Consider the following 1153433-nt stretch of genomic DNA (forward strand, 5'->3'; position numbering starts at 1 on the left):
ACATGTTTGCAACATTCTGCTTCCAGGAACGTGTGCCCCCTTTTTCCCTATGACATTCAGATTAATTAGAAATGTTATAAGAGAAAAGGGGCTTATAAGCAATTTATCTACGAAGCTGGCAATTTGAATCATGATGGTCGTCAACAGACAAAAGCTTAGCGAAGATTAAGAGCTACCAATCTTTGCTGTAAGCAAACTGGATTGATTGAGCTAAATTTGTGCTATAGAAAGACTCCATCTTCAAGGGTCAAACGATACGTGATGGCAGACCTTTGTGCGTTTCAATCCCAGATGTACCCCAAAGACATAGGAACAGGCGAATGGAAAAGTCTGATTTTATAGCAAGCAGTTTACACAGGTGAGGGGCACTGAATTATCCCCCACTCTTTTCCTGAGAGCTTACGTCCTTCCCAGGTTCACTTCTGATATGGGGGAGAAGTTGTGGGTGCAGCTTCAGACCTATATGGATCAGATTGTTTTCCTAACTTCGGACATACCTGAAAGTAGAACAATATGTTTGGCATCAGCTTGGCTGCAGGAGTTGCCAGAATAAGGTGTGCAATGCAACATCCAACTGTCTTATGGACTCCATTCTGGATTTGTGTCGGGTTTACTACATAGCCTTTTTCTTCTCCATCTAGAAGAAGGAAAACCACAACCTGAGTCTTCTCCTGCACAGGAGACACCACTGCTCTTCCTGCTTCAAACTCCTCCTGGTTCTTGGAGACAGTGGGCCGGGGGATGGTGGGGAGTCTACTGACTCATTTGTTGACCAAACAGCACATCTGGGGCACCTTCATCTTGCTCTGCCCTGACTCTCCCTCCTCCCCTGGCTCCTGCCCTGTGAGTGGTGTCACACACACACACACACACACACACACCACAAATCACTAGTCCCCTGTTCTGCCACACACTCTTCAGAGCCCTACTGATCCCCGACGCCTTTCAATGAAACGATTAGATGTCCATCTTTGTGATTTTGCAGTCTTTTTTTAATGAGAAAGAGAAGAATTATGTACACTTCATATGAGGGGAGTGCAATTCAAAAGGCCAAAGTAAGTTAAGAAGTTCTAAGTGGATTTTGGATACTTGATTAAGTTAGATGAGAAGATGAGAGGGAAGAGTTATGAGAATCTTTTAAAACTCGTTAAATCTGAGTTTAAACTGAAGCAACCAGAAGGAATTTTCCATTTGGTTCTATGTCTAGTGTGACTGAATATAATTTGTTCTGCTGAACTCAACCTCTTCTCATGGTTAGTTCACATTTTCCTCTAGCTAATTGGGAAACCCAGCTCAATGAGCTGGAATTAAATCAGCTGAAGAAGAATCATCAGCTGCAACTGCCTAAGCATCTGTCTCTTTTCATATCTCATGCTGTATAAAAAGATAGATAGCATATCTAGGCCTACAGAAATGAATGGCACATTTCAGTCTTCACCTTGACCATATCTATATTTACTTTGAAGAAAACCTTATTGGTTTTGATGGGAAGCCTTTTCAATAACGGTTGCAAAGTGCCAGTCCAATATCCAGTGGTTTCACCACTTAAGTATTACTGTAATATTTTACTTGTGTTGCAGAAACATGGGGAAGACAAAGCAGCTTTATAGACAAAGGGGAAAGAGAAAAATGTTGGAGAAAGTGGGGAAATGTTTGCTGTCTTGTGTGTGACAGCTGTGATCTACCAAAGAGATTGGCCTTGAACGATCTTATATCCCCCACCCACCCTTTCTTCACAGAGCTCAAGTCACTCCTCATTTTTGTGTGGTAGGTTTGTGGCTGACATTCTCTAATTGTCTTTGCTCCTGTAGTTTTAATACCCACCAACAAGCTGAAATTGTGAAGTTTCCCCCAGAGAATATAACGTGTCAGGAAGGCAAGTTAGTAGAGGCTCAGCCAACTGACAATTGAAAAACGGCATTCTGTTTTTCTATGTTCTGGCTTCTGAGGGAACACCATAGACCCAGCAAGCCAGATAAGAATGCAAGTGTGTCTACCATAACTCTGCTTTTGTGTCTGTACAAGACCATGTTCAAAAGAGTTTGTTTTTGTTCACTCACAGAACAATCTTATGTCTACTCCACCATAAGTGGACAAGGTGCTTGTCAGGTTTGCGCAACCACCTCTGTGTTGGATCAGCTGAGCCAGAGGGGTGACCAATATCCAGTGCTTTTTTCCTAGGGGGTACTCAATGGTACAAAGTACCAGCATCTCTTTTTTGTTGTTAAAATGTGTGGCATTTACTGTAACAACTTCATGGTGAGTACCGACACCTGTTTTCCCAGGAAAAAAGCACTGCCAATATCTCTTTACAAGTGGAAGCAGTGCTGAGCCACATACAGGGTCATTAGAAATGGACAATTGCTGTTATCATTTATGACTCCTTATGATGAAAGATTTCCACAATGTGATGCTACGTCTGGTCAGTCAGATCTTCTACTTTGAGGCATCTGGTGATATGTGAGGAATGATTATTAATTGTTTTTGTTTTTTGTGATTCAGTAATTTTTGTGGGATGAAGTGGTTTAAAGACAATTTATGGGACTTCCGGAGGCGGCGCGACCGGTAATGGCTGCCTTCTCCGAGTAAGGAGAAGGGAGCTCCGCTGTAAACGGGTCGTCCGCTACGGCGAAGCGGAGACCCATTCAGGAAAACCACAGGTGGCAGAAGCCTGTGGTCTCGGGACCCGGCGGGCGCCAGAAGCAGCCCCCAAAACGTTGAAGGGACCCCGTAAGGGGCTCCGGATCGCGGAGGGGGTAGCGGCGCTGTGGGTCGTTGCGCAAACAGCGAAGTGAAGCCGCGTTGCTGTTGCCGGTCAGCGCTGTCCTTTCTTCCTGCAACTTTTCTGAATTTTGGAAACTACAACCCGTGAGTAAATTTGGACATTGAAAACTTTCTGAAACTTTTGTCAACTTTCTGAAACTTTTTGAGAACTTTCTGAAACTTTTAAAACTTTTTTAAAAAAGTTGAAATTTGGCTGAAAACGGAGTGAGGATAAGCAGGAAGCCCATCTCCCGCTATACTGAACTTTAAGCAAAGAGCAGGAGGAGTGGAGACAAAAAGTTATGCGTTAACTAAATGCTGGCACCCTGTTAAAGCAGTTTTCTGAGTGAAAGACTTTGAGCTATTGACTTTTGCTGGTCATATTGGGAGTGCATTGATACTCTTCTTCTGTGGAACCAGTGGATTACAAAATAAATAAGAATCTCTGGTGCTGGAGCTGCCTGGAAGAGCACCAGTTTGCAACTTTGGATACATTGAATTCAGGTTTTGAAACATTCTGAGTTGGAACTGGATACTTTGAAACTGTTGCAGTCAAGGCACTGTAAGAAACACTGTTTTGCTTTAAGTTTTACTCTGCTAAAAATAATACATTGTGGAGGCGATGGACATGGATTTAAATTTACAAGTTTAACTTGGATTTGATCTTTTCCCTGAAGACGTACTAAGCTCCCTCTAGAGGATTTTGGATTTACAGCAGTGACTTTGTCCTACTTTCCCTTTCCCGGCCTCTGTTTGACTATTGTATCTGGGACTCTGCTTTCTCATGGGAACAACTTGGATTGACCTTGGATTACAGATAACTTTGGAATGAGTGGCGCAAGGAGAAGAGGAAGGACTAAACAAACAACTCTAACTTTATCTGCAGCCTCACAGCGCAGATCTTCTGTGCCGGCCTTGCCTTCCACTTTGCCTCCAGACATAGAGGCGGCCTCCCTAATACAGGCAGGGGAGGGAGAGACAGAGGAGCTGCACCTGGGAGATATGGCTTCAGGGACAAGTAGCTCTGTCTTGGAGAAAATTTTGGAGAAACTGGAGGCTCTGGACAAGAAGGCTGATTTGCATACAGCTAAAATTGAACAGAACACAGAAAGCTTGAATAAGCTGACTGGACAAGTCGCACGGAATGCCCAGTCTATTGGAGAATTAAAGGAGGCTGTAGGTGAAAATCGTAAACTGGCTGAAGATACTAGTCAAAGACTGGAAGAACTTGAGAAAGAAGTAAGACCACTCAGCAAACAAGTTGGAGAACATCAGATTTACTTTTCGATGACAGAACTGCGAAACAGGGAGACCAACTTGAGGATACGGTCAATACCAGAGGTGGAAGAAGATAATTTTATTGAATTTCTAACTAAGGAATTTGCCAAGTTTTGGAAGTTAGAGGAAAAAGACTTCAAAATCGTATCTGCTTTCAGGCTTGGCAGAGTCAGAAGGACAGAGAAGCCCAGAGATTGTTTGATAACACTGAGATCAAAGGAGGAAAGGGACAAGATTTTGGGCCTGCACTACGAAAAGTCACTAGACATTTTGGGCAAGAGAATTGAAATCTACAAGGACATTCCTAAGCAGTTGCTGGACCTTAGATCTAACTACACGGAATTGGCAAGACTGTTGAGAAGCAACGCAATTATCTTCAGGTGGGAGTTCCCACAAGGATTATCCTTTACCTACAGAGGGAGAAAGATCAAAATCAAAACAGTGGAAGATAGAGACAAGTTTTTGGGAGCACACGGAGAAGACCTCCACAAAGGACTTGGATTGCCAGCGCCAGAACTTCCAGGGGAGCCCGCCCCCTCGGATCCTCAAGGACCGGAGAACAAGGTACCACCCCAGAAAGAATAACCAGACCTATCCAGGATGTCTCTGCAGCTTTTGAGCTGGAACATAAATGGCTGTAACAGTCCCGAAAAAAGGTCTAAAATTTTTCATATTTTAAAAAAGGAACAATTGGACATTATATGCTTACAAGAAACACATGTGATTAGGCTCCATAGAAAGGTGTTAATAAATAAAAGGCTTGGTCAAGAATTTATATCATCGGATACAGTTAAAAAGAGAGGTGTGGTGATCTATGCAAAAGAGAGCCTTTCACCAAAATTTCTCTTTAAAGATGAAAGTGGAAGAATCCTCGCAATAGAAGTACAGTATCAAGGAGAAAAAATTTTGATATTAGGAATTTATGCTCCAAATGAAGGAAAATCGGATTTTTATAAGAAGTTGCACGAGACCATGCTGGATTATCTGGATTACAACAACGTCATCATGATGGGGGACATGAACGGGGTAGTATCAACAAATATGGATAAGTCACAGAACCAGAACATTACTAAAGAGGGAAGACTACCTAAGACCTTTTTTGAAATGACTGACAATATGGACTGGGTTGACATCTGGAGAGTTAGAAACCCCTTGGGAAGAGAAGGAACATTCTTTTCTGAAGCTCAACTGACTTGGACACGAATCGACCAAATATGGATAACTAGAAGTCTGGCACCTAAGGTGAGGAAGGTGAAAATCTGCCCTAAAACATGCTCCGACCATAACGCCTTGAGAATGGATATGACATTGATCCCAACCGGCTCCTTTAGATGGAAGATGAATGATGGCCTGTTTAGAGACCAAAGAATTGTAAAGAAGGCCCAAAAAACTTTAAAGGACTATTTTGAGATTAACTTGAACACTACGGTGGAAAAAAGAACTATCTGGGATGCAAGTAAAGCTGTGATGAGAGGGTTCTTGATTCAACAGAATTCTTTAAAGAAAAGACTGCAAAATGAAAAGAAAGATAAAATTCTGGAAAGTATCAAAGAGTTGGAGAAGAAGTTAAGATCTAACCCGAAGTCCCAACCGATTCTGAGAGAAATTAAACTTTATCAGGCACAATATTCCAAACTGATAAATCAGGAAATAGAATGGAAGATTAAAACAATGAAACAAAAAACTTTTGAATCGGCAAATAAATGTGGGAAACTGCTAGCCTGGCAGCTGAAAAGGAGACAAAGATTAAATACAGTAACAAACTTAGAGGTTGAAGGAAGGAACATTCAGAACCCGGGAGAGATTAGAAAGTGCTTCCAGAGGTATTTTAAAAAGCTATACACTCAAGGGCCACAAGATGAAATAGAGATTACACAATTTTTGGAGAGAAATGGATTAGCAAAGCTGTCAGAAGAAAATAGAACAATTTTGAATGGCAAAATAACACGACAAGAGATTGAACAGGCCATCCAGAGTCTGAAACAGGGCAAATCACCAGGGCCAGATGGACTGACCTCTAACTACTATAAGACATTGAAGGATTATTTGATACAACCTTTGTTGGAGGTCAGTAATGAAATAATGGAGGGGAAGAAGGCGCCTGAATCGTGGAAAGAAGCATTTATCACATTGATTCCAAAGTCAGAAACTGAAAAGACACAACTCAAGAACTACCGTCCCATCTCCCTTTTAAATGTGGATTACAAAATATTTGCAGATGTTTTGGCACGAAGATTTAAGAAAGTTTTAAGTGAGATAATCCATAAAGACCAGGCAGGCTTTCTCCCGGGCAGACATATGTTTACTAACACAAGGAACATCATAGACATATTGGAACTTTTACAAACAAACATAAACACTAAAGCAGTTTTAATTTTTATAGACGCGGAGAAAGCCTTCGACAACATATCTTGGAAATTTATGAAGGGGAATTTAAAAGAAATGGGAGTGGGACGGGGGTTTGAGAACGGGATTGAGGCAATATATTCAGAACAAAAGGCTAAACTGATAGTTAACAATGTGGTTACAGAAGAGTTTAAAATTGAAAAAGGTACACGACAAGGCTGCCCGATTTCCCCATTACTGTTTATTTCGGTTCTGGAAGTGCTCCTGAATATGATTAGGGGGGACAGGTTGGTGGAAGGGATTCAGGTCGGAGCGAAACAATATAAACTTAAAGCTTTTGCAGATGACCTAGTTCTGACATTACAGGAGCCGGAGTCTAGTTTGAAAAGAGTACTACAACTGATTCAAAACTTTGGTCGAGTGGCAGGATTTAAGTTAAACAAGCAAAAAACTAAAGTTTTGGGGAAAAACTTGACAGATACTGAGTTGGAACAGCTTCAGAAAGAGACAGAACTAAATGTGGTTAAAAAAGTTAAATACCTAGGGGTAAACATAACAGCAAAAAATCTGAGTTTATTTAAAGATAATTATGAAAAATGTTGGTCAGAGATTAAGAGAGACTTGGATAGTTGGTCAAGACTAAAACTTTCTTTGTTGGGCCGAATAGCTGCCATCAAGATGAATGTATTGCCAAAAATGTTATTTTTGTTTCAGACACTGCAGATTGTAGACAAGACAGAGTGCTTCCGGAAGTGGCAGAAAGATATTTCTAAATTTGTCTGGCAGGGCAAAAAGCCCAGAATCAAATTTAAAATATTAACAGATGCGAAAGAAAGAGGGGGCTTTGCCCTGCCAGACTTAAAGTTGTATTATGAAGCTGCAGCTTTCTGCTGGTTAAAAGATTGGTTACTTCTTGAAGATACGGATGTCTTGGATTTGGAAGGTTTTAATAACGCGTTTGGATGGCATGCATATTTATGGTATGATAAAGCTAAGATAAATAAGGCCTTCAAGAACCATATTGTCAGAAAATCAGTTTTTAATGTCTGGACAAAATATAAAGACTTACTGGAGAATAAAACTCCGAGGTGGCTGTCACCCCTGGAGGCTAAGGCTCGGAAAAGAGCCAATATGGAGGCCAACTGGCCAAAATATTGGGAGATAATAGAAAAGGATGGTGACAACTGGAAATTGCAGAGTTTAGAAAAGATGAGAGACAAAGTGCGAGACTGGTTACAATATGCTCAGATTAAAGAAGTGTTTAAAAATGACAAAAAGCTAGGATTCCAAGTGGAAAAGTCAAAGTTAGAAACTGAACTGTTAGAACCTAAGACTAAGGTACTTTCAAGAATGTATAACTTGCTGCTGAAATGGAACACACATGACGAAATGGTAAAATCAACAATGATAAAATGGGCGCAGGACATTGGGTATAATATTATGTTTGAAGATTGGGAAAGGTTGTGGACCTCTGGGCTGAACTTCACTGCATGTAATGCGTTGAAGGAAAATGTGATGAAAATGATGTATAGATGGTACATGACCCCTGTTAAACTGGCTAAAATATACCATTCGTCTGATAGCAAATGTTGGAAATGTAAGGAAAATGAAGGAACATTTTTTCACCTCTGGTGGACCTGCCCTAGAGTGAAGGCCTTTTGGGAGAAGATATATAATGAATTAAAAAAGGTGTTTAAATACACCTTTACTAAGAAACCAGAGGCCTTTCTCCTGGGTATTGTGGGCCAGAGTGTGTTAAAAAAGGACAGAACATTCTTTATGTACGCAACAACAGCAGCAAGAATATTAATTGCCAAGAATTGGAAAACTCAGGAGCTACCCACTGTGGAAGAATGGCAGATGCAACTGATGGACTATATGCAATTAGCCGAGATGACCGGCAGAATTCGAGACCAGGGAGAAGAAAGGATGGAAGAAGACTGGAGGGAATTTAAGATTTATTTACAAAAATATTGTAATTTGGCTGAGTGTTGAATTGGATGCCAGTGCAGATAATTGTCTACCATTAAATTAGATTTAAGGCTGAATTATATGTCAAACCAAATCAAGATTATTAATTAAGATGAGTTAAATGATAATTTGTTTGAAATAAATTTAATAAAGATGTAAGTGTATGCGGGAGGTGTGGGGGAGTCCCATGTAATAATTGAGAGATGTTAAATGGACAATGATAAGTTGTGCTTATCTAATATATGCTTTATTTGAAAACTTCAATAAATATATATTAAAAAAAAAAAAAAAATAAAGACAATTTATGGACAATTTTTGTTACTGTTTTCATTTGAAATTCCAACATATTTTAAATGTTTCCTAAGTTGTTTTGCATCTTGCTTTGAAAAAGGCATTTAATAAATCAAAGAAATAGTGTCTCACTGCATTCAGTGAGGTGTACACCCAGGTAAGTGTATATAGGACTGCAGCTTCATTCACTCACACACACACACACACACACAGAGAGAGAGAGAGAGAGAGAGAGACCCTTTGAGAAACCCTATTAGAGAAACTGCTTTAATGCAAAAGTGTATTCCCTGAAATAATATGTAATGGCAGTTGTAATATATGGCATACCAAGTCTACCACCCATTCAGTTTGGAGACAGACATCACTGCTGGATCAGTGATAGTGAATAATATCCTCATTATTTATGTTCTCCTTCCAGGTAGCAGAGATCAATATCTGACAATCTTGAGCCTATTTCTCCTTTGCAAAGTACTTTGTAACCGATATTTGGACAGGTGTCATTTTGAGGGGAAATCCACTAACAAAAATAAATAACAATAACATCTCATGAAAATTTATGACTTCAGGAGAGGCACAAGCATGTTAAAGTCCTATAAACTTCCTGGACTCATTCAAAAGCCCCCAGTAGCACAAGAGGCCAGTGCTTCTGGCTGTTAACCAGAAGACTGGTGGTTCAAGTCCACCCAGGGATGGCTGTGAGAAGGATTCTTGCATTGCAGGGGGTTGGCCTAGATGACATCAAGGTACCTTCCAACTCTATGATTCTTCAAGTACCAAACTGAACAGAAAACTGACTAAAGATATTTTTTTACACTGTTTGTTTGCTTTGCATTTGTTTCCAGAAATGAAACATATTCAAAATGGCAACGAGAGAGAGAGAGAGAGAGAGAGAGAGAGAGAGAGAGAGAATGGCTTTGCAAAATTCTCAACCATATTTGCACATAGCAAAAATGGTAAGGGAGGACATTTTGCAAATATGTTCTGAGGAACTATTATACTAATATTTTGCTCCACAGTTTGCAGGGGGTAGGGAGTTAAAATAAATCTAACCTCAAGGTGGGAAATTTTGGAGAAATTCTCTGGGATACAGAGCTGGTAATTACCTTACTACCATAACAATGTGGCTGGTGAGTTGGTGTGTTTTCTTACATAGCAATTCATTCTGCCCTCCCTGGCAATTGCCCAGCTGCCTCCTTGCCTGCTTGCCTAGAGCGCCCCCTAGGACCTCACTTCAAGAGGCTGCAGTGCTCATGAAAGCAGTGCAATATGCTTGGGTAAGTTAAGAAAGCCACCTATTTTATTTTGAAAACAAAAAGCACCACTGCACCATGCTCAAGTGCTCTGTGGGCAGCTTCAGGAGGAGGAGAGTTAAACTAGAGAGAAAAGGATGGGACTGAGTGGTGCTAAACCGAACATAAGTTGGAAGTTTGGTTTGACCCCTAATGTTTCCAAACTTGGGTATAGTTTTTTTCAGAAATTCTATCCATCCTTATGCTCTCTAGTAGTGGCATTTCAATCTATGGGTGATTATCTTAACCTGTGTGGGGCATAATATGTTGCTGGCATTTGGATTTCTGCACAGGAGATGCCCTTTATGACATCGAGCTGGTTGACATGCTTTATTCATCCCCTCAGCCCTTTGCTTCTATGTAGCCTTGAGCCTTTGGAAATGTAATGACTGCAGTCTCAATCAGCACTGTGGTAACAGCATTAGTGAAATTATGAATCTGATGACTATCCCGCTGGCCATATTTTTGTAAAGAGCAGCATGGCATATGGGATTAACATGCAGGCTAAAGCAGCGCACGTTATTTGTCAGTGGAATTCTAGATCTGGTCATATTCCAGGAAGCAAATGTCAAATTATTCAACAAATATTGTTGTTGTTAGGCAAAAAGGGGAAATTTGGAAACCAATATAGGAATAGGTCATCTAATTCCCCTAGGTGCCTCTTTGAATATGCTCCTGAACTATTTTAGCGGTTATACTGAAACAAGTTGACTAAAGCACAGGCTAATTTATTTAACAAGATTTTTGGATGAAATGGCCATCTTAATAATTTATTAAACAAGCGACATTCATCCAGTTCTGCAGCTTGTGCCTGTTATTATGTCCTCCTCAGCTCTATGAGTGATATTTGAAAGTCTGAAGCAAATTTTGGCTCCTTTCCAAGGTATAGTTCAACTTCCATGCCAGCATAGATTAAAGACCCCAAAGATTTCGTGAGCATATGAACAATTGAACTGCCAAGCATAATTGTTTTCTGGAGTGTAGCTGGCTGCCATTTAGCACATGCCCTGGTAGAAAAGGTCATGCCCACCCCCACCCCCTGCCTCCCACCCCCACTTCTCTCTCTGAAAATGAATGAAAGAACTTTCCTAATGCCTTTCATTAAAACAAGCCACTTGGGTGGCAGTCATGCTAGAGTGCAACATTTGCAACATTCAAATGGACAGGGCTTTTTTGAAGTGGTCCACATTTCCAAGCAGCCTAACAGCTCCCTAACGTTGTCAGTGCCTTGTTACTCAATGGGAAAATGCAATCTTTGCTACAGCCTGAATATATAAAAGCACTCTGAAATCTTATCCTGCACATCCACCTTTTGGGGAAACTGGAGGATTATAGTGGACTTTTGCGCTTCGGCACTAGGGTGTCATGGAAGAATAAGGTAAAGGTAAAGGACCCGTGGAGAGTTAAGGTGACTATGGGGTTGTGGCGCTCATTTCGCTTTTGGGCTGAGGTAGCTGGCATTCGTCCACAGACAGCTTTCCGGCTCATGTGGCCAGCATGACTAAACCACTTCTGGCACAACGGGACACCGTGACAGAAACCAGAGCACACGGAAACACAGTCCATGAGGTATTTGGAGGAAATAGAAAATGATGGCCACCACAAAAATGGCATCCCTTTATTTTGACCTGGGAGTAAGCTTCAGTGGGCAGAGTGAGACTTCATTCTAAGTAAGAATGCATAGGAATATGTGGCTGGCACATGTGATGAGAAATGTCTCTTCATTGGGAGTCCCTCGAGTTTAACTTCTAAAGAAATCCATTCTGAATTAACATTATGTTTTACAAGGCAGGCCTGAGGCTTCCAAAACCTTGCTTCCCACCTGTTTCTTCCACGCCTTAGCAAGGAACCTCGTCACCAGTTGCAGGGCTTCGCAAACTGCAATGGAAAGCTCTGCCAACTCCAGCCTTCTTAAGTCACGTATTCAGCTATAAAGTCAGTTTGGGTAAGGGCACTGGGGAGTTCTTTTGCTACTGACAGGCCTTCCACAAGCATGATGGCTCAGTGAAAGGCAGAAGCACTAGGCTTTCTGCCATCCTCCACAAAATCAGCATCCCTAGGAGTAAAATACATTTTTTTAAAAAATACCATGTAAAAAAAATACTGAAATCCACCATTAGGAATGCAAATGTCTTTGCTCCATTAAGTACTCTGACTTTTGCCACAAGAGGCCAACCTGACATATAGGTGCTTTCCATATCATTCCACATGCAAATTTTACTTCACTGTGGCCGCATCTGAAACATGGAGCCCAAAGCTAATATACATAATGCTCCTTGCATAACTGATTTACAACATATGGTAAAGCTCTTGCCATTTTTGATTTAAAGCAAGACCAGTACCTTTTGAAGCATTTACTTCCTGAGCGAGCGTCATTGCAACACCCTCCATCTCCCAGTGATGAATGGCACCTCAGAAACAACCAGTGTGTATGTAGTCATAAAACACTTTTGACAAACCTCAATTTACAATAGCGCCATGATTTCACCAATGTGATCCCTGTGCTCTCCTACGCTGTTTTATTTAAAGTCTAACTGTAAGCCTTTGAGCCTGTATCTGTTCTATATATTCACCATACTGTTCTGTACATGCAAGCATATTAAAAATGTATAACTTTAAGCTTCCTTCAGTTGCTCTTCTATATTTTTGTTCCACTCCACTTGCTCTGACCTTTTCTCAGAGTCTTCAGAAATTCATTCCCACGCTATGCTTTTGACACTATGTGATGTTCCGTGCTTTCTTAAAACCAAGCAGTGATGAGAAGAAAGGCATGCTCAGTGTTCAGGAGAAATCTGTAATGATGTGAGCAAGTCAATTGCAACCTTATGAATTTTGATCAGTTGTTCTCAGCAGCCAGCCCAAAATGTTTATAGGAACACACAAATGTTTAACGGGATCATAAAGCCTCCTTTCAATTGTAACCTCATCCCATTATTGAGCAAATAAATTTGTATCTATTATCAATAATGAGAAGGCCAGGCAAAGTTTGCTGGTCACATTTCCGCAGAGTAAGAATGGCTTGGGTGGCTTTTCATAGGATCATAGAACTGTAGAGTTGGAAGGGACCCCAAGGACTGACTATTCCAATCCCTTGCAATGCAGGAATCTCACCTAAAGCATCCATGGCCGATGACCATCCAGCCTCTGTTTACAAATCTCCAATAAAGCAGCGTCCGTAACCTCCCAGGGAGACCATTCCACTGTTGATCAGCTCTTACCGCCGGGAAGTTTTTTTCCTGATGTTTAGTCAGAATCTCATTTCTTGAAGTTTGGAGCCATTGGTTCAAATCCTACTCTCCAGAGCAGGAAAAAAACAAGCAGATTTAAAGAGGACTGGACAAATTGTAAAGGCTATCGATGGCTGCTGGCCATGATGCTTATGTTCTGTCTTCACGGCCAGAGGAAGTAACGCTTCTGAACACTGGTTGCTGAAAACCACAGGAAGAGAGAGTGCTCCCGCTCTCAGGTCCCGCTTGCTGCTTTCCCACAGGCATCTGATTGGCCACTGTGAGGACAGGATGCAGGTCTAGATGGGCCATTGGTGTATCTAATGGCAAAATTCAAAAGCATCTGGTTCTGGCTTGCAAAATGCTACGGTTTCACTAGAAACCATATGTGTTATGGATAAAATTGTTGATGAAATGATCATGAATCTGCTGGTTTTTCATCCTTCCATTTATAATGGTAACAAGGTATTGGTCTGCCCAACAGCACTTGATTGCTTTATGGGTGAATGTGCTCCCAGTTTTTCTTTCAGCAACTTAAGTTTGGGTCTTCAAATGAAGGTGATTATCAGTTAGGTATCCCTGTTCATCTCTGATTCCAATCATTTTCAAATCTGTCAAATCTATACTACTTATTTCATTTCATTGTGAACACTTATCTGTAACCCGCTGCTTCCCATTTTTAGCTAGAGGGCTTGTTCTCTGATCACATGATGGCTAACAGTGCTATTCTAACACCTGATCAACCTAGGATGTGCCAGAGTATTCCCTCCATCCAGCTGTGTTCAGCAATGCAAACAAGTAAACAAGAGGGCTGATGGCGGAAATGATGTATGGCTTGCTGGAATCGTCAAAGGTTTGATAGATTGGTTACGGGTGTGAGGGTATTGGCGGCGAGTGATTGGCTCGTGTGGCGGTTAGGCATTGGCTCATTGATTTGAGGGGAAGGGGAGGTCAGGCATCGCCTGCCCCTCCATTGACCAAGGGTATTCTGTTAAAGGAATCCAGGGTCTTGATCCTGTCCGAAGTCTGCTTGGGGGCTAGGATCATGCCAGGCCTCTGGGACATCGAGGGGAGCTGCAGGCGGGTTCCCCCGATGTGGCTTCCTCTTTGGGTGGTGTACCCTTACTGACTTCATGAAAAGGGGGCAGGAGTCCAATATAGTCCACTGCCAATGACTAAGCCAATACCACTCACATTTCTGTAATCAATAAAGTTGTGGCCTAAAATTTTTGCCCAATAACCTTAAACCAAAATTCTGTGTCAGTGTAAATTTTATTCTAACAAGGGTCTGGTTGGGCGGCCTTGCTACGCAAGCAGTATCCCCACTGGTGGCAGCTAACATGCACCCCTGAAATGTAAATTTGAGGAGTTTATACTGGTGGTAACCTTTTGCATGACGTGCCCTGTCCTGTGGAACTCCTTGCCAACAGAGGTTTGGCAGGAGCCATCTGCTCATTTTTAGATCTCTTCTAAAAACTATTATTCAGACAAGCCTTTCAAACCTGAGATATTATGCCTACCATCTGCTAGCAATGTTGTTTTTAGTCTGTGTCTTGTGATATTTTATCTCAATGTACAGTTTATGGATGAATGAATGGGAAGAGGAAGAAGATTACGTCTTCAAATCTGGAAAAAGTAGTGAGCCACAAGCATTTCTAACCAGCTTGGACCTTGCTGGTGTTCTTGCTTGGTCAACCCCGTTCATGTACCCCAAAGAAACTTATCTCTGAATGCTTCAACATGCCCACACTCAACAAACATAAAATAATTGAACAAAATACCTAGTCTCTGGGAGTGACTGTAATATGGATGGTTTGTAATAAATAGATAAATGAGAGGGGAAATGATATTACACGGAAATGAGTTTGAAGCAAAACTGCAGTATGTTCATTGTAATTGTTTTTCTTTTCAATAATACATAATAATAATAATAATAATAATAATAATAATAATAATAATAATAAAATGGTACTGAACAAAACAAAAACTGCAAAATAAAACTGAGCAATTCACTGGCAACAAAGTAGCATCTCTCTGCACAGATCCAAAAACCTGACAGCTGCAACAAATCAACAGCATTTTTGCTCCACAAATAATTAACAATGCCACCAAAGAAATTAGTCAGTTTGTAGTATGACTCAAGTCCAATTCCTTATATGCAATGAGACTAACACTTCCCCCCCCCCCAAAAAAAAATTAAGACCAAGATTCATTATGATAAAATATTGTATTCCTATTGATGGTTGAGGAGAATTACCTTCAACAGCTAATCTATTATCAAACTAAAGGCACAGGTACTTGACAATTTAGTACCTATTAGGCGGAAATGTTTTGTATGTATTAAGCGCTATGCTTTGCTCAAATTGTACTTGTCTGTAGAAATAAAACAAGTGCACCAGAACTATCCCCATTGTTACTTAACAATGTTCACCCTCAATAGATAAAATATCAACCTACACACTATGCTACCACTCAGTTTCTGAGAATGGTATCCCCCCCTCCATTTTGTATTCCAGAAAACCAAACCATTTTAACAGTAGAGAATACTTTGTCATTGAAAACAAACTAGTTTTCAATGCCTTGAACCTGAAATGGTGTTGATCCAGTGATGTATTACTCAAAATATGTTGCTCACCGAGGGAATCAGCAGGGAACCTGTGGTTTTTTAAATTAGTTTTTTAAGCTTATATAGATTGACAGTGGCAAAGTTCTTTGGCCTTATCACTGGTGGCAGGCTCAGTGTACTCTGTTAACAAACAGTTATTTTCAGAGCAGATGGTGTTGTGGCAGACTGAGCCTGCGGCATCCAGTCACCTTCTCTTTTGTCCTACGTGCCATCCTTCAAATGCTTCATTGGTTGTGAAGGCATGCAGGTTTACAGGTTCTGTGTATGTTGTGTATATTTATTTTATTCAAATGTATAGCCCAGGTGTGAGGAACCTTTGCCCGCTCCAAAGTATCTGGACTACAATTCCCGTCATTGCTGGCCTAATCATTGTAGTTTGGCAACATCTGGAGGGCGAGAGGTTTCTCACCTGATCTAACCCATCCCATCCACAAGGCTTGGGGCAGGTAACATTGCATTGCAAACTAGGATAGAGTCAAATGTTCCCCACTAAACTTTTGTGGCAGGGGGGAAAAGAATCATGGGAAAGAGGAAGGTTTATGGGAACTTAATTTTTATGGGAACTCTGGAACGATATTTGCATCTCCAATCAGAAGCTACGTTGATACCATTTTTATTTGTTTCTTCTGCCTAGTATCAATGAAAATCCCTGTCACTGAAAACTAAATAAGGCAGGGATGGGAACCCATGGCTCTCCAAATGTTGTTGGACTGCAACTCCCATCATCCATGACCATTGGTAATTGTCATAGCCCCATCTGAGTCCCATTGCTGAGCAAGCAGGGGCTACTAATCCCTAGCCCCTAGTCCCCAAGGAACACTTGCCTGAGAACAGAATCCAGACAATCGCAGATCCAAGGCGAACAATGGAGAACACTAAGTTAGGGCCGGGAACCACAAGCATTGTTTCCAGCATCTGACTGCTGCTGAGAGCTCTGTTTAAGAAGGCTGGAGCCGGCTGGTTCTCATCATTTTCTTCTCTTCCTGTCCTTGATAGCTTCCTGTCCATGCAGCTGCATGTGGAGTCTTTCCATCTTCTACTCATTCAGGCTGCTGTTCAGCAGGTGAAGCTGACTCCTGGCCCATGACACCAATTCTGGCTAAAGCCAATGGAAATTAGAGTCTAACATGTGGAAGACCACAGGTTTTCCACCCCTTAAATGCAGTGATCAATGCCTATTCAAGAAACAATAAGCATGTTCTGTGTTAGAATACAGTGGTACCTCGGGTTACATACGCTTCAGGTTACAGATTCTGCTAACCCAGAAATAGTGCTTCAGGTTAAGAAGTTTGCTTCAGGATGAGAACAGAAATTGTGCTCCGGCGGTGTGGTGGCAGCAGGAGGCCCCATTAGCTAAAGTGGTGCTTCAGGTTAAGAACAGTTTCAGGTTAAGTACGGACCTCTGGAATGAATTAAGTACTTAACCCGAGGTACCACTGTAGTTTGCCATCAGTAATGTTATCACATAGTTAAATCTGACTGTATGTTATGGCATCACTGTTACTAGGAGAAAGGGGAAATTAAAGATAAAACAAAATAATGTTGAAACTGCACCTGATCAGTGACTGCAAAGAGGCCTCAAAATCAAGGATCGCTTGGTGGTTGGAAAATTAGTCTGAATATGTGCTGGGGAGAGTCTTCAAGATAAGAAGTCACCAAATGATGTTTCTACCCTGGAAAATTGCAGATAACTGTGTGTGGCAGAGGGGAACTTCCATTAAAAATTACCTCTCTATTTCAACTCACCCTTATTACAATTTAAATTACTATTCTTTTAAAACAAAATAAGATTTGAACTCTCTAGCTCTTTTAGCAAAAGGCAAACCATCTTTTGATTGTCCTAGACTGTGATCCTAAGAAACACTTGGATTCACTTCCATATTACTTGAAATCATTGGAACTTACTTCCATGCAAATATATTTGAAGAAATATTCTATGCAGTGTGAGACTGGGGATGTTACCAACACAGTCACAGACAGGATGGTTAAAGTGAGCATTTTCCCAAGCCTCTCATGACAAGCTTGTGAGGCAGAATGAGGTTGTAACGACAAGATATGGATGGAATAGATAATGTCACTTCAAACTGCAGGCGGGAGTATTAACGCTACCTTAGCTTTAAAAAATCTTTCTGCAAAGCAGCACACTGAGGAATGGGTTGTGATTTCCCCCTAACATGCTATGTTATCCCCTTTCAGGGTACAATAAGTTTTTTACATGGGGCACAATCAAAACTGAGTATCACCACTTATTGTTATCATTGTTGTTGTTGCTATTATTTCATCTGAAGGTTCCAGGTTAGGTTACAAAATCAAAACATAATTAGATGTGGTATCTGGCTGCTGCATGTGTACACAAGGATGTAAAGATTCCCATTTACGTGTATGAAAACCAGAGGAACCAGGCAACAGTAGAACTGCCATCTTGGTTGAAAGCACTGGATTGCAGGGAAGCGGCATCTCTGTGCTTATGAGAAATGCTCAGATGTGGCCTTTTTGGTGAGTCTCAAATTCTTCAAGCAACAGTCACAAGCTTTACCTACAGCCATCAATTGCATCTCTATGCTGTTCAAAGAAAGGGAACAGGTGGTATTTTAAACAGAGAAGTTTGAGTTGAGTTTAGAGATCAAGATACTATGGAGGGTTGAGGCAATATTTTAGATCAATGGAGTACAGCCCTTGAGGGCTTCATAAATGAAGCCACACATTTTGAAAATGGCCTGGTGCACGGTTGAAGTTCATCAGGAGGTGGATCACCTTAATCTTTCCTCACCACCTGCAATAAACTGAAATCCCAGAAAGAACGCTGTACTGCGAGTTCCTCTAAGACTGCCTCTTCTCGGAACAGATGATCTTTTATGTCCCTATAGGACAAGTGAAGTTTTTATCCATAAGAAGGCCTGGATGCAGTAGAATGAATGAAGCTCTATGAGTCACAAGGCATATAAAGCCTTGAGAATCTTGACTATGTGGTGATGGTAGCTTTATTGGGGTCAATATATCCCCCCCCCCAAATACAAGCAGGCTGATATTCTCATACATTGAACAGTTCATTAATCACTCTCAGCTACTTGTTGGCACCTGAAATCTTCAAGGACTCTATACAAATGACAGGTGTCTAGTATGACATCCCAAACTCCTTGATATGACACACATGGGAAATAAAATATAAGGCAGGACTTTTCTTGCAGAAAATGTTGACTTTAATATTGTGTTCAAGGCAGCAGAGTAATTGTGGCCAAGTTATCTGATCTATTCTGGCTGTCATCATGATAAGCAAAAAAATATAAAAAAGCTATTGGTGGCTAAATATAAAAAAGCTATTGGTGGCTAACTCAATTCATGTGAGTTAAAACTCTTTATAATGGCATGTACTTATTTTGTAAATATTTTGTATATTTAATTATTATATTATATGACTAATTAATGTATGACCATTGAAAAACGAAGAATGGAAGCTAATAATTTAAACATTAATTAAAAAATTTAATTTAGATAATGAACTGTTGTTGTGGTGTCAATACCATCATAAATTCACAAAATTTCATGGTATGTTTTGTATATTTATACAGGCCATGCTTGGGATGAACTACTTCAAAAATTTCTGAACTGCGCCTGAATGTATTTGACAAAAGTGCATGGTAAACTGAAGGTGAATTAAGTTCATTTTGGGGTAAAACTCTAAACAATTTCTCATTCATGTTCATGTTCATTCCCTCCCACACCCCAGTTTATTTTTTTAAAAAAAAACAGTAGCTCAATCAGACATCTATAAAGAAAGTTAGAAAGCAAACAGTGGAGGCTGCATTGTGAGGCTTACTAGGCAGATATGGAGCTGCTGCTGCTAAGTAATTGGCATTGTTCAGACAAAGTGACCATTTGGGGTAGGGGTGCACAGAAAGTAGTCTGGGATGTATATCTCTGGGTGATTTACAGTACATTTGCAAGGAGCTCTGACTTCCAGTTGTTGAACAGCAGCAATACTAAAATTGTTTTCCCTCCAATACACAATTTAAATTGGACCAGAAATGGACAGCTAACCTATGCCACCTGGCACAGAATTGGAGATCCTGAACATGACAGCAGAACCATAGACCTTCGCAGCCTCTAAAATGCAAATAAATAAATTCTGACTCAGTTAAATCTGAATTCAGGCCTGGTTTAGGGATTGAATTGGCCTTAGTTGCCCAGATGGATGGTCTTTATTGGATGAAGGACAGTGTGAGTGTGTTCCCATTATTCTTACTTAATCTGTCAGCAACTTTTGAGACCATTGACCATAGTATCCTTCTGAACTGATTTAGTGGGATGGGAATTGGAAACACTGTTTTGCAGTGGTTCCAATTCTACCACCAGGGTCAGTTTCAGTAAATAGCATTGGGCAATTGTTTTTCATCCCTCTGGCATTTGTGCTGCGAGCTGCAGCAAGATACCATTATGTCCCCATTCCTGTTTAACATCTACCACACATGAAACCATTGGTTCTGCCAGCTTCCTATACTTAGAATTGTGCTATATGCTTCTGCAGTGCAATGCAATCCGTGTCTACTGACAAGTAGGTCTTGTTGCAACTTACTCTCAAGGGTTTGTATAGGATTACAACTTGAGATACATCAAGGCAGAATTGCACTAGCAACAGTCCATTGTAGGCATCCATATGATAGGCCTTTTGATTGTCTATTTCCTTTTCTCTAGTCAACATAAACATAAACATGCAAATAAACTTGTTCATTAGTCTTTGGGACCTTGCTGTAGGTCCGATTATGTCACAGATTATGTGTTCAGCAGCCTATTCCCACAAAGTAGAAAGCATATGTTTCTTGGATATTTTTGTACACTGCTTTAAAAAAAAATAATCAAAATATTCATTTGGAGAAAGAGCATGTTGCTTATACTTTCTTTTCAAAATGCCAGTCTTATTGTTCATAAACAGAAAAATATGAGATGCTTGAAGAAAAGGTAATTTCTTGTCCTGTCAAACAAGGCAAAGAAAGGTTTCAGGCAAGGAAGAGTGAGTTGTCTGCTGTGTTGCCTCAACAAAAGTCATTATGGCTACCTTAATTTATGCAACCAAATCTCATTTTAATTACTCTGTATCAGTCAGACGTAATAGGTCCTTTACTCCTTTTCTCCCTCATATAGCCTTACGCATTGTATAGCACCTTCCAGCTGAGTTTTCCAATACTATCTGACATGTTATATCTTTTTACCAGCTTCAATACTGGAGGCACATAATGTGCAATTTACATGAAGACGGAACAAAATGCAGGGCATAATTCATCATAGGGAGCATCACACAGTAATTGCACAGCTGTCAAAGAAATTATCATGATGCTCTCATCAAATTCTTCACTTGCCTGTGAGACATACTCTCTTTTGGACTGAAACTTACGGATTTATATGCAAAGGCCATAACAATGGTGCTGTGTACACTATACATTTGAGGCAGTATTTTACCTCTTTAAGCAGTCAAGCATTCCCCCAAACAACCCCTGAAATTTCAGTTTGTTAAGAGTGCTGAGAGTTGTTAGGAGACCCATATCCCTTCCCCCACAGAACTATAGTTCTCAGAATTCCCTGGGAAGGGAATCAAAGACCTATAAGAGAGGTGCCTGCTTAAAATCATGGTCATGCCCCCATCAGCCCCATCTCCAGTTGCCTTTCATGAAGTATATCACCACTCCTGCATTTTCCAGCAGTTGACATTCTGAAGCATAACTGCCTCTGACCATGGAGGAAAAGCTTGGCCATCATAGCTAGTAGCCAGACAACAACAACAACAACAAAACTCCAACCCAGATCACCAAGTCGTTAAGGAAAGACCAAAAAAAGCACTGAAATCTTTAATGCCGCTCAGATTTTACATTGGAGCACAACCTGGAAGGAGTCAAACAGTGGTCTGGTATTAAGCCAGTTCCTGGTTGCAAAAGGAGGACAACCTTCCAGGGGCATCACCGGGACAAAAGTGAGGACCACCAAAGCGAAAACGGGGTAAAGGATAGACATGACTACTTTTGTACAGTAGCTTGCAATCCAGCCATGCTGGAGTGGCATTTGGCTCCTGGGCCTGAAGTTCTCCACCCTTGCTGATACAGCTCCATTCATTTGTAAACCCATGTTCACACCAACGTTTCTTTACATGGGCTGTGTTCTGCAGATAGCCAAAGCTTCTTGAATACCATGGGGGATGATTATGTGAATCAGACCTAAGTTTTGTGAAATTCAATCATGCACAAATTCATTATTTATCAGGTATTTTAGTGCCTTGCCAATGTGACCTTTGTAAGATAGTTGATATCTCACAATTTTTGATATTTTATCTATGTACTAGAAGAAAATAAATCCTCATAGATTGTATTTATTATGTCTGGTTTATTCAGGCTATGAGTCCTGTTGATACCAATTTCTAGTTGTGTCTGCTTTACTTTCCTGTACTCACTGCTGCAATTTTTACTGATGTGTGCAAACAAAGGAATAATTCACCGTGTTATTATTTTCCGTATTTGCTTATAGCATTAACAGCAGGCTGTAGACTGTACCATAAAATAGGGGAAAGGAGCAAATCAGGTAGTTGTGCTCCGCTTCTGGTCTCTGTACTACCAAACCAGTGTCTTTTCTTCTGGTTGCTTCCCAAAACATAATAATAATAATAATAATAATAATAATAATAATAATAATATTTTCTCCTCTACAGAGTTATCAACTGTCCTGTGGGGAATATGGTGGGAGAGAGCTGGAGAAGGGCAGATGAAGACCACCTCAAGGCCTCCTCCACCTGGACTGTTTCCCCACCCCAATGGGTGATCTCCTATTATTTGCCCTGGTGGAAGGATTTTGATTACTTTTAATATGCTGATATCATTTATTGAGTCTTAAAAATATGCAATTGAATGTTACTTGTAAACTGCCTTAGAAGCATTTGTATCCTGAAAAATGGTATGGAAATTGTAATAAATAAAATGAAGTGGGGGTGGCCACCTGAACTTTGCAAGCATCCTTTGTAATGTGTATAGTCTGCTGACATCTCTTCGATAAGAAATCACAGTGGAGACTAAGCCATAATGAAAGAAAAATGAAAGAAAATTACATCCTGTTAGGGGACTTGCTCCCACAGATTTTCCAATATACAGAAGGGTGCGTTTAAGAAACTGTTTATTGCTGATAATTTATTATTGTGATACAATGTTGCTAGGAAATTGATCAGCTATATATACTTTTTAATGTACTGAAGGATGGATAAAGAATTTTTAGCACTATTAAAATAAAGAATGTAGACAGTGATAATGGTGTCATTCATTTTGAAGCTAACAGTGTCATTTATGTTGAAGCTATGTGTGAAATCTAAGACAGATATTTATGGTTGTAGTGTGTGTTTTTAACCGGGCAGCGACTGATTTGATAGGGCTATCCATATGAATTGGTGCAGTTGGTCAAATGACCTTCGCAATCTATTGTGTGTAGGTGACGGATCTCAGGTTTTTACTGCAGACAACACCAGTGTCACATGAATGTCAGGACGCCATGGGCTCCTTCTGTTTGCACTTAATGTTTCCACACAAAAATGCGGAGCTGCATTTATGGCACCCTGAATTGTGGGACAGGGTGTCCACTGTCATACACAGGTCTGCTTGCAGGCTTTTGTTTGGCCATTGTGATAACTGGACTAGATGGGCCATTGACCTAATCCAGTAGGGCTCTTGTGAAATTGGCATATAAGAGGACTGGAACTAAGCCAGCCAGTAAACTTAAGTGGATGGGATAGAATGAGAAGGTGCTGGAGTTCTGGAGTGGGATTACAGTGTTTGCAGGGCAGCGGCTGAAGAAGGAGCCAAAAGGGGTTTCTTGTGTGTGATTCTTGTGGCTGATTAGCTGCTTTCCCTGGTCAAAGGTCAGAGGGGGCAGGGTTTCTGTTGAGGCAGGTGATTAGCTGTGGGAGGAGCTTATCAGTGTTTGCAGGGCAGCGGCTGAAGAAGGAGCCAAAAGGGGTTTCTTGTGTGTGTGATTCTTGTGGCTGATTAGCTGCTTTCCCTGGTCAAAGGTCAGAGGGGGCAGGGTTTCTGTTGAGGCAGGTGATTAGCTGTGGGAGGAGCTTATCAGTGTTTGCAGGGCAGCGGCTGAAGAAGGAGCCAAAAGGGGTTTCTTGTGTGTGTGATTCTTGTGGCTGATTAGCTGCTTTCCCTGGTCAAAGGTCAGAGGGGGCAGGGTTTCTGTTGAGGCAGGTGATTAGCTGTGGGAGGAGCTTATCAGTGTTTGCAGGGCAGCGGCTGAAGAAGGAGCCAAAAGGGGTTTCTTGTGTGTGTGATTCTTGTGGCTGATTAGCTGCTTTCCCTGGTCAAAGGTCAGAGGGGGCAGGGTTTCTGTTGAGGCAGGTGATTAGCTGTGGGAGGAGCTTATCAGTGTTTGCAGGGCAGCGCCTATCGGCGCGCGCAGTTTGAACCATCTTTTAGATTTAGGGGAGCTAGTCTCAAGCCCAACGACACATTCTCAAGATGGAGGGGGAGGGAACAGCTGCAGTCGCCTGCGGTTCCTGCGCAATGTTTGCCATCTTGCCAAAGGTTGCAGGCAGCTTTACGTGCAGCAATTGCATGTTGATTGCCCTCCTAAAAGACAAAGTCCAGCAACTGGAGGAACGTGTAGCTACGCTCCAAAGAATTAGAGAGCTGGAGCTCTTCTTGGAAGCAACAGAGCACACCGTCTCCACCAAGGAGGAGACAGGGGACTCCCCTGAGAAGGAGGCTAGTTCACCAACACAGGAGCCCGATATGTGGAGAAACGTGACTCAAAGAAGTAGGAGGCCCAGGGTTCGCTCTGATTGTCTAGAAATACACAATCGCTTTGAGGTCCTCTCCCCTAGCATGGAAGACGAAGAGCAGACTCCATTTGAGGATCTCTCCCTCATTACAGTCGATCACGTATATGAAGATGAGCAGCAAAGTCAGTCCTCAGGGAATGTGCAGGCGACCTTGGAACGGACCGCTCACGGAAGAACCCTAACCAAACCTAAGAGAAGGCGTGTAGTGGTGATAGGGGATTCCTTACTGAGGGGAACAGAAGCAGTGATCTGTGGGCCTGACAAGATGTCTCGGGAAGTGTGCTGTCTCCCCGGGGCTAAGATCCAAGATGTAACTGAACGACTGCAAGGAATCATAAAACCCACTGACAAATACCCCTTCCTCTTGGTTCATGTGGGAACCAATGACACTGCAAGCAATAGCCTCCAGAAGATCAAAAGAGACTACGAGGCTCTGGGCAGGAAATTGAAGCAATTAAATGCACAAATCGTCATCTCATCTGTCCTCCCAGTTGAACGACGTGGCCCAGGGAGAGAGAGGAAAATAGTGGAAGTAAACAGCTGGCTTCGCAAATGGTGTAAACAGGAACGGTTTGGATTCTTAGATCACGGACTGCGGTTTCTTGAGGATGGACTTCTGGCAAGCGATGGGCTGCACCTCACAACGGTTGGGAGGAATGTTTTTGCCAAAAAACTAAGAAACCTCATCAGGAGGGCTTTAAACTGACTAATGTGGGGGAGGGAGACAGTGCTCCTGAAGGTAGGAGTCTATTAATTGATGAAGATGATCATCCAAATGTCATAGACCAAATGGAGCAAACAGCAAGCAGACCTAGTGGTGGGAGGAAAAAATCCTTAAATAAGAGACACGGGGGAATGACTAATGGACTTCAATGTCTGTACACTAATGCACAAAGCATGGGAAATAAACAAGATGAGCTTGAGCTCTTGGTACAGCAAACTAAATATGACATAATAGGTATCACTGAAACCTGGTGGGATAAGTCCCACGATTGGAATGTAAAAATGGAGGGATACAATCTATTTCAGAGAAACAGACCAGACAAGAAAGGAGGAGGAGTGGCGTTATATGTCAGGGATGTGTATACCTGTGAAGAGATCCAAGATTTAGAACCTCAAAGCCAAAGTGAGAGCATTTGGGTCAAAATTAAGGGAGAGAAGAATAATAGTGACCTCATTGTGGGAGTTTACTATAGATCCCCAAGCCAAACGGAGGACATAGATGATGCCTTCCTGGAACAGATGGCCAAGCATGCAAAAGGAAGGGAGATAGTAGTAATGGGGGACTTCAATTACCCAGATATTTGTTGGATGTCAAACTCAGCCAAGAGCATAAGGTCAAACAGATTCCTCACTGGCCTTGCAGACAACTTCATTGTCCAGAAAGTGGGAGAAGCAACAAGAGGAACAGCCATTTTAGATCTGGTCCTAACCAATGTTGATGACCTGGTTAATGGGGTAGAAGTGGAAGGATCATTAGGCGCAAGTGATCATGCTCTTCTGAAGTTTACTATACAACGGAAAGGAGCAGCCAAGCACACTAGGACTCAATTTCTTGACTTTAAGAAAGCCGACTTCATAAAACTTAGGGAAGTGCTGGGTGAGATCCCATGGACAGTAATACTAAAAGGAAAGGGAGTTCATGATGGCTGGGAGTTTGTTAAGAGGGAGATAGTAAAAGCACAACTTCAGGCAATACCAATGAGACGGAAACATGGAAGGTGCCTAAAGAAGCCAGGGTGGCTATCTAAAGAACTTTTAACTGAGTTAAGATTAAAAAAGGATGTGTACAAAAAATGGAAAAGGGGGGAAACCACCAAAGAGGAATTCAAACAAATAGCCAGCACGTGTAGACACAAAGTCAGAAAAGCTAAAGCACAGAATGAACTCAGGCTTGCTAGAGAGGTTAAAAGCCACAAAAAAGGCTTCTATGGGTATGTTCGTAGCAAAAGGAAGAACAAAGAAACAGTGGGGTCACTCAGAGGAGAAGATGGTGAAATGCAAACAGGGGACACAGAAAGGGCTGAACTCCTCAATGCCTTCTTTGCCTCAGTCTTCTCCGATAAAGAAAACAATGCCCGACCTGAAGAATTTGGAGGAAATGATTCAGCAGAGGAAACACAGCCCAGAATAACTAAGGAGATAGTACAAGAATACTTGGCTAGTTTAGATGTATTCAAGTCTTCAGGGCCAGATGAACTGCATCCAAGAGTATTAAAAGAACTGGCAGATGTGATCTCAGAGCCACTGGCAGTCATCTTTGAGAATTCCTGGAGAACAGGCGAAGTCCCGGCAGACTGGAGGAGGGCAAATGTTGTCCCTATTTTCAAAAAGGGGAAAAGAGAGGACCCAAATAATTACCGCCCAGTCAGTCTAACATCAATACCAGGGAAGATTCTGGAGCAGATCATTAAGCAAACAATCTGTGAGCACCTAGAAAGGAATGCTGTGATCACCAATAGTCAGCATGGATTTCTGAAAAATAAGTCATGTCAGACTAACCTGATCTCGTTTTTTGACAGAATTACAAGCCTGGTAGATGAAGGGAACGCAGTGGATGTAGTCTACCTTGATTTCAGCAAGGCATTTGACAAGGTGCCCCATGATATTCTTGTAAAGAAGCTGGTAAAATGCGGTCTTGACTATGCTACCACTCAGTGGATTTGTAACTGGCTGACTGACCGGACCCAAAGGGTGCTCATCAATGGTTCCTCTTCATCCTGGAGAAGAGTGACTAGTGGGGTGCCACAGGGTTCTGTCTTGGGCCCGGTCTTATTCAACATCTTTATCAACGACTTGGATGATGGACTCAAGGGCATCCTGATCAAATTTGCAGATGACACCAAACTGGGAGGGGTGGCTAACACCCCAGAAGACAGGATCACACTTCAAAACGACCTTGACAGATTAGAGAACTGGGCCAAAACAAACAAGATGAATTTTAACAGGGAGAAATGTAAAGTATTGCACTTGGGCAAAAAAAATGAGAGGCACAAATACAAGATGGGTGACACCTGGCTTGAGAGCAGTACATGTGAAAAGGATCTAGGAGTCTTGGTTGACCACAAACTTAACATGAGCCAACAGTGTGACGCGGCAGCTAAAAAAGCCAATGCAATTCTGGGCTGCATCAATAGGAGTATAGCATCTAGATCAAGGGAAGTTATAGTGCCACTGTATTCTGCTCTGGTCAGACCTCACCTGGAGTACTGTGTCCAGTTCTGGGCACCACAGTTCAAGAAGGACACTGACAAACTAGAACGTGTACAGAGGAGGGCAACCAAAATGGTCAAAGGCCTGGAAACAATGCCTTATGAGGATCGGCTAAGGGAGCTGGGCATGTTTAGCCTGGAGAAGAGGAGGTTAAGGGGTGATATGATAGCCATGTTCAAATATATAAAAGGATGTCACATAGAGGAGGGAGAAAGGTTGTTTTCTGCTGCTCCAGAGAAGCGGACACGGAGCAATGGATACAAACTACAAGAAAGAAGATTCCACCTAAACATTAGGAAGAACTTCCTGACAGTAAGAGCTGTTCGACAGTGGAATTTGCTGCCAAGGAGTGTGGTGGAGTCTCCTTCTTTGGAGGTCTTTAAGCAGAGGCTTGACAACCATATGTCAGGAGTGCTCTGATGGTGTTTCCTGCTTGGCAGGGGGTTGGACTCGATGACCCTTGTGGTCTCTTCCAACTCTATGATTCTATGATTCTATGATTCTACTTGCTGGAGATCACTAGCAACCAAGAGTGGTATTGTGCTCATATCCCACTTGTGAGTTTCCCATAGGCACCTGGTTGGCTGCTATGAAAACAGAATGTTGGAACAGATGCATCTTTAGTCAGAACTGCTTTTGTGCTGTTGGCAATTATTGCTAACAGCAACTCGGAAGCATTTGGTTGTAACCCAGAGGTCTTCCAAGAGGCAAAAGAGAATATTAGTTTCACAGTCCAATAATCCAAAGCCATTTTCTGACATCCTTTAGGTGCCCAAAATTGAACTGTGACTCCATACCCTCCCTAGGTAATTGTAATATGTAATGGGAACAAATAGCTTTTGTAACATCCTCTGGTAGTCTTAGGAAAATGACCCTATTCAAAATGCATAGACATTGGAAGAACTACAAAAGGCTACAGTAACACTAACCTGTGTTTAATTGGAATGAACCCAGGGTTGGTGTGATGGGACCGGAGCTGTCCTATTGCATTCTTTCTTTGGTCTGTTCATGCTCAGACTCTGGTGGCACATGTTTATATCAAACAAGAGGGTACCAAGTCTAAACCATTCTCCGCCTCTCCTCTCCCTATGACCTCCCCATCTAGAGACTCCCCCAATCCTCTAGGTAAGTTTTGGGGAGTGTGGACATTAGGAAAGGAGAGTATCGGATGTTTCATTGAGCAAGCAGAAATATTTGCATTTATGGTATAAGTGAATCGGATGCAGCCCATACATGCACACATAGCTGAAGAATTTTTTTAATGCACCCATCTTCATGGAGGAAATACAGTGGTCCCTTGGGTTACATATGCTTCAGGTTACATACGCTTCAGGTTACAGACTTCACTAACCCATAAACAGTAACTCAGGTTAAGAACTTTGCTTCAGGATAAGAACAGAAATCATGCTCCGGCGGTGCGGTGGCAGCAGGAGGCCCCATTAGCTAAAGTGGTGCTTCAGGTTAAGAACAGTTTCAGGTTGAGAATGGAGCTCTGGAACGAATTAAGTACTTAACCCGAGGTACCACTGTATGTACAATATTTACTTGTAATCCAATATTCAGCAACCCTGTGACCAGCTGCTTCATTTTCAGTTATAACATTTTCCTCCTTAGCTATGAAGAGTTAGAAAGATATCTGCTTCTTACTGGAGACTCCAGGCATGACTTTAATACAAATAAATAATTACCGTATTTTTTGCTCTATAAGACTCACTTTTTCCCTCCTAAAAAGTAAGGGGAAATGTGTGTGCGTCTTATGGAGTGAATGCAGGCTGCGCAGCTATCCCAGAAGCCAGAACAGCAAGAGGAATCGCTGCTTTCGCTGCGCAGCGATCCCTCTTGCTGTTCTGGCTTCTGAGATTCAGAATATTTTTTTTCTTGTTTTCTTCCTCCAAAAACTAGGTGCGCCTTGTGGCCTGATGCGTCTTATAGAGCGAAAAATACGGTACTCCCTTTGTATATATTCTCAGGAAAACCAAAGGAAAGGACTGTGCCTATTCTGAGCACTGGAAAAATGACACATTAAAGCCTCTAGGAATAACGGCATACAGAATATATCACTTATATGGTGCTTTTTGTCTTCCAAGCACTTTCCTAACATTAGCTAATTAAGTGTAATGACCTCTAAATCTGGTTGCTACTAGCAAGCTACAGAGTGAAACAGCTGTGTGGCTGCAAGACAGAGCTATACATTATAGGAGTTCTGCCCCTGTTCCATTTCTCTGAACATGGCATATGCCACTTGCTGAACTGCTCAGGCTGAGTCATGTTTGCTTGAGAGACATGAACAATGACTTTGATTTTTAATGGGGCAAAATGCATAAATAATGCAAACAGCTATTGGTCCAAAGCAGACTGAGCAGAGGATGGCTAAGGAAAGCTTACGCTACATATTCAGCACCTGTTCTCATTGGGCGGCAATACAGGCCTATGTAACTTGTGATCCACAAAGCAAAACACAGCCTGCCAGTAATAGTATTGTGGTCTTCCAAGTACCTAAACCCTAAATCCCATTGTTGGAGACTTCAAATAACATGACAAGCCAGACTCTGGTTGTTTCATCCGTGGTGTAGGCAATGCTGGATTTAGGGTGTGCAGGCAGTCCCCCCCACAACAGGGTGCTGAGTTGAGGGGGCGCAAAATTGAGAAGATCCATAATTGAGAAGATTTGGGGACACCATATTTTGGCCTCACACAGGACGCCATATTATGAAAGATTACCAAAGGTTACCCCTGGTGTGGGAGCTGCAGGAGGGAGTGAGGAAGTGAGTGACTGCAGGAACATTTGAATTTCTCAACACTGAAGCATAGTTTGCCTTAAACTGTGGCTTAATGTGACATGTGAACTGGGCCAGGTTGTGCTGGCCTGAGCTAAAGCTCTTAGTGGAATGTCATTCACACAACACTGAAGACAATCCTTCTGAGAGCCAGTGTGGTGTAGTGGTTGAGAGCAGTAGTCTTGTAATCTGGGGAACTGGGTTCCCGCCTCCACTCCTCCACATGCAGCTGCTGGGTGACCTTGGGCCAGTCACACTTCTCTGAAGTCTCTCAGCCCCACTCACCTCACAGAGTGTTTGTTGTGGGGGAGGAAGGGAAAGAATAACGTTAGCCGCTTTGAGACTCTTCCCCACACCCAGTTTTCAGGGGCTTTCAATTTTCACTCCTCCCTCTGAGAATATTTGCAAAACAAATAACCCACAAAGTTTGGCCCAGGTCAAGTTGGAAGAGATGTGAAACTTAGGATGCTTCTCAACCAGATGGTCTGGAAGAAGTTTTAGTAGGAAGATGCAGCATGGGGCCTAATAATACAAAGCATGATATTATTCTTGTTGCTTATATAGTAGTTGTTTCATTTCTGTGTCGTTATGTCATTATTATAATGATTTCTTTATTCACATTCTTATAGTATTAGTTCCTCATTTATTCACTGTTCATCTTTGCTGCTGATTATTACATTTGTACTGCCTGGATGGCTCTGCCTTTATGCTTTTGTGCAGTAATTTGGGTTTACTGTATTAATTACCTATGGTTTCTGTATTGAGTCCTGTGTATCATTAAGCTATTTAATTCATTTCTTTTATACTCTTCAGTCTGTGGTCCTTGTCCCTGGTTCAGCATTACCCACTGGAATGCAAATTCAGACCCAGACTAGCAGACATCATGGGATAGGTTGTAGCTGTCTAGATGTTATGGGAGCCTTGAATCCCAAGGCTGCATGAGTTCTGTTGTACAAAGTGATGGGCTGACATTTTGCACTGACAGATCTGGATGGCTGTATGATGGGCTTACAGATTGACTAGTATAACGTTATTTAGTAGGTTTTTATTTGATCAATATGCTGTATTGTATTTGATTTCTACATCACTTTGAGATTCTTTTGATTATAAATCAATTAGGAACATTTCCAAATAAATAAATAACAGACAAGCAGACACACAGTAACAACCGTGCTGCATCTCTAAACATCTACTTCAGTCCCATCTCCAGGTCAGGCTTTGCCAGAGTTTGACCACAGCAAGTTAAATATGCACACACTGTTCTGATACAATGCAAGTCTCCTGCATATTCGGTTGTATTCCATGCTGCTGTTCCACTCACTCAACAGACTTCCACTTGCACAATAGAACTTCTCCTTCATTTCCTCTTTTCTCCTGTCCAGCATCCCACACATTCTCTGCTCAATGTGTTGGTGGAATTCTTGCCACTACGGGACAGTTGGGAGGTTTTGTGGATCAGATCTTTTTGGGGGTGGAGAACACAGAGAGAGAAGAGGAAGGGGGAGTCCCATTACACAAGCAGAACACCGATTATGCAGGGTTCCGTACAAACCATTGTTATTGGGTATTAATTCACAAGCCCCAAATTCCAAGTAGTAAATGAACCTTTCTATCTGTACATTCTTCCAGCTGTTTTGGCAAAGAGAATTCAAAGATCCTATTTATTTAGTCTTGGTGCGCAAATGCAGCTTTCCAGCACAAAATGAGGAACAAGAGAATTCACAGACTGAAAATAAAACAAAACCAAACAAAATGGCCATCCTAACCATGGTAAGCAAAGCGCCTGAGAAATATCAACAATAAGATGTAGACTTCAAGAAGCAAAATAGCAGTAACTGTTGTTCTACTCAGAAGCGCAGCACACACACACACACACACATCAAAGTCTTGCCACCCAAACCTTGAAAGGGAAGCAGGCAGTCAAATCTCCACAGGGATAAAGTTCCTATACTGGATGCTACTGAAGAGAAGACACTATATATCACAACTACCTATTAGGGTTGGGAGTAACAATTGGTTTATTTTGTTTCTTACTGTGAATCTACCCAATTAGGATTTCCCATAATGATACAGGAATTGAAACACAGCTTCTTCAGAATTTTCACATGTCTGAATTTTACAGAAACTCCAGATCTCCCCACCTCCACCCCCCGCCGTAGTCAGTACATGGCTGAGGAAGGACCTTCAGAGCCTGACACAGAAACATTCACACCATGAATTCAGTTTTATATGGAAACTTACATTTATTCAGCTACCATATCGGTCTATGCAAATAAAGGAAGTTTCAAGAAAGCTTGTTATTAGTTTCATCTTTGCTCTACTTTCAATGATACAACTAACCAGTCAAGAAATGCTGCTTTTAAATATAGATAGATACATATAGATATAGATGTTTTAATTAAGAAATGCTTTCAATTATTTATGACAATTTTAGAGTGGAAAATGTAAGTCACTTGTTAGCTTTTTATTATATGAAAATGAATCACTCATTTCTTGATTTATTCTCAAATAAAAGCAAACTTTTATTTGGGCTGCAGCTGAGCATGATTAGAAATTATTTATCTAAAAGTGATAGTCCAAATGAAGCTGAGATCACATGAAAACCCCCACACAAAATCCCATTTACTTCAAATAGAATAAAATATTGACACTTTAGGAAGTTTTACCATGAAGTTTTTCTCTCTCTCCATTGGCTGATTTAATCAAAATGTCCCTAAAGAACTTCTTGCTGGTCCTGCAGAATTTCTGCTGAATTTTTGCCCTTCAAAAAATAATGGAAACATCACAAAACAGTTATATCTATAGTTTACACAACTATAGTTTACACAACTTTCAAAATCTATCAAATGGGTGTGCATACCATACCATACCATTGCTTCATGCCTCCTTCTTCACATTCAAAGAACAGCTCAGAAGGATGCCAGACCAAGAGGTTGTAGGTAAGGAATTATTTTCCCAAGAGTCACTCTGGGACACTGTGGGAAATTTAAAAGAGTAGCTCAACCCAACTGCCCAGGGCTGCTTTGAACACTGACACAACACACAAGCAAGCCCACCAGTACTCACTGATAGGGGTAGGGGGGCCACTTATGCATTGCCAAGTGCATCATAAAAAAAGAGGGTAACAGAGGGGTGCATAATATTTGCTTATGTTAATTTACATTACAGATGCAAATGATTACCATAATTTAAATAGAAAAACAAGGAATCTCACCATTGGAAGGAGGACTATGAGTGGGTGACCTGTGTGCCTTCTTAGTCTGCTCTCCAGGTGCTAAGTGTCTATGGACAACTTCAAGGTTCCTGCTTTCCCTTCTTATGGTCTGGGCAGCCCTTCAAATAGAGTGTTGTCCTCTGTAAATTCAGTCACATGGCCTAGCTAGGGAGGTGAACCACCACTTTGCTAAGCCCCTCCATCCCACCTTGTTGCAGTGAAGTGGAATCACTTGCAAACACAGGCCTTTAATCACTCAGCATGTCTACTAAGGTGTGTTTAGTCGTTTAGTCGTATCCGACTCTTCGTGACCCCATGGACCAGAGCACGCCAGGCACTCCTGTCTTCCACTGCCTCCCGCAGTTTGGTCAGGCTCATGTTTGTAGCTTCAAGAACACTGTCCAACCATCTCGTCCTCGGTCGTCCCCTTCTCCATGTGCATCCTTTCTCCTTTCCCAACATTAGGGTCTTTTCCAGGGAGTCTTCTCTTCTCATGAGGTGGCCAAAGTATTGGAGCCTCAGCTTCACGATCTGTCCTTCCAGTGAGCACTCAGGGCTGATTTCCTTCAGAATGGATACGTTTGATCTTCTTGCAGTCCATGGGACTCTCAAGAGTCTCCTCCAGCACCATAATTCAAAAGCATCAATTCTTCGGCGATCAGCCTTCTTTATGGTCCAGCTCTCACTTCCATACATCACTACTGGGAAAACCATGGCTTTAACTATATGGACCTTTGTTGGCAAGGTGATGTCTCTGCTTTTTAAGATGCTGTCTAGGTTTGCCATCGCCTTTCTCCCAAGGAGCAGGTGTCTTTTAATTTCGTGACTGCTGTCACCATCTGCAGTGATCATGGAGCCCAAAAAAGTAAAATCTCTCACTGCCTCCATTTCTTCCCCTTCTATTTGCCAGGAGGTGATGGGACCAGTGGCCATGATCTTCGTTTTTTTGATGTTGAGCTTCAGACCATATTTTGTGCTCTCCTCTTTCACCCTCATTAAAAGGTTCTTTAATTCCTCCTCACTTTTTTTAAAATAATGTTTATTTTATAATTATAAAAAGAAAAACAATAAAGAAAGACAATACATGGATTCAACAAACAATACATCAACAATAAAAAGAATACAATACAACATAAAAAAAGAAACAAAAACACACATCCAAATTTTATGTCTATATCTTTCATTAGCTTATTTCCTCGACTTCCTCACACCTCCCTTTTTTGTATTCTAGTTCAAATTAACTGGTTCAACAAATCCTTTCCCTCTTCTTCAATTTTTGTTCTATAGTTTATCCTAACACAATTTAACTTTAAATTTTCCACTTTAACACATTAAGACTTATTATTCATATAATTCTTAATAACACTTCTGCTAAAACCATGTAGCTTCATTCCAATATTCTTCTAACATTCATTAATTTTGCAATATTTCTGTAAATATACTTTAAATTTTTTCCAATCTTCTTCCATCGACTCTTCTCCCTGGTCTCAGATTCTGCCGGTCATTTCCGCCATTTCCATGTAGTCCATCAGTTTCATCTGCCATTCTTCCCGGGTGGGTAGTTCTTGTGTCTTCCAATACTTTGCGATGAGTATTCTTGCTGCTGTTGTAGCATACATAAAAAAGGTTCTATCTTTCTTTAACACCAATTGGCCAACCATTCCCAGGAGAAAGGCCTCTGGTTTCTTCAGAAAGATATATTTAAATACCTTTTTCATTTCAGTATAAATCATTTCCCAGAAGGTCTTAATCCTTGGGCACGTCCACCAGAGATGAAAGAAGGTACCTTCCATTTCTTTACATTTCCAGCATTTATTATCGGGCAGATGGTAAATTTTTGCAAACTTGACTGGTGTTATGTACTACCTATAAATCATTTTCATTAAATTCTCCTTTAAGGCATTACATGCCGTAAATTTCATACCAGTGGTCCGTAACTGTTCCCAGTCAACCATCATAATGTTATGTCCAACATCTTGTTGTTAATCATAGCCGATTTCACCGTTTCATCTTGAGTATTCCATTTCAACAGCAAGTTATACATTAATTCCTCCTCACTTTCTGCCATCAAGGTTGTGTCATCTGCATATCTGAGGTTGTTGATATTTCTTCCTGCAATCTTAATACTGGTTTGGGATTCATCCAGTCCAGCCTTTCGCATGATGAATTCTGCATATAAGTTAAATAAGCAGGGAGACAATATACAGCCTTGCCGTACTCCTTTCCCAATTTTGAACCAATCAGTTAGGTAGCATATCCTTAAAGATATTACTAAGAAGAAGAAACGAAAATTTAAAAGCACTGCCTTTAAAGGAGCTGGGTAGCCATCTGCTTTTCCAGAACTCACCCAGATTTTTTCACAAACTGTAAATGCTGCAAATAGCTTTCATTTAAACGGCATGAAATCTGCTCAGACAAAATACAAGGTGACAGAACCTCATTTACATCATGACAAGTTGTACTATGATATTTATTCACAATTATTATGTGTTGATGAATATCTGTCATATAAGTACAAGTTTACCAAACATTAATTTCCCCCCAATTACCGGTGGGAAATCATGTATAAAATAAAATATAGTATGCTACAATGCTAACACCTTTGTTATTTTTCCCTTAGGCAAAATCTACACTGCTATTTCAATTTTAAACCATATAATTCACTATCTATTAAAACGGTAAGCATTGTAAAAACTTTGATCATTAAAGATTTATGAAGTAAGAGAACAAACAGCTCTAATGGGAGGTAGTTTTGATATGTGGGAGGCAAATGGGTGGCTGGGGGAATTTGTAGTGGAATCTGAGCTGCTCATGTCCACAACGCAATTGTTCCCTCAAGCAAATATGGAAGATTAGGAAAGCGTCATCTGGCAGCTACTGATGCCAGATATGAATTGAACCCTTAAGCCAGCATAAAAAACTTGTTCCCTCTCAACTGGTGATTTCAGGAGGCATTTGGTCAAAGATTCTGATGATTTACTGAAGGAAGGAAGACCATTACCTTCATAATATGGGATGATTGGATCCACTGACAACACTCATGTTCCCAATGCAGAAATATCATTCAGCCATAATTCATGCTGTTCAAAATTTGTTGAGTAGTAGCACAATTCCAAACCCACCACCTCAATTTCTGACCATTTCTCTGTGGTTGCTGACTTGCCTGTGTGCATCGGCCATATTTACGAGCCATGGAAGTGACGTCTGGCCACTCCAATATCTACCTCCGTATGAGTAGAGGCCTTCACACATACACAGACCTGTGTGGGAGAAACCACAAGGAGATCAGCACCAATGAGGCTAAAGGTACAAACCCTGTGCAGGGACTGATTCAAATGAAGAGTGCCCTGTATATTACCTACGGACCTCTATGCATTCATTCATACCTACATCTGAATTTATTTATTATTTAACAAAATGTATATACCACATGACTGTAGCAAAAGATCTAAATGGTTTTCAAAAATGATTAAAGTCATCAATAAAAACATTTAAAGACTTCAAGCGAAAATATCAAGGCATTGATGTATAAGAAAGCAGCTTGGACAAAGTTACTGTCCAAACATTGCACTTAATGTGATGAGAGTTGCTTGAAGGGTCCAGGCACAGGCGGAAGTATCATATTTGATAATCCTAACACAGCCACAACAGATATCCTATTTCAAATTGCTATCCCAGGCCTTCTTTTCCCTTACCTGAAAATGTAAACAGTATACATAAATCTCTCCCCCCATATGTATGCTATCAGGCAATCTCCAATCCTTCCCTTCACAATGCTGTTTCTTTTCCTGTCTGCCTAGTGACACTTGAAACTGTAATTATGTTTGGGAGGAAAAGTAGCAGAAGTAAATTATGCAGAGATATGCTTCATAAAGTGAGATGATAACAGCATTTTTGAGCAACAGAATGTTGACAAAAATGAGCATTCCATTTTATTAGCAACTGGGAGAATATATATATATATATATATATATATGCGCACGCAGGTGCTTTGCAGATGTTTCTCTCTAAAATGTAACAAGCTCATAAAATGCATTTATAAATAATGAGGTAAGGACCGGCTATTAGAAGAAAGAATTATGAAGATCATAAAGTGAAAAGCCACAGAAATACTTGTTGGCAGAGAGGGCTGTTTCCCGCCTTGGTAGGAAGAATCAAAAGCAAGTTTTATAATTAATCAAGCATATTATGGAATCTCACCCTATAAAATACTGTTCTCAACATGGCCAAGAAACAGAATTCAAGATGGGAAGTGGCATGCAGAGAACAGCAGCCTTGGGTCTCAGATGTCAGTTGGGAACACCAGGATCAGATAGAACATTTGGCCCCTTATCTTCTTAGTGTCTCAAAGAAATCCCTTTACTTTTCCCACATGTAAGTGCATGGTTCCCTTTCACTCCTGTGGGAGAAAGTGAAGCAGTGCACTTGATAGTGTTAAATTGAGGGCACCAGTCCCACAGTCATGGCATCATCTCATAATCATTGTCTCCCACAATGTACAATCCTAACCAACATAAGAAAAAAACAGCCCGCTAGCTATTATTTTATTTCACGGTTATAGCATATGCCTCACCCCCTGTGAATTTCACTTCCTGAGCATGATATTTCTTTCTTCTAATTGCCAGTACTAATTTCAACCAAGTGAGCACCCAGTCATAACCCTGTTGTAAAGCAACATATCATAAATCAACAACTCTGTTTACCTGAACAGCCATATTCTCACCCACATCTTCACATCTAATACGAGTGCATATTTGACAATTCTTCAACAGCACCATGTATGCAGAATTTGGATGTGTGCACAGAATCTGACATACTGAGAGCATAAAGCTTCTGATATTTAAGGCTTTAAGAATAGCCTTGATGATGTTCAACAGTGCTTGGTAAAATCTCAAAAACTGGAAGAGCTCTGGAGCATGCAATAGCTATTACATGGCTTTAAATACCCTTACAGGAAAATGTGGTTGGTATCCAAAACTCATGCTAATAGAACAGAGCTTTCTCCTCCTCTCCTCTCCCTTGCAACACACACCCAGCTCCTGAGGTTTAGGATATCCTTTAAGAGATTTAAGGGCAGCGGGGAGGCAAGGAAGCAAAGATGTCACTGCACTGATGCAGCTTTGGTTATAACCCTGTATAAATAAATCTCAGCCACCATGAGCCAAAAATGTCTTCCTACCTCTTCTGCCCCATTCTCTGCTTCTGAAAGTGGGGAGGCTGTTTCTGCATGTTTCAAAGGTGGGATGGAAAAATCTTTTAAAATCTCAGGAGGTTATTGGCCTGCTGCTGCTGCTGCTGCTGCTGCTGCTGTAGTAACTCAAAAAATGTATGCTGATTATACTTTGTAAGCCTCATGGAAATGTATCAGGACAGCTAAACCCAGCAGCTCAATAGAAGGTTTTCAGCACAGACACTCCAATTAATGAACCCTGTTCTCCCTTAGAGAAGATCAGTATTGGCACTCTATAGTTGTCACTGCCAATTGGAGGGGGCAAGGAAAAGGTTTTCTCACTCAGGCGTTTTGTTTCAAAATTGTGCCTTCGCTGCATCTTCCCACTTTGTACCAGCATTGCTTAATGGTGGTGGGGTGTTTTTTAGACCTGTTCTTTAACTGTATAGAATAGTTTTAATGTACATGGAATGATTGTTAGTTTGTTTCTGATTAAACTTTTTGTATGCTGCCCCTAGGGATGCAGGTGGCGCTGTGGGTTAAACCACAGAGCCTAGGACTTGCCGATCAGAAGGTTGGCAGTTTGAATCCCCGAAACGGGGTGAGCTCCCGTTGCTCGGTCCCTGCTCCTGCCAACCTAGCAGTTCGAAAGCACTTCAAAGTGCAAGTAGATAAATAGGTACCACTCTGGCGGGAAGGTAAACAGCATTTCCGTGTGCTGCTCTGGTTCACCAGAAGCGGCTTGGTTATGCTGGCCACAAGACCTGGAAGCTGTACGCCGGCTCCCTCGGCCAATAAAGTGAGATGAGCACCGCAACCCCAGATTCGGCCATGACTGGACCTAATGGTCAGGGGTCCCTTTACCTTTACCTTTACCTTTACTATGCTGCCCTTGGATTTTAACACAGTGTACAATCAATCACTACAAGGATAAAATAAAATTTATAAAATTAACAGAATGCATGCAGATAGAGCTCGTAAGGATCAGGGGCCATGGTTTTCCAGGGTTTCCAAATGTGAAAAGCCCTACACACATATCATTGTATGCAGGTTGAAGAACATTCTTGCACTGTACCCATCATGCATGGCCAACAGACACATGGAGGAAACACAGGGAGGGGGAAATGGAGAGATCTTCTGTATCTAGACCACAGCAGCAATTCTTTGAATTCCACTCTAAGAGAACACACATACATAAATTCCCTTGATTCACATCTTCACTCAGTGCCCAAGAACACTGTTATCATGAAGCTTAATGAAGGTTTAGAACCCTGTGGGGAGATGACAAATTGATGGGTCATTAGCTGCTTCATTTACTTTGAAATAGAACATGCAGGGAAGTGAAAAACACAAAGTATTTGTTTTTGGCTGAGATAGCTGCCAAGATGTGGGAAAGTCATTGATGCATACAGGTACCTCTGCTTTTCTTGTTTCTGAAGTGTTGGTTGTTGCCAAAGGCAACCTATATGTAAAAAGACTGCAATCCTAACCGTGTCTACTCAAAAGTAAATCCTAATTCAAACAGTGGAGTTAGGATTTCAGCCTTAATATGCTTCCCATAGTGGATTTTTTTGATCCAATGGAATGCATCCCTCCTGTATTGCTCTTTTCACATGAAGTGGTCTCTCTTGGTACCTGTGGATTTTATCAATGCTCCTTTGTTAAAGACCTAGACTCTGTGGAATGGGAAGAACCATCTAGATATGAAGGCTCATTCTGACCATTCTACAACTTCATTTTCAAAGTTAATTTAAATTTAAAATTCCTTTCTTTCCCTGTCCCTGAAGTTTTCTTGACTAAACCATCTGTCCCTGATTCATGAGTGAGGAAAACAAGAGAGCATTATTTCTTCCACTTTCGAACTCAGAACTCAAACTCTACACTTGATTATATTTGACCTTATGACATGTTTGTCTTGAACTGTGAAATCAAGTTAGCAAGAAAGATTGCAGTCCTAATCCCATTTACCTGGAAGTAAGCCTCACTGAATTCATTGAGAGTTACATCTGAGTAGGCATGATGAGGTTTGCATAATGGATTTCTGATTAGCCATTAGACACTTCGTTACCTTTGTCTTTAATGTGCCACATGGTTCTCTGTAGTTTTTGCCTTATAAGACTTACAAGGCCACTCTTCTGAAAATTCATTGACTTTGAAAGGGAACACATAGAGAAGGTAATTGATTTGTAAATATCTCTTGATGGCTAAGATATGCATGTCTATTGTGTGCTATGTAAAATGTATGTTGAAAGTGCATATATTTCCATATCAACAGATGACAAAATGGAACATAGACTTGTGCAAACTAAAATGATTGCAGCAGAATGTAAACTTAAAGATGAAAGTGCAAATGAACATTGGAGTAGATTGAGGCATGTCAATGTATCCGCCTGTCAAAAATTGCAGGACACTGAAAATTGTAAAGCAGACCTAGGGATGTGTTGAAAAAGCAAGCTGACCATGAAAGTTGTCTGTTTCTCTTTAAGCAAAATCCTCAACAAACAAATATACATCTTTCAATACTGAACTATAAGAAGAACTTATAGTTCAGTATTAGGAAGAACTTCCTGACAGTAAGAGCTGTTCGACAGTGGAATTTGCTGCCAAGGAGTGTGGTGGAGTCTCCTTCTTTGGAGGTCTTTAAGCAGAGGCTTGACAACCATATGTCGGGAGTGCTCTGATGATGTTTCCTGCTTGGCAGGGGGTTGGACTCGATGGCCCTTGTGGTCTCTTCCAACTCTATGATTCTATGATTCTAAGGCATACATGTCTTCATTTCCCCCCCCCCCATAACAGAGCCATACAGTACTAATTAAGGAATAAATACATGTCAAATCAATTAAAAGAATAGAAGAATAACTTACTCATCTTCAAAATTTGTAGCTAAAAATCTCCTCTACAAGCAATTATACTTCCCCTCAAAGTATATTTCTCAGTAAACAATTGTTATAAGTGTGCAAAGCTGTTTCAAGTAGATCCTGCTTTCTGAAAATTGTCCTTCATATAAACTTTCATTTATAAAAGAGGAAAAGCAAAACTAAGAAATAGGCAACTGAACCAAAACTTTAATTGAAATGTGCTGAATTGCTCTAATATATTGATACAGTTTTCATACTGACAATTGTGAAGGTGGAGTCACTTGGTCAAGCTGATATATAGAATAGCTAAAAGGAAATGTTTCTGCAGCCCAAATTAATTAATGGAACAGCATTCCTTGTTATGATATGTAGTGATGGCCACTACATCAGATGGCTTTTTCAAAAACAGCTACACAAATTCATGAACATTAAGTCTTTCAATGAATATGAACCATAACATTTTGAGAGACTCCCCTGTTTAGATTTAGAGGCAGAGCACCCGAGCTTGCTAGGAGCAATCAGCAGGCTATGGCAGGTAGGGAGGCTGAATGTGGCCCTCTAGATCTCTCTATCTGGCCTTTGGAACTCTCCCTAGGCTACACCCCTCCCCAGCTCTGCTTTGCACCCAGCATCTTTGCCTGGCCTCTTGCTCTGATAATGCCTCTTGCTTGTGGATGGGGATAATAGAGAGACATGTGTAAAGAAACAAGAGAGTGATACAAAGGTAAAATGATATTTGTTGCTCTACCTGCTTTTGCCTCTGGCCTCACCTGGTCCTTGCAAAGATGCCCAGAAGAAAATGTAGCCCTTGGGTGAAAAAGGTTCAATATCCCTGTGTATGGTTAGTACATCTTGCACAGCCAATGAGCTCCCTAGTTGCCTCTGGGTGGTCACTGAATGGAGCCAGAATGTTGAACTACGGAGTTCCTTGTTTTAATCCAGTAAGCCCATTCTTACACTGATATAATGATGCATCATAACAAATGTAATTTCTTCAGTTATGTTGCTGTTATGTGAAAAGGGAGTTTCAGCACTGATGAGAGACATTCATTTATTCACAGGGTGCTTCTAAATGTTGGATGTATATTAAGGCTCCCTTTTTTTTAAAAGCAGCCATAATTTCAAGGACAGGCACATTTTTATTACATCACCAGGTTAGTGGTTCCCATGTTTCTTTCTCCCTAACAGGTGATGTGATGCTTGTAAACAAAAGATGTCCCAGTGTAATCGGGAATACAGGATAAAATTTAATAAGCATACCATGTAATGTCATTCACCAGGGAAATCAACAATAAACACATTTGCTACCTTCTGGGGACTCATCAGCTGGAAATGACAATGAAGGAAAAACATCCCAGCTGATCCACAAAGAAAACAAATGTGGTTCTAGGATATGTTAAGTGTCTTATCCCCAGATACATTGAATGCCACTTAAAGGCACTAGTAAGGTCTCTGTCTTGGGACATTTAGATGACAAAAAAATGCAATGTATTAAAACTAAATCATTGCAGAACTGGAGGGAGCACCATATGTCAATAGATTTTGACACACTTAGCCAAGCATAAGAAAGCTATGGTAGACTAGGAATGCATTTTACAAATATGCAGTCCAATCCTATGCATGTAGATAGACAAGTAATTCACACAGGATTCAAAGGAGCTACCTCTCTGGTAAGACTGCATAGGACTGGGCTGTGAATAGGTGTTTTAGTGCTTAATACAAAAGAGAGATAGGATAGAAAGATAGCAGGTTATTATTTTTTTCAGGGGAAGAGCAGCAAGGCACTTCTACTTTTCAATGCTTCCTGTATCCAGTGAAGTTCTCATCAGAGCAACTCTGCCATCACCTGTGGTTCCTTTGGCCCTGAAAAGTCATTAGACACCACTGCAAGATGATGAGCCTGCAAATAATCACACACATTTTGTGCCTCCTTTGTTGTGTTACATCAGTGGACCATGAAGAGTCTGTGATAGAAAGGGCAGCTGTTACCCTGGTGCTGCTATCCTCACACTAGATCATGGCTGTAAGATCTGTTGGTCTGGGCTTCAGCCCACAGGATCATACAAGCCCAGTGCAGCTAAGCCAGAAAGAGGAGGAAGTGATGGCAAGAGAATAAAGACTGGCACAAGTGCTGAGGCAATCTGCTAGTACCACCATTTTGAGTAACACAGTGATAGAGCACAATTACATATTCAGTCCCTGCCACTAAACAAGGGTGGATATTAAGAGTTAGTATCTGTTATAACTTTGCATGTGTCAGTTTATTTCAACATTTGTAAGCAAAGCTGGCACAAATGTGTTTTGCCAAAGTACTTCAGGCTACAATACTTTGGATTTTCCCTTTGTCTTATAATAGCAGTGAAACGGAGAAATTATTTCTTTCTTACTCGGCTTTCTTGCCAATGTACAACAGATGTTGTTTCCACAAATTAGTTTATAATTTCTTTCATAATTCAGTCAGAACAACCCTTCAATTTATAGTCAAGAACTAGATTTAGTGCTGCATATAGTTCTCATAATTATGTAACAAAACTGCACTTTGTGAGATGAAACCATGGCCATCAATCACGCCATTTAGTGTATGCGCAACTTAATCTTCTGTTGCACCAGCTGCACATGGCTCAGCCAAATGCACAAAGGATTTGTTAGCTTTCCATAGGGTGAAGTGTAAATAATTAGTAAGGTAGATAATAAACAGCCAGAGAGTTAAAATAGGCTATTAGGTAGCTAAACAGAGTTGAATTGTCTCACATGCAGCAATTACAGACATTGTATACTGGGGTGTAGGAGGGAAGCGTCGCACACATATAGCAGTTTTTGTCACCTGCTATGCCAACATGTGAATAATGCATGTAAAAAGCTTTCCCTGGAAGGGACTGTAGTGCTCAAGTGGCGTATTAAAGCATACAAGTGATGTTACAGTCTACTAGGTTAGTTAGGACAACTAACGATTATTAAACTTTTAGGCTCCCAATAAAATATTACATGTAGAGATGTGTGTGAAACCCCTGTCAGGTACAATCCAAAACTGAAACCGGCTTCACTAACAAGCATCTGCTAGATGATTGCTTTGCTGGTTGTAGACTCTGAGATGTTCCCAAACAGCATCCCTTCATGTGGAAGCAGGTTGGAAATGGATGGTGTCAACTGCTCATCTTCACTTGGGTCCAGTCCAGGTGCCTGCAACATGGGTAAAAGCTGCCATTGATCAGCTTTGGCATGCCAGGTCTTGGCCAAAGCACTGAAGCTTCCTGCTGGCTTTGCTGCTGCTAACACATCTGTAGAGAAAGGAAGAGCTTACAGAAATAGTATTTTGCATTTGGTGTAGTTATTTAAAAATACTTTTTCCATCCTTAAGAAAATAAGAAGAACCTGGTTGGATCAGGTCAAATGCACATCTAGTCCAGCATCATGTTTTCACAGTGCCCAACCAGATCCCAGTGGGAAGGCTGCAAGCCCACATTGTATGCTTCATATATAACTAGCAGCTCTCTCCTATTGCACTGAGATGTTGCTGGGGCAACCCAGTCACATGGACTAGCATACAAGATATAAATTATTATTATGAGGTAGACTTCTTTTGTGATCACTCGTAGCTGAGTAAGATTGTCTTCCATAAACATGGTTTTAACACTGAGTCCGTAAGTGACTGTGGAGGCCAATTCTGGATCCACACGTCCTTCCGCAGTGGGGACATAGGTTTCTGGGTGGGAGTTCATCACAGTGATGATTTGCAAAGCGTGCCTTCCTCTTAGCACATTTCTCCCTTTCATCCTGAGTTTGAGTGTCTTCAAAGCCCATGACACCTTTAGTAAAGGCTATTCTCCGATTGGAGCATTCGCAGACTAGTGTTTCCCAGTTGTCGCCGTTCATACTACATTTTTTTTAGATTTTAGAGTCTTTAAAACTTTTTTGTTGACCACCAGCATTACGCTTTCCATTTTTAAGTTTGGAATAGAGTAGTTGCTTTAGAAGATGATAATCAGGCATCTCCACAACATGACCAGTCCAACGAAGTTGATGTTGAAGAATCATTGCTTTGACACTGATGTTGAAGAATCATTGCTTGAAGATGTTGAAGAATCATTGCTTCAACACTGGTGATCTTTGCTTCTTTCAGCACACAGGCATTATTATTATGAGACAGTAACATAACTGGAGAAAGAACATAACTGGCATAACTGGAGAAAGACTTTTCTCCTGCTCAGCTCACATGTGCTGTGAAAAGACCTTTAGAGGAGCTAGAGACAAGCTCATCAGAGTTTGCATATGATGGAAAGGCCCAAAGGTTCATGGTTCCCCTTCATGCCACAATGCTGCAAATTTCCTTATGCTACTGAATTATGCAGATGATCTTCTGCATCTAATCTAATAACCTTCAAAGGGGTTGACTCTTCAACCACATTTCATTTTACAGAAACAGGTTTGACATACATCTAATTCCCGTGGTACCACAGGGCTGTCTTGTGTTACCCACAATAAACCTTTAAAAATGGAAGAGAAAAGAGAACTGTCATTTTCGTGAGTTATAATCTGTAAGTAGGGAAAGCACATTTTTGAAGGAACATTAATTACTCCTATGCTTTGAGTCGTTTGTTAGTCAGACTACTGTCAGATATTTGCACAGAATAAGAATAATTTAATATTCTCTCATCAGATGGATCCTTTTCATACACAAGAATGAAGCAGAGCACTTTATTTTATTGAGCATTGCACACTGTAACTTCTTAGCAGGTGATATGGAAAAGCAAGTACCCAAAATGTTCACATGTGCCAGTGTATATTTGTTCCCCAACACCTGTAAAGTGACTTTCATCTGGGGAGCTAGTGAAACAATCTGAAGCCCAGAAAAATATAGGTATAGGTGTGTCTCTTTTTAAAGATATCTGAAGGCAGCCCTGTTTAGGGAAGTTTTTAATGTTTGATGTTTTATTGTGTTTTTAATATTCTGTTGGGAGCCGCCCAGAGTGGCTAGGGAGGCCCGGCCAGATGGGTGGGGTATAAATAATACACTATTCAACCAATAATACACTATTTTATCACCAAGCTTTTGTGGGCACTTAGAAGCACTCTCCAGGTGAGGGACATTCTGCCAACCTGCCTCACATTGGTGTCCAGCCAGAGGGGTGGGCAATGGTGGACTGCTATGGGGACCCTGTAACTTCACCCTGCCCATCACCGTCCAGCAGAAACAGGGTGAGCTTACTTAGGTCTTACTAAGAGATGCAACTCTTTGGCCATGGCAACACAGTTGTGAATCAAAGTGAACATTCACCAAGAGGATCATGGTAACACCTAGGTAACAACTAGTTTGCTCAGTAAGTTTTGCAATATCCTTTTTTGAACACCCAGGCCTTGCTCTGATTTTTTTGTATCTTGGGTAGCTACGGTCCATTAAAATACCATTTTTATTTTCAGAAAGCTGTGATACATTCCCACTGAGGAAATAAGTATGTCAGTAATAATGGAGTCTTTGTAAGAAGTAATGAAAAGCTACCCCAGGTAAAGCACAACTTGTGACCACGTTTCTTTCAGACTTTATTATACAGGGCTGAAAGGCTGTCGATTTCAATAGCCCAACTTTACTCTGCATTTAAATGAGTGAAAACAATGGCAAAGTATGAATATTTCAAGTGACTTTTTGCCTGGATTTCAGAAGACCCATTTAGTTCAGGTACCCAAATTCTGATTACAAATTTAATATTCATCAACCTATGTTTTATTTAAAAACTTTGAACAATAATAAAAGATTACCACCGAGACAAGGTCTTATCTGCCTGCTCAGGTTACCCTGTACTTACAATGAACTATACAGTATGCTTGATTAGCCTTAAACGGTCTCTGTGGTGATTTTCTCATTTAATGAACTGGTCGGATTTCATTATATAACAATTGTATGGAGGTTTCCACAGATAAGCTTTGGTCTTTAGGGTGTGGGGTACTGGCAGACTGCAGGATTTTAATTTTAATTTTTTTTAAGAACTTGCTAAGAAAGAAAATCTGCATACCTTCTTTTCTGCTAAATGAACCATAGACATTAATTTGAAACTTTCTATGATCTAGGGGGAAAGTAACGCTAGTAATGGGGAAGTATTATGTGATTATGATCCAGATTGCATGGCTAGATAAAGTCAGGGAGAAAATGCCACTCTCAGATCTCTAAGGGGAAGAGTTTTGAGTGTGTGCTTGAGACAGACATGCCTCTGGTGAAATCAATGAATGTGTGTGGCTTTTCAAGGACCCTGGGGAGTTTCTGTGTAGTGCTGAAGGGGAGATAATTTCCTGGTATGTTACGGCATATCCTTAGGCATAGGCTTAGAGATTTCCTCCCTCTGCAGGGCTAGTGAATCATTAAATGGCACCCCACCCCCCAAAATTGATAAGTTCTCCCTGGGGAATTTCCAAGTGGCTTGACTGTCATACCTGTCAAAACCATAATGTCTCTAGCCACAATGGCTATGTTCTACTTCCATTGACCATTTGCAATGATGGCAGGGACTGATCCAGCCATGATGACTGTGGCTGATGGGAGTTGGAGCCCAACAATATATGGAGGTATCCATGCTGGCCGTCCCTGTTATAAAGCAATGTACTGAAAGAACAGAATCCAGCATAGGGATTCTAGCAAATATGCTGGTACCATAATGATGTTCCCAGGCAGAACATTTTCTTCTGCTGTGTGCTTACTTCATGACAGAAATGTACCACATAAGGCCATTGCACTCCTATGATTTAGGATTGACAAAACAAGATCTCTTCCTGCACCCATAGGTAGCACCACATGGTCTTTTAGGTCCCTAGGAGCATCAAAGGTTCATACTATCACAAAGCACTTCATGGGTAGGGGAATACAGCCAAGCAGCTTTGATCCACACCCCAGAATCCTACATCAGCTGAAGTGATGCATAAGTCAATCCATTGGATTTAGGTGCAAAACCTCAATGATTACTGTGATATATGAAGTAAAAAAATACAACTAGGATTGATAAATATCACTACATTTCTGAGAGCACAATCAGCACTTCCTGCTTTGTTGATGCAATTTCTGTAAGCAACAACATGGTTGGGGACAGAGGGTGGCGCTAGGGAGGGAGATGTGGTTGCACCACTCCTTGGTGTGTGGCGTGCCGCAGGGCACAATCCTTTTTAATGCTTTTTAACATACTTATGCACCCCCTTGCCCAGAATGTCCAGAGCTTTGGGCTGGGTTGTCACCAATATGCTGATGACACTCAGCTGTATCTGCTGATGGATGGCCACACCGACTCGGCCCCGGACACACTGACCAGATGCTTGGAGGCTGTGGCTGGATGGTTTTGTGGGAGCCGAGTGAAACTAAATCCTTCAAAGTCAGAGGTCCTCTGGCTGGGTCAGGATGGCATGGGGATGAGGGACCAACTCCCTTCTCTTATGGGGGCCCAATTAGTGCCAGTGCCTTCTGTTAAGCATTTGGGTGTAATCCCTGACACCTCCCTTTCCATGGAGGTGCAGGTTACAGCAACAGCTAAGGCGACATTTTTCCATCTTCGCCACATTAAGCAGTTGGTCCCTTACCTTTCCCACCCAATCTGGCCACAGTGATCCATGTGACGGTCACCTCCAGGATTGACTACTGTAATTCGCTGTATGCGGGACTGCCCTTGAAACTGTCCCAGAAACTCCAGCGGGTGCAGAATGCTGCAGCGAGGCTCCTCACGGGGTCCCTGCCATGGGAGCATATTCACCCAGTGTTTTACCAGTTGCACTGGCTCCCAGTGGAGTATAGGGTCAGGTTCAAGGTGCCAGTTTTGACCTTTAAAGCCCTTTGTGGCTTAGGGCCCTCGTATTTACAGGACTGCCTCTCCTGGTATGCCCTGCAGAGGACGTTAAGGTCCATGAATAACCATAGTTTAGAGGTCCCGGGCCCTAAGGAAGTCAGACTGTCCTCCACCAGGGCCAAGGCCTTTTCAGTGATGGCTCCGACCTGGTGGAATGCTCTGTCCCATGAGACTAGGGCCCTACAGGATTTAACCTCCTTTCGCCAGGCCTGTAAGACAGAGCTATTCTGCCTGGCCTTTAATTTGAATTCAGCCTGATCTTTTATTTCCCTTCCCTTCCCTCCCCTCCCCCTTTCCTTTTATTAAGATTACCCACTCTGGGACCCCACAGCTAATTCTCCCCTGGCCTCCTTGCTGGCCCAAGTAGGACTAATTCAGCCAGCTAGCTCTGGTGACTATCTAATGTTTATTGGATGGATTTCCCCCAAATTGATTTTGATCTTTGAATTTTATTGTTATTCATGCTTTTATACTGTATTTTGTGCAGCTTCTATATTGTATTATAATTAAGTGTTTTAAATTTGTTGTTAGCTGCCCTGAGCCCGGTTTTCTGAACCAGGAAACAAGGGGTATAAATAAAAAAATATTATTATTGTATTTTATTATTATTATTATTATTATTATTATTATTATTATTATATAAACAACCATGGAAAACTAACCACATTTCAGAGAACTGGTTGTACTGTATACTTCTTTTTTTACAGCAACAACTATGCTGATTACTCTTAAAAGGCATTTGTTAAAAATGCCTGAATAAAAGGAAAGGTAACAATAAAACAGGTAATTATTCTATTCTAAACTACACAGCAGCAGAGCAAAAGAGAGTTTTACGCAGTTTCCTGAGAATACATTTTCAATAAAGTGGAAGAGCATTTGAAGAGCACCAACCCTAAATCTTAGGCATTGTGTTTGAAATTATTCTCTAGCTGGTAGAGTTTGTTCATGCGTGTGTTGCATCATGTACCGCATTCAAGAAAGAATAGGGATGTGATTTGTTTCAAGGAGGAAACAGAAGTTTCACATAAAAACAATGGTTCTCAAACCATTTCCTTTTATGAGTTGCACATTTTCAACGAACAGTCTATTCAATGGAGACAAGAGCAAAAAACTGCCATCTGTGTTTGTCATCTTCACAAACTGCAAGAAGTATATGCAAAGAGCTCTTTTATGTTACTAAAAAACATAAAAAGCAATTCGACATGGTAGATAATGGAAGCCACAATCCAGTAGGCAGGACCTATTGGGCTTAAATATGCATGGCTTGAACAGATCTAACCTCCCCCACCCAGAGTTCTATCCATTCAATAGTTGAGCCACACCTCCATGGTTGGTTTGTTTTCCAAACAAAGGACTTCTTCATCTACTTGGCTGCTAGTCTAATTGGGGCCAGCTAGTCTATACATTTAGGGGAAAATAGCAAGGGAGGCTACTTTACAAGCAAGAGGGGAGCCCCAGGTGAAAAAGCATCTTATCCCCAGTGCAAAACACTGTGGTCACAAGCAAGTTCAGCAGGAGGACAGGATAGACTACCTCCAGTTTTTTGACCTAATAAATCCCAAATTAAATTAACTCATTAAACAACAATAACACTTTTGCAGGCAGAGAGTCAGCAGGGATGTGGAAGCTATCCAGTATTTCGGTACAGATTATCATATATACAAGTATCTTTCTGTTGGATGGAAGCTATGAGTGCATGGTCTGACCCACAGAGAACAAACCTGCCCCTTTAAGACCAAGGCAACTGACCGGGAAAAACTGAGAGAAATGGAGAGGTTGATGGATAAGTCCTTCAGGGACATAATAGGGACTCCAATTCCCATCAGTTCCAGCCACTGTGGACAATGATCAGGAGTGATGCGTGTGTCAATCCACCAGCAAAACTTGGAGGATGCCAAGTTGGTTGCAATAATAATAATAATAATAATAATAATAATAATAATAATAATAATTTATTATTTATATCCTGTCCATCTGGCTGGGCTTCCCCAGCCACTCTGGGCGGCTTCCAAAAAAATTAAAATACTGTAATACATCAAACATTAAAAGCTTCCCTAAACAGGGCTGCCTTTAGATGTCTTCTAAAAGTCTGGTAGTTGTTGTTCTCTTTGACATCTTGGTGTCTTTGCTGCCTATCAGCTATGATGATGATCCTGTTATGCTCAGTTGAAATGCAGAAACAAAATAAAAAATAATAATTCCTTCCAGTAGCGCCTTAGAGACCAACTAAGTTTGTTATTGGTATGAGCTTTCGTGTGCATGCACACTTCTTCAGACCAACATGGCTACCTACCTGTAACTTGGAATGCAGTAGTTAACATAAAGTTACCATCAGAGATATTCTAACTTGTTTGGTTCCATCAGATTCTTGTTAGCTTAAAGCTTTCACAACGTACAAAGTTTTCATAACTGGAAATACCAACACCATGAAACACTTACACTTGTCAGTGTACTTCCTGCTGCTAACATGTCAGTGTGCTCTCCAACTTAAAGTATGTTTAGTCACACTAGACAAGGGATCGTATCTAACTCAAATACTTTCACTTAGTGGATAATTGAGAACTGTGCCGCTAAATGAGCACTTCTAATTACACAGTCACTAGGTTGGGGGAGTTTGCTGTCTAATTTTCAGTATGTCACATATTGTCCTTCATGAATTGAGTTGATGAATACACATAATTACAAAATTCTTCTTGCAAATTAATAGTGTTAGGGATGAAAACCTGGTAATCAGAGTCATAATAATATCTGGCATGATACTTTCCCCTCTTTGCCTTCTTAAAATGTATGTTGGGAAGCAGCTGGAGGAAGAAATCCCCCCAAACATGTATCCTTGCAAAATACAAATGGTAAGGACATCTCATTGTGCTTGGTTAAATAGGCATCTCAGAGCTCCTGCTATCCACTAGTTCCTTTCAAGTGTTCTAATGTATTCCGGTAAGGGGAGAAACTTGCAGCACAGCAGCCCCAACTAATAGGCTTTCATCTTTGAGAATCCCATACATACACTTGTTTTCTTTTTATTTTATTGATGACATTTGTATGCTGCACCATAATATAAAGTTCTCTGGACAGTTCACAATAAATAAGTAAAAACAACCACCTTGCAATATAAAGCATAGAACCTTTAAAATGGAGCAGGGGGAGGTCTTTAATATAATAAAACTAACCCTATGATTCTATGAAAACAACCCCCACCCCAAATTAAAGACCAAGGGCCAGGGTACCTAAGTACCTAAAAGATCTGGGTGAAAAGAAAGGTGTCAAAAAGTTCACAAAGACTGTTGTGTAAGAAGAGTTTGGATTTGATATCCCGCTTTATCACTACCCGAAAGAGTCTCAAAGCAGCTAACGTTCTCCTTTCCCTTCCTCCCCCACAACAAACACTCTGTGAGGTGAGTGAGGCAGAGAGACTTCAGAGAAGTGTGACTGGCCCAAGGTCACCCAGCAGCTGCAGGTGGAGGAGCAGGGAATCGAACCCAGTTCCCCAGATTACAAATCTACCGCTCTTAACCACTACACCACACTGGTAGTTAGGCCTGGACCTTGGGGCTGAAGCCTGGAGACCAATGCTCCCCCTCATGACCTATGATCATGTGAGATATTGGGTGCCCAAATGCCCCGTGTGACCATGTGGGCAGGCATGGACATGTTAGAGTTCATGCTGACAGCTGCAGGATCACTTCTATAACATGCATACAGTGGTACCTCTGATTATGTACTTAATTCGTTCCAGAGGTCTGTTCTTAACCTGAAATTGTTCTTAATCTGAAGCAGCACTTTAGCTAATGGGGCCTCCCGCTGCTGCTGTGCTGCCGCGGCACAATTTCTGTTCTCATCCTGAAGCAAAGTTCTTAACCCGAGGTACTATTTCTGGGTTAGCAGAGTCTGTAACCTGAATTGTATGCACCTGAAGCGCAGGTACCACTGTATAATGTTATATAGTCAGGGTGTGGCTTAGAGATTAGAGATGCTCATTTTATTAATTATCCTAGTAAACAACAAAATGGCATTTATTCCCAAGTAAGTGTGTATGCAGAGAGGGAGGGAGGAGGGAGGGAGATACACCAATACATACACCGTACCCTCCAACACTTTGAAGTCAAAATCTGGGGTGCCATTTGGGTTGTTGTGATCTCGCAGAATTTCCCGCCAGTTTCCCCTCAAAAAAGTGATTTTGGGGGGTACCACATGAGATCACAGCCCCGAAAAATGGCCGCCATTCTCACGGGATGAAAAATGGGATGTCCTAGTTTTCTGGGACTATTGCAGGGTTTGACATACATACATACACATATATACACACACAGAGTTTCACGAGTTCTTTATGTAGGTCTGCAGTAGGAATTCTCCTCTAGTCCAAATGTAGAGTTTTGAGGCGGAACTGTACATAAGGGAACAGTAGCCAAACAATTCACTGTGTTCCATACACAGTTATGTGGCTGTATTATTCCTTGAAGTCCAAATCAGGGAGAGAATATGCCTCTCACATCTCTAGCCTTGATATTCCAGAGAGCTCACTTAAAAGATGGTTGCTGTCATGCTCTGTTGATGCTAAATAAATGTTAGAAGTTGTACAGAAGGATGATTAGCTGTCATGGCACATGTCTTTCAACCCCAAACTTCACGTAAATATGGGTGCAGTTTCTCAAATACCTTTCATTTCTTTCTATGGTTGCATTTCATTTTTATTAAAGTGGGGAGGGGCTGAAGTTTAACAAAGTAGTCATGGATTATTAATCACATGTTTGGGAAACATCTTTCTATGAGCAGGGCACAATCCAGCTATGAGCTTAATGATATAAATGTAAAAAGTGATCACAATCATTTCCCTTTTCCATTCCAAAGAAAGGATTTCTTGTATCAGAGAACCTGATAGGCATCTACAATTCTCCTCTGGCTCAGAGGGGGAAGGTTTCAGTATCTCCTTTCCTCTGGCATTATCTGACTTCTGGAACTAATCCTCTTATTTGGTGCACAATCATATTTTAAATCAGCTTTAAAAAAATTATCAGGCTGCCTAAGGTTTAATTTGGCATATTTCCCCCCTGGGAAGCTGCTTTATTTCATTGAGATAAAGCATTGTCAAATTATAAGCTTTGTGCAGCTGTCATTCTTTGCCAAATATTTCGAAACATAAATGAACTCTGACAAGTCGTTTATCTGCAAATGTCATGTCAAACTGTAATGGTATTGCCAGAGGTTGAAATTTTAGAGGGAAACTGGACTTGGAATGCAAACTCAAAGTGTCTTTAATTTTATCCAACTAATAAAATGGCTCGACACAATGCTGGCTTACTACATAGCATTAAATCACAACATATGGCAATGTATATATTATACAAATTAAGAGCTGAGAATAGACAACTTTGGCAATGTCGTACATCCATGAAATTGTAAATATCTAAGGTTTGTCAATCTTGCTCAAAGGCTCAGTGCACATTTATTCATATCACAAAAACATATTTCAGCGGGAAATATTATGCAGCATGATTGACATTCTGTTTGAGGAAGCTGAAAATTGCTGCTATGTCAAGCAGTGTTTCTGGTTTGCAAACTAATTCCCAGATCCTGCCTGATGTTCTGGGACTTCAACAGACCTCCACGCAGGCATGGGTTTGTTTACATGTCCAGTGAGTGGCTAACCCCAGTAACTGCAGAATTTGGGGATGCGGGCAGAAATGTGGATATTTGATTGAAGAAAGAGGTCACAAAAGTGATTTAGTTGCAGAAGGCAATTTAGATTAACTATTGGGGGTAGGAGGAGAATTCATGAGAATTCAAGAAGCAAAGCTGGCAACCACATTATCTGACACCCAAATAGCATCTTCTCACTTAAACTATCACAGTGCTAGTAATGATGTGCATCACACAGCTAAAATGAACAAAAAGGTACAGCTTACTGGCTGTGTCCCATGTCCCAGTAAACCTCTGCCACTTGCTTTGTCAGGAAAGGCCATAACACATTTGTACTGGTCCATAAGCTGCTAGACAATACATGATGGGGAAGCAAGGGATCCTGCCCTTTCACCTGTTTTGTCCTGTACCAAACTCGTCCCTGGCAGGGCACCACACAACTGGTTATTGTGAGTAACACAGATAGTTGTGGAATTCAGGCACTGGGAATATCACCAGTGTAATTTGGTGGGCCACATCTTGTGACTTAGCTCTATCCCATAGCAGCAGAACAGCCCTGACAGTGTGTCCTATTAGAGATACATGAGGCTTGATGTAGCCTCCACCAGTATAAGTATAAAGTAATATATATTGGGAATGTCATTTCACATTTACACTAGTTCCCTTTCCAGCATTGCTCAGTATAGGAAAAGCAACCAAAATAAGGAGGGGACTGAAATACATTCCCTAGGAGAGAAGGCTACATTATTTGAGGATATTTAGTTTAGGGGAAATGTGGTGGTGGGATATCATTGATGCATATAAAATCATGCATGGTGTGGAAAGACTGGGGGGGGGGGGGGAGAGAGAGAGAGAGAGAGAGCTTTCTCTCATAATACTAGAACACATAGTTGTCCAGTGAAGCTGAACGGCAGAAGCATTGGAACAGGCATAAGAACTTAAGAAGAGCTTGATGGACCAGGCCAGTGGCCCATGTAGTCCAGCGTCTGTTTTCACAGTGGCCAACCAGATGCCTATGGAAAGCCAGCAAGCAGGACCCAAATGCAACAAGCACTCTCCCCTCCTGTGGCTTCCAGCAACTGGTATTCAGAAGCGTTACTGCCTCTGACCATGGAGGCAACAGAAAGTGCTTCCTAATGCAACAGATATATGGCATTCGCTGTCACATGATGTGGTGATGCCCTTGAACGTGGATGGGTTTAAAGGGAATTAGGCATATTCTCCATTAGAATTTGTCCATTAGTGGCTGCTAGGAGCGATGGTGATATGCAACTTTCAGGTTCCAAGAAGAGTATGCCACCAGATACTCTTCTTGGAACCTGCACACCAGATACAGTTGTTGGTGAACAACAATAGGAGAAGGCGATTGCTTTAGTGTCTGGGTTGTTGTAGACTTCCTGGAGGCATGGAGCTAGCCACTATGGGAAACAGATAGCCAGACTTAGACGCACCTTGAGGGTGACCCAACAGGGGCTCTTCTTACATATCTATCCCACCAATAATCAGTTGATTCAAAATTAATTCTGGTGTATTAAAAGGGAAATAATGGTCTAAGGTAAAGGTAAAGGGACCCCTGACCATTAAGTCCAGTCGTGACCAACTCTGGGGGTTGCGGTGCTCATCTTGCTTTATTGGCCGAGAGCCGGTGTACAGCTTCCGGGTCATGTGGCCAGCATGACTGAGCTGCTTCTGGCGAGCCAAAACAGCACACGGAAATGCTGTTTACCTTCCCGCTGGAGCGGTACCTATTTATCTACTTGCACTTTGACGTGCTTTCGAACTGCTAGGTTGGCAGGAGCAGGGACCGAGCAACGGGAGCTCACCCCGTCGCAGGGATTCGAACCACCCTTCTGGTCTAGTTGAGATTTATTAACCCTACATTCAGTGTTCAGAGCCCTTCAAAGATCTTCAGCATGCTGTTTCCAAAGCACTGCAGATATTAACCAACAGATACCAGGGACCGCTAACTGAAAAGTAACTCACTGCTGGATACAAAGTCACCTGGTGGCTAAGAAGTAACTGACCCTTAATGAGGCACATGCCCTGTTGAACCACTCTATTAAAACCTAAATGCTTCCATGACTGATTCCTGATAGCGCACTGATTCTGACTGAAAAGAAAATGTGGCTCTGTATTCATGCTCACGCATTAAAAACTTTGAGGAATACATTAGCACAATACAGGTTGTTTTCCCCAACGGAAAGTGTTATTCTTTTCTGTATTTTAACGACTCTTCCATACACCATATTAATTAATGGCATGGAGAAACTAGAAATTAGTTTAGCAGAAATGGCAAAAAGTCATAGGCACATCTGAAATCTGATTTAGTGATTTGACGCTACTTTTCACCTCCAGCTCCTTATTCAAAGCATGTAAATTAATTACATAATTGGGGCACATGACCAAAGAAGATGTGTTTTAAAAGAACTGCTACATTTTAAGGAAAACTCTAGGAAAATATATTTTGACACTGCTCTTAAAAACACAGCAATACAAGATACCATCTACATACCCACTACTGTAATATTGACTTCATCTTTCTGTAAGGCCTTGGGGTGAGTTTCCAATTATAGACATTCTTAAACTGCACTACAGCATTTCACCCTTTCAGTTTGCGAAGGCATACTCTGCTATTTGTAGCTCAACTGATATGTGCATAGAACTTGATAATATCCATTATACGCTTCCAGCATAAAAGGGTAGCTCACCCCTTTTTTTTTAGTGCTTCTGAAATGTACAAGTCAAGCACACCCACAATTATGCTGGAAGCATGTGATGAGCATCAACAAGCTTCATTGTACTGGGACATCCTAAAGCTATCAAACATTTTCACAGAAATGAAGGTTAACAGGTATACAAATGGGAAAGCAAACCTAAAAAATGAAAGTAAGTTCTGGGATGCGGGTGGCACTGTGGTCTAAACCACTGAGCCTTTGGGCTTGCCGATAAAAAGGTCAGCGGTTCAAATCCCCGCAAAGGGGTGAGCTCCCATTGCGCGGTCCCAGCTCCTGCCACCCTAGCAGTTCGAAAGCATGCCCAAAGTACAAGTACTGTGGTACCTCTTGCTGCAAACGGGATCCATTCCGAAGGCCCGTTCGCAACGTGAAAAGAGTGCAACCCGCAGCGGCGCGTCTGCGCACGCAAGGGTTGTGATTCAGCGCTTCTGCGCATGTGTGTGACATCATTTTGTGTTTCTGCACATGCGCAAGTGGGAAAACCTAGCAGTAGCCCTTTCCAGTACTTCTGGGTCACCATGGGACGTAACCTGAAAGAACGTAACATGAAGCAAAAGTAACATGAGGTATAACTGTAGATTAATAGGTACCGCTCCGGCAGGAAGCTAAACGGTGTTTCTGTGCGCTGCTCTGGTGTCAGTGTTCCATTGCGCCAGAAGTGGTTTAGTCATGCTGGCCACATGACCTGGAAAAAACTGTCTGTGGACAAATGCCGGCTCCCTCAGCCTGTAAAGCGAGATGAGCGCTGCAACCCCAGTCGTTCATGACTGGACTTAACTGTCAGGGGTCCTTTTACCTTTACCTTTTGAAGTTCTGTTTAAATTTGTTGTTGTTGCTTAGTCGTCTAGTTGTGTCTGACTCTTTGTGACCCCATGGACCAACCAGAGCATGCCAGGCACTCCTGTCTTCCACTGCCTCCCGCAGTTTGGTCAAACTCATGTTATGTTTAAATTAGGGGTGGGCAAATCTCTCAGTTTCAACACCTGATGGTTTCTCATTTTTTTCCAGTACTGAGTTCTGTTCTCCACATTTCTTCACCACTTTGCAGTTAAGAAACCCAGCAACTCATGAAAATTTCTCAATATTTTAGGGCAAATTTATCCTAACTTTTTGTATGTAATATTGTCTAATATAAACATTCTGGCAAGACATTTCCCCCGAATTGAATGCAATTTTCTCTGTTATTTTCACTAATATGTGGATTTTTCACCACACTTTGGCCTAGTTTATGTATTTTTGTACACCTTACTTAGTTGCATTGCAAAATTTGGCAAAGTGTGAATTTTGAAGGAAGGTTATGTTTTGGTTCATGTATTGTTTTGGAAACTACAAACTGGGTAAGTTCACTTTCAAATTGAATTGAATTGAATTTCTCCCTCATTCTTAGTTAAATGAATGAGAATTTTTTCAAAGTAAATTGTGAAATAAAGGAATCATAAGGAAACAACAGAAAAGCAATATGTTCCTTATATTGCCTAGATTGTGCCTAGATTGAATTCCTATGTGCGTTAAGGTGTCACTAGTCACGGACTTCCTCCACACTGCAAGGGAGGTCTTCGGCAAGGATACCAGATCCCTTACTGAGAAGAGCAGATCTATTCAGGGAGACCTATTTCCTTTCCCTCTCACATTAGAGGCCACAGCTGAGAGACTCCAGCGCAGGAGCAACCCTCTCAGGGGCAGATCTGCATCAATAGCCTCCCAGTAGCAGCATCTTTGCTGCTTACAGGGAAGGTGAGGGGCATGGCGATGACAAAATTGGCAATATGTGGGTGCACCCATGGAGTCATCCCACTGTTCTTGCCAGTGCACCCACAAAGTCCCGCTATCACTTCACCCCTCTCAGCAAGCTGCAGCAACATCACTGCTGAAAGGCTATTGATGCAGTTCCACTCCACCACATGAGCTGCTCCTGAGGACAACATGTATAACTGCAAACAACAAGCCTATACTTTCAGTTAGAGGAAGAAGACACAAATAGTGTCAATTCCCTGTTGTCCTCTTTCTGTTGTATCTGACAAGGCATCTCCAGGCAGCTATTCTTTGTTGTTTCAATACACCTGATTGCCACAGTCCTTAAAGAAGCAACCTGCATTCATTGCACTCCTTTCCGATAATTCTCTGGTGGCCCTGATAACAAACTGTTTTCCTACATTCTAGTTTTCCATTGATAAAAAACAGCCCAAGGTGGACTGGTTGGTGAAGTTGTAATGACAGCAATTTGTAACTGCTTCCTGCCATGAAAACACCTTATCATAATATTTTTGCTTGCATGTCATTCTCCAATAAAATAAAACACAATACAAGGTTGATGCATGGTATGAGGTGCGTTGTATTTAGGCAAAATTCAGCACTGAATGAGTTGAAGAAATAGGGACGCTGTGACTTGCTTTCAGTAATTGTGTAGGAGCCAACAGTCTATTCATTTAGGCTACACATTAGAACACCTGGCAACCCGAACCTCAATACTATGGAGACCTTGAGATTCCCTGTGTTTTACTAATGTATTGCAGTTGATCCTGATGACACTGACTGCTGCATGTCTCAACTGGTGAAGAGCCCAGAGCTGGGAAAGTAAAGTGATACAGTTTATCATGTAGAGATACTGCCTTAGTATTAAGAAGCTGGTAACCTGAAGACTTGATCTAAGGCCACATGATTCAGGCAGTTCCAAAATCCTAGAAGCTGTTGTATATGTTTTGTCTTAGAGGGTCTGAAAAATAAAGTTGTTTTGGGCTGTTCCTCATTCCTCTCTAGTTGGTTTTGGGACCCTGGGTTGGCTCAGGTGAAAGATGGTTTGTGAGCTATCTTAGGTGGATTCTCTGCTTTCTTCACCCAGGTGTTGGGTTAAATTAGAAATTCTAACCATTGTCCTCACTGCTGTTTGATTCTATAATGAAAAACCAGAACTAATCTGTTTGTTGTTTATTTGACTTGTTTTTGGAAGAAATGGGAGGGAATGCATTCCCTTTGTCTTGGCAACTGGGCCCATGTTCTTTATTTTGCCATGCTGGACTACAGCACTGAAACCACCATGGCAAAGCAAAGCTAGAACTGACACGTGTGTGCGTTTGAAGACATAATTGGAATGCATATAGTGTACGGGAGTGCTCACTGGATACAAGTGTCCCAGTGCTCCATCAGTGAGATATGTGCCCGAATGAACATCCAAAAGCTGGAGAACTTCATGCTGAGCGCAATGCCACTTCATTTGTCCTTACCGTTGGCACTATATTGCAAATCTTGATTTCCTCTGTGAGTTCATTAGGTTCACTAACACATGACCCCGATTGTCTGGGATCACATCATGAAGAATGTGGAGGAAAGCCCTGTTATAAATCACGTTGAAGGACCAGCAGACTGGTTGCCATCCCAGTCAAAAACAAAGAAAAAGATAAATAAAGAACTTATTCTCCCAATGCTAACACAAAAACTCTGCACATACACTGAGGAAAAGACTGGAAAATCACTACCCCCTTCTTTCTTCTCCTTCTCTCTCCCCCCACCAACCTTACAATGTTTATGATAGCAGTGTCTCACACTGAATGTCACTGAACTGTAGAAAAGACTCTATGACTTGAAAACAGAGACGTCGAATGTACCCTTGTTAACTATGAAAATCCTTTAATAAAAACAACTATAAAAAAGGAAAATAGGTTTCCAGTGACCTTTTAAAAAAAGAAGAAAAGGAGGAAAACATTTTTTCTGATGCCCCTGAAAGCACACTTTTGCTTCGAAAATGTTCAAGGACAAAAAAAAAAAAAAAAGATACAGCTCTTAAATGCAGTGTTCTTTCTAAGGCGCTTTGCTTACGTGAATATAGCCTTTCTCATTATATCATCTATCTATCATCTATCTATCTATCTATCATCTATCTATCATCTATCTATCATCTATCTATCACCATATACAGGCAGTTCCAACATCCACAGAAATTCTTGATTTCACCTTAGACTCTTTTTCTGAAGTTTTGTTGACTATAGTTAATTGGCTGTATCCTTTAAATTGGTAAACAAATCAAGCAGATCTTTAGTTGATTAATCAGCAGAGGCATTAATTTTATTCTTTGAGGAGTTGGAAATACAGCAATACTTTTTGGGATACTATTTTAGGTGTGTGTTTTTTCTATGATAAGGAATATGAAGGTGGGAGAAAGAATGAATTAATGCTACTTTTTATTATTAAATGTAAGTTATAAGAAAAAAATGGACTTACATATAGTGCCGGTCAGAAATATAAATTTTAGAATATCAGGCAATTTGTTAACCAGGCAAGTAATACACTAAGTCTAGTAGTAGTAGTAGTAGTCGTAGTAGTAAAGGTAAAGGTAAAGGTAAAGGTAAAGGGACCCCTGACCATTAGGTGCAGTCTCTGGGGTTGCGGCGCTCATCTCGCTTTATTGGCTGAGGGAGCCGGCATACAGCTTCCGGGTCATGTGGTCAGCATGACTAAGCCACCTCTGGCGAACCAGAGCAGCACACAGAAACGCCGTTTACCTTCCCGCCGGAGTGGTACCTATTTATTTATTTACTTGCACTTTGACGTGCTTTCAAACTGCTAGGTTGGCAGGAGCAGGGACCGAGCAACAGGAGCTCACTCCATTGTGGAGATTCGAACCACCGACCTTCAGATCGGCAAGTCCTAGTCTCTGTGGTTTAACCCACAGCACCACCTGCGTCAGTCGTAGTAGTAGTAGTATCTAAATTCCTATACCACCCTTCATCCAAAAATCACAGGGCGGTTTGCAATATGAAAACACAAAAATACATACCATAATAACAAACGAAAACAATCTGCCCCCCAAACTCATGTTTAAAAGGCCTGAAGATATGTAATGAAGGGACCAGTAGAGCCTCCCTGGGGAGAGCATTCCACAAGTGGGGAGCCACCATAGAAAAGGCCTGCTCCTTGCCACTTTGGGCTGCAATCCTGAATGCGCTTATTAGGGAGTGAACCCCACTGAGCTTAACTGGACTTATTTCTGAGAAATCAGTGCAAATTTATTTCATGGTTTGACCTCCCTATCCCTATAATTCTTAATCCACTCCTTCCATTTCCCTGTGTAAAGTAGCAGCATAAAGTTTCCGGAACTGCAAAATACACCAGTATTTTTAATTGGTGTTTTTCAGAATAGGGTTAGGAGTTTAAGAAGTGAGAGTTTCCGAAACTTTTCCTTCAAGATCTGAATATCCTGGTTTCTACAGGAAACAAAGCCTCCTATCTAGGCCAGCTTTCCTGCAAAAGATGTCCTTGTGAATCTCAGCATGCTATGAGCATCAGTAAAGTACAGGGAGACTTCTCACTCTGAGACACCAGCTGCTCTTGGCAATGTTTTTCGCTGTCATTATGCAAACAGAAGGACTATGAAGAAATCGAAAAATGAAGTAAGGGAAGACACAATCCTAAATTGGCTACCACTGCCTTGTATTGCTAGCGGGTATCTCATGCTTCCCTAGCAGCAATGTCCAGAGGAACCACCTTCTCAAGGTGATTGAGGGGGCCAATGTGATGTCGTGCCATCACGCGTGTGACGTCACAAGGAGCCAGGGGCTCAGCCCACTCAAAATATATATTGGGGGCCTGAAACTACCTCAGCCCCTAGAAACTGGCATGTATGGCAATGTCAGAAGTGAAACATAGCAGTAGATATGTCTTTAACATGAGCAGGATCTCTACAAAATACATCTGAAATGTGGACAATCTTTCTGCTTATCTGTTTCACTTGTATGAATACCGGGTTGGACCTAGAACCTGCCCTCAGAGAAAATGAAGCATTAGCTGGAAGTTCTTCCCTCAGTAACCAGCACTGTTGGACCAAGACACATATCCAACGCACAAATGTATTGCGTAATGTATTGTGTAACCATCCCCCAAAGTCAAGTATTTTTTTTTTTTCCTTTTAAAGGAATTCCACTCTCTGGGATTGGATTTCAAAGGGTATTGAATTTTGCAATAACCAGCAGAAGTAGGCTGTCCAAGAGAGTTAAATGTAAGATCAACTCACAGTCACTGATTGTAGTGTCTGATTTGTTTGACCTTGATTAGGCTTTGGGAAGATGTGAAAGGATTCTGGAACCCTGTAAGATCCTCACACCTCCTTCCCAAAGCCCAGTGCCTCAATTACCAGGCTTATTTAATTAGAGGCTACCGTCCACACACTTTCACCGTGCAGATACTTGTGTATAGGTAAAACCTCTTTCAATTATTTAGCAGAGTTCTCGTTCTCTCTCTCTCCCTCTCTCTCTCAGAAGCAGTAGACAATAACAGAAGTTGTTTTAAAAATGACTCACCAAACTCTGTGAAGTCTTGGCCAAGAGATTTTATTCCCCAACTGGGTACAAGCATTACAGTAGCAAAGGTATTTTCAACTGTTAAAATAAACAACAATTAACCGCACACTTTCAAAAAAAGTCTCTCTTATCTCCTGCAGGTTGTAAATTACAGGAACAGTCCTTCAGCAGATTTTACAGGCAGCAGTCTTCGGACAGACATCTGCCATCAGGATGAAGCCGAGTGATCTTCTTTTTATTGGCACTTCCAGCTGATGCTAATTAAGCTCAGAATGCCACTCCCATATATAAAGGAAGACTCTGGAACCTTCTAGAAACTTCTAGTTGTTTCTGATAGAATGATTCCCTTACAATTTACAATAAAACATAAAATACCATAACATCAATGCAAAATAAAAATGTCTGTTCCTTCAAGAGGGAACACAATGCAAGGTGTTCTGTACCATCTCCTCCCACAAGTGAACAAAATTGTTTTAATTTGAATGTACCCTAAAGAAAGAGAACTCTCCTTCCTCAGTGGGTCCTTTGCCCATCAACTATAATTGTATGGATGGCTGAGGACATTCTTAACTCTAATATCAACCTACAATCAGTGGTAGCTACACTTTGTCAATGACACTTTATGTAACAAAGCTCCTTTCTGGGTTAAAAATCTAATTACAGCTAATTAGACAAAAGCTGTAGCTTTCAATAACACTGAGCTAGTTAGACACACTAAACAGATGGTGTTTTACACTCTGAATAGGTCTTCTTCCATGGAGAACTGAAGGTGAAGAAATACCTGCATGATAAACATGCTTCACCAGCAGTTATTGCTATTAAACATTTATTTACCTCCAGTAGTGTTTCGATGTTTCATAGTACATAGAAGTAACCCAGATCATGTCCAGAGGTCTTATCTATCTATCTATCTATCTATCTATCTATCTATCTATCTATCATCTATCTCACTTTATCTACAAATAGCCCCAAAACACTTACATTCACTTCCCTTGGTAGCTTCCCATGTGGTTGGGAATGCCAACACTGGCTTAGCTTTAGGGCTTTTCACTACATTACATTTTTGATATATACACCTTGCAACGTATAGGACAGGCTTCCTCAACCTCGGCCCTCTAGATGTTTTGAGACAACAATTCCCATCATCCCAGACCACTGGTCATGCTAGCTAGGGATCATGGGAGTTGTAAGCAAAAAACATCTGGAGGGCCAAGTTTGAGGAAGCCTGGTTTAGGGTGAATGTGACAAAGATCAGAAAGATCACCTTTCATCAGAGGATGAGCATCTTTGGATCCAATCATATAGCTTTGTAAATGTTTTAAGCATATAAATACACATGGCCAATGAGTTAAACATTGACTGGGTAGTGTGTGAAATAGCGTTTAGTGATACAGTGCTGTGTTGTATGTCTCTCTGCCAATTTGGGGGCCCTAAAAGTTTGAGATGAGGAATAAGATTGCAGAATGGCAATGAACAACTGTAGACTTGGCAAGGATAGCCAAGGGAACTAAGGTAAGGCATTAAGTGAACTAACTTAAGATGAAGCTAAATAAGTGCATCAGAAGATGAGACTTTGAGGGGAGGAATGGTTTGACTGATAATGTTCCAGCAACAGGGATATTGACAAAGGGCTCACAGGAATAGGGGAGCAATAGTTGATGAACTTGTGTTAGGAGGAGACAAATTAACCAATTATAATCAATTATTTCACCTGTTTAATATTTTGTAAAGATCTAGTGGCCATTTCTAGTTACAACAGGGTGGGGAAATGGTTGAGAATGAAGGAAGAACAGTGATCTTACTGACACTTAGGGATATTCTAAGAAGTGTATTAATTAAATAGAATTGTCTCATGTAAATAAGACAATTTAAGCCATTATTTCTTCAGTTTCCCAACTGTCAACTTAACAAAGCTGACAAAACTGTCTCATTGATTTTTATTACTTTGGCATAATTTGTATATTTAATCCTGCTAAGTACCCCTAGAGAAAGATTATTGTTTTCTACTAATGTATTTTCTATAAATATTTTGATAAGGTTCTTATAGAAAGCTACATGATACATAAAACTTTAAACCATAATTAAGCATTCAAAAACAACATGAAGATAAATGATAGCAGCAATTAGTACAATATTATATGCAAGCCAAAAAGTGGGGAAAGGCATTTGTTAATGTTCCACTAAAATATTGTCTCACAGGGGGAAATAATTAGGGCAAATCAACTGTTGATAAACAACAGTTCCTTGCAGCCCAACCCACAATCCAGCTGAAACACTAGTAAGGTAGATTATTTATTTCAATTGCGTCAAAGGCACTAAATCAGCTTACGTTCACCAATTTTAATACAACTGGACTGTGGATTGGAAAAAGCATGACAAAAAGCACGGCACTCCTGTAACTTTCTAGGACTATTAAACAAGCAACTATGAAGTCATTTATTATGGGTTGCCAGGAATAAATCTCTTGAAAAGATCAGTTAAAAAAGTGTCACAAAACCCCTTTGTGACAATGAAAGATAACTGGAAACAAATTTCATAACTAATAATGAAATGTTACGCTTGTTTAGGTGAAGCAAGCCATCTTTCAGATAAGATAAATACAGGTGGTGGTGGTTTTTAAAAGAAGAGCTTGTACTGATTTTATTATGAGAAGGAAATTAATCTCTGGCCCTGCACAGCTTTGTTTATTCAAAATATTTATTGCCCACTCTTCATCGCAGAGTGAATTACATAAAGTACAACATAAATGATACAGCTTGGATGATGCCTACCAAATTTCTCAACACATCAAAACATTACTTGCTTATAGTCCTACAGGGTTTCTGTCCACTACAAAAGAGCTCCTACCTCCAACTTCAAGGGTAGCAGTAAGTCAACACTTGCCAAAGTGAAGATCATTTCATTAAGTACCTACACATTTTAATTATGACTTTCTTGAATTTTATGGGCTTGAGGGCCCTTAAGATGCCTATGCTCTATTCCAGGCATAGGCAAACTCCAGTCCTCCAGATGTTTGGGACTACAATTCCCACCATCCCTAGCTAACAGGACCAGTGGTCAGGGATGGTGGGAATTGTAGTCCCAAACATCTGGAGGGCTGGAGTTTGCCTATACCTGCCCTATTCAGACATTGTACTCATGAGTAACATGATGATTGGGAGAGCAAGGGTGAATGCATGAGCTCCACAGCAAGAACTGAATGCACTGCTGCTGTCCCAGTTATCTTCCACAAGCTGGAGCATGGCAGGATGCAGCAGGAAGCCTTTTCTCTTGATGTAGCCTACTCTCATGATGTAGAATTCAAAGTGAAGGAAATTCCCACCTCACACCTTTTAACCTTGACTTTTGAGATGTGTATATTTAGACTCCCCTTTATTTTTGTGATTGTACATTGTTTCAAACTGTTTTTAACATTGCGTTTTAATTGTTGCAAGCTGCCATGGGACCTGTAGGTGAAAGGTGGGCAAAAGATTAAACTGCTGATAATATTCTACTTACTCTTGAGTTTAACACCCGAGTAGGAATCAACTCTCAATCCTATTGTCAGCAAGCCCAGTCATATGGAGACCACAAGGCTCACAAAGGCTTCATTTATTTCACAAACATGCACGACACTCTTCTAACATGTGTTCAAAACAGCTTATAAGAACAGAGAGGAAAAATAAATTTTAAAAAGTGGGGGGGGGCACCAAGAGGAATCAGTGAATGAGATTGACAACCAGTTGATGAGACAGGATCAAATCAACAGCACAAAAGAGATTGGCATTGATTTAGGCTGGAACCAAGGCAGGATGAAACAGGGATATATCATAGAGGATGCAATGCAAGCATAAAAAGGTAAAGGTAAAGGACCCCTGACAGTTAAGTCCAGTCATGAACGACTCTGGGGTTGTGGTGCTCATCTCGCTTTACTGGCCAAGGGAGCTGGCGTTTGCCCACAGTCAGTTTTTCCAGGTCATGTGGCCAGCATGACTAAGCCACTTCTGGCAAAACCAGAGCAGTGCACGGAAACATCGTTTACCTTCCCGCCGGAGTGGTACTTATTTATCTACTTGCACTGGCGTGCTTTCGAACTGCTAGGTTGGCAGGAGCTGGCACCGAGCAACGGGAACTCACGCCCTCACGGGGATTCATACCACAACCTTCCAATCAGCAAGGCCTAGGCTCAGTGGTTTAGACCACAGCGCTACCTGCGTCCCAATGCAAGCATACTCAGATGCAAAACAAAAACAAAAACAAAAAACTGAACAAGAGGCAGATGGATGGGATGGTCTCAGAATGAAAGCAATTTCTACAAGGAATAGCCAATTTCATCAAGAATAACCTGCTGACCATTCTTCCCCAGTTTTTCTCTCTCTGTGGGTGCTTTTTGATGGAGACCATGGAAAACAAGACATGAATGGGATAATTTTATTCTAAGGGTGGCAGGGTGGTGTTCTTCATATGCTAACACAAATTAATTACGAGCAACTCCCATCATGAAAAGCATTATATCCAATTTCCTTGCTTCTTGAATCATGGCAGGGTGTTGGAAAATAGACCTAACAACATACTTTTCAGCAATATATTGCAGTATTCCCAGTTCACTCTAACATGTAGGTTAATTACAAAGATCCACACAGCATGCTACCATTATTTCATTAACAGCTCTTGGAATGAGTGACAGCTATTTTGAAGCAACTATTTATTATTATTCAGCAAAAGAGCTACACAACAAGAACAATTAACACTTCCACAGAGAAGTCTTATGCCAATAAAACAGAAGGCTGCATTATGCTGTGTACGAGTGCAACACTTTAAAAAAATCCATTTAAAAAACAAGTAAGCATAAAAAGTTAAAACCCCAGCTTATTTACTATTGCCTACAGCAACGTGCAGTTGACTGAGAAAGTGACAGCTGAGTCATTTCCAGATTGCCATTCAAAAGTCTCCCTTTAATGTTGGTAATATCGCTAGTCATTCAAGAGCACTGCTACAGATGTTAGCGACACCCTTTTCTGCATTGTTGCTCCATTTGAAATTTCTCTTCCTAACATTCTTCTTCAGTGTACAACCTATGCATGTGATGAACGACTTGTTTGTAACACTGTTGCTTTAGAAAATAGGTATTTCCATATTGTTCTTCCAGCTCAAGTCCCTTGGGCACATGAAAAAGTACGCCACACTCAACAAACCTTTGTTGTCCCTTGGATAACTTTTAGGTGAAATTGCTGCACTGTGATCAACCTAGACTTAAATGGCAGCCTGTTTAATGCCCTGAACAGGGGTAGCCAACATAGTGCCCTTCGGACGTTCTCAGACTCCCAGCTCCCATTATCCCCCTTCAACATGGCTAATGGACCATAGAGTTCATAATGATAGTTACATTTTTAGTAACAGGTCCAATATTGGCCAATATTCTGACAGGTCTTGAGGATGTCCTCATGATCTCTGAAAGAATAACATCTCTTCTATTAGTAGTAGTAGCAGCAGCAGCAGTAGTAGTATAGATTTCTTACCTGACCTTCACCATGAGGTCCCACAATGTGTTACGATTAAAAACTAAATTATCAAAATACAGATTAAAACAGTTGAGATAGTGTGGTGTGTGTGTGTGTGTGTGTGTGTGTGTGTAAGTGTAAGATTAAAGGCCAGAGTTGTATCTTCAGCATATGATTAAAACTACATAATAAAAGTGCCAGATGCACCTCTGTGGGGAGGGAATTCCATGACTTAGGTGCTGCCTCTCCTGGCCTTCCTTCCCCACCCCAAAGCTCTGTGGGTGGTGGAACTACCAAGAAGGCCCCCTCTGACACCTCTGAAAGTGTCTGTAAGGAAGAAGGTGGTATTTCAGATATCTTGGGCCCACGTCATTTAGGTCTTTAAACACTAACATGAACACCTTGAATTGTGTCATCACACACCCCTCCATTTCTCACCTCTCCATTTTTCCAGTCTCCAACTTGCCTCCTTCTTTATCAGTATGGAACAAAAACTATTTTAAAAATGCATGGAAAAATATGTTTTCCATGTGTCTTTCTCCTAATATACATGTTTTTGTACGCACTTTTGGCCAATATGTGCATTGCTGCATGCATTCCCCCCCCCCAATATAATGCATTTAATACATTATTTTCACAAACATATACCGTAAGCAGACTTTCATGTAATATATGCATTTTGCATGGATTTTGTGGTTGGAAACTTGTATTGCAAAATTCAGGGAAGTGCGAATTTTGAAGAACAGTTGCATTTAGGTTTGCATATTGATTCTGGAAGTGTGGTTTAGGTAAGTTCACATTGCAATATGAACTGATTTAGTTTGTTCCCCATACCTACTACATTGTGTAGACTGTCTTTTGCATGATGATCCTTCATTTGCACATTCAAATGCATCACAATTTGAAGATGATATTGTGGCTCTTCATCACTTACAAATAAGGTACCACCCTCCAGAATAAACATATGCAAATTTCAGTCTTAGTTATAAATGTGTTTGAGTAAGATGATTTAATAATTCACAATGTATATCAAGAATATTCTGAATGGCAGTAAATTCAGATTTATGAAATGAATGTTAAGTTACATACAAGGCTGTAACTGAGGGTTATATGAATCTTGAGCCCAGTTTGGTGGTGGTGTTTTTTGGTGTGCTTTTTTTGTTTACATGAAAAGAATGTAAAATCCATCAAAATAGTTCTGTCATGTTAATTTATTGCAAAGCATATGCTACAGGTCGCAGAAATAAAATTCATCACACCATTGATCAGAGCATGTTTCATAAACAAGTTTTATGGAGGCTTCATCAAAAAGCAATTCTATCCTATGATCATAATTACCTTAATTACTATGCCTCATTAATCTTTATTTATTCACTCAATGAATGCAGAGTATAGCCATTATATTAAAAAAATGACCAATTTTAAAATTTGCACCAGTTTTACTAATTGATTATATCAAATTTGAGAACATAATGCTCAATTCAAAAAATCAGGTTCCTTAATTTAATATTCTTTTTATGTGGGTACGTAAATGAATCACACAGAATATATTTTCAAATAAAAGGTGCCTCTCAATGTCCTTTTTATAAAACCTGAATTTTAAATGTGGATTTTTTTAAACGAATAAAGGCATGTGTGTGTTGGGTAGGTGGGGTTAATGCTAAATTGATATCCATACTTACAAAACCCCATTAGACAAATTCTGAGGACACATACCTGGCACCACATTGGGGGGGGGGGCAAAACTGCTTCAGCCCACTAGGAGCCAGCACCTATTATTCTGTAATATAAATTTGTGGTGCAACTGTGGTGGGAATACAATGGAGAGTTCTGGTCGCCTCATTTCAAGAAGGGTTTTGTAGAGCTGGAAAAGTTTCAGTAAAGGGAAATCAAAATAATCAAGTGGTTGGTGGAAAGGTTACAACACAGAGCGCTTTTTAGTTCAGTAGGTAAAAAAAAATTCTCAAAATGCTGGAACTTGTGGAAATCCGCTGAATCTGAATGTTGGAAGATTTGGGAAAGGTGAAGGTAGGTATTTCTTCATGGAGTGCATAGTTTAACTATGGAACTTGGTCCCGCAGAAGGCAATGACGGCCACCTTTAAACAAGGATGTTCAGGACTAGGCAAGAGAAAAATGTGCATTTCTCACATTAATCACTTTGGATGGGCCTTATTTGACAAATGGGGTGGGGAATGAGAGATGAGATGATCTAAAGCTATTGTTGGTCTTTCCTCAAAGCATTTTTCAATAGTAATATCTACTTGTTATCAACAGTTATAAATGAATTGTGTGGCATTCTAATAGTTAATAATTATTGCTATAATCCAGTTTTATTTCTTCTAATTTGCAAGTGTAGGAATGAGCATTTTCCAGAATCTCACCAAGGCTGGATTTAAACACATCAAAGAAGCATTTCAGTTAAATGCATTGTAAACTTTGGATGAGAAATTGGGTTGGTAAAAACATAACTCCACAGCGCCATCTTGTGTCACAGTGTTATAATCTATATACAATGTATATAAAGTGCTTTTTCTTTGCCAATGTAGCTGAGTCCCATGTATTGGAATAGTGGAACAATTACAGAACTGAACTACTCTATTCTGCTCATCCCTATTTTCAAGGTGTTAGTTCCTTCCCTGCCCAAGGTTGTCAGCATCTGTTGGGGGACAGAAAGCGACTTAAAATGGAAGATTACCTACAATTTTGTGCAAACTGCTAGAGGAAAAAAGGCAAAAGAAGGAAAGAAAGAAAGAAGGAGAGAAAGAAGGAAAGAAGGAAAGAAGGAAGGAAAGAAAGAAAGAAAGAAAGAAAGAAAGAAAGAAAGAAAGAAAGAAAGAAAGCTACCCTAGATCATTGCCATGGCCTCATATAAGGAAGTCCATGAGTTCTTATAATTCACAGCAGGCTGCTTTGAAGATGATTCAGTCTCTATTTCTGTTCCACAGTGATATAAAGAATGGTGAGGACACACACACGCACATACACCACCACCCCCAGTGATTTCATTTCATAGAAGCAGGAGAATACAACTTATAAGAAGAGTATGAATAACTTGCATGACCTCCCTACCAGTCTTTCAAGAGAGCAGATAAAAGCACCCACTATTCTCTACCCCTGCTGGGCACACAAATAAAAGCAGCTCCTAATTGGGTGGGGGGGTGCAGCATGCCGTGTAACAAGGGTATGTAGCTGTCTCTCTAGTGCCAATAATATGCTTGTGGGGGGCAGGGAGCCATTAGCAATGAATAAATAGACTCACAACTCCAGGCTGCAAGAGTCCTCAAGTCTGGTGCATATTTGAGATACCTGCAGTTTCTATACCGTCCTTCATCCAAGGATCACAGGGCAATTTACAATATAAAAACACAAGAATGCATAACATTGTAACAAACAAAAACACCCCCCACCCAGCTGAAAAGGCCATAGATTGTTTAACTAGCCAAAGGCCTGGGAAAAGAGGAATGCTTTTTCCTGGCACCTAAAGATATGTAATGAAGGCACCAGGCGAGTCTTCCTAGGGACAGCATTCCACAAGCAGGCAGCCACCACAGAAAAGGCCTATTCTCGTGTTGCCACCCACTGGACCTCCCATGGAGAAGGCACCTTAAGAAGGGCTTCAGATTATGATCGCAGGGTCTGGGTTGGCTCATATGGGCAGATGGGGTCCTTGAGGTATTGAGGTCCTGAGCCATTTAAGGCTTTATAGGTAAAAACCAGTACTTTGAATTGGGCCTAGAAACTATTTTTCAGCCAGTGCAGTCATGCTAGGATGTAGTATAGAGCCACAGTGCATTGATATTTGAAATATGAATCCACATACAAATATTAGAAATATGCATACACAAATGAATTCAAGCCCAGCCCTATCAGAAAATCAAAAATACTTATGGTGGGGTTGTTTTTTTCTTGCATACTTAAAACAAATAAGAAGTTGAAGGACGCCAAGATTGTTGTCTTTCCCTCCCTTCCAAACTCACACCGTTTTGTCCTTCCTGTCCACAGCTGAAACTTTCTTTGCTTGGCTGCTACCCTTTTCCATAAGCAAGTGTTCCCCTTCACCATATGATTTTTTGATAGAACCAAGTTAGCAGAGGAAAGGGAAATCTGGAGGCATAATCTATCTTAATTACTCTGAGAAGCACTTGCTAATTATTATATTGAAAGCTAGTGATTAAGGTGGGAAAAAAAAGCTGGCAGCAGATTGGTGAACTAGATTGACTGGCTAACTGACAAATTGTAGAGGATTGTCATAAATACAAACAGATTCTTCTACAACCTGCCAAACGGGATTCCCTTGAGCAGTAATGTAAATCAGAAGGGCTTTTTCCCACACACACAAATGGAAGTGTTAAGTACACAGCTATACATAAAAGAACTAAGTACTTCACATCACAAGAGTTGTCCAAAGAAATCCAGCTCTCATAAGTTTTGCTTATTATTGACGTGAATCACATCCTAGGCTGATGGGAAGATGCTTAAATTAAAGCAGAGAGACTTAATTATAGAACAATACATAAAGTGTTGCATAACACTGAAGAAGAGTGAACTGTATCTTTTTTGCTGTAGATTTTATACTCATAAATAAATATACCCAGAAGGCTCCAGAATTTGTGGGATTCTTGGAAAAAGGACATTCACTGAGGTCAAATCCCTGCAGGACATGAAAACTGAGAGTTCTCCTATACTGGATCAGATCTACCTAGGTCTTCTGAAGTGAGAATAGAGGTGTTGTTAGGGCAGTGCAGGACAGGCATGGCTAGGCTTCTGATCCTTCCAGTTGTGCCCCTTAGCATGGTATCCTAGGTAGTCCCTACCATCGCCTTGCCTTGCCTTGGTAGTGGTGGATGGGCAAATCAGCAACACACCCAAAAACTCAGTCCTGCTTGAAAGTTCTTCAGCTGGCACCTGCCATTTTAATTTCCCCACAGTGCAACTTTTGCACCCAGAGAGAATATGGAGGCCTTAAAATGTTGGGTCTTAGTCATGGCCACTTGGGCTTTAGTGCTGAGAGTAGCACCAGGACTATCTAGATGTAACTGACATTTGAGGTTGGCCAAGGCCAACTTCTCAACGGTGCTCACTGGGGCTGGAGGACCTGAATTTGCCACCTTCTGGTACCAGCTCCCATCTGAACAGCATTTCTCTACATATGGATCTCACTGGAAAAGGCCGATGTTTTGCTGCTCCCATTCTTTGTTAGCACGTGTTTCCCTACACTAGACATTGTGCAACTGCCGCCAGTTATTAATAGTTACATTTAAAAGCATGACAGCTAATACCAGTGGGGCAGCGAAGGTAAAAGGAACAGTAGTCATTAGGCTCAACCAGCTCTAAGCAATGGCAATGCTCATAGTGGATAACGGGTAATGTGTGATGTCAGGACAGATTTTTTATTTTGCTCTTGTGTTTTAAAACGATTGAAAGAATTTTACCTTCAGATGTCAGATCAAATTGTAAAATATGATTAAAAAAATTTAAACCCACAAATTGCTGTGGAAATATGGAGAAGCGAATTTTAGTCAAAATAAATGAAAAATTGGAGAAAAGCTAACAGTTTCATCCACACAGTATGCAAAGGATATTCTACATTGTGTAAGCAATGGATATATGAGACAAGCCATATATGATGTTTGCAGCCAAAGAGCAAAACTGTAGCAAAGGCATAATAACCTGCAACAGGCTTCCAGATGTTCAGGATTACTACTCCCACCAGCCTCAGCCAACACAGTCAAGGCTGCTCTACAATGTCAGAATGGAAGTGTGCATGTTATGGGAGTGCATTATGGGAGGCACCAAGAAAATAATAAAAGTTTCACCAAGAGTTGGTTTTATGATTGAAAATGACTCCCTGGCTGCAATGGCACCAACAACTTTGATGAATAGCATAAACTAGGAGTTTATTGTCCATTGGACAGCATGAAGAACAATGGCCTCCTTGGTGTCACTATATTCCGCAACTTAGCTTTTAGATGAAGGATATGTTCAGTCATATTCCAGGCAGACTTTCATCTGGTTCACAAATCCTGAATTAGGTGGACTGGAAAGGTTTGCTTTATTATGGTTAAAATCATCACAAAACTGTCATCCGCAGTGGAGGCCATCCAAATATATCTTGCTGCAAAGAGGTGACAGGAATCTAGCTCAGTGATTGCTGGCTGATATTTTTGGGTTGGAACTTTTTTGAAGGCTGCATCTGCTTTCTCTGTTGCTGCAGCTCCAAGAAGTGGAAGGAAGTGCTGGGTGGCTCATTCAGTTTGTAAACTTAGGGCTACAGTAGGATAAAATGATAAAAGTAATGGTGGTGCTCATGATTCTATGCTATAGCTCCAGGAAAGCAACTGCACCGAAAGTCATACTACTTTGTAGACTGATTCTACAATTCAGTTATGCCACACCATGTGGTTTATTTTAAATGTGCACCCATGCAGATACACACTAAAAGGTGCACACAATGATGTTGCCACTGGAAATCTGAAAACATCACTATTTCAACATTTTAAATGTCTCATTGTCTGGAAGCCTATGACATCAACCTCTGTCACTGATCAAGGTGCACAGACTATTCTCTGCTAATAAATAGTTTCTTGCACCTACTACATATGAAGGCCAAACCGTCCTTCATCTCATAGGAGCTGAGAGCAGTGCACAACAGCAAAGCAAAGCACATCATAGATACAATAAAACAGGGTAAACCTATAGCATCAAACCCCCCTCCCAAAAGCAAATCAGCAGGAGACATTGTTACCCAATGCTACTCTTGTTCACCCAGTGCCTGCATACAGAGATATGACTTGAGCCATCCATAAAATATCATATGAAGCTGTCTTCATTTATCTGCATGTTTGGGGAGACCAGGAGGAAGGGAGCTTGTCACAGCAGGAGGGGAAGACTCCCTGGCTTCTTCAGCAGCCTGCCTCCACTCTGCCTCTTGGCCCTGATCCTCACCAGTCTACACTTCTGCCTCTGATTCTGAACTGCTCTCTGTCACAGCCTCTTCCTGCTCACTAAACCCTGTTACCTCTTCAGCTTCCAACAACAACTCCTCCCAGTCTGCTCCCTCTTCTCCTTCTGAACACTCATTGCCCACAACCCTGGCTCTGAGCCTTTTTCCCCTGGGGCTTCCCCTGGCGGTTCCTTAGCTGGTGCCTCCCACCACTCCTCAGCATCCAGCCAGTTCATGACTACACCAAAGCATGTAATTCCCAAAGAATCATGAGAACTGCAGTTTACCCTTCACAGAATAACATTTCCCCACAACCTAACCATACTGAAGGCTTTGGGTGTGCTTTAACAGTATGATGTAACTTCAGCCTTGCTACTGTGAAAAATTTGAAATTAAATTATCAGTCAGTCAATAAGGCCTTTGCCCAATGATCTTACACACTGGAACAATGATGACACGTTATACTTTTGCATCTGTTTGTAGCGATTAGAGTCATGGAAGCACACAAGTTAAATCAAGATACAAAATATTTCATTGCAATAAATTATACTTGGCCATGATGCATTTATTCACTTTTAGCTCTGTTGTCAACAGTTAGAAACCAGATACATGCTGTGAGGATCCCAGGAGGTGTAAATTAACACAGTAGAATTCATGTCCTGTCATGTCTTATTGCTTAATTATCTGGATACAGTGAATAAGTCAAGTATACAAACAGAAGTGCATGACAATGGGCTAGACAAAGAACTAGTCTTTTATAATCTCTCCTCTATCCATCCCACTGTGTTCTGGAAACAATTCAAGGTACTCTTGGGTCACCTTTAAAGTCGCATGTGGCTTGGATTCAATGTTGCCCAGGCTCCCTAAATCTGGGATTCTGCTACTATGGAAAGTAAGGTGGTGAAGAAGGAAGAAAAAGTGGAGGTGGTGGGCCGAGGCCTCTAGAACGAGACCTGGCCACAGTTTCTGCCCAATAATTTTTGCTAAATAAATTTGGGGGGAAAAGAAGGAGGTGCTAATACATCAATTGTACCATCACTATTGATGGGGGGAATTTTTTTATTATTATTATTCGCAAGTCACTTTATACAAAAAAGTCTCAAAGCAACTTAAAAGCAAAATAATGCTTATGCTTAAAATACCATGCTCAACATTATTATTTTTGCACAACCCTCAGGAATAAAGCACATACAGTACATTGGAATTTGTCTATTGATATTGACTAAAAACTTGCACATGCTTTTGGATACTTAACAGAAGCTGATGTAGAGCTCTTTGTGACCAGGGGCTATTCTAGACATCCAGGGAGCCTCAGGATGCATATGCTACCCACTTTACTTTAGTGAAGGGCAGCACAGATCATAATTGTCCCTTCAAAGTAAATGTGGCCAATCTTATGGTGAAAGAGCCCTGCATGCAAACTGGGACTCCTGTCCCACAGTAAACTGGCTTGTCAGAGCATAAAGGTAAAGGTAAAGGGACCCCTGACCAGTAGCTCCAGTCGTGGCCGACTCTGGGGTTGCGGCGCTCATCTCACTTTACTGGCCGAGGGAGCTTTCAGGTCATGTGGCCAGCATGATTAAGCCACTTCTAGCGAACCAGAGCAGCGCACGGAAACGCTGTTTACCTTCCCGCCGGAGTGGTACCTATTTATCTACTTGCACTTTGATGTGCTTTCGAACTGCTAGGTTGGCAGGAGCAGGGACCCAGCAACGGGAGCTCATCCCGTTGCAGGGATTCGAACCGCTGACCTTCTGATTGGCAAGTCCTAGGCTCTGTGGTTTAACCCACAGTGCCACCCGTGTCCCCAGCAGATAGAGCATACAATCCCACAAAATTGTAGAATGCTTCTTTTATGAAATGTCTATAATGGCAATATCCTGAGATGAACTGCAAAGAATTAAATTAATTCCAAGTATGTATTTTCTGCTTCATTGTGAACTCAGACCGATGAGGCATGTGAAGCACTAAGGACTGTAACAGAGCACTTAATGCCTCAAAAAGAGGAAATGAGTCAGAACATTGCTTAGTAAATGATAGAATTAAAAGGAAGAAAATTAACAGTTAGAAAATGCTAAGGGCACAGTAAATTCCAAGTTCCCAGTATATGCAGTGAAATTGTTTCTGGGGACGAAACAATGGAAAACTAAAACCCAAATGTCCTGGCTAACAAGTAAGAACTTGGAAAGTGAACGAGACTTGGAAAGGAGGCCAAGATGCTGAAAGAAAAAGCAGGAGCAGAGAAACAGCAAAATGGAGAAAGGGTAGGCATCTCAGATCTTCATAATGAAGTTGATGGGTGTCAGCCAGCCAAGTATATTATAAATCCTGGTTAGGATGCAAAGGTTCAGAAAAAAGATGTTACTATGCAAGTGCTCACCACAGTAACAGTTTGCACTTTCTCATTCCCACAAGATGCAGTGCTGGTCATAAATACAGATGTCTTCAAAATATTAAGTTAATTAATAAAGGTATAGTTAGGTAAGGTAAAGGGACCCCTGACCATTAGGTCCAGTCATGACCGACTCTGGGGTTGCGGCGCTCATCTCGCTTTATTGGCCGAGGGAGCCGGCGTACAGCTTCCGGGTCATGTGGCCAGCATGACTAAGCCGCTTCTGGCGAACCTGAGCAGCACACAGAAACGCCGTTTACCTTCCCGACGGAGCAGTACCTATTTATCTACTTGCACTTTGACATGCTGTCAAACTGCTAGGTTGGCAGGAGCAGGGACAGAGCAACAGGAGCTCACCCCGTCACGGGGATTCAAACCACCAACCTTCTGATCAGCAAGTTCTAGGCTCTGTGGTTTAACCCACAGTGCCACCCGCATCCCAAAAGGTAAAGTTAGCAATGGCTTATAACCATGATGATTATTTACTGCCTCCCGGTGTTAGGAATCTTAGGTGGGGAAGCACTGTTTGCAGCCAGGTTCTGCTTGAGGATTTCCCACAGGCTTCTGGTTGACACTGTGAAAACAGTGTGCTAGACCAGATAAGCTTTTGGTTTGGTCAGCAGGGCTTTTCTCATGCTCTTCACTTAGATACAATTTCTTTGGTTCATTCTGTAACAACTTTGCTTTCCTTAACTAGATAAATGTTTCAAGGCTTCTGGAACATGGTGAGTCAAATCAAGACCTGCTTGCAAGCAGACATCATTTCATTATCTTTCATGTCTTAGGAACTTCTTTTAATTTTGGTTGAAAATTATTATTTGTGTTATCTGAGATAAGTGATAGGTCAAAAGGAGAACATGAGCCACAAAGGAATTTCAGTGAATGTAAATATGAGTTTTCACTTGGAATCTATCTTGAAAACGACTTTATTTTGAAGATTTCAAAACAGCAGTACATTAACCAGCATCGCACATAAGTTACCAGAGTCCAAATTCACAGTAAATATAGCACACAACGTATTGCAAATTTGTATAACCTCACCCAACCTATTTGAAACTTGCTTTACACAAAGCCTACCATTTTGTTAGTAATATAGGACTGAGTATAGAAGGCATATGGCCCCCTTTCAGAGTCAACATGTTCTAGAAATTGGAATAATATTTCCAGGAACCCTCTTTGAATTTAGGGTCCAAGCCACCATAATCTGTACAGATATTTTGTCCCATTCCCTTAGGTAGGGTGTGTATTGACATTGTGAAGTTGGTCGAAATGTTCACAAAAGTCCTATTAATTCACATCATGGACTTGGAATATTTTCTGGAGAATACATATTTCACTACTTTCACAGTAGAATTCTGAATCCCAGTTCATTACTAACCATTTCATCCTCTGCTCAAGCATACAAATGAGCCACAATTTTCCACCTACTGATGCCCTGCATGGTGTATTCCCCCCACATTGCACTATGTATTTCTAAAACGTCATATCTCTTTTATTCACATGCATAATAGTCTGTGTTCATAAGTAATACACTTTTTATATATGCCTGTATGAACTTGTGATACCAATTATATAGTCTGATGGTAGGAAAGTCTTCTGAACCTATGGAGAACACAAAGGGCATAATTAGTAATGTATTGTATATCCCCCCTCCCCCTGTTTCACGTATTCTGTACTGAAAGAGTGGCAAATGCAATGATCCATCAAAATTATTTAGATCAAACAACAGTTATTCTAACATCAGCATGATAACAGCTTTTTATGTCATTATAACGAAGGCCATTATGCCATCAAGCTTTTCAATTTTGGAGCCAGTGGCCATTTATCTGCATAACTGAAACCAATGGTGAGCAAATCTCTGCCAGTGTGTGATTTATAATGACTGCTGTTAAAGTCTTTTTTAATGATTTAGTCTAAAGTGTACTCACCCACTGAAAGACAATGCCATTTGTTCCTTTGTTTATTTCCTCTCCCCAGAATTTATTTTTTTAATGAAAAATAAAAGCGGGGAGAATATGCTCCTTTCCTCATGCAGTTTGATTTCAAACTATTTAGGCAAATGAAGCATTTCCTTTTATACTCTCTTTGACCACATCATGTTAACATATAAAGCCCTAAACAATCTGGCCCTTGTACAGAGCCCCATATAGACTTGCAAAACCACTTGGATCATTTGGAGAAACTCTACTTTTGCCTTCACACCTTACAGAATATCATAGGGTGTTGACCTGGAAATGGACATCTGAAGCAGCTACACCTGGATTGCAGAATGCACTTCCCTTGGCCACCTGTAAAACAAGATGCATCAGTTGCTTCAGGTGCCTCTTGAAGACTTACCTTGCCCTGTTTTATCTGTCCTGCATTTTCTGTTTTAGTCACTTATCTGCTTTTTTAAATATTGCTGTTTTATTGTGTTTTTGGTTGTTGTTTTTGTTCTTCTTTTAATGATACGTTGTTGTTGTTTTAAACTGGACAGAGCTTGGAGGTTTTTTGGAACGGTTTATAAATGTTTTAAATAAATGTACTTGTTTCACATCAGACCCCAATTGAGCCCTTCGGGAAAATCTCATTAAATCTATGGAGCTGTTGCAACCTATAGCTGTGCCTACTAATTCAGCAGTTGATCTTGTTTCCGTGTTTTCTAGTGGGTGAGAAAAAGGGAGTCCACGGTCACAGAAGCTGTTAATGGTTCTTTTGTCACTGACAGATTAGTTCCTGATAGGGATGGTGACGAAAGAGAAAGCTCTAGCAAGGCTCACATGCTCATGCAGAAACCAGTCTCCTGCCTTACATACAGGTGCTTGATAGCAGCGTTTGATACCAATCTCTTGATAACCTTTTCACTCCATCACTGTTCTTAATCTCTAAGTGAGCTCATAACTGCTAGCTCCCTGTCAATCCTTAATGTATTGCAACTGTCTTGCGTGTCCAATGTTGGCATCACACAACAAACCTAGAGAACACCTTTAAAAAATAAGAATATGAAGATTCTCTCCACTCTTGTCAGGGGTAGACAAAACACATTGTCAAAAGCAGAAAAAAGAGGAATAAATAAATATTTACCTGCATTCAAGAAACATGTATTTAAAACATGTTTTTAAAAACTAAGGCTTGCGACCAATAGTTTTATGACATTTCCACATAGCTTGTTTTAACTGCTGCCTGCAAGATGTCATAGTGTTGTTTCAAATTACTCTTATATATTTATTTCAAATTGTGAGTCATCCTGTGCTCCCTTTGGAGAGGAAGGGCAGACTATAAATTTGAAATAATGAATAAGTAAGCTAATAAATGTTTATGGGGAAGTAAAGGTCTTTGTTGTAGGACTCTTGGGATGGGGTATTGTATGGGATTTTGCTGCCCAGGGGTGGGGCAGTTGCTGCCACTATTGATATTAACTTTTAGTAAATTTATTTTAGCTCTTATGATTTATGTGGAAATTGTTCAATTTGGTTGTGTACTTTTTGATATTTTATTTATTATAGTCATACTTTCATGGTTGTAATTATGCATTTATTCATGTTGTAACTTGCCTGGAACCTGGTTTAAATTATGGTAAGGCAACATACAAATTAAATGATGTGTGTACAGTGGTACCTCAGGTTACATACGCTTCAGGTTACATACACTTCAGATTACAGACTCCACTAACCCAGAAATAGTGCTTCAGGTTAAGAACTTTGCTTCAGGATAAGAACAGAAATCGTGCTCCGGCAGCGCGGCGGCAGCGGGAGGCCCCATTAGCTAAAGTGGTGCTTCAGGTTAAGAACAGTTTCAGGTTAAGAACGGACCTCCAGAATGAATTAAGTATTTAACCTGAGGTACCACTGTATATAGGTATGTATTTACACCCTAGAAAAGAAAAATATACTCTTGAGTAACTGGGTCTAAAGAATTCAGGAAGCTACAACGACAGTTACGAGTTTAAATGTCTGTCTTTAAGCAGTGGGGATGGTGTAGGTACTTCAGGTTAGTCCATCAGAGAAACAACTAAAATGAAGAACAGTGGATGTTTAGTTGCCATGATATTCTTGAGCTGGAAATTGAGAATTTCAGTTTGGAAGGCTATAGACTGACAGCAGAGCTGAGCTCACAATTAAAAACTGTGAACATGGCCCACATCAGCAGGTGGTGTAGTTCACTCAACACAGGTTCAATATTTATGCAGCCAAGTAGTCTACTCAACAACCTGGCTGCAGCACTCTGGATGAGGTTTTCAAGCCAATTCCATGCAAACATGTATTCTGCCATTATGTGTGTGTTCACATGCACACATGCAAAAACTTGCACAATTTTGTAAATTTTCTTTGCTGCTTTTCTTCTATTTTTAATTCAGTGACGGATAATTTTATAGCTCTTTTCAGAACCCACCAGCAATGTGTCATGAGATTAGAGGTTCAGTCTCTGTTAACTGAACATTATCTGGCCATCTGTCTTGTTGGTTACATTTGGAACTTTTGTTGGCAACAGACTCAGCAAAAGCCATCTTTTTAAACAAAGGAGAGAAAGATTAACTAAATACACGTGCACAGAAAATGTGAAGCCAGAAAAGCAGGATGGATACCATGTTGCAGAAAAATTAATTGGATCGACACAAAAAGCATATTAGTAGGAATTAGCCACTACAACCCCCAGGCCAATTCTGCCTTTTGTGGGGTACTATCTTGCTACTTAGTTGACAACGCCAAGGCAAGATTCCTGAACTTGTCTTGATTTTATTGTTTTCCCTTTTTGTAAACCACTTTGTGGTGTTGTTGTTTTACAAGCAAGTGGTTGTAAAATTTATTTAATTTTATTAAATAAATAAATTACTCAAGTATATAATAATAATTTTATTATTTATACCCCGTCCATCTGGCTGGGTTTCCCCAGCCACTCTGGGCAGCTTCCAGAACATATAAAAACATAATAAAAAATCAAACATTTTAAAAGTTGTGCAGTTCTAAACGGAATGGTGGCAACAAAGCACTTCAGGGAGTCATCGTGGCCCATCCTGGTTCATTTAACCTCTGTTTTATCCTCAAAATGGTTCCCCAGTAAAACAAATTCCTAATTAGGGATCTACTTCGTTTTTACCTATTTTTTTTCTGGTACAGGTTAGTCACATTGCAAAGCCCATGAAGAAAGATGACTGTAATACATTGTTCATTAAAAAAACAGTAAAAGCTTTTGTAAAGCTCAAAATGTCTCAGGCCACATATTTCTGAAGCTACTGCATCCTCTCATGTGTACCATCACTGAGAGGAAAATGGTTTCCTGAAGGCAAAATCTGTGTGCTAAATGAGAACATCAGTGTTCACAAGGAAGCATTTTCTGTAGTAGATATTCCATTGTCTGAATACCTCTGCTTAGAAACCTCTTTAAGACTGGGCTTTGCTATATTACAATGTGTGTGTGTGTCTGTGTGTGTGTGTGTGTGTTAAGATTTACTTTTAGAAGCCAATGATAAATGGGAAAACTAAGGGTTTCGGAGTTCATTCTTTTCATTATTTGTATACTGTTTCTATTCTGAAATGATGTGGTTCTATTTGCTAATCTTGGTTTTTTGGTTTGCTTCTGTACATTGCCGTAGTCATATAATGCGGCCAATTTTTAAAGGAAAAATAAAAATAAGGTGCTATATCTTGCATGTCCTGAGAGGCTCAAAATACTGGAGGCTTAGGAGAAAGTGCTGCAAGACCACAAAACTGTAGTAATTCAAACTTACCATCCTGTGCTATAAGCTGAAATAAAACAGATGCTTATATGGCATGCTGTATTTTTTTTACTACAACGCCATATAGATGATAATGCATTGCTGAGTTCAATTATACTGTATTTCTGGCTGCAGGACCCATCTAGCCTTAGGACTGATCTATCAGAGTCTAATTTATAGCTGACAAGAAACCATCTCCCAGATCACTAATATGCGGAATCTGAGCATGGATTTGACAAGATATAGCAGGTCCCCATTTCCAGGTAAAAAATTATGTATACTATACATATGCAAATAGCATTTCCATGCCTCATAACTAAATGCTTCCACCTGCAGTCAACTTAAAAGAGTTTTCAGTTATGAACTAGCCAAGCAGGATCTTAAGCTACCTCAGTTCCTAATAGACATACAGGTAGGAGGAAAACATAAGCTAATGTCACATATAAATATAAGGAGGAACTTTGGTTGTAATAGGTATTCTGAACAGCAATGGCACATATCCAATTCATTCCCAAAATTGTGTACATTTAAAACAACAGCTCTAGCATTTTCTAATGAGGTGGTGTCTCAAAATCTTTGATCCCTGCACCTCAAATTGGAGAGCAATTATAACAATTTTAACAATAATTTCTTGTTTATACCCCGCCCAACCGACTGGGTTGCCCCAGCCACTCTAGGCAGCTTCCAACATAATAGAAAAACACAGTGAGACATCAAACATTAAAAACTTATCAATACATTCCTGCCTTCACGTGTCTTCAGAAAGTTGTGTGCTTGTTTATCCGTTTGACCTCTGACGGGAGGGTTTTGCACAGGGCGGAATTATATGTTCCTAATTTCTGTTCCTAACTGCAAGTAATTGGTTATCTGGCTGTATATAGTAGTCCAGTAAACAGATATTATTTTGCTCAAATGCCATCAGATATAAAAGTAACACTCTTCTCTTCATAGCACCAACGTTGTACCTCTCTAGCACTTTGAATGGCAAATTTTCCAAAGTGTTTCATGATGAACACTTACTAATGAGCCTTAGCAAAATAATAATTAAGCATGCCCTTTAGTATCCTATCACAATTATTTTAATGAAGATTGTTATTTGTTGAAGCAGATTAGATGGTGTGAGAGCTCTATCACACCTCACATGCCTTTACTCAACACATTCTGAAAGGCTGCATCCAGCTTCTTCTGCTACACATTTGGTTGCCTCAAATTCACTCATCTGCCATCCATCCATTTACTTTCATGCTGCTATATCTCAACTTCCGCTGGTGGGGAAGAAAATTTCCCCTTCCCCTCTGCCTCCTCTGTCACAGCACCAGAGCCAGGCAACAGACCTCCAACACTTCCTTTACAATTGCTTAATTGGAACTCAGCAAAGGTGGCAGGTGAGTTTGCTGAAAAGTTTGCTAAATCAGGCTCATGGCCCATGTGGCCCAGCATCCTATTCTCACAGTGCTCAACCAAATTCCTGTGTGAAGCCCGCAAGCGGGACATGAGCCCAAGAGCATTCTCTCCACTTGTGATTCCCAGCAACTGCTGCTTAGAAGCATACTGCTTCTCACAGTTGAGGTAGAACATGCCATTGTGGTTGGTAACCATTGATAGTCATGAATGTGTCTTTTAAGGCCAGGTTGGGGACCATCACTGACTTCTGTGGCAGCAAATGCCATAGTTCAACTGTGCTCTGCATTAAAAAGTCCTTCATTATGTCTGTCCTGAATCTTCCAACTTCCAACTTCATTGGATGTCCACAACTTCTAGCATTATGAGAGCTGGGGGGACTTTTCTCTACCCGCTTTCCTCATGCCATGCATAATTTTATAAACTTCTATCGCGTCACCTCTTTCTCACCTTTTCTCTACATTAAAAAGTCCCAGATGCTGTAACCTTTCCTCGTAGGGGAGTTGCTCCATCCCCTTGATCATTCTGGTTGCCCTTTCCTGGACCTTTGTCCAGATAGTACCTTGCATGCCATTTCTAGGCATTGGGATCATGAGCTTCATTTGGATTTAACTTTTAAAGGAACAGTGGCCTTTTGAATTCTTCAAATTCAGTGAACCGGAGCATCTATGGCATATATAGGTAAATGTTCAATGGATGAATATAATGAATTTGTATTCAAAAGACAGTGTGATCCCACTTCCCTGTAGCCTTATTAATACTAGTTTATATTTCAAATAAGAACTACATGGCAAGTTAAAGGTCAAAACAGCTTTCTTCACTTTTAAAACCTTAATCTTAATGTTTAACTGAAAGATGACTTTGCAATGACTTACAGAACCATTAACTTTATAATTGCAGCATCAATCATGATTGTTCAACATTTTGCAATACACAGCAGGAATATGGCTATAAGATGTCCTTTATAACCTGTATAAGGTTAATAACAACAGGTGCTACGCACAAACTACCACCCAAAAAACCAACTTAAAGGATTTTAACAGATGGAAGGATTGTTTTATTACCTTACAGAATAAGATATATATTTATTTAATGGGAAAGAGGCATTATAGCTTAATAGTACTTAAGTTGCAAATTCAAACCATTACTTACAGAGTTCTCCAAAGTAAATTTTTTGGATGGCAGCCTGATATTTTGTAAGTACACATTACATGCATATGCCAATAATCATCTTTTTGTAGCACTTTGTAGCCCCACTTATCTTACATTTCCCTTAACATATATTGGGTTGGGGAGTGATGTATGAAGTCCTGGGCAATAGATGTCCAGGGGGAGTTCAAATATTTTCTGAACAACAGTATGTTATTTCTGAATGGGCCAATCAAAACCTAATAATTGGCAAGCCCACAGGGAAAATTAAATTAGTGTGGAAGCAAATGCTTTGGAACAACTTTTATAATTTCCTTTGATGCTTAATGAAAACAATGATTGATTGATTTTTAACTGCCGAGGGGGATAATATACCTTGTCCCCATGATATTCTTGTAAGCAAGCTGGTAATACGTCAGCTAGACAATTCTACTGTTGGATAAACTTGTAGCTGATCACTATAACTGTGTTCCTTTTTCTCATGAAGGATGCTCATACTTAAACACACACTGTTTTCAAGGTACATGCTATCATAAACCTACAACCATGGAAACATGTTATTTGGGATCCTTAATTTAGAGCTATAAAGCACAGGGGATATGACACTGCACCTTCAGTAGTTAATCACCTGTGGGATTTAGCAAAAACCTGGAAACTACAACTAATCCAGAATGTGGAAACTAGACTGGTGACTGGGAGTGGGAGTGGCCACCAAGGCCTATAACACTGGTCCTGAAAGACCTACATTGGCTCCCAGTACATTTCCGGGCACAATTCAAAGTGTTGGTGCTGACCTCTAAAGCCCTAAACGGCCTCAGCCCAGTATACCTGAAGGAGCGTCTCCACCCCCATCGTTCAGCCCGGACACTGAGGTCCAGCTCCGAGGGCCTTCTGGTGGTTCCCTCACTGTGAGAAGTGAGGTTACAGGGAACCAGGCAAAGGGCCTTCTTGGTAGTGGCGCCTGCCCTGTGGAACGCCCTCCCATCAGATGTCAAGGAAATAAACAACTATCTTTTACAATTTCTTATGTTTTACAATTTCTTATGTGTTGTAAGCTGCCCAGAGTGGCTGGGGAAACACAGCCAGATGGGCAGAGTATAAATAATAAAATTATTATTATAAACCACTGAGCCCCAACTTGAGTTTGAATAAAATGGTTTACTTATGTACACAGAGAAAATGATTATCAGTAACATGGCTTTGCAGCTCAAGGCAACAAATACAATTTTTACAGAATGGCAAGAAGCTCCCCAACCCACATTGCCTGGATCAAAAGCTTATACTTCTTCCTATGATAGTTACAGAGAAGGATGTAAATGGTAATCTAATGGTTACTGCAAAAGGAGCAGCACTAGGGATTCAGGGAACTGCTCTGGAGACCTTGGTGTCCTGGGGGTGTTAAGTATAATTGTTTCATGTACATTGAAATGGAAATATATAATGTGCCTGTATTATACCGTGAAGCATGGTTGGAACTTTCCATGAAGCTGAAGAAGAGCCTAACAGGTTAATCATTAAGTGGGGCTGAATCTCTGTGCCTCAATCACAAGGTGTTTAGCACCATCATATTAAAAGGATTGTATTACTCGGCAACAAAAGAGTCCAGAATAATTGGATCATCAAGTCTACTCAGGATTTTTGTCCTAATAAGCTGGGGAAGCTCCTCAAGTGAAACATCAGAGGGGTTTCAGAAAGAAAACAGATAAAGTAGCTCCATGCAAAATCTAACAGTTGTCATACTTACCTAAATGAAAAAAGACGACTTTATTCATAAGTGCGACGCCAAATTTCATATAATGTGATCAAGTGTGTCTATGAAATGTTCACGTTATGGCCATGGTGGAAACTGGTTACTGTAACATAACGAAGCTTCCCATAGCCTTCTACACAACTAATTAAACTTGCTCACTCCTGTCTCTATTATGCTTTTATTGCCTTACTTCAGTTGGAGCCAGAGAGTGTTGGAAGACGAGAGAGAAAATGTGCAAAGAAAAATATTGTTTGGGGAGTAATGATATTTTGCTGATTTAGCTTTTGATGCTGCCCCATCAAAATGACTATATAGTGAATGCCTCCAGACTTCAGAAATGTGATCTATAAAAACTGCTGCTCCCAAGCGTATAGTAAAGAACATATTCCATTGCAGTATTTTATTTTTCATTTTGGGAAAAGAACCATTTCCCCGGTCCTCAAAACACTTAGTTATAGGGTTCCATTGACATGAATGGGACTTTGCCCTGGTAGTATACTCTGACAGTTATCTGAATAAGATGAGTGGGTTGTGTCTATTTTCTATTGTGTATTGAACAAGTCCATCATTTTGGATGATTTAGGACATAATATGGCACTATTCTTTTTCTTCCTTCAAAAGCTGTTCTCCATACTGAGATAAAATGGGGATAATTCATCATACTGCTGCTCAACAAGAATTATTAGATCCCATTCTGGATAATATCCTGCAGTTGAGAGCAGTTCCACCATTGAGGCAAATACAACCATCCCTCCCAACTCCTAGAGAGTAGCTGCAATCTAGTCTCAATCTTCCAGCATGTTTTTTACAGTCTATAACAGACATGTCAGGGGACAAAAAAAATTGCTCACAGATGTATCAGGTCAGATTTTTAACAGACATGCTAATCTGCACTTTCCTTTCTGCTATTGGACCTTACAGGTACTTGATGCCCACAATGGTAGGGATCTGGTAAACATTTAATGACCAGATCTGATACAGTGCCAAAATGAATTTGGCCAAGATGTTCATCAGATATAGAGATATTCAAGTGTTCCAGTAACCTGAGATGGATTTGCATATGGAGAGACAGCTGTGGATGTGCATTGGATAAAGTACAAAAGCTTGCACGGAAAGCCCCAAAGCTTTGCTCATTTTGTGCTGCTTTGTCAAATCACAATTTGTATGTAGCAGTCAATGGTGTGGTTAGATAATTTTAGACTCTGGGCATAATTGACTTATGCTCCATCATTGTTTGATGTATATTACGTTACTTACTTCAAAGTGTGGTGAGCCAACCCTGCCATGTTTGGAGGCATCTTGATCATTCTGGTGAGCGGAACCCTGGATTTCTGCTCCCATAGGAGCTAGAACTGCTCATGAGTTGAACAGCTCTGCACACAATGATGAAATCTCTCTCTCTCTGTGTGTGTGTGTGTGTGTCCACTGTTTTCCACCTGCAGTTTTTTCTAGGCATGTTAGATTTAAAAAATAATAATCTATTCTTTAAACTTTTATTCCTCCCTGGATTTTATTTTACGTCTCTGTAAAACTGTGGTGCACATAGACAGATAGATGGATAGATAGAACTGGAAAAAAATGAAGGCCACCCAGATGTTCAAACTAAATTCCTTCAAGCAGTAGAAATCTATAAGAGCTAGTGATGGGTAGCATATTTTGCTAGAGCTCAAATATTTCTTTTTCTTTTTTTTCAGGGCATACTCAAGGGCACGCAGTACCGGCACTTCTTTTCTGTCTTGTTAAAAAGTGTGGCACTTACTGTAACAACTTATTGGTGAGTACTGGCACCTATTTTTCTAGGAAAAAAACTTTAACCTGAATTTAGAAAGACTAAGCCCAGCTTCTTATCATTTCATATGCTTTCAACAAATCTGCTTATTCATGCTTCTACGTACATCATTATATAGACTCATAATATTTCAACATTATGTATAAAAACATCTGAAATCTTATATTTTTAACAAATTCTCTTTATTCTCATTATACGTTGCAGCTGAAAATGAAGCATTGCATATACAGCAATACAACAATAAGGTCTATGATTCAGTGCAATGCTGAACAATGCTAACATTCAAGACAGTAAACTGAAGGGAACTATTAACAATGGAGCATCTTAAAAAGCAGAGACATCACCTTGCCGAAAAAGGTCCGTATTGTTAAAGCTATGGTTTTCCCAGTAGTGATGTATGGAAGTGAGAGGTGAACCATCAAGAATGCTGGTCGCCAAAGAATTGATGCTTTTGAATTATGGTGCTGGAGGAGACTCTTGAGAGTCCCATGGACTGCAAGAAGATCAAACCTATCCATTCTGAAGGAAATCAGCCCTGAGTGCTCACTGGAAGGACAGATCGTGAAGCTGAGGCTCCAATACGTTGGCCACCTCTGATGCTGGGAAAGATTGAGCGCACAAGGAGAAGGGGACTACAGAAGATGAGATGGTTAGACAGTGTTCTCGAAGCTACCAACATGAGTTTGACCAAACTACGGGAGGCAGTGGAAGACAGGAGAGCCTGGCGTGCTCTGGTCCATGGGGTCACGAAGATTCGGACACGACTAAATGACTAAACAACAACAACAACAAAATTAACAATTGATGGATGTCTAGATGGATGAATAGAGATACAATCTGAACTAAATGAAAATCAAATTCGAACATATATTATCAGTGGAAAGCTGCTGGTGAAGGTTGGAAAGAAATTTTCCATTTTTAATATAAAGTAAGCAGATTCTAAACATTTAAGTATAAAATTATCTTAAATTTCATTCAGATTATTGTTATAATTAAGAACTTATGAAACTACATCAATCACATTGTATTTGCAGAACACTGCTTCTAGAGTTTTTATGTTTAACTATCTATTTCGATCCTAAGACTGCCTCTGAGCAAAGCATGGAAATATAGGCTGTTAGACCTTTAAAATATACCCTTCTAAGTCTCTTCCAAAGCAACCTACTTCCTTTGGTATAGAAAGAGACCATACATTTCTTTGTTAAGTTAAAAAGGATTTACTTAAAAACTCTTCAAAGTTCATATTCATGTCATTTTCCATACAGCAGCAAGAAAATAAAGACTATACAACTTAGTTTCAAAAAGTGGTAAAACATTTCTAAATTATTTGTATAGAAACACAAAGATGGCTTGCTAAAGCTATGTGGTCTATGCTAGAAGCATCCAGCATAGACATCCTAACTGGTCAGTTCACATGGTGCAAGAAGACAGAACAAAGTGTTTGGTAACCCTTCCTTCCAAGGTGAGAGGGTGTGACCTAGCTAAGCCTGGCAGAACAGCTTACTCTGTGGTCTTAACCCCTTCATGCATTATTTAAATTTCAGCATGTTGGTTATATGAGATTGGATATATCCCACATTTAATCAAAACTATGTTTTAATGGGTTCAGTGGCCAAGTCTGGGTTCCATGGCCAGTGTGGTGTAGTGGTTAAGAGTGGTAGATTCGTAATCTGGGGAACCGGGTTCGCTCCTCCGCTCCTCCACATGCAGCTGCTGGGTGACCTTGGGCTAGTCACACTTCTTTGAAGTCTCTCAGCCTCACTCATCTCACAGAGTGTTTGTTGTGGGGTAGGAAGGGAAAGGAGAATGTTAGCCACTTTGAGACTCCTTCGGGTAGTGATAAAGCTGGATATCAAATCCAAACTCTTCTTCTTCTCTTCTTCTTCTGCTGTGAGGTGGCTCAATGGATGGCAGTGATTCTTGTGTACTCAGGGGGCAAGGGGCAGATGATTTGCATTTGCAGCTTATGATTTTTCAGCTAGAATGATAAAGATGGACATCAGAACCGAGTTCACTATTGACATTCCAGGCTGTGGAACAAGCCCATACTGGAGTAACAAGCTAAATGTCATCATGGACCTAGCAACCATAACAAATTCACAAATGCAAGCCAAGTTAAGAAAAGCAATGGATCCCATCCTTACTTGTAAATGAATATTGTGCTTTCTTAAATGCATGGGTGCTGCTCTGTTCCTATGTAGTTCTTCAAAGGTTTTCTTTCATATAATATTTTCTCCCCATCCCCTTCCTGGTTTAATTTTCTTCGCAGACCTTGTAAGAACTTCAAGGTCAAACTTCACATGCAACAAGCAAGGCTCATTTTCTGCTATATAAAGGTACAAATCAATAGCATTCATCAAATGTGAACTTTGAGGGAAATACTTGTTCCAGCACTGAAGTAAATCACAAGTTTTAAGATCAAAGGGGAACCTTCCATTTATTTAGGTGTATCTATTGTTTTTTTCTTGATTTATACCTATCTAGAATGATTCTGCATGGAACTACAGGTCTTTACATGTGCCCCCCAAACTTGCCACTGTTTACATGCACACAAGGCTCTAGCGTTTCACTGTTTGCATCCCGATAGGCAAATAAAGAGGCAGGCACATAAGCTGGGGTTGACCTGGACCACTTTTATTTAAACCTCAAATTAAAATCAGCAGAGGGGGATGACTATGGGGTGGGAACAAACTTCACTGTATAACTATAGCTATCGGGAGATTTGTCATTGCCTAAGGAATCAGGGCCTGGCTTCCTAGCCTGTTCCAATTTCTGAGTCACACCCTGAAGGTGAGAAGAGATGCCTTATCTGGTCACCACCCCTGGGACCACAGAACCCCATGTGTATGAGGGGGTTTGGCCTCAGTGGAGGCCCCTATCTCACCCTCTGAACTGTGGAGTCTGAGACGTGAGCCTCAGGGCCGACCCATCACCTGAAAGGGGCCAAAAGGAAGTCACCAGGTTAAACCAAACTATTCATTTTCCCGCACCTAAACTGCCACTGTAAGGGGACAAATCTCTATTTAGTCCCCTTTCCCCACCCCAAGAGATGCTCTTGCAGGTCAGTAGGATGATGTCATTGCTGACATCTGTCAAATGGACTCCACCTGGCCTATACACTTCAACCCCATCCCCACCATACTTTCATGACAGATTACTTGACCTCATCAGCCCTGAACTGCAAGCCAAACTTCCCTGTTGACTTTGGGGCCTTGCCCTGTTTATTCCCCCAGGATCACAAGAGAACTGTGCCATTTCCATTGAGGGGAGAGTTGATTGCATACTTACATATTTATAAATTGCAAATATATGGTTGCTCATAATTTGTGTTGGTCTGCTTTCAACTAAAGGTGGGACAAAGGTGTGATCCATGCTGTTTCTATAAAATAAGTTTTTATTGGATCGTTTCAGTTTTAGTGCTTTACTCTGGGTGGGTGGGAGGTTAGTGAAATTGTTTTATTTGTTCACAAGAATAAGAATGCAAGAGTTACAAGGGTATATATGCCAATTCACCAATAAACCTTTCAGGAGGCTTTTGCACCATGAATGCAGTTGTAATTTTTAGTTTCTGACTCTTAATCCGTTGCATTTTGTCCAATTGTTGGGGAACAGCACTGAGAGGAGGCAATTGCCTTCAGATTCAATTTGCAAAATATAATGATAGCCTAGAATAGCCTTTCAGCACTTCTTATGTTCCACTGGGGCTGTAAATTAATAAGTACATGCAATGGGGTCTGACTCTGCCCCAGTTTCCAAAACAGAAAACAAAGGAGTCTTTGCTATGTACAGTAGCTGTTTGAAACACAAGTTTCTGTTTTGCACACTGAAGGAAGTGGACTTTACATTTTCTTTTCCAATCATGTGTTCACTTATTTCATAACCTACAGATACTTTGCTTAAACTAAGGTATTATTTACAGGAGATTGTGATCTCACATGCTTTACTTACACCCAGTGATTAAGATTTCCATTTGCAAATATTTGAGCACTCTTTGACCATAGGCAAGGTAAAAGAATAGATATAGGTAATGGAGCAAATCTAATGGAAGATGACTGATATAACCTGTTTTTTTCACAGTGCACTGCCTCCCATCAGCAGCATTAAAATGAATTTCAAGTAAAATAGCAATTAAAATGATATTTCCCACAAAAGTCTATGCTTATATTTGAATGAGGCTAAAGGGAATGAACTAATCATATCCATATTCAGGATGATTTCAGCAATCACTCACTATGTCCTGTAGCACTTGACAGTGGCGTAGCGTGGGTTGTCAGCACCCGGGCCAAGGCAAGTAATTTGCGCCCCCTAACCCGGGGCAAGGCAAGTAATTTGCACCCTCCCCGCTGCACTGTCCCTCCCCCAGATAGTCCCTTGCTCTCTCTCCACACCGCACCGCACGCCTGGCACCCTCCCCTCCACAGTGGGCGGCGGCTCGGATCGGATTCGCGCAGCCAGCACTGCAGTGAGAGAGAGTGAGTGAGCCAGGTAGGGGCAGAGAGCTGCGAGTGCGAGCGCGCCCCCCCAGATGTTGCGCCTGGTGCGGCCGGCCCCCCCTGCACCCCCCCACGCTACGCCACTGGCACTTGATGTCCACTATATTTTCTAAAATCATTACTTTCTAGATGGCCAATTTGAAGTAGGATTCCCCACCCTCCCCACCCTCCAAGAAGCCCTTGGAAAGATCTTAAAAGGAGCCAGTTTTAATTAGACTATTCTGTTAATCCTAGTAATACTGATTCAATCCTACTGATCCAGTATGACTGAGTCATCCAAACTCATTGTTTATTTACTTAATGTATTTCTATACCACCATATATTCACATTTTTTTAGGTGGCTGAAAGAAATAATTTGGAATTATTGGAATGGTGTGGAATCCAGCCATGAGGAAGTAGCACACAACAGTGTGTTAATGCTAACTGCCTCCTTTAACTTTACTTCCCTTCATTCATGAAGATCCCTATTAAGCACTGAACTAATCTCCGATCTTCCATCTCTGTGCCTTATCTATTCTTTGTTATTTTCAACTACCAGCCTTTTTTTTTTTTTTTTTCGGTCTTGCATTGCCCCTTGGGGATACCTTTCCATCTGCTTCCTGGTCTTCAGTCACCTGGTGTTTTTGTTTCTTTGTTTTACTCTCAGTCAAACTGACAATATTCTTTTTTATATATATAGAAGCTGAGCCACGATTCTTTAGCTCCCCAAAACATGCAATTCTGTGTCCCTGGAGCAGTTCAGCCAACCATTCTCAAAGGCTTCACTACTGCAAGCACAATATAAAATACTGTAGATGGTTTCTACACACTTGTCTCATTAGATCCGGGATGGCTAACCTGAAGGTCATAGGTTTCTGCTGCTACAGGTAGAACACCAACCAATTGATTAAAATTACAATAAGGGAGATTCTGACAATATCAGGAAAAACTTTCTGACAGTAAATGCTGTTTGGTGTGAAATGGACTCCCTTGGAAGGTGGTGGGCTGTCCTTTGATATTTTTAAGTAGATGTTGGATAGTCATCTGTCAAGGATTCTTTAGTTCTGATTCCTGTATTTCAGGAGATTGGACTGGGGGACTTTTGGAGTCCCTTCCAACTCTAGAATTCTATGATTATAAGGTCATGGCCATGAAAAATGCTGGCCGCTCCTGAGTTAAGCCTTTGAACAATAAAGGCATTCATATAACTCAATAACATTTCCATTTAAAGTTTTTAATGAACATACTTGGATTTCAAGAACCATCAAGGGATCACATCAGGGGGTGGCAAGGAAGGGATGAAATTCAGAAACGGTCTTAAAGCAGGCAGTCTTTTAATCATCTGTTTACAATATGACTGTACAGGTAATGAAAAGAAATGGTCTGGGACTTATTCTCATCCTTGAAAGATTTTTTTCTCCCCCTTTACACATCAAGTCTGAAGAAAATGCAACTTGGCTTGTTTTTATGTGGGGACTACTAGAGTACTCATTTTAATGCTTTCCCATTATTTACCATCTGTTCTTTGTTTAGCCAAATAGATTTTCTCCATAGTTCATTTGGACACTTGAGACCAATAAAGCATTCTTGTCACCATTAATGTCTCTGCTATAGAATTTTTTAAACAAAGTATTTTATTCACAATAAAATGTGTTTTCTCTAACATAATGTTTTTTTGAATAATGGTACCTGGTTTTATTTTCTTGGTGTTGTTGGTGTTGTTATGTTACAAAGGAGGAATCGCTCATGCTGCTCCTACATTTTCATGGCTGTAGATCATAACATAATTTGAAAATCATTCAAGCCCTGTGCCGACAGCGTAGAAATGAACTCATGGAAGGGAAGGCTGATGCACATTCATTCAAATGCCTATTGGACATCCGTACCATCCATTTTGCTCAGGGTACAAAATATACACATATGTGTATGAATAAAATCTTGAACACATAGGGCGGTACCTATCTAACTTGTTACGTCAGTGCAAGGATTTCTGCTTGCACAACAGGACGCCCACTCTTTCCCATTCATATAGCCTGCAGCCTCCCCACATTTTTTTCAGGACCCCCAGAACAGATTTAAGGGGCACTGGGAGGACGAGATGGGGGAATTACCAATGTGCAATCAGATGTCTTTGCACTGATGGAATGAGTTAGTCGGATTCCATCCATGGAGATCGGGGCAGTGTGTGCAATCCCAGGCTTCCCTCCATAAATGTGTTTCTATACTAGAAGACCATCTGTACAGGGCTTGTGTACCCAGCATAGCTTTCCAAAATTAAAGCTACTTTGCTTAGGCTAGAAGCCCAACTGTGAACTGCATTTTAAAATTTCTACCATTTTGTTCTCAAGCAAATCTATATGCTTTACAAAACATACTGATGAAATGAAGAGGGGTGACCTTGCTAAGTCTCTATTGACAAGGAGTTCCACAGGGCACAGCCTGGCACACTAAAGGTTCAGCTCCTGGTAAGGGTGAGTCAAAGCTTAGGGGCATGCTAGACAACCAAAAGTGACCAATCAGAAAACCTCAGCAATCAAGACAGATCCCAGCAGTGATTGTCCCAATCCAGTTTGGGAATCACAGCAGTGGGAATTTGCTTTTTTTAAAAAAAAAATGTGCAAAAACCTATTTAAAGTCATGTTTTGTTTAGTCCTCCTGATAGTGTTGCTATTTTTATCACTGAGATATAAGGAAATCCCACCTGCTTGGCAAGGCTTTAGTGCAGAATGTACGTATGTAGACTTATTATTATAATTAAAGCTTATCATTAATTAATTGGTTAAATTTAAATTAATGCATATTCTACCCTTCCAACCAAAGATACCTTGGATAGGAAACACATAAGCAATGAAACAATTTAAACATCTACAAATATAATAGCAATTCCAATACAGAGGCATGGGGGGGCGCTTTCTGATGCTGCAGGAATTTTGTATTACAGTGGTACCTCTGGATGCGAAGGGGATCCGTTCTGGAGCCCCATTAGCATCCAGAAGCGAATGCAACCCGCGTCGCGTGTCTGCATGCCGCAATTCGCCGCTTCCGCACATGCGCGTGACATCATTTTGACCGTCTGCGCATGCACAAGCAGCAAAACCCGGAAGTAACGTGCTCTGTTACTTCCGGGTCGCTACAGAGTGCAACCCAAAAATACTTATCCCAAAGCTACTTCAACCCGAGGTAGGACTGTATTTTCATTTATTGGGTTTTTTGCCTATGTTTTGGGTTTTCATTGTTACTTTTTAATCAGTGTCTTGAATTAGAGCAGCACAATCAGAAGGCTACTTCCCCAATACAGTCTCCCGGACAGCTGAAAACCAGAAGAAACTGGGAGGGGCTTTTTCTCATAGTATCTGCTCTGGTTTTCCCCTCCCATCAACCTGCTTCCATGCCACAACCCACACCATTCCAGAAGCCCTCCTTCCTTGAATTGGTTATTATTTTTATTCAATGATTGTCTTGGAATATATATGAACAGCCAGGGCCAAACACCTTGGCAGGTCCCCCCCCCCAAAAAAAAAACACCCAACAACCCCCTTCACTCGCTGTGGCACATCTCATTTGAATTCTGCTCCTGAGACCCTTTTCCACTGTAGCATTCATCAGCTCTAAAACTTAATTGATTTTCTAGAACTACTGGACATAGGCAATATGTTCAAGATTGTAAGCATTATAGTACAGTTGGGGGTGCAATTCATCATTCCTCATTTTCAGAGAGATACAAGTTCAATTACAGCCAAACGAACGGCTGTTCTGTGTGCGTGTTTGCCTGGCATTCTGAGCTGATGCAAAGTCCATCTGTGCAAGTTTGCCTTGACTATTGTCGTTTTAATTCATTTCCAGAAAATGTATTTAGAAAAGCAGATGAGAGCAATAGAACAAAAGATATGCAATGACAGTCAGTACCAGATTGGGGGGGTTATACCAAAACATGAGCTAGGATTTAGGTCACTGGTCAAGCCCTGGTGTAGATGTAAGTGAAATTAGAGTGGTCCTCTGTATCTATTTACATGTAGTCATATTATTATTATTATTATTATTATTATTATTATTATTATTATTTTAAAATACCTAATACTGTGTCAGCCTACTGCTCTTTCAATTTCCCTGAAAGCCAGGTCTAGCCATCTTGTATACAGTATGCAAGTAAATTAAACTAAATGGTAATTAATACCACAAAATAAATGGTCATCAGTGAAAATGCCATGGTTAGGGAAAGCCTCTGGAATGGATTCAATCATCATCAACATCATCATCGTCATACTTTCTGAGTGAAAATAAATTCACTTCCACTACAGATTGGAGTTATATTTCCTCAAGATTGGACATGTAGATATTTTATTTGTTTAGGACATCTTATTAGGGAGCAGGCCAGCAGCTATTTTCAAGGGTCTCAGTTCAGTTCAGAAGTTTATTCTTCTAGCCAAAGGCCATGACCCTTCTCTGCATGCTCCACTCTGCACAGTGTTTCCAAGCCTTTTGTGGAGACAATCACCAATGCAATAAACTCACTTCACACCCATGGTTCAGGAAATAAGGTTTATTGCTGGTTTACAACTTCATAGTTCTGCACATCCTTAGCCCATAAATCAGTCACTAGCATACTGCTAGGATGGTCCCACATCTGGAGATGGTTCTCCCCCTCCCAGCAGGAAGAAGAGCAGAGAGAAAATGAACAAACTCTGCTCTTTCTCTCAGTGAGGCCCAAAGACACACGGTGCATGAACATTATCTCATGCTTCTGACCTTGCAGCCACCTGCTTGTAGATTGCACTGTGCAGCTAAGGAATGACTATTAGTTTCAGTTTCACATATACCAAAACTATATCACTACCGATGTGAAATATTTTCAAGCTGAAATCTAGCACCCATTTCTAAATACTTTATTTCAGCTTGTTGCTTATGGGTATGTAACTGGGTGCAGAGGTGGATTTAAGGGAGTGTGACCGGCTTGCCCGCACCGGGCACTGAGCCGAGAGGGTGTCGCACAGGGCACCACTGAAATTTAAAACCCCAAGTCCGCCACTGCTAGGTGCATGCTTCCAATTTCACGCTGCTCATCAGCCCTGTCCCATTATATTGTGCTTGAATCTTCCCAGTTCCCAAGCACATTGTTGGGGCCAAGAGCTGTATTACATGCCTTTCACATTCATCTATAAAAATGGGCTTCGGAGGCTAGAAGATTCGTAGTCATTACTGTTGTCATCTTTGTGCTTATGAATAGTCTTTCAAAAAGATTCCCTTTTTTAAAGTGGGCTTTTAAAGGCATTATATACTGTCATTCAGGGTGGTAGAGAGAACAAAAAACTGTGAATGATCCATGTGATAATCAAAGGTTGCTAGTGACTGAAAGAATCCTCATCGATTTCTGTCATAGATCTTGCGGGTGTGTTGTGTTATGCTGACAGAATCAGCCTAACTCACTGCAGTCTGTAAATCCTCTTTTAATTACATGCAAACTATGGGTTTTGGTTTTTTTGTTTTTCATTTAGATCATTTCTATACCACTTTACACATCATAATTTATTTGGTTCTCACTACATCAGGTTTTTTCTGTTTGACATCTTTATCTGATATATCATGCCACAAGCTTATCCAGTCACAGGTCTAGCAATATCAGTCATCAAAACTGATCATATAGAGTCAGCCAAAGAATATATATGTCCAGGTCCTGCTCTCTCCTGGAATCCATAAAAGGGATCAAATGGTGGGGGGGGGGGTTATAAAAGAACAGGGAAATACTGTGGGAGGATAGAATAACAGGGTGCCGGTCTTAATTACTAGTTTGTACAGTTATATTGCCTTATCTTGAAAAGAATATAATAAATATATGCAATACAAAAAAACTGTACACTGATGAAAAAATAGCAAGTGCCTTACTATTTTTTGTGGAATAACTCTTCCCTTGGCAAAGACTGGTGTTTGAAATGCCTAGGGAATGAAATAAAGTGTTTGTCTATGCTATTGCAGTCTCTCTCTCTCTCTCTCTCTCTCTCTCTGTCTTTCTTTCTGTGTCTGTCTGTCTGTCTGTCTGTCTCTTACCAGAGTAAGCATTTTGCAGAATCAAAAACATTCAGTATTAGGGCAGAACTACACATTACAAAAAAGATGGGGCCACTGCCAAAATGAAAACAATCCATCTTCTTCCTCATTTCTTCTTTGCAATGTCTAGTTACATTTAGCACACATCCTGGTGTGCCCTCCTCTGCTCCAGATCCATGAATCCTGAGGAAGTTCTGTCGAAGAAAGTTCCTCTGGATCTCATATTACAAGGATATTCCTCTTAATGGTATCAGGAGGTAGGGGTAGGAATGTTGAACTAAATAAGTGCATGGGAACATAAGAGCCTGCTGGATCAGGCCAATGGCTCATCTAGTCCAGCATCCTTTTCTCACAGTGGCCACCAAGATGTCTGAGCAGGACCCGAGCACAAGAGCACTCTCCCCTCCAGGAGTTTCCAGGAACTGGTGTTACTGCCTCCAACCATAGCAGGTGAGTATAGCCATCAATGTTATGAGATCAGATGGGCCTCAAGATGGACTTGCAGTTTTCAGCAACCAACCAGTATCCTTTGTAGCATCAAGTTCTGTCTTTATACAAAGGCTGCTACTGTGTTACCTAACCGGATAGGAAGTTCTTCTGATATTTCTCTGGGTGGTATGAGATAAGCAGTTGTGTGTAATCCAGCCAAAAGAAACTTTTTTATTATTATTTTGAAAACTTGAAAACGAAATGACTGTAATTTAGAGGCCACTCTTAATAGAAGCAACTGGGTGTGATAACCTCCTGCCTTTGATAATGAGGGAGAAAGTGTTTATTTCATTATTTTTATTATACATTTTCTGGATGAATGGTTAACTAATGACTCATTGTGATTTTAATGCAGCCATTGCCACCAATTAATTCTGCTAGCATGTAATGAGGAGTGGCTCCTTCCTCCAAAAACTACACTCCGTTGACTCGTATAAAGTATTAGGCTTAACAGATCAAGATTTCGAAATGAAGGGACAAAGCAGATCAAGATTTTTTAAAAAACCAAGGGGCAGTGCAGAGATCTGGTGCCTGCTCTAGGGCATTCTATGAAGCAGCCATTCCATACTTTCATTATTTCATGTCATCTGAAATAAGGGGCAGCATCTGTTATATTTAATGGAGCTGTCAAGTTCTGGAAATAGGGACAACTTTAAAAAATAAGGGGCATACATAGCAGACATAAACTTTTGTGTGTTTGTGACAGGAGGAGGGGTACAACCTAAAGTTAGAAGTACTTTTTTGTAAGGAAATAATTTCCTTGTATTTACACAGGTTCTACAGACTCAGATTATTCAGTGGAAGTTACTTTATCCTGAGATAGTTGAGGTCTTGAGGTTTTGTGCTTGAGGAAGAAGAAGAGGAGGAGGAGGAGGAAGTTAGCTTACACTTGCCAGACTGTGGAGAAGGTAAGCAAGGCTTAAGGTCCACCTGCTGAATTTTCCTCTTCTACTATGCATCTATTAAAGTGCAATAATAATTTGCAAATTAGTTATTTTATAGAAAGTTCAGAAACAAAAACCAAACTCCAAGTAACAGATCATGCGTAAAATAGTCGGCCAGTAGTTGGTCATGTTCTGATTTTGTTAACTTGTGGCTAATCTGTGCCCCTGCAGACCTTGTTGAGCTACAAAACTCCCATCATCCCTCGCCATTGGCCATGCTAGCTAGGACTGATGTGAACTGGAGTCAATAGAAGTTGCCAAGGTTATGCTGATCAATGTTGTAGATTACAGAAAAAAACTTTCACCTTTAAAACCAGGAACTAGCAGACAGAAGGGGAGGAGTTGCTTGGCAATGGCTTTTCTGGGAAAGAGAAGCTGGAAATGGAGAGAGATGCCCTCAAATGGCAGCAATGCCCTCTATATAGCTCTCTATATTGGACAAACAGGCCAAAACCCTACGCCAAAGGATAAATGGACATAAATCTGACATCAGGAATCACAAGACAGAGAAGCCAGTTGGAGAACACTTCAGTCTCCCAGGACATTCAGTACAGGATCTCAAAGCAGCTGTCTTAATACAAAAGAATTTCAGAAACAGACTTGAAAGAGAAGTTGCTGAATTACAACTTGTCACTAAACTGAAAACTATGGAGAGACCTGGTCTTAATAGAGATATTGGATTACATATGCTAATCATCTGCATACTATCCCTTGCTTTTTCCTGTAGGACTAATTGCAGTCATTAACAGTCATCAACAGGTTTACCACACCCATTGAGTCAATCACCCATCTCCTACCACCCTCCTGAGAAAACCCCACCCCCACCCCCCACCCTCCCACTCTATTGTATATAAGAGTCTGGTGACTTCTGTTTCAGTGTATCTGAAGAAGTGTGCATGCACATGATTTTTTATATATATTTGGAAATGCAAAGAACTCCATGTGGGGTGCTGAAGGGCAGAAGACATGGGTGTAAGTTGGGGACAAGCTGGGGCAGAGGCACAGGGCACTTATAAAGCCTCTGAATGCAATGCTGAACTGTTGTAAAGGACATGCCCCTAATGAGATGTGGATACTGTAAACTCTGCACTCCCTCTATCTGCACCCAGGTTGTAAATATGGGTTAATAAACCATGTTTCTTGAAGACACAGCAGTCTCTGCCACATCTTGATTCCCAGCAGAAACATGACTCTGGGTGAGTGCCTGGAACCCCCTGGAATCTTGTTACCTCTTGGCAGAGATTAGGGGTAGCACACAACCTTTGTTACAATATTGTCCTTTAGGTGTAAGTATGGATGGGTGAAGTCCTCAGGTGGGATAGCAAACTCCAGTTATAGCCACAGAAGTATGATTTCATTTATAACAGGACTCAGTCCAAGAATTCATTTTGATAGCCTTTTGTAGAACTATACTGAACACATACAAGCTTCATTGATCGTGTGAAGCCATATTTTGTATTAGAGAAGAGGGAATCTTTATAACCTTGAACCCTGGAATGGTGCTGGTGATAGAGATATGGCACTGACATGTTTCTGCTCGGCCATTCAGTAGTAAAATGCCTATACTCTGTTGCAATGGAATGGGAATTGGGTAAGCAATATACAGGAACCTGAAAAATTAAAAATGTTCATGAACTTGAGACTCTTGATATGAAAAGCAATCATATTTTGCATTAGAGCACACAGGGGCAGGTCAACAAGATTTACTGCACATTCACATTGGAACTAGTGGAAATGGAAAAATCAATGATTTCCTCAAGCTGTTTGAGGATTATTATATTCCAAAGAAAATACCACACTTGAGTGGCAACACTCAGTCACATAAAAATGAAATATTGTTCAACTGCCACTTTCCCGAATAGCCTCGCTGTATGTTCTAAAATCTGGCTTTGATGTGTGAATAGGTAACCTAAGTGGTAACATAATTAAATGTAGATCTGTGAAATAAACTGATGATTACTACTAAGTAAATACTAACCAAATAATCTAAATGAATTTTAGCTATCACAATAATTATAACACTAAGGGTAGCACTGTGTACTGTGCTTTAATCAACTGAATGTAAAACTACATGGCGCCAATTGTTGGTTTTTAGGAATTCTTGTATTTTGATTTGAAAGGGGAAATGCTATAGGTAAGATGAAAGGAGAATTTCCTGAATACCTAGATTCCAAGTTTGGTCCAAGTACTCTTTGGTGACAGAGCCCCAGCAGAGATTTAAAATCACAAAACATGCAGCAAAGTAAAGCGTGGAAATATAGGCTGTTAGACCTTTAAAACATCCCCTTTTAAGTTTCTTCCAAAGTTCCCTCTTCCCTTATCACATATTTGGTAAGTTAAAAATGGTTTACTTCTAAGCTCTTCAGAGGTCAGATTCATGTGCTTTCGCAGCCAGCAGCAAGAAAAGACAGCAAAACGTAGGTTCATAAAAAGGGAAGATGTTTCTAAATTATTTGTATAGAAACACAAAGAGGCTTGCTAAAGTAACCATCCCAGACCTCCTTCCTGGGAGAATTCGCATGATGGAAAGAGAGTTTGGTAACCCTTCTCGCAAGGGGAGGAGAAGTGAACTAGCTAAGCCTGGCAGGACAGCTTATTCTATAGCCTTAACCTCTTCATAAGGGACACGGGTGGCACTGTGGGTTAAACCACAGAGCCTAGGACTTGCCAATCAGAAGGTTGGCAGTTCGAATTCCCGCGACGGGATGAGCTCCCGTTGCTCGGTCCCTGCTCCTGCCAACCTAGCAGCTTGAAAGCATGTCAAAGTGCATGTAGATAAATAGGTACCGCTTTGGCGGGAAGGTAAACGGCGTTTCCGGTTGCTGCTCTGGTTCGCCAGAAGCGGCTTAGTCATTCTGGCCACATGACCCGGAAGCTGTACACCAGCTCCCTCGGCCAGTAAAGCGAGATGAGCACTGCAACCCCAGAGTCAGCCACGACTGGACCTAATGGTCAGGGGTCCCTTTACCTTTAACCCCTTCATGCATTAATTAGAGTTAAGAATGTGGGGGTTTTTTAAAAAAAGTTATAATTTCTATACCACTTAATATACTAAAAATTATACCTAAGCCAATAAAGTGAGATGAGTGCCACAACCCCAGAGTTGGCCACGACTGGACCTAATGGTCAGGGGTCCCTTTACCTTTAACCCCTTCATGCATTAATTAGAGTTAAGAATGTGGGTTTTTTAAAAAAGTTACAATTTCTATACCACTTAATATACTAAAAATTATACCTAAGCGGTGTACAAAAAACTGAAACAGACAAATAAAATATTACAAAAAATACACAGTTGCATATAAAAATGTTGCATTAACACAAAGTTACTAATATATATAAATCAATATCAATTCATTTTTCTTCTGACATACCCTCTCAGCTTCTGGGTTCTCACCCAAGGTTCAAGAAACTCTCAGCTCACCCACAAAAGTCTCACGGTGTTCCTGGAAACAGCAGATATCACTTTAGTCTCTCACTCTAGATTTGCTTTCTTTCAGCACAAGGTGGATGGTACCTTCTGTGGCTACCCACAGCTGTGTCCCATTCAGCTGTACTCTCCACACCCAGTTCCAGGTACAGCAGGTTTGTTGAGTTTCCCAGGGTGTCCAAAGGGTGGAAAGAGAGTCCTCCCTACAGTTGAATCTCGGAAGTCGAACAGAATCCGTTTTGGAAGTCCGTTCGACTTCCAAAACATTTGGAAACCAAAGAGCAGCTTCTGATTGGCTGCAGGAAGCTCCTGTAGCCAATCACAAGCTGTGGAAGCCTGTCGGATGTTCAGCTTCCAAAAACAGTTCGCAAACCAGAAAAGTTACTTCTGGGTTAGCAGGGTTCGGGAGCCAAAACGTTTGAGAACTAAGCTGTTCGAAAACCGGGGTACGACTGTACAGGTTTCTGTGGCTTTCTGGCTAATGACCTGCATTTGGTAATACTACAGCAATAGCTGCCACACTTCCTGTTACTCCACCGGTCTGATCAAAATTCATTCCTCGACTTTCTTAGGCTAAAGTACTCTGTAAGCTTTCCAAACCACGACATGACACCAGCGCAGTCTAACCTTTTACCATCTGCATACGTGTGCCTGGCTCAGTAACAGAATCCTCTCTCAGTTTTTAACCCTGACTGGGCACTGGATGCCAATAATCAGAAGGGACTCAAGGCATCATGCCCACTGATCACCCTCCAAACCTACATTTGTGCCCTGTAAATGAACTTGCACATGCCAAGATTATTTCCGCACTCTGCTGCTTCCTTTGCACAATTTATTCTAGCTTAAACTGGATCTGGGTAAGTTTCTACATAAAAGGTTGTTGTTTTTTTGCTATAGCTAAAAGGGAGATTTATTATTATTATTATTATTTGCTACAGCTATGCTACATATTACAAACTTTTAATCATTTAGCTAATGCTCAACTTCTAGAAATCTTCCTCGTGACATACTTAAAGATTCATGAAAGTATGGGAATAAGAGAGAAGCTCCTGGGTACAGGCCTAAGCATTCGCTGCTAGGAAAAAGGAGAATAGGCTTGAACCAAGGACCTTATAAGCCTCTGGAAATAAAAGAGACCAAGGGGGGAAAACCCTGCTTTTCTTAGAAACTCCCATTTTCAACTCTATTTGTCACACTTCAAAGACACAATGAGTGGTTAAGACATGGAGGGGAAATAGCAACTTCTGTACTTCTTTGTAAAGCTGATTGAAAAAAAAAGGAAAAGTCTTAACAGGAATTTTCAGGAAAGCCAGAAAAGATGTGATTAAAATGGATTTATTAGTTCATGAACTTCATGGTTCACATAAGCATGTTGAAGATTCAAAGCCAAAGAGTTCAGAAGTTCTAATACTGCCATTTCTTTGATTTAAAGCTCTTTTGCGTTAAAGCCTTTTGCACAATTGCTTTCCAACTGTTCAGTCTGCCACTTGATTAGCCAGGACAGCGCTGCAGCGTTTCAGATTGCTCGCTCTTCTGCAATGCCATATCATCAGCCATCGCCGCTTTCCGCAGACAACTCTGAAGCACCGTAGGAGAGCCTGGCTTCATTTGGTGAGGCTGAGTTTGCTTTTCTTGCAAGACGTTCGCCCTCAGTCTACCACCCCTACTGATTTCTTTAAAAACTTGCAGCGTTGTGCTATTATACGTTCCTGCCATGCTTAAACAATGTGATTGGGCAATGAAGCAGGGCGGCGGGGGGGGGGGAGGCGAGCATGAATGAGGTGGAAATAGAATTAAACTAGGGAGAAAATATCCTTGTAGATCAGAGAGTTGAGAAGACACCTGAGGGGGTAGGCAAAAGACACAAGTGGCTACACACAACAACAGCAATTTGATGTACCATGCTGTTCATGCAAGAAATCTCACTGCATAATTACCCTTCCTAGAATATATTGTGCATGTACTGGAACAGTCACAAAACTGCTTCCCTGCATGTTGTATTTTGCACATATATTCAAAGACACATTCTCAAGTCACCAGCACTTACCATTCCTCACTGTGAGTTTACACATGCATGTTCATCAATCATTGCAGTCCAAATGACACAAGCAGTGCTTTTATATCACCCAGAATAGCATTAAATACAAAGGGCTGTAGTCAACTAACTTTTACTCAGAGTAGACCATTTACGGTAATGATGCCAAGTTAGCCAAGATCATGAGTTCCACCATGAGTTACTCTGAATAAAGGTTTGTATTCAGATGGACATGAACTGGACAGTTTTCATAATCACTGTATTCATTATATTGGAGTACACTCTCCTTTTTGGAAAAGTTTAAAAGATAAACCCTCACTCTGCATAAACATTGTTGTGTTCTCAGTAATGTCTAGATGGAAGCTACCAAATCAGATTGGCAAAGTAGCGTTGTGACATTATCACCTTCACTGTGCATCAACCTGACGGGCTGGCATTACTCTAAGTTAGAAAAAGAAACCTAATCAGAGAAAAATGGCACTGAAGTACTAGCAAGTAGCAGACTACAGTGGCAGTGACCAGCTTTGGAACAAAAATGGAGTGTGGAAATATTTTTGCAACACACACACACACACACACACACACATGGTGATCAGGATGGGAAGACAGACCAGGAATAGAACCAGGGTATTGATTGATTGATTGATTGATTGATTGATTGCATTTATATTCCACCTTTTCCTCCAAGGAACTCAAGGTGGCATGCATGGTTTGATTCCTCCTCATTTAATCCCCATCAACAACCCTGTGAGGTAGGATAGGCTGAGAGGCAGTGCTGGCCCAAGACCACCCAGTTCATGGTTTTATCACTTGGTTCATGGCCAAGTGGGGATTGGAATCCTGATCTCCCAGATCCAAAACTCTCAACCACTGTACCACACTCATGAATCCAGGAGCAAGACCTGAAATGGAAGATATGCTAGAGCTAAGGTAGACCTTGTTGCTCAAGCAAAGCACAGCTGCAAAAGGAAAATATACTCCAGAAGGAGCCAAGGACCAACCTTGATAGGTGAAGCCAGACCAGATCTCAATGGTCCTTCCCTGAGAAGCTGCAGTTATGCAGCTCACCATGTAGGATAGTAGTCCCCTTGGTCTTTTCCCTAGTAAACAATTTCACTGTTCACCACACACACATATATATATATTTTAAAAAGCTCATCTGGAATGTAGTTTATAAACATGTGAATGAGTGCCCAAAGACACCTACAAGCAAGCTTTAGCCCTCCTTGTGTTTTAGCTGTTTGTTTGTTTCAGTCTGCTGATTCTTTTCAGTTAAATAATAACTTGTCACAGGAGTTAAGGCTAAATCCTGCAGATTTCATGTTTTCTGTTTTTACCCATCACCCAGGCTGTCAAGAAAAGTGCCAGTCTCTGTCACTGGAAGAAGTGACATCTGAATCTGCTGTAGCCAATAGCCAGTGGCCAGAACAGAATCTAGATGAAACGTCTCAATGTTCACCTTTGAAATGTCAGTTGTTCTCCATTCACAGTGCTCAGACTGGCTTCGCAGTCAGGAAGAATTGTCAGCATCTCCAATGATGTGTGCTGAATAAATACTAAAATGACAGCCGCTTACACACTCGACTGCGATTACAGTCAAGCTAGGCTAAATGCTGCGGATTTGATATTAGTATAAAGGAGGTTCCCATATTGCCAGAATAGCCACTCTCTGGGAACAGGTGCTGGCAGAGTTCAGCGCAGTATACATTTTTCTCCACTGGAGGAATAAAGCAGTTTCAGATGCATAAAAAGTTCAGTTGATGAAAAGAAAGCGAATGTAATCCTAGGTTCTGAAGCACACTGCTATTTAGGGAAGTGTTCCCATTGATTTCTAAGTAGATGATTGATAGCTTTTGAAAATCAAAAGTTGATTTCTGTAGTAGAAGTCTAGCTCCTCCATTCTTTGCTAAACAATAGTCCTTTCACATTGTCATCAGTGAGCAGTTTATCAGATTATAAGTATCCAAAAGTATTGAGTAGGGAGAAGTAAGCAAAAGCAGTGTGTGTGCGTGTGTTTGCTTTTGCTTGCTTCTCCCTACTCAATACTTTTTGATACTTATAATCTGATAAACTGCTCACTGATGACTATATGGCCTGAGCAAAAGACATTTGAGGGTATAATTTCAACATTGATCTGAATGCTTAGGTCACCGAAAGGGGTAACTGAAAACTGAAAGGTAGGTTTCAGGCAAGCACAAAAGTAACCTTTTTTTGTGTGGGGTGGTGGCGGTGCTTAACTTTTTAATATTTTGTTCATTCTTCAACTTCTTGCCGCCACCTGTAGTAGCATCAACAGAGTGCCTTTCAGTAGATGACATCCAGGTGTAGGTCACCATTTTCCTCATCTTTCAATGTGCCATGGAATCAAATGCACGTGTTTGAACCTAGTTTGTAAAATACAGATTTAAAATCCCAAATGGCCTTTATAATTCTAATAAGGTGGCCAGTTGACCATTAACCTGGTAAGCCCTTTTCAAAAATCTCCAATGGACATCCTGTTTTCCACAGTTTCCATTGGGCTGGAACTCTCACCCAGTGGTACCTTGAGTTACAGATGCTTCAGGTTACAGACACTTCAGGTTACAGTCTCCACTAACCCAGAAACCTTGCTGCAGGATGAGAACAGAAATCGTGCTGGACGCCCCATTAGCTAAAGTGGTACCTCAGGTTAAGAACAGTTTCAGTTTAAGAACAGACCTCCAGATCGAATTAAGTTCTTAACCTGAGGTACCACTGTACATGACATTGTAAAATGCAAGCATTTGTGGAAGCAAGCCCTAGTACTAAAACTACTGTATACTGTAAAAGAAGAAATGTCTTGTGTTGTATTATTTCTTTTAGAAGGCATTTATTGCTTCTTAACTGGCCTAGAAATACTTGGGGCAATTTCCATGCCATTTTCACATTAATTAACCCATAAGTCTGTTGTGTTCTACTTCTGCATTAATCTGTGATGCTTTAAAAGCTGCATGAAAATTTGCACTAAATACATCTTTAAATGTGCATTTATAAACACATGCTATCCCCAAAATAAACATTTTAGGATATATTTCAATACTTTTGGTGTGTGCCAAGAATTGGAAGTGCAAAAGCCAGTAGATGACTAAGTTCTGATCTACAGGTTAGTCTAGGAGGCAAAGATCAGATTCCTTCATAATGAAATTCACAAAGATAAAATTCCTCAAGCATCCCTAATCTGCTCCTGCCAACCATGTCATTCCACCAAGGTAACTTGCTTCATTAATATCACAGAAAGCCTAATGAGTTACATCCAATTTTAAAATGACAGATGTGAGCAGGATATGGACCTGGGTCTTCTCCATAGGAGCAAGTAAGTGTCTAAGAACTGGCAGGAGTTCTCCCATAATCTACTTTTATCCTATAGACAACTGTAGTAAATCATTTCATAAAGGGGAATTGGGTTCGTATAAGCCCTTAATGTGATGAACAATGCCACAATCATTGTGCTGATAATTTCTTAGAGTGCTATTCAACCAAGACTCAACCTACTGAAATTAATGAGCACGACTATTATTATTATTATTATACTGCCCTATACCCGCAGGTCTCAGGGCAGTTCACAGGTCAAAACCAGAATATAAAACCACAAAGTACATAATCAAAATAAAAACAACAACAAATCAATAATACACCCCAACACATTTTAAAAGGGCATAGGAGGTCAATCAAATCAACCAAAGGCCTGGTTAAAGAGGAATGTTTTTGCCTGGCTCCTAAAGGTGTATAATGAAGGCGTCAGGCGAACCTTCCTGGGGAGAGCATACCACAGACAAGGAGTCACTGCAGAAAAGGCCCATTCTCACGTTGCAACCCTCCAGACCTCTCATGGAGGAGGCACATGAAGAAAGGCCTCAGAAGATGATCTCAGGGTCTGGGTAGGTTCACATGGAAAGAGGCAGTCCTTGAGGTATTGTGGTCATAATCCACTAGGTCCATTAATTTCAGCGGGCCTACTCTGACTAAAACTTAACTGAATGCTACCCTTAGGCTTCAATCCAAACCCTGTTTACCTAGGAATAAGTCCTGTTGAATTCAACAGGACTGAGATGTGAGTAGACATTACCAGGATTGTGCAGTTAAGCGAATAGCTATAGTGTCTACTCTTTTCAGCCTAGACCAACTGTACTGCATCCATTTTCAGCCTGCAGTGGTCTCCAGCCACTATTGCTGCAGCTACAAGAAGAATCTCAGTGCCAGCCCTGGAAATTTCATATACATGCCCAGAAAGGTAATGTACTGTAACACAGGAAGCACAATATCCTATGCAGATTTATTAAAAATAAATAAAAGCTTTACTTGTTTTAATAGAAATTATGTTGAGGTAAGTGTGAAAAGGATTGCAGCCTAAATCGGGTTTTTGTTTTTTAAAAAAACAGATTTTGGGAGCATATGTTATGCAGGTACTACTGCCTGTGGTGAATGTATCAAAAGCATACACAAAGAAACTGATAATATAATAAAGATAGCAAGTGTTACAGATTTAAGCTTTCCGTATTTAAGACCTCCCGAAGAGGACATTAGAATATGATCACCAGCTTTCTTTTTTTCAATTGCAATGGCCCCTTTGTTTAACTCTTCAGTAAGAACATGATTCCATTTCTTTTAATACATCTGCACTTCTTTTAATTCTGTAATTCTGATGTAGTACATCTGCGTATTCAGTGTGGAGACAGGCAATTTGGGAATAATGAACTCTTGCTTCACAGGGGGTCCTGCTTCATAAGGAAGTTTTATTTCTTGCCTTTGTGAAAGCATATATCTAATATAGCTTTATACCATTTGCCACAAAATATTAACTTCTCAAATTCAGTTCTGGAAGAGGAAGCAGTTTTACAATAACCAAGCCCAGGCTCAATCTCCTTTCTTTCCAGCATATGAGCAAATTGGTTTCTATTAGTAAAATTTGGTTTTAAAATGAATCTTTTACCCACGAACTGCTTGCTTTATGTACATCAGCACCCTAATGTAGTCTCGGATTAGTCACATGCAATCAAGGTAGTAATAACCCAATCCAGGCTTAATAGGTTGTCGGTGAGTTTTGTAAATGGTTTTAGGATTTACAATTCCACATCTTCCACCTCCAAGTGGCAAAACAATGACCCTTTCTCTCAAACTCAGAGGTGTTGCAGGTTTGGTTCCAGACCACTGCAATAAAATGAATATTGATGTAAAGCTAATCACACAGACTTTTTTGGTCTCCCAGTGCATATCAAAGTTATGTTTATGCTATGGTGTAGTCCAGGCATAGGCAAACTCCGACCCACCAGATGTTTGGGACTACAGTTCCCATCATCCTTAGCTAACAGGACCAGAGGTCAGGGATGATGGGAATTGTAGTCTCAAAACATCTGGAGGGGCGGAGTTTGCCTGTGCCTTGGGTAGTCTATGAAGCCAGGCTCCCTGGCTGCGGGGGCTTGGGAAGGAAGCCTGCTCCACTCCCATGGCTAGAAAAGGGGTGGCAGGCAGGGGTCTTTGTTGCCCTGGAAGCAGCTAGGCTGCCTTCAGCTTCACTCACATACTTGTAAGGAGCAATAAAGTGAGATATGCCTGTAGATCTTCAGCGCTACAAATATGTAAGGTGTTCTAATTATGATCTATGAAATATACTTTTTGTTTGATAGCTAAGGGGGCTGGAGGAAGGCAGGAGAAAGCAGCAGAAAGCAGAAAGCTTAAGATTCTTGTTCAAATGAATTTGAATTTGCCATTAGGTGAAATCCAGTGCATGTGGAATCTCCCAAAGAAATCTCATTAGCATTTTGACCAGACAACCCACTCACCCCACTTTGTGTGCCCCCGTTTTCAGTCAAGGGGCATCTAACTCATATTTCTGTTGCCTGACCTAACACGAACATTTTCGAACACATCCCCCCCCCCCCATCACCAATCCTGACCTCCATACAAGAGCTTTAAAGGGTGGCTTTTAAAAATAAGGCAACAAACACACACACACACACACACACACACACACTCCAATATAATTTTGGAATTCACTTCCTAAAACACTTCCTAGCAATACCAAGACCCTATTGATTAACAGTTGCCCCTATATGTTATATAAAGCATTCTCTGGCCCATGAAACAACCATCCTATTAAGCACAGAGCTCCCTGGAAGCTGTGCAGTTGGGTTTTTATATTGTGATCCCCAAATGAAGGGCAGCATAGAAATTTAATAAATTTTTAAAAATGCATTTTGAAAACTGGGGAAGAGCCAGAGCTCAGGAGCACAGCATAATCAATCCCTCACACTTGTCCATGGGACTAGAAATGTCTCCTTCCTGAAGCCAGTCAATGTAGATGACACTAAGCTAGATGAACCAATGATCTGGTTCGGTATAATGCAGCTTCCTGTGTCCTTTGGTTTTCCTCAGACTTCCTCTAATGCTTATCCTAGGCAGAAACCTGGTCCTGTTTTAAGGCGGAATTTCGCTATCAACTCTAGGTTTCAAGGTCAGAAGTAAAAGTTTTCTGCTGCAATGAATTCCCTGCACTCTTGCAAATAAGAAAAGCAGAGTCTGTGTGACTGTAATATAATTGTGGATGGGGAAAGTTCTGCTCTTTGAGATTTGGGAAATATGTATTTCACTCATTAATCATTACATGAACTATGTTAACATAAAAACTGATTCACCACTATTTTTGCATTGATTTGGGAGATGTAGAATAGATCTAAGTAGAGTTTCACTTTGAAAACTGTGGTGCTGCCCACACTGAGTGTTGAATAGCTAATTTGGCCTCTGGGGGAACTTGTTCGCTGCCGCGCCTACCCTCTGTGAAATGTTTTGAGACTTCACAAAAAATGATGCCATCTTAACAAAACAATTAGTCAACATAGTCAAATAAAAATAGAGAAACAGAGTACAGAAAAACAATGTTCAGTGTTTAAAGAATGTGTTACACAGTGAAGCAGAGACTGGGAAAAAGTTAGCTTCCCTAATTTTCACTTGAGAATATTCACACCACATGAACACTCAATGTTTTATGCACAAATGGATAAGCCGCAGAAACAGGAAAGCTAATCTCTTATCCCAGCTGTAGGCTCTGGCTCTACTCTGGACAAATTAAGAGACTATTCCCTCTATTTTCCAAGATCCTACATTTTCACACTGATCAGAAGGACATTCCTTTCATGGTTACATAGGAAACTGCCTTTTATACCAAGTCAGACCATTGATCCAACTAGCTCAGTATTGTCTTCACTGACTGGAAGCTCTCCAGGGTTTCAGACAGAAGATGTCAGGAGTTGAATCTGAGCCCTTCAGCATGCAGGCAAAGCAGATGGTCCATCAGTCCTTTCCCAGCCCCAACTGCGGGCATATTCAGTTTCTACTTGTAACAGGCTTCTCAAAATGTTCCTACTTGCCAACTACGGCAGTGATCTTAGCCAGTTTCCATACACAGCAGCTCCCACGATAGTGGAGGCTGAGCGTGCAACTAATTAAGGATAATCTGAGGGGAATTATCCTTGCAATCCCCCCCCCCCCAGGGTCGGGGGGATGAGCTCTCACTTGCAGATCCCTGCTTCTTGCTTCTAAGGAATATGGAACGCGAGGGCAGGGGACGCTGAGTGCATAGCACTGCACATATTGGTAACTCTCCAACGGAGTCACTATGAGCGGCAGTCCCTCTGGTTTTTAAGATAGATATGAATTTGGACTTAAGAAATAGACATGTTCTGGAAGGAGGAGACAAGATAACCTGCTAAATGAATCAGCCACTGAGTGCCAAGGTCTCGATCTGGAGAGGACTATCGTTGTAACCAGATTGGAAGGTAGGTGGAGGGACACCTTTGTTTCTTCTCTATATATACACTACATTGTATTATGATATGGCAACCCTTCACCAAAAAAGAAAAATAATTTCTAATGGAATATAATTATCAACAAAATGCAACTATTAATGGAATGCGAGAGGGAATCGACAAAAACTTCATAATTTTACAGATTAATTGAAAGAGCAGAACTGTGTGGAATATGGGATGTTTTATATACCCCCTTAATGAGGACCCTGACTTTGATTTATTATGGTTCAGGAGAGATACCAGCTCGTTAATGGACAGTAAGTGATCAAAGAGAAATGCTGGAAGTCTGCCAAGAGTGGAAGGTAGATGCTAAGATGGCGGAGAGTATTGTGCAGTAAGAATTAAGTTCTCAGAGTGGGGGGGGGATGTTGGAAATAATGGATTGGAGCAGGAAAGAAGAGAGAGATGTTAAAATATACTGCACACAGAAAATTACAAGATATAAACCCCTCTGGCAAATTAACAGATATGGAACAGTTAAATATGAACGAAAGTCATTCTGTCACTGGCTGCTAAAATGAAGGATTAACATCGGAACTGTATTATTTGGATTAAATAAGAATGGAATCAGGAAAAGGAATAACAACATCATCTCCCAAAATCAGAAAATGGGAAGTTACCCAAAAATATTTAATTCTGAATAGAATACAGTAATTGGCTTTTTTAATTGTATTATGATTTGGTATTGTATCAATGTGGCTCATATGTGGATTATTATTAATGAAAAATTAATGAAAAATATCATAAACAGAGATCTCTTGTAGGTTGCAGCATGTATGCATGAGATGGACGAAATCTTCCATGCTATCAGTGTCAGTCCTTCGAAATCACCCAGGGACCAGGTAAGAAGAGATGGTCCAATATGTGCATAGGCACACCATGTAACATCATGAGAACTGTGATTAGGGATGGGGTTTGTATCCAAATTAGTGCTAAGTTATGGTCCCATTAGCACAAGGATGTCTACTTGTACAACAGGACTTCACCCTCTGCTCCCCCATGCACCCACTGAATCTGTTCTAAGGGGTCCCCAAACCTCTGAAGCAAATGTAGAGAGGGTGTGAGGTTTCATTGTGCAAGCAGATACTGCCCAAGCTTTCCAAATTTCCCCAGTGAATTCAGTGAGCACTTGGCTTAACCCAAAGCTGGGGGCACATACAGGTATTTCAATGGGTCTATTCCGACTGTGACATTGGCTATCACCCTCAGTCTTTTGCACTGGTGAGCAATCTGTGTGTGTGCACATGTGTGTGTGTGTGTGTGTGCGTGCATGTGTGTGTGCGCGCTAGGCAACAGTGAAGTAAAACTGCCAATTGAAAAAATTAAGTATTAACCCTGACAACCCAATATGCTGTATAGAAATAATTTGTTTACACTGAGATCAAATTTATTTGTGGGCAACTTTAAAATACTCTGTAAATAAGTTGTTTTAGATGTTTAGTAGCCTGCCAAAAGGATTAGCGCTATCAGACTTTTCCATTTGGGCAAAAAGAATTGGCTCAGATTTCATGTTACATAATCACATAGCTAAAGATGTCATGAGAACCATGTAATATGACAGTTGCTACGTTACAGCCTAAAAATCCTTATTTTGTAAATAACTGCCCTAGCTGCATAGTAAATAACTGTATAAAACTTGTATAAATTGTCAGCTTGCAAGTTGCTGCTATTCTTACTGCAGTAAATCATATATGTTCTTTTTTTCAAACCTTTCCTTCTATAAATAATGTATATCTCTAGTACATAAATCCATAGGACTGCCTGTTTGTCATCCATGCATCAGCTCCTTTTGGAATTAGGCAAGCAGAAATGTCTAAATAACTAGTAACCATTTGCATAGATATAATTAATATAGGGGGAAATGACTTACAATGTGAATTACGTGTGAGAGTATTCAGACACATTCATTTTCAAGTACCAGCAAAACAGGAAACACAGAAGAGTGCAACATTATTTCCTCCCATAGGCTTCAGTTTTTCTTTCTTGACTGAAGATGTTCTTTAGCCATCTTTAGCCAGAATCATGTAGCGTTAGACTGGGGTCTGGGAGCTCCATTCAGCCACGTCACCAATTCTCCACCCAATCTAACTTACAGAGGAAATCCATGTACGCCACCTTAAGCTCCATAAAGGAAAGGTGGGATACAAATTCAATACTTGTCAGAGACGGGCAGTGTTCTGATGAGTGGGTGGTGGAGCCATAGACTGACCCAGGAGAGGGGGCCAGCTATTTATGAGGTTTGGTGCCACCAGGAGCCATGACATGGGGAAGAGGCAGGGTTGGAGCAATCAGAGATTGCTAGGATTGTGGTTGGGATGAAAATGGCTTTGGTCACCCTGCTTATGACTTAAGACAGGGAATGGTGTGATGATCCTACAAAGAAGAGCAGCAGCTTTCTAGGTTTCAGACAGGAGTCTCTATTAGCTTACCTGGAAATCTCAGGAGTTACTGTGACCTTCTACAGAAAAAGCATGTGGTCTACAGTGCTCTGTCTCTTGGTCCCAGCAAACCACCTTACTAATTAAGTAACGTTTGCAATTTAAGCCTCCTTTCAATGTTTTTCAGACCATAATTCTTCCACAAAGCACTGAGCCTCTGCAGTAATTTTAGTTTGGAGCAGTAGCATTCAACACACACATACAGTGACCTAGTTTCAAATCTGTACTAAAACTACATCCAAGCTGTGTATTGCCTGACTATATGATCCCTTAATACTGTCACATCTTTCCCCAAAATACATAAAAAGGGTTGCTAGAGAAACAGATGCTAAGCAAGACTACATCATAATGTCTGCTTTAGAAACACTAGCCATGAGGCAGATTCAGATTAATTATTAAGGTTGGAGTTCCTCGTGTTGAAATATACTTATATATTCCCTTACCTATAAAAACTAAAGTGCTAAAATTTTGTGTTGAGGGTTGCAAGTCCCATTATCATACTAAAACATTTGTCCTGAAGTCAAACATTTGCCAGTTCAGTTTCAGGAAATAACTAAAAATGGGAAGGAAAAAGAAATTTAGGGTGTGGGGAGAGGGTATATAAAAGGCCTCTATTGGTTTTTTTTTTTTTTTTTTTTTTTTAATTTAGGAAACCTTGGCATTAACAGATGAAAAATTCAGCATTACAAAGCAAAGACTGTCAGGTCCTTTTGAGTTCAAATAATTTCTTCATCTTAATTTGGTGTTAACAAATGCAATCAAAAGGAACTAGGAAATAGTGTCTCTTTGATAAAGTGAAAATTATTTGAGGAAAGAGGGGAATATACTCAGTCCTATATTCTCTGTGAATAGTATTTCCTTGGAATTTATTATAGTGGTACCTCAGGTTAAGAACTTAATTCGTTCTGGAGGTCCGTTCTTAACCTGAAACTGTTCTTAACCTGAGGTACCACTTTAGCTAATGGGGCCTCCCACTGCTGCCACCGTGCAATTTCTGTTCTCATCCCGAAGCAAAGTTCTTAACCCGAGGTACTATTTCTGGGTTAGTGGAGTCTGTAACCTGAAGTGTCTGTAACCTGAGGTACCACTGTATTTGGAAATTCCATGGGGCTTTTCAGTTGTATAGTGTCATTTTGCACCTTCAAAAATCCCAGAAAGCATAGAGATATGGTTGAAGGCCAGTGTGCTTCATGTTTAGAATGGCTTAGTTGGCTACTGGACCTGCACCAGTTTTCAGGTGGCACTTTGGATTCCTCTAAATACAACCATGGTGGTTCACCGAAAATGAAATGACCAATTGGCAAATGTGTCAGCAGCATGTTGAGGCAGCATAAAGCAGAATCAGGAATGGGGTGGAAGGGACAGGTGGTATGGGTGATGGTGCAGGGATGAGTAGAAGTTGTGATGAGCAGCACTGGAAAGAACATCACCTCCAGCCACCCAGTATCCCCTCAGCCCAATACTGAGAAGAGAAGTGCTAGGCCAGGTGGCTGCAGTTGCCACCTTCATTTCCTCAGGCTCTTTTCATGGATCCCAGCACAGTATCAGAGAACAACATTATCTGGAGGGTGAGCCCCTCAGAAACATTGATGGTACTGAAGATGACAGTGTCTGCAACCACTTGGTCTTTGTTCAATGTTGAGATCCAAATTATTTGCTCAATATAATGGCTGGACTGGCTCTGTCTGGGTGACTTGAAGAGTAAGAGGGAATACTAGTGAGGTCACAGATCTGGAAGAGGGCAAACTGTAGTTAGTAAGGAAAAGCAAGCACAATGGGGTCTTCTAGATGCTCAAACTCCCGAGCAGCTCTGAAGAAAAGCCTTTTTTGTATAGGAGTTAGGAGTATCACCTGATTTCTTCTGGCTAATTGGAATGAAGAAAACTTATTTGCTGCAACTTGTTTCATCTGTGTCTAGGGCTGGGTTGTGGTGCACAAGCTAAATCCCCACTGAACCCCCTGAAACTTTTAGGCTGCCAGTTTGTTCCCCAGCAGCACCCACAACACATTCAGATAAATTAAGGATGGGAAATGTATGGTCCTCCAGAAGTTGTTGGCTTGCAAGCTGGTGCTGATGGAAGTTGGAATGCAGTCACATTTAGAGGGTTGCAGGTTCCCCCTCTCTGAAATAAAGAAAATGATATTGCACTGAGTGTATATGAGTTTTGAAAAAGGAGGGGGGAAACAGACTCAAACAGCAGCTTGTGTAGTACACATTCACTTCTATCTCTACAAGAGCTATTTTTCCTATCTCAAAATGGGACCTCTGTTCATTTGCATGAAAACAATAGGCAAATGCAAATGTTATTTACAATAGAATAATTTTCTCATTCATTGCAATGAAAGATATCAAACCATCCTTAGAGCTTTTTGCGTTTTAGGAATTAAATCATTTTACTGAGAAGTTTATTTTCTTCAGATGGGAAAACATCATTATTTGCCAGTGTATATTACCATTTCTGCAATACTTAGGAACACAGTGATCCATCGGGGGGCAAATCAACCTTGGGCTATAGCTTGTCTATCAGACAAACTTGCCGACTGGTATATTTGAAGTTGAGCTGCTTTTTAGTTTATATATGCAAATAGGAAAATAAAAAACAGGGGAGTGGAGTTGAAGAGAGAGGCAAATACATATCAAACACTAGCAGAAAATATATTCCATTTGTTCTCTCTTCTATATATATGAGCCTCAACCCCTACATTTCAAATGTTCCAAATGATGTTCATACCTGAGTTCTAATCTGTATATTACAGCTATATACTTTCAACCAGAGTTTAGCACAGAGCAAACATTGGGCTTTCTACTATCAAACATGAGAAAGAGTTGGAGAGACTGACCAGGTTTGGAGGGATAGATATTTTTTCCCCGATGCCTCTACTTCCTTTTTCTGATTGGTCAAGAGGTCTGCAGTGGAGAGTGGTATAATATGTAAAATTTCAATCCATTTAACACAATGGGATTTACTTCTGGCATGCATGGTGTATCTTCCCTGACAGACTTGTATCCCTCATACTGCCAATGACTACCTCCTTACGCTAATTCAAACTGAGCTTCCATTTCTGCTACTATGGATTGAATTCCATATGTTTGTGATGTCCCAAAGTCCTCACACTATATTTGTTTGTCAATAATCTCAGGTATAGGAGCTCTGGTGCATCTTTAGAGATCTGTAATCTTTCTTAACTTTCCAATGAAATCCAGTGAAGAGAGCAGATCAACATGCATAAAAATATGCACACAAGATTTCTTTTGGAATGCCTGAAGCAGTGACCCATACCCAGATCCCCACAAACACCTGTACATCTATGAAACTTCGGACTGACACAACAGAGTTTCAGACCCTCCAAGTGTCCCTGTTTTCCAGGGATGTCCCTGATTTATAGAAGTCGTCCCAGTTTCTGATTTGATCTCAGAATGTCCCACTTTTCCTTAGGATGTTCCTATTTTCATTGGATAAATGTTGGAGGGTATGGAGTTATCCAGCCCCCGAGCTGTCTAAAGGCAATCCTGTATAGGAAAGTTTTTTTTTAAAAAAAAGTGGCTAATGTTTTATGTTTTTATATATGTTGGAAGCTGCTCAGAGTGGCTGGAGGCAGCCCAGTCAGATGTTTGGGGTATAAATAGTAAAATTATCATTATGGAATGAGACGTCCCTATTTTCATTGGAGAAATGTTGGAGGGTATGGAGTTTTCACTATGGACCTCTTCAAATGTGTAATCCTTTGAGTTATATCTCACAGGAGTCTTTAAAAAGTTTGTAAATGCTTTTTAAAGATTTAAATAAAACACTTTTAAAATGTGTATATTCTAGAGCAGACTGTAGCTGCCTCTTAGAAAAACCCTCAATGAAAAACATTTGTTTTTATTGTTAAAATTATATGTATTGCCTATATATGTGTGTGTTAATAAACTATTGTGTATATATTGCTCTCATTTCCAATAATTATATTATTTCACCCTAGAATCAAAAAGTGTGAGCTTTCAGATGTCTATAATTTGACTATATCTATCGTTTGGATATAATCTCTTTATAAATGACAGTTTAGTGTCCATCTTGAAAGTCAATAAGCTATAGCTGATCAAGGAAAAACGCTACTGAATGTTCAAAGAACAAAATGCAAAGGTACATCTGGGTACTTTAAATACTTGTTTAAAATTCCTATGGTTCTGTTGCTAGCCATGTATCTAAGTGGACTTTTGAAACAGAAGACACACTTGACAGTAGTAAGATTGATGCCTGCCAAGAGAGATAAAGCAAGCAAGTACAAACATTTTTCACCATGTTTTAACCATCTCTCTGACAATACAGTTTGATCAATGTGATGGTAAGAAAATTGCATGTACTTCTTCCTTACTACATCCTCCAACTGCCAAGATATTCTCATGGACAATTTTATTGGAGCATCTCTCTGTCACTTCCACCACAAGGAAATTGCAAAGCTCCAAGCACAGTCCCATTTTTGTGTCATGTTTGGATACAACTTGTTACAAGATCTGGTTCATCAATACTTCCTGACAGCACAATCCTCAGATATTTTCTCCTGAAAATTGTGTGCAGTCTTAATAGGCAAGATATATAGTTTTCAGATATTTTCAGCACATGTTGCTCTTTGTAGGTGTTTATCTTACGTAACTTATTTAACAACATTTATGCACTGCCTAGTTGTAAGAAAACCTCTAAGCATTTTCAAACAAAATAAAAATGATCAATAAAAACAGTTAAAACAAGTATTTAAAAACATTCAAAAGATGTTTGAAATCAGCAATAGCTAAAAAAAGTTACTTCTATATGTCTGGAGAGGCTTACCCAAAGAAAAATGTTTTAAGCAGGCACCAAGGAGAATGCAATGAAGTTGCTTGCCTGATGTCAATAGACAGGAAGCAGGTGCAGCTACACTAAAAATTTAATTTCTTACAAATAGAAAATGGGTATTATGTGGCACCTGTAACAATGCCACTTGCAAAGATTGAAGCAGTTGAGTGGGCATATATGGGGGTAAAGTGATCCCACAAATAAACTGGTCCCAAACAGTTAAGGGCTTTATATCCTATAGTAGCACCTTGGATTTGACTTGCTAGCAAATGGTCAACCATTGCAGATAGTGTCACGTTCCCATCAGCAGTGTTGGCTTCCACCAGTTTATCACTAGTGCCCCTACTGTTGTATACCTATACAGTCGTACCTTGGTTTTCGAACAGCTTAGTTCTTGAACGTTTTGGCTCCCGAATACTGCAAACCCAGAAGTGACTGTTCTGGTTTGCGAACTATTTTTGAAGCTGAACGTCTGATGGGGCTTCCACAGCTTCCGATTGGTTGCAGGAGCTTCCTGCAGCCAATCATAAGCCATGCTTTGGTTTCCGAACATTTTGGAAGTTGAAAGGATTTTCGGAATGGATTCCATTTGACTTCCAAGGTAGGACTGTACCTATTACTATAGTAAACAGTAGGATCCAGACTAACCATGAGTGGAGTTCTGTTCATGATCAGCCCCTGTGGTTGGAGGAAAGGATTTGATTTTCACTCGTTCCTCCTTTCCACTGTAGCAAATTTTGCCCCTCAGAAGCATGAGGATCCAGCATGAACTTCTTGATCCAACCCAAAATAATTATTAAATTATGGGAGAAATTAGCTCATACAACTCTAGCGGCCACATTCTGGATTAGTTGTGGTTTCCGCATTACCTTCAAAGGTAGTCCCACATAGAGCGCATTGCAGTAGTCCAAGCGGGAGATAACCAGAGCATATTAATCTATCTCAGTGCAATTCTACACATATCTATTCAGAAGTAAGTTCCATTGAACTGAATGGAGATTAGTCTCAGTTATGTGGGTATAGGACTGCAGCTTAAGTGTAGTGAAGCAGAAATAGTGTAAATCTCCAATACTTTAATTTTTCCCAAATAACTTTTTCTCGCTCAGCGTGTAACATTGCAATGCCAGCTTTTAATCAGGTTGCAAGATGCTATTAACTGATAGGTGGTGCAATGTGTCAGGGCATCTGGTTGTTAACCAGAAGTCTAGTGGTTCAAGCCACAAGGATGGTTGTGGGCAGGATTCATGCATTGCTGGGGTTACGACTAGATGACCCACTGGGTCCCTTCCAACTTACAATTCTGTGATTCTGTGACGTTTCTTTCTAGAATGTATATCACACCTACGCATTTCTGCAGACTCTTGCTACAGTTCCTTGTTAGAATAGAAACTATTGCAACAATTGAGAAGTAAACACGCACAAATAGTAACCACTGGTGCTTATATGGGATTAAATGATTGTGAGCACATTAAATGATTGCAAGCACATCATGCCTTATTCAGCTTCAGATGACTGGTCCATCTAGTCCAGTATTGTCACTACAGTAACTAACAGGAGTTGTCCAGGGGTTCGTTCTGTGAGCAAAGCAGATGCTGTACCACTGAGCTACAGCTATTTCCCTCAATTTATCTCAACGCATGGGCTTCTTCATATCCCGTATATCCCCCACCAGCCCTGCATAAACTTTGATTATCAAGTGTGTGCATGCACAGGGTAACTGGGGAAAACACAACATATTTCCAAAATCCTGGGGTCATCTCCTGCTCTTTGTAAGCTCAGAATTAGATACATATTTTTAAGCTTGCACTGTCCAGAACATTGCTCAGATATACTTAGTATGCTGATTCAGTGACCTATAATCAAGCCTCACCTGATGCTCAAAATGAAATCTAAAATGCTAATACATATTTTTGACACAAGTTACAGTACTTTCTCATTTGTTAGTTTGATTTTCAGAGTTGCCATGCTAAATACTTACTTCTGGGGCTCTGGAAGATCTATGTCTCAGGGTTGTTTTTGTTTATTCCTTCCCATCACCTTATTCACTGACTAATCAAATGCAGCTTTTTCATCTCAAACCTGGGAAACTCAATTTAGTAACTTTTTTTTTTTAATAACAGCATTCAAATTCTTAAGGCTTTGGTCTATAACTCACAATTATCTGCCTATTCAGATAGCATTAGCCAGCGTCACATTCAAAGTCATATGCATCATACATGATTGTCAATCTATCAAGCTGGGTCTTTGTATATATAACCTTAATTTTTGTTGACAGGAGTTAAATTTGGATTTAACTTCTAGCTGAAGTACATTTAAATGTAAATTTACTCTCCCCCCCCCAACAATAAATTTGCAGAGCTTAGCATTAGAAATGTGAATCTAATCAAGGTATTTGCACAAGCAATATCTTGTGCACAAGGTGCGGGGGGAATCAAGAAATTTAGCTGTTTCCACTGAGTGCAAATGTCTGAGTATTTGCTAACTATGTAGTAACAGTTGGCACATTCCAAAAATAAGATACCGTGTACGGAAAGTGGAGAAACAAAAGTAATGATATTGCAGAAATTCAGAGCTATCTGTTTCAGAATAAAAATTTTTGAGTTTATAGTACTTTGTTGCATTACAACTAGCACTGAAGTTCTCCTATAGCTTGGCATATGAAATCAGATTCTTTTGCATTCTACTTTTAACAGCAACAACAAAAACAATAATTATTATTTAATTATTTGTACCCCGCCCATCAGACTGGATTGCCCCAGCCACTCTGGCCAGCTTCCAACATATATAAAAAACATAATAAAACATTTAACATTAAAAAGCTTCCCTACATAAGGCTGTCTTCAGATGTCTTCTGAATGGGACAGGCTTCCAAAGCAACTACATTGTGGCCACATGGCAGAACCAGTGCTTGGAATCAACTAGTTCAGCTGAATGAAGTTCACTGAACTCATTAAAATTTATCTGATCCATCTCTTAAAAGTAATTCCCAAAATTGCTGAGTGAACTAAAGGTAAATTAAGCTCTTTTTGATGTGGAACTCTGAACAGTTTCTAGATCATCTTCACATTCATTTGGCCCATCCTTCTCCAGCAGGAGGCCTGGACTCCTAGCTTTCACATAAAAAGAAAAAGTAAGTCAAACAGACTCTACAAACAAATGTAGAAAGCAAAATGAGGAGGTAATATTATACAGTTTATTAGGCAGATATGGAGATGCGGCTGTTACTAAGAACAATGATCACTCCGGGAAAGGGGAAAGATGTGTGGGGCACTGACCCATAGCTGAAGTTTTCTGAGAGTCCCACTGGCCACCCTCCCCTCCTGGACCCCAACCAAATACAATGCATTTGCAAACAGGTGCTGCTGTTGCTGCACCAGCAGAGCCCAGCAATTCAAATGGAAACAAAAGTCATGGAGAATGCACTGGGGTAATGCAGCTGCCTGTTTGGATGCATTGGGACAGGGGCGGAGGAAGGGGGTGCAGTGGGGGCAGGCCGTCCTGGGTGTCACCATTGAGGGGGGAGACAAAATGCCGGGCAGCACTCACCACAGGGCCTGCAGCATGCCCAAGCCATGCGTCTCTCCTGGGAGTGAAGCAGTGGCTTGGGTGCCTGCGGACGGTCTGCCCATTGCCTCCCTCTCAGCTGTAGGGCGGTTGAGTGGGAGGAAGCAAGCAGACTCCTCGGAGGCCCACTGAGCGTCCTGCTCCTGCATGCCCTGCCCCACGGGTGGCTGGCCCCGCGCCCAGGTGCAGGGAATGCGCACCGCCCCAGGTGCCCAATCGGCTTGCTCCGCAGCTGCATTGGGGTAACATAGCCACTCGATTGGCTGCACTTGATATGAGGCTCCTAGATAGACACGTAGCAGCTGTTCATTGTGGAAATGAAAGTGGCACTTCAGAGTTCAGCTGAGAAAGTCTGATGGGATATGCTCTTCCTTACCCCATGACAGTTTCCTTTTCTCCCTTCCTTTCCAACTTGGATGGGATTTGTGTACACATTTGTGTTCTATCTCCCCCCCCCCACCCCCATGTCTTTAGGGGAAATGCTTTCATTCTTTCTTTTGGGAGCATTTAGACAACTTTTTCTTTTTTTCCTTTTCCTTTGCAGGTTGGAGAAGAGGTGGCAAAGAAGCCTATGCAAAAAAACTTTCAATCTCCTTGAGACTTTTATATTTCCTACCTTAGCCCCAAGGTCAAGAACATAGCTGGGATTTCCATTGCTTCAGCTGTACAGCATGAGCACATTTACTCAGTGAGCAAAGCTGATTGGGTTCTGCCATGGTGGTATTTACTTCCAAGTAAATGCGCCCTGATAGGATCATGGTAACTTCAAAGCCTGATCATTTCTGTTTTTCCTTGGGACTAATTCACAGAATCATAGAATTTTAGTCCAACCCCTTGCAATGCAGGTATCTCAACTAAAGCACCCCTGACAGATGGCCATCCAACCTCTGCTTAAAAACCTCCAAGGAAGGAGAGTCCACAACCTCCCAAGGGAGTCCGTTCCACTGCCGTGCAGCTCTTTACTGTCAGAAAGTTCGCCCTGATGTTTAGTCAGCATCTCCTTTCTTGTAACTTGAAGCCATTGGTTCGAGTCCTACCCTCCAGGGCAAGAGAATACAAGCTTGTTCCCTCTTCCATGTGACAGCCCCTGAGATATTTGTATATGGCTATCAGATCCCCTCTCCTCTTCCTGGGTTCAACCATGGAGCTTTACATGTATTGGTTACAGCGCTTAATAAACTGAAATGTAAGGAAGATGCAGTAAATAAACTGCTTGCCTATGCACAGATGCATGCTACTTCAATTATACTCCAGTTGATTGAGGCCAATTTAGCAATGATTAGCAATTTACTAGGTCAAGGACCTCACTCAAGTTGCTCCATGGTTATAAAATGGTCAGTGGTTCTTCATGGAAAAGAGGTTAATGTGCAATAAGAAAAGATAAAATGATGCCGACGTCTGATTAATAGCTTATTAATACCCAACAGCAGGCTGTTTGGAAATGGAAACTAAAGGTATAACTCTAATCCTGAAAAAACCTTTGTGTATAGTCGTACCTCGGAAGTCGTTCAGAAACCAAGGAAGCTCCTGCAGCCAATCAGAAGCCGCGGAAGTCACGTTGGACATTCGGGTTCCAAAAGAATGTTCACAAACCGGAACGCTCACTTTTGCAGTTTGCAGCGTTCAGGAGCCAAAACGTTTGATTCACAAGGCGTTCAGCTTCCAAGGTATGACTGTATTGGCAAATTACTAAAAACATGGTGTGGTATGAAGTTGTACAAAGGGACGTATCCAACACTGCAGCACTACTGGCACAAGAGACTTCCATGCATGGAACAGAACCTCCTCTTTTCCTCCTGTCCCCACAAGACCCCCTAACCCCCCAAAGCAGATTTGCAAAGGGAGAGGAGAGGAAACAGAAGTCCATTGGATAAACTCATACATTTTTGTAAGATTCAGACTCCCATGCCAGAGATGAAGGCATGTCCCAATCGTGAGCACGATCTCACCTTCTGAAGAAGTTTTTTTTCCAGAGTGCAGTGCCAGGTCAAGACATTTAGCTTATCTGAAGTGTAGCCCAAATGGTGCTCATCACTACAGGCAATGCTTTACTCTTCCCATTTTAAGAAGAGGGTTGTATTCCTTTTAATCAACAAAGAACATTATGGTACTGTCTTCTCCATTTTGTGTCATTACACAGTTATCATAACTCCCTGTACTGCTAACATCAACCACTGTTAGTGAAGCCCCGTTGTTCCCAGTAAGAATCCAGTGAACTGGCAAAAATCTCAAGGGGAAACTCACTGGCAGGACTGTCTTTACCCAGGGGTGCAAGGGTTGTGGTGCACCTGGGCGCTGAATTCTGGGGGGCGCCAAATGTATGCGTACTTCTCAAGTGGCAGCAGTGAAAAGCAATGGAGCAAAAGTCCTCGTCCCCCTTCTCCGTTGCTCTGTTACTCTGTAGAGTCAAGTATCCCCCCCCCCCAAATAAGCTCAACAACTTTGGGTTTTCCCCTCCCAAGAGTGGCTAAACTAAATTTGGGGGCGCTGGGTGGATCTTTGCACCCCAGTGGAACATATGCTAAAGACGGCTCTGCTCACTGGGTTGCCTGAGTTGGTAACAGTGTCTATAGGTGGTTATGGGTTATGCTACAAGATAAATGACCTATAATGGGGCTTCTCTAGAGGCAATTTCTGCAGGGATTATCATATATTTGCTTATTCAAAATATTTGGTGAGCCATGATTAAAACGGCTCCTCTTTTGCAGATGCACATAAGGAAAATGGCTAGCTATTTGTATAACAGAGAAGGCAAACTTTTTATAAATGGTAAAGGGGACTTAGGCTGTATGCACACCACACATTCAAAGCATATTGTTTCCCCCAAAGAATCCTGAGAACTGTAGTTTACGTTTCAAAGGGCTACAATTTCCAGAAGCCTTAACAAACTATACTTCCCAGGATTCTTTGAGATAAGTCATGTGCTTCAGATGCGCTGGGTGTGCGCAAACTCAGCTTCATAATGGGCAACGTGTTATTCCTATTGTAATAAGCCCCTGTACTTTGTTCATAATTCTTCAGCTGGAACAAAAGGACCATGAATGAGATTGAAGAACTGGCTCTAGATGTGGGAGAAGTCCTTGGGCAAGTCACCTTCAATGGGATCCTCTCCTTCCTGACATTGCTCCCTTATTCTTCCTCTGCCTTTGGACTAATCTGTACTACTGCCCAGAAAGAAAGGGCTGAGAAAGGGCAGTTGCTTCTCCTCACCTCATTGTTTGCTGGTTCTCTCTCTCCCTCAGCCAGAGTGACAGAGCAAGTGAATTGATGTCAATGGCAAGAGGCACAGCAAAGTTGCCATGAGTAATCCACCACTGAGTAATACACTGAGTTGTGTATAATTTATAATTTATAAAAAAATATATCTGCAAATTTTAGCATCCCCATAAAACTAGCTAATGATAGACAGAGAAATTGAGCAAGAGGCTTTTCCGTTTTTCAGGTGCTAGAAATGAACAGATGTCACACGGAAAACAAATATAGTAACATTGGGGAGTGAGGATGAGATGGAAAAAGAAAACAAGGAGTTGCTTGTCATCATTCCTAAGTAAATTATTTGAATAGAAAGGTATTTAAAAGGCACACACACGCATACATTGCAAAGTTGACCGCCTCCCCAATTGCTTTCATCAAGCTAATGAACTTTTATAATCCTCCAGAAGTTTTTTGTTTGCAGTCAAGACGAACAAAGAGTAGAAAGAAGAACAAATGGTACGAGAAAACAGGAATTTCCAGCGCAGGGTACTGCCAAATTTTAAAATATTTCCCAGCTCTCTGAGAATAAGATTAGTCCCTAAACTTATTGCATGTTGGTTGGCATCTGAGGTAGTTCATTTGTTTCTGCATAATTGAAATACCAATTAATCTTTGCAATATTAACAGTCTTTTAAAATATTTTAATCAGGCAAAATACCCTGCTGTGATGCAAACTGTGACATTTAATAAATAAAACTTTCCCCATTTGCTGCTTTTCCATCATGCGGAATTACTTCTGCCCACATACCTGTCCCCAGAGTGGCTTATGCTATGAAAGTGATGAAGCTTTTGTGTATTGTCGAGAAACTTTCCATTTAGAGCTGATTGGTTTGTTATATCACTCTCAAGATTGTCATCTGGAAATCCGAGAAACTCAAGGTGGCAGGGTTAAGCCCAGATCACTGGGCTTGTTCATCAAAGACAAGGATAGCTTGAGGTACTGGAGGATGCAGCACAGGTGCAGGTAAAACTATCAAATAGTTGACAAGGAGATGGCTGGTTTGATATGAGAGAAGAATAGGAAATATCCACTTTAAAATGAATACCGTCCATCGTTTTTCTATGAGACATGGTTCATTGGCAATTGCTGCCTTAACAACATATAAAGTCAACATTTTAACAAAGGAGAATGGCTTGAAAACTGTATTACAGAGTGACACAAACAATCTGTGAGAAATTCTAGCATTTCTATCTTTCCCCTGTCTCTCCCTTTGCAATACTGGTATTTACAAAACACTGATCTAATAATCTATTTCATGAAAATATCATCATTCTGCTCTATTATCATCTCTCTTTTTTTCAGTTACCTCACTGACAAACATGTTAGGTGTTTTGTTTCGTTTTAGTACTAATAGTACTATTTTCCAATTATGTAGCAGGAGAATACCCTAGACACATACTATCAAGATGCATTCCTGGGCACAATTACTAGGAAGTAAATCCTATTGAACTCAATGGGATCGACTTATGTGTAAACATGTTTAGGATTGCAATATTTTCTGTAATGAATCAATATTCTGCTGGATGGATTTTACTTACAAACTTCTTTAGATTTACATATTGCCCTTCATTATTTTTTTTAAGGATTTATACTGTATAACTAGTACATTTTTGCACAGTTCATTATATTAGTGTAGGATAAGCATGAAACATAACCAAATCTGATCTATATCTCAATATCACATCTAGGGGCATAGCAAGTGGGGGCGGGCCGCCCCAGGTGTCATCCCTGAGGGGGGTGACAAAATCTCCCCCAGCCCGATAGCTGCTGCGGCGGATGGCACCCCCGGCACGATCGCAGCTGCACTGGATCATGCCCCCGGATGCACCAGATCGCCCCGCCCCTGGGTGCACAGAATGTGTGCTGCCCCAGGTGCTAACCACTGATCACATCCACTCTGTAGAGGATGAAATGATTGTAGGCAATACAATATTTATGTAGCCTTCCCAGCCTCCATTCCTGCAACTGCCTAATCAACTGCATCTTCTGGGCAGTTCACAATTTAAAATCTATAAAATACAAATACAATCATCAACACCCAAACAATCCTGATATAAAAGCAACACCAGCACAAAATCAACAAAAAGTAGCACAAAGTGACACAATAGCACAACAGCAGAAAACAGCACTAAAAACCAGCAATGGGAAGACAAAATACTTTGTAAAGAGAAGAGAAATGTCGTCACATGGCACCAAAATTGCTCCTAATGTGTCTGCCACCACAGAGAATGTGCTCTCCCCATGCAATTATGCACCACACTCTGGTAGAGAAACCTGGCCTCCGATAAAGATTTTAAGGTCCACAAAGAGTGCTTCAAGTATCCCGGCCCATAGCCATAACGTTTGATATCACCACTTTGAACTGGACCCAGAAATTGCCTGGAAGCTTGTACAAATGATGAGACAATCGTGTAATGTGCTGATATTGGCCAGTCCCCAATAGCAGACTTACTGCCCTAATTTGGGCCAGCTGTAGTTTGCAGACCATCTTAAGAGTCAGTTCCATGTAAAATACATTGTGGTAATCCAACTGAGAGGTTGCCGGAGCATGAATAACAGCTGCAACGTTATCTCTGTCCAGATAGAGTTATTGCTGGGATATCAGCTGAAGCTGATGAAGCACCCTGCCCCCAGGCTGCCTGTGTCTACAGCAAGAAAGCCGGAATTAAGAGCACCCCCAAACTATGACCCTGCTCTTTCAGGGGGAGTGCAACACCATCCAAGACAAGTTGAATTCTACCTAAGAAGATGAAACCATGAATAGTGTCTCTGTCTCATCTAGATTAAATCAATTGGCTCTCATCCAGCTCATTACCACATTTAAGCACAGATTCAGAATCCAACTGCCTCATCCAGATTAGCCAAGATGGGGAAGGGCCTATCACGCAAGTGGTTAGTTGAACATGTGCAAGCACGCTGTCCCAATCTACCGGCCTCAATAATTGGGAGTAATCCAACAAAACAGAGCCAGATGGTGTACGCCTCCACTGGAACTACAGATGGTACAACATGGTCGCAAATTTTACTTACTATTTAAAGGAGTGTGTAGCTGACAGGATGGTAAGTCTATATTTAAATTGTTCTCATAGTGCTGGAGACCTAAAAGGAATGAAAGATTAGTTAAAGTTGCAATTCTATGCACACTTACGCCATAAGAAAACAGCAATGGAAAAGTACATACTTAACACACACAAAGGTACCAGGTTGAATTCGTTGCATCTTTAGGTACGGATGGGAAAGACTCTTGCATGGCCTCCAACATTCCTCAAATGAAAATAGGGACATTTCTCACTCCTCCCCCCCCAATGATCCTCCTTGATTCCCCCATTTATTTATCCCTGCCCCCACTTCACATTTCCTGTCAGAAGAAGGGTGGGTGCCACCAGCATTTCACCCATGAGGCACAGCACACACACCCTCCTTTGAAAACCCCCAAATCCCAATTTTATTTTATTTACATCTTTGGTAGATTTACAAAAAGAAACACACACCAATGAATAAATTTTAGAAGGGGGCAAGATTAGACGTGGATACACAAGCTATTTGTTTTTTTCCAGTCAAGACCCCTTGCACTCTGCTCTTCTCTGCTCCCCCTTACTTCCCTCCCAGGGCTCACCCTGCCATCTGCCTGCCCCTCAGAGCCGGTGTGTCACATGAGGTTGAGCCTCAAAGGTGGCAGTCTATACTCCGCCTCCTTGTTTCCAGCTGCTGCTACAAGCTGCCCAAGAGAGGAGGCCAGGAGAAGTGACCACAGAGAAGCCATAGAGAGACATCTGAATTTTCCCTTGCCAGCACTTGGGACAAGTACCACCTCATCATCCTCCCTGAGCTCAGCAGCAGCAGAACCAGCAGGAGAAAGATCAAATCACAAGCAAGGATGGCTTTCATAATTCCAGGACTGACCTTGGATAAACCCTGGAGAGACACTGCCACACAGTGTAGTTAATACTGAGCTAGACAGACCATGATCCGAGTCACTATACAGCAGTTTTCTGTGTTCTATATATCTGAATGAGGATGCACTTCAATCCACACTCTGTTTGGATAAAGAAGTTTAATGCCACTGCCACCCCCATTATTTAATTAATACTGGACAGCATACAAAATCATTTTTACCAGGGGGGCTATATACGATAACATTTCAAGAAGGACAGTATACCTTATCTATTTTTTTAAAATCTATGTTTTAAAAACTACCATGCAGGCATATTTATCTGAAAAGACATTTGCCCTTTGCTGAGATAAAAAAACCTATGAAGCCTGGTTGATAGGGATGAATTACCAGTATCTGTGGAAGGAGAACATTTTGACAAGACAACAAGAGGAGTACCCAAGTATCTCATTACACACTCCTCTGCTTTTGCTGTTATGATCAGGCAAAGAACATGAAATAACAGGAAATGATCCAACAACATTTTGGCAGTCAAAAACAGAGCAAACCTTCAATACAAAAGAATACATCAAGCATTATTCTGGCAATAGAACTTCTGTCAAGAATACATTCGGAGAGGCGTGGTTTGCCATCAAGCAAGATTGATGTGTAACTTTCTCTGGTTTCAACCCAACGGCCTAAAAGCTTTGAGAATAGGCATAAAAGCTTGCTCATTTTTCAATTCAATAGTGTGGGTTATAAAAAACAATTCACGGACAGGATGAACTCTCCAGTGACACAATCACACTCCAGAAACTTATAAATTCAAAAAAAGAAAAAAAAGAAAATCCAATTTGAATCTTGCACAGTTGAGCATCAAAAGAACTATGCACTCTGTGCAAGGCTTATTTGACAAAGGCAAGCCTATTCAGATAGACCACTCAAAAGTTATAAAGGTCTCATGGTTTTAGAAAACTCAGGTGTTATGTGTTGCCTGTTAACATTACTTGAATTGAACGTGCCCCTCATTTGCTGACAATGTTTGTGGGTTTGTGTGACTCTGTGAAGGTAAAGTGCAGCCAACTGCTGTTGGCTACCAGAAGTCCAACACCCTGCTGGGTTGGGACTCAGTTTCTCTCAGAAGGGGACTCAAACTCAGGTTTCCCCCCGATTGATGTTTGTTCTAATGTATCACTGAAAAGAAGGTTTTGCCTGGGAAAGGAGTGGGGACACAGGTAAGCAGCTCGAACCTATGCTTTCTAGGCACAACAAAAGCAGAAGTGTGGATAAGCCCTAACACTACAATCATGTTTCCTTCTCAACTTTCACAAATACATATATAGTCATGCAGACCTTCCAGAACAGAAACCTTTAACACAAATTTCCTGAAAGATCTCTTTCTTCCATTACTTGAATGTTAAGATCCTCTTCAACAGTTCTGGCTTCATGTGCCCCTGCCAAGTGAAGTGAAGTGGAGCCACTAGGGCCTTCGTGATACTGGCAGCCCAGCTATAGAATAGCACCCTCAGAGAGGATTGCCTGGTGCCATCTTGATCATCTGCTCTTTTCCTGGGTTTTCTTTAAACAACTTCTTTTTAAATAACCAAGCCAAACTCTGGCCTTGCAATGTTTTATCAACTGAGCTGCCAATACTTTGATAATTCCTCTGCTAGAAAGGAAAGTTTTATGCTGCATTATATTGTCCTTGTTTTTGTACTTCAGCTATTATTGTACTGTACATTTCACATTGTATCTTATTCTTTGTTCTGCCCAGGGATGATGAGCAGCCTATGCAAATTCAGTAAACAGCAACAACTTTTTCTCTGTATCCATTGGGTGCAGAGAGCTGCATTTTAGCAACACCAAATTAACTTTTTGTTCTAGTGAGCTACCCTGGCAAGGGGTGGTATTATACATTCATGAAATAAATAACAATGAGCATGCCAGATGGAGAACAAGCACATATTCCTTGCCTCTACATTTGCAGCATTTTGTAGTTCACCACTTTTTTTGAGCCCCTTCCTATTTTTGAGCAATTCCACAGCATGTTTCAGTATATGACTACAAAGCTGCAGAGCTGCTAACTGTAGAAGATTGATGCCGAACATAGCAGGGGATCTTGTAGAAACAGCCAAAATGTTCTTTATACTACTAAGACAACAGTAGTGGAAGTAACCTTACTTACACCTTATATTTGGTGGAACTCCTTGTGTTGACACTGCTCTTTGACATGAATACAATGGTAACACAACCACCTGCTGTTGTTGATGAAGATACATAGAGTTTGCAGATGATTTATGCATCACTTGCACATCAGTTTGCAATTAACCTATTGCATCAGTTAAGACAGTGCTACACTAAGGTCCTCACTCATTTTAGGAAATAATTTTTAAGAAATTATTTTGGCCTTGTCAAGGAGGGGGTCGGTTTCCAGAGTCCTCCCTCCAAGCTAGTAATTAATCAATCAATCAGGCACCACACCGAATGAGTTACCAGGTTTTATTGGCTTCTGCTCTGGCACCAGCCACAGAACATCAAACAGCAAGTCAAAAACACGGTGTGTTCTCTCCCTCCCTCGACAGGTTAACTCAAAGATTTATAGGGGCAGGGGAATGCTGGCAACCAGCCAGCCCCATCGCATGCTCCTACTTTGGGGACTAATTGTTACCACCTGCCTGAGGGGTTCCACCCAGCGAAACTTGCTCACAGGATCTCTACTTCATGACAGGCATAACACCCTTTTTCTGTACAATCCATAATTAGATTTTGGAGGTTTGTAACAGCAAAATTCTCTGAAAGCTGGATGCTGAAAAGCGCTCACATCAGCCCTACATCCATTTTGATATAAACAGTATCATCTTGCCATGTTGACTCATGAGGGTGCATGTTAAAGGGATCACGTTGCCGCCTAAAAATTGAGTAATAAATGTGTCACCTCCCCTTGAGTGATGATTTAGAAACTCCCACTTGACAGCGAGCAAAGACACATTGATAGAGAATTTAGAGATATTTTTATGATCTATTAAGAAAAGAAACAAACAGACTGACAATGCACAGGAGAAAAATATACCCTTTCATACCAGTGGGGAAGAATACATATATTTGGCATGAGGTGAATTGCTTGCTTGACAGTGATACAGAAGTATAACCTCAAACAGTTTGCAAGGCAAAGGAAGAAGTAGCTTTTTATGAAAGAAAAATTAGCAGGGTCACCAGTGAGATATTGAACTAGATTGCTTTTCAAGGCAATGGCAATCAATTTTTACAGGGATGCTTCCTTCTTAATTTTTCACCCTGTTCCTTCTTACATATGTATGTGACGCAAAGCTGTATGGTTGTATCTTCTCGATTCCATACGTCTATTGATTCCACTGTACAAGTTTATGCTAAGGGTTGCTGTGGCCTGACTGACACTTTTTTCTTTGCTTTCCATTAGTATGTATTTCAAAGGAGAAGTGAGTTTGCTTCAATTTTGTAAGTGTTATGTCCAACCACAGTCCTTGCTCAGAAACATCATTGTGAAATGCAAGTGCTCAACTCATGGAAGGTTGAAGAATCACAATGCTGTTTATTGTTGCATGCCAGTCTCCAGGCATTGCAAGATTCCAGTCTCTCCAAGCTTTGGTTTCCTTCAAAATGAAGGACAGCCCAGACTGTGGTGCCTTTGTGGTTTATTTACACACATATACAACCTAAGCTGATGATGGAGGGGTTCACAGCATTAACACTTCAAGAGGGCCTTGCTTCTCCCATAGCCACAGCCTTGCATTCCGGCAGAAATCAGGCATGGCCAGCCTGCAGCCTTGCTTCCAGCTATTGCCTTACAGACACCAACTCTCACTCCTGGCCTTTGTCTTTCTAACTACCGGTGAGTTAAGGGAGGAAAGCCAACCCATTTGGCTTCTGGCACCGAGCCACTTCCTTCGTTAATAACCCAGACTTAGGCTATTACTTCACCAGGAAGCTAGCCTGGCTATTCCAGAAATCGAATCTGTGCTGGATCCAGGAATTAGAAGTAGACTCAGGCATACAGCCTCTCCCCCCAAACCCCCCCCCCCATAACACTATATTTATGCTACCCATCAGTTTCTGCCCACAAATATATTGTAGCTACCCTAGAGAAGCCTTTGAAATGTGTGCTTCACCATGTGCTGGCTGGGGCTAATGAGAATTGTAGTCAAAGCCTCTAGAAGGCACCAGGATAGTGAAGGATGCTCTAGATCATGTCCACTGAGTGGGAGAGGTCATTACAGTTTCTCTTCAATCTCAGGTCGAAGCACTCATAAAGGGGTTCATGGAATGCAGCTTTGTCAGTTTTACAGTTTCCCTATTGAACTTAAAAAAGTTAAATTGAGACATAAGGAGAACAGGAAAGAGATGAATGAATATTGGGCTGATCAAGCTATGGGGATAATCCAATGGTAAATACCCCTGGAGGCACAATGACAATGGGAAAAAGCAGTAAAATTCTGGATGTCCGCAGAGACACTTTGATATTTCTTTTGAAGAGGATCAGAATATGAAAAATTCCTAGACCAACTCCAAAGGGAGTTGAAAGCTCCACGTGCTGTCCTTATTCAACAGAGAATTTATTCTCTTTCTGTACATGCATCAAAGTGTCTCGCAGACAATATTTTTTAACAGGAAAAAACGGGTCTCAATAGCTAGTACAAAATGTTTAACTCCCTAGCTACCAGTTTATACATGGGTTTTTTCTGATCATGGTCATAAAAACATTCAAGTAATTGTCTTTTATTTAAGAAATAGTTATTTAATTTTGTGACTTATGGAATCATTTCCTCTTCAAAGCGATTTGCCTATCTTGAGAGCCTAATTATAAAAAATAGTGATATAATCTGGATACTTTGCAGTTATGCTTTTCATTTTACATTTTGGCTGCATATGCTAAATTAAGGAATAGATTTTCCTCTGGTAATCTTTTTTTTATATTCAAATGCTACTTTGGTTTGCATGCATACAGCAGATCAAGCAGACATTTGGCTAGCTGGAGTAGAAGCCAAATGGGTTTTCCCTCTACGAGTGCCAACATTTAAAAATCTTCTTGCACTAGTCCTGCTGAAAAACAAACAAATGTGTGTGTCATTGAAAACCCATGTACCATCACCATCCAGTCAGAAAGTGTCTAAAATTTTCTAAGCATTGTACATCTCTCAAAAATTAATTTAATAATCTAATACAGGCAGCAACCATTTCACATGGGTGTTCCATTTTCAGCCCCTGCACACATTGGAAGATAGGAAAGACCACACCCAAATGTTTGCCTCTCCTAATATTCAAGAGGATTTCTGGCCCCACCCCCAAAATCACTGATATTCTGAAGGGATGAATGTTCAGTGTAGGCTTGGTCACATTCAGGTAGGTTACTGTTCCAATGATTTTTCATTACAGTTTATAAATTTTAGTTAACATGTCAGATATCACTCAGATTTAACTTTCTGAAATATGCGAGTTGACGAGGTTACTTCACAGGATTGTAGTTCATGCTGTTTAAGATGGTCTCATTTTCCCTTTTACCTGACCTATAATCTCTTCTAATGTACAGTCAGATCTGCCATTCAGTTTAGTTATAGAGTTTAAATGTACTATGATCTTAGGAATATTAGACTACTGATTATGACTGTGGCAATTTGAAGAACTTGACACATATTTTTATTGCATCAACACCGACTTGCAGTTCAGGAGCTTTTCTTTCTATATACAATTTATATGTCAAGGTCAAATTCAAAATATCAGCATTCAGGGAAGTCTGATGACATCCAAAAATTGGTGAGACAAAATTGACATGAAATGGAAAAGGGGCACTCAGCTCCAATTTGTAGCAAGGAAAGATCATCATAATATAGTAATAATAGTAATAGAACATTTAAGCAATACCTACCAGACTTGTCCTGTGGAGCCTCTCCTGGAAGCATTGAAATGGAGCAGTTCCTCCAACACCACCTTTGTGATATATAATACTGATATTTTGCTGTACTGCATCTGGTAGCAGCTTTTGCTTTATTCCTGGATTACTGAAGAGGTTTTATTTTAAAACACTTCTAAAGTATTCCTGCCTTCCTTTTTTGACAGCAAACCACAACTGCAGAGAACCTGTAAAGATCTAGGCTGGGACCAGGAATTATTAATATTACTTTGAGCCGATTAAGGGCACATGAGACCTAAGGATTTAGGCTAAAAAACAGCGCTTCACAGCCTGACTTTTCAGGAAGACTTGCTTAAAGCAAGGAGGGTAAGAAATTCAACAGGACTTTTAAAATCCCTGTGTACATAAAGTGGAACATGCCAGGTGCTAAAGTCTTCCATTGTGAATAACAGTGATCTTGCTACTCAGGAGTAAGCTCCCGTTGTTCGGTCCCAGCTCCTGCCCACCTAGCAGTTCAAAAGCACGTCAAAGTGCAAGTAGTTAAACAGGTACCGCTCCGGCGGGAAGGTAAACGGCGTTTCCGTGTGCTGCTCTAGCTTTGCCAGAAGTGCCTTAGTCATGCTGGCCACATGACCCGGAAGCTGTCTGTGGACGAACGCCGGCTCCCTCAGCCTGTAGAGCAAGATGAGCACCGCAACTCCAGAGTCATCCACAACTGGACCTACTGGTCAGTGGTACCTTTACCTTTTACTCATATTTAAAAAGCAGAGGTTATAAAGGGATGCACTACGGGCACCTAGTAACAGTGAGGAACACTTACCACCAGCTGGTGGGGAGTGGTGGTGTGGTCCAACATGGCTGCAGTTGCTTGGGGAGGCCACCCAGCTTTGGTGGGTCTGGGAGAGGACCTCACTTCCTCCTGCCATGGTCGTGCTGACTTCTGGGACCCAGCTGCAGTCAATCATGTGTGAGCTTGAGATGTGATTTCAGAAGCGGATAAGAGGAAGAACTTACTCCCTCTGGTCTGCTTTGTGGCTATAAAAGCCAGCTGCACCCACCTCAGTCATCACAGATTACCCTAATCTTCATGTTGTAGGGCTACCTGAGGGTAAGCAGGCAAGCCATGTGGAGGACCTTGCCTTGAAAGTTTTTGGTTGCTGCATTAGGAACCTGGGAGGAATTTGCCTTCAGATCAATTGTGCCTGTTTGGGGTTTTTGCCTACCTACCTCATAGCAATCATCACAGCTTGATGCTAGATAAGGCATTGGGCTGGAACCTTTGTCTAGTTGGATGGGAGGTCAGAGGAGGCAGGCTTCTCCAAGGGATCAGGGTCTCCCTTTTAAAGGGATCCAGGGAGAGATGCTTCACTCTGGAAGCCAAGATAGGGGCTGCTGGGCCATAGCACCTGCTAAAAAAATTGTGATTTTGGAGGGGTTGCCCCGATTTTATGTACATCATAGGGTGATCCTTAACCTTGGTTAACCATGCCAAAATTGTCAGCCAGCACACAGGTTGGTTGATTCAGGATAAACACCCAGTGCCTGTACCAAAGCCTGCTAACATCAATAAAGTTGTGGCCTGTTTAAATCCTGTGTTTAATGCAACTATACATGCCTTAGCCCCGAAGCCTACAACTCCACTGTCCCTGGGCCCACAATGGGGCTATAGCTGGGCTATATCTGTCTCTCTCTACCTTTTTCCAGCTTTCAGTTGACAACGCCATTCAGTGCATAATGTTAGTTCAGTGACTAGAACAAAATTGTCTGAAAGTTGCTGGTTATAATAGAACCACACAGATAAACTAGTTTGGAAAGGCACCTGTCACCAATACCAAGTAAATAATCAGAACCTGCAAATAGTAGTGCTTAGAACTTCTTTCTCATCTTCCCTGCCCCCTCTCCTTACTAGTTTATCTCTATCTTTGAGGCCATATATGCATAATATGCAGTGAAAGTTGGGAGATAAGTCGCCCCTGAAAAATTAATGCAATCTATAGTTAGTTGGAGATTTATTAAAGCTTTGCTTCAAGCAAGTCATTTTATTTCCAGGAACCCAATTTTAATGAAATGAAGGAGGTCGACGACTGGATCACTTTTATATTAATCTGCTTTCCCCCCACACAATTATACCTTGTTTCCCAAGTCCCATGAATATGGCATTTTTGACATTTTGGGAGGAAGATTTTTGACTTTCAACTGCTAAGGTCTGTGTTTATGAAAAAATAAGTGACCCATTTGACAAGGAGTACGGCTAATACTGTGCCATCGCACTTCCTGAAATATTAGAGCCATTTTTACAATCAGGGACACGTCTTCCAATCCCTTCAGTGTTACTTAATGGTGCATTTAAAATGATTGAAAGAGGACCCTGGGTGGATGATAGGAGCTGCACGTAACCTGAGACATATTTTGTTTTCCACGTAGGGTGATCTGCATCTACTCCTTCCTCACTGCAATTCTGCAGTTTTTGCAATGGCTCATTAACAGGTACCTAATGATAAACGGCGCTGTCAAATTACAAACATTAAAAACCTGAATGGTGTACCCTGTGTGCTTTTAACAGTATAACCCCGTTATAGTAGTTAACCATGGTATTTTGCAAAATGACCTCACTGAAATTAATTCTCTTTGTGTAATACCCAACATTAGTCATACGTGGAGGAGACCTACTGAAATCAAAGGACTTAAGTAGCCCACTGTTTTCAATGGGTTTACTCCGAGTATGATAGTTGGATATCACCTTTTTAAAGTGAAGCAGGCATAAAATTTGCAAATTTGCTTTATGAGTCTTCTGTTTCTGTTTTTCAGTTGAGGTGCACAGTCTCTTTCCTACCATGCAAACATGGCCATTATATTCATTAGTCCTATAAATATGTGCACAAAGGACTTAAACAGTCCTAGCAGCCTTTTGTAAAGATATATGGCATGAAATGTGAGTACTTAGGTGAATTTTCTGTGTCTAGAAACTACTACTCGATGTTGAAAGTAAAGTGCCCACCAGAGTGATGCAATATGGGGCCTGTTTAAAAATGTCAATCTTCAAAGTTTATTTTTAATTAGCTGTGAGTAATTCTAATATGAAGAAATTAAAAACTTCCTTCTGAGGAGCAGCTGGGCTATCTGTTGTTTACAGTGCACTGTGAAGCTGCCTGTTCCACAGCTTGCTTAGACTGAAACAGAAATGAGACTTGATGTGAATTAAACACTGTTGCTTGTGTAAATAATAAAGATGTGGTTGACAGTCAGAAACTAATTACTGTAGAGTCTAAGAATATGTAAGCTTACAGCTCCAGGTGGTGCTCTCAAAACCATTACTTAGTATTCACATATATGAGGGGGAGAATCGTTGGCATCACTAAAAGTCGCAGGAATAAGGTAAGAGGTGGCTTTAAAAAAATAAAATCCCCTACAACAATAACATGACAACATCCGCAAACATTTGAACAGCCCAAGGTTTCTTCATAAAAGCATTTGTCTCTCTTGTGCCTAAATTGTGACAGCATAGTGAAGAGTATCTTAGCCTCAAACTACTTCTTTTTCTTTTTATAGGACTTTATTATCATCCATTCTAGATATCAACTGGTCCAAATTAAGGACCCTTTTACACGAGCATTTTCTGCTGGTTAACAGAGGATACTCCATCATTGCTGATCAACAGTACAGTCCTATGCATGTCTACTCACAAATTCCACTAATGTGCATGAGACTTGTTCCCAGGTAACTGTGTTCAGGATTACAGCCACATGCTCCTGTGAGCTGTAATAGGAACCTCCAGAATATTTTTCAAAAATGTTTCAAAACTATGTGTGTATAAATTAAAATTGTTTTAAGGGCCACGAAATTCAAAAACCATAAGAGGCAAAAGGAGAGATTCCTGAGTGCAAATAATGTACCACATGCAGGACTTTCACAGTTCCAAGGCCTGTTCATTTCAAGGTACAGTGGTGCCCCGCAAGACGAATGCCTCGCAAGACGGAAAACCCGCTAGACGAAAGGGTTTTCTGTTTTGGAGGTGCTTCGCAGAACAAATTTCCTATGGGCTTGCTTCGCAAGACGAAAATGTCTTGCGAGTTCCTGCGATTTTTTTCGCTCCCCACCCCCTTTTTCTAAGGCACTAAGCTGCTAATAGCCTTTTAGCAGCTAATCCGCTAATCCCTTAAGCCTTTAATAGCCGCTAATAGCCGCTAAACCGCTAATAGCGCTAATCCGCTAATCCGCTGACGGGGTTGCTTCGCAAGACGAAAAAACCGCTAGACGAAGAGACTCGCGGAATGGATTCTTTTCATCTTGCGAGGCACCACTGTACATTATGGTGAGAAGCTTCCTAGTGTGTTGTACCTATAACAGCTGGGCCAGTTCCAACTAAGATGTGGCAAAATGGCTTCTTCATCATCATCATCTTCTTCATCTTCTTCTTCTTCTTCTTCTTCTTGCTTTGATAGATGATCAGGGCTACTCTTCACCCAAATGCCACGCACCAATGTTTTCACACACTGCCTGCCTTCCTACCACCCGCAGTAGTACTCTGCTTTGGGGTAGCTGGTTTGCTGGCTGGCTGGAGCAGATGAGCAAGAAGGCAAGGTGCCTTTCGGCGCTGAGGCTGAGTCCACACACATACCTATTAACCTTAGCTTCAAATAATTCCTGAAAGTGTCTTCACAGAGAGTATAAGCAACCTTAGCTATCAGATGCCATACTGAGGGTTTTGGGGCCAATGAAGACATTCAAGCGGGGGGGAGGGAGGCCAAACCTCCCCAGCCTGCACTTTCTCTTCTCGGGTGGAATCTGAGTAGCTGAGCTTCCTGCCACTCTCAGCACACTTACTTTCAGGAGGTGTTATGCATTTAATAATAATAATAATAATAATAATTTATTATTTGTACCCCGCCCATCTGGCTGGGCCTCCCCAGCCACTCTGGGCGGCTTCCATAGAAACAAAAATACAGTAAAATATCACAGATTAAAAACTTCCCTGAACAGGGCTGCCTTAAGATGTCTTCTAAATGTCAGGTAGTTGTTTATCTCTTTGACATCTGATGGGAGGGCATTCCACAGGGCGGGCGCCACTACCGAGAAGGCCCTCTGCCTGGTTCCCTGTAGCTTTGCTTCTCGCAATGAGGGAACTGCCAGAAGGCCCTCGGCGCTGGACCTCAGCGTCCGGGCAGAACGATGGGGGTGGAGACGCTCCTTAATGAAAATGGTGGTGTGTAACTTCAGCCTTGGCACAACACACCTTGTGGCTGCCTGTCCATGGTTTCTGCCACCTGTCTGGGGTTGTCTGGAGGCTCTTGAACTGTAAGGTGGTGGTGGTGGGGCTTGGATATAAGTTCCTAAATCTGGGGCAAGCTATGCCACTGGTGTTTGTTTCATTATGTGGCTCTGGGATTTTTTTTATTCATTTTTTGTGAATTTTTGCATGCTTTCAAATTGATTTTTGGGTCATATGCTTTTAAGTCACATAAACTGGCTATCAGTATTCACTCAAAGTAGTAAACTGAAGCAAGGGTTGTATGTAAATGAAAGATTTCTTTTTGAGGATTATACCTCATTGGTGTTATACAACTTGTTGAAGAAGTTATCATCTGTCATTTAACCAAAGATGAATAGGGCTGTTGTTATTTCGTTTGGTTGCTTGTTTCTGTGTTTGCTTTTAATGTTACCTGCAAATTATTCATATGTATTGGAGACGATGTAAGCATTTTGTTGAAACTGTTGCATTATAGTGAAAACCTTATTTACTTAAAAGCAATTATGTGAGCTTCATTCCATTGCACATAATAGGATTGTCTGCATCAGCATTAACCAATATAATGCCCTCAAGTTATTGGACTCCATTTCCTGTCATCCATGACCATTAGTCATGCTTTTCCAACAATATCCAGAGGACACCTTTCACCCATTCGAGTCAAAGCTTAGGCTGTAATCCTAAACCCACTTACTTAGGAGTAAGCACCATTAAATTTAATAGGACTTACTTAGAGCTGCTCTCTGTAAACGCTACACTGAGACAAGGTATCATCACCATACAGCTCTATTCCTCAGTAACATCTGAAGTTGGAGAGGCTTCTAAATTTTTTTTATCTTACTTGGTACCTGTCTTGGACTGGTATTGATATTGTGTATGTGCTATTGTTTTCAACTGTTTTAATATTTATAATTGCCTGGTTTTTGTTTTGTTTTTGTTTTTTAAAAATTGTATATATGCAATTGTTCTAACTGTTTTTAAATATGTAACTGTTTCATACAAGTTGTTATATTGAAAATCACTTCAGTGTGCACATCATGAATGAAATTAGGATTATTTCTTTATCTCCAGCCCATGTGGGTATAGGCAGTGCTGGTGGGAGGCAGAGGAGGACTGTTACTTGGACAAAAAGCAGAGAAACACTTTCATTGCACTTATGATATTGTACAGCAGCTTGGGTAAGGATTTTCCATTGCTAGAAATGCAGATTTTTTAAATGATAAATCAAAACTCACCAAAATCCAGTTCAGCTCTAGTGGAATATCACTTCTACAAGTCACACACAGAGACAGTTAAACATCTCTGCCTCATAGTTTTTGCAAACCTCAGAAGGAGGATAGAGCCAGAGGAAGAAGAAAAGGGGAAGCAACAGCATCATTGCAATCTTGCCACTTTCAGCGCAATGACCTTGTACACATTTATCAATCATTCTCTTACAAGTATATTTTAACATCTGGATCCTCTCTTTGAGATTATCTCAAATAACTTAGTCTAAATTTGGTGCTATTAGTGGGAAGCTCATAGCCCCTGAGAGGATAAAGATTACAGCATTTCTATTTTTTTCCCCCTCAAAGAGATTATCTTGAGATGGTTCACATCCATTGCAGGAAAAGCCATTTAGCCATCACAGAGGCAGATGCCCTTCGATAGCTTTGACAAGCAGGATGCATCGTCTCAGAAATACTCTGTAGGCCTGGAAGATGAATGAGTTTTCTAAAAGGTTTTTTTTTTAGATGAAAGTATCTGTGTCCCTGCTGCTGTGTTCTTAAAAGCTGCAGATTAGATGCTATGAAATGTATAGGCAATGCAAACTACAGCTAGGCTGCAATCCTATACTCACTTTGCTGGAGTAAAATCCATTGAAATCAGTAAGAGGAATTATGTGAACTGTGCTATTTGCTTATTCATTTGAACTGAATTGTATTTTGTGTGTGTGTTTTAACTACACTGGAAATAAACTTGGGGTAAATATTGTTTGGATAATGCCATATACTGTACAATACACCCTAGGTGGCACTGAACATAGTTCTATCCATGTGGAGCCAGGACTTTTCTGTGATGCTTCTGGTTTTGTTAAAGAATAAATTTATTGTGTAGCTTTTGGACTAGTGTATCTGAGGCATCTGATCAAGGTCTGTATTTTAAAATGAGCTTAAAGATATATTTGCAAATGTTTGTATGTTTCATGCCAGGCAGAAACTAGCTGGCTAAGTACTCTGGCAGTTGTTTATCTTCCTGCTCTCCTGAACAAGCCCCCCCCCCCTCCGATTTATAGCAGTAGCAGGAGACAAGTTTCTCAAAGTTGTAAAGGGGAATTACAGGCTGGGAGCAAATGTTACACTGACCCTACATATTACAGAATACAATCAAGCTGCAAAAAAACTAATTAAGAGTTGGTAAATAGTAAGATTTATTGTTTAACAGAAAATAATACCATGTGCCTCCCATCAGACTCTAGCCATATTTTCCTAAGGTTAAAGGGCAAGAGCCAATAGGAACAGCAGCTGGCTGGGAAAGGGGGGTGTAAACTGAAGAGGCTTCTTTTGAAGCTGTTTTTACTGAGTTCCTTTTTTTTCTTTGCAAAGGCCTTTTCTTCTAAAAAGCTATCTATGATATGTATGAGATTTATTGGCTTAATGTAATTATGCAAAGGATTTAGAAAGTAGAATCATAGAATCATAGAATCATAGAGTTGGAAGAGACCACAAGGGTCATCGAGTCCAACCCCCTGCCAAGCAGGAAACACCATCAGAGCACTCCTGACATATGGTTGTCAAGCCTCTGCTTAAAGACCTCCAAAGAAGGAGACTCCACCACACTCCTTGGCAGCAAATTCCACTGTCGAACAGCTCTTACTGTCAGGAAGTTCTTCCTAATGTTTAGGTGGAATCTTCTTTCTTGTAGTTTGTATCCATTGCTCCGTGTCCGCTTCTCTGGAGCAGCAGAAAACAACCTTTCTCCCTCCTCTATGTGACATCCTTTTATATATTTGAACATGGCTATCATATCACCCCTTAACCTCCTCTTCTCCAGGCTAAACATGCCCAGCTCCCTTAGCCGATCCTCATAAGGCATTGTTTCCAGGCCTTTGACCATTTTGGTTGCCCTCCTCTGTACACGTTCTAGTTTGTCAGTGTCCTTCTTGAACTGTGGTGCCCAGAACTGGACACAGTACTCCAGGTGAGGTCTGACCAGAGCAGAATACAGTGGCACTATAACTTCCCTTGATCTAGATGCTATACTCCTATTGATGCAGCCCAGAATTGCATTGGCTTTTTTAGCTGCCGCGTCACACTGTTGGCTCATGTTAAGTTTGTGGTCAACCAAGACTCCTAGATCCTTTTCACATGTACTGCTCTCAAGCCAGGTGTCACCCATCTTGTATTTGTGCCTCTCAATTTTTTTGCCCAAGTGCAATACTTTACATTTCTCCCTGTTAAAATTCATCTTGTTTGTTTTGGCCCAGTTCTCTAATCTGTCAAGGTCGTTTTGAAGTGTGATCCTGTCTTCTGGGGTGTTAGCCACCCCTCCCAGTTTGGTGTCATCTGCAAATTTGATCAGGATGCCCTTGAGTCCATCATCCAAGTCGTTGATAAAGATGTTGAATAAGACCGGGCCCAAGACAGAACCCTGTGGCACCCCACTAGTCACTCTTCTCCAGGATGAAGAGGAACCATTGATGAGCACCCTTTGGGTCCGGTCAGTCAGCCAGTTACAAATCCACTGAGTGGTAGCATAGTCAAGACCGCATTTTACCAGCTTCTTTACAAGAATATCATGGGGCACCTTGTCAAATGCCTTGCTGAAATCAAGGTAGACTACATCCACTGTGTTCCCTTCATCTACCAGGCTTGTAATTCTGTCAAAAAATGAGATCAGGTTAGTCTGACATGACTTATTTTTCAGAAATCCATGCTGACTATTGGTGATCACAGCATTCCTTTCTAGGTGCTCACAGATTGTTTGCTTAATGATCTGCTCCAGAATCTTCCCTGGTATTGATGTTAGACTGACTGGGCGGTAATTATTTGGGTCCTCTCTTTTCCCCTTTTTGAAAATAGGGACAACATTTGCCCTCCTCCAGTCTGCCGGGACTTCGCCTGTTCTCCAGGAATTCTCAAAGATGACTGCCAGTGGTTCTGAGATCACATCTGCCAGTTCTTTTAATACTCTTGGATGCAGTTCATCTGGCCCTGGAGACTTGAATACATCTAAACTAGCCAAGTATTCTTGTACTATCTCCTTAGTTATTCTGGGCTGTGTTTCCTCTGCTGAATCATTTCCTCCAAATTCTTCAGGTCGGGCATTGTTTTCTTTATCGGAGAAGACTGAGGCAAAGAAGGCATTGAGGAGTTCAGCCCTTTCTGTGTCCCCTGTTTGCATTTCACCATCTTCTCCTCTGAGTGACCCCACTGTTTCTTTGTTCTTCCTTTTGCTACGAACATACCCATAGAAGCCTTTTTTGTTGCTTTTAACCTCTCTAGCAAGCCTGAGTTCATTCTGTGCTTTAGCTTTTCTGACTTTGTGTCTACACGTGCTGGCTATTTGTTTGAATTCCTCTTTGGTGGTTTCCCCCCTTTTCCATTTTTTGTACACATCCTTTTTTAATCTTAACTCAGTTAAAAGTTCTTTAGATAGCCACCCTGGCTTCTTTAGGCACCTTCCATGTTTCCGTCTCATTGGTATTGCCTGAAGTTGTGCTTTTACTATCTCCCTCTTAACAAACTCCCAGCCATCATGAACTCCCTTTCCTTTTAGTATTACTGTCCATGGGATCTCACCCAGCACTTCCCTAAGTTTTATGAAGTCGGCTTTCTTAAAGTCAAGAAATTGAGTCCTAGTATGCTTGGCTGCTCCTTTCCGTTGTATAGTAAACTTCAGAAGAGCATGATCGCTTGCGCCTAATGATCCTTCCACTTCTACCCCATTAACCAGGTCATCGACATTGGTTAGGACCAGATCTAAAATGGCTGTTCCTCTTGTTGCTTCTCCCACTTTCTGGACAATGAAGTTGTCTGCAAGGCCAGTGAGGAATCTGTTTGACCTTATGCTCTTGGCTGAGTTTGACCTCCAACAAATATCTGGGTAATTGAAGTCCCCCATTACTACTATCTCCCTTCCTTTTGCATGCTTGGCCATCTGTTCCAGGAAGGCATCATCTATGTCCTCCGTTTGGCTTGGGGATCTATAGTAAACTCCCACAAGTAAGAAATGTTAGATTCTTATGTTAGATTCTTATTTCATTGATGGTGTGTGAGAATGTGAACCCAAGATCTCTGTTTAGATAGAATTTAATACCATGAGCCATTTGTTTTAGCCATTTGTTTTGGAATGCAGGGGCAACAGGGGCAAAAGGTGATCTGGTAATTAAGGTGCCTTGTCGAGGCAAATGTAAGATATATGGCTACTTGTCTGCCATTTATGGATAGAAGGAAATATAGCTCTTTGTCTCCCATAAAAGGTAATAGGAAATGGGTGTATCTTTTATGATTGGTTCTAGCAAACAGCCAATAGGAATTTCAACCAGGCTGATTGGACAGAGGCAGCCAAAGGAGGAGCAAGGGGGCTGGGCTGAGGAAATATAAGTGCTGGCCATCAGGGCTGGAGTGGGCAGAGCTTTGGTAACCATATACCACTGTGCCTATCATTTATTTGTCTGACAAATAAATTATTATTTTAATTTTTCCATTGCTGCGTTGAATATTTCATTCCAGCTAAGTGTTAACCACAAGCAGGGTGCTACATATCCAGTAAGGCTTCTACTGCAGATTATGTCTTAAGTAAATACATAAACATAGAAAGGCAGACATATATAGGATTGCACTTTAACATGTCTGCTCAGAAGCAAGTTCAAATGTGTTCATTGGGGCTTATTCTGATACATAATACCACAAAATTATTGGTTGAGCCTAGCCTAGTCATCTCCCAGCATAATAGGAATGAGAGTTATTTTATCCAAGTCTGCATTATAAATAGTGAAATTTGAACTGGAGAAGTTTGGTATATGAATTCACCCAGTTCAAAAGGCCTCAACTAATTGTTTGTGGAGCCCAGGTCAGTGATATTACAGAAGAATAGATTATTTCCCACTTAGTAGCCTCTGCATTCTTACTTAATGTGCTTTTATTATGGTATCTTTTCACCTTTTTTAATGTGCCTTCCTGACATTTGTAAGATTATTGGTTTGTAAATGAGCTACTTAACAATTTTTTTTACTTTATGGCTTAAGTTAATTGTTTCCCAGTTGACAGAAAGAAAATTAATTGGGATATGTGTGTGAAAATATGAGTGAGATTCACTCTCCTTCAAGTTTGGCTAAATCTCGTGACTTTTAGTCTCTGCCTTTTTCACCCCGTCCTTTTAAGCTGGCTATTTTTGTCGCTCACATGTTTGCAAGTCAGTGATAAACAAGATTAAACCTTTGACCACCTGCAGTATCTCTCCAAAAAATGGCATTGCTAAGAATAGATTCAGATGATAGTTGGTTTGCTGGCAAATATCATAGTGTTAACATTTTCTACTTATGATACTGAAATGAATGAAGAAGAGACAGCATATTTTGAACTTCTGAGCATCCACCTACAGTAGTTCATTTATTAACAGCATCTCTCACTACTCATTTCCAGCTTGTCAGCACCACTCTTGATGCATCATCCTTAGTGATCTGCCAATTAAGTCACTACTGAGGGGCGAATAGGATGGGGGAGCAGTGTCCCTGATCTGCCTTCAGGTGTACTTTTTTCACCTTCTCTGCTATGTTCTGATTTGGCGAGGGAGGAATGATTTGCCTCTAACTAGCTTTATCTTACTGCCTCAACTTGGAGTTTAGGGCAGACTGGTAATTTGGTGGTCAATAATGAGTCACTCTTCAGTGAAGGGCCTCTGACCAATCACCTCATTTGCAATCTAGCTCAGTGTATGGTTTGTCTGATGTTCTTGGGACCTGAAAGGACTCCCCTGCTGGACACTGGACAGCAGGGCAGGATGGGCAAACAGGGACCACCCCTCCTTCCCCAGTACATTTTCATGAAGTTAAAATAGGTGGTGGGGTTTGAGCCAGGTGGTGTTGCCCAAGATCCAACATAAGTATATATCTGCATGTGCTTCATTCTCTAGGCAGATTCCAAGCCTGCGTTTGCATGTGATCATTAAGCTTCTGTAATGAAACTGGGATCTTTACACAAAATATATGTCCTGAAAATTTTCAACTTGGAGTGTGCACAGGCAAGTTTGTTGGATGAACCCTGCTGTTATATATCAGCCCAGTCGCCCTCACTTGTGTGAGTATAAAAGGAGCAGGGTAAGAATCATGCTTCTTAAATGAAAAGTGGGACAACATGTGATTTGTTAACCAATTAACAATCTATTTGGGTGATAGGTATTTTTAGCTTTTCTAGCCACTGCTCAAAAATACTAGGGTTATCCTCTCCAAAACACACAAGGAGGGGTTGCAAAAGAGAAGGAGAGAAAATACAAACTGAAGTAAACGAATCAAAGTGTATTTAATCTTAATTAGCATGGTGGATTTTTGAAAGCAACTTTGAAGGGATCCTATTAAGAGACGAATTGGTGAGATTTAAGCACCATAGAACAGTGACTGTCGTTCCCAGATGTTTTATGCAGTTGTGAGTCTCAGGGGGTTCAATGGCATTTAAAGCACAATTGTGACCTATACATGTTTACTTGGAAGTAAGTTCCACTAAGTTCCTTTGACCATACCTTCAAGTAAATGCTCCTGAGAACACAGTGTAAGCCTAATTTATTTCAATGTAACTTAGACTGCAACATGAGAGTACATGCTTACATGAGAGTAAACCTCATTGAACTCAGTGGGGACTTGCACAGATTTACAGAGGACCGATTTGTAAGCATCCTTAACTTTCTCTAAAGTTTGTTCTTAGATTTTGGTGCCATACATGCGTATTCTACGTAAATTTGTAGTATAAAGATAATGCATGCTATTTATCAATTCCTAGCTGTTCCTAATTAAAACCGCTTTGTTTGGGATTTCAGGTACCTTTCCATAATTTATTGGGAGTTGCTTGCTAAGGTGGCTATATATAGACACCTGCCTGGTACTCCCCTGCCCTTGTGCACTTACCAATATTAAGGATTCAGGATGCTATGCAACTGACATTTTTTCATTAACTTTTCCTACCATGGAAAAGTGCTTTTTGGCACTTCCACCACATGAGAAAAAAGATACCATTTCCAACATCTTCCATCACCATTTTACTAATGCTCTGTAGCATCCAGTGATATTGCATGACCATTTCATCATCATCATCATCATCATCATCATCATAATTTATAATTCATACTAACTAAGGCAAAGAACCTTCATTAAACAGAAAAGAACAGACCTTTTCTCATAATTCATGCTTTATCATATATTGAGTTATTTCTTAAGGTTTGGCGATACAGTGGTACCTCGCAAGACGAATGCCTCGGAAGACAAAAAACTCGCAAGACGAAAGAGTTTTTCGTTTTCTGAGGTGCTTCACAAGACGGATTTCCCTATGGGCTTGCTTCGCAAGATGAAACGTCTTGTGCCTTTTTAAAAAAACAACCGCCAATGCATTCCTATGGGAAACCGTCAATACACAGCGGTGCTTCGCAAGACGAAAAAACTTGTAGAACGAAAAAAGTCGCAGAACGAATTAATTTCGTCTTGCGGGGCACCACTGTATTCCATATATCTTTGAAAAAAGCTTTCCCACCATAGACAATAGCTTTTCAGGGGCAATTTTTTCTCTGGCTGCATCATAAATTTTTGTTTTTCATTTCTTCCTTTTCAAAAACAGGTCCTTATCTGGAGATATTTAATATAAAGTGGATTAATTATTGATCTTTCCCTTGTCATAATCTGCTCCCTTTTTTGGTACAGAGATATTCCATTATTTTTCAATAGTCTAAAACCACCCAGGTTAAATTTCATCATCCATTGCAAAGGCTATAAGTGATGTATCAGGAGATACCTAGGTTGCCCTGCATCATTAACTATTTATATTTCCATTGGAAAGCCTGAAAATAAAATAAAAATGGACCAGCAAGTTTGCTTGTGGGCCTGGAATAGATTTGAGTTTTGTTGGAAAACTAGAATCAATTCTGAATGTCAGCTGCAGTGAAAATTGCGCAGTGAACACCATTAAGTGTTATATCATTTATATTTATCTGAGAATATCAATGTCACATCACGTTTTCCATTCTTATCTGAAGCAATTATTGTACCTTCAATGGAACAAAAACCTCATTCAAAAAAAGAAAGAAAGAAAGAAAAACAGAGAGAGGCAGAAGCACAATAAAGATTCTTTCATGCTTTTCATCCATTCAAAGTGAAATAATCTGCAAAGCTAACATATTTGACAGCATGCATTGCAAACAATGGTAAAGACTGCATTTGCATATTATGCAACAAGACACACAAGGGTCATTTGTAACTTTCCTTTTTAAACAGATTTAAGGTTTTTATTTTTATTTTTGGGTCCTGTGAAATTCCAAAATAACGTTTCAGACTCTCAGGGCAGGTGGGGTGGGGGGCGGAATGCTGAGAAGAATCAAAATGATGACTTAAAAGTTATTGTTTTCACCAGTAAGGACAAAAAACAACAACCCCACACCCCCGTTTTCCCCTGCAACCTTCTCTCTGGTAAAACAGTCTCATTCCACTTTTCTAACTCATCTCTAACCATAACTTGCATAATCTATGCTGCTTGCTTTCCTCTGTGATCTTAAATTGTTACATCTCACCATTGCTAACAGATGGAATGAAGTTGAAAGTAAGTTGAAAAAAGTCCTATTCTTTTCCCCATATATTTATTTTTACATTTCCTGAGTTTTTGAAGCATTTTCCTTCCACATAGCTCACACTCAAGCTTACCCATGAAACAAATTGCTAATAAATGTTAATTATCTATAGTCTTCCTCTGCAGTGATCTGGTATCTGTATTTGGGCATTTTAAATTTGGGCTTGTCTTTGTATGTACTGTGATTCTAATGGCAAATATCCTGCAGTCGATGACAGCAGACTACAAAATCTAGAACTACTGCTGAGCCTTCTGTTTAAATAAAACCCATCTTTAAAATAATCAGGTAGCAGCTTCTTATTTACAAAGGAGGAACAACTATAGGAATAATAAACAGACATCTACATTTTACCCAATTGCCACACTGCTAGGAAGATTATTCTTCATCTAAAGGTAATGATGGAAAACTAAGCTCTTTAATGTTACGGGTGGTGGAATGTCTACTATAGCTCTATATTTAAAGGAAAACATGCAGTTCTTACATAAGCATATATTTCTCAATTTCCTCACTACGCACATGTTTTGCACTTGAATGCTGCTCAGAAATACAACAGGGGAAAATAAGGTATTTATTCATGGATCCCTGAGTACAAAGGATGAAGCCCAGAGATTTTAGATGGTGAAGAAATTCATCTTTGTAAATTCCAATAGGAAATGACCTGATCTGAACCTCTCTTACTAATATATGGATTGGAACTTGACTATCCATTGGATATTGTACTTCGCTGGATGTGCATTGCAGTGTTTGGCTATTTAAATATATCAAAAATGCTATTTTTAGAGGAAAATATGCATGGAAATCTGTATTGAGAGATATATTTAAATTAGTTGTGTGCACTTGACTTGGATGAATACCAAATGCTGAGCAAAAATCGAGATATTTGGGGCTGTCGCAGGATGATGCAGGTGTCTGTCATGGCATCCCAAATTGAGAAGGGTAGTTCCTGAATTTTCAGGGTCACAACAAAGTTTAGGGGATCCAAGACAACTCAGACAGACTCTGACTGCCCAGTCAGGAAATAAATAATATTTTCCTCAGTTTCTTCTTTTGACACCCAATCACTGTGCATGTGGAAGGAATGTCTGTTGTCAACTGGGCAGAAAAATAAAACCAACCAATCTCACAAACTTGTTTTTTTATTCATTACTTCTGCAACATTTTAGGTTACTTGTCTAAGGGTCACATTTACAATCTATGCTGTTTTCATGCAAATTCTTCCCCAAACCACCACCCAAATCCCCTTTCAGTTTTCTGCTCCAAAGCTGAACAAAACAAAGAACTGCTGTACCTATCTTTCTGAAATTTGGCAAGCCTCTTACTTAGGAACATCTCTATGGTATTCTCATACATTTCCCCCACAAAACAATAGAAAAATAAATGAATCATTTTTATCCTTCCAGAACTGTAAAGGACCCCTGTTTCCAGGAAAATCACTGCCCTATCCTTCTGAATTTTGGCATTATTCCCTCAGAATGAGCTAGCCTTCCTGCAAATTCTTCTCAAAAAATAAAATGTTATAAACTACTCTTTTTTTCTATATTTCAAAATTTGAAAGCAGCCCACAGAAAAGAAACACCAAACCTGTTTGTCTGACACTTATCAGGGTTCATCCACTCAGGAGCAGGTGTCATGCTTGAATATTTCAGCCATATATGTCAAAAGGTAACAAAGTTGTAGCTGGTTTTTATTTTCCCATAATAATAAATGGGGAGACATGAAGGTTTGTTTTTCCCAAAGTGACGTTTTGATGCACACCTAAAGGTGAGGCTCCAAAGCAGGGCAACTTTCCAGATCACCAGTGATCTATTCAGCACACACCTCAAATTTAAATATGTGATATGAGATTTGTTCTCTTTAGTAGATTAATGTGGAGATAGAGCAGAACAGAAACTGGCATGGTACTGAAGTAGAGAAATTTGCTACTCTCTAACACAGATGACTGTATTTAACTGAAGCAGTACCTTCTGAAGCGGTTGAGTGTATGAGAAAGCTTTAGCCAGGGGGTGAGAAACTGGACCCAACTCAGCCCACTTAACATGGTTGATAGGTGGGAAGAACAGCACAAATCAACTCCTAGGGATCAGCTGATTGCCAGGGTTTGAAAAATGCCATACATGTGACTTTTGCAGGTGCCACCAATCAGTAAGATCCCGTTTTGCCCAGTAACATCTTTACCTTTACCTTTAACACATCTTTACCTGGGCTTGAGGTTTCTCAATCCTGCTTTTCTTCTGCAAATACGTGTGCCTAAGAGTTTTTTTAATGACTGAATTGGGGTGTACAGTATTAGTAACTAAAGTGTTTAGTTTCCAATGGTCAGTGATCTATAGGCTTTCTGTGTTGAATTTTGCCCCATATTTTCCCCAAATTGTTACCCAATAGCATGTTGTAAAATAAAACAAGCTGCCATTTCAATTGAACACTTGTACTAGAAAACTACAAGCCAATATTAGTATCAATTCTGAAGGTATCTTGAGGGGGGAAATGATAGAAGTTATTATGAAAAGCTAATCTGTAAGACAATAGTCCCTATTTTTCTTTTGACTTAACTGAGACATCTTAATGCTTTCCGTAAAGAAACCCAATGAATCTTTACAAATATATTCATTTCAAAAGACTTAATTATACTGAGCACATGAATAAAACTGGTAAATGAATTGTATTATTGGGTAAATGAATTATATTGAGTAAATGGATTATAATGAATAAATTATAAGTGGTTAAATGAATTACAAGCAAGCTCATAAAGTGGCTAAATTAAATAATTCCATTTCAGCCACTTTAAGTTTTCTTCTCATTTGCGTAAGACAGAAACTTAGTTTAAAAATAAGTATTGCCCATTCTGAATGTTGTAATTTATATCACCAAATCATAACACTTAAACCCTGTATTCATATAATTATTATAATTATAATTATTTTTAAATTTATATCCCATCCTTCTGGCTGGGTTTCCCCAGCGATTTTGGGAGGCTTACAACGTATATCAAAACACAAAGAAACACCAAACATTAATAAACAAAATATCCTATACAAGCAACAAACAAACCAATAAATCAATAGAAACCAATAACAACAATAACAAACTCTTCCCCATCTTTCTTTTTAAACACACAATCAAGACAGCACAACTCTAGTACAGGAATAAAAAGACAGATCACTTATCTCCACCCCCATTCCATCAAAAGTTTATTTTGATAACATCATCAGGGCACCTAACACAATGGTGCAGGTAGTAACACTCTGCCGCCGAGCACCAATTGAGAACCTTTGGAAGAACTTTCTGACTATAAGAGCTGTTTGTAGCCAAACAAACCCCTGTGTTGCAAAGAGAACGTCAGCAATGTCTAGGCAACACGATGACCATGTACATATGCAATAGACAATCTTTATAGAATTCCTTCAAACCATAACACGTACAAAATGAAATCTTTAGTCTCAAAGTCTCTGAAAATCTTTAATGAATCAAGGTACCAGACTTTGTACGATGAAAGACAAGCTGTAATCGGCAAATATGATGTCCAACACTGAACAGTGATTCCGGATATTGACTGCTGTTTTGTAGAATTCTTCATCAGCGTGGTGGGAGGATACAGAATTGCTTCATAAACTAAAGATTTTCAGAGACTTTGAGACTAAATATTTCATTTTGTACTTGTTATGGTTTGAAGGAATTCTATAAAGATTGTCTATTGCGTATGTACATGGTCATCGTATTGCCTAGACATTGCTGAAGGAAGAGCTGCTCAACAGTGGAATGGGCTCCCTCATAAGGTGAGGAACTCTCCTTCATTGGAGGTTGGATGGCCACCTGTCAGGGATGCTTTAGTAACAATTCCTGCCTTGCCAGAGGATTGACTAGATGACCCTTGGGCACTGGTGGAGGAAGGGCGTGCAAGGATGTGGCCCACCCAGGGTGTTATCCCTGAGGGGACGGCACCCCCATGGGCGGCCAGCCCCACCCTCAGGTGCACAGCATGTGTGCCGCTCCAGATGCCGGAACAGCTAGCTCCGCCTCTGCCCTTGGAGGTTCTTTCCAACTCTACAACTCTATGATTTTATGAGATTAAGCAGCCCCAGTTCCCCGGTCAGTAGGTGGTGTGGGCCAGTGATGGAGGCAATGTGTGGTTGTGTCAGCCAATGTGAAAACAGTGGTCAGTACAGACACAAGCCAAAGATGTCAGTGGCTCCTGTCAAGATCTGCTGACCAATCAGAAGCCATATTTCTGAACAGTGTCATCCCAGCTACCCGTTCCCTGTATTGCTGTCTCAAGACATCTACCTGGTAAGGAGCTCTCCCTTTTGGCTGACATTCATCAGGAGCAGCACAGAGCAGAGTTAATGCCTGTCACTGTTGCAATAGTTGCTGCTGCTGACTAACACCGATGGCATGCAGCTCCTCAAATTAAAATAACTCCAATAAACAATGACATATTTTGCAAACTTTCGGAGTAACATCCTGCCACAGCTTTAATTCCACACACCACACAAATACACGGTAGTACAAAGCACACCTATGAGGGATTTCTGCTGATTACGTTCTTTGTCACAGTCTGCTGTTCTGTTTGCTTTGAAGTTCATAGTCTGACAAGAATATTCGGATTTTATCTATTATAATTGGTGATGGGACTGTTTCAAAAGAACAAGCATGAGAATCATTTATTCAGGCGAAAAATAAATAGCTGTGGCTTTAACACCTGAAATTTGTACAGGAACTATTCCTTCAAAAATGTATTATGAAGTATATGATGCATCTAGGCTACTTTGGTGTAATTATAAATGTGTATAACAGCAGCAGCAACAACAACACAAATGGTTTACTGGTTCACCTGGGGGGGATTTAAAGGTACAAATACCTTTAAACTAACATAAGACCGGGGTGTCGGAACTTATCCCAGATATTTCTGGAATTGTTCTGTCATAGGTGAAATGACAACTATGTAAAATAACTTTTCAGAAGTTTGCTTCGAAAACACGTACTGCGTTGACTTTATTGACTTAGTTATTATATTCAGTTATTATTCCCAAGACAGTTTGAAGTACAGCACAATGAAGAAAAACAATGCAATTCATATTAATACAAGAAATAGAAGAGCACATTATAAAGAAAACCAGAAAATCTAAAAATAAAGCAGGACAGATAGATAGATAAATAGAGGATCGATAGATAGATAGATAGATAGATAGATAGATAGATAGATAGATGATAGATAAAAGGTAAAGGTAAAGGTATGCCTGACCATTAGGTCCAGTCATGGACGACTCTGGGTTTCGGCGCTCATCTTGCTTTATTGCCCGAGGGAGCCGGCGAACAGCTTCCGGATCATGTGGCCAGCATGACTAAGCCGCTTCTGGCAAACCAGAGCAGTGCATGGAAACATCGTTTACCTTCTCACCGGAGCAGTACCTATTTATCTACTTGCACTTCGACATGCTTTTGAACTGCTAGGTTGGCAGAAGCAGGGACTGAGCAACAGGAGCTCACCCCATCGTGGGGATTCGAACCGCCGACCTTCTGATCGGCAAGCCCTAGGCTCTGCGGTTTAGACCACAGTGCCACCCATGTCCCTTAGATATAGATAGATAGATTAGATAGATAGATAGATAGATGATAGATAGATAGATGATACACACACACACAGAGAGAGAGAGAGAGAGAGAGAGAGAGAGAGCTTTGATAAATATGAAAGTTTTTACCCAGTGCCTCAAATTTAACAAGGGATGTTACCTAAGACAGTGGTCCTGGGAAGATTTTTGCAGAGCCAGGGTCCACCTCCAAAAAAGGCCTGGCTCTAGTCAACACCCATCTAGTGTTGAGAGAACCTGGATCAGGTTCTCTTATGATTATTATCCCAAAAATTAGGCAGGGCCATGTGGGAGCAAGCAGTGCTTTAGATAACAATTTTTCTTGAAAACAAATTCACTAGCTCTTCTATGAATGTGAGGCTGCTCCAATTTGGCTTCAGTTTCAGGCAGACCCTTATGAGCAGTTTGTTTTATTCTTCTCTAAACCATTTAACTGGTGTTTAAGCTTATCTGTCAGTATTTTAAGAGATCCCTTTCCTATCTGTGTTGATTGATAGATAGATGGGGAGTCTTTGGAAGAGATGGTCCTTAGTCACAGATTGGCCTTTCAGTTTGCTACAATGCTATGATTCCATAACACCAACAGCTTAATGAAACGATCAAAAGGTGAGAGCAACTGTTTCCAAAAAGATGTTGAAAAGACCAAGCTGGTTTATAGAATCTTGTAAAAACCACCCTCTGACAAGAAATAGGAGCTCCGTGCTTTATGTAACAATCCTTGAGAGAGTAAGCTAAATCTATTTTGTCCATCAGAGAGCTGCCCTTTTTAACCATATTGTGGCATTTACTTCCAACCCAGAAAAATGCTTTTACAATGACCCTTTTGCTTTGTCTTCAATGAAAGTGCATGAAAGTTGTTCCCTGACTAAAACTAAATGCTTCTTCATAGTGGATCAAAAGGTGTTGCTTTGTGTATGCAGCTTCCTTTTGTTAGATTTCCTTTTATCCCTGCAACAATTGGATGTTAAAACACGTTTGCCCAAATTGCAATGCCAGTGCATATTCGAAACAGAAAACCACATTCTTATGAATATTTCTGGAGTGCTTTATTTCTTTAGAGTGTGTTGATTTAGATGCCTTTAACTTTTCATAATCCTATTTTAACACAACAAAATAATTGATCTTCTGTACTGTGTATGTGTCTCGTTTGCTACAATACTGCTTCTGCTGCTTCTTTTGTATTGCCACGGCTGTATAAAGGCTGGGAAACATATCGCTGACTAATCTATACCTGAAGAAGTGTCTCTACTCCCATCACTCAGCCCAGACACTGAAGTCCTCCTCCAGGGGTCTTCTGCTGGTTCCCTCACTGAGAGAAATGAAGTTACAGCGAACCAGGCAAAGGGCCTTCTCATTACATTGGTACCTCAGGTTAAGCATGTAATTCGCTCCAGAGGTCCGTTCTTAACCTGAAACTGTTCTTAACCTGAAGAACCACTTTAGCTAATGGGGCCTTCTGCTGCTGCCACGCCACCGGAGCATGATTTCTGTTCTCATCCTGAAGCAAAGTTCTTAACCCGAGGTACTATTTCTGGGTTAGCGGAGTCTGTAGCCTGAAGCGTATGTAACCTGAAGTGTATGTAACCCAAGGTACCACTGTAGTGGCGCCTGCCCTGTGGAGGAGATAAAGAATAACAGAAGTTTTAGAAGACATCTGAAGGCAGCCCTGTATTTTTAACATTCAATGTTTTATTTTGTAAGTCGCCCAGAGTGGCTGGGGAAACCCAGCCTGATAGGCAGGATATAAATAATGAAATTGTTGTTGTTGTTGTTAGTTTATTACAATATGTCTATATAAACAGGTTTGTGAGGTTCACCTAAAAATGATATGGATCTTAAAGAAAAGAATTAAATATTATTATCCTAAAGTCAACATTTCCTCCCAATGATGCTGGTTGTGGGAATTTTATGCCTCACCTTTACCACCTGAGTAACTGTACAATGTAAAATGTAGTCAACCACAGCTGATAACAGCTGGAAGCCTTGCTGACCTTCCATGTTTGATTTTGCCATGACATCTCTTCTGTCTTTTGCCTTTGAATGTGATCTGCAATGAAGCCATTACATTTAATTTCTCATAAGTGGATTTTTCCTACAGAAATATAACAATTTCTAACACATTCATATTGTGCATTTAGAGTCACTAATTTACATTTATAAAATGCATTGCTGGCATTGAGAGTTTTATCTATTGTCACATAAAGTCTGAAGGTCTTATCAATGGGGAGAAAACACCAAGAATAAATCAATGTACGTAAAAGAAGTAGTAGAAGAAGAACCCAACAAATTTCTTATTGACAGCTGCTGAAGAAAGCTTGCTGTTCAATTCAACTATATAATGGCTTTTAAATGAGGAGGAAAGTTACTGAAGCTTTTATTTTGCATTGAGCTGCTGAAGTAATGTTGAGCTTACTGCGAGCACTTATCAGAACCCTGAGAAATCTAACGTTTATGTTGTTGTTTTTAAAGTTTCCAAGTGAAGCTGCCACAAAATGTTGCAGTATGGAGCACTACGGTTCAGAATTCCAGCCACTCAGTTTCATTCCTTACCTTGTTCTGCCAGTTTTCTTCCTCTGACCTGCCTTGGTATTCCATCACCACTAAGAATGTTAATTCTTCATTGGTCTACACTGGGTTTTGTCCCCTTCTTCATGTTGGAAATCAAGCGTTTATCAGGAGAAACTGGCAACTCTCCCAGGCACCTGGCTTGGTCTCCTGTTGACCTCCCTGTCTGCTTTCCCGGCAAGATCCAGGCAGAGGTCGCGATAGGCGATCCTTCTCAGTGTGAGAAGAACACACCCCTCTTTCCTGCCCCCCCCCCGGCAGGGGAAAGAGATAGACAGAAAACGTATTTACATGCCTTTATTTCTGTCTTTGCAGCGTTACAAAAAACATGACTGCTCTCTTCAAACTCCAGCAGTCGAGAGAGCAAACACTTCCTGTACAGCTCATATTACACTCTGAGCTAATTCCGGTGCCCTCTGTTTCCCATGGACAGTCTCAACATCATGTGATGTTTTCAAGCAAGCAGCTCGCAGCAGCATTGCTTCTATATCGTAACACTTCAGAGGGGTTTTTTTTTTTTAATCCCTAAAACATTTACCTAAACATTTTTTTGGTTTGGTTTGGTTTTTGTAAATGATGCATATTTCCCAAGCATGCTGCTGTTCCTCTGATTTGCTTTGAAGGTGCTGTTTTAACTACAGTGGTACCTTGGTTCTCAAACGCCTTGGTACTCAATCAACTTGGAACCCAAACACTGCAAACCCGGAAGTGTTCTAGTTTGCAAACTTTTTTCGGAAGCCGAACATGCTCCGTTTTAAGGGCCACACTTCCATTTTGAGTGTTACGCTGAGGTCTGACTGTTTTTGCTATTTATTTTGCATTTTTGTTTTTGCAGCTTTTTTGTTTTGTTTTTGTGACTGTGTGGAACCCAGTTCAGCTACTGTTTGATTGATTGATTGATTGATTGTGGGACTGCAGTATGTACATTGTTTATTGCTTTCATTTTATGGAGCAATGGTCTTGTTAAATAGTAAAATTCATGTTAAATTGCTGTTTTAGAGGTTGTTTTTAAAAGTCTGGAACGGATTAATCCATTACTTTCTATGGGAAACTGAACCTTGGTTTAGGAACGGACTTCCAGAACAGATTAAGTGAAATATTTCTATATGCTACGGTGGCGGCCTGAACACTAGTAGCAAAGAACTGGAAAGGGGAAAATCTTCCGACTATAATGGATTGGCAGAATAAGTTACAAGAATATGTGGAAATGGCACAATTGACCAACAGCCTAAGGGGCAAGACAAGAATTTGCACAAAAATGGGATAAATACAAGAGATATGTACAAAAATATACCAGTGGTTTTTCGTCTATGGCTGCATTTGAATGACCTTGTACAAAGAAATATAGGAGAAATATAATTAACGGTACAAATTGTTGTAAGAATGTATTAGAGAATATATAAGGAATAGATTAATAATGATAGGTACATTCACTATTAGAATAAAAGCATGCAATGGGAATTGACAGGCAGTCCAAAGTTTTTATAATATTTTTTGTTAATAACTTTTGTTAATAATCTTTAATACCTGCATAAAAAGTAGTATAAACATAGCTGAAGCTTAAGGTTTATAACGATGTAAGAAAAGACAAGTATGTGTTTTTTGTGTGTCTGTGTGTATGTATATGATTGAAATCTCAATTTACTCTACAAGATGTACTATATATATGTAATGTATTGTAAGACTATTAATAAAGCTTGTCACATTGCAAATAAATAAATAATTTAAAAAAATACAAAACGTATTATGTTTGAGAGCCAAGGTGCCACTCTACATGCTTTGTTTGTTTGTTTGTTTGTTTGTTTGATTGATTGATTGATTGATTGATTTCTTACCATAAGAATACAGGAAGAGGCCAACCAGATGCCTGTTTGAAACCTGCAAGTGGGACACGAATGTAACAGCTCCCCTTGGTTTTCAGCAACTGGTATTCAGAAGCATTATTACCTCCAACCATGGAGAAAGGGCATAACCCTCATGAATAGTAGCCATAGATTCCTATATCCTCCATAAAAATCATCTCTCTCTCTCTCTCTCTCTTTCATTCATGGTGTGTACTTCCAAAAATGGAGGACGCAAGTTGTTTTCATAGCAAATGCAAAATTACCAAACATGCTCCTCAATCAACTTGTCTCAGCTTTGGCAGATTTCTTACCCAGGTACATCTCCCTTGTGTCCCAGATTTTTTAACTGATTTGCACCCCGCACCCCTACAAAACTAGGTCAGGGAACATGATTTCTATTTTCCCATTCCAAAATTGCAATGTCTGCCTTTGCAAAAGGATGCTGCTCTTATGTTTCTGAAATTTGGCAGGCTTCATCTCCTCAGAAGGAGTTAACATGCTTGCAGTTCACATCCAATTCTGACAGGAAATGAAAAAAGCTAGAGAGCGTATGTGTCTCTGTTTAAAATTTGCCTGGCTTAATGCACTCCTTTGCCCAAGAATCTCATCCACTTGTAAAAAAGGAAACAAAACGTTATAGTCCCTGTTATAGTCAGTGTAGTGGGGGTGCATGAAATAAAGCTTTCGATTTAACGAATCACCTTTAGATTCAAATTATGCAATGAATCAGAATGGTACAGATCAAATCCAAAGCAGACAGAGCTGCTTCTACATGCTACAAATGCAAAATGAATTTTGTGGACACATATGCCCTCTATGTCTGTCTATATCAATATATATGTTTTGTTTCCTATCCAGCCTGATGAAGAATTCTGGAGAACTTCCACAAGTGACATCTTGGTTTACCTAATAAAGGTATTGATCGAATATCGACTTTGGATTTTTTTGCTTGTAGTCCAACATGCTTGCTTTTGCTTTTTAGGTTACCAATGTGTCATGCGTGTTGCACAGTTGTTTCAAGAATGAGTAAAGGCAAGCAGCTGGCTATAAAGTCACCATAGTGTAAATTCTACAGCTATTAAGAGCGATTTATTATCTTGTACAAACTTTCCACATGCAGTAAATTTACTAAGACAGATGTTAAAACTAATGTAATGTCTGTTTGCGTCAAACTATGGTACAGTTGAGGGTGTTAAAGTAGCTGAGACATACAAAGAGACATCATGTTATTTAAAGTTCTTTAGAATATTTATTTGAAACAACTAAGAATTATATACGTCGTTTCCTGTTTCTTATAGTAAGCGTTATTTAGCTTCATTATATTTCCTGACGTATACAATTTAATGGAACTTCTGTGGGAGACTAATCTTGTGAAAGGACATCAGCAAAAAAAATTGAGACTGCAACTAATTCACAAAGGAGACTTCTTCCAGGCTAATAATTGCACCTGACTTTATGAGAAATGATGCTATTATCTCATTGCTTCTTAACAATAACAGAAATAGATATAGATGATATAGATATATTGGTAAATCCCAGCTTGCTGAGGTGGAACCTTGTTATGTGATGTAATATGATCAGGGCTGGCTCCAGGTTTCTGAGGTTTCTTGTCAGAGGATATCACTGGGGTCCCTTGTCTTTTTGATTTCCTTCTTAAACCACCTTCCTCCCTGCTCTTGGTCCATCCCTTTAAAGTAAGACCAACCTTAACCAATATGGCAATCCCCTAACATAAAACAAAAACAATACAACTTTTTTAATTTTAGAAGTAATTTTAGAAGTAATCAGTGACATTTCGTCATCTTTGAATGGATGCATCACTCTTCCCACACATCTAAAATTAACTTGGATCTCTCTACTATGATTTTCCACTACATTCCCTTTTTGGGAGGGAGCTAATATTATAATATTCTTTGGCAGGCAAAGTATGCTATTTACTTATTCAAATCTAATTTTTGTTTCATATTGGGGTATCTTCATATCTGATATTATAGCAACACTCATAAGAACATAAAGAAGAGCTCTGCTGGATCATTCAAAAAGTACATCTAGTTGAGTATCTTCTTTTCCCAGTGGCCAACCAAAAGCTTATAGGATGTCTGCAAGCAGGACCTGAGTTCTATAGTAACTCATCCCCACCCACTTTGTGATTCCCAGCAACTGGAATTCAGAAGTATACTGCCTCCCACAGTGGAGGCATTACATAACCATTATGGCTAGTAAAAGGTAAAGGACCCCTGGACGGTGAAGTCCAGACAAAGGCAACTATGGGGTTGCGGCACTCATCTCGCTTTCAGGCCAAGGGAGCCAGCATTTGTCCACAGACAGCTTTCCAGGTTATGTGGCCAGCATGACTAAACCACTTCTGGCACAATGGGACACCGTGACAGAAACCAGAGCGCATGGAAATGCTATTTACTTTCCCGCCACAGCGGTACCTATTTATATACTTGTACTGGCATGCTTTCAAACTGCTAGGTTGGCAGGAGCTGGGGCAGAACAACAGGAGCTCACCCCATCACGGGGATTTGAACAGCCGACCTTCTGATCAGCAAGCCCAAGAGGCTCAGTGGTTTAGACCGTGGCCAGTAGCTTTTGAAAGCCTTATTCATTTCTTAAAACTGAATTATATATAATTTCAAACAACAAATTCATATGTAAAATACAAATGCATACACTACATATAAAGATGAGTCAAATACTGCATGGGTTATTAAAAGATAACAATTCTATAACTAGAATTATTCCTTCTCCACCTGCCGCTAAGGTATGTGTACATGTAATGCAAAACTGGTAAACTTTACATTCAGTAAAATTTGTTGTTGTTTTATTATTTTTATTTGTAATCCACCATGGGAGCGCTTTGCTCTGAATTGTATCTTTTTTAAAATAATGAAAAGTAGGGAGAATACTACCTATGGCTCATTTTGTTTCATTAGTTCTTGGAAACTTTATTTAAAATTTAAAAAGACATTACCACAAGTGATTATTTTTCAAAAATTACCACATGGATGCTTTTGTGGAGATTCCAGCATTGCAGGGGGTTGGACTAGATGAGCCTTGGGTTCCATCTCTACAATTCTATGACTCTATTATAACAAGATAATAAGTCATGGTAGTGGTTTCTGTTTGCAAATTGCCTCTTAGATGTAGGAATACAATAATCAGCCATATATTTGCTTCCCAAAATTGTATTTCCTGCATTTAAAATTCTAACTACAATGTCACAAAGTTCTACTTTTAGAAAATGTGATCTGTCTGATCGGTTTTAAAATGAATCATAGAATGGTGGAGCTGGGAGTTCAAAAAGTCAGTTGTTACCGTTTCCACACAGAAGACCCTTTTGGTAAGTGGATATAAAGCTGCATCTACCATTTCTCTCCAGAGAACAAGGTGAAGTGACAAAGAAAGAGCTACTGTTACAAGGATAGCTCTGAATTTAGAATCTAATTTTAATAAAATGCATTATTCAGATTAATGAGGGTGTCAAAAACATTCATTAAATTACTGGTCTTGAATGTGAATAGGAGATGTTAACTAAGTGCACATTGTTCCAATGAATCTCAGAGATGAGATGTGCAGAAGAGTTAATCAGGAATGTAGGTGTCCTGCAATACAATGGTAACCTTTCCATTTTAAACTGACAAAGCAGAGAACCCATGTGCGGAAAATCTGCAGAAAAATGCAGTGAATACATAAACAAAATGTGTATGAAAGTTCTCATGAAGAAAAATTATCTGTCTCTACAAAAAAAGCCAAGAGGGATATTATACTAAAGGGTGTTATATTACAGCTATTTATCTCTCTGTTTTCTCTGCCAGATCTTTTAAATCCTGTATCAGTATGGGGTGGGGGTTGGCTGTTGTTTTTAAGAAAATATCACCTTGTCTACCTTGTATGGAGATGTAGCTGCTTCCACCAGGAAACAAAACAGGAAGTTTATTTGTGTTGCCAATGGAAGAAAGTAATAGCCTTCTCTCATTCACACAACATGCCCTGGAACATAAGATAAATACATAAGATAAATTGTAATGGTTCTAGGGGTTGCTCGTGCGTAAGCTTGTCCCAACGTCTGGCTGGGTTGCCTGAGTGAACCTTTCCTGTCCGGGCAGCCACTCGCCCGTGACCATCTCAATCGCTGGCAGAATCCATCAGTGGGCATTTCTTAAACTTCTTCCAGCAAAGAAGTTCTTTGACGCCAAGTCTTCTCCTACTCTCCCTGTACGGAAGCCTTCTGCGCAAGGAGGGCGTGGGCAGCAGAGGACCCCTTCTCTCCCCGCTGGTTCCCGGCAAGGAGTCATGGGATCGCCTCGCCGATTCCCCCATCTCCCCCCCTTCTCCACTGGAGCTACGCTGATTCTCTCCCCCAGAAGATGGGCTGCCCCTCCCACTCCCAGGACGCTCTCTGGGATCCCTTCGGAGCTTGCTCTCTCCCTCAGACACTGATGGCAGTTCCCTGACATAAATCAAATGCACTCAGCAGAGTTTAACATATCTAGATTAGACTGTTGTTACCTCCTCTGTGTGGGATTGGCTTTAAAAAGTACCTGGAAACGTCTTCTTAAAAAGTCCCCCCCACCCCGCTTTATTTTAACATAATGACCATTACTAACAACCCAAAAGTGCAGTAGCATAACATATACCAAGCAAGCAAGCAAGCAAACAAACAAAAATAATAAGAGGAAGAAATGGTAACACACCAATAGGAATCAACACATCCATATTTCCCAAGCTGGCATGGACAGCGAAAATTTGGCATTTAAGTCCAAAGCATAAGGGGAGAAAAATCTCACCCAATGAAATAAAAGCATTCTGATTCCTCCATGCTTTTACAGACATGCAATTAATGTGTTATTTTTTCCTCAATAGCCAAAATCCATAAGTTCTTATACCACAAAGACAAATAGAGTTTTTTCAAGGTTTTCCTTGCTGTGCTATTAAAAGCCTAGGAGCATATTAAAAGTTCTTTAGGGCAACAAGTTTTCATATTATCATGTTACGAAGAGGCCTGAAAGGCACTTTTAAAAAATATATTTCTTTTTATGAAAGATTTTCATTTGATTTTCAACAAAATATGAACAGAATGTTAAGTTTCCTCCAGTTCCGGCCTACTCCCCTCCAAACAGAAGGTTGTGCCAGATTTTACCATAAACCTGTTTAAGAAGTTGGTGGGTGCTAGTCTTCAGAGTGTTCATTTTATAAAGGGGTACCATATTTCTTGATATACTTGAGACCAGAATAATGAAACCCAAGGGCATTTCCACCACAAAGAAGGAATGTCCCTCAAAGCCCACAGCACCACCAGCTATCCTGTGTTGATTGCAATGCAAGATGAATCATCTGCACAAGTGTACAATACCATCTCTGCACACCTCTAAGGGTACATTCCCTCACATATGATAAAACAGATTTATAAGGCTGAGCTGCCACAGTTATTTCCATTCAGATTCCTCTATTTGAACATTTAAATTCTTACTCCAAGAAGATTTAAGGACCGCTAAAGGACCAGTGATAAGTTTCAAAAGCTCTGCAAGACTGATAGAGACCAACCTTTTGCCTCTGTGTCCTTGATTCAATGCAATAGATTGAAAATAGGTCAGAGATTGATTAGCTTGCGCTTTAAGTGACTGGTCTGCCAATATATGGTGAAGTTGATACTCCTGTAACCTGGAACATCATCGCATGCAAAATGCAGTGGCAAGGCTAAGGATAGGAGACTGTTTTATTCAGCCACGTGGAATAATGTTGCTCTAGTGTGTTTCCACTTTCACAGAAGGTCTACCTCCTTCACAAAACAAAAAGCAAAACAAAAAGCAAAATGCATGAAACTTTTTGTTTTCTCTTTAAAGGGGGCATCCTAAATATTCTAACTAGCTGAAATAGATAACCAAGGCTGCAATCCTCAAACACATACTTGAGAGTAAGCCTCACTAAAAGCAATGGAATTCACCATTGACTAGGAATGTATTTTCTACGAGTTTAAATTTCAAATGATATCAAGTGTCGTGTGTCAGATCCCAGACCAGAATAAATATCTGAATTTTGAAGTATTTCTTCCAATTTGTGCTTCAAATTTAGTGCACCGGGGCATTTTATTTTCTGTATTGCACAGCCCTTTGTTCAGAGGATAGAGTTGGAAATCAATTCTGAAAAATATAAATGCTTTCGTACTAATGAACAAATCTAATGGCAATCGTATGCATTGATTTGGGTTGGATCTGGTTTCAAAATGGACTGTGCACACGTTCTTTTTTTCACTTTAATATTTAACAGCAAAATAGACCACTGAAGAAAGGGGATTTATCCAATTATTATCAGCAAAGTAGCTTTAACTTCCTTCAGATATCCACTATTAAGATATAAAATGACACTTCCCGGACACATCACTAGCACAATAGGGCCTTTATTGATTTTCATATCATGTTTTTCAGTCTGAGATGACTCTCCTGAGGACTTTGCTTCCCAGCAGGAAAAAAATTGCCTTTTCTATGTTTGAATTCAGGTCTATTAATGCATCCCTAGCTGGAGACAGTGTCATTTTCATTTTGTTCTTTGTAGTCGATGTGTCTACACCTTGCTGGTTCAGTATCCTAATGGATGCTAGGGTTACAGGTCAAAGTATAGAAACAAAAAAATGAAAATGCTTCGTCTGAGAATCAATAAGAAGAACTCTTAACACTTGTTTGAAGGGCAAAATGTGCAACCAATGAGAGGCCATAAGAGCACTCAACTAAAACTATTTCGTATCACTACGTTGCACAATGAACATAGAAAAGAAAAATGAATGATTTTATTTGGCGTGCACAAGTGCTGTCAGGAAAGCCATGGATGAAAGAATCAATACTACTTTTGATATGTCTCATCATTAAACCCTCCAAGGCATAACAAAGAATCCCCTCTTTGCCATGTAATTTAAATGATAAACGACAATTTGAGAAGTCAAATGAATATTTTTCGAGAGATGCATTTAACAAAAGGGGGATAATTTGACATTGGTCTTCTACCTGGATTCACACAAGACTGAAAATTAAATCTGGGCAAAAAGCACTAGGCTATAGCAGTAATGGAGACAGGGAGACACAACGGTAAAAAATGCATATTGAAATAAATCTACATAAAAGCATCAGTACAACCACAGCTGTCACATTAAGCCAATAAAATATAATGAAATGGGGCAAATCATTTTACCTGAGTTATGCAATACATATACATTCCATGAAAGAATAATTGGTTCCAGAAAAGAATGCTATGCACAGACAAAAATACATGACATTATTTTCTTCATGTCCTACCTGCTGTATACCATTATTGGCTATAGCACTTTATAGACAATCTTATTTTATTGGAAACTGAAAGAGTAAAGAAAGGTAAAATGACGGTATCAAACACTTCAGTCTTTACTGGGCTACTTATCATCTTTGTAAATGCAGTCTACTACCACATTTATAAGTGCGTACAAAGCTTGCTTTCTGTACTGAATTGTGAAACAATTTCTTGCTCATTCATACAATATGGCAGCAATCCTATGCAGACTCCGTTTTTTAAAAATAGAAGTATTTACTTCCAAGGAAATATGGATAGTTTCAAGCTACAAGTGTTCAGAGATTTGGTGCTATAAAGAGTCTCTCACTGTCTCAATGCAAGATCTCACAAAAAAAGCACAAAAGCCAATGTATTATGGCAGTGCCACAAGCTGACTTGATACATGAGTACAGGAGTAGGGCACTGATTGCATGTGGGTTTTGCATTGGGTGCCAAATTTAAAAAGTGGGTGGTGGGCAACCCAGCTTCAGTGGGTGGCATGGCTTTGGCAAGCATCAGGCTGTGCTGCTTGGGGACCGGGCGCAGTATTGGCAGGCAACATTTTTTGTTTTGCCTCAAGTGACGAAACATCCTGGGCTGGCCCTGGCCACTGCAATTTATTTTTCACAAGAAAACAGGACTAATCTCTGTGTGGTGTTTTGTGGTGTAGTGGTTAAGAGCGGTAGATTCGTAATCTGGTGAACCGGGTTCACTTCCCCGCTCCTCCACATGCCACTGCTGGGTGACCTTGGGCTAGTCACACTTCTATGAAGTCTCTCAGCCCCACTCACCTCACAGAGTGTTTGTTGTGGGGGAGGAAGGGAAAGGAGATTGTTAGCGCTTTGAGATTCCTTAGGGTAGTGATAACGCAAGATATCAAATCCAAACTCCTCCTGCTGCTGCTCTTCTTCTTCTTCTTTTTCTTCTTCTTCTTCTTCTATCTCAACAGAATTCCAGAAATCATGGTGCTGTTTGTTCATTTAATCAAAGAAAAAATATCAAAAGTAGCTTGGCTTTTTGGCAAAGATGAAGTAAGTAGTTCACTGAAAGCACAAACTGTTGTAGTGAATGGGGAGAGGAGTACTAAAATGAGTCATTGCTAAAGCATTATTTTAAAGCTTAAAGTAAGAATTAACTAGCTTATGTCTTATTTTCCAGATCCACTGATGTATTAAGTTTTATAAAACCTTAGATTATGTCTGGTGCTTCTACACCACAAGCCCACATTGCATTGCTGCAGAATGATATTCATGTTAGGATAACTTGGCCCTCAATCATAAAGCTATGAATTTACAAGTAAATCCCACTGATTTCAATAATGTTTCCATTCAAGTGTTGATGTTAACCAGCTTTTAACCCAGGGATTTGAATGGCTGCCTCTTCATTCAATAGAAAAAAAGCATTGCTCCTCAGCGTGGAGTGATTGTTCCTAAACACACATAAGAAGTGTTAGTTGTTTCCTTTGCTGTCTTGAACACAGTGCTGCATCTTTTTCCTTGTTTTTAGCAAATTGACTGGGAGTCTTACACCAGTCATCGGTGAATTGATTTTGCATATCACCCAAATATCCATTTTCTTACAGATCTACAGCAAATACCTTGTTTGCAAAGGCTTCACCTTGACAGGAATGTCAAGGGCTTATAAATGTACAACTGATCATTATTGTTTTCTGTTCCCAGCTGTGGCAGCAATTGAACCACAGCTTTCACTTGTACTACCCTAAGTGGGTTGAGTGCGTTGACCCCTCGCTTCCATGCTTTAATGTTCTGTCAGCTCTGAATATGGCATTATGACTTTCGTTTTTCACAGAAATTAGGGAGGTGTCACGGCTCTTTCAAAATGTGTAGCCTCTTTGACACACGCTGCCATCTGCATGAACTGTAAAGCTCCATCTGGAATATAATAATAAATGAAGCTACCATTCCCGACAATGCAAAGGTTGGACGGATCCTTGGGGTTGAAATCTCAGCACCTAACAACATCACATCAGCAGCCTTATTTATTAAGCGGCGACAGATTTAGAAAAGCTTGACCTTCAAGAGTCAATGAGAGATGCAGCTGGCCTCGTTACTGTCTTAAACTTGATTGCCACTTGCTAAGATAGATTTAATGCACCAACCCCGTTCATCAGCGGAAATAGGAAATAGTCAACACTAGGCCTGAGCACACCAATGTTGGTGCAGTCTTGTGAGATGACGGCCTGTTTTCTTGGGGAATGTTTGAATTACCTGTTTCATCTTCCATCTGCCTACATTTTGTTTTTCATAGCATTTCATAAAGATTAAAGCAAAATACTAATTCACACACTTTTTTTATTACCAAAAAAACTACAGTTTTACTGCTGTGACCATTGGTCAGAATAAACCAAATATTTTTTCCTGGTATGAAGAATGAATAAAGTGGTACCTCAGCTTAAGAACTTAATTCCTTCTGGAGGTCTGTTCTTAACCTGAAACTGTTCTTAACCTGAAGCACCACTTTAGCTAATGGGGCCTCCCACTGCCGCCGCACGATTTGTTCTCATCCTGAAGCAAAGTTCTTAACCCGAGGTAATATTTCTGGGTTAGAGGAGTCTGTAACCTGAAGCATGTGTAACCTGAAACATATGTAACCCGAGGTACCACTGTATGATGGAATTTTGTGTAGTTCAATGGAGTCTGTTTCTAGGCAAGTATGTATAAAATGGCAGCTAAATATAAGTGAGGCATTGAAATATCTTTCGAGTGAGGAAAGGTTATAGATTAGAGCTTTTCAGGAAAGTATAGGAAAAGATACTTAATTTGGTCTGACTCAGCAGGAACCCCCCCCCCCCATTTATAGATTGTGGACCTATTTTGGACTTTTTATTTCACCTGTGTCCTGGTGTGGAAATAGGTAAGTTTTCTGCCTACTATGCTGCACAAGTCCAATCATTGTGGATAACCTGGTCTTGGTTGTCCATGCTGTGGTGACTTCCCCCCTAACTACTGCAATATGCTATATGTGGAATTGCCCTTGAAGACAGCCTAGTGACTGCAGCTAGTGCAGAATGCGGGTTCTAGGTTTATAATTGGGGCAGCCAGTTTATAATTTATTTAGGAGACCACTGTAAGAAGTTGAAAACATTAGCAGGATTTTAATCTCACTTGTGAAATAACAAAGACTACTGACAATATGGATAGACATAAAATATAGATTATGAAATAATACACAGTTGAAAATGTTGATAATAGGACCATAGAGGGGATGGAGGGAAGTCCCGAGATTCAGAGTACAGTAATCTCATTACATTTGGTATGGTTATAAATTCATATTTATAAAATCAAGTAAAAATGATGTTTTAAAAGTATATATAATTGGGGCAGCATGATAGGACCATGTGTCACTGATTCTTAGAGCACTGTACTAGCTGCCAATGAGATAAAGTTCAAGGTATTAGTATGAGCATACAAGCTTGGGACCCAAATATCTAGAAGACCACCTTCCCTAGTATCAACCATCTTCAGACTGCAGGACTGAAAGCTGAAGTGAAAGATGGTGACTAGACTGAGTGAGGCAACCCTATTGTTGATCATCATTATAATTTAGCCAATCACTGATAGGTTATTCTCAGGTAACCTAACCCCTATCTGTGTTGTATCTGAAATGAAAGAGGCTGCTGAGGTGTTAGACAGATACCTGAAAGTGGTGGTGGGCTGGATCAATGCTTTGATTATGAATCCTGAAAAGACCTTTGTTTTGTGCTCCAAATTCTAGCCCAGGAGATGGAAAGGCAGCCTGTTTTCGATGGAAGTTGCACCAGCCTGGAAGACAGAAGTCCATAGCTTGGGGGTTCTGTTGGCATTGATGCTGCAAAAGCACTAATCTTGTTCTAGGTTATATCTGAAATACTTTATGGGACTGAAGACTTTGTATCAAATGATATTACATATAAGTGATGAGAGGGCAGAACCTGGTCTATTCTGAAGCAACAGAACGAAGAAAGGCATATGATTACTGATGTTGTTGTTTTAAAAACGTATATTCATTTATAGGATAATGCCTTTTCTAGAGCAAAAATGTAATGTTTTCAGAATTACTGAGCATAAAGTCCAATTTAAAAACAATCCTGTTCAGTGATTTTTCACAACTGCTCAGCATTCATGACAATGGCATGTTCAATTTTTAATTGCTGTAAGAAGTTGGAGCTACTTATTACCAGTATCATAAGCCTTTACCTTTCATCAGAAAAAGCAGAGCTTATTGCAGTTGGAATTGATGCTGAGATGCAGCAGGTCTTATGCACAAGGTGTTGAGAAAGCAATGGAATTAGCTGCTGCTACCATTATAAAGAGAAGGAGAAGGAGAACCCGCTGTGCAAAACCAGCTAAAATTGAACCAAAATTATTTCGTTAAAAGATAATGCTGGAAAGCACACAAATAAAACAATAAAAATTAGTGGATGCAAAGGACCAGAGCTCCTTCTCAAGTTACATTTCTGCATTTCTTTTATTTCTTTTTTTCTTGTTGACAATACACAGGCACCTATTAGGGGAAATGCCACATGGAAAGCGTCTTCAGATAATCATGCAAACATCCCATTCCTTTCATGCATTGTTTTAACAGTGTTTGCATGCACATTTTGAGACAGCTGTGTTTCACATCAAACTGTCTGTCACAGAAAAGGGGAAACATGATTACATCTGTGCACATGTTCCTTCACATTAAGGATCTGTAAAAAAACAAAAAAAAACAAAAAAAACAGGACTTAGGTGTTCCACATTTTTTGTCTCCCCATTTCTCTGAGGTTGAAATCACATTTGTCAGCAATTCACCAGAGAAACACATATTCATACATATATATGTGCTAAGATGAAGCGCACATGGAGCAAACCCAAAGCATAGAGGTTAGTTGCATGCCCATTCTGAGACACAAACAACCAATAATTGCACTTCAACTGGAATGTTGATCAGGAGCCAAGGATTTAGTTGTACCCAACCTACCGTATAATACAGCTCTATTTTTTTTTTCTTATTTCATACTAGATACATCAGACAACGTAATAATACGGATGCCATTAAGCTAAGTCAATTAGAAATGTCATGCCACACACATTATTTCTGTGAATACTGGTAACAATACTTATTGAGGGATTATCATTCATTGTAATCAGTCACTGGATCATTTAATGAGCTTCTTGTCTTGCAAAGAAAAAAAATATTGCAGCATTTTATCATATTATAGAGTCACTTCTTTGTCAGTGACCCACTGTGTTCCCTGATCAGATCAGGGAACAATGTGTCCTTGGTGATACTTTCTATACAATAAGTCAAAAGAACAAAATCAGAATGGGATAAATTTTTGTTGGGACCTCCTGGCTTCATAACTTTCTTCCAGATTCTGGAAAGATCAGATCTGAAGCAAGTCAAGGTGTTGTTGACCATGAAGGAGCAAAAAGTCATTTCAGTTCTTTTCTCAACTAAACCTGCATGAATAGGTCGGGAGCGGGGGTGTTCAAGAATTGAGAGAAAATAAAAAGGATTCAAAAACAATTGCTGTTATTAAAAAACCTAATAGTGATAAATATAATATCATCGGAAGCAACCATCTTGCTTCGTTGCACTTTCGTCTTTTGCTAATCATATGCTACAACCCAAATCTAAAGAACCACCAAAAAGGGAGAGATAGAAGGGAATATTTTTGTAACAACTCAGCAGAAATTAATTGCTGTAGCAGCTTAAGAAGAACTAAAGCCCTCTTTTCTTCTGCTTTCAAGTTCAACCCTTTTTGCCTGAGGAAATCTCCTGGCTCACAGGTTTGATGTCAATCCTTGATTGTGTTTTGATGTTTCTGCAGATCTACGATTGAGTTCAATTCTCAGCAGCCAAAACAGACATTTGTCATCTCGTATGCATCAGATTTCCTGTGGCATACTGCCCACTTAATCATGCAGACAAGGGGAGCCCTGGCAAAGTGGGGGGGGGGCATTGCTGATAGCAAGCCACTGTGACCTAGCAAGCATGGTGTCACATGCAATTACTATTATTTATAAGGATCACTCAAGGCTTGCTGGTGTTGCTGCACACCAGTTTGACCGCACTGGAGTGTTTAAGTAAATATTTGCACGCAACAAGGAGCCGTGCGGAGTGTTTTGTCTATGGCCACAGCCCCCATGCCATGAAATATTCAGCACATGAAATGTCTCCAGTGATGCAGAGTGGTGGGTTTTCGCTCTGATTTGATTAGCAGTGATGATTCTTTCATGAGGTGTGACTGTCCTCCCAGATTAGCATCAGCCCAGTTTCTCTGCAGTAGTCACGGAAGGATGGAGCTGAGAGAAGAGCAGCCAATGACTGCTTTTTTAAACTTCTGACTTCTCACACTTCTTCCTTCTGATTTATAGGCTTTTTTCCTCTTACCCAAGATAGCCCAGATTCAGACAGAGATCAGAAAATTATAATCAACAGAGAAGTCTCTACGTAAACTCCAAATGTCTAGGAAAGTTGAATGGAAAGGTTCTACCCACCTCTCCCCAAAAAATAACATCTCGGCTATTAAAAATGAGATGTATGATTGATGTACATAGCCAAAGGCACATAAATGTAAATGTGCTTAGGAAAGAGTGCAGAATAGCTGACAAAATCTTTATGAAAGCAGAGTGACTGACTGCCAAAGGCTGAGCATCTTCCTTCTTCTTAAACAGAACATCTCACTGCAAGTGAGAACTAACACAACAGGTATCCTACTTTTCAATAGATATCATTGTGGTAGCAGAACAAGGTGTAGACCATCTTTCTCTTCTGTCAGGAAATGCTGAAAAAAGTGGACTACCTGCTTCTCTCTTTATAAATAGATCACAGCGGAACTGTTTGGTGCATGCTCAATTGTCTTCTAACCATTTAAACATCATTACACTATAACTGGCGTGCTCTGGTCCATGGGGTCACGAAGAGTCGGACATGACTAAACAACAACAACACTATAACTGGCATAGGACTTAAAAAAAAAAATCTCTGTGTTTAAGCCTTGGTTGTAAAATGCCTTATACTGACCTTAACAGGGGGACTGTTCTTGAAGGATAGTCCAAGAATACAGGGCTTCATGCTACATTGCATTTGGACTTCACTGAAGGCAAGGCCTGGTTGAAGGAGTTGAAGATGGCTTCAGGTCCTTTGGTGAAGATGAGCAAGACAAAAGGCTACTGGGTGTAGACCTAGGTTATTAAGGGCAAAAGGATTAAGTGTAATATGTAGCAGGGTCCTATTTATTTTTAATCGAAATTCTCAATGATTTAAATTCCTAAATATGGACCAACTTGACATTTTCTGAAGAATTACCAGTACTCCTCCTCATTCCAGGCTTAGTACATGGCAGATTCCTGTCAAAAAAAGAGAGGACACCTGTGAATTAGGCACTTCATTAACCACAAACTAACAGTGTTAACAACCTGATGCTATGCGTGTTCAGTCGGAAGTGAATCCTACTGAGTTCAATGGAGCTTACTTCCTATTAAATGTAAAGAAGATTGCAACCTTGTTAATTGAAATATATTCTTACACCGAAGTGTACTTTTCAACACACATATATAAAAGTTCACTGAATGCCATTTCATTACTAAGCAAAATGAAAGCCATAAACTGAACCTATACCTCTGGAATTTCAAAACAGCACGGGAAATTTTGGAAAAACTGAATTTTTTTCTCATATTTAAATTTTTGAACATTTTCAGAACTCAAATATAAACTTCAGCATAAGAACAGGATAGCACAGCTTCAAAATCTGACCAATTTAGAATGAAACATGTTTATTGGAACTAAAAGTTATTTTCATCAGAGTAGTGTGTATATATTACATCACACTGACTTTCATTTCATCTTAAAGCATTTTTTTAATCTGATGTTATTTTCACTATAATATCTGATTGTTTTTATTTCAAGTTTATTTTACTTTGTCATCATTTTCATCTCCTTTTTGATTCATTGTGTTACACCTTCCTTGGCTGTCTGAACTAATTGTAAAAATTGTTAACCTTTAAATTTAAATAAAAATAAACAAACACCTCTTAAATCTTCTTGGCTAACTTTTAAGCAATAATGCTAAGTTTGAACATGAACATGCCATACTTGATACCTATATACACTGGTCAGGCTGCATCTGGAGTACTGTATCCAATTATGGACATTATATGTTAAGAAGGATGTTGACACACTGGAGCCCAGTCAGAGAATTTCACTCAGAATGTTGAGGAGTCTCAAAACCAAGTTCTTTGAGCAACAGTTGAAAGTGCTTGTTTAACCCTGAGAAGAGAACTTAAGGGACACATGATGGCTATATCAAAGGGCTGTCAACTGTATTATGTCTTCTGCAAGATGGAGTAGCCTTAATATCATTACTATCAAGATTTTATATTTATTTATACCCCATCTTTTTCTCAAAACGGCTTACAGATAAAAACAACTGCTAAAAGCATATACAAATCAATGATTAAAATACATTAAACATTGTTAGAATTAAAACTCTCTCATTCATCTGCTTAAAACTTCTTCTTCTTTGGCGATCACTCGTAGCCGAATAAGATTGTCTTCCATAAACACAGTTTTAACAATGAGTCTGTAAAAAGGGAGGCAGATTATGTTTAGGGTGCCTTTTCTAGCCCCTCCCCCTTTTCAGGGCGAGCAGAGTGGATCCTAAAAAGGCTGCTCAGAACAGAGCCCTACTGTGAATACTGTGCGTTGATCAGCGTTTAAAACATACCAATAATTACAATAAAAACTGGATGGCACCAGCCCTTTAATTCCCATTCCGAAAAGCCTGTTGGAACAAGAAAGTCTTCACTTGCTGGGCGAAGAACAGCTTCTCCATGGAAGGAGTTCCAAATATGGGGGCAGACACCAAGAAGGCCCTTTCCCACATCACCAAGTGTGATTTAATCTTTGCTGCTACAGAGGATAAGACTAAAATTAGCATACAGACATTCTAGGGAATTTCAGGTAAACATTGGAAGAAACTTCCTAATTATAAGAATTGCTTGACAGCGCCTCCAGAAGTGGTGGTCTCTCCTTCATTGGAAGTATTTAAGTAGAGGCTGACCCCTTCCAAATAACAATTTTATTATTCTGTTTAAGCATAGGTTGGCATGCTGCAGTTGCATCCTGAACTGAATATCTCTCACCAAGCAGGGGGTTGGGCTTAATGATTTTCAAGCTCTCTTCCCAATCTAAAATTTGATTATTCTACAGCAGGTGTATTTTAAACCTGTGACCTTCCATATATTGTTGAACCACAGCTCCCCGCAGCCCAAGGTAATATGGCCAATGGTCTGAGATGATGGGAGTTGGAGTACAAAAAAACATAAGAAGAGCCACATGTGCCTCATAGCTGTTCTACAGTCCATAAATCCATAAATCTACAGGGCATAAATTGCCCTGAGCTGGGAATTTTTACTGAGACATAATGTAGTGTAAAATTGTCCTGTCATATCAAACAGATATAATCTAACCTAACATTTGCAGGGAAGCAGATTGAAATTAATATCAACAGGTTTGTTTATGTATTTACTTAAACTTCTTTCCCTAACCCAGGTCTCAGGGCAAATTGCAATATAAACTTCTTTCATTTTATCCTCACAACAGCCCTGTGAGATCAATAAGTCTGTAAGACAGTAACTTGCAGAAGCCCCCAAGTAAGCTTTATGGCTTAGCAGGGATTTTATCCAAAATCTTGTGATAATGCCACCAGACTTTATTTTTAATAAAGTATGCATAAAGGTGACGACTGTAGTCAAAACAAGCAATAGTCCAATATAGCCAACAGTATTATAGATTTGAAAATGGAAGTATTAACATTTAACTCATTTAATTAAACTCTACATGAAAAGAACCTGCAACTCCTGGTAATAAATCCCCCCCCCCAGCCAATGAAACTCTGGCCTGGTTCACACAACTTTCTTAGCCAAACCATGGCCTATCATATGGGCACAAGGATATGGGCTCCTGAAAAGGACATACATGCTTCACTCTTCCTTGATTTTGCTGCTGTGCCATACTGACTTATGCCATAGTTTCACTTAGCATGTTATCCAAAGCCAGGCTCATGGCTCAGCTCTCTCCAGACCAGCTTCATTTTATGGGTTACAGGTGGTGGTTTGCCCAGGAGAACTAAACTGGGTTCAGACAACGTGCTTATCTAAATTATGGCTTAGCTCACAGCAACACAGCAGTAAAAGACTAGAGAGAAGTGAAGTGTCTGTGATCTCCTCTCTTAGAGTCTGAGTGTTTGACTTAACGTGGCATGTGAACCAGGACACAGTTGATATTGAAGTGTACATTGAAATATTTAGCCAAAGTTAAGCACTTTTTAGTCCTTTTGATTTCAGCAGGAGCAAAAGTAATACACATTCTTAACTTTCCCTTTGTGATTGATGGTTCTTAAACATGCTTAAGTTTACCTGGATCACCCTTTGTATTTTTAATACTGAAATGCATTTAGGAAAATTATATGGCAGAAGTTATAATACTGCTCTAAATGTTGCCCTCAATTGCGTGCTGAGATCCCCCAAACACCCCTAGCCCAATAACTCACACATCACACATTAATTTTTGTTTAAGGTTTTTGGCATAATTTTGGCCACAACTTTATTCAACATACAAATTGTGAGTGGTTGCTTAGGCATTGGTTAAGACTAGCTGTCCCCCCCCCCCCGCCTTTGGGGACAGCACTGATTCCTGGATTCCAGCGGAAGACAGTGTGAAGGAACAAGATCAGGGATAACTGGAGCTGCGACACAGACCCTCAGCTTCTCCCCGCATGCTCCTAGGGGCATACGCGGCCCAAACCCGATTCCAGGGGTTTGGACGAAAGGATGGTAAGCCCCTGAATTCCTTTAACGGAATTCTCGTGCAGCAGCAGCTCTGGAGGGGCAGGCACAGCCAATCCATACCCCTCCACCAACCAATTTAAACCAATGCCTAACCGCCAACCTTACAAGTTGTGACGATTTGCTACACAGTAGGCGAAAACCAGATGGCACACACTAATCAGCCAAATGGAAAAATTCCTACCGGGCCCGCGCATCAAAGCGAATGACCCCTTGACAGGCATAGCAAGGTCAAGGCACAAGCCCAAACAAGGGAGGGCGGGCGGGTGATCCGATGCCCACAGCGAAAGAGAAAGCAGCTTGCTGTGGGCCTGACTTAAATATCCTCTGATCCCACCCCCAAATTGGCAACATACATATTGCCCCAGCAACAACACAACCAATCCATGCCAGGCCCCTTCCTACAATTCTGCCTGGCAGTTACAGGGTGCTTGCCTGGTCCCAGCCGCAACACATGCTCTCCCTTAGTGAGAACACGCTTTATCTTTCAGAAACAAAAATATATGAAACTGAGTCTGCAATCCTAGTATATTTTCATACATCCCACTGTACACAGTTGGACTTACTTCCAAATAACCATGCACAAGACTGCACTACCAAAACTTGCATTATTTTCTGTTTCTTTCTGCTCCTTTTGATGTGACAGCCATTTTGTATTATGCCACACAGCACCTGTACTGCTAGTTCTCCATTTCCACCGCAATCCTGACAGACTGTGCACTTTACTTTCCAAGGATCAGCTGCACCTAGTAATTTTCCATACAACAAAAGGCAATCCTTATTCACCAGGCCCTATAAATCCTTAGCTTTGGAGCCTTCTCATCAGTGTGAGCAACTAGTCTCTTCTGTGTGGGCATTGACGGTCTCGGTTTCTACTTCCTCTTTTTTTATCTCTGTTTTGCCAGGTTTTGAGTTTTGACTAGACACCTGCATCTGGTTTCTTTGATTGATACTTGGAAGTTGAACCCTATCTGTTTTGGCCGACTTGGACTGACAGCCAGCTCTTCCCCTTTCCTGGAGCCCGACTGTCTGGAGACTGCTGAGACCTGACAGAGTGCCGATACAAATTCAGCAAGGGAATTCCTTCCATTGAACAGAGTGGATCACCATCCACTGCTGTGCATAAATGTCTATGAAGGTAGCATAAAAGATCGGTACTCAAAATATAATAAACTATATCTGTTTTATGCACAACACATCAAATGCACATGATCAAAGCCTGTGTTCAATTATGCTCTGGTGTATGTGTGTATATTCTACTCTAACAGTGGATAAACCATTCTGGACTCTTGGATCATCTTTTGTTGTGGATTCCATTCAACAATTTTGGATATATAATATGCTGCTATATTTACAATTCCAGAAGAGAGAGAGTGCATAAAACATTGTTTTTGAGGGATTTCTACAACTAATTCATTGCCACAATAAGGGAAGAACATTTTTGGAAATGGGAGAAAACAAGTCATCTTTCATGTTAAGAGTTTGATAGAAATGCACCCATATTCTTTTTAAATAGATTTTGTCAAAACAAGACCAGTTAAACCACTAAGGTACACGTTATTAGAATGGATCCAATTACTAATCATGCCGAGAATATGTCTCAAGGGATAATATTCTGAGTGTTCAATGAACCATACAAAGGTTATAATGTGGGGTTTTGTTTTGTTTCTGTAAGTAATCCCATTAGTGTCAATGATTCTTCATAGGCACTTAAACATGCACTTAATTTTCAGGCAGAAACAGAATATTTAGTGTTGGATCATCTAGTTTAATTTGCATACAGGTTTGAAAAGTCTGAGGTTGCTCTAAAGTATTTTGCAAAATGTGCCAATGTGCTTGTGCTTTGAAATGCTTTTCAGGTGTCTTCGTTCATTAAGACAAAACATGCCTAATGATAAAATCCAGGATATTGGAACTTTAAAACAACACAGATACTGCTCTGTTCAGGGAAAGAGCTTCTGTTCACTGTTCACTGTTCACTAGGATAAAGCCTTTTGCAAGTGTCAGGAAGGATCCCTAGATCAGTAGCAGAATATCTGCTTTGCAGGCAAAAGAGCCTAGGTTCATTCCCCAACATTTTCTGGTAAGGTTGGAAACGTCTTTTGTCTGAAACTCAGTGGAGATGCCGCCAGTTAGTGTAGACAATATGCAGCTTGATGGACAAAATGGGTCTCACCTTCGGATAATGCTGCCTATTATGTAACCAATGCATGAAAGCTCCTTTAGATCAGAGAGTGAAAACTTAGGATCTATGACGTTTAGGAAAATGTTATAACATTAATTATTTAGTGCAGGGAAAAAACCAAATGGGAAACATACCGCTGACTAATCTATACCTGAATGTCTCCAGCTCCATCGTTCAACCCAGACCCTGAGGTCCAGCTCCAAGGACCTTCTAGAGGTTCCCTCACTGTGAGAAGTGAAGCTACAGGAAATCAGGCAGAGGGTCTCCTTAGCACTGTGCCCTCACTGCCCTCACCTCCTATCAGATGTCAAGGAAACAAACAACTATTTGACTTTTAGAAGACAACTGAACACAGCCCTGTATTGGGAAGTTTTTAATGTTTAATGTTTTTATATGAGTTGAAAGCTGTTCAGAATAGCTGGGGCAACCCAGCCAGATGGGTGGGGTAATAGTAGTAGTAGCAGTAGTAGTAATAGTAATAGAAGAAGGAGGAATCATAGAATCATAGAGTTGGAAGAGACCACAAGGGCCATCGAGTCCAACCCCCTGCCAAGCAGGAAACACCATCAGAGCACTCCTGACATATGGTTGTCAAGCCTCTGCTTAAAGACCTCCAAAGAAGGAGACTCCACCACACTCCTTGGCAGCAAATTCCACTGTCGAACAGCTCTTACTGTCAGGAAGTTCTTCCTAATGTTTAGGTGGAATCTTCTTTCTTGTAGTTTGGATCCATTGCTCCGTGTCCGCTTCTCTGGAGCAGCAGAAAACAACCTTTCTCCCTCCTCTATGTGACATCCTTTTATATATTTGAACATGGCTATCATATCACCCCTTAACCTCCTCTTCTCCAGGCTAAACATGCCCAGCTCCCTTAGCCGTTCCTCATAAGGCATCGTTTCCAAGCCTTTGACCATTTTGGTTGCCCTCCTCTGGACACGTTCCAGTTTGTCAGTGTCCTTCTTGAACTGTGGTGCCCAGAACTGGACACAGTACTCCAGGTGAGGTCTGACCAGAGCAGAATACAGTGGCACTATTACTTCCCTTGATCTAGATGCTATACTCCTATTGATGCAGCCCCAGGAGGAGGAGGAGGAGGAGATGAAGAAGAAGAAGAAGAAGAAGAAGAAGAAGAAGAAGAAGAAGAAGAAGAAGATCATCATCTTAGATTCGATAACAAGGCAACTTTTCAAACATTGTTCCAAAGGATTTCTTAAATTCTTCCTTTTAAGAAGACTTAACAGAAATATGACTTATAAAGTGCCTTTTAAAGTTGTTAAATTGGTTTCCAATTAGGTGAATGTTGAAAACACATAAATGGGTAAAAGCAGACACATAACAGTGAAAATTATGCAGAGAGAGCTGGAGGAGTGAAAAGTGTCTGAGATGTTTAAAACATTACAGAGACATTGTGATATCTGGTTTTCAAAACGATAGTACATTAAAAAGAAGTTGGTTATATTCTTGAAGGGGCTGTTTTCTGTATCTCCATTCCATAGTTTTGCTCTAAGTATTATTATTTTTTGTGGGATGGGAGATTCTTAGAAAACTTTAACAAAAACCAACCTAAAGCGGACTTTCATTCAGTGCTGATTTCATACCCAGTTATACCTAATTACTGTAAATAATAATATTCAGCCTGTAAATCCTTACAAAGTTTTCAAGCATAATAACCAAGAATACCACTGATATTAAAGAACAGTTGAAGTACAGAATTAAGGGCATGGATAAATTGGCTCTTAAGAATGTACGAGTTGGCTAATAGAAAAACAAGGATGGATCATATGATGTCACACCAGACCAGCAATGGGCACACTCCAGTCCACAAGCCTGATTAGGCCCTCCAAGCCTCTCCTTTTGGCCAGTGGAGCCATTTTTAGATACCTGTCAACTGACGTCATATGACATCAATTGCTTTTTCTTCACAGGGTACTTTGTGTGACCTTGCATGTATTTCCTAGGTATTTGTGCCTTAGAATCATAGAATTGTAGAGTTGGAAGGAACTGTGAGGATCATCTAGTCCAACCCCCTGCAATGGAGTATAGCGGTACCTTGGTTTTCGAACCCAATCCATTCCGGGAGACCATTTGAATTCTGAAACATTAGAAAACTGAGGGGCAAAGGGCGGTCTGCAAATTCAATAGAGAAAATGGGGGGGGGGACTCAGCGGAAGCCGTTCGACTTCTGAGCACATTCAAAAATGGAAGCATCTATTTCTGGGTTTTCGGCATTCAAAAACCAAAACGTTAGACTCTGAGACGTTCAAAAACTGGGGTACCACTGTAATATGCAGCTGTCCTGTACAGGGATTGAACCTGCAACCTTGGCTTCATCAGCACCATGCTCTAACGGACAGAGCTACCCAAGCTGGACTGTGTGATCCATGCCCAAAACAATTTAGTCCAAAGACCCAAAGCATATTTGAGTATGATGCCCTTAGGAGGTGGTTTTTCTTTAGGCAGCACTGAGGAGCAGTTGAAGTTGTGACCAGATAATGCTAGGGAGGAAATATAAAATAGACAAATGATGAAATATTCATCAAGGAGTTGTGGCAAACAGAAACTCACAAAAGGATAGAACAACTTGGGCCTAAATAACATTGTGAGGAAGTTTCCATTCCAAATTTTACCCAACCCCTTAGTGGAAAATACTTGGGAATATATATATATATATATATATATATATATATATATAAAATCAGGCTGCACACAATTTACATATTTCCATGGCAGTTAACAGTAATTTTTCCCTCATCAGTATTCAGCAGTGGCCCATTGCAAGAAAGAGAAAAAAAACCAAAAACCATAGAAACATGAGAAGGAATGGAGATAAAAGGAAACCGCTGAACAGGAAAAATATGTCACATCTTAATTGAGCTGAGAATAAGGCAAAAAAAAAAAAATATTATATGGCCTGCAGCTATGGAAACGTATTTCCAACAAACTAGTGCATGTGAAGTAAGCAGAGAGTTGCCCTCCCCAACATGTGTTCAGTTTTAGAGATTCTACCAAAGTAAGTCATTAAACAGCAGAGTACACACAGCAGAATACATACTATATGCCAAATTGAGCTGAGCTGAATAATTTGCACCAACTCTCCCTTGGTTTCTTTCTGGCTTGCAAAAGAAGAAGAAAAAGCCTACATTCTGCTCATTGAAAAAATCCATCCCAGTTCGCAGCAGGCTATACTTAAAGAAGTTTTTTGAACATGCTTAGGCCTGTTTGATACGGCAGTTGGGCTGTGAGTAAAACCCTTCTCTATCAGAACCATCAAGGACTGCAAGATGAGACCAGCAGTCTCATTCTATCCCTATGTGGTACTAGAAGGAGAAGGGGATTTACTGCCCTCGCTTTTCAGTGACGGTTGGAGATCCCAAAGCTAGCCCCATGCAAGTGCTGAGTGGACAATCACCCTTGGAGTCGTAAGCAGTCTGTGTTCTTATCAGGGCGACCCCATCAGCCAACACTTGCCCCCCTTCAATTGCCTTGTGCCCTCCATGACCAAACCATGCCTTCAAATGGTTTTGCTTAGTTAGCTAGGTAATTCACCACTGCATAAATTTACTGTGTGACAGCCCATTCGCACGTAGCTTGAGGATCTCAGCAGGGTGCCTGCCCAAGCAATCAAGCCCAATGTCTCTGATATTACTCCATACTATGCCTTTAATTGTGAGGTCCTAGAAAGGCACTAGGAAGAACTTTGTCCACCTGGTATGAAATTTTCAAACAGATCTGGATCCTATTGCTGTCTGCTAGTCAAGATAACTAAATACTATCTTCAGATAGTATACCATTCCTCTGAATACCACTTTTGAAGAATAGTAAAGGTAAAGTGATGGTCCAGTTAGAGCTGGACCATAAAGAAGGCTGATCGCCGAAGAATTGATGCTTTTGAAATATCATGCTGGAGGAGACTCTTGAGAGTCCCATGGACCGCAAGAAGATCCTGAAGCTGAGGCTCCAATACTTTGGCCACCTCATGAGAAGAGAAGACTCCCTGGAAAAGACCTTGATGTTGGGAAAGATGGAGGGCACAAGGTGAAGGGGACGACAGAGGACAAGATGGTTGGATAGTGTCTTCGAAGCTACCAGCATGAGTTTGACCAAACTACGGGAGGCAGTGGAAGACAGAAGTGCCTGGCGTGCTCTGGTCCATGGGGTCACGAAGAGTCGGACACGACTAAACGACTAAACAACAACAAATGTAAAGGGACCCCTGACCATTAGGTCCAGTCGTGACTGACTCTGGGGTTGCGGTGCTCATCTCACTTTATTGGCCGAGGGAGCCAGCGTACAGCTTCCAGGTCATGTGGCCAGCATGACTAAGCCGATTCTGGCAAACCAGAGCAACACACAGAAATGCCATTTACCTATTTATCTACTTGCACTTTGACGTGCTTTCGAACTGCTAGGTTGGCAGGAGCAGGGACCGAGCAACGGAAGCTCACCCCGTCGTGGGGATTCGAACCACCGACCTTCTGATCAGCAAGTCCTAAGCTCTGTGGTTTAACCCACAGTGCCACCAAGTGGGGTATTATCGGCCCTGCTCATGGTCTTCCCATAGGCATCTGGTAAACCATTATGGGAAATAGAGTGTTGTTTGGTCTCTGATCCAGAAAAGCTCTTCCTATGTTAACTTCTCAAAAAGTGGTATGTCCTGGGTTATTTTGGGAAACATTCCAACCAGTCAGATGTACATAGTTCTCCTGTCCAGATTCTGGTTGAGCAATGAGTTCTACTATATCATGGACATATTTGGTCCCCACCCTCTCAGTTTTTCTTCCTCTGCAGAGATTTCCAGGCTTTAGGAGTCATGCAGAACAGGTTTGGACATGCAAGAGTTCAGTGGGTAGTAGAATTATAGGTTTGATTTTTAATACTAGTTTTGTTTTCTCCAAAGAAATTCTAAGTATTATAGAAAACATGAGCTGAGAACTTGACCATTCCCTTAAAAGACTGTCATTCTTTAAGGTAGGACTGCCATACATCCAGATTTTCCTGGACATTACAGGGATTTCAAAGGCAGAATAAAAAAAAAAAGCTCAACAACTTTCGAGGTGTCCAGGTTTTTACTTTTTGAAATATGGCAACCCTATTTAAGGAATATATCCAAGTTCTCTCCACAATGTTAAACATCTCTTTAATACTTGGCAAAATGCCCCCTGCTTTTTAATGTATGCCTTAGCAGTGAGCAAAACAAACAATACAAGGAAGGTGGCTGAATTAATAATTCATATTTGCAAAACCTCTTTTTGGCACATCAAACCATAGGGGGAAAGGTACAGGTGAATCCCAGAGGATATCCATACCCACAGTTTTGAAAGCTTCAAAAAGATACAATGACTTTAGATAAGCTCTTCAGCTTGTGATTTGATAAACATCTTTTCTTTCTCAAAGCAACTGTGTTAGACATATGGATTTTACAAAAGCTCTCACAGCAGCCTACACAATACTTGCTAGCACTCCAACTCATAAAATGTCACCTCTGTCCAGAAAATACCACTTGTTCACAACACTAATCAGATAGCATTTCTCTCTCACCCACCTCACCAGTTTATTTATTATCTGTAGAGTTATGACTCCTGCAACTGCCAGCAATACTGTGAGCTGACATAAACAGAAAAGATACTGTTTTTTAAAAAAATAAAATAAAATCATGGTACATTTATACAGAAGAACTAAAACAAATTTTCTGATAGGCATTCACACCAACATTTTTCATTTTCAATTGAATTTCAATTTCAATTTTTGGGAATTTGGAAATCTCATTTTTATATCTTGTGAATTTCCACATTCGTGTTTGACTTATAACTTCACTGTTATTGAGGAGTACATGCACATATGTAACACACTATGTAACACAGAAACACTGAGGCAGAAAAGCAAATGGTTCCCCCTCGCCACCAATCCCATCGTCAATGTAAAATTAGTTTGGCCCCGAGGCAGAAAATCCCACCAAGCACAAATTGTAGAAGTAGAAAATACCAGGAGAAATTAAAAAACTAAACACAAGCTTTCCTTTCATGGCACCCCAAATTAACTGCCTGACACCTCACTCTGTCTAATCCTAGGCAGTAATAGTCTGGGAGAAGTGAAGGAGACATGTAGGAGAATAAATAATTTGTTTTGTGGGTGCTAGTTGAAAGAGAATTTCACACCAAGAGTTGGTGGTACCACTGAGCAGATCAGTGGTGCACTGAACATAGAATGCCCTTCTAGTGAGGCTCACCTGACGCACTTTCTATAATCGTTCAGGCACTATGAGATGACTTGTTGTTCTTCCAGTCCTGTTAATTACAGTGGTGTGTCTATTTTTACTGGTACTGTTAGGTTTTTGCAGCAAATTATTATCAAATTATTATTCTTGGTTTTAATGTTGATTTTAGATTTTTAGCAGCTGCGTCCATACTGGGTTTTTTGTTTTGTTTTGTTTCTGTTTTGTGTGATTTGTAATTGGTTTAGCTGTTTAAACCTTGTGATTATATTTTGTAATTTGAAGTAGTCTATAAACTGCCTAGCGTGCTCTGGTCCATGGGGTCACGAAGAGTCGGACAAACTAAACAACTAAAAAACAACAACAACATAAACTGCCCAGAGAACTAAATGCAATAAATAAAAAACTGCTATTCTTTAATCTCTTTACAATTATAATTTGATCACCAAATCATTGCCCCATTGTTCTGCTCTCCAGAAAGCAATTTGAAAGATATTTCTGCAACACACCATGCTGTTCAAATCGAGCTCTATCTGCCATTCTGGTAAATTCCCAGTAGGGACTAACGATAAAATAGTTGTAACCATAATCTTAGCACATACTGACCATGGTTCAGTAAGAGCTAATTTGCAGCTGCTCTTTTCCTATTTAATCATCATATGCATGACAGTGGTTTACTGTATTTCCATATTCTTCACATAAAATATCTGAACTTCAAGTCTCAGGGATAAAAGGTTAATGTATCACCAGTGAGCCTTCCAGTCCCCATATGGCTCAACAAATGGTGCCTTTTTATCCTGAAGTTTCTAATTTGACAAGAGACAGGTAGCTAATTTTGCATACAACTGCTCCAGCAGCTAAACATTTAAATGATAAGAATGAAAACCCTTAATCCATTCAGTATTCTCAAATTTGATTCCACTTGTATAGCTATTCTCTCTTTCTAATAGAGGTGCCAATGGATATCTGAAGTGTTCAAAACAGTGTTCAAGAAAAATGAGGAGCACTAAGTGTTGCATCTTGCATTAAAAAAATAATAATGCTCCTTCACCTTGTCTTTGGCATTTGAAATAGGCCAGATATTCTTTCTAAATTAGTGATTCCTTGTAAGCTCATGAGGAACAACCATCTAAATATGAGGGTCAGTGCCCAAAGATTTTTGGGAAATTACCAACACAATTCCTTTCTCTTGAATTTGTCTCTATCATAGGACAAACACCATCGTTTCAATAATAATCTTGAGATTTAATAACATGCTGCTTAAGAATCCTTTGGAAGCTTTTGATTATTATTTTTTACCACTAGTATTATGTTATACAGTGGTGCCCCGCAAGACGAATGCCTCGCAAGATGGAAAACCCGCTAGACGAAAGGGTTTTTCGTTCTGGAGGTGCTTCGCAGAACGAATTTCCTATGGGCTTGCTTCGCAAGACGAAAATGTCTTGCGAGTTCCTGCGATTTTTTTTCGCTCCCCACCCCCTTTTTCTAAGGCACTAAGCTGCTAATAGCCTTTTAGCAGCTAATCCGCTAATCCCTTAAGCCTTTAGTAGCCGCTAATAGCCGCTAAACCGCTAATAGCGCTAATCCGCTAATGGGGTTGCTTCGCAAGACGAAAAAACCGCTAGACGAAGAGACTCGCGGAACGGATTCTTTTCGTCTTGCGAGGCACTTATATCATATTCTCATAAACCTTCCATTAAAATGTTTAAACTGTTTTTATAAATGCAGTCAAAATAAAAATGAAAAAATACAAAAATTGTCCAGTCCAATAGACCAACTAAGTTTGTTCTGGTATAAGCTTTCGTGTGCATGCACGCTTCTTCAGATACCAATTTACTCATGCAGTTCTACTGGAATCACAATTAGACGAAAAAGCAGGTGAACTTCCTTTGTGGGAGATTTTATGTCTCCTGGTAAGCTGAGCAAACTTCCTCTTATCTGTGCTTTTGATGAAGTGGGCTATTTTAGGCAAGGCTGTGTCTCTACTTAGTGTGGCTTACGGCATGTGCCTATCCTTTCCCCCCAATGTTTTTTAATGTGGGTCTGAATGGCAAGATCTAGGCTTTATGTACAAAATATGTGTTCCTCCTGGTGTTATTCACAGCCTGGGGTGGGGTGGGGGGTTCTTTCTTTCATTTTTCATTTTCTTTTTTGAGGGAAGGTTCTTTATATACTCACACAGCACATAGTTAAACTATTGAACTCTCTCCCACAAGAGACAGTGATGGCCACCAGCTTGGATAACTTTAAAAGAGGATTGGAGAAATTCATGGAAGGCAAGGTTACCAGTGGCTACTAGTTATGCTCTGCCTACATGGTCAGAGGCAGGCAATGCTTCTGAATACCAGCTGCTGGAAACGGCAGGAGGAGACAGTGCTCTTGTGCCTGGGTCCTTCTTGAGGGTTTCCCACAGGCATCTGGTGGGCCACTGTGGGAACAAGATGCTGGACTAGATGGGCCATTAGCCTGATTCAGCAGACTCTTATTATATTTCTTATGTTCTTGTGTATGCTTATGTAATATAAATGTTGGTTTATGTCGTTTTGGTTTTAATGCACTGTTTCTGAATGAAAATAAAATCTATTTTTAATTTTAAAAAAGGTTCAGATGTGTGCAGCATTACTATATAATGATCTTAATATAAAGCAAGATTGATCAGTCTACTGAGTGGGTTGGGGATTTCCATGAGTTTCTTCATCTCCTTTAGGGTCCCTGTAACTACTGTTTAAAGACTTTCAGACAGAAGATCAAAACTGATCTGTGGCCCATTCCCTAGACCAGCGGTGGCCAACTCCCAAGAGACTATGATCTACTCACAGAGTTAAAAACTGGCAGTGATCTACCCCCTTTTGGGGGGTTCAGGTCAAAGTTGTTGAGTTTTCAGCGAGGAGGTAAAATGTTGAGCTTTTTTTTTAGGGGAGCCACAGTTGTTCAGCTTCTTTGGGGGGAGCCAGTGATCTACCGCAGACATCCAGTGATCTACCTGTTGGACATGCCTGCCCTACACAATTGTTGTTGCAGTATGGTTTAGCAATATATCAGGACCTATCTCACCTAATAATATGTTTAAGACTGGGGTAAAATGGTTTATTTCATTTCCCCCCCTCAAGAGGTATTAACTGCAATCCAAAGAGGTGTTAAATATGCTAAAGCCAAGATTGGATTGTGGCCAATCTTTTTTATTACAACTCTGTTTTACTCTGCACTAATATGAAGGGATTCAATGACTTCCTCTCTTGCATAAAACACTTTATCATTTTGTCACCAAAGAGTACCTTAATCATGTGAGTACTTTATTTGCTTGTATTAATAATATCTGTTGACAATTTATCATCTAAATTAAAAGAATTTTTAAATTATTTTTTCCTGGGATATGCCAGATTGCTTTTGCATAATAGTTTTTTTTAATGGAACATGACATTAATCAATATAAGTTTCAGTAATTGTCTTTATCATAGCAGTGATAATAAAACTGATGCATTGTTTTCTGTCCCTTCACAGGATACAATACCTGTGCTCACAGCAGGATAGAGAGGTTTTTGCTCTGCTGTGCATATTGGCTTGTAATAAGTGCACCAATCATTTGACAATGTTATGATTGACAGGAGCAAGTGGGAGGAGTCCACTTGGACAATTGTTATTGCACTGTATTGTATCGAGTATGTTTCATACTGCATTGCACTTACTGTAGTGAAACCAGTGACACAGAATTGCTGAGCTGGGATGGTGACATCTGCTAGTCAATAAAGTTCTCACTTAGCTTCCTGATTCTCATAGCTCCCAGTTTTTCAGAGAGAATAGGACATCGTTAGTCTGGTTGGGATTAAATGCTCACCCTTGTTTTACTGTCAACAATCACTGTGTATGATCGGGTGGGAACTAAGAAATCATCTTCTTAAATCATTTAAAGATGACCTGATTATTGACCATTCATTCTGATTTGTTTGCAGAGAGGTTATCTTATGCTTCCCAGTGCATTTTCCAATCACTAATTTCAAAAAATCCAATTTTGGAGCGAAGGTGGTTTGTTACACAAGAGCACGAAATCCACTTTCATTGTGCAACCTGAGTGCAATTGAATCCTACTGGAAAACAGCAACAGCCTAGAAGCACCAGAAGATGGGCAGGGCAGCTAACACACAAGACACCTAGAAGCCAGATGGCCTAAGGAAGAGTACTAGCTAGGCAACCTATATTCAAATAGGAGCGAAGGAAAATAAGTGCAGAGATAAATGGTGATAAAGATCAGGGAATTATCTTATTCGTGCAGGCTCCTAGTTTAGATACTATTGTTCTTTTTTTGTGCATATCTTTAAGTCACCCAACCCCAAAGTGAGATGGGGTTCTGCTTGTGAAGGCACTTCAGGAAAGAGGAAGAGCTGCTCAATAACTTTATTCTGAATGCATAAACATTTCCCTCACCATCTGTTCAATTTAACTGTAAAGCGTGTGCACCTAGGAGCTCTGGGCACCCATGAGGATTAGAATGCAGCACCTTTATGTCTTGTAGAAGAGGGATGGGGAACTCCCACCTGCCCTAGCCAATGGAGCCAGTGGTCAGGGATTATGGGAGTTGCAGTCCAATAACTTGTGGAGGGCAACAGCTGGTTGTCAGCCAATTAATTCATTTAATTACCCTTTGGCAGAAGCAGGTGGGGGGGACTTACCTGACCACTCATCAGCAGAGTCACTGCAAATTACCAGAAGGGAAAGTAGGAGGGGCAAGGTGTGGGACTGCTGCATGGGCTCCACTGGTGTGATTGCATAATGCCAGTCTTCCTGCCGCTTTGCCCATTGCACTCTCCCTCCCAGAAACAGCAGTGACTCTGCTGCCAGGAGGTCGGGTAATAGCTGCTGCCGCACCCCGTCATCAGCTACCAGTGCCTGGTTACCTTCTACAAGGCCAGTTCCTAGACTGTGAACACCAATAGCAATGAAGGCATTGTTTTCCCTTTGATATTATCTATCTGTCTAGTCCTTAATTTCATTTAAAGAAGAAGAAGAATAAATATTTTTCTGTATGCATTGAAGCACGGCAATTTAAAGTCCAGGCTAAAACTTCATCCTCAGCTCACCCTGTCATGTGAGGAGTGGAAAGGTCTGAAAACAGCAAGTGATTTCACATAACAACACTATGCGCACTGCCATGCAAAGTGAGCTAAGGACACAGCTTGGGGAAAGGAGAGAGAGAGAGAGAGAGAGAGAGAGAGAGCGAGAGAGCGAGTGCACATAAGGTGGGGTTCTCCTGCATCTTCATCAGTTATGGACTCAAGAGTGGGAGATGCCCTGAAATTCTTGCTGAAATCATGAATAAAGTTGACAGACTTGTCTTTAACAAGGGCACAAGTAAGGGAAAACATGACTTGGATAATACATAACTCAGATAATGTTTGATGGAGCCTTTTATCTTTATTAGGTTACTGCATATAGAGTACTTCATTAGGGACTGGTGATGGTTACTGTATGATGACTGTTGTAAGAGCAAATATGAGAAAGAAAAGAAAAAATGGGGTTCCTCCAGTAATCCCCACTAGGACTTGGGGCAAAATAGCCTTCCCCTTAAAGTATGCAGAGAATGTGTTTTAATGTTTCTTTATTGCACAGTCCAAATGTTTCACATTCTTTTTTCTTCCACAGACAATTCAGGATCAGAAAGAAATGTAGAAGCAAAGAATGAATCTAGTTGAAGAGAGAAAATAAAATTGTGGCAGGTAATTAGGAAGGGAATATGTTTAAAAGGCCAGTTTTCAAAATGAAAATTAGAATCTGTTTACTGTTTCATAGAAATAGTGGTTGTCCAAGCAACAGAATTGTACATGGAGTTTGAGATTAAACTGTCAGTCATCCAGAGATTATGATTTTTTTTACAATAAAAATGTACACATAAGCAAATCCCCATTAAGTGTATTCAATCTATGCCTAGCAAGGATAATCCCCAAATTATATAGTACTGCAAGACTATTTTCCTTAAATATCAGGCAGAAAATGTTTTGTACAATGCCAAATAAATGTGGTAGTTGTGGCAGTAGTCGATGTAGGCATTACTGTTGCTATTTCAATTTTTCATTAACAACTCTTTATTTAAGATAGGGGTGACTTTTAAACTTTGGGGCCAACTGGCAGGGACAGATCCTGAGAAGTCAGACATTGGTTCAGTTGAAATCCCCAAAACATCAAAGCTCTCACTACTCCAAACCACCTCACCTTCAAATGCCCCCATATTTCTACCCATTCAAATGTATACCCAAATTGTGGGATTCAGAACTGTCTGGTAATGTTTTGCAATGCACAATTGATGTATTAGATATGCTCAGTTCTTCCTGTTTTCATCTCTGACCATTTATTTTATTTATTTCAACAGTATCTCTTCTAAGTGGTGTCTGCATTTTTTAAACAGTGTACAGAGTGCTTTAAATGCAAATTTTATCCAAGTTTCCGTTCTTTTCCCACCTTTCTGTACTAAGAATACACATAGACATTGATAAAGCTTTTCATGGAAGAAAAAAGAAACTTTGTGAAATTGTACAATTGGCTATCTCAAAATTACTTATGTGTGGTGCTTGACCAATGTGCATCAGTAAAATACTGCACAAGACGAATCTTGCAGTGATCATCACACGAAGGTTGCTTTTCCCCCAGCATGTTCATGTACATCATAAAGTGGCTGCAAATTATATAAATAAAATGGAACCTGCAGCAATTTGTGAATCACTAGAATTAATTTTAGAAATTGTTCAAGTTCCAGGGTAGCCAATCCAGAAGGTGTCCTCCAGATGATATGGAACTATCTGTTCAATTTCATTTATTTAAATATTTCTGAACTGCACTCTCATGTAAAAATATCACAAGGCAGATATATAACTCCCATCATCTCTGACTATCGACCACAGTGCCTGAGTTTTGTTGGGAAATGTAGGCTCTGGGGGATTGAGTGGATGAGACCAACAGTGGGTCCAACAGTCAAGAAGGTGGTTTCTGCACTTGCTTGTAGAAGAGAAGGGCAGATGGGGCTCATCAACCTGGAACTGTAGCCCATCTCAAAGTAGGAAATCTCTGATCCTAACCCTCTGTTGCCTTGTGGAATATATTCAAAAGAAGAAAAGGCTAAGGAGTAAACCCTGCACAGATCTGGACTGGAGTCCCTAAAACAGTTGGGTGGCACTTTGTATGCCTCCTTCCGGCAACACCTGCAGCCAAGCTGGTGCCAAATGTATTGCTCTGCTTTCCTTTGGACCACATCAGTGAGGCAGAGAAGGCACCTCAGGACCTCCTTACAAACTGTCCAGGCTTGCGTCCTGAGAAGGTCACTTTGGTGCTGCTAACACAGCCATTTGACTTCACCCCCAAGAGGCACACTCCATTTTCTCTCCAGAAAAACCGCTGCCAACTTCCAACTATTCCAACAACAAATAGAGAGCAGCATATCATAGAATCATAGAATCATAGAAATGAAAGATATCCTTAAGGGTCATCTACTGAACCCCCTGCAATACAGGAATCTCAACTAAAGCATCCATGACAGACACTGGCGGACAAAGGGGGATGGGGGGAGCGGTCCGCCCTGGGTGCCATCCCTGGCGGGGTGCCAGCACACCACACCCTCTCAGGACACGTGCCAGCCACACCCCCGCCTGTTCTCTGCTGCCAGTGCCAGAGCGTGTAGCTCCGCCACTGATGACAGGCCTTACAAGGGAGTTTAACTGCTGAGCAACTCATATCATCAGAAAGTTCTTCCTGATGTTTACTCAGAATCTCCTTAAACAGGAATTCAGAGTGACGCCCGGGAACAATACAGGAACAGAACATGGCAATCCACTCAACCCTGGCTCAGCAGTCTCACTTTACATCAAGCGTCTGAGAAGCTCAGATGCAGCATAAAATAATTCTCAGTTTTAGAGAGCCATTTAAAGTGGCCTACCCAGCCCCAGCAAGACTAGAACAAGCAGCTAGAGCACCCAGAAGACTTGGAAGAGAACTTACTATCATGGCCACACCCAAGCATTTACCCTTTGCTGATGCCTGGGTGCCAAGTAACACAACCACCTACAAACCATCTCACCTAGTGAGAACTCCCAGCCCCTCAAGGTTTCTTAATTGTATTTTAAATGTGATTGGCCCCACTGGAGTGTAGCAAGACCAGAACTAGTTCAGTAGGCTATTTATTTTTCACCGTGTTAATTTAGATTTTGTATATGATTGTATCCGTTTCAAACTGCCTTGCTGTTTCTCTCCTATATGGATCTCTTTGATGTTTCATAAATGTTTATGGTGTATTTTATACAGCCCACCAGCAGCCTATAAACCAAACTCAATTTGGTTTGTTGCCAGCACTGTCAGTTGGGGGAAAAACCTACTTCAAGAGAGGGAATCTGTGCCAGGTGAGCTGATTGTGCAGGTATCAATACAGCAAAAGGTTCTTTTGTAAGTTGCCTTAGTCCCTTCCATTCAGTTCTCTCTAAACAAGGAAGACTTTTTTCTGCCATTGTGTCTGACTGCTGCTTCTCACACCCTAACCTTGCTCCTTGCTTCCATTAATCTGGCGTAAAACAAATGGTGCCAAAGTTCTGAGAATTACTGTGAATATTTGACAGCCATTAGGATTCCTTACTTTGAGGCTGATGCGAGCTGTTCCTTTTATTTCTTCCTTTCCGGACAGATTAATGGTTACTGGAAGTGAAGACCATGGCACATGTCCAATGGGAACTATCTGAATCAGGGTGGGCAAAGGCAATTTTCTACTACATTGCCAGGTCAGAGGATACAGCTTCATTCAGTGATTGCTGAATTATTGATGGACTGCTGAAAACACATTTCTGACTCGGATGTTTTGTAGCCTCAGCAGGCAGTACATATTAGTCACTTCTTCTGGGCACAACTCCAGTATATACCCAACTATGTTTGAAGACAGTATGCAACCACCATCTTATAGAGTGCATTTTTAGAAGGTATTCCCCATAAGATATGGTGCCATTCTCTATGTTCACAGAAGAGTTTTTTAATGGGTGCCAGAATTACATAAGCTAGTGGTTTTCAACCTTTTTGAATCCACAGCTCCCTTGACCAACTACCATCTTTCTGCGGCACCCCTGTGGGGTTTCTAGATATGACTGAAGAATATCTCCGCAGCATTAACCTGGGGTAGCCAATGTGGTGCCCTCGTGATGTTGCTGGACTACAAATCTCATAATCCCTTGCCACTGCCCATGCTCACTGGGGCTGGGATGGATGAATCAGTAAATTTTGGTTCCTCTCAGTTTCTTCTTTTTCAAATCATAAGTTCAGTCCTCCGCATAAGTCTGCGATTATTATTATTTTTTTAAGTTCACGTGAAAATTCATCAGCGTTTTAGTACAATATATACATTTTTGCAATCAATTTTCTGCAGCATACATTTTATTGTTTTCACTAATCAATTGTATTTTTATGCACAATTTGTTTATTTGCTTATTTGTAGCATTGTGCCACTAAAAGCTCTAAAAGTGGCTTACAAACACCAGTATTAAGAGAGTCACTGCCCTCTGGTTCTTCCCTGTGGAGAAATAACAGACAAGTTAAGAACTACGTAAAACTTACATGATAAAAAGTACAGTAAATGAATTTTGGTACACATTTCTTGGGTAGAGAACTGAACTGCAAAAATAAGAGAAGAGGAAGCTTCAAGGGGTCATTCCATTTTGGTTCCTGTGTTGTTTAGGTAAAGGAAAATTAGTTAGATCCACTTTTAAAGGTGAACTAAATTTATATTGTATCTGCTAAAAACCTTGCCCCCTTGAATCTAATGGAACTGATTTCCAGTTAAGTATGTATGGCCCCGGTAGGGAACCTGTGCTCCCCCCCCCCCCACATGCTGTTGGACTGCAACTCCTATCATCGCCAGCTAACATGACCAATGGTCAGGGATTATGAGAGTTGTAGTCTGGAGGGCCACAGTCCATCACTCCTTGTGTATAGGATTCTACATTTTATGTTTACTCAGAAGTATGTTCCACTGAGTTTGATGGGAATGATTCTCATGTAGGTTTGCATAGGGTTGCAGGCTAAAGTTATCTTTAATTTGAAAACGAATTGCATGCTTCAGGTTTTCAGAAGAATTAGAAGTGTGGCAAGAGAAGAGTTTATATGGTTAATACTGAAGTCTTCCATTCTGCGATTTCACATAAAGATTTCATTTGTTCCTCCTTGACTGGAATATCTTGCATAAAATTTTCATGCTATTCATCTGTGCCTGTAAACCAACCATTGATCAAAATCGTTTGTCCCTGCTTGTGGAGATGAAGACATACAAAGGCCTTCCAAAATCCTTTCTTTTAGTGTAATTAATATAGAAATCATGCTTGCTAGAATCCACATGTTCCATGTGCTGAAAATCTCTTGAAAGCAGAGGATTCTATCTGGAGCTCTTTTCTATCAGATGGTAATAATGATGCTGCCATTCAATGAATGCCTTGCAAAGGTGATCCTATCCTCAAGTTACATCTATTGTGTGAGATTGGATTGCTCCAGAAAACCCTTTCACCAGGTAAAGCACAAAATGACAGTGGCAGAGAATGAAGCATTACTCTGGGGTATCAATATCCTTGTTGTGATGGGAGGTTAAAGCAGCTATAACCCTTATGCCAGCAAGACTCTGACAGCTTGAGGTGGAAAAGTGAAGCAATTTAGTGATAAAGCAGAATGAAAGTAGCATTTAGTTGCTCACTCACAGGTCTGGAGCATCTCCAACCAAACCTCTGCAAGAAAATCGTGGAGGGGAAATAAATTCTTCAAAATTTTCAGGAAGTGATTGTCACCTAACTTATTTAATCTTATGAGAGTTTTGTTTCCACCTTTCATTTTTCTTATATTTTATTTTGTTTTATTTTTTTTAAAAAAAGCCTTGTATTCTTTCTCTGCAGCTTCCCACTAGCTACCCTTCCTGAAATGCATTGGGAGTAACCCTGTGCCACATCATTCCTAATGCATTGTGAAAACTGTGGCCAACAGAACATGGCACGGCACTCTTCTCAACTTCCTGCCAGCTACACTTCTCAACAGGAGCCAGCAAGGTAAATGGCAACACCTTCCCAATTTCAGCAATTTCCCATTTCCTCAACCCCAAGGAAGCAGCAGGAAAAAAATGCTTCCATTTTTCTAGGGGAGTAATTTTTTAAATTTTTTAAATTTTGGAAAATGGGGAACAGGGAGAGATTTCAGCTCAGTATTAGTTTTATCTATATGCAAATGTTTTTCCTTTAATCATGACTGGGAAATATTTTTGAAACAATGATGTTATATCTTGAAATGCATTGTTGTATTTTGGCATATATTTTTAATCCATTGTTGTTTGCTGATATTGGTTAAGCCACACACAATTTAATATGTGGGAGGCAGCATATAAATTAAACTCCAACTCCAATTGTTTGACTGTGCTCCGCTTGGTCCTGCTATTGAGGTGATCTGGGAAAGTGTAAGTTGCTTTTTACAATGGCTATATCTGACAATACTGACATATAATTTTACTCATCATTTTATTCTCTTTGATATGGCTAAGGAACAAGGCCTATTAAAAAGGAGAGTAAAAGTTTCCACCTTCGGGAAAACGTATCCAAACTTACTTTTTAGAAACAAGTTTTCCCTTAACTTTAATAAATTATGAATTTCCATGGCAACTTAAAGAGTCCACAAGATGGATTTACCATATTTTAAATAACTTATCTGCTGGTTTCTGATCTGCAGATTAATCCACTCCCCTGGCCAAATATTCTATAAACTCCTGTTCCCAGTGGAAAAGCAGAAGGACCTCTTTGTGGCTGTGAGAAAATCTGTGCACTTTATTCCATTCAGATTAAGATGCCTAGCATAGCTCTTGCTGCATCACTGAGAGCACAGGTCTTTGTTTGCTTGCAGCAGAGCAGAATTCCGAACTGTGTGCAGGCTGCATCATTAATGATGGCTTGATAAGCAGAAAAAATGCAATAGATGTGTGTGAGTGTATGTGTGTAGCACCATGAGCTTATTTCTGTCAGAAGAAAATGTATAAATTAAAAATGGACAGAAAGATCAGCAATTTGGAAGTCAAATTGATTTTATTCATAATCATTCATCATTTATTTATTGAGAGAAGTTTGAAACAAATTTCTGCTTGGTACATTATTCTCATCCTATACTGTACCAGAGAGGTGAGGTGAGCTGATATTAATCTTCCAGCTGAGAGGAATCTTATTACATGTCCAACTGTGAGAGTTCCTTTTGCAGACAACAGCAAAAAGCTTCTGCCCAGAGAACATCAAGGGTTTTTATTTTCTTTAACAGAGGCTGATTTGAGAAGATGAGCGTCTATATTTCTTTCACAGGACAACTTAAAGTGTGATGTAGTGGGTAGTTTGTATCCAAATCCTTCCTTTTTTGCGAAACTCTTTGTAACGTTCAAGCTATCAGGAGAGAGATTATAATGTCTACTCGGGGGGGGTGGGGAGTCAGTTTGACAAAAAAAATATGGTATGAAAACAGAATAGATGTATCAATCTGCTTTCACTTCAGTTTGCATGTGAATGGGAGGCTGTTTCTCCCAGGGTCAGTTCACACATAACATAATCGCAAACACAGGTTTGTCACTGTGCATACACTCACAGAGAGAGCCACAGCAAATTCTGGCTTCCTGATAAATGTGCATAAGAATATAATGTAAAATAAATATGTAAAAGTCCTGCTGAATCCAACCAAAGGCACCTCTTTTTTCCACCCTATTCATCTAGTTGTCAGTTTTTTCCCCTCTGAGTCAGTCAATGCGTATTCTGTACCATTATGTCACTCTGGGTCACTCCTTTAGGATTTTTATTATTATTATTATCTGAAAATCTTAGTGTTACACCCAGTCCAGTGATACTTCCCTCTTGTGTGTGCATGAGGTGCCATTTGGTTACAGTTTTGCTAGCATGAGAAGACCTGAATTGCGAATCAAGGTTAATAAAGAAACAACTCTATTCAGTTGTTTCTCCTTTGCAGGGTGGGGGATTGGAAAAAATAAACGAATAAAGTTTTTTATTAAAAAAATAAAATAATAATGCTTTAGCTTTCTCTCATATGTTGAGTACATTTGCAAGCACAAGCTTGTCACTGTATGGACATACATGCAAAAACACCATCCATTTATACCCAGGAAGTGAAATGAGTAAAGCAGTCCTCATTAAAATGGAAGAACCAATTACATGTTTAGGGAGCATACATGCTGCTATGTATTTTTGGATCTAATCAGATTTCATCTTCGTGGTGAATAAATGAAATTTCAACTTATGCATTGTCGTCATGATAACAGGCACTCTTTTTCCGTTTTGCGTTTGTATTCTTGGGTAGGAATTATTTAGAGCCAGCGAACTAGCTGTGAGTTCAGAACAAGGTTCAAAAAACAGAATTAATCCTTACAAGTCAATGTAAGCAAAGTTCATGTTTAGGAGTCAAAGCAGAAAGTTCTGCTCAAGTGCACTTCAAGATGATGACAAACAGAATGAAACTCAAGCAGCCAAAAGGCATCATTTATCAATATGGTGTGCTCATTAATCCAAGCATCTGTCTTTCGCTCCAGTCAAGGGCTAGGAAACATCCCAATTCAGCTTCAGAACACTGAATTGCTGTGCTGAATCATACAACCAACTCATTCTCTTTGAGAAACCTGCTTCATTAGGAAGATTTCTGCAAATAATGACTTAGGGTTGTATCAAGTGGGGACCGTTCTCTGACCAAAATTTGTTTGGTCCAGCAGATGCTTCTGCTAGTGAAATGGAGAGGAAATTATTTTGCAGCATCTCTGTCAACTCCTTTACTGTTTTGAAAGGACACCTAACATTTTGTAGCAGATTTAGGGGGTGTGGGAAGGCTGCAGTGGTGAGAGGGAAAGAGCAATAAATGGCTGACCCTCTCCCTTCTGCTGACAGATGCCGCCATCAAATCAAAGTGCATTCCATCCATAGAGAGGCATCACTGAATACAATGCTTAATAAAAGATAACACCCAATGAATGCTGACTATTCACAGGTGTAAAGCATATCATAAGGCAGTGAACAAGGGTGATAACTACACCCTGCAGCAAGTAGGCCAAATCCTCAAAGAGAATTAGCTGGAAAGTAACAGCAGGGTATCACTATCACCACAGTGTGATTTATTAGTGACTTATAAGCACAGAGCATCTTAGGGCACTGCCAATTCTCTTTCTATCAGAAACCCCTTTCCACTTGGATTACAATTCAGAAGAATAAATCAGCAGAGCTGCTAAGCAACAACTCTTAAAGTCACAGATGCCTTCAACTTCACAAACCAAACGCTGTATCTTACAGCACCCTAACCACATTTATCAGAAGGAGGTCTCACTATGTTCAGTGGGGCTTGCACCCAAGTGAGCATACACAGAACTGCATCTTAAACAGGAAGATAGTTATCCAGGGAAATGGTGAATTGCTTCATTATCTTGATAATTACCTAGGAATACAAAGCATTAGAGCAAATTGCTAATAAACTGAATTCTATGAATACACTAACAGGTGCAGCCGTAGAATAAAGAACTACCAAACCAATGCAAGTAGGAACAAAGGGGAAAGTAATTTGTCCTACAATACTTTCTCAGACTAGTTTCCTCTCAGGTCACCTTTAGTGTCGGAGGATCCAGCCCATCTCCTGCAACTAAAAGGTTAGGTCAGAACACAGAGGCAGAGCTTTGGTAATGCAAAGAGGATTTGTGCCTTTAAATGGTGCATGGCAAAAGCAGGGAAGTCCAGGCCCAGGAGCACATGACAGAGAGCCAGTGCTTTACCATGGCCACATCCACTGTTTTCCTACAGGTCAGGCCACATATTGTTGAGGGAGGCTACTAGTCTATTTCTCTGCCAAATCTTCCATTCAACTTCGGTGCCTGCCAGTCATTGGATGTGAACACATGTGACCTTCCATATTTATGTATATTGCCCACAGTATGACCAATAAAGAGCCCAGTAACATAAACTACAGAAAGCTTTTGCTTTCTGCACTTATTACGAGCTTATCCATTTAATTTAAACTGACTTCTCTCACAACTCAGTTACAAATCCATTCCTTGTTAGTGGCACAATAAAGGTATGCTTCGACTACAAGAAGCTGCACTCTTCCACTGTCTCGTAAACGGAAATAATATTTCATCCATTGTTCTTGGAATAATGTAATAGCAAGAAAAAGTGAATATGAGACCTGATACAAAATAACATCTGCCAACAGAAGCGATATTGTCCTTCTAGAAGAACACATTCACACAAGTCCTCCAGCACAAAATGCAATACAAGTACTTCAACTCTGGAGGAGTCAGAGCTATTTTGTCATAATTAGATGAATCTCCGTGACTCACAGATAACCATTACCAATAAAGCAGAGTAGATTGTTAGATTCTGCAAATTGCTGCAATCCACTGGGAATGTTGTCTGTTGACCATCACCTGTACTTAATATATAGGAAACTATTGATTGGAGCTCTTATTACTTTTCTGTATGCCCACCTAGCCACACAGAAGGAACTGTAAGTTCCTGAGAAAGCAACAGCTTTCCTTTCACGAACAAGTGGCTTTTTAACATGATATGAGGATTTTTAATGGTATGAAAGATGCAAGGCATGGCATCACAAATGCGGTTCCACATAAAATATGTCAATTTCAAAGACTGCTTTATAAATCTTTTCCTGAAAACTTAGCACAAGGAGATCAAGAGGCACAAGGTTAAAGTTAATCGTTGCTTTTCAACACAGCACATAATCTATCCATGGACAGTGATAGATTCATTAGATATTCTGGCAATCTCTGATTTCTAAATGCAATGGCACCAGTAAGTCTGGAGTGATTATAGAAACTTTTTAGTGCATGAACAAAAGGAGTTCTCAGTGGCATTCTCCACACAGACAGACAGGCAGGCAGAAAGACAGACAGATAACACACACACACACACACACACACACACACACACTTCTCATGTAAGATTCTGCAGCTTCAAGTCTTCTAAAAGTGATAGCAATGATATTATTCCTTCCACTGGCATATCCATTAAGACACTCTGAACAAGCGATAGAGCTCCTCTCCTTCCCATACTTCTGACACCAGGATTGTTTCCCCCTGTCCCCAAATGACACAAGATACACACCTTGGGATCAGGAGTGGTTTTCCTGGTGGGACAAAGACAATGCAATAGCCTCCCAGAAGCAGGGTCAGGGCTGCTTACTGGAACAGGGAAACAAGCACATGTTGGAGCTGTGTGAGCACACTGGCGTGAGTGCCTAACTGGTTCCACACAACCCCAACCTTGCCACCACCATGTCCCTCCCTCTGCTGCCAGGAGCCTGTTGCTCTAAATCAACCCTTTGGCAACAGCCACTCCTGGTTGGAATAAGGGTTAATTTAATTCATTAAGGTCATTACTATTTATATCATTTATATCTACATTCCTGAGAGTAAACAGCCCCATAGAATTTAGTTGGACTTATTTCTGAATATACAGGTATAGGATTCTGCTGTGGAACTACTTACTGTGTGTTGTACCCTCTGATGCCTGAGTTTCTCACATCTTCTTGAGCAAGAGGATGGCGGGGTGGCATCTCTATGAACCGTCCTTCTTCCTATGGGGGGCACAATCCCCACCTTCCCCTCTGAGTGCATGGAGACTGTCTCACTCTCACATGCCTCCTACTCCCCGGAAGGATCTTGCATGAGTAGTGGGAAGATGGAACATGCTTGCTGTGGGGAGGGCATGGGTGGGGAATCCGGGGGTACTTGCCTCTCCCCCTCCCTATTACTACTCTCCGATTCTCCCCCCCCCAATAGAGGCCCCCACAACCTGCTGGGCCTCTCTTTAGGATCACCTTATTCCCATTCTGTGTTCCCTCATGCCACCGCCTCCTCCTGGCTCTGCCAGCCACTGACATCACCTTTCTAATTCCACCTTCAAGCTGGAAACTTTGACCATGCCTTTAGATGCTCACCCAACAAGGCCTGTGCTTTTGAATTTTCCTGTCTACACTGCACTTGCTTGCCATGGCCCAAGTATAACGTGAAAAAACAATTCCTAACACCCAGTTATCCATCAGGGCACACATGCAACAATAATTTAGGGAGCCAATAAAACCTACTTGGTCCATAAAGCAACAAGTGAACCTTGTGAGAAGCAGGTGAATACATGACTCATTTGTAAAGTGGGTTTGGTGTTTTTTGTTTGTTTTCTCCATGTTTATCAGCCTCTCTCTCATGCATGGGACCTCAGAGCCATAAGCAATGGCTTCTTTTTCCCAGTGACTGTCGGTTCAGATTCTCTCAGTGGGTTACTTCTCTGCAATATGTTACAGGATCACTTCTGATAATTAGTTGTGCCTGTTTTAAGGAAATTGCCTGAAACAACTCAGACTTATTGAAATTCAAAAAGAATGACAAATATTTTATTCAAGCGGTGTCACACACTGTGTGTATATGTATCATATAGAGCTCTTAATTAAAAACCGCCTACATTTGTATAAAATCTAACCATCTACAAAAAGGAAATGGCCTACATTTGTCAATCAAACAAATGAAATGTTTGCATAATCTAGATTTGTATTTTAATGTGTAACCTTTCAAAGAACCACATTCAAGCAAAAAGCTCACTCCTTTTTAAAAAACAAAACAAAACATGTATATTAGGCAGTTAAAGAAACTGGATGTTCTATTTTCCTAGGACCAGCTCTGCACTCCTCTAAGGTGTGTGGCTGGTGAAGAGTAAAGGCTTGTTGAGCTGCAGGAAATGTGGCCATCCTAATTCTTACCACAGGTTCCCCAGCCCTGCACTAGATTCTCAATCAAGCTGTGAAGCTGAAGAGGGGGAGATTCAGAGCAAACAGAATAAAGCATTCCTCCACACAGTGCATAGTCTGAAACTGTGTCTGGGTGGAAATCGGCAAAATGCCTGGTAAATTCTGGATGCTTGGCTACCCATGTTGGGGAACAGTGATATTGCATGCGCTACCTGGAAAAAGCAAAAAGAGCAGGGAAGACCAGGTTCATACACCAGTAAATCATTTTGAATTCTCCAGTCATAGATATGTTCCTGACTGCCAACTGCATGATGGGGTGGGAGAGAAGTCTTTCTTTCCTAATCAGAGATTGGCTCATTCATATGACGATCTACAGGGCTTGCAATCTACTGCATGTATAGTTTGTCCAGTTTTCTGAGCTCCCTGGTTCAAGACTGGCTCAAGTGAGTCAAGGGAGATGCTGGACTAGATGGGTCAACGGCCTGATCCAGCAGGCTCTTCTTATGTTCTTAACTTTCCACCCTGCTGCTACCTGCTGCTGCTGCTTGGTGGCTTGGTTTGTATTACACTGGAATGGTGGCCAGAATTGCAAGTGGATTCCTGGGTTTCAAGTGGAAAATGTCAAAAACATTCCATTTTCAGAATTTTCTAGCAAGGAGTCAAAGTTCAATTTTGTATTTGTGGAAACTTGCCAGTCATGTTAGTAGTAAAGTGTGTGAAACTCAATCATACACAAGAGATTTAAATTCCATCCTATTCCCTGTATTCAGAGTGAGTTGCATATATTGAATTGTGTGCTACCCCCCCCCCCCCAAGCACTGGAAATTGATGGTTCTCCGTAGTTTGATCTTCCTGGAGAATTAATTTCTCCAAAATACAGGATTAGCATTTCAGCTTCCTTGATCATTCACTCTATTTAACACAGCTTGTTTACTTTCACCCTTTCCTAACAGCAAAATACGTTGCTTAAAAAAGGGGAAAAGGCTAAAGCTAAGACTATGACATGCCTCTTAAAACACGTTAAGTGAAGAAACTTAATAGACTGCATCAGCAGTGGCTATGAAGTGAAAAATTGTTCACCTGGGAATTAATTTTTAGATGTTGACTGATGCTGGTTGTGGGTTTGGTTTATAGAGAGGAGACACAGGTGAACTCCAGAGAACAGCAGGTCAAGCTTTAAAAAAGATTGGGTTGACTGACATATTTAAGAAGTGCACTCATAGCCAGCTATAAATATGTTTGGTATTTGCTGAGGTCACGGATTTTAGAGTTAGGGTGCCATATTAGCATCTAAAGTTTACTGTAGCTCAGAAGGGACTCTTGTTTTAAAGGGCATATTATCATTTCTCCCAGAAGTAAATGCAATTGTGGATTCCTAAGTAATTTTCATTAACATAACCAGACCTTCAATAACCTTATTTAAAAGAGGGAAACCATCTGTGGCATTTGGAAAGATGCTCATATTTTGCTGTTTAAACAACTTCTGTGTGTCTGTTCCACGTGAAGTCTGTATGGAATTGTGAAAAGGCATTGACTTTGATTCAGAATGAATAAACAGGAAACTGCTTTAAGAAAAATACAAAACTAATAAATTGAATTTGAAAACAGCAGCAAAGCAAACTTCATATGCAGTAATAAATTATCTGTCTTTAAGGACAGGCATTACTGCATTGTTTGTAAATTATTCACTCTTCAAAATATTTACAGCAAACTAGTCTAAAATCCCAGAGGCTGGGGCTGCGTGGTCTAAATTTGATCAACAAAACAGTTTAAACTAAGGAAGCAGTCTTGGGCACAAGAAGCTGACATGAAGCACATTGGTGTAGATTAAGCTGGTGTACAGTTACACCAAATCCAAACCGTATTCATCAGTGGGGTGATGTTGCTGGTCTACTGAGGACTGGCAGTATGGAATACTTTAAAACAGTACTGCGTTGCCAGGTCATGTGACCATGCTGAACAGCCAAAGCCCCCTTCTCTAGTCTCACCCCCATACCTAGGTTATCTTTATGATGCATGAAATTTTCATACAGATTTCCTGGGCAGGGTGGAGGGGGAGAGAGACATGTGGGGAGAGATTAAATGAATCCTTAAAGGCTCCCTCTCCACAAAAAATTAATGACATTCAAACCAAACCTTTCCAGTATATACTGAAAGTAATGAGAATAATACAATAGAGCTGAACTTTTTGACCTTCCTCACCATTTTCTAAATATGTGTTTCCCTAGAGACATACAAGCCATACAAGAAACCCTCAATAAGTTGCAGTCTTATTTATCCAGACATTTGGGACAATTGTTAGAAAGCCATTAGTTATACTGTAAACAAAGAAAAAAGCTTATTGAAGACTATTACATGCAAAGGCAATTTCAATTAAAGGAATGTGCAACCGATCAATAGCAACTATGCTTTAAACTGTTTCACTCACAAGACCGATTTGTGTTTTCAAGGTCTTTAAGGCCTCTTTCCCACATCACAAATAGTTTAACCTCTAGCTGGAAGCAAAGCTAATGTTCAGGAGTCAGAATCTCCTTATCCATTGATAAACATAGACCTTTGGTCTATATTGGCCATTGGCAGCACTTCTTAAAAAGTTGCCAGGACCTAACAATGTAAAAGATTTATTACCGCTAAGAGCAAATGTTTCTAGATATTCTGTAATGAGTCTAGCCCATCTTCATTTTGAGCCAGGGTTGCTGCTGCATATTTTGGGTGTGCAAAGAGGATAGGAAGTTGATTTACAGGTCAGCCTTTTTGTCAGCCTGGGGCAGTATTGCCTACTGTGACTGGGAGCAGCTCTCGGGGGAGTCTAAAGGAGACATGTTTCATATCACTTGTTATGGGAACCTTTAAGTGCAGGTGGTAGGCTTTGAACCTGGGATCTTCAGCATGCAAAGCATGAGATGTACCATGGAGCTAGGGCCCCTAATTCAAGAAATCCTACAAGAGAAGTCAACATTATTGTTGCAAATTGAAAGCTCAGCGTAAAAGAGAGCCACTTGCGTGGTGAGTTCCCCCCCCCCCCCGGGAAATAAAGACACAAGACACCAGAGTTTAAGGTTAATGGGTCAAATTAGGCCACAACTTTATTGATTACAGGAATTGAGGGGTATGGGCTTAGGCATTGGCCCTATCAGCTAACCGGCTTCAGCCCGCTTGCATGAAGACCGGCAAGGGTTAACCACCAGTAGGGGGAGTCCTGCTGATGCACGTCAACTAGAAGCTCCCCCGGGGTCATCTCTCGGGGGCGTGCCGTTGGGCCACACCTCCATAGGCTTAGGACGAGCCCACACCCCCCCCCCGAATCCTTTACCGGACTACCCTTCGATTTGGGGGGAAGGTGATGGCGCTTCCTTCCCCCCTTTTAATCTGCATAACAATACCCTTACCAATGCCTAACCGCCACACGAGCCAAGCTCACCACCAGTACCCTCAAACCTGTAACCAATCCCTAATCCCTGACACAATATCATTCAGAGAGCCACTTGCTAGCTTGTTCATAGTAGAGTCAAAACGTATGTAAAATAATGAAAGTTTACTACCCCTCTTCTCCCCCACGCTCTCTCCTCACTTCTCTTCTCCCTCAATCTTATACTTTCTATAACATTACCGTTTCACATCGTATTTAACTGATCTGTAGAAAGGATTCTATGAACTGAAAACAGAGACTCTTTATGTACTTTTGGAACCCAATAAAATCTTTAATAAAAACAATTTTTTAGAAAGATATAAACTAGGGTTTTCCCAGCTCACAACTCATCTCTTAACAGACTACTTTGTTCTTTCATGATGGGCAGATGGAAGAGATATAAACTGAAAGTAAAATATGTATGTCACTTTTTTCTTCATCTGGAAATATTATTTATGTGCCCACACAAAGTTCTTTTAATTTGCTGACAATACGTGTGGCAGCTGCTAAAATGCTATGGCATTATTGTGCTGTAGTATTTTTAGCAATAATTACAAGATGGGATTTAAAAAACCAAAAACAGAATAATAAAATGGTGTGCAACACAAATGCTGAGTTGTGATAGATTCATCTTACCTAATATGCCACTGCCCATTTTGAACCCTGCCCTTCTTTAAAAATGGAAGATTCATGTTAAAGGCATCTACACCTGTAAAATAAAGGAGCCCAGTTTTTAATTAGACTCTGCATGTATTTTGACAATAAACAAAGGCCAGAAAACCAGATAATGTTGTTTCCAAATACATGGAACCCTATAAACTGTTAGTTAGCAACATCCATTCTATTGGAAGTTTCTACTTGAATCCAGCCCATTTGAAGCTTAATGGCATTTTCTGTGGCAGAGATAGTACATTGCTAGACCAGAGTAAAATATATTAGAAGATTCTAAACTGTAGGCATTAGTGAAAACAGACGTTAAAATCCAGGAGGGGGTATCATTTCCTAAATGAGGATAAGAGCTAATCAATCCATGTCCTTCTAAAATCTCATTACAAAGTCTTTTTAAGTGCTTTATGGATAAGAGGTTCTTATAATGCCCAAGCTGTTTAGCAATTGGAAACATACCTCAGGTGATAGTTTTACTAATGGCTTTAGCTGCACACAGTCCAATTGTGGCCATAAAGTTCCGAAACAGCTAAATAACTGTTTATTCAAGGGTAGAAAAGATGGGAAACATCCACAGAATGTGAACCTTTCATACTTTTGCTTATCAGAGGCCCAATGCCCCAGTGACACAATTGCCTACGAAACGACACAGATTTCTAAAATTAATTATCGCCAACACAATAGTAAATCCTAATTCAGTTTCTTGAATGTTGCAAAGAGTTGCATTTTTTCCTTCTTTGTCTTTAGAATTTTTAACAGTTATTTTCTCATCAGGCAGATTTGATATGAGGGGCCTAGGAATACGTTCAGAAACACAGGATAAATGTTGCATTCCTCTGTACCAAAGATAGATACTGGAGAGAGAGAGAGAGAGAGAGAGAGAGAGAGAGAGAGAGAGAGAGAGAGAATTTTTCAGGAGGGATTCAAGTGCATATACCAGAAATGTAGATTTCTGCTATGCACTCTTCTAAACATTCTTTAGTCCAATGCACACATATCCATTATGGTTCCCTCTAGATACCGTAAGAATACAGTTCCCATCATCCCTTATCATTGGTGATGCCTGCTGAGGCTGATGGGAATTGTAGTCCAACAACATCTGGAGGGCTACTGCTGCCTTACTGCAACAGATCCATTTGTTTTATTTTAGTTAGGAAAGCACTTTGGAAATTAACTGAAAATTGTAGGATGAATGAATTATCAACAGGAAGATTGTATAAGCAGCTAGACCAGCTAATTGAAGGCTCATTGTCTCATGAGCTCCCTGCAAAGAAATCAGAACAAATACTCAATGAAGCTCTTCCAAACTCACCTTGGGTTAACTAAGAAATTATCTGAGGGGGACACTGGAATGCCACTTTATCAGGCGCTGCAGGGTGCAAGCTAATGCAAGGGCTCAGAAAAATGCCTCCATCCAGACTTTGTAGTCCCCAACAGCATGTGAGCAACCCCAGAAGATCGTTCAACACAGACTCTTCTCTTCACTTTACATGCTTTCAAAATTGGGAGCAGGCAAAGCAGCAGGGATGTGGAAGGGAAACAAGGAAGTTCTATCCCCCTTCCCTTCTCTATCCCCAATATATGCTGGGTAACAACAACACCAGGGTGCAAAAACCAAGGGAAATAACATTTCTCCTTGTCTTTGGGCTATTCTGCCCCTGCAAGCTGCTAATCAGGGTGTCAGGGTGATGGAGACGAAGGAAGGAAAAGGAAAACATTGAACATTCTCAGACAAACTTTTTCTCCACATTCTCAGGCGTTGTGGCAAAAAAAATCAGAAAGGTGAGAGAAGGTGTGGAATAATCTCATTCCTTTGTTGCAGCATTCTCAGGGAGGGGTGGATTAATTTAGCAGAGAGACACATAGGCTTCTCACCCTTTCAAAGCAAAACAAAAAAACCCATTTTCTCCATGTGTTAAACAGTTTTTGCTTCCACTTTTGCACAGTGGCAGCTATACTTAACTGTCTGTCCAGGGTCACCTCAGCCCACAATGCATCTGAAGAAAAAAATGTATCTGAGGAGAAACAGAAGGGCACAGGATAAGCCTGAAACTGCATGCTGGGTGGCAAAGGATCACTGCTATTCTGGGAAAGTAGGAGCAAAATCTGTTTTTATTTTTTTAAAAAAAACACAGGAGAAAAGCTTGCCAAAGGTAGAGAAGATTCCCCCTATTTGCTAATGTCCAATGCCACCAGAAATGAAAGTTATTTGAACAATTTCTCCAGGCCACCCACAAGTGTGCAAAAAGTAGTTTTCCACATTCTTGGCCTGAGAACGGGGTTTAGGAAGCGGAGAAGCACTTTGTGATCAGCCCAATAAGAAACCTCTGTCCTCCCCACTCACCCACAGTGTCACTCTTGCTGCTTTTGCCACCACTTAAAAGTAGTTGAATGGGAAGGGTGTGTGGTTTGGAGGTTGGAGTTCACAGTAGGGTTTGGGGAGACTATGAAGGCTGTAGGGTTTGGGCAGGGAAAAGCCAGAAATTCTTGTCTAGTTCAGATTTTAATAAACTTGGAAAACTCACCTCTCTTTTGCGAAAGACTCTTAGGAACTTTCGTTGCTGGTGGCACCTATGTTACGGAATGCACTCACTGCTGAAATTCAAGATGCTCTCCCTGTCATGGCATTCTGCCAGTTGCTGTAACCATACAAATCATGCTGCACACATAACCCAGCTCTCACCTCTTCATTAAACAAAGCTGGATTGGAAGGCAAATGATTGCATGGGGGCCATAATAAACCAGAACTGAAATTAAGATAAAGGCATAAAATGAAAACGTTGAAGTCATTTCAAAGTGATACTTGTGTTCGGTGGTGCCTGGTACCTGAATGCACTTCTTTAAAAATCGTTATAGTTTCAGTTATTTCAATGAGCAAAGAAGAAAGCTGTGAACTGAATTAACAGGAGGGATGGAGAGGTGACATGTGTTTTTTTTGACATGTATAAATTAGTACATCTAATTTTTTAACCAAGAAAAGAATATTGGGGGAAGGTTACATTAAGATAACCGCAGGGTATCTTAAATGCACCAAAAATATTAAAAGAACTATTGTTTGACTGAGGTGCGTTGGCTTTAATAATGGGTCTGGGGCTGTAATTAATTTTTTACCATCTTGAGTAATTCCTATTTTAATATTTGAATTGCACAGAACAGCCATCAGAAGTAAGCCAACTTTTTTTATAAAAAAAAAGAAGGAGAAATGCTAAATTAATTGCAATGCACTTAAGTACAAAGGGGGGGGGGACTCTGAGAAAGTAAAGAAAAAAATCCTTCAAGATTCATTAAGTTTATTTAGCCTTTAGTCTTCCAGAAACAGGCACTTCTAAACTCGAGATATTGCATTTGCAAACCTGGAAGCGTAAAAGAAAAGAAAATGAGGACTTGGTAGGAACCATTATGCTGTCCTAGCCCCAAGTGCTGATTCTTCTAGCATGCTGGTTTTAGTACTAATCAGCGTGTGGTTCACTACAATACATCTAGCTTGTTCCTTACCAGAATGCTGGCATGTCAGTTTGTAGGTGGCTCAAGGTTTAAGCCAAGCAAGATGCCCTCCAGGCAAGGCTGCCTTCCAGTCCTGTGAATCTGTTTCAAAGCGTCTTAGAATGTAGTAGAAGAGACTGCTGAACCAGTTAGGCAAGTTTCTCCATAACACAATGTCCCTAACTGCTCTTATCAGCATTGAAAAACCATAGAGACAAATGGGTGGGCCTTTTCCCACTTCACCTTGATGGATGCCATATAATCCTAGAGCGAAGGACAACTGGCCAAGGAGACAATGGATGTGAGAGTTGTGAGAAAGCATTGGGCTGATGTTGGAAGCTGGAGAAAGATGTGTCTTGCTCTGTGCTAGATTTGGGGCTTCTCTGGAAACTGAATAAAGAAGCAAGATCTGTTAGAGTGCTAACGCTGTGAGTCCTCACATCCTATGCTCAGGTTATATAGGTGTGTGAATAAAACCATATATCCTAAATGCACCACAATATCTGCTGACCATTTGAAAGAAAGTGAACTCTGTACAGGCACCATTCAAACCTCTTGCCACACAGAGATTGGAGCTGCCTACAACAAAATGTATATAGGCAAATTGGAATGGGTTTAAAGAATGTAACAAAGATGGCCAGGGATGAAGTCCACGCCCTTCAACAGTTCTCTGATGAAAATAGGGATGTCCTATTCCATCAACATCATAAAAACAATATTTTTACTATTTATACCCCACCTATGTGACTGGGTTGCCCCAACCACTCTGGGTGGCTTCCAACATATATAAAAACATAAATAAATAAATGCACATTAAAAAAGCTTCCCTATACACGGTGGTCTTCAGATGGCTCGGGGGTCGGATAACTCCATACATTGCAACAGTTCTCTGATGCAAATAGGAACATCCTCCCATACTCGCCAACATTTCTCCAATGAAAACAGAGACATCCTAAGGAAAAGTGGGACATTCTGGGAACAAATCAGAAAAGAAACTGGGGCAGCTTCTGTAAATCCAGGGCTGTCCCTGTAAAACAGGGACACCTAGAGGGTCTGAAAATCCTGTGATGAAGAGTTTAAAGAAGTGGGCATGTTTACTCCTTAAAAGACTTAGCAGGGACATCATAGCAGTTTTTAAACACTAGAATGGCTGCCACAATAGAAAATGGCACAGACTATGTGTACAGATCATTGGCTTAACACAGCAGGGCTCCCCCCACACACAAACTGCATTTCAAATCACATTTACACACAGTTGTACACATCATTGTAGATGGGTGTGTTTCAAAGTCTCCACTGTTTGTACACTCCAATGAGTACAGAGTATGTACATCTTCATATGATTTATGTTCTCAAATTGAATTGAACCTGGTTTTGAGGAGAAGTGAATCAACGTGCGGTATTTCTCAAGAAACTACTGGATAGATGCGGCTTGTGGCTAATGTTGTGTGCATCACAAATCAACAGTGCAAGTCCAATGGATGCTGAGTAAATGGCAATGCATAGACAGCCTTGTTCTCAGTTATTCCAGAGGGCATAACCTAATCTAACTGGCTCAAGTAACAGAAGGCTAGATTTTGGTTGAATATTAAGAGGAATGTCTTGTGGGTACAAAAGCTCTGGATTTCCTGCATCAAGCAAGGGGTTGGAATAGAAAGTCTACTGCATTTGCATACACAGGTAGGCTCTTTATATTCTGTTATAGATAGGATTAAAGTGTTAAGCAGAGACTCTAAGCATGCCTATATGATGTATATTCAGTTATAATAAATGGCATGCACTTCAGATTACATGGTGTTTAAGCTTGACAAGGGACCTATGAAGGAGTCTCTTTAGGAAGATAAATTTGATATACACCTGAAAGTGATGTATTAGGATTAAGAGATCAATGCAATTGTCCTGCATAATAGAAGTATCTAAAAAATCTAGAAGTATCTAATGATCTCATAATTTTCAGTGCTAAGGGTCAATGAATATGGAACATATACATTCTAAATAGTATCACCATGTTATATTGCTTTTATTATTTTTAAATGATCACAGCTCATCTAAAAACATTGCATATGAACCGTTACCAATATTCTGATTATGCCTTTTTGTTTTTGCTTGCACAAGAGCTGTAAACTTTCTCAAAATTTTAAAGGCATAGACAAATTCAAATTTCTTTCGAATTTTAGGTGAGAAATGCAAATTACATATTAAAAAACTGAGTTATTTGTCCTTGACTAGAATTGGGGGAAACTGATTCCTTGGAGTATCTAACAATTACACTGGAGAAAAAATAATGTCTCTGAGTCTATAGTTAAATATTATTTTCTTGTCCAATCCCAGTGTTTTATGACCTGTTACAATCAGACTCATATTTTGCATTCAAAAACAAAACTCCATGGCATAAGATCAAGTAACAACCCAATCCTTTACATATATTTACTCACTCTGAAGTAAGCCCACCTAATTTAATAAGATTTACTCCTAGGTTAAGTGTATACTGTATAGGAATGCAACCTAGAGCTTCTCCAAAACAATTCAGTGAACTTCAAAGTAGAAATTCACAATATTTGAAAGAACTATCACTAGGCTTCAGCACAATCCATCAATAAGGAGCTTTCTTCCTTATCTCCCTTCAAACAAATCATCAGAACTGTCAAGTGCCAACCATATAATCAGTAGGTAGTCATGCAAAGTTATGTGCATAATTTTGGGGCATTTAAAAAAAGGGGGGGTGAGAATGGCTGCAATCCTACAAAGTTATGTGCCAGTAGGATAGGGCCCCATGAATGCTGCTAGAAATGTCTTTGAAATTTCTATTACAGCTGTTTGCATGGCTGAACAAGCAATCTGGTCATAAACCAAAAAGTTGCTTGCCTGCAGCCAGGCTAAGAGTTGCTTGAGAAACATCAAAGACACATAGTTTATCCTGAATACCCACATAAGTTTATTTTATCCCAGCCGATGCATAAAGATAACGCATATGAAACTAGCTATACTGTAAGCCAATAACATGAGTTTACTATTTGTTTATTGCAAAACTATTAAACTTTCATTGTCTAATCTGTGTCTGGGAGGGGGGGGAATTCATTATGGTCAATTCTGAAATTAAATTGCTGTTTCCTATAACTGTCAATTTCAAATAAGGAGCTCAGTTTATTTAACTGCCTATCATTAAGAGTTATGAAGGGCAATAGTAGCAACATATTACTCTAAATTATTTTAATATTCAGCAGAACAGTCTTTCATGGGATAATCACTTTTCAACCATTTCTCAATGGCACCATTTTCCTTCAAAGGGGTGGGGAAAGGAAGATGGAGAGGAAATGTAAAAGTAAATATACTTTCTCCTCTAGATCTTAATGCCCCTATCTTGTTCCCGGTTTCAGTACATGCAGAAGATATTGGCTTTTTAATGGAATATTTCATAGCACATGATAAGTTTTATAAGATGCACTGTGGTCCTTTATTCTATTTAATATTTTAGTTAATGAAAAGTTAATAAAACGACATGTGTTGTAGTATATTTATGCAATTTCTATTGGCTTACGGAATCATTCCAGTTAAGGACCTTCCCAGTCCTGGGTAACATGGTACAGTACAATTCCAAGTCTCATATGTTGTTGCCTGCAGACTTATTAAACTTTAAACAAGGTTCATTAAGGTTTCAGGGAAGACTGGTAGCTGTGGGGCCCTGCACTATAAAATGATATTTGGCAGGCCACCAGCTAGAAAGGGAGTGCGAGAATAAAATGTACCACTTCACAGAAACACACACTAACAGCCTTTCCCCAGACCAGCATTATGTCTAAAAGACAAACACTAAATGTTGCTCGGAAGTATGTATCTGTGTTTCCTTGAGAATTCTCATAGCCTGGAAACAATCTGTTCATAGCCTGGAAATCATAGATTTCTCTATGAATTTTCTGTTACTGGAATTAATTGTGTGTGAATTCACACTTACTGCTTTGTGCAGCATGTGGAATTTGTCCAAAATGTAAATAAGTGTGTCTGAGATTCCAACTCTGAGGAACTTTGGGAGTATGGTGAGGAGCACAGGTAAAGGATTCAATGCCTCTTCATACAAGTGAAACCGTTTTTCAAAATACTTTCCTCACTTATTCTCTTTTAACTTTACTGAAGTTAATTGCAGGATGGCAGAATGAACTAGAATATCTGTGACTTTGAGGGCATGTTTCTTTCAAGGCTTTAGTGCTAAATTCAAAGCACTAAGAACAGCTGACATTAAATTCTCTTCATTACATGCTTCCTTTGAATGTATGGCTTATGAGATAAACTAGAAACTCTGAAAGAAAAGGTTTAAAAGGAGCAGCTGCTTTCAGCTCTGTCTAAATAACCATTATGGCTTAGGCTAGTTTCTCTCCACAGTAGCTAATCTGCCCTTTGAGTTACTGTTCTAAATACCCTAGATGTATATTGTCTAGATGTGGGGGGGGGGCAGAGAGAGAAACTATTTTATATATATTTAGGCAGTATGTTAACAGTATTTTGTCTTCATCTTAGAAATATGTTTGTAGCAAATAGCATATATCGAGTTTTCACCCCCAAAACTTGTCTCCAATTATCCCTGCCAGCTCACGAAACATTACCACTGAGGCAAGAATTCACACTAAAATATTAGTACTAAATATAAATTAAGTACAAACATGAATCATACATAACATAAACAGCTTAAAATGCATTAACTAGGGAGAACGAAGTGAAGGCACAGATTAATTTCCAAGGGAGGTTTTGCTCTCTCTTTTTTAATGTTTTTAGACTGGGCTATCTACAAAACACCTTACTTCCCTGTTTCCTTGGATTTATTTTAATTTTATTCTGATTTAGTACATAAATATTCCCAAATGTTTGTGTCATCTATAGGGCTTGTAGGCAGTCTCTTATTTAGGCACTGAAAAGAGCCAGCCCTCTTGAGCTTTAATATGGTTGCCACATCACATACCTTCAGACCACAATATAGCTCATTTTAGAAATGTCTAGAACAATAAAGTATAGAGAAAGTCTACTCATGTTGGGAATGGTGGAATCCACAGCAGAGGAAACACATTATTTCCTAAACCCTACAAGGTGTGTTCCTCACCGGACAGATATTTTATTTTATTTTCTCCTTGAACAGTCTGAACTATTTATTTATTATCCTCCCTTTATCCATAATAGAGAAAAAATAATTTATCCAGGATGACAAAATTTCGCAAGTGGATTTTTGTGTTTTGGGGGTTTTTTTTTGCTGGGCGTGGGTGATGCCGGGTGGGATGGGAGAATTTTGGTCTCAAAGGTCCCAGGCTTTCCCCATCCATACCACACATACCCCTTTCACCTCCTACCACTATTGATGCATAAACAGCAGGACAGCAATACTAGTGGAGCTCTTCACTACAACAACTTGTGTGCCTCCAGTGGCAAACCTCCATCTTCTAGCTGCCGAGAGACAGCTCTGCAGCATCTTACATGCCTTCTGTTGCCCTTCCCAGAAACTTAGGATTTCTTCCTAAGAAGGTTGGACAAGAAGAAAAAAGTCCATCATCCATATTCATAAGCTCCTGCTCATGGATATTCCCTACAAAATCTATGTCTATTATGTTTTCATTACTGATACAGTAATGAGTAAATTCAACTTTAGAACTCTCAGCTCACTGCTAAACACAACTCCTTCAAGACGTTCAGTCGTGTCCGACTCTTTGTGACCCCATGGACCAGAGCACACCAGGCACTCCTGTCTTCCACTGCCACCCGCAGTTTGGTCAGACTCATGTTTGTAGCTTCGAGAACACTGCCCAACCATCTCGTCCTCTGTCATCCTCTTCTCCTTGTGCCCTCCATCTTTCCCAACATCAGGGTCTTTTCCAGGGAGTCTTCTCTTCTCATGAGGTGGCCAAAGTATTGGAGCCTCCGCTTCACCATCTGCCCTTCAGTGAGCACTCAGGGCTGATTTCCTTAAGAATGGAGAGGTTTGATCTTCTTGCAGTCCATGGGACTCTCAAGAGTCTCCTCCAACACCATAATTCAAAAGCATCAATTCTTCGGCAATCAGCCTTCTTTATGGTCCAGCTTTCACTTCCATGTATGTAGAGTAGACATACCATATTGGTTCCTACAGGTTTGTTCCAGCTGTGTGGACTAGTAAGAGACCAGTGAATGAAAAAGCAACCATGCTGCTTGTGAATCATGGCAAAAGCTGGGTGGTATTGCTGATTAGCAGCACTATTTCTCCTTAATGCAACCCTGAGCAGGCAAAACAGTGTAGCGTGTGAGCTTTTAGGCCATTTAAAAGACAAGGAAGACAGAGAATACTCTATCCCTGTTTGTCAAGGACAGGATGTAATGTTCCTTTTTGATACCGTGAATCTGTTCCATGCTTGTGCTGTCATACTGATATACATTCAGGCAAGAAAAAGGGAATGTTAACAGTGCAGTTATTATGGCATGTGTTATTTATACACAAACCAAAACTAATCATTTCACAGTGAAAAGTGGTCTGCCCCACTTTTCCTGCTATATACTGTATATATATAAAGCAAGTCAGTGGGACGCGAGTGGCACTGTGGGTAAAACCTCAGCGCCTAGGACTTGCCGATCACATGGTTGGCGGTTCGAATCCCCGCGGCGGGGTGTGCTCCCGTCGTTCGGTCCCAGCGCCTGCCAACCTAGCAGTTCGAAAGCACCCCCGGGTGCAAGTAGATAAATAGGGACCGCTTACCAGCGGGAAGGTAAACGGCGTTCCGTGTGCTGTGCTGGCTCTCCAGATGCAGCTTGTCACGCTGGCCACGTGACCCAGAAGTGTCTGCGGACAGCACTGGCTCCCGGCCTATAGAGTGAGATGAGCGCACAACCCTAGAGTCTGGCAAGACTGGCCCGTACGGGCAGGGGTACCTTTACCTTTTATAAAGCAAGTCAGACTCATTCGGAAGGCCAAAATATGCCAGCATGACACTGCAATCCCCAAAGCATCTGCTCAGCAATCTCTACTTTACCATGCATGCTTGACTTTGTACTTTGTTGTTATATGCGCCGCACAAGCCAGATCACTGAACTGCCTCCCTCGTTCACCTCTAACTAGGAGCCAGCAGGCAGGAAGATCGAGTGCCTCTTCTGATATGAAGATCTGGCAGTCGGCACATCAAGCCGTGCCTCAAATCAAACAACGGCTGTCAAGAACAGCGGGCAGGGCGCACAACAGCCGCCCAGCGTACTGAGCTTTCATGCTCACTTTGATCATCTGAAATGAATAGTTGTGGTCTGGTAGCAGGAGGGGCGGTGGGTGCAATTTAAACAGCTCTGTTTGAATGCCTTTGTATTCCCAGCTTCGTTTCTGTCATAGGCAGGCAAGGGAAGGGGAGATGAGCCAGCGGGCAGTGAAAGGGTTAACAGTCTCAGTGCATCATAGGGCAGCTGGTTTAAATCTGACGTATTGTGTTCATGCCAGTCTCGGTCCTAGGTAATTTATAATAGCCTAAAGTTCCAGTATAAAAAGCACATAGCTGCAGGGAGACTTGTCAGCTTCTCTTACGCAGCCTGTCATTTCCTTGGAAACATAATAATTAAGATGTCTTGTATAACTGCTTCTGCCAGAAATATTTTTAGATTTCAAGCCATTTCAAGAAACTCTAAATTCAAGGAGAAAATTATTAAATGCTGCATGACAAACTTAAGAAAGGGATTCTTTACTAGTTGATTCTGCCAGAAGGAAGAGATACTCTTGACTCTTGACAATAACAGTAAACATGGCTTGCCTTGGCATGGGGGGAAGGAAGGGAGATAAGGAGGGAAAGACATATTAATCTGATAAAGGAAGAAAAGGGACAATTGAAAAAGAAGTGAACTGTAAAGTATTAATATCAAACTGCTTTATTTTATGCCATTTTTATGTGCTGTCGTTCCAGTAGCACCGGCATCATGACAGGCATGCCCTTGTTTTTACATTGGACTAACTGCAGAATTTATCGGAGGTGAAAGACAGTGTTTGAAGTGGCACTCTTTCCTCAGCGTTCCCAGACCTGCCTAATTCCTTTTTGGTTCAGAACTTTGGACACCGGCACCATCAACAGTGCCAGCCCAAGACATATGCTCCACTTGAGGTGTCCCATTCTGCCTAATGGTAGGGATAGCTCTTGCCACATGATAATCCCCATGTCACAGGTTTAGCTGTGTTGAGGTGAGGATCAGAGGGTGGATTTCTCTGAAACCATGTCCACTACTCAAATACTTATTCCAGCCCATAGGGATATAAGAAAAATACATCACCACCACTGACATCTCAGCCCTCATCTAGTGGGTTACCAAGCTACAGTGGTACCTCAGGTTACATACACTTCAGGTTACATACGCTTCAGGTTACAGACTCTGCTCACCCAGAAATAGTGCTTCAGGTTAAGAACTTTGCTTCAGGATAAGAACAGAAATCGTGTTCCGCTGATGCGGTGGCAGCAGGATGCCCCATTAGCTAAAGTGGTGCTTCAGGTTAAGAACAATTTCAGGTTAAAAATGGACCTCCAGAACGAATTAAGTACTTAACCCGAGGTACCACTGTAATTACTTCCATCCGAGGATCCTGGTCTCCCTGCCACTGTTACCTTCCTAGACAACCTAATTTAAATTGTATATCTTTATTACTTACTTAGCAGGAAAAAGTAGCTGCACAAATATAAGATGGGGGGCACCTGGTTTGCCAGTACTACATGTAAAAAGGATCTAGGGGTCTTAGTGGACCAAAAGCTTAACATGAGTTGACAGCAGCAGCAAAAAGGCTACTGCTATTCCAGGTTGCATCAACAGAAGTATAGTGTCCTGATCAAAGGAACTCTATTCTTCCTTGGTCAGAGGCTGGATGGCCATCTGCTTTAGTTGCAGGGGTTGGACTAGATGACCCTCAGGGTCACTTCCAATTCTACAAATCTATGTTTCTGTGAATAATAAACAGAGCTTATGATGGTGATTTAGAAAATCCTGGTAGGTATCAGGGACCTGACTGAAGTGGGTGATGGCCTGCCACTTTGAGACTGCTTTTTGAGCCGATTGGGAGGCTGAGTTCTGAGAATCCACCTTCCTCTTCCAAAGCATCATTCATCCCATTTGTGGCATTTCAGTCAGAAAGTATTAAAACAAGGCTTGAAGGTGACATTGCTTTGAAAGTTGGGCTAGATTTCAATTTGACCAGCTTGATCAGCAGTTGCAGTTGTTGTTGGCTTAAAAGGATTTCATCTTCCTGTCATGTAGAAAATCCTGAACTGTTGACCCTTAAATAATGAGTGTGGCGAATGTGAGCAAGAGCAAAGAGTATCGCTGAATCAGTTGCTAAATCAACAGACGGGAAATCAGCAAGATCACCAGTCTGGGCCGATATGGTCTTAAGGCAGACTTCTGTTCTCATGAGAGCCAATGTCTCCCAACTGTTCCTTGCTCTGACATGCTGAGAGTCTGCTGAGCCTATTGCAGACTATACTGACATGCCAGAACTCATGGGACGCTGCTTCTAATAGCTCAAGGCATTTTAATTTTTCAACTAATATCACCACTTCTCAACTCTCTTCCATTAGCAACAACAATTACTTCTGTTCTGTCCTTGTCTTTCATGTGGCCGCTTGAAACTTTAGAGGATGCAGGAAGATGTCTTGCACTGAGCCAGACCATTATTAGTCCGTCTAGCTCAGTTCTGTTTACAATGAATACAGCACTTCAGGATTTGAGGCAGGTTTCTCTCCCAGCCCTGCCTGGAGGTGTCAGAAACTGAACCTGGGACCTTGTCTATGCAAAACAGATGCTCCACCACTGAGTGAATGCCGTTCCTCTGGGAGCCAAGAAGTAGCAGAAGCACAGAACAAGTAGCTATATCATTGTTATTTCTGGTCTAGTCATGAGATGCAGTGCTAGCACACAGCTTTCCCACACTTATGACCAAAAGACCTAGAATGTGTGACTCCGTCCTATGCATACAGCAATTTCCCCCCTTTGTCTTGGCTTATTCCCTTTTGGAGGGAGAATGAACCTTTGCATAGCTAAAGAGCTTAGTCAAGCATATGTAATTTGTTGTCTTTGGAGCTAGTGGTCCGAGATGTCATTTTGAAGCAGTAGCTTATTATGGGTGAGGTGTCCCAGTGGCGTAAAGCCTGTTGCAACTAGTGGATCCCCCTTTTAAAAACAAACCTACCAACCACATCAAGCTCTGTTATTTTGTAGTTGAAAGTCCTGAGTCTGCAGAAGAGGTTTGCCAGAAAAAGGAAAAGGAAAGTCAAACCAGTTTCTCTTGTTAAGTAGATTTTCTGTTTCATTGGGGAAATGGACTTTTGCATAACTGGCCAAAAATAGGTGATTTGCTGCCATAGTAGCTAATGGTCAAAGATGCCTTTGGAAGCAGTAGTGTCTGCATAATATACACTGCATTGTTGAAATATGAATAAAAAAATCCCTTTGCTAAAATATCTGGTGTTATAACCATCCATTATTGAAGAAGCTAGACTCGCACAATTATTCTTCAGTGCCTTTGTAGTTCTGTAGCTGCCGTAATCCTGGAAAATGGTGTTTACAAATATTTCATAAATTACATAGGTTTGAGAGTTCCTTCATTGCTGTGCCCTTATGACTGTATACCTTTTACCGTCTTATGCTGCAAATATTAATGTTGTATCACCTAATAAGAATATGCAAGTTACAAAATAAAGTACTGTTACAGAACCTTTATCCGTTGTTTGTTTATGCAATATTTTTGCATCAACACAACTTTCAAACCTGGAAAGCTACTTTACATATAATATAACTTTGCAAAAGAAAGTTCACATGAACAAGAATAGCATCTCAGAGGTCTCTCAGAATACATTTAACAGCTGTGCTCAAATAAGAATGCCTTTAATTAGAACAGCATTATGATCACACAGATTTATAGACTCATTGCCAAAGCCTTCAGCATTGAAATGATACCTAACAAAAATCTCTTGGTGTACAGTAAAGGATTTACTAGAATCAGCACACCTTAAAAAAAAAAAAAAGAGTGGTTGACTGCATTAATTCTTCTGCATATCAATATCACAGGCATATGGGATAGTAAAATATATACTATTATACTTTTTGTATCCTGCTACTGGTGAAAACGTGTCCTCCCTAAAAGAGGGCACGTGTTGCCGTGAGACCTGAAGACTCACCTCCTGGTTGTGGGTGGGTGTATTGGAAGGCCCGGACACCCAATTGGTAGGTCCCTCGTTGCTGGGTTTAATATGGCCAATGGGGAGCTGTCTGAATGGACCAAAGGACCTATATATACCCATGCATGTGACCCAGAGCTTCCTTTTTCGGCTTATGCTCCAGAACACCCGCCCACCTCTCCCTATATTTAGGACATTTTGCGATTGACCTTGCTATGCCGTCATGTGTCATATGTCGTTGGGACAGGGGCATGGCAGGAATTTTCCCCACTTGGCTGATTGGCTGCTGCCATTTGAGTTTTGCCTGCCACGTAGCAAATCATCACAACTCGTGAGGTTGCGGATAGGCACTGGTTCAGGTGACAGGGATGGGAGAACGGTCTCGCCATCCCTATGTGAAGGGTATTCCATTAAAGGAATCCAGGGACTCAGTTGGTTTGGTGCCTGTGCCTGAGTCCAGGGGAGCATTTGGGGAGTGGACATAGTCTGTTCCCGGACTTTCCACCTATTCCTGGTGTTCACCCTTGGCTGACATATGATAGAGCTATGGGTCAGCGCTACCTGCAAGTGTGCAGGGAGCTAGTCGAACCAGAGCCTATGCAGCCACTCACTTTCTGTAATCAATAAAGTTGTGGCCTAAATTCTGCCAAAAACCAAAACTAAAATTTGAGTCAAATGTGTGTTTATTTAGGGGGGAGGTCTCTGGGTCTGAACACGCAAATGAGTGGCATCTGTAAGTCAAACAAATATGTGCTCTTTTTTGTCTATATTTTTCCAACAGTGTTCTATTTAAAGTCCATAGGAATTTGTAATTTTATTTAATCGTATTTTTATTATTGTGTTTATGCTGCAAGCCACTCAGTTGCAGCAGCAAGAAAGTAGGTTATTTATATATTGTTTGTTTCTTTCTACTAAGCCTAGGTGCGTCTTTCAAATATTATAGCATTCTTAAATAGTGCTGACACATAGAAGAATCAATTGAATTTGCATTGTGGGTCATAACACTGAATGGGCCAAAGTGTCACTCTTAGAGATGCTTGACAAATTCAATTTTGTGAACTCCAAAATGATCTGTACCTCCAGGAATAACATGTGTATTAGGTAGGATATAGTTATCTACTCACTTTCACAATGTTCACATATATATATAAAAAAACATTTATTGGTGTTAGAGAGAGAGAGAGACATGTTTGAGACAGAATATATGTATTTTGAGATAAAATGTGCATTACAACTCTATGACACTTTAAAAATATCCCACTATTCTGAATTAAGCTTATTGAGTACTGTGTGAGAGAGCACATGGGTTAATCAATTAAATTGTATTATGTTTTAAATGGTCTGTTCATCTACTTGTGCTATTTTAACCCGATTCTTAGCTGTTGTGAGTTGCCTTTGGCAAGAATGGCAGGATATACAACTTTCAAATAAATAATTATTCCTGAGTAAATTTAGGAAAGGACCACAGCTTTGATCATTTCAGTTCTTCCTCTGTAAAGTCAAAAGAAAGGATAATTGTAGTTACACTTCTAAAAAGGAAAGAGAGAATGAAGAACAAGAATGAAGGAGCTGAACTATGGGCAACAAATTTTTCCCATGTCTGATCTGAAGCATTTGTATCTAGTTAAAGCCAACACCCCTAAACTCATTATAATTGCCACCAAGGTAGAAGACAGAAAGTAGCTTCCCTTGCTGCTCTCTTCTGCATGCGACCCACCTTACCTCCAAATGCTGGATTACAGTGTTATAACCATAAGATCAGTGAGGATGTCAGGCACCAAGGGCCGATCCCTATTTGAGTTTCCCTCAAACCGCAAGAAGTGATTTAGGATAACCCTGTTTACACAAGCTCCCCTGTGTGTCTCCTTCCCACAAACCAGCACTGAACCTACCAATGGTGGTGCCAAATTTATAGGGCAAAAGACCATGGCCAACTGAAACCAGTTCTTGAACCCACTGATTTAGCAGTGCAGAAGAGCTTAGAAAGACCCCTTCCTGAAGCTGATTTTAAAACCCTTAAGCAAATGACTTATCTCTAGTACCAAAATTCAGGTACTGTAGGTGACTTAGCTCTTAGCGCAACAGGGTGAACGGCTTGCTTAAAGAGGTGACGCTACTCTTACACTGCCGCACAAATGACCAACGTGCCCAAGAAACAGAAGCCAGCCCAATATCAATTTAGTGCCTCATCTCATTAAGGATGGTAGAGAAATTCTTTCTCTGGTTCATGTGGTGGGCTGGAAAACGTTCAGACTAGCAAATTTTAGGCCTAAATGGAAGAGCATAACCGTCTTCCTGTTTATAGCACAGACCACTAATTTCACTGTAAAAGTTCCTTCTATTGAGCATTTCCCCCAATTTCCTTTGACAAAGCTTACACAGAGGTTAGCTTATATGTGGCCTTTACTAAGTATTCATTCTGATTTTTCTATAGGATAGTTATATAACAATGAGCATTCATTCTCCATTTATCCTGATTTGCTTGCAGAGCATTTATATGCCTTCCCATTAATCATTCGTTTATCCTACACTTTTCAATGTGTTTCCCCATTACTTTGTAGACCACAAGAAGTCTGATTCCTTTTTTTGAAGTGTATTTGTTTTCCTAAGAGGACAAAGGCCTTTAAATTTCAGAATCCTAAATTTGCAGCATGTGTTTACATTCTTCCCAGAAATTAGTGACAGTCTGGAGTCAACAGAACTGCTACTCTGAAACAGAATCCATGCAAAGCAGGATAACTTGAAGAGAAAAGGGAGAATATGAATTTGATGTGTTGGGGGGGGGGGAATTCTTGATTCGCTTTTAGCAGCTTTTCGTCAGTTTCACACTGTTCCCTATGTCGTTTGGAGCCATTTTCCCTACCTGCAGGACTCTCTCAGTGATAGTCTTCATTACTTAAACGTAACAAAGGAGTAATGATTTGTCTGTCTCCTGCAGATGGATTTTGTCAGCATGTGTGCTTTTTCACAGCTAAAAATGGAATTACTGAAAAGGCAGGTGCTAAATACACATGTTGTTTTTACATAATAGATCATTGCCTCACCTCTCCTGCCTGCCACCTCCACTCCCCGCCCTGCTTCAATGTTTAGGAAAGTTTGGGAAGGAAAAAATGGTAATTATTGCTAAGTCCAAGAAAAGAGCTGGAATTAGCCTAGCTGCTCAGAACTAATTGAAGTTCAAGTTGGTAATTACTGACTCTGTCAAATAGATTTATTCTGATTATTGTGCTGTATTAGGACTGTCATTCTAAAAAAATGTTAACAATATTTAAATTAACCTGTCTCTAGTAATTCACATAAGTTACACAATTACACAGATTGTAATTAGAAAAGCTTAGGCACCAAGTCTAAATAGTGCTAGCATTGTGAAAATATACACCTTGTCCAATATATGATTTTAATTGTATAGCTAATGAATAATGGGTACTTTTATTTCTTTTCTTAACAAAGCTCACTAATTCCTTCATCATTTTCAGAGTTCTGACATTATAAACAAGCAACATTTAGCGTCCAGTCCCATGAGCCATTGCAATTGAAATAACGTATGTAAACATGTGTACTCGTTCAACTAATTCACGCAGAACTGATGGCAAAATTGCAGCTATCACCCTGTTCCAAAGCCCCTTGAACATGCCCTGGTAGCTCCAACAAATTATACTTACTCATACACACTGGATGGATGGATCCAATCAAAATGTATATCCTGAAGACACTAGTCATATTTGGGCATTCAGTCTTCTCACAAGTGAAAAATACAAGAGAAACGGTGGGTGGGTGCTGCCAAGCCCTGCCCCATCCAACACATTATGTGTACGTACTTTTAACACACCTTCCACATACCTGAGGGTGAAGATTTGAAGTGGTTTCTTGATTTAACCCCCTGCTTGTGCAGGGTTCTAAATCTTCACCTTCAAGCTTGTGGAGGCCCTAAATAGAGCCTAGGACTTGCTGATCAGAAGGTTGGCGGTTCGAATCCCTGCGACGGGGTGAGCTCCCGTTGCTTGGTCCCTGCTCCTGCCAACCTAGCAGTTCGAAAGCACGTCAAAGTGCAAGTAGATAAATACCAGTAGGTACCATTCCGGTGGGAAGGTAAATGGGTGTTTCCGTGCGCTGCTCTGATTCGCCAGAAGCAGCTTAGTCATGCTGGCCACATGACCCGGAAACTGTACGCCGGCTCCCTCGGCTAATAAAGCAAGATGAGCACTGCAACCCCAGAGTCAGTCACGACTGGACCTAATGGTCAGGGTCCCTTTACCTTTACCTAACACACTGGAGGGGAGCAAGACTTGGAAGCACTTCCCCACTTCTTGTGAACTTGCTTATGTATAAAGGAGACTGAACACCTGAAGAGTACTACAGGGAGAGATGTCTAATCATTTGCAATAAATGTGTATGTTCCTCTTAGTGGGGAAACTTTCTAAGTGAATTGGATATTCTGTAACCAGAAGGAATTCCTGGACTGGGGCATCACTGCATCATCTGAATGCAAGGAATGTTCTACAACCGCAACAACGGTAGCGTCACTCAGCCACTGACATTCTTTCATTCCCACAGGAAGTTTTTAATAAAAGCCTATTGCTGCTGTACTCTTCTGAAGCCAGAGATCATGCCCTCCAGACCTGCATGATCTGGCCTTATTTAGAGGGAAAACATTGCCAACATTTTTATTTATCCATGTTATAAACAAAATCATATAATATCCATATGACCATCCAGAATCTGGCAATGATCACATCATAAGCACATGAGGAGAGTTTTCAGGATTAGACCAATGGTTCACCTGGTCCAGCATCCTATTTTCACAGTGGGAAGCCAGATGCCTGCAGGAAGCTCATGAGCAGAACCTGAGTGCCAGAGCACCCTCCTCTTTCCGGCAACTGGCATTCAAAAGAATCCTGCTTCTGACCATGGACCGTCATCAAATATCATAATCTACTGCACACACCCAAAGCAGCATTCACTATCAGAAATATAAAATCAGCTCAACAATGGAAAAGCCTATAGGCCAAATGCATTACTGGTGTAGTGCCAGTGGAATAAAATTTCCACAAGACTCAATGGATATAAATGAATTATGAATAATTTAGCCTCCCTTTCTTATCTCTGGGAGACTTTAAGTTGCATATAGAATCTCGGAACTCCCTTCAGTCATTCTATCTAATGGAAGGGATAATTGGAAGTATATCCCTCCTTGGCCGGCACCTTTATGTTGTATTTAGATGGAACAGATGGAACTGTAGCCCTATGTGAACTCAGTGAAATATTCCGACACATGGAGGACAATTAAGTAAGTATTTATGGTTAACATGTGTTTTACTCAATTGTAATAAAGCAGATATGAAGAGAAAATAAGAATATCAGTGGCTGTGGCTAGCTAAAATATTGAAAGCTGGCATTATTTTGCATGGTATGGTAGAGCTTATGCATATAAACTCTTCCAGAGTGGTTTGGGGCAACCCAGTCAGATGGGCGGGGTACAAATAATAAAATTATATTATTAAATTATTATATACCAAAAATCCCTAAAGCAATGAACAAAACACCCAAAAACCTTCTGAAAGGTTGGAAGAAATGGAGGACTCATCCAGACTTTTGTTTGTGTCGCATTTCTAGGCACAGCTTCATTCTTTAAAGACCTATGTATGAGCACTTTCTTTCCCCCAGTGCTTTCCCTCTGAAAAACCTCATTTTTACTGCTGAATCGGAGCGAACAGCAATCTGTGGAAAACCAGAATTGCCATTTTTGTTCTGATTCAGTGTTAAAGCATGGGTTTTCCTGGGGAACGTGGTGGTGCAAAAACAAAAACAATAAAATGCTTGGAAATGGAGTTTTAAAGCACAGCCCTGTGCCTAGAAAGCATGGGCAAAAGTTAAATGTTGAAATATGCTTTGCATTTGAATAATTCTGTTCTCAAACATCCAGAAAGGAAGAACCCCTTTGCCTATGTTCTCCCAGCCATGTGGGGCTAATTTTAACAATGGTGTTTAAATAAACTGATCATATTGGCATGACCCTACCGATCAGGTCTTTCCCACAGAATCATCACTAGGCTATACGTCCAGCTCCATGAGAAAGAATTAAACTTTCTCCATATAGTGCAGGAGCTATCCACAAATAAGCACTGTGGCTGACTGTTAGATTAGCTAATGAATATGAGAGAGAAGATGCTCGTTTCAATGGGACATGCTCCCAGATAAGCTGGGACAGGGAGCTGTGGCCTTTGAGGGGCCACTGATCTCATTATCCCTAGACAGCAAGTCGAGTCAGGAAAATGTAAGAAATCTAATAGTAATAGTAATAATGCACTATATTGTATTTATAGTATAGCTTCCTTTAAATCAGTGCAATGCATATGAGCACAATTCCACTGTAATATTTAAAAGCACATACTAGAGCAAAACTCAATGGAAAGCCTTAGGTCATGCCTACCAGAGTTCCAGTGCAATCTGTTTAGCTAGTGATATATGTGAGAAATGGGAATCAATCTCTTGTGCACAAGGATCAATAGATTTCATAAGAAGGCTTGTGTTTTCAATTTAGGCCCTTTCCCCAATATCATCAAGAGGAATTGGTTGGTGGGCACTGCGCTGCTGGAGCATTTCAATCCAGTCCTTGAGCTTCTGAAACCAGAGTGGACCAGTTCATTTGTATTTAATCTCACGCCTTGCTGAAATCATTGTTATTCAGCTGAAATAAATATTGGCAGAATATGGCCCCAGAAGGTTGACACTCCAATCTAGACACCTTAATTGGAAGAAAGTCCTCGTATGTCAGACAGAAGTTACTTTCAACAAAGACCACAATAATACTGTAGGGGAACCGGTGTAGCACAGTGACTGCCATTTGGACTTGGAAGCAACAAATCAGTGTTTAAATCCATGTTTCGTCATGGAGCTCATTGGCCCTGCCTCTCAGTAGTTGTGGCTGTGGGCCAGAAACATATCATTTCATGAACGCCTTAGAGGAACGATGGAACAACAGTGCAACATATAATCAATAAGGAACATGGTCCAAACCAGTTTAAGCACTTCTAAGGTGGAATCTACACACATATAAAAACCATTCTGAAAATGCTTTTTTTTAAAAAGCGTTTTTAAAAATACATTGAATTTTCCATAAGGCTCACCATCGTCATCTAGGGTCACATTGTATATTGCACTTAAACACACTTAAAACATTTTATTTGCAGCTGTACTGTATAGCTGAGTCCTAAGTCCCATTGCTTCAGCGGGAAAGATAAACAAGGGTTTAAACCTCCCACACTAAAATATCAAAGGGACTTGAATGCACTACTGTTTGATTCATTATGCCTAATAATAGAAAAATAGAGAGCCAGAACAATCATAACCAGGGACTGGAAGGTGCAGAGGAGCACGTGCACCACCACATTCAGGGCAGTGTTCCATTATTGGCATCCTGTTTCTAGAACTCTCTCTGAAGTGACATCTGCATTTCTGTCACAAAAGGTATATTTAGTATCAAGTTAAAAGTGCTTTTATTTGTCCAAGTCTTTGGGCTTTATCTGATTTGGAATCCTGGAGTCGCTGTGGTTGTTTGATTATTGCTTCTGAACATTGTAAGTTATCTTAATTTTGTATGGTTTCAGTTTTGTATTTAGTGTATTACAATACATCATATTCTGTTAGCCAATTTGTGGTGTTGTCTGGAAAAAGGGCAGGATACAAAAAGGGATGTGATAGATAGATAAATAAATAAATATTAATTGAGGAGGGGGTGATCAAGTCTGAAATATCAATTCATAAAACAAGCTTCAAATCAAATTCTAGTACATGTCAAAAAGAATTTACTGCAGAAAATCTGCAAGTTTCTTGTCTCATGGTCTTCTGGCGACTAGAGTGTGCATTTCTACCTGAGCTATTAAAATTGCAATGAATAGAGGCATTCAAGGAAAAATAAGCTGCAAGACTAACAAACTGCCAGCATGTCATTAAAGGACGAAGGATGAATTTATGTTAAGCCATTGCAACAAAGAGCTTCTAATTATTTAAGGGAAAAGTCAATTGAGTCAGATGACTAGAGCTTTCATTGTAGTCATGATGAGCAGAACAGACTTGAATTACAGTTTAGGGGATAATATCTTGAAGTCAGAATGCCTCATGATTTTGATTAGTCTGCTGAGAACAGCCTTATTATTATTATTTCTTTATATTAATAATTAGAAGATGCTTACGTTTGCCTTTTTTAAAATATCTGAAGCAAGCTATTCAATGTTCCTCAAAAATTAATAAAAAATGCCATTTGTATAGTGCAGGAGTCAGGAACCTTCAGCCCATAGACATAATTTGCCCAGCAGGATTCCCATTTGGCTCACTGAGTCTTTTTGCTCAAGCCATGCCAATCACCTGACATCATATATGGGCCAAAAGGGGTGATCTGTGGTGCTTCAGAAGCCTCACACATAGTGCTTTATATTGCTTTAGAAGTTGAAAACACATCACATACATTCACTTGTAATCTTTGCAACAACTGTATATGATCATTTGGTTTTATTCTTTGCTGTAAACCCATGGTTATAGGTCAGCATATAAATATGTTAATAATAATAATAATAATAATAATAATAATAATAATAATAGTGGTGGTGCACATACATTGTTGTTGTTTAGTCGTTCAGTCGTGTCCGACTCTTCGTGACCCCATGGACCAGAGCACGCCAGGCACTTCTGTCTTCCACTGCCACCCGCAGTTTGGTCAGATTCATGTTTGTAGCTTCAAGAACACTGTCTAACCATCTCGTCCTCTGTCGTCCCCTTCTCCTTGTGCCCTCCATCTTTCCCAACATCAGGGTCTTTTCCAGTGAGTCTTCTCTTCTCATGAGGTGGCCAAAGTATTGGAGCCTCAGCTTCACGATCTGTCCTTCCAGTGAGCACTCAGGGCTGATTTCCTTAAGAATGGATGCGTTTGATCTTCTTGCAGTCCATGGGACTCTCAAGAGTCTCCTCCAGCACCATAATTCAAAAGCGTCAATTCTTCGGCGATCAGCCTTCTTTATGGTCCAGCTCTCACTTCCATACATCACTACTGGGAAAGGTGCACATACATACCCCCCAAAAAATCTGGATGGGTTTCCCCAGCCACTCTGGGTGGCTTACAGCATATATAAAACATAGTAAAACATCAAACATTAAAAACTTCCCAATACAGTGGTACCTCGGGTTAAGAACTTAATTTGTTCTGGAGGTCCATTCTTAACCTGAAACTATTCTTAACCTGAAGCACCACTTTAGCTAATGGGGCCTCCCGCTGCTGCCGCGCCGCCGGAGCATGATTTCTGTTCTCATCCTGAAGCAAAGTTCTTAACCCAAGGTACTATTTCTGGGTTAGCGAAGTCTGTAATGTGAAGCGTCTGTAACCTGAAGCGTCTGTAACCCAAGGTACCACTGTACAGGGCTGCCTTCCAATGTCTTCTAAAGTTATGTGATTCTTTATCATCTTACACCTAAAGGGAGAGTGTTCCACATTACATAGTGTTTTTCAGAGTGACATGCCCAATACTATTTTGGTGGCAATTCTATATGCAATTCTAAACACTTTTGAACTCAATGGGTCTTACTTTTTAGTAGACATGCATAGGATTGTGGTCAAATTCCTATGCATACAGGATTATAACATCCTATACATATTTACCTGGATGTTTGTTTCATTGGATTTGCTTCCGAGTAGTCATGTTTATGATTTTGCTGCTTTGAATTAATGGCAGAGGATATGAAGGAGAGATTCCTGATATATAGCTCTGATTCTTAGGTGACAATCCAAACCCCTGTCCTGCAGCATTAGGTTTTAATGGACCAGGGTGGCCACCTTTGCATCCACAATTCTGCCACTCACACCAACCTAGTGAGAAGGAGTGGAGCGGAGACAAAAAACAAGACAACTTCAATATACCACTTCCCAGCCTGGTGCACCCAGATCAGACCCAGATCAATGCAGTTCACATGACAACAACAGGGCCAGTTCAGCTTCCAGTGGCTCCTATACCAGCCCTGCTCTGCTCCCTCTCCAGCCGCAAATTGCCCCGTTTTGATTGCTTCTGCTGCCATCAGTGAGGATACAACCATCAGTAGTTTTCAGATGCTAACCACTTATGCACCACCTTGGGGGCAATCTGTGGTGGACCAGGCTAGAGTCAACAGTAGGCAGAGTTGGAGCCAAAAGTGGTTGGCACCAAAAGTGTTGGAGGTCAAACTAATGGGATCTACCCTCTCATCTCTCTCCCTCCCTCCTCCCCTTCCCTCTGTCTTTCTGCCACCTCCTTTCCCCTCATTTCCGCCTACATGAAATTAGGCCAAGCACCACATGGTAATGGATCGAGGGCAGTTTGTCCTAGAATAAATATTCCCCATATTTTACAAATAACTATTAAAATAGTATGTGCATAATATAATATTAATAGAGAGTGATGCACCACAATTTGGAGACAATTGAGCATGATTAAGCAAGTGCCATTAAAATCAATAGAGCCCAAGCAGACGGTAAAGCACTCAAGTTGTATTGATTTTAATGGGATTTCAGAAAGCTTTTGCTACAAGATTGCATGCCATAGTAAAATATCCCATTATAGCTATGTCCCTTTAAATTACTCTGGTTTTACGGCAGCCTGAATTACCATCTCATATATTCTTACTGGGCTGGCTGTCCTTCATATTCTGTATTTGTGGTCCTCAATCATTCTTTGGAAGGGGAGCTCCTAGGAACAGGCAAGGAGGATTGAAAGTCTTGGAGTTGGATACATTTTTTATTACTTTGAATTTTCAGTAGTCAGAAAAGAAAACCCTTCATCAATCACCCTGATAGAAGCCCACAGGGCAAACAATCATTCTATTCAGAACAGGATCCGATGAGTTCAGATCCTTATTTATGTTCTCTCAGTGCCCAGACATTACACTTCCTTGGCTGTTATCTGAACATTACTATTTATTATTAGTCCGCAACAGAGATTCTATTGTAATGAACTGTAAGATACACTGACCTAATTCATGTTTGCCAGTCATATCAGATTTATTGCAACTGGTCTTGAGAGGAGTAGTGTAATTTACCAAAATCTCACTCTGTGGGAGGTCAACAACATCTCTGTGTGTGCGCTTGTGTGGGAGGGGGATCAGGTCTAACAAAGATGGAATATTTTAAAATCAAAAAGTCAACTAGCGCAAAATCCAATTTAACAAACAGGTTTCTGGTTGCATTGTGTTTTTCTCCTTATGGAGCATTCAGAATAGTGGTTCCTCCTACCATCCACAATCTGAAAAGATACAGCCCAGATGTTATGAAACTGTAGTCTGTTGATCACTGATGGTCCACAAAGCCCATGAAGATGATCTGGGTAACAGCTGTGCAACCTTCCAGAATATCTGTACTTAGCCCTGCACTTTATTTTTACTTTTTTATGACAACAGAGATGGAAGCCATTGTGACCAGAACCAGAATGAATGAACAGGCTGGTAAAACCCTGGTTTGGGGTCTCTGCTTTTCATAATATGGTGCTGGTGCATTCTACTAATTTCCCCCCTGGGTATTCTAGGGGGCCTTCTTAGCAGCCTGGCCTAGGACTGTGATTTTCATAATACAGTGCTGGGTTTGACAGTGATGCCAGCATGGAATTTTAAAAATTATTATTAAATGGTCCACAAAGGCCCCCGGCACTTTTCATGCGGTCCATGACAGCAAACCACTGATACAGTCAGTTCACAGAACTTTTCTACCTCATTACCACCTTATTCTACTACATGTGTAAACTTGACTGGCAGCTCACCGCAGAAGGCTCCCTAATGAATATATATAAACATATTGCATACGTCTAATAATTTCAGTAATTTGGAACCCTCCTAAAAAGCCATCCCCTTGCCACAAATGTTTTTAACATAAAAAGAATTCACAGTTTGAAATGGTTTTAAATTTGTAAAATGATAAGGCTTGCTGTGACATAAGCTGGGTTACACAGTGAGCACTATCAAGAGCATAACAGATTTGTCAAAGTCACTGCAGCGCACAGTCACAATTAAAAAGCCCAAAACATTATATGCATTCAGTTATATGCCTCTGGAAACTGCTCTGGTGGTCCTTTGGATACATACTCTGCTATTCAGTGTGTGTAAGCATGGGTTGGAGCAGCACCAATAACTGTTATTCAGACCCTAGTACCTGCCATGCAATCTTCTGATAATGAAACAAGGTGTGTGGGAGGAGTATACTGACCAGATTCCTAAGAGTGTGCAAGAATTTCAGTTTAGCTTTTTTCATTGTCCCATCTGTTTTGTAGTTAAAACCTTTAGTTTGTTGTGAGTTGAATGAATGAATGAGAACTTGTTGATTTGCACACCCATATTCATTTCCAGGCATAGGCAAACTTGGCCCTCCAGATGTTTTTGGGACTACAATTCCCATCATCACTGACCACTGGTCCTGTTAGCTAGGGATGATGGGAGTTATAGTCCCAAAACATCTGGAGGGCCAAGTTTGCCTATGATTGTTCATTTCTTTTTCTTTCTTTCAAATAATTTGCATTGATTTTCTTTTTCTCATAACAAATATCCAATATCAATTGCATTCATTTTCCAATTTCCCCCCTCTCTATTGACTTCCCTCAGCTTCCATTTCTGGTTTATTACGTCAAATGATACGTTCTCCTGTTTATATATAGTACTATGTTGTCACATTGTTAAATTTCTTGTTCTCTGTAAATAAAGTTATAAATATTTATTTAAATCCTGCCAGTGAGTCCATTTCCCCCCCTGCAAATATGTTGTAAAAGGTTCCCATTCCTTTTCAAAATCACTATTGTTCTTTTCACGCAGTTTATCCATTAACTTTGCCAACTCTGCATAGTTCATCAAATTTTCTTGCCATTGTTCTTTCAATGGTATTTCTCCAGTCTTCCAGTTTTGTGCTATTAATATTTTTGCTGCAGTTGTAGCATAGATGAATAATGTCCGTCTTTCTTTCAGCAGCCTATGACTGTTCATTTCATTACTTTCATTTGTTTTCATTCTCCTTTCCTTTCATTTCTTTTTCCATGTTGATTGTGCTCTTTGCTACAGCTGCACACAACCCTGATTTCAGAGCTGCTCCTGGCAACCACCATTTTATTTGCCTAGGAAAACCCCAGGACTTGCAACACTCTAGTACAATTGGAGCAGGGGGGTAACAACAAGTACAATAAGAGTTGGCCCATACTGGTGGTCACTATCTTTTCCAGAACCACATTGGGTGCATTCTGGGGGAAACAAATGGCAGCCATCAGGAGTAGCCATTGAAATTAGCTCAATTGCTATTACCAGAGAAAATGGTAAGCCTCCTCACAAATGTGACTAACAAAAATAAAATAAAATATCCATTTGCACACAGCCATACCCATTCATTCCTCATGGAACTCATTTTGCAGAGAATGAAATCTGAATGGACTCTGCCACATTCAGTCCAGATTTTCATTTATTCTGAAATGAATGCATACCTCTAGAAATGGACATACTGCAAAAACTAGGAATTGGACAGCTGATGTGAATATTTTACTTTTTAAAAAAGGGCAAAACAGAAGAGTTGTTGAATTGTGAGAGAAAGGGGTAGGGGTCTAAAAGATAACTAAAAGGGATGTCACAAAAGGCCACCAAAGATAAAACAGGCAGTCATTCAAGCCCAGAATAGGGTGTGTTTGTTTTTTCTGAGTTCAGTTCTGAAATTTGAAAATCTATTATGTTCCTAGTGACATCAAGAGTACAAAGTAGACTGGAAGCCTCTCCTCCATTCTGCAAGTCTATCAAATTCTCTGCATGGCCACAAATTCCATCCTACTTATGAGTCTTTAAGGTCTATCTCACTGTCCTTTCTGCTCACTCCAAGTGTACCTGTGGAATCAGTGCCAACAGCTACCATTTGGCCTTGCAGATAAGCTTCCATTCTTCCCTGGTACCTAGAACAATGAAGAAGAAGAAGAAGAAGAAGAAGAAGAAGAAGAAGAAGAAGAGGAGGAGGAGGAGGAGGAGGAGGAGTTTGGATTTGATATCCCGCCTTTCACTCCCTTTAAGGAGCCTCAAAGCGGCTAACATTCTCCTTTCCCTTCCTCCCCCTCAACAAAGACTCTGTGAGGTGAGTGGGGCTGAGAGACTTCAAAGAAGTGTGACTGGCCCAAGGTCACCCAGCAGCTGCATGTGGAGGAGCAGAGACGCGAACCCGGTTCCCCAGATTACGAGACTACTGCTCTTAACCACTACACCACACTGGCTCTCAGTGTGGTAGCTGAAATGGTAGTTTTCCAGTTGCCAGAGACCTTTTCCATTCTAAGCTAGAGACGAGCTTATAGGGAAATGGCACTTGAGCAGTTAAGAATTATGGGCTGGAAAAATTCATATAGGTAAATATGAATGCCATTAGCAAAAACAGAGGTTGTTTTCAAGAAGTCCTAGAAATCATTATTGCATGTGGGAGGCCTCATCTCTTTAAAGAGTCTTACTAATAATAGCAGAGGCACTTCACTGTACAAAAGAGTATACAACTTAAGCAGAAAGAAACAGAGAGGTTTGTCCTTTTTGACAGGACTTTTTCACAGCAGTGAGACATTCAACTAAACATTTACAAGTTAACTCCCTCACACATAGACAGCCTCTCAGAGCTTGCGCTACCTCACAAAAGATAATGCTACCTTCACTGGTTGCTTTGCAACATCTCAAATCACACACACACACCCCAGTTAGTTAACGTACTAAGAACAGAATTGACCTTTAAGATACACACTGAATGATTTCTGCTGATGCATTTCCAACATATTTAACCCCTAAAGACTTATAATAATTAATTAATCCAGAGCCTGGGAAACAATGAGGAACCATATATCTGTAGCATCTCAATAAAATGTGACCTTTTAGCACGCCTAATTTGTAATATGCTTCTCAATCTATAGTAGGTTTGCAGCCACAATAACCTCGGGGCATAGGGCATTTCCATAGCCATTTGACAAACTGAGAGATGCCACTAATCAAGAGTGGCTCGTCCACCATGAATTTCTGGTAGAGGCAGGACTTGGACCTCCATCTCCCAGATCCAGTCCAGGCTCCAGATCCAGGTTCCCAACCCTGGATAACACTGACTCCCCTAACTTCTTAATTATAAAGCAAAATAGATGCAGAGATTAATAGAACAGGGCCAGTTGCCAAACAGCGGGTTCCACATCATTTGTTTCATCTGGGCATATCCATCTTTCATGTAACTGTTACTCCATTGATTTCAGCAGTACTTGCAGTTTAATCTTAAAAACAGAAATTGAAGTGTTATTGACAGAAATCAAGTGAGCATTTCATCATTGTGTTCCTCAATCCTGAATATCAGGAGGAATTATTAGAGAGGGAGGAAAAGGCTAATCCATAAATTTCTCATTACCCAACAGAGAAAAAAAACATTTGCTTGAATAATTGAGTATGTTTAGCATCATAGCTAGCAGTTAATCATGTTTACTCACTTTTATTTTTACTATGCTAAGAGACTCTGCTCACACTTGTATAGGATTTTACAGGGCATTTTGCAGATAATTGTTCTCTGTATGGAACCAAAATGTTTAAAACACCACAGTCAAACATACAGAATTATAAACTAACAGGAATTCTGTGGTTTAGAATGATGAGAAGAAGAAAAACAGAGCTGGAGGTGATATATAGGAACAGAGAAATCTGCCTTGCATGGGATCAGATTATTTGTCCATATAACTCAATGATGTCTAGTCCGTCAGCAACTCTTCAGGGTCTATTTACCTCACATGTCACCTGATGGTTGTTGTTTTAACTGAAGATGCAAGGGATTGAACTGGAGACATTCTGCTTGCAAAGTTATGTGTTCCCTCCCCAGTGTTGTGGGGGAAAGGGAACATCAGAAACAATGTATGCAAGCCATTCCCAATGAAGAATGCACACAGCGGCTTGAATTAATTTCCTGCTGCTCCCAGAACGACGAGAAAAACACAATTTTCTTGAATGTATCGAATGAGCACAAGTTGGAGGGGAGGGAGAATTAAAATATTGAAAAATTGGACTTGATTGCTTGGAAGCAATAGATCACATTTGAACTCGGCATGCCTTTGCTCTGAGATGGAATTATTTCCACTAAGATATTGACCTTTTTTTTTCTTTTCCAAAGGAAAGATTTACAATGTTGCCCTTGATTTAGCGAAATAAATCCTGTTGACCCCATAATGAATGGAATGAATGCCCTTCCACATGTTTCAGCTTCTAGACTGAGTCGCCTATTTTGCAGCCACAGTTAGGCGTAATTTCCCAAGCACCACCAGAATCTGCCATAGATGATTCAAGAGGCTGGATCACACTATCCAGCAGTCTGTCTCCCCACCACCACCACCACCAAGGGAGTGTGCAAGGCTCCTGCCTAGAGGGAGTGAATGGTAAGAGTTCATAGGGAGGCAACATTTTATAAACTGGAGCCTCCATCTGACTGCTGAATATGAATCTGCTACACAACCACGATGGCTCAGAAAGGGCTGTTATGAGCATGCATATACTCCAGGTTTGGCAATGTCTTGTGCAGGGGTGGCAGGAACCGTTTTTAGCCCAAGGTCCACATTTTCCCATAAGCAGTCAAAAAGTGTGTGGGGCCAGAGGCAAAGCAGTTGGAGTCACCAGTGAGACTCTGACCTTGGTCTTGGCTACATTCTAGCCATGCAAAAGCCAGGTGTTTTTTCCTCATGCACCTCTCTGTCCTGGCAGTTCCAGGAAACATTCCAGTTAGGCCAAAAAACTTGATAAGGGTGCTGAAGAGGGTCGGTGAGTGGTGTGGCCTGGGTAGGATCTTGAGAGCCATCTAGAGAGGCCTGAAAAGCTGCCCTTGGTCCCTAGGTCTGAGGTTACACTATAGCTCAGGAGCTTAGCACTTGACTAGCATGCAAAAGGTCTCAGATTCATTCTGTCTCAGGTAGCTTGGAGCAGCCATCTTTAATTTCCACAGTGCCACTGATGTACCATCACCTCAAGGGATTGAGTAAAAATGTAAATAGTGGCTCTATGCCACTCAGGGGAGTGCGGCGGATAAGACAGGTGTTAGCAGTTGGCCCTGTTGAGGCCTAGGCAGCTGTCCAAAGATGCCATCTGCTAGCACCTAAATTGCAGATTAAGGTTACTGTGCGTACTTTTTATTTTTTTAAAAAAATTGACTTCACAACTCCATTCACATTCATAATCACAAATAAAAGAAATAATACAAGATTCTTTGCTTCTCAAGACTTCCCTCCTCCCCTCCATGGATTCTTTAAGTAACGTTTTTAAACTGCATATTATGTCCATCTAATTTACAATCCTCCATTGTATCCAAAGTCTGTGTAACATTGCAAGAGTTATTTAAAACCTCCCAAAGAGCTCAGGTGTTTACAGTGGTCTTTCAAATATAATGTAAATTTGTCCCATTCTTTATTGAAGTTTTGATCCTTCTGGTTTCTGATTTTCCCAGTTAGTCTTGCCATCTCTGCATAGTCCAATAATTTCATCTGCTAGTCCACCCTGGTAGGTATCTTATCCAGCTTTCCAACTCTGGGCAAGAAGCATCCTTGCAGCTGTTGTAACATACATAATCAGTTTCTTCAGTTCCTTCGGTAGACTATGCATACTTTTTCAGTGTTCATACAAATGTTCATACCTCTGCTTGAGCACCATCCAGCCATAAACTTAATGACAGCTCCATGTTATCCCAAAACACTATCTTGTGGAAGCTGGTGGCTAGCATGAGCCAGATCATACAGGAGCAAATCATTCATATTTATTCTATTCTCAAGGGAATCTACAGTAAATATAACATAGTTTGGCCACCAACTGTTTGCATATTAACATGTAGTTTGAAATGACATGTGTGGTTTTCAAATTTAAAAAAAAAAAACCTAAAATAAGCTTTCGCAACAAAAAATCTCCAGCTTCATATTCCAACTTCCAGTTCACCTGCCACAAAATGTAATATACATTTAATTTCCCTACTTTGAAATAAGCATAGTTTCTTGTTACCTTTTCCAGCAGCAGGAAATGTGGACATAGCAAGAACCATGCATCTTTCATTGGTGAGGATAATATGTGGATACATCTCCTGTTCTTAAGCCATCAGATTCTTCTAGGCTGCAGTAGCCCCTGGAATAAATTAGCCAGTGGGTTAATGTATTTTAAATGTTAATGGTTTGGTGCTGTAATGGTGTCGCTGGCCTCGTCAAAACAATCTTAGAAACTTCTCATTCTGCAGGAGCTTCATTTTAGACACTTTTCATTTCAGAGCTTTTAAAGACACAGGGCTGCACTATGTATTATATGCTCTGCCGTATTAGATTTGGATCTCCTTTCTAGTAGCACAAGTTTGTCTAAAGCAGAATTACACATTTTATGCCCCAAGACATTTTTCTGCACGAGTTAAATGACAAAATGGAACACACACCCCTTCCATCTATGAAATCTAACTAGACAGGCAGTTGTTGGCGCTCTTCAGCACATTCAAAGCATAACCAGTGTACCTTTAAAGCAAATTATTTCCTCCAAAGAATCATGGGAACTGTAATTTGCCCCGACAGATCTAGTTTCCAACACCCTTAACATTGGATGTACTCTAAAGTGTATGGTGTGGATCTGCCCCTAGTTTAGGAGGTGGTACAGGACAGACTGTGTGGCACGCAGACCTCTTCCTCAAATAGAAAGAAACACCTAGAGCATGCCTCCTCAACCTCGACTCTCCAGGTGTTTTGAGACTACAATTCCCATCATCCCTGACCACTAGTGTAGTGGTGTAGTGGTTAAGAGCAGTAGTCACGTAATCTGGGTAACCGGGTTCGCGTCTCCGCTCCTCCACATGCAGCTGCTGGGTGACCTTGGGCCAGTCACAGTCTCTCAGCCCCACTCACCTCACAGAGTGTTTGTTGTGGGGGAGGAAGGGAAAGGAGAATGTTAGCCGCTTTGAGACTCCTTAAAGGGAGTGAAAGGCGGGATATCAAATCCAAACTCTTCTTCTTCTTCTTCTTCTAGTCCTGCTAGCTAGGGATCATTGGAGTTGTAGGCCAAACACATCTGGAGGGCCAAGGCTGAGGAAGCCTGACCTAGAAGGTCAGCAGCAGGGAGCTGCCACTGCTGGTTTTCCCAGCATCTGCCACCTGAGGCAGCTGCCACACTCTTCTTAACAGCAGAGCTGGCCCTGACAAGTGATGTTCCGCATAAAACATAAATTGTGGGTGATATAGTAGCACCTTTGAACACCTACGCATATTGCCTATGGGAACCCTAGCTGGACTATGTGAGCACATGGATATTAAAATGAGCAAGCCATCCATTTTCAGTGGCGCTGCTAGGTACAAACTCAGGGATATAGGCTCAGAGCCCTGCAGCACCCCACAAGCAAGATTATAAATAAATAAATAAAGATTATAAATAAAAAACCTTTCACAAAGCAGGTGCACTACTATGGAGCAGAAGCCAAACCACCTTCATTTTCCCAAGGTGATGGCAATCTGAAAAATGAAAATGCTGCACCAACGATCCAAAACTTCACTTCAGGGTGTATTTTTTTTTTTGGGGGGGGGGGGAGACATTGAAATGATGACAACCACTGCAACCTGCTAAGGCCAGAAGGCAATGGGTGGGAGTCATTTTTTCACTCTTTAGTTCTTTTTACAGATGTTTCTGGGCATGCTGCAGCAAAACAACCCATACCAATATCTCAAATTACCACCAATATAAATACAGCATGCATATATAAAAGCAAAAATTGAAGCAGTTCAGTGCCATAACAAATTTATAATAATGAATCAACTTATAACATTTTGATAATATAGTACCACCAGTGTTTACTAACAGCATAGCAATAAATCTAACAAACTGCAGGAACAGAACAACACGTTAACATTGACAGAAGAAATTGTTAGGCATTCAGATATAAAAAGAAGCCACAACAAATGCTCCTAAAAACACCTTGGTATACTATTTTTGCAAATATCTCTTGAATATATCAAAGAGCAAGCTGCTAAACTATACTGAGAATATTCCTACACAATAAAATAAAGACAAGATATACGAGGAAAAAGACATTCAAAATATCCTTTATTTCCTAAATTTATTTCATTTTTTCCCCTCAAGCCATGTGGACTAGAAACTTGCTTTCTTTTAAAAGGCAGTATGAGAAAATTAGGAATCTTGAATCTTTGCTAGAGCTTCTTGGATTGTGTGTTTGAGGCCACATACTAACAATGTATAGTTGCAGCCTCAACAGCTAACAAATGCCAAATGTGTCAGTGAGAACTCCCTTGGTTGATTGGCCTTTCTGATGGGGCAGCTGGGACAGAGAACAGGGGACCGAGCAATGGGAGCTCACCACCGTGGGGATTCAAACCGCCGACCTTCTGATTGACAAGCCCTAGGCTCTGTGGTTTAACCCACAGTGTCACCCGCTAGCCAGTTTTAAATGGGGCCATTCCTCAACTTCCTGTTCTATTTTCGGTGTATTGGTAAAATTACATTTTAGATTTTCCTTCTCATACCAACCAGAGTCAGATATACTTATATGTTTGGCATGACTGTGCGCACTTTCATTTCAGCCCCAGTCAAATGATTGTGGATCTGGAGTGTTAAGAGCTTTAATGCTGAATAAATTCCACACAGTTTCAAGTCAAATCCAAGTAAAGGTTAGATTTTGATCACCAGCAATTACTGGCAAGATGGAATTGCCTAACATTCATTCATTTCCATGTGTTAATAAAAAAAGTATAATAAATCTTTTGGAGTTTGTTGTGAATTTCCTTATCAAGACAATATCAGTAACATTCGGGATGCTTCACAATAAGAATATATGTCGCCATATAGCAGCAGCAAATCGGCACTTTGCTCAAGATTTGATCTTAGTCTACAGTTCAGCTTCTGTCTCAGTGTTGGCTTCCAAAAAAGGTAGAAAGTGGGTTTCAGGGTTTGTTCATCATAAGCTGATGCAGTATTTTGGTCAAGAACCTTGGTCACGGACTCACTCGTTGGCTTTAGACAAGCTGTTCTTGTCTGCCTTAACAAACCTGTCAGTGTCCCTATCTGTCATAAAAATAATATCTGCTTACCTTGCAGGGATGTTGTAAATATTTACCAGAATGATGTAAGCTAAAAACTTTCAACACGTGGGAACAACAAAGTATATAGTTAAATTTGTGGTGGGAGGGAGAACAAGTGGCCTAAGCTAATATAAGGCAGCATTGCATTGCATGGCAATGTATGTTTATAGTCAAAAAGCACATAACTGTCAGCTTTGTATAGTTTCCATAGCACTGCTGTGGCTTTTGTGGTGTTGTTTTAACTGTGCTGAATTTTTATACTATTTTTACTGTTTTAGTTCATTATTGTTTTGAGGGCTCATTTGGTTGGAAAAATAGCCTGTACCTTAAAATAAATAAAATTAATAAAGCCAGCCAGTGGGTAAGAAATCTGCAGCAATCCCCAGTGATATTAGGTAAATGTTTTATTAAAGTTGGAGCATACAACAAACTATGATTTAGCATTACATGCATAAGTCTACACAAGCTTCTGCCCTCATCCTCCAGTGTGGACCTAAGAAGACATTTTGGTACCTGAGGCAAAGCCCAAAAGCCCCATGAGCAGTGCCAACTAGAAGTGGATGTGCCAGGCTTCACCTTGCAAGGCCAGCTCTAGAAGACTGGAAGTTTTCACTTCTGCTTTTCAATTTATCAGATGTTATCTGCCACCAGCCAACGTGGTGTAGTGGTTAAGAGCAGTAGACTTGTAATCTGGTGAACCAGGTTCGCATCCCCACTCCTCCACATGCAGGTGCTGAGTGACCTTGGGCTAGTCACACTTCTTTGACGTCTCCCAACCTCACTCACCTCACAGAGTATTTGTTGTGGGGAAGGACGGGAAAGGAGATTGTTAGCTGCTTTGAGACTCCTTAAGGGGGGTGAAAGGTGGGATATCAAGTCCAAACTCTTCTTCTTACATCCAAACTCAGATGAACTCTGGCTAGTTTAAACTATGGTTTGGTCTAACAAGCCAGGATCAAACCATAGTTTGTGAGTCTGATTTATTAAAGTAAACAGAGTCCCCTTAGTTTCAATGTAGCAAGGAACTCAGATTAAACTGGAAATGGATGATTCCAGTCTCCTCCTTGTGAGCACGCTAGAGAAGAGAGGGGGAACCCACAAGCCTAAGACTTATGCATATGAAAGACCGGTGTTATATCCAAAACTTGGCCAATGTGTTGTAGCCAGGAAAGCAATCTGGATAAGGAATGGAAGAATACCTGAACAGAAGTCTTCAGTGAGGAAGAGTTGTTAGATAGCGGGGTAGCCATTTGCTGTTCATAGGAAAAACAAGTGTCTCAGACAACACAAGTAGGTTCTCGGGCATTAAACTGCTAAGTGGTGTTTCATTGATTCCCAGTGTCACCTGGCAAACTGCTCAGTTAGCAGGGCTCAGTTTGCACATGGGAGACAATATGCTTAATATGCCTGCAGCACCCAGAGCCAACAAGCTAGGCTCAGTGAAGCACAAGAACAGCAGGGGACTGGCTTCATGTATCTGCAGCTCCATCTTCTGGCAGCTGCCTCAGTTAGGTGGGAAGTGGACATGCTTGTTTTTGCTGGTTTGAGACCAATGGCCCCTTGCAGTCAGCGATTATCTAAGATAAAAAATCAATCAGGTGTTGAGTTGGATTTGCTCCTTTCTGCATATTATTATACTTTAGGTTCTTTTCATATCTGTTTTTAGAGTTTTAAGTTATTCTTCATTTTTTGGTTTTTGAAAAAGCAACTAATGAATACAGTGGTACCTCGGGTTAAGTACTTAATTCGTTCCGGAGGTCCGTTCTTAACCTGAAACTGTTCTTAACCTGAAGCACCACTTTAGCCAGTGGGGTCTCCCGCTGCTGCCGCACTGCCGGAGCACAATTTCTGTTCTCATCCTGACCTCTTAACCTGAGATAATATTTCTGGGTTAGAGGAGTATGTAACCTGAAGCGTATGTAACCCAAGGTACCACTGTATAATAGTGAGAATAATATTTGCAGCAATAACAATATTGCACCTGATATCTGGAAACGCTTAAGGCTTTCAAAGGACACATATCCCCAAGATTCCCATCCCCACTGACTTCACTTCCAACCTCTGCATTTGAGACTTAAGGGAGATTCTTCACACATTCAGCAGCTTGCGTTTAGCAACCTTCCCACAGCCCTCCACACCCTCTGCATTTTATTCCCCCACACTTCTTTTTTCAACATCTGACTAAGGCTACTGTGTTAGTGTGGAACTACATATTACAAAATACAGCAAGCTTGTATTGAATATGTCCCTGCCTTCATAATTTTTGGTTCAGCTTGCCCCAGGTCCAGAGTCATCATTATCCACCCCTGCTCTCCATGCCATTCACTGGTGTTGGCAGGGGTGAGCAATCTCACATTTTAATGAAGTCAAGATACAGAATGGTTTTGAACAGGATGTTATGGAGAGAGGCTCCCGCAATATGGGGATAACCTTCTCTTCTTTTGCTGTCATCTCTATACTGTTTGTAATGTGTCATTCTTCCACCCTGAATTGCTCATCCCACCAGTCTGTTTAAGACTGTTGCTGCTGTTCTGTGGGTCACATTTCAGTGGCTTTAATCACAGTTAGTGCAGAAGACCCCAAAGTTTGTAAAACAAGCACAGGTACTTTTCATAAATATAGAAATACCATGTCCCAAAGATGTAATTTTCTCCCAGCCTGGACTTCCTGTTTGGCTTAAGCTACAGGGTAGTATGCTGAAAAGAAAACAAGTCTTTAGAGATCACAAACAACCAATTTCACAGTACAAGCAGACATAAATAGAGCTGAATTCCCTTTCCTACTACACTATTCATCTTTGAGCTTCATTGAGTTCAAAGAAAAGCATTTTTCAGAGTTTAAGCAATTACGTTTATTTTTCTCTCTCCTTCCCTAGAAAGGAAATTATCGCAAAAGCATGGGATTAGGAACCACCATGATGTTGGAGGTACCTTCTGTGTATGAAATTTCAATTTAGAAAAGCATGTAAAACCCTAAAGGCATTTAAGACTTAATATACTAAAACCATTTTGTTTTCACAGTATATTTATTTTTGTATCGTCATTGACCCAGGCTAGTTACTGAATTAAAATGGCCAAGCATTTGAGACATGCAGCAACGTCTGCTGCAGCCCGTCATGCTGATGATTTACTGGGCAAATTAGTCAACTTTAAAGGGATGTGTGCTTACAAAAAGAATCCCAAAAGGCAGGGAGAAACTAGTACATGGACATGCTCAAAATTCAGATTAGAAAACTGACATGCCAATCTGACTGGGAGCTTTGAAATGGAAAGGAACCGCAAGGAGGCTCTGAAGTAATAGCATAATAATTTCCCTGTGGCAGATATGCCCTATTAGCTAGGCTGAGTTGGAAGGTTTCTGGCTCTCACTGTAACAATATAAAGAACACCCTGAAAACAGACCCATCAGGATTCCCTGCCCTCCTACCTTCCAGCTAATAATCCACATGCCCTCAAAGTGGCCCTGCTTTCCTGAAACCCAGATACAGTAACTATCCTCTCTTCTCTACCAGTTCTGGTCTCCTAGAGTGGATTAGCTGATAGGTGTTATCTAGCTCCAAACACATACCCTTCGGCTAACTCTGCATTCACATTATTCACGGTAGAGGCATTCACTGCATATTTTTAACTGAAAAAAATACCTTTACTGCAATGACAAAATAAGCAAAACTTATGACTGTGAAAGGTAAAAGGAAGATAAATTAAATGATACAGAATCAGCAATCAGATTTAGCAGGAATGCTTTCACCCTCATGCCTCAAATATATGGCTCGATTTACAAGTGGACCAAGATTTATTTATTTTGGAGGACCCCTGTTGTCAAGAATAGCACTCGTTACTGTAGCAGCAAGTGCTATTGTTAAATGTGTGTTTGTTTCAGTCTCACTGTTTTTGTAAGTTACAGTGATCTTTTGAAGATGCATGACATGGAGCCAAAGGATGCCATAGGATCTGTTAATAATGTGTACCCGACTAGGCCTGCAGAACCAGCAACTGCCATGAGCACACGGCAGAGCAGCCATGATGCACCAAAATGGATAAGTGTGTCATTTGTAGGTTGTTTGGAATTTTTCATTAACTATTGTTGCCTTCTATGGGAGACCTTGTATGGGTTTAGAAGGTAGAAAACAGCCATGAAGTCAAAATAAAAGTGAAACCTTCACATTGTTTTGGCAACTAGTGCTGTAGTGTGTCCAAGTGCCCTGAATGTACAACTGCTGATAAAACAGAGGTCCCAGTTACAGATTCTTTCTCCCAGATCAGTTACAGTAATTCATAGATTATGTCTTATTTGGGTTTGCTCATGTAAAGTAAAGGCATAGATGAAAATATCCGGCTACCTGAGGCAGTTTCTGATCAATTTAAAATGTGTGTAGAGAGCCATTTTGTGACAGCTGTTAGTTCATTTTGAAGTTTTCTGGGGGAAGGGGTGTCTTTTATGTTTCTTATTCTTTTATTGCTGCCTACAATGCTTTACAGGGCACTGGGATCTGGTCTACTGCCTTCAATTGACAACTATGAACTTTAGACACTAAAAAAACCTAATAAATTATTTGACTCAATTTGTTTATAATCCTGAATCTGTGGTTTCACTGGTTATGCTTACATACATGCTTTCTGTAAAACTGGCACATCTGGGGGTTACAGAAGCCATCCCGGCTTCTGATTGGATCTTGAGATGTCCTATTTCGACTCCCACAAGAGCACGGCCCCAAAAGACTCACATTTTGGGGGACCATGCTCTCATGAGAGTCACATGACTCGTTCAGGAGCAGCGTCCCAAAAGACACATGTCCCGATTTTCCTCTGTGGCATGTTGGAGAGTATGTGCTTACTCTTTGTTCCAATGGATTGCTACTGAGCAAATCTGAACCTTGATTTAAAGAGCCACATAGTGTTGGTGCTTTGGCCATGGTGGTATGTTCTAGCTTTGATCAGATCCCTGAATTAACAGGCTCTACCTACCTTCACTGCTATAATTTAAATGGAACCAGCTTGGAGTACAGCCAACTCTACTGGTTCCTGTTCAAGAGAAATTGCTTCCACGATTTGACATTTATTATTGTTTACCAACTCAAGAGTCTCTGCATAGATGCCTCATGGCTTCCACTACTAGTGTCAAGGAGAGACATCAGCAAGAGCAGAATACATGGGCCATATCCAACTATAGTGGTAGAAATTAATGGACAATTAATTTCAATCCATCCATTTCAGTAGGTCTGCTCTGAGTAACCTAGCTGGATACAACCTCAAATGTTCCATGAATATCTGGTAACAAAATCCAATTGGGGATCCTTGCAGAATTCTTTTGTCTATCTCTAAAATGCCTTGAGAAAATATCTCTTTTCAAAATCCTTAGAAACATGAAGAAATGTATAGAATTAGAGTTCAGGTTTTTTAAAAAATGTTCTAGTTCAATAAACCATTAGAATCTGGCACTTCTCTCTGTTTTCAATTTAATCATATGTGCTGCTTTAAATGTACAGGAACCTGTACAAATTATTGTCTCTTAATTTATTTCCTACAATGCAATATTGACTGACACTCCCAAGCACTTTGATCCTAAGCACACTTTCTTGGAAGCCAGATATGGATATTGAAGGCACACTTTCTTGGAAGCAAGATAGGAGTGTTCTTAATGTGAAGGCATAATTATATTCCACAGCAGAAATTGATACTTTGCTTTCCAGGCTTAGGCTGTGTAGCTAAATGTCAGTAGTCTGCAATAAATCTGTTTACTGTTTAGAATCAATGGCAATAAGAATAAATCTATAAAACAGAGGTGGGGAAACAGATCCATCCAGCTGGATGGTTCCTGAATCCCCCATCTCCCAGTGAACCACATTAAGAGTTATGTGGGGCCCCACTCATCCATTTTCCTTTGTGCAAAGCAAAATCTAGACCACGAGAGGTATTTCTGGGCAAAAGTTGTCATTAGACCTGAGTCAGGGCCTGGGAAATATGGACTTTCAATGTTCTTATATAAACCCACAACTTACACACATTTACCGGTAACTTGTGCATATTCAGCTTTACATGTGTGGCAAAATAAAAATAAATAAAAGGGAGCAGAAAGGTTGCAGGGTTCCAGCAAAAATTATTTTGGCAATCCCACCCACCAGTGAACCCAATGTGTTTTGACTATACATGATTTAGGCCAGGCTTCCCCAACCTCGGCCCTCCAGATGTTTTGAGACTACAGTTCCCATCATCCCTGACCATTGGTCCTGCTAGCTAGGGATCATGGGAGTTGTAGGCCAAAAACATCTGGAGGGTCTAGGTTGAAGAAGCCTGATTTAGGCTTTAGGAGCAAACCCCAGAACATAACCCCTGCATAAGTTGCAGGCTTACTGTGTTAGATATGTGGCTGCTAGACTTCTTTTCAGAGTATTGTCTGTTCAGATCTGTACATGTCTGAGTAGCAAATCTTTTGCAAAAGCAACCTATCCCATGACATGCAATGATGTGTGACCTTGAAAATGACCTTCAAAAGCACTTTTTTAAGTGTTGCAGCCAGCCACATCTTCTTTGCTACCCAATCTGTAATTGATTTGTCATGGGTTCCAGTTTTCAACACACTGACACCAGCAAATTTATTATTATTATTATTATTATTATTATTATTATTATTATTATTAGTTTGCAGAGCACTTTCTGGATATCAGTTAGCTTACCAATACTGATGGGCAAGATCCACTTGGCTCAGATTGTGCCATTCCAAGAGGCACTGAATAAACTCTTCCCCTTCTCCAAAGACTCTAAATTAGCTCCTAAATCTCAGCATGTAGGGAAGGGTGTTCAGATGATTCTTTGAACCGTTTCTGGAATCCTGTGTGCTATCCAGGAATCTATCCTCAAATCTAGATAACCACTGCACATTTCATCATTCCAAATTTCCCTATCCTTTCTAATAATTTATTTGCCTGTAAAATAAGCCCAAAGATGTGGAAACAAACTGTAAAAACTACCAATAGCTAGTTTCTCTTTCCTCAACATTCCTTGGATAGATGTGTTTCATCTCCTGAACAAGCATTTCTATATTTGCCTCAACATTTCAGTTCTGGTGAAATTTAGTTGCACCTCCAAATAAAATATTGAAATTCCTATTGTCAGGGGTTCAGGAGCAGAGTCACAGGAGAGGGAAGAAACGGAGAGCGAGGGGGAGGAGTCGGAAGGAAATGTCAGCGGCGACAGTAGTCCGAGGTCTCTGAGTCTCTCCAGTGACTCGGAGGATTCACAGAAAGGGGCCCCCATGGTCAGGGAAAGGGGAGTGCCCAGGGGGACACCTCGGGAAGAAGGGACCAGAGGGGACTCAGAGAGTAGCAGCTGGAAATCCGGACCAGCGTCCCCCCCAGAGTGCAGTAAGGGGGAGGAGTCCAAGGCAGCGGGATCAGGGAGCGCGCAGGCAGAGGGAGAACGTGAGGCAGGACTGACCACACCCTCGTCAGGGAGCGAGGAAACGGTCATCCGGAAAGTAAAACGCGCGCGCGCGCCAAGTTCAAATGTACAGGAGGGCGGCAAGGTGGGCAGCCCGGGTAGGGAGCCAGGTCCTAAAGCCCGCCGAAGAGAGGGGGAGGAGTCAGAGGGGTCAAGCTCTGCGTCGGAAGAGTCCAGGAGGAATGAGACCCCGGGGGGTAGTAAGACCCAGAGGAAGAGAGAGAGAAGGAAGAGGTGGAGTAAGATTAGAGTCTTAAGCTGGTGCACAGGGGGTGGAGATCCAGACAGAGCTTCGCCGGTCTAAAGTCCAGACGTAGGGCTGGGACGCTGAGACTTGTAAATGGAGACTATTCTTCAATAAAGACTTTGACACTGTACGATCGGCTAGCGTTGGTCCTTGGTGAGCTGGGACCCGGAGCCAGCTCTGACACCTATGCATTCTAAGCTCTGTTAATATAATTGTGTTACCTTTTTTTAACAGACTGTCCAAGCCATTCACCAGTTGAGCTTTTCCCATTTCTACAAAAGGGGGGAGTACTATTATTGTATTGTACCAGTTGAAATGTTGGACCTGTAATTGACTTACCTCAAAATTGCCCACATTTTAAACTGCTGTTCACTGCCTTTTGGGGTATCCTCACTGCCTTAAGGTTTCCATTCCTTGTTTTTACCTGCAAAGAAAACATCACAAAGAACTGTTTTGTGGGAAGTATTGATTGTACAGAAGCAAAGTCAGAGAAGAAGCTTTCCCTTCGGTTTCTGGCACAAGAGATGTAGGTAAAGCTGCAGGGCTTACTTTAGGCAGGAATAACCAAATCATCAGACCATTTCCAAAAATAAAAAGAAAATCAATTTTCTTTTGGCTAAATTATCCCCAGGCAAAAATCTACCCTGGTGTATATCAACTGTGGTAGGATTTACACGCTCAGTAATCTGAGTATAACCCACCTTGTTATTTCTGTCTCTTTTGTTATATTACATCTGAATCTTAGGACATGGTGTCAAGGGATAGGAATATGTTCTGTTTGTTGGCAGTTTTATTTAAAGAAGGACTTTTTTTTTTAAGCTATCTCTGTGCTGGTCATCACAAGAGTTCTGCTGACACAGATTGACCTGAGAAACATTTCTTTCCTTGTCATGCAATGCCTTAAGGAAAACGATTATGAAAGCACAACACTAAAACGCAAAGGAAAGGATGGAAAACAACAGGATCTTTTTATTTAAGAAATGCCTCTTAATCATGTAATCACTCCTCATTTTTCAGTTCCTCAGTACAAAGTATTTCTGCTAGAATGATCTCACCAAAAGCCATTTCCATACCACTAGAGAAATAGAACCGATTTACTTGCAAGAGCTATGACATAAACCTATGGGTATTGCTGCAGAACTAGATCTTGCGAAATTCAATGGCATATTTCTTTTTCCAAGTAAGAGTACACCAAATTGTATACTTAGAGACAGAAAATGCCTCATGGTGCAGTAGGTGGTGCATCTGATTCATTTGAGAGAATAACCCTGATGTAAATTCCTGGTTATCTGTGAAATTCACTTGGTGGTAATAATAATAATAATAATGATGATGATGATGATGATGATGATGATGTATTACTTATACCCCACCCATCTGATTGTGTTGCCACAGTGACTCTGGCCAGCTTCCAACAGAATATTAAAAACGAAGCATCAAACTTATAAAATTTCCCAATACAGGGCTGCCTTCAAGATGTCTCTGAAAGTCGTATAGTAGGTGGTCTTGGGCAGGTCATTATTTCTTGAGCTTACCTGCCCCAAGGCTACTAACCCTGTTGACTATGTTGTACCTCCCCTGTCAGAGGTAGTATGCTTCTGAATTCCAGTTACCGGAAATGGCAGCAGGGGAGATTGTTCTTGTGCTCAGGTCCTCCTTCATGCTTCCCACAAGCACTGTGGTCTAAACCACTCAACCTCTTGGGCTTGCCAATCAGAAGGGATGAGCTCCCATTGGTCCGTCCCAGCTCCTGCCAACATAGCAGTTTGAAAGCACTCCAGTGCAAGTATGAATGAATGTATCTTTATTTGCGTCAGCCATCGGCTATAGCAATAAATCAACAATACAATATACAAAGAATAGAAATAAAAAGTCAATTATATAAAATACATCTTAGGGTTTTGAATCAATAGTCAAATAGTGGGTCTTATTCTAATTGTCCCAGCTAAAAACCTTCCAACCTTTGCTGTCACCTGCTCATCATGATCTGCCAAGAGAAAGGACACAGTGGCAGTGGTTGGGCAACCCGGAATGGATAATAAAAGAGGGGTGATAACCTCATTCCTCAAGTATTTATAAAGAGTGCAAGCCAGAAGGGCATGCAATGCCGATTCGGTACTGCCATCTCCACAGAAACATAAGCGTTTTTCATGTGGAATCGTCCCTCAAGTACAGCTGAAGGCAATACATTAAATCTTGTGAGAGTGCAAGTAGATAAATAGGTACCACTGTGGAGGGAAGCTAAATGATGTCTCTGTGTGCTCTGGCTTACATCACAGTGTTGTGTTGTTCCAGAAGCGGTTTAGTCATGGTGGCCATATGACCTGGAAAGCTGTCTGTGGACAAATGCCGGGTCCCTCATCCTGAAATAAAGATGTGGGCCGCATCAGAGTCACCTGATGTTAGCAAACCACTCCTCTGATGCTACATATGTGACTAGTGTAATTCACATGCTGTCTGAGTAGAGTCTGAGAAGAGGAAGGACAATCTTATTTCTTCCACTGTGGGTACTTTTGCTTTTATATCTGTCTGCCGTTCTCTCAGAGCTGAAGAGAACAGACACCATTATGCTTTGTCTGTGTATAGTGTGTAAATAAATACGTAGTTTAGACCAACGATGTATTACGATTCTTGCTGTGTTAAGCCAGAAGATTAGTGTGCATAAATCTTTTGATTTATGTCGCTGGAGTGCCCTGGAGAAGAGGGAAATGCCTTCTCCAGAGCTGCGCTCACGGGAGGACGTTCGGAGTTCCGGGGGCTTGCAGGTGGCCCCAGAGTATAACCCAACACCTTTGACTAGACTCAACCGTCCAGAGGTCCTTTACATTTTTACCTTTAGTTGGTCATTATGAGAATAGGATGTTGGACCAGATGGACCCCTGGCCTGATCCAGCCAGGCACTTTCCCGTCCTGCAGTTTCCAGAAACTGATATTCAGAAGCATACTGCCTCCAACCATGGAGGCAGAACATGGTTTTTACTTTTATGAAATTGTCTAAACATCTTTTCAAGCCATCCAAGTTGGTGGCCATTCCTGCCTTTTGTAAGAGCAAATTCCATAGTTTAACTGTGCTCTTTGTGAATAAGTCCTTTCTTTTAGCTATCCTGAATCCCCCAACACTCAGCCTCAAAAGGCACCCGTGATTATGCCATGCAGAATTTTATGAACTTCTATTGTGACTTCTCTTACTTGCCTTTTCTCTAAACAAAAAAAGGTCCCAAGTGGTGTTGCTCACTTTGGCTTGAACTTTTTTGAGCCTGTTTCCAACTGTACAATATCCTTTCTGAGGCGAGGTGCTCAGAATTGAATAAACTTCTTGTTTACAAGCTATTAGCTTTGTCGCCTTCTTTCAAAATTATTGGCTTATTTGGGGTTTGATCACTTACTGACAGTTCATTGACAACATGCATCATTTTTGAACATGCACTCAAAATTCAGTAGCCTTGTCAGCTCTGTTGCATATACAAAGCTTTTAGGTATACATAGAACTCTGTGGAAGCAGAGGTTGTCTACTTTGCTTAAATTCCACCCAAAGTTCCAAGCATGCTTTTGAAATGGAAGGTGACCCTTTGCTCAACATCAAAGTAAAACGGTCAGATAAATTTGTGAGATGTGGAGAAAGCACTGAAATAGTAATGCCTATTAGCAGTGCTGTAATACCAAATAGGCAAAGTACCACTGGCCTGTAGACCCCACGTATTTTAGGGGCCCTGTGACAATATTGATTTGATCTTGAAAGACAATTACAAAAACGTGTTAGGAGATAATTTATGAGAGGTCCCCCAATATTTTGACTGCCTAGGGTTTAATCCGGCACTGTCTATTAGAATGCTTTGTGCCGCAGACTAGTAGGGGCAAGTATGGTAACAATTGGGTGAGACACAGTACTCACCGTAAGTTGACAAAATTCACCCACCTCCCAAAGAGCACAGCTGATACAGTAGAAGGAAGCCAGAAGGCATAGGGTATACAAATGAAATCACCCAGACCAAATGTAAAACAACATTTGGCAGATTACTTCTTTCTACAGTAATTGCTTACTCCCTTTCCGTCCTTGAAAACAATGCAATTTACTTATTTTTTATATTTTTTAAAAAATAGCTAGCATTTCCAATAAATTCACAGAGATCGGTTAATTGACTTTGAGACTTCTGGGGAAATCATAACACGGAGACAGCTCATATTTAAGGGAGACTTTAATCCAGTGAGATATTTACCTTTGACATCAGGATTCAGAATCTCCAGGAATTTGATAAGATTATACTGTGTTACTTACCATCTTGTGTCACTGGGTCATCTACACAGGACTTTAGAGCAGCAGTGAGATAATGCTAATGAGGTCTGCTGTCCCTTAGCGGTGCTTATCCAGAGTTATCTGAGTCTGTATTATTAGCAACACTGCTGCACAATTTCTCCATTGAGAATCTACTGTAGCAAAATGTAAGCGGGTTATGCAGCTGCAGTATGGAATCCATGACCTGAACCCAGCCCCCATACTGTCTGATCTTTTAATTAAAGAAGATTACCATAAGGCTTCCCACATTCCTCCTCAATCACACACCAAATCCCCCGAAATCCAAGCTTTTCTTTTTCAGGACCATTTAGAGCCAGCACAGCTTTGATTCACCATAGTGTCATTAGAGAACTCACTGTCAATCAGCCATTGTTGTCCCTTGCCCTATGAATGGCAGAAGAGTCATGATTAAAACTTCAGGCTCCCAACTTTTTTATTTCATTTTTGAGTCACTTCCTTTGAAAATGTCATGTGTACATGTGTTGCTGGAACAAATGTAGAAAATTGGATTGCTGTAAAAATGCCAGCAGGGCACACGGATGTCAAGAAGAATGACTCCAACAACAGCAGATATAATAATTATGTCAACTTTATCTTTGCTATAAAAGAGGAATTAAAAACAACAACACTGCTCCACCATTTAAGATGCAAAAGCCCCCCAGGCAAATATTAGAGTCAGAATACAGCCAATAAATGAAATTTTGGAATACTAATTAAATACACATGCATTTTTAAAAGAAGGTCATATGCAGAATATATCATTTATACATATATATATTGGAAGCAACAAAAAAGTGAAGTTGGCATGCTTTGGTTATCTAAAAAAAATCCTTAAATAGCTGGGTCTAATATGATTTTATTAATTGGTCAAAATATTAATAAAACAGTATTTATATTTATTTAAAGCTGGTGCTTCAGATTTTTTTAAAAAAGTAATTTATATACCACTCTTTATCTCAAGATTACAGGGCGCCCCCCCCCAAAAAAAAATACATAACACAATAACAATCGCCTCGCACACTAGTTATAATTAAGAATTCAGTCTGGCTATGACATTATTATTTTTTATTTATTTATAATAGGATTTCTAACAATGGAGCAGGCTATAAAATGCAACCACAATACATACATTACAATATATAAAAAAATCGGGTAGCATAATGAAATTGTAATGTGACATAACAACGTTATGGGTGGCATCTAATGGTGGCATTTCACTTGAACACCAGACTTCTGCTTGCTGAGTGGGGGCTTCCCATTCCTCTCCCCCTTGCAGTCAGTCATTGTGCATCTACAAAACCTGCTCTGGAGGGTTGGGGAGAAGATTTGAGGTGTGTGCAAAGGCTTCAAGGAGAATAGAGGAAGGGGAAGTCCCATCATGCCCACCAGCCTGGTGTTGGCTATCACCCTAAGACACACCCAAGCAACTAAAACTGCAGGGTAGGCTATTTATTGTCCTCCAGAGCACACCCTTGTGTCACCATAAACACTGTCATCTCAATGCAAAAGACTCAAGATGGCATCCTGTGAGCCGAGGACCAAGGAGAAGGGCAGCAGTTACCCTGAACCTTGTAGACTATTGTGGTTTTGCTTCTAGTCCATGGAAAGAGGAAACAGTATAGCATTAGAGAATATTGCAAGAGGGAAGACTTGACTTTGTGCCTCACCCAAACCCAACAACTACTCTCACACTATTTCCAGCCTTTCTGGCCCTCAGTTTGGCTAACATCAATTTAGCTCTAATAGGTTCTCATGGTCTGGTCCATTATATCTCTCAGAAAAGTAGATTTTCTAAATTTTTAGGCAGCTCAGAATCACAAATACATGCATATCTTTCCTCAGTAGAGATATAAAGGTTTTGTGCCCTTCAGTTTATATCACCAGGATTCCTGTTTCTGAGAAGTGCTTCCAAACACTCCATTAACAGGCAATTCTCAAGTAGGACTCATGCTATCACAGCCTTCATGATTGACTGGGTCTTCATTTTGGGAAGGATTTACACATCCACATGTGACAACAATTTGTGGAACTGTTTTGCCCTGGTCACATTTTTTATATGAACTTTGTAAAAGCTAAACATTACAATATCCATGCAAATCAGACACCTAGGATAGCAAAACAGATCTGATAACATCATCTTCAGGCAGATAGATGACTTTTTTATTCTTAATCCCTAGCAATACTGTTGAGAATCTAAGAAAGTTGGACACCAGTATCATATTAATGCTATCGGGACTTGTATATACAAATCCCTTATGGAGTTGAGTGAATCTGATCCTTAATATTCATAGCCTGAATTTTTCTGAGATTCATGTATAACCTGCCTCCAACTGCAAGTATAATTCTATAACTAAATACTATAAAAGGCTCCATGAATATATGTATTCCTAGTGATGCAGTAAACAGCAATAGAACCTTATCTATTATAACTAAAATTGATTTAAGAAGCACAGATCATATGAAGATAAGAGTGTGCCAACAGATTGCAAGGATAAGAGAGAGAGCATAGTTATATTTCATCTAGGTTTTAAAAGGACCATGTTAGATGAGGAAGGAAAGGCTCATAAAGTACTACAATGTTATGATAAGTGGAGGAAATGGCAACGGGGAAAAAACACATTATCAAATGATGTCAAATCAAAAGATGAAAAGGTATCCTGCGGAACCACATATTGATTGGTACTTCAGCGAGCATCATTCAGCATATCAGTAAATGACCTAAGGGAGAATCAAATCTTTCCAGCATCACAGCCGACTTAGTACCACCACCAGGCTTAACACAGTTTATTACATTATCTGAGGCGTCCTTTTAATTTGCTAGAACAAATTCAAAAGCAGCACATTCAGGATGCCATTGTTCTGCAATTTTATTTTTTATTTTTTGCCCCAAAGCAATTTTTAATTCTGGAATGGATCAATATTTTTAGCATGAAGGAAAATAGAGGGAAAAATTCATATACTTGTGTCAGTATAAATATTTTTGGCTGCTTCTTTTCCCCCCTTCATGGAACACATTTATGGCAGTAATGTTAAAAGGAAGTAGAAAGCTGTGTTTGGCTTTACTGCACTTCTTTGCTGCAGAAGAATTCCTTTTAGGGTATTTCACGGCAGCTCTTTAAAAATAAATCCATGCAGCACATGCCACCAATTAACTCAAGCTCAGAGAGGGAAAACTCAGGCCCAGGAATCAAATGTAGCTCTCCTGTAAGGGCTCTGAGATCTTTGAGGGAGGACCTTTTCTCAGTCCCACCCTACTCATACGCACACTTGGCGGGGACGAAGGAGAGGGCTTGTTTGGTGGCTTCGCCCAGACTGTATCATTATAATATAACAAACTGTATGTTTTAATAAAACACACACACACAAACATTCTCTCTCTCTCTCTCTCTCTCTCTCTGAACATATATAAATGAATCATTTTTAAATGATTTTTCTCTATGTTTTTATAGCTGTTTCTAATTTATCTGGAAGCCACCTTGAGTCTCTGCCAGGGAAAAAGGCAGGATATTATTATTATTATTATTATTATTATTATTATTATTATTATTACATGCTTCTGCCTGGCTGATGTGTCCTTTGATAATACCAATTGTTTGCTTCGACTGGTTCTCTCTCTCTTTCTCTCTCTCTCTCTCTCTCTCTCTCTCTCCGTGTGCTTGTGTGTACAAAGCTCTGGCTGCTGCCTGGATGGAATGTGGGTAAGAGTCATGTATGCAGCTCCACCTATTCTGCCTCTGGCCACATCCACTATTAACATGCAGCCACCAGAAGGTTGCTCACAAGGGAACATGGTTCTTATCCTGATAACGGCTCCCCTCTCTGTCCTCAACACGTGCTCTCTCTGTCTCACATAATACATGCATGATCAATGAGCAGAAGGGGAGCTAAACAGCACTGTCTGGTCCCACTCCTGACACTTCTATGTTCATCATTAGTGAGAAAAGGGACCTACATGTCCACAACTCTTCCGTATGATTAGAAACTTTATTCACACCAATGGAGTAGTCCTCATTTTCAGGAATTCCCTTGAGACTCGTCTTAAATTCCCTGAAAAGAGTTGACCATGTCTTCAAATTGTAACCACCTCTCTGAAAAATATTATAAACTTCAAACCAACATAAAATAACACCTGTACATATTTCTCTGAAAACTGGTAGACTTCATAGAAGTTGAAGACAGTGGCGGAGGAAGCGGGCGTGGGGGACGGAAGGCACCATGTGAGGGGCTCACCCCGCTGCCCCCGCATATGGAGAATCCCACCGCCGCCGCCACAAGCAGAGAATCCTGCAGCCATCCATACGGCGCTTGAGTGGCGCCAGCGGCAAACCACCCGGCAGGACCTGTGCCGCCGTGTGGTTTGCCTCACCCCCCCCAACACCCCGCACTGGGTGCCAGTTAGCCTTCCTTTACACCTGCCTGAAGAGGCTACTTTGTCTGTGAATTCCACCCATTTTTGACAAATGGTTAAAAAATTAGCTCTAACTTTTTAACCATTTGTCAGAAAAAGGTGGAATTTGTAGACAAACTAGCCTCTTCAGGGAACATGAGGCTTCAGTCCAAGATAAAGCAGATCATGCCTGAGGCAACCTGAAGCAACCCACTTTCTGCAGTACTGAAGTGGGATTTAAACCCCATCTTGTCTTGGGTCTACATACCTATGTAAAGAAGTCACCAGTGCTGCCTTCATTATGTAGGTGTCACCAACCTACAAATATTTGAGGCAAGGCTGCTGTAATTAAAATCAGTGGTGACTCCATGTGCAAATGAGTCTTATGTCAGCACTGTGAACAGACAGGCAGCCAACCAACTGGTAAGCAGATGGGCAGGCAGGTGCCACCAGAGGTCTCCTGAGGGCAGCTTGCCTATGACTACAAAAAGTGGGGAGTAGCCTTGCTGTAAGTGGTTGGTGATGATAAAAGGAAGTATCTTAGATGCTAGAGCACCATTCTAGCATCTACCTAATACATTACAAATGTAATTTAATATAAAGATTAAAAAGCATTGTGCATGCCAAGTTATAAGAGAATAAAGCTTTCAAGGTCATGTTTATAATAGCAAAAGGCAGAAACAAAATTATACCTGTACCAAAGTCAATAAAACTAGAATTTAACTCAGTCTTTATAATATAAAAAATCCTTACTGCACAGTGTAAGAAATGCTTGTTTTATGAGAAACAGAAAACAATTTCTATTACCTTTTAATGAAAAAACAAAGTCAATAATAATTGACTTTTTCTTCTAATTCTTGATCTCCTACTATTGGTTTAGGAAATACTCATTCTACTTGTTTGCTTTAGGCTAACCTTGTCACTGCTGAAACTGATCACAGTAGATGCTGAACGAAAAAGAGTTCTTTTTATAGCATTTCAGTTCATGGGGTAGATTTGTAAACATGGTACAGCAAGCCGCAAAATAAATAAGCTAAATTAAGTTTACAGACCACAGAACCAAAAAATTTAATGTCAAATGAAGAGTACTTGACTACCATTGGAGGAAATCTTGTGTATCCCATTTCATAAAATACTTAGCCTTCTTATATATTGTCTTCCTTATGCCAGTTGCACATATACTGTTCAAAAATCCCAGGTTAAACACTACACAATTTCTTTCATTTCTTACAAACATATAAAACTCACAGGGACCCATGCCTCTTCCTTGGAGAGGGTCTCCCTAGGACCTTGGTAGGATAGGATCCTGACAGATAAACTCCAGTCAGGGTTTATGAGATTTGGAGGCTAGTCTCAAATCTTCCATTCTTGGGCAAGGTGATTGAGCGAGTGGTTGCTGAACAACTCCAGGCACGCCTGGAAGAAGCAGACAATTTGGATCCCTTCCCATTGGGATTTAGGCCTTTCCCCCATGCTTTTCAACATCTACATGCTAGGAGAGATCATCAGGGGGTTTGGGCTGGGTGTTCATCAGTATGCGGATGACACCCAACTCTACCTCTCTTTCAAATCAGAACCAGTGAAGGTGGTGAAGGTCCTGTGTGAGTGTCTGGAGGTGGTTGGAGGATGGATGGTGGCTAACAGACTGAGGTTGAATCCTGACAAGACAGTACTGTTTTCGGGGGACAGGAGGCAGGCAGGTGTGGAGGACTCCCTGGTCCTGTATGGGGTAACTGTGCCCCCCTGAAGGACCAGGTGCACAGCCTGGGAGTCCTTTTGGACTCACAGCTGTCCATGGAGGCACAGGTCAAATCTGTGTCCAGGGCAGCTGTCTATCAGCTCCATCTGGTACGCAGGCTGAGATCCTACCTGCCCGCAGACTGTCTCGCCAGAGTGGTGCATGCTCTAGTTATCTCTTGCTTGGACTACTGTAATGTGCTCTACGTTCGGCTACCTTTGAAAGTGACCCAGAAACTACAACTAATCCAGAATGTGGCAGCTAGACTGGTGACTGGGAGCGGCCGCCGAGACCACATAACAACAGTCTTGAAAGATCTACATTGGCTCCCACTACGTTTCTGAGCACTATTCAAAGTGTTGGTGCTGACCTTTAAAGCCCTAAACGGCCTTGATCCAGTATACCTGAAGGAGTGTCTCCACCCCCATTGTTCTGCCCGGACACTGAGGTCCAGTGCCAAGGGCCTTCTGGTGGTTCTCTCACTGTGAGAAGCCAAGTTACAGGGAACGAGGCAGAGGGCCTTCTTGGTAGTGGCAGCCACCAGATGTCAAAGAGAACAACAACTACCTGACTTTCAGAAGACATCTGAAGGCAGCCCTGTTTAGGGAAGCTTTTAATGTTTAATGGTCTATTGTATTTTAATATTCTGTTGGAAGCCGCCCAGAATGGCTGTGGAAACCTAGTCAGATGGGTGGGGTATAAATAATAATAATAATAATAATAATAATAATAATTAATAATAATAATAATAATAATAATAATAATAATAATAATAATTGCTACTACTACTACTATTACTATTACTATTACTATTACTATTACTATTACTATTATTATTATTATTGAATCTCAATAATTCTACTTCTCCATTCCCCCAGATGACAAGTCACTTTAAGATGAGGACATAGCCCATTGTTCAAAATGTTCCAGGTCAAATTCCTTTCACTATTGTCTCAGAACCAGGGGGTACTACTCATGGGCAGAACAAGAATTTTTGTTAGGGGGAGCAGGCCTTTTGTTGGGGGGGGGCAGAACATCAGTTTGCTATGTATTTTAGTGCTGGGGGGCAGCTGCCCCTCCCTGCCCCATCTTGGCCACATCCATGATAGTGCTGCTTGCAGTTTGGAACAGTGGAACACCACCAGCACAAGACATTTTCCTGCTTGCAGTGAAGGGCATGATGGTGCCCTCTTGTTCCACATACAAAATCTGACTGGTTTGTTACAACATTAGTGATTGTGCAACATCTACTGGCTTAGAGGACTCAAGGTGAATGGTGAGGGAGCTCCTGCAGACTCCTGATGTCTACCACCTCTGTCTAAGGCTAGGGTTGGTCCTGCAATGGAATAAGTGAAAGCTATTATAGATTATGCATATGCATTATAGACCATTTTAAGGAAATATACACATTTAAGTGAAAATGTGCATTTTTTGTGAACTAAAACTTCTATAGCTAGTGGTTCAAATTGGTCTCAATCACCAGGAGTAAATCTTAACTGCTTGCTTTCTAATATATGTTGGAGTCTGACACATGACACAGGTTCTGCCTGACTTCTGGGTTCAGAAATATATATATATATAGAGAGAGAGAGAGAGAGAGAGAGAGAGAGAGAGAGAGAATATATGCATTGCAAAATAAAGCACTTTTGATAGGAAAAGGCAATAAGAAAGATAATTGTGATGCAAAATTTCAAGGATTAGAACAGAAATGGGGTTAAAACTACTCCATGAATAGCCAGCTGTTCTTCCAATTTGCTCACAAGGATCAGTGAATTTCCAGGTGATCGATGCAAGGAGTTTAATGAGCCTTATTTCTAACTGATGCATCTGTATGCGGAAGGGTAAAAGAAAGAAGACGATGGAGAAATGGGCAGTGTACGTGATTAAAAGTTGTTCTACTCTTAAAAATAGCACCTTTTCATGTGACATTTACATTAGCAAATAACAAAATGCATATTATTCTCATCCATTAACAGCACAACTACCAGGTAAAGAATATAGGATTGCAGCCTTATACTCCTAGTGAATGCATTATCAGTTTTCTTGCTATCCTTATACAATTACATTCAATGTTTCTCTGCTACTTATAGGACTGCAAGTAGCATTACAACGTATGGCTACACTTCAGGTGAGCGTGCAAGGCAGCAACATTAATTTGATTAAGTAATATTAACACATCCCTTCATTGCATCCCACATGGCTTTTTAAATTTCCTTTCCCTTCCAACACTTCTCAGACCAAAGAGCCTATTTTCTTTTTAATCTCAAATGGGTTGTGTGTTAAGAAAGAGTTTAGGGGCTGAGTGTAAAGATACAGAAACTTTCAGAGTCATTTCCACTCTGCTAAATATACACCTCTGGATTATGTCGTGTTTGGGCTGGGATGTCCTTTATGTTTGGGATGTTGTTTCACTTTTTTACCTCAAAATAAAATGATACAAATTCCTATAATTAAGAAAGTGATAATGGCATTGTGCCATATAACTTATTTTATTGCATCTTTTTGGTCCTGTCCGGTAGCTATGGAGTCGTGGTATCAGAGATCAGCATTCACAGCACACAGATCAATTGCTTAATCTTTATGTCAGACATATGATCTCTGCCCTTTGTATAATAAGGTTCACGTTTCAAAAGTTTTCATGGCAGGAGATAATGGATAACATTAATCCAGATCTGAAATGCAATGCTTAAAGAGTTTCAGCTTCAGTTTTAAATTCTTCATGATACTTCCACTAGGATAGAAGTTGAGAGGACATCCCGTGGATAAGTGCAAATTTATTGGTAAAACCCAGAAATCTGAGACGGAATAGGGAAATCTTGCTTACAGAAGCAATCTTATGTGAAAGGGTCATTTAGATGCTCTGGAAAAATAAAAGCAACTTTGAGTGTAATTGTAACCCACTTTCAGATTATATTACCTCTTCCTAGACCTTTTCTTTTGGATGAAATGTGCGTTGTTGTAGGCACTGTACTTCCATTTCTTTATTATCATTGTTCATAAAGGTGGCAGTGTGTGTTATGAAAGCCTAGTCAAATAGCTGGTATTTTTATCAATATGTATTAGCATTTCTATGATAAACCTTCACATTGCAGAATAATTGACACTTGGATTGTAAATAAAATCCATTGATGCTAATATTTTGTTGGGGTGGTGGGATTAACTGGAATTTTTTTCTTCTTATCCTGAAGAGTCTTTCTAGCTTCTACTCATAACAGGAAACAATAGCTAACTCATCAGTTTCATTAAATATTCTGAAAACACCCCAGAACCTTAAACTGACTCCGTATTGAAGTAGGACATGCCCTCTATACTTCATATAAATATTATTCATCATAAAGAAAAGTGGGAGTGTTGACATAGTGAATCATATACAGGAAAGCAATCTTCACATATTCCTCTTTTCCCCTGCAGCTTCCATGTCACCTGATGTACAGCTCAGCTCTGAAGAGCAGCTTTTCAGGAGACATAAGTGGCTGAACTTGCAAAAATCACCTCCCTGCCTCCTTCTTCCATCTTGAGCAGAACTCCACACAACTTGGAATCCAGACCACTGACTTCAGTAAGACATTCTAAGGCAGCAGTTTGAGCATCTCTGTTTTCAGCACTGAAGAGGTGCCTGAGGATGGTTCTGTTAGCATTATCTTTATGACCCTTAGTGTGACTTGTGAATGTATGATGTCTTCTCTGTTTGCCCCTTACACTTTCTTCCCATACTTCGGGTTGTTTGCCACTGACTCCCCAGCTGGGATGCAAACTTTCATTACAGATATCTTTCTTAGATTTTTGAGGCTGTTCACATTGCACCAGGAGTCTTAGGCCTGATTCACACATGCATGTATATATGATACACTTTTTAAAATCCTTTTATGGGTACAGACTAAATTAATTGTGACATAGTCTTGTTTCAAGGAAGTAATCTACATAATGCCAGAACACTTGTTTTCCATGTTCTGTCATGTTAGGACAGTTAGGTGCTCATTTGGGGCATCTTTTGAAGCATATACCTAAATTAACTGACAGCTTCCCCACCCCCATATTGCCATTTATGTAAATAATGGTAGGAGAACAGTTCTACTTCCTGTTAAAATGAAATAGTGTAGATACCCTGTGCTTTGCCGCATGACCAAAATAAAAACCACATGACCAGACATGATGTCACCCGCTGTCAAAACTAATGCTGTGGGGTTGTTCACATGACCAAAACAAAGACCACATGACTGGACGTGACATGCTTTGCACATGACCAGAAGTGATGCCATGTTCAGCCACGTGGTCATATTTAAGTCATGTTGCCAAGCACACGTTGGCCCTATTATCTCATTTTAACAGGTGGCAGTCTGTACTACTCATAGTTTTTAGTGTCCTTTTCAGGAAAATGAAATCAATCACTGAATATCTCAGTGTTGTTTGACATTAAACTATATGAGGCATTATTTCTGATTGCCTTCCTCCAGTAGAAGTCCCTTCCTCTTTTATGAGGAAACTCAGCAGAAGTTTATGAGAGATCAGCCCAAATTCAATACAGACTGCCCATGTCACCAAATGCGCTCCCAAATCTGTCATTATCCATTGCCCTCCCACACCTTTTGCACCTTAGAAAAACTAATGACACTTATGAGTTAATGACCAGTGAAACAGCTGAGAAGGCTGACATTTAAAGCATCATTTGCCCCTGAATTACAAACCATCAAAATATCACAGGCAATTGACACCTGCAAGTATGTTGTGGATTTTTGTAAACTCAGGCCAGCACAAAGGAGCCTAATATCTCTCGCAGTCATCAGATGACAGATACGCATGCATAAACTCACCCTTAGTGCAATAAACCTGGTTGGTTGGTTGGTTGGTTGGTTGGTTGGCCGGCTGCTGCTCCAGGGATATCTATTTAATTATTTGTATAGCACATTTTAGTCCCACATCTCCTTTAAGGAATTTAGGGTACCTCACATCATTTCTCCCTCTCCCACTGTCATTCCCACAACTCTGTGAGGTGGTGTGTGACTAGGCCAAGCTCAACCAACAAGGTGCATTTATTTATTTACCATATATTAGTATCACACTTACTATCAGAAAGATTTTAAGCAGTTTACAATGATACGTGCTTCGGGATATGTGTCTGTATACACTAAGAACACACTAAGTACAATAAAGCCATGTCTGTCAAATGACTCACATAATGAAATACATAAACAACATCCCCATACATCAACATAATATAAAAACAAATAACATCAGAGAGCACTACAAGGCAGTATAATATAAAAATTTCAATCCACACAACTTATGTGCAATCACACCCCATCCATTTCACACAACCATCACAACTATTCACCACTGCAAACATTACTTCTATCAACCACTTATACATAAACCACTCACATGGGACAATACTACAACCCACATACAAAGGGACTGCTGAGCAAGAATCTGATCCCAGCTCTGTCTGGCCATACTCCAAACCAATCCATTACACTGCATTGGCTGCCACACTGGCTTTGCTCTGGACTTGCAGCATGACTCTTGGATATATCTCTTCCTTTTGTTTGATTGATGTTGAAACCTCATTTGAAGAAACAATGGACCATTCTGAGTGATAATATATATGCTGTGCAGAGAAAAGAATGCACACCAGATGCCCATTTCAGATTCTTCTTGAAGACCCATTGGCTGCCATCATGTGAATGCATGAACGTATAAAGATGCCATATCATGAGTCCGATCATCTAGGTCAATGTCATCTGCTCTGGTCATATTGTTCAGGTGCCTGATTATTGTCTTCCAAAGCAACTTCCCAACTTAAGAATGGAAAGCAAAATACCGATGGAAAACAAAAGAGGTTCAAAGATACTCTCAAGGCAAATCTATAAAAAATGTGGCACTGATAACTGGGAAACACTGGCCTGTGAGTGGTCCAATTGGAGAACAGCCTTTGCCAATGGTGTCATGGACTCTGAAGAAGCACGAACTCAGGGCAAAAAGGAGAAATGAGCTAAGGAAGGCATGTTTGGCAAACCCACACCGTGATCAACTACCACCTGGAAACCTATGTCCCCACTGTGGAAGGACATGTGGATCCAGAATTGACCTCCACAGTCACTTACAGATTCACTGTTAAGACCATATTCATGGAAGACAATCTTATTCAGCTACAAGTGATCACTAAAGAAAGAACTCCAAATGACAGCAGCTCTCCACGGTCTCACCTGCTACATAATCTTTTGCACTAGGGATCCTCAGGACTAACCCTAAGACCATCTGAATGCAATGCATGAGCTCTACCACAGACCTTTACTTTGTCCCATGCTTCCTCGCAGAGACTAGAATGCCCAGACAGGAGCCAGTGTTGTATCACTTAGCTTAAGCATCTGGAGGCAGAGCCTTTCAGATTTCCCTATCAGTCCCAGGCTACACCAATCTATTATTTTGAAAAAAGTATTAAGCATTTTGATCACATCCAAAGAGATAACATGTTTGATTTTCTGAATTTCAGTGTTTCTATTGTTTATTATTTCTCACTTTTTATTACTATTTGTTATAAAGGGGATGAAGCATTTCAATAAACTGTAGATAAAAAGCATCTTTATTAAGATGGGAGGGGGAACCTTGTGGCAACTATCCTCAAGGAAAAAAATCCTCTTTAAAATATGATCTGCAGAAGAAATCAAAAGCAAACAGGCGGGGAGGGGAGAAAAATAAGAGAAAAATGGCAGTCATAAAAATGAAGAGAAAAACATAAAGCTGTTAGTATAAAGGATTCCACATTGGGGAAAATAATAAAAAGCTACTTAAGCAACAAAAAAGGAAACAGAGAAATCATTAGAAGAAATAGAAAATGCTTAAGAAGCAGAATGTCATAACTGCACGGTGCACAGTTCTTGCTGCATTAGCATGCTGCTGTCATCAGAACAACTGTGGTAGTATAATTTTTGAATTTTCGGTGATATGAACAGATTTTATCAGTGCCATGTTATAGCTTTGGTTTGTATTATTATATAAAGTCCTATCAGGGGCTCCTGTCTACACCACTGAAACCAAGCATTATTGAATATAATTTGTCTGTTGCTGTCTAATGGAGGCAGGCTTTTAACACCTATTCATGGTGTCACAGGTGCTAGGAAACAATCCTTTGTTAGGCTGTTGCCTCACAAGGGGAGCTATCAGGACAAAGTTACCTTGATAACTGGGAATAATTCTCCATTGTTTACAATGTCATACTCATCAGACTTTGGAATGCGACCCCATCAAGCTAATGCAGGGGTGGGGGAACTTTGGACCTCCAGATATTGCTGTCATCCCTGACCACTGGCCATGCTTGCTGATGGGAGTTGTGAGTTCAGGAGGGCCAAAGGTTCCCCACACCTGAGATAATGCAAGGGGAGCAAACATGAGATGGGAAAAGAGGGGACGATGGGTGCTATTGCCTTCCACAAATTGGAACACATCTGTCTGTAGCAGGGAGTCTGTTCTATCCATGTGGCCCCATCGTGTAAGGTAGAACCATGGTTTTCCAGGACTCTGCATTGTGCATGGAGCCTACAGAAGTAAAGCAAGGAGCCCACTAGAGATGCTCACCCTCCAACTTACAGAGGGCAACAGCAGGTGGAGTTAGCACGTTGTCCGTCCCAAGTTTCAATTCAACTTAGAATATGTATTCCTGAATAGGGGTAGAGAAACAACTCACTGCATTGCCCTTTTGTGTTAAGTATATAGCAATCCCCTTTGGGAGGATAACTCATCAATTACATGGCCATGAGCTGGTTTACAAGAAGAAAAGGCTGAGATTCTGAGAGAATCAGGGAAGGATCAAGGAGCAGAAGAGCTGGCATTTCTTTGGCCTTTTAAGAAGGATAAGGTAACATTGGCTGGATAATTGTAAAACTGATGGAGAGAAAACTGAGGGGGAAATCATGAAGCCTATGATGAAAAAACATTTTCCAATTTCTAACTAGCTCTAATTCAGGGAAGCTGAGATCAATAGTAATCAAGTCACTTTACCCTTGTAAAATAGACCATTACCTTGACTTTCCAGGATTGCTATTAAGAACTATCATCTCTCTTAAAGACAATATCTGACATCAATAGGTGGTCATGGTTGTACTGGAACACAATACTTGTCCTTACAGCCTGAGACTATGCATGTTTGCTCGGAAGTAAATCCAACTGAATTCAATGGTATTATCCAGGATACTCAAATAGTTGAAAAATGGAGGCCAACCTAAACACGGGGGGAAAGTGACAAAATGTTTACTGCTGACTTACAACTCAGTTTGCAAAGGGTGAATTCGGAAACACCGAATACAAGTAATTGCATTTACTGTTTAATCTAAACCTATGGAATTGCTAGACTTAGTTATTAACTGGTGATACATCAGTCAAGGATCTTTGCTTTTTATCTTGTCAGGAAATAACCCTGCAGGAAAGTCAAGCTGGTAGGTGTGAAGTCAATCACAGCTTAGCTATGTATTATTTGGAGTTGGCTGGCTTTATTGAATATGTGAATTCACTGAAAGACAATCGAAAAATGAAATTATTACATTGAATATTTAAGTTAAAAATGCAAACTGGCAATCACTGATAATCATTAACTCATAAGTAGCCAAGTAAGCCTAAAGGAAAAAAATAGCTCAAGAAGAAATAGATTGTGAAGTACAGCCATGGGACATAATATCCTGCCCCCGCAAAAAACCTAGGTGTGCTTTTGTTTTACTGAATAACTGTGGGTCTAAATCCTGTTGATATAAATAAGATGTGATTGTGCCCCTTTAACTTCTTTATGCCCTTAGTTTGAGTGAGGACTCACTAATGTGGGGTTGGATCCAAAGTAAGCTACCCAAACCAATTTTAGTTCCACTAAAATCAGTGGTAACACGGTTTCATAATTAACCTCAGTTCCATTGATTTCAGTTGAACCTAAATTTGACTAACTGTGCAGTGCAATGCTATACATGTCCAATTGGAAATTACTCCCATTGACTGATGCTTACACCCAGGTAGGCGCATACAAGACTGAAATGTTAATCTAAATCCAACGCAGAAAAATAAAATGAATGGATTACTTTTAAAAGATAGAAATAAACTTCACGGTATAGAAAGTTTTTTCCCCAAACACAGCTATTTAATAGTGCCTTGGGAAAGTAAGGTTTTGTCATTCTGTTTTTCAACATTTATTTATTTTTTTGCTACCCTAACCCTTTGTATCCAAAAAAGTTTGAAAAGATAAAACTTACTTTAAAAAGAAGACTTCTACCTATGATCACGAGATCAAGTTTTTAAGCGACAGCATGACATTTTAAAAAGGAGGTATACTGAGATTCTCTAATTTCTGTCAGACCTTTAATGTGTTTTGCATGATAATGGTACCACAGAATTACTTGGCTCAGGGCCCAGAGTAATTATGTTTCCTGTACTGCTGTCTTAGCTTACTGCCAAAAGTGGCAAAGTAGGCATTTTCCCTCAGACAACACTGTTAATGAAAACTGTCAAAGTCCTTTCAACCCTCCTTATTTTGTTATACTTAAGTTGTCATCGTACTTGGTAGATTTCTTCAACTCTTTTTCTGGGAGGGGAGGCATCCCTTGATTGTACATTCATTCTTTCACAGGAACACAATGAAGCGTTTCAACTGAGTAGATTGTTTTGGTTTAAAAATAATCCATTCTCTAACTTTTAAAGGAGGGGAAATCCATCCGTTCTCCTCAGTTTGGCAAAGATACAGGCCTGCATACTTTCCTGCACCATGTGAACTTCAGCACAGCAATAATGAATAGAGAGCTTCTTCCTGTTTCTCTGGTCAGCCATAGAATTAGTTCAAAATCAACCTCAAACTGGTGCCAAGTTGTTTAACAGCACATTCATACTAAACATATTTTTGCAGTGCTAACCACCACCTCCTTTCCAAAAGATGGCTTTTTTCTTTTCTTTTTAACTTTACTGGATTTAATAAAAAAATTAAGGCACATGTTCCTATTTATTCTTCCAGTTAGGTCAAGTGCAGAAAAATTTTGTAGTCTCCCTTTACTTATGTGTTGCTTTGTCTAATATTTATCTGATCTATGGTTTGTGGTGCTGTAGCTAGTGTCCGAGGATTCGTCAACACCATACCAGGGACCATCTCTGCCAGCTCAGCCAGGGATAAGGTTAGGCAATGGGGTGGATGGCACACCAGCAAGATCTGTGTTTCTGCCTCCCAACACCAGGTACAAACCTTTGCATCCAAGACCCAGATGGACTGGCTTCCAGGTAAGAATGATAGAACTTTTATGGATCATTGCAATACCCCTTCCTTGTTCTGCTGACTTTGACTAGTGCTGCACTGAATATCCATGTAGGCACAGCTGGCTAAGATCAGGGTCTGCCAGCTCACCCACACAGGTCTCAGTAACACACCCCAGATCACCAGCCCCATCCTGAATCAAATCATAGATGGGATGGGGTTTTTTGTGGACCAATCTGGCATTAAGCAACATCATCACCAGATGGCAGGGCAGGTCAGCAACATGGCTACCAAGATCTCTGTTGAGAGAAGACTGAGCGGGGGTGACATATGTCGTGTCTACCTCCCCATTCTCTTCTATGATGATACTGCACATCCTCCACTCCCAGGACCCTGGTAATAGCACTGAAACTCCTCCACCTCCTCCGTCCTACCCTGGTACATGATGCCATTCTTGATTTTCCCTCTCAGCCCCAATATCACATCAGCACCCACCAATCATCCAGTTTCCCAGGCTGGCTCAGTTGGCTAGAGCATGGTGCTGATAAAGCGTGTTCTCACTAAGGGAGAGCACGTGTTGCGGCTGGGACCAGACAAGCACCCTTTAATTGCCAGGCAGAATTGAAGGAGGGAGCCTGGCGTGGATTGGTGGTGATGTTGCTGGGGCAAATAGCATGTTGCCAATTTGGGGGTGGGATCAGAGCTTATTTAAGTCTGGCCCACAGCTAGCTGCTTTCTCTTTCGCTGTGGGCATCGGATCGCCCGCCCGCCCTCCCTTGTTTGGGCTTGCGCTTTGACCTTGCTTTGCCTGTCTAGGGGTCGCTCGCTTTCATGCGAGGGCCTGGTAGGAATTTTTCCATTTGGCTGATTAGTGTGTGCCATCTGGTTTTCGCCTACTGCTTAGCAAATCGTCACAACTTGTAAGGTTGGCGGTTAGGCATTGGTTTAAATTGGTTGGTGGAGGGGTATGGATTGGCTGTGCCTGCCCCTCCAATGCTGCTGCTGCATGGGAATTCCGGTAAAGGAATTCAGGGGCTTACCATCCTTTCGTCCAAACCCCTGGAATCGGGCTTGGGCCGCGTATTGCCCCTAGGAGCATGCGGGGAGAAGCTGAGGGTCTGTGGCGCAGCTCCAGTCATCCCTGATCTTGTTCCTCCACACTGTCTTCCGCTGGAATCCGGAATTCAGTGCTGTCCCCCAAGGCGGGGGGGACAGCTAGTCTTAACCAATGCCTAAGCAACCACTCACAATTTGTATATTGAATAAAGTTGTGGCCAAAATTATGCCAAAAACCTTAAACAAAAATTAACGTGTGATGTGTGAGTTATTGGGCTTGGGGTGTTTGGGGGATCTCAGCACGCAACACCAAGGTTAGGCTCATACATACCCTCCTCCTGGTTATTCCTGCCTCTCGCACAGGAACCAACCCACATAGAATATAAATTTCTGGCTGAGGAAGAAAGGCTTACCCCGTTCTCCTAGTTCTGGCCCTGCCATCAGCATCCAGCAAAGTAGGGCAATTTCTATGGCCTCACCAAGCGGTTCATTTAAAATGGCTGAACCAATTAGCTGCAGCTGCCTTTTCCCTCAATGCCTCTGGGCCCATATATTGTTGGGGGGAAGAGACGGGACCAGAAGAATAGAGGATAAGAAAGATGGCAGTGTCTGCCTTGCTCAAAGCTCTGAGGGAGCTGTGGGTAGCTGGAGCTGCACTGCTTTTAGCAGCACCACATGTCACATTTGAGGCCTGCCTCCTATGTCCCAGTAATGTTAGCTGAAGCGAGCACCTAATTCAGAGTCCCTTCAAACCTGGCAGCATCCCTACCCACGGCACATGTCACACTCTTAACCACTCCTTCATAGCAGCAAGCAAATCCCAAAGAAAGCATACCTAGGAGAAAATACTGTGTCTCTACTGAAGTGCTCCAGGAGCAAATCCACAGGAAGTTTTGCCAGTTGGATTCTGGCCAATTTGTGCTTCTGTATATATGAGGTGGCCCGTGCTTAATGCTTGAGTGCTGACAGTTGGTTTGATTATAGGCAGATTTGGTGCCAGAAACACAGACCTCGTTCTGTCAGCAATAGAGCTGTATCGTCAAGCAGTCTCTTCCAGTGTGAATTAGTATTTTAAGGAAAGACTGGCCTTCGAAAGCACTAATAGACTCAACAGTTTAATACAGCCTGCTTTGCATTTTTTACTTTTAGATTGTGTGCTAAAGGAATATACCTCCATTTTCTTCTCTTCTTGGTTAGGGGTTGTTGTTATTGTTTAGATAGTATGTATTTTTGAGTTTTTAAATTGTGAACCACCCTGTGATCCTCGGATTAAGGGTAGTATAGAAATTTAATAAATAAGAATAATAATACTTTTGTGTATCTTAGTAGGTGATAATTCTATTTACCCAATGTAAGCATCACGCTCCTCTATGTAGTATAAAATCATTATTGTCACTATTTGTTTAATATTACTGATGGTGCAAGCACACGACTCAATTAGTCAGCTTGTTTGTAAATTAGGAAAGTCAGGAACTTTCACACTGGCCAGTTACACAGGGGGGAAAAAGATCTGTGCCAAAGCAATTCTCATGAAAAAAAAACCAAGATGTTACAGAATGAAATACCAAGTCTTCCACCCCTCCATTACATGAGCCTTCCAAAAGTCTTCTCATCCAGTATATTCACAAGATTTCAAACTTCTGGCTTACCTGATCCTCTTTCCAAAGTCAAACAGATACAATGGGGCAGGGGTCCTCCACATGTTTGTTTGTTTTTACTCTAACTCCCATCAGTCTCAGCTAGAATGGCCAGTGGTCAGGGATGATGGGACATAGTCCAACAACATCTGGAGGGTCTCAAGTACCTATTCAAGCATTTGGAATACACAATTGTTCTGTAATTAAAATACATAGTAAAACAACTATAGTAGGTTTGCCATACATGAACGCATTGTGTATGGCAATCCATGTTGGCAGTGTCGTTTTGGCTGATTTTCCTTTAAAAAAAAGCTCAGCAAAAAGCTCCGAATTTTCACTTTTTGAAATATGGCAACCCTAAACTACAGTAAAACATCTGTGACTAATATATATATTAAGCAAGCCCATTAATACAGCGTAACAGTTAAAACAACAATCAAAGTTGGAGATCCAGGTTTAGATTTTGGAAATGCTTGTTTAAACATTCAAGAGCTCACAGAATGCCAATGCTGATGGCGCCTCCTCCCCTATTTCAGCAGATACAGTGGATATATCTAAAGATTCTTTTGGTGTGGTGTTTTAATAATTCACTGGAGTGCACATCCATGAAACACTACACAATTTTTAAAATGTGATAATTAGAATCACATCTAAATCTCCTTCTTCTTCTTTAGTGCATTGATGTGTTATACAACATTAATATAGAAGGAAGAAGGAAATATGCATATTACCTGAAGGAACTAAACATTGTGGCAAACTGTGCATGCGACAATTCTGAACTTAGTTTTAGAAATGGGATGTGAGACAAAGCAAACTCATAGACTGCACATGCTCACACTCAACAATACTGGATGTCCAAACTGCACATCTATTGCACTACCAATTGTTCCCTAGCTATACTTCTTGTGTCTTAAGCTTTGAGTAAAGAGATATTCCACTTGCCCAGGTGGTCCATTTGTTTTTCCTGGAAGAGCTGTCATTTGGTTCCTTCTCCCTGGAGCTGCTATTTATTAGCAGTGACTCCACCTGGTTGCAGCAGAAGAGATGGGATAGTGCAGGGCTCACTCTGTTGTCTTGCAGAGAGACCAGCTGCCATTTGGCTGCTCTTCTCCCTGAACCATTTCCATTCAAGCTGGCCATTATAAGAGGAAATAAGTTTGCTTGCCTAAGTTTGCTTATTTCTCTTTCCATCCCCAATTCTTTTTTTCTGCACGTTGTATCTATTAGATTGTAAGTCTGCAGGCAAGATCTGTCTCATTTTGCAATCTTTTCCAGTGAGCGGTATTTTTTCTGGTAATTTATATAAATAGATAAATAAGTAATATATTATTCTGATTATTTAGAAGATTTCCCCATAGGTTCCCCTCACCTCACCTTTCAAACAACAGCTGGCAATGGGGGATGGCATCCTGCCTTTAATTGCCTCTTGCTTTCTCTTCTGCTTTCTCTCAATTTAAGAAAGTGGGAAGGAAAAGTGAGTATGTGGGAGGTTGTCAGAAGCGAAAGAGACAAGGAGAAGCAGGTGGCTCTTCTCCTACAATTACCTTCCTAGCAACTCCCAACCTGCCCCCTATTATGCAGTCTCTACTATATGAAGCATGTTTGTACATTTAAACTTAATTATCAAGGAACTTTCTGCAGAGTGTGGCAAATGTTATTTGCTAATTAAGGATGTATTTATGCACACACTTTGCCCTTATGCCCATGGAGTGAAGGAACAAAACAGCAAATGGATTTAACCACTGGCCACAAGTTTACTATAACTTACAACAATCTGCAATAGGCATTTATTCCCCCCCAAAAAATTAACTTGACCCAGATACTGCAGGTTTCCCAATTTTTAATGCAGGTGTGAGGAACCTTTGGCCATCCAGGTGTTTCTGAACCACATCTCCCATCATCCCCAGCAAGCATGACCAATGGCTAGTGATGATGGGAGTTGAAGTTGAGCAATATCTGGAGGGCCAGGGTTCCCCACCCCTGCTTTAAGGGGGAAATTGAGTGAGCAACCTATATTTTTCTGGGGCATGTCAACTCTGGTTCCAATGTCCATATCGGTCTGATAACTGATCAATGCTTTTCCTTACCTGTTTACCTTCAATGAGGTGGCTTAGGGACAAAGTTGTCCTGGGCTGAACATTGTGGGAGTAGCTTTTTCCCTCATGGGGTGATATTTGTTGGTTGGGAAGTCCGCATGAAGGCCATTCATCCAAATTGTCTCAATGCCAGAGAATACTCAATATAAAAAGAAGGCTCATGTCATGTTTTTCTGCTATGCTACCAGCTAGTCTTCACAACTGAACAGATGAACAAACTAACTAATATAAACTGAAGAAAGCCTCAGTCAGTCAAACTTCCCCTCACTCTCCTATTCCCTGCTTCCCCCCCCCCTTGTTCTGCTCCTGTTCCAAGTGGAGGAGGCAGGAGAGCTTCTGATTTATGGATGAGTGTAGAGCAGTGATTTATGAGTGTAGACTGCTAACTTGCAGCAGTCAGATAGGGACAAGGATGGTGACTTGGGAGCTACTGCCATAAGGACCATAGCTAAGTGGTAGGGCATTGCAGGATGTCCAGGTTCAATCCTTGCAATCTTCAGGTTGTGCTGGGAGTGCCCCCTGCCTGAAACCCTGGGAAGCCAATACTAGTCAGTGTAAGCGATAGTGAGCTACATGGAAAAGTGGTCTGACTTAGTATAAGGCAGCTTCCTATGCTTCTTTGTGGTTAGACCCAGGGTAGACTCCAAGTCCCAAGAACTATCTCTCTGGTGTTTCTCTTATACAGTGGTACTTCAGGTTACATACGCTTCAGGTTACAGACTCCGCTAACCCAGAAATAGTGCTTAATGGTTAAGAACTTTGCTTCAGGATGAGAACAGAAATCGTGCTCCAGCGGTGCGGCGGCAGCGGGATGCCCCATTAGTTAAAGTGGTGCTTCAGGTTAAGAACAGTTTCAGGTTAAGAATGAACCTCCGGAACAAATTAAGTACTTAACCTGAGGTACCACTGTACTTGATCCTCTTGGTTTCTGATCTTCCTTGTCAGTTTCACCATTTCAGCATATTCCATCAATTTCATCTGCCATTCTTCCTTTGTTGGTAATTCTTCTTCTTTCTATTTTTGGGCTAGTAGCATTCACCTCTCTGGTGTTTCAGTCACTTTCCCCTCCTTGCTTCCCATTGCTTCTCCCACCACCACCACCCTTCCAGGTAAACAAAGGGAAGGGTGCCCAAAGGTGTACGCACACACACATTGCAAATAACAATAATGAAAACATGGTAAATTCAAATAATGAGAGTGTGTGTGTGCGTGTGTGCGTAAGCAGTAAAATAATAATATTGTCAGCAAACCATGGCATCACCATGACAATTTGAAACTGTCTCTGAAAGCATTTCCCCATGAATTCCTTCAGCCGACAGTGCAAAAAGACACCCTCCAAGTTGCATATGAGGGCAATCTGGCTGCAACATCTGTCACCCCATTGATCACGAGGGTTCATTTAGCTGATCTGGATGGCTAGCTGAGTGTCCTCCCTCACTGCTTCATGTACATGCCTGCCAAAGCTGCATGCTCAGTGGAAGAAAACAATCTTCCCTAATAGAAGGGGATGTGATGGTCAAGGATATATTATAGCTGAACTCCCCAGCTAAAACCTCCAAACATCCTGCAAGAAAATGCTGGTTTCAAGCTGCTCTTTCCAGAAGCGGACCTTTCAAATCTATTTGAATAAATCCTCATGTTTTCATAGGCTGTGGCACCTACCCTAATGTGATTTTTCTCATCTTGCTGGCACTTCCCTTTCTTGGCACATGAGACATGAATGTGCCTGTTGTTTAACAACCTTTGCCATGCCAAGCCAAAAAAACCTGTCTGATGCCCAGTCAAATATCTGTCCATAGCCCCAAGTGTCCAGCTGCATCATTATCATGCATTCAAGTACTTTTATCTAAGGATTCAAGCATAAAAATCCTTTCAGCTCCCACAAGCAAGTATGTTTCCAACAGAATCAATGGATGTATTCTTTCTTCCCCATAACTAGGTCAAGTCTCCCCTGTATATGTCTCTGTCAATACATCCGTTGATTCACTATATACAGCTCAGGGTCCTTAAATTGTTCCCTATATTGCCTTCCCAGGACCAGACTATATCTGCTTTCACTGCTCTTATTTTCACTGCTGAGAGCATCTGTGACTCCATTCTGCTTTCCAGGTTTCTGATGAATTATGAATGCATATTCAGACAGTTTGTAGATCCATCTCCACGGGTCACCTTCTGGATTGTGTTTTGTCAGTAGCCACAGCTATTTTTGAGTATTGAAAGTCCCTACCGTTGATGAGGAATGAAGGCTGGGGCAGTGTGAACAGTGGCTTCCTATGGCACCAGGCAAGTTTGTGGCTGAGGTGAGATCTGAACCAGGAATGGCATTCTAGCCCGTGGCTCACACTTTTACCCATCATGTTGCGTCGAACCAGCAATCTGATGGAAGAATTTGTTGCTGTTCCTTGCCACCAGTGACGTGAAAGAGGGCTGTGAGGGGTTTGGGCAGCTACTTCTATCACCTGTGGATTTTGTGTAGCGAGGGAACATTTAGCCTGATGGCTACAAACATCTTTGCGCTGGTAACAAGAGCTATCTGATGGCATCTGTGCATCACCATCTCTCTAGAGGGAATGAGATATGGTGGGTTGCATGGGAACTGTGAGATGTCATTATTTCTTCAGACATCTGGAGGAAAGGAGCAAGGCTTTGTTTACTAGAGCAACCAAATGCCCCTTCACACAAAGAACATTTGTCAGACTGTCTCAAGGAGAGAAAGCACTGCTGTGCTCATATTCAATCAGACTGGTATCATGAGAGCCACGGGAGGTACAGTAGCTAGAGGCTGAGCATCTGTCTCATCTACAGCCAGAGTGCTAATTTTTGCTTTCTTAAAAAACAAAAACAAAAAAAAACCTGGAGGAAATGTGTATTAATTTGGAAACAATTTTCAGAATACTACTTTCTTCCTCTCAACAGTGCGGTAATTACTGCCCTTATTCTGCAGTGCCCAAGAACACATTCCTCAGTCATCTACGTAAGTCATAATTATTTATCCCCCTCACAGAAAACAAACAAATTTTCAAACTATTCACAATCACTCTTTCCTCTTATGACAAATTCTCTGGGTGATGTTCCCCAGATGTTCCTCAGAATGTGGCTACCCCCCCCCAACCCAAAAAATGGCATGTGAAATGAAAATAATGTTTTGTTGTTGTCACCATCACCATCAGGTTATGTATTTCCATAGGATGTGCATTTGTGTCAGAACACATGAAAAAGTGAGCAAAATGAGGCCATTCAGTTCAACTTCCACTCATTCCAAAGCAAATGCACAAAATAATGACCAGGTGCTTTCCATCTATTAGAAGTTACCACATAAAAAAACTCCAAAACATCTAAAAGCACATGAAACGCCACCAGGGTGCTAAAAACCCACAACAAACTTCCAATATCAGCATAAATAATACCCATTAAGCTTCTCTCTCAAAGGCTTTGTGAAGTTAAATGATCTTGGCCACCCTCTGAAATACCCTGAAAGAACTAGCCTAATTGGCTCCCTAAACTGGGAGTTCCATAATGAGAAAGATATGGCCCTTGCAGCTACACACCTAACTTGAGATAACTGAGACACTTAAGAAGAGGAGTGCCTGACCAAGCTGTATGCTGACAAAGCTATGTGGGAAAGTTCATACTGAAGAAGTCATTCTTTTAGATGCCTTGGAATCAGACTTTTATGGGCAGTGCATTCTGGTACATCACCGAGAATAATTGGTGGATAGAAGCTTTACTGGCCTTGAACCACTGTGTAATTGTCAACAGATTAAAATTGAGATTAGATTCAGATGGCTGGAGACCATGATAGTGATATGTCCTTAAAAGCTTTTCAGATGTCAATCTGTACTGCATGAAAAGGCAGCTCTCCACAGTCTCTTACGTTGTTAACCCCATGTTATCACTATTACAAATCCTGGAGAATCTGAGTGGCCATGTAGACTTGCCAATGCAGTGGTAACGTTGCATTAAGTCAAGCGGTCAGAGGCTACAGATGCATTTTTATTTAAGGGCCGCGGAGAAAAGTCTTGTCTTTAACCACAATGCAGAAACCTTGTAAGGAAAATGTTTGTTGTTATTGTTACAAAGTGTCTTGCATAAGAAGAAAGCGGTATAATGATTGGGTTGTGTAGCTAATTAGAATTATGCTGTTTAACGTCTACACAAAACCACTGAGTTGGGTTATCTGGAGTTTTGGAGTACGTACATTGTCAGCAATATGCTGAAGGCACACAGCTCTACTGTAGGTGTAGCGGTGGATGTACTAGACCAGTGTTTCCCAAACTTGGGTCTCCAGCTGTTTTTAGACTACAACTCCCATCATCCCTTAGCTAGCAGGACCCGTGGTCAGGGATGATGGGAATTGTAGTCCAAAAACAGCTGGAGACCCACATTTGGGAAACACTGTACTAGAATGTTGTGTACCATGACAGGCAGAGACATTCCAAAATTTCAGCCAGGGATCTTTCCCATCCCTACCTGAAGATGCCACAGATTAAACCTGGAACCTTCTGCACACGAGGCAGAAGCTGTACCACTGAACCGCATCCCTTGATGTTAGAGCAGTGCCCTCCCATTGTGTTCCCACTGACTTTCAAGCTAAAATAAGCAACAAAATGGTGTTGGGTTAATGTTAGCAAACAAAGGTTTTTGCTGTAAATGAACACCTTTAAACCCCCTACCAAAATGCAAACTATATCGTTAGTGTTCACATCTGAATATATTTAAGCGACATTTCTGCATGTGTTACAAAGTCACACAGCAATCTGCATTTTCATTGAATTGTAAATATTTGCGGACCTCAAACAGAAAGCTTTGTTGCTCTCAGATTCGTATTGTTTTAAAACTTGCTACTGCAATGCATTAGAGAGACAATAATCCAGGACAGCGAGCACCAATTTCAAAGAGTTTAATCTAACAGCTTGGTTCTAAAATGATTATGATAATGATTTCATATTGTATATTTTTCTTTAAAAAAAATGTGTACTGTATAAAGCATGGCTCTGTATAAGAACATAAAAAGAAACTTACTGGAGCAGACCAAGAGTCCGCAACCTATTTGCAACACCGGGCAAGCAGATGCTTTAGGGAAACCCACAAGCGGGGCACAAAGACCTGATTAGCATTAGAAACAGGCCGATCCATTTTACATTTTGCAGGGATTAAAAGCAAATCTAGCTCGGTGTTCAGTTTATTACAGTCAGAAAACAAGCTGCTGCTGTGCTGGGTCAACTGTTGTATTGCAACATAAGCCAGCTGTATATCTTCTTCCTGAAGGTTACCCAATGCTCCTTGTTTTAACCATATGCACGCAGACACTATTTGGAGAGAGTTATTGGCGGCATTAATTATTTATACAATGTCACCATTGTACAACAACACAAGCATTACAAAAAAAGACAGCTCCCTGCCCCATGGAGTTTGCAATCTAAATATTGACAGCCGCAGAAACAACAGAGGGAGACGGCAAAGGAAAGGAAAGGGCAAGGACGACTGGCAATGCCTTGCCAGGAGGGCAAAGGAAAAAAGAGATGAAGTCCCACAAGGGGGTGATCTGCATTAGGGTAGGCTGGTTTTTTACTGTTATCATCGCTTCTTGCCTCCTTGAGATGCACATGATGCTTACTGCCAATTGTGCTGATGCCGCTACTTCTGACCATCAGTTTAGCTTTATGCCAACTCAGTTTTTTAATGTGGCAGCACCTAAACGTTGGAACTCCCTGCCTATTGAAATCAGGCAGGTGTTATCACTGCACTCTTTTTGGCACCTGCTGAAAACACTTTTGTTTAGACAATGATACTCAACATTTTTTATATTTTGGTGCTCAAAAATAAAAGCTGGCCTATCCCATTCACTCCCTTCTAATAACATTACACTTCTCCTGTTTCCAGCCTTTATATCTTGAAGTTCATTTTTCAGATCTAGGTGAGAGCCACTTAGCTTTATGACCAGGCTGATTTCTTTCTGATTTGTGCAATGCGAGTTTCTGGTCTCTTGTATCTGCTTCCCAACATGCTTCCAGTTAGTCTGAAATACTGGAATAAGAAACGAGTAGAGATGTTAATATACAGTCCTTCATTTACTCTGAAACCTAAATGTTTATAGGTATATAAATCTGAAGTGTCATGCTGGATGCTTCATGAATTGTAAATGTAGACACGGCAGCTAAGGGGACATGGTGCCTTGTTTTATAGAGCCGGCAGTGACTAACAAGATGTTAGGTATAAACCTGATTAGGGTATTTTACAATAAAGCAGTATTGTATTTTAAAATGAGACTATGTCCCCCACATTCAAAATCCCTGTCTTAAATAACACCCAATAAAGAACTGAAAGGAAGGACAGAACCTAACTGAACACAAAGCTTCTAAATCCAATTGGCCTATGTGTTTACGTTCTCCTATCTATCAAGTAGTAACTATAAAAAGGCAAGCTAGACATAGTACAGTGTTTATTCATTTTTTTAAAAAAGTGTACGTTTTAAAACAGCACAATCCAAAGCAAGGATCACCTACCTCGGGCATGGACAAACTCGGCCCTCCAGATATTTTGGGACTACAACTCCCATCATCCCTGACCACTGGTCCTGTTAGCTAGGGATGATGGGAGTTGTAGTCCCAAAACATCTGGCGGGCCGAGTTTGCCTATGCCTGACCTACCTCCACCAGAACCTGCTCATATGTCAAGATCATCATCAGAGGCAAGGATGTAGCTAAGTAATTACCGTATTTTTAGCTCTATAACACGCACCCGACCATAACACGCACGTAGTTTTTAGAGGAGGAAAATCCGTAGGCATGCCACCCGTAGCATTTCCTCCATAACATGCACAGACATTTCCCCTTACTTTCTAGGAGGAAAAAAGTGAGTGTTATGGTGCAAAAAATACGGTAAAAGATCCAGCCCTGTGGGCCCACATGTCACAAATGTGCATACACTGTGCATAGGCAAACTTATATGTACTGTTCGTTTCCATCACTCTCACAGCCTGGATGGCCCGTCCCATTTCACTACCTGAGGCAAAATGGGAATGTGCCACTTCCTGTTCCTCCTGCTGCCAGATAAAAATGATTTTTAGAAAGAGAGAAGAATAGGGATTCTGATTAGAGATTCTTCCGAGAACAAATGTGGATTACTGCGATAGATCTAACACACGATGATGGGCTTGAGATAATAGGGCTATGGCCTAAAAGGAAAGTGGATCACTTGAATGACACAAACTATTACAAATTGATTGGGGGAGACCCTCTATTTAGAATATGCATCTTTTTTAAAAAAAAGAAGAAGACGTATATATATATGAAGCTTCTGTTTCCCCTCAAATGAAGATTTGGAGGGAAAACATCAATATTCCTAATTATTCTTTCATCAGACATTGACAGAGCAGCATCAAGGCTTAGGGCCAAACTACACATAACACCACAATTCACAATTACATGAATAGTTTTTTCCTTCTTTTTTACCATGGGGGGCGGATCAGGACTCTGGCATTTGGTGAGGGGGCTTTAATACTTTGCTTGGTGCTACAGTTCTAATCCACATCAAGGCTTCCAATTCTTACAATACAAAGAAGCTCCCATTGAAGCAAATGGGATTTTCCCTCCCAATACAAAACTCAGGAGCTGACCACTGACTGTGGCTACAGCAGGGGAGAAAGAAGAAGAAGAAGAGTTTGGATTTGATATCCTGCTTTATCACTACCCTAAGGAGTCTCAAAGCGGCTCACAATCTCCTTTCCCTTCCTTCCCCACAACAAACACTCTGTGAGGTGAGTGAGGCTGAGAGACTTCAAAGAAGTGTAACTAGCCCAAGGTCACCCAGCAGCTGCATGTGGAGGAGCGGAGATGCAAACCCAGTTCACGAGATTACGAGTCTACCGCTCTTACCCACTACACCACACTAACTCAAAGTGTAAAAGGTCCCCTAACTCAGACATGAGGAGGGACGCGGGTGGCGCTGTGGGTAAAAGCCTCAGCGCCTAGGGCTTGCCGATCGAAAGGTCGGCAGTTCAAATCCCCGCGGCGGGGTGCGCTCCCGCTGTTCGGTCCCAGCGCCTGCCAACCTAGCAGTTCGAAAGCACTCCCGGGTGCAAGTAGATAAATAGGGACCGCTTACTAGCGGGAAGGTAAACGGTGTTTCCCTGTGCGGCTCTGGCTCGCCAGAGCAGCTTCGCCACGCTGGCTCCGTGACCCGGAACGGTCTCCGGACAGCGCTGGCCCCCCCGGCCTCTTGAGTGAGATGGGCACACAACCCTAGAGTCTGTCAAGACTGGCCCGTACGGGCAGGGGTACCTTTACCTTTACCTTTAACTCAGACATGAGGGTCCCAGTCCCAATTGCTTTCCAATGCCTACAGTCTACTTTAAAGGCTATTTATCCAATTGCTAATTGTGTGAATGGCACCCCCTCTAGTTTGGCCTTTGCTCCTACCTTTCATCAGCTTCAGGAGATTAGGCAGGAAAACTTCTGTCCGTTACATCCACGATTTCTTGGCAACAGTTGTGCAAAAAAGTACTTTTCTCTAATTGAGCACATTGAAATCTCATTGAAAGACAATTTATTTTAGTTGACAGCTTCGCTCTGAAAACTCCCTTGAACTTGCAATAATTCAGGTACTAAATCAAGCAAGGGTTCTACTTGGAAGGAGAACCATGAAAAACAGGGGTACAGAACATGTGACAATGCGGCAAAGTTGCATCTACAGGAGTCCTTGCAGCTGAATTAAAACTGGAACACTGAACTGGAAATTGAGGCAGAAATATGCAGCTGTCCCTTATGGGGATTGAACCTGCGACCTTGGCATTATCAGCACCACAGTCTACCAACTGAGCTATAGCCCTGCACTTTAATCCCTGCTGAGACTTTGAAATCGAGGCTGATTAAGTTGCAGTAGCAGTAACTAGCTCAGGTACTGGAATTTTATGGTAAACTGCTTTGGGAGTGGATCTTAGCTAAAAAGTGTGGTACAAATAAAATGAAATCATTTCCTTGTGGCTTCTGGATGCCAGGTGAAAGAAGTACTGTATCTTCCATCTCTAAATTGTGATGAACAGAGTGGCTGGGGAAACTCACCTAGATGGACAGGGTATAAATAATAATTATTGCATGACGAGTCGGCGACAGCCTCAGCCCCCAGGAATCATAAGGAAGGAATAAAGACTCTGAAAATGTTATATAGAATTAAAATTATGCCACAACTTTATTAAACTTCCGAATGTAGGAAGATCTTGGCTTAGGCCTTGGCTGTGTATCCCTCCCAGCCCCGCAGCAGGAGGGAACTTGGGCTCATCAGGGTAAATGGGATATGGGGGTGCTCTGCGAGACATAAGTGTAGCGGGCAGCCAATCCCATATCCCCGCACACAGGTTAGTTCACTGACAACTTTTCAGTGTATGGCCAGTGACACCCATATATATATAAAACCTCTTTAAGAGGGGACCCTGGAATTGCCGCTGCAGGGCGGTGAGTCACCACTTCACGCGCCCCCCCCCCCCAATATATAGGGAAGAAAAGACTAAAGGATTCCACCCAAGGCCATAACCACCAAAGTTGTGACAAATTGCTACGGGGAAGACAAAACCTGCCAATGCAGGAAAATTTCTTCCCGGTCCTTCAATAGCAACCAGTCAAAGACTGTAGCAGCGCCCGTTAAACAGGAAGAAAAAGTTAACCTGCAAACAAGAAACATTAAACAAAGGGAGGGTAGGGAGGGTGAATCTCCAGAGCCGACTGTCTGGCTATTGTCAGCTCCACCCCCTATTTATAAATGGGGCTGGCCCCACCTCCCAGCAAGAAATTTGATTACTGAGGCTGGGCGCGAACCTCCAAAAATTAACACTGAGAGGCAAGCCAGCCCCTGTTTGCCAGTAAGCTCCCTTACTGGTTCTAAAATTCTTAATGGTAAATTGAGCTAACATTCATTTTTCCATCTCTATGTTTAATTGCTTCAGCTTACCTCTTCTTCATCTTCTTCTTTTTAAATAAATTCTTTGGAGACAAATTGTGTCACTATGGTACAGCACCGCATTCAAGCTAGCTCTATAAAAACAGCCTCAAAAAATACCATTTTTGTCTGAGACAAGATGATTTTTCTCCTGTCAGTCACAGACCTTGAGAGGAGCTGTAAAAATAACCACAGTGGCTTTTAGCCAATAGACTTCTTTGACAGCATCACAAAAATGCTTCCAGCTCAGTAGTTTCATATCTACTGATACAAACACTTGTGCTGGCCCAAATGCTGAAATCTGGATTAGTGGTCCTCTATCATTTGGCCTCACAGAATTGTTTGGTGTCTGACAGAGCCTGACTAGAGTGAGACGTGAGGGAAGGAAGGAAGGAATATCTCTAAATGTATGTGATACATTAAGAAGTGTTGGTTTTTCTTCCAGGATTAGAAGTGAAACAGTGGAGCTGGACTCTCCTTGCCTCCTTGTACAGAGAGAAATATCCTTAAGGGGCCTCAAGAGTGCATGGCCCCCTTACTACATCCCTGGGAGGAATGGGCAACAGTCATGGGAATGGCACTAACAATCAGGGTTTTTCCAGACAACCTGCTCATCATGCATTGCTCCTGATTGGCTGGCACAGAGCTGACACGATGGTTAGATCATGCCCAGCCTTTACTTAGCATCCATTTTTAGTTTTTTATGGGGCGGCTATATGACAATGAATATTCATCCTGCATCCAACCTGATTTGCTTGCAGGCTGTTTACACATCTCTGCATTAATCATGCATTAATATCACATTTTTCAATCCATTCCCCCGTCACTTAACAAATCACAAAAAGTCTGTTGTTTTTGGAGTGGATGCATTGTGCTAGGGCTACAGTGCTTTAAGCCACTTTAAACATACAGACTTAACGCATGCAACTCTCAGTGGTCTTTCCTACCCTCACCAATTCACCTAGCAGCCAAGATCAGGTGGGTTTTCAGAAAGAGAATCTATGCCAGAATGGCATGCCATAGGGCTCTAGGTGAATGGTGGAGTCAAACACCCAAAGTCATTACACTAGGGTTTCTAGGAAAATCTTTATATGACAGCATCAAAATTATATTACTTATCACTGCCTATACATAGATTAGAATACATGACGGGATAAAGTTAGCCATCAAATACCAACAATAAACTGTTGGGTGTACTGGTAGCTGAATGGATTGGTGTCATGCAAAACAGCACTTCTACCTGCTGGAGATACTTGCCTGAGTGCTACCAGTATCCTCATGTCCTGATCCTGTCATCGATATAACAAAGAGAGAAAAAGAATTATCCAGCAGTTCCTTTCAAGGGTTGCATTTACAGTGCTTATCCCATAAGCATTAGTGGTATTATGCAGACTTAAGTGATATTTCCCAACTAAAACAGATTGGCTAATCATATTGGATGGGATGCCACTGTCCTGCCTTTCCACTGCAACTCTTCAGATGCTCACACACATAAAAAAACACACACACACAGCTGTTCTTGAAGTTCAGGCAACTCTCTAAAGCAGAATTTAACATGGCATGGAGGCTGCCAGGAAACGCAGTTAGCAAAATCTGAAATAGTTCTGGGTTGACATTTTTCAATTGGCACAGAGAAGAGTGTTAATGCAGGAAACAACCCACCCACGTATATTCAAATACTTGAAATGTAAATAGCTATCTTAGTAAAAATAGCTTCCTACTTCCAAAATTACATTTTCTATTTATGGTCAATGAAAATTATTGTACCATGCAATTATGAGTTAGTGTGGGTGCATAACTCCTATGCTCATTTCCCCTAATGGCTTAACATTTCAATATTCTAGGGGAAAGAAATTGTGTGAGTACTTTCATGATAGTCACTGCCTACTAAACTGGAATAAAAATTCTGTAAATTTCCTAAAATCTTTATTACGTTCCAAGTGAACCTTGCAAATATGATTTTAATGGACAAATCTCAGCAACCTAATCCTTAGATATCTGTTGCATCCTCTGTGAGCCAAACTAAAGAGTATCTTAAATATGTCTTTGCATTTGTGTGTATGTGGTTTTTGAATGAAAAGCAGCTAGGGGGTGGGGCTACAATCTGGATAGTTTCTCCTGGTCCCATTGTCATGATGAAAATACCCCTTTAGAGGGACTATTTGCCCCAGCTACTTTTGGTGTCAGTTAGTGGAGAATCTTAGTCAGGACCACAGGGCAGGGGAATTACCGGTAAACTCCCCTCCATCTACTCAATGCTCCTGATCTAGATCAGGATCCCAAACCAATTTCATTTTAAACACAAACATGGGTGTACAAGGAGACATTTAATGAACCCCACTTACAGATTCAAAATAGAAAAGTTATATAGCCAGAATGCTCTATAAACATTTTGTAAAGTTATAATAGTACTCATTTGATGGTAATTTGAACACTCATATTTACAGATAGCAGTATCCTTACACTAGAGGAAGCTACGACAAATGCTACACTGTTAGCAAAAGGGTGTGGAGTGGGGTATACCACAAAGGCCTATGATCTCCCAGGACTCATTTTCTCCCCTTTGAGTTGGTGTTATCTTGTGGTAACAGAAGACATAGCATAAAACATTCCCAATAAAGTCAGTGGACAACCCTAGAACATAGATTTTCCAATTCTTAAGCCCTCCAGTCCCATAGCTAGTCATAGGTAAAAGCCCTACCAAGATAACACAGATAAACAGAGTCAGCCCTACCATTAGGCAGGGAGGCAGTTGCCTCAGAATGCAGATGCTGTGGTGGGGATAAGAAGTGATGGAGAGGTGTTGGAAAACAGAGCTGTGGGTGCCAAGCAGCCTACCATCCAGTGCACTTCCTAAAAAAGCCCGCTGTTCATAGGTGCAGTGCATGGCACCATCCTCCTGGTAGCATTCAACTGTCAATCTAGTTTGCTTCTGTATGTGGAATAAGGGGAGGGCATCCTCTTGTCCTTTGCCTCAGGCAACCAAATGTCTTTAGCTGCCCCTTCAAATAAAATATATCAAGATGTGCAACCTGAATTTTCATCCTTATGTCTTTAGTACTATAGGCACACAAAGGAGAACTTGGGAAGAGATAACTTTGCACAAACTGAACACTATGCACAGAAACTGAACATCCACCATGGGGGGGGGGGCAGCACAGTGTTCCAGTAGCTTAGTATTCCCATTGCAGTTTCCCAAACTTGTCATTTCGATTTTATAAGCAGGATTGTACTTCTAGTACCTTAAGCTTTTGTATTGTTGTTGTTGCCATCAGTTTAGAGTTGGGAATGCCACTTATAACTCATTATTATTTGGCAAAAAATATGTTGTTTATCTAACAAGTAAATAATATGTAACATTAAAACAGGCCACCATCAAAATGGCATATTGTCTTCCTCCCTCCCATCTGAATTCACAATTTATAATGCTAGCCAGGAAACCTACAGTGGTCATACCAATTGCAATTTTTTTCTGCATATTATTTGCAGGTGGATCTCTTACTTCAAACATAGAAGGTTTGGGGGCAGGGAAAGGAGGAGTTCCTTCAAAATTATGGAATTTGTGGCCTTATCTCACACTATAGGTCTACATTCTGGATCGTATGCAATGCTGCAGTTTCACTCATGCAACAGATTTTTGCTTTTCCCACAGAACCTCCTTCTCTTCTCTTTCCTGCAGCCACCCCATGAGGGATGTTAGCATCCAAAACACATATTAAAGGGTTAATTGAAGAGCTGTAGAACTCTAGAATGTCATACACTCTGTGGCAGTTATTTCAGTTGGTACAGTTATGGCAGTTAGTAGGACAGTTTTAACAGAGCAACAGGTATGTTGTGTTGTGCTGCTGCCTCAATGTCAGTCTGTAAATATTAGTCAGCCTTCGATACAAATCTATGTAAGATGTTTTAGCAACTTAAGAAACATCCACCTGCATTGTATATTTTAATCTGCAAGTACAAATACACTAAGTAAAAGTTACATGTTACTTAAACTTTAACAGAGAGTGTCTTGCGCAGGTGTGGGGGGGGGTTTTGGGGGGGGAGAACTAATTAAAGGCTGATTCCACATACAGTTGTACCTCAGAAGTCGAACGGAATCCATTCCAGAAGTCCATTCAACTTCCAAAACGTTCGGAAACCAAGGTGCGGCTTCCGATTGGCTGCAGGAAACTCCTGCAGCCAATTGGAAGCCGCAGAAGCCGAGTCGGATTTTTGGGTTCCAAAGAACACAAACCGGAACACTTACTTCTGGGTTTGCGGCATTTGGGAGCCAAAAATGTTCAACTCGCAAGGCTTTCAGGATCCAAGGTACAACTGTACTCTGCAAATAGGAATGAGAGTCTAATTCCCACACACCCATGCACCCACAAAATCTGGTTCAGAAGGCTGGGGGACTCTCTGGAACATTGGGGGGGTTGGTGTGGGTGCTGGAAGAGGAGATGATGGGGAGGTTCTGTTGTGCAACCAGAGCAGCCCTTCCAAGGGGAGTTCTGCTGTGTAAGTGGAACACAGCTTGTGCAGCAATGGATGCAACCCTCTATTTCTACAAATAGCCTGCAACATTTTGTTGGAGGTTCTATCTCCTCCCATCCTTACACAAGTGATACTGTTCAGGGTTTCTGCCAGCCAGCCAGCCATGCTATTCCTCAGGATGCTACAAGCTGCAAGGAGCTCACAAGCATTCTCATTTCCCTGTTTTCCATTTCTAAGCAGACTTGTTCTGTGTTTGTCCAGGGGGCACAGCTAGAAACAAAGGGTGGAAATTGTAGGGTAGCCAACTTCAGATGAACACAAGGAGACTAGTGCAAGACAGTAAAATGACTGCTTTTCTAATATTGCAGAACATGGTCAGATCCCCAAACACAAGAAACTCCTGCAGATCTCTTATAACTATGCTAGATCATTCCAATGTTCTGTGAGAGAACTGTATAGATGCAGTTCTGAGGTGATGTGGTGAAATCCCAAGTCAGTTTTACCAGCTGAGTTCTCCCTCAAAAACATGTCTAAATCCTATCTATAGAGAAATTAGTCAATAAATTACAAGGACTACACATCAATTAGCTCAATCTTCACCAAGCACATCATTTCGTTACTAAAACATCAGTAAAGGGATCTGTACACAGAGACTTAACTAGTTTTGAGTACTTACTTTTAGAGCACAGTACAAAAGGATTAGTTTCAAAGATTTAATCTTTATTGAATGATAAAACAACAAACTCCCTTCATTAAAGGGAGTATGGGGAAAGACATAGAACAAGTAGTTTCAGATAATGAGGCATGATCAAATATCTGGAATAGACAGCTAGTAAAATCCACTTCTGTGATGGCCAGAGAATGTTCTTTGAAATGGATTCATCACCCTTGAATTTAGCACACTGGCCCTAAAGGATACAATTCTTGGAAGGGATGCGAGACTCAAGGGTCTTATGTACACTCCTAGTTGGAGAAGGCTAGACTATTAATATAGTTCTGGCTTAGATCTTTTATATGGTTTGGGGTAGTATTCCTAATGTATCAACTCCACTTCAGGAATAAAACTACGGTACTCAGAACTTCAAAACCAGGACAAGAAGAATTTTAGAACCATCTCTGTGAGCCAGTGTCTGTATCTGGATGGAGAGGTGTACTCAAAACTTCTGCAAATGCATGACCCCTCAGGCTTTGAGTGAGTGAGTACCTGATGTGTCCAAAGATATGCATGTTTGAGAAATTCAAGAGTTGTGATTCCTATGTACAATGAGCTGATCTTCTCAGACTGATGTGCGGATCAGAACTTAACAATCCACCACATGTATTTTGCCACATGTTGTGGTACACTTCTCAACATTTTAAATGTATCAGCATATACATATAAACATGGGACGCGGGTGGCACTGTGGGTTAAACCACAGAGCCTAGGACTTGCCGATCAGAAGGTTGGCGGTTCGAATCCCCGTTCGACTGGCCACTGACCTAATCCAGCAGGTTCTTCTTGTGTCCTTATATCCTTAATAACAATTCATTTCTCTGACAGCTGGTCCATATGAAGGGGAAGGCCATAGCTCAGTGAGAGAACATTTTTACATGCAGAAGGTCCCAGGTTCCATCCCTGAAGGAGCGTCTAAACCCCCATCATTCTGCCCGGACACTGAGGTCAAGTGCCAGGGGCCTTCTGGCAGTTCCCTCACTAGAAGAAGCAAAGTTACAGGGAACCAGGCAGAGGGCCCTCTCAGTAGTGGCACCCGCCCTGTCGAACACCCTCCCAACAGATGTCAAAGGAAAAAACAACTACCAGACTTTTAGAAGGCATCTAAAGGCAGCTTTTAATATATGAAGGACTATTGTATTTTAATATTTTGTTGGAAGCCGCCCAGAGTGGCTGGAGAAACCCAGCCTGATCAGTGGGGTATAAATATCATCATCATCATCATCATCATTATCATCCCTGGCACAAGGCCATTCATAGGGGATAGTGGGAATTCTAGTCCAGTAATGTGGAGGGCTAGAAGTTCCCCACCCTGGTATACTGCTTCAGAATGAAAGCACAGAAACAATGATTCAGTAATAACACAAAGTAAAAGAAAGTGACTGTTCTGTTAAACCAGTAATCAAGAATCTGTAAGGAATGGCTTTATCAAGCAAATTTATTGCAAGCAATGAAAAAAAATGTGCAATCATACATGAAGCCTGTCTTTAAAATAACACTTTAACACTAATATTAATTGTACAGATTTCCTATATAATTTTATTCTTGAAGGATGTGCAGGGGGAGACAGGAGCATCATTCACAGCCATGAACCTAAAGACATATTTTGTAGGTATCACTGCAGGAGTCTCACTGCCAACATAAACATCAATGAATGGCAATTTTGTCACGGACCTCTTTGGGTAAAGGATCAGAATGCAGCTAATTAAAGCTGACAGCATCTATCAAGGCTTCTGAGCTACTGCAAGGCTCCTTGGGAAATACCTGATTACTTGTGTGAAAAGGGAATTGAAAGATATTTTTCATCTCCTAATATATCATGAGGATTTCTTTCATCATGGTATCATGATCTTCGGTCTCATCCACAAGGTGCTGTAATTTAAAGAATGCCCCATCCTTGACTCCCAGAGAAGAAAAAGAACGGCATTATCAGGACTGCTTAAGCAGGTGCTGGCAAGGCAGTAAACAGTCTGAAGGCATTGGTATTTGACCGATTCTCCTCTGCTGAGAGAGCACTCAAATATTCTTGCACCGTTCACTTGCAATCCAGACCCTGAAAAGGGAGAGAGACCCTTCAGCTGATACTACAAGTGGTGCTCAGGGGAGACCTCAACTGTAGCTGCTTCAATAAATGGCATATGCTGTACAAATGATCACTCTCTTCTCTTTCTCTTCCTGCCAGTCCTACATGGTTACTTTCAGTGTCCCTTAGTCAGCTGCTAGAAGAAGTTGAGGGCCCAGGAGCTGACACTGCAAAGCCTGAGGGAACTTCATTGCTATACAGCAAGGAGACAGAAAGAGAGAGAGATTTGAAGAATATATATAGCTGCCAGGTATGTGCCCCCATGCCTGTGGTTCAACTAGTGCAGGAAAAATGGGATATAGGCATAATTGGCTCTCCTACATCCTTTGGAACGGCTGTTGCTACCTGGTAACATCTTCCTCCCTTCCAGCAAGGCAAACACCATCAGCCCCATGTGTACTATACAAGCTTCTTCTTTTTTATGCTTTCATGCTGAAATGGAAAAATGACAAGAGGAAAAAATATATAAAACCTGTTGTCATTTCATAAACAATTAAGATTTGAAGATATAAAATATAATGAGAATAACAAAGCTGCAATCCAGAGTGCCGTTATATGTCTTACCATGTTCAAGATTATAGCCTAGAGGTGAGATTTATTTTGCTGATGGCATGCATTAAACTACATTACTGTAGCGGTGCCCTATTAACATATATTACAGTATCTATTTTCTAAAGACACAACTCTTCTTCTACTTTGATTTTATTTATCAGGATTTTAGCATAACCATTCCTGGAAATTAAGAAACAATATTTCGTACAGCTATACACCTCTCTGGGAGTAATGGACCCTTTTCAGTGTTGCTAGAGCTAATCAGTGAATTGGTGTTTTTCACTTGCACTTTAGCAAGACTCAGGAGCACACTTCCAGACTGTGACCATTTTGTGACATGTTTAAAAATTTGAGTCATGTGATTGAGGTGGATTTGGTGCTCTTGTAAAACAAATCCATGTCCCGTGCCCCCCCCCAAAAAAATATTTTTTGTGGCAAAGAAAGTGATATGGAAATGCAGCAGAAAATGTGAAATCATCATTGTTTCATATGATGCCATACCATTTTCCCACAAACAAATTAGAATGAATACTCAGTGAGAGACCAACATTTTATAACCTCCCCACAAACTTTGTGTAAACAAATCAAGATGAATGCTGAAAAAACAAGTAATTTGGAAACAACTTGAAACTGAGGAGAGGATTCAATAGCATTTGCACCTCTGCAATTCCATTAAAACTTGTGGGACTGTGCCATCACAATGATCAGTGCTGAGTAAGGAAACAACCAATTCCTTTCACATAAAAAGTTAAACTATCAGATTATGCAATGGAAACTCTCCTGGGTCTTTGATGATTTTACTGTGGGTTTGAAGTCTTGGTGCCCCAAAGCATGTAGGCAAACTCTTCTAAAATTAGATAATTGTTCATTGATATGCCAGTCATTTTGCTGCCTGTTCAATATAAGCTTCCTATGAATATACATTACAGACATATTTTTTTTTAGAAATATAGGCTTGTTACCTAAAAATGAACATTATTGTCAGAATTCTCATGTTGTTGATTTCTTGCAGCACCTCAAGACACTATAAGTAGTCCATAACACAGCAATCAATTTCCCTTTTAACAAAGGTATCAAGATCAATATCCATTACTTGATGCTTCAGCTGTAGTTGCAGTCTCTCCCAACAGTGCCCTCATAGTTCCCAAAAACACTTATCACTGTCCTCAGTCCTATTGGCATATTTTTTAATTTGATACTTTTGATATTTTACAAGCCAGTGCAATTACAATATCAGATAGCCTTTGCCCATAGATTGAACCATAATAGCAAATTATATTTTACAATCCTAAGGAAGCTGCTGATGAAATGTACCTGTGCCCCTTGAACCTGAATTCATGGAGAAAGCAAAAGTTCACCTTTCATTCAGATTGTAAATTTCTGTCAGTGAAAAGCCTTATGCCCTATAAAGTTGAGCTCCCTCCCACATACAAAATGCCTCGCTCCCACATACAAAACAAAAAATGCTCTCCTACTTAGAATCAGTAAATTTGGAGGACAGCATTTCAGCATTGTTTGGGGGGGATGTTGAAGCAATTTGTAAGTTTTGTGGGTTTCTTTTTCTTCGATTTTAAAATATATGTTGTCTACTCACTACCAGAATGATGAAGGCTGGCTCTACTATTAGGCAGAGTGAAGTGATTGCCTCAGGCAGCAGCTGCAGAGGAACAGCAGAGCCCCTTCAACACTTCCTCCTGACCCTTTGCCTGTACCATTTCCTTGGAGGACACAGCTGTGTGTTGTCAGACTCGGGTGTTGTGGAGGACACCATCCCATCGCCAATATACAACTGCCAGTCCAGTCAACTTCCGCACGTGGAATGGAGGGGGTGCCATCTTGTCCTCCACCTCAGGCCTCACAGAGCTACCATTCACAGAGTGGTCTGACAGTCCATCCCTCTTCCCAGGGAACTCTGGTAACTGTACCTCTGTGGAAGGAATAGGGGTCTCCTAGCAACACTCAGCACCCTTAACAAACTACACTTACCAGAATTCTTTGGGGGAAGCCATGGCTGTTTAAAATGGGCCTTATTAAATAAACATGCAAGAAGGGAGAGGAGGGATGCACATGGTAGCTCTGTATGTGTCTGTCTGTCCATTTGATTGGCACAAGGCATGCAAGCTCCACCCCCCAGTCATTCTCAGACTCCTTATTGGTGAGCAATGCAGCCGAGCAATGCAGTTGAGGAGCCTCCCTGGCTGGCGGGGAGGGAAAGGAGCTGCTTCCTTTGAAATCCTGGAAATATACGGGATATCAACAATCCAGGATAGCAGCGGGAAACGGCACTAGAAAAAGGGAGTTTCCCGCCAAATAAAGGAAGGTTGACAGCTATGTTGATATGCTTTATCAATTAATTTACATGAAAGCATTCTCTTGAGTGATGCATATAGTAAAACATACTATTTATAAATTTATATAAAATCTAAACAGGCAAAGAAATATGTGTTGTCATCTGAGACATGAATATTCCAAATGGACTTTCCTGCCAGTTAAAATGGTGTTAGGAAGGCATGCCCTGCATTGCCCCCTGTAAGCTTCTCCTTTACAATCTTCCAGTGGCTGGGTGCATGGCAGCAGCTTGATACGTACACAATACAGACATAACACCTGGGCACAAAATCTATTTATTCCCTGGTGCTCTCTGGGGATGATACACTGAATGAAGAAAAATAACACCACAGAAGCTTCAATGTGTTTAAGCCTCTGGCTGACACAATGTAATAGAGGAACGAAGGCTTGAGTTGAGGACACTTCATTGATCAAGGACTAACTCTGGCAGCCCACTGTAGGCAGTCACCCAGAAAAAATTCCTAAAACACAAGAAAGATGGTGACATTAAACAGGTTGTACTTGTTAACATGCAAAAGAAACTGAAACTCAGAGGTGGACAAGGCAATCAGGACATTAAAATGGAGTAGAATATATAGGGAAAAGTTAGAGCTGAGAGGCTAAGGAAAACTGAACTGTTTCCAGTAAGAAGGGCTTTTAAAACATCTTATCGTTTTTCATTGTTTCCCAGCGCCATCCCTCTGGAAGGTTGTGGATTGATTCCTTTAAACAAAGCCAGTCTGTATTTGTAATACAAGCAGCATAGTTCCTTCCCTGATCAACCCTTTCTCATTAAACTCAGAAGCGTTAACATCAAACTGAACATGTATATAGTCTATATTAAAATTTTGCTTTGAACATCTAAACCTGAACTGACAATATCTGAGCGGAAATATCATACTTGCAGCATTTTAAAAGTTAGTGTACAGGTAAAGGTATCATCTCATTAGCTTTCATCTTATTATTCATTTATTTAGAGGATTTGCACTCACACTTGAGCATAAAAATTCCCAGAGCATCTTACATAAAATCAATTAAAACAAGACTTTCTCTGCTTGCAGCTACATAATCTTCATTATTACACTTTTTATTCTGCTGTTTTTCTAAGGGGCTCGAACTGGTGTTCACAACTGATTGGCACTGACAGCTTTCAAAGGGGCTACTCATGCACGCATCAGCTGATTGGTGCCAAGAGGAGACAGTGTGAAATTGTTAACTGATGTCATAATGACATTATGTGAATGCCAGGTAAGTGGTCCTGCCCATGTGACAATGTTGACCCAATGGTGGTAGGGAAGCTAAGGGTTTGGTCTCACTCTTGTTGTTAAACATCCTTTCCATTGGGTGATGTCTGGGGCTACTGGGCCTGGCCTGCTCCTAGGCAGCTACTGTGATTCGTCTTGTCAGTACTAAATTTGGCTCCATAACAGCTGGCTCTGCAGGGGGCTGCCCCAGGAGGCCAGGGAGCATGTCCACCCATGGAGCAAGCACACATGGAAGGGTTGTCTCTTCCTTGTTAGCAAGAGGGGGGGTGAAATGGTGGACATTAAACAAAAGTGATGGGTTCCACAAAACAAAATACCTGAATGGTCAAAGCCCAGGTTAAATTATTACTCTTGTTGTTGCTGTTTGTTTATTACATTTCTATTCTGCCCTTCAACTGAAAATCACAGAGTGGTTCACAATATAAAAATACAAAATGAAAATTCAGAATACATAATAAAGCAAAACAAATCAATAACCCCCTCCCACAGAAACATTTAAAAGGCCATAGAACAGGCATAGGCAAACTCCGGCCCTCCAGATGTTTTGAGACTACCATTCCCATCATCCCTGACCACTGGTTAGCTAGGGATGATGGGAATTGTAGTTACAAAACATCTGGAGGGCCGGAGTTTGCCTATGCCTGCCATAGAATGTTAATCAACCCAATGCCTGGTTGAAGAGAAACATTTTCACCTGGTGCCTAAAGATATGTAATGAAAATGCCAGGCAAGTTCCCTTTGGGAGAACATTCCACAAGCGAGGAGCCAACACAGAGAAGGCCACTTCTTTTGTTGCCACCCTCTGGACTTCTTGTGGAGGAGGCACCCAAAGAAAGGCCTCAGATGATTATTGCAGGGTGTGGGTTGGTGTGTCTTCTGATAACCATCAGAGAGAGAATGGGATCGTAAAGGATGAGACTGGACCAGACAGAAAAGGGAAGAAAAGGATGGAAACTAGGGAGCTATCTTCCCTCCCCCACAAAGAGAAAGAGGTAATGGAGTTGGGACAATGGAGATCTCTACCTCTCCTCTCAGAATTGGGCCCCTTCCAACCAAGATCAGCGCCCCCTCAAAATCTCACTGAAAGGGGTTTTGCTCCTATATCTGAGAGACTTGCAGTGCTGCTTCTCATACACTTCTTTCATTTTTAGAAGTCCACATTTTTAGAACTCACAGATTTAAATAAAAAAACTCTTATTTTCAATTCACCACATACTAAGCTGCTTTATGAAAAGGTGAACTCTGTCCATGACTAAACAACCCAATATTTTAATCATACTCAAAAAACTTAAAATATTCTATTGCTGAGAAGAGGGTGATTTTTAAAATAATTTTATTTATTGGGAAGTTCAAATATTCTATATAGAGCTATTAACGGGTACATAGCAAATACCCCATCTGACAATGCAGAATTATTGTTAGGTAGGTTATTAATTTCTTCACCGGAAGGCAGAAATGATGAACACGTTTATTCTCTTCCTTTATATAAAAAAAAACTAACAAAAATGATGCTCTCAGCTCACTAAAACATTCATAGCAATGAACAAATGAATCGATAGCAAATATTAAAAGTTTTATTCCTATGAATTTGTTATAGCAATTTATTGAATGTTTGACAGCTCCATAGTTGAAGTCACACATATTTTATTTAAATAATAAATAATGGCTGTCAGTGCATCTTGTGTAAGGAAAGAGAGAGTAGCTTGAGAAATGTTATACCTTTCCTTTTCCTTCACCTCTACTTGAAAATCTAACCCACCAAACCAATAACACAAAGGGAGCACTGGAAATTAACCTTTGTTTCCAATACATTAATTGCTGCATTAAGGCAACTCTCCAATCCTAAACACATTTACTTGTAAGTGAGGTCCATTGATTTCAGCAAAATTTACTTCTGAGTATAAGTAATTTAAGTATTCCAACTTGACTAGCGTATGAATAAATCAGGAAACCTGCTGAGCAAATTTCTGAGCAAAAGCGCTAAAGGCAACACAAGTGGGAGGAACAATAGATGAAAGTGTTCTTGACAGAATGAGTATTATACAGAACAGAAAAAGGGAAGTGAATTAAATTGTGCTGGGCACATTCCAACCAACCAAGGTTAAGCACTGCTAACAATGGGTTAAGTCCCATTGATTTTAGTGGAAGAGAGTTAAGTGTGTGCCACACGCAAAAGCTCCATAAGCCTCATTGCCACCACGAGCCAAAAATGAAGACTTGAGATAGGAACTGGGTGTAGAATAGAGGGGTGATCATTCAGTAGCAGGGAACATGTTTTGCTTGCCAAAGACCCCAGATTCAATCTCTCTAGTTGAAAGGATCACAAAGCAGACACACAGGTCTGTACTGTACTGCCACACAGGTCAGAGCCACAGCATAGATGTAATGCACATGTAAAGCATGACACTTCCCCACAAAGAATCAAGGGAACTGCAGTTTAAGGGTGCTGGGAGTTGTAGCTCTGTGAGGGGTAAACTAGAGTTTTCTTTGGGGGAAATTGTGCTTGAAATGTGCACTGAATGTGCTTTAAATGTATGGTGTGGATCTGCTTGCACAGTGGACAGTATTATAGTCTAACTTATAGTCTTATAGTCTAACTTGATACAAGGCAATCATCCAAACATCTCTTGAGTTTACCACAAATAACCAAGACATCATTGGGACAAAGTTTTCTTTTTCTTTTTGAGCAGGAGACCTAGCAGGAGACCTGCAAAAGAACTCGAGTTCACACTGTATCTGGAAAAGGCTGCTGTCGGAAATGCTGGAGAACTTCTGCTTTGACAGCACTGAGCTAGATGAATCAATGGCATGAGTTGGTAGGAGGATTATTAATTTACATATCTAATCTACAATGATTCTTAGATGAAGCCAAGCTGCCCAACACACTGCTGATATGCTTGTTACCAATTTATTTATTGTTTTTACTGGGTGTGGTTGACCAGAAGCAGATCCTGGAAGACATCCTGACTTTTATTTCCAGTCATGAAGCTTTAAAGATCAGACATTGGTGAACATTCTTCCTGTGCTGTACATGATAGGGTCATACAAATGTGCCATTTATTTTCTCTCATTGGTTTTCTATGAATAGCTACTTAACATGTAATGAAAAAAATGTGGAAACTTGAATTTGTCATACTACAAATAAGAAATAGCTGGAGAAAAGCTGGTCTGCCATTTGCTTATTGCATGTACTTAATTACTTTAGTGTGAGGTTGGGAGTTGTATACAAGGAACCTGCTGAGTACACACTCTTAAATATCATATTTTGAAGTCCTGCATTGAGTATTTTAAAAACTCTAGTCGCTTATTGAAATGTAGGCTAATTTTATGCATGCATTTGGGGAATGATAAATGATAATGACTTTTGTCCTCCTGCTTCTCATCACTGACATCTGCATCTGGGAAATACCATGCAACAAATAAAAAGCAGAATATATCCAGTCAAAACTAGGAGAAACTGTAGCTTTTCACTCCGATAGATTGACATACTTTCATCACTGTACATAGAGTGTTCTACTGTATATATTAACTTTAATGAGTTTGAAGCAGTTTTTTCAAACACTGCAAATTTGCATTTTATTAAACAATCCTAAATGAAAATGAAATAGTATAAATACAATATGGAAATAGAGCTTCATTGTGTAATGTGTACTTATAAAGTACATGTGGAAAAACCCACATTATTAATAGTAAGATTATGAAAGATAGCCTTCTCCTCTCTATAAATATTTGAAGGCATAGGAATCGCTAACCACATGGATGTCCTAGCATTAATCTCAGGTGCAATCAGATATAACTACATTGTCTCAGCAGTGGTAAGGGGAATGTTACTCTCATTGTGCCAGCAAAATGATTGCCTATCTAGGGGTGTGTGAAAGAACCATAAGAGTCTTGAATGGTGACCCAAGGTGATAGGCTTTGGGGGGATTTGAGGCTCTCTACAATGTGAACATGAGTTGAAGCTGAGGCCCTATAATCTTTATTTCAGCAAAATTCATTCCCACAGAAGGCGTAGACCTGCCTGCAAATTTCATCCAATTTTGCCCTTTTTAAAAAGTTATAAGCATTGCCTTTTTATAAACAAACAAACCTTTTAAGGATGTCCAGCACAGAAGACGCTACTCTGAAGGGACTAGTACACCAGCACATTCACACACTTCTGTCAAAAGAGGTGGCGGGGGGGCGGGAGTTATAGCTATTTATAAGTTTTCCTATAGTGAATGTGGAGTGGGTAAACAAAGGTGATGTGATGGACAGGCAACCCATGGAACACCTGAGGCTGAGGCTGTCTGATTGACAAGTGGCAAATCTTGTGCCTGTGGTACACCCCTTGTCTATGTATCATCTCAGTGGCCTGATGCAGCTGCAATATTGCCAGTCTCTCCACAAATTACTAGGTTGGCAGCATGCTACAAGCTTCTGTGTTGTTTCTCCCTCCCTCATATAAATTCATTTTTCAGCTTGAGAGATCAATTCCCTTTTGGGGCAAACTTTAGAGTTCCATATAGCCATGTTGGGTGTGGCCAGAGGAAATTTTACCTTTGTACAGTAGACTCTCTATCCTCCACTCAGGCAAGCAAAAAAACATTATCAGAGTTCATGGACACATTCCAGCCAGGCAAAACACTGGAGGAGGTGTGGAGCAAGGCCACTGGGGAGAGAAGCTGTAGCTGGTGGTTGTGGCCTTCTGAAAGTCCTAAGGGTCCACCACTGATTTATGGTGCAGTGATACTTTTGTATCATTCACTCCTAACCATGGAGTGACAACTTTAAAAAAAAGGAGGGTCAGATTTAGAAACCCACTTGAATAGTCTACTTTCAAACTCTAGAAATCTAGTGAGGGGTATTTTCCCAGCCCCCTGATCAGGAGTGTTCTGTCGGCACTAAATCACTGTATGAACGCCTGTGCTTTCAACTAGATAGACTCAGGTTCTGATATCTCATACTAGCTCCTTCAAATCCTGAGAAAATGCATTTTGTTAAAGCAGAAAAAGCTAAGCAACAAACACGTTGGTTTTTGACGAGCTGCTAGATTAGCCTGTCTGTTAGGATTAGTATATTTCTAGTTGAGTGTCATCTTTCTTCAACGCTAAAAAAAAGCATTACATTAAATTTATTTTTTTTAAATAAAGAAAAAGACAGGTTTGAAGATTGAAAACATAATGGATATTCTTTATAGTTCTCAGAATGTTCTTATTCACTATTTTTTTATTTTTAAGAGTATTCTTATTCATTATTTTAAAGACAGTCTTGTCATTAAAACAGTACTAACTATCAAGCAATATTTTCAGAAGCAGTTGGGGTGGGGGAATTTCCTAGGCCTTGTTACTGGGGAGAATGATAACCTAGTTCTCCCCCTTTCTTGTCCAGTGCCTTGGGACAAGCACAATAGATTCTGAACAATGTTAGTGGAACGATGTGGCTCCCTACTGGAGCTTGTTTTATTACTGTATGAAGTGTGATTGTCTGTAGGCTTCAGTAAAACCTCAAGGAAGTGGTTCTGTACAATAATCCTATTCACAGACACTCCATTCTTCTCTTTCATTTGCATCTGAATGTTCTGATCTTTATACTTTGCCATGCATCAGTATTCAGTGGATTAGATCATTTTGCCTATAGAAGAGTAACCTCAGTACAAGGTGGGGGGGGGATATTATTTTAAAAAAAGAAAGCCAACCACCTTGTTTCAAATTTAAAGGAATTACATTTTTTGCTCACAATCTCTTCTCTAGTCTTTGGAGCCACATCTTCAGTTATTTGTTCATTATATGTGAGATTCCCATTCATAGATTTTAGGATACATGACTGATTTCCTCAACCCTTTGGTTTTGTTCTGTTACACTCAACTGACAATGTGGGGAATCTCATGGGACAGGCAGGAGCCTCCCAATTGGGCCACCATCTGCACTCTGAAGTTGACTCCAAAGCCTACGAAGCCCACACAGGTCTGTTGCTGCTATACTGACTTCATGCATTTGGACTAAGGGGATTCAGAATAATGAAATACTGTTCTTAATCCCAAAATGTATTAAGTCCCAGACAAAACAAGTCCACTTTCAACATTCTGATAGAATTGACTAGCTAAAGGCAAATATATATACAGTGGTACCTCGGGTTACATACACTTCAGGTTACATATGCTTCAGGTTACAGACTCCGCTAACCCAGAAATAGTACCTCGGGTTAAGAAGTACTTCAGGATGAGAACAAATCGTGCGGCAGCAGTGCGGCAGCAGCGGGAAGCCCCATTAGCTAAAGTGGTGCTTCAGGTTAAGAACAGTTTCAGGTTAAGAACGGACCTCCAGAACGAATTAAGTACTTAACCTGAGGTACCACTGTACACCATGGACATCAACAGAGCTTCATTCACTTAATTGCACCTTCTATATTTTTATTCCATTAAAGTTGCTTAAATTTGTTATTTTATTTACAGTGTTCAGCACAATTCAACGTTTGTACCATCAATTATATAGTAAAAAAAAGGACTTACATCTCTTCTTAAATAGCTCGAATTGTCAAGCTCGTTCTCTTTGCCTGCTTTCAAAATTCCCCAGGTGATGTATGACTTGATAAGAGCAATGTACAAGAGCTTGTAGGATGCAAGCAATCCAGCTTCATATTTAGCTTCTATATTAAATAATGGAGCACTGATTGGTCCCTGGAGTAATTTACACCCATGGATTAAGTGTCAAGATTGAAAAATTGGACTTTAAATCATCTCACAGCTATAGTGAGAAGGTTTAAGCTATAGCTCAGTCACTGCTCTCTTGAACACTATATTTAGTCACTCTGCATGGATTCAATAAACTCAGCCTGGGAATTGATGTGTAAATGATCTTTTTTTTCTCTCATGGGAGTCATACCAAAATGTAACAACTTTAATATAAAAGAGTCCTGGAACTCTATTTCTTAAGGGAGATATTTGAGCGCCTCCTAGACTTAAAGGTGTACTATTAAATAGAACATTACATTGGCTTTTCTGATGGAAGCTGGTATAGTATAAATATTATTTGTGGCAAATTCCTTTACTGGGCAAAGGAATAAATTGTTTTAAAGAGTCTTTGTACCATCTGGATGAAGTTACTCCTAGTCTATAACTAACCCCACCATCTTATACTGAAGAATCATTCATTTGCTGAATGCCAAGGCAATCATATTCTTACTGCTCAAGACAGATTCATAGTCACTCATAAAACAGAAATGCATTAGCCGTAGGAGACTGGCTAGGGAAGCAGTTGAACCTCTGGACAACAAGATAGTCAAGGGTGTACTGAAGAAAGGAAGGGATATTGCAGATAAGATGAATGAATTCTTTCATCTGTCTTCACAGCAGAAGACATAGGACAGATCCCTGAGCCTGTACTAACTTTTTTGGGAAGAGAGTCCGAGGTAAATAATGGTAAAACGAGATTAAGTTCCAGGCCTTACTGTCAAATTAAAAACTGACAAATCATCAGTTACAGATGGCATCTGCCTGCAATACTCCTCCATACAAAAAAGTCATGCATCGAGAAACTATATGTCATAGAGAAGAGACCTACCCTAGCCTTCTCCTTGAAGCACTCATTTTCAAAGTGTAATGGAATTTTGAGAGGGATTATTATTTTGAGGAAGGGACACAGGTGGCGCTGTGGGTAAAAGCCTCAGCGCCTAGGGCTTGCCGATCGAAAGGTCGCGGTTCGAATCCCCGCGGCGGGGTGTGCTCCTGTTGTTTGGTCCCAGCACCTGCCAACCTAGCAGTTCGAAAGCACTCCCGGGTGCAAGTAGATAAATAGGGACCGCTTACTAGCGGGAAGGTAAACGGCGTTTCCGTGTGCGGCTCTGGCTCGCCAGAGCAGCGATGTCACGCTGGCCACGTGACCCGGAAGTGTCTCCGGACAGCGCTGGCCCCCGGCCTCTTGAGTGAGATGGGCGCACAACCCTAGAGTCTGTCAAGACTGGCCCGTACGGGCAGGGGTACCTTTACCTTTACCTTATTATTTTGAGGCCTCACCTTCAATGAGCACCCTATCTCATGTGAGCCACTGCATGCAATCTGAAATACAAAAAACTAGACAGATGTTTGCAATCGAATGAGCACAAGGCCACTATTACTGAAGATAATAAAAAAGTTCAAGTAAATTTCAAGCAATAAGTGTATCTCTAAGCAACAAGTGGTAATATCCATTCTGAAGCTTTCAAAATGCTCTACAAGGCCAGCTTTACAAGAAAGCATTTTAAAATATATTTCTCTTATTTAGAGAATAAATATTTCCTGGTTAGGTTTTAAATCAAGGTCTTTGCAGAATGGGGTGGGTACATTTCCAGGTCAGAGAAGAATGAATTTATAAGCAACCTTGGTGCAAATACATTGTTGTTCAGTTCAACACAGAGCATACAATTTTGTTAAGTTATAATACTAGACTCACATTAAAATATACACATATCCCTTTAAAAGGTTTGAGGTATAGCTATGAATATTATATTGTTGCATGCCACCCCAATCTCTGAGCAGTGCGAGATTCCAACAGTTCCAGGCCCTTACCTGGGGTCCATATTTCCTTTTGGAAATATGGAACAGCAGAGACTGTGGTGTCTTTATGATATTTGGTTTATTTACACACACACACACACACACACACACACACACACACACATATATGCTCCGCCACTTCCACCACAGCTGAAACACTCAACTCTCGCCAAAACTTGGTGATAGGGTGGCATTCCGCAAAGCCTTCGGGCTCATCTTCTTTGCCCCAGGGGCGAGTAAGACACATGGCAATGCCATATGCCGGAATGCCTCCCTCTTGCCAAAATTCAGCGAAAGGGGTTATTCTTTTAGTGGTGGAAGCAGTGAAGCAAGCGGAGCACCAACTCTTGCGCTTCCGCCACCTGAGGTGGCTGGCTAAGATGTGACATTAAGGGCAAAATAAACCCATTTTAGGGTGATGGTCATGTTTCTTTAATTGATCAGTTTGTTTGAAATTTTTTCTCAACAAACACATTTTAAAAATGCTGGGGAGAGGTGTTTTTTCAACCAATTCAGCTATATTCTCCTTATAGCTAATTCTATATTCATTCCCAATAATATATGAGATGGGGGAAAAAATATGTAACCATCCAATTTGTTTAGGGCTTGTTACTTCTGTAGATAGTTGGATATAATTCAGTATGTTCACTGAATTTAGTTCCCATACATTCTCACAGCTACATATTTTAATTCAGCATCATCTTTCCAGACTGCATTATCTCCTTTGGAAGCCATTTCACACAGGTAGTTATTGTTTTGTGAATGGAAACATAATATATTCAAATTGCAAATGGTAAGAACAATCACACTAAGAGCTCTCATATTAAACGGAACAGAAGTGCTCTTTTCTCTCCAGAACTTGCTAACAATTTTTCCCTCATGTATCCAATTCCACCATCTTCATCATCTTCTATTACTCTTTCCATATTTTATTCCTTTTTTAAAAAAAAAAAAAAAAAGCTTCTGTGTGGGCTTTTTTGTTTCTTATGGCTCTAATCCCAGCTGAGGGAGAACAGTAATTTCAGTATAATAATGACAGAATATTCATAGTTTCAGAAATCAGAAGGCATTCAAGAGAAGGATTTGTCTTAATTTAGCCACTGTTGAAATGATACATGAAGGAATTCAAAGAGTGAATATTTTCCCCAAAAAAGTAGCATTCAGCCACTTTGAAGGCTGAAAATTGATCCCCATGTCCTCTCTCACACAGTTTTATCAGCAACCCTGTAGTGGAAATCCATTTGGATTTGATACCTTCCATTTAAACTGATTCTAAACCTCACTGTTGGCAGTAAGCAATTAGTTGTTCAAACAGGATGCTGGACTAGAAGGGCCTTTGATCCTATACACCAGGACCTCAGTGTTGGCTTCAGCCAGAATAAGTTTATCTGCTACTCGACATTTGGCTGGCAACCCTCTCACCATTCATTCATTCATTCATTTACAGTTGATTAGTTATTTAGTTAGTTACTCAGAGTGGTTTACAATTTTCAAATACTACAAAATACAGAACAAAGAGGAGTATCTTTGCAGGTTCATTAAGTAATATGGTATAGTTAAGTCGTACAATATTATTTTTGTTTTGTATTGTGTCAAACCTCTGGCGCTCTTTTTGGAAAAAGGATGGAATAAGTGGAAATGGAAGCATTATTTTTTTTTAATCCAGGATAGAAAACTACAGAAAATACAACAGGAAATGGGAATGGGAACAAAAGATACAGAAATTGGTACAAATTCATGAATACATAAGAAAAGAATTATGGAATATTATTTTAATATATAATCACAGTGGAGAGACACTTGTGTGGACAAATAGGGAAATATTTTTTATTATTTATTATGGAGGAATGATTGTTGAAGTTATTAGAGACAAGGTATGCTTGATAAGAGAAAAGCTATTGATGACAATTATTAATAACAATAATTACAGAACCCCTTTTGGACTTTTTGTGTAAAAGGGAAAATGAATTAATCTGAAACTTTTGAGGTAGAAGACTGGGGAAATGTTGCCTAACAGAAAGTAAAGTAAACCAGTTGGATATCATCCTAAAGTAATATTTCATTGACTTCTTTGTTTATGGAATGAACAAATAGAAAATCAGAAGTCCTTTTATTTTTTCTCTTTTCTTCTATTTTTTGGTTTTCATTTGCTGTTTCCTCTTTCTTTTAATGTTTTTTGTTTTTATTTAGATTAGTTTCTTTTATCTTACTGCATTATGAAAAAGCTTTAATAAAATCTTATTTTAAAAAACAACAATGATTGACATGCAAATGATACCTATCCAAGCTATATTTCCAGAGAATTATTCTAAACAACCTTTATCCCAATACACCTAAGATCCATCAAGTGATTCATGTATGTATTAGACATTGTAAATGTGAACTTGGAATATTGGAATATACATCCCCATCAACATTCTAGTGCAACTAGTCATGCCTTTTTCAAGTGTGCCCAGAGCAAATCGACATATATCTATGACAAAAAATGGAATCCCAGGATACCTATTAATATTCATCTCAATAACTTAATAATCCAAAATCAAATAAACTCACACACAAATATGCAAGTACTAAATAATTTGATATTCACAGTAGACCAAAGACAAGCTCTTGAAAGCAAAATCTTGCTTAATCTAAAGCACAAATATAAATATGAGACTAAATTTGAAAGATGCTCCAGCTTCATAAATGCCTCCCTGTATCAGCATGAAAGATTAAACTGATCTCACTGAAATTGGCACCACATTATTTTGTTGTGCCCTTTATTTTTGTGCTTTCGGGATTTATTAATACAGAACTCCACACTGTGCCTGCAGGTGAGTTTTGTTATTCGTGACTGTCAATTTCATAAAAAGCAGACAAGGGAGGAAATTAGACTTTTGAGTTCTGAACAGTGACAGCTATTGGCTGTGTCCCTTTAAGATACAAAAGCAGCTGCACATAGCAGTCATCTCTGAGCCAAGTTACAGCTAGTTCACACGCACACATTTTTCGCATCGTGCTGCAAGATTCAGACAGTTGTATTGCCACAGAGATCTGTGCAGAACCTGTTCCTGTGAGTGCTGTTTATTGTGTACTACCATTAGATACCAGGTATGTCTGGAAAAAGAATGGATTCTGTGCTGATCTGTAACACAGATCCAACCCTACGTCAATCTGGGAAAAGGGTAGTGTGAACTGAGCTTTACACTCAGTTACACTAAACCAGATTCAGATATTTATTATTATTATTACAGTCATGCCTCGGGTTACAGACGCTTCAGGTTGCGTGCTTTCAGGTTGCGCACCACGCTGAACCTGGAAGTACCAGAATGGGTTACTTCCAGGTTTCGGCACTCACGCATGTGCAGAAGTGCTAAATTGTGCTTTGTGCATGCGCAGAAACGCCAAATCGTGACCCATGTGTGTGCAGACACGGCACTGCGGGTTGCGAACACAGCGGGTCGTGAACGTGCCTTCCTCATGGATCATGTTCACAACCCGAGCGTCCACTGTATTATTATTTATTTATTTATTTATTTATTTAAATTTATATACCGCCCTTTATTGAAAGATCTCAGAGTAGTGTACAACATTAGAAACACATTATAAAACATAAACAGTTCTCTTTCCCACACTTTTACCAGCCACAGATTATTTAATAGCCATAGGCCTGGTTAAAGAGGAATGTTTTTGCCTGGCATCTGCTTGTGTGAATCCTGCATTCATACTAAGCACCCACATCATGTGATGTTATCTGCATGGAGGAGGAGCTTTCACTGGCCTGAACTAATGATGGTGCCAGGCGAGCCTCGCTGGGGAGAGCATTCCACAACCAGGGAGCTACCACAGAAAGAGACCATTCTCTTGTTGCCACCCTCTGAACCTCTCTGAGAGAAGCGACATAGGAGGAGGTGCAGGGTCCTGGTCAGTTTGTACGGGAAGAGACGATTCTTAAGGTATTGAGGTCCTGAACCATGTTAGGCTTTATCAGTCAACACCAGCATATGAATGTCAGAGTTGTGCAATTCCTTTCCCTCAAAAAAATTGCTTGTGTCAATCCTGCATTCATACTAAGCACCCACATCACCTGATGTTATCTACATGGAGGAGGAGCTTTCACTGGCCTGAACTAAACTTGTCATTTAGTGACATCATTTGCACAGTCTTTCAAGAAGCTACCTACATCATTAAAGGTATATCACCAGACTTCGGGTTAGTATTATGCTAAGCAGTGGAGGGAAAGCTGTTCATAGGTTGTAAGCATGGTCTATGCATATTTCCTGGTTTCAGATACAATCCCTAGAATCTCCGGATAAGTAAGAGATGGGGTTCCTATCCCTTAACACCTTTTAAATCTTTAAGCAAAAGCTAAACATCCTGCAAGTTTCACCTTGTTTACTACCTTTGCTCTATTGCACGGAAATATTCCTGAGCTGCAGAATTTATTCTTTCCCTGTTGATTTTTTTAAAATAAATTCACATCCACCTCTGGCTATAACATTAAAAAGTCATGAGAAAGAAGTTTCAGCTATTTATAGTCCAAGGCAAAAGTACATCGCATTGGTGTCAGAATCTGGTGCATTCATCCAACGTTTCACATACCAAGCAAGATGGAATTAAAGTGATCAAGATCCAAGGAGTTATTAAGGCTGCTGACATTCTCTGTTCCAAAGACTGCTTTTCACTTCAGTTCCATTTCCCAAAATTTAACTTCACTTGAGATTGAGCTGAAAATACATGGAATTATTTCCATCTTAGTAAGTGTACACTCACCCATTCTTACCGCAGCTGATTACTGAAAGGAGAGGAGCTGGTGGGTAACCTAAAAAGTAGAATCCACTCTTCTTCACACATTCACTCGGGAAAAGCACTGCTATAGTGTTGTACAGTTACCTGACAGTTCCACATACTATAGATAGCCTATAGTTTGAACCAGCCTTGCCAAATGAATATCCCATCAGGTGGAGGCCTGCTGTAAACTATCTTCTCCCACTTTGTTTTTTCCCCAGGCTTGTTTGTGATGGACCATTGACCAGTGGCTTTGCTCACACTGCAGGCAATAAACAGGGTGGTGCAGGGAGGCTTGTATTACCCCTCTACTGCAGCAGCAGCAGCACACAGTGAATGTATGAACCAGGGCTGTGTTATCTATCTTTCTATATTTATATTCTACCCCATCATGAAATATTAGGACAGTTAGCAGCAGATTATGCTTCAGTCTGTCAGTATAAGCTATGTACTTTATCAGAGAATTAGAACAGCTGGGTGAAAGCAAATCTTAAAATCTCTCCCCCTGCCCCCCACTTTGTTCCATTGCAATACGTAAGGACATACTTACGTGGCAGTTTTCTGTGCTGTGAATGCTGCACTGGAATGCTAATCTGATGTAAGGTATTTCCATAAAGGTACCTTCCCCACGACTTGGAAATTAGGAAGCAGAAATAATACACACAGCACCCTAACAAGGCAAAAGGATCCCTGCTGGAGCAAGTCCTACCTAGTCCAGCATCTTGCTGTCAGAGTTGTCCGCCAGATGCCTATGGGAATCCTGAAAGCAGAACCTGAGTGCAAAAGCTGTGTACTCCCAGCTGGAAAGCTGTTATCCCTAGAAACTGGTAAGCAGAGGCCTTCTACCTCCAGCAATGGAGGTAGGGCATAGCCATCATCTCTATCCTTCATGGATTTATCTAATCTGATTTTAAAGCCATCCAAATCGGTGGCCATCACTGCCTCTTTTGGGACCAAATTGCAGTTTATCTATGTGAAGAAGTACTTTCTTTTGTCTGGTCTGAATCTTCCAAGGTTCAGGTTCATTGGGTGGTCCCAGCTTCAAGTATTATGAGTGATGAAGAAAACCCAGGGTGATCCCCATTAGTAGTGTAGACTGCACAAGCAAAAGAGGAGTGATGCTACCCACAGACCCATGCATCTCCATTAGTGCATCAAATTCAAACCACCTACAAAGTCACACAGGAAGCCATCTGAAATACTATTTTTGATGGCCATATGCATTGTGTCAAGAGCCCCTTTCTTCTCAGTGTCTGTGCCCATCTGAGTTGAACATGATCACCATCAACATACAGGATATGACACAACCTCTGGAGTATTCGTTCCGCCTAGCACCAGAATCTCGCAGATTAAAAAAGCACGGCTCATTAAACAGGTGGGGAGGAGTATATTGCCTTAGAAATATTACAGTCTGTCAGGACTGCCTCATCCCAGAACAGAAACTTATCTGTAAAACCTGCACACAATTACATTTTAATGATTTTTATCTTGGCTCATTAGGAGAGCAGTCACCACTGAGACTTTAAAAATAATCATGCAGATGGACCAGTGATACAGCTACAGCACATCTTTGGAGGAGAAAAGCATTTGCTGGCTGGAATAGAACTACAGACCCAGAACTGTTAACTGAAACAAGAAGAAAAATAGAAGTTTGTGTCAGGTCCGCTAGCCAGGCAGGCAGTCCTTTGCTGTTCAATCTGCGCTGAGCAACAAGCCGAGCCAGAATGAGGAACCAGGACCATAATTAGATGTTATCTCATTGGCTATTTAGGTCACCTGATTCTGCTGGGCTGAAGGCTCCAGCACTGAGTAATAGCCTCCCCCTTTGTTTTTAACATCTAAGTGTGAAATCCAATGCTGCTGTTCTGCGCATGGAATGGCTTTTGATACATCAGAGGTATCCAATATCACTAAGTTAAGAGAAGACAATTTTTGCTCATTCCCCTTTCTTTTTGCAGCACCCTGCACTCCCCTCCACGGATTTCCCCAACCATCTGGGACAGACTGGGGGAGTGTAAGGATGCAGCAGTTTCCTTTCACTTATATTTATGGACTAGTAGATCAAAAGCTGCACTGAAAGCAGAATGGCAGTGCTGTCATTTTCCCCAAATATTTTTTGGTGGCGGTTGTAAATTATGCATCAACCTCTGAATGGATCTTAAAATTTCTAATGCATGATAAGCATATGAACAATTTTTTTATTTGTTCTATCTGTTTTATTTGTCTATTTAGGACATCTATATACTGCCCTTCATAATATATATCCCACACTAGTTGGAATGTATGGACACGCAGCTGCTTTCTGCACACACACGCACGACACACCAGAAAAGAAATCAGTTTGTTAAAGTGATGGATACATTTAATATGAAGGGAGCTCCATTTTGTCGCTCCTCTGGAAAATTAAAATCTACTTTTATTTCCTGGGCACTGTGTGAAAATATCCAACAAATGTCTATGTTCATTGAGCACAATACACAGCAAACTTGGCACACCTGTGCCTTACGGCAATCAAAGAGGGTTTAAGGCCACAAGCATCCCTTCTTTTCAGCATGACACACAGGCACACCTATAGCTCGGTCTGGATTGCGCCCAATATGTCTGATTACTTACACCAGCTTGCATAGAATTTGTCAGTACATTATAATTTACAATTTCATAAGTAAATAAATTATTAATGGCATAATGTTCAACAACTGTAAATAATTTACAGCCTGGAAATGGTGCAATAGGCATGCTCTTAGAGGAAAGCATAAACTACTGCAGTGTATCTTGAATACTTAATCAGAGTGTACTTAACAAATCAAAGTCCATTATTAAACTGTGCTTATGCATGTTATCCTTTAGCAATTGTGTTTTGGTTTGTAAAGGAAACTATGGCTTGACACATCAGATGCTTGTTCTTCATTTTGGGAACTCTTGTTTTGCACAAGGCTAGAATCCATATTCATTTTGTGCATAATGAAAACAACCCTTTTATAACTCATTTTAAGCAGACGAGGTGTTAAAGCATGACAGTTCAAATACCAAGCGTAGTTAAATAAGCCCTGCGTGATATCATTTTTGCATAAACCTTGACACTTCAGTTAAATTGAGTTCATTTCATTTTAACTGAACTGATCGTTTTTGCATAAATTTTGATACAGATTTATGGAACTAAGCAACATGTGAAGCTAAACATGAAACTCAGCCTTAAGCTGTGCAAGACCACTGGTCAATTTAGCCCAGTCTGTTCCAATATAATTCGAAAGATATTTCAGAATGCTACACCCTGAGATATTGTAAACTACAGCTACTGGGAACTGAACATGGAATTATGCATAGACTTTCATGCATAGTCTATGTTTAGCCACTGAGTTATGACCCCTCCATGAGCCAACCCCGCACATCCATATGTGTGTCAAGTGTGAGCACACATTTCTATAACGATAGAAATGGTAGCATGAAAGAGCACATCATTTTTCAGATGATAAGGTTGAAATCTTCAACATCCCTCTTATTATTAAATAATAATAGTAGTAATACCAATCCTAGACTGAAATGCTAACCCATTTACCTCGGAATAAGCCCCACTGAATTCAGTAGGGGTTACTTCTGAATAGACAGATTGTTGTGTTAGTCTTCTAAGATCTTACAAGCCTCTTGGTTGTTTTTACTGCCTCAAACTGACATTGTGGTAATAAGAACCATTTGACGTACTTCTACTTAAAATACAGGAATTAAACTACAGGAATTTTAATTAAGTCACCTATGTTGAGTTATATTGCGAATCACCCATTTGATGGGGGGGAGGGGACAACCATAAGGTTAGTTATATATTTACAGTTCAATTCCATACATGTCTGCTAGGAAGTAAGCCTCGCTGACTTACTCCTAGGTAACTATGTTTAGGATCGCAGCCTTAGCAATCTTACATCCTCAAACAAGTTACTTCCGAAACTGAGAACAAAGAATTCTGCATGAAGGCACTCTGTGTATGTCTTCTGTAACAAGCTGAAGCCATTCTGAGAACAATGATTACTATTTCTGCCCACAGGCAGAGATCTCTGAAGTGTGAAGGTGAGGCAAATAAAGAAAGAGTACAACAATCTAGAAGTCCAGGATTCCATGAACAATCGTACTCTTTGTCCAGTGATTAAAATGTGAGGAGCTCCATACAATTGGGTGGATTTACTGGCTGACAATGAAATGAAACTCTGGGCATGGTGTTGCAATTTAAAAGGGGGCAGATGAAGAGCATTCTTCATTGAAGTCAGGAATTAGACTCGGTTATGATGAAGTCTTCAGTCGGATCACGGGTGATATACATAAGAATTTCCAGCCTAAGAAACTGGTGTTGCTGAGGGAGTGCAGGCAGAGATATGAATTTACAGCAACAAAGGGACAACTGTCTGAGCACCCAAGTTGGGCAGAAGAGCTGGATGCAAGTTATTATACAAAAAAGAGAAATACACTTCTACTCATTTTGCTACAGGTGGGATCAAATAGTTTATGGCTGGACACACAGGATGTGAAGAATTTGTGCAACGGTCATATTAATTGTCTGTTACATAAATTGGATGAAAGTGTAACTGCTTTCTTGGTAGGCAAACTTTTCTGTTTCTATTTTACTTTGTCTATAGCACATTTTATTTAGAAGGCCTGTTGAGTGTTGCTGCACTTAGGGTCTCCCCCCCCCCCCATCACCATCACCACTACCTACTACTACTACTAACAGAACTCTGTTGGGAATAAAATAGAGTTAGGGCTACATTTTCTTCATTCATTAATTTTACTTGTATGCTGCTTTTCCACACACAAAAGATCGTGCTCAAAGCAGCTTACAACGAAGAAGGGGATGCAGTTCAAACAAACACTACATAATAACAAAGCAAAACAATAACAAGGTCACAGTTTCATAGTAACCTAACCAAGCAGCAATATGGCATGCAGAAACTACTTTTCAATACTATGAATATAACAAGCTTACTTAAACAACATGCAGCATCCATTAGCAAAAATAACAAGAGAGCTTCACAGTTTCTCTTTGGTCCTAGAAGCACTCCTTCCATGATGTTGCTCACAGTCCCTCTCCAGCAGCAGGTTCTTATAAGGCTTCCAAGGGGGCGTAGCTGGAAACCTCATTCCCACGATGCTGCTCATATTCATAGAATGTAGGCAAATCTAAATGCTCACGAGTCCATGCTTCCTTTGTAATGATAGTGCGCTTAAAGATAAGGATGAGTAAATTCCCTCAGTTCTAATTCAGACTGGGTCAGCAATTATGAGATGAAGCAGAGCATGCTAAGAAACTGTTTCTAAGAGTGCTACCTCATTGCTCAAACCATGACATGCTAAGCGAGCATATTCTAGATCTGAACAACCCAGCAAGTATTCAGAGGAGGTTAAGAGATTTTTATCCCCATTGCTAGCTGGTCATCTCTTCCTGGTCATCTGCTGGGTCATTATATGCAACTTAATCTTCTCCCACCTTTGTGCTAGCAGAAAAACAGTTCTGCTTGTGCGTGGCAAGACAAGTGATTTTTGCTGATTGCCCCTTACTTACTACAATCCTAGTGTAAAACCACCATTGGATTCAGCCTCAGAGTCAAATGATAAGATTAGAAATGATCTTTAAATGAGGAGAAATGGTAAACTGAAAATTATTTAGGGTATTAAACTAGATATGTTGCTCAATGCCCATTTTGGCCAATGGCTATAGCAAAAACATCAACAAATGTACATGAAGGATGTTGATAACAGATTTTATGATGATTGTGCTGCATGATTTAATCCTTTTATGATCCTGTTGCTATGTACTTACTTTACAGTGATTTATTGTGACCTTTGGTCTTGTCAAATAAACCAACCCCTCATTCATTTGTTATCCATGCAAATTATTTCTCCTGTCCTTTTGTCATTCACAGAGTCATACATTCTCAGTGATTACAGAGCTTCCTGCTAAATTTAGCAATGAGGCTAAGATTTATGCCACTGTTGTTCAATGGCACTGAAAGGAAACAAAACACAAAGCTGAACAAATGTATAAATGTGCAAATATATATTCCATTATAATTACATTTTACAGGACCGTATAGTTAAATGGGTACACACTCATTAAATGAGAAATAACATGCCTTTCGTTCTTCTTATGGAATTTACAACCTAAAATAGAAATGCACAATTTGTCCATTGTCCGTTAATAATAATTTATTTGCTGCATGTGTCTTTCTGAGGCTCATGCAAGAGACTCTTGGCTGTACAAGTCCCTCTAGTGGTGTCCTGCATGAAACTGAAGATTGCAGTTTTGTTTCACACTCCTGAGTTCCATACTGTATAGGGACGTTTATTAAGGTTCAATGTTTTACAATAGTTTTATATATGCTGGAAGCCACCGTATTATTATTATTATTATTATTAATAATAATAATAATAATTGAAAATCTTATCAACTAAACATGAGCAAATATACATATTCATTACCAGTAACTTATTATAATTCTGGGTACAAAATGTTATAACCTCAATAGTTTTTGTGAGCACACAAGAGCATGCATCAGTCAGAGTAAGAGACAATGTCTGAAATATTTCCTGCTGGAATGCCTGCCATATGAATCTGTTCTATATGGAGGGGGAAAAGGTTCTAAATTTGATTAAGAACACTGTAACCAGTTTTGATCTCTCATGCTCCATAAGTGCATGGAGCACTTTCGCCCTCCATTGCCAAATATTACAAATCCCACCGACCCTGTGGGAGGGACTTCACTGCAGTTATTTAAGACTTCCATCCCATTCTCTATCCAAATTGTAGCAGAGTGATGATGGGGAGCCTGCTGCCTTCCAAATTTTGTAGGACTCCAAATTTTTGGAGCACCCTTGGCCATGCTGGCTTGGGTTAGTGTACATCTGGAGGTCTGCAGGCTCTCAACCCCTGAATTAAAGGTTAATAATAATAATAATAATTTATTGTTTATACCCCACCCATCTGGCTGGGTTTCCCCAGCCACGCTGGGCAGCTTCCAACAAAATATTTTTTAAAAAACATTAAAACATCAGTCATTAAAAACTTCCCTAAACAGGGAATAACGTGCATTGAAGTGGACACTTTCAGTGTCTTAAACATAATGGCCACAAAATCTGTTGTATGGTGTTCCATCAAATATCATTTCCATGTATATCCTGGCATATATTTCAAGCTGGATGGGTGAGACATTAAATGTGAAATGATTACTTGTATGTGCAAGAACCCTGATTCCCCTTATCCTGTACCTCTTACCCTGATCCATTGTTTTTCTGGCATCATTTTAAGACCCTGGAAGATAATGCCATTTTCTTTTCTGCTGTAACTGTACTATACGTCCTCAAGGGTTGTTGATCCTGTAATTACGTTGGGTAAGACCTGCAAGTATCATCACATGAATTCATGCAGTTGAGCATTTGGAAGGAAGGAATTATATCGCTCAAAATATCAATAACATTCTCATTTCTCTGAGAGAAAAAGGTAGCTGCCTGCAGTGAGACTCTGACTACAATGGTTTGATTAGCTTACAAATTATAACTGGTATATTTCTGCATGATTAGACTTCCTTTTTAAAAAGCAAAAACCAAGAAAGCCACTCAACTCACACTTGTTTCACAGGTAGATTTGTGGTCCTATTTGTGAATGCTGTAGATCAAACCGTTCTGCAAAAAGGAGCAATATTCCGATCCCAATAAGATGGCTTATTAGGCTGAAATGTAGCACTTACATGAGATGACTCACTGCTGTCTTCAAGATGAGTTCATCAAACATTTGCACGGTAGAAGCAAAAGTTTTAAACAGAGGGAAAATGAAAGGACAGATTTTCTCATGGGGTTTAGCTGTGGTTATGCGACAAAATTCAATCCATTCAGAAGAAACTGCTGAATGTATATCGCTACGTTGGTAGCATATAGGAAATGGAAAGGATTAGTATTTATTTTTAGCCAAATCTATCTCTGTGGCTCAGGGCATGTAACAATACTTCTCTTATCTCAGCCTTTCTCTCCCCTGTCAAGCAGGTTATTAATTGCATTTTAGAGGTGAAAGGCTGACAATTAGAAAAAACATCGTGCCAGGACTATCCATTAAACACTGAGTAGCTGTGAACTGAATCCTAGTCCATATATTGTACTGTAGTGCAACCAGCTTTACCATATTAATGCACTATGGCACAGGAGCATGAAATCATTTTGCTGCTTGCTCCATTTAGGTTGATGGTGTCCACCTCCTTGCCTGATTTTTCAAAGCCTTCTACACTATCAAAATTATCAGTAGCACACTTTGGGCATTAGCTTTCCCATATCTGTATGTACCTACATGCACTTTAGCTACCAAAACTATATAGATGAAATTGTCATAATATTTTTGTATCATTCCATGCTTCATCAAAGCCCAATACAGTTTCTGTTATTATGCTTCAAAAATGTGTTGACTTCTTGAGTCCAATCTACCACTATTACAATCAACACAATCTTCTCTGATACTGCAGCTTTTCAAAAATTCACCAAAAATGGCAATTGTGGTTTTATTTTTGTTTATTTAAAAAGAATAGAGCAACGTGTGACCTTCCCTACATAAAAATACAAGATAAAAACCACAAAATACATAATAAAAATTAGAATAACAAATCAATAGCCCCCCCTCCCACAACACATTTTAAATGGCATCAGGTGTCAGTCAGCCAAAGGCCTGATTGAAGAGGAATATTTTGCCTGGTGCCTAAAGGTGTTGTATCACGTAATTTCAATTTAGAAACAACAAATGGTGTTCTCTGAGCAATCTGAGGCCCATACAAATGTGGAAGCTGTTGTCCATGTGGCAACTGATAACTAAACAAGGCATCATTTACACAGCTTGGTGATTTGTTCTGTTGTCTGTTGAATTTAACCTTGATTATGGCTTTACACACATGTTGGCACATTCATTGGTTTTATCAACAGGTTCTAAGCAGCTTCCTGACAGATATGGTGGCTAGCTGAAAAAGAGAACATCTTCTGCACTTTTAACAGTTGTGAAGAACCAATGCCAGCAGTTCTAGCTTGTGTGACAAGCTGCTCCTGCTGAAATGAAATCCTTTCTACTGCACAACTATTCAATACAATAAATTGTCTAAATTAGTGGTTCCCAATTAGCTAACTACTGATGGCCCCCTATTTTTCAAAAGCCAAGCCATGGACCCACTACTTTTGAAATTTTTGATTACTCTATGGTAGTTACTTCTGCAAAAACAAATTCATGGAATCTGAAATTTAATCTCCAGGGCAGATAACTTTTCAGTATTTGTAAATTTAATCATAGCTTTTATACAAGGTCAAATTAGGCAATGATTACAAAGTTGGACATCATCTGATTCTAATACTTTTGAGTAAGACATTTTGGCTGCACACTTACCTGGGAGTAAGTCTCACTATGGGGCTTACTCTCAGTAAATATATGTAGGATTGCACTTGACATTTTACAAGAAACAGATGCACAAATGAATCTGATAATCAGTGGTAAATAATATAATAAGCTATGCACTACCTAGTGGGGAATATAAATTAGTTTTGAATTTAATAGTGGAAATTATTTACTTTAATAGTTTAGGGGCAATAGGGTTTGGCTAGTCAATCTATTATAAGAGTTGTGAGAAAATAGGATAACACAATGAAACAATGTGACTTACTTCCAAGTATGGATGCGTAGGATTGCAAGGTCAATCAGACATTTTTCATTAGCTTTATGTTTGGGAAAATTGCAAGATAAATTGCTGTATCATTGAACAAACTATTTTTTTTAACTTGTAAGTCACCTTGAGATTTAAAAGATTGTGGTGACAATAAGTGTAATAATTTAAAAAAATAAAATGAACACTGACAGATTTAAGTTGATCAGGCAGAATTTTCTTCTTATTTAATTATACTGAAATTGTTATAGTAGCCAGTCCTATTGGCTCCCCCAAAGTGAAGGCTATTGCTTAAATAAATGCTTTAATATTGGAATTAGATCCATTTTTTATACTGATAACTTCTTTGGATGAAGAAGATAAAGGAGCTTGCAAAGAAAACTTATGCATAATGTTTTGAGTAATTGTGAAAAATAGGAAAAAAATATATAATGTATTGGTCAAATTAGAAGAAAAATGGATTCCAATTACTGTATATTGCAATATTTACTGTGAAAATTTAAGATTGGGGAAAATGTTTTTCTATTCTTACCAATATAAGATAAAATTCTTGCCTTTAAGGTGACTTCTACCACACCATCGTTGTTTCTTTCTGGCATTTAATCCTGATTTTCTTGAAATTTTAAATCCTGAATAAAATATTAAGCTACAATTCAAACTGTTTATTTGCCAGTCACTGCTGCAATTCTGGAATAGTTTCATTAAACAATTTTGATGGAAATTCCAGAATATGTTCATTTCCATTTTTACTCCAAGATTGTGTCCATTTTATTAGCAGTTACATTAAGGGATAAATGTTACATATGGTAAAAATTAATGCCATATTGCTTAGGCAAAGGCTACAAATTCAAATTTGTTGAACTAATTTGTAATAATAATTATTACAAATTATTACAAATAAAAATTATTGCAAAATATTACTGGATGACGAACCAATAGGAAAGAAGAGAATAGAAGCTTTAAAATAATGGCCAGGAAGCTTGCTCAGTTTGAAGTAATACTAGTCAAAAAGTTAAGAAATTACAGAAGCTGTTTTCTTTATTTAAAAAACAAACAAACCCAAAAGTAAGTTGTATTGTACTCAGTAGGATCTACTTCTTAAGAAATGTGGAGTCCGTTACACAGTCAGAGACTGTCACCAATCAAAAGTTCCTATCATGAACACGGTGTGTGTTCCGCAGTCAGAGGCTTCCCTATTTATGTCAGGACAGGCACATGCATAGACATTTTCCTGACATTAATATTAAGACTGCAGATTTAATTTGTTTTACATGATAGAGTATTCAGTCAAAATCTGAGTCAAGAATCCGCTGGGTGATTCTCATGAATGCTCCCCACTGAAAGGAATGGAATCAATGCAAGAACACTGCACCATCATATTTATTCCAGGGCAAGTCACTATATTTCACTTAAGCTCCAGCACAGGGTTGTTGTAAGAATAATCAAGGTAAGAATTGTAGAGCAAATTGGCATTAAGCTGAGTGAAATCTCTGGATGAGAAGTCAAAGCCAGATGGAGGTTCTGCAGGCTTTTCCTGTAGTTCCTCAGCTGCGTTACATAGTACATTATCCATGCTAAATGCTGGTGAATGGAATCAACCATGCATTTAGCAAGTTGCTAGTTTAAATCCTTCTCCACATTGTTCAAATGCCCTCCAAACACTGCCAGGATTAGACAGAGAGGCCATCAACTTAAATGCAGACTGCAAACAATCTGTAAGCAAGACCCCAGTGGTGACTCTCCAGGGTCTGATCTGAGGCAAATGCTGAGGAACTCGGCAAGCAAGGAAGCACCAAACTCCCTGACAGAAGGATGGTGGCTGCAAAAGAGTTTGAAGGTCCCCAGTTTTATTTTTTTGCATTCTGAGATAATGCAGTATCTTATGTGGACCTCTGGTAAAAATAACCATTCACCTTCTCTGCATTTGTATTTTAAAATTACTGTTAAATTGCATGTGTCCTAAAGAGGGGGAGGGGGGGGCATCAGCTGAGAAGGGATTATGATGAGATGCTCATGATCTAAGTATTTAATAGCAGCAACAGCAGTGACAGTAGTGTTACTGCTGCTCCTTGCTTTAAATTGCATATGGAGGAAGTCCTTAGCTCAGTGACGGAGTGATAATTTGCATGCAGAACGACTCCGGTTCATTCCTTGACATCTCCAGATGGGGCTGGGAAAGACTTCTGACTGAAATGATAGAAAACTGCCACCAATCAGTGGGGACAAGACTAACTTTGAAGGACCAATGATGTGACTTTGTTCCTACACTTATTCTCCACTCTTATTTATCTTCTAAGCAGCCTACAGTATGTAAAACATTAGAGATGCTGAGGTTTAATGAAGTGGTGAAGTTAATTAATCCAAGTGTCATCATGGATTTATTTATTTATTTATTTTAATTGGGAATGTTTGTAGTAAAGTCTCTTTTTATGTTTTATGAGAATTTCCTGTCACAAAGGGAAGATGGAGCTCAAAGGAAGTGATGCTCTCAGCCATGTCTGTATCATAGTTACTGTGAACAACTGAAGCACCCCTGCCATTATTTTTAAACTGATGCATTTAAAAGGAACACTGTCTCCATGTTTGTGTTGAAAATCTTTGGAGACATACATACTTTTTTAACTAAATCAATGGTTACTTGATTACAACCCAGAACATGTATTGACAACAGAACTATCTCAGACCCTCCAAGTGTCATTATTTTCCAGGGACAGTTCCAGATTAACAGAAGCTGTCCTGGTTTCTGATTTGATTCCAGAATGTCCCACTTTTCCTTCCACATTTTCTTAGGAGATATATTGGAGGGTATGATAGGATGTCCCTCTTTTCACCAGAGGGTATGTGACCCCTGAGCCAAGGAGATTAGTAACTATACTATACAATGTATAGAAGACCTCTGAGCCGTGTACAGGGATGTTTTTTGATATTTAATGTTCTATTATGTTATTATATATGCTGGAAGCTGTCTAGAGTGGCTGGGGCAACCCAGTCAGATGGGTGCGGTATAAATAATAGAATTGTTGTTGTTGTTGTTGTTGAATAGGACATCCCTATTTTCATTGGTGAAATGTAGGAGGGTATGCAATCCTATACACACTTACCTGGGAGCAAGCTCCAGTGAACTTACTTCTCAATAAATAGGCATAGGATTGCACTGTGAAATATTTTCAAAATGCTTCCAGACAGAAAAAAAAATATGTAAATATGGAGCAAGCCATGAATTATTCTATGCCACTAATTGCCAAATATTGTGCTGTGGATTACAGTCTACAGTTCTAGTTTCCTCATCTTAAAAGCAGCTTAAAAAGGAAAGGAACAACCGAAATGCTCAAGGGAGGGCAAAGAAGGAAAGGCTAAAGTGTTTTGACATTTTGTATGTAGAAGAATTTAACAAAAACCTAATACAGCATGTGATAGAAGTTTCAGGACCTTGAGTGCTTATAATACCTCAAAAAGAAGCAAGTGCCAGGAGCCCTGAAATTGTCTCCAGCTGAGACAAAAAAAAAATCCCAGCATACTCCTAGATGGATTTTGGCGCCTGGTGAAGAGCTTTGTTTTTAATTGCCTAAGTTGTTTTATCTCCATGAGATTCTGACACTGCGCAGTTTAGATTCTGGATCCAGCTGTTTTCAGTATATAGAATTTTTGTGTTTTTTAAATGTATTCATTCTAGCGTTGATTTTGTATTGCTAGTTGCCCAGGGAATTTAATAGGATGGTAGACTATACATTATTGTAATAAACAAATATAATGGAATGTTTGCATAGCATAACATTTTGCCAGGGTCACAGGACACGGCTTGGTTTCCATTTGGGTGCTGTGGTTGCAGATGCTTGAGCATTTGTGTATAGTAAAAGCGAAAACGATTTTCAGCCAAGATCGGACATGTTCTCTGTGCAAGGGATTGCAATCATGCCCCACATTAGCATAGTGTCCTGTGGGATGAATCGCTTGCTTTTAGTACAAACAATCTGAGTATAGTGCATGGAATCATACATGCCACATCATGCCAAACAGAAAGATAATACAGGCACAACAAAAGCCAGAGTTATTGTTCAAACAGAACATTCATCTGTGGTGACGATAACCGTGTCTGCTCTTGAGCCTGAAGCACTTTCTTCATTATGGATAAGGGCAAAGATATACGTCTCGGTAATAAGTCGAGTTGTTTGCATTTCTTGTTATTTGTACTGTGCTGTGGTTTACAACCTCAGTGTTTTCTCATTTTCATCTGCAAGGCACCTGTACTGAGATGGGACGTAGGCGAGAAAAAGAAAAAGAAACCTAAAAAACCCAAACAATTAAAATCTTTAAGTAGATACCATATTAGGTCCTGACAGTCAATCAGTAGCCAAACGCTTTTAATTCAAAACCATGACATTTCCCCATTATTTCTTATAGTGAAGGTATTGTGAAATGAAGTAGAACATGTAGAAGTGGAATATATAGTAGCAATTTGCATTTGCTCTAAACTTACAGTGCTGTCATGGCAAGGGCTGGGATTTGTAATGAGATTTCTCTGATCGTGTCTGTATCTTAAAGCCCCATCCCATGTTTCCTCAGCAAGGCATCACACTATTAAGAATGCTCATACTTGAGGAGAACTGGCAAATATTACAACAGCAAACGTCTTGATGGTGACATATGGAGCCCTGAATAAATTCAGACAAGGGTGCTTCGTGGAGTGCCTCTCCTTCTATCAGGCAGCCCAGGCTTGTTTTATTGATTGATTGATTGATTGATTGATTGAATTTATATACTGCCCTATACCTGGAGGTCTCAGGGCAGTTCACAGAATATCCTATTAAGATTGGCAGAGTAGCTTCTGCTTGTGGTTCCACCAAGGGTTTTGTGTAGGAACCCAGAATAGGTCCTTCTCTGTGGTTGTGCTCTGACTGTGAAACTCTTTTCCCTCAGAAGCACAGATGGCCACAACATTGATGGGGTTTCAGAACTTGGTGAAGATCAGCTTGTTTTCTCCAGCTTATAAAGCCACAGTTAAACTGTTTTGAACCTTGAGTTTGTCAGGTATTATAGCCGTGATTGTGTGTGTATGATTTTATAATTCATGCTTTATTGCCGATTTTAAAAATGTGTTCTTGTAATAATATTGTTGTTTATTATTATTATAGTCATCACTGAAATAGTTTGCAACACAAACATCAATTCAGAAATTAATAGCTATGCAATATAAAAATCAAAACAGTTATATAAATGCAATTAGAATAAGAAATACATAATAAAATACAGACTCTCATAACAGCAACAGAATAAAATGGGAAGGAGAAAATCAGCATCAGGGTTTCTAAAATACAAAAACAGTGCTCACTGTTTATCCAAAGGTAGGACATAATCCCAGCTCACCACAGAAAATGGCAGACTCTTCCAGCTCTCACCTGAGAACTTTCCTTTCTTCTCCCAGTGTCTCACCCTGGGAGATCTTCACTCAGGATCCTTCTACCATCTATCTGCAACTTTTATGTGGGTGCAGTCCTTGACTCCCAATGGCATCCCAGCCCTACAGTGTTCAATGGGGTTTCCTCCCAGATGAGGGTTTGTAGGACTGCAAGTGTGTGTGTGCAGTATACATGCACTCACCCCCACAAGAAAACATATCATATCTCCTGACTTTAGCACTGCTTAATCCAAAAAACATACAAGCATTCAGTTAATGAAAGATTATATCCACGAATAACTAAACCTTTGTGGCAACCTAACAAGCCAATGCCTTGTTAAAATTAGATTAAGATCCAGAATAGAACCAAATGAAATACTGGCTGAAAGCTCAATAACTAGTAGACATATCAGCTTTACAAACCCACCTAACACCATATTTTATTTTATTTTTGTTTTTGTTACTCTCTAGAATTCTGTGTACGCTGATTAGACCATCCTCATTATCATCACACCCTGTAACGTTGAGAATTAGCAATTTTTCTAGGGCCAGGTGTTGAACTTCAACTTATATAAAGATGAATTGCAGGAATGTATGAACAGGTGCTGAAGTTCAGATATGAAACTATAAAACTTAGCAGGTGTCTACTGGAATTAGAACCAATATCAAAGAAAATCAGATTGGTATACTCAAAAATGTTGGCAATTCACCTTAGCAGTACAGTTTAAAGTTCTATTAACAGAGAATGTATATACACATTTTTAAAATGGAGATAGTTGGTAGGAGAAAATAGTTTTGCATCCCTGGCATCAAACCAGAAATAATGTGTTGGCAGGACACAAAGGTAAACATCTGTTATTATGTTCTTTCCTATATCTACAGCACAAGTCAATAACAAAATTTGCAAAAGTTTACTAGAAAAGAGCTACTAGCCACTGACAGTGAGTAAATGTTGGAATAGGACCAAACTGTAAATTATATCAGAGCTCAAAATTTTAACTGCATTGTGTGATATAATTTCCCCATATTATTCTGTAAAAATATTTTGAATTTCTCCATATGATTTTGAATGCCATTGGATATAAGGCTGACTAACAAAATCACAATAAAATTAAAGATACCATTGTTTAATTTGTTTTTTATACTATGTTTTTGAAAACTGAAGTCTCAACAGCTGATAATATCAATTTAAAAACACATTTTTTCCAGCAGTATTTCCAACAAAGAAGAGCATATTTTATATAACTTTGTAGCAAAAATCTATTTCATCTTTAACATCTCTTATTCTCTTTGATTGTGTACTGCTATGTGTTTTATTTCCTTCACATGCTTCAAACATTATACATGACCTTTCTGCTGAATCCTTTTTTTTTTTTTTTTGATTCCTGATGAACTATTACTCACTTTGCTTCCTAAAACATGAACTCTGAAAATTACTAATATAATTGAACTCTTTGCATTTCAAGCCTATGCATGTCTACTCCAAATTAAGTCTCATGAAGTTCAGCAGGGCTTACTCCAAAGTAAGTGGGTACAGGATTGCCGTCTTAACAAATGAATAGCACATTTTGTGAGACTGTTAATTACAAAAGAGAGTGAAGTACTGTATTGACAGGGCTTTGATTGTATTTTATGAAGGCTGAGCAGCTTGAGCTAAATAATCAGCCTTCTTCCCTTCTGCACCAATTTTGTAAATAATCAATCACCTATCATTTGCTTGGTCTATGAAATACTGAATGGTACCCTTGTCTTAAAATCACTATACAAGACCACTTCAAGTGACTGGTGGAAGTAACTGTAGGGTTGGATTAAGATGCGGTAGAAGTGGGATAACGAATTGGCCTATGAAATGAACAGTAGACCTAGACTGTAACTCTATACTGGGAAGTCAGTCTGCATAGATATGAACCATTTATCCCAAATCATGGCTGCAACCCTAAATTCTAATACAGGGTGACTTAGAATATTACATTTAGGAACAGGCAAAACATGAACTAAAACTAAGGTGACTTATTAAAATAAATCATCAGCTAACAATGGGTTGTTAGCTTTTTTAATCTTCTCTCAGTTAAATAGATTTTTTACAACCACAACATACCATCTCTTTCAGAATCCTTTTTTAAAAAATATATAAAATAAAATTAAAAAATCATTCACAATCTTTAAATAGCACAGTAAAGTTTGGATCACAGTGTCCTTTTAATACCTGGGACAGTGTCAAACTTCCAAGTAATCTCACTGCACATTGCATCCTGAAGAATGACTTACAAGACAACCACACAGAATTTTGATCTATGCAGTATGGCAGAGAATTAAAAGAGAGAGAGAGATTGTCTTCCCTCCAGATCTAGACAAGGCGCCTACAGAAAACTGCAGACAAAGTATGCTTCACAGCTGCTTCCTCTGTAGTTTCTTGACTAATAAATGGTTTATAAGCATGCCATCAATGTGTGTTGGTTGGCAAATTTTTCATTGTCTATATTTCTATATGTTTTAAAAAGCAAGAGAGAATCAATTAATAGGACAGTTGGACCTCCTCTCAGCTCTGAGGACAGTTAATTAACATCAAAAGAATATTTTTTATAAACACACACACACACACACACTTTTGTGCATGTCTGCCAAGAGCAGGTCTGTCTGATGAAAGCTTTCCCTTTGATTCTGCCCTAATGGAATAAATGATTTTACGGTATAAATTGTAGTTTTCTATAGAACTCGATGCTAAAATAATATTTAAACTGTTCAGGGAAGTTCTTTGTTATTGTTGGTAAACAGGGTGCCAAATTCTATTCTGATTCTGAAGATGTCAAATAGATAGATAGATAGATAGATAGATAGATAGATAGATAGATAGATAGATAGATGATAGATAGATAATGTGAAACATCCATACCTGATTTACATTTGTAATTGGAAAATCTGCATTCTGGTTTTTCTAATCACAAAAAATACTGAATGTGAGCCACCCCCTTCTATGGAGGTGATAATATAAATCCTTCTCCCCCGCTAGCTATTACATTCTGAAGGTTTTTCAGGGTGATTATGATTTTTATAGGATGTGCATAATGATTATAATTAACTGTAAGCTTAAAGAAAATTAGCCTAAAATAATTAATGGAAATATAAATATTAGTACGTTTCTCTAGAATCAATTTTTCAAACTATGATAAAGAACAATTAATAAAAAATTCACCATCAAAACATGCACCTAAGATGTACTGTTAGCTCTTGCCAGTGTTCTGTTGTGTAACAGTTTCCTGTGTCTTGAAGAGTTCAAGGTTATTTGGAGTTCAGCCTTGGTAGTGGAAGCAATATTCTTTTTTCCCTGTGATTTTCCCCCTGTTATATTGTCAGTCACTTTTCCCACAGCCTATGACACAGCACGCGAACATACACACAGAAATACATAAAACGGTTGGGATGTTATCTGTGGTATTAAAAAAAATACCTTTTTATGTGTTTGTTTTTTAAAGTTCAGCTAAGTACAACTTAGATAATATAGTCAACTTTCTCAGTGTGGTCCATGGGTCCACTTTTGTGGCAGACATAGCCACACTGGAAGTATGACTATAAATACTATGGTGATAGTATTTGTGGAATGGGAGGCTTCCATTCTTCCACTGCAATGTTCCTATGTTTTCCAAGATATAAGGCCATTACCATAAGACAGTGGTCAAACACTTGCAGATCTGAATGCAGAAGATTTCTGGTTCAGCACCTGGCCTCTACAAGGACAATGTTTGCAAGTAGCTAGACAAGGAAAGCTTCTGCTTGAGACCTCAGAGAACCAAGCCAGAGAAGACAACAATCCTGATTACAAAGCACCTTCCTGAGTTCAAATATTTCCAAAATTCTGATAATTTATTTATTTTTTAAAATGTGTGAAAATGAAATTATGCTTCTGATTAGGGAGTCCTGTGTTCTCATTCCTTGTCAACGAGGTAAATGGGAAGTTATAGGCATCTGGACAAAGGTACACATTAAAAAAAGGTAAATCCTGACCTTCTGATCTGCAAGCCCAAGAGGCTCAGTGGTTTAGACCACAGCACCACCTGCGTCCCAAAAGGTACACATTAAAGCATCTCAAACAAAGGTATAGGAGAAGCACTGATGAGTGATGCTCTTGTGCGCTTTTTTCATCCACCTGTTACATCATGGGATGGGTTCTCTTTGTGCTCCCCCTCCCTTAGTTACCTTCACTAGGGACTCCCTGCACCCTAGCTCCAAGCAGAGGGTGTTTCAGGGTGTTGATGTACCCTCAGGGAAGCAAGCTTCTACATGCTGCTTTGACTGAGACCAGTCCATCACCCAAGCACTGTCCCAGGTAGGCTCCTCATTTACTCGGGCTCCCAGGCTGTTCCTCCTTGGCTGAATCAGTGGTGCCCTCCTTCTCCCTTCACCTTCCCCACCCGTTTCTTCAGTAAAAATCAGTGGATATAGCATAGGCTGCCCTTTCTCCCCCAGATCCTTTCTTACTGCCAACCCTGTTTTGCCCCCATCCTCAACATCTCAACTTGAGACTCCTGTCAGCTTTCCTTGAGGCAGGTTAGCCCTGCCCTCCATCTCCTCACAGGGAGTGGGAGAGACACAGAACTTGTAACCATCCTAGATCCCACACAGCTGACTAGCATCTCCTCCTGTCACCAACAGGTGCCTCTTCCCTTGCCTGGCCTTCTCCATCCCTTCCCTGGCCCCAGACTATGGGGGTCCTCTTTCCCTCACCCCCACCAAGGAACTTAGCTAGGGATTTGCCTTTTCCTCCTGCCCCTCCTTCTTGGCAGCTCAGCCTACTGTCTCTGAGGTTGCAGCTGTTGCAGACACACTCGCTGAGGTCAGGCAACACAAAAGCTTTGACCCAGGCAAAAAGCTGAGTTGCTACCCGTACCCTCAATATCAGCATCTCCTGTGTTCTCCCCACCCGGGAGGGCCAGCAGTCCCACTTGTAGCAGCTAAGCTACACCCCAATTTTGATCTTGCCAAACAGCTGATCAGCGCTGATCAAGTGGCATTCAGCTGCTGACAGATCCGGGGAGGGCACAGCGCCCGTGCATGCTCCTCTCGAGTGGCTGAAAACACACAACTGTACTTCAAGGCAGTTGATCTTGGCGCAGGCATTCCATTCTCACGTCATTACACCACTCAGCTTCCCTTTGCCTCACAGTCTTATTGTAATCTCCTCCCCCCTTTCCCCCCAAGACGTTTTAGCTCTCTTTGTGCCACCACTGTACAGTATTTATATAGCATTTTCCCTAATTCGGACCCATGGGCCTCCAGATATTACTGAATTGCAGTTCCCATCACACCTGGCCACTGACTACACTGGCATGGGCTGATGGGAATTGTAGTTCAGGAACATCTGGAGGGGCCACAAGTTCTCCAGCTGCGTCCTAATGCAGTAAATGCTTCACTTATGTTATCTCAGTTATCCTTACCACGATGCTGTGAGAGGTGAGATGTACCTACATTAAAACTTCTGAATTCAGTCCTCCGGTTTCCTTACCCAACCCCCAATCGCTCACCTTCCTCGTGACCTTAGCCTTGAGCATTATGAGTGGCAGAAAATAAGGAGGGAAAATAAGTATTCCATAGCGAGGAAGAAAGCAACTTGCGTTGGGGAGTGGCGAGAAAGCTGGAGATAACAACTTGCCACCTGCGCCCTAAGGATTACCAGTGTCCTTTTAAGCTAATGCAATTTTAAAGTTTAGCCACAGCCGCCCTCCAAATGCAAAACCTTTTTGTGTTTTGTTTTCGGAGGTTTTTTTTGTCTTGTCAACTAACCCCCTCTAGTGCTGAACAGGCTGTATTTGACCCGCGGGCTGCTCACAGCTTCTCAGCTTAAGCGAGAGTATCATCTTCCCTCTCTGCCTTTTGCCCACACATCCATATACATACCGGTCTCACCTCTTCTCCAGAGAACTGGGGAGGTGACACAACAAGAGTCCGGTTTCTTTTATTGCTTGCTTTCCTCCTTCCCCTCCCCTCCCACACACCCATTTAAGGATCCAATATTATCGTGACCCCCCTTTTTTTTGGCGAGGAAGGAGGAGAGAGAGAGAGGGATTTCTGCAGCAAGCGGTGGCTGCTGCTTGAAATGTGGCGTGCCCAGAAAACCTCAGCAGCCCTCCTGCCGGCTCGGACGCCAGGTAATATTGATCCTGCTTAGCTCCCCTGCCCAGGGCTCATTTGCTTCAAAAACAACCACCCTCCGAAAAAGCAAAGGAGGAGGGCAGGGCGGGGAAGAGAATGGTCCAGCCCCAAACCGCAGGCGATGGGAAGGCGCGGAGATGCCGGTAGGCGCGCGGAAGACAACCAGCCCAACTGAGTGTGATCCGCGACTGCTTGGCGTCAGGGAGCCACCGTCCCAGCCAAGGGGAGTCCGTGGCGGCGGCGGCTGGGAAATCCCGCCTGGCAAGTTTTCTTGACGGCTGAGCGGAGGCGGGGAGCTGTCCAGCGTTTCAGCACCTTCCAGCCGCGGACCGGAGAAGGCGCCTCGGCGAGGGGACCTTCCCACCACCAAGGGAGGAAATTATTCTGGCTACCGGGCGCTGCCTGCCCCTCATGGGCAGCCGGGAGGACGGGCATTCTGCGAGGGGGGCGAAGATGTCGCTGCCCCCCAGGAGGCTGTTGCAGTTGTGGGGTTGGCGGCCAGTAAACGGGATGGTGCTGCAAGGCTGAAAGAGAAGTGAGACGCAAGAAGGCAGCCAGGTGGGCGCCACTAGGCTGGGCATTCCCCCCCCCCCACACACACACACACATACACACACGGATTTTACGCACACTGCGCCTCAGCCACGGAAAGTTTGCCTGCCGTGCGCTCCTCGCCTTGCTCGCAAGACCTTCGCCTTCCCAACTCGACGGTGTCCCTCGGCCTCTGCTGCTGCTCAGAGGGAGCCTGGCTCGGCTCAGGACGCCCTCTCACTCAGGTGGATGCGATTTCTTCAGGCTTGGCAACGCCTGGTAGCCTGGACCCTCCTTCCCCTTGGGGCCTCAGGCATTGCCCATTAGCCTGGAGGAGGAAGAGAAGCTGAAGCCCCCTGCCTCTCCCGGAGGCCAGGACAAGGGGCTCCAGCACCAGCCATGGGCAGCAGTGAAATGAGGGGCTTCTTCCTTTGGAAATTTAGCCTGGTCTTTCCTCTGCTGACAGCGTGTCCGGCGGGCTGCAGCCACGTCTCCAGCAATCAAGGTAAAGAGAAACTGTTGGATGGGAAGGGAGCGGGATGCGCTGGAGAGGGAGGCAAGACCGAATGTGCAATAATAATAATAATAATTTTTAAAAAAGCAGCTCAGGGCTGCAGGGTGTTTGTTGGGGGAAAGGGCAGCCCCCACAGGCATAGAAGGGTTATTGGATCCTCGAGATGGGCTGGCAAAAGCTTGGCTGCTTCTCATCAGCGAGTGTCTATTGACTTGCCCCACTTTGGTAGCTGACGGTGGGGGTGGGAAGAAGCCTTTGCATTCTCATGCATGGTGGAGAGGAAGTGGAACTCGGGGCGGTAATTGCAGGATTCCCCAGGCTCTGGCCACAGTGGCAGGTCAATTATTCTAAGCCTGAAGAGTATTCTGAAGCTGTGCTGCTGATTAGAAATCTCAGTGAAACTTCGGAGCTCTCCATTTTAGTTTGCATACACATCATGACTCTTGTTTTACTCAAGTGAGTTAAAGACCATGAGATCAGACCACTGCTTGATCGAAACCACTGCTTCTCCCACAGGTATCTGAGATGGATGGAATTTTTTAAAACTACTGTAATTAAGAAAACCGGGGGTGGGTGGGAACCAGAGGGCATCAGTTTCAGTAGCATAGCCTAAACAAAAAGCTGAAAGCCAGTGCCTCTGGGTTCATTTGTGGGTTTTTTGCTCATTTTCTTTTTCCTTCATCACACTGCCATGAAAGCACACCCACCCACCCCCTGGTCACCTTCCTAACAACAAACTTAATATTCATTTGTTTTGGGTAGTATTCTGAAGACATCAGCATTGCTTCTGCAGATACACAGTAGGCTTCTGAGGCCTATCTTCACACAGAAGCCTCTTACTTCCCTGAAAAGTCAGGGGTTCCTGTAAAATAGTCTCCCGTATCTGCATGAGCCCTTGCAAGGGAAACCTTGGAGAGTTCATATCATATTAGTCTGTGCACATGGGTCTTTTTGGATCCTATTTATTTATCATTTATTTCACAGGATTTGTATACTGCTGGATTGTAATAAAACCTAAAGCAGTTTACAAAGTGGGATCCTGACCTTAGCTTTCTGTAGCAAAGGTATCTTTTATAGATGTGATCATCTGAAACTAATTATCCCATTTGCATGCATGTGCACTTTCACTATTACCACCCTCTCTAGCATTATCTTTTATATAATTATTTTAACGCGCAATATGCTTTTGCATTCTTTGTCTTGCTTGCCCTTATACAAGTCCAACCCAGGTGTCCTAAAACCCAAACACTGTAGTGTATGTTTTCATGGTTTGATACTTTTTATCAAATAAAATTCATTTAAAATATCAGACACTAGATCCAGTAGACTGCATTGGCTGTCCCACTAAAAAAGCAACAACACCAAAATGTTTCAGATTAAATCTTTTAAAGTGACCACCTCTGTTGGCTGAGTCAGTAGAAAAGCTTTCAGGTGGGTCCTGCTCTCCTCCAGAGATTTCTGAGCACTTTCTAGTCTGCCCTAGCAGCATAATTGGTCTAATAAAAGGTAACATCTGAGCCATTCTGGATTCTACCTTTCTTTCTTTTGGGAGCCTCATGGCAACCAATCTCGTTACTACTTAGCAATCCATGGATACTCATGATGACAGGAAAAGCCACAGAATGTCAACAGATGAATCTCTATTGATTTCTGAGAGTACAGAATTCTACCCTTGCAGGAGACATTGGGCAAAAAACAAAAAGATGATCATCAAAGCAAGGTTATTTTGGGAAAGCCTTTTTTTTTTTTTTTTACTGGGCTACGTGTGAGAGTGCTATAAAGAAACATATAATGCAAGATGAAAGAAAGAATCAATCTGCACCGCTGTAAGTAAGGCTGCAGGCAGGCTCTCTCTTTTAAGGACTATTTCCAGAGATTTATAATTGGGTAACTAAAGTTGCTGTCAGCTAAAAAAAATAGACAGCCAAGGTGTGGAAGTGCAGTATGCTTTTTCAATTCGGATACCAGTTGTAGGCTTCGATTTTGCTAGTAACTAATTCAGTTTTCATACTGAGGATCCAATTTTACAGGTCCATGCAACCCAAGATGGATTGACTGATACACCATTAACAAACAATATAACTCTTCATCTATCATCATACACAAAATGAATGTTCAAGCTCACCCTAAATACCATTTCTAAATGCCTTATCATAAAGTCATTTTAGAATTGTGGATCTTAATCTTCATTCATATTTGCATAATGCAAAATGCATTTAGCAATGTTTTACTAGCCGTGCTATACTGTATTTTAGCTCTCTGGCAGCCACTGTACAGACCAAAATGTACAGCTGTGCCTACCTTTATTAAAGAGAACCACTGACTCCTGCTTTGAGCCCTATGGCATTTGACTAACTAATGACTGTTAGCCTTCCATGCACAGCCGCTGTTCTGTACAACATCCAGCATATTGTTGATTATTAAATGGGAGGAGATTCTCCAGGTATATATTTTTTAAAATATAACAGAAAAAATGGTGAAATTTACATTTACCTGTGCTATTACTTCAACAACGTACTAAAGCGTTAAAAAACCAAATACATTTCCTCAAATGCACTATGTGCACTATCACAGGGTATATAGAAAATATTTAAACACATATTATGATATCCCTTCATCTGCGAGCTTGAGCATAATTATCTCCTGATGATCCCCCATGTAGTGTGCTATGAGAACAAAATTGCATGATTTGACCCCTTCATTATTTGCGTCCACCAACATCCAACACCTGCCCCTCAAACCATTTGTCTTATTTGAATTGATCCAATTTTACCTATAGGCCAAGCAACATAATAATTAAATGTGTGTTAAAATACATTAGACAGAACTTTGTATATGTCAGTTGCCTTGACCCTAGTTGTTCTTTGGTCTCATCTGCATAAATCAACACAGCATAAAAAACATTTTCAGAAAAGAACTCAGAGATGTAGTCAACAAACTAATACTAGGCAATTTTTTTAAATAAACACTTGCATTGGCAGCTACCTCCATTTCTTAAATAGCTAGTTGACCTAGCATTTTATTTTCTACATGCTCTACTAAAATTGCAGTTAAACTACACTGATAACCTTATCTGCTCTTAAACAGTATCTGCTATATTGCACTTAACTAATAAATGCTGTGTTATAGATTAGCCTTTAAGCAAAATTGGTACAGTGTGGTTTTTTCCCTAAGAGCTCAAATCTCTTCACATATTTTGTCTGTGTCTTATGATACTAAAATGCTGTGTGATTGCCATCTTTCTTTGACTTCACCCCAAACTGCTCCTCTGGTGTCTATATAAATGTGGGACACCCTGATGGTGATATTGTTTATACCACTCACCCACCCACTCCAGAGAAAGGCAGTTGTGACAAGGCTAAAATGGATGTCACTGACATCAGTTGGATTTACTGCATGAAGGTGAGCCATCACTAATCCATGCATCCCTGTGATATTTCTGTTTCCATACTATTCCATACTTAATCCAGATAAGACTGAGTCAGTGTTGGTGAGTAGCTCTCTAGACCAGATAGATGGGGTTCAACCTTCTCTGGAAGGTTGCACTTTCTCTAATGAAAGTGGTGTGCAGCTTTGGAGTACATCTGGGTTTGTTCCTGTCTCTGGAGGCACAAGTGACATCCATGACACAGAGTGCTTTCCATCAGCTTAGGCTGGTGGCCTAGCTGCGACTGTTTGGATGGGGATAGCCTAGCTTCTGTTGACTGGGTTTCGTGTGGTGCAATAGCTTATACTTGAGTACACTTTAGAAGATGGTTCAGAAATTGCAGCTGGTGCAGAGGTTGGCAGCAAGATTGCTGAATGGGACTAGATGTTCTGAGCATATAACACCAATCCTAACCCAGCTGCACTGGCTACCAATTGGTTTCTGGCTTCAATTCAAAAATGGTGGTTGTAACCTATAAAGCCTTATATGGCTTGGGACACTGGTATCTCAAGGAACATTTCTCCCCATATGAACCTACGTAGTACTTATTATCACCATCATCTAGGTATCTCCCCTGATGGAGGTACAGAGGTTGTCAATGAGACAATGGACCTTTTCAGTGATAGCTCCCCAATTGTGCAACACTCTCCCCAGGAAAGTCACGTAGCACCAGTGCTATTTTTCTAGAAAAGGAGATGCCAGAACTCTGCATGAAGGCCTCAGCATGAGCAACATCCTTGTTCTCTTATAATAGCAATGGCGCCCACTTGAGAAGTGACGGAACTGAATTCCAGTGAGTTCCAGCTGGGAAAAAAGCCCTGCATAGCACCAACAGTGGCAGCTTTTTGAACACCAGAAAAAGACATGCCTGTTCCCCTGGCTTTTCAGTCTAAATTTAGATCATAATGTACAGTAATATGATCTATAACCTGTTTGTCCTTCTGAGTCTTGTTGATGGATGAACACCTTCATTCCTTCATTAATTTAATAAGATTAATATTTTATTGTTGTGTTTATGGATTTTATCTGCTTGATAAGTTACCGTATTTTAACTATATTGTAAGTTGCTTTGAGATGTTTTCTAAAAAGCAATGAGATAAATAATAATAGGCTGCACATCAGATTTAGTGGTTTGCCTAAGGCCATTCTGTGAATTCATTAACCTAGAACAGCCTTTCTCAACCATGAATCCCCAGATGTTGTTGGACTATAACTTCTATCATCTATAACCACTGGTCCTGCTAGCTAGGGATGATGGAAGTTGTAGTCCAACAATGTTTGGGGATCTAAGGTTGAGAAGGGCTGATCTAGGGACTTACCACCTTATAGCTCATGCACTTAACCACCAAGCTACACTACCTATTTTATTGTTACAAATTTAATTTCCTTAAATGTATTATGAAGAGTAAGAACTTTAAAGAAATTCAAATTAGATATCATGTTTATCCTATAGGTTTGTTGTTGCTGTTGTTTATTTTTATGCTGCCATAAGACACCCAAAGTGCCAAAGCACAGATTGTTTTCAAAACAAGAAACTTGAAACCAGCAGTGTTTAAATGGAAATTATTGTAAAAATAGCAGTATGATTGTGAAGGAATGCTCAACCACTACCCCAGCAAAAACTGTCATGATGGAATTCCATTCTCAAATGTTATTAGGAAGTTTTAAAAAAAAAATCAGAGTGAAATAGTATTCAGGGACAGGATGCCTAGCCTTTTTGTGAAGATTATAATTTATTCTAGACTTGTTAGCCCAAATTAACCACCACTCTTGAGCTTGTATTCAGAATCATTAATACAGATTCAATTGCTAGACCAGGCACTTAGAAAAAATCAGTTGATCCTTTCCCCTAGCATAAGCACACTAGCTGTGAGTCTAAAGGAGGTCGTTGAAGTGACTGACTAAATTAAATCATTCTGCATGCTTTGGGGAATGTCTACTCAGGAACAGGAACATGGCACTCCCACCCACCCCCTGATGTTTATTTACATATACAGTGGTGGTACTTTGTTAAATAAATAAATACTAAATGATGAATAAACAAAAAAAAAGTTCTATATTGTAGATAGCACTAAGGCATATTTGCATGTTGGTTCTTTGTATTTAAATGGCATTTCTGTGCACTCTGGTTTCAGTCACAGTGTTCCGCTGCACCAGAAGTGGTTTAGTCATGCTGGCCACATGATCCAGAAAGTTGTCTGTGGACAAACTCTGGCTCCCTCGGCTTGAAAGCGAGATGAGTGCCACAACCCCTTTGACTGGACTTAACCATCCAGGGGTCTTTTACCTTTTACTTTTACCTCTTTTTATTTAATGGTTGGTCCCCTTTATTCAAACCTTTCCACACTCCGCAAAATGCCAGTCTTAGGCAGCATGATCATGCTGTCAATCATATAATTTAAAAATCTGCTCAGACTAGTACTGATCAAGTCTATGAAATATTATTTGTAAGCTCAAAAGAACCTCACAGCATCCTCCTTAAGGATACACTACACATACTTTGCTTAAACAAAATATGTTGAATAGTGAAGCAGACTTACATAGCCTTGAGGTGGAATAATATAGAAAGGGGGCATTGCAAGTGTAGAACCACTGTCTGCATAATATACCTGAGCAAGTACCAATTAATTATTTTAATTGATAGGAGGCAATAAAAAATAAAAAATTCAAGGTTCTATAATCTGTTTCTTTTGTAGTCAGCAAAAACACAATGAAGCACTTCATGAGGATATTTTGTAGTGTTAATTTCACAAAACAGTTTGCTTAAGAATATATGCAAAGGGGCTGAATCATTTCTATTTGCATATTGCTCTGTCAGCTACAAAGAAAGTTTCGACTTGGATCTGCTTTGAGCAACCAATGTCTTTGTCCTCCTTTGTTTCAAGATAATTTAGTGATAAAGCACAAGCTGCACAGAAATTATCTGGGGGGGGGGGATGGGTGTGAACCAGAAAAGGAAAAGTCTTGGTTTCCCCTCTTTAGCCCACTAAAAATGCTTTTGAAGTAAACTTGTGGACCACTGGAATGTTAAGCCTCATTGATCATCGGCATTTAGGCATTGCCAAGTTGCTAATAGCATCATTATTGACATCGTCTTCATATTACTGCGGCTGCATATTGTACCAATTCAAACCCACTTCTTTTTTTTAAACAACTCAGTTTATGCTCCACCATGCAAGGCATGGGGAGAGATCATAGCTGAGCATATGCTTTACATGCATGAGATTCTAGGTTCAAACTCTAGGATTAACAATTGAGAAGAGAAATAAGGTGCAGGCAATGGAATGATCTCTTCCTGAGACCCTGGAGAACCGCTGCCCACAAAAGTAGATAATATGGGCTAGAAAGACAAATAGTGTGACCCAGTGTAAGGCAGTGTCATGTGTTAGAAAAGGTTGTATCTACAGTTCCTCGTTGAAAGCATAATAATAAGAGGTAGAATTCTAATCAGCTGCATGAAACCACAGGGTCTTGTGTTGTGGCTTTTTTAAAAAAAAAAATGATTTTAAAATTTGTATTCATGAGGTGACGGCTCTTTCTTCTCTGCTGTGCTAACAGAACGGAAGCTTTAATTCTTTAAATTTACTTCCTGAGCTTCTCGATGGTTTCCCCTCCCTTGTAAATCAATGGATGGTGCCGTGTTCCATCTGTGGCAAGGCAGAGTGAAACAATAGTATTGACAAAGGAGTAAACTTCTTCGTTCTGTCTTAATTGAGTGGTAACTTCAAAAATAAATTGTGACTGAGGTAAGGACTGGCCTCCTCTATTGAAGAGATCTGTGGACAGCCCAGATAATTGCTCACAGAATGCTGTGCACAAGCACTGCATCAAAAATCAACTTGAAATCTTGGTCTTCTGGCTGTGTGAGCTCTCCATGTAAACTGTTGTTGTCTTTAGTTCCCTTCCATTAGTATTCAACCAATAGCCAAGCCTTTGAAGGGGTAAGATTTAAAACAAAACAAACAAACCATCAAACAAAAAACCACAGTGGTTTTATTGCTGGCTGGAAAGTTCACAACACCCCTAATCTCAGGTGAAAGGGCTCAGGTTCCAGAATTGGGTAAGAACACTCTAATTTCACAAACCGAAAATATCAATGGGAGCAATTAAGCACAGTAAGTAAATATAGAAGATTCACTTAACATGCATGTTTTCTCTTGATTATAATTTCTTTCTAGGTTTGTTAGGGAATTTCAGTTCCATAACAAACATAGGCAGAAAAAGAAATGATTATGTTTTTAAATGATTGGAATAAATTTAAAGTAGTATAATGACAGGTGCTGAAAATAATGCAGTAGGACTGAAACATTTACTGAATGAGGAAGTCCTAGGCCTAGAGAGCTGATGCAGAGTAATGGCTAAAAGACTGCCTAATGGATAAGGAAGTCTATGGTTTGAATTTCCCATCTATCATGAACACATACTAGTTGGCGTTGGACAAATGATGCTTTGCCTATCTTCTATATGGATAATAATTGTGGCCTGCCTTAAAGGATTGTTGGAAGGATTCCAACACGATAATATATGTAAAGATTTTTGCACATTTGAAAGAGCTAAAATGACATACATTTTAAATATTATTATTATTACTCGTTTACTAGTGTCAATAGAAATGTCATTCTTAAGGCAAAGCAGCTTCAGAGAAGGTGACTTTAATTGTGAGGAGGGGAACAGGGTCCATGCCTCCTCCCTTTGCAATGTAATCCTGATCCTACTCCCCCCCCCCCCCAGCTGCTGCTGCTGCTGCTGCTGCTAAAGTAAAAGAACAGTCACATTAAATAAATGCACACATTTAAAGTTACACTTGCTTTAGCCCTAAAATGAAGCCTACTGGATAAAGTCATGTCAAATTCATCCCATCAAAGAGTATATTTATATGATTGAGTGAGAACATGTGAGACAGCTATCATCTCAAGAGCTCAACATGTTGAACTGTGTTGGCTCAAAAGGGAGCTTTCCTAAACACAGCCCCTCCTTTTCTGGCATCTGGTTGTGGTCTTCACGGTGGTGAACAGCACCCTCTGGTGGCTATCTTTTATTTGTTTATTTTGTTAACCACAAAATACCAGACCGAGGGCAGATAGCTTGGTCCTCTCTCTGATTTTGCTTTTTTATTATTGTTGCGAGTTGTTTTAAACTGTTTTTAAGGTTGTTTTCTAATGTTGTAACCTGAATTGGCACTTTAGGGTAATAAATAAATGAAATGATTATTCTATCCTCATTCTAGTTATCTTGTGAAAGAGAAAGAGAGAGAGAGAGAGAGAATTGTGTAATGAGATTCCATGTATTTAAAATAGTATTACAAACAATAGCAAATACATATTGGGAACTAGGTGCACAATAGAGGTAGGGATGGAATGACCAGGGTAGATGAAGAAATGGGGCAAGGCAAAGGCAGATTAAAGTATATAAGTGGATAGGGAAAAGATGTGGCGAGTAAATTAAAGGTTTTACGATGGTGTCCTGCAGCAGAAAGTGTTACTACCTCCAGGGTAAGTGTTAGGAAATAACACAAGCTAAGAGCTAGCTGGCAAGTATTTTGGGTTAACAATAATAATAATACCTTTATTGTCATTATACAACCTGTGTACAATTAAATTAAATGAGCCTCCCCCCCCCCAAACACTCAATCTCTTATCAAACAACACACCACCTCGCAAGTCAATTTCGCTATGTTATTTTTTATTCAACAGCCTAACAGCCCACGGATAGAAGCTATTTTTTAGCCTGTTAGTACTGCTGATTATACTTCTATATCTCCTGCCCGAGGGTAGAAGATTAAAGAGGTGATGGCCGGGGTGTGAGTCATCCCTGAGAATTTTTCTCGCTCTCCTAAGGCAATGATCCCTTGTGATGTCATCTAGCGGACTCAAGGGACAGCCCATGATATCATGTGCTGTATTCCCCACCCTCTGTAGAGATTTTCTGTCCGTGGCTGTCAGGCCAGCATACCACACTGTGATACAATATGAAAGGACACTTTCTATTGTGGACCGGTAAAAGGAGTTTAGGGACGTGGGTGGCACTGTGGTCTAAACCACAGAGCCTAGGGCTAGCCGATCAGAAGGTTGGCGGTTCGAATCCCCACAACGGGGTGAGCTCCCGTTGCTCGGTCCCAGCTCCTGCCCACCTAGCAGTTTGAAAGCATGTCAAGTGCAAGTAGATAAATAGGTGCCGCTCCGGCTGGAAGGTAAACGGCGTTTCTGTGTGCTGCTCTGGTTTGCCAGAAACGGCTTAGTCATGCTGGCCACATGACGCGGAAGCTGTCTGCAGACAAACGCCGGCTCCCTCAGCCTATAGAGCGAGATGAGCGCCGCAACCCCAGAGTCATCCACGACTGGACCTAACAGTAAGGGGTACCTTTACCTTTACTAAAAGGAGTTCATCAATTGTTGTTTAACATTATTCTTTCGCAAGACCCTGAGGAAAGGGATTCTCTGTTGGACCTTTCTGACCACCTGAGTTATGTTGATTTTGCAAGTGAAGTCCTCACTAAGGTAAACGCCCAAGAATTTAAAGGAGGAGACTCTCTCCACACAGCGCCGCCCCCCGATATACAACCACAAATATTTACATTCAATCTAGAAATACTGTACTATTTAGATGAGGAAAGAACAAGGCATCCAATGGCATCCAATCAGGCGCGAAACTCATGTGGCCACTAGTCATCTGAACCAGTTCTTAATTTTGGTGACTACATAGAGGAAAATCAAATTATTTACCATTCCTTTTGGCCATTGGGTTAAGCACAGCCATTGTCTTCTATTTGTGGAATACAAATGAGGGATTTATGGATAATTGAATATTTCTCTGAAGCATCCTGATCGAATAATTGGTTAGGTTACTTTTGAAGGCCTACAAAACAGGCTGACATAGGTCCAGTCATAGAGCAGCAAGTTCATGATAGCATTTGCTAAGCACATAAACAAAGTTTAATCATAGTTTTAAAATGATTTAATTGTTAGCTTTAGCCTGTGGCTGCGTATATTCAATTGTCCTTTAACAATGTTTCTAAGCAGTTTTGTTTTTAAAAGAGTATCTTGATGGGGTACTTGCCTTTGGTCGTACACTCAGTCCTAACAAAATCCATTAATTTTCTCTATAGACTTCTATGAAAGCAAATGTGGTATAGTGGTTAGAATAGTCTTTCTCACCCTTGGGTCTCCAGATGCTGCTGGACTACAACTCCCATCATCCCTAGCTAGCAGGACCAGTAGTCAGGAATCATGGGAATTGTAGTCCAACAACATCTGGGGACCCAAGGTTGAAAAAGGTTGGGTTTGAGAGATCTGGTGTGAATCCCTGCTTCAGCCATGACACTCAGCCGAAGACTTTTTGCCAGTCAACTTCTCTTGACTTATCCTAACTTAGAGTTGTTATGAGGATAAAAGGGTAACCCAACAAAGTATGTCTCCCTGAGTTCTTTGGTAAGAGGGGTGGAATATTAATGTGCAGGTTAATACTGAAATGGAGGCCTTGAGAGCTGTCTCATTAAGTAAAATTTGAAAAGTATAATTTTGTGAAACCACTACAGCAGTGGTTTGTTTTTAAAATAAGCAATGGGATTTGTACGAGAGATTTTATACCTTTATAGTGCAGTGTTTTATAGTTAAAAATCTTGAATAAAACATTTATTTATTCTAGGGAATCATATTTATTCTTCAGAATTATGAGGAATCTTAAATCTAGCCCTTTTCAGACTATGCAGAATATTCTCCCTGTACAGCTGCTGTTAGGGTTACCAACTCATGGCCTAAAGCTGTCTCCTGTTCCATTAACATATGTATGAAGAAATAAACTTAACAGTTGTTGCATCTTCTGGAATTTTGCTCCATCTGTCTTACTCCCTACAGAGATTCTGCCACACTGTAATGGGAGGAACCACGACTGTCAACTTCTCCCTGCATGCAGATGTTCAAGGAACTCTAACTCCCTTAGGGTCAGAAGTTTGCAGCCCAAGGCAGCCTAGACGTTCTTACAATACAACCACTTGCACACTGTATGCCCCAGATAGGAGACTTTGGCAAATCGACCCTATCAGCAAGTCTCATACTCAAAATATGAAGAGCAGATGAGAAAGATCAACAGCTTTCACCTGTAACTTTGATTCATGACAATTTTTTTCTAAGATGGAGCAGAGGGAGCCAGAAACTTAAGTGAGACTAAATGCATTTTCAGTGCAGCTTGAAAGTACAGTGGTACCTCTGGTTATGAACTTAATTCATTGTGGAGGTCCGTTCTTAACCTGAAAACAGACTTAACCTGAAGTACCACTTTAGCTAATGGGGCCTCCTGCTGCTGTGCTGCCGGCACGTGATTTCTGTTCTCATCCTGAGGTAAAGTTCTTAATCTGAGGTACTACTTCCAGGTTAGCGGAGTCTGTAACCTGAAGTGTTTGTACCTCAAGGTGTTTGTAACCGAAGGTACCACTATATATTATATGTGACCAATCTGTCAGCTCAAGGCTTTCAAACATCAGTAAAGTGAGAAAAATGGTGTATTCTTGACTGGTATTAGATTTCTAGATGCTAAAAGCTAATACTTAAGCTTTATTAATGCTTTCATATCCCTGAACATTTTGCGGACAAAAATAGAAACATGTGTTTTGAGACATCTATTCTTACATCAAAGATCATGACCTGCTGAGTCCTTTTTTTCAGGCTGACTATTGTATCCATTTACTCTAGTAATCTGTGGAAAGCTTGGAAAGCTGGCTAGTAGGGTATGTTGCATTGTCGTTTTGTCATACCAGCTTTTCTTTTTAAAGACTCAGTCATGTTTAACAAAACGTTCACATCACAATCCTGTGCATATTTACTTGGAGGTAAGCACCAGCACGGTGGCCAAAATTATAAGAATAGATGATTATTGCTGCCCAAATAGAGGGCTCTGTTTTGCATATAGTATAGTTGCAATTTAGAAATAATCATTTAAACAGAAACAGAAACTTAAACTTCGCCATAGTGGGATGCAGTGTAATCAGGTGTCTACTCAGTCTGCTGACCAGGTGCTGCACACTGTTAATGGGCAACTTTAAAGGGTTTGATTCTCCCTTCTTATGGTTATTTATCTTCAAACAGGATTTGGACTAGACAGCTCTTCAGATATAGGACTGCCCTCTGAAAGACCTTAAAACAGAAAACTGACCTCTGTAGAACAGGTTAACCCACGCACTGATGGTTATAAAGAGGTGGAAAGCAAGTAATACACTGGCATTTTGTCTCCTTGCAGACACATCTACATGCATGCAAACTAGGATCAATATCCATCCACCAGATTCTGCATGCATGTGCAAACAATAGAGACAGGAATAGGTGAAAACCTGAAGGACCTGAGTGCCTATGTGAATGTGCTAACACAAATGTATAAAAAGGCATCCTGAGCATGTCCCCCCCCCAAAAAAAAGGAAAAGGGACCAAAAAAAACTGAGGCTGAGCATCACTGGTAAACAGGAAAAGTTGAAGCATATGTGCTGTTTTATTTTAAAGGAATGAAATGCCATTTTATATGTTGGTTATTGGAGAGACCAGAAAAGAAGTCTTTCCACAGTATAATGCTTTTGTCATTGTCTGATGGCAATTTATAGTCCAAAACAGCCATTGTGAGTAGAGCTTTCATGTAGCTGTAGGATCTGACCATGACCCAGGAAATCGCAGCTGATACAGACATTTACATAAATTTTCCCCTGCCTGAAACCAACTTTAAGGTGACAAAAAGGTTGTAAAGAAAATTACTCAGAACACTCCATTAAATTTTACTTAAGAATTTATGATACACATAAATCCTTCAGAGACTAGGAGAGGTATGATCCACATATTTTAACCCTCATGGGCCTCTGTAGAAAAATGTCTACAAGTCTGTAAAGTTCCATGTCGTGTGTGTGTGTTTTTTTTTAAAAAAAACCCTTCCCTCCCAATTAAACCTCTTGCCCAATTATTACTGCTAAATTGCTTCCAACAAATTAGAGCAAAATAAAAAAACAACTGTTCCTATTTGTGTGTGTGTGTGCATGTGTGTATGTGTCTGAAAACATGATTTCATCATTACAGTAAAGGCATCAAGAGGTTTGCTGGGTAACTTTATTTGCCATATTATCTCCAGTTTGCTTTTTAATTGGAAAAATAGGCATGTCACTATGTATATTTATTGTGGCCCTCCAAGTCATAATATTTGCATATCTTGCTCACTAGTGTCTACTCTGACTGCCAGTGACTTTCACACAGAGGTCTTTTACATTATCTTTGCAATCTGATCCTTTTAACAGAAAATGCCAGGAACTGAATCTGGAACCTTCCCCATGCAAATCTTGAATGCACTGGCTCTCTCCCTCAGTGGTAGACCCTGGGGTTTCAAATTTCAGTGCCTCACCCTCTGCTTCTCACCTTCCATGCTACATCAGAGAATGGATGCCCCAGAGACTCTGCACCCAGTGTGACTGAACAGGTCACACTCACCTCTGCTTTCCTTTATAGTCTAGTAGCCTATTACTTCACGGAGTATATTTATGCATTCAAAATTTTTGTCTAAATAAGAAAATAAATTATATTTTAGACATTTTACTTTGGAAAATTAAAACAACAAATACCAACTATTCAGGCTTCATGAGCTGCTTCATACGAAACATAACAACTACCCAGCAAGGTGTGAATAGATTTATTTCACTCTGACAAGAGCACTCTGACAAGAGCAGTTCCTACACTGAAGAAATGAGGTAGACCTGGCTGTTTCTACCACCTAGAAACAGTCATGAATCTGAGACATGTGTCTGTGTATGAGATTAGGAGTATCTCTGTTAATAGGTCCTGAGATTAAGCAATGGGGGCACAGGTTATTCATGGCCCAAATTAATCTTCTCATATGTGATAGAGCACTCTGACCTTTTTGGACTGGGGACAGGCCTAAGTGCTGAGAGGACTGGGTTTATTCCATCTGTGTTGGCACTCCAGACTTCTAGGTTAGTGCCTCAGTACAGTGTGTGGTCATTGATTGCTTTTTCACATGATCCCTGTGTAGCCAAAAAGGCAATGGAACCTATGAATTATCATTGCTGTCCAGCAGCTGTTGTTATCATGGTATAGAAGTTCAGTGGCCACTTGCCCTACTGCTGACTTGCCCCTGTAAACTTAAGGGTACCTTTCATGTAATAAATATTTAGGGAATTATGAGTAAATTAATATAATAGCACATTTGAAAGATAACAATCCTATTTGGATGTTCTATTTACTTGCCGTGTATAAATAAATACATGAGAAAGAGTTGGGGTGTGCTGTTAACTGCGCTCCACCTGGAACATAATCTTTATCCAGGATTATAAACTATGCATGGTGCTTACACAAGTAGAGGAGGCTCCCAGCCTCATACTTTCACTCTTAGTGAAAGAGACAGGGCCTAGGAGATGCTTGCATTCCCCTGCATGTGTTTATTTTCATGCAAGTAAAGAAGATGCCTGAATAGGTTTGTTATGTCAACAGGGCTTGTATTAAACCTGAAAGGGAAAAGGTGCAGCAGTGATGATATTCTTCTTCCCTAGCCACTTATGGAAATTTGATGGTGAAGATCAATGTTACCGGGAACTTCTTTTCTCTTGCTGTAATATGTAAGGGCTGAAAATGAGCAAACATGTGGCTAATGGTACTCACAAAATGACATCGGCTTTTCCAAGGATTTCCCTGTGCAGTTGTGCATCTTCATATTATAGCTAAATGATGTACTATAGCATTACATAGAATTACATTACATCCAACTTTGGCTACAGTGGGAAAACGGGACAACACTAGTTTTCTATCATTCTTCATTTTCCTGTTGTGACTGCTGCAACTTCTACGTATAGTTTTGAATGGGAAGGGAAGTGCTGTATTGGCATCTCTTGATGGAGAGATGAAGTCAAACCAGTCAGGATTATCTCTGACAAAACACAGCGTGAAGGTACTATATATGCACATACAAAATACGGGGCATGGTAAAATATATATTTTCCAAGAGTGTTTCAGTCTCAATCCATTTTATGGTCTCTGCACATAGAACAAAAGGGGGAAAGTCATATATTGTAAACACTATCAGTGGTGCATGTAATATGTGACTTGCTGTAGCTGAGGCCCTCTGGTCAGACTGAAGTTGCAGCTGCCCTTTATATTTTCTGACTGTTCTCTGCTGCTTCCTAGGTATTCTCAAAGGTTAGCTGCAGCTTCCTACATACAGAGACACATAGGCTCCAATTATCCTATTTATGAGGGCAGTTTTAACTTTCTGATATCAGTCTCTGGAAAACATTATTTCTATTTTACCTTTTAAAAATGTTTTGAGTCACTACGTATGGGGAAATGAGTAGCCATCCAGTTTCAATATGCTAGAGTGGTTAGCTTGTTAGACTGGCACTAGGGAGACTCAGATTCAAATCTCTCCTCAGACATGAAACTCATCAAGCGACCTTAGGTCACTATGTGTCAGCCAAATCTACCTCACACAGAACTGTTACAGAAGTCAAAGGGGGAAGAAGAATCACACATGCAGCCTTAAGCACCTTGGAAAAAAGGATGGATATAAATAATTCTAGCAACAGGGTTGTGGGTGCGGTGAGGCTGAGAATTAAAGAATTAAATATGTTTTACATATCCTTCAGCAATATTTTTTTTCCTCATTAGGAATATAGGCTGTTGTTATACAGGCTGTTGTTGCTTCGTGCCTATTCTGTGACCACACAGTATTAATTAACTATGCCTAGGGTTTTACAGTGCAATTGTATACAAGCCTAGTCAGAAATAAGCTCCGTTAAGAGCAATGGGACATGCTCACAGGTTAAGTATGTCTAGAATTGCTACCTACACCACCTTGTTAGTATGTACTGAATTTCAAAATTCTAATATTTAGGTGACAAAATGTGCTATGACCACAAAAAAAATCTAATTACAACCTCTAAATGTGTATGTGGGGAGGGGGAACCTTTTCCCTCAGACCTTGATACAATAATCTTTATTGTCATTGTCCCATACAGAACAACAAAACTGAAAAACTCTACATCAGACATTCAAAAACCAACAAGCCTGCTATCCCAACTATCCCAGCCTGGTTAGCCCCTAAAAACTCTGATACCCCATAATTGAATACAATATACTCACATAGAGACTACCTTACACTGCATTTAAAACCAAAATCGCATTTGGATAGAAACTGTTTCTCAGGCAGCTAGTCCTAGTCTTGACCTCATGGAAACAGCACACCAATTCTGTTCATTACTGCTACATTTTGACCCTCACTAATGGCTCACCGATCTGATTGCTACTGCTACATATTGAATCTTTTGTTCACTTAGGGTCCTTTGTACAATAGGTTTTTTTTCTTCACACAAACAGCCCCAGACTTCCTTGGACAAACATTTCCATGGACCAAAATAACATGTGAATCATTGTTGACGCTGGGGTATGTTCTGCACTAGTTATTATTATTATTACTGAATCATCCATATATACCAGGGAACAGCTCATGTGAACTGAAAATAGATGGTGGGAAAATAGATGGTGTGCAAAAGCTACATATATATGTACACACACACGGGGCTACCCATTTTCTCTATACTGCATATATTTGCTCTGGTTTATCATAATGCTGTAGTGTATGTACAGTGGCTGTAGAATACTAGGCAGTGGTAGCTTCAGAATGGGGGGGAGGCGAAAATGAGGTTTAGTTGTTGCAATGTGTTGAAGGAGGAAGATCCAGGTGACTGAGGAAACTGCCTGCATACAAGTGGGGTGGCAGAAAAGGAAGGGGGGAGAAAGTGGCATGTAAATGGGGGCGAAGCTTCAGAAATGGGGTTGGGAAAGTGCAAAGCAGGCTAAGTTGGATTTGGAGGAAAGGGAAAGGTGTAGGGTGTTACTTTGGGAAGAGTAATGGAGGGTTGGCAAGTGGTGGAGGGTTGGAAAGCAGGGGGACAGATTACATACTGGCAGTGTGCAGGCCCACGTGGGTGAATTTACATGTAAGACATTTAGCAGAGCTCAAACTAGCAGGCAACATGGTACCCCTGTTCTCCGCCTTGCAGCCTTGAACGGATTAGAGAATTCAAGCGAGGGAAGCAGTAAGGCAGACATGGCAAACCCCAGATTCCCTGTGCCCTTATTCCATCGGTGCTGTTTCCTGTGCTTACAACTTCCAGCATCAACTGCAAGCATGGGAAGCTTCCTCTGTGGATATTCATAATGCTGTCTGCTATAATGCAATGATCAGTATGTGCTGAAGTGAAGAGATGCGTCTTGTTTTTTCCACCAGCCTCTTTTAAAATCGTAACACAGCAAACCAAAAAACCACACATCGTAGCTATTCCATGGGGTTGCCAATCACCTAGTCTGTTTTCAGCTATTCTTTCCAACAATTCTGCTATCCAGATGCATTTTCTTTCCGTAGCTTAGTGTCAATTGTAGATAGCAGGCAAATTTAAGTGTGCATATATTTAAATGTGCATATATTTTTGAACTCATTAGCATAGATAATTGACAAATTGCCTTCTTTCTGCTTAGCTCTGGAAATGATGGAAAACACCATGCTTCATTTGTGCACAGCAGACAGCAGTTAGTCATTTTTTTCCAAGTTACAGAAGCATATATATATATGTCTGCTTAATTATTTTATTTTATTCTATTTTATTTAAGCATATAAAATCCAACAAATTGAAACAGAACAAGCCATTCCATTATGGTGACCAAACTAGTGAAGCATACTGCTATACTGGTATATTTCACAGCCTGAAGAGCAGTATGATTTTGTGTTGCTTGCTTATGTATGTGTGGCATATGGGTTGGCAAAAGGCACCTATGCCCTTTAAATAAATTTATCTTGAGAAAGCACCCTTCTTTCAAATACTGCCTCTGTTAGGTTCAAACTGGCGGTCTTTCATCTCAGCCTTCTTGTAGTGAAATGGCCAGCTAAATGACTGTGAAGCATAATAATGCTTCAGAGTTGAAAAGAATTTTTTACATGCATTAGAAACCCCCCAACCGTCTCATTAACCATATTTCAGGATTATTAAAATACTCTGCAGAGAGTGAGGACTGGCTTCCTGCCATAATTCCCTTGGATAGCACCATTCAGACTTGTAATATCTGGTAATGATCTTTGTATGTCATAGTTTAAACAACTGAAATACTGGTCTGATTGAAAAGGGACAGTGTATGTGTAAAATTAAGATGAATGGAATGAAAAAATCAGAAAGATTTGTCATTAGCAATTGGTTTCAGTAAGATGTCTGAGTTTAACCATACACACAATCAGTACTCTTTTTGATTTAAAAAATAGTAGAACCCTGAATGCTAAAAACAATTGACCTAATTCCAGATTAAGTTGGAGTTTCCGGTCAGTCAGGTTTAGCTTATCCTAGCAAAAACGCTCAAATCACTTGGAATTCAGGGGTTAAAGATGCAACAGTGGGCATTCAGACAGGACCTCCAAAATCAGAGTGAGGCTTCTGATATCATGCTGCTTGTTTGACCTCATAGGGTCTTTCTGCAAATCCTACTGAAATCTCAGAACCTAGAATCAGTTATAGTTTTTGAAATAAACACTACAAAACAAACCTTTGAAACTAAGGTTACAAAAAAAAGTAGGGTAGTCTGGAAAGAGCAACTTTCATGTACACAATGACCAGGGCTTTTAGTGGCGTTTAAAGTAAATCTTATATTATTTATTTCTTATATTTTTAAATCACCCCATAACATGGTTCTCTGGTCAATAAATATTTAAATCAAATTACAAAAGACAAAAGCACAAATGATAAAGGAAACACACAGTCAATAACATCCAAAACAGAACAAATAAAAATATATAAATAATTTCACATTATTTTTGTTATATTGTCAACCGAAACCATTTCATCAGAGTTAAAAGACAACATATCAGTATCAGTCTTACTTAAGACTAAATAATAATAATAATAATAATAATAATAATAATAATAATAATGTATTACTAATACCCTGCCCATCTGACTGGGCCTCTCCAACCACTCTGGGTGGCTTCCGCAGGATATTAAAAACGCAATAAAACATCAAACATTAAAAACTTTCCCAAACAGGGCTGCCTTCAGATGTCTTGATGTCAGATAGTTGTTTCTTTCCTTGACATCTGGTGGGAGGGCGTTCCACAGGGTGGGTGCCACTGCCGAGAAGGCCCTTTGCCTGGTTCCCTGTAACCTCACTTCCTGCAGTGAGGGAACCACCAGAAGGCCCTTGGTGCTAGACCTCAGTGTTTGGGTTGAACGATGGGGGTGGAGACGCTCCTTCAGGTATAAGAAAGAATGAGAATGTGTCAAAATAACATAAGCCTTTCTCAGGGGACACAACTGGGAGGAAGGTAGCTATTGATGAAAAGATTCTCTCACTCATAGCTAGCTACTCTGTACACTTCATATTCATTTATTAATTCTATTTATTATTATTTTGTCTTACCTTTCGTCCCCAATGAGCCATTGAGGTGGAAAAAGTCCTCAAATGGCAATCTTAAGACACTGGTAGGTCACATACATCAAGTGTTCCTCTTGTGCAGGTCAGTTAAAATCTCTACAATCAACTGATAGATGTTGTTTTGATTAGATTAGAACTAGTGCATTTCAATAGTTTAAGCAGGTGATTTTTAAGTGCACTTTATATTAGTTTGCTATATTCTTACTAGCTCAGTTCCCCAGTGGGAACACCAAAATGATGGCAGAATGGTGCTCTGTGGCTACATTTCCCCCCCATAACCTAGTGTCAGAACACATGCTTTGCATGTAGAAGATCCTATATTCAACCACCAGAATATCCAGGTAGGGTTGTAAGCTCTGAAGAGCTACTGCCAGTTAGTATTGAATGAGAAAAAAAGGATGTCCCAAATTGTCAAAATTCAATTAATGCATGTTGTCTTACTTATTTTTATTCGTCACTCTGAAGGGTCTTGTATCTTACCTGAAATACGCAGAATAAAATATGCTTATTGCAGATAGGGACACAGATGGGCATTTTGCAAACAAGAAGACAGAATCGGTAGATTAGGTTTGATTATGTGCTGACATTTAATACACCATATCCACAACTTAACTTAAGGAAACAAGCAACCAGTTTCTTGTTGATATATTAATGTGCTGCTTCTAGTGCTAACAAATATACAAATGAATATAATCATATAATCCTAGTACTCTGTATTCTAAAAATAGAGAGTCCTTGCCCTAGATCTTCCATTTATTTGTATCTAGCCTTTTTGTAATGTCCCCCCCCCCCCCCAAATTTGTTAGTACATTGCTGAACTTCTTAAGGTTAATTCACAAAACCAATTTTGCACTGCAAACTGCCTTTTGGGAATTGCTCAGGTCAGTTGAAGATCCACCTCTGCTGCAGTGTTATAAACTGTGCTATTTGTATAACTGGCCAATATTCATTCAGAAAAGGTCAATGTTTATTATATCAATTGATGTTGGGGACCCAAGTGCAGAGTTCCCCAGAGACTGGAAAGGGTGAGGCAGTAGCAGGTGAAAAAAATTGAAACAATTTTTTCAATTGAAAAATGCCAGAACTTTATTGAATACAGATGTAGGTAGACTTTGGCCTGGGCACTGAGTGGAGCATTTTTAAAAATAATTTTAACAATATTTGTGATCCAGTAAAAGAATAAAATTATTTTAGTTCTTATGTTTCAGAGTGGTCAGATAGCCTTTTACCAGAAAACAAATATTCATATCCCTTTTAACTCTGTATATCCCTCCCCTCTCATTTTCAAATAATTAGATCTGTCAAATATTCTGAGGCATTTAAGCTTTTTTTTTTAATGAAGAGAATTAGTTTACAAAAAAAATTACATTGGAAAATAACTGCAGTTAGTCACTATGAAAAACACACTTTGCTGAAACCCAGAAGCTGCAGATATAGAAATTCTAAAGCCTTCATCTTTGCTGTTGATGCAGCATGCAGCATATATATTTGGCTTTGCCTTCACAGCTCCTCAGCAGCACTCCAGAGATTCTTACTGACATTCCCCTTGCCTCAGTGGGTTACATAAGAGGCACTTAAGGCTGAAGTAGACCTTTGGAGAATTACTTTGAACTAAGTCACTCAAAGTGACATTACTTCATTTTCAAGAGTAGTGATGCAACACTTCTGCTGCACTCCACCGGCCTAATCATCCTTCCCCCAGATATATTCACTACAGGCCATTGGAAGTCTCAGAAGAACTGCTTTCCTAGGACATATTTGTCACAAATCCCTTTCTCACAAAGCAGCAGGGTTTTGATTGTTCTGCAAGAAGTTAATTTATTTAATGGCTGAAGCACAGATTCCTATTAGTAATATTACATTCTACACAAATTTTGACTACTTTGGCCCATTTAACGCACAACAAAGATTTAGTGGTTGATTTTATTTTTATTTTTACTTGATGGCAGAACAGAATGCTTCTTTCCTGCTAGGGATGATGGTCTGTTCAGATGTGGGCTGTTTGTGATGTAGGGTGGGGAGCCTACTTTTGAGTCCTTTGGTATTCTCAACAAGGTGTATCTAGCAAGCTGGAAACAGACTTTTAAAATGGAATTTTCTGAACTGGACTAGGGTTAGCTGCCTCCCTTAGTTGACTCTCTTGTTCTATTACTCATTTTGTTACTATGAAATGAAAAAGCATAGCTAATGAGGGCTGGTTTTTTGTAATATTATAGTTGTTGTTGTTGTTGTTGTTGTTGTTGTTAATAAAATTATTTGTTAGTCACTTTTCTCACAGAGTGACCCACACGTAGCTTTTGTGCTTTTCAAGGTGCATGACAGGCGGGAACATAACAGCTGCAGATATTCCCACGTACAGCAACAGGAAAAACAGTATCACATACTGTAACATTTTTGCCAGTCACAAAGCTTTTAAAAGGCGCAGAAGCCCTCGCCAGACAAAATGAAGTGGCAAAGATTGTCCTGGTTGAAGCTTTCTAAAACGCCACCTTTCCTTGGCCAGGACCAGCCTGTCTCCTTCCCTCAGAGTAGGAGACGCCCAGTTTCAGGCCTGTGTTTTTAGAGCTATGCCAGACAGTGACTTGAGAACTCAGTTAAGCTACCTGAACTTGTACAGCACAGCTCATGGTTTAGCAGGCAGCATTTTGCCTCATGTTCCCAAGGGGTAGGATGCTTTTATTTTGTTTTATTTCATTGCTAAAAGCTTGCCTCAAGGATGGGACCGTTTCTAGATTGCTTCTGGTTGTTAAGTGTGGCAGCCCTCCGTCCATGGCCTACTGACTCTGAAGCTGACTGGATCAAGTGGAGTGTATGAGGGATGCTGTGGGCTCTTATGGGGACCCCAAAAGTGAAGCAGTTATGCAGGCTCTGGCAGCCAGGTGCCCTCCACATGTTTTTGACTACCATCAGCCTCAGCCTCACATCATTCTGCAGAGAAATAGGTTGGTGAAGGTTGCCGTAAAGCCATATGTCTGATGGCCATGACCTAGTCAGGCTTGTTTCTTCCAGCCATTTCTTCCTCATTGGATTCCCACCTGCTTCGTCCATTTAACTTCCTGCCGGTACTACTGAGTTTCTGCTCCCTGTGTGAGCTTTTCCCATATCCCTTTAGTGTACTCCATTTCTCGGTTTTGCTCAGTGTTTTCCTCAGTCCTCTCCTGTAACTACGTTACCTCAGGTTTCTGTATTTCTCTCCCCTAGCCTCAGGGCTTTCTTCTCCCCCACCTCCTTTTATTCCTCTCCCATTTATTTGGAACAAGGGTATCTTACTTTATGAATAAAAACCCAGCAAAGACAAAAAGCAAATAAAACAACAACAAAAGTAAACAGCTATAAAAGGAGAGGGGGTTCTCCTATATGATCTTCTCATACCTTGCCAGCACAGCTCTTCTTGCTTCTAACAATCTCCAGAGCCACCAATGTATCTTTATTTAAATATTCATTCATTGATATTGTTATATTGCCTTTATATAAGCTGTGTAAGTATTCTTATTATATTGTGATATATGTTTTTTTTTATATAGATAAATGGCTGTTGCAAGAAGCACATTGTACAATGTGAGAAGTGTCTCACATTTAACAGATGAAAATAGGGACATTGTTGTACACCTTTTTCACAATGCCAAAAATGCATTGCCTGAGTTCTCCCACAACTGTTGAGACTCTTTCTTGCACCTGTGGTGTGCTGTGTTGATTTTCTATGCAGCAGCCAGCCTCTCCACAGGCTTCTCAAGCAGGTATATTCAGAAACTGCTTGCAATTTTTATAAAGCAGCTACAACCCAAGCACATTCGGCAGTGCTTACAATTTGGGCAGGGTGCAAGACCTCTTGAAATAATGAATTTACACATAGCCTAGGTTTGTTCACATAGCAGAAGCCAACTCCAATGCAGGCATGCAGGCATGATAGCACCATTTTAAAATCCAAGTATCTCGGCCTCCATGTATCCCCAAATGCCAAATAAGAAATAGTGATTTTCCAGAAACACCATCAGAACAACAACAACAACAATCTTTAGTGGCTGGGGAAACCCAGCCTGATGGGCAGGGGATATATTATTATTATTATTATTATTATTATTATTATTATTATTATTATTATTATTGAAACACTGCTTTCAAATATCTTTTAATTTTATCAGAAAAGTTGCCTGTGAACACTCTGTATTTCTGTCAATACATAAAATGTTTATGAACATTCTAAGCAGGGGTGGCTAACCTCCAGATTTTGTTGGACTACAACTCCCATCAGCCTTTGTTTGTTGTGATGTTACTACACTAACAAAGACGTGTATCTAAGTGTTCCATCAATGCAGTGCTTTTTTCTGGGGGTACGCAGGGGTACGCATACGCGTAAACATTTTTTGAATCTTTGTACTTTGTCCATTTACTGTAATTATTTTTCCTGATTTGAATTACAAATTGTTTATTTTCTTGAGTAAAAATGAGAGTACCCCTAAACATTTTTTTTTTAGAAAATAGTACTGTCTCAATATATTGGTGTACATGGAGAGTCCCTTCATGTATGGGACATTTAAACTGATTTTTCCCCCTTTCCATTGAAGTAAATGACAGACTTTTATAGTAACTAGTCCACAGCAAACAGAAGGATCATGACTTCTACCGGTAATTATTCACGGATAACTCTTGGGGTAGGCTAAGATTATTATTTTTAAAAAATTAACCTGCTAAATCCAATACAAATTTGTTCTTCCTCTTTCCCCTCTTTTAATGTACAAAATAGGAAGCTTATTTCTGCACTTTCAAACCTTAGAAAGGCCAACTTCCACACTCAGTGTATTAATGTAAATTTTTAAATCCCCTTTATACTTTTTGTTATGCTTTTGGATTAGGCTCTTTTGGAAAACAGGCAGCTATTTGGGGCTTCTGAATGTATTCTGAATGCACTGTTTTCTTCAGGCAGAACAATTTGCACAGCGGTAAAAATTATAGTTAAAAATACTAACCCTGGGTAGGCATCTATTATACCCATTATCCTAGAAAAGTTTCTATGCAAATATTGTCAAAGATTTCAGCATAGCAGGAACATTTTCTAAGCCTTTGGAGTTGTTTTGGTAGAAAATACTGCTAGTGAAAGTTGAAATAAAAAAAGCTGCATTGTTAGGAGGTCCATATTTTCCCCATTTTAATTGCCTAATGGTACTTGCCAAAGAGACTGTAATTTTATTCAGCTGTGTAGCTTACTTTATAAAGCTTCAACTCTTAGTTGTCATTATTTTTCGAAGAATAAATTGACACCAAAGAATAAATTGTGTGTGCAAACTTGATGATCACACTAGGATGACTTTACTATCAGAAAGTCTGGGTACAAGAGTTTGGATTTAATATCCCGCCTTTCACTCCCTTTCAGGAGTCTCAAAGCAGCTAACATTTTCCTTTCCCTTCCTCCCCCACAATAAACACTCTGTGAGGTGAGTGGGGCTGAGAGACTTCAAAGAAGTATGACTGGCCCAAGGTCACCCAGCAGCTGCATGTGGAGGAGCGGAGACGCGAACCCAGTTCCCCACTACCGCTCTTAACCACTACACCACACTGGCTCTCAAGAGCTAGACTAGTTCAGCCATCCTCAACCTGATGCCCGCTAGCAGGGGCTGGTGATTGTTGTAGTCTAACAACATCTAGCAGGCACCATGTTCAGAAAGTTTCTTCTAGATCCAGGGAGAGGATAGCTTAGAACACATACCAAAAAAAAATTTCGTCTTCTGAGCACATATTTAGGACTATGACCTAATAATGTAATGGGAATACTGAGCAAACATCCAAACCTGTATGTCCTTGTGGAGTTGCTTTACTTAGATATGAAATGTCTTTTTAGCAACTCCAGGCAGTGGAGCAGTTAGGTAATTTTTGAATCTGGACTCAGTGGTTTTACAAAGCCTCCCTCTGTGCTCTTCTATGTTATCAGTGATACAAAACAGTTATTTCTAGTTTTCACCAAAGACATACTTGGTGAATATTCAGCAGCATCCTGTTTGGCTTTGGGATGTAAAAGCCATTCCATGTATTGCTTGCCTCATCACTCCTTGTATACTAGGATAAGGATTAAAGGTAAAGGTACCCCTGACAGTTAGGTGCAGTTGCAGACGACTGTGGGGTTGTGCGCTCATCTCGCTCTATAAACCGAGGGTCAGCAATTGTCTGCAGACAGCTTAACCAATTAATCCAGGATGTGTTTTGCTCTCTTAGTTGTGGAGGTTTACTATAACTGGACAGCTTGTAGGTTCATAACCCACTTGTCTTGTATTACATTTTCCTAATCAACACCTTTGTGATTTGGTTCTCTAATTATGTCACATTTTATTATTCAAACATCATACATTGACTCATAACAAACTTTCCCTGAAGAATAAGCAAGCCAGAGACTTACTACAGAGATTAGACTTTATGGTCACCTAATGCTGCTGTTGAACTGTCATTTCTACTTAGAGAAATATTAGGTGCATAATGTATTATCTACAGAGGCTTACAATTTAAAATAAATTGCTGAAGACAAAACTCACTACCCTTGGGTCTTCCAAAACTGAACTTTATTTTTCTCCATAGAGCAATTAGACACTTTTTCAAAGTTCCACAAAATAGCAAAAACTACGTTGGATGAATAATGCAAATAAAAGCATTTTTACCGGCAATTTAATTGCCTTTGCGGTTCATCCTAGTTTGTGTGTTCCTTCTTCAGTCACACTCATCCATGCAAAATTTTGGATGTTCTTAGTAGAGCTGCCTCCTATGTTATGGAGCAGAGGCAAAATAGATTATGCCTCTCTCGTTATAATCTAGTTCAGTACCTTTTTAAAGGAGTCAGCATGCGTTTAACTATCTTAAAAACATAAGAAGATCCCTGCTGAATCAGAACAAGCCCATCCAGTTTAGCATCCTAGTCTCACATTGGCCAGCCAGATGGCTATGGAACGTTCACTAGCAGGACATGAGTGCAACAGCACTTTCCCCAGTTGTGCTCCCACCTACCAAGGAACTGATACCTATTTGTCTAAATCCCTTTTAAAGCCATACAAGTTGGCATTGATATGCCTCATGGTAACAAATTTCATAAACAATTTCTGTGTGAAAAATAACTTCCCTTTGTCTGTTCTGAATCTTCCACACTAAGCTTCATTTGATGACCCTGATGTACCATATGAAAGAGGGGGTAAATGATTGCCTGTCCACCCAGTTTGGAGAGATAATTTTGGAGCTGTTTGCAATCTCTTTTTGTTCTTGACAGCCTCTACCATTTTGGTGTCATCAGCCAACTTGGTCACCTTGATGCTCATGACTAACTCCAGATCATTTATGAACAAGCACAGGTCCCAGTACTGACCTTAAGAGGACTCCACTTCTTATATTTCTCTGTTGTGCACATTAGAAAACAGTAGCAGAAATGTATATACTTTGCTGATACGGAAAACAAAGAGATTAGGTTAGGTTCAAAATGGCAGACAAAACTCAGGTGGGAGTTATGCACAACCATGCATATGGAGTTTTGAACATTCTTACTTTGCAGCAAGTCATCAGCACTTTAAATTGGAAACATGGTTTGCTTGTTCCAATGGGCAAGTGGAAACTTCCACACCTGGATTTAATACATTGAGCTCTTACCTGTGTGCTATTGGTGCTTTAGATGTAAGGTCACATAGGAGGAGCCCATGCCTTGCCCCCTTCCCACAACAGCGTCTCCCTGTAATGGAAGCGGTGTTGCTGTGGAAAGAAATCATAGCATGGGGCTTCTTCCCATGACCTCGAACTTTTAGAAAGGGAGGAGGAGGAGCCTTATTGCAGAGGCTGATGTAAGAATGGGCATTCATTGTCATTGAACTGCCCTTCTTTCTTCTTTTGTTATGGTTTTTCAACTTCACTTTGTATTTCTGTGTTAATGTGTTATGTTTTAATTCTAACCTCAGAACATGCCAATCTTTTTTCTTATTTTTGTAGAAAGTAAATGTTTGCTATAAGTATGTTTTATTATCTGAGATATGCAAAAAAAAAATCAAAGCAGCTGTTATTTACACACAAGTTGTAAACCTATAAGAGGTTTTTTTCATATCTGTATAAAGTGGGTTTTTCTTTCAACTAATTAACCTTTTATTTATTTCTAGTTGTATTGCTTGATACAACCTCTGCAATTGGAGAGCTAGGATGGAAAACCTATCCTCTAAATGGGGTAAGTCTATCTATTTAGATTTTCATTATTCTGCATTTGCAGTTTTAAAATAAAGTCAAACAAATGGGCAGTAACTTTGAGGACTAATGCAGTAGGGACAAGTGTACTCAGCTCTATGAAAAATAGGATTTAGTAAATATTTCTAATAATAGAACTGCATACATAAAAGGCTATACTGTACATACAAAACAGCATAAATATTTATGACAGTTAGGATTTTTGTTGTTAAGGTGTGAATATCTTTTTTGCAACCTTGTGAAAATTATGATTTACTGTTTTAAAAAGTATATGAATGAAATTGAATGTTATACTTCAAATCATATTGAGCATGATTTAAAATGTATATTGGGGCTATCTGAAAAGTGTAAATAGGAAATTTCCCTACTTGCTGTTAAGAATATGAATGTTACCTAGATTTTGTTTTGTCAGGTTTAAAAGTTCATTATTGCAAACATTAACCCCAGTTCAATGAACCATCTGCAAAACAGGGTCCCATTGCTAGCCATGGAAGTCATGGATCAGCAAATGCAAGCTGTTGCTTAACAAGGGGAAAGCCCTAGCTGCACTTGCATTAGTCAGCTGTTGGATTCTGGCCGTGATGTTATGCAAATATAAAATACTGAGGATACAAATTGTTGGGAGTGCTTTACGAAGCCTCAGCTGTCATAGCTGGTGAACTGCTAGTCTTGCCACATTTTGTTATAAGTTATTGCAACACTCCTTTTTGTAGAAATGAAACAAAGTTTGAGAATACTATGGGTATGCAATGAACCCATGGAGTGATTCTGTACACCTGTTTCAATCTTGGTAGGAGACCAATATATAAACATGATAGCTGCAGCAAATAAAACATGAACAGCAAAATAATCAGATCTAGCCTAACCTTTATTCAGTAGGTCCATTCGCTCCTTCTCGGACAGGAGGCTTTGCAGGTGAGCCCCGGGGTTCCTCTGTGAACTGGCCTATTACAGGCTGGATCGTCCTTCTGCTGCCAAATTGGCCAATGGCGGCAGGAATTAGAGGAAATTCCCCTGGGCATGGGACCAACTGACCAATAACAGCACTTGGCCCCACGCCCAGGGCAAAAATAATTTCCCGGCCTGCTGGGGCTTTTGGCTTCTCTCTTGGCTTCTGTTGTTCAAGGATCCTTCCAGGACTGCCAACTTGACTAAAATATTGGGGTGGCTCAGGTAAGCCCTGCCCCACATAATATATGACACAGCACACGCACACACTACTTGAATGGCAAAGCCCATCAACATGGGAGGAGGGCCTCCTCAAATATTTTATTGGGGAGGGGCGAAGGGACCTCAGCCCCTAGGAGTTGGTTCCTACAGCTCCTTTTGACGTTACATTACTGGTGTATAAGCCACTGCGGTATGTGGTATACTCACTGTGGCCAGGTAATGTCAAAAGTAATGTCATGTGAGAATGACAAGTCCATGATGTGGCCCCTTCAGATTCTAGCATTGTTGAAATTTTCATAATGGGCACCTCTGGTGAACCACGTATCTCCAGCTTTGCTTATGTGATCTCAATCTTATGGCACTATTAAGGTATGAAGGGATTATTAAAAAGGTCTTGGAATCAGCTTCTGCTTGGCAAATGGAAGTAACTTCTTGCAAAAAAGAATATTGACAGTCCACACGCTTTTCTGTGCATAGCAGTACCTATAAAACTAGGCCCTATATGTTTACAGCTGGACGTAAGTGGCAGGAGTGCTCTCATGATTAAAACATAAAGGTGGGAGCAGCTGTAAATTCATAATTCAATTTGATTGGTGCATGTGAGAGATTGAGAAAAGGAGATTCCGCCCCCCTCTAGAAATCATTAGTTCTTCACTTCAGAGATCAGGTTACGCTTTCCACTTGGCTAGTTCACTTAACAGCACATTGGAGGAACTTGTATAGTTCAACTTTTAATTAAGATGCAATATATTTAAGCACTTAATCCATTTTATAGATTAGCTTCTTATCCTGAGAACTCTTTAAATTAAGCAATTCTGTTGGCAGTATATAATTTATTTTTATGTGTTGTGTTGCCTTTTCAATGCTGAGTTTTTATGACGATGCTTGAGATGGTGCAAAATAATCAGAGATGTGGGGCACATATCACCATGCAACTCCTTTTCAATTTAGTGGGTTTTGTGCAGCAGAACGTCCTGCTTGGTTGTGTGCACAGAGTATTGAAAGTAGTTTAATTTTTGTTTCCTCCTTTGGCTCTTTTTTTCTAGGAATATATATTATAGTTCCTCAATACCGAAATATATATATATTTAGTTCTTTTAGTGACTTTGCCCTTAGGGACTTTAAGCAATATGGCATTTCTTAATCTTAGACTGCTTTCAAGTTTATGGATTTAATTTTTCAAGGTTTTACAATCCTTTTTATTCTCGGGTTGTATTTCCAGTCTATTAATAAGTACAATTTACATTTGCAGTCCTCTGTATTTTATATTTTTAACTCTGAAATGTGTTTTCCTTGGAAAACAGAGAGAAAACAAGATGTGGTATACTGTATTTATTATTATATTCATCTGCAGAATCCTTCTTAAAATCAATAGGATGATAAGAGGCAGATGACTCCAATTTTTTAAACTAATTCATCTTCATCTGAGATTAAAAGTCCCACCAGATTACTCCTTAATTGATGCTGGTAGTAGCCAGATGAAACTGGGTGTTTTGAAGGAGATGGCAGAGCTAGGGTCAAAGAGCCACTGCATTCTAAACCAGTCAAGTTAATGGCAATGAGCCTAATTTAGGCCTATCGTCCTGCAGTTAGAATTATACAGTACTAACACTCACCTTCCACTCAGATTGGCAGAAGTAACAGGGCTCTGAAGGCGGTAGAGATTCCACCGCTCTTTACTGATAAAATAAAATAAAATAAAAATTGTAATGTAAATTACCAAAGACTTGTTCAGAAGGGAATGGGAAATGAAAATATATTGAGATAGAGAGAGAAATATGGGATAATGAACAAAAAATGGCTGCTTAGTGTGCAAGGGGAAAGAGGTGACGTACTGATGTTGAAAGTCTGAGAGGGAGACTAAATTAGAGAAATAAAAGAGCATGATATTATCTTCTTACATTTATCCTTCCTTTATGATTTATCCAAAGCATGCCAAAGAGTAGGAATCCTCAGTGTTGGCACCTAAAGGGATCTTCCGTGTGAACGTAAGGGCAGGGTGATAATCTTTACTTTTCAAAATGGGGTGGAGTGTTAGCCAATAACCAGTTTCCTGATTTGGACATAATGGAAAGGTATAGCTAACAGAACACATGAATGGAGGAGCAAAGCAGCTCAGTGTAGGGAGAACAAGGCTAATTTACATCTTGGATTATTAAATTGAGAGATGACTGCTGAAACCCAACCATTCCATTGAAAGCCTGAGGAACCTCCACCCCACACACCTAATTAGAACTAGCAGGGGTCCTAATTCGGCCGCCAAGGAAGTTTTCCCCAAGCCATGCCTACATCTTCCACATCTGGCATTTTATATGAATTGGGCTGCAGCCACACACAGAGTGACCAAGAGGAAAAATTATCGGCATTTTTTTTTGAGAGAGAGGTGAAAGTTTAATACCACCAGTGAGTGATAGAGGTTATTTCAGCTGCTAAGAGAGTCTGTTAGTCTTGTTTGAAATTCACTAATATTAATTAAACCCTAGAAGTGAGCATTAAAAAATAGCTCTGAATAGGTCTATATGAATAACTGAATTCGGCAAATTGTTTCTTTGTAAAAATTAGAGGCATACATTTCTGAAAACTGTCAAGTTTAGACCCTTATGTTGATTACATGACTGCTCTTTAAAATTATACCCAGACATTCTGTTTTATTATTTCCACCCATCTGAAGAAATTAATGAAAACCCAGTAACAAATTCCTATACTTGATTCTGGGGGGAAACAAGCAAATTAGAGAAGACCAAACTGCTTGCTACTCCCCACTATTCCAACAGCTTCCTCACTACCTTCAGTGTCTTCTTTCTCTCCCAAATCTGTACTCTCTATTATCATTTATCACTTCTGAATAGGTGGGGGGGAGATATCATGTGTATTAGATAAAGCTTCAGAACTGCTGGAAAGAGCTATGAAGGGTTTGCTTTCTGGTGTGCTGCTTCGCTCAGTGTTTGAAGTGACAATTTTCCACATGTTTCAATCATTTGTTATTTTCTCACTTTTATAATTCCATAAGCAGGAGTTGGGTTCAATATTTCAGAAAAGGGCCCAGAAAGTTATTTGTCATTGGACCTACTAAAATCAGAAGGCCATTTCATGAAATGTGCACGTAGGCTGTGTGGTAATACTGCCATGAGAGAGAGAGAGAGAAACATCTTTGAAAGATCAGGTTTATCTTTAGAACTGTGTTAATCAGAAATAAGGTGTACTCAGTTATGGATTTGGAAGAAATAGGTAGTACCTGGCAATTCTGTACAACAGTAGTTTCTGGTGTATTGAAACTCCATTCATGTGATTATTGCCTAGAGCTGACATTTCGTGATCCAGGTGCATAACTTTCAATTTTTTATTTTAAATTTTTGTTGGAAATTTTAGTTACAACATAACACAAACCCCCACCCCAATACAGAAACCCACCCTCATTAAACATGAACATAATATACAATAAGCATAACATACAACAATGCAAACAACCAAATAAAAGACTTCATTTATCCTGTATCTGGCTTCCTCATTTACTTCTTATAAGCTGTTTCCTTTTGAGTAATTATTCAGATTTTTCTAAATTATAACTTAAATATCCACAAAGTCTCCTGCAGACATTAATCGAAACAAGTCCAGGTATGTATTTTAGGGCCAGGTGCATAACTTTCAAATATCCTTATGTGAGAGATAAATGGACATAGGAAGCTGCCTTATACTGGCTTTATCCAGTGGCCTACCTTACCTCAGTAATGACTATGGTGACTGGCAGCTGTCTCTACTATAAGGTTCCACTGTTTCTTTCAAGTGTTTCCTTTCCAGTCCTATTGTCTGCTACCTCCCTTACCGACCACGGTCAAGAGCAGAGTGGTGAGCAAGGCAAGGGCAGGAGTAAGTCCACCTAAAGTTGCTACTTTTCTTTCTTTCTTCAGCAGGATCGCTCTGTCTTAAACAGGTTGAAATATATTAGGCAACACTTTTCCCTGAATGGAAATGCAGTGGTGGAGAAAACTGAATTTTGGCTGTTACGCAGCTTTTATTTATTGTTTGAATAAGTACATAAGATAAATAAGACTGGTTCAAGGTAGCTAACACGAAACAAGATGTCAAAGCAACATAAACATGCAAAAGTAAAAAACTTGAAACACGAAGCTAAGACCAGTAGAATAAAAAAGAAATCATCCAACTAAAACCAATTTCAGCAGAGCTTTTATTTTTTAAGTCTCAGCAAATAAAAACACTTACGGACCAATGCTGTTTATAAGAAAAAGGAATGTCAGGTTTTTTGTTTGTTTTACTGCACAGTAAAGGGACATTAGCAAAGAGGCAAAACAGACATCCCTTAGAAGTTCCAGAGCTTAGGTGCAGCCACTGAAAGAGCCCACGCCCTAAGTTCCCTACAACCACACATTCACCTGAGGAAGTTGGGGCATTCAAGAGGGCCTCCACTGAAGATTTAGCAGGTTAATATTAAAGGAATAAGAGCCTTGCTAGGACTAGAGGTGCTAAATTTACTCTCACTGTAGCTTCAAAATCCATAGCTTTCATCTCAGTGGATCAATTTGAAGTTTACATTTTCAAGGCTATCTTTACAAGGGGAAGGGCAACAAACACTATTTTATTTTTAAATGAATGCTGAGCCTGGAATCCACATGGTGCCAGTGTTAAACGGGGAGTTTCTTGTGAATCTTCCAGCACATCAGTAAGCTGTGCTTACTTTTTTATATGCACACCTGTGTCTAAAATAGCTAATTAGAACACATCTGCATTGAACAGTCTAGTGTGAGCACCCCAGATTGTTTGGCTACAGCAGGACTCCCGAGAACATGTAATCCCTGTGATTGCAGCTATTGTAAATGCTTCCTTGTCAGTTAGCAAGCTTCCGATGAAATTAACCACAGATGTAATTACTTCACTTCATAAATGTATTCCACTCCCTGGTGAGCTGTTCTAAGGCTTTGAATAATTTCCAGTTGCTGATTTATTTATTTATTTATTTAAAAGTTTGAGGAAGGAGTCTGTGGTGCTAAATTTATCATACTATGCAAACAGTTGTTTCATATTGTTGATTTTGAGGATTTTGTGGTTTGTTGCTTGCTTCCAGTTGATGTATGATTTTGCTCTTTCCTTTTATAATGATTCACAGTATATTTTTCACTCAACCATAGAATATTTGTCTTTTCCTAAACCAATTTGATAACATTGTTAGGCTCTCTGGCATCTCACTTTTGCGCTTCCCCTCTCCCTCTCTTTGCATTGTTTATCTCATAGCTGTCAGTCTACTAGCAGTTTGTTAGCTATGATCATTTGTCTTGAAGTGATACATGTTTGTAGCTTCTCAAGGCTTTTAGGGCCAAACTAGATGTATCATTAGAAACCACACCATGAATTTTCCTTCTGAAACAACAAGTGTGGACACTTTGTACTGCTGATGAAAGTCACACCTCCCCATGTGGCTTCTTGGGACATATTTAGTGGCATGTCTGATTTCATCCTTAGACAATGGCCAATCTGGGAGGACACACTCTGCATTGACCCTGATGGGCCAAGATTGGCTTGCAGACCAGAGGTTCCTTGCCTCTGATGTAGGTCAGTCCCTTATTGAAAGGCAATATGTCCTTTGTTTAAAATTGTAGTAGGAACCTGCAGCTTCAATTGCAAGCAGCCTTCAGTGTCCAAAAACACTATGCACATTACAGCCCACTCTTGTTCTCCAGATTGCATTTCTGACATGCTCAATTCTATTCTATTTGCTAAAAGAAATTGATTTGGTTTGAATATTCACCCAGTTGGAGAAGTACAGTTTGTATGTTTATAGTCACACAGACAATAGTGAAAAGGACAGTAAGTGTAAAGAATAAGAAGTCTACTTGAATATTTGAAATCTTGGGAAAGATGGGAAATGAGCTTGTATACTGAACATAAAGTCAATGTTTATGGAAATTCATATTTGTATATGTTCTGATATATTTTAGAGGCTAGGGAAGTACCACTAACAGCAATTTTATTCAGAATCACCCCCTGAAGCTATCAAGTGGAGTAGTTGCATGTCACTGCCTCAGAAATGTTTCAGAAATTGCCACGTTTCCACAGATATCGTGATGCAGGAGCAAAGTTCAAGCACTTGTCATTAGAGATTCTGTTATTTTCAAAAAGACTCAAACTCTCCTTTTAGCCACAAAGTTGGCACCTTATAGCTAGGTGTTTAACTATGTTAAATGTAGCACTACAGCATTGTATGTATCAAATTTGAAGAGCCATTGAGTATCAGGCTCAAAAAATAAATACACATTTCTGTGATTTTCATTATCTCATCCATCCACATAGGTAAGTTGTTAAGATTTCTATTCTACAAATTGGTGAGGCTGAGATATAAAAGATTGTCCAATACCATTTAGTACATCAAGGGTTGTTCTGGAATTCTCTCTCATATTTGGGAATAGCCGCCTGTCCACTTGGTAGCAGAGAATGCCTGTGTAACTGAAGCTATCACTCTAAAAAAAAATTAAAAATGATGTTGTTACATTAAGAACTGGGCAGCCTGGATTTAAGTATGCTAGCTCCTGCAGTTTCTGAGTTGCTTCGTATTTTAAAATTAAAGCTATTTTATTATTATTTTATAATCTGTAAAGGTTATTTCCCCACTTTAAATTATTATTATTATTATTATTATTATTATTATTATTATTATTATTTGTTTCATGTGAGCTGCTCTGAAAGCTTTTTTTGTTCTGAAACTGAAGGGCACATTTAAGAATTTTAAAGAAAGCAAAACCAAACCAATGCTTGTTGCCAAACTGAAGGGCACTGCTTGTAGCAGGGACCAGCCTAAGGAGGTCAAAGGAGATGTACTGTGGGAAGGGGAAGAGGGAGGAAGGCAGGCAGCGGGGGAAGGGAGGGAGCAAGCAACAAGCTGAGGGAACTGCTGGCTTCCCTGAACAGCCTACAGACTTAGACATCAACAAAAACCTAGTGTGCGAGTTGCTGCAGGCACTGGCTTACATCTGAACACTAGAGACACAAACCTTGTCCTACTCATCTGATGACATCTGCAGCACTAGTATGGAGGCCATCCAACAGTTTCTGTGTAGAAAATTAGGAACTGAGTTGGAAAGCGACCTAAGAGAGACTTTGGTGGATGGAGTCAGCAGGATGGTAGCAAAATATGCAGAGAATGAAGCTGAATGACAGACAAAAAAATCAGGTGATACCAAACTGGGAGGGGTAATTAATGTTGCAGAAGACAGAATTGGGATTCAAACTGACCTTAACAAATTGGAGAACTGGGCCAAAACTAACAAATGAATTTCAGTAGTGACAAATGTAAGGTTCTGCACATAGGCAGGAAGAAACAGATGTACAAATATAAGGGGGGGGGGGACACCTGGCTTACTAGTAGAACATGTGAAAAGGATCTAGGGGTCTTAGTGAACCACAAGGTTAACATGAGTTAACAGTGTGATGCAGCAGCAAAAAAACTACAGTGGTGCCCCGCAAGACGAATGCCTCGCAAGACGGAAAACCCGCAAGACGAAAGGGTTTTCCGTTTGCAGAGGCGCTTCGCAAGACGAATTTCCCTATGGGCTTGCTTCGCAAGACGAAAAATGACGAAAAAAATTGAACTTTTTTCCCCGCTCCAAAACCCTTTATTTTGAATCGCTAAGCTGCTAAAAGCATTTTAGCAGCAAAAACGCTAATCTCCCAAGCGTTAAAAAGCCGTTTTTAGCCCTTAAAATGTCAATAGCGCTAATAGCGCTACTCCGTCAATGGGCTTGCTTCGCAAGACGAAAAAACCACAAGACGAAAAGACCCGCGGAATGGATTCCAGGCTACATAAACAGAAGTATAGTGTACAGAGGTAATAGTACCTCTGTATTCTGCCTTGGTGAGACCACACCTGAAATACTGTGTCCAGTTCTGGGTGCCACAATTTAAGAAGGATAAATTGACAAGCTGGAACTTGTGCAGAGGAGAATATCAGGATGATAAGGGGTCTGGAAACCAAGCCTTAGGAGGAATGGTTGAAGGAGCTAGGTATGTTTAGCCTGGAAAAGAGAAGACTGAAAGAAGATATGATAGCCATCTGAAGGGCTGTCACATGGAAGATGGGGCAAGCTTGTTTTCTCCTGCCCTGGAGGGTAGGAGTCAAACCAATGGCTTCAAGTTACAATAAAGGAGATTCTGACTAAACTTAAACATTGGGAAGAACTGTCTTACAGTACGAGCTATGTCACTATGGAATGGACTCCCTCAGGAGGTTGTGGACTCTCCTTCACTGGAGGTTTTTAAGCAAAGGTTGGATGGTCATCTGTCTTGGATGCTTTAGTTGAGATTCCTGCATTGTAGGGGGTTTGACTAGATAACCTTTGGAATCCCTTCCAACTCTACGATTCTTTGACATTTCTGGAGTACAAGAAGCAGAAGTGGCCATGGAGCAGATGCTGGCTGACACGTACAAGAACAAGTTGGCCTGCGAGTCACACCAGCAAGATCTTGGCTGTGAGTCCTGGAGACCTGCTCCCTGCGTTACAAGCCTTTTCCCCACCTGGTCTGGGAGGGTGGGGCCCTGACTGACTCCAGCTACAAAAGCTGCTAAACACACTCTTGGGCTGTGGTATTATTTAGGGTGGTTTGTTTGGATTTTTTTGTTGTTAATGATATTAATTTTTGTATCTTTAGTTTTAGATCTTATGACTTATGTGGATATTATTTCAATTAGTTTGTGTACTTTTTGATGTGTTCTGCAACTGGACCTAATGGTCAGGGGTCCCTTTACCTTTTTATTTATGAATTTTGTTATGTTTGTGATTATGTTGTAAGTTGCCTAGAGCATGGTTTTAACTATGGGAAAGAAACATAAAAATAAAATGATGGCGATGATGATAAAAACAGGATTAAGATGCACTTGGCGCAGTAAACATCCGGTCCAGTACTGATTCTACTTAGTAGCCTCACATATAGCTCAATGATCCAATGTTGACTTTATATTGGTTGTTTAAATTCTTCTACAGTGCAGTGTCATTGTGGTCTGAGCCAAATATATCCTCAACCACCACCACCCGTCCTGCAGAAAAAATCTGCAGCTATGTGGAGCCTTTCACAACTGAGGTGGCATCTATCAGCTGAAGAGTGACTGGCTGGTTCTTGGAAATGTATGGAAACTGGCTGCCTAGTCTGGTGTTGAAGGTTTTTGCCCAATGTATTTCAAGGTCCCTCACTAATGTTAGAGTTGCACAATATTAAGACCTAGCACTTCATGAACACAATGCCCTATATGGGAAACTTTTCAAGGGTTGCATTAATGGTCAATGACCTGTCAGGTAATTATGGATAAAAGCACAGGCTGTCTTTATCCATAGTTCCCAACTTTCTTCATCTTGTGGTCTGCACCTTTTAAAATCACATTTAGTTTTGTACAATATGCTCTTACTGTGATTTATATTGTCAATATAAGTAATTAAAAAGAGCAATTAGCACGTAATATATGAATGCAACCAGTGCACCGCACCAGTAGATATTATTGTTTCCCTAATTAGGGCCTTTCTGTGTTGAGAAATATGTTAGTATCCATTTCAAGTCATAATGGCTTAAAGGGGTTGATGGAGTTCCTTTTTAACTCCAGCATAGCTAAAGAGATTGCTTTGGCTCTCTGTTTCATGTGGGATAGCTAAGGGGATTGACTTTAGCTCCCTGATTCTTGCCATGATGATTAAGGGGATTTGCTTAAATACCCCATTTCATGTGGTATAGCTACTGTAAAAGGATTAGCTTTAGATCTCATTTTCATGTGGGATAGCTAAAGGGATTAGCTTTAGCTCCTCATTTCATGCCACAGTAACTAAGGGCATTTACTGGAGCTGCCCATTTAGTTGCTCTAAGGACTCCTGCCTTTTATAACAGCTTTATCTTTTCCTACTAGTATCAGATAAAAATAATCAGGTTGTATGTGTATTTTTATTCCAGTTACCACACACTACATGGCACTTAATTTTTTTTTCTTAAAATGATTAACCTAGCACCTTTTCTGTGTATGGATTTAAAACAAGTCATAGTAACACTGACCATCTCTCAGCCGATTAACAGTGCTTTTTTCCTTTAAAAAATGTTTAGGGGTACTCTCATTTTGACTCAACAAAATCACCATTTTATAGTTCAAATCAGGAAGAATAAATACAGTGAATGGACAAAAATACAACTATTCACAAAATGTTTAGGGGGTATGCGTACCCCTGCGTACCCCCCAGAAAAAATGCACTGCTGATTAGACATCCTCCTTTTACACCCTTCCTAGTCTCTGCATTCAACATGCTATATTGGCTACACTCCCTCTAATGTCTCTTTACTCCACTTCTATGTTCACAAAATCTGCTGTCCAGCTCCTTCTATCTCTTATTTGCTCATCCCATAATTGTTGTGCATGTCACTAACTGGAACCTTGTTTTTCTATGTTTATATGTTGGTCCTCACAATATGAATACCAATTTACAATGTAGAAGCTTTCCCTAGGCCATTTCTGGAACTTGATCTCAAATTCTCCCTGACTCCAGTTCCAGTGGTGTATCCATTATTTATTTTTCTCTTTCCTATAAAAGAAAAAAGTAAAACCAGGAGGACATTAGCAATGTAACATGATATTTACAACACAAAATGGTATTGATTTTGAAACAGAGAATTCAGGGGTGTCTTGTTGGCATTAACTTGCCAGTATAGCACATCCCAAATATGTCATGATGCCAAGCATAAAGGAGCAAACAGGTGTTACTGCAATGACTACCGTAAGGTTTTATCTTTGGGGAGGTCTTTTCACAGATTGCATTAAACTTAGTAACTTTCACATTCTTTTTTCTGACACTTAAACTGTATAATAACATTAACTTGCCATCCACACACGCACATATAAAATGCACGGTTTTTCTCCCAAGCAATATTGCCATATGCACCAGTAAACATCAACGAGAGTTATGTATAAATAATAAGGGGCTGAATTGCAGCTTTTGTGGATAACATCTAAAAGCTAAATATAAATAAATATGCACAGATTTCAAAGAAAGTAAGACACTATATATTACAGTTGTGATGATTTGTGAATAGATGCAGGGCTCTGTGCTGGACACTAAATGGGCATTTAAATTCTTTCCAATGGCAGTCCTTTTGATGTACTGCTACTAGATAATGCGCCTTTATTAAAATTCAGAGTACATTTTATACCCTACAAGTAGGAATATTCAGGGGGGAAAGATATGGCACTTCAGTAAGAAAGCAATAGCTCAGTAGTAGAGCACATGCTTTGCATTTATAAAGCACCTTCTACAGTCCCTTGCTTCTCCACTACAGGGAGGAATCTTCGGGGGCTGGACTGGAGAAGCCCTCTGCTGAAGACACTAGAGCAGGCATAGGCAAACGGCCCTCCAGATGTTTTGGGACTACAATTCCCATCATCCCTGACCACTGGTCCTGTTAGCTAGGGATGATGGGAGTTGTAGTCCCAAAACATCTGGAGGGCTGAGTTTGCATATGCCTGCACTAGAGAATCATTGCCAATCAGAGTAAGCAGTGGTAGTCGACATTAACCAAAGGCATATCATAGCAAGTAGAAACAAGCCTAGAAGCAAATCCATATTCAGTCTCCTCTTCCATTTTTCTATAATATCTGGTATTCAGAGGTACACCTCCTCTGTCCCACTTACCTACCTTGGCTCAGCACCCAGCTTCAACTTCTTCCTCCTGGAAGCATGACTGGTGTCAACACTTAGCATTTCAGCATCAGATAAAAGTGTACCTGTTTCTCCAAGTGTTTGCGGGATTTTAGCCTGCCACTGTAGCCTGCACTGAGTGCCATTGTAGGTTCTCTAGGGTTTTTTGAGTGATCTGTATTGTTGTTTTCTCTGCTATTTATTTGTTTTTGTGTTTGCGGTTTCAAATGAAAACTTTAGATGAAGGGTTGGCTAAAAATATATTCCATAAATACATTGTTTTACTTATTTGACATCATTCCCGCTTCCCATGAAATTCCTTTTGTGTTTTGAAAAATATTGGATTTGATGGTATCCTTTACCCTCTTTAAAACCTATTGCTTAAGGTTCCTATGTTTCTGGGTGCCTGATTTATATTTTTAGTCAGACATGGGAGTAAGGAGTGTGTATGCATATTAATTATACATAGTTGACAAATGCCCATTATACATTGTTTCCTCTCCCTGGGAACTGTCAGATATTCTGGGTATCATGGAAACTGCTTTCTGGAAGAAAGAAAAGCTTTTTTTCAGATTCTTTTTAAATATTGCTATTTGTACTTGCATATTTTGCTCTGCTAAAGTTATATTGTTCAAGTGATTTTGCAATGATTTTATTGACTAAAAATGCAAATTATATTAATAAACATGCATGCACATAACATTTGATACAATAGACATCTTGACAGCATACCTTCTTGGCTAAGCTCTATTGTTAAATCTTATTTGGACTGTGGGAAGACTGCAAAGTTACCCACTTAAGCAAGTTGTAAGATCGAAAAATGTATTCCTTTGTCCTGCTCCTTCCAGTTTATACATGGTATAACATATATTGGCACTGTGCGTTGTTCCACAGTTTCATTTGCCTTGATGTAATCTTGCACATGGCAAAGCCCTACCCAATGGCTTCAATATACATAAATATGTTTGCACTTTAAAAAACTGCCTCCTGAATTAACTAAGTGAATGGAGCCTCTTATAGAAGGGGAAACTGTGTGTATGCAGTGGAACTCCTGGATTAAAAAGGAATCACCGAATTAGGACAATTATCTCATTTCCCGGGTTACCAATTACAACTACACACTTCTGTTATTTGCTGACAGCCTTGAACAGTTTAGGCAGCAAACATGTCCTAGAGAGACAAGCCTAATTCATATGCACCACAAATAGAAACAAGAAAATGTAAAGCTAATACATTTCCTTACTTTCCTTAGACACTTTTGCTTGTTTATGCATTTCTGAATCAAGGTCACTATAATCACCCTAGTCACTCCTGGATACTTAGAAAGGTGTTGTTTTCTATTTGATTCATCATTTTTTTTCCCCTAAACTAACATTATAAAGATGCTGACCAACATAGTATTTAAGATGGAGAATTATTGATCTTGAGATTTTAAAATTCCCTTTAAAGTTAAAAGTATTTTTATTAATTATTAATTATAAAAGCGTACACAATCTTCCTACCATTATTTTAGTTTGTTTGTGTGTTCCCACCACCCCTTTTCAGTAAATGACAAAAAACAATGTGAACTTTAGGCTATATTCTAGTGCTTATATTTGGAGAACATGGGGTTGTAATTACACTGTTTTCCTGTGGTAGATTTTTTAATATTATAGCTCCCATAGCCTGGCATAAAATCCTAAAAAAGCCAGCTATTTCTCTGAGAAAAAGAGAGGAACTAAATGTTTCTAAAAGCCTAGGTTCCCAAACCATCATTTGCTAATATATTTACTTATTGTAAGCATTTATCTATCCTGCCCTTCCATGAATCATTCCAAGGAGAATTAAGATAATGAAAAATAGACAATTATCAGGTACAAAAATAAAACCCAATAAACACGTTAAAATGACCAAAAGCAGACAAATTATTCACAAAAATTGTATCAAGTGCATAACACAAATAATCTTAAGAGTACAGAAGTATCTCTAAACAGGTTTTCCACACCACAGGGAAAAGCCGTAAGTGTGAGTGCTAGGTAAGCCTGTCTTGGGAAAGAGGCAGACATGCCTCTTTTGTCCCCAGCCAGCACAACTCTGAAACTGATGGGATATGCAAGAGTCTTTGCACAAGATTTTAACAATCAGGGAGATTCTACCTTGTTTTTAATCCATTTGGGGCCATAAAAACCATAGCCGGTACTTTGAATTGCAGTTAGTGTACAGAAACAAACAAGAAGCTGTTTTTTACAAGAGAGGAGAGCAGGAAGAGAGGAATATTACCCAGATATTGGAATTTATTTCAGAGATGCATTAAGAATTTTTATTTAATTTTATAGGTTTTTAAAAAATAGTTTCCAATTTTAGTAATGAAGATTAAGGCTTTTCCAGATTCAAGAAATTAAACACCATTCACATCAATTGATAAGGAGGTTTGAAAAACAGCTGAGCAGAATAAACACTATATTACAACAAGCACTGGAGCTTATCTCCTTTCTGTTCCACCTACATTTACAAGGGAGGAACTTGATCCCATAACCAGCTGCTGTTAACATTTTGGCTGCTGCATTGTGCAGTGCACTGAAGTTTCTGGATACTTTTTAAAGGCAGCCCCATGTAGAGGTCATTGCAGTAGTACAATAAGAATATAACTAAGGTATCCGGCACCATGGTCAGATCCAACTTCTTTAGGAACAAGCAGAGCAAGTGCACAAATTAGACAGAAGCACTTCTGGACATGAAATGCAACCAGGTTATATACCTGAGGAGTGCAACCCCATCCAAAACAGATTGGATTTATATCCGAGTATCAACATTTCTGCAGACTAGGTGCACTCCTGTCTTGCCTGGATTAAGTTGCAGTTTGTTCACACATATATAGCCCATTACCAACACCAAAAACCAGTACAAATGGGAAGAAGACATAGAGCCATTAGTATGCTGATGATGACACTCAAAACATATATCCAATTTCCCTCATTATTTTTATGTAAATTTTAAAAACCATAGGTGACAATAGGAAGCATAGCTAATAGGATAGCCTCCTCCGGAGCTGACCCTGTAGGAAAGACTAGAACTACAGTAGCACAATATCGCCAAGTCCATCACGGCCAGGCAGTCTAGAAGGATCCCATGATCTATGGAAAGTGCTCTTCCATTCCCACATTCTCAGCATGTTCACACTCCTGTCTCAGTGATGTCTACACTGGCTTGGCCATGTCCACAGATTGGAAGATGGCAGGATTCCCAAGGATGTGCTTTACGGGGAGCTGGCTTCAGACACCAGGCCATTGACACACCAATTCTGTGTTACAAATATGTCTGCAAATGAAACCTGAAGGCTGCCTTGTGGGAATCCCTTGCGGACCACCACAGTGCTTGGAGACAAACAATTAAGTCATGTACTGTATTCACAGCAGTGACCAGAGGAGTAATGACTGCTGGGAGGAGCACAGAGAGAAGAAAAGCCATGGTGCCTTCATCCAGCAGCACAACTGGATGCCTTCATCTCAACTGTAGCAAAACATGTCTCTCCCTTATCAGTCTCTACAGCCACAGCAGGCACTGTAAGTCTCCAATGACTTGACTTCACCCCCAAAGGCACACTCCTCCATTGTCTTCTGAGACACACAGATGCCAATAACAAAAAGAAATGGTAATTATGTTGTATTCCCAGAGGCATTTTGGAAATTCATCTATAGACAAAATATCCTAGGAATTCCTAGAGGAGCTAAATGAGTTTCAGTGGAGCTCATGAAAGTTTTGGGAGAGTAAATATACACCTGCCAACATGCATTCCTACTGGAATGGCTCTTTTTAATGTATGCTGCATCACAAGGAAGATTGAACTTATTTTCAATGCCAATAGAACTTTTTCATGCAAAGTTATGAGATTTCTGTGTTTTTACTCTGCATGGTGAATTTATTTCCTTTCACAGCCATGACAAAATTTTCATCTCTCCTCCCTCGCCCCCGCATTCCTCTCCTTGAGTTGTCAGATGTACTTTTTATTCTGGATAAGTAATTCCTTTCTAAAATTGGCTTCTCTCTCTTTCCTTTCATCTTCCCCCTCTCCCTGAACTTGGCAGCTACATTAAGGCACTTTGATGTCAATACAATTTACCCTCCTTGGAAAGCATAAGCTAATTGTTATTTGGCAACTATAAGATGGCTGGCTACCTGTTACCTATGTACTGTTAAGCGGCTGCTAAATTCTCTTTACTGGGCTTCTTTTTATTGCTACTGTCTCAATTTTGCATTGCTGACTGCATTTTCTCCTGGCTTTCATTTGTTCCCATTTTATTTGTTGTATTCAAAGTCACCTAGTTTTTGACTTCTTCCTTCCAGTTTTATCCACATGAATGCAGATGACTGCAACAGAGGAGCACTAATGCTTATGGGCAGGTGAACACACTTTATTAATCCAGACAGCTTGCATACACTTCAGGATGCTAGCCATACTTTGTCAACCACAATCCCTTTGTTTCTTTTCTTTGCTGCAATATTTGAATACTAATTATGCTGTTCTACATCCCTTTGAGCTCAACTAGCACAACCAATTCAGCTCCTATCCACTGATTGGTTATTGCTGGCACAGTCTTCATTACCTACTTTTGTCTCTTGGTCTTTTCTGACCTCAGCTATGTTAACTTATTAGCATGTAACACGGAGCTTAGGGACCCAGCCAACGGAAAACTAATATATGCCTGTAACAAAACCACAATGTTCTAGAATATAACACCACAACTTTCTGTCTTTGCATCATTCTCACATGTATATACACACACACACACACACACACACACATACACTGTGTGTGTGTGTGGACGTGAACGGCAGCCTTGTCCCACGCCCGGTAAAGCTTTGTTTTGACTATCTGCCTTGACGGGTCCTAAAGGCTCTAAGATGCCTTAAGGCGTTTATTTTAGAAGTCTATGGTTTTATGGATCAGATTATCTTTACTTTTCTCATAAATTTCCAAGAAAACGCGGTAGTTAAAGACTGTTAAAGGGAGCAGGGCTCATTAACAGCACAACCTGCCCTGACCTGCAGTTCTGAGAAATTCCCTCCCTATTTTCTTGCTGATATGAGAGGGAAGAAACGCTGCAGGCAGCTTTCTAATGAAGCTACGAGTGCTGCCAAAAAACAGACAAATATCAGGGACTTCTTGCCTGATAATGACCTAAATGAGATCTGTAGAAATTTCCCTACAGCAAACAGTTATGAGGCTCTTGCTCCCAGTACTACTCATGAGGAGCCTGCCGGCATTGTGGATGGCCCACAACTAGCCTCGAGCCTGTGTATGAAGGAACAGAGGGAACAGACTCTTGAGTCCCTGCAAAAAACTTCACCTGAACTATCCCAGCCACCAGCCCAGTTAAATAAGGACCGTGAGGTACTGGAACTGCTAATTTGCCAGACTGAGCTGATAACACACACCATCACCAACTTATATAAAAGGCTGGATGGGATCGAAAAGAAGCTTGAAAATGTTTTTGGCTTGTTCCGCTGCCTCCCCTCATTTCCTCAGCTTAACAATACTGTAAACTCTGCACACCCCTGCCCAAGCGTGCAGGCCAACCTTGCACAAAAACAAGTGAGATGCCTGCCCAACCAAGTACAAAACTTAAGTTTGCAACTCCAGATCAGCAAACTTGCAGTACTGGTGGGAAACCACCCCTTGAATTATAATAAATGGGCGGATAAACATTCGGTCATAAATTCCCTGACCCAACTGCTGGGGCAGACACTTCGCCGCGCAGATATCGCGGACATCACATGGCTGCCTTCTGGACCTTACATGAGACGTATGGTTATTAACTTTAGATCTGCCCATCTCGTTGCAAAGATTCTAAAACTAAGAAACCATACAAGGAAATGGCACATTTATTTCACAAGGGTATTCACTAACCTGACCCGTACACCACTACGCACCAGGACAGGTGCTGTCTGTGACGATGCTGGGCCTGTGCGCCATAAAGAACAAACAGACAGGGGAATGGAGCCGGGGACCCCAAATAAGGGCAAATCTATTACCCCACAGGGAGTGGCAAGCCTGCCCGCAAATGACTTAATTGATTTCCTACACCCCCCGCTTGGTACCTTGGTCTCTACGTGCAACGAGCCTGACATTGGACTACCCAAGCAAGACCAGTCTGAAATGCTCTCGACCTCATATGCCTCGATGCCGGAACTGGAGGCTTCCATTATTCCAAGCCCAATACGCAACCAAGATCCACAGCTTTTGTCAATTTTTGACCCACTAACAGTACCGACGCAAGATACAGCTGTTGACCTGCTACCTGTACAGACTATACGGGTCGGCAAAACCCTTGCTCTCCAAAAACCTGCTGAACATCATATCGGCAACGATGCCATCGAAGACCCTCTGGGCCATATCAACCAACTGGCCCCTCGGTTAAAGCCATCACACTTACCTAGGGTCCAGCGACCTCAAACCTGGAACCACCAAGCAGGGCAGAAAGAGGAGGAGCCCAACTTAGGAGCCTCAAACCACCGGAAAAGAGATTGACTGCCACTATTTCCACCATCACCCTATTTCCACATACTATCTTGGAATGTGGCGGGATGGCTATCTAAGCAGGGCGATGTCGACCTTCTGGATTTCCTTACAAAATTTCAGATCATATGTCTACAGGAGACGTGGTGTTTAGATCTCCATGCCCCTTCTCTACAGGGATACGAAGCCTTTGTTACCCCCGCGTTAAAATCAAATACCCGAGGCCGACCTAGTGGTGGTTTAGTCACTTTTATATCCACTAAGCTAAAGTGCAAGGCCCGGCAACAGCAGTGGGTGAAAAGTAACAATTTACAAATCTTACTTGTTTCTAGCAGGGAAGGAGGAGATTTTCTCTGCTTTAATTTATATATCCCTCCCATAGGCTCCCCTCCCCATTCGTTACAAATCTGGGAAGATTTAGAGCTATGTTTGGAGAAGGCTGAACTAGAACTCCCTGGCATGGATATCCTGCTGGCAGGTGATTTCAACGCGAGGATAGGAAATAACATTAATACGTACTGTTCTAAATCTCAGTTCCTGCCAGAGGCAGATTGGTTTATTCCCTGGTCCTCTGACGACAAGGTCTTGAATAAGGCAGGCATTACATTAATGGAGACTGCCTTCAAACATAATTTGTATAATTTGCATGGTACCCATATGGACAGGTCAGGGGGTTTCTTTTCTTTTCTTGGGCCTAGAGGTGCGAGCGTTATTGATTATATCCTGGTCTCCCCAAAACTCTTGGAGAGGTCACAGGGCTTCAGCACTTTCAATAGAATTGAGAGTGATCATCTTCCTATATCAATTTCACTAATTCCCCGTGGTTTGGAGGACCCGCAATGCCGCAATCACTGTGCAGACCCACCTCTAACTCTGGCCCTTCGTAGACGTAAATGGAACAGCGTCCTGGATTTTAAAATCAAACAACACCTGCATTCATCAGACTTACTGGCCTTGAGAGACCAGTGTATTTTATCTAATTCTGATCCCTTTTCAATATTTCAGCAGGTCTCAGAGTCGCTCTTCCCACTACTTACGAGCTCCAATCCTCCCAAACAATTAAACAACTCGAGGGCCTGGTTCGACAAAGACTGTAGGAATCTAAGATCTTTGCTTAGGAAATTACAAAATAAAGTAAAACAGGAAGGGACCCTGTCCTCAATAGAAAACCTGCACAGGTGGCGCTCTCATTATAAAAACACTCTAAAACTCAAGAAATTCCTATACAGAAAGGAACAATGGGAGGCACTTGACAAAGCGATCAAATCGCGGGACGACAAAAAATTCTGGGAAATTATTGCTCAGGGAGTTTCACCCAAAGGGAAAACTATAATCAACAGTATTTCACCCAACTTATGGTACCAACATTTCTCCCGGCTATATACAGCTCCAAACATTGCTAAACCGAGCCAGTTCCCTTCTCTTAAAAATGATCTATTAATGGGCTGGGATCCTGTTACCGAATTAGAATGTTTACAGCTAATTAAAACACTCAAAAATGGCAAAGCTCCTGGTGAAGATATGATTCCTCCTGAGGTGTTTACATTAAATGCCCAGTGGTGGGCTGCTTTCTTGGCCCAATTTTTTACGGTAATAAATGATACATGCAAAATCCCAGAAAACTGGAAACTGAGCCTGGTAGCCCCCATCTATAAGAAGGGAGACCCCCAAGACCCCTCAAACTATCGCCCCATAAGCCTCCTGGACATTGTGTATAAACTTTACACTCGCTACCTGCTAAATAAACTGGTTGACTGGGCTGACCACTCTAACTTGCTTAATCCGGAGCAGGCAGGGTTTAGAAAGGGCCATAGTACAACAGGCCATTGCTTGGTACTACAGACAATGATAGATAAGTATACAAAGGTACACAAGAGCAAACTTTTTGTGGCTTTTGTAGATCTTACATCTGCTTTTGACTCAATCTGTAGGGACAAATTATGGCAAAAACTATATGAGACGGATATTGATAGACGACTTCTTAATATACTTAGAGAGTTACATTCAGACACCACAGTTAAAATCAGAACCGGGATGTCAGGCAACTATACTGACCCACTGCCACTGGGGAAAGGGGTAAAACAGGGTTGTTTGTTAGCGCCGTTCCTCTTTAATTTCTATATAAATGACATTGTTCAACATATGGCAAAGTATAAGTTAGCAGCTCCCGCCCTGGAAGGCAAACATTTGAATATATTGCTATATGCTGATGACATGGCTGTCATGGCACTTACTCGTAGGGGCCTACACAGCATGCTGGAGGGGCTCGCAGCTTATTGTGCCCAAAACTCTCTAAAGATAAATTATGACAAAACAAAAATTGTGGTGTTTACTAGAGCTCGCCAGACTTTCAGATGGTCTTTAGTTGAACACGTAATCGAACAGAGACTTTCTTTTAAATATCTTGGTATCACTTTCCAAGCTACATCTAGCTGGCTTGCCCACTTCAAGACTGTAGCTCTCCTAACACGTAGGACAATCGGTGCTCTGCTCAGCTTTTTTTATTTGAGGGGAGGGCAATTGGTGATCCCGGCACTAAAAGCTTTTGTAGGAAAAGTGATTCCCCAGATGCTATACGGAGTAGAACTCTGGGGATGGAATCAGAAGCTGCTAGAACGGCTTGAAATTCTTCAAAACTATTATCTCAAGAGGATTCTAGGCCTTCCTCAAGGAACCCCAGCAGCTCTCTTGAGGGTGGAGGTTGGATTACCCTCTGTGTCTGCCAGGGCCCACTTAAGATTCCTACGATTTTACATCAAACTTGCAAATACCACAAACACCTTATTGGCCAAACAAGCCTTTGTATCTCTTCAAAAGAATACCACTTGGCGTCAAAACCTATCTGAGATCCTGGTTAGATACACCCTACCGGAGTTTAACACCCTCAAACTGTGGAGCCCAGACAAAGTTCGGGAATGGATCCTGGAGAGAGACGCTCTGTTAGATATCACAAAAATTCAGAACCCAGGGTCCTCCCACTGGCTTCCCCGACTGAAAACAGTCAAAACCTGTGCCAATTATTTGGCGAATATCACCAATCCCACCCTTCGGAGAGCCTTCACCATGGCCCGTTTTCAAACCATTCCTACGGCCTACCTGACAGGCAGATATGCAAAAATTCCAGCAGAGCAACGTATATGTCTTTGTCATATGAGAACCCAAGAGGATCTCACACATTACATGTTGTATTGTCCCATCTATTCGGCCTTCAGGGATGCGATGTTACAAACTATTCCCAAATCAATAGTCAACTCTGAGGACCAAGTAAAGTTTTTACTGGTGGACGCTGATCCACGGATTTCTCACGTGGTAGCGGTCTTTGTGGTGAAGGCTATGAAAACTAGGGTACGGTTCCTGGACGAAACGGTGAGGTCCCTCCCATTGTTTTCCTAACCTGTTGCTGTATCTTCTTTCCTGAATGGTGGGGGTTTTTGGGTAGTCTCCTTGCAGGGATAGCATGGCATGAATTTTAGCTTACTTTTATAATCTTATTGTTATCTTTTAATAATGTTTTATGGTATTTTGTGTAAAGGCATGGACCTCACAAATTTAATAATAAACAAACAAAAAGTTGTGTGTGTGTGTGTGTGTGAGAGAGAGAGAGAGAGAGAGCGATCTCATACCACAATTATGAAAGAACAAATTTATATGAGTTTATGGCTCAGAAATTGCTACAGCTGGTTGTTATTATTAACTTCCCTTGCTAGTTCCCCTTTTTTTGAAATGTCTGAAAGTGTGCTTACACTGTATTTATGTCAACTGCTGATGGCATATACCAGTAGAGGGGCATGATCACTTTAATATATGTGTGTAGATACACACATTCTTCTTTACTATTACATTACCTTTCAGCCCTATACCTACCACTCAAGTATTTGATATGCCAAATCCCAAGAATAATTTGGTTTTAAACTGAGCATTCTCTGCATGAAGCAACTGTGAACTTTAAAGCCCCTTGGCTGCAGGGAGCCATTCCCACTTGCAGAGCCAAACAATAGTCCATATTTGCTGCAACTAGTGCTGCCCCATAATTGCATGCTTATTACCTGTTTTCTCACCCTTGCCTGAAGTCACACAGGCCATTCCTAATCTAAAAGGCCATCAGCAGCAGATGAAGGAAAGCAAACAGCAGGCAGCGTCAGCAAAGAAACTATTAAAAGAAAGTAAAGTTGAGTATTAGCTTGTTTTACACAGACCAGGATGCCTCCACAAACCAGCAGTGCCCTGTGTAAACTTGCTTCAGGCTGGAGCTAGACGCTCCCATTTTCTTAAAGTCTTAATGAGAGGGCTCACAGCCAGAAAATCTGTTGGTGGAATTCAAAGCAAGATGAACAGAAGTAATATGAAAAGGTGAAACAATTCACAAGGTAAAATAGAACCTGTGCAGACAATGTCATTAAGAAGGGGAAGTTGAGATTACCTGAGAATAACCTGACTTCAGACACTGAAGTGCCACATAATAGTAAGAGCTTCTCATTTTGGAAAATTTTATTGAAATGTGATTGCTGGGAGAATTTAGTCCATGCTACAAAATAAATCTGACATGTTGGTTATGACATCTCAGCTTGACATTGTAGGAAGAATCAATGAAGAGGACAGTAACAGCTTATGTAGTGCAATTTACTGGTTGAGAACATTTATATAATGTAAAGGAAGGGGAAAGAAGCCTTAAGAGGAAATAAACTGTTTTGAAAGCAGTAGCAGACAGGGGAAAACAAACAGCTTTGAGAAATAACAAGGCCCTCAAGTGTAAGCCCTCAAGCCTGAGGGCTGAATGTGGCCCTTTACGCCTCTCTGTCTGGACTATGGATTCTGCCCAGTTCAAACCACTTCTACCCAGGTCACTCCTTCCACTGACTTCTCCCTGTGTCCTCTTTGTGTGCTTCTGCCTGGCTTTCCTTGAACTGAGATTATACCTCAGTTTGCCCGAATGGAAAAGTGTGTTGAAACCTCTGAATTTGGGAATTGCATCCTTTGCTTTTGCCACAGCGACCATTTACATGAACCCCCCGGAAGGTTGCACCCAGCCCTCTGGATGGAAAAAAAAATTCCTTGGCCCTGATGTAAGGATATTCTTTCAGAAAATATTTCTGCTCTCCCACAAAATATTACCCCAAAGTTGAAATAAGTGAATATTTAATGCAGCCCTAGTATGTGCGTAGCAATCCCTGTATATAACTGAAAAAGCTATTTGGTTTCTGTATCTTGTCTCAGATTTCGGGGGGGGGGGGGAGTAAGGGAAGATAATAACCTAGCCTAAAGAGATTTCTAACTAACCCTCCCCACCAAAAATAGTATCCTGTCTATTAATACAGAATTGGATTTTAAAAATACTTTTTCAAAATAATTGTTTTCAATCTCAGACCTTTGAAGCCATACTTTTTGAAAAATCAGCTGTTCTGAATCTGTAAATATACACTCCCAGCAGCTTCATATAGATTCTAAAATCATGGGAGTGAGAACATAGCCCTGAGGCACCCCACAAGTAAGTACTTAGGAATCCGAACACTCACCCTTAAAAGCACTTTCTGGACACAGCCCAGGAGGAAGGAGCTGAACTGCTGCATAACAGTGCCCCCAGCTCCCAGCCCTCCTAGACGGTCCAGAATGATACCATGGGAAAGATCTAGAATAGTTCTACAATACTTTCATTGTGTGAAAGGCGTATTGCGAAGTTTCCCATAATTTGCATGGTGTGTTTTGTTCCATAGGGCAGACCAAAATAGTGACCTCAATAGTGTCACATAATCTTCCTTACACAATTCCAGAATACCAGGTGCTGAATACAAAACACACACACAATCAGCACCCTGCTTGCATTCTCATACTGTACTGTCAGGAGTTTCATTCATACCACTGACTTTTACTCATTGGAGGGACAAGGGAATGAAAGGAATGTGGCTACAGCCACAGACGTTTTCTCAGTCTGAACATATCCCATCATTTGTGTGGATGGGGGAAAGCATGATCATGCTCCAAAGCAGAGCAACACATCACCAGCAATTTGGATGGTCTGTTACAATTTTGCTTGAAAAAACATTGAAACAAACAGCAACAATAGTGCTAAAAACAGTGTATATGGTACCTACTCATTACTGGTACCTACTCACTGATTCTAAATGGCCAAAGACAAAATTTGTGGCAGCTACTTAAAACAAAACTGTGCAAGGCTTTGCAGGTAGACAGTCATAACTCTTAGCCTCCCCTTCTTTGAGCTGGGTTTCTTAAATGCAGTTCAGAACTTAACTATTACTGCCAGTAAAAACAAAACAAAAAAAACCTATTACTGCCAGTGCTCAGCCCTAGAAAATGTGAAGTACCTTTGTTTACTCACCAAGTAATGATAAGCAATCTGGCATAGGCCTCAATTACAAAACTTCATACAAAAGGAGTTTTATTAAAGGCAACTGCAGTTTTTACAGCAATTGTAAACTGCTAATTAGGGTTAAGATCACACTTTTCCTTATGACTCCACCTCTGGACAAAAAAAAATGTAAATAGAAGGAGATGGGAATCCAAAGTCAAACACCATATTCACAGAACATGGGAAATCTGGTGAGTGACATTCATTACCTTAATAATGTGCTGAGTTCTTGATCAGTACAAAAAGAATATAGACAGCAGAGATCCAAGCTAAACAAAGCAGATAGTTTCTGGTGCAAATATCTCTGCTCAATAACTGACAATGAACTCAGCATGGAAAATGGCACTGAACTCAGCATGTTCAGTAGACTTTAAAACAAAATATTTTAAGATACTAGGCATTCTGAGGAACATGCAGCAAACTAAGGATTTTGAGTCATCTCCTGTTGCTTTGGGGAAATTCAAGGGACAAGACTGCTGTGTTTGAAGGCCACTATTGTAAATAAGTTATTTTTTTGCGATTGTTTTTTGTATTTATGGAGTTCAAATAAGGAAACATGACGAATTTGCCAAAATTGCTTTTGCTGTTTTGTAAATATGTTATTTGCCATTAAAGAAAATGAAGTAATAAATACATCAGAAGGTGTCGGTCAGTATGGTTATTAAAGAAAATCAGACTCCCTGACCTGCTCCCTACCTGCTGTAGAAAACAGTTTCTCAACTGGGAAAGGTAGTAATAACAGGAAGGGATGAAACTAGCCAACTGCATTTCCAAAGATTATATTAAATGATTTGAAATATACCGCTGCATAAAACCTTCTTCATTCACAAAAATGAAGAGTGCTGTTCCCCTTGTGCACTCCTTTGTCTGCAAGGAACTTTCGGCTCCATTGAAAAAAGAGGGAAGCTCAGTGTGTGCACCAGAACATTGTTTTCAAAGGGATAAACTTGCTCATGACAGTATGTGAATAAATTTTAGGCCAGATGTTCTTCCCAAAAAGATATTCTGATTAAAGATCAAAAGTTACATTAAAATCAAAAGTGTATTGCAGAAACAGATCATTAATCCTCTGTTTGTGTGCTGAAATGCTTTTGCCCTAGGCACTGGCAATGTTACTGCATTATTACACAGAGGTTCAGTGTGTATATTGAACACTTTTTTCTTCCTCTACCATATGATTACTTGTGTAACCTACAGATGACTCAGTAAGACATGTCTTTTGAAGCCAGCTAGAAACTCAGCAGTGCTTAGTGTGGTTTTTATTTTTGTAGATTAAAGGGATGTTGCTCTCCAGTGACACTGCAATATTACCAGGTTAGAACTGTTTATTGAGTGAACAGAAAATACCAGTTAGCATCTGCAAGTCTATGAATTCGTATAACTCTGCATCTCTGCTGCCCAGGAATACTTATGTTTTAAAACAATTAATTTTATTTACTTTGATGTATCAGAAATGCTGAAAACTACCAAAATGAGAATTTAAAAAACAAAACACAACACAACAACCCTGGAATTCTGACATTTTATATTAATGAACCCAAAACTCTGATAGCCAGTCAAATATTTCCCATCCTTTAAATTTAAATTTAGAAATTCAAAATACTTGCTTCTGCTTGCCATTCATTAGGGGTAAATGTTTTAGTAGACACAGGAACACACACTTTTACAAACTGGGTGGACACTTCTTCAGCAGCTCATTTTATTTCATAGGTGCAGTGTTAAATATCCTCCCAAGAAAAGGTGGTTTTGAAGCAGGTGAGGGAGTTTAAAAATTAGGCATGCATAGCACTACACAGCTAATCAGAAGCAAGCCTCGTGAGTTCAGTGGAACTTACTTCCAAGTAAACATGGTGAAAAATCATTAAAATGATTTGAGGAAGCAAAGTCAGGAATAGGGACAATTCAGAAAATTATTTCTCATTGAATTACTGGATAAATGTCATGATTTTCTTGGTGTTCTAACAGAAGGAGATTGGGAGAGATAATGTATTTGTAAGTACCTCATCCAGGATCTAGCAAAAACGCAGTGCGATTTTCCCCCTACTTACCCAATCTCTCTATCAGATATTCAGTCATAGAGCAAGTTGCCATATATGACAATAACACAGCACAGCAGCACAGGAAACAACAGTGCAGCTGAAACAAGTCTTGTTACCTGCATGCAGTCCACTGACTTTATGTTATTACTTGCTCCTGCCTTAGCATCTATCTAGAATCTAGAGAAGGCTTAAATCCTTAGCATCCTTATTAGGAAGCAAGTCCCATTGACCCTGTTAGGACTGTCTAAACAAATTATTTTGTATCAAGCTATAAACCTGTTAATGTCAGTCAAACTCTGGTGCAGGTACTCTGGCACCAAATCTAAGACTTAGAAACAGGGCTGTAGAGTACCATGTAAATTAGAAGTGTTGCATTAATTATTGATGTTTTTATTTCTAGAAGGATGCCATACACTAGAAATGTAACTACCCAGGAATTAAGATTTTTTTGTTGATAGCATCCAAACTATAAGGCAAAAAAAAGAAGTTATATTGCAGTCTACAGAAAAAACAGTAACAAAGCCACCCCCTTCGTTATCAATAGTGGGTGGGGGGGAATAAAGAGTATTCACATTTCAAACAATTGTAGTACTCAGCATAGCATGCACAGTGCTTTTTGGCTTGATCTCATCCATGTATGCTGTACTAAAACAGATGGTTGGCACTTACCATTTCGATAGAACCGATAATCGGGTTAGGCAGAGTGAGGTGGTAACTGCTACAAGCAGTCTTTGCCCAGTGGGTAACCGGTAGTGTTGAACCTAGCAGACCTGGCCACAATTCTGACAATTTTAAGCATGTTTTAAGCAAATGAGACAGCTAAGTACATTATTTTCTCCTGATGAAATCAATCTGCCTTAATAATGTTTAATTTTGCCTAGATTATTCACCTTTTATTGTCGTCTGGGCAGCCCAGGACCTCCATACACATTGCCCAAGCTTGCGCCCCAGGGAGGTCACTTCAGTGCTGCTAACAGTGGTTTGACTCCTCCCCGGAGGTACACTCCATTGTCTCTAAAGCTTATTCATGTAATCGAACTATAAGAAATCAAGTTATCCAGTTCAATTATTGTGCAGATTGTTGATTGTTGATAATAGTAATGAGGTAAATGCAGCACTTGGGTGTTTGGATGAAGAAGATGCTTCTACCATCACCACCATCAACAAAGTCCTATTAAAAGACTGATAGATGTGTACACAAAGAGGTGTCTGTCTTCCCTGGCTAAAATTTGGATCACATATCCCCTCACAGAGTACCAGTATTTTAATGTCAACATAGCCTTGAAATTGATCGAACTGCTCTGAATAAATATACTCTGAAGAGAGCTTTTACCTGTCTCAGATTTCAGTTAATGCCCTCTGCAGCATTAGATGGAAGATGTCACAATAATATTCCTATAATGATAATGTGTGTTATTTCTATCTGCAGAATCCAGAAAAAAGAGAATTTGCTACATTCTTTGTTTTGCTTTTCATTATGGAGAGTGCAAGGATAAAATTCCTCCCCAGGCTGCTAAAAGGTCATGAGCATTGGTCAGACTCAAAAAAACATGTAATTTTTGCTCAAATCACAATGGCATAACTAGCCAGAAAATGACCACTTTTGTACTGGCATTGGCCAAAGCAAGATCAATCTTTCATGTTTTGACTGCCATCTGGATAAATGAACTCTACAAAAATGTGATCCCATGCTTTAGATTATGTGACTATCTCATGAGAACAATCTTGTATTGTTATGACAAATTTCAGCACTGATCTGAATGTAATGTGTTCAAATATCTCTTTTGATAACTCTTTTATTTCTCTCCACCCCCCTTAGTTAAGAAAATCATATTATGCCTTCCTGTTCTCCTGTCTTTAGCTGCATCTTACATGATTGTTATTTTTCTCTGCTAAGGGGGAAATTAATCTGATCTCAGCAGACAAAGGTGCTAGTTTTGGGCTGCAAAATGTATAAAAATACATTATTTTTATTTATTTATTTTTAGCAAGTACAATGGTACCTTGTGTTACAGATGCTTCAGGTTACAGACTCTGCTAACCCAGAAATAGTACCTCGGGTTAAGAACTTTGCTTCAGGATGAGAACAGAAATTGCACGGCGGTGGCGGCGCGGCAGCAGCGGGAGGTCCCATTAGCTAAAGAGGTACCTCAGGTTAAGAACAGTTTCAGGTTAAGAACGGACCTCCGGAATGAATTAAGTTCGTAACCAGAGGTACCACTGTAAATCCTTCTCAACAGAGGAGTCATGTGCTACTTTCACACTCTCCATCATTTTACATATGAGAGATGGGCCCAAGTGCAGTGAAAAGTGTTGGGTCAGGAAGGCTATGCATAGAAAGTGCAAGACACAGGGTATATTTACATGTTAAACATTTTGAAAGAGAATTTAACATAGTGGCCATAGGGTTTTACATTGGGTGCTACATATTAACAATAACTGTATTAAGTAACTATGGATGCTGGCTGTGTGAAACAGCGCTGACTTCAGGTTTAGCTGGCAAATTATAAGTGTGGTTCCCTTATTTGCCAGTGGGCTCCTGGACACCTGAGTTTCCCACAGTGGCCCACAGCACCCAACATATGGCCAGTGTCTTCGACCATAGAATAGGAGGCTTGGCTGGATGCTTGAGCCTTGGCAGCTGCTCTAGGATTCTGGGTGCCAACACCAGCCTTTATGTGAAGCTACAGCTTTTATTCCAGTTTATCCCAGATAGCGTGGTAATTTGGAAATTGTACATGGTGTGATGATCATTCGTGACTTGTGGCAGATCCAGTTGACAGTTTACTGTAACTGTAGATTGCATACTGCTGCATACTAATATTCTCTGTTGTGTTTACACCCCCAAGCAGAGGCCACTATTTCAAGGTTGGGAGGAAGTGTTTGCTTCTCCCTCTCCGCCTTGTGACCTGATGGCTCTGCAAGAGAGTAGTATTTTGTCTTTCTTTTCTGCTACGTAATACGATTGTAGTTAATTGGAAATAAGTGTCACTGGAAACAAGTTGCCATGCTTCTGAATAAACATGCCTAGCTTTCAGCTGTCTAGCAGGCTCTCTACCTTCTGAGCTTGTTGCTCTGTTGAGAATTCATGTTTCTCCCCTCTCATTTTATAAGAAAAAGTATCTGATTATTTGCAATCCTCCACAAGCTGTTGCAGTCACTACAGACAAGGTGTCTGCCAAATAAAGGAAAAGGAGCAGTAAAGAGAGGGTGTGCAGTTTTTTCTGATAGCTAATTTACAGAAATAGAATAACTTGTGGATTTTCTTCAAGTCAGCCAATCAAACGCTCTCTTCCCACCTATGACTGACAAAGAAGCAGAGAGACCTAGCTAGTAGTAAAAGCTTCAAAAGCAAACCACAAAGCCAAATGATCATCCCTCCACCAAATGGAGACTATTTAAGGTGAGCTTTTTCCCTGGGACAGTGCTTTGAAAATTATGGGAGCCCCAGCTAAATCTAGTTCAGACTTCTGGGACAGGTGGGGAGGGACGTTTGTCATTTTCACCAATGAGCAGCATGCACATGTCTCCTACATTAAAACACTGATTTTATCATTTATTTTTCCTACCAGCATACACAAATGCGTTCACATCCAGTGAGCAAGTAATTGCGTCCCTGCTGGGAATTAAGTTGGGTAGAATCAGATATAAGAAAGATCCGTAAAACTTGGTCTACATCACCTGAACTGCATTTTTTATGTTGGGAATTTAATGTTGGAGGCTGCAGCAGCATTCCAAATTATGGATGATGCCCTAAACAAACCTACACAATAAGGAGTGGAGTATTGATACAGCATAGGTCAGAAAAGGAAAGACAGAATATCATTTCCCATTCTCTCAACCCTGTGGATGAATAGCAGCTCAATAGGGAGTTGAATGCTCCATAAGAAATAAAATTGATATACTTTTAGTCCTGGAGAATATGCATACAAACGGTTGTCCATTGCACTGAGCACAGCAGGTATTTTCTGTGTTGTCTGTGCTAACAGGAGCCTGAAAGTATTAATACAACCTGCTCATCAAAAGCAAAGGTCTGAGATTGGTGCTTGATGCCTCAGTAACACCACTAGCCTTGGCACACCTGTCTGTTCTTATGTATTCTAAACCCAAGGTATCTCAACAACAACAGCTGTGATATTTGGCATTCATAAGCAAAGAAGACAATTTACAGAGTGGCTGTTGTAATTGCATGAGCCAGCAGCATTAACTACAGAAAAGGTGGTGAGTCTTAAATCCAGAAGTCTGTCTTGAGAGCAGTACATAAGTGGAAAAAAGTAAGGTTACACAGCCAATATAAATCTAGCAACTCAAATCTTTGGAGCTCTTATTTAAACTTACTGGAAAGGGGTCTAATGAAGTGTGATTTATTTCAGATTCCTAGATGTAGTTGTAATTTAAATATTAATCGTTGCCATATTAAAAGTGCTTCACAGACATAAATTCTGTGTTCCTTATGGCAAGCCCTGTGAAACTGGTGACTCTACAAAAGGCAAATATAATTCAAAGACCAGTCTTCTATAAAGTACCTGTTTTTTACAGACCCTATGTAATACATCTGGGTGTTTCACTGTTCCGCTTTCTCAGCATTGCAACGTGCTCTATCAAAATATGCAGAAAAATACAGCAACAATGCTGAAATGATTTCTGTGTATTTTGAAAGACTGAAAATCATGTAATGTATTAATAACTAACAGTTAAACATTATTGTGATGTCTGTCCAAGTAGCAGAACTTCCGTATGTAAAACAACCCTTGGGTTTATAACTTGGGATATTGTTAGATAGCACAGACAGCTGTTAATGAGTTTAGACCACACCAAAACATAGTTTTCCACTAATCATAATTTAGACACAAACCATAGTTTTATGTTGCCAATGCATAGGCAAATCATTGTTTACCTTTCTATTCAAGACCATTCCATTCCTTTTTGCTGCCCTTCAGATCATCTGAATGTTACTTGAATCCCCAGACACTATCCCAAATCATTGTATTTACAGTAATCTCACTGCTGGCAAAGTGATACCATGTGTGCTGTCAAATTATCTTTGGCCAGCTACTCCTAGGCAATAATACTAGCCTGTAGCTTGTCTCAGTAGCAATCTTTGATCCATTGTTGGCTTTGTAAACAGCAGAGCATATGCCTGCCTTTTCAGGTGTCAGTCTCTAGAGCATTTCCCTCCCCTTCATCTCAATTTTTTGTGTAGTCTCCAGTGACTGTTCTTCAAACATTTGTAGAAAGTATTATTTCCTCTACGCCATTGCTCACTCCCCATCCCTAGCTTTGTACCACAGACCAGAGTGTAGGTCCAGATTTAAAACTTTTGTAGTTGTTGCTAAAGCATCCCTACATGGTCACATTCTTCTTCTTGATCAACACATATTCCAACACACACACTCCCGCAGGGTTTCCTGGTATACCCCAGAAGGTTATCTGTGTCCTCCAGCAATATGCCTTCTACTTGTAGCAGATGTTGCCCAAAATGTAACAAGTTCTCATAACAGCAAGCATTTCCTCTTCCATATACAGGACAGTGTAGAAGAACTTCTAGCAGATGTTAATGCTTTAAAAGTATTTCTTTATTCCTCTTTTCTTGAATAAGGTAACATCTCAGGTGGTGCTGTGGTCTAAACCACTGAGCCTAGGGCTTGCCAATCAGAAGGTCGGCAGTTCAAACCCCCATGACGGGGTGAGCTCCCATTGCTCGGTCCCTGCTCTTGCCAACCTAGCAGTTCAAAAGCACATCAAAGTGCAAGTAGACAAATAGGTACCACTCCAGCGGGAAGGTAAACGCCATTTCCGTCCGCTGCTCTGGTTCACCAGAAGCGGATTAGTCATGCTGGCCACATGACCCGGAAAAACTGTCTGCGGACAAACGTCGGCTCCCTCAGCCAGTAAAGCGAGATGAGCACTGCAACCCCAAAGTCGATCACAACTGGACTTAACTGTCAGGGGTCCTTTACCTTTTTTATTTCCTTCTTCGTTCTGTTCAGATTTATCATTATTTCATAATTCCTGGTTGTTATATTGATACTCACCAGGATGTAATTTCAGATCCAGATTTACAGCAGCCGCTAAATGCAGTAGCTGGCATAACTGGATTTTTCTCCAGCTAAAGTGGTTATGAATATTGGTCTACTGATAATGGAATTGCTGGCACTGCAGAACCAGGATCAGAATGTGTTGGCATGAAACCATGTGTGCCTGAACTGTGGGAGGTGTTTGAATGGCTAGTGATATGCTCCTGCCTCATCTCTTGTGTCTGTGTGGCTGCTGAATACTGCTACCCACAGAGTATGTCTAGAGCATGAGAGAGCCTTTCTTAACCACCTCAGCTGACCACTAAGTGAAGATAATTTCCTTCTGGAAACAATTAGTTCAGTCACCATAGCTGCTCACCCACAGATCAAGGAGACCTCCATTTAAGGTTGCCACATTTCAAAAAGTAAAATTCCTTGCCATACATCTGGGCTTTCCCTGATGCCATTTTTATACCTGAAAACCAGGACATGTCAGGCTCCATTTCTGCGTATAATAACAGCTTTGGCTTTCTTGCTCAGGAATACTTAGAACATCTAAATCTGAGGAGAAGATTACAGTGAAATTTATCTTTAAACTGGAGACTTTAAATTTTAATTTATTTTTCTTAGAAATAAATGTTGTAGATAGTTTTTTTTATGTTGTTATTGTTTTACTGTTCTGCTGTGAATAGTTCTGAAAACTTTTATAGTGGGAACAGGTTGGGGCCAGGAAAAACTGACACAACAGAGGATGTTGCTAGGTAACCACTAGCGAGCCTGCCTTGTGTGCTTTCAATTTTCCACTAAGCAGTACCATCTCTAAGGTGCAGTGGCCTTCAGAGGTGGAGCATCAGCTATGACATATAAATAAACAGTTGGCAAAAAAAAAAAAGTTTCTAGCTCTGGTTTATTTACTGATTACAAATCATGATTTGTCAATTTCAATGTCATGCCAAGCCAAGGTTAAAATTCCACAAGGATATCTGAACTGAGATAATAAAAGGGAATGTTTGGGGGGAGGGAATTAAAAATTGCATAAGCACTGCTAACTCTTAAGTGCAGTTTGTTTAAATTAGTTGGAGGCAGATCTGACTGAAACCAGGCTCCCTCCAGGTCCACCCCAAGCCCCGCCTTTTTGTTGGTTGTGATTGGCCCATTTAAATTTGACTGTGGAAAGCCCCAAGAGTCCCTGCAGCTGATGACTTTGTCAGCTGGTTGCACAGGAAAGGAATTTTGACCCTTCTTCACCCCTGCCTTACCTGCATCCACACTGGGACTCAACCACCACCACTACTGCAAGAAACAATAAGCAGTATTTATTCAAACAGATAGATAGATAGATAGATAGATAGATAGATAGATAGAGCCAGAAACTACAGAGGAAAAATAAATAAATGCATTTTAGGATGAAATGTTCTTAAAAGCACAGTGTAAATGTGTGTTTGCTCTTTATGGTGGTTCTCTAAGCTGTCAGTATAAACTATATTGAATATGTAGTATTAAATATGGCACCATAAACACACCAAACTATCAGGAAATAAAAAACTGCTAACAAATTGTGTAATAAATCTGCAGTATTAATTTTTAGTCATGAGACTATTGCTTCTATAACTTACACTGTGATCCCATACAAGTCTTCTCACTCAGTTCTTAAAGGTAAAAGGTAAAGGTACCCCTGCCCGTACGGGCCAGTCTTGACAGACTCTAGGGTTGTGCGCCCATCTCACTCAAAGAGGCCAGGGGCCCGCGCTGTCCGAAGACACTTCCAGGTCACGTGGCCAGCGTGACAATGCTGCTCTGGTGAGCCAGAGCCGCACACGGAAACACCGTTTACCTTCCCGCTAGAAGCGGTCCCTATTTATCTACTTGCACCCGGGGGTGCTTTCGAACTGCTAGGTTGGCAGACGCTGGGACCGAACAACGGGAGCACACCCCGCCGCGGGGATTCGAACAGCCAACCTTTCAATCGGCGTCCCTAAGAACTCAGTTCTTACTGCTGGGTAAGTCTTACTTCCAGGTACATTGGCACAGGACTGCAGCCTTAATATTATGCCTTTGTGCATATGTAAAGGGTGTGTGTGGAATGATTTTATCTTTCCGTGGCTTATCACAGTCATTATTTTCTTTCGTGAAACAGGCATTTGCAAATATTCCTCACTGTAATTTTTTCTGAAGCCCTAAATTTGTCTTTAATCTACTTTTGAGCTAGTTTGTCAGATTTTCTTTTAAGATAAAAAAATAAGCCAGATTGACTCAATGTACATGTTTTGAAAGTTTCTATGCCTATGTAACATTTCTGAGCAGCTGTTTGTTGAGTTGCTGCGGGTGAAGACTTATTTTAACCTGTCCATAGTGCGCTTCCTTATATATTTGCTTTTTTCTCTAGTACCATAATGTGTATTGTAGGATCCCTCACTATGGTATTTTTTGTTCTTTGTTAAAAGTAGATATAAATCTTGAAGCTACTCTATTTTCTCTGCTTTAACTCGTCCTTTTCTATTTTTCTATTTTCTTTTTAAAATCTAACTTGGCTCCCTGTTGCTTTTAAGCTAAGTAACAATGCACCAGGCAGAATTTTATCTGAAACATTCTATAGTAAAGATAACTGTTTTTCTTCATAGCACTGCCTATTTTTTAATTGCAAACACTTCAGAGGATGGCTGAGAGAAAGTTCCTTTGTTGGTGCCTTTTTGAACCTATGCAGTTCCGTTGATCCTTTCTCTAAACCAAGTGTGTCTTTCTAGCCACATGCCAAAATCTTCAAATAGTGTTTATCATCAAATAATGTCATGGGGGGGGATTTCCCCCCACACACACAATTTCCCCAGAGTACCAATGCATGATCCACCAGAGGGGAACTGGGGGGGGGGGGGCAACTGCTAAAAGGAACACCTGCAGGTACAGTACTCTTTTAACTTCAGCCCCCAAATTGCCAAAATATTTGCCACTAATTTTGCTGCCTGTTAACCGTGAAGTGAAAATTGGCATGGTTTAGCCAAGACATTGTTTATGTATCAAGCATGACCGTCTTATCCATAGGCACTAGGGGTGTGGGGCACCCGGGTACCGGGCTCTCAGGGGCACCAGGCCGAGAGTCCGGGGCCCAAGAGTTGAGTCCGGGGAAGAGCCCGCCTGTCAGTCAGGGTGTTGCGACGGGCTCTTTTGGGAGCGACCAAGCCAGCGAGGCGCTGAGGCAGTTGGCTGGCTCCGCCAACCTGTGTACCTGAGACTGGGCAACCGGGGGGGGGGGGAGCACTGGAAGGATCTTTGCACCTGGGATCAAGGGCTAATTTTTATTCCTCTAGATTCCAGAAAACATATATAGGGTGATATTCAGTTGTGTCGTCCCACTTCTGCTTGTGCAAACAAGACTTACCCTTTGTTTCCCTTTACCCAGACCCTCACATGCTCCAGAGGGTTGGGAGGCCCTCTGAAGTAGATTCCCAGCATGTGGGAGGCTACATTGGGGAGCCAGCATCTGCTTACTCAGAGCTGGATCTCACCCTTTTGTTTGCTTTCCTTTTTTTAAAAAAGGCAGTAAAAGATCTAATTAGATCAAATTTTGTTTTGTATATTAATTTTGAGGTTAGGGTGTACCTCATACAATTATCCATAAATACGTTGTATATCTTGGTGCCACTGATCACACGCGAATGCTTTGCACAGGCATGTACTTAACTTCATTTATCTACACTTAATTACTGGCAGCTAATTGTGCAGAAAGCATTGTGTTTGAGGCAATACGTATTGTGATGGCAGATACGTACATCACAGAAATTTGAGGGAAAGCGGCATGTCTTGAATGCAGCTACCTTCCCTTGTACAACCATCAGACTGTTTCTGTCTTGGGTTGTTGTTGTTGTTTAGTCGTTTAGTCCTGTCCAACTCTTCATGACACCATGGACCAGAGCACTCCTGTCTCCCACTGCCTCCCGCAGTTTGGTCAAACTCATGCTGGTAGCTTCAAGAACACTGTCCAACCATCTCGTCCTCTGTCGTCCCCTTCTCCTTGTGCCCTCAATCTTTCCCAACATCAGAGTCTTTTCTAGGGAGTCTTCTCTTCTCATGAGGTGGCCAAAGTATTAGAGCCTCAGCTCCAGGATCTGTCCTTCCAGTGAGCGCTCAGGGCTGATTTCCTTCAGAATGGATAGGTTTGATCTTCTTGCAGTCCATGGGACTCTCAAGAGTCTCCTCCAGCACCATAAATCAAAAGCATCAATTCTTCGGCGATCAGCCTTCTTTATGGACCAGCTCTCACTTTCATACATCACTACTGGGAAAACCATAGCTTTAACTATATGGACCTTTGTCGGCAAGGTGATGTCTCTGCTTTTTAAGAAGCTTTCTAGATTTGTCATTTCTTTTCTCCCAAGAAGTCTTGGGTTACTGTCACCCAAATCTAACTCCTCCTCCCCTGTGGCTTGGCTTGGCCTGAAGCAGGTTGAGCGGCAACCTGGTCCAAACCTTTAAATTCCTGTCAACAGGCTTTAAGAGGCTCCCTGCCCCCACCCTCATCTCATGGGACATCTGGATCCAGTGCCACCAGTAGATACTTTCTAGGAAATATAGCAGTACTGCTCCTAGCCACTCTGCAAGCCATTTGGTAGCTACAACAACTGCAACTGCAGCCTCTGTGCCACTGCCTTCAGAATTTCTCACCAAGTCAGTCATCCTACTGAAGCCCAGATACCAAGTGGAGGTCATTCAAATTTGGACTCTGGACATGAGCTAAACTGAACCAAACAACTAAGTAACTTGAGACTTAGGCTCATGGTGGATTTTAGTCCTGTCCCTCTCTATAATAGCAGGATATTTGTAAGGGTACCTTTTCACCATTTTGAAGGGACCATTTTGCTTCTTTTGTAACAACCTTGAATTTTAGGGCCAGTCTATATATTACATTATCCTGGGTCAGGAATCCTGCAGCCCCTACACTGCAGCTGTAATGTGCAACATGACTTGCCAGTCACTAGGGGAATTTCAGCACCAGCATTTGGATGTTTCAGAAGCATGGAAATTCTCCACAAAGTCCCAAGTTTCTCATGGAAAGGTGAGGCCTTGTGCAGGAGTCTTCAGTGATAGAGAATAGTTAAGTAAGTAGACTGCTGCTTACAGCTTGGTGGCTTTCTAATAGTATATAGTATTTCCACTTAGTTGCCTAATATAGCTTAAAGAGATCATTTTAGGGTAAAACAAAGTGTTCTGTTCACCATTAACTAATTTTTTGCAGTCTCTCTTGAACTAGAATTTGGGGATTTCAGTTTAATGAGTCTGGATATTTCAGCTTATCATACTAGGCTAGTCTATCAATTTGAGTAAAGCTTTTATTATTACATTACATTTTTAAATTAAAGATGGCAGATTTGATCTGCCATTTATGGATCAACTATTTCAAGCTTATTGAATTTAAGTAATAAAGCATTCATAGCTAAATAAATTACCATTTGCTTGGGTATAAAGAGCCATGAAGGATATATTGCCCTATCCAATCTTACTGTGAGAAATTAATTGATTCAAAATGGCTGCAGTATTGTATATTTTAATTTAATTTGCTGCTACCATTTTACTGCAAACAGACGATAACCAAAATGTAAATGGGATGCAATAGTCTGGTAACAGGAAGCATATTTTGTTACATTTTGCAATTATTGATCAGACATAAAAAATAGGACATATACCTTGACATTGACAGAAAACATTCACAACATCTAAAAGGCTTATAGGTCATCCTGGTGTGATTATTTATTTATTTATTTATTTATTTATTTTGGATCTAGTATTGATGGTAATTGTTGGGGGGGATACTGTATTTGGGCTGTAATATTTAATTACAATTGCTTGCTAGTCTGCTAAAATCAGCGGCATGTTTCATGTGTTAGCACTGCAATGCCACTGCTGCATAAAGAGCATTTTTCATTGTGAACTGCATATTGTACTGGGCACAAATTCATTTCTAGATCATGTGGGACACCCAGAACGTGGGGATATTTTCCAGTACTAAATCTCCATCAGGGTCATTGAAACCAGCATGGAAAGCCGAAACATTATCCAGGCATCCCATTAATCTCTGCATTCAAGTGTGACTAACCCCAGGGGAGGTTCTTTCAGCACCCACTCTGTATCATCACCAGCATCATTTTTGCAAAATACAACATTGCACAAACAGACCAGCTCACATACAGTAATGGATTTCACCTTCCTCTGTTCCTACCTGCAGTCTCCCATTGCCACAAACATATGCTCCAGGGGCTCCACCAAGTCCCCTTTGGCAAACTTTCAAGTGGGGCAAAAGGGTGGGGAGAGAGAGAGAAAAGGGAAATTGTTTTTTTGTGGAGGGGTGGAATAAGTTAAATTTATTACTTTTGAGGGGGAGGGTGGAAACCCAGTAGCTCCTTTTTGCATAGGGAAGCTCAGCTGTGTGCATTACACACTGCATAGGTTTTCTGGATATGAAAAAAAAGTTAAATCATAAAATATTTCATATATGCTGTGGCGGACCTTGGTGTCTCAAATGTCAGTGACACCCTATGCAACCTCAAAATCCAGCACCCCTTACCTCTCGCCTTCCATTGGATATGATAGTTGTGCTCCCCTCCCCCCAAAACTCTACACCCAGTGTGACCACACTGGTTGTGCTCGCCTATGTGTCCTGGATACATCCAAGGTCAGGCCACTGGCACCAGCTGGATTTGATTGTCACTAGGCAATCGGTACTGAAGTGTGTTTGTGTCACATGGAGCTAACACAGTGCCAAATGCAACACAGATCACTCCCTGGTGGTGAACAAGGTCCTTCTCCAGCCAAAGAGGACCCATAGTAGAAAGCAGCAAGTGCCGCTTTGAATCAACACTGCCAGAACAGTCATAACTGAACTCTTGATTCCATCCAACATGCACTACTGAACTGCCCAAGACAGCAGTGAAGCAAGGTGTAACTTCATCAAAGAGGAAACCAACAACACAGTTACGTCCTCTTTTGGAAAAAGAGGGCAGCAGATATCCAACAGTTTGAGGCTGGCATTAAGGACATGGAGCCAGTTATCACTATAAAGCACAAGGCACTTGTGAACTATGAGTGTGCACCCTGTCAGAAGATGCTTACTGCACTGAGAAAGCCAAGGAGAGACGCCCTTGTCAGGCAATATGCTAATGACTACTGGCTAAAGCTGTGTCAGAGCATTCATCTTGCTGCTGACAGCAGCAACACTCGCAAAGTCCAAAGGCATGGACTTTTAGACCAACAGTCAAGAAAACTGTACTGCTGAAAACCTTGTCTGGAGAGATCATCGCAGACTGCAACAAGCAGTTGAAGCAATGGGCAGAGCACTAGCAAGAACTGTACTTGTGGGAAAACATCAGAGCAGAGGCTGCTCTGACTGCAAGGAAAGGTAAGAGGTGTTGCCCATTATTGACCCCAGAGAGGGGCCCAGTGGGAACTGGCCAGTGATGTCAGAGTAGTGATTCCAATGAGTCATTAAAAGTGGAGATTCCTGGGAAGAGACCAACCTCATCCCGCTGGGCACCACTCCAGGGTCATCCATGGGCAACACCTTTCTCCCAATCTGACATTCATCACCATGGCATCACCTTGGTGCCCATGACAAACAGCTGATTAATGCTGTCCAAGTTGGCACTACTGATCATCAGTTTTGTTTGAGAACTGGCTTTGTGAGCACATGTGTGTGTAATTGAAGTAGTATTTTTTTCCCCATATTATAACTTGGATTATGCAGGATCTCTTTGGGGGCTTAAAATTCGTAAAGTGATGTGAATAGATTTGGAGGAGCATAAATTTGAATGGCAAGTTTTAAAAGTACTCCACAATCTTGACTACTTCAATCAGAAACCATAATTTGTGTGTTATTGTAATGAAACAGAATTTTCTGTGTTAAAGAACAGGACCTATTTATACAATCAGCAGAATCAGGTGGTAAAGCTTTTCACAGATTGCAAGACTTCAGGTTGCTGATGGGAGAATGCTCCCCAAAAAACTTCTTCAACAGTGATGAGAAGCACATGAAGAAAGAATCAGTACAGTCTTCTCCTTGAGTTTTTTATGAGGGATACACAGCCTGAAGTGATACAGTCCAGTTGATTATCATGTGATTCTACTAATCATCTTACTTCATTCTGCATTTGACAAAATGCAAGTTACACATTTTTGTTAATTCTTATCCTGGAGACATATTTTAAAATATAGTTTCACTTTACCATCTGATAAGCTAAAATACCATTTTAGGGGGAAAAAATGTGAAAATATTGCAGCAACCTTAAAATAGTTAAGTTTATTTTGCTTTTTTTGTTTGAGCCCAAGTACTGATTTGTCTCCACTATGTCATTCCAAATAACAACTCCCATTTTATTACTGTGATTTAAATTACCCAGAGACCTGAACGATTCTCTGCATCATTTTTTATGCTAAAGTTAAACATGTTCCATCTATATTTATGCATACTTTGGATTTGCATTTTTATAAGCAACTTCTATTCTACTGGCAAGTGGATCAAGACACTGTGTGTATAGAGTGTGTGTGTGTGTGTGTGTGTGTGTGTGTGTGTAAAGTCTTGCAATGGAAGCTCCTGTTGAACAATAAGCAAGGGAAGTTCCAAAAATGTTTTATTTCATTTCCTCTGAGTTAACCTTCGACTCGACCTTCAGAGATGATTCTCATGGAGTTAAAAACAAAACTTTATTACCCGTGCCCAATAGACTAAAGGTTGTTTTGCTTTTTTTTCCCCTTCTATTTTCATACCATGCTAATGATTTTCACCTCAGTGAATTTTAATTAAGGAAAAATAACTAGCTAGCTTGATAGCTCATCATACTGATGTGTGACCATGTGAAGTCTACTTGTGAATATATACTGGTAATGGAGATAGGAATTTGGCCACTGCAAAGACAGAAGGAAGCTATTTTTGCTGCAAGGGGAAAAATAGCCTATCCACATTCCTTCAATTAAAATACCATTCAGTATTAATGGCCCCAGTGAGAAAAGTTAATGTTAAGTTTAGGCAATCAGTTCAAGCTATTGGTTGTGGAAGAGTGGGCATGTGAGGAGCACGAGCAATGGCTATACATCCTTATGGAGAATGCATAGGTATGATCTGTATTTGAGAATGTGCAGCCTGGATCTAATCCACAATTAAAGACATGAGAGAGCAGTTTCTGAAATAATTTATATGATGGAATCTGGAAACTGTAGTACTAGAAGCCTTAGCAGCCCATTGAACAAATTTGCCCAGTTTCATGCACAGCTATTTTGAAATGCAATTAAGTGTTTCTTTTATAATATAATAACCTGTAGTTATTGCACAAAAATGTAAGCACTCTCAAAAAATGTTTTTTAAAAATTATTTAAAATAGATGAATGTCTAAAGTTACCAATGTGCAAAACAGAACTAATTGACCAATTGCTGTGGTTTTTATCAAATATCTGTTGTAGTTGTATCTGTTTTAATTTATGCTGTGAGAAGACTTGGCTGTCCTGGGACAAAGTGGGATAAATAAATAAATTGTATATGACTTGGAGATGGCTCAAAATGAGAAGGAGCAGTTCATTATTGTTTCATTGACCTCAAAATTCCCTATCTGGGTCCATCTTTCTTCCCTTGGGGGTGCCAAAATAAATTCATGTCACCGTAGAATCAGACCTGACAAAAATTACCACATTGGAAAATGCCCATGCCACTCAAAGGAGTTTAACACATTGCACAGTTGGCCAGGTTATATCCATTTTCTAGCCAGACCACAAATGCATGTTTGCACCATTGGCTGGCTCCAAATCCCCCCCCCCTCTCTCTCTCCTTTTAAAAAATAGAAGTTATGGACATCATAGAATCAGAGATACAAATCAAAATTAGCAAGCACTTTTTGTCACCACATGCAGTTGTTTCTCAGTCTGCCCCTGTTTACCTTGAATAATACTGGAAAATAAACTGCAACTTGCACTCTCCTGTAATCGAAAGCAGCTGTCTGAAAACCCAGATTGACCTTATTCTGTGTTAAGTGGCATTTTCCTATTTGTTTGGTAGTGCCTAGGTAACCAACAAAACCAGCTTTCACATTATTTTGAGCCTTTTTAACTCTCCTGCAGACAGAAACAGCTGTAGTCAGAACACAAGGATCTTTCATTGTGTCACCAAATGGCTTTTTCCTGTTTTGCTTGCAAGTGCCCACGCAACCAACCAAAGCTAGCTTCCTCGTTATGCTGAATCCTTTCTCAAGCTGTCATTCCATTCCCTATGTACTCCCTGTTCCCCAAGCAAACCACAGACTAATCTGTGAGATATGACTGATAAACTCTCTGAAATATTTCTCCTCAAAATACTTGCTTAGTATCACACTTTTGTGACTCAGTATCTCCAATAGGTGGCCTTTGATGAGACCCACATATTCCAGGGCACAAAAGATATTTCATGATAGTGAAAACTATAAAATTAGAATGCCTTATGAATCAGCCCTTATTGCTGCAAATAATTGTGGCCAATGTAACATGGGAGAAGAATGTGCACAGAGAAAAAGATGGAAATGTTCAGGTGTAGGAACATCTATTCCCCCATTTTAATTGTTTGTGGGAGTTGTCATTACATCTTCAATATTAAGTTTTCATAATTTGCAGTTGTGGTTTCTCTTGCTTTGTAATAAGCACTGCCTACACAAAATAAAAATCTGACTGGTTGATATCTTCTATGAATATTGTTTCTGCTAGGCATTGTTCATACAGGATGAGACCACTATTGTGAGTTGATTGTTTCACAGATTAGTTCAACTCATAATGTATGAATGGGCCCCCTGAGGATTCATGTAGTGTTGCAAATATTTCTGAGAAGACCTGTGACAGGATGAGATCACATATAAACAGAACATAAAATAAAAATGCTGCAGACAGCAAGAGAAAGAAAAAACAGAGGCCTGAATACTTGAAAGAGATGCTGTCAGAAAGTATATCACAAGATGTGTGAAGAGATTTTAAGAGGTTGATCAACAGAGTCTAAATAAGAAAAGATGAGAATGAGATGTGGGCAGGAAGAACTTTAATTAAAACCTTGGAGCATTTGTGTTATACTGAAAATGTCAGTCACATAGAAATAAATTTGGGGTAATATGTGACAGCAAGGAGAAGCTGAAGGTCACTATTTCTAGTCTGTGTTTTAAGATCTGCAGTATAATCTCTGGTGCTTTATAATACAGTGATATATTTATTTCATTTGTGTTTTGCTTTGCATACAGAGAGTTCAGTGGTCTCATTTGTAGGAACTAGCCAGTTGCTTCATTCTACTTTACTTCAATGTTTCACTGAATATTTTTTCTCTTGATGGGAGAGAGTCATATGTAGCCAAAGATTTACAGTGGTACCTCGGGTTAAGTACTTAATTCATTCCGGAGGTCCGTTCTTAACCTGAAACTGTTCTTAACCTGAAGCACCACTTTAGCTAATGGGGCCTCCTGCTGCTGCCGCACCGCCAGAGCACGATTTCTGTTCTCATCCTGAAGCAAAGTTCTTAACCCGAGGTACTATTTCTGGGTTAGCGGAGTCTGTAACCTGAAGCGTATGTAACCTGAAGCGTGTGTAACCCGAGGTACCACTGTACTATCAATATGTTTATAGGCCCAAGAGTTTGTTTCTTAGCCCAACCTTTCATAACTTTGTCAGTTTCTCCATAAGTAACATTATACTTTGATTTATGAGAATATTCTCTTCAATTCTTGTTTGTGCTTCAATGCATTTTTTCCCATTCAGCTTACTGCTGCCTCTTCCTGAAATATTTAGATAGGTAAATTCAACTAATTGTGGCCCACATAACATAGTGGTATGTACGTATGTATGTATGTATGTATGTATGCACAATTCTGAGTCAGCTTTCAGGCTACACATTTTAAATGATGCTTAAGTCAACATCAACACATTTTTTTTTAAAAAACACCTTAAGATGTTGTATAAGCCCTCTTTCTCTCTACCTTGTAATGTTTACATTCCTTATAGCATACTGTTGGAATTAAATGAGACCTTTGTGGTGTGCTGTAGCAGCTAAGAGACTGATCTATGAATCTGATTTGACTCTCAGCTCTACCTTAACTCATCAGGTGAGTGAACCTACAAAGCTGTTGTAAGTCTTAGAAGTCATATTCATGGGAAGTGCTTTGAACACCAAAAAACTCTGTACAAATATTAAGCATTATTAATGATTGTACTGTAGTAGTATTAGCAATGTTGTTGGCGAAGCCCGTCAGGAAGAAGAGCTAAGGTTTTAACTCTATTGTTTTGTGTAGATTTCAGATCCGGTGTCCGCTCTGGGGCATTTTACAAGCTGCGAATCTCACTACTGTTCAAATTGAATATGAGTCACAGATTTTTAATAAGATGTAGGAATTACATTTCAGAATATTTTATCATGCAGACAAACTATCCCCAGAGCTTAAAAAAGAAATACTAGCAATACAAAAAGAAGAACCCTGAGTGTAGAAATGCCTGTTCAAGCACATTTGGCTACAAGGCTATAAAATGTCATTGCTAAAGAATGTCACTAATATAAACTTTTATTTTAAATCTTTAAAACTGGAAAGTGCAAACCATAAGAAAAAGTCTTCAGTTTCATGTAATCCCTCTTTAAAGAGGCAGTAAAATTACTGTGGTAAATATATTGTATTCATATTTATTTTAAGAAAATCATGAAGATATAAATTATTAGGATTATCATAGTTTTGGGATTATAAACTGTTCTTACGTTGAGAAGATTTATTGTGAAGATTTGGGTTCTTCAGTAGAGCCAACATAAGCTATAAAATCAGTTCTCCAAATATCCATTCAGCATTTTGTTTTTCTTCAATACAGTCTTGCCCTCATTTATGTATTTTGTACAGTCTCCATTGTTTCATGGTATTTTAAAATGCTTCATTGGTTGCAAGATACTGACCTTAATATAGCAATATTTACAGTGCTGTAAATATTCAGGTCTCATTCATATGTGCAGCAATCCATATATGTGGTTTCTTGAAACTATGTAAACAAAGCTACACATCAAACCCTAATAGTGGCTCCATGGATCTTTTGTTCATGGATTTGTACTGGTATGACTAAAACTGCCCAAAATATATGGAGCACCTTTCATAACCATAAGGATGGAATTTACTCAGTTTTGACCTTACCCTCTGATTTTTTTCTACTTCTTGTCTTGACCCTGATGAGAAGCGAGGTTGTTTTCCCCCAGTTCCATTAAAAATATGAACATTTTTCACAGATTGTATTTATTATTATACGTATAATATTAAGCACATATTATACACATATATGCATGTACATCAGGTTCCCTAAATTTACTAGCATATAAACAGATCCATATAATGCATACTACTTGATAAAAATACATGTGAATTAATGCTTATATGCTCTAGGAATATAGTCTCATGTAGAGCTTGACTTTTACTCATATTCAATATACTTATTTTTTTGTATATAATTTTGCATATGGGCTTTTTAAAAAGACAATTATCCCTGACAGTGCATAAGCAGCTCAGGCATAAGCAGGTAAGAGAGCGAATCAATCGATAGTGTATACTTAAAAAATGCACACTGCCTCTCAGTTTCCTTTAATTATCAAAGAAAACAAATTCCACAGCCTGTCAAGCTATTTTGTTCCATTGCTGAACCACTCAAGGTTAGAAAGATCTTTGCAATGCATTTCATTCAAACCCAGGAAACAGCAGTTGATATAAACATAGAGGAGGTGTTAATAAATTGAGCATTTCACTCAAAATGTTTCTTCTTGTTGTGATTCTTTCTCTCTACCAACACACTTAAATTCATAAAAATTTCATGCTCTATTTAAGTGAAGGACAAAATAGTGCTGACTTCAGCTAAGTTTATATACAAAGTTTCCCATGCAGGCCAATAAATGTCAGTTCTGATGTTTCAGCAGAAGTTTCATATCATGTTTAAATAATAGTTCTCTAACCCAGCCTTTGGGATGTTCCCCCATGCAAAAATACACTCAAAGTAAAATCGCTAGCATATGCTTCATCAGAATTCTGCATGTGTTAATAATATCATAGTACTTCTGTCCTTCCAACTGTGGATCTGACAGTGAAAAATTCAGTACAGCAATTCAGATTTGTTTATGCAGAGGTTTCACAATGGTAGTTCAAAACAGGAGTTTAGAAATGTGCAGAAGATTTGCTGTGGGTTTAGAGTCCAACTGAACTCTGTACTCAGCAGATGGGCAAGTCTTATACTTGGCTACACTCCATATGGAGTGTTTATCTTTACAGAGTAGAAGGATAATACTTTGCAAAGTATTAGAGTTTGCAAAGCATTTTGTACATTATGAAGGGCACAGAAATGACAAGCCATAATTTTGTGTTCCATAAGTATAGGCATGTTAGTCTGCTGCAGCAAAAGTAGAAATGATTCATACCTTATATATGAAAATATTTATTACTGTGGTGTAGGCTTTTGTGGAGTATAGTCTACTTCACTGATAAAGAAATTAGAGTGCCATACTGAGAAACCTTTGGGACTTGGGTTACTTGCTAGCCTATGAGAATAAAATGGGAATGGGGAACAACTGTGCATTGCACTGAACTCCTTGGAGTAGTTAATTAACATAAGAATTCTAGAAATTATTTCAAAAGTTGCTTATTTACATTTAAATTACCATATGCAAATTTTATCCATAATTTTTGCCTTTTTCAATTATGCATATGCTATTCATTATGTGATGTGTAAGTGGGCACAATAGATCTAAGAGTGGTTTGGTGATGAACCCTCTGCCTTTTTGGTGGCCTTCGCCCACTTACCTCTCTGGACTAATGTCCCATTTTAAACAAGTTGCCAGCCAAATGTGTTGTAGAGGTTGTCAAACCATCATTAGTTTGGTTTGGAGACAGTGGCTAGATACTAACTTACATTAAAATAAATTAGTTATCCATCATTTATAGATACCCTTTGCATTTTTTTACTGTTTGCCTTGAATGCAATAGAGATTATCCATATTTGATAGCCTTCACCGCCATTTTATCCTTTAAATTAGTCATTATTTAAATTCGGAATCCTTTCTTTCCTCATGAAGAATGGAGATTTGCACTATTAACTAAATGCCTAGTAGCAGAATTCAAAGCTCTAATTTCTGAAGTTCAAACCAGGATATTGGTTCAAAGTGAATATTTAAATAGTTTTCATGGAAACTATCCCATTAGGAGGATGACAGTTCAACCATTTTTCTTTTTGGTGAGAAAGAAGCACATTGTAACTTTTGGCTTTAAAAGTAATTCCCTGCAGCAAGACAATTCCATGCTTAAGCTGTTCAAATTCAAATTATTACAGTCATTGTGTTCTACTTTACTTTTCTACTTCCTTTTAAAAAGAAGAAAAATATTTTAAATCAAACTTTTTTGGAGTAACTACATAGCTATCACAAATTGTAATCACATTTCTCATTGAGGCTATAATCCTAAACATCATTTCTGGGTAGTCTATTGAAGTCAGTGGAACTTGTATCCAAATAAGCAATCTGTCTACTATCTGATTAAACTTAGAGCAATTCTTTTTACTTTAAACAAGTCCAGAGTAAAGGATGGGAAATTGTAGCCTTAGTCTGAAAAAAATTCACAATAATTGCTGCATAGATCCTTGGGTTCAGAATTGTCATTGTCATACTGGATGAGTCAGGTGCAGCCAACACCATTTTTAGCATTTTGGCATATCAGATACATAGGCTTGTGATGGCTCTAATACATATAATGTAGCGATTTGGTGGTTCTCTGCTCCTCACATGCCTGCTCCTATATCTGTTTTTGTGATGGATGGCTTCATATGATAGAACATGCACACATTCGCAAGCACCCATGCCAAAATAAACTTGGTTGTGTCAGTACTGCTTGTTGCATGCCACCCCAATCTCTGAATGGTGTGAGGCTCCAGGCCTTACCCAAGATTTGTGTTTCCTTTTACAAATGAGGCACAGTGGAGACTGTGATGCCTTTATTATTGTTGTTATTTAGTCATTTAGTTGTGTCTGACTCTTCGTAACCCCATGGACCAGAGCACGCCAGGCACTCCTGTCTTCCACTGCCTCCCGCAGTTTGATCAAACTCATGCTGGTAGCTAGGGGAACACTGTGGTTTATTTGCGCATACTGCATATACAACCTAAGTCTACGATGGAGAGGTTTCCAAGAGGGTCTCTTGCTTTCCCGTAGGCACAACAGCCTTGGATTAAAATCGGAAATCAGACATGTGTTCTGTCTCCTTCTTACAGCCTGTCCCAGTTTTTGCCAGCACATCACTGCCAACTTTCATCCTAAAAATTCTCCTTTTGTCTCCTACTTACTACCTCTCTAGAGGAAGGAGGGGCTCACACCCCCACTGCTGTCCAGCACAAAGTAACTGCTTTGTTAATCACCCACCTCCCTTCCCCCCTTGTTTCCATAATGACTCGGTTATTAACAAGCTTTGCTCCCCTAATAACCCATAACAAACTGATGAGCGATCACCAGGTTGGCCTGCCTTGTATTTTTAACAAGAGATTTGTAATGGTTTAACTTCCCAAATCTTGATTACGTCTACCTTTTATTGGACCCAGGAATTTAGGGTGTCACACACCCCATAAACTGGTAACAGTATCATGGGTTGGCTTGCAGTTTTGCCACAATGCATTGGAAAATCTGGTAAGTGCCTTCTGGACAACATTTCCTGACTGCATTTCCTAAACATGCAAAACCAAACCAAAATACACTTGCATAAAACTTTTGCCTCTAATATAATAAAAAAGAAATCCATACAGTTTTTCTTATAAGGAGCTAATGCCTACTATGGGCTGTTTAGTTTACAAAAGCATCCATGCTACAGTAACATTCAACAGACTTCCAATCTTTAATGGCAAATATATAAACTATTACTTAAAATCAAAGAGCTTGAAGGAATGTCAGGTATTGTCTAGGTACATACAAATACGGAGACAGGATTCCCTGTAATTAAGCCTTCTCTGAAAGAACACTCCTTGGCATGTCTTTAAAAATATTTCTTATAGGAGATTATCTGTGGGCCACTATGTTATATGTTACTCTTGGATTCAGAGTAAATGTGCAAGATTGTATATGGAACAAGTACTTAGGGTACCGACATTGGAAGGGAGGTAGGATGGAACTTCTAGTTGACTTGAATATGCACCTCAGAGTGCTTTGTGTAGCATATCGTGCACTACAGCATCTTATATTTTTTGAGTTATAAGCTTCAATTAAAAATAAAATAAAAAAGAACCAATTCTAAAAACAAAAATGAGGTGAGCAGCATAATTTATAAATACTATGCTTATAGAGGCACCATTTGGGTATGTGCATTTTGCCTCCAGCCAAGCAGACACATAGGCTGTACATGTACACATCATTCATAATATTTTGGAAATACTTTCTTTGTGCAAGAGAGTGGAAAATAAAAAGGAGCAGAAAAACTCTGGATTCATTAACTTATTCCTCAACAGTATTCATCAGTTCTTACTTGTATTGAGAAACATTTGCTAATTGCCACCTTACCATTCCTATAGCTCAGATCCACTGCCTGCTGCTTCTCTCTGTGGCAAAGACTAAAAACAGTGAATTCCATTATCTTTAGTGCAGTTATTTAAATATTTGAAAGTAGATCTATCCTCATTTCTCATAGTTAATGTAGTATTAACATATTTTAAAAACTTCTCTTTCATTTCTTCATGGATGTGTTTGCATACATAGTCAGTGAACCCCAAGTCATGGACCCGACTGTACATTTGTGGTCAATAATGGCTATAAATGGTGAGTTTGGGTCTAACCAGGCATTCTGAAGGCATTCAATATTTGCCTTAAATTGAATTATCCATTGTTTCCAATTCCAAGTAATCATAGATGAAGCCAAACTTTGGTTCTTTATGCATGTCCAAATTTGTTCTTTTTGGATTTAGTGAGACTAAATCCCTGTCACCTCCCTTCCAAACATTATTCTTTAGAGAATTATGTTTGCATTTCAAATAAAAAATGTATTCAGTATGTTCGACTAACTTAGCACATGCTTTTATAGTATCTTTCTGCCTTCTCAGCTTTCTGACAGGTAATAAGAGATTGTGGGTTATATATTTGTTTATTAACATTGCTATTCAAGTTGTACCACTAGAAAAAAATGATATTATGTCTGCTTCTGTTGTACATTTATAAGGGTGAAATGCTCCTCTTGTGAAATTTTGTCATCTGTAAAAGCTGCTTCTGTAGAACAATGAGAAACTGACATACTTTATATTGAGGTCTGTTCTGACTTTAAACAGACACGTGCATAGTATTGGAACACAGTTATTGTTTTTGTAAACCAAATAATGTATTTTGGAGCTTGCTTACATGTGTATTTTAAATAGGCAACACTAATTAGACAAGTTACAGAATCTAATTTAAGTTTTGGGAAATAGGAAGTATGCTGCAAACATTGTGCGCAAGAACTATGAATAAATAGTTGCACTTGTAATTCCTACTAGCAGGGCACATTTGGAGGACATGAACATACAAAATAAAGAAATTCTAATTTGACTATGTTAGAAAGGCAGAGCTGTGTGAAATCTATATACTTATAGATATTTTTAAAACTTTATTTTGATGTCTCTAGGGCTGCCTTTTTCAACCTTTGGTCCACAGATGTTGTTGTAGTTCATCAGGGGACCCAATATTGAGAAAGGTTGTTATAGTGTATGTAGATATGCATGCAAACAACTTTTATTCCATTTTCCTCAGAACAATTGCACAGCAAATATGAAAAGCTGTAAAAGTTAGTAATAGACGTTATGGAATTTTATAACAGTAAGGGGAAGAACTCTGGTAGTTGAAGTGGTATTTATGAACAGATGCTCATCGTTGTGGTATATCAATCAATATACAGACAGAATGCTACTCATCTATTGCCTGTCTCAAAGGCCTTTGTAGCTCACATGCTTAGTATTAGTGATTTTCTTCCTCAGGTGCAACGGTGCACACATTTGGAGGCTTTGTTTCTATAGGAGTGGTTAGAGCAAACATAATACCTTCTGTTGTACTGCATCTGTTGTCACCTTCAATGGCTATAAACGTACTGTATTTTTTGCCCTATAGGACGCACCGGCCCATAGGACGCACCTAGTTTTTTTGGGGGGGGGATAAAGAAAAAAATTTATTCCCCCCCCCCAGCTGCGGCTTCAGCGTGCCCCGCGCTTCAGGCAGCAGGCTGCTATCCGCAGCCTAGGAGCCCTGCGGGCTCCCCAGGCTTGCTGATAGTTTCCTGAAGCCTGAAGAGGAGTCGGCGCGCACCGACCCGTCTCGCTCTCCAAGCTTCAGTGAAAACCTGCATTCGTCCCATAGGATGCACACAGATTTCCCCTTCATTTTTGGAGGGGAAAAAGTGCGTCCTATAGGGCGAAAATACGGTAATAGGTTTTTTCTCATTCCCACATGGAGAGTCATGTTTGCTTCCAGTTGCTAAGCAGGAAGAGTTAGCAGGAGGCAGGGACTTATTTGCCTCAGATTAATGGGTCTTCTCATGGTCAAAACCTAAGATGGTGCCGTGCTTTCCCCCTATTTAATTGTTGCAGCTGCATTGCCATAGCACAGTTGACAAAAAAGAATTGCACTTAGTAGTTCTCCTTTTTGGTGGCAGGCCAGTGTGGGCTGAAACTGATTGCCTATGAAAGCTAATTGGGAACTTTTTCCATTATTGCCTCTTGCTTTGTTTATCTTTTCTCCTTTTCTGAAATACTTATGAGTAGAGCAGTCCGGCCTCTGGATCTTTCATGCTGGAGGAGGGTTGGATACTTCTACCTAGTTTGGCTGTTCCCAGCTTACCCATAGGGAATAGACAGTGCAAACTGCCAAAATAGGGTGTCCTGTGGCAAGGAGGAGGAGGACTTCAAATAGGCAAGGATCTGCAGGACCCTTAGCCAGTAACAAGTTATGCTGAGAGACCTAATCTGGGTCTCTTTGCTGTTCAGGCATGATCACTTCCTGTGAAATTGCAGGTGTGTCTTATATAACAGTCCAAAGGATTTAAAAGAAATCTCTCATGGACCAGTTGGTCTGCTGCAAAGCAGCAGAGGCTTGTGAGTGTGTGCACTTGTGTCCACATGGACCTCTGTGCATTCTGGGGTCTAATTGTAGCCTTTGGAGTGATGTAGCTTCAAAAAGGTTTATGGCAATATTCTATGCCTCCTTCAGGGTGCTCTTCCTTCCTGGGTGAATTCATGTACGAGACTGTGGAAAGCATAGCTTTATGATAACTTTATCCCCACTTTTAAATAAAGACTCTCCTTCATGTGTGCATGTGTGTGTGCATGCATGTTTAATGACAGTGAAGATTTTCAAATTCATGCTGGAGTGAAATACAAATAAAGTGGAATTTTCTCATTTTCCTTCTGTATGGAGAATAGAGCGGTATGATTAGTTTCCTACATGGCTACACTTTGGCACAGCTGTAGTATTCAGATCTGCAACTAATATGCATGCCTAGAAGTGCTATCTTCTGATGCATTATTTAACTTTTTGCATATAGTATGATCTTTTATTTATTCTGTGTAAACTTTATTCTTCATGATGATGTTCTTACATATATTATCCATAATCATCCACTCGGTACTGCTGGCTTGTTGTACGGTATTTATCTTTACTATCTACTCTGCAAGTGTTTGCAGAGTAATAGCACATAAGTTCAAATTTTCTTTTGAACGTACAGATACGAAATATGCTGATATTCTCAGTGTCAAGGTTATAACCATGACTTAGATTTCAGTCCTGAATAAATCTAATTGGATAAAATATATGTTGATTTAAAATAAGACTAAAGGGTTATTCATATCTGTGTGTCAGTCATATGAAGTACAGTCTTCACATGACAATTGTGCCACATCAGTTTCATATGGAAAGTCACCTGTTCATATTGCTCTGATAAGAAAAGCTTGATCCTGGAATATAACATGACAAACAAAATACAGGAAACCTAATATCCCTGCTGTTGCTGTAGCTCACTTTTCACACGAAGGTCATTTTAGACAAATGCCTTCCCATATGAAAGTAAGTTATAGCTTGTATGTGCAAACTGTACACATATATTTGGTGCCTGCTTGCAAATGTGTATTGAGGTTCAGTAACTTAACAGGCTGTTTATTAAGACAAATCCTGTTTACCTTTTCAACTGTGAGGCCACAGTTGTGGCGCAATGCAGCTGGCTGTCATTGCTGGGGCTCCTCTTCCCACACACCTCAACAGCCATCGGGAGAATCATTTCCTCTCCTGTTGGCTGGGTGGGGGGAAGGGGTTGAATTTTTCCCATCCACAAATCTAGGAATTGTGGGTGAGTTTTGAGCACATCGCCAGGGGGTGAATCCAGTGGTGCAGGAAGTGGGGTGCGGTAGATTTGGTCAAAACCCAGGGGTCATCACTGAGGGGGGTGACAAAATGGCAAAGATATGTGTTTTTGAAAAAAACCCACTGCACCCCCTTCTTACGCCACTGCAGGAGCACTCTCCCCTCTGGTGATTTCCAGAAACCAGAAGTATTGCTGCCTCCAACTTTGCAGGCAGAACACAGCCTTTATGGCTAGTAGCTTTCGACAGCCCTCTCATCCATGTATCTGCCCAATCCAGAGGCGTAGCTAGGTGAGGCAGGGGGCACTGGGTGTCACACCGCAGGGCTTACAGCATGCCTGAGCTATGCATTTCTCCTGAGAGGGAGGCGGCAGGCAGACTGCCTGCAAGCTTCTGACATCCATGCTGCTTTTTGAGCAGCGCGGGGCTTGTGTCTGCCCACTGCCTCAGCCGCCCTACAGCTGAGGGGGAGGCTGCAGAGAGACTCCACGCAGCACACCCTGCCTTGGCTCACCCCACCTCATCCCACTCCGCTCCCGGTTGCAAGAATCCTAGGGGAGGTGCTTCTGTCTGAATGCCCAGACAAGGGCTGAGGGGTGATCCTTAAGAGTTGGTCTTATTCAATGTATTGTATTTTTCAGTGTATAAGACTAGATTTCCCCCCTAAAAACATGATGTCAAAAATTAGGGGGGGGGATCTTAAACACAGATATATCTCCCCCCATTTCCCTAAATCTGAGTCCCCCAAAATAGGGGGGGCATCTAATACATGGGGGCGTCTTATAGACGGAAAAATACAGTATGTCATAGGGCAATCCAAACCCAGGATCAAACCCCAATTGTAATCAGCTAGCAGACTGACTGGATGGTTCAGGATACCCCTAAGCCTACTTACATCTGTAATCAATAAACGTTGTGGCCTGTTTTGATCCCAGATCATCCACTTAGGTAATTTTTTGCTTCTCACTCCCCAGCTTCAGGGGTGGTGGGCTCACTGCACCTGGGCACGCAACTGAATATTAATACACATTCTCGTGTGGTTCAAAGTCATCTAGAGGAAAATAAAATAAGAATCATTAGAATGATAATAGCCTGATCCTTAATATGCATCTGATTTCTATATTTGTGTTGGTTTCCTTGCAATTTTAAGGTCAGTCTTCTATACTGGCAACAATTGAAAGTGTGGATAAGGATTATTTTTTTTCATGAAATGTATTTTCTTTTCAGTGGGATGCTATAACAGAAATGGATGAATATAATCGCCCCATCCACACTTACCAGGTATGTAATGTTATGGAACCCAACCAGAACAACTGGCTTCGTACAAATTGGATCTCCCGTGATGCAGCTCAGAAAATTTATGTGGAAATGAAGTTTACACTGAGGGACTGCAACAGCATTCCATGGGTACTGGGAACATGCAAGGAAACATTTAACCTCTACTACCTGGAATCAGACGAATCCCATGGAATTAAATTCAAGCCAAACCAGTACAGTAAAATTGATACTATTGCAGCTGATGAGAGTTTTACTCAGATGGATTTGGGTGATCGCATCCTTAAACTGAACACAGAAGTTCGTGAGGTGGGACCAATAAACAGGAAAGGATTTTTTCTTGCTTTTCAAGACATTGGTGCGTGCATTGCTTTGGTCTCTGTCCGTGTTTACTACAAAAAGTGTCCTTTCACTGTTCGGAATTTGGCTATGTTTCCTGACACTATTCCAAGGGTTGATTCTTCATCTTTAGTGGAAGTACGAGGTTCCTGTGTGAAGAGTGCTGAGGAGCGGGACACTCCAAAATTATATTGTGGAGCAGACGGGGATTGGCTTGTGCCTCTAGGACGATGCATCTGCAGTGTTGGGTATGAAGAAGTGGATGGTTCCTGCCACGGTAAGATAATTGTTCTTAATTAATTCCAGGATACTTTTTGTTTTTTGTTTTACCACTTGGCCTGTTGTCCAGGTTTCACTGAACTTAATGGTGAAATCAGTTTTAATAGGAGATGGATTGAGCTCATGATCTATTTTACTGTTGTATGTTGCTCAGGATATGTTCAGATCAGAACTGTTTTCAACAAAGAATACAGAATGTGCATGTTCAGGGAAAACAAAGTTGCTTACTTGTAATAAATTAATGGGTAAAGCACAATAGTTTTTCGTTTGTTATGAAGAATACAAAATTCAAGTTGCTGCATGAATACCAAATATGATTAATTCAATGGAAGATTAAAGTTTTACTGCTATGTACCTAAGGACCAGAGTATCATAGAATTGCAGAGTTGGAGGGGATCCTGAGGGTGATAAATAAATTCATAAGTGTGAAACAATACAATATGTAAGGCAATATTTGTCTTTAAAGCACTACATATTGTATAAGATAAAATAAGCAGTTACTTCTGAGAAAAGAAACAGCAGATACTTTGCATGAATACTAAAGAACAGGTAGACGGTACATCCCAAGTATTGTATGGGAGGTCACTGCAATAAGTTTTTATGCTGCACAGTTACTTTGGTACTAGTTATTGCTGTGTTCTTTCTCACAGAAACAAATGCTCAGTGTAAAACATTAGTGTGATCACTATATTTGCAAGTGTACGTAGAAAAGATTGAAATGTTAGTAAGTTGAGGCTATAAATGAAGGCTTTTGACAATGGAGTATGAGGGAATTTATTTGCGTCTCAATATAGTACCTCCCCATTTCAGGTTAAGCAGTGGACTAAGGGAAAAAATAGCATTCTGATATTTGGGCATGTGAATAAATATTCATATATTTTAAATATATATAAATAGAAATATATATATTAAGTATTTTATTTTATTTCTATTTGATTGTTTGTATAACTTTGTGAACCACTTTTTAATACCAATACTCTTGGGCAGCTTACATCCATGAAAGAAAATAATAAAAACATGCAAACAGATAATGCTTCTGTGATGGGTATCTACCTAGATAATCTGCTTAATATGACTAATAATTACAAATAATAAATATATGTGTAGCCTTATTTGAGTTCGCTGATTCATATGTTCCATTAAACTTGGGCTTAAATAGAAAGAAGATAAAAGAAGCACATGGAATGTCCATCTTTTTGGCCCAACCAGCCACTATAGCTTGACCTAGCATTCAAAATAAACAGATTTGATAGCTCTGAGCTTAATGTTCTTGAAAAACTCTTTGATTAAAGTTCTCATAAGAGCAAATTAAAGTTGTGTACTAATGCTAGTACATTAATCTGGAAGTGCAAAATGTAACCACATTAATATTTGGGTTTGGGCGAGGGTGGTAGGACAGTTAGAACATCAGTTAGCCCATGAATTGTGTCCAAAATATATTAATAATTTCTCATATAAAGAGTAGAACTATCATCTAAATGCTCTGTGGCCAATTATAAATCTATATATTAGTCCTCACCCCACCTCTCCTGTACTTTTTGACTGTGTATATTCAATAAGAGGATAAGGTCTGTTACAGAACCAAGAATGCCTAGGCAGAAGCATAATAACTTACAGTAGAGTACCTAAAAGCATGCTTATTCAACTATTTCTATTTAATTGCTTAGAGGGTGGGAAATTAGTGTTTAAACAGATCATGTTGTAAGATGACTATTTTAGTAGTTCCTCAGTTCGGCTTCCTATAGAGACAAGTGGTTTTATGAATTATTCTCAGGGGTGAATTGCATTTTCATACGTCTGTACATCTTTGAATGGCTGTTCTAGGTTGATGCTATATTTGATGTGTTTTTAAATTCTACACAACACATTTGTGTCCATGCATGTGTAAATGAGTTCTAAAGTAAGCTGCAAGATTAAGAGCACTAAAAATCCTCTCCTGTCTGCCAAATGTTTTTTTTTTAAAAAATGAACGGTAACAAAGAACTGCTCAAATCTTCTGGTTCAGTTGTCAGTCTCTGTATAAGCAATCAATTGCCTTGCTCTACACTGACTGGAAACGTGGTCTGGAAATGTCTGGAAAATATGCACAGCAGCAGCGGACCATACAATCAAGAGCTGTGTGACCAGTGTAGTTCAAGAAAATGGCTTGTCACCTAGGACAGGTACGGGAAACCAGCTCTTATCCTCTGAGCCAGTGCAGCTACAGGCCAACAGAACTGCTGTGTCAGTCCTTGGAGCAGCCCCTTCTTAATGCAAGTTTGAAAAATCCTCTGTATGACCTTGTATTCTGACATTGTCAAGAGTGTCTCAGCACTAAATGCCCTAGCTTGGAAGACCTAGATAGAGGATAACAAGTATGTGTAAAACTAACCTGTTGCAGAAAGATAAAATGTACATTCATTGCTTTTGCTTCTGGATCCATGTGCCATGTGGCCCCCAAAAGGTTTCCCAAAGGGAATGTGGCCCTTGGTCTGAAAAAAAATTATCTATCCCTGGTATAAACAATTAGAGGCTTTTAGAGACGATTATTACAGGCCATTGAGCATCTTAATCTCTATTTTGGAAAGTAAGTGTTTTCCAGAGATAAACCTTTCATCAGGAACACCTGCTTGTATGGGGATATATACTGTTGCTTAGGACAGCGCATTTTAATCACTAGGTTAAAGCTTTAGAGAGGAAAGCTTTGGAGATACAAACTTTGGGAGAGCATGTTCTCCTACATGGAGAGCATGGGTTGCGGTGGGGTTAACAAGACACCTCACTGTTGCCGGGCGGGTTAGTTTGGATGTCCACCGTTGTGATTGGGCTCCTCTTGTTGTTGGTGAGAGTTTGATGTTGCCAATTATGGATTGACAGCCTTAGGTTATATATTCTCTGTGTGCAGCATGGAGCTTCCTCTTTTCACTGCGCGCATCTGATTAAGCAGTGGAGAGAAGCATTTCTTTAAAAAAAACAGTTGTGCTGCTCCTTGCTGATATGTTGAATTTCTATTCTTTTTCTTACGTTTGTCCCTTCCTTCTTTTCTTTCTTTGTTCTGTCCGTTCTTTGCTTTACCCTTAGTTAGAATCCTACCCTCGCCCCTTTTCCCCTCCCCACGGGCAAATTTTAATCAGTGGCACTGACAGTTAAGCTGTACTTATTTTTAAAACTGTTTTTCTTGTTGTTGTGGGAGTGTTGTATAGGGAGTCATAAAGAAAATATCAAGTAAGACCTTTTCCTATAGCAATGATTGGTATCTTTTTCTATATTAAGTTTTAATTTATCTTGTTCTTTTCTAGTTTATTTAAAATATATCTATATTTAGGTTTTGGTAATATGTAAATTTATTTAAATTTAATCATTCAATTGTTTAAAACAGGGATGGGCAACCTGTAGCTCTCCTTGATCAATCTAGTCGGGACTAATGGGAACTGGAATTCAGCAACATCTGGTTAGAAGGCCAGGGATCAGCTAAAAATTATATCAAAGCTGACAGCTGACATTTTTCAGTTGAAAATGTGGAAAATACACTGTACACACTCCATTATTGCTATCCCTTAATTCTTAGACATGCAGATAATATTATCTAAACTCATACACGTTTCTAATATTTGTAATACAGTGGACTTATTTAAGACATAAAACTTCATCTAATCCTAAATGAAATGAAAGCAGCATATTGTACAGCACTGATTTTTTGCACACACACAAAATCCATATCCAAATTTATAAATGGCTGTAAAATAGGAAGCTATTTCCTTTTTACTTGTAGTCATTACTTGATAATAAAGCTGTGTTTTCCTCCTGATGTACGTTGCAACATGAAGCCACAACCATTCTCTTTTCCTGGCAAACATGCCTGTGTGTAACATTACAGCAACCTTTTTCAGCCATGGGCTGGTCCACCGTCCCTCAGACCATGTGGTGGGCCGGACTATATTTTGGGGGGGAAATGAACGAATTCCTATGCCCCACAAATAACCCAGAGATGCATTTTAAATAAAAGGACACCTTCTACTCATGTAAAAGCACACTGATTCCCGGACCGTCCGCAGGCTGGACTGAGAAGGCTATTGGGCCACATCCAGCCCCCGGGCCTTAGGTTGCCTACCCCTGCATTAGAACAAGAAGCATGCATTGCTACAGTTTTAAGAGTACATTTTTGGGCAGCAACATGAAGAAGAAACATGAGGTACAAAAACCTAATAAAAGGCAAATTTGAAAATAATGAGTGAGAATGCAGTGCCTAAGTAATGCTTAAATCTGGAAACATCTTCAGTCTAGGAATATAATTACATTTTATAAAGTATCATTTAATGCCATAGATATGGTAATATCTCTAGGAAACAACATAAAATCAAAATCAGACTTCTAAGATGATCATCTGTACTTTCATTGGAGTAAGTTATTAGTGCCTGCCATATTTTTATCTAAACTGCATAATAATGCCTATTTTCCTTTGGGTTAGTGATTAACTATCAAAGCATTATGCTGAGAAATGTGCTTTCAAAATCAATAAAGGATTTCCTTTTGAATAGTGTAGCTTGGGAAATGCAACAAAGTACATACAAGACCTAATTCATATTAATTATGTTTATTTTCTTAAAATACTTAAGAAACATTTTTTTGCAATACAAAAATACATTGTTGAAATAAGTACTTGCAAGTATTGTGAACTAAACAAACTAGCCACAAATTAGTTAAAACTCAGAGTAATAGCTCTTCGGTTGTTGACAAGATCTGCATTCTCCCTGGGATGTTTTGATTCCAATACAGTACAAATTTCCTTCATTGCTCCATAAAAATGGGCACTGCTTTATTGCTGCTTCCACATGACTTAGTGATAGGCACTTCTTATTTCCTGCTCCAAATGTCTTTTTATGATTGGATGGAACTTTTCCTGGGTTTTACTATGATGGTTTTGCACATGCCAACAAATGCCCTACCAGCACCGTATTTCCATTCCTTACACATTTTCTCAAGCCATTTCAAGTATTATCTTTGGTGTATATGGAAACCTTGAGTACATCTCCTATAATTTCTTGGATATTCCCCATATCTGGATTGGCTGCCGATGCCACAGGCTGGATCTTTGTAACAAAACTGGGATTGTACTGTCTCTCTCAGTGTTGTTGGGACATCTATTTAATGAGGATGACTTTCATGTGGATGCTGCAAAATATTGAGTTCAACTGCTAAGCGGAAGCATCCTCAGTCCACTAAACAAGCCAATTAGCTCCTAGCCTGGGAAGGATTAGCAGTCTCTTCTTCACCCACAGGGCAAAGCAGTGAATCTCCTACTTTTCTATTGCAGCAAAACTGCATTCTGTCCATATTAGTGTCTTCTTTAAAAAAAAAAAAATTATCCAAAATCACTAAATATGAATTGGTATTGGCAACAGAATGTTAATCGGCTCTTGAGTATTTCCCCAGGACTTTGTCTTGACTACACTTCCATCCAGTAACTACTCCAATCCAAGACATGAAATAATATAATTCACATTATGCATTCCCACTTGTGCTTTTTAGAGAACAAAATTATAATCAAAATATGCAGATTGCTTCCTTTCTGGACTTCCCCCCCTGTATCTCTGCAAGCATTATTTCCTTCATGTACTACACTAGGTGGCAGTATTCTAAGACCTAATCAATTACTGTACTTACAACAGAAAAGCATTTATTGACCAGGCCTTTGAAGATGATCAGCTAAGTCAATGTTGTTTTCCTCATGCTGTAGTATTGTTAGTATTATGATTGCTTCTGATTTGATTTTACTTGATGTTTTAGTTAAAGCCTTTTAGACCGACATTTTAATATAAACTTCTCTGGGACCATTTGGAGAAGGGTAGGCTATAAATATAAATAAGAAATAATAATAAATCAATAAACTTCAGATGTTATTGCTTCCCTCTTTGCTTGTCTTAGACTGCTAAGCAGAGCTAGAAAATTAACGTTTATAAAATTCTCTGTTAAATCCAAGATGAATTGTACGTCTATACTAGAATGCATCCTTTCCTTGCAGAAGGTCCCCAATTCCATCAATGGCATAGACTGTTTTTTTTGAAAGAATCTGGTAAAATGTAATGGAATATATTCCTGCCTGAGACACCAAAAAGCTGCTGGTAATTAGAGAAGACAACATCAGGCTCAAATAATCTGACCTGGTATAAGATAGCTCATAATGCCCCTAGAGTTCAGAATTACCCTTTTACACCCACCCACAAAGTTAACACATCTATCTGGGTCAGCACTAATCCAGTATGTCTCCTAAGCAGACATTAGATCAAGTCAGCACAAAAAAGTTTTGCACCACTCTTTATCTCTTCCCCCACCCTTTTTTAAATGTAACTAGATCTGACTTTCACACCTGACCTGGATCTCCCATCAGAGACAAGGGCTATAATCTATTATATATACTCACTTGGGTTCTGTCCGTGTTGAGTGCCACACAGGCTGGACCCATCTCATTCTCTACAGTTTTAGGGAATAGTGCCCTGTGAAATACAACTGGGTGCAGAAAGTAAATGGCACTCCCGTGGTTCTGTGTACACACAGTAGAAGCCCTTAGCTCACATAACACACTGTAGTCGAAACAAAACAAAAAAATTCCTTCCTGTAGCACCTTAGAGACCAACTAAGTTTGTTATTGGTATGAGCTTTCGTGTCCATGCGGACACAATTTTTTAATTTTGTTTCGACTACGGCAGACCAGCACGGCTACCTATCTGTAACTGTAACACACTGTAGTCCTGAAATGAATGCAAAAACACTTTACCAGAGTAATTCCCTCTCAATATGTAATAATCTTTCACTGCCTTCACTGAGATTATCTGTAAAATACTTTTTGACTTGTATGATGTTGAGATTTTATATTATAACAATGGAATACATTAGAAACTAGAACTCATCAAAATGGTACTGGACGAGGAGGAAGAGGAGGAGTTTGGACTTGATAGCCCACCTTTCACTCCCTTTAAGGAGTCTCAAAGCAGCTAACAATCTCCTTTCCCTTCCTCCCCCACAACAAACACTCTGTGAGGTGAGTGAGGCTGAGAGATTTCAGAGAAGTGTGACTGGCCCAAGGTCACCCAGCAGCTGCATGTGGAGGAGCAGAGACGCGAACCCGGTTCCCCAGATTACGAGTCCACCTCTCTTAACCACTACACCACTACTGGAAAAAGTCTCATTCCTTAAATCTTTGAGCTTGTCATAGTACTGGAGGACATAGCAAAAGGGTCAAACTTGTTTTGATGGCAGGACGATGACCTGATGAGGACAGTCTTTAAAACTTCTAATTTGAAATTGATGTAACCCACAAAGTAAATGTTCCTAGGAGATAAAGATGGATATTTGAAACTTATCTTTTGCAGTTTGCGCTAACCAAGATATTCACTCTATCTGCAGAATAAATTATGTAAAATAAGTCTCCTACCTACCAGTAAAACATCTAACAGCGTCGAAGACTGCACTTGAAATGTCTCTCTTTTAAAGAAGTGTTACTTCAAAGGGATAATGATCAAAGTGTGCATAAATTCCCAAAGGATATGAGACTGTATGCACAGAAGGATTTTACTCTAAACACCAACAATGAATGCTTAGTTATTTGGAATCTACTTATTTTATAATAGTCTCTATGTATGTAAAATGTCTTAATTTTGCTATGACAGCTTGACTATATTCCCACAAGCTAAGTATTTCAAAACTGATCCTACATGTATTCACAGACAAGATGAAAGTGTTAATTCTAATTAAAATGATGTACAGTCCAATAGCATCCATAATAAGTCTTCATTTGGAAAAAGTTACAGAAATATTTTGATAACTTCCAATGTGGGTCAAACATTTATGCTCCAATTGTTTTTTTCACAATCCATTCTATTTCTGGGACAATGCAATCTTTAACAAAATCTTTTGGGTTCTTGAATGTCTCTTTAAGAAATTGTACCTCAGAAGGCATTTGTATTTAAAGCAAAAATGTGTTTAAATATTCTTTTTTTATTTAAATGTGTTTAAATATTTAAATGTGTTTAAATATTCTTTTTTTATTTGGAGGTTTTGCTTGTGTTTTAGGCTGTGTGGTTCATAAATGTTAAAATACCAAAAATAAAATTGTAACAGTTATATAATGATAATAACTAGTATTATTATAAAATATTCCTACCTTATAATTTAGAACAGTGTTTCCAAACCGGGGGCCACCAGGATATTCCAAGTTTGTTTGTTGGTTTGTTTCCAACAGGAGGGGGCAATTGCTGAGGCTCCAGTTTTGACCACTGCTTGTAGCTGCTGCAAGTGCTGGGCCAGGTGGCAGCCTGGGCCTGACTCTGCAAGGCATGGGGTGCAATCTACCCCAGTGCCTAGCAAATCGGGGCCTTCAGATGTTGCTGAGGGGCACAGGGCCCGTCGGCAGCATCAGCCTAGCTCTGCTAGGTGCAGGGTGAAACCCACCGCAGTGCCTAGCTGAGCAGGGTAGTCTGGTGCTGCTGACTTGCATCTAGTAAATAACTGTCTACTCAGAAGAAAGCTGCACTGAGTTCGGTGGGCCTTATGCCCGGGTAAATTTGCGTGGGGATATAGTGTTTTATCTAGGCAGCCAGGGCTCCTTCAGATGACAAGATCTTTTGCACCAAGTCGGTGAGAACCACTTGCTTTTAAAAATTCTCCTATATATACAGAACTCCCTGTGCACCCTCCAAGTGTCCCTATTTTCTAGGGACAGATCTGGATTTACAGAAGTTGTCCCAGTTTCTGATTTGATCCTGGAATGTCCTGTTTTTCCTTAGGATGTCCCTATTTTTATTAGAAAAATATTGAAGGGTATGGAGTTATCCAACCCCCGAGCCATCTGAAGGCAGCCCTATATAGGGAAGGGGTTTTGAATGTTTTGTTATGTTTTTATCTATGTTGGAAGCCGCCCAGAGTGGTTGGAGTATAAATTGTAAAATTAGTATTATGGAATAGGACGTCCCTATTTTCATCAGAGAAATGTTGGAGGGTATGCTTTTGGACTGTGTCAAATAACTGGGGTCAAATAAGTGTTGTTTACTTTTAAAATACATGGAAGATGGATCTCCCTCGGGAAGTTCTGGACTCTCCTTCCTTGAAGGTTTCTGAGCGGAGGTTATCATGGATGCTCTAGCTGAGTTTCCTACGTTGCAGGGGATTGCACTAGATAGATGACCCATGGGTCCTTTCCAGCTCTATGATTCTATGTTCTTCTGCTTCAAGAATATTTCATTATTTTCCTATCATTTTATATAATTATATTTTGTATAAATTTAAAAAATTAAATAAAACACGTTCTATTTACAAACAAAACATTTAAATAGCTACCTTTCTACCAGTAGGAATGGGGTAGGGGGGGCACAGGAAAGAAACAAGGTTGGAAGGAGGCCACAGTCAAAAAAAGCTTAGGAAACACTGATTTAGAACATAATGTGCAGAATCAAATAGTATTAAATTAATATTTTATCACAAATTTGTATTGTACGCAATACTTGAAGTGCTGGCTTTTTGAAGATGGGAGATTAGGTTTTCTGGATTAAGGTCTACAGAAGTAATATAGAACTACACAGATTTGTGGAAGCATTGAGAAAATGTCATCGTTCAAACAGAACTTCCTTGCCTTACAGCTTTGCCAAATCTAGTAATGATAGGTTGACATACTTCAGTGCAACATCCATATTTGGCTGGCATTACCAGCACAATGCCTCAAATTGTGATCTGAACTGCGAAGAAGTCCTTTCACCATATGCTATTATGATGCCACAACTTGTTGAATTGAATTGTATGTGCTTTAAGAAAAAATATTAGCAAAATGTCATATTGGATTTATAAAAAATAGTGACCCATATTTTGAAAAATAAATTGTGGGTTACCTGTATTATGTTTGGGCAAATCTATAATATATGAAACAGATTATCTAATCTCAGTTCCTGTTGAATCAGCATCGCCTCTTCTCACCAAATGTAAAAATATTAAAATGTATCTTTGGGCCTGAATTATGATGAGGATGGCACTATGGAAGCATCATCAAGCAATGTGACCTTGATAATTTTCCATTAGTGTGAGCTGTTGATTTTATACATATGTAGTAGCTATTATATTTGAGCTCTCTGTGCATATAAATATGCTGAGTTTAAACAGCCAGTGCATGAAGCAAACCTGTCACAAGGCTTTATAGATCTGTTTTAAACATCAGTTTTATCAGCCATCTGACATTTGCATGTAAATGTATTGCACTGACATTTAAAAATAACTACTTACCCTGCAGAGTGCTGAAATTCCAAAATGCCTATAACTCAAGTTAGAGTTGAAATAAAATCTTTATAGATGATTGTTTAAAGTTGTGTGGCGTAGCTGAAATCCGAATAAACTTTGAATCTTTTTTTACATTCTTTTGTATAATATTAATACATAAAGTTAGTGCAATGTTAATAGATCAAGGAACAACTGGAGAAATGCATGTTTGTTCAAATATCAATTCATAAAATTATAAATTATTGCACGGTATCCTAGCTTTTCAATTCTGGCTATTAAATTCATAGGAAAAACATCTACGGTAATAAATTGGATCAAAAGGTGTGAGGAAGATCTTCCTTCATGGAGAAATGAAGAGTGGAAACACCACAGCAAACCCAAAATGCTAGAATTCCACATTGTCACACTTCACAGATATCCTCTAACAATGTGTACTAATAACTTGGTGCCCTCCAGCCACATGGGGCCTTAATTCTGTGCATACTGCACATACCTATAAATCTGCAAAATAGCAACTGGCTTACAAACCCTCCAAGTGTCCCTATTTTCCAGGGACAGTCCCAGATTTACAGAAGCCATCCTGGCTTCTGATTTGATCCTGGAATGTCCCGCTTTTCCTTCGGAAGCCCCTATTTTCAACAGAGAAATGTTAGATGTTATGAGCTTACAATGATAAGAATTAATACAGTGGGAGAGGGAGTTTATCCATTTCTTCCCCTTGTGTTGTCTTGATGAAGATCATTCTTTTGAAGAGGCTATTTGCATTTGGAAGAAAGACACATTTAACCTAACATTCTGTTTGCTACCACAATGTAACATTTCATAACAGTATCCCTACCAATGTACACCATAATTGACCCAATCCAGCAATGGCTACCCATGTGAAGGGGTAGGATTCTGCACCCAGATCTTGGTAGATCAGGTCCCACACATGAAAGAATATGCAAAAACATTGATCCATACTTGTTTTGTCCATATACAGATTCAATAACTAATAGTTGGTTTTGGTTGGCTTTGACAATACTGACCACTTGTTTGGAAGAAAGTTGACTAAGTCCCTTTTTCCTGTTAATAGATGACCAACCTTGTCAAGACTGATTTCACAACTGGGTAATAAATATAGGTACGCATCTTCATGTGCATGCTAGGTATATTAGTGATGGGTGAATTCCTCTGAACTCAGTTCAGAACTGGGTCAACAGTCAGAAGCTTCAGTCTCAATTCATAATACAGTGGTACCTCGGTTAAGTACTTAATTCGTTCCAGAGGTCCGTACTTAACCTGAAACTGTTCTTAACCTGAAGCACCACTATAGCTAATAGGGCCTCCTGCTGCCGCTGCGCCGCCAGAGCCCAATTTCTGTTCTTATCCTGAAGCAAAGTTCTTAACCTGAAGCACTATTTCTGGCTTAGTGGAGTGTGTAACCTGAAGCGTATGTAACCTGTATGTAAGCGTAGGTACCACTGTACTTTGAAATATAGGCAAATCTGTATTTCAAAATAAAATTACTAACTTCAGCAACAATGCATTCTGGTGGATAAAGCACTGTATTGTTTTGTTTTGTTTTCATAAAACTGCAGTGGCCAAGATCCTATTGCTATGTGTTCCCAGAGGACCTCTGAGTCCTTGGGCTAACCTTAAGTTGTCACTTGGATCCTGATAATCAGGTGCCCAAAATAAAATTTGGCATTATAAAATGAAAATATGTATGTAGGAAATATAGGTTTATTTCAATAAATACCAAATAAAGAACAAATTGGCTTAAAAAATGAAGCACCTGAAAGATTCTCTTTTGATGGTTATCCCAAAGCCTCACAGAAATTCCTCTCTTCTATAACCTGTTTTTTTTCTTTTGCATTTAAACATAGAAAATATGTTGTATTGAGAATGCAACAACTCCCTCAGGACAGCACTCTAACAGCAGTCAGTATTCAGTTATTCACCATGTGTCTGCTGTGAGAAATGTTTATCACCCTTCTCCCTTAGGTAGCAGTGGCTTTCTCTCTTCTAAAAGAATGTATACTGGTCAGTGTATTTCTAATTCTCTCAGAACAGTCATTTGCATATCAAAGGCCTGGTATGAGTAAACATACTTCATGGTTCCATCTGTGATTTCATTCCCCATTGAGACCTAAAATAAGAACAGAGTACTAGTGAGGGAATGCTTGTCCTTCAAGTCCATACTGTTTTTCTTTTGAATTTTGCAGCAAGCTATTTCACATTTCATTTGTTGCAAAGACTTTGCAGGAACCTCTTTCTGCTTGTAGCAGGTTTAAATAAAATAAGGACCATGGAAATATGTCCGAAGTAAAATTAAAAAGAAACACAGCTGTTGGAATGGGATAAAGCAATTTCTAACTTTGCTTCCTACAACTGTAGAATGTTATAACAAATTATTTTACTTATGGGAAGAATGAGAAGAAAAAAGAGAAAGAAAGAGATGCAATTTCATTTTTGCTTAATTCTAGTTAAGATTCTTCAAGATTCCTTAAGATTCTTTATTCTTTATTCAGCAATAGACATGCTTACTCAAAAGTAAGCTACACTGTATTCAGTGGGGCTTACTCTGCAGTAAATGTGTTTAAGTTTGTAGCATAGATTTTATTGCAGCATAAATTGTAGAATAATTTGTCAGAAACAAAAGTTGGTATTCATTCATTCATTCATTCATTCATTTGGACTTGGGCCCTTATGGAACAGGATATTTATGTTTCATTTTCCCAGACAATTAGGAGATATATAATGCTTTATTGGAAAAATAGACTGTGTAGTTATGACTGTATTAGGAGCTGTAATGTTATTTGGAAAAGTCAATCAAATACACTTTGATTAAAACCTACGTATTGCAACACTAGTTTTTATGTGCACTTCTACAATTAATTACTGAAACAGAAAGTTATTAATAGATTTTTTCCTCTTGTATTTGCCATCCTTCAGTTTTTCTGCTATTGAGTATACTGCAGAAACTTTTCATGGGAACTGACTTTCCAGAGACAGAATTGATTAAACTAAGAATTTGCTTTGAAGAGGTTGAACAGTCATATCCCTGAAAGAAACCAAGTCTGTTCACTACTTATTTGTATGTGTGCATTTATTAAAATATGTGGAATTGCAATTCCTCACAACCTGACATTAAGGTGGAGTTTGTTAGGATCGTCCTACTCTCGTGTAGGACCCTGGTAGAGACACATGCCCGACTGGCATGTTCTTTCCCTCCTGGTCGATCGTTCGGGAGCTTCAAAAGCTTTCTTCAGCCAGGACATCACAGCAACTGATACCAAGAGGCAGCAGCACACTTAGGATCCTGCATAGTATTGGCAGTTCGTGTAAGAGACTCAATAGGTCAGCATCTTGGCTAATCTACTTTATTTACATATAATACACTCGGAGCATTTTGCCTTAGCTCCTTCCTCTTTCTCATCAGACAGCAAAGACAGAAAGAAAAAGGACAATAGTCCTACTTCACGGAACACAGTAACACAAAACATCCTGTCTTCATCACTCCCCACTCTGTGGAATGAAAACATACAATGTCATGTGATAAACAACAATCTCATGACTGCAAACATGCAGCAAGAATCCTAACAGAGCTATGGGGTTGCGAACTAGGGAGAATTTATTTTCCTTCTACCTTCAGTTGTCCACCTGTTTAGACAGAACCTGTTAGGGAGTGGGACCATGATTAGTTAGGAACAAACTTCAGGTTATGCTTAATGCACAACATGCAGCTAAATCACTTGTGGTATTTTCTTAAATTAATTATCTCCACAGAAGGAAATGTTTCTATCAGGACCATACCCTGCAGGTAGGGAAGACATCTTTCACTGCTCCCTTGCCATAAGCTCTACCCCAACGATCACACCCTGCATAGCTATAAGACTCAGTAACAAAGTGTCCATTGATGTCAATGGGAACATTTTTATTAAGCCTCATAGCTGGGCAAGGCCAGTTCTTTTTGGGGGGGGCACAGCTGAAGAGGAAAGGAATAAGCATAAGCAGTCGAAGAAGAAGAAGAAGAAGAAGAAGAAGAAGAAGAAGAAGAAGAAGAAGAAGAAGAAGAAGAAGAAATTATTTGTTCCCCAGCCACTCTGGATGGCTTCCAACAAAGATTAAAAATACATTAAAATGTCACACATAAAAAACTTCCCTGAAGTCTTCTAAATGTCAGGTAGTTGTTTATCTCTTTGACATCTGATGGAAGGGTGTTCCATAGGGCAGGCACCACTACTGAGAAGGCCCTCTGCCTGGTTCCCTGTAACTTTGCTTCTCGCAGTGAGGGAACCGCCAGAAGGCCCTCGGTGCTGAACCTCAGCGTCCAGGCAGAACGATGGGGGTGCAGACGCTCCCTCAGGTATACTGGGCCGAGGCCGTTTAGAGCTTTAAACAAGTCTCCCTCTCCACAGCTTTTTTATTTTATAGATTTTATTTTATTAGAAAGAGACATAGCTGTGCACGATGCATTGACCATAATGTCTGGTTTGACCCTTAGTCTCAAGGTGATACCCACAGAAACAGCAACAAGACAGGCTCCACTTTCCTGTCGCCATTGTCAGTAAAGCCACAAGTATTGGAGAGCAGCAGTAACATAGGATCCATCTCATTCCTTGTCCTAGCCAAAGTTATACGGGCCAAGTTTGTACGCAATGGTGGGCAGAAGAAACATCCCTAATCTGCTGGATGTCTGTGCTGAGAGCACACATGAGGGCACCTGAACACATCTGGACTTTTCATCACTTTCTTATGTGCTGGGTCAACATAAAAAGTTGAAAGCAGGTTTCAAGCACTGCAAACCCCAGCAAGGTTCAAGAGAATTTTCAAACTGTGCAAGCTTCAGCAATATATCTATTATATTAACTGTGACATGCAAATCCATTCAGCTCTACTGTTTTTGCAGATTTATTTTACTTTTAAGCAAAAGGGCAGCTTTCACAGGGGAGAAGACAACAGAGGAAAGCAAGAGAGAGATTCATTATGGATACGCTTGGGATGAAGCCACACTCCAAATCGGAATTTGGAAGCTTCGAAGCTCACAAATCATCAGAATCCATGGGAAAAAGATATATTGTGTTCTGTGACCTCATTGCCCTCCAACAGCACTGTTCCAGAAGGAGACCAGCTGTCACTGGCTGGGTTCCCATTAAGCTGCTCAGTGGCAGCTGCAGACAGCACAACAAAGGCTTAATAGGGCTTCAAATATTAATTCCCATTTTAATATTTTCTATAGTATCTGGGTTTTTTCTAGGATACCATGTTGGTATGCTTAACCTCTTGAAACACAAATGAATGGTGCCAATTCCATGTAGCAAGCTGGATCTTTTTGTTTGCTTGTTTGTTTGGAGGCTGCTTTCCATTATGGTTATCATTTGACATAGTGGGCAGGGTGGAGACAGCACAGTCCTTTTAATGGCCTGGATATTTGTTGGTAGACAAAAGGGGTTAAAGTCACACATACACACATACACACAAAGCCTGGCATATGTCTAGATTTTAATTTGTGTACTGTATCTGTGTGTGTTGATTTTGTTCGTGTCACCTTTGCAAACGCTCTGGACTGGAAGAGAGTCAGAAGCGTGTGTTTGCATTCATCCACATGGTGTTAGAATGCGCACACAGAATTGGAAGTGGTTGTGTCTTTCACCTGGCCATTGTCTGAGTCTTAATCTGCACCTCCCCAAACTGGGCTAGGAGGAGGAGCAGCAAGAAGGAGCCTAGTTCACAATAGCATATTTGCTTTTTTCTAGGCATCATGAAGAATAGCAACACAGCACTGCTGGGTGGTAGGAGGAGGTGGCTCAAAGGTGTGTGGCAACTCAGGGCTTGCCCACACTTCCGCTTGTCATGCCTCCTCTCCCCCTGGGGAAACCTACTCTTTACAGTTGAATCAGAACAAATATCAATCAAGTTTTCGTAGGATTGACATTTGCTCCAATTCAGCAGTAAAGAACAGGTTTTTCCAGGGTAAGTAGTGGGGCAAACAGAAAACGATTCTGACATATGCTTTTTAGGCACAGAACAAGTGAAGTGTGGGTCAGCCCTCAGAGCCTTACTGGTTGGCTGATTGGCTTTTTGTTTTTGTTTTTATTATTCACATGGGGTAAGATCAGCCTGAAAAAGGCAAGGAGTTACAAGCAGGAGCCACTGGCTTAAACAACAGAAGAATTGCAGGCCAACCGGCATGGGGCAGCAACAAAGAGCCTCTAGAATGGGTTGCTATTCTTCTTCAGTATAAATGCCCATTCTTCTTCAGCATAAATGGCCAATATGCAGGCTCTCAGCTTGGAGTTGTGTTGAATCGCAGCTGGCTCCCTTGGCTATATGTATGAGACTATTTAGAAAACTGGTGAATGGGAGCTTTCACTTCTCAGAATTACAAAGCAGACGAAGATTGCCATCTATGTATGGGATCAGAGTCAAGCTGAAGCTTGGAATTTGAATTCTGACAGATATCTGGATATAATAACTCTACCAAACAGCCTCCGAGCAGCAGGGGGGGAGGGGAATGCAGTTGGAAGTGGAGAAGCAGGTAGAAGAGTTTTCCCTGATTCACAACCAGTTCTCCATGCAGTCCTCTTTTCATGTTCTTCTCTCTCAGTTGCGCTTACCATATTATAAGTAAAAATGGTAGAAGGAAGGAAAGGGATAAGATTTGGGACATAGGGAAAAGAAGAAGGGTTAAATACCCAAGCATTCATTATTTCAAATTGCATCCTGCTGCTGCTTTGCAACAATTCAGTGGAAACTCATGTTCTGAAAATTAGTGTTCTAACCCTGGGAGATAGCCCTGTATATTGCTGATTACTGTAAGAGCACCCCAGGAAGAAGCAGAAAAGGTAGCCGGGAAAGAGAATTTTAAAAAGAAGAGAATTCACAATATACTCTCGGCAGCTATTTACAGAATTGACTCCTGAACTCAATTTGTTTGCATTTTAAGTGTGAATCAGTCTCAATGAGCTGAAAGATGCAACCTCCACCCCAACAAAATCAGATTCTTAACATATCCCTTTCACCCATGGCTAAGCAATCATGCAAACATTAACAGGGTTTCTGCTGCACAAAGACCTGAAATACAAGTTGCAGAAATTCCTAGTGAAGCATAGTGATGTGTATATTAGGCAGACAGTAAAGTACAGGCATGTAATTGAAGCACTACAGAATTGTTTGTACACTGGATAACTTGTTAGTCCATTCTACATACCTGTGAACAATGAACACATGTGGAAGAGGAGCATCGCAGTATCAGACGTGTTTTTTTCAAGTTGGCAGATATAACTGTCTCCACCCTGCAAAAGTCTGAACCAGAGCCCACTTTTTCACCATCCCGCAATTGTGAATCATGACAATTTGATTACTTATTCAGTATCTTTGGGTCTATTTTCAGTCTCTGCTATCAGCTGAAAGTCTGTAGACACATATATCCAATCAGCAATTGTCATGTGCTGCTAGATGCCAGTACCTTCCATCATAGATAGCTTTTAGCAAGACCCACTGAAAATAGCCTGGAAGGGTGTCATCACCAAGTGAACTCTATTCAGCCCCTTTTCCTTGTGACTGAAAACACCTAGCCAATCTGGAGTCATTTGCATGAAAATGCCCCTTACAGACACATGCAACCAATTGTGTTGGTGGTGAAGCCCCAACTTCCCCCAGAGCCTTTGTGGAGCATTCAACTGGCTCTGGACTCAGTCACTTGCTCTGTCCCCCACTCCCCCCACACCTATAAGCAGGAGTGCAATGTGCCATGAAGGGAAAGAGCAGTTTCAAATTTGAGATATAGAAATGGACACAAGTTTTCATTCTTGGTGGCATCGCAACAAGATTTTTACTATTCCTTCTTTATGAAAGGTGAAAAGTCCTAGGATAAAACAGCAATACTGCTTAAGTTTATTGCAGCCTAAATGTTTCACCTTAGAGGTTAGCATTGGAAGACTATTCAATGGTTCTAGGAAGCTGACACTTTATAAGGTCAATAGTGTTATGGAACTGGGCTTACCAAAAGGGACATCTGGGCTCTTTGAATTTGTTTTTCTGTTGGTTGTGTCAAGACCAGAAAGAATTCTACCAAGACTACCTCTGTTTCAGTATTGATTTAACCTGCAGCTGAAGGGTATAGGAGCTGAGAATTTCTAATTTAACAGGAGGTTTGACTGAGTACAAAGACAAATAATACAAACTGACTTACTGGAGAAATTATAGCTTCCATGGCATGAAAAAGTCATAAAAACGAAAAGGACAAGGCAAAAATACTGGGTTTTTCTAACAATAATATAGGATTAGTGCGGGGAAGCAGGAAGGGGCAAATTTAGACTCTCTTGATCCCAAACTACTGTAGAGCAGCACACAGATAAACAGTGATTACAAAGTCAAAGAGTTTGCCAAAGTATCACTGCTTTACTGGATGAGATAGTTGAAAGTGCTCTTGCACAAACCCCATAGAAATGAATGAAAGCTGTGCATGGGCATAGTTATATATTTCATAGTAATTTATTCTGCACCTTTAACTTTGTCCATCCATAGCTGAAGCTGCCATAAAACCAATGCTAAGAACTCCCCCCCCCCCCCAGTATTCCAAGAGTTACAAAAATGCTTATGTATTTGGGTTAACGTAATTCTAACATAGTTTATATTTAAAGCCCATGTAAAACTTTCACCCAAATGTTGTTGCCCACATTCCCTGAGCATATGCCTGAAATTCCCAATGTCATCTGGTACATCTGAAATGTAGTCTCTTAAATCCAGTCTGTTCGTTTTGTCAAGTGTCCAATAAACTTGTGGAATATTCTGCACTCTATCAAGCTTCACACATCACCTCTTATTGTGCAGTTCTTTCCCCAGTCCCGTGAATTAATTTCTGGCCTTGTTTTCTCATAGATCTGAAAATAGCATAACAAGTACTTGACAAAACTTCAAATATTTGCTCTATTTTTCTTATTTATTAACTACATTGGTTAAAACTTGTCTCAAATACATATCTCACAACTTTAAGTTCTTATTCCATCATTTTTATACTGCTCCTCAGTGCTAAAAGTTGCCATTGTGATGTAATAAGAACCTTGGTTAAAATGATTTTCCTCCAGTTATTTCAGTATAATCCTTGACCTTTTATTTTAATGGTAAATTTCCCCAGATATATGTGTACTTTCTTGGATATGATTTTGATATGTGCTGAGATTTTATCTGCGCTATCCACTATGGCCTGGTTATTGTTTTTGTAAAGTTTACCATTAGTATTAAGAGAGCTTCCCCTGGGTTGCTAGTTTCTATGATGAAGTTTTCTTTCCTTACCCAAGGCATTAATTTTTCATGTTTGCTCTGTACTGTTATATTCAGCAGTGAAATTCATTTGGCATATTCTCAGACTGCTGGATAACCAATAATCTACTGTTTTGTAAGGGACTATTGCAATTCCCACTAAAGTTAAATTATGTCTTTCTGCTAATAACAATTGGAGTCAGAGGTAGTCTTCATAAAGAATAAAAACTAATTTTAATCCTTTCAGTAAACAGGAACTTCTAAATGATTTTCTCCAAGACTTGCACTGCCTGCTTAACACTATTATTTGAAATGGATTTGCTCAAATATATATACACAATATATCAGTCACTATTCCCTTTAGTTGTAACATTACAGAATACATATAGAAAGTTAGCAACTGTTAGCAGATTTTAAGGGTGGGGAAGAGAACTCAAAACAATAATCTATTCCCAGTTTCATTTCTATCTGTGTTCCTGTTGTTCTGAACCACAGACATCCTAGAAATGTACCTTAAATCACTCTTTTGTGTTGAGCAACAAACTAGCCAATAGGTAATAATGTGATTCAGACATACAGTGACCCACATGAATGGGTGCTCATAACACAGTAATGAGGCTTGACCTTCCCAGTGGTACGGCATTTATTGAGCAAAACAGTGAGTATGCATTTTAAGGTAAGCAGGCCAGTTCAGATCTAAAGTGCACTGATGTGACTATAATACACCTAAACCAATGGCTTGTTTGACCACACCACACATTGAAACCATATCCCACCCCCACCCCCACCCCTGAAAAATACTGTAGTTTGTTAAGGATGCTGGGGATTGTAGATCTGTAAGTGGTAAACTACATTTCCCACTATTCTTTTTTTGGGGGGTGCACTTTAGCTGTATTCTGTGTATACAGCCTTAGTGCTACTAATTTTGGGGACTTCCCTGGTGTAATGATATGAAGGATTAAAGTCCAGGTGTCCAACATAGACCCAGGGTGTTTTGTTTTGTTTTTGTTTGCTTGCCTGTTTCTATGCTACAATAGTTTCTATAAGTATGGTTTTGTGAAGTGGGTTATACTTTAGAAACTGATAATTTCCCCTTTGCTCTTTTCTTTCGTTTTCTTGTAAAAGAAAAGTTGTATATGGGTTTGTTGAGATAGAATAAGAATTTTCATACTTGTGCCACAGTAAATGTGCATTTGCCACACTGTATCTATCCTGGCTGAAAGTATAATGGGATAATTAAGCCAGTGGCAGGTTTGCAGATTTGGGGCCCTGAAATTTGAACTGTTATTGAGGGCCTTTCACAATCAGCAACAAGGTGTGGGTAACCACTGTTAAAATTCAATGCCTGGTTTAAGAATTGTTGAAGTTTAATTTACATAAAATGTTTTAATTTTTTTAATGTATTGTATTTAAGTTGTTGTAAAAGAAGCTTTAGGGACATAGCCAGTATCCTTCCACCGGGAGTGGTAGACTACCTTGTGATTAAGCCTTGTGACTACATCACAAGTGTTAGGTCTGTGACTCAACAGGAAAACTGTAATTTGAGTACCTTATCAGTGTTTGTACATGTAAATTGAGGTTGCTTGCAACACAGAGCTCCACGTAGTCAGTTGCCAGCATGCAGGAGAAAGCGACAGATGCAGTATGTGCTTTTTAGCAGAGAAGCTACAATTTAGTAAAGATCATAGAATTGTTGAATTGTAGAGTTGGAAGGGACCACAAGGGTCATCATCCTTGCATGCAGGAATCTTTTGCCCAGCATGGGACTTGAACCCATGACCTTGACAGTAGAAGTCTCATGGTCCACCAACTAAGCTATCTTGATGTTTAGAGTCTCACCCTAGGATCAGCATGAGAAAAAATTGTAATGCTAAAACTAATTGCTCCTTTTTGCAGTGTATCATTCTTCTTGTTTTGTAACGTTTTAAACCAAGTTCTGTAAGTAAAGCTTTAAAAAATTCTTATTTTAAAGAAGATTTATTTCTACACAAGGCTCAGACCAAAGACTATATTGGTGCTATATCTAACAGGTTATAGGCCCAGAACATTCTGGACACCCAAATCTACTAGACATATTTCTTGATCATCCAGTTCTCTGGATAGCCTGACATAGGATTTTATTTTATTTTATTTTATTTGTAAAGCTGCAGAACTACTGAACTACATACACACCAGTTTCCACATGCTTTCTCTTTCTCTTGACATAAAATCAGCATCTTGCAGCTAAGGGGTATTCATATGTGTATGAATCAAAGAACTATCATATCATATTAACAGCAAAGGCATGAGGCAAATGCATTTGTGCCCTGAAAACTAACTCTATGAAAATGGCAACAATTATTCCATAGTTGTTGTCACATTGATTTTATTACCAAACTAACTAGGAAATTTCTTATGAGCAGGGAAGTTATCTCCGCTTTCAAACACTGTTTTCTGTCAAAAATATATCTTGATTGATGTGATCACAGGATTTGACTAACAGCTTAAATGATAGAACATTTTGGGTCATAAAAGCACGGTAACACTGGTGCTATAAATATAAAGTGATTCACCATATAGCTAACATGTTCACGCTATATTTCTGGATGATTTAATGCTTGCATATGACCTTGCCTTAGATAAGCTGTTTAGTGAATGCTGAAAGTATTTAGCAATTTTCATGATGTATGACTTGAACTGGATGAACATGACAGTAAGTTGTCAACAGCATTTTACTACATTAGTGTTTATATAAGAAATTTTGGCTTATAGTTTCTTGTACACGTATATATTGTACATATGGGGAGCAGGGGGAAGAGGAGTCAAAATTTCACAGAACACTATTTTGGGGCAATTTTTGAAATCTGTTTTTCAAGCTGCTACTAACTGTTTAAAAAAATTCAGTACTGTCCTGGAAAATATTCAGTGAAATTACCCTACCTCCCCAGTTTTATCCATGAATTTTGGGTGCATTCATGGATCCAATTGTAATATTTTTGAAAGATTCAGTAGGCTTGCCCCTGTGCTTTCCAGTCTTTTTTGCTTGCTTTCTTATCCAATTCACTAACCTGAACGAACAACAGATTTTCATTCAGCAATAATAATGCCGTACTATTCAGCACACAGCGACCTCAGATATTCGACAAAATTTCTCTTAACTGTGTCACCACCCACAAACAAGAAATATGGGTGGCAATTTCTCCTGAGCTCTAACCAATGGATTACAGGGTTGTACACATCTCCTGCATGTACTAGGGCTGTTTGTGCTGCATGTGAAATTATGGTCACTTGGTTAAAGTAGGATCACCTGTTATCTACTCTGATGGCGTCCAAAGTAGACTCACCTGTTCTGATAACGTCCATATTTTTAGTAATCTAATGCAAAAGGCTGTTGGTAGGTTGAACAACATTTAACATGTGGGGCAGATGGCTGTCCCTTAGAAAGATTTTGTGTTGAACCCTGGACAAGAAATCCAGAGGAAGTCTACCCAGTAAACTGTCAAAGTATTTTCTTATTATATTCAAGCAGGATAAACAATCCTTCTTCAGCCAATTCAGACATTGCTGACTTCTGCAAAAAAAAGCAACCACCCTGAACTTCTACTACTACTGGCAACTTATCTTCTTTACTTCTTTACATTTTTTCTCTCAGTTGTATTATGTTCCCCAAACTAGTGAGATATTTCTTGCAGTAACATTTAAACTATTATACCTTATTCACTGACTAATGAGACTGGATGTTTCATATTTGCCATTATTCCTCTGGCTTTTTGACAGATTAATCATATCAATTTCTTCTAACCTTTCCCTGTTGTGCCTTACTTTCTGAAACAGTTATTGTATCAGTTCAGTGCAGCTATCATGATATGGTATTATATTCTACTATATGATTATAGTTTGACAGTCTTCTATTATCCATATATTATGACCAATTTGGTAGCCACATTTTTTATCTAACTTAGTTCAGTTATTACCAGAAAGGAGAAGCTATAGCAATGAATATGCAGTGTCAGATGTTACTCATTATGACTGCATATTGGTGCCCTCAGTCTTATCACATGGAGTTATTTACTAATATATAAACTAGCCCTAAGGTGAATTTCTCGAATATGGTCCTGTGAATTAAATTATCTATACAATGTCCACTGACAAAACTGGTTAAATATCCCTGTAACTGGTTTTTGGCACACATTTTTCTTTCTGGAGAGGCTGATAGATTGTCAATAGCCATATGCTGAAAATAGGCCAAGTGTTGCTAATATTTGGGGCCACTGGGCACCTGTGGGATTTTGAGAGTGCCAAAGGCACCAGTCGCAAAGTGGCTGCTGTGAAGATGTGAAATGACACAAATGGCTGCCACATCTAAAAGAGCAGAAAAAGACCACAAGGTTGTGTGTTTGTGTACTTAATCAATAGGAAAAAGGGATTTACATCAACCACTGCTGGTGAAGTTCTGTGCATCCTGTCCTCAATTCAGAATTGAAGGGGTGTCCAAGCCTGGTCAATGAAATGTGGGCATGTTTAAGAGAGCATGTCCAATGTAGGAGAGGCTGAGCCCATGCAAAGAGAAACTGCACAGGAAGAGCCAGCAGTCTCTCTTGCATTGTGGATGTTTGATGGGATATTTACTGAAGCACTATGGGAAAGGATAGTTGTTTGTCCCCTAAGGAATCAGTCCCTTCTAAGACAGTCTTTTTATCTTCTGTAGAATGACATTGTGCTTCCCTGAGACCATCATTCCCTCTGATAGCAGGGGAGTGGGACACAGCTGTAATGCCAGCAGCTCATTGCACGTTGGACACACCCCTGAATTCTGTCCAACAAGAGATAGTTGTACATGTGACAGGCAGTGCAAACCACCGGAAAGCCCCTGATTACATTCCCCCTGCACAATTGTTTTTATAGTTCAAATTACCTTATTGAGAGCTTTATTTTTCTTTAGGTCAAGGAAAGGAGGGACAGGGTGGTGTGCCCTGCTTTCCTTGCCCTGATCTCAAACTCACAGGTCTACTAAACTTGCCAAATACCTGATCTATATGATAGGCAGCACATAAGGTGTGAGGTGGGAAGCAACAGAATGCAGGAGGGCCACCCCAACTAAGACTGACTATTCTGTGGTAAGCAGAGCATGGAAAGAGCAGCCTGGCCCAAAAGGACATAAAACCTTGCCAGAGTTTCAGGCTTCATTGGACAGGTTGTCTCTGTGGAACTATCCATGGTACTGCAACTTCAGCCTGATGCTACTTGCTATCTGACAGTCTAGGCTGTCTCTCCTTGAGTTGTCTTGTGCACCATGTGCTCTCACATGTGGTCAGGCTAGAACATGCTCAAAAATTTGAAGGTGTTGCAAGTTTTTAAAGCACCTAAATCTGAGCACAATAAGAATTGCTGGCTTTCCTGCATGACAAATTCAGACAGAGTAAAGTTTTTGTTAGTGAGGTATCCTGGGGACTTACTATCTAGAGCTACCTTTGCTTCAGCTGCCAAAGCTCCCACATACTCCTTAAACCTAACCCTATACAATATAACATAGCCAAGCTGCAAGAGGCTAATTTTAAGAAGTACAAGATAGAATCTGAGAGTTGGGAGTAAGGTCTAACAAGGTATTCCCCCATGGCTTCCACTTTTGCCCCTGTAGCATCTTTTTTCTACCCTCAAGGGAACTAATGCCTTCTGGCGGATGTGGGGGGAAATACACTGCAAAGGGGCCAAAGGCCAATTTCCTATGAATCACTGTGGATGGAGTAATTTGTCCCTATGGATGCAGGGAAAAGTCCCCTGAGGATATATACTGTAGGTTCAGAAAATTTACCAGAGTTCTTCTAGAAGTTTTTTTGGGGGGCGGGGATGGTAGGGAGAACCCATGTAATAGCCAAGGGAAGCTTTGGGAAAGAAAGAAAGAATTTATTACAGTCCCAGACCAGATTCACATACTGTACTAAGCGAACATAAAACACAGTAGAATTAAGTTTGAATTAACAATTGAATATGACAATAAACAATATGAATATGACAGCCATTAGAAATGTGGTTTAGGTCTTAGTCTCTAAAATATTATCTATATCATGTTCATTTAGGTCTTAGTCTCTAAATATTATCTTTGGGAAGACTGCCCATCTCTAGAGATTTGCCATTCACATTGCTATAACTTTAAATCATCTACCTGTATATTTTTAGATTCAGATTGCTGAGATGCCTTTTCTTTACTTACTGCATCTAATGCTGCAATTTCAAATTTCCTGAGAGAAACAGAACTCCTTGCAGCTATGTTAATTATAACATTGGACTGGCAAGCATGGTTTGAGCCAAATTCCTAAAGTATAATTGCAGAATATCTAAGTATGTACTTAGGGCTTTAACAGCTATGAGTATGAGATACCACACGCTAAAGCTGCTATTTCTGAAAATGTGAAGCTATGTATGGAAAGCATCCAAGTAAAAAATGAGATGCTTTTCTAAACACAGATAATCCAAATATTGCATTTTGATCTGCTTGACAACTCTCCTATCTATCAGTCCCAAGCAAGTAGTAAGCATACATGATTAATGAAGCTATCCTAATAAACCATGTATGACTGGCTGGCTGTTTTTAGCTTGGTGGGTTGTCAGAGCTAAATAGTAGGCAGTTGTTGAGCAGGAGCCAGAAGAGGTCATCAAAGCAACAGCAAGAGAACAAGCTAAATATCAGAATCCAGAGATCAAACAAGGAGACAGAAGCTATAAAAACTAATGTTGCCCAGGCAATGTCCCCCACATTAAAAAAAAAAAAAAAAAGCTCTTCCTTATGGACTGGTCATGTTGTTCGGATGCCTGATTATCATCTTCCAAAGCAACTACTCTTATTCTCAATTTAAGAATGGAAAATGGAATGCCGGTGGACAACAAACCCTCTCCATGATCAACTCCAAACCGAAAACCTATGTCCCCACTGTGGAAGGACATGTGGATCCAGAATTGGCCTCCACAGTCACTTACAGACTCACTGCTAATACTGTTTTCAATCAAAGGTCTGTAATGATGCATAGTCAAGAAGAGTGGCAACACATAGTAAGAAGTAGTAGTACATTATTTACCATGCCTTGCAGTTTTGTAGGCAAACAGACTTCTTATAAAACTATGTCTTTGGTTCATGCCAAACAACTCTCTGCTACAGGAATGAGCATTATGTTGCAGTGACTACTTGCTACTTGGTGTTACTCATATTAAGTTATACCAAACAAACACAATCTGCCAAAACTACATGATACAGTGAATCTTAGGGAGTCTGTCACAGATTTCCCTCCTATTTCTCTGCTGTAATTGGGGTTTCCCCCCTCCTTTTGTTGAACAAGTTGGCAAACTTATCTTCCACCTGACGGACTCCTAGATGTCCTACAGAAAGCCAGTCCCATCTGGATATCCCTATTGGTTGTAAAACTGAGAGCTGTCCTGACTCCACTGATATGTTGTTGTTGTTGTTGTTGTTGTTGTTGTTTATACCCTGCCCATCTGGCTGGGTATCACTGCTGACTTCAGAAACTCCTAATTCAATGCATTTTCTTAATAATGAACGTCTTTGGAATCTATCAATATGATTTCATACTTCCTTTTTTCCCCAACAAGTAACTTATATTTTAATTTTTGAAGAAGAGTGCAAGTGTGTGTTAGATTTCAGAACATGAATTAAAAACTTGACATATGTATTTCAGAGATGGGGAACCAGTAACAGACCAAAGGCTATGTTACTGCAGTGACAAGCTGCCACAGGCCATATTCCAGCAATGGATGAGACCAGACAAGAGACCCTTAATACACAGATAAATAGTCATATATCCAAAGTTATTCCTCTTGGAAGCAAAAGCATATATTTAATTCTTAGTAACTTCACTCACGTTTAACCTTCCTTTTTTCCATAGTTATTGTAAAAAAAGAGAGAAGCTCTCCAACACCCTTCATCTGTCCTGACTGTGCAAAAGGCACAAAGAACTCTGTAATCTCAGCAGAAGAATGCAAATAGGGCCAAAGCACAGCTGAACTGCAAGCCTTGCCTTATAGCTATTTAAAACCTCAAACTTCAAAATGCAACTGCATCCTGAAACTTTTGTGCATATTTTGCATATTTGCAAGGAATGTAGTTCTTCTGAACCATTTCCAACTCTCTTATAATCTTTTTGCAGCAGATCTTCTTGCAGAGGAAAGAGCTGCATTTGTATACTTTGCACAACAAAGCCCTTTCCTCTCTTAGTTGCTTCTCACTGAACAGCTCATGATTAACAGGGGATTTAGAAAGTCAAATAAAATCTGGCTGCAGATGTGGGCTGGGGTTTCACTAGTCCAGTGCATTGGCATCTCAATGCCTGCATCGAAGCAAAAATATATTTGTGTCACTGTTAATATCTTACAAGATTAATTGCCATGGCCTTAGCTCAGAAAAAGTTAAATGCACCTAAGTCCTATTGCCATCAGTGAACCCAACTTTTTAAATTTGCTGTAATATACAAGGCAGATCTTAATTTTAAAAAATTTCCTAAAATATATGAAAAGCATATGTGTGTATTTCATAAATGATTTCTAGTGGATGGGATAAAAATCAGTCTATATGGGAGTGAAATTCTTAGGCCTTTTTGGGGTGAGGGGGAATATTCTTATTTCAGTACGAGGTGCCAGTGTGTTTTTCTTCATCCCTTCATCTTTCTTTTAATAATAATAATAATAATAATAATAATGTCTTTCCCCTGCTTCAAGTGACAACTTGGTTTCCTACAGCAGCCCAAGGGCATTTCAGGCTGGAACAAAATGCCCCACAGGAATAGTGCTACAGCAAGGTTGTTTCTGTTTTTTTTGTTTTTTGTTTTAGAAAAAGGAAGGAAGGAAAAGAAAGAAAGAAACCACTTGACCACCTCCTATTAAGGTAAGAAAACCCACACAGAAGACCTTAGAATTTCACCCCATGCACCTAATTCGCTGAATACCCCCCCCCCATACTTTTGTGTAAGTGATTGGCCTCACAATAATGGGACAGGGATATTTGTCCTATCATTAGGGAGGGAAACCACATGTTCCAGTAGTTACATATTTTCAGGGATTCACATGCCCTTCTGATCTGTGTGAGAAACATGGACCCTATCTTTCATAGCAAAGCACAAACCACGAGGTTATTGTGATTTCAATTGGACTTAAGAACCTAAGAATTCCCTGGCTAGATCAGATCAAGGGCTCATCTAGTGTAGCACCCTGCGCTTAAACTGGTAAACTAGAGGGCTCTAGAAAGCCTATAGGTAGGGCATGAAGCCAGTGACCCCTCCATGCCTGGGCACACCTAACTTTTTGGATTCTGTTCACTGCCAGTAGAAATAATATATGAATCTGCCTTCAATGTTCACACATTTGCACAGTCACATTTGTGAGCTTTTCTTCTGCTCTGATGAAAGCTAATACTTCATGTTGTGCTAAATATTGTGATTTTCAGAAAAATAAACGAAAAGAAGAAGCCCCCAGATAGTCCCCATTGTAGACATTCTGATCAATGGCCAACGCTACAAGCTGTATAATTCCTAATAAGCTGTAATGAAAAGAGGAGTTAGTGTGAGATTTTCATTCACATACTTGTGCATTTCAGGATCAATGCCAGGCAGACAATGTGATCCAGTGGCTTGTTAATAATCATAATTGACCGATTTATCCTTTTTATATATCACAGGCTTAATGGGGGGAAATCAATTCAACTGTGGGGATAAAAGGCAGGTATTTAAATTATATTTTCTCAGGGAAATAATCACAGCCAGTAACTTAGTTCCTCACCTTTTGTAGTAAAAAGTCCAAAATGTATTGTTTTGACATCTATATCATTTGCAATGACTGTCTTATTAAGAAAAAGTATGGTGATAATTTAGCAAAGAACATGACATACATGAAAAGAAATATTCAGCACATTTAATGTTTTGAATGGAAAATAGAGTAATAAAAATTAAATTGAAATTTGGTCTGTCTCCTTAATTGCTGTGCAATGCACAATAATTGATAGCTAAAGTGCTAATCATTTTAAATGTAATTACATTTAATGATTGTAATTGCCACTCATGTCTTCTGTCCTAATAGAGGCCTTATTCACAAAACTGTTATCTTCCTGTCATATAAAAATGTGAATTGGAAATTTACAACAGTTTATTCAAAATGCCGTGCTGGTTCTATTAAGCAGAAGCTAGAATAACAGCAAGACAGCGTGGGTAGTATTTTCATATTGTGCATGCAGCTTTATGCCTGCAGCATTGGGCACTCAACAAAGTAAATTCTACACACCCTTTACTTTTGGATAAAGTGATACAACTGGCTGCAATGATCAATGTAATCCATTGTTACAAATTCTCAAAAGAGTAGTAGAATAACAAGTGTTGCTCAGAGGTTAGCATGGCAAAGTAGGTTCAGGAGGATCTGGGTTCTAATCCCCACTCAGTCATTAAGCTTTTAGTGGAAACTTGTGTCATGAACGTGCCCCCCCCCCCCCCGAGCTCAGGAGATGAGTTAGTCTCAGATATTGAACTAAGTGAACAAGGGACTGACTGCAGATGAGAACTGGCTAACAGAATCAAGAAAGGGCAGCTTGACACCCCCCCCAGTGAAGACTCTATTAGCTTTCAAGGAGAGGAAGAGTTGGAAGGCAGCCAGAGCGCTGCTAGGCAATCAGCAGATAAGCAGAGATCTGAGTCTGTGTCGAGTCAGGGTGGGGAGGAGGGGGAAGGTCAATATCTCAGTTCCCATTCTAGGCATTTGGATAAAATCAGAAGGCAACAGAAGGGCAAGAGGGGAAAGGCGGGAGTCTAGTGTCCTTCCTGCTGTGGGAGGGGAAAAACTTCAGACTGACGTAAATGCGAGCAGGCGAGAAGCTGGGCTCTGAATGTGTCTTTTTGTAAATAAACATACATAAAGTTGCTGGGGAGTCATTACTTCTTATCGGGGCTTGCTGGGCTATCAGAGGTCATTACACCTTGGACCAGTCAGTCTTATATCCCTCACAGATTTGCTGTTAAGATACAGTCGAGTGGGGGAGAATCCTGTGCTCTTTGATGGAAGAGCTGGATAAATATGTAATAGGTAAACAAACTATTAATGGGTTAGGGAGCAATCCTGAAATGAAGTCTGATAACGGGTAAATACTTTTAAATAGATGTTATAGGATTGCACTGCTAGCCATAGAGCTGGATAAATTATACATAATCATTGGAAAGGCAGTCTGATCACACTGTTGCAGGGAACTCTAATTCGTACATACAGAAGGTCTCAGATTCAATCACTTCCATTTCTAGGTAGGGCTGGGTGAGTTGCTGCCAGTCCTGAGCTAGATGGACTAATAGTCTGACTCGATGTGGCAGTTTTCTAATACTGCTGACCTGTGTCAGCCTTCTCCGTGGCTCTTAATACCACTATCGTACTGTTCCAATTCACAGAACACTAAATCCTCCAAGCACAAGGGTGGGCAATCTGTTTGATCCTGACGGCAACATTTCCTCATTGCCAAGCTTCTACAGTCTAGATCCCAGTGGTGAAAGCGACCCAAAGGGTGGGTGTATCTTTATCTCTCACTCTCATGCACTCTCTACACTCATGTAAATATACACTCACATGCAGCCAGCCAGCCAGCTCTCTTTCAGAGGATCCATGGGGGTATTGCTTTCATCTCCATTGCAGCAGGTGGAATAGATGGGGAGGTTTAGACTTCTCTGTCCAGCCCAATGCCACAACTGAGGTGAAAATAGCACCCTTCTAATTATAGCGCCCTCCCTTAGATTTGAAGCTACTGAAGATTCCTCAGTGGGAAAATGTGGGAGGAAGGCCAGCAGAAATGGAATTTTCCTGCAGATCTACATTAATCAGATGTTGGCAAATTGTTTCATAGCTCCAGGCGTACAGTGGAATGGCCTCGGTGACACATCCATGTGAAGGAAGTAATATCTGTCCCAACATGTCCATGGGTATGGCTACTTCTTCCTAGTACTGATGTGTGTGAATGCAGCAGCATATTTTTCAGTTCCTGCCACGTTCCTATGAATTGTCAAGGACAGTGATTGGACCTGCGCAGTCAGGTGTAACTGGGTCACCAAGCACAAGATGGGCTGCTTCGTGCAGAGTAATTTACAGGCATCAAATGTGATTGTGTGACTGTTTGAAAATTTGTGCATCGTATCAGAAATAACTACACCAAATGCATAGCTTGCATTTCAACACAACTGCATTACTACTCAGCTCTTTTTTTGGAAGCTTTATAATGCTGTGCCATAGTGTGCATACAAACTTGGCAAGCAGTAAGTGTGAGAGTTTTCTCATTTTTAAATAAGTGTTAAATGGTGATAAAATGTATCAACACAGACAACCATGGCTGGATTTGCAGTATTATGTAGTTGCTGTACCACTATTTGGCTTATTATTATCATTATTAATTTTATTTATATACTGCCCTTCCATCTGCAGATGTCAGGGTGGTTCACAAGATAAAAATACAAAATACATAATAAAAACAACAGCAGCAGCAGGAAAAACACAAATCAATAACGTCCACGCCATCCCACAAAAACATTTAAAAGGGTATAGGATGTTAATAAGTCAAAGGCGTGGTTGAAGAGGAACATTTTTGCCTGGCACCTAAAGGTGTATAATGAAGGTGTCAGCAAAACCTCCATTGCTATGGAGTGAAGGCTGCAGCGATCTGCCAGTACCTTCTAGTTTTTAGAGGAACGTATGTTTAATACGTCTCTCAGACTTAAACAATTTATTCATACTGTTAACGGAAGGAAATTTTAAACTGGGGAGCATTTGAACCTATAGCCTAGTTTCAAAAAAAACACTCCACTGAATGTAAACTGGACCTCTGTTACATTAGCAGTCTTGGCAAAAATCAGATATAAGCAAAGAAACTAAGAGAGAGAAACACACTACTCTGAAGTAGCAATAAACATACTCGTCTTGCCTACTCTGGGGAGATTTCCTCATGCTTGCCTGGGTTTCTGAGTCACTGACAATGTAAGAAGCAACTGCATTGAGTCTGTTTCTGTTCATTCATCTGTGCTATGACTGATAATGTCAGAGAAAGTGTTTTTCATATATTTGTTGTTCATTTATTATAGGTTACAGTGAGTAGTTCAAAGCCTGAAATATGAGTAATTCTGGAAACAGATCTGGGAGAATGTACTGTGTGGTTTGTTTCAGCCTGCTTTCTTGACTGTTCTTTAGCAACAGTATATGGAAAATTTGCTTGCCAAGAGTGAAGCTTTGTGATGTATTTAGACAGTTTGATATGATAATAGAGTCCTAAAATGTCACATATTGCTCTACATCTGTTTTGATTCCTTGGGAAGGGGGTTCATTTTAGTAAGCTCACTTGAGCCAGCATAACTTTGATCAGTAAGTTTGGGTTGCATCCAGTTCTGCTCCAGAAGGGTTCTGCTGCCACAGTGGGGTTTTCATTTCCTCTCCTCACATTCATTCATTCACCCCCACGATCTGTTTCAAAGTGCCCCCCAGCTGTCCAGATCTGATTTTGAGAATGTGCAGGGGACTGGCGGGGACATGTTTCTTTCATTCCTTTTCATTCTTTAGCAGCTTTCTGCCAGGTAGAGGGAGGAAAGAGTCTAGACTGTTGTTGCCTGACAACCACCAGACTTCTCAATTAGTTGAGAAGTTTATCCTAGGCAATGACAGTGTGACCACACCCAAACCTTTAAAAATGAGCGATTGGAGCAGCAATCTAAGGGTAGTGGTGGGAAGAATGGAAATTCACCATACTAAACTCTATATTGTATTGGACAGATATATCCTGTCTCTTCCAGTCCTAATATCATTGCAATCTTAAAGCTGAAGATTTGTGCACTTTCTGTTTTTCATGGCAGCTTATATTTTTGGCCCTTTCCATTAGCTGCATGGTATGCTGTCTGTTTGGCTATGTTATTTAGAATATTCAGTATTTGCTCATATCCTGAGTTGATCCACCTAACCCATGTCCTGAAACAACCCTCCGCTTCCAGCCCCGAGCCTCTCTTAAGCAAAATACAAGCAATCATCTTGAATTGTGCAGTAGCTTTCTGATGTGGACAAATGTCCCCCAGGGATCAGGGTTAGATAGCCTAATGCATTTTGCTTTCCTTGTCACCATAAGCAAGATTTGCACACAGGCTGAGTGCTTACACATTAGCCTGCTACACTGCGGCTACACATCCAGAATCTGAAATATTAAATAGTTTACTTTCATTCCTCCAATCCATTTTCTTGTTCTGCTTCTATTTCTTTCCATTTTCAGCAAAAGAATAAGTGAAAAGAATTTTTTAATTTAAGTAACATGTGCTAAGAAACGTAGAAGCTATTAAACATACAGTTATGGATTTTTGATAGTGGCAAATGAAATGCAAAATAAACACTAATTTGACAATTGTGTAGTTTTGTTTCTTTTTTTTAATATCGATAACATTAACTCCAAAAGCTCCTAATGCACTATTTAGGAACAGTTTTTGTTTTCTGGTACCAGGCCCTGGAAGATTTATCCCCTTAAATTTTGTCCCTGTTTGTTGTTGTTGTTTAGTCGTTCAGTCGTGTCCGACTCTTCGTGACCCCATGGACCAGAGCACGCCAGGCACTTCTGTCTTCCACTGCCACCCGCAGTTTGGTCAGATTCATGTTTGTAGCTTCGAGAACACTGTCTAACCATCTCGTCCTCTGTCGTCCTCTTCTCCTTGTGCCCTCCATCTTTCCCAACATCAGGGTCTTTTCCAGGGAGTCTTCTCTTCTCATGAGGTGGCCAAAGTATTGGAGCCTCAGCTTCACGATCTGTCCTTCCAGTGAGCACTCAGGGCTGATTTCCTTAAGAATGGATGCGTTTGATCTTCTTGCAGTCCATGGGACTCTCAAGAGTCTCCTCCAGCACCATAATTCAAAAGCATCAATTCTTCGGCGATCAGCCTTCTTTATGGTCCAGCTCTCACTTCCATACATCACTACTGGGAAAACCATAGCTTTTACTATACGGACCTTTGTTGGCAAGGTGATGTCTCTACTTTTTAAAATGCTATCTAGGTTTGCCATTGCTTTCCTCCCAAGAAGCAGGCGTCTCTTAATTTCGTGGCTGCTGTCACCATCTGCAGTGATCATGGAGCCCAAGAAAGTAAAATCTCTCACTGCCTCCATTTCCTCCCCTTCTATTTGCCAGGAGGTGATGGGACCAGTGGCCATGATCTTCGTTTTTTTGATGTTGAGCTTCAGACCATATTTTGTGCTCTCCTCTTTCACCCTCAATAAAAGGTTTTTTAATTCCTCCTCACTTTCTGCCATCAAGGTTGTGTCATCTGCATATCTGAGGTTGTTGATATTTCTTCCAGCAATCTTAATTCCGGCTAGGGGTTCATCCAGCCCAGCCTTTCGCATGATGAATTCTGCATATAAGTTAAATAAGCAGGGAGACAAAATACAGCCTTGTCGTACTCCTTTCCCAATTTTGAACCAATCAGTTGTTCCATATCCAGTTCTAACTGTAGCTTCTTGTCCCACATAGAGATTTCTCAGGAGACAGATGAGGTGTTTAGCCTTTGAGTCAGTTTGGGGGACAAGGCTGACCCTATCATGAGGAAAGTTTAGCCTCTTGCCTCAGGGGGTGGAAAGAGAGAGCAATGAAGCAAAGTGGTTTTCCTGCCCATCCAGCCAACCAACCACTCAAAAAAATAGGTGTGTGCTTTCTGTGTGAGCAGGCTAGCTTTCCATTCCAAGTACAGCTGTAGCAATAGCAGAACAACAGATCCTGGGTGGCAGCAGCTTTATCCCTCCGCACTCACCCAGCCCCTGCCACTGATGGGCGGGCGCTCATTCGCTAGGTGGGAACAGGGCACAGAGGGTGTTCTTCGGCCTCCATGCCCTGCCCCTGCCCGATAGTGATGGCAGCGAGGGCTGGGTTAGCATGCTTCAGCCCCACTTTGGGGGCATGCTCATGCCCAACCCCAGGTGCTGGCGGACTGCGCTACACCCCTGCTTTGCAATACTGTGGTACCTTGGGTTAAGTACTTAATTCATTCCAGAGGTCCGTTCTTAACCTGGAACTGTTCTTAACCTGAAGCACCACTTTAGCTAATGGGGCCTCCTGCTGTTGCCGCGCTGCCGGAGCACGATTTCTGTTCTCATCCTGAAGCAAAGTTCTTAACCCGAGCGTATGTAACCTGAAGCGTATGTAACCTGAGGTACCACTGTACTGCTTTTACTCACTTGTGGCACCAGCTGTTTGAGTGGTCATGAATGAAATATTTTTAAGATTTGGCATCTTAGTATTGTTGTCTACTTATTAAAGTATACAGGCAATGTAAACACTTATCCAAATTAATGTAAAATGTATGGGACACATAAATGTGTTTATTCTACGTCTGAGAGTACTGTGTCTAATCTTACGTTGCTGAAACATAAAATGGCACATTTAGAGTGTGGTGGGTTTCATTGCCTCCAGATTTTTCCATTACTTATACTATCTCTCTGTAAGTCAGTCCAATTACTGCACCAAAAAAAAAATATTTTCTTCAGTACTATTATACTTTTCATACTCTTAGCCATACATATCTGCTAGTTCTTTCTTTTAACAGCACAAGTATTCTGAAACAAAAGGCATGTTGTTAGTTGTTCTTACCCATAACTTTTTATCATTCCATTTCACAGTGCTTAAAATTCATTAGGTATGGAAGTGTGTAACTCCTAAACATCATGTTTCATAGCACCCTGTTTTATACGTCATCTATTGCTTGAAGGTTATCTTTGCAGGTGTTTTGCAAATAATGCATGAAGCTTTAAAGCAAATATTTAATTTAACAAAACCAATTTAAAGTTGTTCTTTATTGTGCTACAAATCAGCTTCTATGACTGATTTACATTTGTACTAGTCTTATGATTTATTGCTCTTTGAAATTAAGCTTAAAGGTTCTTAAACACATCCTGTTTAGAAAAGTACAAAGGATCCAAAACATGTGAACTAACAAAGAATTTAGGTGTGCTTAGTTGAATTTTTTTATTTTTTATATTTAAATTGCAGATACACTTGGCACCCTCACCCTCCAAAATCCATACTGTACTCTCCTTCTTTAAAATAAAAATGAATTCCTTCAGGTCCAAATCACATGAGGATTGCTGAGTTGCATGTGAGAACTACAATTTGAGAAACTTAAGTTTAGAGTTTCCTTGTGCATAGATGATGAATTGGGGGACAGCAGTGCAGCATTTTTCATGTGGGGTAAGGCAAAATTTCATGACGACTGAGGAGGGCTCATTGTTTGGTGACAGCATCAGCAGGCAGGCTCCTCTCACTGGACACCTTGGTGGCCTCCACAGTGCCCCATGAAACAATATATCATGTTGTGTAGTATATACCATTGTTTAAAGGAGGATCAAGTGTATGGGAAAAAATACTGCTGCCAAGAGGACTTCTGCCATGGGAAGAAACTACCACTGCTCCAGACAAATGGTAAAGCCCCCCTGGAACTTTTTATATGCACACACAAATTGCCAGTCAAGTTTCAGGGCCTATTTTCACACACCAAACTAGTTGCTCAGAAATGCGAGTGGTGGAGTGTGGTGGAGCTTTCAACTGTATCTGGCTAGCCACTGTAGGAACAGTATATGAAAGTAGATAGGGCTTTGGTGGAATTCCAGCACAACTCTTCTTATGTATCTTCATAATTTTGGTGAAGGGCAGGTAATAAATTAAAATAATAAATAAATAATATTAGAGGTATTTCCATGAAGTCTGCAATGCTTGAATTTGCCTGCTCTTTGATTTGCTAGTTTTAGGAGTACTGCATTCATCCTTATTTACAAGAAATTGGTTTGCCATGGATGACATAAATACGGTACTTTCATGAAAGAACCTCTTAGAGTCCTAATGAGTTGTCAGTGCTGAATGGCTGGTTTAATGTTTTGCTGGGAAGAGCTATTCAATTGAAAAAGGGTTAAAAGGGGGTTAAGGCTCTAGTGATACACTCAGGCTTTTCTGACCATCTGAGAATAATTACAACTGAAAATAACCTATGAATATTTATGGTGCTGTTAATTAAACAGGTGAATAGGCCTTGTCATGTAATATTCTTATTGATGCTTACAAATCCCAGACATTTTTTGTCTGTCTTAAAGAAAATCATAGCAGCAGACTATTTCAAAGCCTTTATTTTCTTGTATCCCTCTAAAAATATTTTTGTATATGGCAGTAATAAATAAAAAATGCAATGGGATGTTAACAGTTGTTGGACAACAGAGGCAAATGCGGGGGGGGGGGGACACATACTGGCAGTGTATAAATCCGTGATCCAACTTTACCATCAATAGTGCTGCTCTAGAGTCTTTTCCACAAAAATAATGTTGTATAATAGAGAGTATATTAAAATAACCATAAATATGTTCAGGGATATTAAACACAGTTTGTATAAAGAAACAGACTAAAATTTTATTACTGAGGGGAAAAGATATACTGTTGTTGTTGTTGTTGTTGTTGTTGTTGTTGTTGTTGTTGTTGTTAAGATATATTAGTCACTATTTACCCAAAGGTATCCAAGCAACTTACAGCACATTTAAAAATACAAATGTATATATACATTATACCACAAAACAAAGAACAACAAAACTCATAGCAGCCACACGGAGCTTAGGCAACACACTAGTAACAAAACAACATCATCTCAGTCCAAAGGTAAGTCTTTACATGGTGCCCAAAAGATGCCAGCAAAGAGAGAAGAATGTAGTGGCTGAAGTGATGCCTAGAGGAAGCCTGCAAGCTGGATATGAGTGCAGCAGTACTATGCCCATCTGTGAAGTAGAGAGGGTGCAAGAAGTCTTTTGCATCCTGGGTCTCCAACAACAAAATTCTTCCCAAATATGTGCATCCGGGTGTTTCATACGTGTTTCAACACATATCTCGATAAGTTTAAACTGTACTGCAGCATTTAGAAAAGTGTGAAATTCATATTTTAGATCCACACATTAGTCCAAGAGGTGTGAATTGGATAATTTCATATCATAGCAGCATATGAAATACCAGAGCCCTTATGATTCTAAGAAAGTGATTAATTCTGTAAATGATGCAGTTGCTGCCCAAATATTTTATTGTTAATTACATTAAAGGTCCTAAATTTTATTATGCTCAAAATGGTAGTATTTTCATATTCACTATATGTTAGCTGAAGTAATATCATTACCTATAGAAATATCAGGTAACTCTTACATTAAATTATATGTAGCCAGCTTTTACATTAAAGTATACATCAACTGTATGTGTGTGAGAGAGAGCGACTTACCGTGTGACTTATTGTTGTAAAATCCAGATACTCGTTTTTTAAATACCTGTTTTTCTGCACTAAAAAAAAGTGTTCTTCCAGCCCACCCGGATTCAGCCTGAAACTCTCGACTCCTGTGAGAAAACAGCTGTGCTGGTTTAAATGATTCAGCTGACAAGCTGGTACAATTCAGGTTTCAACACCTGATGTTTTTTCTTAGGTACTGTATAGGAAACCAGTGGTCTAGATTTCTTGCACTGTTTCCTATCACATAGTTGTGGGACATTTTAAAACTAAGGAATTGGGAATTACTGTAACTGGGTTTGTTTTTTTTAAAGCCTACAGCTTTAAAAGTCTTTTTCATTTTTATTTTTTTTTTAACCAAAACTAAATACATATGCCTAAACAGGCATGACTTTAGGCATTTTGAGTCTTCAAACAGCATGTTTGAATGAAGACTTCCGGATCTGCTGCTCTAGTTGATCAAGTAGCCATGGCTTCCAGTCATTTCATAAAGAATCATAACAAATAAGCAGATAGAAAACATATAGCCAGTGTGTGTGTGTGTGTGTGTGTCTCAAGTTGAACTATGTCTGGTTCTAATTGAAAGATGTGGGATATTTTTTCATGTTAATTATTTTACAGAATAATTAAGGAAGAGTGAAGGGAGATATAACATGTTAAGTGTGGTGGAACTGCATTGTATCCACATTTGGAAGATTCTGAGGCATTTTTTTTTTAAGCAGTGAATTTGTATTCATAATATGGCTGATATGAAATCATTTCCCCAACTTCACCTACAAAAAGGTGCTCTCTTATAGTGACTTTTCAGCACGCCCTGCAAACATTGGACATGTGATGTCCGGAACCCAAATCAGACCTGGCACAGAAAGTTTACTTTGTTCTGAATTGATTTGATGATAATTTCCAATAGCCAATGATATTTGACTTTATGATTGAAGCCAAATAGTCTTGTAAGTCATGGGGGGGGCGGGGTTTCCACACAATCTAGATATATTTCCTATTTTTTCCACCTGAAAAGCACTTATGAAGAAACTGTATTCATTCCCAAAATAAAAGGTCATTGCATATTGATTCTATGTTACCCTGCACTGTGTCCAGTTGAAAACAGATGTAGATGGTCGCAAGAATGGGTGTGTGTGTACAAATACTTGCCCAATGATGTTGTGGCAAGGCATATACCAAGATGGCAATCACCACTTCATTTGCCTAGTACATGTGGACGAAGGGGGAAGTGTGGGTAACCTAACCAAGGGAAGCTTTTTCAAACACATCTCAAGTAACCCCACCCACCCTTGTAGATGGCAGAATCTAGAATCAATCTAGATTTAAAGCAGCATGTTGAGGACAGACATGAACAATTCCAGATTGAGAAAAACTACATTTTGGTGCTACAAAAAAGTTAGTGTGTATGCAGCCACCACCACTGTCAGGGCCACAAACACCCAGCAAAGAAAAAGCGGAGGGAACTTAAGGAAAGAGAAGATTTCTCAACAGTCCCTACAACCCTCAGAAGCCCTCCTTTCAAACCAAAAATGAAACTTCTGGCTTAGTCTTCATTCAGACAGCTTCCACTACATTTAAAACATTATATCAGGCTCGGTTTTTTGCATACTTTTTTGGGCACGATCCATTTTTAAATGAAGCAGATTTTAATCCCAGTGATCTCAAGTGAGTTAACAAATGTCAATGCATTCTTAACTTTCCTTCAGAGGAAGCAATAGGACAGAAAAGTGGTCAGACTTTGCTGGAACATGCCTGTAGTGTTCATTTATTGCATATATAAACTTTTTTAATGGATAGCATTTGCAATTAGAAAGATGGGAAGAGTAGAAAATGTACATTGAAGCTGTTTAAATAAGCCACCAAAAGAAAACCCTTTGTTATACATAGTCAGTGACCTGAAACATTAGACTGTTGGCTCCTGGCTTGTTGATATGTTAATGTGAAGTAATTATTCCAGTGAATTGAAGCTGAAAGTCAACATGTATATTCATTAATTCAGTATAAGCACACTCATTGTTAATCACAGTTGGGAGATCTATTTTCAGCAAGCAGATTGAGAACCTACCCATCATGCTTTGCCAGCCATAACATTTGATCGCTTTTAATGTTATCTTTAAAAGTCCCATGGAGGAAATATTTGTGATAATGTTTTTAAGCATTCCATATTGCAAAAAAAGAGAAAGAAAATAATTATATCACATATCTCTTGCTTTCAATCAAGACTGAATGCCATATTGCATTTATTATAAACTGCAGGGTGTAATTTCACACCACTGTATCATTTGGGGAATTATACTAAACACCAGAATAATTCTCAATTTTGTAATCAGAAAACATTACTTTAATTAAACCTTTAATGCATTATGAAAATCTCATATCTGCTTTGCATAGGGAAACACTGTATTTCAGGACAATCTGCATAAACTAAGGTAAGAGAGACCATAACTTTTGTAGCATTTTATTTTATTTACTTATTTCATTTACCTTAGATCTCCAAGGAGAGCAAGGTGATGTACATGGGTCTCCCTACTTCTCATTTAATTCCCACAACTCTGTGAGGTAGGTTAGGCTGAGAGGCGGTGACTGGCCCAAGGTCACCCAATGAGCTTCATTGCTCAGTGGAGATTTGAACAGTCATATCCCAAGGTCCTAGTCTGACACTCTAACCACAATGTGACAATGGCACTTAATCTCCATTGTGATAAGTATAAAGTGTTTTAGTATTGTTTATTGACCCAGTTTTGTCCAATTTTTCCTTTCTTTCCTCTTATCCGGATCAACGAAAATTCACAGATAAGCAAATATCCATTTTCACTTGTGAGGTCAAGCCCATGTATTTCCTTTTTCTGTCTCAACATTGCTTTTAATGTACAATGTTGTCCAGACTTTCGTTTAAAATTGGCATTTGATATAAAGTTCATTTTCCAGTTAATTGTAACCAAGCCTCTTGATAATCAGCAGCTTGAAGAAATATTTTCAGCTGATTCCCTGGTGGCCCGCATTCCAGCGGGCCACCAGGGAATCAGCTGAAAGGCCATCAGCATGGGATAAAGCATCCCCTACCACTCTCTAGAAACCATTTGGATCCATTAAGTGGCGGGGGCGGACCATCCGAATTGGTCCCACCTCCCTGCAGAGGGGAAGGGTCACGGAGAAGTCCAGTTGCACCAGGAAGTGACCTGACCATGGTACTTCTTTTGTTTCACTTTTACTTAGTGTCAGATCACCCACATCCATAGAGGTGAACACCAGGTCTAAGGCATGTCCATGACTATGAGTTGGGCCAAACTTATTCAGGGACAGCCCCATGGAGGCCATGCTTTCCACAAAGTCCTGAGCAGCCCCTTGTAAGGTCGTGTCAGCATGGATGTTAAAATCCCCTAGGACAACCAAACTAGGTGTCTCCAGGAGAAAATCCGCCACGACCTGAAGCAGCTCGGACAGAGAATCCTTGGTGCAGCGGGGAGGTCGGTACACCAAAAGGAATCCTGTACCGCCCCTATTGCCCAACTTCCAGAACATGCACTCAGAAAACTGGATCTTCCCAGTAGGGCACCTGGTGCAAGCTAGTGACTTCCTAAAAATCACTGCAACCCTCCCCTCCCCGCCCACATGACCTGGGTTGCTGTTCGTAAGAGAAACCTGGTGGGCAAGCAGCGGCAAGGACAGGCCCATCTGCTTCCTCCAACTAGGTCTCTGTCACACATGCCAGGTCAAATCCTCCATCCACAATCAGGTCGTGGATGGCAGTGGTTTTATTCATCATTGACATGGCATTACACAGCAACACCTTCAGGTCATGTGGGTTTCCCCTGTTGATTCCAGTATCCATCCGGTCAAGGCCAGAGGCAGGGATAGTCTTCAAACAATGACTAAACCTGCCTCCTCGGTAATGACATGGTCTGGTCTTAGCGTAACTCCGCCTCCTGCCCATGATCACTGAGATCGGATATCCCAGTGCTTCCCCCCCTGTGGAACTTGTCCCAGCCATCGTGTCGGCTGGGGCCCCACTCCCAGGCAGCCCTGATCCCGCCCCTTAAAAACAAAACACAAACTATACAGAACCAATAAAACAACAATAACAACAACAAAAGGAACAAAACAATTGTACTAAAATTAATCCCCAACCAAATATCCATCCCACCAACCCCCAACAAAGGAAAAATGGGGAAAAAGAAATAAAGATTTAAATTGCCACCGACTGCTTGAGGACATTTTAAAGCACATTAACCACCTGGAACACGGAAGCAATGGCAGAACACTTCCCACACTTCCTCAAAAGTTTGTTCCAAATAAGGGCCTGGGCCACGCCCCCTGGGCCAGTTGGAAAAGGCCTTGGAAGGGAGCAGGCCCTGCAGTCCTCACCCAGCCGATGGTCCGAGGCCTCACCAAAGCAGGAGTTCCTTTATAGCTGGAAAAGTGAGGGCTTGGGCCACACCCCCTGGGCCAGTTGGAAAAGGCCTTGGAAGGGAGCAGGCCCTGCAGTCCTCACCCAGCCGATGGTCTGAGGCCTCACCAAAGCAGGAGTTCCTTTATAGCTGGGAGAGAGGGCCTGGGCCACGCCCCCTGGGCCAGTTGGAAAAGGCCCTGGAAGGGAGCCGGCCCTGCAGTCCTCACCCAGATGGTGGTCCAAGGCCTCACCGCAGCAGGAGTCCCTTTATAGCTGGGAGAGAGGGCCTGGGCCACGCCCCCGGGCCAGTTGGAAAAGGCCCTGGAAGGGACCCGGCCCTGCAGTCCTCACCCAGATGATGGTATGATGAACTCAGAATATTTCCTGAATTTCCTGAATCAGACAATGCTGGATTTTGAGTTCTGTTAAACAGGAACCCTGGTTTTGTAGCAGGAACCCTACAAAATGACTGCAAACCCTTGGGACCAGTTTGGAGCGAATTGGACAATGATGGATTTCTGAGTAAAACCTGCAATCCACCAACTTGAGTCTGGATTACTCAGTTTGGGGAGGGGATCACAAAACATGGGGTTCATGCTACGAAACCTCACAAGACTATAAAACTTTGGCACTGGTTTGGAGGGGATCCAAAATTTGGGGGTTCATAATTATCACTGATGAGCAAAATTCCTACTCAGCCCCCAAATGGCAACCAGCAATGCCTGCACTGCAAACAGGAAAGAAGGGTGGGATGAGCTTAAATAGCCCTGACATCTGCACTGTACCCCCAGTGCATGCACTCATATGTCAAGCTTCCCAGGGCTTTTCATTGTCTAAGTGACCACAAAGCAACTCACTGCCACACCTGTTTCAGGTACCATAGTGTGTGAAACAACTTTACAGGTAAACAAAACCCAACCATTTGCATTTAGGTACCTGCTGGTTAATTTGCAGAGCAGGTTGAGTGTGTGTGTGTGTGTGTGTGTTCTTTCCTGTTTTCTTTGTAAGTGTGGAAAATCTAAGCCAATGCCAAGCATGATTTTGCAACTCACAGTGTCACAATAAATCCAACATACTATATATGCAGCTTAATTTGTTCTTGGACTTTTGAAGTGTAAATTATTCTCCTCCATGCCCATTTTCTGAAGTGCATATTGTTTTCATCCTATAGTAATTACTCAGAAGACTTATATCAGTGGGACTTATTTTAATGTAGCACTTTGAGGACTGGCCTGCCCATGACGGTATTTGAAGTATTCTTTTTCTAACCCAACCAAGCCTAATGCTATGGCTTTCAATTACTTAGTCCATAGCTTAATGAATCTTTCAACTCATTTTGAGTCTGTTCCTATGCCACCTGCTCCCAGCTGTGTTACCAGATTCGTATGCACATCACAAGAATGCTAATGAGGGCAAGGACCAGGGCTCTGAATGGTGTATAACTGTGATATATCTACGGCAATATTTTTGCATCATACTCCTTGCAGAATAGCTTTCTGAAAATAATAATAATAAAACACTTTTCCAGTGAGAGCTAATTCATATCCATTAGTAAATGAAAATATTACCTATTTTGGCAGCTTTGCTATCCTGTAATAGGTTCTTTATATATTCAAATTCAAAAAAATAATAATGTCACAATAGTTGGCTAGAGTTTTGTGTTCACAAATCTCTTGCATTAAGTCAACTATCTGAAATGCAGGTTGTCTGTTCTTCCCCCCCAGCTGTCAGGATTAAAATAAATTAGATTACATTAAGATCAATTTAGCAGCAAAATCCAAATTGTTATGAGCAAGTCAGGCAGAAGACTACTTTATAGCCAGGGTATGACCTCACAGTTAGATTTGTATGGTTCTTTTCTCAGTCTTTGAAGAGATCAGATTACTACAAGCTTCTCCCCCTTCCCCTTTTACACAGTATTAACTGAAGAAGGAACCCCTGCTGTATTCAGATACTAGCAAAGTGGTGTCATGAACAGCTTTGCTATCTACCAGATACGTCCACAGTAACTTGCAGTAACTCAAGCTAATCAGAGCCGAAGGTGTACTGAAAGCATGAGAAGATTCACCCACTTCCCCGATTGCTGGGCCAGCTTCAAGAGCACTTTGGCCCAGTCAAATACAGCCTTATGAAGGACTATATGACATTTATGTAATGTGTTATTTTTTAACCTTGGATGTTTGGATCATCTTCTAGAAATGAATATAAACCAAAAACAATTTTTATAATGTGTACAGTAGTGGACGGCATGGTGGGGTAACAATACTTAATTGACTTCCTGATACGTGAGCTAATGCTGCTTACCAGGACAGAGAGACAAGGTGGTGGAGAGCTCCATGTAGTGTAAATATATAGCAGGAGTGCCAGATTTGCTGCACTGGGCACCATGGTGCAGAGGGCGCCAAAGCAGTGCTGTAGAAGGGAGAGAGGCAGGAGCCCCTGAATGTTAGTGTTGCACATGGTGCTGCTGTAATTTGAGATCCTGAAGTCCGCCACTGCAGTAAGCAGTAGTGACTCAGCTGTTGAGAAGTTAGGTAAATGCGACACACTCTACCATGCTGTTCATTACTGAACATTTTTTTAAAAATTGTTTTCATCCTATGTTTGTCTGGAAAAGTTATATATTAAGTTATATATTAAGGCCAAACTGTTAGGAACACATTCCTGGAAGTGAGTGGCCTTGAATACAGTGGGGCTTCTTGCAAACAAATGAAAAATGTAGTGTTTTTAAACAGAAAACATAAATCAAGCACAAGCCTTGCATGTATACATGAGAATTCCTATGTGTCAAAGGAGTATAGTACCTCATTTACTTCAAGCACTTTGCAGGTAAAATTATTTTATTTTATTTTATTTTAATGTGAATGAGGAAGCTTGCAGGAGCTCCTTGGGTACTTTGTAGTAGCCACTGAGTTCTGCTAGGTTATCATTTTACTTTTTCATAAGCTATATATAAGTCATAATGAAATCAATGAAACTTGCCCATAGATAACAGATGGCAAGACTGTGTGGTATCTGTCTCCATTAAATGCATTGGGTTTTTGCCATTGACTCCAATGGAATGTAAATTATTCCCACAATGTGAAACATAGAGAAGTAGGCAACAGACTGTGTTTGGAACAATATTTGTGGCAATAGTACAGAGAAGACCCCTTCCCCTCCCAAAGAGGAGTGAAAGGACATATAATGTAAAGGTAAAGGGACCCTAGAGTCTGTCAAGACTGGCCCGTACGGGCAGGGGTACCTTTACCTTTACCTTTAAAGGGACCCCTGACCATTAGGTCCAGTCGTGACTGACTCTGGGGTTGCGGCACTCATCTCGCTTTATTGGCCAAGGGAGCCGGTGTACAGCTTCCGGGTCATATGGCCAGCATGACTAAGCCGCTTCTGGCGAACCAGAGTAGCGCACGGAAACACCGTTTACCTTCCTGCCAGAGCAGTACCTATTTATCTACTTGCACTTTGATGTGCTTTCGAACTGCTAGGTTGGCAGGAGCAGGGACCGAGCAACGGGAGCTCACCCCGTCACGGGGATTCAAACTGCCGACCTTCTGATCAGCAAGTCCTAGGCTTAAAACCACTCAAATTAAATTGGCACATATGTCATATTGTATTGTGAAGCAGGCTGGGAGATGACTAGAGTGCTAGTGACAGAAGCCTTGCTCTGAAGCAGACTGAATGCTTGTTAAGTTACATAATTCTGCTTACCAAATACCAATTTGCACGGTACTTTCAAGCACAGTTTTGGAACTGAAACAGCCTTGGTCACCCTGATGAACGACTTGTATCAAAAGCAGGATGAGGAAGGCAATTCTGCTTCTGCTCCTTGAGCTCTTTGTGGTTATTTCTCTCTCTTTTCTCTTTTTTTCCTCTTTGAGGTTTGTCACACCATTGACCATGGTATCCTCTTCAACCAGCTCTGTGGAACACAGTTTTATAGTGGTTCCAATCCCACCTGCAGAGTTGTATCCACAGACTAGCATTGGGAAACTGTATTTTGACTCCACGCTGTGGTGCACCACAAGGTACAGTCTTGTCCCCAATGCTGTTTAACATATATGTGAAGCCACTGGGTGTGGTCATTCAGAGTTTGGGGGCAAAATGTCATCAATACGCTGATGACACACAACTCTACTTCTTGATAACATCCAAGTCAGAAGAGGCTGTGCTCGAGCTGGATTGTTGTCTAGGTGCAGTGTTGGACTGAATAAGGGCCAATAAACTGAGTTTGAACCCTGGGAAGACAGAGGCACTGTGGGTTTGTGAGTTCTGTGTCCAGAGACTGGCCAGTGCCCTGTTCTGGATGGGATTGCACTCCTTCTGAAAGAGCAAGTTATGAATTTTGGAGTGTTCATTGGCATTGGAAGCTCATGTGGCCTCAGTGGCTAGGAGTGCCTTTTACCAACTATGGCTGATACATAAACTATGACTGTTCTTGGAGAGGGATGGTCTGGCCATAGTGATTCATGCATTGGTAAATGCAAGACTTGATTATTTCAATATTTTCTATGTGGGGTTATGTAGTCTCCCACCAGTGTAAAACGCTGCAGCTAAATTGTTGATGGAGACATACTATTGCCAGCGCATAACTGGTGCTCAAAAGCTTGCATTGGCTGCCCATATATAACTGGGCTAGGTTTCAGCTTCTGGGCTGTCATTAAAGTTCAGGTATATATCAGTATTAGTCCAAAATTGTTCATTGACCTATTTATTGACTTGCTGTGATTTTACAATATTCTATGACTGCCCCCATGTAAATGGCACCTTGCCTGTTTTATTGCATCATAGTGTCCTCCTCTGGTATCAAATGCAGAAATGTTCTCCAAATAATGGACACACATACATTCTTTCTTTGGCTGTGGGACCCTCTGCCCTGTGCTATAATATAACCATATTCTAAACTTGCATCTTCCCCCTGCAAAAAAACTTCAAATATTTTAAAATATGACCTATTAATTTATATTCAAGAAATGCACTTGTTGATAAGCCGTAAACTTGAATTATATTTAAAGGAGCTGTATATATGAATCAATGGATTTATGTGTCATGTGCTTGACAGGCAGTATGAAACAGCAATTATATTCTTCCTGGTCTATATGTTTCCAGCATTTATTATTAATTTTTCAATCTAAGGAGTTTTGCTGTATTCCCACTTAAGCTTTTGTTTTCAGATTTTAGCATAATAAGCAGTGTGTGTCATCATAGTTTTAATTTTCATGCCAAGCAGAGAGTGACAGCTGGGAAGCAATATGCAAGACAGATTTGCATCTTCTACGAAACTGCAAGTAGGGAAGAAAAAAAATGTTCAAGTCACCATGTTTTAAATTTTCCTTTGTAAACATTATTTATCTTCCCCACCATAAAACAAATGCTTTTTTACTGATCCCTCCATTAATGTTTCAAATATATGTGCGATGACAAGCAAAACAAAAAACTAATTACACAGTGAAAACATTTTCCTCCCTTTGTGGGGCTTATGGGGTCCAGTTGTATAGCATCTGTTTTAACTCCTTGTTGCAGGAACTTTTAGGGCACTGGTTTAAATGCCAAGTAAGCCCACCCTAAAATGACTTTCTTTCCTCCTTGTTGTATTCCTGTGAAGTATAAAACATATAAATTAATCATTAAAAAATGGTCATCTGAAACAGCAGTGGTTTAAAATGACGGCTCTGTTAATCCTGGCTCAGATAAAACAGAAGCTTAGCACTGAATTTTCATTTGCTTATTAGAGTACAATTAACTGCTTCCTCCCCCATTTTGTTCATCTAAAAGTTCCTTATCCAAAGGTTCACCAGTTTCCACACATCTTAACAAAAACATTGTGGTATTTCTAGAGTGTTAAATCTGTAAAGGCGACAAACTCTGATTAAGATACTGTCTCTGTCTACCTCTTTGATGCTACAATCCTGCAACACTGATTCACTTTAAGTTTATTGGAAACCACTGTGACTTAACCAGTAACGTTGTGATGAAATTGAGAAATATGGGATCCTTACTTTTCATGCACCCCATTTTTACCATTTTAGTTTACGGCATAAACGTTGACAGTTAGTAGTGACTTCTCTTTCTTCCAATAAACCCATTTCCCCCTAGAAAATGCCAGAAATAAAAATCCAGCACAAATATTAGAGTATAAAGTGAAAAAATGCTGTCTATTTTAACCTACAGGAATGCAATAATTATTGTTCTCTGTTGTTCAGTAAATGGTGTATATAAAACAGGAGTAGTTATGCTGGTAGTATATTTTCTAATTTAGTTTTACAGTGGTACCTCGGGTTACATACGCTTCAGGTTAGATTCGCTTCAGGTTACAGTCTCCGCTAACCCAGAAATATTACCTCGGGTTAAGAACATTGCTTCAGGATGAGAACAGAAATCGCACGGCGGTGGGGCGGCAGCAGCGGGAGGCCCCATTAGCTAAAGTGGTACTTCAGGTTAAGAACAGTTTCAGGTTAAGAATGGACCTCTGGAACGAACGAAGTACTTAACCCGAGGTACCACTGTATTATATTTCTTATAAAGAACTGTGTATATAGAATGATGATGATAATAGTACTAATTTGTAAGTTTGTTATGATTTGTTTATTTGATTTCTATCCATTCTATTCAATCTAGAAGGATCTCCTAGGTGGCTCACACAAATCAATAATGTAAAATAATATGGGGGGGTGACAGATGTAACAGCTGGACCTCAGGTGAGGTGCTGAGCAATGGAAGTTGGATCATGTGTTGCTAGGATGTTCTGCTCCGTTGCTGGGTGCTCCTTTAAAAAAGTAGTATTTTTCTTGAAGACTAAGCATTTGTAAAGAGAGATAGCTTGCTATAGCAAGAAATGGGTGAGGATAGATCTGCTCTTTCCTGTGAGCTGGAATGGCTTATATCCTAATAAATATTTCATAACCATTTTGTGTGTCACAGTATCAGACTATAAGCACTGTTATTCCAGAAGACTGATGTTCTTTATAGGTTGTTTTAGTTATGCTAAAGAATACAACTTTAATGAAGTGAAAATGTGTGGGGGTTTTTGAGGGGGGAAAGTAGGGCAACTTCTGTCTTCTTATCTTCCTTCTTGATTTAATCAAGATGGTTAGTGAGTACTGAATATCGATGTATAGGAGTTTTCAGACTACCCTGACAAGACATTCTATTACAGTGGACACAAAAGTGACACAACGGATTTGAGAACTTGCTAACAGAAATATGGGCTGTGGGCAAGTTTTCAGTAGAAATAAAAAGGAAGTGTCAGATACTGTTTCTTTAGCTGACTTGTTATAGTAATATGTCCATCTTAATTTCTGTTCAGTCAGCTCCTGGTGGTTGTTCCTTAACCTGTACCTTTCCTTTGTGTCATCAAGTTTCTCTCCCTGACTGCTGCCCTAACCCTCTTCTGTGTTCCACATACATTTATACAGATAGGAACTTAATTAATTTACTTTTAATTTCTTAGTATTTTGCAACTGTTGTCTTGCAGAAGATTGACTTATGTCTTTTGTATAGTATTATTTGAAAATAGCCTGCGTTTACAGAACTGTAAGACTAGGGCCCCATCTGCACTTATACATTTAAAGCAGTGTCACACTTAGCTTCCCCCACTTCAAAAAATCCTGGGAACTGTAGTTTATTAATGGTGCTAAGAGTTGTTAGTAGACATCAAAGCTTCTCCCAAAGGTACAATTCCCAAACCTGGGAAGAGGTTTGAATGTTAAACCTCCCTGAGAATTGTAGCTCTGAGATCAGCTATTTCTATTCCATGTCAGGTTTCCATGCATTCCATATATTCCTTATGTGCAGGAAAAAATACAATATATATAGATATAGATATATAGATATATCCCCAGTTTATCTACTATGTATGCTTTTTTTCTTCTATTATTTACATTTCCCTCCTAAAGTATGCATTTTTGTGTGATTTTCTATGCATTTTTGTAAACCTTGTCCACATAATATATCATTTTTGTGCACATTTTAAACTGAAACTATACTGAAAAATTCAGAGAAGTGTGTAGTGCAATTGATAATTGCATTCCAATTCACATATAAGTCTGGAAAATGCAAATTAGGTCAGTTTGCTTTAAAATGGAGGCCAAAGGAAAATTCCCTTCATATCTAGGCTTCTTCGCAAGGGAGGGGAAGCAGGGAGGAATCTAGAGACTGGGTTATACTTCCGGGAACTGGTTTTTGTTCACTCACTATCCTTGAATAAAATACAAAAGGAAGAAGTTTGCCTGCTTAGTTACATATTAAAGATTACATCATTTTTTTCAGCAATTGGAAAGCAATGTTAAATCAGTTTTGGAACATATTCATACTGCATGAACATATATAATGCATATAAAAATAACAGAATGTCTTCCACTGCATAATTCTCCATGACAAAGCAGAGGACAAGTTGCTTGGAAACCTTTAAAATAAAAAAATAAACTTAATCCACTTAACTCCTCTTTGAATTGATTTTCAAAGGTTAACATGCCTATTACTTTAATTAAAGTCCTTCTCAGTTCATAAATTATGTGTCTGGCACTTCAGGGATGCCAGCAATTGTCAAGAAGTAAGGAAGGCCAAAGTGTCCTCCCGAAAGACCAAGGTTAATATGGTCTGAGGACAAAAAGTCTTCTGTCTCAGTGGGGTTATATCACAGCAATTTATATACAGTTGCTCACTGTATTAGCTGTATGTCTGAGTTTCTTAAAAGACTATTATACCTTTTTCTTTAAATCTGTAGGCTCATGGCATTGCAAGTTTCAACCCTGTATGATTATAAATATAATCATACATAATAGCTGTGGTTTTGAAATATTAGCCAGTCAAATTAAGTGGTAGTTTTCAATCATGATATTATTTCAGCTTTGAGAATAAGCCCATAAAATTTAGTAACACACCCAAAAAAGAAAGAAAGAAGAAATCTCGTCTTCCTGCTTGGCATTATAGGATTTATAGCATGTACACAACTAATAATCGCCCTTTAAATGTAGTGTTCTGTACCTGGGATTTTGTGTCTGTTACTCAATGCAGTCTGGAAACCTGAGACCCAAGTCTTTTGCTCACATGCATTCTGGGACCAATTAACTGTCCTGGTTATCTCAGTGGCCCTAATTATTATAACACTTGTCCTTCTCTTTTGGCCAAATTTGGGAGAAGATTTGAGGGTGTTAAGCTTTGCTTGCTTCAACTGCTGCTGCCTGTGTTTCATGGTGGTTGGTGGTGGTGGCAGTGTTCCTCATTGCAGGCTTCCAACAGCCATTGTTTTCTCCAGAAGTCTCTCCTGCATGATTCTTTATTGCAGTGTTACATTGGTGGCCAGCAGCTGCTGCCAATGGGTGGAGGGTTGGGGTTGTTGCTTCTGCTGCCACCAATAACTCTACCCCTAAAACGTTTGCCCCAATGTGTCTGCCATCAATGAAATGCCTCTTCATTCTTTGCCTCCTGCAAATGTGGCTTTGCAAATCAAGTGGGAATGTTTCACAACAGCTCTAGTAACATTTACTTAGTCCCTCTTTCCTGAGCACAGGAAAGGCTAGCAGAGACTAAGGAAGCACAGGGAGCTTCCAGACCAGCTGTTTATTGAGCATTCATCCTGATATGTTCATGCGGAGGTTATACAACATTACCAGCTAGTGGCTGTTATCCTGCACTTTTTAGTACAATTTTTGGTAGTTTTCCTGCCAGATTTTTTGTGCTCAGAATAGCGTTGAGATAATTGCACTAGACAGTGTGGGATAACAACCAAAATTTGTGTGAATAAACAGCCCACCTAAAAGCACCCTGAGACTTGATCTTGAACCATCATTTCACATAAATGTATCTTGGGGGGTATTGTGTTTTTTGTTATTGTCTTTTACACTCTGTGTTTTTATGTTGTAAACCACTCTGTGATCTTTGGGTGAAGGTTGTTTTATGAATTACATAAATATTAATAAGGTGTCACATATTTCTCTCCCTCCATTGTAGCAGAGGGCCTGGACTAACTATTCAGCTTCAACCTGAGGCTTTTGCAATATGTCAGGTTTTAATTTAGGAAATAAATAAATAGCTCTCTGTTTTCCACTGTAGTTTGCAACCCTTGCAGCTTCATTTTGTAAAAAGAACAAGAACAAAAAACAACTGCATACAACTAATTCTGACATGAAGTGTGGCTTACTCGGAGTCAGAGAGACACCATGACTTCCAGATGCATGACTTCCAGAAATCATGTCTTCTAGTTTTGAAATTAAGGAATGTTTCCCCTATTCCCATTCTGGAGTATGGTAGATCTTAGGTAAAGGCAAAGGACCCCTGACAGTGAAGTCCAGTCGCAAACGACTCTGGGGTTGCGCACTCATCTCGCTCTATAGGCGGAGGGAGCCGGTCTTTGTCCGCAGACAGCTTCTGGGTCATGTGGCCAGCAAGACTAAGCTGCTTCTGGTGAACCAGAGCAGTGCACGGAAATGCTGTTTACCTTCCCGCCAGAGCAGTACCTATTTATCTACTTGCTTTTTGACGTGCTTTCAAACTGCTAGGTTGGCAGGAGCAGGGACTGAACAACGGGAGCTCACCCCATCACAGGGATTCAAAGCACCAACCTTCTGATTGGCAAGCCCTAGGCTCTGTGGTTTAGACCACAGCACCACCTGCATCCCTATGGTAGATATTAGAGGAGCTTTATAGGGTATTTTTAAGAACATGGCATGATTGTAATATATGGGGGGGGGGTTGTTTTGTATATCTTGTTAACCACCTTAGAGGCTTTTAGTTAAAAGCTGAGATACCTGAGGCTTTTAGTAAAAAGTAAGAGTGCCCAAAAAGCTGTTGCTTTCAGAGTTAACTAATATTAACGGGTGCTTTATGGCAGAATCTGCTTATTATTTTCAAAATGCCAGCTCAAGGGAATCAAATACACCCACACATAGTTTTGTCCTTCAATACAATAGGTAACTGAAGCAATAATTAATGCTGCTACAGATACCGGTACTTGTTATTCAAACTGACTTGCTTTTAGAAGACTTACCTCATTAGGGTAACAGTGGTGATGCCTTATGCAGTGGTGTCAACTGTTAGAACTTTGGCTGTGATCTTGTCCCAGAAGTGCCAGAAGTTGTGTGATTTTATGTCTATACTGACATTTTTGGTTGTTTTAAACTTCCACCAAGAAAATCCAAACACTGTGCTGAATACATCATTTAAACATGTATTTTAATATGTGCACCTCATAATGTATTACAGTTTATGTTCTTGTGTATGTTCTTTTGACTAAGGATTGGGGCAAATAAAACTCAAGGGGAACACTTTGGATGTACATCTATGTATATACATAAAAATAAAGGTGCGAGAGTACAGTCATACCTCAGGTTACAGACGCTTCGGGTTGCGCAATTTCTGGTTGCGCACCACGCCAAACCCGGAAGTACCGGAACAGGTTACTTCTAGGTTTCTGCACTTGCACATGCGCAGAAGCGCTAAATTATGCTTTGCACATACACAAAAGCGCCAAATCGCGACCGGTGCATGCACAGACGCGGTGCTGCGGGTTGCGAACATGCTACCCGCATGGATCACGTTCGCAACCCAAGCATCCACTGTATTGTCAAGACTTAACTAATAAGAACACAGATTCCTTATTCCCTGATTGACACAGCTGTTTAACACTGTGATTGATAGATATTGCATACTTATGAGAAGAACTGCATAAGCAGCTGCTGCTTTTCTGTGACATCATCTGCACATTGCTGACCAAGTAATCAGCTTTTGAAACTAAGCAGCAGCTAGTCTCTTTGACAGTGGGAGCTGAATTTCAGAAATGACTGGCTGTTATTAAATTTGTTTTTAGAATTTACAGCTGGCAGTAGATGTCATTTTTGGGGTAAATCGTTAAAATGATGGCAGCATGATTAGCTTCCTAAATATATTTTAAAATTACAAGCAAACTTCTGACATTTACCATACCATATACTATATGATATGGTGAATAGCTGCACATTCGATAAAGAAAAGAGAACTAAGCTTACAGTGCAAGGGGTTTTGTTCTTAAGGATATATTCGAATTAGGAAATTAAACTTTCAGCATGATTTTTGTTTGAGCCACTTGTCTCCTATGAGACATTAACAGGGGCGGGGGATGCTTTGCTTTGGCAATGCTTTCTTAGGCAATTGCAGAACTCTCATATAAACATTTGCTTATAATATCTCTGAAAGGAGACATTTAGTGTCACCTCTTAAAGCCTGGATAGGCAGTGCAGCATTTCCTAGTCAGAATCCAGCCTTTGGCCATCTATGCATATTTTGATAACCCCACCTGGCAGTATATGTTTGTAAACTACAGAACAGGACAGCAGATACCATTTGTTTTAATAGGAGGGACAAACATAACTTTACATATTCATATGTTAATGCTTTTGCCTAAGAGGAAGTGGCAAGATAATTCGTATCATTTTTGCCTCCTGCTGCTCCAGGAGGGAAATCCAACCTATGTGCACGTTTGTGGCTCTTGCTTTCATTTCTGCTTCCTGCTGTGGCTGCTGTAAGACAGGCAAAGCAACAGCAGGGGGGCACGAAATAAAGGGGAAACATAGGGGGAAGGGGAAACACTGCAGCTACTGTTGTCATTTTGAATTTGACACATTCTGCAACCTCACAGTAGCTGAGGGGGAAATAGATTTCTTTCTGAACTTCCCAATTTAACTGCAGACAGAGAGAAGTGCCCACATTTATTGCTGAGAGAAATAATGAAAAAGCATTTCCTCTACTCTGGAGGGCTTGGGATTCATATTCTTAATAAAAAGATGTCAAGTGGGGCCTGGAAAGGTTGTCACTGATGTAACTTAAGATGTGGAATTAGGAGGAATGACCTTCTGACATGCATTCCCCTGTGATTGATGAGCAGAAGGAAACTTGTACACCCTCCTCGCTAAATATAACACAAGTAAGTCGTCTGACCTTCACCTATAAAGCTTTTTTTGCAAAAGCAAGAGGGGAAAGCATTAAGCATCAATAATAAGCCTGAAACCAGGTTTCTAATAGGGTAGTAGTTTTAACTCTTCTTTAAGGACTTCCTCTTGTCACATTACCTCTGGCTGCCAAATGTCCATCACATCTAATAGTCACAGCTTTATGATGGCATGATCTTACTTTGGGTTTTGACCTGGATTGGAGAATCATACCGTGCATATCATCTGCAACAGTTGAGATCCAGATCTGGCTTGTTCTGGTCATTTTGATTGTTTGGAAGTCCTCATGCTTTACACAGATACAAATATGAGTACTAGGGTTTCCACCCATTAACAAGTGTGATGGTCCCTTTCTCTCTCTTTCTGGCCATTTTCTGTATAATGAGTGAAATTTGTCAGTGACCTTTGTCTCAGCATAGGTTGAGGCAGTAAAAAAGGGGTCACCTGTGCCCAACTTAAAATATTTTGACAAATTTTTGATACTGGGAATGTTGCAAAAATGCACATTTCTACAGGAACAGCTTCCAAGTCACAGTCATGGTGGTAGGGTGAAGAACAGCATAGTACACATGCCTCCCCATCTCCCTGGTCCTTGGACCAAACCCCCCCCCCCACTCCTAAGCTAAACAATGCTGTTTTTAATTTTAAGCACACATAAGCACACAAATACAGTGACAGTGGGCGAAATGCCAGATTACATAGCTCACAGAACCAGACTTGCCTCAGTTTAGAGAAAGATAGTTATACTGGCCAGCACATGTTTCAAATCCTGTATAGACTCTGGTTGTTATTGATATATTGATAGTTATTATGAGGAAAATAAATATATGGGATATAAAAGGGAAAATCCATGGAAGATGCCACTCTCAAACTTCTTAATAAGCACAGTTTAATATTTTGTCGCAATATTAATTTATTTGTACTAGGTTATTAAGCAGAGCTCTTACATACAGTGGCAGAGCTTTATGCTCCGGCACCGGGGGGAAGAGAGCAGGTGGGGGCTGGGCTGCCGTGCGTCCCAGGGGCGTGCTGTGCTGCCCGCAGGGGCATAGTGCGCGTCCTGTAGTGCGCGTCCTGTAGTGCGCGTCCCATAGTGCCTGGGGGCATGGTGCCAGCACGGGCGGGGGAGCAGCCGCAATGGCACCCCACTGGGATCGCGCTGCCAGGGGCAGTGTGCTCCCCCCGCACTCCTCTTCCTCCGCCAGTACTTACATACTCAGTACAACACTGTTAGAAGAGGATGCTTTTTTCACCTCCATCAAGCCTGCACAATGCAGTCTGTGGTTTTACCTCCCATCAGGGTTTGACAGGAATATTATTCTAGTATTGCCAGAAGCAAATGGTGACCACAAAGGTGTGTTGTGAAATTTGCTGCAATATTGTAGAGGATGTGGCAGACCTGATGAAGTGTTTTTGGAAATGTTGTTTGAGCTGAGAGGTGCACTCAAGCACCTCTGGTGCTTCTGGTCTTGTGTGTTTAATTATTGTTTAATCAAAAGCATTTATATCCTGCCTTTCTGATTCAGGATTGAGAGATCCAAGGCGGCTAACACAATAAATTAAAAAAAGCAACTCAGTATAAAACATGAAAGAGGCAGGCTGGCATATTTTTTAAAAACCATGGAATAAGCAAAATAATAGCAGGGAAAAAAGAAAACCAGACATCATGAAAGAACAGGCTTGCAAAACTTAAAGTGTCTTCAGCTAGCAACAGTATGCCACCAGAGAGAGGGCAAGATTGATCTCCCAGAACTAAGAACTCCAGAGTCTGAGATTTTGGCACAAAAAATATTATCCTTTGGGTTCTTACCAGTTTCTCTTGAGAAGCAGATGGGACATACTAATCCCCACTTCACATAAAGGAGTTAGCAAGATCATAGGAAGCTGCCTTATACTGAGTCATACTATTGGTTCATATAGCTCTGTATTGTCTACCTTGATTGCTAGTGGTCCTCCAGTGACCAGTACTTTGAATTGTAGCTGAAACTGACAGCAAGTTCCTACAGCATAAAAGAAACTTTAGTTGGACTTTTCAGAGGCAGCCTGACAGAGTGCATTACACTAATCCAATCTTGATATAATTTTAAATTATGTGTGACTAATTGTGACCAGCTCTGCTTTATCCACACAAATGGGTGAAGCTGGCACCAGATGAAGTTAAACAAAAACACTCCTGGGCAGAGATAACAAAAAGATATTGCAGATTTGATTTTAACCCCATTCAGAATAGCTTTGAGTTCTTCTACTGCTAGCTCAACAGCCATACTGACCAGGGTCACTTCTCTCTACCTTACAGGAGTAGTTGGGTAAATGTGTTCATACAGTGGAGATTTCCTAGATGTTTCCACCACAATGGAATTCTCCCCCGAAGTTCTACAATATAAGTAAAAGATATACCATCCCTTAATACATTATACAGATCCCTTTATAGAAAAGCATGTCTCAAAAAGATGCATAGCCATGCTCTTCCACTGTCGAATGCTGTAACATACCTGGTGCAATCATTACATTTTTCAACTTATACCTCAAAGTAACCATTCACTGTCTGTTAGTAGTGACAGAAAGCATTAAAAGCTGAGAGATCCAATAAAATGGCATTTTCATTGAATCTGAAATCAGATATTGCTAAATGTGGGTGGGTGGGGGTTAAAAAAAACCCTGGATGCACCTGTCATGGGAAGGGTAATATTTTGTCTTGCTTGAAGCTGTGATTCAGAAACAGCAATGGGTTTTATTGTAGTCAATAACAGTTTCAACATCTCAACTTCCTTTCATCGTAGTATAGTAGCTGGAAGTTCTAGTACACTCCTTCGCTTTGTATAAACGAAAGTCCAGCCCAAAGAGCAGACTGCTGCTGGAATACTATATCTGTCTGCTGTCCAGTCTTCAAGAATGATGAGGAGATACTGAATATAGAATATTAAACACATCCACAAAATTTATAGCAAAATTTTAAATTATTTCTATTGCATAAGTGTCGGGGGGGGGGGTCCTTTTTCCTATTGTCAACAGTTCATCATTTGATAAAAACCTTTATTTTATATTCCCAGCACACATTTGTAGTACAAAACAAATTTGGTCACAGCGAATACTGAGAACTGGGAGCTAAATACTTTTCTTTCTTTTTTTAGATGGCCATAAAGCCATCTAAAATTGTTATTGTTGTTTCAAAAACAGCTTCACACTTATCACTGCTTATAATTTAAGAAGCTGATAGACTACTCTGTACTCTGACCAATGCACATTTCTTTATATGCTCTAATGGATTGATTGATTGATTGATTGATTGATTGGATTTCTATGCCGCTTTTCATTCAAATGAATCTCAAAGCGGCTTACAACCAATAAATAATCATAACATAATAAAACATAATAGCACATCACGAACACAGCATATATCATATAAAATATATAACAAATTATAAATAAAAAGCAATCTATTAAAAAAAACTTAACCAAACGGCAGACAAACATAAGACACACATTCAGCTTTGTGTTTTTAAACCTTAACTAGCTTGTTATGAAAAGTCCTATCAAGGTTGCTCCCTTACTGTTCTGAGGATTTATTACAGAGCACCACTAAACATCTTTTACCACTTCAAAGAGTGGAAGTTACTTACATTTCTATTGGACAAGCATCATATTAGTGACAGGTTTAACCCTGGAGTACTAAAACCTCCAGATCAGCAAAATGTTTCTTATACATATATGGGTCTGTACTCTTTTTATTAGCCACCTAGGTTTTGTCATTTTCTATTAGTATTGCATCACGTAAGTCCCCAAATGTTTTGGGTTGGCCTACAATTCCACTTGTCTTTGCAAGCTTTTAATGTATGCTTGCACTTTCAAGTTTGCTGCTTAAATGGAATATTAAATACCAAAAGTCCACATTCTTAGACAGATGTGTTAACATAGCAAACCTTTCATCTTCAAGGAGAGGGGTTAATCATTTGTCCTCTTATTTTCTTCACTATATGCATTTCTTGGGTACTGGCAACATGCATCCTTGTATCATCTTAAAACATTATGCCCAAGAGGCTGCTGTTTGATTTCTGACCTCACATTCCAAGTATTGAATTATAAGTAATAAAAGTCAGGTGTAGTATTAGCCAGGTCCCAAAGTAGAAGATACAATCATTATTAATATAGGTCTCATTATTCAGCTGGTGACAGTCTGGATTTCAAGACTCTGCAATTTACCTCTCATGTCTTTTAAATTAACTTGTGATGGAAAGGCACAGTTATATATCCTACTGGGGTGGGGTAAGAGGGCAGCGATAATCTTCAGAACAGCAAACAGAAGAAAATATCAAGAATTCACTACCTTACTTATTTATAGGAGCACACCAAATTTCCTGATGTATTTTGAGTACAACATGCCCTTCATCAGCAGCAATGGTCACTTCTTATTTGCTGAAAGGAAAAAAGGAACTCTTTAATTAGGATAAGTGATCATTGCCTTCATTGAATTTTGAATACATTGCACAATTTGGAGTGCCTTGGTAAAAAAAAATTAAAAATCTGTAAATAAATTATGCTGTAAATAAATTATGTAGACAGTGCCTGCAGCATAGTACCCATGTGGGTACCATACTTTAAAATAAACTATAGTTTAATATGAATGCTGCTTGAAAGTTCCCATGATGCTCTGTCTCTGCTTCCATTGTCTAGGGTGTAGTGTCACATGAAGCCAGACGCACAGTTTGTTTCCTTTTAACAAATCACGCATGGTAAACAAACAACAAACCTTGGTTACTGCTCATGGTTTGGTTGGAAGAAACAAGCTATGAGCTCTGGTCCAGACAAGCCAGACTCTAGCTTGTTCTGTCTGCAGTGCTGGGAAACAAGGAAAGAGCACTTGGGATAGTGTGGATTAGGATGCTCCTTGTTCTCATTAACCTACAGGTTGTTTTAAATTAAGTTATGCTACATGTTTTGCTGGGGAATTTAAGCTTCGCAAAATAGCTTGTAGTTTTCTGATTCCCTTTTCACTAAAATACCTGATTACTCAGTCCCACCATTGGTAAATATTTAAGGAAGGGGAAGGTTACTCATGCGGAAATGCTAGTAGGAAGTAGCAGACAAGGAGATGTGAATATGAAAGCAGCCTGCTGGGTCACACCAAAGGCACATCTAATCCAGCATTCTGCTTCCAGCCATGAGCATAGCCTACAAATAGGACATGGCTGCAGAAATGGGAGAATGCAGGTGCCTCTTTTAACACTATTTGCAATATATATATTTTTAATAATATATATCGTGTAATGCTTCCAGATGCATCTCAAGAACTTTAATTATTTCTGCTTTTAAAAACAATACATATAATAAGGCAGAGTTGAAAATCTGAAACCTAAACTAATCTTGCATCTGAGGGATTTGGAACGTCATACAAGAGTGCAAAAAGAATAACTAATTTTCACACTTCCAGATAACATTGTGAAGGGTTAACTTTTGCACCTCTTCCATGCTAAAATGTGCAAGTTCCTCATGCATTTGGAACTCACAAAATATGCAAAGAATCTCGTAGTTCTGCCTTTGTCCTATTTATTTTATAATTCCTAATTAATCTAATCTGTGGTTTTCTCACTGACATTGACTAAGTGTATACTGAGTATAAAAAAATTAGATCCTTCCAGGTTTTTAAGAAATTGCACTTTTCAATCTTGCTTTCTCACAAACAGTCCTTACGTACATTTCCTGAACTGAAAGGGTATGGAGCACATCTTAAATCCCCCGTCTTACACCTATGAAAAGCATGGTGGATGTTGCCTGTTTCAATCTGGGGCTGCTATAGCTATGGGAGAAGCAGTATCCTCTTGGAGTGTGAAAGCTGTGGGCCCTTCCATTGTATGCTCTGGTTGTATATTATCTGTAAATAAACCATATATCATAAAGGCACCACAGTCTCTGTTGTGCCTCATTTCCAAAGGAAACACAAACCCTGGGTAAGTGCCTGGAACCCCTGGAATCTTGCACCACTCATAGATTGGGGTGATGTATAAAAGTATATTAAAATATGCAGAGAATTGTCAGTGGAGGGGAGATCTGTTTGATGTCTTTTCCTTAAAACATTATATTTTTAAATATTAAGCCTTTTCCCTACACCTCCCTTGACCTCCTACCCTCCCGTTTTCGGGTTTCTTAATAAGATGTCTTGTTTGATGTCTTGATGTGGATAGAAATTAAAATCCTGGTTTAGTTGACATGTAATGGTAGTTGGTTGTAAAATAATAAAATCCAGGTTGTGTTTCATGTTCAACAGCTATAAGGCAGAGTTAAATAATACATTATCGGGTTAAATGTTAAAGGAAGCTTGAACTTGTTTATTGGATCGTGCTTTGCAGCTTTGCTGTAGAAGCACCTTCTGTCAGGATCTTGTCGTGTCAGCAGTGTGAATTTGTACAGTTTCTAATGCTTCATATTTCATTAAATTAACCAATCGATGGGCAAAGCGATCAATGGGTTCAGCAGCAGCTGGATTAATCACAGAAGGATAGGAAAGGTGCCAAATTTCATGCTGCCACTTAAATTGATTCTGCCAAGTTTCTCTTGCTGAAGAAGATTCAGCTGTGGAGCAAGTTACGTATTCTTATTTACAAACTGCTTCTGCAATTGGTCCCACATTTTCTCTTTGAGTATGCAGTTTACACAGGAGTGAAATAAAAGCTATGTACAAGTGCTAATAAATACCTGCTTCACAATTCCAAAGAGCACAAATACTGTACACACTTCCCATGTTCAGGGTGCGTGTGGCACCCCTGTTCAGGGTGCGTGTGGCACACTTCCCTTCTCATGTATGGTTATGGAAAATGTATGATTATTAGGACAATTTTGCATGATACATAGGGATAGTAGATTTGCAAGTGTACATTCAATTGAGACAAACAGACAGTACTGCTGTGCTGAGTGTACCTGTATAATATAAGCTGTTTTCAGATATTATAGTGAACTAAATTAATGCCATTGGGAGCAGAATTGTGTCAGCAGGCTGCTTCCCCAAACAATGCCCATTTATTATACATGCAGAGCTATCTGCAATCATTCTAAAATGCATGTTGGTTGGTGGAGAAAGCTAATATTGTGAGACTGCCCTTCTCCAATACTTGTGCATTCATTTAGCCTCTACAGTGGTACTTCTACTTACGGATGCGATCCGTTCCGGGGTGCCATCCGCACCCCAAAAAGGCCACAAGCAGAGCGCCGCTTCTGCGCATGCGCATGATACAATAGAGTGCTACTGCGCATGTGCAAAGCACGCAGAATGTTTCTGTGCGTGCACGCACAGTGAAACCCGGAAGTATACACTTTTTGGGTTTGCAACCCGAAAATCTGCAACATGAACCTTACGCAACTAGAGGTATGACTGTACAACATATGAAAAGGCCTGTGTGTGCTTTCACAAATCTGCTTATCACATTCATATTTTGCATTTTTAAAAATACACCTTAGAAAATCATAGGTGTTCACCTAAGAATAAAGTGCAGGCTTCCTCAAACTCAGCCCTCCAGATGTTTTTGGCCTACAACTCCCATGATCCCTAGCTAGCAGGACCAGTGGTCAGGGATGATGGGAATTGTAGTCTCAAAACATCTGAAGGGCAGAGTTTGAGGAAGCCTGATATAGTGCATGTAGAAACTATATATAGGCCCACCTGTTGGTGCATGAGCATCTACTCTTGGGTTTTAATTTCTTTCTGCAGCAGAGTTCCTTTTACAGAAAAGTTTTCCTGCATCTTTTACTTCTTTGCAGCAGCAGCAGCATTCCAGCTATCTCTTAGTGAAATTCCCATTACAGGAATAAACACCATTTGGTTCTGTTTCTCAGAGTCTTTATTATTTACAAAACTTTACACTGGTCATTAATAAAGAAAAGAAAAACAGATAAAGAAACATAATCATTTTCTCTTTTTAGCCATCCAGCCAGAGACCTAATTCTGACTCATTCACATTCTCATTTATACTGACTCAGACTTAGTTGATCGCATACCCTGATAAGGACACCTGTTGCTGGAGAGTCCCCTAATTTCACTTTATGCACAACTCAGGACAATTCAACAAGTCTTGACAATTCAATAACTATACATCCTACTTTAACTGAACAAGCTCTCTGTACATCCTTGGTTGATCTGATATATAACATTCCTGATTTGTGCCAGAAAACCTCATAAGATTTATATAATAGAGACAGGAAAATAAGCTTCCATAAATATCCTCAAGCATGTTCTATGTCAGTTTCCATTTCTTCCTGAGAGCCAGTGTGGTGTAGTGGTTAAGAGCGGTAGTCTTGTAATCTGGGGAACTGGGTTTGATTCCCCGCTCCTCCACATGCAGCTGCTGGGTGACCTTGGGCCAGTCACACTTCTTTGAAGTCTCTCAGCCCCACTCACCTCACAGAGTGTTTGTTGTGGGGGAGGAAGGGAAAGGAGAATGTTAGCCGCTTTGAGACTCCTTAAAGGGAGTGAAAGGCGGGATATCAAATCCAAACTCTTCTTCTTCTTCTTCTTCCTCATGGTAATGGGGCCATAGTGAAATTCCCTCTGCCCATGTGCATGTGCACAGTTCCTGGCTACAGGATCTTGACTACTGGATTGCATGATAATGTTTTTCATTGTAGACTGTGTAGTTGATTATTTTACATGAAAGTAGAAATGCTGAGTGACGTAAGTCACATTTTTACAAGTGTTAATCCCACATCCGGGAATCTTAACTACAAATGTGCATTTTAAATTATGGTTCCAACTTTTATGGTTCTAAATTTTCTCCCATAATTATGTATATCACGTGTAAATTCTCAATGCAATAAACTGTATTCAACAATGGAAGCAAATCTCATCTGTGAGGAAGATATCGCTGATATGAAGGAAGTACCAAAGCAGTTCAAGTCCTATTCTAATGTGATCTGGAATGTTCCACCATTCATCATAATTTAGTTTCTTTATCAGTTTTTTCCAGTCTCCTTTGCAGCTTGTGCATAGTTTCCTTTTTCTAATTCTAAAAGGACAGCTGATTAGACATGCCTCAGCTGGATGCCAAGAAGGACTTTCTGCCAACAGCAGAGAGGATTTTTTGCTTAGGATACATCATCTTTCCCAGTATTGTTCTTTAGCTTAGGACAGTGATGGCACCCACTGTAGCATACGACAACCTTTTCTCACATCACACTCCAGGTATCTTTTCCAGCAAGCTTCTGGTTCCATAATTTACATTCTGCATCCCATAATTTGTTATGATACTGAGTAACAGTTTGTTGTTGTAGAAGGGACCAAGAAAGAGCCTAACTGTGTCTACTCAGAAGCTAGTCCTGTTGAATTCAATGGATATTACTCCCAGGAAACTGGAGTTAGGATTGCAGCCTTAGTTTCATTAATGCATTCATCTCCTGTAGCTGGCTCTCCATAATGTCTAAAACTGCTTAGTGGTGTTTAACCTCCTGGCACAGATTTAAAAATTAATCCTCATTATTTTAAGCATTCTTCTAGGATGCAATAAAAGTGACTGAATTATATATATACAAATTTTCAGAGCACTGTCCCACATCAATGCTGATTATTGATATTTAAAAGGTTATGTGTAGCCCAAATGAAGTATTTCTCAGTAAAAAATTAGATTTCTCATATCTCAGGCATTACTATATTACATTTTGTCAATTATAAAGCAATATAACATTTTTGCAATGAAAACACACAGCCGTGGAGAATAATTGGTCTTCATCACTAGAGGGATCAAGAAGGCAGAACCGTCTGTAGTTCTGCAGAAGGGTGAAGAGATTATTGTTTTGATTTTGTTTTGTTCTCTCTCATTACTAGCAACAATGAGAACCCTTCTGCATTACATGCTCAATGGCGTCTCAGTGGAATGGAAGATGGCAAGTGAAAAATGGATCCCAATCAAATAAAGCAACTTCTAATGTGCTTAGTATTAAACTGCTGTTCTGGGAGTCCTTTGTCCCTGGAGTTGTTTCTAGGCCTGCCAGTCAGCAGGTTTCAGAGTTCTCTTGAGGACCTGGTGTTTCTGGTCTGGCAGCAGCCAAGTGAAACTGCTGCCAGATACGATGCCACACTGAAGCAGAACTAATTTCATAGTTTATCAGTAACAAAATATAAAGCATAAACCACATTAACAAAAAGCTACAGAATCATCCATCAAGGAGTCATTTCAGGTCCTTGCCTGTGGATAAAGAATTATTTCAGTGTGTGAGCAAGTATTTTTCTCTCCCAGTTCCTATTTTATTATCAGATTAGAGAGTCTTTGTGACTGAACTGTTGGGTGAGAAAGTACAAGATGGTTTGCTCTTTTGTTTGGATTCCTTGTCTTGTCTTGCCTTGCCTTGGCAGAGCTTGATAGAATATCTGTGTTGAGAATCACCTAAGCATGAGTTGCAATATACCATGTATGGCATCAATACCAAATACCATGCAAATATTTGTACAAAGCAAACCACCATATTATCCTCTATTTTGCCATTTTCACAATTTGCTTTACTTATGTGAACTGATGTGGCGCTGTGGGTTAAACCACAGAGCCTAGGACTTGGCGATGAGAAGGTCAGCGATTCAAATCCCCACGACAGGGTGAGTTCCCGTTGCTCGGTACCTGCTCATGCCAACCTAGCAGTTCGAAAGCAGGTCAAAGTGCAAGTAGATAAATAGGTACCACTCTGGCGGGAAGGTGAACGGCATTTCCGTGCGCTGCTGTGGTTCACCAGAAGTGGCTCAGTCATGCTGGCCACATGACCCGGAAGCTGTACGCTGGCTCCCTCGGGCAGTAAAGCAAGAAGAGCGCCGCAACCCCAGAGTCGTTCGTGACTGGACCTAATGGTCAAGGGTCCCTTTACCTTTACTAACACAGCAAGGCTATAGAAGTGTTTAGGTAGCGTACTTTAGTGAGTTTTTGACAATTATTTGTACAAAGTCTGCTAGAAATCATATTCACTATGTCCAAACCAATGGTTATTCCCACTAGTTCACTTGATTGTCACTTTCCTTCTTAGGAATATTTAATTTTATTCTATTCTAGTATGGCATTGACATGCTTTTCAGTGTACTCAATGAGTTTGCATACTGCAGTCATTGGGGTTATTGTGGTAACTTGCTGGGGATCATTTGTGTGAATGAGAACATGACCATCTTGCTAAGGCAGCAGTCCTTTCCAAGCTTTCTTGGAAGGAAACTGAAGACTTTTTATAATTTTTATAATGGAATGTTTTTAGAATGTTTGATTATTTGATTGTTTGATTATTTAATTGTTGTTAGCCGCCCTGAGCCCGGCTTCGGCTGGGGAGGGCGGGATATAAATAAAATTTATTATTATTATTATAAGACTTCACACTCACCACAAAGATGCTTGCCTAAAATGTATGAGCAGCATTTATGGATAGGAAAAAAGCCATGTGTCTTCTATTCATCACTACTTCATTTGTCGTCTACTACTACTACTCCATAAAGATTCTGCAAATAGAATAGATAGATGGCACTTTTTGGAGAGAGAGATATGTTTATCCACTAATATTATTTTCAATCTTACGATTAAAATAAAACCAGAAATGTAACTGTTCATGTAATACAAGTTGAAGTTTAGATACTAACAACCCAGGATAATAATGACTAGATGGACTGCATCCACCCTGAATTACTCCCCTGCTCTGAAACAAGTCTCACTGGGTTAAGGTTCTTTGTTTTATCAAGCAACTAAATTCCTCTGCATTTTACATTTTATATGTTAGGTTGTAGCAACCATGAACTACTTTAGTTTTATTGGGATGGAACTAAGGAGAGTTTCATACAACAGATTGAGACTATAATTTGGGCATGATCCAAGAGGGAGGTGTATGGAACTCGCTGGGAACAAAAGGGAATCCTGAAGTCAGATTAAGGAATGCTAGCTAATTCAAAGTAATTCATCAAGTGGGATATATTGTATAGAGTCTACACCTTAGCGTCACATAGGAATTAATGCTGAGAGGCCAAGCCAATGAGCATGGCAGTACTGAGGCTGGAACAGGAGCAAATAAAAACAGCGATGGATTGGAGTTACAACAAAATCCTTGGCAGGAAATTGGTAGGCTTGTACCCAGTAGAGCAAGGCTACAAAGCACTGCATGTATAATTAGTTTATTGCACAGGTGGGAGCTGCAGGCAGGAAGAGGGAAAGATAAAGGGGGAAAGGTGAAATTCAGCCCGTTACACACAAGATGACAAAGAGAAAGCTAAGTGGACCTAGAAACAATAGTGGCTAAAAGGGAAAATTGGTGCTTAAACAAGTTTCACACTTGGTTCCAAGAAGGTCCTGTTAGAACCATAAGAACATATGAAACTGCCTTATGCTGACTCAGATCATTGGTCCATCTGTTAGTATTGTCTACTATGACAGTTGGTGCTTCTGGATTTCAGGCAAGGCTGTATCTTTGGGGTTGGGTGAGTCTATCAATTTCCACATTTCTACATAAGTATGTGATTTATTTAATTTTTTTTAAGTCATCATGAGCATTCATCAGTATCTTAGTTTGGATTTGTCTGTATTATGCACATTTTTTTGTATGCAGATTCCCCTAATACAGTATACACTTTTCTGCAAAGCAATATTCCTTAATAAAATTCCTTTTTGGATGTTACGTTCATGAATATGTGTGTTTTCATGCACACTAGTATAAGCATCTTTGTACACATTAAAGGGTAAAGGGGACCCCTGACCATTAGGTCCAGTCGTGGCTGACTCTGGAGTTGCGGTGCTCATCTCGCTTTACTGGCCAAGGGAGCCAGCGTACAGCTTCCGGGTCATGTGGCCAGCATGACTAAACAGCTTCTGGCGAACCAGAGCAGCGCACGGAAATGCCGTTTACCTTCCCGCTGGAGAGGTACCTATTTATCTACTTGCACTTTGACGTGCTTTTGAACTGCTAGGTGGGCAGGAGCAGGGACTGAGCAACAGGAGCTCACCCCGTCGTGGGGATTCAAACCGCCAACATTCTGATCGGCAAGCCCTAGGCTCTGTGGTTTAACCCTCAGCGCCACCCGCGTCCCTTGTACACATTACCTGACTGGAAAACTGTACTACAAAATTCAGAGAAGTGCAACTTCAATTTGAATATTGTTTTGGAATGTGTGAATTAGGTAGGTTTGCCTTTAAATGTAAACAAAATAAATTTCCCACTCCATACCTATCCCAGTCCTACCTGAAGATGCTGGGAATTGAACTGGAGACCTTCTGCATGTAAAGCAGATGAGCTGATGCCCTTTTGAGCCTTTCTGCTTTCTGCTTTATAGGTGGCCTAGCAGGAGAATAATGTTTAAAGATACTTTAATACAAAATTATTTGTTGCAATCCAATTAACATTCTACTTTTATCTGGCGCAATTTCATTTCTGGCCTCCTATTTAATATGTGAATTGGCATATTCCAGCGTACAGAAGAGCTTTACACGCCATAAAATCACTTGTAAATGAATTGAACTGGATAATTAATAGAAGTTCTATTTAATATATCTCAGAAAGCTTACCAACCTAGAAAGAAATGCCACCTAATGATGTATTATTTATTAAAACTGACATTTGATTTATTGGTATTGACGACTGATGCTGAGTTTCGCTCTGTCAGCTTAAGAATTTGTACATAGATTTTTTCTGAGGTAAGCAACAGATGCAAAGATTGCATGAACACAGGATTTGTAGATTAGGTGCAATAATTGGCTAGTGTAGCTCTGCATTAATCACTGCTGATATATGAAGCTGATATTCATTGCTGATTCATATGCTCATGTAGAATAAAATATTCAATTTTTGTCACACTTGACATGTTATCAAATACACATTTTCCAGTAAAGAAATTTAGTCTGCAGAAATTTGGTCTGAAATCCTGTGTAAACTTTCCTCTGAGTAAGTTCCACAGAATATAGTGGGACTTACAAGTGAACAACCATAGAACTGCACTGTTAACTTTTAAAAAAATGTATGTGAAGTAACTTGTAGTTTCTTGTTAGAAATTGGGCTATGTGAAATGGCATCTCAGAATTATCCCCCTTGTTTGTGAAATGAGGATTTTTTGGGCAGCAGTGGAATCATTTAATTGATTTTTTCCAGGAACAGAATAAACATTCCAACAGTTTCTTGGTTGTACATGTCACCATTTGTAGTTATACAGCTTCTTTCCTTTTTACAAAGATAAGTTATATATTTGTTTGTTATTGCTGCTGTAAGTGCCTACAACAGCAGTTGCACTAACATCCCAGCCAGCATTTTGCATCCTCCAGATGTAGGATTATTCTAGGGTGTGGGGAGAATGACTGCCACCAAACACAAAAATGGTGGGTAATTTTAGGAAAAAATACTTCAAAATGGCTGTCTTATAGAAAAAAGAGAAAATATATTTTTTCTTATTTAAAAAAATCTCAGAAACATTTTTTCCACATCTCAGTTATCCTGCATTTGATTCCATCTGAATTCCCAATGAAGTAGAGGGTGAGGGCTATGACAAATCAGTTAGGACAGACTTGTACTTAGGAGTAATCTAATACAAGACAGACCTAGAAGACATAATGACAGGACATTTGTTGGTTCTTATGGTTCTCAGGTGAAACTTTAGAAATATATTATCAGCAGTATTGTTGTTGTTTTTCAGAGGGTACCCAAGGGTACGCAGTACCGGCATCTCTTTTTTTGTCGTTGTTAAAAAGTCTGGCACTTCCTTGTGAGTACCATAACCTGTTTTTCTAGGGGGGGTGGAGCACTGATTATCAGTAAGCTACAGCCCATTTTGTACAATGACAGGTTTCTTCTCACAGGCCTTGGGTGGAAGATCTGAATTTGCTTAAAGACAGCCCACTTCTTAACTTAAAATAGTTTTTCACCAGCAGTAGCAAGCAGCATGGTGAGGCACCACTACTTACTTGACTTCTGGTCAATTGCATTGCTTCTGCTTATGGGGAGACAGGGAGGGTAAGGTGGCGTGGCAGCAAAGTTGGCATGGTGCATATGCACTGATGGAATCAATCTGGCACTTCGGCCACCTCTCCCTTCCCCTTCTACCTCCTGGAAAGCAGCAGCAGTGAAACCAACCAGGAGTCAGGTGGCCAGCAGCATCCCACCACAATGTGTACTACTGCTCATCAACAACAACTGGCCATACAACAGAGGTATGGGTGCAGGGACCAGCCACTGATGCAGACCCAGACATCTTTTTTTATCTCTGTGCCTACTCTGGCAATACTGTTACTGAATTAATTGTTGTTGTTGTTATATATATTTATATTCCGTCCTTTCCCTTGATGGAATTCAAGGTTGCTTACAGACAGAAACCTGAACTCAGTAATGTAATCCACTAAAATGGGACTAGGAAACAAGTAAACAGGGCTATGCTAGTTTTGTTCTCATCACTTGAACTTGCAGGAAAGGGCATTTTGCAGATTTTGTTGTCGTTGTATTCAAGCTGGTTTTTCAAATGAAGGCAAAGTGTTCTGGCATTCATCAAACGAAGTAACTGATCACATACTGTATTTAGAGGGTAAAGTTTTGTGCTTGCAGTGTGCTTCCAAAGTTTAATTTATCATTAAGAAGCCCTGATGTTCGTTTACAAATAAAGTGAAAGAGTGGCCTTTTATTTATCTTTTGGTCTTTGAAATTTCTTTAATTTGTTTATCAGAATTAGCGGGCTAATGAGCTGAGGTAGTGAAATTAAATTATAAGTAGATATGGGAATACAGGTCTATTTTGATACTTTATAGTGAATTTCTTTGCAGCTAATATGCACATTCAGTTTAATTCAGATGGTATGGGGAAAGACAGCAAAATGTACCCCTCTGTTTTTAAGTTATATCAATTCTTCTTCAGGAAAAACCATGGGAGCCAATTCTTAATATAGATTGTCTTTTTAAGATAATAATACAGAATAAAACTTTAGAAATAGATATGTGGCCTAAACGTTTTATCCTGGCCTCTAGACTTTTTTCCAATTGCAGTATCAGAGTAATATCCAACTAAGTCATACTCAGAGCTGACCCATTGAAATTGATGTACTTAAGTTGTTTAAGTCCATTTATTTTAATGAGTTTGTTCTGAGTATATCTGACATTGGATATCACCCTTAGGGCACCTCCAAAACATCATTCTTATTCCATATTCATTATCAATTCTTCTCATGCTGATGGTATTAAGGTGGTCATACCCAATCCTGCTTACAATACTATTTGCACGTGCAAATATTTTGGGGTGGTCATACTGCTTCATTTCTAATCAGTGCATATCCTGTAACTTCCTGCTGAAATCCTGTAACTTTTCATACCACAAATGTTCAAGGTGAGGGGTGTACAACTTTTGTTTCACTATAGCCCCTCCAGACTGCCATAAAGTGGTAGGTAGGATTGAGGAAGCATTACAGAACAACTAATAAAGCAGAATACATCCACCGCTAATGAACTATAATTGTATCAAAAACATGTTCCAGAACACACTTACAATAAAATACCAGTCTGGAGGGGCCCTCTATCTTCTTCTTTTTAACACTCAACAATCATTATGGATTTTCTCTTTAAGTTAATAGGTGTATTTCATTATTACCTTGGCCTCATGAGAGGTGTTTGAGTTAGAAACAACTTCTGCTGTAGGGTTCAAGTGGTACTTAGATTCAGATGGTTTCAGAATGCTGTCAATTCTAGATATGTAATCTTCAGAAATAAAATAAGAATTGCAACTCATGGGAACAAGTGAAAGCACAGTTCAGCTTCTTTTTAAATCTTTTAAGTTCAGGACTGACTAAAAGAAGATAAATAAGAAGTTATCATCTTAAAAGCTTATCTTAGGCATAAAACTATAAAAAGTACGTTAGAACAATTTTAGATAAAGCTAGAAACATAAAAGCCTTAAAAGACGGCAATCTGAAATGAATGAAATTGAACAAAATTTTAGCACAGCAGGACAGAGAACTATTGATAGGATTACGGGGGTGGGGGTGGAATTAGAAAAAGAGTGAGAGAGAAAAATCATGTCTTCAGATCATAATATGTATGTATGTATGTATTTATTTATTTATTTTATTTACATTATTTACAGCTTGTCTTATATGTATATATGCATATATATATATATATATATATATATATATATATATATGCGCAGTAAAGTAATGGAAAGTCTTGGGAATTGCCAGAAACTCATGAAGGTTGCTTCAGGTTGCCTATTAAGAACCATCCTTATCTGCTGTCTCACACATTTTTGCCAAATGTGACCAAATTAACCTGTTGAAATACAAACACACACACACACCTACTTGTTCCTCCTTACCCATCTAGACAGTGCAGAGAAGGTGAAAAAACTGGGCAAAACAGAGGGTGGAAAGGTAGGTGGGCTCCAGAAGCAGAAAGAAGCCAAGGTCAGGGTCAACTGAACTTAAATAGCTTCTTAAGCCCTGCTCACTGCCCCAGTATGGCATGTATCTTCACACTGATTTCATGCCAGCCTTGCCTCCTTCTAGCCCAGTCCCAATTCTGTCCCAGCCTGCAGTCTGCTGGCAAGGGTAGAGGCACAACTTTCTTATGTTCCATTTTATTTTACAGATTTTGCAAGTCAAGTTTGCAAAGCTCCCATGAACAGCAGCAACCTGCTCTAACATTATATCTTGCACATTACTGTACTAGGCAATGCAATATTTAATTTACCCTATCACTGGGTAAGACATGATATAGCACTAATGGGTACATCTAAGTGGGGTCACATTATATGCTAGCAATTTACAAATTTAATCAAGCACTGATTAGTTATCTGGCTATTAATATATCAAGTAAAATGTTTTACTTTCTACTTTCTAGCAAGGATTTATATTAGAATGCCTCCATACACACAAATCTCCATCCACCTTGTACAAGCAAATTATGTGCTCTAGAGCTTGTTTTTAAGTGCAGACACATTCCAGTTTTGAATCTCTGCTATTTGGGACCTCTGGTTATTAAAGGAAAGTTTCAGTGTTCCAGAAAGTTCATTACATGTTCATACAAAACAAATTGTATGAACATGTACTGTAACAGTATCTCTGCCATGACTTCATCTATTAAAGGTGCAGTAGTGAGTCCAAAGGAGTTTTATCCATATACAGTATATTGGGCTGCATCCAATGCTTGCACAACAGACTCCTCCCTCCTCTCCATCCCCATGCAGCCCCCCAGCCTTACTCCCATTCTTCAAAATCTGCTCCAGGGGATTGGGAGACTCTCCAGAAAAGATTGTTGGCATCCCTGGGAAGAGGAGAGGAAGGGGAAATCCACTCATGCATCATTGGATGCAACTGCCCTGTGATCTTTGGCTGAAGGGCAGTATATGAATTTACAGTAAGGAATCATAATAATAATTATCATCATCATAAATCAATAGTAACTCTGTCTTATAATGGCAAATGGGTCTCCGACAAAATATTGTAGTGTACAGTGCTTCTCTTCTTGCTGGATACGCCATTCGTCCTCTCTAGCAGTCAACTTTCCATGCCAGTGAACCTGTACAATCCTCCACATTACTGTTTGTTTGTTTAACTGTGGCAAACTTAGGGTTTCCTCAAAGCCTGCTTATAAACCCCTCATGTCTGTAGATGGTGTCATTTTGACTGTATACCTAAATTATGGGAACAAAGGAAATCAGTCCATTGGTCCATCTAGCATTCTCCGTGCTGGCTGGCAGCAGGTCTACAGGAGCAGCAATCCCACAATAAACACCAGTCTGGAAATACCAGCTGTTATTTCATGCAACTGGATCACAACTGTTTGACCCCCCTAAAAAAAGCTCAACAACTCTGGAGATCCTTGCCATATAGGAATAAAGAAAGAAGAATTAAATAAGCATACCACATGAGGAACAATTCTAAGCTTGTTTGTCCATAGCAATTTTGCATCTGTATTAAACAGAATGCTCCTCATAGCAGTTATATGTAGGATTTCATCCTTATGATAGGATCCAGTTCACCATTTTCTATCCCATTAAATCAAAGGGACTTGACTGTGCTTTATGCTTGATTGTCCCTTCTCTATCGACTAGAAACTGTGGGTATTTTATAAGGGGAAAAAAGTTGCACTTTCCTGTACTCTTGAACAGTTTTGGAAGATTACTTTGTCAAATGTAAGGGGGGCAGAAGTCAAAGTGTACAGTAAATAACTAGAATCCAGTTTGGCATTTTCTCTGACCTTTTCTATGACAAATGCATCCAAGGTTATTTTAAGCAATCTAATTGCATCTCTGAGGTGTTTTTTAAAATCCTGTTTCCAGCATAACTGTGGAGCACATCACCATGACCAAAAATGAAAAATAAAAGTACAGTTTTCAACAAATAATTTCATTATAAGATAATAAAGACAAGATTGAGAAAGTCCAGAAAAAGTTGCGATTGACTTTTTTTGGGGGGGGGGGATAGTGGTAAACAGACTCAATGTTAGAAACTCTTCTAAAATAATTCATTCTGGTCAAAGTTAAGCACTTCTCTTATGGGTTCCATTTATTTCATTGGAAAGAGATTACAATGATTTCAATATATAAGATTTACCGGTCATTACACAGTGCTGCCTGTGAGCAATGCAACAAGTTACATAGGGTTGAAGAAGAAGAAGAAGAAGAAGAGGAGGAGGAGGAGGAGAAGTTTGGACTTGATAGCCCACCTTTCACTCCCCTTAAGGAGTCTCAAAGCGGCTAACAATCTCCTTTCCCTTCCTCTCCCACAACAAACACTCTGTGAGGTGAGTGAGGCTGAGAGACTTCAGAGAAGTGTGACTAGCCCAAAGTCACCCAGCAGCTGCATGTGGAGGAGTGGGGAAGTGAAACCAGTTCGCCAGATTACAAATCCACCGCTCTTAACCACTACACCATGCTGGTTTATCCTTTAGTGAACATATTTAAATGACCACTAGACCATAGTGCAATAATCATATTACAGTTTGTGTAAACTTGGTGTAATTTGAAGGTGATATACAACACGCTAAAACAATGAAAAACAGGTTTAAAGCAATACAAATGAACAATCGAGGCAGAAACTTTCTTTCATCCAGCTAGAAAAGCTTGTCAACAAAAAATATCCTCAAAGTACAGATAGCCCTGCTCCAGGTTGCTGTAGAGCTTGTTTTATTATAGGAACTTCAAGTAGACTCTCCCACAGAACTCAGTGACCTACTGAGTATATAAGGCTAATGCAATCTCTCAAGTAATCTGGTCCCAAGTTGTATAGGGCCATTATATGTTAGCACCTAAACCTTAAACTTGGCCTAGTAATAGACTGCCAGCCAGCACAGATCCCGCATTAACAAGCTGCAGGTAGTTTACCCCCTTAAGCAACCCTGCCACTGAAGCTGATTGTAATAGCAATCAATAGGGTAAAAGGTAAAGGGACCCCTGACCATTAGGTCAAGTCACAGCGGACTCTGGGGTTGCAGCGCTCATCTCACTTTATTGGCTGAGGGAGCCGGTGTACAGCTTCCAGGTCATGTGGCCAGCATGACTAAGCCGCTTCTGGTGAACCAGAGCAGTGCACGGAAACACCATTTACCTTCCCGCTGGAGAGGTACCTATTTATCTACTTGCACTTTGACGTGCTTTTGAACTGCTAGGTTGGCAGGAGCAGGGACCAAGCAACAGGAGCTCACCCCGTTGCGGGGATTCAAACTGCCGACCTTCTGATCGGCAAGTCCTAGGCTCTGTGGTTTAACCCACAATACCACCCTTCATCAATAGGGTAGTGGTGATTAATTGCTTTCCTACCTTATGTGTGTGGGGGGGGTGCAAAATGAAGGGGTACAGGGTTGTTGCTTCTGCTGTAAACGCTTAAATAGGTTTATTTGTGGCAAAGGTTTGAATCTTTTTGCTCCAAACAGAAAAGCGTAGCCATATCACCTATGCCAATAGCGTTGCTGTAGTTATTATGAGGTATAAATAATAAACAGAGCAAGTGCTTTTAGAATACACTACTTACATTTTAACAATTGGATTGTGAATTTAGCCCACCATGGGTGTCAGAACCTTGATTACTGTAATTCTGAAATCTCTTTTGACCCCAACACCCTACACATCTAATATTATCATACCTGGTCTTGGCCTGAATGCAGTAATGCCAGCCTAAGATAAACTGATGAAAGATCAACAGTACTGTAACTTTACAGCTCCTGAAACCTGAGTACTTTGCATGGTTTAAGGTTGGCACATGATGAGAGAAGGGCTCCTTCACAGCTTTGTGGTAAAAAAAACTTCAACAGATCAAGGCTGGATCTACACTCATCTGTAAAAACGCTATTAAAGGCTATTTTTTTAAAAAAAAACATATACTGTAACTCTCAATACAATTTCCCATTGCCTACGTATTGCTGCAGCACCCTCTGTTGTCACATTTTTTAATAACATATTTTTAATGATAGAACCAACCCGTGTAGATTTTCCCCAGGCCTTTTCTAGTAAGGAAATATAGGAAGAAGAAAAACTTCACGTGTTGACATTTTGTTTGTCATGCAGCTTATTAGTTGTGTGTAGCCCCTGATTTATTTGGAAGCTTGTCACCTGACCCAGAGAAGAATATGTAAATTTGCATATGACACAAAGCATATGCAAATTGGGGTCCTCTTTTACTGGTAGAGTGGAGGTTCCCAAATCCTGTTAGCAGCCTTGGTAGAATGCCATACTATCTGAATGGCTGCCCATATCTAATGAGATAAAGGTGCATTTCCTCAACAATCTGTACCCTAGAGAATTCCAGAAAAAGAGAAGCAAAAGAAAAATGTTCCATAGCACAAACGAAAAAGGAATTTAAAGGCCAAGCTGTTCATTCTCACAGTATCCTACTACTTCTGGCACTTTGCTAGCTCCCACGTCTTGTTACAGTTTTCCAGATAGTGAGACACAATTGAATCACTAAAACTTATAAGAACAATTAAATAAAAATATAGCTTCGGTAAGATAGATCTGTAGCTATGAAAAACTTGATATAATCCAATTTAATCTCTTGAGATCTCTGACAATTCCCTGAGGGTAATTCAGGAGAGCTTCTGACAAGTATTAATTTCATATCACTGTATATATACATGGGCTAGAGCTGATTTCCTTAGAAAGGAGCAGTGGGAGTTTGAGTGAAAGGACTTTCTAGACACTACAGAAATGGTTTAGTATAACTTGGTTCTCATTCTTGGTAAACCTCCACAAACAGCCTGTATATTGGTCACTTTGAGTGACATTCTGTGGCAAAAGGCTTTGTGAGGTGATATTACTGGGTTACAGAAATAAAGCTTTATTGCATTTCATTCCTAGAAAATATGGATTTATTCATTTCCAAGTCAGTAAGAGGGAATATAGGCTACTTCCCATCCTTCTAAGAAGGCTTTCCTTCCTTGCTGTAAAACTCCTGCTTGCAAGTCCGTGTACTTGTTGAGGTAAGAGGGAAGAGTAACATAGCTGTTAGTCCAGATTTGCTCCAGCCTGGCAACAGCAATGAACACAACCCCTTACACTAATACCTTTGGTTCTGCAGTGCTAGGTGTTGGGGGTCCCCAGTGCCCTAGCAGCGTAGGACTGGTAGAAATTAAAATACAGTATTCCATTCCATTATGTAATCAGCTCCACCAGTTTCTGTGTAAGGATTGTCTACTTTTCAAGAGAGAGAGAGAGAGACTGAAATTGTTTCTCTTACAACAAAATCATCTTTCACATAACATTAATTTTAAACATAAAGAAGAAGACTTAAAAGACATACATGTATTACCTTAGCTATAAGTTGTTTTCAGCTATGAATTTACATATACTTTATTGGAAATTCAAATTATCTTTCTTTTGTTCTTCTTACTGAAAAAAAACTTTGTAAACAGGTTTTTTAAAAGCATTAGTAGCACTTATGGTCCTGGTAAAATCTTAATGGAAAATTTTGTTTTGTGCAGACATTTCATTTGAAGGTGAACTATTACTACTGAAAATCAGCTATACACTGCCACTGCATATGGGCACTGAGATGCTTATTTCATATTCTGATTGCATATGCATTGGCCTGTAAAAAAGAACTTGCTTATTTTTTTCATCTTGAATCTGGCAATCAACATTCTGCACCGTTCAATTATTCCAAGCCTGTGATTGTTTGGACTTTCTCAGCATGTTCCCATATAATATCTATAAAGCCCTGATTTTTATTTTAATGTATCTAGTATCCATGATGGTGTCATTTTGTGTATGGCCTTGGGGTTTTCCAGTAGTTTTGTAAAATTAACCATAAAGCTTCTGCGCTATCTGCCTTGCATGGTGGCATAACTGGATTATTAGCTAAATTTACTCGGACTGACCTTGCTGTGAATGATCTTAGTCTTCCAAATGTATTATTTGTGTTATATCGACTTCCCATCAGGTTATCAATTCCACACATGATTCCCTGTAGGCTAAACACTTGGAAAAATATATTTATATACATTTGTAACATTTGAATTGTAACAACTATTGCTTGGTCACAACTATATTCTTCCTGGGCAATTTGTTCAAGTGGCTACTGTTTGTACAGCTCAGTCACTCTTAGATGATTCTGACTATCTGCATCCATTTCAACCTGCTTTCAGACCAGTTTTCACCTCAAAAATGTACCTGGAGAATTCTGCTTTGTGACTTTTGATACCTTGATTGCAACATGCTCCTGGATAAACCATCTGGATTAGAGATTGGCAGACTATACATCAGTGGATCTTTTCCTACTTGGGGGCTGCTTCCACAGGGTGTAAAGCTTCTGCTCGTAGGGGTCCTGTCAGTCTATATTCTGTTCTGGAGTCTGCCTAATTAAAGCCTGTCATTTCTCACAGTCTGCATAAACCCCCTTGTCTGCCATCTGAAGGCCTGCTTCTGGTCCCATCTGAGGACCTCTTCCAGGTTACCCTGCTGTCTTAAGTTTGGTGGATGGTGACTGGAGAGAGAATCTTGGCCATTGTGGCCCTTTGAATATGCAACACTCTGCCTAAGAAGGAATGCCTGGTCAAAATTCTAACGTACTTTCAACGATGTGGAGGACTTTTTGTTTGCTCAGGCTTGTTATAACTGGTTTTATTGCCATTTTATAGCTTTGCTGGGATTTTTAGGGATTTTGATGTAATCTTCTGTGATTCTGTTGCAATCTTTAAAATGATTCCCCCTGTGGCTGAAATGATTTGGTTGTACCTGTTTTTAAGGGTATGAAACTGCTGTTAACTAATGGGTGGCTTTAAAATTCACTAAAGAAAGAAAGAATACTGTATGTGCTGAAGTTAAGAGGTATACACAGTGGAAATGAAGTTCCCCGATAGGAAATTATGTCACATAATCACATTGCTCCACTTCCGCACCTGTTCACCTTCCCTAATATCAGAATTATTTGGAGGAGGAGAGACTTGTGGCTTCTGTTCCAAAAGAACACAGGTAGAGCTGCTAGGGTTGTGAGCGCGTAGTCCTTTTTTTAAAAGCTGAACATTGATCAGAGGCAGTTTTAGGGTGGTATGAATGCTGTAGAATGGAGTGAGAGAGGCAAGGGGCACCAAATTTTAGCGCTGCGCAGGGTGCCACTGAAATTTGAGAGCCCTGGATCCACCACTGCATTGATCAACCAACTGTATGACATGGAAGAGGAAGCAAGGGGGACTGAATTGAGCTCCTCTTCCTCCTCTTGAACTTCTGACTGGTGAAATTTTATTTGTACTTAAAGGTCTGCATGCACACAACTCTGCTGTTCAACTAAGAAGATAAATCACATACATATTGGTTTGCAATTCCTTATCTAGTTACATAGATAATGGCTGATAGTAGTCTACTTAAATACATATGTGAGTATACATATAGGAGCCACATCATTTTAATGTACCTAGATAACTCAAGAGATCAATACTTTAGATTCGTTCTGACATGCAGTGACCACGTGGCATATATGGGATCTACCAAATTTCTGCGTTGATTATGTGTATGATGTATGAGTGCATACTCATCCCATAGGGATTTCAGTGCATTTCAGTGTGTGTGGCACACAAATGCATACTGCATATATATTCTGCATGATCAAAGTTTTCATTAATGCAAAAATCAAAAGTAGAAAGAAAAAAGAAAACATAATCAAACTACAGTATAGTGGTTGACATTTCCAATTAAATAGAGAGCAGATAATATAGAAAAATAAAAGCAGCAAAACACATCATGAAAGCAAAGGTTCATAATTCACTGGGGGAAGAGAGCTTTGTATATCTGAATTTCACATGTAAGAAATGATCCCCACCCAATGGTACAGAAACATGGTCTTCTTTACCTCTAGTCCCATGTGATGGTCTTTTAGGCACTGAGTGAAAATCTTTTTCTTTCCTCCAAAGCCTTTAATTTTAATGGGTATATTATTATTGTTTTGGTGCTTTCAGATTCCTGCATCAAGTTAATTTAATTTGCTGGTTTTATATTGGCATAGATACAAAGCTAGGTTGTGTTGGTGGTTGTTGTTGTTTCTGCTGTTTTCTATTATTATAGGTTTTATTGTCTAAACAATGGATTGTATTTTGCATTTTAATAGGGCTATAAAGTAAATTATAATGAATAAAATAATACAATAGTGCCCCTACTTCTCTCGCTCATATATAGGGCATTCATTCATATGGGGGAAAGCAAGGAGAAATATAAACATTCATTATCTGAAGGGAACCTGCTTTCTTCCTTTATTGACCTCAAACATTGAGAATCAAACTTGCTGCTATCTGTATAAACTCAAGTTAGGTTCTGTTTCTAGGTCACACTGGGAGAGTCAGGCTGAATGAGGGATCTGAATTTTACATTTAGAAAAAGAGGTATACTTAATCAAATCAACTGTTCTTCTGTTTTTACAGCTTGTAGGTCAGGATTCTACAAAGCATTTGCTGGAAATATAAAGTGTTCAAAATGCCCTCCACACAGCCAAACCTTTGTGGAAGCAACGTCTGTGTGTCAGTGTGAAAAGGGTTACTTTCGAGCTGAGAAGGATCCAGCAACCATGGCATGTACCCGTAAGTGTGAATCATACTGGTATTTGAAATTCTTTCCTTGTCTCTCTCATTATCTCAGAAGACAAAAATAGCACTTATTTTATATTCCTCTCACAAAAGCTAAAAGTATGAGAGCATGTTTTCGTTAATCAAGAATGCAAATCAGGTTTTCATTTATTCCCAGTGCTCCTTTAAATAAGCAAAAAAATGCTCTTCAATCTAAAGTGCCTTTTAAAAACACCACCACAATACTAGATAGAATGTTACCAAAACTATGTTATTAACAGAGTGACCACACATTTCAAATCTGGGTACTGGTATACATAATATATAATGTGTATAAGGGGGGGAAACACCCTTGTACAAAATGAGCATTTCATCCATGCTATACATGGATGAAAACACTCCATGTACTGCAACATATCTATAAAGTATATATCCTGAAAATGCCCTTGGAAAAATAAATACCAGACCCCTTTTACAGACTCTGATATAGTTGCAGTGCTTAGAGTTTAAAATGGGACTATAACATCATGGCTCAGGATCAAATGACCAATTAAAACAAAATAAAGCTATTCCAATTCCCATCAGCCACTCCCAAAGGCAGTCCTGGCTGGCAAGTAACATAGTCTAACTGTGTGAATAGTCATATTGAACTTCCATTACAGCACTCTGGCGAAGAGTCTCAAACAGTTGCCATGGCTGTCACCACCCGCTCATTCAAATGAATTGCTGAGGACACCCAACCCACATTACCAGCCCCTTCCCACATGCCAATAAGCCTTAGGATGGTGAATCTGGCAGGCTCTAAGGCGTTTGATTTATGAGTTATGGAAGATAGCTTAGGAAGCTGCCTTACAACTGTTTCAGGATATTTATCATGTTCTTGCACTTTCTCAACTCCACTCCGAGATTACATTACATTACAACACCCAAGTAAACACAGGTGTCATCGTAGCCTGACAGTACAGAATAAGTGGACTAAAAATAACTCCTTAGCAATGTCCAGTTTAGATATGGTATTTAAAAAATAAAAATCCTGCTCAGCACCATGACAACCGGCAGAACCCATAGTGCTAGGAATCTGGAGAGGATCGATCGTCCTGTTCCAGGAGGTGATGGTGATGGTTATGATGACAATAATGGCAACCAACAACAACAACTTCTACTGTGACCCTGAATTTGTTGAACATTTAAATCTAGGTTGCACATACTCTAATTAAATCCTATGAGAACTGTGTTCTAACTGCCTTTGGGACTGTTAAACCTCCAGAAGGACAGGTGCAGAGGCAAAGGGTCATTAGGGTGGAAAAGAGACCTTTGCAAAATTGTCTGATATCTCTTTCCTTCCTGAATCACTTTCTGATTCTTAATAGTCATCAGTGCTTAATATTTTGTTTATAAACAAGACATATTAATAGTTATAAAAGCAAATAAACCACAGTTGGCTTCTTTCTAATTTATGATTTTATCATGTGGACATCAGTACAATTTCAATCTGTCTTGTTCCTGAATGGTGCAACACTTTATTCTACTTATATGATGGGATAGGTTAATGGGATGTTGAAGCTGGATTGCAATTCAGTAAGAAAAGCATATATTAAAGATATACTGATCAAGGACTAGAGAATGACATAACAAATCCTTCATCCTTACTACGACTTTGGCATGTTTCTACAACAGCAGCTCCAGACAGTAAGCCATTTCTGAAGCACAAAGTAGTGTCAAAATAATTTTTGAATGGACACCAAGATCCCTTTGTATATTCAACATACCTTTATGGATCCCAGGCAGCATTTTATTCTTTTCTATATAATAAATTATACAGGCATTAGTATAATTATTATACCTTTCCTGCGCAAAACTGGAATAGTCACAATGTCTGATGCATGTTGGTGAAAAACATTAATCTTTTAAAACTGTCAGTATACTTGCTTGCCTAAACAAAATATATAGCATGAAGAAATTCCTGAGCGTATTGCTCACAGATGCCTGCAAAAAGGTTATGGCTGCCAGTTTTTTTTTCCAATGTGACATATAATCTATGCATAATTTATAAGTGATAACAAAGCAATCAGGCCACATTCATAAAAATCCCAATGACACATAATTTAGCAGAATCTGAGGATTAGAATTAATTGTCTCTCTTTGTTCCAAGTTCTAAATCTTAGTAAATGATTCACTGCATGTCATTACAGCTTAATATTTGCATGAAATCACAGTTTAGATGGCATAATTTAATGGCAATTAAAAACCTATTTAATCGTCATGCAAATTGGCACGAGGGCCCTTGAGTATGAAGGGTGTCTATATCTTCAGTATCTGCAGGCGGACAGTTATAAACTTTGAAACACTCCTACTACAATTGATAACAATTTTCCTGTTCAGAGCAATATGAATGCATAATAAATCATATTTTTATCCTAAAATAAGACCAAGATTCTCAGTACATTGCTTTACAAAACAGAACTATTAGCAATCATTGGGAAATTGAAAAAGAAACTAACATGCATATATTTTTTCTGGTGCACACTGAACATAACATAAACAAACTAAAATAAATCAAGATAGCATAAAGGTGTTTTGTCAATAACTGGATGTGATGCTGCACATAATCTCCCTCTCTGATACAAAAGCCTTTTTTTTTAAAAAAAAAAGGGGGGGGGCTAAAATTTTTAAGACTGAATCTTCAAGAGCAGAAATGGGAGGAAGTTTCAACCCCCTGATTCTGTTTCCCCTACAAACATCTGATTGGTAGAATTCTCTATACTTCTGTTCCTGTTGGCATTTGTAGATAAAAGTCAATGGGTGAGAATAGTTGTGGCCCTGAGAGTTTAAAATCCAGATACCAGATTCTATGGTGTGGGCATATTTTGTCATCCTAACCATACAAGCCTCATCCTGACTCTGTCTCAAGTTCTGTTCCTAGTATTTTATCTGACTTTGTTTCCTGACTTTGTGTCTAACATGTTCTTTTGTGATCTTGGCATGAGTTCCTGTAGGACAGTTTACATGTTCCTTAAGAACAATATGAGGGTAGCTGGCTTTTGTTTTGTTTTTAAGAATGTACCATGTTTGCCACATTTAATTTGTTTCTGTAAATGATGAAAGAGGGCTTTGGGGGTTAAAACACACACATATATATACTAGTTCTAATGACAAACTATTTCCCCTTTTCCTTAGGGCCTCCTTCTGCTCCAAGGAACGTAATTTTTAACATAAATGAAACAGCTCTCATGTTGGAATGGAGCCCACCAAGTGACACAGGAGGAAGAAAAGACCTCACATATAGTGTCATTTGCAAGAAATGTGGATCTGATGCCAGCCAATGTGAGATATGTGGAGGAGGCATCCGATTCATTCCAAGACATACTGGACTAATCAATTCCTCAGTAACTGTGCTTGATTTTGTGTCTCATGTGAACTACACTTTTGAAATAGAAGCCATGAATGGAGTCTCTGAATTAAGTTTTTCACCCAAGCAGTTCACAGCTATCACAATCACTACAGACCAAGATGGTAAGTTTGTGCTATTTGTATATCAGATATACTTAGATCTTATGTCAGTTTTGTCAATAGAAACACTTAAAGCTACTCAGATCATTTATTCTTCCATGTTACTATTTTGTGCGGTGGAGAGGAAATGGTTTTAGGATGAAATAGGAGGTGTTTTGTTAAAATTAATGGGGCTATCCAGATGAAAAGGTGTTGCATTACCGTATTTTTCGCCCTATAGGACGCACCGTCCCATAAGGCGCACCTAGTTTTTTGGGGGGGAAATAAAGGAAAAAAATTATTTCCCCCCCAGGCGCGGGGTTGGGGAAGCCCGAGCTTCCCCCGACCCCAGCCCCCAAACAGGCACCTCTCCGCCAGCAGCGGGAGCGCTCCCGCTGCTAGCGGAGAGGTCCGCGAAGCCTGGGCGCGCTGAGCTCAGCGCGCGCAGGCTTCGGCATGCAGGCACCTCTCCGCCAGCAGCGGGAGCGCTCCCGCTGCTAGCGGAGAGGTCCGCGAAGCCTGGGCGCGCTGAGCTGAGCGCGCGCAGGCTTCGGCATGCAGGCACCTCTCCGCCAGCAGCGGGAGCGCTCCCGCTGCTAGCGGAGAGGTCCGCGAAGCCTGGGCGCGCTGAGCTCAGCGCGCGCAGGCTTCCGCATGCAGGCACCTCTCCGCCAGCAGCGGGAGCGCTCCCGCTGCTAGCGGAGAGGTCCGCGAAGCCTGGGCGCGCTGAGCTCAGCGCGCGCAGGCTTCGGCATGCAGGCACCTCTCCGCCAGCAGCGGGAGCGCTCCCGCTGCTAGCGGAGAGGTCCGCGAAGCCTGGGCGCGCTGAGCTCAGCGCGCGCAGGCTTCAGCATGCAGGCACCTCTCCACCAGCAGCGGGAGCGCTCCTGCTGTTTGCGGAGAGGTCCGCGAAGCCTGCATTCGCCCCATAGGACGCACCCAGATTTCCCCTTCATTTTTGGAGGGGAAAAAGTGCGTCCTATAGGGCGAAAAATACGGTAACTGAAATTAATACAATGCTGGGACATATACTTAATTTTTTTAAGGCATGCCTGAGGTTCTGTGTTTTTTCTCTGTTTTACAATGTGGAATTACTGGTGGGGAAGTCGAGGCTTGCTGATGTGTAAACTCTGTAAACTCCATTCATTTCAATAGTACACAGAGTACCCTGTGGATGTGACTGTAATTGCAGCTGTCATCCCATTGAAGTCAATGGTAACATTTCCACTGACTTCAGTCATTTGGTTGCACCCAGCATCTCCATGTTTACCTGTGTAAGAAATGTACTTCAGACATTTAAAATATCAATATATACATATTGATACATGTCTCATGAATTTAATTTCACAAAATGTATCTCTCCAGCTAGTTTGATAGGTACAAATGTAAGGTATTTAAATATTATGACATTCTTATATGAATGACCATATAGAATTTGGTCCATATAGAATTTGTATTGGAATTACTAGAGGGAGAATATTCAGTTCTTGTCCCCAGGCCTCCCTATTGTTTTTGTGCCAGTTGCACAGGAAGACAGTTACATACAGACTGACAAGTATGGCTTCATCTTGGTTTTATTAAGTTGACAGCTACCATGATCAATATGTATGTCCAATAGAAAACCAGCCTTCAGAACTTAAAATCAAATTCACACTTACCAGTAATTTAAAGCCTTATGTAGGTATTTAATCAGCGTTGTGGCTGCATGATGACCTGGTGTGTCTGCATGCCAAGGAGAACCCTATGTGCTTGTGGGGGATGTTCACATTTTAATAATAATAATAATAATGGCATGACAAGGTTTGAGCATGCTCATTGCTGTCCAGGAGACACATAGGCTAAAAGGGTGGAATTTAGCATCTTCTACTTATTCTGTCTGTGGAAGTGGTTCCAGCTTGCCAAATGGAACAATGCCTCCTCCCCCTGCGCATTGTTCTGGAAGTTCTCCCAACCCTCTGCCAAACCAATTTCATCTGGCATAGAGGGAAGCGAGGGAGGAAAGCTCCGTGCAGAAGCAAATGTCCTTGTGCATGACTTCCACTTACAGGACTGGTTTGGTGAATCCTGCCCAAATTATCATAAGGGCTTCAAATTAATTAGGATCAGTGGGAAAGCACTTCTTCCAATCCTAATTTGTTTTACAAGGATTCTATCAGATGCAAAACCCTTTTTGCAGAGGTGCAAAATCTATGAGCCTCTGGTCGCTATTGGATTCCCATCGGCCTCTACCAGCATTGTCAGTGGTCAGGGATGATGACGGCTAAAATTCAGCAACAGATGGAAAGCACAGGTTCCTCACCTCTGGCTTAAAGTATCCTGGGTTGTGAGTCCCTTCATCCCAATTTCCTCTTCACCCCCACCCTCCCATCCCCCCAACACTATTGAGCAGGAAAAAAAAAAAATACCCACACACACATTCACACTTAGAGAAGTTTGGGGATGAATGAGCAGCTTTGCCTCAAATCTCAGCAGTCAGAACCAACAGTATCATCAAAAGGGTATTTCCAAACCATTTATATCTCATCTCCCCATGACTCCTTGTGAGCCACCAACTTTTCACTATATAGCCCTGTGGGTAGTAATCACTGTTCTAATAGCACTTCTATAAAAGGGAGAGAAATCATATTGATAAGTGAAATAAACAGCAATAATTAAACAGAGTTCACATGAGCTTCCTTCCATATTTATATTTTTTTGTCTACAAGGCTTGCCCTGCTGCACAGCTTTTTAACTGTTCTACTAACATGTATTTTTGAAAACACTCTAATGGCCTATTTCAACTACATTTAAATTTACTTAACAGCTTATTCTCTATACATTTCCTCAGTTTCTAGGGAGGAGAAGAATACCTGTTCACTACCATTGTTAAGATATGTGTGCAGCCCTTTACTTACTAGTGTGCTGTTTTCAAATGGCTATTGCACTTGCTATATAATTTGCATCAATGCCCCCAAAGTCATTAATTTTCTTTACAAAGATACCGACATAATTTACCTTTGCTCTTTAAAATATATAGTTTTCAACCATCCCTCTTTTGTACATCCATTTCTAGGCAGCAGAACTGGTGCTACCTTCATAAACATGCTTTATGAAGGCTTGCCATTTCATTTATCACCATGTCTTTTTCTGCAAAACTCTTCTTTTATGTCCAAATAAACTGACTGAGACTCTGAAAAGTGATCCTTAAATTCTTTGAAGCTTTACCAGTAGCACTGTTAATAATGGAAGAATTATTGTGGGGAATGCAAGCAGCGTACACACTTGGGTTTTACTGTCGGGCTATCATAGATTACAAAGGCAGAGGCCTTTCCTTGCTTGGATAAACTACAGTGGAAACCAACACAGTTATATGAAAAGCAGACAGTGGTAAAAGATACATATCTGCTGTCTTTAAAGATAAATCTTATGCCATCTCTCTGGCCATGCACATTTACACAGGAGTCCCAAGGATATGAACCAGCATAGCTTTCTTTCCATTGCTGGCATAACAACTGTGGTGAAGGAATGTAAAGATTAGAGCTCCTTGGAATTTGTTGTAGAGTATTGTGCATAAAGTCCAACCTCAAAAAGATTAATGAGATTCTTATACGAGGGGAGGGGATATAAGCATACCTTCTAAGTGCCCTGGGGGGAAATGGGTTATCCCGTTTTTTTTCATGCAAGTTCTCAGCAGCCATATTTGGTGCCTCAATCTCATCCTTTCTTGCGCTGTGCTCTTGCCCTGAAAAGAATACCGGGGGGGGGGGATGAGACATGGGTCATGTGACTTGCCCGGGAGCCTGTCTCAGAAGACATGCATTGTGGTTTGGGGTAGTAAAAAGTTGTATAATATGTTTAAGACCACCACATTTGTTGAATAAAGGTCAGAAAATCAAAGCTCTCTTAATTTATTTATCATTTGTTCCATTAAGTTATTACTTCCCATGAAACAAACAAAAACAGATGAAACAATTTCAAGTCCAACACAGATATAGACTGCGAGATAAATCTATATATTAATTAGTTTCAATGAAACACTCTGTGAGAAATGCGGTAAGATAAATAAATGACCAGGGATAGGTGCTCTGACTGCTAGATGGTCAGTCTAGGACACTATGTAGGGCTGTGTCATAACAGAGTGGGGAATGGGAACACTGTGTTACAGTGATTCCTATGTCCAGGACCAAAGGCAAACAGTAGTATTGGGATAGTGCTTTTCAGCTCCCTGGGGGTTGTGTTATGGGCTGCTGCAGAGGATAATGCCAGTGCTTTTTAATATCTATATAAAGCTTCTGGAAGCGGTCATTAGGAGTTTGGGAATAAGGCGCCATCAGTATGCTCTGTTTCTCCATAACATCTGAACTGAGAGAGGCTGTGCAGTCCCTGAACTGGTGCCTGGGCACAGTTGTGAGCTCAATGAGGAAAAACAAGCTAAGCTTGGATCCTAACATGACAGGAGCATTGTGGGTGAGTGGTCCCCATGTCTGAGAAATTGGTCAGTTGCCTACCATGGATGGAGTTGCACTTTCCTAGAGTTCCTAGTGAAGATTGATTGACTGGCAAACCACTCTGAAAATTATTGCTCTGGGAGGGGAATAGGGCCTCCTAACAACTCTCAGCCCCCTTAACAAACAATAGCTCCCATAATTCTCTAGAGGAAACCATAATTGTTTAAAGTGGGTACCATATGATGTGAATGTGGCCACAGTCTCTCACACCAGTGGTAATGAAATGCCTTCATATTCCCATATGTAAGTGCAATTGGTCAAATGTAGATCACATGATTCTGTTGCTGGTGTGTGCCTGTCAACTTACCATAATTTTCATGTCCAGTTAACATTATCCTGCTGGGCCCAGTGTGTAAGGTAAATTTCCAAAAGGAATTCCCATCAGCTCTAGCCAGCGCAGTTATAGCCGAAACCATCTGGAGGGCATCAAATATCAAAACAGAATCCAGGATGTTACTCTTGAGTACGCCTGAGGGAAGCGTGACTCTTCCTTCAATTTATCTTGCTTCTCCAACTGATGAACAGAACAATTTTTACCTGACAGGCAGTTTAGAAACAAAGGTGATGAGGGACTATGTCATAATTAAATATGATTGGCTTTTACTAATATCTGAGTCAGAGATGAAACATCTATTGCAGACCTGAATCTGAGCACTTTTATCATGATAGAAGAGTAAGAAGAGGCTTCAGGAGGGTGAGAAAGAAAAAAGTGTCATGTTCCCTTCCCTCAATTTTTTCTTCCTGCTCTGCAGCATAACCTCTTTCCTTGGAAGTTTTAAAGCAGAGCTTGGATAGCCATCTGCCATAGATGTTTTAGTCGAGATTCCGGCATTGTAGGGGGTTGGACTATATGACCCTTGAAGTCCCTACAGTTGGACTATATGACCCTTGGAGTCCCTTCCAACTCTACAGTTCTATGATATGACATCATTATGATACTCTCTGTGAACAAACTAACTGCCATCATTTTTCATTGTATACAATATCACATTTGTGTTTACCTCGTGAAAGACAATGTGAGCCATGTATTTATACTATATTTAGTGCTTTTTCTGGGGCTACGCAGGGGTACCCCTAAACATTTTATGAATCTAAGTTTGGCCCCATTGAGAGGCAGTATTTCAATATGAGTAGGAAAGTGAGAGTACCCCTAAAATTTTTTTTAGGAAAAAAGCACTCGTATGTGTGTACGTGTGCACGCGCAGATAATGTATTTATCAAAGCATATAGCTAAAGAAATGAAAACATAGGTTTGGTTTTCAAGTTTTTGCAATTTGATCTAGCAGTGTACAGAAATCTCTGCAGAGTTGATACAATGAACCTTAAGAAGCTCTTGAAACTGTTCTACAACTTGAGTGTTTTTTCCTCTCAAGAATAAGCCACCTTGTGCTATATATATTCCTGCCACTGCAAAGAACCAAATTAAAGTAATCAGGCTCGCCTCATTTAGTTGGAATCTTTATCACTGACTGATACAGTTAGAAGAGTCATTACTGACTGATATAGCCTCAGTTCAGTACAAGATATTCCCAAGATAAGATTGTGACTTCAGTAGTGTAATTAGAAACCTTTGCCACAATACTTAATTGACTGACTGCTGAAATTCTTCAGTCACATTAGCAGTATTCTTTTTTCAGAGTTTACCCAAACATTTCTGAGAGGGATTTAAATTGAAACACGATCTCTGGTGCTCTGACTTCATGACAAGCAAACTGAAGGCTTCTTTCCTTTCCTAGCAAAAGGAATTAGTTTGGTCAAAAGCAGTAAAGGGAGACATTAATCATGGCTAGTCAGTCTGGAAAAAAATGTTCTTGTAGGTGTCATGACTTTCACACAAACCTTTAGGGAGCATGTTCAAAGTGAAGGACGTGGTAAATTACAAACCAATTCTGCTGATGTTTGCTGTGGGGTCTTTAAAGCAATTATGTTCGTAACAGGTTGTTTCAATTCATTTGCTTCTTAAAATGTAGTTTCTTCATTATGCTCCATAACCCCTTCTTCTTCTATGAGTTTGAGTCTCTTCCATATGGATTTGCCAAAGGCCTTGACCCAGTGACTGATTTCATTTCTATATTCTGATGGCATTAAGTTGTGCATGCTGAGATAGTTTTGAAAGCCGATTTAAAGTTTTCATATTTTTGCAGCCCTTATAAATCTATTCATTCTACTGCTGAATTAGCTTCAAAACAGTATTTTTAAATAACACATTCACCTACTTATAATGAAGAAGCCTTGTCTTCCAGCTCTGGTTTTAGATTGCATTTTTACATGCTTTCAAGCTTGCCTCTTAGGGAATAGTAACAGAAAGAGAGAGTTACTGTGAAAAGGTTTTAATACGTTTTGGAAATATACAGTAAACAATTCATTTTGAATGTTGTGCAAGATACTTTGCAGAACCTCAAGCACAAGCGCCCCTTGTTTTGTTTGATCTCTTCAGCACAAACAAAATGCATACCTAACAGATACAGAATGAGAAAATATAATTAAAATTACAAGTAGTTTGCCAATGTATATACACATGAAAGACTGAATTATAATTACCCTAGGATAGTAGCATCCAGTGGTAACCGAGGAGTTGTATACACAGTGAGAAGATTCATGTTGTTGTCTAGAAAATATATTCTGTTATCAGGAAATAACATTTGCCATTGTGGCTAGGTAGTCAAATGCCAAGGTTGGGATTAATGTTTCACTAACCATTCCTCTTCTTCTCATCTCAGAAAAATTTCTGTAACCAGCCATTATAGCATATTTTCATTTCCTTCCCCTTCATTGAAAATCCAAAGCTACTAGTTTCCCACAGGCAATTGTTCATCCATTGTAAGAACAGGGTGCTGGACTAGGTGGGCAATTGTTCTGATCCAGCAGGCTCTTCTTATGTTCAAGGCCTTTAAATACACTTAAAAGCAGCCACCATTTGTTTATTTTTTACTGGGAATTTTATTTATTTATTTAAAACATATATAAACCACTTAATATGTTTTTTAAACTATCTGAGTGGTGTACAACAAAAAAACAGTAATATAATTAAAACAAAACTATAACATAAAAATAGTAAAACAGCAGAATAATAGCATATTAAGACATGTGATTCATACAGATAAGGTGTCTCTCAGCACATGGAATTTGTTTCCAGTACTAGAACTGAGCTCACAGACCTACCACTCAATAATCCACTCCTGATTTTCTCTCAAACATATCCAGACTTCCTTCATGTTAGCAGCCTAATTTAAAAAGGGAAAACCTTTTTTGTTGTTATCCTTGTTAAACAATTGGGAGCCTTTGATGATCTGCTTCGAATAACTAAAGAGATCTACTACAAGATCTCAATCTATCCACCCCTACTCTAGAGCTTTTAGTGGGTTGATTCTTGTATCTGTTCAGACACAGTGCATATTTTGATCCATTGTCCAATCCATTTGTGTACATAAAAGGTATCTATACAGTGGTGGCTGGTGGCTGGTAGCACTGGTAGGGCACAAGGCAGGAAGCAAACAGTATGTGGAGCCAGAGCCAATGACAGGCAGAGCCAATTCTAGTCCCCTCCACCATCCCCCAATTTTCCTGCTGGACTGGTTCTAAGCAAGAAGGCAGATTAATAATAATAATAATAATGCCCCACCCATCCGGCTGGGTCTCCCCAACCAGACAGGTGGGACTGGCTGAGGGAAGACTGACATTTGTGTATCAGTGCCCCATTCACCCTAATGGACCATTGTGTTGTTAAGGGCTTTAATAATCTTTGCCACTTGCAATCAGACTCATCACTGATTATGGACATGGTGTTTGTCATTTGACACCAGACTCATCACTGACTATGAACAATTATGCAGTCTCCCTCCCCTAGTGCACAGCTTTGGTGGACACCTACTGGACCATTGTTATTGTGGTAGAATTGGACTTGGGTGTAAAAGATGTGTTAGCTTGTGCTTTTCATCTTGTTGGAGTCTGTGGGTTGGAAATTATACTTATTAGTCTTATTTTTTTATTGTTTCCAATCCTTTGCAACATGTCCTGAGCCCCTGGGGAAAGGTATGATGTACATTTATGTCAATATAGTTAAATTCACACAGTGTGGATTTTCTAATGGCTCAGTAGAAATAATTTCCGAAGAAGAGTGCTTAAAACTTCAGCCTTAGTTAAATGTTAAAAGTCAAACACTTGTAAGACGTATTATGCTGCAGTAAGCGCAAAGCAAAATGTGTTTATCCAAAAGAGAGGCATGCCATTTTGTGTAGCAATTCATTCCCTGGAGTAACTTAGGCATTATTACAAGAACTTTAATTCTGCCTCATGTGCATCTTTATTCATGAATCATAACAATAGGCTTAATTATATGATCGAGTACTCCTGTTTCCCTCTGTAGTTGTTGAGTAGTTGTTGAGTAAGTCCTGTTCTTATCTTTTTCATGTATGTTGCTATGTTTACAGCACATCTTCTGGATCTTGGATGTAAGCCATTTAAAAGTGCTATGCCGAAATAGCACTTGGTGAATTGTGCCTCTTATACTGAATTTTTTTAAATGCTTCATAATTTTGTTGTTGTTGCACCTGGTTCAGTTCAGTGATTTGTAACTGGCATTATGAACTGTAATGAGGGCTGTCAAAGTATAACACATCACGCACATTTAATGAATCTGTCTTTGCAGGAGGGGCTTTCAAACTTGGTTTGAGTCAGTCTCCTAAGTTAAGCACTTGAAATCTACTTGAGCATTCCCCTGGTGAAGGAAAACGATGGGTGGGAGGGAGGAGGAAATATAGATAGTAGTACTTGTTCTCATCTGAAACCTGACAACAGACAAATTAAAAGAAATGGAAATGAAAGCTACCTGATTCCATAGTGGAAGAAACCACATTGCAACACACCTTTGTGGCCTTATTGGCTCAGACAGTAGAGATTCACTCTTGCAACAACCCCTCACTGCTGTGAGAAATGAGAATCTTAGGGAAGTGGGGAGCAATCCTTTGAAGTAGCCCACCACTCAGCAAAGTCATCTATATAGTCTTGCAATGAAAGTGCACCTCTGGGAGTTAGTAGTAGAGGCCTTGTGTGAGAAGATTCCGTCATTAGCAACTTAGAGTGTTTGTTGTCTGCATAGTGACTTGACTGCCTGATTGCAAATATTTGGTATGGGTGGGATAGGTTTTTGATAACTAAGGTGTGAAAAAACATTTGAGGATCTTGCACCAATGAATCCAGAAAGTATAAAGTAGCATGGGTCTCAAAGCCTGATCTGACACAGGCACTTTATTCCCAGAAATATCCTGTCAGCTGACAAGCAGTGCTAACTGCTGATCTGATTTTTATCTCTGTGGCAATATAGCACCACCATTACAAATGTTCATAGAATAGAACTGCAGCTTCCAGCCAGCAGAGATCAAGCGACAGAGTGGCAATCTGGTCCCAACTGTCCCTGATACACTCTTGATTTTATTCTGGAGTCAGTACCTTTGTTGCTCAGGTGCAGGTTGAGGCTGCTTACAAATGGTCTTGCTTGTTTTCTGCTAACACTGAAGTCCAGTGAATGTTTCTTCGATAGTAAGTCCCACTGTTTTCAGAGAGACTTACTCTAGTAAGTCTTTTTAGGGTTGCAGTCTAAAATATCTCCTTCATGCGTCCAGCCTACCAGCTCGAACAAATAAATGTGATCTATATATAGTATATAGCAATGAGCATGTGGTATTTTTATTATTTTTATTTTATTTTATTTCTGGCAAAGTCAGTGAAATTTCACCATTTTAGTATGTATTTTATCTTATTGTGTGGTGGTTTTATTTAATAAAACCACTCTGATATTATTCAAATGAAGGGTGTTTTAAATAAAAACGGAATTGAACTAAAGTATTGCATTAACGTTCATATCTCTTTGTTGATGTTGGGAAATGGTATTACTTTCCTTGCTAATTCGTCTTATGCTACTGCTGCGAATGACTTTCTTACTTAACTGATCTGTTTCATTAACACTCCATACATTTTTTAAAACAGAAATAAAAATAAAAGTCATGGCCTAAGAGAAATGAGGTTCTCCATGCTTCTCTTGATTAACCACAACCTGCCTTGGGCACTTTGCTTCAGAATACATTCAGGATGTATTTTAATGCACTACCTATGCTCACAATAGAGTGGATTATTGCTGTAATGAAACTTTATTTAGAAGGGGGAAAAATGTTTGGAACACTAAACTCATTATTTAGGGCCACTAACATAGATTCAGTTATAAAATAGCATTTTTAATGTATATTTTCCCTTCGGTTTTTCTTAAATTTAGAACTGTCATGGCTTTTAAAACGTAAAATCATTGGCATGAGAATATAATTGACAACTGATAAATTGAGACTGCTGCTGGCAACACTGGACAAACACAAACACCACGACTATGGTGTTAACCATCAGTGCATGCTTTATTTCAAATTAAGTGTGACAAATTAGAATGTTAATTGCTAGCTTTGGAATGAATACTGTGCTGATCATTGGAGGAGACTGATCATGTTGGAAAAATGAGTAATCACAAATAAAAACTATTGTAATTGATGACATAGGCATATGCTGATGGTAAATGGTTATGGATATTCCTGCAGAAGTAACATTTCTTTAAAAATACCGTTGCCAGTCTAAAAACTAGTAAACTGGAAGATGCATTAAAGTTAGTGTATCTAGGTCGAGCAGGTTCTTGAGAGGAACTGTATCATTATTACTGACTCAAAGATATTGTTACTGTCAACTACTCTTGAAGCAGCAAGTGCCAAGATGAACAATTGCTCTTTAAGTGAGTGTGACCTTAAAGACCCAGAAACACTGTAAATTACATGTCTCCTTCTGTACTTTCTAATTCATTTTGCTCTACATGCACTAGGTTCATAGATGTTCAGTATGGCTGTGTGTTCTCAACTACAAATGTTTTAGAATTAACACTGGGAACATTCTGATATCTTAACTATGCCATAAGGGATGACTGAAAATATTATTTGTATCTTTGGACCAGTTTCCTGAAGATAGCTTCTCACATCAGGCCTCTTATCAACACAATCATCTCTAGAAAAACATCCACAATCATTTATGTGGACCTGGATGTGTTAATCTACCATATCCATCACACAAACAGTTAAGAGTTAAGTTGTTTTGGTCTACCATCCTGATGGTATCCAACATCCAAGTGTAGATGAAAACTGCTGCTCCCGCCTTCATGCCAAGTTTGGTCATGATATCTCAAGAGGCATCCAAACCTATAGAGAACAAATGGACAAACCACTTTCCCAAATATATACTAGATTTCATCCTTTTTTTATCATTTCCATATTTCTTTATAATTATTCTCAGCTTAACTCTTACCATCTGCTCCTACTAAAGCAGCTCCTAAAAAGCAGCTGGAATAGAAGGGACAGAAGCTGGAGAGAGAACTGTGGGTGGTGCCCTTTTTCCATCCTTGGAACCCACTGGCAGACTCACCAAACCTTGGAACTGGGTGTGAAAAGTGCAGCTGCCTGCTTAGTGGGTGGAATATTGTCAGGGGCTGGACTGAGAAGGAATGGTGGAGACTGTCCCCTCTCCTCCTGAAACTTCCAGAGAAGAGGAAGTCAGTATACATTTACAACAGGGTTTTCAGAAGGTCACAGCTCTGAGACAGAAGAGGGACAAAGCTGGGAGATAATAGGAGAAGAGGAGAGGAGAGAAGCAGAGCCAGAGTAGCTGGCTGACACGTTATCACTAGAACTCCAGACCCTTCCTTCTCCCAGAACCCGGCAAGCAGTGAAAGTAGGAAAGCAGAGAGCTAAGAACAAATGGCCTTAAGCAGCCTCCATAAGGGGGCTGGGGCTGTTGACGATTGAGAAGAGAAGGGGGGTGGAGCTTACTCGAAGTAACACCATTACTTGGAGAGACAGCATTTCTAAGCCTCTCTCTGTGAATACTGAATAAAAAACTTGATAAGAGCTTCTTGTCTATCTGTTGCTAGCAGCCTGCCATGGGGGAGGAAGATCAGGTTCTCTGAAGCCTGACAAATATGGCTGTTGGCAGCTTGAGGTAGCTCCATACATCTTGGGCCTGCCCATAGAAAGCAAGCCTAGAGTAGGAGACTAGAGTGAAGTTAGCAGCCTGTTGAGGAGATTTGGTGGTTATGTTTTGCAGTCATTGGTCTGTCAATAAATAAGGCTTCCATTGCACCCAGCAGAAGAGAGGTGCAATCCTCCATGGAGTCTCTCGCACAAGCTGCTTCACATTATCAATTAAGAGAAGATAATGGTAGGGCTGGGGAACATTTTTTCTTCAAAGGGTCATTGACCCAACCCACATAACTTTTTTTAAGATTTATTTGGTGTTTGGGGACCCAATGCCAAAGGTGTATGTGGTGATGTGCCCCTAAGGAATGGGGTTCAAAACTTTATCCACCTTTTAAATGCAGCCAAGATATTAATCTTGAGCAATTAAACTGCAAGCTCTTTGCTACTATAACACAGCTGTTCTTGCATTCTGATTTATATTATCAGTAGCTTTACATTTCTATTATGGTTGCTGAGGTGGAATAAAAGATGTGTGCCATTTTTTCCAGTATTTTTTGAATCAACTGCATATATTCTGAGATTGTTTGTACTTTGGTTGTAGCCATTGTATGAAATTCCATCTTATACAACAGTGTCACTGAATAGAAGCTGCTCTGTTCAGGTATATGACTTTTAAAAAGCTGTTTTATTTGACTGGTTTTATAACCCTGCAAAAAGCCATATCAGTTAGTAAAAATCTTTTTCTTTGTGCTTGCCTTACAGCCTGGTCTTTTAACAAATAAATTGCTTCAGAGGTTTTGTCCACACAGAAAGGTGATGAGTGCAAGTGCTTAGAAACAGTAACTTTAAAACATTATCTCTGCTTTGAAGTTATGTTCAGAGCTGCAACAAGGTAAAAAAATAAATAAATCCAAATCATGCTAAGTTAAACCAGTGTAGTTGGCTACATAATCATTCAGTTCAGCCCAAGCTAACAACAATGTGGCTGCCACAGACTAACGCATTCATGTACATAGAAGCTGAAAGAAGCATTTTGAACTTGTGACCTAGGAGAGATATGTACCCTTCAGTTCATTTTGATCGATCTTACATGGTGCATACTAATTCTAGTGAAATAGTTTGTCTACATTAAGGATTTTTAGCAAGATCACTGATGAGTATATATATGAAAAGGTGATAAATCTGACACCAAGAATAAAGGTCACTTAGTCTGCTAAACATTGTTTCTAAATCAAACTCTCACTTGCTATTGTACAATCTAGAAGAATGGGCTGAATTGAATTTCATCAGGGAAGTACAAGCCTGTGGAAATGGCAAGAGTATGATTGACCAGCGCTCTTTACTGAATCATCTGGTTTGCAACAAATTAAGGAGTCTAGGAAGCCTTCTTGCTTCATTTAATATATAAACTGGGAAGAAATGTGTAAAAACTGTGGAGTATCAGTGTCAGTAGATATTTATTTACTCTGATCAGAAAAGTCACAACTACCAAACCAGTTGTTCATAAATGTCATGGGCCAGGAGTCAGCTTTGCCTGAAGAGGAGCAAGGCAGAGTGAGTTCAGCTGCAGCTGATCAGCCTTCAAGGATACAGAGTAGAAGGCACTGATGAGAACCAGCTGGCTTCAGCCTTCTTAAGCAGAGCTTCCAGCAGCAGCCAAATGCTTGTAGCAATGCTTGTAGTTCCTGGCATGACCTTGCTGCTTCCTGCTGGTCTTGACCCCATTGGATTACCTGACCCCTGGAGCATCTAGCCATGTAGATTGCTGTTCACCCAACCCTAGGACTGGACCTAGGATGCTGACTCTGCCTCCAGGCAAGTACACCTCAGAGACTCTTCTGGTTGGCTGGCTTTCCACTCCACTGCACCTTGTGACTCAGCAACAAGACTACACCAATAAAGGGGAAATTGCTGGGGTTCTTCCTCCTACCAATACTGTTAAACAGGAATGTCTACCGACTCCATTTCTGTTTAATTTAGTTGTTAATGCACTGTCTCGGTTCTTGTTCTATCCCAGAGGCTGTATGCAAACAACATGGTTTTGTATCAGCTGCACGAGTAAGGTGAGATGTTTGCCAAGGAATTTCAGGGAAATGTTTTCTGGTGCAGGTTAGTAATATTTACAGGATCAGCTGGACTTCCGTGGAAATTTAATATTATAATTAGACCTTGGGCCAAAAAGGTGGGGGGGGGTACTTTAAATTGTTAACAATTGGACTGGTTAAAGTATTTTCTCCATACTTCTGTTATGTTAAGAGTTCTCATCTCCTTGAAAGTACTCACCTGTATTAAAGTCAATGCACTTTGATAAGCTTTTGGAGTGTTGATGTTCCAAATTTGTCCTCTCTGTGGCTGGAAAAGAATTATCTAAAACACTGTTAGACCACATATTGTGTGTCCATGCACAAGATGCCTGATATTTGTCATTATGTAATCTACTGTATTATCTATAATCACCAAAGGAAAGAATATGTCAAAAATATTTAGTTGATTTGACTAGTGCTGGTGATTCTTTTGATTAGTATTGATTATTCTTACAAGAAGGCAAATGTCTATAGTTTCACCAGCACCAGCTTTGTAATGCACCTGGTCAACCTGTAACAAAAGTTTTAAAATATTTTAAAGGTTTTTTTTTTAAAGGGAGGAAAGGGAGCAAGATTTTTTTAAAAAGGAGGAAAGGGGGCGAGATTTTTGTGGTCCAGTGCAAAAGCTATGGGGCTCAAACTTTGAATGTACATGTACATTCAAAGTTTAACAAATTATGTGCTACTTATTTTATACATGCTTTTCTGTCTGGCATTGGTCATCTTGAACTAGTTCTTCAGTAAACACCTTTTTGCAGTTCAACTACAGTCCCTGAAAATTATTGATAGCATTTTTATCCAAGGTGGTGTGCGTTGTTCTCCCCCTCCCCCTGTAATCCCCACAACAACCCTGTGAGGTAGGTTGGGCTGAGAGGCAGTGATGGGCCCAAGGTCGCCCAGTGTGTTCATGGCAAAGTGCAGATTTGAACCCTGGTCTTCCAGGTCCTAGTCTGACACTCTAACCACTACACCATGCTGACTGATCTGTGGAGGTTGTTCCTGCTGCACAACTGACAGCTGATATAGGTCGTCTTCTGTTTCTCGGCTCTGTGATTCACTGTGTGACACATGAGCACTGCAGTTTTTATTCTGACTTTTTGGGAGTAGATTTGTTGTCTGTGCTCACTTTTGTGAAAAATTCATGTATTTGATCCTGCCTATCAACAAAAAGAGTCTGTGCTGTGGAGCTTTCTTCATTAAAGGAGTATTAAACAGATGCATTTTGAAAATGCCATGTGGTTGTAATAGTCCTTCTAAATATGACATTTCCATTCTCCCCCCCCCCCCCCAAAAAAAAAAAGAATTATGCTATAGAAGGGTGAATCTTTTTTCTGGGTTTTTTTGGGGGGAGGCAAAGCAAACCTGTAGCTAAAGCACATGTTGTTCAGAGGAAGACAAACTCACATGTAAGATCAGAGTAGGTAAGAGTGAGGTAGGTGGGAGACAATTATCTAGCTTCCTAAGTGCCTATTCACATGATCCTTTCAGTGTGCAGTGGCTGTCATTTCAGAGGATATTCTGAGCCAGTACAAAATTTGTTAAACTACAACAAAGCATCCGTAGAGCTGTGGTACATCGGGAGGAAAGGCGAGATGTGAATTAAAAAAAAAAAAATCTGGGTTTTGTTTTGTTCCAAAGGACCTGCCCTTTCGTACAGGCGGGTTTAAGCATGAGCAAATTCCAGAGCAAATCCCCCTTGGAACTAGTCAGATGCAGAATGTTTTATAGGATGGGGAGTGAGGCATTTATTCACACCTGAATTACAGAAGGAAGTTATTGCGGGACCTATTTAGGGATTTTCAGAGAAGCCCTTACTGTGACAATTTAATGACACACTTTCAAGGTAAAATACTTTGTCCACATCAATTTTTCATATGTAAGGCAGGCACTGGGCAATTTCATATCTCTGAGTAAAGTGAAATGGAAAACTGCTGAGTCTATTCATTATGTTGCACGTTTTATTTAGCACATTCTGGATAGGTTTTGTTTTGTTTTTTTGCTTTGAATTTATTCACTAGGTAACAAACTGATCTAAATAATGAAAAGCAAAATGTTGCTTCACAAAATAATCTCTGCTTAATTTATCTTTGTGAAATTTTAATTATCTCAGCACTCAGCTCTCATAAGTACAATCTTAAATTAAATGAACTAATTCAATAGCCTTTTTAAAGCAACAATAAACAATTCCCTATCTAGCCAATAACTAGTGATGTCATTCATTGACAGTACATACAGGAAATTAAAACCCTTACAAACTTTTACTTAATATTTTCCTTCATTATCACTAGCAATATCACCATAAAGCACCTTTTCTTTTGGCGTATTTATGGACCTACTGCCACACAAACTTCTTGTAGAATATAGTGCTTCCCCAGAACTGTAATTCCTTATTGGGATTCAACACAATGGTTAAACTTCCTTCCCTCTTTCTTCAAAGTGTAATATTTGAAAATAGGCATTTCAACTCCAGAATTGGTTAAATACAGAAATAAAGGTTTTCCAAAATAAACGAGTAGAATTTTGAACAGAGCCCTGAATATAAATGTTCAGTTTTTCTTCACCTGCCAAAATGTCCTTCCCTCCAGCATTTCCTTCAAATTTGCTACAGCCTATGTGTGTGTGCAAATATATGGTTGACAAGGTTGATTCAGTCCCAAGCAAATTAAAATGTGTGTCCATTGTTATAAATCTTTCAGTGTGCTTTGGGGAAAGGAACGAGAGTCTTATACTTTTATCTATTTCGCCTTTCTAGCTGTGTTTCATTACTTGATACACATATAGGTAACCGAATGCAGCTGGATCTATATTGAAAATCTTATTGGCATGGAATTGCTATGTCAGTTCTGTTCTGTTCAGATCCTTCACATGCTTTCTCCTAAATTTAATACCATGTAGTATATTTTAGGATGCTTTTGTTTATACTTTAAATGAGATTTGTCCAGGATTAGTTTTTCTTGAAAGTTTGAAATATAGATAGCATTAAAAGTTCCAATGCAAGGGGGAATGAATTTCCAGTATTTAAAGGCACAGAGTCAAAAACTTTTCTTCTCATTTTAGCATCATCTATTCCTTGAAATCTATGAATTCATTTAGTATATTCTATAGGAGTGGCTGAACACAGGGTATCCACTGAAACTACTCCAGCACTGTGTGCTAAAGCAGTATGGTAATTTATCTAAAACATCCCTGGCAGATAAATATCTTCTTTCAACATATCCTTAACCATCGAGGAGGGGCAATGAAGTAGTGGTTTTTCTAGTTAAACGCACATGATTTACTCAGCCATGATCGGTACATAAAAAGGTTCTCATAAAACAAGCATAAGTAGTAATTGTAGAGCTTCCCATAACAACATCTCACTCCCAAGTTATAATGCAATGTCAAGCAATATTCTTATAACCTTTCTTTACTCTTCTAAAAGGGATGATATATGCCAAAAATCATTAAGTATGAAGGTATTTTTAAACACTGAGCAGTATGATAGCAGTTTTCCAGTTCTACAATATCCTTTTTGAAGTGTCGGAACCAGAACTGTATACAGCAGTGGTTTTCAACCTTGAATGATGGTCAGGGGTGCCACAGACAACACTGGCCTCTGTCCCTCTTTCCTTCCATCCCTCCTCTATTGCCCTCTCACGTCTCTGCCTCCCAAAGGCTTCCACAGATGTTGCGCCCGGTGCGGCCAGCCCCCCCTGCACCCCCCACGCTACGCCACTGGAGACTAGGGTTGGCAGCAGCAACTGCCTGAAGACCCCCAAGGAGAGGAGGCTGAGGGAACACCCCACAAGGGAGCATGTTCAAAAAAAGGCAAGAGGTGACATAACTGGGCTCCTAAGCCCCACAGGGGTGCTGCCGAAAGAAGGTAGTTGGTCAAGGGAGCCATGGGCTCGAAAAGGTTGAAAACCTCTGGTATACAGTATTACAAGTTTAGTAGCACTATTCAATACTGTACTGTAGTAGCACCATTGATTTGTACAAAGATATTGTGATATTGGCAGCTTTACCTTTGATTCCCTTTCTAATTATCTAGGAAAATGGTTTACTGGTTGCTGATTTGACAAAGGTCCTCAGCCCTGCCACACACTATGGTATTTTTCGTTATGTTGGAAAATACCACACTATGGTATTTTTTGCATGGATCCACCATACCATCCCTTCCCAGCCCCTCATTAGATTTGCTCTGCAATTGCTAAGTATTTTATTACAATGCAAAGTTGTAATACCCAAACTGGAGATACCCAAACTGTCGTTTTGTGGTATATAACCAGCATAATATAACCAACATGCTTAACTTTAATTAACGCATGAAGCTGTCCTGCCAGGCTTAGCTAAGTCACAACCCCTCACCTTGGGAGAAAGGGTTACCAAACTCTTTGTTCTCTCTCCTTTCACCACGTGAACCTGACCAATAATGATGTCTAAGCTGGATACTCCGAGCTTTGATCATATGGCTTTAACAAGCCATCTGTATGTTTTACGGTATATAAATAATTTAGAAACGTTTACAATTTTGAAATTAAGATATACTGCCTGTCTTTTCTTGGTGCTGTATGGGAAAGCACACAAATCAGACCTTTGAAGAGTTTGTAAGTAAACAATATTTAATTTACCAAACATGGTCTTTTTCTGTGCTAGAGGAAGTGGGGAGATTTGGAAGCAACTTAGAATGGGATATTTTAAAGGTCTAACAGCCTATATTTCCACGCTTTACTTTGCTGCATGTTTTGTGATTTTAAATCTCTGCTGGGTCTGTCTCACCAAAAAGTACTTGCCCCAAATCTCGATTTAGGCATCCAGGAAATACTCCTTGTTATTTTACTTACAGAGGAACGTGGGTGGCACTGTGGTCTAAACCACAGAGCCTAATGTTTGCCGATCAGAAGGTCGGCGGTTTGAATCCCTGCGATGGGGTGAGCTCCCACTGCTCGGTCCCTGCTCCTGCCAACCTAGCAGTTCAAAAGCACATCAAAGTACAAGTAGATAAATATGTACCATCCCAGCGGGAAGGTAAATGGCATTTCCGTGCGCTGCTCTGGATCGCCAGAAGCGGCTTAGTCATGCTGGCCACATGACCTGGAAGCTGTACGCCGGCTCCCTCAGCCTGAAAGCAAGAAGAGCGCTGCAACCCCAGAGTCGTCCGCGACTGGACCTAATGGTCAGGGGTCCCTTTGCCTATTTTACTTACAGTATTCTATATTTTCAACCAAAATACAAGAACCAACACTTTTTCTATGAGCAGGGCCAGTCATCTTTTTGAAGTTCCACAGTCTATGCTTGTATCCATTTTTAAGTTTCATATGAATGGCAGCCTTCTTTAGAGGAGAAAACAGAAGCAATCTACACAAAATTGGTGACATTCAGTGATCTCTATAGAAGTCTGTTTCCCTACGTCCCAGCAAGTGATTTCAGTCAACAAGCCCTTATGATAATAAACTGGAACCTTTAAAATCACTATGCGTAAAAAACAACTACTCTACAGATTTGTTGTTTAAATAAATTGACGGCAATAATGATATTTAGTCCATATTTATATGGGCTCCTAACTGCTACAAGCATTTAACAAGGCTGAATGAAGGGTAGATGTTTTCAACAATTATGTAACCTTTTAGTGTCAGTCATTAGCTAAACAATGGTTGACTCTCAATGACTGATCTTTTCCAGAAGCAAAAACAAATGAAACCCGAATCCTGATTTTGTTTTTGCTTTTCTCAGAAGACAGAACGTCTTTAGTAGATTCACTGTTAATAGTTGGCAAGATTGGATTACAGCAGTTGAAGCCACAATGTTTTAAAACAGGGGGCAGAATTTTATTTTGTAAGCATCTTGCAAATGCAATACATTTAAATTTAGGTATTAAATTTAACATTTTTATGACAGATTATCTAAATATATGATAAGTGGATAAGACTGTTGGCAATCTTTATTCATTTAAGCCTTTCATGACAAATTATCCTCTAAACATTCAGTTTATAAAGGCAGTCAATCTATGAACTTTAAAACCTTTTTTAAAAAAATAAATAAAAACTGCCCCATTCTGGGTTAGGCAGCTGCAGCCATTATCTTCATTATACCAAAAAGTTTCTTGGTTCTGTCCCAACTTACACGGCACTGAGATAAATTAATCTGGTAACTGAATCAGTTTTGAATTGAATTGAATTGAATATGGTAATTTGATCATTATAATAATAATAATAATAATTTTTTATTTATACCCCGCCCTCCCCAGCCAAGGCCGGGCTCAGAGCGGCTTACAAGCAATAATAAAAACAAGATGAATGATTACAACTTAAAAACAAAAGTAAAATACAACATTAAAATAATGGAACATTAAAATATTAAAATGTAGCCTCATTGTAGGAGGAGAAGGAAAAGAAAAAAGAAAGGGAGGGAGGGAGGGAATCAAATTGGCTCCAAGCCAAGGGCCAGGTGGAACAACTCTGTCTTACAGGCCCTGCGGAAAGAAATCAGATCCTGCAGGGCCCTGGTCTCATGAGGCAGAGCTGAAAAGGCCCTGGCTCTGGTTGAAGCCAATCTAACTTCCTTAGGGCCTGGGACCACTAGGGTGTTGTTATTTATGGACCTTGAGACTCTCCGTGGGGCATACCAGGAGAGGCGGTCCCGTAGGTACGAGGGTCCTAGGCTGCGAAGGGCTTTAAAGGTCAAAAGCAGCACCTTAAATCTGACCCTGTACTCCACCGGGAGCCGGTGCAGCTTGAAAAGCACTGGGTGAATATGCTCCCATAGCAGAGACCCCGTGAGGAGCCTCGCTGCAGCATTCTGTACCCGCTGGAGTTTCTGGGACAACTTCAAGGGCAGCCCTGCGTAGAGCGAATTACAGTAGTCAAGCCTGGAGATGACCGTCGTATGGATCACTGTGGCCAGGTCAGGGCGGGAAAGGTAAGGGACCAACTGCTTGATGCGGCGAAGGTGGAAAAATGACGCCTTGGCTGTTGCTGTAACTTGCGCCTCCATGGAAAGGGAGGCGTCAAGGATTACACCCAAACTCTTAACGGAAGGCAATGGCACTAATTGGGCCCCCGCAAGAGAAGGGAGTTGGTCTCTCATCCCCATGCCATCCCAACCTAGCCATAGGACCTCTGTCTTCGAAGGATTTAGTTTCAATCGGCTCCCACGAAACCATCCAGCTACAGCTTCCAAACATCTGGTCAGTGTGTTCGGGGCCGAGTCGGTGTGGCCATCCATCAGCAGATAGAGCTGAGTGTCATCAGCATATTGGTGACAGCCCAGCCCAAAGCTCCGGATAATCTGGGCAAGGGGGCGCATAAAGATGTTAAAAAGCATCGGGGAGAGAATTGCACCCTGCGGCACTCCACACACCAAGGAGTGGCGCGATGACATTTCCCTCCCTAGTGCCACCCTCTGTCCCCGACCAGAGATAAAAGAGCACAACCAGTTACGGGCTATGCCCTGTATCCCCACGTCTGCGAGGGGGTGGTCCAGAAGATCATGATCGACCATGTCAAAGGCTGCTGACAAATCTAAAAGGATCAGCAGTCCTGACCCGCCTCGATCTAGTTGTCTACGGAGATCATCTGTTAGGGCAACCAGAGCCGTCTCCGTCCCAAAACCAGGACGAAAACCGGACTGAAATGGATCTAATGCCGTTAGTAAACTGGTGGCTTGTGGAATAAATTGTGATTGAAACAAATCCATTGTATTATCTTTACACAAACATTTCATTTAAAGAAAAATATTTGCCTGATAAGCAAGATATGCTGCAGTAGCTTTGGCTGAGCCATGGTTGGGGACTTAAATGCCAGCTGAGCATTCATCTGCATGAACTAGAGATCTTCTGTAGATTAAACTGCTCATCACAGTGGATCTTGCCATAGGATTTCCCCCAAAGTGATTGAACTGTCAGCAAGTATGTGATTGAAACAAACTGAAATTCCTTGCCTGCTTAGAGAGGAATTCTTAACTCAAAATAGTAAAATATTAACCTGTAAATCCTTGATTGTGCAATAAATCAACTAAAACTGATTATAATTGAACTAAAATTTATTAAATCAAGTGAGATCTCTACATTAGTATGAAATATATAACCAAGCCATAAAACACTTACTGATCAAAATTAAAAGTTGATGCACTTCATAAATACAAGAATAAAGCCAACTGAAGTGAATAATTGATAATGCAACCTCTGTCCCTACAAACAGGATGGTAGGATGTTTTGATGTGTGTTAATCCTTTCTGATGTTAATTTTACACACCTTTAAGCATTTTTAATTGTTTTAACTGGTTTTTATTGATAATTTAACTGGTTCTTCTAAACCACTTTGCAGTTTTACTTGTTTGGTTTAAATAAATAAATATGATGCCATTCAAATCAATTTTTAGATAATATAGGTTGATTGCGCCAACAAAAAGCTGCAAGGCTTAGTAATACTTCAGCAGTTCATTTCTTAAAAGTACAAGCTACAGTACAGTAGATGGAAACAGCTGGACTTATAAGGGAACACACATTTGTGTCTTCTCTTCCAGAAAATAAGCTGAAAGGTCTTGGAATCTGAAGGCTATAAAAGACCCAGCTAAATAGCTGCAATTTAAAATTTCAAGGTGCTTTACAAAAATTATGTGTAGTTTTTTCAGAAAGCTACCATGGAGACAACTTAAATTGTCTAGAGGTCCATTTGCCTGGTAATATCTTCTGCTCTGAGCTGGATCTGGGATGTAACATTCTTTGTTAATGACCCGCTCAGGCCTAGTTCTGAGAATCCTCATGAGTTCAAGTAAGTGGCAGATGTGTAAGTCACAATTGGCTTTTGTTTCTCAAATGTAGTAAGTTGTTCCTCAAGGCATAATATTGGCAACTTATTTGAATATCTGCTGAATGTTTGGTTCTAGCAGCTAATGATGAGGCATTGCGTGTTAGACACAATGTAAAAGGTCTATCTACCCAAATTCAGGAAGTGTACCCCATCACTTATAACCTCTTGTCTGCTTTCCTAACTCAATGAACGGGCCACTCTTATACACACACTGACAATAAGAATTATCCCGAACTAGTTAGGTTGTGGTTGTGGTGGGCGTGGTAACTGATTTATATGCCATACACCTAAATTTAAATGTTAAACAAATTTGTTCATGTCAGTCCTTTGAATATGAAGTTGACAGAAAAGCCATTTCACTTCCATCATAATATTTAAACAGAGCAGAGCAGGGGGCGGGTATCAGTTAGGGAGTATATTCTGTCTCCAGTTGGTAATGAGGTACCCTAAAACTTGCCAACAAAGGTCCGTATAGTTAAAGCTATGGTTTTACTAGTAGTGATCTATGGAAGCGAGACCTGGACCATAAAGAAGGCTGATCGCCGAAGAATTGATGCTTTTGAATTATGGTGCTGGAGAAGACTCTTGAGAGTCCCATGGACTGCAAGAAGATCAAACCTATCCATTCTTAAGGAAATCAGCCCTGAGTGCTCACTGGAATGACAGATCCTGAAGCAGAGACCCCAATACTTTGGCCACCTCATGAGAAGACTTCCTGGAAAAGACCCTAATGTTGGGAAAGATTGAGGGCACAAGGAAAAGGGGACGACAGAGGACAAGATGGTTGGACAGTGTTCTCGAAGCTACCAACATGAGTCTGAACAAACTGCGAGAAGCAGTGGAAGACAGGAGTGCCTGACGTGCTCTGGTCCATGGGGTCACAAGAGTCGACAACAACCCTAAAACTGCAATACTATACTTAATACGTACCATAGCATGAGTTCCACTGAAACAGAGGGACAACTTCTGTGTAAGCACACACAGGATTGTACTGTAAGTAACCTATTTGCTGATAAAATTTTGAGAGAATTTTCTACAAAACTGACAGCCCAAGCAACTGCCTGTTGATAGAGAACCCAAGAAAAGTTTTCCAAAGTATTAAATTCAACTAATTTCTATGAGAAGGCCATACATATGCATATGGGTTCAGTAATGTTTGTACCCAGATAAGTGTGTATAGATTGCAGCCAGAGTTAGTTATTTATTGCATTTATATTCCATCTTTTTCTTTCCAAGGATCTCAAGGTGGCATACCTGGTTCTCCCCACAACAGCCCTATGAGGTCGGTTAGGCTGAGAGGTAATGACTGGCCCAAGTACTCCATAATTACTTATCAAAAAGCAAATCATGTCAAATTTCAAAATAAATGATTTCTGAATTTGCTTTACATATTATTTATACATTTCTGAAATAAAAGCAAATTTACTATACAAGATGATGATGATGATGATTGATTTATATGTTTACCCTGCCCATCTGGCTAAGCATATATCTCCTTTTATATTTTGTATTAAAAATATAGTAAAATGTCAACCACATATTTGCTTTAAACTACAGGAATGACAAAAGTTCAGATATTAAATCCACATTGCTCTAAAGATATTTCACCATCTGAGATGTTATCAAAAAAATAATAAGAGTAGTACCTACCAATGTTTATATGTAAAGGAAGAATATTTAGGCACAAACCACCACTTTTCAGGATGTCCAAATTAATAAAATCTTTAGAATTGTTCCCTGATCTTCAATATTGTACTTTCCTACATTTGTGTACTATTGCTGCTGTGTAATTAGTGATGTAAATTCCTTTACATACATTTCTAATGTTAATTCATATTACAAGAGTTCTAATTAAAAAGAATAAGTAGAACAGAATGAAGCCACCTCTTTCTGAACTCAAGTCAAGAAAGTTTATTGGGTTAAAACATAGCATAAGGGTGTAAAAGAAATTGGCTGGTCTATTAAATGTTAAATGAGCATTTTCAGTTACTCTTTGGGGATTTTCCTGTGGGTAAGCTTCAGGATCATTAAAGGCTGTTTCCAAGTGTCTTTTTGGCTAAACTGTTCTTTTAACGGTTCAGGAGATCATTGCATTAGGAAGGAAAAGAAGGGAGCAAGAAATAAGAATTTATCCAGCAATATAGCAGAGGCCTATTTATGCATGTGTAGAGAAGAATGGTGTAGAGGAGGAGGAGCTAGCCTGGGGACACGGGTGGCGCTGTGGTGTAAACCACTGAGCCTAGGGCTTGCCGATCAGAAGGTCGGCGGTTTGAATCCCCGCAGTGGGGTGAGCTCCCGTTGTCCGGTCCCAGCTTCTGCCAACCTAGCAGTTCAAAAGCACGTCAAAGTGCAAGTCGATAAATAGGTTCCGCTCTGGAAGAAGGTAAACCGCGTTTCCATGTGCTGCTCTGGTTTCACCAGAAGCTGCTTAGTCATGCTGGCCACATGACCCGGAAAAACTGTCTGCAGAGCGGACAAACGCCGGCTCCCTCAGCCTGAAAGCGAGATGAGCGCCACAACCCCAGAGTCGTTCACGACTGGACTTAACTGTCAGGGGTCCCTTTACCCTTTTTTAAAGCAGAAAGATGTAGAAGAGGAGAAGTTAGCCCTTTTTGGCCTGGGGAAAGCGTTGGGAGTCAGACACACTGTGCACACACATGCACATTCAGCACACACATTCAGGCTCACACTGTGGTTTACGATTCTGGCTTGTTTGCATTATGTACAGTTAAAACCAACTGTCAGTTTGTTCCCAGTTCAAACAAAAACAACTGGTTAGTTCAAAAGAGAAGCAAAGACTTCAAGTGGCACACCAAGAAGAGCATGCACAAGGATGTAACACTCGAGTTTATAGTTACATCTGAATTAGCATTATATCCAATCACACCATACATTAAAAACATATTTGACACACATTTAAAGCACATGACTTCCCCCTAAAGAATCTTGGGAACTGTAGGTTTTAAACAGAGATACAATTCCCAGCATCCTTTACAAACTACAGTTCCCAGAATTCTTTGGAAGCTTTGTGCTTTAAATGTACACTGGATGCACACAAAAGTATCCTTTTGAATAGTACTTTGAATATAAAAAAAAAACCAGAGAGAATTAGCTTAGATTTGAATGTTTTCAGTAGGTTAATGATCTAAATATTTTTTGCCATATCTAAGTTCCTCATTAATTTATATCATGAATGGTAACATGGTAAAATATTGCACACCTGCCTTTTGTTTAGCAGGTTCTGCTTAAAGGATAAAATATCATTTGCATTTTCTCCCCATTAACAAGCCAGTCCCTTGGTGAGAAATGAAACCTGCAATACAATAAAATTTACATGAAACAAGCTGTCATATGAGAGCTATGTAGTTGGAATGGTGCCAGTCAATAATAGATTGCATACCTTTGGTTAATTTATTAGCCACCTGTTCCTGAATTACATTATAGCAGCGCATTAAGAAGCTATCTTGAGAGCAGCATTTGGTGTTTTGGGCCTTTGGGGTATCTTTTCTTAATAACAATAACAATCGGAGAGGTGAAGTTAAAGAATATTGCAGCATACATGGAAGAGCAAGAAAAGCAAAACACTAAAGCTCAACCTTTTTATTTAGTATCAATGAATTCCCTCAATTAATTTGGCTTTCTTTTTCCTTTGAAGTTAATAGACTTTCCTGAGACGATAACATTGTTTCTCATTCAGGTAAAGAGGAAACTATTATGAAATAATAATTTAAAACCTATCTGCACTGTGCAGTACTATTTGTAATTATGTGATTTATATAGCTCTTTGTGAAACCATAAAGAGGGTTTATAAAAGAGGATTTATGTATTATGAAAATATCAGTTCCTTGATTAACACAGAGACATTCCAAAGAATGAAGGTAGTGGACTTTTCTGTTTTGTGGACTTGGATCAGATCTTTGTTTTGTAGCCTTTGGTTCCCCACAAAACCTTTATAGGCCCAAACTAAGAGACATCCCAGAAATTAGAACTGTATTTAGATTTAGTCCACAACTTTTACCTTAATGGAGGTTTTGACACTGATTTCAGTGATAAATTCCATTCAGTGTGCAAGGATGGCTGCTTTTTTTTAAGGCTTTTAATAACTTAAAATGTCATTTCACACAGTGATTGAGAGTTAAGAATTTGTTTTTCTGTGGCTTTTCCTGTTTGGCAAATGTGTGATTGAAGGAAGGAGACCCTTGCGAAAGAGTGTTCCTGTGAATTAAAAATTGCCAAATAGACGCTAGAACAATTATCATTGCTAATACTATGCAGCTGCAGGGGTGACACTCAGTAAGGAAAATGTTAAGCTACCACTGATTTCTCTGTGTGAGAACAAAAGTAGCAGGGGTGGAGGAAAGGGACATTTTTGTGTGGTACCATCTTGCCGGTAAGTGGTGGTTGTAGCCCGACATGTCATCTCCTCTCTCACCCAGATGCACAGTGCCGTTTTAGAACATTTCCTTGTCCCCTCTGGCTGCTGCGGAGGCTCCCAGAAAACCCATCCTTCAAATGAGCCAATCTGTGGCATCCCCTGGGAGGGGGACAGGACAGCCATCTATTTAGCCCAGCTGACCACTCAGCAAAGTAGCAGCAGAATGTGCTCAAGCTTTTGTCTTTCCCTTCCTGCCATTTTTCTGTAGCATGATCATGCTCTCTCTCTCTCTCTCTCACACACACACACACACACACACACACACACACATACACACACACACACACACACCCCCCGTATGCTGATTATCCCTCCACAGACTTCCAGTTGTGTGAATATTCTTACAAGCACAAAGCTGAAAACCTGTAGGAATAGTAACTTTGGAGGGTAGTAGAGAGGGAGAAATGTAACCTTTAGTCAAATGACCTGGACCCATATCTAAACACGAAACCCAATAGATAACCCTAAACAGTATCATGTAAATGGAATAGGAAGTTAATGGACTGCTAATTTAATAAACTAGACTATATTGTACAGCCTATTTTGACATTATCCTTTGTCCTATATGATCTGGGTGAGTAAAATAGGAAACTGTCTTTCTACAGAAATGCACAGTGGATTAGTTTTGTACTTCTATTTATCTGCAATTAATTGGGTTATACACATACATAAATGAAACATGTATCATTGTGTTCATATTCCTGTTCTGGGTCTAATTATTTAGTTATCTGTATTTGTTTCTGTTCTTGTTGCATTACTAATTGGCTATATTCCATGACTACAAAACACTTCTAAACTGAATACAATACACTTCTTTGAATACAGGATTTATTTTTTTCAGATATAAAAATAGCATTGAAATCAGTAGTAAGAAATCATTTACAGCATTTCTATATTTAAAACATTTTCCCCTCAGTTTTCAGTCAAAAAATTATCCCAGAGAGGCTTACACGATCAATAAAAATAAGACAGGCCCTCAAAGTTATAATATAAGAGACAAAGCATAGTTACAAGTTATTTAAGTCACGTGCTGGGATGGAAGCAGTTCAAAGAAAGGCGGATCCAAAATTCATCTGCCAAACTTGAGAAAGATGTCCAGCATCCCTCCCTGACTCCCCACTGTTTGCCGTAATCTGAAGTAGTTGCTGCTATTTAGCAATACAGCCGTACCTTGGAAGTTGAACAGAATCCGTTCCAGAAACATTCGGAAACCAAAGCGCAGCTTCTGATTGGCTGAAGGTGCTCCAGTAGCAAATTGGATGCCGTGGAAGCCCCATTGGACTTTAAGCTTCCAAAAGAACGTTCGAAAACCGCAACTTCTGGGTTTCCATCATTTGGGAGCTGATTTGCAGGGGGAGCCAAGGTATGACTGTAATTGATGGAGGGAGGAGCTTGACAATCATTACTTTTAAAAATGAGCATTTTTCAAATGTCAAAAACAAAAAGTATTCGCCAGATGCAAAACAACTTAAATACACTATACAATCCTCTGTCTGATATATTATTATTTTATCATATATTATTTTTTAACATATTTCCTTACAGAGCAGTAGGATACCAAAACTGCATAATAACTATCAAGTTTAATGGTGTGGCACTGTGAAGCCCACAAGGAAAGAACTATATTATTATTATCATTGTAAAATAGTTTTATTGAATTTCCCATTATAACGGATAGGAAAGAACTATATTAAAAATGGACATTGACAAATGGTACCAGACTTTTTTTTTTAAAGGTCTTTTCAGTAAACTACTTTGTCTTGCTTTTAATGCAGTCCTGTGGGTTATGGATTAATCCAGTTAATGAAGGAAATTGATCAATTCCCAAACATGAGATGGAAGTTGACTGTCTTTAGCTATTTGTTCTCATGCTGCTGAAATAGCCATTTTCAAGCATTAAGAAGGATGTGAGCAGCTCAAAAACAGCCAAGTATATTAAAAGCAGTCAAAGAGCTGTCTTATGACAAAGCGATAGAAAGGGTCTTACCCAGCAAGTTTTGTATTAATAAGAGGGATCCATATAGTTAAGTTTGCTAGAATTGTTTGTGTTGTTTAAACACGGTCAAAAGCAGAGACAGAATCTCTACATGTTATTGCATTATACTGAGCTTTTCATATTCCAGTTATTGAATTTTACTTTTTAGAATTGCAATTTGGGATTTTTTTAAGTTGAAGAATTCAATTCACCTCATGATTTACCAGTGTTACTAAACATTCTTATTGCTTAAAGAATCTTAGCTTGCCATTAATGGATCCATTATTTGCACTAGAAATCTAGGTGACCTCAGTGGCTCGGAATGCCCATTAACAATTTAAGTTAATGTGCAAACTACGACTGGTCCTCAACAGGGAATTCCCAGTGCTTTTTGCAGAACTAAGATAGTAGTCATATTTTTAAAAGAAACCTTATCAGCAGGTAGGAAACACAGCAGGAAAGGTATTAATGTTGGACTCTTCAGTGCATTTGGAGGCCTGACCGGAAGAGTCAGTGTTGCTAGTATGAACAAATATATATGAGGGGAGATGCAACAGTTTGGGCTTCACTCATTCTTAGAAGTTAAAAGATTTTCAATTGTTTATTATGATATGATGATAGTCAATATTGCATTCATTCCAGAAGTTAGCAGATAAATAAGCTTTGAATACCCATTTTTTGTGTGAAAAGTATTACACTGCAATCACTAACAATTAGTTTTACAATGAATGGGGTGCATCTGAATTGTACTTATTACACTGAAATATGCTGTTAAATGGGACGCGGGTGGCGCTGTGGGTTAAACCACAGAGCCTAGGACTTGCCGATCAGAAGGTCAGTGGTTCGAATCCCCGCAACGGGGTGAGCTCCCGTTGCTCAGTCCCTGCTCCTGCCAACCTAGCAGTTCGAAAGCAGGCCAGAGTGCAAGTAGATAAATAGGTACTGCTCCAGCGGGAAGGTAAACGCTGTTTCCGTGTGCTGCTCTGGTTCACCAGAAGCGGCTTAGTCATGCTGGCCACATGACCCGGAAGCTGTACACTGGCTCCCTTGGCCAGTAAAGGGAGATGAGCGCCGCAACCCCAGAGTCGGTCAGGAATGGACCTAATGGTCAGGGGTCCCCTTACCTTTACCTTTACTATGCTGTTAAATGATAATACTACATTTCAAGCATTACCTCTTCTAAAATGGCAATGTATATATTTGGATGGGAATTGTAATTTGATATTGATAAAATGTGGTTGTAACTGGATTTTAATAAAAATTATGTAAAAAAAATAAAATAAAAATAAAATGGCAATGTAAAGGACCAACTTTGTACTCAGCAGTTTAGGCAGCTGGTCAGGACAAAACTTGTGCCAGACCAGGAAACACAAGGGACTTTTCCTATTCAGCACCACCTGTGCACATGCTGATCAGGAACAACAGGGAGCAAAAGAAATGTTGAATACCTGGGCAGGCCAGGTAAATTATCTGATTGGGCACAGGAGTGGTGTGTGGGTGTTGTTGATTTGGTGGCTGGAGCCTGTCTGGACCTGACTACCAAGATTTACTGTGAACAGAGCATAAATTAATGAGCTAGTATCTGTAGTAGATGTTGGCTGCTTAGTAGAGCTTTAAAAGCAGGAACAGGGATGGTGAACCATGTTTGTAGCCTAACAAGCTACATGGTTAGGATGGGTGCCTGATCAAATGTTGGCAGTGCCAGTTTCTAATGTTAGGTAAGCAAAAAGGAATTCTTTGCAATACTTTAAATGGGTTGCCTACAAATAAGTTTCATATGGGAGAAAAGAGGTTCAGTAGTTTACTTTATACAGGTAGGTACAGAATGGCTATTAACAGTTGCGTTTGACTGGACTTAACCGTCCAGGAGTCCTTTACCTTTACCTAACAGATTGTTTACTCCAAGTCTGCTAAATAGAAAGATTTCTAGCTATTCTTGCAAAAGCTATTTATTCTACATAAGGGTAGTGAAATTACTAGGAGGAGAGACTGGAACATTTCCTGAAATATCATTGAACTTGCAAGTTGCTACTGATAGAATTAATTAGGACTGTTGATGAATGATGCTGTTTTAATTAAAAATGATTTGGTCTGCTCAGGATTTGTACATTTCATGTTCAGCATCATGTTAATGAATCATTACTATGTGCATATTGTTCTGTGATTTCATTGTTTGCATCATGCAACTTGATTGACAAAGTTGAAATATGTAACCTAAAAGCTGAAAACTAGTTCTGCTGTTTCACGTGCTATTTAAATTGTAATTTTAATATATCGTTTAAATTAGGATTTCAGTTTGATTTTTAATGTGATCCTTTGTAAGTTGCCCTAGGAACTTGTTGAAGAGCAGAACATACCTCCGTAAAATTTCATAAATGAAAAAAATCTCTACATATAGAATTAGCATTTAGGGAGAAAATTAATGTATTGGCTAATCTAGAATCATTCTTCATTTTATCTAATTTTCCATTGGATTTCAAATAATTTTCACTTTATTTTATTTTATTTTATTTTTGTATGTGAATCCTCATCTGCAGTCTGAAATAGTTCCCAAGTAGCCACAAGTTTACTGTCTCAGTGAAAACTTTGTCTGTAGGCTTGTCTGTATATACATCATTTCATAAAGAAGGAAATATTTACAGTTGCAAGCAGCTGAGTAAAGCAAGTCTAATTGTTAACAACCATAGCTGCAAAACACTTATTACTCTGTTACTTTTTACAAACACCAGGCCCTCAAACATTGGGTTTTAGGTTAGGGTTTAAAATGGTAACTAGCTGACCATTCCTTTAACAGATCTGTTTATTATTCCGTAACAGAAAGCGAATATCTCTTCTGAAGGAGCTACTTGATAAGAGAGATTTTTCTGATAGGTGCAGATTCTTACATATCAATGCTAAACCAACGGCAAACCAAACCCAAAGAGTGCTGCCCCAGATTTTTATTTTTATTTTATTTTTTTTTGTAGTAGGTAGGGGCAATCTCAGATTAAGAAGTAAATCAATTAATGTATTCCAGGTTCTGCTCCTCTTGGTCATTCTGTTTCTCATAAAACCTTATACCTTATGCCTTATACCTAGTCAGATGCTGGTTTATCTAGTTTAGTATTGCCTGAACTGATTGATAGTGACCACTGGTGGACGAAGGTGGGGGCAGGGGGCGGTCCGCCCCGGGTGCCATCCAGGGGGATGATATTGTGTCCACCCCCGCCCCCACTCCCAGGACACTCGACACACACCACCCAAGGTGCTTGGCGCTTGCCGCACACACCCCAGGACACTCACCACGCATGCCCCCGACACGCACCATGCCCACCGCAGGCGGTGCACCATGCCCCCTAGGACATGCGCCAGCCATGCCCCCGGTGCCGGAGCAGGTAGCTTCTCCACTGGTAGTGACTCTTCATAGTTTCAGGCAGGGATCTCACCCAGCCCCACCTGGAGATGTTGGGAATTGCACAAAGACTTTCTGCATACAAAACAAATGCTCTACCCTTACACTATGGCCTTTCCTCTCCTCCCTCAGGACTGTCAGGACTGTTGCTGTGATGGATAGATATTTGCTCAGATACGGCTCTTATTCATCTGGCTTGGTTGATTGGGTGAGGTGGCAGTGGTAGGCATCCGATACACATCTTACCACACAAGAAATTGGGAAACGTATAACAATGTAATTGCAGATACTGTGTGTAGTTTAGTATTCTATGCTGTGATTGAAGTGCTGTCCATTTATTTGGAAGAGTGGTGGGAGGGAAATGCATTCCATTTGCAAGGCATATATACCACATGCGTACCGTTTTAGGATCAAAATTTCCCTCTGCACGCACAAATGTACGTACATGGTTTCTTATTTTCTCCCAGTTTTGCAGGAAACCATTTTGACTGGAAATATAGTGGGGGGGCGGAAGGATTTAACACATACACAGCCACTGATCTGAGGGAATTGGCGGCCTCCCTCCCACTCACTGCATTTCAGTTTTGTTTTTTAAAAAAACGTTTCTGAAGATCCATTCTCCTGTGTATCAAGTATAAGTTTCCCTTATTCAAGGATAATGGTAATGCAAAACCCATTTGGTAGACAGTTCCTCAACTTTACAGGATGAGGTACTCATGGCAGAAGTAATAAAACAATACTCATGAGTGTTTAAATTTCATGCCTAGTAGAAAACAATGGTATCATCTGAGGCATATTCCTGCTTGTTCTAACTTGTGTTTTCTACATATTCTGTTATGTGCGTATTTTCTTTTTAAAACTGAAATCTTAGAAGAGAGCCTATGTTTTATATAATGGTTTATTCTAGCTTCTCAGTGAATATATTTATAGACATGGGTTCAGGATAATTTTCTTCAGCAAGGGAAACCAATTATCTCAATGAAAAATGGACCATTACTGATGTATTGTTCCCATTGTTTTTAAAAGAAACACACAAATTTCCATTGAATGTATTTTTACATTTACCAACAAAACCCATTGTTACATTTTCTCCTGTGGGTCTGAACTCCTGTGAGTTGGAAGAAAAGTGAATCGGCAATGCACACAAAATATATTTTGTGTTGCTTACATACAATAGTGTCTAAGAATTGGAAGTCTGCTGTGAATTCACTCTGGGCAAACCACTTACTCAGAGCCTACAGCTGAGCTAAAAGTTCTTAAGAGAATCTTTTTTGACTCGGATTTGGAGGCCAGTCCCAAAGACTTGACCTCCACTTGCATCACTCCCACTTGCCTTCTCTCTCTCTCTCTGCACAGCCAATTCCAATTTTCCTGGTACTGGGTGTTTGTTTTTCTATACCTCTTTCTCTCCACATAGGAAGCAATACTTCCTAGTTATGCTCTCACTGATGGCATCCATCTTAAAAGCAGTTTTCAATGTCAGAATCAGAAAGCAAAACTTCTTCTATGGCAAGGAAGAGAAACAGAAGTGCAGAAGTGTTGTTTGTTTGTTTGTTTGTTTGTTTGTTTGTTTGTTTGTTTGTTTGTTTTCTTAAAAGCATCAAGTAGCAAGGCAAGTGAACAATGGCACAAGAAAGTCAGGCAAAAATCCCTCCCTGTCCCCTTGCCACAAAAATATGAAAAGTTCACCCAATTTTGCAGCCAGCAAATGGAACTGAAAAGTTAAGTGCACATTTGGGCTTAGCCACCTGACTCAGTTCTGACTTCCATCCATGTATAATATGGGAACAATAACACTTCCCTGATAGGGCTTTTTTAAGATAATGTATGTTGAAAATTTGAACACTCTAAAATTCCGTGTAAGTATGATGTGTTATCGCTTTTATAATATGAGAGGTATCTCTGTTGCTCAAGAACAAATAATGGTGTATTTCTGTTCCCTTCTATGGGGAAATTTGGTACTTGTGTTTTGCATATTTGTTTTCAGTATAAACCACAGCTTTGCTGGGAACCTTATATCAGAGAATTTTGTTTATGATTCTAAACAAACTGTTTTTGAGCTATCCTACTGGGGAGAAATAGAGCTCAGAATACTTGGAAATTAAACCTACTATGTACAATCCTAGCCTTCCTTACTTAGGACATTAGCCTGCTTCTCATGCAATGTTTAACCAGAGTTTAAAAGAAGCTATGGTTCATTGCACGTTAGAATAATGCAACTGCAAAACAAGCCAGAGTCCGGGTTCTTGTGATGTGTGAACCTAATCTCTTTACTTGTTTCCTCCATACAAACCATGACATATTGTATAAGCCAATGCCTGTTCTCCTCCACTGCAGATTTCAATAGCAGCCTCAATACCACTGCAAAAGTTTTACATGTTCTGCTGGAAGGTACCTATACTTGGAAGAACAGATGGACAAGACTGCCTTCTGAGGTTTTGTTAGTTCTCATTTTCCTGACTTAAGTGCTGCTCACAGGCATTTCTGTGGCTCTTCCAGGCTTGAATGCCTGCCCCATTTGCTACCAGAAGAAAGTGTTTCTCCTGTTTTCTTATTATCTTCACTCAAACGTTTATGTAAAGGTTAGAGAAGTGAATGATGCCTGATCACTGCAGGGTGTAGTTCTCAGGTCCCCCCCCCCTTATATTTGCTTTACACCCCCAAGCCTAATTCCTGCATTACAATTGTTTTGAGGAAATCAATTCGTATTCACATCTCTATTTATTTGCTAATGGCGTTTTTGAAATTCATGTCTGTGAATCAATTGCCACAGCAAAAGCCAAGGCATTTTTAAAGAAAGTATTGAACTATGAGCTCTGCAAAGATAATAAATGTTATCTCATTTTGAATTTTATTGACCACATTCAGTTGAATAAAAATCCTACCAGGTCTGGAAAAGCTGCAGTCTATCTGTCATATTGCAAGTGCCCTAGTTTGCTCAGTCATTAGTGAGAGAATTGACATAGACTGGAATGGCTTGACACTCTGTTTGTGCTGGAGCCAAAGCGAGCGGCTGAATGAAAAAAATCATTTTGAAAGCTGGATAACTTTTTGCTGGCTGTAAATAATGACTCAAGAAGAAGACAGCTTCTGCTGTGAATTTCACCTTTTCTTTGCTGTGTATCTTACTCCTCCCTTAGTTTATCTAATGAACAGCACTAAAAGAGATATCATTGTTAAACATGCCATACAACCATAAGAAAAAAAGTAAACCTGGGTATTATGTCCATAATGGGGGGGCGGTTATTGGATTCATTTGCATACTTACATGTAAGTAACTATCTTAGAAAACAGGTGAAGAATTGAAATAAAAATGCATTATAGAAGTAGCTAAGGCAGCAAGTTTCCTTAAAACACTTCATGGCTTGAAATCAGGGTCCCTGATGGACTTTGTTCTCCATGTAAACCTACTAATGCTTTAAGATTATATTCTGAGGCATTTCTTCAATGTCCTGCTATTGTAGATATTGCAGAGGTCAACAAAGGAAAGAGCCATTTATGTTGTCACCCCAATTACAGAAGATTCCTCCCTGAGTTTCTTAACTGGTGTCATTTTGGCACCAAGCAAATACCTTATTTTATTTTATTATTATTTTTTATTATTTTTATATTTTTTTATGAGTTTTAAATCTCCAGGGGTTTTTTTTAATGAACTTTGTTAGCCGCTTTTGTATTCATTCTCGGTGTTTTATTTATGCTTTGATTTGTGTATTGTTCTGAGCACAGGATTCAACTAGATCAGGTATGGACATCTGTGGCCATCCACATGCTGTTGCTGTAACAGCCAGCATGGCCAATGGTCAGGGATGATAGGTGTTGTAGTTCAGCAATATCTGGAGGCCACAGGTTCGCCACCCTTTGGTTAAATGTGATCTAAGGGTCTGGACAAGACAAAGACTGCTAAAGTGTTCAGACCAGTTGGGCACCCTGTGATGTGTCTTCATGGGAACAATTATCGCCCAATAATAGATGGAGATTATGAGTAATCCATATTCTTCCCATCTGCTGTAGCTAGAAGTGGCATGAAAGGTCTTTGTGAGAAGAAACCAGAGCCTTAAGCTGGGAAGCATGTGGATTCTGTTTCTAGAGCTGTGGCATGGGAGCAACTGATTGTGAATGTTTGCTGGAATATTTAAGATGTATCACCACCTATGATCACTGCAGATGGTGACAGCAGTCACAAAATTAAAAGATGCCTGCTCCTTGGGAGAAAGGCGATGGCAAACCTAGACAGCATCTTAAGAAGCAGAGACATCACCTTGCCAACAAAGGTCCGTATAGTTAAAGCCATGGTTTTCCCAGTAGTGTTGTATGGAAGTGAGAGCTGGACCATAAAAAAGGCTGATCGCCGAAGAATTGATGCTTTTGAATTATGGTGCTGGAGGAGACTCTTGAGAGTCCCATGGACTGCAAGAAGATCAAACGCATCCATTCTTAAGGAAATCAGCCCTGAGTGGTCACTGGAAGGACAGATCATGAAGCTGAGGCTCCAATACTTTGGCCACCTCATGAGAAGAGAAGACTCCCTAGAAAAGACCCTGATGTTGGGAAAGATTGAGGGCACAAGGAGAAGGGGACGACAGAGGATGAGATGGTTGGACAGTGTTCTCGAAGCCACAAACATGAGTCTGACCAAACTGCGGGAGACAGTGGAAGACAGGAGTGCCTGTCGTGCTCTGGTCCATGGGGTCACGAAGAGTCGGACATGACTAAACGACTAAACAAGAACAACAACAACATCACCACCTATGCTCAACCGGGATATTTATATGTATAAATGAACACAAATATTACAATACGTCAATAAGTCTTCAATGACCTCCCTCCAAAGGGAATAAAACCTAGTTCAGTTCTGTGCCCCTGTGACCTTTTACTACTTCAAGAACACTTACCACCACTTGAATAAATTTTACTGTAAGCTCTCCAAGAAAAGCTTTTTTGAAGGATGGAGTACAAATATTTAAAATAAACAGATAAGATTGTATCATTAAAAGTATCAGTATCAGAGTGTGCATGACCCAGGTTGTTCTGGGTTGTCCCATCATACAGTAATGCAGGTGAACTCGTTCCGTGTGCCATACATTTATTTTATTTGCTTGTGCAACATTTCACTGCGCCAGTGTATTGGAATTAAGCAGATTGGTTATTAAGTGACAGCTACTGCTTCAGAGTACAAATATAATTTCAGCAGAAGTCCTTTATAAATGCCATCAATTTAATGTACGGTAATACAGAAACTTGTATATTTATGGATACATGCGTATTAATCACAATCACTTTTGACCTTGCAAAAGATTGTTATCAAGATCATATTCTTACTCTCATTTTGGTTTCCTCTCAGATGGACAGCATTTAAGTCCATAATTCCTTGCTCTACTTGGGAAAACATAGTTCATTTGTTCCTTGGTAGAGAGCATATACGTAATGACAAAATCATTTAGAATAGTAACAGGAGTTGATTGTGGCTTTTTTCACAACCCAGTGAAAATTGGACTGTTCTAAGTGTTTAGCCTTGAAATTCCAATGTGAAAAAGTTGCTGATATTAAATTTCCATTGTGGAATTACTTTATACCCACAAATTAGCAATAAGATATCTAACTAGCTGTTCATTTTTGTTCTGTTGCATAACATTTGTTTCACAGAGACCTATTGCAAGGATGAAGTGCAGAGGTTTTTGCATAGTTAGCAAATTGGAGCTCCCACTAATTCTCATAAACCAAAGATGTGATAGTAATCATATATCTGGACTGCTTCAGACTCATATAATTGGCTTTCCAGACAAACATGTATGGATCTGATGGTTCCACATATGACCAAATTATATAATGTCCTTCTAACTGGAGACCCATTACCACCAACCTGGAAACAATTGAGGATTGTAATAATCCCCAAACCATATAAGGACCCCTCAAAAGTAGACACAATTTCTCTACTTAATCTGGATTATAAAATTTGTATAGCAATCCTGGTCAACAAAATCAAAAAGAAAAAAGAAAAATACATTCATCTGCATCAACCTAGTGTTGTCCAGGGATGTAAAATTACAGATCCATTTGGTAAGATATTGAACATAATTTATTATAGTAAACAGACTACTTCATCACCAACGTGCCTATAATTATCAAATTATCTGATTGAAGTAATTTTAAAAAATGATTTTTCCATAAATTTATTAAAAACATGCTTTCTCAGCCACAGGACAACGCAAGGCTGCCCACTATCACCACTGTAATTTGCTTTAATTTTAGAATTATTTGGATTAAGTCTACGCCAAACATTAGCTACAAAGGGAATAACTATTAATGGAAAGAAATACATCTTGGACTTTATGCTGATATTATCTTATGTACATCAGATCTGATGATCAGCAACAAGGGAAAGAGTTCTCAAATTTATACATGAATGGTATGGAACTCCCAAACGTTTTATCTTACCTAAACAGCTCTTCCATGTGTTGGAGATCATGCACTATCATAAGTACATATCAACATTTTTGATAGAATTCCCCCCAAATAGAAAAAAAATTGGAAAGCTGTTTTTACAGAGATATCTCTGATCACAGCACAGACAGTCCCCATGACCCCAGACTGGCTTTACTCAACCTATTGAATACATGTTACAAATTAGAAATACAAAACCTATAATACATTCCTTAATGGCTGCAAGAACAACCATTCCTAGAACATAATTTTTTTTACAGTTTTTAAAAATGGACCAAAGCTACATTATTGTGCTGGAAAAGAGCACTGGTAGAAAAAAATACACCAAAATTAAAAGTGGCAAGAGGACAAAAGAAACATGACAGCGTTTATGCAGTTTGGTATGATTTTATTAATTACACAAACCGTGAAGCATATGGCAGGGCAGGACTTAACAGTATACAATACAGTCTGGCACGTATAAGTCACCCCTTCGCCTTCACTCCTTATTATTTCTCTGTTTAGTTTTGATTTACGCAACCAGCAGCAAAAAGAACAAATACTGAAATACATATATTTAAATTATTGATATAAACTATTTTTTACCTGTGTTCACCAATCTAAACATTATACGCCATTGTACGTTGTAGTGTAATTGTTATTTTTATTATTATTGAATTTATATAACGCCCTTTACCCGGAGGTGTCAGGGCAGTTCACAGAAAAGATCAACATAAAAATCACAATATATCTAATCAAAATAAAAACAACCCAATAACAACAACAACCCCCCCCCCAAAAAAGAGCCACATTTTAAAAGGGCATAGGATGTCAATCAGATCAACCTGGTTAAATCAGATAAGACCTGGCTAAAAATGAACATTTTTGCCTGGCACCTAAAGGTGCAAAATGAAGGTATTCATCCTTGCCTTTAACTCAGTCTGCAAGTTTAAATTAATATTACTTTATTTATTTCTTATAAGTTATATGCTAATATGCAACCAAATTTGTAAGTCAATGCAGCGATGTTTGTATTTTTCTTTCTTTTGAAAGCATGTCGTCTTTGCTGCCCTCACCGCCACATGATAGGTAAATTATGTGTTGTAAGCAGTGTTCCGTTGACCTCAAAATGAGATTTCCACCACCAGCACTGTACTCATTGCCCGACCTATTTCATATCCTACCAGTATACAGAATATCAAGTAACTCCACAGTCCCAGGGAGGACACTTGGGAGTGATTGTATCTAAGCCCCTTGATATCTTGCTCTGGGGAAGGGAGGGACTGTAGCTCAGTGGTAAAGCATTTGCTTTGCATGCAAAAGTTCTCTGGGTTCAATCCCCAGCTTCTTCAGATAAAACTGGGAATATCCCCTGCCTAAAATTCTGGATAGTCAATGCCACTCATTGCAAATAATTCTGAGCAGGATGAACCAATGGTCAGTATCCACTGAAAAATACCATCAAGCATGTAAGAATCCCTGAGATTCTGTAAATCTCCAGGGTGGGCCATCTAAATAAGCCCCCACCCTGGAAGGGAAATGTGTCATCGCAAATCCAATACCATATATTAATAGTGATATAATTTAGAGCTTATAGTTGCTAGGAACTAGATGGGAAATTGTCAACAGCCAATAAACTAACGATTTGGAAGCTTTAAAGCTCCGTGCAACTTGCTTTTTTTTCCTGACAGCTTTGTAGCATTCACAGGAATACAGCTTAATAAATAAATAACTTCTGTCAATAGATTGTTCAATCTTTTAAAAATGATTTTTTGAAGCACCTTTTATGCAGTGCACATTTTAAAACTATTTCCATTAAAAAGACATGGGGCTGTCACTTGTAGCATGAGATGATTGACCTCATATAGATTTGCCTCTACACCTATTGATTACTCCCCCCCCCCCCCTTCGTTTTGACATTTCACATGAGTTAATTTAAGATTCATCACTTTGGAAATGTCATTTTTAAGGGCTGCCTCTCATTGTTTGGAGAGAGTAATGTTTGAAATCGTTTACTTATCTTTTTAAAACAGTAGGCAGGATACATCCTTGCTGTACTGGCTCAGCGCTAAGTCAATAGATTGTTGTTTTCTTCCACAGAGTTTTCCAATATGTCATTTTTTTAAACAGGAAAGTTAATTGACTCAATTTTGGAGATATCAGTAACATCCCAAATAGATTTTCAGCATCTCAGCATATTCAATCAACTACACAACTTCTTGTAAGAAACCCTTTATCTTACATCACACTCTAGCAGAGACTGTGAGCAAGGCAGTGGGTGTTAAACACATCATTAAGTGTAGAAGTCAATGAGAGGTATAATGGATTTGAACTCTTATTTCCTCAGTTCAATTGATAAGACGTTATTTTCTTCAGGTGAAAAAAAGTACTGTATGCATTTTTATTTTTATTTTTAATCCACTAGACAGAGTGCAAAATAAGTGATTTGCCTAAGGCCACTCAGTGAGCTTCATAGCTACATGGTCATTTGAATCTGGATTTCACATCTTCAAGATGAACACTTTAACCACTGACCCTGAAGCCTGATTTAACAAGGCTGCATTGCAGGGGAATGGGGACTTCCATGTAGGTGTTTCGTACCACATCCATCTTATTTACAAGGTGTGTACGTACTACATGTATTACTTTATCTTTTACAACTGCCTTTTTCAGCCTGAGAGCCAGATCAACAACTGGCCACCCACCTGTCTATCTGCTAATCTCATTATGATGTCAGTTGACAACTTCAAAGAGGTTCACTAGCAGCACCAATCCTGCAACCTCACTGGCCAAGGAACAATTGGAAGTGCACTTTAAGCTCCCATTTTTTTCCTTTGGAGTTGCAACTTTATTGCCCCACAACTGATATTGCATATGATGTTAAATGTAGGTCAAGTGGGTGTGGCTTAAGGAACAGCCTTGCAGGCCAAATTAGGACCACCTGCCAAACCTAGGTCTGTGGGCCCGACCAGAGGTTCTGCACTACAGTTTTATAAGAAACACGAGGAAAATATGATTGAGAGGATAAGGAACAAAATTGCCCATTGTATTCAACAAAGATCCTGGAGAACACAGAGGCTGACTTCAGCTGGATCTATACACATAAAAAGAATTGCTACAGAAAAACACATTATAAAAGCTCTTAATGGAAAATTCCATTAGCAACAGATCACAGCTCTACAGCAGCATCTGGTGTCACATGTTTATAACAGAGTTATACGGATATAATTGATGAGTGTAGCTGAGTCCTTTGTCTCACTTTTGCAGAAATAGCCTGGGGTGTTAAAAGTGTTCCCTGTCTATCACCCATTGGTATACCAGAAAATACAACTATCACTTTGCACGAAACTTACTATTCACTTTGGGGTCACAGCAATGGTCCCCCTCGCCACAATCATAATGGCAACTCTTAATTAATGATCCCTCCCACCCCATTAAAAAAAAAAAGATAGTTGCAGCATGTGTTGTTGAAGGTTGCTCGTAACACTTCCAGGGCACAATGTCACTGGCCATCTTTAAAAGAATCAGTGAAGATTTGATTATTAGTTTCAATGTCAAAGTACCAATGTGAGAGACAAGCTTGTACCTGTGTATGACCTGTGGGATATGTTTACCAAGACTGTCCCATAATTCTTTATGGGATTTGATAATGTTAAAATGGATGGATCGTTAATTTCCCATTCAGATGAGAATATACAGAGAGGCACCTTATTGCATCCAAAGCCCACACAATCCTAGGTCTGTTGTAATTCCCAAATATCATGAGCAGCTTCATGTAGAGTGCATTATAATAGTCTAACATGTGACAAGTACATGGAATGCACTGAGGCAAGGTCTATTTTTTCTCTTTTTTAAGATAATGTTGTAATTGGCATGCTAAATAATTTAATAAAATTTAGGTTAGGCCAACCATTTTTTCCCAATGATTAAAAAAAAAAGTACTTGTTCCAGAGAAGTAGCCATATCTGCTGCAGTAAAACAACAAGCATCTTGTGGCACCTTAAATACTAAGAGATTTATTATGACATGAGATTTCATGGATTAGAGCCTACTTCATGCACTTGACAAAGTGGGCTCAAGTCCATAAAAGCTTTTGCCACAATACAGTTGTTCTATTAATGGGTTCTATTAATCATAGAGGACTTGGGCAGTGATAATGTCATTCTTTTACTAAATGGGCCTTTTGTGAAAGTCATCTAACTGCACTGTACAGTATGTTTTGACTTCGAAGGCAAGCTAGCAGGCAGGTTTCTGAGTACATTATTTATTTCCATAAGTTGTAGGTGCATTTAATACTGAAAATTGCCTGTACAAAGTGAGGACCTCAGGATAATATGAAAGGTGTTCAGCAACTGATGGGAATAAAGTAACCATTCTTTACCTCTGTTGATAATCCTTTGGCCATATGAATGTTTGACCACATTTTAAATTCTAAACGTTATAGAAAACCATATACAGCTCATAAATCATCATTAATCATGGCACAACTTCAGCAGCCCAGGTTCTCCTCAGAGTCTGATCAATGTTCTTCTTGGAGCTTGATGAGGAGAATCTCCTCAAGTAGACAACATGTATGTCACTTTCTTCCTACCCACTTCTTGCTATACAAGAATACCAAAACACTATTTTTAGAGAGATTACTTATTCTTTGCTTTTTATTCAATTGCTATTCAGGACATCAGGCATTCCTGTTTCAGAAGTATGATTCTTAAATGTTGATGTATAATTAATGGTACTGTAGTTTTGAACATCCATCTGAGCTTTTTTTTTTTTTTTAATTGTCAGGGCTAAAAATAAACTATTTTTCAGTGACTGATCATGTTCAGTTCCCTACCTTACATATCACAAACACAAGTATAAACTGCTCCCCCCAATCCCTGCTCCTGCTTTTTCTGCAAACTAAAACTTCAGCCTTCATTCATCTCACGGGACCAGAGCATTATGAATTCCATTGAAAAGTCCCCTTCTGTCATAGCCACCATCCAGAAATCTGAATGGGAACATATAGGGAAGATTAGAATCCAAAGACCAAGGAGGCTCTTATGGGGAGAGGCAGTACACAAGGTATGGAGATCCTAAACCATATAATTTAGATTTTCGACAATGCTGATTATTTCATTGCACATAGAATCATAGTAGAGTTGGAAGGGAGCACGGGGATCATCTAGTCCAACTCCCAGCAATGCATGTGGGGTTTGAATCCACAACTCTGAGATTAAGAGTCTCCTGTTCTAACAACTGAGCTATGTATTTGATCCTATTGCAATCCTTAAATGTGCCATGTTAATTGAAGCAATGGTAGCAAGCTGTCTCCCCGCCCCCCCCCCCCAAAAAAAATATGTGTGTGTGTTCGTGCATTTCAATGCAATTTAGCAGATTTTTTTATGCACTTGGTTTCAGGACTACGAATGAAGGATATAATATAACAGGCTGTTTTCTGGTCTGGTTTCTTGAATGCTTTGTTACAAATGTTTGGTGTAACCTTGATCCAATGACTAGATTTCTGTCTATGTCTGAGCCCAGTTAAGTATGAAATCTTTACCACACAAAGACTGGCATAGGTATAAATACTTTAAAGAGAGTATAAAGGAATCGGATACTGCAAAACTGGTAGACATGAAAATCTAAAACAAAAACAAAAAAACCCCTCTGCATAGATACAATGTATTAGATAAGTGGGAAAGCTTATAACCTTTTTGGCAACCAGCTCTCCTGTTAATATGATCTCCACCAGTGTTCATACAATTTGGCTAGCTAAAAGCTATTTAGAATGGCAATAGATTTCTTGTAAATTTAGGCAACCGGTTTTAATTGGGCCATGTTAACAGCAAGAAGAGAAAGACAGCCTCTGGGACAAAACTGAAAGATGAGATGTCAGTGAGAGAGCTTCATCCTGGCATACACCATAGTTTCTCCTCGAGGGTAGTAATTTGAAGTAATGAGTAGTCCTTGTTGAATGACCTTCTACATCTGTTGCACTGCCTATCCAATCTGTAACTCACTTTCCATCAATTGCACTTTTAGTACAATTAACTGTGCCATCAAAAGACCCTGAAAATGAACAGCACACTTTTTGCATATGTTCATAGCTGTTTAGCCCAGGATTGTGAGGTGGCAGAAGTCCATTTAAAACCTTCTGCTTGTGCCAAAGTGCAATTTGTTGATTGAAGAATGTGCATTGATATAGTTGGAAAAGGATGGCATAGCGCGCTTGGTATGCTACTGCAGTTCACAGAAAATGATTAGAGATTCGAAAGCATGCTTGAGTCAGCTTGCTGCTGGAGTGCCACCTGGACTATGCATGGCATTCAGAACTAAAAGCCCCTTCACCACCTTAGCATCATGTTAAAAATAAATCTGCTATTCTTCTGGCTACAAAGAGAGATGACTGCTTTGTTGACCCAAATGTTTTATTTATCCTTTTTACTTTTTTTCATACCTGCGTTGCTACAGTCCAGACTTTTCATTTATAGTACTTTGTTTTTAATGCCACTTGTTACTTTTAATTTAAAAGAAACCAAAAATGCCTTGATGTTCCTTATCTAAAATTGTATATTCATTATTCATGACACAGCCTTGCAAAGGGAGTAAAAATTTGCTACCGATCTAAGCATATTCAGTATGAATCTAAAATCAAAGAACACTGAGCTTAATGTCATCCAGCAGCTTCAGAAAATCAACAGCAGGTTTTCCATTAATCACAGTAGGTTATCACGATAGCACATAAGGCAGCAATCCTATACACCTTTACCTGGAAGTAAACCTCACTGGAATTATTTCTGCGTAGATGTGTATAGGGTTGCACTGCAAAAGTATGTGGAATTTTTTAGCCATTAAATTATTCTTTTTATGACAGTAACTGAGAGATTATCACATGGCTGGTGGCACAGCCACTAGTGTTGTCTCTGGCATATGCATCAGTGCTGGGGGCAGAGCTAGCAGAGTGTGTGATGTTGTGGTACATATGTGAGGTGCAGTGCTGTATACATTTGCTCTGTATACAGAACTGCAGCATGTGAAGTAATCTCAAGTGGACCCCCATAAATTATTGGATTGTTGAGTAATATTGGTAGATTGTTAGAAATTTGTTAGTTCCTCAATCCTAAATTTTGGGAACGAGTATCAAAACGGAACTCCTGCTCTAGAGGAGTGCATTCACAGGGTTCCGTGACAGCCTACTTTTTTTTCTCTTCTAATACCAGATTACTCTGGTCCACAGATCCTCACACTGATCTGTAGGGTGTGTGCACTCAGCAACTGCTTCCAAATATTTCTCCAGTTATCTGTGGAATATGTTATTTGTTCTAAATAGGAAGCCTGTGGAAACTTTTAAAGAGGGATGAGTTTTGAGAAATAGTGACTTATCAGCTTGAGGCATTGATAGGAGTTTCATGGCCCCTTGTGCATGGGGAAAGCCTCTCCTTTTCCCAGAGGGGAGTGGTTGTGAGCAGGAATTGCTTCCCACGCTCACAGGGGGGCGTGGCCAGGGCCCCTGCATCATTGGACTCCTGGGCCCGCATCATGCCCCCGGCCAGCCAATCTGGCGGGCCAGGGGGTGTGGTTTAGCCGGATTTAAATGGCCATGGGCCCATGAGCTCTCCCTTGCTTTTCCAGCTTCCACGGATCACCCTCCCTCCCTCTAAGTTTTGCTTCACCTATGGACTTCGGTTGGTCGCCTTGTTGTCCAAGGGGCCTGGTAGGAATTTTTTCCACTTGGCAGATTGGCACCAGCCACTTGGTTTTTTTCTACCTCGTAGCAAATTGTCACAACTTTGTAAGGTTTGGCAGTTAGGTATTGGAAAATGCTTTGTGTGTTGGAGAGGAAGTTGTGGCCATCACCTACCCCTCCCCTTGAAGGGTATTCTGGCGGTCGTGGTTCCTGTCCGACGCCCAGGTGGTGGCTAGGGCCATGGCATGACCCTCCGGTGAATCTCGGGGAAAGCTTCCAGTTGATTCGCATTAACAAGAGTGGGCAGGAGTCAAGTATAGTCTGTTCAGATCCAGTGCCTAAGCCAATACCACTCACATTCTGTAACCAATAAAGTTGTGGCCCTTTTTAGCCCATTAACCTAAAATACTTGTCTTTGTGTGTCTTATTTTATCACCAAGTGGGGGCGGGGCCTCGACTCACTACCTCAGTTTTGTGGTGGCAGGTCTGACATTTTGCTACCTGAGGCAACGAACAAGACGCTGTCCGCCCACTGCACACATGACCACACACACTTATTTCCACATTGGCAACTGAACATGGTCTTTCCTTGCATCTTGGAGGAGTCTGTTAACTTGAGGAGCATGGGACTGACATTTTTAATATGTTGTTTTCAAAAAAGGAAATTATTTTTAATCATTGTACTTGGATACATATGTCAGTTTTTTATATGTTTCTTTTTTGAACTGCTTATAGATTGTTTCTATTTAGTGGTATATGTAATAGCTATATAAATAGATAAATTTTTGGCATATCTTAAGAAAGCTTTATCAAATAGTATTAAGTGTTTGATGTCAGATTATTCTTTGCTGTTTTCCATTTATGAAACTATCTTATATAACTGCACTTCAGATTCTTGTATAATGCATTAAACCTAGACAGAGCTCTGACTCACTTTACATGTTTGTGGCCAGAAACATTTCAGAAAATAACTACACACACACTTTTCTAAGTTTGAAGTTATCCCCTTCTAAACATCAAGTCAACCATATAGGGGCATTCAAACCCCTCATAAGATAAAGGAGAATAGAGTGCACTAGCTCCATAAAACATAAAATACAGCTCTTGAGATGTTTCAGAAGTTTTTCAGATAAGATATGCTTAATGATCTAGGGCATACTACATAATGTTGTATACCACATGTAAATCATGTTTTGGAAAAGAGCTAAGTAAAAATGTGCAGTATGAAATCTTTTTAAAACTATAGTGGTAGTTAACAGATTTTAAAATCTGCTGTCCAAAATCCACAAGAGTCATTCACAATCTTCATCTTCTTAAAGATTTTTAAAGGAGGAAATTTAGTTTCATGTGAATAAATTATAGTTTACCTTGAAAATAATATAGATCTTGTCCATTTCGTATCACTGAGTGCTGTAGTAAATTGAAATCTGTTAAAAAATAGTAGTTATTTTCAAAAACATGTTTTTATCCTAAGAATGTTTCTGAATAATGCTGAATTATGTGCTTCAGAACATGTGATGAATCAATAATTCATTATTTATTTGTTGCCTCAGTGAATAGTACAAGATTTATTAAGTTTATTTGTAGGAACACAATGACTCTTAGGCCATTTTTAAATCAGTGAAATGGTAGGAATTTTGTTGGTGATGATACTTCAGGTGCCATTGGGTTCATTAAAAATAAGTCATCATAAAGCATACAGAACATAATTTAAAAACATAATGTTTCAACTATTCTGCAAATTTAGGAGTGTATTCATCTCTGAAGATGAATCTCTGCCGCATGCTTTGGGATTTGTAATATGCTCCTTCATTATGTGTACTACTAAATGGTCAACTATGACACTTTGTACACTTCTTACGGGATCTCTGGATTCCTACAGTTAGGTTGTCATACCCTCAACATTTCTCCAATGAAAATAGGGACGTTCCATTCCTTAATGATAGTTTTAATATTTACACCCCACACATCTTACTGGGTTACCCCCGCTACTCTGGGCAGCTTTCAACATGTATAAAAACATTTTCAAAATCAACATTAAAACAAACTGACCTCTACAGGATTGCCTCCAGACAGCTCGGGGGTTGGATAACTCCATACTCTTCAACATTTCTCCAATGAAAATGGGGACATTCTAAGGAAAAGTGGAACAATTCAGGATCAAATCAGAAACCAGGGTGGCTTCTCTAAATCAGGGATGTCCCTGGAAAATAGGGACACTTGGAGGGTCTGGGTTCTGCACCTACACAAAGCATTTTTCATACGCTTCTAGAGCATAAGCTTGGGGAAGGTGTTCCTGGTTCGACCCTTAGAGAGGGAGGAATTTGGATAAGGCTCTGAAGCTGAGCTGGTGCTCTCCTACACTGTGTTTTCCCAGACAGTGAAAGTAGCATCTCTAATAACTATTTTCATCTTAAAGCTTCATTTTACTAATAGGTTTATCTTTCCCTTTCTACCATCTTGTGTGTGTTTCTTAAACAAAGACTCTGTTTCTCCCCTATGATTTAGATGCATGCTGGTCATCTTTATAAAATGCCCTGACTGCACAAGCAACATGCCGGTATATCCATATTATGTTTTTATACTTGTTGGAAGCCACCTGGAGCGGCTGGGGCAGCCCAGCCTGATGGGTGAGGCATAAACAATAAATTTATTATTACATTGTGATTATGAATGGCAGCATTGTTTCCTTTGTTTGGGTAAGGAGCTAATATTGAGTGTTTCCTTCCCCATTCCAAAACACCAAGTAAGCCTGCCAAAATGCTTTACCAAAGGTCTTAAGACAGAGTACATGAAATTTAAAAATGAAGGACTTAAAAATCACAGTAAATTCAACAAAACAGCAGGGCTCAAAAGCAGAGGTTAATGGAAAAACAGCACCTCCCCACCCCACCCAAAATCTGGGTAAAAAGGTGCAAATTGACTTGCCAATTAAAAGTATAAAATGTCAACACAAGCTGCACCTCCTATGGGAGCCTATTTTGCATCTTAGGAGATACAGTTCAACCAAATATATGAATGTTCTGTGCCATAGTGATAAGGGCACAAGGAAAAAATGCTCATTAAAGAGTTAAAAAAGGGAAATGAATCAATCAAAAGTTAGGGCAGGCTACTACACTCCTTATCCAATGATTCAAGAGATAGTGTAGGTTGTGAAAATGACCTCTTGCCTGAAATAACAGTATACCTAAAATATTTCCTGCTTCGTCCCGGTGAGACCATTTCTAATCAAGCTTTATTATCTATTAGTCCCTATGCTTCTGTGCCAATTATGCTATCAGCAAAACACTGAGTGTTCCAAATATGCTGCAGCCACTGGTAACTGAAAGCCAAGCTCTGATGTGTTTGTTTTACATAGACTGTGTTTCCAGCCTCCAAGTGCTAACATCTGCTAAGTGTATTCATTAACCACTATTCCTTCACAGTTTTTTTTCCACATTGTAATCCATCTTGAGCATGGTTTGAACTATGGAAAGGCGGCAAGTAAATAAAATTATGTGTGTAGAAAATCTGCAGTGCAAGTCTATGCTTCTACTCAGAAGTATGCTGCACAGACTAGGACTAACTCCCATGTATGTGTGCATATGGGGAACCTCTGTGGGCCTCTTTCATTCAGCCACACCCTCTGTTCTTTGGCCTCACCCCTTACAGAAATTCATCTTTAAATAAAAAGCTTCCACTGGTGCTTAACTGCTGTGAGTGAATGATGGGGGAGAGGGCTGAAGAGGGTTAACCTTCCTTCCCCTGAAAATCACTCCCCATTAACCTTTTGGTTAAGCTCCCAATTGCTAGATGCAAAGGCTTTAAAAAGCCTAACCTGTTGAGTTGACACACATTCAATGCAAATAGATCATATAACACCAGTTCTGTTGCAGGTACACTGGCTGCCTGCATATTTCTGAGCCCAAGTGCTGGCCTTGATGTATAAAGCTGTTTGTTATTTAGGATCCAATATCTTCTGGAACACCTCTCCTAATATGAACCTACCCAGACCATTAGATCTCAATATGAGGCCATGCTTCAGGTGTCTTCTCTGAGGATGGCTCAGAGGATGATAGCATGGGGTGGGGGGTGGGGCTTTTGAGTTGCCCCCCCCATCTGTGAAAACTCTCCTCAGTGATGTCTGTCAGATGTCTTCACTGACATATATTTGCTGCCAAGTAAAAACTTAACTCTCCCCCACCCCCAAAGCTTTTGTTGCACTACAGTGATGATGTTTTTGTTAGTATGCTGCCAAAGCTGTTATCAGTTGGGGGGGCAGCGTTGCTCTGTATATTTTTCATGAACTGCATGGTGTTTTGTATGAATATGTCCAAATTATGTGTAATAATAAATTTATATAGCTGTGCATAAATAAAAGTCCCCTTACAACAAAATAATAAAAACACAATATGCAATAATAATTAAAAACAAACAAACAATGTCTAGAAACAGCTTCCTAGCATAGAGGTAACATGAAATAATTTACAGGCCAGATTTAAAATTCAGTTAAAAATCCTACTATTTATTATTATTATTATTATTATTATTAAAATAAATGGACACCTTCATGATTTATCCTAGGATGAAATATGCATTCAATTAAATCCAGTAGTATGGATCCTTTGGATTGTTGATCCAGAGATTTGTATATATTCACATGTAAGTGTCAGTGCTGGTTCAGCTGCAGGTCAGTATGGAGACTCAGAGACGAGCAGTAAAGTTAATTATTTATTCAACAAAGCAGTATATAAGCAGAGAAACCTCCATGTAAGACTGGCCTCCAATAACACAGTTACCAGGACTGACTATTTGTGTTATATAATTCGGTATTTGAACGATTGGTATTAATAATTGTATTATAAATTGGTATTGTTATAATGAGGTTTTATTGGACTGTAATTGAAAACTAATAAAAATAATTTTTTTAAAAGGACTGGTGACCTGTGCTTCCTACTTCTCCCTCAGTCTTCTCCCCAGCTTAATATCTCCCAAGCAGCCTTAAGCTGCACCTGGGAGGAACTATCTTTGCTCTTTGTTCTGCCTCAAGCAAGGTTCTCCAAGGCATTGGAGACAGGGGGGGGGGGTGACTTGCTACAGTAGGAGGCAAGCTCCATGGATGCTTCTGCCACCTCTGGCCCCTCCTTCCCGACTTCATGTCCAGAGTCTGAATTGCTTCCTGCCTCTGGTTCATCTCAGACCCCTCAAGTGTCTCAATTTAATTAGGACATCTTGAATTTACAGAAGCTCCCCAGCTTCTGATCCCAATCTGGGATGTCCCAGTTTTCCCGGATGCCGCTCTAGACTGTGCAGCATCTCCCGACGCGGCGAGGCCTGGAGTGACTTTCTGGAGGCCACTCTAGGCTGTGTGGCGTCTGGAGATGCAGTGTCTCATGAGCAGGAGGCTGAAAACCGCGAAGGTAAGAGGGGGGAAGAAGGGAGAGGGCAAGGAAGCAGGTCAGTGGCAAGGAGGGGGCAAACAACTGTTGTTTCTTCAGCATTCAACCATTCTACCACTTCTTCATCCTCTTACCTGTGCTCAGTGTCCCACCACCAACTCCCCTGGCTCTGAGCCTTCCTCCTCTGTGGCTTTCCTAACGGGCTCTCCAGCTGGCACCTTCCACAACTCCTCATCACCCAGCCCTGACAGTAAGACCCATTCATTTCTCTGTGGAACGCAATTCCATTGAAATGAATAGAAAAACATGTCAAGCAGAGGAGTTCCATGCGTGCACTGGAGCTTCTGTGCCTGGAACAGATTGTCAGCATGTGTATCACTGTGTTCCAGTATTTTGTGTCCCGTTGCTAAGAATATAATGGTTTTCTTTTTCTGTCTTTCTATTACTTCTCCTTGCAGACTTTATAAAAATAACAAATGAAATAAATAGTTTTGCAGCAGTGAATTGAAATAGCATTTTTCTCAAGTCTAGTCTGTGAATGACCTTAGACTCTATTTATTGCTATATATGAGATAACGTTATACTTACTGTCAAACTTCATAGCCATTGTAATCCAGTTATAGAAATAAAGGTTGAGGCATTTCTTATAAGAATAATAGTATTTTCTGGCAGCACTGAAAGCACACATTTCTGCTGAAAACCTCAATTGCAAAGTTAGAGTGCACAAAGTTGTGTAACACATTTTATAATTAACAGTGTTTGGTAATATTTATTTCTGCCAACAATTTACCTTTCTTCTTCACCTGACCATATGCTCTTACCAAGGAAACAAGTTGTCCCCCTGCCCTCCTGCCTCCTCTCTTTTCTGTGCAGTTCACTTATGTACCTTTCAGTTGTTATCATTGGTTTTGAGATGATCATCTGAAAATAGAAATAGGTCATTATTGTACCATGTGTAAGGTGCACAATCACTAGACTAGAAGAAGCACTTCGTATATTATAAATTCAACCTGATTCCTATCAAATGTGGTGTTATTTTTTTGACCAATGGATATGTTAAAAATTATAGTGTTGGACCAGAAATAAAGTCTTTTAGTGTTACGGTTTAGAAAAAGGATCGTAGAAGCCAGGAAATAAATAATCAGAAACTTCCTACCTGGGAATAAAGTCATTTTTTAAAACTTGGTGACTGTCTATAACATACAAAACATCAAGGATTTCAGTTTAACATTTTTCTTACTGCATGGTGATATAAAAAACCTGACTTGCCAAAAACTATGGTAGAAAAATGACCATACCACTTTGGAATCTCTTCAGAAAACTCACTTTTGTCTCAAATCATCCTGCAATGATTACCAACGTATTGCAGTACAGGATACGTAACACTTGCTATAGAGATGCCATCAAAAATAACCTTCCTTGCTGTAAAATCTGAAAACATGGTGTGACAACATAGTTTTTTGCATACTGTGTCTCTTTGCCCCAGCTCCACATTCCTGAATATAAAGAGTATAAAGACTTGCAACATGATAACCCAGATTTATAGGGTAGTGTTTTCAATCATTATTATGAAAATGGACTGAGGATTAGTTGCCACAGAAAAGCTGTATTTGATGGTATTGCCATAGTAAATCATGACTCCACACTTGCTTTCCATAAGACTGAGTATCAACTTGGATGTCCTTTTTCTGGTGAACAGTGCATATGTGGTCTGCCATTAGATCCTGATTGTGGCTGGGTGATTCAGTTCATTTTTGGAAGGTTTCTGGTGCGTTGCCTAGTTGGGTCTTTGTCTGCAGTGAATTCCACAAGTGATCTTTCCAGGAAAAAAACAGGCAAGAAAAAATGTTTTGTGTATGGAAAACAGTCCCTGATATTGAATCCATCAATTACCCCCATCCCTATAATAGAACAACTGAAAAGGTCAGTATAAAAAAAAATGCAGTTTCAAACCAAAACAGTCAGGGGTCTTCAAGTTCCTCTAAAGCAGGACTGAGGTCACATCAAGGACTGCAGACCTTCAGTGGCACTTCATAGGGAGAACAATTTTGCTGCAGTTGTGTATTCATGACATTGCCACGGTGGACATAGTTTTGCTCAATAAATAGGACAGAATGAAGGAAGCTTGATGGATCTAATAGTAAAGAAGCCCTAAGAGATGTCAACATTTGAGGAATAGGAACAGTGAAAAGGTATGGGTGAAGTATCAGATGGGTCCAGGAGGATTAGCTGTACTAGCTCATTGGACCAAAGGGGTCTAGAGTTGCTAAGTATTGCTTCTTTAAATATATTGTATTTTGAGATACAGATACATAGAAAGTTGTCTTATACTAAGTTAAACCATTGGTCAATTTAACTCAGTGTTTTCTACACTGACTGACAACTTCTCTCCTCTGACCTAGAGTAAGTGCCACAGAACAAAGTAGGTTTTACTTTGGAATAAGCATACATAGGCTGTGCTGTAAAATCATCCTGGATTTGATGGGTTCAGGTTTGGGGAGTGAACTGAGTATTTAGTGAAAGTTTTCCATTAAGCTAAGAACAATCTGAGTCCTTTGTTTGCATATCTATATATTTTAGCTATATTGCTTGTGGAAATTCTTATAGCATCATGGAATGGATGGCGGATTTGGATTTATGTATAATGAAAAAGGAGAAAACATTGCAGGTTTTAAAAATTTTGTTTAAAGGCACTCTGATAGACCTATAATTAAAAATATTTTAAGTGGCCTGTTGGCCATTTGTAGGGTGGAGCAAAGGAATTCAGTGTCAGACTTTGGGGAGTTAGCTAGATTTTCTTGTGCTGTGGGTGGGATTGGTGATGGATGTGTGAATGTTAATTGGGTAGGATAGTTCTCTGTTTTATGTGTGTGATGATCATGCCTGTCCAACCTGTATGTTGTAAAGGATCAGATATAGACACCATAGGTTTCTTTCCACTGTTTTTTCTACTTAAAAGACAGCTCTGAACTTCCCACCACTTGAGGCAGGCGGAGCGGGAAAAATCACTAACCATATCTCATTCCCCTCCTTGACAGAATAATTGGTTTGATGGATAAAGGGAATGCAGTGCATATAATGTGACTTTGGCAAGGCCTTTGACAATTCCAGATGGCATTCTCAAAAGTAATTGGAGAACTGTGTGTTGGCAGATGGCTATAGCAAGGTAACAAATTCCAGAGGGGTAGTCGTGTTAGTCTGTTGCAGCAAAAACAACAAAGAGTCTTGTGGCGCCTTAAAGATTAATAGATTTATTGGGGCATAAGCAAGTGGCCACTTCATCAAGGGAACAAAGTAGCATCCTCACTTGAAAGATATATAGAGAAACATACATACATACATACATACATACATACAGCAGCAAGCAAATAAAACTGCAAACAGGGGAGCTATTGGGTAGCCATGAGTGTGTGATGTTTCTGTGTAGATCCCAAATGGATGCAAAATAAGACAGAGTAATTAAATCGCAACAACATATACAGTAAAATCATGATAGATATGCTATGCTTATGCTAATTCAGCACATGTAGAGGGAAAGAAATCAAGAGATACATTAAATCTGAATTGAATAGAACCTTCCCTTGAAACCTTTTTGTTGAATAGTGGTGACTTGAGGTCAGGATCATTGTGTCCTAATTTCTTCCACTAATTTCTGAATGCTGGCATTTTTATTTTGGATACATGTCCTTTTGTTCTTTTGCATAGACAATGAACTCTTTATTCTTTGCAAACAGCATAAAACGCCTGTAAATTGTATTATGTAGTAACTTGTTGTAGGATAAGCATGGGAATAAGCCTGTGATTATGGTTTTAGGTCTGGTAATATTGTCTGACTATATAGGAACACAGAGGTGCTGCTGGCTAGTAACTTTTAGATTTACAAGCTGCTGCTAAGCAAGGACAAAATAGCCAATATCAAGGTAGAATACTGCACCCAATGAGTTCTCATTCACTGTTATTGTACAATATCTAGCAACACCTGGTGCCTACACAAAGGTAGAATGTGGGGTAGGTCTATATGGGAACACAAGCTCTGTCAACTATCTAGGTCCTAAGTTTTGTAGGATCTGGTATGAAAATACAGAATTCTTGAACTTGGCTCAGCAGCACATAGGCAGTCTGTGCAATTGTTCTAGTATCTGTGTAATGTGCTTCCAGAAGGCTGCCCCACGGAGCAGATATGGCACAGGATTCTGTTCTGTACCAGCCGCAGCTTCCAGACCTGGGTCAGAAGCCTCATGTGGTCTCAGGAAACCTTTTCACATCTCCTATAAGTCATGCTACTTTTTATATGCCCTTTGTCACATCGAAAATGAGTATAAAGTATGAACAGATGATATTTACTTCAACATTTGACCAATTTCCAAAAGGAATGGTGTCTATTAATTTAAATTGTGATAATAAACTTTCTCTGGGCATTGAATACAGTAGTACAGAAACTTGTGGGATCACACGTCTATTTCTGGAGGGAATCCTGTTTGAACAATTAACTTCTTAATGTGTTATTCTGCACTATCTTCTCCATGTTCCACCCAGTCTCTTGAAAACACCAGTGTGATCTGCTGGCTATGTCCTTTGGACACCACCCCAAATTACCTCCTTGTGATAGTCTAAATATGTTGCATTGTCTTTAACCCATAGTTATCCTTTTCCTTTTCAGCACCCTCCTTGATAGGTATGGTCAGGAAGGACTGGGCTTCCCAAAACAGCATTGCCCTCTCATGGCAAGACCCTGATTTTCCTAATGGAGCCATTCTGGACTACGAGATCAAGTACTATGAGAAAGTAGGTCTTGACTTAAATGAAATAAAACCCTCAAAGCATCTTGTTTTTAACATTGTCCCTTTTTTGTAGATCAACATACAGTATAGCCTGCAGTTTTATAGATAGATTTCTTGTCACCTTGTTTGAATGAGCTAGAGCTCATTTATGTGGCCCACTGTTGGCCCAGTACCTTGTCAAACTGAATTTTGGACACAGTGAAGTGGCTGTAGACATATTTTGCCATCAGTTTGTGCTGCGGTTGGCTACTCAGTCACAGTGTAGCAGTTTGCTCATGTGTGATCTAAATGTTTGGTGAAATTTTCACATGAGTACTTCCATCGCAGACAAAAGGTCATTGAAAGAAGCGCTGGAAAAAGAAATAACAGCCTGCCAGGATCAAAGTACTAATATGATCAGAGCATTACTTTAATATGCATCTTTTTGCCTTAATAAGCATAATTAACATGACTTGTTTTTAATGCCTATTAATTCTGGACAATAGTAAACAAGTTAATGACATTTCAGCAGCTTGATGGTGATGGTTATGAACACTAATAAATATGTGTAACCTGCTTTCATAGTGACTTTTTGTATGCAAACTGCTAAGATGTAAGTTAGATGGTATACTCTTGAGATAGTATATGACAAACATTCTGGTAAAGATAATAGCAGATTATTAATGTTTATGTTACCACATTTTAGTGCACAGAACAGGTTATTCCCTGATGATGAAATTAATTAGAAAAAACACCCCTTATGTGAATGGAGCTTGATGTACACTATCCCTGCACAGTTTTGTGTTATGACCTTTGTGCACAACCACAAATTGCAACTACACTTTACTAAACCAAGCATCCTTTGGGATAAGCCCATAGTACCTATTAAAAATACGTTAATATTATGCCTGCAAGCAAATTATCATTTGCAGATTATATCCCAACAGAAAATAACCGTGAAAATGATTATCAGAATTGCTGATCTTTAGAAGTGCCCGATTGATATCCAATGCTACGTTAAAATGCTGACCTTTCTACAACAAAACCAGTCATGTAATGACTGCTTAGATCGGAACAGAACATGCTCTGAATATTTTCTTAAGGCAGATGCACGCTGGAGGGTCATGAGGACCAAGTCTGGTATAATTCTCTTAGTTCTAACTAAGGCTGAATACTTTCGGTAGGGTTCCCCTCCCCCCATAAAAGTGGATCTCTTCTCTCCCCCATCCCACCAATGTCTCCAACAAACCAGTTTGGATATATTTGTATTGCTTCAAATTCCTGCAATAGCTATTTAACCAATCGGACTAAATTAATATTTGTGTACAGCAAGGGTAATGTTGCCCCTGTTATACACATTAATCTCTATGAAAACTGTTAGCCTCCAGTTTAAGTGTGTTATTTTTATTTTTTATTTTTACCTTATGCAATGTTCCCTTTTTAGGAGGAAATGAAATTAGAATAAATATTAAAAACGTTCCTAAACATCACAAATATCTCTTGTAGTGTGTCTTTTAAAATAAAAAGAACAATGTTGTTCTTGGAGGAAAGAGGGGACATTGCAGGACATGGGTTTCTATTCTAATCTATGTTAATGCAAGGAAGTTCATGGAATGAAATTTACCTTCTCCACCCCAATTCAGGAGGGTCCCAATCCTCCATTGAGGCTTGGGGGGGGGGCAAAGGCTGTTGAGGAAAGTTCAGAAAACTTACCTTCCGTGAACTTCAAGTTAACTTCTCTTAGAATCCAAGCCATTTATCTTTTTGACTCAAAACCATCCTTGCCTCAAAATCATAGTGTGTAGACTATCTTCATTTTCTGCAGGCCTTACTAATGATTTTAAAGTGTCCTTTCTCCCTGCTCTTGTCAGAGCAGTTGAGTTAACAACCTATTATTATGTATTCCTTACTGAGCAGTTAATAGCTTTATAGTCTTTTGCAGGAATACACCTGCTGCTCATAAAAACATTTATGTTATAGTGGATATTTGACTCAGTTGATACATCTTGTGTTTGCAGTGACCTTGTACAAACAGTGCTCATCTTAATAACAGACCTGAGTGTAAAATATTTCTAAGTAAAATTGCCATGTATTTCATCATAGGCAGGGTGTGTGATGCCTGTTCAACCATATATCAAATTAGCAGTGGTACATTTATAATTGAGGAGATACTTTCATATAAATATATGATTTCACAACTGTATTTAAGTGGATTTGCTACACTTTAGTACACCAAAGTCTGCCCCCACCCCCCATGTGTTGCTGTGTGGACATGCATGGGAGCATTTTGTAGTAATGAAAATAATTGGAAATTTCTACTATTCCCTGTTTTGATTATGTATGTGACAAAAAGCCTAGAAAAAATATAAATGGGGCTTTGGATACAAAAACCTGTGTGTGGAAGGAAACTGTGAGCTCTGTTCCGTGAACTGCTGGGTTATCCAGAGGGAGGCCTCTTGCCCTGCAGTGTCAGATTATTTCTATAAGAGACGTCGTAAATATGGGAGCTAAAAACAAGTGGGCTTTTGAAAGGTCCTAAGAGGCAAAGAGAGTTTTGCACAAAGAATTGTGCAAATGAAAGAACTTCTCTGGAATGGAAGCATTTATTTTTCTATGTTAGAAGCAACCCTTCCACACACAAATAGACATTTCCTCTCATGGAAGTGCACCATTGGATCCAGGGCAAAAAAAACCAGCAGGTTATTCCTGTAATGACACATTACAGGAATATGTGAGCCCACCTTAACACCCCCCCCCCCAAAAAAAAATCAGTGTAGAATTTTACAGACTTATACTGATCTCAGGGTAGTTAACAATTATCATGGTGTCACTCAAAAAAATTATATTAGGAATGTGAAGGTTAAAATTGTTACAGCTGTTACACTGGTGCAGGGACAGAAAGTGGCAGTGTCTCCCTTTCCCCCCAATCTTCCCCATTATATCTAAAGAAGGACCAAATGCATCTCACTCATTGTGAAATGTGTAACACCCAGATGCCTATAACTCTGACACATCTGTCTGTGGGAGAGATATCCAAGTTCTGATTTCAAATGTAATGCAGGAAACAGCCGGGTCACTCACATTCCCTCCTATCCCTATAGCTCTGTCTAATGCTTAAATTGCTACATGTATAGCACATGCACCCCTTTATAACTGCCTAGTGACCAAATACCTTGTGCTTTGGCTAGCTCTGTATTCCATAAACACATAACTGGCCTGCAGTGAAATATTTCAATAATAATAAACCAAAGAGATCACATGTAAGTTGAAGCAAGTGGACAAGACACTAAGCTGCCTGTAATCAAAAGTGTAAGCAGAAGCTTCCAGTCTTCTCCTTGCAGGCTACCAGGGGAGAGGTATGGGAGCAACAGGGCTCAAACAGGTCTGTTCTTGTAATGCTAAATCATGGTTTAGCATTATATCGGAACTCATTAATTGAGGACTGTCAGAGAGATGGAAGGAAGGTGGATTTTTTGAGTGCTTGGCTATGGCTGCTGGGGGATGGATAATGGTACATGCCCCTTGCTGAGTATGTGTATATACATATGAATAAATACATCCCAGTAAACTTACTTATTGTTTTTGTGTTATAGAAGGCTGGATCATTCTATTCTGGTCCAGTATTTAGGAAAATTGGACCACAACCATAAAGCTTTTCACTTTGCAAAAATCTAATTTTAAATTCTGCTTCTGTGAATGTGCTTTGGAAACTGAAGCTTTCCCCCCAATACCCCCCCCAACCTATTTAGTTCCATAATTTCCAGAACTACTACTTCTTGCCTTTAGTTCTTCTTTCTCCCATGGTGGGGCAGGGTATCCTAGCAAGAAAAGAATGTCAATTATAGTACAGCAGTCAACTTATTTGGTACTGTGAGCTGCACCCAAAATGTATCATGTTCATGCAGCAGAACTAATTTGCAGAACCTACTTGCATATGGTTACCATAATCTACATGCCTTTTTTTTAAATATGTGGATAGCAAACTAAAATAGACAGGCATTGTAGGTATTTCTTCTGTAATGTTCAGAAATTGTTAAGATATTTAATACTATTACCCAGGTGTGAACATCCTGTTTTGGGGCAAGGTGCTCAAGAAGGTGAGCTTTGAGCAGGCTTGGAGGAAACTGATTACTTGAATCCATTCCATTCTGGCTTCAGGCCTGACCATGACAGTGAAACTGCCTTGCACAGGCTAGCTGGTGACATTTGTCAGGAGAAAGGAAGAATGTGATCCTACTTAATATCCTTGATCTCTCAACAGCCTTTGATGCTGTTGACCACAGCATCCTTCTGGAGGTCCTGTGGGAGGTTGACGCCTGGGGCACTATGCTTCAGTGGTTCTGTTCTTATCTTGAGGGCTGTTTCCACAAAGTACTTATGGGAGGCTATGGTTTGGTACCATGGGAGCTGTCCTGTGGTGTCCCGCAGAGTTCCATCTTGTCCCCCATACTATTTAACACCTATATGAAGCCACTGGGAGCTGTCCTCAGGAGATTTGGCATCATCAATATGCAAGTGACACCTAGCTCTAGCTCTCTGTTTCATCTGACTCTAGAGAGGCAATTGAGATGCTACACTGGTGCTTGGAGGCAGTTATGGGCTGGATGTGTGCTAATAAATTGAAGCTGAATCCCAAAAAGGCAGAGGTGCTATGTGTCTGGAGTTTTCACATCCAGGAGGTGGGGAAATGGCCTGTTCTGGAAGAGATTGCATTCCCTTGGAAAGGAACAGGTTTGCAGCTTGGTGTGCTCCTGGATTGAACACTATCACTAGAGGCTCATGTGGCCTCAGTGACTAGGAGTCCCTTTTTCAAGCTCTGGCTCGTTCACCAGCTCCAGCCACTGTACTCCATGCTCTGGGAACTTCCAGATTAGATGAGTCGATATGCTCTAACTTAGGCTGCCCTTGAGGTATCTTAGAAACTTCAACTTCTCCAAAATGCAGCAGCCAGATTATCGGCTGTATTTCCTTTTAGAACTCAAATAGCCCCTGTTTTGAAACAGCTGCAGTGGCTACCAGTTGTTTTTTAAGCCCAAACAAGGTGTTCATGTTACTGTTTAAAGCCTTAAAGACAGTGCGTTTTTCTAGAAAAAGGGGTGCCGGAACTCACCATTAACACCTCCCTTGTTCTCTTAGAATGGCAATGGCACCCACCTGAGAGCTGCCGGAACTGAGTTCCAGTGAGTTCCCCCTGAAAAAAAGCCCTGCCTAAAGACCACCTCCTTCCCCACAGATCCTCTCAAGTATTAAGGTTAGCAGAGGGGGCCCACCCTCAGAGTCTCAGAAGGTGGTGGTCTTGATAGGGTATTCTCTGTGGCTTTATGAAATTCCCTCTCTACTGTACAATACCCTGACCTTTGCTACCGGGGATGTATATTATAAATTCTCTCTGGGACCTTATACTTAAGGGTGGGTTATAAAATTATTATTATTATTATTATTATTATTATTATTATTATTATTTATTACATTCCTTCCTTGTTTGCTTCCTATTATTTTATTATCACATTTTCAAACTTACCTTTTCAGTTTCATAGTTTACCGCCCAATCCTATCCCTGGCTGCACTGCAACAGTTATAGAGCAAACCTAGCATCCTATGTGAGGGCAGTGGTGGAATTTGCTGGCACAAGATCATGCTAGCATTAGAAGGCCAGTTTCTCAGTGGGACTGCTAATTGCTCTACCTTTCTTACGAGTCGCTTGCTGTCTTGGAAAGGCCCTTGCATGGCACTCCTGTTGTACAAAAATATATACTGGAGCAGCAGTGCTGGTTGAGAAGGACTAGTTTCTAGCACCAGAGCAAGGGGAAGAGAAAATTCCTTGCACTGGTCCTGACACCCCAAGTCTGATCTTTTGCTCTGCTGCTGTTATGTAGGATTAGGCTCCTATAAACGTGTTTTCAGATGAAAGATGGCAAAATCTAAATACTAATACATACAACTACAGGCACTGAATTCCTGAATTCAATTATCATTTGACACATGCATGCCTGCAACTGCAAAAAGCTGTCCTGTGTAAACAAGAGATACATGAATACATTATAGCAGTTTATGCCTTTTACAGGCTACATTGCGAACTGACCCTTAAAATTCAGGAGATAGAAGCAACTGATGGACCATATCTGGCCACTTCTTTTTTACTTCAATGGAACCTACGTATGTAAAACAAAGATTCACCTAACAAAGGAAATAATGTTATTGGTCATGCAGTCTGCCTTTCTTCAGCCACATGTCTTAGATGGTTATCTTTATAGCTACTTTTTGTGGGTATTTATTTATTTCAGGTATATTTAAATGTAACTGTTATGGCTCTTACAGCCTAAGATGAAAAAGTTCCTGCCATACCTCAAAATCTTTGAAGTCCTCAGACATTATCCCATAACACTGAACTGTGATATATTCAGTAAATATGTGGTGCTAGATGTGGGAAATATTGTTAGTAATACCTTAAATGCAGAAGGGGTTAAAATACTAAAGTGCCATATATATAAAGGTTTGTTCAATTAAGACAGCTGGATTTAAATCCACTGAAGAAATATGAGTCCAAATTTATAAGATCCTAGAGATTATAGTGAGAATGAAGATGTAATCAATATTTGGGGTAGGTAAAGCATGTTGTTGAATGAGATTGTCACTATCTTCAGCATTGCTTTATATCCTTTTGTTCATTACAGTCCTCTGCCACATTGGGAATTGGGATTAACTGCATCACTTGTATTATTTTGGGCCAATTTCATAAACATACACAACACAGTATTTGACATATTGATTCTGAAGCTTTCATGTAGGAAAACAGGCATTACTGGAGCATTAAACGGCAGCTGGAAAATGTAGCAATCAATATTTGAGCCATTTCAGTATTTTCCAGCATACACTTTCCACCTTGACTAACCCTGATTACATTCTGATTTAAGGCATGAGCCGAAGCTTTCAATGTTATTGAACCTTGTAACTTTAGATCTGGTTTGTATTTAGAATCCATTTCTGAATCCATTTTTCCATGTCCCTTTAGAGATAATAAACATTAATAATTCTATGCCATGGTTATCAAATGTCTGCCATTTTGCTAGGTATGAGAACTGTTGTGTGCTCCCCATCTCCACTCACCTCAAATTTGCTTCTTTCTTCATCCTGGCTACATAAGGCACATTAAAGTGATATTTAATCAGAACTCAGCTATTTAGCCAACTATTTATTTGTATCCCACCACCTCTGCCCACTCCTCTTGTTGGCAGTTTTGCTGAAGGCCTAGGTGGAAACTGAATTTAAAACTTTAAAGGCCAAAATGTACGTCCAGTATTTAATCATTATTTCATGCTACAAAATTTGTTTTCCAGATTAGAGACAAATGTGAAAATATAAAAGAAAAATGTGATAAAAGTATCCCAGTACACTCTGACAATATTTTCTGTGAAAAACTACTGCAAGCAATTTAATTATTTTTATCAATTACATTTTTTCTCGCCCTTCATCCGATGACAGGGCAATTTACAATGAAAAAACACAAAAATGCATACCATAATAAGAAAGAAAAATAATTTTAAAAAACCGTCTCACACAGAGTTTAAAAGGCCATAGGTTTAATTAGCCAAAGGCATGAGAGAAGAGGAATGTTTTTGCCAAGTGTCTAAAGATATGCAATGAAGGTGGCAAGCAAGCGTCTCTGGAGAGAGCATTCCACAAGTGGAGAGTCATCACAGAAAATGTTCATTGCATATCTTTAGCCTGTTCTCATGTTGCCGCCCTCCAGTCCTCTCAGGGCAGAGGTACACAAAGAAGACCCTGAGATGATGAACGTAGGGTCCAGGTCAGTTCATATAGGGAGAGACAGTCCTTGAAGTATTGCAGTCCTAATCCCTTTAAGGCATTATAGGCCAGAACCAGCACTTTGAATTGGGCCCAAAAACTAATTGGCAGGCAGTGCAGTCATGCGTTGAGTTGGGGACATTTTGGGACAGACCCATGGTCATCCTGAGCCATCTCAGAACCAGTTGCCTTAGCATGGATGTTGAAGTCACCCCAAACCAGCAGTTTGCGAGTCCTCAGCACTGCCTCTGAGACCAGCTCTGTCAACAGGAGACATATGGGCGACAAGGCAGCAGAATCCTTAATCTGTCCCGGTTGCCAGGAACACAGAGACTAGATGCCCCCCTCAAGCTGGACAGAAAGCCTGGAGAGAGAGACAGAATTTGTGTAGACCACAGCAACTCCCCCTTCCCACCCCTCAAGTCTGCCCTGATGCTGCACAGTGTACACAGGTGAGCACAACCGGGTGAGACCAACTCCACCCTGCTCACCTACCCAGGTCTCAGTGATGCAGGCTAGATTGGCCTCCTCATCCAAAATCAGATCATGGATGAGGGAAGTCTTACTCAGAGCCAACACAGCATTCTGCAACAGTAGCCACAGACATCAGGGCTGGCTGGTAGGACGCCACAATTCCCAAGGTTGGAAGAAGGGCTGGCACATGGGACAGTCACTAATTGCCTGTGCCATGTGCTCCTTACCCAGCCTGCACTATTCCCACACCATATCTCTCCCTCCCTTGAACGAGTGTGATTGCTGCCCCTATTCTCCTCCCAGACACATCTCCCTTCCTCATTAAAAACAAACAACAGAGTCTGATTTGTCTCTTTAGTTGTCTCATAATCTTAACACTTGTTGAGCAGGCAAAATTTAATTGCTTTTTAGGGAATATCATTTTATAATAATCTGTTTGGTGTTTGTACCCTTTGTACATTCTATTTATATGTACATATTTTATATTTTCCGTGTTCATTTTACATGTTGATTGCTATTTCAGAATGTAATAATGTGCTGGAGACTTCATTAAAAAATAAATAGCAACCTGAAGACACCCTATAGTACAGTTTTTCATGTTATCTACCCTGTTTTGAATTATGAGCATCACAGATCATTTAATTTTTTTCTCTGGTGCTTCGTTTTCCCTGAGCACCACAACTTAATCATATTGAAATTGTTATGTTTAGTTTATGCTGTTGAGATAGTGGTCATACACTATTCCTCCTGAGCAGTGTTAAAAACTTTGCTGTGCCATAAATCACTTCAGCGGCATTACATTATGAGTTTGGCCAATTCTAAGAGTTAAGCCAATTCTATATACGAGGTGCTGCTTCATGGCTATCCAAAAGCTTCAGCTCTGCTATTAACAATAACATTCCTTAGGTCTTCTCCTTGCCCTCTGCCCCCAACCCAGCATGTCTCCCATGAACCTTATTTCTTTCAAGTTATCAGGAAGAAAGTGCCTTATGCACCACATTTCTGAACATTGTTTTATCATATTACGGATACATAAGGTGCCCTGTGGGTGCCAGTTATGTTATGTAAATATTTGTGGACAATTTTGTTCTAACCTGAATTATGGACCATATATTCTGATATCCTACTGAAGGTACCCTAAAGGCGAGGAAGAAAAATATAAAAGATTGGAGCTGGCCTTGGATGAGTACCTAATACATAGGAACTGAACAAACTGCACATAATGTCATTTCATAGAATCATCATAGTCGCTAAATGCCTAGCCCTTTGACACTGGAAATCAGAGTGGTCCCCATGGTGTGTCCAGTACCTGTTGGGCAAGGAAGCATCTGACATGAGCAGATGGTATAGACAAAGCAAGAAAATGAGGATAAAATTCAAAGTAGTATGGAATAGTTTTTATAACTGTATACCAATTGACACAGATAACAATGAGGAATGAGGAATATAAACAGAATGTTTTTATTTTGAGACATATAATGTCTGTGTGTATGTGTGTAGATAATTGATATTGTGTGTGTGTACACCTGTTAATGCATTTTATTTATTTGAATGAATAAATTAATTGAATTTTGGGATGATGCAGTGAGGGGGGTGAACCACAAATATGTTTTCAGTAGTTCATGCAAAAATTGTGGAACATCTCTTGAAAACTTTAAAATATAAATAACAAAAGGAGAGCAATGGCAGTCACCTAATGAACTAGAAATATGCTTCTTGCTCGTAATTAAGCATGTGAACTGTTTTGCCCCAACACAGAATCCCCCAGAGCCCTACAAGAGCATTTATTTAATATTTATTTACACTGTTTCTATACCACTTAATATATATAAAAAATCTCTAAGCAAGTACAGAAAACTAAAACAACAACAGACCTAAACAACAGCAAGTCTTACAAAAATGTTACTTTCATACAAAATTACTAATAAATATCAATTCCTTCTCATCCAGGATTCTACCCACCATCCCTGGCTCTCACCTAGGGCCCAAACAGTTTCACAGCTCACAAAAGTCTCAGAAAGAGGGATGATTCTTGGAAACTGTTGATATCACCCAAGTCTTTCACTATAGGCTGGCTTTTTATGGGCAAGCCCAAGGTGGATAGAGCTTTCTCCGGCTGCCCACAGCTATATCCCATTCAGCAGTCAGTTGCACTCTCCACATTCAGTTCCACGTACAGCAGGTTTGGAAAATTTCCTGGGGGTCCAAAGAATGACACCCCTCCACTCACAGTTCTTTTAAGAGCCTCTGACGCCTTCTCCTCTTTCTGCCAGCATGAAACTCAGAAGAAAATCTGGTCACAATAAAAACAGAGTTGGGTGCACTTAAGCTTGTAAATTTTGTTGCATTGTGGCAACAAAATATGGGGTAGCTCTTAGGAAGAATTCAGACCTTGAATTTTCCTATACAGGTCAAGACGAAATCACATGGACATGTGATCTTAACATGTGTAATCTTAACATGTGAAGATTAAGCACACATTTATTTCACCATATATACATTAGGTTTCCGATACATATATATTTGGCAATTCACACTCATGCAAGAACTTTACATGTTATAATGTACACAAATATATGTGTGCGTTTTCTTTTCCCCTACAGGCTTTTATATCTGGAAAAAGAAAACACTATGTGTGACATTACCCAGTAAACATTTCCTAAATAATTTGCCAAATCCGGATTAACAGCTGCTTTATTAGTGTGAGACATTTTGTGCTACTGCATTTATTAAAAGGACATTAAGAACTGATTTCCAAACCAGTGAGACAGTAGGATCCTGTTTCAGGTTTGCAAACATAAAAATAAAGAGTTAATTTTCATTTTATTTTACCCACAGGTCTACCCACGGATAGCGCCTGCCTTTTGGCACTACCTGCGGGTAGAAGTGAGTAGCGGGCATTTGAATGCTCCCACATCTATACGTTATGCTTGATTAGTCCTTATTGAAATCTAATTTGTCCATTATTCAAATTATATAGCTGTCATTTTTGCTGCCATTTGCTTTGTATGTAGTTTTGTACTAATTTCATACTATTTTGTCTCCAGTCTAATTACTAACCCAATTCACAAGGACACAGTTCTCGCCATATGAAAGATAACACAACATTTCTTAAGATCTGTCTAAGTATAGGTTGCGCCATACATCGTGGAATAGCTGTCACCTCTTTCTGAACACACTTTGACATTCATAAGAATTTAGTTTTGATAGATTGTTATTACGCAGCTTTCACAACTCAACTTGACATCGTTTTCCCCCCCTTTTGTCCCTCAGGAGCAGGAGCAGCTCAGCTACTCCTCCACAAGGTCAAAGGCTCCAAGTGTTATCGTCACAGGCCTCAAACCGGCCACCAAGTACATATTTCATATCAGAGCCAGGACTGCAACAGGATACAGCGGCTATAGCCAGAAGTTTGAATTTGAAACTGGAGATGAAAGTAAGTCTTAATCAAAGACACAGAATTGTGGCATGTGTGACAGAAGTGGTAGACGTTTGACATGGCTAGGCACTGGGAATATTAGGTCTAAATTACATTATAAACACATTGGGAGATATACATAGATCGATCACTTTTAATGTACCGTATTTTTCCGTCTATAAGATTACCCCATGTATAAGACGACCCCTATTTTTTGAACCCCAATTTAAGAAATCAATATGGTACATTGTTTCAAAACAAAACCTGACATCAGAATACTCTCCATCTTTCTGCAGTTTTTCTTCCTAAGAGAGGCACAATTGTTCTTTAGCTTGTCCTGAAATAAATGCTTGCAAAAGTTCATTCTTTTTGTAAGATTTTGATCTGAACTCTAATGAAAACTCATAGGGCACTGATACAGTGCCTATTGCTGCCATGACCTTTCCTTCCACCCACCCCCCATGGGCTCCGTTACTTACTTTGGAAAAAAGCATGGGAAGGTTGGGGTGGCAGGCACCCCCAGGCCACAGCAGATTGTTATTTACTGCTGGGAAATGAGATTTGAACTACCAGTCCCAGAATCCCTAGCGGGAAACTGATGAACTTGTATACAGGGGCGTAGCTAGCTGCTCTGGTACCTGGAGTGGCAGGGGTGGGGCGATCCGCGCACAGGGGCACCGCGGCGAGCCGCCTATGGGGGCAGCACAACGAGCTGCCCATGGAGTCTGCCTGCTGGACGCAAGCCCCATGCTGCTATTTCAGGCAGCGTGGGGCCCGAGCCACCATGTCATTCTCAGGAGAGATATGTGGCTTGGGCGCACTGCAGGCCAGGCCCCGTGATAAGTGCCACCCCCCGCGGTTTGCCATTTTGTCACCCACTCAGAGATGACACCAGAGGTGGACCACCCCCCCACACACACACCCTTCCTACGCCCCAGCTTGTATATCAAGGAGGGATATAGACTGATGCCCACAAATGCACCAGTATAGGTTTGAAATTCAATTACCCACCATTGTTGCATGTTCTTAGAACATCCTAAAACCTCTCAGCATTTCACCTAAAAATTACATAATGAAAACCAAGATGTGTGTGATGTTCTGGTGTTTTTGTATTTGTATATACATGTAAATATACATGTAAGTAGAGTGATGTTGCCTAATGGTAAATATAATACTTTATTTAAGGTAATACTAGAGGGGGAGGGGAGAGAGTGAGTTGCAGTGTTGTTGGTGAGTGATGATTGGCTGAGGGTTTGAGTACGAGTGTGATACAGCTGAGTGACAGCTGCAGTTTGGGGAGAGTTGGAGTTGGGTGTTCAGGAGTGTGGTGGGGATAAAATCATAAATCAGTTGTATTACACTACATGCCTCTTTCTTGGCTACATGAGAGCTGAGATGTTCGGTTTACAGTGATCTGTGGTGGTAGCATGAGTAAAAGGTGTATTTAGTAGAAAGACTCAGCTCATAGCTGTACATGATACATTTATGCAAGCCATAAACACAATCAAGGGAAGTAATTGAATGTAGAATTTTGGCCTGAAGTGACAATAGAAAGTTTTAGCTTTCATTTCATTGTAGTCATTAAGCTGTGTTAGTAGAATCATAGAACAGAACAGCTAAAAAATAACAGTTTAATTAAACTTTGGGCTTTGAAAACATTTGTGGTGCAAATAGTTTTTTGTGAAGGGTTCCTAGCTCTTGTTACTGCCTCTGTAAGGCATTCTGAGTTTATTCATGCTACACTGCAAACTGAAATGGGAAATATTTAGAGTGGTTACAGGAATGCAAAAGTTGTCTTGCTTCTTTAAATCAAGACCCACGTAGTCCAGCATTTTCTCTCCAATGCTGACAATTGGAGGTCCCTAAGAACCTTATATGCTGCTATACATGAAGCCGAACCCTTCTATCTCCAGCATTTGAGAATCAGATTTCTGTGCAGGAAAATCGTGTACTCCCTCTATGTGCTATTCACTATAACTGATGCTGGGTTTCCAACAGATATAAGCATTCATTTATTAAGTACAGAGAGAGATCTTTATAGGAAGTTTTGGCTCCCTAACGCACAAACCCGGAAGTGAGTGTTCTGGTTTACGAACATTCTTTGGAATCCAAATGCCCAACGGGACTTCTGCGGCTTCCAATTGCTTCCTGCAGGAGCTTCCTGCAGCCAATCAGAAGCCGTGCTTTGGTTTTCAAATGTACTTCCGGAATGGATTCCGTTCGACTTCCAAGATACGACTGTATCTCACTTGTATCTTGCTAAAAGTTTACCGGTCACGTACATCTCTGCATTGGCTTCTGTTTCCCCAAACAAATCACCCTACATGATGATTTTAGATAGTTCCTACAGTAAAAACGATGAACTTTCAGTGAACAATTAGCAGAGTCAGATTTGAATGTTTGGAAAGGTTTTCACATCATCATTAGTGTGCAATTGTGACTCACCCCAGCAACACTGGGCTAAAATAATTTAGTTGAGCATGTTTGAACTAATACTCAATAGTTCATATTGTTATGTACTGAAGTTCTCACCCTGGGCCAGCAGGGGGATACTGTAGATAGTTCAGGTCCACATAAGGGATCGAAAGTGACATTCAGTGATTGGATAGTTACAGAAAGTTGTTACAGTTACGTTGTACTGGAGCTCTATATAAGCAGGCTGGCTGAACCCTTCAGTTCAGTTCTGTTCTGTTCTGGCCTCTGAATAAACAAGAGCTGTTTGAAGAATCGCTGTGTCATCTGATATGTTCACCCACAACTTAACACTGGTGATGGCTTGGTGCAGACTGATAACATTAAGCAATCCTATGCATGACTTCTCAGAAGTAAGTCGCACCGTGTTCAATAAAATATACTCCTAGATAAATGTGCTCACGATTTCAGCCAAAGGCTGAAATCCTATGCTCACTCATATAGAAGTAAGCCCTATTGACAGCGGACCTTACTTCAAAATTAACTTGCATAGCATTGTATTGTAATTCATTTACATCTCTGGTAAATGGCCCTTTGTTTTTCTTCCCCACACTAAAGAGAACCAGTAGGTCATAATATTTCTGCAAGATGGGAGAGATGTGAATACTTACTTTCTACATATAGATTAGTTTTTAAAGGATATAAGCTTAAAGTTATATGATTTTTAAAATGTTACAATAATGTTAAATGAGGGATAGCTCAATTGGTAGATCATGAGACTCTTAATCTCAGGGTTGTGGGTTTGAGCCCCACTTTGGGTGAAAGATTTCTGCATTGCAGGGGTTTGGACTAGATGTTCCTCATGGTCCCTTTCCAACTCTACTATGAATCTGTGAAATGTGCTGATTAACCCATGCTGAAAAGAACAGATATCAAAGTACAATATTTACTGTAAAGAGGTATGTTCCACTTTAAAACAAAAACAAAAAACCAACCCGGGGCAGGTCGCACAATGTAGTAAAAACCATAACATATTAATAAAATACAGATACCATAGCAATCACTTAATCTGTACAAGAAGTCAAGAAGAGGAATAGGAATGGTTTTTAAACAAAACAAAACAAAACAAATCTCAAACTGTTTTCTAAAAGCTCATATGCCCCTTAGTGAGTGACTTCTGTGATATTTTTCCTGGTTTGTTAGAAGGAATGCAATCTGTACTACTTCAATTATTTAAGATAAAATTAGATAAATACGAGAAGCACCCAGAAATTTTGGAAGGGTTATTATTGGTGATACATGAAGCAGAAAGAGGACTTGGCTGATGCTGCAGGAGTAATAAGAAAAGTTAATTAATCAAAGAGGATGTAGTTTTATATTACATGAGGACTCATAGATGTAGTAGTGCATAAAATATATTTTGAAATCGCCTCTAATCAGTAATAAGCTTACAGGGCTAACTAGGAAATAGCCCCTGATAAAATCTCATTTTACTAAACTAGTGAGATTAGGCCTGGACTGACTTTGTCAGCCCAGCCAAAATTCCAGAGGTTACAGGAGGGTGTGTGGGTGTGAAAACTGTCCTGGATATTGGGAGTGGGAGACACACATTCAAGTGGGGGAATCAGACTTTCACGATGAAGAATTAGATAGCTTAGAATGAAAAGATTTTTTTAAATGCTCCAAGCAGCTAGGCAGCATGATTCCCACCACACATTTTCAAAGTATGGCTGAAAGTGTTCCTGGGAATGATGCTACAAGATGATGTAGAGTCATTTCCAGGAGCACTGTGTGGGGAGAAAAGGTTGTTGTCCTCATGGCAGGGTATTGGTGGCTTCACTCAGCCCTAAGTGAGATGTCCACCAAGTGATCTGAAAATGTGTTAAAAATGGCCATAAAGTTGGGTTGTGGCTGAATAAATGGGCAAGGTTGCTTCCTGGTTGGATTTGGACCATGTATATTTCCATTGGCGGATATCTTCTCCCCCATCTCCATTCCATGAGACTCATGCTTCTAGCCTTGCTTCCCTAACTCCAACCTGCTATTCCACTGTATTTCATGATTAAGGCTTTTTCCAAAACGTTTATCCAAATTTTGTACACAAAACTGCCAGATTTTCAGATTTGTCAGATCATTCGTGCCTTTCCTCTCTCCTGCATTGCCAGTTTCAACATTTGCATTGATAAATACCTAGAAAGAAAAAAACTTTATGTGATTATAGATGAGCTTGCATCAGTATTATTGCCAATGGACAAGAGCATATGTGTGCATCTGAAAAAGAATATTGATGCAATCATAATATCACATCAAGATCACATCAAGATTATTGTTTGTAATGTTTTATCAATACACACATTGGTAGCTCAAGAGGAAGGAAATTGTTTTAATTGTGAATTGGGGGGTGTTCCACTGTTTCTGTGAAATGCCCAACAGACTTAGCTGAATGTGCAGTATGCAAATGAAATAAATGAGTAAAATGAACTGAATGAATTGAAAGCCATAGTAAGCAGCACGTGCTCCGATTCCCCTAAATAGAAACTGTCCTTGTGAAAATGGGATTACAGAGAGTGGCACACAGAAAAATGAATTTTCCAGAATAATAATTTGGGATTTCTAACAGTATTCATGGCAGTCGTGCAGGTCTGTCACTCATCTCTACATGCCTTCATTCATTCTTTGTTTCCAGCTTGTAAACATGGCAGGTTTTACCCTATTGCTCCATTGAGAGCTGTTTTGATTATTAGGCATGAAAACACATCTGAGATGAGAGTGGGGATTAGAGTTTTTACAAAAGTACTGGTGAGTAACTAAAACTGTGTGTATATATACAGTTCCTGGAAGAGAAAGATTTGGGAGATTGAGGTTCTCTTCTAGATAAAAGGTACAGGTTCCCCAAACACAGTCAGTTACCTTTGTCTCCCTCTCAGCTTTCTTACCATGAGTCTTCTGTCCTCACTAACAAAAGAATTCAGAGCAAGAAAGCAAAAACACAGATTTAGGATTTACAGCTCTCTCATTTGCTTGTAGATGTATGATGGAATGCGTCCATTAGATGATAGAAATGTATTCCTTTCTAGTCAAACCTTTCCCATATATTATTCTGTTCTCATAACTTTATTCATCAGCCTTTACTCTGAAGACCACAGAAGCGGGTCACAAAGAGTCAAGTGTTTTAGAAATCCAAAACACCCATATCTCATGAGATAGACTATGGCAGCAGTATCCCATTATAATAACTGAAGAAGAAGAAGAAGAAGAGGAGTTTGGATTTGATATCCCGCCTTTCACTCCCTTTAAGGAGTCTCAAAGCGGCTAACATTCTCCTTTCCCTTCCTCCCCCACAACAAACACTCTGTGAGGTGAGTGGGGCTGAGAGACTGTGACTGGCCCAAGGTCACCCAGCAGCTGCATGTGGAGGAGCGGAGACGCGAACCCGGTTACCTAGATTACATGACTACCGCTCTTAACCACTACACCACACTGGCTCTCTAGTGAAACTATGAGCAAAGAGATCAGCTGACTGAAGGGGCCAACATACATATTGTCTTGATGTTCTTAGTATGTGTTTAACACAACAAATCACCCATGAATAACAAGTTGGTTAAAGGGCATAAGGATCTGAAATAATGAGTAGGCATGTGTGGGAAATGAAAACGAAGTTGACTGATCGGAAGCATATTTGAGAAGTCAGGAAATGAAATATAATATTACATGTACTTTTTAGGTTTAATAACTTAGTAGTGGAGCAACAATTTGATGCATATGATCTTTTTGGTCCTGGAGGAGTTAGGTATAATAAACAATTCTCGGTCATTGAACATTATGTGGTCCTGGAAATTTTAGTCAACAACATATGGAGCACTAGATAGCTCCTGTACTTAAAAAAAACCCACAAACCTATAGAGTATCATCACACCATGTAGGGATATGAAAACAGTTTGTGTTTACAAAAAACCTGGAACATAAACAATTGCTATGGAGACTTCATTGCTTACCATGCCATTATTTTGATTCTCTGGAATCGAACAGACACCTTGCAAATTCTTTTCATAATTCTTCCTCATGTATTTCTCATTATATTTAAGATTGTCCATATATTCAACAGGATTTTACAGTATATCTAAAATGAGAATTAAAGGTTACTTCATCATAACCTTGGTACATGCTTTTAAAAAGCTCATTTTTATTTCTGTTGTTTTTAATCCCTTTTGTATCTATCTAAAATGTTGACAGTTAATTCCTATCCATTAGAGCTCCAGTCCCTGCAGTTTGTACCTATATGTCTTACAGCTGCTCCCTTTTATCTGTCCAGCTGTCTTTCTGTCACTTTCCTATCTTTCACTCTGCTGGAGGGTCTGCTGGCTGATAGATGTCAAATTGCAATAACTAAAGCATGTAGCTTGCAGACAAAATTGAGCTGGTAATAGGGTGCCAGCTCACAGATGGCTGAATGCTCAACCTGCTAAAGAAAAATACTTGCACCCTTTAAATTAAGTTCAAGTCACCTTTTTTCATGCTGTACAGTAAAAATAGGAGACATCCACTCCTTGTGAAAAGGAAAAGAACTGCTGACTCCTGGCTGTGTGTGGACTGATTACATAGTAATTCAGTACTGGTCCTAGTGTATATTTTCTCACTGCTGGAGATGTACATTATTTTTCAGTCTAAGGTTTGATATGAAAGAGAAGCTAGTTATACCCATTGATGTTACTAAAATGAGGAAATGTTTAAAAGCCACGCTTGTGGCTTGTGTGTGAAGTTCTGGTCAGCTCACTGAAAAAATGCTATTGTAGAGTTGGGAAATGTTCAGAAAATGGAACCAGAGTGGAACAATTTCCCTGTGAAGAAAGGTTACATTTGGGGATTTCTAGTTTAAAGAAAATATGTGCAAGAGGAGACACGATAGAGGTGTATAAAATTGTGCATGTTGTGAAGAAGGTAGGGAGAGGAAAAGCTTTTCTCTCTGTCTCTTAACAGAGACAGAATTTGTGGACACCCAATTAAGATGAATGTTGGAAGACAGACAAAAGGAAGTACCTCCTTACACAGCACATAGTTATGCTATTGAACATTCTCCCACAAGAGGCAGTGATGGCTGTTATGTACTGAAGTTCTCACCCTGGGCCAGCAGGGGGATACTGTAGATAGTTATGCAAATAAGGCATCGGAAGTGACATTCAGTGATTGGATAGTTTTAGAAAATTGTTACAGTTACATTGTACTGGAGCTCTATATAAGCAGGCTGACTGAATCCTTTAGTTCAGTTCTGTTCTGGCCTGTGAATAAGCAAGAGCTGTTTGAAGAATCGCTGTGTAGTCTGATATGTTCACCCACAACTTAACAATGGCCACCAACTTGGATGGCTTTAAATGAGAATTATTATTATTATCAGTTTCATTTCTATACTGCTTTATATTTTTAAGGAAAAAAATCTCAAGCGGTTTACAACCTACATCAAAACACCAAACAAAACAATTCAAAGCAAGCATAATTAACAGGAAGCTAAATTATTATCTTAAAGATTTCGAAATAAAACCTTACTAAAGGTAGTCAAATATAAAATGCACATTTAAAACAGAATCAGTAGCAAAAATATAATCGTTATCAGAATCAGAGAACATATCAGCTGCTGTTGCTACCATTCCTGCCAATGGTGGTTCATGGTGGGTGGTGGCTGTGGAAGCCAGGCTCAATGACCTGGGTTTGCTCTAAGAGACAGCCAAGATAGTCTCTGGCTTCTTCAGCAGCCTAAGATTTTATAGCCAGAGTCAGTTGGGGCCCTGACCTTCCAGGCCAGGTAGAAAACGCCTGCAAGACAGGAAGCAGGTCTTCCATGACATGCAGCCAAGAATTATGCTTCTAACTACCAGTTCCTGTTTGTGAGCTTCCCACAGGTTAGCAACTATGAGAATGGGATGCTGAACTAGATGGGCCATTGGCTCAATCAACAGGCTTTTATAAATATTTGTAAATAATGATTTTTTAAATGAAATAATGTTAACCTAGACAGAAAATGGAAACAATTCTGTTTATATTCCACAGAGTCTGTAGTAGGGTGCCTGCTTTGCATGCAGAAAGTTCCAGGTTCAATTCCCAGCATCTCCAAATAAAGCTGGGAGTATCCTGGAGAGGCACTACCAGTCACAGCAGACATTACTGAGCTATATGGGCCTATGGTCTGACTTACCTTAAGACAGCTTTCTATGTTCCTATCCCACAGTGAAATTCCCCTCTGTGCTAGCTCCTTTGTCCTTGGTGTGATTGTAGTTTAGGAATCAAACTGGTGACATTTGCATGTGTTATTTCAATTGGAAAAAAAATAATTTCAGTTAAGCTCCTAATATACAGTGGTACCTCTGGATGCAAACGGGATCCGTTCCGGAACCCAGTTCGCATCCTGAAGCAAATGCACCCCACATCTGCATGTGCGCGGGTCGCGATTCGCTGCTTCCGCACATGCTCGTGATGTTATTTTTGAGCATCTGCACATGCACAAGCGGCAAAACACAGAAGTAACACGTTCCGTTACTTCCAGGTCGCCATGGAGCGTAACCTGAAAATGCTCAACCTGAAGCACATTTAACCCGAGGTATGACTGTAATCCTAATGATCCAGACCTGTAGGCAGTTAGTTGCCTGATAGCTTATAAAGTTCATTTGTCCCTGCCTTGGGATCCAGTCTGGTTTAGCCTTTCAGTACTGTAAACTAGGCATCTGAAAAAAATAAATGTTCAGGAAGTACATTTCTACATAAATCACACAATATTGCTTCCAATGCTACCATTCTATGAGCCTACGAATAATTTGCATTTAAGCTTGCGCTTGCTTAGCAAAATTTGCAGCTTATGCTGTCACCCTGAATTCCTGGTCACAAATGGCTTTTGAAGACACCCAGAGTAAGTTGGTCTATGTTGGTCCATGTGAGAACAAAAGTCAGTAGTTCCACTGGACACCTGAAGCTAATGGATTTGCATTTGTTTGGACTCGGATTTTGGTTATCTTTTTTTTGTATCCATTGACTTCGATAATCAAGTCAAACCTCTTCTTGTGCTGATCTTATCTATAGAGAGCTGAATATTCTAGATGATGGCAATGTGCACTCCGCTGTTATTTCCCTTCCTTTTTATGGCTTCAGAACATCTTTTTGCTTTATTTAAAGCACCTATTGCTAGTTCAAAGATTGCGTTCGATATTTGAACTGCATTCCTAGGAACTGTGTTATTACATGCATAGTTACTTGTGTGGCATCATATTTTCTTAGGTTGAATTTTTCCAAGCAATTGGGACACTAAGGAGCAGAACATGATGTGAAGTGTAAAATTGCTTCAGAATAGCTAGCTATTTGGTATTGGGGGATTAGTTATTTAGCATTTCATAAAAAGCTTCAGCTCCCCACTTATTCTGCAGTCACTTCACCACTTCACATGCTTGACTTGTCTGTGAATAGTTTATGACAAAAGACATGAAATGCACTATTGTCATTTGCTGTCATCACATACCAGGAAACTATTGCCAGGAATATAATTACAGTGTGCATTGCAAATTGGGCAGAATTACCACCGCTTTTATTTTCATTTTATTTTAAACTGATCTTGCTAAATTCAGAGGAAATTAAAAGCTACAGGCAGAATTCTTTAAAAATCGAGGGCAAAACTAGACACTATGCCATTCAATTAGTAATTGCATGAATGATTTGTTAAAAGCAAATTGCAGGCTTAGGAAGAAGTGGTCCAGATAGGAAACCTGGGGTCTTTAAGCCTTTGATACCTCCCCTCTGTGGGCCCAATTTTGTATTATGCCTCCTGTGACTCCTTTTTGCATTGTAAAAAAGGCTCCCCTTGGAGGAACTCAAGACATCTTACAATGAAAAAATGAAAACAAGGCAACAAGTAATGTTAAGCAAAGTTACACACAAATCCATTACAAAACATAACTTCAGAGCCAAAACTGAGACCACAGAAAAACCTCCTTAGTGAAGAATTAATCAAACAATAATATAGTGTTTTCGGGGAGCAGAAAAACACTAATAAAGTGGAGGACAACTGAAAATACTGTGGTAAGGAGTTCCACATTCTGGTTGCCACAGCAGAAAACACCTGGTCCTCCAATTAACCTTGGATTCTACTATCATATTTTGATTGCCTTCATTAGCTTTGCTATTATCAATCGATGAAACATAGTGACTCAGATTGAGAGAATGCTGAATTTTGAAATGGATTACAGGAACAAATATCTGCATGAATAACAGGGCTCATTGGATCACTATCTGTGATGCTCACAGGATTGTTATAAGGATAAATGCAGTTGCATGATGGGGTGGCACCGACCCCCCATTGATGCTGCTTACTGGGAGGTAGAGGGGTGGGGTGGGATGGTTGACAAGGTCAGTGTGGTGCAAATACCCCACCATGCTATCCGCTAGTAATGTAGACCCAAATGCTGAATACGTGATATATGATATGTAGATAATGTTTCAGTCCTAAAAAATGCTGCAGTTATATATAGCTGTTACAATATTGCTTTCAGAAATTAGACAAGAAAACAAAATCCCATTACCTTTATCCTGCCCTCGGCATCATGCCACTGTCATTTTACTCCAAAAGCAAATGTTATTGTTCTGTTTTTGCTGAAACACCAATCAAATCATAGCAATTGCCGTTATTAACAACAGATGCATTTGGCTGGTAGAGTAATGTAATTTCTTCTAAATAAACCCATTATTCAGAGATTTACTCCTGTGCGTTTCTGTTTCAGCTTCAGATATGGCAGCAGAACAGGGGCAGATTCTTGTCATTGCCACAGCGGCTGTTGGAGGATTCACGCTCCTAGTCATCCTCACTCTGTTCTTCCTCATTACTGGAAGGTAATTAACATTGGCATCATAACTCATTTTCATGCAGGGCAATATTTATTTGATATTTTGTTTTTTACATTTATACCCTGCCTTTTCAAGAAAAAAAATGTCCAAAGTGTATCTGTGTTTGACTAACAAGTCCCAGTGTTGTGCCAATGCTGGGGAAACTGGGCTCCTTGGAAGGGCAGTTAAGTCTGATGGCCCCATCTGCATTTGACATTTAAAGCCATAGCATACTATTTTAAATAGCCATAGCTTCCCTCAGAGAATCCTGAGGACTCTGGGTTGCTAAGGGGGCTGAGAGTGTTTAGGAGGCCCACTCCTATTCCCTTCACAAAGCTACAATTTACAGACTTACCCAGGGAGCGAGATTGACTGTTAGAATTGTAAGATTCACTCTTAGAATTGTAACTCTGTGAGGGGAATAAGCTGTCTTCTCTGACAACTCTTAGCCCTCTTAACACACTACAGTTCCCAGGATTCTCTGAGAGAAGCCATGACTGTTTAAAGTGGTATGATTCAGCTTTACTTGTATAGTGAAAATGGGGCCTGAAGTGTAAACCACTCTTCACTGCTCTGTATCTCATTTCACCACCTTCACATAATCTGAAAATGTTTAGAAACTATTCCTTAGCCTGAGCAACAAAGGTGTATGATGAGCAAACGTGTCCTCTTGTGTTGGGTTTTATAGATGTAACATTTTTAGCCGTTTTGAATTTATGGTGGGGAAAACCATCTCCCCCTCCATTATTTCCAGTAAAATAAATAAATACATTTGGAGGAAAACTCGCCTCCTTATCAAAGCATAATTTATGACTTAGCACTTTGAAATGTTACCGCTTACTATTTTTATGAACGTCTTCAAAACATATAATGCCATACTTTCCAACTTTTCTCTGATGAAAATAGGGTCATCCTATTCCATAATAACAATTTTATTATTTATACCCTGCCCATCTGACTGGGTTGCCCCAGTCACTCTAGGCAATGGGTAGGCAAACTAAGGCCCAGGGGCCGGATCCAGCCCAATCACCTTCTAAATCCAGCCCACGGATGGTCCGGGAATCAGCATGTTTTTACATGAGTAGAATGTGTCCTTTTATTTAACATGCATCTCTGGGTTTTTTGTGGGGCAGGAGAATTCGTTCATTCCCCCCCCCCCTTCAAAATACAGTCTGGCCCCCCACAAGGTCTGAGGGACAATGGACCAGCCCCCTGCTGAAAACGTTTGCTGACCCTTTCTCTAGGCCAGGGGTAAAACACCAGGCAGGCCCCACAAATAACCCAGAGATGCATTTTAAATAAAAGACACATGTAAAAACACGCTGATTCCCGGACTGTCCGTGGACCGAATTTAAAAGGTGATTGGGCCGTATCCGGCCCCCGGGCCTTAGTTTGCCTACCCATGCTCTAGGTAGTTTCCATCATATATAAAAACATAATAAAACATTAAACATTAAAAATCTTCCCTATACGTTCCCTTCCAATGTCTTCTAAAAGTTGTATACAGTGGTACGTTGGTTTTCGAACATTTCCATTGACAAACATTTCAGAACTCAAACGCCGTAAACCCAGAAGTAAATGCTTTGGTTTTTGAACGCACCTTGGAATTCGAACCAGAAACGCAGCTTCCATATTGAGTTTTCCGTATTGAGATTTCCATTTTGAGGCTTATTTTTTGAGTTTTCAGTTTTCGAATGTTTTGGAACTCAAACTGTCTTCCACAAAGGATTACATCAGAAAACTGAGGTACCACTGTAGTTATTTATCTCCTTGGCTCGGGGGTCACATAACTCCATACCCTCTGATGAAAACAAGGACATCCAAGGAAAAGCGGGATCAAATCAGAAACTGAGACAGCTTATGTAAATCCAGGACTGTCCATGGAAAATCGGGACACTTGGAGGGTCTGTAATGCCTTATCTTTATTCAAATAATCATAGACATGCCTCCACTGCAAGAGATGAATCTGCAACCTATTGTGCTCTAAGGTACCCAAATTTATCTTATTTTTTCCAGCTCCAGTGATAGGAAAAGATTAAATGAAAGTTGAGCATTGAAACGATCAACATTGTAGGAAACAAAGTTTTCTGCTGTTAGATATCTGCTCTTAGAAACAGTGTTTTTATCAAGCAGAAGCAGAATAAACTTGAAATTTTAGTAAATAAAATAAAAAACATTGCACAGTAGACCTGCTGGTAGAAGGAAATTCACTTTCCTCTTCTCTTCCTCACCCTGTACCAATCTGCTCTGGGGCACATTTGGTGGGAGGTACACAGGGGGTTGCAGGTGGGAAGAGAGGAAGATGAAATTCCATTGTGCAAGCAGAAGCCCGTTCCTCTTGCACACAGACACCATTGAATACAACTCCTATAATGTAACACATGAGTGGCAATAATTTTGGAAATTAGTATATTATCCTTGCACATAGAGATTCTGAAGTCCTGTTTAGTGGTCACTTAATAAATTTTTAGCTTTTCTTGAAGTATCTAGCATTGTAAGAATTACTGTACCACTTTCTGATGAGCCCCATCATGTACAGATTTAATTCACATAACTAATTATGGTTCACTTTGCAGTTAAAATTATGGGTGTTAATATTTTTAAAAGGCAATTGTGACAAATTACATCACAAGATTGTCTGTAAATAGCTTTACTAACAGACATCAAATAAGACAGGATAAATGCAAACATTTCAAAGTCACAGACCTTTGAAATGATTTTGCTCAGCAAACAAATGACATTCTGAAGTGTGCTTCTCACTTTAGTGGAAAGAGAGAGTCATATTTTGATTTCTTCTTGTTTCATCACATTTATTAGCTAACATTAAGAACGTTGGAAACTATTCTTTTAATGTATCCCTGTTGAATTACATTCTTTCAATTACATAAGATATGGATTCATTTTCTGAAATTACGTAAACATCAGGATAAAGAGACAGGGCAATTCAGAACAAATATTCAACATGTTATAGAATCTCAGGCAAATTTCAAAGTGGAAGATTGGGCTGGTATGCTACAGATGTGTTCTGATTCACCATTTAGAATTAGCAATTTGATGCAATGTTGAATCACAAGGCTGCTGATGAGTCTATTCATACTGAAGAGTCAGAAGGAAATAAGCACCTGCATCTGTGTTTGACTGAATGATTTACCTGCTAACAGCAAATCGGCATGCCAAGTTTTGAATGAATAAAAACCACAAAAATATTATGAGAGAATTAAAACTTAGGTTTGATCAGTATGAGATTTCTATATTGCTATGGGATTTTTCCGAGTTCAGTGAAGCTGTGCAACAAAGTGAAGCTCCTGTGATATGTGATGTTAGTGAATATTTTTGCTAGGGAAGGAATGAATCTCCCAGCAGCACAAGAATGTTCATAAAGCATCCAGATTGTCTGAAGAAAGTTAAAGCTCATTTTAGCAGGAAAAGGGAAAAGGGGAAGATGCTTGAATAGGTAAGGAAGGCTAAAAGAAGTAGAAATTTGATTGAGTGCAAGTCCAAGAACTCCAAAGGGACAGTTTGAGCCCAGCGGCGAAAATGGCTGTAAGAGGGGGAAACCTGAACCAAAAGACTGTGATGAAATGGACAAAATGGATGAGAAGAGGAGGAAGGGACTGGCTAATGAAAAAACATTGGTAATGAATTAATGATCACAGGGGAATAAGGAAAGATGATTCTGGGAGCTATTGAGGGCACAGGAATCAATGAAAAAATTGAAGAGGAGGAGTGAAATTAAGAAAAGAAGGCTCTAAGAAGAACACTACAATTTTTATTGTATGAAGCTGTTCATAAATTTTTTGAAATGTGATACACCCTGAGCGACTAGGAAATAGCTGGATATAAACTGAAGAACTGAATACAAATATTCCTATCCTAGGGGCAAGAGGAGTAGATGCCATTGGGCTCATATGACTTGCAGTAATCCAGTGGGATTTTTCCCATTTAGAACAGCAGGCCCATCAGAAACTGAGAAATACTTGGGTGGTAGAGCCAATCCTACCCCTGGAAGCTCCTGTTTTGGTAAAGGACAGATTTAGCCCCTTTTAGCTGTATTACAGCTTGCAGCCTAACCCCATCCTTGGCTTCATTTCTTAGTCATGTGGAGCGTCACCCCGGAGTGTGGTGGTTCCTAGTAACATTTTTTTTTGCACAGATTTTTTCACACAGATGAGGAAAGTTTGTGTTCCCATTGTAGATACATTAAAAAAATACATCTTCATTGATATCTAAGCCCTCTTCAGGTGTCCAATAATGAATATGTGTAGGGTGTTCCAAAAATGTATTGACTTAAGTATAGGATCCCTGGACAGTTAAGTCCAATCAGAGGCGACTATGGGGTGCATCGCTCATCTCACTTCAGGCTGAGGGAGCTGGCGTTTGTCCACAGGCAGCTTTCCAGGTCATCAGGCCAGCATGGCCAAACCATTACCTTTTTAATGTATTGAGTAGCCCCTGTATGTATGCATGCATGCATGAATGAATATAAGGCCCCTTCTACTGATACAAGAACCCTGGTCCATCAAATCTCTTGTCGCTGTTAGTGGAGCTTTGTGCATTGTTGGGTCATTTTCAGAGTAACACCAATCACACATTTTCTAGATGTGTTGCTCATCCATGACTTGGTGCCTACAGGATGGTTCTTGCTAGCACATTCTCAGAAGTACCTTCATGAGTTTGGTTTTCACAGGTACTAAATAAATGGAAAGGGCTTCAGTACAGTTATTTATTACTAAGCATGCCATTATTTTATCTGGTTGCTGTTTTTCTAGCTTCCCTCCACAATTAATATGGCTTTTGTAAGTTTAGTTCATAAAAGAAAAAATAATAAAGCATGTAAATTCACTGTCATTTCTTCTGTGGTGTTTACAAAAGTGAAATGGTGTTCATTTTCTTAAAGGTGCCAGTGGTATATAAAGGCAAAAATGAAGTCTGAAGAAAAACGAAGAGCTCATTTGCAAAATGGACATTGTAAGCAAAGCTATCGGTGATGTTTCATATTTAAATGAAGAATGATCATTGCATTTTTAATGTATTTTCACTTCTTATATCTGGCTGAAAGAGATAGAAACATTCTATCCTTCCACGACTTATCATATACGCACACCTCCTAATTTTACTTGTGGCTTAAGTGTACACTTAAAGGTAAAGGGACCCCTGACCATTAGGTCCAGTTGTGGCTGACTCTGGGGTTGCCGCGCTCATCTCGCTTTATTGGCCGAGGGAGCCAGCGTTTGTCTGCAGACAGCTTCCAGGTCATGTGGCCAGCATGACTAAGTCGCTTCTGGCAAATCAGAGCAGCACATGAAAACGGCGTTTACCTTCCCGCCGGAGCGATACCTGTTTATCTACTTGCACTTTGACGTGCTTTTGAACTGCTAGGCTGGCAGGAGCAGGGACCGAACAACGGGAGCTCACCGCGTCACGGGGATTCGAACCGCTGACCTTCTGATCGGCAAGTCCTAGGCTCTGTGGTTTAACCCACAGCGCCACTCGTGACCCAAGTGTACACTTAGAGCTCCACATAAAAAGGAGTACCTTCATGTTGAGGGAAACACCATGAACTCCACAAAAACTTTTCTTAACATTGAAGTGATGGGCTCCACCTAGAGATGGTAGAGAGATTCAGTTCAGCTCACATTTAAAGGCACAGCTACCTAATTCACAAAACACAGCTACACTTTGAAATTTGAACTTCTCTGAATTTTGCAAAAGAAAATTCTAGCTAAGTAATGTGTACAAAAATGCATATAGTAGTAAAGTATGCATAAAAATAATGTATTCATGAAAATAACATACAAAATGCTTTATATTAGGGAAATTTGTGTTGCAAAAGTGTCTATATTAGGCAAAATCGCATACAAACAATTGTATATTATTATGAGAAATAGAAATTTATAGATCCATCCATCCCTAGTTTCACTCCTGCTCAGACATGTTTATTATTACAACTAAATAATAAACATAGTAAAAAGTAGAATTTCAGCATAAGTTTTAAATAAACATTAAAATGGTCAAAGTAAAATATAACTATCAATATACTAATTAAATAGATTTAAAATATGTATCCAAGGAAATATAAATTCTATTAAAAGGTATTTTTTAAAATAGAATTTGACTATGAGCTGTGTGAACTTTTGCTTTCTTTGACTTATGGCTATTGCATAAAATCTAGCTACATTTCTAGTGACATAAGGATTCCATTTGGACAAGAGGCAACTTAAATTAGGGTTGCCATATGAGTTGCAATGGGTTGCAATGAGAATCCAGACGCAAAAGTTGTTGAGTTTTTGTTTGTCTTTGTTTGCTTTTTTTAATCTCAATAACAACAAAACTGAAGCTTTTTAGCTTTTTTCTGTAAATTTGCAAAAAAATCAGCACTTCCAGGTTGTTTTCCCACACATAGGCAACTGACTTCCGAAAATTCCGCCAGGACACCATTTTCAATGGAAGAATCCTGGCAATGTCCAAGAAATTGCAGACAGCCCTAACTTAAATAGAATTCCTCTGTTCTCCTTGGTACTTTCCGTACAAGGGGGGTCTGAGGGAAGTGTCTATGTATCTAAAATGTCAAATTAATAAATACATCAAACCCTCCACTTAGAGATCAAAAGTGTACCACAAAGTGAGTCTTCCATTATATTTTTAAACCTACGTTATTCCAGGGTGCTTGTTTGGGGCTGTAGGGATAATTCCCCATCACCTCTTTAAACTTCAAAATAAATTCATTTTATCTGCGTTGAAAATGTTTTTGTTAATTTCCACCTGCTCTTCATTATGTGATTTTCTCTTAACTTTCTAACTTATGCCTGCCAGAAACCACATCACACTTATTTGCCAAAAATAAATGTTTATCCCTTTCGTTGTGATTTTATTCTCACTTCTAACATTTTCATAGTGAAATGATTTCCATAAAGGAAAAACAGAAATGGGTCACAAAGGAGACAAGAATTTCAAATGCAGTGTCATTTCTTCCACATATTTAAAGTGTGTAATATCAATGTAGCCTATATAAAAATTCAACATGAATCAATTTATCATTCTTCCTAACCACAAGCTCCCTGCTTCCGTGTTGTTCTCCCTAACAACAACAGAACAGTGAGATGGGATGGTTGAGAGGCAAGGTACAGCTAGTATACTTGGGGTAGATAAGAATAAGAACGTTGCTTTGAAAAAAAGAAATCTGAGGAGACAATAGAAAAACACTCCCATCAAGGACTGCATGTACACAAAGCCCTCCTATAAACACCATATAAATGTAATAAATAAATAGAAAGGGGGACAGAGAGAGAAAAGACAAAAGCAACTTTGTGACCTGCTCACCATCCAACTCCTGGTGATTTGAGCTGAAGTGGCCTCTCCCCTCTAAACTGCCACTGCAGGACCACTTAAAAACCATCTTGCCAATCTGCCGTCATGCAGCCACTTTGAGGAAGTGAGAGAAGACAGAGCAACCTGTCAGATTACCTGATTGAAGAAAGCAGCATGAAAAGAGCAGGAGACAGCATATATTCAGCTGTCAATTAGACTGTGAAATGTATGGGAGGCGCCTGCTGCAAATAAAAGTTTTGAACTGCTGTATTTTTACTGTACATCACTTCAGACACTTTTTAAGTGGAAAGGCAATTAATGCAGAATATAAATAACTGATAATAATAAATATGAGGAGGAAGCCGGCTCCTGAGGGGCTAACTTCTCGCCCTATCCCCCTTCAACAAAGAAGAAAAGGAACTATCTCAGACAGCACTGGAAGGCATGCATACTGTGTGGGTGTGGTATGTGTGGGTGTGGGTGTAATGAAGGGAGGTTTTGGAATGTACATAGTACTCTTATGTACTAGAGCACTATATTTCTATATTTATCAAATTTATAGCTAGCCCTTCCTCCTAAAGGAGCCTAGGACGGCATATTGCTTAAGTTAACAACTGGCATATTGCTTAACTTACAAGGAAGGGAGGTTTAAACCACTTCCCTTTCTCCAACAATTGCCTCAAGGGAGAATGGAATCTGAGCCCCCACCCAGTGGGTACATGTGGACAGAGACATTCTCCTGACTTTCCAGCAAATAAGTTGCTGTTGCTTGCTAGGCAGATGAGAGGGGTGAAGAAAGTGGTGGAAAGGGCAGTGTGGTGCAAACACAGTGGCAGGACCGGCTTGATTGCCTCCACCTGTATGTTTGGACTAAACTGCCCTCCTTGCCCTTTCTTGCCCCAATAAGTAGCAGTTCAGCTGCTAGTAGGACATGTAAGTCCCTGCCCCCTTCCCACTGTCTGCTAAGGGGTGGGGGCAGTACAATAGTGGTCTTTTATGTACTTAATAACATCAAGTTTTATCCGTAAATACAGTAGTCACAGAACGTTTGAGTTAAAGTCCTTTTTTAGAAGAAGGTTCTATTAAAATTAGTTCGTAATTAGTAAATGTTCTTAGATGTATATGAAGGAAGCGGAATCTGGAATTAGATTTACCGTTATGATTATTAACTACTTCTTAATACTCCCATTTGATTTGATTTATTTTTCCTGTGTTTGTGTTGCATGAATTATTTCTGTCTAAAGCAAAAACAATATTTCTGGTTTTACAGTGCGATTCCCAGGAACTAAAACATACATTGATCCAGACACGTATGAAGACCCATCACTTGCTGTTCATGAGTTTGCTAAGGAGATAGATCCATCACGAATTCGTATTGAGAGAGTAATTGGGGCAGGTAAAAATTCATCACACTTAATTTCAAAGTATAACTAATAAATACTCTTTTTAATACAGATAAGCTGATCATCTCCATCAAGACCTGTATGGGAATCTAATGCTGTACAAAAAAGGAATGTAGTTTTCTAATAGGTGAAGATACTTCAAAGTATCTTCTCAAAGTATCTACTCAAATCATTACACATATTTAGCCACATGAATTGATTGATTGGTTGGTTAATTGGTCTTGTTGGTCTTGTAAGAGAAGGAAATAGGTTCTGATCTAGAACCTTACCATGCCTGAATTGCTTTTGCTTCTTCCTGTGGCTGATAGAACTCAATGGGTATTATTATTTTTTGCTTCCCAGCCATCTGTATTTGTATAGGCTGCCCAGTAACATGTGCCATCTCAGCTCTGTTGCTTTATATGGAATTTACCCACTAGGTCACTTCCTCTGAATTGTATTTTTATGACTGTTTGATTGTGTTTGTCCACACGTATTGTCAGGGAACTGCCATCGGAGCGGGAAGCGGAGAGGAGGCTCCCGGACGATGGTGGAGAGGGTCCTAGTAGGAGGAGGGATAGCCCATCCGCTGGGGAAGGTAATCAGCGTTACACCAGTGGAGAAGGGGAGGAGATAGAGGAATCGGAGAGGTGGCTCCAGGACTCTTCGCAGGAGACCAGCGGAGAGGGCACGAGTACTCCGTTGCCCACACCCACCTTGCGCAGAAAACTTTCGCGCAGGCAACAGGGGAGGAGACTGGGCGTCAAACAGCTTCTATGTTGGAAGCGGTTTAAGAAACGCCCACTGACGGATTCTGCCAGCGACTGAGGCAGCCACGGAACTTGAGGCTGTCCTGACAGAAAGGGTTCAACCATGCAACCTAGCCAGGAGTAAAGGCAACTTACACACAAGCAACCCCTAAAACCATTACACGTATATATGTTCCTCTATGTGTAGGCCAGAAATCATATTTGGAACAATCTCTTGGCTTACTTTTTCCAAGAGAGATTTCATAGAATATTGAACTATTTTTTTATAAATAAGATTTATATTTCATTTTTCTGCACTAAAAAGGTAATAAATGCAACCTTAGTTTTATTTGAATGGAAATTACTATTTGGAATAGAATTAATTCAAAATTCTATGCCTTAGTTTCCTTACTTTATGGCTTTCTAGTAAGCAGCACAAGAATAGTACAGGTCAGTACAGTTCTTCAAACAAAATTGTTGCAGTTTGTTATTAAGGAAAGTCAAGACCATGAACTATTAATATTAGGCTGTGGGAGGGGGAAGTCCTCCCATAAATATGAGATTATTACTAGTTCTCTGTAAGGTTCTGCAGTGGTCTACCCTTCCCCATAATCCCTCCTCTTCTTACTGACGGGCAGGGCAGTTGTGGCTTATTTATGTACAAGTAAAAGTCGTAATTTCCACTTGTGGATGGAGGTGGCACAACAGAATTTTAGACAGGATTTGTGTTAATTTGTTTAGGAATGCTAGAATGTCTTTCTTATTAGCACAGCTCACTTACTTAGCCAAACCTTTATTAGGCTTTACAACTGTTTTTTTGTGTGTGACCGGCTATTCTTAATAATGCAGTTTTCACCATCTGTACTTTCCTGTATTTGATTTGCCTCTCAGCTCACAATTTATAATAACCCCAGCCACAACTGTGATGTGTGTTGTCTTCTTCTATATTTAAAAACTCAGTCTTAAGTTGAAATTCTGTTAGTGCTTGAGTATCTACAAACAACTTATTTTTAGCAAAGGGAATTAATAACTACACTATAATAGAAAATGTCCACCAACAAAGGTGTTGTTTACCTCAGGAATTAATATAGTGGTGTTTTATAGCTGTATCAGCTAATTATATTGCTGATAATGTGAATCCTTTTGCTCCTTTTGGACTGCGAAGACTGATTAAAGAAGAGGTAGCAGTGATGAAAAAACTCATAAGAAAAAACAAATTCATGAGTCATTCTGAGAAATATCAGGATTATTTTCTATATGCTACTACCTGGTACAACAAAATTAGCAGTTGATAAGTGGTGGTTAAATATCACTAATGGCTATGAGTGAAATGAGATATATACGGTAATTTCCTTTTAGGGAAACGTTTTCTTGTGGGGGAGGTGTAACCCATAACTCTAAAAAATGGATAAAAGAGGGCAAGATATGCATAAATGTGCATGTACTAATTTATACAAAAAGATACAAAATAATAAATTTAAATAAAAATACAGGATATTTCACCATAGTGCTCAGTCTGGTCTCCAGAAGCTGATGGGCAGCTTCAAGATGCCTGTTCTCCCTTTTAACGGTTCTGTGTTTTTACAGCAAACTTGGAGTGGGCAATTCTTAGGGGACTCCTTCAAACAGAGAACTGCCCTCTTAAAGTAGGACACATGACCACACTACTATTGTAATTTTTTCATTTCTCAAAGATGTCTGAATACACAGTTCCAAAAATGGACCTTTGAGGTTAGATAGTTATTTTATTCAGCTGTGTGGAATAGAATACAGTTGTAGTTCCTTGAATGTTTATTTGATGTTTTCTTGTATGTGACTTGGTCTATTTTCTCCATGTATTAACTCACTAATTAGGATTCTTTATTCCTGTGTAGATCCTATTTATAATTTTTAGGATTTTAAGCATTTTTTACATCCTTTGAGCACACACTGAAGTGAAAGGATTCTTTTGGAACTGTTCGTACTTATTCAGGCATTAAATTCTGAAACTGCTACAATGACATCTGTCTCAAAGGCTTAGATCTTAAACAGATACACTGCTAACAATCTAACCAACTGCTTTTTAACTTAAGGTGAATTTGGAGAAGTATGCAGTGGTCGGCTGAAAACACCTGGGAAAAGGGAGATTCCAGTGGCCATTAAAACTTTGAAAGGTGGATATGTCGACAGACAGAGAAGAGATTTTCTACGAGAAGCTAGTATAATGGGGCAGTTTGACCACCCAAATATTATCCGCCTTGAAGGAGTTGTTACAAAAAGTAAGTTGCTTAGGACATTTTTTTCATATTATAATTCTTGTCTTTTTGCTGCACTTATCCCAATCCAGATGCGAGTTTCCACATACAGTTGTGCTACTTAATAGGGAAAAGCACGTACAAAGGGTATTTTGTCCAGTTACTATACTGGGACCACATTCACAATGATGAACAGCATATCTCTTGTTTGTGGCACTCTTTTTCAGTTGATTAAATATTTGCCATATTTTTCCGTGTATTGGACGAGGTTTTTTACTCAAAAATCATGTCAAAAAACTGGGGTCGTCCAATACACAGATAGTGGCATTGGTGGGGGGGGGGAGAGAAGCAGCACGCCTCCAGCCAGCTCATTGGTGGGAGCACAGCTTCCCCTGATGCCGCAGCGAGCGGGGAGTGATCTGGGGGATGTTTCCTGCCCATAGCTGCATGGGGGAAGAGGCTCAACAATTTTGGGCATCTCCCCTCATTTTCCTAAAATTGAGTCCCCCAAAATAGGGGCGGTCTTATACATGGGGGCATCTTCTAGACGGAAAAGTACGGTATGTTGGTTCTGATTTGACCTATTCAAATTCTGTATCATCAGTAAAAATAAATTGTGCCCAGTGTATTGTTTTAAATATTCTCCATAAGATCTAAAAGGGAAGACAAACACAATAATCTGCATAATTTTATAGTATACAGTATTTGTGGACTATCATTTTAACTATTAATACTTCTGCCGCTTAACAAAAAGATAACTAAAAATGACCAGGGGTAGAACAAACAATAGTGATCTTCATTGTAGGGGCAAATATTTCATATTCATAGTTGCAGGTAAGTTCATGGGGTTTCTGAAGACTTATGGATGTGCAAAACAAATCAGGAATAAATGTTTTATTACACTATATATAGTGTAATTAAGCCAATTGCGTCAAATGGATGAGGGTCTGCTGTTTAAATAGAGAATGCTAAGCTTGGCAATAGTGCACAACAGGCAGACAATCAGCTTATTGTCTATTAGCTATGATACAAACTAATATGCACAGTAATTTTCAACATACTAAAAGTATATATCTGATTTTGCAGCGTCCTTTCAACAAAACAAAACTTTTCATTCAAATAATGTGGAAGTTTCAGTATATGCCTGAATCTACCTTTCTGCAATTCCTGTTCTTTTTAAACAATTCACTTTTAGGAGACCTTTCCCAAAGTTGAAACACAAAAGCAAACACCAGTTTGGGTCATAAAACAAGCTATACATATGCACAGTGCTTTTTTCGGGGGGGGGGTGCATACCCCTAAACATTTTGTGAATCTTTGTATTTTGTCCATTTACTGTATTTATTTTTCCCAATTTGAACTATAAAATAGTGATTTTCTTGAGTCAAAATGAGAGTACCCCAAAACATTTTTAAAGAAGAAAAGCATGGCATATGCGGATGGATCTTAAAGACCAGTTAGTTAGTTAGTTCGTTCATTCATTCTGTTCTAGGAGTTATACAGTAGGAATCATGTTTTCAAGACAAAATTCTTGCTGCCACCACCTCATCAGATTTGATTCTTTGTCATGCTTCCTTATGTTCATAACTATTTTTAAAGTGTTCTTAAAGCTTCTGCAAACGGATGTGTTGACAGCATGAGAAAATTCCATCCTTGTGTTGTTGCAGTGCATTTAAGCTTTCTTATTTTTATTCTAAATCACAAGATAATAGCACTACTATTATAACACATGATAAGATGGCAAAAACACTCTCAAAAGCATAAGCTAATGAGAGATAATATCTAATGGTATTAATAGTTGTGTAGGGGTACCACAGTATACTTCTTTTCCCTCTGACCCTTGTATATCCTGGTGCAACAACAATGTCTCAAGCACCAAGTACTCTGGTAAATGTGGTTTTTCCATTATACCTTGATTTCTTAGTGTGGACATCCCAGGGCTCCAAGTATGCTCAGTAGAATCCTTCACATAGGGCCCTCAGCCATGTTGTTATGAGAGCACCTGACACCCAATTTAAGGACATGGGCATCTGGGGAAATTACAGTTAAATGAGAACCTTGAGCCCAGGAACATCTGTTGCAAAATTCAAGAACCTGGGAAGAAGAGATGAAACAACAAGGTACAAGTTTGGTATGCTGCAGTAATAGGGAGCGAAAAATATTGTGTGCTAGCTTTTGCTTTTTGTAAGTTAGCTAACCGTACAATATCTTTAAAAAAGGAACCTATATTGAACTTTTTGTTATAGGGAAATATAGTTAAATTGAACAGATTAATTCAGAGGCAGATAATTAATCAGTGAAAAACAGTTCAATAGGCTGGTGTAAAATGTAAAGCAGCTTCATTCTGAAAACTGCTTACACTAAAGTAGTTCAGTTTGAGTCTGAGAATACTGTAGATTGAGCAGTTTCTGAGTTGCAACACAGCATCCCTAGCAATGGGATAATTATCAGATAGAATCTGACACTGGACTTACTGAGACATACACCACTATAAGTGGTTAATGAATCACTTTCTGACAGTGAGAAACAGAGTTGGTCTGCAGTACTTAGGCAGAGACTTTCTCCTTATGTTAGCCATAAGTTATTAAGCTGTAACCATTGCCTGTATATAGTCCTTCAAGTTAGTAGGAAATGCAATCCATCACAATGTTTTTATCTGTTGACCTAAAAGGGGCAAAAAAACTCCACCAGATTACATGATTACAATATGTGTGAGAATTCCAGTTCGAAATAACTGATGAATGAAACAGCACAAATAATTTTTGTGTTGTATAATATCAGGAAAACAAGCATTAGCAGTCATTTACAACTCAAGTTACAGAGTATAATAATAATAATAATAATAATAATAATAATAATAATAATAATATCTTTATTGTCATTGCCCCCTTCGGGGACAACGAAATTACTCGGCTGCTCCTTAAAAACACTAATTAAAAAAATATAGTAAAATACAGCAAAGGAGATTTGATGACTTTCAAAGTCCGGGCTTCCCATTCAGGGCCGAGATCGCTCTGGAGAAGAAGCTGTTCTTAAGACGGCTTGTTCTTGTCTTCATCGTCCTGTATCTCCGTCCCGACGGCAAGAGCTCGAAGAGACAGTGACCAGGATGCGATGGATCTTTTACTATGTCCAGTGCCTTCCTATGGCACCTTGTGGCATAGATCTGCTCTAAGGTGGAGAGTGGGCAGCCAACAATGCTCTCTGCTGCCTTCACAACCCTGCACAACCCCATCCTGTCCTGGGTAGTGCAGCTTCCGTACCACACACATAGGCCATAAGTAAGCGAAGGAGTATGGCTTAGCTCCTTCGTTCCTGTGAGCAGAAAGCTGGGGGGGGGCGGGTTCAGTGTTCTCCTGCAGCCAGCCCCCTGTGCCATCTGTCATAGAGTGTTGACTGATGCTCTGGAATATTGCGAGAAGTCATACAGGGAAGTATAGTGGGAAGGAGGAATTAGTAAAAACATTCTTACCCCCTCTTCTGCCAGAAGGAACTTCCATTAGAACAGTTTATTGTTAATAGAAAAGCAACTTGGGATCCAAGACTGTGTGGTCTTCTAAATAAAGGATCCTATATCATCTTCGGGACACAGGTGGCACTGTGGGTAAAACCTCAGCGCCTAGGACTTGCTGATCGTCAGGTCGGGGGTTCGAATCCCCGCGGCGGGGTGCGCTCCCGTTGCTCAGTCCCAGCGCCTGCCAACCTAGTAGTTCGAAAGCACCCCCGGGAGCAAGTAGATAAATAGGGACTGCTTACTAGAGGGAAGGTAAACGGTGTTTCCGTGTGCTGCGCTGGTGCCGGCTCGCCAGAGCAGCTTCGTCACGCTGGCCACGTGACCCGGAAGTGTCTTCGGACAGCGCTGGCCCCCGGCCTCTTAAGTGAGATGGGCGCACTACCCTAGAGTCGGACACGACTGGCCCATACAGGCAGGGGTACCTTTACCTTTATATCATCTTCCAGGAGCATTCTTTTAGATTTCAGTAATTCTTATTCTTCAAAGAGGAACACCGTGGGTTGGATCCAGAACAGCTCTTCCTCCACTCACAGAAAGCATGGGAAATATTTTAGCTGGTTCCCCATGCAGCTCTGCACTGCTTCCTACACTACTCTAGAAAGCCCATCCCCGCAACCACCCAAAGCAGCTGTTCAATGGGGCATAAGAAGCTGCAGGAGGAGAGTTCTAATGAGCCAAAATTGCTTATTCTGATATGAACAGGAACACTCCTGCATGAAATAACATTTTTTAAACACTACTGTGTTAGAATGTTCTTAATTCTAACTGTTTTTAGAATCTTCTAACCATTTCTTGAATGCCTTTTAAAAAATAAAATGTGGATATGTTTGCCACCCATGCTCCTTTAGGAGGAAAAGTAGGATATAAATTCAATAAATCAGCATCAGAATTATCCGTCACATTTATGTGGTTCCAGCCTCATATGATTTCTGATTTCCTGCTTGCACTATGCTCACATAGGGCATATTTCAACCATTCTGTCTCATTGGAGAATTCTAACAGTCATCCTCCCATCTAACCCAGTTTGCTGTTTTATAATACTGAAATTCCAGATTCTGAAGTGTTTCCATTTTCTTGAGGCAGATATGTGTAGTCAATGATTTCCAGACTTCAGCTTTAAATCTGGAATTGCTTTGTTCCATGTTGTGGTCACCTTGGCTATTCCATTTACACAAAGTATATGTCCTGCAATGCGGATGACTACTACTCAATAAAAGAACAAAAGCAAGAATTCACTCACACCGTTTTTGCTTTAGAAACATTATTGATTTTGTAGGCTTCAGTTTAAAAAGACTCATTTGTTTTATTTAAAATCCATTGACTGATTTGCTTGTTGAGAGTAGACAGAGGAAACTTTTTTTGTTTGAGGTCAGTCTACTTTAGTGATTGCTTTCAACTTGCCTTTGGAAGTGTATCATCATGTGCCAATTTCTGATTTCACACTGAGCTTTTTTGGCTAAATCTAAAACTGCAATGGCTACCTTTCAAAAATGAATTTCCAAGAATGTGCATCTCGTTCAGATGTTGAAAAAGCCAGGATAAGAACTCCTGAGGCTCAGTCATTAATTTGACTACCAGATTGCATAAAATACTGAATTTGTGTCAGCACTGGAAAATCCTCACTCAATAGATTCTTTGCAGCTGACTTTCTTTATGCTCCAAAAGGAGCTGGTAACTCATTAAAAGGCATTTGCAAAGTAATTGGCTCTTTAAGAGTAACTGTTCTCAAAATTAAAAGGGTTATTCAGACTTGGATCAGTTTATTCTTTTGAAAGATTTATATTCATTTTCATAAGAGGATAAATACCATTCTCCGTAAATATTCAGATTTATGCACCCAGACATGATCTTTAGAATGAAAGTCAAGAAGTATATTACATTGCTGTTGTATACACTCCAGTTCCCCAAGCAGTGATAATTTCCAGGGGCTCCAGCATGTCTATGTGGTGGTACACATTGGAACCATTTTCATTTGTATTTAATTTGCTGTGAAAAACCAATGACTTTTCTTTCTCAGCCCAAGAGCATTAATATTTATTGTATAATACAAAATCACTGTTGAAAGTAAAGTGCAGATAGATGACTGACCTGGATCCCACTTATTTTATTTCTTCTGGATCTAGCCACCATTTTAATTTCTCACAATGTCTGTGGCCTAGCATTGCTCTGAGATAATTAAAGGGATAACTAAACCATTTGCCCTTCATCTTCCAACACCGCCTCTTCCTAGTCTTCTCCCTCTTCTCACTCATTGTCCCACCACCGCTTTCTGGACTTTTAGCCATCTTCCCTAAGTGGCTCCCCAGTTGGTTGCTTCCACCACCACTCTGTGTCCAACCAGTCCATTACAGCAGGGGTCTGGAAGAAGCAATGTGCTTCATATATAGATTGTGTGAATTCAACTTACCGTATTTACACAAATCTAATGTGCCATTGAATCTATTGCACACCCCAGTTTTCAAAACCTTGAAACCAGAAAAAGTATTTGCTTAAGATGTGAAAATGTGAATATAAATGCACCATCAAATTCATATAAAGATGTGAATATAAATGCACCATCAAATGTAATTCACACCCTCATTTTCACATCTTGATTTGGCCAAAAATGGTGTGCATTATTTTCAAGTAAATACGGTCAGGGCCTTGTAGAGCCAGGCAGAGGCCCGGGCCAGGTAGATAATGTGCCCCTCCCTTTTTTTTTACGCTGGGGATAACTGAAGTCTTGTAAATAAGTAAGTATATAAATAATTTTCACAAAAGTTATGCTGACAAATAATTTTATTTCAAGGCTTGAACCGTATCTCCATATAAAGACAAAATGGAAAATATAGATAAATATGCTGACCGAGGCCCCCTTTGGAATCGGAGGCCTGGGCCAAGTGGCCCATATGCCCCCCCCCCCGGGCCTGAATATGGTAAATCAACTCAGCTCTGATTATGAGCATTTAGATTGGGATCTGAGGAGCCTGTATACTAATTGACAGAACCAAAAGTGAGAGCCAGTTGGTGACTGTGCCAACTTTTGGATTGTGGTTAACACTTAGAGGCGAATCTTACTATTTAAATGTTGGAAGTCATTTAAAGTTATTTCCAAGCCACAAGTAAAGGTCATAACTTAAAAAAAAAAAAAAAAAAAAAAACTTTACATCAGTCACAACTGACATTAGGGTAAGATGTAAAATAAATTGGTCTGGGAACATGACAGCTTAACTTGTCTGTTAATTTGTCCATTGTGCTTTTGTCAAATACACAGTTTCAGTGTCAGTGGACTGTACAAATGCATCATTCATCAGAATATTTTCCCCCTGACATTAGCATTTTTAGAGTGGTTATAACAACTTGTAAATACTGCTTTTTCTGAAGCATTTGAACCTGTCAGGAACTGTAGCTGGCTGAAACACTGTTATAACATAAATGCAACACAAGCACATGGTCATAGTCTGAGATGCTTTGCTTCTGCACAATACAACTAAGCACTTATTTTGACAATACAGCTAAGCACTTCTTTGCTTACCCAGCAGATCTTGGGGTTGTGCCATTTGCTGTTTGTAACAAATATAATTTTAATAAGATATAAGTTTTGTGCTGTTCTCAGCATCCTGCTAATTTCAGTGGGTTATATTGCATTTAGTAATAACTAGGGCAGCCAAAATGAACCTGTATAGTTGGAAACAATTTATACTTTCTAAAATCTTTATGATATCATATGTCTATGTTAAAACAAGAAACCTATATTATAGCATGGGCAACACCAATTTGGGGTACTGGAACGGGGGGGGGGGGACTGCATAGCTCAACAATGGGCTGAAACTCAATCATATAGGCAACTAAGTGCTGGGTTTAGCCATTTAGGGAATTGGAAATGAGCAGCAGCAAGCCTCATACTTGTGATATCCCTGTTCCCCTTCCCCTATGCATGAGAAGATTTGAAGCTTCTGCATTTTATTTGCTGCAAGAAGAAGTTTCGCAAATGTAGCAATGTATTGTTTCTGCACAGCATAGTTTGTTCTGAAATGAGGGTCCCAAATTAAGATCAAATCTCCTGGAAGGAAACCATTAAAGCTCTCTCAACATAGAGATGAGTAGTTAATTGAACTCTTTGACTTCAAATGCTTTCTCAAATTGCTCCACCATAACCATAGCTACATGAAATGATCACAGGACGATCATTCATCCAGGATATAACATTAAACAAGGTTTGGTTCTTTGTATGCACTTGTAAATCATTATAGCAAGAGTCTCTTGCAAAGCTGTATTTATCTTATGCCTTGGATCCTTGAGCTTATTTCTGTGCTTTCTCTGCTTAGGAAGCCTTTCTTGTCCAGAGTGCAGATATTAAGTTGACTCGGAGCTGACATTGCTGCATGGCCTCCTCACTCATCTACTAGTGATCTTATTTCTTATATAAAGTGTTTTTTGTTCGCATGGGAATCTGTTTTTCTAACACTGAGCATGTGGTAATAGTGTCCTTTTTGCCCACAAGACAAATGGATCTTCTGGGATCTTCTGTTGCCTGTCGTTGGGGAAGCACAAGGGGTGACATGGGAATAAACCCTTCCCCGATCCATGTTTTCCCTATTCCCTTGCAGCTTCTGTTAATAAAATCATAAAATTAAAACATGGATTTCCCATGTCATTATTAGTTTGGCCCTGGATATTTTGCTATTCCTTCAGCTGCCTCTTGAGAGCTGCTAATGATTTTCCTGCACACATGTTCAGGAATACAAATGTATTCCTGCTTAAATGTACAATCATATAGTACTTGATTTTCACTGTTTGATTTAGGTCCCGTGGGGCTGGCAGTGACCACAAACTGAGATTCTATAGATCAGGGGTGGGGAACCTATAGTTTATGGGCCTGAGTTCCACTTTGGCCCATGAGACCATTTCTCCATAATCATTCCCAGCTGTCCCACACCTTATGCCGTATGTGACATCAAATGTGCACAAGTAGAGACAAAGTTGCCAGTGCACAATCAGGAGCCTTAAAGTGCTCAACAGAGCATTGGCTAGGGAGACTTGCTGCCACCACTGATCAGCTGATTGCCCGTGAGAGCAAGTCCACTGGGAATGGCTCACCTCTTCCCAGAGCAAGATTTGAAGTTATTACCTATCTGCTGACAGGCAGTGATCAAGCTTGCTGGATTAGCAGTGCTACCAAGTTCCCCATTGGGATCATGGCAGCACAGACGATACCTGCAGAAAGCAGGACATGGAGCCATGACCTATAACTAGATGGAAAGTAACTTCAAGCTTCACATAGTTTGGATTTATTTATTTATTTTTGGCAGTTTGCCATGCTGCAAAGGAAAAACGAGTTACCCGACATCATCGTGATATCAGGTGATTGTACGTGAGTGAGGGGCCTGCTCACCACACAAGGTAGCTGTCCAGGGTTGGTGAAACCCAGGATCTGGGCCACTGGATTCAGTTCCCCACCCCTGCTAATGATCCACCTGAGGCATCCAGACTTACTTGCAGTCAGCACTGTCTAATTGTGAGGAAAGGAGATTTCTAGTCAAGCAGTGCTCCCTAGCACTGCGTAGTCCAGGGACACTGCACTTCAGTTTCTATCAGCCCAGCCAGCATGGCTATTGGGCAACAGTCAGGTATAGTGAGAGCTTGCGGTCCAGCATCTGGAGGACCACAATTTGGTATAGTCAATCTGTACTCTTTTAAAGGAGCTAAAGAAAGATGTAGAAAAAACAGACTTCTAATTTAACTTTCCCAGTGAATGATATGCAAGAAAAGCAAGGTAGAATGCCCCACTTTCAGAATAGGCCAGACATTTCACTTCAGTGTCTTAGGTACAATCGTAATTGAACATTCACAAAGAAACATTTGAAGTATCAAACTCCACTTTAAAGTCTGCACTAAGACACTCATTTTAATATTTTAATATTTGAGGGGTTTTTACAAACACAGGTCATTGTTGGCAGGGCTTTCAGGATAAATTGAACAAAATATGTTCGCATAAGACACATCTAGCAAAATGGTCTTTATTATAGGCCACACGTCATACTGTGTTCTATTGTGGTGGTATTCTAATAATATGAATGTAAACTTTTGATACAGCAGTAAAACTCCACAGTTTTACAAAGACTAAAAAATGATACTGCTACAGAAGCAGCCAGGTGCAATTGAAAGGTAATTGTTTTTATACCAGAAAATCATATTTGTAATTTACTCAGAGGAATCCATTAATGAGGTCATTATCAACAATGCACACCACTGCCAAAAAACTTGCTTAAATGAAAGCCATGAATCTTTCTAACAGCATTACTTGATCCTTAGAATTGAATGTGCCTGACTCCCACTCTCTCTTCTCATTATGGACTGGCAAGGATGAGCAAGATTTAACTGCAGAATCCTGCAATAACATTATCTAGGCTGCATCATTAGATACACCCAAGATAATACATAAACAGTTATTGAGGACAGTTCTGCCTCCTTAGTGTAAATTTGTTATACACAATGCTGAAAAATTGTATTAAAATGCTTAATTATAGGAGTGAGCTAGTAGCTATTTACGCATGCTGCAAAGCTGGTATGATCAGGTGAACTGAAATGCTGAGGACAAGAAGAATTCAGGTCAAGACTCTAGTACAGACTTAATAACCATTTCAAGCAGCATTTCTGTTTGTGATCATGGGAACTGAACCTCATCTGCTGAGGTTTGGTCCACTGCAGTAGCTTAGCCATACTTAAGGCAAGAAAAGTACAGTAGTGCCTTGGGTTACAAACGCTTCAGGTTATAAATGCTTCGGGTTACAAACTTCGCTAACCCAGAAGTAGTTGCTCCGGGTTGTGAACTTTGCTCCAGGATGAGAACGAAAATCACGAACCAGCAGTGATTGAATGATGGGAGGCCCCATTAGCAAAAGTGAGCCTCGGGTTAAGAACGGTTTCGGGGTAAGAGCGGACCTCTGGAACAAATTAAGATTGTAACCCAAGGTACTACTGTAATACCAGCCTGCGTTTTTCATAGGACAAACAATATGTGAAATGTTAATGCTGCAGATGGAAAATAGGTCCTCTTTCTCAAGTCTCAGATTAGATAGGCAAGTCAGGGCATCCCCAAATCCCCCCCCCCCAAATCTTCTTGTTTGTCACTTAAAACATCCCTGCAGACATCATTTGGAAATGGTGGTCATGTTTTATTACTCCTTTTGGCAATAATCCTGTGATTTACTCTCATGGGGATCAAAGAGTCCTCTGTTTAGCCGTATATCATCATGCTTGTCAGATTTTTGTTCATTACATTCTTGTCGTGTACATGGGTTTTACACAAAGAGCGAATGAAACCTTCAATCCCCACTCTACTGAAATCTAAAATAGTAACCTGCAAGAAAATCAGTAAGATCTACACGTAACTGATGGCACACTTTTCACACTTGAACAGTGCCTTAAATGGCTCAAGACCACAATACCTCAAGAACTGGACTGTCTCTGACCATATGAACCTAGGTAGACCCTGAGATCATCCTCTGAGACCCTCCTTTGTGTGCCTTCTCCGTGAGAGGCCTACAGGATGACAACACAAGAACAGCCCTTTTCGGCTCCCCATTTGTGTAATGCTCTCTCCAGGGAGGTTTGGCTGGCGCCTTCATTATATACATTTAGCAGCTTTTATTTCTACAGAAAAAGCAGCAGTTATGTAGATTATTTAATAAAGTCACTCACCAAATACCTCTTTCTTTCTTTCTTTCTTTCTTTATCTTTCTTTCTTTCTTTCTTTCTTTCTCCGTCTGTCTGAGATTAGCTGAATAAGCTTAGGTGTCTTGGTATAAGAGGACAAGTTCTCTTCTGGATCATTAACTGGTAAAAAAAAAAACAGATAGCAGAAAGTAGGAATAAATGACTAGTTCTCACACTGAAGGAATGCAAGAAGTGGGTTCTCCGAAGGACCAGTGTTGGTACCAGTGCTTTGTAACTTGTTCATACATGGAGTTTAGTGTTAGCAGTGAAGTGATCATGTTTGATGAGGACACCAAATTCTTCATGGTGGTAAGAACAAGAAGGATCTCCCCAATTGTAAGACTGTGCAATAGTACAAAAGTAGGCGAGGGCTGTTTAACGTTATTAGAACGATATTAGATATATCATTTTTAAATGCCACAGGGCATACTTGTAATTTAAATTGTTTTTCTTACCTTGTTGTTGGGTTTATTTCCGTCAAAACGCTGCTGGTTGATCTGCAACACCCTCTGGTGTCACATTTTAACAACACATTACAAACCTTAAAAGCAATGCACCATTTGTGCCTCTTTGTTAACCGCAACCCTTCCTTAACCCGTACTTAACGTTAAAAACATGAGGGTATACCCTCCCAAGAACTGAATTGGATAATCAAAGGGCCCAGTGTGAGCAAGCAGCATCTTTGTGCGGCTGCAGTGACCCCAGTGCCTGGCAGGGCCTACCAAGCAAGCCTATCCTCAGTTCCACTTACCTGGTACACCAGCGAGCTTCTGACCCCAAATATTTTCCAAAAATGGATCAATTGGAATTTTAGAGCTTCCCCCATCTAAGTTAGCTTAGTGTGCAGTTCATAACCTCAGTCTTGCAAAGGCTTCCTAAGAAAAATTCCATAAGTATTTAAAGCTTGGCTCAGTTAAGTGAACATTACTTAACCCTTTGTGTTTAATTGATTTATTACTAAAACAACATCCTTGGTTTTGTTATAGACTCTCAAATGTATATGTAATAGGTAATTTACAGCACTACAAGCAGTATGTTAAATGGAAATGTGTATAGCAGTAGACCAGTGGCTGGTTTAGGTAAGTGTCATACATTTGTAGTGTAGAAGCAGCAGTGGGGAATATAGCATTTAACCCTTTCTTGAATTACTGTTTTTCCACTTTAAGTCATCCCCTTCTAGGAAATTGAGCTTTTCAAACTCCATTTTTGGGGGTGGGTGGGATGATTAGAGTGAGGGAAAGTGCCCGTTTCTGATCCTTACTTTTCCTCATCTCAGTATTAGCAAATTCTTGTTAAGTGGATTTATGTAGTGGGTAGTCTGGGCCTGATGTTCTTTGAGATACACAATAAAAGCCCAGCACGCTTTGTTTGTTCAAATATATACTGTTTATGTCTCACACAGAAAGATAGAAGTGAAGCATATATTACGCAAAGGATAATGAGGCTTTGGCAATGAAAATCAGTGAGTGGGTGATTTATTTTATTTATTTATATCTTTCTAAGTTTACATAGCACCAACATTACTTTTTGTTGTTGTATCTAAGTAAACTTAAAAAGATATAAATGAACTATGTTTTATCTGAATTTTATTTCTGGGGTTTTTCTGCATTTCTGTTAATCACTACAAAATTACATCCCATGAAGATTAAGGAACCTGTTTATTTTCTGATTATAATGAGAGGCAGGTGTTGTCTGTCTCTGAGGAGCAAGCATGCAGTTCGTTCTAAAAATAATGGAAGTGTGAGGCAGAGTTAGCAAAACATATTATTAAGCTTCCTGGCAAGGCACTTCTTCATACTTGTAGTCGTTCTCTCCTCATCCCACACCCTGATAGAAGCTCAAGTATATGCCAGCTGAACATACACGTCTGAAACAAGTACTTCCTAAAGTAGTTTTGTGTAGTAATTTCAAGTATATATCTCAATTTATTTGAAAAACAGAAGGCTGATGCTGTACATAGGGCTTCTGCTGAATTTTTAGTAGGGTTTGAACTGCATGATACTTTGTTCACAAAAGTTAATATTCACTGAAATTTGAAATTCATTCAATCATTGTTCCAACTCAGGCTTCATACACAACTTTTCCATAGTTGCAAAAGCCATGAAGAGTCTGCCTTGATGGGATTTAATGAAAAGAGAAACAACACCATGTATCTGTTAACATTTTAATGGATTTATAGTATGGATATTTTTCCAGTATATTATAAGTGGATTTATAGTACAAATATTATTGTCTGCCCTCCTCCCCGGTCCCTGTGTGCTTTCTCATAAAAACCCAAAGCACTGACATTAAGAACCAAATTATACTTTAGTGATAATAGTCCTGGTGTTGGTAACCTCAGTACTTTTATATTTGTTTGAAGCCAGTCCGAGGGGCTGGGACAACCCATTCAGATGGCCGGGGTAGTAGTAGTAGTAATAATAATAATAATAATAATAATAATAATAATAATAATAATTTATTATTTATACCCCACCCATCTGGCTGGGTTTCCCCAGCCACTCTGGGCGGCCTCCAACAAAATATTAAAATACAATACTCTGTTAAACATTAAAAGCTTCCCTAAACAGAGCTGCCTTCAGATGTCTTCTAAAAGTCTGGTAGTTGTTTTTCTCTTTGACATCATCATCATTACAAATTTTACATTTTCTTCATTTAACATGTGTGTCCTTTCATTATCAGAAAAGTTTTAGAGCAATCCTATACTCAGAAGTAAGTTTCATTGTGAAGGCATTCCTTGAATAACATTTCTATGCCTGGCATCAGCTGATTTGGATACGGAAGCGTACCAGCTTTTTGTTCAACCACAAACAGGTTACAAATTAATATTTAACAATATTGTTATGGGATATTTTTTTCTCTTTGCAACCAACACCTTCTGTTCAGCAATTAAAATAACTGTCTGTATAATTAATGACAATTTTTATCTTTTATAAGGATCCTTCCCGACCATTGGGGTGCAGTCTCTTTGCCCAAGATTCCTGAGGGAAGGATTTTTAAATAACATTCCAGCCCCACATCCTCTGTCAGGGGGAGGATCTTTGCCCCCCAGGATTTCTTCTGGTAGGTATTCCATGTGAACATTCAAGCACTGGATAGGAAGCTTTGGTTCTTGGGACCAAAATGAGGAATACAGTGCATTTATGTTACATGATACATATTTTGCTAAATAGATACTTGCTATTTCACTCTTGTTACAGTTCAAACAAATAGCAATGGCATACCCTCCAACATTTTTGTCCCCAAAATTGGGGTGTCAGAATTGTCATGCCAGAGTGCCTTCCAGTCCAGCACTCTGGCACAACCCTGCTGACGTGTGCCGGAGGGCGCATCTTTTGGTCTGGCACTCTGGCTTGAGGACTCGCACCAGAGCGCCAGACAAAAAAAGGGACATTCTGTAATTCCGAGATGTCCTGCTTAAAATCGGGACAGTTGTGGGGTATGCAGTGGAGAAGTTTATGTCACAGTGAGCAAAGTTTATAATTCATCAGAAATGCAGTAGAGCCCAAATAAGTATGACAAAACTAAAGATAACGTCAAAACAACAGTGAATCTGAAACGGTAAAAGGGGATAGCAGCTAGTAATTTAGATAAACACTTGGATATAATTTAGCATTGTTCAATCACAATGTGTATACAACATACCAATGATTTTCGTATTGTTCAAAATAGCCGTGTGAAATTTGTTTGGAATCTGCTATAGTATTAAAATACTTTGTACAACCTTATACAACCCTCTGGTGTGCAGCCTACACCAGAGTAAAACAAAATATAGTCAGAGCACTTCAGATCATTACATATTAATTTCTATGCATGAAAGTATTGCTTTACTTTCTTTACTTTCAACCAGAATAGTATTAAAAGGAAATTTCCATATGCACCTGAGAGGTCATTACTCTTCCACAACATAAATGGATTATTCTTATGCTGTATAAACTGACAATTAAGGATAGATTGAATTAACAAATACTTCCTGGAAAAAATATTCCGTAACTACCATAAGGGAGCAATTATTCATTCTGAAATTCAAGTACAATTTGCAATATTCTAGTATAATTTTTTTTTAGCCTGGATAAGGTTTTCTTCATCAAATCTGTTTATCCTCACTTTAAAATACCCGAATATGTATTTTTTTAAAAAAACAAAACATCATTAATTCATTCCCCTTGGTCATATTTACATAATAAAAATGCAGAATACAACATTGTATATTTTAATAATAAATGTACATGACGGGGGGCATCCAGATGAAGTGCTTATTTTAGTTCCTTCCTTTGTAACTGTAGTAAAGACGATTTTAAAGTAAAGACAGCCATGCTGAGTCTACAAAAGTAATCCATGCACAACCATTGGTCTGCATACCTGGGCTGCTCATCAAATCTGTGCCCAGGTGTGCAGATGGGTACTGCAAGGAAGAAGAAACATTGTCACCTGACGCCTCTTGCTGCATGAGGTGGTTGAGAACCACAGCACACTCCCTGTCAAAAGGTGGCAGGCACTGTCAGTTCTGATACTGCTGACAACCTGTTTGCACTGTTCACGTCAGGAGTCAGCAAACTTTTTCAGCAGGGGGCCAATCCACTGTCCCTCAGACCTTGTGGTGGGGCAGACTATATTTTTTCAGGGGGGAATGAACGAATTCCTATGCCCCACAAATAACCCAGAGATGCATTTTAAATAAAAGGACACATTCTACTCATGTAAAAACACACTGATTCCCAGACCGTCCACGGGCTGGATTTAAAAGGCGATTGGGCCAGATCTGGCCCCTGGACCTTAGTTTGCCTACCCATGCTTTACATGATTTAAAGCACTCCAGAGCCTGCGACAAAAATTAACGTAGCACTGTTACCATACATGTGTGCTCAGGTGTGGTCACACTAGCAGAAAGTAACCCTGAAATATACTCTTTCCTGCTTTATGTTTTCTTGGGCTACTGGAATAAATAACTGAAGCCATGCTTAGCCAGATTTAATTTGGGGTTGAAAGGATGTTATTCTGCATTATCACTGGTCAAAGAGTTCCCTTTTATTTTCTTTCAGTAGCATGGAAACAATTGAAACATGGGGTACATCTCTCAGTAACTAATAAAGAACTGGGGCACATATTATCTTTGACATGGAGATGCCATGAAGAGCTTACTTCTCATGGTGTCTGATCTCCTTCCCACTTTAACTTTTCAAGCATGTGGGTTGCATCCATTATGTTAGGGTCTCTCTGTGACCCTAAACCACAGTCTCAGAGGTCAGGAAATGACTTTTGGCATCATATTTGTTTCAAACAATGTGCATCCTGGGCATGTGTTGAAATATGTTCAAATGTAGCACTTTTAAGGTTCAATAATCTTGTTTTAATTATATCTTGGTAAAAGAAACTTTCATATTTTCCTGTTTTTAGTAAGTATTTTGTTTGAGGGGGGACACTCTGCTTGTGCAGAATTGAACTCATAGCTGTATTAGTTGGGAGAATTTATTTGGAATGAAACAAAGCAATAAAGGCATATACAAACTGCATATTTTTATTATGCATCCATTTTGAAGATGTGCCTTAATAATCACTTTTACAGAGAGGTAATATATTATATTGCAGAAATGTATTAAAATAAAATAATACCAAAGGAAGGGCTGCTAAATTTCCTCCTTAACAACATTCAAGTAGAGAATGACAGAAGAGAAGGAAAGAGGGTAGAATGGATTTTGTGATACACAGTAAAGAGGTATGCCTAATGACTGCACTTAAAACTGAACCAAGGGACAAAAGATCGTGGTTTATGTTGTGAAATTGGTGGGCTTGTGACATCTTGAAGTGGATTAAGAGTTTGGTCTGTTTCCTGCCCAGGGTAATTCATCAGAGTAAGTCCCATAGACAACAGATGTAAAGAGCAGAACGCTAGAGACTGTGTTTTCCATAGTAAGCATACAGATAGAACAGAGAGACATTCAGTCAGAAAAATTCAGTAATGGTCAAAGCTCTGCAGCTGTTCTAGTTGTACTCCACAAGAGTCATTTTCCTGTTTCTCTAAATTTTTGGTCAGTTACATATAAAAATCCTTGTTTGCTATAAATGTTCAACACTCATACTTGAGTAATGTATATAATTCAGCAAACATCAGTGTAAAGTATGGAACAGATCAGTCAAATGCCTGTTTCTGCTTGGAAAAGACTTTTTTTTATTATTTCTGAGCATGAAGGTAACATAAATGTATTCACATAGCTGTGCAAAGCCTAAAGAGAATATCTACTTTCTTCGAATGCCTACTGTGTTTCCAAACAAATAATGAGCTGTTCATACATTACAACAAGCCAGGCTCTAGCTTCTTTCATCTTTGGTACTGGAGCAGAAAAACTGGGGGAAGAGTGGAGCAAGACTATTTCAACAATGTGCACCAGCACCCTGCATGTTTGCGGTAAAGCAGTTTGTTCTTAACTAGGGCTTAACATGATGTGCAAATCAAGCCATTGGGTGACTATCAGTGAGCAGTTCAGCGTGTGGGAAATTTACCCATTTCTTCAATTTACTAAGATGCTGCGGTACAGATAACCATTGTTGCTATTGTATTGTTTTGTTGTCGCTCTAGCCTAGTTACTTGTTCATTTATAATTACCCCAGTCAGTTGCCACTTCCCTCTCCCCCCTTTTTTTCCTTTCCCCCTTTTTCTTCTTCTTCCTAATTGCTTAAACAAACTCATAAACCAAGAACTTATACATTGACCACTAATAATGAAACACATGTTGTAGATATCTTTCCACATTTATTGTGCTATTTTTGTAATATACAATGACATGAGAAAACTTGGTGTACTTGTTTGTATAACATTATTCTTGCTCATAACTCCCTCTCAAAAAAACCCAATTAGGAAACAATTCAAACCTCTGCCACCAGCTGGTATGGCTTTAGGAGGCTGTGGGGCCATTGTCCCATGTGCAGCCCTGCCATGCACAGTGACTGGGGCAGAAAATGACAGGATGAGTGCCGTGCTCAGGTCTGGATCAGACCCAATGCCACCATGTGACGACAATAGGACCAGCTTTGGATCCAACAGATCCTAGACAGACTGCATCCCTGCTCCTTCTCACCTCTGGAACACCCTTTTTGGGGGCCTTCCACTGCCTGTCACTGGTAGCCATCTTGTTGACAGCACTTTTGCCCATCTGCACATTTGGCAGGCAGAAGCGGGAGCTCCATACCAGAGGGAATGCAGCTTCTCTCACTCTTGTCAGCGGCGCCTAGCAGGAAGCTGGCAGAGCTGGGCAAAAGGACACCTGTGCTTAGTCCAATCCCCGCAGCCCAGCACAAGGGGGAGGGAGGGTGGGTTGCTTTGTTAATATTTATTTTGAATGAATTTCTATACTGCATCACCAGATTTCAGGAGGAGTTACAGTTAAAGCTGTAGAATAGCACACTGCAAAATTTAAAATATTTCCTTCTATTCCTATGGAGTGAAGATGGTGTTTCTATCTAGCAGTTGGTTCGTTGTGGTTTTTAAGTTCGATTGCTTATATTGCATTGAATGTTTTATTATTTCTCACCTTGAGACTTCAGCATTGTTATGTACTGAAGTTCTCACCCTGGGCCAGCAGATTGGATAGTTTTAGAAAATTGTTACAGTTACGTTGTACTGGTGCTCTATATAAGCAGGCTGACTGAACCCTTCAGTTCAGTTCTGTTCTGGCCTGGGAATAAACAAGAGCTGTTTGAAGAATCACTGTGTCGTCTGATATGTTCACCCACAACTTAACAAAAAAGACAAAAAATAAATATCCTCCATACACTGCTGGAGTATGGTTTTTCATTTATGGAAAGAAAGGTTCATTTTTGTTTCACAGTTAGTTTTATTTATTTATTTAAAGAGTCTCATAGTGATCAGGATAGTGTTCTCAAAGGTTTCCAGATACAGTCGTACCTTGGTTGCCGAACGCCTTGGAATGTTTCAGCTCCTGAACGATTGAAAACCAGAAGTGTTCCAGTTTTCAAATGATTTTTGGAAGCCGAACTTCCGGCGCGGCTTCTGTGGCTTCCGATTGGCTGCAGGACGCTCCTACAGCCAATCGGAAGCCATGTCTTGGTTTTCAAACAGTTCCAGAAGTCGAACGGACTCCCGGAACACATTCTGTTCAAGAACCAAGGTACGACTGCACATATGTATTATTTCTAATTTAAAAATTGCCTATCTTTTTTAGGTTTCTTTGCCTGTGAAAGTTAAAACCCTATTTTGTGCAAGACTGAAATTCTCTACACTTGTCTATGCACATTTATTACTTTGCTAAAATGTGTCTTGTTAGTTGTATGTGCATATTGTCCCTGTGATGTGACAATAGTTGTAAAAAGTATTAACTGTATGGTGTAAAAGCAAGATTAAGGGCATATTCACATGTAGCCTGTCATCACTCTACAGATATTGGAGACTGATAAAAAGAATCTATCTCTCTCACTCACACACACACACACAGAGAGAGAGAGAGAGAGAGAGAGAGAGAGAGAGAGATCTCACAAAACTACATGTATTTAAATCCTGGACTGCAAAATCTGAAAAAAAGTGAAAGTATTTTCATTCCTTAAAAGACAACTTTAGCCATGAAACTTTGCAGCTTGGATGAATGACTTCGCTAATTAATATCACCAACTATGAATTACTAATACATGAAGCCGCCCAACAATGTGGAGACCATGTGGAATGTTAGAGGGTATGTTAGAGCATGCTGCTGATAATGCCAAGGCTGCAGGTTTGATCCCAGTAAGGGAGTATTTCTGCACCGGAGGGGGTTGGACTAGTTGATACTCAGGGTCCCTTCCAACCCTATGATTCTATGATAAATCAACAATTTAAAATCTACACTGACAGATTTTTAGAATGAACTGTAAACATCAGTAACACAAAACAGCTAACAAAAATGCATAAAGAGATCAAAATGTAAACATATCAAGAGTACTTTTAAATGCAATAAAGGAGGAGGCATGAGTGCCATATTATATAATTAGGAGGCCACCACTGAAAAAGCCTTCGGCCTAAGGCAAATGCATAAATAGTTTGCATATATTTCACAGCTGAAAACACCTTCAAATTGTTGCCCCCAGCCAGATACTCTCAACAGACATAGGTCTAAGGGCAGGAAAGCCATCCCATTGATCACCTGGCTTGAACAAGGTGAAGCATAACTTCAGCTTCTCAGCTTGAGTACGGGATAGCTATCTATATTTGGGTATTTTAAGATACAGACCATCTGGTTTAAAAAAAATATAGTTCTCACTCTTTAAACTGTACCATTTTATAGCCCCAGTTTCTGTTTTTCTGCTGTATGTATATATGCATTTGTGTATTTGTGGGGGTGGGTATATAATGTGCATTTACTATGCCTATTTCTTTTGCGGATTTTTCAGCATTTCATTATAAACAAAATCTGTAGAGATTAGTGTGCACTGAATGTATTATTATTTGGGGGAGATTAATTTGATACTTAAAAAAATTCATTAGCATGGACTTTGCTTCAGTATTTAAAATGACAGGAAAAGTGTTCTGAATATCTTGCCACCATTCTCATTCATCATTCTACCATTCAATTAAATTGCACACTGTCAAAATCCTTTGCTGTGATAAAAAATAGAAATTAAATTAAATATATATATATTATATGAGTTGAAAATAAAATAGCTCTTATATTTAAAAAAATTACATGATTCTGAATGGCACTTGATAGTTCTATCATTCTTGCTTTTAAAATAATTAAGGGTACAATCCACTAGAGTTAAGCAACTTCAAGTGTCTCTGACGCCCACTTCCTCCGATTCAAATCAATTTGATTTCCAAGCGTTGACTTTGGCTGGATTGTGTTTGTACAGCACAATCTTATGCAACTTTATTCAGAAGTACATTTGAGGGGCTTACTCCTTAGTACTTCATTCAGGATTACAGCTGCGCAGCCCAGGACCTCCATATATAGTGCCCAGGCTTGCGCCCAGGGCAGGTTACTTTAGTGCTGCTAATGCAGCAGTTTAACTTCACCTCCAGAGGAGTACCCCATTGTCTCTCAAGACAAACGGATGCCAACAACAGCCTAAAAGTATAACATAAAAACCTGGTTTATTTTATAAACAGATGGTTTATATTGCATATATTAAAAGACAAGCATCTACGCATGGAGCTCTTATCTGGTTGTTCACTTTCTCTGAATCCCACAATAGAAATCACATAAGCCCAGGTAGTAAGAGGGCCAATAGGTTGTATTGTTAGCAGTTGCACTGACCAATTTATGAGAAGCAGTATTTTCATCCTTTGCTCTTTTAAGAAAATGAATAATTTAGATAGGCACATTACATTTTTGGATATTGGATGTGCCACCACAGGGTGTGCTATTCTATAAGGCCCTCAGGGGTAATTATTCAGACAGATTTTTATTACAGTCATCCTGCCCATTGTTAAAAATGTTCATTTGCACTGGCATTCATTCTGCAGCTGTGTCCCTGCTTTTTCAGGGTCCTCAGACGCACAAAGAAAGTGTTAGTTCAATTCAAACTGCCCACTGATTGCATGCTGATCGACAGAAGAGACAGTGGGTACAAACCTATCCCCCCCTCCAATGTGTGATGGAGGTTTATATTTACCTCAGGGGCTAAATATTCTGCTCTGATCCTGATTTCCCTCCTACCTCTTTAAGTCTCTACATGGTCTTTGTGTAAACAGGGAATTTATCTCCCTTTATTCTAATTGTAATGGAGTACAGATATATCTTTCTCCAGGTTAGAGTGAAGGTCAATGAACAGGAGCAGGTTTACACCACTTCAACCATTTGCCTGATGGTAGCCTGTTTACTTTCTTGTCTCATTTATTATAAAATATCATAATGGTTCACAATAATAATATGTTTATAGACAGCTGATCTTCCATGTAAGTCCACAGCTCCCGTTGAGTTCAGTTGGGCAAGCTGTTGTTATCTATGGGAGCAATGCCTGCCACCCAGCCTTTCTAGATAACAGCCTCTGTCCTGTAACCATGGAATGTAAACAGAATGTTTCCCTATGAACCCTTTAGGAAGCTCTGTGATATATTTGGCTCTCTGTGTGCTTTGCATGCTGTAAAGGCAGCCATTTTGCTGGCATAATACGATATCCTGTATTTCTAAATTAAAAGACAGTAGAATGTTCACTTGAAGATGTTCTCACAACTATTTCACTGACAAAACCCAATGTTACTGAAACGGATATGCCTCCTCACCAAGGGTAGAAAATGGTGGGGGGCACGTGGGCAAATGTCATTTTGCTGTGCCACAAGGCTGCTGCAGGATACAGCAATGCCTGTGCCAGCCCAGCTCTGCCCTCTCTCTCTCTCACACACACACCCCCAAAAAATCCCTGTTTTGGGGCCTGTCTGCTGGCTACTGCTATTTGGGCTGGCACATAGGGCACTCACTAGAAGAGCTTCCTTGCCAACAGTGGAGCTCCCCTGGTGCCAGAGGACAAGCTGAGTGGAGGGATACTTCTGCCCTATCCAGCACTGCAGATAGGTGGTTCATATTCACAATGTCTTAAGTTATATTTGTCCGTTTCATTGCATGAATGTCCACTAGTTCCAACTGGGTGCCCATTTGTTCATCCATGAATTTCTGTCCAAATAAAGTTTAACAGACAGAAATTGCTGAACGTATTATAAAGCCATTTTGTTAGTCTTCAGAAGAGTTGCATCATGACTATTGTGTGCAGTTCTGATTATGCTATCTATCTGATTATGCTATGTTGGCAGGAGAAAGAATGAAAAATAATAACAGGCAAGATGTAGACAAGGTTCTTCTCAAGTACCTGTGTTTCTTTATTCCTTCTATCATTTTATCTGGTATTTGTTACAAATGGAACCAATACAGGCATTCGCACAAAATGTGTTTGTTGTTTTATTATATTCTTTCCTGTCTTGCATGCAAGATGATTCATTACAGTATTTCTGCATATATTATTCACGCCTTTGTATTATTAGCATTATCTAAATAACATCTGATGGAATACCCTGATTAGCATGCAAATTGGGTTATTTCTTCTAGGTAGTTTTAGAGTGATGGCTTACTCCTGAACACAAACAGTAAAAGGCTTGTCAAGTAAATACAGAAAGTAAATTAGTACTAGAATGACTTGGATGTTCTTGTCACAAACATCAAATGTTAATTATATATTCTAGTTTAAGGGAAAAGGGTCGTATTCATAGCTTAGTAACACCCCCTCTCCTCAGCACTTTTTTGAGTGCACAGGGTCGTATCCACCAAGAACAACCTGGGCTATAAATAATAGATTCTGATTTCAGCCATTTAAATAAAAATCCAAAAATATTATAATGCCTTTGGTAAATCCAGCAACATGACCAAGAAACTACTCAGAAATAATAGAACAATGAGATACATTTTTGCTACAGAGGAGGACTGGGAAATGAGCAACATATTTTACTAATGCAAATAATCTTTTCCTAACAGCTGGAACTATAACAAACCCTTAATATACCTATAATCCTAACACATTCCTTTGCTGTCTTTGCAGGCAGACCAGTAATGATTGTGGTTGAATACATGGAGAATGGATCCCTTGACTCCTTTCTACGGGTGAGGTGTTATTTTCACAAGAAATATGAATAAAAACCATTCTAAGTAAAGATTTTGAATCATTTATCACAAATTAATTTTTGCATAATGTTATTCATGGATTTTTAGTTGGAGAAGTATTTTCCCCAGGGTGCATTTCTTAGGTACAGTGATACATTAGAGCATAGCCAGAAAAGGAGAAGATTTAGACTTAAGAATATAATTGATTTCTTCTACAAGTTCAGTCCCCATATTTAGCAAAATAGTATTTCAAATGGTGTTATTATGAACAAAAAGATAAATTGAAATGCAAATGCCTTGCCATATGGCAGCTGTTCATTTTGCTCAGTCATTTAAAAATATTTCTTCGATGAGTTTTGTTTTTGGCTTACGGAAGTATAGCACAGGTTTAGTAGCTGATTTATAATTATTTATGGCTAATTGCATTTAACAAATTGAATTAGGAACTACTGAAGTGGCTTGACTATAACGGTATTCCACTTAAGTTCAGTTGCTGGATCTAAATAAATGTCAAAAGCGTGGATAGGGAATGGCACAGAGCAGCCCCAAGACATTTTGCTGTCTGAGGCGAAGGACAAGATGGTGCTGCTCTCCCACTTGACATACAGAAGCTGCCTGAACTGGCAGCTGAATCTTACTTCAACACTGGCAACAGGGTGATGTCTTTCCCCACAGTTTAGTTAGCAGGTTAGTTTAAGAAGACCAGGACATGCCTTGGGACATATAAAGCTCCAACAGTGGAGAACTGCTGTGGGGCTCAGGAGAAATATTATAAGACTAGATGGCACTGTGTGCTAACTGAGCAGTTTGCAGGTACTTCTGGATTCTTTGCTGTTGCTTGAGACTCAAGTGGCTTCAGTGGCACAGAGTGCCTTCCATCAGCTTCAGCTGGTGCCCCAGCTGGACAGGCACAGCCTAACTACTGTTGTCTATACTCTGGTAACCTCTAGGTTACATTACTGTAACGTGTTATAAGCAGGGCTGCCTGTGAAGATGATCCTGAAATTTGTGCTGGCGCAGCATTCGGCAGCCATATTGCTCATCATGGTAAGACGGTTTTGCCCTGGTCCTGTCACTGATCCTGGCCTGACTGCACTGGTAGCCAAATAGTTTCTAAGTCCAATTCAAAGTGCTGCTTTTGACCTATAAAGCCTCAAAAACGGCTCAGGGTGACAATACCTCAAGGACTACCTCTCTCCATATGAACCTACACAGACCCTGAGCTCATTGTCTGAGACCCTTCTTTGCATACCTCCTCCACAAGAGGTCCATAGGGTGGCAACCCTACAATAGGCATTTCTGCCCCTTTGTGAATGCTCTCCCCAGGGAGGTTCAGCTGGAACCTTCATTATACACCTTTAGATGCCAGGAGAAAACATTACTTTTCAATCTGGCCTTTGGCTGACTAACATCTGATACTCTTTTTAAAAAAGTGTTGTGGGAGGGGGGATCACTGGTTTGGTTTTGCTCTTATTTTTCTTGAGTATTTTGTGTTTTTTATATTGTATTTTTATAAAGTACTCATCATTACGCATTTTCAAATATCCACAAGATCACACTAGCCTTGCTGTATAATCGGTAGAACTTAACTAATTTTTGAAGAAGAAAAACATAATGAAGACATGTACAATAATTCATAATGTGCATTTAATACAGATCAGTTGGCATGAAATACCATTTGAAAATATTGGTGGGGGGAAATGAGTAAGCAGCAAAGCAAGGTGACTATAGTGAAGCAGAAAGGGCACAGAGGCAGCTTGACAAAGAAAGAAAGAAAGAAAGATGAGTGCCTAAAATCATTTATGAAGCCTCACTGTGAAGCACTGAAGAACTGGAGCCTATGAGACAAAAACCAGAGTTATGTAACAAAAAGAGGAAATGACAAAAGAATTCCTAGTGTTTAATATATTGGATTATATAGGTGGTTGGAAGGGCAGAGAGATAATGGCAAAATATGAGGCTGGATCAGAATTAATAGTACTGTTCATTTTGTAAACAGACTCGTAGATAAACTTTTTGCAAATCATGTTGCTACTTTATCTTTACTAATACCAAATGTTTCTACCTTCTGTTCATCCCTTTTTTACGACAGAAGGTTGAAGAGTTTGTATCTCATTTCACTCTAAATAGGTACCGTATATTCAGCTCATAGCAAGATTTCTTTACTACATTGCCTTCCTTATGTCTGGTTTTAAAATATTACATTTGGTGTTTGTATTAGGAAAAGGGTAGAGTCATGAGAGAGCAGTGGTACAATAATAAGCATTAACCTCTCAGTCACATTAATTGTTTCCCTTAGTTATATGCTTCCCTTTTCTCAGTTGTGGTTTATCAGTTCAATGTCTATTGATACGGTTTTGAGGTTACATGCATTCTGAAAGGAATGTAGAAATTTAATCTCAATAACATTAGTACTCAGCAGATCAAAAGACTGAAAGCTCTAGATTTTAAAAGAAATCTGTTTAATTCTTTTAAAAAATGTGATTTCCTTCTAGTTACTTCAAGAGTAAACTTTGAAATACCTTTGTGAGAGTACAAAAAGTACTGTTATAAGTGTGTCTCTAAACCATCATAAAAGGTTAAATTTACAAGGAGTTTTTATCTAGTGATCTCAAAGGACTTCACAAAGCCCATATTTCTTCATATGTAATAATGCCTTTTTTGTAGCTTTGAGCACTTTTATAGAAATATATATAAAAGCTAGAGCTAAAAGATAAAAATCCAGAATGTGAAGAATACTCTTCAACATTTCAAGCTTCTATGCCATAATTTCTACAAATAAATCATTATTGTTCACCAGAATATTATGGGCATGACAGCATTAGCTGATTTTTGGAGGGAAATATATAATGGCATTAGATGTGGCAATTGTTCCACATATTCCCATGTAAATCCAAATTATATCAGATCTGATTTATGTTTTTTTCAGCAGCTCATATTTGGGGCTTTAAAGTTCCAGGGATGCTCACATCCTTATTATATTTAGAAGTAAAAGAATAAGGAATAATGCTACAATACGTTGATCCTAAGATTTGTTGTACCATGTGCAAGAGCCTGGGCAGCGGAAGTATCAGGGGAGAAAATACTGGGTTGGATGGGAGATGAAGAGACAAAGTACATTCAGAAGGGAAGTTGTGCCTCTCATAGTGACCCATATGTCTAGAGCGAAGTTTATTTAACTTGATTAACTCCCTGCTACTAAGCATGTTGACTTATAAGTAACAATGATTACAATAACATTTAAATCCAAGTAGATTTAGGACTGTGGACTCACATTAAAAAAAAAAAATCCTCCATCTGATTTCACACAACCTCCTCCCCACTGCAACCCCATAAATCACAATGTTCAGTAGGTCATCATGGCCATCTTGAATAAATTTCAGCTGCATAGGGGGAAGCAGAACCATGAGGGGAAAACAGCCATCCACTGCACGGCCTAAACATAAAAAGTATAAAAAGTATCTGGCGTAGCTATGCCTTGCAATGGTCAAACACAGAGGGTAACGTTTTCCAGAACAGCAATATTTCAAGCACTCATACCAAAGCATAAGGTTCAAGTTGTTGCTGGCACCCATCTGTATCAGGAGGCAATGGGAGTTACAGCACCTGCTGTGGCTGTAGAGACCAGTATGGGAGATATATGTTTTATTGCAGGTGAGGCAGATGAAGACTTCTGGTGGTGCTGCTACAGGTGCCCTATGGCTATTTCCATTTCTGTACAATGGCAAGTGTGTGGCAGCCAATAAAAGGATTACTAAATGTTTTAATACAATCACAACCTTTGCTTAGTGCCTTAGTCACTACTAGATCTTGCAGCTAGGTAGTTACAGGAAAGATAGATACAGAAAATGGAAACATGGGGACAAAATGGAGGTGACCTGGCAACACAGCTTAGCAGACACTTTTTCCATTCTTCTCAATTATGATATTATCTGATTTTAGTATTTAAAACAAAAGATATGTACTGCATATATCATTATTATTATTTATTAGATTTATAAACTTCCATTCATCAAAAGATCTCGGGTCAGTCCACAAGGAAAAAACACAAGATAAAAGCACTAATAAATAGCCAAAACAGAAGCAACACAACAGTAACCCCCTCTGTACTATACTACTACTATATCATACAAAAAATCCGAAGTCTCAATATTTCTAATTATTTTTGTGCAAATTAATAAAAAAGCAAAGGTTCTGTCACTTTATGAATTGTATTACTAATGTTTACTATTTGTGTACAGCGTGTTCTGGTTTTTAAAGGGGCACTGCGGCTGTTTTATATCAAGGTATAAATCCAGAGAACCTTATTGCATTTGGGTAAAATAACAGATTGTTGCAGAAGTACTCCTTTTATTGTTGACATGTACTTCAGAACTTAGTAGTGTAAAGCACCATAATAAGTTTTGTTTCATTTCTGTGGTACATTAACAAAAGACAATACAGCAAAGTAAAAGACCAAAACGTATTACCAAACTTAAATTCCTAAAGGCAAGTCCAAAATAGGCCAAGGGAGGGAAGTGAAAAATATTTTCTGTGGGAAAGAAATGTCAGGATATATTGCTCTTTGAAGAAGCAGCCATTATATAATTCCCAGTACAGCCTTGCCATTAACCTTATCCTTTCTGTCAGTTAGAGGTTAGATGCTGCAGCAGAAGCTCATGTTAAATAATGTTGGGAAAGGAGACGAGAGTTCCATAAAATGAAGTCATAAAGTGTGTGCTATAAATCCATCTAACATATCCTCTCCAGTCAGAGTTCATTTTGGGTGGAGGAGACCCACATGACTCTGCAAAGTTTAATAGCTCCCATCTTTATTTGTCTGCTGTAAAAGATGCTAAAAATGAGCTTGTTCTCATTCTTGCTCGCTCTCTCACTCTCATGCAGCATGCACACATGCCATCTTTAGCAGGCTTTGCAACAAAGTTGTAGAATGAAACCAGGGGCGTAGCAAGGGGTGTGTGGTAGGTGTGGGCTGCCTCGGGTGTCCCACTGAGGGGGTGACAAAATGGTGGGCGGCATTCACCGTGGGGCCTGCAGTGCACCCAAGCCACATGTTTCTCCTGGGAATTATGTGGTGGCATGAGCGCCTGCAGGCTCCACTGTGCTCCAAACAGTCAGCCCATTGCCTCCCCCTCAGCTGTAGGACAGCTGAGTGGAAGGAGGCAGGCAGACTCCTCGGTGCCCCAGTGGATGAGTGGCCCCACCCCCATGGGCAGCTGGCCCCACTCCAGGCACCCAATCGGCTTCTTCCGCTGCGGAACGAAACCTCCCCATTTTATTTACTTGTTTTACTTATTTTGCATACATGTGTTCCTGTTACATGAGGGACCTGAATAGTGATTTGACAAATACTTCCTCTCCAAATTCGTATTCTGGTACATCACCATCCCTCTGAGATAATATTTTCTTAACAGTTATCTTACACATTTTTTAGTTGTTGCTTCAGGATTATTCTCTATCTCCTGTATTTGATAAGCTTTGCCAGTTTGTGATGTTTCACATTACATGGCTCAGTGTCTTTTACACTACTAGAGATAACTGTGTTTTCAGCTAACAGTTATAAACAACTGAGTTGTTACAAAGGACATGTCTCTTATATTATTATTTATTAAATGTGTATACCGCCCTGAATCTGTAGATCTCAGGGCATACCACAGCTCAAACTCTCTTGCCCAGGTGAATAACCTGCCTGCTGAATTCTGCACCAGCTGGCTTCTCATTGAATAAAGGCTTATTGCCACAATTATACTAAATGGCAGCTTACCCAGTTACAGGCTGGGCAGCTGTTGCGGCCGATTGTGGGCTCCCCCCCCCCAAGGAGCAATGCCGGGGGGGGGGCGCTAGGTGGCCAGTCATGGGGAATTCCTAGGCCGGCAACTGAAGACTGATGGGCTTTCTCACCACTGTCTTATTTTTTAATCCTGGCCAATCCGGCTAGACCAGGTGGGAGGGGCTTGGTCCCAATATAGGCAGCCAAACCCTGGGACTGCTGTTGGCGGATGATTAGTCAATAAATTATGTGAAATCAGGACCTAAAGGAAGAAATAGGTAAAAGCGACTGGGAAAGTCCTGTTTAATTCAATTCACATATAGGAGTAAACCATAGATGGCATATATATCCAATTATACTAAGTCAGAGCATTAAAACATTAATACAGTGGTACCTTTGGTTATGAACTTAATTCGTTCTGAAGGTCCGTTATTAACCATAATGCAAAATTTAGTTAAAATAAGTGTGGATAGTATGCTCTCTCTCATGCATGATTTAAAACCCCAAATGCAGACACTATCACGTGGCATAAGTTAAATGTCATGACACAAGCCAGGGTCAGCAAGCTAGTTGTTTGCCAATACTTTTGTTTTTCAGTCCCAGGTAGAGGACTAAACTAGAAGGCAGGAGGGGAGCAACAATACACAGCTGGTTGGCTTTATTGGTCACAAGCTGTGCAGGCAAGCCTAGTTTAGATGTTCTTTAACTCTATAGAGTAGATGTGGATGTTCTGGAAAAAGTAAATTCTCTACCGCAGTTGCTATTGTACTGAGCAAAGTATTGATTGATCTTTTCTTTAATGGTGGCAATCCAGGCTGGAGGCCTGATTGAATCAGCAGAGTCTGGAAATCAAACTGTTACAGGAAAAGTATTTGTTTTAAAAACATGTACAAAAACTTGGTCCAGCAGCCTTTCAGCCTTTGGAAATTTGCTACACAGCTATTTCAGGATGAGCAGTGGGTGAGGGTGTTCTACCATCAGCCTTTTTTAAAAAACTCCAGTCAAATACTGAGAATCAAGATACATTTGTGCAGGTCAATGACTTTTTTTTGTGTGTGTCCTAACTTTAACATGTTCTGTGTAGTGATCAGTTTGAACACTGAGCAAGTTTATAGCTTAGAGAGTAATATATGAGCTCTCTCCTGGTCTTCCTGAAGCAGAGACAGCCCTGTTGATATGTAGACAACATTCCTTTCTCCACATGAGCAGGGGTGCAGCTTCTTCTCTCTCTGTTTTGTGTGGATTCCCTCTAATATTATCCTGTGGTGTGGGCACAATGGCAGCAGTGGTTCTTCCCACAGCTCTGGAGCAACATTAGAAGCTCCAGGAGTCAGGGCACATGAGAAAAGCCTACGCTAGGGCTCGTGCATCACTCGTCTGGCAAGTGGTCAAGGGATAAGCCATAGCATGGGTTACTCCCACTGTTTGCTTATTTATATTTACAATATTTTCACCCCATCCTTCAAGTTGAGAAAAGGCTTCCAGAAGAGGAATCAGACAATACCTGCCTTCAGCTCACGGTCTAAATGGCTTGATACAAAAGGAAAGGGGGCTGAGAATGACTCAGGCACTATTTACTGGGGCCTATCCACACTTTTGCTTTTTCCTCAACTTTCCCCCAGATTAACCTGCTGTTTACCAGTGAATTGGAACAAACACAAATCGGTTTTTCTGCAGATTGACGTTTGTTCTAACTCAGCGATCAACAGTGGATTTTCTCAGAGAAGGTGTTGGGACAAATGAAAAACCACTCTGATCTGTGTCTAGAACAAGTGGAAAACCTCTTAGACCCATTCTTTCTAGGCATGGAACAAGTGGAAGTGTGGACAGGCACTTAGTGGCAATGTTCTTATAGAGACCAGCAGGAATGATAAGAGTTCAAAGAGAGAAAGAGACAAAGGTTACTGGTCTTTCAGCTAAACTGATGGGATGGCTGCTGCTAGATGAGAAGTGGGCAGGAGGTGACCCTGGTGGAATTGAGTGGTGTTTGGTTTGGTCTGTTTCCATTGGGAAAGCATTGGGAAAGCATTGCTGTCCCATCCCTCCCTCTGTAATAGCCTCCTGGAAACATGACACAAAACTTTTCATCTTCCCGTAATATTTCAAGGCATTTCTATACCACCATATTTTGAATGCACCGAAAGCTGCCATACATATCCACATCAAGTGGTAGAATTTTGGGCTGCATTGCTTCAGACTCTCCTGGTAGGACTTCATATTTTTAAATGAACACATAAAAAGCTTCCTTTATGTAGGAAACTAGCACATCAGGCAGAGAGGATACATGAAAATCCTTTCCCCTGATGAGTAGGTGTTGCCCTACAAGGAGTTTTTTATATGGGTAAATATTTTAAAAATTGCCCCACCTGCAGCCTCAAGTGACCCAGCTGATAATTGTACCAGCTTGTGTAGAAGGGTACTTTGAATAAATAAAACATTCCCAATAACATCTTAATTAACCATTCCAAATGTATCCTAAGCAAAGGTATGAACTTGCCCAGGTATTTTCATAATTAAAAAGGGATTGGTGTCAGTTAAGTATCAGTATTCATATCTTTATGTTCCATTATGTTATTCTGCAAGAAACTTTGTTCCCCACACCCATGGTTCACTTCTCACAGTTAAAGGCAATGAATACATAAATCAAAGTATAGGCTGCGGAAGTGTGAACGTTATACACTTCTGATTTTCTATAATTAAAGATTGAAGTGGGACTTGCAGGTCTGAGTCAGATTTTGGTTTTTGGGTGTAAAATGGTTTCTTCTCTGGAACACTTTAAGAGCAAAGTTCTGCTGCAGAAGGAACAGCTTCCACTGGGGAAGCTTGATTTGTCGCCCATAATACTTTATGCAGTGTTCTGTAACTGGAATGGAATATTTCTTGAGTCAAGTTTTGCAAACGGCATCAGATGCTGAATATAAAACAATTTCTCTCATGTGCATTGGATGGGCAGCATAAATGTGCAACCAGCCAGGCATTAGATATACTTTTGGCTGTCAAGGATAGTTTATTTGGCAAAGCTATTAAAGACTGTTTAGAATTTGATGAAACAGTGCTCTGGATAAATTCACTCTGGTTTGAATTGTTACAGAGGCTGATAAACATCCTCAGCAGCCAACTGGGAATTGTATCAAAAGTACTTCTTGTGTTAACCCCTGAGAGTCAGAATAAGCCCTAGATAACAAGTCTGAGTCACTTAAATACTTGGGGGAAATTGCATCTTCCCTCTTGAGACAAATAAAACAAAAAAGAAGAGGCAATTGCCAGAGGATATCTATATCAAGATGTGTATCTATTCTGAGTTTATTTGCATAGAGAGTCAAGTATATGAAGAAAAGCTGTATGAGTTGTTATGGGATCACAGTTGATGTCTGAGGAACATTGGGATGTAGGGCTGATGAGAGAATCAAGGCCTGTGGTAGTTGAGGCCTAATAAATTGTGGCGCCTGTCTTTTTAAAGTGGTTTTAAATTAGGGCTGTGTGTATGATGTATGTGGAGATGTGTAGAGGGGAATCAGAATGTGGCAGCAGGGACAGAATTCAGCTGCCCAAGAATCCTGGACTTCTTACTTTTTTAAAAAAGCAAGATTCTAGCTCTTATGGCTTCATAGATATAACTGAAAGTGGTGGGCAATATCTGCTGAAACATCTGAACCCACATGGTTTGCGGAATAAGATTTCCAGTAGTTGGGACACCACAGCTTCATTTACTTTTTTATCACCATGCATGAGTTGCAGAACCTAGAAAAAATATGCAATATAGTAAACTGTATGATTATTTATGCCATTTGAGAGTAATTTTGATTAATTCCATAGTTTCTATCGGTTCAATTATTTAAGGACATAGGAAGCTGCTTTATACTGAGTCAGGCCATCAATCCATCTAACTCAGTATTGTCAATACAGTGGTACCTCGGATTACATATGCTTCGGGTTACATACACTTCAGGTTACAGACTCCACTAACCCAGTAATAGTGCTTCAGGTTAAGAACTTTGTTTCAGTATAAGAACAGAAATTGTGCTGTGGCGGCAGCAGGAGGCCCCATTAGCTAAAATGGTGCTTCAGGTTAAGAACAGTTTCAGCTTAAGAACGGACCTCCAGAACAAATTAAGTACTTAACCCGAGGTACCACTGTACTGTCTGGTAGCTGCTTTCTAGTATTTCAGACAGGAAACATTCCCCACCCTACTTGAAGATGCCTAGGATTGAATCAGGGACATTTTTTCATGCAGATGCTCTGCTACTGAGCTGTTGGAACCCTGCTGCAGAATATTTTTTTTGAGCTTTGTACAGTTCCATTAACTTGTATTTGCGTGTCAAGGTCCCCAGGGCCACCCCAATAACTCACACATCACACAGAATTTTTTGTTTAAGATTTTTGGCATAATTTGGGCCACAACTTTATTGAAATACAAATTTGTGAGTGGTTGCTTAGGCATTGGTTGCGACTATCTGCCCCCACCATGGGGGACAGACTGACATTCCGCACGATGCGAAAGTCAGAATAGGGGAATACACTTGGGGGTTACGTGGAGCAGGGAACCTGCCCTCACCCCAAATGCAACCAGGAGCTCATTGCTATGGCCCGAGCCCCCTTGACAGAGTGGACAAGCAATAGTTAGCCCCCAATTCCTTTAACGGAATCCCTTGCAGCAGCAGCATTAGAGGGGCAGGCACTCAACCTACCAAGGGCAGGCACTCAACCACTTCCCCTCAACCAACCAAACCATAAACCAATGCCTAACCGCAACCTTACAAGTTGTGACGATTTGCTACGCAGTAGGCAAAAACCAAATGGCCCCAGCCAATCAGCCAGATGGACAAAATTCCTACCAGGCCCCTGCCCCAAGAACAGACGCCCCATGACAGGCATAGCAAGGTCAAAGCGAACAACCCTAATTCTAGGGAGGGGGGGACGGGCAATCCGATGCACGGTCGAAAAGAGGAAGCCCTAGCCTCGTGCAAGGAGTTTTAGCATTTCTGGCTGTCAATCAACAAATGGCAACATTAACTTCTTCCCAACAACAAGGGAAGCCCCAATCGCATCAGTGGCCAACGAACAATTAGCCCACCCCCAACTTTGGAGTGTCCTGGCGGCCCCCACCGCAACACGTGCTCTCCATGAAGGAGAACACACTTTGTAGATCAGGCACGTCCAACTCCCAAGAGACAGCAATCTACTCCCACTATAAAAAAAAACTGGCAGTGATCTACTCATTGTCATTGCCAAGAGTTGTTGATCTTTTTGTTGAGCTTTTCAGGGGGATCGATCAGGAGCATCCCGGGGATCCGTGATCTACCTGGAACACTCCCATGATCTACCAGTAGATTGCAGTCTACCTGTTGGACATGCCTGTTGTAGATACATGCTCAGTAATAACTCCACAGCCAAGACATTTGACAGTTGTCTTCTCTGCCAGCTTCTGTAAGAATGTGCAACCTTTCCTTTATCTAGTCTGGAAGTCAGCTCTTGACCACACTTATTAAACCTTGTTCTGAAGTCAACACTAGTATTTTTATTAGTGGGGAAGATGTTCCTTGAAAGCAATTTATAGTCACAGTTTAGAGCCAAACTGCACCTGTGTGAGAGACAGAAAATATTGTCCCAGTCCCCAAGCAGAGGAAATGTGGCCTTTGAGCGTGGGACGTGCATCCCTGCCATAACAGATAATTATAATTATTTGAGGCAAAAACAGCCAAAAGGAAAACTGCACTATTGAAAGATATTGAGGGAATAAAGGTAGCACAGAAAACAGTATTGAGAAGCTTTGCAGACTACATTGTTTACGGATTAGTGTGGGCGTAGCATGACACGATCTGGAAAGTCAAGTGTGTGAGAAATAAAGGCATCACTTGGAAGCAGAACATATGGAATAGGGACAGGATAAAATCACACGCTATAGGCAAGTGTGAAACGCTGAAGTACTTGAAGATGGGGAAAAGATATATTTCAAATGTTATTCAGTAGCAATAATCATAGAGGTTTGGAGTGACAAGAATGTGGCAAAGAACATTTTAAAGTACTTGTTTAGAAATATATTACTAAATTATGACTATCTTGCTACAGTCAAGAAAGCAGAAGCAGTCTGAATTTTCTTAAGTTGAAGGACACATTTCTGTAATCCTTTCTTTGACCTTTGAAAGCTACCATATCCTCAAAGCGGTATTGTATCCTCATTCCTATCTGACACACGTATCCCATGAGGTAGTGCTGGGGAAGGGAGGTTGCTGTTCAACCCTATACTATGTCCAGTTGGCCAGTAATCTCTTTCGTAGCTCTATCTTGTCCCTGCACACATTGGGTTTATTCCTGGGACTGGCTTTGCTTTGGAATGCTGACGTAGCAGCTGTGGCCAGGAATGCTTTTGCACAGTTTCAATTAATATGGCAGCTGCTCCCCTTCTTGGATAAAACAGATCTGACTAGCACATATGTCTCAGTCACACCTAGACTGGATCATTGGAACACCAGGGGCTACTGTTAAAAGTGTCTGAAAATGTTAGCCGGTGCAAAATGCAATGGCTACATTGAAATCTGAAGCCCGTTTTTCAGAGCATACTATTATGATTTTGTTTCATCTGCATTGGCTTCCGGCTCATTTCCAGACTCATTTAAAGTGCTGGTTCTTAACTGCCAAGGCCTAAATGGTTATGGATCAGGAAATCTGCCACTCTCTATGCACAATATTTCAACTGCACCCCCAGAGGCTTAGAAACAGGGCCTTCTGTTGTATTGACAGGTTGTGCAACTCACTCCCTCTCACTTTAGGCAAGCTTTAGGCAAGACCTTTTTTCTTTAGGAACGTAGGAAAATGCCTTATTGGTCCATCTAGCTCAGTGCTACCCATATCAACTGAGCTACCACCTTTCCCATTGAAGGACCACACATATCTGCTATTGGGTCCCTGAAGCACAGATTCACACAAAGTGGCAAAACGTCCTTGCAGGTTATGCAAAACAAAGGTACAGGGCGATCAGTACGCAACCTGCACACAGTAGTCAGGGTGCGCCCCCTTTATATAGATTTGCAGAATAGAATACTACCTGATCTCCTGTAAGCCACCTGATTTCTTGTAAACCAAAAGTTATGGCAACTTCCTATGTCCTTACATGGGCTTGCCCCCCCTTTCCTTCCTGCATCAGCCTCTCCACGCCATGAGCCTCAACATGTGTTCAAATGTAAAACATGTGATTTATACTGGTAGCAATAAGATGGGGCTTTGTCTCCTGCATTTTACCTCCTCCCGACTGGGACCCATTCAACCTTGCTCTTATCTTTATTGCCTAAGCTAGACATTCCAACGAGAGGCCCATTTGCACCGTAACATTTAAGCAAGAAAAAGCCTTGTTCTTCTGGCTGGTGAAAAACCTCCCCCCTTTGGAAAAACCTCACCTTAAACAGTTTTTGGGATCATATAGAGAACAATATTCTAATGGCCCCCCTTCACCATAATTTCCCTTAAGTTTTTAGTTTTAAATGCCTAACTCCCTGTGGATCAAGCTGTGTTTGGTTCTGCTTCTTCTTCTTTTCTTTTTTTGTATTTAAATTGATTTTATTAGAAGCCATTTTGGGCCTAAAAACAGCGTATGAATTGTAAGTTTGTTTGCAGCTCAAAAATTATATAAATAACCTTATAAGATAGATAAACTTTTATGCAACTTTGCCAGATGGCAGCATTTCACTCCTCGTAAGTGCATTCCAATTAATAAATACCCCAAAAGGAATCCGTATGAATCTGTATCATCTATTATTTCACTTGCTTCCTTCTACAAAATTGGTGTTGATTTGTTTGTTTATTACTGATAGAGATTTTCAGTAATGACAGACAATGATACCCTTCCTAAATTATATCCATGTAGCATTTTTTTAATATCAAAATGTAAAATTTAATAACTTTTACTTCCTGGAATTCTGCTTTATACCAGAAAGGACCTGGAGACCCAGTGAGACCTGAATATGGTCCTGATGCAGGGAGAAAAAATAGAGAAGAGTCACAAGACGTAAATTTACTTGCACACTGGATTAAAGCAGCTGCGTTGACTAAATGAAAACATGCCATTTTTTTAATTCCAGCAGCCATTTGAATAGAAGACTGGTTTTATAGTTTTAGCCGATTTTTACCTTTTCTGTATTTTATCTCTTATGCACCACTTGGAGGCCATAGTAGTTAAGCAATATATAAATTGTTTAAATAAACAAAAATAAGAAATAAAAATATTTGCGCCATGCCAAGTAATTAATTTGAACTACTTGTTATTGACATGTCTGAAACTGTAGTTAAGAAGTCAGTAGTAAGAGCTGAAGAATTATTATTTGTTCAAGTGGAAGAAAAATGCCTACTGTGTTAAAATTGCTGTTTAAACTGTCTGCACTCCTGCGTCTTCATACTGTGAGTCACTTTAAGTTCCCTTGCCAACCATCTTAAACGGGAAGAAGTGTTTCAGCTGCTGGGTATATTACAAAAACTTCAGAAAGTGTATTCTCTCTCTTCCTTATTAATCTGTTCATTTGTCCTCCAATAATTGATGTATGAAATGTGTTTCTGCTGGTGACATTGTGCCTATGACTTAGTTGAATAGCCACCATAGTCTTCATAATGTGTATTTTAACTTACAGCAAAATCATATGAACCTTTTTTTCAGAAGTTTCATTCTGTCCCAATTACTCCACAGTAGATGTGTTTAGGATTGCACTGGGAGCCACTTCCCTCATTCCTGACAAAAAAAACTCTTCGTATTTCCATTGCGGATTGTTCACATTTTTTCCATAACTTTTGTCGGATTTCTGAAATCACAGGGTAAATGTTCCTCTCAGAGCTGTAACTTGCCTTTCAAACAGGACAGAAAAATGAGGCAGAAGGAGAGCCCCTAGAGCAGGCATGTCCAAAGTCCGTTTCAGGGGCCTAATCCGGCCTGTCAGTCAGTTTAATCCGGCCCTTGTGGCAGTTTTCCAGGGTTAAAATCCTTTTAAAAAAACAAACCTCAACAACCTCGATCCTTAAAGAAGCTCAACAACTCCAACCCCCCAAAAAGCTCTCAACAACTTCAATCTTAAAACAAGGTCAACAACTTTGGTCAGCACTTTGGTCGGCCCCCATGGCCCATCACTTCATCAAATCTGGACCTCTTTGAAAAAAGTTTGGACACCACTGCCCTAGAGCAAGGATGGGACATCTATAGTTCTCCAGATGTCATTGGACTCCATTTCTCATCAGCCCCAGCCAGAATGGTCAATAATCAGAGATGATGGGAATTATAGTGCAACGGCTCATGGAGAGCAACAGGTTCCCCACCACATAATTAGAGTAACAAATTGGTATTGAATATATATATAACATCCACAAATGATATCAAAGATGAGAATGAAGTGACATAACATCAAAAGCAGGAAAAGTTAATTGATGAAATACACTTCAAATTGTACAATAACAATCAGGCTTGAATGCTGATTATTAGAAGACAGCACACAACAATTCAATTTATAAGCTTCAAAAGGGGGAGGGCGCTGATGGGTAGCTGTCTTGTAAGAACGAATTTTCAATCAGAATTTCAGCAATCCATATAGCATCTACAGACTGCTATATGCTAGAAGAGGCTTCCTCAGCCTCAGCCCTCCAAATATTTTGAGACTACAATTCCCATCATCCCTGACCACTGGTCCTGCTAGCTTGGGATCATGGGAGTTGTAGGCCAAAAACATCTGGAGGGCCAAGGTTGAGGAAGCCTGTGCTAGAACAACTTCAGTAAAGATTCTGTAGCTTCCCAATGCTAGCAACCCCAGACTTTTTCTTAAAGCATATTTTGTAATATTATGAAATATAAAATTAACTGCATCTAAAAGTTAGAAAATGCAGAGTATTGTGCCAGGCTTACATATATGTATACCTGTTACTTAATTTTTTTAACCAGTAGATTTTTAAAAAACCCATTGCCATCTGTTGCTGTAATGTGTTAAGTGGCCTACATAAGATTGTAGGTTTTGCAGGCAAAAGGATATAAACCAAAAAAAAATTTTTTTACTGATTATCCAGTCTTAAAGTCATGATTTTATTTCAAGTGCTTTTGAACGCAATTCTTGAGCCAGGACTTTTCTGTCCAAAAACGGATTAGTAATATGAAGAGCTAATATTTCTTATTTGGGTTATCTTTTCTACATTATTTCCATAGAGACATTCTAAGTAGCTAACCTTGGAGAAGAGTGTATCTATTCTTAGAAATTTTTCCTCTAATTTCCTCAGTATTCATCTTTAATTAAAGATTGTTGTCACAGGATTAGGCAAGAGATAGCTACTAATTTAGCACATAGCATTTTCATTCATGTGTTACCACAATCTTATTTGACAGACATAGTAGTGTAATTTGTAAGAGCTTGTTTATATAACAGATATGTCTATCATTACTTTGGAACTGGTTGCTAGACATCAAGCAGTAAATATTGTGGATTGGTCCATTGTCTGGCTCTAAAAAGAGGAGCACATCAGACTTAACTGTGAAGGCCAGGGGCATTACAGTGAAATGGTGATGTAAGTCCTTCACGGTTTAGGATCACAGTTCTTGTAAGACTGTCTGTCTCCATGTGTACCTACCCAAACATGAATGGAGGGCCTACTGAAGGTACTGCCACCATTTTAGGTGTAGGAAGTAGGTACCAGAGAAAGGGCCATCTCAGTGGTGGCACTCCATTGTGGGAAATGCTACAAATGTGAAAAAAGGTCAAAGACCCAAAAGCCAATGGGGATAATTAAATAAATTAGCGTATATACTAGAGTATAAGCCGACCCAAATATAAGCCGAGGACCTAATTTTACCACAAAAAACTGGGAAAACGTATTGACTTGGATATAAGCTGGTTCACCACACCACAAACCTGGTGGTGGTGGCAGCAGCAAAGGCGGAGGAGGAAGGAGCAGCCCGAAAGGACCATCACTCGCGTATAAGCCGAGGGGGGCTTTTTCAGCATAAAAAATATGCTGAAAAAGCCAGCTTATACTCAAGTATATATGGTATATGGGGAGGCGTGCCTGGATTAGCAAATTGTGGTTAGGCATTTGTGCGATGTAAACTGAAGAAAGTTGAGTTAAACTTGAAAATGTAAATGTTCTTGGAGCTGACAATCTACCTTCCTTACAGAAGCATGATGGCCACTTCACAGTTATCCAGCTAGTTGGCATGCTACGTGGAATTGCTTCTGGCATGAAATACCTCTCAGATATGGGCTACGTACATAGAGACTTGGCAGCTCGGAATATTTTGGTCAACAGTAATCTCATGTGTAAAGTCTCTGATTTTGGATTATCGCGGGTATTAGAGGATGACCCTGAAGCAGCTTATACAACAAGTGTAAGTTTCTTTTTTATTTCTAATACAAAAAGACAGTTGATGCAAGATTTGTATTTCTCATTTTCTTTTTACAGTAATTCTTAACTTCTGTCTCGATAATGTTTAGATTGGATGCCTCTTGTATTAAGCCATGTTTGTGACTTGTTATCTTTACTGCAAAATGGGATGTTTCAAATGCCATTTTCTTTATCACGAAAGTACATCCGAAGAAGGTCCCTACTCCCATCTAGCCAATTTTATTTTGCTCTTTTCATTTTCTGGGGCCAGAGTAACCTGAATTTATCTGTGATAATTGGAATTTTATTTTTGAACTACATAAACTTACTATCTAGATATTATTATTTCATATCCTAGAGTCACCACAGTAACAAAGCAGTGAAACTCTTGTGCTTCCATTATTTAGGCATGATTAGGTTTATTTCAGGTATCTTTTAAATTTGGAAATAAGGAATTACCTGAGCATGATGTCGTTCATGCATCAGTTTGGTAATTCAAATTTTCCCTTCGATTCACCTTGATTCTATGTGTTGGAATATTACCTAATAACTTATGTAATGTTGTTCCTTCATTTTTTTATATGAAGGCATGCAGTACTGTAGAAAACTGGTCTAGGTCATGGATGCATCTTAATGGAAACTCACTTTAGCATTCCCAAACACTCTGCAACTAGGTTTATAATTCATACCTATACTGTGTATGAAAATTTCATTTGTTTCGTTAGAACTGTAGTACCAAGAATGGTCATGGTGATATAAGTTTGGGGGAGGGAAACCCCCTAAACCCAAGAAATTAATGTCTGTCAGAATCTATGTAATATTTGGAGTATTAAAGGGAAGATTCCAGGCCACTGGAACAATACAGGCTAAGCTTCCTTTCTAGGCCAGGGCCTCACATGTCAAAAGGTGTTGATGACCAACATCCAAGAGGAATCCTTGAGCCTGGGCAGATCCAAGCAGGGGTGTGTGGGGAAAGAGAAGACCAGAACCATCTTGGCAGACTGGCTGAAGGGAGGCTGGAGAAATGCCTTAGACTTGAGTGCTGCACTGCTGTGGGGAACAAGTCTCTCTTGAGACGACTATGCTGTAAGATCTGAACTCCCTCCATATAAATCCAGGTGTAAATAAAATAGGTGAATAAATCATATTTCGTAAAGCCACAACAGCTTCTACCTCATCTTGATACTCAGCGGAAACATGACCCCAGGATGAACACCTGGAACCCCACTAGAATCAGCAGAAGTTGGGGGTTGGCGTGTCACCTTTGTAAGAGTATATTCCCAGGTGCTCTGTAACCCTATATTTTAGATTCTGAAGCCTTGCTCATTTCTATGGGATAAATGCATAACTGAATACAGCAGTATAGGGAATTTACCTGTCCCTTATAGGCATGTGGGCTGTGTACTTTTACACAACTCTCCCAACCTTCAGGGGCTTTTCTATTTAACTTCAACAGAGAACACAGATCTGCTTGCCTGTTGCGCGCTCACATCTGATCTGGATTCCGTTGAAATCAATGGGGAACCTTTTTAGGCAATACAGGTATGAAGGGGGCAACATGACTACATGCCTCTTTCCTTTTGGCAAGGCACTTTAAGGCTGCCTGTTCTGGTGCTACACATGGCTAGTTACTGACTGCAGTGTCTGTTTTATTGCAAGGCACTTGTGGTATGATATACTCAGGGTCTGCCTGCCCTGGGCGTGCAGGGAACAGGAGGTTCCCAGAGAAGGCACTCTCAAGTTTCCAGGCAAGGCAAGAGGCACTGCCGAATACATCGTAAAATGTTAGATGGTTTAGAACTGTTCTACCAAAAGGCACTTTCAAAACAGCAAAGGAACAATATACCAACACTATGAAGACAACTATGTCTACACGGTCCAAAAATAATTGTCTGTGGAAGGCAGAGAATGCACTCTATGCCTGCGTGTGTACACACTTTGTGTTTGGAGAACTGTTACCTGTAAGATACCTCCCTCAAATGCCCAATCAACTAGTGGATTAATAGGCACTCTCATCATCAGTTCACACTATTTGTTTTTGAAAGCTGCAACCTCTAAATTGCAATATTGGCCATGCTGCAAGTGCTGTGTTTTTAAATGCTTTGTATCAACCACACATTCTTCAAACTCCTTAGAGCCTGTTCAGTTATAATAAATACAAATATCTGCTCACAGAAGAGGCCTAATCACATATAAGCAGTGTAAAATTAGAAAGTAATCATAACTTCTCCTTTTTTAAAAAAAACTCCACAAGATCTCTCGAGCCATAATTTTTGCTTATTACAACCTATGAACTTGTTTTTAATCTAATAAGAGTTCCGGAGCAGGTTATAAAGTGCTTGATTTAAAGCACTGTCATTAGGGTGGGTGTGTTGTGGTGTGTTTTTTTTAAAGGCTGCTGCATGCCTTTAAAAAGCTGCCTGAAAGGCAACTTTTCCCAGCATAGAGATGCAGAAACTGGAAAAACTTCATCTGTTACATTTCCCCCATCATGCTGTTTCTAAAGCCGTAGGAGCCAATGCAGAATAAAAGATAACAACCATAGAGAAAGCAGATATCTAAGGAAGGAGACGTGATGCGAGATAGCCCAGTTGAGAACTGAGAAAGGAAGGACTTGGATGTAGCCTATCTTTCTAGTCATATTTCCATACACATTGGCCCCATTTGGTGGGTAAACTGCTAATATTTGTTCTGTTTCTTTAGAAACCAGAAAGTGTTTATGGACCACATATTGAGTTTTATGGAAATAAGAGATAATTCTCTGCCTGATGTCACTGAAGGCAAGACTTGTTTTAGAATATTAAAACAAAAGAGAAAGACTTACAAGCTAGTAACATTTTACCTGTGGCACTTGTGTGTCAGGAATGGATAAGGAAACATCCAAGATAACTGACAAATATGTTTTTCGCCATCAAAACACTGTTAATGTATACTGGAAGTTGCCAGGACAACAGCCACAAACACAATGACATGTCTATTTTATGAACAGAAAGAAACTCTTATCAATACATAGAGAATATAAGTTCTTGAACCTTTCATGGTTTATCAAAATTCCTGCATTCTAAGAAGTAGATTAATTTCCTCTGTCACAGTGTTTGTTCCATCTACAAAGAAGATGAATAATGGCTGGTTCACATTGTCACCAAACTTGGTGTTCTCTGGTGCAATAATGCAGCAAACATTTCTTTTGCTTTTTGAAAATTAAATTTGCATACAGTATCTTATCCAAATTATCTATATGTGTTTTCTCCCAAATGTATGACATAGCATGTCATGCCATGGTAAACACATAGTCTGATTCACATGATTCTTGAAAAAGTAGAGAAGGATCTCTGAATTGGGAATATAGCTATAGCCTATTATATTGTATGCAGAATAGAAGTTGCTTATACATACCCACTACCCTGCCATATGTTGATGTTTCCCATTAGAACAAGTGCCGAAATTGGCTTTTTGGGGAGCAATCCTGGTTTCTCCTATCAGTACTTAACAGCCACTACTGGATCATTGTCAAAAGCTCAGTTGCACTTTCTTGCAAGCTTGTTAATTCAATGTACAACCTACCACATGCTGCATCTAAGTATTCAGAATGACAGTTTTATGTTAACAGGAGATTAACATGTTTACAAATCCATCATTTCAGTGTGCTCTATGTGAGCATTAATGAGATGGTTGCTTTTCTTTTCCACCTAGCCTGATTTCCCAGCTAGTCTTTCTATAAAGCCGGGGTGGCTAATATGTAGCCTTCCAGATGTTTCTGAATTACAACTAGTATCAACCCCAGAAGCATGGCCAGTGACCACAGATGATTCAAGTTTTGATCAGCAACATAGAATCATAGAGTTGGAAGAGACCACAAGGGCCATCGAGTCCAACCCCCTGCCAAGCAGGAAACACCATCAGAGCACTCCTGACATATGGTTGTCAAGCCTCTGCTTAAAGACCTCCAAAGAAGGAGACTCCACCACACTCCTTGGCAGCAAATTCCACGGTCGAACAGCTCTTACTGTCAGGAAGTTCTTCCTAATGTTTAGGTGGAATCTTCTTTCTTGTAGTTTGCATCCATTGCTCCGTGTCCGCTTCTCTGGAGCAGCAGAAAACAACCTTTCTCCCTCCTCTATGTGACATCCTTTTATATATTTGAACATGGCTATCATATCCCCCCTTAACCTCCTCTTCTCCAGGCTAAACATCCCCAGCTCCCTTAGCCGTTCCTCATAAGGCATCGTTTCCAGGCCTTTGACCATTTTGGTTGCCCTCCTCTGGACACGTTCCAGTTTGTCAGTGTCCTTCTTGAACTGTGGTGCCCAGAACTGGACACAGTACTCCAGGTGAGGTCTGACCAGAGCAGAATACAGTGGCACTATAACTTCCCTTGATCTAGATGCTATACTCCTATTGATGCAGCCCAGAATTGCATTGGCTTTTTTAGCTGCCGCGTCACACTGTTGGCTCATGTCAACTTTGTGGTCAACCAAAACTCCTAGATCCTTTTCACATGTACTGCTCTCAAGCCAGGTGCCACCCATCTTGTATTTGTGCCTCTCATTTTTTTTGCCCAAGTGCAATACTTTACATTTCTCCCTGTTAAAATTCATCTTGTTTGTTTTGGCCCAGTTCTCTAATCTGTCAAGGTCGTTTTGAAGTGTGATCCTGTCCTCTGGGGTGTTAGCCACCCCTCCCAGTTTGGTGTCATCTGCAAATTTGATCAGGATGCCCTTGAGTCCATCATCCAAGTCGTTGATAAAGATGTTGAATGATCTGGAAGGCCACAGATTTGACACCCCTGCCATATAGTTTCTGTACTGGGTCTTTTCCTGCCGCATTGAAAATGTAATGTGCAGTACAATTCTATTCATGTTTACTCTAATAAGCCCCTGTGAGTTCAGTGGGACTTTTGTTGTTTAGTCGTTTAGTCGTGTCTGACTCTTCGTGAGCCCATGAACCAGAGCACGAAGTAAGTGGGACTTACTTCCAGATAAATGTCTATAGGATTGCATCTTTGATGCAGCAGAATGATCTCCAAGGCTGGGTTTCCCTGTCACTAATTTTTATTGTGATGAACTTATATTAATTTAGAATAATGTTCATTTTTAACCTTCCTGTCTAGCATTCTATAAAATTTTGGCTTGAATATATAAATACTAATATAGTCACTGTCAGAACTGCTTTTGCAAGCACCTGCTGCATGTATAGAACACCAAACCAATTAGTCTTTTGCTGTGTATGCACTATATGTACCTTTAAAGCACATTATTTCCTTCAAATAATTCTGGGCACTGTAGTTTACCCCTCACAGAGTTACGATTCCCAGAAACCCTTAAATACGAGAATTCTTTGAAAGGAAAAACATGCTTTGGATGGGCTTTAAAAATGTAGTGTATATGTGTCCTTTGATAGGGTTGCATACTAAAATGACATGCAGAACTTATAGTGTAAACTGATCACCAATATCAAACATCTGCAATCATTTTTCTTATTGCTGCTGACCTTCTTCAAGCTTATGCTTGCCATTCACACTAAAGTCCCTCCACAAATATGTTTGACCAAGTACCTGGTTCTACACAGTTCAGTCCCACATTAAATAATAAAAATGAGAACACACAGAAAGCCATAAAGATTAATATTTTAAGATCACCACACCTGTTGTTTTGTATGACTAGTTGTGCTGGAATGCGAATCAGGATGCATGGCAATGGTGAATTGAAGCTGAGGCAATGGGACACATTTGGTTTAAATCCTTGATTCCTGATCTAGTAACTGATACCTGCAACTTTCTTTGGGTCAGGGGATATCTAAAAATAAGTGATGCTGGCACACCAATATTGACAAGGTAGTAAATTCATATGATCGATTTCACAGAATTAGAAACATAGTAAGCATGCTGGTAACACTGAAAGCAAACTGAGCATAGGAATAATTTAAAAAACAAAAACAGCAGCAGAATAATTGTTCCTGCTACTGTATTAAGATTTATAGAGCAAAGTTAGAATCTATATTTTATATAGAGCTGAATTATGAGAAATGTATATGCTAATTCATAATGCAGAGTAAGTCAATATTTTAGTGATTATCTTCACAGAGTTCTGTCCCATGGGCCAAGACACATGCAGAGATAATAGAGATTGTCACTAGAGCCCAATAGAGAAAAATAAATAATTGTTTAACAATTATAACTGGCTTACCAAGCAGGTGGGTAAATATAAGTTTCCCAGATACTGATTAATTGACCAAAATCTGAATTTTATTATCACTGAATAAAATTAAGCACGGCCTTACGGAGATGTATGACGGTGACATGATTTCCACACATAGAAATAAATTAAAAGCTGTGGATGTTAGCATTCAGATTAATATATTAGTTAACAAACATGCTATTAAAAAGGTAAAGGGACCCCTGACTATTAGGTCCAGTCGTGACCGACTCTGGGGTTGCGGCGCTCATCTCACTTTATTGGCCGAGGGAGCCAGCGTTTGTCCGCAGACAGCTTCTGGATCATGTGGCCAGCATGACTAAGCTGCTTCTGGCGAACCAGAGCAGTGCACGGAAACGCCATTTACCTTCCCGCCGGAGCGGTACCTATTTATCTACTTGCACTTTGATGTGCTTTCGACTGCTAGGTTGGCAGGAGCAGGGACCCCGTCGCAGGGATTCGAATCGCCGACCTTCTGATTGGCAAGTCCTAGGCTCTGTGGTTTAACCCACAGCGCCACCCACGTCCCTAAACATGCTATTACTAGCCTTTTATTTTTACTTTTAAATCACTGTGGGATGCTATCTCACAGCTATCTTGAATTTTAAGGTAAGAGAAATAATTACTCCCTCTTTCTGCTGTACCCATATTCCATGATTGAACAAAACGCTATCTCTCCATTCCGTCTGAATCAAGAGAGGCTTTTCAGGTGCTGTAATGGGGTAAATAAGGCCAATAAGCTGAGGCTGAATCCTTACAAGATAGAAGCACTGTTGGTGGGTGGTTCCTGGATCTGGGAGTTGATGAGACCGCCAGTTCTGAATAGGGTTGTATTCCTCCTGAAGGAACAGGTTCATAGCCAGGAGGTGCTGCTTCAGTCAACATTGTCTTTGAAGGCTCAGGTAGCCTCGATCACAAGAAGTACGTATTTCGAGCTGTGGGTAGTTTGCTGGCTAAAGCCTTTCCTACACCAGAATATTCTTACAACAATGCTATACACTCTGGGAACCAGCCATTTAGACCACTGCAATTCACTCCACGCCGGTGGGGGGGTGGTTGTTGTTTTTGTTTGTTACTACATTAAGTATTCTTGTGTTTTTATCTTGTAAACCTGTAAAGGACAGGATATAAATTTAATAAATAATAAAACTAATATGATCCAGAGGTTGTAGCTTGTGCAGAATGCAGCTTCCTAGTTACTCGTTGACAGAGCTAAGTAAGAGTGTGATAAACCACACCTGGGAGAAGTGGATCAGCTGGCTTGTTTGCTGCCAGGCCAAGTTGTGGTGCAGAAAGCCCTACACAGCTTGGGTCCCTGGTACCTGAAGGAGGGCCTCTCCCAGTATCAGCTGGTCCATACCCTGACATTTGTCAGGAAGGCCATGCTGATAGTTCCATCTGTAACCACTGTACATTCTGTAGTGGCATGTTGTAAGGACTTCTCAATGATGACTATGGAACTTGACTATGGAACTCCCTCTGGTCAAATATATATTTGCCCCTCTTGTTGATGTCCTTTTGACATCAGTTGAAAACGTCTCTTTTTATTTTGGCATGTTGAGGTTGGAGGAAATAGTTGCCCTGTCTGCTCCTGTGAATTTTTTATTTCTATTATTTTATGAGTGTTTAATATTGTTGCATGCTATCCCAATCTCTGAGCTGTGAGGGTTCATGGTGCTTGCCCAGGGGTTCAGCTTCCTTGGAATGAAGGTCAGTGTAGACGGTGGTGTCTTTAGGATATGTGGCTTTATTTACAAATATATATAACCTGAACACAAGACGGAGGTGCTCACATTAACACCCCAACAAAACTTGCTGCTGTATTAATAACAATTTAGGATCCCACACAGATCAAACATGTTTCTATGTCCAGCTTCCAACTTGCTTTCTGCTCAGCTTACATGCTCAGTGGGCTAAAGTATGCCTAGCTCTCTGTTGAATTGTGGCCAACAGGTTTAGATCTATTTGTTTCAGACAAATCTTCCACAGATATAACCGATTTGACTTTGTAGATACTGAAACAAAGTGTGTACTAGTCTCAGCAGGAAACCTGTGTGGGCTAAAAAAAAATTTTTGCTCTGAACTTTGTCTTTTTGGTATCTTGGAATGGATGACATTCGTTGCCTTTGACTGCCCCTCTGTGGCTGCACTGGAATTGTATTATAATACATAATAACTGTTAGCTGTCATCTAACATTGTTTTTGCCTCTTTTGAAAAATACATAATTTACGTCTTGCTATGTAAATTAGGTTTTGTATACAAGTAGAGGGTTGTGGAGTTTTTTATATAAAAGTAGTGATCATCAGGAAATACAATAGTGTTCAACAATCAGCCATAATTGTCTGATACTGTGCTATGTGGTGCTTTAGCTTTTTAAAGAATTTATGACAAACTTGCACTTTTCAAAATAATCATTTTCTTTTTCTTTTTTGTAAACTCATTCCTTATATATTTGATGAGTTGATTGGCTATTGTATTGGAAGTCATCTGATTTATACATTTCACTTTAAGTATTCTCTGGACACAATTATATTGCTGAATTTAGTCTGAACTGAGGGCAAAATCAGGGAGTTAGTCAACCAGCCCAATCATTTGCCCAAAATAGCTTCCTTTGCTTGATTGCCTTAAATGAATACCTTTATTTCAATACAGATCAATAGGAACTTTAAAAACCCTGTACTGACCTAACCCTTAAGTTCATTTGTTAATAGAAGTCACTTTGAAATGCATGCACTTGAAAATGAGGCAGGGGGAAAGGATACTACTTTTCCAACTAATTAGAGCCTGAAGGACTTGTCAAGGACTCAGCTTTGTTTTCTAATATGTATGTGAATTGCATGGATTGGCTCTTGTTTCTGATACAGTGGTACCTCGGGTTAAGTACTTAATTAGTTCCGGAGGTCCGTTCTTAACCTGAAACTGTTCTAAACCTGAAGCACCACTTTAGCTAATGGGGCCTCCTGCTGCCGCTGCGCCTGCTGCATGATTTCTGTTCTCATCCTGAAGCAAAGTTCTTAACCCGAGGTAATATTTCTGGGTTAGCGGAGTCTGTAACCTGAAGTGTATGTAACCTAAAGCATATGTAACCCGAGGTACCACTGTGATCTGAAGATGGTCACTCCTTATTATGTGGGGGGTTTTGTACTCTTATTGTATGCCCTCTGCAATTTTTGTTAAAAGGCTTCCTAATTTAATTGACAAGTATTTTGATAGATAAAGTGGAGGAGAGCTCATGCGGGCTAGTCGCCCTGGCCCCACTAAGTATGACCACCAGCTCACATATTTGGTGACCATGAGAAAGGGTCATATGAATGTAGTGCTCCTATGTGAGAGTGGTTCCTGACTGGCCCATGATCAGAGGCAGATTTAGGTCAATGCAACCAGTTCCCCCATACTGGGTGCAGGGGCCAAGGGGGTGTCTTCCCATTTCCTTCCCAAAGCCTAGTAAGTGCTTGTCCAGCTTTGGAAAGGAGGCAGGAGGGCTCAAGGACACTTCCACCTCCTTCCCACAGCCCGGCACCTCCCTTACCCGGTTTTGGAAAGCCAGCACAAGGACTAGGAGGCATAGGAGCCAACTCATAGGGCCTGTGGGGGTATATTTGAGGGGACTGGGACCCCACAAAGTTGCTGGGCATTCCCATTCAAATGGTGTGTGCGCACTGCATCATATGATCAGTTATGTGGGGCGGGGCTTTCCTGGGCCCCCACAATATTTTATTCAAGTTGGCACCCCTGCTAGAGGGCGTCCAATTTTTACCTTGCATGTGGTGTCATATTACCAAGGTCTGCCCCTGCCATGATTCCCATCACATAGAAGAACTGTATGCCACTGTGTTCATGTATGCACACAGGTGCTATATCCATGACCAGCAAGGAGCACAGCAGCAGGCACTTCAGAGGCAGGGCCAGTTCACACTACTCCACAGCCCTTTACAAGGTTTTTCAATGGGGGAGGACGGTTTTGTAAACTTTCATCAAGGCATTAAAATTATTGTCCCTTTTTGTACATCGTTGCTAAATGCCTGGATTGTGTTTGTTGATGGGAAGCAGGCCGGCTGCAATAGTCGTGGTGATGGTAATTCATCATAGCAGGGGCTTGAGTTATTTGAAATGTTCTTCCCTTTCAATTATTACTCACTCATGAAGGTCCCTGCACTGTATGAAGGTGAGTCCACTACAATGTCTGTAATGCTTACTACATGGATCTTTCCTCTCACTGAGGGGAAGGCTCTTCACTATTGTCGTATCTGCAATATGGTCAGCAGGTCTAAATTTTTCGCACAATATGGGCATTCCACGGGGTCAAAAGATTAAAAACATTTCCCTCCCAGTATCCCTTCCTATGGAGCCATTATCATCTAACCTCTTCTGGAGTTAATATTTGAATTGGATCTGAGATATATGTGTCAATTTAAGAAGCATTTCAGCAGATTATGCATTAACGGAGAAGATCATATTAAAAAAACAAACTCCCTGAGGTGGATTATTACAGCTTTTTCTGCCGATAATATTGACATATAATCTATCATTGTGCCCCAACACCTCAGCATTGCTTCTGAAAAAAGAATTGCATTTCCCATGAAGAAATTTTATTGTAGAGGAGGTAAATGGAGAATAGAAGGGACATTTTAAAACTGTATTTGATAATCGCTGGAAAAACTCCTTCTTGTGATGCTTCAGTTTCAAGTCTACTGAGGCAAGACAAAAAGCTACATCTGGTGGCGTTCAAAAGTCAAAACACAAGAGCAACAGAGGCAAAGCCCAGAAATTGGTGAAAGTCAAAACAAAGGGGTGGGGTGAGAGGTGTTGTACAGTAAACTGCTACATCAAAAGGAAAGCCGGGTGCAAGGATGTTGTTCCAGCACTGTGTGCCAGGAACCCTGAGCCTTCAGAGCCCCACCCAGAGCTCTGTGTGTGTTTGCGGGTACTGGACATCCCAAACTGATGTATGGGTCCTAACTTGTATTTAATTAAATATAAAAGTAGGTGAGTCTAGGTAACATATGAGAGACTGGGGGGAGGGAATCTTCACTATTACATTGTTCATTATTCTTAAAGTTGACAGTTATTAGTGTTGATTTTAGTATAAATTACAGCAATGTAAGTTATTAGCAGAAGCAGTTACAATAGATTTATTATTTTGTACTGTGGCATGGCAATATTTCAAGTATAAATTGACTTTCCTCTTAATAGAAATAGCCCCTTGAACACATGTGTGTGTGTGATATTCATTCTTTGCTACCTATGCTTAATAAAATGAACTCAATATTTTATGTCTTCAGATTAAGAACAGGATGCTGCCTTTTACCGAATCAAATTATTAGTCCATCCAGCTGAGTGTTGCTCACACCGGCTGGCTGTAGATCTCCATGGTTTCAGACAGGGGTCTCTCCCTGCCCTACCTGGAGATGCTGGGGATTGAACCCTAGTCCCTCGGCATGCGAAACAGATGCTTCCCCACTGAGCTATGGCCCTTCTCCGTGGCACCAGCACAAAATAAGAGGAAAGCAAATTAAAAGTTGCTCATAATAGCAATGGCTAAAAAGTAGGAAATGCCTCACTGTGTAATATCATTACCAAAAATAGCTAACAATAGAAAAAGAGAGTGAAATCTTATCCTTGTGTTCCTCGTAAATTATTAAATAAAAGTAATGGATGCTGTGCATACAAAGCTCCTTCTTAAAGCCTTTTGTAAATGGGTGCTACCAAAAGCAATGGCTCAAGGAAGAATCCTCCTCATAAAGTATTTAAAAGGCTTACTGCTTGCTCCTTGAAATAAATAGTTGGAATCCATTAAGTTAATACATGAGGTTTGTATTTTTTAAAAAAGAAAAAAGCAGATTACTTTCCTGCTGATTGTACATTCCAGTCATCATTAGAAGATGAAAAATTAACATATTTCTTATGCAGTACAAGGAAAATAAGTTGTTTCGTAAGGACTTTGATAAGCGGAATAATTTACAGTATCTTTTCTAATAGTAAGGTTGCATATATGCTTTATATCATGGGGAAATAAATCCTATTTAGTATGCATGTCCCAAACAGGACAATTTCAGTGAGACTGTTAGTTTGTATGATGTATAATATTACAAACTATATGCTTATATAAAAGAAACTATAGTTGGTTATTTGGTTGTCAGTATATGGGTGATTGCAGTCTCAAGATCTAAGGGATGATTTCAACTAATGAGTCTTGTCAGTGTAAGCCCAAGCAAAGACTTCATCTCCTCCTCTGTGTGCCCATTATGCCCCCCATTGGCTTTCAGGGGCTAAAGAGAACAACCCAGAACAGCATGTACGGTAAGGACAGGGAGAGGGTGGTAGAATGCTTCTTTATTTGCAACTCATAGTTGTTGTTAAGATTGACATACCTATGGATGTGTTCAGCTGCTTGAATGAAGTACCTCAGTAATGACCCCTCCCACATCAAATGGGGGTGCCCTTTGCGTGGTCGCGCGCAGGCCCCCGGATCCCAGTGCGACTTCTGATAGTTCAGGCTGGCTTCATCCTCCCCAGGCTGGATACCTGGAGGTCTCCGCCTACCTCAGCCAATCACCCTATCCAGCCTGGGGCGGCGTTGCCAGGGGATTAGCCAGGTAAGGAGAGGGACCGCCCTGCCCACACAACAGAAGGTGAATCTTACCTGCGAAGTGGCAGTTGGCTCCAGAGCTTCTCCCACACTGCCCTCCCTCAGTTAAGTCATCTTTTGCAGGTTAACTTCTTCTTTACAGGTATGCAGGCGCTGCTATGTCAGGGGCGCTGTTGAACGGCCAGAAAGGAATTTTCCTGCAGTGGCAGGTTTTGCCTTCCCTGTAGCAAAACGTCACAACTTTGGTGGTTTCGGGCGGAATCCTTTAGTCTATCTTCCTAAATGGGGGGGGGGTAAAGTGGTGACCCACGCCCTCCCAGGGTTCCCCTTTAAAGGGGTCTTGAGAGGAAGCATTGGCCATATGCCAAGAGGTTGTCATTGCTCTCCCCTCCAACAGCGGTGAAATGGGGGGGGGGGACCCTCTCCGCTTGAACATATGTTCTCCAGAGCCAGCCCAATCCCCACACATTCTGGATAACCTGAAGTCTCCCATATCCCCAGCTGGGTACTGGGAAGGATAAAGGCCCAATGCCTGAGCCAAGGTCTCCCTACATCTGAAACGTAATGAAGTTGTGGCCAATTTAATCCCATAGCACATTGTCTTGAATCATTATTCTGCTCGGAGGTCGTCTGGGGTTAGGAGGGACTCCGCCTGTCCATGCAAAGGGAATAAATTTTATAGTTTAGGTTTAAAAAAAAGAATAGAGACACTCCAAAAAATCAGAAAATTCCATTCACATGTTTCCAGCTGTGGCACAGTTTTTTGAGAAAGATCATAAAGTACGTTTTGTTTGTATCAAAGGAGATGTTATGAAACATGTGGAACAGCTGATAACCATTCAGTGCCTATTTCCCCCAAAAATTGTGTGAGGGTTTACACTGGATACAGTCATGATTTACTTTGAATTAAGATGAGAGTTACAGAGATAATTCCTTGAACTCTTTTGTGACATATGCTTAAAGGGGCAATTTCAGCAACTATCATTGCCAAAGTTTTGGAGTTGGGTTAGTAAAGAATACCCAGAGTTGGCAAGTCTGCTGTCATCTGCCCTTGCCCCCCTGCTCATCATATTGGCCAGTAGGGCACATAATTTTCCTAAGTGTAAATATGCCCTTAGTGACACTAAATGACAAGCAATGATGAAATAGATTTATAACAGTGCAAGACTGTACTGTACATGTTTACTCTGAAGTAAGTCCTGAAACTTAGTCCCAAGTAAGAAGTGTACAGGAATGCAACCCACATTGCTAACTCAGTTTAAAAAGTAATAACAAGAAGGAAGGAATGCTGTGCTAACGTTCTAGAGCATGGGTTGGCAAACTAAGGCCCGGGGGCTGGATCTGGCCCAATCGCCTTCTAAATCTGGCCCGCGAACAGTCCGGGAATCAGCATGTTTTTACATGAGTAGAATGTGTGCTTTTATTTAAAATGCATCTCTGGGTTATTTGTGGGGCATAGGAATTCATTCATTTCCCCCTGAAAATATAGTCCGGCCCTCCACAAGGTCTGAGGGACAGTGGACCGGCCTCCTGCTGAAAAAGTTTGCTGACCCCTGTTCTAGAGGAAATCAACCTGATTGTGCCACATCCATTTTCTTCAGGAGGGCTTCTGTGGGCAGCATGGATTATTCATAATCTTCAAATCTGAAGATTTCCGCCCACCTTCGTTTTATCATAACAAAGGTGCCAAATTAATAACTGTGAGGGCAGATGGGTCATTGGAGAAGATAAGTAAAAAAGCAGCATTAACAAAGAAAACATTGTGGTATCGGTAACATAATAGGCATTCCTGTTTTTCCATAATATGATACAATAGGAAACAAAAACAATTACAAAGTTTTCCAAAGCTACAGCAATCCAGAACAAAGTATTGCTACAGGTCTATAAGTGTCCACGATGTTGCCACTGTTTATTCACTCAGAGCTATTGCAGTTTTCATATTGTCAGTTAAGAGGTCTTACACATCTGTTTTGAAGCATTCAAGCAGCCATTAGTCATACGAAGTTGCTGACTTATTTATCTTGTATTCTGAAAATTAGAATTTATCAAGAAGCCACATTTTATTGATTGAACAGGGGGGGGAATTATTCTGTGCCACAAAATGGGAAAGAGATACAGTTGTAATAACAATTTTTAGCAAATAAAAGATACAGTACTGTATCTGTATTTTTTCCCCTATGGGGAGAAACACAGCTTAGAGAGGGAATGTTTTGCATAGAAAAAGGCAGAATGGAAATGGTTAAGGAGCTATATTTCCTATTTCCTCATTCCTCTACACAGACTTGTAGTCTCTTGTGTATGAACACTGGGGAGGAAAGCTACCCACACACCTAGTCACCTCTAGTTTTAGCGTTGTTGTTGTTGTTTACCCACTCTTCACTCTTAAGTTCCCAAGGGGGTTACAATATTAAAATACAATATTTGAAACAGTTTACAATTTACAATTAGAACCTACTGAGAGTAGATGCATTGGAGCTATTTTCAGGTGACATTTTTGATAGCAATTATTTTACTCAAGCTCATTTTTTCTGTTTCCTTTTAAAACAATAATTGCCTATAATGAGTAAATATTAGGATACAACTTCATTGATCAAAGCAGTGGGGTTCGCCTTTTACCAACACAGTGCAAATGGCTGTTAGTGCTGTTCCTTGTATGAAAAGAAACTAGGCAACAGAACAATGATTTGCAAGAACTTCAGAATTGACTAAAGAGACTGTGATGGTAATGGTTATTATGATGATTATATGCCATGCACTGGAAAGGTTTCTTAGTTTTGAGAGCAGGTTGGCCTGGGAGAGTGTTCCAAGCACGCTCTCCCCACTTCTGACATTGTTCTGCTTGTTTAGCCCTTGTAAGCAACTGTAGGTGTTCAGTACTGCTGAATGTCATCCGAATGTCAAATGCAAAAACCTTTGATCAGTTTGCCAGCATCTGTTTTGTCACTTTTTCCTCCAAGTGGGTATATTTTATTATTAGTATTAGTATTATTCATACTATTAGCAAACATTTAGAATAGCAACACAGTATTAGGCACATAAAATAGAACTGAAATTATTCATGTGCAGTAGGCATACAATATAAATAACTTTGTCAGAAAACAATACTCAGTGGAGAGGCAGTTTGATGGAGCAGAAAGAATAGCTGCTGTGAGACAGTAAACTATAGTAGTTAGCACCAAACAGGTGAATCTGTGGTGATTCAGGAAAGGGGAGAAGGAAAAAGAGAAGGTTTTCCTGGTGTATGTGCTGGAATCAAAGAAGACACAGTCAGTGGGTAGTGGCAAGGCAGGGAACAAAGAAGCTGAGTAGCAAGAGAGCTTCTATAGAGGGGAAAGAAAGAAAAGAACAAATACTATGTGTAGAACAACATATATTCCCCGCAGTCTGCTACTGTTGTTCGCACAAAGTAGGGGCGCATTTATTGAGCTCCACTTCCTGGATTTTATAGATCGGAACCAATATGTCTCATTTAAGAGGTAGAAAAGCCCTTTGCAGATGTTCATATTTTGTGCACAGTGGGTGGCTGGTGTCCAAATCATGTCAGGCTGCTGATATTCATGACATTTGCATATGGATTCTGTGCAGTTAGAAGCCAAAGAACATAGGCCAAAACCTATATGATCCACATCTTATCTTTGTGGTATATACCAGATGTGCTTTACACATGTAGGAAGATATGCAGATATCAAGCTGAGTGCACTATGGGGACAGTAGGGGCAGCAAGAACCCCATTTCATCAATGAGGCATACAGATTGAACATCTGCACAGATTGTGTCAGAAGCAACTGGGTTATATGTGATTGTTCAGGATCCCAGTCATATGCTGCCCTGCCCTCTTCCTGACTAGCATCCCTCTATGTTCATTCACTTCTTCAATTGCCTTGTTAATGAGAGAGCCCGTGATCCACTGCTAGAACTTTGTAAGGTTAGCATGTTAGGGGTCCTGAATTCAATTCTTGGCATCTCCAGTTAAAACGGCTCTCAGATAGCAGGGCTGGTAAGACCCTGGAGGGCCACTGCCAGTCTGAGCAGACAACCCTGGACCAACAGGTCATCGGTCTGAATCAATACAAGATCACATCCTAATTTTCTTTGCTAATCCATACAGAAGCTGAATTCGAGTGTGTCACATTTCAGAGCCTGCCTACTTCGTAATCGAAGGTTTCCCCATTCTTATCCCTTCAACAAACTGAATCAAATTATGAATCCAAATTCTCTGAGGTATATGAATGTATGAATGCCATTCAAACAGGGGACAGTCCACTGTAAAGTAAGATACATGGCCACCGTACAGTGAAGATTAAAAATGCCAATTGGAGAAAATAAATTCAGCTATTCAAAGAGCTTTCGGAAACTTTTGTTTTCTAATTAGCAATAGTTATGGAAAATACTATGTAGAAATAGCTATTGACACAAAAGATTGTGTTCTTTACAGCGTGGAAGCAGGGAGGAATAATTATAACAGTGTTCTCTGTAATGTTTCATTTAATTAAAGGGGCCTTTTGAGAACAATACAAAAACAGAATTTTTCTCCCAGACTCAAGGTTTCTCATGGTACATTTGGTATGAATGCTATGAATGTCAATAAGGAAGCTTCAACCCATAGCTCTTTAACAGTCCATAGATAAAAAATCCAGTGTCTACTATTTCTTGTAGTTACAGCCAGCCAGAGCATCCTTCTGTTTCGGAAAGTGCCCAGAAATAGCACATCCTGTTAAAAGCTTTGAATTATTTATGATATAAGAGGTCTTCAAAAGTGCAAGACTGCAAAATTGCCATTTGATTTTCCTTTGCAATGCTGTGTTTGTTTACATTGACCCCCATTTAAGAGGTGCTAAAACAACTGGGATATTGGCCAAGGTGTTTTCTTTTCTTTCCATTTTTGTGCTTCACAATTTTGGAATACCTAAAGCCAGAGGGAGGGCTCAGATATTTCCACATGAACCTGCACACATGCATGCAATCAGTAATTGTCAGGATCTGGGCCATGTATCTTTGCTTCCTTTGTTTCAGACAGTAAAGATGTGTGTCCTTATTTTTGTTGATAAGAACCCATTGACCACCACATTAGTTTCTTTAAAAGAAAAGGGGGGAAGGTTACCTATTTCTATCTCATTATGAAGGCAACCTTTAAAGAAAATTAAAACCCAAAAGAAATCAATTCATACCTAGTCAAAGCAGTGTTGTTTTCCCCAAAAATCACAGTTACTGTTAACAACATCACCCGCGTAGATGCACAGATGTGAAAACTATACATGATGTACCTTGCCTAATGTAGCACATGCTGTGCTGTTCAGTTCAAAAGCAGAGGTACTGACAGAAACGATGCAAGGAGAGTCAAACAGTTCAGCGCCTGCTGTTCACTTGGTGCATGAAATCATCAAGCAGCCTTGAGATCCTAGAGAAGTTTACCCACTGACTATGAAAAAGGACAACATTTTAATCACAAAACCTTATCCCATGCCCTCTATAATTTGAGTAATCAGTCCTCTTCCTCACAGAGAGCCAATATAATTTATTGTAAACACAGCAAATAATTACATAATTCTAAAAAGTCAACAGAGAGGCAGATTTTATGGCAAATTTTTACATATAGTCTTCCGTTTCTAAGCAACTTGGGTATTGTGTGGAAATGCTTGGATAACTGTCGGGAATAGGTTTTAGTGCTACATCTTCATATCCGTGAAGAGAGCTGGGATAGCACAGGAGAATGTGTGTTGGGATTGACCCCAGAAGACTTGAATTTGAAATTCTTCTCTGCCATACTTGTTGGCAAGCCACTGCATTTAGCATCAGTCCCCAGGAAATGTTAACGTTACCACGGAGATGAAATGAAGCTGTACAGCATAAGAAGTGCAAAACGCTTTGTACATTAAGACAGTGAGCTTTGCAAGCCCAGCTGATCTTCTGAATACTTCCCACCACCCTCCAAAAACAACCCCTTGCACTGCCCACAAATTGCTGTCCTAGCTTGGTGCTACTCTGGGGGTAGCATTTTATATAGCACATGGGGCTGCTGTCCTGAGGTGCAGGGAATAAAAAAATGAATCCACGGCACCTAAAAATCATTTAAATGCTGTAGAAGTTGTAATAAAAAACAAGCTTGTATTCCCATGCATCTCACTCGACATTAATCAGCCTTTTCATGCTTCATTCTAGAACTGCCTTTACTAGGCAACAGTAGTTCATTTTAATTTACTTGACAGTGAAACCACAGCCTACCAATCACTAAGTTCTCTTATTTGACAACCAGATCGGAAGTTCTGTCTGTGTGTGAGCAGGTGAGAATTCCTAAACATTCCCTTTGCCTTACCTTCTCTTTATTATCTACATGAATGTGTATGTCATATGCAGGCATTGCAAAAGTAGGGCTCTATTCAGCTAGTGGGAAACCTCCAACCTGAGGGCCTAATTTGGCCCATCAGGCTTCCCTATTTGTCCCACGTCACACCCACACTGTGACATCAGGTATAGGACAGGTAAACCTGAGAGGCCAAATTGAAAAGGAAGGTTCAGGAGTTCACTCTAAGTACACTCCTTTCCAGCCACTGGTAGAGTTTAATGCTTTTTGAATTTGAGACCTTTTTCTGTCAGCCTGCAGTAACTGGAAGAAGTGTCAGATTGCAAAAGCGCCAATTCTGAGGAGGAAAGGAAGAAATGGGGGGAGCCATTTAGAATGGGCTACTGATTCTTTCTCCAATTCCATAATAATAATAATTTTACTATTTATACCCCACATGTCTTACTGGGTTGCTCTAGTCACTCTGGGCGGCTTCCAACATATATAAATAACATAAAAAAACTTCCCTATACAGGATTGCCTTGAGACGGCTCAGGTCAGATAACTCCATACCCTCCAACATTTCTCCAATGAAAATAGGGTCATCCTAAGGAAAAGCAGGACATTCTGGGATCAAATCAGAAACCAGGACGGCTTCTCTAAATCAGGGATGGCCCTGGAAAATAGGGACATTTGGAGTGTCTGCTTTTTAATATATCCAGTGCATTTTCAGAGATTACTGAACTGAGGAGAAAGAGGGAACATATGCTTCTTTTACAGTACACAGAAGAGTCTTCCCGCAGAAACTGCGCTTGGACTATTAGGCAGAATGTTCCTATAATCCCAGCACTAGCAATTGCTTGTACCCCAGGACAACAGTCAAACTAATTTGGATGCAATTTAGCCAGATGGACACACTTTATTTACATGAGATTTGAATGCTAGGAGCAGTATTTCTTAGTAAACATCTATTGTGATTGGTTTCTTCCTGTGAACCTGTACCTAAAATGAAGTGCTTAAGGTGATCTAGCTGAGTGTTCAATTAACATGCAAAACTAAGAAATAACCCTACTAGACAATTTGGGGACTGTTTCAGATTGAAAGGGAAACTATGTTTAATTATTACATGTTTTTACAGTGGTACCTCGGGTTAAGAACTTAATTCATTCCAGAGGTCTGTTCTTAACCTGAAACTGTTCTTAACCTGAGGTACCACTTTAGCTAATGGGGCCTCCCGCTGCCGCCGCACAATTTCTGTTCTCATCCTGAAGCAAAGTTCTTAACCTGAGGTACTATTTCTGGGTTAGTGGAATCTGTAACCTGAAGCACCTGTAACCTGAAGCGTCTGTAACCCGAGGTATTCTAAAATCTTCATATGGTGCTTTAATTTTATGTGAATGTGTTTAAGGAACGTACACTTAATTCCTGAATGCAAATTCTTTAGATATTAAGGTTACTATAGCAACCTTAAGAATTTCAATATTTTAAAATTCTGTTTATCCTGAAATATTTTTATCTCATCTTTTGTATGATCCATGGAACTCACAACAGCATTTTGAAAACAAAAGGCTGGATCTAGAGGTCACGCCTGCTGGGAAGAGCATTCCCTGAGTGGGAGGTAGCATTCGGTGCTGCAGGGAATCAGCAAACGTTTCCCACCACCCACCCTGCCAGCAGGATCTGTTCACGGGATAAAAAGCCTTTTCACCCATAGATGGCAAAGTCTGAATCTAATCCCAAATCCAAAACCAGTCTGGAAGGTAATAGAGGGCCCAGGCTCTGAAGGGTTTAAATGTTTAGGTCTGACACCTTGCACTCGATCCAAAAGCTAATAAGCAGCCAGTTCAGCCACTAAATGATCAACAATGCGCATCCCACATGTGTTGGACTGTAACCTGGAGATCAGGGTTAAAATCCCCACTCAGGCATGAAACTCACCGGGTGAACTTGGGCCAGTCACTCTTTCTTAGCACAACCTACCTCTTTGGGATGTTGTGAGAATATAGTGAGGAGGGAAACATGTAGATGACCATATCATAGACCAGGGCTGTTTTTTCAGCTGGACCTCAGTTCTGGCACCTCTCAGGTGGGAACTATTGCCATTCTCTTATAGAACAAGGGAGATGTTCGTGGTGAGTTCCAGTACCTCTTTTTCTATAAAAATAGCACTGTCATAGACCATAATCATTTGTCCATCCGGACCAGTACTGCCTGACAAAAAAACTCTCTAAGGTTTCCAGCAGGGGTCATTCCTGTCACCTGTTACCAGGTTCTTTTTAACTTGAGATGTCATTGACCTTGGGGCCTTCTGTAGGCAAAGCATATATTCAGCCACTGAGCTGTGCTCTATTATGGCAGTGGTTTTCAACCAGTGTGCCGTGGCTTGAATGATGGTCAGGGGTGCCACGAGCGACGCTGGCCTCTGTCCTTTTTTCCTTCCCTCTCTCCTCTGATGCCTTCTTGCATCTCTGCCTCCCAAAGGCTCGCACAGCTGTTTGTTGCAACAGCCCTGGCTACAAGCTCAGCAGGTGAATGGTGCCTCTGGGGCTGGTTAGAAGGTGCTGGGTGTCAGGAGCTGAGGTGGCCTTGGAGTAAACAAGCAAGCAGGCGAGGGAGCCCAGCCAGCCAGTCCACCAGCCCTTGCTATTGGGAATGGACAGACAAGTCCCAGGTCCCTGTGAGGCAGTGTGAGGAGCCACCTCTCTTTGGGGCAGCTCAGAGACCAGGGGCTGCAGTAGCTGCTGCCCGGAGGACGCCCAAGGAGAGGGGAGAGGGGAGGATGCTGAGGGAACACTCCACAAGGGAGGATATTCAAAAAGGGTGAGAGGCTGCCAGCTCATCAGGCAAGTGGTGACATAACTGGGCTCCTGAGCACCACAGGGGTGCCGCAAAAGGAATGTAGTTGGTCAAGGGAGCCAAAAAGGTTGAAAATCTCTGTATTATGGTATTCATTATGCCTCTGAACACCATTTGCTGGGAATCACAGGTGGGGAAAGTGCTGTTGTGCTCATGTCCAGCTTGCAGGCTTCCCATAGGTATGTGGTTAGCCTCTGTGTCAGGGGGCCATGGGTGCTTTGGCACCCACAATAATATATCTGTGGGGCTGGGACCCCACAAAGTCAGTGGACAAAGTTTAAGCCCTTCAATGCAGGCACCCACAATCTTCGGTGTGAGGTGGCACCTATGCTCTGTGTGAACAGGAGGCCTGGTTAGATGGGCCATTAGCCTGATCCTGCAAGCTCATCTTAGGTTCTTATGTTCTTTTCCCATGAGCAAGAGACAGATGGCTTTGGAGGAAACAGCCTTGCAGTATTCATGGTTAGCAGATATTATGGGGATACAAAATCAGGCACACAAGACTCTGAAATCCAGCAAGCTCTCTCAGCAGTGCAAAAAAAATTTCCTGTGCATTCCTAGCAGCTACTAAATCATATATGTTTGTAATTCCCCTCCTACCACACATATGTCCTATGCATTACAGTACATTCTGTATGGCTGAGGGCAGAGATATTTTAAGGGCTTCTTACTACAGCCACCTTCCTTATCTGTGCTAGTCCCATTTGCTTGCAGGCTCTAATATGCCTAGAAGGGAAGGCAATTCCTTCACAAAGAAAGGGAAAGGTGGCATATAAATGGCATACAGTCAGAACCATGACTGTTGCGGAATGAAATCATTTTTTTCTTTATTTTTTAAAAAATCATTGTAATAGTAAATTATTTAGTTGAATAGGTAAAAAGAAAAATAAATAACCAGAGCTAAAGCACATATCAAAAAAGAAAAGAAAGCATTACATAGGTCTGTTTATCTCTGTTCTCATGCTAAGTACTATTTCAGTTTTACTTTTCTGATGAGAATGTTCCACAATACATTGTTAAAGTAGCACCTAATAGGTTATAGAACATAAACATAAACATCTCGTGAGCAAGATATGCTGATGACATACTAATGTGTCACTGTCATCGTTATCATCACCCCCAGATGATGATGATTTAATATGATATATGGTCAGGGACTGATGACCTGATGATATATTGTTCAAAGAATTATACATGTATATAAAACTGGAAAGAGACTTGGTTGATTTATACGATGAAAGGTCCCTTGATTCTATATCTAGGGTATGCTTATATATTACACCGTCCCAAGGTGCTGGAAAATGTTTTAGAGGCCTGTGCAGTACTGTAGCAAGTTGCATTGTATGAACTGGATTCTAAGATGCTGTAAATCAGACCAATCTCTACAGACCTCTGCAGCACACATTAATTTAGCAGCAGCCAACATAACTGAATACAACAGTATTCATTTAAAAAAAGATAAAAGAGCACAGATAAAGAGTTACTCTGAAAGTGTCTCCCATTCAAATACCTGAAACTGATTCAGTTCTACAGTATTATTTAATCCCAATTTTATCCACATTTCCATGCCAAAGTTTTCATGATATGAGTAGGTAGCCGTGTTGGTCTGACGCAGTCGAAATAAGTAAATAAATTAATTAAAAAATTGTCCAGTAGCACCTTAGAGACCAACTAAGCTTGTTCTGGGTACAGTGGTACCTCTGGATGTGAACAGGATCCATTCCAGAGCCCCGTTTGCATCCTGAAGCGAACGTAAGATGTGACTGCGCGTGTGCGTGGGTCACGTTTCGCCACTTCTGTGCATGGGTGTGACGTCATTTTGAGCGTCTGTGCATGCATGAGCGGTGAAACCTGGAAGTAACGCGCTCCGTTACTTCCGGGTCACTGCAGAGCCCAACCCGAAAATATTTAAGCTGAAGCATATTCATTCCGAAGTATGACTGTATAAGCTTAGTTGGTCTCTAAGGTGTTACTGGACTTTTTTTTTTTTTCATGATACGGTCAGTCTATGATTAAACAATTTGCCAGTGATATTTTTCAGTGAACTACAGTATTTGCCCCTTTGTATATAGAAAGCATCAATGTTTGTGGCTCAGTGAACCAGAAGTAAGATAAATTTATATACGTCTCTTGCTATGTTGATGTGCCATACAAAATAGAGACATGAAACTCTTTTGAGGCTTTGGTATGGTCTGTCATTCCATCGTCTTAGACAGTTCACCGATCTAAACAATTAATTCTAAGAGGCAGTTAGCAATTATAAGCATCTGGGATGAGTGTTAATCTCCTTTAGGGGACTGAAACTGATTTTTCCGGCTGAGTCGGGTAGAGTGTGCAGAAGGAACAGGAAAGCGGTAGATCTGGATGTTGAAGGTGAATCTGGCACCATCTGTGGATGGTTCAAAAACCAAGAATAAGGATAGTTTTCACCGGCTTCCTATACTTTGCATTGCTCTGTCCCATTCACAATCTGTTGGCTGAGGGAAGAACATCCTTCTCGGCTGCCTGTGGTTTACAGTTCTATTCCTATTACTGATTCTCACTGGCTCAGGATTTTCTTAGGTAGACCAAAGTTGTAGTAATGGTCTGAGACACTTCGTTTTTATCCTTGGCATGCCCTTTGTGTGGCAACTCTGAAAAATGGCTGAGGATCACAATACCTCAAGGACCACCTCTCCCCATATAAACCAACCTGTACTCTGCGACCATCACCTGAGGGCTTTCTTTGTGTGTCTCCTCCACGAGAGGTCTGGAGAGCTGCAACATAAGAATGGGCCTTTTCTGCAGTATCTCCCCATTTGTGGAATGCTCTCCCCAGGAAGGTTCATTTGGTGCCTTCATTATACATCTTTAGGCACCAGGTGAAAATGTTCCACTTCAACCACTCCTTTGGGTGATTAATATTCTATGACCTTTTAGTTTTCACTATCTAGTGTGTCCTTTTTTCCCTGTATTTTTATCTTAGGAACTGCCCTGAGATCTTCGGATGAAGGGTGGCGTATAAATTTAATTAATAGTAATAACAGTGGACTATGTGGCAGTGCTGCTAACTATCTCTCAGAAGTCGCAACTTGTAAGGCTTGATACGGTAATATTGCATTGTTTTTTCATTTTTTCCTCCACCTTTCTCAACATATTTAAATTTTAATATAATATTGAGAAAGATGGAGGGAAAAATGAAAATGAAATGCAAGATAGGGCACAACAGAATGGTTCTCCGTCTGTTTCCCAGAATTGCAGACCTGCAAGCAGCCTATATTCTTGCTGCTCTACACCTCCTCATCATAGTTCAATCACTTACCTTTGATACTATAGCCATTTGCTTCATGCTTGCTGCATTTGTGCTACAGTCCTGACAGCTCGCATAGTCTGTTGACATGTAATGGCCATTAGAATCACTGGGCATGTTCACTGATTGTCCAGTGTCTCCCAAGACAGAATGATCCCAACCCAGCCCAGTTCAGTGATATTAGTAGACGTTGTAGCAGAAAACCTAGTAGCAGTTGGTAGGGCGGCGTTGATCACCTGGCTTCACCAACATGGAGATCGCCACTGGTAACCAAGAAGGGGAGGGGTGAGGCAGCGGGGATGTTGGTGTGCTGTAGGAGCATCAGATGCCTGGTAAGTGATGTCACCCCATCCTGCCACCTCCTACTGGCCATAGCTGTTAGCCACTGGTTGGCTGCAGATATGGGCACATGTGCAACAGTGGAGCATGGTCTCAGCCTTCCTATTTCACATGTGATAATGCTGCAGGTTAGAGAGCTATAATTTGGGTTTATAGAGAGCTGGACTATGAGAACCAGGAAAACTTTGTCTTTCAGTCAATTGCCTTTAAGACTATTTGCCCTGTTTCCAGCCTGGGCTGGTGGCTTAAAACTTTTATTTCAATAATATGGGTCCTGCTGAAACAATATGCTGCTCTGCTTGAGTGATCTGGCACTCCACTTACTCATTAGATAAGGAGTTTGTGGCAGCACATAGTGGCATCTTGTCTCTGAGCTGCAATCAAGAATAATTCAGGAGGCAGCAGATGAAAACAGACTACATCATAAGCATTTGAATAGTACCATTACTGCTGTGTTATAACAGGAAAGCAAAATTAGCATTTCCCCAAGTTCATTATAAATTTAAGAAATGAGGTAAAATGCAGCATGGCTTCAGAAGGCAAGAGGGGAAATGCTTGCTCATATGAAGTTTTACCATATGAGGATAGTGACAGTTTTGATCGATTGACTGTAGAAATTACATGTTGATAACAATGGATATTTATTTTAATTTGGTGATGGAGCACATTATATACAATAGAGTTTAATAAATATTTTTAATATGAGTATTATCAGAAAGAAGATGCCCAGCAGGGCTAGAGTTTTTTATTACTTTGATCGAGTGCTGGAAATATTATTTTAGCTGTGCAGAAGCAAATGCGCTCTTCTATTATTCATGAACAGATCTTATTTAGTTTCAGCCTTTCACTTTTCTATACAAAAAGTGTAAAAGATTTTTTACATTAAAATATACTTTACAAAAGTAATTAAGTAATGAAGTTTCCCATTCCTGTGCACATAATGACTTACACAAGTAATTCATTGTCTGTATGAATATTAACAATAGATTTTCCTTTTGCTATTAGCAGTAACATAAGAGATTGTCTTATGTCATGATGCTGAGCTTGAATAGATGCATCTTTATGAATTTTGTTAATTCTGTTTTGCCATTCCTTTTTCTGTTTGTTTTCCTAATATACAGGAACATTGGTATGTACTTTATTGAGAATAATCTAGGCAGACATTCTTCAGAATGATCAAGTAGGTTGCTTGCCTTGATTGGAAGTGCTACTGCAATTCTGAATTGGAAATTAAGCACACCCTTAAACAGGATCAGAAAAACACATGAAGCAGACATTGATGTAGTTGTAGAAAACGTATTCACCATCCTTCCAATGCACTTGCATCACTCAGGATTGCTGACAAGAATTAAACATAAAACAATTCCATAAAAGCCATAAAAACAGCAGCAGATCAAAGCATTCTAAAAATGAGGGTCTGCTGCAGAAGAATCATCTGCCTAGCAAGATAAATGCTCACTGGAACAGGAAAGTTTTATCTAGTCAGTGAAAAACAATAAGAGAGTGGGGCAAAGGATTAGAATACTAGGGAGAGCTGTGCTGAATTAGTCCAATGCCCCAATCTAGTTCAGCATCATGGTCTCGCAGTTGCCAACCAGATCCCTCCCCTTTAGGCTTAAAAAAAAAAATTGTACTTCTGAAAACCTTGGGATTCCAAAAGTCTTCTAATGTCTCCCTCTTGGGCATGGAATCTGCTATGTTGGTGGCATAAGCTGTAATGTACTAGAGATTACTTTGTCAGGTGTGTGTACTCTCCTCCAAGGAGTCTTACTCCACAATAAATCTGCAAGTGCTAACTGTGTCTGATCAGAAGTATGTCCTATGGAATTTAATGTAAGGTTACCAGATTTTTTTCAATGAATCCAGGGACACTTCATTGAAATGAGTCGGAATGATAGGATTTTGTCAGGGGACTGATTTGTAAATCTGGGGACTGTCCCTGGGAAGCGGGGACGTCTGATACCCTTAATTTAATGTGGTTCTTAATTCCAAATAAGTAGTGTTGCGATTGCAGCTGAAGATGCTACAGGACCCCCTGTTTTTGATACAGCAGATTAATATAACTCCTTCTTTTTCTAAAATAACCAAATTTCCATCTTGTAGTACACGCATACACACATATGTATGTGTATACATGTTTTGCATATTTACACACACATACACACCCACACCCCTATGATTTTAAGATGCAAAATATACCACTCGTTTCAGGATAAACCTATACTGCACACATCAATTTCAATGAGATTTCTGCTTATGTGTGCAGAACCACAGCTTGTTTATAACCTACCAAGGGATTTTGGAATATATTAAAAATGAAACCTTAATAATGATAAATGTTAAAGGAAATAATAATTTTCACCCTGTTCAATTGGCTTTGTGTGCTTTGTTTCTACAGTTATTCTCATTATATTTGATGAGCTTTCAGATATAGCTTAGAAGTTATTAAAGATGCCACAAGATGTGCTCTGATTAATTATATGAATGTTAAAGAACATAAAATGCTCTAATTGTGATACTATTCAAGCAGTCTCAAATTAGTAAATGAGATTTCAGGAAAAAGCTGGTATTTCTGTCAACGGCCAAATATATATTAGATTATTCATTAAAGAACAGAATGCCTGTTCTCAGAGCTATATCTTGATAATTTTTCAATGTGTTTTCCAGGGTGGAAAAATTCCCATAAGATGGACAGCCCCTGAAGCAATAGCCTACAGGAAGTTCTCTTCCGCAAGTGACACGTGGAGTTATGGGATTGTCATGTGGGAAGTGATGTCATATGGAGAGAGGCCATATTGGGAGATGTCTAACCAGGATGTAAGTATTTTCAGACAAAATCTATTAGTTTACATAAATGTTCTTGAAAGTGGCAATGCTTACTGGATTCAGGGCCAGCTCACTCATGTAGCAGGGTGAGACAGCTGCTTCTAGCGACGGATGTGGACCCCCTGGGAGGAATGGCAGGTGCTGCTTCTGCTTCCCCTTCCTCCATCACCACCAGCTTTTCTCATTCTGATGCTGATCTTTACTTTCCCCTTCCTTTCCAAGGCTGATCTTCACTCTCCCCTTTGATTTCCAGGCTGAGCTTCACTTTCCCCTTTCATTCTGATGCTGATTTTCACTCCCCACCCCATCTTAGCTGGGGGGGGGGGCATTTTGTGTTTCACCTAAGATGCCAAAATATCTTGGGCTGGCCCTGATTAGATTGAATACATTCTAAGTAAAGCCTTTGGTATGTCTAACTAGGAATAACCCTATTACTGTCAGTGGGGCGATTATTGATTGATTGAGCACGCACAACCCTATGTTGGATTGTGGCCATTTTACATGATTGTGCAGGCATTTGCAGAACTGTCGCTCCTAGCAGAATGGAAAATTAGCTCATCTCTGTGAGGAAATAATCAAGAGTCTGTGTCAGGGAACTGCCATCGGTGCAGGAGGGAGAGAGGAAAAGCCGGATGGATTACAGAGAGCCCCCAAAGGTCATGAAAAGCAGCTCCTCCTCGGCGGGGGGAGAGTAAGCACGCCTCCAGTGGAGAGGAGTTGCAGGGTTTGGAGGAGGCGAGGTGTTGCCAGGACACCTTGCCTGGGCAAAGCGGGGAGGGGAGAGGTCCACCGTTATTCACGCCCTACTTGCGCAGTAAGGTTCCGCGCAGAGAGGGGAGACGCAGATTGGGCGTCAAGAAATTACTTTGCTGGGGAAAGTTTAAGCCCCACCCACTCGCGGATTCTGCCAGTGAATGAGTCAGCCACGGGAGAGTGGCGCTCCGGACAGATAAAGTTTATTTTTGCAGCAAAGGCAAGGCTTCACAGCCGAGCAGGGAGGTATTTGCCTGCTTGCTCTCGAGCAACCCTTTGGAAACATAACAGTCTGGAAACCAAGCCTTATGAGGAATGTTTGAGGGAGTTGGGTATGTTTTGCCTGGAAAAGAGGACAGTGATGATAATAACAACAACAACAACAACAGCAACAACAACAACTTTATTTATACCCTGCCCATCTGACTGGGTTTCCCCAGCCACTCTGAGCGGCTTCCAACAAAAGATTAAAAATGCATTAAAACATCAGTCATTAAAAACTTCCCTAAACAGGGCTGCCTTCAGATGTCTTCTAAACGTCAGATAGTTGTTTATTTCTTTGACATCTGATGGGAGGGCGTTCCACAGGGCGAGTGCCACTGAGAAGAGATATAACCATCTTCAAATATCTAAAGGGCTGTCAAATGGAAGATGGAGCAAGCTTGTTTTCTCCTGCTCCAGAGTAACAAGAAGTTACAAGAAATGAGATTCTGACTAAACATCAGGAAGAAATTTCTGACAACTCTATTCAACAGTGGAATGGACTCCATCAGAAGATGGTGCACTCCCCTTCAACGGAGGTTTTTAAGCAGAGATTGGACAGCCACCTGTCATGGGTGCTTTAGTTGAGATTCCTGCATAGCAGGGTATTGGACCCTCAGGGTCCCTTCCAACTCTACAATTCTATGATTCTATGAAATGAAAAGGAATCCAGAAGAAAACATATGGCATAATTCTATAACTTAACTTGGTTACAGTGTCTTTACTGGTTCTGTCTCCTTTTTGGCCCACAATTTCCTTTGTACAGACGCATACCCACTTTTCCTCATGTTAAAAGAAATCAATAAAGCACCTTTATTCATTCTGCACAGATGGTAGATATAAAGCAGGGCTGAGACATAACAGGGCCAAATGTAGCCCTCTATATCCAGCCCTCAAAATTCTCCCCAGACTATTACACCCCTCATTAGACCAGATCTATGCTCTTCTCAAATGCTTTTGCCTGGCTGGAATGTGCTCTTCCACATCCTAGCCCAGATGAAGAGGGTTGGGGTTGTAGAAACCTCTGACTGTTGAATAGCTGGAATGTAGTATACTGAGCAAAGATAAGAGTCCCCTCTGCCACACTCACTTTTACCCCAGGCGATGCCCACCACTTCATGATGCCTGTGGCAGCTTGCCTACAAGGGAATGAGGCCCTCAGGCTGAAAGAGATTCCCCATGCCAATATAGTAGTTGTAGTAGCATTATTTTTTTTTTTCTTATCTGGCCCTCAACAGCTGTCCCAGGGCAGGATGTAACAACAGAAAAACACAACATACTGAAATCAGTTAAAACAATTTACAGTCAGAAAGGGTAGGTCCTAAAATATATGTGTATCCTAGGTGGCAAAAGCTAGGGTAAAGAGGAGTGTCTTCAGTTTAGGACAAAAGCTATACAATGAAACATTCCACCCACGAAGTCTGCATATAACACCATAATTAAGCAACTAAAATGAGTGTGATGTTATCTTAAATCCTTGGAATTCATAGGCACATAAATTGAGCTTGAATGTTGAATCTCAGTATCTTAAAGCAAAGTAATTCTAGCCTAGGTGTCTGAACTTGGATTTTAGATTATATTTAATTCACAGAGGCTTGAAAATATAAAGCATAAATTTTACATATTAATACAGTGATTGATTTTTTTAATATTCACTTTATTACTCTGGTATAAGAAATGTTACTTGCTCAAGTAGATAACTATATTATTATTGTATTCACTCAAAGCTGTGGTAGTCTTGATTAATGCATACTTAGGCTGTGTGGCAGATACTAGAGGTGTCCATTAATTGTGGGTGTTGCATTATCTTTCATATCTTATTGGTTAATTAATAAACATTAGCTAGGCTTTTGAACTTCCTGTGGAAATTAGCAAGCTGCTGAACAGACTGAACTGAGAGATTAGGTTTGGGACACTGTAAAATTCAGTGAATGTGTAATATAAAGGAGGTGTGAGTGAGTTCTCCTGTCACAAGCCTATTCACTTGAGAGGGTTTGACCACCTCCTTTTATATAGGTTCTTGCAAATTCTGACTATAAATTATGCTTCTCTGGACTTTACTCTGGTATAGGTTTACAAAAGTATGTGGGATATGGATAGAGTGGTGTTTTTTTCTCCTCTCATAATACTAGAATTCTTCTGTAACATTTTCTTGTGGAAATGCCAGATCTTCCTCAGAAGAACATTCCTCCAGCGGCTTGACAGTTGCAGTATCTTAAGAGGCATGCAGTTTGGAAGGTTTTGGTCTGCCATCTTGATTCTAAATGCCATCGAATGGTATCCAGACACTGGTGAAAACAGACTCCATCATAGCAGGAAGCATCGATTTTTGGAGATGTCCAAATGTGCAGAACCCAATTTTCAAAAAATGACAGTAGATGATTATTATGATTAGCATTCAGAACATCTTATAGGAGGGCTTCTGTCATCTCATCTAAAATAGCTTATTAATTACTTCAGCTTATGCATAGGAAAAACTGTGACATTAGGACCTTTTGCAGACCATTTAGCTTCCATGTCTATTCACACCAGAGTGTGGGACACTGGCTACTGGCTCTGTTTTATTGGCATAGCTTGCATATGGAAATGTCAAGTAATATGAACTTGCCTTGTGTCCCCTATCCCTCTTCTTCTATTTAGGTCATCCTATCCATAGAAGAAGGCTACAGGCTTCCAGCTCCCATGGGCTGCCCAGCTTCTCTCCACCAACTAATGCTTCATTGCTGGCAAAAGGAGAGAAACCACCGGCCAAAGTTCACCGACATTGTCAGCTTCCTAGACAAATTGATACGCAACCCCAGCTCTCTTCATACCCTAGTGGAGGATGTACTTGTGTAAGATGCAGATCAGTGTGCTCTTCCTGTGTGTATTACAGTCCCTAGACAGCACCATGCTATTCACAGAATTTGTCAAAATAAAGTTTTCAGTATAAAAGTGATCAATTTCCCCATTCATGTGTGACGTTCTAACTTTTCTTTCTTCATCTTGCCCTAGATCACATGCATAAAAGCCAGTTCAGGTGTTAAACCTCTTTTCCACCTGATGGGTTTAAATTCTTTCCAGGGATACATTCACATTGGAAACAGTGATGTGGAATGAAGTATCTCCATGAATACAGCTGCATCTACTTGAAAGTGATTTCTGTAATCACAACAGCTGGAAAAAGTGCTGCTGTGATTGAGGAAATTGCCACAAGGAATATCATTAGGTTAACGCAGATAATTTGGCAGACATGTATGCAGCAAATATCACATTTTGATCTGTATTTGTTCAGTCCCAAAGAATATCCTAATATATATATAAATGATCACACAATACAAATAATCGAATACTTTAGCAAATACTGAGCAAATAATATCCACAAGTATTTATTTACTTCCAGTCCATTTCACTTTGAAATGTTTTCACCCATAAACCTAATATTCAAATCTGCATTAAAAATATTTTTTATCTAAAAATTTAGAGCTGAAAAAATGGATTGGAACATCTGGGAAGTTCAAAAGGCCAATCTGAATATTTTTCTGGGAGAGCAAGTTGGGTCATATTGGAATTATATGCACATAGTTGTGTTCAGGGTTCCAAATTGTGGGGGTGGACCACAGTTCTGAATTAATTACATGGATAGAGATTTTATATTGTTCTACTGTTGCATTGTTTGAAAAAGAAAGAAAGAAGCTGAAACTAAAAAGCAACCTTTGTTTCTAAAATTATGGTTGATAATTGTGAATTGGACCGTGCTCTTAGATTAGTATCTGAACTTTACTGCTTGGCTGATCTAATTCATTTTTTAGAGTAATTTACACATAAGCTGTCAGCAATCCTTATCATAAATTAAATGAAGTACAGTATTTCATTCTTGCCCCTGTGTTTGTGCTCCTGTAGAATGCCAGATTCACCTGGTGAAGTTCCCGAATACCCTTTCTTTGTATCAGTCAGTGATTGGCTGGACTCAATAAAAATGGGCCAATACAAAAATAACTTCATGGCAGCAGGGTATACAACTATGGATCTTGTTTCAAGAATGAGCATTGAGTAAGTAAACTATTTATACTGCTGTAAAGAAGTGCCTTCCTGGGGGTAGAAATGGGTTTGATTCCCTCCTGCTCCTTCAAAAAAAGAAACTTCAAACAAACAGACAGGCAAAAAACCCACTTGTTCAAAGAAGGCTTCAGGCCCTTGTGGACAGAAGCAGGAAGTATAACTCAGCACTATTATTTCTCATCCAGTAGAGCAAAAGTAGTATAAAGTGCAACTATAGAAGCCATTTGGGGCAGTTTTGCCCACTACAAATAAAAAGCCAAGGGCTTCATTACATGTTCATTCTAAACATCTCTTTACACACTTGAAATATACTTGGAGTCGAGAGTGGATTTCATGCTCTTTATTCAGCTCATAGTGGTGAGGAGGAATGGAAGTTCCCCCAGAATGTCTGCTTTATATATGTTATTTACACAATGGGCCCCATATGATTGGCTAATTCTGGGATTCACCTGTAGGCCAATCAGGTTGCGGATTCACTTCCACCTGGAGCTGGATTGGGTGGCTCCTGTGGACCAATCAGACTGCTGCCTTTTGGATCCTATTCAACTCAGAACGTAACACTGTCCAATTTTAATTTACAAGGCATGAAATTGCAGACTTTGTTCACAAATAAATCACTTGCCAGGTCTTAGTTCAGTGGGATTCCTGGCTCTTTTAGTTTCAGTTGGAGATACACCTCTGCTGTTGATCATTTCAGGCATCACACGACATATTGTAATATAGAAAGTCTAAGGCTAATAAGCATATGAAACCATTTGAATTCTGTTTTCTGTACTGCAGCTGCGATGTTTAGTGATTCCTAAACATACTTTTTTCTTACAGTGAAATTAGAAGAATTGGTGTTGTACTTATTGGACACCAGAGACGAATAGTGAGCAGTTTACAGACTTTGCGATTACACATGATGCACATACAGGAGAAAGGATTTCATGTATGAAAGTTCTAGAAGCAACTGTGTTTTGTGCCTCAGCATTTCTAAAATGGAAGATACTCTCAATCCTTCTTTCTGCTCTTCCCAGCTTCAAGAACTGAAACTTCCTATTCATACTATAAACACATAATGTTTATGTTAATACTTCCAACTTGAAATTTTTAATCACATTGCATAGTTCCTCCCTCAATAAACTGCCAATAACATCCTGGCCCACTGCAAGACTGTTGCTGCACAACGGTGAATAGCTCAGCATGGATGTATAACTTTGTATAACAGTAAAGTATTTGGAAAACTTTCATTGACTTCTGTGAAAGTTAAAGCCTTCTAGGCTTGGAGTGGCTACCTTCTTGATGTGTTAGAGTTTGATGATAGTTTTTTTCCTAAAAAAAAGTAATTGACATTTCTTTTCATGTTTTGTGACCATTAGCTTCCAATATACAATGTGCAATCGAGAAAAAAGAGTTTGACATAAATATTTATTTTATGATAATGGGAAATCCCAGATGTATGGTTTGTGTTGTATTATTTACTTTGTAATAGTTCAATTGCTGGTAGGCTGGTATGGAAGTTGTAAGAATTCTTGGTCAAAATGAACAATGACAACTTACAGTGAATACTTTGTGTGTGTGTGACCAGGTTGAATTGGATGATTTGTGAGGATGATAGGCCATCACATGCTTGTGAAGTGATGTGTTTAATTAATTAAATTTAATTTGCTTGAAAACTAGGTACCTTTACCCCATGCTTTGCCAACCTGAGGTCCTCCAGGTTTTTGTCTACAACTCTCATCAGTCAGTCTGATTTTTATTGTTTGTAGACAATGGCCACTACAATATAAATCATAACAGCTCCCATTAGCCCCTGTGGCTGATGTGACTTGTAGTCCAAAACTACTGGAGGGCACCAACTTAGCAGAGTCTGTTTTACCCTAGTCTAGAGTAACTGGTAAGATTAATTATTTGCTACTTTTGCTGTTACTCGTTTTTAAATTGTCTGTATATGCCTCGACTGAACTATCCCAGAAAGGTTGTTTTAAGCAACATGCAATACATGATAGTTGTCAGCTATCCTGCATAGTGCAGTTATGCAGGCTTTGTAATTATAAATGTACACTTATGCTGCAAAGCCCCAAGTATTCGCTATATTTGGATAGGAAAATGCTTAACTATAGCAGTTTTATTGTGGCATTCTTCGATAGGCCAGGCATTTTTTTTATTATTAAAAAAAATGTAAAGGGCCATTTTTTTCCAAATATAATTACACGAAAAATTTTAATTTTACTCCCAGTACTTTTTCTGTCTTGGGATATTTTCAGTTTTCCCTGCTTTGTCAAGTTTTCCAGTCTGTATGAGTGGAAGAGCATTCAAGTGATGACATTATTTTCAAATAGTATCATGCTATTACCCATTAATATCAAGTCCAAGTACTAGGCTGTGCAAGAATGTGACCCAAACTAGGCAGACGAAATAACAGTATTAAGAAATGTCTATTTGAGAGGGAAACCAGGTTGATGAATATGAATTCAAGTAACTAATCAGGTGGTGCTCATTAACTTAGCCATCCTAACTGATACCGTAGGTAGGTTAGTCCTTGCAGTTATAAACTCTAATAGCCATACAATAAACGTGAAAGAAAATGCTATAAAATATCTGTACCTCTACAAAACTTTCATAGATCTACTGGGCTACATCATACAAATTCTGCATGGGATATATGCTGCTGTGTACCAGAAATGAGCACATCTGCATGCTCCAAAAGCCATGCACAATTACACATATGCCACCTGTAGGGACAGCACAATGCATTTATACAGTTATGTGAAGCTACACTATACCTGAGCGTTTCTGATTTACACTTTAATAATGGATATGGGCAGCGCCTAAACTAGGGAGATTTAAGACAAATTGATTACTAGAGTTTCACAATAATTAAAAGCTTACAATTTACAGTCTAAAGGATAGAGATGCTGAAAAGGGCAGCTTGTGTATGTCAAGCTAAAGTCCATAGGATGATGAGCCTCAGAGGCTGGTCCTTTTGTCTAGTTTCAGTAAGCAGTTCTTTTTGGCTCGCCATGCAATTGTTATTTTTATTTTACTCTTCGTATAACTGGATTTCAGTGTGATTTGGCTGTAAGACAGACTACTTTTTAACTTTTTAAGAAGTCCTCAAAAAAAAAAAAAAGAAACACAGGTTTTTTAAAGGTGTGGAATGAAGTCAATGGGATATTTTTATTTTAACTGTACCACTGCTTTGATCATGTACTTAATGGATGCTAATATTTTCAACCTAATTAAGTTTGAATTTATTGCAACATATTCAAGTTGACTTCATGCATGCGGGCCCTCCCCTTCAATGTGTCAGGTTTTGGTTGCAGGGTTGGATGAAACTTGCTTCGCTTCATGTATTTCAAAATGATTTGGGGGGGGATGCTTATTTTAATGTTTGGGGGGGGTTGCTCTTTATCTTTTAAGGGAAAAGCAGCCATACAAGTTGTAATTTTTAAAAGTTCAGCCTCATGTTTAGAAACAAGTCTTTCCTTTGCCGTTTAGCTTTTTCACTTGCCTGCCAAATCTTTGGCGCTCAAATTTATGCTAGTTGAATGGGTTTGCCAGCAATCTTTTGAAATCCTGGGACTGTGGACTAGTTTACACAAGCAAGAAGCCATTTTAAAAGCAGCTATAAAGGGTTTCTCACTGCAGTGAACTACTTGTGTGCAGCTGCTCACCACACAGGCCCACCTTGTCACAGCAATTCTCTTCATGGTTTGTCATAGCATGGTCCACAAAGCAAGCAGCTACACATGGATGGATGGAGCAGTCTCCACACTGCTGACTTTAAAATGGCCATGAAATGACTGCTTGGTGGGAAAGTCTGTTTGGATGTTTGTGAGGTGCCAAAAGGCACAAATCCCTTTGTTTAGTAACATTGCTATAATTATTTGGGTTTTGTTTGTTTGTTTTAAGAAGATACCTGTGAATACAACAAATGCTCTTAAAATGCACTCTTTTTTTTTTTACAATTTAATCTCAAATATCTATGAACTGGTGCCCCTACCAATTGCATAGTCATTTCTGTATTCAGCTGGCGTTGCTTGACATTTGAAGGGAACTTGCACAGGTGTGCCTGCAACAATAGCCAGCACATTTTTGCTATGCAAGTTCTGTCTTTGAACATCACAAGAAGCACTTCCATCTGAATGCAGAAGTGGATTTGTGTTTATCTGGGGACACATCTTGAGGCACAGGGTGGAGGGGCCTTACTTTCAAGTAAATGTGTCTAAAGACATCTATTTCTATATATAGAGATATGTGAGGGAGTAGCAACTATTTGTTTGCCAAATGAGTATCTGCAGCCACTCAACATTGATTAGAACTTTATGGACAAGCCCTTTCTCAAATGTAATTCTCTGTACCCTTTCATTCGTATGGCTGAAAAGATGCATGTTGCATATTCATCAATCTAGTTACAATCTATGGGCAATTTATTTCCAGGTTTATCACTCTATCAAGATATATATTTTCAATAGAAAGGATGGGGGGAATCACAGTGTAAACATTTATTAAATCTATTTTTATAACAATAAGCATTTAAAGAAAATGAAAAGGAATGAAGTTAGTATTGTTTTAGTAACTTACCTTGGATAAAATTCTCCTTAATTTTGTTGCAATTGATGAATAATTTTTAGTTTTTGTTTTGTCTTTTGTTTCTCCTCCTGCTCCCTTGGCTAACTGTGTAACCTTTTCCTTCTAAATTTCTCAATCCAGAATGCAAGTTCAAAATTTTAGAAGCTGTGTTTTGGGAGGGTAATGGGGCATTTCCTAGGTTTGATCTCTGATGGAAAGCCAGTTCTGTAAGTATAAAGTATGATGCAAATTATTTTGAACATTGTCACAAACAAAAATATATGTGGACTTTAAACATGTGTTAAAAACTGTTTCCCTGTTCCACCCAAACTAAGATTTTCCACTTATTTAGAATTAAATAGATATGCCAATATTTTCTGATAAATATAAATTAGTTAGTAACAGGAGGAAAACATGCTTCGTTAAAAAATACACTGAAAATAAGGATATGATAGAGGTCATTTTTAATAAAATTAAAATAATTTGTGAGTATAAGATACTGCATTTTATCCTTTATGAGGGCTGTAGCATGATGGCATAAAGTATCATCAATGAGTAGCAAGGCTCTTTGCTCTAACCAAATCCCTCTGTTAGAGTGTGTGTCGGTGTGTAAGAGAAGGCTTCTACATTACAGTCAGTTTTTTAAATATTAATATTTAATATTAATAAATCATTGGATTGGGAAGACAGCATAAATAACAATGTTGGTAAGATATTCTCACATGTTTTGTTCTCCTTTAACTAGGGACTGCATATTTTCTTTCAGTTAAAAACCCAGTGGTACTATTTTAGAGATCTTGACCTAGACCAATTATATATCTGAAGTGCATATATCATTATTATTATTATCATTATTAATATCATTATCTAAACTGAGGATTCGCATTTCACCATTTGCTTCTGAGCACATTACCAATTTTTTTGTAAACAGGGGACAATGTCCTTCCCAGTTGGTCTTAATAGTGTCCCCTTCTTTCTGAGCACACATGTAGACATCATGGAAGGCCTATGAAAAATAGGGGATGGGTATATTTTCTATCCAGCCCTCCCTTCTGTTCAGTCAAACTTGGGTAACTTGAGCGCCATAGGAATCTTTCCATGGCTGGGCACCGGACCTGCATAGTAGCGTTGAAATGCAAAGGCCAAAATTATGTGTCTCATCAGCCCATTTATTTCACTTGGTTTAAGTCTGTATTGGGTTAAACCCAGGTTTCCTCAACCTCGGCCCTCCAGATGTTTTTGGCCTACAACTCCCATGATCCCTAGCTAGCAGGACCAGTGGTCAGGGATGATGGGAACTGTAGTCTCAAAACATCTGGAGGGCCGAGGTTGAGGTTAAACCTGTGTTCAGGGAAGGTCTGTAGCACAGAAACCTAGCTGAGGTAGCCTAACCATTGGTTTCATTTTGTCGAAATTCAATCAGCATCTGATTTATGCAAAGTGTGGCAAAATTGGTCAGCTCTGACTCCCACCAGAGAACTGCATGGCCACCCCATCCTGACTACAAAGAAAGATGTGTTCAAAATTAATGCAAGCTTCCGTTTTATCTTGACAGGGCTGTCATTTGCACCGTTTCCCAGGATTATTTCTCCCATCTTCCATAGCATTGTTTTGTACACATGAATTCAGATCCAAAAAGGGTGCCCTGTGAGTGAAAACCTTGCTGGATCAGGGTGAATGGATTTAGGCATCCATTGTTTAATTTTCAAAGAAAGAATAGCTGGTTTGTGTCTTTTAAGGCAATGATCCAAAATGCTTATTCTTCAGCAGCTCTTAAATATTCCTGTGTATTTCAGTTATACTTCAGAATGAAGAGTTTGAAGAATGAAGCTTATGTCTTAAAGATCACATGCTATATTTTGATCACTACAGGCATCCTGCCTTATCTTAAAATGCAACTTCAAAACTTTTTGCTTTTAATGAGAACTAACCTCATATGCTGGACTGGCACACATTGGAGCTTCCCATTTGCAGGTGCTGAATGGCACTTAACTATATTAAAAGAGTATTAAAACTGAATTCCTTTTACAGTAATTTCACTTGATCAGTTTATACAAGTGCTACCCAAATGTTATTCAATCATCAATAGGTAAGACTTACCCATATGCTGAACTTCATAATGAGAGTAACAAATATTAAGAGCTGCTAAATATTTCCTAGTGTTCTCAGTTGTTGTCTAATAGGAACCTTCCCTTTCCCCTTCACAAAAGACATACAATATATTCCATATGGAAAATATGGAAAAGTAAGTTATATTCAATGTTGCTATTGTATTCCAAGAAACAAATCAGTAATGTTGTCATGCCTTTAAATAAATTACATTAAACACTAGGGAAGTTTTAAATCATGTTTTAATATTAAAAACTAGAACAGTTCATGTGAACAATCCCCCCCCCCCCCGTAATGTGCACCATATCTGAGCCTTCCCAGTTCAACTTGTGTTACTGAGACAAGCATACCACCCACTTTTTATAAATGTATAGAGTTGTTTTTTTAAAAAAAATGAATCTAACCTCAGGATGTTGAAACTTTTATAATAAAAATATCAATCCACAGTTATATCAAGCTTCCTACTCTACCTTTTTTGTTGCATTCCGTATTTTTATCATTTTGTTGTATTTACAAAATGGTAATTGGCTTGGGAATCTTCTGTTCAGATTTCCTTTCTAAGCTGTGCTGAGATGTGCAAGTTCCCTGCTCAAGGATTGCACAGGCAGTATGAATGGAAGTTATAAAGTCACTGTTTTCATTGTCACTATCAGTTATTTATGATATGTGAAACTTACTCATAGTGGAGGGCACCTTCCATCTCTATGTAACAAATGGGCAGGAATCTTGGACTGGAGACCCTTGTGAGTTCTCCTCAGGGTTAATGCTAGCAAGTTAGCAGCCTTAAGAGAGGGGTAAGAGACACTGTGGCCCTCCAGATGTTGTTGGACTACAGCTTTCACCTTCCCTGATTCTTGGTAATGCTAGCTGGAGCTAATGGGGTTGGGAGTCAGTAACATCTGGAAGGCCACAGGTTGCCCATCCATGCCTAAAGAGATGCCCCCATATTAGGAGCCTATTGAGCTGCAAATAGGTGTGTGTTGTTGTTAACCCACAATTACACTAATTATACTCTGTCAGTGTTAATACATGTTTTGGGATGCCCACTGCAACGATGCAATGAACACAGGATGTCAGGGACTCAGTTAATAGATGCTGGAAGGGAAGTGATTTCAGGGATGAGAAATGGGTGAGATGAAGTCTCCAGTGATTATTCTTCATCCTCTTCAGTAAAACTATTCATGGAAATGTGTTCTTGCTTCCCATTATGGTACAGGGTGGAGCTCATCAGGCTCCTACTTCATTGAGGAACTTCCTGAGTATATGTCTGGGTCCTGGGCCATGACACCCAAAAATTCTCTACCTGAAAATGGCAAGATAGAATTATTTAGGAGTGTCTAATGTAAGAGAAGATGCAATTTTACACCACCTCTAATCTATTGTTTCTGTGTCAAGTTTTCCAAAATAGGCGATTCACATTTCTGTTACTTCATCAAGGACCAGCTGACATGTGCTTGGCTCTCCAAAGTCACAAAGCACACATACTTAAGCAAAAGTACCGGTATTTGCCTTTCAACCTACTCACAACCTGATCTTTAATTTATTATAAGGAAATGCTCTCCAGTGACTTCAAACAGAACTTGTTTGCAAGTAGACATGATCATACGGTTGCAATTAACCACAACTTATATACACAAGTCCTTGACACTGTGGAGTGTTTTTCAAAGCAGATGTACCTAGAATTGAAGTGCTAGTTACTGTTACAGCAAAAAGTGTGGGTGAGTGGGTGTATTCATGAAAATCTGCCAAGTTACTGTGGCTTATTTCTAGAGCACTTAAATGTTTGGTCCCTAATAAGAGACTTTCAAAGTGCAGTTATCATGTACTTTGAAAAAACTTGGCAAAGCAATTCAAGGTCAGGGGGAGAGTCTGTGGCAGAGGAACCACCACTTCCTAAGTCCTGGCAGGCTTGCACAGGTGAATACATAAAGTGAAGAGGAGCATTATCTCCTCATATTTCTTGTGGCGGAAAAGTTTTTCCTAATTTCCCTCCCACTGACTGTATAGAAGGAGGGATTAACTATGACACCTCCAGGGCTGGCATAGGTTTGCAGTTATTTTGGGGTGATATTGGAGAAATAGGTGAATACATCATCATCATCATCATCATCATCATCATTATTATTGCACCCACCTATCTGGCTGGGTTACCCCAGCCACTCTGGAAAACTTCCAACACATAAAACCTTATAAAACATGAATCCATGCCTGGCACACACCCAGCACACTCCTTTACATTGCCTACTGCCTCTGGCTCGTGGGCCAAACTTGGCCTGCCAGAAGGTCCAGTTTGGCCCACCAGGCCCTTTTGCCCAAGTCACTGGTTGTGCCAGCTGATGGGCAGGACAGGAGTCTATCCTGCATAGGGTGTGCTGCCCTTGTCTCTGTAAAGAACAGGATTGTGCAGCCTAGGCAGCAGGTGATGCCTAGCTCATCAGCTGATGAATGGAGATTAAATCACTTTCCCTTCTTCTTTAAGTGGGAGATGTGGAACTACTGCTGCCCAACCACTTAACAGTGAAGCAAAGTAAAGTGCCATTTGAACACTGTGGAACTCTCACTGTAGTAAGGAACATTTCCAGCAGTGAACCTCTTCATCTCTAACCATGGAGAGGGCATTCCATAGTATCTTAGCTGCCCTTCTAGGGAGTTTAGAATTGCTCCCTTATTCATTGTCAGGCAGCCCTATGATACTAGTCTTACAAAGTCTCCATTTGTTGGGGAAACCAATGTCCAAGAGTAAATCCATAGTCCAGTTACAGCTAACTTCTTCTGCATCCAAAATCTTAACACTATTCATTTAGCGGCCTTGGTTGTCAAGGGTTTCAGCTGTCTGGGGTTTTGGTTTGTTTTGCTTTTTGTATAGAGTTACGACTATTTTTTGCATATGCAATCATTACAGTTCTGTGAAAAGCAGCTCCTTTTTGTTTTGAAACAGACACAGACTGGGATGAATAACTGATATCATCATATAATAAACACCTTAAACAATAAAAAGCAGAACCTGATCCCAGTTACATGTGCAATTCTTTTAAACATTGGTAGTAGAAGCAAACTTACAGTGTGTTTCAGGGCCATTCTGATAAATAACACTAATATTCCAATAAAATAGAACCAAACTCTTAAACCTTTAGACTTTACAATTAATGTTCAGTATGGTAATTACTTTTTATTTAAAACAACTATTTGCAAGTCCAATATTTTGCCTGATCCTGACTTTTAAGAAATTTATTCATTTAGGAAATGTGGCTGTCATTCTCCAAAATACAGATTGAAATGGTTCTAATGTTAACGATGCAGTTTGTTTTCTAGTTTGTTTTCTTCCTTGAGCTTCATCAACACCTGAAATATATGAATATTAAAATAACTTTTTCATTGTTTGTCATTATGTTCATTTGACTGCTATACTAAAATAATTTGCTTTACAAGCCCAGTCATAAAATTTGTTAAATGATATGTTTGCAAATTATTTACACAGCAATTAAAACAACAATTTCAAAACACAAGGTACATGGCTTCAAAATGGCAGTAGTATTATACCTAAATATAATGACAATTAATAAACAAACAAACAGATGATTTTTTTACAACCAGTAAGTGGTATCAGCACATACCTATCTTTCCATATTGTTTTCAAAATGTTGTAGATTAAACTCAGCTTTTTGCTATTGCTTCTTTCACTTTTATAGTCAACTATAACTGCAGCAATTCACAACAACACCAACGTTTCACCCTCATCCAGCAATTTGCTCTGAGTACTCCGAAATTGGGAGAGCTTCACATTTCAAAGAAGAAAGCCAATTTGCATGCACATTCACTGATCATTTCATATGAAACATCTCCTTCAATTGATCTGACTGTGGACATCACACACACACACACACACACACACACTGCTCCTGCTTTTCATATGCATCTGAGCAACTAAAGAGTTTGAACGGGAAGTTTGTGCTCTTTGACATTGAGCTATGCCCATCATAGATTATGAATATGTATATGTTTGTGTCTTACTGACAATTGCAAGCTAAAGTCACCAGGTTTGAAGAGAAGGGCTACGTGTCAATTTTAGAAATCTGACTTGTTTTCCCCTTGGGTCTGCACCATTGTTTACAGTTATTTCCTTTTACTATACTTCCACTTAGATTTAATTTGCACTTTCCTTTCTTTTCTTAAATTGTAATGCAGGAATAACTGTCCAAAGGAAAGCCTAACATACTGATCTGCAGTCCCAGGGGGAAATGAAGCCATTTTCCTGTTTGAAATTAAAGATGAAGTAATCCACATTTACTTGAGAGGTGTTATTATTTTCCTCATTTGAGATCTACTACTATGATAATATGATGTTCCATGTAAATTTTCATGTGCTGGCATGCCTATAAGTTAGTAGTATAATAAAATGCTCAGCTCTCATAACTAGGGTGTTTTAAGGTGAATTGCATTCATATGCCATCTATTTGCAGAAAGAATATGGGGTTTGGCAAAGCTACATGCTGAGCAACATAATAAGATATTTGTACAACGTACAAGTTACTGATGATTATTGTATTTTATTTTTCTATGATTTCCTAAGAGGCATTATCAGGTCTTACAGATGGAGTAAGACTATTTATTAAGATATTTATTAGCAAATAAAAGTACAGTACTGGTGGTTATTTCTGAGTTGAATTTTTTTCCCATTTCACCTAAATCTTGCAGAATATGATATGTACATGCTAATAAAAGTCCATAAAGGGCCATAAAGAAACCAGCTACGTATTGTATCAAATCTCGCCTGCATTAGAGCCAATAAGAACCAAAATACCTCAAGCAGCAGCATTTTAGGACCAGGTGCCAAACCAAGTTCCCAGATAACAGTGTCTCATGTGTCTCTTTATGTGATAGCTGGATAAATGTTCCTCTTAAAAAGCACAGCTAGAGGCCTTTCTCCCCTGTGGTTTATGAGCCTGTCTGTCTTGCATCAAAGCAGGTGAGAGGATATGAACAGTGAGGTCATTAGCTCTGGCTGGTATTGCTCTTGCAGGGGAACAAGCAGGCTCTAGCATGCAGTAGGTCAGATTTTTTCTTCAACTTTTATCATGTGAAATAGAGGTGATGACCTCCATTTTTCTCTAGCTTGTTTTAAGACAGTGGTACCCAAACTTCCCCCTCCCCACCATGGACTACTTGAAAATTGCTGAGGGTCTTAGCAGATTACTTAATGATTTTCCTGCCTGTTGCGGCAATTGTAATTCCATATCATTCAAATTGTAATGCAGTAAGAACAGAAGAAATAAAATAAACTATAAAAATACAATTAAAAATCAATATGAACATTTGATGCCATGGATGTGTATTAAATCCACAGACATGCTGTGGACCACTTGAATGAAGCTTATGGACCACTGATGGTTGACGAACCACAGTTCTGGAACCCCTGTTTTACAAAAAGGGACAAGACTATAAATGTAGTAGTTTGGTTTATTAAATTTGTATATCATTACCCACTAAAGAGAAAAAAGAGAGAGAGTCCCAAAATGATTTAGTAGAGACGGAGGCTGCAGTCCTAAGCATTCTTATTAGGAATACATTACAGTTAACTTAGAAGGGCTTCCTTCTAAGTCAATCTGTTTAAGACCACACTGCTGGTTCCAGATGTAACTCAGTAATTCATGTATTGGCTATTTATAATTGTGCTGTCACAGCATCTGTCAAAAAAACAGCTGAAGAGAAACTAGTTTCAGAGACAGAACCCTAATGGGCTCTGTTTGCATTATATTTCTGAGCTCAGGAGATCATATTTTTTAAGAATGTAGGCCTAATCTGGAATTTTGGGTGAAAAAGGAAGCTCCCTACACTTTAATTCAGACTTGTACATGAAGATAATTCTGATAGTCTGCCTGGCATTTCCTAATGTATTTACGTTCCCTAATATATTTGCAGTGCTTTATAGGTTACCTATAACCTGAGCAAATTTGTCCATATTAGGCTTTGCACTTCCACTAAAACTTTTACAACAGTACTCTTTTATACTACCCATATGAATGTAAAAACTGAGTCTGATGAGTCAACACACCGTGGTGCTTAGTTGTTTTTTTACATGGAGGGCAAAAGCCCCTTAGTTCTTGTGGAGAACCTCAGGTCTGAGAACTGAATATGGCCCTCCATGCCCTCCTATCTTTTCCTCAGGAGGTCTCTTCCCAGGCAACACCTCTCAATTGTCCTGCTCTATGGTCCACCTTGAGTGCTTTTGCCTGGATGAAATAATGTCCTCTGGCAGATCCAGTGAATGATCTTGGGCCAGTCAAACCCTTTTGGCCTAGCCTGTCTGATGGGCTTCTTATGAGGCTTGGAAACTATGTATGGCCCTTTGAATTTTGTGTAGAGGCAGTGGAGTCTAAATATAATACACAAATAAATCAGAACATAAGCTTTGTTAGACCAGAGCCCATTTCATCAGATGCATTGTCCTTAGTAGGCCATGGCAGTTTATGCCATAATAAGAAGCAGGTTATATAATACAGCTGTCTTTCTGGAAGTTGTGTCAGTAAGATTTTATCACGTCAACGAAGAGGATCCTGCCTGTTTTATTTAAAATGTTGCATTGGTTCCTTCCAACACTCCAGCCCCGCACATGGAGCATTTTGATAGAAACCGGAAGTGTCATGCGGCAGTAGGGTTTAAAAAAAAAATGCTGTACCTCTTTGTTGTCATAGACCTAGGGGTTGCGATGCTCATAGAGATAAGAAAGTATAGAGTATCTCACCAATTTTTGAAGACAGAACCCCTGAAATATCTGTAAAAATTGTTTTTTGTCTTCCTGCGGCTGAAGTAAGAGCCGCTTAAATTCAGAAATTCAACATAGCTGTGCTTTGGCAGGAACATCTCTTCTTCCCTACTCAATATAAAGTGGCAGCCAAGACATCACACGAACTATGATCAAAATTAGACAAAACATGAGCCAGACCTGTATTTGCTGCTGCTCAGTTACAGCACTTCTTCAGCATTGCTCTCTATAGGTAACTCACACTTCCCTCCAGGCAGAAAGGGGGAAACAGACGATTCCAGAAACTGAACATTGGGCAGATTGTGTGAGGCTATATGGACGATTTCCTCCCTCCTTCCCTCCCCCCCCCGCCCATCCAGCCAATAGAATCCACTGACGTCACGGAAGGCTGCCGAGAGTATCAGAATAATGAGCATTGTGGAGCCCCGCCGTGGAGGGCGCGGCTCGTGCGTCGATTCGGTCTCCTAGGCAACGACGCAGGCGTCGGAAGAGAGTGCGCGCGGGAGGGGCTTGCTGTTCCAAGGCCTGGCCGGCGGCGGAGGCTGCGTTTCCCTTCGTGAGTAGCGCCGGCGGCGGTTGGGCGTTTTGTTTCTCCCTCAGAGGGCAAACAGGGGACGAGGGGAGCATGCGCGGGCGGAGGCTTCGACGGCTTGTCCCTCAGGGGTCAGCCTGAACCGGGGGCGGGGGGTTGGTGGGTGCGCCGTTCTCTTGTCAGGCGTCGAGCAGTTAGGAACTCTAGTATTATTAATGGCTTTTATCCTAGCATTTCTTCCGACAAACTAGGGGCAGTTTCGTTCCCCTTCTTCCCTTTCATCCTTACAACAACCCTGCGAGGTTGGCGAGTGCTGGGTAAAGTTCACCTCATGAGCTTCATTGGCGAGGAGGATTGGGGGGGTTGTGTGTGTGTTTTATATATATAATTATTATTAAATTTTCTGTTTTACAATTTAGAATACTCGTTTAAACATCCTTAAAATATCAGTGACTTCCCTTCATCTCTTTCCATGTTTCATTTTACATATCATAAAACCCTTCATATTTTACATAAACTAAACCATTCAGTATTCCATTATGACATCGATCAAAACTTATTTACACTGTTGAATTTATCTTAATGCTTCCAACGTTTTCAAGTGTACACAATCCCCCCCATATATTCAATAAACATTTTCCAATCTTCTCTAAACATATGTTCTTCTTGTTCTCTTATTCTATATGTTAAGTCTGCAAGCTGTGCATATTCCATCAGGTTAAGTTGCCATTCTTCTTTAGTTGGGACCTCACTTGTTTTTCCAATGTGTGTGTGTGTGTGTGTGTGTGTGTGGGCCAGACCTCTACAAAAAGTGAACACAGGCTGCAACAACCTCTTCCCACCGTACATATTCTTTGATTCTGTCACTTGGGCTGAGTCAGGAAGTATCTTAGCAAGTCAGGATGGAGGAACTCCACAGGGAAAGCCGCCTTTGTAAGTGCCCTGCCTCACCTCTGCCTCCTTGGTGGTTCTGCTTCCCTCACCTGAGTAGCTTCTGAGGGATGGAGGGGAGACACACAAACACACACACATGTGTATATCCTCTTGCATGTGAAATGGTGTTATGTACTGAGTTGAATAGGATCGAAACTGCAGCAGTCTGATTGGTCCTAGAACAATAGGATCCAAATCACAGCAGTCTGATTGGTCCTAGAACAATAGGATTCAGAATGCATCAGTCTGATTGGTCCTAGAACAATGCAGCAGTCTGATTGGTTGGCAGGAACCACCCAATCATGCTCCAGATATAAGTGAATCCACAACCTGATTGGCTTACAGTAGAATTCCAGAATTAGCCAATCATGTGCAGCCCATTGTGTAAATAATGTATATAAGCAGATACTTTGAGGGGACATTCATTCATTCCTCCTCACCACTATGAGCTGAATAAAGAGCATGAAATCACTTTGCGACTCTGAGTATATTTCACTGGCGACGAAGGTGGGATCCCGCTGAGCTGACTGCCACACACCGCACCGCAGCACCGCCACCTGCCGCACCGCTGCCTCGCACCGTGTATCTAGGCTTCAGCTCCGGGACACAAGGAACTCAGAATGGCAACCAACAGCAGCTTCTCGCCGTTCAACCCAGCATCTGGAGACTGGGAAGCGTACGCCTCTCGTTTCACCTTCCTCCTAGAAGCCAAAGGGGTCACCGATGAAGAAGACGCCAAGAAGAGGGCAATATTCTTCAGCGTCTGCGGAGAGGAGACGTTTGAAATCGCCCGGGCTCTCCTTGCGCCTGAAGACGTCGCTACAGTTCCATACAAAACAATAATGGAGCAGCTGAAGGGGCACTTTTCGCCACAGCCCTCAGTGGTGGCTCGTCGAAATGCCTTCTACGCAAAGCGGCAAGCCCCTGGGGAAACCATAACTGGGTTTGTGACCTCTCTCCGCCAAGCCGCCCGGTTCTGCAACTTCTCAGAGCTGGAGAACATGCTTCGTGACCGCCTCGTCGGTGGCCTGAGGGATGAGAAGCTGCAACGACGCCTCTACGCTAAGAAGAACCTAACGTTCCAGGTCGCTCTGGAGGAGGCCCTGGCAACGGAAGCTGCTGAGAAGTCGACGCAAGAGGCACGGCCGAGCCAGCCGTCCCAACCGAGGGTCCACCACGAAGACCTCACCGACGACTCAGGATCCAACAGGGAGGAGGTGCACCGAGTACAGCAGCGCACTCAAGCAGCCCACATACCACAGCTGCCTTGACGAGAAGGAGGGAACTGCGCAAGCTGTGGAGAAAGTCACGAGAGGAGGACCTGCCGTTTCCGCAACGCAGAGTGCAGGCAGTGCAGAAAATCGGGACACATCGCCCGGGTGTGTCGGGCTCGGCCCACCCGACGCCAGGCATCAGATGACCAATCCAAGAGCCCCAGGTCCCGGGGCCCAACGCACCAAGGCAACTCAACGGCGCTCACGGACTTCCAGGTATACCAGTTGCCCCACCCCAACGTAGAGAAAATTTATGTAGAGGTACAGATAGAGGGGGCCCCATGCCGCATGGAGCTTGACACGGGTTCAAATCTATCCATAATCTCGGCAAGGACCTTAAGGAAACTGTGTCCTACTGGGGGTCCCAAACTCAGGCCGGCCCCATTCACCCTCCGGGACTTCCAGAAACGTAAGGTCCCCACAATGGGGGTGGGGACCTTCAGGGTGCAATACCGAGGGCGGACGCGGCAACTGGACTTGCTTGTGGTCAAGGGCCCCTACATTAGCTTACTGGGATTGGCATGGTTTGGACCACTGGGGCTAGCCGTCACCGGGGTGAACAACACGAGCTTACAAGTGGACGTGGACGCCATATGCAAGGAATTTCCGGGGGTTTTTGATGGGAAATTGGGACAGTATACGGGCCCCCCCATTGCTCTACAGCTTGACCCCGCAGTACGACCAGTCAGGCTCAAGGCCCGCCGGGTCCCGTTCGCCCTGAAACCCCGTATAGACGAGGAATTGGACCGGCTCGTGGAGCAAGGAGTGCTGGAGCCGGTGCCTAATGCCCCCTGGGAAACCCCAATCGTCACACCCGTCAAGCCTAATGGTTCGGTCCGCATCTGCGCAGACTACAAATGTACCATAAACAAGGCCCTCACGGCCCATGCATACCCAGTGCCAGTGGTCAGCCATGTCCTTGCCACCCTGGCTGGGTCGAAAATTTTTGGCAAGCTGGACTTGGCCCAAGCATATCAACAGCTACCAGTAGATGAGGCCACAGCAGAGGCACAGACGATTGTGACGCACAGAGGAGCGTTCAGGGTAAAGCGGCTGCAATTCGGCGTCAGCGTGGCACCAGGCATATTCCAGAACCTAATGGACTCTCTCCTTAAAGGAATTCCTGGCGTCACCCCCTTCTTCGATGATGTGTTGATTGCCGGGCCCACACCAGAGGAGTCTGAGGACCGCCTCCGCACCGTTCTGCACCGTTTCCAGACGGCGGGTCTCAAGGTGAAGCGGGAAAAATGTCTACTAGGAGTGCCTCAGGTGGACTTTCTGGGATTTATGGTGGACGCAGAAGGGGTCCACCCGACTGGGGACAAGGTACGGGCCATTTGTGATGCCCCAGCGCCCAAGAACAAGACTGAACTTCAGGCCTTCTTGGGACTATTGAACTTTTACCATTCCTTCCTTCCCCACAAAGCGGCGGTAGCAGAGCCCCTACACAGACTTCTGGACAAGCGGGCCCCTTGGGTGTGGGGCCAGCGCCAGGAGGCTGCATTCCAGGCAGTCAAGGACTTGCTTGTCTCAAACTCGGTCTTGGCACACTTTGACGAGAGGCTGCCGGTGGTGCTAGCATGCGACGCCTCACCCTATGGCATTGGCGCTGTCCTGGGACACCAACTCCCGGATGGAAGAGAGGTACCAGTAGCATACTTTTCCCAGACACTCAGCGCAACCGAACGGAACTACTCACAAATAGACAAGGAGGGGCTGGCAATTGTGAAGGGAGTAAAAAAATTCCATGATTTCTTGTACGGGCGGCCCTTCACCGTGGTGACTGACCACAAGCCGTTGCTTGGCTTATTTGCCCCCGAAAAGCAGACCCCCCAAGTGCTGTCTCCTCGCGTCCTCAGGTGGTCAATTTTCCTTGCCAGCTACCAGTATGCACTGATTCACCGACCTGGGAAGGCGATGGGCCATGCGGACGCCCTCAGCAGGCTACCACTACCGGAAACAGGCCCCGACCCAGCACCTGCACAAGAGGTTATGAGCCTGGAGCTGCTTCCCGACCGCCCCATTCAGGCACAAGAAGTTGCACACCATTCCAAGAAAGACAGGGTCATCTCCCGGGTCCTGGACTGGGTGTGGAGGGGATGGCCCAGCAACAGCCCTGGGCCAGAATTCGCTGGCTACACAACCCGCAAACATGAACTGTCGGCCCACAAGGGGTGCCTGTTATGGGGAAGCAGGGTCGTTGTTCCCCAGCCCCTCCGCAAAAGGGTCCTCACAGCCCTACACGAGACACACCCAGGGGTAGTAAGAATGAAGGCCCTGGCCAGGAGTTATGTGTGGTGGCCGGGGATCGACGGAGAGATAGAGGCCTGGGTCAAACACTGCCAGGCCTGCCAAGAATCCCGCCCAGATCCCCCAAGGGCCCCAGTCCAGTCCTGGGAGTCCGCCCGAGCACCATGGTCACGCCTGCATGTGGACTTCGCTGGCCCCTTTCAGGGGAAAACATTCTTCATAGTGGTGGACTCCTACACCAAATGGCTGGAAGTCGCACTGGTACCGTCCACTTCTACATCCGCAGCCATCCGGATACTACGCAGGCTGTTTGCAACCCACGGGCTCCCTGACACTCTCGTCTCAGACAACGGGACTGCATTCACGTCAGGAGAATTCCAAACCTTCACAGCGCAGAACGCCATCCGCCACATCCGTTCGGCGCCATTCCACCCTGCCACCAATGGCCAAGCAGAACGCATGGTGCGGACCACCAAGGACACCCTTCGCCGCATGACGCAAGGGGATTGGGAGTACCGCCTTGCCACATTCCTCCTAGCACAGCACAGCACCCCCAGCTCAACGACTGGCCGGAGCCCCGCTGAACTACTAATGGGTCGGCGCCTTGCAATCAGATTGGACCGCCTTCACCCCGATAGAGCTCAGGATGAGGTAGTGGTGGGGGAAGGCAGGAACCCCCGGACCTTCGAGGCCCAGGACCCAGTGTACGCAAAGAATTTTGGGGCAGGCCCAACATGGGTACCCGCCACAGTCACCAGGGTCACTGGCCCCGTGTCATACGAGGTGCTAACGGATGGGGGGCAATGCTGGCGCCGCCACTGCGACCAGATACGGCGACGATTCCCAGGAGAAAACCAGGAGGAGGAAAGGTCAGAGGAGTCCCAAGGGAACAGAGCGGCAGTGAGGCCCATAGAGCAGGAGGGGCCAGCAGGAGAGGCAGAATCAGTAAATACAGAGAGGACCCGCGAGGCCGAAAGGACACCGGAACCAGAACCACGACTGAGCGAGCCGGTTGCGCCAGACCAAACCGGCCCATCACAGCCAGCATCCTTGGAACACGAGCCAGAACCTGAACCAGAACCTGACCAGGGAACACCACAGGCCGCAACGCACACGTAGGCCGCCGGCGTACCTCGAGGACTATGAATGTGACCTCCCGGGCAGGACTGGAACTTAGAGGGGAGGGGTGTTATGTACTGAGTTGAATAGGATCGAAACTGCAGCAGTCTGATTGGTCCTAGAACAATAGGATCCAAATCACAGCAGTCTGATTGGTCCTAGAACAATAGGATTCAGAATGCATCAGTCTGATTGGTCCTAGAACAATGCAGCAGTCTGATTGGTTGGCAGGAACCACCCAATCATGCTCCAGATATAAGTGAATCCACAACCTGATTGGCTTACAGTAGAATTCCAGAATTAGCCAATCATGTGCAGCCCATTGTGTAAATAATGTATATAAGCAGATACTTTGAGGGGACATTCATTCATTCCTCCTCACCACTATGAGCTGAATAAAGAGCATGAAATCACTTTGCGACTCTGAGTATATTTCAAATGGCTTGTGGGCAGGACGTCCTGTTCACGTCTCCTTGGAAGAAGCTACCACCAAGTTGACTGGATGTTCACCAAGTTTGTGCAGTATTGCATGCAAAGGGAGCAGCCCCCATCCCTTCTTACAAATGGGTTAAGCCCCAATGAATTCAGTGGGCCTTGCTTTTTTCTTTCTTTCTTTTAAATACTAGGAATAGTGGAGAAATTCAGTTCGCATATAAAGAAAGGCAAACCAGTCCAAATTTCACTTTCCCAAAAAAAATACAAGAACTAAAACTCCGTTATCCTTCAAAATGTGAAAGGGGGGAGGATTTAAAATGTAAAACAGAGAGAATTTGCAATGTCGATTGCATTAGATATCATTGTAAATGAATTCACTAACCTGGTTGCACAAAATAATCTATCTGTGATAATGCAGGTATCCATTGAACTAAAGAGTGATGCTTTAGACAGAGTGATAAGCAGCCAGGCTGCTTTGGCAAGAGACTCTTGCCAAATAATCAGCTTATCTTCTACTTGCTTAAATTAACCAACCTGCTGACACAGATTGAAAACATTTTCTCTTGGGAGTTTGTATCTACATATGTATTAAGCATCTGAAGACTTTTGCCTTCATGTCCATCTACAATAATTTCAGCTGTTTTAAGTAGACATATTATTTGCAAACACAGGTGTTGACTGTGCCATTATATCAAAATTATGGGATTATTTGACAAGCTAGCAGGCTGGCTTGGTCTGAAGAAGAAAGAAGTTCATGTTCTGTGCCTTGGGTTGGACAATAGTGGAAAGACAACAATTATTAACAAGCTAAAACCATCTAATGTAAGTAGTCCTTTTTAGTATGTTACCAGCTCGTTTGCCAGATCTTGTAGTAAAGATAATGCTCATATTTGGATACATGTATAGAAAGATTTCATTTGTACCATATTGAAATACTAATGTTTAAGATGGCATTCATCTTTATATACTGTTTTCTATTTTGGAAGTAGATCACATTATTTATATTTTTTGATACGATGTATAATTCTAAACTGCTTGTACAAATGAGAATTTTCTTAGGTATTCCTATTGCGTGATTTTCAGGACCCTATCAATGTTTATTCAGAAGAAATTCCACTATTCAAGGGGGCTTTACTCTCCAGGAAGTGTGTTCAGAATTGTAATTTTATCCATCTAATGAAGAAGAAAGCAGAGCAGACCTCAGAAAAATGAATTAAATAAAAATATTAAACATTACTATCCCAGGCCTTTTCTCAGGGGATATATTTCAGAAATAGCAGAGATTAAAAGTGAATTTATTAAAATCTAATATGAGGCATCCATTGTATAGTTGGAAATACATGATTTATGCTGCCCATGTTTGGGTTTTCACAATGGCCTGTAAACAAATTTAAGTTGAATCAACTAGTGCTTAGGAAATGAATACTGTTTATACATACACACCCTTTTGCACACATGCAGATATGTATATGTTTCTTAAATGCTATTACACCTTTCTTTAAATAGCTTTTCCTTAAATAGTATCTGTGATACCTTGGCTCTAAATACAGGGCAAGAATGAATATATCATTAAGGTCTTTTCAATTATGCTTTGTCATGATTTCAGCAAAAGCTTATTGTGTTAAACAACTATAACCAAAACATTAGCATACTGGTTTGTTACTTTCAACTAGTACAGAAAAGGTCACACTTATTTTGTTAAGCCATATTAGATTGAAAACATTAAGTACTTAGTCACTAGACGTGCTAGCACCTAAATGCTAAGCCAAACCATGACTAAGTATGAACAAGCAAGCATGCATCTCTCTGGAGCAAAAGTTGTGGCCTCTTTGCTCCTCCCTGGTTTTGCTCTGCCATGCTTCCTGCAGCTAAACTCTCTTTTGGCTTAGTATTATGTTCAAAACTTCACTTGTGGCTTGTCTCATTCCAAACAAATTGCAAACTGTAGCCAAGGTTTAGGGGAAACAAACCAGGAGACTGGGTTTGGATGTAACATTAAATCAAACCATGGCTCAGCTCCAGATAGCAGAGAGGGAGCAAAGTGGCTATGATTTTCTCTCTGAGTAACCTGCATGCTTGCTCGTTCACACTTAGCCATGGTTTAAAACCACAGAGCCTAGGACTTGCTAATCAGAAGGTTGGCGGTTCGAATCCCTGCAACAGGGTGAGCTCCCGTTGCTCGGTCCCTGCTCCTGCCAACCTAGCAGTTTGAAAGCATGTGAAAGTGCAAGTAGATAAATAGGTACCGCTGCAGCGGGAAGGTGAATGGCGTTTCCGTGCGCTGCTTTGGTTCGCCAGAAGCGGCTTAGTCATCCTGGCCACATGACCCGGAAGCTGTACACCGGCTCCCTCTGCCAATAAAGCGAGATGAGCCCCGCAACCCCAGAGTCGGTCACGACTGGACCTAATGGTCAGGGGTCCCTTTACCTTTATGTGCAAACTGTACAAAGGTTATGGGCTGAGCTCTGCATGCATTGCAGCATTTTCAGGTCCCCTTCTCAAAGCAGTTGCCATCCCTGTGCCACTCCACAAAACTGTACAATTTGGGAATTGCAATATGTTGCTGAATGAAGAGCCATGTTTTATGGAGAGAGGAGAGACCAAGAAAACCCTGGTCGTGGTTTATTTTAATGAGTCTTCTCTTACGTATCACTAAGTTTTGATCCAACAAAATGTACCTGCTGTCTTACTGCTACACCATCCAATAAGAGAGCAGGTGGCACTGTAGTCTAAACCACTGAGCCTCTTGGGCTTGCAGATCAGAAGGGCAGCTGTTCGATTCCGCACAACAGGGTGAGCTCCCATTGCTTTATCCCAGCTTCTGCCAACCTAGCAGTTTGAAAGCATATCAGTTCAAGTAGATAAATAGGTTACCACGGCAGCAGGAAGGTAAATGGCAGTTTAGTCATTCTGGCCACATGACCCGGAAAGCTGTATGTAGACAAACACTGACTTCCTCGGTCTGAAGTGAGATGAGCGCCATACCCCATAGTCGCCTTTGACTGGACTTAACCGTCCAGGGATCATTTACCTTTTACACCATCCAATGTTTCTTAAAAGCTTGTGTATTCCTGCAGTAGCTATAGGTTCTCTATACTGTTCTCTGCTGCCAACACAAATATCATACTGCATTAAATAACTGATTTAAATAAGCTAAATATCCACAGTACTGCTACTTAGCATGTATATAGCATTTTAGTATATTCTGAGCTCTTCACATACGTAGCCAGCATTAGTTTAGTATGATGAGAATGAGCCATAGTGAACCACGAGGGGAAAATATATGATGCCACATGACATTTTAAACTATTATTTATTTGGCTCGAGAGAATATATTACTGATTTTTAGTATTAAAATTGAACATGAATTTTTAAAGACGATTTTGTTTTCTTTTAAAGGCTCAAACTCAAGATATTGTTCCCACGATAGGATTCAGTGTAGAAAAATTTAAAACATCTAGGTAAGACCCTTTTATTTCATTATGTTTATATTCTATATAATTATGTATTAGACATTATGTATTGATTTGGCATGGAGATGTAATGCTATGTGTAGTCTTTGTGACAAGCCTGTGGGGAAGGGATCACAAATTGCTAAGACAGATTTCTTGTAGAAAAGGTATCACATATTTAAGTGGTACTGTTGAAATTTTATGCCTTTCATATTAATGATTTTAAGTGTTGGAGAGTCTCTTTAACTAGACTTAAAAGAAAACATTGTCCAGGAGCCAAGCAGCTCCCAGGTTGAAGCTGGCCCAGCAGAATTGTTGACTTTTCCGTTTGAACAACGTGCCCCATGCCATAATAAAATTGCTTCTGAAAGTTGCCTCAACTTCAAGAGTGCCTTGCATTATAGCAAGGGTGGGATACCTCTGGGCCCCATGCCTAATTAGTCCTGGTATCAGCATGTTTACTTAGTGGTAAGTCTCACTGAGTTCACTCAAACAATTTACTTAGTCAGAAAATAAACAGTTACACTAGTGGGAGCCAGCATGATTAGCCTTCCTAGTGCAATGAAGCTATAGCCCACCAATCAGCTCTGGGAGGTTGGGAGAACCCCCAGAATAGAGTGTAGGGGGTAGAGAGAGTGATCTCCTTAGTGCTATTTTGAATTCAACCGTTGGCTTAAGAATCAATAGTTACTTTTTCGTTTTTTACGTATCCAGTTTTGATATTTAATTGAATATGATGTGTTGGCATACAAGTTAATATGAAGTTTTCTGTTACCAAAAGCATATCAATAAGCGGTTCAATAACGAGTCAGAAGTGAGCGCTACTATGTTCAGTAGACTGGGTAATAATTGTACATAGTCATAAAAGCATTTCAGTTTTAATTTTATATATTTTTTGTTTATAGTTTGTCATTCACTGTGTTTGATATGTCGGGTCAAGGTAGATACAGAAATCTTTGGGAACACTACTACAAGTAAGTTCTTTTTTATTGTGAGACTGAAATTTGCAGTATTTGTACATATGTAGAAACTACAAGTCTCTCATCATTTCTGTATGAAATTTATGAAGGTGACTGGGAGTAATTTCAAAATATGATAATGATACTTCTGTTGTGATTTAAGACAATATTCATATGCTTGCAAAATAAAAAAATGAATACTTATGCATAATTAATTTTAAGTTAACTAGTGTTTACAGCAGCCTCATACCTTCCAGATTTTTTTACTACAATTTCTACCAGCTCCAGCCAGCACAAGCATAATGGGAATTGGAGTTCAAAACATCTGCAGGGCACTAGGTTCCATGTTGAAGTACTCTTGCAGCTCACTTGATATGAAAAGTTGGTCCGCCTTGCTTTAGAAGTACTATGTTTATAAATCTAAGCAAAGATTCATCTCTGTTTTGAAAATAGCTTGAGTTCCACCATATGGAACATAATGTTTTTTCTAAGAATCTAGAAGGAATATGCTGCTACCAGTTAGTACAGTAACACACAAAATATTGAAGTAAGGTTTCTGTTAATTCATTTTGTTACTCAACATTTTAGGAAGCATCTAATTTGCTTCTTTGCTTTCTATGACACACAGAGATTGCCAGGCCATTATTTTTGTCATTGATAGCAATGACACACTAAGAATGGTTGTGGCCAAAGAAGAACTTGACACTCTCATGAATCATCCAGGTGAGAAGATCCTTTATCATTCACTCAGTTCTATTTCTACTATATGTCTTTGACATGAAAAACTATTTTCTTGGTAACTTTGTATTTGCATATAAAACCTCCTTGTTTTTCTGCCCAGTAGTTAACTAGAATAAAGATTTCAGTATATTTTCTGTTAATAGGAGTATCACAAGTATAATTCAAGATAAAATTAATTTAATATAAGAATGCCAGAACAATTTTCAGAAATAAGAGATTAATTGAACTTGCATAAATTTTAGGCTCTGAATTTGTCCCCTAAACTTAATGTGTTTGTGGGCAATTCAGTAAAAGATTTTACTACATTGGTTTCCGACAATTTGCACCAACAAGGCAAATACCTTCAGGTTGGGCCTGAGACACATCCCTGCAGCTCTCTTCACACATAAGAAGGGACTGCAAATATGCATCTCTGGCACCATCCTGAGCTTGCGTGACTCCTCAGCTAATCCCCTTATGTCTGTTTGGACACCACCTTTGTTGGAAGCCGCCCAGAGTGGCTGGGGAAATCCAGCCAGATGGGCGGGGTACAAATAAATTATTATTATTATTATTATTTTATTTAAGGGAAAGCCTACATCCATCCATCCATTCATTCTGGAATCCCAGTCATGCATGGTTCCAAAAATTCATGGAAAAGCTTTGCACGTAGAAATCTACACATGCAAAGTTTTTCCTCCTGAGAAGTCATGCAAACTTCGTGAGGAGGCGAAGTATAGCTTATGCTATACTTACTGTGAGAGAAAACAGTAGCTTTCTTTTTTAGAGGAGAAATTGATTCATGTATAGAAATATAATGAATGTAATGTTCCCTTTGTATATGAATTTGAAAAATATTTATAGAGGGAAAACTACTGTTGGGCTGCATAACTTGTGTAGATATCAGCAGTGTGTTATTGAGCCTCCCATAAATGTTTTTCACAAATCATAAATTGTTATGTTACATGGGATGGGGTCCATTGTAGTTGCTGAAATAATTCACTTTGATGTAACTGAACATTGAAATTGGGCGGGGGAATAATCTAACAACTGTATAATTCAGAAGTAGCGACAGATCTCTATTTTCAAAGCTTAGATTAAAAACTACGCTGGAGATAGGATTTGGCTTTTATATTAAAAATAGATGCCTTCAGCAACAGCTGTAAGTAACAGAATACTGCCATATATATGGTTGTATTTCTATTCCATAATATAGTTATTTTACATCTGTGGAAGTAACTTCTCTGATGTTAGTAGACTTAATAAAAACCATGAAGTAAGATTGATGTTGATGAAATTGTTACTGATTGTATAGAATATTTATGATATATTGTACCCTGTACTGTATATCGACTGCAAAGCTATAAACTAGATTTTAGGTTTTTTTCTTGTCAAATAATTTTCCTGATTCTGTATTATTGATTGGAATATCTTCACTAATTTGTCTTCAAGTGCAACTTTAACCATGATCAGCTCCCAGCCCCAGAATCTTTTTTCAGAACAAGAATCAAATCCTTGCCTGTGTGAAGTAATACTACTATTACTACACTAAGTCTCTTCTTATGTGCCTTTTCCTCTCTAATGAGCAGTTGCAGCTACACACATGCTGAGAGCTCAGTAAAACTGACTAGCAGGGCAGATGACATGGCTCCCAGACAGGCTCAGCATCTCTTTGTTTTTAAAAATCATTCCCTGCTTTTAGTACTTGCTAGATATAATCCACAACAAGCTTATTTTGGTCAGTTCATATATCTTGTTACATTCTTGCTGCATGTGCCACAATCTCATAGGAGATTTTGAAACCCTGTATCATATCTACAGCTTCTGTGGTTAAGTTTGAAAGAAGAGCTTCTTAATGAAACACTTACTTAAAAACAGTAAGGATATGACAGTGCATAGGGACTTAGCTTAATTATAAACTTGGCAGCCTTAGACATACATCTTTGGGGATGGGTACTTTCGGAACTGTACTGAAACATGCACCAGAGATGCCATGGCCCAGTGTCTCTATCTTAGTAGGATAAAACCTTCAAAAGATGGCATTAACAGGTGAGCAGTGTAAGCATATTGTCGCCTTGTAAAAATTTGTTTATATAAAATATGAATGGATTAACAAAACATTGTGTTACTCCTAGATCTTAAACACCGACGAATACCAATTTTGTTCTTTGCAAACAAGATGGACCTCAGGTTTGCTGTGTCATCAGTAAAAGTATCTCAGTTATTGGCTTTGGAGAACATCAAAGACAAGCCATGGCATATCTGGTAAAACTGGCTTACTTTCATTTTGTACTAAAATTAGTTTTAAGTTACTAATGCTTATACTGAGTGAATAAAACTCTGTGATAACCAGTATACAAATACTGATTCCAAAAGCAAGCTGTAATCAGTGTCATGTTACACAATTGTTAATGCTGTGGCAATGGCTTTACATGCTGTCCTGACTCATTTGGAGAAGCAAGGGAACTATGCGAGACTGTTATTTGTAGACTTTAGTTCTGCATTTAATACTATTCTTCCGCATAGATTGGTGCCCAAATTATTAGACCTGGGACTTCCACTATGTTTGTGCAGGTGGATATTAGATTTTCTATCAAACTGTTCCCAAAGGGTCAGGTTGGGTTCCCACGTCTCTGCGGATCTCATCACGAATATGGGGACGCCGCAGGGGTGCGTGTTGAGCCCACTTTTATATACGCTCTATACAGCTGACTGTGCCCCCAAATACCCCAGTAATAAGATCATTAAGTTTGCAGATGATACAACGGTGGTTGGTTTAATCACAGCTGGAGAGGGGGAGGCAGCCTATAGGAAGGAAGTTGAGCAGTTGGGGGAGTGGTGCAGGAAAAACAACTTACTCCTTAACTTAAAGAAAACAAAAGAGATCATTGTGGACTTTAGGAAATGTAAATTGAATATTCAGCCACTTATTATTGAGGGGAAGTGCGTGGAACAGGTCTCGGTGTTTCGATTTCTGGGAATGGAGTTGAGAGACGACCTAACCTGGGGAGAGAACAGCAAAGACCTGGTGAAGAGAACACAGCAGAGGTTATATTTTTTTAGAATCCTCTGGAAAAACAATCTCTGAAAGGACCTGTTGATGGCATTTTACCATTGCACTGTGGAGAGCGTACTAACTTATGGTCTGTGTGTATGGTTTGGGAGCTGCACGGCCAGGGAAAAAACAATGCTATCCAGGGTTGTAAAGACTGCAGAGAGAATAATTGGGTGCACTCTTCCCACCTTAGATCAAATCTATGCTGCCAGGTGCCATAAGAAAGCGGCAGAGATAGCACAGGATAGTACGCACCCCGGAAATGATCTCTTTCAGCTTCTGCCTTCTGGAAGAAGGTATAGGGTTATAAAGGCCAGCCGCCTGAGAAACAGTTTCTATGCAAATGCAATTCTGGTTCTAAACGCAGCGTAAGGGGTTTCTACAGTATAGTGTATTTTAAAATAGGGTTTTAAAGTTTTTAGGGGGTTTTGAATGTTTTATGTAGTTTTAATGTAGTTTTATGTAGTTTTGCAATTTCATTGTCCTGCATGGGACAATGACAATAAAGATATATCGTATATCGTATAATGGTAATATCTATTTGTAGAAGATTGGTGTTTGAATTTGCAGGGTTGTTTTCTAAGATAAACCAAGAAACTGACAGAATCTTATTAATCTCAGCATCTTGAAATACCTCTGGAAGGCTACCAGTGTTAGCAAATCACAGCTTGCCATTTGCTTGATGTGGAGCAACAGTCGGTGGGATCAAGCTGTGTTTGCCCATCAGTGGAAAAGACCCGCTGAAGCAATGATATTTCTCCTTCCTCACCTCCGCCTGCAGCCCTTATGCACCCCCCCCCAAAAAAAATCCACCTGCTCCAGAAGACTGTGGGCAATGACAAAGGCATAGATTGCTATTATTTGGAAAGTTATCTTTTCACTAACTTGTTGGCGAGTGTGCAACATTTCAAGTTACGTCAGCCTTGTGCAGGATGAGAAACAGAGAAGTTGGTTTTCCCCACTCTGCTTCTGGAGGCTGAAACGTGAGCATGGGGGCTGCTTTAAATTATTTGCAAAACCTCTGTTTGGAGAAGCTAATACTTCCTCTTTAAGTACAGGTAGTTGGTGGCAGCAGCAGTGGGGTGTGGGAGAGAATTCCCCTAGCTCCCCTGCTGCCATCCACTTACCTCTCCACTTGCCTATTTAAAGGAGAAGCACAAGTTACTTCAAACAGTGCTTTTACAAAAGGCTTTATTCCCCTACTCATCAGCTGATGAGTGAAGATTACCGTATTTTTTGCCCTATAGGACGCACTTTTTCCCCTCCAAAAATGAAGGGGAAATCTGTGTGCGTCCTATGGGGCGAATACAGGCTTTTGCTGAAGCTTGGAGAGCGAGAGGGGTCGGTGCGCACCGACCCCTCTTGCTCTCCAGGCTTCAAGAAGCTATCAGCAAGCCTGGGGAGCCTGCGGGAGTTCCCGCGGGGCTCCCCACGCTGCGGATAGCAGCCTGCCACCCGGCGTGCATGGTACCCTGAAGCAGAGCATCCCGCGCGCCGGGCAGACATCCGCAGCGTGGGGAGCCGCCATCCCGCTGTTCCCCGACCTGGTTTTGGGGGGGAAATAAAGGGGAAAATTTTTTCCTTTATTTCCCCCCCCAAAAATTAGGTGCGTCCTATGGGACAGAGCGTCCTATGGGACGAAAAATACGGTAAATCCTGCTGCTTTGGCTGAGCAATCCAATTCACTGGTGGTCACAGGGCATGCAGCCAAAGCAGGATTAAACCCTGTCCTCTTGTCCAGCACCTAATGTCACCAGTGGCATCAGCTGATCATCGGGTGGGTGTGGTTTGGGAAAAGTGGCCTTGTGGGCTAAATTGGACCTCCTAGTGGATGAAGATGCCCAATGGCCCAAAGGTTCCTTACCTCTGTAGTAAAGACTTTAGGGAAGAGGCAGATGAAATAGGAGGCAGAAGCAAGGGAGCCAAAGAGAGGAAGAGATCACGGGCCAAAGGAAAGAGAGAGGGGTCAATATTGGCAGAAATATTTTAAGAAATGGAGTGCTTACAGTTACTTCTCTACTGCTGCTACAGCCCTTGTAGTCTTATTTTCTCATATATTCCCATCGATTTGTGAGGATGTTGCTAATTCACTTAACTTTTTGTATTCTCTTCCGGACACTGCAAACACTGCTTCCACTTTGTTAGGCATTCCTTATAGGGCAGGGAAACTGAACGTGATGGTGTCATGTTAGATTTTGTTTTATTGCATATGGTTGAAAGAAAGAGGAAATTGAAGTTTCCTGCTTGGGCAGCAGCTAAGCATCTCAGCATTTTTCATGTTTGTCTGTGCTATGTACTATCATCATACACGAACAATAAATATACTTCTGTGGCTATGATTTGGTCTTAACTAACTGTAGAAAATGTAATCACTTTTTTCATTAGTTTTTTTGTGCCATTAAAAAAAGTTTGCTCTTTTCTCATTTTAGTGCTAGTGATGCTCTTAAAGGAGAAGGTTTGCAAGAAGGTGTAGACTGGCTTCAAGGTACATTTCATCATGCTTTGCATCACCAGCTTCCCTTTTCCATTCATTTTATAATCTTTTCTGTCATTTCATTTTGCTTTTCCCTCAATCTGTTTTTGCTATCAGATCAGATTACACAGTGAGTATACTCATCAAACTTGGCTGTTTGGATCCCTGTTTGTTACACTTTATATTTTTAGCAAAAATACCTCCCTTTAAAACTTACCATTTAAATTAAGCAAATATATGGGCAGTATTGTTACTCCTAAATTAAGACTAAGAAATAGTGCTTGTGGTCTGAGTACATTGCTATAAGCGTGGAATGTATGATTCTTTTATTTATGTTTACAAGAGAAAGCAAGTAGCATCGTGATGTAGATTACAAAAAGTTAAAGCATATTTAGTAAAATATGGCAGCTTTTATGCTGTGCATACCAGATAATTTTCAAAATGACTAGATGATTTCTAGGTCTAGAGATAATTGCATTTTCAAGTCTCATTCTCGCTGTCTGCTCTCGTTGACTGAATGAGTCTTGAGAAGTTTTATGCAGCATTCAAGCATCACACATTATTATCCTCCACTATCCTTTGGTGTAAGTTATCATAATTAATGTTTAATATCTACCATTGTTTGGGCTTTAATAGTGATACTGTCTCTCTTCATTTATTATAATAATAATAAATTTATTATTTAAATGCCGCCCATCTGACTGGGTTGCCCCATAACACATTATTTAGTAAATAAATTAATTTATATGATCAACATTTATTTTTATTCCAGTGATCACTGTTTTTGAATGGAATATTCTTATAGGGAATTACTGGTTTACATAGAGTGGCAAGCTCTTTTGCATGCTTTTTAGAAGCTTTGCTCTAAGCTTTGGGCTTAGTTGAGTACAGTGTTTTATTTAAAATACACCGCTAGATGTCAGCAGAGACTAAAAGATGAGAGGCAGAGAAGTGCCATTTATTATATTGGCTGTGTGAAGATCCATGTTTACACACTGTAGTGCTGATCCATAAGAACATTTCTATCAAGGAAGCGCAGGTAATACTTTATATTTCAAGGCTCTATAAAATAGTTCAGAAGCTTTAATACTACAGTGGTACCTCGGGTTACAGACACTTCAGGTTACAGACGCTTCAGGTTATAGACTCCACTAACCCAGAAATATTACCTCAGGTTAAGAACTTTGTTCAGGATGAGAACAGAAATCGTGCAGCAGCGGTAGGCCCCATTAGCTAAAGTGGTACTTCAGGTTAAGAACAGTTTCAGGTTAAGAACGGACCTCCAGAACAAATTAAGTTCTTAACCCGAGATACCACTGTACTAGAATTCTGTAGCTAATATAATTAAATAAAAACAGCATTTTAACATCAACTTTATTTGTTTTACCTAGATCAGATCCAGGCAATGAAGACATGAAAAACCAATGAGTTATGAAAATGTCGTAAAGATAATTTGTAGATGTACATGATGACCTCTTGAAGATGAAGACTTTTTATAGGTCTGTTTTCTTCTGTTGGCTTTTATAAAAGCCCAATAAAAATAATAATAAATATTTTTGTAACAAAATGTAATAGCTCAAATGCACATTCATCATACTGAAGGAAAAAATACATGTGGTTTGATAGAATAATAAAATCATTGTATGTAGTCTAAAAATGCTGGTGGATTTTTGAGTTAGGGGCTCAAGAGATCACATTTGACTTCCTGATTGTGCTCACCACAGTGTTTCATTCAAAAATATGCAGTGAGATGGACCTTTACTAGAATGTAAAAGTTTTCTCTTGCTTAGAAAACAGCTATTTAAATTTTACACACCATATTTCAGTAAAAATTTGGTTGAATGTGTTTACTCCGAGCCTGCATGCAATCCTGTATTTTTATAAGCAGTTGTGGATGTTTATGAATACTATGTACTGTTGATATGTACTGGACTATATTGTGTTCTATAAGAAGTGAAACAATATTTTCATAAATAAAATATGTTACTAAATACCTACTGTGCTTTTAAGATAATACGTTGAATATCAGCCAAGAACTAAAATAGTCTGTTACACATATTAAATCATTTTTTTGTTTTATAAAACTTTGCAGTGTATTATTCATTTTTTTGCTTGGTTCCTTTAATGCTAATATTTCATTCATTAATACAATACATAATCTGTACATCTTGACTTTTACATTAAACTAGGCTAGACCAAAACCATCTATTTAGCACTGTACAGTTGGTTCTGGATGAGCTTCCTACTATGAAAGGAGAAGGTTCTAGTTCCAGTCCTCTCTTCAAAACAGTCTAATGTACACATGATTTTGTGAACTTATTGAACTTCGCACATTTTAAAGGTACGTCAAACCTGTGGTTACTTTTGATTATGTCTGATCTCTTCAAGTGAGATAGTTTTGCCTGGATTCCTCACCCCGTCCCAGATCCAGCCAGTGGGGAATCTGGTTTCTGAATCCACACCCAAAATAGTAATGCAGGTAACCAAATATATGTTGATATATAAATTGTGTTCCCTTCCTGTAGCTTATATATACTGGTATGATGCTTGATTAGCTACTGGACTTGTCACAATTATGTCCTTCATTTTACCTGGTCACTGAACTATGTATGTCATTAAGTATTGTGTTTTCTATTTTGGGGTGAACAGAAGATGCAGTAGATAGAGGTATAATGGTAGATGGGGATCTAATGGTAGATCTTTATGCAGTATTTTTCAGTAGATTAACAAGGGTTTCTGGCCCCTTTACAATGAAAAGAACTATAAAGTTCCTTGCTCTCCTTAAATTACACTGCTGAAATGAAATTAGGCTGCTGAAATGAAGAAAACCTGAGGTAACCAGGAGTGAAATTTGTGTGACTGTACTGAACTTGGTTCAGGTCTGATAATGAAAACATATCTCTAGGCTCAGAGGCCCTGTTTTTTAATTCTAATAGTATGTCTTCTGCACCTGGGTCTTGTTACAGATCTTGATGTTCTTCTAAAACACCAAATTAGATCTGACAAGCTTGAAGTCTGCTCAACCCTGCCATACGCTAACATTTCACTAGTGCTTAATGCATAGTATGTTGAATTAAACTAACCAAATCACTCTCATTGCTGTGGTCTTCATTGCCCACCTTTAGCCTTGTAACTGCATGGGCACAGCTGCACAGTAGTAAGATATAAACAATTTCTACCAATGCAACCCAACTTCTGAAAGCTGGGCAAGTGTAGTGTGGCAACTAGTTGCCCTGCATCGCAAGCTTATCTCATGTCATTGGGTCTAAGGATAAGTTTGTGGTGTCAAGTACTCTTCCTTTATGGATAATAATATAAATACAATTTAAAAAAAATATGCATTTTCCTTACTGCATAGGAAAGTTGTTCATAATAAAAGCTGTTCCTGCCTGCCTTCTCTAGCCAATAAGGCATTTGGTAACAGTTACAACTTAGTATATGCTTCTCAAACTCTCTTCTTATATGTGGAACAGAGTTCTGACCTTTGGGGGATACACAGAAATTGTGGGGGAAGTGGGCAACGCATAGCAGAATGTTACCACAGAAGGCACTGTTCAGAGTCCTTGTAAATATGCATCACAACAAATAAACATGCATAAATGCATACATAATTTAATTTGCATGCGACCTTTCCACAGTTCGACCGTACTCAGTGTGGCTTAAAACATGAAAAAAGTACATAACTCCAATATAACAAAAGTAGTCATAAACAATAAATAAAACATTTAAAAATACAAAGCCAAACTAAACAATTTCCACCTAAATCACAACAAAATCTAAAACAAAGATACAAAAAAACCCAGCAACAACCACAACAAACAAACCCAAACAGCATTCCAACCCAAGAGTCTGTTCAGCAATCAGCCTCAGCTTTTGTAGCTTGCAATCAGTCAGGGCTCCACCCTCCCAGGCCAGGTGGAAAAGGTCTGCAAGGCGGGAAGCAGGTCTTCCAGGACTCACAGGCAAGATGGTCCATATTTGAACACCAAAGGTAATTAACACAGAAGTCTGTTGGCATGGAATTTTAACCTTATACATAAGCTGAGTGAACAATTATGTTTAGACCAAAAAAATAAATTGGAGTTAGCTGTTTATGTTTTGAAATGTGTTGCTGTAAAAAGTTCAGTTATGACCCTTGCTTTCCAAAGGACAAAGAAGTCTGAGTCAGTTAAACCTGTAGGCCATTTTGAAGCATTGTAAAGCTCAGCCTGCCACAGCCTACCTGTCTTTAAGAGGAAGTAAGTTTATCTTCTGAGAGCTACTACAGACTGTGTTTCCATATCACTTTCCTAACTGCAAAAAGCAAAAATAATAATAAAAAAAAATTAAAAAATAGATCTGTTGTACTAGGGAGACAGAATGTTCTAATTATAAAATCCTAACTTGTGATATGTGCTTTAATCTCTCCCATAAAACAGTGCCAGCCTGGAGGCACCCATGAACTTAATGCTTGTATTGCCTTAATTTTGTTTGTTGAAACATAATTCTAGGTTGTGACAAATCTGTCCTTTAGGTGTATACACTTTTACTAACTTTTCCTGTGTAAAATCCAAAACCTTTTATGTCATATCTCAGCAAATGTTTTCTTCTGTGCTTTTGATCCAAAGCATGGTTTTCTGTCCCAGAGTGTGCTGGAGGCCTAATACAAAATCCTATGTTTTGCTGGTGGTGGTAACAGAGCATGGGCTGAAGCTAAAATTGGGTTGCAACAAACTATTATTTATTTCAGAAAATTTATATACCACTTGATTGTAAATCACTTTAAGGGTTTAAAAACAACAACAACAGAATATACACTATCATTATCTGCAGCACAGTCCTAAGTGTTTGTTTAACAGTAAGGCATCCTGATAAAATGAGCCTGCACCTTTTTTTTTGCCACTGACCCAATTGGTGAGGAAGGGGAATTCTGGGGACATCCCTTCTCTCTGTGTAACTTTAGGACTCCAGTGCATGCAGCATGTAGCTAGATTTGAAAACACATGAATAGCGAATGTTTGTCAAAGCAGATCCTACTAAGGAAATATGCATGGATGCTTGCTTCTGCATACTAGTAACTAATTTGAATGAATAGCAGGAATTACTACTAAATTACTACTAAATAAATACATATTTGTAACTTTTAATTAGAATAAAAAAGTTTTGCTATTTAATTATGGCTCTCTCTGACTTTATATTTTATTTAAAATTGGACAAGTTAAAATTTATTTTCTCAGTAGTCTGTATTTTTAAACAAATTTCTCAGTAGTCTGTATTTTTAAACAAATTTTTCTTAGCTTTGAACAAGCAACTTAATAAACATGTTTCAAAGGGCTCATGTGAGATGAATTTTTTTAAATAAAAAAAACAACAACCAAGATTATTTAATTTCACCATCTGTTCAGACTGAAACCGCAATCAGCCAGGAGGTCTCCCATGTGTGCAAACCATTCTAGTCTGAATGGCTGCAGAAAATAACAGCATGTCAAGTAAGTTCAGTTTTCCTTGTCATTTGAGAGAATGACTCTTGTGAAAACTGTAGCAAAATGAGCTGAGATACTTTAAAGGATAAGATACATCCTTGCACTCTGGATTTAGCTCTGCTTTTACAGACATACTGGCTATCTTGGGCCATATGTTGTTACATCATATTCTCTGCACGTGGCAATTTAAGGCTTCATTACCATCTGCCTGATTTGCATGCATTTCCATGGTCCTTAATGTTGACAGCTGTGTTCAGAGGCCATTGCCACCTGCCACATGATAAATAACCTTGTATGTGGAAAATATGAATGGATGGTCAACAAATTTATATTGCCACATCTGCCTCTGTCATGGTCTTTTGATGACACAATAGGACAGAGGGGACACCACCTAAATTGGCCACTGTTTGCCCAGCCTAAATTTGTATTCCTAATACATATCCTAATGTTCATTCATTCATATACTTACATTTTTTAAAAAAACCTACAGATTTTGGATGCAGAAATAGTCTAGCTATTTCTAATTAGTATTGGAATGGTGTCTTTTAGGAGGAAAGGCCACTCCTTCCAGACTTTTCAACTGGATTTGAAGTGAGCTCAGTTGCATAAAGAATAAGCTTGGTGTGGTTGGGGGTGATGAATAAATAGGGGTTACTCCAGAATAAGTACTTTGGACAAGAAAGGGAGTAAAAAAGGCCATGGTTAGGAGAACAAGAATTTAATCCATGCTACATAGGACCATTGTACAATGTTCTGGGTCTAAAAGTTGAGAGAATGAATGTAGTGAGTATTATTTCGGAAGTCTACCAACTACTCCTCGATGGGTTGGACTCGATGGCCCTTGTGGTCTCTTCCAACTCTATGATTTTATGATTCTATGATCCTTGAAGGGCTTGAAGTCATCCTTGAATGTTCCTGCATCTTTTGTATTTAAATATACATTTGTCATAATCAAAGGCAGTATAAACTATTTTAGGTTGCAGAATGTACAGTTTCAGGACTACAACTTTGAGCTCTGAGAGGAATTCCAATTGTGCGCCTCAGGAGTTTAATGGGAGAAAGGCTAACACCTTCACACACTGATGAAATTTGGATCATGTTCTTTGTTTTCAGTCACTCAGTTGATGTATTCCATGTATTTGGCTTGTTAAAAATATACCCTCTTCCTTTAAGTGTGATGAAAATAGTAATCATAGTTAAGTGTTGTCATTTATCTACTTACTTGAGAGTAAGCACCATTGAACTCAATGGGACTTACTTCTGAGTAGATATACTGTACAGTGGTGCCTCGGGTAACAGGCGCTTCAGGTTACAGACTCCGCTAACCCAGAAATAGTACCTCGGGTTAAGAACTTTGCTTCAGGATGAGAACAGAAATTGTGCGGCGGCGGTGCAGCAGGTACTATTTCTGGGTTAGCGGAGTCATTTTCAGGTGAAGAACGGACCTCCAGAATGAATTAAGTACTTAACCCAAGGTACCACTGTATTCAGTAATGTACTGCTTAGAATTTGTAAAAGGAGTGCACCCCCTTTAAAGTGTGTTATGTATGCAAATTAAAAGGGAGTGTTGTGGTACCTCCATCAAATCATACACCTAACAGGATGAAGCCCCAGTGAACTTAATGGGACTGACTTCCAAGCAAGCCTGTGTGGCATAGTGGTTAGAGCGGTCAAAGTGCCAGACTAGGGCCTGGGAGACTAGGGTTAAAATCCCCTGGTGACTGGGTGACCTTGGGCCAGTCACAATCTCTCAGCCTAAACTACCTCAAACTGTTGTTGAGATTAAATCAGAAGGGAGAGAACCATGTAGGTTGAGCTCCTTGAACACCTTGAGCAAAAAAGGGGAATATAAATGCAATAATATAAATATAAAACCTGCGTAGGATCCAGGTGCATATTTTGGCAGGTGTTTTCAAGGACGGAGCAAGTTCACCAAAAACCTGTGCCAAATGAAGTATTTTAAAGTGCCACAAGGCTCCTCCTCTTTTCTTGTTCTGCTTGCCTGCGAGGCAAGAGGCTTCAACAAGACTGGCCCTCTGTGAGGAAAAGTTGGGTGGTGTTTTTTTGTGGGGTTTTTTTTTAACATTTCTGTTTGGCGGCTGCACTGCAGAGCTGTTTGGGAGGTCGCCCACTTTGCCCCCGAGCGGAATGCAAGTCGCCTCCCCGTTCTCGCTGCCGTCGAGAAACCCACGTGCCTCGTGGTAACCATTGTTTCCTGTGCTGAGGGGAGGCTGTAACTCGACCGACCTGAAGTTCTTGGCAGAAGCGAGAGAGGGAGGCGGCTGCAGCAGCACCGGGAACGTCCTGCCCAACCCCGGGCCGAGAGGAGCCCACGCTTCGGCTGCCTGCGGAGAGAGAGGGCGGGCCGTGGAAGAAGGGGCGTGCTCTGGAAGCGGCCATGGCTCCTCCTCGTGGGCCGGGCGGCCGAGGGAGCCGTGCAGCGTTTCCCGCCTCCACAGGGGGCAGAAATCAGTGGCTGGCTGCTGCTCGGCATACTTCCTTTTCCCCGCGTCCTGCCGCTGGAGGACCGGACTAGAAACTTGGGAAAGAGGGCTGCTGCTGCTGCTGCGAGCGCGGGAAGGGACCGAGGGGGGACAGCCGCCTCTCGCAGCCGCCAAAGGAGGAAGGAGAGGGCAGCAGCAGCAGCCCTCCTCGTTTTCTGCCGGTGCCGGGGAAGATGTCCGGCGGGAGCAGCCGAAGGAGAAGCGGCTCCTCCTGGCACAGCAGCTTCTCCCGACTTTTCTCCAGGAGCCCGTCCAAGGAGCAGGAGGCAGCGGGCACAGCAGCAGCAGCAGCAGCTGCTCCTCCTCAGCAGCCGGGCGCACGCAGGTAGGGAAAGGGCGCGAGCAAGGCCGGCAGCTGCGGCTCGTCTCCTCCTTCCTCCCTTTCTTCCTTCTGGGCTCGGCTGAAGAAGTTGCTGCCCTTGGCCGTGCGGGTGGTTGCGGCTCGGGCGCCTCAGCCCCTTCTTCGAGGCGCTCCCCTTCGCGTTTCCCTCGTCGCCGGCCTTCTCCGCCGGTCCCAGCTCTTCTCTGTCGCGGCGCCCCATCGCTGGGCGACAGAAGCAGCTGTCTTGCTGCTGGGACTGGCGGGGGGAAGCGCGCGCGGCTGTGGGCGAAAGTGGCATTTCCTGGTGGTACAACGCGGCCAAACCGGGCGGGCAGGACACTTCATCGCCGCCTTTCTCCCCACCCTGCAAAAGAGTGTGTCCCGGGCGGGTTGAATGAGACTGGATTCCCCCTGGGTCACTCGAGTCCACTGCCTTGTTTCCTTTCGAGCTCTTTCTTTCCCCTCCTACTTTCCCAAAGAAATCAGAGTTGGACCCGATTTCGATTTCAAGCACTTTCTCATTTGGGAACAAAGCATTTGCCATGAGGCATTCTAGTCAGAAGGCGGTGACCTTAACGTGGCACTCCAGATGTCACTTGCAAAAAGTGAGTTCGTGGGGACTGACAGGGCAAGCGATGTCTTTCATATCAGTATATATATTTTTTGTGAACTGCCTTTGGGTCGTGAGTTATGATGAGCAGTATGTAAATATTCAAAAAAATAAATAAATAAATCTATTACTCCAGCAGTTAATAATTACTGGCAAGCACATCTCTGAGGTTGAGCAATCTGAAGTAGTTGATATTCCATATGGATGCCCTTAAAGTTCATTTCCTATAAAAGCAACTTCATAGAATCATAGAATCATAGAATCATAGAGTTGGAAGAGACCACAAGGGTCATCGAGTCCAACCCCCTGCCAAGCAGGAAACACCATCAGAGCACTCCTGACATATGGTTGTCAAGCCTCTGCTTAAAGACCTCCAAAGAAGGAGACTCCACCACACTCCTTGGCAGCAAATTCCACTGTCGAACAGCTCTTACTGTCAGGAAGTTCTTCCTAATGTTTAGGTGGAATCTTCTTTCTTGTAGTTTGTATCCATTGCTCCGTGTCCGCTTCTCTGGAGCAGCAGAAAACAACCTTTCTCCCTCCTCTATGTGACATCCTTTTATATATTTGAACATGGCTATCATATCACCCCTTAACCTCCTCTTCTCCAGGCTAAACATGCCCAGCTCCCTTAGCCGATCCTCATAAGGCATTGTTTCCAGGCCTTTGACCATTTTGGTTGCCCTCCTCTGTACACGTTCTAGTTTGTCAGTGTCCTTCTTGAACTGTGGTGCCCAGAACTGGACACAGTACTCCAGGTGAGGTCTGACCAGAGCAGAATACAGTGGCACTATAACTTCCCTTGATCTAGATGCTATACTCCTATTGATGCAGCCCAGAATTGCATTGGCCTTTTTAGCTGCCGCGTCACACTGTTGGCTCATGTTAAGTTTGTGGTCAACCAAGACTCCTAGATCCTTTTCACATGTACTGCTCTCAAGCCAGGTGTCACCCATCTTGTATTTGTGCCTCTCATTTTTTTTGCCCAAGTGCAATACAATACTTCCCTCCTCTCCTGCCAAGCAATTTTGACTGAAGAAGTACAGTATAGCTGCCATCCTAGACATGCTTTCCTGGGAATAAGCTCCCTTTAAAGCAGCAACTTGCATCCTGCTAAATATGCGTGGGACTGTGCTGCCGCAACATAACACAACTTTCAGTAAGGTGACATAATTTTGAATTTCTGTTAGGAATAACTTTTCTCACATACCGGAAATGCAGAGGTTCTCTGTAGAAACTAATTACCGTGCAATTATTTGTAATCACATTCCAGAGTCTGAGTTAACCTTGTCCTATTACAAACCTCCTGACCAAGCCCACAAAATACTGTACCATGAATACCATGAAACTGCTTTACTTTAGCATACAGTAACCCATCATTTCACATGCATTTGACTTGTGTCAATACGCAGTCAAAGATGGGCTGGTTGAAATTGTGCAAGCCAAGTCTCAAGGAAGGCAGAGGATTTTAAAGTTCTTTTTGAACCAGGTTGCCCAAGCAGACCAAGCAGTGCGAAAGAAGCTTTTAAGCTCTTTGCCTTTCTTGCTGGGAAAGGCCCACTTGGTGCATTGGTGCTAAGAGTACTCTCTTTCCCTTCACCCACTACCCACAGGGCAACGGAAGAGGTTTGACTATATGTGATTTACATTCATATGTGGGAACCTTGGAACTGAACCTGCACATAAGATGAACTATAATATATAAGACCTCTCCACGTTGCTTCATCTGGTGAATAAGCAGCTGTATATCTTTAAATGGGGTTTTAAATGTTTATTCTGGATTTTAGCTAAACCATAATTAGAATCAAGTGTTTTTGTTGGTTAAAATGAAGGAATAATTCCTTCACAGAAATATATTTTTGTTTCTGGCTTTGGCCACTTATTGTACAGGAAGTTGTAAGCCATTTGGCATTTTGTCTTGGTTTTTGTTGAGCAATGAGTCCTGTTAAGGTATGACAAATAGTAAGATGGAAGATTTCCTAGATTATTAAACAATGTAAACAAAAACATTGTTTGTTTAGGAAACATGCCACAGATTGGCTTGTAGTACTGGTGCTACTATAAGTTGGAAAATTTTCTCTTGTGTGTAAAATAGAAGAAGAATGTGGAGTAAACTTGTTCTGAATTGCACTGGACACATTTCTGCTTAAAATTATTTTTGAAACAAAATATTTTGCAGACATTGGGAACACAGGCTTTTGGTTGCAGGTTATTTAGGGCTGCCATACATCTGGAATTCCCTGAACATAGCTGGAATAAATATGGCAGTCGGAAACAGTGCCCAGGTAGAAATGTCAGAAATTTCCTTTTTTTAAAAAAAAAAGCTCAACTACTTTTGTGTCCGGATTTTCACCCTAGTTTATTGCATGTGACTTAGACCCTTATATCCATCAAGTTCACTGTGAATAGGATGCACGTCTATCTCAACTGTGTAAATCTCCCTGGTTTACTGATTACTATCTCCAGAAGCAAATAGTCTTGACACCTTGCTGGGCTCCTTCATGAGGAAGGACATAGTATAGAGTGAATAAATGAATAAGAGTAATAGTAATATCACTGCCGTGGTGGAGAGAATTAAAGGTTTTCATTTATTTTCATTGACCAAATGCAGCCTACTATATGAATGTTTAAAGTGACACAGTATGAGTACTTAACTCCTCCCTACCACAGCATGTACATTGGATGAAAGTTTTAAAACAATATGTACAGTGTTAATGAGCCCTTTACAGTCTTGTGAGACTATCATTTGATTCACATTGTGATAATAGATTTTCCACTGTATAGCAGGTTTGGATGTGGTAAAGAGATGTGATTTACATGAACTATGCATTTATAGTTGTAGCATATGACTGATGTAGACTGATTATGTGGGCTTTATTTATAAATATTTCTAGTGGCTTGCAACATAAAAATGCAAAAGCCATTAAGGCAACAGAAGATAAACATTACCAAGTATTTATGAGACAGTGCTGTCTTAAATTGAATGTTAAAACCATATATGCATTTAATAACTGTTTTATTAGAATAAAGTTTATACTTTTGGATTCTAGTTAACTATTGTTGTCTAATAAACATTTTCATTAATGGATTATTCATTTAGGTTATAGTTACAGTTAAATGCTCACCATAATCTCTTGCTATCCTTGACTCTCCCTCCTCTCCCCTCTATTGTCTATTTTTTATTGTTAGCTTTTGGGGAATGGAACCGTCTTCTTTTTCAGTTTGCTACATGCACTTAAATGGATGCGCTGTACAAAAAAATTAACAGTGACCCACATCTATTGGCTGATATCCAACATTAATCTTAAGATCATCCATTTATTCCAGCAGGTCTACTATCACTATAACTGAGCTGGATCTCACTCTTAGAGTAGAATAATTTAGTTACTGTGCATCAGATGGAATGCCTCCCCCCCAACCAGATACAGTGGTACCTCAGTTGTTGAATGTAATCCATCCCAGAAGACCGTTCGACTTCCGAAAAGTTTGAAAACCGAGGTGCAATGGGCAGTTGGCAAATTCCATTGAGAAATGCACCTCAGAAGCCATTCGACTTCTGAGGCGCATTCAAAAACGGAAGCATTTACTTCCGGATTTTCAGACAACCGAGGTACCACTGTATGGGCTAATTCCCCCCCCCCATGCTGCTAAACTACAATTCCCATCATTCTTGGTCCCTGGCCTTGCTTGCTGGGGCTGATGGGAGTTATAGTTCAGTCACATCCGGAGGGCTAAACGTTTCCCAACCCCAATTTTAAAACACATTTCTTTAGCTCATGGTTGCAAGTAAAAGAACATAAATGTTGGCTTGTGTTCGGCTGAAGTTTAACTATATGGTTTAGAAAACTGACAACAGTGAATAGTGAAATGAAGTAGCAGTCCCATGGAGCTAGCACACTAAAGATCTTAGTGGTTGCTCCTGCTTTGCTGCGGAAAGATCTTGCAGCATATCAGCTGATGATCTTCACTGGAGAGTGTTCCTGTTTGCTGGCTTCATTGGAGACAGCTGGCTGAAGGACCTAGCAGTTGTGAGGCTGCTCAGCCTTCAGAGATCTCTCTGTCCAGCAGTTTTGTGACAAAGCCTCTATGCCTACTCTTTGCTGGAGAAGGCAAGCAGAATACTGTAGCAGAGAGGGCTTATTACTCAGGAGAAGAGGGAGGAGTTCTTCTGACAACCTCCACCAAACATATACAACCCTTTTCTAGCTGTCCCAAGGCAAGCATGTGTATATTAGCCAACATTTTGGATGATACCTCTGGTAGCCTAATACTAGTACTATTAGACAATTCAGGGACTTGGTTTGGAGCAAATATGAGTTTGATTTAATATTCTGGGCAAGGTTAGGATGGTTCCTCTGGTAGAGATCTTCCAATGCCTAACCCCTTCTTAAGATTGCTCTCATTTGTCCATTCAGTGTTGATGAACCAGGTTTGCAAAAGGTCACTTTCTGTAAATCACTCTGCACTTTTTAGGACAGGCAATTTTGAATAAATATGATGCTTGATTTATACCCTTGAATTCTGGAGCTGAGTCTTGTACAGGGTAAAGAAGTACAACTGCAGAACTTTCTGTGACCACTGGGAAATGAGTTCTAGCATCTTGTAGTACTGAAATAATTTAAATAACTCTTATTTATTTTGCAATGCCTGCTAGGATTTTCTTTTCTATTACTGTATTTTATAGTTGAAATGAAATTGCTTCTTGACGTTTAAAATTGCCACTGCTTAGATTTCACCATAGACATCATTTTCAACATCATAAATATAACGGGCACTTTAAACATTTACATAATCCTGTTTTATGAGCATATGCAAACATGGGCCAGATCTATGAGCATATGCAAACATGGGCCAGTATCATGTGGTCAATATTTTGTATGACGTATTAAGGTCAATATTTTGTTTTCAAATACAAAATATTGCTGCTCCTTTCTTTGTGATGTAATTGTTTAAATTTAATCAAAATTCAGTATTCTCAAATGTGTTGCTGCAAAGTAGCAGAAACATTACTTTTAATTTGAAAATCATGTTGGAATCTTCCTATGACCTATTTGTCTAATGTTTGGTCTGTATTAATATTAGTTGCTATGCTTGACAGATGACAGTAGGAAAATCTCAGTGTAATCTGCCATAATCCTGATGCTCAATATTGACCTTGAGCTCTGTACAAAAATAAAACATTCTGATGTTCATATGCACTGCAGATTAAAAAAATTGCTTTGTGTAATATTGGTCAACAATATGTATTTTTAATGTATCAGTTAAAATTTGGTGAGAGTTTTTTGTGCAATTCAGAGCCTTTATAGGAAGAGGCTGATGTTCTCAGTGGTTGTAATGTTTCTGTTTTTCCCTCTTTCAACAATCCTAGCATCAGTTATGATTATTTTCATGTAATCTTGAAATATAGATTGTCTTGCATGGATTTAAATAATTATTTTGCACAATTAAAACTTCCTTGTTTCTCTTGCAGTCATAAAAAATGGAGCTGTTTAAGTTTTTAGTCCAAATTGGTCAAGAATATGCATTTTATTTTTTTACTCCAAATTGGAGCCCTAAATCAGAAATAGATCCATACTGTTTAGTTCCCAGGTTGTGAGCATTATGTGAAGCAGAAACAGTTTCCTAGTTGCAGGCCCCTATGAAGGGGTGGTTCTTCCTCACCCAGTAGCCACCTTCCAGGCTGTTCTGGAAGGTCCTCCAGAAATTTTAAGATCTTTGAGCAGCTGCAGAGGAATCTGAGAAAACAGCATCCCCCAACTTCCATTTGCAGATTAAAGGCCCAGAAGCGAATAGGCCTGAAAAACAGCACCAAGCAGCTGATTGCTATAGTGAAACTCAGCGGCTTAGTTGCACAAATAGCTGGTTGCCTTAGCTGTTATCCTCAATATTAATAATTCTTTATCCTTTCAATATTTCTAGAACTGCTTTTTGGATTATTTGAACTTTTAAAATATTCCTAAAGTCAGAGAACTTCAAAATGCTCTCAGGAGGAATCTAAGGGAAAGCATGTGTGAATGTAGCTGAATTAGAGGCACTTTCTGTAGTAGCTCGTATGACAAATGCATCATAATTCCATGTATCCCTGAACTTCTCCCGGTATCCTTACTATCCTCTGTCAGCCCCACCACCATTGTGCTACTTAAATTAATGAGGGATACTGACACTAGTATTCTACTCAGCCCTACCAGGGTTTAAAATCTGTTGCTGTGAAGCATCATTCTTGGAATGCCAACACCCTGCATAGTCTTTGAAAGTCCAACCCAGAACCCCTGTCTTCCAGTTTTACCCCTCCCATACTTACCCAACATACTTACCCAACTGCATTGTCAAAGCCAAGACATCTCTGTTCTCCTGCCAGCGCTCAGTTTCCTTCTAAGTTCCAAGCATTGCTGCCTAATACGGCAAACAAATGTTTGTATACATAATGTGGGTGGGGTGGTTCAATAAAGGAAGAGAAGGGATGGGCTTTTTCTTTACACATTCAGAGGATTGTTGTGCAGAACAAAGGTAAGGAAATGCACTTGGACAGTCTTTGAAGATTGGTGTTCTCTTGTATATGGTTTGCACAGGCGATTTGATTTGATTTGCAGGTTATGTGATTGAACTGGGCTGCTTCAGCAGCTTGGAAATAAAGTCTATTATAACATCTTGTATGTTCTAATTTAATCTCACCTTCTTCTAAATCTAAGGCTCTGCGTTAATACTTTAATCATTTTAAAAGTTGGTTCATATTTCTTACAAATTCAGAATACAGTATTTCAGAATAACTAATTTGGCTCCTGCCATTTCATTGAAAATTATAAGCAAGGTATATAAACAGGAGATTGCCTGTAAATTTTTCCGCATCAGTCTTTGTGACCCTGGGTTCCAAAGAAGTTGGCTTTGAGGGGGGGGGGCAGGGGGTGTTCCATTCCATTTTGTAAGAAGTTGAATTTTCATTTTTGCAATAGTATTAAGAGGACACTATCTTTTCGTTCTGTTATTGGGTGAATGCTTAAGGGAGTGCAGTCGTGTGGCCACTTTCAAAGGAGAATTGGAAGGTGGGAAGTGGTGCTCAGCCTTTCCTCTGCCTCCCTAATCTTCCCTGCAGTCCTCCCCTCTCCCCCAGGTCTTCATGTCCCAATATGAATTTATTTCCAATCTCAGAATTGGCTGGAGGAAACTGAAGAAAAACTATTGGAGGAAGAGAGAGCAGGGGAGAATTGGCAGAATTGTAGGACAGTTTAAGCACTCGTTTCCCACCTGCCAATTCTTATCTGCAGATGCCATCTCACCTGTGCATTAGTATTAAATGTAGTAACATGTTTTTCCTCAAAAAAACTTATCTGAGCTAGATAGATTAGTTGGCATAAACAGGAGTTTTACTTGCAGTGCAAATAGCAGGTGTGGGAGGCCAGATCTAGATCTAGATCTAGAGGGCAAATGGTTAAAAAAAACCTCTACCATTAATCTGGATCAACCCCCCCCCCCCAATGTCTGTTTACTTTTTGGAAAGTATTCATGCTGTTGCTAATTGCAAGAATGGTGTCTTGTCTAAATTACCTAAGAGACAACTTCAAGTTAATTTTAAAGCAAATAATGTTTGAATAGGTCTAGAAGTAGTTTACAAGTGACTTTACAGAAAAGTTGTTGTTGTTGATGGTGCCCAATAAGAAACTGTGGGTGTGTACATTTATTTGTTTAGCTGTTTCTCTTGTAGTGTTGCTAATTTTGTTGTTCCTGCCATTGTGTGTTTGTTTTGTACAGTTTCTTATGAATGGATGGAATTTATGAAACCAGATTGCTTCTACAGTGTATTACATTAGCTGTCCTCTGGTTTTAACATTATAGAGTAGAGCTTTGTTAACCTCTAAGAAAGGCCATAATTCTTAATATCCTTTCTCATTTCAAAATACAGGAACACATTCCAGTGTTTGCAGAAACAGTGCATTGTAATTTTTTTCTGTATTGCAAGTGGGTCACAAAGGGTCTGTTTGGCAATAATTTGCCTGTTCTTCTAAATACAGTATATTATTGGCATCAGCAGTTGTAGGCTTATTGTTTTACAGCTCTGGAAGGCAGCAACACTTAATGGGGAAAAGTACAGTTTGGGAATAACCAACCTACTCACCTTTTTTCCTACACAGAGATTTTTTGGATTTAAAACAGTTGGTCTACTTTTTGTGTAAGTCATCAACTAACAAGAGGCCTTGTACAAATAATGGCAAAAATCCAGCATACAGTATTGTATGTACTTAAATCATAATTTATTTCATTGCATGTGTTTATAAGCAGACTAACTAGTCTTTGTATATTTACATTTTATACATCTCAAAATAATTGTCTTATGGCATGCAAACTTTCCCCATTTATCTCCACTTTTCTCTGTGAAGTTAATTTGTGAATTCCATGTGTAATTTTTCATGTGACGATTATATATGTGGCTTTCACATATGTACAGCAGGTCTAGGTAAAGGTAAAGGGACCCCTGACCATTAGGTCTAGTGGTGGCCGTCTCTGGGGTTGCGGCGCTCATCTCGTTTTATTGGCCAAGGGAGCCGGCGTACAGCTTCCGGGTCATGTGGCCAGCATGACCAAGCCGCTTCTGGCGAACCAGAGCAGCGCACAGAAACGCTGTTTACCTTGCCGCCGGAGTGGTACCTATTTATCTACTTGCACTTTGACATGCTTTCAAACTGCTAGGTTGGCAGGAGCAGGAACCGAGCAACGGGAGCTTACCCCGTTGCGGGGATTCGAACCGTCGATCTTCTGATTGGCAAGTCCTAGGCTCTGTGGTTTAACCCACAGCGCTACCCGCGTCCCATACAGCAGGTCTAAATGCACTGAAAAGCAGTGACCAGTAACAGCTTTCCATGGGCACATACATGTAAGAAAAACCTGCATATAAAACATCTTCTCTGAGTGTGTAACTTCAGCCTGTTTGAGTCCTATGGTGCTTAGGTGTACTAAAACTAGCAAATGTAGTAGTTAGAATGGGAAAGTATTTCTTTGTTGAAACCATACATATTCGAAATAAAGCAGCACTTACTCACAAAGAGCTAAATGGGTAATTAATTTAACGCATGAACAATGCAAAAATCCCTCTGAGTCAAAGAGAATTCTTGCTTGAAAGCTTTGCGTGGACAGGCGGAGTCCCCCCAACCCCAGACGACCCCCTAGTGGAATAATGACTCGACAATGTGCTGTGGGATTAAAATTGGCCACAACTTTATTAAGCTTCAGATTTAGGGAGACCTTGGCTCAGGTATTGGGCGTTTATCCTTCCCAGTCCCCAGCCGGGGATCTGGGAGACATCAGGGTTATCCAGAATGTGTGGGGATGGGGCTGGCTCTGGAGCCAACTGATGCTTCGCAGGTAAGATTCACCTTCTGTTGTGTGGGCAGGGTGGTCCCTCCCACTACCTGGCCGATCCCCTGGCAACGCCTCCCCAGGCGGGATTGGGCGATTGGCTGAGGTAGGCGGAGACCTCAAGGTATCCAGCCTGGGGAGGGCGAAGCCAGCCCGTACTACCAGGAACCGCACTGGGATCCAGGGGGCTGCACATGGACATGCAAAAGGCGCCCCCCATTTGATGTGGGGAGCAGTCATTGTAGTCAGCTGGTTTAAACTTTTCTTTAACCCAGGAAGATACTGAAGACATTCAGGAATGCTTCTGTGCAAACACCTTTACTCACTAAGTGACAGGACAACCACAGCAAACAGCAAACTTTTAATTTGCTTAACCCTGCAATCACGATAGGCATATAACAAACAATACCAGAAATACTAGAACTGATTCCTCATCCGACTGGCAATTAACCATGCATGTACATAATATAAAATTACCTTCTATAAGATGATAAAAGCACAGAAATATTATTCAGCTTCCTGGCAGAACAAGTTTCAGATTCCTCATAATACCTCTCCACTGAGTGACTCTACCCTTCTGTCTGAACCAATCCATTCATGGTGCTTACGTTTTGAATAGACAAAATAAATATGAGGTTGAAGACCGGAACTGACAAAACAGTTCTGAGGCTATATTAAGGAACGGTTAAGAAATCAGAAGTGCTGCTATTTCAAGGAAGCCTTTACTAAAGAATAGGGAAAGTGTAGAAATTCAATTCAGTTTGCATTTAAAGGCAAAGCTACCCAGTTCACACTTTCCAAAACAGTATGTGAACCTCAACACACTCATAAATTGAAAGTCATGTTTTTCTGAATTTTGTGATGCTGATGCTGTTCTTCAGCCAAATAATGCATATGTATACTTGAGTAAAGGGCACATAAAATTCACAATTAGTGAAAATAATGTACAAAAATGGTTGATAATGGGGATAATTGATTTAGAAAATGCTGTATATTAGGGGAAATTACCGTATTTTTCGCCCTATAGGACGCATTTTTCCCCCTCCAAAAATGAGGGGGAAATGTGTGTGCGTCCTATGGAGCGAATGCAGGCTTTCGCTGAAGCCTGGAGAGCGAGAGGGATCAGTGCGCACCAACCCCTCTCGCTCTCCGGGCTTCAGGAAGCTATCCTCAAACATACAATAATGTGTATACTAGGAGAAAGTCACACTAAAATGCTGGTTACTTTTCATGAGGACTGGGGGGGGGGGATAGCAGAGTGATGTGGATAACTGAACTTAAGATTGGAAAAATGAGAAATGGAGAGAAACCAAACTTGTCAGCTTCACCCATCCCTTCTGAAGAAACAGATTTAAGGAAGAATTTGAAAAGTGTAAATAGGGAAGCTATCCAGACAGAGTGACACAGGAAAATAAAGTTAGGGATAGTGTGCCCAGTTTCGCCACTTGGGGCAAAGTGAGAATTTTTGTTCTGGCACTGTGGTCACGCACCCCACCAGCACCAGTCTGCAATAAAGCAAAAGGAGCTCATCTCTACTTCTATTGTTGGAACAGTTTCACATGAGCAAAAACTTTTTAAAATAGCTTAACTTCTCTCTCTCTTTTTCAGCTTTGAAACTGATCAAAATGAATGTACCAGTGTGGCATTTCAGAGAAAGCAGAGCACCCCTCTCCCAGAGCTGCTAAAGGTCAGATTTTTATTTGCTAATTTTAAAGGAGCCTTGATTGATTGATTGATTGATTGATTGATTTGGTTTCTAAAGCAACAGTGGGCGCTATGATTCTCCAATGGTTTGATTTTTCCGCTCTTCCATTGTCTCTCGAGACAGATGGATGCCAACAACAATTAAATAAGTATGGAGAAGGCAGAGGAAACTGAACATATGTATTTGTAAACATAAGTTATGATAAGTCATGGTTAATGACTTAACAGGGTCAAGAAACATGCTAGTGCAGAGATTGCCAAACTTCTTGGACCAATGGGCATATTTCGAATTTTGAGAAAGTGCTGTGATTGGCACTCAACAAATTGCTGCCACAGGGGCATGCCATCATACAAATTTATTGCTGCTTCACTCCGCTCTCTTATAGCCTCACGTTTGCCATGGGAAGTCACCTATGTCCTTCTAGTGCTGACAGTGAAGATCACACAATACTGTCTTCATATCCACCCATCCACCCCAATACTGTGGCTGTCTAATAATAACAGGGAGCATTCCCAAGTACCAGGGAAGAATATAGAAGGTGACCACAGCACAGTGGTGCACACTGTCACACAGACACACACTCATAGAACACATACTGGCCACAGGCATTCCTCTTCCTCCTCCTCCTCCTCCTCCTCTCTCTCTCTCTCTCTCTCTCTCTCTCACACACACACACACACACACAAGCTTCACATATACACAGCCACACATTTATCTCTTCCCCTCTCATACCACATGATCTTGAAGCCATGGTTAGTTCTTGGCTTGTTGATTGTGGTTTGTTGGAGAAAACACATTGGGTTCGCTGTTAAGACATAACAAGCCAAAATTTTTATAATTGTTGCTCCTGCCAGAGAGAAACAATGCAGGAATGATTGGCTGGCATACTTTAGCACACTGAGCGGTCCCAATAAGCCATTAAGCGTGACTTATTGTTATGTGCAAATGGGGTCAGAGAGTGCCGTTTAAAAATAAGCCTGTTTATACCAGAAACTGTTGCAACACTGTGGAACAGCAAAAAGCTAACATTTAAAAACCTAGTATTTAGGAAAGAGGCCAGGTGGAAGCTGACTGACTGAGTAGAGGGACATGAGTAGAAAATCCAGAAATGGATTAAAATGCCTCTGTATGTCCAAGGCCATGACTTACTTAGTTGCAGATATTAGGGACAATGAGATTAATAAATGGTAATTGCTTGACCCTTCAACTCACTCTGATAATTAAATGTTAATATTGTCACATGTTTTGCCAGTATTCAAACTTGCATTGTTTTTCAGGCATAAATATTCATTAATCAAACGGATGAAGTTCGAATTGCTTACCCTTAAATCACAGGATTTAACTAAATTGTGTTCAAAGCACATAAGGAATTAGGAATGGATGTGCCAGCAGCCGTGCTGGTGCAGCTTTTCAATATTAGAATCAGAGAAACAATCAATTTGGAGTAGAGGAGTTGTGGGTGTGCTGATGTGCACAGCTGTGGTGCTACAGAATAGCATGCTAACCCAAACAGCATCCTATATGGAGCAGGTCCATCCTGCTGTTCTGCTTTATCAGTTTAAGTAACTCAATATGACACATTATTTGTTATGTTCCCAAGTATTGTTTGTGCTGATCTATATGGTTCATTGGAGGCTTAAGGGCCTTTAAGAATATATGTCATCCACAGTTCACAATACACCATGTATGCATCCAGTTCTCATGTTGCTGTTTTATGTGATGCCATAATAATAATAATAATAATGATGATGATGATGATGATGATGATGTTTTATTTATATCCCGCCCTCCCCAGCCAAAGCCGGGCTCAGGGCGGCTAACAACAATAAAATAGTACAACATTCTAAAATCATTTCATTATAAAATTAATTCAAATCAAATTGATGGCAACCATTGGGCTAGAAGTTCTGTGAGGATTGCCAAAGGAGAGAGTCAGGCTGTGCACTGGCCAAAGGCCTGGTGGAACAGCTCTGTCTTGCAGGCCCTGCGGAAAGATGTCAAGTCCCGCAAGGCCCTAGTCTCTTGTGACAGAGCGTTCCACCAGATTGGAGCCACAGCCGAAAAAACCCTGGCTCTAGTTGAGGCCAGCCTAACCTCTCTGTGGCCTGGGACCTTCAGGATGTTTTTGTTTAAAGACCGTAAGGTCCTCCGTGGGCAGGTGACAGCAGAGCTTGTTCCTGGGTGAATGCCACTGGTACAGATAACTGGTTCCCCTAAAGTTCCAACTTTCCCTTGTGATGCTATTGCAAAAAACAACAACCACAAAAACATAACTGGCTGAGGCTTTGTGCAGAGTTAATGGTGCTTGATTCTGAAAACTTCTTTTGGTAAGAGGCTATAAATATTTAGAAAATAATAACAACTCTTAGAAGTTTTGTAGCAGCTTGGGCGTGATACCAGATAATCACCAGGGGAAGGAAAACCATTATTCTCTCGTAATGTAAGTGGGGGAAGAAAAAATATATTGGCCAACTAGGAAAATAGTGCATAATTGCAGATATTCTAAAAACCTGAGGCAGATATTACTGAAGACCATATTTATGAATCTTCGTTTTGCCATGCTACGCAGGAGTTACTGAAAACATAACAAAGCAATTATGATGCCCATATTTTTGTTTAAAAAAACTAGAGTCTTTGAAAATATTTTCAAACTGGTTACTTTTACAGAGATTAAAGGTAATTGTTTACCTCTGATTTGAGGTTGAATATTCCCTCTTATATAACACCTTAGCTCAGGTATAAACATTTTATTTGCTGAAACCAAAGTCTTGTCTTGGTTATCTTACAACTTGACACTCCCCACTCGGCTATTTTTAAATAGCATCTAGTATGCTTGTTTCAGCTCTTATTTCTTCAAATAGAAACAGGTCTAAGATACAGCCATAATTTCTTTGTGAAAGAAAGCTGCTGAACAGCATAAACCCATACACTTGTGCAAATATACTGCTACTTACATGTTCATTCCAGAATGTACTGACCTCCTAAAGTGTTTCTTTTGCTAGAGTTCTGAAATGTGTGGTTTGGATGATTTTAAATGTAAGCATGATACATGTCCACTACAGAGTAAAACGGATAAAGGATTATAATAAATAGGGTGTAGAAAGAAAATAGCTGCTAGTGCTGTTCTGTAACCAGTGTTGCACAATAGCTTCTACAAGAGTGTATGGTGTAATAATATCCGTTGATACTAACAAGCTGTCTGATTTCCCACCACCACAAAAGCAGCCCTCGAGGCATCTTTTCCCTCAAGCCTGCTGTAAGGAAGTTAAGTTTCCACCACTGATGGAAGCAGAAAGGAGTCTTGTCAGTATGAGTCATGTTACAGTGCATTAGCCAAATTGCTAGCATTAAAACAGTGTGTACTATACATGAATGCACTTCAGTGCACTTATAATACAGTCTGTGAGTTTAAATGGGCAGAGATTTGGACTTAGATATGAGAGTCCAAGGTTCAAATTCTTGTTCAGTCATAAAGCTCCCTGAGTCACCATCTCTCAGACTAATCTTCTTTGTTGCCAACCTCTCATAGGGTTGCTGCAAGGGATAAACAATATAATTTAGTTTCTCTCTCGTTGTTATTAATAAAATACCTCTTTCCTTACAGATTTCAGTCTGTGACAGTAAGAACCTCTCAACTGAAGAGCTGAGCAGATCCACCACTCAGGAGGAATTAAAGAAAGCTAATAGCCTTCCTAGTTTAGTTCATGAAGGCAAAAACGCCAGTAATGGCAGACAGCCCAAAGAAGGATTTTTCCAATATATTGGGAGTTTGTTTGGTATTGCTCCAAAATCATCCTACAAAGAAACTGAGCATTCCAACCTTGGAGATGGATGCCACAGAACTGGCAAAGACTTTGCAAGTCCAGCTAGTCACCAGGAAGGTGGACATGCAGACCACCCAAAACCAGAAATATTTGTCATTTCAACACCTGGAGGTGACCAGACAGCAGCAAACAGAGGGGAGCAGACTAACTTTGTTAAAAGCACCAGTTCTGGCTCACAGGATTTACAGAAAGCACAGGAACAATCTGCTGAAGCATCCAAGTAAGTTTTTTCATTTGTCTCCGCACAACCTCAAGAGAAAGGTATGCTCAGTATTACAAAATGTTTTAAGATATCCTTGGGACATCCTTTTTCCATTTCTGAAAGATGCTTACAAGTGGCCACAATATTAGAATGCCATGGTAATAATGAGTTTTAATGGGTTAGTAACCATAACTGGAATTTAAGGCACACCCTAGCTTCTCTTTTAAATTTTCCAATGAAAGTCACAAAATGATGTGATCCTGATTTGCATGATTAAATCCTGGCTTCATAAGCCACAAGGCAGAATTAAGAAATCAACTTCAAACCAAAGTTGACTTCTAAATCTTGCCTTGTTTGGAAACCATTGACTATAGTTACAGAGATATTGTGGTGGCAATCCATTTATCAAACTCCTCTAGGACTATCAAACTCTACTATTATTCACCTTTTGGCCAGACATTTGGAGAGGATTGGCCAGACATGGCCAACAGTAAATGAGTTGGTTGTAAGTTTACTATTACTATTACATTGTATTCTGATATTGTATACTTTTAAAATAAAAACACAAATAATGGGTAGTTATAGTCTCCTGTGGATGTTCACCTGATGAGAGGAAGGAAGCAGCAGCAGCAAAGGGATTGTGTATTAGGGCACAAAGGTAATGCATATTAAGCCGATATTTGATTGTGTGAATGTGTCCAAGGTGTTGCTGGATTCCTAAGCATTCTTACCAGGGAGATAGTTTTACTGAATTCAGCTGGACTTGCAGTACAATAATTAACTTGCTTACTTAAAGCTAGGTTTCTATTTTAGATCATGTAGATTATTCTCCATAGGAAATATTGTTTAAAAAGTTTGCCTTTATTCTATTTTTTAAAGCAATAATATTGTAGCAACATCCGTGACAAAGAAAAACCTAACCAAAGATCATATAAACATATAAGTATATAATGTGAAATATAAATATCTCCTAAAAACTAAACTTAAGTTTAGCTCAAGAAATTCTCGGGCAGATCAACCCAAAAGCCTGGGGAAGGAAGGTAAAGCTAGCCAATTGTATGCAAGTGCCATATTCAGAGCCCTGCAGAGGAATAGTGGGTGGAGAAACATTTAACCTTTTTTCCTCCTTGGAGTTTCAGGGTTGTTTTTTAATGAACCAGCTCTAGAACTGGTGTGTCGTTCCCCCCGCCCCCCCCCCATGGCCATTTCAGGGAAGTGTTGGAACAGGAAGGGCTATGGAGGTCCCCGTCTCCTGGGGCAGGCCTCTCTCTCCACTCCCAGATATTCTGTGTTCCCTGGGGCCACAGGACTGTGCAATTTAATTGTAGAATATTTATGTTGTACTTACTTGTCAAATTGCATCCTTTCAAAACTATTTTTTTATTAGGTTTTGCAACTGCCCTTGAAATGAACAAGAAACCAATTCCTAAAGGGTATGAGAGGAACAGTTACTTAAATACCTGGGCGGGATGGAAAAAATATATCTGTGAGGCCAAGGTCAAGGGGATGAAAGAATCACCATTGTCTCCACCTTGTTTTATTTTGTTAATTATTGTAAAGTTCCAAGACTCTCAATGTTTCCTTCTGCTTTTGACTTGGTGACTAGTATTTTCCATACTTTGCTGCTTTCTAGACTTGGAGATTTTCCTGCAATGATTAAAAGAGGGGTTATTTCAGGAGAGAGGAATGAAAAGCCCAGAATGTTATAGGCAACATATTTAACTGTTTCGTTTTCTTGGAGAATATCAAAACATTACATCAAAATTCCTGGGCATATTGGAGGTTGGAACCATCTCACTAGTATTTAGCCAATTTAAATGGTGTATAATATGCATAGATGGTAAGTAATTTAAATCAGGGATGCAAGGGGCGTTTGGCAAATGATGCAAATAGTACTCCTGAAATGTAGAAGTTCTTGAAAACCATTTTTGTTGTATATAGAAAGCAACATTGGCTTGTCTTAAATTAAAGTGTTTTGCTTCTATAATCCAAACTTTTCCGAAAGAGTTTTGGCTAACTTTAGTGAAATTGGATCAGTGTTTTTTTTTTTTCTGTTTAGTCCATCTCTTGAAAACATGATATTTATATCCTGCCGCACCCTGTGCAGCTAACTATAGTTAAAACATTAGGGAAGTACAGTTCTGATCATTTGAATAAACTTCTTAGAACACAAGTACTGATTGCATATAACTGCCAAGTACGAAAACTAGTTTGGCAAGCTCACATGCCACATTAGTGTGTGATTTATGACTGGTTTTCATGCCATGCTGATGACTGTGTAGCCCAAGTTAGTCTTAATTTATTCCGAAAGTTCATGTAGCATTCCTGTCAGTGCTGTGACAGAAGGAAATGCTGTGCAAATGCAAATCAAACCCTTTCGCTGCATTATAGCGAATGGAGAAAGTAGAGAGTGGTTAAGTAAAAAAAACAGATGGAAATTCTAGTAGCCTGAGCATTTCTAGTGTGTGAGAGCAAGGGAGAGAAAGATGGAGCGTTAAGAGGAGTGACACAAGATGGGCTGCAGACGGAGGAGAAGAGAAATAGAGCTGTCAGTATATGTTTGTGTGCTTTTTTACTGCACAAAACCAAAGTTAAGAGATGCGATTACAGTAGAACTGTAGGTTATAATTCTTGAGACATAGGAAGATGTTTTATACTGAGTCGGGCCATCGTTTCATCCAGCTCAGTACTCACTGCACCAACTGGCAGATAACCACGATTTTTCTCAGTCACCAGAGCATGTGCTCTACCACTGAGCACGTGCCCCATCATTTCATTACCATGGTGCGGCAGGGGGTGGGGGAGAAACTATAGCGTTTCTTTTATGCTCTTGTCACTCAGATGAAAGGCAAACATGGCAATGCTTTTGTTTTAGTTAATATTGAGGTATGAGGAGGTTCTTGTTTTGTTTGTTTACGGAGCATTGGTGGTTCAGTGGAAGAATTGTCACCTGCCCCATGGGTGGTCCAGGTTCTTTTTCTGGCCAGTGCATCTTGCGCTTATCTGGAATAGCTCAGGTCTTAATTTCAGGGTTATGGGTGCAAGCCCTATGTTGGGCATTGCAGGAGGTGGGCTAGATGATCCTCATGGTCCCTTGGAACTCTACAATCCTGTGATCCTATAAGTTTGTATCCTGTTTTTCAGCCCTCTAAGGATCCTGAATGCAACATGTTTCTGTCCCTGGGGAGGATCATTTAGAAAATGTCAGAAAACCTTTGGTCCTGGAGCTGATGAAAGTGAAGCTATTATGAACATAGGTGTTTGTAACAGGAGATTTCAAATATTTATTTCTACTAGCTTTTCAAATTTATTGGCATGTTGCATATAGTAATATGCAATATGCCTCTCTGGGCAGCTCACAGCATATATCGCCAGGGATGGATGGCACAGGGGGGAAAAAGATAGAAGGATAATCCTACACAAATATTATTGTAGTTTTGGTTTTGTTAGTCTAGATCAATGGTTCCCAATTAGGGGTCCAGGGACCCCTGGGGGTCTGTGGAACACACCCAGGGGGTCCACAGCCCCATCCCTTGCCTCCTCTCAAACTTTTGTCACTTTTGCTTGGTAATAACACAAATTTTATGGTCTGTGTTTTTTGTATACCTTTTGTATACCTAAAATCGTTTGCTTATTAGGGGCTACCCCAGATCTTGTTCAAAAAAATGCTTTGCAGAGGTAACTACCATAGAGTTAGCAAAGTTTTCAAAAGTAGGGGGTCCGTGGCTTGGCTTTTGAAAAATAGGGGGGTCCTCAGTAATTAGTTAATTGGGAAGCACTGGTATAGATATTCTGTAGTCAGTGGCACATCTCTTTAACACCTATGCCCTTGAAGTGCCCCCTGCCCCCACAACAGAACTCGAAAATCCAGCTACTGTGTGAACCTTTGCATTCGGAGGTTAATTTTGTAACCCCTGTTGGAAAAGACTCTGTTTTCCAGGCTGTGAGCCAAGGAAGGTGGAATTCATGAGTTCAGCTTGCAGTACATTGCAGGCGACAGATGACAACATATCCCTTGAGCAAACACAGCCAGTTGATTCATTGAAGCAGTCACCCCTGACAAATGTTTGACACTTTTTATTAGCTGTTGTTAGTCCAATGACTTATTGTTTGAAAAACTGGACAGTAGCGAAAGTGTTTTGCAGAACACTTCTTAGAACATAATTCTTGGAAGATGAGTATTCATTTAATTATCTGAATGTTTAAAGAAGTAAAAATGTTTCCAGTCAAATGCTATTGTTCCCATTTGTTATAAATGGGAAATGTAAATATTTAAACATTGCTCTAAACATGACATGTATCTTGTAATAACTCCTTTCTTAGAGGAACTTCAGGTGTTGCTATATGTTGCAAGGATCCGGAAATATAAATGGAAATATATATGGCTTGTGTACTGCTTTGCAATGTACCGTATTGGCCCGAATATATGCCGCACCCGAATATAAGCCACACCTTTAAAATTCAAGGGGGGGGGGGAGCCAATACCTCAATATAAGCTGCTCCCTTAAAATTCCGCAGGCACTCACACCCATTCTGTTTTACCATATGTCTGTTTCAGCAGCGATATCGTAAGAGCCATTTTTTGTAAGGTCGCGAATTTAAGTCACACTTTAACTTTTCATAGTCGGAATTTGGGGAAAAGGTGAGGCTTATATTCAGGCCAATACGGTATGTATGTAATGATATGAAGTGGAACGTGTAATATCTGTTCCTCTGAAACTCTGTGTTGTGTTGTGGTATGGGTGTGCTATCAGCAAAAACAACAGTTCTGTGAACATTCCTACCAGAAATATACAGGGGCTCCATTTGAAACATTAGAAAAAGGTGAGAAAATAGCAAGTGTGATCAGCTTGCACTTCCTGTAATAACTTAAGTATAAAGAATAGGAAGTGTGAGCCAATCACACTTCCTGTTCCCTGTGCGTATTATAACAATCAAAGCTGCTCTCTTATAGTACTGATTGATAAGCCAAATGTGAAATTAAAATGTCTTGCACATCCTAATGAAAGGCATGAATCGCTAGAGATAAGCGGACTGGTATAAGATTAAAAGTTCAGGTTTTGTATTTTATGCTTGCTTTCCACAATTAAGTTTAGAGGTCAACTTTAACCAAGAGTCAGAGTCATCAAAATGCCAGCATTATGAAACATCGGCCACTAAATGATCTTGTATAATGTTATTCTTATTCCCTCTAAACCATTTGCTACAAAGGAAATCTTGATAAGGTTTCTTCTCTAAATGTTATCTATCAGTAGCCATTCCATCTGGTTGCTGCAGGGAAAGAGATAGGAGAGCACAGTCTTTTCCATGGCCTGGCTGAAATGCTAATCCAGAAATTTCTATTTCTATGGGCTGCTAATTGAGTTTTTAAAAAACTCATTATGTGATCTTAAACACCATCACTTGGAAGAAAGTCCTATTGGTTTCAGTAAAACTTGCTTTCAGGTATTTTATATTTTATGCAGACTGCTTAAAATATTTTGATAATTAAGCAGTATATAATTCCTGTTAAATAAAATTAAAATATGAAAAATCCATAAATAGGTTAAGAAAGACCTCTGAACTACTTTCTTACTTAAAGCCCAAGCCTTTAAGAAAAACAAAGAGCAACAGCAATTCATAGATCACTGTGAATGCCTGTAAAACAAGCAATAATTTAATTAGGTTATGCATTACATCAGCCCTTGATTTCTTCAATAAATTAATAGTATATTTATATTTAGGCAATTTTCTAAATGTCTGAATATAAAATATAACTGGAGAAGGACCGGCCAGTGAAATAGAGAAGCTGTGGACTTTCTCTCCTAAAATCAAGCTGGATAAGTATTGGTCACAAGGGGTTTAGCTATGACAAATCCTGCCTCTCTGTCATAGATTATTTGGCACCTCCTCTTCTTCAGCTGCTCTCTATCAGCAGCCATGCCAGTTGACGTACAGCAGAGGGAGAGATGAAACAGCAGGGCCCACTCCGTCAAGTGGAAGAGAATAGCAGCCATTTAGCTCCTGCTCTCCCTGAACTCTAGCTATTCAAGCTGATGTTTATGAGAACTATAAAAAATGCAAAACTGCTGCTTGAGTCTCCTTGTTTTCTTCTAACCTCCCCATCCCTTCTTTTCTTTTGGAACATGTCTTAAAAATAAAAACAAGACAGGTTTACAATATGCATACAACAGCTTAGTAAATTTTTGGTGCTATAAAACAAGACTGTGATTAGCTGCAGAAAGTCACAAAGCCCATCTCTTCCAATGTATAAGGCTCATTAATTGAACTTTTAACCACCTCTTTTACAACATACAGTTATCTGCGATCGCTTTGTACACATATGCACCTTGATCCACTTAGGCGACTGAGGAAGTACGTGTGCCAACAGGTAGTGCATACCTGTTCTTTTCCCTGATCCAGCACTGAAAGTTGTACATGCAGAGCCATTCCTAAAAAGCTAAAATCCCCAAGCAGTTGTTATGGCAGAGAAGTGTAGGACAGAATCCACCCAAATCCTGCTTCACCTTCTCCACCAAATAATGATTGGCAGGACATTTCTTTTCTTTTCTTTGCCAAGCCTCTGTGCCTGCTAGGTTGAATCAGTCTTTACCTCAACTCTTCAACATGTTTTTATGTCATGTGGTGTTTACTCACAGAAATGAAGATCTGTGTGGCTGCATTTCACAGTAATAGGCTGTGATCCAGGAAAATGTATAATGCATGTGGAAACACGTTTTCACACATGGAAGAGCTATTTTCCTCATGCATGTGGTTTGCCCAATGAAAATCAAACAGTTTCCACATTCACAAGCCATTTGTGTTCTAATTGTCTACTTGTTCTCCTTTGTTCCTCATACCCAGTTGTATACAACTTATGCACCCTTATAGAGATATTTAAGTGGTTTATTTTGTGCATGTAGTTTCCTGGGTCATGTGCTATATTTACAGATAATCTAGTACAGTAGTTTGAAAGTTCGGTTCTGAAGGTTTCTCATTTAACTATGTCTTTATTTTTTACTCTTTTTTTGAAGGCATAGCATCTTATTCTATTTATATCAAACTATATCTTTTGTTGACTTACGTAATAAATACATTGTAAGTGAACAGTATATATTCAATAAACTCTATGACTCAGAGCATTTATTACTGGCTTTTTGGCTACACCTATTCTTTAGTACAATTTTAAAGGTCATTCAACAATAACTGGATGTAGGTTGCTATGAAATATTCAACAATGGTGCATGGTTGTTCTGTTGTGAAGCATCTGAGTCAGACAATGTAGGCAGGACTTTCTTCACGATCAGGATTTTCTTTCCCATGTTGCATTGTTGACTGCATCATTCAGGGCTGCCATGGCATAGCTCTGGCTATGAATTGTGCTGGATGCTCATTTCCCCCTGTAAACTAATTTGCTCCTTCCCTGCTCGAGCTAAATAGAATTTGTCAGTCTGAACTTTAAATTCTATAATTCCCTTTCTTGGTAGCTCAGAACAATTGTACTTTTATTAAAATATATAATATATTTACAGAGTGTGTTGAGCTGATTAAGTTTATGTGATACTTTGCAGGTTGGTGGTGGCCATGCCAGCATTTCCAGCCCAAAGATTATGGTTCTTTTTTTTCTTTTTCATGTGCACATAGCACATGTGGCTACGTTCTTCCTTATCTCCATGTGTAGTCTTCTCTATTCTGGGCACTTTGAACAGCAGCTGCTGCTGGAAATGGAAAGGAGAGAGGCAGTCCTTACTTCTTGTGGATCATTCACCTCCTCTAATCCTTCACCCAATCTTCTTCAGATGGGCTTTTTTCTATAAATTAATGTCTGTATAATGTGCTACAGTAGAAGGCTGTAATTTGGTGTATCTGCTGGCAGTATTGGTGATTAAGCAAACGAGTAAATGAGGATGGATGCTTCTCTGTACCTCACTGTAAGAAGTGCTGAGTAATAAACAAGTATAAAGAAACTTAGCACTCCATGGTTTGGCCCTTGTCAATACCAATGGAGAATTATACTTTGCTTTCTAGGAATCTCAGCAATTTAAGTGCATTGATTTACTGTAAACGGAATGAAAAATGAGTCTAGAATAAACTTTCTGGTCATGGCATTGCAGATATTTTTCGTGTTCCTTAAAATAATAGTAGAATATTGGTTATGAATTGAATCATGAATGCAAAAATTTCTGGGAATAATAATAAAAACAAAAGGCTCAATATCTTTTTTTTAAAAACCATGCCATTTTATATATAATAATCTCTTTCAAACGTTGGCCTTTTCGTATTGGTGCTGTGGCATTCCACAGGGAAGGCAAAACCCTGGCCATAGAAGACTTAAATGTCTGGAGCAGCTCTGAAGTGGATAGACAGATGGTGCTGTTGGAATATATAATCTGCCCCCCCCCCCCCCGGAGACTAAGAATGGCACCTGAATAATGTACCAATAATCTGTCCCTGCTGCATTTGTATTTCACTGATTAGAATTAACTGGGCTTTTAAACTGTATGCACAAGAAGAATGTCATATTTGCTTCATATCCCCTTGGTCTTATAACACATGTTTAGTCTTATAAAATTCATTTTTTTCCTTGAGAGTGGGAGATTAAAAGGCTTTAACTCATGTATAAAATGACATTAACCCCACAGATAACCTCTAAAGATTACATCCAGATGGCAAGTATACATAGCAGAAAAGCACCAGTTTCTCTGTAGCCTTCATAGAGCTGCTGATTCATATGACACTTCTAACATGCCACATGGGGCTCATGATGAGGTTTGACTTTGTTCTGAAGTGGCCATCTGATTGCTTCAGGCACAGCCAAATTGTAGTTTAATTTGCAGTGCTTCTGCTCTTGGGTTTACAGTGATATGGAGAGCCATGCCACAGTCTGGTCACAATGTGTAGTCCTCAAATGAATCCAACATTCACTCCAATTGCAGTAACTCTCTCTCTCTTTTACATGTGGCACCATTTCTCTCAGTTTCACATCTAGTTGGATCTCAGTTCAAAGACACTTGCTCGTCACCCAGTAACTTACTGATGGCTTGCATGTATACAATTAGCACCAATGATTAAATACTATAGACAGGACTTTTGTATCACCTCATACAATAATTTTAAATAGAGTCTGTTTTTCCATGAATAAGTCATTGAATGACTTAGATGCTGTGTCATTGAAGTGACAAGATGCTGTGTAGCATATATGTATGTGTGAATCAGTCCTGAGTTAAATGGTAAAGGAAACAGGCATTACTTACAGATACACAGCCATCATATACTTTTAATTAAAATTTTCAGCGGATCATAAATGCACACGAACACAACAGACTGTATCTGACATTTGACCAAGTCCAAGTATTCCACTTATCTCCAGGAGGAAAGACTCAGAACTGTTTCTGAGCTCTAATGGTAGACCATTACTTTAAATCGCTACATGAATCAGGTGGGGAACCTGAGGCCCTCCAAGTGTTGTTGGACTCCAGCTCCCATCAGCCCCAGCCAGTATGGCCAATAGTCAGGAATGTTGAAGGTTGTAGTCCAACTTCCAGAGAGCCACAGGTGCCCCGGCCCTGACAAGCAATTAGGGTAACATGAACGTTTTCAGAAAGAGACAGGCAAATGGTACTTTTGAGGATTTTGTTGATCCTTTTATAATCTAAAACAATGTAAAGTGGATAAAGTGAACTACTTTCATCTGCAAACCTCATCCAAGGGTGCAGATCACTGTAGTTAGGACACAATTATTTGACAAAAATAGCTTTACATACATGTTTCTGCCAGGGGTTGGACATGATGACCCACAAAGACTTCTCCTCAGTGGTACTATGAGTCAATAGCTATTTAAAAATCTCCACTAATTACACCTGTAATGGCATATATATATTATACATTTGAGTATTTTGATGGGTGGTGGTGGGAAATAACTATTAATCATGATGACTATAATTCCTTCAGTATCAGAGGCAATACCAGTTGCAAGGGGCCATAAGTGGGAGAGAGCTATTGCACTTTTGTCCTGTTTGTGGGTTTCCCATAAGCATCTGGTTGGCCCCTGTGAGAACAGGGCGCGGGCCTAGAGTAGACTTTGGTCTGATCCAGCAAGATTCTTCAAAGTAGAAACATTGCTTTAGATTTTTGAAATAAAAGAGACCAGTGCCTATTGTACTAAGCTTTCTGTGTCTGTTTAAAATTTCATTTTATATAACTGAGTATACCTAGGAGCTTTTGCTAATGTTCCAATAATGATATTTCTTCTGTTCCAGGAAAACAGAATGTGAGCTGGGTGCACCTGCAGTTACTTATGCAACATATCGAGGTTCTGCAAGAATTAAGCAATTGCTTAAGAAACAAGCGGAATTGGAACAAGAAAAACAAACCTCAACCAGCATTAATAGCACTACAGCCAAAAACAAAGAAAACAGGACTGTAAGCCTTCCAGACTCAGAAACTACTACAACAAAGAAAGAATCCTTGTTGAAAACAAACTCGGGACCTAAGACTAACGATGACACAAAGGATTCACAAGCAAACGTATTTTTGGCAGAAATGGATTTGGGGGGAAATTCTCTGGATGTCTTGGGCAATTGTGAGCACAAAGAACTGAAGAACAAAATTACCTTGTTGACAGAAATGGAAACAATCAAAAATTGCATTGAGGAACTGGTTTCTGTGAAACATACAGCAGTTTCCAGCACACCAGAACTTAATAGGAACCTTCTGTTGGAGCCAACACTGTTGCAAAAGAAAGCCAATTTCAGTTGCCAGAATAGAGATGCTGTTAGTATGAGTTCAGAAAATAGCAGATTGCTTGAAAATAGGGAGGAGGTGTTAGGGGAAATACAAATGGAGATTCAGTCAATCAATGCTACCACTGTTGGCTTTCAAAAAGGAATGCAGTTTTGCGCTTTTTCTAACACAGAAACAAAAGAGACAATGCAAGAGGAGTTTTTTCCGCACCCCAAAGTAGACTTAGGTGATAATGAGCAACAGTTGCTAGAAAACAAAGGTCCCTGCAATAGTTGGACTGAGGATCAATTCAAACTAAAAGCAGAGAACCAAACATTGCATTTGAATAGTATTATAGGTAGGGGACAGGCAGTTAGCAGGGTAGAAAGTGAAACTGAAGAATCACACCAAAAAGTGACAGAGCAGAACGAGAAAAACATGCAGATCATTTCACCAGATGGACACTTACCTCTCCATGAACAAAAGGTTGGAGAAGAATTGGAGTTGGTGTTGCAGGATACAAATTGCAAAAAAGGTGATATATCAGCAGGAGTTGGTATGCTTGCTTCAGTCCAATCCAAAGAAATGGTTCAAAATGTAGATATAATTGGCAAAAGTGATCTAAAGTGTAAAGAGGCCACTGAATCCATGGTACTTACAGATGTACAAAACAATCATAACTTCCCCATGATGTCTGAGAATGGAACTAATAATTTTACCATTGATAATTTGTATGTGCCTGTGACACAATTTGACCATGTTAGAATGACAGGTGCTTCTCCTAACGCAACTGAGGTAAACCATGCCAACACATCTTTGTTAGCTGCTGAATATGAAAATGTGGTGTCTCGGGTGGCCTCAGCTGCCTTAGAAACAGGTGATTCCAGCACTGAGGAGGCTGTGGGCACTATGGATGGTACTCCTCCTATCCTTGAGGCTAAAGATGACAACTGCCATATTTCTGAGAGAGTTGAAGATGAAACTCTGATCGAAACATTGACCGGTTTAGATAGTCCTCTTCCTCTCGCTGAAGACAAAACCAAGCCCATCAAATTAGAGAACTCAGAACTTAAAAGCAACACAGGCACTACTACAGTGGCCAAACCTATTCCATCACTTCTTAAAACTGCAGAAGTTGTGATATCTGCACAAAAAAATGATCCATTAGTTGATGAAATAAAAAATCAAACTGAAGCAAAAATGGCTTATGAAACTAAAGAGGACATCACAATAGTTCTACCTCCTGCCTCTTCTTCTAAAGAGACATGCTTCCCCGAGATCTCTCCTCCTGTTGTGAAATCAGAAGAAAACAGTTATTTATCATTTCCTTCTTCTCCGTTAAGCATCTTGGTCGGTAACTCTTTCATCTCTGGAGATAGCAAAATCATTTTGGACGCTGTGTCTAAACCTGTCCTTAATTCTGAAGATCACAGTTTGTTGGGGGCTTCTTTGGCTGATAAACAGGATTGCACTAACCAGTCTCTAAGTGATTCTGCAGGGACTATCAATGGTAAAATATGTTGTTCTGCCTCTACATGTGAAAATAACCAAGTTATCTCAAAGTCAGAGGACTGTGGACCTGGGAGCCTTCTTATTGCTGCTGAATCTGGGTGTGCAGGTCAAGATCCTGGTACTTTTTTGGAATCTGAAAGCATTCCTGAAACTAAGCTTACCTTTGACACTGCTGAAATTGCTGATAGTAGAAGTGAGATTTTACGGCGCTCTGAAGAAATGAAGGATATGTCTGCCTCTTGCTTGGTAGACTCTAGATCTAACCTGGCAAAAGAGGATCTTCCTGTTTCTGCATTTGAAAATTTATATACTTTCAAGCCTGTGTCACCCATTACTTGCTTTAAAGATAGCTCAAAGCTTAGTTGTCCTGCCTGTGAAACCTCAGATTTTGTTTTAGACAAGAATCATTCTCTTCCTATTGATTCTGAAGAAAAGAAGGGCAAGGTTTCACCTAAATATAAACCAAATAGTCTACACTCTAAATCAGTGTCAGAAGCAGAGTACCCAGTCCCATTCTTGTCCCCAGTTGCCTGTGATGTGGAAGCTACAGAACCTGTAAAGATTGTACTAGGAATGTCTTTCACTACACAGCAGAGAAAAGAGGAGCAAAGAACTTCAGGCCAGCTAAATCTTCACTACCTTGCTGCTGCTGCTAATTCGAACACCTTTGAAATGGGTGATCAAGCAATTACAACTTTGTTTACAGAATCAAGCAGTCAGTTTTCCGAGGAAGCACTGAATGATGTTGAAACAGGAAGGCAAGTACAAATTAAATCCCAAGACTTAACTGTTTTGCTCAAAAAGGCTGATGAAATAGTTGATGCAGTTCTGCGTTTAGCCATAGAAGAAATAAGATCAAAGCAAGCAGCTGGCGTCTGCCAGACTAATGACATTAAGGACAATTTATTAGGGCTCAGCCTTCAAAAAGATCAGAAAAATAGAAAAATGCTGTCAGAATCAAAAGAAATGCAGTCAAGGAATTCATCATTAAAGCATTTTAATGAGGGTTGTATCAGAAAGCTTTCTGAAGTTAAAGCAAAAGACACACTTGGCACAAATATTAAAGATGAAAAAATACCATTTGACGTTACAGATAAAATTGACCTACATAGTTCAATAGTACTAAAAGCAAAAGAAATAATTGATGATGTTATTAATGCAGCCATACGAAAAGTGACATATAATCAGCATGAGGACCATCTGAGCAATGGCATTCTTCAAAATTCAGCCCTTAAGTCCAACACTGAAGCATCAAAGAAGCTTACTACTGATACCGAATTAACAGCTAAACTTCCCAAAATAACTGAAGAACCTTTAAATTTAAGTCCACTATATGGAACTTCAGTATGCAATATAATCAATGAAGGTAAAGTAGCGAACTCCTCAGCATCTTTGTATATTTATATTAAAGATGACCACAAAGAAATAACAGGTGGAGAACAGAAAAATAAAAATGACTGGTCTGATCCCACAGCTACACTAGAATGCAGCCCTCCTATAGTCAATGGCAAAAACAGTAAACATGTCAATTGTACTAAGGGCATGACAGATGCCAGTGAGGAAACAAAGTGGACAATTGATGATGAATCTGAATATTCCTCATATTCAATAAATGAAGAAACTGTAATGGATAAAGTGCATTTGCCACCATTTGGACCTTTAGATTCACTTGGAAATAATCTAGGTAAGAATCTGCCTGAATATGTTTTTAAAGAGGGTGACTCTGCAGAAGTTGTAAGAGAGGAACCAAGTGAAAAATATTATGAAATAGAAAGTGAAAAGGTCTGTGGTAAAATGACGAAAGCTTACCCAGTGCCACAGAATACTTATAAATTTGGCACCCAGTTCAATATGTCTGAACGATCTGTAATGAACAGCTCAGCAAAGATGGGCTTGAACTCAGATTTTTTCTTTAAGGAAGAAGCAGTCGTTGAGACAGGTTTAACAGCGCTCAAGGAATATTATCTGGATGTTGATGATGATTGTGGAAATGGAGAGAAATCCCCCAAGTTATTTGCTTCTTCTCCACCAGAAGAGTTGGACAGCAGTTCTTTCACCATATTGTATGAAGGTGCTCTTCAAGATGAAAGCTATTTCTTTTCAACAGAAGAACCAGATCATCCCTTATCATCCCCTCCTGACCATTCCCTGGATAATAATCAACATTATCTTATGTGTGAAACTGTAAAAGGCAAACTTGAGTCTGTCCACCCTTGTGAACAGAGCAACCAATTAAACAATCTTTCTTCAGAAGCATTTGTGACAGTGGAAGCAAAGCGATTCAGTGTTTACCCTTTCTCTTTGTCTCCTATATATGAAGATGACAGTTCTCAAGAGGACTTGCTGTCCGCTGATGTCTCACCAGAAGGTAATCCCATTGAAAGAGCCAACCAATCTTTGTCAGTCTTATCACTTCTTCAGTCAGTGTCTGAACGGTTAAGATCTAGCAGCCAGTGTAATGAAGAAGAGGAAGAGAATATTTGTGAAGAAAACAAACTAGAGGATGAAAAAGAAACCTATCTTTCCAGTCAGGGGCCAAACAGCTTGTGCACAGCAGTCCCAGAAAACAGTCATGAGAGGAGATACTCACGTTTTCTTTCTAAGGAGGCACTTAATGCAGAAGAGACCTTATCTTTAAGTTCAATGCCTTCAGCTCAGCTTTTACAAAAATCTGATCGTGACATAAGTTCTTCAAAGAGTATATACTATGAAAGTCTGCAGAGTTCAAGAACTTATTCTAGCGAGAAGGGAACTCGATTTAGGAGTGTTTTGGTGCCAAAGGACCAGCAGCCTGAAAGAAGTGGCTTGCAAAAACCGGCAGCTTTTCAAGTGGTAAGGTGCTTTTCATTAATTTTATATGTGTAACGAAACTATTAAATGAGCATAGTGGGGTGGGGTTGTAGGTGTACATACACACATACATTTAGAGTATCCTATTACATGTATTTGTATGAGTGTGTTCATGTTTTAATTGTGCCAGATATTTCAGTTTTGGTTTTGTTACTAACACAGTTATTGTTGAGGTTATGTTCACATAATAATTAAGCCGAGGCAATAGGCATAAACACAATCTTTGGGATAAACACATTGTGGAGAGAGAGGATTTCTTATATTCATGGGCTATTGTCTGGGGGCAGTTTACAGACATAATGTGGAAAATTACATTCTTTCAGTTCACCCAGTGTAGAGGGGAATCACAGTACACTAGCCAGGTGAAAAGAAAGATGATGAATTTCACTTAGCAGAAATGCGAAGTAGAACGCTCATCTCTTTCTTGCCTGTTCTTCCCCAGCAAGGTGAGGTAGGGTGAGGGAAGGAAACTTCATGCATGAATCTTAAAATAAGGGTAAGAATATATTGGCACATATGTTTATGTTTCCATGTGTGCTGCACCAAAGACTATGAGGACCCCTCAACCCCTCATCTTCTATTGAATAATATGAGGAAAGTGTTTTGTATTAACATAAAGAGCCACACAGGTCAGGAATCATAGACTTACTAATGTTTAATCAACATTAGCTCCAGACACCTTTATGACCATTTTGAATGATGTCTCAAAAGTTCATTCTTTCTTAGGGCATTACCCATGTTTTGCTGAAAGCTTTACGATCAGGTTTTTATTTGATATACCAATCTTGTATTTTCAAACACTTGTAATAAGTTTCCACTCAAGCTTGTCAGTACTGATTTTCACCACTAATGAAAAATATTACTATTTAATTTAACAGAAAATGCACAGACAGTTGCTCCACATCCACCTACTGGATACTAGCAGTTGGACCTGATGACCCTTGTAACATATGGGTATCCAGTGCAGATGTTTTAGCAGAGTGTTCGCACGACATTGATTATTTGCCCTCTTCAGCAGTGCGTCTGCTGCACTGTGCAGTAGCTGTAGCATCTGGACCAGAGCGCATTGCAGTATCAAGGCTATCAGTGATTACAGTGGCTGGGCTATTCTGTATTCCAGATACAGGCATAGCTGGCATACCGTATAAACCTGGTAAAAGGCACTCTAATCTTCAGAGGACACTTTTGCCTCTAAGGACCAAGATGTACCCTAAGCTATGTACCTGCTCCTTCAGAGGGAGTGCAACCCCATATGGAACAGGCAGTTGGCGTATCTTACAAACACAAGAGCCACCTACCCCCAGAGGCTTTACCTTCCCAGGAGTCAAACTCATCCAGTCTAATCTTGCATTCTTCCGCTGGCTAGCACAGCCACACACCTGATTCAGATGCTGTGGAGAAATAGATCTGCGTGTCATCCATAGATGTAACCCCAGAGAGCAAGTCCAAGGGGGCCAAGGAACATGTTCCTAAATCTACTCTCTGGATTCGATTGCACAGTTATGAATAGAACCAAAGTAACATAGTGCCTCTGGTGGTAACAGTGGTACCTCTGGTTACGAACTTAATTTGTTCCGGAGGTCTGTTCTTAAGCTGAAACCATTCTTATCCTGAGGCGTGCTTTTGCTAATGGCGCCTCCCGCTCACATCCTGGGGCAAAGTTCACAACCAGGAGCAACTACTTCCAGGTTAGCGGAGCTCGTAACCCGAAGCTTGCATAACCAGAAGCGTTCGTAACCAGAGGTACCACTGCAGTATCAAAAGCCACTGAGAGTAAGAGCAACAGGGTCACACTCCCCCGACCCTCTCTCAATAAACCTAATCCTTGAGTCAGCCAAGGGCAATTAACTTCTAAAACCAGGCCTGAGCCCAATTGACGTGGATCCAGATAATCTGTGTCATCTAGGACCACTTGCAGTTGCTCTGCCACTGCCCTCTGCACTACCTAACCCTGAAAAAGGGGTATTTGTAACTGGTCAGTAGTTATTACACACCATTCAAGTCCCACAGCATTTGGAAGCCATGAGGATAGCTATCCCTACCTTAAAGTCATACTGCTTAAAAATATCTATTGTTGGTTCATTATAGCACTTAAATAATTATTTCCTCGTTTCACTTTCAGTGTCTTGTTGGCAGGGAAGGACTCAAATACAATCAAAGACCAGGGAAAGTGAGTATGACCTTTTCACCATATAAGCAAGTATGAGATATTGACTGTTTTGCCATGTACATTTAAGTGAATCAATGGAAAGTAGATAGATAGATTAGGTAGGTAGGTAGACAGATTCTGCATTTTCCTTGGATGTAATTAAGATGATTGGCTGCTAGATTCTACTTTTTCCTTGAATGTAGTTGTTGGCTAGAGCAAACAACTAATAAAAACTTTGATTAGTTAATTTAATATGAAAAGTATAATCCAACTTTCACTGATTTTGCTCCATTTAAACCAGTGATAATATACTAATGTAAATGATTTGTGGATGACCCGTTTGATTTTTCAATTTGGTGTAGACTGCAGTCCTATATACTTTGAAGCAAGTCCCATGAAGTAAACATGAAAAAGACCTTAAAGCCTTTATAAAACTAAACACAACAAGCAGAATATTTGTTATATATGGGAAACTGAATTTGCTAGTGTTTCCTTAATGTCATTTCATGATGGTTATTTGTGATGTTCACGGCAACACAATTGAAATTTCATTTCATCTCATTTCAGATGGTTATTTGTGATGTTCACGGCAACACAATTGAAATTTACCATGATGTGGTAGATGCTACAGCCTGGGTGTTTTCAAAAGAAGCACTGATCAGAGTTATCAGAGGATGGTAAGGAACATGCACCTTATGGGTGAAGTGGCTGTTATTTATGTACCTGATTTTAGTGAAGATAAATAAGGTTCCTGAAGTGTGCAAAAGTTAACATATATTGTAGTTAATTGTCATCCTATAATGAAATTAATATTTTAATGAACACTTGCTGTTTTTCCATTGTTTGAATAATTACAGTTTTGTGGATTTAATAGAGAAATAAATAAAAATACAAATTTATCAGTTAAGGCGGGGATAGTCAACCTGTGGCCCTCCATATATTGTTGATTTCCAGCTCCCACACACCAGCCACATGCCCATAGCCAGGGATAATGGGAGTTACAGTCCATCAATATTTGGAGGCCCGCAAGTTTCCCTAATTTAAGGGAATGTTCAGTTTTGAATGCTCGGTTTTTGAAAAATGTTAATCTGAAATTTAAAAATATGTCTTATCTGAACTGTATAAAATACTGTTACATTTCTATTGCAAAGAAGATAAAGTAAACAAGTGTATGCTAAGTTATAGAATATCATATTTGAGGCATGTGAATATATTTGGGAATTTTGAAAAAAAATTGTAGTGGGTTCATGTGCAGGAAAATGGTTTAAGGTACAGTGGTCGCTCGGGTTGCGAACGTGATCTGTGTGGGAGGCACATTCGCAACCCGCAGCGCCGAGTCTGCGCATGCGCGGGTCGCAATTTGGTGCTCATGCGCAAAGTGCGATTTAGTGCTTCTGCACATGTGCCAAAACCCGGAAGTAACCCGTTCCGGTACTTCCAGGTTCGGCGTGGTGCGCAACCCAAAAACGCGCAACCTGAAGCGTCTGTAACCCGAGGTATGACTGTATCCAGGTACACCTTTGAAACATAATAAAAGAAATAGTATACTGAATAACAAGTGTTGGAAGCGTCATAAAGAAATGTGTATTTATTTCCATTTTTGATGATTTTGTAAGTTTACTAAGCAATAGAAATGATTACTTGTAAGACACCCATATTGGTTCCTCTATTTTATTTTAATTTTACTTTTACTAAAAAATGTTTGTCTGGCTCCACCCACTGCAGGGATGTGGGCTCTGAAAGCTTTCCACTGAAGTAATGTGGCCCACAGTCTGAAAAAAGTTCCCAACCCATCTTACATGATTATAGCTACAAGACTATATCTTCCTAAGCTTTGGAAAACAGTATCTGTTCTTAATATTGCTGAATATGAAGCTGAATTGTATTGATACACATAATGATGAAATTAACCAAGTACATTAGACTAAAAAATCAACAACACAAACAACATTTTTATTGGCTTATGCCAAAGTAAGGCATATTTTCCAAAGTTATAAATCATATAAATATTCTTTAAAAGGTATAAACTATAAAAGGGCCATAGCTCAGTGATAGAGTACATGCTTTGCATGCAAGAAGTTCCAGATTAAATCCTAGGAATACCCTGTCTGTAACCCTGGGTTGCTGCTGCCAATAAACAATACTCTGTGAATAATAATACTTAGTAAATAATACTGAATTAGAAAGACAAGTGGTCCAATTCAATATTAGGCAACTTCCTGTGTTCTTTCCATTTGAAAAACTGAATTTGTGATACTGAATGTGTTATTTTATACTAACAATGAAATTGAAATTAAAAAGAAAGACCTACTTGCACGATTCCTTTACATAGCATCATTGCATTGAGAGTTGTTAGTGGAGTTGTTAAAAAATAGAGCATTAAATGCTTCCCCAAATTATCACTTTGTTAAACAGTAGTTGTTTGGGGACTGGGGAGGATCCACATCTTCCCCTAAAGTAGCGTTTGTTTGGTAAAGAAAGCTCCTGGAAAAAATGTGACTTGGAGTGCTACATGAAACTCATGAGCATTATGGAGACATCTCGGATATTTCCTGTGGCATCAGTAGTGACAAGCAATCCCACTCCAGGGCCGTGCACCATTTGGAAACTTTTAATGTTGAATGTTTCCCCTGCATTTAATCAGACTTTGGAGACTGTGCCTGTTTATAGATCTCCACACCTCATGATGACAAGCACTTTGCTAATGTATAATGTATATACTAATGTATATTACTTGCAAACCATGTTATAAATAGTTTGTACCATCTCCAGAAGGATTTCTAATTGCACAAATTTCAGATGACGATTTATAAAGCTCAGTTTATAAAGTAGCCTCCGAGTCAGTAGTGGTTGGCAGGACTTTGCTCACCTACCTCCCCAACAGAGTGTTGCTGCTGGATCCTGAGAGGGGGAGAGGGGAGTCGCAGGGATGCAATGCAAAGTTCCTGCCAGTGCATCTACACCGCACAGAGCTTCCCCTGTCTCGCTCTTCCCCCTCTCAGGAACTGGCAGACACATTCACCGTTGGGAAGGCTGGTGAGCCACCCTGCTCTGCCTGTGCCACCCTGCTGACCACTGTTGTTCTGTGTGTGTATGTGCTCCAGTCATACTTTGGTTTTGAACAGCTTAGTTATTGAACGTTTTTGGCTCCTGAACGCCACAAGCCCAGAAGTGACTGTTTGCGAACTATTTTTGGAAATTGAATGTCCGGCAGGGCTTCTGCGGCTTCTGATTGGATGCAGCCAGTCAGAAGCCACGCTTTGGTTTCCAAACGTTTTGGAAGTCGAACAGACTTCCGGAACGGATTCTGTTCAACTTCCAAGATACAACTGTATATGGTAAAGAAATAATACAATTTGTAATAAAATTAACCATGCTTCTTACTAGTATTGGTGCTATGTTAGCTACCTCTTGGTAGCATGTTTACAGTGTTGTGCTTATTTTACTAATATAGCTGGATTATGTATGAGAAACCAGGATTCCTGGGTGAGAAATATGTTCTAGAAGAAGGAGAGGAGATGCTGCATGATCTATTGAATCCTCACAATGAGAAACATCAAAAGAACTTCAGAGTTGGTTCAATCAGACAAGTAGTGAAGGTGAGTGCTCATTGTGAGAAACAGATTCTACTGGCAATGACAGTAGAGTCCATTTCACTCCTCTCTGCTCCCGTCCACCACCATCTGTTAATTCCTTTATTTTGGTTTAATTCACATCCACACCATGAGCTTAAAGTCATGGCTTTCCACCAAAGAATACTGGGGAATGTATTTTGTTTTAAGGAGGGTGAGAGTTGTTAGGAGACTCCCCACAGAGCAACAGGTCCCAGCACCCTTAACAAAAGTACAGTTCCCAGAATTCTTTGGGGGAAGCCATGACTGTTAGCATGTTCTGAATGTATGGTGCAGATAGCATCCCTTTTAGAGAATACTCAGAACTTCAGATACCTTTCTCAATCTTTCTTAATGCTGCACCTTAGACTTCCCTTTCCATATTGCCTATGTCAGGCATCTGCTAATGCAGTTGCTTTCGTGAAAGTTGGTAATTTATAGTGCTTATTCTCATCACAGTCATATCCAACAGCTCTTTAAAAAATAACCTGGATGTAGTTCAGGGCACTGAAGCAACAATGGTGCCCCACCATTGTCAGTACTCCTCTCTGCTGTGTACCATTCTTAACCTCCTGTTTGAAGCATGAAACATGGAACCATGTTTTATGGGATGTAAATAAATACAGTCAAGGGATGCACAGCTCATACAGTCATGTTTGTTTTTGTTATCTGATGTGTTCTGCAGGATTGCAGTGTTCCTGAGATTGAGCTTTACCCACAAGATAGCACAGATCATGTTCCTGTCTGCATCCAGAGTGCAGTTGCTAATTTAGAAGAACTGGAAGTCAAACCACATACTCTTTTTGTGAAAGCAGGAGTGTGAGTGCAGGTTCCGTTATATATACATCATAAAATATACCTATAAAATACATATACATATACCTATAAAAACATGTAAAATGTCAGCAATCAACAGTTGCTGGCTGTTTCTAAGGTGAAACGAAGAAACAAAATAATGGGGTGTTTCAGAAAGCAGCAGTAATTTCCAATTTATAGCATAGGTTATTATTTTGCTTATACTCTCTAGGGGAAAAAACCCTCATAAATTTAGATTACGTTTTAATTTAACAGGGGCTTGCACCCAAACAGGCATTGTCCTGTTTTCAAAATAACTGCTTTTCCAAAGACAATTTCTGTTGCCATCAGTGTAAAATAAACAGATTTGGCTAAAATTAATTCTGTTTGCCTGTATTCAGTACAACTATGGCTGCACCAAATCTTCATATAGCATACAATGTGCCACAATATTCAACTAAGCATTCTGAAATGTTCTTCCCATCATTTTTTTGCATTTGTTTTTTTAAACCTAGTCATTGCCCCTCTTGACAGCTGCTACGGCATCATTTTTCTTTTAGAATGAACATTTTCTGGCAAGGATCACTTTTCCAGCACATAGCCACATATCCAATTGGAATTGGCACCATTATTATTTTACAAAGTCAGTTCAGAATGAGGACAATGGGTTTTGGAAAGGAGAAAGTGCGGTGGAAACGTATGGCCCTGTTTGCGGCCTGCCTCCAAATCACTGAAAGAGGACACATTTGCAAGTTGCCTCTACTTTCAGCTCAGCCTTAAATACAACTGTCATGTTGTCTAAAGCCATTGCTTTCATTATTATTTTTAATATGCTATTTTGTAAATGCTATTGCTTTATTATTGTTACCCTTAAAAGTAGAACAAATAAAATCTGCCTTGGAATCTTTAGGAGGAGACAACTGGCCTTTGGATTTCGTCAAAATTCTCTGCTCTCTTTTCCAGCTATTTGAATTTCTGTGTCAGCACTTCAAGCCATAAAGTAGCCTAACTATACACAGAATCATGGGACTAATACAGTGGTACCTTGGTTTTCAAACGTAATCTGTTCAGGAAGACCATTTGAGTTCTGAAATGTTAGAAAACTCAAAACGGAAGCCTCAAAACGGAAATCTTAATGCAGAAAACTCAAAACAGAAGCTGCATTTCCTGTTCGACTTCCAAGGCGCATTTGAAAACTGAAGCATTTATTTCCAGGTTTTCGGCATTCGAGTTCCAAAACATTTGTCAATGAAGACGTTCGAAAACCGAGGTACAACTGTATATTTCTAAATGGTCAACCATTTACAGCAATTATGCTGTTGAGTGGGTTCCGTGTGGAGAGGAGACAATTAAAAGGCAATATGATAGCCATCTTAAAATATATGAAGGGCTATCACATAAATGATGGAGGAGCTTTGTTTTCTGTTGCTGCAGAAGATCGGACCTGAAGCAGTGGGTTCAACTAATAAGAAAAATCATTCATACTAAGCAATTAGGATGGGAAATCCTGATGGTATGAGCAGTTTGACCATGGAACAGACTGTTCCAGGAAGTGGTTTTTAAGCAGAGGCTGGATGGGAACCTTTATGGGATTCTGTACTAGTGAACCTCCTGCATTGAAAGGGAGTTAGACTGGATGGCATTTACAGTCCCTTCCAGCTCTCTCATTATGTAATTATTTTCTGATGCTAGTAGTCAAAATAGGGCATTGGGCATTATCCAATGTGTTCAGGGGCAATACACCTCCTGAATTAAGCAACAGGATGAGTGTTGTTTTGCTTCATGCTTTTCTTATGGGCTTCCCAGAGGCATCTGACTAGCCATTGCTGGAGACAGAATGCTGGGCTAGATAATTCTGCTGGATCAGATCAAAGGTTCATTTTTTATTAATTAAACTGCACATGAATCAGCACTGTTGATTACTTTAATTGGGTTAATCAGCCACTTTCTCCTCACTCTAATAGATGGCTTGCCTATTCAGACATTAATTACAAAGGAGAGGTGATGGTTTTGGAAGAAAACCACAGCCCATGTGAAATTTCAGCAGCTGATGTAAAATCTCTTCATCCGTTGAAAATGGTGAGGCAGTAATAGTTTTTCAACCGATTATACACCAATCCATCCTCTTCTGCAACAATCATGCATCTAAATCAGAATCTACTCCATGTCTGAGATCAGCCAGGGCACAGATCTGATTCAGTACACCATCTTCTGAGTCTTGAAATAAGCAAAGAATTAGCCTCTAGATTAGACTTGACATAAGGCATTCTGTTTGCCTGGTGCTCCTAAAATGATCAGAACTAGATTAGAATAGACTCATAAAGTATTTATTCAGATTAATCATTTTAAAAGAAAATAAGATTCTAGTACCTAGTAGTTACTGCAAACATCTGTACTATAAAGGATCATAATAGCCTATGTTTGCCTTTATTGGATGTGATGATAGGTGGAGTGGGATATAATCTGTTCTTAACATTCCCACGAAGTTTCCAAAAATGAAATTGCTGTTGTATGAATGAAATTAGATATGTATAAAGTTGGTTTTGGATTCATAGAAATCTAACTCTTTATATGCCCCGTGAACATTTTTGCTACTGTCAGCAGCCATCTCCCCTCAAAACCTGCCAAAGATAGGAGTCCCTTTTGCAGGAAGTAAAGATGTTCAGGCCATGTGAATACTGTCTTTCTTCATATCCGCATGTTGAAGAATTCCTAATTCTTCTGGAACAATCAAGCACTCATAAATGTGTTTCATATTTTGGAATCAATATTTAGTGCCCTTTTAAAAGGCATGTTGATGATATCAACAGAGGAATAAAAAAGGTTTTATTCACTCTGAGCATGGAGAAGCTCTAATTAATATTTTTTTATTTGTTTGTTTATATAAAGGGATTATACACCATCCTTCAGCAAATTTTGAGGGCAGTTTCCAATAGCACTTACTCATATTTACATAGAACTAATGGAACTGAAACATGCATTCGGATTTTACATACCTGACCATTTATTTTGTTTTACACTATAGGGTGGCCTGAAGGTTCAGATGCCTACAAACATTAAGGTAAATATGGATCCTGGCAACAGTAAACTAATCTGTTTTTAAAGGCCTTCAAGATCATAGAATCCTAGAACTTAAGGGATGTCACTTATGCCTAACTTTGCTATTCCCTTCTTAGAACTATGGGGTTGAATCTAGAGGTGCTCTCCCACTCCACTCAGGGTGGAAGTTTGTACCTTCCTGCTCTTTACTGAAAATAACTCCCAACTAGGAATGGCTGAATCTGCCAATTTTGATTTCTCTCAGTTTTTCAGTCTTAAGTACAGTTCTCTGCTTTTCCACATCAATTTTTTTAGAAGTCCACCAGCATTTTGGGGTGGTGACAGATGTGACAGTGAGCTAGTAGAGGCTCCCAGTTGAGATAGGTTTTCTTCCTTTCCCTCTGCAGTTCTTGCACCATCTTCCACCCGATTCTAGAGGGGCCCAAAATTTCATAAAGCACAGGAAGCAACCAGGGAGAGGGGGGGAATGGCAAAAAGTGTATTCCTCCAGTATGCACAGAATTCTGTTTTTGAGATCTCTGGATGAAAGCCATAGAGTTGGAACAGATCACTAATCATTCAGTTTGATCCCTGGTCCAGCTATTCATACACAAGTTCAACTCAGATTAATTCATGGCGCTTCAGATCATTGTGTTCCATAACGGAACACATACAGAGCAGATGTACCACAATTAAGGTACCTGGGGTGAAAAAAGCATCAAATGATTGAAACTGGATAAGTAAGGATAATTTCATAGACTATACAGAACATAGACCTGGATATCAGAAATGTATTTTAAAGGATCGACTATTTCACATTCTGCAGATGATAATATATGAGACCCCATACTTTGGAGGATGGCATAAAGAGCTTTCTGAAAATACTGATTGTTTTCCAAACCTTTTTGAAAATGCTGGTGATTTCCAGGGAATTGGATCAATACGTGTCATTGGTGGAATGTAAGTACAATTTTGTTTCCTTTTTAAAATTTCCTTGCAAAGGTTCTCTGTGTTCTACCTGAGGCTCCAAAGTCCCTCATCTGATCTGTTATTCTGCGAGCATAGGAAATCCTAACTCACCTAATTAACCCTGTGCCCTGAAACTCATCACAGTAAACATTAACAAATTCATTTTCCATTGAAATTGATGTCACCACCCATTTCTATTTACTGTATTTTTTGCACCATAACACTCACTTTTTCCTCCTAGAAAGTAAGGGGAAATGTCTCTGTGTGTAATGGAGCGAATGCCTGTGGGTGGCGGGGGGGATCTGCTGCAGTCGTGAGCAGAGGATCCATGGTTCCCCTTCCTTCCCTCCTCCGTGGTTACAAAGCATGGATCCACATGGATCCTCAGGATTTTTGCATTGGGCTACTCCAAACTCACTGTCAGATCACATGTCTGTGGCCACAGCATGAACCACAAAAATCATATATCCACTATTTTGTTTAGAATATTTTTTTTCTTGTTTTCCTCCTCTAAAAACTACGTCCGTGTTATGGTCTGGTGCATGTTATAGAGCGAAAAATACGGTACTTTGTCATGTGTGTCGTTTATTTAGAACATTTGGTGAACTATCTTTTGAAAAATTACAATCCAGAGATGTTTACAACCATGTTTACATTAAAACTGTTTAACTTTATAAATTAAGAATGTGATTAAAACAGTGGATAATAAACCATTTGGTACCACAACATAACAAGAGAAAACGCCTGGGTAAATAAAAAATATAGACGACCTCACTAGGGGGAGTGTTCCAGAGATGGATTACCACAGCCAAAAAAGCTCTTTCCACAATTATCATCTAACTCACTTCAGCTCAGAAAGCAGGGGAACCTCAAGAAGCATCTCTGAGGGGATTTTAGTGGCAGGCCTTTAGGTCCTCAAGGACCAAGTAATATAGTGCTTTATAGGTAAGTACCAGCACTTTCAAATTGTGATTGGAAATGGATCAGTAGCCCCTGACCTGTCCACTGGCAAACAATGAATCCCACCCTACAACATATGCCATTCCTGAATGAATGGGAACAAGCAATCTGGCATGTGATATTTATGTACAAAGTAGTAAGTATGGAATGGTAAAGTAAATATGAAAAAAATGCATCAAAAGGTTGGTATAAATTAATTGAATATTAGAATGTAAAACTTAGTATAAAATATAAGGAAAGTGGTTTTAGAAGTAACATAAGCAGAAATTGATGAATGAAAGCTGACATATTTCTTGTTATAATTATGATTTTCCTTTCCTTTTCACCTGGATACCCTCTGATATTCTTTAAACAGGAGCTTTTTGTTACATTATGCATTAATACATAGATCATTTTGCATACCAATGTTATTTCTCAGAATTTATTTATTTTTTAAGAAAAAGCTGAAGCCACTATATCTGTTAGAACATGGTATTTTGTATGTATGGATATCAAAGTTGAATACTTAATGACTGTTGATATATTTGTAGCTCATTTATAACTGCTATACCGGTTTTTTCCTTGTGTGTTTTGCAGATGGGTTGCCTATGAGAAGGAACGATATAAAGGCCGGCAATACTTGTTAGAGGAAGGAGAATTTGAAGACTGGAGATCCTGGGGTGGAGTGAGCAGTGTCTTGCTGTCTTTCAGATTTTTGCAAGCTGTAAGTACTTCTTCTGGTCCTCAAGGCTATTTCCTTCTTCAACTCACCCCCACTCACCCCCTTTCATTGGCATTGTAGATGAAGGCATACAGATGAATACATACAGATACATTATTTTTATAGTTGAATGGGCTTTTGTGCTCGGGAGGGTTGGTTGTGATAATTATAGTTATTTAAGTGATAATTATTTATTCTAGAGCAAATCTTCCACATCCCTTGTAGAAAATCTGTTTCCATTCAACAGTTCTGCAGGTATCTTAACTATAGATTTTTCTGAGACCCAACGGTCACTAAAATGATTTGGGGTGTAATTGTATTCTCATATCTACTCCTCCAACATGAGAGAAAGCTGTAATGTAAGAGAGTTGTTTGTGTTATTTGTGTTCTACATAACTCTTTTTGGAGACAGTTTGACATACCAATTATTCTTGCAAAGCATGAAAATAGACAAGTTCCTAGGCTGAACCTGACTCAGATGTTTGAGTTAAGCACCCGTGTGGCAGGGTTGTTGATAACAGTTCTTTTTCTGTAATGTTAAATGTGGCTGCAATCCCATCATCACTCATTTGGACCTAGATCCGTAACATCTAGTGTACAACTGGCAGGTGAGTAGCTCTGGAATGGTGCCATAATTTTTCTTTTCTTTTCTAACCACAGTCTTGAAATTGTGACTGCTGAATTCAAGCAAAGGGAGAGGAACCCCATGAATAATAAAGTTCATTGGTCTCTAGCAGGGGCAAAATTGTTGCAGATATTCAAACACTCATCTTTCACATACTGTATAATTGATTTCATTTAAGAACGAGGCAAACTTGCAATTGGCTGCAGTAAAAGACTGTAAAAGAATGTTAGTGATGTCAAAGAAAAACCAAACACACAAGCTGTATGTTAAGAAACAGAACTGTTAACATTTCATTGCTCAGGAACAATAATTGCATTTACTACTATTTACCCTGCTTAGGGAAATACATGTTAGCTTTGGATAGGGCCATTGTGATGATGAACAGAAAGATATGGAGGTGGAACTTGTTCAAGGAAATTCCGCAGGTCAAGGGTTGTGTGGCAGCTGTCCAGATATGATGAAAGATTCTTCTTTCTTTCAAAACAAAGTCAGCTCTAAATGTATATGTAATATCTGAAGAATTTATTAAATAACAGCTTTATGTTGTTTAAAGAAGGGGGAAAGAGGATGTTGTATCTAATGCTCCCTAATTTTTGGTTTGAAATTCCAGGACTTCATGGAGTCTGCAATAACGCTTTTTGAAACGGATGAGGAAAATGGCAAGTCGTTGGACATTGCCAATCAAGAAGTTCCCGATTTGGAAATGGCTGGATTTGGCTCACTCACAAGATCAGTTAATGTGAAGAGTGGAGCGTAAGTTCTTTTTCAAATCTTTGTGTAGTAAGAAATAATTACCGTATTTTTTGCTCTATAAGATGCACCCGACCATAAGACACACCTAGTTTTAGAGGAGGAGAACAAGAAAAAAAATATTCTCTCCCTCTCTGCACAGTGCCCCTTCAGAGAAGCGGCAGGAGAAACAGATCCCCTTCTGTTTCTCCTCCCGCTTCGCTGAACAGGCGCTGCACAGAGAGGGAAAGCTGCGCAGCGCCTCTCCAGCGAAGCGAAGCCAGGAGAGCAAGAGGGATTGGTGCGCACCGATCCCTCTTGCTCTCCTGGCTTCAGCGAAAGCAACGCGAAGCCTCTGGAGCGCAGCGTTGCTTTCGCTGAAGCCATGGAGCCTGCATTCGCTCCATAAGACGCACACACATTTCCCCTTACTTTTCAGGAGGGGAAAAGTGCGTCTTATAGAGCGAAAAATACGGTAACTTGCTTGCATTCCAAATCTTTCTTTTTTTCTCTTCATTTAGTTATCATGCTCTGCTTAACCTATAAAGTTACCTATAAGTGATATCAATGGCTACTTGCCACAATGTCTATGTTTTGCCTTCACTGTATGCCAGTTACTGGGAGAATGTGGCTATGCTCAGGTCCTGCTTTCAGGCTTCCCTTATCTGACTGGCCACTGTGAAAACAGGATGCTGAACTACATGGGCCGCTGGCCTGATCCAACAGACTCTTCTTCCATTCTTGTGATATATGATTGCAAATAGAAATAACTTTTTGGCTTCACCCATAATTAAAATTGGTTAATAGAAATGATGTCTTTTCCTTTGGCTTTATAGGCTTAACTGGGAAAAGCTGTCTAGTGTCAGATAACATTGAACCACAACACATAAATTTTAAATGCTTGTTTTAAATTCATATTTGATGAACAAATGAAGAATGGACAATTCTTTTAGAGCAGTATATGAATTACTAGTATATCTGAGTAGCTGTCTCATGAATGTGAACCTCCGAAATTCTCTTGTTTGTCACATCTAGATGGGTTGCCTATCAGCAGAAGCACTTCTGTGGAGAACAATATATATTGGAGAAAGGAAAATATAAATGTTTTTTTGACTGGGGAGGATCTAGTGAAACTATTATGTCAATTCGTCCAATTAAGTTGGTGAGTTATCACATTTGGTGGGAAATGGTGTATCATTCGCTAAAAATACTTTATTGTAATAATCCATAAACCAATGAGACAAATATTTTAAAGCTCAAGTATAACTATGTAATAGTGAATTCCATCTACCACACACAGAACTCACACTTCTGGTGGTTTTGAAATTTATTTACAATTTTCCTATCGTACTTTGATTTTTGTTGTAGTTGCAGGTCGTTCTGAGGTGGAATCAAATTTAAGTAGTGTCAAGATGTGCTATCATGAGGATATTTTTAAGAAAAGAATAGTTTGTTTGGGCCAAAGGTCTTAATAAAATTTATGTTTCCTTCCCCCCAAAAGTGTGCAGTCAATCCATAAGTTGTGTTTGGGGGGGGGATTCAGTGTGCATACTCTGCAGCAAGGGCATATAAAGCCAACCTTGTGGTAAAATCTTCTGCTACTGACTTACAGAAAATCCGTATTTTATTGGTCACACACACACACACACAGTTTGAATAAGAAGCTTTCCCAAGTACCTGCAGCTTATCTCCTTACAGAGGAGGAAATTAGAACAGAATATGCCATGTACATATTAAGCGCATCTATGAATCTCATTTCATTTTTGCAAGTAGAAAATGAAGTTGAGCCTCCATGATGAATCAACAGTTTCTCAATAATATACTCATATACTCAATGATATACTCATATTTCTATTTTATATATTTATGCTTTTTGTAGGAGCCACTAGGAAATCATGAACCCAAACACTGGGTAAGTTCTTGTGAAATCACAATTATTAGCACCATTAATTTTGTGGGATATTGGGGTTAGATCAAGATTTACCCTTTTGTGAATGGAAGTTGCCCTCCGGAGGAAGCAGGTGTGGCTTTGAAGCCCCCCTCCCGTGTATTCTGGGATAGTTCCCCTCCCACTGAGAGCAGCTTTTCAGTAGTTAAGCTAAATAGGCTGTTTCAAAGGAAGGAAACTCATATTTAAATATTACACACACAATAGTGAGTTAAAACTAAACATGAATGGTAATTCCTAATATAAAACTAATCCTGGGTTTATTTTTGCAAGCAATTTCCTCTTTCTTCTTTTTACTGGAGAGAACTCAACTATTGTCCACTATTTTTTAAATCCCTGGGAAAGCACAACCAGCTGGTTGATTTTCCAGTTTCTCTTGCTCTTTTGCCCCTAAGGGTTGGTGCCAAGATTTTTTTATTATATTTTTTGCATCCTTACCAAGTTAAGCAAGTTACATGCTTACATCCAAAGCAGCTGTGTTGTCTTGCTCTCTAGCAAGCTTACATAATGTTTTTCAGTTGTACTAATGAGTCCATTCTCAGTTGACTAGCATTTCCTAGTCTACCCTACTGGAGCACATCCTGTGATGGAAGCCTACCACATTTTGTCAACTTCCAGGCCTAACTGGATGGTGTATACTTTTGCTGCCCATTAGGCAGTGCACTAGAAAACTTCACTTTCTACCAAAATCTTGATTTAGGCTGCTTAACCTTAATTGCATTTAACTGGGAAAAATTATATTGCATACTGCGCAGCTGTATTCCATAAATACGAACATTGCTAATAGTTTTCATACAGGCAACTGTTGTATCAACAAGTACATACTTGTTATCAGCAATCTCAGCAGAAATATCAGATCAGTTACAAATCAGCCATAATGCTATAGGGAAAATAACATGTTTTAAGTTCAACTTTTTCTTTTTAAAACTTCAGAATGATAAAACACTGCTTCTCTGTGACAACTACTTATTGTAATATATACATTTGTTTTCTAGTTTATACATTTATGTGTTGAAATTTTTTTTTTTAATAGCTTAAAGCTTTCAGCGGCACACATTTCAAGGGATCGTGTATAGATGTTACAAGAGAAGTTGCTGGTTTTGCATCATTTACACCTTGTTCTTTTAAGGTTCTTCGGGGATGGTGAGTTGATCTATTCACAATTTTTAAAGCAGCTTGGAAAACAATTACAATCTATTTACACCTTAAAAGTGAGAGAATTTTCAAGGCAGTTTACAAAAAAAAATTATGATAATGCTCCAATTATAATATTTGCTTATAAACTGTCTTGAAAATTATGTCTCTTTTGAGCTGTTAACTTATTTAGTTGCTAAAGCCTACAGTCAGATTTGTGCCATGCTTAGAAATAGGCCCCTAATTTCATGACCGCTAGTATCAAATTTATGTTGTATGCATTTATTTTCTGTTTATATACCACCAGACTTTTGTCTTTAGTTGTAAGTCCCTCGAATGAAATCAGTGTGTGTTGACAGATTCTGTTGATATTTTATTTGGAGAAAAACATAATAACCTATTACGACAGCTGACCTTTTCTTGGATTTATCCTTCTAGTTGGTTACTGCATTACCAGGGGGAAACTGCTGAGGATCAGTGTGTGCTGGAAGAAGACCTCTACCCTGACCTTACTTCCTGTGGTTGTCCAGCAGCTGCAGTCAAGTCCCTTAAGCCTCTTGAATATGTAAGATCTGTATTTAAAAGGTCTGTTTCATAGCCAGCCATACTCCAGGGAAGCCTATTAAATTCCCTGTAATTCAAATTCAGGGAAAATAGCATCTTGCAGAGAAATTGAAGAGTTGGGCTGCATATGCACACAGATATGAGAGAGAAAAAAGTAACTTACTGAATAGTACTTTGTTTGGCGCGGTGGCAGGGGGATACTTTTTTAAGGGTAAAGTCTAGTGCACAGGCAGGCATTGTTTGTCGTGAGTCCTACCAGGCCTCCTGCATTGTGCTGACAATGGTCCTGTCCCAGTTTCATGTCTCTGTCAGAAGAAAGTGGTAATATGGGTAATTGACAGGGGTTTCCCCTCTAATTTTATTTACATGCCAACTGCATGTTGAGGTGGCTCAGTTGTCCTGCATTTGGAGCAGTAGCAGCAGTGCAGGCAGGAAGCAACCATCTAATGAAATATTTGTTTGGATTTAAACAAATGATCTCCAGCCTATAATTTGTGCCAGTGTAATTTCTGTGGGTTAAACCACAGAGCCTAGGAGTTGCTGATCAGAAGGTCAGCGGTTCGAATCCCCGTGACAGGGTGAGTTCCTGTTGCTCGGTCCCTGTTCCTGCCAACCTAGCAGTTCGAAAGCACATCAGAGTGCAAGTAGATAAATAGGTACCGCTCCAGTGGGAAGGTAAACGGCGTTTTCGTGTGCTGCTCTGGTTCACCGGAAGTGGCTTAGTCATGCTGGCCACATGACTAAGCCAATAAAGCGAGATGAGCGCCGCAATCCCATGGTCGGCCACGACTGGACCTAATGGTCAGAGGTCCCTTTACCTTTTTAATTTGTTGAAAGGTTGCCAGGTCCCCCCCCCACTCCGATTTCTGACAGAAAAAAAGTTCTGCAGCTTACCAAGCAATCCATAATAGCAAGAACAGGATTAGCATATGATACAGCAATAGCTACACTGGTGTGGTGCTGCAAGATTCTTGTGACTGACACCATAATCCTAATTTATGTCTAATCAGTCAATCCTACTGAATTCAGTGGGGCTTACTCTTCAGTCATTGGGGTTAGGAGTGCAGCCTTGTTTAATGGGGAAATGATGTGTTAATTGGTGACAAATGCAAAGTGGGTAGCAGCAAATATATACCAGGTTTATTATTTCCCTGCCATAATCACAGGCAATGATATATGTTACCTGACTCGAGCAGTTTCTAAACCTTCAGGTTAGGGCATAACTGAAGTTTTTATAGGTTAAGTTGCCCGTAAAGGTACCCCTGCCCGTACGGGCCAGTCTTGACAGACTCTAGGGTTGTGCGCCCATCTCACTCAAAGAGGCCGGGGGCCAGCGCTGTCCGAAGACGCTTCTGGGTCACGTGGCCAGTGTGACATCGCTGCTCTGGTGAGCCAGAGCCGCACACGGAAACGCTGTTTACCTTCCCGCTAGTAAGCGGTCCCTATTTATCTACTTGCTCCCGAGAGTGCTTTCGAACTGCTAGGTTGGCAGGCGCTGGGACCGAACAACGGGAGCGCACCCCGCCGTGGGGCTTCGAACCGCCGACCTTTCGATCGGCAAGCCCTAGGCGCTGAGGCTTTAACCCACAGCGCCACCCGCGTCCCATGTTGCCCATAGTATGTCTAAATTGCCTCAAGTAGACTACCGTATTTTTCGCCCCATAGGACGCACCGGCCCATAGGACGCACCTAGTTTTTTGGGGGGGAAATAAAGGGAAAAAATTTTATTTCCCCCCCAGGTGCGCTGTGCTAATCCCGAAGCTTGGGGCATGCAGAGCTCAGTGCGCCCCAAGCTTCTGGGTGCCGGCAAGGTCTCCGCTAGCCGTGGGAGAGCCGCGCGGCTTTCCCAGGGCTAGCGGAGCGCAGCGCCAATCCCGAAGCTTGGGGCGTGCGGAGCTCAGTGCGCCCCAAGCTTCTGGGTGCCGGCAAGGTCTCCGCTAGCCGTGGGAGAGCCGCGCGGCTTTCCCAGGGCTAGCGGAGCGCAGCGCCAATCCCGAAGCTTGGGGCGTGCGGAGCTCAGCACGCCCCAAGCTTCTGGGTGCCGGCAAGGTCTCCGCTAGCCCTGGAAGAGCCGCGCGGCTCTCCCAGGGCTAGCGGAGCGCAGCGCCAATCCCGAAGCTTGGGGCGTGCGGAGCTCAGCGCGCCCCAAGCTTCTGGGTGCCGGCAAGGTCTCCACTAGCCGTGGGAGAGCCGCGCGGCTCTCCCAGGGCTAGCGGAGCGCAGCGCCAATCCCGAAGCTTGGGGCGTGCTGAGCTCAGCGCGCCCCAAGCTTCTGGGTGCCGGCAAGGTCTCCACTAGCCGTGGGAGAGCCGCGCGGCTCTCCCAGGGCTAGCGGAGCGCAGCGCCAATCCCGAAGCTTGGGGCGTGCGGAGCTCAGCGCGCCCCAAGCTTCTGGGTGCCGGCAAGGTCTCCACTAGCCGTGGGAGAGCCGCGCGGCTCTCCCAGGGCTAGCGGAGCGCAGCGCCAATCCCGAAGCTTGGGGCGTGCTGAGCTCAGCGCGCCCCAAGCTTCTGGGTGCCGGCAAGGTCTCCGCTAGCCGTGGGAGAGCCGCGCAGCGCCGCACAGCTTTCCCACAGCTAGCAGAGCTCTTCGCTAATCCCGAAGCTTGGGGCGTGCGGAGCTCAGCTCGCCCCAAGCTTCTGGGTGCCGGCAAGGTCTCCGCTAGCCGTGGGAGAGCCGCGCGGCTTTCCCAGGGCTAGCGGAGCGCAGCGCCAATCCCGAAGCTTGGGGCGTGCGGAGCTCAGTGCGCCCCAAGCTTCTGGGTGCCGGCAAGGTCACTTCCGGTTTTCGATTGTTCGAGAGCCAGAACGTTTGACTCCCAAGGCATTTGAAAACCAAGGTACGACTGTAATGTTGCTCATCCCATATGAAGAGTCCAGTTGGAGCAGTCCGAAGGCTGGAGCAGTCCGAAGGCTTCTCTAGTACAGTGTCCTGTTCCCTCAGTGGACAAGAGAAGCCCATAACCAGGGCATAAGTCCAATAGCCCTCTCCCATTCATGAGCCCTAGCAACTAGTATTCAGAAGTATACTTAGCCCATCTCTGATGGCTGTTTGTTTATTTTATGAAGTGCTGATTAATTGATTATCAGTACAACCAGCTTTTATTTGGCTTGTGTTGCCAACAGAATCTAAGGTCACTTCACTTTTTTTAGTTGTTTTAGTTGGATTTTTATTTTATTTTAAATCTGGCTAGGATTGACAGTAAACACAAAATGATATAACAAAAGATATGTGATATTAAGCTTACATATTCATAATTACTAGAAGCTGCCACATTAACAACTGTTGATATAGCTCTGACAATTTCTCAGTCCTTAATATAGTTGCACTGGGGAAAAATAAAAGGATAGTTTGAAGAAGACTGTATGGTCCAACTCCATAATTCTTTGATTCTATGAAAGTCTGTCATGTAGGTCAGAGTTAAATAGAATGTTATCTGTGGAACTGTCACCTGAGCAGAAAATAATGGCCAGAGCTGCTCTTGTGCCTTTGACAGAAGTGTAATGAGCAGAGATTAGCAGGAGAAGCTTTTCATGGGATAGAAATGATTGTTGTTGTTGTTGTTTAGTCGTGTCCGACTCTTTGTGACCCTATGGCCCAGAGCACACCAGGCACTCCTGTCTTCCACTGCCTCCCGCAGTTTGGTCAAACTCATGTTGGTAGCTTCGAGAACACTGTCCATCCATCTTGTCCTCTGTCATCCCCTTCTCCTTGTGCCCTCCATCTTTCCCAACATCAGGGTCTTTTCCAGGGAGTCTTCTCTTCTCATGAGGTGGCCAAAGTATTGGAGCCTCAGATTCAGAATCTGTCCTTCGAGTGAGCACTCAGAGCTGGTACCTCCTAATGAGTGCTAATCAATTAGGAGTTGAAAGTGCAGAAACAATGGCCAGTTTAAAAATTGCCAACCCTAATTGTTTGACAATTCCACTCATGATGTTCAGTGGGGGTTACTCCTAGGTAGGTGTGCCTAGGACTGTTCCACAATCTCTGTTGTTGCTGACAATGTTGTTGTTCATCCAAGTTTACCAACAATTTTGAAAACTGATCCTCTAGGCCAGGCTTCCTCAACTTTGGCCCTCCAGATGTTTTTGGCCTACAACTCCCATGATCCCTAGCTAGCAGGACCAGTGGTCAGGGATGATGGGAATTATAGTCTCAAAACATCTGGAGGGCCAAAGTTGAGGAGGCCTTCTCTAGGCTGTGCCATTGTTTGGCTATCTTCTACTTTCAGATTTTTCAAATCCTTTTTCTCTGCTAGCCTTAAAATGATCCAGCAATCATGGACACAGTTTGAATAAGTTGAAGATGTTCATGTTTTGAGCTCTAGTGGGGGTTCAGGGCTCTGCCACTATGGAATTCCTGACTGTGTTCATGTAAACCATGGGGTGGGTGGAAGCTACCGCTGGCAGTAGACAGCATATCCCCCCCCCAAAAAAAAACCCAGTGTTTCAGAGGCCAGGGAAGGGATAGAACTACACCAACCAAGGATGTGCTGTGTCCTAAGCTTGTCCAGCCAAATCTAGGCTTCTCTGCTGTACTTGTCTGGACCTGGCATAGCAAAAAGGTAGTTTCCCCACCTGCCCCCTCCCCCACCTTAAGCCCTGGCCACCATGAGTTCTGGGGCCCCAAATGCAGTTGTTCTGCCACTCTATTAAGCCTCGCTGCTGGCTTCTAACAATTTGCAATGTTCCTTAACTTGATTTGTTCAGAAGCCAAATGTGCAGTGATACCTGTCCCTGGAGGGAGTTGTCACCTTGCAAGTAGAGACACTAGCGAAATGGGGAACTACCTTCACAGCGGCATTTGCTGTGCAGATGTTACCAGCTTTTCTCTTTTCTGTAGGTTTTTGCCGAGCCTTTGATCAGCCTTTTCGCTTTGGAGAATTGCGAAGGCAGAGAGCTGCACTTGCAAGAAGCAGTCAGTTCAATTCTGAATAAGGATCTTCATTTTCTTACCCAGTCTGTGTGGGTAAAAAGTGGGCTGTAAGTATCACTTTATTCTACAGAGTAGAAGTCCTAACATTGCACAAGCAGGATGACACTGTTGAGCGTCATCTAGTATTTCCATAAGAAGGAGTTGCATGGAATACTGTATTCATCCAAGTGCTTTTTGGGGATACACACACAGTAAATGTGCATATATGTAGTGAAATGTTTAGTCTTGCAGCACTTCATTTTGTAATGGCAGAAGTGAAGATCAGAAGAATTATTTGCTAACATGTTTCAAGCAGGACAGAACAAGCAAAAAATGCAAGAATGGCTGTCTTAGATAAAAGCATTTAACTTGCAAAACAGGAAACACACAGCCAGCCTTCTTTTAGAATAGGTAGAGGAGGAGAAAAATGAAAACCTGCTATATAATAAATTTCAGGTTTCCAACAACTATGATGCAATGTCTGTTGTAAAATAAATGTCGCTCTTTAAACAACATAAGGCAATATTCTGCCTTGAAAATACCCTTAGAAGTTACAAATATAGGCTACAATGCCACATTACTCATCCAAGGTATTTTTAAATGATGGAAAGGGGGAGTGTTCCATGAAGAAGAAAGCAAAGGTCTGCTGAGCATATGCTAGGCTGAAACAACTAAAAGAGATTTTCACTTAGAATTCTGGGGGGATTTTTTTTAGGATTGAATTAGAACTGAAATTAAAGTTGATTTGAATTTCTTCTGCCCATTCCCTTTTCCTTCCCCTGTGATAGGGAGACATGTTAGAAAGATCTCTGGGGAAATGCCAACTTGCTGCCCAGAGCTGTTAAAATAACCAGAATCCTATCTGAATGGGAGGGCGATACTCCTTTGTGAACATCTGACATGGTAGTTTGGTCTCTGTTTCATTATAGTTGAAGTTGGCAAAGGCTGCTTGCTGTCTTTCCTCACAAATCAAATGTTTGGGTCCAACCTTGTACCTGTCTATTTGTAAGTAGGCTTCCCTAAGATGTGCATAGAATTGAAGCCTTAATGGCTTACAACTCAACATCTAGTATAATGCGATCGTGCGAAGCATGAGTATATTTTCAGTTAAAAACACTTTACTGCATATTTTTGTCTGGATGAAATTTTACCGCATTAACATAGTTAATTCACATTCTATTTTGAACTAGATGGATAGCATATGAAGGATGCAGTTTCTTAGGGAAGCAACGTCTCCTTGAACCCAGCAAGATTTCGAACTGGACTCAGTTTAGTGGCTGGAAAGTAATTGGCTCCCTTCGTCCTGTAAAGCAGGTACCAGTTACAATGTCTGTTTCTTCTCACAGAATACATGCATCTTTTTAAAATGTTGATCCTACATTCGGCAAAGGTAGGGAGTTCTTTTCTGCTGAATGGAACCTAAACCATGTCCAATTCTAGTATTCATTTAGTTGTGGAAGTACATTACCATTTTTATGCATGCAGTATGCAAACAGAGGTTGTATGTTTACATCAGAAGGAAAAATGTATTTGTGCAGATTTATAACAGAGATACATACCTGTCCCTGAAGTGTGTGGTAATTATTCTTTTCTGTTTCAGCCAGCAGCGTACTTCAGAATAAAGAACCGATCCCTAGACAAATACCTGACAGTTGCTGGGAATCTAACGGATGCAAGAGCTGCATCATTATGTCTTTCCCCATTAAATGGCAAGACTACTCAGTTCTGGCGCTACTGTTCTGGACTTCTCAAGTCCAAGGTACTTTGCTAGCAGCTGAAACGGCAATGTCATCATCCTCAATTTTGTCTGTTTATAAAGCCCAGCCATTTCTTCTTCTGTGCAAGTAGGCACCAGGGCAATGTGATGGGCAGTGGAAACACTTTAGGTGCTTAGGAATGCTAGCTAACCCTTCCTGCCTTTTCCCTCTCACAAGTCCATAGCTTGCTTCTTCAACAGCCCAGGTTCCAAATTCAAGTTTCCATTGCATCCACAAATTAATGTTTCTAATTCATACGAATAAGGCTTTGAAACTGCAAACTTTTCAGGGTGAAATGAGGTAATGTATTTTAAAAGCAAACAGCACACTGTGTCAGAAAAATAAGGGTTTTGGTTTTTTTAATAGCAGCCTTCATGGGAGAACAATTATTTTGACTCCTGTATCATTTTCAAGTTCAAATGCATTAGCTCTGCATGTGATACATTTCCTTGCATGAATGTCTCCCTCGGAGAAGAACCTCTCTAAAAGGTTACTTTAGTGTGTGTTTTATCATTGGAGTGTGCTAATTTGTACCAGACTTCTCAGACCACCTTTATCATGCATCTGCAAAAAACAAAATTGAATAAGGAAAACCATGCCTTCTAGCAAGCACACTACTAAAGATGCAATTGCTACATTTTGCTTTATGGTTAGGCCAAACCTGCCGTAATCCCCTCCTTTTTTAAAAGTTTCCTTCTTGGCAATTGTCCTCAGCTACGTATGTTGAATTTGATAGCACTGAGATCACTGTCTCCGTTTGTTCAACGCTTAGAATCTGCTCCAGGTCCTAGGCACCATTTAATTCCAATTGCCTTAATACAACTAGTCACAGATAGACCTGTGTCTGTAGAACAGGGATGGGGAACCAGATGATTTCCAGATGTTGCTGGAGACCCATGTTCCTCTGCCCCAGTCAACATGGTGGGCGTTAGGAGTCCAGCAACATCTGGAGGACTGCAGGTTCCCAACCCCTGCTATAGAGCATACGCATGCCTAACAATGAACTTTGGCCTGTTGCACCAGTCGTTTTTTACTCTTCATACCGTGCTTTAAACTGCCTACTAAAAACAGTGATACCCTTTACTCGGTGAATCAGTTGTTTATTTTGGTGGTATGATGGATCCAGCCTTCTTGTTGCTGGAGACTATATTCCTGCTACTGTACTTTTCTATAGGGCATACCTCTGTTAGAAATAAGTAAATATTAGAGTCCACCAAGGCAATGAACAAATTCTTTCCCCCAATTTATCTAGGTTAATGATGCTTGCCTTGATGTCATTGGAGGCAGAGATGTTCCTGGAGCTAAAGTCGCATTGTGGGTAGAGCATGGGAAGGCAAGACAGAAGTGGCTGCTCAACAGAGATGGGACCATCAGCTCATACCTCAGTGACCAACTGGTTCTTGATATCAAAGGTAGACTTTAGCTATTGTTTTATATGCCCCTTTAATTTGGTACAAAAATACAAGTCTTCACACAATTGTCTCCTCACTCCCCTTTTAAGGCTCTTAAACTAGATTTAGGTCATGTCAAGCTTACCCTGAATAATTGTCAAGCTTACCTGGAATAACTTAGAAAGTGGACATAGTGAGCTCTTCTGCACACTGAGGTCACGAATGCATTTAGTCCATCTAAATAGCAATATCCTTAGATCTTTTCGCAACTGAAGTTAAAAGGCTTCATCGTCAAAACCACATTGGATACTCGAATCATGAAAATCATGCCTCCTAGGAAGTATTTCACCAGAAGTAATTGCTTCATTTAGCTTTAAGCTTAGTAATGCTCAAAGTTCCTTGGTCCGCTTTCTGAATAGGCTGGCCCTTGTCAGTATCAGACTTGATTGCCCAAATAATGTTTATAATTGTCCAACTTAAGAGCAGGGTAGAACTATGCAATGAATGTATTTGTAGGGGATCATGACAAAAATCCAAAGAGGTGAAAGCACTTCAAGTTAAAGAGTATGTGCCAGAGATAGTGACACCATGTATAGGTGTTTATCCACTGATGCTAGAAGCCTATAAGCCAGAACAAGCAAGCTGTAGTGCTTGGTTTTAAAGGAAAGCATAGTGGAATGCTTTCCAGTGGCACACTATCTCTGGGTACAAACGCTGTAGGAAAGCCAGGGAAGGGTTAACTGGAGGTGGTGTCACTGCGAAAATAAGATGCTGGGCTAGATTAGATGAGCCTTTGGTCTGATCCAGCAGGACTCTTTGTTTTTTGTCTTGCCAGTAACAATGGAATCTAAAAGAATATTACTTGGCTATGCTAGCAGCAGCAGCTGCAGTTTCCATAAGCATGCAGTGAAACCAAATCAAAGATTCACGTGTTTATAAACAATGATAAAACACACATTGAATTTGGATAATCCATTTAGCTACAATGATCATATTTTGCTTAGCTTTTTTGGGGGGGCGGGGGGAATACTCTGCAATGCTGCCTTATAGAGCTAAACTTGGCCCTCCAGCTGTTTTGGGACTACAACTCCCATCATTCCTAGCTAACAGGACCAGGGGTCAGGGATGATGGGAATTGTAGTCCCAAAACAGCAGGAGGCGAAGTTTGGCCATCCCTGTTATAAAGTATGCCATTTCTGCCTGACTTTGAGGTCAAATTTTTCATGTCTGTCAGTATTTGCGTTCCAAATTGCCATGCATACATTAGGATCTCTGCTTAAGAATACAATTACAGGCACTTAATAACAGGGCCAGGGCATCAACAGAGTCTGGACAGACCCAGGTGTCACTGCAGCTTTAATACAACCACTTGTTCACAGAATCATAAAGAAAACCTTTATAGATAGCAGCTCTTTGCACACTGGAAAGTCATCCTTCATAAGCTAGAAAAACAGAAAAAAATACAAGGCAAAAAAAAATAATTGCCTGAAATACACTGTGCAGGACTAATTAATTCTGGATCACGTGTATATATTGTCACCATCTTGCTTCCAGTTTAGCTTGAAAGAGGGTTTTCTAATGAAAACAATTTTTAAAATAGTTTTTAGGTGTTAACATTTTACAAGTACTGCACATTTACTGCAATGGAAAAAATTGGCTTGTAAATAATCAATAATGAATTGATGTGAACTATTGACCTTCTCAAATGTCTCTTATTTTAGGAGGATATTATTATGACAGGAGCCACATTGTTGTAAACCAGCGCGACACCAGCAAATGCACACAGATATGGGACTTCGAAATATTGTGAGTGTGTCTCACTCCACTATAAAGGCATTTTAAACTCTGAACAAATGTGGGATGAAAACACTGTTGAACAAACTACTGAAGTCACACAGCACTGGAGCGTGTTATAGAATGTGCCTGACTCTGCTAGCCAGGGAATCCAAAACTGTCACATGTTTTAAGTGGCAATGGAATGCTGAATCTTATATTGTCTTCTTTACCCTTGTGAACAGATATACTACATAAGAGCAATGGCATATTCAGCAGAGTCCTATTAAGCAATAATGCTACAGTGGTGATTATGCAAACATTCTCTACTTGCTAATTATATGTTTTTTACCCCCTTTTCCTTATCATGTGAGAGCTAAAAAACAACAAAACTTTGAGCTGAAATGCATCTCCTACAGTTTTAAGCTACAAGTAGAAGCTTTTTGATTATTGCACTGTTTCCTCATATCTAGATATATCTCACTTTTGAAAAATTGAGTGTTTTGCCTCAGGTAAGTTTCATCATTGTAATTCAAAATGGCGATAAAACAAATGCTTTGAGAACTGTATATAAAAAGACAGTTTACTTAATGTTAAGCTTAGTGCTAATTCTCCATTCTCAATAGTATTTTATTGTAGAGGAGAATTTATGTAAGAGATCTAGTGACTAGTTTAGACTATTCACTAGCAGCTTGGTAATGCACAGAGCATTGTCACAGAGAAATATTGGCAATGATTCAGATTTTGTATAGAAAACTTTCTGCTGTTGTTCTGGTCTACCTACTGTAGCCACAATTCCAGCCAGTTAAAAATCAGTGAGATTAAAAAGTGTTTAACTAGGGAGATTAAAGTATATGATTGGTTTTTGCAGTGATTAACTTTGGCTGGATTGTGCCCTGGGTTTTTTTCCTTCCACTTATGAGTTATTAAAATCAGAACGCCAAAAGCGTTTGATAAACTTAACATAGCTCTAAGCCTTAGCGTAGTTCATCCACTAGAGAACAAGTCAACACCACACATTCAGCTGTTTTCTGGAAAGTTGCACCAGCACTATTTGTACCACTTTACATATGCAAATTGTTTTAAAAAACAACAAAAACCCTTTCCAAAAATACGGAAAACCTAAGTGTAAAAGGATATGAAAATTCCAGTTGAAGATAAATTCAGACCTGGGGCTCTGCTTCTGCCCATCCTGCAAGAACCTTTCCACTTTCATCTTTGCTCTTAGTTTTAAACCCAAACCTAAATTGGAATTGTGCAAAACAATGTCTGAGTTTAAAACTAAATTTGCAGTCTAGTACAGCTGTTCACTCCAGTGTATCTGGAGCCCCTAGTAATTAAAATCCTTCTGACTGGCTGCTTTGGCAGGAAATGAGGAGCCACAGGGACTGAATTTAGCAGAATTGTAACCACTTTTAAAGGGCTTGAGGTATGCAACCTCTTAGGTTAATAAATGAAAATGGTGGCCACATGTTCAGGGCCTGTTTGCACATGTAGTCCATGCAACTGTGTTATGCACCTGGAAGCTGGACCAGTTCGTTATTTCTGTGTACCTTAATGTATTTTTTTGAAAACAATTGAACATCAAGCTTGAATAGCTAAAACCAAACGGTGTAAGACTAGATTTCTCATATTTGCTATAGCTGCACAGTTAAGGAAAAAGGAAAAACTTTGGGGGGAAACCTCTATTTTTATAATGAAGATATGGCATTCTTAATATATTAACATCTACCTAAGGGCTTGAGCCACAAGTCTGCTGCATTGTGCCATCAACCACATGCATTCTGGAGACACAACTGACCTTGCCACATCTCCTGTCACTGGTTGCAGAAGCAGCAGAGGCACCCTGGGCCGCAAACTGTTGCAGTAGCTCACACCAGTAACAGCAGCCTTGTTTGGCTCTTGCACAACCTCTACCAGCAGTTCAGTCTTCGTATCCTAAAAAAACCTAGTTTTTCTAGAACCAAGGGAGCTATGCAAGGTGAAATGCTGCATATGTGTGTGTGCACTGCATCCTAATAAGCACTTTAGATTGTAAAATAAATAATACACCTACTTTTTCATTTTTACGTCACTAGGATCTTTAAATGTATTTTCATCTGAAGCACTTATTTAATAGATGGAATTTGTGTATGCTAAAATCAATTCTGAAACTACATTTAATACTTTTTTAAAAAAGTGCTTTCAAGACAATGTAAAATCCAGTCAACCTCAAATAAGATGCTCTCATTTGGTGTATCAGTGTTATGTAACTATGACTACAATAAAAACCCCACTTAGTGGGAGTAAGCCTGATTCAACAGGAATCTAAGTAAGCATGAATGGAGTTGCACTCTTAAGCGCAGCAGACTTTTAGGATACAGTCGTACTTTGGAAGCCGAATGCCTTGCCAGTTGAACGTTTTGGCTCCTGAACGCCGCAAACCCGGAAGTGAGTGTTCCGGTTTGTGAACATGCTTTGGAAGCCAAACGTCTGATGTGGCTTCCGATTGCATGCAGAAAGCTCCTGCAGCCAATCAGAAGCTGTGCCTTGGTTGCTGAAAGGATTCCGTTTGGCTTCTAAGGTACGGCTGTATTTGCTCTAGTCCCACCACAGGCACAGCTCCCAAAAGTGAGACCAGTAACTTTATTAGACATGGTGGTATTGGGGACCAAAACAGCTCTATTGCACCTGTGGGACCATTTCTATCCACAAGGCTTGTACCCACAAAGACACAATACTTGAGCTGTAGAGTTTAAAGGGTCATTCTGACTGGAATGTACGTGTGTATATTTAATGTATATAAAGTGTTAAAGGATAGAAGGGGTGGGTTGCCTTTATCCTGTTCATGGTATATTTATCGCAAACTTCAATAATATTTTTTAAATGATACAAGGGAGAATTCCCCCTCCTAAAAACCAGAATGCCAGTTATCACAGTTTGTCCAAAAGTGACCTTATATATAGTGTATATAGTTGACATTTCTCTGTGCTATTGGATTAAAAATACTTCAAAATAGTATCAGCAGTTTTATTTTCGTTACACGAGATGTATTGCTTTGTTTTCCGAATATCATTTCAAACCATTATATAAAGGTAACTTTAAGCTACCTTGTGGTGCCAAGGAAACTTGCATGATAAATACAAGATCACAGTATTTAAGAAAAAACACAGTCACCCTAAATTGTAAAGGACAGCAGCAGACAAAAACAATAGAACAGACAATGCTTTGCATTTGGGGGGTGAGGTGGGCAAGAATGTGGTAAAGGCCTCCTGGGTTTTGTTCACAACACCGGTACAGAATTGTAAGGATGAAGGAGCATTAAAAACATATGCCCCACATACTGATCTATGGGAGGTGCTGCCCAGATGTTATTAATTGTTCAATGAAGCAAACTGAACCATGTGGTAGTTTTGCATCCAGTTGTTGCCTGGCTAGAAAAGAAGGCAAATGTTAAAGTGTGCGAGAGCCACAGTTGTTTCAGTCTCTCGCCTCCCATGGTGCAAGCTCACACAATAGGCAAATGCGAAAGACACAACCCACAGTGGATGCCTTAGCCTACCAAACAAGGAGGAAGCATCACAGTAAGTAACAATGTTCCATTCTAACTTACTGTGATGCAATACTATTATCACATATTTATGTGTGTCTGGTTCGTCTCCATTTATACACCTTGTATAGTTACACCCAGGTATATAATTCTGTATATTTTGGCATGGGCAGATAGTTATAAATTGGCTTCTGCTCCTTTGTGCTTTTACTGTTGCTTTTTCAACTAATTACATGATGCATCCTTTATGAGATGCAGTGCAGTAGGTTGGCTTTTTCTGTACAACAAAGCACACTTTCACCCCAAAAAAGGGTCAACACTTTTATGTTTGCAGCCCATGACACTATCCACAATTTGGGGTGCCACTGGCTTTCGTATGGCAAGACCAGACCTCCTTACTTTAGGTGTACAGTGGTACCTCGGTTTAAGAACAGCCCTGTTTACGAACAATTTGGTTTACAGTCTAAGAACAGAAGCTGACCAGTGGGAGGCCTCGGTTTAAGAACGGACTTCTGGAACGGATTAAGTTCGTAAACCGAGGTACCACTGTACATATGTCACTGCTGAAACCAGGAAAAGCCTGAGCCATTCATTCCTACTTTGCACCAGGGATGCTGAACTTGCAGCTCCCCACATCTCCCACTGCCTTGGGAGTCCAACAACACCTTGAGGGCCACAGCTTCCCCATTTACCCTCCTGTGTGGTGTTTTTATGTTCAACAAACCTAGTAGTACCCTTACTCACTACGCATACAAAAACGATGTAAAAAGCCTTTGTATGCCTGAGGTAACGTTTTGCCGTTTCTGTGCAATGGCAGATTTAAGCACTTTTAACTTTGGCTGGCTGGTGCCTTAGGTCCCTTCTATTTTAATTTAAGGGCACACTTGATTCTCCCAGCAACATCTAAGAGACCTATGAGTACTTAGCTTTGACTGGATCATGCCTCTAGACTACTTCAATGAGCAATTCACTCCACAATGATACCACCAAGTTCTCTTTTTCTGCATCTGAAGTCAGATTCAGTTCTTTAACACGGACAGTGTTACCGCTCCAAATTTGCTTCAGCGCATCCATATGTGAGAGCGGAAATCGTAACCCACGAGTCTATAAAGAGAAAGAGTGTGTGTGTTATTAACGCCATATTGAACTAAACATTTGACACATTTCATGCTCACCAATATGAATAATATATCCTGGGCCATTAGTTACTGCTGTTATACAGATGAACACAGTTATTATAAATCTATCAACACATGTTTCTACATTACATTGACTAGGCTAGCTAAATGCAACCTCCAGGCTCAGAGGCAGTATATGCTGAATATCAGATACCACAGTGGGTTTTTGGAGATCTGGCTGATTACAATTGGGACAAAGTAATGGAGTATATGGGTCCTTGGTCTGAACCAGCAGCGTTCTCATATTGCAAATAAAATGTACACAGCTTTTAAAACAGACAAACCCAAACAGCAGTCTGGCAAAAACTTAACGTACTGCTGACCAGCAACAGGTATGGAGGGGGCTAGAAGAGACAGATCTGAAAATAAGGAATTTCCACATGGACTTCATCAATAACTGACCTAACAAGCAGAATTAAAAACAAACCTCTGCTATTCCATCCTCATTCATATCCTCATCCCCCATCATATGGACTTCCCTCTTGTTCTTTAAAGAGTGATAGACAAAAACCATTTCTTTGCGAGACTCTTCCTAAAAAAACAAGAGAAAAACAGATAATACATTGTATTTATTAATCAACATCAAAGCACTTGCAAAACTCTTGCTCCATTTTACCATAACTTTAGAAGCCTCACCTTTCTTATTTTTTAGCAGTAGTAATTAGGAAATTCCTTAGCTAAGGCCAGCACCTGGTTATATTTCAAAGGCTGTCTTTGAAACTCCTACGAAACACTAACACTTTCCCTTTACAAAACAGAACTGAATTGCTGTAATGTCAGAGCAAATCCCAGTCACATGCTGTGGGATTCAAGCAGCCTAAAAATAACATACACCCAATTCCTCACTGAAAAGCAAGTCTCTACAAGCACTTCCTCTGTACTCACCAAAAGGTCTGGTTCCACTGTAATTACTGTGTAGTCTTTAAACCGTAACCTGATTGTACTGTCTATTTTTGGTAGTGCTCCACCTAGACAAGGAAGAATAGCATAAGTTCAGCGAGAGGAGCAGCAAGCTAGCCTGTGCTGCTTATATCTTTATTGACTAAGAGCAGGTGCAGAAGTTAGTGCAGTTGGCTAATTCTTGTAAATATCTCCTTAGTTCAGTCAGCTTGTATGTACAGTATAACAGCTGAAGCAGAGTCATGGAAGATCACAGGCTATTTTCCTAATTAGAAAAAAATGCAAAATGCCATCTATCACTGACATAGCTGCTGCAGTATAATCTAGGTCCCTCTTAAAATGCTAACTGAAATATCAAAAAAAGGAAAGAAGGGAAGAGAATCTTCAGAAATGTAACATCTGTACAGGCTCTCTGAACCAATCCACGCATTAAACTAATCGATGGCCCGGTTCCATATGTAATATATGTAAATAACTGGTTTACTGCTACATCTATGGAACAAACTGTCTTCCCAGTCCCCACACTTTATGAAAAGCACCCTCTGCAAACTTAGAATGTTACCTGGAGCCAGAGAGTCAAAGCTAGTCCCCAAGAAAGGAGGTAATCTGTTCATAATGAAGTCTTTTTTCATGTCGGATGACCTCAATTCTCTACCATTTTCCAGACGGTCTGCAAGGCATCTCAGGAAGCCACTTAATTGCTTGGATGAATCAGATAAATCCGCCTTCTAAAGAAAAAGACCAAAAAGAATTTATGCTAGTAGTTAGAAACACGATCCTAATTTACTTGAGAATGCAATCCAAAGATCTCCAGGCATTGCAGATGTTGGCTCCCAACCTTATTTTGGTCATTATAAGCTGTTTTAAACAGTTTTTAATATTGTGCAATATTGTGTTTTAATATTAATGTTGTGTTTTATTGTTGCAACCCAGCCTGGGACCTTAGGGTGAAGGGCAAATAACAAATTGTAATCATCATCACCTGCTGTGCTGGGACAGAATTGCAAAGGCAAGATTTTTTGAACAAACAAGTGTTCTGTTTAACTCTTCTTCCTGTAGCCAGTTATGGGAAGGCAGCAGTAGCTAAGTTACACAGACTCAAATGCCACATTATGAAAACATAAAATTTGGTATTAATTTGGATTTAGTGTTCTTCTTTGAAAGCTACTGGGTCAAGCTACAGATGGCAACTTGAAGGCTAGCAATTAGCTCTCTTTATTACAAGACCCATAACAAAACTCTGCAGTTTTGCCTACACTTGCTGGGACTATTATAGGTGCCAGGGTGCAGCTTGTGCACTGTTTGGTTTAAAAAGCTTCCTGGCTTAGTTTTGCAAACAAATGTGACCGCACAGTAAAGAAGACCTGCTGCTAAGAAACAAGGCTGACCTCTTCCAACATTATGAAACTACTAGTGGAGATTATGGGAGTTACTCTGTGTTTAAAATGGTGGCTATGCGCTTTTCCTCTGACAGCAAGCACACTGCTCTTCATTTTCTTTAGCTCTGCATCTTTACCATCAGTAACTGCCTTGGAATGCTCTTCCGAAAGTCAACATCCTCTTTCGCCGTATCCAGCACTAGTCCAGGAACCACATCCAGCAAAAAATCTCTCCAAGAGCTGCCATACAAGGGGGAGGGGAGGGAAACAAAGGCATTAATGCCAAGCCAGTTAATTCAGAGCAATGTTTCTTGCTAAGGGTAAAGAGAAAGCAAACTGGTTTTGAATGTCAAGTGCTCATCCAGCACATCCTATTAACCCACATGGACTGAAACTGAGAAAGTTTAGCAAAAATACTATCATGTATACTCATATTCTAGGTGATCAGGAAATACAGTCTAATTCTTTCAGGGCATCCTAAGGAAGCATAGGTCATTGACAGGCTGCTAGCTACAAGCGCCTGAAAGATGCTCCACTCGCATTGCTTAGGATAGTGTAACACAGCTTCAGTGTGGTCTCCTGTACAGAAAAAGCAGGTAGGTGAGAAACAGCATGGAAAAATCTAATGGATTAAATTGTCCACCTCAACAGAGGTAGATAGGTAAGTAAAGGTAAAGGTACCCCTGCCCGTACGGGCCAGTCATGTCTGACTCTACGGTTGTGCGCCCATCTCACTTAAGAGGCCGGGGGCCAGCGCTGTCCGAAGACACTTCCGGGTCACGTGGCCAGCGTGACGAAGTTGCTCTGGCAAGCCAGCACCAGCGCAGCACACGGAAACGCCATTTACCTTCCCGCTATAAAGCGGTACCTATTTATCTACTTGCACTTAAGGGTGCTTTCGAACTGCTAGGTGGGCAGGAGCTGGGACCGAAAGACGGGAGCTCACCCCACCGTGGGGATTCGAGGTAGGTAGGTAGGTGGGTAAATAAATAAACAAACCATATTTTTCTGTCTATAAGGCGCCCCCATGTATAAGACGCCCCTATTTTGGGGGACTCCGATTTAAGAAAATAGGGGGAGATGGTCCCCATGTATAAGACATACTCAAATTTTGGACATTATATTTTAGGGGGGGAACCTAGTCTTATACACGGAAAAATATGGCATTTATTATCCCACCCCTTTTCCCCTGGTGGCACTCACAGATAAAAATAAGAACTGCTAAAAACATAGAAAAATAATCCCTAAAATACAGTTAAATATTGACAGAATTAAAACTATGTAACATCTGTTTAAAACATACCAATAATTACAATAAAAATAGCATGGGACCAGCCCTTTCATTAAAAGCAGTCAATTCCCCAAAGCCCAAAGGAGGCATTCACTTGCTGGGGGAAGGACAGTCTAGCTTCTCTAGGGAGGGAGTTCCAGTCTGGAAGCAGCCACCGAGTCTGCAGCAAGTGTGTCTGTGAGGGTGGCAGGATTGAGAGAAGGGCCTCCCCAGGAAGAGTCATATGAGGGAATCTGATACTTCACATAGCTTGAACCTAAGCCATATTGGGCTTTATAGGCGATAACAAGCACTTTGAATTGTGCGCTGAAACAGACCAGTAGCCTGTGGAGCTGTTGTAACAAGGGAGTCGCCTGCTCCCTATAACCAGTCCTGGTCAGCAATCTGGCTGTAGCTCTTTGAACCAGTTGACTTTTCTGAGCACTTTTCAACGGTGGCCCCCACATAGTGTGTTAGATCATGATGTAACTAAGGCTGTGGCCAAATCAGACATCTTTTATGGAACAGGTGAGGCTGGTGCACCAGCTTTAACTGTGCAAATAAATGCACTCCTGGCCACCACAGAGACCTGGGCATCCATATTCAGAGGTGAGTCCAGGAGAAAACCCTAACTGCAAACCTGTGTTTTGGGGGCAAATGTTACCCCATCCAGCACAAGCTGAATCTCTGTTCCCTGTTCCCTTCTGACTGACCAAGAGCACCTCTGTCTCCTCTGGATTAGGTTTCAATTTGTTCACCCTCATCCAGTCCATTAATGATGACATACACCAGTTCAGAACCTAGAGAGCTTCTTTGGATTTAGGTGGAAAGGAGAAGTGACAAACACCTTAATCCAGGGAATGTGATCTGATCAAGCCAGCATTATAGTTGGGTACCCCTCCCTGGGATGGGCCATTAATTATTATTATTAATTACCCACCCTTCACCCTAAGGTTCCAGGGCAGGTTACAACATCAAAACACATCATAACTCAAGATTAAAAACAGTTTAAAACAAGAAACAACTACAGAAATAAGTAGGGCCTTAAAAATATACATCTCAAGTGTCAAGAGGCAGGCTAAAGAAGTGTGTCTTAAACATTTGCTGGAAGTTTTATAATGAAGGTGACAGGCACACCTCTGTAGGGAAGGAGTTCCTCAACTTTGGGGCTGCCAGAGAATGCTCTCCCCTGTCCTCTGTCCTTCTGAAGGAGGAGGAACTAGCCAGAGGGCTGTCTAGGAGTCTGTATCTAGCTACAACGACCACAGAGTTGCAAATGCCACTGGCCTCCACAGAAGAAACAAAGAGTTTTGTGACAAGACCAATTAGCACTGTGGCTATTCTACATGACGTTCATGGTACCACAACATGGAAATCTCTTCCTGAAAATATTCAGTACAAAAATGTGCTTTGAAGCGAAGCACCATGGGCTTCAAAAACCAGCTGTTCTGTTGCTTCTGGTCCCAACTTAACTATAGTTCCATTTGATACTGAATCAGTCTTTGATTTATTTATTTTTAAATCACTTTGCTGCCTGAACACCTAACTCCAGCTATGTTTACTACATTAACACAAACCCCCAGCATGAAACTCAGGATCTGACTTCATTATTCCCCTACTTCTTCATTGCCTCCCATTCTTGTCTCTAAATCCCTGCTTAATGTAGCAGAGATTCTTGTTCCAATTAAGGATTTTGCCTATTGGAAAGACATGAGGGATGATGGGAGTTGTAGTTCTGTAACATCTGGAGGGCCAAAGGTTCGCCACCCCAGATCTTCTAAGCTAGTACTATTTCCCTTAAAAACAAAACAATGAATGCAATGAATGTTTTATGTTGCTTTATGTCAGAGGTGTCCAAACTTTTTTCAAAGAGGGCCAGATTTGATGAAGCGAAGTGCTGTGAGGGCCAACCAAAACTGTTGAGCTTTTTTTTAGAATTTTACCCCAGGAATTAAACTGCCACAGGAGGACAGGATTAAACCAACTAGCGGGCCGGATTAGCCCCCCAAAACAGAACTTTGGACATGCCTGCTTTATGTAAACTGGTTAGCTTGGGTTAATTAATCGGTATAGAATATAAATCTTCTATAGCTAAAAGAAAATAAAAATAGCTTGCCAGATTCATTTAGTTTAAAGTCACTGACAAGAAAACTCATACAGTGGTGCCTCGCAAGACGAAAATAATCCGTTCCGCGAGTCTCTTCGTCTTGCGAAGCAAGCCCACTAGCGGATTAGCGCTATTAGCGGTTTAGCGGCTATTAAGGGATTAGCGGCTATTAATGGATTAGCGGATTAGCTGCTAAAAGGCTATTAGTGGCTTAGTGGATCAGCTGATAAGCGGCTTAGAGAACAGCTGTTAAGTGGCTTAGGGGCTGGGGAAAAAGGGGGGGAGGGAAAAAAACCCTGCAGAACTCGCAAGACATTTTCGACTTGCGAAGCAATCCCATAGCAAATTCGTTTTGCGAAGCACCTCCAAAACGGAAAACCCTTTCGTCTAGCGGGTTTTCCGTCTTGCGAGGCATTCGTCTTGCGGGGCACCACTGTACTAGAAGAATAAGGCAGAGTGCTTACTTGTTCTGATAGGTGCTGATGGTCACATGAGTAGAATGCGATATCCCAGGAGGTGTGTCAGCTTGATGTATGGTCCCCCTTGGAAAATATAGCAGGTCTCCGGGCTGGAAGAAAATGTGGGCAGGACAGTTAAAAATAAATTATTTTGACAGTTTATTAAGGCTACACTGCTGTGCTTGCAAAATAAAGAAAAATTACTCTCTCAATAGCAAAAACACAAACAGCTGAATAGACAATTCTGTCATGTTACAGAATTTTCCCCATTTTCATGTAGAGCTGTGCTACAGACATGCAAAATCCTATAGTTAAGCTACAAGGACTGTTAGAAACCTACTTTTTTATAAAAAAAAGAAAAAAGGGAGGGAAAGTGAATAGTATTTAAATTGGCTTACAATGATCAATACTAAAAAGGCAGAGCAGCAGGTACTAGGCCAAAGCAGCAGATAAAACACACTGCGCAGCACTAAATAACAAATGCAGAAAGCTCCAGAAATGCAAAAAACAACAAAGTACAATTAATTCAGACTAAGCAATAAAACAATAAGAACTATAAGACAGCAGCAAAGCAAACTGAAACAAAGCAATTGTTTCATTGACAGGTACAGTGGTACCTCGGGTTAAGAACTTAATTCGTTCTGGAGGTCCGTTCTTAACCTGAAACTGTTCTTAACGTGAGGTACCACTTTAGCTAATGGGGCCTCCCGCTGCTGCTGTGGCATGATTTCTGTTCTCAGCCTGAAGCGAAGTTCTTAACCCGAGGTGCAATTTCTGGGTTAGCAGAGTCTGTAACCTGAAGTGTCTGTAACCTAAGGTACCACTGTATTAATCCTGGAACTGTGTAAATTTACACGATATTCACTGCAGTTTACCACAGATGCATGAAGCATTGCCAGCTGATAGAAGCTTCACAATACTACCCAAATTTAAATCAACTTCCAAAATGGGAATGCTAAATAACAAGAACAACCCTCTCATTCTCCTAACAGTGGAAAGGCTTGTATGAAGTGACACTGGAAAATGTGACTGAAAGGAGAGGCATAGTGGAATAAGCCATGTCAAACAGACAACCAATCTCTCTCTTTAAGACCTAGAGGGGACAGGCAACCTTATTCGCCAACAGCGAAATATGTCAAGGTGTTAGACATTGTCTTCATCTATGGCTCAGGCACCCAGGGGTGTTTCTGACACGAATACCTTTAATATGAAGTCGTGTGTTGGAGTCCCTATCTTCTCCTCGGGCTCAGTGTTGTATTCTTGAGCTAAATGTACAGTAGGCTTATAGAGTCGCCAGTGCTTCTTTCCTTCCAACTGTAGGATAAACACCTGCAAAGACCATAAGTCAGTAAGCATCAAAAAGCTTCACCGTTCCTCAGACTTTCAGCTAAGTTCACTACAGAATAAACATTTGTTGCAAGTGAGTTCTTTATTCAGAACAGAATACTTGTAAATGTTGAAAGTAGTACTAGGTTTTATTTCGAACAGAATCCACATGTGATATGTGCACGCATCATCCATGTACTATTGTGGAAGCATGTAATGACTTCCACAAAATTAATCACAAGACAGAGAAACCACTAGGAGAACACTTCAATCTCCCAGGACATTCTATACAAGATCTCAAAGTAGCTCTCTTATTACAAAAGAATTTCAGAAATAGACTGGAAAGAGAAGTTGCTGAATTGCAACTTATTACCAAACTTAAAACCATGGAGAGACCTGGTCTGAATAGAGACACTGGATTCTTATCTCATTATATATGATAAAGCTATTTTTAGCCATATCACCCCTTGCTTTTTCCTGGAAGACCAATTGCAGTCATTAACAGTCGTCACCAGGTTTACCACACCTATCAGCCAATCACACATTCTGAGTAATATTCTGAGTAATACCCCTCCCCACCCTCTCACTATATATAAGGGTCTGGTGACTTCTGTTTCAGTGTATCTGAAGAAGTGCGCATGCACACGAAAGCTCATACCATAACTAACTTAGTTGGTCTCTAAGGTGGTACTAGAAGGACTTTTTTATTTTTATTTTTAATTGTTTTTAATTTTATTTTGTTTCGACTACAGCAAACCAACACAGCTACCTACCTGTAACTTAATTTTACTTTGCGAAACTCTTGCAAACAAGAAACGTACTGGCCATCATGGGCCCTCTTACCTCAACATCATCGTAGTGTGGTGGCAGGCCTTGGGACCCTGGAGGGGTAATGTAAATGTTAGATCCAACCAATGAGCCGAAGTAGCATTCCAGCTTCTCCTGGATTCTCCAGAGCTCATCCTAAAAAGAAAAAGAAAAAAAGGAGGGAAGAGACAGAGAAACAGTTAACAATGCCAAGGCAACCTCCATTATTCTCCTATCATATTTACCCATTATATTTGCAATCCAATTGTGCCAAAAACATGTATCACTCTAAACAAGATGTCTGCCTGACCTGCTTTATAAAAGGTCAGAAGAATAAAAGAGTGCAACTTTCCCATAGGAAAAGTGTGTCTGTTGCACACACAGGCATTCATACAGCTGCTGCCTTATCTGAAAACATGTCAGCAAGCTAGATGAGAAGCAGGCAGAAAACAGAAGTTCCAACACATGCTAAATTCAGTCTCCTTCCTTAGGTCCAGTGTAAGTGGTTTCAAGATGCCTGCCAATGCAAACCTCAATTAAGCCACTTATACGGGTAACAATATACAACTAAATCCTCTTCTGCATAGTGTTACTGGGCCATTCCTTCCAGCCAACCAAATCACTGCTCCTTTTTGCTTTCCCTTCAAATGAAGTTACTTTTATTGAAATGAAGCGAGTTGTACAAGCCAATGTTTGCTTACTCAATGAAGCTTTTCCAGCCACAGACACCCCCTGACTCTCCACTCCACTCTCCACTGTCAGGAAAGGCCTTGGATGTGTGGCATGGAAGACTATAGTGGGAGCAGGGAATCTGCAAAAATCAAGTAGAAGCAGCTTGCACAAGCTCAGGCACTAACACATTAACTGCAGTGTTTCCTTATAAATCTATTTGTTTAGTAACTTCATTATACAGATTTTTTTAAAGGGCTCATTGCTTCATTTCAAAAAATAGGCTACTGGGGTATGAAACACTGAGTTTATAGAATATTCTCATGCACTATCTTAATTCCATAATCCACAAATTGAATTTGAATAGCAAACAAAAAGCAATTGTTTGTACTGTATATGTATCTTGTTCCTCTCATCATATGTTACACTTCTTTTTTACCCAACAGCAATTATTATCATATAATTTATGTATCAGATAATCCAATGAGGCTTAACAGGAACAGACAGATGATATGAAACCAGTATATCTAGTGTACAAATGAGAATGGTTCATGATGTCTTTTGAGTTAGCATCCTCAGGGGAATCCCTAAGTTTGCTGAAGCAAGAAGAGAGAAAATCCCTAGTGGTCTAATAAGCACAGACTAAGGAAGAAGTGCCTGACGTGCTCTGGTCCATGGGGTCACGAAGAGTCGGGCACGACCAAACAACAACAATGCTCAGGAGCTACAAAATGCTGGACAGATGTGTGTGCGTCAGAAAACCTGGGGCAGAGGAGGGGACAGAAATGGCACAGAATGCCCTGAAAGAAGACTAGGCCAGTTAGACCACACTGCAACATTTTATTTTATTTTTGGTCCCACCCGTTAAACTTTAATCATGATTCAGTAGGGGAATTCTCCTGAAAACAAAAGGAATACTAATACACAAAAGGAATACTAATTTCTAACTGGCATTCATTCACCTCTTCCAAAGGTGACTTTTTCCTCATAAAGACTCAAAAGGACATCCTGAATCATTCTTTCTTCTACACTATAAATACTGGTTTTATATCATCATCATAGTTCTAAAAGAGCCCATGTTTTCTGCAAGACTGGCACTCAGTACCCTTTTGAGTACAGAAAAATGAATCAAGCAAGTTTAAGCTTAAATTTTATCATTTCCCCAATTTTCTAAAGTCAAGACAATGTTAAAAGCAAACGTACCAGAGAATGTTTTAAGTAACCGAACTATTCAAAAGCAATATATTGTTATGCATTTGCTTGGGAATAGGCTGTTTACCAATTAGGACAGATATACAACAAACAATATAAAAACAGAGTCATTTATGGCTTCTCAGTCAGTTTAGCAGTGTCCCTGGACTCTTCAATCCAGGTTGGCAACAGCTGATTGTAAGAGAGGATAGGCTCATAGTAGCAGCCTACTCCCTAAATTTCCAGAATCCCAGATTAAAACTCCAAAAGCAACCATCAACAACAGACACCTGATGGATCATACCTTAAATCTCTGGGGCTGGTGAAATTGTATTGTAGCCTTTTTCTGGTCAAAGTCTTTCTTCAGCTGTTCATAGCTGACTTTGCCATCTTTGTTAAAAATCTTTTTTTTCCCATTCATACTTCTGCAGACATTAATGTCCCTTCCATAGTACAAGCCCTCTTTGACCATCTCTTTAAGGTCAGTTAAGGGAAAAAGAGATTGGTAGTACAATGCCACAGAAGGCTCCTCTCGCTGAAGCAGCAATGGCTTCTGCTCCCAATATTCTCTGAAAAATTCATCTTGTTTGACAGGAGAGATCAAACTTTCAAATACGCTCTCTGGATGGTCACATTTCATAAGCCAAGGGCAAGTTGCTTCCACTTTTGCTTGTTTACATGGCAAACGTTGTTCCTTCTCTGTTGCAGCTCGTCTCCCTCCTTTCTTGGGCATGGTCCTGCATAAAAGTAGCAAAAACATTAAGGGTGCCTCTAGAGCATCACTATTTTGCAGAAGAAATTCAACTTTAGCTTGATGCAATTAAAGTGGATTAAGGCACTCTGTTATCCTAGCGCAAGGTATCCACTTAAAAACAACAAGAAAACAGACTTGTTGCAATTAGGAAAGTGAGAGGAAAATGCACTGAAAAGTGTGGGGTGAATGAACGATTAACAGGAAGCGTAAACACCTTGGAAGTGAATCAGGATGAATGCGTGTTGTACAACTGTCCCGTGAACAAATGCTCAAAAAGACCAGATATAATCTAACCTCCAAGTAAGCTTTGTGCAAGCAAATCAGGATAAATGATGAATAAGCAAGAGGAGGAGCCCTATGTCTGAGGTAAGACCAAGTTCAATCACACTCCTATGTGTGCACAGAACTGCACCCTGGGTAAACCTGCTGAGGAGTGGACCATCAAAAGGGGTGGCCATGTTTGCACCTATTAAATTGCTCAAGGTCTTTAAAACAAAAAGATTGTGAAGAGTGCCAAAAGGACCTTTTCAAACTGAGAGTGGTAAGATGGCAAATACAATTCAATTCAAACAATGTACAGTGATACATGTAAGACAAAAAAAAACACCCTTAACTTCACATACACTTTCATTAGGTCTGAACTGATGATGATAGCTCAATGAATCTGACACCAAATATGTATATTTAAGGGCAACTCAGTATCACCTTATTAAAATATGTCAAAATTATCTCATACTACATATATGAAAGTCAGTTAGCTGGAAACTCTGTTCTTTTCCAGAGGCAAATACAGACTGAGAAGACACTGGGTGATGTACATGTACGCATAGATTAGTCTTAACTGGTTTGCTTCTGCATGAGATATTCCCTTTAGCATTTTTTTCCTAATACAGCTCACAGCTCCTCTTCTAGGTTTTCAAAACACAGGCTTTCTGGAAAAACTTAATCACATCTCAGCAGGATCACCTCAGCTCATCAAGCCTCCATTATCAGATTGCATGCATGTTAGTTTTAAGATAAAGCTTTTAAAATTCTGCTCTGTTTTGAGTCCCAGAGATCCCATGACATTTTCTGTGACAATGGCAATTGCCTGATGTCCTCAATCCACCCTCCCATTCTCTCAGCTGGGAGAACACTGCCTGCTTGTTAGCAGCTGGTTTCAGCTAGGGAGTAGCGTTAACAATGCCACAGAAACACATCATGGAAAGCATGTTGAGATTTTGGAGCTCAAAGATATTACGCACACATCACCATTGCACCATTTAGCAACCTATGTGGTCCCCTGGGCAGGCAAGGTAATTCATTAAACATTAGTTCATTTTCCGTTCCACTACATCTTAAACTAAATATTTTAATGGGTACCACTTTATGTCCCCCTGCGTTTAAACCTACTTAGAAGCTGCAGGAAAATGGGGTTAACAGGAACAGACAGATGCAAATGCAAAATAGGGAGGGAGAAAGAAGACAGCAATAATGTTTCCTTGCAAATCTTTGAGGAGGCCCAATCAAAACATTAACAAGCTAAGGATGCGCATCACTGCTGTGCAGTACAGTGATACCTCAGGTTAAGTACTTAATTCATTCTGGAGGTCCGTTCTTAACCTGAAGCACCACTTTAGCTAATGGGGCCTCCTGATGCTGCCGCGCTGCCGGAGCACAATTTCTGTTCTCATCCTGAAGCAAAGTTCTTAACCCGAGGTAGTATTTCTGGGTTAGTGGAGTATGTAACCTGAATTGTATGTAACCTGAATTGTATGTAACCTGAAGCGTATGTAACCCGAGGTACCACTGTATTTGGAAACGAGCTATTTCAGAATAAGCAACACTCTAGTGTTTTGAAACAGACCTTTCCAAAAACAGCATGTAATTCTTACCAATTTATACAGCACTTTTCATGTTCAAAGAACTTTATTAGTATATTTATTTGCCACCCTTATTCCATCCCAGAATTCAGTCTGTTTAGTCCTGTCCAAGCACTGATCAAGCCCAGGTCTACTTAGCTCCAACGAAGAGTATGCATTTTGTGTACATCATTTCAGTAAACCTTGCAATTAAGATGTATTGTTGCACCATATTGCAAATGGGTGAATGTACTTGCAGAAGACCACACAGCAGTCTCACTGCTGAGCTGACATTTGAACAGTGAAACGGGATAGGTAACACATGTACCCCTATTTTCCACAGGATAGCCATAAATATCCAAGCAATGGTAGCTATCTCCACAGAGATTCAAATCAATTTGTTCATAACCAAGTAAGCAGAATACAGTTGTTTATTTAAGGGGAGTTGGGGAACTTACAGTACGCGCCTCACGGTTTTGTTGGGTTGTGCATTTTCATTAATTCTTGCCTACTGATGAGGCTGGCTGAGTCTGACGGGCATGAAGAAGGTAGAAACCTAGAGCATGCTGGTTCCGGCCAAAGACCATGTACAGTAATCCACTACAGTGGTACCTCGGATTACAGACACTTCAGGTTACAGACTCTGCTAACCCAGAAATATTACCTCGGGTTAAGAACTTTGCTTCAGGATGAGAACAGAAATTGTGCAGCCGCGGCGCAGCGGCAGCAGGTGGCCCCATTAGCTAAAGTGGTGCTTCAGGTTAAGAACAGACCTCCATAACAAATTAAGTTCTTAACCCGAGGTACCACTGTACAGTCACACTTCATGTTACATTTGCTTCAGGTTGCGCATTTTCAGGTTGCATCCCGCAGCGACCTGGAAGTACCGGTAAGGGTTATTTCCGGGTTTCGCCGCTTGCACGTGCAGACACGTCACGCACATGTGCAGAAGCGGCGAATCGTGACCCGTGCATGCGCAGACGCAGGTTACGTTCTTTTCAGGTTGCGAATGGGCACCGGAATGGATCCCGTTTGCAACCAGAGGTACCACTGTATTCTGTTCTCTCAGTGGCAGACCAGATGCAGAGTCGGAGGGCAAGAGCGCTTTCCTTGTGTTAACTCCAGCAATATCTGGAGGGCCTCAGGTTCCCCATCCCCAAATAAGGAGGGAACGCGACTGCTGTGTGGAGGAAACCCACCTCCTTCCACACAGCAGTCCCTCTTGTTCTCATGCCCCGCAGAAAACCTCCTCCCCTCGCCTTAAAAAACAAACCCAAAGGTTTTCCCAACTGCGTCCTTTCCTTTTAGGGGCAACAAGGGAACTTGCCCACAAGAGCAGCGGCAAATTGGCAGCGTGTTCGAGCCCCTCGCGCCAATATCCACGTGCACCGGCAGCATTCCTAACTGGATCCCAGCAGAAAGTCCCGCCGGGCCCTCGCCCTCCAACGAAGGGACGTGCATTTCAATCACCCTCCTTGGAATTCATGCAAAAGCTTAGGCTAGGCTTCCAAAACGGGAATTTTCAAAGAAATAAATCAGCGGCGGCCACCAAAGATAAGCAAAGAGCTGGCCGAGAATCACGCGGCTGCTCTTCTTAATGGTAGCGGGGGGGGGGGTTGTTCTAGATTTGCAGCACGTCGGGAAACGGCCATAAAGAGTACCCAGTGCTGACGGTGCATTAGCAGCGGCGACTAGGTGCGAGTTACCACGTTGCTGTGGGGTTAGGCTGCTGGATTGGGCGTCCTGCCCAGGAGGAGCATGGCCGGCCTCGCCTCACACTGCAATAGAAGACGGAGAAGAAGGGAGCGGAGCCATTTCTGTGGCGGAGGGTGGGGAGACTCGCAGGTGCTCTTCGGGCAGCCGCCCCTAGCTTTATACCGACCTGCTTGGGCGCGCGGAGAGTGACACGTGCGTTGCAGCGTGAGCAGAAGCTGCCCCTCCGCGCGTTTCCTGTGCGGGAGGAGGGAGAGTCGCCTTCCTTCCCTTCTTCTCCTCCCTCCCACCCGCCTGCCTCTCTCCTATCGCGGGAGACTTGTTGCTTTTTGCCCGCCTCCCAAACAGCAAGGCGGGGCGGTCGCGGAAATAAGCGCTTTCGTGTGGCGGCGGCGGCGTTAGGACTTGTTCCCTTGTGCCGGTTTAGCCGCCGTGTGGACGCGCAGGGAAAGCGCAGCTTTCTCACTGCACCCCCTTCAGGCTCAGGGGTGTGAGCGCTCTCTCTCTCTGCACCGGTTGTATTTCTGCCCCAAAGGAACGAGCTATGCGAAGGGGGACGCTCGTAAGGAGATTTTTTAAAGGCTGGGGGCGGGGTAGGAGAGAAGAACGCCTTAGCTCCCTTTTGTTTTTTTCGTCCCTCACGCACGCCTACGTCTGTTGTACGCACCTGGGATAATACACTCTTATCACTGCGAAAAGGGTGTTGCAGGAGCATCAGGCAAAGGCTAAAACTGCACAGAAAGAAGCCACAGCAATTAAGTTGTGTAATGCAATGATAACTGTGCTGTTATTAAAAGTGTCCCTTTTGGCATAACAAGGAGACAGTTTCGAGTTTCGCAAAAGAAAGACGGTGGCGTAGCCAGGACTTTTGGGGGAAGCAGTGATTGGTCAGTAAAGTATTTCTATTGTTTTAATTGGCGCTGTGGGTTAAACCACAGAGCGTAGGACTTGCCGATCAGAAGGTTGGCGATTTGAATCCCCGCGACGGGGTGAGCTCCCCCCGTTGCTCGGTCCCTGCTCCTGCCAACCTAGCAGTTCGAAAGCACACCAGTGCAAGTAGATAAATAGGTACCGCTCCAGCGGGAAGGTAAATGCCGTTTCCGTGCGCTGCTCTAATTTGCCAGAAGCAGCTTAGTCATGCTGGCCACGACCATGCTGTACGCCGGCTCCCTTGGCCAATAAAGTGAGATGAGCGCCACAACCCCAGAGTCGGTCGCGACTGGACCTAATGATTAGGGGTCCCTTTACCTTTACCTTACTTGATCTAAGGGAGCAGCTGCCCCCCCGCCTACGCCCATGGAAAGTAATCCTGCATGCCACCCCAGTTTCTGGGAATGAGGCACAGCTGAGACTGGTGTCTGATAAATGGTTAATGTTCTCACTATAAGGGTAGTTGCTGGAATTGTAAAAAATAAATACACAACTTGTGAGATTCTAGGCAAGCACCCTTTTCTAAACAGGGAGAGCAGTTCCTCCTACCATCAGGAAAAATGCACACACCAGAGAATGCCTTCTTTTTAAAAACAAAATCTTTATTATAACCCACTACTTGCATATATTTTTATATTTTTATTAATGGATATTTCCATACTGCACATTGAATTGCAAAATTATAAAACATTAATCAGAAGTGCAAAACTACAAACCATTTCCCCTAGAGTAGTTCCATTACAATGAATGGGAGTGCTCCTGTGGGTGTGATACAGTGATTGCAACAAAGCGTTCATCCACACTTCATTTTATTGTTAGCCTACAACATTATGCCATGTTTCTAGGCACAGCTCTCAACTTTCCAGGTCTGTGTTTGTGTGTGTATGGTGTGTTTCTTTTGCTTTACCCAGCAAGGCCTGCGTTTTACTGCTGAATCGGAGCAAATGTCAATTGGGTTTCCATGGAAAGCCTGGACCTGGACCTAGAAAGCACGGGGCAAAGGTATGGATGGATGAGCCCAAAGAATAGGAAATTAATTTGGCTAAACTTAATAGCAGTTCTAGTCTGATATATATTATATGATTAATACCTTATATGGGATCTTTGGCTTGGCTCAGAAACAAGAAAGAGAAAAATTTCCAGCATGATTTTCAAAGAGATGTCAAGGAGATAGGTTCACAAGAACTTAAATGTAAAAAACCATAGAATCTTCCACTTTACATCTGGGGTTCACATTTTATAAAATTTCTCCCTACTTAGTGACAGGTGCTTGCAGCCTCCTTATGACCTTTTTAAGGGCCAGTGTTTGTTCTTTGAGGAAATTGATCCAGTTTGTAGCATAATAGGAGAGTTCCTCAGTTAACTAATCAAACACGACAGGACACATATTCATGTATAATTTCCTGGATGTGCCCCCACCCTTTGAAAAAACACTTGGGATAATTGGAACGGAAAAATAATCAGAGGAAGAAGGGTTAAATAGCCCCTATATAACTATGCCTGCCATTTTTCACTTAAACTTGCAGTCTCCCTAGACTGCTGTGGTCCAGAAGATAATACATGCAATGTGTAGTTTTGAGTGCAGTCCTATGTATACCTATATGGAATAATGTCCCAATGAAAGAACTGGAGCTAATTTTTGAGTAAACATGCATTGGATTGGACTGTAAAGCTACTGCTGGCTGCCACCATATTTTTTACAGATATGGCAGTGACTGAAATTACTTGGTCTTAATTAAATTGAGCAGAATAGCATTTATACTAGTTACTATTTCAGAGATTTCTACCATAGTTTCCTGTTGTGAACCTTCAATTAAAACTGATTATCTGTGGTTATTCCACAACATGCACCTTCCAATGGCTGGATAGAATACCAGCTGCTATATTATAACAACTCAGGCAGTCTGTGGTTAGATTCTCCAGCACCAGGTCTAATTTTGCTCCTAGTCAGCTTCCTAAGTCAGCTCCTAGTCAGCTCCAGTCATCAAAGAATGAAGGCTACTGAGCTTTATATGTTTTTAAGTAAGCAAGAAGGAATGTGAAGAGTGAATTCATTCAGAGAAAGATCCTAGTCCTGAGTGTATAACACTAGTCTGGATCATAGGTAGGAGTGGTGGGCGACGTTGGCAGAGGAAGGAAGATTTAGGTGTTGTATGGTGTATGGTTGTATGGTCTAGCCACTCTTGGCAGCTTTAAAATAGTTCTGTTAGCTAGATGGCTGCGTTGTGGGAAGCTGCATAACTACCAATCCTGTGCATCACACAGCAGAAATAGGTATTTTACACTGCTGCCATACAAACTAGCTTAAAACCACCTATCATCATTTAGGAATAATAGCCGAGAGTGCATAACAAACTCAGAGCCATTGGGACTTCCATTTTAGATAATAGATTTTGCAAGCAGGGAGAAAAACCTGTTATTTGGGTACCAGAATCTCTAAAGCATCTCTGCTTACACAGATCATGGCATGTGTATTTTACTATGCATTTCTGGTGTGCTCATATGAAAAATATATCAGTTATAATCATTCATATATACAAACCCCAGTAAAAAAAGTTGAATACAATATATACAGTAGGAAATATAACCCTGGAGTATGTGTCAATGGCATGATTGTTCTGCAAAATAATCCTGCCCACATTCCCTTTCAAGGATCTCTTCCTCTTGATACGAGCTGCATCTAGAGTGGGGGTGCTGGGTGCTTGCCCTCGTGTTGAACTTTCTTCAGAAGGGACTGAAAAGGTGGTCAGGTCAATGTCAGTGGTGTCTGTGTCGTGATAGCAGCCATCAAAGGCCATTGCTTGCACTGCATCAATATTATACAATCCAGCAGCCTAGGAAAAAAGGGACAATTACTGGTTAAATAAAGTGACTGAAGAACAAGTGCTTCTTCTTTTTAATCCCGCATACAGGAAATAGTTTTAACAGAAGACTATCAGCAACAAGGATGTTTTCACAAGTGACACCAATGAGTGCTTTGTTGTCTAACATGTAGGACAGAAAAGTGGAAGAGTATTTTTTAAAAATCAATTGACATTCTAACGTTAAGTTTTGTATTAAAATTACAGATACAGGAACTATGTGTCTCTTATGACAACAACCTAGAATCCATAGTTACCTTTTTCAATGAACACTACAGAAGATTTGTGAAAACAAAAGTTATTTACCAATGGTATATAGCACATTCATATTCGCTGTGAGGCGTGAAGGCCACTCCCCACAAGGCCCTTTCCACCTGGCCTAGGGGGCGAGGCCCACACTCACCAGCCTCCTCATGAGGCTCCTCATGAGGCCAGAGTGACATCGCCCAGCTGTGAGGTGTGAAGGCCACTCCCTGCAAGGCCCTTTCTACCTGGCCAGACTCACCAGCCCTACTGGAAGAGGCTTCTAATGAGGCCGGAGGAACATTGCCCGGCTAATGTTTTATTGATTTATTGATTTAATATGCTGTAAACTGCTTTGAGATTTTTATTAAAAATAAACATGATCTATCTTGTTAGCCTAACTTTTAACAGTTAAAAAGAAAAGAACAGGGTGCTATTTAAATCATATTCAGAGTAGACTCCTTGAAATCAGTAACTTAAACTCAAGTCTACTCCAAATCTGACTTAACTGTTAACAGTCCATGATACGTACAAGTCTTCCCCCACCACAAAATAATCTCTGTTTTTCTTTTTACCCACAAAAAATTAGTTGGTTCAGCTAGGCTTATCTGCAGCTTTCATGTTGGACTGCTGTGATGGGACAGGATTCAGAGGCAGTTTTACAGTAGTTCAGTCCCTTCTTGGATGGGATGGGACTTGAGACACAGTTTTTATGGTGATTCTGAATCTTCTTGGACTGACAGGTTCAGAAAGTGCTGTTGGAGATTGTTATGTGATCCCTTAGCTATTAGCCTTTGGTGTTGAAAGGCAGATTAGGAAATGGGGTTTCGTCTACCTTGGAGTGGGTTGCACTCCTCTTTGATACTTAGATTTGCAGTGTAAATCCTGGCTTTAGCCCTGAACTGGATGCCCTTATTTTTACCACCAAGTGCACACATGGTAACAGATGCCTTAGCTACATCCTGTTTGGAATATTGCAACATGCTCTACATGCAGCTGCCTTTGAAGAGTGGAAACTTGAACTGCTTCAGAATGCTGCAACCGGACTTAAAACAGTTTCACTGGCCCAGTCCATTTTCAAGCATAACTGAAAGTTCTAGCTATGATCTGCACGGTCCGCCACAACTTGAGACCAGATTACCTGAAAGACTGTATTCTCCAATATGAGGCTGTCAAGATTTTAAGTTTCTCGGGAGAGGCCCTTCTGTTTATCTGCTTACATCTGAGGGACATTTGGTGGGAAAGAGGTAGTCTTCTTGGTAACTGCTCTTATAGCCTCTGGAATTCCTTGCCAAGTGAGACCTCTAATGATCTTCCATCAGTAGTCAATTACATTTTTATTTAAATAGGTCCATAAGCTGAACTGATGTTTTTAACTTGTGGTTTTTATTGGCTGTAATGATGTTCTTCCTGCCTTGGTTTTATATATTTTTCTAAGTATTTTAATTTTATTTTATTTAGAAATATTTATTTATACATTTATAAATATATTTATTATAATATTTTCTTTTACTTTTGTTGTTAGCCGACCTTAGCACCATCTGGCTGAAGGTTAGACTACAGAAGTTAACAAAGAACAGAGTTTAACTGTAACACTGGAGTTTGAGAAGCAGGCAATCCTTGGTTAAGGCTTGGTGAAATAATGGAGTTCTAGAACACAATGCAAGAACAGACACCATTTTAACAGGCTTCCCAAATGCCTAAGGACTATGAAACACAAAGCACAGCACAGACATCACAAACAATAGTGTTTTCTGTGACTAGAACACAAGCAAGTATATACCTTTCCTCTCTTTTTCAGCTGTTTTCTTTCTTCCACTGTTGTGAGATAATTTACAGCTGCATATTCAATGACAGACAGGAAGACAAAGAGAAAGCTGATCCATAAGTATACATCCACGGCTTTGATATAAGACACCTGAGGCATTGAGGCACTTACTCCTGTGATTATGGTTGACATTGTCAGCACAGTAGTTATACCTGCCAGGAGAGACAGAAAAGATGAAGGGACAGCATCAATAAGGTCTTGCATTTTGCAAAAATATGCACAGTAATAACGTGTGTACAAATGGTTGGTGCCCCCTAACTTCCTTCCTCTATCAGCACATGGCATATATAAATATCACATGACAAATAATTGAATTGAGTCCCCAGGATTCGTGGTGGTGGTACCAGATTTCAACCCACGTACAAGGCTCAGTGGCAACACAAGGTTAGTGAGGACAATGTCTTTCCCCAGCCTTTAAGTGCTCTTTTACAGAAAACATTAGAGTTGCACCTATTTTTCTCCTTGAAAGATGTTTCCAAGCTCCATTTTTCTCAGAGGAACAACATGCAGAGTCAAGGAAGCCTCATATTTCCAGTGTAGAAGGAAGGGCCAGGTTTTCAGCCAAGCTGCAAATCCCAGGCAAATATGATGTGAAGACTATTCTGGCTTACATTTTCTTATAAGTCTTCTTGTCACCTTTTAGAACAAAATATCCCTACTCTTTGAAGGAATCTTACTGCTACCTGATAAAACTCAACATGGATTTTCTTTACTATTTAATATACTATTTCTATACTATTTAATATAATTACTGTTAGTTTTCCACATTTATTCTTTCCTGTGTATCTCCTAACTGTATTTGTTATGCTTTTGTTTTATAATAATAAAATATTAATTTTAAATAAGTTATTTTTCTACTTTAAAAGCATAGTTCTTTAATGGATATTTTAACAAACTCTGTATGTTTGGGGGTTTTTTTAACCAATGGCCCTCAAGGGTATCCCTTAAGTAAGAAGCAAGACACCACAAATTCAGTTTCTTGGAATACTGCTCCATTAATTAGAATTAGTAATGAGAAATCAACCATTCCCTTTTAAATCTCTAGCAATTAAATATGGCCTGATTCTAGGTGAAGATATAGTGAAACAGTGGTTCTCAGAACAGGGTATTAATACCCATTAAAGAACATGCTTTTCAACATTAGCCACATTGATCCTTGAAGGGGCGGCAGGGGAGAAAGGGGTTAAGTAGCACGGTTCCTATGTAGTGATGAATAATTTAAGTAGAAAACATATATTATTTGTTAGGTTCATAAAATGTATCCTTTCATATTAGGTCTTTCTTTTAAAAAATTAAAAGGACTGCAGAATTTCATATGTTCTAGGGAGATGTCCACCAAATGATGTACCTGTGGGGGTTAACCCTTCCCCTGCATCATTTTTCTCAATGACAATCCCTCTAAGCTTTTTGACCCACAAGGGAAGATGCTATATGAGCAGCTTCCCTTCCAGGGCAGATGGTAGCTCCAGGATGATTACTTTTGTGGAGAAATAGTACAGGAAGAGCTGGTTAACCCCCCACTTCACAGTCCAGGTTCATGTCCCCCTCCCACCAGCTGCTTTTTAAAATAATTAATGATATGCAAATATGATCACACATTTAATGTATGGACTAGTTTGCCTCATAACGTAAGGTTTTGTAAGCATCTGAAACCATGTTGCCTGACTCTCAGTTAACCACCCACAGTTTCAGATGCAGTGGAACCTCGGGTTAAGAACCTAATTCGTTCTGGAGGTCCGTTCTTAACCTGAAACTGTTCTTAACCTGAGGTACCACTTTAGCTAATGGGGCCTCCTGCTGCCACTTCGCCGCCGCCACGTGATTTCTGTTCTCATCCTGAAGCAAAGTTCTTAACCTGAGGTACTATTTCTGGGTTAGTGGAGTCTGTAACCTGAAGCATCTATAACCCGAGGTACCACTGTAGTAGAAAGTTGTTCGCTTCCAGACATGTAGTCTTTACCGCACTTTTCCATGTATTAGACAAAGGTTTTTTACTCCAAAATAGCGTTTAAAAACTGGGCTCGTCTAATACTAAGGCAGTACATTGGGGGACCAGGTGATTGGTTGCAGCTGCGAGCTGCAGCTTGTAAGTGGCGTTTTGGTGTGTGATTGTTGGCTGCATCAAGGGCTGCCTTGGATTGGCTAGGTAAAGGTAAAGGTACCCCTGCCCGTACGGGCCAGTCTTGCCAGACTCTAGGGTTGTGCGCTCATCTCACTCTAGAGGCCGGGAGCCAGCGCTGTCCGGAGACACTTCCGGGTCACGTGGCCAGCGTGATGAAGCCGCATCTGGCGAGCCAGCGCAGCACACGGAACGCCGTTTACCTTCCCGCTGGTAAGCAGTCCCTATTTATCTACTTGCACCCAGGGGTGCTTTCGAACTGCTAGGTTGGCAGGCGCTGGGACCGAACGACGGGAGCGCACCCCGCCGCGGGGATTCGAACCGCTGACCATGCGATCGGCAAGTCCTAGGCGCTGAGGTTTTACCCACAGCGCCACCCGCGTCCCCTTGGATTGGCTACTCCTGTGTTAATTGGGCGGAAGAGTGGTTGCTGCATCAAGAGCTGCCTTGGATTGGCTGCCACTGCAGCAATTGGGTGTTCAGTTTCCGGCTTGGGTTTGCAAACGGGCAGACGCTTGTCGGATTCTGTGACACAAGCAATTCTGAGCTCTTGTCTTTGGGGTTAGTTATTTTCTGCGTTTCCCTTCAAAAAACTGCACAATCCTTCCCAAAAGCAACCCCCCAAAAGCTTAGCAACTCTGGTAATATAGCCATCTACTCCCATTTTTTAAAATTATAGTCCCCCAAAATAGGGGTCATCTTATACATGGAGGCATCTTATAGATGGAAAAGTACGGTATGCCAGATTTGGCCAACAGAGAGGCTTTCTGTTTCGGCTGCCATCAGGGCTGATGCTGCACGTTGCTCTTCTGCCACCAAGGCTTCAGATTTAGAGCTCACACAAACTCAGCTCACCAACCATGAGGTTCTTAGTTACTGGCACTTGACAGTATGTACTGAGATGCATGTGAGCACAAACATCGGTACATTGTACCACCTCACATACATAGAAAATGCCTGCAACTTGTACATAGTACAAAGTACATAGTAAAAAACGTTTTCTACCACTTTGTCACTTATGACTAAGCTAATGTCTGGGTTTATTGCCCAGGTCAGCCATTTCTTTCATGCAAAGGAAAAGTGAAATCTCCCTCCAGGACAGATGATTTCACAAGAAATGCTGAGTTGAGTTAATTAACTCTCCAGACAGTTCCCCGCCTACCTTTCCTCTCACACTGCTGCATCTCACAGCTCTCTGATTAATGAACAACTTTGGGTATAGCAAAACTAGGCAAAGCACACTTAAATTCCTTCTACCAGAAATGAAATAAGTGTTAGATAATGTAGGAAGAGTAAGATAATGATTATATACTTCTGTGAACTACCTATAAAGCCAACACAAGCCAATTGCTACAAGGTATTTTCCACCATACCCTAAATATATTCATATGAGAGCTTACCTAGTGATACCCTTGCAGGAACAGCTCTTCGGTCGATCCAAAATGAGACCCATGACAGCATCACCATCAGCATAGATGGGAAATAGGATTGTAGTACAAAAAAGAAAATATGTCTCCTCAGGGCAAAGTTTATGAAGAGTCTGTTGTACCAACCTGTTGAAATATGTAAATATATTCCTTAACATCCACATTCTGTTCTCCCTCCACTGAACTGTGACTTATTAATATGCATACATTTACCACCTCCTTTACCTATTTAAATAGTGTTATAGGTGGGTCCTTTCGAAACCTGTGATCCTGTGCATGTGGGGTAGAATCTATAACTAGTTCCTTTGTTAAAGTAATGGCTTTGGAAGATCAAAAACACCTCTAATTGATGGGAATTTAAAAAATGCTATACAAGTACAGGCTAACAACAGAATTGCAGTTAATCCACCAGGAATTTGACTAATCATGTCTTGCATGATTAGTACTACCATTATGAAAATGCTTCAGGGATATTTCATAATAATAAATTCTCAAGTTATATTTGTTCTTGTTTCTTCATTGGCTTCACTTTTTTGCTGTTAAACCAAGCATCTGACTACTGAAGCAACAGCACTGCACAGGAGACAGTGCCATCTAGTGAATCATTGCATAATTCTGCAGGAACAGCACACATGCTGTTAAAGGAAGAAAAACATAGCTTCAAAAATAAAAGCCTGCTTTTATAATAAAAATCACATTGCATTATATTGTAGTAGAAATTCTACTCTAATAATCCTACTTGGCAGAGCAATCTGAATCTGTATCTGCAGCCCCATGCTAGCTGGGGTGGAAAGCAGAGGCAGGCAAAAGTTGGCTCCAGGTGCCACCAACCTGCGGCTGGCATAGCAATTATACCTGAATTAAGCTCTGTGCTGTCAAATGTTTGCAGTGGAGCTGGCTCAGGATCCAGCAGACCATAGGTTGGCTCAGTCCCTCCCTGTCCAACTTTCTATGGGCTACCAGCCACAGGAAGCCTGTTGCAGTACTTCCACTGACTGTGTTTTTGGTGAGTGGAACAGGGAGCTCCACGCCAGCAGAGTGATGCTTGATTCTGGACTGTTCTGGGCTGGGCAGAGAGAGCTCTCAAGTCCCATCCAAACCTTTGCCCAGTAGCTTGGGAGTTTGGATTGTGCTCTAAAGTCTCCCACATATTTTCAACTTGGAAAAGTTAAGTGAGATTTTAAAATATGCAATCATATTGGCTAACTTTAATGGCAAATATAGTGCAGTCCTGTACATGTCTGTTCAGAAGTATGCCCCATGGAGTTCAATGGGCCTGACTTCCAATAAGTAGGTATAGGATTGCAGCCTAAATCACTGTCTCTTCTACTTTTAATCATTCAGATCACAAGCATTGTTACTTGATTTTCTATTTTGAACTTTTCGAGGGGGGGGAGTTACACTATCAATATTAAGTCAAATCTGTTCCTCTATTACTGCAGCCAATAAAGCAAAAGTAGGTAAAGGTACCCCTGCCCGTACGGGCCAGTCTTGCCAGACTCTAGGGTTGTGCGCTCATCTCACTCTATAGGCTGGGAGCCAGCGCTGTCCGCAGACACTTCCGGGTCACGTGGCCAGCGTGACAAGCTGCATCTGGAGAACCAGTGCAGCACACGGAACGCTGTTTACCTTCCCGCTGGTAAGCGGTCCCTATTTATCTACTTGCACTTAGGGGTGCTTTCGAACTGCTAGGTTGGCAGGCGCTGGGACCGAACGCCGGGAGCGCACCCCGCCGCGGGGATTTGAACCGCCGACCATGCGATCGGCAAGTCCTAGGCGCTGAGGTTTTACCCCCAGCGCCACCCGTGTCCCAAAAGCAAATGTACTGTACAATTAAATTAGTTGTATCTAAAAGTTTGAGGAAATTGTTCTGTGTATAAAATATTTTATACTGATCTACCACAATTTACTGGCTGGTAGTCAAGGATTTTTAAACTAAGTAGAAGTTGGATCGTGGTTCTTCGCTTTCTTAATCCCTATGAGTTAATTGGCTGTGTGAACAATGAGCTGGCGTATACACTGATCCTGAACTTGTGTAAAGCTTATACACCACCAGGTTATAAAGCATGACATCCAGACAGGCTTGTGCTCTAGCATATCTTCATATAGAAATTTAACACTAAAAAGTGTATGTTTTAGAGTCAAGCTGGATGTGACACCATTCTTACAATAAGTAATTGCATGAATTCCTTTTAAAAAATAAATTTCAGATGCAGAGAGTTGATCTGGATTGCGAACCTGCTGTGAGGGGTAGAGAGCTTTAGCCCTCCACTCCCTTACAGAGGACCTGGTCTGATTAGGGCCCTCTACACAATGATATTTGCATTGAGAATAAAGCTCTAGCCTTGGCCCTTCTTCAACCCAACAGAAATATTGGCTTTCTTCATCCTAAGTTTCAGAAAGTTGTTGCTTACAGAAGAGCACATATAAAGAACAGGAATATCCCACCCTGCCTGAATATAAGAAAGTAATATATCCAGAATAATATGTATATTATGATTACACCAGGTTAGCACAGGGAGAATTAAAAGCCTACCTATTCACTGCAGCATAAAAACAAAATTTAGAATGGCCTGGATACAAAGAAATATGCAATTGGTTCTGTATGCCCAAAAAATATTTGGCCTACCATTCTACTCACAGGTCCCTGGGAGCAAGCTCCACTGAATATAGTTCTTTCTAAGCAAACATGCATAGGATTGTATTGTTAGACTTGTGTTTTTCAAACATAAGTGCCCTCTCTTCCAACTGCACTGCAAATCCCATTTGAAATGGGGTAATTCCACAATCAGTTTGTAATATGCAATGGGGTTCTGCTGTTCATTGACCTGAAGCATGAACGTAATAACACTTTCAATTCTAGCCTTTGTATATAAAGTTCTAAAATTTGTGAGGCAATTAATTTCAGACTAACATACTTCTTAATGCTCCTTTCCCCTATGTAATTTATTGTGATACAGAGGCATTAAAATTTCAATTATTTTCAGTTCCTTTTACAGTGCTCTTCTAATTTTCTATACATACCATGCACAGTGGGGGTGGATGAAACAAAATAGAAATTCAGTATGAATTCTGAAATGGCTCTAGGTCTCTTAGATATACCAAAAAAAATATGCATGTGTCACATAGAAAAATTAATAGGAAAATCAAAATATAGATACATGCACTGTGGGTGTGGAAAAGAATCTTTTGAACTGGTTTCCTTCGTAACAACCATTCCACTGACTACTATTCTTTGCTAAGATCAAAAGGAATTTAGATAGAACAAGAAAATCTATTACTGTCAGGCGCTATACCTGTACTGCTATAGAATGCTAGCCCACTAGAAGCACTGAATTCTTCAATGAAGAACTGGGAAAGGGAAATGTGCTCATCTGTGCTAAGAGATTCATTGCCGTGCTTCCAATACAGCATCAAGTCTTCTTCATTGTAGGCATCTGTGGGAAAATTAATAAATAAACTTAACAGACTATCACTTGCCTGTGACTCTTTTTCCTCTTGATTTACACCTTAACTCGCATTATATTACCTAGATAGCATTTGAAAATACCAGACTCTGAAAAGGAAGACAGCTTGGCTGCTTGATTCGTTCCTTTCATATGAAGCCCATAACAGTGGGCAAGGTAAGCGAGGGGAGGGGATTATAACCAATTTGATTTTCCATCATCTACAGCATGGATAGGCAAACAAAGGCCCGGGGGCCGGATGCGGCCCAATCACCTTCTAAATCCGGCCCACAGATGGTCCGGGAATCAGCGTGTTTTTACATGAGTAGAATGTGTCCTTTTATTTAAAATGCATCTCTGGGTTATTTGTGGGGCCTGCCTGGTGTTTTTACATGAGTAGAATGTGTGCTTTTATTTAAAATGCATCTCTGGGTTATTTGTGGGGCATAGGAATTCATTAATTCCCCCCTCCCAAAAAAAATACAGTCTGCCCCCCCCCCCCCCAGGTCTGAGGGACAGTGGATCGGCCCCCTGCTGAAAAGGTTTGCTGACCCCTGGTCTACAGTAAGCCCACCGCACCCCAAGGCAATCTGTTTCACCACTGAACAGCTCTTACTATTAGGAAGTTTCCCCTAATGTTTACCTGAAATCTGCATCCCTGCAATTTCCACCCATTGGTTCTAGTTCCTCTCTCTGCAGCAACAGAGAACAAGTCTGCTCCATCTTCTGTATGGCAGATAAACTTGCCTGTTGCTATCAAACTCCTGTTAATCTTATCTTCTCCCAGCTATGCCTATTGAGCTCTTTCAACTGCTCCTCCTAAGACATGGTTTCCTGACCCTTTACTATGCTTGTCACCCTCCCTTGAACATGTCACTGTCACAGGATGGCTCTTTTTAACTTAAGAAACTTGGTGGAGTAATAGGGTAAGGCTTGCTCATGCTTTAACATGGCCTGGTGTGCCACCTCTGATGACCAGGAAAAAGATGTCCTGGGAGAGAGGGATGCTACGGCATGATAGATTCTGACTTTGTCCTCTAGAAACCTTTGTGTTTCATTAAAATCGCCATTCATCACCTTCCTCTTCTATGCTACCACAGTCCTCAGACAGACCACAGCCATTTACTACATAGCAAATAAGGTATACAAAATTATACCTAAGCAAAACCAGACATGAAATGACAGAGGTTTCCAATATAGTTCCCTCTTTGCTTATGGAGGGGGAGTGTTCTGTCTCGTTTTATAAATATTCATTGCTTTTTACTAATCTAGTTCCCAAGAAGAGTATTTGAAGACCCCCCCCCCAAGTCCTTGAGATGCCATATGCCTTTAAAATACAGTATAGGTAAGGTACTTCTAATAATTCCTATTTAAAAACACACACATGTAGAACATACAATACCATAACTGAGCCAGACTTACAGCTTTCCAGTTCTAGAGAGCAGTTCTGAGTGTCAAGTGGGAACCTACTGAAGTCCATGAAGCACATGGCAGAAACTGTTATTCTGTCAGAAAAGCAATAAAGCAAAACAAAGGGATAGGCTTTACTGTTTATATCAACATTTTCATTATGTATGAACGCCTTAAGGTCAATGAATGAGGGATTCCAGTTGGGGGTCTTATGTTTTTATTTTTGGCTCAATATTTTGGCCTTATCATTTTAGTATGTAGAGAAGTAAAAATTATGAAAATTCATGGAGGAGCACAATTTCCCCATCTGTTGCAAGCCTTTTGGCAGCAATGGCCGATTCCCCTTCAACAAAAGGAGCTGCTGGAGTGGATCTGGCTCCAGGGATGCATGCTAGAGGAGCTTGTGTCCTCAGAACTCAAGTCCCCTGCCTCCCCTCATTATAATTTCCCTCCCACATTGGCAGAGGGTTAACATCTGTGCCCTGGAACATCTGTGCTGCCAGGAACATTCTCTGGCAATATGAAGGGACCATACTTGTACAACTCTCACCACTTGGGGTTGAAGTGAGCAGTAGTTATCACTCCTCATTATACTTCTGTAGAGTTGGGGACCTATAGGTAGAAACACTCTCCTACCTTAATCTCTGTTCCTCTCCCCAGTTTCCCACTGTTTTTGGAAACAGAAATAGTTCTACGTACAATAAGCCCGCAACTTATGCAGGGGTTACGTTCCGGAGATTGTGTCTAAAGCCAAAATTGCATGGTAGTCAAAACCTATTGGGTTCAGTGGTGGGTGGGATTGCCAAAGTCATTTTTTATCAGAACCCTTTCCACCACTTTTTATTTTTTTAAAAAAGGTTTTTTTTGCCACACATGTAAAGCTGAATGCACACAAGTTAAATGCATGTAATTGAAGGCTTACTGTACATTTGTCTGTGTACATCATTTTAGTACATCATTTAATCTTTCCATCACCTGAGCATCCCAAACTGCAGCTGTGGTGGAATAATTCACTGAATTGGACCGTATATCTGGTGCTTAATTTATATTATCCAATTTTCATACTAGACAGAATGGGTTTCCATTTGGTGCTGTCTTCAGGCTGGGCAGCCTTACAGAATGAGCAGAGTGAAAAGCAGGAGAAAAGCATCTGGGACTACAGCCTGAAATTAAAATCCACTGAACAGACATGCAAGCCCTCATAAGAGCCAGGCAAGTTGTTCATGCAAACACCAAGCCTAACCAAGAAGCCTTTTTTAATCCTTCCCAGCATAAGGAAGCCAGTGGCTTCCTTGGGTGTACAAAGCCTGGAGCCCAAAAGAACTTAATTACCAGGTAACCTTCTGGACCAATTACATTCAAACTTACATGCAATATATTGCTTTCTTATATCACATAGCATCATCATCATCCTGCTTAGCATTTATATAGTGCTTGGGAGTGTTCAAAACACATTATCTCAGTAACATTTACAATAATCCTGTACAGTAAATGAGTATTATTATCCCTAATCTGCAGGGTGAGAGGGTCTGAGGTGACATTTGAACCACATGGCTTCCAGATGATATCCTTAGCAGACACTAATCAGCCTTCCCAAACTGATGTGTTTGAGATGATTTGGATTACAACATATCTAACCATTGACCATGCTGGCTAGGATTGACAGGAGTTGTAGTCCAAAACACCTGGAGAGCAGCAGCTTGGATAATACTGCACAATGTGTCTTATGAAATAAAAGTAAAATCAATATACCTTGCAATAATGCAATAATAAATAATTACATAACCATTTAAAATAGCAGCAGAACATGGCAACTAATAACTCAGCAGAGCAGAACAAGCAGTTTAACTCTCAACAGTTTAAAAGGGGGGGGACCATGGGGGAAATTATTATTTTTTAATTCCCTGCTGTTGAAATGACATCAAAGTGAGCACCAGGCAAGCTTTCCTGGTGAGGGTATTCCATAGACACGGGGGGGGGGGGGACGACCACTAAAAAGGCTCTTCCTGATTGTCACCACTTTACCTCAGAGGGTAGAGGTAGCTGAAGAGCCTCTGTGACTGGATGGACTAAAGTGGGAGAAGACAGGAATAGCAGAAATGGTGCAACAAAACCTGAGCCACCCAGGTTTCTGAACCTGTGGCCATGAAGCTGAAACTCACCAGACAGCTGATGACCAAACTATGCCATGGGCTCTAAGTGCCATGTGAATAAACCTTCAATGCCTATAATTTCTGCAAGGATCACAATGAGCTACCGCAGAGGTAGTCAACCCCATGTGCTCCAGATGCTGCTGGACTGCAGCTCCCATCCGTCCCAGCCAGCATGGCAAATAGGGAAGATGGCAGTTATGGTCTAGCAACATCTGGGGGGCAACACACTGTCTATCCCTGAGCTAGTGATTCTTCTCACCTTTATGTTTGTTTCCTGCGACTGGAAGATAAGGAGAGCATTGTGCTTACCGTAAGCTAAAGAGCACATTTCCATCTGGGTAGACACGTAACATAACGTTCTCCATAGTTGTGTCATGGATGAAAGATCTTTTGGAGTGGACAAAAAATATATCAGGTACCCAGATCTTTTTTATTAGTCTTCCATCAAAAGTCATGCTTCTGTTTCTGGTACTAGGAAATGACAGCCTCTCATCTTTCCAGTAATGTCTGAGGTATAAAGTCATGGTGAAGTCCTTTATATAAAGAAAATAAAGAGGAATATATCAACAATAAACCACATTGTATGTAGTCTGCCATAACACTGCTTTCATGGGCTATTTCCCAAGATTCTAAAGGCAGGAACAGGGGAAGGAGGGTGGGGAAGGAAGAAAAAGGAGGGGACTCATGTCTATAGTAAATGTCATGTGGGAGGAAGGTCTCTGTGTGTGGGACAGTTTTAGTTCTCTGATGGTGAGGGGGGTGGGAAGAGAAGGGAGGAATTGGGCCAGAGGCATGTGGAATTGAGTGGGTGGTAGCATTTGGAGGAATGATGGGAAATATGGAAGGTAGGGAGGAAGGTAGATGTGTATGCATGTGTGCAACAGTTTTAGGGCTCTGGTGACAGTGGGCAAGAAAACCTGAGAGAAGGAGAAGTAATTGGTAAGGGGATAGACTGTGTGCAAAGGAGGGTTGCGCAAAAGAGGGGTCAAGGCAGAAAAGGGGGTGCAAAGTGGGACTGCAGAACAGAAGAGAGAAAGAGCTTCAAAAATAAGGTTGGGGAGGTGAGTAGTTTTAGTAGTTGCATGGGATGGGAAGAGGAAACTCCAGTGGGGCTGGATTGGCAAGCAAAGTGAGCAAGGGTACATCAATATTTGAAGAGCAGAGTTTGCTTTCTAAAATCTGTGTTTCTAGTCATTTTTGTCAAACTTCTGGATACTAGTACTGCTGTAGAGAAATAATGAAAAGCTTACCATGTCAACTTCTGAAATGCTGTCAATACTCTCCACTTGCACATCAATGCCCACTGGTATTGGTGACCCTTGAACATAACAAAGAGAATAAATGTGATGATCAGAGAGTTTAACAGAACCTTCAAAAAGAAATAAAAGAGAAGTACCAACCATGAAATGGATATATGTGGATTTTTTAAAAAAAACCTGCTTTAAATAATTAAAAATAAGTATGTACCTTGTGAAACCCTCTTACAGCAAGATTGTCATTAAAGACCAAACTAGAAGGTATGTGCAAACACATATATTTCTTTTGTTAACGAAAACCTGCTCAGAGAGTGGTGGTTCTAAAAGCCATTCAGAAAAGTTTAACCACTTAGCTTAATAAGGTTTCGACTTTGCTTCAGATTTCTCCATTGTTTCAGAGTACATATGGTCTTCTACAATCCACAAATCAAAACTGTGAATTTTTTCTCTCAAAACCTGAAAACAGGGGAGGGAGTCATAGATTTTTCTGCTCCAGGATGCAGAAAGAAGCACTTAAGAGTGTTGCTGGATCAGACCAAAGACCTGTCCAGTCCAGCCTTCTGTTCCCATTGTAGCAAACCAGATGTCTATGGGAAACTCCAAAGCAGAACATGAGTGCTATAGCCTGCTTCCACTTAGGCTCCCCAGCAAATTGGTATTTAAAGTAAAGAGGCTTCTGGTCCTGAAAATAGCATCTATAATGTCTAGCAGCCTTATTTACCATAAATTTGTTCAGTCCTCTTTAACAGCCATTTACAGAAGTTGTGCAATGAGCTGTGACTGTGAAGAAATAGCATCATTTCATGGGTCCTGTCTTTCCTCCCATTCAGCTTCACTGCAGGACCTCAGATTCTAATGTTATTATGAGAAGTGAAAAACAAAACAAAAACTCTTCTTTTTCTTCACGCCATACATAATTTTATAAATTTCTTCATTTCCCCTCTTACTTGCCTTCTTTTCCTAACTAAAAAGTCCAAATGTTGTCACCTTTCCTTCTAGGGGAATTGCTACAAACCTCTGAGCATTTTGGTTGCATTTTTTAATGAAAACGCTAAACATAAAATTGTTTACTGCATCAGTTTCTGTCCTTGCAGGATATCTTTAAAACTCATCAAATGGCTGTGCGGGATTCTGGATGCCACAATAGTTGTGTTTATGCAAGTAAACCATCATTTCGCTTCTGCAGCTACTGCCAGCTAATGGGATCAAGATACCATGTTCCCCATGTCAAATTTTAGAATGTAAACTCCTCAGGGCAGGAACTCTTGCACTCCAGAAAGTGCCATGTGTGCTGATGACACACTATAAATAAACAGGCATTTCCTTGAACTTTGGCTTTTCATTTTTAAAAAATTCTAGGATATCAAGCCTGAATAAATGTGGAAAGACCAGGAAAGCTTTGCAATAGTAATTCATGTGTTGGTTACTTCGAGACTAGATTACTGCAATGCACTCTATGTGGAGCTTCCCTCATGCTTGATCCAGAAGCTGCTGTTAGTACAAAATGCTGCAGCACAATTGCTGACAGGAGTGAGGCCTTGTCAGCATATAACACCTGTGCTCAGAGATCTACACTGGTTGCCGTTTTGCTACTGGGCCAAGTTCAATCTAGTACTATTAGTGTATAAAGCCCATAACAACTTGGAACCAGTTTACCTATGAGATCGCTGTACCCCACATGTGTCCACTCGACTGCCTAGATCAGCAGAATTGGCACCACTACATGTGCCACATAATACCCATTCCACATTTGTAAGGACTTGATTGTTTGGTGTGCCAGCACCTGCACTTTGAAACTCCCTACCTATTGAGATTGAGATGGCATCTTCACTGTATTCTTTTCAGTGCCTGCTAAAAACATTATTGTTCAGACATGTCTACCCAGATGATTAGAAAGTTGAGGTAATTTTAATCTATTTTAGTATTTTAACTATTGTATGTTTTAAAGTATGGTTGTGAAGTTTCATTGATTTTATTGTTTTATCTTTTTGTAAACTGCATTGAGGTTTTGTGTATAAAGTTTTGCAGAAAATATATACAGAAAAAGCACATGGGGAGGAGAATTCAGCACAGTCTGACAATCAATCAATCAATCTAATCTATCTATCATTTATTTATCATTTACCTATCATTTGGAAGATTTGCTAGTGCTAGAAATTAAATACCAAGTAGTGTTTTATCCTTAGTTGTTTTCAATTTTTGAACCTTGGGGAAGAAGAAATAGAGTTAAACATACCATTCTCTTTTTAAATGACCTCTTTGGCCCAGGCTCAAGCAGTTTGCTGCATGAGAAAAAACAATTAACAAGTATGAAAAAGCAAATTTACTTACCTCCAAAGCCAGGTCTCATTGCAAAATCATGGTCCTCTATACGGAGAAGCTGCTCAGATTTCATGGGCCGTACTTTGGTGCTGTCAATTTTCCTCATCTTAATTTCTCGTTTGCTGCATTAACAATAGATAATTAAATGTATACCCCACTACATGTTGCCAGAGGTTTCTGAGGGTGATCTATATAGGAGTTGCTGTTTTAATCAACAATTAAAACTGAGTATCACTAAAAGCAGAACAATTCAATCAGAGTGTACCATACTATAACCACAGAGCAATAGAATGATATAAACAGGTCAGTTTAAAATAAAAACCTGCCTTGCCTTCCAAATGGCTGCTAGAACAATGAATTTCAAGAAGGTATGGGCAGAGCCAGTGAGGTGTTAATTTAGGGTTGCCATATCTTGAACAGAAAAAAAGAGGGCTGTACTGCTGCCAGCCCGAGCCAGGAAAAGAGGTGTGTGAGGCTGCTGTCACTGCATCTCTTTCCTTGGTTTGGGCTGGCAGTGGCCACGGCGTGCAGAGCAGCCCAAGCAACCTGAGCTCAAAACTCATGCACTCCAAACCCGGAATTTTCCTTTAAAATGTAAAAGCCCACCCAGATGGGCATGTTGGTCACCAAAAGGAGGATATAGCCAGGATTTCCCAGACATACGACAACCCTAGCTGGGGAAAACCCATGTGATCCACCGCCCACATGGGGCTGTTGTTATTACAGTGCTCAACTACGAGAGGGGAAGGGCGGCAACCCTTATCTACTGATTTTAGAATACTGATAGGGCAAGATTTGGTTACAATTTGGGGGAATCAAGCAACAGGTCTCTTAAGTTTTATTAATTTCACATATGCATATTTTTCTCAATAATTCACTGTCAAGTGTTTCAGATAGCAGCACAGGGGAGTGGCTCCTGTAGAAGTTGTATGTGTGTGTGCGTGAGAGAGAGAGAGAGAGAGAGAGAGAGAGAGAGAGAGAGGAAGAGGGAGGAAGGTCGAACAGCAAACTACAGTGTGGTTCTTCCTTCTATGATGAGACTGTACCGTGTTGAAGAGGGACTGATTTCAGTAATTAAACTCCCTGCACTGCCCCCCCAAACAAAAAATGTGGACCAAATTCCTATTCATTGGATGCAGTATTCATGAATTTCATCCACTTCAAGGGATCATTCTGAACATTACTTCAACAGCATGGGAGACACTCCAGTGCAGTGTGGCTACTTCATACACTACTCTGGTAATGCCAGAAGCTCCGGACCATATGGGACATGCCCACAAATTTGGCTGCTGCCAGTGCTGCCCCATCCTGCAGGTAACTCAGGCAAAGCTGCCTTGGGGAAAGTTGCATCTTCTCTGCTTGCACACAGCCCAAGGCAGGAGGTTTTGAATGTGGTGTTATATTACAGCTGTATATACAGGTTGATTGTGCCTTAGGTTTATTTATTTATCTATTATTCTCTGTTTGTTTGCCTTTAAGCATGACTGGCTATTATTGCCCTTCCTCTGGTTTTTTTATATAAGCTCCTTTCTGAAAGCACCTTTTGTCCATCAGGACCAGTATTATCTATTCTGTCGGTGGTTGCTCAAGGTCTCAGGTACATCAGAAGTACTCCTTTAATGGAATGCCAGAGCCAAGCAAGAGTTTCTTGCTGCCCTGGGCAAAATAAAATATACCCCCCTTGTTTCTTCCTGTATGCTAAGCAGTATAACGGCAGCACATTAAGGAAAGCAGCCTTGTTTTCTTACATTCATTTTTAACATCTGTGAATTCATCACCAATGGTGATCAGAAACCCCTTAGTCAAACCCCATGGAATGCAGCCAATGTCATCTAGAGAATGGACAAAAAGTATTGGCAGTAGCTCTTTCCACAGGACAAACAGCATTACTGAAACAGGCAGCCTGAAATGCTGGCACACAAGGCAGTTGCCTAGTTCACCTCTATGGATGGGCCAATCATGGCAACGGACAGGTTTCATACAAAACAATATCAATGGGACATAAGCGTGTCTGGAAAAGCCCTTGGAAGAGCCTCTAAATTACTACCTCCACTTTCCTGTCACTTGTGTATTTCCTAGCTTGTCCATATTTTCTGTTAATTTAACTGGAACTCAGTCACAGAGTCATCACTAGAGGATTGTGCCCTTAGTGCATATCAATTTGATCACTTGGATTCTATATCCCAAATCTCCAGTGCTAGCTATGTCACATGAGAGCCTTTTAGAGTCACATGCTCAACCCCCCCCCCAAAAAAAAAGGTCATTCCTGGTCGCACGTAACTGAATGTTAATATAATGAGTACTTAGAAATTGATTTCTTTATTATGGCTCCAACTTACTCTGCAAATCCTGAGTTAAGCGGAGCATTTGGCTTACGTAATCAGGACTGCTGTGGCTCTTTCAGAGGAAAATTGTGAATGATCTGAGAGCTTGAGTTCACCACCGGAAGTTCGAGGAAATATTGAGTAACCCATATATACACACAGATGCGTCATAAGCAGCAGACAATGGGCTTCACAGATGCCACCATGTTGCCCTGCAGCCTTACTTTGAATTAACATTTTGGTTTTAAACTCACAGCTGTGTCTGAAATGAATATGATGGGCAGAGCAATCCTATAGGGGCAGGGGGGTGGGGTGGGGACTCCATGGTGAAGGAGCTACCACTTCTTAATCCCTACCAAGTTAAAGATAGGGGCACCTTCTAATCTATCCTTAGATATTAAAAAAACCCTCTCATTGGTCCCATTGGTTTCTAAGGCTACAGTTTCCCCCCCTTTTGATGCATGTGTCAGGAGAACAGGAGGGTGTTGGATCCTGCTGATCTAAGGCCTCCTATCCACCCCAACATGCCCTTTCTATTCTCATACCACAAATTGGAACACAGACAGTGAAAGAGAAATCTTGGCTGTGCTTTCTGCTGCTGCACTCAGGAAACCTCCAGAAACAACAGACTTCATCCATCTGTGACCTCTGTGAACCAAGAGGGAGGTCTGCAACATCCAGCAGCCCCTCAGTTGCTCACTCAGGGAAGTTAGGATTGCTCCCTAAATAGGATCATGGGAAAATGCTGACTTCACTTATAACTGTATGAGTTAGCAGGAACACAGGAAGATGTCTTGCATCAGAAGAGGCTACTTGTTGAGTTAGTCCAGTATTATATACTTGGACTGATAACAGCACTTAAGGGTCTCAGGAGGAGATTGCTCTTGCCTCCGGCTACCTAATAATTTTAACTGGGGGTGGCAGGGATTGAACTTTAGATCTTCTGCATGCAAAGCAGATATTCCTGTAACCCCTGAGTTACAGTCTTCCACACAAAGCACTATAGCTAGCACTCTTCAAAAGGATGCCCTTGCCTCCCCACCTAGATGCTTTCCCTCCATAAATATCAGATTATCACACCTGTTCTAGGGTGGTCCCTAAATGTCAAAAAGTTTGCCTTATTTCAAAATATTCCAGCTCTGTGAAATAAGCATCGCCAACTCCACAATAGTCCATTGAACAAACACTAACTCCACTGCATTTCCAGAGCTTCCAATGACTTTCATATTGGCCAGTGGATAACTCTACTCCATAATGCATGCCTTTAGTTTGTTATTCGTAAAAGGTGTGGTGTCCCACATTATACCCTGTTTCAAGATGTTTTGTGCCAGATGTTTTCTGTATCTCATTTTAGATGACCAGGTATGCTGATGACAAAATGATGACAAAGGGTAGACACAGTTATAAGATCCTGCACCAAATAATTAGGGTGGGAAATATATCCCTAAATAAGACTACATAGGGTTTGTCCAGCTGTGCACCCCCTCATCTGATGCTATTGGCATTTTTTTTTTAATGTACACATTAAATGCAAAGGTGCATTTGTCATCAGGTCTAGCTTGGTCCAAAGTTAAACCTGGCACTGGCCTGCCTTTTAACTGTAGTATCTTCTCCACTGGTAAAAAATCCAAGATAACAGATTCATTTCACAAAATACATTAAATAGCAGTAACCTTTGGGTCTAGAACTAAGCTCTTCACCTCAGGGATCATGACAAGCCCCTGAATTTTCATAAATACATCTATTATTATGTAATCTCTACTTGCATTTACTTAAAGATTTTCTTCCATTTCAGACAAACTATACATGTCTAGTGCCTCCCTCTGACTAACAAACAATGAGGTGATTGTCTCCTCCCTCATTTCCCTCTCCCCAGGTGATCGGTATTTATCTGTTCTCCCACCTGAAGCAGGCTTTGGAAGCGGATGCTTGAGGAAGAGAAAAGGAAGCAAGCTATATATAACAGCCTACTTCTGAAAATTGTCGACTCTCCCTAGATTGTGGTTTATGAGCACAATCTGTTGGAAACATCATTGAAAAGCTCTATATTTTGTTCTTCCTGCACAAAGCACACAGCTCCCAACCTGAATTATATTTCTTGTGACTAGGATTTGCTCTCATTTTCCTGGATACTGTGTTCTAAAACTGCAATGTAGAGCTAAAGTCTAAGTTCAGGAATTCAGATAGAAACTGAATAAAATATATTAACTAGCTTAAAGGCTGGGATTTAGAGATGCTGATAAAATAATTCCACGTATTATAACACAGTTAACTATATTCCAAATGAAAGGCTCCTGTAACATGATTAAAATCAGATTTGAGACTGATTTTAAAAAATCCTAATTATATACTTCCTTTGTTTTTAGAAACAAATAGCTACTACCACTGACATTTAGGGAAACAAATGTAATATAAAAATTATATATAACACTGGCTTAGAGCTAAATATGTCATACAGAAAAGAAATAAGCTTTTATAAACAATCACCTTAGCTTTTTAGCATTTTACATCTCTACTTTCCATTGCTGTATTTTTGCACCCAATAATTATTGTATAGTAAACACATAAATCACTATATGCTATATATAGGACCATGCACAATATGCATATATGAAATGTAGAAAAGGAAATTTTACTAGCTTTGTTTATATGAATGCATTGTTCTGTTTCTGTTCCTCGATGGACACAAGAACAGTCCTTCCGATCAAACCAAGAGCAAGTCATCTTTGGGATGGCGGCAGACATACAGAGTGCACATAAACAGAACAGCAGCCATGATGCCCAGTGACCATTTTGCTCACCTGTTATGTCTTTTCATGAATGACCTTTGAGGATGGTGGTGGTGGTAATGATGATGATGATCACTGTGATTGATTAAAAGAGAAGTAGGCCATATACAGGTGAGGAGCAACAGTTTTATTGCAAGGATCATGTCTTCAAGTCACAGAAGTAAAACCGATTCAATCAGCCCACATTAGTAAGCTTTCATTCTCCAGTTATTAAGAAACAACATACGATGAAGAGGATGCAAATAATACGAGGCACTGCAATATAGGAGAGGCAAAAACATCCCAGTTTTCATTCTTCTTCGAAGTATCCACTTATTCTTGAAATTTTATAAATCCTTAAAATCCGCATGATACCACATCTTATGGTATTGCTATCCAGATGCTGCAGTTTTCCCTTTAGGACTCTATTAAGCAAAACAATATATTTAACTTATTCCCATTTTCATCCATTCTTTTGTTGTCTCTGGGTGTGTTCTTAGTCCAGTGTTTTAACACCCACTCACTGTACTCTTCAGTGGAGCTCTTGCACAGACAAAAGAGTGATGTCAAACATTTAATCCCTTTAATCCCACACAGCACCACAAGGAAAAAAAGAGCTTTCATTACCCTATGAAAATCTGTGATTAATGAGAAAAGATCAGAAAATTAAGCTTACTTACCGCATATGCAGAAAATCATTTTCAGCCCATCAATAAAAATGCTTAAATTGTGTAAGTAGCATAGATGGCAAAAATTATCTCTGGCTGCATTATAGGGTAACAAGCATTTGTCTCGACTGGGAAACTAGATGATGATGAAGTGTTTGGCAACTCATTGGAATCTTGGAGATATTAAGGTTTCTCCTTCTGAAAGTAAGTAAAGCAGAGCTGTTGGTTAGATCTAAGAATACACACATGCAAACACACACACTAGTGGTGAAATGTGTGTGGAAATGGTAATTATAGTCCACATCTGAGGACAAATTACAGTTTTCCTGATTAAGTGGTAATAAATTTATGAGAAATTTTGGGGAAGAAGCTGCTGCTTTCAGTTATGATGTACTTTAACCAAAGCATTTTACAAGTTTTCATTTATTCAGTAAATCCCAACGTTTGCAGCCAGTCGCATCCTCTGACTCGTACAAATCAGAACTTAGAAGGAGCCAAAGCTCAGTTATAGAGAACACACTGAACGTACAAGGTCCTCAGTGCAGTTCTTGGCGTCTCTAGCATGGGCTGGCAGCAGGGCTGAGAAATACCCTCTTAATGAGATTTTGGAGAGCCGCTACAGGTCAGAAGAAACAGTACTGGGTCAGAAGGGCCAATGACCTGACTAGACAGTTTCATGTTTTCAGCTGCATCTGCTGATGCAGTTCAACTGTACTACTTTCTTGTTCACCAACAGTATTATTTGGTTTTGAAGACAGAGCTTGAAATTTTATTTAAGAACCCCGCTGGATTAGACCAAAGGCATCTAGTCCAGCACCCTGTTGTAATGGAGTCTATGAGCCATGTGGTTAGATGTTACACTTCCTAAACAGAAATGACCATCAAAAGCTTATAGAACCTTCCAGTCTACAAAACACGGTGCCTGTCTCAATTGCTTCAAGGTATCCAAACTGGTTTGCTTTCTTTAGTGCATCCACTGCTAGAATGTTAATGTATCCCTCAGCTAGGATGAACACATGTGCTCTGTTTGAAGGGCTATTTAAAGATATAGAACCATAAGAAGGGAGAGAAGGGACTTTGAAGTTGTCCATCAACTGCTAGTACTTGGACAGCAGACTGAGCAGGCATGCAGGTCATCTGATTACAGTCTTCCTCATTTTGGTGGCATGTATTATACTTCTTTTTAAACTACAGTGGTTAATTCTCAGTTTGGATCTATGCACAGAAATTAGCACATCCAACCCTCAGGCTGATTCTGTATAGTGTTCTCTTTTTCTAATCTGGGGAGAAAATGGTACCAGAGCAGGACATAATATCAATATAAATTGCCAAAGCAGGTTAATCTTTCTGCTGTAATGATTCCTAAGAGAAGGTTTTTTTGTGATGACATATAAATGCAACTTAATGGACAATGATTATAATGAGTCAGCCATTGATCGTTCCCCCACTACCCAAATACAAAAATAAAATAAAATTGAACATCTGGCTTTGTGCTACCATTAAAATGTTTTCTTAACTTTATCCCTTCACTTTTCCCTCATGCAAAGCTCATAATGCTTAGCTTTTAAGGATATAACATATTCTGTGGCAGTCCTACAAATGGAAATTATCGACCAAAACATCCGCACGCCTGCGTGGGTGTGGGGGCTGAAACAAAGAATGAAATTAATTCCACAAATGCTTAGATTAATTTGTTGTTTTCTCTAGGATGTGTGGCAGGTGAACAATTTAAAAGCAAACATATATGTAAATAACTATTCAAATGAGACAAATACTGAATTGTAGAGATGTGTTATAAGCACAATCTTAATGTCTTACCAGCTCAGCTCTCGACAGCAAGTTTTTTCTCGACGGCTTGTCCAGATAAAAACAGTTAGTGAGCATTGGATTCAAATTATTTGCAGGAACTAGATTTTTTGGCCTGGATAGTCCGTTTGGCATTGAACATCTGTAACTATTTCCCAAATCTGGTTGGAAGCAGGAATTTGTGTTCTGGATTCCATTTCACACAATATGAGGGTTCCCCAGAATCTCATGATAGATGGTAACTGGAGAGTAATGGGCAGAATCCAATTTCCGTAGAACTGGTGATAGGCTTGTGCTTGCACAGAAGCATCTAGAACAGAGCTTTCCAAACTGTGTGTCGCAACACGTTAGTGTGTCAGCTGCAGTGTGTAGGTGTGTCGTGCAAATGCTTCCCATGCTTCTCCCAGGGCTGGAAAGGGGTTAGTAAAACTGAATTACTGTGTCACGAAATGGCGCATGTCTAAAAAGTGTGTTGCCAACATGAAAAGTTTGGAAAACTCTGCTCCAGAAGCTAATGTGAACTAACTGTGATAGTGCAGGAGTTGAATCTTATGCCTACAAAGAATGCAAGTCAAATATAGCTATACCAATAATTCAGGAATAGATCAGCATACTCATATTCAACTAGCATTTGTTAGTTTATCGTAGACAAAGGCCAATAAGGAGAGAAGCCTGGTGTGGACACACACGAGGTTCCTCTCCCTCTTTCTTGAAGATAATTGAATTAATCGTTCCAGCATTATCTAATGAAGCTGAATGGTAGAGGATTCAGGACAGACTTCTTCACATAATACATGGTTATCGAATTTACTGCTACAAGATGTGGTGATGTCTACCAGCCTTAGACAGCTTTAGAAGAATATCTGACAAATTCATGGATGACTGCTAGTCATAATGGTTACATGCTACATTCAAGATCAAAGGCCTCTGAATATCAGTAGCTGGGAACAACAGCCCTTGTGTGCTGTTTGTGGGCTTCTCAAAGCCATTGACCAATGGCTTTAAGTTATAAGAAAGGAGATTCCAACTAAACATCTGACAGTAAGAGCTGTTCAACAGTGGAACTGTCTTCCTCGGGACAGTGGAATGGTCTCCCTCCTTCCTTGGAGGTTTTTAAGCAGAGGTTGGACGGCCATCTGTCATGCATGCTTTAGCTGAGTTTCATGTGTTGCAGGGGATTTGACTATATTTTTCTAGAAAGTTATGGGGCAAAATGTGTAGGTACTTTTTAAGTGATTTATGTAAAATGAAAGTGAGTGTGGTGTGGCTACCTTGCATATTTTTCCTGGTACTGAGGAACATGCCCTTTTGCTATTAGGCAGCAACAGCATCACAAATCTGCTTGTAAAATCTGTTGCTTCCAGAACTCTCTGAAATTTGAAATGCGTGCACTTGTCTATAATACATATCAGTCAGAAAATTTCATTTAGTTGTTTATATAATGCCATTTATGTACACAGCATGTTGCAAATAACAGTTTGATAGGTCCCTACAGACAAGCAGCATACAATTTTTTTAAAAGAAAGAAAGAAAGCAGAAGACCACTGTTTGGACAGATACATGAATTTTGGTACTTTGGATATCCTACCAATAATGAATTCATTTCCCAAGTTTGAATCCTCATTTTAAAAACAGCTTCCTCCATGCACACAAAAAAATGAGTTATCAGCAGACCTGGAAGAAACCCCAAGTTGGCAGAAGTTAAAAAAAATCCTTACCAACCCCCCCCCTTAATTTAGGGAGGGAGGACACCCCAAAACAGCCCTGAGCAAGCTTAGGGGTCAAGGGCAGGGAGTGGGGTTTCCTAGAAGAGGGTTTAGTCAGTTGGCTAGAACATTAACAGGAACACTCCCACTGCAACATTTGTTGAAAGCCTCACTAGTACCTTTGCAGTGCAAAATTAATAAAGTCACAAGTTTTTGAAGATGAGCAGAGGCATTTTTAATTTAGTTGGTGATGTTTCTAAAACTGTAAGACTGGGTTTTGACTTGCTCCGAGTTTCTCATATTCTTTGAAGTCATAGCAGCTGTGCATTTTCATATAATCAGATATTAGTGCTGAAGTAGGGGGAAATCACATGGGTTTAGCAAGTATTTTGTGAAGCTATTTTCCTTCTAAATCCAAGATGCTTCATCATTCTGCTTTAGCAAGTCCAATCACTGAATTAATTTCATCCCTAAATCCTCTCATTTACTTTCTGGACAAGGCAGCATACCAAGTAAACTGTTTTAAAACAAAGGTAATATTAGGGGGAGATGTAAATCTGATGGTGGCGTGTGAAACTCTACAGCAGCTTATACACCTTCCTGATTTGAGTCCGTAAGGCATTTTTTATTACTGTTAAATAAAAATGAATGGCTTAAGATGGACGGTGCGTGTGAACAGAACATGCCAGATGCAGCTGAAGCTGACAACATAATCTTAGTGTGTTACTAGGGAAACATAAAAATGTATTCCAAATGCCCTCCTCACCCTGCCTAGCTAGACAGTGAATTGAACTTCAGATACTTGTGAGCACACACAAAGACCCTGCTCCCTTTTATTCTGAATTCATTAATCTGCAATAACTACTATCCACCTATTTACAGTCACGTGGACAGCAGCATCAACAGAAATACACACTGAGAGATATTTTAAGAGGTGTTCAACTTTGGCATACTGGATTCCTTTCTGAGCCTCTTATATGCCTGCTTCATCATGGTTGGGTTTGGTCTGAGGAAGTATTGAAGGTTTAAAAAACAGCTTGAGAATTAAACACTATTTCTTTTATATGAAAACTTGCAATGAAGTAGCGAAAGAAAAGAATTTTAGACCAAGGGGACATATTGTTTTCTTGTATTTTCTTGTTATTTAAGTAGTCTATAATCTCTCAGAGAGGGCAGACAGTGTTCAAAAAGTTGGAGGTAGGCTGCAGAACTAGGAGAAATTACAACAACCAAAGAATGTTTAAATCTTACCTAAAGGTAAAGGTACCCTGACCATTAGGTCCAGTTGTGGACGACTCTGGGGCTGCAGCGCTCATTTCGCTCCATAGGCTGAGGGAGCCAGTGTTTGTCCGCAGACAGCTTCCGGGTCATGTGGCCAGCATGATTAAGCCGCTTCTGGCAAATCAGAGCAGCGCACGGAAACGCCGTTTACCATCCCACTGGAGCGGTACCTATTTATCTACTTGCACTTGACGTGCTTTCGAACTGCTAGGTGGGCAGGAGCTGGGACCGAACAACAGGAGCTCACCCCATCGCGGGGATTTGAACCTCCAACTTTCTGATTGGCAAGCCCTACACAGAACCAAATTTGTTCTGATTGAAAATTGCTTTGTAACCAAAATGGTAACCTAAGTAATGTAGCCGGCTCCTTGTATCTATCTAGATTTTAGCTGAATAGATGTAATTTTGACTGGACCCACAGACATTACAATACGATAACATTGTGTGCCTGATAGATGCTAGCTTGGCAAAGCTTAATGAAAGAAGCTTTCCCAAAGGACTGCCAAAAACAACAGCTGATTCCTGATATTAAAGGCGGGGACACACACAAGGAAACATACTACAACAGATTACAAATTACATATACTGTTGTTCAGTAATCCTCTTCTGTGTAGAGTAGGAATGTCTTATTCAATGCAAGCAACAAGAAGATCCTACCATCAGAATACTGATATGCAAAAAACACAGGAGCTGAACCACAGCACTATCTTGCATATCTGGAAACGTGATTCGTATTTTCAGGGAGTAATAAAGGGATCCCATGCAGATTAGCAGAGCAAACCTGCAGATTTGTCTCTGAAAGCATTAGGAATTCTTAGTGGTCATGGAATAAAGAGGATAGGTGTTCCTAAATATTAGTAATGGATTAAAAAACAAGAAGACAGAAATAAACAGAAAAAAATAATAATTACAGTGGGCAGTAATTGTGGAGTTCCTCAAGGATCCAAATTCAGATAAACAGTCTGTTCTGGAATCAGGGTAAACAGTACGGTAGTCGTGTTTTTATGAGGCCTATATTATGCAGGGTAGCAATATCCAGAAGACTGTGAAGAGTTCAAAAATCTCTCTCAAAACTGATTGACCAAGGGTGAGACCTCACCAACCATATGGCTTCAAGCCCATGGGTCCTAATAGAAATATGGGAGCAGGAAGCATCAGAAGAGGAGAATCAGTGGCTGGTAGAAAGGTGCTTATTCTCTCCCTACACGAAAGACGTCGCTGCTGTAAATGTCCACCGCCAGCTAGCTGCCAGTTTTGGATCCCAGCCATGGAAAAAGCTATTTAAAAACAAGCTCCAGAAAGCAATTTCAGGAGAGAATCATCAGGCAGGGGAAAGTTTACATTCTCCTAATCCACCTACCAATTCCCATTTGCACAAAGAGGGCTACCTGGACTAAGAATTAATTAACCAAAAATTATTATCATAAAGAGACATTAAAGAGCAATAAGAGACAGAAAAAAGTATCCACTGCTGTTATCCTTGCTGTAGGGAAAAGCAGGCGAAGGACATGTAGGGAGAGGAAACTGCCAGGCCTCTGAATTTGGCTTTTAAGGCTGTTTGGGGCAAACCTCACTCATATCATGATGTCAGGTGGTTGGCTAATGGTGGGCTAATGCCACAGGTTCTCTCACCCCTGCTGCAAAAGATGAAGGGGTCAGAGCGGCCCTTACTTACCATTTTGTACTTACGGAAACTGCTTAGCCTTAAGAGCGCTTCTTCGTCCTTTTCACACATGAGGGAAGTGGTTGCTGCTTCCTCAGGAGAATATAGGGTTTTCATGGAGTTCCAGCATCTCAAGGGGAAAACCTGCCTTTTATTCTGGATAGAAACTATTTAGGCCTACAGCCTCTCCACAGCTACAGTCACTTTAAGAACCACTGCAAGTTCTTCCCACAGTGGGGCTGCTCCTCCAAGCATTAATCCTCAAGTCACCAAAAGGAGTGTTTCCACATACTTTCACCTTACTAGGCCTCACCACTGCTAATAGGCTTTTTAAAAAACACACACTCAGAGGGGGGAAAGAAGCTGTTTAAGAATGAGAAATATTCAGGGGATTAATCCTTCTCCCATAAACCAGTTCTGCCTCCTGTATGGTGCCCATCTTTAAGTGGGGGGAGGTAGGACTTACTGTACTGCTCGATGAGCATTTTAGGAATATTGTATTGTGTGTCATTTTAAATTTGGCTTATCTGTTTGAATTTTGTTGTTTAATTATAGCACTTACTATTGAGCACTTGGACAGAATACAGCTTGCATGTTTTTTCTATCTCCAAAGGTAAATGAACAAGAGAGAGGAGCTGAACTACTGTATCTGTAGCCCCCCCCCCCCCGGCATTATTCCTGGCTGTTTTTCAAACAGAGACTGCTTCCTTCAAGTTACAAGCACTCAATTGGCCTCAAGCAGAATTCAGGCATTTAGTGTTGCTGGTCTTACGTATTTCCAGCGGATTCCTGCGGTGAAACACGATTCCAGTGGAGGTTCAGCAGGCATCCTGTCAGATGTCTCTTGAAGACTTTTTTATGGTGATAGGCATATATAGCTGTTCAAAAATCTCAATTAGCTAGGCATTTGAATGATTTTGTGCTGTTTTTACATTTTATTGTTTTGATATAGTTGTACACCATCCTGGTGTTTTATAGGATTTATACTTTTATAAATAAAGCAGCCATCCCATGGACACTCTCAGATGTACAGTTGTGGTATACTGTGGTCCATTGTTTCTGTGTACCTGCTTACAACATGGGCAGTCCCCAGTACATGGTTTATCTTCATACCATTGCCAAATAGTCTTAGCAGCAACTTTTAGTAGTCCAGAAACAAACCTTGATGCAGCGACTAAGAGTTTCAAGTGGCCCCCCACTAAGCAACTATATTGTATGAGTGGCCCTGTGATGAAGGGGTGGTTTTGAGTTTAATGAAATTCTTACTCTGACCCCTCTTCACACAACTGTATGCATGCCTCACAATCACAATTCGTGACTGTATATCAAAGGTGGGGATGGCAGCATGCTTTTCTCCGGCACCAGTGGTACAGTCCTGCTCTTCCTTAACCATAGGTTATTTTATTTTGGACATTCCTGCAAGTGCGCTATGAATAACAGAATCCAAATTTTAGAGTACACCCAGGTGTGAAATTGAGGTACATCCAGGTAAGTAGTTTGTCCCTCAGTTTAGTATAGAAGATCTCATTAACAATGGATATTCCATGTTCTCTTGTTCTTTGCACCTTTTTCACACATTCACTGTAGCCTTCAGATGTTCTTAGAAGTGTACAGAAGCAGAGTAGGAAAAGGACTACTATCTGGCTTTACAGTCACTCCCTAAGCACCTGCCACCCTTTAATTTCAGCTTAGATCTCACAATGAAGATTTGGGTTGGAAACTTTCCATGAGTTTAAACTCCTGCAACACCTGCCTTTATGTCAGCAGATTGTGTCATTACATTTTGCGACTGATGACAGAAGAGGAAGCTAACTGTGTGCCTCTGATGAGCTGGAGAGAAGCCTGGCAGATGAAACCTGTTACTATTCAATATTTCTCCATGAGATCACAAGCTTCTGTTTTTGTTTTAGATTAGATCATCCAAACTCTGAAGCAGTTAAATTTTACTATGATTAGTTGGGGAAAGTTTGTAAGGTTTAAACATGGCAAACTGCAGTCAATCTAAAACAGAAGTGAAAGCTTCCAATTTTATTGTGGCCACACCAGAGGAGTGCAGAGTCCAATGTTGAGTTCAATGTTGACTGGGCTTTGTTCTTGTAGTGCTAGAACCAAAATTTTGTGTCAAACAATACGCCTAAGAGAGAGCATGATGGCCATCTCATTCCCATATAAAACTGCCATTCAAGTATGTTTAGAATCACAGCTAATAACACTAAGTCAAATTATGGCTTAATGCAAATAAACAAATATGTAGATTCCTGGAACGAAGATCATAGACCACACTCACTTGGTCTCACTGTTGTTGCACTACCCAGGGCTAAACCATGGTTTGGTTTAGGCCCAAACCTGGGCCCATGGTTTGTCTCATTCCAGATGAACCACAAGCTATAACCACAAGCTGTAACCAAGATTTGCTCTTGAGTTTACTGCTTGTGGTTTAGTAAGACATAATACTAAGCCAAACCATGGGCTTAGACCTGGTAGCACAGGAGTGGCAGGACCAGGAAAGGAGTGGTGCAATGGCAATTTTTGCTCTGGGAACCCACAAAATGCTTGTTTGCACCAGGCCATGGCTTGTTTCAACGTTGCATGCAAAATGGATCAATGTTTGAAACTCGTTTGGATTTTAAATAGGGCTGCAAAGTTTACATAGTAAATGTATTTTTTAATAGTATTGATTTAAAAGGGGTCACCTATTAAAACAAAACTAACTAATCTGATGCTCCTGATTTAATAAAAGTACTAACAAAACTGTAGATGGCAAACACCATCTTAAAAAAGGAATTTCCTATTCTTTTCTAGGAAGGAACACCTATTCTAAGATGATGCACCTGTTGTAAGATATCTAATCAAAGTAATAATAATAATTTATAATAATAATTTATTATTTATACCCCACCCATCTGGCTGGGTTTCCCCAGCCACTCTGGGTGGCTTCCAACAAAAGATCAAAAATACATTAAAAGTATACTTCTTCAGAGCTACTTATTTTTTACCTGAACACTAATTGACTAAAATTGATATGATTCATCTACAGTGGTACCCAGGTTCTCAAATGCCTTGGTTCTCAAATGCTGAAAACCCAGAAGTGTTCCGGTTTTCAAACAGGAAGTCGAACATCCAATGTGGCGGTCGGCTATTGTTTCCAGGGCACCTGCACCAATCAGAAGCTGCAACTTGGTTTTCAAACATTTCGGAAGTCAAACGGACTTCCGGAAGGAATTAAGTTTGACACTTTTGTTTTTGCTATTTATTTTGTGTTTTTGTTTTGGGGGCTTTTTCAGTTAATTTGTTATTGTGACTGTGTGGAACCCAGTTCAGCTACTGATTGATCGATTGTACGACCGTGGAAATGGATAAAAGCCCCCTCCCTCCCCCCCCAATCCAAACAGTGGCTATCATCAGTGCAGGTAACAATTTTTTTAAAAAAAAAATTATCTACAATATTGTCTTATTTATTTTATAGTACAGTACATTGATTACTGCTTTCATTTTATGGATCAATGGTCTCGTTAGATAGTAAAATTCATGTTAAATTGCTGTTTTAGGGGTTGTTTTTAAAAGTCTTGAACAGATTAATCCATTTTGCATTCCTTTCTATGGGGAAAGCACGCCTTGGTTTTGAAACGCTTTGGTTTTGGAACGGGCTTCTGTAATAGATTAAGTTTGATAACCAAGTACCACTGTATTACTATTAATCAGATGATAGCCCTTGTTATAAAATTTTAGCAACATCATAGTCAGAAAATGAAGTTTTTCTAAGATGAACAGAAGTTGCTGTGGTAACTTGTAGGATTTTGGGACAACTTTTTAGACTGAAAACTGCACAAATTAATGGTAGATGTACAGAATTAAGGTAGCTGGATAGTAACTCTTAGGTAATCTTCAGTAGTCTCAATTTCCAATAGCTACTATTCAGAAATAAGTAAATTTTGCAAAAACACGTAAGTGGTTTTAATTAGAAATTAGGTAGGAGGAAACCCAGCCAGATGGGTGGGGTATATTATTACTATTATTATTATTAACTGTCTTATTCTTATCATCACCCACTGCCTTATTATTAGTACAGTACCATCAATATAGCCCATTTTTTCCAACAGACTTTGATCCAGAAGGCTACATGGTTGGATCTGTGCACACAGTCAAGTATTGCAACAGCAGTCTTCTGTGCTGTATGACAAGCTGCTTTTTATCAGTTTCCAGAGCAATTCGGAAACTATATAACCACACACTCCTAAAAGGAAACATTTAACTTTAGCACATAAAATAAAAGTTCTGACTTAAATGTCTTTTAAGAAGGCGGAATAAGTTTCTAGTCAACTTACAAGTTATGTAAGTCTCCAAACCCCAATAGGATTTCTGTGGGGAAGGGTGGAAACTGAAATTTCTGTAGTCAGTAGAGAATGTGATGTGTTGATTTCCTCACTTAGTGGTCAGAAAAAGACAAACACAAATGTAAAACAACCACATCTTTTAATAGAAAGCAACAAACATGCAAATAGCAGGTATAGAAATTTATTTGAACCAATGTTTTCACTATAAGGTAAGTTATTTTAAAACACTGATCCAAGCTCCCATGTTTGCAAGTTAAGGGAAAATATTGCACTTCGCATTTTCTAGCACCCCTCATACACTGCAAAACATTTTAAAAATATTTTGCTTATTTTACTTGCACACTTTTGCAAGTCATGCACACATTCATTCAAAATCAAAACGTTAGGTTACTCAAAAGCAAAACCTTAAAATTGCACTAAAGCTTTGTAAGGAAAAATATAATTCATGACTTATACAAATTTCATGACGTCTAGGTGCTTTCAGAGAAGAGCCAATTACTCTTCATCTTCGTTTTCATTCTCTTGGCCAGATCCTTCAGACCTGTCTCCTTCCAGCCGGTCTGTAAAATATGGGAGTAATTGTTAAATAACTGAAGCAATTTGAAAGCCATTGTTCCAATTCAGAAAACAAAATGACATTTTGTTCAACCACTGTCCAGGGTCTAGTGATGAATGAAGTAGAAATGCTTAAGGTATACTGAACATATATACTCCCTTTTACAAATATGATGGAAACACAGTAGGGAAAAAAATATAAATAGCTGCTAAAAATTATGATTCAGATAATTTTCCACTTGTGACCAAGTGAAGATGCCCAGGCATCAGGATGGTGCCTGATGTCTCCACCACCTGGGGATCCTTGGATCTTGCCTGTTTTCACACACTGACAACACATCCTTTAGAAGTCTATCCATGATATTTTATCTGCACAATCAGAACGAATTTCAGGAACCAAAAAATCGTATTGAAAAATACAACTTTTGAGCCATCTGGCTCCAAAATGGTAACTAGTTGAAATGAAACACCTCACATAAGAAATCTAGTCAAAAGTGATTTCTGGTCTGTGACTGTAATAAATCAATTCATTCAGTAAAAAAGTGTCTGTAGAATCTTCCTACCTGCTCTTATATGGTTCAAAGATGCCAACATCCTTAGCATAAAAGAAGCTGGAACAGTGATTGTGTTTCTGGTTTCTTCCAACATTAATTCATTTCGAGTTATAACCTCGGGTAGGGGTAAAGAGGAAGTGAAATAGTCACTGAGCAAGAATTTAACAGAGCAGATTTAGAAAATAAGGCTTGTTGTGTATATTTATGTGCCACTATTATATGAGCATCTGACATAAACACTGTATCAGTATTTACCAAAGACTTCTCTTTACCCAATACATGTTTCACTGGTGCACACAACTCTTTACCAATTTGAGGCTATTCACGATCAGTTCACTTCTGTAACAGAATTTACTACATTTTAATCCATGTTGCATGTACCATAGAATCTAGTTCCATGTTCCAAAAACAATGACACATCTCCCACTGTGAACTGGTCTTTTTATGGCAATACATCTATGAAATTATTGTTTTCTTCTAAGTTACAAATTGGTATTAGTGGTGCACAGAAAGTATTAACAAGCAACATCAATATTGTCAGGAAAGAAAATTCTAGAAAGAGGAGTGTTGCTGCAGAATATCATCTTACCTCGTCAGCAAGTTTCCGATTAAAAATTTTGGATTCTTCTAGCGGGGACCAGATTTTTATATCATAATCAATACCTGATGAGGCTAGAACTAAAACAATTTAATAATATATTAAGTAGCCATTATTTTACATTTGCAAATACAAATAATATTTGGTAGTTAGCACACTTTGTTGCAACCCCCCGCCTTGTCCCAATTTCTTAGAAGGGTTTCACTTTTAAATTCACTCTTATGTTCCACTTAGAACTTCTATTCCCTAGGGAGCATTCACATGTGCATAATTTGCAACATGTAGGCAATGATCTGAAACAGACTATGAGGATAACTTTAAGACAAGATCTCTCATTAGTATCCACTTCACAAAGGTCCTTCGGACTGCAAACTATTGAAAATAACCTATCATTTTGGTAGAACATGGATGAAGCCAAGTGTTTTCAAGGGCTTCCCTACAAGCTATGCATATGCCTGTAAATTATAGAGAGAAAAACAAACTTACTTGGGTCAAATGGATGTGGCTGCAGACAGTTCACCACGTGGTTATCTGCTTCCAGCAGCATCAAGTGCTCAGCAGTATGCCGATCCCAGATGAAGATATGGCCACAATCTGAACCACTCATAACAAAGTTAGAACCCCAAAAATTGGCTTCTTTTATCTATATAGAAAATTTTTGGGGGGGAATCAAACATTTCATTATGGTTAGTATGCACAGCTGGGAGACATTCTAAATCACTTTCAAAGTTGTATACAGGCTGTATTCATACACAACACTAAACTATGGTTCAGTGTCATATGAACATGCCTCAGACTTCACAACTCCTTTCTATCCCCTGACATGGCTATGTGCAGTTGCTTCCATCTTTAACAAACAGCAATTTAGCATGAAGTTTGAATGCAGGCAAGCTGAAATAAGCCAACTTCAAACTGTGGTTTGATTTATCCATAACATTAGCAAGGGCAGAACTGTGCCCACCACTTTTAAATAAAGATTTTTTTTTAAAAAAATAGTTTGTTTCAAATGCTACGATCCATTTAAAAAGTGCCCCAAGGCCCTACATAGTACCTATAGCTAATATACATACTATATGCAATATATACAATGTTTAAAGCATCCACACAATCTTTTTAGAAGAGACCCCAAGCAACACTAAATAGAAAGGATTGTTGGTTTATCTGGAAACATATTACTATGTGATGTTATAGTGGACTAAGTTATAGTGGACTAAGTTAAGATTGCCTCCCCAAACACTCAAAGGCAGGAATACAGTTGCCTCAAAGAAAGTCTTTTGCCTCTGTTACCCTGAAGTGACCAATTACATTCTTGCCAAGCTAAAGAGTACAGAGACATAGAAACAAAGTACAGTGGTACCTCTGGATGCGAACGGGATCTGTTCCAGAGCCCCGTTCGCATCCTGAAGCAAACGTAACACGCAACTGCGCGAGTCGCGTTTTGCCGCTTCCGCGCATGAGTGTGACATCATTTTGAGCGTCTGCACATGTGCGAGCGGCAAAACCTGGAAGTAACGCATTCCATTACTTTCAGGTCGCCATGGTCGCATTCCATTACTTTCAGGTCGCCACGGAGCACAACCCGAAAATGCTTAACCTGAAGCGTATTCATCCCGAGGTATGACTGTACAGTGGTACCTCGGGTTACAAACACTTTGGGTTACAAACTCCACTAACCCAGAAGTAGTACCTCAGGTTGAGAACTTTGCCCCAGGATGAGAACGGAAATCGCGCGCCGGCGGTGCAACGGCAGCAGGAGGCCCCATTAGCAAAAGCACGCCTCAAGTTAAGAACGGTTTTGGGTTAAGAATGGTCCTCCGGAACAAATTAAGTTTGCAACCCGAGGTACCACTGTACAAAACACCAACATAACAACTTCTCCAACATCTCTAAACGTGGCAGGGCTCCAACCTGACATAAATGCATGAGATTGCTGCCACTGACCTCAGGACTGGAACCTGGATCTGTTCCAGGCAGCAGGGGAAGACTGAAAAGCCCTACCTTTTTCATTAGACCTTGGGGAACAAAAATAGTGGCAGTGGTGGTAATTGGGTAAACATAGCCTTCAAAGGCATGGCCTTTTACTTCTCTTTGAACTCCACCAACATACCTTTTAAAGCTTCATGACTAAATAGCTTTCCACCTAACAAAAGTTTCAGAAGAAAGGTTAATAAGGGCTGCTGAATCAGCTTCCCTTTTATTTTTTTTGCTAGATCATTAAAGAATCACTGCTGATTTTTATCCACAGCTGCACAGGGGCTGACTGCTGAGGAGCAGTACTGAAGACTGATCACATTGATTGTAGTGGTGAGGGCTCGAGCCCTACAAACTCATTCCCAGAACTTGAATCACAGTTGATAATGTTGATTCTCCAGGTAGTGGAGGAAATGTCATGCTCCTTCTGGAGTAGTCACCTTTGGTCCCCACCCTGCACTCAGCTCTCACCTGTGGCTCCAAGAAGCTGTCAGCATGCAACAGCAGTCACACCTTGGGAACGGCTTCGAGTGGTCGCCTGAGGGTACCCTACAAGAGGGTAGCCAATATGTCTTGCACCCTCAGTAAGTTAGGGACCTCCCCTGCATGCAAAGACAGGCTCCAACTGAGACCAATAGTGGGTCTAATGGTAAAGAAGGCAGTTTCTGCATGTGCTGTAGAGGGAAGTGAGGGGAATCTGGGGCCTGTCAATCTGGGAAGGTAGCCCATCAAAGAGAAGGAAAACTCTGATCCTAAACCTCTGCAGCATTGTGAGATATCTTTGGGAAAAGAAAAGGCTAAGGAGAAAACCCTCCAAAAATTCAGAGTGGTGTCCCTAAGACGGTTGGATGGCACCTTGTATGCCTCCTTCCAGCAACTCCTGAAGCCAAGCTTATGCCAAATGTATTGCTTTGCTTTCCTTTGGACACCAGTGTAGCCAAGAGGGGGGTTCTGTTGTCTGGGCAGCCCAGGACACTGCCCAGCCTAACGCAACAGTTTGACATCACCGTTGGAGGCACACTCCATTGTTTCTCAAGACAGACAGATGCCAACAACAAGGTGCCTTCCTCCTCTGACAGATCCTTCCTAGCTCTCCTAATCCATGAAAGAAGTTGGAGGGTCACTGGGCGCCCTCTGGTGGCTCACACTGTCAATAATGTCACATTTATTACTTGGCCCTCCTCAAGAATGATAGTCATTACTGAAAAAATTACATGTCGGGGGAAATCACTGAACAAATAAATTGCAGTGAAAATAATCACAAAATCAATTGCAAGGAAACACCCATGAGAAACACAGGGAAATGAAGCTTCACACACTCAAACAGTCCAGGGCACCAAGAGAACAGACAAGAGTCCTAGACACCATAAACACACAGCAATACAACACAGATTCAGAATACAAGCCTAAGTTATGAAGAAGCAAAAAAGGAGAGAGAAAATATGTCTTAGGCAACTGCCCCCAGCAGGGGCAAAAATGTAACTTGCTACTTCAGGAAAACAGGGGCAAAATTGTCTGAGGTTTCTTCGAGGCGATTCTGTTCCTGCCTTCGAGTGGATGAAGAAGCCAAACCCATGCAAGTCCATTATAACACCAGGGGAGAGAGTTACTTTTATTTTAAATTCAAAGTTATTTCATATGTTGACCAGGCATACAGTGCTCCGGACTAAGACTTTGCAAAGGTTCTTGAGTAACCATAACTGTATTATGATGTGCATATATCTTAATTTTTCTTATAAACTCTCTTCTAATATAGGTTAGTATAATACATATTTAGAGCAAACCAAATTATAAATTTAGCAATAAACTATGTACCATTGTCCGGGAGTTTCGATGACCTTTGTAAACCATTTTTATTAAAGGGCGTCTAATATTCAGTGTTTCCAATTCCTCCATCTCTTTTCTCTCTTTCCTTCTTCTGAAGAGCTCCTGAATGCGAGCTACAGCAGATCGTCTATGAATTATGAACAGAAAGGCCATCATTGTCAGAAAGCTACATAATAACCTGGTTTGCAGTCCTGTTCAGAGTTTGGTTGTTTAGATCCCAATAACCTCAATGGGATTTAAACAGGCTAATTGTGCCTAGAGCGTTAGACCACTAGCCCATATAAAACAACCTTTGCCTTTTGATACATTATTAAACATTTGCTTTTACTCTCAAACAGCAAAAAGAGGGAGGACAGCAGAGCTTGAGCATGCAAATACAGCCTGTGCAAGTTTTCTTTTGAGTATTATACTCAGTGCCAATAATGAAGTTGAGGATTTTATAAGCACCACCAGCAGGTCGCCCATTGACAGCATTTGAAGCAGAAGCTGTCAATTAGCCAACAGATGCATTCAAGCAATATCATCATTTTAACATAAGAACACAATAATAGCCTGCTGGATCAGGCCAATGGCCCATCTAGTTAAGCATTCTGTACTCACACTGGCCAACCAGATGCCTATGGGAAACCAGCAAGCAGAACATGAGCACAAGAACAGTGTTCCCCTCCCATGGTTTACAGTAACTAGATATTATGTTAATCAACAAATCAAGTAAGCAGTGACACATGAAAAATACAATACGTGTTTAACAAAAGAGAACTACTTGGGCTTAGTTCCACTGTGTATTTTTACACTGCATTCATCTTTAATGAACACACTAAAGAGGTTAATAAACTTGTTAAACCTTTCACACAGCAATTACATTTATTGGGGGGGGGGGCACAACATACAACTAAAATTACTCTCCACTGTTACCCTCTCTATATGAAGTCCAATAGATTTAAATCTTGTATAGTAACCAGTACAAAATGTGGTTAGATACCATACCAGTGAAGGAAGTCATCATAATTCTACATGGAATGGTAATTCTGAATTACCTCAATATTCTACCACCTACTGCTGTTCCTCTTATATATCTAGTGAAAGGAATAACAGCTGAAGTCATTCAAATAAAAATCATGTATCTAATATTGCTAAGAAACTGCACAGTGCTCCAGGTCCTATTTAACCATCCCCATTCACTCATGAAGCACGCTAAGTGACCTCGGGCAGCTACACAAACTCAGCCCAGCCTCACAAGGTTGTTGTGAAGATAAAATGGTGAAGACACCATAAGCACTGTGTCAAGCTCCTCAGAGAAAAAGCAAACAATTTTATATCAATTTTCTACTAGTCACTAAAAACAAATACAACCAGAATGTTTTCCAGGTCTCTGGAAGACAATCAAGCTCTGTTAAGTACAAGGAAAGAGAATTCTATGTGCATGAAAAAGTGACTAAGTGAACCTCTTTATATATGCCTGTTATGCAGACATGGCATATAAATAAAACACATGGGACCATGAACTCCTGCAGCACAATCTTATTATTTGTGTACTGAGAAGTAAGTCCTGCTCAGTCCACTGAAATTTAACCCCAGGTAAATGTGTATAGGATAGTTGCCTTCAGTATGAGAGTCCAGGTCATTGAAGGATCACACGATGTGCTACAATACATAGACAATTATGCAAATCCAACTGAAAATATAAAAAGACAACACACGGAGGTAGAATTTTAATATAAAAGGAGAGCAAGTCGAATCCCGTGGTGAAATGAGGGCTAATCCTTCATGCCTATCATGAATACATGTTGACAGCATAACTTTTAAGAGGTCTGAATGATTCTGCTGCATGATTCCCCATTTTTTACTTCAACAGAAGTGTCTTTAGGAGGGGAGAGCGCACCACAATACTAACCTATGGCCTACTCCTCCACGAAACCGGGCTCCTGGTATCAGAACAGGGTCATCATCACTATCATCAGTTTCTTGGAAAGCAGAACTTCTCATAGATGATTCTTCATGAGAAGCAAGCCCTGAGGAATCTGGTTGGGATTGAGGTTCATGATTTGTATTATTTGAGTTGGCAGTGGACTCTGTACTTTGTTGACTCACGCTTCCTTGCTCTTCTGTGTCTTTTCTTGATAAACTTTCACCTGGTGTCTGGCAGGTTATGTCAAGATGAGGATCATTTTCTAGTTCCATACTACTTTCCAGTTGGTCAGACACATCATTATCTGATAGAACAAACAATGACATTTAATCAGTTACCACACTAAAAACATTTTGAATTATCTTTGACAACATTATTAAAACCTAAAGTAGAAAAAATAAAGAGCTATATCCTGCCCTGGAGATATAAGTATTTCAGGGGTGCAGGGAGAAGAGAGCTTGAGTTTGCTTTAACAATTTACAGCTTTTGGGTAAAGTATGCATCTGTTACCATTTTACATACCTGAATGTGGTGTTCCAACATTTTCACTTGTAGGTGTCAATTCTTCAACATTTGTACTTTCCCCATGTGAGTCTTCAGGAATTCCTGGAATTCAGTATTTAAATTATATAAATAGTGCAAATGGGCTACTAGCAATTTCTGAAATTAGCCATTATATACTGTTGTCACTATCATAAGCCTTCTAAAGTATTGTATTGCTTGCATGGAAAGTAATGAAAACTGACAAAAATGATGCACTGAAAAAATATTAAAAATATACAGTAAGTCAGGCACTGCTGCAATGTGTACTACTGAAAAAATAAACTGGCTTTCTGATTCCATCTATATCTCTAGCTGTAGATTCTACATACTTACGTTAAAATAGATTAGAATGTTTTGTGAATGAGTATTATTTATGTTCAACTGGAACAATAAAAGTGACTCAAGAATCACTTACTAATATCTAACATTCACAAGCTTATTACAGATGACTCCATAATCTTTTGCAGCAACCCATTTTACAAGGCTTGTTTATTTTTGAGATTCTTTTATCTTACTAATATTGAATACTTATCATGAACATTAAGAATTTAACAATTCATATAAAATATATATTCATATAAATAGTTTAATATTAGGTTAATTTTCTATTTTAAACGATAACTGTATTGTTTTATGCAGGGCTCTGGATTTACAACAGAATACTGAAGTCAATGTACAAAGAACTGTGAAACTTCTTTCCTGAGCCTAATGGTATGTTTGTATTGTTTTTCTCAAACAGCAACCCCGACATGCCACACCGCACACTACTTCTGAAACTGAGCATAGTCTAAGTATCATATTGTGATATGTGGGCTAGCAGAAGAACCCTACAAAGCTCTGTGAATCACAGCATGGATGTTACACTTACCTCCTGTGCTCCAAACTCCCCCAAAATCAGATTGAAAACCTTGTTTTGTTCATAGTATATGTACAAATGTTTAATTTACTTAGATTTTTCATAGCTTTCCTCACCCATAGCCAAAGGAAATCCCAAAGTGATTTACAAAAGGATAAAAATACAAGCAATAACAATATATCCATAAAAATAGTACAAATAAACCAGGAGTGTAATGATTTGAAATAAAGTAAGCACAGGCATACAATGATATAAAGGTGGCTATTTAATCTTTCTCTTTTTCCAGATTTTTCTAAGGAGGTGATTAAGGCATGCTCTAAATCTGCTAAAGTGAAAGCCCTTGCTAGGGCAAAAAGCTTGAAAAACTATATTCAATTCCCGGCAAAGTTCTGCATTGAATATTCAGGTCAAACCCATAAATTTGACCAGTCAGATTTTGTAAAATGAAGACTGAGACTAAACAATTCTTTGACTTAAAGGCCAAGAGTTTGACCGCTAGGATGTATGAATGGGAAGCATACAAAGCTTGTATTAGAGGCTGAATTACAGCATGTGCATCACATAAAAAAACCTTAGAAATAGTTAAGGGAAAAAATTGAAAGAGGAATTAAAATATTTGTGGCCATTCATAGTTAATAACTCAACTGATAATCTGCGTAGTAAATAAGAAAGAAGAAATTTGAGCTATGTAATACATTATCAAAACAAGTAGATATAATGCTTATGTATATGGGACAAAAAGTATTGGGAAACAGGTGAAAGGGGGGTAGAATTGACTCAAGCAAAAGAAAGAAAGGTTAATAGTCTCACAAATTAGAGGTGAATTAGATGAATGTATATAGCTCCAACAGAAAGATATTGGAAGAGGTGATGGAGAAGTTTTTTTAAAAAAATAAAATTACCTGGTTCAGAATCTATGCAAAAACAATTATTAATGTCCCTAATATCAGAAACTGAGATTATGTTTGAGAATAATCTCAAACATGGAAAACAGTAAAGCACCAGGCCTAGACAGATTCCTGGTGGAATGGTACAAAACATACATTGATCTCTAGGCACCTAGGTTATTTCAATTATATGATGAGATATTCAGAGAAGGAATTAGCTCAACATTATTGAGCTAATCAGGCATACATTACTGTTATTCCAAAGCACCAACCAATGCCCAATTTCTCTGATTAATATTGATAAAAACATTTTAATGGCACTATTGGCAAGTAGGCTGCAAACAGTAATACCAACTATTATTAAAAATGGCCAAATAGGCTCTATAAAGAGAAGACAAGCCACAGATAATATCAGGCTGGTTGTGGATTTGATAAACTTAAACAGGATCATGAATGATATAGCTATATCATCTCTTGACAAATTGATAGAAGATATGTACAAACTTGCAGCACATGAACAAATCACATATAAACATAGACTTGCCATGGACAAATTTAACAATATTTGGAATTCATTTCCATAAACACTGCATTAGGTTAAATGTAGGTTAACTACAATAACAATCTTGTAATGTTTATAAGTTCTTTTTTACTTTTTTGTATATAGGTGTTATTTGCCCCCCCTTCCAATTTCTCCCCCCTGTTTTTCAAGTGTTATTTTATCCTGTGCCCTTACAATTATATACACATTACTTTTCATCTTTCAAAAAAGTGTATGTATATGTGTGTATATATGGTGGCTGTATCATTGCTATAAAGGCAACAAATTCACATCTTACTTGATTCTGAACTCTCTAATATTGGTGTCTCTGAACTCTGAGTTCTCAGGGATTCTTCCTGACCTTCAGGTTTGCTGTAATTTCCACTCCCTCTGGAACTTGAAGCTGTACTGCTCCTAGCAACAAGAACATTCAACAGACGCATGTATTTATTTTAGATATTTATAGCCTGCCCTTCAAATATATTCCCAGAATAAAAACCATTTACTAGTATTATTGAAGTATGAGCTAGTTAAATAATATTATAAAATAGGGGAAAATATATTGCTATGGAGATATGGGAAATACTCTGTAATAAGCACCATAAAATTTTACTAAAGACAGCAATCAGAAAGAACTGTTATATGGTAATGACAAGATGGTATAGTAACCCTGTTATAATAATAGTAATAGTAAGAAGAACTACCCCCAAAAATACTGACAGCGCGAAAAGGAAGCAAACTTCTTTTGCTGGGAATGTTGCAGAGAAAAATTTACTGGAGAATTATTAAGAAGATTACAGAAAGCATACTACGATATGCAATCCCTCTAGATCCTCTTTATTACCTTTAAAATTATATGGATGTGTTTATTTCTAAAGGACGTTAAAAACTAGCATCTTGAATGGCTATGGCTGTTAGAGCATTATATGGAAAAAACTGGAGGTTGTATACAATATGCCTCATGAAGGAATGACAAAAAATGTGGACATGGAAAAACTAACACCTATCAGATGAAACGAAAAGCAAAGATAAGAAAACATTAATTGAAATAGTTTGTGCTTTACATTGAGTATTGTAGAAGCAGTACAATATATCTAAATATACAATATTGGTTTTCATCAATTTGGCTTGATGTTTTATATACCATTAATTATAATATAGGAAATCTAAATATGTATGTAATCTATGTTGCTTTAAGATGTCTTCCCCATACATATATACACACACAAACACACACACACTCTTTCAATTCCCATTTGGAAAAAGCTGCTTGTAATTTTCATTGTAGTTCAGAAATAACAAGAGTTCGTGAATACATACTAGTACTGAAGCAATTATAAATATTTATAACCAAAATAGTGTTTGTTTTTGCTCTGTAACAAAATATTGTATTGATTATTATTGCTGTGTGGGTCATGACCATTATACTATCTGGTGCATAATGCTTTCTTCTTCATACACTAGGCTATAAAAAATGGATTCCCAGTTGGGTAACTGTAATACTTGGGGCTGCCCTTGAAGATTACCTGGAAGCTGCAGCTGCTATAGATTGCTGCTTGCTAGGCTGTTGAGTGGAATAGTTCACTGGAGCCATGTAACTGTCCTGACTTGACAGTACCACTCTCTCAATGTCTTCCTGCACAGGCATCAAGCCCTTCCAGGATGCCCTGCTCAGCACCTCACGTTTGGAAATTATGCAATGACACAGGAGAGCACCTTCTCTGCAGTGGTTCTCCGACTATGGAATTCCCTCCCTCTGAGGTCCATGTGGTGCCAACTTAAGATCAATTTCACCACCAGGTTAACACTTTGCTATTTTTCAGGCATCTTTGAATTCTCAACTCAGCTGTGTTATAATAATAGAATAAGCTGCTCTCTGTGTTTTAATATTGTTATTTATTGTTTCACCTGCTTTTGTTTTATTACTGCAATTATCGTACCCCACTCTGCTAAATTTGATATTCAATTCATATAGTAAGACAGAAAAGTGTTTTATTTGTAATCCCATAGGCAGAAATGATCTCCAGTACGATTTACTATCCCATAAATGTAATGAAATAATGCTTGAAAGACTTTTCAAAATGATTTTAATACTGAAAGCACCATGTAAAGCTTGGGTGTATGAAACAAATGTATTTTTCATACAATTCCTAAAACTTGCATCTAGCCTAACACAATATTCCTCTGGTCTAACTCAGCACTTTTTCTTAATGAAGTTATTCTGGCAGTGTAGCATATGAAAGCTATTAAATGAAAAAGTTCAAGTGTGAGATCTAATGTTAGCCATACTTAGAGTATGTCCAGTGTTGTGCAAGCAAACTTCACATCACCTTCCTTCCCTCCCCACATAGCCCCCTAAACTCCCCCATCTTCTCTAGAAGGTCCCCCACCATTCCAGAACAGATTTGTGCAGTGAAGACAAGGAAGGCAAAGTCCCACCACAAGTGGAAGTCTGTTCTGCTTGCACATGGACAGTATTGAATACAGCCCATAAATTTCAATGGCCCATTGATCATCCCAAAATGCTACAACTAAAGTCATAGCTAAAATTGGGAAAAGTAGTGCAATCTTACCATTCATCAGTGAAGTCTAATTTTATTGTGCTTGTAGTTGTTCCTTCTGTACTATAATGTAAACTTAAAACAGGTTCACTTGTTCCAGGATGTGGACTTGCCTTTTCATCATCTGAAAACAAAGTGTTAGTAAGTGTGAACATAGCACATATGTAAAGATATCATAATTCTGAGGGCAATTCTGTTTATTTTAGTAATAGCTTCATTAAAAGTAGAGCTTCGGAGCTTGTTCAAAGTTAAACGCTTACGTATTAGGTATGATCACCTTGTAACTCTTAGGGAAAGGTCCAAACACAACAGCAATAAGGGGAAGTGGAAAACAAAGATTTAGAAATGCATGTAACATTTTTGATGAATCAAAGATATGCCATCTACGCAGAGCCTTATCTATCGTAAATGACTAATGTCTAAATATTACAAATCAGTAATGTTTCCAGTAAATGTGTTTAACCATTTTTAACCAGAATCCTGAACAAGAACTGCAAATGAGTTGAATATCCAAAGAAGGAAAGACTTTTTTTTTAGTTGCTCCATGGGATGGTACAAGGTACAATGGATAATTAAAAATTCTTCTTTGAAAGTTGGGTTTGGTACATTTCTGGAAATAGTTTCTATTAAAGTATAGAAAATATGAATGTTTTCTGGAAGACAGCTGCAGCAAACAAAACAATTTTTTTAAAGGAACAGCATGTCTTAGGACCATGTGAAGGACATGTGACTACCTTTTCATTAAAACTGTCATTGGAGGCCTGCTCTACATGCTAATCATGTGGCAATTGTGGAAATTATCTTTTCATACGTAGTGCCCCTATTGTGAAATACTCTCCCCAGGAGGCTCATCTGGTTCTTTTACTTTCATGTCTTTCTGACATTTTTATTTTTTCAAATCTTTTAAAATAGCTTCCTATGATGTTGCTGTTTTCACTGTTACTGCCGATTCATTGGATTTTAGAAATGTTAAATTAGTTTTAATATATTTGTACTTGCCACCTAGGATATATTAATTAGTTTGAACTGAAGATGCAGGATATAAATTAAATAAAACAAAGAGATCTTGTGCTACCTATTACTGTATATGTGTTTTTATTATATATAATATTTTTGCCTGGTGCCTAAAGATAAGTAACAAAAACATTGCTCTTCTCCCAGACCCTAATTACAAATCTATGAGGTTATTGTTTTTGTTTGTTACTATGTTACATATTTTTGTGTTTTTATATTGTAAACTACGCTTTGATCCTCAAATAAGGAGACGTATAGAAATCCAATAAATACTAATTATAATTATTACTATAAAACTTTTTAGGCAAACCAGAGAGGAATTGATGAAAATGAGGCAAGGAAGGAAGGGATTTCCAAATAGGAAGGGCAATCAAGATGGAAATGGAGATGGGATAGGACTCTGGAACATGACGTTTTCTCTCCTGTGAACTCTGGCTGGAAAAAACCCCTTCAATAATACACTTCTAGTTTGGCCCTGAGTGCTTTGGTAACCTTGCCTTCTATTGCTCTTTAATTAGAAATTGTTGCTGCTGTGCATGTCAGGCTCCACCCTGTATTTCGGCACCTTGCTGCCTGCCTGAACAACCTGCCTGTGCCTTTGTCTCTCTATGAAGTCTTAAAACATTAGATTTCAGCACAATGTTCCCACTCTTTTATTTGCTTAATTTTGCTGGTTCTTATAACTAGAAAACACAACAAAGGTTTTCCTATAACTGCGTCATTCAGCCTTGTGTAATTTTGAATAACCAAACAAGCATTTTTTTTAACAAGAGTTTTGTAGCACTACCGAAGGCATCACTATTCAGTAGTAAATTCAATGGAACTTAATCTCATGTAACTGTGTAAACTTAAACCATTCTTAACAACCTTTACATGAATAATAGCAGAAGCATAGACTCTGTTTTCATTTTCTTATTAGTAGATTGTTAGTGACTGTGTGTTGTTACTTTTCAGTTTTCCCTGAGGAAAAACAGATTTTTAAAGCTCAAGAGCAATTGGGGACAAATTTAAAACATATTTTCAATAAGTAGTTTTCTTCTCTGGTGCAAGATAAGCAAAAATGATGAAAAGGCCAAAAAATTGGGGGGGGGGGGGATTGCACAGGAGCAAACTATGTAGGGTGGAAGATGGTTGACTACAGATGCCTGAACTTATATAGTACATAATATTACAAACAAGACACCAGAAGCAATCACAACCAACTCCTGATACATATATAACATAGCTAAAAGTTTTAGTGATCACACACAAACACACACACACACACACAGTAACTATCACTGGACAACACAACCCAATCTATAATTTTAGGACGTGCAGCTCTGCAAAGAAAGGAAGCCTCTTCTGTCTTAGTAGAGCTCCTGACATGATGCCAATAGAAGACTTGAGGTTGACACACAGAACCCAGTCTTGTTGGTATCATTGCTCCAAGGCAATTCTCTAAGCTGGGCTTTATCTTCTGCACCAATACAGTTGTACCTTGGTTTTCGAACAGCTTAGTTCTCGAACGTTTTGGCTCCCGAACGTCACAAACCTGGAAGTGACTGTTCCGGTTTGAGAACTATTTTTGGAAGCCGAACGTCCTACGGGGCTTCCAATTGGCTGCAGGAGCTTCCTGCAGCCAGTCAGAAGCTGCACTTTGGTTTCCGAACATTTTGGAAGTCGAACGGACTTCCGGAATGGATTCCGTTCGACTTCCAAGGTATGACTGTACATTGTAATGTAATTGCAAGTAGTTCTGCAATGGTAGCTCTAGTCCACTGGCTGTGATTTGCACCTGAAGCTTTGTCTCTCTTTTTGCAAAACTGTGTCCTATAAGACCAAAAGTACTGAGCACAGGTGCCAACTCCCTGGGGCTCTGGTTGCCCAAGCACCCACAAAATTCCCCATGAAGGGGCCGGGCACCCACAAATTTCCATGCCAGGGCCATGCATGCTGCATGGCATCCACAGCCCTGGGCCCCAATGGTCATGGGGCCAAGTTGGCACTCCTGGTACAGAGTACATGTAAGTGATGGTGACTATATACCGTTCACAGAATTGCAATGCAGTGTAACATAAGTTGCACTGCTACCTTATCAATCTGCAAGTCAGCAAAACCTGCATAGTTGCAACCTGCACTAATCAGCTCCCAAATCTATAGAGAGAAAACTGATGAGTGTACTTCCAAGTATAGGATCCAAGTATGAATTACTCTAATCGAACATATCCAAAATGTATCTATATTTCTTCTACAATAGGACATTGCACAAGTAATCCAGTCTCAGGTAGACCAGTGATTTGAGAGAGAAAATGTAATTTACAATCAGTTTTAGTCAAATATATTAAATTCACCTCAACTACAAACCTGTATATGTGAGGGAGTGGTAAAGTTAAGATCACACATACAAAGAACTGAGAACAAATTATTCAAAATAATTCCAATGTAAGGCAATAAAGCAGCTATCCTGTATGAACTTTCAGGGTAGCCAATCCCCCAGAATTCAATGTGTCTTACTTCTGAGTACATATACTTAAAAACTACTAACTACTTGCATATATTCACCTAACTACTTGCATATATTCCTAGTGTGTAGGTATAAGTCTCAGTGAGATGTGCAGCAAGCTTTAAGATCACAAATGTTTCACCATCAAGCCTAAATGTGTTAAAATCTTTGAGCTACATAAAAATCTATACATGTTGCATAAAAATCTACATAATCTGCCTATAGCCATTTTGTAGCACACAGTTGCATGAAGTGGGTCTACTTATATTGCAATTTCAAGCATTTAGCCTTTTAAACTTCAGCTTCTATATATGGTATAAGACAGGAAGAGCCAAAACTTGCTTCTACACATATAAAATCTACAAGCAGAGGCAGAGTATGAACCAGATCTCTCTGTTTTTGATGTGAACGTTTATAAAGATCAAGTGGAGTTTTACTTCTCAGGTTCATTACAAACAATTTTGCCACATGATCCCTTAATGTGTCTATTTAAAATGTTTACCAGCAGCTACTAAAAAAAGTACAAATTATGAGGAACAGAGCTGATAAACTTCCCTTTGCCATGCATTTTAACACAATAGAAACAGTTTACCAATTAGCAAGTATTGTGGCAATGCTGTTTGACAGGGGGAAGGATAACTTTGATCAGGAATATGGTTGATGCCCCTCAAAATGGAAGTCACCCTGTTCTACAATAATGTCATCTATCCTAAACTGAGGTATGTGTCACAGCCAAGGGTAATAGGAAGCCAAGATGCATCATTCCCACAAATAAATATGGCAAAATTATTTTCAGCCAAGGTCATTTTAGCACCCAAAGCAAAATTCAAAACGGCCCAAACAAGAGTCTATAGAAATCAAAATAACTTCATCTGAAAAGGGGCCTCTTTCTCCTAGCTGATGTGAAAGAGCTGCTTAAAATGCCACTTCATTTCAGGTTTGTGAGGAGGGCAAAGCATGGGATTTGAAACCAAAGTTAAACATTGGTGAGTGCTAGGGTTAGTTTTCTTTCAGTGCATCAGGCTGGAATGGGAAGCCCTTAACTTTACAACTTTGCATAGTGAAGCAGTCGATCTTATGGATCAGATATTATTCAAACAGGAACTATACTTAAGAAAATTGTTACAGAAGTAAGGAGATATTCAGCCAAGTATTAGTTACTTTGGAGCACTGTGATGAATGAACACCACCAAATGCAAAGAACACACAAGAAGCAACTGCATTCACTCTCTTGTTCTTGAGGGGAAGCATCTCAGCAAACAATAGCAGCACAAACTATGTAACTACACCAGCTGCTTAATAAACCTTGACAAATGACAACCTGTAGGCTGAGGGTCCTGTGGGGATCCCTTAGGGGAAGACTGATCAGAGCTGGAGGACTGTTGTGCTGAACCCTCAGCTAGCTCTCGCTGTCTCTGCTGTTCAGCCTTCTTAAGCCTCAGCCGCTGCAGGCCCCTACGGAGTATAGCTAACTCAGGCGCCATTAATTCTGACAGACAGGAAAAAAAGGGTGTAAAAAGAAACAGGCATAGAACATAGGATAAAAAGAACATAAAGACTAAAGAGCGAGGTAATAGATATTGAGTAGAGAAATAAAAGCAGCAAACGTTTTGTTTAAAAGCAAACTACTAATATTCAGAAGGAAAATAAAATGTGTTTTATTGGTTATTTCCTTTCTAAATTATAGGAATTATGAAGCTCATTATTCATGCTTCATTGTCTCCAACTATTACCCAATTATTTAGCCATTTAAGTAAAGAATAATGTACCAAAAAAGCATGATGATATGAAACACATACATATGGAGCTTTCCTAGAGTATCCTTTGTGCAATAAATGACACTTTCTCTTACAAGTTTTCTTTTGCATTACACATCATGGTATTAGGAAGAAGAGAGAACGGAAGCATGACTAGCACAGTTCTTAAAAAGTGACTCTTCCTACCAGATTCTGTTTTTAAATCCTAATACAAAATTTTCATTAGTAATGCAGCCACATGTTCCCTATTTATGAGTATTTTTTTTGTAGGAAATAGAGAAGGTATGTGATAAAACACAGCTGAGACTGGGAAGTAACCTTAAGACCAATACAGTACTGAAATAAGAAACTTATCTCATACTTTTTTTCCCCAATACAGAGAGAGAAGCTTGATGTAGAAAGATTTGTGTATATTGTAATAAGGGAAAGAGTGACATCATTTTTTTCATAATGCAGATACTCAGAATGGACAACTTCTGCATAGATCAGCAGTCCAATCTCCCCTTGTGTTATTCTACACATGTTACAATACATTTTTAAAAATTACATGAAGACTATCTCAGTATAGGGGGGAAATAATGTATAAAGTGTTTCAAAGGCAGACAAATATTGGAGAAATTATTGGAAAGCACTTCTGCTCACATAAGCTGGGGCACTTGATCCTGGCAGATTCTCCTCCCTTCAACTAATGCATTCCTCTGAGACATACACCATTCTGTTCAGGAGGATCCCTCAGCACATAGAAGGGTCCTCCTCACCAAGGGAGCAGTCAGCAAAAATCGGGTGCCCTAACTTATGTAAGCAGAAGTGTTTTCCAATAAGGCAAAGGCACTATTTGATGCAGCCCAATGTTTCAAAATGATTCTTTGAGAAGTGAGAAACTTGTGGTTACCAAAGTCTACTAAAAAGAAGCAGCAGCATTTTTGCTGAAATGGATAACTCTACTAAAATGGTCAACAGATTAAAAATGGATAAGAACAGGAACTACAAGCACAGGTGGAGAAAAAATAGTGAGTTCCCCTTTAAAATTACTGATTTTAATAATATTTTTATAGGTAGGGAAGATCAGCTGGTGTTTGACTTAATGTAGGCATATAGATATCTTTGCATATTTACTATTAGTTAGATCAGTCTGTTTCATAACCAAGCTTACAAAACTCTAATGGTCTCTGAGTAACAGCTCATTTAAGCTGTAATGGTAGGAAATTAATTTTAAACTGGTTTTAATACTTAACTTGTTTAGACTATTTAGCCTAAAGAAAAGTTTGGCTGTAACAGCCACAACACAGTAAAATACAATATTATTATTATTGTGATCTAATTGTTTGGATGATTTGATTTTTCATGAGAGAATAAAGCGTCTCAAGAAACATGCATGCACACACCCATAATGCATAGCATGGGAAAAGGAAAGTCATGAAAGTTCCCCAATGACAGTAATGCCATCTGCAAATGGAATAAGCTAAGTAGAAATTGTATTCTCTCTGTTGAGTTACATTACCTGGTTCACATAGCAACTCTGCCAGAGACAGCAGCTTAGCTCACAAGCAACAATAAAACATAGTTCAGCACTACATGAATGAGCCTAAGGAAAACATTTTTGTGCTCCCCTCATACCCCTTCTTGTCTGACAGGAGGACATTGTCAGAGTTTAGTTTTACTTTTAAGGAATCTCTGCTCTGCAATGCATTTGAACCAGAGGTCCTGCTTTAAACCAAACTCTGGTCAGTTTCACAGTGTGGTAAGAATTTATTTCTACACCACTTGTTCATTACCCAGGTAAGGGAACAGCTTTTAAACAAAACATGGAACCAAGTGAATTACAGCAAGCTCCAGCAGATCCAGTTAGGGACATGGACTTTATTAGATATTATTGCAATAGGACAGAGCTCAACTTAACATGGTTGTTCTAGCCACTTAAGAAGAAGGTCTGCCCCGAGGAGAATCAGAACAAGGGTTTTATAGGCACAGCACACAAAGAGTCATGAACATCAAAACATTCCAAAACAACCTTCTACATACAACAAGAAAGGTTACAGGTCATGAGAGGTAAAACACGCATTGGCTCCATACCGTTAACTTCACCCCCATAATTACCTTGGGGTGTCCCTAACTGCTCTGGCCATTTGGGACTCAAATGTCCCACATTATCACTGTTTCCTTAGCAATCAGGCCTAGACAGGGTTGTTGACATTCCTGTCCCTATCTCTTCCTCGGAACCTTTCAAGGAGATGCCAGATTTCACCCTGGTGCTAACTCAAAACAAATATAACAAAACATCCTTCGTGATCATTTGTGCCATTTTCAGGGTCAGATAGGAAAGGAATGCAGCAAAGGAGTCATAAAGTGCAGGCACACAAAATCAAGCCGAATACATTCTAGCCAAAGGTTCAATAAAATTAATATTGGAACATTTTAAAAATCAAAATCTACACCCTTGGTCTCTTAATTCTTACATCAACAATAGTAAGCCAACTTCAAACTATGGGTTATGAAATTGGTTTACTAAACAAGCGAGAGTTGATGTCTCTGGTTTGAACATAATGCTATGCAGAGATTTCATAAAACTGAACTCTTGCAATGATTCATTCTTGTCCATGCAGGATGAAGTAAGTGGAGAGTGTTCAATCCTTTGCTTGCATTTGTTCAGACTCATCCATGCAGCATTATACTATGGTTCAATGTTACATGCAAACACAATGTATAGCACAAAGGTACTAACTCTTCTGGAACACAAAGGTTGTAACCAGATTCACTTAGGTGAATATTAGCTACTTTCTCAACAGACAGTAATTTAACTTTGTAAAAGTCTCAACATTCACGAATCTGATAACTATCTGGAGTAACTCCATATTATAGCTGAACAAGCATTATTTTAAAGTCATAAAGGACTACTATGCATGAGCATGCAAAGCAGTTTGAGAGAAAAGTAAAAATAAGAGAAAACAATTCTATAATCCATTTGCTATAGCAATTATTTTTTACATATTTATTTATAAACATTTTTCCTCTGAAAGATCTGAAGACCTAGGGTCAGGATTCAAAGAGCCACAAAACTAGCATTATTATTATTATTATTTAATCAAATGTGCATGCTACCCTTCATCTGAAAATCATGGGGCAGTTCATAACATAAAAATATAAAATGAGAACACAAAATACATAATAAAACAAAAACAAACCAATATTTCCCCATATCACAAACACATTTAAAAGGTCATAGAATATTAATCAGCCAAAGATCTAGTTATAGAAAACATTTTCACCTGGCGCCTGAAGATATTAATGAAGGCACCAGGCAAGACTCCCTGAGAAGAGAATTCCACTAATGGGGAGCAGAAAAGGTCCATTCTCGTGTTGCCACCTTCCAGACCTCTCATGGAGGAGGCACACAGTTGAGCAGCAGCCAGCAACTAGATCAACTTGAAAATGCCAGTGCGACTAAGGATGCAATATATTTGAGGAATCTGGGAACAATGGAGCATGACTCTTAACAGGCCTCCTAACGTTCATTAGCCTTTGCCCAGCTTATTAAATGAAAACTTTTACTTGATCTCTCAGTTTCATTCCTGAAAATTACAGGGCTTTAGGCAGTGGAAGGGTTTCAATATATTAATTTTATGGCATCTTCATACATGACATTTTTTTTCTGCACAGAAATACCCCATGTACAATAGTTTTCAAACACAATTGTACAGCTTCCCTTATACTGTGCTGCACTGTATATAGGATAGAAAAGCCTACATCATCTTTCTGTCCTGAAAGCGTCTTCCAACAAATTGACACAATTTACAGTTAAACCATCTAAAACATATAATTAAACAATGGAATGACATTGTAAAACAGAATGTAAAGTGTGAAGCAGCCTAACAAAATGAGCATAATTCCATTACTATTCCTCTTGGTACGTCCTCTGAAGCAAAACTTGCAGTTCTGAAGTCCATTTCCCTATAGTACTTACTTTAGAAGCCTCATTTCTTTCCTATTCTCTATAACTGTACTTGGTAAAGTTGCAGATTTTTGTCTGAAAAAAGTGTATTCTGACAACAGGACAGAGAGAGTGAGAAAGGAAGCCATGCCATATGTTGGAAGGATAAGTTCCCAACAATCCAAATAGCAAAGCTACCAAATTCTGTACACATGCCACTCCATTTCTGAAGGGAAATAGGTCTACTGTGAGCTCTTGCTTTTTGATAAATGAGAAACTGTATCTCCTACTGCTAAAGGATATGGCCATCGGAGCACAGATAAGTTGGCACACATCTATAGGTAGAAAAGCCCAAATCAAGTATGTATAAGAGATGCAGGGGGCCTGGAAAGTGCTTTCTATTTATATCACGGCAGCAAATGTATCAAACTGCATGAACACAGATGCAGAAGTAGTACAAAATGAAGTGCTATAATAACCAAAATCTCTATGATTACGTGTTGTTTAATTTTTGCCTATGATGATTTTACCGCAATTAAAGAGATAACAATTGTTGGAAAGGTTACTTAACATAACTGTGCAAACTGCAGTGATCATGAACCCAAAGAACAGCACAATTAGCTGCATGTGTCAAAGGAGTCTTTATACAGTGGTACCTCCAGTTACAAACTTAATTCATTCCGGAGGTCCATTCTTAACCCGAAACCATTCTTAACACGAGGCGCACTTTCGCTAATGGGGCCTCCCACTGCTGCTGCGCCACCAGCACGTGACTTCTGCTCGCATCCCAGGGCAAAGTTCGCTACCAGGAGCACCTACTTCCAGGTTTGCAGAGCTCGTTACCCGAAGCGTTCGTAAGGAAGATGGTATGTAACCCGAGGTTCCACTGTACTCATGTTTCTTCAACAGTAAACCCAACGCCACAAAGCAAGCAACTTTTGAAAAAGAGGAATCTTTCAAAAGCAGTTTGTGATATGGCAAATCCAAGCCCTTGAGCACATTTTTGGAGCCCACCCAAAGTTTCTAGTCTTGCTAGTTTAAGTTATAAAATGGAGTTACTTCAGCTTTAATACATTACCTGTGCAAAAAAAATATCTTATTTCTAGTCAAAGCAACTATAGTCAGAATAATTTAATAGTTAAGTCCCAGATGGCTGGGGAAGCTGTCAACCAAATAGGATGCAATTCAGGAAAGGTTCCTGTAATATTCAAAAATGTTAAAAATGCTGGGGGAGAGCCCTGATGATAGATGACAGAGAACTAGATATTTTGTTTCATGCCATTTGGGAGGCAGATCACAACAGATAACTGACTGTGTTGTAGCAAGTTACAGCCAAACTCCAACATCACAGAGCTTTGAGTGAAAGGCTATTTAAAATAATAGTAGTCTTTATACAACTAAATGATTAGTCACTCCACCTGAGTGTCTTCTTTCTGGAAGTACATATTCCTCGACTACCACATACACAACTTAGTTGATTATTGGTATAATAAATCCACATTCCATAATTCCACACATTCAACAAACCTATATAGATGAGATACTTAAAGTGTTCAAAGAGGGAAACTTTAATTCCAACATACCAGACTGATGGAGTGTAGGCGGTGCAGGGGTCTCCAAAGATGGCCTTTGTTCGTTATCAGGAGAGGATAGCAAGGAAGTAGACGGGGGGCTTTCAGTCGAGGAAGATGTTGAGGGAGCTTGAGCTGACACTGTAGATGATGATGATTGCAGCTGTTCAGGACCATCTACTTCCATTGTGGCCTCTGTTTCAGCACTTGCTAAGACACTGCCAGCAGCAGAGACATCTGATCTACTGGTGCCACCTTTAAAAAAACCCAGCAACTTTATTTTTAAAAAGAGGACTCTCATACCATGTCACATTTGAAACAAAGAATATCTTCAGCACAGTACACTTTCAACTCTACATTAAACCAACTGGAAACACTGAGCATACTGCTACTGAACTTACATATATGTAAATGGACAATTGCCAAGAAAATCCAACACAAACCACATTTGACTTCAAAAGAGGAATTTCCCAAAAATTAGGGGATTGTAAAAAATAAAGTTGAAAGGGAACATCAGGAGGGTCAAATCACTCAAAGCAGAGAGCAGGAATAATAGGATAGTCTCCCAATGGATGATGTAGAAAGTAGAGTCCTCCCACTTCAGACCTGTACCTTTTAACTTATTTATAAATTACTTTGAATAAGGGGTGAGCAGTGAGATAACAAAGTTTGCTGATGGTAACCAATACTTCAGTGTTTAAAACCAAAAATATTATGATAAACTCCAAAGGATCTCTCCAAATTGAGTGAATGGGCAGTAAAATGGCAAATGTAATTCAATATAAACAAATGTAAAGTGATACACACTGCATCAATAAATAAATCTTAATTTCATATACACTCATGGAGTCTGAGCTGGAGTGACTGACCACGAACAAGACCTTGGGGTTGTAGTGGATCGCTTAATTGTGATGCTGACCCAGTGTGAAGCTGCTGCTGTAAAAGACAAATTCCATGCTAGGGATCATTAGGAATGGAACTGAAAATAAAACTGCTAATATCAGAATACCATTGTACTAATATATGGTATAGGGTTGCCCACCCGCCCACTCCTACACAATGGGCACCAAGCACACCGGCAGACGGTGGGTGCTATTGAAGTGTGTGTGCCACGGAGGATGAAATATATACATACATACAGTATATATGACACATGCACGCACACATACATTATATGAGACTGTCTACTCTGCAAAAGAGCAGTCAATTTGTAGTAAAAAAAAAAAAGCCAGACATTTTGCCAAATTTCAAAAATCTTCCCTGACAGACATTTTAAACCTGAAAAAGAGGACATGTTTGGGAAAATCCAGATATATTACAATCCTATATGACTGCGCTTGGAATACTGTGCTCACTTCTTGTCACTTCATTTCATGAAGGATGCTGTACAGCTGGAAAAAAATATCAAGGGGGTGGAGCAAGTCTCCTGTGAAGAAGGTTGAAATTTTGGAGCTTTTTGGTTTAGAGAAAAGTTTTTCCCCCTCCATCATAGCCCTAGAATTAAGATATATCTGATGACGCTGGAAGACTGAGGAGAAAGGAAATCCAAAGACAATAAGGCTATCAATGGCTACTAGGCTAGGCTACAATAACTAGGTTCTACCTCCAAAGTCAGAGGCAGTGTGTCTGAATACCAGTTGCTGGGAATCACAAGTGGTGAGAGTGCTGCTTTTGGTCTTTTCATAAGCATCTAGTTGGTCACCTTGAGAACAGGATACTGGACTAAATGGGCCATTGGCCTGATTCAGATGGCTTTTCTCACGTTCCTATGCCAAGTGTGCCATTTTTAAAAAATGTTGATTACTACCTTTTATTTCAAAAATCCCCTTGTCATTTCATGCTGAAGGCAGTTAAGAACATTCACCTCTAGAACGAGATCGTCCTCTTCCTCTGTTGCTCTGTGCAACTTCACTTGCTTCTTCAAACCATCTTGACAACATGTCAGACATTCTTTGCATTAATGAAACATTAGGGCTCTGTTCACCTATATATAAAGAGAGGTGTCAATCCTTTTACTGTGAAGTAGCACAGTACATTTTTCCTTCTGCTACTGGAAATCTTGCATATTTACATCTCTGAAAGGTGAAAATATTTCTCTATATGTTTTTTCAACATATTGGTTTTCTCATTCTTCATTGTTCAGAAACTGTTTTAAACAAAATTTTAAAAATGCTTTTAGTGCTTTTTAAAGACACCCAGTCTGTGCGGCTTTGCTGGTTTCATTTTTTCAGCTGTTTGATCATACCTAATTACACTATTACAAAGAAAAAAGGGATGAGAAAAAAACCCCTTCTCTGCTATAATTGCTTCAGCCAAGAGTTGTAGTGTTTGACTCACTGTCTGCAGGGAAAAGTGATCCCAGCTGAGTAATTTCATGACCTGTACACAAGCTTTTAACTGGCAATTCCTCTATCCTCCTGTTGGTGGCAAGAGAATACCAAATTCATTTCAGTAGTGAGGAACTAGGACAGGGAAAACCCTACATGTTAAGATCTGGCAGCTTGAGATTTCAATCCATCTACAATTTCCCTCTCCAGATTCAACCAAGCATGAGCAGTCTGTTTGATAAGAGCTGCTATATTCATGTTGTACATGTTATTAAGGGCCAGTGACCTTGCTGACTTGAACTAAGCCTGATAAAAGCAGTAAGAAAAGGCTCGGTTACTGGAAAAACCAGAAAGTTGGAATTTGCTTCAAGTAAAACAAGGTGCCACTATCTGACTAACCAGTGTTCACTTTTAGCTAGGAATACCATTTGTAAAACATAAATCCCAGAAATTAATAACAGAATAATCTGTTATTCACTGATTCAGATTTTGAACTGAAATCAAGCTACAAAACTCAAGATATTACCATCTCTTTCTCTCTCACTTTCAGGCCTTGCTCTTGGTCCAGTATCTGACCAGTCTCCTCTTAGTCGGAGTCGTTTGACAGGAGGCTGCCGTAACTAGAGAAATAATGACAAGAGGGGCATTTAAGATGTAAACATTTTATTTCTGTAATAAGCTGAAAAGGTAAAAATATTAAACCAAAGCTGAAATTCTCGTTTTTTGAGTGAAGGAATCTAAAAATTTGGGCTAAATGCTTTCTCAGCTTAGTTGATCTGGGTTCATTAATCTGCTTTAATTACTAATACAGCGTAGGAAACAAACTATGCCAGTGCAGTCATAATGGATCTGAACTGATCTGTATCCTGTATCCAAGGGGTACTTTAGGGGTACTCAATTAGACTTTTACCCACTTGGGTGGGAGAGGGAGGGATCTTCTACATGCTGTATCCAACTGTAAAACAGCTGAGATTTTATATTATAAACAGTTTTATTTATCTTGTGATAATGTCTTTGGCTGAAAAGCTAGGATAAAATATTTCAAATGCAATAAAATATACAGTAATACATATTTAATATGCCTAATATTTAAGGTATACATCTGCCAGTGAAAAATGTTTGCACATATATTTAATTTGTATCCATGGATCACAAATCAGATTTTGCCACTGCAAACCCTTCAATCTGCTATGTCATATGAGGTGAAGTAATCTATGTAAACACAGTTACAATAGTTATTGTTATTTGTATACAATTCAGTTCTATTTTTGAGAGTCTGTTGCATTTTGTTTTTATCTTTTTAGAAGATTTTAGTGGATGTTGTATTTTTATTGCTTTTATGTAAACCACTTCAATATTTTTTATTATGGACTTTCAAAAGTTCATAAATGAGAAAATAGATAGATAGGTATAGAAAATGCCTACAAAGAAGCTTGATTGAAACTTGAGAATGGAGTTTAATTCCACGTAAGTGGGTAAAGGATTGAATGCCTTAATTATTTCACTAAAACTTAGCCTGTATTTGTCAGCAATCTTTTTATACTCTCAGCCCTGTCAAGAATGAAGGATAAACTTGTTGTTTTCTGCAACTCTAGTACAATAGATGCTCGGGTTGCGAATGTGATCCGTGCGGGATGTACGTTCGCAACCCGCAGCGTTTGCAACCTGCGTCTGTGCATGCGTGGGTTGCGATCCGGCGCTTCTGCGCAAGCGCGACCGCCCAAACCCAGAAGTAACCCGTTCCAGTACTTCTGGGTTTCAGTGTTCCGCAACCCAAAAAGACGCAACCTGAAGCGGCTGTAACCCGAGGTATGACTGTAAGTCTCTTTAGCTACAGATGATAATCAAAAGAAGATGACTAAGGTAGTATGGCAACAGTGAACACATATTTTAATGTTCCAAAATATTCAGATATTTTTAATACAATTGTATATATCTGGGGAAGCTATAAAACTGAATTGTAGAAGTGGAACTGTGTCTTCAACATGAAAATCTTATGCTCAAGGTACATATCACATTATAGCATATTTTGCATCTTTCCTTATCCTCAGAGGTAGAGCAGAAGTTTGAACATGAAACACATGTGTACCAGATCTCAATAATAAATCAAAAGCAGTGGAAGGACCAACATAATTTAGTTCTTTCTTTTTTTAAGGGCTGAAAGACAAAAAAGTATTTGCCTGCCACCAAAAGAACACCACAACCAACAATGCTCATGTCACAGCTCACAGCCAAGGACTCTAGCAGCAGGGACACTCAGAGGAGAGTATCAGAAGTGACTGCAGCACATGAGCAGACCAGACATTTTATACACCTGGATAGAACCCACTGGGTACTAGTCTAAATTTAAATAGTAGTTGAAACAAGAGATCAGTTAACATAGCTTTCACCAGCTACACCTGCAACACTGCAGGAATTTTCAGTCCAGATTCAGCCATGTGGAACATTTGGATATTCAGGTGGTCAGGTAAGCACATGATAGTTACACTGAAGCGGAGCTAAGAAATGGGTGACTTTCACTTGGTCATACATAATAAAGATACTGGCAGTGTTCATGTATCATGCTAACAACCAACATGGTGCGTTCCTGATATTGCTAGCTACCATCATCCTTGACCACTAGCTGTGCTGGCTGAGACTGATGGGAGTTGAAGAGCACATTGAGTACCCATCTGCTAAGTCATAGTTTAGCATGATGTGAATGAGCTGCAGTGAGCCTCTAGCTCCCTTCCTCCCCATTCCTCTGGTATTGCTGTGAGGGGTTCAGAAGCTTTTGCTCCTGTTCTTCCTTAACCACAACCTGACATGTCACTGGAACTTGAAATCATTGGTTAAAAGTTGGCTTGTTTCAAAGAAACATTAACCATATTTCAGAAGTTCAGTCCACATGACAAACTGTAGTGAAGCAAAAATGGAAGTGAAAGCTTCCAAACTCCTCCTCAGAGCTACACCACAGTAAGAGGGAAAAGGGGGCACACTCAAGCTCAAGGCTCACCAAGTCACATTCTTGCCATACTACGTGTGCAGAGGGCAACCAAGATGATCAAGGGTCTGGAAGCCAAGCCTTATGAGGAATGGTTGAGGGAACTGGGTATGCTTAACCTGGAATAAAGAAGACTGAGAAGATATATGATAGCCATCTTCAAATATCTAAATGGCTGTCGCATGGAAGATGGAGCAAGCTTGTTTTCTCCTGCTCTGAAGACTAGGACCTGAACTAATGGCTTCAAGTTACAAGAAAGGAGATTCCGACTAAACATCAGAAAAACTTTCTGGCAGTTATTGAAGAAATGCAAGCCCAAGGGCATGTGAAACTAATGTGGTTCTTTTGAATTCTAGTCATCACATTTTGTAGAATTTATTGAAATGACTGAATCAATATTATTGGCGGTGGGGAGGAAACATTTAATAAACTATTTTTTATATATATCAACATTTCTATATTTAAAAAAAAACTTCAGAGTTTACATACAGCTTGCTAACAACACAGACTTCCTTTTTTCATATGTGGGACAGGACAGTTTTTGGGGCAGGGGTAATATTATTGATGGATTCTCACATATAGTGCCAGATGAACTCTTCATGTTGCTATTTCTGTCTTCAAGGAAACATTCTGTTATCAACACATGGCTGCTTCTATATCTAGAGTAGAATTACATATTGGTAAACTGGTCCAGAAAGTTTTTGCAGCCATAGCTTGGAACAGACTGGCAGGTTTACATCTGAAGATATTCAGAATACCAAAACACCATGGCAAATGAGAAACCTCCCAGTTTTATTTGTAATTTGATCACGATTTAACACTATACAATTGAAAGATTTTCTTTGTCCAATACAAGAAGTCATCTAAAATTAGTGAATTTTATGGTGTTTTAATGGAAGGAAGGTCAGTCATATTACAGGTTGACAGGGGCCAAATTTGTGCACAACAAGCAACGTGTGCACAAGCAACTACTGTCATTTACATGAAAACCTATCCACTCTAACTAAAATGTGTATTTTTAATGTAACTACAGTATATGTAACTAACGGTGTATTTAATACAGTTATTTAAATATTTTTCCAGTCAGGATAATTGTATAGGTTCTCACTAAATCAATCTTATAGAAGATATTTCTAATTATTTGCTCAGCTTAGTAGGATCTGAATTTGAATCTACAAGCAAAATCTCTATCTAATAACCTAACATTAAAATTATACTGATGTCTTGTTTCAAAATGGCACTAAGACACAGCACCTTTTTAAATAATAAACATTTTCCAATACAGCTAATTAAATGATTTGCACATAATTCTAAGCCAAATCATGGCTTAGTGGGAGTTTTGCTCCTCCAGTCCTGCTGCTGCAGTGCTGTGAGCTAAGCCATAGTTAGGCTTAGTATGTTGTTCAAACTGGTTGGTGGTTTATCTGGAGTGACAAACCACAAGCCCAAGTTTGGACAACATAGTAATCCAAACCACAGATTAGCTCAAAACATTGCAAAAGCTGGGAAACTGCTATTTTTTGTTCTGTGAGCCACCCTGAGACCTCTGGGTATAGGGCGGTATATAAATTCAATAAATAATAATAAACTGGAGAAGCAAATGGCAACGATCTCCTTTCCTGGGGTCTGTCTTTATGCTAAACTATGGCTTGGCTTAGCATTACGTATTATTACATATTAACTCTCTTTTGTCTTCAAAATCATTTTAACACCAGTAACCATGGAACACTTACTTCTTCTCTTCTTTCATCTGAAGACGGAACTTTAAGTTCTCTAGCTGTGTCATCCTTGGGATCAAACAAGTATATATAATCTGAAGAATAGCTCACAAGAATTTCTTGGCCATCTTCACTATAGCATAGAGATGTTACCCTACAGGATTTGTTGTTCAGATGGGGAGGAACAAAACGTGCCACTAATCCTGTGGTACCCCGGCCTGCATAATTACCTACATTAAAAAATAATTGAATTAATTTTCCATTACACATATTCTAATCAATATAAACACACACACACACACACACACACACACACTTTCCAGTGCTGAGCTGAAAGAGAGTTTGGTCTTTTTACAAATAAGCCTTCTGCTAGTTTGTAACTGTGAGTAGATCGCAGTCTCTTGGAAGTTGGCCACCCCTGGTCTAAACCATCACATTTTGTGGTAGTGAAAGCTAACCATGAATTGTCTAAAGAAGTACAGGCATCAACCAACTTACATGGGGAGTTACCACCCAAGACCCCGTGTGCATAACTGAAATTGCATAGAGACAACAAGAGCACCCTCTAAACACCCTCTCTACCACTCTCTCTTCAATCCATACCAAAAATACCATATCCAAAAACATCCACAACTGCAATTGAAGCTCTGGGGCTAGCAGGAAGCTGGAGGATGCATGGGAAAGCAGCTACTGCTGCTGCACTACCCCCATCAGCTGTTAGGTGGGGAGGATGAGCAGTGTAAACAAAGCTCTGCTGCACCTCAGGTCTCTTCCGGGCTTCCTCCGTCCTCACTGATATCCTCTTCAGGCTCTGGGGAGGCTCTCTTTGCAAGGACTGTTCAACTTTATCCCGCCACTTCCAGGTTTGAATTGAATTTTTAATTTCCTAGCACCACTCATATACATGGTGGTGCGCAAGTAAATTACATGCAACGGATGCCTGTACTGTGTATATTAGTCCTAAAATGTGTCTATTTTTTTACACACTGCATTCTTTTACAAACCTGAGTCATGCCCTGGTTACTTGCCATTTTGCTACAATTTAAAGCCACATACACTGCACCTCCTCTTTGCTGATTTTTGGAGGGCACAATGAAATGAAAGCATTCACCAATTCAGAGTAAAAGCTGTCTACTGTCATTCCAAACTGGCCGCATATCCAATGTGATTGGTTACACGATATTGTTGTACATTACCAAGTTGGCTACGTAATTTCCAACTGGGATCACGTACAGTATTTGGAAACAGAAACTGTACTAATATTAGTTAGAATATTTTATCTAAACAGAAATTTAGATTCAAAGTATTAATATCACAATGAGACTATAAAATACTTCCACAGTACTTACATTAACCTCACTCTCCCTATGGAAACTTTCTATCCTATCCATCTATCCATCTGCGTTTTCCTCACCTCATAATTTCTAACAAAGAGTAGAGCAATAATAAATCACATTCTGCAGCCTTTTCTAGGCATTTTTAGCTACATTAAGTGCACAACTCAAGTTCTTATCTTTTACTGAAATCAAGCCTAAATGCATGTAATTGAACTGTTTTCATATTCTCCCATTTATCCTTGCCTCAATATTCCTCCCTAGTCAAATTTTAGATTGTCAGTTCTTTGAAGGGCCAGGGCTTGCCCTTTTGTAGATATTCTCTGAAAAGCACCATGAACACTGAGACCACCATCAATTCTTAATACTCAAAACCACTAAATGGAAAGAACAGCAGAATTTCTTCATTTATTTACCATGGCTGCAAATCAAAGGAGTTCACTCAAATTTATTCAGTGAGAGAATCCACCCCCCCTTAAGTTTGACTTTCCAGCAGCTCTTGTAGCAAACCTGAAAACTGTTCTTAGAAGGTCAATTTTAAAGAGCAGGTCAGAGAGAAGAATTGCTCTATGGGACTTAAAATAATGCCAATGTGCATACATGCCTCTGAATCATAGTCAAAATATCACTTTAGGACATCAATACTTTTCAGTCCACATTACAGAAGACTTTCTAAAGTGTGATTCAAGCTTTCATGAGCATAAATTTAAAAATTATGAGAAGTTCTGCGTTTATGCAGAAAATATATTTTTCATTAAATCATCTCATTAAGAGGTTCACATCCTATAATATTCAACTATGGTACTCAAAAGTCAACTGTTTTACAATATCATGCAAGTATTGTCCTACCTGTTGCTCTTGTGCCGAGCATTCGTCGATCGTAAATTCTTACTGAACTATCGGAGCAACCAACTGCAAGATAATATGGTATTGGAGGGCAAATAGCTACAGAGGTGGCTGCTCTCCTACAGTTTATTAAAATATCCTAGAACAAAAGGAAAATATTGCACTTGTTTAAAATGTACAAGAACAAGTGGCATTAAATCACACCAACTAATACAATCCTAGAAAAAAATCAATATGGTTGTGTTTTAGAAAAAGCCAACTCTGGTCCTTGTTAATATATATTTTAAGCATGTTACTGGACAACAGACGGGTATGGCCACAACAAAAAGACTAAGCAAACAAAAGCATTGTTTAGTAACATCAACTTGCAGCTGTAAACACAAAGCTTTCATCTGTCTAAGATTTTCTCATAAAAAGAGGCCAGAAAGTGAATCACAAGGGGCAGGGATTGCCTAAGCTACTTTAAAAGGATTGGGCTAGAATAGATTTATGTACAGATAATTGGATGTAAAGAGCAACGCAATGAGATTAAGTACTGCAAATAGTTTCAACATAAAAAGGAACAATACTGAGAATAGCCTATAAAAATGAGGTAAAATAGTTAAGTAAAATGCATACTTGGAAGCAACTCTTTTGGTATGCATCTGTATAAATTAGAAAAATAAATCCTACTATTACAGTCATAAAGAATTTGGTAAATTATTTTCATAGCTGGATTGATTCTTATGTTATCTAATTATCAATGAGTTTAAGGGTGCTCCATAACAAAGTGCTGTAACATATCAAATAGTTCATAAAAAGCCTGAATTCAAACCAAATCACGTTTTTCATATCTGTTCAATATTATAGTATTATGATATGGCAGATAAGTAATACATATTTCAAAAATAACAAATTATATTTTTCCTTCATATAGTTCATGGTCACCTCACTAGATTTCACAGCATCAGGACCAAAGCAGGCCAGGATCATGAGATCTCAGGTTCTGAAAACAATATAGCTCTTTATTCACACCCTCTTATAAAAGTGTCTCTTACATCTTTACAATCTTCTTTTGTGCAACTTGTCTTGATTCTAGTATCAAACCATCTCACAGTGCCATCTTCTCCACAAGATAGAAAAGTATAGGGATCATTGGGGACTGTCATGATCTGAAACGTAACAAATGGTATACTTTAAAATGGCAACAGCCTTAAACAATTGAAAATAAAAGCCAGGATCCAAAGTACCATAGAACAACTTGTGTATGCAAGGAGGCTTGAGATTATTTTCTTGAAAAATATCCTCCCGCCTGCACCTCATGGAAAGCTGATTTTGAAATAGAGGGGCATTTCAAATCAGTTGTAACAAAAGCAATGTGATAATGTAAGACTGCCTTATAGTATACAAATAGTTTTTTGGAGGTGGGAGGGTGTTCTTTAGAAGACTAAAAGGCAAGGTACAAAAAATCATGCCCAGGCAATCTTCTTAAATAATAGGAGGTGAATGTAAACAAGAAAATGTGGACCATATTATCTAATTTTATCCAAACTTTAGGTTAATAAACTGCAGTGTGAAAAAGAATAGATAAGCAATAGTCAGCACTCATGACTTTATAGTTATAAGATACAACAGAAATATTAATTTTCAGTACCTCATAAGTAGTTCCATAATGGCATGTGAATTGGCACTGTCTGTTGGTTTCAGCATCTTGCTCAACATTGGTAAAAAAAATGACTCCATCTCCTGAACAGGACACGATCTGTTTATCACTGGTGCATGGCAAAAATTTTGCACTAAAAATATTTGCCCTGTGTCCTGAGCGAATGGTTGTTAAAACCTAGAAAACAAGGATTACTGTATTAGCTTAACATTTTAATTACGGTAATATTGATCACATCTATCTTTCTCACCTTATTTCAAAAAGCAGGCTACCATACTATTTTATCTTCATAATCCACTCTCTTGTTCTACACCAGGGATAAGTAATCTCTGGCCTGAAAGTGTTTTCCCCAAATAACACCCATCTGCCCCACACCTGTCACCAGATGTGGGGCAGGTATAGAGGCACAGCTATGCAATTGAGTTCTCCATATGAAACTTGATTGTGTGGTCAATCCTTGCAGAAAGTAACTTTGCCAGCTCTAAGCTTGGCACTTGGGAAGAAGTGAGCACAGAGCCCCTTGAACTGTGGTTCCCAAGCCCAGACAGCCCACTGGTTGTAAGATGCTCAGAATGTGCTGCACAAAGGATTTGGACATGTGGGTCATCCTGGCCATCTGTCAAAGCTGGCCTGCAGGGATGGAGACAGATGAGGATCTGGCCCTTTGGACCAAAAAGGTACACCACACTCTGCATGGTTCTACACCACCCAGGTGATTTCATAACTGAAGGCTTTGACCAATGCTCAGGTCTAGTAACTGCACTACAACACAATAGTACAGTGCAAGGTGGTGAGGGGCGGTGAGACAATATAAAGAGTAATAAGGCAGAAATCATGGTATCAAGATAATACTGAAAACTTTTTGTGCAGAACTGGTGGACTTAATATGTTTTGTGGCAACTCTCCTACACAGGACAGATTTTGTTTTGAAAGAATAACCAAGCAATATATGCAATGTCACAAAAAACAGAGCTTTCAATTACAAAAAAAAAAAAACAACTTAATAACATTTTGACTATTCAGAAAAATGGATAAAGGGACAGCAGATCATCTTACCTTTCTACTATATGGATTAGTAATTACAAGATTAGTATCATCAGATCCAGATAAAATATATTCTCCTGTATCATTCCAGCATATTGTATTCACCTGTAAGCAAGTATTTAACACAATAATTAATATCTAAAGAAGGGGTGAACAATGTTAAGATGCAAACTATCTAACTTTACCAGAAAACAACACAGCTCAGCTAATTATGCATATACTTTGTATAAGGACTTGCACACCTGTATATTCAGCTGCATGAGCAGTACTTCTCTCACACTTGCAGTCTCTTTGGTTCATACCACCGCAGAACATCACATATGACAGAGGTGGGGGAACTCTTTCAACCCAAGAGCCACATTCCCTTCTGGGCAACCTTTCAGGGGCCACATAAAAGCGGCAGGCAAGGCCAGGGACAAAAATGGGGCAAGAATTGTATCCAATTCTTCCATGGAACAGACTTCCACTCAAATAATGTTGGAATCTACCCTGTGTGCATGGGGTTGCAGCCTAAATTAACTCGTTTTCACTGGGGCATTTATCAATTATCCCTGGAATAAAAAACTGAGTATCTAAACTCTCCTATCATGAAGTCTATGGAGAAAGACCATACGGGAGAATTTAATTTTAGAGATAAAAGAAAATATCAAAATTATTTTTTTATATTTTGATTACTCTTTAAAACATATGTATGAAAATTAAAATAATTATCATGTTCCCAACAAACCTTTATTCCACAAGATCAAATTCCTTGTGATATAAGAATTAGAGTCCCAGGATGTAGATTTTTTTTATTTTAAAAATGTTCCAATATTAATTTTATTGAACCTTTGGCTAGAATGTATTATGCTTGATTTTGTGTGCCTGTATTTTATTACTACTATGCTGCATTCCTTTCCTATCTGACCCTGAAAGTGGCACAAATAGCCCTCCAGGATGTTATTCTATCTTAAGTTTGCTGTAGAGTGTAAAATCAGCTATCCTTGAAGCTTCCTGGGAGATAGAACACAGCCAAAGGTCTGGTTGCCAGGGGAACAGTGACATAAATGCAACATTTGAGGTCAAAATGACCTGGGCACTTGGGATACCCCAAGGTAATTGCAGAGGAGCCTTACATTTTAAACATCCCATTACCTGTAACCTTTCATGATGTATGCAGAAGGATGTTTAAGAATGTTATGTTTTGATGTTTATAACTCTTTGTGTGCTGTGCCTATAAATCCCTTGTTCTGATGCTCCTCGTGGCAGACCTTCTTCTTAAGTGGCTAGAACAATCACGTTAAGATGAGCTCTGCCCTATTGCAATAGCTATAATAAATAATTCCCTTGGTTCCTTTACTTATTTAAAAGATGGTCCCTCACCTGAGTAAGAATAAGGCGGTGTAGAAGTAAATTCTTACCACACTTACAAGAGCAATCTTGTACGTCCTAACATGGTTTTAAAAATGTGTTATAACAACAAATTTTCAGTAGGGAAAAAAATAAAATAAAATAAAGTAGATATACTTGGAAGAATACTAAAAGCTCATGTTCATCTTGTCATGGAAATGCCAGTTACCATTACTTAACTTCTTGTTTAAGCACGCATTCTTTTTAAACAACAACAACAAAATCACTTACACAGCCATCATGCACATTCAGCGTTGCTTCAAGTTTTAATCTTTGGATAAATTCTCTCCTTCCTGGAGGGGAAAATGCAAAATTAGCAAAAAGGTTTAGATACTTACAAAAGTAATTTTTAATATTTTTATAAAATATGCTTTATAAATATGTGTGTGTTTTATAAATATGTATGTATTGGTGCCTTCTTTCTTTCTATGGAAGGTATTGCATTGCCTCTACAGCTAAGATTCATAAAGCACAATGTGAACCTTCCTAAAGGTAATGGGATTTTCTGGGTGATGGGTGAGCTCCTTCTCAGTTCCATCCAGCCATGCGTGCATTGACCCATCTTAAAATGGGTCCAGGTGGAAGAACCATAATGCATCATCACCCAATCAGTACAATGTCAGAGGCAATACGTACCCGCCCCCAAACTTGAGCAGATTTCCCCACAGGCCTCAGCACTTAAAATGTCCTGGTTTTCCCTGGTGTCCCTTCCTTGAGGAATAGCACATCCCACATGCCCCTGATCCCTCCTGTTGTTTCATCTGCAAGGACAAGAGTGAACACTGCCAAATGAGTAAGTTGTCTTTGCTTTAACAAAAACATTGTGTGACCAAGATTCAGTATGATATGGTAAGATACTCGCCCCATACTTTATTGTAAAATAGTAGCTACTTTGTATCCAGCTGTTGGCAAATAAGAGTTCTAGATAGTTATTTTCCTCTCATAGATCAGTTCCTTCATATGCCTTCATATGCCTGCTCAGCTGTTATGTGATTTTTTGGGAGAAAACAATCATATGCCCTAATCTAGAATCAAGAACACTTAAATATATGAATTATTACCAGTACATTGTGCAAAAAAAAAAAAAAACCATGAGGGAAAGAAGCAAAGAAGCATGCACAATCATGTAAATGAATACATTGGAATTAAAAGGTTTAAGATGTTTTTCCACTCATACAAATCAGTATGAGTTTCAATCATATAAAAGCAAACTAGTATTGCTTGGACAAGCTTTCTCTACAAATAGACCCATGTAAACATAAATCAAGTCTACCAGTCTTGGAAGCATTACAGCTTGCACTTAAGGTTGTATCCAACATGCAGAACAGATTCCACAGAATCATAAAATTGTAGAGCTGGAAGGGCCATTCCATTTGTACAGTAAGACTTCACATTCCACTCCTCTCCCTTACAACCCCCACATCCTCAAAGTCTGCTTTGGAAGTTGTGGGACCCTCTGGAACAGATTTTGGGGCACACAGAGGCTGCTGAATGAAATAGTGAAAGGTGGAGACTTGTGTGAATAAAAGTTTTGAATTCCACTCTAAAGATTCTCTAGTGAGAATGTATTAAAACCTTCATTTTATGAAATTAATACTTAACATCAGATGAGCACCATAAGCAGAGGAATTGCCCATATCCAACTCACCCTCACCTGTTTTTCCCTTGATGCAATCAATGTTATATTCTATTTTCCACTGGATTGGCCCAAAGCATTTTAGGTTTGCCAAGCAGAAGCTTTTGATCTCTCAAGATCAAATATATTAAGGTAAGGAAATCTACTTGCTCTTTTGAAAGTCATATGACTGACACATATGTGCTTGTACAGGTACTATAGTACAGTGGTACCTTGGGTTAAGTACTCAATTAGTTCCGGAGGTCCGTACTTAACCTGAAACTGTTCTTAACCTGAAGCACCACTTTAGCTAATGGGGCCTCCTGCTGCTGCCACGCCGCCGGAGCCCAATTTCTGTTCTTATCCTGAAGCAAAGTTCTTAACCTGAAGCACTATTTCTGGCTTAGTGGAGTGTGTAACCTGAACCGTATGTAACCTGAAGCATATGTAACCCAAGGTACCACTGTATAGATAACCTATACAACATTATTCCAGAAAATTATCACACTAGGCATGATAGTTGTGTTGTAAAGTTATGTTTATAAGTCTTCACTGGAAACTCATCATCATACAATGAAAATCTATTAAAGCTGGCCCATACCATCTTTCTTATGCTGCTATTGCCCTTCCAGTCAAATGTGTTTGTTGTTGCCAAGATATAGCTTTTAGCTTTTTCAGTTTCTTCAACACTGATTTTAATAAGACTTTTCAGGCAATTGTCATGATTTTGTTTTCAATATCTTCCTTTACAGTCTGACTTTATGTTATCTTTTTCACCAGCTGCTGCATTTGCCTTTCCACTTACACAGAATCATTAGCAAATATTATACGGTCATCAGAAAAAAAAGGGGGAAAAAGCATGTTAGCTGTTCTCTGAAGAAAATTGTACACTCCCAGTTTGTTTTACTTAACAGTGATTCCAGAGCTGTGACAGCTTCAGATATATTGTGGATCACTGAGTGATTCCTGCAGCACAGTTGGCTATTCTTTGCAGATCAATATACATGTTGTTAATTTCAGTGTTGCTCAGAGCACCGAGGACATCTGTCCCCAACAGGATTAAAAAAAAAACACCCTGAGAAAATTCAGATTTTAGTATTCTATGTGATGTTGGGAAGTGATAATTCTGAAACTTTTAAGTATTCTGAGTACCATAACCATTATACTTTAATTAAAGTATCACCTTTAAAAAATACTCTTCAATAAGTAAATTTAAGTATAAATTTCCCATTTTAATTTCAATAGTTGGGATGTATTTTCCTTTCACCCAGGAACAGGGAAAAAACTATTGTGCAAGTAGAAAGAATTCTGTTTGTAGCAATCCTGATAGCTGTATTACACTTTCAGACATACTACAGATCTTAAATGAGTGCATGCTAAATATAACCTTTCCTGTTTAGTCACTGATAATGTTACAACCACTTGAGCTTTTAACTGAGGTAAACAATGTTACAGCAACAGACTAAGTCAAACATTTAAAATACTAAGTTCACAAAAGCAACTTTATTTTGATGACAAAGGGAATTTAATATGCAATACGCTTTTACAGGTTTAAGTGACCATAAAAGGTATATTTTGCACATTTCATATTGTGTAGAAAACATTAGCAGAAGCAGAAGCTCACGTTCTCTGCAGCAAACCAAGGACTTAGGCCTAGTTCTCACTGTGTCCAGACTACACTGCAAATAGGTGGGGGCTCATAATCATCATAATAAAATTATACCCTGCCCATCTGGCTGGGTTTCCCCAGCCTCTCTGGAAGGCTCCCAACAGAATTAAAAGCACAACATAACATCGAACATTTAAAACTTCCCTAAATAAGGCTGCCTTCAGATGTCTTCTAAAAGTGAGACAGATGTTTATTTCCTTGACATCTGATGGGAGGGTGTTCCACAGGGCAGACGCCACTGCTGAGAAGGCCCTCTGCCTGGTTCCCTGTAACCTCACTTCTTGCAGGGAGGGACCCGCTAGAAGGCCCTCAGCACTGAACCTCAGACTGAATGATGGGGGTGGAGAAACTCCTTCTGGTATATTTACCTCTCTACACTACCAACACACTTACCTTGGTTGCACTATAGCCCTGTCAAGAATGTTGAGGAATGAATGCCAAACACATTATTTTTATCATGTATGTATGGCATGGCTAAAATAGCAGATTTAGTATAACACTGGCCTTTAGGCAGCAAAGCAACACACCATTTTTTACATATCAGGTACATGTCTAGATAAGTCACCCATATGATATGGTATTTCCCTCCTCACCATCAATCAATCAATCATGAATACAAGCAGGAATGCCATCTACATTGAATTTAAAAGTTATTTTAAAATTACCGTGTGTTAAAATAACTAAATATTTGCTAAAATTACTACACTGAACTTTTTCCAAACAAAAAATATTACTTGGTCATTGTCAAGATTGCTAGGTAAACTACTATACTGTACCTAAATTGTAGCAAATGACCTAAACGATACTTCATTCACTTTACAAACCTCTAAAATTAACATATCTGCAGATGTGAAACCAGCAAGGCTATATTCTAAAAGTATCTCTAGTCTTGTTCCCAAGCATGTGAAGTTGTGTCATCCTACATGAAATGCAATGCTAAGCAAACAACTCTCACAAGACCTATAAACTTTTTCAAACTGCATTAGAGCCCCTTTCAAACTAATGCCACTGTATTAATAATGAACTTGATAGCACAACTAAAAGCTGCAGTGCTATGAACTAAAGATTATGCTATAAGAAGGTAGGCAATCTAAGATCGTTCTTAAACAATTATACTTCTAACTACTGTTGCTTATGGTAAATATTTTGCAATATGCCACATATTCTCTAAAATTTAGTTTACTCTTCTTCAGTCTATCTTACAGTCTCTTTATTCTCCCTGCTCCCACTAGTGTGTTACATTTTTTCAAAAAAGATGTATTTCCTAATAAAGCTGTATTTTGAAATAAAATATTTTAATATTAAACTCTTGACTTTATTTTTTTAAGCTTTTAGTTGTGATCCGAAATTTAATTGCATTGGGTTGTAGACAATGTTATGCCAGCAGAAACCCACCAGCAGAATCCCCCAACCCTCTGGAGCTTATGGGAGGGCGCAGGACGGAAGAGAAGAAATGGAAGTCCCAATGTACACATGCAAGTCCCTTGCACCAGCAGAGCTACAGCATTAGATATAGCCCAAGTAATTAACACACAGGCAATTGCAATGTATAGATATGTATAGATAGATATAGATGTATAGATATATATATTGCTATAGATTTGCTGTTTAATGCAAAAGTATCTCTTTGAAGAAACTTGGTGCAACCACCTTCATGACAGTGTGAGCATATCAGCCCATCAGGATTGTTAACAGGACAAAATTGGCCAAATAACGAGAATGCTATTTTACATTTTTGGAACAGACTGTCAGAAGCAGACTTCATACAACAGGTGGTGATTGTTTCTTTTTTTAAAAAATATGCACTGCTTTTCACCACGTCTCAGAGGCTTACAAATAAAAAAAAATAAAAAAAACGCACAAAACTTGAAACATAAATAAAAACATCAGTGTAGAGCGTTAGAACCATGTTCATGATGCAAAGGCCTGAAATGAAACTGTTTTAAGCTGTTGTCTGAAACTTAATAGGGACAGTGTCTGTCTGATTTCTAGTGGGAGGAAATTCCAGAGTTGAGTCCACTACACTGATGTTGCTTTAGGACTGTTGCTGCCTTTTTCCACACCTGCTTAATTTGTCTGTATGTCTGTAAACGGGTATGACAAAACTTTCTTCTGGTAATTTTATATGCTGCCCTTCAATATAAATACGCTCCTACAACAAAGCCAGTACAAAATATTTAAATATTTAAAACAGCAAAAAGGTTGGTAAAACACTAAAAGCAGCAACAATAAAAATCATAGTCAAAGAGTTGAAACCAAAAGAAAAGTACCGTATTTTTTGTCCCATAGGGCGCACCTAGTTTTTTGGGGGGGGGATAAAGGAATTTCCCCCCCCCTTTATTTCCCCCCCCCAAACCAGGTCAGGGAATCCAAACCAGGTCAGGGAACAGTGGGATGGCGGCGCTCCGCCTCCCCGCTGTCCCCCGAGCTTGTGGGGCTGCACGATGTCTGCTTCAGCGCGCCCCACACTCCGTGCAGCAGGCTGCTATCTGCAGCCTAGGGAGCCCTGCAGGAACTCTCCCAGGGCTCCCCACGCTGCGGATGTCTGCCCGAAGCATGGGGCGCTCTGCTTCAGCGTGCCCCGCGCTCCGGGCAGCAGGCTGCTATCTGCAGCCTAGGGAGCCCTGCGGGAACTCCCACAGGCGCCCCAGGCTTGCAGATAGCTTCCTGAAGTGCGCACCAACCCCTCTCGCTCTCCAAGCTTCAGCGAAAGCCTGCATTCACCCCATAGGACGCACACAGATTTCCCCTTCATTTTTGGAGGGGGAAAAGTGCGTCCTATAGGGCGAAAAATACGGTAACTAAAGGCCCAGAAAACGTATTATTTTGGCAGCAAAAAAGGTATCAAAGAAGGCACCAGGCAAATCTTGCTGAGAAGAGAATTCCAAAGGCAGGACATCACAAGTGAAACAGCCTACTCTCCCCACTTGTCACCCTCTCACTCAGAAGATGGGAACACAGCGAGGTGCAAATCCCACAATGATCTAGATGCATTGGCCTACTAGCTGTGTAGCAGGCATACCTCCAAATGCCCTTGTCCAAAGCTGTGTAACCAATAATCAGTAAAGATATCTAAGAAATTGTGAGGTATGATCCAACTGGCTGGTCCCTATCAGAAATCTGCAGCTGTATTTTGAACTAGCTCATTACTTAACAGTATTCAAAGGCAGTCCTAAACAAAACACATTGCTGCAGTGTAAACTGGATTATACCAAAATACTGATAACTTTCTATTGCACTTCTATCCACAATAGGCATCAGCTGGTAGAAAGCACTTTGAACCACATGGGCATCAGTGACAAAGTTGGATCCTAGAGTATTCCCAAGGTGCTTTTATATGTCACTGCTCTTTCCTCCCACACAGATTGAGTTTAGAAAGCTGCTTCATACTTTCTCATTGCTCAGTGAAAGTGTGGCAATTAAATAAAGCTATGAATACCCACACTTCTACAAATGCAGGTTTGTTAGAAAATAAGTACAATAGGAATAAAATAGGTCATTTCAGACTTGAATATTGGTTGCTGATTTAACTCAGGCTACAGGTGGCTATTTTAATTCAAAATCAGTTACTGTGAACACAATATAAATATGCTTTTAAATTCCAAATATATAGCATCACATAGCCAAACATTACCTACAATTATTATTTTATATCCCAAAAACATAACCTACAATTAGAAACAATTTCTTTGACAAACATATTTTTCAAAACTGTGTTTATTTCAGTTCCTTTATCCAATAGCAAATTTTGTTTCCTTCATCCACATGGTGGGGACACCATAGGTGAATGAGTCCACTCGCCACTTTAAGAACAAAAGAGAGGACAAGAAGGCTTATAGATTTAGCTACTTTCTTTACAGATTCTCAAACACTTTAGGTGATTACTTCAGTAATGAGTGGCCTATGAAACTTATATAATTCTACATGTCTCTAGGATTTGATGTTCTCTGGGGGAAAGGTCAATTCCTTCAAAATGTTAACAAGTCAATATAAAGTACATTTTAACAGATTTCTCAGCCACAATGACTGAGGAATTTCAAAACTGTTACTGAATTAACTTGTAAATATGTGTTTCTCTTTAGGTATGTTTCAAGATATACAAGTATAGCATTTTAACATATTTTGACTCTAAATCTGCAACAAGATAACATAAAATGACTGTATAAACAACCATTTGATGCAAATCAATAGAGAATGGGGCTCAGCTGTACTATTTATTACTGTAATGAAAAACATGAAGGTGTAAATAAAATATAACAAAGAATACGTTGAAACTTTATGCCATACACATCTAAAAGTTATATTGGATCAAAATACACAAAGGTGTTCTCTCATCTTAAGCACTCGTTTCTAAATTAAACTAAATTTTCAAACAGTAAAACAAGATAACATGCCATGACCCTCTCCAAAAGATCACTTAAAAAAAAAACATGGTCATCACTCTGCCCCTGTGCCCTTGCTGTAATACAGAAAAGAAAGCAAGAGCAGTGATGTAAAAAATATTTTTCAAGTGAGCTATTTTTGGTGGTCTACACAGTAAAATCTATGAACACCCCTTTCTTCCAATTAAATAATAATTGAAATACATAGTCAATATTTCTGCAGTAATAAAATACTTCTTTGAGCATTAGCCTCCCCAATTCATTCCTACACTTAACACATGGTTATTAGTAACTTACACTTAGTTATAGCACTTAAGTTATCATCATAAGATAACTCTAGCCAATTAGATCTGTGATTCTATACCTAATGACAATGATGTTAATCAGACCATAGATAAAGAACAGAGTGGGGAAAGCTACTTGATAATGCCTTTAAATAGTCTTAAATTTCACTTTGAAGCCAATTCCCAGAGGAAGGGAGGTAATAAAACATGTGGGGAAAAGATTGTGGCACAAGTCCAAATCTAGTTGTGCTCTGGTGCGTATCACTGATGAATGCCTCACTTCCATCCATATCAAACACAAGTTCAGTAGGAAGCAGATCAATGAAAGTCATGAGAACAAATATCCCTTGTAGACTGGTGCATTTGCTTTTAAACTATCAAATATATGTCGTCATATAAATTTTCATCTACTTTTATTCAGCAATATGTTAAAGAACAGATTGAAGACCTCCAGTATTGGGTAAAAAAGTAAGCTGTCCTTGAGTCCAAAGAATATTTATGTTTGTATATAAAAAATCAAATTAAAATTGGAAAAAAATCCAAATTTTGTAGCAATATTGTAATGCTTTCAGAAAATGCAGCGAAATTAGTATGTTTCTAATAGAAAAAGTGCAACATTTAACTAGCTATCACTGCCCAAGACAAACTTTACCCAGAATCCATAAATGATAGTTATTTATGTATGCAGATTTGTTAACACAAGCAAAAACAGCCAAACTTTTCTATGAATCAATATACTAGAAGCAATCACGTGCTACATTCTTCTTTGCAGGGAGTTGTGGGGGGTACAGTTTTATGACACTTAAAAATGCCTTCAAGAGTTAAATACATCCACAACCTGTTTAGCTCATGCCAATAGCAAGCAGAGACACTAAGCCGTTCTGATTTCTCTTTGCGACTTTTTGCACGGGCTGGGGGTGCAAGTGTGTGAGAATATTTATATATCATAGAATAAGTACTATCGAGTTCCAACTCAGCATCGAAAGATGAAGGGGAAGTTGCAGAAAGAGGGAGTGAAACGCCACTCCCCAAATTATTTCAGAAAAATCTCCGAACGTAGTGCAAACGGGGGGGGGGGGGAATTATACGTGAAGAGAGACAAGCACACTAGAAATACTTCTGAACGTTTCGTGCCGTCGCAGTTCGGTTTTGCTTTTCCAAAAAGGACCCGACGCTCATTCCCACCCCCACCGTCGTGGAAACTTGCTGTATATACAAGAGAAGGGAGAAGAAGGACGGAATGGGGTCAACTATTGAGCCGACCACCATAGCTGAAGGGCCGCCTCTTCTCTCCACCCCGCCCCGAGCGATGACCCGAGGAGGGGGCTGGGGGTCAGCGAAGCAGCCCCACCACAGCGCGCAACAACCCCGCCCGCCCTTCCCCTCAGCCGGAGCGCCGAGAAAGAGGCGGCGGGGGGGGGGGGGCAAGGGCGACTCACGACCACCTCAGTTTTCCCCCAGCGCCTCAGACCCCGCCCTCTCGCCCTTCTCCTTCCTCACCTAGGTATCGCCTCCGCAACAGGCCGGGCTCCTCCAGCCCCAAACTCCGCTGCCTCACATCCCACAGGAGGTGGGTACAGCAGCCCCGGGACATGGCACCGCGCGCTGACCAGGGGGATCCGACTCGCCGCCGCCAGCGACATCAGTCGCTGCCACTTGCTGAGGCCGCCCCCTCCCCCGCCTTCACCATGGAGACCCGCGTGCGCGCTTTACGCGCGCGTAACCACCACCACCTCCCCGCCGCTCAACAACAATATCACCCCTGTCGGGCGCCAGCAACGGCAGCCTAAGCTCCTCCCCTCGCTACTCCTCTGCTCCGCCCACATCTAGGGATCCGCTCGCAATGGATATCGCGAGAATTCACCCGGCCCCTCGTCCTACCGCCGCTCACGGTCACAAAAATGGCCATTGAGATGTCCGTGTCGCCGTTTAGCGGTCATCCCTCAGTACGGGTCTGGACACCGGGAGAAAGCCGCCTTATCGGCTTTTCTTACGCTTTCCGTACACGGGCTGCTCAAAGGTGTCTAAGCAGGGGAATTAAAAGGGCAACAACCACCACCCTTAACGAGCCTTTTCAAAACAAAACCCATCCTGGGTGAGGGCAAAGGAACATTGAAGGCGGACATGTTTGTTTTGGGAGCCAGGCCCCGAAAGCTTTGCTTGAATCGTCATCAATCCTCGTCCGCCGCTCATACCGTCATAAAAAGAGGACGCCAATTGACCGCAAGAATGTCATCAACGTCGGGTGGCAAAGCCGGTAATGTCGTAGCTAGCCAATAACGCGAAAGCCAGCTGTTTAAGCCCCGCCTCTTGCTCCGTCCGTGAACAAATCAGAATCAGGAACAGCGGCTCGCCCCACCACCTGCTTCTGTTCGTGAGGAGGGGTGGTGGGTTTTTGTGTTTTCCCCCCTCCTCTGCTCAGACGGAGGAGAAGGAGGACGACGACAGGTCGAGCGGGGGCTTCGTTGCATCAGTCGCTGTCACCCGCACACAGAATGGCGGCCGCCGCCGCGGGGTTTCGTGCCTCTTACCACCGGTTCCTGGACCGAATCGAGGTCATGTTGCCGCCCCGGCTGCGTCCCTTGTACAACCACCCGGCAGGTATTTGAGGGGAGGAGGAGATGGGGGAGGTCGTTTCCTTGCTCGCCAGCTGGGGATAACTTGTGAAATGGTGTATGTGAAAGTGTGTGCGTGTGTCTGAGAAAGAGAGAGAACCCTTATTTGTAAAAACAAATAATATATGCGTGGAAACAAAACAGAGCCCCCTCCCACCCTCCAGTGCCTCAGTTCCCTGCTTATAAACCTGGAGAGGCCACCCTGGTAGTGAAAAATGTGCGCTTGTGTTGTATCTGGTCATTCAGACCAGGGACTGGAGTTCATCTCCCCATGGCCATTGGCCTTGGACTAGTTGCCATCTCTCATACTGGCCTACCTCACAGGATTATGGAGAGTAGGGAAAGGCCAGGGTGGGGGCAGAATTCTTTGGCAAAAGAGTGGGGTAGAAATAAAATTTAAAAGCCCCAGGTCAGAGTTGGTTAGTACTTGGAGACATGGCAAAGTAGATGGTTTAGTCTCTGTCCTTGATAACTCCTGCAAGGTGGTAGCATTTCTTCCATGGTGATGGGCAGGCAAGCTTTGTGGAGGTCTGAGTTGCAGTTTTTTGGCCTTCTTTGTGCAGCCCGAGACCAGCCCTTCTATGCTTCTGCTTCCTGCAGGTTAATTGTTATTGTCGTTAACAAAGGCTGCATAGAAGTCAAAGTTCTGTTTGTCCTCTTTGACATAGATGCTTCTGGGAAAACAAACTTTCCTTTCACTGGGAATGGTGAGAGAGATTTATTATGGTGACCAGATGCAAAGAGAAATTGTCATGTAGGGGTAAGAGAAGCTGCACCTGCTGAAAGTCCTCTTTCTGTGCTGCTATTTAAAATTCAAGATCCCTGTCCTTCATTGAAGCAGGTCAGCTTAGAGGATAAAGTTGGGGCTTTCCTACATGGCATGGGTCAATCTTGCAACTGTCTGCTCCTTTAAAAGATTATTTTCTTGTGAAGGGATGCTGCTTAGTCAGATTGCACCAGCTCCTCAAAAACTTGCATGTTCAGAAAGGATTCCCTGCAGTTCTGTTGCTTAGGGCCCACTAAAATCCAGAGGTGGCCTTAATGGTTGCCTAACCGCAGAAATTATACAGTAGGTCCTAGAAAGGTAGCCGACTACTTTACTCCCACGCACGTTGAAAGAAAAGCAGTGAGTTATAGGAAGTAATCCCTCCCTCCCACACACAAACCATCCCTCATTTTTCATATTGTCAGGAGATTCTCTTCTGTTCATTCAAGGGACTTTTGAAATATAGGTTTTCAGTGGAAACTTCCATTAGGTTTTTCTTTCTCAAAACTTCCTAAAACATTGTGATTCTTGGTGGCTGTCGGCAACCATACAACAACATAACTGGATAAAAAAATAGTCTAATAATTAGGAAACTGGTAGACTTGATTACAAATTCCTACTCTGTTGTTGACTTTTCCTCTAGACTGAATTTAACCATAATCACCCTTTGATTTACTTACTGGGGAAAGTACTGGTATTCTCTTATCATTACTTATAATCCATTTTTAAACAGGCAGCTCTTTATCTTTCCTTTTTTATCTGCAACTGGCTTCTTTGGCTTCACTATCTCTCCAGTGTGAATCCTTTAGAGGTCATTTGGTGATGGGCTTTCTAAAACGACAAAAATCAATTAACAAGATTATTTCTTCCTTTGCCACTCTTTAGTGCAAGCCAGTTTGTGGTGTTTGGACAGAGGAATCACTTGTCATAAGATTTTCTGGTAGTTGCAAAAGCTAATCTTATCTATACTTCAGTAACTGCATTACTTAATTGTGGGTGTAAATTCTCTGTGCAGAACATAACGTGTTCCTGCATTATGCTACTTTATAGTCTCAGCTTTTATTGGGAGACTTGGATTCAGCAAAGTACTATGCCTCTTACACAAATGAAAAATACCATGAAAGATGATCCAACTGATACCAAAGGCCTGACGGCAGAAACATTTATTTCTTGTGAAAGAAGCTTGCAGAAGAAATAAACCACTGTCTGTCAGGGAAGTGTGAATACAAATACTGAATTATAGTAGTGCAGAACCTGTCATATTGTACTTTAAAATTGAAGTTGGGACTCCACATTTATGCAAATTTAAAATTAGTTTTGCATGTCATGACTTTAGTATAGTTCCTGACTTTAGATTGAGGACTATCTGATTCAGCCTTTGTTCTGGATTATGTAGGTAGCAAATTACAGTGCTGCTCTAACTTACTTAATAGTGCTGAGGATTACTGACATAATGCTTGTGAAACATACCTTATGAGTAGTTCATATATTTGCTGTATTATTAAGGCTCTGAAGTCAAGCAATGAAAAATACAATAAATTAATGTCAGGTGTTGCAGATTCCTTTCCTCACAATGTCGTCTTCACTTTCTGGAAAAGGGAATTCATGGAATAATAGTTTACTGTCCACATGTAGCAAAAAGTTTATTCCAAAAAGCATTTCTTCAAGAGCTTCTGACAAATGTTGGCTCATTTTTAAAGGAAAGGTTTTGACTAAAGATGTGGCTTAGTTTCATACCTGTTGAACTGAGTGTCCAAGTTTGAACTGCTGTTGGCATTCAGGCATATTTTCCAAATCTGCGTCATGTCCATGGTGCAGGTCAGTTTGATGGCCTAATTTGATAAGTGACATTTTACCTAGAATACAAGCTGCAGTAGCTGAGGAAAATCCTGTCACATCTGGTTTGTGAAACATCCCTATTATCTATACTTGTTTCAGTACTTTTTCTGTCTTTCACAATAGTTTGTCAGTCTTGCTAAAGGACATGAAAAGTTCTGAAAAGTAACCATCTCTGCTTTTCGTGACTGTTGCTATGCAATAGAAAGTTGGTGTTGGCAGCAGTACCACATGACTTGGAGCTTTCCATTTGTTCTTTGTGTAGCTCCTCTGAATAGAAAGCTCTTTAGAATTCCTCAAATGCATCAAGAATAACTGGGCTGCTGTCTTGCAAGAATTGTACAGATTGCAACAAATTTAAGTATATTTAGGAATAATGATTTCTGAAAAAAACAACCTGAATAATCCCATCACTGAAAGTAGCATCTTCATTTACCTACATAACATCTTGACTTAATGTTTCTCTCAGTTGCATAGCTTAACTCTAGAACAACTTCTATAGAAGTTCTTCTTCAAATTGGTACCAAAGTTTTGCAATGGTTTTGTAGTGAAATGCCCACATCTTGCATCACCTTCACAAGTGAGTAACTGTTGACTTGCAAGTTCTGCTTCCCAGAAGGCAATCCTAGTGAGCTCTTTGGGGCATCTTCTAAGTGTGTTTTAAAGTTAATAGACACTAAAAACAGAGTATTACCAAATGTGAACTTGCCAGACAATTGTCTTGTTGTTTAGTGGTTGTGCACCAGTCTCATACATTCATTGAAAAACAAAGGTGAAGAACAGTAACTCTAGTATGGACCCACAATGAGTAAGACGGTAACCTTATTTTGGAGGTGCTGCAAAATGTGAGGGTTTTGCTACAAAAAGGGTTGGAGTGAATCAAACAATGTTGGGTTTCTGGGTGATACCTATGATCCCCAATTCATGTAGCAATTACTCAGTAATGCAGCGTTCGCACTGCAAAATGACTGCAAAAATTGGCACAAGATTGGAGGGAATCCCAATTTTGGGGTTCACACTTAATGAAGCTGCTATAGAGCTCAACACCTGTGAAAAGGTCACATTGTATGGCAAAGTACTCTTTAAGACCTTGGTTTAATCTCTGAAGAAGAATGGCTCCAGAGAATCGTAAAATTGGCCATCACTTCCATAGGAGCAACATTGTTTTCTGCATTTCTTTTAATTACACCTCGAAGTGTTTGTAACAAATCCTTCAGGTGCTACAAAAAAAGGTACAAAAGTAGTTTGAACAGGTCAGACAACAGAAGGTAGGAAGCAGAATATGCATTCAGCTTGGTGTCAGATTCCTCATGAGGTGCTTTGAAGAGAGTTGTAGAAGTATTATGATTACACATAAGGAAAAATGGATCAACAAACAATTGCAAAACCTGTGTTGCAGGAGAAAAGCAACTTTGTGGATCTGTTGTAGTTTTTGCACTGGTAACAAGTACTGTACTAGAGACAGAAACATTTGTTCCTGCCCCACACATGATGGGGGCCCCAGCTAATCATGGCAGAAAGTAGTGCCTGGTACCTCTGGACAAATGCAGCAGTGTTGGGGCAGGGGATAATATGCGTGTGGGTGTCATCTGCATTTTCTTCCACCACTTTGGTACAACTGTCCTTTGTGTCATAACTCCCATTTCCTGTTTTCAGATATTTGATTGCACCTCAGCAGAAGAGCTTTTATCACTTCTCCCCTGTGCTGTAGTGTAAAACATAACTATTCTGTTGGTGCATGTGCATCAAAGCTACTTGCTGTTTTAATAATTCACATAATTCAGTGGTTTTGTGCAAATTGTCACACAGCAGAATCATGTAGCTAATGAAATATTTCTCTTTCAGGTCCTAAAACAGTGTTTTTCTGGGCCCCTATTATGAAATGGGTAAGTTGAGAAGAGGTTTGTACTATTGACATTTTTTTGTTGTGACTGGCCACTGCTAGTAATTATCACTATGTTACTGCATTTCATTTGCTTCTGACCTCACTGTTTTACACTTCTCCCCCACCCAATACATGTAGCTCAAGATAACACTTCATACATCTGAAAAGAGTGCACTGTAGTCTACAAAAGCCTATGTCATAATAAATTGGTTAGTATTTAAGGTGCCTCAAGACTCCCCACCCTCAAAAAAATGTATTCCACTCTGTTTCCTCCCTGGAGCCCTTTGTGGGAGACGGGCAGGCTATACACGAGTAAATTAAATTGTGGTGCATGTATTTTAACGGAACCTGACTAAAAATAATTATGTTGTTTGTGTATATAGACAGACAACTCTTTCTTCTTGCCTGAATTCTGCTGGTCCATGAGAAGCATTTGGATATGTTGGAAGAAAGATGTAGAAATAAGTCCCACCTTAATTGTGTTGAAATGCTATCTGACAGTTTAGCAGAAATTTCTACTAAACTAGGTACTAACACTGCATGTCTTCTCTCTGAACTATCATAGTGCTATTTTGTTGCACCTACACCTACAACCATGGCATTGGCGACTTTATATAGTCACTAGTTGGAAGCCACTAGTATCAGTAGGACATACATTTAATATAAATACAGCAAGACTGCTTATTGGAATTGGGAAACACAACTTTCCAGTTCTTAAATACTGCATTTGGTTTTGATGCACAAAGCCCTTAAAATACATAGGCCTTGATATTTCAAGGGCCATTTGCTTCCATGTGAACTTTCCTGTGTAGTATGATCTTTCTTCTGCTCAGTGTCCTAACATTTTGGCATGGTGAGTGAGCATCAAGTGCAGGGTCTTTTCAGCTGTAGCACCTTTATTCTGCAACACTCTCTCCTTATTAATTCCCAAGTATTCACTGATGCTTTAAGTGGCAAGAAATCTATATTGTCTTGTCTAGCAAGTCCCAAAGCTTTTAGAAAATATTTCCTGCCCAATATGTTAATTAACTCAAAAAACTCTTAGCTGGGTGTCAAGTTCCTCTGGGACCAGCCTTGTATAATTGCCATCTTTTACCTGTGGAGACGAATCTCTTTGCACTTTTTCAGTTAAAACAGGCCAAGCTTCTTTGCTTCATCTGTACAAGTATGGAATGTCTGGGACAATGGGCAATGCTTCTTCATCAATCAATTATAGTGTGTTTGAAGCCTAATAATACCAGATACACTCAGCAGTGGCAATCATATATTTTGACCTGTGTAGCACAGGAAAAAGGCAAAACCCTTATCCCTGAAGTAGCACATTGGAGGCTTTCTGAAAGCAGCAAGAACTCTTGCTCTTTCAGTTGCAGTAGTACAAGCCACTATTTGTACCTCACCTACTTAATCCACTCAACGGGATTAAGAATCACAAGATTCAGCTGGCTGTCCAAACCAGCTAAAATTTATTATTTGTCTCCACCAACTTTTCCTCCCATGTAACATGTCCCCTAAACATGGGAGTTACTCTAGCTCTTAAATTGTGAAGTGCATGAACTATAGTAATGGTTGTTGTTGGAATCCGTCTGTCTCAAGAGACACTGGAGTGCGCCTCCGGGGCTGAAGTCAAACCGCTGTGTTAGCAGCACCCAGCTGACCTCCCTAGAGCATAAGCCTGGGCAGTGTGTATGGGGGTCCTGGGCTGCCCAGACAACAAGACCTCCCTCTTGGCCTTGCTGATGTGGTCCAAAGGAAAGCAGAGCAATATGTCTGGCACCAGCTTGGCTGCAGGAATTGCCGGAAGGCGGTATACAAGATGCCATCCAACCGTCTTAGGGACACCACTCTGAATTTGTGTAGGGTTTACTGCTTAACCTTTTCTTCTCGCAAAGATACCCCACAAAGCAGCAGAGGTATAGGATCTGAGTTTTCCTTCTCCTAGATGGGCTGCCTTCCCAGACTGACAAGTCCCATCTGCCCTCTCACTTCCTGCTCCAGTACATGCAAAATCTACCTTCTTGACCATTGGACCCACTATTGGTCTCATTCGCTCAATCTACCAGAGCCTGGCTTTGCATGCAGGGGAAGTTCCTAGCACACTGAGGGTTTGAGACTCATTGGTTACCTTCACCTGGTTTAGCCAGCCATTTGAAGCCATTCCTAGGGTGTGGCTACTGTTGCATGCTGATAGCTTCTAGGAGCCACAAGTGAGAGTCGAGTGCAGGGTGGGGACCAAAGATGAACAAACTACCCCAGAATGAGCACAATGTCTTCCTCACCAGAGGTGCTACTGCTCCCCAACACCCCTTAACTCCCATTGACTAGGTTCTGATTAATGAAGACACACTGCTATAATACTGCACTAAAGCTGGCTGCTACTTCCTTTTATAGGGCTTGGTATGTGCTGGAATGGCTGATATGACCAGACCAGCAGATAAACTCAGCACATCACAATCTGCTGTGCTAACAGCCACAGGTATGTTTATTCTCACTTTGCTGTTAAATAATTTTTAATTAAATGTTAAAAAAATCATCAGCTGATAATAGAAGTTGTGGAGGAAAGAACCAGTTATTGCTTCCATGTAAGACATTATGGATTGTGATGCCAGTTCCTAGTGCTGCCATCTTCCATTCTGTAAGTATGGGGGGGGGGGATAATTCGCTCATAAATAACTGAGAACACCCAACTTGAATGGCATAAGCATGAAGCTTTCTATCATGTTTAGATGCAACTTTTCTCCGAATCTGAACATCTGATACTACAATCATTATTGATCTTTGGTACTAATAAATCTACTTGGTATTAAACCTTTGCTTTCTTTATGATCCAACAGGTCTTATCTGGTCAAGATATTCTCTAGTTATTATTCCTAAAAACTGGGGTCTCTTTACAGTTAACTTCTTTGTTGGCTGTGCTGGAGGCTCTCAGCTATACCGTATATGGAGGTACGTATGGCAAGTAGGTCAGAAGACTAAGTTGTAGCCTATTCTAGGATCTGTTCTTCAGACTAGCTGAGCTGCTTTCTTCACTTTAGGGCTTCTCAACCTTTTTCCTGGCATGACTCATTTGCTTTAACAGTACATGAAACATCCAATGTTCTGTCATGGGGAGTGATGACAGAGAAACTTCATTTGCTGCCATGCTACTCAAGGCATGGCAACCAAGAGGGTTGTTCCCACACCTTTCCCTGTGAGACTTCTCAGTCCCCAATCTAAACCATTGTATTTATCAATATTCAAGCTTTATTTGGCTTGTGCAATGGAAATCCCCCCGCCTATCCCTGCCAGGCTCTTAAATCCTTCTGCACTATTCTTCTTCTTCCACCTGCTTCCTGCTCCATTTCAGCATCTGCAGTAACTATCCTATATGAATTTGGGAGCTGGCAACCATCTCCTCCCTTTAGGAATTGTGGCATATCCCACACCGTCAGATCCTTAGCCTTGACTGCCTCGGTAAGATATAACATGATAGCCCTCTGACTCCCCTCCCAAGGCTCTACAGTTTGAGAAACTGTTTTGAAGCCATACAAATGTGGCCCTGGCCCTCCTGCCAAAACATAGTTGTAGAGTGGATGTAGAAGCTTCTTAAGCATTATCCCTCACTGATCCAAACCACCAGTGGTTATACTTAATATCCTGGCAAAATAGATCAAAATTGGGTATAGCAGTCCATTTGCATCAGGTGTTGTGCTAGTCTATATTCTGTCTTGAGTATTGGAACTGCAACAGTTGTAAAGGCAGAAGCCATCCTATAGCAAAATGTTAGGTATAAAGAATAAGCATCAGTTGTAGCTAGTTTAAATATGGCCTAATCTAAAGCTTCCTAGTAGCATTTTAGAATAAACCCACCTAAGTTTATTTTCCATTCTTAAAGGTTCAGCATTCTAGAAAGGCTAGTTTGTGTACACAGCAAAAATGCTTGGCGAGGATGGGCAGCAATGCTTACTTGGCCTCCTGGCACCAGCATCACTGAAGATTACTGGGAGGGGAAGAGGAAGGGTGTAGCGGTGGGGAGGTTGGAACGGTGTGAATGCCAAATGCCTTCCTTATCCTCTCTCCCTTTCCCACAAACCACAGTGTTGCCAGTGCAGGGTGGCCAGGTAAGTGCCCCTGACTGCTCCTGACACACAGTGATTGTTCCTCTAGCTTTTAGGTGACACCAAGACAGTTAAGCAGGAGCATTTTTTGCATCTTTACTTGATTGAGTGGAGTCCTTGGGTAGAGGAGACTCAGTCCATGCCAAATGAACAAACACCTTGAGTTGCACTGCAGGCACTTTTAAAAACCAGTGCAGATCAGCTGTAATATTTCCAAAGATTACCTATATGCCTTCTTCCAACTTTTAACACGGAATAATTAAGCTACTTTTCAAATAGTGCTTAAAGGGGATTTACATCTTAAAAGGTGGCTTACAAATATTTGTGAAGTTGTAAAAGAGGCAGGGTTTCAAAAGCAGATATCCTACCTTGCAACAGTAAGTGCTCCCTCACTTTGTGTCTGGTTGTAAACAGAGCAAATGCTTTCTTGAAATATACCCCCCCCCCCCCAAAAAAAGTCAACAATGATCAGAAAACATGTAAGGGGAGGAGGGAAAAGCTGCTTCTGTCACTGCCCCCTCCTCTGCCACAGTCAATAGTAGTACATGATATCCTAACCTTGGCAAAGAGCAACCCCTCCTTGGAAGCACATGCACCCAGATCGTGTCTGGGAAAGCTAAAATATGTAACCTAAACCTTGAATTGTAACCATAATTGGCTATTCTTTTTCTGACAGGTATAACCAAGACCTAAAAGCCAAAGAACTGGAAAAGTAGAAATTCAAGCTCAGCTCCTCAGATCTCATCTGCAAAGCAACTTCCCAAGGGACCTAGATTTAATCTTGTTCATTTTGCCCTGTGTGAATTTTTACTAAAGTTGGTAGAGCATGTTTTTTTCTATAAGTTTAGAAAGCAGTCTCTTTACATGGAAATAAAACCTTCTACTAAACAATAAAACCTTAAGCTACGTAACGTTAGTAGGTTTTTCCTGATCTTAAGGGCTGTGAGCAGTGGTTGTGGTTGCAGAATACCCCTTCCTCCAAAACTGCTCTTGAGGATAAGGGAACCAGCCCTTTCGGTAGTATTTGATGCAGTGTATGGAGTTGCAACTGTTGGGGGTAGGTTTGGTGATACTTGGGCACACACATCTTTTTGGCAAGAGGAACTACCCTGTGCATGAAGGTGCTACTGGACCAACTTGATTTACATTTTTCATGCCACAGTTAAGTCATGACTAAGATGTTGAAGATGGAAAAATACTTAAATTCATAATATGCTTTGTGTGATCCCTCCGCCTGAAATACAGAAGGTAAACATTTTAGATTAAAATCAGTATCTTCAGATGGCAGAACGGTTGGAGCAGTGGCCAGTTTTCTGAAGTATAATCAGTGCTGAGCTATACTAAGTTCTGTACTTCTGGGGGGGGGGGGGGACCTAACCATTATTAAATGCCCACTGCTGGGTCACAGTAATCTAAGGTATGTCACAGCAGCACCACACCTACCTAAGTGTAGGATAAAAAGTTGTGAATCCCAAAGCAGTTTGGCCTCATTGTGGGTTGCAGTCCAAAAAAGGTTGAAGACAACTTGTACTCTAGCCTTTCAAAAGCTGAAAGGTATTGATAACTGACCAGACCTGGCAGTGGGCGCCAGATGTTGGGTCCCAGTTGCCATCAGCCCCAGCCAACATAGTCAAGGATAAGAGTTGCAGTCCAGCAACATCTTTCTCAACCTTTGAGTCCAACTCCATCCCAGACTAGCAGGACCAGCGGTCAGGGATTATGAGAGTTGTGGGATCCATGGTTGAGAGAAGCTGATTTGTAAAGACTTCCTCAAATGTAAAAGCTTTTCTGTGAGACTAGGAAGTGTGGCCCCTACCACATGCTTTAATATATGGGTCTGAAAAGCATCCTGGAAATGGTGGTACATGACTATGTGAATTTGGATGGGGTCAGTTTGCCCATGACTAGCAATGGCTAGGTTAACGGAAGAGCATGAGAGTAGTCGGGGGCTACTCCTGAAGCATATTCTCCTATTCTGAGCACTATGCACAGTGCTAAATTGAGCACTTGCAGTCAAAGCTGAATCTTGGCTTTGTAGCAGAAGTATGTGAAAGGCAAAGGCAATTCAATATCTCATGCTTGACAAATTATGAAACACACAACAGACCACTAATGGAAAAAGTGTATTAAAATATTCACAAGAGTACAATAGAAAACATGTAAATATCCAATGTGATGTGTGTCCAACTTAGAAGCAAGTCAAAACAAGTATGTTACCACTAGTTCCTGCTTTAACTTTACAGAGAGCTTGTAGAACAATCCCTTGCCCAAAATTATACACCTATTTTATAGGTGTTTACCCCTTTTGCCCCACCCCGCCAATCTAGCAGCATCATAGTGTGGTGCCCTCTTAGTGGTGCTTTCCAGAAGGTAGCCAACTGCCTGTGCAGCAGCTGCATTTGAGAACATAGGGAAGGAAGGAAAGGAGACTGTACAACAACTGAATACAAAATGCAATTCCAGTTTTTTAAAAGTGCAGAAACAAGGTAGAAAAGGGCTCAGTAGCTGCATTCTGTGGAGTTGTATAGAGCCAAAGGAGATCTTGAGAAGAAAGTCGAAGGCTTGGGGAGCTAAGTTTCACAAGTGGGAGTCCTTTGTTAGATCTTGATTGCCTTTCACAGAAAAGGGCATCTAAATTGAGCACCATAGGGAAATTGCCCTTTCACTGAGGCGTCTCCTAGATTTTAACTAGGAAACAGTTTTAATAAGGGGGGGATGAAACTTCTACCCATCACACACAAATAGAAAAATGTGGTTTTAAAAGGCTTGGTCGATACAAGAATAAGGTAAAACTCTGAATGAGACTTGACAGACAGACTTCAAGGCTCATCTGTTGATGACTGAACACCTGCTCACTTCACCAGAACAACTGACTGTACACAAAAAGGAAAGCCTTTGGAGTTTTGTGAATACAGAGCAAGTTACAAGACAGATGATCACCTCAACTACTTCAAATAATTAAGACAAAACTTTTTATAGTTTCCCTATTCACACTGAAATGTTGATACTGCAGACCCACAAAGCACTCTAGCAAGAGACAAAGCTTCATGAACAAATAAGATAGAACTCCTACAGTCTGAATGATCTTCCCCAAACCCTACTGGGATAAAAGCACCCTACCTATTCAAACATGGTTATCTGCCATGAAGAACTTCTATTGAACAATATTCTACTGAGATGAAACATGAGGGGTACAGTTGTTAAGGAGTCAAAATGTAGTAGCAACACTAGCCTCTACTTGCCTTGTCTCTCTAAAAAAGGGCACTGCACCTCCACTAAAATTGATGGCAAACTGGTTTTTAACAGGGTTAGACCACACTTTTAAGTTAGAAAATACACTATTTACAAATAAGATTATAACATGGATCATACTTCAGGCATGTTAAAGGATGTAAATCCTCAAGATGCCACAATTTCTCATGAATAGAGGTTTTCAGCTTGAACAGCTACTAGGAAAAGTCACACTTGTTCCAATTTTACTGTTCAAGCCACATAACTTCTGTCGGAGGAAATGTAGCCCCTTTAGGGTTCTTGTGCTTGCCATGTTGTCTGCCACTAAACTCAGAAGAGGAGCAACAAATGAGAGGACAACAAACCCAAATTCTCTCCTGCACTATAAACCATATTCAGACTCCTTTCAAAATGCTGAAAAACAGGTTCATGTCACACAAAAAAAGGTCAGCTCCAGCTCAAATTGCTGATGAAGCAAAGTGTCAAGAGTATCAGGCAAAGATGAAAGAATAAAGAAAAAATAGTGACTTGCTTTTCTAGTAATAAGGTGCTAGAATTAAAAGATTACGTTAAGTTCTATAATATTCTGAAAACACTGAATAATAAATTGTTTTCTCCTACACAGCTCATTTGGCTGCAAGCATTCACAAGTCACTGGAGTTTGCATCAGATCAAAGTATGCAGAGTAGTGATTAGTTGATCGTTATAATTGAAGCAGGTCTTTCCATTAAGTTATTTTTTCTGGCATTCCTCATTTATTACTTATACCCTACCCATCTGGCCGGGCCTCCCCAGCCACTCTAGGCGTCTTCCAACAGAATATTAAAAACACGATAAAACATCATACATTAACAACTTCCTTAAACAGGGCTGCCTTCAGATGTTTTCTAAAAGTCAGGTAGTTGTTTATTTCTTTGACATCTGATGGAAGGGTGTTCCACAGGGCGGGTGCTACTGCTGAGAAGGCCCTCTGCAGAGTTCCCTGTAACCTCACTTCTCTCAGTGAGGGAACTGCCAGAAGGCCCTCAGCGCTGGACCTGGATGGGGGTGGAGATGCTCCTTCAAAAATACTGGGCCGAGGCCGTTTAGGGCTTTGAATTGTGCTCGGAAACATACTGGGAGTCACTGAAGGTCTTTCAGGACTGGTGTTATATGCTCTTGGCAACCACTCCCAGTCACCAGTCTAGCTGCCGCATTCTGGATTAGCTGTAGTTTCCGAGTCACCTTCAGGATTCAACCTCAATCTGTTAGCTGCCATCCATCCTCTAACCACCTCCAGACACTCACACAGGACCTTCACCGCCTTCACTGGTTCTGATTTAAAAGAGAGGTAGAGCTGGGTATCATCCGCATACTGATCAACTTTTAGCCCAAACCCCCTGATGATTTCTCCCAGCCCTTCATATAGATGTTAAAAAGCATAGGGGAGAGGACGGAACCCTGAGGCACCCTACAAGTGAGAGCCCAGGGGTCTGAACACTCATCCCTCAACATCACTTTCTGGACATGGTCCAGAAGGAAGGAGCAGAACCACTGTATAACAGTGCCCCCAGCTCCTCTAGACGGTCCAGAAGCATGTTATGGTTGATGGTATCAAAGGCCGCTGAGAGATCCAGCAGAACTAGGAAACAGCTTTTACCCTTGTCCCTAGCACACCGGACATCATCAACCAGCGTGACCAAGGCAGTTTCAGTCCCATGATGAGGCCTGAATCCCAACTTGAAGAGATCCAAATGGCCCGCATCCTTCCAGGCATGCCTGGAGTTGTTCAGCAGCCACCCACTCAGTCACCTTGCCAGAGAATGGAAGATTTGAAGCTGGGCGATAGTTGGCCATATTGGCTGGGTCTAAAGAGCTTTTTTTAAAGAAGCAGTTTCATGACTACCTCTTTCAGCTGGTCTGGGAAGCCTCCCTCACAGAGAGAAGCATTCACGATCCCACCGAGTCCATCGTCCAGCCCTTCCTAGCTCGCTTTTATGAGCCAGGATGGGCAAGGATCAAGGAGACAATTGGTTGGTTTCACTCATCTAAGCAGCCTGTCCACATCCTCGGAGGTAACAGATTGGAATTGATCCCATGAAACTTGACTAGACAGGACTCTAGCTCTCTCCCGCCCTGGCCCTGCTCCCACGGTGGTCTACCTCTTTCCGAATGTGAGCGACTTTATCTGCAAAAAACTTTGCAAAATCATTGCAGGAGATCTTGGGGTCCTTAACTGGGCCCCAATGGCGAAGGTCGTTCCGTTAAATTGTGAACCACCTAAGAGAGTCTCCTGCTGTTTTCTGCAGATGCAATAGAGGCGGTGAAGAAGGTCCTCTTCGCCGTCACTACTGCCACTTGATAGGCTTGATGCTGAGCTCTAACATGTATCCGATCTGATTCAGAATGAGTTTTTTGCCACCGGCACTCCAGCCATCTCAGCGATTGTTTCATCGCCCTCAGCCCTGGAGAAAACCACGGGGATGTCCAGGTTCCATGCAATCAGAGACAGCGCTTCGGAGTCAGACAGTCAATAGCCCTGGTTAACTGCATTCCAGCAGGCCACCAGGGAATCACATGAAAGGCCATCCCCTACCACTCTCTGGAAACCATTTGGATCCATTAAGTGGTGGGGACAGACCATCCAAATCGGTCCCACCTCCCTGCAGAAGGGAAGGGTCGCAGAGAAATCCAGTTGCACCAGGAAGTGATCCGACCACGGCACTTCTTTTGTTTCACTTTTACTTAAGTGTCAGATCACCCACATCCATAGAGGTGAACACCAGGTCTAAGGCATGTCCACGACTATGAGTTGGGCCAAATTATACCTTGTGTGGTCTACATTTGTTTTTAGCTGGAACCCTTATGATCCACTGATGTGTTTTACATTAATAAAGCAAGAATGCATATTCAGGGTGTCTTAACCGTTAAGGCATAGCTTATCTGTATTATGTGGTCCTCCTGTTTAACAGCGTAAGATGTTCTCCATCAGACCATACTCCACCTAGTCCAACATTCTTTGCGCACACAAAACATCCCAGTAACCCACCAGGTGCTAGGTGGTCAACCAGGAGTTTGCAGACCACCATGGGACTGCAATCTGTCAATCTACCTTCTGCCAACCCCTGTTCTGAAGAGGGCAAGGAGACCAGTGCAGTACTGGAGAAAATTTAAAAAGCACCTGAAGTTTTTTTCAGTCCCACCCTCACTCCCCAACTGAATAAAGATTGAAAAGTCAAAAGGAATTCAACAGGCTCCTTTCAACAGTGACACTAAATGAGCATTAAAAGAGCAGCCTCAGAAAACTAATCAACCTCTAAAGTGGCACGTGGGTGTATTCAGATTAGCATTAAGTGTCACTTTTCATTAACTTTTGTCTCTCACTGTTCAAGACAAATCTTCACAAGTTGCTCATTCATCTACACTCCTGCAACGTTTTTGTTTTGTAGGGGGCGGGGTGCAATTCTAGGATGAATATGTGCAGTTGTGCATAAGACGATGAGCCTACTGGGTCAGGCCAGCGGCCCATCAAGCCCAACATCATGATCTCACAGTGGCCAATGAAATGCCTGCAGGAAACCTGCCAGCCCTTGCCAGCCCCAGTAAATGATGTACTGCATGCAAAAACCAGTAGGTGGAGGTGAGACTAATAATGGCATGGCCAATTTCATTTACGGTAAAAGAAAATAAGACAAGCAGTACCCAAGGCATCTATGATGAATGGGTTCATGTGTACAATGGCATAATTTCACTGTTTAGAAAGGAGGAAAAACTCCAATAAAGCTTCAGTGAACACCAGCACTTCAGCCCTGTCCAGGTTTTCTTAGACTCAAGTGCCACCAAGTTCAAGGGAACTTACTTTCCTAGTAAGTAGATTTAGGACTACAGCCTAAGTCTACTGAGATCACAGGAGACAGCAGTAAAGATGGCCTTAGCACAGAAAAGTCGGTAATTGAAGCCTTCTAATTTTTCTATTTTGGAAAAAGAATCCATTAAGGAACAAGGGATTAATGCTCATACAGGCATACCTCATTTTAGCAGTGATCCTGCTGTGGAAATGCACTCACCACATTTGGGCAAAAGTACAATGTCCCCTCCTCTTGGCCCAAGCTTTAGGGAAAGCCTGCTTGTTTGGCTCTGCAGAGTGCTGACTGGCCACCCTTTGGGTCAATCATAAAAGTTTCATCTGCTACCATTCACACTTTCTTATACTTTTAAGAAAACTCCACTGCACAGATAAACATGCACGGGCTTTGGGAAGAGGAGGAGGAGGAGGAGGAGGAAGAAGAAGAGAACAGGACAGCCTGTCTGAAACAATGAAGAGGAGGAGGAGGAGGAAGAGAACCAGACAGCCTGTCTGAAACAATGGTTTGAGGCAGGAAGGGAGGAGAGAACAGCAGGTGATTTGGAGGTTGTGTGCCCTTACAAGAATAATAGAGCAGCAACAGAGCAGAGCTAACCCCACAGTAGAGAAATCCACAGTCCTTTCTGTTTGAAGGTAAATCTGCAGTCTGAGAATGAGTAACAATAGAATCTTGGCCCTCACCTCTTGAAACAGGAAGTGTACTACTGGCCTATTCTATCATATATGGCTTCCATGAAGCACCCCCCTCCATTGAATTAGATAAAACAGTAAGAGGTAACTTGTAAATTCTAACTTACTTTCTGCAACAGCTACATCCCAATAAGCCTTACTAAAAGCAGCCCAATGTAAGGGTATTCTAGAAAGCCATATTAAGATCAGACTAAGTTCCTTCAGCACCACTTCACTACCCTATTTTCTTCAAAGACAAAACTGAATACCACTTTTATTGCAGAAAAATCACCAGCGGGAAATAAAAATTAGAGGGACTTCTTGTTAATGCTTCATGATTGAAATGACCAAATGAAAATGTCTAAAAGCTATTGGGGTGGGGAGCGCGCTGCCCCAAAAAGAGACAAAGGTTAGTTAATGCCCTGAAGATAGAACTTTGGCTTCAGCCAATATGAGGACCAGGCTGGAAACTGAAGGCAGGGGAGGGCTTTCCGACCCTACTGTAGAAAGAGGTAAGTGGGAATTGGGAATGAAAGACAGGAGTGAATTTATATGAAACTGTGTGGAAAGCACCGGAATAGGAAAAGAGAATCCTCATGCAGAAACACTTATCCTCAAGTCTATTTCATCAAAAGAAATCAATCTTGTAAAAAACAAAGTATCAAATCCATTAGACTATCCAGGAATTTTCCAGTTTTTCCATAGAACAGAGAAATCACTTAAAGGTGTAATATGAATATTTGCTTTCTTCCTCTTATCCTAGATACAAAAAAAAAATATTAGCAATTTATAAGCAGAATTCATATCATATTTCAACATGCAACATTGGTCTCAGTTCTGTACGATTTAAATAGACTATTTACACACAATACATATATAATCTCTTTCTCTCTGTATGCACATGCATTGGTCCTAGCCTAGGCATCAAAGGCCACATGTGAGTTCTCTGGGTCAATCTTCTTCAAGCGATTCCAGTTTGAATTTTTGTTTAGCTTTGGGTTGGTTGGGATTTCCTCAGTTCTTCCGAATGTCAGCATAGACGACAGATTCCGACTTGTTGATCTTGTCACTGTAACGCCCTCCGGAGTGATCTAACTGCGCATAAATTACTGGGCCCTAAAAAAAAGAAATACAGAGTAAGCAAACTGATGAAAGAGCTTGATTCCTTCAGTACATTGCTGGCAGGCAGTGTAAAGACAAAATTAATCTTTAGATTAGGAAGTTAATGAGCATTAAGCAGACAAAACTCTATTAAATGTACACAAGACACACATTTCCCCCCTCTTTTATCTGTTTGGGTCTACCTACAAACTATGCAAGTCAAGTTGACTTTTTAAAGAAATTAATCTACTGTGATAAAGTCCTGCAAAAGAATCTGCAAATATTTTCTTATAGAAATCTGACACTTCATTCTTCAGGTAGATGGAATTGCTTGTAGCCTTCGGAACAATTCACCGAACAACGGAGCAGAGAATGGATTGATATTTTGAAAGAGTACATCAAGAATTCACAGTCCGGCTAAAATCAGCTCATTCAATAGGCTCCACTTGTGCTGAATCAGACAGGGACGTGTCACGCTTAGCAGTATTTTTCTTGGGAGCTGCTGCAATATACTAAATTAAAATAACAGGTTGGAATTTTAAATTTCATCTACCACCTTGAGCAAATACAAGGCTGAAAATTGTGTTCCTCAAACTGCACTTCATCCAGATTGTCTTCACACTGACAATGGATCAGCTTTGGGGGCATACACACTCAAAGCACCTTTCCTCTTCTTTTAGCAGAAGCTGGCAAACAAACCAGGAAGACTTTCATTAACTACAGTTAATAGTAATATCCTGTTTTAGATGAAAAAAGAAACAGCTTCAGAACAAGAAGGATACTAGCCAACTTCAAATTGTGGCTTGTTTTGAATCTGTTAACCAGAGATTTCTGGTTCAGACAAAATGGGAAACTTAATGGAAGACTTCCTGGCTGCCAACTTGCATAAGGATGAGTGAAGAATCTGTGTCTATACACCCATCTTGGGTTATCATCATGATCATCCAAAAATTGTCTTTCAGAAATACTATCGGCTTTTTGTGATTCAGTATTTTTCTGCATCTGTCTGCCATGTCCACAAAGACACTACAATACAAGAAGTTCGTCAGCAAAAACCAAAAGCAAAGACTGTCCAGCAACTCTTACACCTCTAGATGGCAGCAATGCTCGTGGAGTATTTAAAAACAAACAAACGAGAAGCCAACAGGGAGTTGGAAGAATAATCCGTAATTTTTTATGTTCAATAAGGCTGTGTAACCCACAAGGAATAAAGCTTTAAAGGAGGCATGATCTTGGCAACACTCAAATCTAAAATTACATTCACCAATGTTTAATTGGGCTACCATTCTTTCCCACAATCAGCCACAACAACTCTCTTTGGAAATGTGCATTTTAAAAATGTCAATACAGTTTAATTATAAGGAAGACTAGAGGATCAATAGTGCAGTAAGAAAGCACTTTAGGAGCCAGTTCAGAGGAAGAAAGTAGTTGGGGATGGCTAGCTGGAAAGACACATATTCTTCAGCTGCAGACAGTGAAGTTATGGCCAAAAGTATAAATGTTTTTTTGAACATACAAAACTGTAGTATGTATAGCAAGCTTCTTCCATAAGCCACACAGTTCACCAGAGGTTTTCAACACCATTACTGGATCTAAGGCAGCTTCTTGTGGAAGCCACATGAATGAGTCATGCTCTGCACATTTTTATTCCTGTTTGCTTTACAAATGATTTTGTTGTTCTTTCATATAAGACCACAACTCTCTCACGTCAACAGATGCTACTCCAAAGGCTAATGCCCCGAGTTCTTGGAACTCAGCCAAGACAAAGGACAATCGTCTTTTCTTCTATATCAAAGTACTGGCTTTTTAAAAAAGCTTTTCCTTTGAATAATACCAAGTTCCTTGTTTAGAGACCGTCTGCTAGTTCCTACAAAACTACAGAGGATTCAGATAATGGGGGAAGAGAGGATTCAGATAATGACATATTTGCCTGGAAAATATCAAGAGATCACTGTCCATATGCAGGAATTCAGAACAAATATGTGAGCCTAACTATAATAATAATTCAATTAAGTACATATAGTAGCTAGTTGATGGAAAACATCATCTGGAAGTATTCCTCTGAAGAGTTGCTCACTGGGAATGACACCTTTTCTTTTTCTAAGTTGTTCCAATAGCTTTCCAATGTCTGTCTACTCCTATGCATCAGACACAGGACAATATGCAGATTTTACCAGGAATATATGTGTCCCATACAACAAAAGCACTGAATGGTGTGTAGGCTATCCAAGTATCGGAAGAAAGGAACCAGATGTGTGGCTTAGAAGTTAGAAGTAGAAAGTTTTACATCTGAAACTGCATCTGCCTATCAGAGGAGAAGCACAGGTTAATAAAGTCAGGTACAAAAGCACTCTTTGGAATAGGACACAAGAGGGATGGTCTTCTTTCTAATTTATCAGTTATACATATGGGATAACTTAGATAACCAGCCAGCTATACATTAGATCTAGAAATAAGAAAACATTGACAATTATCACATTCAAAATGAGCAAACACTGTACAGCCAAACAACAGAGAGGAATGAGAACCACTAGGACATTTGGTACCAGACAGACATGCACAGTTGTGAGAAATAGATGACATCTCAAATGAATTTACTGGTACGGATAAGAGTGAAAGCAAACCCAATGAGCAATCAGCCAGCCTCAAGATGCAGTGAGCCAAACAAGACAACTCTGGTGCATGCTGTTTGAAACACAACCTCAGGCAACAAGCTTCCTGCTTTCACAACCATTACATTCAGGATTTAAAATATGTAGGATGGAAATAGCAAACTGGTAGACTAGACAGATAGACTGGAGTAAACCACTGTAATGAAATGAATTTCTCCCTCCTTTCCTCCACTACTTACTTACTTAAATAAATAAATAAGAAAGAAAGAAAGAAAGAAAGAAAGAAAGAACCTCTCATGTTCTCAACAATGTAAATATCCCATTCATATAGAGAAGCTGCAAACCAAGAGTACTTCCTGGAAACAGGACACGCCTCTTACAGCAGCTTTCTAATTTTGTTTCAATATATTAAAAATATTCCACAATACCACCACTGTGCTTTCAGTAAGAAAAGAAGCAGATGTCTGCATATAAAAGTCAACTCACTCTGGTATACTTAAAAACAAAAGCACTTCCATCTATCTCCATGTTCCCCAGACATTATCTACTTGTCCCACACACATTAATAAATAAGGCATGTGAACCTCTGTATATTCCTGTTTAGGCTAGAATAAGTGTTTCCACTTGCTAGATTTTGTTTATTGTGGTTCCTGTCATATCCACATTACAGTAACATCAGAAATAGCTTGTAAGATGCATGGCTCTGTGCAAGTTTCATGTGCACACAACCTCCCCAGATAAGACTATTGAAATGCATGTCTTCATTGACTTTGTAAGAGTCTACACAATAATGTTTTGTTTTGTTTTAAAGTTTGTAAGAAGCAGGCCTACAGCGTTTAAAATCCTATGCTTCCCCTATTGTAGATAGCTGGCAAAAACAGTCTCTGAACCAGAACTAACTTCACCCAACAGCCAAGACTTGCTTGTCCTAGAAGCAACAAGGAAAAACCAGTGGCTTCTATCAATATTGTTGCCCCTTTCAAAAAGCACCTAATACCACCAGCTTCAACCAAGTGAAGAGGACCGCCAGAAATGAACTATGCCTTAAGAAAGTCTCTTTATTTATTACAGGGGTGGAAAACCTGCAGCCTTCTAGATGTTAGACTCCAACTGCCATCACTCCCAGCATACACAGCTAATAGTCAAGAATGATGGGAGTTGGAGTCCAACAACATCTGGTGGGTTGCAGGTTTCTTACCCTGCTTTATTAAACTGAAATGTTAATTTGTATAGTAATGTTTCAAACTAGCAGAAGGAAAGGTCTATATTGTCATCTAGCCATTTCATTTTCAAATAGTTTTATAAATATTTTATAAAAACCTACCTTTTCAATATATATTTTTTAACAAAATCCTTTCCTGCTGAAGCATCTCAGCATCACCACAGCTCTATTCTGATACCCGTAGCTTTCAACATATTTTGACAGACTAAGATGTTCAAGTTGATACAATTTGGAGAGCTAGTCGTTTCCATTATCTAGTTTCCATTTTTCCACTTCACATCAAATAACTGAATACAAAAGAAAGGAAATCTGGCTATTTCCTTCCTCATCTTTGTCAACATTAACTAATATATCCCTGCTCTCAAAATGTCTGTTTTTCACCTATGTTTCCATGGAATCTGCTATAGGTTTTTTTTAATGGTTTGGTTGATTTCATCTGTTTTATTGATACATTTATTATGTACAGAGCTTTCTCATAAAGCAGTCTATATGTTTAAAAAGAACAGAAAGGAAAAGAAACACTATTCATTTCCTGTTGAGCAATACTCTATCTAGAATGAGTATTTCCAAGTGGGGAGCAATGGTCTGCTGTCTATGTTTACCTGACACTTTGTGGGGATAAGAAGATATACAGAACAATGAAGCAAAGGGGCTAAAATATTATTAGCTCTGATAAATGGTAATTGGAAAAGTCCAGGAACAATAAATACTCAGCACTGCCAAGATCATAGAATTACAAATAAAGGAGCTTCCTAGTGAAAACCTGTATCACAAAGAAGGACAATTCACTCAACTTAACACAGATCAATTCATGTGAGTCAGATGGCTCCCTCAGAGCTAGGATATTGTGGCAGAATAATTGCTTTCGCTGCAACAACTGTTTACTTACAAAACTAGCCCTATTGAATCTTTTCACTATCCTTGAAGTACTGAAGTTGTCAAGTACAGAAAACGACTGCAGTAAACAACATCCTTCATCTTCGAAAATGAATCATAGAACTGTAGAGTTGGAAGGGACCCTACCGAGGGTCCTCTAGTCCAACTACCTGCAGTGCAGGAATCTCAACCCGTGGTCCCCCATCCAATTTGAAACCATCCCGGAGCACCATGTCTATCTTTGTAACACTTTTAACTTTGCTCTAAGTCTCCCTCCCCTCAACAAGAATACCACCTTTCCCATCACTGAAGGTCTCCAAGTTAAGAGTTCCCAAAGCATCATGATGCCATTTACCTGGTGTGATCGGATGGGCACGCTGTTTACCAGACCCTCTGTGTCGGAGGGGGTCTTCCGTGGAGCCTGCTTAACTGGAGACACCAAGCTCTCAGAGGTACTGCAGCTGACGAGGTGGCAGAGCAGAGTTTGCAGGACAATGTTCAAGAGGCAAACAAAAAAACAAAACAAAAACAAAGGCAAGTGATGGCAAGATGACGTGGCAACTTAGGCCAAAGTAAAAGGTGAACTCGGTGAACAACACAACATACATCCTCTCCCTAGTGCTGGCTCAGTACCATCACTCCTAAACCTCCTCTTCTCTCTGATGTACATCCAACCCAGCCTTGGGATGGAAGAAAGCAAGCCCAATAGAGGCCAGCAGCTTTCACAAGAACCAGTTTCTTGCTAACGGGGTCACACAGGCGACCCTGCCTCAGGATCCAGGGAAGTAGTTTCTTGTTGTCTCTGCCCGAGACATCAGAATTCACTTACACATAAGTGTACAGTTGAAGATGGATTCCTTTCTAACTAGGCGGAAAATTGTTGTTTTTCTAGTGACTGTGCCCTATCTTGCAAGTGCCACAACAGAACAGGCGCTCAGCAATGACATGTCCTCAAATGGCTATGGCACTCTCTCCCCAAGGAGGCTTGCCTGGTGACCACTGTATTATATTTTAGCTGGCCAGTTAAGACATTTGCATTTTCTCAGGCATATTAACAATTTGTATTTTCAGTGTTGAAGGGATGCAGTATTTTAGGTCACTAGACCTGAAATTTTACACTGCTGTTTTAGATTTAAATTTCTCTTGTTTGTTTTGTTTTACTGTATATTTTATTTCTGTTGGCTCTTTTAATGTGCATTACAAACCACTCTGGAATAAATATTATTAAGGGCAGTTTATAAATGCCTTAAACAATGTCTTCACAGTAGCTGAAGTCAAGGAATAGATCTTGACCACAAATTTTTTCTGTCCAATCATTTTAGTAAATGGAATGCCTGCAGCAAAGAAAGTATCCATTGACTGGAACACTGTCTGTTAATATATTGATACTACTATGTACAAAGCTTCGGAAAGTCTATTTAGAAAGGGCTTGGGGTACTGATATGTCAGCTATGTCCTTGAACTGATGCGCTCTCACTTCTGCTTAAAAACGAACTAAGAATCATTTCAAAATCAATTAAACTGAACATTGACTAAGCAGCTCAATAATTCCTAACACGCATGCTCACAGACACCTAAGGACCAAACAATACTGTTATGTATCTGTATGTACGTTGGTACAAGGTCTATTCTAGATGAGTGGCTGATACCGAAGATGTGGGAGCACAACATGTGTTGTGTTCCACCAGCAAGCAGGGAATAATTTGGAGAGGGAAGAAATCACTGGGCAGGAAACGAGTTAAGCTTTCTTCCTCATCCCTCTAAGAATGGCTTGTCCTGTTTAAAAAGAAGCCATTGGGGCAATGTGTAAAGGACCTAACTTGGCCTAGGAGGAATACTCACCACCCTTTCTCTCAATCACTTTGTTTTCTTTACACAACACACACACACACAGCATATACAGGCAGACATGGATCATGACAATGTGACAATGACATTAAGCAGAATGCAGTTCCCTGCAAACCATTATTTTCTCTTATCCAACAGGAATATTTAAACATTAAAAAAAGCAGACACGAGATATGCAGCAGTACATAGGGAAATATAGTACTGAGGGGGGAAAGGCATTTCAGTACCAGTAAATGGGCTTCCATTCTTACTGGGATTGAATCACAGCATACAAAGTGGCCAAGGGACTAATAAAATGTCTGGAGTATATCCCAAGAATTCATGCAACCTGGATCTAAAAATAACACTGAATTAAAGGTCTTTGCATGGAAAATTCAGTTATTTACTGAATGATTTTCTCCTCTCACAGTGTACAGAGTCCAGATCCCCCACACTCATTCATGCACATGAGCTTGCTGGCAAGAGATGGAATACTGATTCTGAAGGTAATGAGCATTGCCGTCACAATTGAGGAAATGAGACAACAAACTCAAGCAGTAGATGAGATGTGCTGCCCCTTCACCAACAGTCTACAAAACAGAATTTCAGCACAAGTGATGGAGATATGTTAGCCGGGTAGTCAGCAAAGGAGGCAGAAATGTGTACACGCACACACACGAAGTACCAAAGAGCAACCACCAATGTGATTAGTTACCATGGTATATAGTGGGACCAGAAGAGGAGACCCAGCCCTGTTACATTCCCAATCTTGCGTCTATATCAGGATCTCTGTAAGCAGAGGAAGGTAAGAGCAGGATCCGATCCCAGCACACCAAAGCAGGAAGGAAAAAACCAAAATGTCAGAATAAGAACAGAAGTTGTGACACTGCCATGCAAGGGTTTCCACCACCACCCAAATCAATCCATTATAATGCTGGTGTTAGTTTCATCTAGAAATTAGACCCCTGCAAAATTATGTGGCCCTACTCAGCAATTACAGCCCAAACACACCCTGCCACTTAGTAATCAGTAGGAACAAAGAGCTGGTGTAGTCAGTGAAAGCAACGTTATCCATTTCCTCATTGCTGGGGGTTGATTTTAGTTGTAGAAGACAATGCAAACATATTACTGTTCCAAATCCAGCACCTTTAAGTAGCTTTCAGCAATAACACACTGGACAGGGAGTTAAATACCCATATTGGGCTTTGGGATCCTTTAGTGCAGATCAATGTAAGCTGCCTTTAAGTGGTTACTGAAAGAGCACATGCAGAAAGGAAACAGTGCTTTCCACACTGAACTCTGAGCTTACAAAGCACATTTCACTGCACTTGCTCAATCTTACCACTGACTCCTACTGCAACCCCTCTCTAAAATCTCCAGCTGAAAATAAGGTATAGTGGGATCAGTTGCCAATTAAACACACCCATCAGAAACTAGACTTTTGAAGGCTTTGTTCATAACATTCACTGGATCTACAAAAAGCAGGAAAGAGTTGGGTAGTGGAATGACAATCCCCACAGAACACGTGTGCTCAGGTTTTTGTGTACAAAGGCTGCATTTCTGTTGGAGTTAAGTGGTAAAGCAAACAAGATAAAAGTCCCACCACCACCACCTCAAAGGAACCCACCAACAAAACATTTCGTGGTATTCTAAAAGCTCTGGATTAAAGCTCTAGATTCTACCCTGAAAATACTTTCCAACAGAAGTTATTCAATGCAAATTAAAAAGGTACCTTAAGTGCAAAAAAGGGAAAAAGGGAAAAAAAGGAAGTCATGCAGATGGTGAAGCCAGTGAAGATAGTAGAGGAACTGTTTTCCCAAAGCTAGGTTTGGAAACCTCTGGCAAGCAGACTGTTGTAAAAGGAGCCACATTCCAAACTCATAAATAGAGTTGTACAATCCAAGATGTAGAGAGTTGTCCAGCCTTTATCTTGCACTTCATCCTGAGCTGCAAGAGCCCCTTTATTTTTGGAAGACAAGAGTGTAGGGCTGCCTCTCTGGACTTATACACCCTGAAAGGTGTATGCACAATGAAGTCAACAATTAATAGTTTGGGACTAGAGGAATGTGTCCCGGTGGCCACAGTCAATTTAGTACAATGAATAAAACATGTATGATTGATTCCTGTTGCAGGTTCAGCTACCCCGGCCTCAATAAAAACAACAACAACACCTAAATAAATGAACAAGGGGAGCATCTTACCCAGAGTAATGATTTTTAGAGTTCTTCTTTCTGCATGCGACACACACAACAAGAACGATGAGCAAAACTAAGCCCAGAACTCCACCAATGGATGCCCCTGCTACTAGAGTAATGGGAAACACAGGCAAGTTACCTGAGGAGAGAAGAAAAGTTTCAGTCCAGTCTGCTTAGCTTTTACATTTATCAATATATCATTGGCGTTGGCTTTTATATGCAAAGGTTAAGGGTGCATCTGTCTCAGTAATGGCATGTTCCTTTGTCTTTTTTATATCCCAAACCTCAAGTAAAACTCATGAGCATGATCTGTGGTGTTAGGTTCATTAGATTTCAATAGCATTTTTACAGCATACCAAGTACAATTAATCTCTCATTTAGCCCATCAGTAGCCCCATGGGAAAGATGAGGTTGAACAATAAGTAGACTTCCCCTGAAGGCCAATTTTCACTACAAAAATTTGTAGTCTGCTATGCATACCAGCATACAAAACACACAAACCTCCTGCTGTGTGTAAAAGGCATCTACATAAGAGGCAATGCTTTAAAATGCTCAGAAGAGCCAATCAGGAAATAACTGACCTCTGCTTCCAAGCATTTTCATGAAGAACTTGCCATGTTTTAGATGCACACCCATCACATTTGAGAAGCTGTCTCAACACCACAATCAAGAGTCAGTTCACACATTAATCACAATAATCATAAACTAGTAACTGTTCCCTCTTGGCAAGATTGCACTTCAGAGTATTGGAGCAAAGGGATACAACTATACTAAGACTCAGGATTCACAGAAGTACAAAAGCAAACTTGGCACATCTAAGAAACATACATATACATATATACTCATGCCTAACTATGGAAATGAGCCACTGCTGAGAACACCTTATTCTCTAGCTGTGAACACCATTTGTTTAAAAGAAGTTATTTTAGCAGTCTATTGAACTTCTTTTCATTCTGAAATCCACCCATACCTAGTCTATTTCAAATCACTCTTTAGTTATACCCTTGGGCTACATTATCTCTTCTATCTCTATCTACAAACAACTTCAACTGTAAAATAAGCATACAGTCGCTGCCTTAATCCTATCAATAGACTACAATATAAACCATTTTTTTCTTATAAATTTGTAGCACCTTCCAAACTGTTTACCAGACAGCTAAGGCTGGCTCTAAGAAGCAAATTAACGCCATAGTTCCAAAACCTAACTACATACAGGATTTTTAGTTCTTTTAAAACAGTTCCAATTTCTTCACAGAAACATTCTGAATAAAATACAAGTTATGCAAGGAGAGCCAAAATAATACTCCTGTAAGTGATGGGTTTTTGTAGAGTGATTTAATCAAATATTTCACAAAAGCATTATATCAACCATCAGTACTAGCACTCCTGTATCCAGAGACGATGGTACCTTTTTCCACAACTCTGACTTTGATTTCACTAGGTGTGACAACAATATCTGGAGGGTTCTTGACATCGCAGATGAAAGTGCCATTGTCCCGGAATTGCATGTTGGATATACTGATAGATGCATCTTTCTTGTTAAGGTCACCCGCCCAGTTGCTTCTGTCCTTAAATTGTGTATCCTTCCCAGGATATGATTTGCCATGGGAATAATAGAAGAACTGTAATCGGGAATATAAAACAGGATACAGTGTTAAAATCCTAGTTTTCCCCACAAAGGAAGGTGTGGGAGTAGCTACAACTGCTCAGGGTGAGACCTTACTCTGACTCACTTGCCCCAATTTCCAGCTGCTGTTACAGGATCACTATTGGACCTCATACACCTTTAAACTTGACATATCCTGCTAACAAAATAGGAACCTATGGTGAAGTGTGGGTAATAAATCAACTCACTAGACAAAATCAGAATACATAGGTGGGTAACAATTGTGTCACTAGTTCAAAACAATCCCTCACCTTAATAAGACTTTTGCCACTGAAGTATTGTGGAGCAAGCACAGAAGGACAACTATCCATGATACCAAACATAATAGGATCAACTGGCATTCCCAGGCAGCCTAAATACCTAAATCCCAGGCCAGCGATAAAAGTGAGCAGGAGCAGACAGGTATGAAATAGCATTGTCGCAGGCTCTTGTTCAATTCTCATCTTACTTCAATCACCATCTCTTACCGACACAGAAGTAGTTGATCCCTCTGGTTGAAAGCTCCAGGTAACAGTAGCGGCACTGCTGATCACCTCTGAGGATGAAAAGCTGCATGGAAGCTTTGTTTCTGTCCCATTCTCCACAGAGAGTTCTGCTGGTGTGTATACTTCCACAGCTGAAACCTGGGCTGTCAAAAACACCACAAAAATCAGGATGCAGGACCCATTGTAAGCAATGCAGAATGAAATGATAGCATTACACAAGAGAGCTAGATGAAGAGCTACATTAGAAATCTTATAGCCCAGAATAAATGCCCCATCAAATATTTGTTGAGTCGCACTTAGTCCATTTGCTCTGGAAACATTCAGCGTTATTTCTGCTTTTGTGTGAGATCAGTCACCGTATAAACTTCATCCTGAATGCAATGCATACCCTCTGAACTTGATCACTGAATATTTACCCAATTGTTGAGCGTTGGTCAAGGGCAACTAACAACAGCTCATCTAAGTAACCGTTCTAGTAAAAGACTGGTAAGTTAAAACATCCTCCAATGACTGAAGAATGCATAGAAAGTTCTTGTGTATTGTTTGCCTATCCATCCTTTGGCAGAGGAGGAACTGTTATTTGAACTTGGGTAAGGTTTTGTAACTTTGTAAAGTCCTATTTTGCTCAATAAAATTCAGCATTTTTCCACTAGTGCTCTGTCTTTGCTTCAAGGATCCTTTAAAAGGAAGCCGTTTGTCTTTGGCAAAACACCATCCAAGCCCTAAAGCCAGTTCACACAAATCTGGTCAACTCCATACCACATCTACCGAAATCTTGGCAGGTTCACTACCAGAATACACATGATGCACCATGTAATTACAATAAGCAAACATGAACTAAACTCATATGCAAGCTGCAGACAGTCACAACAATGAGTTGTTCTCCAAAAGTAAGTAGTAGTCCTTATGGCTAAGCTGTGACTCTCCAAAAGGTGCTAGACTATAGCTCCCACCCTACCTGGCCACTGGTGATGCTGGCTGAGGCAGATGGAAACTATAACCCAGACACATCTGGAAGGCCACAGTGCAGCCTGCCTGCCTGCCCCCGCTTTACATACCTGTCCTGAAGCATATATTTAATTTGCTGCCAACATTGTTCTCAAATGCTTTCTTTCTGCCTTCACTGAATCGTCTAACATGTCCTTAAGAGTTTCTACAGCTCACAAAAGTGGGATGGTTTTGTATTAATCCTGGCAGGAGCACATTGACAGCAGCTGTTTCATGGCCAGAGACAAGGTTATTTCATATGCTGCACTATCAATGCTGTCCTTCATAAGCTGTGCTAAAGATTCCAGATTCCTGACAGTCCAATTCTGTTTTAACGCAAAAACGCATAAAAAATTAAACAGGCCAATGTGTTTACTGAATGGACAGAAGAGAAAGGGAATCATTGGGAAGGCTTGTGTGTGCTACACAGTTTGACAGGGCTCCCTGTGAATTTAAAAAAAGTACCTCAAGACTTACAACTTGTGGCCATTCAGCGGTTTGTTAGGAACAAGAATGAAAACTGGGAGCTTTCCCAAGCTCAACCCACACCAGGTATAGCTAGCAAGCAAACAAATCAGCAGGGATTGATGGAACGTAGAACTATCAAAACAGGAAATAGAACATTCTTGCAATGTGGAAATGCCTTGGCACTTCCACATTCACTGCACTGCCTTCACGTCCAGCATGCAGTAGAATAGAGCAGAATACCACTTAGGCAGGACACTCAGCATTACACCATTGTGCAAGCAATGTCTCCCACCTCACAGCTGCTGCGCTATGATACTCAGAGTTAAATGCTTAAATGTGCTTAAGAAAACCCACTCACATTTCCATGATTTATAGAAGATTTATAGAAGCCTGCATTTATAGAAATGTGCCATGATATTATAGGCTTTCACCTATAAAGCCTTGTGTGGCTCAGGACTCCAATACCTTAAAGACCACCTCTTCCCACACAAGCCAACCCACACCTCACATTCAACATCTGAAGCCTTTCTCTATTTCCCCCCACCCAAAGAAGATGTGGAGGGTGGCAACATGAGAACAAGCCTTCTCAGTGGTGGCTCCATTTCTGGAATGCTCTTCCTAGAAATGCATTCCTAGCACCCTCTCTGTGTGTTTTAAGAGACCAGGCAAAAGCTGAAAAAGCTGAAAAAAGCTCTCCTGGGATTGTGCCTGAAGTGCAAAGACAGAAGATGACAGACAATATTCAAAGCCTCAAAAACAACTCAAATGTGAAATTGCTGGCCTATAAAAATTATGTATGCTATCCCCAAGATCCATCTCCATACCTAAGTAATGGAAAGTGGCCAATTGAATGCCTTTTTTTAAATGGATCCAGAGGAGGTCTGAGAAATTACAGGCAGTTACTGTACACTAATGCTTGTTCCAATAAAATTGCTAGAAAGCATTATTAAATATAAAATTACAGAAAGTATATAAGAACGAGACTTCTTGAATAATAAGCATGGCTTCTGTAAGGGTGTTTTCTGTGTATTACATAGCTCTTGAGTGGTCCTCATATGGACCACTCAAGCATATGGCAAGCATATGGACAGGAGCGATGTAGTACATGTTGTGTCAGATTTTGAAGGACTCCTGAGTGAGTTTAGCAATCGTAAGATAAACAGAAAAGTTCTCTTAGGGATCAGAAGGAGGTTAAAGAACAAGAATCAGAGAATCAGAATAAATGATCACAATTCAGGAACGAATGAAGTGGGATCTCTCCAAGGATCAGTATTGGGACAGCTGTTTTACACTTATTTGTGAATGACCTGAATTTTGGGGTAGGCAGTGAAGTGGCAAAAGTTGCCAATGTTCAAAGTGGTTAAAACAAAAAGGGATTCTGAGGTCTAAAAGGGTCACTCAAAGCTTGGTGAATGGGCACTAAAATGCCAAATGTGATTCGCTGTAAGCAAATGTAAAGTGATGCATATAGGGGCAATTCATCCTCCCCTCCAAAAAAAAAGTCACATGTACACTAATGGGGTCTGAATTGGCTAGGAAGGACCTTAGGTTCATGGTGGATAGCGTGATGAAACGGTCAGCCCATTTTGCAACTCTGAAAAATTCCATTTTAACGACCATTAAGAAATGGTCTGAAAATAAAATTGCCCAAATAACAATGCCATTCAGAAACCTATGGGGCGCCTGCACTTACCATATTTTTCACCTCATAGGACGCACCGGCCCATAGGACGCACCTAGGTTTTTTTTGGGGGGGGGAATAAAGAAAATATATATATTTACCCCCCAGGTGGGGGCCTGAGCTTCCCCCGCGGAGAGCTGCGCGAAGCCGGAAGCATGAGGCGTACTGAGCTCAGCATGTTCTGCTCACCACAACTGAAAAGAGTGTGGAAAGTTTTAGAAAAGAGCACCAAAACTGACTACGTGGCTGAAATAATTCCCCTACAAGGAAAGGTTAAAACATTTGGGGCTTTTAAGGTAGAAAAGCAACACTAAGAGGGGACATGATAGAGGTCACAAAGCAACCTGTTTTGAAGAAGGATTCTGAGGGTATAGTACAGAGTCCCTGCATCCATGAATTAATGCAAAGACAGCTGCTGATGTCTTTCCACCCCTATAGGCCCAGAAGCATAACTTGGTGTTGGCAAAACCTATCAGGCATTGGAGTCCTTCCACAACACCTGGAGCACCAATCATGCACATGCATGGCTCAGCACTCCAGGACTTGCTCTGTCCACAAAAGGAATCCTCTGGTATCTCCAGCAGGAAAAGCCACTGCTGCTGCTGCTGGAGGGGATGGAAAGTGGTCCTCAGAGCAGCTCCAAGGCAAAGAGCAGTGCAGGCACCCTGCCTAGCCCTCCTGTCCAGACAAGTTCACCTGCTTTTCGGATTTTATTTCTGTGTGTGTGTGTGTGCGCGCGCACACACACGCCAACATAGCTCCTTGCAAAGAGCACAAGGGACCCTAGGTATGCCTTTGAATAGGCCCTGGGAATCCAACAGTCTTTTTCTGTGCATATCCTTCTCAAAATAGCCACAAGTAAGCTGAGAAACAGACTCATGCATCTACATGTCCCCACTGAGTTTACTGGTTGAGCACAACCAGTACTACTTGTATTCTGTTACAGTGGAACCTCGGTTTTCCAGCATCTCGGAAACCGAACAATTCGGAACCCGAATTCCAAAAACCCAGAAGTAATTGCTCCTGTTTTCGAACACGCCTTGGAAACCAAACAGCTTTTGAGGCGCGTTTCTCAATTTTTTCAATGGATTTTGCCAACCGCCCATTGATCCTAGATTTTCGAACATTTCGGGACTCGAACAGCCTTCCGGAACAGGTTACGTTTGAAAACTGAAGTTCCACTGTATCACATTTGTCCTTCTCCAAGTTTTGTTACCCAAGATTATTATACAAGGAGAATTCATAACTGCTATTTAATTGCCAAGAGATCCAGACTAAAAGGCTATGGGTGAAAAGAGATACTGTACCGTATTAGCCTACCCACATGGTTTGCCATCACAGCAGCTTTCTAAAACAGGACACCTTGGGATTGTGGTCCACCAACTAGCACAAAGATGATGAAAATGCAGCTGTGCTTAATTTATCATCCATCACTACTATGCAGACTAGAGCTCTGAAGGCTCCGAGAAGTTGTAGGATCTCAGACTAAATTGCATTTGGAAATGCAATTTACTCTGAGTAGCTAAGGAACAAGTTAATCTGAAGAATTAAAAGGCTCTTTAAAAACATTCACTTAAAGAGAGCTGATTTGGCCACAAAGAATGAGCTGGAGGGATGCTCAAGACAATCTTCCAGAAGAAGCCTGTCCAAGTTGGACATCGGCCAAGGAAGATTGCAACACAAGACAGCTTCTCCAAAAGCACGTATTTGCAAGCAGACAGCTCTCAGCAGTGTAATCTAGTAAAGAAAATGCATCAAATCCTGAGACAGACTTAATACTGTGGTGATTACGAAAAGGTGACAACCAGTCGGCAACACAGCTCCCAACTGAATAATTGATATTTCATTATTACACATGCCAGTTATCCTCACCATAGCATACTAAAGTGGAAAGAAGTCAAACTAATGTCTTCTTTTCATAGCATTCACGTTTCTTCGTTAAAGACTTTAAAACCCTCCTGTCGTTCCTCATTTTGTCTAAAACAGAAACTGCTAAGCTGTCAGACTGCAGCCGACATTGTCAAGAAAAATAGTTGCAGTGTTTCCTTATGTGTTCCTGGAACTATCAAGAATTTGCAAAGTAAGGTGGCTTACAGTAATGTTCTTCCATTGGTGAATTATGGGCGACAATCAGTCCTGTTAATCTGGATTCTAAATGTGATTGTGACCATATTGAGAAGGTCTTAAGCCTGCTCCTAAATGAAGACAGAGGAAATATGTGTGTTTAATCCCTGTCCCTCAAAATAAGATAATAGTTTGAAGTTTGTTTCTGTAGGAAAAAATCACAATAGAAATTTTATTTTATTAGATTAACCTGCATTCTCCAAAGGAGCCAGGAAATGTTATAAATTCTGTGTAACAACTAGGAAAAGCAGTTCACATTGAAATGAATTATCTTATATGATTAGTTAATGGTTTCCAAATGAATAGATTTCCAGCATATGAACTTTGTATAAGAGCTGGTTTATGGATAGAAATGAGTCATGACCAGACTTCCTGAAAACATCTACAACTTTTTTAATCAAAGAACAATTCTTCTGTATTCGATTACATGAAATTATTCTGTATTTGATTACGTAACACAGAATTTACTTCTACTTAAAGGGATGCTAATGAAGTCAAACAGGAGAAAGCTTGTGGGCTTTCCATAGTTACATCTGATGCATAGTGCTGAGTCTCTCCATAGATTATCCAACATTTGGATTAAATAAGCATCCAGCTTTAATTTTTAATACTAGACCCTGGAAGCCATGGATATGGGGGATCAGGAGTTCAGGGCATGGCCCCCTTCTCACTATCACTCCAAAATTAACCCACAGAGTAGAAAATACATACTTGATTAGTAAATGGTGTGCAGAAAAACTGCTCCCCTAATTTCTCCGCTGATCCCACTCAGGTACCACCAGATGTTCTGCAAGGCAGGAGGTATGCTAGACTGCAAAGGCTGGGAACAAGCCAGTTTGTATAGGTTCAGGTGTTTATAGTAACAGTTGTCCTTTTATGTAAAGAATATATTCTGTCTAAAGTCCCTAGTGTAACATGGTCATGGTTTAATTTTAATCAATTTTTTTCCTTGTTGAAACAGAGTAGCTCTGTTGAAACAGAGTAGTTGAAACAGAGTAGCCTGAAAGTTGTCTGCTTTAGAACAACTTGTGGTCAATCTTTTCGCTGCATCAAAAAGTGTTGTATCTACAGTGGTGCCTCGCAAGACGAAAAGAATCCGTTCCAAGCCCATTGACAGAGTAGCGCTATTAGCGCTATTGGCTAAAAAAGGGCTAAAAACGGCTTTTTAAAGGGGGGGGGATTAGCGGTTTTGCTGCTAAAATGCTTTTAGCAGCTTAGCGATTCAAAATAAGGGGTTTTGGAGCAAAAAAAAAACCCGAAAATTTTCGTCATTTTTCGTCTTGCGAAGCAAGCCCATAGGGAAATTCGTCTTGTGAAGCGCCTCTGCAGACGGAAAACCCTTTCTCCGTCTTCTTCTCTGCAGACGGAAAACCCTTTCTCCGTCTTCTTCTCTGCAGACGGAAAACCCTTTCGTCTTGCGGGTTTTCCGTCTTGTGAGGCATTCGTCTTGCGGGGCACCACTGTATATGTAAAATGTTAATTGAGATGAAATTTGGCCATCTTATGGCTACAAAAATCCCATCCGAAGCAGATCTTCAAATAGAAATGCCTAATGAAAAAGGAAACCAGTTTGGGGGGCAGGGGAAACCTCTGAGACCAGTCTTAGCTCAATTGAGAGAAATATAATTGAAGCTCCTACCTAGGTGGTATCTTTCTCCTTTGCAAATATCCTATATGATACCAGGTGTACCTCCTCCCTGTTGAAGGAGATATGGGGAGACTGGCTCCTTCATACATATGTGGTGGTTTTGCAAAGCTGTTTGATCCTTTGAGATATCAATTTTTAAGGAACTTTGTTTAATAAATAAAATCGAGTTAGAATCTTTTCCTCAGCTTCCTTTGGTTGCAATAATGGATGTGTCTACTCCGCCAATTCCTCATAGAGTACTTTTAAAAATTTCTCCTTGCAGCGGCATGTGTGGATATTGAGAAGCAGTATAGCAAGATCTAAAATCTACTAGGCTGACGGAAGTCAAGTTTACAACATGTAAGACTTCATATATATTAAATGTGAACTTTTGGTAATACAATACATACTTTCATACAAGACACCTAAAACTGTAATAAAATGATCATATGCACATAAGCTACTAGCATATCAATTTAAAAGTTGTTGTTTCTTTTTACTATGGGGACACTGAAGAAAATTATTTACTTTTTAGAATCTATGTTTAGAATTTCCATTAAGCCAGAACAGCAATTCAAATGATATTAACCGGACAAATTCTCAAGTTGCTATTAAAATAATAAATTGCAAAAATAAATAAATAAATAAATAAATAAATAAATAAATAAATAAATAAATCTGTTTAGAAGAGCCAATGGCAGCTGGTGCCCACTTGGCCTGGTAGTGCTAAGAGGCCACAGGTCATGGCCAAGTTGTCCTAGTATTCTCCCTATCCTACTCCCTTGCAAACATACTGTTGACACCTAAGCTTTGCTTTTTATTATTTATTTATTTATTTATTTAGTCCCAACTGGAAACTTCTCACTTTGGTACCAAAGGAATCTCTGCTGCCAGAGGAGGAGACTGATGGAAGAAAAGTTTGTGTGGCTTCCACCTGTCCTGGTTCTCTCCCTTTGCAAAGAAACAGTGGACACTTAAACACTGTAGTCTTACTAATACATAGCCCCTAAGTGTCTTACCTTGGTTCAGAAGGGGCCCTTGCTGTCACAATTTCTATTGTGCATCCATGCCATGATTAGTGTACATAACATAGAAGTAATAAGAAGCGATAAGCATGTAAATGACTGCAGCCTGAATTTGTTAGTCTTAAAGGTGCCACACTGGACTCTTAAACATGAACCCCATATATTTCCAGGCCTTATGGAGAAATATTATTCCTCTGCCCCCTGCAGCTCAGAGATGAAACATTTCCAGACTTCTAAAAACTGAAGGTTTATCCAAACTGAAACAAACTTCTACTCTTCCACGTCTCAGTTTATTTCTTGATTTGGTGTACAGTGGTATCTCGGTTGTCAAACATAATCCATTCCAGAAGACCTTTAAACTTCCGAAATGTTCAACAATTAAGGCGCAATGGGTGGTTGGCAAATTCCATTCAGAAAGTGGAGAAACATGCCTTGGGAGCCATTTCACTTCCGAGACACGTTCGAAAGCGGAAGTATTCACTTCCAGGTTTTTGAAACATTTGGCTTTGGAAACGTTCGACAACTGAGATACCACTGTATTTCCAAACAGAGACCAGGTCCCCCCACCCCCCCCCCAGCACACACAACCATCCTACTTGAGATGAAAGTATCTGACATGGCTAAGAAGCAGTTGGTGTCAGAGGCTGTGCTGTGCAAAGGCCTTGACACAATCTTGCGGTAGCGTACGCTTGGCAGAATCCCAGACTGCATTCCGTGGCCAAACCCCTGAATATGTTCTGTATGTTGCAACATTTAAAAGCACCTTTCCAACAAGCAAACAAGCCCTAAGCATACTGCTTGTTATGTTATCCTGTTAAATGCAGAAGCTGTGCTTACATTTCCACCTTTGAATCTTGGTTCCAACAGATTTGCAGCAGTCTGAATTGGAGGTAACAAAATTACACTGCTCTGTACTTTCTCCCACTCCCAGTCCTTTGAGGACTGGTCAAGAGGTCAGAAACAGATCCACCAACCATGCCAACAAATTAAAGGCCACAAGCAAAGAAGGCATTCAATCCTCCTTCCTTCTCTTGAGGCAACAGCAGTGCCCTCCAAGAGGCAGAAATGCATCTTGCTCTTTCACTTGAGTATTGTACTCTCAAGGTACAACTCAGGACTTGCCTCCATATACAGGAACTGTAACGATCTGAAACTGTACCTAGTCTTGCATAAAAGTCTTTCTGCTATGCAGCTTCAGAAATTATTTGGGGGGATTAATTATATGAACAGCTTGTCTCAAACATTTGTTCATCATTCTAAAAGAAAGTGTTTTATAAACAAACAAACAATACAATACAATCCAACAGGGGGAAACAGGGAAAAAGCATGTCCCCCCCTAAATTTTCCAGTTCTTTTCTTTCTTGGCCTTCACATCTCTACCTCTGCTTTTTCATTTCTACATCTTTTTTCAAGAAAGTGGAATAAAATGCAGGGAAATTAAGTGGATTAGGACCTAGGGGAACAGGGTTAAAAATCACCATTCAGCCGTGAAGTTCACCATGTGACCTTGGGCCAGTTACCATCTCTCAGCCTAACCTACCTCACATCGGGGACTTATGAATGCCACCTTGGACGTCTTGGAATACACATACCTATATCCAGCCTGCTGTCCCTGATTTTGAATGGGAGGAGGGGAAGATTTGAAATCATGAAAAAACCTAAAATAAAACAATAAAGAATCTGGGAAACAACCGGAATATACAGACCTAAAAACTTTGGACTTTATATGTAGTTCCTCAGCAAATCCAGCGTGGCTGCCTGCTAGAACAGGCTTGCCTGGGATGGAGTATGCAGGCAGGTTGTAACCCATGCTCCCATATTACATGTAGGCTCTGCACACTGCACTCTCATCTGAACCATCCCCTGCAGCTTTCTGTAATAGCATTTTAAATTTGCCAAAGTGTTTTATATTCTTTTATCCTCACATCAACCCTGTAAAGTAGGTCACAGTACAATTTTAGCAGAACAGCAAACAAAACAGCACTGCCATCTTAAAGGCTAGAAATTGTATTCTGGCATAAGCTTTCGTGGGCTAGAGTCCACTTAATTGGATGCATCATTCTTTGTAATACATTAAGTTTATGCAATAATCAAGGCTGGGTTAAAGTGGTTGTGAGCTTGATGCTCACAATTTCCAAAACAGGGGCCTCTTCTCCTAGAAAGGAACACCTGAATTTACAAAATAAGACTCATGCTACCTTCCAACAAATTTATTTATGGCATACAGTTTTGTGAAATACAAAAAAATGCCCTGAGCATGTGAAGTATTACAACCCTCAGCAAAACGTAACAAAAACATTTTGTAAAACCCGATAAGCAGAAAGCAAAGATAGAGACCTATGACCACAACTTCCTGTCCGCAGTAGGCAAACAAACTTGCAGAACGTATCTGGGTGGGACTGGAGGAGATGCACAGACCGCAACCTCCTCCGAACTTTCCAAAGGCCTTTGTGAGCAAACAAGCTTGCAGAAGAGGGGTTTTTAACACTGCAATCCTTCAAACTTTCTGACAGAAATCTCATGGGCTTATTAAATGGAAATGCAGATGGGACATTAAGCAATAATAATAATAATAATAATAATAATAATAATAATAATAATAATAATTTATTATTTATACCCCGCCCAACTGGCTGGGCTTCCCCAGCCACTCTAGGCGGCTTCCAAAAAAAATTAAAAAATTAAAACACTGCAATACATCAAACATTAAAAGCTTCCCTAAACAGGGCTGCCTTCAGATGTCTTCTAAAAGTCTGGTAGTTGTTGTTCTCTTTGACATCTGGTGGGAGGGCATTCCACAGGAAGGGCGCCACTACCGAGAAGGCCCTCTGCCTGGTTCCCTGTAACTTGGCTTCTCGCAGTGAGGGAACCGCCAGAAGGCCCTCGGTGCTGGACCTCAGTGTTCGGGTAGAACGATTGGGGTGGAGACACTCCTTCAGATATACTGGATATACTGAAGACATTTTCTTCATGCTACCAACCTTCCAAAAGCCTTCGGGAGCAAATACACTTGCGGAACAGGAAAATAAGTATGACATTGGACTGCAGCCACAATGGCCAAGCTGCAGGGAGGGCATGTGGGGGTATTGGGTATTAATTTTCCTTCACCAGCTACCCCACTCCCAAAAGTCCATCAAGTGCAGGGATACCGACCACAGTTCAGCATTTATTCTGTTCTTCTCTCTCTGTATTAGCAAATAATTAAGTACACATCATGGAAGATCTCCCTGTCTTTATTTCGGCTTTGTTGATATGTTGGTTAACTGTCATGCAGCAGGGTAGGAAAAGTCAAGATACTTACAACATTAGAACAATTTGTGATTAGTCTAAAGCTGCTTTAGATTTTGATCAAGAGATAATTGGCAAGCCACTCAGGTTGCAGATTAGAGATTCTCTTAAGAACATTCCCTTGTGAAATTATTTCTCATAACACAACCAAGAACTACAGATAATGGGTACAAAAGGGATATAGAATTACTGTTGCCACCACTTATTCAGGGACACCCAAGCCAATACTTTCTGTTACGAAACTGCTAAAAGGAGTAAACAACAATAAATTGCAATTCAATGCCTGTTTCAGAGTTCATATGGCTTCCAGAAAAAAGCCTGTGCAAAGTCCATAAGCACCAATTATAGGGACACCGAGCTAGATAAACAAAGTACACATATAGACATCAAGAGTCCACACTAAGATGTTTTCTCAATTACACAGCATATACTGTGCATGTGTAAAAATATTAAAGAAAAAGTCTTACTTCAGCTGAACTAATATCTATAAGACTACTAGCTAGTTGTGCTATTTCAAGTACCAACAGAAGGCTCTCAATAAAAACTTATCTCATTGGTTTAGACAACAAATCATGCCTTCTGAGTTGTATGGTTGCTAATATGAACCCAAAAGCACACAGACAGCAGTATACAAGGAGCCCTGTATAGTAGGTCTCAAGATGTTGTTGGACTACAACTCACATCATTCCTGACCATTGGGTATGCTGACTGAAGCTGTTGGGAGACCAACAACATCTGGAGGGTCACAAATTCCCCATTCCTGGCCTATTTCCTCCCAACAGTGTACTCAATAAGAAATGCACTAAAAAAAGCTAGAAGATGGATGTTGGAAATGTGTCATCAGAGAGCTCTTTACACTACCTTTGCTAAACATTACGTACGGCTCTGTTGAGCTGGTATTGCAAAATTTTGGAAGATGTTTCAATACTGAAATAGCCCCATCTTGCATGGAAAATTACAAAACACGACAAGAAGGTCATGGGGATTATTTTCAACAGCTCCACATAACCAAAGATCACTGTAATTTGCAACAAGTATTTGCTGGCTTCCACGCATATAGGTAAAGAGTCACCAGTCAGTAGCAGTTTCCCCTAACAGTTAAGGTGGGGCAAGGAGGAAAGAATGTATACTTAAGTCCAGTTATAAAAACTGACTTGGTCTAGGGAAAGCTTCTAAGTTATCCTTGAGGAGAACAATACTACGAAGTTTCACAACAATGCTACAACCACAGCCACAAACTACAGTGCTACCTCGGGTTACATACGCTTCAGGTTACATAAGCTTCAGGTTACAGACTCTGCTAACCCAGAAATAGTACCTCAGGTTCAGAACTTTGCTTCAGGATGAGAACAGAAATCGTGCTCCGGCGGCGCGGCAGCAGCAGGAGGCCCCATTAGCTAAAGTGGTGCTTCAGGTTAAGAACAGTTTTAGGTTAAGAACGGATCTCCGGAATGAATTAAGTACTTAACCCGAGGTACCACTGTATAAGCATCAACAACTATCCAATCAGAAATGAAACTATATTTTGTATCAATCAACTGAAATGTTAAGATTTGAAAATGAATCCACGCAAGACTAAAAAAAAATACCATATTTTTCCATGTGTAAGACTATGTTTTTTCCCAATTTTTTAAAGTTTAAAATTGGGGGTCGTCTTATACACGGAATGTTTAAAATATTTATTTCTTAATTTTGGGCTCAAAAAATAGGGGTCGTCTTATACATGGGGGCATCTTATAGACGGTAAAATACGGTAAGTTGCGTCCCCAGTCCAGCTATATGCTTACACCAGCAAAGATACATATACAGAACAAGCATGTAAGCACAAACACCTTAATTGTTGCTTTGTGAATACTTTTCCTTTCCTGTCTCAGCATGTGTTTGAGCTACCTCTATTGCTTATATTTTTGAGAAGTCAGAATGTTTAGCTGAAAAGTTTGACGTGGTGCAAAAAAACCAAATACAGATTCAGGAACCCTGTCAGTTATCCTAGAATTTATTGAACAAAGAGTGAAAGTAGCAGTCTATAATATTGTTTTTTCAAACTGAAGCTAGGTTAGAAATAGGATTAGACTCTGAAATGGCCATTTATCTGACTGGAGCTCTGCAACCATGCCATAATGGACTACTGTTAATAACAGTTGAGAGTCCTATTATTCTCACTCTGGTGTATCTTAAGGCGCTCCATTTAATGGAAGAAAAGAAATACAAGTGCCTTTGTTTTGATTTGCTCAATAATTGTAAAGTGTGGGAAGGAAGTATATGACTAAATCTGAGGAGGGGAAAAACCTTCCATCCTGAAGCATACAGATAATGGCTTCTAAACTGTGGCCTGAAGGAGCACTTTTAGTTCATTTCTGCACACTGGTTAAATCTAGGAGGCACGTAGTGGGTCCTCAGAATAAAGACTCCAGACTCCACAAGTTCCAAATTCGACATGCACAATTTACTTTAGTAATATCACTAATTTTCTGTGGTGCCATTTTCAATCCATGGCATCGATGCAACACAAAAATAGAATTTTTTGAAGACTGCCAAGTAGAAAGGAAAAACAAAATCTGACCTATTTCTGTTACTAAAGCTTGCTGATCCTGAAAGTGATCTCAATGGACTTGCTGGAAGAGGCAAGTCAAATATATTTGGGCACACAAAAAAACTTGGGTTCAAAAAGGGAATAATTCACTATCCTCTTTAGGTATAATGTTTCAGTAAACCACAACCAAAATTGTTTTCATTTTTTACCACTTCCAATAAATCCCATTAGTGCTACCAATGCCAGTTTTTTTCCTCCTATGAGCCAGTTGTGCAAAAAGTTTTAAATTCTAATCAAATAAATGCTACATCAAATTAAAAAGTCTTACAATACGTGTCTTGATTAGTAGGAACTATGAGGTTTGCAACAGGAAAGAATATTTTGTTTCCATTTGAAGTAACTCTTTCATTATTATAAAACAGCACTACAGTGGTACCTCTGGATACGCACACCTCCAATTGCGTATCCTTCAGGATGCGAACGTGGCAAACCCAGAAGTATTTTTCTGGGTTTTGTCATGCGTGCATGTGCAGCAGCAGTCTACCGTGTTGTGCACATGTGCAGAAGCAGTCTACCACCATGCATGCATGCGCAGAAGTGGTCCCTCTGGTTGCGGAAACCTCGGAATCTGACCAGAGATCCAGCACAGGTCCTGTCCGCAACTGGAGGTACCACTATATTTTTGCTAGTACAGTGGTACCTTGGTTCTCAATGAGCTTGGCTCCCGAACAAATAGGCTCCCGAACACTGCAAACCCAGAAGTAAGTATTCCAGTTTGCGAACGTTTTTTGGAAGCCGAATGTCTGACGCAGCTTCCACTTCACTGCAGGAAACTCCTGCAGCCAATTGGAAGTCGCGCCTTGGTTTTCGAACCATTTTGGGAGTCAAACGGACTCCGGGAACAGATTACGTTTGAGAACCAAGGTACCACTGTACAGGCATATTCACAAGACCTGCTTGTGGGACTGTTTTTGCGTGACCAGCTGGATTAATATCCAATACACTTATAAACCAGTGTTTGAAATTAGCCAGGCACATTTTGCACCTTGCTTTCAACCACTTGCAACCAAGTGAATATGCCTGGCTTCTAGGATGGCACTTGACACTTCTACCATCTGCAGGTGCATGCCTGGGGATCATTGGATCTGGACTGTTTTCACAAACTAATACCCAGTGGTATTTTTCTAGGAAAAGGGATGCTGGAACTCACCATGAATGCCTCCTTTTTTCTCTTATAATGGCAATGGCACCCTCCTAAGAGGTGCCGGAACAGAGTTCCACCAGTCTGACTGAAAAAAGGCCTTGCTAATACTCCAACCTGTAGAATTCTACCAGTTATGTTTTATCAGCACAATGAGAATGAATTTCTGGAACCAAAATGCTTCTTCTGTGCAGTCTGAGCAGGGGCAATCACCATTAAGAGAGAGATTCAAAAAGACCAATATATGTGTGGACTGTCCCTGGATCAAATGACGTTTCTTTCTTGAGTTATCAAAGCTCAAGGTTGTTATCTGAACTAGCCAGATGCTTAACTGAGAATCACAATCAGTGCATCGTCTGATAAATAAGACTTCAGAGCTGTCTTGCCCCAAAATGGCAACTAAACATTCCATTTTGGTGACTAACTTTGGTTTAAGGAGCCATTTGGCACCTAGCTTATATATCGGAGTTCCTAACACTAATTTAAGCCAGGTTATTCATTACCTCATGTATTAAGCAGCACATGAAAAAGTGCTTATGTTGATTCTATTTAATATGTTACTTCTGGAAGCAACTGAAATGTCCAGAGAACAGCTACTTGGGGATTAAAACAAAAAATATCATTCTAACATAGCTCAGCAATAAGGAACAAAAGGGAGTTTCAAACAGATAATATTCCATAGGTCCAAACCATTATCCTTTCACAAAATAAAGCACTGCTAGTTCATAGGGGGAAAAACCCTGCCCAGCTTACAGATGGATTGATTTCATTGCTGCAGAATAACAGGACATTACTTAATATAGCTAGCCAGTAGCCATTTTGCATACTAGTACATTTTATATTCAAAGAGCGTAACAGAGAAATGGCCAAGGCAACATTGTACATTTGTGAGATGAGTCAATTTACCCAAGAAAAGGAAACGGAAGTATGGGAAACTGTGTTTAATAATTATGTTGGTGCCTCAGAAGGAATCTGTAAGCTGATCACCCTCAGGCAGATCTAAGTCAGTTTGACCAGGTTGTGTAAAGCCAATTTCTCTGAAAGGCACGTGTAAAAACTGTGTGCAACAACTCCTAGGATAGATTTTCATTACTGACTGCGTTAACACACATTTGACTTGAACTGACCCAGGCTAACTCTTGAGCATGTGCAGTGAAGCAGTATATCGCCATACCTGTTTGCGGGACTGTTCCCGTGACCAGACTACCTCATCGCATCCATTGCTTTACGACTAGTAAGAACTGTACACTGCTTTAAGAAAGCAGCGCTACAAATGAAGGCAGGAAACTCAAAGCCAAACAATGGCAACACCAATCCTAGACATACGAGGTCTTGGGCGCTTTATCCGGTACCAGCAGAAAGGAAAGAGATTGATTCATGGACGCAGCAATTTCCCCTCTTGCCTGGCTCAGCACTTACCCCTTATTATTATCTGTGCACAGCTCAACCTAAAGACCCAAAGGGCGGAGTAGCAGAGGGAGAGAGAGAGGTCACCTGCTCTTCCTTGGTCTCTGTTCCGCCCTGGGCTCTTCTGCAAAGCGATTCACACGTACACCCGCCACCATCATGACACGTACGTTACCTCACCCCCACCCATTCTTCCTTTTACCGGAGAGAGACCAGGGAGGGGCTGCGAGGGGGGCTCCGGGAGACCTGGAATCCCCCGCCAACACCCAACAGCACCGAGAAAACAGCGCTCCGCTCCGCCGCAGCGTCGCGTTCACACGCCCCAGACGACTCGCCTCCCGCGCGCGCTCCGCTTCCCCCGCCGCCCGAGTTCTGGCGGAGACGGCGGGGCTCAGCGAAGAGGAAAGGCTTTTCTCCCGCCCTGCCTTCTCCCTCCTTGGCTCCCCTCCTTTCCTTTTATGCCCGCCGACCCCGACACGGGAAACCCACTCACACAAGCCGAGAGCCGCCGCCAGCAGCAACGAGCTGAGCCAGGCGGCGAGCGGAGCAGCGCCTTGCCTCGGACTGCAGCCGCCGCCTCCTCCTGGCGCCGTTAACGCCGCCACCGCCACGGTCGCCGCTGCCATTTTCCTGCCTCCACCTCCTTTTCCTCTCATTGTTCCACCCCCGCCCATGGTTGGAAGAGGGGTGGGAGAGCCGAAGGGAACCTCCACGCCGGTATTGAGCCGGAGCGCTGTCAATCACGCACACCTCCTGAATCCAGCGTCTTCCTTCTGGCCAGGCTCTGCCCTTCACTTCTCACGTCGCAGGGTGATTGGGAGCTCGGGATTTCACTCAGCCATGGGAGGGCCATTGAGAAGAGAAGCTGCCCGCCCACTTTGGGCGCCTGTCACGTGACTGGAAGCTACCTTGGGGCTTTATTGTGAGGGCTGGGCAATTGCAGAGCGGTCGCTTTGCTATGGCCTGTTTCCGACAGAAAGGGTGCGGTGACGCAGGCTCAGTAGTAGTAGTAAGGCGTCACCGTGGATCTTGTCCTTACTGGGGTTTTTTAGGGACTTGCTCCACGCCACTCCACTCACATCTGTGCACATTTCCGTAGCCTGACATGCGGAAGCCCTCTTGGTTCTGTTCATGGTCCATATCGCTGCATTCATCGTTTAATACTATTTGAAAAATTATCAGTTTCCCCCATTAAGTCCTATGAAACTGCGAGCAGAGTTTAACAGGCTGCTTTCACTAAGTTTGGGGTCTGGCATCACGTACAGTCAACAAAATAATGTTGGGAGTATTTACCTATATAGAAAATATGGAAGTGTATATAAGTATGGGGAAAGTCAACATCGTGCTACAATTTACAGCTAGCAAATAGTATAATTTGGTAACTCGTATATCCACCAATATTTAAAGTTCCTACACCAAAGCAGGACAGTTGCTGTCATAAAGAGGTTTTCTTTTAACATTCCATTTATGCCTTGGAGGAGAGCTAGGGGTTCAAATACTCCACACTGCAACCTTTTGTTGCGGGTCCCACTTTTCCCCCTCCTGATAAAGACACACAAACACCAGGTAAAAATATTATAAGCAAATGTGTCAGGAGCATTCTAGCAGTAAATCACATTATGCCAGTTATAGTTACGTAATTCTTTATTAGCAAAAACATCTGCACAGACTAAACAGAGTGTCAGGCCTAGTGAGCATAGCAACTTGATCTCCAGTAGGTCCTGCCTCCATGAAGCAGTCAGGGAGGGGAGCTGTTACTGTCGAGTAGGCAGGCAGGAACTTCCAGTAGTAGTTTGCAAACTCCAAGAACCTCTGCAAATCCTTCTTAGTCTTTGGTGCCTGCCAAGACGCCACACTGCTGACCTTAGGAAGATCAATCTCCATCCCTTTGGGGGTCAAGCGAAATCCCAGGAAGTCCATCATCATGACACAATGCATACTCCTAACTCTGGAAGGAATTTTATGGCATATTTGACATACTCAGCGTCTCTGAAAAGAGGTAGTGTGAAGATAGACATTGGTAGCAGCTTGCTTCCTAGGGCTACTGTTACTCTTGGCACTGGCTGTGGAAGAGCCACACTTCCTTCACTCACTTTGTACAGGGCATCCACACAAAGTCTTGAACTAAACATCTTCTCTAATTTTACCCTTTCCTCTCGAGTCCAGTTTCTCTTCCATTTTTGTCAGAGCTGAGAAATCTGACCTTTTCTTCCTCTGCAACTCAATGGAATAGCTTCAGAGTTTCCCCAGATGTAGATGGTCTCTTCTGTTATTGTTCCAGACAAGTGAAGCTAGTCACTTTCTTTTCTTTTCTTTTAAGGAAATAAATTTTATTTAAGATTCGACAATAACAATAAATCAACAATAACTAATACAATACATCAATTCATTGCAGTTGACCATCTTTAACAAGAGTTAACAAACTACAAAACATCACTTCTGGTTAGTCAACTTTTCATATTTAACTTTATCTTTTTCTTAGCTGATCAGAAAAAAGGATACTAAAAGAAGAAAGTGAGAAGAGCTATCTTAATATGATCTAGCAGTAAGCTATATTAATAGACTCAAAGGAGTCTGCATTGTATAATACCGGAACATAAAGTTTGAAGTAAAGTAAACATGAAGTACGAACATGAACCTGACCAAACTGCGGGTGGCAGTGGAAGACAGGAGTGCCTGGCGTGCTCTGGTCCATGGGGTCACGAAGAGTCGGACACGACTGAACAACTAAACAACAACAACAACAAACATGAAGTAAATGAATTAAATGAAGAAAAAGGGACAATGATGAGCGCAAGCTGTCAAGATCGATCACCAGTAACTAAAACAATCATAATTTGTAAATCTAATATTCTGATTTAAAGAATGTATAGTGTTATAACAAGTTACTTAAATGTTTATTCACATAAAAATCATATTAATCAAAAGGAGTGCATACTTAATAGGAATAACTATTGAATACCTAGAAATATTTGTATAAGTCATTATTGACTATTGGTAGACACACAATTTAGTAAGATCTTTTGTTTGAAATATTTTTTCTTATGTCTCCATTGGTTGCTGAAATACTTTATACTGAACTATGCGTGTCTTGGTTTTTTTCTGATTTCCTTAAGGAAATATGTTTAGCAAAGTAATTATATTGTACCAAAGGAAATAAGGAAAAACTTTAATTATGCAGCCTATATCTTTATTTTGCAGTGTTACTGTTGTGCATCATTCATTCCAATTTTACAAGCTACTGGGAGGAGAAAACAATGTGTAGTTCAGTGCTGTCCTGTCCCTGACTACCTGGACAGCTTTTGAAATCTCAGGAGGCATTACCCACGTTTTCAAGCATATTATCTTCACAGTGTAAAGGCTAGAAACTTGATTGTGTGTCTGTATGTTTTAAGTGGAAGCTTAGATTATCAGGAAGCTGAGCTGACTAACCCTTTACCACATTGTGTGCTTATTCTGTGCTTCTACAGAAGCATGCGCACAATCCAGACACTGCATTTCCTGTGTTTTGCTGAGCACTGCAGAAAGTCAAATGACAAGTCCAAAACATTTTCTTTACAGCATCTTTTTGAACTATAGGTCTTCCTGCACACATTCCTGTTTCATTGACCCCATCCTTTTGTTCACAATTACGCTGTGACCCCCTTCATATTTCAGCAATATGGTAAAATTAAGACATATATCCTAGTTTATTTAATAGGATTTAGAATCTATTCTGATTCCCCTCTTGTTTTGCCCTTGATACCCATTAGGCAATAAGCAGGGACAGTCTGACTAACAAAAAGAGGAACCTAAAGACTATCAGATGACAGGCATTAAAAAGGGAATCATCTTGCCCACTAAGCGAAATATTTGTTAGTTATTTTATCCGCACATCCCAAACAGACTGGAACCAAAATACGCTGTATTCAGCAGATAATTATGAGAAACTTTCACATCTCTACCCTGAGACTCAGCAGCAGGCAGTACATGCAACTTCCTGGGGAACAGATTGGAGACTTTGCATGCTAGGCAGATCCAGTGGGAAGATTCTTATGATTTCCCATATGCTACTGCCTGTGTGCATGTTTATTTCAATATGTACTCATTTATGTTACATGTAAACTGCCTTGGTGTCCTGGAAGGTATAGCATAAATTACTGTAATAAATAAACAGGCTTAAGGAATTATCAAGTATTGGTTAAGCATTTTGGTTTGTAGGAGTGTTGTTCCTGTGTCAGAATGTGACCTACCAATGGGTCTCTTTCCCACAATTCTAAGAAAACAATAAATATACTTGATTCAGTGAAGTTGTTGGGTTGTGCAGAGTGTTATAATGTCTGTCAGTGCAAAACAGCTTAGTCCATATGGCAAAACACACTTCCAGAGCTATATTGCTGAAGAATGGAAGTTGGTCATGCCTAATCCTCATAACGATGGTTCAGAGGACCGGCCTACTGAAAATGCTCTAATGTTCCTCCAGCCTATAGGTCATCGGTGTTTACCTCAACCTACGAATTTCTATTTAGGTTTCTAATTCAAACACATGCAATGTGGGCTCAAGTTCCTGATTCATTTAATGCCTATTCATGAGCACCAAGTTACTATGGAAACCCCCACATTTTATTTTCAATACTGGAAGGAAACATAATTTCAGTGACTCCTGGAATACTTGGCATCCCCCACTCCTTTTGACACTGATAACTTGGTTCTCTCCTTCTCATATACGTACAGTGGTACCTCGGGTTACATATGCTTCAGGTTACATACACTTCAGGTTACAGACTCCGCTAACCCAGAAATAGTGCTTCAGGTTAAGAACTTTGTTTCAGGATGAGAACAGAAATCGTGCTCCGGCAGCACAGCAGCAGCAGGAGGCCCCATTAGGTAAAGTGGTGCTTCAGGTTAAGAACAGTTTGAGGTTAAGTACGGACCTCCGGAACGAATTAAGTACTTAACCCGAGGTTCCACTGTACTTATGGCATTTTGGGATATTGATAGTCCTAACAAGACCTCAATGCAAAACAGTTTGAGAAAAAAAGAGAAAGACAGGGTCACACAAATCTGAGTTGGGGCTCTGTAAATCTATCTTAGAATGCTGGTTGCCTTTCTTCCTAGATATCTGATGTGGCAGGTTGGACTTTGCCTGTTTGTTTTAGTGTGTAAGTTGTGTTTCTGCCTTTGTTCCCCCTGTATGTTTGGAAAATAAATGCAATCATTACAAATTTCCAGTAAGCCTCCAGTGATGTCCTTCCATACACACTGTGCCCTATAAAATACCTCCACACTGTATTACACATTGTGTCCCTATAACTTCTCTCTTGGAAAATGTGGTGTGTAATTAAATATATTTTGGGTCTGCAGCAGTCCAGACTTACATGGAGAGCCTTGTACTTTGAGGTACAATAGCCTAGTGTGACAGATAAGCTTTGGGTCTGCCTCTTTGTGACCCAACAACCAGTGGGAGCTGGCAAGTGGATCACTGAATTAGGAGAGACAAAGAGAGAATGGAATTTAAGTTAGAGGTTGACAGTCAAGAGATAGGGATGTCTGAGAGAGCACTGGCAGGGGTTGTCTGTGGGGTAGGCAGGGATCTGGATTTTAGAATTAGGGACTTTCGGTCTGTCTGTCTGGAAAGAAGGGTTCTCTGGCTATATGAATAGGCTCAAAGAGGAGCTACCTGTTAAAACAGGGGTCAGCAACCTTTTTCAGCAGGGTTTCCACCATCCCTCTGACCATGTTGTGGCCCGGACTATATTTTGGAAAAAAATATGAACGAATTCCTATGGCCCACAAATAACACAGAGGTGCATTTCAAATAAAAGGACACATTCTACTCATGTAAAAGCATGCTGATTCCTGGACCGTCTGTGGGCAGGATTGAGAAGGTGATTGGGCCGCATCCGGCCTTAGGTTGCCTACCCCTGTGTTAGAGGGTACAGATTGCTAAATGGCTTTCAGTTAGGGTTAGGTCTAATCTGTGGCTGGACAAGGGTTTATCTATCTATCTGAGGGAAAGTTAGAGGGTTTGGAAGTATTTTATGGCTAGGGTAAAAGAATATACATCCTAAAAAGAATATTTCTGTCCAGTAACAGTTTGAAAGCAATAAGACAGTTAATAAAGTTCTCTTTTGCCTTGCAAAAGTAATCACTAAGCAACAACTTCTTCAGTGTAAACAAATTAAATTCCTGTTTTGTTTTAAAAGTGCCTAGTCCTTACCTAGTTCTTCTGAGTAATGGTTGAGTGGTCAGAGATTACTCTTTACTGATTTGTAACATCTTGCTGCTGGTAAATAACCACATTACCACAAACAGTTAATCCTAAAACCTTTGCTGGAGAAATAAAGGGAGGATGTAACCAATAAAAGGTAAAGGGGCCCCTGACCATTAGGTCCAGTCACAGACGACTCTGGGGTTGCGGTGCTCATCTTGCTTTACTGGCCAAGGGAGCTGGTGTACAGCTTCAGGGTCATGTGGCCAGCATGACTAAACCAGAGCAGCGCACGGAAACACCATTACCTTCTTGCTGGAGCAGTACCTATTTATCTACTTGCACTTTGACATGCTTTCGAACTGCTAGGTTGGCTATATAACCAATACAGTAGTACCTTGGGTTAAGAACTTAATTCATTCCGGAGGTCCATCCTTAACCTGAAACTGTTCTTAACCTGAAGCACCACTTTAGCTAATGGGGCCTCCTGCTGCCGCCGCGCCGCCGCCACGTGATTCCTGTTCTCATCCTGAAGCAAAGTTCTTAACCCAAGGTACTATTTCTGGGTTAGCGGAGTCTGTAACCTGAAGCATCTGTAACCCGAGGTACCACTGTACAGTATAACTAATACTGATATAACCAATAGCACACCAATAGTGGCTATGTTATCCAGCACCCATCCTAAGCGAAGATGTCTGTCACAACTAGCTTCTTTCAGTTGTTTTGCCTGTTTTACAGTCTGCTCCAGAGAATGCCATTCAGATGTTGTACTGGGAGAAGAGATTTCTCCTAGTCCTTTGTCCTATTAATAGTTGTACAGAGTACTCCCCTCACAAGTCACAGTGTGTTATGTGAAAGTAACATGCCTGTTGTGATAGACACAACAATCCTTATTATAAAGAGAAGCTTGCATGAAAACAATGCAAGAATTGTTTCCTGAATGATTATGCTGCCATTACCACATATTACTATAGTTTTAGAAGTTGAGTGTATGAGATGCTATGTTTATCTACAACCGAGGTGAAATTTTGGTCTGGCTCTGCGGAGAACTGTAGCCCTTCAATAATAACACCGCCCCACCTCACCTCGCTTGTGTTGACAAGGGAAAAAACATACATGGAAGAGGATGGTCAAAGGCCTGGTACAGGTCACCAAGGCAATCAGTAGGGTCAAGCAGAGAGAAGAATATTATTCTGTCCCTGCCTCATGCATTCTAGTCTTTTCTTTTTCAGCCATTTTCAGTAGGTAGGCAATTGCCATGAAAGGATAGCTTGCCTATTCCCCCAGTATTTTTTTTACTGTCTCTCCCATGCTGTACTCCTGCGTAGTGAGGCATGCCAGAGGAAGTATTGCAGAAGTGGATATACTGAAGTTTATGGCACCTAAACAATATGGAAACACAGACTACTACCCAAATTGATTTCTCTAACAGGATGAAGGCGTGGGTCCTATTTTAGGAACTGCATCAGGGCCCCCAACCACTTTAACCTGGCTTTGGAGGGTTAACTCTAAGTATGACTATTACTGGATATGATTCACTGTGCTTAAGCACAGACCCCAAGCTTTCTGACCCTAGAGCACATTTAAAAGTTTAAGGCAGGGGTCATCAACCTTTTTCAGCCGTGGGCCGGTCAACCAGCCCTCAGACCATGTGGTGGGCCAGATTATTTTTTTTGGGGGTGGGGAGTGAACGAATTCCTATGCCCCACTAATAACCCAGAGATGCATTTTAAATAAAAGGCCACATTCTACTCATGTAAAAACATGCTGATTCCTGGACCATCCATGGACTGGATTGAGAAGGTGATTGGGCCGCATCGGGCCCCCCGGGCCTTAGGTTGCCTACCCCTGGTTTAAGGCACTGTGATGGGCACCACGAAACGACCATTTCACAGAAGAAAACCAGGTGATCCTCAGAACCACATCCAAAAGCAAAACATGGGGTGGGGATTACAGAAGGGGGGTAATCAGGACCCTGCTCTGTAGGAATGGCATTCACATGGTGAGAGGCACACCTCGCCTGACACAGACACGCCACAGCTTGTCCAGTATGCCACATTATATCTCTGACCCTTTTGCCTCCTTGGCAAGAGCGTTGCTCTATCTCAGAGGTCAGCAACCTAAGGCCCATGGGCCGGAAGCAGCCCATGAGGGTTGCTTAACCAGCCCATGAGCCGCCCCCAACCTGAGCCACCCGCTTGGCAAGTCCCCGCGTGCTGCGCTAAACCAGCGTAGTGCGGCGTGGGGACTGACTCTCTTCCGCAGCTCTGGAAATTGCTTCTGTGCATGCCCAGACACCGAAAATCGCTTCTGTGCAGGCGCGATTTTCGGCATCTGGGCATGCGCAGAAGTGATTTCTGCCACTGGGGACATGCGCAGACGCGATTTCCAGTGCCGCGCCGGTCTGGCCCATGGAGGAGCTCCACAGGAGTGATCCAGCCCATGCCCGGTAAGTCTTGCCAAGTCCTGCTCTATCTCTAACCTTTGAATCCTTGGCAGAAGCATTGCTAAAAATCCCCTTTGATAGGAACATGACTGAAGGAATGACCGCCAGGTGTGGAGCACACTTCCACCCACAGTCAAGCCACAGCTGTCTGAACATCCTGCCCTCTATCTAACCTTTGGCTTTCTCAGTGGTCTACCGTGCCCTGTCTGTGACCTTTGTCGTCATACATTGTTCAAGGGGAGAATGACACTGTGGAAACAGGTGCCAAAATAACTTTGTACCAGCCCCCGATCTCATGATTGGAAGATGTGTAAAGGGTACACTCCCAAATGTATCTGACTGGTTTTGCATATTGCTAATAAAAAAAAGGGACCACAGAACCTTGGGATTTGTCGATCAGAAGGTCGGTGGTTCGAATCCCCGCGACGGGGTGAGCTCCTGTTGCTTGGTCCCAGCTCCTGCCAACCTAGCAGTTCGAAAGCATGTCAAACTGCAAGTAGATAAATAGGCGCTGCCCTGGCAGGAAGGTAAACGGCGTTTCCGTGTGCTGCTCAGGTTCGCCAGAAGCGGCTTAGTCATGCTGGCCACATGACCTGGAAGCTGTCTGCGGACAAATGCTGGCTCCCTCGTCCAGTAAAGTGAGATGAGCGCCGCAACTCCAGAGTTGTCCACAACTAGACCTAACGGTGAGGGGTCCTTTACCTTTAATAAAAAGGCTCTGCAGGGCTTGCAGCTTTTTTCCGCACAGCCCACCTGCATCCTCAGCTCTGGTGTCGTCTCGTAAACCCATAAACCCCTTTTAGCCAGTGTAACTTCTGCTGGGTTCTTCAGCCATGTGACCAAACTAAACAGAGTTTGGAGCAAGGGTAAGTGTTTCCGTCCCTGCCATGCCAGCAACACACTCATTTTCTAGGAGTTACCCTGGCTGAGCCCCTACTGAGTTGAAATGAGAGACTTCAGTACATGTAGCCCTGACAGTGCCCAGGATTAGCCAGTTTAGCTGGAGATCTACCTATTCCAAACTCTGCTCATCCCGGTAGATTTTGGGCTTGGATCCCTAATTTTTAAAGCAATTAACATTTGGAAGGAGCAGTGGAATTTCAAGGTTAACAATGCTAGTGTCTCGGGATACCATGGTTCCTCTTGAGTGCCACACTAGGAACTTCAGGCACCAATAATTAGGAAAAGTTATCCAAGACCTTCCCAAGCACAGAACTGGAAGTACAAATGCATTTCATTTTTTAATAGGTTATAGTAAAACCAAAAAAACCACAAACTGCTGATCGTGTCATAATAAAACATCCTGAGTGCTTCATAAAGCTGAATTCATATCACCTTGACAGCAAAAGCAAGGTGGCATTGCAATTCATTAGACATTTCTGAAATGCCCTTTTTAATCTATTCATCCAACATCCATCTAGTCATCCAAGTCATGTATATAAAAACAAACAAAATCTCAGTGGTTGTTTCATAACTAAGAAACAACCTTCCTGCAGAGGAGGTGCTGCACAATTTCCCTTTGCTGACTAGGATTAAGGTTGCCATGGGGAAATGAGCTTTTAGTACATTTTAGTTAGTTGCTATTTCAACGGGACAATATTATTTGTCCTGCATATTGCAACTCATCCCAATTCCTTCTCAACCCCATTGCTAAGTGTACAGATAAATGAGATACTGGAGAACATTCTCAATTGCCACGAGAGGTGTGTTTTATTTTCAGAACAAGTAGTTTGGCAAAGAGGCTAGAATGCAGCAGAACTGAAGTACAAGTAGCCAGCAGGATGAAATATTTCCGGAGCTTGGAGGAATATTCTCTTTCTCTACAACTTTAACTTCAATTGGCCTTTCTTCAGTGACTACATCTGGAGGGTTCTTAACATCACAGAAATAAGTGCCATTGTCTGTAGGTTGCATGTTTTCTATCTTGATGGATGCGTCTTGCTTTAAAAAATCTCCAGCCCATGTGCTGCGGCCAGTGAATTGTGTATTCTTCCCATCATATGCTTTCTCATTGGAGTAATAGAAAAACTGTAAGCATAAAACCAAACACAATCACTTTGTTAATAGCTGCTTTGAGTTGAACATAGTTGTTGAAGAAGCAGGATACAAATTTTAAATCAAACCGTGATTAACTTTGCAGGAGCACATTAATAAAAAGACCACAAAGAAACACAAATAAGTAATTCTGTTAAATGAAAGGGAGAGAGATCAATAGAAGAAATATGTGAGCAAAGTATCTCAAAGACTGCAATTTGAGGACAGGCAAAAATATGGGGCTTTTCCACACTAGAGCAAAATGTGGATTTGCACTTGCCTGTTTCCACATCAATGTAAGGGCATCCAAACAAGTCTCTCCCCATCCCAGTGTTGTCTTCTACTTTTAATGTGGGATTTGCAATTACAGTGGTGCCCCGCAAGACGAATGCCTCGCAAGACGGAAAACCCGCTAGACGAAAGGGTTTTCCGTTTTGGAGGTGCTTCGCAGGACGAATTTGCTATGGGCTTGCTTCGCAAGACGAAAATGCCTTGCGATTCCTGGGTTTTTTTTCCCTCCCCCCCCTTTTTCCCAAGCCCCTAAGCCGCTTAACAGCTGTTGGCTAAGCCGCTTAACAGCTGATCGCTAAGCCGCTTAACAGCTGATCTAAGCCGCTTATCAACTGATCTAAGACGCTAATAGCCTTTTAGCAGCTAATCCGCTAATCCCTTAAGCCTTTAATAGCCGCTAATAGCCGCTAAACCGCTAATAGCGCTAATGGGCTTGCTTCGCAAGACGAAAAAAACCGCAAGACGAAGAGACTCGCGGAACGGATTCTTTTCGTCTTGCGAGGCACCACTGTATTGGAAAGTCTACAACAGCCAGGATTGAAAAACCCCAAACTGAAAGTGAGGAAAGTCTGAGACATCACTGGGATGGGGAGGATGTTAATAGCAGGACAGGGAGGTACAAATCCACATTTTGTTCCTGTGTGGAAAAAAACGCATTTGGTTCTTATTGAGTGCTGTCAATACACAACAGACAATACAGTTGTGAGTTTGGTGGGAGGTTAGACTTCTAATTCCAGGATCCAACAAGGATTTGATTGCTGAAATAGCCAGACCAGCTTTTTGGTGAGGTAATTGCCCCCTAAGCAATGCTAGAAATGGAGATATGAAAGCTAGGAGTTAAATGGCACCTTAAACCTAGGTTATGGGCACAACAATGGAATCTCTGGACGCGATTTTTAAATGAAAAGAATCCAAAGCTGAAAATGAATGAACTGCAGCTAAAATTTTATGTTCATTTTTCACATGGTCCAGTCCTTCCCCTGCCCACCCCTCTAATATTATTCAGAGGGTGTCTTCTCCAGTCTTCAGAGAGTAGCTGGAAGTGGAGAGGCAGAAAAAGGTCCTCCTTTCCTTCCACTCTGCAGTTTTAATCTGAAATCTTAGGCGCATTATTGCGCCCAGAGGTCAGAAATTGCTCACACTAATGAAATTCCAGGTCGCAAAATGTGCCTAGAACAATGGGAGTTTCAAACACTGCCCCTAATTATGGGTCCTTAAGGTAACAAAGGAAATGGCTGTGAGCCAGAGAACAAATGGGTGTCTCCCCACCAGTGCCCCCCTACTGGCTGGTGGTTAGAAGGACAAAAGCCAGAGTTGGTATGTGTGAGAGCTAGATGCTAGAAGCATGCTGCAGACAGCAGCCTGTGAGGGGAGACATGCTTGGTTTCTGCTGGAATCCAAGGTTGTGGAGAAGCAAGACCTGCTGGCGTGTTAATGCTGTAAGCCCCTGCACCATAGGGTCAGGTTGCATATATGTGTAAATAAACCATATATCATAAAGACCCCCCAGTCTCTGCTGCCCCTCATTCTGAGGAAACCAAACCTATGGTAAGCACCTGGAACCCCCGGAATCTTGTAACACTCAGAGATTAGGGTGGTGTGCAACAATACATTGCTTCAATAAGGCATTCATTCAGTTCACAAAAGAAAAGTAGTGGTTTCCAAACCTGTAACCCACTTTCACCACAAAATCTAATGCAAATCTAGCTTTCCCTCAGGCATTAACTCTTACAGTTATGGGACGGTCATCTGTTCCCCGTTTTCGATAGCTCCAGGTAGCAGAGGCTGCAGCAGTAATCTTCTCTGATGATGTGAACTTGCATGGAAGCTTCGCTACTGTCCCAATCTCCACAATCAGTTCTGCTGGTGTGGACACTATAACAGCTGCAATATCGGCGGTTGCAGAACAAAATACCAACCAGGTCCCTTTAAAGCAATAGAATTACACAGTTTACTTTAGAGCAATGTAAAGCTAGACAAGGGCATGCATAAGTTAGGCTACTTTGAATCTTTATTTATTTTTGCTTAAAATGTTGATATATCGCCCATTATGGGGGGGGGGGGAACCTCGAGGCGGTTTATAATAAAATTGATTAAAAACAACATCTAAAAATCAATGCAGCTGCATTTACAGACAGAACAAAATAGTCATGAAAAACATACGGATGGTATCTAACACCGTCCATTAGCACAATGCATTTTGGCTGCACAATGGAGATTCCTCTTCCCATGCAACCTGCTTGGGGGGTTCTCCTAAAATTCTGGAGAAGATTTGAGGGAGGGGACTGAGGAGAAGTTCCACATACTGCACAGCTGCAAGTTCTTGTGCCACAGACTATGACACTTATTTCCATGATCTCAAGAACCCTCCAGACATAGTCACTGCAGAAATGCCAACTGAGAGAGAAAATCCCTGGGAAAATCCCTGGAAAGATCACAACCACAACTTCTGGGAAAATTGACTTAGAATAGAAAAAATGGTTTAAGGTTTGAGAAAGGGTTAGCTAGGCCAAAGGGGTGCCATTGCCTTTGGCCCAAGCTACCCAGAAGTGGGTGGAGCTATCCCACAATATTGGAGAGATGCAGGACACACAGCCTGCAGATCAGCTGAGAAGCAGAATTATCACCCTTTCCCTACTCATCAAATGATTGATCTGATGAGTGGGGAACAGGCAATCTGCATCCCTATTAGGTCACTAGGCTGGGAAGAGAGATTTCAACCTCTCCACCCACCCCAGAACCACCTATATTTTAATCCCTCCCCCTATTTTTTGCTGCTGCTTCCTGTTATGTACTGAAGTTCTCACCCTGGGCCAGCAGGGGGATACTGTAGATAAAGGGAGATGGGAAAGGTTTCTCTCAATATTTTATTCTGTTGCTCTCAAATATTATCTACACATAGTAAATTCCGGCACTCTGCTAGGATGGTTACACAAGCTCAAACCCAAAAATGCAGTTATTTGCAAAGTCTAAATCAGACAGGTCAGGAGGCCGTTTCCTGTCTAACCAGCTATCTGAAACTGCTGATGCTAGTTACAGGTCAGAAGGTCGCTTCCTGCCTAGCCAGAAACTGCTGTCAACTAAAAACCACTAGCAAGATGTTTCCTGCTTTGCTTCTGCTTTAAGTAATGCAAGATAAGAAGAGATACGAAGGGAATGTTTAGCAAGCAATAAAATGTGTTAAGCAAACAATATTTGCTAGCCGATTGGGGAAGTCTGGGGGTATAAGAAAGTCTGCTGAAGTGTCTTGCTTTACAGCCAGTGTATTTCTAGGAACTAACCAGCAGGCTGTCTCTGAGTACAGACCTTGACTCTGTGCTCAGATCTCAATAAACTCTTTTTCTCCAAAGAAGATTCTGCTTTCCTGGTACTTTTGTTCCCTCCGAGGTCCAGGGGATGGCGTGGCTAATGGATCCCTAGGTAAATAAGGCTTCATTTCTTTGGGGGCTCGTCCGGGATCAGCCCCCTCCCCAAATACGGACCGGAGGGCCAGGCTCAACTAAGGTGAACAGCTCCAATCGGCGTTCGCATTTCCGGTGCACACCCTGCCAGTTTGTAGGGGGAGATTGCCACACCGTCCTGGAGCGGAGACATCTAGTTGAGGGAGAACAAGAGGACAGAACGGCGCCGAGGGGACAGGTCCGCAGCGGAGAAAGGTAAGCCCGAGGGAAAGGGCTAGGGGCCCGAGGGAAAGGGCCAGAGGCCTGATCAGCCTCACCTGGTAGTTGGCAGTAGAGTGCCCGGCAGTAAGAATGCCACCAGGAAAGGAATTGGTAAAGGTTTGGGAAAGGGAATGGGGCAGAGGGAATTGAGTGTTTTGTTGACATGTTGTGTGTCAGATACTCCAGTGACTGAATTGTTGTCAAGTGTGGGTCGGGGCCTAGCGCTCCCCTTGGCCGAGCGATTGCAGGGTTGTGCGTTTTCTGCCAGGGCGACCTCGTGCAGACCACAATCTGTATCGTGTGAACTGTGAAAGAATTTACAGCCCAGTCAGGTGCGGAGTATCTGAAAAGAAAAAAAAAAAAAAAAAATAGGGTCTGGAGCAAGCCAATGTATTCCTCTGGAATGCTTTTTTAATAACTGGAAAACAGCCACGAAGAGTGATGATTCACATTGAAAAAACAGAGACTCAAAACTTTATGTGAGGTGGACTTGCCAACCCAGAGAACTGCGTGGCTTTGATTTGCAATTAATCAACCCCCTGTGGCAAATCAACCCCCTGTGGCAAAATATATTAAATGTCCACCCAGACCAGATCCCCTATATCTCTACATGGAAGACCAATGTAAAGAAAAGAATCTACCATGGCTAAAGTCTTGCTGTGACAGCAACACACAGAACAGGATTTGTACAGTGAAGCCTCTGGTGTTAGAAGACCCAGAAGATGAGGAGGGGGAGTGATTAAGCCACCACCTTACACTCCACCAACAGCCCCTCCAAACCCCCCCCCCCCCCAGGCCAAGATCAAGAAGCACAGGGAGGTGCTGGTGTAGGGGGGAGGAGGACCTGCGAAGGAGGATAGTGAGACGGAAGAAGAGGAAGATGAGGAAGATAACGAAGAGTTTAGGAAGACACTAGATGATATGAATCAAGGAAAGAAAATGTGGACAGAAAGACAGAAAAAGAGACTAAAGGAGTTTGTAAAGCCATTTGAGGAAGAAGTTGGATGTAAGCCCCTTGTTAGTTGAGGCAGCAGAATGCTGCACCCCTGAAAAGAGGAAGAGATGGCAACGTAAGTGGGGACAGGCGGCGAAGAGAGTTATGTCTCACAGATAGTATGAGAAAACCAGGAAGGATCAGGCAACTGGAGAAATGCCCCTTCAGAGGGTTTATGATCCACCAGCCCCTGTCCCAGCTGAACAAGCGAAGGCACCACAGACCTACACGGTCCAGCATATACCCTTTTCAAGTGCAGATGTTTGTAATTGGAGAAATCAGAACCCCTCTTTTGAGGAGAATCCAGCAAAGATCGTAAAATTGTTTGAAGGGATTTTTTTTTTTTTTAAACCTATAATCCCACTTATGATGATGAACAATATCTCCTGGACTCACTACTAATTACAGAAGCATTGCTTGGCCCCTGCATGAGTCAACTAGGGAATAGAGAAGGATCCTTTTATATGGGGCAGGGAACAGCAGCAGGCTTTTCAGGATCTCAAAGTGACAACAAGCCCCAGTGCTTGGCATCCAAACCCCAAGAAGCCTTTTACGCTGTTCATAGATGAAGACCAGGGGGTAGCCAAGGGAGTCTTATGCCAGAAACTGAAAAATTGGCAGCAACCCGTCGCATACTTGTCAGAGAAGCTAACCCCAACAGAACAGAGATTGCCCCCCCCCTGTATGAAAGCGATTGTGGCAGTGGCCACCCTACTCACGAAGGCAGATAAAATTCACGTTTGGACAGGACACCACCTGTGTGACTCCACATGCAGTCCCAGCCTTACTTGACATGAAAGGCACCTATTTCCTATCACAAACGAAAATGAGGAAGTGCCAGATGCTGTTATTACATTCACGCCTGAAGTTTCAGGTTACCACAGCCCTTAACCTAGCTACCTTATTACAGGTAGGAGAAGGTGAACAAGGGAGCTGCCCACTCAGTCTTACCTGTGCCTGTAACAAAACCCACAAACCAAGTGGTTAATATAATTGGGGCCACAGGTAAATCACAAAAGGCCCCGTTTTTTGCAGTCTGTTACCTGCTGCCTAGGTGGCCAAGTAGTCCAGCACAATTTTTTGTATATACCAGAGTGTCCCATTCCTTTATTGGGCCAAGACTTGTTAACAAAATTACAAGCCCAGATTTCCTTCCAACCAATGGGGGAAGTAATGATGACAACTGGACCAGCAGGAGAGTTTTCTTTAGAAATGCCCCTGAGAGACCATTGGTGCTTGATGATGGTAAAAGAAGAGGAGGGAATCCTCCCTGTTAGCCTGCCTCATGATGTTGACCCTGGACTATGGGCGAAAGATAAAAACCAATACCCCATCCCACGACAGGCAGCTGAAGGAGTGTGGGTGCATTTGAAGCGATTGCTTCAACATGGAATCTTGAAACAATGCCAATCACAGTGAAACACCCCACTGTTGCCAGTGAAGAAGGAAGATGGTGGGTACCGCATATAGGCCCCAAAGTTCTGGAAAAGAGGAAAGGATGAACAGGACTTTGAAAAAAAAAAAACCATTGACCCAAGAAACAGGGTCTAATTGGGTGTCCATGTTGCCCTTGGCTTTGCTTAGAGTCTGTAGCCTCCCATTGAAACGTATTCACTTGTCACCCTTTTGAAGTGATGTTTGGGAGACCGGTTCCTTATGTGTGCATGCTTTCACCTATCCCTGCTCAAGATGTGGAATTGAACAATTATGTACAGTCTCTCTCTCGAGATTTTCTCTCTCAACCCAGGCCCGAACTTCTTGCATGACCAGTTTGAGCCAGGTGACGAGGTGTGGATGAGACTGGTCCCAGGCACCACTGCCGCCGTGCTGGAAGGGCCCATCTGCTCTCCACACCCACTGCTGTGAAGGTTGCCGGCATCACCCCGTGGGTCCACCACATAAGAAAGCTGCTTCAGATTGGACTGTGTCTCAGCATCCTGAAGATCCCCTCCAGTGACGACCGCCTTGCTGATATCTCTACGCACGGTGAAGAATTGGATGGGAGGGGCGCCCGCAGGCAGCGCCCCCAACGTAGACATTTGTTCTCCAGCCAATTTAGAGGCACCACCGGGACTTTTGATATTGGTACCAGAACTCACTCCAGACGATGTGGAACCACGTTACACCCTTGATGAACAGCAGTGGACCAGCCAAGAAGGAGCAACGCTCCAGGAAGGACCGGACAGCCGTGTTTTTGTGCCCCAACATCTGGCCAGCACAATTGTAAAGAATTACCACGAGTCCACCCATTTGGGAGGCCCAGCTGCTAAGGCGCACCTTGGGAGAATATTCTACCTCAACTAACTGCTGCTATAACTAACTGCTGCTATATCCCAAAATGTGCCCTGTGCGCCAACCAAGAGACTGAGAACTATCACCCTTTGAACTTCTATATGGCAGGCCAACCCCTTTCGTCCGAGGCATCCCCGCCGGTTTGGACAGATGGGAGATCACATCACCCAAGAACAAGTGCAATCCCTGTGTTTGTTGTGTGTGTTTGCTTTCTTTCCAGGTATTCCCTCAAGCGTACACCTGCAGTCCCGTGGCAGTCTCGCTGAGCCGGTTCACCAGTCCCTCTGAGTGACAGCGTCTGGCGACCCCCTCATCCCTAACTGCAGTGAAAGTAGTCGAGGTGATCCCCTGGGTACATCACACGCATCTGAAGAAGGGTGTCTGGACTTGCAAAAGAAATCCCGCTGACCCTCTGAAGTTGATCATCACCTTGTGTCTGACGCTACCAGGAAAAAGCGTTAGGCCACGGGCAACGAGATCCTGCGACTAATCATCACAAGGACAGTTACAAAGACTTTCTCTTTTCTCTCTTATTTTCTTTATTGACTTGCTCTATGTCTTATTGCCCTGACCCTACCGAACCATACCAACCCTATTGGCCTGCTGGCCTCTGCTACGACTGGTTCGTCTTACCGGTGGTAAGAGATGGTGTGCTCTATGGCTATTGGAAACTGGGATTTGATGAGATTACCGTATTGAGACACCCCACTGCCCCGTTGTGGCTCCTCTCCCACACCACTGACCAGCATGCGTGGACAGTGCTCTTACGGGAAGCTGTAGAGACGATCGAAATCTATCTAGTTCTGTACCGCTCTTGCTGTTGTGGGAGGGTAGTCAACTGTTATCTGGAAGGTAGAGCACTGTACCAACCTCATTTGATAGACCAGGTCCTACTCTTAACCCAGGTGATAGATGGGAGCCTTAACCAGGTGTGCATTGAAATTGCTAAACAAGTGGTTCAATCCACCCATCAGGGTTAGCAGAAAAATTGACCCACGTAGTGGGAGCATCAGCTCACCGGTGGGCTCTCATCCTTGAGGCTCAACAGATAGTCGGGCACAAATATCAGTGGGCTCTTCAACAATGAGCACACCCCCTGAATATTGGTGGGAGGAACCATGGAGATATTGGGTTTGGTGGGTAGGAGTGATATGTACCGCCCTTGTCATATGGATGCTCTCGTATTTCTGTTGGCATGAACGGTATCGTATTTGTGGGGAGAATAGGCCCAATAATGCTTCTATTGCTTTTCTGCTTCTGTATACCCTGCTTAATGCAATGCCTGCAACATATGATGAAAAAGATGATGTCTCGCATGATGGGACCTCGCGTGATTGCTGTAATGAGAGAATATAGACCCCTACCCCAGAACGAATCTAAGTAATAGATTGTTCAAAAGAAGAGGACGGAGTAAAGGGAGATGGGAAAGGTTTCTCTCAATATTTTATTCTGTTGCTCTCAAATATTATCTACACATAGTAAATTCCGGCACTCTGCTAGGATGGTTACACAAGCTCAAACCCAAAAATGCAGTTATTTGCAAAGTCTAAATCAGACAGGTCAGGAGGCCGTTTCCTGTCTAACCAGCTATCTGAAACTGCTGATGCTAGTTACAGGTCAGAAGGTCGCTTCCTGCCTAGCCAGAAACTGCTGTCAACTAAAAACCACTAGCAAGATGTTTCCTGCTTTGCTTCTGCTTTAAGTAATGCAAGATAAGAAGAGATACGAAGGGAATGTTTAGCAAGCAATAAAATGTGTTAAGCAAACAATATTTGCTAGCCGATTGGGGAAGTCTGGGGGTATAAGAAAGTCTGCTGAAGTGTCTTGCTTTACAGCCAGTGTATTTCTAGGAACTAACCAGCAGGCTGTCTCTGAGTACAGACCTTGACTCTGTGCTCAGATCTCAATAAACTCTTTTTCTCCAAAGAAGATTCTGCTTTCCTGGTACTTTTGTTCCCTCCGAGGTCCAGGGGATGGCGTGGCTAATGGATCCCTAGGTAAATAAGGCTTCATAGATAGTTATGCAAATAAGGGATCGAAAGTGACGTTCAGTGATTGGACAGCTTTAGAAAATTGTTACAGTTACGTTGTACTGGAGCTCTATATAAGCAGGCTGACTGAACCCTTCAGTTCAGTTCTGTTCTGGCCTGTGAATAATCAAGAGCTGTTTGAAGAATCGCTGTGTCGTCTGATATGTTCACCCACAACTTAACACTTCCTACATTGGTGGGGTCTTGGGGGGCCAAGCCCAGAGTCTAGAATCACTTACAGGCAGGAACCATTATGATCTGCCCATGAGTATCTGGTAACAGAAGGTGTTTGGTCATAACTGAGCCAAAGCAAGAAATGGTTTGAACCATCCTTTAAACTCTGTTTTGTTTTGTTACTGAGCCGCAACCCACTTTAAAGCTTTGTGCTTTCTTCATGGCAATTCTAACAGCTAAGGAAAGCAAATCCTGTTATGAAGTGGAATTAGCCTGTATAATCAGTTCCCAAATGAACCTGTTCCTGCCGCAGCTAATGTGCATAGAAAAACACACACAAGACATTTCGCAGCTACCCAGAAGGCTCTTCAACCACAGACAGCCTTCTTTTGTGATTCTGAATCTCACATAACAAAATATTTACTTCTAATAAAAGGGATATTTGTCAATTGGACACATGAAATTATATGTGTTTCCAGAGATAATTGGATGCACTTTCATTCTGTACTGGTGCTCAGTACTGAGAGCTTCTTTGATGGATCAAACTTTGGGACTTTAAAAGCATGCAGCAAGTTTATTTTAAAGTAATTGATATTAGCTCATTCCATCAGAAGCAGAGCACATCCAATTTCACATTGTACTATAAGGATTTTCGTTCACAAATGTTTCATTGCTCATATTCTTTTGTTTACTATTCTTAAGATACAAGTATAGCTGTGGAATTGGCTGCTCAATTTATACTTAAGTTCCCAAGATTTTTCTTTTTGGTGATTATATACTGCATATAAAAAATACGTAGACTAGAGAACGGTCAAAGAAACTTGGAATCCAAAGCACACTTTCTCAGAAGTAAGGCCCAATTAATACAATGGACTCCGGATGCAGGATTGCAAGCTTAATTTACAAGCCCTCGGCATGTGAGCCGGACACACTGCACCGAAAAGGAACGCGGAAGGTCTGCAGTTCCTAAGACTGCCCGCGACCCAGAGATCGACGTTAACAGGACCAACCTCTGCTCCGCCCTCGAAGCCACCCCTCTTTTCCCGCCCAAAGCGACTTTTGCTCCCCGCCAGGGACCCCAGGAAAGGGGGTGGGGCCAGGCCACGTGTCCTCCCCGCCCGGGAGCCGCTTGCCCCGCCCTCTCGCCATTCCCGCGCCCCCCAGGGGAGACGGAGAAGAGCTGCAGCCCTCACCGTGGCCCAGAGCCAAAGCCAGCGCCAGGCAGAGCACGGGCGCGCCGCCGGGGAAAGAGCGCTTTCGCTTCCCCGGGCCGCCGGTTGCTGCGGCCGTGGAGGCGGAAGCCATCCTTCTGCCTCCGGACACCCTCTCCGCCCCATTGTTGCGCCGTCGCCCACCTCACAGCCATTGCTGGGGGGGGGGGGGAGGCAAAGCGACGTCGTCGAGTCCGGCTGGCGCGAAAGTCAAAGTGCCCAAAGCACGAGGCCCTTCGCCAACCAAGGGGGCAGCTGCCCTCGAATCGTGCGCGCAGCTATGGGAGCTGAAACTCCGAAGGGAGACAGCAGGGAAAGGGCTCAGGAAGCTGACCTTGTGGCGGGAATAAAACTCCCCTACGAGGAATGCTTAGAACAGTGTTTCCCAAACTTGGGGCTCCAGCTCTTTTTTTGGACTACATTTCCCATCATCCCTGACCACTGGTCCTGCTGGCTAGCGATGATGGGAGTTGTAGTCCAAAACCAAGTTTCGGAAACCCTGGGTTAGAACAACATTGGGGGAAACCCAACAAACTTTGTGTGCTCACCTTCACAAAAAACACATGAAGTGGTTAAGCTGAGCAATGGAGACTTGCCTCCTCTACATGTCCCCATTGAGCTTACTGGTTGAACACCAGCCAGTACTATCTACAGTATTCTGTTATCGCATTTGTCCTCTAAGTTCATTTACCCAGGAATGTTCTACAAGAGGAAATCAGTACTGTAACTTGTTTATTTGACAAGAGATCCAAACTAAAAAGGCTAATGGGAAGTGGTGCTGTACTGTGTTAGTGTATCCACACATTTTGCCATCATGGCAGCTTTCTAAAATGGGAAGAAAATGTGGCTGTGCTTGATTTATCATCTTTCACGAATATACGTATTACAGCTGTACAGGCTCCAAGAATTAGGATCACAGAGCTTAAAAAGGCCAAGTTGGTTCCAATAGGAAAAAGGTTATTTGAAAACATTCACTTAAAGATGGCTTGTTTGGTTCCAAACATGTTTAAGACAGTTTTCCAGAACAGTCCTGCAGATTGCAACACAGACAGCGCTTCTCCAAAAACACAGATTTCCAAGAATACCATGATCAACAGGATAAACAAATTCCTTTCAGTAGCATCTTAAGAGACAAAGTTTGTTATTGGTATGAGCTTTCGTGTGCATGCACACTTCTTCAGATCAGCAGGGTCAGCCACTAAAGCCATAAAATGCATCAGCGTCTGAAACAGGCAGATTATTGTGGTCACTGGAAAAAGTTGTCAATCAGCTGGTGACACAGATCCCAAGCGACTAATTGATATTTCATGTAATGTATGGGGTCGCTCTGCAAATGTGCCCATCCCTCACAGAACGTCCCCAAAGGGGGCGGGCAATTTCTCTTTAAATGGCCCTCCATTGGGTGGCTGGCAACCTGAGCTCCCAGTCGCCCTGCGACGTGTGAAGTGAAGGGCAGAGCCGGGCAAAAGAGCTCGACACTCGCACGTTGGTTCGACCTGGTTCCCACAGTCCCCTTCCCGGCAGGAAAATGGCAGTGGCGACTGTGGCGGCGGCGTCGTTAACGGCGCCAGGAGACGGCGGCTGCTGCAGTCCGAGACTCGCCGCCTGGCTCAGCTCGTTGCTGCTGGCGGCGGCTCTCGGCATGTGTGAGTGGGTTTCCCGTGTCGGGGTCGGCGGGCATAAAAGGAAAGGAGGGGAGCCAAGGAGGGAGAAGGCAGGGCGGGAGAAAAGCCTTTCCTCTTCGCTGAGCCCCGCCGTCTCCGCCAGAACTCGGGCGGCGGGGGAAGCGGAGCGCGCGCGGGAGGCGAGTCGTCTGGGGCGTGTGAACGCGACGCTGCGGCGGAGCGGAGCGCTGTTTTCTCGGTGCTGTTGGGTGTTGGCGGGGGATTCCAGGTCTCCCGGAGCCCCCCTCGCAGCCCCTCCCTGGTCTCCCTCCGGTAAAAGGAAGAATGGGTGGGGGTGAGCTAACGTACGTGTCATGATGGTGGCGGGTGTACGTGTGAATCGCTTTGCAGAAGAGCCCAGGGCGGAACAGAGACCAAGGAAGAGCAGGTGACCTCTCTCTCTCTCCCTCTGCTACTCCGCCCTTTGGGTCTTTAGGTTGAGCTCTGCACAGATAATAATAAGGGTAAGTGCTGAGCCAGGCAAGAGGGGAAATTGACTTTTCCTACCCTGCTACATGACAGTTAACTAACACATCAACAAAGCCGAAATAAAGATAGGGAGATCTTCCATGATGTGTACTTAATTATATGCTAACACACAGAGAGAAGAACAGAATAAATGCTGAACTGTGGGTCGGTATCCCTGCACTTGATAGACTGTTGGGAGTGGGGTAGCTGGTGAAGGAAAATTAATACCCAACATCCCCACATGCCCTCCCTTCATATGCTTGGCCATTGTGGATGAAGTCGAATGCAGTACTTATTTCCCTGCTCTGCAAGTGTATTTGCTCCTGAAGGCTTTTGGAAAGTTGGTAGCATGAAGAAAATGTCTACTTGCTTAATGTCCCACCTGCCTTTCCATTTTAAAAGTCCATGAAATTTCTGTCAGAAAGTTTGAAGGAGACGTCTCATTTGTTCAACTCAGCTTTCACTGCCTTCTTAAAGGTGCAATCCGAACCCCACTTACATGGAAGTACCCCACTGAATTCAATAGGTCTTGGTTGTAAGTAGAGAAGGTTAGGATTGCAGTGTAAGGTGGTGATTTGCTCAGTTAAAAACCCCTCTTCTGCAAGCTTGTTTGCTCACAAAAGCCTTTGGAAAGTGCAGAGGAGGTTGTGGGGTGTGCATCTCCTCCAGTCCCACCCAGATACCTTCTGCAAGTTTGTTTGCGCACAGTGGGGAGGAAGTTGTGGTCATAGGTCTCTATCTTTGCTTTCTGCTTATCGGGTTTTAAAAAATGTTTTTGTTACGTTTTGCTGAGGGTTGTAATACTGCACATGCTCAGGGCATTTTTTTGTACTCCACAAAACCTTATGCCATAAATAAATTTGTTAGAAGATAGTGAAGAAACGAGACGAGAGCTGAGGATGCAAGTGTGCTGTGCGGAAAGAGCTGCCTCTACGAGCCCGCAGAGCCCTTTTATCAGCAATATGCAAAACATTCAGAGACATAAGAAACTTTGTGCCTCAGTACTTTTCCATCATGAACTGTCTACATGACCCAGGTGTTTCCTTGTTTATTCAGACAAAGCCCCTCCCCCCCCCGTTCTACCATGTCATGTGAAGTGAAGGACATGAGTTAGTAATGCAGGTGAGCTGTGCACAAGCACAAGCAAGTTGCCAGCTAGCTCTGCGGAGGCTCTTTTTATTAGCACAATATGCTTAACTAGTCAGATACATTTTGGAGTGTGCCCTTTACACATCTTCCAATCACGAGATTGGGGGGTGGTACAAAGTTATTTTGGCACCTGTTCCCACAGCGTCATTTTCCACTTGAACAATGTATGACAAAGGAGAAAAGGTCACAGACAGGGCACGGCAGACAACTGAGAAAGCCAAAGGTAAGATAGAGGGCATGATGTTCAGACAAATTCAGGCTGCAGTCATTTACATACTTATCGCTTCTTATTACTTCTATGTTATGTACACTAATCATGGCATGGATGCACACTAGAAATTGTGACAGCAAGGGCCCCTTCTGAACCAAGGGGCTATGTATTAGGGGCTATGTATTAATAAGACTACAGTGTTTACGTGTCCACTGTTTCTTTGGAAAGGAGGAGGATAGGGAGAGAACCAGGACAGGTGGAAGCCACACAAACGTTTATTCCATCAGTCTCCTCCTCTGGCAGCAGAGATTCCTTTGGTACCAAAGTGAGAAGTTTCCAGTTGGGACTAAATAAATAAATACATAATAAAAAGCATTTCCCCATTGCGATAAAGTTTTATTTCCTGTTTTGGTAGTGCGATGTTTCATCAATCCCTGCTGGTTTGTTTGCTTGCTAAAGACACCTGGTGTGGGTTGAGCTTGGTAAAGCTCCCAATTTGTATTCTTGTTCCCAACAAACAGCTGAACGGCTTTTTACAAGTTGTAAGTCTTGAGGTGTTTTTCTTTAATTCACAGGGAGCCCTGACAAACTGTGTAGCACACAGAAGCCTTCCCAAGGATTCTCTTTCTCTTTCCATTCAATAAACACGTTTAACTATTTAATTTTTTAATGCATTTTTGTGTTAAAACAGAGTTGGACTGTCAGGAATCTGGAATCCTTAGCATAGCCTATGAAGGACAGCATTGATAGTGCAGCATATGAAATAACCTTCTTTGCCCATTGTTATTACATGGTGCATCATGTGTATTCTGGTATTGAACCTGCCAGGATTTCGGTAGATGTGGTATGGAGTTGACCAGGTTTGTGTGAACTGGCTTTAGGGCTTGGATGGTGTTTAGCCAAAGGCAAAAGGCTTCTTTTTAAAGGATCCTTGAAGCAAAGACAGAGCACTAGTGGAAAAACGCTGAATTTTATTGAGCAAAATAGGACTTTACAAAGTTACAAAACCTTACCCAAATTCAAATAACAGTTCCTCCTTTGCCAAAGGATGGATAGGCAAACAATACACAAGAACTTTCTATGCATTCTTCAGTCATTGGAGGATGTTTTAACTTACCAGTCTTTTACTAGAACGGTTACTTAGATGAGCTGTTGTTAGTTGTCCTTGACCAACACTCAACAATTTGGTACGTTAAATATTCAGTGATCAAGTTCATAGGGTCTGCATTGCATTCAGGATGAAGTTTATACGGTGACCGATCTCACACACAGAAAAAATACTGGATGTTTCCAGAGCAAATGGACTAAGTGCGACTCAACGAATATTTGATGGGGCATTTATTCTGGGCTATAAGATTTCTAATGTAGCTCTTCATCTAGCTCTCTTGTGTAATGGTATCATTTCATCTCCATTGCTTACAATGGGTCCTGCATCCTGATTTTTGTGGTGTTTTTGACAGCCCAGGTTTCAGCTGTGGAAGTATACACACCAGCAGAACTCTCTGTGGAGAATGGGACAGAAACAAAGCTTCCATGCAGCTTTTCATCCTCAGAGGTGATCAGCAGTGCCGCTACTGTTACCTGGAGCTTTCAACCAGAGGGATCAACTACTTCTGTGTCGGTAAGAGATGATGATTGAAGTAAGATGAGAATTGAACAAGAGCCTGCAACAAAGCAGATTAAACATTTCCCTGCTATTTCATACCTTTCTGCTCCTGCTCACTTTTATCACTGGTAAGAGTACATATTTAGGCTGCCTGGGAATGCCAGTTTATCCTATTATGTTTGGTATCATGGATAGTCATCCTTCTGTGCTTGCTCCACAATACTTCAGTGGCAAAAGTCTTATTAAGGTGAGGGATTGTTTTGAACTAGTGACACATTTGTTAGCCACCTATGTATTCTGATTTTGTCTAGTGAGTTGATTTATTACCCACACTTCACCATAGGTTCCTATTTTGTTAGCAGGATATGTCAAGTTTAAAGGTCCAATAGTGATCCTGTAACAGCAGCTGGAAATTGGGGCAAGTGAGTCAGAGTAAGGTCTCACCCTGAGCAGTTGTAGCTACTCCCAGACCTTCCTTTGTGGGGAAAACTAGGATTTTAACACTGTATCCTGTTTTATGTTCCCGATTACAGTTCTTCTATTATTCCCATGGCAAATCATATCCTGGGAAGGATACACAATTTAAGGACAGAAGCAGCTGGGCGGGTGACCTTAACAAGAAAGATGCATCTATCAGTATATCCAACATGCAATTCCGGGACAATGGCACTTTCATCTGCGATGTCAGGAACCCTCCAGATATAGTTGTCACACCTAGTGAAATCTCAGTCAGAGTTGTGGAAAAAGGTACCGTCGTCTCTGGATACAGGAGTGCTAGTACTGATGGTTGATAGAATGCTTTTGTGAAATATTTGATTAAATCACTCTACAAAAACCCATCACTTACAGGAGTATTATTTTGGCTGTTCTTGCATAACTTGTATTTTATTCAGAGTGTTTCTGTGAAGAAATTGAACTGTTTTAAAAGAACTAAAAATCCTGTATGTAGTTATGTTTTGGAATTATGGCTTTAATTTGCTTCTTAGAGCCAGCATCAGCTGTCTGGTAAACAGTTTGAAAGGTGCTACAAATTTATAAGAAAAGTTTGGTTTATATTGTAGTCTGTTGATATGATTAAGTCAGCTACTGTATGCTTATTTTACGGTTCAAGTTGTTTGTGGATAGAGATGGAAGAGATAATGTAGCCCATGCATATAACTAAAGAGTGATTTGAAATTGACTCGATCTGGGTGGATTTCAAAATGACAAAAAGTTCAATAGGCCACTAAAAGAACTTTTAAACAAATGGCATTCACAGTTAGAGAATAAAGTGTTCTTAGCAGTTCAAAGAGATAGCAGTGGCTTGTTTCCACAGTTAGGCATGAGTGTGTGTGTGTGTGTGTGTGTGTGTGTGTATGTATATATATATATTTCTTAGATGTGCCAAGTTTGCTTTGGTTCTTCTGTGAATGCTGAGTCTTAGTATAGTTGTATACTTCAATATTTTGAAGTGCAGGCTTGCCAAGAGGCAACAGTTACTAGTTTATCATTATTGTGATTAAGAGCCCAGGGCGGAACAGAGACCAAGGAAGAGCAGGTGACCTCAGGAGAGCCAGTGTGGTGTAGTGGTTAAGAGCGGTAGTCTCGTAATCTGGGGAACCGGGTTCACGTCTCCGCTCCTCCACATGCAGCTGCTGGGTGACCTTGGGCCAGTCACACTTCTTTGAAGTCTCTCAGCCCCACTCACCTCACAGAGTGTTTGTTGTGGGGGAGGAAGGGAAAGGAGAATGTTAGCCGCTTTGAGACTCCTTAAAGGGAGTGAAAGGCGGGATATCAAATCCAAACTCTTCTTCTTCTTCTTCTTCTTCTTCTTCTTCTTCTTCTTCTTCTTCTTCTTCTCTCCTTCTGCTACTCCGCTCTTTGGGTCTTTAGGTTGAACTCTGCACAGATAATAAGCCAGGCTAAGCCAGGCAAGAGGGGAGATTGCTGCGTCCTTGAATCAATCTCTTTCCTCTCTGCTGGTACCGGATAAAACACCTTGTATGTCTGAAATTGGTGTTGCCATTGTTTGGTTTTGAGTTTCCTGCCTTCATTTGTAGTGCTGCTTGCTTAAGCAGACTGATGGATAGTTTACTTTCTGGCTGGGTAGTTGTTAGTAGTTATAGTTTGAGGCTGAGAAAGTAGCATTTTTTTAGCGTAATGTTTGTTTCTAAACTATGTTAATCTAGGAAAAGCTTTTCCCTAGACCTGTTGAGGTTTTTAGCTCCATTGAAATAACTGTTTGCTCCCTGTTTACCCCACCTTAATTGTTAGGGGAAGTCACTGCTGATTGGTGACAATTTACCCATAAGCATGGAAGTCAGCAACTGCTTCTTGCAAATTACAGTGATCTTTGTTGATGTGGAGCTGTTGGAAATCGCTCTCATGACCTAAAGTGCTCTGTGTTTCCATTTGCCATATTAGGCTAGTCTATTTCAGTATCTTCCAAAATTTTGCAATGCTAGCTCATCAGAGCATTAGGTAGTATTTACCACCATCCATCTTCTAACTTGTTATCATGCCATCTTATTGATGACATTGTTAGGAGCACATAGGCCAGGGAAAGGGAATTTGTGACTCTCTAGATATTGGTCTCCCATCAGCTTCAATAAACATAGCCAATGGTTAGGGATGATGTGAGTTGTAGTCCAACAGCTGAAGGAGTCCGACGCATGATTCTTTGTATACTGCTGACTGTATTGTATTGTTGAGCTCATATTAGCAGTAGTACATCCAGAAGGGAAGGATCTTTGCCTAAACTAATGAGATTGGTTTTTATTAAGAGTCTTCCTTTGGTAATGAATTTTCACAATTGGCTATTTTTAATTATTAGTGTATTTGACATAAGATTTTTCATCAAAAAGTTTTATAATCTATTTGCAAGACTCAGCACCATACATCAGTTGTGACTATGGAATGCTTGTAAGGTTTTTCCTGTTGGATTTCATTAGCATTCCATTAAGTAGAAGTAATTTCTCTGTTACATAAAATTATTCTGTATTTGATTATGTATTTGAATAAGGATGAATTTTTCTTTGACTCAGAAGGGTGTAAACATGTTAGATTAGGGTAATCTGCTCTTGAATCACTTCTATCCATACTAGGTCCGCCTCTGGTAGAAAAATGCAGATTTTGACAAGAATCACTAACTAATTATAAAATACAATTCATTGCAGTGAAACTGTTTTTTTCTTAGTTAAGCAGAATTTATATAAAATCTGGGCTCTTTTGGAGGACAGTGTTGGGGTATAAAGCTGATAAATAAAATAATTTTTCTACTGTTATTTTCCTCACAAAAAACCATTCAGACTGCTACTATATTATGCCAAGGGACAGACAATAAAAGAAAGGCAATTTAAAAAAGAAGTGTACAAAAATATCCTTGTTTTGTAAGTCATGTTAATTTTAGTAGTTTGCAAAATAGGTACTAGAAAACTTTTTCATTTGCTGCTGCCTTTCTTCACTTAGAATTTTGGTAAAGTCAGATCAAAATTTTCAGACTTAACCTCCCTTTAAAAAAAAGAACTTTAATTGTTTGAATGTATACTTGTTCAAGTGTTCGTGTGGCTCCTTGTTTGTGGTGGATAGGTTGGCATCCATCTGTCTCGGGAGTGAAGTCAAACTGTTGGCGATAAACCATAATTAAATTAGAAGGTGAGTTGCAAGCTCACTGGGGTATTGAGCTCATGATTTCCTGGATTGTAATTTTATTGTTAAGGACTCCAGCCCAGTTTTTATTTTTAAAACTTTGGTCACGATTTGGCAGGTCAGATACTCAAAATTGACCACATATTTTTAGAGAGCTATCACTGCAATGATTAGAATGTCACGTTAAGAGATCAGCATTTAAAGCCTGCTCAGTCGTGAAGTTTAATGAAGAAACTTGATTAGACACCATCTTTCAGCCCCGCTTATCTTACAGGTTGGTGGTCAGGATAAAATTATGTGGGGAGATGAACCTTTTATGATGCTCTTTGGAGAGGAAGAGTGCAATAATTTATTTATTTTATTTTTAAAAAATTAGTCTGCACTGTGTTCAGGAGGAACACAAAAGTAGAAATACTATTGGATGTCTCTGAAGGATCAGGTCCACAATTTAGGCATGCTTCTGGATCCAGCTCTGTCCCTGGAGGCTCAGGTAGTCTCAGTGGCTAAGAGAAGCTTTTTACCAGCTGTTCAACAGCTATGACCATTCCTTAACCAGGAAAGCCTTGCCACAGTAGCTCATGTGTTGGTTATTTCAAGACTCGGTTATTGCAATGCGCTGTTTGTGGGGCTTTCTTTGTGCCTGATCCGGAGTTTGCAGTAAGTGCAGGATGCTGCAGCGCAATTGCTGACAGGAGTGAGGCCTTGTCAGCATGTAACAGCTGTGCTCAGAGATCTGCACGGGCTGCGTGATACCAAGCCAGGTTCAAGGTGTTACTATTGGTAGTATATAAAGCCCATAACAACTTGGGACCAGTTTACTTACGAGATTGCTTTTCCCTAGATGTGCCCACTCAATCACTTCCATCAGTGGCTTGGGCACTACTACATGTGCTACAGAATCCCCATTCTGCATTTGTAAGAACCTGATCCTTTAGTGTGGCTGCACTTTCACTGTACTTCTTTTGGCACCTGCTAAAAACAGGCAAGCATACCCAGAAGCTTGGAAAGTTGTTGTGAATGTTCATCTGCGTTAGTATTTTAACTTGTGTACGTTTTAAAGTATGGCTAAACAGGTTTTTAATGAAATAAACAAATAAAATAAACATTTGAAGATAGAGTTTGCAGATAGAAGACATGCTGTAGCCCAAAGGTATAGCTAAAAGAGTGATTTGAAAGAGATATTAGATCATGGTGGGTCTCAGAATGACAAAAGTTCCTATGTAAGCCGTTAGCAGGTTGATTTAGTTTAGGGATAGTGGGATGCCTTCAGCCTCTTTTATTTTGCAGTACTCTAGTTGCTCCTTTGGGGATTGCTTGGCATGCACGTAACCCATACATAAGTTAAAATCTTTCTTCAAAGAGCAACCTTTGTTAGCCTTTTAGTAAACGTTTCATGTTGGTTCATAAAATGTTGTGGTCTCTCCTTGTCTGTCTTCTGCATTAGTAGTCCCGAGGCTGCAGCATGCTGAGGGGCAGGTTGAGCAACTGGCACGGCGATTGCAGGCACTGGAGCTCTCAGCAGGTGCAGCACAGCGCATGATGGAGGAACGAGTGACCAACCTCACCCACAGAATCGAAGCACTGGAGCAGGTCATGCAACATCGCCCCATGCAGCCGTGACACCCAATTCTTTTGTTTTGAGCCTTCCTTGGTTTTTGTAATGCTCCTCTCCCTTCCTGCCTTGCAAGTTCACCTGCTGTTTTTTATACTTCTGTGGTTTATTTTTTTTTATACTCCTGCTTGTGGTGGTCGGGTAGGATTGCTATGAGGAATTATGAAAAATGAATCAAGCCATTGTGTCAGTGGTGAAAGCATCGTTTTGACTGGGTTTGGGTCATTTGACATGATTTCTGATCAATCCAAGCCTCTGCACCTCTGCCCCATTTCTCTTGCCTGAAAGTCACGTAAACAGACCAGTTGCTTCACCAGGCACCCTGAGCCATAAAGGTAAGGAGGTAGCTTTGTTGTAGCTTTTGTTTGTTTTTGTTAATTTTAGGGCCAGGAAACAGAGTTTCACATGGAAGTGATAAAAATGCCTATCTTTCCTGTTTACTTCCTGTTTATCAGGTTTGCTAAATACATTCCTCCTTGATTCCTGTTTTATTTAGCCTAAACATGTATGCACGCTCAAATTAGTTATTTGTAGTTAAGAGGCTTCCTCTGATCTAACTTTGTTCCAACGTGGGGGTTTTTTTGAAATGCTCCGAGGAAATCTGATTGGTTCTTACAAATGCTGTGTAAAAGTTCTTTCGTTAATAAAACGGCCTAGACAAGGGAGTGGTTATTGCACTTCCTCCCAGAGTCTTGCTGGTCAAGCCTTGCGTCTATTGAATTAATCAGCGTCCAATCCTTCCTTTGCCTTCAGAACGCAACATGGCTTAGTGGTTTGCACAAATGGTGGCAGCAAGCCTGATGCCCCCCCCCCCACACCCTTAATACATTCCACCATGCTTGCTGTTGTTTTTCACCTGACGCCTTTTGAATTAATTTCCTTCTTTTTTAAGATTGTACTTTAATGCTGCGTAAAGCCATACTGTGGTGCGAAGCTTGAATCCATGGGTTTCTCTGTCATGCTTTTATCTTTGCTGTGTATCCACTGTAAGCATTTTGTTTAGAGGGAGTATTATTTGAATGTCAATTAGTATAGTATCATGTCGCTATGTTAGTATTACTTTAAGAAAGTGCCTTTTTGTCAATGTTCCAACAAAAAAACCAACTGTTGGCTTTTTGAGCATCTGCGAAAATAAACACAAGAATTTCTTTATAGCCAGTTTGTCTCATCCCTTCCTGGGTGTGAGAGGCCGTGGATGTGGCAGCAGAAAGCAGTGTCTTGCCAACTGCAAATTTAGGGGTGGGGAAGGGAATACCATTCAGACGTTATGCTGGGAAAAGAGGCCTCTCCTAGTTCTCCGTCCTATTAATAGTTGTACAGAAAGCTCCCTTCACAAGTCATAGTGCGTTATGAGAGATTAGCATGTACTGCAATGTGAAAGACACAACACTTCAAACAAAAGAGAAGATTGGACAGAAACAATGCAGAAATTATGTCTGGCATGCTTAAGTTGCTGACACCACATAATTAGGGCATTTTTTTTCACTGGAACTCACTGGAACTCAGTTCCGGCACCTCTCAGGTGGGTGCTATTGCCATTATAAGAGAAAAAGGGAGCCATTCATGGTGAGTTTCGGCATCCCTTTTTCTAGAAAAAGAGCACTGCACATAACTATAGATTTCAGAAAACAGTGTATGAGATGTTATGTTTATCTAGGAAAAGGTAAAAAGTAAATGACCCCTGGACAGCATTGCAATTGGTTGGGCATTTTTGAAATGTTCTCTTTATTCTATCCATCCATCTAGTTGTCAAAGTCATGTATAAACACACACACACACACACACACACACAATCTCAGTGGTTGCTTCATAACTAAGAAACAACCATCCTGCAGAGAAGGAGGTGCTGCAAAATTTTCATTTGCTTACTAGGATTAAAGTTGCCATGGGGGAATGAGCTTTTAGTACATTTTAGTTCAAGCATAGGCAAACTCCGGCCCTCCAGATGTTTGGGACTACAATTCCCATAATCCCTAGCTAACAGGACCAGTGGTCAGGGATGATGGGAAATGTAGTCCCAAACATTTGGAGGGCCAGAGTTTCCCTATGTCTGTTTTAGTTAGTTGCTATTTCAGCGAGGCAATATTATTTGTCTTCCATATTGCAACTCATCCCAATTCCTTCTCAACCCCATTGCTAAGTGTCCAGATAAATGAGATACTGGAGAACATTCTTAATTGCCTCAAGAGGTGTGTTTTATTTTCAGAACAAGTAGTTTGTCAAAGAGGCTAGAACGCAGCAGAACTGAAGTACAAGTAGCCAGCAGGATGAAATATTTCCGGAGCTTGCAGGCATATTCTCTTTCCCCAGAACTTTAACTACAATTGGCCTTTCTGCAGTGACTATATCTGGAGGGTTCTTAACATCACAGAAATAAGTGCCGTTGTCTGCTGGTTGCATATTTGCTATCTTGATGGATGCATCATTCTTAAACAGATTTCCAACCCAAATGCTTCGGCCACTGAATTGTGTATTCTTCCCATCATATGCCTTCCAATCTGAGTAATAGAAAAACTGTAATAACAGAAATAAACACATGTAACTTTGCATTTATACCTTTAATTTTCATCCTCCTTCATAACATTGAGTGGATATATTTCCAACACGCATGATTTCCAGTAGTTACAGAGAGCAGAACACTCAGATGTAGCCACCTGACACGCAAGCCTTTATTTTTGTCTGGGTTTGAAAGAGTGGCATTTTATGAGAGAAAGAGCAGGTTGCACTAAACCCATGGGTGACCAAGGCAGCTGGACGCTACTTCTGCTTTTTCTGGATATATTGAGAGGCATCTGGCTGAAAGGTTCAAGGTGTATCATCTCAGCATAACACTGGATGAAATTGCTTTGACCTCCAAGACTTCATCCTGCCTGGGGGTTGTTGGGATTAATTGTGGGTATGGTGTCATTCTTACTGCATAGTTTAATTCACAACAGGTCTTCCTGGCAAGGCAGCTGTGCAAGAAAGGGTATAAGCAGGTTCCCCTAGCCTCCCCTTTCCATTACAAATCCCATGGGGTTCAAAGGAGCTTACTCTCAGGTACTATGCACAGCCTAAGACAGTAGATTCAAGAAGAGATTTGGTTTTGACTGAAACATCTCTCATCTCAGACACATATACAAAGACATAAAGGTTTGCATTTATGCAGTAATTCCACATGCCCGGGAGGAGAAGAGCCAGCTCGGGTGCTACAAGTGGGATAGAAATCTTCCAATAACACCTTTAAAAAGAGAAAGGGGGGAAATGATGAGCAATCATCCCTAAGATTCTGCAGGAGGCTTAATTGAAAGGGAAAGGAGGCAAAGCAGAAACACAATTGGAATGGTGGGTGGGGGAAATTGGAGACTGAGATTGCACTCCTATGAATGCTTACCTGGGAGTAAGTCCCCTTGAATTTACATGGGATTGGGGTTGTTTATGGTTTGTGCTTTATGGGGCAAGATCAAATTCATTAAGAGGCTACAGAGACACAGTAAAGAATTGTGATAAATAAAGGAGAGAGCCCAAGAGAAGAGAGATTAATAATGATGATGATAATGTTATTTATTTATTTATTTATTTATTCCCCAGCCACTCTGGGCAGCTTCCAACAAAGTATTAAAATACAGTAGTCTGTTAAACATTAAAAGCTTCCCTAAAGAGGGCTGCGTTCAGATGTCTTCTAAAACATATGAAAGGCTGCACTTTATGATATCTGAGGACAGGCAAAATCATGGGCGTAGCCAGGATTTGTGCTGTGGGGACATGACACCCACCTGTCACCATCCTCTTGTCTGGCTCTGTTTAGTAGCAGATTTGCAATGAAATGTCTCAACAACAGTGGTTTTAAATTACTTTCTGAGCCCCCAAGGGCTCAGAAAAATCTGTCAAGATCTTTCTACCAATTTCTACTTTTAGTTAAGTTTTATTTATTTATTTATTTATTTATTTACTTGATTTAGGGGAGAGCAGCACTTCCCCTGCTCCCCCTCTGGCTGTGCCAATGGGCAAAATCTAGGACTTGTCCACACTAGAGAAAAATGTGGATTTCAACCTGCCTGTCTCTGTGCTCATGTAGGAGCTCCCAGTGTTGTCTTGGAACCTCCCCTGTTTTAATGTGGCATTTTTTTTTTATTATCCTTGGAAAGTCCTGAACAGCCAGGGTTAAAAAATGTCCACATTGAAAGGTCTGAGACAACACTGGGATACAGGTGGGGTGGTGGAGAGACAGGCAGGTTCTGGGTTGTGGACAAGCCCTTGGCAGGGCTGGCCTACCCATCCAGTGTGACCAAGGTGGTGCCCCATGTGCAGCCTGCCTGTCCCACCACTTCCACCACTGGTGGAGAAGTGGCACCAGCCTTGGTGCCTATTTCCAGAGAAATCTCACGAGATCTTGCAAGATTTCACCGGAACTTGCCATTGCTGCTGTCCCTTCCTGCTGGTGGTATTTCGCCTCAAGCAGTGAAAAGGGGTACGCCTCCCCTGTCCCTACTGAGTGCTATCATTCCACGACATACAATTAATTTCTACAACACATTCATACAATTGACAAAGGGTGGTGGTAGTTTCAAAACATGTAACCCACTTGCACCACAAATGCTTGTGCAGAAATTTTCTCTTACAGTTATGGGACGACTGTTTGATCCCAGTGCTTGATAGCTCCAGCTGACAGATGTAGCAGCACTAATCATAATTGATGTTCTGAACCAGCATGAAAGCCTCGCAATTTTCCCAGACTCCACATGGATTTCTGTTGGTGAAGATACTGCAACTGCTGTCTTCTCGGGTGCTGCAGAGCAAGATGTCATCCTGGCCCCTTTAAAAGCAATAAAATAAGACTGTAGAGCCAGACAAAGCTGTGCAGAGTAATGAGGTCTCCAGCCTCTTGACATATGACACTCTGGGAGATTAGTGAGTATAAAAAACATGGCAGCATATATGTTAAACAGATTTGTCCTCTCCACACCGTATTCCAACTTACTGTACATGTAGACTTTTCTGTCTAGTACACTTAAACTGCAATATTATCTCCTCTGAAATGGCATCTCAGACATCAGACAGGGAAATCCCATGTTGGAACTTTCCTCTCTAGAGCGACTAGCTCCTCTGATGTCCCGGCCCAATCAACAGTGGATCAAACTTTGGGACTTTATAAGAACTGCTAAGCTGTACTCCTCAGAGCTTCACTGCTCCAACTGAAGAGACACTTAAGGAAAAGGGGTAAGTTAGGTATGAGGCCGAAGATGGTTCTCAGTACCATCTTGGCAATTCCTAGGTCCTTGACTTGATCTACAAGTACAAATACAGTATCACTGGGGTGCAAAGCCACCAAATGCATCTAAAAAAGTAATTCTGGGGTCATTCACCTTGCCGTGCTCCAGGAATAACTTAGAAGATAGCACTACAAGTAAAAACAGAAAACCAGAAGGCTGAAGTAACCAGTTCCCAATATTTTACTTTTTACAAAAAGAGGTGTAGACTGAAATCCAAAGCAGTTTCTCTGAAGTAGGTCCTGTTAGAAACAATGGACCCCGCACCCCTGGTTAGGATCTAAAGCTTCCGAGAGGGTACTAAGGCCGCAACGTCAACACCACACAACCAAGTGTGAGATCCCTCCGTAGCATTAGTTAATCTTCCTCTCTTTGCCACTGCTCATAAAGCCGCCTTCTTCCCAGCGTAATTCCTCATCCAGTGATTTCCCCTTCCAAGCAACCCCTCGTACTAAGGTTTCCCGCAATCCATCCTCTGCTCCCCCCGTCGAAGCCACCCCTCTTTTCCCACCCAAAGCGACTTTTACACCCCGCCAGGGACCCCAGGAAAGGGGGTGGGGCCAGGCCACGTGTCCTCCCCGCCCGGGAGCCGCTTGCCCCGCCCTCTCGCCATTCCCGCGCCCCCCAGCGGAGACGGAGAAGAGCTGCAGCCCTCACCGTGGCCCAGAGCCAAAGCTAGCGCCAGGCAGAGCGCGGGCGCGCCGCCGGGGAAAGAGCGCTTTCGCTTTCCCGGGCCGCCGGTTGCTGCGGCCGTGGAGGCGGCAGCCATCCTTCTGCCTCCGGACACCCTCTCCGCCCCATTGTTGCGCCCCCGCCCACCTCACAGCCATTGCTGGGGGGGGGGGAGGCAAAGCGACGCCGTCGAGTCCGGCTGGCGCGAAAGTCAAAGTGCCCAAAGCACGAGGCCCTTTGCTGCCCTCGAATCGTGCGCGCAGTTGTGGGCGCTGAAACTCCGAAAGGTGGGTCATAAAAATGACCCAGACGCAGAGAAGAATGCCTCTTAATCACTAGTACACTAGCTAGGGGAAAAAGAGGATCTTTCGCTTGGTAGGGAAATCCTTCGGGGAAGATCTTGATGACTTGCTGTTATTTCATTGCTTTTGTGTGTGTTTTAAAACACACTGATATTACTTCAAAGCTGCCTCCTGCCATGATGTAAATAATCATAATATAGGAATAGAGTCGAGGAATTAGATGACTGCTTAAGCAGTCTTTGGTTTGCTTGAGTATTCTTCATGCTTTATATGTTAACAATGTACCAGAAAAACTGCGTGGTACATGAGAGCCACTGAATACCTGTTAAGAAGACAGTCGTTTAAAATGCTCTGAAAAGTTTGAACACTGCACCCCAGAGACTGAAAACAATAATGCAATGTTTATGTTTATATTCTTCAAGAATCTGATAGGCAGTTGCGATCCTGACACTTGGTTGGTGTTTTGATTGGACCAAGGGTTCAATCCCTCACAATTCTATAGGAAACAATACCACCCGATACATGTGGTCCATACTGTCAAGTCATCATTCCCAGGTTGTGCAGAGTACAGTGGTACCTCAGGTTACAGACGCTTCAGGTTACAGACTCCACTAACCCAGAAATTCTACCTCAGGTTAACAACTTTGCTTCAGGATGAGAACAGAAATTGCTCGGCGGCAGTGGAAGGCCCCATTAGCTAAAGTGGTACCTCAGGTTAAGAATAGTTTCAGGTTAAGAACGGACCTCCAGAATGAATTAAGTTCTTAACCTGAGGTACCACTGTATTATAAAGCTTGTCAATGTGTAAGGCAGTGAGGCCACGCTGGAAAAAAACATCTACAGATACCATATATGCTGCCGAAGAGCAGAAGTTGGTCGTGCGTAATCAAGTGACAGCGGTTGAAGATTGGCCTACAGACCAGCTTCTAGTCTCCAGATTATCTCTTCCATCATTCTACCTCAACCTACATTTTTATATTTGGGTTTCAAAGTCAATCACATGCAATGTGGTCTTAAGATCTTGACTCACAAGCATGAAGTTACTATGGAAACCTCCATATTTTATTTTCAGTACTGGCAGGAAATGTAAGTTTCAGTGAAATGACAACTTTTAGAGAAGCCTGGAATTCTAGCCACCACCACGCCCCCTTTTGACACTGATATATTTGTTCTCTCGTTTCTATATAAGTACTTAGGGAGATTTGGGATATTGATATTGATAGTCCTAGGCACAAGAGATGGCAGTTCAATGGAGAATGAGAAAACGACACAGAGCTGAATCTGCAGAAGTGTCTTAAGATGCTGGCTGCTTTCCTCCCACGAGATCTGATGTGGGAGCAGTGGATTTCTCCTGTTGGTCAGAGTGTTTTAGTTGTGCCTCTACCTATGTTCACCCTGTATATACATAGAATAAATGCAACCATTACAAATTACCAGTAAGGCCAGTGACTTGCTGCATAAGCATATCAAACCTGGGTAAGCACTGTGCCCCTATAACTTCTCACTAGGAGAAATGTGGTGAGTTTAGTAAAATATATTTTGGGTCTGCTGCAGTCCAACCATGAAGAGACACTTTGAGGTGCAATGGACTAGCTTCTCCAGGTTGTTTTGCCTCTTTCACAGCCTGCTCCAGAGAATGCCTTTCAGATGTTGTGCTGGGAGAATAGACTTCTCCTAGTCCTCTGTCCTATTAATAGCTGTACAGAGAGTACTCCTATCATAGGTCACAGTGTGTTATTTGAGATTAACATGCACTGCAAAGTGATAGACACAACACTCCAACCCATAAAGAGAAGTTTAGACAAAACAAAGAATTGTGTCCTGAATGCTTATATTACTGATACCACATAACTGTTGCACCCCACCCCCAGTATCCAAGGGTGCGAGATTCCAGGAGTTCCAGACGCTTACCCAGGGTTCCTGTTTCCTTTTGGAAACGAGGCACAGTGGGGACTGTGGTATCTTTATGATATATGGTTTATTTACACATATATACAGCCTGAGCCTACGATGAAGGAGCTTATAGTATTCACATCCTAAGAGGGTCTTGTTTCTCCCATACCCACAGCCTTGAATCCAAACAAAAATCAAACATTTCTCTTAAATGTAGCTCTGACTCTCTCCCACTTTCAGTTCTCACCTTTGTATTTCTCTGTATGGTATTTTTCTACCATATAGGTTTTTGGGGGGGGGGGCACAAATTTACCATCTCACACTGATCCACTTGCTTTTGTTTCTCCTAATGGCTTTTGTTTCCCTAGCATTACTTACACTTCAACACTTGCTGGATCCAGAGGTTAGAAGGGTCTCTGCATTCTGCCTACTTCCCCGCCCCAAAGTCATAATATAACTGTGCAGCTGAGAAGACAGTGTGTTAAAACTCCCTTCTCAAAGAGGTTTGTCTGACAACTTCAGACGTTTTGGCAAATGCTGAAGATGTACCTCTTTGCCCAGGCCTTTGACACCTCAAATATATATTTTCAAGACTTACCCTATCTTTTGTGATGGTATTTTTTTGTAATTCTGAATCTTTAAATAGTTTTTAGTGTTGTATTTTAAATTGTTGTAACCCACCCCAGGACCTTAGAATAAAGGGTAGGCAATTAATTAAAGTAGTAGTAATAATAATAAATTGGAGAACACTCCTAATAATCTTAAGAAGTGTACTTTATTTTCAGAACAAATAGCTTTGAAAAGATGCTAGAATGCAGCAGAATTGAAGGACAAGTAGCCAAAATGATACTCCATTAAGTGAAATGTTTCCAGAGGCTGTCGTTGCCGTTGCCGTTGCCGTTGTGGTACTTGCAGGGGTTGGTGCTGCTCTTCCAGGGCCCAATATTTTCTCTATCTCCAAAACTCTAACTTCAACTTGCTCTGGCTCAGTGACAATGTCTGGTGGGTTCTTAACATCACAGAAGTAAGTGCCATTGTCCATAGGTTGCATGTTTTCTACCTTGATGGATGCATCCTTTCTATAAAAATCTCCATCCCAGGTACTTCGACCATTGAATTGTGTATTCTTTCCATTATATTCCCTCCCATTTGAGTAATAGAAAAACTGTAAGCATAAAAACAAACACAATCACTTTGTTAATAGCTGCTTTGAGCTGAACATAGCTGTTGGAGAAGCAGGATACAAATTTCAAATCAAACCATGATTAACTTTGCATGAACATTTAACTTTTCTTCCTGCTTTAGTAACATTGAGTGGATGTTTCCAACACCTCGGGGACTGATTACACAAAACTTGGATTCTAAGCTTGATCTTCAGAGGATTCACAAAGGGTAACACCCAGATGCAGCCAGCCAAACCACCAAACTTTATTCTTGTTACATTTCGGAAGCCTCTCTTACTTTTTGCCGAATCCTAGGCATCTTCAATCTGAAGTACCGTAAGTCTCACTAAGTTCAATGGAGCTCAGGCTGTGTACACTTTACTACTTACTCTGGCTCCAGCATGCTGCCACTACAGTCATTTGAAGCCAAGTAACAACAACAACAACTTTTTTATTTATACCCCGCCCATCTGGCTGGGTTTCCCCAGCCACTCTGGGCGGCTCCCAACAGAACACTAAAAAGAGAATAAAACATCAAACATTAAGAACCCCCCTAAACATGACATTGCCACAGTCCATAGGCCTCCCATAACTTCTGGTGATATACTCCTGTCTGGTGTGCCTTCCTTCAACCCAGTTTTCATCCAATAAGAATATGGAAACCATGGTTAAGCTATGTATATTTCAGGCAGCTGTTGCACATGTGCAGATGATAGATTTAGTGAATTGGAGCTTGCACCCTCTGTTGTGAACAGCAACATTTAAAAGTGATTTGAAATGCAGGGGGGTGAGGGTGATGACCTTACTTCATTTCAAGCTGTTAATGTGCACATAGCCCTACTCTCAAGTATGTATACATAAACAAACACCATTAGTTGTGCTGCTGGATAAGTGTTAAATGGTTATTGTATTTGTTTAAAAAAACAATACAAAATTTATGTACTGTTCTTAACCTAAAGCACCACTTTAGCTAATGGGGCCTCCTGCTACTGCCATGCCGCCAGAGCATGATTTCTGTTCTCATCCTGAAGCAAAGTTCTTAATCCAAGGTACTATTTCTGGGTTAGCGGAGTCTGTAACCTGAAGCGTATGTAACCTGAAGCATATGTAACCCGAGGTACCACTGTAATCCACTTTCACCACAAATTCTTATGCAAAACGAGGCTCTCCTCAGACATTAACTCTTACTGGTATGGGACGAGCCTTTGATCCCTCTGGTTGAAAGCTCCAGGTAACAGATGTTGCACTGGTGATTTCCTCTGATGACCTGAATGTGCATGGAAGCTTTGCATCTGCCCCAATCCCCACAATGAGTTCTGTTGGTGAGGAACCTTCTTCATCAGTTGTGCTATCGACTGTTGAAGAACAAGATGCCATCCGCGTCCCTTTGTAAGCAACAAAATTACAGTTTTTAAATATGCAGAGCAAGACAAAACTGCATAAATATTTGCTTTTATATATGGATATGTCGTCTGTTATGAAAGCATCTCAAGCTGATTACTAAAGGTAACAGACATCACAACTCTCTTGGTTCCACAGACACAAAACACCTGCATTCCTGTTTTCATTATATTTTTAGTTTCTAATTTTGATTTTATTTGGTACTCTGTTGTCATTTTATATTGAAATTTGGCACATTTCCTGAAATGTGGGATAAAAGCTTGACCAATGAATAAAACTGAATGTTGAGAAGATATTTCTGAAGATATTTGAGTTACAAGTGCGTATACAATCTCAATGAGGAACTGGGGTGCAAAACCGCAAACTGCTCCCAAAATAAAAAAAGAATAAAAAATTCTGGGATTATTCATTTTACTGTGTTCCATGAGTTACTTAAAATAAAGCACCAAAAGTAAAAACAGAAAACCAGGAGGTTGAAGCGACACCTCCCAGTTTCCAATATTTTACTTTTTAGGGGGGAAAGGCGTAGACTAGAGAATTTTTCAATAATGCTGCAATCCAAAGCATGGACATAGCCAGGATTTTTGGGGGGGGCAGGCTTTTGTTGGGGGGGGGGCAGAACCTCAGATTTGTATTGATTTAGGGCGGGGGGAGGCAGCTGCCCTCCCCTTGGCTATGCCCATGATCCGAAGCACATTTAATCCCATTGAATACAATGGATTCTGTAAGGACTGCAGGTTTCCTTTGCATGTTTTCAGCACGTGTGCAAGGCACCCTTGCAAACCGAGGAGATTGTCGAGGGTGTATGGTACTGAGACACGCGCAACCAAAGAGGGGTCACAACGTGCCAGCCCTCCAAACTGATATTTCGTGTCTTCCTTCATCCTGAACTGCCGCTCATAAATAGTGATCTTTTTTCAGTGATCTTGCATCTATGGACCGGCCAACCACTCCCCCTTTTTCAAAGCCGTAACCCCAGCAAAGGGGGCGCGGCTAGGCTCGTTCCCTTCCCGCCCGCCCCCACCCGCATAGACGGAGAATACCAGGAGAGCTCACAATGGCCCAGAGCGAAAGCCACCGCCAACCATAGTGCGGGATCGCGGGCGGCAAACTTCTTGCGCTTCCCCGGAGCGCCGCCTGCTGCCGCCGCGGACAGGGCGCCCATCTTTCTGCCTCTGCCCACATTTTCTCGCCCATTGTGACGCCCACTCCCACCTCACAGCCATTGTTGCGGGCCGTGAGGGGCAGGAGGCTGGGAAAGAACGCGGCCCAGTCCAGGGGAGCCGCTGTCAGGGCGAAGCAGCCTCCGGGGAAGGGCTTCGAAATGCTCCCAGGCTCCAGCCGGAGCGTAAACAGAGAGCACTTAGGAAAAGCGCCTTGCCGCAGCTGCAACCCCATTATGCACACTTTCCTGCCTTAGAGGGTTTTTGCGAAGATAGAAGGAGAGAAGAACTATTTAGACAGTCTTGAGCATCTCGGAGGAAAGGTGGATTGTAAATGCAATAAATAAATAAAAATGGGTAAAAACAACAAATGTCCATAAGCCAAATTCAAGGTGTTAGCACACACCACGGCTTGGGACCAGGGCCGGATTTAGGTTTGATGAGGCCCTAGGCTACTGAAGGTAATGGGGCCCTTTATATGTCCAGCTTTCCTTTGTCAACAACACATTGTTGCTGCTTTTTGTGTTGAATATATGCTATATGGCAATTTATGGACCTAATAGGTTTCTAAAGCCATTTGCACATGTTGCCATGCAACCTGTCCATGCAGAATGTAGGTGAAGGGAGAGGGGAACGGTTAATCATTAATATTATCTACACATAGTAAATTCCGGCACTCTGCTAGGATGGTTACACAAGCTCAAACCCAAAAATGCAGTTATTTGCAAAGTCTAAATCAGACAGGTCAGGAGGCCGTTTCCTGTCTAACCAGCTATCTGAAACTGCTGATGTTAGTTACAGGTCAGAAGGTCGTTTCCTGCCTAGCCAAAAACTGCTGTCAACTAAAAACCACTAGCAAGATGTTTCCTGCTTTGCTTCTGCTTTAAGTAATGCAAGATAAGAAGAGATACGAAGGGAATGCTTAGCTAGCAAAAGAATACACGTGTACAAGGAGGTGGGAGGGGGTGCTTACTGAGCAGAGAAAATGCTTAACCAGCAGAAGAAGTGCTTAGCTAGCAGCCTTAGCCAGCAAATATAGATGTGCCATATAAGGAATAAGTTGGAAACTTGCCAGCTGATTGGGGAAGTTTTGGGGGGAGGTCTGGGAGGTGGGTAAATACTCTAAAGTATAAGAAGGCTTGCAGATGCGTATTGCTGGACAGTCAGATTTCAGAAACTATATTCTGCTGACTGTCTCTGTGCACAGATTTGCAATAAAACTCTTTTCTCCAAAGAAGAAACTTTCCTGGAATTTTTTTATTCTCTTCTCGGTCCTGGGGACGCGGGTAAGCAATTCTCTGGCAAAGTAAAGGGCATAAGCCTACAGCTTGGTGCGTTGGCCGGGAATTGCCCCACCCCAAGGGGGCCGGGAAGAGCCAGGCTCGACCAGGTGAACAGCTCGGACCGGAGTTTGCAGGCTTCAGCGCGCACCCTACTGATTCGTGGGGGAAACCGGCCACACCGCTCCTGAGTAGGGACCTCGGTCGAGGGAGGAAAGAGGACTGGCCAGGAGGGAATCCGCAGCGGAAAACGGTAAGCCCAAGGGACAGGGCGTGGGCCCCAAGGAAAAGGGGGGCGAGGTCTGATCAAGCCTCACCTGGTTGTGCAGAGGGCCGCCAGTAAGGTTGGGTACAAGGGAAACAGAGGGGAGAACTGGCCGATTGCAGTCGTTTGCCGCCAGTAAGGTTGGGTACAAGGGAAACAGAGGGGAGAACTGGCCGATTGCAGTAGTTTGCCGCCAGTAAGGTTGGGTAAAAGGGAAACAGAGGGGAAGTTGTATTGGTGTGTTTTGTGTGTTGCATGTTGAAATTATAATGGTGTGATTTGTATGTTATATGTTGCATGTCAGATACTCCAGTGACTGAATTGTTGTCAAGTGTGGGTCGGGGCCTAGCGTTCCCCTTGGCCGAGCGATTGCAGGGTTGTGCGTTTTCTGCCAGGGCGACCTCGTGCAGACCACAATCTGTATCGTGTGAACTGTGAAAGAATTTACAGCCCAGTCAGGTGCGGAGTATCTGAAAAAGAAAAAAAAAAAAAAAAAAAAAAAAAAAAAAAAAAAAGGGGTCTGGGGCAAGCCAATGTAGTCCTCTGGAATGTTTTTTAAAGAACTGGAAAGCGGCCACAAAGCATGATGATTGGGGAATCAGATTGCGAAAACAGAGAATGAGGACATTATGTGAAGTTGACTGGCCCGCACAAACTAATTGGCCGTCAGGAGGAAGCTTTGATTTGCAACTAATCAGCCCATTATACCAGAACATATTGAATGTCCACCCCGACCAAATCCCTTACATTTCTACTTGGAAAACCAATGTAGAAAAGAATCCACCGTGGTTGAAAGCCTGCCAAGGCGACGCCCCACGAAATACAATTTGTACAGTTCGACCGGCAGGGAAGGCAGAAAAGCCCCCGGTGATACCAGACCCAGAAGATGAGGAGGGGGGAATCATCAAACCGCCACCACCCTATGCTCCACCAACTGCCCCTCTAGCAATTCCCCCAGGCCCAGGTCCCCAAGCACCGGGAGGAGCTAGCCCCCAGCCTGAACCCCCCAAGGCTGATGAATCAGAAGAGGAAGAAGAGGATGATGAGGAATTTGTAAAGGGATTGGTTGAGTTAGCAAAGAAGGGAAGAGAGTGGACTCAGTATCAGTCTTTGAGATTGCAACAGTATGTACAACCCTATGCGGAAAAAGTGGATGTTAGCCCCCACGTGTTGGCTGCAGCAGGATGCTCCTCAACACAAGGGAAGAAATGGCAGAAGGAATGGATAGAAGCAGCAACCAGGGCAGCCTTCCATAAGTCCCATGAGGCACAGAAAAAGGGTGGGGTCGGAGTAATGCCCCTCCGAAGGGTTTATGACCCACCGGGACCTCCAGGGCCTGGTGGGGCGGAGGCACCACGGACCTACACGGTCCAGCATATACCCTTTTCAAGTGCAGATGTTTGTAATTGGAGAAATCAAAATCCTTCCTTTGAGGAGAATCCAGCTAAAATTATAAAATTGTTTGAAGGGATTTTTAAAACCTATAATCCCACTTTTGATGATGTGCAGTATTTGATGGATGCGCTGCTAACCACAGAAGAAACTAGGCGAATCCATGTTGAAGCTCGAGTACACATGAGAGCACAGGGAACACCGGATCCAGACATTATAACAGGATACCCTGATAGTACCCCGAATTGGAATTATCAGACTGCTGATGGCCAGAAAACCCTCACTACCTACCGCCAGAACGTATTAAATGGTATGAGAAGGGCAGCCAGGAAACCCACCAACTTTGTGAAGGTCAGAGAGGTAGTGCAGGGGAATGAAGAGGCCCCAGGGGCTTACCTGGAACGCCTGAAGGAAGCCTACCGTCAGTATACTCCTGTAGACCCAGATGAGGCTGCCAACGCCCTTATTGTAAAGGCTGCTTTTGTAGCTCAGGCAGCGCCCGATGTCCGCCGAAAAATTCAAAAACACGAGGGGTTCATGGGCCACACCCTTGAGTGGATGTTAGAACTGGCTCAAACCACTTACAATCAGAGGGAAGAAGAGGAACAAAAGAAAAAGGAGAAGTATCAAGCAAAGAAGTTGATGGCATTACAGGCCACCGCACCCATCCCTCAGAAAAGAGGAAGTGCCCGGGGAGGAGGGCAAGGCCGCCTGGGGAGGAATCAGTGCGCCATCTGCCGGCAGGAAGGGCACTGGAAAGGAGAATGCCCACAGGCCCACTTAGGAGGGAGAGGACGAGGAGAACGAGCCCCAGGCCCAACCCCCAGGGGACCTGGACAGGAACTGAGACCTTGGTCATCGACAAATGCCAGCAGGGGTAGAGGACGTGGACAGGGACCTCCCTGGTACCCCTCAGCCCAAAGGCAGCCCGGCATGATGAGCCTGAGAGAGGAGGAAGAATACTAGGACAGACCGGGCCCAGCTGCTTTAGGTTCCCGTGAGCCCATGGTCAAAATACAAACAGGGAACCAAACTATCCCCTTTATGGTTGACACAGGAGCCGCCCACTCTGTTTTGCCAGTACCAGTGTCCAAGCCCACCAAGCAAACAATTAACATAATAGGAGCTACAGGCAAATCACAAAGAGCCCCATTCCTGCAATCTGTTGTCTGTCGCCTGGGCGGCCAAGTAGTCCAACACAAGTTTTTATATATACCAGAGTGTCCCATCCCATTATTGGGCCGAGACCTGCTATCAAAATTGCAAGCCCAGATTTCCTTTCAACCGACAGGAGAAGTGACAATGACTACAGGGCAAACAGGAGAGCTTTCCTTAGAAGTACCCTTAAGGGAACACTGGCGCTTAATGATGGTAAAAGAAGAGGAGGGGATTATTCCAGAAGACCTCCTGCAAAAAGTAAACCCTGGTGTATGGGCAGAAGGCAACCCGCCCGGAATGGCAAAGAACATCCCACCTATAATAGTCAAGCCCAAACCATTCGCCAACCCTGTGGCTGTGAACCAGTACCCTATCCCCCGGCGAGCTGCAGAAGGAGTATGGGTACATTTGGAACGGTTACTTCGCCATGGCATCCTGAGGCAGTGTCAATCTCAGTGGAACACCCCACTCTTGCCGGTGAAGAAGGAAGATAACTCGTATCGTCCGGTCCAAGACCTCCGATTGGTCAACCAAGCCGTGGAAACCCTCCACCCCAATGTGCCCAATCCTTACACACTGTTGAGTTTAATACCTCCTACTGCCTGCTATTTCACGGTACTGGACTTGAAGGATGCATTCTTCTGCTGCCGTCTGGCAGAGGAAAGTCAGCCCCTGTTTGCATTTCAATGGATGGATCCAGGAACAGGCACCAAGGTGCAATATACGTGGACGAGGCTTCCACAAGGTTTCAAGAATTCTCCAACCCTTTTTGGGGTAGCATTGGCCTCGGACCTGTCTAGCTTCCCCACCAGCCCACACAGGGTCTTGTTACAGTACGTGGATGACCTTCTTTTGGCCTGCTCAGACGAGGACACGTGTATGAAAGCCACCAAGGATTTGTTGAATCACTTGGCTGAAGCAGGATACCGGGTATCTAAGAAGAAGGCCCAAATATGCCTACCCACTGTAAAATACCTTGGATTTGATATATCCCATCAGCAACGGACCCTTAGAGAAGAAAGGAAGCAAGCCATTATCCAGATTCCAGAGCCAAAGAATCGCAGAGAACTTCGTGGTTTCTTGGGCTCGGCAGGATTCTGTAGAATATGGATCCCTGACTTCAGCACAATTGCCAAGCCTCTGCACGAGTCAACCAGAGGAACTGAAAAGGACCCCTTTGTGTGGGGAGAGGAGCAACGGCAGGCCTTCAAGGATCTGAAAAGGGCATTGCAGCAAGCACCAGCGCTGGGTATCCCAAATCCTGAGAAGCCTTTCTCCCTGTTTGTGGATGAAGACCAGGGAACAGCAAAGGGAGTGCTATGCCAAAAATTGGGAAGCTGGCAGCAGCCCGTGGCATACCTATCTGAGCGCCTGTCGCCTACAGAACAAGGCTTACCGCCGTGCATGAGAGCAGTTGTGGCAGTAGCCACCCTACTGAACAAAGCAGACAAATTTACTTTTGGCCAAGACACTGTTTGTGTGACTCCGCATGCAGTCCCAGCACTGCTTGACATGAAGGGTACCTATTTCCTCTCCCAAGCGAAGATGAGGAAGTGTCAGATGTTATTGTTGCACCCACGTTTGAAGTTCCAGGTCACCACCGCCCTCAACCCAGCTACCCTGTTGCCGGTAGGAGAAGGTGAGGAGCAGACGCACGACTGCATTGAAGTAATGGACGAAGTATATTCCAGCAGGCCTGATCTCAAAGACAAAGCAGACCCCCACTGGCTTTCATGGTTTGTGGATGGAAGCAGCTTTGTCGAGGCTGGGCAGCGAAAAGCAGGCTATGCAGTGGTAGCCCTGGACGACCAGGTGGTCGAAGCAAAGTCACTCCCGCCTGGAACATCGGCCCAGCTGGCAGAACTAACTGCGCTTACCAGAGCCCTGAGCCTGGCAAAGGGACAGAAGATAAACATCTATACTGATTCTAAGTATGCATTCCTGACCTTACACGCCCACGGAGCCTTATGGAAAGAGAGAGGTTTGCTTACCTCCAGAGGAAACCAGGTGGCCCACCCACAAGCTTTGTTGAACCTTCTGGATGCTGTATGGGAGCCTGAAGCGGTAGCGGTTATCCATTGTTATGGACACACAACTGGACCAGGGGAAGTGGCCAGAGGAAATCGATTGGCAGACAAAGTGGCCAAGGAAGCAGCTCGGGAACTAGCCCCCATCCCGGTTATCGGAGCACTAGTCCCAGAAGAGATTTTAAGCACCGCTGACAAGCCAGCTTATACCAAGCAGGAAAAGGACACTGCAGACGCCCAGGAACTGACATTGACCAAAGAAGGATGGTACCTTACCCCTGATGACAGGATATGGATTCCAGAGTCTCTTTCGCGGCAAATAATTCAGAGGTACCATGATTCAACCCACATAGGACCCGATGCTACAACCAAGCAGCTGGAAAAATGCTTCTATATAGCCCACCTCTACCAACTGGCAGCCCAGATTTCCAGGAAATGCCTGCTGTGTCAGAAGAATAATCCCAGAGCCGGACCACTGGCTCCCCCAGGGATTCAGCACAGTGGAACGGCACCTATGGAAGATCTTGTCGTGGACTTTGCTGAATTACCCCGTTGTGGACTGCACCGCTACCTGCTGGTAGCAGTGTGCACCTACACCGGATGGGTCGAAGCATGGCCCACAAAGACTGAAAAGGCATTTGAAGTAACCAGGTGCCTGCTTAGGGAAATCATCCCTCGCTATGGATTGCCAAGGTCCATAGGATCTGATAATGGACCAGCATTTGTTCATGCAGTCCTACAGGGGCTGGCAAAAGCGCTCCAGATCAACTGGAAGCTGCATACTGCTTATAGACCCCAGAGTTCTGGAAAAGTAGAGAGAATGAACAGAACTCTAAAGAATCAGCTGTCCAAGCTGACACAGGAAACCGGGTCTAATTGGGTGGCCATGTTGCCCTTGGCATTACTCAGGGTCCGCAGTCTTCCGTCAAAACGGACCCACTTGTCATCTTTTGAAGTTCTGTTTGGGAGACCAGTCCCATATGTTAGAATGTTAAATCCGTATGTTAGCCAAGATGTGCAACTGAATAATTATGTACAGTCACTCTCCCGAGTTCTTTCTTATCTCAACAGGTGGACCCAGGCTCGCACCCCATGTGTGTTGACTGAACCGTTCCATCAGTTCGAGCCAGGTGATGAAGTGTGGGTGAAAGACTGGCAGCGAGCCCCCCTACAGCCCTGCTGGAGGGGACCATACACCGTGCTACTCTCTACTCCTACTGCTGTGAAGGTTGCCGGCATCACCCCGTGGGTCCACCATACTCGAGTGAAGAAAGCCATCTCGGATTGGACAGTAACACCAGATCCAGAGAACTCCCTTCGGCTGACCATCTCCAGACGCCTGGCAGACGACCGCTCTGCTGATATCACACCGGAAGCTGATATCTCAACGCACAGCTGAAGAATTGGATGGGAGGGGCGCCCGCGGGCAGCGTCCCCAACTCCGTGCCAGGACTAACCCAGGAAGCTCACCAGGACATTTAATATTTCCATAGGGACTTTCTCTTTTCTTTTTGTTATCTGCTTTATGTCCCATAGCCCTGACCCCACTGAGCCATGCCGCATTTATTGGCCTGATGGACTCTGCTACGACTGGTTCGTCTTACCGGTGGTAAGAGATGGTGTGCTCTATGGCTATTGGAAACTGGGATTTGATGAGATTGCCGTCTTAAAACACCCCACTGCCCCGTTGTGGCTCCTCTCCCACACCACTGTCCGGCATGCGTGGATAGTGCTCATACGGGAAGTTGCAGAGACGCTCGAACTCTATCGAGTTCTGGACCGCTTTTGCTATTGTGGGAGGGTAGTCAACTGTTATATGGGAGGTAGAGCACTGTACCAACCTCATTTGATAGACCAGGTCCTACTCTTAATGCAGGCGATAGATGGGACGGAACCTATCTTAATGCAAGTATTGCAGGGGTGGGAGCCTTAACCAGGTGTGCATTGAAATTGCTAAACAAGTGGTTCAATCCACCCATCAGGGTTAGCAGAAAAGTTGACCCACGTAGTGGGAGCATCAGCTCACCAGTGGACTCTCATCCTTGAGGCTCAACAGATAGTCGGGCACAAATATCAGTGAGCTCTTCAACAATGAGCACACCCCCTGAATATTGGTGGGAGGAACCATGGAAGGATTGGGGTTGGTGGATAGGGGTTATCTCAACCGCTCTTGTCATATGGATGTGTGTTTTCTTTTGCTGGCATGAGCGTCACCGATTTTGTGGGAGGGAACAACCAGCCCCCATCCCCTTGACCCTTCTGGTACTAGCCCTACTTGGGTTGGGTCTGGGAGATGACTCACATATACGGAAAACCGGCCGGTCAGAGCCCTATCATCAGATTTGGAGTAATAATACCTATGTTAGAGATATAGATCGTTTCTCTTCTATGCTTAATCTTTCTGAATGCTGGGTTTGTATGCATATCCCTCCACAATTTAAGAAGCCTGGCATACTACTGCATAGTATTCCAATAAATGAGTCATTTAGAATTAGTAATCTTATGTCAGATGGTCGCACCTATTCACCCCCAGTGTTTCTGTCACTCATGGAACAGGCACCTCGTTGTCTCCGTTTCAATCATAACAGCAGCAATTTTTTAGGTCACTATCCATATTGCAATTGGACTTATGAGTATATTAACGGATCCTCCTGCTTCCAAAAAGGTACTTCCATTTATGATGCTATGTGTGTCGATTTTTATACTTGGTTTACCTGGATGACGGCGCGCAGCAGATCTAACTGCCTGCTCCAGTCTGATTTGTGGTTGCTCTGCGGCACAAGAGCCTACAAAGAAATCCCCTCTGCCTTTTCTGGAACCTGTACTTTAGGAGTAGTCGTACCCCTGGTGTATAAGATGGATAAGCTCCCAACAGTCCGTCTGCGTAACAAAAGGGACGCGAAATCACCTATTAACCAGTATACCGGCACAGCCATCTCTAGGTCCCTTCTACCCCCTTTGGGTGTAGCCATGAATTACCGGGATCTGCATAGATTGGCAAACTGGACCGAGGCTTTGTTTAACTCCACCATCTCGGCCTTAAAAGCAATTAATAAGGAAATGTCAGAGATAAGGGAGGTAGTCCTTCAAAATCGTTACGCTTTGGATGTAGTCCTTGCCTCTAAGGGCGGAGTTTGTGCCTTAATTCATTCCCATTGCTGCATGTACATTTCAGACCAGTCAGCAAATATTTCAGCCACCATCAACCACATGGAAACAATGATAGCTGAAAACCCGCTGAAAGCCACAGGGAGTGATGCATGGGGTTGGATGTATTCCTGGCTCCCTGATGGCAGTTGGCTCAGGAATGTTATAGTATTATTAGCAGGACCTCTATTAATCCTTTTGCTTCTTTGCCTCTGTATCCCCTGCTTATTGCAATGCTTGCAGCAAATGATGCAAAGACTCCTGTCACGGAAGCTAGGACCCACAGTCATCGCTGTGATGAGGGAGTATAGGCCCATACCCCAGAACGAACCTAAGTATTAGGTTGTTCAGAAGAAGAGGAGGGAGTGAAGGGAGAGGGGAACGGTTAATCATTAATATTATCTACACATAGTAAATTCCGGCACTCTGCTAGGATGGTTACACAAGCTCAAACCCAAAAATGCAGTTATTTGCAAAGTCTAAATCAGACAGGTCAGGAGGCCGTTTCCTGTCTAACCAGCTATCTGAAACTGCTGATGTTAGTTACAGGTCAGAAGGTCGTTTCCTGCCTAGCCAAAAACTGCTGTCAACTAAAAACCACTAGCAAGATGTTTCCTGCTTTGCTTCTGCTTTAAGTAATGCAAGATAAGAAGAGATACGAAGGGAATGCTTAGCTAGCAAAAGAATACACGTGTACAAGGAGGTGGGAGGGGGTGCTTACTGAGCAGAGAAAATGCTTAACCAGCAGAAGAAGTGCTTAGCTAGCAGCCTTAGCCAGCAAATATAGATGTGCCATATAAGGAATAAGTTGGAAACTTGCCAGCTGATTGGGGAAGTTTTGGGGGGAGGTCTGGGAGGTGGGTAAATACTCTAAAGTATAAGAAGGCTTGCAGATGCGTATTGCTGGACAGTCAGATTTCAGAAACTATATTCTGCTGACTGTCTCTGTGCACAGATTTGCAATAAAACTCTTTTCTCCAAAGAAGAAACTTTCCTGGAATTTTTTTATTCTCTTCTCGGTCCTGGGGACGCGGGTAAGCAATTCTCTGGCAAAGTAAAGGGCATAAGCCTACATAGGCACCCTATATACAGAAACGAGCAAAACAGTGATATTTTAGGGAGCAGGCTAGGCCTATTACATCATAGGAGCCTACACAACACAAAACACTGTTGCTGTATGTAGGTTTTATTTTATTTGTTTTTTATCTTATATTCTGGAAATGTACATCAATGCTTTTTCCTTTAAATTTTTTTGGGGGCCCATTGGGACTCTAAGCTATAGTTTGTTTAGCTTATACATAAATCAGGCACTGCTTGGGACCCACCCAAGTACCTAATTATCAACCATCTCAAGCTTCTCCTGCTAGAGGTTGCTCTGTCTGCAGTAGCCCATGGCAGGGCCTTCTTGGTGGCAGTTCCCTGTCTGCTGAATGCCTTCCCTAGTGAGCTATGCTAGTCTCACTCAACTTTTAGGAGAAATTTAAAAATTAAATAATTCCTGTTTGCTGTGTTTTTGGATGACTGAAATTTCTGTCCGTTAACCCTGCCATCATTACTGTGACAGTAGGTCAGTGCTTTTTTCCTGGGGGGGTCCGCAGGGGTCCGCATATCACTAAACATTATGTGAATCTTTGTACTTTTGTCCATTTACTGTATTTACTTTCCCTGATTTGAACTATAAAATGTTGATTTTCTTGAGTCAAAATGAGAGTACCCCTAAACATTATTTTTGGAAAAAAAGCACTGCAGTAGATGATTGCTTTTAGGGTTTTAGAACTTTTTTTAATGGTTGTTTTAAAGTCTGTATGTGTGTTTTTTTAAAGACATTGGTTGTAGGATATGTTTGCAGATCTGGCCTCCTTTGGAGTAAAGTGTGAGGGTATAAATCTGATTATGATGATGCTTATTAGCAGTAGTAATAAAAAGTCCAAAATATACAGCTGGATTCTACAAAATGAAATTGTCACAAAATTATGGCAAGCTTTTGAGTTGCCCTTTTTGAGGTGGGTGGAATGGTGGGAGTGAAAACTTGTGCTAGTTTCCCCCCCCCCCCCTTCACTCCCAAGTATTAGGCTGGATATGGATATTGCAACTCATTATTTAAATGGTCTGTCTCAGGCAGGAGGGGCATTTCTCATGAAAGGCTCTTCCAGGGAAGCCCTTCTCAGAGTCCAGCCACCTGGCGTTGTCCTCAGGCGAGAAGGGCCTTTCCCGTGGCTGCGCCCGGTACATGGAAGACTCTTCCCTCCGAGGTAGGTGGGACGCTGCTGACACTTCAGTTTTGGCGCCAGTTCAAAATATGGCTGCTTACTCAAGGCTTTTGGGGATACCGCAGGTCTCAGCAGTAAACAGATGCCGTTCTGCAGTTTCAAGATTACTATCTCGTATTGATTTTAGTCGCTCTCTTCTCGTTATAGCTATAATAATACGGTTGTTTTAAAGCGCGCTTCATTGCACCCGCGTCCTCAGATCGTTGCAATGAAGGGCGCCTTCTAAATACTTTGCATACACTGGAATGAGACGTCTCAGGCCGTCTCTCTGCTGCTTTGATAATAATTCTATTAATTTTCAATTGCAGTCCAATAACAGCCTCATTATAACAACGTCAAATTGTAATACAGTTACTAATACCAATCGTTCAAATCTCTCTGCTGCTTTGAAAATGCCCCCCTCTGCCAGCCTGTTCCTATGACGTGGATGAAAACAAGGAAATACCTTTCTTTACATCATTACGTTGTGTGAGGCAAAGGATCTATAGCAGCTGCAATACGTATAAGCAGAGAAACAAATTTTGCTCGTGCTGCTGGTGTGGATTCACGCCCCCTCCCCATGCAAATAACACTGTCCTAAAGTAAACCACCTTTGAAAGGCGCGTAGGTATTTAAATGTTTTAATGTTGCTTAGCATTTTAAAGAAATTAAACTCTCTCCCAGATACGGCCATAGACTCCTTGTACAGCAGCGAGAGAAGCCGCAGAAGGCTGGCTCGTTGGTCTAGGGGTATGATTCTCGCTTAGGGTGCGAGAGGTCCCGGGTTCAAATCCCGGACGAGCCCATTTTTAAATTTTTTTTCTCGGTCGTCATCGTCCCCCTCCCACCAGTGCTAAAAGCACAATAAAAATGTATTCCACCCCCCATGGCTCCCGCCGCCCCAGAACTTAATATACATTGTCACGGGACTTATTGGTATGGTCGTTGTGCCATTTACTGGTGCACTATGATGTTTACTGGTGCACTAAGATGTGAAAATACGTCCCTTTTTCTTTTTCGTTGCCTATTGTGTAACTTTAAGAAGCGGAGTAAGATTTTTTTAATAAAAAAACCCTTCTTCCTATTCACCCAGCTCCTTTCCTGCATGTGTACTAATACTACGTACTAATAATTCATGACAATGGTGCTAGTAGAGGCGGTTTTATTAGGAAGCTCAGAATATAATAAAATAAATGCAATCGTTCCACGTGACTCTTAATGGAAAAGAGCATCCGAATAAAAGGCTATTTGATGCCTTTCTCTTCCCTTGCGTGCTCCGTGGAGGCGTCTTAATTTCCTTCTCCCGAGTCCTCGATTTGGGAATATGTTTTAAAAATAACCATGGCAACCTTCATGTCAAAGCAATATTTTCGCCCCGTTTTTCAACAGTGCCACCTCCTGTTAATCTTTATCTATTTATCATTTTCCTCTCGTGAAGGCTCGATCGCTTTCATGGTTATGTACCAAGCACCTTGTCTCCCGCTCCTCCTCCTCCTCCCACCCACAAGGCCCTGATGATAGAGCTGCAAAATTAATAAAATGCGGTCGTCCCCCAAAATAGGAAGGAATTATACCACCCCCTCCAACAACGGGCTCGTCCGGGATTTGAACCCGGGACCTCTCGCACCCGAAGCGAGAATCATACCCCTAGACCAACGAGCCGCTCTCGACACACTCCTCCTCAGCTCACTTCTTCACTTTTATCCCGCCCCTGTTGCACTGCGCAAGTATTCCACTTAATAGCCGGGTCGGTTTCTCACATAAACACGTGCACCCCTTCCATTTTGAAGAATGGTTTGGCCCACCGTCCCGGGGGACACTATTATCCAGTCAAATAGCTTCACGGCATTTTTCGCCCACCTCAAGGGAGAGTCCTTTTTCCGCAGAAGGGGGGTTCGGGGGAGGACGAAAATTCTGGGCGCCTCGCGAAAAATCTCTCTGTTCCTTTATATACCCCGTGTGAAGAAATGCAGTCAGCCGCGTTCCGGCCCGGCCGCCGGATTTCAGGGCAAATCCATTCATTTCTGTCGGCAAAACTAGGAAGTGAGCGTGGCCGTTTCTCCCTCTTCACAGAATTCCTTGGCCGTTTTCTATTGCTGAGGGGTCCCGTTCACTCACCACCCCCTGCTCCGCGCGCATTCTCCCTTCCAACGGTCCTAGTTTAAATTCGACGACGAAGAGCGAGTTCCCGGATGAGGAAGCTCTTGTGGTGAATGATATAGCCAACTTCCACCCACCCCTTCCCTGTCTGGGCTCCTGTGCTCTTTAACAGCAGCATATGGCAGACAGAGGTCAGTGTAAGTAAAACTTTCCTTGAAGAATTGATTTTGGGGGAACGCCATTTGTCAATTTATTCATGCCTGTTATGGGCTTCCTAAATTGGAGTGCTGGATATAGGCAAGTGTGTGTGTGTGTGTGTGGAATGAGTCGTATTCATATATTTCACATAAAAGCGAAATGGTCTTCAAACGCACAAAAGGGCACTGTTTCCCCTCAGCCTTAATAAAGGCAAAATACCAGGTGTCAATACAATCTCCAACATGGATAGATTGATTTTTTAAAAATTGGTTGTTCAATACAGTGTACACATGTAGAAAGGGGCTTTATATATTTTATTTTCATCTGCCTTAGCCTTTCTACATAACAGAAGGCTTGTTTCATCCATAGTTTCATCAAAGTGTTGGTGTTGACCTTTAAAACCCTAAACGGCCTCGGCCCAGTATACCTGAAGGAGCGCCTCCTCCCCCATCGTTCTGCCCGGACACTGAGGTTCAGCACCGAGGGCCTCTGGTGATTCCCTCACTGAGAGAAGTGAGGTTACACAGGGAACCAGGCAGAGGGCCTTCTCGGTAGTGGCACCCACCCTGTGGAACGCCCTCCCACCAGATGTCAAAGAGAAAAACAACTACCAGACTTTTAGAAGACATCTGAAGGCAGCCCTGTTTAGGGAAGCTTTTAATGTTTAATAGACTATTGTATTTTAATATTCTGTTGGAAACCGCCCAGAGTGGCTGGGGAAACTCAGCCAGATGGGCGGGGTATAACTAATAAATTATTATTATTATAGTCACATGTTGGGATTGGAAAATGCATATCTTCCTTGTGCTTAAATAGAGAAAATAGTTTCCTGACCCACCAGAGGTGTTAATTAACATAGTAAATACAGTATTGGAAGATTGTGTTACAAGCAATAGTAGTTGAGAATGGTCACTGTGTTTATTTTGCACATACTTCATTTAATACAGACTATATTTTAACCATCTCATGATCATTTGAGCCCAGTATTTATACCCACCTCCCACTAACGTGTTTTTTAAAAAAATATTCCTGCCAACTGAGAACAGTACTTCATGCATCTGATGAAGTCCACAAAACATTTTGCCTTAATAATTGTGTTTGGCTTATTTTGATGCAACAGACTAACATGGCTCCCTCACTGGAATATCTTTCTATCTTTAACTGCCTAAAGCAGTGATGGCCAAACTCGGCCCTCCAGCTGTTTTGGGACTACAATTCCCATCATCCCTGACCATTGGTCCTGTTAGCTAGGGATGATGGGAGTTGTAGTCCAAAAACAGATGGGGGGCCAAGTTTGGCCATCACTGGCCTAAAGAGTCAACTGAAACAGAACCAAAGCAAAACAACATGGCTTTTTCTGATGATTCTCCTACTTCTGTGGAGCTCAAGGTTTCAGTTGCTGCTATGGAGCACATTATTTATAACCCTGTCAGGTATATGTTTAACATTTCTCCTACAGGCTTGCAGAATCTGTTAATTAATTGTATTTTTGAAACATGAATGGTTAGAAAACAAATAAATTTTACCATGATTAAACCATGGGCCCTTTAGCAAGATTGGTCAGTACAAGTTGACACTAAATAAAGCGGGGTAATCTAGTAGTTTTATTAGATGGGGAACTTGTGGTCCGCCAGTTGTTTTTGGACTTCAGCTCCCATCACCCCTGGCCATTATTATTAATTATACCTATCAGGTATCCCCCCCCCCCGATGAGCTCAAGAGGACTTACAAAAATGAACAGTAAAAGCAAGCATAAAAACATCTTTAAATGCTCACCAATACTCACCAGTACCACATTTGTGTGTGTGTGAGAGAGAGTGAGTTAAGAGTTTGGGGAATAGGCTATATGCCTGAGTCCCTTTCTAATTCCTAATCCAGCACAGATTCAGTTCCTTGAATAGCCAGGCTAGCTTCCTGGTGAGGTACTGGCCCTCTAAGTATGGGCCACTGAGGTAACAAAGGAAGTGGCTCAGGGGCCAGGCAGAAAATGGGTGGGTTTCCTTCCCTCAACTCACTGGTAGTTAAAGAGGCAAAAGGCCAGAGTTGAGAATTTAGGTGTGTGAGAGGTAGAAGGTAGAAGCAAAGCTTCAGGCTGGGCAGCTGGGAGGCAGAATCATGCCTGATTTCTGCTGGAATCCAAAGCTGTGACTCACAACACTCATAGCTTGGAGTGATACGCAACAATATAATATAATGGCTCTTGGCCGTGCTAGCTGGGGCTGATGGGAGTTCAACATTTGGAGGGTCACAGGTTCCCCAACCCTTAGGTGATGATTCTGCAACTTGGTGTCATCAAAACATTAAATAGATAAGGACTAATTTAGTGCATTGGTCTGTATATGGTTTGGGACTGTGGTATATTGAGTATCTCTTAAGATGCCTGTAACGGAACAGTCAGTTTTCCCTTCTACCACTGGCTTGATGTTGTTTAGTTCCACCTCTGTCCATGTATATGAACAAGTGGAAGGCAGTGTTCCTAAGAAAAAGGAAGCTGTTTATAAACCTGTCTTTGCTGATTTGGCATGAAGGTAGGGATGGAAAGCACTATGCCAAATCCAGGTTCATGGGGCATCAGGACAGCCTTATATTGCTGCCATGCAGACACTTTAAACTTTAGGAACTAGTGCATGCTTTCTGCTCCCTTTCACTGTGTCACCAGTTACACAGAACCCCAACTTGAGTAAATATGGTTTGGTAGCTTCTGCATGAGAGAGTTTTCCTATTTTTAAACTCATCCCATTCCAATGTTTTGTCTTCATTTTACAAGGCTAACATTGTTTACTCAGTTGTTAATTCAGTTGCTTACCCACCCTACTATATTTCACTGGACACTTCATTGCCAACAGTGCTTATGTTGTTTTGCTAATGAAATACAGAAGTTAAAGAAGTCTTACTGCATTACATGCAGGAAACTAATAAATTCCTTGTCTCTCCACAAGGCTCGACACCATTTTTCAGCAAGTGTCTATTTCCTAACCTAATTAGAAAAAAAGAGCTCATTAAAGGCACAAAGAATTAAACCAACTAATGCTTATCATGTTTTAATTTTGCTTTAGGCACATTTTTTTCTCCTTTGAAAACTTTTTAATAAAAAAAATAAACTAAATTGCTGTGTAAGAAAAGACTTACATGTTTAAACACAATTCCTTGAAAAACACAGGAAATATTTGAATGTCTTACAGTTAATGGCAGAATGTTCTAGGTTGTGGCATGCCCTGGCAGGCTATCTTTTCAGATCTATGGCATCTGAAGCTGTACTGTATCTCCAAACAACTTGAATAGCACCTGCACCATTTGTGCACTTTAAAAAAAATGCCCAATATCTTGCCCACTATTTATCTTTAAATAGGAATATTGTATTCATTAACATCAAGTGAGAACATGCCACATTTCTCTGTTTTGATTTCCAGGGAGGAAGTAGTATTTATTGCATTAGATTTATCCTTATGAGCTTTTAAAGTTAATTCTAGACAAAGATAAATTTCTGTGGCTTGCAGTTTATATGCAGTTGGAAAAAAATAGGCAAAAACAGTTGTGAGGGAGTAGGCAAAAGTTTGTTGTACTGATGTTTGGCTTGTGGTCATTTGTGCTATATTTTCATTAAAGTTAAATAACTATACAATTACTTACATCTGTATCTTGCCAAACACATAAGCCAAGGACTTTCAGGAATCTTTCAGTTATATTTGTTGTTATGGCTGTCATTGTGGAACACTCATAAAATGGCTACATTCTTGCACTGAAGCAAGCAAAGTAATAAATTATGACATTTAAATTTAAGATGAAATAATTAATGAGCTGGAGCACACAGGTGAACAATAAAGAAAGAAAATTTATCATCACAACCTCCTGACCAATGCTATTTTTCTAGAAAAAAGAGGTGCTGGAATTCACCATGACTGATTTAGCTGATAGCACACACAACCTTAGTCAGGAATGTGACTACAGGAAGACAAAGGGTACAATTTGTATACGGGTGACATTTTGTCCGAGAAGGGGAAACAATTACTAGGTATCAGCTGTATTTGTGAACAATTATGCCACAAACCATTGTTTAATAGGCTAAATCCATATGTGGAGGAGAGCTACATTGCCATCGAGAGCAAACAGGCCTGGGGGTGGGGGCAGGGTAGATAACAGAACACTTTACAGCAGTGATGGCCGAACTTGGCCCTCCAGCTGCTTTGGCACTACAATTCACATCATCCCTGACCACTGGTCCTGTTAGCTAGGGATGATGGGAGTTGTAGTCCCAAAACAGCTGGAGGGGCAAGTTTGGCCACCACTGCTTTACAGCGAAGCATTACCATTAGGCAAAATGAGGCAGCCACGGGTGGCAGATTTTGTGAGGTTGTAGCAGTAAGGGGCTAGTGGCTAGAGCTATGTGCATTAAGTGGCTTGCCCTGCACCCCTTGCTGTCTTTAGGTATGGTAGAAGATACTGTCTCAGCACCAGTGTTTTAGTAAACAGCCATTCCAGGCTACATCTGGATTGGGGAGTGCAATGCATTTTCTCCACTTCATATTAAAATTGGACCAAACCCTGTGCTGAAGAGAAACCTAGCAAATAAATGAACATGAACCAACAGTAGCAATATCAGAGGATAGCTCAGTGGCCCTGCTGTCTTCATGAAGTGTCCACTGAAGTGGCATTGTTACATAATGAATGCAAGCTGCCATGAAGAAACAATGCTCTTACGGTCTTTTGAGCTATTCTTGAGTGATGATGCCTAGGTTCACCTGGGTGCAAAACTAGAGTTGGGCCTCATTAGGCAGTAAATGGACATACCTTCCAGCACATCCCAACAACTAAGGGTTTTGACAGCTGTCTTTCCTCTGGATTCAGCATGTGAGATTAAGAGTGGGATTGAAATGTTGGCAAGCCTGAATAGTCATATCACTGCCTTGGCTTTTGCAGCAGATGAGAGAGAGGGCATGTTGACCTTGCTTTCACCCAGAGAAACATGACAAATCCAAAGTCTTACTAAGACAGATGGTTGCCACAAAAATTCTGTGTGTGTCAGGTCTTTGACTTTGCCATGAGCATAGTCAGCAGTGTATCTATTTTGAGCACTGTAGCAAGAAAAAATTATTTTCAGTTCAGTCGTTCTATCCCTTGCTACACACTATAAGAAGTGCAGTGAACAGAACAATGAGTTGCCCATATGGGTTGCGTTCTTTGATTTTTAAAAATAAAGGAAAGAATGTACATAAATATATCATCTGTCTGAAATACAACACCTTTTGCACAATTCATAGTGAATATACAGAATTCACAGCTGCTGAATGCTGTGTTGGCCATTAGAATAGACTGCTTTAAAACTAATGTAATATAGGTTTATCAATTACCATTATCCATAACAACTAAAACAAAGAACTTCTATGTCCTGAATCAGTAAAGTTTTGATTTCCAGATTCTTGGGACAAATAAGAGATGATTATCTTCAATTTGCCTTGCTTGAAAGTCACAGAGCATCTAGTTAGCCATTATGGAAAACAATGGTGGAGATGCACCTGAGTTCTGATCAACAAAGCTGTACTTATGTCACATATAAATCCCATGCAGTTTGATACCTTTTTGAAATGCATACTGTTTCTTGCACTTCTATCTTAGTGCTAAAGTTCAGAACCTGTAAGGTGTGAAGCTTCTACCAGGACAGGCCTTTTGAAAGGGACGAAAAGCAATCTCATGTTCACCGCCAGCCAATCCATTGGACAAGGTGGACAATTGCCAGGACTTTGGGAACCTGTAGTTCTCCTGATGTCGGATTCCAATTTGCATCATCTCTGTCTAGCATGGCTAGTGGTCAGGGATAGGAATTGTAGTCAATCAATATCTGGAAGGCCACAGGTTCCCCAGTCCTGACCTACAAGGTGTGTTATCCTTAGAGACTTTGGCATCACACACCAGCAGAACATTGGGGCTTTAGCAGCATAAACATTGTTTTCAGGGGGAATCCACTCAATAACTGGCTTAGTATTTATGGCAAGTGCCTTCCAGGACCTATACAAAAAGCCAAAACCACAAGATGATCCAGTTCATTTAGTAAGGATGCTTTCTGCCTGAAGACCATCTGGAATTCATTGTTTGGGAACCTTATTGCTCACATATTCCTACTTAGTTACAGCTGGTAGCAGTACAGTGATTTCCTGGCAAGTTAGGAAGTAAAATAATAATAATAATAATAATAATAATAATAATAATAGTTTTATTATTTATACCCTGCCCATCTGGCTGGGTTTCCACAGCCAATGCTGCTTGGCTTTTCATAAGTCAGCTTCTTGAGGAAGAAACATTACTAATTTTTAAGTTCTTAGCAAATTTGAATAATCATAAAATAAATTATTCTTATTTCAAAATACCATATTGTAGTTATACAACTTTAGGTCCAACAGCAGATAAGACATGGTCATATCCATGCATGATTATTGATCGCATATTGGCTCTATACAGATAATTCCCCCCACCATTCAAGAACAGTAGTAAAGGTTTATTTCTGCTATTAAACTAGTTCCATTTCTGTAGCCATGGCATGGGAACTAGTCAAACATATTAGGGCAGGGATGGAGATCTTATACAGGGAGACTAGCCTTTCTAGGGTGGGGGAGATACTTTACTCCAAGGGCTATATGAGTAAATGTTTGTCTTATAAAGGGCAGGATGGCAGATAATTATATAGTCATTAGTAATGTAAAGGGCACTGCTCTATCATATACTTGTGACAGTCACTGAAAGAATAAGGTCTCTTCCAGCACAGATGCACATATACACATTTGAGCAGCACACTGTGTGCGCACAGGTCTGTTATGGTCTACCCTTGCCTTCCATCTTCCCAGTGATGTTTGCAATGTGGGGCCAATATATGCAGAACTGGATGTGATAGGGAGAGCTTGCAACTTAGTGGTGGTGCATATGGTTAGCATCTAGAATATCCTAGGTTCAGTTCTTGATCTCTCCAAATAGGGCTGAGGGGAAGCACTGTTACCAGTCAGTATTGACAATACTGAGCTAGATGGACAATGATCTGACTTTGTATACTTCAGAAAAGGGGATGAGAAGAGTTTGCTAGATATTATTCTTGCAAATGGAATTTCTTCCTTTACCACATATAACAAATTATTCCATAGTCACAAACTAAACCAGAAGGGATTGTTTTGTGTGGTTGTGTGGGTGACCATGTAATTGTTATGCATGCAGCATAGTTTACAGCTGACAAGCCACAAGAGGTTTGGAAATGTCCACTTTAATCAGAAAACGTAACTAATATGCATGATAGTTCTTTCTATATGAAAAATGCTTAAAAAGCCCCAGTAATTGTTGCATTCCTTAAGTCAACATACAATAATTCTCTGCGCAATCATTCTTCTTGGTGTGCCACCAGCTTGAAAAGCCTAGAATGTTAATTGTCTGTATCAGGCTATCCTCCATCACATATGACAAGATTTGCTGCAGTAAATAGCCTAAAAACTGCCAAAGGAAAAGGATAACACTGATATCTTTGGGGTTTTCCTTTAAGGAAGAACTTTTGCTCATTCATAAGAAAGTACTGTAGTGGGAATCCCTCCATAACCTTGGTTTCCCATTTACTGTGTGCCCAATGATTTTACTACTATCACACTCTGGAGCTTGTACAGGTTTCTGTGTCTCCTGCAAGCTCTGGAGTTGCAGTGTCTTGTTTGTCTGATATCAGCTGTGTGTCCTCACTCTCTCTTAATTGAGCCACCCTCTCTCCTTTATCTTTTATTTCCTGGTCAGAAGCAATACCATCTTCCCTATCACTCAAAGTGCTCTTCTGTGATTTTATTTTTGTATCCTCTGCATTGTCATGATCTGGATTCTTCTCTTTGTCGTCTTTGATGTTCTCACATGAATTTCCCCCTGAAACATTCTGATGTGGCTTTTCTTCTTTGCTGTCTTTGCATAACACCGTTTCTTCTGCTCCTGCTTCTGTCTCTTTGCTTTCTGTTCTTCTGGACACTAATCCTGGTGGGGTTTTTTCATCAGATGCTATCTCTTTTTGTTTCTCATGGTGATCTAGACCATCCACAGGGGGAGAGAGTGACTTTGTTGCCTTTTTCTTGTCCATAAATACACTATTCTCCTCCTCGGCACCATTCTCCTGAGATGAAACTGTCACCCCTATATCTAGGTCATCTCCATATTCTGATTGAGACTTTCGAAATCTTCTAGAGGGTGGTCTGCGTTTTATTGATCCCCGTGTGCGTACCTGAAAATGGATAGAGCTGTGATTGAAAACCATAAAGGAGATCAATGCTGCAAAGTCAACAAAACACCCAACATGGATGTTTACATGTTTAGACTCTTAGTCATATACTGTACTATTTCTCCTTTACATCAATAGCATTTGGCATCACCTTCATTTTCATGAGAGAGAACAGATGGTTGCCCCTTATCACAAAAGGGGAAAAGAGGTTAATAGATTATTTTCTGTGCCCACCTTTGTGTGTATATGACTATTGTGTTGTTACACAGATGGGCAACATAGCATGCATGGATGACAAATATGATTCTCTGGTCCATGCCAACTTTAGGGATTCTAACATGAGATTGTGTTCAGATCTGAAAACCAAGAATTTAGGCTGAAGAGTCCTTACTCATTCTCTTCCTGCTTATGATTAAGAAATCTATGTCTACGGAAAGCTTTTTATTTATTCATTTTTTGATCCCAGACTAAGTGAAAGAAATAACGACTTCACATGTTCAGCGGCACCAGTGAATGGTCCAAGAGTACTTGATGCTGCACTGCAATATCTGGGATACTGGTAGTTTGGGCAAGACTGAACTTCATGGCCAATAGCTTATGGCTTTGGGATCAGGTCCTCAAAAGCAAGCATGCACAAGATGAACAGACAAGGTCAGCTTTCAAGCAGATCAAATCCAAAGTGGCTGTTTGGAGATCAGGGAAGAGAGGAAGCACAAGAAAGGAATATCAGGGAAACCAGACAGAAGTAAGGAGGTCTAGATTAAGATGGTGCTCAAAGTAATGCATATGTGGGTTGATTTTTCTATGTGCTTTATTTTACACTGAGATTACTTTCAGTTGTTTGCCTCCAAAAACCATCTCAATGTTTCCAATCTACACTAACGTATTTTTTGTGTTTTCCTTTTGCATTTTTATTCTGTAAACCACCTTGTGATCTTCGGGTGAAGGGCAGCATATTAAATAAATAAATAAATAAATAAATAAATAAATAGTGGTGCTTGTGCTGTGTATTTTATCACTTCCACTCGGTTACTACTTCCCCACCCTACAAATGTTCCATAAACATGTCCTTTACTGCATGTGTGCATATGTTTATTTACCAGTGTGCACAGGCCTTAAAAAAAATATTTTGTCCATGGCGTTGTGCAAGAATTAAACTTCCACCAAAGCAAATATTTCAAGCAACTTTCACAGTAGGCAAAATGGACATTAAAAAACAAACAAATAAACCCCAAACATGTTTTACAATTTACTGGTTTTTGTGTGTGCACAAAATAGCAGATTCAGAAATAAAAACATATCTGTATATCATGTCCAGTTGTGCAGCAACAGAGAGGCAAGGCAGGGCAGGGCAGGGCAGGAGGAAGCATGGGTGCCTCTGATCTCCAGATCCTTTCCCCAATACAAAAAGCCATATTCATTCTCTCTCTCTCTCTCTCTCTCTCTCTCTCCCTCTCCCTCTCCCTCTCCCTCTCCCTCCCTCTCCTCTTTCCTAACAAGTCGTCTCCTGCATTCTGAAAGACCAGCACACATATACCATACCTTGTTATAAAATTGAAGATGAGTGCCCTCTGGTGGCTTATCAAAACTAACTGGTGTCTCATCAGCTTCACTTGATTGAGACTTTGGGCTGACAGGAGTGGATGGAGGGCTGTTAAATGGAGAAACCATTACTTTTAGGCCAGGGCTTTTCGGAGAAGCTCCTGGCAGCAGGGCAGCTGGAGCAAATGCCAGATTGGCCTGCAAAGAAAAGAAAACAGTTGTGCCTCAATATTATCACCCCACATATTACCAAAAGTTTGTTCTGGATGTGAAGTACACTTAACAGATTAATATATTAACACACATGTTCTCAACTGTTTGCCTTAACTCGGAACCCAGGTCTCAATGCCACACCAATTGCTGTCACTGGACACATGCATTTGGTGGTGGCAAGTTCCCATTGGCACTGGTGGGTTGGAAGGCAGAGAGATCAATGGTAGATGGAGCCAGAGCAACCAACAGGCAAGGCCAGCCCCCCTTCCTCTCCCTGCTGAATTTTACAGAGGCTACACTGAAACTCAGGAGGAAGAAGCTGACAGACAGTGCTCCATTCGTCCTTATGGACCAACTTGTGCTGTATACAGAAGTACCTCTCGGAATCCTGTTCGCTTTTTCATGTGAGGCATGGAGCCTATGGCCTTCATCAATCCCCACCAGCATAGCCAATAGTCAGGGATGATGGGAGTTGTAGTCCAACAACATCTGCAGGATCAGAGGTTCTCTACCTGCCCCACTCCCAAGCTTCCAGAATGACCTACTGCCCACCATTTGGAAATTACTATTGTTTAACATGACCGTAGGGGGAGCCCTTGCTCTTAAAACATTTGTTTAAGCAGCAAATGTATCTAGCAGTGACATTGTTAACAAATTATCTGGAGAAGAGAAAATATGACAGGATAGTTTCCCTTCCCAAATAGCTGGATCCAAAGACTATTCTTGTGTCAGTGAAAGCCTGAAGGATTTTCCAGCCCCTCAGCCAAGAGAATATATCTTCAGTGGCTTGGCACGGGAGAGCTTGTGAACAAAGCCATAATAATATTAGATTTAAATCTCTCTATCCATCTTCATCAAGAGAATGCTCCTAAGCTTCCAGTGTTGTGAAATCTTTCTCACTTCCAGTCCAGATGACTACCAAAAATACCACAGGAGAAAAGCATGTGGTTGTGATGTTGTTCATGTCTGAATCCCCAGATAATGCAGCTGTTAAGGTGACCAGTGTAGCTGAAAAATCTGGGTGTCATTAGCAGGGCAGTGATATGAGGAAGCTCATATTGCTTGGGATCCTGGAATGCTTTTGTAGTGGATTACTAGGGCCAAGTTCACAATACCAATAGCATGAGCTGGGACAAAAACACGCTCTCATCTTTAGCAATTAGCCACACTAGCATCAAGCAGGCATTACTGACAGAAGCAAATACCATTGCAATTTTAAAAGCACATGGAAAGTGATAAAAAGGGGAATACATGTATAGCAAAGATGACTAACCCTTTTTGTCCCCAAAGCCACATTCACCCTTAGCCAATCCTCTGAGGGTCACATGCTAATGGTGGATATGGCTACCCCACACTCTCACATGTGTACATAACACACACAGCCCCCCTCTGCAGCTGATGTATGCTGATCAACCAAGGTGAGGGCCCCACCTCATTCATCAAATTATTGATCCCATGACAAGTTAGGGGATGATTTACATCCTATTAAGGTACTGGGCTGGGTGGTAATTTTTTAAACATTTTTTCTTTCTGCTGTGACTAACAAAATCAGTGAGGTGTTTTGGGGGCCCAAAAATATTTACTTGGGGGAGCTGAGGGGATAGATTTCCTTGGAGTATAGGACTGCATCCTAACTTGTAATGCATATGTAATCAGATCTTACCTGTAGCTTTTCAATTAGGGGAGAGCTTTTTACCTTAACCTTTAGAGGATGTGAAGCATTTGGAGATGGCTTCTGTAGAAAGAGAAACAGGAGATTGCTGCAAATAGGCAGTTTGCTACACATTAAGGCTCTGTGCGCATAAGGGATGGAGAAAGGTGGAAAAGGAACAAAATGAGCTGTCGTTACAATCCTTCTGATAATGAATTTACCTTATAAGTCAACAGTGGCCACAACTGGGCTCCTGAGAAATAAGAGGGAAACTTCAGAATGCATGTGGGAACCTCAAGGTGGGCAAAAGGTGGGTTCCCCAACAGTTTTAGGGGAAAAGACGGCCTGGCCTTAGCATGCTGGGCAAACACAGATGCCTTGGGCCCCTTAGGGTCTACTGCTGCTGTTTCCACCTTAGGGCAGCCCAAAGTATTTTTGCTGCCTGAGGTGAAGGCAGGGTGCTTCTGCCCCTTCATTTCATATCCAGAAGATAAGCAGTCTGGATTTTATTTTATTTTTTTTACTTCCATACTGGTGACAGGACAGCATTCCTGACTGCACTTGAGAGCAGCAGGCTAACTTAGAGGGTGCAGGCCAGGCCTCCTCATGGCATGCACTTGATGACTGGATATTCTACTAGTTTTGCATTTAAAAAACAACAAAAACATTCTGATGTATTTTAAATTTTGTATTGTATGCTTTTTAAAAAAAATGTAAGGCAATTTTTGTAGTGACAATTAAATATAATAAATAATATAACATTGAACCATGTGTACATGTACACCCATCTTCTTCTGGAACAGCTGGGTTGTTCATAGAGATATGTGGCTTCTGTGTTCCTTTATCCTTTTAGATTAGCCTTCCCCATCTTTGTGTCCTCCAGATATTTTGAATGACAACCTACTCCAGCCCCAACAAGCATGGCTGTGCTGGCTGGTGCAGATGGGAAAACATATGGAAGGCACCAGTTTGGAGAAGCCTGTTCTAGATCCTCAGCTAGAAAACCAGTTCAGATTCTCCAAACAGACTGATGCTTATTCTAGTTGTATATGATCCAAGCAAAGCTGACATCTCATACTGTCCAGGTAGAAAGAGCTGCCCTTTCTTGTCCCGTATGCTACACAGCAACACTAGCCTTAACCTTAATGAGGTAGGGCACCCATAGGCTAGCCTGAAAGGTATCTTCTAGTAGTAGTGAATTTATGCAGCTGTGCCATGGCTCAGCAGTATCAGTGGTTCGTGTGGATGGAATCATGTCCCAGTGGTAGAAGGAGAGCACCAATTGTGTCTGTGCACCATTGTTTGACTTGTAATAAGACTGACTTTCCCTACTCTGTCAGCATTGAAGGATGCCATTGGGATCTAAAGTGACATAGGAAATGTGTAGCATAACAACATCAACCTGATACTCATTTAGTCAGCCAGCCCACCCATCATACTAACCTCTGGACCTCATCTTTAGAGAGACTGACACTGCTTACAAAAGGAAAGGAAACAATAACTTCTTGAAAACACTGATACTTACTAGCTCACCATTCTGGCCAAGCTCTGCCTTGTTTGTGTGGAGAGGAAGGGAGCATGGTGGTTTTCTACGGGTTGGTTTAGTGACTGGTATCTAAAAATAGAGGAGCAGCTTATCAGTTGACAGAAGAGGAAGGAAGGAAAATCAAATGGAAAAATGCAATCTTTATATCGGGAAAGGACCTAAGAGCAGATGGTTGGGGAAAGCTCTTGAGATGTTACTGCCTATTTAGCAGAACTCCACTAATGTCTCTCAAGACAGATGGAGGCCAACAACAACAATCATTATTTTGCTAGACTCACCTGTCTTTTCTGTTCTGAACAAAAAGAGTATAATCATGATTTCTGTTTCCTTTTGTTTCTTGTTAGAAATATGCAATGCTTTCTCCACTCAACAAAATTACTACACTATGCTAGGCAGAAAGTGTCACAGTCACCGACTGCATAGTGTCTATAACATTACTGATAACAAGTGACACAACTCTCTCCACATGCCTGCTCTGTGTCTCAAGGCAAAGTAAGGAGAATAAATCGTTTTCTGAGTTCACTAGCTCCTGTGAAGCAACAAAGCTTGTTACATTTGAAAGCTTTTTCATAACTGACTGTCACCAAGCAAGACTTAAGGTGCAAAGTTATATTCACAAGTACTATCAGACTAGTTGCAAGAGCTTGCAACAGTAAGGAACAAGGGGGTGAGACTCGGGGGCAATTTTGCAAGTGCCTATGAAAATGGTATTTGCAGTTCTTGCAGCTGTAAACTGAATGAAAATATATTAAGGAAATATACTACAGTGGTTCCTGATTATCAGCACCCTGGAGCCCTTTATGATGCATGCTCTAATTGCATTTTAACCTCTGCACAATACTGCTACAAGCCCTGATCTGGTAAAAATTGTTCAGTATCCTATTAATACATCATTTATACGAAGTGGGTAAATGTGTTACTGCTTGCATATGCATCCTTAAAAATAAACCATAGCTTGTGTGTGCTTCCATCTAGAAGAGGGGGTGCTTAGCTTACAAAATAATGATGAAAATAGAAGATTTACAAACAATTAGAGATGTGTGTCTCTGTTGATAAGGCTTTTTTTACTGGTGTCACTGGTGTTATGGAATGCACTTCTTGCTGAAGTTTTTTAGAGGTCCTATCTGTACTGGCACTCCACTGGCTTTTGAAGACACACCTATTTAACACAAGCGCTTCTTTGATCTCTTTGCAATGGTCTCCTATTTTAACTGCTGTGTTTTAATGGGATTGTTTTGTTGCATATTTTAATTATGAATTTATTATTTTTTTAAATGATTTAATAGGATTGCTTCCAGGTGCATTTTAATTATGGTTGTTTATATTTTAATACTTGTATTATTGGTTTTTATACTTGTAAACAGCTTAGAAGCCTATTTTGGCATTCAGTGCTTTATATATTAGATAATGCTGCTACTAATGATAATACAAAACAGGCACCATAGCAATGGATTTGCTACTCTGAAGAAAGAATTAAGACAAATTAGTAAAAATAAATAAAAATGCAAATTTATTGTGGAAAAGTGTTAGGAAAATTCTAAAAATCCCAACTCAAGCCATTTTTTGCATGCAAACACACCCCCTCTCTTCTTGCACTGTTGTTTTCTGAAACTGAAGATTTCATTAATTTTGTACAGTTTAGTGCCAGCAGCAATTGGCACAAAAGAAAATCTAGTTGCAGACCATTTCATCCAACAGCGAAACTAGAATAGTAATGCAAAATAAATAAATGCATTTCTGTGATTAATAAAGCATAAGCACACATGATTTACATTATTATTAAATTTGTGTACTGCCCTTCATCTGAAGATCACAGGGTGGTTCACAATATAAAAGTACAAAATGGGAACACAAAATACTTAACACAACAAAAACAAATCAATAGTCCTCCTCCCACAAACACATTGTGAAGTCCATAGAACGTTTTATCAGCCAAAGGCTTGGTTATAGAAAAACATTTCCCCAGGTGCCTAAAGATATGAAGGTGCCAGGTGAGCCTCTCTGGGGAGAGCATTCCACAAATGGGGTGCCACCCTCTGGGCATCTCATGGAGGGGGCAGATGAAGAAGGGCTTCAGATGATGATTGCAGAATCTGGGTCAGTTCATATGGGTAGAGGTGGTCCTTGAGGCATTGCAGTCCTAAGCCATTAAAAGCTTTATAGCAGCAGCCACAGACCCGAGGGGTGGCTGATAGGGCTACCATAATTCCCCTGATTGGAGGGAGGCCTGGCACATGGCACAGTCACTAACACCATACCTCCCCTTTCCTAGAACCACTGTGATTGGGGTGCCCCCTGCTCTCCCCAGCTCCTGTCTTCCCAGGCTCATCTTACATCCCTTAATTTTAACAAAACAGCCAAACCCCCCTGAAATTTTAAAACACACAAGTTTAAAAGTACTGTACCGTAGTTTAAAACAATTTAAAATATTTTAAACAACTAGGGCAAGGCCTTTCCCAGAGAAAATGATGTTATGTGGGCAGCCCTTGCCTCCCCCCAAAGTCGCTCCCCCACAAAGGGGAGACTTCGCCAGACCAGGTAATTATATAGCCCCGACTCCCCAGGTAGATTGAGCCTAGGCAGACTCTCAGTCAGTCATTCAGCAGGGGTTGGTCAGGCTTCCCTAGGCCAGCCAAAGGTATGAAAATGCCAGCTTCCTCAAGAGGAAGAGGAATTCCAGCAGCTGTGGAGGAGGACCAGATGAACAGCTCGCCCCCTTCGCTGATGGTCTCTCGTTCCTGTTGCCTTCGAGAGTGAAACATCAGATCTCCAGATAGCCTGTCACTCAATTTCCCTTTCCTTTGTGGTTGAGTTTCAAACTATTTTAATGCTGCCTCTATAACAGGAAGTGTTATTGTTTATTGTTAGGTTTCATTATTATTGTGTTTTAATATTTTTTTTGTAGTAAGCCACCCAGAGAACGTTTGTTGATGGGCAGCTATAGAAATCCACATAACAATGATAATTGTACCTAACCTCCTTTCCAGACAGAGACGACTGATCTTGGAATTTTCCTGCCAGCTTTGCCACCGAGGGAGTTGTGGACTTCTCTTCCACCATGTTGGTTCCTGATTGCTTGTCCTGAAAAAAGACCAGAAACAAAAAGCTTGTCACTGTATGAAAAATATGGCAATCAGTGGAGATTCTGAAGCTAAAAACAATTATTATAAAGCAACAGGGGCAGTCACATCCAGCTCTGTCAGGAAGTCTTTGAGTGATAGCCAACTAAGCTATACTCAGACTAGACCTATTGAAACATGGGTGTAGCCAGGGGAGTGCAGGGGCAGTTGTCCCCCCCAATCAAGTCAATAAATAAAAATACTTAAGTAACTGACGAATTGTGTCGCAGATAACTCAGATCGGCCCCCCCTAAAGTCTGCCCCTGAAAAATAAATCCTGGGTACGCCCAGGTATGAAAATCAATAGACTTACGGTACATTAGGGGTTAGCAAGGTTTACCTTGCCTGGGCCGGTTCACTCCAGTGGAGATCCCTCCATGGGCCAGATCGCGGGTGCGCATAAGAGTGCGCACCCGCAATTTCCAGCGTCTGTGCAGACACGATTTCTGGCACCGCAGAAGCGAGTTCCTGCGCTGCGCTGCGCCGGTTTAGCACAGCGTGCGAGGACTCGCCAAGCAGGCGGCTCGGTTCGGGGGTGGCTCATGGGCCGGTTAAATGACCCCCGTGGGCCGCTTGTGGCCCATGGGCCTTAGCTTGCCGACCCCTGACTTTCATCTATTGCTTTCAGTCGATCTACTCTGAGTATAACTTAACAGGGCATGTCAACCTTTGTCTATTATTCAGCATGATGATTTGACTTATTCTCTGTTGAAATGTTGGAAATCTGATTTTGTGGGGGGGGGGGTTCCATATTCATTTTCAGAGTGGTTTCCTCCCTTTTCTGTTTTTATACAGGGTGAGGGAGTTTGAAGTATCCCAATAAATAAAGGTAATGATCGGGGCAGGCGACTGGGGGGCGGGGGCAAGGCATAGTTGCAAGAAATTGGTTTGTGGGAGAGGATGGGAAACTTAAGCCCCTGCCCTGTTTGGTGTTTCCCTCCTTTAAATGCTACGTAGCCCGGGCCATTTTTACTGGCAGAATTCCTTTATAGGTCTGGAGTCCATCTAGGGAGAAAATGCTCAAACTGGGGAAAGGGAAACACACACACCCACACACAATTTGACCCATATTAAGAGCCCCTTGAGGTATTCTAAGAACAATAGCAAAGTGGCGCAGTACAAAAAGGAAAGGGACCACCAGGCCCACTCTGGATCTCCTGTAATTCAAGCACTGTTTAAAACTGCTTGAGGGGGAGAGTTATTGGCAGGAGAGAATTGGCAGGCAGTAGAAAGGTTAAACAACTCCCACCCCCTTACCCTCCAATTCTTTCCTGCAAGAGCTGGGAACTCTCTGTTTTCCTCCTAACTTCTATTTCCGCCCATATTGTTCCCTATGTGTGAGAAAGAGGTTTGTCCTTCAATTCACAGGAGGCAGCTAACATACCATTCTAAGATTAGACAAGAGCAAACTAGCTATGGACCGTGGCCTGCAGGATTGGCAGCTGCAGATGCTCAGATTATGCTCCCAAATATCACAATTAAAGGAAAACCTTTAAAACAGAAATGCATATACTAGGGTAAAGTGTACATATGCACACGTTACTGAAAATAGCATTAAAATGTATCATATTAGGGAAAATAATTTTGCAAAAATGTGTACAGTAGGCAAAATTATTTATAAATATATGTAGGTTTGGCAAAATTAGGACTAAAATGCTGATGAATTTTTATGAAGAAAGACTTAAAAGAATAAATCACCAACTGATCTGGAACTTAAAACTGGAAAAATGAGAAACTGAAACTGACAGATTTGTCCATTCCCAGCTGCTACTTCATTTTAACAATCTTGAGATTGTTCCAGGTTGGGTCTCTATATCTCTGTAGTATTAATATTTGACCTCACATTTGCCCTCTTTCTGAGAATCACAACCATATCTATGAGTTCTCTGTCTGATGATGATTGGATAACTATTTAAAGTCCCCAACAACAGCAGAGCATTACACCAAAGGGTTGAGGTGGGTGGAATTAGTGCAAAGTTGATAGCACAATCGAATGGAGCAGAGATGCAACAGGGAAAGAGTGAGACTTCATTGGAATCTTGTGCCAACCCACAAATCTGTCCTGCAACATTGCCAGCAGAATACTACACGTGCAAAAGAGGTGGCATAAACATTCCCAGTCAAGTCAGTGGATGTCCCCAAGAGACTATCCCCCCACTTTCCCTCAGAACTGCAGTGGAAGGTAGGATTCCACCTAACTCTACAGCCCATCACATCACGTCTCAAAGGAAGAATCAATATGATTTTTGCCCATGGAAGTATTGCATCACTAACCACCTAGAATTGTTGGAGGATATCCACAAGTGTGCAGATCTATATATATATTATATCAACTAGTAATTTGCAAGAAGGCAAGAAGCAGAGAGGAGGAATAAACTGACAGTTTTCACTACCAGGATAAGTAAATAGCAAGCTTGATCAGGAGTTGGGATGAATAGCAAAGTAGTCAAGTTTCCAAATGACACCAAATTATTCACAGGAAGATTACATCCCAAGCAGACTGAGAAGAACTCAACAAATCTCTACATATTGGATGACTGCCAACAAAATGGCAAATGAGATTAAACTTAAGTGAGTGCAGACTGATATATCCCGGTACAAAAAAAAAAAGAGAAGAAAGAATCATCTAAATTGACTATAACCACTCAGGAAAAATGATTCTGAATCACTGAAAATGTTAGCTCCATGTGTTGCACCAATGCTAAAATGAATATTCAGAAATGAAAATAATACCATTACAGTGGTACCTCAGGTTGCATACTCTTCAGGTTACATACGCTTCAGGTTACAGACTCCGTTAACCCAGAAATAGTACCTTGGGTTAAGAACCCAAGAACCCAAGGTTGCTTCAGGATGAGAACAGAAATCGCGCGGTGGCGGCGCAGCAGCAGCAGCAGAAGGCCCCCATTAGCTAAAGTGGTGCTTCAGGTTAAGAACGGACCTCCGGAACGAATTAAGTATGTAACCAGAGGTACCACTGTATATAAATCTACACTTGTGCCATGCTGTATGCAACTCTGGTTGCCCCATCTCTAAAAATATACCAATGAATTGGTGAGGTACAGGAAGGGGTATGTAGAATGATCAAGAAGCGGAACATTTTCTCCACAACGAACTGCTTAAAAACTGGAGTTTTAATTATTAATATTGTGGACAGTTACAGCAGCCTCATACCAAGGTAGACTATCAGGTCACATCTGCATACAGTTTAATCACATATAATACACCTACTACACAACTTTGTTTTCACAGATGAGGCTCTTGTGGACATTGTAAGAAACAGAAAATAGTCTAATTTGTATATGGTTCCTACCTAAAATTTGTGTTTAATTTTAGTCTAATGTGTCTTTAATAATAATAAATATGTGCTTTTGTACATCTGATATGTACCATGTAGGTATCATACACAACAGGCTGAAACTACTATATTTACAAAAATATGCCGGATATTAAGAGCTGGAAAAACAGAGTCACACAGCTCTCAACAGCCAGTATCTTAAACACAGTAATGGAGACAATATTTGCAAAGGATAGCTTATTATCATAATCCTTCTTAGTAAAAAAAAAAAAAAAAAGAAGAGTTGCAATGGAAAAAAAATTCACCCAGCTGCATCTGTGAGTGTCAGGGAAAGACACTCAGAGGAAGTGGGCCTTGTTCCCACAAGATAGTGGAATGACCCTGAGGCTAGCTTTATCAAAACTTAAGTTTTTCTCTTCTCTTTAACTTTTCCTTCCTTCTAGAATAAGCAGTCTCATTTACAAACAGTGAAGGAACAAGAAGATTGATACTGCTGTTTATGCTTTACAATTCTTAAAATAGTTGAGAGGTATTTAAACATTGGAAGAACAAGGGCCAAGACTACAGATAGCTTGAAGAAGGACCACAGTTTATGGTCATATATGGTATATTGCACATTCTGAAAAGTTAACAGACATCCGGTTAGCTATAGGCCACGCCAAACCTGATATTTTTGAAGCAACTTGGTTCCTTTCATGTCCTTTAATTGTCTGTGGACAGCATTAGCCAACTAGGGTCCCAGGAATCTATTGAGCATTGCTGGATTTTTAAAGAGAAGATATACATAATCATCCATGGTAACAAAGAACAAAAAAAGACAACCAACAGAGTAAGATCCTGCCACTGCCCGTTCAAGTACATACAAAGACCAGGGAGGGGACTGAAAAGTAAACACCAGTAACAATCATAGATGCAAAAAGGAAGCAGCAACGCTCAAGATTCCTGGGACCCTATGATATTGAGATACACACACACACACACACACACACACAGAGAGAGAGAGAGAGAGAGAGAGAGAGAGAGAGAGAGAGAATATGGTGCTTGTTTCAACTGAGGCAATTTACACACCATGCATTTCAAGCCGATGACTTTCCACAAGGAATCCTGGGACCTGCAGTTCACCAGTAGTTAGTGCTGGATTGCAATTTAAACAGAAAAACTTACACTGGTCATAAAGCTCATTCGTATTTCAAATGCCTCTTTCTCTTTACATATTAACTATGGTCTGTCATTTGTAATATATATGTAGTGAGAGACTCATAAACAATGGTTAAATTGCATGTCACATGTGAAAATGGTCTCAAAGGGCAAGCATTTAATTTGTCTTCTTTTACCATAAGTATATTGCTTCAATTGTTAAGTGGAGGCAAGAGTTCTAGTAACTTAAAGAAGAAGCCAGTAAAGAAAGTTGGTGAAAAAACAAAAAACAAATAGGCAGAAACAGTGATTCCCCCCCCCCCAAATACTGTTTAGGGGTGCTCTCATTTTAACTCAAGAAAATCACCATTTTATAGTTCAAATCAGGAAAAATAACTACAGTAAATGGACAAAAGTATAAAGATTCACAAAATGTTTAGAAAAAAAGCACTGGACAGAAAGAATACTTGCTCAAAAAGAGAGTGAATCAAGAGAGCCTCAATTGAGATTGTTAACTCTTTTCATGGGCTCAGCCAACGCAGAAGTTACTCAGGAAGTGGGTAGACTCATGTTGGTCTGTAGATATTCCCCTAGAAGGAAATTCCACAATGACTATTCTGATTGGGAGCACACAGGAGCAAGCAGGGGCCCCTGCACAAGAAATAGCGCATATTAAGAGTTGAGTAAACAAATCGCTCCATTCTTACCAACTACACTGATCTCTGAGTGAACATCCTTTTTCTACAGCCGGCTTTAGTTTTATTTCCCCCTCTCCGTATGTCATGACATTTGGCAATCTGATGCACTCCTTTGTAAAGAGGAAATTGTGCAATTTTTCTTGCATCCTCTGCAGTTAAGCCTCTGTTGGTGTTTAATAAAAAAAAGTAGCTGCAAATAATCACAGCTAATATACTCAGGCTCCCAGTGCAACCCTTTCTACAAACTAAAGGTTGCTTTTCAGATGGCTGAAGTTCTTTTGTTAAAACTTCCATGTGTTTTACAAGTTGAACCCTTGCTGTTAAAAGTAAGCACCACTGAGTTCATTGGTGCTTGCTCCCAGGAAACTGCACAGAATTGCAGTCACACTGATCCTGATAAACTTACAGTAGTATGTTATATACTACTGTTCCTTGGTGTAGGTGTGTATAATAACAGATAAACACAGTTGCCTACATTTTTGGATTTTTGTTGGACTGTGACTATAGGGTCTGTCATGATGTGCTCTTGTATTTCAGAATTTACCACTGGGGAGGAGGGATGGGTGGAATCTTTTAAAGCAGTCCATCCCCTAGCAAATATTAGTATTAATTGTAATGACAGTTTCCTACTCGACAATTCTCTAACTCGTGTCATATTTAATAATTGTAAAAGTGAGTAGCTAATTATGTGACAGTGGTGGACAGAATTCAAGATGGTGGCAGTTCTGGGAAAGACGTAAATATTATTACCCTAATTAAGATGCAGGTTCTCAATATTTTCCTACAACTCTTTAAAGTTTTTTCAAGGAACAAAACTTATTTTGCCAGGACCACCAAGAATAATGCCAATAGTTAAGAACGATAATCATAGAACTAAACAAGTGCATAAAAATATTCAAATGTAGATATATCAGTGTTAATGGAGATGCTTTGCCTGAGATTAATACCTGAAGTTGTCAAAGGCAAACTTTAATAAAGTTGCAGGAAAAGCAGAGGCTATAGCTGACCTGATCTGCCTTTCCCAGGTGAGTTAAAGGAAACATTCAGGAACAGCAGGAGAGTATGAAGGTAAAAATATTGGCCATCTTTCCTATTTAAAAGGAACTGTCTCTACAGTTTGAATAATGAACAATATTTCTATTTAGAATAATGTTTTCATAGAATTCTGTCCTTTTCTCATTGGTTCTATAACTTCTTTGCCTGAGCAATGTAGAATAGCATTACACTGTGTCAAGAGTTCCTGTGACAGCTACAAGTTCAGAAATAGAACCTGGACAGAGAGATGCCCATTCTCTGTTCGCAGTTTTTTCTCATGAGAGTAAATTTGAGTGAAGGCTAAACTTGGGTTAGCTTTTAAGGGGGAATTTGCTTTGGGGCCTCTAGAAACATTCAGCTGTGTAGAAAATGTAGTACTGTATTCAGAATTGCTAAAATTGTTGTCTGAGGGAAAGCGTTATGCCGTGCAGACTAATACCACTGAAACACACAAGAGCCAGGAAGAGCCTTATATAGCACAGTTATACACAGTTACCCAGTAGGAGTTTTTAGCTGATGTTTAGTTTTTTTAGTCTGGATTTACAGTAAGTTGTTATGCTTTTCTTCTTTCTGTGGTATGCAAAGAGCAAGCAGCCACTTCTCTTTAAATATTGTCTGTGCAGATTAGTGAAGTTTGCAAAATTCATATGCGTAACCCAACATGGAAGCATAAATCCCTTTAATCAGAAATAGGACTCAGCACATGTGCACTACTTTTATTTTGTATTTTTGTGAGTAACTTTGGTGCCTAATTTTGAGACAGAAAGGTGGACTAGAAATGTTTTTAATAATAATACCTTATGTGTACATAGCAACTTTCTGAGGTAAATGTGCATGACTTGTTCCATTTTACAAAGAGGAGGAGATATTGCATACCTGAGGGGAAATAGAAAGAAATGGCCACGTTTACAATAATTAATGAAGTCCAAATTTGCATTAAGACTGAAATTTTAAACAAACATACTTTGAAGTAAATCAAGTTGAAATCACTAAGGCTCAATTCCTGGTTAGCTTGGTTTAGGATCTTTCTGGATACTAAAATTAAGTATCCATGCACACTTACTGGGGAGTAAGTCACATTGCGTTTAATGGGGCCTAGCTTTGAGTAGACATGTATAGGTTTTCACTGCACCTGTTCCCAGCAGATTCTCAAACGTTTATGTCTTCTGCCAGAACAAAATGCTTCCCTACTTGTATCACTGTCCTTCCCTTAGGAATCCCTTTAATCTTGTATCATATAACAACACTAACTGAAGGTAGGCTGTGGTTCACCAGAGGATCTCTGGCCAATTCCTGGTGGACCACCTAGTGCCTGCTGGTTGCTAGGATTCAAAGTAAAGAATGCTGGATTAAATTATCCTTGGGTTGATTTAGCCGCTTTAAAGCAAAAGCGCATGCTCAGTACCAGCTATGCATTAACTATTGAGATATCCTGAGTATGCCCTCTTGTTTTGTCAATATAAAAGGCTTCGGTTCACCACAGTGAAGTAAGCAGGAGTGGACAGTGGGGCACGACATTCACCTGACCTACGGTTTCACAGGATCTCTGGTTGCCCGAGCTCCTGCTATGTACTGTGATAGGGGTGTAGTGGGAGTGAGGTTGGTGTAGTGCAAACGCACCATTGAGAGTATCAGATGTTGGGGGGGGGGCACCTGTGAAATGTGCAACCACTAATCATCTTCATTTTTAATACTTCTGTATCAGTCACTTCAGCCCTCACATTTTCTTTCACGCCTTTTAAAACCATTTTGTTAATAAATATTAAATAGTAAAATGTTTTTTAATGAAGGTGTCACTCCAAGGAAGGAAACCTGAGGTCTGTTGTGGGCATGCATTCAGGTATTTGTTTGTGTGTGTGTGTGTGTGTTTTGTTTTTTTTAAAAAAATACATAGTTTTTTATATACCAGATTTACACAAAAGAGCAGTAAAAAAACCAACCCAACCCAGGCAAGGATTTGGTGTTGCTCGCATGAAATGCTGCTGCTTCCTTTCCTCCTCTTTGCCTTTATTTATTATCATTTATTATCATTATCATTTATTAAAATTATATACTGCTCTTCATCACAAGATCTCAGGGCAGTTCACAGAATAAAATAAAAGATAAAAACACAAGTAAATAATTAAAAGAAAACCAACAAAACAATAACCCCCCTCTCCCACTTCCTGCAGGCAATTTTAAGCTTAAATGCAAGTTATGCACAAAAACAGTTCTGTGTAAAATACAGTGGTACCCCACAAGACGAATGCCTCGCAAGACGGAAAACCCGCTAGACGAAAGGGTTTTCCATTTTTCGATGCGCTTCGCAGGACGAATTTCTCTATGGGCTTGCTTCGCAAGACGAAAATGTCTTGCGAGTCTTGAGAATTTTTCCGCTCCCCACCCCCTTTTTCTAAGCCGCTAAACCGCTAATAGCCTTTTAGCAGCTAATCCGCTAATCCCTTAAGCCTTTAATAGCCACTAATAGCCGCTAAACCGCTGATAACGCGAATCCGCTAAGCCGCTAATAGGGTTGCTTCGCAAGACGAAAAAACCGCTAGACGAAGAGACTCGCGGAACGAATTAATTTCGTCTTGCGAGGCACCACTGTAGCTGCTTTAAGAATAAAAAAATACTGGGAATGTGCCTTCAGCAAACCTGGTAAAAAGAGGCAGGTTGCAGCCTTTCCTTTGGGCTGATGGAAACAAAATGGAAGTAGGTGGTGTGACAAAAGGTGATACCCAGTGAAACAAGAAAAACCATACACAATGCGCGTCAGTGCACCCACTGTTAGGTAACGTAACTTTTATATTGAATTTTCCCATCTTACTGGATTATCCGCAGATTGGGAAAATCTGAAAGCAGCAGTGGGGGCAGGCAGGCTGTGGCCGATATCGTGTGGACACTGCGCAAAAAAAGCAAGAGACAAGTGGCTTCAGATCCACATTCGACTCCAGTGTGAATGTACCCAAAGTAACATTTTGAGAAACATGGCCCCAAGAATCTCTTTGAGCCTTTGAGACAAGTTTCCCCCCCAGCATATGAACTAAATTGTTATTTTGAATGGATAGCTTTTTATTATTTAAAAGCTGTAGTAGCTGGCACGTAGTTACTTTTGAGTTGCAGCAAGGCAGCAGATATGTAAATAACATTGCACATTACACGTTTTGTTTCTCTGTCACATGTACAGCTTGATTTTCTAGACTGAGGCAGAGTGTATTTTGTAAATTGTAGGTTTCTTATGTAACTAATCGCATATAACCACAATGTCCTTTCATAACAATAACATCCTGATCTAAACAAGAAGTTCTCCATACCCCAAACTATACATGATCAGCAAATTGTGTACAGAGAAAAGGTGTAAAATGTTGTGAATAAATCAGGCCAGAAAAATGTGAATCCAAATAATGGAAAAAGGAATCAAAGGGGGCAATAGAAGGAGGGCATTTAATTCTCAGTGCCACAATAACCTGGAAGGAAAGGCATCATCCTTTATTTATTATTTATTTAAAAGGTTTCTATACCACCCTTCAAAATAACCTCCAGGGCAATTAAGCTTACTAATGAAAGTACTAACACAGCTGTGAGGGAAAGCATACTGGGTGATCTCCAGCTAAGAAATACTCAAAGTATGCCCACTGGTTTCAGTTACCCTTCTCCAAGTATGACTAACACTGGACATTACCCATGATTAATAATACGAGTGGGGAACCTCAGGTGCAAGGGCAAAAATGGCCTTTCAGGCCTATCTCACCCTCAGGATTCTTGCCCCTCACTGGCCCTCCTCTACCTCCTTGAGTGCTTTTGCTGGGTTGGAATGTGTCCTTGAATAATCCATCCCCTGGATGGGTGGGTGGGTGGGTGTGTAGAAACCTCTGAGTTTTGCATGGCTTGAATATAAAGGCATCTGCTGCTCTACCCATTTTTGCCTCTGGCCAAAGATATATAACCCCCAGAAAGTTGCCCATGAGGGAATGTAGCCCTCAGGCTGCAAAAGACTCTTCACTTGGTTTATAGTAGCTTATGAAAAACTGAACATAAGGATTTGTTATTAAAATTGTGTCATAAGGTGAAATATGCAAAGATCTAAGATCACACAGGAAACTAGTCTCAGACTCCAATTCTATGCATACCCATTGAACTCAGTAGCACTTACTTCTGAGCAATGTAGATTATTTTAAGGGACAGCAGCTGTACTGCAAAGTGACCATTTTGTTCTGGAATAAGCGGCGACCCTCCCTGAAGAGAACACAATAGCAAGCAGTGGTCCTCCTAAGAGGGTGTGTGCAAATATACAAACTTAGAAATAGCCAAGTCTTGGAACTGTCTCAGTTTTTACTCCACAGGACAAATAGCATCACTGGCTTCCTTCCTTCCTTCCACAGCTGGCAACAGCTGTTGTAAACATTGGGCCTCAGCTTGTCTGGACCAGGGTATCCTTTATTCTCTGAAGTATTCACAAGCCTGTCCTTATTACAGAATGTTTAAAGCTCAGAGACGGTTGTGCCAAAGTGAAGAGAGTACTAATAAACAACCCAAAAAACAAGAGTGGGCTAATGCAGTTAGAAGCACAACAACCCCATCTCCAAAAGTTTAATCATTTTTTTTTCTGTGTCTCCAAAAAAGTTCATTTTGGTAAACATTGCACATTTGTTTGGTGAACGAAGGTTTTAAAACTTTTATCTTCTAAACCAGAAAATTATAAAGTCAACTATCATATGGATAAGCAAGACCTCGCCTACACACTGGCCTCCACATGACGAGGAACTAGGAAATGGAAAACAAGGCTACACATGATGGTCATAAGGGTGTAAAACTCACATAAACATGAACATACGATTTTCCAGTGGACTCCTTTGATGTGTAGACCAACCCCCCTCTCCCATGCCACTCTTTGTTGATCTCTGGTACTTCAGCTGTGAAGTCATGTGTCTCTCATTCTGGGAAGAACCCGAACAGCAAGGTAGATTTGTTCACGGTTATATGTTAAAAGCCATTACTTCCCTTCTTCTGAAGCAGCTTCTCTCCCATGATCTCAATATGCAAGCCTTTGGCTGCTCACCACTACCTCCACCCCTTCCTCAGCCCATGAGACTAGTTAATGAGGGAAGGGAAAGCAGAATCGCCCAAACAATAGAAATGATTTTCAAGTAACAGCTTTAGTGCAAACAGTACTGTATTCTCAGACTCTTACTTAGTGCCATTTCCAAACATGCACTTTGTAAGTTTATAATAATGGATCAACACTTGTGCCTTAATTTTTCAATTCTCCTTGAGGACATGGATATAAGAACTATTATGATGATCTCCTGCACTTCAGAACTTACCCATTTTAACTGGAGATGTCTGGGAATGAATCTGGGACTCCTGCACTGCTGGGGCCTGGACTGGATGACCCTTGGGGTCCCTTTCAGCCTTACAATTCTATGATTCTGTGATGTTGTGCATGTGAAGCATGTGCTCTCCCACTCAGCTATGGCCCCTCCCCATTCCATCAGGCTGCTAAGAGGAAGCAGGACTATTCCATCACCTCAGCTGAGAGACCAGCAACAGCTGTCTCTTCCTCTCCTTGAAACGTTTCCATCCTAGCTGGAACTTGGAAACAAAATACTAGTACCTGAATCTGTTTTTTTCCTCCTTCCCCCAATCTATTTTCTTTCTGTGTTGTGAGGACAAGCACTGTCTCAGTACGGATCATTGTAATCTGCTGTGGGAGCCCTTTTCAACCAAAGAGCAGGATGAAAACCCTTCAAATGATCAATATTATCAGACCCCTGTTGATCACAAATTGAAAAGGCCTTAGCAGCTGGGAAATGCATTTTTGCATTGAGATTAGCCATGGTACAACAAAAGTAGGTGAGGCAGGTGGTGGTGTAGTGTGAATGACTTTTCTTTACGAAAGTATTAACACTTGAGCTATTCTTTGAGGATACAACATGACATGCCTGCAGAAAAAGGTTTGGAGAAAACAGTTAAATGGCACATTGGCCAGCACTGGATGGCTTGCATGCAAAAGACCTTAGTACTATTAAGGCTGTTTCCACCCACAATACATCAACAAACCCAGGGCAGCCAGTGCATGTGTGGCACACTCAGCAGAGAGTCACAGCCAGTCTTAGATCTCTGAACAGTAGATTATGATGCATGTATTTTCAAAAAACAATTTGCCACTTTTACACTTTATAGTTTTTTGGTATATCCTTGCAAGCATAATATTTGCATTCAGATGTAAAAACAAACTATAGTTTGTCATAATGTGATCAAAGTACAGTGAACCTTGGGCTCACATGCCTTTTTCTTCTATTTCCAATTTGTTTGTGTGTAAAGGGAATAGATTAGATAAACTCCTATGGTTCTAATTTGCCACAAAGAAGCAGCTTACCCACCACCCTCCAAACCATGGTTTCGAGGGTTGTCTGAATCGAGTCACTATGGAAAGTGATTCTTAATTATGGAATATCACTGAAATGTGCCTATACCAGTATACTGGGATGATAGCAGTCCTTTTAAAATTTCAGATATTCTCCAAAAAAATAACAATCCATGAACTTTCCCTCTCTATATGAGCAAAAGGACTGTAATGAAGAATAGAATAAATGGCCACACCACAGTTAGGATGAATGTATAACGCTTTTGTAAAAAACAAAATATGCCAGGCTATCCACCAGAATTGTTTGAAGGCACTAATCTAATATGTAGGTAATACTGATCCGATAGATATTGTATTTCTAGTCCTTCAGAAATCTTGTATGGTGCATTACAATTACAAATCCCATGGCAAAGTGTTCTTAAAAATAGCCTGGCACAGGAAGAAGGGAATGGTATTTCACTGACCAGCAGTTTGTTAAGAGTTAGCAAATTAAGATGTAAGGATTAATGGCCGCTTTTCATAATAGATAAAGGTAAACAATTGTATGTTCTCATAGATCTGTGTTGGGCCTGTTCTGTTTTCTTCTTCCACTAAAGATAAGGGAAGTGAGGCACACAGTGAAATGGAAAAACTGATACCGAGAAAATGAAGTGCAGAAATACAGAAGGGTTATAGGATAAGATGAAAGGTTCAAAGCGGCAGATACCAGGAGGAATAGGGATGATGACTATGTATATGCCGCTCCATCCTGCTTTTGTGATAACTCCTCATACAAGTGATGGGTCTTAGGGACTGATAGCTGAAAATTACAGGCCCCACATCTGATCCTGATCTCATCACATATAAAGTGGGGTAATATATAATTCAAGCAGGCCCAGATGCAATGAATGGGTGATGGACCAGATAGACCATCAGCCTGACCTAATATGCAAATTCTATTTTTTCTTTATTTTTAAAAATCATATATTTAAGCCAAAAGGACATCAATTATCTTGCTTCCATAAGCTGATAAGTGGAAAACATTTCAACTCCATCTGTACACTTATATTTTCTGGCTTGCTCAAAATGTTGATTCTGGGAAACCCAGTTAATGTAGAGTGTGTAAGCATCTCTAATCAAGCCAGCTTCAAAATAGTTGGGAGTTGAATGAAAGCTAAATTAAAGTGGCTGGCACAAGGAGAAGCGAAAGTGTCTGTTTCCTGTTGCTTCTATGCATTATGCCTGATCTGCAAAGATGAACTATTTTTACCATTGCACCTGGCGAGGTTATATAGGCCAACAGCTTTTCTGACCAGTTTTGTCAGATGTTGCTTACACGACTTAGTTTATTTCAAGGTCACACCACAAAACTCTGTAAGGTTGTGTGCACAATATACCTTTAAAGCACACTGGAAGCCCCTCTCCCACAAGAATAATGGGCACTGTACTTTGTTAGGTGTTGCTGGGAATTGTAATGCAACCCTTTGGGCTGGGATGCGAGGAGAATGTGCTTCAAATGTGCTTTAAAGGTATAGTGTGTATCCAGAAGGTTGTGTACACATTCCCAGTATGCATCCAATGCACTGCCACCACTGCTTTGGGAACTGGTTGTATACACATCGTCACATGCCATCTCTATCTTCTACTGTATCTCATTGTGCATTTCCCCAAAATCAGCTCTGAATGGAGAGAAAGGCTGAGCTAGCTGTGTGTTAAGATGGCAACGAGTACACAGCCCAATACTACAAGTCTGTGTCCCTTACTTTAGACTATTGACCTTTTAACAATGAGATTGAGGAATGGAATCTAGAGAAAGGAGCTTGTAAATCTTAACACTCCTCTGAAAAATGACTTCTTTGAGACTTCTCATTTTTTTTTGTCAGATACATGTCTACTCAAAAGTAAGCCCCAAAGGGCAAGTGTGAGAAGCCAAATTCTCTGTTTTCTCAGCCACACAAGTACAGAAATACTTGATTTATTGGGCTGATATTTTTATGTAACATTTCTTCTATAGTTTCAATTCTGCAAATGGCTATAATTTAATTTATTATTAAGACACAGCTCTGGAAGCCAAGTGTTCATATTACTGGAGCTGGCAAACTAAGATGATCAAAGGTAGAGGGTGCCAGGAGCACTTTATATAATTACAGGAAACATTTGAAAGGAATGGAACTAATTTCTCCCAAGGGAAAACCCAAAAACAATAGAAGCAAAATAAGAAAAATATAATTACTTTAAACCATGAGGTGGCAGTTTTAGATTAAAGTTCTAAAACTAGGTCATATGTCAATTTCCTCAAACTAATTGATTACTTACCTTCAGTTCTTTACACTTCTCCCCCCCCCCAGAGGAACACCCCCCTCCTGCCTGCCTCCAGTTCAGCGAAAGGCACTGTTGAATGCTTCTCCTATTCTGATGGCCTAGATGTGACCACTGTTTGTTCCGGATATAAGCTGGTAGCTACTTTTTGCATGTGATTCTCTCTATACAGCAATTAATATCTTGTGATCCGATTTGCCACTGCTAGCCTCTAAATTACAAAAAAAGGGCTTCAGAAACTTGACATTATAAAATATTTCATTGCTTATGACACTGATTAACTGTTTGCTTCCTGGAAAGCATATCTACGAGAACTACTTTTTGAGAGGCTTTGCAGTCTTCCATATGATGAAGGAAAGCATTGGCAAAGACGTGTCGAAAAGGGCCAAACCTGAAGCTTTTAACCAATTTGATGTGCAGCCGTCCTCTCTCAAACAACAGCTCATCCTGATAGGTTACACTCAGTCTTAATTTTGTTGTTGTTGGCATCCGTCTGTCTCGAGAGACAATGGAAGGGTGAGTGAGTAATCATGATTTGTTTGGCAGGCTGGCTGAGTTGGGAACTCCCAACTTTTCCCTTTAGGGCAGGCTGGGAAGCAGGTGGCCCTCCTGATGATGTTGGACTCCAACTCCCATCAGCCCCAACCAGCATGACAAATAGTAAGGAATCATTGGAATTGGAGTCCAACAACATCTGCATAACCATAAGACTGTCTTAGAACATTATATCATATTGATGGAGAATCCTAGTTTAAGAATTAGATGTCTTTTTACATGATGTCAGGAGCTGGAGTAGGCCAGGGGAGAAAAACACCAGTGCCACATGATAACATCAAAATGTGCCACCACCTTTACCTTAGCCTTTTGCAAGTCCTTTTTCAAAGATAGTACACAACATCCAGTCTGTACACACTAGATGGCGGAGGGCAGGATAGCCATGTTGCTTTCACCCTTTCCTCTTTTAAAAACACTTTGCCCTCTAGCCCAGCAGAGGGTCCAATGCCTCCAGAAAATTAAGGGTTCCACTAGAATGGGGTTTTTTGCAGGTGTATTCTGCAACATGTGATTGATGCAATAATAAGACATTGGTGGTGGATTTATACAGGACTGACCACATCCTTTTACTTTTCTTAGTTGTTCTGCAATACTTCCCCAATGTTACGTTACTGCTGTCTCTGAAGTAGCTCTCCTGCAGTTTAGTGCAACAAAAGCAGGACAAACCCTTTAAACACCACAGTATTTGTAGCATAAAAAGTTACAGGATTTCAGTAGGGCGTTATGGGATATGCACAGATTGGAAACGAAGCAATATGTCCACCCCAAAACTTTTGCAGGTCCAAACAGCACTGAAAACAGAATTGCATATATCCACCCTAATGCTATAATGAGCACAAATAATCATGAATACACAATAAAAATGATATCTGTAGAGGCCCAATAAACAAACTAAATAAAAGGCTCGCAAAATGGCAGCATGCTGGAGAAGGCTTGCTGTCAGCCACTTTACCAAACAAAAAATAAAACAAGCCTAGTAGGATGCATGCTTTCATCCTGGGGTTGTAGTGGAGATGGAAGGAAGCACACAGCTTGAAGAGATTTAAATTAGTTTTCAATACTAATAAAATAAAATCACAAAATGGTGTAGTTGTGGAGACGGATGGGTTGTTCATCGCTAATTGCATCACAAACACAGAACCTTATTCTGCAGCAGTCATAAAAGCAATCAATGCTCTGGTGACGGTCAGATACAAAATGCTGCAATTTGACTGCAGGGAAAATGAGTTAGCCTTGCAAGGAAAGTGCAACATTGAGGCTAGATATGCAGACATTGTGCAACATAGGTGTATTTATTATGCAATAGATCAACAGGGCAGCCTGAGATTTGGCTGAAGTTATCAGAATGACGAAGCTAAGCTAGTATGGTGGAAAGCAAGAAGCAATGGAGAAAAGAGGATCTATCATATGCATTGAAGACTATTAAGAATATTTATAAAAAATATGAGCAAAACCACCGCATTTTCTGGCAGCAATCTAAGCCCCAGCCATATTTTTTTGAGATTCTGTGGTCTTACCTATTTTACCTATTGACCCCATTCCATATTATTTGGCCAACTTTGCCCACCCCCCTCATATATCAACCTACTACTTCTAGATACATAAACAAAATAAAGAAATGCCGCCCAGCTCACCTAAAATCTTATTAAAAGAAATTCACTTGCCAGCTTTTTTTCTGGCAAGGCACCTGAGCCTTTAATATTTGTATGTCAGACAGAATTTCAACAGGTGAAGCACTCAATCACCACAGATTTTCCATGGGAAGAAAAACTTCAGCAGTTGGATTTCTGCAACTTGTGTGTGGTGAGTGATACAGGGCATGAGAAATTCTGCTACAAATAAAAAACGGAACCCTACGTTCGGTCCATGAGTGAGTGATAAGAAACTGAGCTCTAAGCAACAATGTACTGTAAGTTCTGAGAACATACAACTATGACATTCCAAGCAGAGAAATAAGCTTATGCCTTAGCAGCAGATTATGTATATACTGTAAAGTTTAAAACTGGATTTCTGCATTCTGTCCCAAAGAACGTCATGCCAGTTTCAATTTAAAGAAAAGTAGGCAAAGTTTTAATTCCTTAGTGACAGGCTCAGAAGTGAATGAACTTCCACACACTCTTGGACACAAACAGATTCCTGAAGCCAAATCAAAGCAACCCACATTCTGTCAGGAAAGGGACATGAAAATTGCATTTCATCCAAAAGCTACAAAAACAACAAGAGCAGCAGCTCAGTCATTTGAGCTGTTTAACTTGAACCACATTTACTTGAGTCAAGTTCCAAAACAACACAGAGATAACCAAAGACCGAGACAGGGAGAAAGGTTGAATATTTTTACCTCTCTGTTGTGCAGGTGTGGGATGTTCTTGGGAAGTACTGGTTCCCCCATCCCCTTCCTCTTTGGAGCTTCCCTCTGTCTGTCTGGTCTGCCTGTACAAAGCCTTGCCACAGGCCGAAAAAAGAACACACACTTCTTGGGAGTGCTTAATATCCAAGCCCCAGCTCAGCTTAAAAACTGTCAGAGTCCTAAGTGGCCTGCACTAGAGAACCAGGAAGGCGGGGAGGTTGGGTGGGGGAGAGGAAGGGAGGGGGAAGGGAGGGAGGCAAAGCGATCAGGGTTTAAATTTAGACATGAATCTAAACAGATACTGGCTTTCTCAGAGAACGCAAGAGAGAAAAAGACAGCAAAGCAGCCTATGCACCCTGCTTATTTCCTTCATTCTCGCTCTTATTTCTCAATTTTCTCCTTCCTCTTCTTGCAGCTTCTTTTTCCGGTGAAGGGTGAAGGGTTTTTGTCCTGGCATCTCATCATTTTATTCTGCCCATACGTGGGCCAACAAAAGTGGAGGCTTTTGTTTTCGTGGGAGTGGGTGTAACAAGGTCAAATGCATATACCGTGTCGTAAATAGATAGGTGAGAAACAAGACTTATCCCATGCACTTTTTTCCTTGTTATCTGTTGCATTGTACAAATGGTTTAGGCACCAGGGAAAAGAAGGCCTCACAGTTCGGGAGTGAAAATATTCCACGTATGCTACACTTCACCCTCACCCTGCAAGAGATTAGGTAAGGTGCAGATCTTTTATTTAGGCCATGGTAGAGTAAAAACATATACACAGAGAAAAACACACATGCACATGTGCCAAACTTTTGTTCATTCTGGCAGCACCTCTACCAAGTGTCACTCACTGAAGTGACAGTGAGGAGAACTCAAGAACAAGTTAGAAAACAACTTTTGTAGCAATAATGCCACCTCTTGAATTCTCCCATATTCTAGTTCTGGGCTAGAAGAGAGAAAAAATAGTTTTAGAATATTTTCTGAAAGGCATTACTTCCCTTTCCACTGCATTGTTGAGACCCTATTTAGCTGTGTCAAGGAAAGCTTCCTAAAGACAAGTAGATTAGGGTTAACTAGAAAGGCATCACAGCTTTAATTGTACTCTGATTATTTTGTTAAATTGCGGCATGGTTTTTCTTGTTGCAAATGCTAGGGGCCTAAAATAATATAATTTTATTCCTCACACATTTGGCACGACTGCAACGATAACTGGAACAGAGTTTCTTTCTACCACCATGAATTCTGGATGGCCATCAAAGCCACTAGATTTTTGGAGCCAGTCTTGCTATTTCTTCCCTCCTCAATTTTCAGGATGATGTAACACCACCCTATTATAGGAACTGTTTTGCAGCAGTTTCTCACACAGAATGCAAAGGATTGATTCACACTATCAAATTCTTTGTGCAAATTTGCACCATACATTTAAAGCACCCTTATATGTCATGGCTTCCCCAATGGAATCCTGGGAACTATTATGTGAGTGTTGTTGCTGACAGACCTCTCACAGTCACAATTCTCAGTAGCCTTCCTTAAGAAACTACAGCTCTCAGCATTTGTTGTGGGAAGTCATGAATCTTAAGATGGTATAAGAGTGCTTTAAATGTATGGTAAAGAATGTGATCAAATATACAGCTACCTGGAGCGGATTAACGATGTACGCACATGAAGCCAGCAGCCACCTCTGTGATCATACTCTTTGGAAACGGTATATAGCTGTCAACGTTTCCCATTTTTAAAGGGAAATTCCCTTATTCCGAATAGGATTTCCCTTAAAAAAAGCTGACAGCTATGAAACAGTATAGCAGCAATCACAAAAATGGCCTAATTCAGATTAGCCTTTCACCACACGTGTGTGCCAAATTGTATGAAATAATTTGGAGTGAAGTAGCCCTTTGTGTCTTAGTGAGGAGTTGCCTTGCACCCAGTCCAACCACTGATTCATTCAATCCCACACTGTCTACACTGGTGGGCATGGTGGAAGAGGAGATAGTCCCACAAGGTGGGGAATATGAGAAGGTAGGTCAAGCCCCAAGCAGGGAAAGTATATTCATAATAAGGAATTTTGATGATAATTTTCACCTGGGAAACAGATACAATCCTTTGTTTCCCAGGGTCAAATTTGGCATGCTGTTAATTGCAGGAATGCAATCAATGTGCATGCCTGAAAAAGTGCAAATAGCAGAAGTAGGGGAGGTCCGCAGCAGCAGGACTGCAGGGGGAAGGAGAGGGAGAGTTTAACCCTTTCCCTTACTGTGATCCCATAACTCATGCACACACTCCATTGCTATTTACCTCAGGAGGAAGCCTTCATTAGCACTGTTGCATCTAAGTTTTCTCCAATATTTTCGGTTTTTTAACTCAAAACACTCTGAGACTGCAGTTCCAGTTCCAGGAACTCCTAGCAAAATAATGACATTTTAGAGCAGGTGATAGTGGGAGGAGGAGCATGCAGATAAAGGGAAGAGATAGGTTCACACAAACTATCACCAAGCACATCACAAGCCAACAAAGACTTCTTTACCCTGGCATTTGAACCTGACCTTAGATAGATTGATTCATCATATTGTTGTGTCTGCAGTTTGTTTAGAACTTATTTTAATATTGTGTTTTAAATGGTTGTAACATGTCCTGAGACATTATTATTTATTAAATTTCCATACCATCCTTCACCTGGGTTTACACTATAAAAACACAAAAATACACACCATAGCAACAAAGAAAACAATACTCCCCCCAGTTTAAAAGGCCATAAATTGTTTAACTAGCCAAAGGCCTAGGTGAAGAGGAATGTTTTTGCCTGGTGCTTATATGAAGAGTGGGTAATAAATTGCATAAAAAAATAATGGCCAAAGGGGCAAGGGTTAATCATCCCCTTCCTCAGCTTCTTTTCCATTTCCAAGCATAGCCTCCCAATGCTAGGTTTTTTTAATTGCAAAAGCATTGGGGGGAAAGACACAAGCTACTGTATGTATTGCTTAGGCCTTAGGTGTTTTCCTCAGATGGTATGTCCTCATTCCACAGACTCTAATCCTTGCAAGGGGATAAGAACAACTTTTTTACCCTTTCAAAACAAGGCAAGTTGCATGGCAACTGCAACAGGGCTGAATACAGGACTGTGGGTGAAGGGTATGTTATCTTTTTCTAGCAGTTCCTTTTGCTAGATCTCAGCAGGCAGCTTCCTCTTCTTGACGTAAGAAGCACACAACAATGAAGCTGAAGCAGAGCAGCAGTGGAATGAAACCTTTAGTAGCTCAGCTCTGCCATACTGAGATACATAACCTCATTGTCTGATCTTGTGACCAACCATTACCAGGTCGAAACACTAGGACTGCAGTCTTTAATTGATTTGATCAACTAATTTGATTTTGATTATCTAATTTCTATACTGTTTAATACAGTAAAAAAGATCTGTAAGCGGTGCACACAACCAGACGCCTTCATCTGCCTCTGCTGCAACAAAACATGTCTCTCCCGTATTGGTCACTACAGCCACAGCAGGTGCTGTAAGCTTCCGAAAGTTTGAGTTCATCCTCAAAGCTGCAATCCTCCATTGTATCCCGAGACAGATGGATGCCAACCAAGATCTGTAAGCAGTGTACAAATAGCTGAAGCGACAACAAAATGTCACAAAAATACGCAGTTACATATAACAATGTTAGATTAATACAAAATAACTAATATATATAAATAAATATCAATTCATTTTCCTTCTTGCGCACCATCCCTCTGTGTCTTCAGGTTATATATCGCCCAGGGTCTGAACAAAATCCCAGATCACCCACAAAATTATCAGAATGAGAAGAGTTCCTGGAAACAGTGGACATCACCTTATTCTCTTACTGTAGACTTACTTTTTATGGGCAGGCTCAAGGTGGATGGTATTTCCTCAGGCTGCTTCCTCAGGCAGCTGTGTCTTATTCAACTGTACTATCTACACTAGTTCCAGATGCAGCAGGTTTGTTGAGTTTTCCAGGGGATCCAGAGGGTGGGAAAAGGGGGCCCCTCCACTCACAGCTCTTTTTTTCACCTTCTGTCCTCTACTCCTCTTCCTCCAACTGCAGCTTTAATTGCAGGTTAAAATTGAGTTTTCTGGCTGAGCCATGAAAAAGAAACATACAGATGGCATTGCCTACCAGTTTTTATCCCAACCCAGCACACACTTTGCATTCAGAACAAAAATGCATTGCAGTGTTTCTAAGAAACTACAGAGAATCCAAGCTGAGTATTTTTAGAGAGATTTCATGTGAGCCATCCAAATCTGCACACCAGAGATAGTGTAGGATCAGATCTATTTAAGAACAAGTCTGGACATCAAACAAAATGTTGCAGTGCAAAATCTTCCAGCTAACAGGGGTTGCAAACATACCCTACAAAGAGGGCACTGCACTTCCCCCCCACTTCCATTTTCAGATATTTTGCATTTTGTGGCTACTGTGCATGCTCATTCCTTATTGCAATTTTGGTGGTTTTTTGTTTTTGTTTTGCTCATTTAATGTTTTTAAAAGATTGGGGGGGGGGGGAGGGTACGCCTGTTAACCCCGACGTTTCCCATAACATAATTATACTGAGTGCTTTTTTTCCGCCAGAGCGCATTTTCGGCACCTCTGATATGGGTGCCATTGTAGGCTGACACTCTCCTCACCCCCTTCTTGCCTTTACGTACTTCTGAGAAGCCTCAAGCAATCATTTCAAGTCAAAGCAGAAGCTGGCCAGTGTTTGCAAGCCTACCCTTTTTTTAGATCTATGACTCCACCTAGTGCCTAGCCACTCCTAGCTGTGATTGGTCAGGCTATGGGGTGGGGCCAATTCATATTTCCTTTTCTTTAATCCATCTCCCATGTAGTGGTGGCAGAAAGCTTTAAGCTTTCTAGCCAGGCCTCTACCATTGTATGTATGTGCATTTGTGTAGGGCCCTTTGCAGCTGCCCTAGCCATCTTCCTGAATCAAAGGGAATGAGGGAGGTGTGGGCGCATTTATTTGACCTGCACCAGAACCAGGGGTGACCCCCAAACCAGCTAGGGAGACAGCTTGCTGTAGTTTTAGTACCTCTGCAGGCAGTGAAAAATGGCTTTTGTCAAACTGGCATCTGTTCACGGCTGCCCCAAGTCGCCCAACAACTTACTATAACAACTTCACAGTCAGTTCTGGCACCTATTTTTCTTGGGGGGAAAGCACTGATTATGTGCCCTCCTGTTTCTCAGTGATCCCCATTTTGGCTTAGTTCTGCTTCACTCATCACCCGAGGTCACTATTAGAAGGTCTAATGTTACTAGAATACTGAAAACACATTTTAATCTCTCCTTTACAGTCTAAACTTTGCAGTTTTCCATTGAGAGAACGGAGAAGTTGTCTGTTCTGAGGTCAACCCCAAAACTCAACGTCAAATTATGACTTCCTCTGCTCCCATACAACAGTGAGAAAAATAGGATAAGGAAACATTTTCTCCTCACAACAACCCCTCCAGAAGAAAATATGAAAGTCACAACAATGTGAGCCTGTTTCAACACGTCAGTCAGCAGCTTTTTTACCCTAAGCTGGGCACTGACGCTTAGAGTAACACCCAATAGGAAGGGCAGCATAAACTATTCCTTAAATGGGTAGACGGAATCTGCCCTTCCATTATGCTTTTATACGACAGACCAAAATAATTATTCATAACGCTATTATAGTATTTACTGCAACAAAAGCAAGCAAAACCGTTCCCAACTGTTATTTAATTTGGATATAAGAGTGAGCATGCAAGGACTTGATAAAATGTCTGGTCTATTTCTAAAGTGATTTGTTTGGGGCTTGAATTGTCATTGGAACTGGAATTTGCTCTGAATTAGTGAAGGCTGTGTGTGCGTTGGTGTATTATTTGGCTGCTAGTTTGCACAGCATTTGCCAGCAGCAACATTACTAAGCAGCAGTGATCAGGTTTCCATCTAGATGTTGAACAGGGCAAGAAGCTGGCATTTGACCACTCACTGTTCCTACCTAAATCTTCTGTTACTAAAGAAGGGAGAGTGCCGCAACAGAAGGGGATTTGTATTTTGTAGCTTAATGAACTCACAAGCTAACATCCTGTTTTTGTTCCAGAGAGTACGAGTCTTTAACCCTTCTCTGATAACACCCACAGGAAATCAAGATGAGCAAGTTTTTAATATGGGAATTTTGTTTTTTAACTCAAAGACTGGCCGGCTGCCTATCTTTAAATATCTTTCCCATTTACTAACCAAATTAGCACTGCAAATCTCTGGGGACGTAGTTGCAAGAAATTATATTAGCTGGAAATGTTTGTACTATTGCTATTTTTAAATGACATTCTGCAGCTGCACTTAAGCATATATAGCACTACAGAGAATGTAGCATTGCAGATACCTGCCACTTTTCAAAGGACAGCAGCTTACTTTGAACTGAAATGTAGTACTCAGACCAAATTAAAATATTTAGAGTATATTCTGGTCACTTCTAGATAATCTGTTGATAATTTATTCTCATTTGTTTGCATAAAGCTTGGGGGAAGGTCATATGACAGCTGTGTCAAGCAACTGTTATCCTACACTTTTCAGTGCATTTCCCTCCTGTCACTTTCCTAACTGCAAAAAGTCCACCCCACCCCCAGCAGGCGTGTTTGTACAAGAACACCAAATCTACTTTAATTGTACAACTTGGATTTACTGGTGAATCCCACCCACAAATAGTGACAATTGGGGTGCAACATTAGGCTAAATGTTTTTACCCAATTTAGTTTCTAACCGACCCCGCAAAAACCAGGGAAAACACCATCTTGCAGATAAACCCTGGACTCAGGATGCCTTCTAAACAATTCTTACTCCCAGGATCACTCAGCCAGGAGTGCCAACTTGGCCTCCTTGGGTGCCCGGGGCTGGGGTGCCATGCAGTGTGCATGGTCCTGGCACCCAAATTTGTGGGTGTCCGGCCCCTTCATGAGGAATTTTGTGGGTGCTTGGGCACCCAAGGCCCCAGGGAGCTGGCACCTATGCACTCAGGTGTGACAGAGAAGGGTCCCCTGTTTGCATTTCTAATGTAATCTGTATGCCAACTGTGGCAGTTTTTAGACTAAATATGACTTTAGATTTCAGGATTACCACTATGGCTCATTTTGCCAGACTAATATTTATGCTTAAAAATCCTTTGGAAAAACAGTGAAAATGAGTTTATATTCGGTGTGCTTTGACTGGAGTTTCAGACAAAAAGCCAGCTGCAACGTTTGCAAATAATTTCAGTACCACAGTATTTAAAGTAATGTTTATGCAACTATCTAATTGTGACAGAACAGGAAATGCCTGTCGTTACGGATATTGAGTGTATCAGCATATGAGCTCTCACATGGTACAGGAAAATACAGCACTTAAAGAACCTAACTTTCAGACACTGCTATATTACCAGTCAGATTCATCTATCACATACTGCAACAAAAGAAAAGAAAAAGGGTTTAATCTTACTGGCTGTCATCTGCATAGACAGAGTTGGCCCTGCTCACAGACTGACCACTATCAAAGACTGCATAAGGATTATACGTATAGGCAAAGAGAGGCTCATATTCATGAACTGATTAATGCTATCCAGACAGGAAGTTGGCCCAGCATATGAGGCAGTGCTCTCTCTTTCTCTTTCTCTCTTAAAAGAAAAAAAAAACCCTCAAACTTATTCCACAGAAAAACTAGACACATTATACTAGAACTGAGGAAGAGGCAGGTTGTGTTATCAGCAGAGGAGGCTGACCAAGCCCCAGAAAAAGATGGGGGTGGTGGGCAAATAACTTGCTTTGATGGCTATCAGACAGATACAGTGGCATTGTGTAATGCAGAATTAAGGCCAGGGCAATAACAATGTTATCCTGAAAGAAGGCAGAGCCTGCCTATGATGGAATCCAGTTATCTGCACACAGGGCTGGACTGGCTCAACTCACAAAGGAAACAGGCTGTCCAGAGAGTGGGCTGGTCCTTCCCATTAAGGGACTGTTATCTGGAGAGACGGAGGAGGTTATCCGGATACAGATGGCTTTGTCCAGAGCAAGAACGATTTCAGGATGCTGGGCTGGCCCAGCTCAGAGGATATTTGTTCTAATAGCTGAAAAAAGCAAGCAGAAACAGTGTTAGGCATTGCTGCAGCACATTGTGCAAAGACTTTGAAACAGCATTTCTCTTGTGAAACCGTAGAAACGTACTTCCATATGATAAGAAAGGGGGATTGATTATTACTTTATTTTTTAAAAATATTACTTTGCCCTTCTGCTTTAAAAAGGTGCTTAGAATAGCTACAATGACTGATAAAAACATAAAAATGGAAAAGCAGAATGAAAGCAATTCAATGCAACACAAAACCAGAAAAATTATAGTACACAAACATAGCAGCAGAATGATAAATAAACTGTAATACTACAAATATATCCAGCCCCTATTTCCTAGCTCAGTTGGTAGAGCATGAGACTCTTAATCTCAGGGCCATGAGTTTGAGCCCAACACTGGGGGAAAGATTCCTGCATTGGAGGGGGTTGGACTAGATGACCCTCATGGTCCCTTCCAGCTCTATGATTCTGTGATATGTCTCTGAAACATGAACACTTCCTTCAGTTTCTTTGTGGGTCCCACATTATCTGCATGGAGAAAAGTGCAGGGAACATAGGAACGGGATTCTGGGTGCCTATTCATTACTCATTTCTCTCATGCAAAGCAGTGTACAGTAACTGGGACATTTCCTGTCCTGGGTCTATTAGCATTTCAGTCTGCTCTTGCCTCTGCCCTCCCTTGAATCCACAGAGCACTGCGCAAGCTCTGCCTGCTATACTACTCCAGCACATCCAGAATGTGTTTCTCAGGTGTGAAAACTCTGTGAAACTTGCCAGGTTCAGCTATTTCCATCACTCCAGCAACTTTTGAATCCACTTTGCCTTCTGTTTTGACAGAAGAATCCTTTCTTGCAAACCAAATTGTGAGAACAGCACCCTCTTGTGGCTTTAATCTTTTGACACACACACACACACAGAGAGAGAGAGAGAGAGAGAGAGAGAGAGAGAGAGAGAGAGAGAATTTTGTTTAACAGAAGCCTGGGACTGATGGACGGACCCAAAATTCTCAACTATGTAAGGATTATAGCTCCAGGAAGACAATCATAATCACAAAATATTTAGCAAATGTAATAGTTATATTTTCACTAGGTATTAAAGCTAGGAGTCTGATCTAATTTAATTGGGTAGATTACTTGATTAAAACACTTCAAATGGTGCTCCTGATTAATCAGTAAGCAGTTTTAATGTTTTAAAGAAATATTTTGAATACGTATGAGAATTACATTTTTTTAAATGGTGCTTGTCATTTGCAGAAGTTGTAAATAAAAACAAACACGTTCTGATCTATTGATTTGTAAATCTATTGGCAGGGACTCTTGCTCTCTCTCTTACTGATATGAGCCACTGTAGGAAACATTAGTTATCTGATAACTGCAGGTTGCCAATATAGTAAGTATTTTATTTTATTTTTACAAATTTGCTGACTAACAAAATGGTAGCACCTCTTAAGTCAATTAAATTATTGTCATTGAAAAATCTGATTTATTAAAGGCTGCCCAACACACAAAATCCATCAGATGAGAGGCTCTAGGATCTACTGGCAGGACTTGAGAGAAGCCGTTGGCAGGAGACACAGAGCTCATCCACACTACCATTTATCCTGTGATTTCTTCTGTTTGTTCCTTGATTTCCAGGCATGGGTCCAGGAATACTACTCAAACCTGAGCCTAGAAATCACGGGACAAATGGCAGTGTGGATGAGCCCAAAGAGTGGAACCTTGGACTGTGAGATGATAGGCCTCTCGGGGTGCACAATTTGGGAGTTGCTGCTGGGTATATGATGCAGTCAGCAGAGGAGAGGGAATGAGGGGTGTGTGGAGGAGGGATGTCTGATTATTAATCCATGCAGTATTCCTCCTGATGGGCTCAGGTGCATGCTGAATGTGTGTGGAGGCTCTCCTCTTTGTAATGTGGAGTTGTACCTTAGATTTGAACCTGGGACCTGCAGCATGTAAAACATAACCTGTTCCACCAGATGCTCTATTAAACTGAGGCTATTCCTGTTAAGAAGGAAGTGCTGTGGCGGGTGGCTCCCATGTCTGGGAATGCGTATTACCTGATTTGGGAGGAGTTGTGCTCTCTAGGAACGAAGAGGTTTGTAGTCTGGGAGTACTGTTGGATTTCAACTTATTACTTGGGTCTCAAGTGGCTTCTGTGGCTAGGGAGGCTTGTGCCCAGAACCAACTTAAGCTGATTCATCAGCTACTGGCATAGCTTGGCTTTAGTTGTTCATGCTCTGGTGACCTCCCACCTGGACTACTGTAATGCACTGTATGTGGGACTGTAGCTCGTGCAAAACGTGACTGCTAGGATGGCAAGTTGGACAGATGGATAGGAATACAACTCACTGGTTCAGAAAGTGTTGCACTGACTGCCAGTGAGCTACCGGAATCACTTCAAGGTGTTGGTACTAGCATATAAAGCCCTAGCTGGCTTGGGACCGAAGTACCTAAAATTTGTCGGAATCTCCGTTACGACCGAGCTAATAAAGCTCATCCTCCTCTGGTCGAGTCCTTCGGAATCCCCTCCGATGATAATTAACGACCTGAGCCTTTGATGAGGCCTCCAGGCACGTTCCCATTACGCAGAGAATCAAAGCAGCAGAAGTGATGAGATTTATGGCTACATCACTATGAGTTTTATTACTAAGTTACGCAGACAGAAAAGAAATACATTCTCTCCCTGTGAGAGCAGAGAACAACTGAAAAACAAAGGAACAGGAAACCAGTAACGTCACATCCAACAGTCTGGAATGTGTGGAATGCTAAACAGAGTCATGTGACTCCAAAGCACTGCACAGTGGCAAACAGAAACTAACAAAATTGTCTTCTGCAACACCTCAGACTCATGGCCAGCAGGTGAGGCTTTGTTAGTGGTGCAGCCACTGGGGGCTGCCTAGTTGGTGTTGACCTGTGACAAGGTCTTTTCTGTAGAATGCCCTTCCTAATGTCTTCTTCCATATTCATTTTAAAGAGAAATCTAAAAACATTCCTCTTTACCCAGGCATTTGATGACACACTGTTCATGGAAACCCTGAGACCACTGTTTTTATGTTTTTAACTGTTTTTATTTTTGTTTTAAATATTTTATTTCAATTGTGTTTGCCACCCTGGGCTCCTTTGTAGGGAAGGGTGGGATATAAAATAACAACAACAACAATATTCTCCCTGGCCATTATGTTGAGTGGTTGTGAAATTGCTCTTTTGCCTGTGGCATTTCCCTCTTGGAATCCAAACAGCAGCTAGGGGGTGAAATTCACCCTTTCCCCCATGGGTCTCAAATGCCCACCTCCTGGTTCCCAACCTCACGTCTTATACAGTGAGCCAAGGGAGAGTGTTGCTGACAGTGCATGTATGCAGCTGCTGTTGCTGTATGTTCTGGTCCATCCATTTGGCTGCTTGTCAAATAAGTATTTCTATCTCTGTGTGAGTTCTGAACTCTTGTCCAAGAAGGGCTGTGTGCACTCCCTACAGGTATCCTAACCAGGGAGCTCTGTTGATGCTGTATTGTATGTTTCTTCCTCCGTCCTCTTTTTGTATATGTACAGTGGTACCTCGGGTTACATACACTTCAGGTTACAGACTCTGCTAACCTAGAAATATTACCTTGGGTTAAGAACTTTGCTTCAGGATGCGCAGCGGCAGCAGGAGGCCCCATTAGCTAAAGTGGTGCTTCAGGTTAAGAACAGTTTCAGGTTAATAACAGACCTCCAGAACGAATTAAGTTCTTAACCTGAGGTACCACTGTATTGGTGCTTCAAAAATGTATCTGAGGAATATAAAGGAATTGAAACCTAGGGGGACCTGGGAGCTGCCAATTATGGGGTCAATATGCTAGCTGTGCCACTGGGGTTGATGGGGATTAGGGCATCATTTTATGTGTTTTGCATATGTGTGTGTTGGGGGTATGCCCTAGTCATGGTGAGTTCGTTGGCTATGTGTGTCCTTGATTGCAGGAATCTCTATATGGTGGCATTTCCAGGAATACCATGTTGTGGTTGCCAGGTTCCCCTAAATTCCTGGGTCTAATAGGTGTTAAAACTGGCTGCCAGATGAATTTAGTGTTGAAATACAGTGGTACGTCAGGTTAAGAACTTAATTCGTTCTGGAGGTCCATTCTGAACCTGAAGCACCATTTTAGCTAATGGGGCCTCCCGCTGCCGCCGCGCCATTTCTGTTCTCATCCTGAAGCAAAGTTCTTAACCCGAGGTACTATTTCTGGGTTAGCGGAGTCTGTAACCTGAAGCATCTGTAACCCAAGGTATCACTGTACAGGCCAAACCCCACTGTGTTCAATGGGACTTCATAGAATTGAAAGGGATGCTGAGGGTCATCTAGTCCAACCCCCTGCAATACAGGAATATCAACTAAAGCATCCAAGATAGATGGCCATCCAACCTCTGCTTCAAAACCTCCAGTAAATGAGGTGAGCGTGCACAGGATTGCTTTTTCATTGCTTCAAGTCGACATTTGACTAAGGCTAGAGGACTCCACACTACGCTTCACAGTCGCCAACTACGTATATGTACTTATTTACTTATTTCACTGTTCTAAGCCTTGCAAACCCAACTAAAGACTCGCGTCTCTCTCCTCCCCACCCTTCACCCGTATAAGGTGAGTGTTTTTGTCCCGTGACACCGTCCTCCGGCAAATCTCATTGGCAAGTTTCGAGGCGCTGTGCCTCATTGGTAGAGAGCTGCATAATCCCCACCCCAAATATGTAAGCCGTCTGCTCATCTCTTCCGCCCTTAGCGCAGCTCTCATTGGCAAAAACGAGAGAATGGAGTGCAGCTATTGGATAAAAATGGCAAGGCCTGCCCACCTGACGGCTTCTCTCACGCTATTTACTTCCGCTCTACAGAAACGGGCAAAGCGAAGGGCCTCTATTGGCTGCGGCGTGCGCGGGGGGCGGGATCGCACGGCTTCGTAGATGCCTGAGCCCCGCCGCCTTGGTCCGCAGACTAGCTAGGCAAAGGTTCGCTCAGGTGTCCGAGGCAGGAGGTGTGAGATACATACGCGCGCGAGAGAGAGCGAGCAATGTGGCCGTTTCTGCTACTGCTGCTTCCGTTGGTGGGGGTCTCCGGGGTGGTTCAAATCCCTCCGCACGAGGACGTGGCTCGGGTCGCGCGCTTCGTGGCGCACTCGTGCGATTGGGGCGCGCTGGCCACGCTCTCCGCGCAAGACCCGCCGATGCGGGGCCAGCCTTTCTCCAACGTCTTCTCCGTCAGTGACGGGCCGCTGGGGTCGAAGCAAGGCAGCGGGGTGCCTTACATGTACCTGACGCCGCTGGAGGTCTCCGTGCATGATTTGCAGGTGAGGGGACGGGCATTTCAGTTATTCTGAGATGAGGGAAGACCTCGCGACACAGCAGCTGCAACTGTCTGAGGCCGGCTGTAGTTATTCAGTGCCCTGAAATGTGCTCTACACGTGTTCAGAGGCACTGTCGCAGGGCTGAGCTTCGTTACTGAAACAAGGTTCTGAAGCTGAGGCCTGGTGAGTTTAGTGAATTCTGAGTTTAGTGAGTTCTGGTGAATCAAGTTTAGTCTTGTGTGTACTTCATCATTATTAATTACAATATGCATGTACAATTGATGTACCCTGATGTTGGGAAAGATGGAGGACACAAGGAGAAGGGGACGACAGAGGACGAGATGGTTGGACCGTGTTCTCAAAGCTACCAGCATGAGTTTGACCAAACTGCAGGAGGCAGTGGAAGACAGGTGTGCCTGGCGTGCTCTGGTCCATGGGGTCACAAAGAGCCGGACACGATTAAACGACAACAATATATAAAGTGCCTTAAGAGGGCATTTGGTTTTTTCTTAAAAAAAATAATCCATAAAATTTAAATTATTTCAATATATAATGACATAAATTATTTCTACGTTTTATCTCATTCATTCTGAGGAGCATTCTTTGTTCCTCATTTCAGTTGTTTTTGCAACAGCTTTGTGAGGTAAGTTAGGCCAAGGTTTATGATTGTCTTGGTGTCTCCCAGCAAGCTGTATGACTCTGCGCAGGGATCTGAATGTGAGTCTTCAGGGCCAAATAAAGTGTAACATGAAAAGGGTCTCCTACATTAATAAATTTGAGAGGGTGGGATAAATGAAAATCCTGGAGTTAAGGGAGGTTTTTAGTCTTTCCCCCTGAGCTATCTTCCTAATAAAACCACATGCACACCCTCTTCCGCAGCTGCTGTTTGTCTTTCAGGGCAAAACATAGTTATTGCTTATCATATGTTTGCCCTGTGTAATAACAACAGCTCTTAGAGACAATTTTGGGGAAGAAGAAAAAAAGGTGCTTACCCATTCCAAAACTCCTGCCCTGTCCGGGTAATTCTATGAAAATGTCAACATACAAAAAATTTTTTCATTTATAGTTAGCATGTTCTATATTTTTCTAAAGAACCTTGTCAGGATTTGCTTTGTGGGCCAAATTTGACAGGTGGGTAGGGCAACCATGGTTTAGCAAGCTCACCTTGGTTTCAGCATCCTAGCTTGTGGCCAGTCCTGAGCTATAGCTTAAGGTCTAATCTGTAGGTCAGGAGCAGGGAACCTTCTACATCCTGAGGGCCACATTCAGTTCTGGGTATCATTCTGGGGCATACATGTCAGGGGTAGGGCAAGAGGCAACTGGGCGGAAGCAATGAATGTAAATGTTATGTTTGTACAGTAGTTTAGTTTCTACACATACACTCGCACATCCCTCTCTTATCCTCCATCCAGACAAGAAAGAAGTATTATCAGAGTTCAAGGACACATTCTAGCCAGGGAAAAACACTCAATGAAGGTGTGAAGCAGTGAGGCGTGTGGCATGGGAAGAATCCTGTGGGCCAGATAGAAAGGGCTGGAGGGCAGCATTGGACCCCCAGTCCAATTGCTCACCCCAGCTTTAGTTAATAAAATGTTACCTGTAATCATGCTTTGCTTTACTTGGATGTGGTGAATAACTTATGTCTGCATATGCTTAATCTTCACAGTTGTTTCAGTTTTGCAGTAAGGTTATTAGTATAGTTTCCTAATACATGTATGCAATTGATGACATAGAAAAATACTGATCTAATTGAAGCTTGGTAAGCGTTGTTATGAGCGGAAGGATTATTAATCTCTTTGCCTGCCCTTCTAAAGAATGCAGGAAGTTTAGCACAGCCTTAATCTGTATGTTGCGAAACTTGCATTCAATTGATGGAAACCAACTAATGGATATGTAACCAAATAAGATGAATACGAACTGCCATGGAAAGCTGGGTAGGGAAGTCTGTTGAATAGGGATGAGAAGACGATCTGTAAATATAAATTGAGGAAAATGCATAAGCAATAAATAAATAAGAATCAATTGACAGAAACCTTCATACTCATTGGGGAGGGGATTCAGTATACCTGCAGTGTGAAAAGACTGAGGAGCAAACACTGCACAGCTATTGCAATAGTTTTGTAATCTGAGAATCTTTACATTTTTCAAACATTTTAGTTGGTTTGTGGTAGAAATAAGACTAGCAATATATTTTTTGGAATCTATTAAATTTACTTTGTCCGCTTCAGGTACACATGTATATTAACAGATTCTACCCATGGGCTGTTAGGCTGCTGAATGAAAAGACAACAACAGGGCAACTGACTTTCGGGTTTGGTGTGTGTGTGTCAGTAAACGAGGGGAATTAAGACTAAGAGAGCTGAGTGGGGGGTGCTCGTGTAATCTCACTGTATACAAGTGACAATCAAGTATTTCAATTTCAATTTGAAAAACGTCTTTTGCACACAGAGAATTGTGACATGATTTGCAGGGATTGATTTGTAAATAAACTTACTGATGAACAAACCCATCTTCAGGGGGTCTTATTTAATTTGAGCAGCTCAAATGAGGCGTCATGGAGGTCTAAAAACAGCATGCCATCCATGTTCTCTCTAATTTGGGAATGAAGAACTTGTGCCCTTCAGGTGTTGTTGGACTCCCACTCTCATCAGCTGCAGCCAACACGGCCAATGGCCAAGAATTACAGGAGCTGTAGTCTGGTAATATCTGGAGGGCATTGCATTGGCTACCCCTACTCTAACCTGTGAAGCCACTTTATTACAGGCAATAACTAGTTTGATATGGCATACTTTGGTGTTAACAAAGCCGTGACTGCTAATAAATGCTCAGTTTTTCTGTAGGGCAGCAATAGAGATCTGTGGCCTCCAGATACCTCTGGCCTACAACTTCCATCATCCGTGACAACTGGTCGTGCTCTCTGGGATGATGAGAGTTTTAGTCCAGCAACCTGTGGAGGGCTTACAGGCTCTTCATTTCTTCTGAAGGAAGCTCCAAATTATTTGCCTTAACATATGTTTTCACAGGTACCTGAATACTCAATTCTTGGGCTTGTCTTCTTCGTTTTTTTGGAAATAATCACAGTGTTTGCTGTTCCTACACATTTTATTGTGGCCTTGCTGATCCCTTGAAACACATAATGATCTAGCTTATATGATTCAATGAGTTTTTGCTACTTCCTTTAGAAACCCCAAGTGAATGTCATCAGGTCTTCTAAGCTTTGATTATTATTTATCTTGTTAGACTTCTCTGTTGAACTGTCTGTTGTGGTGGTAGTTGACTATAACATGCCAATTTTGTCTCTTCGCTCCCATACATCCCAATTTCCCATTTTGCCTAACATCCAGTGTGATGAAGGGATTGGAGAACTTGATTTTGCTTGGTCCCAATAAAAGTATTGGCCTACTATAATTCATGAATATTGCATGCTGATTCTGATATTTCACAGTGGATTTCACTTGTATGCTGTGGAAATAGTCAACTGCAATGTCACAAAACACTCCAACTTAGCATTGCTTCCCAAAATCTTGATATGGTTTAATGGACAATTCTGTTAAGCTTACTCAATAGCTTATTTCTTTTCAGAAAGTAGAAGCAATATCTCAACAAGTGCTGCCATCTCTTATCTCTTGTAACATACAGTACAGCTGTTTGGACTGCCTTCAGTCATATGGAGACATCTGCTTACAGATAACACTCCCAGTGTAACCATGATTCAGCTGTTTCTTGACTGTTTTTCTCCTGCAAATAAGTGCCAAATATGTGGTTTTTATGCTTAAAATCATGTGCTGCTGAAACTTCACTTTTTCTGGCTGAAAAATGAAACTGATGGAATTTCCCAAGAGGTCACTGACAGCTTTACAGCTTTGTGCCTGTAAAAAGGAGAAGCACACACACATTGTGTGACTTTTACAATGTTTCTGTATGACCATGACCCTTGAATTGAAAAGGATATGAAACTCATCCAGACACTCAGCTTGTTTTAAATGTGCTAACCTATTCAGCAAATCTAGAACATTTATGATTATTTTTTTTTGCCACTTGTATTGCAGGTAAATGCCAATGCCTCCCTAACAATGTCCTTGGCACAGACACCTTACTGCAAGAAGGAAGGTTATGATCCTCAGAATCCACTGTGTGCCCATGTGATCTTCTCTGGAATAGTTGAAAAGGTATACTGTGATATTTGGGTATACCAGAAGAATATAATGCTCACTGGCTGAGAACTCGAAAGCAAGTTTCATAACACTGATGATATATGCCTCTGAAATATACTTATTTTGAAGTTACCTTCCATGCATTCAAATAATTTATGAAAGGGGGAGTAGAGCTGTGTATGCTGGACGTGTGTCAAAAATCCCTGTTTAACCTTTTATCCCAAAATTGTTGCGCATTCCCAGGTGTGAAGTGGGAACCAAATGCTTATATATTTTTCCATGCAGTCAGGAACACCAATTGCGTAGGGATCCAAATCACATGAAATGGTCAGCACACATTCATCTAAAACTGTTCTGGGTGGTTTCCATAACCCTTCAGAAAAGATTTGGGGTGGACAAGGGGGTGCACATGGAGATGAGACAGAATGAAAGTTCCATTTCGCAGCCTGAAGTCTTTGAGCTAACAGAAATACTTTGTTGGATACTTCCCTATGTGTACTTACATGTCATTAATCCTGTTGAACTCAGTGGGACTTAGGTTGAGTAGACATGCACAGGGTTGTATTGTTAGGCAAAATCAAAGAGCTGTAACTTTCTTGAAGAAACCCCATGTGTTTTCTTGTTCCATGTATTTTAGGTGTGTTGAAAAATTAGGAAGTATTGTGTGAGCTTTATAATACCTGCCTAACTTCACATAAAATAGCATATCAGAGTATATGGGTCAAGTAGTCATGAAAACATCTTGGTTTAGATCCAGAGGAAGTTAGTCATACTTTTATCTCATTGATTTCTCATTGAAATGTGACTAACTTCCTCTGACTCCAACCCTGAGTATTCCTTGAATAATGTTTATATGTGCACTCTTCTCTCTCTTTTTCTTGCATCTTGAGATAGTTTGAAAGAAAGTACAAGATACGGTGGTTAACTAATATGTCTGTGAAATTACATATTTGGTAACCTGTTTGGTAGGTTCCGAATGGTACAGAAGCAGACTTTGCAAAGAAGGCTCTCTTCAGTAGACATCCTGAAATGGCTACGTGGCCATCTGGTCATAACTGGTTTTTTGCTAAACTCAACATCACCAACATCTGGGTCCTGGACTACTTTGGTGGAATCAAAACTGTGACTCCTCAAGAATATTTTAAAGCTACACCATAGTAAGTATTCAAGTTACATTGCTTGGGAAATCTTGTTTTTCAGCATCTGATTTCTTTATTCCACAATACTCCTTAAGTGATCCTGAAAGCCATAGGATTTGAAGTGGTCACTTATTTTTATATATATTTGAGAGAGACCAAGGAAGCAGAGGGCTAAGATCTTTAAGGACCCCAACAATTTGAAGGAAAGCAGCAGAAGAGCTCCTATGGAAATGCTGCAATAACGTTTAGGTTGTAAAAGAGACATCAAAGGACAGAACCAGAGAGAACTAGGGTATCAAGGGCGTCAAAGAAGAGCACAGCTATATATCTCTCACTGAAATAAATGGGACTTCAAAAGCTGAACCTTGGTTGCTTTAAAATGCTATCCAAAAGTTATGTTGGTTTTTCATCTAGTCCGGTAGTGTCTATTCTGATGGCCAGCAGCAATGTAGGGTCTCAGGCAAATATCTCTTCTAGTCTTTCAGAGAGTGGTCCCTTTTAATTTGAGATTCAATAAGTGAAACTTAAGACTGTCCATATAAAGCATGTACTCTACCACTGAGCTATGGAATATCCTCTGTACAGCAGGGCGTTGCAAGAGAAAGTACCAAGACATTAAAACTGACTACATACCATTTTAATTTATTTTTATTTTTATTTTTTCTTCTCTGTAGGCAAGGAAGATACTTGAATGAAACATTGTCTACTTTTTTACTGGTCACTTTTGTAAGAAGAAACCATCCAAAAACTGAGATAATCTTGTAGAAACTCAAAACTGCACATTCCTTTGGAATTCAAAGGGATTGCTTATGCCATTTGAGTGCAAAAAGTATGGATTCCTTGCAAAGGAAATCTTAAATTCTGTGCACAAAATTATTTAGAGTATGCAAATCTGCATACTATGCATAATTGATTCTGCTTTTGGGACTTTGATTTTTAAAGAAGCTATTTTTCAACAAGCTTATTTAGAGAAAAATACAATTGGAGGTACATCTCTGAAATGGAGAAAAGAGAAAAGTGCAGTGGAGAAAATTTGTTGTTGAAGAAACATCCTGAAATATTCAGCTATATTCTGGACTTGATCCACAGATTCATGTGTAGCATCATTCGCTGGGTGATTTATGCTGTCAGCTGACCATATTGATAAGGGATATGCCTGCAGCCCTAATTCAGCTAGGGTCAGTTTATGCATATGTGTGACTACAATTCCAAGGCAATATATATTGGCAAGTGAAGTATCAAACTTGATGTGTCTAGTAGTTCAGTGAAACTGCCCCAGTTATGTAGAAAGGGGGTGTCATTGATTTTAGCAGTAGAGCAGAGCACATGAGTGTGGGCATTAAACCATCTTTCCATCCACAGCTTACCTCTCTGCAGCATCTCTCTCTGAGTGCTTGTAGCTTAGCAGAGTTTGCTTGTAGTATTGGGGCTTAACTGAGAGGTAAAGCTACTAGGGTACAGACTGCAGGGTGGTAGGCCTTGGCTAGGCAAAGTGTCCTATGATTCTCAGCCATGTGGCCCTTTGCTGTTAAAATTGGACCCTACCCAGACCTTTCTTCTTAAGCAATTTGGGACAGTTCTGTGTTTAAACCCATAGCAATGTTACCACTATATCTTATTTGACCTGATACCATATGACAGAACTACACGCTTAGCTATATTCACCTCTGTGCCTTATTTACTGCTTGTGCCAAAAAACTCTGAAGGCTTCAATTGAACTTAACATAATGTCAGTTCCATTATGGACCATCGTTTTTAAAATCAACTAAATTGTAGTCCTTGATTATAGAGTTTGAAACCAGGTGCTGAAGTATTCTGTAAACCCATTGTTAAAGAAAAATATGATTCTTCCCAGGGCCACAAGATTGATTGTTAACAATCTTTAATTATGAGATATTATGAGAGTACCACACAGAATGCATTGATCATATGAAACCCTGTTGTCTTACCACAGAGCAGAAAAAGAATTCTAATATATAATGTGGAGCCATGTTCCCATACCTGGTGCCCTCCAGATGTTGCTGGACTACAATCCTATCCCTGACCAGCTGGCTGGGGCTGATGGGAGTTGGATTCCAACAATATCTAGAGGGCTGCAGGTTAGTCACCCCTGGGGAAGGCTGATGTTGAAGGCATGCTGCTGTCTCTCTTGATGAATATTGCTTGTTTTGTGTTGAAAAGTGTTCTGTCATAGCGGATACATGATTGAAATCTGAGGAGACCAAGCTGACATGAAAGAAGAGAAGTGCAAAACCCACAAAGGGTAGTGTGAATCCTGCCAAGGACTTGTCACTTTCAAGGCATTAAATGTCTTTGATCACAATCTTTTCTTCATCCACAATTGTTAAGGTACAAAATAATTAGAAATTTTTGGTGGCTGTTCTTGCTGTGTTGCTGTCAGGTTAACTAAACAAGTTAGGCCTTAGTCATCAACATGTTTCCTTGGAAGTAATCTTCACTTATTTGTAGAAATAACTTTTCCTACCTCTGATGTGGCTACAAATGGCTTGCATATTTTTATCTTGAGAAATTACATAATTGTGTTGCACATGGAAGTTCTAGCTTCCATAATAAATCCATAGTTAAACAGTATGGAAATAAAAATATATTCTTGGAAATGAAGTTGCTCTGTTTCTTATTAAGTGTTGTATTTCATATTTGGCGGGGGGGGGGGGGGAGGAAAAGAGGAAAATTTCTAATAGTGTAAATTGTCTGAAAGTGTGTAAAATGTGTGAGTTAAAACTTACAGCATATTTTCCAGATCAGATTTTCTGATGCCTGCCATGATTTTTAAAGAAAGACATAGATTTTATTGTGAAACTTAAATCTGATAACTAATATATAATCTGGTGTTTCTCCTCAGTGTGTGCTTGTAGTTTGCAACATTTCTTTTTTGCTTTTGTACTCATTGGGTAAGTTATTTCAGGGGAGTCTGATTTGGCTTAAGCAGTATGATTTAATGCTTCCCTCATTTATACTGACTACAACCTAGGTTTCATATTCATAAAGGTAAAGTGGCAAGTGTTGGGAAAAGATCCCCTGATAGATAAACCATTTAAACTAGAGGATAATACTTCTGGGAGCTGCCAGTGGGAGCAGTCAGCTGCAGTCAGAAGTAATGATGCCAGCCTAAGAACATGAAAAGAGTCTACTGGATCAGGCCAGTAGCCCATCTTGTCCAGCATCCTGTTCTCACAGTGGCCAACTAGATGCCTATGAGAAGCAGATTATTCGCAATAAGCAAATGCTGCACTTTGAGGCAGCTCACTTGCCTGATCTCTCCCAATCTAAACACTGTATGGAGTGTGTGTGTGTGTGTGTGTGTGTGTGTGTGTGTGTGTTTGGGGAAGAAGAAAGGTCTCAATATTGCAGGGGTTTTGTGGAAGCACAAATTGACTTTTTGCTTTGCACAGACACATACTGGATGAGCCAGCCAGAGTTTCCTACTCCTGTATTGGTGTTCCCAACTGCAGCATGTTACCTTTCCCCTAAAGTGAGAATGGCCTGCTCAGGAATCTTACTGTGATTTGTGCTAAAAGCTGCACTCTGCTCCCAGTGACCTTGCTAGGGCAAGCGGAAGGACAATTGTTTTGCTCCCCCCCCCCCCCACTTCCCTTGCCTTTAAGTACCTAATTGCATTGCCATTCTGGTTTGGATTTTCTGCTGTGACAAAGGTTACACAACTGTGTCACAAACGCAATCAGTTCTCATTGACAACATTATTTTGTGTCTGCTCCTGTTCTTGATTTGAGGCAAGGAAGAATCAAAAGGAAATGAAGAAAAGGGATTCTTCACGAAAGGCAGTGGAGTTTCCCAGCAGAAAGCTGGGTATTATTCATAATTGTCATATCAGTGTTGAACAGAAGAGGGTGCCATACACTGTTAGATTATTTTGTTTGATCAATGAAGTTTTACAGCCTTTACTTTAAAATAGGTTCACTTTTAAATGGAATCTAGGCACAGATTTTCAGTGAGAACAGAAGGAATCTGGGGTGCTGGTGGCCTCTTACATTAAACCTCACTCACTTTTGATTTTTCATTTCTTTGACAGTATAATCTTTTATTGGAATCCAATGGACCCCTCTAAAGTCCTTGCTGGGAATAACGTTGATGATTTGATTCTCATTATGACCTCAGTTTAACATAAAAATATATCTTTATTGGTACTGCATTCCAAAAGCAGTCCAGCACTGTAAGGGAAGGGCTGTAGCTCAGTGAGAGCATCTGCTTTGCATGCAGAAGGTTTCAGGTTCAGTCTCCAGCATCTCCAGGCAGAGCTGGAAGAGACTCCTCTCTGGAACCCTGGAGAGCTGCTGTCAGCCCATGCGAACAATACTGATCTAGGTGAACCAGTGGTCTGGCTCCGGATAAAAGTAGCTCACTACATTCCTTGGATCCCACAGTAGTGCTGTTCAGATGTTCAAAGAACACAAGGAGGCATAATATGTGTAAAGGGTGTGCCCTACTCACTGCATTGAGTGGGAAGATCTGAGGGTGGGATCCCAAGTGTGCTCAGTTGAAGTTTCTGCTTAAAAGTCCCTAAAATATCAGAAGACCACTTCAAGTAACTCAGAGCAGAGCTTTCAGTGCACTTGCCTCTGCTCCATGAAACAGCATCCCTGCTGAGATATGACAGGTGCCCTCTTTCTGTACAATTGAAGCATTTGCGACCAGCTTTTCCATCTGGATGAAAAGGTCTACCTTAAGTGTTCATTTTGCATTGCTTTTAGAGCTCTCATCAGTTGGTTTTGTGTATTGTTTTAAAAATTATTTTAGGTGCTTTTATGGTGTGTATGTAAATTGCTTTGAGGCATATGTAAAAGGGAATTAAAAAATAATTTTTCTGTGATTAGTAACCATGATAATAAAGGGTTCCTGATTGCAAAGTGTAAGCATGAATGAGCTTAGAATTGCCTTTCAGGCCTTCCCAGTCAACATGGGGGGGGGGGGGGGGCGTGTGTTAGGGGTAGAGGGAATGGGAATAGCGGCCCTGTCCTCCCTACACATTTTATACCCTCAGTGCCAGATTTAGGGCTATGTGGGCGGTTCCCCCGCGCAGGGCACCAAGCCAAGGAGGCACAAAACTATGACATGGTGCCCTTGAGAACATGCACAGAGCAGAAGGTGAAGGGTGGCGGAGGACACTAAATTTTGTCCTTGCTCAGGGCACCATATTACCAAAGTCCACCCCTGATATTCTCATGTGTTCTTTGAACACTTGATCAGGGCAAAAGTTAACTTAAATTCAGCACTAGACTCCTAATAGGAAACCCTGGATAAGAAAGTGGATAAGAGCCATAGGTGAACTAATGGGCCCATAGTAAATGATGGAAGGGGGATAATGTACCCCCAGTAGCCTATTCCCTGCCCCTTAAAAATGTGAATAAAAAAAAATCAGTCTTGTATCATGAGAATGCTAGCTCAAGTGTTAACTTGGAACAGGGTTAACCCCAAGGTAAAATTAACTCCTGGGGTCTGAGAGCACCCCCTGCCTCCCTGGGCAGTGATTTGTAGTCTTTAAAAAAACGTACAGAGAAATTCCCTTTCTTGTTCTAGAAAAACTGAAAAAGCTTACTCCTGTTCTCTAGAAGTGCTATAACCACAACAATTAAAATCTGCAAAATGCTGAGTTGTATCTCTGTTCCATTTTTAGAAGCTGCTGGGAATAAAATGGACTCCAGTTAGTTTAGGTGCTTGATAGTTTTAATTTCCAATCTGTTTCAATAGGGGAGAATCAGTCCTGTTATCAGGTTCTCAACCTTTGGATCCCCAGATGTTGTTGGACTACAACTCCCATCATCCCTGAGCTCTGGCCTTGTTAGCTAGGGATGATGGGAGTTGTAGTTCAACAATATCTAGGGACCCACAGGTTGAGAAAGGCTGGACTATGTTTAGCTTCCTGAGGAGGAGGACATGGAACATCACAGTACAAGCCTGCACATCCCCAACAGCAGCAGCAAAAAGGGGGGTCCTTGTGCCCACCAGGCCTAACCAACATGGTCCACGCACTTCTTTCAGGCAGTGTGCTTGCTGAAGGAAGATGGGCTCTGCTGAGCAGGCTGTCATGGGCCAGAAGTCAGCTTCACCTGCTGAGCAGCAGCCTGAAGGAGCAGAAGGTAAAGTGACTCCACCTGCTGCTGATCAGCCTTCTTGCTCCTGATGAGAATCAGCTGGCTCCAGCTTTCTTAAGCAGGGTTTCCAGCCTCAGTCAGTTGCTGGGAACAACATTTGTTGTTCCTGGCCAGACCTTGCTGCTGCTTGCTTTTCATGAGCTTGGACTCTCGGCTTTCTTGACCCCCTGGACCGTCTGACTGCTCTGAGATACTCCTGACCTTAGGACTGGACTGAACCTTGCATTTGGACTCTGCTCCCAGGCAAGTATCCCCCTGAAACTTGACTGGTTAACTGGCCTTGCTCGCCACTCAGCTCTGTTGTGGCTGAGCAGCATGGGACTAAAGGGCAGAGTCTCTGAGTCCATATATATATGGCACTGTCTGCCAGCAGTGCTGTTAGCTGAGACTGTGTGGTGGTGGAGGATCAGTAGCTCTGCCCTTCACCAAAGAGGCTGCATAGGGGCCTGGCAGAAATGATAGGCTGCAACATGGAGGTTGAGGCTGCCAGGTGGAAGGACTTCAATATGCTGCTTTCCATTTCTAGGCTTATTCCGGAGGGTTAGGCAGCCCAGGCAGATGTGGACATAGGCAACTGAGTGCCAAGTATCAATGAGGAGAACATGAGCATCTTGGCCCACATTGCAAGCACGTTTTTTCTTCTGTGCTTCAGAGTCCCGAATCTCCCAGACAACCCTCAGCAGGTCTTCATACTGGATCTGTCTTCTGTACCCACCTTGAAAGTGGGGTGTGGATATGGCCCTGTTGCTCTGAAGCCTGCTCCCATCTTGGGCCCTGCCAGTTGTCCATCCTGGGCTGTGGGTTCTTCCTTTACTGAGCAATATGCCTCAGATGAAACTCTTACTAAGTTTGCATGAGATCAAAGTCAGGTGCAAAAGAGGCAGGGAAGGTAGATCTTATATTTAAAATAAGGAACAGGGTACTCTTGCTTTCAGTACCAAAGTTCAGTGCTACCGTATCAACCTCCAGTCCCAGTTTTCTTTATTTTAGCAATTTTCTTTATTTTATGGGAGGGAGCCTGACTTTTTATTGCTGTTGTTAAATGCCTGGGAGTACAAAACCCTTGCTGATCTCTACTGCAAATTGCCCAGAGATCTACTAGTAGGTCCTGACCTACCTTCTTCCCACTCTTGGTCTAAGACAGGGGTCAAGCAACCTTTTCCAGCCGTGGGCCAATCCACCATCCCTCAGACCATGTGGTGGGCTGGACTGTGTTTTTTTTTGGGGGGGGGGGATGAACGAATTCCTATGCCCCACAAATAACCCAGAGATACATTTTAAATAAAAGCACACATTCTAGTCATATAAAAACACCAGGCAGGCCCCACAAATAACCCAGAGGTGCATTTTAAACAAAAGGACACATTCTACTCATGTCGAAACATTCCTGGACTGTCTGTGGACTGGATTGAGAAGGCGATTGGACCGCATCTGGCCCCCGGGCCTTAGGTTGCCTACCCCTGGTCTAAGGGATGAGAGACACTTCTGTTGTCATATGTGAATCTGGCACCTCATTAAAATATGGAACATATCTGATACCTTGTATATACAACCTGTTACACAGAGGATTTCACATCCATCAAATTTTGACGTGGACAATTGGGATCCAGCCATTGCTTTGCATTGTTTGAGGTTTGAAGGAAAGACTGCTGCTTCAGGAACTTAGATACTTGTAGGGGTGTTGTTCTTTTAATGGGATGGGCAACCTGTGGCCCTCCAAATACTGTTGGACTCCAATTCTCATCAGCCCCAGTCAGTATGGCCAACAATCAAGGATGGTGGGAGGTGGAAGTCCAAGAACACCTGTAGGCCACAACTTCCCCATCCTTGTTTTATGCAAACTACTTTAGGAGCCTTTGTTGGGGGGCTATCCAGTACCAAGTGTTTTTACGTATAAATGAAAAAAGCAGCCTCATTTTGTGGTTTAGGGAAAGGTGCCTTGATTTTGACATAAAATAATCCAAGGTGAGATTTGTATGGGTTTTAAGATGGTGTTGGTTTTGTTTCCCGATGGGCAAAATCGATCCACATAACTTGGGTTGTGAGTGACTCTTGAATTACAGTGGTGCCTCGCAAGACGAAAAGAATCCGTTCCGCCAGTCTCTTCGTCTTGCGGTTTTTTCGTCTTGCGAAGCAAGCCCATTAGCGGATTAGCGCTATTAGCGCTATTAGCGGTTTAGCGGCTATTAGCGGCTATTAAAGGCTTAAGGGATTAGCGGATTAGCTGCTAAAAGGCTATTAGCGGCTTAGATCAGCTGATAAGCGGCTTAGATCAGCTGTTAGGCGGCTTAGCCATCAGCTGTTAGGCGGCTTAGCCATCAGCTGTCAAGCGGCTTAGCTAACAGCTGTTAAGCGGCTTAGGGGCTTGGGAAAAAGGGGGGGGGAGGGAAAAAACCCCAGGAATCGCAAGACATTTTCGTCTTGCGAAGCAAGCCCATAGCAAATTCGTTTTGCGAAGCACCTCCAAAATGGAAAACCCTTTCGTCTAGCGGGTTTCGTCTATCACCAGCTGCCATCGTAGAAGAGAAACGCTTTGGTTTTGTGAGTTGAAATAATTGCTTTTTTTAGTGTAATACAGATTCAGCCATTGCTGCTTAAAACACTATTTGACAGGCCACTTTATAATGAAAGCCTGGCAACAATGGATTGTAATCTTAAAATGCTAGTGTATATATAAGCTCCTCTTAAAATGTTTAGTGCCGCTTGAAGAGAAATGTAATGAACAAGTGATTAAATCGGCACTGTATGGGAGTGCTCTCACCTCTAGTACCATACCTGTGCATTCTTTCTTTTTGGGCATGTCTGCTTGTATGCATGTCCCTCTCTTCCATTGCCTGTCAAGTAGCAAGAGGCAGGCAGCTATTAGGGCTGGGGATGGGCTTCAAATGATACCTATTGTTCAGAGAAACAAGGAAATGTGTAGAGTATTTCTTCCAGGAGTGGCTGCAGTAAAATACAGAGTCACGGATTCCTGTTTACTTTTGTATGCTCTCCGGGGATTGGTCAATGTGGAGGGTGGAGGTGAGATAATCCCTTTGGAAGCAGCAATTAATATCTATTTGCTAGCAATTGCTACATTTTGAGGAGATTAGCACAGTGGAACCCAATTATAGCAGTGAAACTTCCCTGTAAGGGGGAGGCGTACATTGTCAAACAGTAAAGCAATTTGAAGACTACGATTCCATTAAACTTTCTCAATATAAATGACTGGTTTGTGCTCTGTGGATGAGATTGTTCTCGTTTTCTGCACAACAAACCACCTGTGTACCCCACTGAGGGTTACCAACTTACTCGCCATACTGTGCTACTTGCTACTTAGCGCCCATTATCTTTGTGTGAGCATCTCTAAAATCGGCTTTAAGTATTAGCTTTGATTTTCCTCCCTGGGACTAAAATATGATCATTTTTGACTAAGCATGAGCTGGGCTCTGCGGGAGACTTTTTGAGAGTGCCTTTCCCCAAGCTTTACACATCTCCACCTCCTGCTCACAGGTGACAAAGTTATTCATTTTGCCTGCCAGCCCTATTTGTATTAAGTGGCCTCAGGAGAGCCTGTGCATAGGCAGCTGGCTTGTTCTTAGCTGCAGTTTGTGAGTGATGATTATGGATAAGCTGTCTGTGGTAACAATACATGAGTTATTTATAACTCCCAACTTGGTTCTGACGTAGGTTTGTTTTTTTGACTTTTCATTTATTTCCTGTTAAAGCTTCAAACCCTGTGGTTGCCGTTACTCCAGGCAAGAGCACTACACAAGAACTGAAACACTGAACGGTTATCTCTGAGGATGAATTAGCTTCCTAAATCATATGGGGCAATGCAAGATCTGTGTGTTTTTCTCCCCATGGCTACATATTATGGTTGTGTATTGAAGTGTGTGTTAATATTGGATTTTACAGGTCCACTGTACCTACGTTGATTTGACACAATGCTGTCTGAATATGCAAATTCTGGAATGTCAAAGTCTGAAAAGTTGAGAAGTTTGATAGCGGAAGGCTGAGGGCACCTGCATATGACGATTTATTTACTGAATGATAGGAAAGCGTCCACTTTGAATTTAACGGTTTGCAGTTAGACATGTCATAGTTAGTATTTGCTCACTCATTTACATGTTTTGCAGGGTTATATAGTTCTGAGGTGGAGCATTTATATGAACATGTAATTACAGCTCAGGAGCTGCTCTTCTGTAGACATAGGTTTACAAAATCAAATATTCACACAGATTTGTTTACATATTCTATACTGTGGTACCTCTGGTTATGTACTTAATTTGTTCCAGAGGTCTGTTCTTAACCTGAAACTGTTCTTAACCTGAAGCACCACTTTAGCTAATGGGGCCTCCCGCTGCTGCTGCCCCGACGCCACGCGATTTCTGTTCTCATCCTGAAGCAAAGTTCTTAACCCGAGGTACTATTTCTGGGTTAGCGGAGTCTGTAACCTGAAGTGTATGTAACATGAAGTGTATGTAACCTGAGGTACCACTGTATGGTTCTTTGTATGTTTCAATTCAGAACCAGATAATGTAATAGAATATGCTAGTTATCACACTGCAGTAAGAATTTTTAAAAAAATAATTTAAAAATCCCTTTATGGGTGCTTTTATGAGGTGGATCTGTTCAAAAGTGTCTTATTTTTGCCCACCCCAACTCCCATAGCACATGCTTGATTGCGTGTGGAAATTTCTTCTTACTACCTAAAATGACAATGTTACCTGTTTCTAAGGGGCTTGTTTATCATTTTGGAATTGCTGTTCCTTGTTCAAAGTGTTCAAACCATGCTATAGCGACATCTAGTGATGGAAAACAAGTATTACCACATTAGACAATAAAGGGTACAAAAAAAAAAAAAAGATTTGTGGATCATATTGTTAGAAATAGTGAGGGATATACTTGTGCTGTGGTTCTGGGTACCTTTGTCTTGGTGGTGATGGGTGATTCTTACCCAGCTGAGTCAATCCATATCTGAAAAGTATCTCATTTCTTATACCAACTGGGGGTTTAAGAACACCAGAAGAGGCTCTCCTGGTGGTTCTGCCATTCTCAGAGTTTTAGCAGTGGTTGCTTGGTGATGGTCCCAAGAATGTGGAACTCCGTCCCCATAGAGGTGTGTGTTGCACCATATATTCACAGCTTTTGTCAGTTGCTAAAGGTATATCTGTTTACCTTGACCTTTGGATGTTGAATTCCATTTATTTATTTATTTATTTAGTATCTTCCCTATAGTGTGCTGTTTAGATTACAGTGGTACCTTGGGTTACAAACACTTCGGGTTACAGACTCCACTAACCTGGAAGTAGTACCTTGGGTTAAGAACTTTACCTCAGTATGAGAACAGAAATCGCACAGCGGCAGCGGGAGGCCCCATTAGCTAAAGTGGTACCTCAGGTTAAGAACGGTTTAAGGTTAAGAACGGACCTCCGGAACGAATTAAGTTCATAACCAGAGGTACCACTGTATTGACTTTGGAGTTATTGGTGCGATTGTTTTGTGTTTATATGTTGTAGCCTAATCTGGGACTTTCCAGTTAAGGGCAGGTAAGAAATTATTCTTACTGTAACTACATTAACTTATATGACGACAGCTACTATTAATTCCATTATGTCATCACAGAAATAGAACTGATGGAGGAAAAGATTCCAGGATCCTGATTACCAGGAAGCAAAGCTGTTTTCCTTCACCCTAGTTGAGAAGCATTATTAGTGCAAGGAAGAGATCAATTCAAGGCAGGAACATACACACACCCTTTCCCACCCCATCGCTGTTGGAAGATTTTGCAGCAGATGCTTCCCAATGATAAGTACTTTGATTATAGCAAAGTAGCTGTTGCCTGTGAACATTCAGTGACAGTACATAATGGTATATCTGTCTGTGGAAGCATAGCCTATCCCGGGAAAATTACCCCTCTTAGACGGTTGCTGTCAACAACAGGTGCGCCTTAATTCCTCTGAATATAGTTAAACTCCCACTGTAGGCTAGACAAACCCAATATAGGATTGTGACATTAAATCATTTTCTTTGGATTAAACATAAGACAGATCTATGTACTGTTAATAGTAGCATGGGAGGGACAATTTATTAGGTACATCTCCCTACAATGCAGTACTATGACAGCTAGGGCTGCCAGATGTCCTTTATTTAAGGCATTCCTCTAATTTTGAATCACATTTACTTTTTCAGTCTTAGATGCACACCACACCACACTACAGCAGTAAGGTTTTTGACATCTTGGTCTGGCAGCTGATCTGATTTTTGGAGAAGCTGTACCTAATGAAATTCTCTTTTCTCTTGGTTATCAAAGACATGGGAATGCTGCCATGTACTGAATTGTGTAACCCTATTATTTTGACAAATAACTCTTAAAATACTCCTAAGCATGGAAAGGTTAAATATGAGACCCAGCTACTCTGCCTATAGTATTACAAAAAAGGAGAATGCATAATATCAATCAAGTATTTATTAGGAGGAGAAGGAAAAAAATGTACCTGTCTGGGCAGCTCACAGCCCTCTAATAATTAGTCTCAAATGGTTAAATGAACACTAGTCTTAATAAACTGCAGTTCAAGAAGCTTGATGGTGCTCCACTTTTATATGCCACCTTTTAAATAGTTCTCTAGCATTCTTGCACTTTGCTTCATTTCTCCCAAGGCCAAGGGGGCTGCCTATTCACAGGCTAGCCATATGCTTGCTTTGTCCAATGTGCTCAGTGTGACTTACTCCAAAATAACTGCACATAAGGCTGTGTACATGCAAAACACATCCCACCCGAAGAACCCTAGAGACTGCAGTTTGCATCTCACAGAGCAACAGTTCCCAGCACCCTTAGAAAACTACAGATACCAGAATTCTTGGGGTCTAGGGATATGCTGTGAAGGTATGGTGATTACGGAGCCTTAGCAGCATGACCTTCTGCCGGGAAATGATCAACCCTGTTTTCTGATCCGTAAAACTCTTCCTACCTCACTTCATTGAAGTGAGGCAGCCTTCAAAAGAGTTTTCTTTAATAAACAAGGGCAAATTACGTAACAACATAAACCTGGAATCAAGCTGGCCATAATGTAAAAGGGAAGGAACATTTGTTTGAAGAGGAATTAGGAGGAGAAAGGAAATAGGCAGGCAAGCGCTTACAAAGATACTGTGATGGTAGAAATTGCAATTGTGGGACAAATGGACTTTTCACGGAGCAGATGCAGTCTCCTTAGGAAGGAAATTTTGCCTTTGTTCATTTACTAGAGGGGTTCAAACTGGGCGGGTAATGCCAGCCTGTTTTCTCTGTGATGAGGAATTGTCGTCGTCGTCATCCCCCCTCAACTTGGTGCTGATGCTTTGCTAGGGACAATTTAAAATGTACATATATTTAAATGAATTTCCATGCAAATGAGCAATGACTGCTTCCCCCACTGCCCCCACAAGAGGTGGTAACATTATTTGCACATGTTAATTAATTTAAATGCATGCACATTTAAAAAAAGCATTGCATAGAGTAGATGCTGAACTACAAAACCAAAGTAAAGTGATGGGGGTTGGGTGGGCAGTTCTGGCCAATGCAAGTCAGTGTTGGCCCAGGGCAGTTTGCTGTTTGCACTGTCTTCAAGGGTCAACTTAAAAATCTGCCACCCTTCAGACACCTAGTTATGCCTTTATTTCCCCCACTCCTGCCCCACTCCTTTTGCATGGCAGGGCTAGCCCTGGTTTAAGTCTAGCTTGTTGTAAAATCCTGACTTTTATTTTATTTTACCAATATGCATTTTCCCTGCATCTTGTAGAAGTAGTGCCTGTTTTCAAAGTTATGAAGGGCACAGAATCTACCATGAGGGCTTTGCTCACAGTCCAAACCAGAGCTCTGTGTGCTAAATAATTTGAAATTGGTGGGCCTAAGGGCACTGAACTGCAGGTTTCAACGTGCCCACTGTCTACACCTCACTTAAAAATATATTGAAAGTGCATTGGGTTTTGTATTGGGTAAGCCTATAGACAGAAATATATTCTCAGAAAATCAAGCATAGTTGCTTCCTGACCGCTCTGAGGCTCGTCATTTGAGGCTACTGTTGTTCTCCAGTACTGCTGATCAAGGGGAACTTCTAATTTATGTATATTCAAGTGAATTAGCATAACTGATTGGTGTTGTGTGTCTTTTCCTCCCTATTAACAGCTGCACAAAGCACACAGCTAGTCTAATTTAGCACAGCACCTAAATTGGCATTGTACATTGTTTAAGAATATAAGCTATATGCTGGAGATCCCTGGTTGAAACCTCATGAACTGAACCAAACCATTACATTCTAGCTCCAGCCTCCTATTTGAATTCCCAGGATAATAGTCCCTTGCAGGGCTTTTATTAGAATTCCATGGAGAGGGTGTATTTGAGTACTGAAGACAAGAGCTGCATTGTAGGTTCTACTATTAATAACAAGTTTGTGGTAAGGCAGTGACGTGACTTCAGGTAGGAACTAAATAGATTCAAGCAACGGAACCAGTTCACACAACCTCTTTGTTCCATTTGGACTGAAACCCTAAATATGTATAGGACTGACTTCTGAGTAAATAGGAATAGGCTTGCACTGAACAACTATTGCAAAGAATCAGTGGTGAGGTCTGGGGATCCTGGAGGCAAGGTCAGAGGTTGGCATGGTTGGGCCCCTGCTGAGGCCTGGGATCCCACTGCTGTGTGCCTGTTGGCCCTGCTGCCACACCTGTTCACCATTGTTGCCTGCTCATCTACCATCTAGTAAGTGTGTGGTGACACAGCAATCATAAGAGAGCAGCTGCTCCTGTTGGAAGAGAGCACCAGCTTCACTCTGGAGTACCCACTGAAAGTCTGTTGTAGACAACACTGAGCTAGATGGACCAACAATCTGACTCTGTATACAGCAACTTCCTATGTTTATATGATGGGAGATGAGGAACAGCATGTTTTCCAGGAACCCTGAGGCTCAACACCCTTCCTCTGCTGGTAGCTGCAAACGACTGCAATCTCATCTGGATTTGATTATTAGTTTGGGCAATAAAGTCTGGTAACTATTTTTTTAAAAAAACCACCTGTGCTAGCCTTTTCTCAGTGGGGAATTGCAGTGGGGGAAGGATGATAGCTCAGTGACAGAGCATCTTAATTAAAGCGCGTCCTAGGTTTAATCCCCAGCATCTCAAGGTAGGGCTGGGAGAGTCCCCTGTCTGAAATCCAGGAAGGCTACTACCAGTTGGTGTAGACAGACCTGAGGTTGATGGACCAGTGAGTCTGACTTGGTACAAGGCAGCTTTCTTTGTTCCTATACCAGAAACATAGTCAACACCTTCATCCATTTTTAAAAGCAGACACAGCATCTATACAAATCCTCTTGTAAAGTGAGTAAATTAATGTCTTTAATGAGACGTCTTTACCTGTTGAGCTGCTGTCAGCTGCTTTTTTTAAAAAAACAAACTCATACTAAAAAAAAAAAACCCTAACAAAGTTCTAAAAACTCTCAAGCTTTCTGTTTGTGGAGCAAAAGGAGGTGTGTGTTTCAACTAGCTTGCCAGCATGTGGACTCCGAAAGATCTTATGAGCTTTGCACTTCCTGTGGAGGCAGGGAGAAGAACAAAGCCAGTGAAGGTGCCTTTTCTTTTCCTTTTCTCCACTATCTGCTAAATTGTAGCCTCCAGCCTCCCCCCTGCCCTGCGACCTTGGGGGGAGCAAGATGAAGTGTAAAGGAATCCTTCTTGCCGCCATCCTGCAGGCATGGACCCCAATTACAGGTAAGGCTAGCTTTTCATATTTTGGTACGAAACCCCTTTGAAACTCCTTTCTAAATGGAGGCAAGATGACGCCGCGGTTGAATATGATGCTCCCCTTGTAGCAGGAGGGGAGTCTCTGTTTGAGCTTCTGCCGTTTGTGCACCCTCTTAGTTACAGCTAGCTATGATCTAGTGGGAAAACTGCAGCACCATAATTAGTTTTAAAAGTACAGCATATATTGGCGCTTTGTGTGCTGGTGAGGAGCACAGGTGGCATATCTGGAGGTGTAAACTACACTGTGGCCTGTTGGCGTCTGCATGCAGAGGTGGGCAGGAAAGAGTATCTCTGGAATTACTGACCACCTGCTAGTTCCTCCTTTGCCCCTGCAATCATCCGTAGTAGAGTTCTGTTCCTCATGATGACCAGACCACAAAGCATCCCAATTATCCTCTGGATGAGAACCATTGCTGCCGTTCTTGAAACTTGGTTAAGGGAGGAGCTATCAAATTCCAAGTTGTTAGGACTACTACAGAAGCACATATTGCTCCCATGGTGGGGGAGTCCTTCTCCAAAAGAAGCTGGCAATGGTCAAACTCTGAATTGATTCAGACATTGGAGGGAAATAAGGAAGCAGCAATGGCGTGTTTGAATATAGCAGCTGCTTCTATGATTGGACTAAGATGCTATGCACATTTACTTTGTCCTTAACATAGTGGGGCTTGCTTCTGAGTAAGTAAGATTGAGACCATGCTGTATGCTTTCATCTTACCCAACTGTTTCTATGTCTGGGATGGAAATCCAGCAAACATTTCACATATTTAGCACCTCTGTGACTGCAATCTTGTGTGCTCTTAACCTGAGCGTAAGCGTCATTGATCACAGTGGGACTTGCACGTCTGAATAAACAAGCATACACAAGCCATACAAATGAGCACAGATGTATGTCCTAATTTTGTGTTAAAACAAATCTGTAAACTTTGGTTTGTGTTTCAATATCGGTTTCCAAAATGTTAGTTTGCTTCAGTTATACTTCTATGGTTTTCTGAGTGATATAAACTTTCTTTCAAAGAAAGCACCCAAAGCTGTTTATTCTTCTGCGTTTCTGCTCAAGATAAATTCCCAGCAAAAGTAAAATGTAAAATAAGTTGGAAATATTGAAGGTAATTCTAAGTTTTGCACTGATAGGTTCTACTAGATTTTGTGATAAAACTTGCATTAATTGGCTGCCTTTCAATACCTTTATACAATTAATAGCATAATAAGGACTTTAGTTACACTAAGCCTAGTCTGATGCTTAATTTGCGTGTGAAATATTTTAATAGCTATTAGCTATGAAATAACACATATTAGGAGACCTATATTAGGCTATGGCACAATACCTACTTTGTAAATTCTTTTATTTCTCCCTATGTATACTTCAAATATTGATAAAATAATCAAAAGTGAACTGGTTGAACCCACTCAGCTTTATGTGGGAGCTGATTACATTCCGAATGGCATTCCTATATGGTATAATGCGGTTGAGATATTTGGTATAGAGAGCCATGAAGAACCCAGAGCATTTAGAAAGCTTTTGAGGGAAATGGAGCATATTCACCGGGCTCTAGATAGAAGTTATTCCTAAGCTAGATCTTTATCTATTTTAATTTGTATTTATACACACACACACACACAGAGCTAATACAATATTACAGCTGTGCAATTTTGTTTAAAGTATCTTCCCTGATTGGATACAGCAGCTTCCACAAATTGCTTAAGAGAGCTATGTTTCTATTTTTGACAAAGGTGCTCCCCCAGGGAAAGAGGTGTTGGTGGGGTGGGGGGTGGGGAGGTCTGTGCACAGACACACTCCATATTTCCATCCAGCTCTCTCTCAATCCATTCAGTCAAGTTATGTGAACTTCTGTGCTAAGGCAACTCAGCTGAATGGATTAGGAAGACTGGATATCATACAGGCCTCTTATTCCTTAAAAGTAGCTTGTCATTCTGCTTACACACACTTATATGGGCATGCTGAAAGGCGGAAAGCTTTGAATGCTTTGGGGATCTCCTGACTCCTGCCATGTGGCCACTGTACCTGCCCAGGGATAGAGGATACCCATCATGTGTATGGACATCGGAGGGAAATAACCTACAAATATCCCTGAAACAAGAAGTTATTTTCTTCAGTCTTTTCTAGTTTCACTATTATTATTTATTTAAATGCACTATTATTTAAATATTATTTATTTAAATTATTATTTATATAAATGTATTAATGTAAGCATAACTTTCAAGAGAAAACGGTTTCCAGAATGGTAGTATTAATATCATAACATCCATTTAGTCTAGGGTTCATGTCTGATAGTCCTTGACTGAAAAAGAAATATAGCTACAAGGGCAAAACGAAGGGCACGTCTCCCAATAAATAATACCAAATGAATGATTTTTGTCAGCATATAACTGTCATCTACATTAAATAACAAAATGGAATTCGACTTCCATAAACATGTATTATTTTTGCAGACTCCATGCTGCTAAAATATATATATTCAATTCTTAATAACTACTGGGTCTCATGGTACATCATTTACTAGCCAATACATTTACTAGCAGATGGCTTATCAATATATTTGGCACACTCGTCATCAAAGCAATTTGGTAATATTGCTATTTGGACCTCAAGAAGAGAGCTTTTTGTTTTAAAGGTATGTTCCATCAGAAATGTTTCAGTGATCAGAGACCATCTAGTAAAATTTTTGCAGTTTACTCCTGGGCACACTTTAAATTGGTCTAAGTATTAACACCATTCTTACTGCTAACCAGTCCAATTTATTGTCAATTATTACCAATGAATATATTAGTATAGGGAAATACTAGCCATTTTTTCTTTTTCGAACGTGGCCATAAAGATGAAAGACCATTAAAAATAAAGCCTTGGAAACAGTCCACTGGTTAAAAGCTAAACAGGTAGGAGCCAAGGGAAAAGTGATACGCCAGCAAGACTATATCCATTTATCTCTGTGCATGAAGTTTGGTGATTTATTTATTAGTTCATTTTGAGATAAAAACTGCATTGGAGCAAGGTACAGCACAGGTGACTTTGGAAACATATAAACAGTTTCTGATCAAAAGAGAAAGCAAATTAAGGACTGAAAACTATGCAATGTTGAAATGCATGGCTATGATGAATGATATGAGCATCCATTTCACCAATCCAGTTTCAGCGCATGAACTTGATAATCCTATATGATTATCCATCACCTCTATCAAGGTGTTAAGCAGAATCCGTCTGTTTGTTGATTGAAAACACATCTACATATAGCATTGTTTGCATAAACGATACATAGGCCTATAATAGACCTTCATTCATTGGTAAGTCCAACTAGCTCCACTGGTGGGGGCGGTATGCCTCTGAATACCAGTCACTGGGCATCACAAGTGGGGAGAGTGCTGTTGCACTCAGGTCCTGTTTGCCGGCTTCCCATAGGGATCTGGTTGATCACTGTGAAAACAACATGCTGGACTAGAGGGGCCTTTTTGGCCTTATCCAGCCGGGCTCTTACGTTCTCAGTGATTTAAATTTCTTGGTGTTGATAGAACACATGGCAGTTTTCATTATCATAGCCAGTTGCTAGGGTCCACATGCTTTTTGAGTCGCCTGGTAGCTGGGCTCTTCTAGGTGGTGTGATGAGTTAGTAGTTTCCAACTCAATTCCTTTGTAACACAAGATACACAGGAAAGCCATAGATGCCACCTGTAGCTTATGTAGGCAAGTCCAATACCAGTAAACAAAACACGCCCACAACAACTGCTGCCACCATCGCTATTAGGAGTTGTTTTCCACCCTGTGTTCTTTGAAGACACGCAAGTTTGCCAGCATAGCTGTCACAGCCACCTGCATTTAATGCCATTGTTTTTGAAAAACTGACTGCAGAAAGCAGCTTTGTGTTTTTGTGTTTTAGATTACACTGAAACAAATGCATCAACGTCCTTCAAGCATTCAAGATGCCCCCAGATTGCAACTTTTAAAAATATACTTTTTAACCAAGAGCAATAATCTGAAAATGTCGGTATCTGGTAATGAGAGTAGAAAAACAACCTTCATTTGTATGAAGTTTAGTCTCATTTCGCTTTCCTGAAAGGTGATTAGAAAAATTGTATGAAAAGAAATACGTTCTTGCTCTTGGCTAGTACGTATATGGTTGAATCAAAATTAGGGGCCTGTCTTTGTGAATATTGCCTTGTTCCCAGAAACCACCCTCTGGTTTGGGCTGGGAGAGTCTTAAAAAGATTCAATCCTACTTGCGAATGGTTTCTGTTGCTAAGACAATTGAGTCAACAGTTTTGTTCCTGCCAGCCCAGCTGCCTTATCAACAAGAATGTTTGCTCCCTTCCACATACCAATATGGACAAAACTGTGCAGCCCAGATACTTCAGCTATAGAGTTATTGTCCCCTCTCTAATTTTGAATGAAGGCGAAGCTATGCACTCAGTGACATAAATATGTCACAGTGCCATGTAACTCATAACATTTCTCATGCAATTCCCAACTGGCTGGTGCTACCCAGGGAAGACAGAATTCCAAGGAGGAAAAAACCTTGTTTTTCAAGGAACATTGTGAATCCCCCCCCAACAAAAAAGTTCCCCTTTTGTTTTGAAAATGTATGTGGGCAAAAATACCTCACAGTCCAAGCCAAGGTAGTCCCTCTTTATTATGTTTAATAATAATAATTCATTAATATCCTTTAAATATGAAATTCAAATGAGGATTATTATATAGGGATTATCCGAGATTAAACAGAATCAACTGTTGTTCATTGCGTGTGGAGGGCACTGATAGTGTATTGCTCTTGAACACTCTGTAACCCACCAACCCTGCCAATAATGAGAGATGTTGTATACATACATAAGTGGGGGACCCGTAGATGTTCTCGGGGGGTTGTGATTAGTTAAATGCCAATTGTTAAAATTTCCCCAATTCCCCCTCCTCTTACAATTCTCCTGGTTTGCAAAGGGGCAAACTGGAAAGAAGAATGACGATGAAATTGGATGTGTATCATCTGAGCCCACTCCCCCCCCCCCCGCTTCCCTGTTCTAATAGACGACGGTGAGTACCTACTCAGAGCTCTTTGCTGCTGGGAGATTCCAGGGGGTTTGAATGCAGCGGTGGGAGGGGATCCTGACCCCCCCCACTTGTTGTCTTCCCTGCTTGACCCCACTGTTTGTTGCCTTCCAAGTCCATGTGCTGATACCCTACATTTCAAATAGATATATAGATTAAACGACACACACCACCCCTCTCTCCATATCCATTTAATATCGTTTTTCACTTTCCTTGCAGGTATGTGTGTGAGGATTTTGATTATATTACTAGTCTCTAGAGAATCAAGATAGCTCTTGGCTGACATTTACCATAAATTAAGCAGTCATTTCTTCTTCTGTACAGCTTAACCTCTGTAATGCTGTGAGACTTGTCACAAGCCATGGGACTAAATATGCTAACACAGATAATCAATACTATGCTGATTGTTTTGGAAATGTTTATCAGTTCTGCTTTCCAATTATCAGATGTTCTCCATTGATCATTGTCCGTTCCCTGTTTGTATATATGAATGCTGACAGGAAAATCTGAAAGAGACTTTAATATTTATAGCCATTTTGCACCTTTTTATGCACAGTGATTTCATTAATTCATAGCAGGCTGTGAACTGGGACGTTGATGCATCAGACAAAAAGAAGCAAATTGGGTAGCTTACATTAATGGTTTAGCAGCTAAACTTGTATGTATTTTCTGTTTATCAGCATAATCTAGTAAATGTGTTCTATTCAGACATTGATCAATTCCTAAGGAATGAAGCAACATGTTGTTTTCCTTGGCGTTATCCGGGCTAGAAAATGGGTCAAATAGATAAAAATTAACAACGTATGGCACATTAAAAGCAAAACAAAACTCAATTTCTATTTGTGTGCCTTAATATTTAATATTTCTAGCAGATGTTCTTTACTTAAGTTTAGAGTGACACAGCAGAAGTGGACAGTGGTGTGTGTTTTATAAAGAAAAGAAAATGGATTTTGCTTAGGAAGAGCTCTATGTGTGTGGACATGCATTTTTTGACATTATTTAAATGAATTGTGTAATTAAAAGTTATGTTAGGACTTCATAATTTCCCCCCTACAGTAGTAACTTTGGATCTTTCTCAAGCAGAAGGCCAGTAGTTGTTTTTTAAATCTGTTTAAACATCATATTTTGGTTTGCATCCTTTTGGTGCTGTTGTCTTTGGAATTTTTTTTCATTAATAGGATGTAAGTATTTAAGAGGACGTTCAATCACAGTTTAAGGGTTGTGCTGTTTAGACATTACCCAGTGTGTTGACTTTGTGTTGTGTGTCCCTCTGGGAACATATGACATGGAAGAAGTCCAAATGATGGCTGCTTCCACACCATGTATGCACTGTATGGAGGCACTTCATGTAAGTACACAGTGTGCTGTGTAAACACACAGCATGGCTGTTCCATGTGGGCAGATGCTTTATACATTTGCAGAGTGGGAGAAATGGTGGCTTTCCAAGAACCCAGAAGGAGTCTGAAATGTGGTCTGAAACCAGTAAGCCGTCTGAAAATAGCTTTCTTGCTATTTTGAAGTGCAAAAACAAAGGGATCTTGCTGTTTACCAGTACAATGTGTCAGAAAAGCAGAAATATAAAGAGAAAGAGAGATATTGTGAGAGGGCTCTATAAATCAGCAATACTATCTATCATCTATCTGTCTGTCTATTCCTCCTTTCCTCCTGAAGAAGCCCAGGTAGAATTAAAGTTTAATGGAATTCCAACGGTGTTTTTCAAGGTACTGAATCTGGAACTCTGCATACTGTTTCTCAGGTGCTCCAAACTCTGTTATGAATTCAGGTTGTCTTGTGGTACCATTAGTGGTGCTTGGTGGGCAGAAGGCTGAAAGGCCAAAGTAGTTGCAGCCAGAGCCAAAGGAGGGGAGGTATCTGACAGGCAATGCTGCCACTCATTGGGTAATCAGGCAGGCAGGTGGAGGTGTCTAAGGGAAAACTCAGATGGTGGGGCATGGTCCACCTAATGGACCAGTCTCCACTGGGTGCCATAAAGATTAACAGTGCATCTGATGAAGTGGACTGTGGTCAGTGAAAGCATCATAAATGTATTGGTGTTTAAGGTGCCAGAATTCTTTTTGCTGTTTATGATCTTGAGCAGCCATGTATAGGATTTATGCTGCTACGATTTGCAGTTAGGTCCCCCTGAAATCAATGGGACAAAATTTACCTATTTTCCCCAGTGTGGGAGTATGGAAAGTAAAAATGTCAGAAAGATCTGATCTGTGCACATTGCAGGGGTGTAGTGATTTATGTTGCTGAAATGGTATCATCATCATCATCATCATCATCACCACGTGATATGAATGCTAAGTTCCTAAACTAGGAGTATGGAGTTGGACCAGGCTTCCTCAACCTCGGCCCTCCAGATGTTTTTGAGACTACAATTCCCATCATCCCTGACCACTGGTTCTGCTAGCTAGGGATCATGGGAGTTGTAGTTCCAAAACATCTGGAGGGCAGAGGTTGCGGAAGCCTGAGTTGGACCATCTGAAACGTTGGGACATACTTTTGAGTAAAGATGCACAATACTGCACTGTATATCTTTAAAAAAAAAAAAAACTTTTCAGAACTCAATATTGTAAATACTTTTGCTCCAGAATTGAATCTGTGCAGTTAGCTAGCCAGCCCAGGGTCTACTATGTTGGAAATTGCTGCTACTCCTAGGAGCTTATACTGTATCTTTTAAAGGCACTTCAAGGAACTGAAGAGTTGAGTTTACAATATAATGCTAAGTGGATCATCAGGCTGGCTTATTCTTTGAAACACCTGGAAAAGAAGTGGAGTACCACTGAAATGCCACCTTAAGAAGGTGCAGCCAATATAAAAACTATGCTGGAAGATACTAGACAATGAAACGGGTGAGGAACCTCCTGAATGGGGCCAAATGTGAGGACTCTGTCCAGCTCCAAGGACTCTCTCTAGGTCACACCCCTCATTTGCTCTGCTGTCCACCCTCCTTGTGTGCGTTTACCTGGCTGGAATGTGTTTTTGCTCTGCCTGGATGGGGAGATGGAGAGAGAGGTTGTGAAAACCTTTGGTTTTTGCATGGTTGGAATGTAGAATTCTGTGACGAATGACCCACTTCAAAAAGTGTCGTCAAGATTGGAAGGTTCAGAAACTCAAGCAAGGCCAATTCCCATAAAAGCATACAATAAAGTTTATTAAAAGCCAAACTCTGTAAAAATGAAAAGCTTCAAACAATTATGCAAGTTAAGACTGCTCAGAGTCAAAAACAAACATAACTATCTTATCTAGTTAGCTGACAGAAACACATGCACATAAATCCTAGCAGGCTGAGCGGCAAAGCAAAATACAGTGGTACCTCTAGGTACGAACTTAATTCGTTCTGGAGGTCTGTTCTTAACCTGAAACTGTTCTTAACTAAGGCGTGCTTTCAACAATGGGGCCTCTTGCTGCCACTGTGCCACTGGCACACAATTTCCGTTCTCATCCTGGGGCAAAGTTCTCAACTCAAGGTAACTCTTTCAGGTTAGCGGAGTTTGTAACCTGAAGCGTTTGTAACTCGAGGTACCACTGTACCTTCTAGGTCTGAACAGGCGCTGACCTTCCATGAAGGGAGAACTGCTTATGCTTGCCCCAGGTTTTAAGGGAACACTGACTATGGGCCTTCACCCTTTCCTCCCAAAGGAATTAGCACCTGCTCCCATCACGTGTCTGATTACCGTTCGACACTGGCCTTGAGGCCTTAATGAGAGACATCTGTGTTTAAAATCATTATTCCAGGAGTTCTAACAAATTCCCACACAACCTGCATGCTAGTCTTAAAGGGAGAATATCACCACAGCCTCAGCCAATTTTGCTTCTGGCCCCTGCAACCTTTCAGAGTTTGCTCTCTGCACCCCTGCAATAAAATTGCTTGGAATGTGCAGGACTGTAATTTCCCCTTGTTTTGATTATTTAAGATCTGTTGAGTTTTGAGGAATAGTTGGAGTTGTTCTAATTCACTTTGATTTGATCACATCCATACTGTCATTGCAGAAAACAGGTCAGTGATAATATAGATAGTGCTTCTAAATAGTATGAAAAGTCTGCCCAGTTAATTAATGGGATGTACGCAGACAGGCATGCTTTCTTCGTCAATTGGATTTAAATGGGTCAGCCAACAGTATAAGCCAGCAACCTCCTAAATGAAGTTAAAATGTTTGTAGCAGAAAGATGCATATAATCACAGCATTTGCTTTCATAGACTAGCTCCCTCTTCATCAAAAGTATATGCAGCAACAGACTAAGATGTTAACCCCTCTGGAAGATAGCTATAACAATGCATAATTCTAGATAATTATGTTTTGTACTTGCAAAAACATTGTCAAAGTATTAATTGCATTATTACAGTTTTGGTCTTTTAGTCATCTGTACTTGATTTTTCAAATTTATATTTCTAAGTAATTTGTATTTTGGGTTGTGGGTTTGTTTGTTTTTTGCTCTTTCCTTACTATGGCATATGTTTACTTTAAAATCTATTAAAATGAAAAGATCACAAGTACACGTGAATCAGCAGATTATAGGAGAAGAGGGAATCCTCAAGGGCATTAAAGGCTGTAGGGAAAATCCAGAAAGTTGATCATGACCTGTTTTTGTTTCAGGCATTTAATGGAACTAATAGGGTTCTCTGTTGAGGCAGAAGGGGAAAGAAGGCAACACTTACAAATGTTCCTTCTAACAGTTAGATGGAAGCTTGAAAAGATGGGCTGGTGGTGAACTGGTTTGTAGTGAAATACTAGTGCCTCTTGAGCCTGGTTGAGAATATAACAGATAGGCAAAACACAGTAGTAGGGTTGAATGAATTTTCTCCATCCCTCCTGCAACCTCTCAGAATGGAGGTTAAAACTATGCATGTGTGTGAAGCAGTCAGCAGCAGACAAAATAATTACCTGGCTGCCTGGTGCTCCTTGGAAAGCTGGCATGTAGGATAGATAATCCATTAAGTCAAAGGCTGGTTTAGACTAGGGAACTGGAGCGATTGTTCTGCACTTCTAGGCATAGCCACAGAGTTCAGAGATATCTTACCATTGATTGATTCATATTTTAAAATTATCCTGTTCTTCTTGTGCCCGTGTACCAGCCAGGGCAGCCACCACCCCCAGCACAGGGACACAGCTTTCTCAGCCAAGTTTCTTTCTCGCATTATATGGAGAACAAGCATGGGGAAACTGTGCCCCTCCCAATGTTGTTGGATTGAAGTATCCACCCGCCTCACCCAGCATGGCAAATGGTCCAGGGTGATAGAAGGTGTCACCCCACAACACCAGGTGGGTCAGAAGTCCCCCATCCCTGACCTAAAGTTTCATCAAGGTAGAGTCTAAAGGACAATGACAATCATGCATATCTGTAATGCACAACGCACCGAGTCAAAGTAAATGAGTGTCATGCCACTGCATGCGCAAACTAAGGGCATGACTGTGAGATACCATGTAGTGCCTTATTAGAATCAAATACTTTGTTTTATAGAAATGGGTGCAGACACCTGTGCCTTGCCCTTTTTTTACTTTCATTTAAGCTTCACTGCAGTTCTTAGAACCAGCCATTTCTCTGAACGTGGGACAGTTAATGAAGCAGGATGTTCTTGCTCTTTGGGCAGAGCAAGTGTGAATTCAAACTTGTGTTGCCTTTTTCTTTTTTAAAAACATCAAGTTATATGGCACAAATGCCTTGGCAGTAATTGAAGCACTGCAAGGAAGGGAGATTCTGACTGGAGCTTGTATTGTCAAGCCTAGTGATCACTGGTGAATCTTATTCAGCGTATCAGAAAGAAGAGATCCTGTTTTCAGAGTGTGTTCAATGCATCATTCCAGTAATAATAATAAGAAAAATATTTATTAGAGTGTAATTTATTGTATAATAATTTCCACCCGTCATCTGCTTGTTGGTACAACCTGTAAAAGCTTTTTTTCTTGTAAAAGCCTATTTTTTGTGTCTTCATTTAGTTCCCCATGTCATAATTATTATGAAGTGTGGAAAAAATGACCCGAGATCACCTGTGGCATGTGTTGTGCTGCAGGGGAAAAGAATTGTGACCAAGAATGTGAATTATTTTTCACTCAGTACTTTGTTTACTGAGATGGCTTAGACCCAGGTCTCTGGCTACTTTCCCCAAGAGTCAGTGGAAAGTCTTGGTGCTAGTAATCTATTTCGCAGAAAATGGATGACAAAATGCATTGTCATTTCAAGTGAACCCACCCACACTTATCTGGTTAATCCAAGGTTAACCCATCTATTACGCCCATTTGGTCTGCCCAGGGAAGCTTGTTGTCTTAATCTCATGTAATAACTGCTGTGAAGTGAAGCTGGATCTGACAGCACCTGCTGGTGGAAGTGACAGCTTCATTCTGCCAACCTGGAAATCTGGGGTGGGGGTGGGGGCGAGCAAAACAAGTAGAGATGGGAATGCTAGGAGTTCTGCTCCTCATGCCTGAGTGTTTTGTGGAATTGAAGGTTTATTTAGAACAGTCAATATCACAGTGGTTTCACCCCACCGTACATCTGCTGGGGTCTGCCTCTTTTACCTTTTCCTTAATATACTCCTCGGTTTCCCTTGTGCAATTAGATGCTGACAACGGATCTTTAATTAAATTTGCTGAAATTAACGTATACATTAAAATGCCAGTAAATATTATAAATAATAGAGGAAAAAGAGAGCTTGTTAAACTGGATTCTGATATTTTGAATTAACAGTATGTAATTCTGCTCCTATGTAACAGAATTAGACTCTTGTTATCTATTCTAGTCTAATAGTGTGTTGTTGTTTTTTATTATAAGACATGAGTTAACCAGGGTATTTCCATCCTGGTACTTGTTTAGCCATTCTGTTCTACTTGGTGCAATATTTTTGCTGAGATCAGTTCTTCTTCGTCCTCCAGATTCTTCCTCATGTTCTTTGTTGTGTTTCTGTACTGATTTCTCTGTAGCAAGCAGTTAAGATCTCAGACTCATTAAGGCGCTACTCTTCTTCACACTTACTTGCATGCAAGCCCCATAGGACTCCTTTTTGGGTAAATATGCATTGGAGTACACTAAGTGGCCTTTAGTCAAGCTACTTACTATTTTAAGAACATAAGAGTCCTGCTGGATCAAATCAGTGTCTAGCATCCTGCTTCTCAGTGACCAACCAGATGTCTCCAGGAAGTCCATGAGCAAGGCTTGATGGCTATAGCTGCCTTCTCATTTTCCCTAGGAATTGGTACTCATCCACCCCCCCCCCAAGCTTTCATGACTCTGTCACTGCTCAAAGGAATTTGTTTCTTTATGTGCTTTCTTAAGTAATGATCTCATATTCCTGCTAATTTTTCCTCTGGGGTATATTAAAGAGGTCTATGTTTCTCATGTTATTTGTGACTTGAGGATGCCATCATCATATCTGAGTTTGCATATTGACATGTTGAGTTAGACCTGCCTTGGCCTTTGTTGCATGACCAACTGAGATATGGCCATGTTCTACCTCCACAGATGGAGGCAGTGTGCCTCTGAATGCCTGTTGCTGGGAATCACAAATGGGCAGTGTTGTTGCACTTGGATCCTCCTTTTGGGTTTCCCACAAGCATCTGGTTGGCCACAACATGGCCCATTGGCCTGATCAAGAAGGCTCTTCTTAGGTTCTTTTGGCTGCCCATTAGCCAATTGTTACGGTTTCCATGTATTCTTTTGAATTACAGGATAGGTGTGTCTGAAGAATTTATTATGAGATTTACATAGTTTGATTAACCTGAGCAACATCTAAAATATTTGGGCAGTTGAAAGAAGCACTATTTGCAAAAAGCTATATTTATACTCACACAGCTCTCAGAAAGGCAGTCAATATGAATAAAAGTGGTATTATGGTTATCAGAGGGTTTGGTTATCCTTTTGATCAAACTAGATGGCATGGTGCCAGGTACGAACATCGTGTGAGAATCTCCAAATGTGCTTCACATGTTTGACACACGTGGGTGGCTGTTTGATGTGGCAGGCCGGTGGCAGGCTCTTCTCTCCTCCACACACCTACATGCCTTCATTTACAGGGTTTGAAAAGAACCCAGCACCTGCAACAGTGAATAGAGGGCTCTGTTCACAAATTTGGGAGTCCCCAACATGTAAGAGAGTCCTCCGTACAATAACAGTTGTTTCAATGAACACATGCATTTGTGGGTTGAACCCTGGCCCCTGCCGTTGCAATGTTGTGAAGAGATACAGAAGATAAGAAAAAAAATTGATCAATGGAACCATTTCAAAGGGAGTGGCAGGGATACAAATTTAGGCTGTCTGTTCTTTTTAAAGGTTAAATAAACCCTTTGCGTAGTATATTTTTGTGATAAATGATTGTGGGACTCTACATGCTCTTTCTTGCATGTAGAACAGCTTATATAGCAGAATCTGAAGCTGAATCACCTCTGCCCGTCCCAGAACCCTGGTGGGGATGGAGATTGCTCCCTTTCATCATTAAACAGATCATTAGATGAGCAGGGAGGGGGCATTTGCTCCCTCTCTGCAGCTGATTTGCCCTGAGAGGGTAACTCTGTGTATGTGTTTGAGAGAGTGGGGTGGCCACAACCATTTCTTGCATGCCCCCCCTGCCCCCAGTGGTTGGCCAAAGGAGAGCTTGGCCCTCAGAACAAGAACTATTAGCCATCGCTGTTTTATAGGTTGCCGTATCTGCATTAAAAATGAACCAACTCTTTTCTTTTACCTTTAGTAAGAGGTTAAACTGTGGTTAAGTAGTTACTCAGAGGGCGTCTTCCTTCCCGGTCGTCTTCACTTCTGGTGTGACTGGGAGAAGGCAAGTGGGGGGGGGGGCAAGAGTAAATCTCCCTTGCGTGCGCACATGTTACAGGCCTTATTAACTTCTGTTCACTTTCTTGAACTTCATGAAAGTCATGATTGAACATCCGTGCTGTGGTGCTTGAAAAGAATTAAAAGAGAGAGAAAATCGCCCCTGCTGAGTGCTCCAGGTGTTGCCTGGCAAACAGAAGAAAGCTGTAACATATGTGATTCTCCAGATCAGGTCTCACCAAGTACAGGCCTGTGCCCTATTCTTGTTCGTAACAACACCAGGGTTCTTAGCAGCTCTTGGAACCAGGCCTTCTAATGATTTCCTCACTGATGCCCCATTTTCAGCCGGGTGCAATTTATGCTTATCAAAGAGAGAAAACGGGAAAGCTTTTCCCTGTATTCTAAAAAAGATGAAAAGGAGACAGGGAGGAGGAGAAAATGGTGGTGACGAGGGAAGCAAGCGAATAAAGGCTGGTTAGAGAAATCAATTAAGCTGTAAAAGGTTAGGCTACTTGCCGAGGCAGGCAAGATGGGGAGAAAGCGAGAAAAGGATAAAAAAAAAGCCCAGTTAGTAGATCACAAGAGTGGCAAAGAATTAGATTAAGGGGGAGAAAACATAGAAAAGGTTGCTTGGGAAGAGACCTTCATGTTGTGTTCCCTTCACATTCAATTCTTTAGAAGCAAAAGCACAAATTGGGGGTAAAAGTACAAGTTAGATATGGCTTTAATCATGTCATTTGAGGCAATGGGAGAATTTGCCTTCCTGGATCTCTTCCATGAACAAAAAAGTAATAATTCCAATACACTTTAGGCAGATTTGCTAGAAATCTTGGAAGCTGTGTGCATAAACAGCTTTTTCACCTGAGGTAAGCCATACACCAAGCTAAGATAAAGCTTTGAACAATCCCTATTAGAAGTGAATGTAAAGTGTGAAGTATCTCTCCAAATTATAGCTTGGACGGAAACAAATAATATCTCCTAATAATGGACAGAAAGGCATAGTGCTCCAGAAGCCTGGCAGGATAAGAAGAAAGAGCTATAATTCTCCATCTGAGATGTAGCAACTATTTAAATATAAAGAGATATAAGCCTGGTGGTTTTTTCATGCCCTTCAAATTATTTGTTGTGCCATTTGATCTGTATTTATTCAGTAGTAAGTTGTCCCACAGGACGAGGGTGGCACTGTGGTCTAAATCACAGAGCCTAGGGCTTGCTGATCAGAAGGTTGGCGGTTCGAATCCCTGCGGTGGGGTGAGCTCCTGTTACTCGGTCCCTGCTCCTGTCCACCTAGCAGTTTGAAAGCACGTCAAAGTGCAAGTAGATAAATAGGTACCGCTCCGGCAGGAAGGTAAACGGCATTTCCGTTTCCAAAGCGGCTTAGTCATGCTGGCCACATGATCCGGAAGCTGTACACCGGCTCCCTTGGGCTATAGAGCGAGATGAGCGCCACAACCCCAGAGTCGTCCACGACTGGACCTAACGGTCAGGGATACCTTTACCTTTTTAAGTTGTCCCACCTACAGTGGGCCTTACTCCCAGGTGTGTGTGCATAGTCTTACATGCTGTGTACACACAACACCTTTAAAACATATTCAAAGCACATTATTTCCGTCAAAGAATTCTGGGAGTAAAAGTAACTCTTAACTGTGGTTAAGAGTTGCTGGGAATGAGAAATCTGATTAAGGGAGATAATGTGTTTTGAATGTGCTTTAAATGTGTTGTATAAACACATCCTTACAGCACAATCCTATACGTGTCTACTGAATTCAGTGGGACTTACTCCCATGTTAGTAGGCATAGGATTGCAGCCTTATTTGCTTTAAATATGGTTGGGCAACATGTAGCCCTCTGGATGTTGTTGGACTAGAATTCCCATCTTCCCTGACCATTGGCTGGCTGGGGGCTGATGAAAGTTGGGGACCAACAATATATGGAGGGTGACACGTTGCCCACCCCTGCCTCAAAACAAAGCATCATCTGTTCCGCTGATTCTTAACCCCCATTGCATTGAGGACTCCTGCTTGGGTTTGCTCATTCTTTACGTCTGCCATCATGTCAGTAAGGCTTTCATATTAGCACTTGTCGTCTATGACAGATAGCAATACGGGTATATGAATATATGTCGGAGACCCTGTTGTTTTTAAAGTTTCCATTGCTCCTATGTACGCTTTGTTTTTCTTGCTGAGCATTATTTTATGATGGCATTTTTAAGCCTTGTTTTTAAATATTTGTTTTGAGTAGTGGTCAGTGGTCATGTGTTGTAGCTTTATTAGATGTGCTGGAGGGTGGATTTTTCTTTTAGATGAAAGGTGGGGTCAACATAAAAATGCAAAAAATGAAACATAGGAAAGTGCTGTAGACAAAGAAAGTCAAACAGATCAATGGTTCTCACACTGTTGTAGAAGGACCGCCTGCACTTCAGGTACGGTAATGAAAATTACTGAGGAACATGCTATATGGCCAAGGGTTTCTGTGGTTTCTAATACATACAGGAAAGACAAGTCACCTGTCCGTTTACGATGTAAGATAAAAAGCAGCTTGTCTTAGTATGTATTTAACTGGGATATCAGAATAGTAAAGTAGGTTTTATAAAGAGGGTTAGCCTTCTTACACAACTGTGGTTCATCACACTTCCCCCCTGTGTTTCAGACTTTGCCCTTGTTGCTCTGTATTTGACCCCAGTATCGGTCAGATTACAAAAGTACTCATTATAAGGTAGATGGGTTAAAGAGAATGAAGAAAACAACATATTCATAAGATAATAATATTTATAGTCATTATAGGCCATCTGCATTGCTGGGCTGCCCTTTGACATTGAGAGGTATTTGGTAAAAGCACAGCAGAAACTGTCATAAGAGCATCACAAGAGTCTGCTGGATCCGTCCAGTGGTCCATCTAGTCCTGTGTCAGATTCTCACAGTGGCCACCCAGATGTTTGTTGGAAACGTGCAAACAGGACCTAAGCACACTCCCCTCCTGCAGTTTCCAGAAACTGGAAACTGCCTTTGGAAACTGGTCTTTTCCTATTCAATATTGTCATATTAACATTCATTGACGTCTTTTTCTCCTACCCCATTTATTTATTTTTAAGATGCATGTCTAAAATGTTTAATATTTCAACAATCTCCATGCAGTATCCACTGTTGTTCAGGACTTTATGTGTTAACAACAAGACCTTGAACATGGCCCAGCAGCTGGTCAGCAGCCAGTACTGTTTCCTCAACACGGAAATAATATGTGCGCATCCACTCAACAACTTGACTCCAGTATTCTGCATCAAGTGCAGCTTTTGGACCAATCCCAAGGGAAGCTACACACTGAATGCATTGCAGCAGTCTAATTCTGAAGTTACCAACACATGAATCACAGTGGCTAAGCTATCCCTGACCACCAGTCTAAGCTGATAATGGGTGCTTCTTGCCACAAAAGTCACCTGAGCCTACAGTGACAAAGATGGATTTAAAAGTACCCCCAAACCATGCACCTGTTCCTTCCTGTCCAGAACTGAACTCCCCAACTTCGACCTGGGATCCACCACTGTCTCTGTGTCTTACCAGGATGCAGTCGCAGTTTGTTGATCCCCCCATTTGTTGGAACCAGGTGCCTTCCAGATGTTGTTGAACTACAATTCCTATCAGCCCCAGTCAATATGGCCACTGGTCAGGAATGATGGGTGTTGTTATCCGACACCTGGAGGTCCACAGGTTCCTTATCCCTGTTAGGTAAAGGGACCCCTGACCATTAGGTCCAGTTGCAGATGATTCATCTCGCTTTATTGGCCAAGGGAGCCAGTGTACAGCTTCAGGGTTATGTGGCTAGCATGACTAAGCTGCTTCTGTTGAACCAGAGCAGCGCACGGAAACACCATTTACCTTCCTGCCAGAGTGGTACCTATTTATCTACTTGCACTTCGTGCTTTCGAACTGCTAGGTTGCCAGGAGCCGGGACCGAGCAACAGGAGCTCACCCCATCGTGGGGATTCGAACCTCCGACCTTCTGATCGGCTCTGTGGTTTAACCCACAGCGCCATCCGTGTCCCTGTTAGCTTTGTGAATTTATTTCATTTTTATTGTTGGGAGTATGGCAGGTATGAGTTAACCACCTAACATTCCTTCTCATATTTTTGTCTGCTAACCAGATTCCTTCTATTTTCTTTTCGTAACTTCTTCTCTTTTTTTGCACTTTTTTCTGTTCTGCCTTAATTGTTTCTTCTGTTTCTTTCCCACCAAGCTGCACTTAACTGCGTCTAGCTGTGAAAGTCACGTTGGTTACCAGTCAAGGCAGCGCTGCGCTGAGGAGGCGGCTTTTATGCTACTGACTTTGAATCCAACAAATGGGGAGGGGGGAGGGAACTTGGTTTGGATCCTGCAGGAGGAAACCATTTAGGAGGTCTTAGCAGGACTCTTTCAAGGGCAATTTCAAAGGTGATTTGATGCAGCGTCCCCTGCGCTGCCGCTTCAGTGTGTCTTCCTGCTGTGGTTGAGGGGACAGGGTGGGGGTGGTTTCTGCATTAGGAAAGGAGGGCGAAGTATTGGCTTTTGCTTGTTCTTTCACTCTTGAGTGGGTCTTTATATAAAGATATGAGAGAGGGGATTGTGTTCAGGTGCTCTTACACATGTTTAGTGCTGGATCCAGGGGTTTTTTGGGGGGGTGGGAGGGGGCAAAATGCCACCATTGGGCTCTCTTCTCTTTGCCACTGTAACTGCTGCCCATTCAGTTGTCCCCTCTCTCTCTCTGGGCCCAATCTGCACTGAGAGCCCAGATGGAGGGTCAAGATTGGCATGTGGGGATGGGGTTCCACCCCTAAGCTTTGTGCAAGCAAATCAGGATGAAAGCCCAATAAATAGCTCACGTGGAAGCACCCAGTGAGATAATTGCTTCCCCCACAAAAAAGCAGCTTATTTTATTTTATTTTCCACTCTCCATCTGAGGATCACAGGGTGGTTTACAGTGTAAAAATAAATAACATAATAAGCAAAAAAAATCAACCCCTCTCCCAAACACAATGTCTTTCATCCCCCCAGAGATTGCTATATGTTTTCACAGGGAATTAATATTTGGGGAATTTGAGGGGATCAAAATTTTGGCCCAGCCTCATATAAATAGGCGGAATGATGGGCTGCTATAATTTGACCTACCACTGCTTATATCTTCCCTATTGCTCTTTGAAACTTGTTTTTCTACAGTCCTTTTCAGCTTAATTTCAGCTTTATTATTGCTTCTTAATAAAATATGAGTTGCTAGCTACATTTGAACACTACATTTGAACATTTGAAAAGCTTCTGCAAGAGAGCTAAATTTGCTTCGTACTATAAAGTATAAACTTTTATGGTAATACGGATTAGGAAGTTATTGACAGCATCGCAAGGTTACTGACACAAAGGCCTGGCTGCAAAGATTCAAAGTCCATGTGCATTCTTGAGGCAATTGTATATTAGACCTGTATATATATTTAATCTGAGTGCACTTCACATTGAGTTTATATTTCACAATGCCTTCCCATGGCTCCAGCAACAATATATATGATAGAATGCTTCATGAGGTATGGCTAAATAACTGAACAGAACCCTATAATCTCTTTGTATATTCTTAATGATACAGGACATTCATCTATGTACTATGCAATTTTTTGTATTGATTTCTGGCTTTAATGGTCAATTTATTACATTCTCCAAAAGGAATGTGAAATTCTGAGAAGACCAGTCTTAAGCAATTGTGTGTTTTTCTCATCAGTCTCTTTCTAACAAGTATACTAGCATACCTTTGCTGAGGAAGGTGGAGTCTAGATAAATATCTCTCCTTGAGGAAACCATTGTGAGATACGTTGGGCTTCAAAGGTGTGTTTGTGTGTAGATGGGAAGCTGAGACAACAAGACTGTTTCTGTGCCCTACTAAATCTGAATTCATACACTGTGTTCATCATCACACAGTAATTTGTTTGCAGCATCAAGTGGTGATTTGTGTGTATGAAATGACCATTACTGATTAAATAAGACAGACCTTTCATTATCACTTGACATCCCTGAAGCACAATGAAGGCCGTTTACCTTTTCGCTGCCACTCAACCAAGTGAAAAGCTTTTGAGTAAGGGTATGTACAGGGACGCGGGTGGTGCTGTGGTCTAAACCACAGAGCCTAGGGCTTGCCAATCAGAAGGTCGGCAGTTCGAATCCCTGCGATGGGGTGAGCTCCTGTTGCTCAGTCCCAGCTCCTGCTAACCTAGCAGTTCAAAAGCACATCAAAGTACAAGCAGATAAATAGGTACCGCTCTGGCGGAAAGGTAAACGGCGTTTCCGTGCGCTGCTCTGGTTCACCAGAAGCGGCTTAGTCATGCTGGCCACATGACACGGAAGCTGTATCCCGGCTCCCTTGGCCTATAGAGCGAGATGAGCGGCGCAACCCCAGAGTCGTCCGCGACTGGACCTAATGGTCAGGGGTCTCTTTACCTTTACCTTTAAGGGAATGTACATGTGTATACAAATGAGTCCTTTAGAGTAGGTCAAAATATGTCTTGCTGATTTTGATGCTCCGTGTGTGAAAATTGCTTCTGTTGTGTTAGTCCCCTCCTCAGATCTAACAAATGTATTGTGGCCACTTCATGAATTAGGGATTTAAGGAAAGATCATGAAGAAATGAGGACATTTAAGATTGTAGAGATGTTCAGTTTTCTCAGATTATTTGGATCCATCCCTACTTAAGCCTCATTAATTTGTGTGTGTATTCTCTCTCTCTCTCTCTCTCTCTCTCTCTCTCTCTCTCTCTCACACACACACACACACACACACACACACACAGAGTTATTGGACAAGTGTATTGACAAGGCAGCTACAGCAATAGCTTCCCTCTCCAAAAGGGTATGGGAGAATGTGATGCTAAAGTCCAATACCATGATGAAAGTCTACCAAGTTTGTGTGTTGAGTACATTACTTTATGGAAGTGATTTGTGGGCAACTTACAAGCGTCAGGAATGACACCTCAATGCCTTCCACATGCACTGCGCCGGGAAGATTTTGAGTATCACATGGCAGGGCAGAGTTTCAAACAAAGATGTGCTCCGCCAAGCCCACATCTCCAGCATGTTCACACTCCTGTCATAGCAATGTCTACGCTGGCTTGGTCATGTTGACAGAATGAAAGATGGCAGGTTCCCCAAGGATGTGCTTTACGGGGAGCTGGCTTCGGGCACCAGACCTGTTGACACACCTGCTCTGTGTTACAAAGATGTCTGCAAATGAGACATGGAGGCTGTCATGTGGGAATCCCTTGCAGACAACCACAGTGACTGCAGAAAGACAGATTGTGTATCCACAGCAGTGGCCACAGGAGGAATGATTGCTGGGAAGAGAGCAGAGAGAAGAAACGCTGAGGTGCTTCAGCAGAAGCATAACTGGATGCTTTCATCTGCCTCAGCTGCAACAAAAAAGTCTCTCCCGTATTGGTCTCTACATCCACAGCAGGTGCTGCAACCTTCCAGCAGTTTATGGTAGTGCCAAAAAAATATTGGGGGAGGCACAAAAGGGACAGAGGGGGCAGTTTTTTTCTACATTTTGTTGGCGCAGGGGGAAGCTGCATTCCACTCTTTATAAAAGAGAAATATTTTGCATGAATGCTCCCATCTGAAATATATTTTCTCTGAACTCAGCCCTATTCATTTTGAGGATGGAGTTTAAAAGTTTTTGTTCCAACTCCAGTTCTGTCACTGACAGAAGTGAGTCTATGGGGAATTCTCTCTCCTGACCACCTCCTTTCTGTGCTGCATATATCCATAGATTTCACAGACATGGTCATCTTCACAGTACATGACAGGCTTATCCCAGTGCATATCCACATAATGAAATATATCCATCTGCTCTTGTCACATCTTAAGATTTTAAATTTACACCATTTCTTTTCAAAATTTTATTTTCAAAATTATAGATTTATTAAAGAAAGAAAACACACACACAACAAAAAGAAGGGGAAAAAACAGGAGAAGAACCCCCAGAACAAAAACGTCAGTTGATAGTCACAATATAATAAAAATTGAAATGTTATTGAAATTTACACTAAATGTCCATTTAGAAAAGCATATGCCAAGATACTGAGAAGCACTTTTACGTCAGGTTTGTGGCGTCTGCTTTTAAAACAGCAGCCTCAACCACCCAAATATGCATTCCTTTCACCATTGTGGGTGAAGGTTTTAGCTGTATAACTGCATGGTATTTTGAAAATATTGTTGAATAGTCATTTCATACTCACAAATCATCACTTGACGTGTGGATGTACTTGGCTGGTGAAGTTGTTGGGTTTGTTTTTTGCAGTTCTTATCTTTTGTACAAGGCCTCTGAAAGCCTAAAAATAGTTAAACTTACCTTAATATGAAAGGAATCAAGTTGCTGGGTAGATGCTGAGGTCGGAATGGCTGAAGCTATTTTTGCTCTACAGTTTTTTCTAATATTGTGGCTGTACGTATTCCGGCCGCACTTCTCGCTCCCTGCGTGAGAAGCGAGAAGGCACTGTACAGTGATATAACCCAGTCTTCATTTAATGGGTCAGCAGCAGGTGAGTGAATATAATGTAGGGAGGGAATATCTGCTTATACCAGAGGTTGGTCATCCCAAGAGCCACATTCCTCCATAGGCAGCCTATGTCTGCTGTGTCCAGTGCTGAACAGGGCCAGAGGCAAAAGCAGATCTGGGCCCAGGTGTGTGAGCTGAGTTTTGCTGACCAGCCAGTGAGGATTGGGGGGTTGCATAAGGCCCTTGGGTCTGAGGTTCCCTAACCTTGTTGTTGTTATTGTTTAGTCGTTCAGTCGTGTCCGACTCTTCGTGACCCCATGGACCAGAGCACGCCAGGCACTCCTGTCTTCCACTGCCACCCGCAGTTTGGTCAGACTCATGTTTATAGCTTCAAGAACACTGTCCAGCCATCTCGTCCTCTGTCGTCCCCTTCTCCTTGTGCCCTCCATCTTTCCCAACATCAGGGTCTTTTCCAGGGAGTCTTCTGTTCTCATGAGGTGGCCAAAGTATTGGAGCCTCAGCTTCAGGATCTGTCCTTCCAGTGAGCACTCAGAGCTAATTTCCTTAAGAATGGATGCATTTGATCTTCTTGCAGTCCATGGGACTCTCAAGAGTTTCCTCCAGCACCATAATTCAAAAGCGTCAATTCTTTGGCGATCAGCCTTCTTTATGGTCCAGCTCTCACTTCCATACATCACTACTGGGAAAACCATAGCTTTTACTATACGGACCTTTGTTGGCAAGGTGATGTCTCTACTTTTTAAAATGCTGTCTAGGTTTATCATTGCTTTCCTCCCAAGAAGCAGGCGTCTCTTAATTTCGTGGCTGCTGTCACCATCTGCAGTGATCATGGAGCCCAAGAAAGTAAAATCTCTCACTGCCTCCATTTCCTCCCCTTCTATTTGCCAGGAGGTGATGGGACCAGTGGCCCTAACCTTGACTTGTAACTATTTACCCATCTGCTGCCTTAGTATATGGTGGGTGTCACCCCTGACCACCACCTCCTGCCTGCCACCAAACTGCTGCTGTCTTGCCTCTTTCAGGTCTTTTAAAGTGCTCCAGGTTAGTGCCCATCACTACCTTTTTGTGGGTGTGAATTCCATAATTCAACCACATGCTATGTGAATAAGTATTTACTTTTGCCTGTTCTGAACTTCCCAACATCCAGCTTCATTGGATATCCCATCTAGCATTATGTGTGTGTGTGGGGGGGGGGGGGGGACCTCCCACTACCTACGTTCTCCATACTATGCATAATTTTATACACCTCTTTCGTGTCACCTCCAATTCACATTTTCTGTAAAGCAAAAAGCCACAAATGTTGTAAATGTTCCTCACAGGAGAGTTGCTAAAACTCCTTGATTGTTTTTCTTGCCCTTTTCTGAGTTTTTCCCCAGTTCTGCAATGTCCATTACAAGGTGAGGCAACGCCATAGATTTGTATACAGTGGTACCTCAGGTTACAGACACTTCAGGTTACAGATGCTTCAGGTTACAAATGCTTCAAGTTACAGACTCCGCTAACCCAGAAATAGTACCTCAGGTTAATAACTTTGCTTCAGGATGAGAACAGAAATTGTGTGGTGGCGGCAGCAGGGCAGCAGCTGGAGGCCCCATTAGCTAAAGTGGTACTTCAGGTTAAGAACGGACCTCCGGAACAAATTAAGTTCTTAACCCGAGGTACCACTGTAACGGCATATGATATGGACAAGCACAGGATTCTCACAGTTGCGGCACACTAGGTCAACATCTTCACCGAGCTCTCTTTTAAGACTTGAAGGTTTCATTCCTGGCCAGTCATTGCCAGTTCAGACCCTGTGAAATATATGTGTGAAATTGATTCCCCGCCCCTCATGCATAATTTTACACTTGCTTAAATTGAATTGTATTTGCCATTTTACTCCCTTCGCCCAGTTTGAAAAATTCTTTTCCTTGCAGTCCCTTTCTGTTTTAACCACCCTGAACAATTTGGTATCATCAGCAAACTGCTACCTCACTGCTCACCCTTAATGCATAAAGCCTTAATGACTCTCTAGGTCATTAATGAACAAGGCCTTAATACTGATCCTTGATGGCTTCCACTTTCTACAGTCCTCCTTCGGGAGAGCTGTCCATTCATTCCAACTTTCTGCTTCATGTTTCTTAACCATTTCCTTTATGTGTTTTGACTCTTGAATCTGATATAGTATGACTACTTTTGTTATGTTGTAAGCTGCCTTGAGCATTGTTTGAACTACGGAAAGGTGGCATACAAATAAAATTTATGTATGTATGTATAGTAGTAAGTTGGAGGATAAGAAAATGGAATTTATGGAAAATGCTGTACTTGACTTTTTCAGAAGGTATGGATGCTGAGCATAAGTAATTGTGCCCCTTGAGAGGATCACTGTCTGGGCAGGGAAGATGGACAATAACTGTTAATATGGAGATGGAAAACTCTGAGCTAATTCAATTAGGTGATTGAATTTGGTAATTGATTTTCCTGAGATTTCACGACCTGCATGTAGATGATAGGAAACTCGTCCTTTGCAATGGCAAAAAACATGATTTCCATGTCCTAGTAATGTGAGGAGAATGCCATTTCTGTCAGCTTGCAGTGCCCATAATTCTCTTCCACTTTCTAGATGGGATAAAAAAAAATGTCCTCTTAAATCATTTGAACTGTTATTGTGTGATTGCATTTATAGCATGGTGCGTTTATAGCATGGTGCGTGCGGTATCTTGTGTGTGTACTTACATGACAATGTAGTCTGCATCAGCTTACCCTCGTACAGCTCTTACTGCAAAAGTCACATTTTCTATCTTTCATATAGAGGTCCCACTTGCTGTTCAGAGACCAACGTGATGATCTCTAGCACAGAGAAGAACAGATATCAGTGTTTGCATATGTTTGAATAAGCAATAGTTCAGTAAGAGGAAAACCAACTACCGTATTCCTTAACTTTACAAGATTGGTCATGAAAGCAATGGTTTCATTTAACATACAGCATGGGTTGCCTTTGTGCCCTGAAACATCTTGCATTGATTTGAGCTCTTTCATTTAATATGAAAAGCTGAGACACTTCTGATGAGAGGCTCTTTTAGAAGCAAGGGCTGGATCTACTCCCACGTTCTCCCTTCTTCACCAACTGTTTACTGGAGGGATTATGCTACATTATGTTATTTACTCATATTTTAAAACTGGTTTTTTTTGGGGGGGGGCAAGTTCACCCAAAGTGGTTTACAACATTTAAACCCCACCCCCACACACCATGGATGAACAATAAATTAAAGTATTAACAAACAAGCCTGTAAAAATCAAGGCTGTGTTATCCAGACCAGAGGTGGGAACCTTTTTGGCCCAGGAGGGTCTGATTTTTATTTCCCCCCATGAATTTGTCTAGCTTCTAGACAAGAATCTCGTATGTGAAGTAAGTTTGGACCATGATTTGGAACATTATTATAGACCAGAGGTGGGACATTTTGTACCCACCAGATGTTATTGGACCTCAACTCCCATTAGCCCCCCCGTCAGTGATGATGGGAGCTATATTGTCTGGCAAACATCTGAAAGGCCAATTTTTCCCCAGCCATCCTGTCAAAACAGTACCTCAAGGAATAACTAATCTATTACGGCCTACATATTTGTGGATTTAATCAAATATATGGACACTGAGAGGACTTTGTCCTGTTCTAAGGAAGCCGAGGAGCTTTTCAGCCTGGTTTTAAACTGGAATATTCTTATGTCTCAAGCAGTATATACGTTTGAGTTTCTCAACACCTCTGCTCAGATTGACCCAGTGTTGATTCACAGGCCCTGCACATATATGTTTATACTTTAAAAACATCCAGTTACATGTACCGTGGGGTTCTGTCTGCCCCCAAGTCTATGAAATGAAGTTCAGCTCACTTATGAACTATAATGTCACTAGGGTGGCAAAGGCATTTGTTTATTAAGCTATGGAATAAATAAATCTGTGTGTTGGATGCTTACACAGAGACTGCGTGGGGAAATGGGCCATGGGGAGAATTGTCCACCTCTGTACAATGCTCGTGGGGGCTTTGACAGCAGCTCAACTGGCTCACATCTACTTTGCACAAACTCTGCTCTCGTTTGCTAACATTGTGAATCTCTTTTGGTTCTAGTCTTCTAGAATTGAAACAGCTGTGCATGTGTGTGTGTGTTTCTCCTCCTCTGAATGTTACTAAGTGTGTTTGATGCTGCTGCCAGCCCCCTCAAGAGATGAATAAGTTAAGAATGGCTGCTGTGGCATGAAGGCAGGTTTCAAAGTTCATATCTTTCCCCTAGACTTTCAGGAAGACACGTGTTCACATGCTGTTGGTTTTTGTGTGTGTCTGTGTTTTAAGAACTTGGCTGAGAAGAAACTCTCCCAGCTTGCTTTTGGCTAGACAGTTGTTCTGAATTCCAGTCCCCTTTTTCTTGTTCTATGAAAGCTTCCTATTGCTTTGGTTCTTAGTGTGTTGTAGATGTAGAAGTATGTCTACAAGAGTGGGAGGAAACTGTGCCCTGCATCTCTTCAGAATCTCGCTTCTTCTTACATGTCTTGGAGTTTGCATTCAGCCTACTGGCTCTTAATCCTTGGTGATCACAATATCAGCAACAAAAAGGAGCACCTCTTATTGCAGAGGTAGGGACTTCTGTGCCCCTCCCCTGCGTTGTTGGGTTTCAAAAAGGGTAGAGCAGTGATAGAGCATCCACTTTGTGTGTAGAAGGTCTCAGTTCAACGCCCAGCATTTTTAGGTGGGTCTCCGACAATGCTGAGCTTGATGGGTCCTAATGGACTCATCAGCTGTAGCCAGTGTGGCTGAATCTGGACAGCCACAGCTTTCCCATCCCTGCTTTATGGCATAAGCTTTTGCTGCACTTGGTCTTGAAAACTTAGTAGAGGAAACGTTGCACTCAGGAAACCTTGCAGGCAGGAGGCACAGCTGTCAGATCAGAGTGGAGGGGGCTGTAAACACTTAGCGTAACCACACCGAATGCCACAAACAGCCAAGGGAACTCTTTGCACTGATGTCAGAAGCTGAGCTCCATTTTACCTCGAGCGCACAGGTTTCCTTTCCTTTATGGTGACTTCCAATCTCGTGCTTCAACAAAACTATCTTGTTACAATGAAACTTCAGCAGGCTAATCTGTTGGGAAATAGACTGCTGTTGTTGTTTTTAACCTGTCTCTTATGGGGGCTACCCTTCCTACTAGGGCTGAAAGAGTTCAGTATTTTGTTAAGATGTGCAAATTTTCATTCAGTAGTTTTCTCTGAAAAGGACGCTCACACCTCATGGCACTGTTTTAAACCACAATTGGACAATTGCAAAGAAATTGACAGTTTTTCCCCATGTAGCTTGGTTCTGTTTACACCTACTGACACTGGCTCGCTGGCACTTCAGACAGAAGCTTTCCTCAGCTGTAGCTAGAGACTGAACCCACTACCATGTGCTCCATGACTGAACTACAGCCTCTCCACACATGGATTGGAGCCAGCATGAGTAGGGCAGTTTCCCCAAAAATGGAAATTTATTACTACATTTGATTGAAACATAAAATCAAACTGTGTCATGACAAACCACTGAAACCATGTGCCAAGAGGCTGACTTTTACCAAGAGACACTTTTTGGGATTTTTTTGGTCACTTCCAGGTTTGGTGCGATGCATGTGTGCGTAGTTGCACACATATGGGACTCGCCTAAAACAGTCATTAACATGGATAGGTAACGTTTAGAAACGAGAACAAGAGCATCAAGTGATACTGAGGATAATCCTAAATGTATTTCTTATCAATAAAAAATTAAGTGTGGCGAGAGCACATTTTTATTCTGAAAGCGTGGCCCAGAGAAAAAAGTTTGAGAACCACTGCTATACCCATTAACCTGGGAGCTCCATTTGATCTTAAGAGTAGACATGCATTGGATTGCAATTTTCATTGCTTGTATTAATATATGAACCAGAGAGCTGCCCAATACTCCTGAAGAACAATCACATGTGCCATAAACATGAAGGTGTACATGTATAAGAGAGACTGTCCTCTTTAAATGTTGCTGTAACTTGACTTTGTTCCATGTGATGCATACTTGTGTTTATTCTGATCAGCCTTTAGCTGGCCTTCATTGAGATTGTGCTTTAATCCCATTGAAATCTATACTCAATTTCATGCAATTGTTTTAAGTTCAATTAATTTCATTTTCCTGAGGAGTAGCCAGATGAGGCCGTTGCAGCAAACTGCCAACAAAGAGTTTTGCAGCACCTTAAAAGACTAATACATTCATTATGGCAGCAGCTTTTGTACAGTTGACTTCATCAGATGCATTAAGCATTATCCTGAGGTGCAGGTGTCTATACACATGGTAGTGGGGAGGGAATTGTAAACAGCCAGATCAAAAGGCAATGAAAGTGCATAAAAGTATACAAATGGCTATTTGGCCATTCACAAAAAAGATGTTGGTGATGAGAAAACCCTGGCATTGGTAAGCCAATTAATGACACATAGTGTGATTAAAAAACCCTGCCCTGATTCAGTCCACAAGTAATAGCACTGAGGCTCTTGATGAATTGTAATTCAGTGGTTTCACATTTCAGTCTCCCTTGGAAGCTCCTTTGTTCTAGAATGACCAGTTAAGGGTTAGAGCTAGAGCGCGGCCTTTGGTGTTTGATCATTGTTATTTGAGACTGGAATTCACAAAAGCTTGTGCCGTAATAAATTTTTAAGGTGCCACAATACTCTTTTGAATATTTTCACTGGGACTTTAGTGTGACTTTATTTGGATCTGAGTCCCAGAGTACTGAATTTTCCTCTAATCCCCAGCTCTGATTTTCTCTGCTGCTTCAAAGACAGCACCCTAATCTTTCCTCTAGAGTAGGCAAATGTGAATATGGATATACAGTATACTTGCATCCTTTTTTGCAGTGTTTCTCTAGAAACCATTGAACAGGCTGGATGTGTCTTTAGATAGGGATGGGGATATGCATCTCAGTCTAGGCAACTGTTACTGTAAACAGCACTTCTGGGAGTAACCAGCAGTCAGATAAGGGGATGTTTTTAGCAACAAAACCAGCATGGTCTCGCAATCTAGGGAGCTTGCTGAGCCAGAATTGGGGCTTGATGGGTGTTTTTTCACTCCAAAATAAAGTGGAGAAAATTTGTTTGTTAAAATATATGACTGACACAATGTGGAGTTTGGTTCTTTAGCTGCAGGAAAGTGGGACGGGGCAGCCCTTAGTGTTTGTGTCACCCATTAATTGTTTACTTTGACAGCACATTGGTACCGATTCATGCAAATATTACTGTCTTGTGAACTGTTCAATCACATCTCTAATGAAACCCAGAGGTGGCCATTCTAAGAAACCTATCAACCTCTTTGTCTGTTAATTTGCCCAATTAGCATTTGTATTATTGATCTCTAGTCACTAAAGGTAAAGGTACCCCTGAGCATTAGGTCCAGTTGCAGACAACTCTGGGGTTGTGGTGCTCATCTTGCTCTGTAGGCCGAGAGAGCCAGTGTTTGTCCGCAGACAGCTTCAGGGTCATGACTAAGCCGCTTCTGGCAAACCAGAGCAGCACACGGAAACACTGTTTACCTTCCTGCTGGAGCGGTACCTATTTGAAGCCACGAAGAGCCACTGCCAGTCAATGTCGACAATACTGAGTGAGGGGAACCAGTAGTTTGACTCTGGACTCAGTACAGGGCAACTTTCTCAATAATCAACACATGGGGTTTTTTTTTAATGCAGATGCCAATGCACTAGGCCTGACAGATCCAAGACTCTGCTACATTCTGGATGGGATCCTCTTGATTTATGCTATAATCATCACAGCCTGTTTTGTAAAACTAAAGGTGAGTCCTCAGCCTCTTTAAAATGGGAAGACACTTGATCTTTAACATACAAAGAATGACCTGTGAAACTTTATTTTTATTTGTAAACTCTGTGTCTTCAATTTCCTGCACCAATTCCACCCACTTTTTCCAACATGAGAATAAGGATGAGCACTGATGAGCTGTTGGGCACTTGGATTCATTCGAGAAACCGGTTATCCATGGTGTTTGGAAACTTCAGCATTTCAACAGAGCATTTCATTGGGCACCTGGTATGCTGGACAATGCTTTGAATGGTTATACAGTCATGTATAACCTCAGGAATTCAAAGATGCCTTGTGCTAAGGAACTTCTCACCACTCAGAAGTAGGTTTCTTTAAACTTGCTGGATCCTCCCAAGCCCTTTCTAGGATCGCTAGATGGAACAAGGAAGTCGTGCAAGGATGGTAAACCGGTGTCCTCTAAGAGTTGCTGGACTACAATTCCCATCACCCCTGACCACTGGCCATGCTGACTGGGCGCCTGGGGTGATGACAGTTGAAATCCAGCCACATCTGGAGGACCACAGGTTCCCCATTCCTGAAGGAGAGTTTCCTGAGAAGTCACTGGAGATGCCTGGCACTTTGCGGTCTCTTCATTGATTCCTTAGGACCAGGTGGGAAATCTCTGGCCTGCAACCTAAACTTCACCTGCCAGTCTTCTCCTTTTGGCTCAAGAGACTTTTTTCTCTCTCTGAAACCATACACACCTGCCCTACCCCTGATGTCAGGTTTGGGGGTAGGTAGCAATGAGGTTGCAGAAAGCAGGACTGAATATCCTGTGTATCTGCTGATGTGCAGAGATCAGTCCTGTGTGGGTGTGGCTTGGCCGAAATGGCCTTGCGGGCCGAATGGAGAAGTGTGGCTGACCTAATGAGGCAGATGGGCTGGAATTTCCCCCTGCTGACCTATAAGCAGGAAGCAACAATATGACAGAAAACTTGGTCCCTTTTCTCACTGGCATTAAATACAGAAGAAGAAAGCTTTAAATGAAGAAGTGAAAATAGGCAGTGGCCAAAATTGACAAGAAGGGGCCGTGATGCTTGCCTCCAGCAGAAAACGGCTGATCTTAACATTGGAAACCTTTCATGAGCTAGCCTGAGGGTAAAGAAATTGGTTTACATTCCCACTGCCTGATACACATTGTTTATAACTACTGGAGTCAAAACTTCTGCCCATCGCCAAGTCAAGATGGTGATCATTAGAGAGGGCATGATAAAGTACCTTAGTGAAAGGGTTTCTCTGTTTTACCACTGAGATTCTGATTGAGGAGTAAGTCAATTGACAACCAGCTGCTTGCTTCCAGCCCCAGATATTGGCCAAGTGAAAAGCAAAAACCATCCCTTCAAACCTAATGAAAGACATTTTAAATGGTGGCAGCAGCTGTTTGTGGTCCTCAGGTGACTCCTTTGCAAGCTGAGTTATCAATGTAAAGACTGAATCTTTTCCCTTTTCCCACTCTGTATTCATATTCACACACAGGCAAGCAGTGTATGCAGAGACGAAGTACAGAGAGAGAAAAGGGAAGATGCAGTCCTGTTGCCAGCCTTCAATGCAACTTTCCCTCTTGTGTACACTCTAGTGGGGGTGTTTCTGGTTTTATCTATTTCCAGGTGTACCCATTCCTTTCATTCCGTCTTCTATGGGATTATGTGGTGCACTTCGTAGGTGATATAGTATAGTTCTGTGTTGGGAATTCCCCATCATTCTGAGGATGGGAGGTGCAGGAATGTGGAGTTTATTCATGTTTTTTGTGAGAGAAGTTAAATGAATGTAGTTTTTTCTGCCACTTATGCCCCCCGCATAATGTCTACGACAACGGTGCCTCATACCAAATGTAAACAAACTGTGAAAATGAACTGAAAGTGGAGATGCTATATGTACTTTTTTTTGGTACACAAGAAAACCTTTAGTAATAACTAATTAAAAACAGAACAAAACACTTTCCCTCTTGGAAATCTGAGATTTCATACCTGCCATTAAAAGGTGCCCAATGAATAGTACTTACTTTGGAACCGTTTTTCCGTTTACCAACAAATGGGTAAATCTCTACCATTGCCACTAGGAGGTTGTTTAGCCGCAAATAAAGTTAGGATAAGATTGCAAGAACATTGCAGAGAAACTTTTCCATACACTATTAATATCCCAAAACATGTTTGATCTTCTTAACGGCTTGGTGCTCTGCATATCACAATGTATGCATAGTTCCTGAGAGTTTAGGAAAAGATGACCAAAGATCTAGAAATTCTATGATGAATCTACATTTTTACGTGCATTTTTAATATGCAGTTTTTATACACTTACGTAATTGGCATGATTTGAATTTGGGAACAAGAGAATATTGGAATCTCCATGAAATGTGTGGGTTGTGGGTTTATAAAGCACCATTTATAAATCACTAGCAGAAATTATCCTGTTAAAGTCACATTCAGAGATAGAAATGAGCTTTGTGTTTTCCAGATAAGCAAAGGCTCTCCTGAACCTCAAACTTCTCAGAATTCAGAGGACCTATATAATGTAAGTACTAAACATGTCTTATCTTGAAATTGAATGATTTTTATTTCACAAATAAAATAAAATAATTATAATAGGACAGACAATTAAATGAGACCAGATTTCATGGATCTGCCCTCAAGATTCAACTAGGACTCCTCCAGAGTCTGGGCAAATCCTAAGCAGATTTTTAAAATTCATTACCCCTTTTGTTCAGAGCCCTCTCAAATTCCCCCAGCTTAGCAAGGGGGGAGAGTTAATGGCAGTGAGATCTTCTGGCAATAGTGGTATCAGTAGTGGGTCTCAGGAGTTAGGTTTAAATCAGAAGTGGAGAATCTTTTCTGTCTGGTGGACCAGATCTTAATCTGTTCTCCTGGTGGACCAAATTAAACAGGTGGTCTTAGGGAGGTCAGATGCTGCTGCACTTTGAAGCCCCAATAGTTGGGACTTCAAAGTACAGTGTGGGTGGCAGCCCCTCCATAATGAGCAGCATGCAGACCCAGTTTTGTATCAAATAACATTACAGCATCCAGTAGATCGCCTCCCAATTAACTAGATTTAAACTATATTCCATTTGGAATATACTCTTGTCTTTCAGTGTGTGGTCTTCTCCATACTAATTAAAATAGTGGTTTTGCTTTGCTGCTTCCCCACTTTAAGAATTTGAAAGAAACATACATTCTAAGGAGTTTCTGGATAGGGCAGCACTCTCAAGCGTATTCTTCTATTTTTAATCACTAAATTAAAGTCTACAGTAAGGCAACCTATGGCTTATCTGGCTTACCTATTTGCTATGAAAGAGATGGCAGTGCTCTGTTCTGATAATATGTACAGAAATACGAGTGTCTCCATTGCCCCCCCCATACTTTACCTTTTGCATGTTAACTTCTGCGCATTCCTCCATTATGTCAATAGCACAAAACTAGAATGTAGCAAGCAACTGATAGGTGCTCACCACAGGCAGTCATCTCCCAACCAACCAGGTGTATGTCCATTGCTGAGAGGGCATTGTGCCAGGCAATCAGCTGGCAACCATGTTGGCGGCTCTGTGGGTGAGTGGTTCCTAGGTCCAGGAAACTGGTCCATCAGCTGTTCTGGGCAGCTGTGTAACTGGAGCATTGCCACTGGAAACTCAGATGTATTCCATGTCCAAGAGTGCTTTTTGCCAGCTTGGGCTGGTATGGCAGTTGCAACCATTCTTGGACAGGGGTGTCTTGGAGAAAGTGGCCCACGCATTGGTAACCTCTAGGCTTGATTACTGGAACACACTTTACATGGGGCTGCCCTTGAATTTGGTCCAGAAACTGCAGCTATTGTTGGTCTGTGGGGCAACCTGTCAACATATGACACCTCTGTTGAAAGCATTGCATGAGTTTCCAGTTTGCTCCTGGGCCATATTACAGTTTTGGACCAGGATATCTGATAAGCCTGTCACTTAGATCTGTGGTTGAAGATTTCTTGACAGTGCCACAGTATCGTGCAGTAAAGCCTGACATGACTTGAACATGTTGGGTTTTTTTGTAGCATTGTAGCAGCAGTTCTCTGGAATTCTTTCCCTCCAGAATGCTATTGCCAATATTGTTTGGTTTAAACACTGCCTATTTGTGGAACTTACACTTTTACATGTGGTTTTTGTTTTAAATATACTACGATTTATTAATTTATTTTTTTGTGTAAACCACTTTGGATATTGTGTAAACCTATAAACACTGGAAATATATAAAATGGTTGCTTTCGGTGTTGATTTACACCCATGGAAGGAAATCTGTGTGTTGGATGTTTGCAGGAGACTGCATGGCTCTGTCGGTAGAACATGAGACTCTTAAGCACAGGGTTGTGGGTTCGAGCCCCACGTTTGGCAAAACATTCCCACATTGCAGGGGGCTGGACTAGATGACGCTTGTGGTCCCTTCCAACTCTACAGTTCTATGATTCAATGAAAAAAACTCATCTCGAATCACCCCTTTTATTTCTGCGTTTAATTCTAGCTGGCTTCACATTTTGAATATTGTTTAAAAATTCATATTATATTTCATAATAACATAGGTTGTTCCAGTGGAAGCCAGTGCAACAAATTCCTTTAGTGCAATGGAACTTCTCCCCCTACACCCTACATAAATCTGCTTGGGAGAGTCAAGAGGGGAAAGAGGGAGATCATTCTATCGGGAAAGCAGAAATGCTTGTACTGACAAAATGATGCCCTTAGCCTGACATAGTATCCCACCCACAGTCTATTTTTGTACACCACTCAGGTATTCTTTTTCTGTACAGCAGTTTCTAAATTCTTAAATCAATAAGCAAGGGAAGCCTTGTGTAGATATGGGGAAATGGCTACACATATAGTGGTCCTATTCTGGCCTAAAGTCTAGAGCCAGGTGGTTTGTGGGCTTTGAAGGAGGACAGAGCGCGACCTACTTGAGTCCTCCACAGCAGTGTCCTATGTGAAAGCAGGGTTAACCTTGTTTTCCTGTTTAGAATCAAGAGATTCTGGTTGGCTCCTGCTAGAAGAGAGACTGAGCTTGCACGTGCAGCTTACACCATGTTGCTGCCATGAAGACTCTATGTGTGGCCAGCTCGGTTTCCTGTTTAGTATAAGAGCCAGCAGCTCTAATGCTAGAAGGAAGGTGAAGAGAGAGGCCTGTTGTACAAGGGCTGTGCATGGGACTGTGACTATGGCTATTCTCTCCTGCAATGAGAGGCAGCCCTGCAGTAGTAGAGAGAAGGATAATTGGCAGAAAAGTTTGGGGCGACCCTTGTGAATGGAAGGGTTTATATGAGAGGTCACTTGGAAGCCTTCATTGGCATCCCATGAAAGGTGGATGGTGGGAGATTCAGGAAGCAGGTACTTCTCGGCACAACACAGAGTTGAATTATGGGATTTGCAGCCCCAAGATGTACAGATGGTCACCAACTTATGAGTTTTCAAAGGTGTCTAGACAAATTACTGGAGATCATCAACAGCTACTAGTTACAATGGCGGTATTACCTCTGGCATTGGGGGCAGTATGCCTCTGAATACCTGGTATGACCCAGGTATGGTCCAGAAGAGTGTTGCGCTCAGCATAGGCCACGGAGAGAAAATAATGCTGAACTAGATGGACTCTCCGTTTCTTAATTAATCCCTTGACTGCGGAAGGATTGGGGAAAGTGTTAGCAACTTGAGTCTAGGACCAGGATTTTATGGGATGGTTTTAACATAACAGAATGTGATTCACTGAGCTCATGTTTGTTTTTGAGTCTATTTTGAAGACACAGTACTGGTCAGCCCGTTAGGAGCTCGGGACTGCAACTTACCAATGAGCTGTCATCCTTGTAAATGTCCCTATCTATATATTTCATTTCAGAGATTGTCTCATGGAACCAGAGATGAATATGCATCGCTGGGAGCGAAACAGACAGATGCTGACATTGAAGGAGGGGGGAAAGCCCAGGTACCTTCACTCATCCCATCCTGGTCCTTTTATTAAATTTAGGCCACTCTTTTCTGTGCAGAGAAAATGTCAGCCCAGCTCAGGCAGCCACTGGGACATGGCATCCCTGACCTCTCCTAAAACAGCAAAGAATCTGATGGCACTTTAATAGATTTATTATTAAGGATGGAATAAGGTTTGTGGATTACAGTCACTTCCTTAGGTGCATGAAGTGCTACTCTGAGTTACTGGGGGTGGGTGGGGGGGTGCACACGCATGTGGTTTGGTTAAGCCACTAAATTGCAATGTTTCAGCCCCATAGCCTGTGGACTGAATAGAGACAAAGGATTGTTCACACATTATATATGTCAGGATATCAGTGCTATCAACAGATGTTGATAGCCCCCTTCCCACTGCCATGTGTACATATACCAGCAACTCAGGATAACGCTTCATGCATCGTCAAATGCAGCTAGAAATTTTGTGACTAATCCAAGACTAGCATCTCTGTAAGAATCTCTGCAATGCCTTGCACATCCCCAAATAATTTTTTGATATTGTCCGCAAGAACAGTTGAAAGAACTGCTTGTTTTTTCCTCCCCTTTTCAGCACAGAAGAAAGCAAGCTCAGGACAGAGTTTACAGTGTAAGTAAAACCAAGAACTGACCATTTCAGAAAAGCATTTTGGTTTCTTGCCATATTGTCTAGAATTTTTCTAAATTGCTTTTCAGTTTTCTAAAATGACCAGCCACCTTCACATAAAACCCACCTAAAGACATCTGAAACAACACTGGGAAGTAAATTGTGCTACCATGTAGGCATCACCCTTATTAATTTATCTCTTTTTGCACACATATGACAATTTGCCAGTGTATTTGTTTGACTGTTTGTGAGCCCATGGGTGCCAAATACCTCTCCCAGAAGGTGTTTCAAGACCCAGATTGTTTTCATGCTGTTAATAAACCCCTAAAGCAGTCTGCTTTGGTTTACAAAAACTGATATTCCTGTTGCATTTTAGCCTCACTCTGCTGGAGACCACTTTTTCTTTCTTTTTAATGTTTTCTGCACCTGCATGCAAACTTTTTTTACATGTGTGCATGTCTATTCCTATGCCATTTCAGCAGCATGCTACGTTTGTGATCTGTTTTCCTCTGCTGCAGCAAACAGCTGCCATGAAATAGCTTATTTCCTTTCCTTGTGAGGTGTGTAAACGAACCTCTCTCTGCCTCCTCCCAGCTAGGTTTATCTTCTATATTCCTACTCCTTGTTTCTATCTAGCTGCTGCATCCCTCCCTTAGTGTAACTTGAGGGAGAGAAGAAAAACTATTGCTGGAATTGCTGCTTCTCAGGCATTGAGGTGCTACTGCGGTATCAGCAATTGGTTCCAAAGTCACGAGCACTGAACTTTAGGAAAGCAAAGCATAAGGCTCCATGTAATCACTTTTCAAATGAATTGTATGCCATTAATGACAGGTAGAATGTGCAATTGAACAGACTGTATGGCAGGCATGGGAAAACCATTGGCCCTTCATATCATGTTGGACTCCAACTCCCATTAGCCCCAGCAAACATGGCCAATGGCCAGGGATGTTGGGGGCAGAAGTTCAGCAACATCTGGAGGGCCAGAGTTTTCCCCAACCTGCTCTGTGGTGTAGTATTCCCCAGCACCTGCCCCAGTTGTGGTAGTGCAAGTTTGTTGTACAGGAGGAAGTGCTGTTGACTACAGCAATCTGCTGTGTACCCTGTCACAAGGCTTCCTGCCCTTTCCTTATGCAACTAGTAGCCCACCAAGGGATGCTCAATTAGTGCAACATTGAAATCCTCCCATGTCTGTAGTATGGGAGTAGCAGGGACCTATTTGACATGGGGGGAAATTACCAAATAAAGAGTAAGTGCTCACCTGCAGGGTCTCCCCATCTGGCCTGCAGCATCCCCCCTTCTGCAAGTAGACTTGAAAGGAGTTTTTTTACTGTACTCAACAAGTGGTTTCTTTCAAGTCTAACTGCAATGTGAAGGAAGAAACATTGCCTTAGTCTGGACCACCAATCACATCTCCTCTCCCATGAATGAACACAAGGAAAGTATTGTTTTGTTATATCTATATAGCAAGGATAGGGAACCTGTAGGTGGCTCTCTAGCTGATGCTAGACTACAATGTTTATCGTCCCTGACCACTGGACATTGCTTGCTGGGGTTGATGTGAGCTGGAAGAACATCTGGAGGGAGAGTCCATGGTTTCTTATCTCTGACAAAGAGGAGTGGTATGACAGAAAACAGTACTTTAATTTTATTCGTGCTGACACTATTTTCTGATCTTCCATGGCCAGGCTCTACAGCGGGATAAGATGGCTGAAGCATACAGCGAAATTGGAAAGAAAGGAGAGGTAAGTGACACTTCTTGCCAATTTGGCTCTACACATAAGGTGCCAAGGTGGCTTCAGGCACTACTCTGCCTGCTTTTTCCCTACCCTTTATTTAAAGCAGTACTGTCAAGCAAAACAGAAGTTATAGTATCCTCCTCACCCTTTTGATATTGTTTGAATGACACTTCTGTGCTTTATAATTTTTATTTATTACTGATTAAGGGGCAGTTGAGTCAGATTGTGCAGCACCTTCTTAAAAGACCAATCAGAAGCAAGCCTCCCACTTCCCCCAGTTAAATTGAGCCAAGTGTGAGTGTAATTATTTGCATGGGCAAAAAGATTTTGGCAGGGAGATTTTGTATTGATGCTGGGCTTCTTTTTTTCAGAGACGACGTGGCAAAGGCAGTGAAACAGTTTATCAGGTAAGGCACAGCAATAGCAAGCCTATCTCCCTACAAACTTCAGGGTCACAATCCTATGGAAGCAAGCTGCACAAAAACAGCTCACACAGGAATCTTGTTTGCCTTTGCTTTAAATAGTTTCTGGCATACATGCACCCTGTCAATTTGGATCACCTATCTACAATGGGAGAACAGAGCACGTGCCCTGTTCCTCACTTTGAGCCACCTAAGAGAATATTTTTGCTTGCCCAGAGGTGTTAATGCAGTCTGTGAAGGAACAAGTACAGAGGCGCTTCTAAGGGCAGTATACAACTCTGCTTCCTCCAACAAACAATGGACCACTCACATTCTTCTCCTAAGCAGGACTTTTGCCTTGCTATGAGTATCAGCCTGTCACCTTTATTTACTCTGGATAGAAAGCCAGAGTTGTTGGACTTATTTTTAGCAGGGGCATATGGACTTAGTACTTCTGATTTATAACTTTGAGTCATCTCATCTTTCTTTATCAGGGTCTCAGCAAAGCAACGAAGGATACATACGATGTCCTTCAAATGCAGCCCCTACCACCTCCTTACTAGCTACAGTTGAGTCTAGCAAGAGAAGAACTATTTCCATGGTGAGCGGGAATCTTGATGACCATTCTCAAGATGATCTGTTCAGAAATCTGTTGCCTTCTACAACAAATGCCACTTTTACATGAGCATAAAAACCAAAGCTCCTTTTTAAAACTAATTTCAAGTTGTAGCTTTCAAAGTGTACATAGCTATAGAGCTTGGGCACCATGTTGTTGCTCAGTTAAAATTTAAGACCAGTTGTTGCGAAGGCTATTTCAAAGTCATTTTCTTTTCTGGAGAAAGATGTTTTTTGAAGCTAAATGTGCATTAAAAACGATGTTTCGTTCCAAAACATCAGATAATTCTGAGCACCAACAGGTTAACTGCCCCCCCCCCCTTGTTATAGGTTTGGGTTTTTATTTATAAATAGCAATTGGGGTTTGGGGGAGGAGATATACAGTGTATCACCATTGCCCTGAAGGACCTTTTTAAACACTCTTTTGCCAAGATACAAAAACATGCACCACCATTGACTGAGTGCAGTAGGGCATTCTTTTGAGTAAACATGCACTGCTAAAGGGATTTAAGATGAAAATTGACTTATGCTGCATGAGAAGTATGGGCAGGCACAGACAGTATGTTCCCATAGTTAAGAGAATAGAAGTAGGTTCTTCTTCCATAGGACATATATATGGTTGGTTGAAATGAGTAATACATTACCTCCTGTTTTAAATGTAGATGCTTCAAATTCCTGTTAAGACAGAATCCTGATCAAACTTGTCAGGTGCTGCTGTCCTGGTTAAGTGAGCTTAATACCAGTGGAGCAAGGGGGGAATTAGCTGGGGAGCCTGTTTACACAAAGGAATATAGCCAGTGGATTTACTCCGTAGTGTGTTTAGAGTTGTAGCCTTAGGACGTGGGAAGTCACAGCTGCCTGTTATGCTTTTTCCCCAGGCAAATGCCTATTGTGAGAATTTTATACCTTGAATCTATTTCCCTTACCTAGTTTCACAGAGGAGTTTTATTCCTTCTGCCCATTTTATCAGACTGGTTGATCCAAAAAGGGTTCACATACATCTCTATCAGCAAAATGGAAGTGAGAGTCTGCTTGTCAGGACTCATACTGGACTAAGGCTGCATACACCCACTTCCCGAACTCAGGGGCTGTAGTTTATTCCTTACAGAGCAATTCCCAGCACCCTTAAACTACAGATCCTAGGATTCTTGGGCTGGATTTAGGTTTGATGAGGCAATTGTATGTCCAGCTGTCCTTTGTCAACAACAAATTGTCGCTCTTTTTTGTGTTGAATATATGCTATATGGTAATTTATGGACCTAACAGGTATCTAAAGCCATTTGCACATAACAAAATATGTATTTTATCAAAGTAATTGTTAAACATCTTCTCAATTGGATTTCAGTTCATCTTATATATTGGAAATATACATCCAGTTTTTTCCTTTAAATTTTTTGGAGGCCTCCAAGAGAGTAGGGCCCCAAGCTATATAGCTCTTTTTAGCTTATATGTAAATCAGGCACTGGGCAGAGGTGGTTAAATGTATGGGGTGTGCACAGCCTAAATCTGATCTTTCAAAAATACACTTCTGGAGCTTTAAATCTATAAATTAAGTTGAAAAGAACAAAGAAAATGCTTTTCTATCTAAAGAACTGAAACCATGTGTTCTGTGTATTTTTAAATAAAAGCTTCTTAAATATACCTGCTTTTCCCTCTTCTGGTCTTATTCTGGATTCGTTTGAACTTCATAGCGCCATGTTGCAGTGGAAAGTAAAAGGGGAAAAAGAGCTTAATGAAAAGGAGCAACAAGTCCTACAAAACCGTAAGATTTAAAGCTAAACAAGGGTGCACAGATCTCACATCACTGACTTTTAGGACAGTTTAGAAGGGCAGCAATATCTATTGTAGGACCAAACTAGTAGTATGCATGACACATGCGCCTGTAGCAATAAACAAATTATCTTGTCAAGGACACAAATGTAGAGAATACTAAATAATGTGCATTACGATGTTGAGCTAGTTAGACAACCTGCACATGGTGGTTACTTAACTGAAAGAATTTAACATATCCTGTTCAACATGGAAGCAGTAAGTTACTAGTAGTGTAAGCTTTTAAAATAAATCTGGCATATTTATTTTCTGCAGAATAACAGAACTGAGAGGCTTACCTGTTTCTGCTGTCCAATTATGTGAGTCTTCTAACCTGAGATGTCTTGTAATTTGTAGTTGGGAGAAAATGAGGAGGAACATCCTTCAGCTCCGGATTGTCAGGTTTAAAACAACAGAAATACAAGGTTCTGCCATTTCTTTTCAGCCATTTCCTTTCACTTGTTCAAAAACCACAAACCAGTGCATGCATGTTAAAACACTTGGAAAAATGGTTTAATGATGTTTACAACAGAAATGAACTGTACAGTTACAGTAAGTTTTATATATATAAAAATTACAGCAGACAAATGCATCTACACAAAATCTACCATTTTCATCCTGATTCACTATAATCTACACAGTCTCTCTCAATGCCCACAGCCACCTGTAGGCAGCCACTAGGGGAAAAATAGAAGGTATATTTAAAGAGACAGCATCCTTTTCATCTCCATTTTGGAGACACACACAGTTTCAAATTAGGGCCTTACAGTTCTCAAATTTAAAGTTAGGCAAGAATGCATTGTATCTTAATATATTTATCACAGTTAGATACAAAGTGTTCATGTAAATTAAGCTGTACAATTGACCACATTAGCAGGCCTGAGGAAGAAATAAGCCAACTTGATGGTTGACGACAGGAAAGCTCTGTAATCAACACAAATCTCTCTTTTTTGCCATAGGAAGAGCTCAGGATTTTATAAATCAATTTCCACAAACCATAGCTTTCTTGGCAAGATGCCTCCCCCCCCCACTATAAAAACAAAAAGCATAAATTCCTAGCATAGTAATATCCGTGCTTTTAGTTATTCAATTGCTACACTTTGAGTCTTGCCTCACCTTTCAAAATTAAAGGACAATGTTTTCAGGGAACTGGACCTTTATGGGAGGGCAAAAGTACAATCTCACTGTTATAAGCATGCTGTCTCTTTAAGGAATAAAGATCTCCCTGTAGGGAATGGCAATCAGAGAAAATGCAATCTAAATCGACAATCTGGTGGAAATCACAGATTATGTACACTTTTTCTCAATTATGAACACCTAGGCAGTGAAAACTGTTGTGTTAATACATACATTGACACACCCAAAACATACAAAAATACTATTATTTCAAACTACTAAGAATAAGACAATTCAGTTATCTCCATGCTATGACTTTAAGAGCATTACACTGAAACAAACAAGAATTTAAACGACATTTTTAATATCCCAGAAATATACCAAAATATACATCTAAGCTTTGGAATTACTGAGGTTAGACTAATGCAAGTGCTGGGTAATTGTACTTAATACACAAGTCTAAGGTTCTGCAGGAAAGAAATTATCTTTGGTATCTGCATCAGGCTAATATTATTAACATTTGGATTTTGCTTTGGGATAGAGCTTGTATGACCCTAGAACCAAACACCCCCTAATCAACTGAGATTTAAAAGATCCATGTAAAAAGTTCCTTCATTGGCAACCCCCCCTCCCCCAAAGTTTAAAAAGTCATAGGCATCTACCTACCTAGCACAAAAGGTTGAGAAATACAATGCATAGTTGCACAGTGGTGCTGCAAAAATAATTAAAGAACAAAAAAAGAAGTGGGGGGGGGGGAGAGAGAAAGAAAAACAAAACATCTTTTTTCAGAGATTTTGCACAACAGGACAGCCTCTTCCAAGCAGTGGCGGGGGGGGGGGGGGGGAGAGCTCAGAAGTGCACCTCAGCGTGTATTAATATCACCCAGCTCCCAAAGGGTTAAAAGCACCCACCAGAGCCGCCAGTCATGCACCAATGTCTTCAGCTTCACAACCAATCTGTGGAGTCCATCACTTTCCCCCACTGAACTCTCCCTCCCAATGGCTGTGCGCCTTTGGATTTGTGGAGGTCAAACAGAACCTGGTCCCCCAAGCAAGTTAGCACAGGATGGGACCGAGCCATCTTAAGAGATATGATTGGTGCTGAAGACGCCCCTTTTGTCTTTGGTTTGTTTGTTTGTCTGTTTTGAGTTTATACAATCATTAGGAAATCTTTGGTTTTGGCTGGAAATTTCTAAAAGAACAAAACAAAACAAAGAAACCGCCCCCCTCGGCATATAGCACTGCACCGTGACCTGGAAAAGCTTCTCTTTCCAAAGGGTGGGGAAACTACATTCAAAGTAAAATGGCAGAAGGGACAGGGATGCAGCTTCTGGTTAGCCTAGAGGCGGGGGGGACGGGGAGGAACAAGATTGTCAAATAATAAACGAAGGAAATTAAATATGGGAGGAGCATGAGAGAAACAAAATTAAAAAGTAGCGAGCAATATGCATGCAGCACTTGGCTGAGAGGAGCCGTCAGGGCCCTGCCGTGACCCTGCAGTACATTATAGCCCTGACATCTCACCAGGGGGGAGGGAGAAGGCAGCATGGAGGTTTCATGCACGGATTGGGAGTGGAGATGGATATTCACAGACTACGAGAGGACCCCTGGTAACCAAAAGAAATAGAAGATTGCAATTTGCCCTCAGTTTGCAGTAGCTTTTAAGCAGCGACATTCAGAGGCTTTAGGGGGGTCACCCCCCAGGTCACAGGATGCTATAAGCCAGAGTTCCACGTTAATCAAGGGAGGGAGGGCAGTCTTGGCAACTCTGTAGGGTTTGGAGAAAGTTAAAGCAAGTTACTCAGTTATGAGTTAGAAATGAGGTATACGACAGCTCCCGTACCTGTGGCGGATAAACACCCGACACTTACTCACACCTAGCCTTAGACACTACCACAGAAGAAGGAAATGGAACAGCGACACGGTGGGACCAGGGGAGGGCAAAACGGCCGGAGTCCCGTGATGCTCTCAAATGCACTTGCACCTGATCTCTTATCTCCTGGATTTTAGAGAAAAGCCTATATCTTCCTCCAGGGAGGTTCAAATAAATGGAAGTAACTTACCAATCAGTATATGGGTATCTGCTGTGGCTTCTTCCTCAAATTCAAATACAGAAACTGGATCGAAAATGCCAATGTGCTAACATGGATTAGATGGGACAAATGACAGTCCCCCCCCCCCCAGCCCTGACAAAAGGTGTTTGTTCCAAGGCTGCTGGCCAGGGTGGGTGGCTTGCATTGTGCAAATATTAATTTGACACAGATCTGTACTCCTTAATATTTACCATTTTTCCTGTAGTACTCTTGCCAGAAACATTCACCATTTACACTTATAGCCCCCTGGTGGGTTAAAGACATTTCTGCTAGAAATACTTCAGGAAGGCTTTTATTTTGATGGGTTCTACATTGTAAAAAGTAAAGAGAGAATTTTTGGTGAGAACAAAGATCAGAGTTTTAGAAATGTTTGGGGAAAGAGCCGACAACAAACTATTAAACCCATATTTTCGCCTGAGTGAGGTAAAGAGAAATAAGGCAGAAGAGGGGAGACGTTCCAACCTTCCTCATAGTACTAAGGATCTTTCTCTCATGATCCCATCTCCCAACTGGTTGTTTCATTTCCTTCCTCAGATTTGTTTTCGTTTAAAGCACACCTTGTTTTCCACATCTTTTGTTCCAAGTGCTCTTATCTTTGAGAAGTCATTTTCCATTTCCCTATTACCTACTTATAAATCTACCTAGCTCTTAGAAAAGTCACACAATATTAATACCACTTTACATAATGTCAGAACAATAAGTCTATTAGTAAAGCTTTCCAGGGAAGTTCTGCAACCCAGCTGATTTCCAGAGGAAGAATAGCTGGACAACTAATATATATGTTTACCTTCTCCCTTGCTTCACACATGAACACGCCAGGCCTGACTGATGCAATTCATCAAGCCAACAGCATGTAATGTGACAATGCCCAAAGCTATTCCGGGGAGGAAAGAAAGACGTCTCCAAGGTTTTCCACTATGAAAACCCACAGGACTTCTGAAATGATGTGAAACAGAGGACAATGCAGTTTTGATATTTAAGAGGACAGTGCAGTTTTGATATTTTAAGAATAAAACCAAGTTTTCCCTACATCCAACAGTTGCTTGTGATCTTGGGTGTTGTACTGAATAGAACTTGCCTCCAGTATGTCCTCAGAAAAAGTATCCAAACCAACCCTGTGCATTAAGAAGGTAGGAAAACCAGCACATGAGGAGATCCTCCAAGTCAAGAGTCATCAAACCAAACCTCAAAGATCACACAATTTTTTGCCGAAGACATCCTGAAAACAGCAGAGCTGCCAAAAACTAAGCAGTATACCTTTGGTTCCTATCAAAACATTGGAAATTCTCCCCCTCCAGCTGAAGCTCAGGTTTTCCTCTCCCACCCCCGGAAATAAACTTCCCAACACAAACACATACTCTGTATTTTTCTGCAATCAGAGAAAGGAGATGCTTCAGAGTCAGGATGGAAGCAGATGAAGTCTCCCAAGAATGCCATCCAAAATCTGAACCATGTCCCTGTGAGAGAAAAATGACTCAACCTTCCATAAAAAGAAACCCACATCCAATATATCCTCTTTTCTCCTGAAGTCTGCCTCATAGAATCTTATCTCTTTCAGGTACTCTCTACTTCGGTACTAGGAGCAGGTTAGCATTTAGTTTGGTTTCTCTTCTGCTATTTTTGGTCTAGACAGGATTAGCATTGCTATTAGAAAATTAAATTAATTACCACATACTACATTCAATAACAAGACAAGCAGGGATAAAAAGAACTGTTTCACTTTGTTCTCCCAAATATCCTCCTCCTTTTCCAAATGTAAAAGTCTTGGCCCAGCTGCAGCCCTAGTGCATCTATGTGGACTAAAATGGGTTGCTAATTCATCTCCTTGTATGCCCTCCTCCAAGCACACAAGCTTGCTCAATATTTACATTCCCACCAAGGCCCTTGGTTTGCCAATAGAAAGAAAGCAGGGAGGCAGAGGTCATGCACACCTAGAAGGACCCTGGAAGCAATACAGCAGCTCAGTTATGTCTGCTGTTATGTAGCGTGTTGACAACGATAGCCAATGACAAAGTAGAAAAAGACGTTGCAAGCAACATTTGTCTTCTAGCACAGCTAACTCTCTCTCCTTCCCTCCCCCACCCCATACCCTATAAAGTTGTAGCCTAAATACAGAACTGCAAATACATACAGCATAAGTCAGGGTCTTCAAAACTAAACTCTACAGCTAGAATTACTTCCATTATTTATAAAGTTTCTCTCTCCCGATTTTCCATTCTGCAAATGATACTAAAGCTATGCTGAGGTATTTTTTTTATTAAAAAAAAGGTGCCAGAAAGCCAGCTGCTACCAAAAAGCATTGTTCCTACAACCCTGTAACAATGCCTGCTTACAGAAAGAGAGACAAGAAGGGGTGGAACGAGACTCCCAAGTTATGTCAGAGGAGAAGCCTTCATTTTGCTCCTTAGGGTCAAAAACATTTGGCTTGCTTCATGCCAACATTCAGCCCAACTACATGTATACCGCATGTTTGGACAAAGGTCAGTAAAGGTCATAGCAGTAAAGCAATGTCAGGCAGTGTGACTACGACCTTTCTTTCTCTCGAGAATAAAGCTAATTTAATTCCAGTGTGACTCAAGAGTCACTTCACACACTGTAATTTGCCTTCACAGATAATGTCTGTGCATAAAATAGCAACAGGCACTGCACATTATGATGCAATTTCCTAAAAGGATGCTATATCTGTATGTAGGAAAGTGAAATGTGTGGAACAGACCTCTTATCATCCTGCATATTATTCCAGGAGGATTAAAGACTAATGTGATCTGTTGATAGTGAGGCTGAACTCAACATTGCAAAACCGATTCAGAAATGTATTAGGGCTAGGCTGTAGCAACTAATCAATGCTAGATCCAATATATCTCAAGTTTTCTTTCACAATCTATATAGATGTCTGTATTAAGAATTTTAAACTTTTGGAAGTCTCCCTAGAAAAGTGGAAATGAAATATAGGTTTCATTTTTCCATTGACTATTAATCAAATGCCTTTTGATTAAATTTGTGTACTCTGAAAACATTTTGGGCACACAGCAAAAAGACAGAGAGGACTGGCATGGCTGGGCATATGTCCAAGGCCCTCTACTGCCAAGAGTCTCCTTGTTCTGCTCCAGTGATAAGGGAGATTTACTGAGGGACCGAGGAGGGTGGAGGAACCCATGGAAGATCTCTTGCTCAAGGGCCCTTCCCAACATGAAGCCAACACTGGGGAGGGTGAATGTTTACGAATTGGAAAGTACGCCATCCCACAACACTCACAAAAGTAAGAAGACTGTGGGTAAATTGGCACTAGTTCCCGGTGCATTCCTTTTTTTCTGAAGCTGTTCATACAGGGCATGGACTTTGGCATCAAAGTCCATTCAAGAAGCTCAGGGATCTCAGCCAACTTTTATCACTTAAGCCAATAGAAAGCTCCCTACTGGCAAGTTCGACTTGGCCTAATAACTGGATGGAGCAAGAACTTTGCAGGTGAATGTCTTAAAAGAGTGTATTGCTTAAAAAACATTAGATTGTAACTTTGTAAAAAAATTGGCTAACGAGTCCTGAGAAGTTTTGGTTAGAGATGAATAACCATAATCAGCCAGCCAGATTCTCCTTTGGTAGTGTTTTATCTATAATGGTTTATACCTATATACATTTATGAACCTCTACAACCCTTTCAGAATTCATCTTCTAAAAAGTGCATGTAGGCACATACAGATCGAGCATAAACATACTCCTAATGTCAGAGAGAAAGGATTACATGTTCAAAGCAGAAGAGAGACTTCTACGTGGGATGTTGTTTTTTTAAAAAGGTCATTAACAGCACGAATATGATGAAATGATGCATCTGCCTAAATGTGCACTTCCATTACAAGAAATTATGTTACTGAAAAATATAGCCATCGATAAGATATTGTTAAATAATTCTACGTAACAAAAGTGTCATCTGAAAGGTTAATAAAGGAACTTGTATGGTAAATATAGCTGCTACACTTGTGTGGCTCCAAAAGCAACAAGGCCATAGCAAAAGCTTTAATTATACCAAACACTAATCAAGTCAGTTAGTGGATTTTGCATCCTTGTGATGCTAACTGCCCCTGCAGCTCAAACCCCAAGCATAACTGTATGGCCCCACAGTGGAACCAGTGCAAGATTACATTTAAATTGGGGGAAATGTTCATAAAGCAAGACTTGAGTGATATTTTCCCACAACTTATCACTTACAAGAATGAATGAATGAATGAATCTATGTGTTATCTGTTCAGTGCTCACAGTTCCTATGTAATATTTGATGCAAATATGTTCATTTTGAATGTGGTCTCACAAAGTTCCTACTAGATCCTGAACATAAATAAATCCCCATGCAAAAATCACATGAACCCTCCTCCTCAGGTGCCAAACACTGCATCAGAGCCAGTCTTTGCTTAGGCTGCAGTATAGCCCAACATCCACTAACTGAAATAAGCCATCAGTGTAGTAGCAAATAAAATACAGGCTTTATCTTGTAATGGGCAGCCTACATTCTTCCAAGGTTTTTAGAACAGCAATTAGAAAGACAGTTAAAGCATGATATTACCAACCTAACCCCACATAATATACAACTGAAATAGGGAAGGGAAGGAGATAAGGCAACAATGGACTCTTAAGCCTGGTTTCTGGCACCGGAAATTCAGCAATAAGTACTTGTGTTCTTCCTTTATAACTTCAATCAATAACATCTTTGGTTGAACTTATCCAGTAAAAATGTCTTAGATGACAATCAACATAAAACTAAACTTAACCTATCAGGTATTTTCCTTGGCAATTGAAGCTTAGGAGTTATTTTTAAAATATAGCATGGATTCACCATTCACAACTGCTTTTTCATCACAGGACACCCAGGCGACCCATTTTTATAACATCACGTTTGTAGCTTTTCCTAGCCGTGTTTATACACAGGCTCAGGCATCAGGGTTCTGGTAACTCACATAAATATGTCACTGTAAAGCAACTTTGTAATGTTTCTGAGCAGGTACAGACTTAGTGCAGAGCAGGTTGTAGGACTGCAATTTCCCTACCCTCTTTCTGTCAGCCTTAAACACGGTTAATGTCTGTGCTGGCACTCACCTGAGCCATGGTTAACATGAACGCAGGGATCCTGCAGCCCACCTTCCTTAGTCAGGGTTAAGATATTGGGAGTATTACATCTGATCCAACTCTATACATCAGGGGAAGTGACATTAAATGACCACTGTCCATTCACATTCACGTGGCATGCATATTTAGGTGGCAGGTGGGAAAAACAGCAAAAACTTTTCAGATCCCCCCTTTTATGAGAAATTGTCTCCATCTCATTTCTGTCATATGTTGTAATCCACTGCACTGGTACTCCTGAGTGCCCTGGGCTAATGACAATTCCTACATTAGGCATGCTTGCTTATCTCCAAGGTAAACTAATTCATGGCCCAGACATCTTACTGCCGGTGCTACTGGGGCAGCATGCAGGAAAAGTGATCTCTGCTGCTCTGGCACTACAAATGGTCATAATAAGGTGACCCAAAGAGCCAATAACTCCACCCTACCTTATATAACCATTGTCTCAGCCTTTGCTCTTCAGTCTTAGCAATCTATCACTCAAGTGAAGGTTGAGATGCTAGACTGTCTGGAAGACTTGCTTGGACCTGCAGAATTATTGGTTAACCTCCCATCTACCAACCCTGACGCAGATATATGGAGCAGTTATACATTCTCAAGATGGCAAAATAATGTAGAGATATAGGGTGGTACTCAACTAATTTTTATGCAGAGTAGACGCACTGAAATTAAGGACAACGACTACATTAGGTCCATTAATTTCAATGGGCCTACTCTGGGTAAAGCATAGTTGAGTATCACACATAGTTTACATTTATAACACTTCATAAGCACAAACCTTACAAAGGAAGCGGTCTATTATATCTACACACACTGCAAAGTAAGGGCACATTCAGACATTACTCATACGTGTGAGCCTCATACATGGGAATATGTAATGTGCAAATTGGTATATATGGGCAGATTCAAAAAGGTGTGGAAGAACAACTTTACTTTGAAATTATGAACCTTGCGAGTTTGTCCATCAGTATGATAAGCTATGTATTCAGCTGGAAGAACAACTCTCCTACAACAGAAAGTGTCCACACTGGCCCTAAGTGCACACAACTTAGGGTAACTTGAATAGATGTTTTAACTCATCTGCCAATGGTTTGTCTGCTCACTATATCCCCATTTTTCACACCTTTCAAGGAAGTAGTATTTGCACCCAATAAGGTTCTGGCACTCTGGCTTCTCTAAAATCAATAGAAACATTCCAACTCATCTGAAAGGGACACGGACTGAACTCTGCCATTTTCATAAGTAACCTTCAACTGTGGAAACTGCAGGTATGAGGATTAACCTACTCCTTTCCTTTTTGGTAATAAAAGGTGTACTGAAATCTCTCAAGTTTGCAAGCAAACGTTTCAGACGTTGGCCTATGAAACAGATCTGAAACTGTGTGAAATGAAATGACAGCCTAATAACCCATGACTGAAAAAATGAAAATAAAATCAACAATCTCTAGAACACTGGAATGCTGGACTAATTTGTTCAACTAATGCAGTAATGGAAGAATGGTTAGTACTGGATATTAGGGACACAGGTATCACACATTGTTTTGGATTACAGGAATTGCACTTGGTAGTGACCAGAAAATTTTCACTATACCAGAACGTTCATTACTTTTGTGATTATCCTTGTAGCTTTGTGGTAAGAGAAATGTATTATAACTGTGAGGTTCCAGGGCAGATTCTCCAATTATCTGGATCTGATTTTCTGTTGAAGTGTGTATTGCAGAAGCTGATTATCCATCTCTCTAGAACAGCCTTTCTTCCAGAACAGCTAGGACTGATGGGAATGGTACTCTGGAGGGCACCACGTTGGGGCTGGCTGCTCTAGAATGGGAAGAGGTGTGTGTTTGTGTTTGTGTTTGTGTGTGTGTTTGTGTGTGTTAATATGACCATGTGAAATATATAGCCAAGATCAACACAAAATAGTGACAGCTATTCAGACCCTGGTATCTCTGTGCTGCTGCAAACAAGCATCAATGCATTAGGTATGAGCGATATGAGGAATGGAATATGTAAAGTAGGATGAATACAATTCAACCAAAGCATTTTAGCTGCATGTTTTTAGCTTCCAGTTTCTTTCACCAGAACCTGCTGTAAAATCTGCTAGTAGTGTGGCAGTGGCATGAATCTAAGAGAAATAAAGATTAAAGGTGCTCACACCAACAATATGTGAATACTGTGAATACTACTGTGAATACTACAGCAAGATTTTTATGGCCATCATCTGAGCTACATTAGTGTTCCAGATTCATCATGTCCTCTAACTGCAAACAGTGAACCCAAGAAGAGGCAGCCAGTCAACTGAATAAACAGCTTCTCTTAATCCTCGAGAGTTTTGGGGCGATTTACAGGGCTGTGTTCTCTTTATATTTTGTACATAAATATGAAGGGCTTATTTCCTCCTTGATGTTTGAAATTCATAGCTAAATAAATGCCACAGTTCAGAAGTCATCACCATCTCCTCTATTAAAATATATACGTATGGATGTGTGTGTGTGCCAAAAAACACAAATCTGATTTCAATGGACAAAAAAAATAAAATAAAAAATCCATGGGATTGATATTTCCTTTGGTAGAAACTAGTCAACACTATGGCCTTGAGACCAACATAGTGGGTACCTGTCTCTCCTCTGCCATCCTTTCATACATTTGACTGCTCCAAGCTGTTGCTATGGGCCACTTAAAACCTTAACACACAGTATTATTCATAGCCCTATATTTTTAAACTGAGACTGAAATCATGGAGACAGTCACACCACAGTATATAGATTGAGCCAAACTGCTAAGGAGGATGTGGGAACAGTTGAATTAGTAACCATCTGCCATTGCCATTCTATTTACACACCAAACCACGGAAATTAGATAATAATCAAGTTGAGATTTTGTCTGCCCCAAGGATATATAAAAGACCACCCCCACCCCCCCAAAAAGGTTAAAACAAGCAGCAATTTTTATATAAAATAAAAAATGAAAAGAAATTGTCAGTAGCATCTATCACCTCTCTGCATCTGAACTGCACTTATACAAACTAGTCCATTAGTACAGCAGCTTGCTAGAAATTGACTTTGGTTCAAGCTTAGTTTTAAAAAAATAAAACATTAAAAAAAATCAAACACACATAAGACGGTGGACGGACATTTGCTCACTTCCCTGCTTACAGTTCACAAGTTTTTAAAGTTTTAGGAAGAATTCATTATTTTTAAATAGCTTGTGAAACAGGAAGTTGGAAATTCAGAGACGAACAGAGAGCAAACAGCATGGCGGTATGCGGGAAGAGACAAAGATTTCTGCTAGTTGAGCATTAATGCCAGCTCTCTGAATTGGGATCAGCAGCCAGAGAAGGAAGTGAGAAGAAAGTTACTGCCATCATGATATCAGGTGATAAAGGATATCGGGTGATGAGAGGTTAAATAATTACCTTTGGCATGAAATGCAATATAATTACATGAGTGTTAGAACTCCCCTTCTCCCCAGGCTTAGTGAAAAGAAAAACTGGGCAGCTCCTCCTTCTTGAAGATATTTTTCAATTCACCTTAAAAAGAGATTGGAGAGTTCCAAGTACATTGCAGTCATCCAATCTCTTCTCAGCAAAAAAATATTTAGATTCAGACCAGCATAACATTTAAGTTCATCTTTGTCTCTTCAGTCTCTCTCTCATCCATTGTCAGCAGCTGTTTGCGCATACCATTTGTTACGTTGCTTGGAAACATTTCCCCCTCGCTAGTAGAGGTGTTTATTACTGCCATAAATGATCTAGCTAGCAGCAGCATCACCCAGAAATAGCATGAAATATTGCAAGACGCATGCAACATGCCGGTGTTCACCAGAAAGACAACACTCTCCACGGCACGCTGGTCAGCATTCCGAGAATTCCTTACCAACTTTTTCCAGAGCAGTGAACAGTGTCAAAGAACATTACAAACTATTTAGAATGGAGCACGCTCTGCTGTGTTGGCATAAAACAGTACTTGTTCACATGACCTAGTTTACTTCTGGAATAGAAATGTTTTAAGTTGAAAACATTTTCAGTACAATCATATTGGAGACACTGGAAAAAGTAAGTTCTTAGAGATGAACCAATGCAGCGTTCAGAAATCCTATGCCAAACAGCTGGTAGGAAGGTTCAACGAATGCATATGAATTATCACCAATACAGGCAGCCTCCTGAGAAAGTAAATAACAGAAATATTCCCAGTTGTAAAGTGGCCATTTCCATGCAATTATGAGACAAGACAGTGGCCAGCACAGATGCTGAAGACAGAACCTATGGGCCAAATCCTTCCTCCCTTGGCATAAACAGGAGCCAAAGACGTGCAAATGAGAGCTAGATTTGGCCCAAGTGTGCTGAGCAAACAGCTGTCCAATCAGAACGCCCATCTCACAAGCATGGACTATCTTTGCACATTACCCTCTGTATGTTCACTTAGCCGCCAACACTTCTGAGAGAATCCCGAAAAACATACCGCCAGGGAAAAGGAAACTAAAGAACATTCGCAATTCGCATGCTTCCCTCTCTTTGCTCCTCCCTCTGTGTGGCATGGGAGCTCACTGAAACTGTTCCAGGAGCAGACAAATGTGTCCGAACTATATATATATATATATTTATAAAAATAATAATAATAATCATAAAGAGATACATCAGTAATACAGGCCTGCCTAAATTGTACCAGTTAAGAAAGGAACCCCCAACACGATTGATAAGATTATAAACACCTTGTATGACATTATGGCCTGTACAACAGACCAATAAATGATAATTAAAAAAAGATATTTAGATCAAAAAGAAAGAAGAAATCCCATTCCTACGTTTGAGTTGATAACCCACCTTAACTTGTCATTGATACTGCTGGAAATGATAAGTAGTCCTTTTTTGTTTTATACATTTTTGGTTAGAAAGTTCTCCAGTCAATGAAGCAATCCTGAAAAGACAGTGTTTATTATAAAATTAGGCAAATGTTTGTCCCAGTTTTAAATCCTTCTTCTTGGTTTTTTTTTTTTTCCTTTTGTATTTTTCCTTCTCTCCCTTGTCCCCAGCAACACGGTGAGAGGAAACCAATCACATTTTGCAGTTTGTAAACCCAGCTGGCAGCCCATCTCACTGCAGAGTAAAATAGGCTATGGGTAAGCACAGCTCAGTCCAACTCACTGCGCCTTGGAGGCAGTAGTAGTGGTGGAGGCAGCCCCGCTGGCCGAGGCCACGGTGAAGAGAGAGTTCTGGATAGACTCTGCTGAGGTGGAGGTGGCATGAAGGCTGGCAACTGGTCCAGAGGCCCCTGCGGAGGCTGCAGCTGCAGAGACCAAGCTAACTGGGTTGCTGGTGAGCAGTGAAAGGTTCTGAGGGTTCAGGAACAGAGGGGCAGTGACGATGTTCGGCGTACCTCCAGCATTGGCAAATACCAAGTTCCCAGTTGCATCCAGTGATGTTATTGGAAGAGAGCCACCAGATGCAAGAGCTAGAGAGGGGCAGAAGAAAATGTCAGCATTCGCAGCCCCACACATCAGCAGCACTGAAGTTTTTCTTCTGATTACCAATGGATGCTAACACACACACACAAACAAACACACACACCCTCCAAAAATAGTAAACGAAGCATCTCAACATCAGGAGGAAAAGCTGGAGTGGATTTAGAGTGACTGAGGGTTGAGAACTGACCATTTTATTACCCAGATAAATACACTATTTTCACCACTGAGGAAAAAGCAGGTGCCGTGAAGACCCATTAAAGCAGGGATGGCGAACCTCAGGCCCAGGGCCCAAATGCAGTTCTTGGGGCCTTTCTACGTGTCCCTTGGGGCTCTCTTCCCTGGCCACATCCTGTCCCTGTGCCATGCCCCTCCCCACAGGCTACATCCCTCACCAGCCCTGCTCTACACCCTTCTGGAGTGCTTTTGCCTAGCTGAAATTCATCCTTCAACTGCAAACATGCCTCTTTCGTTTGCCTGGTTGCAGAGATGCGATGGCTAAGTGTGTGCACCTACTGAAACCTTTGAACTTTCCACACTCTGCACAAAGGCAAAAGTCACATCCATTGTTATGCCCACTTTTGCCTCTGGCCTCACCCGCCAGTGGCATGTGGGCCTCACAAGGCTCCTTGAGGGAATGAGGCCCTGGGGCTGAAAAACTTCCCCAAACCCTGCATTAAAGTATTATAAAGGCTCATGCATAAAGATATATGAAGTCACCTTTCAACCACCTGAAGAATGCTTAAGCCATTGTGCATTATTCACCTTCTGTGCTCTGATAATTAATTCATGGAGTACCTGTTCACTTTGAAGAATCATTTCATATTAAGAGTAGATCAGTTTACAGCCTGGCTTTTTTGTTGACTTGCAAAGCCTGACCAGTCGCTAGCTTGGTTTGGTGGAGGGAAATATATGCAAACAAATTAAGTGCTTGATTATGAATATTAATAAAAGGAATTTTTGTACACCGAGAACATTTGCACATATATGTACTTTTCTTTCGTAAAAAGAGCTACATATTGCTATGAATAAAATGTACTTGTTTGTTTATGACTGTGCAGGCAACAATGTCTTAGATGGACTACATTGTTGCAGAATTGACACAGCATTGGATTTTCAAAAAATGCACTGGGGTGGAATTTTATCCCCAAGGACTAGGTTAGGATTTAATAGTCTGTTTTTCTGGACTCAGCATGGCACTGGAATTGTGTTGGCTGCCTCTCTGAACGATCACCTCCTATAAAGTGATAAGAGGCAATAGCAATCATGCAGTTGATGCTTCAGGTTTCTTACCAATGTATCAGGAACTCACAAGTGTTTGAGTGACAGCCTTCAACTGTGTCGCATTCATTCCTGAAAGAAGGTCTGAGAGGATCCTGATGTATAAAGGTGGATCATTTCCCTGGAGGCTTCTAAGTGAAAATCCTCACAAGGGTGTTTTCATATACTGATTTTACTCAGACTAATTATTATCTCTGAATGTCAAAAGGAGTTTGGAATAAAATATGTCACCCCTTCATTGTCATGAGTGTGAAGTGTGCATGTGTGGTTGATGGAGATTTAAATATATAAAGGTAAATGTTTATGTAGAAACAAGTCTCTTCAATGTGACATTTCCAAGCAAGGAGGTTTAGGATTTGCAGCCTCTCTCTCTCTTTCTCTCTCTCTCTCTCTCTCTCTCTGTGGGGAAAGAACCCTATGAAAAACACAAACATAACAGACATGGGAAGACTGGTGAAAGTCCACTGACCTTGAATAGTTGCCAGAGTGCTGTTACTCATCAGAGCTGGGCTGAGAGCACCGCCTAGTGTCCCTGGATTGAGACTGAGTAAGGCACCTCTGCAATCCCAAAACAGGAAACAAAAACAAACTGAAGACAGAGCGACTTTCCAGGTGAGCAGTCTTAGACACAGAATTAGAATTTAAAAGTCAATTTCGAATTCCCTCCGTTGTTTATCACAAAAACGGACGCAGATCCTTTCAGCAACATTTCTACCTAGGATTTATTATTGACTGGTTGCATTCTTTAAAATTGATCTTAAAAGTGGCAAGGAATGTAAAAACTTGCATTCAAACATTTTTATACCTGAAAAGTGCCAATAATCTCTGATGGGCTGAACTACTGAATTAAAAGAAAGAATTAAGGCAATCTTTATTTTCATACAGCACTTATTTTTAAGTAAAGGTACTAAATGTGCAGTGTATTGACATTTGATGCCTGAAGGCTAGGTAGTTAAAATGGCAAGCAAATTTTATGAATGGCAGATACCTACCCAGCTGCAAACTGTGAGGATGCCATCAAGCCTGGATTTAGTCCTGCTGCTGCTGCCATGGCAGCAAGACTTGCATTTGCAGGCAACTGTGCAGCTCCTTGGAGTGCCGCTGCTGCTGTTTGCAACCCAGAAGCAGTTACCATCACCTGGCTGGTCCCAATTGCTGAGGACATGGGGGTGGAGGTTGTCTGTGTTGTGCTGGTCTCACTGGCACTCGATGCCTCAGAAGTGGAAGCGGAGGCAGAAGGAGAGGGACTCAGGGAGGGTGATGTCACTGTTGAGGAAGCCGGGGGTGCAGTAGAAATCACAGTCGCTGTGTTGTTGGGGATGGTTTCTGTGGTGCCTGAAAAGATGGTTTCAATCAGACTAAAATAGTTAATACTCCTAGAAGAGACCTATAACTACAAGACAGTGGAATGGAATGAAAGTGCAATGCGCGTAAGTGTAAGAAAAAGAGGACTGATTAACTCAGTGGACACTGTGTTAGTACAGTATTGTGAACAGAATCCAAAAGGCACTGTTTATCTTGGATGTGAGTGTATTAAAACTTGTTGCTTAACAAACACCCCTGGATACAAATGATGCCAATGATTCTCTGACATAATAGGTCACTAAATTTTAGTATTTGTAACAGCAAGTATTTCTGTGCTGAGGAAGTCTGAATATTCTCTTACCTGTGACTGCCAAACTAGTTACTGCCGCGCTGGTTAGAGGGAGCACAGGGTTGACAGTCAGGGTTGTAGCTGCACTGCTTGTCACAAGGCTTGGTGTGGTTGCCACCTAGAGGTCAGAACAAAACAGCTAAGCTTTCTTAGAAAGGAAAAGAAATCAGATTTAAATGTTTACTACTTACCTACAAATATAGAAGCTAGCAAACACATACTATTATATAGCTTTGGATTTTCATTCATTGAAGCTTAAAACTATGCTACACTGCTACTTGTAGTGAGAAAATCATTAAGCTATGTATAACGCAAACACCCATGTGAATCACCCAGCTCAATCCAGCAACAATTCATGTCTCGCTTAGTACTCAAAGCCCTCTGGAGGATGTCTTCTTCAATATGGGCCAAAGTAGAAGCAATAGGTGGTGTACTGAACACAGCAGTGACCACTGAAGATTGATTTTGAAATCTGCATTATGACAACCTCATTACCAAGAGGATAGGAGTGATTTTAATTTCTTCCAGTCTGGCATAACTCAAGTTAATTCTTACCAATGAAGTTGGGCAAGGGAAAATTGCTTTGATGGGTGAGCTGCTGGTTCCACCACTACTCGGTGGGTTAATCCTTTTCTCCTTCTGGCGCCGGTTACAGAACCAAACGCGGATCACCTCTTTCTCCATGTTCAGCTGGTCAGCTATCATGGTGATCTCTTCCGAGGTAGGCTTTTGGTTCTGAAAGAGTAGTAATTTGAAGAGAAGAGCTCAGTTATAGTTTGGACACAGGGTGAATTCCCATTTTACAGGGAAGCTGCAACAATGAAAGCCAGCAGCTACCTATAATTGTTGCAGATACATCTGAAATATCTCTCTCATAGTAGGGGAGATGCACCAGTTCCTCTTCTACTTCTTACATGGGAAGGACAGAAGGTCAAGTGATTCATATAGTGTGTCAGGTAATATAGTCTTTTATCATGTTATTTAATTGTTCTTATGCCATTTTATCATTTCATGCTATGCTGAAACTACTCAGCAGCCGTTAGAGTAGCACACAGTGCAACAGATCGACTCACCTCCAGGAAACTCTTCTCTAAGGCCACACGTATGTTGGTCTCTATGCTGGTGCGTTTCTTCCTCCTGCGGTTCAAGCCCTCAATCCCCAGCCCTGGGGAATTCAGGGCACTTGGGCTGGAGAGAGCTGAATCTGATGAGAGGTTTTCTGAAAGCAGTCAACACAAGTCAAGGTCACTAAAGCATGCTAAGAATATATTTTTAAAAGGTACCACTCACAGTACTTGGTTAAACAACTACACATTAACTCATGTAATGGCCCCTCCTCAACCTCAACCTAGGAATGACCAGCACTGGGCCTCCTGATACCGACTACACTCCCATAACTGAGGGTGTTCTCAATAAGGGTACCATGATTGTGGCATGCCCTTCCCTTACAGACCTAACTAACACCCACCTTAATTAGTTTCTAGCACCAGTTAAAAATGTATCCCAAGCCTTTAGTTAAGGGGTTTGCAGCCTGCCTCTGCTGACCTTATTCATTTGCTATATGCGGTGTGGGGTTATTGGCTTTGTATGTTGTGTATGTCATGCAGTTATTGTACATAGTATATTTCATATTGTAATTTAATTTCCTTTATAATGTGAACCACTGTATAGTCCTGAAAGGTAGTATACAAGCAAACAAATATCCAAAAATTCTATGGCTTGAGCAGAAATCCACTCATGGGACCTTCCCATCAAGTTTCACCAATTATCCCTCCTCCCAGCAGCCCCCTGCTCCTCGCCTCCTCCAAATCTGCTCAAGAGAGTTGAGGCACCTTGCAGAAGAGAGCGGGCAGTGGTGTGTGGCGGGCTACAGGATGAATTGCATCACTACCACTGGATCGAAAGCCATTCTGCAAACAGACTGAGCCATTCAATTTGTGGAAGGGACATCTAGAATCTAGGCCTCTGGGTCCTATGTAGCAGAAATACTGAAACTAACAGCACTTCCTATTTAAAAAGCCATACTATACAGCTCAGATGGAAAGTCAGTTCTCAAGATCTGAAGGAGACAAGGTTTGATCAAACCTAATTGCACATGGCCACATTTAGGGTTAGCCACTAACTTTTTATATGCACCAGCCAATATTTTTGCTCATGTATTTTTGAGCATTTTTTTGGTCTTAAGAATAAAAAGTGCCAGAGTAACTTTATGATTATGTGGTTGAAAAACACTGTATATGTGCAATTATTTTCACATCAGAGCCAGTGCCGTACAAATGCTTCAGAAAGACCACTCAAGTAAGTAGCTATTTATACTTCTTCAATCTATTCCACTTGCATAACAGACTGAACAGAATGAAAATATCTGTTGTAAGTATAACAAAAATGAACCCCACCACAAAGAGCATTTGAATAAAAATCTTTACGAAATTCAGAGTTGTTCTGCGGTATTTCAGGAATTTTTAAAGGAAATTCTCACCTGCATCATTGAGCCACTTTTCCAGAAGTGGTTTTAACTTGCACATGTTCTTAAAGCTGAGGTTCAAGGCTTCAAAGCGAGAGATAGTAGTTTGACTGAAGTCATTTCCATAGAGTTTACCCATAGCGAGCCCAACATCACCCTGCACAGTTGAAAGAATAAAAGAAGTTGCTCAACAACATATACTTCTATAGGACAGATGTAATAAAATAAATCTCATTACAAAGCTATTGACAGATACAATGGAGACACACTCAGATTTCTTCCGTCTTGTTGATAGACGTATGCTAGCTTCCCACTGAATTAAACTGTCCTTTTGACGAATTTGTGTCCAACACATGCTTTAAAATTGGTATTAGACAGACCATCTTGCAAAAATGTTGCTCAAGAAGGAATAAAGATGTTATCTACAGGTCACCAAATGCAACAAATTCTGCATCTTCAAAGGCCAATGACTTGATTAGCAATGAACTGTTTCTAAATTTTAAAGTTAGCGCTTGGTCAAAGGATCTGACCCGCACCCTGTTTGGTGAGGAGGCCTGGTGAAGTGTTATGTACAGTCAAACCTCAGTTGTCGAACGTAATCCATTCCGGAAGCCCATTTGGCTTCTGAAGTGTTTGACAACCTAGGCACGGCTTCCAACTGGTTGCAGGAACTTCCTGCATTCAGTGGAAGCCATGTCGGACGTTTGGCTTCTGAAAAACGTCTGAGAGCTTAAACGTTCTGAAACGGAGGTGTTTGGGATCCGAGGTTTAACTGTTTAAGGGATTCTGCCTCAACACAGAGGGCTGAATCACTTTCCACCGCCTTCAAGTCCAACAGTTAAGTGAAGTTAAGCACTTTCTTCCAACGTTAAGGATCTCAGCTCAATGAATGAGTGCTTCTGCATATAGTCACATAAAAAGTATCAGGGTCAAGTACATAAACTCATTTAATTCATGTACAACTCATGACAGATCAAACTGACAACAGCTGGGAAACAACTGGGATAACAAACTGAATTATTTTTGTTTATGCAGGACATCCACCACCTTTGGATACAATGAGGAGTCTAATGACCATACCACTTAATCTCCTACTTTAAATATTTATTTTAAATTGCAAAGTCTTCTTTTGATTTTTTTGTAACTAGAGAATTGAACTGCAATAGGCAATTAGTCTATTAGTCTTCTATATAAACCTGAACCCAGTAATTATTTCTGAAAGACAGAACAATAAATCTATAAGCATCTGAAAATAACTTACTGTACCACCGGCAAATAATTCTCTCTCACACACACACTTTGAGAAATTAAACATTTATTAATTCAGTTTTCTAATTACTATCCTCTCACATAATTAAGCTATCACTATCATTAAAAACTAATTATGTATATAGCTTGTGCAATATAATTGTTAAGTAAATACTATGCTGTTGGCATCCTAGTGGTGCAATGTTTTGCTGCAAAACAGAGAAGTACAAGGTGCCCCTTTGATTTGGGGTGGGGTGGGGGGGAGATGAATTTCCATCCACAATTGAATTTTTGCCCATCTCAGTTAAGGAAAGATTGATTAGGTTGTCACATAGGATACACATTCAATGAAGTTTGAAGTGCATACATCTGAAAAAGCTACAGAAGCATGGATTATCCATATATGCTTAACATAAATAAGTTGATTCTCATTAAAGTCTGCTCAAACAAATTTTATTGGGAAAATTATGATGATCCTTTCCTAGCATTGCTTTTCTGTATGTATGGACCCACAATACCACTTTAAAAATCTCATCATAAGCCCAAAATATTATCTCAATACAGGGAAAGTCCAATCTTCAATCACTACCATGTTTTCTCAAAAGGTGGGGGAACCTTAAGAAAGGCATCCCCAGGTGAGCTCAGAAATGGACAGGTTTGTACAGGAGTAGGCAGTCCTTAAGAAAGCCTGTAAAGCCCTTTATAGCTACAACGCTCAGCACTAAGCCTAGAAATGTATAAGGAACCAACAGAGCTGTTTTAGAACTGATGAGATATCTTGGGCCCGGTCTTATTCAACATCTTTATCAACGACTTGGATGATGGACTCAAGGGCATCCTGATCAAATTTGCAGATGACACCAAACTGGGAGGGGTGGCTAACACCCCAGAAGACAGGATCACACTTCAAAACGACCTTGACAGATTAGAGAACTGGGCCAAAACAAACAAGATGAATTTTAACAGGGAGAAATGTAAAGTATTGCACTTGGGCAAAAAAAATGAGAGGCACAAATACAAGATGGGTGACACCTGGCTTGAGAGCAGTACATGTGAAAAGGATCTAGGAGTCTTGGTTGACCACAAACTTAACATGAGCCAACAGTGTGACGCGGCAGCTAAAAAAGCCAATGCAATTCTGGGCTGCATCAATAGGAGTATAGCATCTAGATCAAGGGAAGTTATAGTGCCACTGTATTCTGCTCTGGTCAGACCTCACCTGGAGTACTGTGTCCAGTTCTGGGCACCACAGTTCAAGAAGGACACTGACAAACTAGAACGTGTACAGAGGAGGGCAACCAAAATGGTCAAAGGCCTGGAAACAATGCCTTATGAGGATCGGCTAAGGGAGCTGGGCATGTTTAGCCTGGAGAAGAGGAGGTTAAGGGGTGATATGATAGCCATGTTCAAATATATAAAAGGATGTCACATAGAGGAGGGAGAAAGGTTGTTTTCTGCTGCTCCAGAGAAGCGGACACGGAGCAATGGATACAAACTACAAGAAAGAAGATTCCACCTAAACATTAGGAAGAACTTCCTGACAGTAAGAGCTGTTCGACAGTGGAATTTGCTGCCAAGGAGTGTGGTGGAGTCTCCTTCTTTGGAGGTCTTTAAGCAGAGGCTTGACAACCATATGTCAGGAGTGCTCTGATGGTGTTTCCTGCTTGGCAGGGGGTTGGACTCGATGACCCTTGTGGTCTCTTCCAACTCTATGATTCTATGATTCTATGATCTCCCATAAAGTGTGTTACAATGGGTCATTTTGGTTATAACTAGATCATAGAGAAAAGTGGTCAGGCTATCTTTGCCCAGGAGGATCACAGCATGTGCACCAGCTTAAGCTTGTAAAAAGAATTTTATACCACTGATATTTACTTCTGCGTACAAAGTGAAGGCCATGGACTCACCACATCTGAAACTCTGATCTTCAGCCCTATTTAGAAGCAAACCTCACTAGATTTGATAGAGGTGTTCTCAAATAAGTATAGAGGTATTCTTTTCAGTACAATGCACACAAGGCAGCAGCCCACCAATTTCTTCTCAGATTTCTGCTCCAAGGATGGGCGTGGGGAGGTGAGCAAGGAAAAAAAGGGGGAAGCGGAGGAAAGAACTTTGATGGGATGGAGGAACGGGGCAGTATTAAGAGGCATGAAGAACAGTTTGCCTACCTATGATGCAGTTGTAGCCAGGGGGACAAATTAGAAGCCTATGGAACCCCATAGCATACATGCTATGGTGTGGGGCCATAGTCTTGCAGTACCACTTTCTGAACCGGACCCACCAGGTAGTAATAAAACAACTGTGCCATTCGCTCTCATCCCAGCCAGGCAGTCCAAAAGGAGGCTGTGGACGATGGATCCTCCACAGACACTAATAAAAGCCCACATAAGAAGTCAGGATAAATTAGGAAAAGTGATATAGACCCTGTCCTTCCAGATCTGAACACTGGTATTTTACCCATTGTGAAGGGATCTTAAATATTCCATTTTACCTGAGTGAATCCAAGTTTGATCCGTCTTTGTTTGAAAGTCTTGGCAAATTGCTCAAGCTCCTCAAGATCACTGGGCTCTTCCAAGCTGGGGGTATCAATTCGCTTTGGTGTTGACTGGCTCTGTGGAAGTGGCTGAATAGGGGTCGCTGCTATTGTGCGTGTTGGGGTTGCTGGCTGCTAAGAAATATAAGAAAGCAAAGAGTGAAGTCAGAAAACATATAGAAATAAAGCATGGTTAAGAAAAAAAGTATGGCTTTTCTTGGTAAATGCTAGTATCTTCTATTTTCTAGCATACGCATTGTATTTTAATTGTATTCAACTCTAAAATAGGTATTGCAATCTAGAGTATTCTCAAAGGGAATTCTATTCGACAGAGCAATTCTTTTAAAAGGACAATAAAAACAAAGGTGTCTCCTGATCCTTTAATTTTCCTGCTTAAGAATGAAGTATACTTTCTCCCAATTATTCTCACTATGCAAAAAAGAGATTGACTGAACAAAGCAAAGGGGTGAGTGGGAAGAGTAAAGTCCCCAAAGTCCAAAACAGCTCCAGAAAGAGTTTATGGCTTTTCTGCTATAAAGCTTTTTAGCATGTGACAAAGTGTTATCAGATGGACTTAGGAGTGGTTCAGAAGTTGCATCTAAGCACAATTCCTACTCTGACAGTAGCTAGACTTCTAATCATTGCTTTCCACATGTGTTAATACATTTTCCAGTAATTTCTTGATACGTAAAATATAGCATGACACATGCACACAGTGCTCAACCTTTTCCAGCACAAGTGCAAAGGTTTTTAGAATATGTCAACAATCTCTTAAGTGAGAGGTAGCCACCAGTTCACTGTCTCCCTAGAATAATAAAAATGGACAAATTTTGCCATGCACCATGGCCTGAATTCTCTCATCCTACCCCCACCAAGTAGGAATAAGAAAATTTATCGAAAACTGACCTGAGAGGTGAAAGTGATGCTTGGCTGAGACTGCAGGAGGTTGGCTTGGCTTTGCTGAGGTAGTTGCGTTAAGAGATTCTGCGCTTGCAGGAGACCTGAAAGAGAGGAGACATGAATTTTAAAAATTACATAAATGCTATTGATCAAACTGATTTACGGCAGTATGGTGTCTTATGGGCACAGACCATATAGCTCCTTAAGTATTTTATGCAGAAGTCTGCTGAAGGAAATCTATTTCAAGTATATCATTTCCCAAAAAAACTATGGAACTGAACCGCTTACTGGGCTCTGGGAAGCTCTTGCAAGATCTACCAGAACCCAGTAAGCAAGTCTGACAGCTCAAAAGCTCTTTCTGCACCGGGAAAACGCCGTGCAAAAGAGCTTTTAAGCTCCTGCCTTCTGTGCTTTTAATTTGTGTGATTTCAACTGACCAGCCTTCAACTGTGCAAAGTTGAAATCGTACAAGTTAAACATCCATAAGTTACCCGTATTCAGAAGAGAGAGGGACAGAAATAGGCATTGAGAGTGCAGGGCCACATGATAGCAATTCAAAGGTTTGATGCACTGTAGGGTAACACATGTGCTGAAGACACTATGTAGAAGTATTTATGTATATGATAATACTAGAAGACAAGCCAAGTTAGATGACAGAATAGATACAGTGGGTATAATGGAAACTTAGTGGAATGGAGAGTGCCAGTGGGACATAATGATCTCTGGATACAGACTCTATACATGGTCTAGAGCTGAGGCTGCTCTGTTTAACAGAGAGAACACAAGTCCAACAAGCTAGAAACCCCAAAAGGGGCAGGTTCCTTCACAGAAATGGGGGAGGGGGCATTATACAGCTCCCCAAAGTAATTTAGCACTGAGGATCCCCCTGAACTAAATGCCCAGGATAATCTTGAAATAAAGGATTAAATCAAGGAGGCATCCAAATGAGAAAATGCTACAGTAATGGGAAATTTCAGTAACCCATGCATATAATGGGCTACATGCATTTTCTAGTAATAAAAAAGAAATAAAATTTCTAGATATCCTAAATGACTGTTTCCTAACAGGTGGTCATTGTACCAACTAGAGGGGTGGCAACCCTAGACTTAGAACTTAAGTGAAACTCCGGACCAGGTGGAAGATGTGTTAAGCAGATTGGAAACAATTACCGCAGTGCTATCAAATTCAACATATATGTAAATTGCCAATAAAATCCAACACAGTCACATTTTATTTCAAAGGAGGAAACTTCGCCAAAATGAGGTGATTGGTAAAATGGAAGCTGAAAGTCAAGAGGGACAGGTCTCTCCAGAATCCCCAGGGTTGTTCAAAACCACAATAATAGAAGCCTAGCTAGAATATATTCCACAGATCTGGAAAGGTACAACCAGGATCATGAAGATGCTGGTGTGGTAAAGAGCAGAGTCAAGGAAGCTATCAGAGGCAGGAAGGATTCACTAAGAAAATGGAAGTCTAGTCCAAAAGAAAGAGACAGACCAATAAATAATAAACCAATGAAACCAATAAATGATAAAAACAAGGACTGACCATTTTTTTAAATTACATTCAAAGCAGGTGACTGAATAGAGAGGTAGTCAGGCCTTTGGAAGACAAAAGAGACAAATATGTGCTAAATGAGTAAAAGGAGACTGCAGAGGAGCTGAATCAATTACTTGTCTTCACTGTGCAAGATGTAGGGAGGACACCTGTGTCTGAATAAACTTTCATGGAGAGTTTTGTTTTTTGAAGAAGTGAGGCAAATGGTAGTGACAAGTTCTCAGAAACTGAGAAATCATCTGGTCCAGATGGCACCCAAGAGTTTTGAATTGTGAAATTGCTGAACTTATAACAAAAATATGAAGACTGTCAATCAACCTTCATACCTGAGGACTCGGCAGTGGATTTTTAAAAAAGGATCTGGGGTGGGGTTGGGGTTCCTGGGAAATTGCAGGTCAATTATCTTAACGTCTGTTCCACAAAAACTGGTGGAAAGAATTGTTATGCCTTGCTGAAGCAGAACCAGAATAGTTTCTGCAAGGGCAAGTCCTGTGTTATTACAGTTCTCTTTTGAGTATCAACAAGCATATTGGAAGAGGTGATCCAGTTGACATGCTGTCTTACTACTTTCAAAAGTTGACTTAATAATTTCAAAAAGCTGCAAGTAAAAGTATCTCACCCAAGACTACTGAATAAACTTCACAATCATGGAGTAAGAGAAGTCCTCTTATGGATCAGGAATTAGTTAAGAAACAGAAAGCAGAGTAGGAATAAATGGACAGTTCTCCCAATGCAAGGATGAAGAAAGTGAAGGCCAACAAGGATTGAGGCCTTTGCTTTTTACTTTTTAATGACCTGGAGTTAGGGGTGAACAGTGAGGTAGCCAAGTTTGCTGATGATACCAAATTGTTGAGCTCCAAAAGGATCTCTACAAACTGGGTGAAAGAGCAGTAAAACGGCAAACGCAATTTATTGTAAGCAAGTGTAAAATGATGCACATTGGGGCAAATTTTTACCCCTCATTTAACATATATGCTAACGGGGTCTGAAATGGCAGTGACTGACCAGGAATGAGACCTTGAGGTTGTAGAGGGTAACTCGATGAAGATGTTGACCCGACCCAGTGTGCGGCAGCTGTGAAAGAGGCGAATTTCATGTTAGGGATCATCACGAAAGGGATTGAAAATTTAACTGCCAATATCACAATGCTGTTATAACAAATCTATGGGGAGACTACACTTGGAATACTGTGTACAGTTTCTGGTTACCTCCCCTCAAAAAGGATACGGCACAGCTGGGACAAAAAATTCAGAAAAGAGGGAACTAAAGTGATCATGGGGTGGAGTAACTCCCCTGAGGAAACATAAAGGGATTTTAAGTTTAGGGGGGAAAGATGAGTGGTGGGGGTGGGGACGTGAGAACGGTGCATAAGATTAGGTGTGGCATGGAAAAAGTGGCAGGCAGAAAACTCTCCCTATTATATAGTACTAGAACTCAGGGGAAGCCAATGAAGCTGAATGTTGGAAGATTCAGGACAAAAGAAAGTACTTCTTCACATAGCGCATAGTTTAAACTATGGTATTCGCTCCCACAAATGCAGTGATGGCCACCAACTTGGATGGCTTTAAAAGAGGATTAGACAAATTCATAGAGGATCAGGCTATCAATGGCGTCTAGCCACAATGGCTATGTTCTAACTCTACGGTTGGAGATAGTATGCCTCTAAATATCAGTTGCTGGGAATCACAGGAAGGGAGAGTGCTGTTGCACTCAGGTCCTGCGTAGGGGCTTCCTATAGGGATCTTGTTGGCCACTGTAAGAACAGGATGCTAGATTAAATGAGTCTTTGGCCTGATCCGGAAGAACTCTTCTTATGTTCATTACAATCATGACACTCGAAGCACTCTAGCAACTGCAGAAAAGGTGGGACAGAATTTTTAAAAATGAATTTTTGTAGCCTAAAGTTTTAGCCCAAATAAAGGCATATAGGGGAAAAGAGGTGTCCTGTATGCTGACTATTTCCAAAACTGTAAAAAAGGGAAAAAAAGAGTACTATATTAAAGAAGGGAAAGGATAAGGATTCCAGAGAAGCCATGTCTGCATACTTATTGGACTTCTGCTCATGTGATGGATATATTCACCCAGATGGTCCCTACTCTATAGTAACAAACATCTTCCTTAAAATTTACGTGCCTGAGTATTAAACACCTCTGGTTGCTTGTTTGCCTGCAACAAAATATCTTTATAAAAAACCTAAGTCCTTTAGGAAACGTCTTGCTCACCCTGCTGCCCCTGCGGCGTCTGTGAGATGATGAACTGTGCTGGTTGCAAGTTGGTTGTTGGATGCACCAACACAAACTGTTGCAGGTTGAGATTCTGTTGTTGGAGCTGCTGCAGGTGCTGCAAATCCTTGAAGAAGCAAAACGAAATTAAGAGTTTTTAAAACTTAAACAGTCATTCCCTCCCCTTCAAAAGCAAGACAAACCCATTAGGAAAAGAACTGTGATCCAAACCTCTTACTCTGCAAACACAGGGCATCTGAATTTAATAGCACATAAAAAAATGAACATATACTAATTCATAGAATCATAGAATGACCTGGAAAAAGTTGCTAATGCGAAGGAACAACAGCAAAGTATTGATTTAAGGATGTAGTCCTCCTCTTGAGGTTTTCAGCATATCATCAATTTCACTAATAGAAACAAAATTTTAGCATCAGCAAATGTTGAAGTTTTAGGCTGCCACGGAGCTCTGCTTGTCCCCAGGCTCCTTCAGTTTTTGTATCTGCCCTCCGCAGGTGATGGGGGCTTTGGTAGGAAATGACTAGTGCAGTCATCAACAGCTCACCAGGCTCATCAACCCTGCTCATAAGGAGACCTGCTGGAATTTTATGCCAGCTGCATCATACAAGTCTTTGCTTTCTCATACATCTGCTTCCAGGCAAGCAGCAGCTACAAAACAGTGGTGAGAGAAAGTACATACCATCTCCTTCCTCTTGGCCCTAGTCTGCCCACCCACAGAAGTGAATCCCACAATGTTTATGTGGGGACATATTCATCATATGGGAGGGGGAGGGGAAGTAAACATGGAACAATATGGTGTCTGGGCAGTAATCAACCATGTTTCACACATCAGAGAATTAACTCTCGGAATCCTACTGACTTGATGGCTTTTGTAGGTCTGGTAAGAAGCCAACAGACTCAAAACACTAGCCCATTGTACCACCATGATAAAAAAAAAGATAGCAAGAACTTGAGTGGTAAGAACATATTATGAAAAATGAAAAACAATTTCCTCGCAGCATGCTAAATTGTGTTTTGTTATGTACATTATATCTATCAGGATGTGGTATAATTTGTATTAGCTCTGTAAACTGCCTTACCAGTAGGTGAACAGAAAGCTATAAACACTACTATATAAATGTTAGGGAAAAAACCTGCTAGCATTTATTCCATTTATTCATATTCTCACAGAAGATTTCTTGCGATGATCGCAGCTAGAGTTGCGTGTGTAAAATCAGTTAAATATAATGATGTGTCTGAAACGGGGATCAGGTCAGTGAATCAATTATTCAAGAACAGGGCTATAAAAACAAACAATTATTTGGATAATGTATTTATAATAGTAATCCAAACAAGCTAAGCAGGGCTCTGTTGTAAGTGATTGATGAAGTCCATGTACTCCAATTTGCAGTGGAAAAAGTGACGGACTTCAGAGATATATACATATCTCAGCAACCCTATAAGGTAGGTTAAGGTGACAGGTTAGGAAGTGGTCCTAAGTGACCCAATGAGTAGGTAACTGAACACAGGTCTCCCAGGTTTAATTCTAATACTACACTGGCTCTCAACTTTCATTTTTGCTCCTTGTGACCATGATCTACCAGAATTATTAACTATATAGGCCACTCAAAAGCAGAGTTCACATGGAGACTTGCAACTAGAAATAAAATAATGAAATATTCATTAGCAATTTTATCTCTCTCTCTCTCTCTCTCTCTCTCTCTCTCTCTCTCTCTGTGTGTGTGTGTGTGTGTGTGTGTGTGTATGCAGCATACAAGTCCAATAAATTTAACTTTACGTTGATTTCATATACATCTCAAAGTGATTCATACCATACACTAAAAATCACTAAGAATAGGCTTAAAAACAATATACAAATCAACTAAAGATAGGCAAGAAACCTAGTTCCCATCCCTACTCACACCCAGCTGGAAAACTTTGTTGAAACAAGAATGTCTTCAATTTTTTCTGGAAATTACAAACAGAGGGTACCTGCTGTATCTCAACAATGATCCTGTTACACAAACAGTCACACTGAAAACCCTGAAGCATATTGTCATGGCTAGAACTTATGATATTTTTAGGGTTTCAAGAACAGCCCCAATTGCAAAGAAGTAACTTGCTGGGCATATGGAGAGTAAGGCAGTCTCTCAAATAACTTGGTCCAGAGATGCTTAGGGCCTTATACATTAGTAGCCAAAACTGTATTGGCTGCCTGGACTGGAAGCAGCTTGGCAGCCAATGCAGATTCCAAAGACAAGGAGATATATGCTGGCAGTAGTCTTGGAAGAGCATACCTCCAAGCACCTTGTTTATGTCGGCAGGCTGCAAAAACTGAAACTGATCTCGGAAAAAGGCTTAGTGGATGACTGGAAATCTCACTTGGAGCTGCATAAATCATGGAATCAAGTACATTATGGAGGTGAGTGACTTCATTCTCTAAGTGTCTAGAAAGCAAAAGTCCCTGGGGGCTCCTGAGCTCCATTCACTAATACAGGGGTCCAAAGCCAACAGACCACTCTGAAGAACTCTGCTATGTAGTTATTCAATGGTACAATGGAGACAGTGAAGTAGGCCCTCCTTGCTGCTTTCACTACTGCAAAGTAGGCATGATTATGTGCTCTAACACAGCATTTGAGAGGATGCTCAGAAGGAACCATATCCATGGCCCTCCACATCTCACCATTCCCCAGGGAAACGAGGGCCTTGGCAGGTTTGCCTCTTTCACCCATCAGAAAATAGCTATAGCATTCAGGAATCCGTAAGTGGTCTACCCTAATTGGTCCTCCACCCCTGCAGGGGGGAACTGGCGTCAGCTCAAGCTTCACCAGGAAGTGGTCTGGTGATGACAAAGGGGGCACAGAAACACCTCCTCATTTCCAGGCATCCAACCTCACCACCAGGAGCAAAAACCAAATCAGGAGTGTGTTCTGCATTGTGTGTCAGGTCAATGATCACTTGAAACAGCCCCATGGTTACCATGAAGTCCTGAGTTGGATCAAGAACCAAACTGCATATGCGAGTCTCGTTCACATTTAACAGCTGAATCATGGTTTGGTTCTTGTGAACAGCTTTGTGCCCACAACCTCCCTTCAATGTCCTCTCTCATTTCTGGGTTTGAAATACTACATGTTATTACTAAACCAGAATTAGAAACTCATTTCAAACCATGGTTGTCTCCAAACCAGAATGGGAAAATAATGGTTTGCATAAGCTTTAATTTACCCACTTTGGATGTCACACCAAATTGTGGCTTGCAAAAATCAGGAAATGAGGAAAACAAGTGGAGTGGAAAGAGCAAGTGATCAAATGTAAAAACTGTTTATAAGAGCCAGATTATTTGACCTGAATGTTGCCATGCCTGCATTTTATAAAAGGAAACTTGTAGCTTTCTGTAACAGGGATGTGTGGTCTTTGGAAATCAGAGGACCAAGCAGACTATGTTGCCAAGGTATTCAAAACACTGCCTTGTGAGCCCTTATTCAGTTGCACTGCGGACAAAAGAGTAACAAAAGAGACATATTAGGGCAGGCCAACATGATCAATGGTTTGAAAGACAAAGCTCACCTGTGCAATTTGTATCGGTTGAGATAGAGGGATTTGTGTCATGGGCGTTGCAGCAGAAGCTGAGATGGTGGCGCCTGCAGCATTGTGCTGCTGACTGGCTGAATGCTGCACTGCAGCTGCCAGCAACTGTGCCTGTGCCTGTTGTATCAATAATTGCTGCTGGGCTGGTGTTAACGTGAGCTAGGAACAAGTTTTAGGACAGTAGTTAATAGCATGAAACATCATCCCTTTTACAAACCATCGCTATTTATTTCTGACCAGTTGCCTTCAAACAAGCCACCGTATACAGGGAGCAGATGTTTATTCCAGGTAAGATAAAAATCAACCAATCTATCAACCTATATTTCACCTCATCTAAATGGTACTGGCATAAGCATTGTATCATTGTGACCACTGCATTATTGTGGCACTGCTTCAATATTAATGTGAAAAAGGTAATTAGCTAGCAAGCAATGGAAAGAAACAGCACTGACAGGAAATAGCAAGCAAAAGAACAAGCCATCACTGACAGGCTTTGAAAGGAAATTTACACCCACCAGAAGCAGAAGCGATTAGCCAGATGAATGAGAAATAGCAATACTGGCTGTGGTTACCAAACAAACTGATAATACTCCAGCTGCTTCACATTAGCATGAATCCCTGGCATGTTTCATCATTTCCATTATGCCTTAAGATATAGCTGAGGAACATGTGCACCATTTGTTCCCCTCCAAGTCAACCCCCCTCTTCCGTCTGCCTTTTTGTTTTGATAGGATTGAGCTGGTAGGTTGACATCTCTGCAGGTTTCCAAACACACATTATCTCTATGAAACAGGTGGCGTTAGACTCCCTTCGATACATGAATATTCTTCCCAGTTTCTGTATAGAAAGAGCCCTTACCTTCAAAGACCTGGATCTAGTTTCAATGTAGCAAAGAGCAGTTAGGCAAAATGACATTTAATGTATATGGACTAATTTTTACTGTATGCTTATATAAAAGTGCTGTAAGTAAAAGCCATGAAAAAAACTGTATTCAGATTACAGTAAAAGCCCACTACATATGGAAAACAGCCATTTGTAGAGCTTTAAGGTGAAGGATCTGGCATAAATAGAAAACACTGCCAGTCAATACAGACAATACTAAGGTAGACAGACCACTGCTCTGAGTTGGTATAAAGCAGTTTTCTGTATGCCTATAAATAGAACTAAACTCAAAGCAGTGCCATTTGATTTACATATTACATATAGCTTTCAGAGATAAATAATATAGGGAGAAAAGTCTCTGATTAACCGCATGTCTCAAATTTTGAAAATAGCAGAAGTCATTTATCAGTTTTTAGTCTCCCAAGTTGTTGTAGCATACTTTTTTTTTTCAATTGAAAGAAACACTGATAGCTTACATTAAAAGTTCTCCATCCAATGAGAACTGTTAATAGGTGGATTTAAACCTCATTTTGTGTATGGAAAAGGAAATTTCAGCAAACTTAAGAGTGTGGTTATATCAAGAATAGCACTGTGGTAAAATGGTTGATCAAATAGTCATAAATATGACCAAAACATTGTAACAGCAATACTAACTTCTTTTCCCTCTTCACTGTGACTAGGAGGTGACAGAAGAAAGCAAATGTGGAGAAAGACAGGGGTCAGTAACCTTTTTCAGCCGTGGGCCGGTCCACCGTCCCTCAGACAATGTGGTGGGCTGGACTATGTGTTTTTTGGAGGGGGGGTGAACGAATTCCTATGCCCCACAAATAACCCAGAGATACATTTTAAATAAAAGCACACATTCTACTCAGGTAAAAACACACTGATTCCCGGACCGTGCATGGGCTGGATTGAGAAGGTGATTGGGCCTTAGGTTGCCTACTGCTGGAGCAAGACAACCCCCCCCCCCCCCCGAAACTAATCTAAAAGAAGAAATTTGCTATAATTTGTTGACTTCTTGAATCAACATACTGTGTTAAAATTTACCCCTATACTCATCAGCAAAGTAGAGAAATAGCATCTGATATGGTAGGTTTCATATTGTATATATTAGCTTTCCAGATAGATTACACAGCAATAACCACTATATCAAAAATAAAATTACAGAATTTAAAAACTACTCCCCATCTACAATTGTATCAATTAATTTCTAATATATCAACCTGATTTCTAAAAGATAGTGGTGGCAGGATTAAGAGAGCCTCCCTAGATAGAAAGTTCAAAGAAGGTAAGCTACAATAGAGAGGGTTCTACTTTTGCTCCAGAAGACAACTTTTCTCATGGCATGGGGACATAGCACAAGGTCTCCTCCTGCAAATCTCAAGAGATGTGGTAATTTCTCCAGATAGGCTGAACTCAGACAATATAGGCCTAGACGCAAACAGGTCCATGGCCTCAGATACCATAATCCAAAGCATCAAGTGCCACTGAGAGACTCATAAAACCAATAGGGAGATTTTCTCTGGTCACATTCACCTGGAATGATAAAGCAACAATCTACTCTGTCTAATACAATGAGTTGGTGGCTCATTACAATTCACTTGGACTCATCTTACCCCAGTGATCTGTCCTCCAGCCAGCATGAGCTGGGTCTGGGGTATGGCCGCCTGTACTGAAGGCTGCTGGGAAGGCTGGCTTGGCTGCTGACTGTCCCCAGATTCTTCATTAGGTTTAGTCTAGGAAAGAAAATATACAAGCTTTTGTAGAACAGAATGGGTATCAATGTAGACACAGCCATTTTCATAGTTTATTGTAATATAAAGAGGGATGCTATTAACAAGATTTTTGGTTATCAATAAGATAAAAAGCTGTTTATTTCAACAACTTGTTTTCATAGATAACAGGTGGGGGGAAGAAATGCTAATTTGGTATTGTAGCCGTAAGCCAATATTTCCACGTTATCAGAATGGGGGGGGGGGGGAAATGCTGCTGTTACTTCAAATCATTAACAAAAACAGGGGCTCGATTGTAGTTGGAGAGAGACACAGGGCCTCCAGACACAGGGCCCCCTCAAAACACATATACATATGTTCAAGAAAATTTCCTATTTAGTGCTTGATTTGAAGGCACGGCCTTTAAAGTTTCTAAGCTTTCCCAGTCATTGCCATACTACAGACAGATCTGCACACACTTGTACCAAACTGCCCAATTCCTAGTCAATGTGAAACTCAGTAATCAGTAGCATGCAAGTTTTGGATTAGTGCAGTAGATTTTTCTTTTATACATTTTATAATAATTCATAAACATAGTATTTCAAACTAAACAAGGTATTAGCTTGAAAAACTTTAGATGCTGAATTGCATCCAGGAACAAAAACAAACACTCACCATACATCTTGTCTCTAAGAAACAGAATTTGGTATTTATATAGGCAAACACAGTTCATTTATTTAAAACCATCTTATGAAAGATGAAATTACTGTAGCCATGAGGGAAAAATGCAAGTGAGAAAGCACATGAAAAGGAAAAACAAGGAGAGGGGGTTTATGGTAATTAAAACTGCTTATGCAGAACATTAAAATTCTGCATAGATTTGCATATTTTCCACCACCTGTTTTGGGGACTGCAGAGCAGGCTAATTAACATAGAGGCTCTGATTAATTCTGCCAGTCATTGAGAGATAATTACAGCACAGGACTGTAAACATTCTGCACTGGAGATATAGCCTGTTTGCCAACATCTCTCTCAGGGACTCAAAGTTTGCCATGGCAACCAAGGCAATTTTCAGCCTCTCTCTTTTAGAGAGGAAGGTCACTATCTCGCCTCCTTTCAAAATTATCATATGTAACTAGGTGCATGTTCTAGGGGTTTTCAAGAATGCCCTACCCTAGTTCCTTAGCACTCATAGAGAATGACGCCACTTCACAATAATACTATTTTCCTTCCCCTTTGATGTATTGCCTGAATATTTTAATGAAAGGCAGTAAGCAGTAGATTATAACGCTTTAAGGCATCCTACACCTTCCAGTTGGGATTCAGGCCTCATAATGGGACTGAAAATGCCTTGGTCACGCTGGTCGATGATCTCCGGTGAGCCAGGGACAAAGGTGAGAGCTGTTTCCTAGTTCTGCTGGATCTCTCAGCAGCTTTTGATACCATCGACCATAACATCCTTCTGGACCGTCTACAGGGGCTGGGAGCTGGGGGCACTGTTATACAGTGGTTCTGCTCCTTCCTCCTGGGCTGTGTTCAGAAAATGGCGGTGGGGAATGAGAGTTCAGACCCCTGGGCTCTCACTTGTGGGGTGCCTCAGGGTTCTGTCCTCTCCCCCATGCTTTTCAACATCTACATGCAGCCGCTGGGAGAGATCATCAGGGGGTTTGGGCTGGGTGTTCATCAGTATGCGGACGATACCCAGCTCTACCTCTCTTTTAAATCAGAACCAGTGAAGGCGGTGAAGGTCCTGTGTGAGTGTCTGGAGGCGGTTGAAGGATGGATGGCGGCTAACAGATTGAGGTTGAATCCTGACAAGACAGAAGTACTGTTTTGGGGGGACAGGAAGCGGGAGGGTGTGGAGGACTCCATGGTCCCGAATGGGGTAACTGTGCCCCTGAAGGACAGGTGCGCAGCCTGGGAGTGATTTTGGACTTGAAGCTGTCCAGGGAGGCGAGGGTCAATTCTGTGTCCAGGGCAGCTGTTGACCAGCTCCATCTGGTACGCAGGCTGAGACCCTACCTGCCTACAGACTGCTCACCAGAGTGGTGCATGCTCTGGTTATCTCCCGCTTGGACTACTGCAATGCGCTCTATGTGGGGCTACCTTTGAAGGTGACCTGGAAAGTACAACTAATCCAGAATGCGGCAGCTAGACTGGTGACTGGGAGAGGCTGCCGAGACCACAAAACACCGGTCTTGAAAGACCTACAATGGCTCTCAGTACATTTCTGACAGTTCCCTCACTGCGAGAAGCCAAGTTACAGGGAAGCAGGCAGAGGGCCTTCTCGGTAGTGGCACCTGCCCTGTGGAATGATGGATGACTGTATTTTAATATTTTGTTGGAAGCAGCCCAGAGTGGCTGGGGAAACCCAGCCAGATTCACAGGGTATAAATAATTTATTATTATTATTATTATTATTATTATTATTATTATTATTATTATGCTTAAGCAGCCAGCTGCATCTTACAGAGAACAGAAGAGCAACCAGTTTCAGATTTTAACTATAAATCTTTATTATTATAAAGGAAAACCCGAAGTGATTAAAGTAAGGCCATGCTGACCATCTTATTTCAGCTCCAACTCTTGGGAGTTTTTCAAACATCTTTTAATGTCAAACAGGACTTCTGTACTGAACAACATTTGTTAATGGCTGCCAAACTCTCCCATTGGTATTGCAAAAAGAAAAGTAGAAAGAAAAAAAGGTTGATGCAGACGCAAAAGCACTTACCTGTACATTTAAGGACTGGGCAGCAGCCTGTAAACTTGATCCAGGGAGCTGAACCTATAAAAATGATGTACTTTTAAAAACACAAAACTGGAGAGAAGTAAAATAGCCGAAAAAGAAAGTTTTTCTAGTTTTCGAAACACCTAAGACCACTGAGATAATTAGAATTTTAAAATATAATGCATTGATTCTGATCTAATGCCAGACCATGGCTTGCCCTAACTATAGCTTATACTCCAAATGATAATTTGCATTCCAGAGGTTCAGCCAAACAATGATTTGGGGTTACTTTCTCCTCCTGCCTTTCCCAAGAATCCCCAGATATTATCCAAACAGTGGTCTCTTCAAATATCCTTTAGTAAAAGGCAAAGGATTTATACGATCTGAAGAGAAACCAGAGTATATGAACTTTTCAAAAATCCTGGTTTGGTGGACATTCACAAACCATGGATTGATGGCTGGTGGTGCTACAGGCATCATGGCAAGCCATGGTTTGGCAAGCTATCTGAACTATCCTGCTCCATTTAAAATCTTTAGGTGGAATCTTAACTTTGAATGTCAGTTTTTTACAAACAGAAAACTTTTGGGAGTAGCCACAGTTTATCCAGATTTTGAAGGTGCAAAGTCAAGTGTGAAAAAGGGAATGCAACTTTTATGAAAAGGTATTCCAAAACAGATACAATGGTGCCTCGCAAGACGAAAAGAATCCGTTCCGCGGGTCTTTTCGTCTTGCGGTTTTTTCGTCTTGCGAAGCAAGCCCATTGACGGAGTAGCGCTATTAGCGCTATTGGCAAATTAAGGGCTAAAAACAGCTTTTTAAGGGGTGGGGGATTAGCGGTTTTGCTGCTAAAATGCTTTTAGCAGCTTAGCGATTCAAAATAAGGGGTTTTGGAGCAAAAAAAAAAAAAATCAAATTTTTTCGTCATTTTTCGTCTTGCGAAGCAAGCCCATAGGGAAATTCATCCTGCGAAGCGCCTCTGCAAACGTAAAACCCTTTTGTCTTGCGGGTTTTCCGTCTTGCGAGGCATTCGTCTTGCGGGGCACCACTGTATGTTGTTAGTCTGCACTCCATGAGCTGTGACACAGTACTAATTCAACACTACCTTTTGCATAACCTAGGCAAAATAACAATACAAGGAAGTGTTATGCCGTGTCTTCAAATGGTTCCTACATTTCTGGGTTGGATTCTACAAGATTACAACATGCCATCTGTCACCAAGCAGGCAATTTGTCTCCAAAAAAGCTCCTATCTCCAGTGCCAACATCCAGTTTAATCTTTTGCCCTGTAGTATTCTGAGATAGCAACCATATTAATTAGAGAAAGGCTTCCAAAGCATCATCATGCACAGCTGTCTTAGAGAATTGGCTAGGTTAATAAACTACCAGTTTTTGGCCTTTTCAGCTCTTTTTGCAGCATAAGCTTATGAACAAAGGCCTCTTAGGTACTGATTGCAAAGGCCTAAAAGCCCATTTTAACCAAAGCCTGAGCTGAAGTTGCTCCAAAGCAAAAACTTTCTGCTGTAAATAGTGCCTTGCAAAAAAAAAAAAAAAAAAAAAAATACTGCACAGGGATGGAATGATAAGGTGACTCTGGCTCGTTTTACCATGGGAAACTGCCAATTCAAGATAAATATATAAACACAGTAGCCACTTCAAAGTTCAAGATTCATTATACCCTGGCACTTGAGATTTAAGAAATATAGCATGCTAAAGTCAAAGACAGCTGTATGTTATCTTTTAGAATTTTTTTATAAAGAGATGAACGAAGTATTAAATAAAAGTAGTGGCTGAATCAGAGAAGCTTGAGAAAATAGAACAACTTTCGGTAAATATGTGTTGCTGTCTTTGAAAACTCTATAGCTATTGGCCATAAGGAGACTAGCTTCAGCTGCCCGACATGAACGCTGCTCAGGGTTTAGCTGCTCAGGGGTACAGAAGGTTTACAAACGGCCTTTTAAGTTTCAAAATTAGTCAGCATGCAGACTAGGGGCAGAGGGTGGTGTACACTCTTGACAGGCAGATGTTTGGTCGAGAGGGTCAAACCGTTGGGTCAACTGTTGGACTGTGCATGAGTGATAATGATATGTGAAAGGCATGCATGAAGAGTGTTATAGGATCAAAGAACTGCAGAATTGGCAAGGACCCTGAGGTTCATCTCTTCCAACCCCCTGTGATGCTGGAATAATACGTGACAGATGACCACCCAACTTCTGCTTAAAAATATCCAAGGAAGGAGAGTCAACCACCTCCTGAAAAAGTCTGTTCCACTGTCCAACAGCTCCTACTGTCAGAAAGTTTATCCTGATGTTTAGTTGGAATCTCATTTCTTCTAACTTGAAGCCATTAGTTTGGGTCCTAACTACTTTAGCAGGGGAAAACAAGCTTACTCCATCTTCCTTTATATATTTGAAGACAGCTATCATATCTGTTCTCAGTCTCCTCTTTACCAGGCTAAACAGATCCAGCTCCCTCAATTGTTCCTCATAAAGCTAAGCTTCCAGACCATTTATCCTCTTGGTCTCCCTCTTCTGAACATGCTTGTGCATATTATGGCCATCATGTCAGCATCACCATTCACCAGCCTATCTACTTTCCTCTTTCTACACACACGTGCATGCACACATGCATGCACACACACACACACACAAAATGCAAGGACACTCCACATTAAGGAACATTATAGGAACCAAGGCAAGTATAGAAAGATGAAAGAGTGAGCAAATATTTTCTTTTATTTATTTTTATTCCCCAAGGCTGCTAAGCAGCAGCAGCAACAACAATGGAAACAAAATAATAAAGCACACAATTTATACAGCAGCATCAAGCAGCACAGCAAATAAATTTTAAATGATGCGGAGAAAAATATTTCACTACTCAAACCTAAGTGCAATGAAATTGCATTGGCTTTATTAGTAGCTCTTAATACAATAACCAGCACTTTTAAAATGGGCTTTGAAATGAACTGGAAGCCAATAAAGCAGAAGCTACCTGGGGCGGGGGGAAACCTTTGGTATTTTGCACCAACTGATTTCTGAATACTTTTCAAAGGCAGCCCCATGCCAAATGCAAGTAACGCAATATGAAAGTGATTAAGGCACACCTGACATGTGTAGAACATAGCTAGATCTGCTTTCAAATGGTTCCTACTGACTTCAAATCGGGTAGATAAGCTGAAGTCTCGGTGTCGGTTAATAAGGGATCATATCTGACCTCTTAAGACAGTGGAACCAGCAGGAGACATGTTTTTATCTCTGTGGTGTTTCGCCTTCATGGTATCCATAAGTTCATACCCTTCTTTTCTACGGTATTTATTTGTTGCATGTATATACTGCCTTTTGACCAGGGTACAAAATATTCACAGGCTGACTTCGGGAGCAGATGCAACTATCTTCTTGGCCTGAGTTTCCTGTCTGATGCTTTCTCTCAGGGCATAGTAGGTCCAATGTTCCCTAGTGGTTATGTGCTACCTAGCCTGGGTATATAAGTAAACGGCTGCCATTCATTCCTATGAATAAGAGTATAAACCAATTTGGGGACAACCAACCTGCCTACACCCACAACAGGAACTTATGGGAAGAATGGTATGCCCCTCCTTCAGGCAACTCCAAGGTTATGGTGGACCAATGTTTCTCATCATCACTAAAACAAAAACAAAAACCCAAAGCACCAGATTCAAAAGGGAAAGAGGCAACACAGAGCACTACTTAAGCTCCTCTTCCCTACTTCAAATGCAACACCTGAGATGGGTGGGGAATGGAAACATTTTTCATCTGCTTCTCAGAGCCTGGAAACAATGTTTTGTTTAGGGAGGAGAAGCAGCAGGACTTGCAAACCTAACTTGCCTCCACCAACTCAGTAGCTGCTATGATAGACAAAAAGAGTAGGCAGAGGAGGTGGACAAAGGGCTGGGATTCTCAGTTGCTTCCCTCTCCCCTCCCCAAGCTTGAAAGACTCTTATGGAGTCAAAATCTAAGACAGAAAACACATTAGTCACAGTCCTTTCAGATTAGATGGCTTTCAAGTTTTGTCAGGAAATCAGCAGGCAAGCATACTTCCAAGTACAGTGGTACCTTGGGTTACAAACACCTCGAGTTACAAACACTTCGGGTTACAGACTCCACTAATCTGGAAGTAGGACCTCGGGTTAAGAACTTTACCTCAGGATGAGAACAGAAATCGCCCGGCAATGGTGTGGTGGGCCCCATTAGCTAAAGTGGTACCTCAGGTTAAGAATGGTTTCAGGTTAAGAATGGACCTCCGGAACAAATTAAGTTCGTAACCAGAGGTACCATTGTACTTTGAGGAAAGGACTCCCCGCCTGCAGAACTCTGCCCAGGCCACAAATACCCAAACCTACCTGTACAGCCTCCTGAACTGCTGTTGCCTGGCTATAATGTATAATGAAGTCTGTCCATGCCTCTTGCTTGCCAGAATGAATGATATTGGTGAATGGGTGGGGTGGGATGTGAAACCACAGGCTTTTGTGTGGCTGGAAAGTTGCCTGCTGTGTGAAGGTAAGAGTCCCATCAATTGCTCCACCCACTATGTCTCTACCCACATCTGCCTGTAGGCCTACTTGCCAATGACATGCAACCCCCATTAAGGGAACGTGGCCCTCGGGCTGAAAAACGTTTCTCACTCCTAGGTAAGAATATTCACATTTCTCAGAAGAAAATGGAAAAACATAGAATGGTGAAAACAAGCTCTATTTCCAGATATACCTACCATACAGGTTGACACATAGAATGATAGCTTTGATTCTTTGGAAACCCATTTGAAAGTAGCCTACTAGTCCCATATGGTCAACTGGTCCCATCTATTATCCAGTTGTACAAAAAATGTCCATGTACTCTAAAATTATGTTTTAGGTCACAAAGACCTCTAAATGGCCATATGAGACACTGTGCAATGTGGGCCTACTCAGAGGGCCTGTAAATCATCCTTTCTTATGTTGAGATAAAAGACACTGCTGTTCTTTCTAAAGCTTTGGTAGCCTCTATGCATACCTCCAAAAGAAGACACCAATCTTGCACTACTTTGTTGTTTCTGGTTTTGCCAACATAGTGCGGAGAGAGAGGAACCCTTTATATTACCTTCCAAATTTCAGAATAAAAAGAAACAAATATTTACCTGATGAAGGTGTCCAAGGAAGGCCTGGGCTGTAGATATTGCCCCCGCGGCAGGCACAGTCTGTTTCTGAAAGTCCAGGCCATTTGTCTGTGTGCCTGGGGATGCAAAGAAAGATATATTCTATTAAAAATTCCCCTCAAAAGTCAAGTCTGAAAAATCCGTAGATTCATTCACACCTTTGTTGCCAATTTATCTACATGTCAGCAAGAGCAGTAATTCAGGGCCAATAAACCTAAGTCACCACCTTTTCACCTTATCGCCCCCCTGGGCTCAACAATCAACTGGCAGCACCCTCAAGACATGTAGAATCAAGTAGAATCAAGACACGTGTTATGTTGGGGGGGAGGGAGAAAAGGGGCTAAGGCTATATTTGAACGATTTAGAAATGTTATAAAGATGAAAATGACAAGTTTAGCATGAGAGTAAATACTGGAAGAAAAGGATAAAACAAAATCTAACATGGCCACCCAAATTACGGGCTTGAAAAGAACATGAATAAAAAATACCACTGGGGTTAAGGGAGAAAAGGATAAGAGGAATGAAAAGAGATTAAGAATTTAGCATTGCTGAGCTTAAGTTCAATATGATGCTGGGTCATCCAAAATGTGACAGGGAAAAGCTAAAAGGTTGGCTTATGTCTAACAATGTAAGACCGAGACAGCATGGAAGCAAAACTAGTATTGAATGTTGTCACTACATAAATTATATGGACTATAACAATATGTAAGCTCTGGTGTAATCCGACCTCATGCTTTCAGAAAGAAGAGGAGGGTGGGTTTTGTTCCAATACTGGTATTCCAATTCTAGAGGTTACCAGAGACAGAAGTTAGGCTATCCCTGTCCAGATAGGGGCACAGCTGAGCCACTAGCCAAAGTGGATAGAAGGCACTCTGCACCACCAAGGTCACCTGAACCTCAAGTGACACAATGGATCCAGATGTACACAAGAGCAAGTCACCTCCCACCCTCAAGTCTATGGAAGTGCCCACTAACAGTGCCTTAGTCTAATCCAGAAAGAGTTTCAGTTTATTGGCTCTCATCCACTCCATTATTGAGGCAATGCAATGGTCCAGCACATCCACTACCAAACCTGTAAAGAAGTACAGCTGTGTGTCATCAGCATATTGCTGACAATAAACTCCAAAACTCTGATGACCCCACTTGTGTAGATGGTAAACAGCATGGGGAATAAAATCGAAACCTGGAGAATCCTGCACTGAAGGCTCTACAGGGCCAAAGGGCACTCCCCAAGGACTACCTTCTGGAAACACCATTCTAGTAGGACCCAAACCACCACAAAGTGGTGGTGCCATCCACCCCAAACTCAGAGAGCTGCTCCAGAAGGATACCATGGTCGATGTTATTAAAGCCACTGAGAGGTTCAGAAGAATTAACAAGGACCTATTTCCCTGTCTCTCTCCTGACATAGGTCATCATACAGGGCAACCAAAGCTGTTTCTGTGTTGAAACTGGGCAGAAACCCCAACTGAAATGGAGCTAGAAAATCAGTTTCCTCCAAGAGTGCCTGGACCTGATCTATGACTACCTGATCAAGAACCTTGCCCAAGAAAGGGTAGTGGCAACTGGCCAGTAATTTCTGAATCCAGGGAGGGTTTCTGGAGAAGTGGTTTTACCACTGTCTCCCTCAAGTCGGCAGGGACCACACCCTCTTGAAGGGAGGCAAGAATCACCTCCCTGGCCCAGCGAGCTGTCCCCTCCCTGCTAGTTTTTATCAGCCAAGAGGGGCAAAGGTCCAGAGCGCAAGCGGTCGTGCTGACCAATCCATGCAATTTGTCCACATCCAGGTATGTTTATTTTTAAAAAACCCTGTTCACTGTATTATTCAGCTTCATACTGTACTTGTTTTGATAAAGGAAGAGTCAATATTATGTAAGTTGCTATGCCTTAAACTCGGGATACTAATAACATTTTTTAAAATTAAAAATCTGATTGTAATAATGTATTATAATAGTGATCTCAATTGTTAGAGTGTTGGACCTCATGCAACTATGCATAGGACGACTTACAGACTTGGGAGAACTCAAATTCCCCTGCCCCCTAAGACAGTGCAATGAGTTCTGAAAATGCTCAGGATACTGCACAGGATACTGGCTGAATGGTGGGAGAACAGAAAATTGGGTGGTTGGTGGGATACAACAGGGTATCCTGGAAAGAGGCATAACTGGAATGCTGAATACAGCATTGCAAACTGCTGCAAACAGCAATGCAACAAATTTTGTTGCAGGTCCACTTCCTCATTCCAAATATATGGCAATATATCGGAGCAACGAGCAGGGAATTTCCCTTAGGAACATTTGGCCAGAGCCTATAAAAAACTGCAATGACTTCAAGAATTAGGACATACTAGTGATGCTTGGTATTAATGTGCTAAATAGTCAGTTTTTAAATTACGCTGATTTAGAAAGTACAACTCTGTGGAATTATTCTATGGAAACAAAGACTGGGGTAATAGCCAACCAAGTCATACACAGAGTAAACTTAATGAAAACAATGGGCTAAGGGTATCACCCTAAAAGTTTAATGTATCAGTCACTGGTATAGAATTTTAATTCTATCATTTGACCTACTAAAGAGGAAGGGAACTGGATCTAGCTGGAGGACCAGTAATAAGTATTAAGCCACAGCTTTTCACCTAACTTTGTGTTGCACAACGTTCTAAAAAGTGTCTTCCCCTCTGGAATCCCACAGGCTCTGAGACTGCTAGTTAGAAACCATGTGTGTGGTGGTTGTCCAATGATGTGGGGGTTCCTGCTCCATTGATGACTGCTGCTTTTAGGAGATGAAAAGAATAACCTACTTGGGGTTGTATTTAAACCTGACAGAATTAACTACCGTTTCCTCCCACACACCCCATTTTGGGGGTTCTCCTGACTCTTCAGAGAAGATCTGGGGAAGGGGCAGTGGAGGAGGGGGTTTCTGGTTATGCTAGAAGCATTGCTACTGCAATGATTTAGTTGAATACAGTCCCAGGCTTTCCTAGCAGCAATCATAATCATGTGGATGCAACCTAAAAGGCAGTTAAATTGACATAATGCCAATCTTCCATCATGGCCCCCAGAAGATAACTACAATTTATTGAATCATCTTGGCTCTTACAACCTTGATAAATAATATCAAACAGCTCTAGAAAACTGGCTGAAATCTCTCCTACAAAGTACACAGCTGTAAAAGCAACATTACAGTATACCCTGTGTTATTTCTCTAGAAAAAGAGCAACTCACCATGAACGCCTCCCTTGTTCTCTTATCATGACAATGGTGCCCACCTGAGAGGTGCCGGAACTGATTTCCGGTCAGTTTGGGCTGAAAAAAAGCCCTGTGTATACCTTCTCGCTTCGCCACTGAACTAGGGATTAGTAACTGAAGGCCCATGGGCAGAATTCAACCTGCATAATACTACCAGATAAATATTTTAAATAAATAAAATAGGCTATTACCAGTTCTTTATTGCCAAAGCCACCCCAGTATTGATTACATTAAAATCAGTGCAGAATACATATAGATAGAATGAACAACGATCTGGTGAAGAACTGAGTCTTCAGCTGGTGCAAAATCCTCAACAGAGTTTGCACGAACCTTATATGAGAAAGGAGGGAGTTTTATAATCAGGGCATTGCTACTGGTCCTAGAGATTGTGTCTATGTTCACACTTCAATTGGCACTTTAAATCAAAGAAGGAAGCATAACAATTGTGTAACTTTCCAGCCGTGTTCGTACCAGTTAGGACAATAACAGGTAAACAGGTAAGGGAAAGAGGGGAAATAACATTTCCTAGTCCCATAATACTTCTACAGCTAATTTCAAGGAAAGACTTAGCAATGTTTCCACCTTTTCTCCCCACTCTCCTTTTGCAGCTTAACTCTATTTGAGCCCAGTTAGAAAGTTATGAATCAGTCACAATTCAACTCAACGAGTAACATCAATGGTGGTGATACTTTCAAGGACTGAAGGGAGGAGAAAATATATTTCTCAGAGCTGAATAATCTGCTGACCAATCAGGCTGCCTTACATTACACTAGACATGGGGTGGGGACTTCAGCAGCCAAACCCAGCTCTTCCAGCTTCTATATCTGACAGGGAACTTCAGACCCAGGGACCAAATATTGTCCCTCAGGCTCTGCCTGGCCCTTGGGACATTTCTTATGTCATGACCCTGCCCAATCCTTATTTTGCACTATCCTCAAGTACTTTCAAGTTGTCTGGAATGTGACCTTGATCTACGATAGTGTGTTTTGCATGCCTGGATGGAAAATGTCTGTGTTTATGTGCAAACCTCCAACTTTGTAAGGCTTGGACATAGGTAAAGGTAAAGGTACCCCTGCCCGTACGGGCCAGTCTTGACAGACTCTAGGGTTGTGCGCTCATCTTACTTTAGAGGCCGGGAGCCAGTGCTGTCCGCAGACACTTCCGGGTCACGTGGCCAGCGTGAAGAAGCTGCTCCAGCAAACCGGCACCAGAGCAGCATACGGAAACGCCATTTACCTTCCCGCTATAAAGCGGTACCTATTCATCTACTTGCACTTAAGGGTGCTTTCGAACTGCTAAGTGGGCAGGAGCTGGGACCGAACGACGGGAGCTCACCCCGCCGCGGGGATTCGAACCGCCGACCATGCGATCGGCAAGTCCTAGGCGCTGAGGTTTTACCCACAGCGCCACCCGCGTCCTTAAGGCTTGGACATAGCCTACTGCAAAAAGGTAACAGTGGTATCTGGGCTCTTCTCACTTTTGCCTCTAGCTCTGTCCACCAGTGGTGTGTAGCCCCTAGAAAGCTGCCTACAACAGAATGCAATCCTCTAGCTGAAGGGCCCCCCTCCTCATCCCTGCACTGAATGCTTCAGAAGTAATATATAAACTATAACAGAGCAGAAGCAGCCGCACTAAGGGAGAAATTGGCTGCTGCCAAAACAGCAGAGCCAGGTTGAATCTTCCCTCCTACCTTGCATAACAAATACAACAACTTCTCTTGTTCTGAGGTTATTGCCCTGCATTTTTCTGTTCCTGCTCCACATTGTTAGTTAACATCCGTACAAAGATCACACACATCGTAATGACAAGAGGGCAAGGCATATGTTATACTATATCTTGGGGGGGGTGGGGTGGAGGCACAGCAGCCTCATAACACTTATGACATGTAGTTCTTCCCTAAAAGAACCCCTATAGTGAGTACACTAATACAACTCTAGAATTAGATTGTAAATATTCATGTAGTTCACATTTAGGGCTGGTCATGTCTAGGTATGCATCTTCTATGTCATTCTCAATGAATGTAAAAAGTTGTCACAAATACAAAGTGAACGCTATTTGTGTTTGTTGACAATTGTTCATCCAATCCTAGGATGATTCAGGAGCAGCTGAATGTATAGACTACAAGGCTTTGTAATACTTTAAAAGGCTTTTCTCCACAATATTTATAAAATTGCTAACTTGGCCAGTGGGAAGGTTCAAATTGTAATCTCAAACAAATCTCAAAATATTTCAAGATAACAAAAGCAGAAAAACCAATGTACATTTGTTTGCCTTAAGCATATACTTAAAGAAACTCAAACCAAACTAGGAGAGCATTAGTAGATTGAATTCAAAACTACAATTTGCTTGAATTAAAATCATTCCAGAAAAATCTTCAAACAAATTTTCTCCTAACCAGTGCTGGTGGTGCATTTCAGGAAATCAATTCCAAACAATCAACATTTATTTCCCAATTCAATCACTCTTGCAGTTAAAAGTATTTCTGCAACACCAATGGCCTCATCATAAATATGTTTAAATTGTAATCCTAACACACAGGAAGAAAGTCCAACAGAATATTGTGAGACATATTTGTGAGTAAACAGGTTAGAATGAGGTGGGAGCCTGCTTTCCTGGAATCATGGCTTCTTGTTCATTTTACTCACGATGTGAATATTGAAAAATAATGTTTATGATAATGAATGAAGGAGTACCACAGTTGTTAACTACAGACAAAATTACTACAAACTCATTTATAAAAGGATAACGTTTTCTCAATGAACCAACTACCTGTAAAGCCTGCTTCCAAATGTATCACAAAGAGATTAACTAATACTTATATCTTCTTGTAAACTGCTTTCAGGGCTTTTTACAATCAAGTGGTGCATAAATTTAATGAAATAAAAATAAAATATCTTTCTTATCTAGCCTGCATTGGTACAAAAATATTAAAAATGCAAAAAACACATTGGAATGGAATTACTATGAAATGAGAAAGTGGCTGTCATCCAGAGAAAAATGGTATGCCGTATGCTCAACGGAAATAGGGGACACAGTTACAATGTGAGAAAGAACTGGAAGCATGGAGAGGACATACATGAACAGATGGCTCTGCAAACTCAACGATGGTAACAGATGTGCACACAAAATTAGGGCCCCATCCAAATGTATGAAAATTGCAGGAAGTAGGTATTACCCTTTATGAACCCATATCACAACACCTCAATACTGTGTCAGTTTCTGTAAAAGCTAATCATTTTATATTTCAAAGGACACCAATGTCTTCAACAAACATTTTTGGGATGCACTGCTATCACTGGCAAAAACACTTCTGTGACAGGTTAAGGTCATAAGCAGCCACAGAATTTCGTATCACCATCTTGAATTCATTTAGGGTCAAGAGGCAGGGTATATTTATTCATATTTAGAAGGTTACATGATCCCCAGGGAAGAAGACGAAGGTATCCTGCTTAATGAATGAGCTGTGACAACTACAATATTGAAAAAAGGGCCAATTAAGAAGCCATAAGGAAAATAAAACATCAGGAGCTCTAACACAGATACACCAGTATGAGTACTTGGTAGCTGTACTAGGAAAAAAGATACTGGGAATATCTAGCCCTTAAGTCACAGCAGATCAGTAGCTCCTTGTACCCAGCTTCTACTCCATAGATAGTGGTGTTTTCATCCCTATCAGCAACACAAAAGTGCCAGGAAGTGGCTAACCAGTGTCACAGAATGCTGACTGCTTCCTAGATAGAACAGTCTCTCTAGTGCAAGAAGAAAATTCAGAGATGGGGATTTGATAAGAAAGAATATGAAAAGAGGATCTGCCAAGGCCAGCTCTTTGCTTGGAGGCTCCAGGACACAATATCTATGATAATTACTAGTCCACATTTACACAGTACCAATGTATAGGTCCCATACAAAACAAACACTGAGTAAAGAACTAAGAAGTAAGTGCTGTTTCATATACTTAGAAAACACTGCTAAGTCTGCAACCCTAACCCAACTTACCCAGTGAATATATTTCTGAATATACACGGTTAGGATTTTACTGTAACATACCATTCTTCAATGTATTATAAAACCAGACCAGAATAAAATTGCCCCTTCCAAATCCATGAATTCATTAGGAAATCACACCATTATTTTATTCTTACCTGTGTCCCCATCACCACTCTCCATTTTTACAGGTTTACTGGTTTCTGACGGAGTGTTCATTCTTGAGTCTGCATTAGAAGCAACAGAAAATATGGTTTTAAAAATCCTACTCACACCGTCCTCTTTACAGCACAAAACAGGACATTTTATATTGGTGAACAGGGGGCACTATAAAATGACCAAACTCAACTGATGGGTATGGACCCTGAAATATCAAAAGGGACACAGCAATGTATCACTGTAAAATACTATATATTGGATATAGTCAAAAAGCTAATTGAAAAAGGCGTACTTGAGGTGCTTCATAAATACAGACCAATTATGTTTCCTACATTTTTAAAAAATAGTGTCCAAACCTGAAGGATTGTATTAAAATTTCATTTGGATTATTATCATAATTTTTGTCTGAATTCTTATAAAATTTCCCAAAGTTCTGCTTAGACCTCTGACCTGCCTCTCCTCACCCACCCTTTAGGTGTTTCCAGTGGTGCTGCTAGATCCTTTTCTAAACAGTACACAGGCATGTTGCCATGAGACTTCCATGCTACCACTATGTGATTACATCACTATGCTAAACTGAATATGATGGTGCATGATGGTGTTCAGGGTATATATAATTCATTGTATCAGACCAGGAACAACATGGTGATGTCATTGCGCAATGGCAATACAAAAGCAATGTAAAACAATAAACTCTTTACAAGACGTAGTTCTGGCAAAAGGAGAGACACAATTTATCTGTTAAGACTTCTGAAACAGGATTTAAAAATGGGGGCTGGGGGATGGAAGGCTGCTGATAATAAATGGCAAAAATAATCTAAACCACTGAGAACAATTTTGACAGGTCCTAGTCCTATCATTCACTGTGCTTTTGGTTATAGTCGTATCAAACTCCTTTTGCAACTAAACTGATGCTTGTTAGTATGGTGCTGAAAAAAACCCATTGCTGATGCCAACAGATTTATTCTCATTACAGAATACCACCCACTCTTGGTCTTCTCCAACTGGGATAAGCCTCTGAGTTTTTAATTACTACAACCCATGTGGACTCTTGTTGAATACTTTGTAAAAATAGGACACAAAATGTTCAACTCATTTTCTCCCTTGGAACACTGTAATGAATTTTTGTAAAATTCAATTTTTGTTGTAAAAGTTACCTTTTCGGGGGGGGGGGGGCGTGTTTCATGAAAAGCACCACCTTCCTTTCTTTTGCAGCTATTTTCTGTATCTGTTCACAACCATTTTCCACCTGACCTCTTGCTGAGTGATTTGGGGGTGGGGTGAGGGTTAAGCATGAAAAAGAGGGCATCACAGTTGTGAAAGATGCCATCACACTGATATACACATCCTGTTGAAAGTAATGCAGAGGAATAACCACTGTATTTGAATGCTCACTTGGATTGTGACTCAGTTTATGTGGGTTTTTTCACATCATGACTCTTCACAAAGGTAATGGCTCCCAGTTTTGGTGCACTAGTTAACTATTCACATCAAAATGGATGACAAATCTCACAACACACAACCTTAAACTGGTTTGAACATTCTCCCAGACTTTTCTAAAAGGCTACTGAAGAAACTAGAGTTAAATAGTAGCTAGTTATAGAAAAAATCTATTAAGTTGCCATACTAAAAGAACAGCCATCGATAGAAACAAGGAGACGGGGTACTACATTAGAACTACAGCAAATATTCACTAGCAAGGCTGGCAGATCCAAAAATACAAAGGTGGTGAGACAGATGAATACATATAGTGTGGCAGATGGCAACAAATCATGGGAATGAGCAAACCAATATGCCAAAAAATAGAATAAAATTGTGAGCAACGACCAGATCCAGAAAAGACTGGACTATAAGAGAAAAGCGAAAGAAGAGGAAAGAAAGTAAAGCACCAGAGACCTGACTAAATTAATATAGTCAAAATAATTTGTTGCCTTTCCTAAACACACTATAGCCATAATCCAGGCAAGAAAGTACTTCAAATTTTTAGATATTCCCCCATGTAACAAGCAATCTAGGATTTCCCCAGCTCTGCTCATAATTAGCAATAGCAGAAAGAACCCCCTTCAACATTTCCAATTGTCAGATTTCACCTGTTGAAACTAAATCACTGATGTTTACAGAAAAGCATTTAACAATGGAATTTGACAGTGAAGAATACATTATTGCATTCTTTACAATTTAGCTGATGCTAGAGTTAAAACATATGCCAGAGGTTAGGGTAACAGTATAGATGTGAAAGTATTATTAAGAAGTGCTGCAAAATAAATCCATTTGTCATATCCTATTTCTTAAAGACATTTGCACCAGTCAAGCCTCAGAAATAGTAGGCAGGTAGGAAAGATTACTTCAGCAGCTACTGCTCCACCAACAATGCAGAATCTTTTCCTGTTACATCATGCATGCAGTTATTTGCATAACAGGGAGTCATATCCCTGGATATCCCCCAGTATACAGCAGTTCTCCAACAGGAGAGCAAGGTTAATTTGAAGCTAATTAATTCCATTTCCTATACAATATCAGCTTCTTGATGATTACAACCTTGAAGAGTAATGAAGTAATCAATAGTTGTTTTTTTAAAAAAATTGAGTACATATGTGCCATCAACTCTTAGTGAAAATACTTGCATTATAAATATGAAGGCTAAAAACCTCCGCAGCACCACAGTACACATTACAATTTCTTTTTAGAGTCCATTTGGCATCTTTCAAAAATGCTTTCTTCCATATATGTCTGCTAAGAAATTGTACATAATAAGCATTGGTACATAACAACAGTATACTATGTTTAAAAACAGCAGCAATAATGAGCTGGTTTCACAAGGCTATACTAGAGCCTTTGTAAGTTAAAAGAAGTTGGATATATGTAAGGGATAGTCAGAAGTTCATAGAATTGTAGAGCTGGAAGGGACCATGAGGGTCATCTAGTCCAACCTCCTCCAATGCAGGAATCTTTTGCCAAAGTGGGACTCGAACCCAGAACCGTGAGATTAAAAGTCTGATTTATTGACTTGAGCTACACCTGTTGTAACCATAGAAGGGTTATACTCCATGGGTTCATATTTGGAAGCAAAATAAATTTAATGCATCTTTTGTTGTATCATTAAAGCGGGTATTGTTAAATATGCTAATCATGACTCAAAACAAGATCAACATTTCATCCCATTGCCAGGGACAGCCTTCCCAACCTGGTTGCCACCCAGATGTTTTGGACTACAGATCCCATCGGTCCCAGTCAGCATGCAACATGTCAGCCTGTCAGGAGTTTTTCACAACCACAAGATATAACGGCAACCTTTAGTTTGATATGAAGAGGAACTATACAAATTCATGGAAGACAGACTCATGAATTACTATTAGTCAGAACAGTGAAACTGAACCTCCATGACAGAGGCTGTATACCTGTGAATGTCATGTGCTAGGGACAAGCAGCAGCAGAGGCTATTACTCTGATGATCTGCTTGTCAACATCCAAACACATGTGGTTGACAATTGCTAAGAACAAAATACTAGATTAGCTGGAACTTGATCTGATCCAGTAAATGAATTTCAATGATCTGCACCACACGCACACAAACACAAGGAATGGATTAGTGATGAAATAGGCAAAATCTACTATCTACAAGTTAATTTGGCTAGTGGAGGTTCAAATAAATTTTCTCTATAATTCTTACAGAGACTGCCATTTCCTCCTCCTTTCTTTCACAAGCAGCATAAGGCTTAGTTTGTAACAATGACACTAAAACACTGCCATAATCTAAAGTACACACAGCAAACTGAAGCATAGATTGAAAGCACCAGGTGCAGTGCTGAGGTCACATCCTGATGAGTTTCTAGAATCTAGATTCATTCTTACTAGCATTTTAACAGATATCAAGACCAGTCAGCAATAAAATTATCAGCATTTCAAAATATATAGGGGGAGGGTGGATTTCTTAGAACTGATAAACCCTTTAAATTCAGCTACTGTTCTTCACACTAAGATGAAGGTGTCATTTGCTAGGATTCCTCCATACAGCATTGTTAAAAACGGCATATATGGAGGGGAAAGCTGTGTATCTTGAAGCAAAAATCACATTAAATTTTACATTTCTAAGGTAAGCGTAGACTAAATCCTTAGATTATGATTTTTATAATTATAAGGCCTGAATATAAAGGATAAAATTTGCAAAACCTTAAAAACATATTTGCAAAATATGTTTTTGAATGAAGCCTATACTTTAATTTAAAAGCATATTTTTCAACTGCCAGAACACTAGTAGCCATATGCATCACTTCTTGTAACGGTATCAGCAGTGGTATTAGCAGTGCTTGCTTCCTATTAAACATTGAACAGTGTGGCTTTATATCACCTACACCCACACAAATATACCCAACTTAGAATGATCTGGTCAGGCCAGGAAGTTATGGCAGAAGACTCTCACCCCTATGCAGTTTTACATAAACAGACACATTAAATGAAGTTCCTATTTCTTTCCAAAATCAAATGCTTTTAAGATTGAAATATCAGAAGCTTCTGCATTAAACGACACTGAAACTGAAGAGCAACTCCATTCTATCCAAAAATAAAGAACAAGATCTTCCTGAACACAGAAAAAAAGAAGAAGAACGGAGGAGGCACTTGCCACCACATCGCTGGTAGTCCTCAGCCTTTCAAATAAATGCCTCCCTTAGTCTTGCATATGCGATTAAGTCACTGCATAGTCAATCCAACAACCACTATTTCCATATTACACGCTTGCAAGAGTCAGTTGAACTGGTACCCACCTAGAATGTAGTCGCTGCAGTCCAGCATTGCTGTGCAGTCCTCTGCAGATTCAGATAGTCCAAGGAAAGGGGGGGGGGATTTCTAAAATAAAAAACCTACACTACTACTTTTAACAGAAGAAAGGGAGGGGTAGGGATAGGAAATACAACTTCAGTTACACCATAGCAATCTTCAACTGAACAGAGAAACTTCAGTTGCTCTGTAGAGTTTTAGTCTCTCCTACTAGCTGTGTCTGACATTGTCAAGGCGACTGAAGCATGAAAAGTTCCCCTTTTTTTAATAAAATAGAAACAAAGATTGCAGCTGGCAGTTTCCATAATGAAGCTTAATCAGTATGCGCCTGATTAGGGCTTTATGCAAATCTCCCCTCGTTAAGCACAGCAGCCAGCACTTTGAAGTCCATGAACAATTCATTTGCAGAGTACACTGAAAGCGCTCCCTGCATAATTTAAATCATGATATAAATATTTATCAGCTCATTTGCATATTAATTGGCAGTGCATGAAGGGAAAAATTATCTCCCAAGTGCCAGCATAATAATTAGGGAACAAAATGAAATTTCTTCCAATAGCTTTGCTTCTCAGACCTAACTTGAGCACAGTACCATGGGGAAGTAGGGAGGGGAAAGAGGCAAGACAAAATTCTGTTAAAATGCCACTGAAATGACATATACAAATTAGAAACAACTCTACAGACTTAAGCACCTTTAATCTTATTCCTGCTGGCAACAATGACTTCAGTAATAAAGGAGATTTGGAAAAGCTTTCTACAGAATCCAAATAATCCCAAGAAAACAATTAGCAAGGTAGGAGCTGAACACAAACCTGTCTTAACTACTACTTGCACATTTATGTGATCTTTTCCAAATGTGTTATGCTATAATTTAACAGTCTCTCACACATAATTGTGTACAAGGAGAAGCCACATAACTTTAGGCAGCATATAGGAAGCAAGTCATGTTTGCTGTTTTGCAAAGGTAGTCCAACACTGGTAGATGTAACAAGTAATATTTGACCATTCTCACTCCCTGTACCTCTAATAAAGTTGCTGTTATCTAGAACTGCTGGCTCCTAATTTATATGTATCTGTATATGTACATAACATTAATTCCTAAATAAATAGTCTGACTTATTTATTATTGTATTTCTAAATAAACAGTCTTCCTAAATAAATAGTCTTTATAGTAAACTTTATTTTACAACTGTACTACTTGAATCATCAGGGCTACTCAGAAACTCTTGTACAAAGATTGTATAAGAGTAATTTAAGACTCTGTGATTCGAAAGTAAATGTCAGAAGGGAAATGAATGGTCATGTAAAGACTTCTCCCCCACAAAAGGGCCCAACAAAATGATGAAATAAACTCCTCTAAAGCTATCTGCTGCAATTTTTAAAAAGCATGGATCATTCAAAAGCAGAACAAGGGCCTGGAATGTTACACATTGCATAATCTAGTTGCTCTTCAGAAATCAAAAGAGCTGTTGATTGTTGGTACTTAGTGGCTACTGGTGTGAAGGAAAGTCCCTTTTTTCAAAAAAAAATATTTAAATGTTTTCTCATCCATGGTGAAAAATCATTGCATCTAGAAAGGAAGTTGTAACAGTTGAATTTCATAGATTCTAAAATTCATTTTAACTAGAAGGCAACAGAAAAAGAATTGTCTGCTAGCTCGAATCCAGCACAAACCCAATATTTTCTTGATCCTTATCGCCCATTACAACTATCAAGTCACAATGCCAGAGAGATAGCAAAAGTCATAGCCAGCAGAATACTCATAGGTGAAAAGCAGACCTGTCAAAGTCTAGACTCAAAAAATCCTGTGGCTTTCTAGTTCACAATTTGCAGAACCTACAAAATACGCTCAGCTTTCTACATGGTACTGCTGGTTATGTACTTAAATTTGTTCTGGAGGTCCGTTCTTAACCTGAAACTGTTATTAACCTGAAGCATCACTTTAGCTAATGGGGCCTCCCACTGCTGCTGCGCCTCTGCTGCACGATTTCTGTTCTCATCCTGAAGCAAAGTTCTTAACCCGAGGTACTATTTCTGGGTTAGCAGAATCCGTAACCTGAAGCGTATGTAACCCGAGGTACCACCATACTACTGTTGGAACAATTTAAGAATATCTTACATTACTGTAGATTGGTTTATAGTGTTCTTTGTGTTTCGTTGCAGATTGTTTATTCTTTTCAGTGATTTCTCCTTTATAGATTTGAGGCCAACAAGACCTGTCATAAAATTTTCTTCTAACAAGTTATATAGCCTTTGAGAAGAGTTGCTTTTTGAGGAGGGGGAGGGGTCTTCCAGGTTTTAATCTCCTTGAACTTTCCTGGTAACAAAATTAAAGTTCAACTTTTTGAGATAATGGTTTGAGGATCAAAAACAAACAAACAAGGGTGATAGAGAGCAACCTTCCTTTGTAATCCTGGAGATTTTGTATAGTTCTGAGCTGAAGTGATTCTTAGGCACCACCACAGAGAAGGCTGTATAAAGTGCAATGACTTGAGAGAAAAGGGCACCCATTCGAAACTTCTAAACACTCACACAAGAAAAGCCATTCAACGCAATCAAATGCTTTCTATGTATCCAAAGCAAAAATACTCAAGGGGGTTCTGGACATCTACTATGTATTATTCAATCTATACTTTCCTTGATTAGATATGATATTTATCTCTCTTTTATAAATCTTGCCTGTTCTGAGTTTGAAATAATATTATTGAGATGAGTTGCCATTAATTCCAGTAAATATTTTGCAGTCAAGTTTCTAAATAAAAAGCTGAAGTTATGAAGGAACATCATTCAAATCCTTCTGTAGTTCTGGAATTACAATAATCCACAAAGAGAACCAGGAATAAGGGATTTTGTATAATATGTTGTTCTTGAATCTTTTAAAAATACACCAATCACTTCAGAGACCATCAGATCCTGGAGATTTGTGGCCTTTAAAACTGGCTATTGTTTGTTTAACCTCATTCATCTGTATTTTACTGTCCATGTATTTCCTATAGTCTTTCATGACAAAATATTCCTGAAAGGCTTGTGGCTGTTATTCATGAACTTTGGTCAAAAGGGAAGTATTGAACTTATAGAGATTTGAATAAATCAGACGCAGATGTTCTTGGAAGTGCAATAGCACAGGAGTGTGGTCTGATATTTTCCAGGGTCCTATAACATCTAGCACTACTGTGCTAGCCTGGGGTTTGGTAGGCAAGACATAATAAACCATAAAGTATGAGGAATGATGGGCCAAAAAATGAAAGAGGCAAAATCAGAGGACCTGCAGTACAGCATTCTTAAACCATCCTCAATGCATGTTTCTTAATCAAAATGGCAAATGTGCACTGTACTAAAGCTTTGGCCTCCTTGTATGTTCTTCCCAGCAGATATTAGGCTGTGAAACAACCCCCCTCCCCAAATAATCCAATACAGTACTGCATTTCAGCTGGTCTCCTAGCCCTTTGAGGACACAGGTCACGACTGGACCTAATGGTCAGGGGTCCCTTTACCTAGCCCTTTAAAGTTCTAATACATAACCGTTAGGTTGTGCCATTCCTGTATCATTTGTAATAACATAGCTATGTAACTACTACCAGTATGTCCTGTTCACCAACTGTACAGATCAGCCTAGCTTCAACAAGTTCAGCATAAACAAAAACTTAAGACACAATCTATGAAACTTCCATGTTTCATAATACCTGGGTGCCATTCTAATGAACTTGCAGGCGTTAGACAACACAAACATGTATTGGTAGAGGGGAGGCAACATCATCTTGCATTCCTGTCATCAGCTAAGATCACCTCTTGAACAATTAAGCCATTGAGAGCCTGCAGCTCTTCAGATGAGCAAGGATGTGTGAGACCAATTTCTAAATTTGAAATGTGTGATTTGGATTTTCAGTTTGCCAATATTTTGACTTCCTGTTTCTAGAAAAATCTTCAGGAGCTTGGTATTGGACCACTCCTGGTTTGCTCCTTTCCCGATCTCAAGTATTTTTGTGAAAATTTTACTTTAGTCAACTTTCACTTTCTTCAGAAATGCAAACAGCTTTGTTCCAATTGGAACAATGATATATTTTCTGTTGCCCCACACCTATTCTGCTAACCAAAGCCAGAAGCTTCACTGACACAAGCCCACAATAGATACAGTACTTGTGATGCAACTGCTTCTTAGCAATTCAGTACCACTTCAAACATTGTACTTTTCTAATAGTACACAGACACATACACACCTAGCATACAGTTTCAGCCATCTTCATGCTTCCCTATATAGTTCATAAAAATGAGCAAGTAAATGCCATTTCTGAAGCTCTCCTTATTGTTGCTCTCATATTTCTTCATCAGACCAAATCTGGCAGAAATCTACTTCCCAGCTAAACCACCTACTCAAAGATGTCTACCTTCTCAATCTCGGGCAATTCTATTCTTTCTTTGAACTCATAAGTAAACAGTCTTTGCGTAAAAAAAAGGGGGGAATCCATGTGAAGAAATCACTTTTTATTCTTAGGTAATGTTTTGTGTCAAAGGAATCTATAAGGGAATTCACACTGTTGAATGTAAAGGGTTAATCGGCTATAACTATCTTGATTTACTGCCATGAGCTGTGACAAACACAAAGTCTCAGAGGGAGCCTGCAGGTGGCTGCAATGTTCAGTTAACTGCCACTTTACTTTGTGGCAGATAAGAGCTCTGAGACTGAGGTTTCTGTTTTTATAGACAGACACTGTGGACTGAAAATTTGCAAGTTCTAACTGGTTTAGTAAGTGGACATTCTGTCTCAACCCGCTGAACCAGAGTTGTGGCATGATGAAGGAGGTGAATTTCACCCAAATTTGAAATGACTGGTGCGAGGGAGACCCTGCTTGGACATAAATGGGAAGTCTCCAGCCAATAGTGTGCCTTGAGAGTGGAAGAGAAGCAGCAGAAGACGGCAACAGAAGATTCAAGAAGAAGCTGTGACGAAGCTGCAGCCAGGTGGAGGACACTGAGGCTTAGAAGTTCTGGGATACCTGGGACAACCCAAGAGCTGAAGAACTCTGAAGGCAAGAGTCAGTGGGGTTGCTGAGTGCCTGAAGTGAGAGAAGTTGCTATACCTAGGCAAAGACTTCAGCAGAACTCAAGCTTGAGAGACTCCAGAGGCAAAAGGGCATAGGCAGTGAAAAGGGTCTAGTTGATGAGTGCAAACTGGGTGTGAGTCCTTTAGGAAAATCTAGGTTTAAATACGGGGGGTGGGGGTGGGGGTGGAATAACTCAAAGTACTGTATCTTCTTTAAAAAGAGTACTTTATTGTGTAATCATTCTGAGTTAAAGGAACAGTAAGTAAGTAAAATTCAATATACAGTAACCATACAAGCTAACATCACCATTGGTTCATAGTGTTATTTTAAAATAAAATGTAACTTATTTAGTTTTACACATTACATGTAGTCTGTGCCATTTGCTTACCCACAACTATGGTATGTAAACTGAGGTGTATAATTGACCTGGTATCTCTTTATACTGTATTTGTCCTAGTCCATCATCTCTTTGCTTTCACTGGCTGTTTCTCAAAGGCAGGGGAGAGGGGTAGGAAGAAAATGGAGCAGACTCATGTCTGTAGTAAATGATTTGTGGGAGTGGGGAGAAGGGTCTCGCTCTCTCTGTGAGTGAGAGAGTTTTTATGCTCTGGTATGGGGGAGAGAAGAAGAAGAAGAAGAAGAGTTTGGATTTGATATCCCGCCTTTCACTCCCCTTCAGGAGTCTCAAAGCGGCTAACATTCTCCTTTCCCTTCCTCCCCCACAACAAACACTCTGTGAGGTGAGTAGGGCTGAGAGACTGTGACTGGCCCAAGGTCACCCAGCAGCTGCATGTGGAGGAGCAGAGACGCGAACCCGGTCCCCCAGATTACGTGACTACCGCTCTTAACCACTACACCACAAATTGAGAAATTGGGGGAGGGCAGGGTGGAGTTGGGGTAGAGGTGGCATTTGGAGGAATGTGGGGTAGTAATAGTAGCAGCAGTGGTAATTTTATTAGTAATGCCCTGTTCATCTGGCTGGGTTCCCCTTCCAGCAGAATATAAAAACATAATAAAACGTAAACGTTCCCAATACAGGGCTGCCTTCAGATGTCTTCTAAAAGTTGTGTAATTCTTTATTGCCTTGACATCTGATGTAGGAGGGTGCTACCGACAAGAAGGCCCTCTGCCTGGTTCCCTGTAGGAGGAGATGGTGAAGTTCTGTTGCATGAGCAGAAGTACATGATGCTCATACAAGACACCTCTAGCTTTTACCCTAAACATTTATAAATTGTCAACTAGCCATCACCTGTCATTATCCATGTCATAACTTCAAACTAGGGTGGCTTACTATGTCATTTTTTTATTTTAAACATGTAAAAAATAAATATACAAAATATCAGGGGTATAATTACAAATAGTATCAAATCAAAGATGAATCCTTGTAACTATTCACGGCTAATTTATTTTATAAATTCAGTAAGGAGGAAACAGTTTACTTCAAAAGTCTCTGATTTATTTGCCAACTCAAAAACTACATGTCTCCTGACCCAAACCCCACATATATTAAGTAAAATAGAAACATCACCACCCAACCCCAACCCCACTCATCTCCCCCCCACCTCTTTCCCCCTATTCTTCCTAATGTCTCAACAAATGAAACCGATTTGTTTGTTTGTTTTTTAAAAATGTTACATGGAAAAAAATTACGAGAGACATTGCACATACCTTTGTAAATCAAGAAAATCTTTAATAAAAATACATTAAAAAAATACATGTCTCAATTAATTTGGACTTGTCAGCTACCTTTCAAATATTTGCCACACCTTTTGAGAAGAGAGAAGTAGATTGAATATTGTTGCTATGTAAGTACATTCCTCCATTCTGAGTGTCTCCCAAGATTATTGGTTCAAACGTCTCTATATTGCTAGAAAAGTGATCTAGCACAGGACTAGTCATGTTAACACAGACTACCTAAGCATTCCACCCTATATTCAGTAGGTGTGGGGGTCTATGGAATGTATATACACCCTGCTCTCTGCCCAGTTCCAATTTAATTAAGCTTTGCAGCACACCTAGTGATTGACTTCCTAGGGTACTGAAGGGGGAAAGAACTATACAGGAAGCACTGAGCATCCTCCTGGGATAAATTAAACGCATTAGCACCCATTAGCACTAGGAACCCCCAAGCTAAAAGGTTGCAGACAAGACTCCTTTTGCACTTCCCCTGCACTTTATCACTGACCACCCATAGTGGGAAAATGAAAATTCCACTATGTTCCACAGTGACCTTCCCCTCTATTGACTTAGGGAAAACTCTCCATGGCTTAACAATAACTTTAACAGGAATCCCAAACTAGAAGTATGGTACTGGTCAATTTTTGCTTGAAGCCTTCACTTATTGCTAGATATCTGCTCCCCACTGTTCTTTGTAATTTTTGAACTCAATTTTGCAAGGGCTTCAAGGGATCTCATTGTCTGTCAATGCCTGGGTTTTCCTATCATAGCCTTAACCCAGGAAACTAATACAACTCTTGTGCAATAGTTTGCAACAGACCCTTAAGAGTCTTTTTTAATTCCCATAATCTTGGAAAACTTAATAGCCATGCTTTGATCTCTGCCTTTTTTCTTTCTCATATCTATCATTCCAAGAAAGTTATCCACACTGAATGCTGTTGTTTACATTTACATTTGGCTCTTTTGCAGAGCTACCGGGGCGGGGGGCATGCTAACCCAGGTGTTTTGCCCCGGATGAAGCCTCCAGAGGGGCACCATTGAGGCTCCCAGCCTGTGTGCGTATGCAAATACGTTTTTTTTTTTTGGGGGGGGGGGGTTGTTCCAAACTGGGTCACCTACAAACCCCACAATTTGAGTGGTGTAATGCAGAATATCCTGAAAGACTGGATTTTTTGTTCAGGGGGATAGAGCTGCTCTTGAACTGTTCCTGACTGCCTTGTGGGCAAAGGGAGAAATGGAAATTTTGCTTTATCTGCAAAATTTCTGTCCTGATGGATGTAGAAGAGTTTAGGCAACTACTCAGTAACATGTCCTCTCTTTTCACTGATTAATGGGGGATTATGAATGGTACAAAAAGGGCTGCCTCTGTCACCTTCTCTGTCTTTTCTTGGTTCCTAAGTTTGCACATTCAAGTTGGTGTATGAATATTTCAAAAAGTTGAGACCCTACCCTGTTCAGACTGGGTACCTAGAGAGTCTCTTCTTCTAGAGGAATAAATTTGTTAGAGAAGGATTCTCACTGTGGCCAGAAGTAGGCACAATCCCAGTGAGTAGACTGCTCTGCTGGAAGCAAAAATGTAAAAAGTACAGAGATGTTTATTCCTATTTTTCTGACCAAAACATACATAAAAGCTATAGCCACAGATATCTGCTATTAAATTTGGCAACCACTCTCTGAAAGACAACAGGATATATTGAAGTCAGTGTAGCATAGTGGTTAGAAGGCTTGTCTAGGACTGGGGAGATCCAGGTTCTGAGCTCAAAAGGTAGGTTATAAAGGAAATAATTAACATATAGGTTATGTAAACTCACCCTTCAAAACAGGTGATTAATTAATATTTTTAGAGATTACCTCAGATTAGACTGCTAAACTACAGTAAAAAAAAAATAAAAAAATTTAAACCTGCTCTTCTACCCCACAAGGCTCTGGAGGCAACTCACAATAAAAACAAAATGCAGGCAACACGTGTTTTAGGTGCAAGTGGTTTGTACATGATCACGCAAAGCGCCAAACCCTGAAGTGACCTGGAGACGTAATAAAAAAATGTCACTAAATGGGCAGAGCAGGGTGTTTCAACTGCAAGCGATTTCACATATGCGCACAATGACCCAGAGCACAAGCCCCATGCAAATCAGTGCTTACTTGTCCAAAATAACATTTAACACAATCAAAAGAAAACAGCAATTTCAGAACAAACAAACAAAAACAATTCACAATCAGAATATAGAATTATACATAATTTCAGTTGCAATTACATAATTCGTAAACCAAATTTCAGTAGACTCTCTTGAAGTGGGACAGGAAATCTTACTATTTCACGCACTACATTTTTAGGGCATGTAGCTAACATGTTTTGATATAAAACGTGAATGTAGGAACTACATGTGTATCATACAGGTACACTCATCAGGGAGTCATGACTGGCAGCCATGACTGGCAGCCACTCCCTCTAAACTAGAGGGGGGATCTCTAGATGCTGTTGGATTCCAGCTCCCATCAGCCCCAGCCCACATAGCCACTGATCAGGAATAGTAAGTTGTAGTCAAATGACATCTGGAGGGCCATTCGTTTCCCACTGCTGTTTTAGGCAATGTTCAACAGTAAACCTGGGTTTGCCTCTGCATGATCTGTGAAATGTCCTTGAGTAAACAATTTTAGTCACCTGTCTTTTATTACCTAAGTGGCCATAGGGCTCACTGGGATCCCCACCTCCACCCCTAAAAATCAAGAGCACAAACTCACTGACTTCCCAGTTTCATTGAGACGCAAGCTTCACAGAGAACTGAACTGGGATTAACAAGACTTCAGACATCTGTCTGTGCTATGGACTAAATTCACATAGTTTAAATCTGCATATAAAGGTAAAGGTAAAGGTACCCCTGCCCGTACGGGCCAGTCTTGACAGACTCTAGGGTTGTGCGCCCATCTCACTCAAAGAGGCCAAGGGCCAGCGCTGTCCGGAGACACTTCCGGGTCACGTGGCCAGCGTGACATCGCTGCTCTGGCGAGCCAGAACCGCACACGGAAACGCCGTTTACCTTCCCGCTAGTAAGCGGTCCCTATTTATCTACTTGCACCCAGGGGTGCTTTCGAACTGCTAGGTTGGCAGGCGCTGGGACCGAACAGCGGGAGCGCACCCCACCGCGGGGATTCGAACCGCCGACCTTTCGATCGGCAAGCCCTAGGCACTGAGGCTTTAACCCACAGCGCCACCCGCTGTCTGCATATATACCTAGCCTAATTTTAAAGCACAAAAATGAATCAGCTCTGTGTTATTCTTGTAAATCTGCACTGTATTCTAGCATATGATTGTATCTATTCCATTATTTGAATTTTAGAAGCTGTGAAGTCTCTTGAATTCTAAATGAAACTTTTTTCAAATAGCTATTTAGTCCCTACTCCTTTCATCACATGGTTTGAAGAAGAAAAAAAACATGAGTGAAAATGACATGAATACTGTTACTTAGCAGTATGCTTTCTGCACTGTCAGGCACTCACACTGGGAAGACACTAGTTGTATCCAGTTGAATTCCACTCAGAATAGATCTATTGAAATTAATGGACCTAAGTTAATCATGTACACTAATATGAATGAGTCTACTTTGAGTATATCTAACACTGCATATAATCCTATGTTTGTAACTGACCACAGCCAACTGAGTCCTGTTCTTTCTCCAGCTCTGCAGCACGAACAAGAACAACTCTTTAATCAGAATTCTTTCCCTGCTCTTGCTCTCCCCTCCTTGCTGCTGTGAGAATATGGCTGTCACATCCCAACTCCCCTAAAGCCAGAATAAGAATTTGCATATTATGCAAAACAGCTGTGCTAATCATGCAAATAAGGTGTGCTAAATTAGCATGCCTCGTTTGCATAATTCCCATCTGGTACTTCATCTCTGTTTTTACCAAATTCTAGAGGCAGAAAGGGGAGCTGTAATATAAGGTCTTCTTACCTGACCATTTGCAGCTGTCAGAAATGAGGTGCATTTTCTCCCCACAGCCCTACCACTCCACTACAAGAGCACAGCCATGCTAGAAAATAAGTATGGGGTTTTCCCCTAGTGACCACACTTTAATAAAGTAGGGACAAAATTTATTGATGTTTAAGATCCCATTCTCTCTCCAATTAACACTACATTCAATTTCAGAGATCAGGTAGAAGGGGTTCTGTTTCCCCCCCTAAGGAAATAGATTTCATCAGCAACTGCTTTTAAAAGGAAGAGAACTTTGACAAGGGGGTAGAGGGTGATGGCCTAGGCTGGCCAGGGTGCCACTAAGAACCCACTGAAATGAACAGTTAGCAATCCCATAGATGCAGCCACTACCCTCTGCACCTGGCACTCATGAAGGCCTTCTCTGGCATCAGACAGGAGCCCCAGACTCTGAGCTTTCATTTAATAATAATGAAAGAAAGTCTCTAACGCTCTTAGAAATAAAGTTATTAAGCAAAATGTGCAGGTATCAGTCTATGTAATTTCTGTAAAATGAGTCATGATGGCTGCTCCTGCCTATCAGTGTTTTTAGCCAGTGAGAATTCACAGTACAATGGTTTACATTTCCATTCAGAAGAAACTCTGTGTTTAACAGGACTTACTCTCAGGTAAGTGGGTACAGTATGCAGCATAGGCTTAGGTTTAGGATTGGAATGGGAAAAACAAGGTTGCCATGCCTTTATGGCTGCATCTCTACTATCAGGACCAGCAGGACATGCCAAGCATTGGGGGTAGGGTGGGGATAAGCAGCAATGACTGTATCTCAATTTTATACTACACATGCCTCCCACACCATCCATGTTGTGTTATACCATCCCCTTGCATGAACACAATTTTGTGATTGGTATCCACAGAATTCTCTCTAAATCTGAAATGTGCCTACAATTCCCAAAAGTTCCACGTCCCTCTTGCTCTTGGGCTGAAGACTGGGATTTGGCTCAGAAGAATGTTGTTGAATCTGGCAGGGATAAAAAAATAGCTCCAGAGGACCTATAACAAGGAAAACTTGCAAATCAACAAGTGCACACACTCTAAAGTTAGTGAGAGTCACATACTAGAGTTTGGTCTGTTAATGCAGACCCACTCTTGCAAATACAGTGGTGCCTCGCAAGACGAAAAGAATCCGTTCCGGGAGTCTTTTCGTCTTGCGGTTTTTTCGTCTTGCGAAGCAAGCCCATTGACGGAGTAGCGCTATTAGCGCTATTGGCTAAAAAAGGGCTAAAAACAGCTTTTTTAGGGGGGGGATTAGCGGTTTTGCTGCTAAAATGCTTTTAGCAGCTTAGCGATTCAGAATAAGGGGTTTTGGAGCAAAAAAAAA

At 40.6% G+C, this 1153433-nt stretch overlaps 16 protein-coding genes and 8 long non-coding RNA genes across 64 annotated transcripts in view; 10 read left to right on the forward strand and 14 right to left on the reverse strand.

Moving 5' to 3' along the window:
- Positions 1-177588: 177588 nt before the first annotated feature.
- LOC310676536 lies at positions 177589-180507 on the reverse strand. 2 transcript variants are annotated; one of them, XR_014510593.1, is made up of 3 exons: positions 180403-180507; positions 179332-179657; positions 177589-177764 (listed from the first exon to the last, which is right to left on the reverse strand). It is a non-coding gene; the product is annotated as an uncharacterized lncRNA (long non-coding RNA). The 2 variants fall into 2 exon arrangements; XR_014510594.1 differs by having other exon boundaries at positions 180339-180472.
- Positions 180508-285311: 104804 nt separating this feature from the next.
- On the reverse strand, positions 285312-295360 carry LOC310676531. The gene is made up of 2 exons (XR_014510588.1): positions 292125-295360; positions 285312-288206 (listed from the first exon to the last, which is right to left on the reverse strand). It is a non-coding gene; the product is annotated as an uncharacterized lncRNA (long non-coding RNA).
- Positions 295361-337074: 41714 nt separating this feature from the next.
- Positions 337075-677378, forward strand: EPHA6 (EPH receptor A6). Of its 5 annotated transcripts, XM_083438305.1 has the most exons (19): positions 337075-339050; positions 367049-367113; positions 423446-424109; positions 505965-506120; positions 509283-509618; positions 566880-567004; positions 578098-578145; positions 578533-578695; positions 589843-589951; positions 594843-594913; positions 598524-598649; positions 601457-601642; positions 615768-615893; positions 625344-625405; positions 642308-642517; positions 670729-670878; positions 674542-674735; positions 675784-675933; positions 676765-677378. In XM_083438305.1, exons 1-19 carry the CDS (start codon positions 338945-338947, stop codon positions 676877-676879), a joined length of 3162 nt encoding a protein of 1053 aa, XP_083294431.1. In that variant the 5' UTR covers positions 337075-338944; the 3' UTR covers positions 676880-677378. The 5 variants fall into 5 exon arrangements, with proteins under 5 accessions (XP_083294431.1, XP_083294432.1, XP_083294433.1 ...); XM_083438306.1 differs by lacking the exon at positions 578098-578145; XM_083438307.1 differs by lacking the exon at positions 615768-615893 and having other exon boundaries at positions 337076-339050.
- LOC310676547 lies at positions 472362-473307 on the reverse strand. Its single transcript, XR_014510606.1, has 3 exons — positions 473245-473307; positions 472691-472842; positions 472362-472527 (listed from the first exon to the last, which is right to left on the reverse strand). It is a non-coding gene; the product is annotated as an uncharacterized lncRNA (long non-coding RNA).
- On the reverse strand, positions 612851-620052 carry LOC310676545. The gene is made up of 2 exons (XR_014510604.1): positions 619907-620052; positions 612851-612950 (listed from the first exon to the last, which is right to left on the reverse strand). It is a non-coding gene; the product is annotated as an uncharacterized lncRNA (long non-coding RNA).
- Positions 677379-684431: 7053 nt separating the features above from the next.
- On the reverse strand, positions 684432-689680 carry LOC310676534. The gene is made up of 2 exons (XR_014510591.1): positions 689552-689680; positions 684432-685950 (listed from the first exon to the last, which is right to left on the reverse strand). It is a non-coding gene; the product is annotated as an uncharacterized lncRNA (long non-coding RNA).
- Positions 689681-689803: 123 nt separating this feature from the next.
- Positions 689804-708657, forward strand: ARL6 (ARF like GTPase 6). Of its 3 annotated transcripts, none has more exons than XM_083438499.1 (8): positions 689804-689927; positions 696586-696736; positions 699314-699375; positions 700272-700340; positions 700954-701048; positions 703181-703310; positions 706530-706585; positions 707965-708657. In XM_083438499.1, exons 2-8 carry the CDS (start codon positions 696614-696616, stop codon positions 707988-707990), a joined length of 561 nt encoding a protein of 186 aa, XP_083294625.1. In that variant the 5' UTR covers positions 689804-689927; positions 696586-696613; the 3' UTR covers positions 707991-708657. The 3 variants fall into 3 exon arrangements, with proteins under 3 accessions (XP_083294625.1, XP_083294627.1, XP_083294626.1); XM_083438501.1 differs by lacking the exon at positions 689804-689927 and adding an exon at positions 689969-690220; XM_083438500.1 differs by lacking the exon at positions 689804-689927 and adding an exon at positions 689970-690205.
- Positions 708658-708765: 108 nt separating this feature from the next.
- Positions 708766-711020, forward strand: LOC310676539. The gene is made up of 2 exons (XR_014510599.1): positions 708766-708914; positions 710722-711020. It is a non-coding gene; the product is annotated as an uncharacterized lncRNA (long non-coding RNA).
- A 2860-nt stretch (positions 711021-713880) lies between these two features.
- On the forward strand, positions 713881-775668 carry CRYBG3 (crystallin beta-gamma domain containing 3). 3 transcript variants are annotated; one of them, XR_014510569.1, is made up of 22 exons: positions 713891-714864; positions 726428-726506; positions 730129-730568; positions 740789-745595; positions 747736-747783; positions 748330-748439; positions 751217-751361; positions 752059-752192; positions 754133-754247; positions 755194-755229; positions 756034-756167; positions 757713-757839; positions 759072-759214; positions 760226-760352; positions 761070-761102; positions 762172-762281; positions 762711-762857; positions 767679-767818; positions 768941-769064; positions 769351-769509; positions 770760-770919; positions 772620-775668. XR_014510569.1 is itself a non-coding variant. In XM_083438198.1 (22 exons), exons 1-22 carry the CDS (start codon positions 714713-714715, stop codon positions 772706-772708), a joined length of 7539 nt encoding a protein of 2512 aa, XP_083294324.1. In that variant the 5' UTR covers positions 714395-714712; the 3' UTR covers positions 772709-775668. The 3 variants fall into 3 exon arrangements, 2 of the variants coding, with proteins under 2 accessions (XP_083294325.1, XP_083294324.1); XM_083438198.1 differs by having other exon boundaries at positions 714395-714864; positions 762711-762837; XM_083438199.1 differs by lacking the exons at positions 761070-761102; positions 762172-762281; positions 762711-762857; ... (3 more) ...; positions 770760-770919; positions 772620-775668 and having other exon boundaries at positions 713881-714864; positions 759072-759241; positions 759655-760271.
- Positions 775667-792179, reverse strand: RIOX2 (ribosomal oxygenase 2). Of its 3 annotated transcripts, none has more exons than XM_083438425.1 (10): positions 791963-792179; positions 787790-788222; positions 785662-785781; positions 784693-784821; positions 783499-783602; positions 779795-779897; positions 778841-779006; positions 778264-778346; positions 777806-777910; positions 775667-777304 (listed from the first exon to the last, which is right to left on the reverse strand). In XM_083438425.1, the coding sequence occupies exons 2-10, from the start codon at positions 788216-788218 to the stop codon at positions 777146-777148; spliced, it is 1398 nt and encodes a 465-aa protein (XP_083294551.1). In that variant the 5' UTR covers positions 788219-788222; positions 791963-792179; the 3' UTR covers positions 775667-777145. The 3 variants fall into 3 exon arrangements, with proteins under 3 accessions (XP_083294551.1, XP_083294553.1, XP_083294552.1); XM_083438427.1 differs by lacking the exon at positions 791963-792179 and adding an exon at positions 791787-791956; XM_083438426.1 differs by lacking the exon at positions 791963-792179 and adding an exon at positions 791742-791956.
- A 1128-nt stretch (positions 792180-793307) lies between these two features.
- On the reverse strand, positions 793308-824830 carry GABRR3 (gamma-aminobutyric acid type A receptor subunit rho3). 7 transcript variants are annotated; one of them, XM_083438421.1, is made up of 11 exons: positions 824471-824830; positions 817561-817746; positions 816914-817423; positions 811798-811910; positions 809461-809528; positions 808520-808743; positions 806070-806152; positions 804498-804638; positions 801175-801327; positions 797611-797807; positions 793308-795557 (listed from the first exon to the last, which is right to left on the reverse strand). In XM_083438421.1, the coding sequence occupies exons 3-11, from the start codon at positions 817042-817044 to the stop codon at positions 795252-795254; spliced, it is 1416 nt and encodes a 471-aa protein (XP_083294547.1). In that variant the 5' UTR covers positions 817045-817423; positions 817561-817746; positions 824471-824830; the 3' UTR covers positions 793308-795251. The 7 variants fall into 7 exon arrangements, with proteins under 7 accessions (XP_083294547.1, XP_083294546.1, XP_083294548.1 ...); XM_083438420.1 differs by lacking the exon at positions 824471-824830 and adding an exon at positions 824031-824368 and having other exon boundaries at positions 816914-817305; XM_083438422.1 differs by lacking the exon at positions 824471-824830 and adding an exon at positions 824031-824272 and having other exon boundaries at positions 816914-817156.
- A 3630-nt stretch (positions 824831-828460) lies between these two features.
- Positions 828461-875290, reverse strand: DCAF6 (DDB1 and CUL4 associated factor 6). 8 transcript variants are annotated; one of them, XM_083438333.1, is made up of 21 exons: positions 875010-875272; positions 865815-865939; positions 865410-865471; positions 863802-863894; positions 862737-862922; positions 862141-862254; positions 861107-861242; positions 858939-859153; positions 854749-854842; positions 853760-853879; positions 851908-852150; positions 845961-846128; positions 841153-841264; positions 838878-838993; positions 836275-836358; positions 835738-836056; positions 833832-833970; positions 830532-830688; positions 830037-830125; positions 829457-829562; positions 828461-828898 (listed from the first exon to the last, which is right to left on the reverse strand). In XM_083438333.1, exons 6-21 carry the CDS (start codon positions 862249-862251, stop codon positions 828834-828836), a joined length of 2274 nt encoding a protein of 757 aa, XP_083294459.1. In that variant the 5' UTR covers positions 862252-862254; positions 862737-862922; positions 863802-863894; positions 865410-865471; positions 865815-865939; positions 875010-875272; the 3' UTR covers positions 828461-828833. The 8 variants fall into 8 exon arrangements, with proteins under 8 accessions (XP_083294459.1, XP_083294458.1, XP_083294461.1 ...); XM_083438332.1 differs by lacking the exon at positions 875010-875272 and adding an exon at positions 874629-874911; XM_083438335.1 differs by lacking the exon at positions 875010-875272 and adding an exon at positions 874629-874878 and having other exon boundaries at positions 854767-854842.
- A 58-nt stretch (positions 875291-875348) lies between these two features.
- MPC2 (mitochondrial pyruvate carrier 2) lies at positions 875349-885235 on the forward strand. Of its 2 annotated transcripts, none has more exons than XM_083438532.1 (5): positions 875349-875729; positions 880191-880231; positions 882619-882703; positions 883062-883173; positions 885001-885235. In XM_083438532.1, the coding sequence occupies exons 1-5, from the start codon at positions 875624-875626 to the stop codon at positions 885038-885040; spliced, it is 384 nt and encodes a 127-aa protein (XP_083294658.1). In that variant the 5' UTR covers positions 875349-875623; the 3' UTR covers positions 885041-885235. The 2 variants fall into 2 exon arrangements, 1 of the variants encoding a protein (XP_083294658.1); XR_014510583.1 differs by having other exon boundaries at positions 875430-875729; positions 883062-884357; positions 884517-885235.
- Positions 885236-892671: 7436 nt separating this feature from the next.
- Positions 892672-921083, reverse strand: LOC310676501 (myelin protein zero-like protein 1). Of its 2 annotated transcripts, none has more exons than XM_083438482.1 (6): positions 920887-921083; positions 904035-904195; positions 903310-903523; positions 901908-902040; positions 898235-898340; positions 892672-893184 (listed from the first exon to the last, which is right to left on the reverse strand). In XM_083438482.1, exons 1-6 carry the CDS (start codon positions 921065-921067, stop codon positions 893083-893085), a joined length of 897 nt encoding a protein of 298 aa, XP_083294608.1. In that variant the 5' UTR covers positions 921068-921083; the 3' UTR covers positions 892672-893082. The 2 variants fall into 2 exon arrangements, with proteins under 2 accessions (XP_083294608.1, XP_083294609.1); XM_083438483.1 differs by lacking the exon at positions 898235-898340 and adding an exon at positions 900422-900495.
- Positions 921084-930713: 9630 nt separating this feature from the next.
- Positions 930714-941858, reverse strand: LOC310677008 (myelin protein zero-like protein 1). The gene is made up of 3 exons (XM_083439312.1): positions 941700-941858; positions 933087-933280; positions 930714-931057 (listed from the first exon to the last, which is right to left on the reverse strand). Exons 1-3 carry the CDS (start codon positions 941809-941811, stop codon positions 930746-930748), a joined length of 618 nt encoding a protein of 205 aa, XP_083295438.1. The 5' UTR covers positions 941812-941858; the 3' UTR covers positions 930714-930745.
- Positions 941859-943086: 1228 nt separating this feature from the next.
- On the forward strand, positions 943087-953208 carry LOC310677004 (myelin protein zero-like protein 1). 2 transcript variants are annotated; one of them, XM_083439307.1, is made up of 4 exons: positions 943087-943363; positions 946670-946830; positions 947349-947562; positions 951887-953208. In XM_083439307.1, the coding sequence occupies exons 1-4, from the start codon at positions 943246-943248 to the stop codon at positions 952060-952062; spliced, it is 669 nt and encodes a 222-aa protein (XP_083295433.1). In that variant the 5' UTR covers positions 943087-943245; the 3' UTR covers positions 952063-953208. The 2 variants fall into 2 exon arrangements, with proteins under 2 accessions (XP_083295433.1, XP_083295434.1); XM_083439308.1 differs by having other exon boundaries at positions 951890-953208.
- Positions 953209-954224: 1016 nt separating this feature from the next.
- On the reverse strand, positions 954225-958119 carry LOC310677006 (myelin protein zero-like protein 1). Of its 2 annotated transcripts, XR_014510825.1 has the most exons (4): positions 957961-958119; positions 956656-956849; positions 955088-955274; positions 954225-954568 (listed from the first exon to the last, which is right to left on the reverse strand). XR_014510825.1 is itself a non-coding variant. In XM_083439310.1 (3 exons), the coding sequence occupies exons 1-3, from the start codon at positions 958070-958072 to the stop codon at positions 954257-954259; spliced, it is 618 nt and encodes a 205-aa protein (XP_083295436.1). In that variant the 5' UTR covers positions 958073-958107; the 3' UTR covers positions 954225-954256. The 2 variants fall into 2 exon arrangements, 1 of the variants encoding a protein (XP_083295436.1); XM_083439310.1 differs by lacking the exon at positions 955088-955274 and having other exon boundaries at positions 957961-958107.
- Positions 958120-960926: 2807 nt separating this feature from the next.
- Positions 960927-963946, reverse strand: LOC310676999 (myelin protein zero-like protein 1). 2 transcript variants are annotated; one of them, XM_083439299.1, is made up of 3 exons: positions 963778-963946; positions 962522-962718; positions 960927-961335 (listed from the first exon to the last, which is right to left on the reverse strand). In XM_083439299.1, exons 1-3 carry the CDS (start codon positions 963929-963931, stop codon positions 960952-960954), a joined length of 735 nt encoding a protein of 244 aa, XP_083295425.1. In that variant the 5' UTR covers positions 963932-963946; the 3' UTR covers positions 960927-960951. The 2 variants fall into 2 exon arrangements, with proteins under 2 accessions (XP_083295425.1, XP_083295426.1); XM_083439300.1 differs by having other exon boundaries at positions 963791-963940.
- A 13329-nt stretch (positions 963947-977275) lies between these two features.
- On the forward strand, positions 977276-1018302 carry LOC310677022. 2 transcript variants are annotated; one of them, XR_014510862.1, is made up of 4 exons: positions 977276-977712; positions 1008853-1008960; positions 1015454-1015670; positions 1017024-1018302. It is a non-coding gene; the product is annotated as an uncharacterized lncRNA (long non-coding RNA). The 2 variants fall into 2 exon arrangements; XR_014510863.1 differs by having other exon boundaries at positions 977276-977706.
- On the reverse strand, positions 984941-1012197 carry RCSD1 (RCSD domain containing 1). Its single transcript, XM_083439279.1, has 6 exons — positions 1011717-1012197; positions 993866-993970; positions 990869-990958; positions 989356-989427; positions 987480-987677; positions 984941-985940 (listed from the first exon to the last, which is right to left on the reverse strand). The coding sequence occupies exons 1-6, from the start codon at positions 1011765-1011767 to the stop codon at positions 985326-985328; spliced, it is 1131 nt and encodes a 376-aa protein (XP_083295405.1). The 5' UTR covers positions 1011768-1012197; the 3' UTR covers positions 984941-985325.
- Positions 1018303-1024703: 6401 nt separating the features above from the next.
- On the forward strand, positions 1024704-1030410 carry CREG1 (cellular repressor of E1A stimulated genes 1; the record flags this gene model as incomplete). Its single annotated transcript, XM_083439306.1, is given in 5 exon segments — positions 1024704-1024751; positions 1024753-1024797; positions 1024799-1025101; positions 1029148-1029267; positions 1030222-1030410. Coding segments are annotated over 5 exon segments (690 nt in total). The 5' UTR covers positions 1024704-1024718.
- A 15600-nt stretch (positions 1030411-1046010) lies between these two features.
- Positions 1046011-1087376, forward strand: CD247 (CD247 molecule). The gene is made up of 8 exons (XM_083439313.1): positions 1046011-1046248; positions 1076318-1076421; positions 1078899-1078955; positions 1082276-1082362; positions 1082951-1082986; positions 1084669-1084725; positions 1085091-1085126; positions 1085615-1087376. The coding sequence occupies exons 1-8, from the start codon at positions 1046191-1046193 to the stop codon at positions 1085681-1085683; spliced, it is 504 nt and encodes a 167-aa protein (XP_083295439.1). The 5' UTR covers positions 1046011-1046190; the 3' UTR covers positions 1085684-1087376.
- A 653-nt stretch (positions 1087377-1088029) lies between these two features.
- POU2F1 (POU class 2 homeobox 1) overlaps positions 1088030-1153433 on the reverse strand; it is a 99452-nt gene continuing 34048 nt past the window's right edge. Inside the window, exons 1-17 of one of the 11 annotated variants that reach the window (XM_083439241.1) lie at positions 1141392-1141756; positions 1136628-1136696; positions 1129220-1129314; positions 1124093-1124146; positions 1121266-1121385; positions 1118747-1118926; positions 1115180-1115306; positions 1113963-1114031; positions 1111407-1111501; positions 1110459-1110632; positions 1106735-1106876; positions 1105329-1105474; positions 1104811-1104990; positions 1104268-1104373; positions 1103594-1103936; positions 1103071-1103159; positions 1088030-1101310 (exon numbers count right to left, since the gene is read on the reverse strand). In XM_083439241.1, coding sequence (XP_083295367.1) covers positions 1101000-1101310; positions 1103071-1103159; positions 1103594-1103936; positions 1104268-1104373; positions 1104811-1104990; positions 1105329-1105474; positions 1106735-1106876; positions 1110459-1110632; positions 1111407-1111501; positions 1113963-1114031; positions 1115180-1115306; positions 1118747-1118926; positions 1121266-1121385; positions 1124093-1124146; positions 1129220-1129314; positions 1136628-1136696; positions 1141392-1141419 — 2328 coding nt within the window. In that variant the 5' untranslated portion in view covers positions 1141420-1141756 and the 3' untranslated portion in view covers positions 1088030-1100999. Of the gene's footprint in view, positions 1101311-1103070; positions 1103160-1103593; positions 1103937-1104267; positions 1104374-1104810; positions 1104991-1105328; positions 1105475-1106734; positions 1106877-1110458; positions 1110636-1111406; positions 1111502-1113962; positions 1114032-1115179; positions 1115307-1118746; positions 1118927-1121265; positions 1121386-1124092; positions 1124147-1129219; positions 1129315-1136627; positions 1136697-1136984; positions 1137046-1137096; positions 1137173-1141391; positions 1142707-1153433 lie in introns of those variants that run through there. The other 10 variants (XM_083439240.1, XM_083439242.1, XM_083439243.1 and 7 more) reach the window with 10 other exon arrangements.
- LOC310677047 overlaps positions 1103174-1153433 on the forward strand; it is a 63363-nt gene continuing 13103 nt past the window's right edge. Inside the window, exons 1-2 of the long non-coding RNA XR_014510895.1 lie at positions 1103174-1103213; positions 1105134-1105211. This is a non-coding gene — a long non-coding RNA (uncharacterized lncRNA). The remainder of the gene's footprint in view (positions 1103214-1105133; positions 1105212-1153433) is intronic.

The sequence above is a fragment of the Podarcis tiliguerta genome (assembly GCF_965153285.1).
Source record: "Podarcis tiliguerta genome assembly, chromosome: 4".
Lineage (NCBI taxonomy): Eukaryota > Metazoa > Chordata > Lepidosauria > Squamata > Lacertidae > Podarcis > Podarcis tiliguerta.

Coding starts and splice junctions, on each gene's coding strand:
- EPHA6 (XM_083438305.1), top strand. CDS start 338,945: ATGGGCAGCAGTGAAATGAGGGGCTTCTTCCTTTGGAAATTTAGCCTG. Junction 424,110..505,964: donor AGTGGATGGTTCCTGCCACG/GTAAGATAATTG, acceptor CTGTTTTTACAG/CTTGTAGGTCAGGATTCTAC. Junction 642,518..670,728: donor AAGCAGCTTATACAACAAGT/GTAAGTTTCTTT, acceptor TGTGTTTTCCAG/GGTGGAAAAATTCCCATAAG.
- ARL6 (XM_083438499.1), top strand. CDS start 696,614: ATGGGATTATTTGACAAGCTAGCAGGCTGGCTTGGTCTGAAGAAGAAA. Junction 696,737..699,313: donor ACAAGCTAAAACCATCTAAT/GTAAGTAGTCCT, acceptor TTTCTTTTAAAG/GCTCAAACTCAAGATATTGT. Junction 703,311..706,529: donor GACAAGCCATGGCATATCTG/GTAAAACTGGCT, acceptor TTCTCATTTTAG/TGCTAGTGATGCTCTTAAAG.
- CRYBG3 (XM_083438198.1), top strand. CDS start 714,713: ATGTCCGGCGGGAGCAGCCGAAGGAGAAGCGGCTCCTCCTGGCACAGC. Junction 730,569..740,788: donor CAATCTGCTGAAGCATCCAA/GTAAGTTTTTTC, acceptor CTTCTGTTCCAG/GAAAACAGAATGTGAGCTGG. Junction 769,065..769,350: donor CCCTTCGTCCTGTAAAGCAG/GTACCAGTTACA, acceptor TTTCTGTTTCAG/CCAGCAGCGTACTTCAGAAT.
- RIOX2 (XM_083438425.1), bottom strand. CDS start 788,218: ATGCCCAAGAAAGGAGGGAGACGAGCTGCAACAGAGAAGGAACAACGT. Junction 779,007..779,794: donor TTCCAAGGCAGTTACTGATG/GTAAAGATGCAG, acceptor CTTTTTCTTTAG/AAGGCGGATTTATCTGATTC. Junction 778,347..778,840: donor CTTTGACTCTCTGGCTCCAG/GTAACATTCTAA, acceptor TTCCTTGTCTAG/GTGGAGCACTACCAAAAATA.
- GABRR3 (XM_083438421.1), bottom strand. CDS start 817,044: ATGATCCTTGCAATAAAACTGTTGCTCCTCACCTGTATATGGCCTACT. Junction 808,744..809,460: donor GCATTTCAGAAGTTGACATG/GTAAGCTTTTCA, acceptor CTTTATATAAAG/GACTTCACCATGACTTTATA. Junction 806,153..808,519: donor AATGTGCTCTTTAGCTTACG/GTAAGCACAATG, acceptor CTTTTCTGACAG/AATAACAGTTTCTGCCATGT.
- DCAF6 (XM_083438328.1), bottom strand. CDS start 874,722: ATGTCCCGGGGCTGCTGTACCCACCTCCTGTGGGATGTGAGGCAGCGG. Junction 863,895..865,409: donor TGAATGTGCATGATGGCTGT/GTAAGTGATTTT, acceptor ACTTGCTTACAG/GTGAATACAATATGCTGGAA. Junction 861,243..862,140: donor CAAAAGAAGATTGTAAAGAT/GTAAGAGACACT, acceptor CTTTTGTTCTAG/GATATTTTAATAAACTGTAG.
- MPC2 (XM_083438532.1), top strand. CDS start 875,624: ATGGCGGCCGCCGCCGCGGGGTTTCGTGCCTCTTACCACCGGTTCCTG. Junction 875,730..880,190: donor CTTGTACAACCACCCGGCAG/GTATTTGAGGGG, acceptor TTTCTCTTTCAG/GTCCTAAAACAGTGTTTTTC. Junction 882,704..883,061: donor TGCTGTGCTAACAGCCACAG/GTATGTTTATTC, acceptor ATGATCCAACAG/GTCTTATCTGGTCAAGATAT.
- LOC310676501 (XM_083438482.1), bottom strand. CDS start 921,067: ATGGGCGGGGGTGGAACAATGAGAGGAAAAGGAGGTGGAGGCAGGAAA. Junction 902,041..903,309: donor AGTCAGAGTTGTGGAAAAAG/GTACCATCGTCT, acceptor TTCTCTCCTCAG/GTAACTTGCCTGTGTTTCCC. Junction 893,185..898,234: donor TGCCCATCCGATCACACCAG/GTAAATGGCATC, acceptor TCTTTTTTTTAG/GGCCCAGTAATTTATGCGCA.
- LOC310677008 (XM_083439312.1), bottom strand. CDS start 941,811: ATGGCTTCCGCCTCCACGGCCGCAGCAACCGGCGGCCCGGGGAAGCGA. Junction 933,281..941,699: donor GGCTTTGGCTCTGGGCCACG/GTGAGGGCTGCA, acceptor ATTGCTTTAAAG/GGACCTGGTTGGTATTTTGT. Junction 931,058..933,086: donor CAGATGACCGTCCCATAACT/GTAAGAGTTAAT, acceptor TTATGCTTACAG/TTTTTCTATTACTCCAATGA.
- LOC310677004 (XM_083439307.1), top strand. CDS start 943,246: ATGGCAGTGGCGACTGTGGCGGCGGCGTCGTTAACGGCGCCAGGAGAC. Junction 943,364..946,669: donor GGCGGCGGCTCTCGGCATGT/GTGAGTGGGTTT, acceptor TGTTTTTGACAG/CCCAGGTTTCAGCTGTGGAA. Junction 947,563..951,886: donor AGTCAGAGTTGTGGAAAAAG/GTACCGTCGTCT, acceptor CTTCTGCATTAG/TAGTCCCGAGGCTGCAGCAT.
- LOC310677006 (XM_083439310.1), bottom strand. CDS start 958,072: ATGGCTGCCGCCTCCACGGCCGCAGCAACCGGCGGCCCGGGAAAGCGA. Junction 956,850..957,960: donor AGCTTTGGCTCTGGGCCACG/GTGAGGGCTGCA, acceptor TTGCTTTTAAAG/GGGCCAGGATGACATCTTGC. Junction 954,569..956,655: donor CAAACAGTCGTCCCATAACT/GTAAGAGAAAAT, acceptor CTGTTATTACAG/TTTTTCTATTACTCAGATTG.
- LOC310676999 (XM_083439299.1), bottom strand. CDS start 963,931: ATGGGCGAGAAAATGTGGGCAGAGGCAGAAAGATGGGCGCCCTGTCCG. Junction 962,719..963,777: donor GGCCATTGTGAGCTCTCCTG/GTATTCTCCGTC, acceptor TTGCTTACAAAG/GGACGCGGATGGCATCTTGT. Junction 961,336..962,521: donor CAAAGGCTCGTCCCATACCA/GTAAGAGTTAAT, acceptor TTATGCTTACAG/TTTTTCTATTACTCAAATGG.
- RCSD1 (XM_083439279.1), bottom strand. CDS start 1,011,767: ATGGGGGAACCAGTACTTCCCAAGAACATCCCACACCTGCACAACAGA. Junction 990,959..993,865: donor CGTCTCTGTCTGGAAAGGAG/GTTAGGTACAAT, acceptor CTCTATTTTTAG/ATACCAGTCACTAAACCAAC. Junction 989,428..990,868: donor TTGGCCAGAATGGTGAGCTA/GTAAGTATCAGT, acceptor CTCTTTCTACAG/AAGCCATCTCCAAATGCTTC.
- CD247 (XM_083439313.1), top strand. CDS start 1,046,191: ATGAAGTGTAAAGGAATCCTTCTTGCCGCCATCCTGCAGGCATGGACC. Junction 1,046,249..1,076,317: donor GGCATGGACCCCAATTACAG/GTAAGGCTAGCT, acceptor TTTTTAATGCAG/ATGCCAATGCACTAGGCCTG. Junction 1,082,987..1,084,668: donor CTCAGGACAGAGTTTACAGT/GTAAGTAAAACC, acceptor TTCCATGGCCAG/GCTCTACAGCGGGATAAGAT.